The 1,153,433-nt window shown below is 40.7% G+C and overlaps 2 protein-coding genes and 2 long non-coding RNA genes across 4 annotated transcripts; 3 read left to right on the top strand and 1 right to left on the bottom strand.

Moving 5' to 3' along the window:
• Nucleotides 1-92,425: 92,425 nt before the first annotated feature.
• LOC139072153 (uncharacterized) lies at nt 92,426-94,094 on the bottom strand. Its single transcript, XR_011521750.1, has 6 exons — nt 93,861-94,094; nt 93,242-93,334; nt 92,946-93,109; nt 92,800-92,871; nt 92,656-92,725; nt 92,426-92,560 (listed from the first exon to the last, which is right to left on the bottom strand). It is a non-coding gene; the product is annotated as an uncharacterized lncRNA (long non-coding RNA).
• A 486,173-nt stretch (nt 94,095-580,267) lies between these two features.
• LOC139072149 (uncharacterized) lies at nt 580,268-1,077,063 on the top strand. Its single transcript, XM_070555420.1, has 7 exons — nt 580,268-580,624; nt 1,050,344-1,052,541; nt 1,071,861-1,072,050; nt 1,072,129-1,072,236; nt 1,072,322-1,072,402; nt 1,076,374-1,076,456; nt 1,076,974-1,077,063. The coding sequence occupies exons 2-7, from the start codon at nt 1,050,925-1,050,927 to the stop codon at nt 1,077,061-1,077,063; spliced, it is 2,169 nt and encodes a 722-aa protein (XP_070411521.1). The 5' UTR covers nt 580,268-580,624; nt 1,050,344-1,050,924.
• On the top strand, nt 776,211-781,537 carry LOC139061623 (uncharacterized). The gene is made up of 9 exons (XM_070555276.1): nt 776,211-777,111; nt 777,212-777,494; nt 777,583-777,859; nt 777,942-778,116; nt 778,198-778,274; nt 778,386-778,569; nt 778,687-778,935; nt 779,003-779,532; nt 779,793-781,537. The coding sequence occupies exons 1-8, from the start codon at nt 777,051-777,053 to the stop codon at nt 779,176-779,178; spliced, it is 1,482 nt and encodes a 493-aa protein (XP_070411377.1). The 5' UTR covers nt 776,211-777,050; the 3' UTR covers nt 779,179-779,532; nt 779,793-781,537.
• LOC139072334 (uncharacterized) lies at nt 1,040,583-1,041,295 on the top strand. The gene is made up of 3 exons (XR_011521853.1): nt 1,040,583-1,040,718; nt 1,041,099-1,041,156; nt 1,041,231-1,041,295. It is a non-coding gene; the product is annotated as an uncharacterized lncRNA (long non-coding RNA).
• Nucleotides 1,077,064-1,153,433: the final 76,370 nt, after the last annotated feature.

Genomic DNA, 1,153,433 nt, shown 5'->3' with positions numbered 1-1,153,433 from the left:
TGGGACATGGTTTGACCCCCTATAGGAATGTGCGATCATCATGAAATGTTCAGATCACTTACAACTCAATAGATTCTACCTTCTTGCAACGTTTCAGCCTGATTGGACCTTGTTTTCACACAAATGAACCCAGAATGATGTGAAATTGTGCTTCGTGCAACATAATTCTGGGTGCCATTTAAAAACCATAAGTGCTAATGACTCCATTCCTTTTTGTGGTTGTAGGGGCTGTTGATTGGAGTACACTAAAACAAACCTGATCTCTCTAGGACATTCAGAAGCCAAGTTATACGCCCACAAATGTGTAACTGGACTACTTCTTTAAATTGACACCAGGCCTGGTGACCTTTGGGACATGGTTTTACCCCCTATAGGAACGTGCGATCATCATGAAACGTTCAGATCACTTACAACTCAATAGATTCTACCTTCTTGTAACGTTTCAGCCTGATTGGACCTTGTTTTCACACAAATGGACCCAGAATGATGTGAAATTGTGCTTCGTGCAACATAATTCTGGGTGCCATTTACAAACCATAAGTGCTAATGACTCCATTCCTTTTTGTGGTTGTAGGGGCTGTTGATTGGAGTACATTAAAACAAACCTGATCTCTCTAGGACATTCAGAAGCCAAGTTATAATCCCACAAATGTGTAACTGGACAACTTCTTTAAAGTGACACCAGGCCCGGTGACCTTTGGGACATGGTTTGACCCCCTATAGGAATGTGCGATCATCATGAAACGTTCAGATCACTTACAACTCAATAGATTCTACCTTCTTGTAACGTTTCAGCCTGATTGGACCTTGTTTTCACACAAATGAACCCAGAATGATGTGAAAATGTGCTTCGTGCATTATAATTCTGGGTGCCATTTAAAAACCATAAGTGCTAATGACTCCATTCCTTTTTGTGGTAATGGGGGCTGTTAATTGGAGTACTCTAAAACAAACCTGACCTCTCTAGGATATTCAGAAGCAAAGATATAAGCCACAAAGGTGTAACTGGACTACTTCTATAAATTGACACCAGATCCGGTGACCTTTGGGACATGGTTTGACCCCCTTAGGAAAGTGCTATCATCATGAAACGTTCAGATCACTTACAACTCAATAGATTCTACCTTCCTGTAACGTGTCTACCTGATTGGACCTTGTTTTTACACAAATGAACCCAGAATGATGTGAAATTGTGCTTCGTGCAACATAATTCTGGGTGCCATTTAAAAACCATAAGTGCTAATGACTCCATTCCTTTTTGTGGTTGTAGGGGCTGTTGATTGGAGTACACTAAAACAAACCTGATCTCTCTAGGACATTCAGAAGCCAAGTAATATGCCCACAAATGTGTAACTGGACTACTTCTTTAAATTGACACCAGATCCGGTGACCTTTGGGACATGGTTTGACCCCTTATAGGAATGTGCGATCATCATGAAACATTCAGATCACTTACAACTCAATAGATTCTACCTTCTAGTAACGTTTCAGCCTGATTGGACCCAGAATGATGTGAAATTGTGCTTCGTGCAACATAATTCTGGGTGCCATTTACAAACCATAAGTGCTAATGACTCCATTCCTTTTTGTGGTTGTAGGGGCTGTTGATTGGAGTACACTAAAACAAACCTGATATCTCTTGGACATTCAGAATCCAAGTTATAAGCCCACAAATGTGTAACTGGACTACTTCTTTAAAGTGACACCAGGCCTGGTGACCTTTGGGACATGGTTTTATCCCCTATAGGAATGTGTGATCATCATGAAACGTTCAGATCACTTACAACTCAATAGATTCTACCTTCTTGTAACGTTTCAGCCTGATTGGACCTTGTTTTCACACAAATGGACCCAGAATGATGTGAAATTGTGCTTCGTGCAACATAATTCTGGGTGCCATTTAAAAACCAAAAGTGCTAATGACTCCATTCCTTTTTGTAGTAATGGGGGCTGTTAATTGGAGTATTCTAAAACAAACCTGACCTCTCTAGGATATTCAGAAGCCAAGTTATAAGCCCACAAAGGTGTAACTGGACTACTTCTTTAAAGTGACACCAGGCCCGGTGACCTTTGGGACATGGTTTGACCCCCTATAGGAATGTGCGATCATCATGAAACATTCAGATCACTTACAACTCAATAGATTCTACCTTCTTGTAACGTTTCAGCCTGATTGGACCTTGTTTTCACACAAATGAACCCAGAATGATGTGAAATTGTGCTTCGTGCAACATAATTCTGGGTGCCATTTAAAAACCATAAGTGCTAATGACTCCATTCATTTTTGTGGTAATGGGGGCTGTTAATTGGAGTACTCTAAAACAAACCTGACCTCTCTAGGATATTCAGAAGCCAAGGTATAAGCCCACAAAGGTGTAACTGGACTACTTCTTTAAAGTGACACCAGGCCCGGTGACCTTTGGGACATGGTTTTACCCCCTATAGGAATATGCGATCATCATGAAATGTTCAGATCACTTACAACTCAATAGATTCTACCTTCTTGTAACGTTTCAGCCTGATTGGACCTTGTTTTCACACAAATGGACCCAGAATGATGTGAAATTCTGCTTCGTGCAACATAATTCTGGGTGCCATTTACAAACCATAAGTGCTAATGACTCCATTCCTTTTTGTGGTTGTAGGGGCTGTTGATTGGAGTACATTAAAACAAACCTGATCTCTCTAGGACATTCAGAAGCCAAGTCTTAAGCCCACAAGGTGTAACTGGACTACTTCTTTAAAGTCACACCAGGCCCGGTGACCTTTGGGACATGGTTTGACCCCCTATAGGAATGTGCGATCATCATGAAACGTTCAGATCACTTACAACTCAATAGATTCTACCTTCTTGCAACGTTTCAGCCTGATTGGACCTTGTTTTCACACAAATGAACCCAGAATGATGTGAAATTGTGCTTCGTGCAACATAATTCTGGGTGCCATTTAAAAACCATAAGTGCTAATGACTCCATTCCTTTTTGTGGTTGTAGGGGCTGTTGATTGGAGTACACTAAAACAAACCTGATCTCTCTAGGACATTCAGAAGCCAAGTTATACGCCCACAAATGTGAAACTGGACTACTTCTTTAAATTGACACCAGATCTGGTGACCTTTGGGACATGGTTTGACCCCCTTAGGAAAGTGCTATCATCATGAAACGTTCAGATCACTTACAACTCAATAGATTCTACCTTCCTGTAACATTTCTGCCTGATTGGACCTTGTTTTCACACAAATGATCCCAGAATGATGTGAAATTGTGCTTCGTGCAACATAATTCTGGGTGCCATTTAAAAACCATAAGTGCTAATGACTCCATTCCTTTTTGGGGTAATGGGGGCTGTTAATTGGAGTACTCTAAAACAAACCTGACCTCTCTAGGATATTAGGAAGCCAAGTTATAAGCCCACAAATGTGTAACTGGACTACTTCTTTAAAGTGACACCAGGCCCAGTGACCTTTGGGACATGGTTTGACCCCCTATAGGAATGTGCGATCATCATGAAACGTTCACATCACTTACAGCTCAATAGATTCTACGTTCTTGTAACGTTTCAGCCTGATTGGACCTTGTTTTCACACAAATTGACCCAGAATGATGTGAAATTGTGCTTCGTGCAACATAATTCTGGGTGCCATTTACAAACCATAAGTGCAAATGACTCCATTCCTTTTTGTGGTTGAAGGGGCTATTGATTGGAGTATACTAAAACAAACCTGATCTCTCTAGGACATTCAGAAGCCAAGTTATAATCCCACAAATGTGTAACTGAACTACTTCTTTAAAGTGACACCAGGCCCGGTGACCTTTGGGACATGGTTTGACCCCCTATAGGAATGTGCGATCATCATGAAACATTCAGATCACTTACAAGTCAATAGATTCTATCTTCTTGTAACGTTTCAGCCTGATTGGACCTTGTTTTCACACAAATGAACCCAGAATGATGTGAAATTGTGCTTCGTGCATTATAATTCTGGGTGAAATTTAAAAACCATAAGTGCTAATGACTCGATTCCTTTTTGTGGTAATGGGGGCTGTTAATTGGAGTACACTAAAACAAACCTGACCTCTCTAGGATATTCAGAAGCCAAGTTATAAGCCCACAAAGGTGTAACTGGACTACTTCTTTAAATTGACACCAGATCCGGTGGCCTTTGGGACATGGTTTTACCCCCTTAGGAATGTGCTATCATCATGAAACGTTCAGATCACTTACAACTCAATAGATTCTACCTTCCTGTAACGTTTCTTCCTGATTGGACCTTGTTTTCACACAAATGAACCCAGAATGATGTGAAATTGTGCTTCGTGCAACATAATTCTGGGTGCCATTTAAAAACCATAAGTGCTAATGACTCCATTCCTTTTTGTGGTTGTAGGGGCTGTTCATTGGAGTACACTAAAACAAACCTGATCCCTCTAGGACATTCAGAAGCCAAGTTATAAGCCCACAAATGTGTAACTGGACTACTTCTTTAAATTGACACCAGGCCTGGTGACCGTTGGGACATGGTTTGACCCCCTATAGGAATGTGCGATCATCATGAAACGTTCAGATCACTTACAACTCAATAGATTCTACCTTCTTGTAACGTTTCAGCCTGATTGGACCTTGTTTTCACACAAATGGACCCAGAATGATGTGAAATTGTGCTTCGTGCAACATAATTCTGGTTGCCATTTACAAACCATAAGTGCTAATGACTCCATTCTTTTTTGTGGTTGTAGGGGCTGTTGATTGGAGTACATTAAAACAAACCTGATCTCGCTAGGACATTCAGAAGCCAAGTTATAATCCCACAAATGTGTAACTGGACTACTTCTTTAAAGTGACACCAGGCCCAGTGAGCTTTGGGACATGGTTTGACCCCCTATAGGAATGTGCGATCATCATGAAACGTTCAGATCACTTACAACTCAATAGATTCTACCTTCTTGTAACGTTTCAGCCTGATTGGACCTTGTTTTCACACAAATGGACCCAGAATGATGTGAAATTGTGCTTCGTCCAACATAATTCTGGGTGCCATTTAAAAACCATAAGTGCTAATGACTCCATTCCTTTTTGTGGTAATGGGGCCTGTTAATTGGAGTACTCTAAAACAAACCTGATCTCTCTAGGACATTCAGAAGCCAAGTTATAAGCCCACAAATGTGTAACAGGACTACTTCTTTAAATTGACACCAGATCCGGTGACGTTTGGGACATGGTTTGACCCCCTTAGGAAAGTGCTATCATCATGAAACGTTCAGATCACTTACAACTCAATAGATTCTACCTTCCTGTAACATGTCAGCCTGATTGGACCTTGTTTTCACACAAATGGACCCAGAATGATGTGAAATTGTGCTTCGTGCAACATAATTCTGGGTGCCATTTACAAACCATAAGTGCTAATGACTCAATTCCTTTTTGTGGTTGTAGGGGCTGTTGATTGGAGTACATTAAAACAAACCTGATCTCTCTAGGACATTCAGAAGCCAAGTTATAATCCCACAAATGTGTAACTGGACTACTTCTTTAAAGTGACACCAGGCCCGGTGACCTTTGGGACATGGTTTGACCCCCTATAGGAATGTGAGATCATCATGAAACGTTCAGATCACTTACAACTCAATAGATTCTACCTTCTTGTAACGTTTCAGCCTGATTGGACCTTGTTTTCACACAAATGAACCCAGAATGATGTGAAATTGTGCTTCGTGCATTATAATTCTGGGTGCCATTTAAAAACCATAAGTGCTAATGACTCCATTCCTTTTTGTGGTTGTAGGGGCTGTTGATTGGAGTACACTAAAACAAACCTGATCTCTCTAAGACATTCAGAAGCCAAGTTATACGCCCACAAATGTGAAACTGGACTACTTCTTTAAATTGACACCAGATCTGGTGACCTTTGGGACATGGTTTGACCCCCTTACGAAAGTGCTATCATCATGAAACGTTCAGATCACTTACAACTCAATAGATCCTACCTTCCTGTAACGTTTCTGCCTGATTGGACCTTGTTTTCACACAAATGAACCCAGAATGATGTGAAATTGTGCTTCGTGCAACATAATTCTGGGTGCCATTTAAAAACCATAAGTGCTAATGACTCCATTCCTTTTTGGGGTAATGGGGGCTGTTAATTGGAGTACTCTAAAACAAACCTGACCTCTCTAGGATATTAGGAAGCCAAGTTATAAGCCCACAAATGTGTAACTGGACTACTTCTTTAAAGTGACACCAGGCCCAGTGACCTTTGGGACATGGTTTGACCCCCTATAGGAATGTGCGATTATCATGAAACGTTCACATCACTTACAACTCAATAGATTCTACCTTCTTGTAACGTTTCAGCCTGATTGGACCTTGTTTTCACACAAATTGACCCAGAATGATGTGAAATTGTGCTTCGTGCAACATAATTCTGGGTGCCATTTACAAACCATAAGTGCAAATGACTCCATTCCTTTTTGTGGTTGAAGGGGCTATTGATTGGAGTATACTAAAACAAACCTGATCTCTCTAGGACATTCAGAAGCCAAGTTATAATCCCACAAATGTGTAACTGAACTGCTTCTTTAAAGTGACACCAGGCCCGGTGACCTTTGGGACATGGTTTGACCCCCTATAGGAATGTGCGATCATCATGAAACATTCAGATCACTTACAAGTCAATAGATTCTATCTTCTTGTAACGTTTCAGCCTGATTGGACCTTGTTTTCACACAAATGAACCCAGAATGATGTGAAATTGTGCTTCGTGCATTATAATTCTGGGTGCCATTTAAAAACCATAAGTGCTAATGACTCGATTCCTTTTTGTGGTAATGGGGGCTGTTAATTGGAGTACACTAAAACAAACCTGACCTCTCTAGGATATTCAGAAGCCAAGTTATAAGCCCACAAAGGTGTAACTGGACTACTTCTTTAAATTGACACCAGATCAGGTGACCTTTGGGACATGGTTTGACCCCCTTAGGAAAGTGCTATCATCATGAAACGTTCAGATCACTTACAACTCAATAGATTCTACCTTCCTGTAACGTTTCTTCCTGATTGGACCTTGTTTTCACACAAATGAACCCAGAATGATGTGAAATTGTGCTTCGTGCAACATAATTCTGGGTGCCATTTAAAAACCATAAGTGCTAATGACTCCATTCCTTTTTGTGGTTGTAGGGGCTGTTCATTGGAGTACACTAAAACAAACCTGATCCCTCTAGGACATTCAGAAGCCAAGTTATAAGCCCACAAATGTGTAACTGGACTACTTCTTTAAATTGACACCAGGCCTGGTGACCGTTGGGACATGGTTTGACCCCCTATAGGAATGTGCGATCATCATGAAACGTTCAGATCACTTACAACTCAATAGATTCTACCTTCTTGTAACGTTTCAGCCTGATTGGACCTTGTTTTCACACAAATGGACCCAGAATGATGTGAAATTGTGCTTCGTGCAACATAATTCTGGTTGCCATTTACAAACCATAAGTGCTAATGACTCCATTCTTTTTTGTGGTTGTAGGGGCTGTTGATTGGAGTACATTAAAACAAACCTGATCTCGCTAGGACATTCAGAAGCCAAGTTATAATCCCACAAATGTGTAACTGGACTACTTCTTTAAAGTGACACCAGGCCCAGTGAGCTTTGGGACATGGTTTGACCCCCTATAGGAATGTGCGATCATCATGAAACGTTCAGATCACTTACAACTCAATAGATTCTACCTTCTTGTAACGTTTCAGCCTGATTGGACCTTGTTTTCACACAAATGGACCCAGAATGATGTGAAATTGTGCTTCGTCCAACATAATTCTGGGTGCCATTTAAAAACCATAAGTGCTAATGACTCCATTCCTTTTTGTGGTAATGGGGCCTGTTAATTGGAGTACTCTAAAACAAACCTGATCTCTCTAGGACATTCAGAAGCCAAGTTATAAGCCCACAAATGTGTAACAGGACTACTTCTTTAAATTGACACCAGATCCGGTGACGTTTGGGACATGGTTTGACCCCCTTAGGAAAGTGCTATCATCATGAAACGTTCAGATCACTTACAACTCAATAGATTCTACCTTCCTGTAACATGTCAGCCTGATTGGACCTTGTTTTCACACAAATGGACCCAGAATGATGTGAAATTGTGCTTCGTGCAACATAATTCTGGGTGCCATTTACAAACCATAAGTGCTAATGACTCAATTCCTTTTTGTGGTTGTAGGGGCTGTTGATTGGAGTACATTAAAACAAACCTGATCTCTCTAGGACATTCAGAAGCCAAGTTATAATCCCACAAATGTGTAACTGGACTACTTCTTTAAAGTGACACCAGGCCCGGTGACCTTTGGGACATGGTTTGACCCCCTATAGGAATGTGAGATCATCATGAAACGTTCAGATCACTTACAACTCAATAGATTCTACCTTCTTGTAACGTTTCAGCCTGATTGGACCTTGTTTTCACACAAATGAACCCAGAATGATGTGAAATTGTGCTTCGTGCATTATAATTCTGGGTGCCATTTAAAAACCATAAGTGCTAATGACTCCATTCCTTTTTGTGGTTGTAGGGGCTGTTGATTGGAGTACACTAAAACAAACCTGATCTCTCTAAGACATTCAGAAGCCAAGTTATACGCCCACAAATGTGAAACTGGACTACTTCTTTAAATTGACACCAGATCTGGTGACCTTTGGGACATGGTTTGACCCCCTTACGAAAGTGCTATCATCATGAAACGTTCAGATCACTTACAACTCAATAGATCCTACCTTCCTGTAACGTTTCTGCCTGATTGGACCTTGTTTTCACACAAATGAACCCAGAATGATGTGAAATTGTGCTTCGTGCAACATAATTCTGGGTGCCATTTAAAAACCATAAGTGCTAATGACTCCATTCCTTTTTGGGGTAATGGGGGCTGTTAATTGGAGTACTCTAAAACAAACCTGACCTCTCTAGGATATTAGGAAGCCAAGTTATAAGCCCACAAATGTGTAACTGGACTACTTCTTTAAAGTGACACCAGGCCCAGTGACCTTTGGGACATGGTTTGACCCCCTATAGGAATGTGCGATTATCATGAAACGTTCACATCACTTACAACTCAATAGATTCTACCTTCTTGTAACGTTTCAGCCTGATTGGACCTTGTTTTCACACAAATTGACCCAGAATGATGTGAAATTGTGCTTCGTGCAACATAATTCTGGGTGCCATTTACAAACCATAAGTGCAAATGACTCCATTCCTTTTTGTGGTTGAAGGGGCTATTGATTGGAGTATACTAAAACAAACCTGATCTCTCTAGGACATTCAGAAGCCAAGTTATAATCCCACAAATGTGTAACTGAACTGCTTCTTTAAAGTGACACCAGGCCCGGTGACCTTTGGGACATGGTTTGACCCCCTATAGGAATGTGCGATCATCATGAAACATTCAGATCACTTACAAGTCAATAGATTCTATCTTCTTGTAACGTTTCAGCCTGATTGGACCTTGTTTTCACACAAATGAACCCAGAATGATGTGAAATTGTGCTTCGTGCATTATAATTCTGGGTGCCATTTAAAAACCATAAGTGCTAATGACTCGATTCCTTTTTGTGGTAATGGGGGCTGTTAATTGGAGTACACTAAAACAAACCTGACCTCTCTAGGATATTCAGAAGCCAAGTTATAAGCCCACAAAGGTGTAACTGGACTACTTCTTTAAATTGACACCAGATCAGGTGACCTTTGGGACATGGTTTGACCCCCTTAGGAAAGTGCTATCATCATGAAACGTTCAGATCACTTACAACTCAATAGATTCTACCTTCCTGTAACGTTTCTTCCTGATTGGACCTTGTTTTCACACAAATGAACCCGGAATGATGTGAAATTGTGCTTCGTGCAACATAATTCTGGGTGCCATTTAAAAACCATAAGTGCTAATGACTCCATTCCTTTTTGTGGTTGTAGGGGCTGTTGATTGGAGTACACTAAAACAAACCTGATCCCTCTAGGACATTCAGAAGCCAAGTTATAAGCCCACAAATGTGTAACTGGACTACTTCTTTAAATTGACACCAGGCCTGGTGACCGTTGGGACATGGTTTGACCCCCTATAGGAATATGCGATCATCATGAAACGTTCAGATCACTTACAACTCAATAGATTCTACCTTCTTGTAACGTTTCAGCCTGATTGGACCTTGTTTTCACACAAATGGACCCAGAATGATGTGAAATTGTGCTTCGTGCAACATAATTCTGGGTGCCATTTACAAACCATAAGTGCTAATGACTCCATTCTTTTTTGTGGTTGTAGGGGCTGTTGATTGGAGTACATTAAAACAAACCTGATCTCGCTAGGACATTCAGAAGCCAAGTTATAATCCCACAAATGTGTAACTGGACTACTTCTTTAAAGTGACACCAGGCCCAGTGAGCTTTGGGACATGGTTTGACCCCCTATAGGAATGTGCGATCATCATGAAACGTTCAGATCACTTACAACTCAATAGATTCTACCTTCTTGTAACGTTTCAGCCTGATTGGACCTTGTTTTCACACAAATGGACCCAGAATGATGTAAAATTGTGCTTCGTGCAACATAATTCTGGGTGCCATTTACAAACCATAAGTGCTAATGACTCAATTCCTTTTTGTGGTTGTAGGTGCTGTTGATTGGAGTACATTAAAACAAACCTGATCTCTCTAGGACATTCAGAAGCCAAGTTATAATCCCACAAATGTGTAACTGGACTACTTCTTTAAAGTGACACCAGGCCCGGTGACCTTTGGGACATGGTTTGACCCCCTATAGGAATGTGCGATCATCATGAAACGTTCAGATCACTTACAACTCAATAGATTCTACCTTCTTGTAACGTTTCAGCCTGATTGGACCTTGTTTTCACACAAATGAACCCAGAATGATGTGAAATTGTGCTTCGTGCATTATAATTCTGGGTGCCATTTAAAAACCATAAGTGCTAATGACTCCATACCTTTTTGTGGTAATGGGGGCTGTTAATTGGAGTACTCTAAAACAAACCTGACCTCTCTAGGATATTCAGAAGCCAAGTTATAAGCCCACAAAGGTGTAACTGGACTACTTCTTTAAATTGACACCAGATCCGGTGACCTTTGGGACATGGTTTGACCCCCTTAGGAAAGTTCTATCATCATGAAACGTTCAGATCACTTACAACTCAATAGATTCTACCTTCCTGTAACGTTTCTACCTGATTGGACCTTGTTTTTACACAAATGAACCCAGAATGATGTGAAATTGTGCTTCGTGCAACATAATTCTGGGTGCCATTTAAAAACCATAAGTGCTAATGACTCCATTCCTTTTTGTGGTTGTAGGGGCTGTTGATTGGAGTACACTAAAACAAACCTGGTCTCTCTAGGACATTCAGAAGCCAAGTTATAAGCCCACAAATGTGTAACTGGACTACTTCTTTAAATTGACACCAGATCCGGTGACCTTTGGGACATGGTTTGACCCCTTATAGGAATGTGCGATCATCATGAAACATTCAGATCACTTACAACTCAATAGATTCTACCTTCTAGTAACGTTTCAGCCTGATTGGACCTTGTTTTCACACAAATGAACCCAGAATGATGTGAAATTGTGCTTCGTGCAACATAATTCTGGTGCCATTTAGAAACCATAAGTGCTAATGACTCCATTCCTTTTTGTGGTTGTAGGGGCTGTTGATTGGAGTACACTAAAACAAACCTGATCTCTCTTGGACATTCAGAAGCCAAGTTATAAGCCCACAAATGTGTAACTGGACTACTTCTTTAAAGTGACACCAGGCCTGGTGGCCTTTGGGACATGGTTTTATCCCCTATAGGAATGTGCGATCATCATGAAACGTTCAGATCACTTACAACTCAATAGATTCTACCTTCTTGTAACGTTTCAGCCTGATTGGACCTTGTTTTCACACAAATGGACCCAGAATGATGTGAAATTGTGCTTTGTGCAACATAATTCTGGGTGTCATTTAAAAACCATAAGTGCTAATGACTCCATTCCTTTTTGTGGTAATGGGGGCTGTTAATTGGAGTACTCTAAAACAAACCTGACCTCTCTAGGATATTCAGAAGCCAAGTTATAAGCCCACAAAGGTGTAACTGAACTACTTCTTTAAAGTGACACCAGGCCCGGTGACCTTTGGGACATGGTTTGACCCCCTATAGGAATGTGCGATCATCATGAAACATACAGATAACTTACAACTCAATAGAATCTACCTTCTTGTAACGTTTCAGCCTGATTGGACCTTGTTTTCACACAAATGGACCCAGAATGATGTGAAATTGTGCTTCGTGCAACATAATTCTGGGTGCCATTTACAAACCATAAGTGCTAATGACTCCATTCCTTTTTGTGGTAATGGGGGCTGTTAATTGGAGTACTCTAAAACAAACCTGACCTCTCTAGGATATTCAGAAGCCAAGTTATAAGCCCACAAAGGTGTAACTGGACTACTTCTTTAAATTGACACCAGATCCAGTGACCTTTGGGACATGGTTTGACCCCCTTAGGAAAGTGCTATCATCATGAAACATTCAGATCACTTACAACTCAATAGATTCTACCTTCCTGTAACGTTTCTACCTGATTGGACCTTGTTTTCACACAAATGAACCCAGAATGATGTGAAATTGTGCTTCGTGCAACATAATTCTGGGTGCCATTTAAAAACCATAAGTGCTAATGACTCCATTCATTTTTGTGGTAATGGGGGCTGTTAATTGGAGTACTCTAAAACAAACCTGACCTCTCTAGGATATTCAGAAGCCAAGGTATAAGCCCACAAAGGTGTAACTGGACTACTTCTTTAAAGTGACACCAGGCCCGGTGACCTTTGGGACATGGTTTGACCCCCTATAGGAATGTGCGATCATCATAAAACGTTCAGATCACTTACAACTCAATAGATTCTACCTTCTTGTAACGTTTCAGCCTGATTGGACCTTGTTTTCACACAAATGAACCCAGAATGATGTGAAATTGTGCTTCGTGCAACATAATTCTGGGTGCCATTTAAAAACCATAAGTGCTAATGACTCCATTCCTTTTTGTGGTTGAAGGGGCTGTTGATTGGAGTACACTAAAACAAACCTGATCTCTCTAGGACATTGTGAAGCCAAGTTATAATCCCACAAATGTGTAACTGGACTACTTCTTTAAAGTGACACCAGGCCCGGTGACCTTTGGGACATGGTTTGACCCCCTATAGGAATGTGCGATCATCATGAAACGTTCAGATCACTTACAACTCAATAGATTCTATCTTCTTGTAACGTTTCAGCCTGATTGGACCTTGTTTTCACACAAATGAACCCAGAATGATAAGAAATTGTGCTTCGTGCATTATATTTCTGGATGCCATTTAAAAACCATAAGTGCTAATGACTCCCTTCCTTTTTGTGGTAATGGGGGCTGTTAATTGGAGTACTCTAAAACAAACCTGACCTCTCTAGGATATTCAGAAGCCAAGTTATAAGCCCACAAATGTGTAACTGGACTACTTTAAATTGACACCAGATCCGGTGACCTTTGGGACATGGTTTTACCCTCTTAGGAAAGTGCTATCATCATGAAACGTTCAGATCACTTACAACTCAATAGATTCTACCTTCCTGTAACGTTTCTTCCTGATTGGACCTTGTTTTCACACAAATGAACCCAGAATGATGTGAAATTGTGCTTCGTGCAACATAATTCTGGGTGCCATTTAAAAACCATAAGTGCTAATGACTCCATTCCTTTTTGTGGTTGTAGGGGCTGTTGATTGGAGTACACTAAAACAAACCTGATCCCTTTAGGACATTCAGAAGCCAAGTTATAAGCCCACAAATGTGTAACTGGACTACTTCTTTAAAATGACACCAGGCCTGGTGACCGTTGGGACATGGTTTTACCCCCTATAGGAATGTGCGATCATCATGAAACGTTCAGATCACTTACAACTCAATAGATTCTACCTTCAAGTAACGTTTCAGCCTGATTGGACCTTGTTTTCACACAAATGGACCCAGAATGATGTGAAATTGTGCTTCGTGCAACATAATTCTGGATGCCATTTAAAAACCATAAGTGCTAATGACTCCATTCCTTTTTGTGGTAATGGGGCCTGTTAATTGGAGTACTCTAAAACAAACCTGATCTATCTAGGACATTCAGAAGCCAAGTTATAAGCCCACAAATGTGTAACAGGACTACTTCTTTAAATTGACACCAGATCCGGTGACCTTTGGGACATGGTTTGACCCCCTTAGGAAAGTGCTATCATCATGAAACGTTCAGATCACTTACAACTCAATAGATTCTACCTTCCTGTAACGTTTCTACCTGATTGGACCTTGTTTTTACACAAATGAACCCAGAATGATGTGAAATTGTGCTTCGTGCAACATAATTCTGGGTGCCATTTAAAAACCATAAGTGCTAATGACTCCATTCCTTTTTGTGGTTGTAGGGGCTGTTGATTGGAGTACACTAAAACAAACCTGATTTCTCTAGGACATTCAGAAGCTAAGTTATAAGCCCACAAATGTGTAACTGGACTACTTCTTTAAATTGACACCAGATTCGGTGACCTTTGGGACATGGTTTGACCCCTTATAGGAATGTGCGATCATCATGAAACATTCAGATCACTTACAACTCAATAGATTCTACCTTCTAGTAACGTTTCAGCCTGATTGGACCTTGTTTTCACACAAATGAACCCAGAATGATGTGAAATTGTGCTTCATGCAACATAATTCTGGGTGCCATTTACAAACCATAAGTGCTAATGACTCCATTCATTTTTGTGGTAATGGGGGCTGATAATTGGAGTACTCTAAAACAAACCTGACCTCTCTAGGATATTCAGAAGCCAAGGTATAAGCCCACAAAGGTGTAACTGGACTACTTCTTTAAAGTGACACCAGGCCCGGTGACCTTTGGGACTTGGTTTGACCCCCTATAGGAATGTGTGATCATCATGAAATGTTCAGCTCACTTATAACTCAATAGATTCTACCTTCTTGTAACGTTTCAGCCTGATTGGACCTTGTTTTCACACAAATGGACCCAGAATGATGTGAAATTCTGCTTCGTGCAACATAATTCTGGGTGCCATTTACAAACCATAAGTGCTAATGACTCCATTCCTTTTTGTGGTTGTAGGGGCTGTTGATTGGAGTACATTAAAACAAACCTGATCTCTCTTGGACATTCAGAAGCCAAGTTATAAGCCCACAAGGTGTAACTGGACTACTTCTTTAAAGTCACACCAGGCCCGGTGACCTTTGGGATATGGTTTGACCCCCTATAGGAATGTGCGATCATCATGAAACGTTCAGATCACTTACAACTCATTAGATTCTACCTTCTTGTAACGTTTCAGCCTGATTGGACCTTGTTTTCACACAAATGAACCCAGAATGATGTGAAATTGTGCTTCGTGCAACATAATTCTGGGTGCCATTTAAAAACCATAAGCGCTAATGACTCCATTCCTTTTTGTGGTTGTAGGGGCTGTTGATTGGAGTACACTAAAACAAACCTGATCTCTCTAGGACATTCAGAAGCCAAGTTATATGCCCACAAATGTGAAACTGGACTACCTCTTTAAATTGACACCAGATCCGGTCACATTTGGGACACGGTTTGACCCCTTTAGGAAAGTGCTATCATCATGAAACGTTCAGATCACTTACAACTCAATAGATTCTACCTTCCTGTAACGTTTCTGCCTGATTGGACCTTGTTTTCACACAAATGAACCCAGAATGATGTGAAATTGTTCTTCATGCAACATAATTCTGGGTGCCATTTAAAAACCATAAGTGCTAATGACTCGATTCCTTTTTGGGGTAATGGGGGCTGTTAATTGGAGTACTCTAAAACAAACCTGACCTCTCTAGGATATTCAGAAGCCAAGTTATAAGCCCACAAATGTGTAACTGGACTACTTCTTTAAAGTGACACCAGGCCCGGTGACCTTTGGGACATGGTTTGACCCCCTATAGGAATGTGCGATCATCATGAAACGTTCACATCACTTTCAACTCAATAGATTCATCCTTCTTGTAACGTTTCAGCCTGATTGGACCTTGTTTTCACACAAATGGACCCAGAATGATGTGAAATTGTGCTTTGTGCAACATAATTCTGGGTGTCATTTAAAAACCATAAGTGCTAATGACTCCATTCCTTTTTGTGGTAATGGGGGCTGTTAATTGGAGTACTCTAAAACAAACCTGACCTCTCTAGGATATTCAGAAGCCAAGTTATAAGCCCACAAAGGTGTAACTGAACTACTTCTTTAAAGTGACACCAGGCCCGGTGACCTTTGGGACATGGTTTGACCCCCTATAGGAATGTGCGATCATCATGAAACATACAGATAACTTACAACTCAATAGAATCTACCTTCTTGTAACGTTTCAGCCTGATTGGACCTTGTTTTCACACAAATGGACCCAGAATGATGTGAAATTGTGCTTCGTGCAACATAATTCTGGGTGCCATTTACAAACCATAAGTGCTAATGACTCCATTCCTTTTTGTGGTAATGGGGGCTGTTAATTGGAGTACTCTAAAACAAACCTGACCTCTCTAGGATATTCAGAAGCCAAGTTATAAGCCCACAAAGGTGTAACTGGACTACTTCTTTAAATTGACACCAGATCCAGTGACCTTTGGGACATGGTTTGACCCCCTTAGGAAAGTGCTATCATCATGAAACATTCAGATCACTTACAACTCAATAGATTCTACCTTCCTGTAACGTTTCTACCTGATTGGACCTTGTTTTCACACAAATGAACCCAGAATGATGTGAAATTGTGCTTCGTGCAACATAATTCTGGGTGCCATTTAAAAACCATAAGTGCTAATGACTCCATTCATTTTTGTGGTAATGGGGGCTGTTAATTGGAGTACTCTAAAACAAACCTGACCTCTCTAGGATATTCAGAAGCCAAGGTATAAGCCCACAAAGGTGTAACTGGACTACTTCTTTAAAGTGACACCAGGCCCGGTGACCTTTGGGACATGGTTTGACCCCCTATAGGAATGTGCGATCATCATAAAACGTTCAGATCACTTACAACTCAATAGATTCTACCTTCTTGTAACGTTTCAGCCTGATTGGACCTTGTTTTCACACAAATGAACCCAGAATGATGTGAAATTGTGCTTCGTGCAACATAATTCTGGGTGCCATTTAAAAACCATAAGTGCTAATGACTCCATTCCTTTTTGTGGTTGAAGGGGCTGTTGATTGGAGTACACTAAAACAAACCTGATCTCTCTAGGACATTGTGAAGCCAAGTTATAATCCCACAAATGTGTAACTGGACTACTTCTTTAAAGTGACACCAGGCCCGGTGACCTTTGGGACATGGTTTGACCCCCTATAGGAATGTGCGATCATCATGAAACGTTCAGATCACTTACAACTCAATAGATTCTATCTTCTTGTAACGTTTCAGCCTGATTGGACCTTGTTTTCACACAAATGAACCCAGAATGATAAGAAATTGTGCTTCGTGCATTATATTTCTGGATGCCATTTAAAAACCATAAGTGCTAATGACTCCCTTCCTTTTTGTGGTAATGGGGGCTGTTAATTGGAGTACTCTAAAACAAACCTGACCTCTCTAGGATATTCAGAAGCCAAGTTATAAGCCCACAAATGTGTAACTGGACTACTTTAAATTGACACCAGATCCGGTGACCTTTGGGACATGGTTTTACCCTCTTAGGAAAGTGCTATCATCATGAAACGTTCAGATCACTTACAACTCAATAGATTCTACCTTCCTGTAACGTTTCTTCCTGATTGGACCTTGTTTTCACACAAATGAACCCAGAATGATGTGAAATTGTGCTTCGTGCAACATAATTCTGGGTGCCATTTAAAAACCATAAGTGCTAATGACTCCATTCCTTTTTGTGGTTGTAGGGGCTGTTGATTGGAGTACACTAAAACAAACCTGATCCCTTTAGGACATTCAGAAGCCAAGTTATAAGCCCACAAATGTGTAACTGGACTACTTCTTTAAAATGACACCAGGCCTGGTGACCGTTGGGACATGGTTTTACCCCCTATAGGAATGTGCGATCATCATGAAACGTTCAGATCACTTACAACTCAATAGATTCTACCTTCTTGTAACGTTTCAGCCTGATTGGACCTTGTTTTCACACAAATGGACCCAGAATGATGTGAAATTGTGCTTCGTGCAACATAATTCTGGATGCCATTTAAAAACCATAAGTGCTAATGACTCCATTCCTTTTTGTGGTAATGGGGCCTGTTAATTGGAGTACTCTTAAACAAACCTGATCTATCTAGGACATTCAGAAGCCAAGTTATAAGCCCACAAATGTGTAACAGGACTACTTCTTTAAATTGACACCAGATCCGGTGACCTTTGGGACATGGTTTGACCCCCTTAGGAAAGTGCTATCATCATGAAACGTTCAGATCACTTACAACTCAATAGATTCTACCTTCCTGTAACGTTTCTACCTGATTGGACCTTGTTTTTACACAAATGAACCCAGAATGATGTGAAATTGTGCTTCGTGCAACATAATTCTGGGTGCCATTTAAAAACCATAAGTGCTAATGACTCCATTCCTTTTTGTGGTTGTAGGGGCTGTTGATTGGAGTACACTAAAACAAACCTGATCTCTCTAGGACATTCAGAAGCTAAGTTATAAGCCCACAAATGTGTAACTGGACTACTTCTTTAAATTGACACCAGATTCGGTGACCTTTGGGACATGGTTTGACCCCTTATAGGAATGTGCGATCATCATGAAACATTCAGATCACTTACAACTCAACAGATTCTACCTTCTAGTAACGTTTCAGCCTGATTGGACCTTGTTTTCACACAAATGAACCCAGAATGATGTGAAATTGTGCTTCATGCAACATAATTCTGGGTGCCATTTACAAACCATAAGTGCTAATGACTCCATTCATTTTTGTGGTAATGGGGGCTGATAATTGGAGTACTCTAAAACAAACCTGACCTCTCTAGGATATTCAGAAGCCAAGGTATAAGCCCACAAAGGTGTAACTGGACTACTTCTTTAAAGTGACACCAGGCCCGGTGACCTTTGGGACTTGGTTTGACCCCCTATAGGAATGTGTGATCATCATGAAATGTTCAGCTCACTTATAACTCAATAGATTCTACCTTCTTGTAACGTTTCAGCCTGATTGGACCTTGTTTTCACACAAATGGACCCAGAATGATGTGAAATTCTGCTTCGTGCAACATAATTCTGGGTGCCATTTACAAACCATAAGTGCTAATGACTCCATTCTTTTTTGTGGTTGTAGGGGCTGTTGATTGGAGTACATTAAAACAAACCTGATCTCTCTTGGACATTCAGAAGCCAAGTTATAAGCCCACAAGGTGTAACTGGACTACTTCTTTAAAGTCACACCAGGCCCGGTGACCTTTGGGATATGGTTTGACCCCCTATAGGAATGTGCGATCATCATGAAACGTTCAGATCACTTACAACTCATTAGATTCTACCTTCTTGTAACGTTTCAGCCTGATTGGACCTTGTTTTCACACAAATGAACCCAGAATGATGTGAAATTGTGCTTCGTGCAACATAATTCTGGGTGCCATTTAAAAACCATAAGCGCTAATGACTCCATTCCTTTTTGTGGTTGTAGGGGCTGTTGATTGGAGTACACTAAAACAAACCTGATCTCTCAAGGACATTCAGAAGCCAAGTTATATGCCCACAAATGTGAAACTGGACTACCTCTTTAAATTGACACCAGATCCGGTCACATTTGGGACACGGTTTGACCCCTTTAGGAAAGTGCTATCATCATGAAACGTTCAGATCACTTACAACTCAATAGATTCTACCTTCCTGTAACGTTTCTGCCTGATTGGACCTTGTTTTCACACAAATGAACCCAGAATGATGTGAAATTGTTCTTCATGCAACATAATTCTGGGTGCCATTTAAAAACCATAAGTGCTAATGACTCCATTCCTTTTTGGGGTAATGGGGGCTGTTAATTGGAGTACTCTAAAACAAACCTGACCTCTCTAGGATATTCAGAAGCCAAGTTATAAGCCCACAAATGTGTAACTGGACTACTTCTTTAAAGTGACACCAGGCCCGGTGACCTTTGGGACATGGTTTGACCCCCTATAGGAATGTGCGATCATCATGAAACGTTCACATCACTTTCAACTCAATAGATTCATCCTTCTTGTAACGTTTCAGCCTGATTGGACCTTGTTTTCACACAAATTGACCCAGAATGATGTGAAATTGTGCTTAATGCAACATAATTCTGGGTGCCATTTACAAACCATAAGTGCAAATGACTCCATTCCTTTTTGTGGTAATGGGGGCTGTTAATTGGAGTACTCTAAAACAAACCTGACCACTCTAGGATATTCAGAAGCCAAGTTATAAGCCCACAAAGGTGTAACTGGACTACTTCTTTAAAGTGACACCAGGCCCGGTGACCTTTGGGACATGGTTTGACCCCCTATAGGAATGTGCGATCATCATGAAACGTTCAGATCACTTACAACTCAATAGATTCTATCTTCTTGTAACGTTTCAGCCTGATTGGACCTTGTTTTCACACAAATGAACCCAGAATGATGTGAAATTGTGCTTTGTGCATTATAATTCTGGGTGCCATTTAAAAACCATAAGTGCTAATGACTCCATTACTTTTTTTGGTAATGGGGGCTGTTAATTGTAGTACTCTAAAACAAACCTGACCACTCTAGGATATTCAGAAGCCAAGTTAAAGCCCGCAAAGGTGTAACTGGACTACTTCTTTAAATTGACACCAGATCCGGTGACCTTTGGGACATGGTTTGACCCCCTTAGGAAAGTGCTATCATCATGAAACGTTCAGCTCACTTACAACTCAATAGATTCTACCTTCCTGTAACGTTTCTTCCTGATTGGACCTTGTTTTCACACAAATGAACCCAGAATGATGTGAAATTGTGCTTCGTGCAACATAATTCTGGGTGCCATTTAAAAACCATAAGTGCTAATGACTCCATTCCTTTTTGTGATTGTAGGGGCTGTTGATTGGAGTACATTAAAACAAACCTGATCTCTCTAGGACATTGAGAAGCCAAGTTATAAGCCCACAAATGTGTAACTGGACTACTTCTTTAAATTGACACCAGGCCTGGTGACCGTTGGGACATGGTTTTACCCCCTATAGGAATGTGCGATCATCATGAAACGTTCAGATCACTTACAACTCAATAGATTCTACCTTCTTGTAACGTTTCAGCCTGATTGGACCTTGTTTTCACACAAATGGACCCAGAATGATGTGAAATTGTGCTTCGTGCAACATAATTCTGGGTCCCATTTACAAACCATAAGTGCTAATGACTCCATTCTTTTTTGTGGTTGTAGGGGCTGTTGATTGGAGTACATTAAAACAAACCTGATCTCTCTAGGACATTCAGAAGCCAAGTTATAATCCCACAAATGTGTAACTGGACTACTTCTTTAAAGTGACACCAGGCCCGGTGACCTTTGGGACATGGTTTGACCCCCTATAGGAATGTGCGATCATCATGAAACGTTCAGATCACTTACAACTCAATAGATTCTACCTCCTTGTAACGTTTCAGCCTGATTGGACCTTGTTTTCACACAAATGAACCCAGAATGATGTGAAATTGTGCTTCGTGCATTATAATTCTGGGTGCCATTTAAAAACCATAAGTGCTAATGACTCCATTCCTTTTTGTGGTAATGGGGGCTGTTAATAGGAGTACTTTAAAACAAACCTGACCTCTCTTGGATATTCAGAAGCCAAGTTATAAGCCCACAAATGTGTAACTGGACTACTTTAAAGTGACACCAGGCCTGGTGACCTTTGGGACATGGTTTGACCCCCTATAGGAATGTGCGATCATCTTGAAACGTTCAGATCACTTACAACTCAATAGATTCTACCTTCCTGTAATGTTTCTGCCTGATTGGACCTTGTTTTCACACAAATGAACCCAGAATGATGTGAAATTGTGCTTCGTGCAACATAATTCTGGGTGCCATTTAAAAACCATAAGTGCTAATGACTCCATTCCTTTTTGTGGTTGTAGGGGCTGTTGATTGGAGTACACTAAAACAAACCTGATCTCTCTAGGACATTCAGAAGCCAAGTTATAAGCCCACAAATGTGTAACTGGACTACTTCTTTAAATTGACACCAGATCCGGTGACCTTTGGGACATGGTTTGACCCCCTTAGGAAAGTGCTATCATCGTGAAACATTCAGATATCTTACAGCTCAATAGATTCTACCTTCCTGTAACGTTTCAGCCTGATCGGACCTTGTTTTCACACAAATGAACCCAGAATGATGTGAAATTGTGCTTCGTGCAACATAATTCTGGGTGCCATTTAAAAACCATAAGTGCTAATGACTCCATTCCTTTTTGGGGTAATGGGGGCTGTTAATTGGAGTACTCTAAAACAAACCTGACCTCTCTAGGATATTCAGAAGCCAAGTTATAAGCCCACAAATGTGTAACTGGACTACTTCTTTAAAGTGACACCAGGCCCGGTGACCTTTGGGACATGGTTTGACCCCCTATAGGAATGTGCGATCATCATGAAACGTTCACATCACTTACAACTCAATAGATTCTACCTTCCTGTAACGTTTCAGCCTGATTGGACCTTGTTTTCACACAAATTGACCCAGAATGATGTGAAATTGTGCTTAATGCAACATAATTCTGGGTGCCATTTACAAACCATAAGTGCAAATGACTCCATTCCTTTTTGTGGTAATGGGGGCTGTTAATTGGAGTACTCTAAAACAAACCTGACCACTCTAGGATATTCAGAAGCCAAGTTATAAGCCCACAAAGGTGTAACTGGACTACTTCTTTAAAGTGACGCCAGGCCCGGTGACCTTTGGGACATGGTTTGACCCCCTATAGGAATGTGCGATCATCATGAAACGTTCAGATCACTTACAACTCAATAGATTCTATCTTCTTGTAACGTTTCAGCCTGATTGGACCTTGTTTTCACACAAATGAACCCAGAATGATGTGAAATTGTGCTTCGTGCATTATAATTCTGGGTGCCATTTAAAAACCATAAGTGCTAATGACTCCATTACTTTTTGTGGTAATGGGGGCTGTTAATTGTAGTACTCTAAAACAAACCTGACCACTCTAGGATATTCAGAAGCCAAGTTATAAGCCCACAAAGGTGTAACTGGACTACTTCTTTAAATTGACACCAGATCCGGTGACCTTTGGGACATGGTTTGACCCCCTTAGGAAAGTGCTATCATCATGAAACGTTCAGCTCACTTACAACTCAATAGATTCTACATTCCTGTAACGTTTATTCCTTATTGGACCTTGTTTTCACACAAATGAACCCAGAATGATGTGAAATTGTGCTTCGTGCAACATAATTCTGGGTGCCATTTAAAAACCATAAGTGCTAATGACTCCATTCCTTTTTGTGGTTGTAGGGGCTGTTGATTGGAGTACACTAAAACAAACCTGATCTCTCTAGGACATTCAGAAGCCAAGTTATAAGCCCACAAATGTGTAACTTGACTACTTCTTTAAATTGACACCAGGCCTGGTGACCTTTGGGACATGGTTTGACCCCCAATAGGAATGTGCGATCATCTTGAAACGTTCAGATCACTTACAACTCAATAGATTCTACCTTCCTGTAATGTTTCTGCCTGATTGGACCTTGTTTTCACACAAATGAACCCAGAATGATGTGAAATTGTGCTTCGTGCAACATAATTCTGGGTGCCATTTAAAAACCATAAGTGCTAATGACTCCATTCCTTTTTGTGGTTGTAGGGGCTGTTGATTGGAGTACACTAAAACAAACCTGATCTCTCTAGGACATTCAGAAGCCAAGTTATAAGCCCACAAATGTGTAACTGGACTACTTCTTTAAATTGACACCAGATCCGTTGACCTTTGGGACATGGTTTGACCCCCTTAGGAAAGTGCTATCATCATGAAACGTTCAGATCACTTACAACTCAATAGATTCTACCTTCCTGTAACGTTTCTTCCTGATTGGACCTTGTTTTCACACAAATGAACCCAGAATGATGTGAAATTGTGCTTCGTGCAACATAATTCTGGGTGCCATTTAAAAACCATAAGTGCTAATGACTCCATTCCTTTTTGTGATTGTAGGGGCTGTTGATTGGAGTACATTAAAACAAACCTGATCTCTCTAGGACATTGAGAAGCCAAGTTATAAGCCCACAAATGTGTAACTGGACTACTTCTTTAAATTGACACCAGGCCTGGTGACCGTTGGGACATGGTTTTACCCCCTATAGGAATGTGCGATCATCATGAAACGTTCAGATCACTTACAACTCAATAGATTCTACCTTCTTGTAACGTTTCAGCCTGATTGGACCTTGTTTTCACACAAATGGACCCAGAATGATGTGAAATTGTGCTTCGTGCAACATAATTCTGGGTCCCATTTACAAACCATAAGTGCTAATGACTCCATTCTTTTTTGTGGTTGTAGGGGCTGTTGATTGGAGTACATTAAAACAAACCTGATCTCTCTAGGACATTCAGAAGCCAAGTTATAATCCCACAAATGTGTAACTGGACTACTTCTTTAAAGTGACACCAGGCCCGGTGACCTTTGGGACATGGTTTCACCCCCTATAGGAATGTGCGATCATCATGAAACGTTCAGATCACTTACAACTCAATAGATTCTACCTTCTTGTAACGTTTCAGCCTGATTGGACCTTGTTTTCACACAAATGAACCCAGAATGATGTGAAATTGTGCTTCGTGCATTATAATTCTGGGTGCCATTTAAAAACCATAAGTGCTAATGACTCCATTCCTTTTTGTGGTAATGGGGGCTGTTAATAGGAGTACTCTAAAACAAACCTGACCTCTCTAGGATATTCAGAAGCCAAGTTATAAGCCCACAAATGTGTAACTGGACTACTTCTTTAAAGTGACACCAGGCCTGGTGACCTTTGGGACATGGTTTGACCCCCTATAGGAATGTGCGATCATCTTGAAACGTTCAGATCACTTACAACTCAATAGATTCTACCTTCCTGTAATGTTTCTGCCTGATTGGACCTTGTTTTCACACAAATGAACCCAGAATGATGTGAAATTGTGCTTCGTGCAACATAATTCTGGGTGCCATTTAAAAACCATAAGTGCTAATGACTCCATTCCTTTTTGTGGTTGTAGGGGCTGTTGATTGGAGTACACTAAAACAAACCTGATCTCTCTAGGACATTTTGAAGCCAAGTTATAAGCCCACAAATGTGTAACTGGACTACTTCTTTAAATTGACACCAGATCCGGTGACCTTTGGGACATGGTTTGACCCCCTTAGGAAAGTGCTATCATCGTGAAACATTCAGATATCTTACAGCTCAATAGATTCTACCTTCCTGTAACGTTTCAGCCTGATCGGACCTTGTTTTCACACAAATGAACCCAGAATGATGAGAAATTGTGCTTCGTGCAACATAATTCTGGGTGCCATTTAAAAACCATAAGTGCTAATGACTCCATTCCTTTTTGGGGTAATGGGGGCTGTTAATTGGAGTACTCTAAAACAAACCTGACCTCTCTAGGATATTCAGAAGCCAAGTTATAAGCCCACAAATGTGTAACTGGACTACTTCTTTAAAGTGACACCAGGCCCGGTGACCTTTGGGACATGGTTTGACCCCCTATAGGAATGTGCGATCATCATGAAACGTTCACATCACTTACAACTCAATAGATTCTTCCTTCCTGTAACGTTTCAGCCTGATTGGACCTTGTTTTCACACAAATTGACCCAGAATGATGTGAAATTGTGCTTAATGCAACATAATTCTGGGTGCCATTTACAAACCATAAGTGCAAATGACTCCATTCCTTTTTGTGGTAATGGGGGCTGTTAATTGGAGTACTCTAAAACAAACCTGACCACTCTAGGATATTCAGAAGCCAAGTTATAAGCCCACAAAGGTGTAACTGGACTACTTCTTTAAAGTGACACCAGGCCCGGTGACCTTTGGGACATGGTTTGACCCCCTATAGGAATGTGCGATCATCATGAAACGTTCAGATCACTTACAACTCAATAGATTCTATCTTCTTGTAACGTTTCAGCCTGATTGGACCTTGTTTTCACACAAATGAACCCAGAATGATGTGAAATTGTGCTTCGTGCATTATAATTCTGGGTGCCATTTAAAAACCATAAGTGCTAATGACTCCATTACTTTTAGTGGTAATGGGGGCTGTTAATTGTAGTACTCTAAAACAAACCTGACCACTCTAGGATATTCAGAAGCCAAGTTATAAGCCCACAAAGGTGTAACTGGACTACTTCTTTAAATTGACACCAGATCCGGTGTCCTTTGGGACATGGTTTGACCCCCTTAGGAAAGTGCTATCATCATGAAACGTTCAGCTCACTTACAACTCAATAGATTCTACATTCCTGTAACGTTTATTCCTTATTGGACCTTGTTTTCACACAAATGAACCCAGAATGATGTGAAATTGTGCTTCGTGCAACATAATTCTGGGTGCCATTTAAAAACCATAAGTGCTAATGACTCCATTCCTTTTTGTGGTTGTAGGGGCTGTTGATTGGAGTACACTAAAACAAACCTGATCTCTCTAGGACATTCAGAAGCCAAGTTATAAGCCCACAAATGTGTAACTTGACTACTTCTTTAAATTGACACCAGGCCTGGTGACCGTTGGGACATGGTTTTACCCCCTATAGGAATGTGCGATCATCATGAAACGTTCAGATCACTTACAACTCAATAGATTCTACCTTCTTGTAACGTTTCAGCCTGATTGGACCTTGTTTTCACACAAATGGACCCAGAATGATGTGAAATTGTGCTTCGTGCAACATAATTCTGGGTGCCATTTACAAACCATAAGTGCTAATGACTCCATTCTTTTTTGTGGTTGTAGGGGCTGTTGATTGGAGTACATTAAAACAAACCTGATCTCTCTAGGAAATTCAGAAGCCAAGTTATAATCCCACAAATGTGTAACTGGACTACTTCTTTAAAGTGACACCAGGCCCGGTGACCTTTGGGACATGGTTTGACCCCCTATAGGAATGTGCGATCATCATGAAACGTTCAGATCACTTACAACTCAATAGATTCTACCTTCTTGTAACGTTTCAGCCTGATTGGACCTTGTTTTCACACAAATGAACCCAGAATGATGTGAAATTGTGCTTCGTGCATTATAATTCTGGGTGCCATTTAAAAACCATAAGTGCTAATGACTCCATTCCTTTTTGTGGTAATGGGGGCTGTTAATAGGAGTACTCTAAAACAAACCTGACCTCTCTAGGATATTCAGAAGCCAAGTTATAAGCCCACAAATGTGTAACTGGACTACTTCTTTAAAGTGACACCAGGCCTGGTGACCTTTGGGACATGGTTTGACCCCCTATAGGAATGTGCGATCATCTTGAAACGTTCAGATCACTTACAACTCAATAGATTCTACCTTCCTGTAATGTTTCTGCCTGATTGGACCTTGTTTTCACACAAATGAACCCAGAATGATGTGAAATTGTGCTTCGTGCAACATAATTCTGGCTGCCATTTAAAAACCATAAGTGCTAATGACTCCATTCCTTTTTGTGGTTGTAGGGGCTGTTGATTGGAGTACACTAAAACAAACCTGATCTCTCTAGGACATTCAGAAGCCAAGTTATAAGCCCACAAATGTGTAACTGGACTACTTCTTTAAATTGACACCAGATCCGGTGACCTTTGGGACATGGTTTGACCCCCTTAGGAAAGTGCTATCATCGTGAAACATTCAGATATCTTACAGCTCAATAGATTCTACCTTCCTGTAACGTTTCAGCCTGATCGGACCTTGTTTTCACACAAATGAACCCAGAATGATGTGAAATTGTGCTTCGTGCAACATAATTCTGGGTGCCATTCAAAAACCATAAGTGCTAATAACTCCATTCCTTTTTGTGGTTGTAGGGGCTGTTGATTGGAGTACAATAAAACAAACCTGATCTCTCTTGGACATTCAGAAGCCATGTTATAAGCCCACAAATGTGTAACTGGACTACTTCTTTAAATTGACACCAGATCCGGTGACCTTTGGGACATGGTTGACCCCTTATAGGAATGTGCGATCATCATGAAACATTCAGATCACTTACAACTCAATAGATTCTACCTTCTTGTAATGTTTCAGCCTGATTGGACCTTGTTTTCACACAAATGGACCCAGAATGATGTGAAATTGTTCTTCGTGCAACATAATTCTGGGTGCCATTTACAAACCATAAGTGCTAATGACTCCATTCCTTTTTATGGTTGTAGGGGCTGTTGATTGGAGTACACTAAAACAAACCTGATCTCTCTAGGACATTCAGAAGCCACGTTATAAGCCCACAAATGTGTAACTGGACTACTTCTTTAAAGTGACACCAGGCCTGGTGACCTTTGGGACATGGTTTTACCCCCTATAGGAATGTGCGATCATCATGAAACGTTCAGATCACTTACAACTCAATAGATTCTACCTTCTTGTAACGTTTCAGCCTGATTGGAACTTGTTTTCACACAAATGGACCCAGAATGATGTGAAATTGTGCTTCGTGCAACATAATTCTGGGTGCCATTTACAAACCATAAGTGCTAATGACTCCATTCCTTTTTGTGGTTGTAGGGGCTGTTGATTGGAGTACACTAAAACAACCCTGACCTCTCTAAGACATTCAGAAGCCAAGTTATAAGCCCACAAATGTGTAACTGGACTACTTCTTTAAAGTGACACCAGGCCCGGTGACATTTGGGACATGGTTTGACCCCCTATAGGAATGTGCGATCATCATGAAACGTTCAGATCACTTACAACTCAATAGATTCTACCTTCCTGTAACGTGTCAGCCTGATTGGACCTTGTTTTCACACAAATGGACCCAGAATGATGTGAAATTGTGCTTCGTGCAACATAATTCTGGGTGCCATTTACAAACCATAAGTGCTAATGACTCCATTCCTCTTTGTGGTTGTAGGGGCTGTTTTTTGGAGTACTCTGAAACAAACCTGATCTCTCTAGGACATTCAGAGGCCAAGTTATAAGCCCACAAATGTGTAACTGGACTACTTCTTTAAATTGACACCAGATCCGGTGACCTTTGGGACATGGTATGACCCCCTTAGGAAAGTGCTATCATCATGAAACGTTCAGATCACTTACAACTCAATAGATTCTACCTTCCTGTAACGTTTCTGCCTGATTGGACCTTGTTTTCACACAAATGAACCCAGAATGATGTGAAATTGTGCTTCGTGCAACATAATTCTGGGTGCCATTTAAAAACCATAAGTGCTAATGACTCCATTCCTTTTTGTGGTAATGGGGGCTGTTAATAGGAGTACTCTAAAACAAACCTGACCTCTCTAGGATATTCAGAAGCCAAGTTATAAGCCCACAAATGTGTAACTGGACTACTTCTTTAAAGTGACACCAGGCCTGGTGACCTTTGGGACATGGTTTGACCCCCTATAGGAATGTGCGATCATCTTGAAACGTTCAGATCACTTACAACTCAATAGATTCTACCTTCCTGTAATGTTTCTTCCTGATTGGACCTTGTTTTCACACAAATGAACCCAGAATGATGTGAAATTGTGCTTCGTGCAACATAATTCTGGGTGCCATTTAAAAACCATAAGTGCTAATGACTCCATTCCTTTTTGTGATTGTAGCGGCTGTTGATTGGAGTACACTAAAACAAACCTGATCTCTCTAGGACATTCAGAAGCCAAGTTATAAGCCCACAAATGTGTAACTGGACTACTTCTTTAAATTGACACCAGATCCGGTGACCTTTGGGACATGGTTTGACCCCCTTAGGAAAGTGCTATCATCGTGAAACATTCAGATATCTTACAGCTCAATAGATTCTAACTTCCTGTAACGTTTCAGCCTGATCGGACCTTGTTTTCACACAAATGAACCCAGAATGATGTGAAATTGTGCTTCGTGCAACATAATTCTGGGTGCCATTTAAAAACCATAAGTGCTAATGACTCCATTCCTTTTTGGGGTAATGGGGGCTGTTAATTGGAGTACTCTAAAACAAACCTGACCTCTCTAGGATATTCAGAAGCCAAGTTATAAGCCCACAAATGTGTAACTGGACTACTTCTTTAAAGTGACACCATGCCCGGTGACCTTTGGGACATGGTTTGACCCCCTATAGGAATGTGCGATCATCATGAAACGTTCACATCACTTACAACTCAATAGATTCTACCTTCCTGTAACGTTTCAGCCTGATTGGACCTTGTTTTCACACAAATTGACCCAGAATGATGTGAAATTGTGCTTAATGCAACATAATTCTGGGTGCCATTTACAAACCATAAGTGCAAATGACTCCATTCCTTTTTGTGGTAATGTGGGCTGTTAATTGGAGTACTCTAAAACAAACCTGACCACTCTAGGATATTCAGAAGCCAAGTTATAAGCCCACAAAGGTGTAACTGGACTACTTCTTTAAAGTGACACCAGGCCCGGTGACCTTTGGGACATGGTTTGACCCCCTATAGGAATGTGCGATCATCATGAAACGTTCAGATCACTTACAACTCAATAGATTCTATCTTCTTGTAACGTTTCAGCCTGATTGGACCTTGTTTTCACACAAATGAACCCAGAATGATGTGAAATTGTGCTTCGTGCATTATAATTCTGGGTGCCATTTAAAAACCATAAGTGCTAATGACTCCATTACTTTTTGTGGTAATGGGGGCTGTTAATTGTAGTACTCTAAAACAAATCTGACCACTCTAGGATATTCAGAAGCCAAGTTATAAGCCCACAAAGGTGTAACTGGACTACTTCTTTAAATTGACACCAGATCCGGTGACCTTTGGGACATGGTTTGACCCCCTTAGGAAAGTGCTATCATCATGAAACGTTCAGCTCACTTACAACTCAATAGATTCTACATTCCTGTAACGTTTATTCCTTATTGGACCTTGTTTTCACACAAATGAACCCAGAATGATGTGAAATTGTGCTTCGTGCAACATAATTCTGGGTGCCATTTAAAAACCATAAGTGCTAATGACTCCATTCCTTTTTGAGGTTGTAGGGGCTGTTGATTGGAGTACACTAAAACAAACCTGATCTCTCTAGGACATTCAGAAGCCAAGTTATAAGCCCACAAATGTGTAACTTGACTACTTCTTTAAATTGACACCAGGCCTGGTGACCATTGGGACATGGTTTTACCCCCTATAGGAATGTGCGATCATCATGAAACGTTCAGATCACTTACAACTCAATAGATTCTACCTTCTTGTAACGTTTCAGCCTGATTGGACCTTGTTTTCACACAAATGGACCCAGAATGATGTAAAATTGTGCTTCGTGCAACATAATTCTGGGTGCCATTTACAAACCATAAGTGCTAATGACTCCATTCTTTTTTGTGGTTGTAGGGGCTGTTGATTGGAGTACATTAAAACAAACCTGATCTCTCTAGGACATTCAGAAGCCAAGTTATAATCCCACAAATGTGTAACTGGACTACTTCTTTAAAGTGACACCAGGCCCGGTGACCTTTGGGACATGGTTTGACCCCCTATAGGAATGTGCGTTCATCATGAAACGTTCAGATCACTTACAACTCAATAGATTCTACCTTCTTGTAACGTTTCAGCCTGATTGGACCTTGTTTTCACACAAATGAACCCAGAATGATGTGAAATTGTGCTTCGTGCATTATAATTCTGGGTGCCATTTAAAAACCATAAGTGCTAATGACTCCATTCCTTTTTGTGGTAATGGGGGCTGTTAATAGGAGTACTCTAAAACAAACCTGACCTCTCTAGGATATTCAGAAGCCAAGTTATAAGCCCACAAATGTGTAACTGGACTACTTCTTTAAAGTGACACCAGGCCTGGTGACCTTTGGGACATGGTTTGACCCCCTATAGGAATGTGCGATCATCTTGAAACGTTCAGATCACTTACAACTCAATAGATTCTACCTTCCTGTAATGTTTCTGCCTGATTGGACCTTGTTTTCACACAAATGAACCCAGAATGATGTGAAATTGTGCTTCGTGCAACATAATTCTGGGTGCCATTTAAAAACCATAAGTGCTAATGACTCCATTCCTTTTTGTGGTTGTAGGGGCTGTTGATTGGAGTACACTAAAACAAACCTGATCTCTCTAGGACATTCAGAAGCCAAGTTATAAGCCCACAAATGTGTAACTGGACTACTTCTTTAAATTGACACCAGATCCGGTGACCTTTGGGACATGGTTTGACCCCCTTAGGAAAGTGCTATCATCGTGAAACATTCAGATATCTTACAGCTCAATAGATTCTACCTTCCTGTAACGTTTCAGCCTGATCGGACCTTGTTTTCACACAAATGAACCCAGAATGATGTGAAATTGTGCTTCGTGCAACATAATTCTGGGTGCCATTCAAAAACCATAAGTGCTAATAACTCCATTCCTTTTTGTGGTTGTAGGGGCTGTTGATTGGAGTACAATAAAACAAACCTGATCTCTCTTGGACATTCAGAAGCCAAGTTATAAGCCCACAAATGTGTAACTGGACTACTTCTTTAAATTGACACCAGATCCGGTGACCTTTGGGACATGGTTGACCCCTTATAGGAATGTGCGATCATCATGAAACATTCAGATCACTTACAACTCAATAGATTCTACCTTCTTGTAACGTTTCAGCCTGATTGGACCTTGTTTTCACACAAATGGACCCAGAATGATATGAAATTGTGCTTCGTGCAACATAATTCTGGGTGCCATTTACAAACCATAAGTGCTAATGACTCCATTCCTTTTTGTGGTTGTAGGGGCTGTTGATTGGAGTACACTAAAACAAACCTGATCTCTCTAGGACATTCAGAAGCCAAGTTATAAGCCCACAAATGTGTAACTGGACTACTTCTTTAAAGTGACACCAGGCCTGGTGACCTTTGGGACATGGTTTTACCCCCTATAGGAATCTGCGATCATCATGAAACGTTCAGATCACTTACAACTCAATAGATTCTACCTTCTTGTAACGTTTCAGCCTGATTGGAACTTGTTTTCACACAAATGGACCCAGAATGATGTGAAATTGTGCTTCGTGCAACATAATTCTGGGTGCCATTTAAAAACCATAAGTGCTAATGACTCCATTCCTTTTTGTGGTTGTAGGGGCTGTTGATTGGAGTACACTAAAACAACCCTGACCTCTCTAAGACATTCAGAAGCCAAGTTATAAGCCCACAAATGTGTAACTGGACTACTTCTTTAAAGTGACACCAGGCCCGGTGACATTTGGGACATGGTTTGACCCCCTATAGGAATGTGCGATCATCATGAAACGTTCAGATCACTTACAACTCAATAGATTCTACCTTCCTGTAACGTGTCAGCCTGATTGGACCTTGTTTTCACACAAATGGACCCAGAATGATGTGAAATTGTGCTTCGTGCAACATAATTCTGGGTGCCATTTACAAACCATAAGTGCTAATGACTCCATTCCTTTTTGTGGTTGTAGGGGCTGTTGATTGGAGTACATTAAAACAAACCTGATCTCTCTAGGACATTCAGAAGCCAAGTTATAAGCCCACAAAGGTGTAACTGGACTACTTCTTTAAAGTGACACCAGGCCCGGTGACCTTTGGGACATGGTTTGACCCCCTATAGGAATGTGCGATCATCATGAAACGTTCAGATCACTTACAACTCAATAGATTCTACCTTCTTGTAACGTTTCAGCCTGATTGGACCTTGTTTTCACACAAATGGACCCAGAATGATGTGAAATTGTGCTTCGTGCAACATAATTCTGGGTGCCATTTACAAACCATAAGTGCTAACGACTCCATTCCTCTTTGTGGTTGTAGGGGCTGTTTATTGGAGTACTCTGAAACAAACCTGATCTCTCTAGGACATTCAGAAGCCAAGTTATAAGCCCACAAATGTGTAACTGGACTACTTCTTTTAATTGACACCAGATCCGGTGACCTTTAGGGCATGGTATGACCCCCTTAGGAAAGTGCTATCATCATGAAACGTTCAGATCACTTACAACTCAATAGATTCTACCTTCCTGTAACGTTTCTGCCTGATTGGACCTTGTTTTCACACAAATGAACCCAGAATGATGTGAAATTGTGCTTCGTGCAACATAATTCTGGGTGCCATTTAAAAACCATAAGTGCTAATGACTCCATTCCTTTTTGTGGTAATGGGGGCTGTTAATAGGAGTACTCTAAAACAAACCTGACCTCTCTAGGATATTCAGAAGCCAAGTTATAAGCCCACAAATGTGTAACTGGACTACTTCTTTAAAGTGACACCAGGCCTGGTGACCTTTGGGACATGGTTTGACCCCCTATAGGAATGTGCGATCATCTTGAAACGTTCAGATCACTTACAACTCAATAGATTCTACCTTCCTGTAATGTTTCTGCCTGATTGGACCTTGTTTTCACACAAATGAACCCAGAATGATGTGAAATTGTGCTTCGTGCAACATAATTCTGGGTGCCATTTAAAAACCATAAGTGCTAATGACTCCATTCCTTTTTGTGGTTGTAGGGGCTGTTGATTGGAGTACACTAAAACAAACCTGATCTCTCTAGGACATTCAGAAGCCAAGTTATAAGCCCACAAATGTGTAACTGGACTGCTCCTTTAAATTGACACCAGATCCGGTGACCTTTGGGACATGGTTTGACCCCCTTAGGAAAGTGCTATCATCGTGAAACATTCAGATATCTTACAGCTCAATAGATTCTACCTTCCTGTAACGTTTCAGCCTGATCAGACCTTGTTTTCACACAAATGAACCCAGAATGTTGTGAAATTGTGCTTCGTGCAACATAATTCTGGGTGCCATTTAAAAACCATAAGTGCTAATGACTCCATTCCTTTTTGGGGTAATGGGGGCTGTTAATTGGAGTACTCTAAAACAAACCTGACCTCTCTAGGATATTCAGAAGCCAAGTTATAAGCCCACAAATGTGTAACTGGACTACTTCTTTAAAGTGACACCAGGCCCGGTGACCTTTGGGACATGGTTTGACCCCCTATAGGAATGTGCGATCATCATGAAACGTTCACATCACTTACAACTCAATAGATTCTACCTTCCTGTAACGTTTCAGCCTGATTGGACCTTGTTTTCACACAAATTGACCCAGAATGATGTGAAATTGTGCTTAATGCAACATAATTCTGGGTGCCATTTACAAACCATAAGTGCAAATGACTCCATTCCTTTTTGTGGTAATGTGGGCTGTTAATTGGAGTACTCTAAAACAAACCTGACCACTCTAGGATATTCAGAAGCCAAGTTATAAGCCCACAAAGGTGTAACTGGACTACTTCTTTAAAGTGACACCAGGCCCGGTGACCTTTGGGACATGGTTTGACCCCCTATAGGAATGTGCGATCATCATGAAACGTTCAGATCACTTACAACTCAATAGATTCTATCTTCTTGTAACGTTTCAGCCTGATTGGACCTTGTTTTCACACAAATGAACCCAGAATGATGTGAAATTGTGCTTCGTGCATTATAATTCTGGGTGCCATTTAAAAACCATGAGTGCTAATGACTCCATTACTTTTTGTGGTAATGGGGGCTGTTAATTGTAGTACTCTAAAACAAACCTGACCACTCTAGGATATTCAGAAGCCAAGTTATAAGCCCACAAAGGTGTAACTGGACTACTTCTTTAAATTGACACCAGATCCGGTGACCTTTGGGACATGGTTTGACCCCCTTAGGAAAGTGCTATCATCATGAAACGTTCAGCTCACTTACAACTCAATAGATTCTACATTCCTGTAACGTTTATTCCTTATTGGACCTTGTTTTCACACAAATGAACCCAGAATGATGTGAAATTGTGCTTCGTGCAACATAATTCTGGGTGCCATTTAAAAACCATAAGTGCAAATGACTCCATTCCTTTTTGTGGTTGTAGGGGCTGTTAATTGGAGTACACTAAAACAAACCTGATCTCTCTAGGACATTCAGAAGCCAAGTTATAAGCCCACAAATGTGTAACTTGATTACTTCTTTAAATTGACACCAGGCCTGGTGACCGTTGGGACATGGTTTTACCCCCTATAGGAATGTGCGATCATCATGAAACGTTAAGATCACTTACAACTCAATAGATTCTACCTTCTTGTAACGTTTCAGCCTGATTGGACCTTGTTTTCACACAAATGGACCCAGAATGATGTGAAATTGTGCTTCGTGCAACATAATTCTGGGTGCCATTTACAAACCATAAGTGCTAATGACTCCATTCTTTTTTGTGGTTGTAGGGGCTGTTGATTGGAGTACATTAAAACAAACCTGATCTCTCTAGGACATTCAGAAGCCAAGTTATAATCCCACAAATGTGTAACTGGACTACTTCTTTAAAGTGACACCAGGCCCGGTGACCTTTGGGACATGGTTTGACCCCCTATAGGAATGTGCGATCATCATGAAACGTTCAGATCACTTACAACTCAATAGATTCTACCTTCTTGTAACGTTTCAGCCTGATTGGACCTTGTTTTCACACAAATGAACCCAGAATGATGTGAAATTGTGCTTCGTGCATTATAATTCTGGGTGCCATTTAAAAACCATAAGTGCTAATGACTCCATTCCTTTTTGTGGTAATGGGGGCTGTTAATAGGACTACTCTAAAACAAACCTGACCTCTCTAGGATATTCAGAAGCCAAGTTATAAGCCCACAAATGTGTAACTGGACTACTTCTTTAAAGTGACACCAGGCCTGGTGACCTTTGGGACATGGTTTGACCCCCTATAGGAATGTGCGATCATCTTGAAACGTTCAGATCACTTACAACTCAATAGATTCTACCTTCCTGTAATGTTTCTGCCTGATTGGACCTTGTTTTCACACAAATGAACCCAGAATGATGTGAAATTGTGCTTCGTGCAACATAATTCTGGGTGCCATTCAAAAACCATAAGTGCTAATGACTCCATTCCTTTTTGTGGTTGTAGGGGCTGTTGATTGGAGTACACTAAAACAAACCTGATCTCTCTAGGACATTCAGAAGCCAAGTTATAAGCCCACAAATGTGTAACTGGACTACTTCTTTAAATTGACACCAGATCCGGTGACCTTTGGGACATGGTTTGACCCCCTTAGGAAAGTGCTATAATCGTGAAACATTCAGATATCTTACAGCTCAATAGATGCTACCTTCCTGTAACGTTTCAGCCTGATCGGACCTTGTTTTCACACAAATGAACCCAGAATGATGTGAAATTGTGCTTCGTGCAACATAATTCTGGGTGCCATTTACAAACCATAAGTGCTAATGACTCCATTCCTCTTTGTGGTTGTAGGGGCTGTTTATTGGAGTACTCTGAAACAAACCTGATCTCTCTAGGACATTCAGAAGCCAAGTTATAAGCCCACAAATGTGTAACTGGACTACTTCTTTAAATTGACACCAGATCCGGTGACCTTTGGGACATGGTTTGACCCCCTATAGGAATGTGCGATCATCATGAAACGTTCAGATCACTTACAACTCAATAGATTCTACCTTCTTGTAACGTTTCAGCCTGATTGGACCTTGTTTTCACCCAAATGGACCCAGAATGATGTGAAATTGTGCTTCGTGCAACATAATTCTGGGTGCCATTTACAAACCATAACTGCTAATGACTCCATTCCTCTTTGTGGTTGTAGGGGCTGTTTATTGGAGTACTCTGAAACAAACCTGATCTCTCTAGGACATTCAGAAGCCAAGTTATAAGCCCACAAATGTGTAACTGGACTACTTCTTTAAATTGACACCAGATCCGGTGACCTTTGGGACATGGTTTGACCCCCTTAGGAAAGTGCTATCATCATGAAACGTTCAGATCACTTACAACTCAATAGATTCTACCTTCCTGTAACGTTTCTGCCTGATTGGACCTTGTTTTCACACAAATGAACCCAGAATGATGTGAAATTGTGCTTCGTGCAACATAATTCTGGGTGCCATTTAAAAACCATAAGTGCTAATGACTCCATTCCTTTTTGTGGTAATGGGGGCTGTTAATAGGAGTAATCTAAAACAAACCTGACCTCTCTAGGATATTCAGAAGCCAAGTTATAAGCCCACAAATGTGTAACTGGACTACTTCTTTAAAGTGACACCAGGCCTGGTGACCTTTGGGACATGGTTTGACCCCCTATAGGAATGTGCGATCATCTTTAAACGTTCAGATCACTTACAACTCAATAGATTCTACCTTCCTGTAATGTTTCTGCCTGATTGGACCTTGTTTTCACACAAATGAACCCAGAATGATGTGAAATTGTGCTTCGTGCAACATAATTCTGGGTGCCATTTAAAAACCATAAGTGCTAATGACTCCATTCCTTTTTTTGGTTGTAGGGGCTGTTGATTGGAGTACACTAAAACAAACCTGATCTCTCTAGGACATTCAGAAGCCAAGTTATAAGCCCACAAATGTGTAACTGGACTACTTCTTTAAATTGACACCAGATCCGGTGACCTTTGGGACATGGTTTGACCCCCTTAGGAAAGTGCTATCATCGTGAAACATTCAGATATCTTACAGCTCAATAGATTCTACCTTCCTGTAACGTTTCAGCCTGATCGGACCTTGTTTTCACAAAAATGAACCCAGAATGATGTGAAATTGTGCTTCGTGCAACATAATTCTGGGTGCCATTTAAAAACCATAAGTGCTAATGACTCCATTCCTTTTTGGGGTAATGGGGGCTGTTAATTGGAGTACTCTAAAACAAACCTGACCTCTATAGGATATTCAGAAGCCAAGTTATAAGCCCACAAATGTGTAACTGGACTACTTCTTTAAAGTGACACCAGGCCCGGTGACCTTTGGGACATGGTTTGACCCCCTATAGGAATGTGCGATCATCATGAAACGTTCAGATCACTTACAACTCAATAGATTCTACCTTCCTGTAACGTTTCAGCCTGATTGGACCTTGTTTTCACACAAATTGACCCAGAATGATGTGAAATTGTGCTTAATGCAACATAATTCTGGGTGCCATTTACAAACCATAAGTGCAAATGACTCCATTCCTTTTTGTGGTAATGGGGGCTGTTATTTGGAGTACTCTAAAACAAACCTGACCACTCTAGGATATTCAGAAGCCAAGTTATAAGCCCACAAAGGTGTAACTGGACTAGTTATTTAAAGTGACACCAGGCCCGGTGACCTTTGGGACATGGTTTGACCCCCTATAGGAATGTGCGATCATCATGAAACGTTCAGATCACTTACAACTCAATAGATTCTACCTTCTTGTAACGTTTCAGCCTTATTGGACCTTGTTTTCACACAAATGAACCCAGAATGATGTGAAATTGTGCTTCGTGCATTATAATTCTGGGTGCCATTTAAAAACCATAAGTGCTAATGACTCCATTACTTTTTGTGGTAATGGGGGCTGTTAATTGTAGTACTCTAAAACAAACCTGACCACTCTAGGATATTCAGAAGCCAAGTTATAAGCCCACAAAGGTGTAACTGGACTACTTCTTTAAATTGACACCAGATCCGGTGACCTTTGGGACATGGTTTGACCCCTTTAGGAAAGTGCTATCATCATGAAACGTTCAGCTCACTTACAACTCAATAGATTCTACATTCCTGTAACGTTTATTCCTTATTGGACCTTGTTTTCACACAAATGAACCCAGAATGATGTGAAATTGTGCTTCGTGCAACATAATTCTGGGTGCCATTTAAAAACAATAAGTGCTAATGACTCCATTCCTTTTTGTGGTTGTAGGGGCTGTTGATTGGAGTACACTAAAACAAACCTGATCTCTCTAGGACATTCAGAAGCCAAGTTATAAGCCCACAAATGTGTAACTTGACTACTTCTTTAAATTGACACCAGTCCTGGTGACCGTTGGGACATGGTTTTACCCCCTATAGGAATGTGCGATCATCATGAAACGTTCAGATCACTTACAACTCAATAGATTCTACCTTTTTGTAACGTTTCAGCCTGATTGGACCTTGTTTTCACACAAATGGACCCAGAATGATGTGAAATTGTGCTGCGTGCAACATAATTCTGGGTGCCATTTACAAACCATAAGTGCTAATGACTCCATTCTTTTTTGTGGTTGTAGGGGCTGTTGATTGGAGTACATTAAAACAAACCTGATCTCTCTAGGACATTCAGAAGCCAAGTTATAATCCCACAAATGTGTAACTGGACTACTTCTTTAAAGTGACACCAGGCCCGGTGACCTTTGGGACATGGTTTGACCCCCTATAGGAATGTGCGATCATCATGAAACGTTCAGATCACTTACAACTCAATAGATTCTACCTTCTTGTAACGTTTCAGCCTGATTGGACCTTGTTTTCACACAAATGAACCCAGAATGATGTGAAATTGTGCTTCGTGCATTATAATTCTGGGTGCCATTTAAAAACCATAAGTGCTAATGACTCCATTCCTTTTTGTGGTAATGGGGGCTGTTAATAGGAGTACTCTAAAACAAACCTGACCTCTCTAGGATATTCAGAAGCCAAGTTATAAGCCCACAAATGTGTAACTGGACTACTTCTTTAAAGTGACACCAGGCCTGGTGACCTTTGGGACATGGTTTGACCCCCTATAGGAATGTGCGATCATCTTGAAACGTTAAGATCACTTACAACTCAATAGATTCTACCTTCCTGTAATGTTTCTGCCTGATTGGACCTTGTTTTCACACAAATGAACCCAGAATGATGTGAAATTGTGCTTCGTGCAACATAATTCTGGGTGCCATTTAAAAACCATAAGTGCTAATGACTCCATTCCTTTTTGTGGTTGTAGGGGCTGTTGATTGGAGTACACTAAAACAAACCTGATCTCTCTAGGACATTCAGAAGCCAAGTTATAAGCCCACAAATGTGTAACTGGACTACTTCTTTAAATTGACACCAGATCCGGTGACCTTTGGGACATGGTTTGACCCCCTATAGGAAAGTGCTATCATCGTGAAACATTCAGATATCTGACAGCTCAATAGATTCTACCTTCCTGTAACGTTTCAGCCTGATCGGACCTTGTTTTCACACAAATGAACCCAGAATGATGTGAAATTGTGCTTCGTGCAACATAATTCTGGGTGCCATTTAAAAACCATAAGTGCTAATAACTCCATTCCTTTTTGTGGTTGTAGCGGCTGTTGATTGGAGTACAATAAAACAAACCTGATCTCTCTTGGACATTCAGAAGCCAAGTTATAAGCCCACAAATGTGTAACTGGACTACTTCTTTAAATTGACACCAGATCCGGTGACCTTTGGGACATGGTTGACCCCTTATAGGAATGTGCGATCATCATGAAACATTCAGATCACTTACAACTCAATAGATTCTACCTTCTTGTAACGTTTCAGCCTGATTGGACCTTGTTTTCACACAAATGGACCCAGAATTATGTGAAGTTGTGCTTCGTGCAACATAATTCTGGGTGCCATTTACAAACCATAAGTGCTAATGACTCCATTCCTTTTTGTGGTTGTAGGGGCTGTTGATTGGAGTACACTAAAACAACCCTGACCTCTCTAAGACATTCAGAAGCCAAGTTATAAGCCCACAAATGTGTAACTGGACTACTTCTTTAAAGTGACACCAGGCCCGGTGACATTTGGGACATGGTTTGACCCCCTATAGGAATGTGCGATCATCATGAAACGTTCAGATCACTTACAACTCAATAGATTCTACCTTCCTGTAACGTGTCAGCCTGATTGGACCTTGTTTTCACACAAATGGACCCAGAATGATGTGAAATTGTTCTTCGTGCAACATAATTCTGGGTGCCATTTACAAACCATAAGTGCTAATGACTCCATTCCTTTTTGTGGTTGTAGGGGCTGTTGATTGGAGTACATTAAAACAAACCTGATCTCTCTAGGACATTCAGAAGCCAAGTTATAAGCCCACAAAGGTGTAACTGGACTACTTCTTTAAAGTGACACCAGGCCCGGTGACCTTTGGGACATGGTTTGACCCCCTATAGGAATGTGCGATCATCATGAAACGTTCAGATCACTTACAACTCAATAGATTCTACCTTCTTGTAACGTTTCAGCCTGATTGGACCTTGTTTTCACACAAATGGACCCAGAATGATGTGAAATTGTGCTTCGTGCAACATAATTCTGGGTGCCATTTACAAACCATAAGTGCTAATGACTCCATTCCTCTTTGTGGTTGTAGGGGCTGTTTATTGGAGTACTCTGAAACAAACCTGATCTCTCTAGGACATTCAGAAGCCAAGTTATAAGCCCACAAATGTGTAACTGGACTACTTCTTTAAATTGACACCAGATCCGGTGACCTTTGGGACATGGTTTGACCCCCTTAGGAAAGTGCTATAATCATGAAACGTTCAGATCACTTACAACTTAATAGATTCTACCTTCCTGTAACGTTTCTGCCTGATTGGACCTTGTTTTCACACAAATGAACCCAGAATGATGTGAAATTGTGCTTCGTGCAACATAATTCTGGGTGCCATTTAAAAACCATAAGTGCTAATGACTCCATTCCTTTTTGGGGTAATGGGGGCTGTTAATAGGAGTACTCTAAAACAAACCTGACCTCTCTAGGATATTCAGAAGCCAAGTTATAAGCCCACAAATGTGTAACTGGACTAGTTCTTTAAAGTGACACCAGGCCCGGTGACCTTTGGGACATGGTTTGACCCCCTTAGGAATGTGCGATCATCATGAAACGTTCAGATCACTTACAACTCAATAGATTCTACCTTCTTGTAACGTTTCAGCCTTATTGGACCTTGTTTTCACACAAATGGACCCAGAATGATGTGAAATTGTGCTTCGTGCAACATAATTCTGGGTGCCATTTACAAACCAAAAGTGCTAATGACTCCATTCATTTTTGTGGTTGTAGGGGCTGTTGATTGGAGTACACTAAAACAAACCTGATCTCTCTAGCACATTCAGAAGCCAAGTTATAAGCCCACAAAGGTGTAACTGGACTACTTCTTTAAAGTGACACCAGGCCCGGTGACCTTTGGGACATGGTTTGACCCCCTATAGGAATGTGCAATCATCATGAAACGTTCAGATCACTTACAACTCAATAGATTCTACCTTCTTGTAACGTTTCAGCCTGATTGGACCTTGTTTTCACACAAATGAACCCAGAATGATGTGAAATTGTGCTTCGTGCAACATAATTCTGGGTGCCATTTAAAAACAATAAGTGCTAATGACTCCATTCCTTTTTGTGGTTGTAGGGGCTGTTGATTGGAGTACACTAAAACACACCTGATCTCTCTAGGACATTCAGAAGCCAAGTTATAAGCCCACAAATGTGTAACTGGACTACTTCTTTAAATTGACACCAGATCCGGTGACCTTTGGGACATGGTTTGACCCCCTTAGGAAAGTGCTATCATCATGAAACGTTCAGATCACTTACAACTCAATAGATTCTACCTTCTTGTAACGTTTCAGCCTGATTGGACCTTGTTTTCACACAAATGAACCCAGAATGATGTGAAATTGTGCTTCGTGCATTATAATTCTGGGTGCCATTTAAAAACCATAAGTGCTAATGACTCCATTACTTTTTGTGGTAATGGGGGCTGTTAATTGTAGTACTCTAAAACAAACCTGACCACTCTAGGATATTCAGAAGCCAAGATATAAGCCCACAAAGGTGTAACTGGACTACTTCTTTAAATTGACACCAGATCCGGTGACCTTTGGGACATGGTTTGACCCCTTTAGGAAAGTGCTATCATCATGAAACGTTCAGCTCACTTACAACTCAATAGATTCTACATTCCTGTAACGTTTATTCCTTATTGGGCCTTGTTTTCACACAAATGAACCCAGAATGATGTGAAATTGTGCTTCGTGCAACATAATTCTGGGTGCCATTTAAAAACAATAAGTGCTAATGACTCCATTCCTTTTTGTGGTTGTAGGGGCTGTTGATTGGAGTACACTAAAACAAACCTGATCTCTCTAGGACATTCAGAAGCCAAGTTATAAGCCCACAAATGTGTAACTTGACTACTTCTTTAAATTGACACCAGTCCTGGTGACCGTTGGGACATGGTTTTACCCCCTATAGGAATGTGCGATCATCATGAAACGTTCAGATCACTTACAACTCAATAGATTCTACCTTCTTGTAACGTTTCAGCCTGATTGGACCTTGTTTTCACACAAAGGGACCCAGAATGATGTGAAATTGTGCTTCGTGCAACATAATTCTGGGTGCCATTTACAAACCATAAGTGCTAATGACTCCAATCTTTTTTGTGGTTGTAGGGGCTGTTGATTGGAGTACATTAAAACAAACCTGATCTCTCTAGGACATTCAGAAGCCAAGTTATAAGCCCACAAAGGTGTAACTGGACTACTTCTTTAAAGTGACACCAGGCCCGGTGACCTTTGGGACATGGTTTGACCCCCTATAGGAATGTGCGATCATCATGAAACGTTCAGATCACTTACAACTCAATAGATTCTACCTTCTTGTAACGTTTCAGCCTGATTGGACCTTGTTTTCACACAAATGGACCCAGAATGATGTGAAATTGTGCTTCGTGCAACATAATTCTGGGTGCCATTTACAAACCATAAGTGCTAATGACTCCATTCCTCTTTGTGGTTGTAGGGGCTGTTTATTGGAGTACTCTCAAACAAACCTGATCTCTCTAGGACATTCAGAAGCCAAGTTATAAGCCCACAAATGTGTAACTGGACTACTTCTTTAAATTGACACCAGATCCGGTGACCTTTGGGACATGGTTTGACCCCCTTAGGAAAGTGCTATAATCATGAAACGTTCAGATCACTTACAACTCAATAGATTCTACCTTCCTGTAACGTTTCTGCCTGATTGGACCTTGTTTTCACACAAATGAACCCAGAATGATGTGAAATTGTGCTTCGTGCAACATAATTCTGGGTGCCATTTAAAAACCATAAGTGCTAATGACTCCATTCCTTTTTGGGGTAATGGGGGCTGTTATTTGGAGTACTCTAAAACAAACCTGACCTCTCTAGGATATTCAGAAGCCAAGTTATAAGCCCACAAATGTGTAACTGGACTAGTTCTTTAAAGTGACACCAGGCCCGGTGACCTTTGGGACATGGTTTGACCCCCTTAGGAATGTGCGATCATCATGAAACGTTCAGATCACTTACAACTCAATAGATTCTACCTTCTTGTAACGTTTCAGCCTGATTGGACCTTGTTTTCACACAAATGGACCCAGAATGATGTGAAATTGTGCTTCGTGCAACATAATTCTGGGTGCCATTTACAAACCAAAAGTGCTAATGACTCCATTCATTTTTGTGGTTGTAGGGGCTGTTGATTGGAGTACACTAAAACAAACCTGATCTGTCTAGCAAATTCAGAAGCCAAGTTATAAGCCCACAAAGGTGTAACTGGACTACTTCTTTAAAGTGACACCAGGCCCGGTGACCTTTGGGACATGGTTTGACCCCCTATAGGAATGTGCAATCATCATGAAACGTTCAGATCACTTACAACTCAATAGATTCTACCTTCTTGTAACGTTTCAGCCTGATTGGACCTTGTTTTCACACAAATGAACCCAGAATGATGTGAAATTGTGCTTCGTGCAACATAATTCTGGGTGCCATTTAAAAACAATAAGTGCTAATGACTCCATTCCTTTTTGTGGTTGTAGGGGCTCTTGATTGGAGTACACTAAAACACACCTGATCTCTCTAGGACATTCAGAAGCCAAGTTATAAGCCCACAAATGTGTAACTGGACTACTTCTTTAAATTGACACCAGATCCGGTGACCTTTGGGACATGGTTTGACCCCCTTAGGAAAGTGCTATCATCATGAAACGTTCAGATCACTTACAACTCAATAGATTCTACCTTCTTGTAACGTTTCAGCCTGATTGGACCTTGTTTTCACACAAATGAACCCAGAATGATGTGAAATTGTGCTTCGTGCATTATAATTCTGGGTGCCATTTAAAAACCATAAGTGCTAATGACTCCATTACTGTTTGTGGTAATGGGGGCTGTTAATTGTAGTACTCTAAAACAAACCTGACCACTCTAGGATATTCAGAAGCCAAGTTATAAGCCCACAAAGGTGTAACTGGACTACTTCTTTAAATTGACACCAGATCCGGTGACCTTTGGGACATGGTTTGACCCCTTTAGGAAAGTCCTATCATCATGAAACGTTCAGCTCACTTACAACTCAATAGATTCTACATTCCTGTAACGTTTATTCCTTATTGGACCTTGTTTTCACACAAATGAACCCAGAATGATGTGAAATTGTGCTTCGTGCAACATAATTCTGGGTGCCATTTAAAAACAATAAGTGCTAATGACTCCATTCCTTTTTGTGGTTGTAGGGGCTGTTGATTGGAGTACACTAAAACAAACCTGATCTCTCTAGGACATTCAGAAGCCAAGTTATAAGCCCACAAATGTGTAACTTGACTACTTCTTTAAATTGACACCAGTCCTGGTGACCGTTGGGACATGGTTTTACCCCCTATAGGAATGTGCGATCATCATGAAACGTTCAGATCACTTACAACTCAATAGATTCTACCTTCTTGTAACGTTTCAGCCTGATTGGACCTTGTTTTCACACAAAGGGACCCAGAATGATGTGAAATTGTGCTTCGTGCAACATAATTCTGGGTGCCATTTACAAACCATAAGTGCTAATGACTCCATTCTTTTTTGTGGTTGTAGGGGCTGTTGATTGGAGTACATTAAAACAAACCTGATCTCTCTAGGACATTCAGAAGCCAAGTTATAATCCCACAAATGTGTAACTGGACTACTTCTTTAAAGTGACACCAGGCCCGGTGACCTTTGGGACATGGTTTGACCCCCTATAGGAATGTGCGATCATCATGAAACGTTCAGATCACTTACAACTCAATAGATTCTACCTTCTTGTAACGTTTCAGCCTGATTGGACCTTGTTTTCACACAAATGAACCCAGAATGATGTGAAATTGTGCTTCGTGCATTATAATTCTGGGTGCCATTTAAAAACCATAAGTGCTAATGACTCCATTCCTTTTTGTGGTAATGGGGGCTGTTAATAGGAGTACTCTAAAACAAACTTGACCTCTCTAGGATATTCAGAAGCCAAGTTATAAGCCCACAAATGTGTAACTGGACTACTTCTTTAAAGTGACACCAGGCCTGGTGACCTTTGGGACATGGTTTGACCCCCTATAGGAATGTGCGATCATCTTGAAACGTTCAGATCACTTACAACTCAATAGATTCTACCTTCCTGTAATGTTTCTGCCTGATTGGACCTTGTTTTCACACAAATGAACCCAGAATGATGTGAAATTGTGCTTCGTGCAACATAATTCTGGGTGCCATTTAAAAACCATAAGTGCTAATGACTCCATTCCTTTTTGTGGTTGTAGGGGCTGTTGATTGGAGTACACTAAAACAAACCTGATCTCTCTAGGACATTCAGAAGCCAAGTTATAAGCCCACAAATGTGTAACTGGACTACTTCTTTAAATTGACACCAGATCCGGTGACCTTTGGGACATGGTTTGACCCCCTTAGGAAAGTGCTATCATCGTGAAACATTCAGATATCTGACAGCTCAATAGATTCTACCTTCCTGTAACGTTTCAGCCTGATTGGACCTTGTTTTCACACAAATGAACCCAGAATGATGTGAAATTGTGCTTCGTGCAACATAATTCTGGGTGCCATTCAAAAACCATAAGTGCTAATAACTCCATTCCTTTTTGTGGTTGTAGGGGCTGTTGATTGGAGTACAATAAAACAAACCTGATCTCTCTTGGACATTCAGAAGCCAAGTTATAAGCCCACAAATGTGTAACTGGACTACTTCTTTAAATTGACACCAGATCCGGTGACCTTTGGGACATGGTTGACCCCTTATAGGAATGTGCGATCATCATGAAACATTCAGATCACTTACAACTCAATAGATTCTACCTTCTTGTAACGTTTCAGCCTGATTGGACCTTGTTTTCACACAAATGGACCCAGAATGATGTGAAATTGTGCTTCGTGCAACATAATTCTGGGTGCCATTTACAAACCATAAGTGCTAATGACTCCATTCCTTTTTGTGGTTGTAGGGGCTGTTGATTGGAGTACACTAAAACAAACCTGATCTCTCTAGGACATTCAGAAGCCAAGTTATAAGCCCACAAATGTGTAACTGGACTACTTCTTTAAAGTGACACCAGGCCTGGTGACCTTTGGGACATGGTTTTACCCCCTATAGGAATGTGCGATCATCATGAAACGTTCAGATCACTTACAACTCAATAGATTCTACCTTCTTGTAACGTTTCAGCCTGATTGGAACTTGTTTTCACACAAATGGACCCAGAATGATGTGAAATTGTGCTTCGTGCAACATAATTCTGGGTGCCATTTACAAACCATAAGTGCTAATGACTCCATTCCTTTTTGTGGTTGTAGGGGCTGTTGATTGGAGTCCACTAAAACAACCCTGACCTCTCTAAGACATTCAGAAGCCAAGTTATAAGCCCACAAATGTGTAACTGGACTACTTCTTTAAAGTGACACCAGGCCCGGTGACCTTTGGGACATGGTTTGACCCCCTATAGGAATGTGAGATCATCATGAAACGTTCAGATCACTTACAACTCAATAGATTCTACCTTCTTGTAACGTTTCAGCCCTATTGGACCTTGTTTTCACACAAATGGACCCAGAATGATGTGAAATTGTGCTTCGTGCAACATAATTCTGGATGCCATTTACAAACCATAAGTGCTAATGACTGCATTCCTTTTTGTGGTTGTAGGGGCTGTTGATTGGAGTACCCTAAAACAAGCCTGACCTCTCTAGGACATTCAGAAGCCAAGTTATAAGCCCACAAATGTTGGTACTGGACTACTTCTTTAAATTGACACCAGATCCGGTGACCTTTGGGACATGGTTTGACCCCCTTAGGAAAGTGCTATCATCATGAAACGTTCAGATCACTTACAACTCAATAGATTCTACCTTCCTGTAACGTTTCAGCCTGATAGGACCTTGTTTTCACACAAATGAACCCAGAATGATGTGAAATTGTGCTTTCTGCAACATAATTCTGGGTGCCATTTACAAACCATAAGTGCTAATGACTCCATTCCTTTTTGTGGCTGTAGGGGCTGTTGATTGGAGTACACTAAAACAAACCTGATCTCTCTAGGACATTAAGAAGCCAAGTTATAAGCCCACAAATGTGTAACTGGACTACTTCTTTAGATTGACACCAGATCCGGTGACCTTTGGGACATGGTTTGACCCCCTTAGGAAAGTGCTATCATAATGAAACGTTCAGATCACTTACAACTCAATAGATTCTACCTTCCTGTAACGTTTCAGCCTGATTCGACCTTGTTTTCACACAAATGAACCCAGAATGATGTGAAATTGTGCTTCCTGCAACATAATTCTGGGTGCCATTTACAAACCATAAGTGCTAATGACTCCATTCCTTCTTGTGGTTGTAGGGGCTGTTGATTGGAGTACACTAAAACAAACCTGACCTCTATAGGACATTCAGAAGAAAAGTTATAAGCCGACAAAGGTGTAACTGGACTACATCTTTAAAGTGACACCAAGCCCGGTGACCTTTGGGACATGGTTTGACCCCCTATAGGAATGTGCGATCATCTTGAAACGTTCAGATCACTTACAACTCAATAGATTCTACCTTCCTGTAACGTTTCAGCCTGATTGGACCTTGTTTTCACACAAATGAACCCAGAATGATGTGAAATTGTGCTTCGTGCAACATAATTCTGGGTGCCATTTAAAAACCATAAGTGCTAATGACTCCATTCCTTTTTGGGGTAATGGGGGCTGTTAATTGGAGTACTCTAAAACAAACCTGGCCTCTCTAGGATATTCAGAAGCCGAGTTATAAGCCCACAAATGTGTAACTGGACTACTTCTTTAAAGTGACACCAGATCCGGTGACCTTTGGGACATGGTTTGACCCCCTTAGGAAAGTGCTATCATAATGAAACGTTCAGATCACTTACAACTCAATAGATTCTACCTTCCTGTAACGTTTCAGCCTGATTGGACCTTGTTTTCACACAAATTGACCCAGAATGATGTGAAATTGTGCTTAATGCAACATAATTCTGGGTGCCATTTACAAACCATAAGTGCAAATGACTCCATTCCTTTTTGTGGTAATGGGGGCTGTTAATTGGAGTACTCTAAAACAAACCTGACCACTCTAGGATATTCAGAAGCCAAGTTATAAGCCCACAAAGGTGTAACTGGACTACTTCTTTAAAGTGACACCAGGCCCGGTGACCTTTGGGACATGGTTTGACCCCCTATAGGAATGTGCGATCATCATGAAACGTTCAGATCACTTACAACTCAATAGATTCTACCTTCTTGTAACGTTTCAGCCTGATTGGACCTTGTTTTCACACAAATGAACCCAGAATGATGTGAAATTGTGCTTCGTGCATTATAATTCTGGGTGCCATTTAAAAACCATAAGTGCTAATGACTCCATTACTTTTTGTGGTAATGGGGGCTGTTAATTGTAGTACTCTAAAACAAACCTGACCACTCTAGGATATTCAGAAGCCAAGTTATAAGCCCACAAAGGTGTAACTGGACTACTTCTTTAAATTGACACCAGATCCGGTGACCTTTGGGACATGGTTTGACCCCTTTAGGAAAGTGCTATCATCATGAAACGTTCAGCTCACTTACAACTCAATAGATTCTACATTCCTGTAACGTTTATTCCTTATTGGACCTTGTTTTCACACAAATGAACCCAGAATGATGTGAAATTGTGCTTCGTGCAACATAATTCTGGGTGCCATTTAAAAACAATAAGTGCTAATGACTCCATTCCTTTTTGTGGTTGTAGGGGCTGTTGATTGGAGTACACTAAAACAAACCTGATCTCTCTAGGACATTCAGAAGCCAAGTTATAAGCCCACAAATGTGTAACTTGACTACTTCTTTAAATTGACACCAGTCCTGGTGACCGTTGGGACATGGTTTTACCCCCTATAGGAATGTGCGATCATCATGAAACGTTCAGATCACTTACAACTCAATAGATTCTACCTTCTTGTAACGTTTCAGCCTGATTGGACCTTGTTTTCACACAAATGGACCCAGAATGATGTGAAATTGTGCTGCGTGCAACATAATTCTGGGTGCCATTTACAAACCATAAGTGCTAATGACTCCATTCTTTTTTGTGGTTGTAGGGGCTGTTGATTGGAGTACATTAAAACAAACCTGATCTCTCTAGGACATTCAGAAGCCAAGTTATAATCCCACATATGTGTAACTGGACTACTTCTTTAAAGTGACACCAGGCCCGGTGACCTTTGGGACATGGTTTGACCCCCTATAGGAATGTGCGATCATCATGAAACGTTCAGATCACTTACAACTCAATAGATTCTACCTTCTTGTAACGTTTCAGCCTGATTGGACCTTGTTTTCACACAAATGAACCCAGAATGATGTGAAATTGTGCTTCGTGCATTATAATTCTGGGTGCCATTTAAAAACCATAAGTGCTAATGACTCCATTCCTTTTTGTGGTAATGGGGGCTGTTAATAGGAGTACTCTAAAACAAACCTGACCTCTCTAGGATATTCAGAAGCCAAGTTATAAGCCCACAAATGTGTAACTGGACTACTTCTTTAAAGTGACACCAGGCCTGGTGACCTTTGGGACATGGTTTGACCCCCTATAGGAATGTGCGATCATCTTGAAACGTTAAGATCACTTACAACTCAATAGATTCTACCTTCCTGTAATGTTTCTGCCTGATTGGACCTTGTTTTCACACAAATGAACCCAGAATGATGTGAAATTGTGCTTCGTGCAACATAATTCTGGGTGCCATTTACAAACCATAAGTGCTAATGACTCCATTCCTTTTTGAGGTAATGGGGACTGTTGATTGGAGTACACTAAAACAAACCTGATCTCTCTAGGACATTCAGAAGCCAAGTTATAAGCCCACAAATGTGTAACTGGACTACTTCTTTAAATTGACACCAGATCCGGTGACCTTTGGGACATGGTTTGACCCCCTTAGGAAAGTGCTATCATCATGAAACGTTCAGATCACTTACAACTCAATAGATTCTACCTTTCTGTAACGTTTCAGCCTGATTGGACCTTGTTTTCACACAAATGAACCCAGAATGATGTGAAATTGTGCTTCGTGCAACATAATTCTGGGTGCCATTTACAAACCATAAGTGCTAATGACTCCATTCCTTTTTGGGGTAATGGGGCTGTTAATTGGAGTACTCTAAAACAAACCTGACCTCTCTAGGACATTTAGAAGCCAAGTTATAAGCCCACAAATGTGTAACTGGACTACTTCTTTAAAGTAACACCAGATCCGGTGACCTTTGGGACATGGTTTGACCCCCTTAGGAAAGTGCTATCATAATGAAACGTTCAGATCACTTACAACTCAATAGATTCTACCTTCTTGTAACGTTTCAGCCTGATTGGACCTTGTTTTCACACAAATGGACCCAGAATGATGTGAAATTGTGCTTCGTGCAACATAATTCTGGGTGCCATTTACAAACCATAAGTGCTAATGACTCCATTCCTTTTTGTGGTTGTAGGGGCTGTTGATTGGAGTACACTAAAACAAGCCTGACCTCTCTAGGACATTCAGAAGCCAAGTTATAAGCCCACAAATGTGTAACTGGACTACTTCTTTAAATTGACACTAGATCCGGTGACCTTTGGGACATGGTTTTACCCCCTTAGGAAAGTGCTATCATAATGAAACGTTCAGATCACTTACAACTCATTAGATTCTACCTTCCTGTAACGTTTCAGCCTGATTGGACCTTGTTTTCACACAAATGAACCCAGAATGATGTGAAATTGTGCTTCGTGCAACATAATTCTGGGTGCCATTTACAAACAATAAGTGCTAATGACTCCATTCCTTTTTGTGGTTGTAGGGGCTGTTGATTGGAGTACACTAAAACAAACCTGATCTCTCTAGGACATTCAGAAGCCAAGTTATAAGCCCACAAATGTGTAACTGGACTACTTCTTTAAAGTGACACCAGGCCCGGTGACATTTGGGACATGGTTTGACCCCCTATAGGAATGTGCGATCATCATGAAACGTTCAGATCACTTACAACTCAATAGATTCTACCTTCCTGTAACGTGTCAGCCTGATTGGACCTTGTTTTCACACAAATGGACCCAGAATGATGTGAAATTGTTCTTCGTGCAACATAATTCTGGGTGCCATTTACAAACCATAAGTGCTAATGACTCCATTCCTTTTTGTGGTTGTAGGGGCTGTTGATTGGAGTACATTAAAACAAACCTGATCTCTCTAGGACATTCAGAAGCCAAGTTATAAGCCCACAAAGGTGTAACTGGACTACTTCGTTAAAGTGACACCAGGCCCGGTGACCTTTGGGACATGGTTTGACCCCCTATAGGAATGTGCGATCATCATGAAACGTTCAGATCACTTACAACTCAATAGATTCTACCTTCTTGTAACGTTTCAGCCTGATTGGACCTTGTTTTCACACAAATGGACCCAGAATGATGTGAAATTGTGCTTCGTGCAACATAATTCTGGGTGCCATTTACAAACCATAAGTGCTAATGACTCCATTCCTCTTTGTGGTTGTAGGGGCTGTTTATTGGAGTACTCTGAAACAAACCTGATCTCTCTAGCACATTCAGAAGCCAAGTTATAAGCCCACAAATGTGTAACTGGACTACTTCTTTAAATTGACACCAGATCCGGTGACCTTTGGGACATGGTTTGACCCCCTTAGGAAAGTGCTATAATCATGAAACGTTCAGAACACTTACAACTCAATAGATTCTACCTTCCTGTAACGTTTCTGCCTGATTGGACCTTGTTTTCACACAAATGAACCCAGAATGATGTGAAATTGTGCTTCGTGCAACATAATTCTGGGTGCCATTTAAAAACCATAAGTGCTAATGACTCCATTCCTTTTTGGGGTAATGGGGGCTGTTATTTGGAGTACTCTAAAACAAACCTGACCTCTCTAGGATATTCAGAAGCCAAGTTATAAGCCCACAAATGTGTAACTGGACTAGTTCTTTAAAGTGACACCAGGCCCGGTGACCTTTGGGACATGGTTTGACCCCCTTAGGAATGTGCGATCATCATGAAACGTTCAGATCACTTACAACTCAATAGATTCTACCTTCTTGTAACGTTTCAGCCTGATTGGACCTTGTTTTCACACAAATGGACCCAGAATGATGTGAAATTGTGCTTCGTGCAACATAATTCTGGGTGCCATTTACAAACCAAAAGTGCTAATGACTCCATTCATTTTTGTGGTTGTAGGGGCTGTTGATTGGAGTACACTAAAACAAACCTGATCTCTCTAGCACATTCAGAAGCCAAGTTATAAGCCCACAAAGGTGTAACTGGACTACTTCTTTAAAGTGACACCAGGCCCGGTGACCTTTGGGACATGGTTTGACCCCCTATAGGAATGTGCAATCATCATGAAACGTTCAGATCACTTACAACTCAATAGATTCTACCTTCTTGTAACGTTTCAGCCTGATTGGACCTTGTTTTCACACAAATGAACCCAGAATGATGTGAAATTGTGCTTCGTGCATTATAATTCTGGGTGCCATTTAAAAACCATAAGTGCTAATGACTCCATTCCTTTTTGTGGTAATGGGGGCTGTTAATAGGAGTACTCTAAAACAAACCTGACCTCTCTAGGATATTCAGAAGCCAAGTTATAAGCCCACAAATGTGTAACTGGACTACTTCTTTAAAGTGACACCAGGCCTGGTGACCTTTGGGACATGGTTTGACCCCCTATAGGAATGTGCGATCATCTTGAAACGTTAAGATCACTTACAACTCAATAGATTCTACCTTCCTGTAATGTTTCTGCCTGATTGGACCTTGTTTTCACACAAATGAACCCAGAATGATGTGAAATTGTGCTTCGTGCAACATAATTCTGGGTGCCATTTACAAACCATAAGTGCTAATGACTCCATTCCTTTTTGAGGTAATGGGGACTGTTGATTGGAGTACACTAAAACAAACCTGATCTCTCTAGGACATTCAGAAGCCAAGTTATAAGCCCACAAATGTGTAACTGGACTACTTCTTTAAATTGACACCAGATCCGGTGACCTTTGGGACATGGTTTGACCCCCTTAGGAAAGTGCTATCATCATGAAACGTTCAGATCACTTACAACTCAATAGATTCTACCTTTCTGTAACGTTTCAGCCTGATTGGACCTTGTTTTCACACAAATGAACCCAGAATGATGTGAAATTGTGCTTCGTGCAACATAATTCTGGGTGCCATTTACAAACCATAAGTGCTAATGACTCCATTCCTTTTTGGGGTAATGGGGCTGTTAATTGGAGTACTCTAAAACAAACCTGACCTCTCTAGGACATTTAGAAGCCAAGTTATAAGCCCACAAATGTGTAACTGGACTACTTCTTTAAAGTAACACCAGATCCGGTGACCTTTGGGACATGGTTTGACCCCCTTAGGAAAGTGCTATCATAATGAAACGTTCAGATCACTTACAACTCAATAGATTCTACCTTCTTGTAACGTTTCAGCCTGATTGGACCTTGTTTTCACACAAATGGACCCAGAATGATGTGAAATTGTGCTTCGTGCAACATAATTCTGGGTGCCATTTACAAACCATAAGTGCTAATGACTCCATTCCTTTTTGTGGTTGTAGGGGCTGTTGATTGGAGTACACTAAAACAAGCCTGACCTCTCTAGGACATTCAGAAGCCAAGTTATAAGCCCACAAATGTGTAACTGGACTACTTCTTTAAATTGACACTAGATCCGGTGACCTTTGGGACATGGTTTTACCCCCTTAGGAAAGTGCTATCATAATGAAACGTTCAGATCACTTACAACTCATTAGATTCTACCTTCCTGTAACGTTTCAGCCTGATTGGACCTTGTTTTCACACAAATGAACCCAGAATGATGTGAAATTGTGCTTCGTGCAACATAATTCTGGGTGCCATTTACAAACAATAAGTGCTAATGACTCCATTCCTTTTTGTGGTTGTAGGGGCTGTTGATTGGAGTACACTAAAACAAACCTGATCTCTCTAGGACATTCAGAAGCCAAGTTATAAGCCCACAAATGTGTAACTGGACTACTTCTTTAAAGTGACACCAGGCCCGGTGACATTTGGGACATGGTTTGACCCCCTATAGGAATGTGCGATCATCATGAAACGTTCAGATCACTTACAACTCAATAGATTCTACCTTCCTGTAACGTGTCAGCCTGATTGGACCTTGTTTTCACACAAATGGACCCAGAATGATGTGAAATTGTTCTTCGTGCAACATAATTCTGGGTGCCATTTACAAACCATAAGTGCTAATGACTCCATTCCTTTTTGTGGTTGTAGGGGCTGTTGATTGGAGTACATTAAAACAAACCTGATCTCTCTAGGACATTCAGAAGCCAAGTTATAAGCCCACAAAGGTGTAACTGGACTACTTCGTTAAAGTGACACCAGGCCCGGTGACCTTTGGGACATGGTTTGACCCCCTATAGGAATGTGCGATCATCATGAAACGTTCAGATCACTTACAACTCAATAGATTCTACCTTCTTGTAACGTTTCAGCCTGATTGGACCTTGTTTTCACACAAATGGACCCAGAATGATGTGAAATTGTGCTTCGTGCAACATAATTCTGGGTGCCATTTACAAACCATAAGTGCTAATGACTCCATTCCTCTTTGTGGTTGTAGGGGCTGTTTATTGGAGTACTCTGAAACAAACCTGATCTCTCTAGCACATTCAGAAGCCAAGTTATAAGCCCACAAATGTGTAACTGGACTACTTCTTTAAATTGACACCAGATCCGGTGACCTTTGGGACATGGTTTGACCCCCTTAGGAAAGTGCTATAATCATGAAACGTTCAGAACACTTACAACTCAATAGATTCTACCTTCCTGTAACGTTTCTGCCTGATTGGACCTTGTTTTCACACAAATGAACCCAGAATGATGTGAAATTGTGCTTCGTGCAACATAATTCTGGGTGCCATTTAAAAACCATAAGTGCTAATGACTCCATTCCTTTTTGGGGTAATGGGGGCTGTTATTTGGAGTACTCTAAAACAAACCTGACCTCTCTAGGATATTCAGAAGCCAAGTTATAAGCCCACAAATGTGTAACTGGACTAGTTCTTTAAAGTGACACCAGGCCCGGTGACCTTTGGGACATGGTTTGACCCCCTTAGGAATGTGCGATCATCATGAAACGTTCAGATCACTTACAACTCAATAGATTCTACCTTCTTGTAACGTTTCAGCCTGATTGGACCTTGTTTTCACACAAATGGACCCAGAATGATGTGAAATTGTGCTTCGTGCAACATAATTCTGGGTGCCATTTACAAACCAAAAGTGCTAATGACTCCATTCATTTTTGTGGTTGTAGGGGCTGTTGATTGGAGTACACTAAAACAAACCTGATCCCTCTAGCACATTCAGAAGCCAAGTTATAAGCCCACAAAGGTGTAACTGGACTACTTCTTTAAATTGACACCAGGCCCGGTGACCTTTGGGACATGGTTTGACCCCCTATAGGAATGTGCAATCATCATGAAACGTTCAGATCACTTACAACTCAATAGATTCTACCTTCTTGTAACGTTTCAGCCTGATTGGACCTTGTTTTCACACAAATGAACCCAGAATGATGTGAAATTGTGCTTCGTGCAACATAATTCTGGGTGCCATTTAAAAACAATAAGTGCTAATGACTCCATTCCTTTTTGTGGTTGTAGGGGCTGTTGATTGGAGTACACTAAAACACACCTGATCTCTCTAGGACATTCAGAAGCCAAGTTATAAGCCCACAAATGTGTAACTGGACTACTTCTTTAAATTGACACCAGATCCGGTGACCTTTGGGACATGGTTTGACCCCCTTAGGAAAGTGCTATCATCATGAAACGTTCAGATCACTTACAACTCAATAGATTCTACCTTCTTGTAACGTTTCAGCCTGATTGGACCTTGTTTTCACACAAATGAACCCAGAATGATGTGAAATTGTGCTTCGTGCATTATAATTCTGGGTGCCATTTAAAAACCATAAGTGCTAATGACTCCATTACTTTTTGTGGTAATGGGGGCTGTTAATTGTAGTACTCTAAAACAAACCTGACCACTCTAGGATATTCAGAAGCCAAGATATAAGCCCACAAAGGTGTAACTGGACTACTTCTTTAAATTGACACCAGATCCGGTGACCTTTGGGACATGGTTTGACCCCTTTAGGAAAGTGCTATCATCATGAAACGTTCAGCTCACTTACAACTCAATAGATTCTACATTCCTGTAACGTTTATTCCTTATTGGACCTTGTTTTCACACAAATGAACCCAGAATGATGTGAAATTGTGCTTCGTGCAACATAATTCTGGGTGCCATTTAAAAACAATAAGTGCTAATGACTCCATTACTTTTTGTGGTTGTAGGGGCTGTTGATTGGAGTACACTAAAACAAACCTGATCTCTCTAGGACATTCAGAAGCCAAGTTATAAGCCCACAAATGTGTAACTTGACTACTTCTTTAAATTGACACCAGTCCTGGTGACCGTTGGGACATGGTTTTACCCCCTATAGGAATGTGCGATCATCATGAAACGTTCAGATCACTTACAACTCAATAGATTCTACCTTCTTGTAACGTTTCAGCCTGATTGGACCTTGTTTTCACACAAAGGGACCCAGAATGATGTGAAATTGTGCTTCGTGCAACATAATTCTGGGTGCCATTTACAAACCATAAGTGCTAATGACTCCATTCTTTTTTGTGGTTGTAGGGGCTGTTGATTGGAGTACATTAAAACAAACCTGATCTCTCTAGGACATTCAGAAGCCAAGTTATAAGCCCACAAAGGTGTAACTGGACTACTTCTTTAAAGTGACACCAGGCCCGGTGACCTTTGGGACATGGTTTGACCCCCTATAGGAATGTGCGATCATCATGAAACGTTCAGATCACTTACAACTCAATAGATTCTACCTTCTTGTAACGTTTCAGCCTGATTGGACCTTGTTTTCACACAAATGGACCCAGAATGATGTGAAATTGTGCTTCGTGCAACATAATTCTGGGTGCCATTTACAAACCATAAGTGCTAATGACTCCATTCCTCTTTGTGGTTGTAGGGGCTGTTTATTGGAGTACTCTCAAACAAACCTGATCTCTCTAGGACATTCAGAAGCCAAGTTATAAGCCCACAAATGTGTAACTGGACTACTTCTTTAAATTGACACCAGATCCGGTGACCTTTGGGACATGGTTTGACCCCCTTAGGAAAGTGCTATAATCATGAAACGTTCAGATCACTTACAACTCAATAGATTCTACCTTCCTGTAACGTTTCTGCCTGATTGGACCTTGTTTTCACACAAATGAACCCAGAATGATGTGAAATTGTGCTTCGTGCAACATAATTCTGGGTGCCATTTAAAAACCATAAGTGCTAATGACTCCATTCCTTTTTGGGGTAATGGGGGCTGTTATTTGGAGTACTCTAAAACAAACCTGACCTCTCTAGGATATTCAGAAGCCAAGTTATAAGCCCACAAATGTGTAACTGGACTAGTTCTTTAAAGTGACACCAGGCCCGGTGACCTTTGGGACATGGTTTGACCCCCTTAGGAATGTGCGATCATCATGAAACGTTCAGATCACTTACAACTCAATAGATTCTACCTTCTTGTAACGTTTCAGCCTGATTGGACCTTGTTTTCACACAAATGGACCCAGAATGATGTGAAATTGTGCTTCGTGCAACATAATTCTGGGTGCCATTTACAAACCAAAAGTGCTAATGACTCCATTCATTTTTGTGGTTGTAGGGGCTGTTGATTGGAGTACACTAAAACAAACCTGATCTGTCTAGCAAATTCAGAAGCCAAGTTATAAGCCCACAAAGGTGTAACTGGACTACTTCTTTAAAGTGACACCAGGCCCGGTGACCTTTGGGACATGGTTTGACCCCCTATAGGAATGTGCAATCATCATGAAACGTTCAGATCACTTACAACTCAATAGATTCTACCTTCTTGTAACGTTTCAGCCTGATTGGACCTTGTTTTCACACAAATGAACCCAGAATGATGTGAAATTGTGCTTCGTGCAACATAATTCTGGGTGCCATTTAAAAACAATAAGTGCTAATGACTCCATTCCTTTTTGTGGTTGTAGGGGCTGTTGATTGGAGTACACTAAAACACACCTGATCTCTCTAGGACATTCAGAAGCCAAGTTATAAGCCCACAAATGTGTAACTGGACTACTTCTTTAAATTGACACCAGATCCGGTGACCTTTGGGACATTGTTTGACCCCCTTAGGAAAGTGCTATCATCATGAAACGTTCAGATCACTTACAACTCAATAGATTCTACCTTCTTGTAACGTTTCAGCCTGATTGGACCTTGTTTTCACACAAATGAACCCAGAATGATGTGAAATTGTGCTTCGTGCATTATAATTCTGGGTGCCATTTAAAAACCATAAGTGCTAATGACTCCATTACTGTTTGTGGTAATGGGGGCTGTTAATTGTAGTACTCTAAAACAAACCTGACCACTCTAGGATATTCAGAAGCCAAGTTATAAGCCCACAAAGGTGTAACTGGACTACTTCTTTAAATTGACACCAGATCCGGTGACCTTTGGGACATGGTTTGACCCCTTTAGGAAAGTGCTATCATCATGAAACGTTCAGCTCAATTACAACTCAATAGATTCTACATTCCTGTAACGTTTATTCCTTATTGGACCTTGTTTTCACACAAATGAACCCAGAATGATGTGAAATTGTGCTTCGTGCAACATAATTCTGGGTGCCATTTAAAAACAATAAGTGCTAATGACTCCATTCCTTTTTGTGGTTGTAGGGGCTGTTGATTGGAGTACACTAAAACAAACCTGATCTCTCTAGGACATTCAGAAGCCAAGTTATAAGCCCACAAATGTGTAACTTGACTACTTCTTTAAATTGACACCAGTCCTGGTGACCGTTGGGACATGGTTTTACCCCCTATAGGAATGTGCGATCATCATGAAACGTTCAGATCACTTACAACTCAATAGATTCTACCTTCTTGTAACGTTTCAGCCTGATTGGACCTTGTTTTCACACAAAGGGACCCAGAATGATGTGAAATTGTGCTTCGTGCAACATAATTCTGGGTGCCATTTACAAACCATAAGTGCTAATGACTCCATTCTTTTTTGTGGTTGTAGGGGCTGTTGATTGGAGTACATTAAAACAAACCTGATCTCTCTAGGACATTCAGAAGCCAAGTTATAATCCCACAAATGTGTAACTGGACTACTTCTTTAAAGTGACACCAGGCCCGGTGACCTTTGGGACATGGTTTGACCCCCTATAGGAATGTGCGATCATCATGAAACGTTCAGATCACTTACAACTCAATAGATTCTACCTTCTTGTAACGTTTCAGCCTGATTGGACCTTGTTTTCACACAAATGAACCCAGAATGATGTGAAATTGTGCTTCGTGCATTATAATTCTGGGTGCCATTTAAAAACCATAAGTGCTAATGACTCCATTCCTTTTTGTGGTAATGGGGGCTGTTAATAGGAGTACTCTAAAACAAACTTGACCTCTCTAGGATATTCAGAAGCCAAGTTATAAGCCCACAAATGTGTAACTGGACTACTTCTTTAAAGAGACACCAGGCCTGGTGACCTTTGGGACATGGTTTGACCCCCTATAGGAATGTGCGATCATCTTGAAACGTTCAGATCACTTACAACTCAATAGATTCTACCTTCCTGTAATGTTTCTGCCTGATTGGACCTTGTTTTCACACAAATGAACCCAGAATGATGTGAAATTGTGCTTCGTGCAACATAATTCTGGGTGCCATTTAAAAACCATAAGTGCTAATGACTCCATTCCTTTTTGTGGTTGTAGGGGCTGTTGATTGGAGTACACTAAAACAAACCTGATCTCTCTAGGACATTCAGAAGCCAAGTTATAAGCCCACAAATGTGTAACTGGACTACTTCTTTAAATTGACACCAGATCCGGAGACCTTTGGGACATGGCTTGACCCCCTTAAGAAAGTGCTATCATCGTGAAACATTCAGATATCTGACAGCTCAATAGATTCTACCTTCCTGTAACGTTTCAGCCTGATCGGACCTTGTTTTCACACAAATGAACCCAGAATGATGTGAAATTGTGCTTCGTGCAACATAATTCTGGGTGCCATTCAAAAACCATAAGTGCTAATAACTCCATTCCTTTTTGTGGTTGTAGGGGCTGTTGATTGGAGTACAATAAAACAAACCTGATCTCTCTTGGACATTCAGAAGCCAAGTTATAAGCCCACAAATGTGTAACTGGACTACTTCTTTAAATTGACACCAGATCCGGTGACCTTTGGGACATGGTTGACCCCTTATAGGAATGTGCGATCATCATGAAACATTCAGATCACTTACAACTCAATAGATTCTACCTTCTTGTAACGTTTCAGCCTGATTGGACCTTGTTTTCACACAAATGGACCCAGAATGATGTGAAATTGTGCTTCGTGCAACATAATTCTGGGTGCCATTTACAAACCATAAGTGCTAATGACTCCATTCCTTTTTGTGGTTGTAGGGGCTGTTGATTGGAGTACACTAAAACAAACCTGATCTCTCTAGGACATTCAGAAGCCAAGTTATAAGCCCACAAATGTGTAACTGGACTACTTCTTTAAAGTGACACCAGGCCTGGTGACCTTTGGGACATGGTTTTACCCCCTATAGGAATGTGCGATCATCATGAAACGTTCAGATCACTTACAACTCAATAGATTCTACCTTCTTGTAACGTTTCAGCCTGATTGGAACTTGTTTTCACACAAATGGACCCAGAATGATGTGAAATTGTGCTTCGTGCAACATAATTCTGGGTGCCATTTACAAACCATAAGTGCTAATGACTCCATTCCTTTTTGTGGTTGTAGGGGCTGTTGATTGGAGTACACTAAAACAACCCTGACCTCTCTAAGACATTCAGAAGCCAAGTTATAAGCCCACAAATGTGTAACTGGACTACTTCTTTAAAGTGACACCAGGCCCGGTGACATTTGGGACATGGTTTGACCCCCTATAGGAATGTGCGATCATCATGAAACGTTCAGATCACTTACAACTCAATAGATTCTACCTTCCTGTAACGTGTCAGCCTGATTGGACCTTGTTTTCACACAAATGGACCCAGAATGATGTGAAATTGTTCTTCGTGCAACATAATTCTGGGTGCCATTTACAAACCATAAGTGCTAATGACTCCATTCCTTTTTGTGGTTGTAGGGGCTGTTGATTGGAGTACATTAAAACAAACCTGATCTCTCTAGGACATTCAGAAGCCAAGTTATAAGCCCACAAAGGTGTAACTGGACTACTTCTTTAAAGTGACACCAGGCCCGGTGACCTTTGGGACATGGTTTGACCCCCTATAGGAATGTGCGATCATCATGAAACGTTCAGATCACTTACAACTCAATAGATTCTACCTTCTTGTAACGTTTCAGCCTGATTGGACCTTGTTTTCACACAAATGGACCCAGAATGATGTGAAATTGTGCTTCGTGCAACATAATTCTGGGTGCCATTTACAAACCATAAGTGCTAATGACTCCATTCCTCTTTGTGGTTGTAGGGGCTGTTTATTGGAGTACTCTGAAACAAACCTGATCTCTCTAGGACATTCAGAAGCCAAGTTATAAGCCCACAAATGTGTAACTGGACTACTTCTTTAAATTGACACCAGATCCGGTGACCTTTGGGACATGGTTTGACCCCCTTAGGAAAGTGCTATCATCATGAAACGTTCAGATCACTTACAACTCAATAGATTCTACCTTCCTGTAACGTTTCTGCCTGATTGGACCTTGTTTTCACACAAATGAACCCAGAATGATGTGAAATTGTGCTTCGTGCAACATAATTCTGGGTGCCATTTAAAAACCATAAGTGCTAATGACTCCATTCCTTTTTGGGGTAATGGGGGCTGTTATTTGGAGTACTCTAAAACAAACCTGACCTCTCTAGGATATTCAGAAGCCAAGTTATAAGCCCACAAATGTGTAACTGGACTAGTTCTTTAAAGTGACACCAGGCCCGGTGACCTTTGGGACATGGTTTGACCCCCTTAGGAATGTGCGATCATCATGAAACGTTCAGATCACTTACAACTCAATAGATTCTACCTTCTTGTAACGTTTCAGCCTGATTGGACCTTGTTTTCACACAAATGGACCCAGAATGATGTGAAATTGTGCTTCGTGCAACATAATTCTGGGTGCCATTTACAAACCAAAAGTGCTAATGACTCCATTCCTTTTTGTGGTTGTAGGGGCTGTTGATTGGAGTACACTAAAACAAACCTGATCTCTCTAGCACATTCAGAAGCCAAGTTATAAGCCCACAAAGGTGTAACTGGACTACTTCTTTAAAGTGACACCAGGCCCGGTGACCTTTGGGACATGGTTTGACCCCCTATAGGAATGTGCAATCATCATGAAACGTTCAGATCACTTACAACTCAATAGATTCTACCTTCTTGTAACGTTTCAGCCTGATTGGACCTTGTTTTCACACAAATGAACCCAGAATGATGTGAAATTGTGCTTCGTGCAACATAATTCTGGGTGCCATTTAAAAACAATAAGTGCTAATGACTCCATTCCTTTTTGTGGTTGTAGGGGCTGTTGATTGGAGTACACTAAAACACACCTGAACTCTCTAGGACATTCAGAAGCCAAGTTATAAGCCCACAAATGTGCAACTGGACTACTTCTTTAAATTGACACCAGATCCGGTGACCTTTGGGACATGGTTTGACCCCCTTAGGAAAGTGCTATCATCATGAAACGTTCAGATCACTTACAACTCAATAGATTCTACCTTCCTGTAATTTCTGCATGATTGGACCTTGTTTTCACACAAATGAACCCAGAATGATGTGAAATTGTGCTCCGTGCAACATAATTCTGGGTGCCATTTAAAAACCATAAGTGCTAATGACTCCATTCCTTTTTGGGGTAATGGGGGCTGTTATTTGGAGTACTCTAAAACAAACCTGACCTCTCTAGGATATTCAGAAGCCAAGTTATAAGCCCACAAATGTGTAACTGGACTACTTCTTTAAAGTGACACCAGGCCCGGTGACCTTTGGGACATGGTTTGACCCCCTATAGGAATGTGCGATCATCCTGAAACGTTCAGATCACTTACAACTCAATAGATTCTACCTTCTTGTAACGTTTCAGCCTGATTGGACCTTGTTTTCACACAAATGGACCCAGAATGATGTGAAATTGTGCTTCGTGCAACATAATTCTGGGTGCCATTTACAAACCAAAAGTGCTAATGACTCCATTCCTTTTTGTGGTTGTAGGGGCTGTTGATTGGAGTACACTAAAACAAACCTGATCTCTCTAGCACATTCAGAAGCCAAGTTATAAGCCCACAAAGGTGTAACTGGACTACTTCTTTAAAGTGACACCAGGCCCGGTGACCTTTGGGACATGGTTTGACCCCCTATAGGAATGTGCGATCATCATGAAACGTTCAGATCACTTACAACTCAATAGATTCTACCTTCTTGTAACGTTTCAGCCTGATTGGACCTTGTTTTCACACAAATGAACCCAGAATGATGTGAAATTGTGCTTCGTGCAACATAATTCTGGGTGCCATTTAAAAACAATAAGTGCTAATGACTCCATTCCTTTTTGTGGTTGTAGGGGCTGTTGATTGGAGTACACTAAAACACACCTGATCTCTCTAGGACATTCAGAAGCCAAGTTATAAGCCCACAAAGGTGTAACTGGACTACTTCTTTAAATTGACACCAGATCCGGTGACCTTTGGGACATGGTTTGACCCCCTTAGGAAAGTGCTATCATCATGAAACGTTCAGATCACTTACAACTCAATAGATTCTACCTTCCTGTAATTTCTGCATGATTGGACCTTGTTTTCACACAAATGAACCCAGAATGATGTGAAATTGTGCTTCGTGCAACATAATTCTGGGTGCCATTTAAAAACCATAAGTGCTAATGACTCCATTCCTTTTTGGGGTAATGGGGGCTGTTATTTGGAGTACTCTAAAACAAACCTGACCTCTCTAGGATATTCAGAAGCCAAGTTATAAGCCCACAAATGTGTAACTGGACTACTTCTTTAAAGTGACACCAGGCCCGGTGACCTTTGGGACATGGTTTGACCCCCTATAGGAATGTGCGATGATCCTGAAACGTTCAGATCACTTACAACTCAATAGATTCTACCTTCTTGTAACGTTTCAGCCTGATTGGACCTTGTTTTCACACAAATGGACCCAGAATGATGTGAAATTGTGCTTCGTGCAACATAATTCTGGGTGCCATTTACAAACCATAAGTGCTAATGACTCCATTCCTTCTTGTGGTTTTAGGGGCTGTTGATTGGAGTACACTAAAACAAACCTGATCTCTCTAGGACATTCAGAAGCCAAGTTATAAGCCCACAAATGTGTAACTGGACTACTTCTTTAAAGTGACACCAGGACTGGTGACCTTTGGGACATGGTTCTACCCCCTATAGGAATGTGCGATCATCATGAAACGTTCAGATCACTTACAACTCAATAGATTCTACCTTCTTGTAACGTTTCAGCCTGATTGGACCTTGTTTTCACACAAATGGACCCAGAATGATGTGAAATTGTGCTTCGTGCAACATAATTCTGGGTGCCATTTACAAACCATAAGTGCTAATGACTCCATTCCTTTTTGTGGTTGTAGGGGCTGTTGATTGGAGTACATTAAAACAAACCTGATCCCTCTAGGACATTCAGAGGCCAAGTTATAAGCCCACAAAGGAGTAACTGGACTACTTCTCCAAAGTGACACCAGGCCCGGTGACCTTTGGGACATGGTTTGACCCCCTATAGGAATGTGCGATCATCATGAAACGTTCAGATCACTTACAACTCAAAAGATTCTACCTTCTTGTAACGTTTCAGCCTGATTGGACCTTGTTTTCACACAAATGAGCCCAGAATGATGTGAAATTGTGCTTCGTGCAACATAATTCTGGGTGCCATTTAAAAACCATAAGTGCTAATGACTCCATTCCTCTTTGTGGTTGTAGGGGCTGTTGATTGGAGTACTCTGAAACAAACCTGATCTCTCTAGGACATTCAGAAGCCAAGTTATAAGCCCACAAATGTGTAACTGGACTACTTCTTTAAAGTGACACCAGGCCCGGTGACCTTTGGGACATGGTTTGACCCCCTATAGGAATGTGCGATCATCATGAAACGTTCAGATCACTTACAACTCAATAGATTATACCTTCTTGTAACGTTTCAGCCTGATTGGACCTTGTTTTCACACAAATGAACCCAGAATGATGTGAAATTGTGCTTCGTGCAACATAATTCTGGGTGCCATTTAAAAACAATAAGTGCTAATGACTCCATTCCTTTTTGTGGTTGTAGGGGCTGTTGATTGGAGTACACTAAAACACACCCGATCTCTCTAGGACATTCAGAATTCAAGTTATAAGCCCACAAATGTGTAACTGGACTACTTCTTTAAATTGACACCAGATCCGGTGACCTTTGGGACATGGTTTGACCCCCTTAGGAAAGTGCAATCATCATGAAACGTTCAGATCACTTACAACTCAATAGATTCTACCTTCCTGTAATTTCTGCATGATTGGACCTTGTTTTCACACAAATGAACCCAGAATGATGTGAAATTGTGCTTCGTGCAACATAATTCTGGGTGCCATTTAAAAACCATAAGTGCTAATGACTCCATTCCTTTTTGGGGTAATGGGGGCTGTTATTTGGAGTACTCTAAAACAAACCTGACCTCTCTAGGATATTCAGAAGCCAAGTTATAAGCCCACAAATGTGTAACTGGACTACTTCTTTAAAGTGAAACCAGGCCCGGTGACCTTTGGGACATGGTTTGACCCCCTATAGGAATGTGCGATCATCCTGAAACGTTCAGATCACTTACAACTCAATAGATTCTACCTTCTTGTAACGTTTCAGCCTGATTGGACCTTGTTTTCACACAAATGAACCCAGAATGATGTGAAATTGTGCTTCGTGCAACATAATTCTGGGTGCCATTTACAAACCATAAGTGCTAATGACTCCATTCCTTCTTGTGGTTGTAGGGGCTGTTGATTGGAGTACACTAAAACAAACCTGATCTCTCAAGGACATTCAGAAGCCAAGTTATAAGCCCACAAATGTGTAACTGGACTACTTCTTTAAAGTGACACCAGGCCTGGTGACCTTTGGGACATGGTTCTACCCCCTATAGGAATGTGCGATCATCATGAAACGTTCAGATCACTTACAACTCAATAGATTTTACCTTCTTGTAACGTTTCAGCCTGATTGGACCTTGTTTTCACACAAATGGACCCAGAATGATGTGAAATTGTGCTTCGTGCAACATAATTCTGGGTGCCATTTACAAACCATAAGTGCTAATGTCTCCATTCCTTTTTGTGGTTGTAGGGGCTGTTGACTGGAGTACATTAAAACAAACCTGATCCCTCTAGGACATTCAGAGGCCAAGTTATAAGCCCACAAAGGAGTAACTGGACTACTTCTCCAAAGTGACACCAGGCCCGTTGACCTTTGGGACATGGCTTGACCCCCTATAGGAATGTGCGATCATCATGAAACGTTCAGATCACTTACAACTCAATAGATTCTACCTTTCTGTAACGTTTTAGCCTGATTGGACCTTGTTTTCACACAAAGGAACCCAGAATGATGTTAAATTGTGCTTCGTGCAACATAATTCTGGGTGCCATTTAAAAACCATAAGTGCTAATGACTCCATTCCTTTTTGTGGTTGTAGGGGCTGTTGATTGGATTACAATAAAACAAACCTGATCTCTCTAGGACATTCAGAAGCCAAGTTAAAAGCCCACAAATGTGTAACTGGACTACTTTAAAGTGACTCCAGGCCCGCTGACCTCTGGGACATGGTTTGACCGCCTATAGGAATCTTTGATTATCATGAAACGTTCAGATCACTTACAACTCAATAGATTCTACCTTCTTGTAACATTTCAGCCTGATTGGACCTTGTTTACACACAAATGAACCCAGAATGATGTGAAATTGTGCTTCGTGCAACATAATTCTGGTTGCCATTTAAAAACCATAAGTGCTAATGACTCCATTCCTTTTTGTGGTAATGGGGGCTGTTAATTGGAGTACTCTAAAACAAACCTGACCTCTCTAGGATATTCAGAAGCCAAGTTATAAGCCCACAAAGGTGTAACTGGACTACTTCTTTAAATTGACACCAGATCCGGTGACCTTTGGGACATGGTTTGACCCCCTTAGGAAAGTGCTATAATCATGAAACGTGCAGATCACTTACAACTCAATAGATTCTACCTTCCTGTAACGTTTCTGCCTGATTGGACCTTGTTTTCACACAAATGAACCCAGAATGATGTGAAATTGTGCTTCGTGCAACATAATTCTGGGTGCCATTTAAAAACCATAAGTGCTAAAGACTCCATTCCTTTTTGTGGTTGTAGGGGCTGTTAATTGGAGTACACTAAAACAAACCTGATCTCTCTAGGACATTCAGAAGCCAAGTTATAAGCCCACAAATGTGTAACTGGACTAATTCTTTAAATTGACACCAGATCCGGTGACCTTTGGGACATGGTTTGACCCCCTTAGGAAAGTGCTATCATCATGAAACATTCAGATAACTTACAACTCAATAGATTCTACCTTCTTGTAACGTTTCAGCCTGATTGGACCTTGTTTTCACACAAATGGACCCAGAATGATGTGAAATTGTGCTTCGTGCAACATAATTCTGGGTGCCATTTAAAAACCATAAGTGCTAATGACTCCATTCCTTTTTGTGGTTGTAGGGGCTGTTGATTGGAGTACACTAAAACAAACCTGATCTCTCTAGGACATTCAGAAGCCAAGTTATAAGCCCACAAATGTGTAACTGGACTACTTCTTTAAATTGACACCAGATCCGGTGACCTTTGGGACATGGTTTGACCCCTTATAGGAATGTGCGATTATCATGAAACATTCAGATCACTTACAACTCAATAGATTCTACCTTCTTGTAACGTTTCAGCCTGATTGGACCTTGTTTTCACACAAATGAAGCCAGAATGATGTGAAATTGTGCTTCGTGCAACATAATTCTGGGTGCCATTTACAAACCATAAGTGCTAAGGACTCCATTCCTTTTTGTGGTTGTAGGGGCTGTTGATTGGAGTACACTAAAACAAACCTGATCTCTCTAGGACATTCAGAAGCCAAGTTATAAGCCCACAAATGTGTAACTGGACTACTTCTTTAAAGTGACACCAGGCCCGGTGACCTATGGGACATGGTTTGACCCCCTATAGGAATGTGCGATCGTCATGAAACATTCAGATCACTTACAACTCAATAGATTCTACCTTCTTGTAACGTTTCAGCCTGATCTGACCTTGTTTTCACACAAATGAACCCAGAATGATGTGAAATTGTGCTTCGTGCAACATCATTCTGGGTGCCATTTAAAAACCATAAGCGCTAACGACTCCATTCCTTTTTGTGGTTGTAGGGGCTGTTGATTGGAGTACCCTAAAACAAACCTGACCTCTCTAGGATATTCAGAAACCAAGTTATAAGCCCACAAATGTGTAACTGGACTACTTCTTTAAAGTGACACCAGATCCGGTGACCTTTGGGACATGGTTTGACCCCCAATAGGAATGTGCGATCATCCTGAAACGTTCAGATCACTTACAACTCAATAGATTCTACCTTCTTGTAATGTTTCAGCCTGATTGGACCTTGTTTTCACACAAATGGACCCAGAATGATGTGAAATTGTGCTTCGTGCAACATAATTCTGGGTGCCATTTACAAACCATAAGTGCTAATGACTCCATTCCTTCTTGTGGTTTTAGGGGCTGTTGATTGGAGTACTCTAAAACAAACCTGACCTCTCTAGGATATTCAGAAGCCAAGTTATAAGCCCACAAATGTGTAACTGGACTACTTCTTTAAAGTGACACCAGGCCCGGTGACCTTTGGGACATGGTTTGACCCCCTATAGGAATGTGCGATCATCCTGAAACGTTCAGATCACTTACAACTCAATAGATTCTACCTTCTTGTAACGTTTCAGCCTGATTGGACCTTGTTTTCACACATATGGACCCAGAATGATGTGAAATTGTGCTTCGTGCAACATAATTCTGGGTGCCATTTACAAACCATAAGTGCTAATGACTCCATTCCTTCTTGTGGTTGTAGGGGCTGTTGATTGGAGTACATTAAAACAAACCTGATCCCTCTAGGACATTCAGAGGCCAAGTTATAAGCCCACAAAGGAGTAACTGGACTACTTCTCCAAAGTGACACCAGGCCCGGTGACCTTTGGGACATGGTTTGACCCCCTATAGGAATGTGCGATCATTATGAAACGTTCAGATCACTTACAACTCAATAGATTCTACCTTCTTGTAACGATTCAGCCTGATTGGACCTTGTTTTCACACAAATGAACCCAGAATGATGTGAAATTGTGCTTCGTGCAACATAATTCTGGGTGCCATTTAAAAACCATAAGTGCTAATGACTCCATTCCTTTTTGTGGTAATGGGGGCTGTTAATTGGAGTACTCTAAAACAAACCTGAACTCTCTAGGATATTCAGAAGCCAAGTTATAAGCCCACAAAGGTGTAACTGGACTACTTCTTTAAATTGACACCAGATCCGGTGACCTTTGGGACATGGTTTGACCCCCTTAGGAAAGTGCTATAATCATGAAACGTGCAGATCAATTACAACTCAATAGATTCTACCTTCCTGTAACGTTTCTGCCTGATTGGACCTTGTTTTCACACAAATGAACCCAGAATGATGTGAAATTGTGCTTCGTGCAACATAATTCTGGGTGCCATTTAAAAACCATAAGTGCTAAAGACTCCATTCCTTTTTGTGGTTGTAGGGGCTGTTAATTGGAGTACACTAAAACAAACCTGATCTCTCTAGGACATTCAGAAGCCAAGTTATAAGCCCACAAATGTGTAACTGGACTAATTCTTTAAATTGACACCAGATCCGGTGACCTTTGGGACATGGTTTGACCCCCTTAGGAAAGTGCTATCATCATGAAACGTTCAGATAACTTACAACTCAATTGATTCTACCTACCTGTAACGTTTCAGCCTGATTGGACCTTGTTTTCACACAAATGAACCCAGAATGATGTGAAATTGTGCTTCGTGCAACATAATTCTGGGTGCCATTTAAAAACCATAAGTGCTAATGACTCCATTCCTTTTTGTGGTTGTAGGGGCTGTTGATTGGAGTACACTAAAACAAACCTGATCTCTCTAGGACATTCAGAAGCCAAGTTATAAGCCCACAAATGTGTAACTGGACTACTTCTTTAAATTGACACCAGATCGGGTGACCTTTGGGACATGGTTTGACCCCTTATAGGAATGTGCGATCATCATGAAACATTCAGATCACTTACAACTCAATAGATTCTACCTTCTTGTAACGTTTCAGCCTGATTGGACCTTGTTTTCACACAAATGAACCCAGAATGATGTGAAATTGTGCTTCGTGCAACATAATTCTGGGTGCCATTTACAAACCATAAGCGCTAACGACACCATTCCTTTTTGTGGTTGTAGGGGCTGTTGATTGGAGTACCCTAAAACAAACCTGACCTCTTTAGGACATTCAGAAGCCAAGTTATAAGCCCACAAATGTGTAACTGGACTACTTCTTTAAATTGACACCAGATCCGGTGACCTTTGGGACATGGTTTGACCCCTTATAGGAATGTGCGATCATCATGAAACATTCAGATCACTTACAGCTCAATAGATTCTACCTTCTTGTAACGTTTCAGCCTGATTGGACCTTGTTTTCACACAAATGAACCCAGAATGATGTGAAATTGTGCTTCGTGCAACATAATTCTGGGTGCCATTTACAAACCATAAGTGCTAAGGACTCCATTCCTTTTTGTGGTTGTAGGGGCTGTTGATTGGAGTACACTAAAACAAACCTGATCTCTCTAGGACATTCAGAAGCCAAGTTATAAGCCCACAAATGTGTAACTGGACTACTTCTTTAAAGTGACACCAGGCACGGTGACCTTTGGGACATGGTTTGACCCCCTATAGGAATGTGAGATCATCATGAAACGTTCAGATGACTTACAACTCAGTAGATTCTACCTTCTTGTAACGTTTCAGCCTGACTCGACCTTGTTTTCACACAAATGGACCCAGAATGATGTGAAATTGTGCTTCGTGCAACATAATTCTGGGTGCCATTTACAAACCATAAGTGCTAATGACTCAATTCCTTTTTGTGGTTGTAGGGGCTGTTGATTGGAGTACATTAAAACAAACCTGATCTCTCTAGGACATTCAGAAGCCAAGTTATAAGCCCACAAAGGTGTAACTGGACTACTTCTTTAAAGTGACACCAGGCCCGGTGACCTATGGGACATGGTTTGACCCCCTATAGGAATGTGCGATCATCATGAAACATTCAGATCACTTACAACTCAATAGATTCTACCTTCTTGTAACGTTTCAGCCTGATATGACCTTGTTTTCACACAAATGAACCCAGAATGATGTGAAATTGTGCTTTGTGCAACATAATTCTGGGTGCCATTTAAAAACCATAAGCGCTAATGACTCCATTCCTTTTTGTGGTTGTAGGGGCTGTTGATTGGAGTACCCTAAAACAAACCTGACCTCTCTAGGATATTCAGAAGCCAAGTTATAAGCCCACAAATGTGTAACTGGACTACTTCTTTAAAGTGACACCAGATCCGGTGACCTTTGGGACATGGTTTGACCCCAATAGGAATGTGCGATCATCATGAAACGTTCAGATCACTTACAACTCAATAGATTCTACCTTCTTGTAACGTTTCAGCCTGATTGGACTTTGTTTTCACACAAATGAACCCAGAATGATGTGAAATTGTGCTTTGTGCAACATAATTCTGGGTGCCATTTAAAAACCATAAGTGCTAATGACTCCATTCCTTTTTGTGGTAATGGGGGCTGTTAATTAGAGTACTCTAAAACAAACCTGAACTCTCTAGGATATTCAGAAGCCAAGTTATAAGCCCACAAAGGTGTAACTGGACTACTTCTTTAAATTGACACCAGATCCGGTGACCTTTGGGACATGGTTTGACCCCCTTGGGAAAGTGCTATCATCATGAAACGTTCAGATCACTTACAACTCAATAGATTCTACCTTCTTGTAACGTTTCAGCCTGATTGGACCTTGTTTTCACACAAATGGACCCAGAATGATGTGAAATTGTGCTTCGTGCAACATAATTCTGGGTGCCATTTACAAACCATAAGTGCTAATGACTCCATTCCTTTTTGTGGTTGTAGGGGCTGTTGATTGGAGTACATTAAAACAAACCTGATCCCTCTAGGACATTCAGAGGCCAAGTTATAAGCCCACAAAGGAGTAACTGGACTACTTCTCCAAAGTGACACCAGGCCCGGTGACCTTTGGGACATGGTTTGACCCCCTATAGGAATGTGCGATCATCATGAAACGTTCAGATCACTTACAACTCAAAAGATTCTACCTTCTTGTAACGTTTCAGCCTGATTGGACCTTGTTTTCACACAAATGAACCCAGAATGATGTGAAATTGTGCTTCGTACAACATAATTCTGGGTGCCATTTACAAACCATAAGTGCTAATGACTCCATTCCTTTTTGTGGTTGTAGGGGCTGTTGATTGGAGTACATTAAAACAAACCTGATCTCTCTAGGACATTCAGAAGCCAAGTTATGAGCCCACAAAGGTGTAACTGGACTACTTCTTTAAAGTGACACCAGGCCCGGTGACCTTTGGGACATGGTTTGACCCCCTATAGGAATGTGCGATCATCATGAAACGTTCAGATCACTTACAACTCAATAGATTCTACCTTCTTTTAACGTTTCAGCCTGATTGGACCTTGTTTTCACACAAATGGACCCAGAATGATGTGAAATTGTGCTTCGTGCAACATAATTCTGGGTGCCATTTACAAACCATAAGTGCTAATGACTCCATTCCTCTTTGTGGTTGTAGGGGCTGTTGATTGGAGTACTCTGAAACAAACCTGATCTCTCTAGGACATTCAGAAGCCAAGTTATAAGCCCACAAATGTGTAACTGGACTACTTCTTTAAATTGACACCAGATCCGGTGACCTTTGGGACATGGTTTGACCCCCTTAGGAAAGTGCTATCATCATGAAACGTTCAGATCACTTACAACTCAATAGATTCTACCTTCCTGTAACGTTTCTGCCTGATTGGACCTTGTTTTCACACAAATGAACCCAGAATGATGTGAAATTGTTCTTCGTGCAACATAATTCTGGGTGCCATTTAAAAACCATAAGTGCTAGAGACTCCATTCCTTTTTGGGGTATTAGGGGCTGTTGATTGGAGTACCGTAAAACAAACCTGACCTCTCTAGGATATTCAGAAGCCAAGTTATAAGCCCACAAATGTGTAACTGGACTACTTCTTTAAAGTGACACCAGATCCGGTGACCTTTGGGACATTGTTTGACCCCCAATAGGAATGTGCAATCATCATGAAACGTTCAGATCACTTACAACTCAATAGATTCTACCTTCTTGTAACGTTTCAGCCGTATTGGACCTTGTTTTCACACAAATGGACCCAGAATGATGTGAAATTGTGCTTCGTGCAACATAATTCTGGGTGCCATTTACAAACCAAAAGTTCCAATGACTCCATTGCCTTTTGTGGTTGTAGGAGCTATTAATTGAAGTACTCTAAAAAAACCTGACCTCTCTAGGACATTCAGAAGAAAAGTTATAAGCCGACAAAGGTGTAACTGGACTACTTCTTTAAAGTGACACCAGATCCGTTGACCTTTGGGACATGGTTTGACCCCCAATAGGAATGTGCGATCATCATGAAACGTTCAGATCATTTACAACTCAATAGATTCTACTTTTCTGTGACGTTTCAGCCTGATTGGACCTTGTTTACACACAAATGGACACAGAATGATGTGAATTTGTGCTTCGTGCAACATAATTCTGGGTGCCATTTACAAACCAGGAGTGCTAATGACTCCATTCCTTTTTGGGCTTGTAGGGGCTGTTAATTGGAATACTCTAAAACAAACCTGACCTCTATAGGACATTCAGAAGAAACGTTATAAGCCCACAAATGTGTACCTGGACTACTTATTTAAATTGACACCAGATCCGGTGACCTTTGGGACATGGTTTGACCCCCTTAGGAATGTGCTATCATCATGAAACACAGGAATCATTTACAACTCAATAGATTCTACTTTTCTGTGACGTTTCAGCCTCATTGAAGCTTTTTTCTGAGAAATGGACCCGGAATGATGTGAAATTGTGTTTTGTGCGACATAATTCTGGGTGCCATTTAATAACCATAAGTGCTAATGACTCCATTCCTTTTTGGGGTTGTAGGGGCTGTTAATTGGAGTACTCTAAAACAAACCTGACCTCTCTAGGACATTCAGAAGAAATGTTATAAGCCCTCAAAGGTGTAACTGGACTACTTCTTTAAAGTGACACCAGGCCCGGTGACCTGTAGGACATGGTTTGACCCCCTATAGGAATGTGTGATCATCATGAAACACAGGAATCATTTACATCTCAATAGATTCTACTTTTCTGTGACGTTTCAGCCTCATTGAAGCTTTTTTCTGAGAAATGGACCCGGAATGAAATGAAATTGTGCTTTGTGCGACATAATTCTGGGTGCCATTTAAAAACCATAAGTGCTAATGATTCCATTCCTTTTTGGGGTTGTAGGAGCTGTTAATTGAAGTACTCTAAAACAAACCTGACCTCTCTAGGACATTCAGAAGAAATGTTATAAGCCCACAAAGGTGTAACTGGACTACTTCTTTAAAGTGACACCAGGCCCGGTGACCTTTGGGACATGGTTTGGTGCCCTTAGGAATGTGCTATCATTATGAAACACAGGAATCATTTACAACTCAATAGATTCTACTTTTCTGTAACGTTTCAGCCTGATTGGACCTTGTTTTCACACAAATGGACCCAGAATGATGTGAAATTGTGCTTCATGCAACATAATTCTGGGTGCCATTTACAAACCATAAGTGCTAATGACTCCATTCCTTTTTGTGGTTGAAGGGGCTGTTGATTGGAGTACTCTGAAACAAACCTGATCTCTCTAGGACATTCAGAAGAAAAGTTATAAGCCCACAAATGTGTAACTGGACAACTTCTTTAAATTGACACCAGATCCGGTGACTTTTGGGACACGGTTTGATGCCCTTAGGAAAGTGCTATCATCATGAAACGTTCAGATCACTTACAACTCAATAGATTCTACCTTCCTGTAACGTTTCTGCCTGATTGGACCTTGTTTTCACACAAATGAACCCAGAATGATGTGAAATTGTGCTTCGTGCAACATAATTCTGGGTGCCATTTAAAAACCATAAGTGCTAAAGACTCCATTCCTTTTTGTGGTTGTAGGGGCTGTTAATTGGAGTACACTAAAACAAACCTGATCTCTCTAGGACATTCAGAAGCCAAGTTATAAGCCCACAAATGTGTAACTGGACTAATTCTTTAAATTGACACCAGATCCGGTGACCTTTGGGACATGGTTTGACCCCCTTAGGAAAGTGCTATCATCATGAAACGTTCAGATAACTTACAACTCAATTGATTCTACCTACCTGTAACGTTTCAGCCTGATTGGACCTTGTTTTCACACAAATGAACCCAGAATGATGTGAAATTGTGCTTCGTGCAACATAATTCTGGGTGCCATTTAAAAACCATGAGTGCTAATGACTCCATTCCTTTTTGTGGTTGTAGGGGCTGTTGATTGGAGTACACTAAAACAAACCTGATCTCTCTAGGACATTCAGAAGCCAAGTTATAAGCCCACAAATGTGTAACTGGACTACTTCTTTAAAGTGACACCAGGCACGGTGACCTTTGGGACATGGTTTGACCCCCTATAGGAATGTGAGATCATCATGAAACGTTCAGATGACTTACAACTCAGTAGATTCTACCTTCTTGTAACGTTTCAGCCTGACTGGACCTTGTTTTCACACAAATGGACCCAGAATGATGTGAAATTGTGCTTCGTGCAACATAATTCTGGGTGCCATTTACAAACCATAAGTGCTAATGACTCAATTCCTTTTTGTGGTTGTAGGGGCTGTTGATTGGAGTACATTAAAACAAACCTGATCTCTCTAGGACATTCAGAAGCCAAGTTATAAGCCCACAAAGGTGTAACTGGACTACTTCTTTAAAGTGACACCAGGCCCGGTGACCTATGGGACATGGTTTGACCCCCTATAGGAATGTGCGATCATCATGAAACATTCAGATCACTTACAACTCAATAGATTCTACCTTCTTGTAACGTTTCAGCCTGATATGACCTTGTTTTCACACAAATGAACCCAGAATGATGTGAAATTGTGCTTCGTGCAACATAATTCTGGGTGCCATTTAAAAACCATAAGCGCTAATGACTCCATTCCTTTTTGTGGTTGTAGGGGCTGTTGATTGGAGTACCCTAAAACAAACCTGACCTCTCTAGGATATTCAGAAGCCAAGTTATAAGCCCACAAATGTGTAACTGGACTACTTCTTTAAAGTGACACCAGATCCGGTGACCTTTGGGACATGGTTTGACCCCCAATAGGAATGTGCGATCATCATGAAACGTTCAGATCACTTACAACTCAATAGATTCTACCTTCTTGTAACGTTTCAGCCTGATTGGACTTTGTTTTCACACAAATGAACCCAGAATGATGTGAAATTGTGCTTTGTGCAACATAATTCTGGGTGCCATTTAAAAACCATAAGTGCTAATGACTCCATTCCTTTTTGTGGTAATGGGGGCTGTTAATTAGAGTACTCTAAAACAAACCTGAACTCTCTAGGATATTCAGAAGCCAAGTTATAAGCCCACAAAGGTGTAACTGGACTACTTCTTTAAATTGACACCAGATCCGGTGACCTTTGGGACATGGTTTGACCCCCTTGGGAAAGTGCTATCATCATGAAACGTTCAGATCACTTACAACTCAATAGATTCTACCTTCTTGTAACGTTTCAGCCTGATTGGACCTTGTTTTCACACAAATGGACCCAGAATGATGTGAAATTGTGCTTCGTGCAACATAATTCTGGGTGCCATTTACAAACCATAAGTGCTAATGACTCCATTCCTTTTTGTGGTTGTAGGGGCTGTTGATTGGAGTACATTTAAACAAACCTGATCCCTCTAGGACATTCAGAGGCCAAGTTATAAGCCCACAAAGGAGTAACTGGACTACTTCTCCAAAGTGACACCAGGCCCGGTGACCTTTGGGACATGGTTTGACCCCCTATAGGAATGTGCGATCATCATGAAACGTTCAGATCACTTACAACTCAAAAGATTCTACCTTCTTGTAACGTTTCAGCCTGATTGGACCTTGTTTTCACACAAATGAACCCAGAATGATGTGAAATTGTGCTTCGTACAACATAATTCTGGGTGCCATTTACAAACCATAAGTGCTAATGACTCCATTCCTTTTTGTGGTTGTAGGGGCTGTTGATTGGAGTACATTAAAACAAACCTGATCTCTCTAGGACATTCAGAAGCCAAGTTATGAGCCCACAAAGGTGTAACTGGACTACTTCTTTAAAGTGACACCAGGCCCGGTGACCTTTGGGACATGGTTTGACCCCCTATAGGAATGTGCGATCATCATGAAACGTTCAGATCACTTACAACTCAATAGATTCTACCTTCTTTTAACGTTTCAGCCTGATTGGACCTTGTTTTCACACAAATGGACCCAGAATGATGTGAAATTTTGCTTCGTGCAACATAATTCTGGGTGCCATTTACAAACCATAAGTGCTAATGACTCCATTCCTCTTTGTGGTTGTAGGGGCTGTTGATTGGAGTACTCTGAAACAAACCTGATCTCTCTAGGACATTCAGAAGCCAAGTTATAAGCCCACAAATGTGTAACTGGACTACTTCTTTAAATTGACACCAGATCCGGTGACCTTTGGGACATGGTTTGACCCCCTTAGGAAAGTGCTATCATCATGAAACGTTCAGATCACTTACAACTCAATAGATTCTACCTTCCTGTAACGTTTCTGCCTGATTGGACCTTGTTTTCACACAAATGAACCCAGAATGATGTGAAATTGTTCTTCGTGCAACATAATTCTGGGTGCCATTTAAAAACCATAAGTGCTAGAGACTCCATTCCTTTTTGGGGTATTAGGGGCTGTTGATTGGAGTACCGTAAAACAAACCTGACCTCTCTAGGATATTCAGAAGCCAAGTTATAAGCCCACAAATGTGTAACTGGACTACTTCTTTAAAGTGACACCAGATCCGGTGACCTTTGGGACATTGTTTTACCCCCAATAGGAATGTGCAATCATCATGAAACGTTCAGATCACTTACAACTCAATAGATTCTACCTTCTTGTAACGTTTCAGCCTGATTGGACCTTGTTTTCACACAAATGGACCCAGAATGATGTGAAATTGTGCTTCGTGCAACATAATTCTGGGTGCCATTTACAAACCAAAAGTTCCAATGACTCCATTGCCTTTTGTGGTTGTAGGAGCTATTAATTGAAGTACTCTAAAAAAACCTGACCTCTCTAGGACATTCAGAAGAAAAGTTATAAGCCGACAAAGGTGTAACTGGACTACTTCTTTAAAGTGACACCAGATCCGTTGACCTTTGGGACATGGTTTGACCCCCAATAGGAATGTGCGATCATCATGAAACGTTCAGATCATTTACAACTCAATAGATTCTACTTTTCTGTGACGTTTCAGCCTGATTGGACCTTGTTTACACACAAATGGACACAGAATGATGTGAAATTGTGCTTCGTGCAACATAATTCTGGGTGCCATTTACAAACCAGGAGTGCTAATGACTCCATTCCTTTTTGGGCTTGTAGGGGCTGTTAATTGGAATACTCTAAAACAAACCTGACCTCTATAGGACATTCAGAAGAAACGTTATAAGCCCACAAATGTGTACCTGGACTACTTATTTAAATTGACACCAGATCCGGTGACCTTTGGGACATGGTTTGACCCCCTTAGGAATGTGCTATCATCATGAAACACAGGAATCATTTACAACTCAATAGATTCTACTTTTCTGTGACGTTTCAGCCTCATTGAAGCTTTTTTCTGAGAAATGGACCCGGAATGATGTGAAATTGTGTTTTGTGCGACATAATTCTGGGTGCCATTTAATAACCATAAGTGCTAATGACTCCATTCCTTTTTGGGGTTGTAGGGGCTGTTAATTGGAGTACTCTAAAACAAACCTGACCTCTCTAGGACATTCAGAAGAAATGTTATAAGCCCACAAAGGTGTAACTGGACTACTTCTTTAAAGTGACACCAGGCCCGGTGACCTGTAGGACATGGTTTGACCCCCTATAGGAATGTGTGATCATCATGAAACACAGGAATCATTTACATCTCAATAGATTCTACTTTTCTGTGACGTTTCAGCCTCATTGAAGCTTTTTTCTGAGAAATGGACCCGGAATGAAATGAAATTGTGCTTTGTGCGACATAATTCTGGGTGCCATTTAAAAACCATAAGTGCTAATGATTCCATTCCTTTTTGGGGTTGTAGGAGCTGTTAATTGAAGTACTCTAAAACAAACCTGACCTCTCTAGGACATTCAGAAGAAATGTTATAAGCCCACAAAGGTGTAACTGGACTACTTCTTTAAAGTGACACCAGGCCCGGTGACCTTTGGGACATGGTTTGGTGCCCTTAGGAATGTGCTATCATTATGAAACACAGGAATCATTTACAACTCAATAGATTCTACTTTTCTGTAACGTTTCAGCCTGATTGGACCTTGTTTTCACACAAATGGACCCAGAATGATGTGAAATTGTGCTTCATGCAACATAATTCTGGGTGCCATTTACAAACCATAAGTGCTAATGACTCCATTCCTTTTTGTGGTTGAAGGGGCTGTTGATTGGAGTACTCTGAAACAAACCTGATCTCTCTAGGACATTCAGAAGAAAAGTTATAAGCCCACAAATGTGTAACTGGACAACTTCTTTAAATTGACACCAGATCCGGTGACTTTTGGGACACGGTTTGATGCCCTTAGGAAAGTGCTATCATCATGAAACGTTCAGATCACTTACAACTCAATAGATTCTACCTTCCTGTAACGTTTCAGCCTGATTGGACCTTGTTTTCACACAAATGGACACAGAATGATGTGAAATTGTGCTTCGTGCAACATAATTTTGGGTGCCATTTAAAAACCATAAGTGCTAATGACTCCATTCCTTTTTGGGGTAATAGGGGCAGTTGACTGGAGTACAATAAAACAAACCTGACCTCTCAGAGACATTCAGAAGCCAAGTTATAAGCCCCCAGAAGTGTGTTTAGAACCCTGCCTTTAAGGAACAAGTGATCTGGTGACTTTTATGAACTGATTTGACGCCCTTAAGAATGTGCTATCATCATGAAACACAGGAATCTTTTACAACTCAATAGATTTTACTTTTCTGTGACGTTTCAGCCTGATTGGACCTTGTTTTCACACAAATGGACCCAGAATGATGTGAAATTGTGCTTCGTGCAACATAATTCTGGGTGCCATTTACAAACCTTAAGTGCTAATGACTCCAATCATTTTTGGGGTAATAGGGGCTGTTATTTGGAGTACTCTAAAACAAACCTGACCGCTCTAGGACATTCAGAAGCCAAGTTATAAGCCCACAAAGGTGTAACTGGAATACTTCTTTAAAGTGACACCAGGCCCGGTGACCTTTGGGACATGGTTTGACCCCCTATAGGAATGTGCGATCATCATGAAACGTTCAGACACCTTACAACTGAATAGATTCTACCTTCCTGTAACGTTTCAGCCAGATTGGACCTTGTTTTCACACAAATGGACCCAGAATGATGTGAAATTGTGCTTCGTGCAACATAATTCTGGGTGCCATTTACTAACAATAAGTGCTAATGACTCCATTCCTTTTTGTGGTTGTAGGGGCTGTTGATTGGAGTACTCTGAAACAAACCTGATCTCTCTAGGACATTCAGAAGAAAAGTTATAAGCCCACAAATCAATCAATCAATCAAACTTTATTTCAGACAAGGGATATGTCCATAACAAGAATAAAAAAATAAAAAAAAAAATAAAAAAAAAATAAAATACAAACACATTCTAATTACAAACCGTATAGGCAGTTGCTCCAATGTTTAAAAAGGACTGAGCAGTACCTCGTGTCACTGTAAGAAAAAGATGACAGAGCTCTAACAACCGCGTTAGCTGACAAACTCAGTCGGCAGATGAATTTGTACATGAAGAGCCTCAGAAGCGCATGAAAAGTTGGGATGTTACTCGTAACAAACATGTGACTTGCCGAAGTCCATCTAGGGAGCTTCATGAGGATTCTAAAAGCATCCTGATAAGCCACTTGAAGCTTCTTCATTACTACCTCACTATAGTTGCACCACAAGTGGGCTGTATAGAGAGGAGTACAAAAGGAACGAAAGAGGGACACTTTAACAGGATCTGAGCACATGCCAAAGTTACGTGCCAGAGTGTTAGCCTGCATGTACAGCTTACCACACTGCCTCTTAATGTCCTCGTCATCACAGAGGTCACTTCTTAAAATGTGCCCCAAATATTTTACTTTGCTTACCACTTCCAGGACCTGATTTGTTAAGTTAAAAGATGGAAAATTAAGCTTCAGGTCCCCTTTAGTAGCAGCAATCATAACCACACTCTTTTTAGGGTTAAACAGGATGTCAAATTGCTCACCATACCCAGCACATGCCCTGAGCAGCTGCTGCAGGCCTGCGCTATAGGGAGACATGAGGACTAGGTCATCTGCATATATTAAATGATTTACCAGTCGGTCACCCACCAAGCATCCAGTCTTACTAGCATTCAGAGTAACAGACAACTCGTCAAGGTACAGGTTAAAAAGGACAGGTGACAGAATCCCGCCTTGTCTGACTCCATTTGATACGGAGAAAGGTTCAGACACTTCTGTCCCCCACTTTACCTGCATTAGTTGATGAGAGTACCAGAAGTGCAAAATCCTAACTAGGTAAGAAGGGACCCCTCTGTTTTGTAGCTTGATGAATAATTTCTGATGATTGACTCTGTGAAAGGCCTTAGAGGCATCTAAAAAACACATAAAAACAGAAGTATTATGCCTCATGTATTTGCTTACAGTTTCTTTTAAAGCATAGATACACAAGTCAGTACTAAGTTTACCTTTAAAACCAAACTGATTCTCTGTCGTAGTTATAAAATTTTGCAGTCTTTCCAGCAAAATATGCTCAAACACCTTGGACAACACACTAGCCATAGCAATAGGCCTGTAGTTATCAATACAGGAGATTTTTCCAGTTTTCTCTTTGACTATAGGGACTAAGAGAACAGATAACATATGGTCAGGCAAGATTCCATGCTTCAAAAAGCCGGTAAAGCACAATGAAAGTAACACCTGAGCTCTACAGCTAGCATACTTCATGTGCTCTGCTGATAGTTGATCCGGGCCGCAAGCTTTGTTTAAAGACATTTTCTCTATAGCGAGACGGACTTCATCAGCTCTGACAATCATACCATGATTGTAGTTAATGTTGCCAAGATTGAACCTTTCACTATTTACACAGTTAAAAATTCTGCTAAAGTGATTCCTCCAGGCTTCAACAATGTTCTTGTCTCCTGATACCCCATTTATAGATGCAGGTAGCAGCTGCTTACTGATACAGGAGCGTTTTAACTCCTTCCAGAACTCTGAAACATCATTATTCTTTAGTTTGTTCGCTAAGGAGTTTGCCCGCATTGTTTGCTCATTTCTTTTAATATAGCGAACAGCATTCTTGAACTTAACGTTCGCGGCTTTCTTAGACTCCAATATTGAACCGGATTTTGGTTTACCAGCAGCTGCCCAGACTTTATAGGCTGCTCTGGACTCAGCATGTAACGCATAAGCATGCTCACTCCATCCTGGAAGCGGTTTAAATTTTGTTGCTCCTTTTTGGCAGAGGAACTCGCTGGCAATAATCAAGCTGTCCACAATATTTTGATACAAAGTGCATAAGTGCAGCCTGTGCTCCATATGTTCACAGTTAACATCTCTACACTGTAACGTTTCTTTGTGGACACTAACAGATCTCAGACTACAATCTGACAGTAAGTAATATTTCCTAATATCCTCGACTGACACTTTAGCCCAAGTAAGCTTCTCTGTGTGTGAGGGGCTCTGGTGTTGGAGCAGCACAGGCAAAGATTCACAGTTTACCACTAAGGAAACAGGGATGTGATCAGTTGTTGCCAGGGAGTATAAGATTTCCACCCTGGATATGCATTCATGTGCATCCTCAGTGCATATACAGTGATCAAGCCAGGAAGTTGAGTGCCATGCCTCACTGACATACGTGTGGCTGTCTGCTGGCAGTCTCTCTTTGCTAGTTAAAACCAAGTTATTATTTACACAAAACTGAATCAGATGTTGCCCAAAGGTGGAGCGAGTGTCTGAAATATCAGCATTCATATCACCAACAATAAAAACACAATTAAACTCACACTGACTGATAAATGAGCTTAAAAAACCAAGTTTCGCCAGATATTCATCTTCATTCTGCTGACTCTCATATGGCATATAAATATTTAAGATCATGAATACCTTCTCATCCATAACAATCTTTACTGCTATGCACCAGTCCACATTTAGCCTGACAACAGAAATAAAAGGATCATAATCCTTGTGCCATAGGATGGCCACGCCTCCAGGTATCCTTCCTTGAATAATTCCAGATGACAGATCAGTAGTGGACTCCCCAGCACCAAAAAAATTGCAGTGAAAGGAGTTTAACCGATCCAGGTTCTGTTTGGGCAGCATTGTCTCTTGCAGACATAAAATGTCAACATCTTCCAAAAGTTTATCGACAACAATACGACGTGCCCTATCCCCAGCCCCGTTACCAAGGCGCAGGCCACGGGAGTTATATGACACAATTCTCATGCTTTACTGGATGCTCCCTGAGTAAGTGGCTCCCCACTGGGCCCACCCGCAGCTCCATCTGCAGCCACAGCTCTGCGCTTCTCATAGAAACGCCTCACGAAGGTTCCTTCAGGCCACAGTTGAGGATCATACAGTTCAGATACCTCCTCACATTCTGCCGAAACTTTAAAGGAACTACATCGGCTCTGGTTGTTATTAATCTTTTCACACCGCACCTCACGATGAAGTTTTTCTTTAAGATAGTCAGCCAGCACACTCGGCATAAGATCAGGGCAGAACTTTGTTGCGAAGACACTCACCAGTGTAACTGGACTACTTATTTAAAGTGACACCAGATCCGGTGACCTTTGGGACATAGTTTGACCCCCTTAGGAATGTGCTATCATCATGAAACACAGGAATCATTTACAACTCAATAGATTGTACTTTTCTGTGACGTTTCAGCCTGATTGGACCTTGTTTTCACACAAATGGACCCAGAATGAAGTGAAATTGTGCTTCGTGCAACATAATTCTGGGTGCCATTTAAAAACCATAAGTGCTAATGACTCCATTCCTTTTTGGGGTAATAGGGGCTGTTGATTGGAGCACATTAAAACGAACCTGACCTCTCTGAGACATTCAGAAGCCACGTTAGAAGCCCCCAAAGGTGTGTTTGGAACCAAGCCTTTAAGGAACAAGTGATCTGGTGACCTTTATGACCTGATTTGACACTCTTAGGAATGTGCTATCATCATGAAACACAGGAATAATTTACAACTCAAAAGATTCTAATTTTCTGTGACTTTTCAGCCTGATTGAAGCTTTTTTCTGAGAAATGGACCCGGAATGATGTGAAATTGTGCTTCGTGCAACATAATTCTGGGTGCCATTTAAAAACCATAAGTGCTAATGACTCCATTCCTTTTTGGGGTTGTAGGGGCTGTTAATTGGAGTACTCTAAATTAAACTTGACCTCTCTAGGACATTCAGAAGAAACGTTATAACCCCATAAAGGTGTAACTGGACTACTTCTTTGAAGTGACACCAGGCCTGGTGACCTTTGGGAAATGGTTTGACCCCCCATAGGAATGTGCGATCATCATGAAACGTTCACATAACTTACAACTCAATAGATTCTACCTTCTTGTAACGTTTCAGCCTGATTGGACATTGTTTTCACACAAATGGACCCAGAATGATGTGAAATTGTGCTTCGTGCAACATAATTCTGGGTGCCATTTAAAACCCATAAGTGCTAATGACTCCATTCCTTTTTGGGGTAATAGGGACTGTTGATTGGAGTACACTAAGACAAGCCTGACCTCTTTGAGACATTCAGAAGCCAAGTTATAAGCCCACAAATGTGTAACTGGACTACTTCTTTAAATTGACACCAGATCCGGTGACCTTTGGGACATGGTTTGACCCCCTTAGGAAAGTGTGATCATCTTGAAACGTTCAGATCACTTACAACTCAATAGATTCTACCTTCCTGTAACGTTTCAGCCTGATTGGACCTTGTTTTCACACAAATGGACCCAGAATTATGTGAAATTGTGCTTCGTGCAACATAATTCTGGGTGCCATTTACAAACCATAAGAGCTAATGACTCCATTCCTTTTTGTGGTTGTAGGGGCTGTTGATTGGAGTATACTAAAACAAACCTGATCTCTCTAGGACATTCAGAAGCCAAGTTATAAGCCCACAAATGTGTAACTGGACTACTTCTTTAAATTGACACCAGATCCGGTGACCTTTGGGACATGGTTTGACCCCCTTAGGAAAGTGCTATCATCATGAAACGTTCAGATAACTTACAACTCAATAGAGTCTACCTTCCTGTAACGTTTCAGCCTGATTGGACCTTGTTTTCACACAAATGAACCCAGAATGATGTGAAATTGTGCTTAGTGCAGCATAATTCTGGGTGCCATTTAAAAACCATAAGTGCTAATGACTCCATTCCTTTTTGACTTTGTAGGTGTTTTTGATTATAGTACACTAAAACAAACCTGATCTCTCTAGGACATTCAGAAGCCAAGTTGTAAGCCCACAAATGTGTAACTGGACTACTTCTTTAAATTGACACCAGATCCGGTGACCTTTGGGACATGGTTTGACCCCCTTAGGAAAGTGCTATCATCATGAAACGTTCAGATCACTTACAACTCAATAGATTCTACCTTCCTGTAACGTTTCAGCCTGATTGGACCTTGTTTTCACACAAATGAACCCAGAATGATGTGAAATTGTGCTTCGTGCAACATAATTCTCGGTGCCATTTACAAACCATAAGTGCTAATGACTCCATTCCTTTTTGTGGTTGTAGGGGCTGTTGATTGGAGTACACTAAAACAAACCTAACCTCTCTAGGACATTCAGAAGCCAAGTTATAAGCCCACAAAGGTGTAACTGGACTTCTTCTTTAAAGTGACACCAGGCCCGGTGACCTTTGGGACATGGTTTGACCCCCTTAGGAAAGAGCTATCATCATGAAACGTTCAGATCACTTACAACTCAATAGATTCCACCTTCCTGTAACGTTTCAGCCTGATTGGACCTTGTTTTCACACAAATGGACGCAGAATGATGTGAAATTGTGCTTCGTGCAACATAATTCTGGGTGCCATTTACAAACCATAAGTGCTAATGACTCCATTCCTTTTTGTGGTTGTAGGGGCTGTTGATTGGAGTACACTAAAACAAACCTGATCTCTCTAGGACATTCAGAAGCCAAGTTATAGGCCCACAAATGTGTAACTGGACTACTTCTTTAAATTCACACCAGATCCGGTGACCTTTGGGACATGGTTTGACCCCCTTAGGAATGTGCGATCATTATGAAACGTTCAGATCACTTACAACTCAATAGATTCTACCGTCCTGTAACGTTTCAGTCTGATTGGACCTTGTTTTCACACAAATGAACCCAGAATGATGTGAAATTGTGCTTCGTGCAACATAATTCTGGGTGCCATTTAAAAACCATAAGTGCTAATGACTCCATTCCTTTTTGTGGTTGTAGGGGCTGCTGATTGGAGTACACTAAAACAAACCTGATCTCTCTAGGACATTCAGAAGCCAAGTTATAAGCCCACAAATGTGTAACTGGACTACTTCTTTAAATTGACACCAGATCCGGTGACATTTGGGACATGGTTTGACCCCCTTGGGAAAGTGCTATCATCATGAAACGTTCAGACCACTTACAACTCAATAGATTCTACCTTCCTGTAACGTTTCAGCCTGATTGGACCTTGTTTTCACACAAATGAACCCAGAATGATGTGAAATTGTGCTTCGTGCAACATAATTCTGGGTGCCATTTAAAAACCATAAGTGCTAATGACTCCATTCATTTTTGTGGTTGTAGGAGCTATTAATTGAAGTACTCTCAAACAAACCTGACCTCTCTAGGACATTCAGAAGAAAAGTTATAAGCCGACAAAGGTGTAACTGGACTACTTCTTTAAAGTGACACCAGGCCCGGTGACCTTTGGGACATGGTTTGACCCCCTATAGGAATGTGCGATCATCTTGAAATGTTCAGATCACTTACAACTCAATAGATTCTACCTTCTTGTAACGTTTCAGCCTGATTGGACCTTGTTTTCACACAAATGGACCCAGAATGATGTGAAATTTTGCTTCGTGCAACATAATTCTGGGTGCCATTTACAAACCATAAGTGCTAATGACTCCATTCCTTTTTGTGGTTGTAGGGGCTGTTGATTGGAGTACTCTGAAACAAACCTGATCTCTCTAGGTCATTCAGAAGAAAAGTTATAAGCCCACAAATGTGTAACTGGACTACTTATTTAAATTGACACCAGATCCGGTGACCTTTGGGACATAGTTTGACCCCCTTAGGAATGTGCTATCATCATGAAACACAGGAATCATTTACAACTCAATAGATTTTACTTTTCTGTGACGTTTCAGCCTTATTGGACCTTGTTTTCTCACAAATGGACCCAGAATGATGTGAAATTGTGCTTCGTGCAACTTAATTCTGGGTGCCATTTAAAAACCATAAGTGCTAATGACTCCATTCCTTTTTGGGGTAATGGGGCTGTTATTTGGAGTACTCTAAAACAAACCTGACCTCTCTAGGACATTCAGAAGCCAAGTTATAAGCCCACAAAGGTGTAACCGGACTACTTCTTTAAAGTGACACCAGGCCCGGTGACCTTTGGGACATGGTTTGACCCCCTATAGGAATGTGCGATCATCATGAAATGTTCAGATCACTTACAACTGAATAGATTCTACCTTCCTGTAACGTTTCAGCCTGATTGGACCTTGTTTTCACACAAATGGAACCAGAATGATGTGAAATTGTGCTTCGTGCAACATAATTCTGGGTGCCATTTACAAACCATAAGTGCTAATGACTCCATTCCTTTTTGTGGTTGTAGGGGCTGTTGATTGGAGAACTCTGAAACAAACCTGATCTCTCTAGGACATTCAGAAGACAAGTTATAAGCCCACAAAGGTGTAACTGGACTACTTTTTTAAATTGACACCAGATCCGGTGACCTTTGGGACATAGTTTGACCCCCTTAGGAATGTGCTATCATCATGAAACACAGGAATCATTTACAACTCAATAGATTTTACTTTTCTGTGACATTTCAGCCTGACTGGACCTTGTTTTCACACAAATGGACCCAGAATGATGTGAAATTGTGCTTCGTGCAACATAATTCTTTGTGCCATTTAAAAACCATAAGTGCTAATGACTCCATTCCTTTTTGGGGTAATAGGGGCTGTTCATTGGAGCACATTAAAACAAACCTGACCTCTCTGAGACATTCAGAAGCCACGGTATAAGCCCCCAAATGTGTGTTTGGAACCCAGCCTTTAAAGTGCATGTCAAGTGTGCCTCAGAGTCTTACCCCACCCACGTATCAATTTTGAAAACTGCAACATTAGTAGGCGTTGCCTGGAGGACCGAGAGGGCGGAGCCGTGGCAGTGACGAAGAGACGGCTAACTAGACGAAGCTAGCTCCCTTCACTCTGAGCAGTCATTAGAAGTGGAGGACGTTTCTCCCCCTCCTTACCCAGACACTCGAGAAGAAAGGGACCAAGTCTATTTGGAGGAGACAAGCGGACATGAGCCTTATTGTTTTGAGCTTGTGAGTTGCCTGAAATTACTGGAACCGACCCAACAGACCCATCTCTGAACGTAAGTAGCCGTTAGCCATAGCATTGGATTAGCTGCAGGGTTTGTCTCCATGGCCCTAAAAAGCTAGTATTCAGCATGTTTTAGAGATTTATCTGCATCAACACACCTGGTTTTAATCAGCAACAAACAGCTGAGCTGCTTAACAGCTTATCTAACCTGTTAAAGCAGGAAAATCCACTGAAACGTGCTGGATAGCAGCTCTCCAGGAGATCTGGGCTCAAGCTAGTCTGCTGCATAAAGTTATGAAAATATCCCATGAGAAAATTATTCTGTAATGTGTTCAGCCCATTAAAACTGCCCTGATTTCATTATTTATTTACTGATACTAGCTGCTCTTGGTTGCAGGTGATCCTCTGGTGTCTGCAGCTGGTCTCCTGCTAATGTCGTCGGGATCAGGAGCTTCCAGAAGAATGTGCCTTTCAATGACTCTTTCCCTTTTATTTGTTATATTAATTAAATAAATCTCAATTTATATATTTCCTGTTTTTGTTCATGTCCATAAATACTTAAACATGCTTGAAATTAAAACGAGCTTTTAACAGTGAGGTGCTAGTTTAATTCATCACAATAGAGCTAGTTAAACATGCGACAATGTGATAATTCAATTAATGTAATTTATAAATATCCATTAAAATATCAAAACTGGAATCAAAATGAGATATTTGGCAGCACAAAAAACTTGTCAAACACAATATTTATTATAATAATTGTAGGCAGACAGGAGACAGAGCTGATGGAGGTTCTCAGTCATCAAAGGATGGCTGAAGGCTTTCCAGGAACAGGAGATGTGGTGTTGTCTCTTCTCTCTCTATTCTGCCAGATGAGCTGGTAGGTTACAGGTGTGTGAGGACATCCTCATGCTGTCATAACCAGATGACAGGAGTTATCAGGTGATCAGCCAGGCTAATGATGAGATGCAGAAAGAAAACAAATCATGCAGAAAGAAAACAAATCCAGGACAGTGTACAGTAATAAAAATAATATGTGGTGTTTCTTACCTTATGTGCTCTTATTGAGTATTAACGTGTGCCTGCCTCATGGTGTAGAGTCCATATTTTGCTGAGTGTCCTGCAGTAATGCAGGTTATTAGTTAATTTACTTTTGATAGCAAAAACAAAATATTTAATTTAAAAGTTATTTACCAGGTGAATCAGCTCACACGTCACCACCTGGTGGTGACCACCAAGTGTCACAGGGCCAGAATCAGTAGCCTCCTTCATGATGTAATCACATACTTATTTAATTGTTAATATCTTAAAAATTCAGAAATGTTTTAATTTTTTTTTACCTTGAACAGTTCACTGAGCTTGCACTGTCACTGAGGTGGAAGCTGGAATCAACAGCAGACACCTCACACCGTGGTCTTTTCAGGAGGTGTGGATGCTCTGGGACCTTCTGGAAGATGAATTTCTGTCATGGTCCCTGTGTCACAAGACACTGAGGCTGTGAGCTCTATAAAAACAAAGAAGCAGCACATTTATAAATGTTTAAAAGAGCATAAAATCACTTGTAACAATCTGTAAAACAAATTAAAACTAGAAGGTAATAAAATGTTTACATAGAAGATTATTAAAAATAATTCACCTTTGCTACGGGTAACACCACGTCAGCCTGGACAAGTGCATTCTTGCAGATTACTAAATCAGTCTGACAGCCAGTGTCTTGGGTAGATTTAGCCTGAAAAAAAATAGAAGCACATTGATGTTTATAAAGTCAGATAAAATACAAAAGAAACTGTCCCATATAGGCGCTTTATAACATTCCTAGTGTGTGATGTTATTATAAAGTAAAAGTCAGTCACATATGATGTGGAGACCCTGAAATGCGACCTCCTGAACAGAATTCCTCATGGAACCGGGTCACGCTGTGCTAGATTTCACGCTGTAATGCTGTCTGTCAACTAGTGCTGCGTCAGTTTAGAGTCACTGTTGCTGAATTACCGACTGACACAAAAACAACCCGAATTTTCTCTGAGCCTGACAGTCATGTGGACCGTTTTGTCGGCCAGGGCTTCGAGATATGTTCCGATTCGCCGCTGATTCTACCCTTACATCCCGTTCCACATTTTGTGAACTTGACAAAATAGCCCGAAGGCAGTGCAGACTGATATTAGCTAAATGGAGTGAACCACGTCTCTCAAACTTTGCATTTAGGTAGGAAATTGTCTTTAGAAGATGTTAAAACTTTCATTTAGCTTACTCACCTCAGACTGTAGCCCGTCATGGTGGGGGAGCAGAGTCGGTGGGCTGCATCTAAATCGCGGAAGAGCCACGGTGGGCACAGCCTCCCTCTTGGAACGGAGACGTGCAGAATCGCGGGTAAAATGCTGGTTGCAAACTACAGCACCAGGCGGGAGCTGAATCTTTTCCAGACACGCAACCACTGGCGCCTAATTTCTAAGTCCAGCGGAAAGGAGTGCAACCCGACAGAGCTCCGCAACCATACTACACTACACCATCTCACCATGCTAACACGATATGGAGCACTAAACCCGAACTACTTTCCTAATTACACTAACAGCCAAACAGTAACTAAACTACAATATCCAACAGCCAAGCTAACACTAAATAAGTATGTATAACACTAAAAGCTATGCTAAAGACTAGGATATGCTAATGCTATATGCTAATGCTGAACTACGGCTAGCCTCCTACACTCTCATGCAAATCCAACTCCCAACTCGCCACAAGGCGTGGCCGAGACTCCCGATGCTTTTATAACGTTGACACAGAGCTGCTACGGAGTACTCTACTGGATTACGTAGTATCTTACTCTTTAGCCATTGGCTAAAATTTATTCAAAATGAGTCAAATTCTATGTTTTAAGCTGAAGGTGGAGCTATACTGTGGTATTTAGGCAGAATTTTTAATTTTTTAAGAAAATGCACCAAAATGCTAAAATAATGAATACACACATTTAAAACACTATTAGACACTCATTTATACAGTTCATCAGCAAAAAAAAAGTTAATTTAGACGTTACTTGCTCTTTAAGGAACAAGTGATCCGGTGACCTTTATGACCTGATTTGACACCCTTAGGAATGTGCTATCATCATGAAACACAGGAATAATTTAAAACTCAATAGATTCTACTTTTCTGTGACGTTTCAGCCTGATTGAAGCTTTTTTCTGAGAAATGGACCCAGAATGATGTGAAATTGTGCTTCGTGCAACATAATTCTGGGTGCCATTTAAAAACCATAAGTGCTAATGACTCCATTCCTTTTTGGGGTTGTAGGGGCTGTTAATTGGAGTACTCTAAAATAAACTTGACCTCTCTAGGACATTCAGAAGAAACGTTATAAGCCCATAAAGGTGTAACTGGACAACTTCTTTAAAGTGACACCAGGCCTGGTGACCTTTGGGACATGGTTTGACCCCCCATAGGAATGTGCGATCATCATGAAATGCTCAGATCACTTACAACTCAATAGATTCTACCTTCTTGTAACGTTTCAGCCTGATTGGACCTTGTTTTCACACAAATGGACCCAGAATGATGTGAAATTGTGCTTCGTGCAACATAATTCTGGGTGCCATTTAATAACCATAAGTGCTAATGACTCCATTTCTTTTTGGGGTAATAGGGGATGTTGATTGGAGTACACTAAGACAAGTCTGAACTCTTTGAGACATTCAGAAGCCAAGTTATAAGCCCACAAATGTGTAACTTGACTACTTCTTTAAATTGACACCAGATCCGGTGACCTTTGGGACATGGTTTTACCCCCTATAGGAATGTGCGATCATCTTGAAACGTTCAGATCACTTACAACTCAATAGATTCTACCTTCTTGTAGCGTTTCAGCCTGATTGGACCTTGTTTTCACACAAATGGACCCAGAATGATGTGAAATTGTGCTTCGTGCAACATAATTCTGGGTGCCATTTAAAAACCATAAGTGCTAATGACTCCATTCCTTTTTGGGGTTGTAGGGGCTGTTAATTGGAGTACTCTAAAATAAACTTGACCTCTCTAGGACATTCAGACGAAACGTTATAAGCCCATAAAGGTGTAACTGGACAACTTCTTTAAAGTGACACCAGGCCTGGTGACCTTTGGGACATGGTTTGACCCCCCATAGGAATGTGCGATCATCATGAAATGCTCAGATCACTTACAACTCAATAGATTCTACCTTCTTGTAACGTTTCAGCCTGATTGGACCTTGTTTTCACACAAATGGACCCAGAATGATGTGAAATTGTGCTTCGTGCAACTTAATTCTGGGTGCCATTTAAAAACCATAAGTGCTAATGACTCCATTTCTTTTTGGGGTAATAGGGGATGTTGATTGGAGTACACTAAGACAAGTCTGAACTCTTTGAGACATTCAGAAGCCAAGTTATAAGCCCACAAATGTGTAACTTGACTACTTCTTTAAATTGACACCAGATCCGGTGACCTTTGGGACATGGTTTGACCCCCTTAGGAAAGTGCGATCATCTTGAAACATTCAGATCACTTACAACTCAATAGATTCTACCTTCTTGTAACGTTTCAGCCTGATTGGACCTTGTTTTCACACAAATGGACCCAGAATGATGTGAAATTGTGCTTCGTGCAACATAATTCTGGGTGCCATTTAAAAACCATAAGTGCTAATGACTCCATTCCTTTTTGTGGTTGTAGGGGCTGTTGATTGGAGTATACTAAAACAAACCTGATCTCTCTAGGACATTCAGAAGCCAAGTTATAAGCCCACAAAGGTGTAACTGGACTACGTCTTTAAATTGACACCAGATCCGGTGAGCTTTGGGACATGGTTTGACCCCCTTAGGAAAGTGCTATCATCATGAAACGTTCAGATCACTTACAACTCAATAGAGTCTACCTTCCTGTAACGTTTCAGCCTGATTGGACCTTGTTTTCACACAAATGAACCCAGAATGATTTGAAATTGTGCTTAGTGCAGCATAATTCTGGGTGCCATTTAAAAACCATAAGTGCTAATGACTCCATTCCTTTTTGACTTTGTAGGGGTTGTTGATTGGAGTACACTAAAACAAACCTGATCTCTCTAGGACATTCAGAAGCCAAGTTGTAAGCCCACAAATGTGTAACTGGACTACTTCTTTAAATTGACACCAGATCCGGTGACCTTTGGGACATGGTTTGACCCCCTTAGGAAAGTGCTATCATCATGAAACGTTCAGATCACTTACGACTCAATAGATTCTACCTTCCTGTAACGTTTCAGCCTGATTGGACCTTGTTTTCACACAAATGAACCCAGAATGATGTGAAATTGTGCTTCGTGCAACATAATTCTGGGTGCCATTTACAAACAATAAGTGCTAATGACTCCATTCCTTTTTGTGGTTGTAGGGGCTGTTGATTGGAGTACACTAAAACAAACCTAACCTCTCTAGGACATTCATAAGCCAAGTTATAAGCCCACAAAGGTGTAACTGGACTACTTCTTTAAAGTGACACCAGGCCCGGTGACCTTTGGGACATGGTTTTACCCCCTATAGGAATGTGCGATCATCTTGAAACGTTCAGATCACTTACAACTCAATAGATTCTACCTTCTTGTAGCGTTTCAGCCTGATTGGACCTTGTTTTCACACAAATGGACCCAGAATGATGTGAAATTGTGCTTCGTGCAACATAATTCTGGGTGCCATTTACAAACCATAAGTGATAATGACTCCATTCCTTTTTGTGGTTGTAGGGGCTGTTGATTGGAGTACATTAAAACAAACCTGATCTCTCTAGGACATTCAGAAGCCAAGTTATAAGCCCACAAATGTGTAACTGGAATACTTCTTTAAATTGACACCAGATCCGGTGACCTTTGGGACTTGTACGTCGCTTTGGATAAAAGCGTCTGCGAAATGAATAAACATAAACATAAACATAAACATGGTTTGACCCCCTTAGGAAAGTGCTATCATCATGAAACGTTCAGATCACTTACAACTCAATAGATTCTACCTTTCTGTAACGTTTCAGCCTGATTGGACCTTGGAGTACATTAAAACAAACCTGATCTCTCTAGGACATTCAGAAGCCAAGTTATAAGCCCACAAATGTGTAACTGGACTACTTCTTTAAATTGACACCAGATCCGGTGACCTTTGGGACTTGTACGTCGCTTTGGATAAAAGCGTCTGTGAAATGAATGAACATAAACATAAACATGGTTTGACCCCCTTAGGAAAGTGCTATCATCATGAAACGTTCAGATCACTTACAACTCAATAGATTCTACCTTCCTGTAACGTTTCAGCCTGATTGGACCTTGTTTTCACACAAATGGACCCAGAATGATGTGAAATTGTGCTTCTTGCAACATAATTCTGGGTGCCATTTACAAACCATAAGTGCTAATGACTCCATTCCTTTTTGTGGTTGTAGGGGCTGTTTATTGGAGTACACTAAAACAAGCCTGACCTCTCTAGGACATTCAGAAGCCAAGTTATAAGCCCACAAAGGTGTAACTGGACTACTTCTTTAAAGTGATACCAGATCCGATGACCTCTGGGACATGGTTTGACCCCCTATAGAAATGTGCGATCATCATGAAACGTTCAGATCACTTACAACTCAATAGATTCTACCTTCTTGTAACGTTTCAGCCTGATTGGACCTTGTTTTCACACAAATGGACCCAGAATGATGTGAAATTGTGCTTCGTGCAACATAATTCTGGGTGCCATTTACAAACCATAAGTGCTAATGACTCCATTCCTTTTTGTGGTTGTAGGGGCTGTTGATTGGAGTACACTAAAACAAACCTGATCTCTCTAGGACATTCAGAAGCCAAGTTATAAGCCCACAAATGTGTAACTGTACTACTTCTTTAAATTGACACCAGATCCGGTGACCTTTGGGACATGGTTTGACCCCCTTAGGAATGGGTGATCATCATGAAACGTTCAGATCACTTACAACTCATTAGATTCTACCTTCCTGTAACTTTTCATCCTGATTGGACCTTGTTTTCACACAAATGAACCCAGAATGATGTGAAATTGTGCTTCGTGCAACATAATTCTGGGTGCCATTTAAAAACCATAAGTGCTAATGACTCCAGTTCTTTTTGTGGTTGTAGGGGCTGTTGATTGGAGTACACTAAAACAAACCTGATCTCTCTAGGATATTCAGAAGCCAAGTTATAAGCCCACAAATGTGTAACTGGACTACTTCTTTAAATTGACACCAGATCCGGTGACATTTGGGACATGGTTTGACCCCCTTAGGAAAGTGCTATCATCATGAAACGTTCAGATCACTTACAACTCAATAGATTCTACCTTCCTGTAACGTTTCAGCCTGATTGGACCTTGTTTTCACACAAATGAAACCAGAATGAAGTAAAATTGTGCTTCGTGCAACATAATTCTGGGTGCCATTTACAAACCATAAGTGCTAATGACTCCATTCATTTTTGTGGTTGTAGGGGCTGTTGATTGGAGTACAGTAAAACAAACCTGATCGCTCTAGGACATTCAGAAGCCAAGTTATAAGCCCACAAATGGGTAACTGGACAACTTCTTTAAATTGACACCAGATCCGGTGATCATTGGGACATGGTTTGACCCCCTTAGGAAAGTGCTATCATCATGAAACGTTCAGATCACTTACAACTCAATAGATTCTACCTTCCTGTAACGTTTCAGCCTGATTGGACCTTGTTTTCACACAAATGAACCCAGAATGATGTGAAATTGTGCTTCGTGCAACATAATTCTGGGTGCCATTTAAAAACCATAAGTGCTAATGACTCCATTCCTTTTTGTGGTTGTAGGGGCTGTTGATTGGAGTATACTAAAACAAACCTGATCTCTCTAGGACATTCAGGAGCCAAGTTATAAGCCCACAAATGTGTAACTGGACTACTTCTTTAAATTGACACCAGATCCGGTGACCTTTGGGACATGGTTTGACCCCCTATAGGAATGTGCGATCATCATGAAACGTTCAGATCACTTACAACTCAATAGATTCTACCTTCCTGTAACGTTTCAGCCTGATTGGACCTTGTTTTCACACAAATGAACTAAGAATGATGTGAAATTGTGCTTCGTGCAACATAATTCTGGGTGCTATTTAAAAACCATAAGTGCTAATGACTCCATTCCTTTTTGGGGTAATGGGGGCTGTTAATTGGAGTACTCTAAAACAAACCTGACCTCTCTAGGATATTCAGAAGCCAAGTTATAAGCCCACAAATGTGTAACTGGACTACTTCTTTAAAGTGTCACCAGATCCGGTGACCTTTGGGACATGGTTTGACCCCCTATAGGAATGTGCGATCATCATAAAACGTTCAGATCACTTACAACTCAATAGATTCTACCTTCTTGTAACGTTTCAGCCTGATTGGACCTTGTTTTCACACAAATGAACCCAGAATGATGTGAAATTGTGCTTCGTGCAACATAATTCTGGGTGCCATTTAAAAACCATAAGTGCTAATGACTCCATTCCTTTTTGTGGTTGTAGGGGCTGTTGATTGGAGTACACTAAAACAAACCTGATCTCTCTAGGACATTCAGAAGCCAAGTTATAAGCCCACAAATGTGTAACTGGACTACTTCTTTAAATTGACACCAGATCCGGTGACCTTTGGGACATGATTTGACCCCCTTAGGAAAGTGCTATCATCATGAAACGTTCAGATCACTTACAACTCAATAGATTCTACCTTCCTGTAACGTTTCAGCCTGATTGGACCTTGTTTTCACACAAATGAACCCAGAATGATGTGAAATAGTGCTTCGTGCAACATAATTCTGGGTGCCATTTAAAAACCATAAGTGCTAATGACTCCATTCCTTTTTGGGGTAATGGGGGCTGTTAATTGGAGTACTCTAAAACAAACCTGACCTCTTTAGGTTATTCAGAAGCCAAGTTATAAGCCCACAAAGGTGTAACTGGACTACTTCTTTAAAGTGACACCAGGCCCGGTGACCTTTGGGACATGGTTTGACCCCCTATAGGAATGTGCGATCATCATGAAACGTTCAGATCACTTACAACTCAATAGATTCTACCTTCTTGTAACGTTTCAGCCTGATTGGACCTTGTTTTCACACAAATGGACCCAGAATGATGTGAAATTGTGCTTCGTGCAACATAATTCTGGGTGCCATTTACAAACCATAAGTGCTAATGACTCCATTCCTTTTTGTGGTTGTAGGGGCTGTTGATTGGAGTACACTAAAACAAGCCTGACCTCTCTAGGACATTCAGAAGCCAAGTTATAAGCCCACAAATGTGTAACTGGACTACTTCTTTAAAGTGACACCAGATCCGGTGACCTTTGGGACATGGTTTGACACCCTTAGGAAAGTACTATCATCATGAAACGTTCAGATCACTTACAACTCAATAGATTCTACCTTCCTGTAAAGTTTCAGCCTGATTGGACCTTGTTTTCACACAAATGAAACCAGAATGAAGTGAAATTGTGCTTCGTGCAACATAATTCTGGGTGCCATTTACAAACCATAAGTGCTAATGACTCCATTCCTTTTTGTGATTGTAGGAGCTATTAATGGAAGTACTCTAAAACAAATCTGACCTCTCTAGGACATTCAGAAGAAAAGTTATAAGCCGACAAAGGTGTAACTGGACTACTTCTTTAAAGTGACACCAGGCCCGGTGACCTTTGGGACATGGTTTGACCCCCTATAGGAATGTGCGATCATCTTGAAACGTTCAGATCACTTACAACTCAATAGATTCTACCTTCTTGTAACGTTTCAGCCTGATTGGACCTTGTTTTCACACAAATGGACCCAGAATGATGTGAAATTGTGCTTCGTGCAACATAATTCTGGGTGCCATTTAATAACCATAAGTGCTAATGACTCCATTTCTTTTTGGGGTAATAGGGGATGTTGATTGGAGTACACTAAGACAAGTCTGAACTCTTTGAGACATTCAGAAGCCAAGTTATAAGCCCACAAATGTGTAACTTGACTACTTCTTTAAATTGACACCAGATCCGGTGACCTTTGGGACATGGTTTTACCCCCTATAGGAATGTGCGATCATCTTGAAACGTTCAGATCACTTACAACTCAATAGATTCTACCTTCTTGTAGCGTTTCAGCCTGATTGGACCTTGTTTTCACACAAATGGACCCAGAATGATGTGAAATTGTGCTTCGTGCAACATAATTCTGGGTGCCATTTAAAAACCATAAGTGCTAATGACTCCATTCCTTTTTGGGGTTGTAGGGGCTGTTAATTGGAGTACTCTAAAATAAACTTGACCTCTCTAGGACATTCAGAAGAAACGTTATAAGCCCATAAAGGTGTAACTGGACAACTTCTTTAAAGTGACACCAGGCCTGGTGACCTTTGGGACATGGTTTGACCCCCCATAGGAATGTGCGATCATCATGAAATGCTCAGATCACTTACAACTCAATAGATTCTACCTTCTTGTAACGTTTCAGCCTGATTGGACCTTGTTTTCACACAAATGGACCCAGAATGATGTGAAATTGTGCTTCGTGCAACTTAATTCTGGGTGCCATTTAAAAACCATAAGTGCTAATGACTCCATTTCTTTTTGGGGTAATAGGGGATGTTGATTGGAGTACACTAAGACAAGTCTGAACTCTTTGAGACATTCAGAAGCCAAGTTATAAGCCCACAAATGTGTAACTTGACTACTTCTTTAAATTGACACCAGATCCGGTGACCTTTGGGACATGGTTTGACCCCCTTAGGAAAGTGCGATCATCTTGAAACATTCAGATCACTTACAACTCAATAGATTCTACCTTCTTGTAACGTTTCAGCCTGATTGGACCTTGTTTTCACACAAATGGACCCAGAATGATGTGAAATTGTGCTTCGTGCAACATAATTCTGGGTGCCATTTAAAAACCATAAGTGCTAATGACTCCATTCCTTTTTGTGGTTGTAGGGGCTGTTGATTGGAGTATACTAAAACAAACCTGATCTCTCTAGGACATTCAGAAGCCAAGTTATAAGCCCACAAAGGTGTAACTGGACTACGTCTTTAAATTGACACCAGATCCGGTGAGCTTTGGGACATGGTTTGACCCCCTTAGGAAAGTGCTATCATCATGAAACGTTCAGATCACTTACAACTCAATAGAGTCTACCTTCCTGTAACGTTTCAGCCTGATTGGACCTTGTTTTCACACAAATGAACCCAGAATGATTTGAAATTGTGCTTAGTGCAGCATAATTCTGGGTGCCATTTAAAAACCATAAGTGCTAATGACTCCATTCCTTTTTGACTTTGTAGGGGTTGTTGATTGGAGTACACTAAAACAAACCTGATCTCTCTAGGACATTCAGAAGCCAAGTTGTAAGCCCACAAATGTGTAACTGGACTACTTCTTTAAATTGACACCAGATCCGGTGACCTTTGGGACATGGTTTGACCCCCTTAGGAAAGTGCTATCATCATGAAACGTTCAGATCACTTACGACTCAATAGATTCTACCTTCCTGTAACGTTTCAGCTTGATTGGACCTTGTTTTCACACAAATGAACCCAGAATGATGTGAAATTGTGCTTCGTGCAACATAATTCTGGGTGCCATTTACAAACAATAAGTGCTAATGACTCCATTCCTTTTTGTGGTTGTAGGGGCTGTTGATTGGAGTACACTAAAACAAACCTAACCTCTCTAGGACATTCATAAGCCAAGTTATAAGCCCACAAAGGTGTAACTGGACTACTTCTTTAAAGTGACACCAGGCCCGGTGACCTTTGGGACATGGTTTTACCCCCTATAGGAATGTGCGATCATCTTGAAACGTTCAGATCACTTACAACTCAATAGATTCTACCTTCTTGTAGCGTTTCAGCCTGATTGGACCTTGTTTTCACACAAATGGACCCAGAATGATGTGAAATTGTGCTTCGTGCAACATAATTCTGGGTGCCATTTACAAACCATAAGTGATAATGACTCCATTCCTTTTTGTGGTTGTAGGGGCTGTTGATTGGAGTACATTAAAACAAACCTGATCTCTCTAGGACATTCAGAAGCCAAGTTATAAGCCCACAAATGTGTAACTGGAATACTTCTTTAAATTGACACCAGATCCGGTGACCTTTGGGACTTGTACGTCGCTTTGGATAAAAGCGTCTGCGAAATGAATAAACATAAACATAAACATAAACATGGTTTGACCCCCTTAGGAAAGTGCTATCATCATGAAACGTTCAGATCACTTACAACTCAATAGATTCTACCTTTCTGTAACGTTTCAGCCTGATTGGACCTTGGAGTACATTAAAACAAACCTGATCTCTCTAGGACATTCAGAAGCCAAGTTATAAGCCCACAAATGTGTAACTGGACTACTTCTTTAAATTGACACCAGATCCGGTGACCTTTGGGACTTGTACGTCGCTTTGGATAAAAGCGTCTGTGAAATGAATGAACATAAACATAAACATGGTTTGACCCCCTTAGGAAAGTGCTATCATCATGAAACGTTCAGATCACTTACAACTCGATAGATTCTACCTTCCTGTAACGTTTCAGCCTGATTGGACCTTGTTTTCACACAAATGGACCCAGAATGATGTGAAATTGTGCTTCTTGCAACATAATTCTGGGTGCCATTTACAAACCATAAGTGCTAATGACTCCATTCCTTTTTGTGGTTGTAGGGGCTGTTGATTGGAGTACACTAAAACAAGCCTGACCTCTCTAGGACATTCAGAAGCCAAGTTATAAGCCCACAAAGGTGTAACTGGACTACTTCTTTAAAGTGATACCAGATCCGATGACCTCTGGGACATGGTTTGACCCCCTATAGAAATGTGCGATCATCATGAAACGTTCAGATCACTTACAACTCAATAGATTCTACCTTCTTGTAACGTTTCAGCCTGATTGGACCTTGTTTTCACACAAATGGACCCAGAATGATGTGAAATTGTGCTTCGTGCAACATAATTCTGGGTGCCATTTACAAACCATAAGTGCTAATGACTCCATTCCTTTTTGTGGTTGTAGGGGCTGTTGATTGGAGTACACTAAAACAAACCTGATCTCTCTAGGACATTCAGAAGCCAAGTTATAAGCCCACAAATGTGTAACTGGACTACTTCTTTAAATTGACACCAGATCCGGTGACCTTTGGGACATGGTTTGACCCCCTTAGGAATGGGTGATCATCATGAAACGTTCAGATCACTTACAACTCATTAGATTCTACCTTCCTGTAACTTTTCATCCTGATTGGACCTTGTTTTCACACAAATGAACCCAGAATGATGTGAAATTGTGCTTCGTGCAACATAATTCTGGGTGCCATTTAAAAACCATAAGTGCTAATGACTCCAGTTCTTTTTGTGGTTGTAGGGGCTGTTGATTGGAGTACACTAAAACAAACCTGATCTCTCTAGGATATTCAGAAGCCAAGTTATAAGCCCACAAATGTGTAACTGGACTACTTCTTTAAATTGACACCAGATCCGGTGACATTTGGGACATGGTTTGACCCCCTTAGGAAAGTGCTATCATCATGAAACGTTCAGATCACTTACAACTCAATAGATTCTACCTTCCTGTAACGTTTCAGCCTGATTGGACCTTGTTTTCACACAAATGAAACCAGAATGAAGTAAAATTGTGCTTCGTGCAACATAATTCTGGGTGCCATTTACAAACCATAAGTGCTAATGACTCCATTCATTTTTGTGGTTGTAGGGGCTGTTGATTGGAGTACAGTAAAACAAACCTGATCGCTCTAGGACATTCAGAAGCCAAGTTAAAAGCCCACAAATGGGTAACTGGACAACTTCTTTAAATTGACACCAGATCCGGTGATCATTGGGACATGGTTTGACCCCCTTAGGAAAGTGCTATCATCATGAAACGTTCAGATCACTTACAACTCAATAGCTTCTACCTTCCTGTAACGTTTCAGCCTGATTGGACCTTGTTTTCACACAAATGAACCCAGAATGATGTGAAATTGTGCTTCGTGCAACATAATTCTGGGTGCCATTTAAAAACCATAAGTGCTAATGACTCCATTCCTTTTTGTGGTTGTAGGGGCTGTTGATTGGAGTATACTAAAACAAACCTGATCTCTCTAGGACATTCAGGAGCCAAGTTATAAGCCCACAAATGTGTAACTGGACTACTTCTTTAAATTGACACCAGATCCGGTGACCTTTGGGACATGGTTTGACCCCCTATAGGAATGTGCGATCATCATGAAACGTTCAGATCACTTACAACTCAATAGATTCTACCTTCCTGTAACGTTTCAGCCTGATTGGACCTTGTTTTCACACAAATGAACCCAGAATGATGTGAAATTGTGCTTCGTGCAACATAATTCTGGGTGCTATTTAAAAACCATAAGTGCTAATGACTCCATTCCTTTTTGGGGTAATGGGGGCTGTTAATTGGAGTACTCTAAAACAAACCTGACCTCTCTAGGATATTCAGAAGCCAAGTTATAAGCCCACAAATGTGTAACTGGACTACTTCTTTAAAGTGACACCAGATCCGGTGACCTTTGGGACATGGTTTGACCCCCTATAGGAATGTGCGATCATCATAAAACGTTCAGATCACTTACAACTCAATAGATTCTACCTTCTTGTAACGTTTCAGCCTGATTGGACCTTGTTTTCACACAAATGAACCCAGAATGATGTGAAATTGTGCTTCGTGCAACATAATTCTGGGTGCCATTTAAAAACCATAAGTGCTAATGACTCCATTCCTTTTTGTGGTTGTAGGGGCTGTTGATTGGAGTACACTAAAACAAACCTGATCTCTCTAGGACATTCAGAAGCCAAGTTATAAGCCCACAAATGTGTAACTGGACTACTTCTTTAAATTGACACCAGATCCGGTGACCTTTGGGACATGATTTGACCCCCTTAGGAAAGTGCTATCATCATGAAACGTTCAGATCACTTACAACTCAATAGATTCTACCTTCCTGTAACGTTTCAGCCTGATTGGACCTTGTTTTCACACAAATGAACCCAGAATGATGTGAAATTGTGCTTCGTGCAACATAATTCTGGGTGCCATTTAAAAACCATAAGTGCTAATGACTCCATTCCTTTTTGGGGTAATGGGGGCTGTTAATTGGAGTACTCTAAAACAAACCTGACCTCTTTAGGTTATTCAGAAGCCAAGTTATAAGCCCACAAAGGTGTAACTGGACTACTTCTTTAAAGTGACACCAGGCCCGGTGACCTTTGGGACATGGTTTGACCCCCTATAGGAATGTGCGATCATCATGAAACGTTCAGATCACTTACAACTCAATAGATTCTACCTTCTTGTAACGTTTCAGCCTGATTGGACCTTGTTTTCACACAAATGGACCCAGAATGATGTGAAATTGTGCTTCGTGCAACATAATTCTGGGTGCCATTTACAAACCATAAGTGCTAATGACTCCATTCCTTTTTGTGGTTGTAGGGGCTGTTGATTGGAGTACACTAAAACAAGCCTGACCTCTCTAGGACATTCAGAAGCCAAGTTATAAGCCCACAAATGTGTAACTGGACTACTTCTTTAAAGTGACACCAGATCCGGTGACCTTTGGGACATGGTTTGACACCCTTAGGAAAGTACTATCATCATGAAACGTTCAGATCACTTACAACTCAATAGATTCTACCTTCCTGTAAAGTTTCAGCCTGATTGGACCTTGTTTTCACACAAATGAAACCAGAATGAAGTGAAATTGTGCTTCGTGCAACATAATTCTGGGTGCCATTTACAAACCATAAGTGCTAATGACTCCATTCCTTTTTGTGATTGTAGGAGCTATTAATGGAAGTACTCTAAAACAAATCTGACCTCTCTAGGACATTCAGAAGAAAAGTTATAAGCCGACAAAGGTGTAACTGGACTACTTCTTTAAAGTGACACCAGGCCCGGTGACCTTTGGGACATGCTTTGACCCCCTATAGGAATGTGCGATCATCTTGAAACGTTCAGATCACTTACAACTCAATAGATTCTACCTTCTTGTAACGTTTCAGCCTGATTGGACCTTGTTTTCACACAAATGGACCCAGAATGATGTGAAATTGTGCTTCGTGCAACATAATTCTGGGTGCCATTTACAAACCATAAGTGCTAGTGACTCCATTCATTTTTGTGGTTGTAGGGGCTGTTTATTGGAGTATACTAAAACAAACCTGATCTCTCTAGGACATTCAGGAGCCAAGTTATAAGCCCACAAATGTGTAACTGGACTACTTCTTTAAATTGACACCAGATCCGGTGACCTTTGGGACATGGTTTGACCCCCTATAGGAATGTGCGATCATCATGAAACGTTCAGATCACTTACAACTCAATAGATTCTACCTTCCTGTAACGTTTCAGCCTGATTGGACCTTGTTTTCACACAAATGAACCCAGAATGATGTGAAATTGTGCTTCGTGCAACATAATTCTGGGTGCTATTTAAAAACCATAAGTGCTAATGACTCCATTCCTTTTTGGGGTAATGGGGGCTGTTAATTGGAGTACTCTAAAACAAACCTGACCTCTCTAGGATATTCAGAAGCCAAGTTATAAGCCCACAAAGGTGTAACTGGACTACTTCTTTAAAGTGACACCAGATCCGGTGACCTTTGGGACATGGTTTGACCCCCTATAGGAATGTGCGATCATCATGAAACGTTCAGATCACTTACAACTCAATAGATTCTACCTTCCTGTAACGTTTCAGCCAGATTGGACCTTGTTTTCACACAAATGAACCCAGAATGATGTGAAATTGTGCTTCGTGCAACATAATTCTGGGTGCCATTTACAAACAATAAGTGCTAATGACCACATTCCTTTTTGTGGTTGTAGGGGCTGTTGATTGGAGTACAGTAAAACAAACCTGATCGCTCTAGGACATTCAGAAGCCAAGTTATAAGCCCACAAATGGGTAACTGGACAACTTCTTTAAATTGACACCAGATCCGGTGACCATTGGGACATGGTTTGACCCCCTTAGGAAAGTGCTATCATCATGAAACGTTCAGATCACTTACAACTCAATAGATTCTACCTTCCTGTAACGTTTCAGCCTGATTGGACCTTGTTTTCACACAAATGAACCCAGAATGATGTGAAATTGTGCATCGTGCAACATAATTCTGGGTGCCATTTAAAAACCATAAGTATTAATGACTCCATTCCTTTTTGGGGTAATGGGGGCTGTTAATTGGAGTACTCTAAAACAAACCTGACCTCTTTAGGATATTCAGAAGCCAAGTTATAAGCCCACAAAGGTGTAACTGGACTACTTCTTTAAAGTGACACCAGGCCCGGTGACCTTTGGGACATGGTTTGACCCCCTATAGGAATGTGAGATCATCATGAAACGTTCAGATCACTTACAACTCAATAGATTCTACCTTCTTGTAACGTTTCAGCCCTATTGGACCTTGTTTTCACACAAATGGACCCAGAATGATGTGAAATTGTGCTTCGTGCAACATAATTCTGGATGCCATTTACAAACCATAAGTGCTAATGACTGCATTCCTTTTTGTGGTTGTAGGGGCTGTTGATTGGAGTACCCTAAAACAAGCCTGACCTCTCTAGGACATTCAGAAGCCAAGTTATAAGCCCACAAATGTTGGTACTGGACTACTTCTTTAAATTGACACCAGATCCGGTGACCTTTGGGACATGGTTTGACCCCCTTAGGAAAGTGCTATCATCATGAAACGTTCAGATCACTTACAACTCAATAGATTCTACCTTCCTGTAACGTTTCAGCCTGATAGGACCTTGTTTTCACACAAATGAACCCAGAATGATGTGAAATTGTGCTTTGTGCAACATAATTCTGGGTGCCATTTACAAACCATAAGTGCTAATGACTCCATTCCTTTTTGTGGTTGTAGGGGCTGTTGATTGGAGTACACTAAAACAAACCTGATCTCTCTAGGACATTAAGAAGCCAAGTTATAAGCCCACAAATGTGTAACTGGACTACTTCTTTAGATTGACACCAGATCCGGTGACCTTTGGGACATGGTTTGACCCCCTTAGGAAAGTGCTATCATAATGAAACGTTCAGATCACTTACAACTCAATAGATTCTACCTTCCTGTAACGTTTCAGCCTGATTCGACCTTGTTTTCACACAAATGAACCCAGAATGATGTGAAATTGTGCTTCCTGCAACATAATTCTGGGTGCCATTTACAAACCATAAGTGCTAATGACTCCATTCCTTTTTGGGGTAATGGGGGCTGTTAATTGGAGTACTCTAAAACAAACCTGACCTCTCTAGGATATTCAGAAGCCAAGTTATAAGCCCACAAAGGTGTAACTGGACTACTTCTTTAAAGTGACACCAGATCCGGTGACCTTTGGGACATGGTTTGACCCCCTATAGGAATGTGCGATCATCATGAAACGTTCAGATCACTTACAACTCAATAGATTCTACCTTCTTGTAACGTTTCAGCCTGATTGGACCTTGTTTTCACACAAATGGACCCAGAATGATGTGAAATTGTGCTTCGTGCAACATAATTCTGGGTGCCATTTACAAACCATAAGTGCTAATGACTCCATTCCTTTTTGTGGTTGTAGGGGCTGTTGATTGAGTACACTAAAACAAGCCTGACCTCTCTAGGACATTCAGAAGCCAAGTTATAAGCCCACAAATGTGTAACTGGACTACTTCTTTAAATTGACACCAGATCCGGTGACCTTTGGGACATGGTTTGACACCCTTACGAAAGTACTATCATCATGAAACGTTCAGATCACTTACAACTCAATAGATTCTACCTTCCTGTAACGTTTCAGCCAGATTGGACCTTGTTTTCACACAAATGAACCCAGAATGATGTGAAATTGTGCTTCGTGCAACATAATTCTGGGTGCCATTTACAAACAATAAGTGCTAATGACCACATTCCTTTTTGTGGTTGTAGGGGCTGTTGATTGGAGTACAGTAAAACAAACCTGATCGCTCTAGGACATTCAGAAGCCAAGTTATAAGCCCACAAATGGGTAACTGGACAACTTCTTTAAATTGACACCAGATCCGGTGACCATTGGGACATGGTTTGACCCCCTTAGGAAAGTGCTATCATCATGAAACGTTCAGATCACTTACAACTCAATAGATTCTACCTTCCTGTAACGTTTCAGCCTGATTCGACCTTGTTCTCACACAAATGAACCCAGAATGATGTGAAATTGTGCTTCCTGCAACATAATTCTGGGTGCCATTTACAAACCATAAGTGCTAATGACTCCATTCCTTTTTGGGGTAATGGGGGCTGTTAATTGGAGTACTCTAAAACAAACCTGACCTCTCTAGGATATTCAGAAGCCAAGTTATAAGCCCACAAAGGTGTAACTGGACTACTTCTTTAAAGTGACACCAGAACCGGTGACCTTTGGGACATGGTTTGACCCCCTATAGGAATGTGCGATCATCATGAAACGTTCAGATCACTTACAACTCAATAGATTCTACCTTCTTGTAACGTTTCAGCCTGATTTGACCTTGTTTTCACACAAATGGACCCAGAATGATGTGAAATTGTGCTTCGTGCAACATAATTCTGGGTGCCATTTACAAACCATAAGTGCTAATGACTCCATTCCTTTTTGTGGTTGTAGGGGCTGTTGATTGAGTACACTAAAACAAGCCTGACCTCTCTAGGACATTCAGAAGCCAAGTTATAAGCCCACAAATGTGTAACTGGACTACTTCTTTAAATTGACACCAGATCCGGTGACCTTTGGGACATGGTTTGACACCCTTAGGAAAGTACTATCATCATGAAACGTTCAGATCACTTACAACTCAATAGATTCTACCTTCCTGTAACGTTTCAGCCAGATTGGACCTTGTTTTCACACAAATGAACCCAGAATGATGTGAAATTGTGCTTCGTGCAACATAATTCTGGGTGCCATTTACAAACAATAAGTGCTAATGACCACATTCCTTTTTGTGGTTGTAGGGGCTGTTGATTGGAGTACAGTAAAACAAACCTGATCGCTCTAGGACATTCAGAAGCCAAGTTATAAGCCCACAAATGGGTAACTGGACAACTTCTTTAAATTGCCACCAGATCCGGTGACCATTGGGACATGGTTTGACCCCCTTAGGAAAGTGCTATCATCATGAAACGTTCAGATCACTTACAACTCAATAGATTCTACCTTCCTGTAACGTTTCAGCCTGATTGGACCTTGTTTTCACACAAATGAACCCAGAATGATGTGAAATTGTGCATTGTGCAACATAATTCTGGGTGCCATTTAAAAACCATAAGTATTAATGACTCCATTCCTTTTTGGGGTAATGGGGGCTGTTAATTGGAGTACTCTAAAACAAACCTGACCTCTTTAGGATATTCAGAAGCCAAGTTATAAGCCCACAAAGGTGTAACTGGACTACTTCTTTAAAGTGACACCAGGCCCGGTGACCTTTGGGACATGGTTTGACCCCCTATAGGAATGTGAGATCATCATGAAACGTTCAGATCACTTACAACTCAATAGATTCTACCTTCTTGTAACGTTTCAGCCCTATTGGACCTTGTTTTCACACAAATGGACCCAGAATGATGTGAAATTGTGCTTCGTGCAACATAATTCTGGATGCCATTTACAAACCATAAGTGCTAATGACTGCATTCCTTTTTGTGGTTGTAGGGGCTGTTGATTGGAGTACCCTAAAACAAGCCTGACCTCTCTAGGACATTCAGAAGCCAAGTTATAAGCCCACAAATGTTGGTACTGGACTACTTCTTTAAATTGACACCAGATCCGGTGACCTTTGGGACATGGTTTGACCCCCTTAGGAAAGTGCTATCATCATGAAACGTTCAGATCACTTACAACTCAATAGATTCTACCTTCCTGTAACGTTTCAGCCTGATAGGACCTTGTTTTCACACAAATGAACCCAGAATGATGTGAAATTGTGCTTTGTGCAACATAATTCTGGGTGCCATTTACAAACCATAAGTGCTAATGACTCCATTCCTTTTTGTGGCTGTAGGGGCTGTTGATTGGAGTACACTAAAACAAACCTGATCTCTCTAGGACATTAAGAAGCCAAGTTATAAGCCCACAAATGTGTAACTGGACTACTTCTTTAGATTGACACCAGATCCGGTGACCTTTGGGACATGGTTTGACCCCCTTAGGAAAGTGCTATCATAATGAAACGTTCAGATCACTTACAACTCAATAGATTCTACCTTCCTGTAACGTTTCAGCCTGATTCGACCTTGTTTTCACACAAATGAACCCAGAATGATGTGAAATTGTGCTTCCTGCAACATAATTCTGGGTGCCATTTACAAACCATAAGTGCTAATGACTCCATTCCTTCTTGTGGTTGTAGGGGCTGTTGATTGTAGTACACTAAAACAAACCTGACCTCTATAGTACATTCAGAAGAAAAGTTATAAGCCGACAAAGGTGTAACTGGACTACATCTTTAAAGTGACACCAAGCCCGGTGACCTTTGGGACATGGTTTGACCCCCTATAGGAATGTGCGATCATCTTGAAACGTTCAGATCACTTACAACTCAATAGATTCTACCTTCCTGTAACGTTTCAGCCTGATTGGACCTTGTTTTCACACAAATGAACCCAGAATGATGTGAAATTGTGCTTCGTGCAACATAATTCTGGGTGCCATTTAAAAACCATAAGTGCTAATGACTCCATTCCTTTTTGGGGTAATGGGGGCTGTTAATTGGAGTACTCTAAAACAAACCTGGCCTCTCTAGGATATTCAGAAGCCGAGTTATAAGCCCACAAATGTGTAACTGGACTACTTCTTTAAAGTGACACCAGATCCGGTGACCTTTGGGACATGGTTTGACCCCCTTAGGAAAGTGCTATCATAATGAAACGTTCAGATCACTTACAACTCAATAGATTCTACCTTCCTGTAACGTTTCAGCCTGATTGGACCTTGTTTTCACACAAATGAACCCAGAATGATGTGAAGTTGTGCTTCGTGCAACATAATTCTGGGTGCCATTTAAAAACCATAAGTGCTAATGACTCCATTCCTTTTTGTGGTTGTAGGGGCTGTTGATTGGAGTACACTAAAACAAACCTTATCTCTCTTGGACATTCAGAAGCCAAGTTATAAGCCCACAAATGTGTAACTGGACTACTTCTTTAAATTGACACCAGATCCGGTGACCTTTGGGACATGATTTGACCCCCTTAGGAAAGTGCTATCATCATGAAACGTTCAGATCACTTACATCTCAATAGATTCTACCTTCCTGTAACGTTTCAGCCTGATTGGACCTTGTTTTCACACAAATGAACCCAGAATGATGTGAAATTGTGCTTCGTGCAACATAATTCTGGGTGCCATTTAAAAACCATAAGTGCTAATGACTCCATTCCTTTTTGGGGTAATGGGGGCTGTTAATTGGAGTACTCTAAAACAAACCTGACCTCTTTAGGATATTCAGAAGCCAAGTTATAAGCCCACAAAGGTGTAACAGGACTACTTCTTTAAAGTGACACCAGGCCCGGTGACCTTTGGGACATGGTTTGACCCCCTATGGGAATGTGCGATCATCATGAAACGGTCAGATCACTTACAACTCAATAGATTCTACCTTCTTGTAACGTTTCAGCCTGATTGGACCTTGTTTTCACACAAATGGACCCAGAATGATGTGAAATTGTGCTTCGTGCATTATAATTGTGGGTGCCATTTACAAACCATAAGTGCTAATGACTCCATTCCTTTTTGAGGTTGTAGGGGCTGTTAATTGGAGTACACTAAAACAAACCTGATCTCTCTAGGACATTCAGAAGCCAAGTTATAAGCCCACAAATGTGTAACTGGACTACTTCTTTAAATTGACACCAGATCCGGTGACCTTTGGGACATGATTTGACCCCCTTAGGAAAGTGCTATCATCATGAAACGTTCAGATAGCTTACAACTCAATAGATTCTACCTTCCTGTAACGTTTCAGCCTGATTGGACCTTGTTTTCACACAAATGGACCCAGAATGATGTGAAATTGTGCTTCGTGCAACATAATTCTGGGTGCCATTTACCAACCATAAGTGCTAATGACTCCATTCCTTTTTGTGGTTGCAGGGGCTGTTGATTGGAGTACACTAAAACAAACCTGATCTCTCTAGGACATTCAGAAGCCAAGTTATAAGCCCACAAATGTGTAACTGGACTACTTCTTTAAATTGACACCAGATCCGGTGACCTTTGGGACATGGTTTGACCCCCTTAGGAAAGTGCTATCATCATGAAACGTTCAGATCACTTACAACTCAATAGATTCTACCTTCCTGTAACGTTTCAGCCTGATTGGACCTTGTTTTCACACAAATGAACCCAGAATGATGTGAAATTGTGCTTCGTGCAACATAATTCTGGGTGCCATTTACAAACCATAAGTGCTAATGACTCCATTCCTTTTTGGGGTAATGGGGCTGTTAATTGGAGTACTCTAAAACAAACCTGACCTCTCTAGGACATTTAGAAGCCAAGTTATAAGCCCACAAATGTGTAACTGGACTACTTCTTTAAAGTAACACCAGATCCGGTGACCTTTGGGACATGGTTTGACCCCCTTAGGAAAGTGCTATCATAATGAAACGTTCAGATCACTTACAACTCAATAGATTCTACCTTCTTGTAACGTTTCAGCCTGATTGGACCTTGTTTTCACACAAATGGACCCAGAATGATGTGAAATTGTGCTTCGTGCAACATAATTCTGGGTGCCATTTACAAACCATAAGTGCTAATGACTCCATTCCTTTTTGTGGTTGTAGGGGCTGTTGATTGGAGTACACTAAAACAAGCCTGACCTCTCTAGGACATTCAGAAGCCAAGTTATAAGCCCACAAATGTGTAACTGGACTACTTCTTTAAATTGACACTAGATCCGGTGACCTTTGGGACATGGTTTGACCCCCTTAGGAAAGTGCTATCATAATGAAACGTTCAGATCACTTACAACTCATTAGATTCTACCTTCCTGTAACGTTTCAGCCTGATTGGACCTTGTTTTCACACAAATGAACCCAGAATGATGTGAAATTGTGCTTCGTGCAACATAATTCTGGGTGCCATTTACAAACAATAAGTGCTAATGACTCCATTCCTTTTTGTGGTTGTAGGGGCTGTTGATTGGAGTACACTAAAACAAACCTGATCTCTCTAGGACATTCAGAAGCCAAGTTATAAGCCCACAAATGTGTAACTGGACTACTTCTTTAAATTGACACCAGATCCCGTGACCTTTGGGACATGGTTTGACCCCCTTAGGAAAGTGCTATCATAATGAAACGTTCAGATAACTTACAACTCAAAAGATTCTACCTTCCTGTAACGTTTCAGCCCGATTGGACCTTGTTTTCACACAAATGAACCCAGAATGATGTGAAATTGTGCTTCGTGCAACATAATTCTGGGTGCCTTTTACAAACCATAAGTGCTAATGACTCCATTCCTTCTTGTGGTTGTAGGGGGTGTTGATTGAAGTACACTAAAACAAACCTGATCTCTCTAGGGCATTCAGAAGCCAAGTTATGAGCCCACAAATGTGTAACTGGACTACTTCTTTAAATTGACACCAGATCAGGTGACCTTTGGGACATGGTTTGACCCCCTTAGGAAAGTGATATCATAATGAAACGTTCAGATCACTTACAACTCAATAGATTCTACCTTCCTGTAACGTTTCAGCGTGATTGGACCTTGTTTTCACACAAATGAACCCAGAATGATGTGAAATTGTGCTTCGTGCAACATAATTCTGGGTGCCATTTAAAAACCATAAGTGCTAATGACTCCATTCCTTTTTGGGGTAATGGGGGCTGTTAATTGGAGTACTCTAAAACAAACCTGACCTCTTTAGGAAATTCAGAAGCCAAGTTATAAGACCACAAAGGTGTAACTGGACTACTTCTTTAAAGTGACACCAGGCCCGGTGACCTTTGGGACCTGGTTTGACCCCCAATAGGAATGTGCGATCATCATGAAACGTTCAGATCACTTACATCTCTATAGATTATACCTTCCTGTAACGTTTCAGCCTGATTGGACCTTGTTTTCACACAAATGAACCCAGAATGATGTGAAATTGTGCTTCGTGCAACATTATTCTTGGTGCCATTTAAAAACCATAAGTGCTAATGACTCCATTCCTTTTTGGGGTAATGGGGGCTGTTAATTGGAGTACTCTAAAACAAACCTGAACTCTCTAGGATATTCAGAAGCCAAGTTATAAGCCCACAAATGTGTAACTGGACTACTTCTTCAAAGTGACACCAGGCCCGGTGACCTTTGCGACATGGTTTGACCCCCTTAGGAAAGTGCTATCATCATGAAACGTTCAGATCACTCACAACTCAATATATTCTACCTTCCTGTAACGTTTCAGCCTGATTGGACCTTGTTTTCACACAAATGAACCCAGAATTATTTGAAATTGTGCTTCGTGCAACATAATTCTGGGTGCCATGTAAAAACCATAAGTGCTAATGACTCCATTCCTTTTTGTGGTTGTAGGGGCTGTTGATTGGAGTACACTAAAACAAACCTGATCTCTCTAGGACATTCAGAAGCCAAGTTATAAGCCCACAAATGTGTAACTGGACTACTTCTTTAAATTGACACCAGATCCCGTGACCTTTGGGACATGGTTTGACCCCCTTAGGAAAGTGCTATCATAATGAAACGTTCAGATCACTTACAACTCAATAGATTCTACCTTCCTGTAACGTTTCAGCCCGATTGGACCTTGTTTTCACACAAATTAACCCAGAATGATGTGAAATTCTGCTTCCTGCAACATAATTCTGGGTGCCTTTTACAAACCATAAGTGCTAATGACTCCATTCCTTCTTGTGGTTGTAGGGGCTGTTGATTGAAGTACACTAAAACAAACCTGATCTCTCTAGGGCATTCAGAAGCCAAGTTATGAGCCCACAAATGTGTAACTGGACTACTTCTTTAAATTGACACCAGATCAGGTGACCTTTGGGACATGGTTTGACCCCCTTAGGAAAGTGCTATCATAATGAAACGTTCAGATCACTTACAACTCAATAAATTTCTACCTTCCTGTAACGTTTCAGCCCGATTGGACCTTGTTTTCACACAAATTAACCCAGAATGATGTGAAATTCTGCTTCCTGCAACATAATTCTGGGTGCCTTTTACAAACCATAAGTGCTAATGACTCCATTCCTTCTTGTGGTTGTAGGGGCTGTTGATTGAAGTACACTAAAACAAACCTGATCTCTCTAGGGCATTCAGAAGCCAAGTTATGAGCCCACAAATGTGTAACTGGACTACTTCTTTAAATTGACACCAGATCAGGTGACCTTTGGGACATGGTTTGACCCCCTTAGGAAAGTGATATCATAATGAAACATTCAGATCACTTACAACTCAATAGATTCTACCTTCCTGTAACGTTTCAGCGTGATTGGACCTTGTTTTCACACAAATGAACCCAGAATGATGTGAAATTGTGCTTCGTGCAACATAATTCTGGGTGCCATTTAAAAACCATAAGTGCTAATGACTCCATTCCTTTTTGGGGTAATGGGGGCTGTTAATTGGAGTACTCTAAAACAAACCTGACCTCTTTAGGAAATTCAGAAGCCAAGTTATAAGACCACAAAGGTGTAACTGGACTACTTTTTTAAAGTGACACCAGCCCGGTGACCTTTGGGACATGGTTTGACCCCCAATAGGAAAGTGCTATCATAATGAAACGTTCAGATCACTTACAACTCAATAGATTCTACCTTCCTGTAACGTTTCAGCCTGATTGGACCTTGTTTTCACACAAATGAACCCAGAATGATGTGAAATTGTGCTTCGTGCAACATAATTCTGGGTGCCATTTACAAACCATAAGTGCTAATGACTCCATTCCTTTTTGAGGTAATGGGGGCTGTTGATTGGAGTACACTAAAACAAACTTGATCTCTCTAGGACATTCAGAAGCCAAGTTATAAGCCCACAAATGTGTAACTGGACTACTTCTTTAAATTGACACCAGATCCGGTGACCTTTGGGACATGGTTTGACCCCCTTAGGAAAGTGCTATCATCATGAAACGTTCAGATCACTTACAACTCAATAGATTCTACCTTTCTGTAACGTTTCAGCCTGATTGGACCTTGTTCTCACACAAATGAACCCAGAATGATGTGAAATTGTGCTTCGTGCAACATAATTCTGGGTGCCATTTACAAACCATAAGTGCTAATGACTCCATTCCTTTTTGGGGTAATGGGGCTGTTAATTGGAGTACTCTAAAACAAACCTGACCTCTCTAGGACATTTAGAAGCCAAGTTAAAAGCACCCAAATGTGTAACTGGACTACTTCTTTAAAGTAACACCAGATCCGGTGACCTTTGGGACATGGTTTGACCCCCTTAGGAAAGTGCTATAATAATGAAACGTTCAGATCACTTACAACTCAATAGATTCTACCTTCTTGTAACGTTTCAGCCTGATTGGACCTTGTTTTCACACAAATGGACCCAGAATGATGTGAAATTGTGCTTCGTGCAACATAATTCTGGGTGCCATTTACAAACCATAAGTGCTAATGACTCCATTCCTTTTTGTGGTTGTAGGGGCTGTTGATTGGAGTACACTAAAACAAGCCTGACCTCTCTAGGACATTCAGAAGCCAAGTTATAAGCCCACAAATGTGTAACTGGACTACTTCTTTAAATTGACACTAGATCCGGTGACCTTTGGGACATGGTTTGACCCCCTTAGGAAAGTGCTATCATAATGAAACGTTCAGATCACTTACAACTCATTAGATTCTACCTTCCTGTAACGTTTCAGCCTGATTGGACCTTGTTTTCACACAAATGAACCCAGAATGATGTGAAATTGTGCTTCGTGCAACATAATTCTGGGTGCCATTTACAAACAATAAGTGCTAATGACTCCATTCCTTTTTGTGGTTGTAGGGGCTGTTGATTGGAGTACACTAAAACAAACCTGATCTCTCTAGGACATTCAGAAGCCAAGTTATAAGCCCACAAATGTGTAACTGGACTACTTCTTTAAATTGACACCAGATCCCGTGACCTTTGGGACATGGTTTGACCCCCTTAGGAAAGTGCTATCATAATGAAACGTTCAGATAACTTACAACTCAAAAGATTCTACCTTCCTGTAACGTTTCAGCCCGATTGGACCTTGTTTTCACACAAATGAACCCAGAATGATGTGAAATTGTGCTTCGTGCAACATAATTCTGGGTGCCTTTTACAAACCATAAGTGCTAATGACTCCATTCCTTCTTGTGGTTGTAGGGGCTGTTGATTGAAGTACACTAAAACAAACCTGATCTCTCTAGGGCATTCAGAAGCCAAGTTATGAGCCCACAAATGTGTAACTGGACTACTTCTTTAAATTGACACCAGATCAGGTGACCTTTGGGACATGGTTTGACCCCCTTAGGAAAGTGATATCATAATGAAACGTTCAGATCACTTACAACTCAATAGATTCTACCTTCCTGTAACGTTTCAGCGTGATTGGACCTTGTTTTCACACAAATGAACCCAGAATGATGTGAAATTGTGCTTCGTGCAACATAATTCTGGGTGCCATTTAAAAACCATAAGTGCTAATGACTCCATTCCTTTTTGGGGTAATGGGGGCTGTTAATTGGAGTACTCTAAAACAAACCTGACCTCTTTAGGAAATTCAGAAGCCAAGTTATAAGACCACAAAGGTGTAACTGGACTACTTCTTTAAAGTGACACCAGGCCCGGTGACCTTTGGGACATGGTTTGACCCCCAATAGGAATGTGCGATCATCATGAAACGTTCAGATCACTTACATCTCTATAGATTATACCTTCCTGTAACGTTTCAGCCTGATTGGACCTTGTTTTCACACAAATGAACCCAGAATGATGTGAAATTGTGCTTCGTGCAACATTATTCTTGGTGCCATTTAAAAACCATAAGTGCTAATGACTCCATTCCTTTTTGGGGTAATGGGGGCTGTTAATTGGAGTACTCTAAAACAAACCTGAACTCTCTAGGATATTCAGAAGCCAAGTTATAAGCCCACAAATGTGTAACTGGACTACTTCTTCAAAGTGACACCAGGTCCGGTGACCTTTGCGACATGGTTTGACCCCCTTAGGAAAGTGCTATCATCATGAAACGTTCAGATCACTCACAACTCAATATATTCTACCTTCCTGTAACGTTTCAGCCTGATTGGACCTTGTTTTCACACAAATGAACCCAGAATTATTTTAAATTGTGCTTCGTGCAACATAATTCTGGGTGCCATGTAAAAACCATAAGTGCTAATGACTCCATTCCTTTTTGGGGTAATGGGGGCTGTTAATTGGAGTACTCTAAAACAAACCTGAACTCTCTAGGATATTCAGAAGCCAAGTTATAAGCCCACAAATGTGTAACTGGACTACTTCTTTAAAGTGACACCAGGCCCGGTGACCTTTGCGACATGGTTTGACCCCCTTAGGAAAGTGCTATCATCATGAAACGTTCAGATCACTCACAACTCAATAGATTCTACCTTCCTGTAACGTTTCAGCCTGATTGGACCTTGTTTTCACACAAATGAACCCAGAATGATTTGAAATTGTGCTTCGTGCAACATAATTCTGGGTGCCATGTAAAAACCATAAGTGCTAATGACTCCATTCCTTTTTGGGGTAATGGGGCTGTTAATTGGAGTACTCTAAAACAAACCTGACCTCTCTAGGACATTTAGAAGCCAAGTTATAAGCCCACAAATGTGTAACTGGACTACTTCTTTAAAGTAACACCAGATCCGGTGACCTTTGGGACATGGTTTGACCCCCTTAGGAAAGTGCTATCATAATGAAACGTTCAGATCACTTACAACTCAATAGATTCTACCTTCTTGTAACGTTTCAGCCTGATTGGACCTTGTTTTCACACAAATGGACCCAGAATGATGTGAAATTGTGCTTCGTGCAACATAATTCTGGGTGCCATTTACAAACCATAAGTGCTAATGACTCCATTCCTTTTTGTGGTTGTAGGGGCTGTTGATTGGAGTACACTAAAACAAGCCTGACCTCTCTAGGACATTCAGAAGCCAAGTTATAAGCCCACAAATGTGTAACTGGACTACTTCTTTAAATTGACACTAGATCCGGTGACCTTTGGGACATGGTTTGACCCCCTTAGGAAAGTGCTATCATAATGAAACGTTCAGATCACTTACAACTCATTAGATTCTACCTTCCTGTAACGTTTCAGCCTGATTGGACCTTGTTTTCACACAAATGAACCCAGAATGATGTGAAATTGTGCTTCGTGCAACATAATTCTGGGTGCCATTTACAAACAATAAGTGCTAATGACTCCATTCCTTTTTGTGGTTGTAGGGGCTGTTGATTGGAGTACACTAAAACAAACCTGATCTCTCTAGGACATTCAGAAGCCAAGTTATAAGCCCACAAATGTGTAACTGGACTACTTCTTTAAATTGACACCAGATCCCGTGACCTTTGGGACATGGTTTGACCCCCTTAGGAAAGTGCTATCATAATGAAACGTTCAGATAACTTACAACTCAAAAGATTCTACCTTCCTGTAACGTTTCAGCCCGATTGGACCTTGTTTTCACACAAATGAACCCAGAATGATGTGAAATTGTGCTTCGTGCAACATAATTCTGGGTGCCTTTTACAAACCATAAGTGCTAATGACTCCATTCCTTCTTGTGGTTGTAGGGGCTGTTGATTGAAGTACACTAAAACAAACCTGATCTCTCTAGGGCATTCAGAAGCCAAGTTATGAGCCCACAAATGTGTAACTGGACTACTTCTTTAAATTGACACCAGATCAGGTGACCTTTGGGACATGGTTTGACCCCCTTAGGAAAGTGATATCATAATGAAACGTTCAGATCACTTACAACTCAATAGATTCTACCTTCCTGTAACGTTTCAGCGTGATTGGACCTTGTTTTTCTCACAAATGAACCCAGAATGATGTGAAATTGTGCTTCGTGCAACATAATTCTGGGTGCCATTTAAAAACCATAAGTGCTAATGACTCCATTCCTTTTTGGGGTAATGGGGGCTGTTAATTGGAGTACTCTAAAACAAACCTGACCTCTTTAGGAAATTCAGAAGCCAAGTTATAAGACCACAAAGGTGTAACTGGACTACTTCTTTAAAGTGACACCAGGCCCGGTGACCTTTGGGACATGGTTTGACCCCCAATAGGAATGTGCGATCATCATGAAACGTTCAGATCACTTACATCTCTATAGATTATACCTTCCTGTAACGTTTCAGCCTGATTGGACCTTGTTTTCAGACAAATGAACCCAGAATGATGTGAAATTGTGCTTCGTGCAAAGTTATTCTTGGTGCCATTTAAAAACCATAAGTGCTAATGACTCCATTCCTTTTTGGGGTAATGGGGGCTGTTAATTGGAGTACTCTAAAACAAACCTGAACTCTCTAGGATATTCAGAAGCCAAGTTATAAGCCCACAAATGTGTAACTGGACTACTTCTTCAAAGTGACACCAGGCCCGGTGACCTTTGCGACATGGTTTGACCCCCTTAGGAAAGTGCTATCATCATGAAACGTTCAGATCACTCACAACTCAATATATTCTACCTTCCTGTAACGTTTCAGCCTGATTGGACCTTGTTTTCACACAAATGAACCCAGAATTATTTGAAATTGTGCTTCGTGCAACATAATTCTGGGTGCCATGTAAAAACCATAAGTGCTAATGACTCCATTCCTTTTTGGGGTAATGGGGGCTGTTAATTGGAGTACTCTAAAACAAACCTGAACTCTCTAGGATATTCAGAAGCCAAGTTATAAGCCCACAAATGTGTAACTGGACTACTTCTTTAAAGTGACACCAGGCCCGGTGACCTTTGCGACATGGTTTGACCCCCTTAGGAAAGTGCTATCATCATGAAACGTTCAGATCACTCACAACTCAATAGATTCTACCTTCCTGTAACGTTTCAGCCTGATTGGACCTTGTTTTCACACAAATGAACCCAGAATGATTTGAAATTGTGCTTCGTGCAACATAATTCTGGGTGCCATGTAAAAACCATAAGTCCTAATGACTCCATTCCTTTTTGGGGTAATGGGGGCTGTTAATTGGAGTACTCTAAAACAAACCTGAACTCTCTAGGATATTCAGAAGCCAAGTTATAAGCCCACAAATGTGTAACTGGACTACTTCTTTAAAGTGACACCAGGCCCGGTGACCTTTGCGACATGGTTTGACCCCCTATAGGAATGTGTGATCATCATGAAACGTTCAGATCACTTACAACTCAATAGATTCTACCTTCTTGTAACGTTTCAGCCTGATTGGACCTTGTTTTCACACAAATGGACCCAGAATGATTTGAAATTGTGCTTTGTGCAACATAATTCTGGGTGCCATTTACAAACCATAAGTGCTAATGACTCCATTCCTTTTTGTGGTTGTAGGGGCTGTTGATTGGAGTACACTAAAACAAGCCTGACCTCTCTAGGACATTCAGAAGCCAAGTTATAAGCCCACAAATGTGTAACTGGACTACTTCTTTAAATTGACACTAGATCCGGTGACCTTTGGGACATGGTTTGACCCCCTTAGGAAAGTGCTATCATAATGAAACGTTCAGATCACTTACAACTCATTAGATTCTACCTTCCTGTAACGTTTCAGCCTGATTGGACCTTGTTTTCACACAAATGAACCCAGAATGATGTGAAATTGTGCTTCGTGCAACATAATTCTGGGTGCCATTTACAAACAATAAGTGCTAATGACTCCATTCCTTTTTGTGGTTGTAGGGGCTGTTGATTGGAGTACACTAAAACAAACCTGATCTCTCTAGGACATTCAGAAGCCAAGTTATAAGCCCACAAATGTGTAACTGGACTACTTCTTTAAATTGACACCAGATCCCGTGACCTTTGGGACATGGTTTGACCCCCTTAGGAAAGTGCTATCATAATGAAACGTTCAGATCACTTACAACTCAATAGATTCTACCTTCCTGTAACGTTTCAGCCCGATTGGACCTTGTTTTCACACAAATTAACCCAGAATGATGTGAAATTCTGCTTCCTGCAACATAATTCTGGGTGCCTTTTACAAACCATAAGTGCTAATGACTCCATTCCTTCTTGTGGCTGTAGGGGCTGTTGATTGAAGTACACTAAAACAAACCTGATCTCTCTAGGGCATTCAGAAGCCAAGTTATGAGCCCACAAATGTGTAACTGGACTACTTCTTTAAATTGACACCAGATCAGGTGACCTTTGGGACATGGTTTGACCCCCTTAGGAAAGTGATATCATAATGAAACATTCAGATCACTTACAACTCAATAGATTCTACCTTCCTGTAACGTTTCAGCGTGATTGGACCTTGTTTTCACACAAATGAACCCAGAATGATGTGAAATTGTGCTTCGTGCAACATAATTCTGGGTGCCATTTAAAAACCATAAGTGCTAATGACTCCATTCCTTTTTGGGGTAATGGGGGCTGTTAATTGGAGTACTCTAAAACAAACCTGACCTCTTTAGGAAATTCAGAAGCCAAGTTATAAGACCACAAAGGTGTAACTGGACTACTTTTTTAAAGTGACACCAGGCCCGGTGACCTTTGGGACATGGTTTGACCCCCAATAGGAATGTGCGATCATCATGAAACGTTCAGATCACTTACATCTCTATAGATTATACCTTTTTGTAACGTTTCAGCCTGATTGGACCTTGTTTTCACACAAATGAACCCAGAATGATGTGAAATTGTGCTTCGTGCAACATTATTCTGGGTGCCATTTAAAAACCATAAGTGCTAATGACTCCATTCCTTTTTGGGGTAATGGGGGCTGTTAATTGGAGTACTCTAAAACAAACCTGACCTCTCTAGGATATTCAGAAGCCAAGTTATAAGCCCACAAATGTGTAACTGGACTACTTCTTTAAAGTGACACCAGATCTGGTGACCATTGGGACATGGCTTGACCCCCTTAGGAAAGTGCTATCATAATGAAACGTTCAGATCACTTACAACTCAATAGATTCTACCTTCCTGTAACGTTTCAGCCTGATTGGACCTTGTTTTCACACAAATGAACCCAGAATGATGTGAAATTGTGCTTCGTGCAACATAATTCTGGGTGCCATTTACAAACCATAAGTGCTAATGACTCCATTCCTTTTTGGGGTAATGGGGGCTGTTGATTGGAGTACACTAAAACAAACCTGATCTCTCTAGGACATTCAGAAGCCAAGTTATAAGCCCACAAATGTGTAACTGGACTACTTCTTTAAAGTAACACCAGATCCGGTGACCTTTGGGACATTGTTTGACCCCTTAGGAAAGTGCTATCATAATGAAACGTTCAGATCACTTACAACTCAATAGATTCTACCTTCTTGTAACGTTTCAGCCTGATTGGACCTTGTTTTCACACAAATGGACCCAGAATGATGTGAAATTGTGCTTCGTGCAACATAATTCTGGGTGCCATTTACAAACCATAAGTGCTAATGACTCCATTCCTTTTTGTGGTTGTAGGGGCTGTTGATTGGAGTACACTAAAACAAGCCTGACCTCTCTAGGACATTCAGAAGCCAAGTTATAAGCCCACAAATGTGTAACTGGACTACTTCTTTAAATTGACACTAGATCCGGTGACCTTTGGGACATGGTTTGACCCCCTTAGGAAAGTGCTATCATAATGAAACGTTCAGATCACTTACAACTCATTAGATTATACCTTCCTGTAACGTTTCAGCCCGATTGGACCTTGTTTTCACACAAATTAACCCAGAATGATGTGAAATTCTGCTTCCTGCAACATAATTCTGGGTGCCTTTTACAAACCATAAGTGCTAATGACTCCATTCCTTCTTGTGGTTGTAGGGGCTGTTGATTGAAGTACACTAAAACAAACCTGATCTCTCTAGGGCATTCAGAAGCCAAGTTATGAGCCCACAAATGTGTAACTGGACTACTTCTTTAAATTGACACCAGATCAGGTGACCTTTGGGACATGGTTTGACCCCCAATAGGAATGTGCGATCATCATGAAACGTTCAGATCACTTACATCTCTATAGATTATACCTTCCTGTAACGTTTCAGCCTGATTGGACCTTGTTTTCACACAAATGAACCCAGAATGATGTGAAATTGTGCTTCGTGCAACATAATTCTGGGTGCCATTTACCATCCATAAGTGCTAATGACTCCATTCCTTTTTGGGGTAATGGGGGCTGTTAATTGGAGTACTGTAAAACAAACCTGACCTCTTTAGGATATTCAGAAGCCAAGTTATAAGCCCACAAAGGTGTAACTGGACTACTTCTTTAAAGTGATATGCCCAGTGACCTTTGGGACATGGTTTGACCCCCTATGGGAATGTGCGATCATCATGAAACGTTCAGATAGCTTACAACTCAATAGATTCTACCTTCCTGTAACGTTTCAGCCTGATTGGACCTTGTTTTCACACAAATGAACTCAGAATGATGTGAAATTGTGCTTCGTGCAACTTAATTCTGGGTGCCATTTAAAAACCATCAGTGCTAATGACTCCATTCCTTTTTGGGGTAATGGGGGCTGTTAATTGGAGTACTCTAAAACAAACCTGAGCTCTCTAGGATATTCAGAAGCCAAGTTATAAGCCCACAAATGTGTAACTGGACTACTTCTTTAAAGTGACACCAGGCCCGGTGACCTTTGGGACATGGTTTGACCCCCAATAGGAATGTGTGATCATCATGAAACGTTCAGAACACTTACATCTCTATAGATTATACCTTCCTGTAACGTTTCAGCCTGATTGGACCTTGTTTTCACACAAATGAACCCAGAATGATGTGAAATTGTGCTTCGTGCAACATAATTCTGGGTGCCATTTACAAACCATAAGTGCTAATGACTCCATTCCTTTTTGGGGTAATGGGGGCTGTTAATTGGAGTACTCTAAAACGAACCTGACCTCTTTAGGATATTCAGAAGCCAAGTTATAAGCCCACAAAGGTGTAACTGGACTACTTCTAGTGATATGCCCAGTGACCTTTGGGACATGGTTTGACCCCCTATGGGAATATGCGATCATCATGAAACGTTCAGATAGCTTACAACTCAATAGATTCTACCTTCCTGTAACGTTTCAGCCTGATTGGACCTTGTTTTCACACAAATGAACTCAGAATGATGTGAAATTGTGCTTCGTGCAACTTAATTGTGGGTGCCATTTAAAAACCATAAGTGATAATGACTCCATTCCTTTTTGGGGTAATGGGGGCTGTTAATTGGAGTACTCTAAAACAAACCTGAGCTCTCTAGGATATTCAGAAGCCAAGTTATAAGCCCACAAATGTGTAACTGGACTACTTCTTTAAAGTGACACCAGGCCCGGTGACCTTTGGGACATGGTTTGACCCCCTTAGGAAAGTGCTATCATCATGAAACGTTCAGATCACTCACAACTCAATAGATTCTACCTTCCTGTAACGTTTCAGCCTGATTGGACCTTGTTTTCACACAAATGAACCCAGAATTATTTGAAATTGTGCTTCGTGCAACATAATTCTGGGTGCCATGTAAAAACCATAAGTGCTAATGACTCCATTCCTTTTTGGGGTAATGGGGGCTGTTAATTGGAGTACTCTAAAACAAACCTGAACTCTCTAGGATATTCAGAAGCCAAGTTATAAGCCCACAAATGTGTAACTGGACTACTTCTTTAAAGTGACACCAGGCCCGGTGACCTTTGCGACATGGTTTGTCCCCCTATAGGAATGTGTGATCATCATGAAACGTTCAGATCACTTACAACTCAATAGATTCTACCTTCTTGTAACGTTTCAGCCTGATTGGACCTTGTTTTCACACAAATGGACCCAGAATGATGTGAAATTGTGCATCGTGCAACATAATTCTGGGTGCCATTTACAAACCATAAGTGCTAATGACTCCATTCCTTTTTGTGGTTGTAGGGGCTGTTGATTGGAGTACAATAAAACAAACCTGATCTCTCTAGGACATTCAGAAGCCAAGTTATAAGCCCACAAATGTGTAACTGGACTACTTCTTTAAATTGACACCAGATCCGGTGACCTTTGGGACATGGTTTGACCCCCTTAGGAAAGTGCTATCATCATGAAACGTTCAGATCACTTACAAATCAATAGATTCTACCTTCCTGTAACGTTTCAGCCTGATTGGACCTTGTTTTCACACAAATGAACCCAGAATGATGTGAAATTGTGCTTCGTGCAACATAATTCTGGGTGCCATTTACAAACCATAAGTGCTAATGACTCCATTCCTTTTTGTGGTTGTAGGGGCTGTTGATTGGAGTACACTAAAACAAACCTGATCTCTCTAGGACATTCAGAAGCCAAGTTATAAGCCCACAAATGTGTAACTGGACTACTTCTTTAAATTGACTCCAGATCCGGTGACCTTTGGGACATGGTTTGACCCCCTTAGTAAAGCGCTATCATAATGAAACGTTCAGATCACTTACAACTCAATAGATTCTACCTTCCTGTAACGTTTCAGCCTGATTGGACCTTGTTTTCACACAAATGGACCCAGAATGATGTGAAATTGTGCATCGTGCAACATAATTCTGGGTGCCATTTACAAACCATAAGTGCTAATGACTCCATTCCTTTTTGGGGTAATGGGGGCTGTTAATTGGAGTACTCTAAAACAAACCTGAGCTCTCTAGGATATTCAGAAGCCAAGTTATAAGCCCATAAATGTGTAACTGGACTACTTCTTTAAAGTGACACCAGGCCCGGTGACCTTTGGGACATGGTTTGACCCCCTTAGGAATGTGCTATCATCATGAAACGTTCAGATCACTCACAACTCAATAGATTCTACCTTCCTGTAACGTTTCAGCCTGATTGGACCTTGTTTTCACACAAATGAACCCAGAATTATTTGAAATTGTGCTTCGTGCAACATAATTCTGGGTGCCATGTAAAAACCATAAGTGCTAATGACTCCATTCCTTTTTGGGGTAATGGGGGCTGTTAATTGGAGTACTCTAAAACAAACCTGAACTCTCTAGGATATTCAGAAGCCAAGTTATAAGCCCACAAATGTGTAACTGGACTACTTCTTTAAAGTGACACCAGGCCCGCTGACCTTTGCGACATGGTTTGACCCCCTATAGGAATGTGTGATCATCATGAAACGTTCAGATCACTTACAACTCAATAGATTCTACCTTCTTGTAACGTTTCAGCCTGATTGGACCTTGTTTTCACACAAATGGACCCAGAATGATGTGAAATTGTGCATCGTGCAACATAATTCTGGGTGCCATTTACAAACCATAAGTGCTAATGACTCCATTCCTTTTTGTGGTTGTAGGGGCTGTTGATTGGAGTACACTAAAACAAACCTGATCTCTCTAGGACATTCAGAAGCCAAGTTATAAGCCCACAAATGTGTAACTGGACTACTTCTTTAAATTGACACCAGATCCGGTGACCTTTGGGACATGGTTTGACCCCCTTAGGAAAGTGCTATCATCATGAAACGTTCAGATCACTTACAACTCAATAGATTCTACCTTCCTGTAACGTTTCAGCCTGATTGGACCTTGTTTTCACACAAATGAACCCAGAATGATGTGAAATTGTGCTTTGTGCAACATAATTCTGGGTGCCATTTACAAATCATAAGTGCTAATGACTCCATTCCTTTTTGGGGTAATGGGGGCTGTTAATTGGAGTACTCTAAAACAAACCTGACCTCTCTAGGACATTCAGAAGCCAAGTTATAAGCCCACAAATGTGTAACTGGACAACTTCTTTAAAGTGACACCAGATCCGGTGACCTTTGGGACATGGTTTGACCCCCTTAGGAAAGTGCTATCATCATGAAACGTTCAGATCACTTACAACTCAATAGATTCTACCTTCCTGTAACGTTTCAGCCTGATTGGACCTTGTTTTCACACAAATGAACCCAGAATGATGTGAAATTGTGCTTCGTGCAACATAATTCTGGGTGCCATTTACAAACCATGAGTGCTAATGACTCCATTCCTTTTTGTGGTTGTAGGGGCTGTTGATTGGAGTACACTAAATTAAACCTTATCTCTCTAGGACATTCAGAAGCCAAGTTATAAGCCCACAAATGTGTAACTGGACTACTTCTTTAAATTGACACCAGATCCGGTGACCTTTGGGACATAGTTTGACCTCCTTAGGAAAGTGCTATCAGCATGAAATGTTCAGATCACTTACAACTCAATAGATTCTACCTTCCTGTAACGTTTCAGCCTGATTGGACCTGGTTTTCACACAAATGAACCCAGAATGATGTGAAATTGTGCTTCGTGCAACATAATTCTGGGTGCCATTTAAAAACCATACGTATTAATGACTCCATTCCTTTTTGGGGTAATGGGGGCTGTTAATTGGAGTACTCTAAAACAAACCTGACCTCTTTAGGATATTCAGAAGCCAAGTTATAAGCCCACAAAGGTGTAACTGGACTACTTCTTTAAAGTGACACCAGGCCCGGTGACCTTTGGGACATGGTTTGACCCCCAATAGGAATGTGCGATCATCATGAAACGTTCAGAACACTTACATCTCTATAGATTATACCTTCCTGTAACGTTTCAGCCTGATTGGACCTTGTTTTCACACAAATGAACCCAGAATGATGTGAAATTGTGCTTCGTGCAACATAATTCTGGGTGCCATTTACAAACCATAAGTGCTAATGACTCCATTCCTTTTTGGGGTAATGGGGGCTGTTAATTGGAGTACTCTAAAACAAACCTGACCTCTTTAGGATATTCAGAAGCCAAGTTATAAGCCCACAAAGGTGTAACTGGACTACTTCTTTAAAGTGATATGCCCAGTGACCTTTGGGACATGGTTTGACCCCCTATGGGAATATGCGATCATCATGAAACGTTCAGATAGCTTACAACTCAATAGATTCTACCTTCCTGTAACGTTTCAGCCTGATTGGACCTTGTTTTCACACAAATGAACTCAGAATGATGTGAAATTGTGCTTCGTGCAACTTAATTGTGGGTGCCATTTAAAAACCATAAGTGATAATGACTCCATTCCTTTTTGGGGTAATGGGGGCTGTTAATTGGAGTACTCTAAAACAAACCTGAGCTCTCTAGGATATTCAGAAGCCAAGTTATAAGCCCACAAATGTGTAACTGGACTACTTCTTTAAAGTGACACCAGATCCGGTGACCTTTGGGACATAGTTTGACCTCCTTAGGAAAGTGCTATCAGCATGAAACGTTCAGATCACTTACAACTCAATAGATTCTACCTTCCTGTAACGTTTCAGCCTGATTGGACCTGGTTTTCACACAAATGAACCCAGAATGATGTGAAATTGTGCTTCGTGCAACATAATTCTGGGTGCCATTTAAAAACCATAAGTATTAATGACTCCATTCCTTTTTGGGGTAATGGGGGCTGTTAATTGGAGTACTCTAAAACAAACCTGACCTCTTTAGGATATTCAGAAGCCAAGTTATAAGCCCACAAAGGTGTAACTGGACTACTTCTTTAAAGTGACACCAGGCCCGGTTACCTTTGGGACATGGTTTGACCCCCTATAGGAATGTGCGATCATCATGAAACGTTCAGATCACTTACAACTCAATAGATTCTACCTTCCTGTAACGTTTCAGCCTGATTGGACCTTGTTTTCACACAAATGAACCCAGAATTATTTGAAATTGTGCTTCGTGCAACATAATTCTGGGTGCCATGTAAAAACCATAAGTGCTTATGACTCCATTCCTTTTTGGGGTAATGGGGGCTGTTAATTGGAGTACTCTAAAACAAACCTGAACTCTCTAGGATATTCAGAAGCCAAGTTATAAGCCCACAAATGTGTAACTGGACTACTTCTTTAAAGTGACACCAGGCCCGGTGACCTTTGCGACATGGTTTGTCCCCCTATAGGAATGTGTGATCATCATGAAACGTTCAGATCACTTACAACTCAATAGATTCTACCTTCTTGTAACGTTTCAGCCTGATTGGACCTTGTTTTCACACAAATGGACCCAGAATGATGTGAAATTGTGCATCGTGCAACATAATTCTGGGTGCCATTTACAAACCATAAGTGCTAATGACTCCATTCCTTTTTGTGGTTGTAGGGGCTGTTGATTGGAGTACAATAAAACAAACCTGATCTCTCTAGGACATTCAGAAGCCAAGTTATAAGCCCACAAATGTGTAACTGGACTACTTCTTTAAATTGACACCAGATCCGGTGACCTTTGGGACATGGTTTGACCCCCTTAGGAAAGTGCTATCATCATGAAACGTTCAGATCACTTACAAATCAATAGATTCTACCTTCCTGTAACGTTTCAGCCTGATTGGACCTTGTTTTCACACAAATGAACCCAGAATGATGTGAAATTTTGCTTCGTGCAACATAATTCTGGGTGCCATTTACAAACCATAAGTGCTAATGACTCCATTCCTTTTTGGGGTAATGGGGGCTGTTAACTGGAGTACTCTAAAACAAACCTGAGCTCTCTAGGATATTCAGAAGCCAAGTTATAAGCCCACAAATGTGTAACTGGACTACTTTAAATTGACACCAGATCCGGTGACCTTTGGGACATGGTTTGACCCCCTTAGGAAAGTGCTATCATAATGAAACGTTCAGATCACTTACAACTCAATAGATTCTACCTTCCTGTAACGTTTCAGCCTGATTGGACCTTGTTTTCACACAAATGAACCCAGAATGATGTGAAATTGTGCTTCCTGCAACATAATTCTGGGTGCCATTTAAAAACCATAAGTATTAATGACTCCATTCCTTTTTGGGGTAATGGGGGCTGTTAATTGGAGTACTCTAAAACAAACCTGACCTCTTTAGGATATTCAGAAGCCAAGTTATAAGCCCACAAAGGTGTAACTGGACTACTTCTTTAAAGTGACACCAGGCCCGGTGACCTTTGGGACATGGTTTGACCCCCTATAGGAATGTGCGATCATCATGAAACGTTCAGATCACTTACAACTCAATAGATTCTACCTTCTTGTAACGTTTCAGCCCTATTGGACCTTGTTTTCACACAAATGGACCCAGAATGATGTGAAATTGTGCTTCGTGCAACATAATTCTGGATGCCATTTACAAACCATAAGTGCTAATGACTGCATTCTTTTTTGTGGTTGTAGGGGCTGTTGATTGGAGTACCCTAAAACAAGCCTGACCTCTCTAGGACATTCAGAAGGCAAGTTATAAGCCCACAAATGTTGGTACTGGACTACTTATTTAAATTGACACCAGGTCCGGTGACCTTTGGGACATGGTTTGACCCCCTTAGGAAAGTGCTATCATCATGAAACGTTCAAATCCATTACAACTCAATAGATTCTACCTTCCTGTAACGTTTCAGCCTGATTGGACCTTGTTTTCACACAAATGAACCCAGAATGATGTGAAATTGTGCTTCGTGCAACATAATTCTGGTTGCCATTTACAAACCATAAGTGCTAATGACTCCATTCCTTTTTGGGGTAGTGGGGGCTGTTAATTGGAGTACTCTAAAACAAACCTGACCTCTCTAGGATATTCAGAAGCCAAGTTATAAGCCCACAAATGTGTAACTGGAATACTTCTTTAAAGTGACACCAGATCCGGTGACCTTTGGGACATGGTTTGACCCCATTAGGAAAGTGCTATTATAATGAAACGTTCAGATCACTTACAACTCAATAGATTCTACCTTCCTGTAACGTTTCAGCCTGATTGGACCTTGTTTTCACACAAATGAACCCAGAATGATGTGAAATTGTGCTTCGTGCAACATAATTCTGGGTGCCATTTACAAACCATAAGTGCTAATGACTCCATTCCTTTTTGGGGTTGTAGGGGCTGTTGATTGGAGTACAGTAAAACAAACCTGATCTCTCTAGGACATTCAGAAGCCAAGTTATAAGCCCACAAATGTGTAACTGGACTACTTCTTTAAATTGACACCAGATCCCGTGACCTTTGGGACATGGTTTGACCCCCTTAGGAAAGTGCTATCATAATGAAACGTTCAGATCACTTACAACTCAATAGATTCTACCTTCCTGTAACGTTTCAGCCCGATTGGACCTTGTTTTCACACAAATTAACCCAGAATGATGTGAAATTGTGCTTCCTGCAACATAATTCTGGGTGCCTTTTACAAACCATAAGTGCTAATGACTCCATTCCTTCTTGTGGTTGTAGGGCCTGTTGATTGAAGTACACTAAAACAAACCTGATCTCTCTAGGGCATTCAGAAGCCAAGTTATGAGCCCACAAATGTGTAACTGGACTACTTCTTTAAATTGACACCAGATCAGGTGACCTTTGGGACATGGTTTGACCCCCTTAGGAAAGTGATATCATAATGAAATGTTCAGATCACTTACAACTCAATAGATTCTACCTTCCTGTAACGTTTCAGCGTGATTGGACCTTGTTTTCACACAAATGAACCCAGAATGATGTGAAATTGTGCTTCGTGCAACATAATTCTGGGTGCCATTTAAAAACCATAAGTGCTAATGACTCCATTCCTTTTTGGGGTAATGGGGGCTGTTAATTGGAGTACTCTAAAACAAACCTGACCTCTTTAGGAAATTCAGAAGCCAAGTTATAAGACCACAAAGGTGTAACTGGACTACTTCTTTAAAGTGACACCAGGCCCGGTGACCTTTGGGACATGGTTTGACCCCCTATAGGAATGTGCGATCATCATGAAACGTTCAGATCACTTACATCTCTATAGATTATACCTTCCTGTAACGTTTCAGCCTGATTGGACCTTGTTTTCACACAAATGAACCCAGAATGATGTGAAATTGTGCTTCGTGCAACATTATTCTGGGTGCCATTTAAAAACCATAAGTGCTAATGACTCCATTCCTTTTTGGGGTAATGGGGGCTGTTAATTGGAGTACTCTAAAACAAACCTGACCTCTCTAGGATATTCAGAAGCCAAGTTATAAGCCCACAAATGTGTAACTGGACTACTTCTTTAAAGTGACACCAGATCCGGTGACCTTTGGGACATGGCTTGACCCCCTTAGGAAAGTGATATCATAATGAAACGTTCAGATCACTTACAACTCAATAGATTCTACCTTCCTGTAACGTTTCAGCGTGATTGGACCTTGTTTTCACACAAATGAACCCAGAATGATGTGAAATTGTGCTTCGTGCAACATAATTCGGGGTGCCATTTAAAAACCATAAGTGCTAATGACTCCATTCCTTTTTTGGGTAATGGGGGCTGTTAATTGGAGTACTCTAAAACAAACCTGACCTCTTTAGGAAATTCAGAAGCCAAGTTATAAGACCACAAAGGTGTAACTGGACTACTTCTTTAAAGTGACACCAGGCCCGGTGACCTTTGGGACATGGTTTGACCCCCAATAGGAATGTGCGATCATCATGAAACGTTCAGATCACTTACATCTCTATAGATTATACCTTCCTGTAACGTTTCAGCCTGATTGGACCTTGTTTTCACACAAATGAACCCAGAATGATGTGAAATTGTGCTTCGTGCAACATTATTCTGGGTGCCATTTAAAAACCATAAGTGCTAATGACTCCATTCCTTTTTGGGGTAATGGGGGCTGTTAATTGGAGTACTCTAAAACAAACCTGACCTCTCTAGGATATTCAGAAGCCAAGTTATAAGCCCACAAATGTGTAACTGGACTACTTCTTTAAAGTGACACCAGATCCGGTGACCTTTGGGACATGGCTTGACCACCTTAGGAAAGTGCTATCATAATGAAACGTTCAGATCACTTACAACTCAATAGATTCTACCTTCCTGTAACGTTTCAGCCCGATTGGACCTTGTTTTCACACAAATTAACCCAGAATGATGTGAAATTGTGCTTCCTGCAACATAATTCTGGGTGCCTTTTACAAACCATAAGTGCTAATGACTCCATTCCTTCTTGTGGTTGTAGGGCCTGTTGATTGAAGTACACTAAAACAAACCTGATCTCTCTAGGGCATTCAGAAGCCAAGTTATGAGCCCACAAATGTGTAACTGGACTACTTCTTTAAATTGACACCAGATCAGGTGACCTTTGGGACATGGTTTGACCCCCTTAGGAAAGTGATATCATAATGAAATGTTCAGATCACTTACAACTCAATAGATTCTACCTTCCTGTAACGTTTCAGCGTGATTGGACCTTGTTTTCACACAAATGAACCCAGAATGATGTGAAATTGTGCTTCGTGCAACATAATTCTGGGTGCCATTTAAAAACCATAAGTGCTAATGACTCCATTCCTTTTTGGGGTAATGGGGGCTGTTAATTGGAGTACTCTAAAACAAACCTGACCTCTTTAGGAAATTCAGAAGCCAAGTTATAAGACCACAAAGGTGTAACTGGACTACTTCTTTAAAGTGACACCAGGCCCGGTGACCTTTGGGACATGGTTTGACCCCCTATAGGAATGTGCGATCATCATGAAACGTTCAGATCACTTACATCTCTATAGATTATACCTTCCTGTAACGTTTCAGCCTGATTGGACCTTGTTTTCACACAAATGAACCCAGAATGATGTGAAATTGTGCTTCGTGCAACATTATTCTGGGTGCCATTTAAAAACCATAAGTGCTAATGACTCCATTCCTTTTTGGGGTAATGGGGGCTGTTAATTGGAGTACTCTAAAACAAACCTGACCTCTCTAGGATATTCAGAAGCCAAGTTATAAGCCCACAAATGTGTAACTGGACTACTTCTTTAAAGTGACACCAGATCCGGTGACCTTTGGGACATGGCTTGACCCCCTTAGGAAAGTGATATCATAATGAAACGTTCAGATCACTTACAACTCAATAGATTCTACCTTCCTGTAACGTTTCAGCGTGATTGGACCTTGTTTTCACACAAATGAACCCAGAATGATGTGAAATTGTGCTTCGTGCAACATAATTCGGGGTGCCATTTAAAAACCATAAGTGCTAATGACTCCATTCCTTTTTTGGGTAATGGGGGCTGTTAATTGGAGTACTCTAAAACAAACCTGACCTCTTTAGGAAATTCAGAAGCCAAGTTATAAGACCACAAAGGTGTAACTGGACTACTTCTTTAAAGTGACACCAGGCCCGGTGACCTTTGGGACATGGTTTGACCCCCAATAGGAATGTGCGATCATCATGAAACGTTCAGATCACTTACATCTCTATAGATTATACCTTCCTGTAACGTTTCAGCCTGATTGGACCTTGTTTTCACACAAATGAACCCAGAATGATGTGAAATTGTGCTTCGTGCAACATTATTCTGGGTGCCATTTAAAAACCATAAGTGCTAATGACTCCATTCCTTTTTGGGGTAATGGGGGCTGTTAATTGGAGTACTCTAAAACAAACCTGACCTCTCTAGGATATTCAGAAGCCAAGTTATAAGCCCACAAATGTGTAACTGGACTACTTCTTTAAAGTGACACCAGATCCGGTGACCTTTGGGACATGGCTTGACCACCTTAGGAAAGTGCTATCATAATGAAACGTTCAGATCACTTACAACTCAATAGATTCTACCTTCCTGTAACGTTTCAGCCTGATTGGACCTTGTTTTCACACAAATGAACCCAGAATGATGTGAAATTGTGCTTCGTGCAACATAATTCTGGGTGCCATTTACAAACCATAAGTGCTAATGACTCCATTCCTTTTTGGGGTAATGGGGGCTGTTAATTGGAGTACTCTAAAACAAACCTGACCTCTTTATGATATTCAGAAGCCAAGTTATAAGCCCACAAAGGTGTAACTGGACTACTTCTTTAAAGTGATATGCCCAGTGACCTTTGGGACATGGTTTGACCCCCTATGGGAATGTGCGATCATCATGAAATGTTCAGATAGCTTACAACTCAATAGATTCTACCTTCCTGTAACGTTTCAGCCTGATTGGACCTTGTTTTCACACAAATGAACTCAGAATGATGTGAAATTGTGCTTCGTGCAACTTAATTCTGGGTGCCATTTAAAAACCATAAGTGCTAATGACTCCATTCCTTTTTTGGGTAATGGGGGCTGTTTATTGGAGTACTCTAAAACAAACCTGACCTCTTTAGGAAATTCAGAAGCCAAGTTATAAGACCACAAAGGTGTAACTGGACTACTTCTTTAAAGTGACACCAGGCCCGGTGACCTTTGGGACATGGTTTGACCCCCAATAGGAATGTGCGATCATCATGAAACGTTCAGATCACTTACATCTCTATAGATTATACCTTCCTGTAACGTTTCAGCCTGATTGGACCTTGTTTTCACACAAATGAACCCAGAATGATGTGAAATTGTGCTTCGTGCAACATTATTCTGGGTGCCATTTAAAAACCATAAGTGCTAATGACTCCATTCCTTTTTGGGGTAATGGGGGCTGTTAATTGGAGTACTCTAAAACAAACCTGACCTCTCTAGGATATTCAGAAGCCAAGTTATAAGCCCACAAATGTGTAACTGGACTACTTCTTTAAAGTGACACCAGATCCGGTGACCTTTGGGACATGGCTTGACCACCTTAGGAAAGTGCTATCATAATGAAACGTTCAGATCACTTACAACTCAATAGATTCTACCTTCCTGTAACGTTTCAGCCTGATTGGACCTTGTTTTCACACAAATGAACCCAGAATGATGTGAAATTGTGCTTCGTGCAACATAATTCTGGGTGCCATTTACAAACCATAAGTGCTAATGACTCCATTCCTTTTTGGGGTAATGGGGGCTGTTAATTGGAGTACTCTAAAACAAACCTGACCTCTTTATGATATTCAGAAGCCAAGTTATAAGCCCACAAAGGTGTAACTGGACTACTTCTTTAAAGTGATATGCCCAGTGACCTTTGGGACATGGTTTGACCCCCTATGGGAATGTGCGATCATCATGAAATGTTCAGATAGCTTACAACTCAATAGATTCTACCTTCCTGTAACGTTTCAGCCTGATTGGACCTTGTTTTCACACAAATGAACTCAGAATGATGTGAAATTGTGCTTCGTGCAACTTAATTCTGGGTGCCATTTAAAAACCATAAGTGCTAATGACTCCATTCCTTTTTGGGGTAATGGGGGCTGTTAATTGGAGTACTCTAAAACAAACCTGAGCTCTCTAGGATATTCAGAAGCCAAGTTATAAGCCCACAAATGTGTAACTGGACTACTTCTTTAAAGTGACACCAGGCCCGGTGACCTTTGGGACATGGTTTGACCCCCTTAGGAAAGTGCTATCATCATGAAACGTTCAGATCACTCACAACTCAATAGATTCTACCTTCCTGTAACGTTTCAGCCTGATTGGACCTTGTTTTCACACAAATGAACCCAGAATTATTTGAAATTGTGCTTCGTGCAACATAATTCTGGGTGCCATGTAAAAACCATAAGTGCTAATGACTCCATTCCTTTTTGGGGTAATGGGGGCTGTTAATTGGAGTACTCTAAAACAAACCTGAACTCTCTAGGATATTCAGAAGCCAAGTTATAAGCCCACAAATGTGTAACTGGACTACTTCTTTAAAGTGACACCAGGCCCGGTGACCTTTGCGACATGGTTTGACCCCCTATAGGAATGTGTGATCATCATGAAACGTTCAGATCACTTACAACTCAATAGATTCTACCTTCTTGTAACGTTTCAGCCTGATTGGACCTTGTTTTCACACAAATGGACCCAGAATGATGTGAAATTGTGCATCGTGCAACATAATTCTGGGTGCCATTTACAAACCATAAGTGCTAATGACTCCATTCCTTTTTGTGGTTGTAGGGGCTGTTGATTGGAGTACACTAAAACAAACCTGATCTCTCTAGGACATTCAGAAGCCAAGTTATAAGCCCACAAATGTGCAACTGGACTACTTCTTTAAATTGACACCAGATCCGGTGACCTTTGGGACATGGTTTGACCCCCTTAGGAAAGTGCTATCATCATGAAACGTTCAGATCACTTACAACTCAATAGATTCTACCTTCCTGTAACGTTTCAGCCTGATTGGACCTTGTTTTCACACAAATGAACCCAGAATGATGTGAAATTGTTCTTCGTGCAACATAATTCTGGGTGCCATTTACAAACCATAAGTGCTAATGACTCCATTCCTTTTTGGGGTAATGGGGGCTGTTAATTGGAGTACTCTAAAACAAACCTGAGCTCTCTAGGATATTCAGAAGCCAAGTTATAAGCCCACAAATGTGTAACTGGACTACTTCTTTAAATTGACTCCAGATCCGGTGACCTTTGGGACATGGTTTGACCCCCTTAGGAAAGTGCTATCATCATGAAACGTTCAGATCACTTACAACTCAATAGATTCTACCTTCCTGTAACGTTTCAGCCTGATTGGACCTTGTTTTCACACAAATGAACCCAGAATGATGTGAAATTGTGCTTCGTGCAACATAATTCTGGGTGCCATTTACAAACCATAAGTGCTAATGACTCCATTCCTTTTTGGGGTAATGGGGGCTGTTAATTGGAGTACTCTAAAACAAACCTGAGCTCTCTAGGTTATTCAGAAGCCAAGTTATAAGCCCACAAAGGTGTAACTTGACTACTTCTTTAAAGTGATATGCCCAGTGACCTTTGGGACATGGTTTGACCCCCTATGGGAATGTGCGATCATCATGAAACGTTCAGATAGCTTACAACTCAATAGATTCTACCTTCCTGTAACGTTTCAGCCTGATTGGACCTTGTTTTCACACAAATGAACTCAGAATGATGTGAAATTGTGCTTTGTGCAACTTAATTCTGGGTGCCATTTAAAAACCATAAGTGCTAATGACTCCATTTCTTTTTGGGGTAATGGGGGCTGTTAATTGGAGTACTCTAAAACAAACCTGAGCTCTCTAGGATATTCAGAAGCCAAGTTATAAGCCCACAAATGTGTAACTGGACTACTTCTTTAAAGTGACACCAGGCCCGGTGACCTTTGGGACATGGTTTGACCCCCTTAGGAAAGTGCTATCATCATGAAACGTTCAGATCACTCACAACTCAATAGATTCTACCTTCCTGTAACGTTTCAGCCTGATTGGACCTTGTTTTCACACAAATGAACCCAGAATTATTTGAAATTGTGCTTCATGCAACATAATTCTGGGTGCCATGTAAAAACCATAAGTGCTAATGACTCCATTCCTTTTTGGGGTAATGGGGGCTGTTAATTGGAGTACTCTAAAACAAACCTGAACTCTCTAGGATATTCAGAAGCCAAGTTATAAGCCCACAAATGTGTAACTGGACTACTTCTTTAAAGTGACACCAGGCCCGGTGACCTTTGCGACATGGTTTGACCCCCTATAGGAATGTGTGATCATCATGAAACGTTCAGATCACTTACAACTCAATAGATTCTACCTTCTTGTAACGTTTCAGCCTGATTGGACCTTGTTTTCACACAAATGGACCCAGAATGATGTGAAATTGTGCATCGTGCAACATAATTCTGGGTGCCATTTACAAACCATAAGTGCTAATGACTCCATTCCTTTTTGTGGTTGTAGGGGCTGTTGATTGGAGTACACTAAAACAAACCTGATCTCTCTAGGACATTCAGAAGCCAAGTTATAAGCCCACAAATGTGTAACTGGACTACTTCTTTAAATTGACACCAGATCCGGTGACCTTTGGGACATGGTTTGACCCCCTTAGGAAAGTGCTATCATCATGAAACGTTCAGATCACTTACAACTCAATAGATTCTACCTTCCTGTAACGTTTCAGCCTGATTGGACCTTGTTTTCACACAAATGAACCCAGAATGATGTGAAATTTTGCTTCGTGCAACATAATTCTGGGTGCCATTTACAAACCATAAGTGCTAATGACTCCATTCCTTTTTGGGGTAATGGGGGCTGTTAATTGGAGTACTCTAAAACAAACCTGAGCTCTCTAGGATATTCAGAAGCCAAGTTATAAGCCCACAAATGTGTAACTGGACTACTTCTTTAAATTGACTCCAGATCCGGTGACCTTTGGGACATGGTTTGACCCCCTTAGGAAAGTGCTATCATCATGAAACGTTCAGATCACTCACAACTCAATAGATTCTACCTTCCTGTAACGTTTCAGCCTGATTGGACCTTGTTTTCACACAAATGAAACCAGAATTATTTGAAATTGTGCTTCGTGCAACATAATTCTGGGTGCCATGTAAAAACCATAAGTGCTAATGACTCCATTCCTTTTTGGGGTAATGGGGGCTGTTAATTGGAGTACACTAAAACAAACCTGAACTCTCTAGGATATTCAGAAGCCAAGTTATAAGCCCACAAATGTGTAACTGGACTACTTCTTTAAAGTGACACCAGGCCCGGTGACCTTTGCGACATGGTTTGACCCCCTATAGGAATGTGTGATCATCATGAAACGTTCAGATCACTTACAACTCAATAGATTCTACCTTCTTGTAACGTTTCAGCCTGATTGGACCTTGTTTTCAAACAAATGGACCCAGAATGATGTGAAATTGTGCATCGTGCAACATAATTCTGGGTGCCATTTACAAACCATAAGTGCTAATGACTCCATTCCTTTTTGTGGTTGTAGGGGCTGTTGATTGGAGTACACTAAAACAAACCTGATCTCTCTAGGACATTCAGAAGCCAAGTTATAAGCCCACAAATGTGTAACTGGACTACTTCTTTAAATTGACACCAGATCCGGTGACCTTTGGGACATGGTTTGACCCCCTTAGGAAAGTGCTATCATCATGAAACGTTCAGATCACTTACAACTCAATAGAATTTACCTTCCTGTAACGTTTCAGCCTGATTGGACCTTGTTTTCACACAAATGAACCCAGAATGATGTGAAATTGTGCTTCGTGCAACATAATTCTGGGTGCCATTTACAAACCATGAGTGCTAATGACTCCATTCCTTTTTATGGTTGTAGGGGCTGTTGATTGGAGTACACTAAAACAAACCTGATCTCTCTAGGACATTCAGAAGCCAAGTTATAAGCCCACAAATGTGTAACTGGACTACTTCTTTAAATTGACTCCAGATCCGGTGACCTTTGGGACATGGTTTGACCCCCTTAGGAAAGTGCTATCATAATGAAACGTTCAGATCACTTACAACTCAATAGATTCTACCTTCCTGTAACGTTTCAGCCTGATTGGACCTTGTTTTCCCACAAATGAACCCAGAATGATGTGAAATTGTGCTTCGTGCAACATAACTCTGGGTGCCATTTAAAAACCATAAGTATTAATGACTCCATTCCTTTTTGGGGTAATGGGGGCTGTTAATTGGAGTACTCTAAAACAAACCTGACCTCTTTAGGATATTCAGAAGCCAAGTTATAAGCCCACAAAGGTGTAACTGGACTACTTCTTTAAAGTGACACCAGGCCCGGTGACCTTTGGGACATGGTTTGACCCCCTATAGGAATGTGCGATCATCATGAAACATTCAGATCACTTACAACTCAATAGATTCTACCTTCCTGTAACGTTTCAGCCTGATTGGACCTTGTTTTCACACAAATCAACCCAGAATGATGTGAAATTGTGCTTCGTGCAACATAATTCTGGGTGTCATTTACAAACCATAAGTGCTAATGACTCCATTCCTTTTTGTGGTTGTAGGGGCTGTTGATTGGAGTACACTAAAACAAACCCGATCTCTCTAGGACATTCAGAAGCCAAGTTATAAGCCCACAAATGTGTAACTGGACTACTTCTTTAAATTGACACCAGATCCCGTGACCTTTGGGACATGGTTTGACCCCCTTAGGAAAGTGCTATCATCATGAAACGTTCAGATCACTTACAACTTAATAGATTCTACCTTCCTGTAACTTTTCAGCGTGATTGGACCTTGTTTTCACACAAATGAACCCAGAATGATGTGAAATTGTGCTTCGTGCAACATAATTCTGGGTGCCATTTAAAAACCATAAGTGCTAATGACTCCATTCCTTTTTGGGGTAATGGGGGCTGTTAATTGGAGTACTCTAAAACAAACCTGACCTCTTTAGGAAATTCAGAAGCCAAGTTATAAGACCACAAAGGTGTAACTGGACTACTTCTTTAAAGTGACACCAGGCCCGGTGACCTTTGGGACATGGTTTGACCCCCAATAGGAATGTGCGATCATCATGAAACGTTCAGATCACTTACATCTCTATAGATTATACCTTCCTGTAACGTTTCAGCCTGATTGGACCTTGTTTTCACACAAATGAACCCAGAATGATGTGAAATTGTGCTTCGTGCAACATTATTCTGGGTGCCATTTAAAAACCATAAGTGCTAATGACTCCATTCCTTTTTGTGGTAATGGGGGCTCTTAATTGGAGTACTCTAAAACAAACCTGACCTCTCTAGGATATTCAGAAGCCAAGTTATAAGCCCACAAATGTGTAACTGGACTACTTCTTTAAAGTGACACCAGATCCGGTGACCTTTGGGACATGGCTTGACCCCCTTAGGAAAGTGCTATCATAATGAAACGTTCAGATCACTTACAACTCAATAGATTCTACCTTCCTGTAACGTTTCAGCCTGATTGGACCTTGTTTTCACACAAATGAACCCAGAATGATGTGAAATTGTGCTTCGTGCAACATAATTCTGGGTGCCATTTACAAACCATAAGTGCTAATGACTCCATTCCTTTTTGGGGTAATGGGGGCTGTTAATTGGAGTACTCTAAAACAAACCTGAGCTCTCTAGGATATTCAGAAGCCAAGTTATAAGCCCACAAATGTGTAACTGGACTACTTCTTTAAATTGACTCCAGATCCAGTGACCTTTGGGACATGGTTTGACCCCCTTAGGAAAGTGCTATCATCATGAAACGTTCAGATCACTCACAACTCAATAGATTCTACCTTCCTGTAACGTTTCAGCCTGATTGGACCTTGTTTTCACACAAATGAACCCAGAATTATTTGAAATTGTGCTTCGTGCAACATAATTCTGGGTGCCATGTAAAAACCATAAGTGCTAATGAATCCATTCCTTTTTGGGGTAATGGGGGCTGTTAATTGGAGTACTCTAAAACAAACCTGAACTCTCTAGAATATTAAGAAGCCAAGTTATAAGCCCACAAATGTGTAACTGGACTACTTCTTTAAAGTGACACCAGGCCCGGTGACCTTTGCGACATGGTTTGACCCCCTATAGGAATGTGTGATCATCATGAAACGTTCAGATCACTTACAACTCAATAGATTCTACCTTCTTGTAACGTTTCAGCCTGATTGGACCTTGTTTTCACACAAATGGACCCAGAATGATGTGAAATTGTGCATCGTGCAACATAATTCTGGGTGCCATTTACAAACCATAAGTGCTAATGACTCCATTCCTTTTTGTGGTTGTAGGGGCTGTTGATTGGAGTACACTAAAACAAACCTGATCTCTCTAGGACATTCAGAAGCCAAGTTATAAGCCCACAAATGTGTAACTGGACTACTTCTTTAAATTGACACCAGATCCGGTGACCTTTGGGACATGGTTTGACCCCCTTAGGAAAGTGCTATCATCATGAAACGTTCAGATCACTTACAACTCAATAGATTCTACCTTCCTGTAACGTTTCAGCCTGATTGGACCTTGTTTTCACACAAATGAACCCAGAATGATGTGAAATTGTGCTTCGTGCAACATAATTCTGGGTGCCATTTACAAACCATAAGTGCTAATGACTCCATTCCTTTTTGTGGTTGTAGGGGCTGTTGATTGGAGTACACTAAAACAAACCTGATCTCTCTAGGACATTCAGAAGCCAAGTTATAAGCCCACAAATGTGTAACTGGACTACTTCTTTAAATTGACTCCAGATCCGGTGACCTTTGGGACATGGTTTGACCCCCTTAGGAAAGTGCTATCATAATGAAACGTTCAGATCACTTACAACTCAATAGATTCTACCTTCCTGTAACGTTTCAGCCTGATTGGACCTTGTTTTCACACAAATGAACCCAGAATGATGTGAAATTGTGCTTCGTGCAACATAACTCTGGGTGCCATTTAAAAACCATAAGTATTAATGACTCCATTCCTTTTTAGGGTAATGGGGGCTGTTAATTGGAGTACTCTAAAACAAACCTGACCTCTTTAGGATATTCAGAAGCCAAGTTATAAGCCCACAAAGGTGTAACTGGACTACTTCTTTAAAGTGACACCAGGCCCGGTGACCTTTGGGACATGGTTTGACCCCCTATAGGAATGTGCGATCATCATGAAACGTTCAGATCACTTACAACTCAATAGATTCTACTTTCCTGTAACGTTTCAGCCTGATTGGACCTTGTTTTCACACAAATGAACCCAGAATGATGTGAAATTGTGCTTCGTGCAACATAATTCTGGGTGCCATTTACAAACCATAAGTGCTAATGACTCCATTCCTTTTTGGGGTAATGGGGGCTGTTAATTGGAGTACTCTAAAACAAACCTGACCTCTTTAGGATATTCAGAAGCCAAGTTATAAGCCCACAAAGGTGTAACTGGACTACTTTTTTAAAGTGATATGCCCAGTGACCTTTGGGACATGGTATAACCCCCTATAGGAATGTGCGATCATCATGAAACGTTCAGATAGCTTACGACTCAATAGATTCTACCTTCCTGTAACGTTTCAGCCTGATTGGACCTTGTTTTCACACAAATGAACCCAGAATGATGTGAAAGTGTGCTTCGTGCAACTTAATTCTGGGTGCCATTTAAAAACCATAAGTGCTAATGACTCCATTCCTTTTTGGGGTAATGGGGGCTGTTAATTGGAGTACTCTAAAACAAACCTGAGCTCTCTAGGATATTCAGAAGCCAAGTTATAAGCCCACAAATGTGTAACTGTACTACTTCTTTAAAGTGACACCTGGCCCGGTGACCTTTGGGACATGGTTTGACCCCCTTAGGAAAGTGCTATCATCATGAAATGTTCAGATCACTCACAACTCAATAAATTCTACCTTCCTGTAACGTTTCAGCCTGATTGGACCTTGTTTTCACACAAATGAACCCAGAATGATTTGAAATTGTGCTTCCTGCAACATAATTCTGGGTGCCATGTAAAAACCATAAGTGCTAATGACTCCATTCCTTTTTGGGGTAATGGGGGCTGTTAATTGGAGTACTCTAAAACAAACCTGAACTCTCTAGGATATTCAGAAGCCAAGTTATAAGCCCACAAATGTGTAACTGGACTACTTCTTTAAAGTGACACCAGGCCCGGTGACCTTTGGGACATGGTTTGACCCCCTATAGGAATGTGTGATCATCATGAAACGTTCCGATCACTTACAACTCAATAGATTCTACCTTCTTGTAACGTTTCAGCCTGATTGGACCTTGTTTTCACACAAATGGACCCAGAATGATGTGAAATTGTGCATCGTGCAACATAATTCTGGGTGCCATTTACAAACCATAAGTGCTAATGACTCCATTCCTTTTTGGGGTAATGGGGGCTGTTAATTGGAGTACTCTAAAACAAACCTGACCTCTCTAGGATATTCAGAAGCCAAGTTATAAGCCCACAAATGTGTAACTGGACTACTTCTTTAAAGTGACACGAGGCCCGGTGACCTTTGGGACATGGTTTTAACCCCTTAGGAAAGTGCTATCATCATGAAACGTTCAGATCACTCACAACTCAATAGATTCTACCTTCCTGTAACGTTTCAGCCTGATTGGACCTTAATTTCACACAAATGAACCCAGAATGATTTGAAATTGTGCTTCGTGCAACATAATTCTGGGTGCCATGTAAAAACCATAAGTGCTAATGACTCCATTCCTTTTTGGGGTAATGGGGGCTGTTAATTGGAGTACTCTAAAACAAACCTGAACTCTCTAGGATATTCAGAAGCCAAGTTATAAGCCCACAAATGTGTAACTGGACTACTTCTTTAAAGTGACACCAGGCCCGATGACCTTTGCGACATGGTTTGACCCCCTATAGGAATGTGTGATCATCATGAAACGTTCAGATCACTTACAACTCAATAGATTCTAACTTCTTGTAACGTTTCAGCCTGATTGGACCTTGTTTTCACACAAATGGACCCAGAATGATGTGAAATTGTGCATCGTGCAACATAATTCTGGGTGCCATTTACAAACCATAAGTGCTAATGACTCCATTCCTTTTTGTGGTTGTAGGGGCTGTTGATTGGAGTACACTAAAACAAACCTGATCTCTCTAGGACATTCAGAAGCCAAGTTATAAGCCCACAAATGTGTAACTGGACTACTTCTTTAAATTGACACCAGATCCGGTGACCTTTGGGACATGGTTTGACCCCCTTAGGAAAGTGCTATCATCATGAAACGTTCAGATCACTTACAACTCAATAGATTCTACCTTCCTGTAACGTTTCAGCCTGATTGGACCTTGTTTTCACACAAATGAACCCAGAATGATGTGAAATTGTGCTTCGTGCAACATAATTCTGGGCGCCATTTACAAACCATAAGTGCTAATGACTCCATTCCTTTTTGTGGTTGTAGGGGCTGTTGATTGGAGTACACTAAAACAAACCTGATCTCTCTAGGACATTCAGAAGCCAAGTTATAAGCCCACAAATGTGTAACTGGCCTACTTCTTTAAATTGACACCAGATCCGGTGACCTTTGGGACATGGTTTGACCCCCTTAGGAAAGTGCTATCAAAATGAAACGTTCAGATCACTTACAACTCAATAGATTCTACCTTCCTGTAACGTTTCAGCCTGATTGGACCTTGTTTTCACACAAATGAACCCAGAATGATGTGAAATTGTGCTTCGTGCAACATAATTCTGGGTGCCATTTACAAACCATAAGTGCTAATGACTCCATTCCTTTTTGGGGTAATGGGGGCTGTTAATTGGAGTACTCTAAAACAAACCTGACCTCTCTAGGACATTCAGAAGCCAAGTTATAAGCCCACAAATGTGTAACTGGACTACTTCTTTAAAGTGACACCAGATCCGGTGACCTTTGGGACATGGTTTGACCCCCTTAGGAAAGTGCGATCATCATGAAACATTCAGATCACTTACAACTCAATAGATTCTACCTTCTTGTAACGTCTCAGCCTGATTGGACCTTGTTTTCACACAAATGGACCCAGAATGATGTGAAATTGTGCTTCGTGCAACATATTTCTGGGTGCCATTTACAAACCATAAGTGCTAATGACTCCATTCCTTTTTGTGGTTGTAGGGGCTGTTGATTGGAGTACAATAAAACAAGCCTGACCTCTGTAGGACATTCAGAAGCCAAGTTATAAGCCCACAAATGTGTAACTGGACTACTTCTTTAAATTGACACCAGATCCGGTGACCTTTGGGACATGGTTTGACCCCCTTAGGAAAGTGCTATCATCATGAAACGTTCAGATCAATTACAACTCAATAGATTCTACCTTCCTGTAACGTTTCAGTCTGATTGGACCTTGTTTTCACACAAATGAACCCAGAATGATGTGAAATTGTGCTTTGTGCAACATAATTCTGGGTGCCATTTACAAACCATAAGTGCTAATGACTACATTCCTTTTTGTGGTTGTAGGGGCTGTTGATTGGATTACACTAAAACAAACCTGATCGCTCTAGGACATTCAGAAGCCAAGTTATAAGCCCACAAATGGGTAACTGGACAACTTCTTTAAAATGACACCAGATCCGGTGACCTTTGGGACATGGTTTGACCCCCTTAGGAAAGTGCTATCATCATGAAACGTTCAGATCACTTACAACTCAATAGATTCTACCTTCCTGTAACGTTTCAGCCTGATTGGACCTTGTTTTAACACAAATGAACCCAGAATGATGTGAAATTGTGCTTCGTGCAACATAATTCTGGGTGCCATTTACAAACCATAAGTGCTAATGACTCCATTCCTTTTTGTGGTTGTAGGGGCTGTTGATTGGAGTACACTAAATTAAACCTGATCTCTCCAGGACATTCAGAAGCCAAGTTATAAGCCCACAAATGTGTAACTGGACTACTTCTTTAAATTGACACCAGATCCGGTGACCTTTGGGACATAGTTTGACCTCCTTAGGAAAGTGCTATCAGCATGAAACGTTCAGATCACTTACAACTCAATAGATTCTACCTTTCTGTAACGTTTCAGCCTGATTGGACCTTGTTTTCACACAAATGAACCCAGAATGATGTGAAATTGTGCTTCATGCAACATAATTCTGGGTGCCATTTAAAAACCATAAGTATTAATGACTCCATTCCTTTTTGGGGTAATGGGGGCTGTTAATTGGAGTACTCTAAAACAAACCTGACCTCTTTAGGATATTCAGAAGCCAAGTTATAAGCCCACAAAGGTGTAACTGGACTACTTCTTTAAAGTGATACCAGGCCCGGTGACCTTTGGGACATGGTTTGACCCCCTTAGGAAAGTGTGATCATCATGAAACGTTCAGATCACTTACAACTCAATAGATTCTACCTTCTTGTAACGTTTCAGCCCTATTGGACCTTGTTTTCACACAAATGAACCCAGAATGATGTGAAACTGTGCTTCGTGCAACATAATTCTGGATGCCATTTACAAACCATAAGTGCTAATGACTGCATTCCTTTTTGTGGTTGTAGGGGCTGTTGATTGAAGTACCCTAAAACAAGCCTGACCTCTCTAGGACATTCAGAAGCCAAGTTATAAGCCCACAAATGTTGGTACTGGACTACTTCTTTAAATTGACACCAGATCCGGTGACCTTTGGGACATGGTTTGACCCCCTTAGGAAAGTGCTATCATCATGAAACGTTCAGATCACTTACAACTCAATAGATTCTACCTTCCTGTAACGTTTCAGCCTGATTGGACCTTGTTTTCACACAAATGAACCCAGAATGATGTGAAATTGTGCTTCGTGCAACATAATTCTGGGTGCCATTTACAAACCATAAGTGCTAATGACTCCATTCCTTTTTTGTGGTTGTAGGGGCTGTTGATTGGAGTACACTAAAACAAACCTGATCTCTCTAGGACATTCAGAAGCCAAGTTATAAGCCCACAAATGTGTAACTGGACTACTTATTTAAATTGACACCAGATCCGGTGACATTTGGGACATGGTTTGACCCCCTTAGGAAAGTGCTATCATAATGAAACGTTCAGATCACTTACAACTCAATAGATTCTACCTTCCTGTAACGTTTCAGCCTGATTGGACCTTGTTTTCACACAAATGAACCCAGAATGATGTGAAATTGTGCTTCCTGCAACATAATTCTGGGTGCCATTTACAAACCATAAGTGCTAATGACTCCATTCCTTCTTGTGGTTGTAGGGGCTGTTGATTGGAGTCCACTAAAACAAACCTGATCTCTCTAGGGCATTCAGAAGCCAAGTTATAAGCCCACAAATGTGTAACTGGACTACTTCTTTAAATTGACACCAGATCCGGTGACCTTTGGGACATGGTTTGACCCCCTTAGGAAAGTGCTATCATAATGAAACGTTCAGATCACTTACAACTCAATAGATTCTACCTTCCTGTAACGTTTCAGCGTGATTGGACCTTGTTTTCACACAAATGAACCCAGAAAGATGTGAAATTGTGCTTCGTGCAACATAATTCTGGGTGCCATTTACAAACCATAAGTGCTAATGACTCCATTCCTTTTTGTGGTTGTAGGGGCTGTTGATTGGAGTACACTAAAACAAACCTGATCTCTCTAGGACATTCAGAATCCAAGTTATAAGCCCACAAATGTGTAACTGGACTACTTCTTTAAATTGACTCCAGATCCGGTGACCTTTGGGACATGGTTTGACCCCCTTAGGAAAGTGCTATCATAATGAAACGTTCAGATCACTTACAACTCAATAGATTCTACCTTCCTGTAACGTTTCAGCCTGATTGGACCTTGTTTTCACACAAATGAACCCAGAATGATGTGAAATTGTGCTTCGTGCAACATAATTCTGGGTGCCATTTACAAACCATAAGTGCTAATGACTCCATTCCTTTTTGGGGTAATGGGGGCTGTTAATTGGAGTACTCTAAAACAAACCTGACCTCTCTAGGACATTCAGAAGCCAAGTTATAAGCCCACAAATGTGTAACTGGACTACTTCTTTAAAGTGACACCAGATCCGGTGACCTTTGGGACATGGTTTGACCCCCTTAGGAAAGTGCTATCACAATGAAACGTTCAGATCACTTACAACTCAATAGATTCTACCTTCTTGTAACGTTTCAGCCTGATTGGACCTTGTTTTCACACAAATGGACCCATAATGTTGTGAAATTGTGCTTCGTGCAACATAATTCTGGGTGCCATTTAAAAACCATAAGTGCTAATGACTCCATTCCTTTTTGTGGTTGTAGGGGCTGTTGATTGGAGTACACTAAAACAAGCCTGACCTCTCTAGGACATTCAGAAGCCAAGTTATAAGCCCACAAATGTGTAACTGGACTACTTCTTTAAATTGACACCAGATCTGGTGACCTTTGGGACATGGTTTGACCCCCTTAGGAAAGTGCTATCATCATGAAACGTTCAGATCACTTACAACTCAATAGATTCTACCTTCCTGTAACGTTTTAGCCTGATTGGACCTTGTTTTCACACAAATGAACCCAGAATGATGTGAAATTGTGCTTCGTGCAACATAATTCTGGGTGCCATTTACAAACCATAAGTGCTAATGACTACATTCCTTTTTGTGGTTGTAGGGGCTGTTGATTGGATTACACTAAAACAAACCTGATCGCTCTAGGACATTCAGAAGCCAAGTTATAAGCCCACAAATGGGTAACTGGACAACTTCTTTAAAATTACACCAGATCCGGTGACCTTTGGGACATGGTTTGACCCCCTTAGGAAAGTGCTATCATTATGAAACGTTCAGATCACTTACAAATCAATAGATTCTACCTTCCTGTAACGTTTCAGCCTGATTGGACCTTGTTTTAAAACAAATGAACCCAGAATGATGTGAAATTGTGCTTCGTGCAACATAATGCTGGGTGCCATTTACAAACCATAAGTGCTAATAACTCCATTCCTTTTTGTGGTTGTAGGGGCTGTTGATTGGAGTACACAAAATTAAACCTGATCTCTCTAGGACATTCAGAAGCCAAGTTATAAGCCCACAAATGTGTAACTGGACTACTTCTTTAAATTGACACCAGATCCGGTGACCTTTGGGACATAGTTTGACCTCCTTAGGAAAGTGCTATCAGCATGAAACGTTCAGATCACTTACAACTCAATAGATTCTACCTTCCTGTAACGTTTCAGCCTGATTGGACCTTGTTTTCACACAAATGAACCCAGAATGATGTGAAATTGTGCTTCGTGCAACATAATTCTGGGTGCCATTTAAAAACCATAAGTATTAATGACTCCATTCCTTTTTGGGGTAATGGGGGCTGTTAATTGGAGTACTCTAAAACAAACCTGACCTCTTTAGGATATTCAGAAGCCAAGTTATAAGCCCACAAAGGTGTAACTGGACCACTTCTTTAAAGTGATACCAGGCCCGGTGACCTTTGGGACATGGTTTGACCCCCTATAGGAATGTGCGATCATCATGAAACGTTCAGATCACTTACAACTCAATAGATTCTACCTTCTTGTAACGTTTCAGCCCTATTGGACCTTGTTTTCACACAAATGGACCCAGAATGATGTGAAATTGTGCTTCGTGCAACATAATTCTGGATGCCATTTACAAACCATAAGTGCTAATGACTGCATTCCTTTTTGTGGTTGTAGGGGCTGTTGATTGGAGTACCCTAAAACATGCCTGACCTCTCTAGGACATTCAGAAGCCAAGTTATAAGCCCACAAATGTTGGTACTGGACTACTTCTTTAAATTGACACCAGATCCGGTGACCTTTGGGACATGGTTTGACCCCCTTAGGAAAGTGCTATCATCATGAAACGTTCAGATCACTTACAACTCAATAGATTCTACCTTCCTGTAACGTTTCAGCCTGATTGGACCTTGTTTTCACACAAATGAACCCAGAATGATGTGAAATTGTGCTTCGTGCAACATAATTCTGGGTGCCATTTACAAACCATAAGTGCTAATGACTCCATTCCTTTTTGTGGTTGTAGGGCCTGTTGATTGGAGTACACTAAAACAAACCCGATCTCTCTAGGACATTCAGAAGCCAAGTTATAAGCCCACAAATGTGTAACTGGACTACTTCTTTAAAGTGACACCAGATCCGGTGACCTTTGGGACATGGTTTGACCCCCTTAGGAAAGTGCTATCATAATGAAACGTTCAGATCACTTACATCTCAATAGATTCTACCTTCCTGTAACGTTTCAGCCTGATTGGACCTTGTTTTCACACAAATGAACCCAGAATGATGTGAAATTGTGCTTCCTGCAACATAATTCTGGGTGCCATTTACAAACCATAAGTGCTAATGACTCCATTCCTTTTTGGGGTAATGGGGGCTGTTAATTGGAGTACACTAAAACAAGCCTGACCTCTCTAGGACATTCAGAAGCCAAGTTATAAGCCCACAAATGTGTAACTGGACTACTTCTTTAAATTGACACCAGATCCGGTGACCTTTGGGACATGGTTTGACCCCCTTAGGAAAGTGCTATCATCATGAAACGTTCAGATCACTTACAACTCAATAGATTCTACCTTCCTGTAACGTTTCAGCCTGATTGGACCTTGTTTTCACACAAATGAACCCAGAATGATGTGAAATTGTGCTTCGTGCAACATAATTCTGGGTGCCATTTACAAACCATAAGTGCTAATGACTACATTCCTTTTTGTGGTTGTAGGGGCTGTTGATTGGATTACACTAAAACAAACCTGATCGCTATAGGACATTCAGAAGCCAAGTTATAAGCCCACAAATGGGTAACTGGACAACTTCTTTAAAATGACACCAGATCCGGTGACCTTTGGGACATGGTTTGACCCCCTTAGGAAAGTGCTATCATCATGAAACGTTCAGATCACTTACAACTCAATAGATTCTACCTTCCTGTAACGTTTCAGCCTGATTGGACCTTGTTTTCACACAAATGAACCCAGAATGATGTGAAATTGTGCTTCGTGCAACATAATTCTGGGTGCCATTTACAAACCATAAGTGCTAATGACTCCATTCCTTTTTGTGGTTGTAGGGGCTGTTGATTGGAGTACACTAAATTAAACCTGATTTCTCTAGGACATTCAGAAGCCAAGTTATAAGCCCACAAATGTGTAACTGGACTACTTCTTTAAATTGACACCAGATCCGGTGACCTTTGGGACATAGTTTGACCTCCTTAGGAAAGTGCTATCAGCATGAAACGTTCAGATCACTTACAACTCAATAGATTCTACCTTCCTGTAACGTTTCAGCCTGATTGGACCTTGTTTTCACACAAATGAACCCAGAATGATGTGAAATTGTGCTTCGTGCAACATAATTCTGGGTGCCATTTAAAAACCATAAGTATTAATGACTCCATTCCTTTTTGGGGTAATGGGGGCTGTTAATTGGAGTACTCTAAAACAAACCTGACCTCTTTAGGATATTCAGAAGCCAAGTTATAAGCCCACAAATGTGTAACTGGACTACTTCTTTAAAGTGATACCAGGCCCGGTGACCTTTGGGACATGGTTTGACCCCCTATAGGAATGTGCGATCATCATGAAATGTTCAGATCTCTTACAACTCAATAGATTCTACCTTCTTGTAACGTTTTAGCCCTATTGGACCTTGTTTTCACACAAATGGACCCAGAATGATGTGAAATTGTGCTTCGTGCAACATAATTCTGGATGCCATTTACAAACCATAAGTGCTAATGACTGCATTCCTTTTTGTGGTTGTAGGGGCTGTTGATTGGAGTACCCTAAAACATGCCTGACCTCTCTAAGACATTCAGAAGCCAAGTCATAAGCCCACAAATGTTGGTACTGGACTACTTCTTTAAAGTGACACCAGGCCTGGTGACCTTTGGGACATGGTTTGATCCCCTTAGGAAAGTGCTATCATCATGAAACGTTCAGATCACTTACAACTCAATAGATTCTACCTTCCTGTAACGTTTCAGCCTGATTGGACCTTGTTTTCACACAAATGAACCCAGAATGATGTGAAATTGTGCTTCGTGCAACATAATTCTGGGAGCCATTTACAAACCATAAGTGCTAATGACTCCATTCCTTTTTGTGGTTGTAGGGCCTGTTGATTGGAGTACACTAAAACAAACCCGATCTCTCTAGGACATTCAGAAGCCAAGTTATAAGCCCACAAATGTGTAACTGGACTACTTCTTTAAATTGACACCAGATCCGATGACCTTTGGGACATGGTTTGACCCCCTTAGGAAAGTGCTATCATAATGAAACGTTCAGATCACTTACAACTCAATAGATTCTACCTTCCTGTAACGTTTCAGCCTGATTGGACCTTGTTTTCACACAAATGAACCCAGAATGATGTGAAATTGTGCTTCCTGCAACATAATTCTGGGTGCCATTTACAAACCATAAGTGCTAATGACTGCATTCCTTTTTGTGGTTGTAGGGGCTGTTGATTGGAGTACCCTAAAACATGCCTGACCTCTCTAAGACATTCAGAAGCCAAGTTATAAGCCCACAAATGTGTAACTGGACTACTTCTTTAAATTGACACCAGATCCGGTGACCTTTGGGACATGGTTTGACCCCCTTAGGAAAGTGCTATCATCATGAAACGTTCAGATCAATTACAACTCAATAGATTCTACCTTCCTGTAACGTTTCAGCCTGATTGGACCTTGTTTTCACACAAATGAACCCAGAATGATGTGAAATTGTGCTTCCTGCAACATAATTCTGGGTGCCATTTACAAACCATAAGTGCTAATGACTGCATTCCTTTTTGTGGTTGTAGGGGCTGTTGATTGGAGTACCCTAAAACAAGCCTGACCTCTGTAGGACATTCAGAAGCCAAGTTATAAGCCCACAAATGTGTAACTGGACTACTTCTTTAAATTGACACCAGATCCGGTGACCTTTGGGACATGGTTTGACCCCCTTAGGAAAGTGCTATCATCATGAAACGTTCAGATCAATTACAACTCAATAGATTCTACCTTCCTGTAACGTTTCAGTCTGATTGGACCTTGTTTTCACACAAATGAACCCAGAATGATGTGAAATTGTGCTTTGTGCAACATAATTCTGGGTGCCATTTACAAACCATAAGTGCTAATGACTACATTCCTTTTTGTGGTTGTAGGGGCTGTTGATTGGATTACACTAAAACAAACCTGATCGCTCTAGGACATTCAGAAGCCAAGTTATAAGCCCACAAATGGGTAACTGGACAACTTCTTTAAAATGACACCAGATCCGGTGACCTTTGGGACATGGTTTGACCCCCTTAGGAAAGTGCTATCATCATGAAACGTTCAGATCACTTACAACTCAATAGATTCTACCTTCCTGTAACGTTTCAGCCTGATTGGACCTTGTTTTAACACAAATGGACCCAGAATGATGTGAAATTGTGCTTCGTGCAACATAATTCTGGGTGCCATTTACAAACCATAAGTGCTAATGACTCCATTCCTTTTTGTGGTTGTAGGGGCTGTTGATTGGAGTACACTAAATTAAACCTGATCTCTCCAGGACATTCAGAAGCCAAGTTATAAGCCCACAAATGTGTAACTGGACTACTTCTTTAAATTGACACCAGATCCGGTGACCTTTGGGACATAGTTTGACCGCCTTAGGAAAGTGCTATCAGCATGAAACGTTCAGATCACTTACAACTCAATAGATTCAACCTTTCTGTAACGTTTCAGCCTGATTGGACCTTGTTTTCACACAAATGAACCCAGAATGATGTGAAATTGTGCTTCATGCAACATAATTCTGGGTGCCATTTAAAAACCATAAGTATTAATGACTCCATTCCTTTTTGGGGTAATGGGGGCTGTTAATTGGAGTACTCTAAAACAAACCTGACCTCTTTAGGATATTCAGAAGCCAAGTTATAAGCCCACAAAGGTGTAACTGGACTACTTCTTTAAAGTGATACCAGGCCCGGTGACCTTTGGGACATGGTTTGACCCCCTTAGGAAAGTGTGATCATCATGAAACGTTCAGATCACTTACAACTCAATAGATTCTACCTTCTTGTAACGTTTCAGCCCTATTGGACCTTGTTTTCACACAAATGGACCCAGAATGATGTGAAATTGTGCTTCATGCAACATAATTCTGGATGCCATTTACAAACCATAAGTGCTAATGACTGCATTCCTTTTTGTGGTTGTAGGGGCTGTTGATTGAAGTACCCTAAAACAAGCCTGACCTCTCTAGGACATTCAGAAGCCAAGTTATAAGCCCACAAATGTTGGTACTGGACTACTTCTTTAAATTGACACCAGATCCGGTGACCTTTGGGACATGGTTTGACCCCCTTAGGAAAGTGCTATCATCATGAAACGTTCAGATCACTTACAACTCAATAGATTCTACCTTCCTGTAACGTTTCAGCCTGATTGGACCTTGTTTTCACACAAATGAACCCAGAATGATGTGAAATTGTGCTTCGTGCAACATAATTCTGGGTGCCATTTACAAACCATAAGTGCTAATGACTCCATTCCTTTTTTGTGGTTGTAGGGGCTGTTGATTGGAGTACACTAAAACAAACCCGATCTCTCTAGGACATTCAGAAGCCAAGTTATAAGCCCACAAATGTGTAACTGGACTACTTATTTAAATTGACACCAGATCCGGTGACATTTGGGACATGGTTTGACCCCCTTAGGAAAGTGCTATCATAATGAAACGTTCAGATCACTTACAACTCAATAGATTCTACCTTCCTGTAACGTTTCAGCCTGATTGGACCTTGTTTTCACACAAATGAACCCAGAATGATGTGAAATTGTGCTTCCTGCAACATAATTCTGGGTGCCATTTACAAACCATAAGTGCTAATGACTCCATTCCTTCTTGTGGTTGTAGGGGCTGTTGATTGGAGTCCACTAAAACAAACCTGATCTCTCTAGGGCATTCAGAAGCCAAGTTATAAGCCCACAAATGTGTAACTGGACTACTTCTTTAAATTGACACCAGATCCGGTGACCTTTGGGACATGGTTTGACCCCCGTAGGAAAGTGCTATCATAATGAAACGTTCAGATCACTTACAACTCAATAGATTCTACCTTCCTGTAACGTTTCAGCGTGATTGGACCTTGTTTTCACACAAATGAACCCAGAAAGATGTGAAATTGTGCTTCGTGCAACATAATTCTGGGTGCTATTTACAAACCATAAGTGCTAATGACTCCATTCCTTTTTGTGGTTGTAGGGGCTGTTGATTGGAGTACACTAAAACAAACCTGATCTCTCTAGGACATTCAGAATCCAAGTTATAAGCCCACAAATGTGTAACTGGACTACTTCTTTAAATTGACTCCAGATCCGGTGACCTTTGGGACATGGTCTGACCCCCTTAGGAAAGTGCTATCATAATGAAACGTTCAGATCACTTACAACTCAATAGATTCTACCTTCCTGTAACGTTTCAGCCTGATTGGACCTTGTTTTCACACAAATGAACCCAGAATGATGTGAAATTGTGCTTCGTGCAACATAATTCTGGGTGCCATTTACAAACCATAAGTGCTAATGACTCCATTCCTTTTTGGGGTAATGGGGGCTGTTAATTGGAGTACTCTAAAACAAACCTGACCTCTCTAGGACATTCAGAAGCCAAGTTATAAGCCCACAAATGTGTAACTGGACTACTTCTTTAAAGTGACACCAGATCCGGTGACCTTTGGGACATGGTTTGACCCCCTTAGGAAAGTGCTATCACAATGAAACGTTCAGATCACTTACAACTCAATAGATTCTACCTTCTTGTAACGTTTCAGCCTGATTGGACCTTGTTTTCACACAAATGGACCCATAATGTTGTGAAATTGTGCTTCGTGCAACATAATTCTGGGTGCCATTTAAAAACCATAAGTGCTAATGACTCCATTCCTTTTTGTGGTTGTAGGGGCTGTTGATTGGAGTACACTAAAACAAGCCTGACCTCTCTAGGACATTCAGAAGCCAAGTTATAAGCCCACAAATGTGTAACTGGACTACTTCTTTAAATTGACACCAGATCTGGTGACCTTTGGGACATGGTTTGACCCCCTTAGGAAAGTGCTATCATCATGAAACGTTCAGATCACTTACAACTCAATAGATTCTACCTTCCTGTAACGTTTTAGCCTGATTGGACCTTGTTTTCACACAAATGAACCCAGAATGATGTGAAATTGTGCTTCGTGCAACATAATTCTGGGTGCCATTTACAAACCATAAGTGCTAATGACTACATTCCTTTTTGTGGTTGTAGGGGCTGTTGATTGGATTACACTAAAACAAACCTGATCGCTCTAGGACATTCAGAAGCCAAGTTATAAGCCCACAAATGGGTAACTGGACAACTTCTTTAAAATTACACCAGATCCGGTGACCTTTGGGACATGGTTTAACCCCCTTAGGAAAGTGCTATCATTATGAAACGTTCAGATCACTTACAACTCAATAGATTCTACCTTCCTGTAACGTTTCAGCCTGATTGGACCTTGTTTTCACACAAATGAACCCAGAATGATGTGAAATTGTGCTTCGTGCAACATAATGCTGGGTGCCATTTACAAACCATAAGTGCTAATGACTCCATTCCTTTTTGTGGTTGTAGGGGCTGTTGATTGGAGTACACTAAATTAAACCTGATCTCTCTAGGACATTCAGAAGCCAAGTTATAAGCCCACAAATGTGTAACTGGACTACTTCTTTAAATTGACACCAGATCCGGTGACCTTTGGGACATAGTTTGACCTCCTTAGGAAAGTGCTATCAGCATGAAATGTTCAGATCACTTACAACTCAATAGATTCTACCTTCCTGTAACGTTTCAGCCTGATTGGACCTTGTTTTCACACAAATGAACCCAGAATGATGTGAAATTGTGCTTCGTGCAACATAATTCTGGGTGCCATTTAAAAACCATAAGTATTAATGACTCCATTCCTTTTTGGGGTAATGGGGGCTGTTAATTGGAGTACTCTAAAACAAACCTGACCTCTTTAGGATATTCAGAAGCCAAGTTATAAGCCCACAAAGGTGTAACTGGACCACTTCTTTAAAGTGATACCAGGCCCGGTGACCTTTGGGACATGGTTTGACCCCCTATAGGAATGTGCGATCATCATGAAACGTTCAGATCACTTACAACTCAATAGATTCTACCTTCTTGTAACGTTTCAGCCCTATTGGACCTTGTTTTCACACAAATGGACCCAGAATGATGTGAAATTGTGCTTCGTGCAACATAATTCTGGATGCCATTTACAAACCATAAGTGCTAATGACTGCATTCCTTTTTGTGGTTGTAGGGGCTGTTGATTGGAGTACCCTAAAACATGCCTGACCTCTCTAGGACATTCAGAAGCCAAGTTATAAGCCCACAAATGTTGGTACTTTACTACTTCTTTAAATTGACACCAGATCCGGTGACCTTTGGGACATGGTTTGACCCCCTTAGGAAAGTGCTATCATCATGAAACGTTCAGATCACTTACAACTCAATAGATTCTACCTTCCTGTAACGTTTCAGCCTGATTGGACCTTGTTTTCACACAAATGAACCCAGAATGATGTGAAATTGTGCTTCGTGCAACATAATTCTGGGTGCCATTTACAAACCATAAGTGCTAATGACTCCATTCCTTTTTGTGGTTGTAGGGCCTGTTGATTGGAGTACACTAAAACAAACCCGATCTCTCTAGGACATTCAGAAGCCAAGTTATAAGCCCACAAATGTGTAACTGGACTACTTCTTTAAAGTGACACCAGATCCGGTGACCTTTGGGACATGGTTTGACCCCCTTAGGAAAGTGCTATCATAATGAAACGTTCAGATCACTTACATCTCAATAGATTCTACCTTCCTGTAACGTTTCAGCCTGATTGGACCTTGTTTTCACACAAATGAACCCAGAATGATGTGAAATTGTGCTTCCTGCAACATAATTCTGGGTGCCATTTACAAACCATAAGTGCTAATGACTCCATTCCTTCTTGTGGTTGTAGGGGCTGTTGATTGGAGTACACTAAAACAAACCTGATCTCTCTAGGGCATTCAGAAGCCAAGTTATGAGCCCACAAATGTGTAACTGGACTACTTCTTTAAATTGACACCAGATCCGGTGACCTTTGGGACATGGTTTGACCCCCTTAGGAAAGTGCTATCATAATGAAATGTTCAGATCACTTACAACTCAATAGATTCTACCTTCCTGTAACGTTTCAGCGTGATTGGACCTTGTTTTCACACAAATGAACCCAGAAAGATGTGAAATTGTGCTTCGTGCAACATAATTCTGGGTGCCATTTACAAACCATAAGTGCTAATGACTCCATTCCTTTTTGTGGTTGTAGGGGCTGTTGATTGGAGTACACTAAAACAAACCTGATCTCTCTAGGACATTCAGAAGCCAAGTTATAAGCCCACAAATGTGTAACTGGACTACTTCTTTAAATTGACACCAGATCCGGTGACCTTTGGGACATGGTTTGACCCCCTTAGGAAAGTGCTATCATCATGAAACGTTCAGATCACTTACAACTCAATAGATTCTACCTTCCTGTAACGTTTCAGCCTGATTGGACCTTGTTTTCACACAAATGAACCCAGAATGATGTGAAATTGTGCTTCGTGCAACATAATTCTGGGTGCCATTTACAAACCATAAGTGCTAATGACTACATTCCTTTTTGTGGTTGTAGGGGCTGTTGATTGGATTACACTAAAACAAACCTGATCGCTATAGGACATTCAGAAGCCAAGTTATAAGCCCACAAATGGGTAACTGGACAACTTCTTTAAAATGACACCAGATCCGGTGACCTTTGGGACATGGTTTGACCCCCTTAGGAAAGTGCTATCATCATGAAACGTTCAGATCACTTACAACTCAATAGATTCTACCTTCCTGTAACGTTTCAGCCTGATTGGACCTTGTTTTCACACAAATGAACCCAGAATGATGTGAAATTGTGCTTCGTGCAACATAATTCTGGGTGCCATTTACAAACCATAAGTGCTAATGACTCCATTCCTTTTTGTGGTTGTAGGGGCTGTTGATTGGAGTACACTAAATTAAACCTGATCTCTCTAGGACATTCAGAAGCCAAGTTATAAGCCCACAAATGTGTAACTGGACTACTTCTTTAAATTGACACCAGATCCGGTGACCTTTGGGACATAGTTTGACCTCCTTAGGAAAGTGCTATCAGCATGAAACGTTCAGATCACTTACAACTCAATAGATTCTACCTTCCTGTAACGTTTCAGCCTGATTGGACCTTGTTTTCACACAAATGAACCCAGAATGATGTGAAATTGTGCTTCGTGCAACATAATTCTGGGTGCCATTTAAAAACCATAAGTATTAATGACTCCATTCCTTTTTGGGGTAATGGGGGCTGTTAATTGGAGTACTCTAAAACAAACCTGACCTCTTTAGGATATTCAGAAGCCAAGTTATAAGCCCACAAATGTGTAACTGGACTACTTCTTTAAAGTGATACCAGGCCCGGTGACCTTTGGGACATGGTTTGACCCCCTATAGGAATGTGCGACCATCATGAAACGTTCAGATCTCTTACAACTCAATAGATTCTACCTTCTTGTAACGTTTTAGCCCTATTGGACCTTGTTTTCACACAAATGGACCCAGAATGATGTGAAATTGTGCTTCGTGCAACATAATTCTGGATGCCATTTACAAACCATAAGTGCTAATGACTGCATTCCTTTTTGTGGTTGTAGGGGCTGTTGATTGGAGTACCCTAAAACATGCCTGACCTCTCTAAGACATTCAGAAGCCAAGTTATAAGCCCACAAATGTTGGTACTGGACTACTTCTTTAAATTGACACCAGATCCGGTGACCTTTGGGACATGGTTTGACCCCCTTAGGAAAGTGCTATCATCATGAAACGTTCAGATCACTTACAACTCAATAGATTCTACCTTCCTGTAACGTTTCAGCCTGATTGGACCTTGTTTTCACACAAATGAACCCAGAATGATGTGAAATTGTGCTTCGTGCAACATAATTCTGGGAGCCATTTACAAACCATAAGTGCTAATGACTCCATTCCTTTTTGTGGTTGTAGGGCCTGTTGATTGGAGTACACTAAAACAAACCCGATCTCTCTAGGACATTCAGAAGCCAAGTTATAAGCCCACAAATGTGTAACTGGACTACTTCTTTAAATTGACACCAGATCCGGTGACCTTTGGGACATGGTTTGACCCCCTTAGGAAAGTGCTATCATAATGAAACGTTCAGATCACTTACAACTCAATAGATTCTACCTTCCTGTAACGTTTCAGCCTGATTGGACCTTGTTTTCACACAAATGAACCCAGAATGATGTGAAATTGTGCTTCCTGCAACATAATTCTGGGTGCCATTTACAAACCATAAGTGCTAATGACTGCATTCCTTTTTGTGGTTGTAGGGGCTGTTGATTGGAGTACCCTAAAACATGCCTGACCTCTCTAAGACATTCAGAAGCCAAGTTATAAGCCCACAAATGTGTAACTGGACTACTTATTTAAAGTGACACCAGATCCGGTGACCTTTGGGACATGGTTTGACCCCCTTAGGAAAGTGCTATCACAATGAAACGTTCAGATCACTTACAACTCAATAGATTCTACCTTCTTGTAACGTTTCAGCCTGATTGGACCTTGTTTTCACACAAATGGACCCATAATGTTGTGAAATTGTGCTTCGTGCAACATAATTCTGGGTGCCATTTAAAAACCATAAGTGCTAATGACTCCATTCCTTTTTGTGGTTGTAGGGGCTGTTGATTGGAGTACACTAAAACAAGCCTGACCTCTCTAGGACATTCAGAAGCCAAGTTATAAGCCCACAAATGTGTAACTGGACTACTTCTTTAAATTGACACCAGATCTGGTGACCTTTGGGACATGGTTTGACCCCCTTAGGAAAGTGCTATCATCATGAAACGTTCAGATCACTTACAACTCAATAGATTCTACCTTCCTGTAACGTTTTAGCCTGATTGGACCTTGTTTTCACACAAATGAACCCAGAATGATGTGAAATTGTGCTTCGTGCAACATAATTCTGGGTGCCATTTACAAACCATAAGTGCTAATGACTACATTCCTTTTTGTGGTTGTAGGGGCTGTTGATTGGATTACACTAAAACAAACCTGATCACTCTAGGACATTCAGAAGCCAAGTTATAAGCCCACAAATGGGTAACTGGACAACTTCTTTAAAATTACACCAGATCCGGTGACCTTTGGGACATGGTTTGACCCCCTTAGGAAAGTGCTATCATTATGAAACGTTCAGATCACTTACAACTCAATAGATTCTACCTTCCTGTAACGTTTCAGCCTGATTGGACCTTGTTTTCACACAAATGAACCCAGAATGATGTGAAATTGTGCTTCGTGCAACATAATGCTGGGTGCCATTTACAAACCATAAGTGCTAATGACTCCATTCCTTTTTGTGGTTGTAGGGGCTGTTGATTGGAGTACACTAAATTAAACCTGATCTCTCTAGGACATTCAGAAGCCAAGTTATAAGCCCACAAATGTGTAACTGGACTACTTCTTTAAATTGACACCAGATCCGGTGACCTTTGGGACATAGTTTGACCTCCTTAGGAAAGTGCTATCAGCATGAAACGTTCAGATCACTTACAACTCAATAGATTCTACCTTCCTGTAACGTTTCAGCCTGATTGGACCTTGTTTTCACACAAATGAACCCAGAATGATGTGAAATTGTGCTTCGTGCAACATAATTCTGGGTGCCATTTAAAAACCATAAGTATTAATGACTCCATTCCTTTTTGGGGTAATGGGGGCTGTTAATTGGAGTACTCTAAAACAAACCTGACCTCTTTAGGATATTCAGAAGCCAAGTTATAAGCCCACAAAGGTGTAACTGGACCACTTCTTTAAAGTGATACCAGGCCCGGTGACCTTTGGGACATGGTTTGACCCCCTATAGGAATGTGCGATCATCATGAAACGTTCAGATCACTTACAACTCAATAGATTCTACCTTCTTGTAACGTTTCAGCCCTATTGGACCTTGTTTTCACACAAATGGACCCAGAATGATGTGAAATTGTGCTTCGTGCAACATAATTCTGGATGCCATTTACAAACCATAAGTGCTAATGACTGCATTCCTTTTTGTGGTTGTAGGGGCTGTTGATTGGAGTACCCTAAAACATGCCTGACCTCTCTAGGACATTCAGAAGCCAAGTTATAAGCCCACAAATGTTGGTACTTTACTACTTCTTTAAATTGACACCAGATCCGGTGACCTTTGGGACATGGTTTGACCCCCTTAGGAAAGTGCTATCATCATGAAACGTTCAGATCACTTACAACTCAATAGATTCTACCTTCCTGTAACGTTTCAGCCTGATTGGACCTTGTTTTCACACAAATGAACCCAGAATGATGTGAAATTGTGCTTCGTGCAACATAATTCTGGGTGCCATTTACAAACCATAAGTGCTAATGACTCCATTCCTTTTTGTGGTTGTAGGGCCTGTTGATTGGAGTACACTAAAACAAACCCGATCTCTCTAGGACATTCAGAAGCCAAGTTATAAGCCCACAAATGTGTAACTGGACTACTTCTTTAAAGTGACACCAGATCCGGTGACCTTTGGGACATGGTTTGACCCCCTTAGGAAAGTGCTATCATAATGAAACGTTCAGATCACTTACATCTCAATAGATTCTACCTTCCTGTAACGTTTCAGCCTGATTGGACCTTGTTTTCACACAAATGAACCCAGAATGATGTGAAATTGTGCTTCCTGCAACATAATTCTGGGTGCCATTTACAAACCATAAGTGCTAATGACTCCATTCCTTCTTGTGGTTGTAGGGGCTGTTGATTGGAGTACACTAAAACAAACCTGATCTCTCTAGAGCATTCAGAAGCCAAGTTATGAGCCCACAAATGTGTAACTGGACTACTTCTTTAAATTGACACCAGATCCGGTGACCTTTGGGACATGGTTTGACCCCCTTAGGAAAGTGCTATCATAATGAAATGTTCAGATCACTTACAACTCAATAGATTCTACCTTCCTGTAACGTTTCAGCGTGATTGGACCTTGTTTTCACACAAATGAACCCAGAAAGATGTGAAATTGTGCTTCGTGCAACATAATTCTGGGTGCCATTTACAAACCATAAGTGCTAATGACTCCATTCCTTTTTGTGGTTGTAGGGGCTGTTGATTGGAGTACACTAAAACAAACCTGATCTCTCTAGGACATTCAGAAGCCAAGTTATAAGCCCACAAATGTGTAACTGGACTACTTCTTTAAATTGACACCAGATCCGGTGACCTTTGGGACATGGTTTGACCCCCTTAGGAAAGTGCTATCATCATGAAACGTTCAGATCACTTACAACTCAATAGATTCTACCTTCCTGTAACGTTTCAGCCTGATTGGACCTTGTTTTCACACAAATGAACCCAGAATGATGTGAAATTGTGCTTCGTGCAACATAATTCTGGGTGCCATTTACAAACCATAAGTGCTAATGACTACATTCCTTTTTGTGGTTGTAGGGGCTGTTGATTGGATTACACTAAAACAAACCTGATCGCTATAGGACATTCAGAAGCCAAGTTATAAGCCCACAAATGGGTAACTGGACAACTTCTTTAAAATGACACCAGATCCGGTGACCTTTGGGACCCGGTTTGACCCCCTTAGGAAAGTGCTATCATCATGAAACGTTCAGATCACTTACAACTCAATAGATTCTACCTTCCTGTAACGTTTCAGCCTGATTGGACCTTGTTTTCACACAAATGAACCCAGAATGATGTGAAATTGTGCTTCGTGCAACATAATTCTGGGTGCCATTTACAAACCATAAGTGCTAATGACTCCATTCCTTTTTGTGGTTGTAGGGGCTGTTGATTGGAGTACACTAAATTAAACCTGATCTCTCTAGGACATTCAGAAGCCAAGTTATAAGCCCACAAATGTGTAACTGGACTACTTCTTTAAATTGACACCAGATCCGGTGACCTTTGGGACATAGTTTGACCTCCTTAGGAAAGTGCTATCAGCATGAAACGTTCAGATCACTTACAACTCAATAGATTCTACCTTCCTGTAACGTTTCAGCCTGATTGGACCTTGTTTTCACACAAATGAACCCAGAATGATGTGAAATTGTGCTTCGTGCAACATAATTCTGGGTGCCATTTAAAAACCATAAGTATTAATGACTCCATTCCTTTTTGGGGTAATGGGGGCTGTTAATTGGAGTACTCTAAAACAAACCTGACCTCTTTAGGATATTCAGAAGCCAAGTTATAAGCCCACAAATGTGTAACTGGACTACTTCTTTAAAGTGATACCAGGCCCGGTGACCTTTGGGACATGGTTTGACCCCCTATAGGAATGTGCGATCATCATGAAATGTTCAGATCTCTTACAACTCAATAGATTCTACCTTCTTGTAACGTTTTAGCCCTATTGGACCTTGTTTTCACACAAATGGACCCAGAATGATGTGAAATTGTGCTTCGTGCAACATAATTCTGGATGCCATTTACAAACCATAAGTGCTAATGACTGCATTCCTTTTTGTGGTTGTAGGGGCTGTTGATTGGAGTACCCTAAAACATGCCTGACCTCTCTAAGACATTCAGAAGCCAAGTTATAAGCCCACAAATGTTGGTACTGGACTACTTCTTTAAATTGACACCAGATCCGGTGACCTTTGGGACATGGTTTGAACACCTTAGGAAAGTGCTATCATCATGAAACGTTCAGATCACTTACAACTCAATAGATTCTACCTTCCTGTAACGTTTCAGCCTGATTGGACCTTGTTTTCACACAAATGAACCCAGAATGATGTGAAATTGTGCTTCGTGCAACATAATTCTGGGAGCCATTTACAAACCATAAGTGCTAATGACTCCATTCCTTTTTGTGGTTGTAGGGCCTGTTGATTGGAGTACACTAAAACAAACACGATCTCTCTAGGACATTCAGAAGCCAAGTTATAAGCCCACAAATGTGTAACTGGACTACTTCTTTAAATTGACACCAGATCCGGTGACCTTTGGGACATGGTTTGACCCCCTTAGGAAAGTGCTATCATAATGAAACGTTCAGATCACTTACAACTCAATAGATTCTACCTTCCTGTAACTTTTCAGCCTGATTGGACCTTGTTTTCACACAAATGAACCCAGAATGATGTGAAATTGTGCTTCCTGCAACATAATTCTGGGTGCCATTTACAAACCATAAGTGCTAATGACTGCATTCCTTTTTGTGGTTGTAGGGGCTGTTGATTGGAGTACCCTAAAACATGCCTGACCTCTCTAAGACATTCAGAAGCCAAGTTATAAGCCCACAAATGTTGGTACTGGACTACTTCTTTAAATTGACACCAGATCCGGTGACCTTTGGGACATGGTTTGACCCCCTTAGGAAAGTGCTATCATCATGAAACGTTCAGATCACTTACAACTCAATAGATTCTACCTTCCTGTAACGTTTCAGCCTGATTGGACCTTGTTTTCACACAAATGAACCCAGAATGATGTGAAATTGTGCTTCGTGCAACATAATTCTGGGAGCCATTTACAAACCATAAGTGCTAATGACTCCATTCCTTTTTGTGGTTGTAGGGCCTGTTGATTGGAGTACACTAAAACAAACCCGATCTCTCTAGGACATTCAGAAGCCAAGTTATAAGCCCACAAATGTGTAACTGGACTACTTCTTTAAATTGACACCAGATCCGGTTACCTTTGGGACATGGTTTGACCCCCTTAGGAAAGTGCTATCATAATGAAACGTTCAGATCACTTACAACTCAATAGATTCTACCTTCCTGTAACGTTTCAGCCTGATTGGACCTTGTTTTCACACAAATGAACCCAGAATGATGTGAAATTGTGCTTCCTGCAACATAATTCTGGGTGCCATTTACAAACCATAAGTGCTAATGACTTCATTCCTTCTTGTGGTTGTAGGGGCTGTCGATTGGAGTACACTAAAACAAACCTGATCTCTCTAGGGCATTCAGAAGCCAAGTTATGAGCCCACAAATGTTTAACTGGACTACTTCTTTAAATTGACACCAGATCCGGTGACCTTTGGGACATGGTTTGACCCCCTTAGGAAAGTGCTATCATAATGAAATGTTCAGATCACTTACAACTCAATAGATTCTACCTTCCTGTAACGTTTCAGCGTGATTGGACCTTGTTTTCACACAAATGAACCCAGAATGATGTGAAATTGTGCTTCGTGCAACATAATTCTGGGTGCCATTTAAAAACCATAAGTGCTAATGACTCCATTCCTTTTTGGGGTAATGGGGGCTGTTAATTGGAGTACTCTAAAACAAACCTGACCTCTTTAGGATATTCAAAAGCCAAGTTATAAGCCCACAAATGTGTAACTGGACTAGTTATTTAAAGTGACACCAGGCCCGGTGACCTTTGGGACATGGTTTGACCCCCTATAGGAATGTGCGATCATCATGAAACGTTCAGATCACTTACATCTCTATAGATTCTACCTTCCTGTAACGTTTCAGCCTGATTGGACCTTGTTTTCACACAAATGAACCCAGAATGATGTGAAATTGTGCTTCGTGCAACATTATTCTGGGTGCCATTTAAAAACCATAAGTGCTAATGACTCCATTCCTTTTTGGGGTAATGGGGGCTGTTAATTGGAGTACTCTAAAACAAACCTGACCTCTCTAGGATTTTCAGAAGCCAAGTTATAAGCCCACAAATGTGTAACTGGACTACTTCTTTAAAGTGACACCAGATCCGGTGACCTTTGGGACATGGTTTGACCCCCTTAGGAAAGTGCTATCATAATGAAACGTTCCGATCACTTACATCTCAATAGATTCTACCTTCCTGTAACGTTTCAGCCTTATTGGACCTTGTTTTCACACAAATGAACCCAGAATGATGTGAAATTGTGCTTACTGCAACATAATTCTGGGTGCCATTTCCAAACCATAAGTGCTAATGACTCCATTCCTTCTTGTGGTTGTAGGGGCTGTTAATTGGAGTACTCTAATACAAACCTGACCTCTCTAGGATATTCAGAAGCCAAGTTATAAGCCCACAAATGTGTAACTGGACTACTTCTTTAAAGTGACACCAGGCCCGGTGACCTTTGGGACATGGTTTGACCCCCTTAGGAAAGTGCTATCATCATGAAACGTTCAGATCACTTACAACTCAATAGATTCTACCTTCCTGTAACGTTTCAGCCTGATTGGACCTTGTTTTCACACAAATGAACCCTGAATGATGTGAAATTGTGCTTCGTGCAACATAATTCTGGGTGCCATGTAAAAACCATAAGTGCTAATGACTCCATTCCTTTTTGGGGTAATGGGGGCTGTTAATTGGAGTACTCTAAAACAAACCTGAACTCTCTAGGATATTCAGAAGCCAAGTTATAAGCCCACAAATGTGTAACTGGACTACTTCTTTAAAGTGACACCAGGCCCGGTGACCTTTGGGACATGGTTTGACCCCCTATAGGAATGTGCGATCATCATGAAACGTTCAGATCACTTACAACTCAATAGAGTCTACCTTCCTGTAACGTTTAAGCCTGATTGGACCTTGTTTTCACACAAATGAACCCAGAATGATGTGAAATTGTGCTTCGTGCAACATAATTCTGGGTGCCATTTAAAAACCATAAGTGCTAATGACTCCATTCCTTTTTGTGGTTGTAGGGGCTGTTGATTGGAGTACACTAAAACAAACCTGATCTCTCTAGGACATTCAGAAGCCAAGTTATAAGCCCACAAATGTGTAACTGGACTACTTCTTTAAAGTAACACCAGGCCCGGTGACCGTTGGGACATGGTTTGACCCACTTAGGAAAGTGCTATCATCATGAAACGTTCAGATCACTTACAACTCAATAGATTCTAACTTCCTTTAACGTTTCAGCCTGATTGGACCTTGTTTTCACACAAATGAACCCAGAATGATGTGAAATTGTGCTTCATGCAACATAATTCTGGGTGCCATTTAAAAACCATAAGTGCTAATGACTCCATTCCTTTTTGTGGTTGTAGGTGCTGTTGATTGGAGTACACTAAAACAAACCTGATCTCTCTAGGACATTCAGAAGCCAAGTTATAAGCCCAAAAATGTGTAACTGGACTACTTCTTTAAATTGACACCAGATCCGGTTACCTTTGGAACATGGTTTGACCCCCTTAGTTAAGTGTTATCATCATGAAACGTTCAGATCACTTACAACTCAATAGATTCTACCTTCCTGTAACGTTTCCGCCTGATTGGACCTTGTTTTCACACAAATGAACCCAGAATGATGTGAAATTATGCTTTGTGCAACATAATTCTGGGTGCCATTTAAAAACCATAAGTGCTAATGACTCCATTCCTTTTTGGGGTAATTGGGGCTGTTAATTGGAGTACTCTAAAACAAACCTTACCTCTCTAGGATATTCAAAAGCAAAGTTATAAGCCCACAAATGTGTAACTGGACTACTTCTTTAAATTGACACCAGATCCGGTGACCTTTGGGACATGGTTTGACCCCCTTAGGAACGTGCTATCATCATGAAACGTTCAGATTACTTACAACTCAATAGACTCTACCTTCCTGTAACGTTTCAGCCTGATTGGACCTTGTTTTCACACAAATGAACCCAGAATGATGTGAAATTGTGCTTCGTGCAACATAATTCTGGGTGCCATTTACAAACCATAAGTGCTAATGACTCCATTCCTTTTTGTGGTTGTAGGGGCTGTTGATTGGAGTACACTAAAACAAACCTGATCTCTCTAGGACATTCAGAAGCCAAGTTATAAGCCCACAAATGTGTAACTGGACTACTTCTTTAAATTGACTCCAGATCCGGTGACCTTTGGGACATGGTTTGACCCCCTTAGGAAAGTTCTATCATAATGAAACGTTCAGATCACTTACAACTCAATAGATTCTACCTTCCTGTAACGTTTCAGCCTGATTGGACCTTGTTTTCACACAAATGAACCCAGAATGATGTGAAAATGTGCTTCGTGCAACATAATTCTGGGTGCCATTTAAAAACCATAAGTGCTAATGACTCCATTCCTTTTTGGGGTAATGGGGGCTGTTAATTGGAGTACTCTAAAACAAACCTGAACTCTCTAGGATATTCAGAAGCCAAGTTATAAGCCCACAAATGTGTAACTGGACTACTTCTTTAAAGTAACACCAGGCCCGGTGACCGTTGGGACATGGTTTGACCCCCTTAGGAAAGTGCTATCATCATGAAACGTTCAGATCAATTACAACTCAATAGATTCTACCTTCCTGTAACGTTTCAGCCTGATTGGACCTTGTTTTCACACAAATGAACCCAGAATGATGTGAAATTGTGCTTCATGCAACATAATTCTGGGTGCCATTTAAAAACCATAAGTGCTAATGACTCCATTCCTTTTTGTGGTTGTAGGTGCTGTTGATTGGAGTACACTAAAACAAACCTGATCTCTCTAGGACATTCAGAAGCCAAGTTATAAGCCCACAAATGTGTAACTGGACTACTTCTTTAAATTGACACCAGATCCGGTTACCTTTGGGACATGGTTTGACCCCCTTAGGAAAGTGTTATCATCATGAAACATTCAGATCACTTACAACTAAATAGATTCTACCTTCCTGTAACGTTTCCGCCTGATTGGACCTTGTTTTCACACAAATGAACCCAGAATGATGTGAAATTATGCTTTGTGCAACATAATTCTGGGTGCCATTTAAAAACCATAAGTGCTAATGACTCCATTCCTTTTTGGGGTAATTGGGGCTGTTAATTGGAGTACTCTAAATCAAACCTTACCTCTCTAGGATATTCAAAAGCAAAGTTATAAGCCCACAAATGTGTAACTGGACTACTTCTTTAAAGTGACACCAGGCCCGGTGACCTTTGGGACATGGTTTGACCCCCTATAGGAATGTGTGATCATCATGAAACGTTCAGATCACTTAAAACTCAATAGATTCTACCTTCTTGTAACGTTTCAGCCTGATTGGACATTGTTTTCACACAAATGAATCCCAGAATGATGTGAAATTGTGCTTCGTGCAACATAATTCTGGGTGCCATTTACAAACCATAAGTGCTAATGACTCCATTCCTTTTTGTGGTTGTAGGGGCTGTTGATTGGAGTACACTAAAACAAACCTGATCTCTCTAGGACATTCAGAAGCCAAGTTATAAGCCCACAAATGTGTAACTGGACTACTTCTTTAAATTGACACCAGATCCGGTGACCTTTGGGACATGGTTTGACCCCCTTAGGAACGTGCTATCATCATGAAACGTTCAGATCACTTACAACTCAATAGATTCTACCTTCCTGTAACGTTTCAGCCTGATTGGACCTTGTTTTCACACAAATGAACCCAGAATGATGTGAAATTGTGCTTCGTGCAACATAATTCTGGGTGCCATTTACAAACCATAAGTGCTAATGACTCCATTCCTTTTTGTGGTTGTAGGGGCTGTTGATTGGAGTACACTAAAACAAACCTGATCTCTCTAGGACATTCAGAAGCCAAGTTATAAGCCCACAAATGTGTAACTGGACTACTTCTTTAAATTGACTCCAGATCCGGTGACCTTTGGGACATGGTTTGACCCCCTTAGGAAAGTTCTATCATAATGAAACGTTCAGATCACTTACAACTCAATAGATTCTACCTTCCTGTAACGTTTCAGCCTGATTGGACCTTGTTTTCACACAAATGAACCCAGAATGATGTGAAATTGTGCTTCGTGCAACATAATTCTGGGTGCCATTTAAAAACCATTAGTGCTAATGACTCCAATCCTTTTTGGGGTAATGGGGGCTGTTAATTGGAGTACTCTAAAACAAACCTGACCTCTCTAGGACATTCAGAAGCCAAGTTATAAGCCCACAAATGTGTAACTGGACTACTTCTTTAAAGTGACACCAGATCCTGTGACCTTTGGGACATGGTTTGACCCCCTTAGGAAAGTGCTATCATCATGAAACGTTCAGATCACTTACAACTCAATAGATTCTACCTTCCTGCAATGTTTCAGCCTGATTGGACCTTGTTTTCACACAAATGAACCCAGAATGATGTGAAATTGTGCTTCGTGCAACATAATTCTGGGTGCCATTTACAAACCATAAGTGCTAATGACTCCATTCCTTTTTGGGGTAATGGGGGCTGTTAATTGGAGTACTCTAAAACAAACCTGACCTCTTTAGGATATTCAGAAGCCAAGTTATAAGCCCACAAAGGTGTAACTGGACTACTTCTTTAAAGTGACACCAGGCCCAGTGACCTTTGGGACATGGTGTGACCCCCTATAGGAATGTGCGATCATCATGAAACAGCCAGATAGCTTACAACTCAATAGATTCTACCTTCCTGTAACGTTTCAGCCTGATTGGACCTTGTTTTCACACAAATGAACCCAGAATGATGTGAAATTGTGCTTCGTGCAACATAATTCTGGGTGCCATGTAAAAACCATAAGTGCTAATGACTCCATTCCTTTTTGGGGTAATGGGGGCTGTTAATTGGAGTACTCTAAAACAAACCTGACCTCTCTAGGACATTCAGAAGCCAAGTTATAAGCCCACAAATGTGTAACTGGACTACTTCTTTAAAGTGACACCAGATCCGGTGACCTTTGGGACATGGTTTGACCCCCTTAGGAAAGTGATATCATCATGAAACGTTCAGATCACTTACAACTCAATAGATTCTACCTTCCTGCAATGTTTCAGCCTGATTGGACCTTGTTTTCACACAAATGAACCCAGAATGATGTGAAATTGTGCTTCGTGCAACATAATTCTGGGTGCCATTTACAAACCATAAGTGCTAATGACTCCATTCCTTTTTGGGGTAATGGGGGCTGTTAATTGGAGTACTCTAAAACAAACCTGACCTCTTTAGGATATTCAGAAGCCAAGTTATAAGCCCACAAAGGTGTAACTGGACTACTTCTTTAAAGTGACACCAGGCCCAGTGACCTTTGGGACATGGTTTGACCCCCTATAGGAATGTGCGATCATCATGAAACAATCAGATAGCTTACAACTCAATAGATTCTACCTTCCTGTAACGTTTCAGCCTGATTGGACCTTGTTTTCACACAAATGAACCCAGAATGATGTGAAATTGTGCTTCGTGCAACATAATTCTGGGTGCCATGTAAAAACCATAAGTGCTAATGACTCCATTCCTTTTTGGGGTAATGGGGGCTGTTAATTGGAGTACTCTAAAACAAACCTGACCTCTCTAGGACATTCAGAAGCCAAATTATAAGCCCACAAATGTGTAACTGGACTACTTCTTTAAAGTGACACCAGATCCGGTGACCTTTGGGACATGGTTTGACCCCCTTAGGAAAGTGCTATCATCATGAAACGTTCAGATCACTTAAAACTCAATAGATTCTACCTTCCTGCAATGTTTCAGCCTGATTGGACCTTGTTTTCACACAAATGAACCCAGAATGATGTGAAATTGTGCTTCGTGCAACATAATTCTGGGTGCCATTTACAAACCATAAGTGCTAATGACTCCATTCCTTTTTGGGGTAATGGGGGCTGTTAATTGGAGTACTCTAAAACAAACCTGACCTCTTTAGGATATTCAGAAGCCAAGTTATAAGCCCACAAAGGTGTAACTGGACTACTTCTTTAAAGTGACACCAGGCCCAGTGACCTTTGTGACATGGTTTGACCCCCTATAGGAATGTGCGATCATCATGAAACAATCAGATAGCTTACAACTCAATAGATTCTACCTTCCTGTAACGTTTCAGCCTGATTGGACCTTGTTTTCACACAAATGAACCCAGAATGATGTGAAATTGTGCTTCGTGCAACATAATTCTGTGTGCCATGTAAAAACCATAAGTGCTAATGACTCCATTCCTTTTTGGGGTAATGGGGGCTGTTAATTGGAGTACTCTAAAACAAACCTGAACTCTCTAGGTTATTCAGAAGCCAAGTTATAAGCCCACAAATGTGTAACTGGACTACTTCTTTAAAGTGACACCAGGCCCGGTGACCTTTGCGACATGGTTTGACCCCCTCTAGAAATGTGCGATCATCATGAAACATTCAGATCACTTACAACTCAATAGATTCTACCTTCTTGTAACGTTTCAGCCTGATTGGACCTTGTTTTCACACAAATGAACCCAGAATGATGTGAAATTATGCTTCCTGCAACATAATTCTGGGTGCCATTTACAAACCATAAGTGCTAATGACTCCATTCCTTTTTTGTGGTTTTAGGGGCTGTTGATTGGAGTACACTAAAACAAACCTGATCTCTCTAGAACATTCAGAAGCCAAGTTATAAGCCCACAAATGTGTAACTGGACTACTTCTTTAAATTGACTCCAGATCCGGTGACCTTTGGGACATGGTTTGACCCCCTTAGGAAAGTGCTATCATAATGAAAAGTTCAGATCACTTACAACTCAATAGATTCTACCTTCCTGTAACGTTTCAGCCTGATTGGACCTTGTTTTCACACAAATGAACCCAGAATGATGTGAAATTGTGCTTCGTGCAACATAATTCTGGGTGCCATTTACAAACCATAAGTGCTAATGACTCCATTCCTTTTTGGGGTAATGGGGGCTGTTAATTGGAGTACTATAAAACAAACCTGGCCTCTCTAGGACATTCAGAAGCCAAGTTATAAGCCCACAAATGTGTAACTGGACTACTTCTTTAAATTGACACCAGATCCGGTGACCTTTGGGACATGGTTTGACCCCCTTAGGAAAGTGCTATCATCATGAAACGTTCACATCACTTACAACTCAATAGATTCTACCTTCCTGTAACGTTTAGCCTGATTGGACCTTGTTTTCACACAAATGAACCCAGAATGATGTGAAATTGTGCTTCATGCAACATAATTCTGGGTGCCATTTACAAACCATAAGTGCTAATGACTCCATTCCTTTTTGTGGTTGTAGGGGCTGTTGATTGGAGTACACTAAATTAAACCTGATCTCTCTAGGACATTCAGAAGGCAAGTTATAAGCCCACAAATGTGTAACTGGACTACTTCTTTAAATTGACACCAGATCCGGTGACCTTTGGGACATAGTTTGACCTCCTTAGGAAAGTGCTATCAGCATGAAACGTTCAGATCACTTACAACTCATTAGATTCTACCTTCCTGTAACGTTTCAGCCTTATTGGACCTTGTTTTCACACAAATGAACCCAGAATGATGTGAAATTGTGCTTCGTGCAACATAATTCTGGGTGCCATTTAAAAACCATAAGTATTAATGATTCCATTCCTTTTTGGGGTAATGGGGGCACTTAATTGGAGTACTCTAAAACAAACCTGACCTCTTTAGGATATTCAGAAGCCAAGTTATAAGCCCACAAAGGTGTAACTGGACTACTTCTTTAAAGTGACACCAGGCCCGGTGACCTTTGGGACATGGTTTGACCCCCTATAGGAATGTGCGATCATCATGAAACGTTCAGATCACTTACAACTCAATAGATTCTACCTTCTTGTAACGTTTCAGCCCTATTGGACCTTGTTTTCACACAAATGGACCTAGAATGATGTGAAATTGTGCTTCGTGCAACATAATACTGGATGCCATTTACAAACCATAAGTGCTAATGACTGCATTCCTTTTTGTGGTTTTAGGGGCTGTTGATTGGAGTACACTAAAACAAACCTGATCTCTCTAGGACATTCAGAAGCCAAGTTATAAGCCCACAAATGTGTAACTGGACTACTTCTTTAAATTGACACCAGATCCGGTGACCTTTGGGACATGGTTTGACCCCCTTAGGAAAGTGCTGTCATCATGAAACGTTCAGATCACTTACAACTCAATAGATTCTATCTTCCTGTAACGTTTCAGCCTGATTGGACCTTGTTTTCACACAAATGAACCCAGAATGATGTGAAATTGTGCTTTGTGCAACATAATTCTGGGTGCCATTTACAAACCATAAGTGCTAATGACTACATTCCTTTTTGGGGTAATGGGGGCTGTTAATTGGAGTACTCTAAAACAAACCTGACCTCTTTAGGATATTCAGAAGCCAAGTTATAAGCCCACAAAGGTGTAACTGGACTACTTCTTTAAAGTGATAAGCCCAGTGACCTTTGGGACATGGTTTGACCCCCTATAGGAATGTGCGACCATCATGAAACGTTCACATAGCTTACAACTCAATAGATTCTACCTCCCTGTAACGTTTCAGCCTGATTGGACCTTGTTTTCACACAAATGAACTCAGAATGATGTGAAATTGTGCTTCGTGCAACTTAATTCTGGGTGCCATTTAAAAACCATAAGTGCTAATGACTCCATTCCTTTTTGGGGTAATGGGGGCTGTTAATTGGAGTACTCTAATACAAACCTGACCTCTCTAGGATATTCAGAAGCCAAGTTATAAGCCCACAAATGTGTAACTGGACTACTTCTTTAAAGTGACACCAGGCCCGGTGACCTTTGGGACATGTTTTGACCCCCTTAGGAAAGTGCTATCATCATGAAACGTTCAGATCACTTACAACTCAATAGATTCTACCTTCCTGTAACGTTTCAGCCTGATTGGACCTTGTTTTCACACAAATGAACCCAGAATGATGTGAAATTGTGCTTCGTGCAACATAATTCTGGGTGCCATGTAAAAACCATAAGTGCTAATGACTCCATTCCTTTTTGGGGTAATGGGGGCTGTTAATTGGAGTACTCTAAAACAAACCTGACCTCTCTAGGATATTCAGAAGCCAAGTTATAAGCCCACAAATGTGTAACTGGACTACTTCTTTAAAGTGACACCAGGCCCGGTGACCTTTGGGACATGGTTTGACCCCCTATAGGAATGTGCGATCATCATGAAACCTTCACATCACTTACAACTCAATAGATTCTACCTTCTTGTAACGTTTCAGCCTGATTGGACCTTGTTTTCACACAAATTGACCCAGAATGATGTGAAATTGTGCTTAATGCAACATAATTCTGGGTGCCATTTACAAACCATAAGTGCAAATGACTCCATTCCTTTTTGTGGTAATGGGGGCTGTTAATTGGAGTACTCTAAAACAAACCTGAACTCTCTAGGATATTCAGAAGCCAAGTTATAAGCCCACAAATGTGTAACTGGACTACTTCTTTAAAGTGACACCAGGCCTGGTGACCTTTGCGACTTGGTTTGACCCCCTATAGGAATGTGCGATCATCATGAAACGTTCAGATCACTTACAACTCAATAGATTCTACCTTCCTGTAACGTTTCAGCCTGATTGGACCTTGTTTTCACACAAATGAACCCAGAATGATGTGAAATTGTGCTTCGTGCAACATAATTCTGGGTGCCATTTACAAACCATAAGTGCTAATGACTCCATTCCTTTTTTGTGGTTGTAGGGCCTGTTGATTGGAGTACACTAAAGCAAACCTGATCTCTCTAGGACATTCAGAAGCCAAGTTATAAGCCTACAAATGTGTAACTGGACTATTTTAAATTGACTCCAGATCCGGTGACCTTTGGGACATGGTTTGACCCCCTTAGGAAAGTTCTATCATAATGAAACGTTCAGATCACTTACAACTCAATAGATTCTACCTTCCTGTAACGTTTCAGCCTGACTGGACCTTGTTTTCACACAAATGAACCCAGAATGATGTGAAATTGTGCTTCGTGCAACATAATTCTGGGTGCCATTTACAAACCATAAGTGCTAATGACTCCATTCCTTTTTGGGGTAATGGGGGATGTTAATTGGAGTACTCTAAAACAAACCTGACCTCTTTAGGATATTCAGAAGCCAAGTTATAAGCCCACAAAGGTGTAACTCGACTACTTCTTTAAAGTGACACCAGGCCCAGTGACCTTTGGGACATGGTTTGACCCCCTATAGGAATGTGCGATCATCATGAAACGTTCAGATAGCTTACAACTCAATAGATTCTACCTTCCTGTAACGTTTCAGCCTGATTGGACCTTGTTTTCACACAAATGAACCCAGAATGATGTGAAATTGTGCTTCGTGCAACATAATTCTGGGTGCCATGTAAAAACCATAAGTGCTAATGACTCCATTCCTTTTTGGGGTAATGGGGGCTGTTAATTGGAGTACTCTAAAACAAACCTGAACTCTCTAGGATATTCAGAAGCCAAGTTATAAGCCCACAAATGTGTAACTGGACTACTACTTTAAAGTGACACCAGGCCCGGTGACCTTTGCGACATGGTTTGACCCCCTCTAGGAATGTGCGATCATCATGAAACATTCAGATCACTTACAACTCAATAGATTCTACCTTCTTGTAACGTTTCAGCCTGATTGGACCTTGTTTTCACACAAATGAACCCAGAATGATGTTAAATTGTGCTTCCTGCAACATAATTCTGGGTGCCATTTACAAACCATAAGTGCTAATGACTCCATTCCTTCTTGTGGTTGTAGGGGCTGTTGATTGGAGTACACTAAAACAAACCTGATCTCTCTAGGGCATTCAGAAGCCAAGTTATGAGCCCACAAATGTGTAACTGGACTACTTCTTTAAATTGACACCAGATCCGGTGACCTTTGGGACATGGTTTGACCCCCTTAGGAAAGTACTATCATAATGAAATGTTCAGATCACTTACAACTCAATAGATTCTACCTTCCTGTAACGTTTCAGCGTGATTGGACCTTGTTTTCACACAAATGAACCCAGAATGATGTGAAATTGTGCTTCGTGCAACATAATTCTGGGTGCCATTTAAAAACCATAAGTGCTAATGACTCCATTCCTTTTTGGGGTAATGGGGGCTGTTAATTGGAGTACTCTAAAACAAACCTGACCTCTTTAGGATATTCAGAAGCCAAGTTATAAGCCCACAAAGGTGTAACTGGACTAGTTATTTAAAGTGACACCAGGCCCGGTGACCTTTGGGACATGGTTTGACCCCCTATAGGAATGTGCGATCATCATGAAACGTTCAGATAGCTTACAACTCAATAGATTCTACCTTCCTGTAACGTTTCAGCCTGATTGGACCTTGTTTTCACACAAATGAACTCAGAATGATGTGAAATTGTGCTTCGTGCAACTTAATTCTGGGTGCCATTTAAAAACCATAAGTGCTAATGACCCCATTCCTTTTTGGGGTAATGGGGGCTGTTAATTGGAGTACTCTAATACAAACCTGACCTCTCTACGATATTCAGAAGCCAAGTTATAAGCCCACAAAGGTGTAACTGGACTAGTTATTTAAAGTGACACCAGGCCCGGTGACCTTTGGGACATGGTTTGACCCCCTTAGGAAAGTGCTATCATCATGAAACGTTCAGATCACTTACAACTCAATAGATTCTACCTTCCTGTAACGTTTCAGCCTGATTGGACCTTGTTTTCACACAAATGAACCCAGAATGATGTGAAATTGTGCTTCGTTCAACATAATTCTGGGTGCCATGTAAAAACCATAAGTGCTAATGACTCCATTCCTTTTTGTGGTTGTAGGGGCTGTTAATTGGAGTACTCTAAAACAAACCTGAACTCTCTAGGATATTCAGAAGCCAAGTTATAAGCCCACAAATGTGTAACTGGACTACTTCTTTAAAGTGAAACCAGGCCCGGTGACCTTTGCGACATGGTTTGACCCCCTATAGGAATGTGCGATCATCATGAAACGTTCAGATCACTTACAACTCAATAGATTCTACCTTCTTGTAACGTTTCAGCCTGATTGGACCTTGTTTTCACACAAATGGACCCAGAATGATGTGAAACTGTGCATCGTGCAACATAATTCTGGGTGCCATTTACAAACCATAAGTGCTAATGACTCCATTCCTTTTTGTGGTTGTAGGGGCTGTTGATTGGAGTACACTAAAACAAACCTGATCTCTCTAGGACATTCAGAAGCCAAATTATAAGCCCACAAATGTGTAACTGGACTACTTCTTTAAATTGACACCAGATCCGGTGACCTTTGGGACATGGTTTGACCCCCTTAAGAAAGTGCTATCATCATGAAACGTTCAGATCACTTACAACTCAATAGATTCTACCTTCCTGTAACGTTTCAGCCTGATTGGACCTTGTTTTCACACAAATGAACCCAGAATGATGTGAAATTGTGCTTCGTGCAACATAATTCTGGGTGCCATTTACAAACCAAAAGTGCTAATGACTCCATTCCTTTTTGTGGTTGTAGGGGCTGTTGATTGGAGTACACTAAAACAAACCTGATCTCTCTAGGACATTCAGAAGCCAAGTTATAAGCCCACAAGTGTGTAACTGGACTACTTCTTTAAATTGACTCCAGATCCGGTGACCTTTGGGACATGGTTTGACCCCCTTAGGAAAGTTCTATCATCATGAAACGTTCAGATCACTTACAACTCAATAGATTCTACCTTCCTGTAACGTTTCAGCCTGATTGGACCTTGTTTTCACACAAATGAACCCAGAATGATGTGAAATTGTGCTTCGTGCAACATAATTCTGGGTGCCATGTAAAAACCATAAGTGCTAATGACTCCATTCCTTTTTGGGGTAATGGGGGCTGTTAATTGGAGTACTCTAAAACAAACCTGAACTCTCTAGGGTATTCAGAAGCCAAGTTATAAGCCCACAAATGTGTAACTGGACTAATTCTTTAAAGTGACACCAGGCCCGGTGACCTTTGCGACATGGTTTGACCCCCTATAGGAATGTGAGATCATCATGAAACGTTCAGATCACTTACAACTCAATAGATTCTACCTTCCTGTAATGTTTCAGCCTGATTGGACCTTGTTTTCACACAAATGAACCCAGAATGATGTGAAATTGTGCTTCGTGCAACATAATTCTGGGTGCCATTTACAAACCATAAGTGCTAATGACTCCATTCCTTTTTGTGGTTGTAGGGGCTGTTGATTGAAGTACACTAAAACAAACCTGATCTCTCTAGGACATTCAGAAGCCAAGTTATAAGCCCACAAATGTGTAACTGGACTACTTCTTTAAATTGACTCCAGATCCGGTGACCTTTGGGACATGGTTTGACCCCCTTAGGAAAGTTCTATCATTATGAAACGTTCAGATCACTTACAACTCAATAGATTCTACCTTCCTGTAATGTTTCAGCCTGATTGGACCTTGTTTTCACACAAATGAACCCAGAATGATGTGAAATTGTGCTTCGTGCAACATAATTCTGGGTGCCATTTACAAACCATAAGTGCTAATGACTCCATTCCTTTTTGGGGTAATGGGGGCTGTTAATTGGAGTACTCTAAAACATACCTGATCTCTCTAGGACATTCAGAAGCCAAGTTATAAGCCCACAAGTGTGTAACTGGACTACTTCTTTAAATTGACTCCAGATCCGGTGACCTTTGGGACATGGTTTGACCCCCTTAGGAAAGTTCTATCATCATGAAACGTTCAGATCACTTACAACTCAATAGATTCTACCTTCCTGTAACGTTTCAGCCTGATTGGACCTTGTTTTCACACAAATGAACCCAGAATGATGTGAAATTGTGCTTCGTGCAACATAATTCTGGGTGCCATGTAAAAACCATAAGTGCTAATGACTCCATTCCTTTTTGGGGTAATGGGGGCTGTTAATTGGAGTACTCTAAAACAAACCTGAACTCTCTAGGGTATTCAGAAGCCAAGTTATAAGCCCACAAATGTGTAACTGGACTAATTCTTTAAAGTGACACCAGGCCCGGTGACCTTTGCGACATGGTTTGACCCCCTATAGGAATGTGAGATCATCATGAAACGTTCAGATCACTTACAACTCAATAGATTCTACCTTCCTGTAATGTTTCAGCCTGATTGGACCTTGTTTTCACACAAATGAACCCAGAATGATGTGAAATTGTGCTTCGTGCAACATAATTCTGGGTGCCATTTACAAACCATAAGTGCTAATGACTCCATTCCTTTTTGTGGTTGTAGGGGCTGTTGATTGAAGTACACTAAAACAAACCTGATCTCTCTAGGACATTCAGAAGCCAAGTTATAAGCCCACAAATGTGTAACTGGACTACTTCTTTAAATTGACTCCAGATCCGGTGACCTTTGGGACATGGTTTGACCCCCTTAGGAAAGTTCTATCATTATGAAACGTTCAGATCACTTACAACTCAATAGATTCTACCTTCCTGTAATGTTTCAGCCTGATTGGACCTTGTTTTCACACAAATGAACCCAGAATGATGTGAAATTGTGCTTCGTGCAACATAATTCTGGGTGCCATTTACAAACCATAAGTGCTAATGACTCCATTCCTTTTTGGGGTAATGGGGGCTGTTAATTGGAGTACTCTAAAACATACCTGACCTCTCTAGGACATTCAGAAGCCAAGTTATAAGCCCACAAATGTGTAACTGGACTACTTCTTTAAAGTGACACCAGATCCGGTGACCTTTGGGACATGGTTTGACCCCCTTAGGAAAGTGCTATCATAATGAAACGTTCAGATCACTTACAACTCATTAGATTCTACCTTCCTGTAACGTTTCAGCCTGATTGGACCTTGTTTTCACACAAATGAACCCAGAATGATGTGAAATTGTGCTTCGTGCAACATAATTCTGGGTGCCATTTACAAACCATATGTGCTAATGACTCCATTCCTTTTTGTGGTTGTAGGGGCTGTTGATTGGAGTACACTAAAACAAACCTGATCTCTCTAGGACATTCAGAAGCCAAGTTATAAGCCCACAAATGTGTAACTGGACTACTTCTTTAAATTGACTCCAGATCCGGTGACCTTTGGGACATGGTTTGACCCCCTTAGGAAAGTTCTATCATAATGAAACGTTCAGATCACTTACAACTCAATAGATTCTACCTTCCTGTAACGTTTCAGCCTGATTGGACCTTGTTTTCACACAAATGAACCCAGAATGATGTGAAATTGTGCTTCTTGCAACATAATTCTGGGTGCCATTTACAAACCATAAGTGCTAATGACTCCATTCCTTTTTGGGGTAATGGGGGCTGTTAATTGGAGTACTCTAAAACAAACCTGACCTCTCTAGGACATTCAGAAGCCAAGTTATAAGCCCACAAATGTGTAACTGGACTACTTCTTTAAAGTGACATCAGATCCGGTGACCTTTGGGACATGGTTTGCCCCCCTTAGGAAAGTGCTATCATAATGAAACGTTCAGATCACTTACAACTCATTAGATTCTACCTTCCTGTAACGTTTCAGCCTGATTGGACCTTGTTTTCACACAAATGAACCCAGAATGATGTGAAATTGTGCTTCGTGCAACATAATTCTGGGTGCCATTTACAAACCATGAGTGCTAATGACTCCATTCCTTTTGTGGTTGTAGGGGCTGTTGATTGGTGTACACTAAAACAAACCTGACCTCTCTAGGACATTCAGAAGCCAAGTTATAAGCCCACAAATGTGTAACTGGACTACTTCTTTAAATTGACACCAGATCCGGTGACCTTTGGGACATGGTTTGACCCCCTTAGGAAAGTGCTATCATCATGAAACGTTCAGATCACTTACAACTCAATAGATTCTACCTTCCTCTAAGGTTTCAGCCTGATTGGACCTTGTTTTCACACAAATGAACCCAGAATGATGTGAAATTGTGCTTCGTGCAACATAATTCTGGGTGCCATTTACAAACCATAAGTGCTAATGACTCCATTCCTTTTTGGGGTAATGGGGGCTGTTAATTGGAGTACTCTAAAACAAACCTGACCTCTTTAGGATATTCAGAAGCCAAGTTATAAGCCCACAAAGGTGTAACTGGACTACTTCTTTAAAGTGACACCAGGTCCAGTGACCTTTGGGACATGGTTTGACCCCCTATAGGAATGTGCGATCATCATGAAACGTTCAGATAGCTTACAACTCAATAGATTCTACCTTCCTGTAACGTTTCAGCCTGATTGGACCTTGTTTTCACACAAATGAACCCAGAATGATGTGAAATTGTGCTTTGTGCAACATAATTCTGGGTGCCATGTAAAAACCATAAGTGCTAATGACTCCATTCCTTTTTGGGGTAATGGGGGCTGTTATTGGAGTACTCTAAAACAAACCTGAACTCTCTAGTATATTCAGAAGCCAAGTTATAAGCCCACAAATGTGTAACTGGACTACTTCTTAAAAGTGACACCAGGCCCGGTGACCTTTGCGACATGGTTTGACCCCCTCTAGGAATGTGCGATCATCATGAAACATTCAGATCACTTACAACTCAATAGATTCTACCTTCTTGTAACGTTTCAGCCTGATTGGACCTTGTTTTCACACAAATGGACCCAGAATGATGTGAAATTGTGCATCGTGCAACATAATTCTGGGTGCCATTTACAAACCATAAGTGCTAATGACTCCATTCCTTTTTGTGGTTGTAGGGGCTGTTGATTGGAGTACACTAAAACAAACCTGATCTCTCTAGGACATTCAGAAGCCAAGTTATAAGCCCACAAATGTGTAACTGGACTACTTCTTTAAATTGACACCAGATCCGGTGACCTTTGGGACATTGTTTGACCCCCTTAGGAAAGTGCTATCATAATGAAACGTTCAGATCACTTACAACTCAATAGATTCTACCTTCCTGTAACGTTTCAGCCCGATTGGACCTTGTTTTCACACAAATTAACCCAGAATGATGTGAAATTCTGCTTCCTGCAACATAATTCTGGGTGCCTTTTACAAACCATAAGTGCTAATGACTCCATTCCTTCTTGTCGTTGTAGGGGCTGTTGATTGAAGTACACTAAAACAAACCTGATCTCTCTAGGGCATTCAGAAGCCAAGTCATGAGCCCACAAATGTGTAACTTGACTACTTCTTTAAATTGACACCAGATCCGGTGACCTTTGGGACATGGTTTGACCCCCTTAGGAAAGTGCTATCATCATGAAACGTTCAGATCACTTACAACTCAATAGATTCTACCTTCCTCTAAGGTTTCAGCCTGATTGTACCTTGTTTTCACACAAATGAACCCAGAATGATGTGAAATTGTGCTTCGTGCAACATAATTCTGGGTGCCATTTACAAACCATAAGTGCTAATGACTCCATTCCTTTTTGGGGTAATGGGGGCTGTTAATTGGAGTACTCTAAAACAAACCTGACCTCTTTAGGATATTCAGAAGCCAAGTTATAAGCCCACAAAGGTGTAACTGGACTACTTCTTTAAAGTGACACCAGGCCCAGTGACCTTTGGGACATGGTTTGACCCCCTATAGGAATGTGTGATCATCATGAAACGTTCAGATAGCTTACAACTCAATAGATTCTACCTTCCTGTAACGTTTCAGCCTGATTGGACCTTGTTTTCACACAAATGAACCCAGAATGATGTGAAATTGTGCTTTGTGCAACATAATTCTGGGTGCCATGTAAAAACCATAAGTGCTAATGACTCCATTCCTTTTTGGGGTAATGGGGGCTGTTATTGGAGTACTCTAAAACAAACCTGAACTCTCTAGGATATTCAGAAGCCAAGTTATAAGCCCAGAAATGTGTAACTGGACTACTTCTTTAAAGTGACACCAGGCCCGGTGACCTTTGCGACATGGTTTGACCCCCTCTAGGAATGTGCGATCATCATGAAACATTCAGATCACTTACAACTCAATAGATTCTACCTTCTTGTAACGTTTCAGCCTGATTGGACCTTGTTTTCACACAAATGGACCCAGAATGATGTGAAATTGTGCATCGTGCAACATAATTCTGGGTGCCATTTACAAACCATAAGTGCTAATGACTCCATTCCTTTTTGTGGTTGTAGGGGCTGTTGATTGGAGTACACTAAAACAAACCTGATCTCTCTAGGACATTCAGAAGCCAAGTTATAAGCCCACAAATGTGTAACTGGACTACTTCTTTAAATTGACTCCAGATCGGTGACCTTTGGGACATGGTTTGACCCCCTTAGGAAAGTGCTGTCATAATGAAACGTTCAGATCACTTACAACTCAATAGATTCTACCTTCCTGTAATGTTTCAGCCTGATTGGACCTTGTTTTCACACAAATGGACCCAGAATGATGTGAAATTGTGCATCGTGCAACATAATTCTGGGTGCCATTTACAAACCATAAGTGCTAATGACTCCATTCCTTTTTGTGGTTGTAGGGGCTGTTGATTGGAGTACACTAAAACAAACCTGATCTCTCTAGGACATTCAGAAGCCAAGTTATAAGCCCACAAATGTGTAACTGGACTACTTCTTTAAATTGACACCAGATCCGGTGACCTTTGGGACATGGTTTGACCCCCTTAGCAAGTGCTATCATCATGAAACGTTCAGATCACTTACAACTCAATAGATTCTACCTTCCTGTAATGTTTCAGCCTGATTGGACCTTGTTTTCACACAAATGAACCCAGAATGATGTGAAATTGTGCTTCGTGCAACATAATTCTGGGTGCCATTTACAAACCATAAGTGCTAATGACTCCATTCCTTTTTGTGGTTGTAGGGGCTGTTGATTGGAATACACTAAAACAACCCTGATCTCTCTAGGACATTCAGAAGCCAAGTTATAAGCCCACAAGTGTGTAACTGGACTACTTCTTTAAATTGACTCCAGATCCGGTGACCTTTGGGACATGGTTTGACCCCCTTAGGAAAGTTCTATCATCATGAAACGTTCAGATCACTTACAACTCAATAGATGCTACCTTCCTGTAACGTTTCAGCCTGATTGGACCTTATTTTCACACAAATGAACCCAGAATGATGTGAAATTGTGCTTCGTGCAACATAATTCTGGGTGCCATTTACAAACCATAAGTGCTAATGACTCCATTCCTTTTTGTGGTTGTAGGGGCTGTTGATTGGAATACACTAAAACAAACCTGATCTCTCTAGGACATTCAGAAGCCAAGTTATAAGCCCACAAATGTGTAACTGGACTACTTCTTTAAATTGACTCCAGATCCGGTGACCTTTGGGACATGGTTTGACCCCCTTAGGAAAGTGCTATCATAATGAAACGTTCGGATCACTTACAACTCAATAGATTCTACCTTCCTGTAACGTTTCAGCCTGATTGGACCTTGTTTTCACACAAATTAACCCAGAATGATGTGAAATTGTGCTTCGTGCAACATAATTCTGGGTGCCATTTACAAACCATAATTGCTAATGACTCCATTTCTTTTTGTGGTTGTAGGGGCTGTTCATTGGAGTACACTAAAACAAGCCTGACCTCTCTAGGACATTCAGAAGCCAAGTTATAAGCCCACAAATGTCTAACTGGACTACTTTAAATTGACACCAGATCCGGTGACCTTTGGGACATGGTTTGACCCCCTTAGGAAAGTGCTATCATCATGAAACGTTCAGATCACTTACAACTCAATAGATTCTACCTTCCTGTAACGTTTCAGCCTGATTGGACCTTGTTTTCACACAAATGAACCCAGAATGATGTTAAATTGTGCTTCGTGCAACATAATTCTGGGTGCCATGTAAAAACCATAAGTGCTAATGACTCCATTCATTTTTGGGGTAATGGGGGCTGTTAATTGGAGTACTCTAAAACAAACCTGAACTCTCTAGGATATTCAGAAGCCAAGTTATAAGCCCACAAAGGTGTAACTGGACTATTTCTTTAAAGTGACACCAGGCCCGGTGACCTTTGGGACATGGTTTGACCCCCTATAGGAATGTGCGATCATCATGAAACGTTCAGATCACTTACAACTCAATAGATTCTACCTTCTTGTAACGTTTCAGCCTGATTGGACCTTGTTTTCACACAAATGGACCCAGAATGATGTGAAATTGTGCTTCGTGCAACATAATTCTGGGTGCCATTTAAAAACCATAAGTGCTAATGACTCCATTCCTTTTTGTGGTTGTAGGGGCTGTTGATTGGAGTACACTAAAACAAACCTGATCTCTCTAGGACATTCAGAAGCCAAGTTATAAGCCCACAAATGTGTAAATGGACTACTTCTTTAAATTGACACCAGATCCGGTTACCTTTGGGACATGGTTTGACCCCCTTAGGAAAGTGTTATCATCATGAAATGTTCAGATCACTTACAACTCAATAGATTCTACCTTCCTGTAACGTTTCAGCCTGATTGGACCTTGTTTTCACACAAATGAACCCAGAATGATGTGAAATTGTGCTTCGTGCAACATAATTCTGGGTGCCATTTAAAAACCATAAGTGCTAATGACTCCATTCCTTTTTGGGGTAATGGGGGCTGTTAATTGGAGTACTCTAAAACAAACCTGATCTCTCTAGGATATTCAAAAGCCAAGTTATAAGCCCACAAAGGTGTAACTGGACTACTTCTTTAAAGTGACACCAGACCCGGTGACCTTTGGGACATGGTTTGACCCCCTATAGGAATGTGCGATCATAATGAAACGTTCAGATCACTTACAACTCAATAGATTCTACCTTCTTGTAATGTTTCAGCCTGATTGGACCTTGTTTTCACACAAATGGACCCAGAATGATGTGAAATTGTGCTTTGTGCAACATAATTCTGGGTGCCATTTACAAACCATAAGTGCTAATGACTCCATTCCTTTTTGTGGTTGTAGGGGCTGTTGATTGGAGTACACTAAAACAAACCTGACCTCTCTAGGACATTCAGAAGCCAAGTTATAAGCCCACAAAGGTGTAACTGGACTATTTCTTTAAAGTGACACCAGGCCCGGTGACCTTTGGGACATGGTTTGACCCCCTATAGGAATATGCGATCATCATGAAACGTTCAGATCACTTACAACTCAATAGATTCTACCTTCTTGTAACGTTTCAGCCTGATTGGACCTTGTTTTCACACAAATGGACCCAGAATGATGTGAAATTGTGCTTCGTGCAACATAATTCTGGGTGACATTTAAAAACCATAAGTGCTAATGACTCCATTCCTTTTTGTGGTTGTAGGGGCTGTTGATTGGAGTACACTAAAACAAACCTGATCTCTCTAGGACATTCAGAAGCCAAGTTATAAGCCCACAAATGTGTAAATGGACTACTTCTTTAAATTGACACCAGATCCGGTTACCTTTGGGACATGGTTTGACCCCCTTAGGAAAGTGTTATCATCATGAAATGTTCAGATCACTTACAACTCAATAGATTCTACCTTCCTGTAACGTTTCAGCCTGATTGGACCTTGTTTTCACACAAATGAACCCAGAATGATGTGAAATTGTGCTTCGTGCAACATAATTCTGGGTGCCATTTAAAAACCATAAGTGCTAATGACTCCATTCCTTTTGGGGTAATTGGGGCTGTTAATTGGAGTACTCTAAAACAAACCTGACCTCACTAGGATATTCAAAAGCCAAGTTATAAGCCCACAAATGTGTAACTGGACTACTTCTTTAAAGTGACACCAGACCCGGTGACCTTTGGGACATGGTTTGACCCCCTATAGGAATGTGCGATCATAATGAAACGTTCAGATCACTTACAACTCAATAGATTCTACCTTCTTGTAATGTTTCAGCCTGATTGGACCTTGTTTTCACACAAATGGACCCAGAATGATGTGAAATTGTGCTTTGTGCAACATAATTCTGGGTGCCATTTACAAATCATAAGTGCTAATGACTCCATTCCTTTTTGTGGTTGTAGGGGCTGTTGATTGGAGTACACTAAAACAAACCTGACCTCTCTAGGACATTCAGAAGCCAAGTTATAAGCCCACAAAGGTTTAACTGGACTATTTCTTTAAAGTGACACCAGGCCCGGTGACCTTTGGGACATGGTTTGACCCCCTATAGGAATGTGCGATCATCATGAAACGTTCAGATCACTTACAACTCAATAGATTCTACCTTCTTGTAACGTTTCAGCCTGATTGGACCTTGTTTTCACACAAATGGACCCAGAATGATGTGAAATTGTGCTTCGTGCAACATAATTCTGGGTGCCATTTACAAACCATAAGTGCTAATGACTCCATTCCTTTTTGTGGTTGAAGGGGCTGTTGATTGGAGTACTCTGAAACAAATCTGATCTCTCTAGGACATTCAGAAGCCAAGTTATAAGCTCACAAATGTGTAACTGGACTACTTCTTTAAATTGACACCAGATCTGGTGACCTTTGGGACATGGTTTGACCCCCTTAGGAAAGTGCTATCATCATGAAACGTTCAGATCACTTACAACTCAATAGATTCTACCTTCCTGTAACGTTTCAGCCTGATTGGACCTTGTTTTCACACAAATGCACCCAGAATGATGTGAAATTGTGCTTTGTGCAACATAATTCTGGGTGCCATTTAAAAACCATAAGTGCTAATGACTCCATTCCTTTTTGGGGTAATTGGGGCTGTTAATTGGAGTACTCTAAAACAAACCTTACCTCTCTAGGATATTCAAAAGCAAAGTTATAAGCCCACAAATGTGTAACTGGACTACTTCTTTAAAGTGACACCAGGCCCGGTGACCTTTGGGACATGGTTTGACCCCCTATAGGAATGTGCGATCATCATGAAACGTTCAGATCACTTACAACTCAATAGATCCTACCTTCTTGTAACGTTTCAGCCTGATTGGACCTTGTTTTCACACAAATGGACCCAGAATGATGTGAAATTGTGCTTCGTGCAACATAATTCTGGGTGCCATTTAAAAACCATAAGTGCTAATGACTCCATTCCTTTTTGGGGTTGTAGGGGCTGTTGAATGGAGTACACTAAAACAAACCTGCTCTCTCTAGGACATTCAGAAGCCAAGTTATAAGCCCACAAATGTGTACTGGACTACTTCTTTATATTGACACCAGATCCGGTTACCTTTGGGACATGGTTTTACCCCATTAGGAAAGTGTTATCATCATGAAACGTTCAGATCACTTACAACTCAATAGATTCTACCTTCCTGTAACGTTTCTGCCTGATTGGACCTTGTTTTCACACAAATGAACCCAGAATGATGTGAAATTGTGCTTCGTGCAACATAATTCTGGGTGCCATTTAAAAACCATAAGTGCTAATGACTCCATTCCTTTTTGGGGTAATGGGGGCTGTTAATTGGAGTACATTAAAACAAACCTGATCTCTCTAGGACATTCAGAAGCCAAGTTATAAGCCCACAAAGGTGTAACTGGACTACTTTAAATTGACACCAGATCCGGTGACCTTTGGGACATGGTTTGACCCCCTTAGGAAAGTGCTATCATCATGAAACGTTCAGATCACTTACAATTCAATAGATTCTACCTTCCTGTAACAATTCAGCCTGATTGGACCTTGTTTTCACACAAATGGACCCAGAATGATGTGAATTTGTGCTTCGTGCAACATAATTCTGGGTGCCATTTAAAAACCATAAGTGCTAATGACTCCATTCCTTTTTGGGGTAATGGGGGCTGTTAATTGGAGTAATCTAAAACAAACCTGACCTCTCTAGGATATTCAGAAGCCAAGTTATAAGCCCACAAAGGTGTAACTGGACTACTTCTTTAAAGTGACAGCAGGCCCAGTGACCTTTGGGACATGGTTTGACCCCCTATAGGAATGTGCGATCATCATGAAACATTCAGATCACTTACAACTCAATAGATTCTACCTTCATGTAACGTTTCAGCCTGACTGGACCTTGTTTTCACACATATGAACCCAGAATGATGTGAAATTGTGCTTCGTGCAACATAATTCTGGGTGCCATTTAAAAACCATAAGTGCTAATGACTCCATTCCTTTTTGTGGTTGTAGGGGCTGTTGATTGGAGTACACTAAAATAACCCTGATCTCTCTAGGACATTCAGAAGCCAAGTTATAAGCCCACAAATGTGTAACTGGATTACTTCTTTAAAGTAATACCAGGCCCGGTGACCGTTGGGACATGGTTTGACCCCCTATAGGAATGTGCAATCATCATGAAACGTTCAGATCACTTACAGCTCAATAGATTCTACCTTCTTGTAACGTTTCAGCCTGATTGGACCTTGTTTTCACACAAATGGACCCAGAATGATGTGAAATTGTGCTTCGTGCAACATAATTCTGGGTGCCATTTAAAAACCATAAGTGCTAATGACTCCATTCCTTTTTGGGGTAATTGGGGCTGTTAATTGGAGTACTCTAAAACAAACCTGACCTCTCTAGGATATTCAAAAGCCAAGTTATAAGCCCACAAAGGTGTAACTGGACTACTTCTTTAAAGTGACACCAGACCCGGTGACCTTTGGGACATGGTTTGACCCCCTATAGGAATGTGCGATCATAATGAAACGTTCAGATCACTTACAACTCAATAGATTCTACCTTCTTGTAATGTTTCAGCCTGATTGGACCTTGTTTTCACACAAATGGACCCAGAATGATGTGAAATTGTGCTTTGTGCAACATAATTCTGGGTGCCATTTACAAACCATAAGTGCTAATGACGCCATTCCTTTTTGTGGTTGTAGGGGCTGTTGATTGGAGTACACTAAAACAAACCTGACCTCTCTAGGACATTCAGAAGCCAAGTTATAAGCCCACAAAGGTGTAACTGGACTACTTCTTTAAAGTGACACCAGGCCCGGTGACCTTTGGGACATGGTTTGACCCCCTATAGGAATGTGCGATCATCATGAAACGTTCAGATCACTTACAACTCAATAGATTCTACCTTCTTGTAACGTTTCAGCCTGATTGGACCTTGTTTTCACACAAATGGACCCAGAATGATGTGAAATTGTGCTTCGTGCAACATAATTCTGGGTGCCATTTACAAACCATAAGTGCTAATGACTCCATTCCTTTTTGTGGTTGAAGGGGCTGTTGATTGGAGTACTCTGAAACAAATCTGATCTCTCTAGGACATTCAGAAGCCAAGTTATAAGCCCACAAATGTGTAACTGGATTACTTCTTTAAAGTAACACCAGGCCCGGTGACCGTTGGGACATGGTTTGACCCCCTATAGGAATGTGCAATCATCATGAAACATTCAGATCACTTACAACCTAATAGATTCTACCTTCATGTAACGTTTCAGCCTGACTGGACCTTGTTTTCACACAAATGAACCCAGAATGATGTGAAATTGTGCTTCGTGCAACATAATTCTGGGTGCCATTTAAAAACCATAAGTGCTAATGACTCCATTCCTTTTTGTGGTTGTAGGGGCTGTTGATTGGAGTACACTAAAATAACCCTGATCTCTCTAGGACATTCAGAAGCCAAGTTATAAGCCCACAAATGTGTAACTGGATTACTTCTTTAAAGTAACACCAGGCCCGGTGACCGTTGGGACATGGTTTGACCCCCTATAGGAATGTGCAATCATCATGAAACGTTCAGATCACTTACAACTCAATAGATTCTACCTTCTTGTAACGTTTCAGCCTGATTGGACCTTGTTTTCACACAAATGGACCCAGAATGATGTGAAATTGTGCTTCGTGCAACATAATTCTGGGTGCCATTTAAAAACCATAAGTGCTAATGACTCCATTCCTTTTTGGGGTTGTAGGGGCTGTTGAATGGAGTACACTAAAACAAACCTGCTCTCTCTAGGACATTCAGAAGCCAAGTTATAAGCCCACAAATGTGTACTGGACTACTTCTTTAAATTGACACCAGATCCGGTTACCTTTGGGACATGGTTTGACCCCCTTAGGAAAGTGTTATCATCATGAAACGTTCAGATCACTTACAACTCAATAGATTCTACCTTCCTGTAACGTTTCTGCCTGATTGGACCTTGTTTTCACACAAATGAACCCAGAATGATGTGAAATTGTGCTTCGTGCAACATAATTCTGGATGCCATTTAAAAACCATAAGTGCTAATGACTCCATTCCTTTTTGGGGTAATGGGGGCTGTTAATTGGAGTACATTAAAACAAACCTGATCTCTCTAGGACATTCAGAAGCCAAGTTATAAGCCCACAAAGGTGTAACTGGACTACTTCTTTAAATTGACACCAGATCCGGTGACCTTTGGGACATGGTTTGACCCCCTTAGGAAAGTGCTATCATCATGAAACGTTCAGATCACTTACAATTCAATAGATTCTACCTTCCTGTAACAATTCAGCCTGATTGGACCTTGTTTTCACACAAATGGACCCAGAATGATGTGAAATTGTGCTTTGTGCAACATAATTCTGGGTGCCATTTACAAACCATAAGTGCTAATGACTCCATTCCTTTTTGTGGTTGTAGGGGCTGTTGATTGGAGTACACTAAAACAAACCTGACCTCTCTAGGACATTCAGAAGCCAAGTTATAAGCCCACAAAGGTGTAACTGGACTACTTCTTTAAAGTGACACCAGGCCGGGTGACCTTTGGGACATGGTTTGACCCCCTATAGGAATGTGCGATCATCATGAAACGTTCAGATCACTTACAACTCAATAGATTCTACCTTCTTGTAACGTTTCAGCCTGATTGGACCTTGTTTTCACACAAATGGACCCAGAATGATGTGAAATTGTGCTTCGTGCAACATAATTCTGGGTGCCATTTACAAACCATAAGTGCTAATGACTCCATTCCTTTTTGTGGTTGAAGGGGCTGTTGATTGGAGTACTCTGAAACAAATCTGATCTCTCTAGGACATTCAGAAGCCAAGTTATAAGCCCACAAATGTGTAACTGGACTACTTCTTTAAATTGACACCAGATCCGGTGACCTTTGGGACATGGTTTGACCCCCTTAGGAAAGTGCTATTATCATGAAACGTTCAGATCACTTACAACTCAATAGATTCTACCTTCATGTAACGCTTCAGCGTGATTGGACCTTGTTTTCACACAAATGAACCCAGAATGATGTGAAATTGTGCTTCGTGCAACATAATTCTGGGTGCCATTTAAAAACCATAAGTGCTAATGACTCCATTCCTTTTTGGGGTAATGGGGGCTGTTAATTGGAGTACATTAAAACAAACCTGATCTCTCTAGGACATTCAGAAGCCAAGTTATAAGCCCACAAAGGTGTAACTGGACTACTTCTTTAAATTGACACCAGATCCGGTGACCTTTGGGACATGGTTTGACCCCCTTAGGAAAGTGCTATCATCATGAAACGTTCAGATCACTTACAATTCAATAGATTCTACCTTCCTGTAACAATTCAGCCTGATTGGACCTTGTTTTCACACAAATGGACCCAGAATGATGTGAATTTGTGCTTCGTGCAACATAATTCTGGGTGCCATTTAAAAACCATAAGTGCTAATGACTCCATTCCTTTTTGGGGTAATGGGGTCTGTTAATTGGAGTAATCTAAAACAAACCTGACCTCTCTAGGATATTCAGAAGCCAAGTTATAAGCCCACAAAGGTGTAACTGGACTACTTCTTTAAAGTGACACCAGGCCCAGTGACCTTTGGGACATGGTTTGACCCCCTATAGGAATGTGCGATCATCATGAAACATTCAGATCACTTACAACTCAATAGATTCTACCTTCATGTAACGTTTCAGCCTGACTGGACCTTGTTTTCACACAAATGAACCCAGAATGATGTGAAATTGTGCTTCGTGCAACATAATTCTGGGTGCCATTTAAAAACCATAAGTGCTAATGACTCCATTCGTTTTTGTGGTTGTAGGGGCTGTTGATTGGAGTACACTAAAATAACCCTGATCTCTCTAGGACATTCAGAAGCCAAGTTATAAGCCCACAAATGTGTAACTGGACTACTTCTTTAAAGTGACACCAGACCCGGTGACCTTTGGGACATGGTTTGACCCCCTATAGGAATGTGCGATCATAATGAAACGTTCAGATCACTTACAACTCAATAGATTCTACCTTCTTGTAATGTTTCAGCCTGATTGGACCTTGTTTTCACACAAATGGACCCAGAATGATGTGAAATTGTGCTTTGTGCAACATAATTCTGGGTGCCATTTACAAACCATAAGTGCTAATGACTCCATTCCTTTTTGTGGTTGTAGGGGCTGTTGATTGGAGTACACTAAAACAAACCTGACCTCTCTAGGACATTCAGAAGCCAAGTTATAAGCCCACAAAGGTGTAACTGGACTACTTCTTTAAAGTGACACCAGGCCCGGTGACCTTTGGGACATGGTTTGACCCCCTATAGGAATGTGCGATCATCATGAAACGTTCAGATCACTTACAACTCAATAGATTCTACCTTCTTGTAACGTTTCAGCCTGATTGGACCTTGTTTTCACACAAATGGACCCAGAATGATGTGAAATTGTGCTTCGTGCAACATAATTCTGGGTGCCATTTACAAACCATAAGTGCTAATGACTCCATTCCTTTTTGTGGTTGAAGGGGCTGTTGATTGGAGTACTCTGAAACAAATCTGATCTCTCTAGGACATTCAGAAGCCAAGTTATAAGCCCACAAATGTGTAACTGGACTACTTCTTTAAATTGACACCAGATCCGGTGACCTTTGGGACATGGTTTGACCCCCTTAGGAAAGTGCTATTATCATGAAACGTTCAGATCACTTACAACTCAATAGATTCTACCTTCATGTAACGTTTCAGCGTGATTGGACCTTGTTTTCACACAAATGAACCCAGAATGATGTGAAATTGTGCTTCGTGCAACATAATTCTGGGTGCCATTTAAAAACCATAAGTGCTAATGACTCCATTCCTTTTTGGGGTAATGGGGGCTGTTAATTGGAGTACATTAAAACAAACCTGATCTCTCTAGGACATTCAGAAGCCAAGTTATAAGCCCACAAAGGTGTAACTGGACTACTTCTTTAAATTGACACCAGATCCGGTGACCTTTGGGACATGGTTTGACCCCCTTAGGAAAGTGCTATCATCATGAAACGTTCAGATCACTTACAATTCAATAGATTCTACCTTCCTGTAACAATTCAGCCTGATTGGACCTTGTTTTCACACAAATGGACCCAGAATGATGTGAATTTGTGCTTCGTGCAACATAATTCTGGGTGCCATTTAAAAACCATAAGTGCTAATGACTCCATTCCTTTTTGGGGTAATGGGGTCTGTTAATTGGAGTAATCTAAAACAAACCTGACCTCTCTAGGATATTCAGAAGCCAAGTTATAAGCCCACAAAGGTGTAACTGGACTACTTCTTTAAAGTGACACCAGGCCCAGTGACCTTTGGGACATGGTTTGACCCCCTATAGGAATGTGCGATCATCATGAAACATTCAGATCACTTACAACTCAATAGATTCTACCTTCATGTAACGTTTCAGCCTGACTGGACCTTGTTTTCACACAAATGAACCCAGAATGATGTGAAATTGTGCTTCGTGCAACATAATTCTGGGTGCCATTTAAAAACCATAAGTGCTAATGACTCCATTCCTTTTTGTGGTTGTAGGGGCTGTTGATTGGAGTACACTAAAATAACCCTGATCTCTCTAGGACATTCAGAAGCCAAGTTATAAGCCCGCAAATGTGTAACTGGACTACTTCTTTAAAGTAACACCAGGCCCGGTGACCGTTGGGACATGGTTTGACCCCCTATAGGAATGTGCAATCATCATGAAACGTTCAGATCACTTACAACTCAATAGATTCTACCTTCTTGTAACGTTTCAGCCTGATTGGACCTTGTTTTCACACAAATGGACCCAGAATGATGTGAAATTGTGCTTCGTGCAACATAATTCTGGGTGCCATTTAAAAACCATAAGTGCTAATGACTCCATTCCTTTTTGGGGTTGTAGGGGCTGTTGAATGGAGTACACTAAAACAAACCTGATCTCTCTAGGACATTCAGAAGCCAAGTTATAAGCCCACAAATGTGTAACTGGACTACTTCTTTAAATTGACACCAGATCCGGTTACCTTTGGGACATGGTTTGACCCCCTTAGGAAAGTGTTATCATCATGAAACGTTCAGATCACTTACAACTCAATAGATTCTACCTTCCTGTAACGTTTCTGCCTGATTGGACCTTGTTTTCACACAAATGAACCCAGAATGATGTGAAATTGTGCTTCGTGCAACATAATTCTGGGTGCCATTTAAAAACCATAAGTGCTAATGACTCCATTCCTTTTTGGGGTAATTGGGGCTGTTAATTGGAGTACTCTAAAACAAACCTGACCTCTCTAGGATATTCAAAAGCCAAGTTATAAGCCCACAAAGGTGTAACTGGACTACCTCTTTAAAGTGACACCAGACCCGGTGACCTTTGGGACATGGTTTGACCACCTATAGGAATGTGCGATCATAATGAAACGTTCAGATCACTTACAACTCAATAGATTCTACCTTCTTGTAATGTTTCAGCCTGATTGGACCTTGTTTTAACACAAATGGACCCAGAATGATGTGAAATTGTGCTTTGTGCAACATAATTCTGGGTGCCATTTACAAACCATAAGTGCTAATGACTCCATTCCTTTTTGTGGTTGTAGGGGCTGTTGATTGGAGTACACTAAAACAAACCTGACCTCTCTAGGACATTCAGAAGCCAAGTTATAAGCCCACAAAGGTGTAACTGGACTACTTCTTTAAAGTGACACCAGGCCCGGTGACCTTTGGGACATGGTTTGACCCCCTATAGGAATGTGCGATCATCATGAAACGTTCAGATCACTTACAACTCAATAGATTCTACCTTCTTGTAACGTTTCAGCCTGATTGGACCTTGTTTTCACACAAATGGACCCAGAATGATGTGAAATTGTGCTTCGTGCAACATAATTCTGGGTGCCATTTACAAACCATAAGTGCTAATGACTCCATTCCTTTTTGTGGTTGAAGGGGCTGTTGATTGGAGTACTCTGAAACAAATCTGATCTCTCTAGGACATTCAGAAGCCAAGTTATAAGCCCACAAATGTGTAACTGGACTACTTCTTTAAATTGACACCAGATCCGGTGACCTTTGGGACATGGTTTGACCCCCTTAGGAAAGTGCTATTATCATGAAACGTTCAGATCACTTACAACTCAATAGATTCTACCTTCCTGTAACGTTTCAGCCTGATTGGACCTTGTTTTCACACAAATGAACCCAGAATGATGTGAAATTGTGCTTCGTGCAACATAATTCTGGGTGCCATTTAAAAACCATAAGTGCTAATGACTCCATTCATTTTTGGGGTAATTGGGGCTGTTAATTGGAGTACTCTAAAACAAACCTGACCTCTCTAGGATATTCAAAAGCCAAGTTATAAGCCCACAAAGGTGTAACTGGACTACTTCTTTAAAGTGACACCAGACCCGGTGACCTTTGGGACATGGTTTGACCCCCTATAGGAATGTGCGATCATAATGAAACGTTCAGATCACTTACAACTCAATAGATTCTACCTTCTTGTAATGTTTCAGCCTGATTGGACTTTGTTTTCACACAAATGGTCCCAGAATGATGTGAAATTGTGCTTTGTGCAACATAATTCTGGGTGCCATTTACAAACCATATGTGCTAATGACTCCATTCCTTTTTGTGGTTGTAGGGGCTGTTGATTGGAGTACACTAAAACAAACCTGACCTCTCTAGGACATTCAGAAGCCAAGTTATAAGCCCACAAAGGTGTAACTGGACTACTTCTTTAAAGTGACACGAGGCCCGGTGTCCATTGGGACATGGTTTGACCCCCTATAGGAATGTGCGATCATCATGAAACGTTCAGATCACTTACAACTCAATAGATTCTACCTTCTTGTAACGTTTCAGCCTGATTGGACCTTGTTTTCACACAAATGGACCCAGAATGATGTGAAATTGTTTTTCGTGCAACATAATTCTGGGTGCCATTTACAAACCATAAGTGCTAATGACTCCATTCCTTTTTGTGGTTGAAGGGGCTGTTGATTGGAGTACTCTGAAACAAATCTGATCCCTCTAGGACATTCAGAAGCCAAGTTATAAGCCCACAAATGTGTAACTGGACTACTTCTTTAAATTGACACCAGATCCGGTGACCTTTGGGACATGGTTTGACCCCCTTAGGAAAGTGCTATTATCATGAAACGTTCAGATCACTTACAACTCAATAGATTCTACCTTCCTGTAACGTTTCAGCCTGATTGGACTGTGTTTTCACACAAATGAACCCAGAGTGATGTGAAATTGTGCTTCGTGCAACATAATTCTGGGTGCCATTTAAAAACCATAAGTGCTAATGACTCCATTCCTTTTTGGGGTAATTGGGGCTGTTAATTGGAGTACTCTAAAACAAACCTTACCTCTCTAGGATATTCAAAAGCAAAGTTATAAGCCCACAAATGTGTAACTGGACTACTTCTTTAAAGTGACACCAGGCCCGGTGACCTTTGGGACATGGTTTGACCCCCTATAGGAATGTGCGATCATCATGAAACATTCAGATCACTTACAACTCAATAGATCCTACCTTCTTGTAACGTTTCAGCCTGATTGGACATTATTTTAACACAAATGGACCGAGAATGATGTGAAATTGTGCTTCATGCAACATAATTCTGGGTGCCATTTACAAACCATAAGTGCTAATGACTCCATTCCTTTTTGTGGTTGTAAGGGCTGTTGATTGGAGTACACTAAAACAAACCAGATCTCTCTAGGACATTCAGAAGCCAAGTTATAAGCCCACAAAGGTGTAACTGGACTACTTCTTTAAAGTGACACCAGGACCGGTGACCTTTGGGACATGGTTTGACCCCCTAAAGGAAAGTGCTATCATCATGAAACGTTCAGATCACTTACAACTCAATAGATTCTACCTTCATGTAACGTTTCAGCCTGATTGGACCTTGTTTTCACACAAATGAACCCAGAGTGATGTGAAATTGTGCTTCGTGCAACATAATTCTGGGTGCCATTTAAAAAACATAAGTGCTAATGACTCCATTCCTTTTTGTGGTTGTAGGGGCTGTTGATTGGAGTACACTAAAACAAATCTGATCTCTCTAGGACATTCAGAAGCCAAGTTATAAGCCCACAAATATGTAACTGGACTACTTCTTTAAATTGACACCAGATCCGGTGACCTTTGGGACATGGTTTGACCCCCTTAGGAAAGTGCTATCATCATGAAACGTTCAGATCACTTACAACTCAATAGATTCTACCTTCTTGTAACGTTTCAACCTGACTGGACCTTGTTTTCACACAAATGGACCCAGAATGATGTGAAATTGTTCTTCGTGCAACATAATTCTGGGTGCCATTTACAAACCATAAGTGCTAATGACTCCATTCCTTTTTGTGGTTGTAGGGGCTGTTGATTGGAGTACACTAAAACAAACCGGATCTCTCTAGGACATTCAGAAGCCAAGTTATAAGCCCACAAATGTGTAACTGGACTACTTCTTTAAATTGACACCAGATCCGGTGAACTTTGGGACATGGTTTGACCCCCTTAGGAAAGTGCTATCATCATGAAACGTTCAGATGACTTACAATTCAATAGATTCTACCTTCCTGTAACGTTTCAGCCTGATTGGACCTTGTTTTCACACAAATGGACCCAGAATGATGTGAAATTGTGCTTCGTATAACATAATTCTGGGTGCCATTTAAAAACCATAAGTGCTAATGACTCCATTCCTTTTTGGGGTAATTGGGGCTGTTAATTGGAGTACTCTAAAACAAACCTGACCTCTCTAGGATATTCAGAAGCCAAGTTATAAGCCCACAAATGTATAACTGGACTACTTCTTTAAAGTGACACCAGGCCCGGTGACCTTTGGGACATGGTTTGACCCCCTATAGGAATGTGCGATCATCATGAACCATTCAGATCACTTACAACTCAATAGATTCTACCTTCTTGTAACGTTTCAGCCTGATTGGACCTTGTTTTTACACAAATGGACCCAGAATGATGTGAAATTGTGCTTCGTGCAACATAATTCTGGGTGCCATTTAAAAACCATAAGTGCTAATGACTCCATTCCTTTTTGTGGTTGTAGGGGCTGTTGATTGGAGTACACTAAAACAAACCTGATCTCTCTAGGATATTCAGAAGCCAAGTTATAAGCCCACAAATGTGTAACTGGACTACTTCTTTAAATTGACACCAGATCCGGTTACCTTTGGGACATGGTTTGACCCCCTTAGGAAAGTGTTATCATCATGAAACGTTCAGATCACTTACAACTCAATAGATTCTACCTTCCTGTAACGTTTCTGCCTGATTGGACCTTGTTTTCACACAAATGAACCCAGAATGATGTGAAATTGTGCTTCGTGCAACATAATTCTGGGTGCCATTTAAAAACCATAAGTGCTAATGACTCCATTCCTTTTTGGGGTAATTGGGACTGTTAATTGGAGTACTCTAAAACAAACCTGACCTCTCTAGGATATTCAAAAGCCAAGTTATAAGCCCACAAAGGTGTAACTGGACTACTTCTTTAAAGTGACACCAGAGCCGGTGACCTTTGGGACATGGTTTGACCCCCTATAGGAATGTGCGATCATAATGAAACGTTCAGATCACTTACAACTCAATAGATTCTACCTTCTTGTAATGTTTCAGCCTGATTGGACCTTGTTTTCACACAAATGGACCCAGAATGATGTGAAATTGTGCTTTGTGCAACGTAATTCTGGGTGCCATTTACAAACCATAAGTGCTGATGACTCCATTCCTTTTTGTGGTTGTAGGGGCTGTTGATTGGAGTACTCTGAAACAAATCTGATCTGTCTAGGACATTCAGAAGCCAAGTTATAAGCCCACAAATGTGTAACTGGACTACTTCTTTAAATTGACACCAGATCCGGTGACCTTTGGGACATGGTTTGACCCCCTTAGGAAAGTGCTATCATCATGAAACGTTCAGATCACTTACAACTCAATAGATTCTACCTTCCTGTAACCTTTCAGCCTGATTGGACCTTGTTTTCACACAAATGAACCCAGAATGATGTGAAATTGTGCTTCGTGCAACATCATTCTGGGTGCCATTTAAAAACCATAAGTGCTAATTACTCCATTCCTTTTTGGGGTAATTGGGGTTGTTAATTGGAGTACTCTAAAACAAACCTGACCTCTCTAGGATATTCAAAAGCCAAGTTATAAGCCCACAAAGGTGTAACTGGACTACTTCTTTAAAGTGACACCACGCCCGGTGACCTTTGGGACATGGTTTGACCCCCTATAGCAATGTGCGATCATCATGAAACGTTCATATTACTTACAACTCAATAGATTCTACCTTCTTGTAACGTTTCAGCCTGATTGGACCTTGTTTTCACACAAATGGACCCAGAATGATGTGAAATTTTGCTTCGTGCAACATAATTCTGGGTGCCATTTACAAACCATAAGTGCTAATGACTCAATTACTTTTGTGGTTGTAGGGGCTGTTGATTTGAGTACACTAAAACAAACCTGACCTCTCTAGGACATTCAAAAGCCAAGTTATAAGCCCACAAATGTGTAACTGGACTACTTCTTTAAATTGACACCAGATCCGGTGACATTTGGGACATGGTTTGACCCCTTTAGGAAAGTGCTATCATCATGAAACGTTCAGATCACTTACAACTCAATAGATTCTACCTTCTTGTAACGTTTCAGCCTGATTGGACCTTGTTTTCACAAAAATGGACCCAGAATGATGTGAAATTGTGCTTCGTGCAACATAATTCTGGGTGCCATTTACAAACCATAAGTGCTAATGACTCCATTCCTTTTTGTGGTTGTAGGGGCTGTTGATTGGAGTAGACTAAAACAAACCTGACCTCTCTAGGACATTCAGAAGCCAAGGTATAAGCCCACAAAGGTGTAACAGGACTACTTCTTTAAAGTGACACCAGGCCCGGTGACCTTTGGGACATGGTTTGACCCCCTATAGGAATGTGCGATCATCATGAAACGTTCAGATCACTTACAACTCAATAGATTCTACCTTCTTGTAACGTTTCAGCCTGATTGGACCTTGTTTTCACACAAATGGACCCAGAATGATGTGAAATTGTGCTTCGTGCAACATAATTCTGGGTGCCATTTACAAATCATAAGTGCTAAAGACTCCATTCCTTTTTGTGGTTGAAGGGGCTGTTGATTGGAGTACTCTGAAGAAATCTGATCTCTCTAGGACATTCAGAAGCCAAGTTATAAGCCCACAAATGTGTAACTGGACTACTTCTTTAAATTGACAGCAGATCCGGTGACCTTTGGGACATGGTTTGACCCCCTTAGGAAAGTGCTATCATCATGAAACGTTCAGATCACTTACAACTCAATAGATTCTACCTTCCTGTAACGTCTCAGCCTGATTGGACCTTGTTTTCACACAAATGGACCCAGAATGATGTGAAATTGTGCTTCGTGCAACATAATTCTGGGTGCCATTTACAAACCATAAGTGCTACTGACTCCATTCCTTTTGTGGTTGTAGGGGCTGTTGATTGGAGTACACTAAAACAAACCTGACCTCTCTAGGACATTCAGAAGCCAAGTTATAAGCCCACAAAGGTGTAACTGGACTACTTCTTTAAAGTGACACCAGGCCCGGTGAACTTTGGGACATGGTTTGACCCCCTATAGGAAAGTGCTATCATCATGAAACGTTCAGATCACTTACAACTCAATAGATTCTACCTTCTTGTAACGTTTCAGCCTGTTTAGACCTTGTTTTCACACAAATGGACCCAGAATGATGTGAAATTGTGCTTCGTGCATTATAATTCTGGGTGCCATTTACAAACCATAAGTGCTAATGACTCCATTCCTTTTTGTGGTTGTAAGGGCTGTTGATTGGAGTACACTAAAACAAACCGGATCTCTCTAGGACATTCAGAAGCCAAGTTATAAGCCCACAAAGGTGTAACTGGACTACTTCTTTAAAGTGACACCAGGACCGGTGACCTTTGGGACATGGTTTGACCCCCTAAAGGAAAGTGCTATCATCATGAAACGTTCAGATCACTTACAACTCAATAGATTCTACCTTCATGTAACGTTTCAGCCTGATTGGACCTTGTTTTCACACAAATGAACCCAGAGTGATGTGAAATTGTGCTTCGTGCAACATAATTCTGGGTGCCATTTAAAAAACATAAGTGCTAATGACTCCATTCCTTTTTGTGGTTGTAGGGGCTGTTGATTGGAGTACACTAAAACAAATCTGATCTCTCTAGGACATTCAGAAGCCAAGTTATAAGCCCACAAATATGTAACTGGACTACTTCTTTAAATTGACACCAGATCCGGTGACCTTTGGGACATGGTTTGACCCCCTTAGGAAAGTGCTATCATCATGAAACGTTCAGATCACTTACAACTCAATTGATTCTACCTTCTTGTAACGTTTCAACCTGACTGGACCTTGTTTTCACACAAATGGACCCAGAATGATGTGAAATTGTTCTTCGTGCAACATAATTCTGGGTGCCATTTACAAACCATAAGTGCTAATGACTCCATTCCTTTTTGTGGTTGTAGGGGCTGTTGATTGGAGTACACTAAAACAAACCGGATCTCTCTAGGACATTCAGAAGCCAAGTTATAAGCCCACAAATGTGTAACTGGACTACTTCTTTAAATTGACACCAGATCCGGTGAACTTTGGGACATGGTTTGACCCCCTTAGGAAAGTGCTATCATCATGAAACGTTCAGATGACATACAATTCAATAGATTCTACCTTCCTGTAACGTTTCAGCCTGATTGGACCTTGTTTTCACACAAATGGACCCAGAATGATGTGAAATTGTGCTTCGTATAACATAATTCTGGGTGCCATTTAAAAACCATAAGTGCTAATGACTCCATTCCTTTTTGGGGTAATTGGGGCTGTTAATTGGAGTACTCTAAAACAAACCTGACCTCTCTAGGATATTCAGAAGCCAAGTTATAAGCCCACAAATGTATAACTGGACTACTTCTTTAAAGTGACACCAGGCCCGGTGACCTTTGGGACATGGTTTGACCCCCTATAGGAATGTGCGATCATCATGAACCATTCAGATCACTTACAACTCAATAGATTCTACCTTCTTGTAACGTTTCAGCCTGATTGGACCTTGTTTTTACACAAATGGACCCAGAATGATGTGAAATTGTGCTTCGTGCAACATAATTCTGGGTGCCATTTAAAAACCATAAGTGCTAATGACTCCATTCCTTTTTGTGGTTGTAGGGGCTGTTGATTGGAGTACACTAAAACAAACCTGATCTCTCTAGGATATTCAGAAGCCAAGTTATAAGCCCACAAATGTGTAACTGGACTACTTCTTTAAATTGACACCAGATCCGGTTACCTTTGGGACATGGTTTGACCCCCTTAGGAAAGTGTTATCATCATGAAACGTTCAGATCACTTACAACTCAATAGATTCTACCTTCCTGTAACGTTTCTGCCTGATTGGACCTTGTTTTCACACAAATGAACCCAGAATGATGTGAAATTGTGCTTCGTGCAACATAATTCTGGGTGCCATTTAAAAACCATAAGTGCTAATGACTCCATTCCTTTTTGGGGTAATTGGGACTGTTAATTGGAGTACTCTAAAACAAACCTGACCTCTCTAGGATATTCAAAAGCCAAGTTATAAGCCCACAAAGGTGTAACTGGACTACTTCTTTAAAGTGACACCAGAGCCGGTGACCTTTGGGACATGGTTTGACCCCCTATAGGAATGTGCGATCATAATGAAACGTTCAGATCACTTACAACTCAATAGATTCTACCTTCTTGTAATGTTTCAGCCTGATTGGACCTTGTTTTCACACAAATGGACCCAGAATGATGTGAAATTGTGCTTTGTGCAACGTAATTCTGGGTGCCATTTACAAACCATAAGTGCTGATGACTCCATTCCTTTTTGTGGTTGTAGGGGCTGTTGATTGGAGTACTCTGAAACAAATCTGATCTGTCTAGGACATTCAGAAGCCAAGTTATAAGCCCACAAATGTGTAACTGGACTACTTCTTTAAATTGACACCAGATCCGGTGACCTTTGGGACATGGTTTGACCCCCTTAGGAAAGTGCTATCATCATGAAACGTTCAGATCACTTACAACTCAATAGATTCTACCTTCCTGTAACCTTTCAGCCTGATTGGACCTTGTTTTCACACAAATGAACCCAGAATGATGTGAAATTGTGCTTCGTGCAACATCATTCTGGGTGCCATTTAAAAACCATAAGTGCTAATTACTCCATTCCTTTTTGGGGTAATTGGGGTTGTTAATTGGAGTACTCTAAAACAAACCTGACCTCTCTAGGATATTCAAAAGCCAAGTTATAAGCCCACAAAGGTGTAACTGGACTACTTCTTTAAAGTGACACCACGCCCGGTGACCTTTGGGACATGGGTTGACCCCCTATAGCAATGTGCGATCATCATGAAACGTTCATATTACTTACAACTCAATAGATTCTACCTTCTTGTAACGTTTCAGCCTGATTGGACCTTGTTTTCACACAAATGGACCCAGAATGATGTGAAATTTTGCTTCGTGCAACATAATTCTGGGTGCAATTTACAAACCATAAGTGCTAATGACTCAATTCCTTTTGTGGTTGTAGGGGCTGTTGATTTGAGTACACTAAAACAAACCTGACCTCTCTAGGACATTCAAAAGCCAAGTTATAAGCCCACAAATGTGTAACTGGACTACTTCTTTAAATTGACACCAGATCCGGTGACATTTGGGACATGGTTTGACCCCTTTAGGAAAGTGCTATCATCATGAAACGTTCAGATCACTTACAACTCAATAGATTCTACCTTCTTGTAACGTTTCAGCCTGATTGGACCTTGTTTTCACAAAAATGGACCCAGAATGATGTGAAATTGTGCTTCGTGCAACATAATCCTGGGTGCCATTTACAAACCATAAGTGCTAATGACTCCATTCCTTTTTGTGGTTGTAGGGGCTGTTGATTGGAGTAGACTAAAACAAACCTGACCTCTCTAGGACATTCAGAAGCCAAGGTATAAGCCCACAAAGGTGTAACAGGACTACTTCTTTAAAGTGACACCAGGCCCGGTGACCTTTGGGACATGGTTTGACCCCCTATAGGAATGTGCGATCATCATGAAACGTTCAGATCACTTACAACTCAATAGATTCTACCTTCTTGTAACGTTTCAGCCTGATTGGACCTTGTTTTCACACAAATGGACCCAGAATGATGTGAAATTGTGCTTCGTGCAACATAATTCTGGGTGCCATTTACAAATCATAAGTGCTAAAGACTCCATTCCTTTTTGTGGTTGAAGGGGCTGTTGATTGGAGTACTCTGAAGAAATCTGATCTCTCTAGGACATTCAGAAGCCAAGTTATAAGCCCACAAATGTGTAACTGGACTACTTCTTTAAATTGACAGCAGATCCGGTGACCTTTGGGACATGGTTTGACCCCCTTAGGAAAGTGCTATCATCATGAAACGTTCAGATCACTTACAACTCAATAGATTCTACCTTCCTGTAACGTCTCAGCCTGATTGGACCTTGTTTTCACACAAATGGACCCAGAATGATGTGAAATTGTGCTTCGTGCAACATAATTCTGGGTGCCATTTACAAACCATAAGTGCTACTGACTCCATTCCTTTTGTGGTTGTAGGGGCTGTTGATTGGAGTACACTAAAACAAACCTGACCTCTCTAGGACATTCAGAAGCCAAGTTATAAGCCCACAAAGGTGTAACTGGACTACTTCTTTAAAGTGACACCAGGCCCGGTGAACTTTGGGACATGGTTTGACCCCCTATAGGAAAGTGCTATCATCATGAAACGTTCAGATCACTTACAACTCAATAGATTCTACCTTCTTGTAACGTTTCAGCCTGTTTAGACCTTGTTTTCACACAAATGGACCCAGAATGATGTGAAATTGTGCTTCGTGCATTATAATTCTGGGTGCCATTTAAAAACCATAAGTGCTAATGACTCCATTCCTTTTTGTGGTTGTAGGGGCTGTTGATTGGAGTACACTAAAATAACCCTTATCTCTCTAGGACATTCAGAAGCCAAGTTATAAGCCCACAAATGTGTAACTGGACTACTTCTTTAAAGTAACACCAGGCCCGGTGACCGTTGGGACATGGTTTGACCCCCTATAGGAATGTGCAATCATCATGAAACGTTCAGATCACTTACAACTCAATAGATTCTACCTTCTTGTAACGTTTCAGCCTGATTGGACCTTGTTTTCACACAAATGGACCCAGAATGATGTGAAATTGTGCTTCGTGCAACATAATTCAGGGTGCCATTTAAAAACCATAAGTGCTAATGACTCCATTCCTTTTTGTGGTTGTAGGGGCTGTTGATTGGAGTACACTAAAACAAACATGATCTCTCTAGGACATTCAGAAGCCAAGTTATAAGCCCACAAATGTGTAACTGGACTACTTCTTTAAAGTAACACCAGGCCCGGTGACCGTTGGGACATGGTTTGACCCCCTTAGGAAAGTGCTATCATCATGAAACGTTCAGATCACTTACAACTCAATAGATTCTACCTTCCTGTAACGTTTCAGCCTGATTGGACCTTGTTTTCACACAAATGAACCCAGAATGATGTGAAATTGTGCTTTATGCAACATAATTCTGGGTGCCATTTAAAAACCATAAGTGCTAATGACTCCATTCCATTTTGTGGTTGTAGGGGCTGTTGATTGGAGTACACTAAAACAAACCTGATCTCTCTAGGACATTCAGAAGCCAAGTTATAAGCCCACAAATGTGTAACTGGACTACTTCTTTAAATTGACACCAGATCCAGTTACCTTTGGGACATGGTTTGACCCCCTTAGGAAAGTGCTATCATCATGAAACGTTCAGATCACTTACAACTCAATAGATTCTACCTTCTTGTAACCTTTCAGCCTGATTGGACCTTGTTTTCACACAAATGAACCCAGAATGATGTGAAATTGTGCTTCGTGCAACATAATTCTGGGTGCCATTTAAAAACCATAAGTGCTAATTACTCCATTCCTTTTTGGGGTAATTGGGGTTGTTAATGTGAGTACTCTAAAACAAACCTGACCTCTCTAGGTTATTCAAAAGCCAAGTTATAAGCCCACAAATTGTTAACTGGACTACTTCTTTAAAGTGACACCAGGCCAGGTGACCTTTGGGACATGGTTTGATACCCTATAGCAATGTGCGATCATCATGAAACGTTCAGATCACTTATAACTCAATAGATTCTACCTTCTTGTAACGTTTCAGCCTGATTGGACCTTGTTTTCACACAAATGGACCCAGAATGATGTGAAATTGTGCTTCGTGCAACATAATTCTGGGTGCCATTTACAAACCATAAGTGCTAATGACTCCATTCCTTTTGAGGTTGTAGGGGCTGTTGATTGGAGTACACTAAAACAAACCTGACCTCTCTAGGACATTCAGAAGCCAAGTTATAAGCCCACAAAGGTGTAACTGGACTACTTCTTTAAAGTGACACCAGGCCCGGTGAACTTTGGGACATGGTTTGACCCCCTATAGGAAAGTGCTATCATCAAGAAAACGTTCAGATCACTTACAACTCAATAGATTCTACCTTCTTGTAACGTTTCAGCCTGATTAGACCTTGTTTTCACACAAATGAACCCAGAATGATGTGAAATTGTGCTTCATGCAACATAATTCTGGGTGCCATTTACAAACCATAAGTGCTAATGACTCCATTCCTTTTTGTGGTTGTAGGGGCTGTTGATTGGAGTACTCTGAATCAAACCTGACCTCTCTAGGATATTCAGAAGCCAAGTTATAAGCCCACAAAGGTGTAACTGGACTACTTCTTTAAAGTGACACCAGGCCCGGTGACCTTTGGGACATGGTTTGACCCCCTATAGGAATGTGCGATCATCATGAAACATTCAGATCACTTACAACTCAATAGATTCTACCTTCATGTAACGTTTCAGCCTGACTGGACCTTGTTTTCACACAAATGAACCCAGAATGATGTGAAATTGTGCTTCGTGCAACATAATTCTGGGTGCCATTTAAAAACCATAAGTGCTAATGACTCCATTCCTTTTTGTGGTTGTAGGGGCTGTTGATTGGAGTACACTAAAATAACCCTGATCTCTCTAGGACATTCATAAGCCAAGTTATAAGCCCAGAAATGTGTAACTGGACTACTTCTTTAAAGTAACACCAGGCCCGGTGACCGTTGGGACATGGTTTGACCCCCTATAGGAATGTGCAATCATCATGAAACGTTCAGATCACTTACAACTCAATAGATTCTACCTTCTTGTAACGTTTCAGCCTGACTGGACCTTGTTTTCACACAAATGGACCCAGAATGATGTGAAATTGTGCTTCGTGCAACATAATTCTGGGTGCCATTTAAAAACCATAAGTGCTAATGACTCCATTCCTTTTTGTGGTTGTAGGGGTTGTTGATTGGAGTACACTAAAACAAACCTGATCTCTCTAGGACATTCAGAAGCCAAGTTATAAGCCCACAAATGTGTAACTGGACTACTTCTTTAAAGTAACACCAGGCCCGGTGACCGTTGGGACATGGTTTGACCCCCTTAGGAAAGTGCTATCATCATGAAACGTTCAGATCACTTACAACTCAATAGATTCTACCTTCCTGTAACGTTTCAGCCTGATTGGACCTTGTTTTTACACAAATGAACCCAGAATGATGTGAAATTGTGCTTCATGCAACATAATTCTGGGTGCCATTTAAAAACCATAAGTGCTAATGACTCCATTCCTTTTTGTGGTTGTATGGGCTGTTGATTGGAGTACACTAAAACAAACCTGATCTCTCTAGGACATTCAGAAGCCAAGTTATAAGCCCACAAATGTGTAACTGGACTACTTCTTTAAATTGACACCAGATCCGGTTACCTTTGGGACATGGTTTGACCCCCTTAGGAAAGTGTTATCATCATGAAACGTTCAGATCACTTACAACTCAATAGATTCTACCTTCCTGTAACGTTTCCGCCTGATTGGACCTTGTTTTCACACAAATGAACCCAGAATGATGTGAAATTATGCTTTGTGCAACATAATTCTGGGTGTCATTTAAAAACTATAAGTGCTAATGACTCCATTCCTTTTTGGGGTAATTGGGGTTGTTAATTGGAGTACTCTAAAACAAACCTGACCTCTCTAGGATATTCAAAAGCCAAGTTATAAGCCCACAAAGGTGTAACTGGACTACTTCTTTAAAGTGACACCAGGCCCGGTGACCTTTGGGACACGGTTTGATACCCTATAGCAATGTGCGATCATCATGAAACGTTCAGATCACTTACAACTCAATAGATTCTACCTTCTTGTAACGTTTCAGCCTGATTGGACCTTGTTTTCACACAAATGGTCCCAGAATGATGTGAAATTGTGCTTCGTGCAACATAATTCTGGGTGCCATTTACAAACCATAAGTGCTAATGACTCCATTCCTTCTGTGGTTGTAGGGGCTGTTGATTGGAGTACACTAAAACAAACCTGACCTCTCTAGGACATTCAGAAGAGAAATTATAAGCCCACAAAGGTGTAACTGGACTACTTCTTTAAAGTGACACCAGGCCCGGTGAACTTTGGGACATGGTTTGACCCCCTATAGGAAAGTGCTATAATCATGAAACGTTCAGATCACTTACAACTCAATAGATTCTACCTTCTTGTAACGTTTCAGCCTGATTAGACCTTGTTTTCACACAAATGGACCCAGAATGATGTGAAATTGTGCTTCGTGCATTATAATTCTGGGTGCCATTTACAAACCATAAATGCTAATGACTCCATTCCTTTTTGTGGTTGTAGGGGCTGTTGATTGGAGTACTCTGAATCAAACCTGATCTCTCTAGGACATTCAGAAGCCAAGTTATAAGCCCACAAATGTGTAACTGGACTACTTCTTTAAATTGACACCAGATCCGGTGACCTTTGGGACATGGTTTGACCCCCTTAGGAAAGTGCTATCATCATGAAACGTTCAGAACACTTACAATTCAATAGATTCTTCCTTCCTGTAACGTTTCAGCCTGATTGGACCTTGTTTTCACACAAATGGACCCAGAATGATGTGAAATTGTGCTTCGTGCAACATAATTCTGAGTGCCATTTAAAAACCATAAGTGCTAATGACTCCATTCCTTTTTGTGGTTGTAGGGGCTGTTGATTGGAGTACTCTGAATCAAACCTGACCTCTCTAGGATATTCAGAAGCCAAGTTATAAGCCCACAAAGGTGTAACTGGACTACTTCTTTAAAGTGACACCAGGCCCGGTGACCTTTGGGACATGGTTTGACCCCCTATAGGAATGTGCGATCATCATGAAACATTCAGATCACTTACAACTCAATAGATTCTACCTTCATGTAACGTTTCAGCCTGACTGGACCTTGTTTTCACACAAATGAACCCAGAATGATGTGAAATTGTGCTTCGTGCAACATAATTCTGGGTGCCATTTAAAAACCATAAGTGCTAATGACTCCATTCCTTTTTGTGGTTGTAGGGGCTGTTGATTGGAGTACACTAAAATAACCCTGATCTCTCTAGGACATTCAGAAGCCAAGTTATAAGCCCACAAATGTGTAACTGGACTACTTCTTTAAAGTAACACCAGGCCCGGTGACCGTTGGGACATGGTTTGACCCACTATAGGAATGTGCAATCATCATGAAACGTTCAGATCACTTACAACTCAATAGATTCTACCTTCTTGTAACGTTTCAGCCTGATTGGACCTTGTTTTCACACAAATGGACCCAGAATGATGTGAAATTGTGCTTCGTGCAACATAATTCTGGGTGCCATTTAAAAACCATAAGTGCTAATGACTCCATTCCTTTTTGTGGTTGTAGGGGCTGTTGATTGGAGTACACTAAAACAAACCTGATCTCTCTAGGACATTCAGAAGCCAAGTTATAAGCCCACAAATGTGTAACTGGACTACTTCTTTAAAGTAACACCAGGCCCGGTGACCTTTGGGACATGGTTTGACCCCCTATAGGAATGTGCGATCATCATGAAATGTTCAGATCACTTACAACTCAATAGATTCTACCTTCTTGTAATGTTTCAGCCTGATTGGACATTGTTTTCACACAAATGGACCCAGAATGATGTGAAATTGTGCTTCGTGCAACATAATTCTGGGTGCCATTTACAAACCATAAGTGCTAATGACTCCATTCCTTTTTGTGGTTGTAGGGGCTGTTGATTGGAGTACACTAAAACAAACCTGATCTCTCTAGGACATTCAGAAGCCAAGTTATAAGCCCACAAATGTGTAACTGGACTACTTCTTTAAATTGACACCACATCCGGTTACCTTTGGGACATGGTTTGACCCCCTTAGGAAAGTGCTATCATCATGAAACGTTCAGATCACTTACAACTCAATAGATTCTACCTTCCTGTAACCTTTCAGCCTGATTGGACCTTGTTTTCACACAAATGGTCCCAGAATGATGTGAAATTGTGCTTCGTGCAACATAATTCTGGGTGCCATTTACAAACCATAAGTGCTAATGACTCCATTCCTTTTGTGGTTGTAGGGGCTGTTGATTGGAGTACACTAAAACAAACCTGACCTCTCTAGGACATTCAGAAGCCAAGTTATAAGCCCACAAAGGTGTAACTGGACTACTTCTTTAAAGTGACACCAGGCCCGGTGAACTTTGGGACATGGTTTGACCCCCTATAGGAAAGTGCTATCATCATGAAACGTTCAGATCACTTACAACTCAATAGATTCTACCTTCTTGTAACGTTTCAGCCTGATTAGACCTTGTTTTCACACAACTGGACCCAGAATGATGTGAAATTGTGCTTCGTGCATTATAATTCTGGGTGCCATTTACAAACCATAAGTGCTAATGACTCCATTCCTTTTTGTGGTTGTAGGGGCTGTTGATTGGAGTACACTAAAACAAACCTGATCTCTCTAGGACATTCAGAAGCCAAGTTATAAGCCCACAAATGTGTAACTGGACTACTTCTTTAAATTGACACCAGATCCGGTTACCTTTGGGACATGGTTTGACCCCCTTAGGAAAGTGTTATCATCATGAAACGTTCAGATCACTTACAACTCAATAGATTCTACCTTCCTGTAACGTTTCTGCCTGATTGGACCTTGTTTTCACACAAATGAACCCAGAATGATGTGAAATTGTGCTTCGTGCATTATAATTCTGGGTGCCATTTACAAACCATAAGTGCTAATGACTCCATTCCTTTTTGTGGTTGTAGGGGCTGTTGATTGGAGTACTCTGAATCAAACCTGATCTCTCTAGGACATTCAGAAGCCAAGTTATAAGCCCACAAATGTGTAACTGGACTACTTCTTTAAATTGACACCAGATCCGGTGACCTTTGGGACATGGTTTGACCCCCTTAGGAAAGTGCTATCATCATGAAACATTCAGATCACTTACAATTCAATAGATTCTACATTCCTGTAACGTTTCAGCCTGATTGGACCTTGTTTTCACACAAATGGACCCAGAATGATGTGAAATTGTGCTTCGTGCAACATAATTCTGAGTGCCATTTAAAAACCATAAGTGCTAATGACTCCATTCCTTTTTGGGGTAATGGGGGCTGCTAATTGGAGTATCTAAAACAAACCTGACCTCTCTAGGATATTCAGAAGCCAAGTTATAAGCCCACAAAGGTGTAACTGGACTACTTCTTTAAAGTGACACCAGGCCCGGTGACCTTTGGGACATGGTTTGACCCCCTATAGGAATGTGCGATCATCATGAAACATTCAGATCACTTACAACTCAATAGATTCTACCTTCATGTAACGTTTCAGCCTGACTGGACCTTGTTTTCACACAAATGAACCGAGAATGATGTGAAATTGTGCTTCGTGCAACATAATTCTGGGTGCCATTTAAAAACCATAAGTGCTAATGACTCCATTCCTTTTTGTGGTTGTAGGGGCTGTTGATTGGAGTACACTAAAATAACCCTGATCTCTCTAGGACATTCAGAAGCCAAGTTATAAGCCCACAAATGTGTAACTGGACTACTTCTTTAAAGTAACACCAGGCCCGGTGACCGTTGGGACATGGTTTGACCCCCTATAGGAATGTGCAATCATCATGAAACGTTCAGATCACTTACAACTCAATAGATTCTACCTTCTTGTAACGTTTCAGCCTGATTGGACCTTGTTTTCACACAAATGGACCCAGAATGATGTGAAATTGTGCTTCGTGCAACATAATTCTGGGTGCCATTTAAAAACCATAAGTGCTAATGACTCCATTCCTTTTTGTGGTTGTAGGGGCTGTTGATTGGAGTACACTAAAACAAACCTGATCTCTCTAGGACATTCAGAAGCCAAGTTATAAGCCAACAAATGTGTAACTGGACTACTTCTTTAAATTGGCACCAGATCCGGTTACCTTTGGGACATGGTTTGACCCCCTTAGGAAAGTGTTATCATCATGAAACGTTCAGATCACTTACAACTCAATAGATTCTACCTTCCTGTAATGTTTCTGCCTGATTGGACCTTGTTTTCACACAAATGAACCCAGAATGATGTGAAATTGTGCTTCGTGCAACATAATTCTGGGTGCCATTTACAAACCATAAGTGCTAATGACTCCATTCCTTTTTGTGGTTGTAGGGGCTGTTGATTGGAGTACACTAAAACAAACCTGACCTCTCTAGGACATTCAGAAGCCAAGTTATAAGCCCACAAAGGTGTAACTGGACTACTTCTTTAAAGTGACACCAGGCCCGGTGACCTTTGGGTTATGGTTTGACCACCTATAGCAATGTGCGATCATCATGAAACGTTCATATTACTTACAACTCAATAGATTCTACCTTCTTGTAACGTTTCAGCCTGATTGGACCTTGTTTTCACACAAATGGACCCAGAATGATGTGAAATTTTGCTTCGTGCAACATAATTCTGGGTGCCATTTACAAACCATAAGTGCTAATGACTCAATTCCTTTTGTGGTTGTAGGGGCTGTTGATTTGAGTACACTAAAACAAACCTGACCTCTCTAGGACATTCAAAAGCCAAGTTATAAGCCCACAAATGTGTAACTGGACTACTTCTTTAAATTGACACCAGATCCGGTGACATTTGGGACATGGTTTGACCCCTTTAGGAAAGTGCTATCATCATGAAACGTTCAGATCACTTACAACTCAATAGATTCTACCTTCTTGTAACGTTTCAGCCTGATTGGACCTTGTTTTCACAAAAATGGACCCAGAATGATGTGAAATTGTGCTTCGTGCAACATAATCCTGGGTGCCATTTACAAACCATAAGTGCTAATGACTCCATTCCTTTTTGTGGTTGTAGGGGCTGTTGATTGGAGTAGACTAAAACAAACCTGACCTCTCTAGGACATTCAGAAGCCAAGGTATAAGCCCACAAAGGTGTAACAGGACTACTTCTTTAAAGTGACACCAGGCCCGGTGACCTTTGGGACATGGTTTGACCCCCTATAGGAATGTGCGATCATCATGAAACGTTCAGATCACTTACAACTCAATAGATTCTACCTTCTTGTAACGTTTCAGCCTGATTGGACCTTGTTTTCACACAAATGGACCCAGAATGATGTGAAATTGTGCTTCGTGCAACATAATTCTGGGTGCCATTTACAAATCATAAGTGCTAAAGACTCCATTCCTTTTTGTGGTTGAAGGGGCTGTTGATTGGAGTACTCTGAAGAAATCTGATCTCTCTAGGACATTCAGAAGCCAAGTTATAAGCCCACAAATGTGTAACTGGACTACTTCTTTAAATTGACAGCAGATCCGGTGACCTTTGGGACATGGTTTGACCCCCTTAGGAAAGTGCTATCATCATGAAACGTTCAGATCACTTACAACTCAATAGATTCTACCTTCCTGTAACGTCTCAGCCTGATTGGACCTTGTTTTCACACAAATGGACCCAGAATGATGTGAAATTGTGCTTCGTGCAACATAATTCTGGGTGCCATTTACAAACCATAAGTGCTACTGACTCCATTCCTTTTGTGGTTGTAGGGGCTGTTGATTGGAGTACACTAAAACAAACCTGACCTCTCTAGGACATTCAGAAGCCAAGTTATAAGCCCACAAAGGTGTAACTGGACTACTTCTTTAAAGTGACACCAGGCCCGGTGAACTTTGGGACATGGTTTGACCCCCTATAGGAAAGTGCTATCATCATGAAACGTTCAGATCACTTACAACTCAATAGATTCTACCTTCTTGTAACGTTTCAGCCTGTTTAGACCTTGTTTTCACACAAATGGACCCAGAATGATGTGAAATTGTGCTTCGTGCATTATAATTCTGGGTGCCATTTACAAACCATAAGTGCTAATGACTCCATTCCTTTTTGTGGTTGTAGGGGCTGTTGATTGGAGTACACTAAAATAACCCTTATCTCTCTAGGACATTCAGAAGCCAAGTTATAAGCCCACAAATGTGTAACTGGACTACTTCTTTAAAGTAACACCAGGCCCGGTGACCGTTGGGACATGGTTTGACCCCCTATAGGAATGTGCAATCATCATGAAACGTTCAGATCACTTACAACTCAATAGATTCTACCTTCTTGTAACGTTTCAGCCTGATTGGACCTTGTTTTCACACAAATGGACCCAGAATGATGTGAAATTGTGCTTCGTGCAACATAATTCAGGGTGCCATTTAAAAACCATAAGTGCTAATGACTCCATTCCTTTTTGTGGTTGTAGGGGCTGTTGATTGGAGTACACTAAAACAAACATGATCTCTCTAGGACATTCAGAAGCCAAGTTATAAGCCCACAAATGTGTAACTGGACTACTTCTTTAAAGTAACACCAGGCCCGGTGACCGTTGGGACATGGTTTGACCCCCTTAGGAAAGTGCTATCATCATGAAACGTTCAGATCACTTACAACTCAATAGATTCTACCTTCCTGTAACGTTTCAGCCTGATTGGACCTTGTTTTCACACAAATGAACCCAGAATGATGTGAAATTGTGCTTTTTGCAAAATAATTCTGGGTGCCATTTAAAAACCATAAGTGCTAATGACTCCATTCCATTTTGTGGTTGTAGGGGCTGTTGATTGGAGTACACTAAAACAAACCTGATCTCTCTAGGACATTCAGAAGCCAAGTTATAAGCCCACAAATGTGTAACTGGACTACTTCTTTAAATTGACACCAGATCCAGTTACCTTTGGGACATGGTTTGACCCCCTTAGGAAAGTGCTATCATCATGAAACGTTCAGATCACTTACAACTCAATAGATTCTACCTTCTTGTAACCTTTCAGCCTGATTGGACCTTGTTTTCACACAAATGAACCCAGAATGATGTGAAATTGTGCTTCGTGCAACATAATTCTGGGTGCCATTTAAAAACCATAAGTGCTAATTACTCCATTCCTTTTTGGGGTAATTGGGGTTGTTAATGTGAGTACTCTAAAACAAACCTGACCTCTCTAGGTTATTCAAAAGCCAAGTTATAAGCCCACAAATTGTTAACTGGACTACTTCTTTAAAGTGACACCAGGCCAGGTGACCTTTGGGACATGGTTTGATACCCTATAGCAATGTGCGATCATCATGAAACGTTCAGATCACTTATAACTCAATATATTCTAACTTCTTGTAACGTTTCAGCCTGATTGGACCTTGTTTTCACACAAATGGACCCAGAATGATGTGAAATTGTGCTTCGTGCAACATAATTCTGGGTGCCATTTACAAACCATAAGTGCTAATGACTCCATTCCTTTTGAGGTTGTAGGGGCTGTTGATTGGAGTACACTAAAACAAACCTGACCTCTCTAGGACATTCAGAAGCCAAGTTATAAGCCCACAAAGGTGTAACTGGACTACTTCTTTAAAGTGACACCAGGCCCGGTGAACTTTGGGACATGGTTTGACCCCCTATAGGAAAGTGCTATCATCAAGAAAACGTTCAGATCACTTACAACTCAATAGATTCTACCTTCTTGTAACGTTTCAGCCTGATTAGACCTTGTTTTCACACAAATGAACCCAGAATGATGTGAAATTGTGCTTCATGCAACATAATTCTGGGTGCCATTTACAAACCATAAGTGCTAATGACTCCATTCCTTTTTGTGGTTGTAGGGGCTGTTGATTGGAGTACTCTGAATCAAACCTGACCTCTCTAGGATATTCAGAAGCCAAGTTATAAGCCCACAAAGGTGTAACTGGACTACTTCTTTAAAGTGACACCAGGCCCGGTGACCTTTGGGACATGGTTTGACCCCCTATAGGAATGTGCGATCATCATGAAACATTCAGATCACTTACAACTCAATAGATTCTACCTTCATGTAACGTTTCAGCCTGACTGGACCTTGTTTTCACACAAATGAACCCAGAATGATGTGAAATTGTGCTTCGTGCAACATAATTCTGGGTGCCATTTAAAAACCATAAGTGCTAATGACTCCATTCCTTTTTGTGGTTGTAGGGGCTGTTGATTGGAGTACACTAAAATAACCCTGATCTCTCTAGGACATTCATAAGCCAAGTTATAAGCCCACAAATGTGTAACTGGACTACTTCTTTAAAGTAACACCAGGCCCGGTGACCGTTGGGACATGGTTTGACCCCCTATAGGAATGTGCAATCATCATGAATCGTTCAGATCACTTACAACTCAATAGATTCTACCTTCTTGTAACGTTTCAGCCTGACTGGACCTTGTTTTCACACAAATGGACCCAGAATGATGTGAAATTGTGCTTCGTGCAACATAATTCTGGGTGCCATTTAAAAACCATAAGTGCTAATGACTCCATTCCTTTTTGTGGTTGTAGGGGTTGTTGATTGGAGTACACTAAAACAAACCTGATCTCTCTAGGACATTCAGAAGCCAAGTTATAAGCCCACAAATGTGTAACTGGACAACTTCTTTAAAGTAACACCAGGCCCGGTGACCGTTGGGACATGGTTTGACCCCCTTAGGAAAGTGCTATCATCATGAAACGTTCAGATCACTTACAACTCAATAGATTCTACCTTCCTGTAACGTTTCAGCCTGATTGGACCTTGTTTTTACACAAATGAACCCAGAATGATGTGAAATTGTGCTTCATGCAACATAATTCTGGGTGCCATTTAAAAACCATAAGTGCTAATGACTCCATTCCTTTTTGTGGTTGTATGGGCTGTTGATTGGAGTACACTAAAACAAACCTGATCTCTCTAGGACATTCAGAAGCCAAGTTATAAGCCCACAAATGTGTAACTGGACTACTTCTTTAAATTGACACCAGATCCGGTTACCTTTGGGACATGGTTTGACCCCCTTAGGAAAGTGTTATCATCATGAAACGTTCAGATCACTTACAACTCAATAGATTCTACCTTCCTGTAACGTTTCCGCCTGATTGGACCTTGTTTTCACACAAATGAACCCAGAATGATGTGAAATTATGCTTTGTGCAACATAATTCTGGGTGTCATTTAAAAACTATAAGTGCTAATGACTCCATTCCTTTTTGGGGTAATTGGGGTTGTTAATTGGAGTACTCTAAAACAAACCTGACCTCTCTAGGATCTTCAAAAGCCAAGTTATAAGCCCACAAAGGTGTAACTGGACTACTTCTTTAAAGTGACACCAGGCCCGGTGACCTTTGGGACACGGTTTGATACCCTATAGCAATGTGCGATCATCATGAAACGTTCAGATCACTTACAACTCAATAGATTTTACCTTCTTGTAACGTTTCAGCCTGATTGGACCTTGTTTTCACACAAATGGTCCCAGAATGATGTGAAATTGTGCTTCGTGCAACATAATTCTGGGTGCCATTTACAAACCATAAGTGCTAATGACTCCATTCCTTCTGTGGTTGTAGGGGCTGTTGATTGGAGTACACTAAAACAAACCTGACCTCTCTAGGACATTCAGAAGAGAAATTATAAGCCCACAAAGGTGTAACTGGACTACTTCTTTAAAGTGACACCAGGCCCGGTGAACTTTGGGACATGGTTTGACCCCCTATAGGAAAGTGCTATAATCATGAAACGTTCAGATCACTTACAACTCAATAGATTCTACCTTCTTGTAACGTTTCAGCCTGATTAGACCTTGTTTTCACACAAATGGACCCAGAATGATGTGAAATTGTGCTTCGTGCATTATAATTCTGGGTGCCATTTACAAACCATAAATGCTAATGACTCCATTCCTTTTTGTGGTTGTAGGGGCTGTTGATTGGAGTACTCTGAATCAAACCTGATCTCTCTAGGACATTCAGAAGCCAAGTTATAAGCCCACAAATGTGTAACTGGACTACTTCTTTAAATTGACACCAGATCCGGTGACCTTTGGGACATGGTTTGACCCCCTTAGGAAAGTGCTATCATCATGAAACGTTCAGAACACTTACAATTCAATAGATTCTTCCTTCCTGTAACGTTTCAGCCTGATTGGACCTTGTTTTCACACAAATGGACCCAGAATGATGTGAAATTGTGCTTCGTGCAACATAATTCTGAGTGCCATTTAAAAACCATAAGTGCTAATGACTCCATTCCTTTTTGTGGTTGTAGGGGCTGTTGATTGGAGTACTCTGAATCAAACCTGACCTCTCTAGGATATTCAGAAGCCAAGTTATAAGCCCACAAAGGTGTAACTGGACTACTTCTTTAAAGTGACACCAGGCCCGGTGACCTTTGGGACATGGTTTGACCCCCTATAGGAATGTGCGATCATCATGAAACATTCAGATCACTTACAACTCAATAGATTCTACCTTCATGTAACGTTTCAGCCTGACTGGACCTTGTTTTCACACAAATGAACCCAGAATGATGTGAAATTGTGCTTCGTGCAACATAATTCTGGGTGCCATTTAAAAACCATAAGTGCTAATGACTCCATTCCTTTTTGTGGTTGTAGGGGCTGTTGATTGGAGTACACTAAAACAAACCTGATCTCTCTAGGACATTCAGAAGCCAAGTTATAAGCCCACAAATGTGTAACTGGACTACTTCTTTAAAGTAACACCAGGCCCGGTGACCTTTGGGACATGGTTTGACCCCCTATAGGAATGTGCGATCATCATGAAATGTTCAGATCACTTACAACTCAATAGATTCTACCTTCTTGTAATGTTTCAGCCTGATTGGACATTGTTTTCACACAAATGGACCCAGAATGATGTGAAATTGTGCTTCGTGCAACATAATTCTGGGTGCCATTTACAAACCATAAGTGCTAATGACTCCATTCCTTTTTGTGGTTGTAGGGGCTGTTGATTGGAGTACACTAAAACAAACCTGATCTCTCTAGGACATTCAGAAGCCAAGTTATAAGCCCACAAATGTGTAACTGGACTACTTCTTTAAATTGACACCACATCCGGTTACCTTTGGGACATGGTTTGACCCCCTTAGGAAAGTGCTATCATCATGAAACGTTCAGATCACTTACAACTCAATAGATTCTACCTTCCTGTAACCTTTCAGCCTGATTGGACCTTGTTTTCACACAAATGGTCCCAGAATGATGTGAAATTGTGCTTCGTGCAACATAATTCTGGGTGCCATTTACAAACCATAAGTGCTAATGACTCCATTCCTTTTGTGGTTGTAGGGGCTGTTGATTGGAGTACACTAAAACAAACCTGACCTCTCTAGGACATTCAGAAGCCAAGTTATAAGCCCACAAAGGTGTAACTGGACTACTTCTTTAAAGTGACACCAGGCCCGGTGAACTTTGGGACATGGTTTGACCCCCTATAGGAAAGTGCTATCATCATGAAACGTTCAGATCACTTACAACTCAATAGATTCTACCTTCTTGTAACGTTTCAGCCTGATTAGACCTTGTTTTCACACAACTGGACCCAGAATGATGTGAAATTGTGCTTCGTGCATTATAATTCTGGGTGCCATTTACAAACCATAAGTGCTAATGACTCCATTCCTTTTTGTGGTTGTCGGGGCTGTTGATTGGAGTACACTAAAACAAACCTGATCTCTCTAGGACATTCAGAAGCCAAGTTATAAGCCCACAAATGTGTAACTGGACTACTTCTTTAAATTGACACCAGATCCGGTTACCTTTGGGACATGGTTTGACCCCCTTAGGAAAGTGTTATCATCATGAAACGTTCAGATCACTTACAACTCAATAGATTCTACCTTCCTGTAACGTTTCTGCCTGATTGGACCTTGTTTTCACACAAATGAACCCAGAATGATGTGAAATTGTGCTTCGTGCATTATAATTCTGGGTGCCATTTACAAACCATAAGTGCTAATGACTCCATTCCTTTTTGTGGTTGTAGGGGCTGTTGATTGGAGTACTCTGAATCAAACCTGATCTCTCTAGGACATTCAGAAGCCAAGTTATAAGCCCACAAATGTGTAACTGGACTACTTCTTTAAATTGACACCAGATCCGGTGACCTTTGGGACATGGTTTGACCCCCTTAGGAAAGTGCTATCATCATGAAACATTCAGATCACTTACAATTCAATAGATTCTACATTCCTGTAACGTTTCAGCCTGATTGGACCTTGTTTTCACACAAATGGACCCAGAATGATGTGAAATTGTGCTTCGTGCAACATAATTCTGAGTGCCATTTAAAAACCATAAGTGCTAATGACTCCATTCCTTTTTGGGGTAATGGGGGCTGTTAATTGGAGTATCTAAAACAAACCTGACCTCTCTAGGACATTCAGAAGCCAAGTTATAAGCCCACAAAGGTGTAACTGGACTACTTCTTTAAAGTGACACCAGGCCCGGTGACCTTTGGGACATGGTTTGACCCCCTATAGGAATGTGCGATCATCATGAAACGTTCAGATCACTTACAACTCAATAGATTCTACCTTCTTGTAACGTTTCAGCCTGATTGGACCTTGTTTTCACACAAATGGACCCAGAATGATGTGAAATTGTGCTTCGTGCAACATAATTCTGGGTGCCATTTAAAAACCATAAGTGCTAATGACTCCATTCCTTTTTGTGGTTGTAGGGGCTGTTGATTGGAGTACACTAAAACAAACCTGATCTCTCTAGGACATTCAGAAGCCAAGTTATAAGCCCACAAATGTGTAACTGGACTACTTCTTTAAATTGGCACCAGATCCGGTTACCTTTGGGACATGGTTTGACCCCCTTAGGAAAGTGTTATCATCATGAAACGTTCAGATCACTTACAACTCAATAGATTCTACCTTCCTGTAATGTTTCTGCCTGATTGGACCTTGTTTTCACACAAATGAACCCAGAATGATGTGAAATTGTGCTTCGTGCAACATAATTCTGGGTGCCATTTACAAACCATAAGTGCTAATGACTCCATTCCTTTTTGTGGTTGTAGGGGCTGTTGATTGGAGTACACTAAAACAAACCTGACCTCTCTAGGACATTCAGAAGCCAAGTTATAAGCCCACAAAGGTGTAACTGGACTACTTCTTTAAAGTGACACCAGGCCCGGTGACCTTTGGGTTATGGTTTGACCACCTATAGGAATGTGCGATCATCAAGAAACGTTCAGATCACTTACAACTCAATAGATTCTACCTTCTTGTAACGTTTCAGCCTGATTGGACCTTGTTTTCACACAAATGGTCCCAGAATGATGTGAAATTGTGCTTCGTGCAACATAATTCTGGGTGCCATTTACAAACCATAAGTGCTAATGACTCCATTCCTTCTGTGGTTGTAGGGGCTGTTGATTGGAGTACACTAAAACAAACCTGACCTCTCTAGGACATTCAGAAGAGAAATTATAAGCCCACAAAGGTGTAACTGGACTACTTCTTTAAAGTGACACCAGGCCCGGTGAACTTTGGGACATGGTTTGACCCCCTATAGGAAAGTGCTATAATCATGAAACGTTCAGATCACTTACAACTCAATAGATTCTACCTTCTTGTAACGTTTCAGCCTGATTAGACCTTGTTTTCACACAAATGGACCCAGAATGATGTGAAATTGTGCTTCGTGCATTATAATTCTGGGTGCCATTTACAAACCATAAATGCTAATGACTCCATTCCTTTTTGTGGTTGTAGGGGCTGTTGATTGGAGTACTCTGAATCAAACCTGATCTCTCTAGGACATTCAGAAGCCAAGTTATAAGCCCACAAATGTGTAACTGGACTACTTCTTTAAATTGACACCAGATCCGGTGACCTTTGGGACATGGTTTGACCCCCTTAGGAAAGTGCTATCATCATGAAACGTTCAGAACACTTACAATTCAATAGATTCTTCCTTCCTGTAACGTTTCAGCCTGATTGGACCTTGTTTTCACACAAATGGACCCAGAATGATGTGAAATTGTGCTTCGTGCAACATAATTCTGAGTGCCATTTAAAAACCATAAGTGCTAATGACTCCATTCCTTTTTGTGGTTGTAGGGGCTGTTGATTGGAGTACTCTGAATCAAACCTGACCTCTCTAGGATATTCAGAAGCCAAGTTATAAGCCCACAAAGGTGTAACTGGACTACTTCTTTAAAGTGACACCAGGCCCGGTGACCTTTGGGACATGGTTTGACCCCCTATAGGAATGTGCGATCATCATGAAACATTCAGATCACTTACAACTCAATAGATTCTACCTTCATGTAACGTTTCAGCCTGACTGGACCTTGTTTTCACACAAATGAACCCAGAATGATGTGAAATTGTGCTTCGTGCAACATAATTCTGGGTGCCATTTAAAAACCATAAGTGCTAATGACTCCATTCCTTTTTGTGGTTGTAGGGGCTGTTGATTGGAGTACACTAAAACAAACCTGATCTCTCTAGGACATTCAGAAGCCAAGTTATAAGCCCACAAATGTGTAACTGGACTACTTCTTTAAAGTAACACCAGGCCCGGTGACCTTTGGGACATGGTTTGACCCCCTATAGGAATGTGCGATCATCATGAAATGTTCAGATCACTTACAACTCAATAGATTCTACCTTCTTGTAATGTTTCAGCCTGATTGGACATTGTTTTCACACAAATGGACCCAGAATGATGTGAAATTGTGCTTCGTGCAACATAATTCTGGGTGCCATTTACAAACCATAAGTGCTAATGACTCCATTCCTTTTTGTGGTTGTAGGGGCTGTTGATTGGAGTACACTAAAACAAACCTGATCTCTCTAGGACATTCAGAAGCCAAGTTATAAGCCCACAAATGTGTAACTGGACTACTTCTTTAAATTGACACCACATCCGGTTACCTTTGGGACATGGTTTGACCCCCTTAGGAAAGTGCTATCATCATGAAACGTTCAGATCACTTACAACTCAATAGATTCTACCTTCCTGTAACCTTTCAGCCTGATTGGACCTTGTTTTCACACAAATGGTCCCAGAATGATGTGAAATTGTGCTTCGTGCAACATAATTCTGGGTGCCATTTACAAACCATAAGTGCTAATGACTCCATTCCTTTTGTGGTTGTAGGGGCTGTTGATTGGAGTACACTAAAACAAACCTGACCTCTCTAGGACATTCAGAAGCCAAGTTATAAGCCCACAAAGGTGTAACTGGACTACTTCTTTAAAGTGACACCAGGCCCGGTGAACTTTGGGACATGGTTTGACCCCCTATAGGAAAGTGCTATCATCATGAAACGTTCAGATCACTTACAACTCAATAGATTCTACCTTCTTGTAACGTTTCAGCCTGATTAGACCTTGTTTTCACACAACTGGACCCAGAATGATGTGAAATTGTGCTTCGTGCATTATAATTCTGGGTGCCATTTACAAACCATAAGTGCTAATGACTCCATTCCTTTTTGTGGTTGTAGGGGCTGTTGATTGGAGTACACTAAAACAAACCTGATCTCTCTAGGACATTCAGAAGCCAAGTTATAAGCCCACAAATGTGTAACTGGACTACTTCTTTAAATTGACACCAGATCCGGTTACCTTTGGGACATGGTTTGACCCCCTTAGGAAAGTGTTATCATCATGAAACGTTCAGATCACTTACAAGTCAATAGATTCTACCTTCCTGTAACGTTTCTGCCTGATTGGACCTTGTTTTCACACAAATGAACCCAGAATGATGTGAAATTGTGCTTCGTGCATTATAATTCTGGGTGCCATTTACAAACCATAAGTGCTAATGACTCCATTCCTTTTTGTGGTTGTAGGGGCTGTTGATTGGAGTACTCTGAATCAAACCTGATCTCTCTAGGACATTCAGAAGCCAAGTTATAAGCCCACAAATGTGTAACTGGACTACTTCTTTAAATTGACACCAGATCCGGTGACCTTTGGGACATGGTTTGACCCCCTTAGGAAAGTGCTATCATCATGAAACATTCAGATCACTTACAATTCAATAGATTCTACATTCCTGTAACGTTTCAGCCTGATTGGACCTTGTTTTCACACAAATGGACCCAGAATGATGTGAAATTGTGCTTCGTGCAACATAATTCTGAGTGCCATTTAAAAACCATAAGTGCTAATGACTCCATTCCTTTTTGGGGTAATGGGGGCTGTTAATTGGAGTATCTAAAACAAACCTGACCTCTCTAGGATATTCAGAAGCCAAGTTATAAGCCCACAAAGGTGTAACTGGACTACTTCTTTAAAGTGACACCAGGCCCGGTGACCTTTGGGACATGGTTTGACCCCCTATAGGAATGTGCGATCATCATGAAACATTCAGATCACTTACAACTCAATAGATTCTACCTTCATGTAACGTTTCAGCCTGACTGGACCTTGTTTTCACACAAATGAACCGAGAATGATGTGAAATTGTGCTTCGTGCAACATAATTCTGGGTGCCATTTAAAAACCATAAGTGCTAATGACTCCATTCCTTTTTGTGGTTGTAGGGGCTGTTGATTGGAGTACACTAAAATAACCCTGATCTCTCTAGGACATTCAGAAGCCAAGTTATAAGCCCACAAATGTGTAACTGGACTACTTCTTTAAAGTAACACCAGGCCCGGTGACCGTTGGGACATGGTTTGACCCCCTATAGGAATGTGCAATCATCATGAAACGTTCAGATCACTTACAACTCAATAGATTCTACCTTCTTGTAACGTTTCAGCCTGATTGGACCTTGTTTTCACACAAATGGACCCAGAATGATGTGAAATTGTGCTTCGTGCAACATAATTCTGGGTGCCATTTAAAAACCATAAGTGCTAATGACTCCATTCCTTTTTGTGGTTGTAGGGGCTGTTGATTGGAGTACACTAAAACAAACCTGATCTCTCTAGGACATTCAGAAGCCAAGTTATAAGCCCACAAATGTGTAACTGGACTACTTCTTTAAATTGGCACCAGATCCGGTTACCTTTGGGACATGGTTTGACCCCCTTAGGAAAGTGTTATCATCATGAAACGTTCAGATCACTTACAACTCAATAGATTCTACCTTCCTGTAATGTTTCTGCCTGATTGGACCTTGTTTTCACACAAATGAACCCAGAATGATGTGAAATTGTGCTTCGTGCAACATAATTCTGGGTGCCATTTACAAACCATAAGTGCTAATGACTCCATTCCTTTTTGTGGTTGTAGGGGCTGTTGATTGGAGTACACTAAAACAAACCTGACCTCTCTAGGACATTCAGAAGCCAAGTTATAAGCCCACAAAGGTGTAACTGGACTACTTCTTTAAAGTGACACCAGGCCCGGTGACCTTTGGGTTATGGTTTGACCACCTATAGGAATGTGCGATCATCAAGAAACGTTCAGATCACTTACAACTCAATAGATTCTACCTTCTTGTAACGTTTCAGCCTGATTGGACATTATTTTCACACAAATGGACCCAGAATGATGTGAAATTGTGCTTCGTGCAACATAATTCTGGGTGCCATTTAAAAACCATAAGTGCTAATGACTCCATTTCTTTTGGGGGTAATTGGGGCTGTTAATTGGAGTACTCTAAAACAAACCTTACCTCTCTAGGATATTCAAAAGCAAAGTTATAAGCCCACAAATGTGTAACTGGACTACTTCTTTAAAGTGACACCAGGCCCGGTGACCTTTGGGACATGGTTTGACCCCCTATAGGAATTTGCGATCATCATGAAACGTTCAGATCACTTACAACTCAATAGATCCTACCTTCTTGTAACGTTTCAGCCTGATTGGACATTATTTTCACACAAATGGACCCAGAATGATGTGAAATTGTGCTTCGTGCAACATAATTCTGGGTGCCATTTACAAACCATAAGTGCTAATGACTCCATTCCATTTGTGGTTGTAGGGGCTGTTGATTGGAGTACACTAAAACAAACCTGACCTCTCTAGGACATTCAGAAGCCAAGTTATAAGCCCACAAAGGTGTAACTGGACTACTTCTTTAAAGTGACACCAGGCCCGGTGAACTTTGGGACATGGTTTGACCCCCTATAGGAAAGTGCTATCATCATGAAACGTTCAGATCACTTACAACTCAATAGATTCTACCTTCTTGTAACGTTTCAGCCTGATTAGACCTTGTTTTCACACAACTGGACCCAGAATGATGTGAAATTGTGCTTCGTGCATTATAATTCTGGGTGCCATTTACAAACCATAAGTGCTAATGACTCCATTCCTTTTTGTGGTTGTAGGGGCTGTTGATTGGAGTACACTAAAACAAACCTGATCTCTCTAGGACATTCAGAAGCCAAGTTATAAGCCCACAAATGTGTAACTGGACTACTTCTTTAAATTGACACCAGATCCGGTTACCTTTGGGACATGGTTTGACCCCCTTAGGAAAGTGTTATCATCATGAAACGTTCAGATCACTTACAACTCAATAGATTCTACCTTCCTGTAACGTTTCTGCCTGATTGGACCTTGTTTTCACACAAATGAACCCAGAATGATGTGAAATTGTGCTTCGTGCATTATAATTCTGGGTGCCATTTACAAACCATAAGTGCTAATGACTCCATTCCTTTTTGTGGTTGTAGGGGCTGTTGATTGGAGTACTCTGAATCAAACCTGATCTCTCTAGGACATTCAGAAGCCAAGTTATAAGCCCACAAATGTGTAACTGGACTACTTCTTTAAATTGGCACCAGATCCGGTGACCTTTGGGACATGGTTTGACCCCCTTAGGAAAGTCTTATCATCATGAAACGTTCAGATCACTTACAACTCAATAGATTCTACCTTCCTGTAATGTTTCTGCCTGATTGGACCTTGTTTTCACACAAATGAACCCAGAATGATGTGAAATTGTGCTTCGTGCAACATAATTCTGGGTGCCATTTACAAACCATAAGTGCTAATGACTCCATTCCTTTTTGTGGTTGTAGGGGCTGTTGATTGGAGTACACTAAAACAAACCTGACCTCTCTAGGACATTCAGAAGCCAAGTTATAAGCCCACAAAGGTGTAACTGGACTACTTCTTTAAAGTGACACCAGGCCCGGTGACCTTTGGGTTATGGTTTGACCACCTATAGGAATGTGCGATCATCAAGAAACGTTCAGATCACTTACAACTCAATAGATTCTACCTTCTTGTAACGTTTCAGCCTGATTGGACATTATTTTCACACAAATGGACCCAGAATGATGTGAAATTGTGCTTCGTGCAACATAATTCTGGGTGCCATTTAAAAACCATAAGTGCTAATGACTCCATTTCTTTTTGGGGTAATTGGGGCTGTTAATTGGAGTACTCTAAAACAAACCTTACCTCTCTAGGATATTCAAAAGCAAAGTTATAAGCCCACAAATGTGTAACTGGAGTACTTCTTTAAAGTGACACCAGGCCCGGTGACCTTTGGGACATGGTTTGACCCCCTATAGGAATGTGCGGTCATCATGAAACATTCAGATCACTTACAACTCAATAGATTCTACCTTCATGTAACGTTTCAGCCTGACTGGACCTTGTTTTCAAACAAATGAACCCAGAATGATGTGAAATTGTGCTTCGTGCAACATAATTCTGGGTGCCATTTAAAAACCATAAGTGCTAATGACTCCATTCCTTTTTGTGGTTGTAGGGGCTGTTGATTGGAGTACTCTAAAATAACCCCGATCTCTCTAGGACATTCAGAAGCCAAGTTATAAGCCCACAAATGTGTAACTGGACTACTTCTTTAAAGTAACACCAGGCCCGGTGACCGTTGGGACATGGTTTGACCCCCTATAGGAATGTGCAATCATCATGAAACGTTCAGATCACTTACAACTCAATAGATTCTACCTTCTTGTAACGTTTCAGCCTGATTGGACCTTGTTTTCACACAAATGGACCCAGAATGATGTGAAATTGCGCTTCGTGCAACATAATTCTGGGTGCCATTTTAAAACCATAAGTGCTAATGACTCCATTCCTTTTTGTGGTTGTAGGGGCTGTTGATTGGAGTACACTAAAACAAACCTGATCTCTCTAGGACATTCAGAAGCCAAGTTATAAGCCCACAAATGTGTAACTGGACTACTTCTTTAAATTGACACCAGATCCGGTTACCTTTGGGACATGGTTTGACCCCCTTAGGAAAGTGTTATCATCATGAAACGTTCAGATCACTTACAACTCAATAGATTCTACCTTCCTGTAACGTTTCTGCCTGATTGGACCTTGTTTTCACACAAATGAACCCAGAATGATGTGAAATTGTGCTTCGTGCAACATAATTCTGGGTGCCATTTAAAAACCATAAGTGCTAATGACTCCATTCCTTTTTGGGGTAATTGGGGCTGTTAATTGGAGTACTCTAAAACAAACCTGACCTCTCTAGGATATTCAAAAGCCAAGTTATAAGCCCACAAAGGTGTAACTGGACTACTTCTTTAAAGTGACACCAGACCCGGTGACCTTTGGGACATGGTTTGACCCCCTTAGGAAAGTGCTATCATCATGAAACGTTCAGATCACTTACAACTCAATAGATTCTACCTTCCTGTAACGTTTCAGCCTGATTGGACCATGTTTTCACACAAATGAACCCAGAGTGATGTGAAATTGTGCTTCGTGCAACATAATTCTGGGTGCCATTTAAAAACCATAAGTGCTAATGACTCCATTCCTTTTTGGGGTAATTGGGGCTGTTAATTAGAGTACTCTAAAACAAACCTTACCTCTCTAGGATATTCAAAAGCAAAGTTATAAGCCCACAAATGTGTAACTGGACTACTTCTTTAAAGTGACACCAGGCCCGGTGACCTTTGGGACATGGTTTGACCCCCTATAGGAATGTGCGATCATCATGAAACGTTCAGATCACTTACAACTCAATAGATCCTACCTTCTTGTAACGTTTCAGCCTGATTGGACATTATTTTCACACAAATGGACCGAGAATGATGTGAAATTGTGCTTCGTGCAACATAATTCTGGGTGCCATTTACAAACCATAAGTGCTAATGACTCCATTCCTTTTTGTGGTTGTAGGGGCTGTTGATTGGAGTACACTAAAACAAACCTGATCTCTCTAGGACATTCAGAAGCCAAGTTATAAGCCCACAAAGGTGTAACTGGACTACTTCTTTAAAGTGACACCAGGACCGGTGACCTTTGGGACATGGTTTGACCCCCTATAGGAAAGTGCTATCATCATGAAACGTTCAGATCACTTACAACTCAATAGATTCTACCTTCATGTAACGTTTCAGCCTGATTGGACCTTGTTTTCACACAAATGAACCCAGAGTGATGTGAAATTGTGCTTCGTGCAACATATTTCTGGGTGCCATTTAAAAAACATAAGTGCTAATGACTCCATTCCTTTTTGTGGTTGTAGGGGCTGTTGATTGGAGTACACTAAAACAAATCTGATCTCTCTAGGACATTCAGAAGCCAAGTTATAAGCCCACAAATATGTAACTGGACTACTTCTTTAAATTGACACCAGATCCGGTGACATTTGGGACATGGTTTGACCCCCTTAGGAAAGTGCTATCATCATGAAACGTTCAGATCACTTACAACTCAATAGATTCTACCTTCTTGTAACTTTTCAGCCTGACTGGACCTTGTTTTCACACAAATGGACCCAGAATGATGTGAAATTGTTCTTCGTGCAACATAATTCTGGGTGCCATTTACAAACCATAAGTGCTAATGACTCCATTCCTTTTTGTGGTTGTAGGGGCTGTTGATTGGAGTACACTAAAACAAACCGGATCTCTCTAGGACATTCAGAAGCCAAGTTATAAGCCCACAAATGTGTAACTGGACTACTTCTTTAAATTGACACCAGATCCGGTGACCTTTGGGACATGGTTTGACCCCCTTAGGAAAGTGCTATCATCATGAAACGTTCAGATGACTTACAATTCAATAGATTCTACCTTCCTGTAACGTTTCAGCCTGATTGGACCTTGTTTTCACACAAATGGACCCAGAATGATGTGAAATTGTGCTTCGTATAACATAATTCTGGGTGCCATTTAAAAACCATAAGTGCTAATGACTCCATTCCTTTTTGGGGTAATGGGGGCTGTTAATTGGAGTAATCTAAAACAAACCTGACCTCTCTAGGATATTCAGAAGCCAAGTTATAAGCCCACAAAGGTGTAACTGGACTACTTCTTTAAAGTGACACCAGGCCCGGTGACCGTTGGGACATGGTTTGACCCCCTATAGGAATGTGCAATCATCATGAAACGTTCAGATCACTTACAACTCAATAGATTATACCTTCTTGTAACGTTTCAGCCTGATTGGACCTTGTTTTCACACAAATGGACCCAGAATGATGTGAAATTGTGCTTCGTGCAACATAATTCTGGGTGCCATTTAAAAACCATAAGTGCTAATGACTCCATTCCTTTTTGGGGTAATTGGGGCTGTTAATTGGAGTACTCTAAAACAAACCTGACCTCTCTAGGATATTCAAAAGCCAAGTTATAAGCCCACAAAGGTGTAACTGGACTACTTCTTTAAAGTGACACCAGAGCCGGTGACCTTTGGGACATGGTTTGACCCCCTATAGGAATGTGCGATCATAATGAAACGTTCAGATCACTTACAACTCAATAGATTCTACGTTCTTGTAATGTTTCAGCCTGATTGGACCTTGTTTTCACACAAATGGACCCAGAATGATGTGAAATTGCACTTTGTGCAACATAATTCTGGGTGCCATTTACAAACCATAAGTGCTAATGACTCCATTCCTTTTTGTGGTTGTAGGGGCTGTTGATTGGAGTACACTAAAACAAACCTGACCTCTCTAGGACATTGAGAAGCCAGGTTATAAGCCCACAAAGGTGTAACTGGACTACTTCTTTAAAGTGACACCAGGCCCGGTGACCTTTGGGACATGGTTTGACCCCCTATAGGAATGTGCGATCATCATGAAACGTTCAGATCACTTACAACTCAATAGATTCTACCTTCCTGTAACGTTTCAGCCTGATTGGACCATGTTTTCACACAAATGAACCCAGAGTGATGTGAAATTGTGCTTCGTGCAACATAATTCTGGGTGCCATTTAAAAACCATAAGTGCTAATGACTCCATTCCTTTTTGGGGTAATTGGGGCTGTTAATTAGAGTACTCTAAAACAAACCTTACCTCTCTAGGATATTCAAAAGCAAAGTTATAAGCCCACAAATGTGTAACTGGACTACTTCTTTAAAGTGACACCAGGCCCGGTGACCTTTGGGACATGGTTTGACCCCCTATAGGAATGTGCGATCATCATGAAACGTTCAGATCACTTACAACTCAATAGATCCTACCTTCTTGTAACGTTTCAGCCTGATTGGACATTATTTTCACACAAATGGACCGAGAATGATGTGAAATTGTGCTTCGTGCAACATAATTCTGGGTGCCATTTACAAACCATAAGTGCTAATGACTCCATTCCTTTTTGTGGTTGTAGGGGCTGTTGATTGGAGTACACTAAAACAAACCTGATCTCTCTAGGACATTCAGAAGCCAAGTTATAAGCCCACAAAGGTGTAACTGGACTACTTCTTTAAAGTGACACCAGGACCGGTGACCTTTGGGACATGGTTTGACCCCCTATAGGAAAGTGCTATCATCATGAAACGTTCAGATCACTTACAACTCAATAGATTCTACCTTCATGTAACGTTTCAGCCTGATTGGACCTTGTTTTCACACAAATGAACCCAGAGTGATGTGAAATTGTGCTTCGTGCAACATATTTCTGGGTGCCATTTAAAAAACATAAGTGCTAATGACTCCATTCCTTTTTGTGGTTGTAGGGGCTGTTGATTGGAGTACACTAAAACAAATCTGATCTCTCTAGGACATTCAGAAGCCAAGTTATAAGCCCACAAATATGTAACTGGACTACTTCTTTAAATTGACACCAGATCCGGTGACATTTGGGACATGGTTTGACCCCCTTAGGAAAGTGCTATCATCATGAAACGTTCAGATCACTTACAACTCAATAGATTCTACCTTCTTGTAACGTTTCAGCCTGACTGGACCTTGTTTTCACACAAATGGACCCAGAATGATGTGAAATTGTTCTTCGTGCAACATAATTCTGGGTGCCATTTACAAACCATAAGTGCTAATGACTCCATTCCTTTTTGTGGTTGTAGGGGCTGTTGATTGGAGTACACTAAAACAAACCGGATCTCTCTAGGACATTCAGAAGCCAAGTTATAAGCCCACAAATGTGTAACTGGACTACTTCTTTAAATTGACACCAGATCCGGTGACCTTTGGGACATGGTTTGACCCCCTTAGGAAAGTGCTATCATCATGAAACGTTCAGATGACTTACAATTCAATAGATTCTACCTTCCTGTAACGTTTCAGCCTGATTGGACCTTGTTTTCACACAAATGGACCCAGAATGATGTGAAATTGTGCTTCGTATAACATAATTCTGGGTGCCATTTAAAAACCATAAGTGCTAATGACTCCATTCCTTTTTGGGGTAATGGGGGCTGTTAATTGGAGTAATCTAAAACAAACCTGACCTCTCTAGGATATTCAGAAGCCAAGTTATAAGCCCACAAAGGTGTAACTGGACTACTTCTTTAAAGTGACACCAGGCCCGGTGACCGTTGGGACATGGTTTGACCCCCTATAGGAATGTGCAATCATCATGAAACGTTCAGATCACTTACAACTCAATAGATTATACCTTCTTGTAACGTTTCAGCCTGATTGGACCTTGTTTTCACACAAATGGACCCAGAATGATGTGAAATTGTGCTTCGTGCAACATAATTCTGGGTGCCATTTAAAAACCATAAGTGCTAATGACTCCATTCCTTTTTGGGGTAATTGGGGCTGTTAATTGGAGTACTCTAAAACAAACCTGACCTCTCTAGGATATTCAAAAGCCAAGTTATAAGCCCACAAAGGTGTAACTGGACTACTTCTTTAAAGTGACACCAGAGCCGGTGACCTTTGGGACATGGTTTGACCCCCTATAGGAATGTGCGATCATAATGAAACGTTCAGATCACTTACAACTCAATAGATTCTACGTTCTTGTAATGTTTCAGCCTGATTGGACCTTGTTTTCACACAAATGGACCCAGAATGATGTGAAATTGCACTTTGTGCAACATAATTCTGGGTGCCATTTACAAACCATAAGTGCTAATGACTCCATTCCTTTTTGTGGTTGTAGGGGCTGTTGATTGGAGTACACTAAAACAAACCTGACCTCTCTAGGACATTGAGAAGCCAGGTTATAAGCCCACAAAGGTGTAACTGGACTACTTCTTTAAAGTGACACCAGGCCCGGTGACCTTTGGGACATGGTTTGACCCCCTATAGGAATGTGCGATCATCATGAAACGTTCAGATCACTTAGAACTCAATAGATTCTACCTTCTTATAACGTTTCAGCATGATTGGACCTTGTTTTCACACAAATGGACCCAGAATGATGTGAAATTGTGCTTCGTGCAACATAATTCTGGGTGCCATTTACAAACCATAAGTGCTAATGACTCCATTCCTTTTTGTGGTTGAAGGGGCTGTTGATTGGAGTACTCTGAAACAAATCTGATCTGTCTAGGACATTCAGAAGCCAAGTTATAAGCCCACAAATGTGTAACTGGAATACTTCTTTAAATTGACACCAGATCCGGTGACCTTTGGGACATGGTTTGACCCCCTTAGGAAAGTGCTATCATCATGAAACGTTCAGATCACTTACAACTCAAAAGATTTTACCTTCCTGTAACGTTTCAGCCTAAATGGACCTTGTTTTCACACAAATGAACCCAGAATGATGTGAAATTGTGCTTCATGCAACATAATTCTGGGTGCCATTTAAAAACCATAAGTGCTAATGACTCCATTCCTTTTTGTGGTTGTAGGGGCTGTTGATTGGAGTACACTAAAACAAACCTGATCTCTCTAGGACATTCAGAAGCCAAGTTATAAGCCCACAATTGTGTATCTGGACTACTTCTTTAAATTGACACCAGACCCGGTTACCTTTGGGACATGGTTTGACCCCCTTAGGAAAGTGTTATCATCATGAAACGTTCAGATCACTTACAACTCAATTGATTCTACCTTTCTGTAACGTTTCAGCCTGATTGGACCTTGTTTTCACACAAATGAACCCAGAATGATGTGAAATTATGCTTTGTGCAACATAATTCTGGGTGCCATTTAAAAACCATAAGTGCTAATGACTCCATTCCTTTTTGGGGTAATTGGGGCTGTTAATTGGAGTACTCTAAAACAAACCTTACCTCTCTAGGATATTCAAAAGCAAAGTTATAAGCCCACAAATGTGTAACTGGACTACTTCTTTAAAGTGACACCAGGCCCGGTGACCTTTGGGACATGGTTTGACCCCCCATAGGAATGTGCGATCATCATGAAACATTCAGATCACTTACAACTCAAAAGATTCTACCTTCTTGTAACGTTTCAGCCTGATTGGACATTGTTTTCACACAAATGGACCCAGAATGATGTGAAATTGTGCTTTGTGCAACATAATTCTGGGTGCCATTTAAAAACCATAAGTGCTAATGACTCCATTCCATTTTGTGGTTGTAGGGGCTGTTGATTGGAGTACACTAAAACAAACCTGATCTCTCTAGGACATTCAGAAGCCAAGTTATAAGCCCACAAATGTGTAACTGGAATACTTCTTTAAATTGACACCACATCCGGTTACCTTTGGGACATGGTTTGACCCCCTTAGGAAAGTGCTATCATCATGAAACGTTCAGATCACTTACAACTCAATAGATTCTACCTTCCTGTAACCTTTCAGCCTGATTGGACCTTGTTTTCACACAAATGAACCCAGAATGATGTGAAATTGTGCTTCGTGCAACATAATTCTGGGTGCCATTTAAAAACCATAAGTGCTAATTACTCCATTCCTTTTTGGGGTAATTGGGGTTGTTAACTGGAGTACTCTAAAACAAACCTGACCTCTCTAGGATATTCAAAAGCCAAGTTATAAGCCCACAGAGGTGTAACTGGACTACTTCTTTAAAGTGACACCAGGCCCGGTGACCTTTGGGACATGGTTTGATACCCTATAGCAATGTGCGATCATCATGAAACGTTCAGATCACTTACAACTCAATAGATTCTACCTTCTTGTAACGTTTCAGCCTGATTGGACCTTGTTTTCACATAAATGGACCCAGAATGAAGTGAAATTGTGCTTCGTGCAACATAATTCTGGGTGCCATTTACAAACCATAAGTGCTAATGACTCCATTCCTTTTGTGGTTGTAGGGGCTATTGATTTGAGTACACTAAAACAAACCTGACCTCTCTAGGACATTAGGAAGCCAAGTTATAAGCCCACAAAGGTGTAACTGGACTACTTCTTTAAAGTGACACCAGGCCCGGTGAACTTTGGGACATGGTTTGACCCCCTATAGGAAAGTGCTATCATCATGAAACGTTCAGCTCACTTACAACTCAATAGATTCTACCTTCTTGTAACGTTTCAGCCTGATTAGACCTTGTTTTCACACAAATGGACCCAGAATGATGTGAAATTGTGCTTCGTGCATTATAATTCTGGGTGCCATTTACAAACCATAAGTGCTAATGACTCCATTCCTTTTTGTGGTTGTAGGGGCTGTTGATTGGAGTACTCTAAATCAAACCTGATCTCTCTAGGACATTCAGAAGCAAAGTTATAAGCCCACAAATGTGTAACTGGACTACTTCTTTAAATTGACACCAGATCCGGTGACCTTTGGGACATGGTTTGACCCCCTTAGGAAAGTGCTATCATCATGAAACGTTCAGAACACTTACAACTCAATAGATTCTACCTTCTTGTAACGTTTCAGCCTGATTGGACCTTGTTTTCAAACATATGGACCCAGAATGATGTGAAATTGTGCTTCGTGCAACATAATTCTGGGTGCCATTTACAAACCATAAGTGCTAATGACTCCATTCCTTTTTATGGTTGTAGGGGCTGTAGATTGGAGTACACTAAAACAAACCTGATCTCTCTAGGACATTCAGAAGCCATGTTATAAGCCCACAAATGTGTAACTGGACTACTTCTTTAAATTGACACCAGATCCGGTTACCTTTGGGACATGGTTTGACCCCCTTAGGAAAGTGTTATCATCATGAAACCTTCAGTTCACTTACAACTCAATAGATTCTACCTTCCTGTAACGTTTCCGCCTGATTGGACCTTGTTTTCACACAAATGAACCCAGAATGATGTGAAATTATGCTTTGTGCAACATAATTCTGGGTGCCATTTAAAAACCATAAGTGCTAATGACTCCATTCCTTTTTGGGGTAATTGGGGCTGTTAATTGGAGTACTCTAAAACAAACCTTACCTCTCTAGGATATTCAAAAGCAATGTTATAAGCCCACAAATGTGTAACTGGACTACTTCTTTAAAGTGACACCAGGCCCGGTGACCTTTGGGACATGGTTTGATACCCTATAGCAATGTGTGATCATCATGAAACGTTCAGATCACTTACAACTCAATAGATTCTACCTTCTTGTAACGTTTCAGCCTGATTGGACCTTGTTTTCACACAAATGGACCCAGAATGATGTGAAATTGTGCTTCGTGCAACAAAATTCTGGGTGCCATTTACAAACCATAAGTGCTAATGACTCCATTCCTTTTGTGGTTGTAGGGGCTGTTGATTGGAGTACACTAAAACAAACCTGACCTCTCTAGGACATTCAGAAGCCAAGTTATAAGCCCACAAAGGTGTAACTGGACTACTTCTTTAAAGTGACACCAGGCCCGGTGAACTTTGGGACATGGTTTGACCCCCTATAGGAAAGTGCTATCATCATGAAACGTTCAGATCACTTACAACTCAATAGATTCTACATTCTTGTAACGTTTCAGCCTGATTAGACCTTGTTTTCACACAAATGGACCCAGAATGATGTGAAATTGTGCTTCGTGCAGCAAAATTCTGGGTGCCATTTAAAAACCATAACTGCTAATGACTCCATTCCTTTTTGGGGTAATGGGGGCTGTTAATTGGAGTACTCTAAAACAAACCTGACCTCTCTAGGATATTCCAAAGCCAAGTTATAAGCCCTCAAAGGTGTAACTGGACTACTTCTTTAAATTGACACCAGGCCCAGTGACCTTTGGGACATGGTGTGACCCCCTATAGGAATGTGCGATCATCATGAAACGTTCAGATCACTTACAACTCAATTGATTCTACCTTTCTGTAACGTTTCAGCCTGATTGGACCTTGTTTTCACACAAATGAATCCAGAATGATGTGAAATTATGCTTTGTGCAACATAATTCTGGGTGCCATTTAAAAACCATAAGTGCTAATGACTCCATTCCTTTTTGTGGTTGTAGGGACTGTTGATTGGAGTACACTAAAACAAACCTGATCTCTCTAGGACATTCAGAAGCCAAGTTATAAGCCCACAAATGTGTAACTGGACTACTTCTTTAAAGTGACACCAGGCCCGGTGACCTTTGGGACATGGTTTGACCCCCTATAGGAATGTGCGATCATCAATAAACGTTCAGATCACTTACAACTCAATAGATTCTACCTTCTTGTAACGTTTCAGCCTGATTGGACCTTCTTTTCACACAAATGAACCCAGAGTGATGTGAAATTGTGCTTCGTGCAACATAATTCTGGGTGCCATTTAAAAAACATAAGTGCTAATGACTCCATTCCTTTTTGTGGTTGTAGGGGCTGTTGATTGGAGTACACTAAAACAAATCTGATCTCTCTAGGACATTCAGAAGCCAAGTTATAAGCCCACAAATATGTAACTGGACTACTTCTTTAAATTGACACCAGATCCGGTGACCTTTGGGACATGGTTTGACCCCCTTAGGAAAGTGCTATCATCATGAAACGTTCAGATCACTTACAACTCAATAGATTCTACCGTCTTGTAAGGTTTCAGCCTGACTGGACCTTGTTTTCACACAAATGGACCCAGAATGATGTGAAATTGTTCTTCGTGCAACATAATTCTGGGTGCCATTTACAAACCATAATTGCTAATGACTCCATTCCTTTTTGTGGTTGTAGGGGCTGTTGATTGGAGTACACCAAAACAAACCGGATCTCTCTAGGACATTCAGAAGCCAAGTTATAAGCCCACAAATGTGTAACTGGACTACTTCTTTAAATTGACACCAGATCCGGTGACCTTTGGGACATGGTTTGACCCCCTTAGGAAAGTGCTATCATCATGAAACGCTCAGATGACTTACAATTCAATCGATTCTACCTTCCTGTAACGTTTCAGCCTGATTGGACCTTGTTGTCACACAAATTGACCCAGAATGATGTGAAATTGTGCTTCGTATAACATAATTCTGGGTGCCATTTAAAAACCATAAGAACTAATGACTCCATTCCTTTTTGGGGTAATGGGGGCTGTTAATTGGTGTAATCTAAAACAAACCTGACCTCTCTAGGATATTCAGAAGCCAAGTTATAAGCCCACAAAGGTGTAACTGGACTACTTCTTTAAAGTGACACCAGGCCCGGTGACCTTTGGGACATGGTTTGACCCCCTATAGGAATGTGCGATCATCATGAAACATTCAGATCACTTACAACGCAATAGATTCTACCTTCATGTAACGTTTCAGCCTGACTGGACCTTGTTTTCACACAAATGAACCCAGAATGATGTGAAATTGTGCTTCGTGCAACATAATTCTGGGTGCCATTTAAAAACCATAAGTGCTAATGACTCCATTCCTTTTTGTGGTTGTAGGGGCTGTTGATTGGAGTACACTAAAACAAACCTGATCTCTCTAGGACATTCAGAAGCCAAGTTATAAGCCCACAAATGTGTAACTGGACTACTTCTTTAAAGTTACACCAGGCCCGGTGACCGTTGGGACATGGTTTGACCCCCTATAGGACTGTGCAATCATCATGAAACGTTCAGATCACTTACAACTCAATAGATTCTACCTTCTTGTAACGTTTCAGCCTGATTGGACCTTGTTTTCACACAAATGGACCCAGAATGATGTGAAATTGTGCTTCGTGCAACATAATTCTGGGTGCCATTTAAAAACCATAAGTGCTAATGACTCCATTCCTTTTTGTGGTTGTAGGGGCTGTTGATTGGAGTACACTAAAACAAACCTGATCTCTCTAGGACATTCAGAAGCCAAGTTATAAGCCCACAAATGTGTAACTGGACTACTTCTTTAAATTGACACCAGATCCGGTTACATTTGGGACATGGTTTGACCCCCTTAGGAAAGTGTTATCATCATAAAACGTTCAGATCACTTACAACTCAATAGATTCTCCCTTCCTGTAACGTTTCTGCCTGATTGGACCTTGTTTTCACACAAATGAACCCAGAATGATGTGAAATTGTGCTTCGTGCAACATAATTCTGGGTGCCATTTAAAAACCATAAGTGCTAATGACTCCATTCCTTTTTAGGGTAATTGGGGCTGTTGATTGGAGTACTCTAAAACAAACCTGACCTATCTAGGATATTCAAAAGCCAAGTTATAAGCCCACAAAGGTGTAACTGGACTACTTCTTTAAAGTGACACCAGAGCCGGTGACCTTTGGGACATGGTTTGACCCCCTATAGGAATGTGCGATCATAATGAAACGTTCAGATCTTTTACAACTCAATAGATTCTACCTTCTTGTAATGTTTCAGCCTGATTGGACCTTGTTTTCACACAAATGAACCCAGAATGATGTGAAATTGTGCTTCGTGCAACATAATTCTGGGTGCCATTTAAAAACCATAAGTGCTAATGACTCCATTCCTTTTTGTGGTTGTAGGGGCTGTTGATTGGAGTATACTAAAACAAACCTGATCTCTCTAGGACATTCAGAAGCCAAGTTATAAGCCCACAAATGTGTAACTGGACTACTTCTTTAAAGAGACACCAGGCCCGGTGACCCTTGGGACATGGTTTGACCCGCTATAGGAATGTGCGATCATCATGAAACGTTCAGATCACTTACAACTCAATAGATTCTACCTTCCTGTAACGTTTCTGCCTGATTGGACCTTGTTTTCACACAAATGAACACAGAATGATGTGAAATTGTGCTTCGTGCAACATAATTCTGGGTGCCATTTAAAAACCATAAAAGCTAATGACACCATTCCTTTTTGGGGTAATAGGGGCTTTTAATTGGAGTACTCTAAAACAAACCTGACCTCTCTAGGATATTCAGAAGCCAAGTTATAAGCCCACAAATGTGTAACTGGACTACTTCTTTAAAGTGACACCAGGCCCGGTGACCTTTGGGACATGGTTTGACCCCCTATAGGAATGTGCGATCATCATGAAACGTTGAGATCACTTACAACTCAATAGATTCTACCTTCTTGTAACCTTTCAGCCTGATTGGACCTTGTTTTCACACAAATGGACCCAGAATGATGTGAAATTTTGCTTCGTGTAACATAATTCTGGGTGCCACTTACAAACCATAAGTGCTAATGACTCCATTCCTTTTTGTGGTTGTAGGGGCTGTTGATCGGAGTACACTAAAACAAACCTGATCTCTCTAGGACATTCAGAAGCCAAGTTATAAGCCCACAAATGTGTAACTGGAAAGCTTCTTTAAATTGACACCAGATCCGGTGACCTTTGGGACATGGTTTGACCCCCTATAGGAATGTGCAATCATCATGAAACGTTCAGATCACTTACAACTCAATAGATTCTACCTTCTTGTAACGTTTCAGCCTGATTGAACCTTGTTTTCACACAAATGGACCCAGATTGATTTGAAATTGTGCTTCGTGCAACATAATTCTGGGTGCCATTTACAAACCATAAGTGCTAATGACTCCATTCCTTGTTGTGGTTGTAGGGGATGTTGATTGGAGTACACTAAAACAAACCTGACCTCTCTAGGACATTCAGAAGCCAAGTTATAAGCCCACAAATGTGTAACTGGACTACTTCTTTAAAGTGACACCAGGCCCGGTGACCTTTGGGACATGGTTTGACCCCCTATAGGAATGTGCGATCATCATGAAACGTTCAGATCACTTAGAACTCAATAGATTCAACCTTCTTGTAACGTTTCAGCCTGATTGGACCTTGTTTTCACACAAATGGACCCAGAATGATGTGAAATTGTGCTTCGTGCAACATAATTCTGGGTGCCATTTACAAACCATAAGTGCTAATGACTCCATTCCTTTTTGTGGTTGAAGGGGCTGTTGATTGGAGTACTCTGAAACAAATCTGATCTGTCTAGGACATTCAGAAGCCAAGTTATAAGCCCACAAATGTGTAACTGGACTACTTCTTTAAATTGACACCAGATCCGGTGACCTTTGGGACATGGTTTGACCCCCTTAGGAAAGTGCTATCATCATGAAACGTTCAGATCACTTACAACTCAATAGATTCTACCTTTCTGTAACGTTTCAGCCTGATTGGACCTTGTTTTCACACAAATGAACCCAGAATGATGTGAAATTATGCTTTGTGCAACATAATTCTGGGTGCCATTTAAAAACCATAAGTGCTAATGACTCCATTCCGTTTTGGGGTAATTGGGGCTGTTAATTGGAGTACTCTAAAACAAACCTTACCTCTCTTGGATATTCAAAAGCAAAGTTATAAGCCCACAAATGTGTAACTGGACTACTTCTTTAAAGTGACACCAGGCCCGGTGACCTTTGGGACATGGTTTGACCCCCTATAGGAATGTGCGATCATCATGAAACGTTCGGATCACTTACAACTCAATAGATTCTACCTTCTTGTAACGTTTTAGCCTGATTGGACCTTCTTTTCACACAAATGAACCCAGAGTGATGTGAAATTGTGCTTCGTGCAACATAATTCTGGGTGCCATTTAAAAAACATAAGTGCTAATGACTCCATTCCTTTTTGTGGTTGTAGGGGCTGTTGATTGGAGTACACTAAAACAAATCTGATCTCTCTAGGACATTCAGAAGCCAAGTTATAAGCCCACAAATATGTAACTGGACTACTTCTTTAAATTGACACCAGATCCGGTGACCTTTGGGACATGGTTTGACCCCCTTAGGAAAGTGCTATCATCATGAAACGTTCAGATCACTTACAACTCAATAGATTCTACCGTCTTGTAACGTTTCAGCCTGACTGGACCTTGTTTTCACACAAATGGACCCAGAATGATGTGAAATTGTTCTTCGTGCAACATAATTCTGGGTGCCATTTACAAACCATAAGTGCTAATGACTCCATTCCTTTTTGGGGTAAATGGGGCTGTTAATTGGAGTACTCTAAAACAAACCTGACCTCTCTAGGATATTCAAAAGCCAAGTTATAAGCCCACAAATGTGTAACTGGACTACTTCTTTAAAGTGACACCAGAGCCGGTGACCTTTGGGACATGGTTTGACCCCCTATAGGAATGTGCGATCATAATGAAACGTTCAGATCACTTACAACTCAATAGATTCTACCTTCTTGTAATGTTTCAGCCTGATTGGACCTTGTTTTCACACAAATGGACCCAGAATGATGTGAAATTGTGCTTTGTGCAACATAATTCTGGGTGCCATTTACAAACCATAAGTGCTAATGACTCCATTCCTTTTTGTGGTTGTAGGGGCTGTTGATTGGAGTACACTAAAACAAACCTGACCTCTCTAGGACATTGAGAAGCCAAGTTATAAGCCCACAAATGTGTAACTGGACTACTTCTTTAAATTGACACCAGATCCGGTTACCTTTGGGACATGGTTTGACCCCCTATAGGAATGTGCGATCATCATGAAACATTCAGATCACTTACAACTCAATAGATTCTACCTTCATGTAACGTTTCAGCCTGGCTGGACCTTGTTTTCACACAAATGAACCCAGAATGATGTGAAATTGTGCTTCGTGCAACATAATTCTGGGTGCCATTTAAAAACCATAAGTGCTAATGACTCCATTCCTTTTTGTGGTTGTAGGGGCTGTTGATTGGAGTACACTAAAATAACCCTGATCTCTCTAGGACATTCAGAAGCCAAGTTATAAGCCCACAAATGTGTAACTGGACTACTTCTTTAAAGTTACACCAGTCCCGGTGACCGTTGGGACATGGTTTGACCCCCTATAGGAATGTGCAATCATCATGAAACGTTCAGATCACTTACAACTCAGTAGATTCTACCTTCTTGTAACGTTTCAGCCTGATTGGACCTTGTTTTCACACAAATGGACCCAGAATGATGTGAAATTGTGCTTCGTGCAACATAATTCTGGGTGCCATTTAAAAACCATAAGTGCTAATGACTCCATTCCTTTTTTTGGTTGTAGGGGCTGTTGATTGGAGTACACTAAAACAAACCTGATCTCTCTAGGACATTCAGAAGCCAAGTTATAAGCCCACAAATGTGTAACTGGACTACTACTTTAAATTGACACCAGATCCGGTTACCTTTGGGACATGGTTTGACCCCCTTAGGAAAGTGTTATCATCATAAAACGTTCAGATCACTTACAACTCAATAGATTCTACCTTCCTGTAACGTTTCTGCCTGATTGGACCTTGTTTTCACACAAATGAACCCAGAATGATGTGAAATTGTGCTTCGTGCAACATAATTCTGGGTGCCATTTAAAAACCATAAGTGCTAATGACTCCATTCCTTTTTGGGGTAATTGGGGCTGTTAATTGGAGTACTCTAAAACAAACCTGACCTCTCTAGGATATTCAAAAGCCAAGTTATAAGCCCACAAATGTGTAACTGGACTACTTCTTTAAAGTGACACCAGAGCCGGTGACCTTTGGGACATGGTTTAACCCCCTATAGGAATGTGCGATCATAATGAAACGTTCAGATCACTTACAACTCAATAGATTCTACCTTCTTGTAATGTTTCAGCCTGATTGGACCTTGTTTTCACACAAATGGACCCAGAATGATGTGAAATTGTGCTTTGTGCAACATAATTCTGGGTGCCATTTACAAACCATAAGTGCTAATGACTCCATTCCTTTTTGTGGTTGTAGGGGCTGTTGATTGGAGTACACTAAAACAAACTTGACCTCTCTAGGACATTGAGAAGCCAAGTTATAAGCCCACAAATGTGTAACTGGACTACTTCTTTAAATTGACACCAGATCCGGTTACCTTTGGGACATGGTTTGACCCCCTTAGGAAAGTGTTATCATCATAAAACGTTCAGATCACTTACAACTCAATAGATTCTACCTTCCTGTAACGTTTCTGCCTGATTGGACCTTGTTTTCACACAAATGAACCCAGAATGATGTGAAATTGTGCTTCGTGCAACATAATTCTGGGTGCCATTTAAAAACCATAAGTGCTAATGACTCCATTCCTTTTTGGGGTAATTGGGGCTGTTAATTGGAGTACTCTAAAACAAACCTGACCTCTCTAGGATATTCAAAAGCCAAGTTATAAGCCCACAAAGGTGTAACTGGACTACTTCTTTAAAGTGACACCAGAGCCGGTGACCTTTGGGACATGGTTTGACCCCCTATAGGAATGTGCGATCATAATGAAACGTTCAGATCACTTACAACTCAATAGATTCTACCTTCTTGTAATGTTTCAGCCTGATTGGACCTTGTTTTCACACAAATGGACCCAGAATGATGTGAAATTGTGCTTTGTGCAACATAATTCTGGGTGCCATTTACAAACCATAAGTGCTAATGACTCCATTCCTTTTTGTGGTTGTAGGGGCTGTTGATTGGAGTACACTAAAACAAACCTGACCTCTCTAGGACATTGAGAAGCCAAGTTATGAGCCCACAAAGGTGTAACTGGACTACTTCTTTAAAGTGACACCAGGCCCGGTGACCTTTGGGACATGGTTTGACCCCCTATAGGAATGTGCGATCATCATGAAACGTTCAGATCACTTAGAACTCAATAGATTCTACCTTCTTGTAACGTTTCAGCCTGATTGGACCTTGTTTTCACACAATTGGACCCAGAATGATGTGAAATTGTGCTAGTGCAACATAATTCTGGGTGCCATTTAAAAACCATAAGTGCTAATGACTCCATTCCTTTTTGTGGTTGTAGGGGCTGTTGATTGGAGTACACTAAAACAAACCTGATCTCTCTAGGACATTCAGAAGCCAAGTTATAAGCCCACAATTGTGTATCTGGACTACTTCTTTAAATTGACACCAGACCCAGTTACCTTTGGGACATGGTTTGACCCCCTTAGGAAAGTGTTATCATCATGAAAAGTTCAGATCACTTACAACTCAATTGATTCTACCTTTCTGTAACGTTTCAGCCTGATTGGACCTTATTTTCACACAAATGAACCCAGAATGATGTGAAATTATGCTTTGTGCAACATTATTCTGGGTGCCATTTAAAAACCATAAGTGCTAATGACTCCATTCCTTTTTGGGGTAATTGGGGCTGTTAATTGGAGTACTCTAAAACAAATCTTACCTCTCTAGGATATTCAAAAGCAAAGTTATAAGCCCACAAATGTGTAACTGGACTACTTCTTTAAAGTGACACCAGGCCCGGTGACCTTTGGGACATGGTTTGACCCCCTATAGGAATGTGCGATCATCATGAAACGTTCAGATCACTTACAACTCAATAGATTCTACCTTCTTGTAACGTTTCAGCCTGATTGGACATTGTTTTCACACAAATGGACCCAGAATGATGTGAAATTGTGCTTCGTGCAACATAATTCTGGGTGCCATTTACAAACCATAAGTGCTAATGACTCCATTCCTTTTTGTGGTTGTAGGGGCTGTTGATTGGAGTACACTAAAACAAACCTGATCTCTCTAGGACATTCAGAAGCCAAGTTATAAGCCCACAAATGTGTAACTGGACTACTTCTTTAAATTGACACCACATCCGGTTACCTTTGGGACATGGTTTGACCCCCTTAGGAAAGTGCTATCATCATGAAACATTCAGATCACTTACAACTCAATAGATTCTACCTTCCTGTAACCTTTCAGCCTAATTGGACCTTGTTTTCACACAAATGAACCCAGAATGATGTGAAATTGTGCTTCGTGCAACATAATTCTGGGTGCCATTTAAAAACCATAAGTGCTATTTACTCCATTCCTTTTTGGGGTAATTGGGGTTGTTAACTGGAGTACTCTAAAACAAACCTGACCTCTCTAGGATATTCAAAAGCCAAGTTATAAGCCCACAGAGGTGTAACTGGACTACTTCTTTAAAGTGACACCAGGCCCGGTGACCTTTGGGACATGGTTTGATACCCTATAGCAATGTGCGATCATCATGAAACGTTCAGATCACTTACAACTCAATAGATTCTACCTTCTTGTAACGTTTCAGCCTGATTGGACCTTGTTTTCACACAAATGGACCCAGAATGAAGTGAAATTGTGCTTCGTGCAACATAATTCTGGGTGCCATTTACAAACCATAAGTGCTAATGACTCCATTCCTTTTGTGGTTGTAGGGGCTATTGATTTGAGTACACTAAAACAAACCTGACCTCTCTAGGACATTAGCAAGCCAAGTTATAAGCCCACAAAGGTGTAACTGGACTACTTCTTTAAAGTGACACCAGGCCCGGTGAACTTTGGGACATGGTTTGACCCCCTATAGGAAAGTGCTATCATCATGAAACGTTCAGATCACTTACAACTCAATAGATTCTACCTTCTTGTAACGTTTCAGCCTGATTAGACCTTGTTTTCACACAAATGGACCCAGAATGATGTGAAATTGTGCTTTGTGCATTATAATTCTGGGTGCCATTTACAAACCATAAGTGCTAATGACTCCATTCCTTTTTGTGGTTGTAGAGGCTGTTGATTGGAGTACTCTGAATCAAACCTGATCTCTCTAGGACATTCAGAAGCCAAGTTATAAGCCCACAAATGTGTAACTGGACTACTTCTTTAAATTGACACCAGATCCGGTGACCTTTGGGACATGGTTTGACCCCCTTAGGAAAGTGCTATCATCATGAAACGTTCAGATCACTTACAACTCAATAGATTCTACCTTCTTGTAACGTTTCAGCCTGATTGGACCTTGTTTTCACACAAATGGACCCAGAATGATGTTAAATTGTGCTTCGTGCAACATAATTCTGGGTGCCATTTACAAACCATAAGTGCTAATGACTCCATTCCTTTTTGTGGTTTTAGGGGCTGTTGATTGGAGTACACTAAAAAAAACCTGATCTCTCTAGGACATTCAGAAGCCAAGTTATAAGCCCACAAATGTGTAACTGGACTACTTCTTTAAATTGACACCAGATCCGGTTACCTTTGGGACATGGTTTGACCCCCTTAGGAAAGTGTTATCATCATGAAACGTTCAGATCACTTACAACTCAATAGATTTTACCTTCCTGTAACGTTTCCGCCTGATTGGACCTTGTTTTCACACAAATGAACCCAGAATGATGTGAAATTATGCTTTGTGCAACATAATTCTGGGTGCCATTTAAAAACCATAAGTGCTAATGACTCCATTCCTTTTTGGGGTAATTGGGGCTGTTAATTGGAGTACTCTAAAACAAACCTTACCTCTCTAGGATATTCAAAAGCAAAGTTATAAGCCCACAAATGTGTAACTGGACTACTTCTTTAAAGTGACACCAGGCCCGGTGACCTTTGGGACATGGTTTGACCCCCTATAGGAATGTGTGATCATCATGAAACGTTCAGATCACTTACAACTCAATAGATTCTACCTTCTTGTAACGTTTCAGCCTGATTGGACATTGTTTTCACACAAATGGACCCAGAATGATGTGAAATTGTGCATCGTGCAACATAATTCTGGGTGCCATTTACAAACCATAAGTGCTAATGACTCCATTCCTTTTTGTGGTTGTAGGGGCTGTTGATTGGAGTACACTAAAACAAACCTGATCTCTCTAGTACATTCAGAAGCCAAGTTATAAGCCCACAAATGTGTAACTGGACTACTTCTTTAAAGTGACACCAGGCCCGGTGAACTTTGGGACATGGTTTGACCCCCTATAGGAAAGTGCTATCATCATGAAACGTTCAGATCACTTACAACTCAATAGATTCTACATTCTTGTAACGTTTCAGCCTGATTAGACCTTGTTTTCATACAAATGGACCCAGAATGATGTGAAATTGTGCTTCGTGCAGCATAATTCTGGGTGCCATTTAAAAACCATAACTGCTAATGACTCCATTCCTTTTTGGGGTAATGGGGGCTGTTAATTGGAGTACTCTAAAACAAACCTGACCTCTCTAGGATATTTCAAAGCCAAGTTATAAGCCCTCAAAGGTGTAACTGGACTACTTCTTTAAATTGACACCAGGCCCAGTGACCTTTGGGACATGGTGTGACCCCCTATAGGAATGTGCGATCATCATGAAACGTTCAGATCACTTACAACTCAATAGATTCTACCTTCTTGTAACGTTTCAGCCTGATTGGACCTTGTTTTCACACAAATGGACCCAGAATGATGTGAAATTGTGCTTTGTGCAACATAATTCTGGGTGCCATTTACAAACCATAAGTGCTAATGACTCCATTCCTTTTTGTGGTTGTAGGGGCTGTTGATTGGAGTACGCTAAAACAAACCTGACCTCTCTAGGACATTCAGAAGCCAAGTTATAAGCCCACAAATGTGTAACTGGACTACATCTTTAAAGTGACACCAGGCACAGTGACCTTTGGGACATGGTTTGACCCCCTATAGGAATGTGCGATCATCATGAAACATTCAGATCACTCACACCTCAATAGATTCTACCTTCTTGTAACGTTTCAGCCTGATTGAACCTTGTTTTCACACAAATGGACCCAGAATGATTTGAAATTGTGCTTCGAGCAACATAATTCTGGGTGCCATTTACAAACCATAAGTGCTAATGATTCCATTCCTTGTTGTGGTTGTAGGGGCTGTTGATTGGAGTACACTAAAACAAACCTGATCTCTCTAGGACATTCAGAAGCCAAGTTATAAGCCCACAATTGTGTATCTGGACTACTTCTTTAAATTGACACCAGACCCAGTTACCTTTGGGACATGGTTTGACCCCCTTAGGAAAGTGTTATCATCATGAAAAGTTCAGATCACTTACAACTCAATTGATTCTACCTTTCTGTAACGTTTCAGCCTGATTGGACCTTGTTTTCACACAAATGAACCCAGAATGATGTGAAATTATGCTTTGTGCAACATTATTCTGGGTGCCATTTAAAAACCATAAGTGCTAATGACTCCATTCCTTTTTGGGGTAATTGGGGCTGTTAATTGGAGTACTCTAAAACAAATCTTACCTCTCTAGGATATTCAAAAGCAAAGTTATAAGCCCACAAATGTGTAACTGGACTACTTCTTTAAAGTGACACCAGGCCCGGTGACCTTTGGGACATGGTTTGACCCCCTATAGGAATGTGCGATCATCATGAAACGTTCAGATCACTTACAACTCAATAGATTCTACCTTCTTGTAACGTTTCAGCCTGATTGGACATTGTTTTCACACAAATGGACCCAGAATGATGTGAAATTGTGCTTCGTGCAACATAATTCTGGGTGCCATTTACAAACCATAAGTGCTAATGACTCCATTCCTTTTTGTGGTTGTAGGGGCTGTTGATTGGAGTACACTAAAACAAACCTGATCTCTCTAGGACATTCAGAAGCCAAGTTATAAGCCCACAAATGTGTAACTGGACTACTTCTTTAAATTGACACCACATCCGGTTACCTTTGGGACATGGTTTGACCCCCTTAGGAAAGTGCTATCATCATGAAACATTCAGATCACTTACAACTCAATAGATTCTACCTTCCTGTAACCTTTCAGCCTGATTGGACCTTGTTTTCACACAAATGAACCCAGAATGATGTGAAATTGTGCTTCGTGCAACATAATTCTGGGTGCCATTTAAAAACCATAAGTGCTATTTACTCCATTCCTTTTTGGGGTAATTGGGGTTGTTAACTGGAGTACTCTAAAACAAACCTGACCTCTCTAGGATATTCAAAAGCCAAGTTATAAGCCCACAGAGGTGTAACTGGACTACTTCTTTAAAGTGACACCAGGCCCGGTGACCTTTGGGACATGGTTTGATACCCTATAGCAATGTGCGATCATCATGAAACGTTCAGATCACTTACAACTCAATAGATTCTACCTTCTTGTAACGTTTCAGCCTGATTGGACCTTGTTTTCACACAAATGGACCCAGAATGAAGTGAAATTGTGCTTCGTGCAACATAATTCTGGGTGCCATTTACAAACCATAAGTGCTAATGACTCCATTCCTTTTGTGGTTGTAGGGGCTATTGATTTGAGTACACTAAAACAAACCTGACCTCTCTAGGACATTAGCAAGCCAAGTTATAAGCCCACAAAGGTGTAACTGGACTACTTCTTTAAAGTGACACCAGGCCCGGTGAACTTTGGGACATGGTTTGACCCCCTATAGGAAAGTGCTATCATCATGAAACGTTCAGATCACTTACAACTCAATAGATTCTACCTTCTTGTAACGTTTCAGCCTGATTAGACCTTGTTTTCACACAAATGGACCCAGAATGATGTGAAATTGTGCTTTGTGCATTATAATTCTGGGTGCCATTTACAAACCATAAGTGCTAATGACTCCATTCCTTTTTGTGGTTGTAGAGGCTGTTGATTGGAGTACTCTGAATCAAACCTGATCTCTCTAGGACATTCAGAAGCCAAGTTATAAGCCCACAAATGTGTAACTGGACTACTTCTTTAAATTGACACCAGATCCGGTGACCTTTGGGACATGGTTTGACCCCCTTAGGAAAGTGCTATCATCATGAAACGTTCAGATCACTTACAACTCAATAGATTCTACCTTCTTGTAACGTTTCAGCCTGATTGGACCTTGTTTTCACACAAATGGACCCAGAATGATGTTAAATTGTGCTTCGTGCAACATAATTCTGGGTGCCATTTACAAACCATAAGTGCTAATGACTCCATTCCTTTTTGTGGTTGTAGGGGCTGTTGATTGGAGTACACTAAAAAAACCTGATCTCTCTAGGACATTCAGAAGCCAAGTTATAAGCCAACAAATGTGTAACTGGACTACTTCTTTAAATTGACACCAGATCCGGTTACCTTTGGGACATGGTTTGACCCCCTTAGGAAAGTGTTATCATCATGAAACGTTCAGATCACTTACAACTCAATAGATTTTACCTTCCTGTAACGTTTCCGCCTGATTGGACCTTGTTTTCACACAAATGAACCCAGAATGATGTGAAATTATGCTTTGTGCAACATAATTCTGGGTGCCATTTAAAAACCATAAGTGCTAATGACTCCATTCCTTTTTGGGGTAATTGGGGCTGTTAATTGGAGTACTCTAAAACAAACCTTACCTCTCTAGGATATTCAAAAGCAAAGTTATAAGCCCACAAATGTGTAACTGGACTACTTCTTTAAAGTGACACCAGGCCCGGTGACCTTTGGGACATGGTTTGACCCCCTATAGGAATGTGTGATCATCATGAAACGTTCAGATCACTTACAACTCAATAGATTCTACCTTCTTGTAACGTTTCAGCCTGATTGGACATTGTTTTCACACAAATGGACCCAGAATGATGTGAAATTGTGCATCGTGCAACATAATTCTGGGTGCCATTTACAAACCATAAGTGCTAATGACTCCATTCCTTTTTGTGGTTGTAGGGGCTGTTGATTGGAGTACACTAAAACAAACCTGATCTCTCTAGTACATTCAGAAGCCAAGTTATAAGCCCACAAATGTGTAACTGGACTACTTCTTTAAAGTGACACCAGGCCCGGTGAACTTTGGGACATGGTTTGACCCCCTATAGGAAAGTGCTATCATCATGAAACGTTCAGATCACTTACAACTCAATAGATTCTACATTCTTGTAACGTTTCAGCCTGATTAGACCTTGTTTTCATACAAATGGACCCAGAATGATGTGAAATTGTGCTTCGTGCAGCATAATTCTGGGTGCCATTTAAAAACCATAACTGCTAATGACTCCATTCCTTTTTGGGGTAATGGGGGCTGTTAATTGGAGTACTCTAAAACAAACCTGACCTCTCTAGGATATTCCAAAGCCAAGTTATAAGCCCTCAAAGGTGTAACTGGACTACTTCTTTAAATTGACACCAGGCCCAGTGACCTTTGGGACATGGTGTGACCCCCTATAGGAATGTGCGATCATCATGAAACGTTCAGATCACTTACAACTCAATAGATTCTACCTTCTTGTAACGTTTCAGCCTGATTGGACCTTGTTTTCACACAAATGGACCCAGAATGATGTGAAATTGTGCTTTGTGCAACATAATTCTGGGTGCCATTTACAAACCATAAGTGCTAATGACTCCATTCCTTTTTGTGGTTGTAGGGGCTGTTGATTGGAGTACGCTAAAACAAACCTGACCTCTCTAGGACATTCAGAAGCCAAGTTATAAGCCCACAAATGTGTAACTGGACTACATCTTTAAAGTGACACCAGGCACAGTGACCTTTGGGACATGGTTTGACCCCCTATAGGAATGTGCGATCATCATGAAACATTCAGATCACTCACACCTCAATAGATTCTACCTTCTTGTAACGTTTCAGCCTGATTGAACCTTGTTTTCACACAAATGGACCCAGAATGATTTGAAATTGTGCTTCGAGCAACATAATTCTGGGTGCCATTTACAAACCATAAGTGCTAATGATTCCATTCCTTGTTGTGGTTGTAGGGGCTGTTGATTGGAGTACACTAAAAACAACCTGACCTCTCTAGGACATTCAGAAGCCAAGTTATAAGCCCACAAATGTGTAACTGGACTACTTCTTTAAAGTGACACCAGGCCCGGTGACCTTTGGGACATGGTTTGACCCCCTATAGGAATGTGCGATCATCATGAAACGTTGAGATCACTTACAACTCAATAGATTCTACCTTCTTGTAACCTTTCAGCCTGATTGGACCTTGTTTTCACACAAATGGACCCAGAATGATGTGAAATTTTGCTTCGTGTAACATAATTCTGGGTGCCACTTACAAACCATAAGTGCTAATGACTCCATTCATTTTTGTGGTTGTAGGGGCTGTTGATCGGAGTACACTAAAACAAACCTGATCTCTCTAGGACATTCAGAAGCCAAGTTATAAGCCCACAAATGTGTAACTGGAAAGCTTCTTTAAATTGACACCAGATCCGGTGACCTTTGGGACATGGTTTGACCCCCTATAGGAATGTGCAATCATCATGAAACGTTCAGATCACTTACAACTCAATAGATTCTACCTTCTTGTAACGTTTCAGCCTGATTGAACCTTGTTTTCACACAAATGGACCCAGATTGATTTGAAATTGTGCTTCGTGCAACATAATTCTGGGTGCCATTTACAAACCATAAGTGCTAATGACTCCATTCCTTGTTGTGGTTGTAGGGGATGTTGATTGGAGTACACTAAAACAAACCTGACCTCTCTAGGACATTCAGAAGCCAAGTTATAAGCCCACAAATGTGTAACTGGACTACTTCTTCAAAGTGACACCAGGCCCGGTGACCTTTGGGACATGGTTTGACCCCCTATAGGAATGTGCGATCATCATGAAACGTTCAGATCACTTAGAACTCAATAGATTCAACCTTCTTGTAACGTTTCAGCCTGATTGGACCTTGTTTTCACACAAATGGACCCAGAATGATGTGAAATTGTGCTTCGTGCAACATAATTCTGGGTGCCATTTACAAACCATAAGTGCTAATGACTCCATTCCTTTTTGTGGTTGAAGGGGCTGTTGATTGGAGTACTCTGAAACAAATCTGATCTGTCTAGGACATTCAGAAGCCAAGTTATAAGCCCACAAATGTGTAACTGGACTACTTCTTTAAATTGACACCAGATCCGGTGACCTTTGGGACATGGTTTGACCCCCTTAGGAAAGTGCTATCATCATGAAACGTTCAGATCACTTACAACTCAATAGATTCTACCTTTCTGTAACGTTTCAGCCTGATTGGACCTTGTTTTCACACAAATGAACCCAGAATGATGTGAAATTATGCTTTGTGCAACATAATTCTGGGTGCCATTTAAAAACCATAAGTGCTAATGACTCCATTCCGTTTTGGGGTAATTGGGGCTGTTAATTGGAGTACTCTAAAACAAACCTTACCTCTCTTGGATATTCAAAAGCAAAGTTATAAGCCCACAAATGTGTAACTGGACTACTTCTTTAAAGTGACACCAGGCCCGGTGACCTTTGGGACATGGTTTGACCCCCTATAGGAATGTGCGATCATCATGAAACGTTCGGATCACTTACAACTCAATAGATTCTACCTTCTTGTAACGTTTTAGCCTGATTGGACCTTCTTTTCACACAAATGAACCCAGAGTGATGTGAAATTGTGCTTCGTGCAACATAATTCTGGGTGCCATTTAAAAAACATAAGTGCTAATGACTCCATTCCTTTTTGTGGTTGTAGGGGCTGTTGATTGGAGTACACTAAAACAAATCTGATCTCTCTAGGACATTCAGAAGCCAAGTTATAAGCCCACAAATATGTAACTGGACTACTTCTTTAAATTGACACCAGATCCGGTGACCTTTGGGACATGGTTTGACCCCCTTAGGAAAGTGCTATCATCATGAAACGTTCAGATCACTTACAACTCAATAGATTCTACCGTCTTGTAACGTTTCAGCCTGACTGGACCTTGTTTTCACACAAATGGACCCAGAATGATGTGAAATTGTTCTTCGTGCAACATAATTCTGGGTGCCATTTACAAACCATAAGTGCTAATGACTCCATTCCTTTTTGGGGTAAATGGGGCTGTTAATTGGAGTACTCTAAAACAAACCTGACCTCTCTAGGATATTCAAAAGCCAAGTTATAAGCCCACAAATGTGTAACTGGACTACTTCTTTAAAGTGACACCAGAGCCGGTGACCTTTGGGACATGGTTTGACCCCCTATAGGAATGTGCGATCATAATGAAACGTTCAGATCACTTACAACTCAATAGATTCTACCTTCTTGTAATGTTTCAGCCTGATTGGACCTTGTTTTCACACAAATGGACCCAGAATGATGTGAAATTGTGCTTTGTGCAACATAATTCTGGGTGCCATTTACAAACCATAAGTGCTAATGACTCCATTCCTTTTTGTGGTTGTAGGGGCTGTTGATTGGAGTACACTAAAACAAACCTGACCTCTCTAGGACATTGAGAAGCCAAGTTATAAGCCCACAAATGTGTAACTGGACTACTTCTTTAAATTGACACCAGATCCGGTTACCTTTGGGACATGGTTTGACCCCCTATAGGAATGTGCGATCATCATGAAACGTTCAGATCACTTACAACTCAGTAGATTCTACCTTCTTGTAACGTTTCAGCCTGATTGGACCTTGTTTTCACACAAATGGACCCAGAATGATGTGAAATTGTGCTTCGTGCAACATAATTCTGGGTGCCATTTAAAAACCATAAGTGCTAATGACTCCATTCCTTTTTTTGGTTGTAGGGGCTGTTGATTGGAGTACACTAAAACAAACCTGATCTCTCTAGGACATTCAGAAGCCAAGTTATAAGCCCACAAATGTGTAACTGGACTACTACTTTAAATTGACACCAGATCCGGTTACCTTTGGGACATGGTTTGACCCCCTTAGGAAAGTGTTATCATCATAAAACGTTCAGATCACTTACAACTCAATAGATTCTACCTTCCTGTAACGTTTCTGCCTGATTGGACCTTGTTTTCACACAAATGAACCCAGAATGATGTGAAATTGTGCTTCGTGCAACATAATTCTGGGTGCCATTTAAAAACCATAAGTGCTAATGACTCCATTCCTTTTTGGGGTAATTGGGGCTGTTAATTGGAGTACTCTAAAACAAACCTGACCTCTCTAGGATATTCAAAAGCCAAGTTATAAGCCCACAAATGTGTAACTGGACTACTTCTTTAAAGTGACACCAGAGCCGGTGACCTTTGGGACATGGTTTAACCCCCTATAGGAATGTGCGATCATAATGAAACGTTCAGATCACTTACAACTCAATAGATTCTACCTTCTTGTAATGTTTCAGCCTGATTGGACCTTGTTTTCACACAAATGGACCCAGAATGATGTGAAATTGTGCTTTGTGCAACATAATTCTGGGTGCCATTTACAAACCATAAGTGCTAATGACTCCATTCCTTTTTGTGGTTGTAGGGGCTGTTGATTGGAGTACACTAAAACAAACTTGACCTCTCTAGGACATTGAGAAGCCAAGTTATAAGCCCACAAATGTGTAACTGGACTACTTCTTTAAATTGACACCAGATCCGGTTACCTTTGGGACATGGTTTGACCCCCTTAGGAAAGTGTTATCATCATAAAACGTTCAGATCACTTACAACTCAATAGATTCTACCTTCCTGTAACGTTTCTGCCTGATTGGACCTTGTTTTCACACAAATGAACCCAGAATGATGTGAAATTGTGCTTCGTGCAACATAATTCTGGGTGCCATTTAAAAACCATAAGTGCTAATGACTCCATTCCTTTTTGGGGTAATTGGGGCTGTTAATTGGAGTACTCTAAAACAAACCTGACCTCTCTAGGATATTCAAAAGCCAAGTTATAAGCCCACAAAGGTGTAACTGGACTACTTCTTTAAAGTGACACCAGAGCCGGTGACCTTTGGGACATGGTTTGACCCCCTATAGGAATGTGCGATCATAATGAAACGTTCAGATCACTTACAACTCAATAGATTCTACCTTCTTGTAATGTTTCAGCCTGATTGGACCTTGTTTTCACACAAATGGACCCAGAATGATGTGAAATTGTGCTTTGTGCAACATAATTCTGGGTGCCATTTACAAACCATAAGTGCTAATGACTCCATTCCTTTTTGTGGTTGTAGGGGCTGTTGATTGGAGTACACTAAAACAAACCTGACCTCTCTAGGACATTGAGAAGCCAAGTTATGAGCCCACAAAGGTGTAACTGGACTACTTCTTTAAAGTGACACCAGGCCCGGTGACCTTTGGGACATGGTTTGACCCCCTATAGGAATGTGCGATCATCATGAAACGTTCAGATCACTTAGAACTCAATAGATTCTACCTTCTTGTAACGTTTCAGCCTGATTGGACCTTGTTTTCACACAATTGGACCCAGAATGATGTGAAATTGTGCTAGTGCAACATAATTCTGGGTGCCATTTAAAAACCATAAGTGCTAATGACTCCATTCCTTTTTGTGGTTGTAGGGGCTGTTGATTGGAGTACACTAAAACAAACTTGATCTCTCTAGGACATTCAGAAGCCAAGTTATAAGCCCACAATTGTGTATCTGGACTACTTCTTTAAATTGACACCAGACCCAGTTACCTTTGGGACATGGTTTGACCCCCTTAGGAAAGTGTTATCATCATGAAAAGTTCAGATCACTTACAACTCAATTGATTCTACCTTTCTGTAACGTTTCAGCCTGATTGGACCTTGTTTTCACACAAATGAACCCAGAATGATGTGAAATTATGCTTTGTGCAACATTATTCTGGGTGCCATTTAACAACCATAAGTGCTAATGACTCCATTCCTTTTTGGGGTAATTGGGGCTGTTAATTGGAGTACTCTAAAACAAATCTTACCTCTCTAGGATATTCAAAAGCAAAGTTATAAGCCCACAAATGTGTAACTGGACTACTTCTTTAAAGTGACACCAGGCCCGGTGACCTTTGGGACATGGTTTGACCCCCTATAGGAATGTGCGATCATCATGAAACGTTCAGATCACTTACAACTCAATAGATTCTACCTTCTTGTAACGTTTCAGCCTGATTGGACATTGTTTTCACACAAATGGACCCAGAATGATGTGAAATTGTGCTTCGTGCAACATAATTCTGGGTGCCATTTACAAACCATAAGTGCTAATGACTCCATTCCTTTTTGTGGTTGTAGGGGCTGTTGATTGGAGTACACTAAAACAAACCTGATCTCTCTAGGACATTCAGAAGCCAAGTTATAAGCCCACAAATGTGTAACTGGACTACTTCTTTAAATTGACACCACATCCGGTTACCTTTGGGACATGGTTTGACCCCCTTAGGAAAGTGCTATCATCATGAAACATTCAGATCACTTACAACTCAATAGATTCTACCTTCCTGTAACCTTTCAGCCTGATTGGACCTTGTTTTCACACAAATGAACCCAGAATGATGTGAAATTGTGCTTCGTGCAACATAATTCTGGGTGCCATTTAAAAACCATAAGTGCTATTTACTCCATTCCTTTTTGGGGTAATTGGGGTTGTTAACTGGAGTACTCTAAAACAAACCTGACCTCTCTAGGATATTCAAAAGCCAAGTTATAAGCCCACAGAGGTGTAACTGGACTACTTCTTTAAAGTGACACCAGGCCCGGTGACCTTTGGGACATGGTTTGATACCCTATAGCAATGTGCGATCATCATGAAACGTTCAGATCACTTACAACTCAATAGATTCTACCTTCTTGTAACGTTTCAGCCTGATTGGACCTTGTTTTCACACAAATGGACCCAGAATGAAGTGAAATTGTGCTTCGTGCAACATAATTCTGGGTGCCATTTACAAACCATAAGTGCTAATGACTCCATTCCTTTTGTGGTTGTAGGGGCTATTGATTTGAGTACACTAAAACAAACCTGACCTCTCTAGGACATTAGCAAGCCAAGTTATAAGCCCACAAAGGTGTAACTGGACTACTTCTTTAAAGTGACACCAGGCCCGGTGAACTTTGGGACATGGTTTGACCCCCTATAGGAAAGTGCTATCATCATGAAACGTTCAGATCACTTACAACTCAATAGATTCTACCTTCTTGTAACGTTTCAGCCTGATTAGACCTTGTTTTCACACAAATGGACCCAGAATGATGTGAAATTGTGCTTTGTGCATTATAATTCTGGGTGCCATTTACAAACCATAAGTGCTAATGACTCCATTCCTTTTTGTGGTTGTAGAGGCTGTTGATTGGAGTACTCTGAATCAAACCTGATCTCTCTAGGACATTCAGAAGCCAAGTTATAAGCCCACAAATGTGTAACTGGACTACTTCTTTAAATTGACACCAGATCCGGTGACCTTTGGGACATGGTTTGACCCCCTTAGGAAAGTGCTATCATCATGAAACGTTCAGATCACTTACAACTCAATAGATTCTACCTTCTTGTAACGTTTCAGCCTGATTGGACCTTGTTTTCACACAAATGGACCCAGAATGATGTTAAATTGTGCTTCGTGCAACATAATTCTGGGTGCCATTTACAAACCATAAGTGCTAATGACTCCATTCCTTTTTGTGGTTTTAGGGGCTGTTGATTGGAGTACACTAAAAAAAACCTGATCTCTCTAGGACATTCAGAAGCCAAGTTATAAGCCCACAAATGTGTAACTGGACTACTTCTTTAAATTGACACCAGATCCGGTTACCTTTGGGACATGGTTTGACCCCCTTAGGAAAGTGTTATCATCATGAAACGTTCAGATCACTTACAACTCAATAGATTTTACCTTCCTGTAACGTTTCCGCCTGATTGGACCTTGTTTTCACACAAATGAACCCAGAATGATGTGAAATTATGCTTTGTGCAACATAATTCTGGGTGCCATTTAAAAACCATAAGTGCTAATGACTCCATTCCTTTTTGGGGTAATTGGGGCTGTTAATTGGAGTACTCTAAAACAAACCTTACCTCTCTAGGATATTCAAAAGCAAAGTTATAAGCCCACAAATGTGTAACTGGACTACTTCTTTAAAGTGACACCAGGCCCGGTGACCTTTGGGACATGGTTTGACCCCCTATAGGAATGTGTGATCATCATGAAACGTTCAGATCACTTACAACTCAATAGATTCTACCTTCTTGTAACGTTTCAGCCTGATTGGACATTGTTTTCACACAAATGGACCCAGAATGATGTGAAATTGTGCATCGTGCAACATAATTCTGGGTGCCATTTACAAACCATAAGTGCTAATGACTCCATTCCTTTTTGTGGTTGTAGGGGCTGTTGATTGGAGTACACTAAAACAAACCTGATCTCTCTAGTACATTCAGAAGCCAAGTTATAAGCCCACAAATGTGTAACTGGACTACTTCTTTAAAGTGACACCAGGCCCGGTGAACTTTGGGACATGGTTTGACCCCCTATAGGAAAGTGCTATCATCATGAAACGTTCAGATCACTTACAACTCAATAGATTCTACATTCTTGTAACGTTTCAGCCTGATTAGACCTTGTTTTCATACAAATGGACCCAGAATGATGTGAAATTGTGCTTCGTGCAGCATAATTCTGGGTGCCATTTAAAAACCATAACTGCTAATGACTCCATTCCTTTTTGGGGTAATGGGGGCTGTTAATTGGAGTACTCTAAAACAAACCTGACCTCTCTAGGATATTCCAAAGCCAAGTTATAAGCCCTCAAAGGTGTAACTGGACTACTTCTTTAAATTGACACCAGGCCCAGTGACCTTTGGGACATGGTGTGACCCCCTATAGGAATGTGCGATCATCATGAAACGTTCAGATCACTTACAACTCAATAGATTCTACCTTCTTGTAACGTTTCAGCCTGATTGGACCTTGTTTTCACACAAATGGACCCAGAATGATGTGAAATTGTGCTTTGTGCAACATAATTCTGGGTGCCATTTACAAACCATAAGTGCTAATGACTCCATTCCTTTTTGTGGTTGTAGGGGCTGTTGATTGGAGTACGCTAAAACAAACCTGACCTCTCTAGGACATTCAGAAGCCAAGTTATAAGCCCACAAATGTGTAACTGGACTACATCTTTAAAGTGACACCAGGCACAGTGACCTTTGGGACATGGTTTGACCCCCTATAGGAATGTGCGATCATCATGAAACATTCAGATCACTCACACCTCAATAGATTCTACCTTCTTGTAACGTTTCAGCCTGATTGAACCTTGTTTTCACACAAATGGACCCAGAATGATTTGAAATTGTGCTTCGAGCAACATAATTCTGGGTGCCATTTACAAACCATAAGTGCTAATGATTCCATTCCTTGTTGTGGTTGTAGGGGCTGTTGATTGGAGTACACTAAAACAAACCTGATCTCTCTAGGACATTCAGAAGCCAAGTTATAAGCCCACAATTGTGTATCTGGACTACTTCTTTAAATTGACACCAGACCCAGTTACCTTTGGGACATAGTTTGACCCCCTTAGGAAAGTGTTATCATCATGAAAAGTTCAGATCACTTACAACTCAATTGATTCTACCTTTCTGTAACGTTTCAGCCTGATTGGACCTTGTTTTCACACAAATGAACCCAGAATGATGTGAAATTATGCTTTGTGCAACATTATTCTGGGTGCCATTTAAAAACCATAAGTGCTAATGACTCCATTCCTTTTTGGGGTAATTGGGGCTGTTAATTGGAGTACTCTAAAACAAATCTTACCTCTCTAGGATATTCAAAAGCAAAGTTATAAGCCCACAAATGTGTAACTGGACTACTTCTTTAAAGTGACACCAGGCCCGGTGACCTTTGGGACATGGTTTGACCCCCTATAGGAATGTGCGATCATCATGAAACGTTCAGATCACTTACAACTCAATAGATTCTACCTTCTTGTAACGTTTCAGCCTGATTGGACATTGTTTTCACACAAATGGACCCAGAATGATGTGAAATTGTGCTTCGTGCAACATAATTCTGGGTGCCATTTACAAACCATAAGTGCTAATGACTCCATTCCTTTTTGTGGTTGTAGGGGCTGTTGATTGGAGTACACTAAAACAAACCTGATCTCTCTAGGACATTCAGAAGCCAAGTTATAAGCCCACAAATGTGTAACTGGACTACTTCTTTAAATTGACACCACATCCGGTTACCTTTGGGACATGGTTTGACCCCCTTAGGAAAGTGCTATCATCATGAAACATTCAGATCACTTACAACTCAATAGATTCTACCTTCCTGTAACCTTTCAGCCTGATTGGACCTTGTTTTCACACAAATGAACCCAGAATGATGTGAAATTGTGCTTCGTGCAACATAATTCTGGGTGCCATTTAAAAACCATAAGTGCTATTTACTCCATTCCTTTTTGGGGTAATTGGGGTTGTTAACTGGAGTACTCTAAAACAAACCTGACCTCTCTAGGATATTCAAAAGCCAAGTTATAAGCCCACAGAGGTGTAACTGGACTACTTCTTTAAAGTGACACCAGGCCCGGTGACCTTTGGGACATGGTTTGATACCCTATAGCAATGTGCGATCATCATGAAACGTTCAGATCACTTACAACTCAATAGATTCTACCTTCTTGTAACGTTTCAGCCTGATTGGACCTTGTTTTCACACAAATGGACCCAGAATGAAGTGAAATTGTGCTTCGTGCAACATAATTCTGGGTGCCATTTACAAACCATAAGTGCTAATGACTCCATTCCTTTTGTGGTTGTAGGGGCTATTGATTTGAGTACACTAAAACAAACCTGACCTCTCTAGGACATTAGCAAGCCAAGTTATAAGCCCACAAAGGTGTAACTGGACTACTTCTTTAAAGTGACACCAGGCCCGGTGAACTTTGGGACATGGTTTGACCCCCTATAGGAAAGTGCTATCATCATGAAACGTTCAGATCACTTACAACTCAATAGATTCTACCTTCTTGTAACGTTTCAGCCTGATTAGACCTTGTTTTCACACAAATGGACCCAGAATGATGTGAAATTGTGCTTTGTGCATTATAATTCTGGGTGCCATTTACAAACCATAAGTGCTAATGACTCCATTCCTTTTTGTGGTTGTAGAGGCTGTTGATTGGAGTACTCTGAATCAAACCTGATCTCTCTAGGACATTCAGAAGCCAAGTTATAAGCCCACAAATGTGTAACTGGACTACTTCTTTAAATTGACACCAGATCCGGTGACCTTTGGGACATGGTTTGACCCCCTTAGGAAAGTGCTATCATCATGAAACGTTCAGATCACTTACAACTCAATAGATTCTACCTTCTTGTAACGTTTCAGCCTGATTGGACCTTGTTTTCACACAAATGGACCCAGAATGATGTTAAATTGTGCTTCGTGCAACATAATTCTGGGTGCCATTTACAAACCATAAGTGCTAATGACTCCATTCCTTTTTGTGGTTGTAGGGGCTGTTGATTGGAGTACACTAAAAAAAACCTGATCTCTCTAGGACATTCAGAAGCCAAGTTATAAGCCAACAAATGTGTAACTGGACTACTTCTTTAAATTGACACCAGATCCGGTTACCTTTGGGACATGGTTTGACCCCCTTAGGAAAGTGTTATCATCATGAAACGTTCAGATCACTTACAACTCAATAGATTTTACCTTCCTGTAACGTTTCCGCCTGATTGGACCTTGTTTTCACACAAATGAACCCAGAATGATGTGAAATTATGCTTTGTGCAACATAATTCTGGGTGCCATTTAAAAACCATAAGTGCTAATGACTCCATTCCTTTTTGGGGTAATTGGGGCTGTTAATTGGAGTACTCTAAAACAAACCTTACCTCTCTAGGATATTCAAAAGCAAAGTTATAAGCCCACAAATGTGTAACTGGACTACTTCTTTAAAGTGACACCAGGCCCGGTGACCTTTGGGACATGGTTTGACCCCCTATAGGAATGTGTGATCATCATGAAACGTTCAGATCACTTACAACTCAATAGATTCTACCTTCTTGTAACGTTTCAGCCTGATTGGACATTGTTTTCACACAAATGGACCCAGAATGATGTGAAATTGTGCATCGTGCAACATAATTCTGGGTGCCATTTACAAACCATAAGTGCTAATGACTCCATTCCTTTTTGTGGTTGTAGGGGCTGTTGATTGGAGTACACTAAAACAAACCTGATCTCTCTAGTACATTCAGAAGCCAAGTTATAAGCCCACAAATGTGTAACTGGACTACTTCTTTAAAGTGACACCAGGCCCGGTGAACTTTGGGACATGGTTTGACCCCCTATAGGAAAGTGCTATCATCATGAAACGTTCAGATCACTTACAACTCAATAGATTCTACATTCTTGTAACGTTTCAGCCTGATTAGACCTTGTTTTCATACAAATGGACCCAGAATGATGTGAAATTGTGCTTCGTGCAGCATAATTCTGGGTGCCATTTAAAAACCATAACTGCTAATGACTCCATTCCTTTTTGGGGTAATGGGGGCTGTTAATTGGAGTACTCTAAAACAAACCTGACCTCTCTAGGATATTCCAAAGCCAAGTTATAAGCCCTCAAAGGTGTAACTGGACTACTTCTTTAAATTGACACCAGGCCCAGTGACCTTTGGGACATGGTGTGACCCCCTATAGGAATGTGCGATCATCATGAAACGTTCAGATCACTTACAACTCAATAGATTCTACCTTCTTGTAACGTTTCAGCCTGATTGGACCTTGTTTTCACACAAATGGACCCAGAATGATGTGAAATTGTGCTTTGTGCAACATAATTCTGGGTGCCATTTACAAACCATAAGTGCTAATGACTCCATTCCTTTTTGTGGTTGTAGGGGCTGTTGATTGGAGTACGCTAAAACAAACCTGACCTCTCTAGGACATTCAGAAGCCAAGTTATAAGCCCACAAATGTGTAACTGGACTACATCTTTAAAGTGACACCAGGCACAGTGACCTTTGGGACATGGTTTGACCCCCTATAGGAATGTGCGATCATCATGAAACATTCAGATCACTCACACCTCAATAGATTCTACCTTCTTGTAACGTTTCAGCCTGATTGAACCTTGTTTTCACACAAATGGACCCAGAATGATTTGAAATTGTGCTTCGAGCAACATAATTCTGGGTGCCATTTACAAACCATAAGTGCTAATGATTCCATTCCTTGTTGTGGTTGTAGGGGCTGTTGATTGGAGTACACTAAAAACAACCTGACCTCTCTAGGACATTCAGAAGCCAAGTTATAAGCCCACAAATGTGTAACTGGACTACTTCTTTAAAGTGACACCAGGCCGGGTGACCTTTGGGACATGGTTTGACCCCCTATAGGAATGTGCGATCATCATGAAACGTTCAGATCACTTAAAACTCAATAGATTCTACCTTCTTGTAACGTTTCAGCCTGAATGGACCTTGTTTTCACACAAATGAACCCAGAATGATGTGAAATTGTGCTTCGTGCAACATAATTCTGGGTGACATTTAAAAACCATAAGTGCTAATGACTCCATTCCTTTTTGGGGTAATGGGGGCTGTTAATTGGAGTACTCTAAAACAAACCTGATCTCTCTAGGATATTCAAAAGCCAAGTTAAAAGCCAACAAAGGTGTAACTGGACTACTTTAAATTGACACCAGACCCGGTGACATTTGGGGCATGGTTTGACCCCCTTAGGAAAGTGCTATCATCATGAAACGTTCAGATGACTTACAACTCTATAGATTCTACCTTCCTGTAACGTTTCAGCCTGATTGGACCTTGTTTTCACACAAATGAACCCAGAATGATTTGAAATTGTGCTTCGTGCAACATAATTCTGGGTGCCATTTACAAACCATAAGTGCTAATGACTCCATTCCTTTTTGTGGTTGTAGGGGCTGTTGATTGGAGTACACTAAAACAAACCTGATCTCTCTAGGACATTCAGAAGCCAAGTTATAAGCCCACAAATGTGTAACTGGACTACTTCTTTAAATTGACATCAGATCCGGTGACCTTTGGGACATGTTTTGACCCCCTTAGGAAAGTGCTATCATCATGAAACTTTCAGATCACTTACAACTCAATAGATTCTATCTTCCTGTAACGTTTCAGCCTGATTGGACCTTGTTTTCACAAAAATGAACCCAGAATGATGTGAAATTGTGCTTCGTGCAACATAATTCTGGGTGCCATTTAAAAACCATAAGTGCTAATGACTCCATTCCTTTTTGGGGTAATGGGGGCTGTTAATTGGAGTACTCTAAAACAAACCTGACCTCTCTAGGATATTCAAAAGCCAAGTTATAAGCCCACAGAGGTGTAACTGGACTACTTCTTTAAAGTGACACCAGGCCCGGTGACCTTTGGGACATGGTTTGATACCCTATAGCAATGTGCGATCATCATGAAACGTTCAGATCACTTACAACTCAATAGATTCTACCTTCTTGTAACGTTTCAGCCTGATTGGACCTTGTTTTCACACAAATGGACCCAGAATGAAGTGAAATTGTGCTTCGTGCAACATAATTCTGGGTGCCATTTACAAACCATAAGTTTTAATGACTCCATTCCTTTTGTGGTTGTAGGGGCTATTGATTTGAGTACACTAAAACAAACCTGACCTCTCTAGGACATTAGCAAGCCAAGTTATAAGCCCACAAAGGTGTAACTGGACTACTTCTTTAAAGTGACACCAGGCCCGGTGAACTTTGGGACATGGTTTGACCCCCTATAGGAAAGTGCTATCATCATGAAACGTTCAGATCACTTACAACTCATTAGATTCTACCTTCTTGTAACGTTTCAGCCTGATTAGACCTTGTTTTCACACAAATGGACCCAGAATGATGTGAAATTGTGCTTCGTGCATTATAATTCTGGGTGCCATTTACAAACCATAAGTGCTAATGACTCCATTCCTTTTTGTGGTTGTAGAGGCTGTTGATTGGAGTACTCTGAATCAAACCTGATCTCTCTAGGACATTCAGAAGCCAAGTTATAAGCCCACAAATGTGTAACTGGACTACTTCTTTAAAATGACACCAGATCCGGTGACCTTTGGGACATGGTTTGACCCCCTTAGGAAAGTGCTATCATCATGAAACGTTCAGATCACTTACAACTCAATAGATTCTACCTTCTTGTAACGTTTCAGCCTGATTGGACCTTGTATTCACACAAATGAACCCAGAATGATGTGAAATTGTGCTTCGTGCAACATAATTCTGGGTGCCATTTAAAAACCATAAGTGCTAATGACTCCATTCCTTTTTGTGGTTGTAGGGGCTGTTAATTGGAGTAATCTAAAACAAACCTGACCTCTCTAGGATATTCAGAAGCCAAGTTATAAGCCCACAAAGGTGTAACTGGACTACTTCTTTAAAGTGACACCAGGCCCGGTGACCTTTGGGACATGGTTTGACCCCCTATAGGAATGTGTTATCATCATGAAACGTTCAGATCACTTACAACTCAATAGATTCTACCTTCTTGTAACGTGTCAGCCTGATTGGACCTTGTTTTCACACAAATGAACCCAGAATGATGTGAAATTATGCTTCGTGCAACATAATTCTGGGTCCCATTTACAAACCGTAAGTGCTAATGACTCCATTTCTTTTTGTGGTTGTAGGGGCTGTTGATTGGAGTACACTAAAACAAACCTGATCTCTCTAGGACATTCAGAAGCCAAGTTATAACCCCACAAATGTGTAACTGGACTACTTCTTTAAAGTGACACCAGGCCTGGTGACCTTTGGGACATGGTTTAACCCCCTATAGGAATGTGCGATCATCATTAAACGTTCAGATCACTTGAAACTCAATAGATTCTACCTTCCTGTATCGTTTCAGCCTGATTGGACCTTGTTTTCACACAAATGAACCCAGAATGATGTGAAATTGTGCTTCGTGCAACATAATTCTGGGTGCCATTTAAAAACCATAAGTGCTAATGACTCCATTCCTTTTTGTGGTTGTAGGGGCTGTTAATTGGAGTACTCTAAAACAAACTTGACCTCTCTAGGAAATTCAGAAGCCAAGTTATAAGCCCACAAATGTGTAACTGGGCTACTTCTTTAAATTGACACCAGATCCGGTGACGTTTGGGACATGGTTTGACCCCCTTAGGAAAGTGCTATCATCATGAAACGTTCAGATCAATTACAACTCAAGAGATTCTACCTTCCTGTAACGTTTCCGCCTGATTGGACCTTGTTTTCACACAAATGAACCCAGAATGATGTGAAATTGTGCTTCGTGCAACATAATTCATGGTGCCATTTAAAAACCATAAGTGCTAATGACTCCATTCCTTTTTGGGGTAATGGGGGCTGTTAATTGGAGTACTCTAAAACAAATCTGACCTCTCTAGGATATTCAGAAGCCAAGTTATAAGCCCACAAATGTGTAACTGGACTACTTCTTTAAATTGACACCAGGCCCAGTGACCTTTGGGACATGGTTTGACCCCCTATAGGAATGTGCGATCATCATGAAACGTTCAGATCACTTACAACTCAATAGATTCTACCTTCTTGTAACGTTTCAGCCTGATTTGACCTTGTTTTCACACAAATGGACCCAGAATGATGTGAAATTGTGCTTTGTGCAACATAATTCTGGGTGCCATTTACAAACCATAAGTGCTAATGACTCCATTCCTTTTTGTGGTTGTAGGGGCTGTTGATTGGAGTACACTAAAACAAACCTGATCTCTCTAGGACATTCAGAAGCCAAGTTATAAGCCCACAAATGTGTAACTGGACTACTTCTTTAAAGTGACACCAGGCCTGGTGACCTTTGGGACATGGTTTTACCCCCTATAGGAATGTGCGATCATCATGAAACGTTCAGATCACTTACAACTCAGTAGATTCTACCTTCTTGTAACGTTTCAGCCTGATTGGATCTTATTTTCACACAAATGGACCCAGAATGATGTGAAATTGTGCTTCGTGCAACATAATTCTGGGTGCCATTTACAAACCATAAGTGCTAATGACTCCATTCCTTTTTGTGGTTGTAGGGGCTGTTGATTGGAGTACATTAAAACAAACCTGATCTCTCTAGGACATTCAGAAGCCAAGTTATAAGCCCACAAAGGTGTAACTGGACTACTTCTTTAAAGTGACACCAGGCCCGGTGACCTTTGGGACATGGTTTGACCCCCTATAGGAATGTGCGATCATCATGAAACGTTCAGATCACTTACAACTCAATCGATTCTACCTTCCTCTAACGTTTCTGCCTGATTGGACCCTGTTTTCACACAAACTAACCCAGAATGATGTGAAATTGTGCTTCGTGCAACATAATTCTGGGTGCCATTTACAAACCATAAGTGCTAATGACTCCATTCCTTTTTGTGGTTGTAGGGGCTGTTGACTGGAGTACACTAAAACAAACCTGATCTCTCTAGGACATTCAGAAGCCAAGTTATAAGCCCACAAATGTGTAACTGGACTACTTCTTTAAAGTGACACCAGGCCCGGTGACCTTTGGGACATGGTTTTACCCCCTATAGGAATGTGCGATCATCATGAAACGTTCAGATCACTTACAACTCAGTAGATTCTACCTTCTTGTAATGTTTCAGCCTGATTGGACCTTGTTTTCACACAAATGGACCCATAATGATGTGAACTTGTGCTTCGTACAACATAATTCTGGGTACCATTTACAAACCATAAGTGCTAATGACTCCATTCCTTTATGTGGTTGTAGGGGCTGTTGATTGGAGTACATTAAAACAAACCTGATCTCTCTAGGACATTCAGAAGCCAAGTTATAAGCCCACAAAGGTGTAACTGGACTACTTCTTTAAAGTGACACCAGGCCCGGTGACCTTTGGGACATGGTTTGACCCCCTATAGGAATGTGCGATCATCATGAAACGTTCAGATCACTTACAACTCAATAGATTCTACTTTCCTCTAACGTTTCTGCCTGATTGGACCCTGTTTTCACACAAATGAACCCAGAATGATGTGAAATTGTGCTTCGTGCAACATAATTCTGGGTGCCATTTACAAACCATAAGTGCTAATGACTCCATTCCTTTTTGTGGTTGTAGGGGCTGTTGACTGGAGTACACTAAAACAAACCTGATCTCTCTAGGACATTCAGAAGCCAAGTTATAAGCCCACAAATGTGTAACTGGACTATTTCTTTAAATTGACACCAGATCCGGTGACCTTTGGGACATGGTTTGACCCCCTTAGGAAATTGCTATCATCATGAAACGTTCAGATCACTTACAACTCAATAGATTCGACCTTCTTGTAACGTTTCAGCCTGATTGGACCTTGTTTTCACACAAATGGACCCAGAATGATGTGAAATTGTGCTTCGTGCAACATAATTCTGGGTGCCATTTACAAACCATAAGTGCTAATGACTCCATTCCTTTTTGTGGTTGTAGGGGCTGTTGATTGGAGTACACTAAAACAAACCTGATCTCTCTTGGACATTCAGAATCCAGGTTATAAGCCCACAAATGTGTAACTGGACTACTTCTTTAAAGTGACACCAGGCCCGGTGACCTTTGGGACATGGTTTGACCCCCTATAGGAATGTGCAATCATCATGAAACGTTCAGATAACTTACAACTCAATAGATTCTACCTTCTTGTAACGTTTCAGCCTGATTGGACCTTGTTTTCACACAAATGAACCCAGAATGATGTGAAATTGTGCTTCGTGCAACATAATTCTGGGTGCCATTTAAAAACCATAAGTGCTAATGACTCCATTCCTTTTTGTGGTTGTAGGGGCTGTTATTTGGAGTACTCTAAAACAAACCTGACCTCTCTAGGACATTCAGAAGCCAAGTTATAAGCCCACAAATGTGTAACTGGACTACTTTAAATTGACACCAGATCCTGTGACCTTTGGGACATGGTTTGACCCCCTTAGGAAAGTGCTATCATCAAGAAACGTTCAGATCCCTTACAACTCAATAGATTCCACCTTCCTGTAACGTTTCAGCCTGATTGGACCTTGTTTTCACACAAATGAACCCAGAATGATGTGAAATTGTGCTTCGTGCAACACAATTCTGCGTGCCATTTAAAAACCATAAGTGCTAATGACTCCATTCCTTTTTGTGGTTGTAGGGGCTAATGATTGGAGTACACTAAAACAAACCTGATCTCTAGGACATTCAGAAGCCAAGTTATAAGCCCACAAATGTGTCACAGGACTACTTCTTTAAATTGACACCAGATCCGGTGACCTTTGGGACATGGTTTGACCCCTTATAGGAATGTGCGATCATCATGAAACATTCATATCACTTACAACTCAATAGATTCTACCTTCCTGTAACGTTTCAGCCTGATTGGACCTTGTTTTCACACAAATGGACCCAGAATGATGTGAAATTGTGCTTCGTGCAACATAATTCTGGGTGCCATTTACAAACCATAAGTGCTAATGACTCCATTCCTTTTTGTGGATGTAGGGGCTGTTGATTGGAGTACACTAAAACAAACCTGACCTCTCTAGGACATTCAGAAGCCAAGTTATAAGCCCACAAATGTGTAACTGGACTACTTCTTTAAAGTGACACCAGGCCCGGTGACCTTTGGGACATGGTTTGACACCCTATAGGAATGTGCGATCATCATGAAACGTTCAGATCACTTACAACTCAATAGATTCTACCTTCCTGTAACATTTCAGCCTGATTGGACCTTGTTATCACACAAATGAACCCAGAATGATGTGAAATTGTGCTTCGTGCAACATAATTCTGGGTGCCATTTAAAAACCATAAGTGCTAATGGCTCCATTTCTTTTTGTGGTTGTAGGGGCTGTTAATTGGAGTACTCTAAAACAAACCTGACCTCTCTAGGATATTCAGAAGCCAAGTTATAAGCCCACAAAGGTGTAACTGGACTACTTCTTTAAAGTGACACCAGGCCCGGTGACCTTTGGGACATGGTTTGACCCCCTATAGGAATGTGTGATCATCATGAAACGTTCAGATCACTTACAACTCAATAGATTCTACCTTCTTGTAACGTTTCAGCCTGATTGGACCTTGTTTTCACACAAATGGACCCAGAATGATGTGAAATTGTTCTTCGTGCAACATAATTCTGGGTGCCATTTACAAACCATAAGTGCTAATGACTCCATTCCTTTTTGTGGTTGTAGGGGCTGTTGATTGGAGTACACTAAAACAAACCTGATCTCTCTAGGACATTCAGAAGCCAAGTTATAAGCCCACAAATGTGTAACTGGACTACTTCTTTAAATTGACACCAGATCCGGTGACCTTTGGGACATGGTTTGACCCCCTTAGGAAATTGCTATCATCATGAAACGTTCAGATCACTTACAACTCAATAGATTTTACATTCTTGTAACGTTTCAGCCTGATTGGACCTTGTTTTCACACAAATGGACCCAGAATGATGTGAAATTGTGCTTCGTGCAACATAATTCTGGGTGCCATTTACAAACCATAAGTGCTAATGACTCCATTCCTTTTTGTGGTTGTAGGGGCTGTTGATTGGAGTACACTAAAACAAACCTGATCTCTCTTGGACATTCAGAATCCAGGTTATAAGCCCACAAATGTGTAACTGGACTACTTCTTTAAAGTGACACCAGGCCCGGTGACCTTTGGGACATGGTTTGACCCCCTATAGGAATGTGCAATCATCATGAAACGTTCAGATAACTTACAACTCAATAGATTCTACCTTCTTGTAACGTTTCAGCCTGATTGGACCTAGTTTTCACACAAATGAACCCAGAATGATGTGAAATTGTGCTTCGTGCAACATAATTCTGGGTGCCATTTAAAAACCATAAGTGCTAATGACTCCATTCCTTTTTGTGGTTGTAGGGGCTGTTATTTGGAGTACTCTAAAACAAACCTGACCTCTCTAGGACATTCAGAAGCCAAGTTATAAGCCCACAAATGTGTAACAGGACTACTTCTTTAAATTGACACCAGATCCGGTGACCTTTGGGACATGGTTTGACCCCTTATAGGAATGTGCGATCATCATGAAACATTCATATCACTTACAACTCAATAGATTCTACCTTCCTGTAACGTTTCAGCCTGATTGGACCTTGTTTTTACACAAATGGACCCAGAATGATGTGAAATTGTGCTTCGTGCAACATAATTCTGGGTGCCATTTACAAACCATAAGTGCTAATGACTCCATTCCTTTTTGTGGATGTAGGGGCTGTTGATTGGAGTACACTAAAACAAACCTGACCTCTCTAGGACATTCAGAAGCCAAGTTATAAGCCCACAAATGTGTAACTGGACTACTTCTTTAAAGTGACACCAGGCCCGGTGACCTTTGGGACATGGTTTGACACCCTATAGGAATGTGCGATCATCATGAAACGTTCAGATCACTTACAACTCAATAGATTCTACCTTCCTGTAACGTTTCAGCCTGATTGGACCTTGTTTTCACACAAATGAACCCAGAATGATGTGAAATTGTGCTTCGTGCAACATAATTCTGGGTGCCATTTAAAAACCATAAGTGCTAATGGCTCCATTCCTTTTTGTGGTTGTCGGGGCTGTTAATTGGAGTACTCTAAAACAAACCTGACCTCTCTAGGATATTCAGAAGCCAAGTTAAAGGCCCACAAATGTGTAACTGGACTACTTCTTTAAATTAACACCAGATCCGGTGACCTTTGGGACATGGTTTTACCCCCTTAGGAAAGTGCTATCATCATGAAACGTTCAGATCATTTACAACTCAATAGATTCTACCTCCCTGTAACGTTTCAGCCTGATTGGACCTTGTTTTCACACAAATGAACCCAGAATGATGTGAAATTGTGCTTCGTGCAACATAATTCTGGGTGCCATTTACAAAGCATAAGTGCTAATGACTCCATTCCTTTTTCGGTTGTAGGGGCTGTTGATTGGAGTACACTAAAACGAACCTGATCTCTCTAGGACATTCAGAAGCCAAGTTATAAGCCCACAAATGTGTAACTGGACTACTTCTTTAAATTGAGACTAGATCTGGTGACCTTTGGGACATAGTTTGACCCCCTTTGGAATGTACTATCATCATAAAACGTTCAGATCACCTACAACTCAATAGATTCTACCTTCCTCTAGTGTTTCAGCCTGATTGGACCTTGTTTTCACACAAATGGACCCAGAATGATGTGAAATTGTGCTTTGTGCAACATAATTCTGGGTGCCATTTAAAAACCATAAGTGCTAATGACTCCATTCCTTTTTGGGGTTGTAGGGGCAGTTAACTGGAGTACCCTCAAACAAACCTGACCTCTCTGAGACATTCAGAAGCCAAGTTATAAGCCCCCAAATGTGTGTTTGGAATACCGCCTTTAAGGAACAAGTGATCCGGTGACATTTATGACCTGATTTGACCCCCTTAGGAATGTGCTATCATCATGAAACACAGGAATCATTTACAACTCAATAGATTCTACTTTTCTGTGATGTTTCAGCCTGATTAAAGCTTTTTTTATGAGAAATGGACCTGGAATGATGTGAAATTGTGTTTTGTGCGACATAATTCTGGGTGCCATTTAATAACCATAAGTGCTAATGACTCCATTTCTTTTTGGGGTTATAGGGGCTTAATTGGAGTACTCTAAAAAAACCTGACCTCTCTAGGACATTCAGAAGAAAAGTTATAATTCCACAAAGGTGTAACTGGACTACTTCTTTAAAGTGACACCAGGCCCGGTGACCTTTGGGACACGGTTTGACCCCCTTAGGAATGTGCTATCATCATGAAACGTTCAGATAACTTTCAACTCAATAGATTCTACCTTCCTGTAACGTTTCAGCCTGATTGGACCTTGTTATCACACAAATGGACCTAGAATGATGTGAAATTGTGCTTCGTGCAACATAATTCTGGGTGCCATTTAAAAACCATAAGTGCTAATGACTCCATTACTTTTTGGGGTAATAGGGGCTGTTGATTGGAGTACCCTCAAACATACCTGACCTCTCTGAGAATTTCAGAAGCCAAGTTAAAAAGCCCCCAAATGTGTGTTTGGAATACAGCCTTTAAGGAACAAGTGATCCGGTGAACTTTATGACCTGATTTGACCCCTTAGGAATATGCTATCATCATGAAACACAGGAATCATTTACAACTCAATAGATTCTACTTTTCTGTGACGTTTCAGCCGGATTGAAGCTTTTTTCTGAGAAATGGACCCGCAATGATGTGAAATTGTGCTTTGTGCAACATAATTCTGGGTGCCATTTAAAAACCATAAGTGCTAATGACTCCATTCCTTTTTGGGGTTGTAGGGGCTGGTAATTGGAGTACTCTTAAACAAACTTGACCTCTCTAGGACATTTAGAAGAAAAGTTATAAGCCCACAAAGGTGTAACAGGACTACTTCTTTAAAGTGACACCAGGCCCGGTGACCTTTGGGACATGGTTTGACCCCCTTAGGAATGTACTATCATCATAAAACGTTCAGATCACCTACAACTCAATGGATTCTACCTTCCTGTAGCGTTTCAGCCTGACTGGACCTTGTTTTCACACAAATGGACCCAGAATGAAATGAAATTGTGCTTCGTGCAACATAATTCTGGGTGCCATTTAAAAACCATAAGTGCTAATGACTCCATTCCTTATTGGGGTAATAGGGGCTGTTGACTGGAGTACCCTCAAACAAACCTGACCTCTCTGAGACATTCAGAAGCCAAGTTATAAGCCCCCAAAAGTGTGTTTGGAATACCGTCTTTAAGGAACAAGTGATCCGGTGACCTTTATGACCTGATTTGACCCCCTTAGGAATGTGGTATCATCATGAAACACAGGAATCATTTACAACTCAATAGATTTTACTTTTCTGTGACGTTTCAGCCTGATTGAAGCTTTTTTCTGAGAAATGGACCCGGAATGATGTGAAATTGTGCTTTGTGCGACATAATTCTGGGTGCCATTTAAAAACCATAAGTGCTAATGACTCCATTCCTTTTTGGGGTTATAGGGGCTGTTGATTGGAGTACCCTCAAACAATCCTGACCTCTCTGAGACATTCAGAAGCCAAGTTATAGGCCCCAAATGTGTGTTTGGAATACCGCCTTTAAGGAACAAGTGATCCGGTGACCTTTATGACCTGATTTGACCCCCTTAGGAATGTGCTATCATCATGAAACACAGGAATCATTTACAACTCAATAGATTCTACTTTTCTGTGACGTTTCAGCCTGATTGAAGCTTTTTTCTGAGAAATGGGCCCGTAATTATGTGAAATTGTGCTTTGTGCGACATAATTCTGGGTGCCATTAAAAACCATAAGTGCTAATGACTCCATTCCTTTTTGGGGTTGTAGGGGCTGTTGATTGGAGTACCCTAAAACAAACATGACCTCTCTAGGACATTCAGAAGCCAAGTTATAAGCCCCCAAATGTGTGTTTAGAACGCCGCCTTTAAGGAACAAGTGTTCCGGCTACCTTTATGACCTGATTTGACCCCCTTAGGAATGTGCTATCATCATGAAACACAGGAATCATTTCCAACTCAATAGTTTCTACTTTTCTGTGATGTTTCAGCCTGATTAAAGCTTTTTTATGAGAAATGGACCTGGAATGATGTGAAATTGTGTTTTGTGCGACATAATTCTGGGTGCCATTTAATAACCATATGTGCTAATGACTCCATTTCTTTTTGGGGTTATAGGGGCTTAATTGGAGTACTCTAAAAAAACCTGACCTCTCTAGGACATTCAGAAGAAAAGTTATAATTCCACAAAGGTGTAACTGGACTACTTCTTTAAAGTGACACCAGGCCCGGTGACCTTTGGGACACGGTTTGACCCCCTTAGGAATGTGCTATCATCATGAAACGTTCAGATAACTTTCAACTCAATAGATTCTAGCTTCCTGTAACGTTTCAGCCTGATTGGACCTTGTTATCACACAAATGGACCTAGAATGATGTGAAATTGTGCTTCGTGCAACATAATTCTGGGTGCCATTTAAAAACCATAAGTGCTAATGACTCCATTACTTTTTGGGGTAATAGGGGCTGTTGATTGGAGTACCCTCAAACATACCTGACCTCTCTGAGACATTCAGAAGCCAAGTTATAAGCCTCCAAATGTGTGTTTAGAACGCCGCCTTTAAGGAACAAGTGATCCGGTGACCTTCATGACCTGATTTGACGCCCTTAGGAATGTGCTATCATCATGAAACACAGGAATCATTTACAACTCAAGAGATTCTACATTTCTGTGACGTTTCAGCCTGATTGAAGCTTTTTTCTGAGAAATGGACCCGGAATGATGTGAAATTGTGCTTTGTGCGACATAATTCTGGGTGCCATTTAAAAACCATAAGTGCTAATGATTCCATTCCTTTTTGGGGTTGTAGGCGCTGTTAATTGGATTACTCTAAAACAAACCTGACCTCTCTAGGACATTCAGAAGAAAAGTTATAAGCCCACAAAGGTGTAACTGGACTACTTCTTTAAAGTGACACCAGGCTCCGGTGATCTTTGGGACATGGTTTGCCCCCTATAGGAATGTGCTATCATCATGAAACATTCAGATTACTTACAACTCAATAGATTCTACCTTCCTGTAATGTTTCAGCCTGATTGGACCTTGTTTTCACACAAATGGACCCAGAATGATGTGAAATTGTGCTTCGTGCAACATAATTCTGGGTGCCATTTAAAAACCATAAGTGCTAATGACTCCATTCCTTTTGTGGTTGTAGGGGCTGTTGATTGGAGTACAGTAAACCACACCTGATCTCTCTAGGACATTCAGAAGAACAGTTATAAGCCCACAAATGTGTAACTGGACTACTTCTTTAAATTGACACTAGATCCGGTGACCTTTGGGACATGGTTTGACCCCCTTAGGAAAGTGCTATCATCATGAAACGTTCAGATCACTTACAACTCAATAGATTCTACCTTCATGTAACGTTTCAGCCTGATTGGACCTTGTTTTCACACAAATGAACCCAGAAAGATGTGAAATTGTGCTTCGTGCAACATAATTATGGGTGCCATTTAAAAACCAAAAGTGCTAATGACTTCATTCCTTTTTGGGGTAATAGGGGCTGTTGATTGGAGTACACTAAGACAAACCTGACCTCTCTGAGACATTCAGAAGCTAAGTTATATGCCCCCAAAGGTGTGTTTGGAACCATGCCTTTAAGGAACAAGTGATCCGGTGACCTTTATGACCTGATTTGACACCCTTAGGAATGTGCTATCATCATGAAACACAGGAATAATTTACAACTCAATAGATTCTACTTTTCTGTGACATTTCAGCCTGATTGAAGCTTTTTTCTGAGAAATGGACCCGGAATGATGTGAAATTGTGCTTTGTGCAACATAATTCTGGGTGCCATTTAAAAACCATAAGTGCTAATGACTGTATTCCTTTTTGGGGTTGTAGGGGCTCTTAATTGGAGTACCCTCAAACAAACCTGACCTCTCTGAGACATTCAGAAGTCAAGTTATAAGCCCCCAAATGTGTGTTTGGAATACCGCCTTTAAGGAACAAGTGATCCGGTGACCTTTATGACCTGATTTGACCCCCTTAGGAATGTGCTATCATCATGAAACACAGGAATCATTTACAACTCCATAGATTCTACTTTTCTGTGACGTTTCAGCCTGATTGAAGCTTTTTTCTGAGAAATGGACCCGGAAAAATGTGAAATTGTGCTTCGTGCAACATAATTCTGGGTGCCATTTAAAAACCATAAGTGCTAATGACTCCATTCCTTTATGGGGTTATAGGGGCTGTTAATTGGAGTACCCTAAAACAAACCTGACCTCTCTGAGAAATTCAGAAGCCAAGTTATAAGCCCCAAAGGTGAAACAGGACTACTTTAAAGTGACACAAGGCCCGGTGACCTTTGGGACATGGTTTGACCCCCTTAGGAAAGTGCTATCATCATGAAACGTTCAGATCACTTACAACTCAATAGATTCTACCTTCCTGTAACGTTTCAGCCTGATTGGACCTTGTTTTCACACAAATGAACCCAGAATGATGTGAAATTGTGCTTCGTGCAACATAATTCTGGGTGCCATTTAACAACCATAAGTGCTAATGACTCCATTCCTTTTTGGGGTAATGGGGGCTGTTAATTGGAGTACTCTAAAACAAACCTGACCTCTTTAGGATATTCAGAAGCCTAGTTATAAGCCCACAAAGGTGTAACTGGACTACTTCTTTAAAGTGACACCAGGCCCGGTGACCTTTGGGACATGGTTTGACCCCCTATAGGAATGTGCGATCATCATGAAACGTTCAGATCACTTACAATTCAATAGATTCTACCTTCCTGTAACGTTTCAGCCTGATTGGACCTTGTTTTCACACAAATGAACCCAGAATGATGTGAAATTGTGCTTCGTGCAAAATAATTCTGGGTGCCATTTAAAAACCATAAGTGCTAATGACTCCATTCCTTTTTGGGGTAATGGGGGCTGTTAATTGGAGTACTCTAAAACAAACCTGACCTCTTTAGGATATCCAGAAGCCTAGGTATAAGCCCACAAAGGTGTAACTGGACTACTTCTTTAAAGTGACTCCAGGCCCGGTGTCCTTTGGGACATGGTTTGACCCCCTATAGGAATGTGCGATCATCATGAAACGTTCAGATCACTTACAACTCAATAGATTCTACCTTTCTGTAACGTTTCAGCCTGATTGGACCTTGTTTTCACACAAATGAACCCAGAATTATGTGAAATTGTGCTTCGTGCAACATAATTCTGGGTGCCATTTAAAAACCATAAGTGATAATGACTCCATTCCTTTTTGTGGTTGTACGGGCTGTTGATTGGAGTACACTAAAACAAACCTGATCTCTTTAGGACATTCAGAAGCCAAGTTATAAGCCCACAAATGTGTAACTGGACTACTTCTTTAGTGACACCAGGCCCGGTGACCTCTGGGACATGGTTTGACCCCCTATAGGAATGTGCGATCATCATGAAACGTTCAGATCACTTACAACTCAATAGATTCTACCTTCTTGTAACGTTTCAGCCTGATTGGACCTTGTTTTCACACAAATGGACCCAGAATGATGTGAAATTGTGCTTCGTGCAACATAATTCTGGGTGCCATTTACAAACCATAAGTGCTAATGACTCCATTCCTTTTTGTGGTTGTAGGGGCTGTTGATTGGAGTACACTAAAACAAACCTGATCTCTCTAGGACATTCAGAAGCCAAGTTATAAGCCCACAAATGTGTAACTGGACTACTTCTTTAGATTGACACCAGATCCGGTGACCTTTGGGACATGGTTTGACCCCCATAGGAAAGTGCTATCATCATGAAACGTTCAGATCACTTACAACTCAATAGATTCTACATTCCTGTAACGTTTCAGCCTGATTGGACCTTGTTTTCACACAAATGGACCCAGAAAGATGTGAAATTGTGCTTCGTGCAAAATAATTCTGGGTGCCATTTACAAACCATAAGTGCTAATGACTCCATTCCTTTTTGTTGTTGTAGGGGCTGTTAACTGGAGTACACTAAAACAAACCTAATCTCTCTAGGACATTCAGAAGCCAAGTTATAAGCCCACAAAGGTGTCACTGGACTACTTCTTTAAAGTGACACCAGGCCCGGTGACCTTTGGGACATGGTTTGACCCCCTTAGGAAAGTGCTATCATCATGAAACGTTCAGATCACTTACAACTCAATAGATTCTACCTTCCTGTAACGTTTCAGCCTGATTGGACCTTGTTTTCACACAAATGAACCCAGAATGATGTGAAATTGTGCTTCGTGCAACATAATTCTGGGTGCCATTTACAAACCATAAGTGCTAATGACTCCATTCCTTTTTGTGGTTGTAGGGGCTGTTGATTGGAGTACACTAAAACAAACCTGACCTCTCTAGGACATTCAGAAGCCAAGTTATAAGCCCACAAAGGTGTCACTGGACTACTTCTTTAAAGTGACACCAGGCCCGGTGACCTTTGGGACATGGTTTGACCCCCTATAGGAATGTGTGATCATCATGAAACGTTCAGATCACTTACAACTCAATAGATTCTACCTTCTTGTAACGTTTCAGCCTGATTGGACCTTGTTTTCACACAAATGGACCCAGAATGATGTGAAATTGTGCTTCGTGCAACATAATTCTGGGTGCCATTTACAAACCATAAGAGCTAATGACTCCATTCCTTTTGGTGGTTGTAGGGGCTGTTGATTGGAGTACACTAAAACAAACCTGATATCTCTAGGACATTCAGAAGCCAAGTTATAAGCCCAAAAATGTGTAACTAGACTACTTATTTAAAGTGACACCAGGCCCTGTGACCTTTGGGACATGGTTTAACCCCCTATAGGAATGTGCGATCATCATGAAACTTTCAGATCACTTACAACTCAATAGATTCTACATTCCTGTAACGTTTCAGCCTGATTGGACCTTGTTTTCACACAAATGGACCCAGAATGATGTGAAATTGTGCTTCGTGCAAAATAATTCTGGGTGCCATTTACAAACCATAAGTGCTAATGACTCCATTCCTTTTTGTTGTTGTAGGGGCTGTTAACTGGAGTACACTAAAACAAACCTAATCTCTCTAGGACATTCAGAAGCCAAGTTATAAGCCCACAAAGGTGTCACTGGACTACTTCTTTAAAGTGACACCAGGCCCGGTGACCTTTGGGACATGGTTTGACCCCCTTAGGAAAGTGCTATCATCATGAAACGTTCAGATCACTTACAACTCAATAGATTCTACCTTCCTGTAACGTTTCAGCCTGATTGGACCTTGTTTTCACACAAATGAACCCAGAATGATGTGAAATTGTGCTTCGTGCAACATAATTCTGGGTGCCATTTACAAACCATAAGTGCTAATGACTCCATTCCTTTTTGTGGTTGTAGGGGCTGTTGATTGGAGTACACTTAAACAAACCTGACCTCTCTAGGACATTCAGAAGCCAAGTTATAAGCCCACAAAGGTGTCACTGGACTACTTCTTTAAAGTGACACCAGGCCCGGTGACCTTTGGGACATGGTTTGACCCCCTATAGGAATGTGTGATCATCATGAAACGTTCAGATCACTTACAACTTGATAGATTCTACCTTCTTGTAACGTTTCAGCCTGATTGGACCTTGTTTTCACACAAATGGACCCAGAATGATGTGAAATTGTGCTTCGTGCAACATAATTCTGGATGCCATTTACAAACCATAAGAGCTAATGACTCCATTCCTTTTGGTGGTTGTAGGGGCTGTTGATTGGAGTACACTAAAACAAACCTGATATCTCTAGGACATTCAGAAGCCAAGTTATAAGCCCACAAATGTGTAACTAGACTACTTATTTAAAGTGACACCAGGCCCTGTGACCTTTGGGACATGGTTTAACCCCCTATAGGAATGTGCGATCATCATGAAACTTTCAGATCACTTACAACTCAATACATTCTACCTTATTGTAACATTTCAGCCTGATTGGACCTTGTTTTCACACAAATGGACCCAGAATGATGTGAAATTGTGCTTCGTGCAACATAATTCTGGGTGCCATTTACAAACCATAAGTGCTAATGACTCCATTCCTTTTTGTGGTTGTAGGGGCTGTGTATTGGAGTACACTAAAACAAACCTGACCTCTCTAGGACATTCAGAAGCCAAGTTATAAGCCCACAAATGTGTAACTGGACTACTTCTTTAAAGTGACACCAGGCCCGGTGACCTTTGGGACATGGTTTGACCCCCTATAGGAATGTGCGATCATCATGAAACGTTCAGATCACTTACAACTCAATAGATTCTACCTTCTTGTAACGTTTTGTGGTTCTTTTTCCTTATCAAAAACAAGAGAGAGACAGGATTTGTCCAAACTCAGCGCGGGGCATTTATTTACACAACTCTTCCATACATCACCAACACTTCATGGGGACAGCGTCCAGCTTCAATCTAAACACCTCGGCTGGAGATCCTTCTGCAAAGCCCACTTTTATCCTACACCACGCAGCATCATATACTCTTCACCCCCACCTCCCTCTGATTCTGAGAAAAGATGGAGTGCTACTTCCACTTCCTAATATGGTCAAAAGTAGTTGAGACTTTACATAAGCTGGACAGATCAACATGTTTTTGGAGCATGTACATGATAAACGGCTGGTCTTGATAAGCAACATGTCACCATGCACGTACACAAAACACTGCTTTTAGCTCCTACAGATCCCCCCCCCATGGGGGTGTTCACCCCCATTAATAAGCTGGCTACATAACATATAACGTAACACATAAGTGAACGTTAACATAAACCAATAAATGGGTGTCGAATGGCAAAATGACAAATACACTACAAACTTCAACCAAACTATATAGGTATATATGTAACGACGAAGTAACTGCAAACCAACACTTGGATGAGTACACAAAGTAAGTATCAGCTTCAAAACACAATATGGAATGTGACGTCATTAACCAGCTCAGTAACACATCAAAATGCATGCGCAAACTGTAAGGGGGCGAAAACCTGTCCGCTGTTCTTAACAGGAAAAATTCCCCCTTGACCTCCTGGCCCCAAACAGGACGATCACATAAAGCACAGAGTGAGCATGCAAGTCTAGCCTAAGTATATGGCAGACATTAGGTAACAGTGAGTTAACAAAAGAACGCACGTAAGAGAAAACAAACTGATGAAACCTTCCAACAGAGAACAAAAATCATAAGCATGATCGAGCATTAATTACCCTTAGCAATATTGCAACCAGTAACTGTACGTGAATATGCAATCAAAAATACAAACTCATGTGAAATAAATGATTGACATGGATACGAATGAACGACTAGATGATGTCGCTGTGACTAAACCTATAAAAGTTAAACACAACAGGAGGTGTAATGAATATACTTGATGTAACAACACAACTGCTCAACTGAAATAGAGAACGGAGTCAGAGTCCCAGTTGCAGAGCTGAAAAAAGAAATGGAGTGAAGAAAACACAAAAGTCAGGTGCAGTTTTATTGATGACTGCTGCAGGGGTCTTGTTGCTGGAAGAGGACTTTGAGGCCGATTCCTTAGTCGAGTGCATGTAACCACAACAACATCTCTGATGAGACGCAAAGATCACTCCACCGTTGTCCCATCAGCCGTCCCATTCTTCAGGCACAGTGGGTGTCGTGCTGTGCTGAGTCCATTGCGGCAATTTCCTTTTGCACATATTGAGACGACGCAGCAAGGTTCATTTGGGCAGCCAGAGTTTGCTCCCACAGTCTCCTCACAACAGGTAGGATGCAACATGCCAATAGAGAAATCAGAATTAGTACTACTACTGCACTAATTCCTGCTTTTACCAAAATAGCTCCCCACTGACCCAATTTGAGGGCTAAGGAGTCTAAGGACCAGCTTTCCCTGCCTGCATTCTCCCTCAGCTCTATCTTTAAATCTTTCAATTTCCTCATTCCTTCAGTAAATGCACCATCAGGGGCCGTATTACTTGGAATGTAGGTGCAACATTCTTGCCCACTGGAGTTCAGAAACTTACAGAGCCCACCTTTCTCGGCCAGCAACCAGTCCAAAGCCTGGTCGTGCTGCAAAGTCATTTTGACGGTGGCATGAAGTTGTTCACCCAAAAGGCCAAGGTTATTTACTGTGTAATTTAAGATTCTTTGCTGATTAAAATAAACATAGTTGATCAATTTCACATTCTTATTTATTGTTATCCAAGGAAGAATTGACTCTAAACCAGCTATTACCTCATCTCTGGCTTGAAATTCTATGGGAATTCCTGTTGGCAGTCCTATGGCGTTTAAATGCACTTTATGATCAAACACATCATACCTCTTTGTCCTACGTCTATTGGTAGTCTCCAAATGAAGTAATTCACTCACACCTTCATGCAAGATAGTCACTGGAACTTTCATACGTACTAGCGTACACAACCCAACCCAAAAACTTGGCAAAACATTCATTAGAACATCACCACCACACATCCAGTAGCTGTCAGCCACTGGAATGTCTTGCTCACCCATGAGATCCAGAGTGGGAATCGTCATCGATATGTCATCACAATCCTGACTAAGAGTTACAGGGTTTTCATACCAAACAGGGGTGTCAATGAGAAGTGGTGTCACATTTGCATGCGGGAACCAGGATAATACCCAAGTGACGTTACAATTGACAGATGTATTACCTACGTCCACTCCTCCATCGTCAGCGAAACCTCCACTTGCAAAACATTCATAATCAGCACTATAATCAATTTTGTAGTCCATTGGAGGACCATTTTGGTCTGTTTGGATCGCAAATTCAGCACATTCCTCTAAAATGTTATATTCTGCATATTTTTCAACATATTTGTACTTATCTCGTGTACCATGGAGCAATCTGCATTGGAATCCACACAATGGCATCTTAAGAAGAGGTGGAATCTTTTTATTTATCTCTATTTCCTTTCTAGTCTTACATGTGCGTTGTTGTGTAATGGCACATTCACTAGAAGTATACTTTTCTGGAACAACCTCAGGTAACATTCCGGGTGCTTGAGCGCACACTATGCAGTCATTAGGAGTCATTTCTCTTGTCGTATACAAAGCCCATTTATACCAACTATTTTGCATGGCGGCATCCCAAAGCCTATCCTCTATAGCCAATTGTCTGCTCGCTCTAGGGGAGATAGGCCCTGTGTTACCGCCGGACCTAGGTCTAATTGGCCCAAATAGTGGCTTAGGTGCAGCTTTGCGATTGGTCACTTCTTGTTCATTTTTGTCCTTTCTGAGTGAGATTACGAACATGGTTGCTACCAGAGGTTGCCGTGGGAAAGCCAGATTTCACAGCCACACCTCCTGTGCGAGTTGTAGTACTGACAGGTGGCTTAGCGGTTACGCTTCTCAGCTTGCTAATTGGCATTGTTTTAGATCTTGAAATCAGTAGAGTCACTAGCTGTAAAAGAGAGGAAGAGCTCCAGTCGGCCCTCACCTCTCCGACAGGGGCTGTGGTAGTCAAAACATCAGGGATCACAGTAGCAGTAGCGCTAGTAGTTAAAACATTACTTGGAACTGTGGTTATAACAACAGTTTTAACAATTGCTACGTCAAATGCAGGCAGGGATGCCGACCTATGTTGCATCCGGCCTGCTGAATTGTACTTAACTTGATCACGGTGTGCTGCCTCGTCGTTGACCAAGTCGTCTGGCGTATGCTCTTGTGATGGGTCGACGAGTTGCTCCTCGGCCATCGTCTCATCTTCACCTCCTCCAGCACCATCATCAGACCCCCTAGTGTCATCCAAAACAGAACTGTCATCAGGCTTAGCACGCCCTTCTTTCCTCCGGCCATCATGCCGGTTTGTTACGTCAGACACGATACTGCCCTGAGTTTTGTCTTTGACTTTCGTGCAGTGCGTCAGATGATGCCACGTCGATCCTCCTTCGACCTGGACTGCTGTTGGCGTTGCTCGAACCACTTTGTAGGGACCCTCTCGTTGCGGTTCGTGCCACTTCCTCCTGAAAACTTTGATGTACACCTGGTCTCCAGGAACTACCGGCCCGTCTGCGCCTGCGCTAGAGACGAGCTCCTTTCTCTTTTCCTGCAAATAGATGGCTTTATGGATGCTGGTTAGTTGCTTGATATAGCTTTTGAATTCAAGCTCTAGCTGTTCCAGCGAAGGCCCCTTGTGGGGTCCTCTAAGCTGAGGAGCTGGCATTGGCCTGCCTGTTAGGACCTCATGAGGTGAAAGATGCGTGCTTCTGTTAGTTTGCATGCGATAGCTCATTAAGGCAAGCGGCAATGCATCAACCCAGTTAAGGTTAGTACAAGCACAGATTTTGCAGATTTTAGACTTCAACGTCAGATTCGCTCGCTCGACCATCCCTTGGCTCGGAGGGGTGATAAACTGATCCTAATCGTTGCTTTATCCTTAGTTGTTGCAACACACCTTTAAGGACTTTTTCAACAAAAGCAGGACCATTGTCCGAGCTTATTTCCGACGGGATACCAAAGCGAGGAATCACTTCTCTGACTAGAAACTTTACCACTGTTTCTTTACCTAGATCTTTAGAGGGAACGGCTTCGATCCACCGACTGAATCTGTCAATGATCACCAGCATGTACCGTTTCCCATGCACAGACTTAATCATGTCAACATAGTCAATGACCAAATGTTTGAAAGGACCTTCGGGCACTGGAATGTGTCCCGCTGGGACTGTGATGCCCTTTTTTACATTGTTCTCAGCACAAATGTCACACTGATCTATTACTTCCTCAACCATGGCTTTTAGGTATGGTGACCAGTAACCTTGTTTGGTAAGTCTTTTCAGCACCTCTGCACGACCACAATGATCGGGACCGTTGCTTTCTGAGATTAGCATCGTCAGCAAGGAGACAGGTGCAACGATCAAGCCCTCATGAGACCTCCACAAGCCGCTTGAGTCCATTGTTGCACCTCTTCTTCTCCAACACTGCTGCTCGCTTTTCTCTGCCTTTTCCTGAATCAGAATGATGTCTTCTGGTGTTATTACAGGCTCTAATGATATTACAGGTGTCAAAATGGCTTCTTCACACCTGGAGGCAGATTTTGCCGCCTCATCTGCTGCATTGTTGCCTCTGATGACATCACAGTTACCCTTGCGGTGCGCAGGGCACTTTACAATGGCCAGTTTCGATGGAAGCATCATTGCTGAGATCAGCTCGTTGATCTGCTTTCCATGAAGGATGGGTGTACCATCCGTCTTCTTAAAACCTCTTTGTCTCCACACACTTCCAAACAGGTGGCAAACACCATGTGCGTATGCAGAGTCAGTGTAGATAGTTGCTACCTGGCCACTTGCCAACTTGCAAGCTTCGGTCAGGGCTTTGAGTTCCGCTAGCTGTGCAGAACAGGGTTGGTTACACTTTTCAGCTTTTACTGTTTCAAATCTGTCATCTACTTTTTCCACAACAGCAAACGCTGCATGGTTTCCTAAGTAGTCTCTAAAACATGAACCATCAACAAAATAGGTGACATCAGACTGGTCGAAAGGGGTAGATTCCAAATCAGGCCTTAGCTTAGTGTATCTAGATACCTCGGCTATGCAGCAATGTGGTTCTCCTTCAAACTCAAAGGGAACACTGTTCGCAGGGTTTGTTGCGGTACACCTCTTTATGACAACGTCAGGATATGTCAGTAGTGGCATATACTGCAGGCATCTTGCTTGGTTTAACACAAACTTCCCTCGGTTGATTAGTTCAGATATTTTGTGATGTGTGTAGATGGTGACAGGATATCCCATTGTTATCACTGAGGCTTTCTCATAAGCATAATGCAAAGCAGCCAATCCTTGATAACAAGGGGGCCATCCCTGTGCCACATTGTCAAGTTTTGCACTGTAGTACGCAATAGGTTGTTTCCGACGTCCACTGCATGTGTCCTGCATTAACACTGCAGAGGCATACATGTCATGTCTGTTTGCGACGTACAGCAAAAATGGTTTTGTGTAGTCAGGTGTTGCTAAACTTGGCGCAGTTTGCATGTCTTGTTTGATGGTTTCAAAAGCTATCTTAGCTTCATTTGTCCATTTTAGAGTCGATTTTAAAGACTCACTTCCAGCATCTTTAATCAGTGCCCTAAGTGGTGCGGTTTTTTCAGCATAGTTTTCAATCCACTCGGAGTTGAAACCAGTCATTCCCAGAAATGTCATCATTTGTCCAACAGTTTGTGGTTGTGGAGCTTTGCTCACACCTTCCACGTGTTCTGGTGAGATGGCGACAGTCCCATGGGAGATTACTCTCCCTAGGTACTCTACCTGTGGTTGGCAGTACTGAAGCTTTGTCAGAGAGGCTTTGTGTCCTCCCCGAGCTAACTTCTGGAGGACTTTAATGGAGTCACGATGACAATCATCGATTGTTCGTGCGCAAATCAGTAGGTCATCAACATACTGAATCACAGTGCTGTTCACCTCGATGCCTTCGAGGCTCTGTTTCAAAATCTGATTAAAGATGTGTGGACTGTGTTTTAGCCCTTGTGGTAGCCTTCTGTACGTGAGCTGTCTCCCACGAAACGTAAAAGCAAAAAGATATTGTGATTCTTTGGCCAATGGGATGCTAAAAAATGCTGAACACAGATCAATTACCGTGAAGTATTTAGCTTCCCAATCGATGTTACTCAGTAATGTGCTTGGATTTGGCACGTCTGCGTCAAAGTCAGTGATCACTTCATTTACAGCTCTTAAATCATGTACCAGTCTGTACTTGAGCTTGTCTGCTTTTAGCACTGGCAGAATTGGAGTGTTACATGTGCTATAGGTTTCTTTTAGTACTCCTGCTTGAATTAGACCTTCAATAGTTGCATTTATACCCTCTTCTGCTTCTGGCTTTAGTGGGTATTGGGGTCGATAAGGCAGTCTTGCATTTGGCTTCAATTCCACTTGAACTGGAGTTGCCGATGTTACCAGTCCAACATCCGTGTCATGTTTAGACCATAGCTGGTCTGGAACCTGTTTTAGCATGTCGGCTTTCAACTTGTTTTGAACTGTTTCTGATTCTGCTACACCTTGCATGTGTTTTTTGTTTGCGACTGTTACAACCTGTGGTTTTGACATCATGGTGGTGCTGCAGAGAATTTTAATCATTTCTGCATTTTTTGTAGTATAGATTAGCGGGTTATCTGTTTTCTGCCACTCTGTTTTAGTTGCTGTTAACATCATTGGTCCAAGATCTCTTGACTCAAAGCCTTTGTTTACCATTAAGGTAATGTGTGGTGCTGATTCTGGCACAGTGTGCCATTTTTCAATAAATGGGTTTTCTTCCACATTCACAGCTGCACCTTGCTGTCCTATCACGATGTATTGTGACACTAGCCTAACGTGCAAGTCTTTTGTTTCTTTGTCCCATTTTTCTTCAAAGATTCTACTGCATGATGGATCATAAGTCATTGTGCAGTGATAGTCACTGAACGGTACAGTAGCTTCTGGAATTTGAGCTTCAATACATTTTTCCCATTGTTGAAACATCTCTGAGACTGGCTTGTTAATGTCACCAAGCCAGTAGACCTTAGCGTATTCTGTCTGAGCAGTCATTTGAAAGTTTATTCCAGAGCTATCTACATAAATTCCTTCTGGTGTGCACCAGATTTTTGTTTTTAGTTTACACAATGCATCTCTTCCTAGTAGATTAACTGGAGTTTGGTCTGAAATCAGAATTGGGATTACGATTTCACTGTCATCAACTGCTAGTCTTACTGGGGCTGTTAAGGGGTTTATTTGTTTTGTTCCCGAGAACCCTGTTGTCTTTACGCTTTTCTCAGACATGGGGAGATGAGTTGCATAATTTGATTTTATGCATGAGTAGGTTGCCCCAGTATCTACTAACATTGGGACCGATTTGCCTTCTATTTTAACATTGATCACTGGTTCTTTATTGGCGTTAGCTATTAAAATTGGTAGTTGCTCCTCCCCCCCAGGGCCCTCCGGGCATCCCTAGAATCCTTGTTGTGCTGCCCATGGATTAACTGGACCTCCTCTTCCCCGGTTTGGTCGTGTTCCACGACCACGCCCAGACCATTCAGGGTTTGGAATTGGATTTGGACAGTCTCGATACAAGTGACCCATCTGGCCACACCCCCAACATTAACCTGGAAGTGGGGGTCGGTTCTGCTGCACCCAGCCTTGTCGGGTTGGGTAGCGATTGGGGAAACGATTTGGAAATCGTCTCTGTGGTCCAGGCTGCTGTCTACCATACTGGTTTGGGTAGACATTTATAACCGGTTGAGATGGAGTTTGAGGCGGGGCCACAGCTGTCTGCAATGCTTGGGTTTGACTGTCACTCTTGCTGTCACTTTTCTCCACTGCCGCCTGGGTCTTCGCCTTGTGCTGGAGATCATTTATGTGCAACTGCGTGAGTTTTCTCTGAGCGCACTTTTCTTGCTCAATCATTTTGTTATTGTCTTTCCGATAGCGGCCCACTGCGTGGACTACATGGTCTCTGAACTGCACATGTGGCATTGAGTCCAGTCCCACAACATCCTCCAGTTTGTCTCGCACAGGAGTCGGGAGAGCAGAAATCAGGGATGTTCGGAACAGAGAAGTCATTATTGGCGTCCCCTCAGGACCCTCCTCCGTCTCAAGCTTCCACCGTCTGAGCTGCCTGTCAACAAATGACGCAGGACTCTCAGTCTCTGAAAGTGGCTCACCTTTCAGAGCTTTGGGATCGATCCTGTTGGGATATGCTTTTCTTAGTATGTTCCAGAGTGCATTTCTGTATGTGTTAAACTCCGTGCCGTCAGCCATTGGGTCCAGCATCCATTGGACTCCATTGGATGCGAGCAATGTTCCCATAGCTGATGTCCCAACAACTCGAGCCAAAATAGCTTTGAGATCTCCAAGGGCAAGCATTAGCCCAGTTGTCTCCTGTTCGAAGGCCCCAATCCACCTTCCAGCGCCATCTTGAAATTGGGGCAGCCGCGAAACCAAACCAGTGAGGTCGAGGCTCTGCCAGGGAATATAATTAGCTCTTGTGCCCTTAATTAAAATTGGGTACTGACCATTATTAGTGTATCGAATAGGTGGTATTAAGTCATGTCTGGGTCTCAGATCACGGTTGTCACTGCTAGGACCTGGTTTTTCCTTCTCCTGAGTCAGACCTGTATTTGGGTCACCACGCTCTGGTGAGTGAATGCCTGGTTTGTAAAAAGGCTTGAAATTTTTCTCCTTGTTTGTGCTAGTGGTGTTCTCACTAACCTCATCTGAATGTGTGCCTGTGATGTGATTTAAGGATTTCCGCAGGCCTTCAGATATGTCCTGTATAATTTGGTCAATATCGTTTAGCTCATCATGTACATCCTCATCCTTGTTCTCAAGGTCAATCCAGTATGAGTTAGCCTTCGGTTGCCTTTTCAAAAAATCATTATGTTCTGCAAAACAATAAATCTCCCTTCGTCCTTCTTCACTTACCGCTCGACGTTCTGTACTGCAATATTTTGGATGCGTTCCACGAGGTGGAGTTGTTTGTTCGAATTCTCTTTCCTCACTTCCTTTTGCATGCTTTTCTTTGCCAGGTGCTTCATCTGATTGCTGTTAATTTTAAAATTGCATTGTCAACATCTAAACCCTTAGGACCTGTGTCGAATGTGTCACGCAAATCAAAATCTCCCGTAATTGTAACGGTTCCCAAAAGGGGATACAGGCCCTCTTCTGCTGGGGCCTTCACTTCCTTCTGGGGTTTGTCCACTTTGTCTTTCATTTTAAGGATGGCCTGTTTAAAGTTCTGTCTGTAAATCTTTCCTTCATTCCTGAATAAATCCAGGATCTGAATTTCCTTTTCTCTATTCTGCTGTCTTTTCTTGGACCCATCTGCTTTATGATCCTGAATTCTCAATTCCAAATTATCGCACGCTGCTACGTCGAAAGTGCCTTCAGATAGCCACGGATTGCATAGTTTTCTCATCCGTTTTGACCACTTCTCTGACATGTGCTTTATCTCTTTTGCTAAAGCAGGATTCTTTGCTCCCAAAATTCCTGCTGGCGTGACCGACATTTTGAATTTTCAGTGACACTTATTATTCCTCTGATTAGTAAACTAATTATTTATAATCTCCTGAAAATAAAACAAGAATTGAAAGTTGAAATAGATACTGGTGACATATGATGCTGTGGTCTTGAGTAATCTGTTGTTGCTCTGTTTACACAAATGTTGAACAATTCATCTTCTTATTGTAAATGCCTTAAAATCAAATCTCTTCTGATGTAACACTAAAGTAAAGTTAGTTCAAAAAAGCTTTAGTTATTGTTGAAAGAAAAACTTAATGCCTGAAAGTTTTTTATAGGTGAACCTTTTAAATCTGGATTGAATATGTATTTATTTATCCTTTGCAGCTTTGCTGCAGTGGCAGGCTAAAAATAGCGTTATGCTGAATCTCAAGCTTGTGTGTGAGCAAAACTCAGCCCACAGGGTGAGGTTTCTCTACGCCCTCTGGCTCACCAACCAATCCACACACAGAGGTGGAGTCAGAGGCGGGATCGCCTCTGTACTTCTGTGTCTGTGCGTGTGTATGGAGAGGACAGCTTGTAGGTGGAGCTTTGAGCTTCTGGACAGACCCCTCTGTTCAGTCTAAACTTGGGTCTGACAGCTCAGGGTGTCTACGGAGAAACGAACACGCCGACGACACCCAAGAGCATTCAGCCTTCAGATCCTAGCAACTCTCATACAGCTCCACAACACCACAACACAGGAAAAAGTCAACCACAATAGAGACCGAATCAGCAGAAGAAGAATCAGTTTCTCTCTAATTCATCCAAGCAATAGTTTAAACAAGATCAGAGTATTTGAACTTTCACAAATAAAACAACCACACACAGCAAAGCTTTCACACTTGCATAGAGATAAGAAAAACACACTTCAAAGCAATTTGACACCAAAGCAACATTTTATGCCACACACTCAACACGCATAAACATTATTATTTATTTATTAATCATAATCTATATTTCTCATATTTCACATTACCCAGCTGGTAAAAATAGTTATCATGCTTGTGCACTTCAGCATATATTTTTATTTATATATATGTCACTCTAAAACTTATTATTTTAACTTCTGGTTTTCTGTTTAAAGACTAATCAGACCAAGATCACTGACTTTGAAATTTGTATAACATTAAACATCAAAATTTAGCACTGCAGTGAATAATATTGATTTGTATTACTCCTTTGTTTTTTCTTTTTTCCCCCTCTAATTCTCTGGCGCCTGACTCACCTCGTTCATCTCACACACCCACTTCTCAACTAGCACACACGCTTATCTCCTCCACACACACGCTTATCTCACACACCTGTCCCACACACAAAACTTCTCTCACAAACACACACACACAAACAAACAATTTCTCCAGCACTCGAGCTCCAGAGTTGTTTACATCCACTTTGATGCAACTATGACGTCAAACATGCCTTTGCCAAAAACTCAAGAAATTTACCAATCCCCGAGGATTCAACCGAATTACTGGCAAGCTTATCTGTCACAACTTCAGCGCTTTTTCTCAGATCCCAGTCTTAGCCCGGCTTCACCGAGGCACCCTACAGGGATCTCAATTGTCGACCTTTTTCACTTGTCCTCCCTGGACTTTTTATCAGCTGTTAAATTATATTCCAATTCTCCCTGTCCCAGCTTTTAATTTGTCACTTAAACTTTGTCCGTCATCAAAATGACTCAGCTGACTTCACACATGGGTGAATATTTATCACCGCTGTTCTGGACAAATGCCTCTTCTTGTTATTATAACTTCTAATTTATGAGAAGGGCATGTTTTTTTCTCTCAGACCAGTTCTCAATCCACGGAATAACTCCAAAATTGAACAAAAAGTGTGCTTACCTAAAGGGCCCAGAAGTTTAAATTCCGTGGACTGCGAAACGATCCGAAGAGCACGCCTCTTCTCCACCTTCGTGGTCACCAAATGTGGTTCTTTTTCCTTATCAAAAACAAGAGAGAGACATTATTTGTCCAAACTCAGCGCGGGGCATTTATTTACACAACTCTTCCATACATCACCAACACTTCATGGGGACAGCGTCCAGCTTCGATCTAAACACCTCGGCTGGAGATCCTTCTGCAAAGCCCACTTTTCTCCTACACCACGCAGCATCATATACTCTTCACCCCCACCTCCCTCTGATTCTGAGAAATGATGGAGTGCTACTTCCACTTCCTAATATGGTCAAAAGTAGTTGAGACTTTACATAAGCTGGACAGATCAACATGTTTTTGGAGCATGTACTCAGCAGCTGGGCTGCCTGATAAACAGCTGGTCTTGATAAGCAACATGTCACCATGCACATACACAAAACACTGCTTTTAGCTCCTACAGTTTCAGCCTGATTGGACCTTGTTTTCACACAAATGGACCCAGAATGATGTGAAATTGTGCTTCGTGCAACATAATTCTGGGTGCCATTTACAAACCATAAGTGCTAATGACTCCATTCCTTTTTGTGGTTGTAGGGGCTGTTGATTGGAGTACACTAAAACAAACCTGATCTCTCTAGGACATTCAGAAGCCAAGTTATAAGCCCACAAATGTGTAACTGGACTACTTCTTTTAAGTGACACAAGGCCTGGTGACCTTTGGGACATGGTTTTACCCCCTATAGGAATGTGCGATCATCATGAAACGTTCAGAATACTTACAACTCAATAGATTCTACCTTCTTGTATCGTTTCAGCCTGATTGGACCTTGTTTTCACACAAATGAACCCAGAATGATGTGAAATTGTGCTTCGTTCAACATAATTCTGGGTGCCATTTAAAAACCATAAGTGCTAATGACTCCATTCCTTTTTGGGGTAATGGGGGCTGTTAATTGGAGTACTGTAAAACAAACCTGACGTCTCTAGGATATTCAGAAGCCAAGTTATAAGCCCACAAATGTGTAACTGGACTACTTCTTTAAAGTGACACCAGGCCCGGTGACCTTTGGGACATGGTTTGACCCCCTATAGGAATGTGCGATCATCATGAAATGTTCAGATCACTTACAACTCAATAGATTCTACCTTCTTGTATCGTTTCAGCCTGATTTGACATTGTTTTCACACAAATGAACCCAGAATGATGTGAAATTGTGCTTCGTGCAACATAATTCTGGGTGCCATTTAAAAACCAAAAGTGCTAATGACTCCATTCCTTTTTGGGGGTAATGGGGGCTGTTAATTGGAGTACTCTAAAACAAACCTGACCTCTCTAGGATATTCAGAAGCCAAGTTATGAGCCCACAAATGTGTAACTAGACTACTTCTTTAAAGTGACACCAGGCCCGGTGACCTTTGGGACATGGTTTTACCCCCTATAGGAATGTGCGATCATCATGAAACGTTCAGATCACTCACAACTCAATAGATTCTACCTTCTTGTAACGTTTCAGCCTGATTGGACCTTGTTTTCGCACAAATGGACCCAGAATGATGTGAAATTGTGCTTCATTCAACATAATTCTGGGTACCATTTACAAACCATAAGTGCTAATGACTCCATTCCTTTTTGTGGTTGTAGGGGCTGTTGATTGGAGTACACTAAAACAAACCGGATCTCTCTAGGACATTCAGAAGCCAAGTTATAAGCCCACAAATGTGTAACTGGACAACTTCTTTAAAGTGACACCAGGCCCGGTGACCTTTGGGACCTGGTTTGACCCCCTATAGGAATGTGCAATCATCATGAAACGTTCAGATCACTTACAACTCAATAGATTCTACCTTCTTGTAACGTTTCAGCCTGATTGGACCTTGTTTTCACACAAATGGACCCAGAATGATGTGAAATTGTGCTTCGTGCAACATAATTCTGGGTGCCATTTACAAACCATAAGTGCTAATGACTCCATTCCTTTTTGTGGTTGTAGGGGCTGTTGATTGGAGTACACTAAAACAAACCGGATCTCTCTAGGACATTCAGAAGCCAAGTTATAAGCCCACAAATGTGTAACTGGACTACTTCTTTAAAGTGACACCAGGCCCGGTGACCTTTGGGACATGGTTTGACCCCCTATAGGAATGTGCGATCATCATGAAATGTTCAGATCACTTACAACTCAATAGATTCTACCTTCTTGTATCGTTTCAGCCTGATTTGACATTGTTTTCACACAAATGAACCCAGAATGATGTGAAATTGTGCTTCGTGCAACATAATTCTGGGTGCCATTTAAAAACCAAAAGTGCTAATGACTCCATTCCTTTTGGGGGGTAATGGGGGCTGTTAATTGGAGTACTCTAAAACAAACCTGACCTCTCTAGGACATTCAGAAGCCAAGTTATAAGCCCACAAATGTGTAACTGGACAACTTCTTTAAAGTGACACCAGGCCCGGTGACCTTTGGGACATCGTTTGACCCCCTATAGGAACGTGCTATCATCATGAAACGTTCAGATCACTTACAACTCAATAGATTCTACCTTCTTGTAACGTTTCAGCCTGATTGGACCTTGTTTTCACACAAATGGACCCAGAATGATGTGAAATTGTGCTTCGTGCAACATAATTCTGGGTGCCATTTACAAACCATAAGTGCTAATGACTCCATTTCTTTTTGTGGTTGTAGGGGCTGTTGATTGGAGTACACTAAAACAAACCGGATCCCTCTAGGACATTCAGAAGCCAAGTTATAAGCCCACAAATGTGTAACTGGACTACTTCTTTAAAGTGACACCTGGCCTGGTGACCTTTGGGACATGGTTTTACCCCCTATAGGAATGTGCTATCATCATGAAACGTTCAGATCACTTACAACTCAATAGATTCTACCTTCTTGTAAAGTTTCAGCCTGATTGGACCTTGTTTTCACACAAATGGACCCAGAATGATGTGAAATTGTGCTTTGTGCAACATAATTCTGGGTGCCATTTACAAACCATAAGTGCTAATGACTCCATTCCTTCTTGTGGTTGTAGGGGCTGTTGATTGGGGTACACTAAAACAAACCTGATCTCTCTAGGACATTCAGAAGCCAAGTTATAAGCCCACAAATGTGTAACTGGACTACTTCTTTAAAGTGACACCAGTCCTGGTGACCTTTGGGACATGGTTTGACCCCCTATAGGAATGTGCTATCATCATGAAACGTTCAGATCACTTACAACTCAATAGATTCTACCTTCTTGTAACGTTTCAGCCTGATTGGACCTTGTTTTCACACAAATGGACCCAGAATGATGTGAAATTGTGCTTTGTGCAACATAATTCTCGGTGCCATTTACAAACCATAAGTGCTAATGACTCCATTCCTTTTTGTGGTTGTAGGGGCTGTTGATTGGAGTACACTAAAACAAACCGGATCTCTCTAGGACATTCAGAAGCCAAGTTATAAGCCCACAAATGTGTAACTGGACTACTTCTTTAAAGTGACACCAGGCCTGGTGACCTTTGGGACATGGTTTTACCCCCTATAGGAATGTGCTATCATCATGAAACTTTCAGATCACTTACAACTCAATAGATTCTACCTTCTTGTAACGTTTCAGCCTTATTGGACCTTGTTTTCACACAAATGGACCCAGAATGATGTGAAATTGTGCTTTGTGCAACATAATTCTGGGTGCCATTTACAAACCATAAGTGCTAATGACTCCATTCCTTTTTGTGGTTGTAGGGGCTGTTGATTGGAGTACACTCAAACAAACCTGATCTCTCTAGGACATTCAGAAGCCAAGTTATAAGCCCACAAATGTGTAACTGGACTACTTCTTTAAAGTGACACCAGTCCTGGTGACCCTTGGGAGATGGTTTTACCCCCTATACGAATGTGCTATCATCATGAAACGTTCAGATCACTTACAACTCAATAGATTTTACCTTCTTGTAACATTTCAGCCTGATTGGACCTTGTTTTCACACAAATGGACCCAGAATGATGTGAAATTGTGCTTCGAGCAACATAATTCTGGGTGCCATTTAAAAACCATAAGTGCTAATGACTCCTTTCCTTTTTGTGGTTGTAGGGGCTGTTGATTGGAGTACACTAAAACAAACCTGATCTCTCTAGGACATTCAGAAGCCAAGTTATAAGCCCACAAATGTGTAACTGGACTACTTCTTTAAATTGACACCAGATCCGGTGACCTTTGGGACATGGTTTGATGCCCTTAGGAAAGTGCTATCATCATGAAACGTTCAGATCACTTACAACTCAATAGATTCTACCTTCCTGTAACGTTTCAGCCTGATTGGACCTTGTTTTCACACAAATGAACCCAGAATGATGTGAAATTGTGCTTCGTGCAACATAATTCTGGGTGCCATTTTAAAACCATAAGTGCTAATGACTCCATTCCTTTTTGTCGTTGTAGGGGCTGTTGATTGGAGTACACTAAAACAAACCTGATCTCTCTAGGACATTCAGAAGCCAAGTTATAAGTCCACACATGTGTAACTGGACTACTTCTTTAAAGTGACACCAGGCCTGGTGACCTTTGGGACATGGTTTGACCCCCTATAGGAATGTGCGATCATCATGAAACGTTCAGATCACTTACAACTCAATAGATTCTACCTTCTTGTAACGTTTAAGCCTGATTGGACCTTGTTTTCACACAAATGGACCCAGAATGATGTGAAATTGTGCTTCGTGCAACATATTTCTGGGTGCCATTTACAAACCATAAGTGCTAATGACTCCATTCCTTTTTGTGGTTGTAGGGGCTGTTGATTGGAGTACACTAAAACAAACCTGATCTCTCTAGAACATTCAGAAGCCAAAAATTAAGTCCACAAATGTGTAACTGGACTACTTCTTTAAAGTGACACCAGGCCTGGTGACCTTTGGGACATGGTTTTACCCCTTATAAGAATGAGCGATCATCATGAAACGTTCAGATCACTTACAACTCAATAGATTCTACCTTCGTGTAACGTTTCAGCCGGATTGGACCTTGTTTTCACACAAATGGACCCAGAATGATGTGAAATTGTGCTTCGTGCAACATAATTCTGGGTGCCATTTACAAACCATAAGTGCTAATGACTCCATTCCTTTTTGTGGTTGTAGGGGCTGTTGATTGGAGTACACTAAAACAAACCTGATCTCTCTAGGACATTCAGAAGCCAAGTTATAAGCCCACAAATGTGTAACTAGACTACTTCTTCAAAGTGACACCAGGCCCGGTGACCTTTGGGACATGGTTTGACCCCCTATAGGAATGTGCGATCATCATGAAACGTTCAGATCACTTACAACTCAATAGATTCTACCTTCTTGTAACGTTTCAGCCTGATTGGACCTTGTTTTCACACAAATGGACCCAGAATGATGTGAAATTGTGCTTTGTGCAACATAATTCTGGGTGCCATTTACAAACCATAAGTGCTAATGACTCCATTCCTTTTTGTGGTTGTAGGGGCTGTTGATTGGAGTACACTAAAACAAACCTGATCTCTCTAGAACATTCAGAAGCCAAAAATTAAGTCCACAAATGTGTAACTGGACTACTTCTTTAAAGTGACACCAGGCCTGGTGACCTTTGGGACATGGTTTTACCCCTTATAAGAATGTGCGATCATCATGAAACGTTCAGATCACTTACAACTCAATAGATTCTACCTTCGTGTAACGTTTCAGCCGGATTGGACCTTGTTTTCACACAAATGGACCCAGAATGATGTGAAATTGTGCTTCGTGCAACATAATTCTGGGTGCCATTTACAAACCATAAGTGCTAATGACTCCATTCCTTTTTGTGGTTGTAGGGGCTGTTGATTGGAGTACACTAAAACAAACCTGATCTCTCTAGGACATTCAGAAGCCAAGTTATAAGCCCACAAATGTGTAACTAGACTACTTCTTTAAAGTGACACCAGGCCCGGTGACCTTTGGGACATGGTTTGACCCCCTATAGGAATGTGCGATCATCATGAAACGTTCAGATCACTTACAACTCAATAGATTCTACCTTCTTGTAACGTTTCAGCCTGATTGGACCTTGTTTTCACACAAATGGACCCAGAATGATGTGAAATTGTGCTTTGTGCAACATAATTCTGGGTGCCATTTACAAACCATAAGTGCTAATGACTCCATTCCTTTTTGTGGTTGTAGGGGCTGTTGATTGGAGTACACTAAAACAAACCTGATCTCTCTAGGACATTCAGAAGCCAAGTTATAAGCCCACAAATGTGTAACTGGACTACTTCTTTAAAGTGACACCAGTCCTGGTGACCTTTGGGAGATGGTTTTACCCCCTATAGGAATGTGCTATCATCATGAAACGTTCAGATCACTTACAACTCAATAGATTCTACCTTCTTGTAACGTTTCAGCCCGATTGGACCTTGTTTTCACACAAATGGACCCAGAATGATTTGAAATTGTGCTTCGTGCAACATAATTCTGGGTGCCATTTACAAACCATAAGTGCTAATGACTCCATTCCTTTTTGTGGTTGTAGGGGCTGTTGATTGGAGTACACTAAAACAAACCTGATCTCTCTAGGATATTCAGAAGCCAAGTTATAAGCCCACAAATGTGTAACTGGACTACTTCTTTAAAGTGACACCAGGCCTGGTGACCTTTGGGACATGGTTTTACCCCCTATAGGAATGTGCTATCATCATGAAACGTTCAGATCACTTACAACTCAATAGATTCTACCTTCTTGTAACGTTTCAGCCTGATTGGACCTTGTTTTCACACAAATGAACCCAGAATGATGTGAAATTGTGCTTCGAGCAACATAATTCTGGGTGCCATTTACAAACCATAAGTGCTAATGACTCCATTCCTTTTTGTGGTTGTAGGGGCTGTTGATTGGAGTACACTAAAACAAACCTGATCTCTCTAGGACATTCAGAAGCCAAGTTATAAGTCCACAAATGTGTAACTGGACAACTTCTTTAAAGTGACACCAGGCCCGGTGACCTTTGGGACATGGTTTGACCCCCTATAGGAATGTGCTATCATCATGAAACGTTCAGATCACTTACAACTCAATAGATTCTACCTTCTTGTAACGTTTCAGCCTGATTGGACCTTGTTTTCACACAAATGGACCCAGAATGATGTGAAATTGTGCTTCGTGCAACATAATTCTGGGTGCCATTTACAAACCATAAGTGCTAATGACTCCATTCCTTTTTGTGGTTGTAGGGGCTGTTGATTGGAATACAATAAAACAAACCTGATCTCTCTAGGACATTCAGAAGCCAAGTTATAAGTCCACACATGTGTAACTGGACTACTTCTTTAAAGTGACACCAGGCCTGGTGACCTTTGGGACATGGTTTGACCCCCTATAGGAATGTGCGATCATCATGAAACGTTCAGATCACTTACAACTCAATAGATTCTACCTTCTTGTAACGTTTAAGCCTGATTGGAATGGACCCAGAATGATGTGAAATTGTGCTTCGTGCAACATATTTCTGGGTGCCATTTACAAACCATAAGTGCTAATGACTCCATTCCTTTTTGTGGTTGTAGGGGCTGTTGATTGGAGTACACTAAAACAAACCTGATCTCTCTAGAACATTCAGAAGCCAAAAATTAAGTCCACAAATGTGTAACTGGACTACTTCTTTAAAGTGACACCAGGCCTGGTGACCTTTGGGACATGGTTTTACCCCTTATAAGAATGTGCGATCATCATGAAACGTTCAGATCACTTACAACTCAATAGATTCTACCTTCTTGTAACGTTTCAGCCGTATTGGACCTTGTTTTCACACAAATGGACCCAGAATGATGTGAAATTGTGCTTCGTGCAACATAATTCTGGGTGCCATTTACAAACCATAAGTACTAATGACTCCATTCCTTTTTGTGGTTGTAGGGGCTGTTGATTGGAGTACACTAAAACAAACCTGATCTCTCTAGGACATTCAGAAGCCAAGTTATAAGCCCACAAAAGTGTAACTAGACTACTTCTTTAAAGTGACACCAGGCCTGGTGACCTTTGGGACATGGTTTGACCCCCTATAGGAATGTGCGATCATCACGAAACGTTCAGATCACTTACAACTCAATAGATTCTACCTTCTTGTAACGTTTCAGCCTGATTGGACCTTGTTTTCACACAAATGGACCCAGAATGATGTGAAATTGTGCTTTGTGCAACATAATTCTGGGTGCCATTTACAAACCATAAGTGCTAATGACTCCATTCCTTTTTGTGGTTGTAGGGGCTGTTGATTGGAGTACACTAAAACAAACCTGATCTCTCTAGGACATTCAGAAGCCAAGTTATAAGCCCACAAATGTGTAACTGGACTACTTCTTTAAAGTGACACCAGTCCTGGTGACCTTTGGGAGATGGTTTTACCCCCTATAGGAATGTGCTATCATCATGAAACGTTCAGATCACTTACAACTCAATAGATTCTACCTTCTTGTAACGTTTCAGCCTGATTGGACCTTGTTTTCACACAAATGGACCCAGAATGATGTGAAATTGTGCTTCGTGCAACATAATTCTGGGTGCCATTTACAAACCATAAGTGCTAATGACTCCATTCCTTTTTGTGGTTGTAGGGGCTGTTGATTGGAGTACACTAAAACAAACCTGATCTCTCTAGGACATTCAGAAGCCAAGTTATAAGCCCACAAATGTGTAACTGGACTACTTCTTTTAAGTGACACAAGGCCTGGTGACCTTTGGGACATGGTTTTACCCCCTATAGGAATGTGCGATCATCATGAAACGTTCAGAATACTTACAACTCAATAGATTCTACCTTCTTGTATCGTTTCAGCCTGATTGGACCTTGTTTTCACACAAATGAACCCAGAATGATGTGAAATTGTGCTTCGTTCAACATAATTCTGGGTGCCATTTAAAAACCATAAGTGCTAATGACTCCATTCCTTTTTGGGGTAATGGGGGCTGTTAATTGGAGTACTGTAAAACAAACCTGACGTCTCTAGGATATTCAGAAGCCAAGTTATAAGCCCACAAATGTGTAACTGGACTACTTCTTTAAAGTGACACCAGGCCCGGTGACCTTTGGGACATGGTTTGACCCCCTATAGGAATGTGCGATCATCATGAAATGTTCAGATCACTTACAACTCAATAGATTCTACCTTCTTGTATCGTTTCAGCCTGATTTGACATTGTTTTCACACAAATGAACCCAGAATGATGTGAAATTGTGCTTCGTGCAACATAATTCTGGGTGCCATTTAAAAACCAAAAGTGCTAATGACTCCATTCCTTTTTGGGGGTAATGGGGGCTGTTAATTGGAGTACTCTAAAACAAACCTGACCTCTCTAGGATATTCAGAAGCCAAGTTATGAGCCCACAAATGTGTAACTAGACTACTTCTTTAAAGTGACACAAGGCCCGGTGACCTTTGGGACATGGTTTTACCCCCTATAGGAATGTGCGATCATCATGAAACGTTCAGATCACTTACAACTCAATAGATTCTACCTTCTTGTAACGTTTCAGCCTGATTGGACCTTGTTTTCGCACAAATGGACCCAGAATGATGTGAAATTGTGCTTCATTCAACATAATTCTGGGTACCATTTACAAACCATAAGTGCTAATGACTCCATTCCTTTTTGTGGTTGTAGGGGCTGTTGATTGGAGTACACTAAAACAAACCGGATCTCTCTAGGACATTCAGAAGCCAAGTTATAAGCCCACAAATGTGTAACTGGACTACTTCTTTAAAGTGACACCAGGCCTGGTGACCTTTGGGACATGGTTTTACCCCCTATAGGAATGTGCTATCATCATGAAACGTTCAGATCACTTACAACTCAATAGATTCTACCTTCTTGTAACGTTTCAGCCTGATTGGACCTTGTTTTCACACAAATGAACCCAGAATGATGTGAAATTGTGCTTCGAGCAACATAATTCTGGGTGCCATTTACAAACCATAAGTGCTAATGACTCCTTTCCTTTTTGTGGTTGTAGGGGCTGTTGATTGGAGTACACTAAAACAAACCTGATCTCTCTAGGACATTCAGAAGCCAAGTTATAAGTCCACAAATGTGTAACTGGACAACTTCTTTAAAGTGACACCAGGCCCGGTGACCTTTGGGACATGGTTTGACCCCCTATAGGAATGTGCTATCATCATGAAACGTTCAGATCACTTACAACTCAATAGATTCTACCTTCTTGTAACGTTTCAGCCTGATTGGACCTTGTTTTCACACAAATGGACCCAGAATGATGTGAAATTGTGCTTCGTGCAACATAATTCTGGGTGCCATTTACAAACCATAAGTGCTAATGACTCCATTCCTTTTTGTGGTTGTAGGGGCTGTTGATTGGAGTACACTAAAACAAACCTGATCTCTCTAGGACATTCAGAAGCCAAGTTATAAGCCCACAAATGTGTAACTGGACTACTTCTTTAAAGTGACACCAGTCCTGGTGACCTTTGGGAGATGGTTTTACCCCCTATAGGAATGTGCTATCATCATGAAACGTTCAGATCACTTACAACTCAATAGATTCTACCTTCTTGTAACGTTTCAGCCTGATTGGACCTTGTTTTCACACAAATGGACCCAGAATGATGTGAAATTGTGCTTCGTGCAACATAATTCTGGGTGCCATTTACAAACCATAAGTGCTAATGACTCCATTCCTTTTTGTGGTTGTAGGGGCTGTTGATTGGAGTACACTAAAACAAACCTGATCTCTCTAGGATATTCAGAAGCCAAGTTATAAGCCCACAAATGTGTAACTGGACTACTTCTTTAAAGTGACACCAGGCCTGGTGACCTTTGGGACATGGTTTTACCCCCTATAGGAATGTGCTATCATCATGAAACGTTCAGATCACTTACAACTCAATAGATTCTACCTTCTTGTAACGTTTCAGCCTGATTGGACCTTGTTTTCACACAAATGAACCCAGAATGATGTGAAATTGTGCTTCGAGCAACATAATTCTGGGTGCCATTTACAAACCATAAGTGCTAATGACTCCTTTCCTTTTTGTGGTTGTAGGGGCTGTTGATTGGAGTACACTAAAACAAACCTGATCTCTCTAGGACATTCAGAAGCCAAGTTATAAGTCCACAAATGTGTAACTGGACAACTTCTTTAAAGTGACACCAGGCCCGGTGACCTTTGGGACATGGTTTGACCCCCTATAGGAATGTGCTATCATCATGAAACGTTCAGATCACTTACAACTCAATAGATTCTACCTTCTTGTAACGTTTCAGCCTGATTGGACCTTGTTTTCACACAAATGGACCCAGAATGATGTGAAATTGTGCTTCGTGCAACATAATTCTGGGTGCCATTTACAAACCATAAGTGCTAATGACTCCATTCCTTTTTGTGGTTGTAGGGGCTGTTGATTGGAGTACACTAAAACAAACCTGATCTCTCTAGGACATTCAGAAGCCAAGTTATAAGTCCACACATGTGTAACTGGACTACTTCTTTAAAGTGACACCAGGCCTGGTGACCTTTGGGACATGGTTTGACCCCCTATAGGAATGTGCGATCATCATGAAACGTTCAGATCACTTACAACTCAATAGATTCTACCTTCTTGTAACGTTTAAGCCTGATTGGAATGGACCCAGAATGATGTGAAATTGTGCTTCGTGCAACATATTTCTGGGTGCCATTTACAAACCATAAGTGCTAATGACTCCATTCCTTTTTGTGGTTGTAGGGGCTGTTGATTGGAGTACACTAAAACAAACCTGATCTCTCTAGAACATTCAGAAGCCAAAAATTAAGTCCACAAATGTGTAACTGGACTACTTCTTTAAAGTGACACCAGGCCTGGTGACCTTTGGGACATGGTTTTACCCCTTATAAGAATGTGCGATCATCATGAAACGTTCAGATCACTTACAACTCAATAGATTCTACCTTCTTGTAACGTTTCAGCCGTATTGGACCTTGTTTTCACACAAATGGACCCAGAATGATGTGAAATTGTGCTTCGTGCAACATAATTCTGGGTGCCATTTACAAACCATAAGTGCTAATGACTCCATTCCTTTTTGTGGTTGTAGGGGCTGTTGATTGGAGTACACTAAAACAAACCTGATCTCTCTAGGACATTCAGAAGCCAAGTTATAAGCCCACAAAAGTGTAACTAGACTACTTCTTTAAAGTGACACCAGGCCTGGTGACCTTTGGGACATGGTTTGACCCCCTATAGGAATGTGCGATCATCACGAAACGTTCAGATCACTTACAACTCAATAGATTCTACCTTCTTGTAACGTTTCAGCCTGATTGGACCTTGTTTTCACACAAATGGACCCAGAATGATGTGAAATTGTGCTTTGTGCAACATAATTCTGGGTGCCATTTACAAACCATAAGTGCTAATGACTCCATTCCTTTTTGTGGTTGTAGGGGCTGTTGATTGGAGTACACTAAAACAAACCTGATCTCTCTAGGACATTCAGAAGCCAAGTTATAAGCCCACAAATGTGTAACTGGACTACTTCTTTAAAGTGACACCAGTCCTGGTGACCTTTGGGAGATGGTTTTACCCCCTATAGGAATGTGCTATCATCATGAAACGTTCAGATCACTTACAACTCAATAGATTCTACCTTCTTGTAACGTTTCAGCCTGATTGGACCTTGTTTTCACACAAATGGACCCAGAATGATGTGAAATTGTGCTTCGTGCAACATAATTCTGGGTGCCATTTACAAACCATAAGTGCTAATGACTCCATTCCTTTTTGTGGTTGTAGGGGCTGTTGATTGGAGTACACTAAAACAAACCTGATCTCTCTAGGACATTCAGAAGCCAAGTTATAAGCCCACAAATGTGTAACTGGACTACTTCTTTTAAGTGACACAAGGCCTGGTGACCTTTGGGACATGGTTTTACCCCCTATAGGAATGTGCGATCATCATGAAACGTTCAGAATACTTACAACTCAATAGATTCTACCTTCTTGTATCGTTTCAGCCTGATTGGACCTTGTTTTCACACAAATGAACCCAGAATGATGTGAAATTGTGCTTCGTTCAACATAATTCTGGGTGCCATTTAAAAACCATAAGTGCTAATGACTCCATTCCTTTTTGGGGTAATGGGGGCTGTTAATTGGAGTACTGTAAAACAAACCTGACGTCTCTAGGATATTCAGAAGCCAAGTTATAAGCCCACAAATGTGTAACTGGACTACTTCTTTAAAGTGACACCAGGCCCGGTGACCTTTGGGACATGGTTTGACCCCCTATAGGAATGTGCAATCATCATGAAATGTTCAGATCACTTACAACTCAATAGATTCTACCTTCTTGTATCGTTTCAGCCTGATTTGACATTGTTTTCACACAAATGAACCCAGAATGATGTGAAATTGTGCTTCGTGCAACATAATTCTGGGTGCCATTTAAAAACCAAAAGTGCTAATGACTCCATTCCTTTTTGGGGGTAATGGGGGCTGTTAATTGGAGTACTCTAAAACAAACCTGACCTCTCTAGGATATTCAGAAGCCAAGTTATGAGCCCACAAATGTGTAACTAGACTACTTCTTTAAAGTGACACAAGGCCCGGTGACCTTTGGGACATGGTTTTACCCCCTATAGGAATGTGCGATCATCATGAAACGTTCAGATCACTTACAACTCAATAGATTCTACCTTCTTGTAACGTTTCAGCCTGATTGGACCTTGTTTTCGCACAAATGGACCCAGAATGATGTGAAATTGTGCTTCATTCAACATAATTCTGGGTACCATTTACAAACCATAAGTGCTAATGACTCCATTCCTTTTTGTGGTTGTAGGGGCTGTTGATTGGAGTACACTAAAACAAACCGGATCTCTCTAGGACATTCAGAAGCCAAGTTATAAGCCCACAAATGTGTAACTGGACAACTTCTTTAAAGTGACACCAGGCCCGGTGACCTTTGGGACCTGGTTTGACCCCCTATAGGAATGTGCAATCATCATGAAACGTTCAGATCACTTACAACTCAATAGATTCTACCTTCTTGTAACGTTTCAGCCTGATTGGACCTTGTTTTCACACAAATGGACCCAGAATGATGTGAAATTGTGCTTCGTGCAACATAATTCTGGGTGCCATTTACAAACCATAAGTGCTAATGACTCCATTCCTTTTTGTGGTTGTAGGGGCTGTTGATTGGAGTACACTAAAACAAACCGGATCTCTCTAGGACATTCAGAAGCCAAGTTATAAGCCCACAAATGTGTAACTGGACTACTTCTTTAAAGTGACACCAGGCCCGGTGACCTTTGGGACATGGTTTGACCCCCTATAGGAATGTGCGATCATCATGAAATGTTCAGATCACTTACAACTCAATAGATTCTACCTTCTTGTATCGTTTCAGCCTGATTTGACATTGTTTTCACACAAATGAACCCAGAATGATGTGAAATTGTGCTTCGTGCAACATAATTCTGGGTGCCATTTAAAAACCATAAGTGCTAATGACTCCATTCCTTTTGGGGGGTAATGGGGGCTGTTAATTGGAGTACTCTAAAACAAACCTGACCTCTCTAGGACATTCAGAAGCCAAGTTATAAGCCCACAAATGTGTAACTGGACAACTTCTTTAAAGTGACACCAGGCCCGGTGACCTTTGGGACATGGTTTGACCCCCTATAGGAACGTGCTATCATCATGAAACGTTCAGATCACTTACAACTCAATAGATTCTACCTTCTTGTAACGATTCAGCCTGATTGGACCTTGTTTTCACACAAATGGACCCAGAATGATGTGAAATTGTGCTTCGTGCAACATAATTCTGGGTGCCATTTACAAACCATAAGTGCTAATGACTCCATTTCTTTTTGTGGTTGTAGGGGCTGTTGATTGGAGTACACTAAAACAAACCGGATCTCTCTAGGACATTCAGAAGCCAAGTTATAAGCCCACAAATGTGTAACTGGACTACTTCTTTAAAGTGACACCTGGCCTGGTGACCTTTGGGACATGGTTTGACCCCCTATAGGAATGTGCTATCATCATGAAATGTTCAGATCACTTACAACTCAATAGATTATACCTTCTTGTAAAGTTTCAGCCTGATTGGACCTTGTTTTCACACAAATGGACCCAGAATGATGTGAAATTGTGCTTCGTACAACATAATTCTGGGTGCCATTTCCAAACCATAAGTGCTAATGACTCCATTCCTTTTTGTGGTTGTAGGGGCTGTTGATTGGAGTACACTAAAACAAACCGGATCTCTCTAGGACATTCAGAAGCCAAGTTATAAGCCCACAAATGTGTAACTGGACTACTTCTTTAAAGTGACACCAGGCCTGGTGACCTTTGGGACATGGTTTTACCCCCTATAGGAATGTGCTATCATCATGAAACGTTCAGATCACTTACAACTTAATAGATTCTACCTTCTTGTAACGTTTCAGCCTGATTGGACCTTGTTTTCGCACAAATGGACCCAGAATGATGTGAAATTGTGCTTCGTGCAACATAATTCTGGGTGCCATTTACAAACCTTAAGTGCTAATGACTCCATTCCTTTTTGTGGTTGTAGGGGCTGTTGATTGGAGTACACTAAAACAAACCGGATCTCTCTAGGACATTCAGAAGCCAAGTTATAAGCCCACAAATGTGTAACTGGACTACTTCTTTAAAGTGACACTGGGCCTGGTGACCTTTGGGACATGGTTTTACCCCCTATAGGAATGTGCTATCATCATGAAACGTTCAGATCACTTACAACTCAATAGATTCTACCTTCTTGTAACGTTTCAGCCTGATTGGACCTTGTTTTCACACAAATGGACCCAGAATGATGTGAAATTGTGCTTTGTGCAACATAATTCTGGGTGCCATTTACAAACCATAAGTGCTAATGACTCCATTCCTTTTTGTGATTGTAGGGGCTGTTGATTGGAGTACACTAAAACAAACCTGATCTCTCTAGGACATTCAGAAGCCAAGTTATAAGCCCACAAATGTGTAACTGGACTACTTCTTTAAAGTGACACCAGTCCTGGTGACCTTTGGGACATGGTTTTACCCCCTATAGGAATGTGCTATCATCATGAAACGTTCAGATCACTTACAACTCAATAGATTCTACCTTCTTGTAACGTTTCAGCCTGATTGGACCTTGTTTTCACACAAATGGACCCAGAATGATGTGAAATTGTGCTTTGTGCAACATAATTCTGGGTGCCATTTACAAACCATAAGTGCTAATGACTCCATTCCTTCTTGTGGTTGTAGGGGCTGTTGATTGGAGTACACTAAAACAAACCTGATCTCTCTAGGACATTCAGAAGCCAAGTTATAAGCCCACAAATGTGTAACTGGACTACTTCTTTAAAGTGACACCAGTCCTGGTGACCTTTGGGACATGGTTTGACCCCCTATAGGAATGTGCTATCATCATGAAACGTTCAGATCACTTACAACTCAATAGATTCTACCTTCTTGTAACGTTTCAGCCTGATTGGACCTTGTTTTCACACAAATGGACCCAGAATGATGTGAAATTGTGCTTTGTGCAACATAATTCTCGGTGCCATTTACAAACCATAAGTGCTAATGACTCCATTCCTTTTTGTGGTTGTAGGGGCTGTTGATTGGAGTACACTAAAACAAACCGGATCTCTCTAGGACATTCAGAAGCCAAGTTATAAGCCCACAAATGTGTAACTGGACTACTTCTTTAAAGTGACACCAGGCCTGGTGACCTTTGGGACATGGTTTTACCCCCTATAGGAATGTGCTATCATCATGAAACGTTCAGATCACTTACAACTCAATAGATTCTACCTTCTTGTAACGTTTCAGCCTGATTGGACCTTGTTTTCACACAAATGGACCCAGAATGATGTGAAATTGTGCTTTGTGCAACATAATTCTGGGTGCCATTTACAAACCATAAGTGCTAATGACTCCATTCCTTTTTGTGGTTGTAGGGGCTGTTGATTGGAGTACACTCAAACAAACCTGATCTCTCTAGGACATTCAGAAGCCAAGTTATAAGCCCACAAATGTGTAACTGGACTACTTCTTTAAAGTGACACCAGTCCTGGTGACCCTTGGGAGATGGTTTTACCCCCTATACGAATGTGCTATCATCATGAAACGTTCAGATCACTTACAACTCAATAGATTTTACCTTCTTGTAACATTTCAGCCTGATTGGACCTTGTTTTCACACAAATGGACCCAGAATGATGTGAAATTGTGCTTCGAGCAACATAATTCTGGGTGCCATTTAAAAACCATAAGTGCTAATGACTCCTTTCCTTTTTGTGGTTGTAGGGGCTGTTGATTGGAGTACACTAAAACAAACCTGATCTCTCTAGGACATTCAGAAGCCAAGTTATAAGCCCACAAATGTGTAACTGGACTACTTCTTTAAATTGACACCAGATCCGGTGACCTTTGGGACATGGTTTGATGCCCTTAGGAAAGTGCTATCATCATGAAATGTTCAGATCACTTACAACTCAATAGATTCTACCTTCCTGTAACGTTTCAGCCTGATTGGACCTTGTTTTCACACAAATGAACCCAGAATGATGTGAAATTGTGCTTCGTGCAACATAATTCTGGGTGCCATTTTAAAACCATAAGTGCTAATGACTCCATTCCTTTTTGTCGTTGTAGGGGCTGTTGATTGGAGTACACTAAAACAAACCTGATCTCTCTAGGACATTCAGAAGCCAAGTTATAAGTCCACACATGTGTAACTGGACTACTTCTTTAAAGTGACACCAGGCCTGGTGACCTTTGGGACATGGTTTGACCCCCTATAGGAATGTGCGATCATCATGAAACGTTCAGATCACTTACAACTCAATAGATTCTACCTTCTTGTAACGTTTAAGCCTGATTGGACCTTGTTTTCACACAAATGGACCCAGAATGATGTGAAATTGTGCTTCGTGCAACATATTTCTGGGTGCCATTTACAAACCATAAGTGCTAATGACTCCATTCCTTTTTGTGGTTGTAGGGGCTGTTGATTGGAGTACACTAAAACAAACCTGATCTCTCTAGAACATTCAGAAGCCAAAAATTAAGTCCACAAATGTGTAACTGGACTACTTCTTTAAAGTGACACCAGGCCTGGTGACCTTTGGGACATGGTTTTACCCCTTATAAGAATGTGCGATCATCATGAAACGTTCAGATCACTTACAACTCAATAGATTCTACCTTCTTGTAACGTTTCAGCCGGATTGGACCTTGTTTTCACACAAATGGACCCAGAATGATGTGAAATTGTGCTTCGTGCAACATAATTCTGGGTGCCATTTACAAACCATAAGTGCTAATGACTCCATTCCTTTTTGTGGTTGTAGGGGCTGTTGATTGGAGTACACTAAAACAAACCTGATCTCTCTAGGACATTCAGAAGCCAAGTTATAAGCCCACAAAAGTGTAACTAGACTACTTCTTTAAAGTGACACCAGGCCCGGTGACCTTTGGGACATGGTTTGACCCCCTATAGGAATGTGCGATCATCATGAAACGTTCAGATCACTTACAACTCAATAGATTCTACCTTCTTGTAACGTTTCAGCCTGATTGGACCTTGTTTTCACACAAATGGACCCAGAATGATGTGAAATTGTGCTTTGTGCAACATAATTCTGGGTGCCATTTACAAACCATAAGTGCTAATGACTCCATTCCTTTTTGTGGTTGTAGGGGCTGTTGATTGGAGTACACTAAAACAAACCTGATCTCTCTAGGACATTCAGAAGCCAAGTTATAAGCCCACAAATGTGTAACTGGACTACTTCTTTAAAGTGACACCAGTCCTGGTGACCTTTGGGAGATGGTTTTACCCCCTATAGGAATGTGCTATCATCATGAAACGTTCAGATCACTTACAACTCAATAGATTCTACCTTCTTGTAACGTTTCAGCCTGATTGGACCTTGTTTTCACACAAATGAACCCAGAATGATGTGAAATTGTGCTTCGAGCAACATAATTCTGGGTGCCATTTACAAACCATAAGTGCTAATGACTCCTTTTCTTTTTGTGGTTGTAGGGGCTGTTGATTGGAGTACACTAAAACAAACCTGATCTCTCTAGGACATTCAGAAGCCAAGTTATAAGTCCACAAATGTGTAACTGGACAACTTCTTTAAAGTGACACCAGGCCCGGTGACCTTTGGGACATGGTTTGACCCCCTATAGGAATGTGCTATCATCATGAAACGTTCAGATCACTTACAACTCAATAGATTCTACCTTCTTGTAACGTTTCAGCCTGATTGGACCTTGTTTTCACACAAATGGACCCAGAATGATGTGAAATTGTGCTTCGTGCAACATAATTCTGGGTGCCATTTACAAACCATAAGTGCTAATGACTCCATTCCTTTTTGTGGTTGTAGGGGCTGTTGATTGGAGTACACTAAAACAAACCTGATCTCTCTAGGACATTCAGAAGCCAAGTTATAAGTCCACACATGTGTAACTGGACTACTTCTTTAAAGTGACACCAGGCCTGGTGACCTTTGGGACATGGTTTGACCCCCTATAGGAATGTGCGATCATCATGAAACGTTCAGATCACTTACAACTCAATAGATTCTACCTTCTTGTAACGTTTAAGCCTGATTGGAATGGACCCAGAATGATGTGAAATTGTGCTTCGTGCAACATATTTCTGGGTGCCATTTACAAACCATAAGTGCTAATGACTCCATTCCTTTTTGTGGTTGTAGGGGCTGTTGATTGGAGTACACTAAAACAAACCTGATCTCTCTAGAACATTCAGAAGCCAAAAATTAAGTCCACAAATGTGTAACTGGACTACTTCTTTAAAGTGACACCAGGCCTGGTGACCTTTGGGACATGGTTTTACCCCTTATAAGAATGTGCGATCATCACGAAACGTTCAGATCACTTACAACTCAATAGATTCTACCTTCTTGTAACGTTTCAGCCGGATTGGACCTTGTTTTCACACAAATGGACCCAGAATGATGTGAAATTGTGCTTCGTGCAACATAATTCTGGGTGCCATTTACAAACCATAAGTGCTAATGACTCCATTCCTTTTTGTGGTTGTAGGGGCTGTTGATTGGAGTACACTAAAACAAACCTGATCTCTCTAGGACATTCAGAAGCCAAGTTATAAGCCCACAAAAGTGTAACTAGACTACTTCTTTAAAGTGACACCAGGCCCGGTGACCTTTGGGACATGGTTTGACCCCCTATAGGAATGTGCGATCATCACGAAACGTTCAGATCACTTACAACTCAATAGATTCTACCTTCTTGTAACGTTTCAGCCTGATTGGACCTTGTTTTCACACAAATGGACCCAGAATGATGTGAAATTGTGCTTTGTGCAACATAATTCTGGGTGCCATTTACAAACCATAAGTGCTAATGACTCCATTCCTTTTTGTGGTTGTAGGGGCTGTTGATTGGAGTACACTAAAACAAACCTGATCTCTCTAGGACATTCAGAAGCCAAGTTATAAGCCCACAAATGTGTAACTGGACTACTTCTTTAAAGTGACACCAGGCCTGGTGACCTTTGGGACATGGTTTTACCCCCTATAGGAATGTGCTATCATCATGAAACGTTCAGATCACTTACAACTCAATAGATTCTACCTTCTTGTAACGTTTCAGCCTGATTGGACCTTGTTTTCACACAAATGAACCCAGAATGATGTGAAATTGTGCTTCGAGCAACATAATTCTGGGTGCCATTTACAAACCATAAGTGCTAATGACTCCTTTCCTTTTTGTGGTTGTAGGGGCTGTTGATTGGAGTACACTAAAACAAACCTGATCTCTCTAGGACATTCAGAAGCCAAGTTATAAGTCCACAAATGTGTAACTGGACAACTTCTTTAAAGTGACACCAAGCCCGGTGACCTTTGGGACATGGTTTGACCCCCTATAGGAATGTGCTATCATCATGAAACGTTCAGATCACTTACAACTCAATAGATTCTACCTTCTTGTAACGTTTCAGCCTGATTGGACCTTGTTTTCACACAAATGGACCCAGAATGATGTGAAATTGTGCTTCGTGCAACATAATTCTGGGTGCCATTTACAAACCATAAGTGCTAATGACTCCATTCCTTTTTGTGGTTGTAGGGGCTGTTGATTGGAGTACACTAAAACAAACCTGATCTCTCTAGGACATTCAGAAGCCAAGTTATAAGTCCACACATGTGTAACTGGACTACTTCTTTAAAGTGACACCAGGCCTGGTGACCTTTGGGACATGGTTTGACCCCCTATAGGAATGTGCGATCATCATGAAACGTTCAGATCACTTACAACTCAATAGATTCTACCTTCTTGTAACGTTTAAGCCTGATTGGACCTTGTTTTCACACAAATGGACCCAGAATGATGTGAAATTGTGCTTCGTGCAACATATTTCTGGGTGCCATTTACAAACCATAAGTGCTAATGACTCCATTCCTTTTTGTGGTTGTAGGGGCTGTTGATTGGAGTACACTAAAACAAACCTGATCTCTCTAGAACATTCAGAAGCCAAAAATTAAGTCCACAAATGTGTAACTGGACTACTTCTTTAAAGTGACACCAGGCCTGGTGACCTTTGGGACATGGTTTTACCCCTTATAAGAATGTGCGATCATCATGAAACGTTCAGATCACTTACAACTCAATAGATTCTACCTTCTTGTAACGTTTCAGCCGGATTGGACCTTGTTTTCACACAAATGGACCCAGAATGATGTGAAATTGTGCTTCGTGTAACATAATTCTGTGTGCCATTTACAAACCATAAGTGCTAATGACTCCATTCCTTTTTGTGGTTGTAGGGGCTGTTGATTGGAGTACACTAAAACAAACCTGATCTCTCTAGGACATTCAGAAGCCAAGTTATAAGCCCACAAAAGTGTAACTAGACTACTTCTTTAAAGTGACACCAGGCCCGGTGACCTTTGGGACATGGTTTGACCCCCTATAGGAATGTGCGATCATCATGAAACGTTCAGATCACTTACAACTCAATAGATTCTACCTTCTTGTAACGTTTCAGCCTGATTGGACCTTGTTTTCACACAAATGGACCCAGAATGATGTGAAATTGTGCTTTGTGCAACATAATTCTGGGTGCCATTTACAAACCATAAGTGCTAATGACTTCATTCCTTTTTGTGGTTGTAGGGGCTGTTGATTGGAGTACACTAAAACAAACCTGATCTCTCTAGGACATTCAGAAGCCAAGTTATAAGCCCACAAATGTGTAACTGGACTACTTCTTTAAAGTGACACCAGTCCTGGTGACCTTTGGGAGATGGTTTTACCCCCTATAGGAATGTGCTATCATCATGAAACGTTCAGATCACTTACAACTCAATAGATTCTACCTTCTTGTAACGTTTCAGCCTGATTGGACCTTGTTTTCACACAAATGGACCCAGAATGATGTGAAATTGTGCTTCGTGCAACATAATTCTGGGTGCCATTTACAAACCATAAGTGCTAATGACTCCATTTCTTTTTGTGGTTGTAGGGGCTGTTGATTGGAGTACACTAAAACAAACCTGATCTCTCTAGGACATTCAGAAGCCAAGTTATAAGCCCACAAATGTGTAACTGGACTACTTCTTTAAAGTGACACCAGGCCTGGTGACCTTTGGGACATGGTTTTACCCCCTATAGGAATGTGCTATCATCATGAAACGTTCAGATCACTTACAACTCAATAGATTCTACCTTCTTGTAACGTTTCAGCCTGATTGGACCTTGTTTTCACACAAATGAACCCAGAATGATGTGAAATTGTGCTTCGAGCAACATAATTCTGGGTGCCATTTACAAACCATAAGTGCTAATGACTCCTTTCCTTTTTGTGGTTGTAGGGGCTGTTGATTGGAGTACACTAAAACAAACCTGATCTCTCTAGGACATTCAGAAGCCAAGTTATAAGTCCACAAATGTGTACCTGGACAACTTCTTTAAAGTGACACCAGGCCCGGTGACCTTTGGGACATGGTTTGACCCCCTATAGGAATGTGCTATCATCATGAAACGTTCAGATCACTTACAACTCAATAGATTCTACCTTCTTGTAACGTTTCAGCCTGATTGGACCTTGTTTTCACACAAATGGACCCAGAATGATGTGAAATTGTGCTTCGTGCAACATAATTCTGGGTGCCATTTACAAACCATAAGTGCTAATGACTCCATTCCTTTTTGTGGTTGTAGGGGCTGTTGATTGGAGTACACTAAAACAAACTGGATCTCTCTAGGACATTCAGAAGCCAAGTTATAAGCCCACAAATGTGTAACTGGACTACTTCTTTAAAGTGACACCAGGCCTGGTGACCTTTGGGACATTGTTTTACCCCCTATAGGAATGTGCTATCATCATGAAACGTTCAGATCACTTACAACTCAATAGATTCTACCTTCTTGTAACGTTTCAGCCTGATTGGACCTTGTTTTCACACAAATGGACCCAGAATGATGTGAAATTGTGCTTCGTGCAACATAATTCTGGGTGCCATTTACAAACCATAAGTGCTAATGACTCCATTCCTTTTTGTGGTTGTAGGGGCTGTTGATTGGAGTACACTAAAACAAACCTGATCTCTCTAGGACATTCAGAAGCCAAGTTATAAGCCCACAAATGTGTAACTGGACTACTTCTTTAAAGTGACACCGGTCCTGGTGACCTTTGGGACATGGTTTTACCCCCTATCGGAATGTGCTATCATCATGAAACGTTCAGATCACTTACAACTCAATAGATTCTACCTTCTTGTAACGTTTCAGCCTGATTGGACCTTGTTTTCACACAAATGGACCCAGAATGATGTGAAATTGTGCTTTGTGCAACAAAATTCTGGGTGCCATTTACAAACCATAAGTGGTAATGACTCCATTCCTTTTTGTGGTTGTAGGGGCTGTTGATTGGAGTACACTAAAACAAACCTGATCTCTCTAGGACATTCAGAAGCCAAGTTATAAGCCCACAAAAGTGTAACTAGACTACTTCTTTAAAGTGACACCAGGCCCGGTGACCTTTGGGACATGGTTTGACCCCCTATAGGAATGTGCGATCATCATGAAACGTTCAGATCACTTACAACTCAATAGATTCTACCTTCTTGTAACGTTTCAGCCTGATTGGACCTTGTTTTCACACAAATGGACCCAGAATGATGTGAAATTGTGCTTTGTGCAACATAATTCTGGGTGCCATTTACAAACCATAAGTGCTAATGACTTCATTCCTTTTTGTGGTTGTAGGGGCTGTTGATTGGAGTACACTAAAACAAACCTGATCTCTCTAGGACATTCAGAAGCCAAGTTATAAGCCCACAAATGTGTAACTGGACTACTTCTTTAAAGTGACACCAGTCCTGGTGACCTTTGGGAGATGGTTTTACCCCCTATAGGAATGTGCTATCATCATGAAACGTTCAGATCACTTACAACTCAATAGATTCTACCTTCTTGTAACGTTTCAGCCTGATTGGACCTTGTTTTCACACAAATGGACCCAGAATGATGTGAAATTGTGCTTCGTGCAACATAATTCTGGGTGCCATTTACAAACCATAAGTGCTAATGACTCCATTTCTTTTTGTGGTTGTAGGGGCTGTTGATTGGAGTACACTAAAACAAACCTGATCTCTCTAGGACATTCAGAAGCCAAGTTATAAGCCCACAAATGTGTAACTGGACTACTTCTTTAAAGTGACACCAGGCCTGGTGACCTTTGGGACATGGTTTTACCCCCTATAGGAATGTGCTATCATCATGAAACGTTCAGATCACTTACAACTCAATAGATTCTACCTTCTTGTAACATTTCAGCCTGATTGGACCTTGTTTTCACACAAATGGACCCAGAATGATGTGAAATTGTGCTTCGAGCAACATAATTCTGGGTGCCATTTACAAACCATAAGTGCTAATGACTCCTTTCCTTTTTGTGGTTGTAGGGGCTGTTGATTGGAGTACACTAAAACAAACCTGATCTCTCTAGGACATTCAGAAGCCAAGTTATAAGCCCACAAATGTGTAACTGGACTACTTCTTTAAATTGACACCAGATCCGGTGACCTTTGGGACATGGTTTGATGCCCTTAGGAAAGTGCTATCATCATGAAATGTTCAGATCACTTACAACTCAATAGATTCTACCTTCCTGTAACGTTTCAGCCTGATTGGACCTTGTTTTCACACAAATGAACCCAGAATGATGTGAAATTGTGCTTCGTGCAACATAATTCTGGGTGCCATTTACAAACCATAAGTGCTAATGACTCCATTCCTTTTTGTGGTTGTAGGGGCTGTTGATTGGAGTACACTAAAACAAACCTGATCTCCCTAGGACATTCAGAAGCCAAGTTATAAGCCCACAAAGGTGTAACTGGACTACTTCTTTAAAGTGACACCAGGCCCGGTGACCTTTGGGACATGGTTTGACCCCCTATAGGAATGTGCGATCATCATGAAACGTTCAGATCACTTACAACTCAATAGATTCTACCGTCTTGTAACGTTTCAGCCTGATTGGACCTTGTTTTCACACAAATGAACCAAGAATGATATGAAATTGTGCTTCGTGCAACATAATTCTGGGTGCCATTTAAAAACCATAAGTGCTAATGACTCCATTCCTTTTTGGGGTAATGGGGGCTGTTAATTGGAGTACTCTAAAACAAACCTGACCTCTCTAGGATATTCAGAAGCCAAGTTATAAGCCCACAAATTTGTAACTGGACAACTTCTTTAAAGTGACACCAGGCCCGGTGACCTTTGGGACATGGTTTGACCCCCTATAGGAATGTGCGATCATCATGAAACGTTCAGATCACTTACAACTCAATAGATTCTACCTTCTTGTAACGTTTCAGCCTGATTGGACCTTGTTTTCACACAAATGGACCCAGAATGATGTGAAATTGTGCTTTGTGCAACATAATTCTGGGTGCCATTTACAAACCATAAGTGCTAATGACTCCATTCCTTTTTGTGGTTGTAGGGGCTGTTGATTGGAGTACACTAAAACAAACCTGATCTCTCTAGGACATTCAGAAGCCAAGTTATAAGCCAACAAATGTGTAACTGGACTACTTCTTTAAAGTGACACCAGGCCTGGTGACCTTTAGGACATGGTTTTACCCCCTATAGGAATGTGCTATCATCATGAAACGTTCAGATCACTTACAACTCAATAGATTCTACCTTCTTGTAACGTTTCAGCCTGATTGGACCTTGTTTTCACACAAATGGACCCAGAATGATGTGAAATTGTGCTTCGTGCAACATAATTCTGGGTGCCATTTACAAACCATAAGTGCTAATGACTCCATTCCTTTTTGTGGTTGTAGGGGCTGTTGATTGGAGTACACTAAAACAAATCTGATCTCTCTAGAACATTCAGAAGCCAAAAATTAAGTCCACAAATGTGTAACTGGACTACTTCTTTAAAGTGACAACAGGCCTGGTGACCTTTGGGACATGGTTTTACCCCTTATAAGAATGTGCGATCATCATGAAACGTTCAGATCACTTACAACTCAATAGATTCTACCTTCTTGTAACGTTTCAGCCTGATTGGACCTTGTTTTCACACAAATGGACCCAGAATGATGTGAAATTGTGCTTCGTGCAACATAATTCTGGGTTCCATTTACAAACCATAAGTGCTAATGACTCCATTCCTTTTTGTGGTTGTAGGGGCTGTTGATTGGAGTACACTAAAACAAACCTGATCTCTCTAGGACATTCAGAAGCCAAGTTAGAAGCCCACAAAAGTGTAACTAGACTAATTCTTTAAAGTGACACCAGGCCCGGTGACCTTTGGGACATGGTTTGACCCCCTATAGGAATGTGCGATCATCATGAAACGTTCAGATCACTTACAACTCAATAGATTCTACCTTCTTGTAACGTTTCAGCCTGATTGGACCTTGTTTTCACACAAATGGACCCAGAATGATGTGAAATTGTGCTTCGTGCAACATAATTCTGGGTGCCATTTACAAACCATAAGTGCTAATGACTCCATTCCTTTTTGTGGTTGTAGGGGCAGTTGATTGGAGTACATTAAAACAAACCTGATCTCTCTAGGACATTCAGAAGCCAATTTATAAGCCCACAAAGGTGTAACTGCACTACTTCTTTAAAGTGACACCAGGCCCCGTGACCTTTGGGACATGGTTTGACCCCCTATAGGAATGTGCGATCATCATGAAACGTTCAGATCACTTACAACTCAATAGATTCTACCTTCTTGTAACGTTTCAGCCTGATTGGACCTTGTTTTCACACAAATGAACCCAGAATGATGTGAAATTGTGCTTCGTGCAACATAATTCTAGGTGCCATTTAAAAACCATAAGTGCTAATGACTCCATTCCTTTTTGGGGTAATGGGGGCTGTTAATTGTAGTACTCTAAAACAAACGTGACCTCTCTAGGATATTCAGAAGCCAAGTTATAAGCCCACAAATGTGTAACTGGACAACTTCTTTAAAGTGACACCAGGCCCGGTGACCTTTGGGACATGGTTTGACCCCCTATAGGAATGTGCTATCATCATGAAACGTTCAGATCACTTACAACTAAATAGATTCTACCTTCTTGTAACGTTTCAGCCTGATTGGACCTTGTTTTCACACAAATGGACCCAGAATGATGTGAAATTGTGCTTTGTGCAACATAATTCTGGGTGCCATTTACAAACCATAAGTGCTAATGACTCCATTCCTTTTTGTGGTTGTAGGGGCTGTTGATTGGAGTACACTAAAACAAACCTGATCTCTCTAGGACCTTCAGAAGCCAAGTTATAAGCCCACAAATGTGTAACTGGACAACTTCTTTAAAGTGACACCAGGCCCGGTGACCTTTGGGACATGGTTTGACCCCCTATAGGAATGTGCGATCATCATGAAACGTTCAGATCACTTACAACTCAATAGATTCTACCTTCTTGTAACGTTTCAGCCTGATTGGACCTTGTTTTCACACAAATGGACCCAGAATGATGTGAAATTGTGCTTCGTGCAACATAATTCTGGGTGCCATTTACAAACCATAAGTGCTAATGACTCCATTCCTTTTGTGGTTGTAGGGGCTGTTGATTGGAGTACACTAAAACAAACCTGACCTCTCTAGGACATTCAGAAGCCAAGTTATAAGCCCACAAAGGTGTAACTGGACTACTTCTTTAAAGTGACACCAGGCCCGGTGACCTTTGGGACATGGTTTGACCCCCTATAGGAATGTGCGATCATCATGAAACGTTCAGATCACTTACAACTCAATAGATTCTACCGTCTTGTAACGTTTCAGCCTGATTTGACCTTGTTTTCACACAAATGAACCCAGAATGATATGAAATTGTGCTTCGTGCAACATAATTCTGGGTGCCATTTAAAAACCATAAGTGCTAATGACTCCATTCCTTTTTGGGGTAATGGGGGCTGTTAATTGGAGTACTCTAAAACAAACCTGACCTCTCTAGGATATTCAGAAGCCAAGTTATAAGCCCACAAATGTGTAACTGGACAACTTCTTTAAAGTGACACCAGGCCCGGTGACCTTTGGGACATGGTTTGACCCCCTATAGGAATGTGCGATCATCATGAAACGTTCAGATCACTTACAACTCAATAGATTCTACCTTCTTGTAACGTTTCAGCCTGATTGGACCTTGTTTTCACACAAATGGACCCAGAATGATGTGAAATTGTGCTTTGTGCAACATAATTCTGGGTGCCATTTACAAACCATAAGTGCTAATGACTCCATTCCTTTTTGTGGTTGTAGGGGCTGTTGATTGGAGTACACTAAAACAAACCTGATCTCTCTAGGACATTCAGAAGCCAAGTTATAAGCCAACAAATGTGTAACTGGACTACTTCTTTAAAGTGACACCAGGCCTGGTGACCTTTAGGACATGGTTTTACCCCCTATAGGAATGTGCTATCATCATGAAACGTTCAGATCACTTACAACTCAATAGATTCTACCTTCTTGTAACGTTTCAGCCTGATTGGACCTTGTTTTCACATAAATGGACCCAGAATGATGTGAAATTGTGCTTCGTGCAACATAATTCTGGGTGCCATTTACAAACCATAAGTGCTAATGACTCCATTCCTTTTTGTGGTTGTAGGGGCTGTTGATTGGAGTACACTAAAACAAACCGGATCTCTCTAGGACATTCAGAAGTCAAGTTATAAGCCCACAAATGTGTAACTGGACTACTTCTTTAAAGTGACACCAGGCCTGGTGACCTTTGGGACATGGTTTTACCCCCTATAGGAATGTGCTATCATCATGAAACGTTCAGATCACTTTCAACTCAATAGATTCTACCTTCTTGTAACGTTTCAGCCTGATTGGACCTTGTTTTCACACAAATGGACCCAGAATGATGTGAAATTGTGCTTCGTGCAACATAATTCTGGGTGCCATTTACAAACCATAAGTGCTAATGACTCCATTCCTTTTTGTGGTTGTAGGGGCTGTTGATTGGAGTACACTAAAACAAACCTGATCTCTCTAGGACATTCAGAAGCCAAGTTATAAGCCCACAAATGTGTAACTGGACTACTTCTTTAAAGTGACACCAGTCCTGGTGACCTTTGGGACATGGTTTTACCCCCTATAGGAATGTGCTATCATCATGAAACGTTCAGATCACTTACAACTCAATAGATTCTACCTTCTTGTAACGTTTCAGCCTGATTGGACCTTGTTTTCACACAAATGGACCCAGAATGATGTGAAATTGTGCTTTGTGCAACATAATTCTGGGTGCCATTTACAAACCATAAGTGCTAATGACTCCATTCCTTTTTGTGGTTGTAGGGGCTGTTGATTGGAGTACACTAAAACAAACCTGATCTCTCTAGGACATTCAGAAGCCAAGTTATAAGCCCACAAATGTGTAACTGGACTACTTCTTTAAAGTGACACCAGGCCTGGTGGCCTTTGGGACATGGTTTTACCCCCTATAGGAATGTGCTATCATCATGAAACGTTCAGATCACTTACAACTCAATAGATTCTACCTTCTTGTAATGTTTCAGCCTGATTGGACCTTGTTTTCACACAAATGAACCCAGAATGATGTGAAATTGTGCTTCGAGCAACATAATTCTGGGTGCCATTTACAAACCATAAGTGCTAATGACTCCATTCCTTTTTGTGGTTGTAGGGGCTGTTGATTGGAGTACACTAAAACAAACCTGATCTCTCTAGGACATTCAGAATCCAAGTTATAAGCCCACAAATGTGTAACTGGACTACTTCTTTAAATTGACACCAGATCCGGTGACCTGTGGGACATGGTTTGACCCCCTTAGGAAAGTGCTATCATCATGAAACGTTCAGATCACTTACAACTCAATAGATTCTACCTTCCTGTAACGTTTCAGCCTGATTGGACCTTGTTTTCACACAAATGAACCCAGAATGATGTGAAATTGTGCTTCGTGCAACATAATTCTGGGTGCCATTTTAAAACCATAAGTGCTAATGACTCCATTCCTTTTTGGGGTAATGGGGGCTGTTAATTGGAGTACTCTAAAATGAACCTGACCTCTCTAGGGTATTCAGAAGCCAAGTTATAAGCCCACAAAGGTGTAACTGGACTACTTCTTTAAAGTGACAACCAGGCCCGGTGACCTTTGGGACATGGTTTGACCCCTTATAGAAATGTGCTATCATCATGAAACATTCAGATCACTTACAACTCAATAGATTCTACCTTCTTGTAACGTTTCAGCCTGATTGGACCTTGTTTTCACACAAATGGACCCAGAATGATGTGAAATTGTGCTTCGTGCAACATAATTCTGGGTGCTATTTACAAACCATAAGTGCTAATGACTCCATTCCTTTTTGTTGTTGTAGGGGCTGTTTATTGGAGTTCACTAAAACAAACCTGATCTCTCTAGGACATTCAGAAGCCAAGTTATAAGCCCACAAAGGTGTAACTGGACTACTTCTTTAAATTGACACCAGATCCGGTGACCTTTGGGACATGGTTGGACCCCCTTAGGAAAGTGCTATCATCATGAAACGTTCAGATCACTTACAACTCAATAGATTCTACCTTCCTGTAACGTTTCTGCCTGATTGGACCTTGTTTTCACACAAATGAACCCAGAATGATGTGAAATTGTGCTTCGTGCAACATAATTCTGGGTGCCATTTTAAAACCATAAGTGCTAATGACTCCATTCCTTTTTGTGGTAATGGGGGCTGTTAATTGGAGTACTCTAAAATAAACCTGACCTCTCTAGGGTATTCAGAAGCCAAGTTATAAGCCCACAAAGGTGTAACTGGACTACTTCTTTAAAGTGACAACCAGGCCCGGTGACCTTTGGGACATGGTTTGACCCCTTATAGGAATGTGCTATCATCATGAAACATTCAGATCACTTACAACTCAATAGATTCTACCTTCTTGTAACGTTTCAGCCTGATTGGACTTTGTTTTCACACAAATGAACCCAGAATGATGTGAAATTGTGCTTCGTGCAACATAATTCTGGGTGCCATTTAAAAACCATAAGTGCTAATGACTCCATTCCTTTTTGTGGTTGTAGGGCCTGTTGATTGGAGTACACTAAAACAAACCTGATCTCTCTAGGACATTCAGAAGCCAAGTTATAAGCCCACAAAGGTGTAACTGGACTACTTCTTTAAATTGACACCAGATCCGGTGACCTTTGGGACATGGTTTGACCCCCTTAGGAAAGTGCTATCATCATGAAACGTTCAGATCACTTACAACTCAATAGATTCTACCTTCCTGTAACGTTTCTGCCTGATTGGACCTTGTTTTCACACAAATGAACCCAGAATGATGTGAAATTGTGCTTCGTGCAACATAATTCTGGGTGCCATTTTAAAACCATAAGTGCTAATGACTCCATTCCTTTTTGTGGTAATGGGGGCTGTTAATTGGAGTACTCTAAAACAAACCTGACCGCTCTAGGGTACTCAGAAGCCAAGTTATAAGCCCACAAAGGTGTAACTGGACTACTTCTTTAAAGTGACACCAGGCCCGGTGACCTTTGGGACATGGTTTGACCCCTTATAGGAATGTGCTATCATCATGAAACATTCAGATCACTTACAACTCAATAGATTCTACCTTCTTGTAACGTTTCAGCCTGATTGGACCTTTTTTTTCACACAAATGAACCCAGAATGATGTGAAATTGTGCTTCGTGCAACATAATTCTGGGTGCCATTTAAAAACCATAAGTGCTAATGACTCCATTCCTTTTTGTGGTTGTAGGGGCTGTTGATTGGAGTACACTAAAACAAACCTGATCTCTCTAGGACATTCAGAAGCCAAGTTATAAGCCCACAAAGGTGTAACTGGACTACTTCTTTAAATTGACACCAGATCCGGTGACCTTTGGGACATGGTTTGACCCCCTTAGGAAAGTGCTATCATCATGAAACGTTCAGATCACTTACAACTCAATAGATTCTACCTTCCTGTAACGTTTCAGCCTGATTGGACCTTGTTTTCCCACAAATGAACCCAGAATGATGTGAAATTGTGCTTCGTGCAACATAATTCTGGGTGCCATTTTAAAACCATAAGTGCTAATGACTCCATTCCTTTTTGTGGTAGTGGGGGCTGTTAATTGGTGTACTCTAAAACAAACCTGACCTCTCTAGGGTACTCAGAAGCCAAGTTATAAGCCCACAAAGGTGTAACTGGACTACTTCTTTAAAATGACACCAGGCCCGGTGACCTTTGGGACATGGTTTGACCCCTTATAGGAATGTGCTATCATCATGAAACATTCAGATCACTTACAACTCAATAGATTCTACCTTCTTGTAACGTTTCAGCCTGATTGGACCTTGTTTTTACACAAATGAACCCAGAATGATGTGAAATTGTGCTTCGTGCAACATAATTCTGGGTGCCATTTAAAAACCATAAGTGCTAATGACTCCATTCCTTTTTGTGGTTGTAGGGGCTGTTGATTGGAGTACACTAAAACAAACCTGATCTCTCTAGGACATTCAGAAGCCAAGTTATAAGCCCACAAATGTGTAACTGGACTACTTCTTTAAAGTGACACCAGGCCTGGTGACCTTTGGGACATGGTTTGACCCCCTTAGGAAAGTGCTATCATCATGAAACGTTCAGATCACTTACAACTCAATAGATTCTACCTTCCTGTAACGTTTCAGCCTGATTGGACCTTGATTTCACACAAATGAACCCAGAATGATGTGAAATTGTGCTTCGTGCAACATAATTCTGGGTGCCATTTTAAAACCATAAGTGCTAATGACTCCATTCCTTTTTGGGGTAATGGGGGCTGTTAATTGGAGTACATTAAAACAAACCTGATCTCTCTAGGACATTCAGAGGCCAAGTTATAAGCCCACAAAGGTGTAACTGGACTACTTCTTTAAATTGACACCAGATCCGGTGACCTTTGGGACATGGTTTGACCCCCTTAGGAAAGTGCTATCATCATGAAACGTTCAGATCACTTACAACTCAATAGATTCTACCTTCCTGTAACGTTTCAGCCTGATTGGACCTTGTTTTCCCACAAATGAACCCAGAATGATGTGAAATTGTGCTTCGTGCAACATAATTCTGGGTGCCATTTTAAAACCATAAGTGCTAATGACTCCATTCCTTTTTGTGGTAGTGGGGGCTGTTAATTGGTGTACTCTAAAACAAACCTGACCTCTCTAGGGTACTCAGAAGCCAAGTTATAAGCCCACAAAGGTGTAACTGGACTACTTCTTTAAAATGACACCAGGCCCGGTGACCTTTGGGACATGGTTTGACCCCTTATAGGAATGTGCTATCATCATGAAACATTCAGATCACTTACAACTCAATAGATTCTACCTTCTTGTAACGTTTCAGCCTGATTGGACCTTGTTTTTACACAAATGAACCCAGAATGATGTGAAATTGTGCTTCGTGCAACATAATTCTGGGTGCCATTTAAAAACCATAAGTGCTAATGACTCCATTCCTTTTTGTGGTTGTAGGGGCTGTTGATTGGAGTACACTAAAACAAACCTGATCTCTCTAGGACATTCAGAAGCCAAGTTATAAGCCCACAAATGTGTAACTGGACTACTTCTTTAAAGTGACACCAGGCCTGGTGACCTTTGGGACATGGTTTGACCCCCTTAGGAAAGTGCTATCATCATGAAACGTTCAGATCACTTACAACTCAATAGATTCTACCTTCCTGTAACGTTTCAGCCTGATTGGACCTTGATTTCACACAAATGAACCCAGAATGATGTGAAATTGTGCTTCGTGCAACATAATTCTGGGTGCCATTTTAAAACCATAAGTGCTAATGACTCCATTCCTTTTTGGGGTAATGGGGGCTGTTAATTGGAGTACTCTAAAACAAACCTGATCTCTCTAGGACATTCAGAAGCCAAGTTATAAGCCCACAAATGTGTAACTGGACTACTTCTTTAAAGTGACACCAGGCCCGGTGACCTTTGGGACATGGTTTGACCCCCTATAGGAATGTGCGATCATCATGAAACGTTCAGATCACTTACAACTCAATAGATTCTACCTTCTTGTAACGTTTCAGCCTGATTGGACCTTGTTTTCACACAAATGGACCCAGAATGATGTGAAAATGTGCTTCGTGCAACATAATTCTGGGTGCCATTTACAAACCATAAGTGCTAATGACTCCATTCCTTTTTGTGGTTGTAGGGGCTGTTTATTGGAGTTCACTAAAACAAACCTGATCTCTCTAGGACATTCAGAAGCCAAGTTATAAGCCCACAAAGGTGTAACTGGACTACTTCTTTAAATTGACACCAGATCCGGTGACCTTTGGGACATGGTTTGACCCCCTTAGGAAAGTGCTATCATCATGAAACGTTCAGATCACTTACAACTCAATAGATTCTACCTTCCTGTAACGTTTCTGCCTGATTGGACCTTGTTTTCACACAAATGAACCCAGAATGATGTGAAATTGTGCTTCGTGCAACATAATTCTGGGTGCCATTTTAAAACCATAAGTGCTAATGACTCCATTCCTTTTTGTGGTAATGGGGGCTGTTAATTGGAGTACTCTAAAATGAACCTGACCTCTCTAGGGTATTCAGAAGCCAAGTTATAAGCCCACAAAGGTGTAACTGGACTACTTCTTTAAAGTGACAACCAGGCCCGGTGACCTTTGGGACATGGTTTGACCCCTTATAGGAATGTGCTATCATCATGAAACATTCAGATCACTTACAACTCAATAGATTCTACCTTCTTGTAACGTTTCAGCCTGATTGGACCTTGTTTTCACACAAATGAACCCAGAATGATGTGAAATTGTTCTTCGTGCAACATAATTCTGGGTGCCATTTACAAACCATAAGTGCTAATGACTCCATTCCTTTTTGTGGTTGTAGGGGCTGTTGATTGGAGTACACTAAAACAAACCTGATCTCTCTAGGACATTCAGAAGCCAAGTTATAAGCCCACAAATGTGTAACTGGACTACTTCTTTAAAGTGACACCAGGCCTGGTGACCTTTGGGACATGGTTTTACCCCCTACAGGAATGTGTGATCATCATGAAACGTTCAGATCACTTACAACTCAATAGATTCTACCTTCTTGTAACATTTCAGCCTGATTGGACCTTCTTTTCACACAAATGAACCCAGAATGATGTGAAATTGTGCTTCGTGCAACATAATTCTGGGTGCCATTTAAAAACCATAAGTGCTAATGACTCCATTTCTTTTTGTGGTTGTAGGGGCTGTTGATTGGAGTACACTAAAACAACCCTGATCTCTCTAGGACATTCAGAAGCCAAGTTATAAGCCCACAAATGTGTAACTGGACTACTTCTTTAAAGTGACACCAGGCCTGGTGACCTTTGGGACATGGTTTGACCCCCTATAGGAATGTGCGATCATCATGAAACGTTCAGATCACTTACAACTCAATAGATTCTACCTTCTTGTAATGTTTCAGCCTGATTGGACCTTGTTTTCACACAAATGAACCCAGAATGATATGAAATTGTGCTTCATGCAACATAATTCTGGGTGCCATTTACAAACCATAAGTGCTAATGACTCCATTCCTTTTTGTGGTTGTAGGGGCTGTTGATTGGAGTACACTAAAACAAACCTGACCTCTCTAGGACATTCAGAAGCCAAGTTATAAGCCCACAAAGGCGTAACTGGACTACTTCTTTAAATTGACACCAGATCCGGTGACCTTTGGGACATGGTTTGACCCCCTTAGGAAAGTGCTATCATCATGAAACGTTCAGATCACTTACAACTCAATAGATTCTACCTTCCTGTAACGTTTCTGCCTGATTGGACCTTGTTTTCACACAAATGAACCCAGAATGATGTGAAATTGTGCTTCGTGCAACATAATTCTGGGTGCCATTTTAAAACCATAAGTGCTAATGACTCCATTCCTTTTTGTGGTAATGGGGGCTGTTAATTGGAGTACTCTAAAACAAACCTGACCTCTCTAGGGTACTCAGAAGCGAGGTTATAAGCCCACAAAGGTGTAACTGGACTACTTCTTTAAATTGACACCAGATCCGGTGACCTTTGGGACATGGTTTGACCCCCTTAGGAAAGTGCTATCATCATGAAACGTTCAGATCACTTACAACTCAATAGATTCTACCTTCCTGTAACGTTTCTGCCTGATTGGACCTTGTTTTCACACAAATGAACCCAGAATGATGTGAAATTGTGCTTCGTGCAACATAATTCTGGGTGCCATTTTAAAACCATAAGTGCTAATGACTCCATTCCTTTTTGTGGTAGTGGGGGCTGTTAATTGGTGTACTCTAAAACAAACCTGACCTCTCTAGGGTACTCAGAAGCCAAGTTATAAGCCCACAAAGGTGTAACTGGACTACTTCTTTAAAGTGACACCAGGCCCGGTGACCTTTGGGACATGGTTTGACCCCTTATAGGAATGTGCTATCATCATGAAACATTCAGATCACTTACAACTCAATAGATTCTACCTTCTTGTAACGTTTCAGCCTGATTGGACCTTGTTTTCACACAAATGAACCCAGAATGATGTGAAATTGTGCTTCGTGCAACATAATTCTGGGTGCCATTTACAAACCATAAGTGCTAATGACTCCATTCCTTTTTGTGGTTGTAGGGGCTGTTAATTGGAGTACACTAAAACAAACCTGATCTCTCTAGGACATTCAGAAGCCAAGTTATAAGCCCACAAATGTGTAACTGGACTACTTCTTTAAATTGACACCAGATCCGGTGACGTTTGGGACATGGTTTGATCCCCATAGGAAAGTGCGATCATCATGAAACGTTCAGATCACTTACAACTCAATAGATTCTACCTTCCTGTAACGTTTCAGCCTGATTGGACCTTGTTTTCACACAAATGGACCCAGAATGATGTGAAATTGTGCTTCGTGCAACATATTTCTGGGTGCCATTTACAAACCATAAGTGCTAATGACTCCATTCCTTTTTGTGGTTGTAGGGGCTGTTGATTGGAGTACATTAAAACAAACCTGATCTCTCTAGGACATTCAGAAGCCAAGTTATAAGCCCACAAAGGTGTAACTGGACTACTTCTTTAAAGTGACACCAGGCCCGGTGACCTTTGGGACATGGTTTGACCCCCTATAGGAATGTGCGATCATCATGAAATGTTCAGATCACTTACAACTCAATAGATTCTACCTTCCTGTAACGTTTCTGCCTGATTGGACCTTGTTTTCACACAAATGAACCCAGAATGATGTGAAATTGTGCTTCGTGCAACATAATTCTGGGTGCAATTTTAAAACCATAAGTGCTAATGACTCCATTCCTTTTTGTGGTAATGGGAGCTGTTAATTGGAGTACTCTAAAACAAACCTGACCTATCCAGGTATTCAGAAGCCAAGTTATAAGCCCACAAAGGTGAAACTGGACTACTTCTTTAAAGTGACACCAGGCCCGGTGACCTTTGGGACATGGTTTGACCCCTTATAGGAATGTGCTATCATCATGAAACATTCAGATCACTTACAACTCAATATATTCTACCTTCTTGTAACGTTTCAGCCTGATTGGACCTTGTTTTCACACAAATGAACCCAGAATGATGTGAAATTGTGCTTCGTGCAACATAATTCTGGGTGCCATTTAAAAACCATAAGTGCTAATGACTCCATTCCTTTTTTTGGTTGTAGGGGCTGTTGATTGGAGTACACTAAAACAAACCTGATCTCTCTAGGACATTCAGAAGCCAAGTTATAAGCCCACAAATGTGTAACTGGACTACTTCTTTAAAGTGACGCCAGGCCTGGTGACCTTTGGGACATGGTTTTACCCCCTATGGGAATGTGTGATCATCATGAAACGTTCAGATCACTTACAGCTCAATAGATTCTACCTTCTTGTAACATTTCAGCCTGATTGGACCTTGTTTTCACACAAATGAACCCAGAATGATGTGAAATTGTGCTTCGTGCAACATAATTCTGGGTGCCATTTACAAACCATAAGTGCTAATGACTCCATTCCTTTTTGTGGTTGTAGGGGCTGTTAATTGGAGTACACTAAAACAAACCTGATCTCTCTAGGACATTCAGAAGCCAAGTTATAAGCCCACAAATGTGTAACTGGACTACTTCTTTAAATTGACACCAGATCCGGTGACGTTTGGGACATGGTTTGATCCCCATAGGAAAGTGCGATCATCATGAAACGTTCAGATCACTTACAACTCAATAGATTCTACCTTCCTGTAACGTTTCAGCCTGATTGGACCTTGTTTTCACACAAATGGACCCAGAATGATGTGAAATTGTGCTTCGTGCAACATATTTCTGGGTGCCATTTACAAACCATAAGTGCTAATGACTCCATTCCTTTTTGTGGTTGTAGGGGCTGTTGATTGGAGTACATTAAAACAAACCTGATCTCTCTAGGACATTCAGAAGCCAAGTTATAAGCCCACAAAGGTGTAACTGGACTACTTCTTTAAAGTGACACCAGGCCCGGTGACCTTTGGGACATGGTTTGACCCCCTATAGGAATGTGCGATCATCATGAAACGTTCAGATCACTTACAACTCAATAGATTCTACCTTCCTGTAACGTTTCTGCCTGATTGGACCTTGTTTTCACACAAATGAACCCAGAATGATGTGAAATTGTGCTTCGTGCAACATAATTCTGGGTGCAATTTTAAAACCATAAGTGCTAATGACTCCATTCCTTTTTGTGGTAATGGGAGCTGTTAATTGGAGTACTCTAAAACAAACCTGACCTATCCAGGGTATTCAGAAGCCAAGTTATAAGCCCACAAAGGTGAAACTGGACTACTTCTTTAAAGTGACACCAGGCCCGGTGACCTTTGGGACATGGTTTGACCCCTTATAGGAATGTGCTATCATCATGAAACATTCAGATCACTTACAACTCAATATATTCTACCTTCTTGTAACGTTTCAGCCTGATTGGACCTTGTTTTCACACAAATGAACCCAGAATGATGTGAAATTGTGCTTCGTGCAACATAATTCTGGGTGCCATTTAAAAACCATAAGTGCTAATGACTCCATTCCTTTTTTTGGTTGTAGGGGCTGTTGATTGGAGTACACTAAAACAAACCTGATCTCTCTAGGACATTCAGAAGCCAAGTTATAAGCCCACAAATGTGTAACTGGACTACTTCTTTAAAGTGACACCAGGCCTGGTGACCTTTGGGACATGGTTTTACCCCCTATGGGAATGTGTGATCATCATGAAACGTTCAGATCACTTACAGCTCAATAGATTCTACCTTCTTGTAACATTTCAGCCTGATTGGACCTTGTTTTCACACAAATGAACCCAGAATGATGTGAAATTGTGCTTCGTGCAACATAATTCTGGGTGCCATTTAAAAACCATAAGTGCTAATGACTCCATTTCTTTTTGTGGTTGTAGGGGCTGTTGATTGGAGTACACTAAAACAAACCTGATCTCTCTAGGACATTCAGAAGCCAAGTTATAAGCCCACAAATGTGTAACTGGACTACTTCTTTAAAGTGACACCAGGCCTGGTGACCTTTGGGACATGGTTTTACCCCCTATAGGAATGTGCGATCATAATGAAACCTTCAGATCACTTACAACTCAATAGATTCTACCTTCTTGTAACGTTTCAGCCTGATTGGACCTTGTTTTCACACAAATTGACCCAGAATGATGTTAAATTGTGCTTCGTGCAACATAATTCTGGGTGCCATTTACAAACCATAAGTGCTAATGACTCCATTCCTTTTTGTGGTTGTAGGGGCTGTTGATTGGAGTACATTAAAACAAACCTGATCTCTCTAGGACATTCAGAAGCCAAGTTATAAGCCCACAAAGGTGTAACTGGACTACTTCTTTAAAGTGACACCAGGCCCGGTGACCTTTGGGACATGGTTTGACCCCCTATAGGAATGTGCGATCATCATGAAACGTTCAGATCACTTACAACTCAATAGATTCTACCTTCTTGTAACGTTTCAGCCTGATTGGACCTTGTTTTCACACAAATGAACCTAGAATGATGTGAAATTGTGCTTCGTGCAACATAATTCTGGGTGCCATTTAAAAACCATAAGTGCTAATGACTCCATTCCTTTTTGTGGTTGTAGGGGCTGTTGATTGGAGTACACTAAAACAAACCTGATCTCTCTAGGACATTCAGAAGCCAAGTTATAAGCCCACAAATGTGTAACTGGACTACTTCTTTAAATTGACACCAGATCCGGTGACCTTTGGGACATGGTTTGACCCCCTTAGGAAAGCGCTATCATCATGAAACTTTCAGATCACTTACAACTCAATAGATTCTACCTTCTTGTAACGTTTCAGCCTGATTGGACCTTGTTTTCACACAAATAAACCCAGAAAGATGTGAAATTGTGCTTCGTGCAACATAATTCTGGATGCCATTTAAAAACCATAAGTGCTAATGACTCCATTCCTTTTTGTGGTAATGGGGGCTGTTAATTGGTGTACTCTAAAACAAACCTGACCTCTCTAGGACATTTAGAAGCCAAGTTATAAGCCCACAAATGTGTGACTGGACTACTTCTTTAAAGTGACACCAGGCCTGGTGACCTTTGGGACATGGTTTTACCCCCTTTAGGAATGTGCGATCATCATGAAACGTTCAGATCACTTACAACTCAATAGATTCTACCTTCTTGTAACGTTTCAGCCTGACTGGACCTTGTTTTCACACAAATGGACCCGGAATGATGTGAAATTGTGCTTCGTGCAACATAATTCTGGGTGCCATTTACAAACCATAAGTGCTAATGACTCCACTCCTTTTTGTGGTTGTAGGGGCTGTTGATTGGAGTACATTAAAACAAACCTGATCTCTCTAGGACATTCAGAGGCCAAGTTATAAGCCCACAAAGGTGTAACTGGACTACTTCTTTAAAGCTACACCAGGCCCGGTGACCTTTGGGACATGGTTTGAACCCTATAGGAATGTGCGATCATCATGAAACGTTCAGATCACTTACAACTCAATAGATTCTACCTTCTTTTAACGTTTCAGACTGATTGGACCTTGTTTTCACACAAATGAACCCAGAATGATGTGAAATTGTGCTTCGTGCAACATAATTCTGGGTGCCATTTAAAAACCATAAGTGCTAATGACTCCATTCCTTTTTGTGGTAATGGGGGCTGTTAATTGGAGTACTCTAAAACAAACCTGACCTCTCTAGGACATTCAGAAGCCAAGTTATAAGCCCACAAATGTGTAACTGGACTACTTCTTTAAAGTGACACCAGGCCTGGTGACCTTTGGGACATGGTTTTACCCCCTATAGGAATATGCGATCATCATGAAACGTTCAGATCACTTACAACTCAATAGATTCTACCTTCTTGTAACGTTTCAGCCTGATTGGACCTTGTTTTCACACAAATGGACCCAGAATGATGTGAAATTGTGCTTCGTGCAACATAATTCTGGGTGCCATTTACAAACCATAAGTGTTAATGACTTCATTCCTTTTTGTGGTTGTAGGGGCTGTTGATTGGAGTACACTAAAACAAACCTGACCTCTCTAGGACATTTAGAAGCCAAGTTATAAGCCCACAAATGGGTAACTGGACTACTTCTTTAAAGTGACACCAGGCCTGGTGACCTTTGGGACATGGTTTGACCCCTATAGGAATGTGCGATCATCATGAAACGTTCAGATCACTTACAACTCAATACATTTTACCTTCTTGTAACGTTTCAGCCTGATTGGACCTTGTTTTCACACAAATGGACCCAGAATGATGTGAAATTGTGCTTCGTGCAACATAATTCTGGGTGCCATTTACAAACCATAAGTGCTAAAGACTCCATTCCTTTTTGTGGTTGTAGGGGCTGTTGATTGGAGTACATTAAAACAAACCTGATCTCTCTAGTACATTCAGAGGCCAAGTTATAAGCCCACAAAGGTGTAACTGGACTACTTCTTTAAAGTGACACCAGGCCCGGTGACCTTTGGGACATGGTTTGACCCCCTATAGGAATGTGCGATCATCATGTAACGTTCCGATCACTTACAACTCAATAGATTCTACCTTCTTGTAACGTTTCAGCCTGATTGGACCTTGTTTTCACACAAATGAACCCAGAATGATGTGAAATTGTGCTTCGTGCAACATAATTCTGGGTGCCATTTAAAAACCATAAGTGCTAATGACTCCATTCCTTTTTTTGGTTGTAGGGGCTGTTGATTGGAGTACACTAAAACAAACCTGATCTCTCTATTACATTCAGAAGCCAAGTTATAAGCCCACAAATGTGTAACTGGACTACTTCTTTAAAGTGACACCAGGCCTGGTGACCTTTGGGAAATGGTTTTACCACCTATAGGAATGTGCGATCATCATGAAACGTTCAGATCACTTACAACTCAATAGATTCTACCTTCTTGTAACGTTTCAGTCTGATTGGACCTTGTTTTCACACAAATGGACCCAGAATGATGTGAAATTGTGCTTCGTGCAACATAATTCTGGGTGCCATTTACAAACCATAAGTGCTAATGACTCCATTCCTTTTTGTGGGTGTAGGGGCTGTTGATTGGAGTACATTAAAACAAACCTGATCTCTCTAGGACATTCAGAGGCCAAGTTATAAGCCCACAAAGGTGTAACTGGACTACTTCTTTAAAGTGACACCAGGCCCGGTGACCTTTGGGACATGGTTTGACCCCCTATAGGAATGTGCGATCATCATGAAATGTTCAGATGACTTACAACTCAATAGATTCTACCTTCTTGTAACGTTTCAGCCTGATTGGACCTTGTTTTCACACAAATGGAACCGGTATGATGTGAAATTGTGCTTCGTGCAACATAATTCTGGGTGCCATTTACAAACCATAAGTGCTACTGACTCCATTCCTTTTTGTGGTTGTAGGGGTTGTTTATTGGAGTACATTGAAACAAACCTGATCTCTCTAGGACATTCAGAGGCCAAGTTATAAGCCCACAAAGGTGTAACTGGACTACTTCTTTAAAGCTACACCAGGCCCGGTGACCTTTGGGACATGGTTTGAACCCTATAGGAATGTGCGATCATCATGAAACGTTCAGATCACTTACAACTCAATAGATTCTACCTTCTTGTAACGTTTCAGCCTGACTGGACCTTGTTTTCACACAAATGGACCCAGAATGATGTGAAATTGTGCTTCGTGCAACAGAATTCTGGGTGCCATTTACAAACCATAAGTGCTAATGACTCCATTCCTTTTTGTGGTAATGGGGGCTGTTAATTGGAGTACTCTAAAACAAACCTGACCTCTCTAGGATATTCAGAAGCCAAGTTATAAGCCCACAAAGGTGTAACTGGACTACTTCTTTAAAGTGACACCAGGCCTGGTGACCTTTGGGACATGGTTTTACCCCCTATAGGAATGTTCGATCATCATGAAACGTTCAGATCACTTACAACTCAATAGATTCTACCTTCTTGTAACGTTTCAGCCTGATTGGACCTTGTTTTCACACAAATGAACGCAGAATGATGTGAAATTGTGCTTCGTGCAACATAATTCTGGGTGCCATTTAAAAACCATAAGTGCTAATGACTCCATTCCTTTTTGTGGTTGTAGGGGCTGTTGATTGGAGTACATTAAAACAAACCTGATCTCTCTAGGACATTCAGAAGCCAAGTTATAAGCCCACAAATGTGTAACTGGACTACTTCTTTAAAGTGACACCAGGCCTGGTGACCTTTGGGACATGGTTTTACCCCCTATAGGAATGTGCGATCATCATGAAATGTTCAGATCACTTACAACTCAATAGATTCTACCTTCTTGTAACGTTTCAGCCTGATTGGACCTTGTTTTCACACAAATGGACCCAGAATGATGTGAAATTGTGCTTCGTGCAACATAATTCTGGGTGCCATTTACAAACCATAAGTGTTAATGACTTCATTCCTTTTTGTGGTTGTAGGGGCTGTTGATTGGAGTACACTAAAACAAACCTGACCTCTCTAGGACATTTAGAAGCGAAGTTATAAGCCCACAAATGGGTAACTGGACTACTTCTTTAAAGTGACACCAGGCCTGGTGACCTTTGGGACATGGTTTGACCCCTATAGGAATGTGCGATCATCATGAAACGTTCAGATCACTTACAACTCAATACATTTTACCTTCTTGTAACGTTTCAGCCTGATTTGACCTTGTTTTCACACAAATGGACCCAGAATGATGTGAAATTGTGCTTCGTGCAACATAATTCTGGGTGCCATTTACAAACCATAAGTGCTAAAGACTCCATTCCTATTTGTGGTTGTAGGGGCTGTTGATTGGAGTACATTAAAACAAACCTGATCTCTCTAGTACATTCAGAGGCCAAGTTATAAGCCCACAAAGGTGTAACTGGACTACTTCTTTATAGTGACACCAGGCCCGGTGACCTTTGGGACATGGTTTGACCCCCTATAGGAATGTGCGATCATCATGTAACGTTCAGATCACTTACAACTCAATAGATTCTACCTTCTTGTAACGTTTCAGCCTGATTGGACCTTGTTTTCACACAAATGAACCCAGAATGATGTGAAATTGTGCTTCGTGCAACATAATTCTGGGTGCCATTTAAAAACCATAAGTGCTAATGACTCCATTCCTTTTTTTGGTTGTAGGGGCTGTTGATTGGAGTACACTAAAACAAACCTGATCTCTCTATTACATTCAGAAGCCAAGTTATAAGCCCACAAATGTGTAACTGGACTACTTCTTTAAAGTGACACCAGGCCTGGTGACCTTTGGGAAATGGTTTTACCCCCTATAGGAATGTGCGATCATCATGAAACGTTCAGATCACTTACAACTCAATAGATTCTACCTTCTTGTAACGTTTCAGTCTGATTGGACCTTGTTTTCACACAAATGGACCCAGAATGATGTGAAATTGTGCTTCGTGCAACATAATTCTGGGTGCCATTTACAAACCATAAGTGCTAATGACTCCATTCCTTTTTGTGGGTGTAGGGGCTGTTGATTGGAGTACATTAAAACAAACCTGATCTCTCTAGGACATTCAGAGGCCAAGTTATAAGCCCACAAAGGTGTAACTGGACTACTTCTTTAAAGTGACACCAGGCCCGGTGACCTTTGGGACATGGTTTGACCCCCTATAGGAATGTGCGATCATCATGAAACGTTCAGATGACTTACAACTCAATAGATTCTACCTTCTTGTAACGTTTCAGCCTGATTGGACCTTGTTTTCACACAAATGAACCCAGAATGATGTGAAATTGTGCTTCGTGCAACATAATTCTGGGTGCCATTCAAAAACCATAAGTGCTAATGACTCCATTCCTTTTTGTGGTTGTAGGGGCTGTTGATTGGAGTACACTAAAACAAACATGATCTCTCTAGGACATTCAGAGGCCAAGTTATAAGCCCACAAAGGTGTAACTGGACTACTTCTTTAAAGCTACACCAGGCCCGGTGACCTTTGGGACATGGTTTGACCCCTATAGGAATGTGCGATCATCATGAAACGTTCAGATCACTTACAACTCAATAGATTCTACCTTCTTGTAACGTTTCAGCCTGATTGGACCTTGTTTTCACACAAATGGACCCAGAATGATGTGAAATTGTGCTTCGTGCAACATAATTCTGGGTGCCATTTACAAACCATAAGTGCTAAAGACTCCATTCCTTTTTGTGGTTGTAGGGGCTGTTGATTGGAGTACATTAAAACAAACCTGATCTCTCTAGTACATTCAGAGGCCAAGTTATAAGCCCACAAAGGTGTAACTGGACTACTTATTTAAAGTGACACCAGGCCCAGTGACCTTTGGGACATGGTTTGACCCCCTATAGGAATGTGCGATCATCATGTAACGTTCAGATCACTTACAACTCAATAGATTCTACCTTCTTGTAACGTTTCAGCCTGATTGGACCTTGTTTTCACACAAATGAACCCAGAATGATGTGAAATTGTGCTTCGTGCAACATAATTCTGGGTGCCATTTAAAAACCATAAGTGCTAATGACTCCATTCCTTTTTTTGGTTGTAGGGGCTGTTGATTGGAGTACACTAAAACAAACCTGATCTCTCTAGGACATTCAGAGGCCAAGTTATAAGCCCACAAAGGTGTAACTGGACTACTTCTTTAAAGTGACACCAGGCCCGGTGACCTTTGGGACATGGTTTGACCCCCTATAGGAATGTGCGATCATCATGAAATGTTCAGATGACTTACAACTCAATAGATTCTACCTTCTTGTAACGTTTCAGCCTGATTGGACCTTGTTTTCACACAAATGAACCCAGAATGATGTGAAATTGTGCTTCGTGCAACATAATTCTGGGTGCCATTTAAAAACCATAAGTGCTAATGACTCCATTCCTTTTTTTGGTTGTAGGGGCTGTTGATTGGAGTACACTAAAACAAACCTGATCTCTCTATTACATTCAGAAGCCAAGTTATAAGCCCACAAATGTGTAACTGGACTACTTCTTTAAAGTGACACCAGGCCTGGTGACCTTTGGGAAATGGTTTTACCCCCTATAGGAATGTGCGATCATCATGAAACGTTCAGATCACTTACAACTCAATAGATTGTACCTTCTTGTAACGTTTCAGTCTGATTGGACCTTGTTTTCACACAAATGGACCCAGAATGATGTGAAATTGTGCTTCGTGCAACATAATTCTGGGTGCCATTTACAAACCATAAGTGCTAATGACTCCATTCCTTTTTGTGGGTGTAGGGGCTGTTGATTGGAGTACATTAAAACAAACCTGATCTCTCTAGGACATTCAGAGGCCAAGTTATAAGCCCACAAAGGTGTAACTGGACTACTTCTTTAAAGTGACACCAGGCCCGGTGACCTTTGGGACATGGTTTGACCCCCTATAGGAATGTGCGATCATCATGAAATGTTCAGATGACTTACAACTCAATAGATTCTACCTTCTTGTAACGTTTCAGCCTGATTGGACCTTGTTTTCACACAAATGAACCCAGAATGATGTGAAATTGTGCTTCGTGCAACATAATTCTGGGTGCCATTTAAAAACCATAAGTGCTAATGACTCCATTCCTTTTTGTGGTTGTAGGGGCTGTTGATTGGAGTACACTAAAACAAACATGATCTCTCTAGGACATTCAGAGGCCAAGTTATAAGCCCACAAAGGTGTAACTGGACTACTTCTTTAAAGCTACACCAGGCCCGGTTACCTTAGGGACATGGTTTGACCCCCTATAGGAATGTGCAATCATCATGAAACGTTCAGATCACTTAAAACTCAATAGATTCTACCTTCTTGTAACGTTTCAGCCTGATTGGACCTTGTTTTCACACAAATGAACCCAGAATGATGTGAAATTGTGCTTCGTGCAACATAATTCTGGGTGCCATTTAAAAACCATAAGTAATAATGACTCCATTCCTTTTTGTGGTAATGGGGGCTGTTAATTGGAGTACTCTAAAACAAACCTGACCTCTCTAGGATATTCAGAAGCCAAGTTATAAGCCCACAAAGGTTTAACTGGACTACTTCTTTAAAGTGACACCAGGCCCGGTGACCTTTGGGACATGGTTTGACCCCCTATAGGAATGTGCGATCATCATGAAACGTTCAGATCACTTACAACTCAATAGATTCTACCTTCTTGTAATGTTTCAGCCTGATTGGACCTTGTTTTCACACAAATGAACCCAGAATGATGTGAAATTGTGCTTCGTGCAACATAATTCTGGGTGCCATTTAAAAACCATAAGTGCTAATGACTCCATTCCTTTTTGTGGTAATGGGGGCTGTTAATTGGAGTACTCTAAAACAAACCTGACCTCTCTAGGATATTCAGAAGCCAAGTTATAAGCCCACAAAGGTTTACCTGGACTACTTCTTTAAAGTGACACCAGGCCCGGTGACCTTTGGGACATGGTTTGACCCCCTATAGGAATGTGCGATCATCATGAAACGTTCAGATCACTTACAACTCAATAGATTCTACCTTCTTGTAACGTTTCAGCCTGATTGGACCTTGTTTTCACACAAATGAACCCAGAATGATGTGAAATTGTGCTTCGTGCAACATAATTCTGGGTGCCATTTACAAACCATAAGTGCTAATGACTCCATTCCTTTTTGTGGTTGTAGGGGGTGTTGATTGGAGTACACTAAAACAAACATGATCTCTCTAGGACATTCAGAAACCAAGTTATAAGCCCACAAATGTGTAACTGGACTACTTCTTTAAAGTGACACCAGGCCTGGTGACCTTTGGGACATGGTTTTACCCCCTATAGGAATGTGCGATCATCATGAAACGTTCAGATCACTTACAACTCAATAGATTCTACCTTCTTGTAACGTTTCAGCCTGACTGGACCTTGTTTTCACACAAATGGACCCAGAATGATGTGAAATTGTGCTTCGTGCAACAGAATTCTGGGTGCCATTTACAAACCATAAGTGCTAATGACTCCATTCCTTTTTGTGGTTGTAGGGGCTGTTGATTGGAGTACACTAAAACAAACCTGATCTCTCTAGGACATTCAGAAGCCAAGTTATAAGCCCACAAATGTGTAACTGGACTACTTCTTTAAAGTGACACCAGGCCTGGTGACCTTTGGGACATGGTTTAACCCACTATAGGAATGTGCGATCATCATGAAACGTTCAGATCACTTACAACTCAATAGATTCTACCTTCTTGTAACGTTTCAGCCTGATTGGACCTTGTTTTCACACAAATGGAACCGGTATGATGTGAAATTGTGCTTCGTGCAACATAATTCTGGGTGCCATTTACAAACCATAAGTGCTGCTGACTCCATTCCTTTTTGTGGTTGTAGGGGCTGTTGATTGGAGTACACTAAAACAAACCTGATCTCTCTAGGACATTCAGAAGCCAAGTTATAAGCCCACAAATGTGTAACTGGACTACTACTTTAAAGTGACACCAGGCCTGGTGACCTTTGGGACATGGTTTTACCCCCTATAGGAATGTGCGATCATCATGAAACGTTCAGATCACTTACAACTCAATAGATTCTACCTTCTTGTAACGTTTCAGCCTGATTGGACCTTGTTTTCACACAAATGGACCCGGAATGATGTGAAATTGTGCTTCGTGCAACATAATTCTGGGTGCCATTTACAAACCATAAGTGCTACTGACTCCATTCCTTTTTGTGGTTGTAGGGGCTGTTTATTGGAGTACATTGAAACAAACCTGATCTCTCTAGGACATTCAGAGGCCAAGTTATAAGCCCACAAAGGTGTAACTGGACTACTTCTTTAAAGCTACACCAGGCCCGGTGACCTTTGGGACATGGTTTGAACCCTATAGGAATGTGCGATCATCATGAAACGTTCAGATCACTTACAACTCAATAGATTCTACCTTCTTGTAACGTTTCAGCCTGACTGGACCTTGTTTTCACAAAAATGGACCCAGAATGATGTGAAATTGTGCTTCGTGCAACAGAATTCTGGGTGCCATTTACAAACCATAAGTGCTAATGACTCCATTCCTTTTTGTGGTTGTAGGGGCTGTTGATTGGAGTACACTAAAACAGACCTGATCTCTCTAGGACATTCAGAAGCCAAGTTATAAGCCCACAAATGTGTAACTGGACTACTTCTTTAAAGTGACACCAGGCCTGGTGACCTTTGGGACATGGTTTTACCCCCTATAGGAATGTGCGATCATCATGAAACGTTCAGATCACTTACAACTCAATAGATTCTACCTTCTTGTAACGTTTCAGCCTGATTGGACCTTGTTTTCACACAAATGGACCCGGAATGATGTGAAATTGTGCTTCGTGCAACATAATTCTGGGTGCCATTTACAAACCATAAGTGCTACTGACTCCATTCCTTTTTGTGGTTGTAGGGGGTGTTGATTGGAGTACACTAAAACAAACATGATCTCTCTAGGACATTCAGAAACCAAGTTATAAGCCCACAAATGTGTAACTGGACTACTTCTTTAAAGTGACACCAGGCCTGGTGACCTTTGGGACATGGTTTTACCCCCTATAGGAATGTGCGATCATCATGAAACGTTCAGATCACTTACAACTCAATAGATTCTACCTTCTTGTAACGTTTCAGCCTGACTGGACCTTGTTTTCACACAAATGGACCCAGAATGATGTGAAATTGTGCTTCGTGCAACAGAATTCTGGGTGCCATTTACAAACCATAAGTGCTAATGACTCCATTCCTTTTTGTGGTTGTAGGGGCTGTTGATTGGAGTACACTAAAACAAACCTGATCTCTCTAGGACATTCAGAAGCCAAGTTATAAGCCCACAAATGTGTAACTGGACTACTTCTTTAAAGTGACACCAGGCCTGGTGACCTTTGGGACATGGTTTTACCCCCTATAGGAATGTGCGATCATCATGAAACGTTCAGATCACTTACAACTCAATAGATTCTACCTTCTTGTAACGTTTCAGCCTGATTGGACCTTGTTTTCACACAAATGGAACCGGTATGATGTGAAATTGTGCTTCGTGCAACATAATTCTGGGTGCCATTTACAAACCATAAGTGCTGCTGACTCCATTCCTTTTTGTGGTTGTAGGGGCTGTTGATTGGAGTACACTAAAACAAACCTGATCTCTCTAGGACATTCAGAAGCCAAGTTATAAGCCCACAAATGTGTAACTGGACTACTTCTTTAAAGTGACACCAGGCCTGGTGACCTTTGGGACATGGTTTTACCCCCTATAGGAATGTGCGATCATCATGAAACGTTCAGATCACTTACAACTCAATAGATTCTACCTTCTTGTAACGTTTCAGCCTGATTGGACCTTGTTTTCACACAAATGGACCCGGAATGATGTGAAATTGTGCTTCGTGCAACATAATTCTGGGTGCCATTTACAAACCATAAGTGCTACTGACTCCATTCCTTTTTGTGGTTGTAGGGGCTGTTTATTGGAGTACATTGAAACAAACCTGATCTCTCTAGGACATTCAGAGGCCAAGTTATAAGCCCACAAAGGTGTAACTGGACTACTTCTTTAAAGCTACACCAGGCCCGGTGACCTTTGGGACATGGTTTGAACCCTATAGGAATGTGCGATCATCATGAAACGTTCAGATCACTTACAACTCAATAGATTCTACCTTCTTGTAACGTTTCAGCCTGACTGGACCTTGTTTTCACACAAATGGACCCAGAATGATGTGAAATTGTGCTTCGTGCAACAGAATTCTGGGTGCCATTTACAAACCATAAGTGCTAATGACTCCATTCCTTTTTGTGGTTGTAGGGGCTGTTGATTGGAGTACACTAAAACAGACCTGATCTCTCTAGGACATTCAGAAGCCAAGTTATAAGCCCACAAATGTGTAACTGGACTACTTCTTTAAAGTGACACCAGGCCTGGTGACCTTTGGGACATGGTTTTACCCCCTATAGGAATGTGCGATCATCATGAAACGTTCAGATCACTTACAACTCAATAGATTCTACCTTCTTGTAACGTTTCAGCCTGATTGGACCTTGTTTTCACACAAATGGACCCGGAATGATGTGAAATTGTGCTTCGTGCAACATAATTCTGGGTGCCATTTACAAACCATAAGTGCTACTGACTCCATTCCTTTTTGTGGTTGTAGGGGCTGTTTATTGGAGTACATTGAAACAAACCTGATCTCTCTAGGACATTCAGAGGCCAAGTTATAAGCCCACAAAGGTGTAACTGGACTACTTCTTTAAAGCTACACCAGGCCCGGTGACCTTTGGGACATGGTTTGAACCCTATAGGAATGTGCGATCATCATGAAACGTTCAGATCACTTACAACTCAATAGATTCTACCTTCTTTTAACGTTTCAGCCTGATTGGACCTTGTTTTCACACAAATGAACCCAGAATGATGTGAAATTGTGCTTCGTGCAACATAATTCTGGGTGCCATTTAAAAACCATAAGTGCTAATGACTCCATTCCTTTTTGTGGTTGTAGGGGCTGTTGATTGGAGTACACTAAAACAAACCTGATCTCTCTATGACATTCAGAAGCCAAGTTATAAGCCCACAAAGGTTTACCTGGACTACTTCTTTAAAGTGACACCAGGCCCGGTGACCTTTGGGACATGGTTTGACCCCCTATAGGAATGTGCGATCATCATGAAACGTTCAGATCACTTACAACTCAATAGATTCTACCTTCTTGTAACGTTTCAGCCTGATTGGACCTTGTTTTCACACAAATGAACCCAGAATGATGTGAAATTGTGCTTCGTGCAACATAATTCTGGGTGCCATTTACAAACCATAAGTGCTAATGACTCCATTCCTTTTTGTGGGTGTAGGGGCTGTTGATTGGAGTACATTAAAACAAACCTGATCTCTCTAGGACATTCAGAGGCCAAGTTATAAGCCCACAAAGGTGTAACTGGACTACTTCTTTAAAGTGACACCAGGCCCGGTGACCTTTGGGACATGGTTTGACCCCCTATAGGAATGTGCGATCATCATGAAATGTTCAGATGACTTACAACTCAATAGATTCTACCTTCTTGTAACGTTTCAGCCTGATTGGACCTTGTTTTCACACAAATGAACCCAGAATGATGTGAAATTGTGCTTCGTGCAGCATAATTCTGGGTGCCATTTAAAAACCATAAGTGCTAATGACTCCATTCCTTTTTGTGGTTGTAGGGGCTGTTGATTGGAGTACACTAAAACAAACATGATCTCTCTAGGACATTCAGAGGCCAAGTTATAAGCCCACAAAGGTGTAACTGGACTACTTCTTTAAAGCTACACCAGGCCCGGTGACCTTAGGGACATGGTTTGACCCCCTATAGGAATGTGCAATCATCATGAAACGTTCAGATGACTTACAACTCAATAGATTCTACCTTCTTGTAACGTTTCAGCCTGATTGGACCTTGTTTTCACACAAATGAACCCAGAATTATGTGAAATTGTGCTTCGTGCAACATAATTCTGGGTGCAATTTAAAAACCATAAGTGCTAATGACTCCATTCTTTTTTGTGGTAATGGGGGCTGTTAATTGGAGTACTCTAAAACAAACCTGACCTCTCTAGGATATTCAGAAGCCAAGTTATAAGCCCACAAATGTTTAACTGGACTACCTCTTTAAAGTGACACCAGGCCCGGTGACCTTTGGGACATGGTTTGACCCCCTATAGGAATGTGCGATCATCATGAAACGTTCAGATCACTTACAACTCAATAGATTCTACCTTCTTGTAACGTTTCAGACTGATTGGACCTTGTTTTCACACAAATGAACCCAGAATGATGTGAAATTGTGCTTCGTGCAACATAATTCTGGGTGCCATTTAAAAACCATAAGTGCTAATGACTCCATTCCTTTTTGTGGTTGTAGGGGCTGTTGATTGGAGTACATTAAAACAAACCTGATCTCTCTAGGGCATTCAGAAGCCAAGTTATAAGCCCACAAATGTGTAACTGGACTACTTCTTTAAAGTGACACCAGGCCTGGTGACCTTTGGGACATGGTTTTACCCCCTATAAGAAAGTGCAAATCATCATGAAACGTTCAGATCACTTACAACTCAATAGATTCTACCTTCTTGTAACGTTTCAGCCTGATTGGACCTTGTTTTCACACAAATGAACCCAGAATGATGTGAAATTGTGCTTCGTGCAACATAATTCTGGGTGCCATTTACAAACCATAAGTGCTAATGACTCCATTCCTTTTTGTGGGTGTAGGGGCTGTTGATTGGAGTACATTAAAACAAACCTGATCTCTCTAGGACATTCAGAGGCCAAGTTATAAGCCCACAAAGGTGTAACTGGACTACTTCTTTAAAGTGACACCAGGCCCGGTGACCTTTGGGACATGGTTTGACCCCCTATAGGAATGTGCGATCATCATGAAACGTTCAGATCACTTACAACTCAATAGATTCTACCTTCTTGTAACGTTTCAGCCTGATTGGACCTTGTTTTCACACAAATGGACCCGGAATGATGTGAAATTGTGCTTCGTGCAACATAATTCTGGGTGCCATTTACAAACCATAAGTGCTACTGACTCCATTCCTTTTTGTGGTTGTAGGGGCTGTTGATTGGAGTACACTAAAACAAAGATCTCTCTAGGACATTCAGAAGCCAAGTTATAAGCCCACAAATGTGTAACTGGACTACTTCTTTAAAGTGACACCAGGCCTGGTGACCTTTGGGACATGGTTTTACCCCCTATAGGAATGTGCGATCATCATGAAACGTTCAGATCACTTACAACTCAATAGATTCTACCTTCTTGTAACGTTTCAGCCTGATTGGACCTTGTTTTCACACAAATGGACCCGGAATGATGTGAAATTGTGCTTCGTGCAACATAATTCTGGGTGCCATTTACAAACCATAAGTGCTACTGACTCCATTCCTTTTTGTGGTTGTAGGGGCTGTTTATTGGAGTACATTGAAACAACCCTGATCTCTCTAGGACATTCAGAGGCCAAGTTATAAGCCCACAAAGGTGTAACTGGACTACTTCTTTAAAGCTACACCAGGCCCGGTGACCTTTGGGACATGGTTTGAACCCTATAGGAATGTGCGATCATCATGAAACGTTCAGATCACTTACAACTCAATAGATTCTACCTTCTTTTAACGTTTCAGCCTGATTGGACCTTGTTTTCAGACAAATGAACCCAGAATGATGTGAAATTGTGCTTCGTGCAACATAATTCTGGGTGCCATTTAAAAACCATAAGTGCTAATGTCTCCATTCCTTTTTGTGGTTGTAGGGGCTGTTGATTGGAGTACACTAAAACAAACATGATCTCTCCAGGACATTCAGAGGCCAAGTTATAAGCCCACAAATGTGTAACTGGACTACTTCTTTAAAGCTACACCAGGCCCGGTGACCTTAGGGACATGATTTGACCCCCTATAGGAATGTGCAATCATCATGAAACGTTCAGATCACTTACAACTCAATAGATTCTACCTTCTTGTAACGTTTCAGCCTGATTGGACCTTGTTTTCACACAAATGAACCCAGAATGATGTGAAATTGTGCTTCGTGCAACATAATTCTGGGTGCCATTTAAAAACCATAAGTGCTAATGACTCGATTCCTTTTTGTGGTTGTAGGGGCTGTTGATTGGAGTACACTAAAATAAACCTGATCTCTCTAGGACATTCAGAAGCCAAGTTATAAGCCCACAAATGTGTAACTGGACTACTTCTTTAAAGTGACACCAGGCCTGGTGACATTTGGGACATGGTTTTACCCACTATAGGAATGTGCGATCATCATGAAACGTTCAGATCACTTACAACTCAATAGATTCTACCTTCTTGTAACGTTTCAGCCTGATTAGACCTTGATTTCACACAAATGGACCCAGAATGATGTGAAATTGTGCTTCGTGCAACATAATTCTGGGTGCCATTTACAAACCATAAGTGCTAATGACTCCATTCCTTTTTGTGGTTGTAGGGGCTGTTGATTGGAGTACACTAAAACAAACCTGATCTCTCTAGGACATTCAGAAGCCAAGTTATAAGCCCACAAATGTGTAACTGGACTACTTCTTTAAAGTGACACCAGGCCTGGTGACCTTTGGGACATGGTTTTACCCCCTATAGGAATGTGCAATCATCATGAAACGTTCAGATCACTTACAACTCAATAGATTCTACCTTCTTGTAATGTTTCAGCCTGATTGGACCTTGTTTTCACACAAATGAACCCAGAATGATGTGAAATTGTGCTTCGTGCAACATAATTCTGGGTGCCATTTAAAAACCATAAGTGCTAATGACTCCATTCCTTTTTGGGGTAATTGGGGCTGTTAATTGGAGTACTCTAAAACAAACCTTACCTCTCTAGGATATTCAAAAGCAAAGTTATAAGCCCACAAATGTGTAACTGGACTACTTCTTTAAAGTGACACCAGGCCCGGTGACCTTTGGGACATGGTTTGACCCCCTTAGGAAAGTGCTATGATCATGAAAAGTTCAGATCACTTACAACTCAATAGATTCTACCGTCCTGTAACGTTTCTGCCTGATTGGACCTTGTTTTCACACAAATGAACCCAGAATGATGTGAAATTGTGCTTCGTGCAACATAATTCTGGGTGCCATTTAAAAACCATAAGTGCTAATGACTCCATTCTTTTTTTTGGTTGTAGGGGCTGTTGATTGGAGTACACTAAAACAAACCTGATCTCTCTAGGACATTCAGAAACCAAGTTATAAGCCCACAAATGTGTAACTGGACTACTTCTTTAAATTGACACCAGATCCGGTGACCTTTGGGACATGGTTTGACCCCCTTAGGAAAGCGCTATCATCGTGAAACATTCAGATCACTTACAACTCAATAGATTCTACCTTCCTGTAACGTTTCAGCCTGATTGGACCTTGTTTTCACACAAATGAACCCAGAATGATGTGAAATTGTGCTTCGTGCAACATAATTCTGGGTGCCATTTAAAAACCATAAGTGCTAATGACTCCATTCCTTTTTGTGGTTGTAGGGGCTGTTGATTGGAGTACACTAAAACAAACCTGATCTCTCTAGGACATTCAGAAGCCAAGTTATAAGCCCACAAATGTGTAACTGGACTACTTCTTTAAATTGACACCAGATCCGGTGACCTTTGGGACATGGTTTGACCCCCTTAGGAAAGTGCTATCATCATGAAACGTTCAGATCACTTAGAACTCAATAGAGTCTACCTTCCTGTAACGTTTCTGCCTGATTGGACCTTGTTTTCACACAAATGAACCCAGAATGATGTGAAATTGTGCTTCGTGCAACATAATTCTGGGTGCCATTTAAAAACCATAAGTGCTAATGACTCCATTCCTTTTTGTGGTTGTAGGGGCTGTTGATTGGAGTACACTAAAACAAACCTGATCTCTCTAGGACATTCAGAAGCCAAGTTATAAGCCCACAAATGTGTAACTGGACTACTTCTTTAAAGTGACACCAGGCCTGGTAACCTTTGGGACATGGTTTTACCCCTTATAGGAATGTGCGATCATCATGAAACGTTCAGATCACTTACAACTCAATAGATTCTACCTTCTTGTAACGTTTCAGCCTGATTGGACCTTGTTTTCACACAAATGGACCCAGAATGATGTGAAATTGTGCTTCGTGCAACATAATTCTGGGTGCCATTTACAAACCATAAGTTCTAATGACTCCATTCCTTTTTGTGGTTGTAGGGGCTGTTGATTGGAGTACATTAAAACAAACCTGATCTCTCTAGGACATTCAGAGGCCAAGTTATAAGCCCACAAAGGTGTAACTGGACTATTTCTTTAAAGTGACACCAGGCCCGGTGACCTTTGGGACATGGTTTGACCCCCTATAGGAATGTGCGATCATCATGAAACGTTCAGATCACTTACAACTCAATAGATTCTACCTTCTTGTAACGTTTCAGCCTGATTGGACCTTGTTTTCACACAAATAAACCCAGAAAGATGTGAAATTGTGCTTCGTGCAACATAATTCTGGATGCCATTTAAAAACCATAAGTGCTAATGACTCCATTCCTTTTTGTGGTAATGGGGGCTGTTAATTGGAGTACTCTAAAACAAACCTGACCTCTCTGGGACATTCAGAAGCCAAGTTATAAGCCCACAAATGTGTAACTGGACTACTTCTTTAAAGTGACACCAGGCCTGGTGACCTTTGGGACATGGTTTTACCCCCTATAGGAATGTGCGATCATCATGAAACGTTCAGATCACTTACAACTCAATAGATTCTACCTTCTTGTAACGTTTCAGCCTGACTGGACCTTGTTTTCACACAAATGGACCCGGAATGATGTGAAATTGTGCTTCGTGCAACATAATTCTGGGTGCCATTTACAAACCATAAGTGCTAATGACTCCAATCCTTTTTGTGGTTGTAGGGGCTGTTGATTGGAGTACATTAAAACAAACCTGATCTCTCTAGGACATTCAGAGGCCAAGTTATAAGCCCACAAAGGTGTAACTGGACTACTTCTTTAAAGCTACACCAGGCCCGGTGACCTTTGGGACATGGTTTGAACCCTATAGGAATGTGCGATCATCATGAAACGTTCAGATCACTTACAACTCAATAGATTCTACCTTCTTTTAACGTTTCAGCCTGATTGGACCTTGTTTTCACACAAATGAACCCAGAATGATGTGAAATTGTGCTTCGTGCAACATAATTCTGGGTGCCATTTAAAAACCATAAGTGCTAATGACTCCATTCCTTTTTGTGGTAATGGGGGCTGTTAATTGGAGTACTCTAAAACAAACCTGACCTCTCTAGGACATTCAGAAGCCAAGTTATAAGCCCACGAATGTGTAACTGGACACCTTCTTTAAAGTGACACCAGGCCTGGTGACCTTTGGGACATGGTTTTACCCCCTATAGGAATGTGCGATCATCATGAAACGTTCAGATCACTTACAACTCAATAGATTCTACCTTCTTGTAACGTTTCAGCCTGATTGGACCTTGTTTTCACACAAATGGACCCGGAATGATGTGAAATTGTGCTTCGTGCAACATAATTCTGGGTGCCATTTACAAACCATAAGTGCTAATGACTCCATTCCTTTTTGTGTTTGTAGGGGTTGTTGATTGGAGTACATTAAAACAAACCTGATCTCTCTAGGACATTCAGAGGCCAAGTTATAAGCCCACAAAGGTGTAACTGGACTACTTCTTTAAAGCAACACCAGGCCCGGTGACCTTTGGGACATGGTTTGAACCCTATAGGAATGTGCGATCATCATGAAACGTTCAGATCACTTACAACTCAATAGATTCTACCTTCTTTTAACGTTTCAGCCTGATTGGACCTTGTTTTCACACAAATGAACCCAGAATGATGTGAAATTGTGCTTCGTGCAACATAATTCTGGGTGCCATTTAAAAACCATAAGTGCTAATGACTCCATTCCTTTTTGTGGTAATGGGGGCTGTTAATTGGAGTACTCTAAAACAAACCTGACCTCTCTAGGATATTCAGAAGCCAAGTTATAAGCCCACAAAGGTGTAACTGGACTACTTCTTTAAAGTGACACCAGGCCTGGTGACCTTTGGGACATGGTTTTACCCCCTATAGGAATGTGCGATCATCATGAAACGTTCAGATCAATTACAACTCAATAGATTCTACCTTCTTGTAACGTTTCAGCCTGATTGGACCTTGTTTTCACACAAATGGACCCGGAATGATGTGAAATTGTGCTTCGTGCAACATAATTCTGGGTGCAATTTACAAACCATAAGTGCTAATGACTCCATTCCTTTTTGTGGTTGTAGGGGTTGTTGATTGGAGTACATTAAAACAAACCTGATCTCTCTAGGACATTCAGAGGCCAAGTTATAAGCCCACAAAGGTGTAACTGGACTACTTCTTTAAAGCTACACCAGGCCCGGTGACCTTTGGGACATGTTTTGAACCCTATAGGAATGTGCGATCATCATGAAACGTTCAGATCACTTACAACTCAATAGATTCTACCTTCTTTTAACGTTTCAGCCTGATTGGACCTTGTTTTCACACAAATGAACCCAGAATGATGTGAAATTGTGTTTCGTGCAACATAATTATGGGTGCCATTTAAAAACCATAAGTGCTAATGACTCCATTCCTTTTTGTGGTAATGGGGGCTGTTAATTGGAGTACTCTAAAACAAACCTGACCTCTCTAGGATATTCAGAAGCCAAGTTATAAGCCCACAAAGGTGTAACTGGACTACTTCTTTAAAGTGACACCAGGCCCAGTGACCTTTGGGACATGGTTTGACCCCCTATAGGAATGTGCGATCATCATGAAACGTTCAGATCACTTACAACTCAATAGATTCTACCTTCTTGTAACGTTTCAGCCTGATTGGACCTTGTTTTCACACAAATGGACCCAGAATGATGTGACATTGTGCTTCGTGCAACATAATTCTGGGTGCCATTTACAAACCATAAGTGTTAATGACTTCATTCCTTTTTGTGGTTGTAGGGGCTGTTGATTGGAGTACACTAAAACAAACCTGACCTCTCTAGGACATTTAGAAGCCAAGTTATAAGCCCACAAATGGGTAACTGGACTACTTCTTTAAAGTGACACCAGGCCTGGTGACCTTTGGGACATGGTTTGACCCCTATAGGAATGTGCGATCATCATGAAACGTTCAGATCACTTACAACTCAATACATTTTACCTTCTTGTAACGTTTCAGCCTGACTGGACCTTGTTTTCACACAAATGGACCCAGAATGATGTGAAATTGTGCTTCGTGCAACATAATTCTGGGTGCCATTTACAAACCATAAGTGCTAAAGACTCCATTCCTTTTTGTGGTTGTAGGGGCTGTTGATTGGAGTACATTAAAACAAACCTGATCTCTCTAGTACATTCAGAGGCCAAGTTATAAGCCCACAAAGGTGTAACTGGACTACTTCTTTAAAGTGACACCAGGCCCGGTGACCTTTGGGACATTGTTTGACCCCCTATAGGAATGTGCGATCATCATGTAACGTTCAGATCACTTACAACTCAATAGATTCTACCTTCTTGTAACGTTTCAGCCTGATTGGACCTTGTTTTCACACAAATGAACCCAGAATGATGTGAAATTGTGCTTCGTGCAACATAATTCTGGGTGCCATTTAAAAACCATAAGTGCTAATGACTCCATTCCTTTTTGTGGTTGTAGGGGCTGTTGATTGGAGAACACAAAAAAAACCTGATCTCTCTATGACATTCAGAAGCCAAGTTATAAGCCCACAAATGTGTAACTGGACTACTTCTTTAAAGGGACACCAGGCCTGGTGACCTTTGGGAAATGGTTTTACCCCCTATAGGAATGTGCGATCATCATGAAACGTTCAGATCACTTACAACTCAATAGATTCTACCTTCTTGTAACGTTTCAGTCTGATTGGACCTTGTTTTCACACAAATGGACCCAGAATGATGTGAAATTGTGCTTCGTGCAACATAATTCTGGGTGCCATTTACAAACCATAAGTGCTAATGACTCCATTCCTTGTTGTGGGTGTAGGGGCTGTTGATTGGAGTACACTAAAACAAACATGATCTCTCTAGGACATTCAGAGGCCAAGTTATAAGCCCACAAAGGTGTAACTGGACTACTTCTTTAAAGCTACACCAGGCCCGGTGACCTTAGGGACATGGTTTGACCCCCTATAGGAATGTGCAATCATCATGAAACATTCAGATCACTTACAACTCACTAGATTCTACCTTCTTGTAACGTTTCAGCCTGATTGGACCTTGTTTTCACACAAATGAACCCAGAATGATGTGATATTGTGCTTCGTGCAACATAATTCTGGGTGCCATTTAAAAACCATAAGTGCTAATGACTCCATTCCTTTTTGTGGTAATGGGGGCTGTTAATTGGAGTACTCTAAAACAAACCTGACCTCTCTAGGATATTCATAAGCCAAGTTATAAGCCCACAAAGGTTTAACTGGACTACTTCTTTAAAGTGACACCAGGCCCGGTGACCTTTGGGACATGGTTTGACCCCCTATAGGAATGTGCGATCATCATGAAACGTTCAGATCACTTACAACTCAATAGATTCTACCTTCTTGTAACGTTTCAGCCTGATTGGACCTTGTTTTCACACAAATGAACCCAGAATGATGTGAAATTGTGCTTCGTGCAACATAATTCTGGGTGCCATTTACAAACCATAATTGCTAATGACTCCATTCCTTTTTGTGGTTGTAGGGGCTGTTGATTGGAGTACATTAAAACAAACCTGATCTCTCTAGGATATTCAGAAGCCAAGTTATAAGCCCACAAATGTGTAACTGGACTACTTCTTTAAAGTGACACCAGGCCTGGTGACCTTTGGGACATGGTTTTACCCCCTATAGGAATGTGCAAATCATCATGAAACGTTCAGATCACTTACAACTCAATAGATTCTACCTTCTTGTAACGTTTCAGCCTGATTTGACCTTGTTTTCACACAAATGAACCCAGAATGATGTGAAATTGTGCTTCGTGCAACATAATTCTGGGTGCCATTTACAAACCATAAGTGCTAATGACTCCATTCCTTTTTGTGGGTGTAGGGGCTGTTGATTGGAGTACATTAAAACAAACCTGATCTCTCTCGGACATTCAGAGGCCAAGTTATAAGCCCACAAAGGTGTAACTGGACTACTTCTTTAAAGTCACACCAGGCCCGGTGACCTTTGGGACATGTTTTGACCCCCTATAGGAATGGGCGATCATCATGAAACGTTCAGATCACTTACAACTCAATAGATTCTACCTTCTTGTAACGTTTCAGCCTGATTGGACCTTGTTTTCACACAAATGAACCCAGAATGATGTGAAATTGTGCTTCGTGCAACATAATTCTTGGTGCCATTTAAAAACCATAAGTGCTAATGACTCCATTCCTTTTTGTGGTTGTAGGGGCTGTTGATTGGAGTACACTAAAACAAACATGATCTCTCTAGGACATTCAGAGGCCAAGTTATAAGCCCACAAAGGTGTAACTGGACTACTTCTTTAAAGCTACACCAGGCCCGGTGACCTTAGGGACATGGTTTGACCCCCTATAGGAATGTGCAATCATCATGAAACGTTCAGATCACTTACAACTCAATAGATTCTACCTTCTTGTAACGTTTCAGCCTGATTGGACCTTGTTTTCACACAAATGAACCCAGAATGATGTAAAATTGTGCTTCGTGCAACATAATTCTGGGTGCCATTTAAAAACCATAAGTGCTAATGACTCCATTCCTTTTTGTGGTAATGGGGGCTGTTAATTGGAGTACTCTAAAACAAACCTGACCTCTCTAGGATATTCAGAAGCCAAGTTATAAGCCCACACTGTGAGGTTCTGTGTGTGTGTGTGTGTGTGTGTGTGTGTGTGTGTGTGTGTGTGTGTGTGTGTGTGGTTCCTCACCTCTTCTCCTCAGGTGTGACAGGCAGACCGCACCAGGTGCCATTGATCAGAGGCAATTAAGGTGGAGCACTTAAACCTGGCCGGAGGAGGAAAGCAGATGCCAGATGATTAAGCCACACAGCTTGGTAATCAGGTCAGCTCTGTGTTTCCTTGCGCTTCCCAGTGTTTCTCTCACAAGTAATGTTTTGTCTCGCAGTCGTCCCGACCTTCTGAGTTCCCAGGATCTCCCAGCGTCTTCCCTGAACCGTGGTGTCTGCTTCACCCAGTGCTCCTCCTGGCTGCTGTGCTTCAGCCTTTTCATCCACGCCCTGTTGGATCCTCCTCTTCTCCACCTGCCTGTCCACCCTCGAGCCTCCAGCAAAATCTCAACCTCAGCCTGCCACACTCCCACACTGGACCTCACCTCCTCTCCAAACACTCCTCGCCACGCAGACCAGTAAGCTCACCCTCTTCAATTCTTTTATCAGAACAGTCTCCTTGCTCCTCGACTCACCTTCTGTTTTCCCCTTCAGAACCGCCTCTGCAAACCCGTCCAGAGTTCCTCCACCATTTTGAGAACCCGCTGAACTTTTCAATAAAACTGTTAAACTTTCTCCTGTGTCCGGGTGTGTTCGCTCCAGAGTCTCTTAGAATCATGACAGAATCATCTGGCTTTTCAGACTCTGCGGCACACCTGCGCACTGCTCTGTCCGAACAAGGCATCCTGTTGGGCCGACACGAAACGGCTCTCCAGAACATGTCTCAGCAACAGGATACGTTACTCCAAGGAATGAATCATCTCACTAAACTCTTTCATGATCTGAGTTCTAGGCTCCCCTCATCTGATCCACAACCGTCGGCACCAGTCCCGGTCAGCCGTGATCCTTCAGCATCGTCCGGTTTCCGTGATGCGGTTTCTCCGACTCCTAATCCGTTCTCTGGCGAGTTAGGTAAGGCAAAGGGCTTTCTATTGCAATGTTCCTTAGCTTTTGACCGCAGTCCCCACTCTTTTCAGACAGATGAGAGTAAAATTTCATATCTCATCTCCCTCCTTAATGACAAGGCTCTGCTTTGGGCCCAGGCTACTCTTGGCTCCGACAGTCTTTCAGATCACTCATTTGACTATTTTCTCGAACAATTTAAGCAGACTTTCTGCCCAAAAATTAGCGAGGAACAAGCCACCAAGAGATTATGGAATCTAAAACAGGGTAGTAGATCAGTAGCTGAGATGACAGTCGATTTCCGCATTTTGGCTGCGGAATCAGGTTGGAACGGTCCCGCGCTGAAAGGGGCGTTTCAACATGCGCTTAATGAGAATCTGAAAGACGAGTTGGCCAGCAGAGACGAGCCCGACACCTTGGATGAATTAATCAATCTCGCTATAAGGATCGACAACCGTCTTAGAGAGCGAGCAAAACTTAGAGGTCCGGGTCCCCGATTCTCTGCTCCGCGTCGGGCTGAACTAACTGCATCGCCGTCTCCTCTCGGGGTTTCGGCTCCGCCCCTTGTGTCCAGCGCACCGCCAAACTTGCCTCCCTCTGAGCCCATGCAGATCGGCCGTGCTCGGCTTTCTCCGGCGGAGAGACAGCGTCGTATGGAAGCTCGTTGCTGCCTATACTGCGGTTCCCCTGACCATTTCATTGCAGCCTGCCAGCTCCGCCCAAAAGAGTTTGCTCGTCAGTAAAAGTGGGGGTACTGACGGGCAACCTAAATAAAAGTAATCTTCGCCTCACGCTTTCCGCCACCATCCAAATTAATTGTCTTCAAGTCCAAACTAGTGCCCTCATAGATTCTGGTTCAGAGCAAAATTTAATTAGTGCTGGTTTTGTTCAACAACATTGCATTCCCATCCTAGAGCTCGATCATCCAGTGCAGGTTTCTGCATTGGATGGTTGTTCTCTTACTACAATCACCCATCAGACTGAAACGGTTAACCTAGTGGTTTCTGGTAACCACTGTGAAAAAATTACATTTTTGGTTTTCCCAGTCAATAATTCACCTGTAGTTTTAGGTTACCCCTGGTTGTCCCAGCACAATCCCTTCATCATTTGGTCCCAGGCCCGTGTGGAATCTTGGAGCCCTACCTGCATTCGCGAATGCCTCCATTCTGCCGTTCCCATTCAGGTTTCCTCCGTCCCAGAACATTCTGAGCCCACTGATCTCACTAACGTCCCCACAGAATACCATGATCTTCACAGGGTTTTTAGTAAGGAGCGTGCCCTCTCCCTTCCGCCTCATCGGCCCTATGACTGTTCCATAGACCTTCTCCCAGGGGCCCCTCTTCCCTCCGGTCGTCTGTTTAGCCTCTCAAAACAAGAACGTGAGACTATGGAGGAATACATTAACGATTCATTAAAAGCAGGCATCATCCGACACTCCACTTCCCCCATGGGAGCAGGCTTTTTTTTCGTGGGGAAAAAAGATGGAACCCTGAGGCCCTGCATTGACTATCGTGCCCTGAACAACATCACCATAAAGAACAGGTACTCACTCCCTTTAATTGCTTCTGCTTTCGAGCCTGTCCAGGAAGCTCTATTTTTTACCAAGCTTGATCTCAGGAACGCTTACCATTTGGTCCGGATCAAGGAAGGGGATGAGTGGAAAACAGCGTTTAAAACACACATTGGACATTTTGAGTACCTGGTCATGCCCTTCGGCCTTTGCAACGCCCCAGCAATATTCCAAAATCTGATAAAAGATGTACTCCGGGATTTTTTGAATGTCTTTGTTTTTGTCTATCTGGACGACATTCTAATCTTCTCCAAATCATTCTCAGACCACCAGGTCCACGTCCGCCGAGTCCTACAACGCCTCCTGGAAAACAACCTCTTTGTGAAAGCTGAGAAATGTGAGTTTCACACAAGTTCCATCACCTTCCTTGGTTACGTCCTCGGGGGTGGGCAGGTGAAGACAGATCCAGAAAAGATCAAGGCAGTAAAGGATTGGCCCATTCCAGAGTCGAGAAAACAACTGCAGCGATTTTTGGGTTTTGCTAATTTTTATAGGCGGTTCATTCGCAATTTCAGCATTCTGGCAGCCCCATTAACTGCTCTCACCTCCACTAAGCAGATTTTCCGTTGGACCAAAGACGCAGACCAGGCTTTTCTGTCCCTTAAGCAGAAATTTGTTGATGCTCCCATTCTGGTTACACCTGACAGCAAGGCCCAGTTCATTCTGGAAGTGGATGCCTCCAACACTGGCGTGGGGGCAGTCTTGTCTCAACGTTCATCTGCTGATCAGAAGCTCCACCCCTGTGCCTTCTACTCCAAGCGTTTCACCCCCACTGAAGGCCGGTATGACATAGGGGATCGAGAGCTTCTGGCCATCAAGCTTTCCTTTGAGGAGTGGAGGCATTGGCTCGAAGGTACCGAGTTACCAGTAATCGTTTGGACTGACCACAAAAATTTGTCATATCTACAATCGGCCAAGCGTCTAAATCCCCGACAGTTTCGTTGGTCACTGTTCTTCTCCCGTTTTAATTTTGTTATCACTTACAGGCCAGGCACCCGAAATGTCAAGCCAGACGCTCTTTCACGCCAGTTTTCACCCGACGATCCCTCTGAAGCCCCAGAACCCATCTTACCGGCCACATGTTTGGTGGGCAGTCTCACCTGGGACATTGAGAGACAGATCCACAAGGCCCAGGAGACTGAACCAGACCCGGGTGGGGGTCCCCCTAACCAACTCTATGTCCCCGCAAGTGTCCGGTCCCAGGTCATCCGGTGGTCGCACTGCTCCAGGTTCTCCTGCCACCCAGGGGTGAGTCGTACCATAGCCTTTGTTCGCCGTTACTTCTGGTGGCCTGGCCTGAATAAGGATGTCACGAGCTATGTTACTGCCTGCACTACTTGCATTCGTAGTAAGAACTCTCACCGTCCACCTGCTGGGCTCCTGCAGCCTCTTCCAGTTCCAGCCCGACCATGGTCCCACATCGCGCTGGATTTTGTAACAGGTCTCCCCATCTCCAAAGGCAAGTCAGTCGTCCTCACTATAGTAGATCGTTTTTCTAAGGCATGTCACCTGGTCCCGCTGTCCAAACTACCCTCAGCTGCTACTACCGCTCGACTTTTGTTTCTCCACGTGGTCCGACTACATGGCATCCCATCTGAGATCCTTTCAGACCGCGGACCCCAATTCATCGCCAAAGTGTGGAAGGACTTCTGTCGCTCCATTGGGGCTGAACCCTGTTTGTCTTCTGGCTTTCATCCCCAGACGAACGGCCAATGTGAGAGGCTCAACCAGGAAGTCGAGGACACCCTCCGTTGCCTCTGTGCCGATAACCCTACATCATGGAGCCTCAACCTTCCTTGGGTTGAGTACTCTCACAATACTCACGTCTCTGCCGCCTCAGGTCTGTCTCCATTTGAGGCCTCACTCGGGTATCAACCACCTCTCCTTCCTGGCACCTTCCCCGATTCCATCACTCCCTCTGTCCGTTCTCACATGATGGCCTGCAAACGAGTTTGGAACCATACTCGGTCCGCCCTGCAGCGCACCTCAGCCCAAAACAAGAGGTATGCTGACCGGCGTCGCATTTCAGCCCCCGCATACTCCGTTGGGCAGGAGGTCTGGCTGTCATCCCAGCATTTCCCGCTCAAGGGCGCTCCCAGGAAATTGTCTCCCCGGTTTCTGGGCCCTTTCCCTATTGCTGCTATCATCAGTCCTTCAGCTGTCCGTCTGAGACTCCCTAGCCACCTTCGTGTTCACCCAGTTTTTCATGTTTCCCAGATCAGACCGGTATCCTCGAGCCCCCTGTTCCCTCCTGCCGATCCCCCTCCGCCCGCCCGGGTTGTTGATGGCCATCCCGCCTTCTCTGTGTCCCGGATCCTGGACGTCCGACCTCGGGGACGTGGTCGCCAATACTTGGTCGACTGGCTGGGTTATGGTCCTGAGGAACGCTCCTGGGTTCCTCGTTCTGCTATCCTGGATCCGTCCCTCATCCGTGATTTTGAGCGGTCTGTTGCCTCGACCTCTCGGGGTCGGCCGCCGGGTGGCGTCCGTTGAGGGGGGGGTACTGTGAGGTTCTGTGTGTGTGTGTGTGTGTGTGTGTGTGTGTGTGTGTGTGTGTGTGTGTGTGTGTGTGTGTGTGTGTGTGTGTGTGTGTGTGTGTGTGGTTCCTCACCTCTTCTCCTCAGGTGTGACAGGCAGGCCGCACCAGGTGCCATTGATCAGAGGCAATTAAGGTGGAGCACTTAAAGCTGGCCGGAGGAGGAAAGCAGATGCCAGATGATTAAGCCACACAGCTTGGTAATCAGGTCAGCTCTGTGTTTCCTTGCGCTTCCCAGTGTTTCTCTCACAAGTAATGTTTTGTCTCGCAGTCGTCCCGACCTTCTGAGTTCCCAGGATCTCCCAGCGTCTTCCCTGAACCGTGGTGTCTGCTTCACCCAGTGCTCCTCCTGGCTGCTGTGCTTCAGCCTTTTCATCCACGCCCTGTTGGATCCTCCTCTTCTCCACCTGCCTGTCCACCCTCGAGCCTCCAGCAAAATCTCAACCTCAGCCTGCCACACTCCCACACTGGACCTCACCTCCTCTCCAAACACTCCTCGCCACGCAGACCAGTAAGCTCACACCCTTCAATTCTTTTATCAGAACAGTCTCCTTGCTCCTCGACTCACCTTCTGTTTTCCCCTTCAGAACCGCCTCTGCAAACCCGTCCAGAGTTCCTCCACCATTTTGAGAACCCGCTGAACTTTTCAATAAAACTGTTAAACTTTCTCCTGTGTCTGGGTGTGTTCGCTCCAGAGTCTCTTAGAATCATGACACACAAAGGTTTACCTGGACTACTTCTTTAAAGTGACACCAGGCCCGGTGACCTTTGGGACATGGTTTGACCCCCTATAGGAATGTGCGATCATCATGAAACGTTCAGATCACTTACAACTCAATAGATTCTACCTTCTTGTAACGTTTCAGCCTGATTGGACCTTGTTTTCACACAAATGAACCCAGAATGATGTGAAATTGTGCTTCGTGCAACATAATTCTGGGTGCCATTTAAAAACCATAAGTGCTAATGACTCCATTCCTTTTTGTGGTTGTAGGGGCTGTTGATTGGAGTACATTAAAACAAACCTGATCTCTCTAGGACATTCAGAAGCCAAGTTATAAGCCCACAAATGTGTAACTGGACTACTTCTTTAAAGTGACACCAGGCCTGGTGACCTTAGGGACATGGTTTTACCCCCTATAGGAATGTGCGATCATCATGAAACGTTCAGATCACTTACAACTCAATAGATTCTACCTTCTTGTAATGTTTCAGCCTGATTGGACCTTGTTTTCACAAAAATGGACCCAGAATGATGTGAAATTGTGCTTCGTGCAACATAATTCTGGGTGCCATTTACAAACCATAAGTGCTAATGACTCCATTCCTTTTTGTGGGTATAGGGGGTGTTGATTGGAGTACACTAAAACAAACCGGATCTCTCTAGGACATTCAGAAACCAAGTTATAAGCCCACAAATGTGTAACTGGACTACTTCTTTAAAGTGACACCAGGCCTGGTGACCTTTGGGACATGGTTTTACCTCCCATATAGGAATGTGCGATCATCATGAAACGTTCAGATCACTTACAACTCAATAGATTCTACCTTCTTGTAACGTTTCAGCCTGACTGGACCTTGTTTTCACACAAATGGACCCAGAATGATGTGAAATTGTGCTTCGTGCAACAGAATTCTGGGTGCCATTTACAAACCATAAGTGCTAATGACTCCATTCCTTTTTGTGGTTGTAGGGGCTGTTTATTGGAGTACACTAAAACAAACCTGATCTCTCTAGGACATTCAGAAGCCAAGTTATAAGTCCACAAATGTGTAACTGGACTACTTCTTTAAAGTGACACCAGGCCTGGTGACCTTTGGGACATGGTTTGACCCCCTATAGGAATGTGCGATCATCATGAAACGTTCAGATCACTTACAACTCAATAGATTCTACCTTCTTGTAACGTTTCAGCCTGATTGGACCTTGTTTTCACACAAATGGACCCGGAATGATGTGAAATTGTGCTTCGTGCAACATAATTCTGGGTGCCATTTACAAACCATAAGTGCTACTGACTCCATTCCTTTTTGTGGTTGTAGGGGCTGTTTATTGGAGTATATTGAAACAAACCTGATCTCTCTAGGACATTCAGAGGCCAAGTTATAAACCCACAAAGGTGTAACTGGACTACTTCTTTAAAGCTACACCAGGCCCGGTGACATTTGGGACATGGTTTGAACCCTATAGGAATGTGCGATCATCATGAAACGTTCAGATCACTTACAACTCAATAGATTCTACCTTCTTGTAACGTTTCAGCCTGACTGGACCTTGTTTTCACACAAATGGACCCAGAATGATGTGAAATTGTGCTTCGTGCAACATAATTCTGGGTGCCATTTACAAACCATAAGTGCTACTGACTCCATTCCTTTTTGTGGTTGTAGGGGCTGTTTATTGGAGTACACTAAAACAAACCTGATCTCTCTAGGACATTCAGAAGCCAAGTTATAAGCCCACAAATGTGTAACTGGACTACTTCTTTAAAGTGACACCAGGCCTGGTGACCTTTGGGACATGGTTTTACCCCCTATAGGAATGTGCGATCATCATGAAACGTTCAGATCACTTACAACTCAATAGATTCTACCTTCTTGTAACGTTTCAGCCTGATTGGACCTTGTTTTCACACAAATGGACCCGGAATGATGTGAAATTGTGCTTCGTGCAACATAATTCTGGGTGCCATTTACAAACCATAAGTGCTACTGACTCCATTCCTTTTTGTGGTTGTAGGGGCTGTTTATTGGAGTATATTGAAACAAACCTGATCTCTCTAGGACATTCAGAGGCCAAGTTATAAACCCACAAAGGTGTAACTGGACTACTTCTTTAAAGCTACACCAGGCCCGGTGACATTTGGGACATGGTTTGAACCCTATAGGAATGTGCGATCATCATGAAACGTTCAGATCACTTACAACTCAATAGATTCTACCTTCTTGTAACGTTTCAGCCTGACTGGACCTTGTTTTCACACAAATGGACCCAGAATGATGTGAAATTGTGCTTCGTGCAACAGAATTCTGGGTGCCATTTACAAACCATAAGTGCTAATGACTCGATTCCTTTTTGTGGTTGTAGGGGCTGTTGATTGGAGTACACTAAAACAAACCTGATCTCTCTAGGACATTCAGAAGCCAAGTTATAAGCCCACAAATGTGTAACTGGACTACTTCTTTAAAGTGACACCAGGCCTGGTGACCTTTGGGACATGGTTTTACCCCCTATAGGAATGTGCGATCATCATGAAACGTTCAGATCACTTACAACTCAATAGATTCTACCTTCTTGTAACGTTTCAGCCTGATTGGACCTTGTTTTCACACAAATGGACCCGGAATGATGTGAAATTGTGCTTCGTGCAACATAATTCTGGGTGCCATTTACAAACCATAAGTGCTACTGACTCCATTCCTTTTTGTGGTTGTAGGGGCTGTTTATTGGAGTACATTGAAACAAACCTGATCTCTCTAGGACATTCAGAGGCCAAGTTATAAGCCCACAAAGGTGTAACTGGACTACTTCTTTAAAGCTACACCAGGCCCGGTGACCTTTGGGACATGGTTTGAACCCTATAGGAATGTGCGATCATCATGAAACGTTCAGATCACTTACAACTCAATAGATTCTACCTTCTTGTAACGTTTCAGCCTGACTGGACCTTGTTTTCACACAAATGGACCCAGAATGATGTGAAATTGTGCTTCGTGCAACAGAATTCTGGGTGCCATTTACAAACCATAAGTGCTAATGACTCCATTCCTTTTTGTGGTTGTAGGGGCTGTTGATTGGAGTACACTAAAATAAACCTGATCTCTCTAGGACATTCAGAAGCCAAGTTATAAGCCCACAAATGTGTAACTGGACTACTTCTTTAAAGTGACACCAGGCCTGGTGACCTTTGGGACATGGTTTTACCCCCTATAGGAATGTGCGATCATCATGAAACGTTCGGATCATTTACAACTCAATAGATTCTACCTTCTTGTAACGTTTCAGCCTGATTGGACCTTGTTTTCACACAAATGGACCCGGAATGATGTGAAATTGTGCTTCGTGCAACATAATTCTGGGTGCCATTTACAAACCATAAGTGCTACTGACTCCATTCCTTTTTGTGGTTGTAGGGGCTGTTTATTGGAGTACATTGAAACAAACCTGATCTCTCTAGGACATTCAGAGGCCAAGTTATAAGCCCACAAAGGTGTAACTGGACTACTTCTTTAAAGCTACACCAGGCCCGGTGACCTTTGGGACATGGTTTGAACCCTATAGGAATGTGCGATCATCATGAAACGTTCAGATCACTTACAACTCAATAGATTCTACCTTCTTTTAACATTTCAGCCTGATTGGACCTTGTTTTCACACAAATGAACCCAGAATGATGTGAAATTGTGCTTCGTGCAACATAATTCTGGGTGCCATTTAAAAACCATAAGTGCTAATGACTCCATTCCTTTTTGTGGTTGTAGGGGCTGTTGATTGGAGTACACTAAAACAAACATGATCTCTCCAGGACATTCAGAGGCCAAGTTATAAGCCCACAAAGGTGTAACTGGACTACTTCTTTAAAGCTACACCAGGCCCGGTGACCTTAGGGACATGGTTTGACCCCCTATAGGAATGTGCAATCATCATGAAAGTTCAGATCACTTACAACTCAATAGATTCTACCGTCCTGTAACGTTTCTGCCTGATTGGACCTTGTTTTCACACAAATGAACCCAGAATAATGTGAAATTGTGCTTCGTGCAACATAATTCTGGGTGCCATTTAAAAACCATAAGTGCTAATGACTCAATTCTTTTTTGTGGTTGTAGGGGCTGTTGATTGGAGTACACTAAAACAAACCTGATCTCTCTAGGACATTCAGAAACCAAGTTATAAGCCCACAAATGTGTAACTGGACTACTTCTTTAAATTGACACCAGATCCGGTGACCTTTGGGACATGGTTTGACCCCCTTAGGAAAGCGCTATCATCGTGAAACATTCAGATCACTTACAACTCAATAGATTCTACCTTTCTGTAACGTTTCAGCCTGATTGGACCTTGTTTTCACACAAATGAACCCAGAATGATGTGAAATTGTGCTTCGTGCAACATAATTCTGGGTGCCATTTAAAAACCATAAGTGCTAATGACTCCATTCCTTTTTGTGGTTGTAGGGGCTGTTGATTGGAGTACACTAAAACAAACCTGATCTCTCTAGGACATTCAGAAGCCAAGTTATAAGCCCACAAATGTGTAACTGGACTACTTCTTTAAATTGACACCAGATCCGGTGACCTTTGGGACATGGTTTGATCCCTTATAGGAATGTGCGATCATCATGAAACATTCAGATCACTTACAACTCAATAGATTCTACCTTCTTGTAACGTTTCAGCCTGATTGGACCTTGTTTTCACACAAATGGACCCAGAATGATGTGAAATTGTGCTTCGTGCAACATAATTCTGGGTGCCATTTACAAACCATAAGTGCTAATGACTCCATTCCTTTTTGTGGTTGTAGGGGCTGTTGACTGGAGTACACTAAAACAAACCTGATCTCTCTAGGACATTCAGAAGCCAAGTTATAAGCCCACAAATGTGTAACTGGACTACTTCTTTAAATTGACACCAGATCCGGTGACCTTTGGGACATGGTTTTACCCCCTATAGGAATGTGCGATCATCATGAAACGTTCAGATCACTTACAACTCAATAGATTCTACCTTCTTGTAACGTTTCAGCCTGATTGGACCTTGTTTTCACACAAATGGACCCGGAATGATGTGAAATTGTGCTTCGTGCAACATAATTCTGGGTGCCATTTACAAACCATAAGTGCTACTGACTCCATTCCTTTTTGTGGTTGTAGGGGCTGTTTATTGGAGTACATTGAAACAAACCTGATCTCTCTAGGACATTCAGAGGCCAAGTTATAAGCCCACAAAGGTGTAACTGGACTACTTCTTTAAAGCTACACCAGGCCCGGTGACCTTTGGGACATGGTTTGAACCCTATAGGAATGTGCGATCATCATGAAACGTTTAGATCACTTACAACTCAATAGATTCTACCTTCTTTTAACGTTTCAGCCTGATTGGACCTTGTTTTCACACAAATGAACCCAGAATGATGTGAAATTGTGCTTCGTGCAACATAATTCTGGGTGCCATTTAAAAACCATAAGTGCTAATGACTCCATTCCTTTTTGTGGTTGTAGGGGCTGTTGATTGGAGTACACTAAAACAAACATTATCTCTCCAGGACATTCAGAGGCCAAGTTATAAGCCCACAAAGGTGTAACTGGACTACTTCTTTAAAGCTACACCAGGCCCGGTGACCTTAGGGACATGGTTTGACCCCCTATAGGAATGTGCAATCATCATGAAACGTTCAGATCACTTACAACTCAATAGATTCTACCTTCTTGTAACGTTTCAGCCTGATTGGATCTTGTTTTCACACAAATGAACCCAGAATGATGTGAAATTGTGCTTCGTGCAACATAATTCTGGGTGCCATTTAAAAACCATAAGTGCTAATGACTCGATTCCTTTTTGTGGTTGTAGGGGCTGTTGATTGGAGTACACTAAAATAAACCTGATCTCTCTAGGACATTCAGAAGCCAAGTTATAAGCCCACAAATGTGTAACTGGACTACTTCTTTAAAGTGACACCAGGCCTGGTGACATTTGGGACATGGTTTTACCCACTATAGGAATGTGCGATCATCATGAAACGTTCAGATCACTTACAACTCAATAGATTCTACCTTCTTGTAACGTTTCAGCCTGATTAGACCTTGTTTTCACACAAATGGACCCAGAATGATGTGAAATTGTGCTTCGTGCAACATAATTCTGGGTGCCATTTACAAACCATAAGTGCTAATGACTCCATTCCTTTTTGTGGTTGTAGGGGATGTTGATTGGAGTACACTAAAGCAAACCTGATCTCTCTAGGACATTCAGAAGCCAAGTTATAAGCCCACAAATGTGTAACTGGACTACTTCTTTAAAGCGACACCAGGCCTGGTGACCTTTGGGACATGGTTTTACCCCCTATAGGAATGTGCAATCATCATGAAACGTTAAGATCACTTACAACTCAATAGATTCTACCTTCTTGTAACGTTTCAGCCTGATTGGACCTTGTTTTCACACAAATGGACCCAGAATGATGTGAAATTGTGCTTCGTGCAACATAATTCTGGGTGCCATTTACAAACCATAAGTGCTAATGACTCCATTCCTTTTTTTGGTTGTAGGGGCTGTTGATTGGAGTACATTAAAACAAACCTGATCTCTCTAGGACATTCAGAAGCCAAGTTATAAGCCCACAAAGGTGTAACTGGACTACTTCTTTAAAGTGACACCAGGCCCGGTGACCTTTGGGACATGGTTTGACCCCCTTAGAAAAGTGCTATGATCATGAAAAGTTCAGATCTTTTACAACTCAATATATTCTACCGTCCTGTAACGTTTCTGCCTGATTGGACCTTGTTTTCACACAAATGAACCCAGAATGATGTGAAATTGTGCTTCGTGCAACATAATTCTGGGTGCCATTTAAAAACCATAAGTGCTAATGACTCCATTCTTTTTTGTGGTTGTAGGGGCTGTTGATTGGAGTACACTAAAACAAACCTGATCTCTCTAGGACATTCAGAAACCAAGTAATAAGCCCACAAATGTGTAACTGGACTACTTCTTTAAAATGACACCAGATCCGGTGACCTTTGGGACATGGTTTGACCCCCTTAGGAAAGCGCTATCATCGTGAAACATTCAGATCACTTACAACTCAATAGATTCTACCTTCCTGTAACGTTTCAGCCTGATTGGACCTTGTTTTCACACAAATGAACCCAGAATGATGTGAAATTGTGCTTCGTGCAACATAATTCTGGGTGCCATTTAAAACCATAAGTGCTAATGACTCCATTCCTTTTTGTGGTGGTAGGGGCTGTTGATTGGAGTACAGTAAAACAAACCTGATCTCTCTAGGACATTCAGAAGCCAAGTTATAAGCCCACAAATGTGTAACTGGACTACTTCTTTAAATTGACACCAGATCCGGTGACCTTTGGGACATGGTTTGATCCCTTATAGGAATGTGCGATCATCATGAAACATTCAGATCACTTACAACTCAATAGATTCTACCTTCTTGTAACGTTTCAGCCTGATTGGACCTTGTTTTCACACAAATGGACCCAGAATGATGTGAAATTGTGCTTCGTGCAACATAATTCTGGGTGCCATTTACAAACCATAAGTGCTAATGACTCCATTCCTTTTTGTGGTTGTAGGGGCTGTTGATTGGAGTACACTAAAACAAACCTGATCTCTCTAGGACATTCAGAAGCCAAGTTATAAGCCCACAAATGTGTAACTGGACTACTTCTTTAAATTGACACCAGATCCGGTGACCTTTGGGACATGGTTTTACCCCCTATAGGAATGTGCGATCATCAAGAAACGTTCAGATCACTTACAACTTAATAGATTCTACCTTCTTGTAACGTTTCAGCCTGATTGGACCTTGTTTTCACACAAATGGACCCGGAATGATGTGAAATTGTGCTTCGTGCAACATAATTCTGGGTGCCATTTACAAACCATAAGTGCTACTGACTCCATTCATTTTTGTGGTTGTAGGGGCTGTTTATTGGAGTACATTGAAACAAACCTGATCTCTCTAGGACATTCAGAGGCCAAGTTATAAGCCCACAAAGGTGTAACTGGACTACTTCTTTAAAGCTACACCAGGCCCGGTGACCTTTGGGACATGGTTTGAACCCTATAGGAATGTGCGATCATCATGAAACGTTCAGATCACTAACAACTCAATAGATTCTACCTTCTTTTAACGTTTCAGCCTGATTGGACCTTGTTTTCACACAAATGAACCCAGAATGATGTGAAATTGTGCTTCGTGCAACATAATTCTGGGTGCCATTTAAAAACCATAAGTGCTAATGACTCCATTCCTTTTTGTGGTTGTAGGGGCTGTTGATTGGAGTACACTAAAACAAACATGATCTCTCCAGGACATTCAGAGGCCAAGTTATAACCCCACAAAGGTGTAACTGGACTACTTCTTTAAAGCTACACCAGGCCCGGTGACCTTAGGGACATGGTTTGACCCCCTATAGGAATGTGCAATCATCATGAAACGTTCAGATCACTTACAACTCAATAGATTCTACCTTCTTGTAACGTTTCAGCCTGATTGGACCTTGTTTTCACACAAATGAACCCAGAATGATGTGAAATTGTTCTTCGTGCAACATAATTCTGGGTGCCATTTAAAAACCATAAGTGCTAATGACTCCATTCCTTTTTGTAGTAATGGGGGCTGTTAATTGGAGTACTCTAAAACAAACCTGACCTCTCTAGGATATTCAGAAGCCAAGTTATAAGCCCACAAATGTTTAACTGGACTACTTCTTTAAAGTGACACCAGGCCCGGTGACCTTTGGGACATGGTTTGACCCCCTATAGGAATGTGCGATCATCATGAAACGTTCAGATCACTTACAACTAAATAGATTCTACCTTCTTGTAACGTTTCAGCCTGATTGGACCTTGTTTTCACACAAATGAACCCAGAATTATGTGAAATTGTGCTTCGTGCAACATAATTCTGGGTGCCATTTAAAAACCATAAGTGCTAATGACTCCATTCCTTTTTGTGGTTGTAGGGTCTGTTGATTGGAGTACATTAAAACAAACCTGATCTCTCTAGGACATTCAGAAGCCAAGTTATAAGCCCACAAATGTGTAACTGGACTACTTCTTTAAAGTGACACCAGGCCTGGTGACCTTTGGGACATGGTTTTACCCCCTATAGGAATGTGCGATCATCATGAAACGTTCAGATAACTTACAACTCAATAGATTCTACCTTCTTGTAACGTTTCAGCCTGACTGGACCTTGTTTTCACACAAATGGACCCAGAATGATGTGAAATTGTGCTTCGTGCAACATAATTCTGGGTGCCATTTACAAACCATAAGTGCTAATGACTCCATTCCTATTTGTGGTTGTAGGGGCTGTTGATTGGAGTACATTAAAACAAACCTGATCTCTCTAGGACATTCAGAAGCCAAGTTATAAGCCCACAAAGGTGTAACTGGACTACTTCTTTAAAGTGACACCAGGCCCGGTGACCTTTGGGACATGGTTTGACCCCCTTAGGAAAGTGCTATCATCATGAAAAGTTCAGATCACTTACAACTCAATAGATTCTACCGTCCTGTAACGTTTCTGCCTGATTGGACCTTGTTTCACACAAATGAACCCAGAATGATGTGAAATTGTGCTTCGTGCAACATAATTCTGGGTGCCATTTAAAAACCATAAGTGCTAATGACTCCATTCTTTTTTGTGGTTGTAGGGGCTGTTGATTGGAGTACACTAAAACAAACCTGATCTCTCTAGGACATTCAGAAACCAAGTTATAAGCCCACAAATGTGTAACTGGACTACTTCTTTAAATTGACACCAGATCCGGTGACCTTTGGGACATGGTTTGACCCCCTTAGGAAAGCGCTATCATCGTGAAACCTTCAGATCACATACAACTCAATAAAATCTACCTTCCTGTAACGTTTCAGCCTGATTGGTCCTTGTTTTCACACAAATGAACCCAGAATGATGTGAAATTGTGCTTCGTGCAACATAATTCTGGGTGCCATTTAAAAACCATAAGTGCTAATGACTCCATTCTTTTTTGTGGTTGTAGGGGCTGTTTATTGGAGTACACTAAAACAAACCTGATCTCTCTAGGACATTCAGAAGCCAAGTTATAAGCGCACAAATGTGTAACTGGACTACTTCTTTAAATTGACACCAGATCCGGTGACCTTTGGGACATGGTTTGATCCCTTATAGGAATGTGCGATCATCATGAAACATTCAGATCACTTACAACTAAATAGATTCTACCTTCTTGTAACGTTTCAGCCTGATTGGACCTTGTTTTCACACAAATGGACCCAGAATGATGTGAAATTGTGCTTCGTGCAACATAATTCTGGGTGCCATTTACAAACCATAAGTGCTAATGACTCCATTCCTTTTTGTGGTTGTAGGGGCTGTTGATTGGAGTACACTAAAACAAACCTGATCTCTCTAGGACATTCAGAAGCCAAGTTATAAGCCCACAAATGTGTAACTGGACTACTTCTTTAAAGTGACACCAGGCCTGGTGACCTTTGGGACATGGTTTTACCCCCTATAGGAATGTGCGATCATCATGAAACGTTCAGATCACTTACAACTCAATAGATTCTACCTTCTTGTAACGTTTCAGCCTGATTGGACCTTGTTTTCACACAAATGGACCCGGAATGATGTGAAATTGTGCTTCGTGCAACATAATTCTGGGTGCCATTTACAAACCATAAGTGCTAATGACTCCATTCCTTTTTGTGGTTGTAGGGGCTGTTGATTGGAGTACATTAAAACAAACCTGATCTCTCTAGGACATTCAGAGGCCAAGTTATAAGCCCACAAAGGTGTAACTGGACTACTTCTTTAAAGCTACACCAGGCCCGGTGACCTTTGGGACATGGTTTGAACACGATAGGAATGTGCGATCATCATGAAACGTTCAGATCACTTACAACTCAATAGATTCTACCTTCTTTTAACGTTTCAGCCTGATTGGACCTTGTTTTCACACAAATGAACCCAGAATGATGTGAAATTGTGCTTCGTGCAACATAATTCTGGGTGCCATTTAAAAACCATAAGTGCTAATGACTCCATTCCTTTTTGTGGTAATGGGGGCTGTTAATTGGAGTACTCTAAAACAAACCTGACCTCTCTAGGATATTCAGAAGCCAAGTTATAAGCCCACAAAGGTGTAACTGGACTACTTCTTTAAAGTGACACCAGGCCCAGTGATTTTTGGGACATGGTTTGATCCCCTATAGGAATGTGCGATCATCATGAAACGTTCAGATCACTTACAACTCAATAGATTCTACCTTCTTGTAACGTTTCAGCCTGATTGGACCTTGTTTTCACACAAATGGACCCAGAATGATGTGAAATTGTGCTTCGTGCAACATAATTCTGGGTGCCATTTACAAACCATAAGTGCTAATGACTCCATTCCTATTTGTGGTTGTAGGGGCTGTTGATTGGAGTACATTAAAACAAACCTGATCTCTCTAGGACATTCAGAAGCCAAGTTATAAGCCCACAAAGGTGTAACTGGACTACTTCTTTAAAGTGACACCAGGCCCGGTGACCTTTGGGACATGGTTTGACCCCCTTAGGAAAGTGCTATCATCATGAAAAGTTCAGATCACTTACAACTCAATAGATTCTACCGTCCTGTAACGTTTCTGCCTGATTGGACCTTGTTTCACACAAATTAACCCAGAATGATGTGAAATTGTGCTTCGTGCAACATAATTCTGGGTGCCATTTAAAAACCATAAGTGCTAATGACTCCATTCTTTTTTGTGGTTGTAGGGGCTGTTGATTGGAGTACACTAAAACAAACCTGATCTCTCTAGGACATTCAGAAACCAAGTTATAAGCCCACAAATGTGTAACTGGACTACTTCTTTAAATTGACACCATATCCGGTGACCTTTGGGACATGGTTTGACCCCCTTAGGAAAGCGCTATCATCGTGAAACATTCAGATCACATACAACTCAATAAAATCTACCTTCCTGTAACGTTTCAGCCTGATTGGACCTTGTTTTCACACAAATGAACCCAGAATGATGTGAAATTGTGCTTCGTGCAACATAATTCTGGGTGCCATTTAAAAACCATAAGTGCTAATGACTCCATTCTTTTTTGTGGTTGTAGGGGCTGTTGATTGGAGTACATTAAAACAAACCTGATCTCTCTAGGACATTCAGAAGCCAAGTTATAAGCGCACAAATGTGTAACTGGACTACTTCTTTAAATTGACACCAGATCCGGTGACCTTTGGGACATGGTTTGATCCCTTATAGGAATGTGCGATCATCATGAAACATTCAGATCACTTACAACTAAATAGATTCTACCTTCTTGTAACGTTTCAGCCTGATTGGACCTTGTTTTCACACAAATGGACCCAGAATGATGTGAAATTGTGCTTCGTGCAACATAATTCTGGGTGCCATTTACAAACCATAAGTGCTAATGACTCCATTCCTTTTTGTGGTTGTAGGGGCTGTTGATTGGAGTACACTAAAACAAACCTGATCTCTCTAGGACATTCAGAAGCCAAGTTATAAGCCCACAAATGTGTAACTGGACTACTTCTTTAAAGTGACACCAGGCCTGGTGACCTTTGGGACATGGTTTTACCCCCTATAGGAATGTGCGATCATCATGAAACGTTCAGATCACTTACAACTCAATAGATTCTACCTTCTTGTAACGTTTCAGCCTGATTGGACCTTGTTTTCACACAAATGGACCCGGAATGATGTGAAATTGTGCTTCGTGCAACATAATTCTGGGTGCCATTTACAAACCATAAGTGCTAATGACTCCATTCCTTTTTGTGGTTGTAGGGGCTGTTGATTGGAGTACATTAAAACAAACCTGATCTCTCTAGGACATTCAGAGGCCAAGTTATAAGCCCACAAAGGTGTAACTGGACTACTTCTTTAAAGCTACACCAGGCCCGGTGACCTTTGGGACATGGTTTGAACACGATAGGAATGTGCGATCATCATGAAACGTTCAGATCACTTACAACTCAATAGATTCTACCTTCTTTTAACGTTTCAGCCTGATTGGACCTTGTTTTCACACAAATGAACCCAGAATGATGTGAAATTGTGCTTCGTGCAACATAATTCTGGGTGCCATTTAAAAACCATAAGTGCTAATGACTCCATTCCTTTTTGTGGTAATGGGGGTTGTTAATTGGAGTACTCTAAAACAAACCTGACCTCTCTAGGATATTCAGAAGCCAAGTTATAAGCCCACAAAGGTGTAACTGGACTACTTCTTTAAAGTGACACCAGGCCCAGTGATTTTTGGGACATGGTTTGATCCCCTATAGGAATGTGCGATCATCATGAAACGTTCAGATCCCTTACAACTCAATAGATTCTACCTTCTTGTAACGTTTCAGCCTGATTGGACCTTGTTTTCACACAAATGGACCCAGAATGATGTGAAATTGTGCTTCGTGCAACATAATTCTGGGTGCCATTTACAAACCATAAGTGTTAATGACTTCATTCCTTTTTGTGGTTGTAGGGGCTGTTGATTGGAGTACACTGAAACAAACCTGATCTCTTTAGGACATTCAGAAGCCAAGTTATAAGCCGAAAAAATGGGTAACTGGACTACTTCTTTAAAGTGACACCAGGCCTGGTGACCTTTGGGACATGGTTTGACCCCCTATAGGAATGTGCGATCATCATGAAACGTTCAGATCACTTACAACTCAATACATTTTACCTTCTTGTAACTTTTCAGACTGACTGGACCTTGTTTTCACACAAATGGACCCAGAATGATGTGAAATTGTGCTTCGTGCAACATAATTCTGGGTGCCATTTACAAACCATAAGTGCTAATGACTCCATTCCTTTTTGTGGTTGTAGGGGCTGTTGATTGGAGTACACTAAAACAAACCTGATCTCTCTAGGACATTCAGAAGCCAAGTTATAAGCCCACAAATGTGTAACTGGACTACTTCTTTAAAGTGACACCAGGCCTGGTGACCTTTGGGAAATGGTTTTACCCCCTATAGGAATGTGCGATCATCATGAAACGTTCAGATCACTTACAACTCAATAGATTCTACCTTCTTGTAATGTTTCAGCCTTATTGGACCTTGTTTTCACACAAATGGACCCAGAATGATGTCAAATTGTGCTTCGTGCAACATAATTCTGGGTGCCATTTACAAACCACAAGTGCTAATGACTCCATTCCTTTTTGTGGTTGTAGGGGCTGTTGATTGGAGTACATTAAAACAAACCTGATCTCTCTAGGACATTCAGAGGCCAAGTTATAAGCCCACAAAGGTGTAACTGGACTACTTCTTTAAAGCTACACCAGGCCCGGTGACCTTTGGGACATGGTTTGAACCCTATAGGAATGTGCGATCATCATGAAACGTTCAGATCACTTACAACTCAATAGATTCTACCTTCTTGTAACGTTTCAGCCTGATTGGACCTTGTTTTCACACAAATGAACCCAGAATGATGTGAAATTGTGCTTCGTGCAACATAATTCTGGGTGCCATTTAAAAACCATAAGTGCTAATGACTCCATTCCTTTTTGTGGTAATGGGGGCTGTTAATTGGAGTACTCTAAAACAAACCTGACCTATCTAGGATATTCAGAAGCCAAGTTATAAGCCCAAAAAGGTGTAACTGGACTACTTCTTTAAAGTGACACCAGGCCCGGTGACCTTTGGGACATGGTTTGACCCCCTATAGGAATGTGCGATCATCATGAAACGTTCAGATCACTTACAACTCAATAGATTCTACCTTCTTGTAACGTTTCAGCCTGATTGGACCTTGTTTTCACACAAATGAACCCAGAATGATGTGAAATTGAGCTTCTTGCAACATAATTCTGGGTGCCATTTAAAAACCATAAGTGCTAATGACTCCATTCCTTTTTGTGGTTGTAGGGGCTGTTGATTGGAGTACACTAAAACAAACATGATCTCTCTAGGACATTCAGAAGCCAAGTTATAAGCCCACAAATGTGTAACTGGACTACTTCTTTAAAGCTACACCAGGCCCGGTGACCTTAGGGACATGGTTTGACCCCCTATAGGAATGTGCAATCATCATGAAACGTTCAGATCACTTACAACTCAATAGATTCTACCTTCTTGTAACGTTTCAGCCTGATTGGACCTTGTTTTCACACAAATGAACCCAGAATGATGTGAAATTGTGCTTCGTGCAACATAATTCTGGGTGCCATTTAAAAACCATAAGTGCTAATGACTCCATTCCTTTTTGTGGTAATGGGGGCTGTTAATTGGAGTACTCTAAAACAAACCTGACCTCTCTAGGATATTCAGAAGCCAAGTTATAAGCCCACAAAGGTTTAACTGGACTACTTCTTTAAAGTGACACCAGGCCCGGTGACCTTTGGGACATGGTTTGACCCCCTATAGGAATGTGCGATCATCATGAAACGTTCAGATCACTTACAACTCAATAGATTCTACCTTCTTGTAACGTTTCAGCCTGATTGGACCTTGTTTTCACACAAATGGACCCAGAATGATGTGAAATTGTGCTTCGTGCAACATAATTCTGGGTGCCATTTACAAACCATAAGTGCTAATGACTCCATTCCTTTTTGAGGTTGTAGGGGCTGTTGATTGGAGTACACTAAAACAAACCTGATCTCTCTAGGACATTCAGAAGCCAAGTTATAAGCCCACAAATGTGTAACTGGACTACTTCTTTAAAGTGACACCAGGCCTGGTGACCTTTGGGACATGGTTTTACCCCCTATAGGAATGTGCAATCATCATGAAACGTTCAGATCACTTACAACTCAATAGATTCTACCGTCCTGTAACGTTTCTGCCTGATTTGACCTTGTTTTCACACAAATGAACCCAGAATGATGTGAAATTGTGCTTCGTGCAACATAATTCTGGGTGCCATTTAAAAACCATAAGTGCTAATGACTCCATTCTTTTTTGTGGTTGTAGGGGCTGTTGATCGGAGTACACTAAAACAAACCTGATCTCTCTAGGACATTCAGAAACCAAGTTATAAGCCCACAAATGTGTAACTGGACTACTTCTTTAAATTGACACCAGATCCGGTGACCTTTGGGACATGGTTTGACCCCCTTAGGAAAGCGCTATCAACGTGAAACATTCAGATCACTTACAACTCAATAGATTCTATCTTTCTGTAACGTTTCAGCCTGATTGGACCTTGTTTTCACACAAATGAACCCAGAATGATGTGAAATTGTGCTTCGTGCAACATAATTCTGGGTGCCATTTAAAAACCATAAGTGCTAATGACTCCATTCCTTTTTGTGGTTGTAGGGGCTATTGATTGGAGTACACTAAAACAAACCTGATCTCTCTAGGACATTCAGAAGCCAAGTTATAAGCCCACAAATGTGTAACTGGACTACTTCTTTAAATTGACACCAGATCCGGTGACCTTTGGGACATGGTTTGATCCTTTATAGGAATGTGCGATCATCATGAAACATTCAGATCACTTACAACTCAATAGATTCTACCTTCTTGTAACGTTTCAGCCTGATTGGACCTTGTTTTCACACAAATGGACCCAGAATGATGTGAAATTGTGCTTCGTGCAACATAATTCTGGGTGCCATTTACAAACCATAAGTGCTAATGACTCCATTCCTTTTTGTGGTTGTAGGGGCTGTTGATTGGAGTACACTAAAACAAACCTGATCTCTCTAGGACATTCAGAAGCCAAGTTATAAGCCCACAAATGTGTAACTGGACTACTTCTTTAAATTGACACCAGATCCGGTGACCTTTGGGACATGGTTTTACCCCTTATAGGAATGTGCGATCATCATGAAACGTTCAGATCACTTACAACTCAATAGATTCTACCTTCTTGTAACGTTTCAGCCTGATTGGACCTTGTTTTCACACAAATGGACCCGGAATGATGTGAAATTGTGCTTCGTGCAACATAATTCTGGGTGCCATTTACAAACCATAAGTGCTACTGACTCCATTCCTTTTTGTGGTTGTAGGGGCTGTTTATTGGAGTACATTGAAACAAACCTGATCTCTCTAGGACATTCAGAGGCCAAGTTATAAGCCCACAAAGGTGTAACTGGACTACTTCTTTAAAGCTACACCAGGCCCGGTGACCTTTGGGACATGGTTTGAACCCTATAGGAATGTGCGATCATCATGAAACGTTCAGATCACTTACAACTCAATAGATTCTACCTTCTTTTAACGTTTCAGCCTGATTGGACCTTGTTTTCACACAAATGAACCCAGAATGATGTGAAATTGTGCTTCGTGCAACATAATTCTGGGTGCCATTTAAAAACCATAAGTGCTAATGACTCCATTCCTTTTTGTGGTTGTAGGGGCTGTTGATTGGAGTACACTAAAACAAACATGATCTCTCCAGGACATTCAGAGGCCAAGTTATAACCCCACAAAGGTGTAACTGGACTACTTCTTTAAAGCTACACCAGGCCCGGTGACCTTAGGGACATGGTTTGACCCCCTATAGGAATGTGCAATCATCATGAAACGTTCAGATCACTTACAACTCAATAGATTCTACCTTCTTGTAACGTTTCAGCCTGATTGGACCTTGTTTTCACACAAATGAACCCAGAATGATGTGAAATTGTTCTTCGTGCAACATAATTCTGGGTGCCATTTAAAAACCATAAGTGCTAATGACTCCATTCCTTTTTGTAGTAATGGGGGCTGTTAATTGGAGTACTCTAAAACAAACCTGACCTCTCTAGGATATTCAGAAGCCAAGTTATAAGCCCACAAATGTTTAACTGGACTACTTCTTTAAAGTGACACCAGGCCCGGTGACCTTTGGGACATGGTTTGACCCCCTATAGGAATGTGCGATCATCATGAAACGTTCAGATCACTTACAACTAAATAGATTCTACCTTCTTGTAACGTTTCAGCCTGATTGGACCTTGTTTTCACACAAATGAACCCAGAATTATGTGAAATTGTGCTTCGTGCAACATAATTCTGGGTGCCATTTAAAAACCATAAGTGCTAATGACTCCATTCCTTTTTGTGGTTGTAGGGTCTGTTGATTGGAGTACATTAAAACAAACCTGATCTCTCTAGGACATTCAGAAGCCAAGTTATAAGCCCACAAATGTGTAACTGGACTACTTCTTTAAAGTGACACCAGGCCTGGTGACCTTTGGGACATGGTTTTACCCCCTATAGGAATGTGCGATCATCATGAAACGTTCAGATAACTTACAACTCAATAGATTCTACCTTCTTGTAACGTTTCAGCCTGACTGGACCTTGTTTTCACACAAATGGACCCAGAATGATGTGAAATTGTGCTTCGTGCAACATAATTCTGGGTGCCATTTACAAACCATAAGTGCTAATGACTCCATTCCTATTTGTGGTTGTAGGGGCTGTTGATTGGAGTACATTAAAACAAACCTGATCTCTCTAGGACATTCAGAAGCCAAGTTATAAGCCCACAAAGGTGTAACTGGACTACTTCTTTAAAGTGACACCAGGCCCGGTGACCTTTGGGACATGGTTTGACCCCCTTAGGAAAGTGCTATCATCATGAAAAGTTCAGATCACTTACAACTCAATAGATTCTACCGTCCTGTAACGTTTCTGCCTGATTGGACCTTGTTTCACACAAATGAACCCAGAATGATGTGAAATTGTGCTTCGTGCAACATAATTCTGGGTGCCATTTAAAAACCATAAGTGCTAATGACTCCATTCTTTTTTGTGGTTGTAGGGGCTGTTGATTGGAGTACACTAAAACAAACCTGATCTCTCTAGGACATTCAGAAACCAAGTTATAAGCCCACAAATGTGTAACTGGTCTACTTCTTTAAATTGACACCAGATCCGGTGACCTTTGGGACATGGTTTGACCCCCTTAGGAAAGAGCTATCATCGTGAAACATTCAGATCACTTACAACTCAATAAAATCTACCTTCCTGTAACGTTTCAGCCTGATTGGACCTTGTTTTCACACAAATGAACCCAGAATGATGTGAAATTGTGCTTCGTGCAACATAATTCTGGGTGCCATTTAAAAACCATAAGTGCTAATGACTCCATTCTTTTTTGTGGTTGTAGGGGCTGTTGATTGGAGTACACTAAAACAAACCTGATCTCTCTAGGACATTCAGAAGCCAAGTTATAAGCCCACAAATGTGTAACTGGACTACTTCTTTAAATTGACACCAGATCCGGTGACCTTTGGGACATGGTTTGATCCCTTATAGGAATGTGCGATCATCATGAAACATTCAGATCACTTACAACTAAATAGATTCTACCTTCTTGTAACGTTTCAGCCTGATTGGACCTTGTTTTCACGCAAATGGACCCAGAATGATGTGAAATTGTGCTTCGTGCAACATAATTCTGGGTGCCATTTACAAACCATAAGTGCTAATGACTCCATTCCTTTTTGTGGTTGTAGGGGCTGTTGATTGGAGTACACTAAAACAAACCTGATCTCTCTAGGACATTCAGAAGCCAAGTTATAAGCCCACAAATGTGTAACTGGACTACTTCTTTAAAGTGACACTAGGCCTGGTGACCTTTGGGACATGGTTTTACCCCCTATAGGAATGTGCGATCATCATGAAACGTTCAGATCACTTACAACTCAATAGATTCTACCTTCCTGTAACGTTTCAGCCTGATTGGACCTTGTTTTCACACAAATGGACCCGGAATGATGTGAAATTGTGCTTCGTGCAACATAATTCTGGGTGCCATTTACAAACCATAAGTGCTAATGACTCCATTCCTTTTTGTGGTTGTAGGGGCTGTTGATTGGAGTACATTAAAACAAACCTGATCTCTCTAGGACATTCAGAGGCCAAGTTATAAGCCCACAAAGGTGTAACTGGACTACTTCTTTAAAGCTACACCAGGCCCGGTGACCTTTGGGACATGGTTTGAACACGATAGGAATGTGCGATCATCATGAAACGTTCAGATCACTTACAACTCAATAGATTCTACCTTCTTGTAACGTTTCAGCCTGATTGGACCTTGTTTTCACACAAATGAACCCAGAATGATGTGAAATTGTGCTTCGTGCAACATAATTCTGGGTGCCATTTAAAAACCATAAGTGCTAATGACTCCATTCCTTTTTGTGGTAATGGGGGCTGTTAATTGGAGTACTCTAAAACAAACCTGACCTCTCTAGGATATTCAGAAGCCAAGTTATAAGCCCACAAAGGTGTAACTGGACTACTTCTTTAAAGTGACACCAGGCCCAGTGATTTTTGGGACATGGTTTGATCCCCTATAGGAATGTGCGATCATCATGAAACGTTCAGATCACTTACAACTCAATAGATTCTACCTTCTTGTAACGTTTCAGCCTGATTGGACCTTGTTTTCACACAAATGGACCCAGAATGATGTGAAATTGTGCTTCGTGCAACATAATTCTGGGTGCCATTTACAAACCATAAGTGTTAATGACTTCATTCCTTTTTGTGGTTGTAGGGGCTGTTGATTGGAGTACACTGAAACAAACCTGATCTCTCTAGGACATTCAGAAGCCAAGTTATAAGCCGAAAAAATGGGTAACTGGACTACTTCTTTAAAGTGACACCAGGCCTGGTGACCTTTGGGACATGGTTTGACCCCCTATAGGAATGTGCGATCATCATGAAACGTTCAGATCACTTACAACTCAATACATTTTACCTTCTTGTAACTTTTCAGACTGACTGGACCTTGTTTTCACACAAATGGACCCAGAATGATGTGAAATTGTGCTTCGTGCAACATAATTCTGGGTGCCATTTACAAACCATAAGTGCTAATGACTCCATTCCTTTTTGTGGTTGTAGGGGCTGTTGATTGGAGTACACTAAAACAAACCTGATCTCTCTAGGACATTCAGAAGCCAAGTTATAAGCCCACAAATGTGTAACTGGACTACTTCTTTAAAGTGACACCAGGCCTGGTGACCTTTGGGAAATGGTTTTACCCCCTATAGGAATGTGCGATCATCATGAAACGTTCAGATCACTTACAACTCAATAGATTCTACCTTCTTGTAACGTTTCAGCCTGATTGGACCTTGTTTTCACACAAATGGACCCAGAATGATGTGAAATTGTGCTTCGTGCAACATAATTCTGGGTGCCATTTACAAACCACAAGTGCTAATGACTCCATTCCTTTTTGTGGTTGTAGGGGCTGTTGATTGGAGTACATTAAAACAAACCTGATCTCTCTAGGACATTCAGAGGCCAAGTTATAAGCCCACAAAGGTGTAACTGGACTACTTCTTTAAAGCTACACCAGGCCCGGTGACCTTTGGGACATGGTTTGAACCCTATAGGAATGTGCAATCATCATGAAACGTTCAGATCACTTACAACTCAATAGATTCTACCTTCTTGTAACGTTTCAGCCTGATTGGACCTTGTTTTCACACAAATGAACCCAGAATGATGTGAAATTGTGCTTCGTGCAACATAATTCAGGGTGCCATTTAAAAACCATAAGTGCTAATGACTCCATTCCTTTTTGTGGTAATGGGGGCTGTTAATTGGAGTACTCTAAAACAAACCTGACCTATCTAGGATATTCAGAAGCCAAGTTATAAGCCCAAAAAGGTGTAACTGGACTACTTCTTTAAAGTGACACCAGGCCCGGTGACCTTTGGGACATGGTTTGACCCCCTATAGGAATGTGCGATCATCATGAAACGTTCAGATCACTTACAACTCAATAGATTCTACCTTCTTGTAACGTTTCAGCCTGATTGGACCTTGTTTTCACACAAATGAACCCAGAATGATGTGAAATTGTGCTTCTTGCAACATAATTCTGGGTGCCATTTAAAAACCATAAGTGCTAATGACTCCATTCCTTTTTGTGGTTGTAGGGGCTGTTGATTGGAGTACACTAAAACAAACATGATCTCTCTAGGACATTCAGAAGCCAAGTTTTAAGCCCACAAATGTGTAACTGGACTACTTCTTTAAAGCTACACCAGGCCCGGTGACCTTAGGGACATGGTTTGACCCCCTATAGGAATGTGCAATCATCATGAAACGTTCAGATCACTTACAACTCAATAGATTCTACCTTCTTGTAACGTTTCAGCCTGATTGGACCTTGTTTTCACACAAATGAACCCAGAATGATGTGAAATTGTGCTTCGTGCAACATAATTCTGGGTGCCATTTAAAAACCATAAGTGCTAATGACTCCATTCCTTTTTGTGGTAATGGGGGCTGTTAATTGGAGTACTCTAAAACAAACCTGACCTCTCTAGGATATTCAGAAGCCAAGTTATAAGCCCACAAAGGTTTAACTGGACTACTTCTTTAAAGTGACACCAGGCCCGGTGACCTTTGGGACATGGTTTGACCCCCTATAGGAATGTGCGATCATCATGAAACGTTCAGATCACTTACAACTCAATAGATTCTACCTTCTTGTAACGTTTCAGCCTGATTGGACCTTGTTTTCACACAAATGGACCCAGAATGATGTGAAATTGTGCTTCGTGCAACATAATTCTGGGTGCCATTTACAAACCATAAGTGCTAATGACTCCATTCCTTTTTGAGGTTGTAGGGGCTGTTGATTGGAGTACACTAAAACAAACCTGATCTCTCTAGGACATTCAGAAGCCAAGTTATAAGCCCACAAATGTGTAACTGGACTACTTCTTTAAAGTGACACCAGGCCTGGTGACCTTTGGGACATGGTTTTACCCCCTATAGGAATGTGCAATCATCATGAAATGTTCAGATCACTTACAACTCAATAGATTCTACCGTCCTGTAACGTTTCTGCCTGATTTGACCTTGTTTTCACACAAATGAACCCAGAATGATGTGAAATTGTGCTTCGTGCAACATAATTCTGGGTGCCATTTAAAAACCATAAGTGCTAATGACTCCATTCTTTTTTGTGGTTGTAGGGGCTGTTGATCGGAGTACACTAAAACAAACCTGATCTCTCTAGGACATTCAGAAACCAAGTTATAAGCCCACAAATGTGTAACTGGACTACTTCTTTAAATTGACACCAGATCCGGTGACCTTTGGGACATGGTTTGACCCCCTTAGGAAAGCACTATCATCGTGAAACATTCAGATCACTTACAACTCAATAGATTCTATCTTCCTGTAACGTTTCAGCCTGATTGGACCTTGTTTTCACACAAATGAACCCAGAATGATGTGAAATTGTGCTTCGTGCAACATAATTCTGGGTGCCATTTAAAAACCATAAGTGCTAATGACTCCATTCCTTTTTGTGGTTGTAGGGGCTGTTGATTGGAGTACACTAAAACAAACCTGATCTCTCTAGGACATTCAGAAGCCAAGTTATAAGCCCACAAATGTGTAACTGGACTACTTCTTTAAATTGACACCAGATCCGGTGACCTTTGGGACATGGTTTGATCCTTTATAGGAATGTGCGATCATCATGAAACATTCAGATCACTTACAACTCAATAGATTCTACCTTCTTGTAACGTTTCAGCCTGATTGGACCTTGTTTTCACATAAATGGACCCAGAATGATGTGAAATTGTGCTTCGTGCAACATAATTCTGGGTGCCATTTACAAACCATAAGTGCTAATGACTCCATTCCTTTTTGTGGTTGTAGGGGCTGTTGATTGGAGTACACTAAAACAAACCTGATCTCTCTAGGACATTCAGAAGCAAAGTTATAAGCCCACAAATGTGTAACTGGACTACTTCTTTAAAGTGACACCAGGCCTGGTGACCTTTGGGACATGGTTTTACCCCCTATAGGAATGTGCAATCATCATGAAACGTTCAGATCACTTACAACTCAATAGATTCTAACTTCTTGTAACGTTTCAGCCTGATTGGACCTTGTTTTCACACAAATGGACCCAGAATGATGTGAAATTGTGCTTCGTGCAACATAATTCTGGGTGCCATTTACAAACCATAAGTGCTAATGACTCCATTCCTTTTTTTGGTTGTAGGGGATGTTGATTGGAGTACATTAAAACAAACCTGATCTCTCTAGGACATTCAGAAGCCAAGTTATAAGCCCACAAAGGTGTAACTGGACTACTTCTTTAAAGTGACACCAGGCCCGGTGACCTTTGGGACATTGTTTGACCCCCTTAGGAAAGTGCTATCATCATGAAAAGTTCAGATCACTTACAACTCAATAGATTCTACCGTCCTGTAACGTTTCTGCCTGATTGGACCTTGTTTTCACACAAATGAACCCAGAATGATGTGAAATTGTGCTTCGTGCAACATAATTCTGGGTGCCATTTAAAAACCATAAGTGCTAATGACTCCATTCTTTTTTGTGGTTGTAGGGGCTGTTGATTGGAGTACACTAAAACAAACCTGATCTCTCTAGGACATTCAGAAACCAAGTTATAAGCCCACAAATGTGTAACTGGACTACTTCTTTAAATTGACACCAGATCCGGTGACCTTTGGGACATGGTTTGACCCCCTTAGGAAAGCGCTATCATCGTGAAACATTCAGATCACTTACAACTCAATAGATTCTACCTTCCTGTAATGTTTCAGCCTGATTGGACCTTGTTTTCACACAAATGAACCCAGAATGATGTGAAATTGTGATTCGTGCAACATAATTCTGGGTGCCATTTAAAAACCATAAGTGCTAATGACTCCATTCCTTTTTGTGGTTGTAGGGGCTGTTGATTGGAGTACACTAAAACAAACCCGATCTCTCTAGGACATTCAGAAGCCAAGTTATAAGCCCACAAATGTGTAACTGGACTACTTCTTTAAATTGACACCAGATCCGGTGACCTTTGGGACATGGTTTGATCCCTTATAGGAATGTGCGATCATCATGAAACATTCAGATCACTTACAACTCAATAGATTCTACCTTCTTGTAACGTTTCAGCCTGATTGGACCTTGTTTTCACACAAATGGACCCAGAATGATGTGAAATTGTGCTTCGTGCAACATAATTCTGGGTGCCATTTACAAACCATAAGTGCTAATCACTCCATTCCTTTTTGTGGTTGTAGGGGCTGTTGATTTGAGTACACTAAAACAAACCTGATCTCTCTAGGACATTCAGAAGCCAAGTTATAAGCCCACAAATGTGTAACTGGACTACTTCTTTAAAGTGACACCAGGCCTGGTGACCATTGGGACATGGTTTTACCCCCTATAGGAATGTGCGATCATCATGAAACGTTCAGATCACTTACAACTCAATAGATTCTACCTTCTTGTAAAGTTTCAGCATGATTGGACCTTGTTTTCACACAAATGGACCCAGAATGATGTGAAATTGTGCTTCGTGCAACATAATTCTGGGTGCCATTTACAAACCATAAGTGCTAATGACTCCATTCCTTTTTGTGGTTGTAGGGGCTGTTGATTGGAGTACACTAAAACAAACCTGATCTCTCTAGGACATTCAGAAGCCAAGTTATAAGCCCACAAATGTGTAACTGGACTACTTCTTTAAAGTGACACCAGGCCTGGTGACCTTTGGGAAATGGTTTTACCCCCTATAGGAATGTGCGATCATCATGAAACGTTCAGATCACTTACAACTCAATAGATTCTACCTTCTTGTAACGTTTCAGCCTGATTGGACCTTGTTTTCACACAAATGGACCCAGAATGATGTCAAATTGTGCTTCGTGCAACATAATTCTGGGTGCCATTTACAAACCACAAGTGCTAATGACTCCATTCCTTTTTGTGGTTGTAGGGGCTGTTGATTGGAGTACATTAAAACAAACCTGATCTCTCTAGGACATTCAGAGGCCAAGTTATAAGCCCACAAAGGTGTAACTGGACTACTTCTTTAAAGCTACACCAGGCCCGGTGACCTTTGGGACATGGTTTGAACCCTATAGGAATGTGCGATCATCATGAAACATTCAGATCACTTACAACTCAATAGATTCTACCTTCTTGTAACGTTTCAGCCTGATTGGACCTTGTTTTCACACAAATGAACCCAGAATGATGTGAAATTGTGCTTCGTGCAACATAATTCTGGGTGCCATTTAAAAACCATAAGTGCTAATGACTCCATTCCTTTTTGTGGTAATGGGGGCTGTTAATTGGAGTACTCTAAAACAAACCTGACCTATCTAGGATATTCAGAAGCCAAGTTATAAGCCCAAAAAGGTGTAACTGGACTACTTCTTTAAAGTGACACCAGGCCCGGTGACCTTTGGGACATGGTTTGACCCCCTATAGGAATGTGCGATCATCATGAAACGTTCAGATCACTTACAACTCAATAGATTCTACCTTCTTGTAACGTTTCAGCCTGATTGGACCTTGTTTTCACACAAATGGACCCAGAATGATGTGAAATTGTGCTTCGTGCAACATAATTCTGGGTGCCATTTACAAACCATAAGTGCTAATGACTCCATTCCTTTTTGAGGTTGTAGGGGCTGTTGATTGGAGTACACTAAAACAAACCTGATCTCTCTAGGACATTCAGAAGCCAAGTTATAAGCCCACAAATGTGTAACTGGACTACTTCTTTAAAGTGACACCAGGCCTGGTGACCTTTGGGACATGGTTTTACCCCCTATAGGAATGTGCAATCATCATGAAATGTTCAGATCACTTACAACTCAATAGATTCTACCGTCCTGTAACGTTTCTGCCTGATTTGACCTTGTTTTCACACAAATGAACCCAGAATGATGTGAAATTGTGCTTCGTGCAACATAATTCTGGGTGCCATTTAAAAACCATAAGTGCTAATGACTCCATTCTTTTTTGTGGTTGTAGGGGCTGTTGATCGGAGTACACTAAAACAAACCTGATCTCTCTAGGACATTCAGAAACCAAGTTATAAGCCCACAAATGTGTAACTGGACTACTTCTTTAAATTGACACCAGATCCGGTGACCTTTGGGACATGGTTTGACCCCCTTAGGAAAGCACTATCATCGTGAAACATTCAGATCACTTACAACTCAATAGATTCTATCTTCCTGTAACGTTTCAGCCTGATTGGACCTTGTTTTCACACAAATGAACCCAGAATGATGTGAAATTGTGCTTCGTGCAACATAATTCTGGGTGCCATTTAAAAACCATAAGTGCTAATGACTCCATTCCTTTTTGTGGTTGTAGGGGCTGTTGATTGGAGTACACTAAAACAAACCTGATCTCTCTAGGACATTCAGAAGCCAAGTTATAAGCCCACAAATGTGTAACTGGACTACTTCTTTAAATTGACACCAGATCCGGTGACCTTTGGGACATGGTTTGATCCTTTATAGGAATGTGCGATCATCATGAAACATTCAGATCACTTACAACTCAATAGATTCTACCTTCTTGTAACGTTTCAGCCTGATTGGACCTTGTTTTCACATAAATGGACCCAGAATGATGTGAAATTGTGCTTCGTGCAACATAATTCTGGGTGCCATTTACAAACCATAAGTGCTAATGACTCCATTCCTTTTTGTGGTTGTAGGGGCTGTTGATTGGAGTACACTAAAACAAACCTGATCTCTCTAGGACATTCAGAAGCAAAGTTATAAGCCCACAAATGTGTAACTGGACTACTTCTTTAAAGTGACACCAGGCCTGGTGACCTTTGGGACATGGTTTTACCCCCTATAGGAATGTGCAATCATCATGAAACGTTCAGATCACTTACAACTCAATAGATTCTAACTTCTTGTAACGTTTCAGCCTGATTGGACCTTGTTTTCACACAAATGGACCCAGAATGATGTGAAATTGTGCTTCGTGCAACATAATTCTGGGTGCCATTTACAAACCATAAGTGCTAATGACTCCATTCCTTTTTTTGGTTGTAGGGGATGTTGATTGGAGTACATTAAAACAAACCTGATCTCTCTAGGACATTCAGAAGCCAAGTTATAAGCCCACAAAGGTGTAACTGGACTACTTCTTTAAAGTGACACCAGGCCCGGTGACCTTTGGGACATTGTTTGACCCCCTTAGGAAAGTGCTATCATCATGAAAAGTTCAGATCACTTACAACTCAATAGATTCTACCGTCCTGTAACGTTTCTGCCTGATTGGACCTTGTTTTCACACAAATGAACCCAGAATGATGTGAAATTGTGCTTCGTGCAACATAATTCTGGGTGCCATTTAAAAACCATAAGTGCTAATGACTCCATTCTTTTTTGTGGTTGTAGGGGCTGTTGATTGGAGTACACTAAAACAAACCTGATCTCTCTAGGACATTCAGAAACCAAGTTATAAGCCCACAAATGTGTAACTGGACTACTTCTTTAAATTGACACCAGATCCGGTGACCTTTGGGACATGGTTTGACCCCCTTAGGAAAGCGCTATCATCGTGAAACATTCAGATCACTTACAACTCAATAGATTCTACCTTCCTGTAATGTTTCAGCCTGATTGGACCTTGTTTTCACACAAATGAACCCAGAATGATGTGAAATTGTGATTCGTGCAACATAATTCTGGGTGCCATTTAAAAACCATAAGTGCTAATGACTCCATTCCTTTTTGTGGTTGTAGGGGCTGTTGATTGGAGTACACTAAAACAAACCCGATCTCTCTAGGACATTCAGAAGCCAAGTTATAAGCCCACAAATGTGTAACTGGACTACTTCTTTAAATTGACACCAGATCCGGTGACCTTTGGGACATGGTTTGATCCCTTATAGGAATGTGCGATCATCATGAAACATTCAGATCACTTACAATTCAATAGATTCTACCTTCTTGTAACGTTTCAGCCTGATTGGACCTTGTTTTCACACAAATGGACCCAGAATGATGTGAAATTGTGCTTCGTGCAACATAATTCTGGGTGCCATTTACAAACCATAAGTGCTAATCACTCCATTCCTTTTTGTGGTTGTAGGGGCTGTTGATTTGAGTACACTAAAACAAACCTGATCTCTCTAGGACATTCAGAAGCCAAGTTATAAGCCCACAAATGTGTAACTGGACTACTTCTTTAAAGTGACACCAGGCCTGGTGACCATTGGGACATGGTTTTACCCCCTATAGGAATGTGCGATCATCATGAAACGTTCAGATCACTTACAACTCAATAGATTCTACCTTCTTGTAAAGTTTCAGCATGATTGGACCTTGTTTTCACACAAATGGACCCAGAATGATGTGAAATTGTGCTTCGTGCAACATAATTCTGGGTGCCATTTACAAACCATAAGTGCTAATGACTCCATTCCTTTTTGTGGTTGTAGGGGCTGTTGATTGGAGTACACTAAAACAAACCTGATCTCTCTAGGACATTCAGAAGCCAAGTTATAAGCCCACAAATGTGTAACTGGACTACTTCTTTAAAGTGACACCAGGCCTGGTGACCTTTGGGAAATGGTTTTACCCCCTATAGGAATGTGCGATCATCATGAAACGTTCAGATCACTTACAACTCAATAGATTCTACCTTCTTGTAACGTTTCAGCCTGATTGGACCTTGTTTTCACACAAATGGACCCAGAATGATGTCAAATTGTGCTTCGTGCAACATAATTCTGGGTGCCATTTACAAACCACAAGTGCTAATGACTCCATTCCTTTTTGTGGTTGTAGGGGCTGTTGATTGGAGTACATTAAAACAAACCTGATCTCTCTAGGACATTCAGAGGCCAAGTTATAAGCCCACAAAGGTGTAACTGGACTACTTCTTTAAAGCTACACCAGGCCCGGTGACCTTTGGGACATGGTTTGAACCCTATAGGAATGTGCGATCATCATGAAACATTCAGATCACTTACAACTCAATAGATTCTACCTTCTTGTAACGTTTCAGCCTGATTGGACCTTGTTTTTACACAAATGAACCCAGAATGATGTGAAATTGTGCTTCGTGCAACATAATTCTGGGTGCCATTTAAAAACCATAAGTGCTAATGACTCCATTCCTTTTTGTGGTAATGGGGGCTGTTAATTGGAGTACTCTAAAACAAACCTGACCTATCTAGGATATTCAGAAGCCAAGTTATAAGCCCAAAAAGGTGTAACTGGACTACTTCTTTAAAGTGACACCAGGCCCGGTGACCTTTGGGACATGGTTTGACCCCCTATAGGAATGTGCGATCATCATGAAACGTTCAGATCACTTACAACTCAATAGATTCTACCTTCTTGTAACGTTTCAGCCTGATTGGACCTTGTTTTCACACAAATGAACCCAGAATGATGTGAAATTGTGCTTCTTGCAACATAATTCTGGGTGCCATTTAAAAACCATAAGTGCTAATGACTCCATTCCTTTTTGTGGTTGTAGGGGCTGTTGATTGGAGTACACTAAAACAAACATGATCTCTCTAGGACATTCAGAAGCCAAGTTATAAGCCCACAAATGTGTAACTGGACTACTTCTTTAAAGCTACACCAGGCCCGGTGACCTTAGGGACATGGTTTGACCCCCTATAGGAATGTGCAATCATCATGAAACGTTCAGATCACTTACAACTCAATAGATTCTACCTTCTTGTAACGTTTCAGCCTGATTGGACCTTGTTTTCACACAAATGAACCCAGAATGATGTGAAATTATGCTTCGTGCAACATAATTCTGGGTGCCATTTAAAAACCATAAGTGCTAATGACTCCATTCCTTTTTGTGGTAATGGGGGCTGTTAATTGGAGTACTCTAAAACAAACCTGACCTCTCTAGGATATTCAGAAGCCAAGTTATAAGCCCACAAAGGTTTAACTGGACTACTTCTTTAAAGTGACACCAGGCCCGGTGACCTTTGGGACATGGTTTGACCCCCTATAGGAATGTGCGATCATCATGAAACGTTCAGATCACTTACAACTCAATAGATTCTACCTTCTTGTAACGTTTCAGCCTGATTGGACCTTGTTTTCACACAAATGGACCCAGAATGATGTGAAATTGTGCTTCGTGCAACATAATTCTGGGTGCCATTTACAAACCATAAGTGCTAATGACTCCATTCCTTTTTGAGGTTGTAGGGGCTGTTGATTGGAGTACACTAAAACAAACCTGATCTCTCTAGGACATTCAGAAGCCAAGTTATAAGCCCACAAATGTGTAACTGGACTACTTCTTTAAAGTGACACCAGGCCTGGTGACCTTTGGGACATGGTTTTACCCCCTATAGGAATGTGCAATCATCATGAAACGTTCAGATCACTTACAACTCAATAGATTCTACCGTCCTGTAACGTTTCTGCCTGATTTGACCTTGTTTTCACACAAATGAACCCAGAATGATGTGAAATTGTGCTTCGTGCAACATAATTCTGGGTGCCATTTAAAAACCATAAGTGCTAATGACTCCATTCTTTTTTGTGGTTGTAGGGGCTGTTGATCGGAGTACACTAAAACAAACCTGATCTCTCTAGGACATTCAGAAACCAAGTTATAAGCCCACAAATGTGTAACTGGACTACTTCTTTAAATTGACACCAGATCCGGTGACCTTTGGGACATGGTTTGACCCCCTTAGGAAAGCGCTATCAACGTGAAACATTCAGATCACTTACAACTCAATAGATTCTATCTTCCTGTAACGTTTCAGCCTGATTGGACCTTGTTTTCACACAAATGAACCCAGAATGATGTGAAATTGTGCTTCGTGCAACATAATTCTGGGTGCCATTTAAAAACCATAAGTGCTAATGACTCCATTCCTTTTTGTGGTTGTAGGGGCTGTTGATTGGAGTACACTAAAACAAACCTGATCTCTCTAGGACATTCAGAAGCCAAGTTATAAGCCCACAAATGTGTAACTGGACTACTTCTTTAAATTGACACCAGATCCGGTGACCTTTGGGACATGGTTTGATCCCTTATAGGAATGTGCGATCATCATGAAACATTCAGATCACTTACAACTAAATAGATTCTACCTTCTTGTAACGTTTCAGCCTGATTGGACCTTGTTTTCACACAAATGGACCCAGAATGATGTGAAATTGTGCTTCGTGCAACATAATTCTGGGTGCCATTTACAAACCATAAGTGCTAATGACTCCATTCCTTTTTGTGGTTGTAGGGGCTGTTGATTGGAGTACACTAAAACAAACCTGATCTCTCTAGGACATTCAGAAGCCAAGTTATAAGCCCACAAATGTGTAACTGGACTACTTCTTTAAAGTGACACTAGGCCTGGTGACCTTTGGGACATGGTTTTACCCCCTATAGGAATGTGCGATCATCATGAAACGTTCAGATCACTTACAACTCAATAGATTCTACCTTCTTGTAACGTTTCAGCCTGATTGGACCTTGTTTTCACACAAATGGACCCGGAATGATGTGAAATTGTGCTTCGTGCAACATAATTCTGGGTGCCATTTACAAACCATAAGTGCTAATGACTCCATTCCTTTTTGTGGTTGTAGGGGCTGTTGATTGGAGTACATTAAAACAAACCTGATCTCTCTAGGACATTCAGTGGCCAAGTTATAAGCCCACAAAGGTGTAACTGGACTACTTCTTTAAAGCTACACCAGGCCCGGTGACCTTTGGGACATGGTTTGAACACGATAGGAATGTGCGATCATCATGAAACGTTCAGATCACTTACAACTCAATAGATTCTACCTTCTTGTAACGTTTCAGCCTGATTGGACCTTGTTTTCACACAAATGAACCCAGAATGATGTGAAATTGTGCTTCGTGCAACATAATTCTGGGTGCCATTTAAAAACCATAAGTGCTAATGACTCCATTCCTTTTTGTGGTAATGGGGGCTGTTAATTGGAGTACTCTAAAACAAACCTGACCTCTCTAGGATATTCAGAAGCCAAGTTATAAGCCCACAAAGGTGTAACTGGACTACTTCTTTAAAGTGACACCAGGCCCAGTGATTTTTGGGACATGGTTTGATCCCCTATAGGAATGTGCGATCATCATGAAACGTTCAGATCACTTACAACTCAATAGATTCTACCTTCTTGTAACGTTTCAGCCTGATTGGACCTTGTTTTCACACAAATGGACCCAGAATGATGTGAAATTGTGCTTCGTGCAACATAATTCTGGGTGCCATTTACAAACCATAAGTGTTAATGACTTCATTCCTTTTTGTGGTTGTAGGGGCTGTTGATTGGAGTACACTGAAACAAACCTGATCTCTCTAGGACATTCAGAAGCCAAGTTATAAGCCGAAAAAATGGGTAACTGGACTACTTCTTTAAAGTGACACCAGGCCTGGTGACCTTTGGGACATGGTTTGACCCCCTATAGGAATGTGCGATCATCATGAAACGTTCAGATCACTTACAACTCAATACATTTTACCTTCTTGTAACTTTTCAGACTGACTGGACCTTGTTTTCACACAAATGGACCCAGAATGATGTGAAATTGTGCTTCGTGCAACATAATTCTGGGTGCCATTTACAAACCATAAGTGCTAATGACTCCATTCCTTTTTGTGGTTGTAGGGGCTGTTGATTGGAGTACACTAAAACAAACCTGATCTCTCTAGGACATTCAGAAGCCAAGTTATAAGCCCACAAATGTGTAACTGGACTACTTCTTTAAAGTGACACCAGGCCTGGTGACCTTTGGGAAATGGTTTTACCCCCTATAGGAATGTGCGATCATCATGAAACGTTCAGATCACTTACAACTCAATAGATTCTACCTTCTTGTAACGTTTCAGCCTGATTGGACCTTGTTTTCACACAAATGGACCCAGAATGATGTGAAATTGTGCTTCGTGCAACATAATTCTGGGTGCCATTTACAAACCACAAGTGCTAATGACTCCATTCCTTTTTGTGGTTGTAGGGGCTGTTGATTGGAGTACATTAAAACAAACCTGATCTCTCTAGGACATTCAGAGGCCAAGTTATAAGCCCACAAAGGTGTAACTGGACTACTTCTTTAAAGCTACACCAGGCCCGGTGACCTTTGGGACATGGTTTGAACCCTATAGGAATGTGCGATCATCATGAAACGTTCAGATCACTTACAACTCAATAGATTCTACCTTCTTGTAACGTTTCAGCCTGATTGGACCTTGTTTTCACACAAATGAACCCAGAATGATGTGAAATTGTGCTTCGTGCAACATAATTCTGGGTGCCATTTAAAAACCATAAGTGCTAATGACTCCATTCCTTTTTGTGGTAATGGGGGCTGTTAATTGGAGTACTCTAAAACAAACCTGACCTATCTAGGATATTCAGAAGCCAAGTTATAAGCCCAAAAAGGTGTAACTGGACTACTTCTTTAAAGTGACACCAGGCCCGGTGACCTTTGGGACATGGTTTGACCCCCTAAAGGAATGTGCGATCATCATGAAACGTTCAGATCACTTACAACTCAATAGATTCTACCTTCTTGTAAGGTTTCAGCCTGATTGGACCTTGTTTTCACACAAATGAACCCAGAATGATGTGAAATTGTGCTTCTTGCAACATAATTCTGGGTGCCATTTAAAAACCATAAGTGCTAATGACTCCATTCCTTTTTGTGGTTGTAGGGGCTGTTGATTGGAGTACACTAAAACAAACATGATCTCTCTAGGACATTCAGAAGCCAAGTTATAAGCCCACAAATGTGTAACTGGACTACTTCTTTAAAGCTACACCAGGCTCGGTGACCTTAGGGACATGGTTTGACCCCCTATAGGAATGTGCAATCATCATGAAACGTTCAGATCACTTACAACTCAATAGATTCTACCTTCTTGTAACGTTTCAGCCTGATTGGACCTTGTTTTCACACAAATGAACCCAGAATGATGTGAAATTGTGCTTCGTGCAACATAATTCTGGGTGCCATTTAAAAACCATAAGTGCTAATGACTCCATTCCTTTTTGTGGTAATGGGGGCTGTTAATTGGAGTACTCTAAAACAAACCTGACCTCTCTAGGATATTCAGAAGCCAAGTTATAAGCCCACAAAGGTTTAACTGGACTACTTCTTTAAAGTGACACCAGGCCCGGTGACCTTTGGGACATGGTTTGACCCCCTATAGGAATGTGCGATCATCATGAAACGTTCAGATCACTTACAACTCAATAGATTCTACCTTCTTGTAACGTTTCAGCCTGATTGGACCTTGTTTTCACACAAATGGACCCAGAATGATGTGAAATTGTGCTTCGTGCAACATAATTCTGGGTGCCATTTACAAACCATAAGTGCTAATGACTCCATTCCTTTTTGAGGTTGTAGGGGCTGTTGATTGGAGTACACTAAAACAAACCTGATCTCTCTAGGACATTCAGAAGCCAAGTTATAAGCCCACAAATGTGTAACTGGACTACTTCTTTAAAGTGACACCAGGCCTGGTGACCTTTGGGACATGGTTTTACCCCCTATAGGAATGTGCAATCATCATGAAACGTTCAGATCACTTACAACTCAATAGATTCTACCGTCCTGTAACGTTTCTGCCTGATTTGACCTTGTTTTCACACAAATGAACCCAGAATGATGTGAAATTGTGCTTCGTGCAACATAATTCTGGGTGCCATTTAAAAACCATAAGTGCTAATGACTCCATTCTTTTTTGTGGTTGTAGGGGCTGTTGATCGGAGTACACTAAAACAAACCTGATCTCTCTAGGACATTCAGAAACCAAGTTATAAGCCCACAAATGTGTAACTGGACTACTTCTTTAAATTGACACCAGATCCGGTGACCTTTGGGACATGGTTTGACCCCCTTAGGAAAGCACTATCATCGTGAAACATTCAGATCACTTACAACTCAATAGATTCTATCTTCCTGTAACGTTTCAGCCTGATTGGACCTTGTTTTCACACAAATGAACCCAGAATGATGTGAAATTGTGCTTCGTGCAACATAATTCTGGGTGCCATTTAAAAACCATAAGTGCTAATGACTCCATTCCTTTTTGTGGTTGTAGGGGCTGTTGATTGGAGTACACTAAAACAAACCTGATCTCTCTAGGACATTCAGAAGCCAAGTTATAAGCCCACAAATGTGTAACTGGACTACTTCTTTAAATTGACACCAGATCCGGTGACCTTTGGGACATGGTTTGATCCTTTATAGGAATGTGCGATCATCATGAAACATTCAGATCACTTACAACTCAATAGATTCTACCTTCTTGTAACGTTTCAGCCTGATTGGACCTTGTTTTCACATAAATGGACCCAGAATGATGTGAAATTGTGCTTCGTGCAACATAATTCTGGGTGCCATTTACAAACCATAAGTGCTAATGACTCCATTCCTTTTTGTGGTTGTAGGGGCTGTTGATTGGAGTACACTAAAACAAACCTGATCTCTCTAGGACATTCAGAAGCAAAGTTATAAGCCCACAAATGTGTAACTGGACTACTTCTTTAAAGTGACACCAGGCCTGGTGACCTTTGGGACATGGTTTTACCCCCTATAGGAATGTGCAATCATCATGAAACGTTCAGATCACTTACAACTCAATAGATTCTACCTTCTTGTAACGTTTCAGCCTGATTAGACCTTGTTTTCACACAAATGGACCCAGAATGATGTGAAATTGTGCTTCGTGCAACATAATTCTGGGTGCCATTTACAAACCATAAGTGCTAATGACTCCATTCCTTTTTTTGGTTGTAGGGGATGTTGATTGGAGTACATTAAAACAAACCTGATCTCTCTAGGACATTCAGAAGCCAAGTTATAAGCCCACAAAGGTGTAACTGGACTACTTCTTTAAAGTGACACCAGGCCCGGTGACCTTTGGGACATGGTTTGACCCCCTTAGGAAAGTGCTATCATCATGAAAAGTTCAGATCACTTACAACTCAATAGATTCTACCGTCCTGTAACGTTTCTGCCTGATTGGACCTTGTTTTCACACAAATGAACCCAGAATGATGTGAAATTGTGCTTCGTGCAACATAATTCTGGGTGCCATTTAAAAACCATAAGTGCTAATGACTCCATTCTTTTTTGTGGTTGTAGGGGCTGTTGATTGGAGTACACTAAAACAAACCTGATCTCTCTAGGACATTCAGAAACCAAGTTATAAGCCCACAAATGTGTAACTGGACTACTTCTTTAAATTGACACCAGATCCGGTGACCTTTGGGACATGGTTTGACCCCCTTAGGAAAGCGCTATCATCGTGAAACATTCAGATCACTTACAACTCAATAGATTCTACCTTCCTGTAATGTTTCAGCCTGATTGGACCTTGTTTTCACACAAATGAACCCAGAATGATGTGAAATTGTGATTCGTGCAACATAATTCTGGGTGCCATTTAAAAACCATAAGTGCTAATGACTCCATTCCTTTTTGTGGTTGTAGGGGCTGTTGATTGGAGTACACTAAAACAAACCCGATCTCTCTAGGACATTCAGAAGCCAAGTTATAAGCCCACAAATGTGTAACTGGACTACTTCTTTAAATTGACACCAGATCCGGTGACCTTTGGGACATGGTTTGATCCCTTATAGGAATGTGCGATCATCATGAAACATTCAGATCACTTACAACTCAATAGATTCTACCTTCTTGTAACGTTTCAGCCTGATTGGACCTTGTTTTCACACAAATGGACCCAGAATGATGTGAAATTGTGCTTCGTGCAACATAATTCTGGGTGCCATTTACAAACCATAAGTGCTAATCACTCCATTCCTTTTTGTGGTTGTAGGGGCTGTTGATTTGAGTACACTAAAACAAACCTGATCTCTCTAGGACATTCAGAAGCCAAGTTATAAGCCCACAAATGTGTAACTGGACTACTTCTTTAAAGTGACACCAGGCCTGGTGACCTTTGGGACATGGTTTTACCCCCTATAGGAATGTGCGATCATCATGAAACGTTCAGATCACTTACAACTCAATAGATTCTACCTTCTTGTAACGTTTCAGCCTGATTGGACCTTGTTTTCACACAAATGGACCCAGAATGATGTGAAATTGTGCTTCGTGCAACATAATTCTGGGTGTCATTTACAAACCATAAGTGCTAATGACTGCATTCCTTTTTGTGGTTGTAGGGGCTGTTGATTGGAGTACACTAAAACAAACCTGACTTCTCTAGGACATTCAGAAGCCAAGTTATAAGCCCACAAATGTGTAACAGGACTACTTCTTTAAAGTGACACCAGGCCCGGTGACCTTTGGGACATGGTTTGACCCCCTATAGGAAGGTGCGATCATCATGAAACGTTCAGATCACTTACAACTCAATAGATTCTACCTTCCTGTAACGTTTCAGCCTGATTTAACCTTGTTTTCACACAAATGAACCCAGAATGATGTGAAATTGTGCTTCCTACAACATAATTCTGGGTGCCATTTAAAAACCATAAGTACTAATGACTCCATTCCTTTTTGTGGTAATGGGGGATGTTAATTGGAGTACTCTAAAACAAACCTGACCTCTCTAGGATATTCAGAAGCCAAGTTATAAGCCCACAAAGGTGTAACTGGACTACTTCTTTAAATTGACACCAGATCCGGTGACGTTTGGGACATGGTTTGAACCCCTTAGGAAAGTGCTATCATCATGAAACGTTCAGATCACTTACAACTCAATAGATTCTACCTTCTTGTAACGTTTCAGCCTGATTGGACCTTGTTTTCACACAAATGAACCCAGAATGATGTGAAATTGTGCTTCGTGCAACATAATTCTGGGTGCCATTTAAAAACCATAAGTGCTAATGACTCCATTCCTTTTTGTGGTAATGGGGGCTGTTAATTGGAGTACTCTAAAACAAACCTGACCTCTCTAGGATATTCAGAAGCCAAGTTATAAGCCCACAAAGGTTTAACTGGACTACTTCTTTAAAGTGACACCAGGCCCGGTGACCTTTGGGACATGGTTTGACCCCCTATAGGAATGTGCGATCATCATGAAACGTTCAGATCACTTACAACTCAATAGATTCTACCTTCTTGTAACGTTTCAGCCTGATTGGACCTTGTTTTCACACAAATGGACCCAGAATGATGTGAAATTGTGCTTCGTGCAACATAATTCTGGGTGCCATTTACAAACCATAAGTGCTAATGACTCCATTCCTTTTTGAGGTTGTAGGGGCTGTTGATTGGAGTACACTAAAACAAACCTGATCTCTCTAGGACATTCAGAAGCCAAGTTATAAGCCCACAAATGTGTAACTGGACTACTTCTTTAAAGTGACACCAGGCCTGGTGACCTTTGGGACATGGTTTTACCCCCTATAGGAATGTGCAATCATCATGAAACGTTCAGATCACTTACAACTCAATAGATTCTACCGTCCTGTAACGTTTCTGCCTGATTTGACCTTGTTTTCACACAAATGAACCCAGAATGATGTGAAATTGTGCTTCGTGCAACATAATTCTGGGTGCCATTTAAAAACCATAAGTGCTAATGACTCCATTCTTTTTTGTGGTTGTAGGGGCTGTTGATCGGAGTACACTAAAACAAACCTGATCTCTCTAGGACATTCAGAAACCAAGTTATAAGCCCACAAATGTGTAACTGGACTACTTCTTTAAATTGACACCAGATCCGGTGACCTTTGGGACATGGTTTGACCCCCTTAGGAAAGCACTATCATCGTGAAACATTCAGATCACTTACAACTCAATAGATTCTATCTTCCTGTAACGTTTCAGCCTGATTGGACCTTGTTTTCACACAAATGAACCCAGAATGATGTGAAATTGTGCTTCGTGCAACATAATTCTGGGTGCCATTTAAAAACCATAAGTGCTAATGACTCCATTCCTTTTTGTGGTTGTAGGGGCTGTTGATTGGAGTACACTAAAACAAACCTGATCTCTCTAGGACATTCAGAAGCCAAGTTATAAGCCCACAAATGTGTAACTGGACTACTTCTTTAAATTGACACCAGATCCGGTGACCTTTGGGACATGGTTTGATCCTTTATAGGAATGTGCGATCATCATGAAACATTCAGATCACTTACAACTCAATAGATTCTACCTTCTTGTAACGTTTCAGCCTGATTGGACCTTGTTTTCACATAAATGGACCCAGAATGATGTGAAATTGTGCTTCGTGCAACATAATTCTGGGTGCCATTTACAAACCATAAGTGCTAATGACTCCATTCCTTTTTGTGGTTGTAGGGGCTGTTGATTGGAGTACACTAAAACAAACCTGATCTCTCTAGGACATTCAGAAGCAAAGTTATAAGCCCACAAATGTGTAACTGGACTACTTCTTTAAAGTGACACCAGGCCTGGTGACCTTTGGGACATGGTTTTACCCCCTATAGGAATGTGCAATCATCATGAAACGTTCAGATCACTTACAACTCAATAGATTCTACCTTCTTGTAACGTTTCAGCCTGATTGGACCTTGTTTTCACACAAATGGACCCAGAATGATGTGAAATTGTGCTTCGTGCAACATAATTCTGGGTGCCATTTACAAACCATAAGTGCTAATGACTCCATTCCTTTTTCTGGTTGTAGGGGATGTTGATTGGAGTACATTAAAACAAACCTGATCTCTCTAGGACATTCAGAAGCCAAGTTATAAGCCCACAAAGGTGTAACTGGACTACTTCTTTAAAGTGACACCAGGCCCGGTGACCTTTGGGACATGGTTTGACCCCCTTAGGAAAGTGCTATCATCATGAAAAGTTCAGATCACTTACAACTCAATAGATTCTACCGTCCTGTAACGTTTCTGCCTGATTGGACCTTGTTTTCACACAAATGAACCCAGAATGATGTGAAATTGTGCTTCGTGCAACATAATTCTGGGTGCCATTTAAAAACCATAAGTGCTAATGACTCCATTCTTTTTTGTGGTTGTAGGGGCTGTTGATTGGAGTACACTAAAACAAACCTGATCTCTCTAGGACATTCAGAAACCAAGTTATAAGCCCACAAATGTGTAACTGGACTACTTCTTTAAATTGACACCAGATCCGGTGACCTTTGGGACATGGTTTGACCCCCTTAGGAAAGCGCTATCATCGTGAAACATTCAGATCACTTACAACTCAATAGATTCTACCTTCCTGTAATGTTTCAGCCTGATTGGACCTTGTTTTCACACAAATGAACCCAGAATGATGTGAAATTGTGATTCGTGCAACATAATTCTGGGTGCCATTTAAAAACCATAAGTGCTAATGACTCCATTCCTTTTTGTGGTTGTAGGGGCTGTTGATTGGAGTACACTAAAACAAACCCGATCTCTCTAGGACATTCAGAAGCCAAGTTATAAGCCCACAAATGTGTAACTGGACTACTTCTTTAAATTGACACCAGATCCGGTGACCTTTGGGACATGGTTTGATCCCTTATAGGAATGTGCGATCATCATGAAACATTCAGATCACTTACAACTCAATAGATTCTACCTTCTTGTAACGTTTCAGCCTGATTGGACCTTGTTTTCACACAAATGGACCCAGAATGATGTGAAATTGTGCTTCGTGCAACATAATTCTGGGTGCCATTTACAAACCATAAGTGCTAATCACTCCATTCCTTTTTGTGGTTGTAGGGGCTGTTGATTTGAGTACACTAAAACAAACCTGATCTCTCTAGGACATTCAGAAGCCAAGTTATAAGCCCACAAATGTGTAACTGGACTACTTCTTTAAAGTGACACCAGGCCTGGTGACCTTTGGGACATGGTTTTACCCCCTATAGGAATGTGCGATCATCATGAAACGTTCAGATCACTTACAACTCAATAGATTCTACCTTCTTGTAACGTTTCAGCCTGATTGGACCTTGTTTTCACACAAATGGACCCAGAATGATGTGAAATTGTGCTTCGTGCAACATAATTCTGGGTGCCATTTACAAACCATAAGTGCTAATGACTGCATTCCTTTTTGTGGTTGTAGGGGCTGTTGATTGGAGTACACTAAAACAAACCTGACTTCTCTAGGACATTCAGAAGCCAAGTTATAAGCCCACAAATGTGTAACAGGACTACTTCTTTAAAGTGACACCAGGCCCGGTGACCTTTGGGACATGGTTTGACCCCCTATAGGAAGGTGCGATCATCATGAAACGTTCAGATCACTTACAACTCAATAGATTCTACCTTCCTGTAACGTTTCAGCCTGATTGGACCTTGTTTTCACACAAATGGACCCAGAATGATGTGAAATTGTGCTTCGTGCAACATAATTCTGGCTGCCATTTAGAAACCATAAGTGCTAATGACTCCATTCTTTTTTGTGGTTGTAGGGGCTGTTGATTGGAGTACACTAAAACAAACCTGATCTCTCTAGGACATTCAGAAACCAAGTTATAAGCCCACAAATGTGTAACTGGACTACTTCTTTAAATTGACACCAGATCCGGTGACCTTTGGGACATGGTTTGACCCCCTTAGGAAAGCGCTATCATCGTGAAACATTCAGATCACTTACAACTCAATAGATTCTACCTTCCTGTAATGTTTCAGCCTGATTGGACCTTGTTTTCACACAAATGAACCCAGAATGATGTGAAATTGTGATTCGTGCAACATAATTCTGGGTGCCATTTAAAAACCATAAGTGCTAATGACTCCATTCCTTTTTGTGGTTGTAGGGGCTGTTGATTGGAGTACACTAAAACAAACCCGATCTCTCTAGGACATTCAGAAGCCAAGTTATAAGCCCACAAATGTGTAACTGGACTACTTCTTTAAATTGACACCAGATCCGGTGACCTTTGGGACATGGTTTGACCCCCTATAGGAATGTGCGATCATCATGAAACGTTCAGATCACTTACAACTCAATAGATTCTACCTTCTTGTAACGTGTCAGCCTGATTGGACCTTGTTTACACAAATGAACCCAGAATGATGTGAAATTGTGCTTCGTGCAACATAATTCTGGGTGCCATTTAAAAACCATAAGTGCTAATGACGCCATTACTTTTTGTGGTTGTAGGGGCTGTTGATTGGAGTACACTAAAACAAACCTGATCTCTCTAGGACATTCAGAAGCCAAGTTATAAGCCCACAAATGTGTAACTGGACTACTTCTTTAAATTGACACCAGATCCGGTGACCTTTGGGACATGGTTTGACCCCCTTAGGGAAGTGCTATCATCATGAAACGTTCAGATAACTTACAACTCAATAGATTCTACCTTCCTGTAACGTTTCTGCCTGACTGGACCTTGTTTTCACACAAATGAACCCAGAATGATGTGAAATTATGCTTCGTGCAACATAATTCTGGGTGCCATTTAAAAACCATAAGTGCTAATGACTCCATTCCTTTTTGGGGTAATGGGGGCTGTTAATTGGAGTACTCTAAAACAAACCTGACCTCTCTAGGATATTCAGAAGCCAAGTTATAAGCCCACAAATGTGTAACTGGACTACTTATTTAAAGTGACACCAGGCCCGGTGACCTTTGGGACATGGTTTGACCCCCTATAGGAAAGTGTGATCATCATGAAACGTTCAGATCACTTACAACTCAATAGATTCTACCTTCCTGTAACGTTTCAGCCTGATTGGACCTTGTTTTCACACAAATGGACCCAGAATGATGTGAAATTGTGCTTCGTGCAACATAATTCTGGCTGCCATTTAGAAACCATAAGTGCTAATGACTCCATTCTTTTTTGTGGTTGTAGGGGCTGTTGATTGGAGTACACTAAAACAAACCTGATCTCTCTAGGACATTCAGAAACCAAGTTATAAGCCCACAAATGTGTAACTGGACTACTTCTTTAAATTGACACCAGATCCGGTGACCTTTGGGACATGGTTTGACCCCCTTAGGAAAGCGCTATCATCGTGAAACATTCAGATCACTTACAACTCAATAGATTCTACCTTCCTGTAATGTTTCAGCCTGATTGGACCTTGTTTTCACACAAATGAACCCAGAATGATGTGAAATTGTGATTCGTGCAACATAATTCTGGGTGCCATTTAAAAACCATAAGTGCTAATGACTCCATTCCTTTTTGTGGTTGTAGGGGCTGTTGATTGGAGTACACTAAAACAAACCCGATCTCTCTAGGACATTCAGAAGCCAAGTTATAAGCCCACAAATGTGTAACTGGACTACTTCTTTAAATTGACACCAGATCCGGTGACCTTTGGGACATGGTTTGACCCCCTATAGGAATGTGCGATCATCATGAAACGTTCAGATCACTTACAACTCAATAGATTCTACCTTCTTGTAACGTGTCAGCCTGATTGGACCTTGTTTACACAAATGAACCCAGAATGATGTGAAATTGTGCTTCGTGCAACATAATTCTGGGTGCCATTTAAAAACCATAAGTGCTAATGACGCCATTACTTTTTGTGGTTGTAGGGGCTGTTGATTGGAGTACACTAAAACAAACCTGATCTCTCTAGGACATTCAGAAGCCAAGTTATAAGCCCACAAATGTGTAACTGGACTACTTCTTTAAATTGACACCAGATCCGGTGACCTTTGGGACATGGTTTGACCCCCTTAGGGAAGTGCTATCATCATGAAACGTTCAGATAACTTACAACTCAATAGATTCTACCTTCCTGTAACGTTTCTGCCTGACTGGACCTTGTTTTCACACAAATGAACCCAGAATGATGTGAAATTATGCTTCGTGCAACATAATTCTGGGTGCCATTTAAAAACCATAAGTGCTAATGACTCCATTCCTTTTTGGGGTAATGGGGGCTGTTAATTGGAGTACTCTAAAACAAACCTGACCTCTCTAGGATATTCAGAAGCCAAGTTATAAGCCCACAAATGTGTAACTGGACTACTTATTTAAAGTGACACCAGGCCCGGTGACCTTTGGGACATGGTTTGACCCCCTATAGGAAAGTGTGATCATCATGAAACGTTCAGATCACTTACAACTCAATAGATTCTACCTTCTTGTAAAGTTTCAGCCTGATTGGACCTTGTTTTCACACAAATGGACCCAGAATGATGTGACATTGTGCTTCGTGCAACATAATTCTGGGTGCCATTTACAAACCATAAGTGCTAATGACTCCATTCCTTTTTGTGGTTGTAGGGGCTGTTGATTGGAGTACACTAAAACAAACCTGATCTCTCTAGGACATTCAGAAGCCAAGTTATAAGCCCACAAATGTGTAACTGGACTACTTCTTTAAAGTGACACCAGGCCTGGTGACCATTGGGACATGGTTTTACCCCCTATAGGAATGTGCGATATTCATGAAACGTTCAGATCACTTACAACTCAATAGATTCTACCTTCTTGTAAAGTTTCAGCATGATTGGACCTTGTTTTCACACAAATGGACCCAGAATGATGTGAAATTGTGCTTCGTGCAACATAATTCTGGGTGCCATTTAAAAACCATAAGTGCTAATGACTCCATTCCTTTTTGTGGTTGTAGGGGCTGTTGATTGGAGTACTTTAAAACAAACCTGATCTCTCTAGGACATTCAGAAGCCAAGTTATAAGCCTACAAATGTGTAACTGGACTACTTCTTTAAAGTGATACCAGGCCTGGTGACATTTGGGACATGGTTTTACCCACTATAGGAATGTGCGATCATCATGAAACGTTCAAGTCACTTACAACTCAATAGATTCTACCTTCTTGTAACGTTTCAGCCTGATTGGACCTTGTTTTCACACAAATGGACCCAGAATGATGTGAAATTGTGCTTCGTGCAACATAATTCTGGGTGCCATTTACAAACCATAAGTGCTAATGACTCCATTCCTTTTTGTGGTTGTAGGGGCTGTTGATTGGAGTACACTAAAACAAACCTGATCTCTCTAGGACATTCAGAAGCCAAGTTATAAGCCCACAAATGTGTAACTGGACTACTTCTTTAAAGTGACACCAGGCCTGGTGACCTTTGGGACATGGTTTTACCCCCTATAGGAATGTGCAATTATCATGAAACGTTCAGATCACTTACAACTCAATAGATTCTACCGTCCTGTAACGTTTCTGCCTGATTGGACCTTGTTTTCACACAAATGAACCCAGAATGATGTGAAATTGTGCTTCGTGCAACATAATTCTGGGTGCCATTTAAAAACCATAAGTGCTAATGACTCCATTCCTTTTTGTGGTTGTAGGGGCTGTTGATTGGAGTACACTAAAACAAACCTGATCTCTCTAGGACATTCAGAAACCAAGTTATAAGCCCACAAATGTGTAACTGGACTACTTCTTTAAATTGACACCAGATCCGGTGACCTTTGGGACATGGTTTGACCCCCTTAGGAAAGCGCTATCATCGTGAAACATTCAGATCACTTACAAATCAATAGATTCTACCTTCCTGTAACGTTTCAGCCTGATTGGACCTTGTTTTCACACAAATGAACCCAGAATGATGTGAAATTGTGCTTCGTGCAACATAATTCTGGGTGCCATTTAAAAACCATAAGTGCTAATGACTCCATTCCTTTTTGTGGTTGTAGGGGCTGTTGATTGGAGTACACTAAAACAAACCTGATCTCTCTAGGACATTCAGAAGCCAAGTTATAAGCCCACAAAGGTGTAACTGGACTACTTCTTTAAATTGACACCAGATCCGGTGACCTTTGGGACATGGTTTGATCCCTTATAGGAATGTGCGATCATCATGAAACATTCAGATCACTTACAACTCAATAGATTCTACCTTCTTGTAACGTTTCAGCCTGATTGGACCTTGTTTTCACACAAATGGACCCAGAATGATGTGAAATTGTGCTTCGTGCAACATAATTCTGGGTGCCATTTACAAACCATAAGTGCTAATGACTCCATTCCTTTTTTTGGTTGTAGGGGCTGTTGATTGGAGTACATTAAAACAAACCTGATCTCTCTAGGACATTCAGAAGCCAAGTTATAAGCCCACAAAGGTGTAACTGGATTACTTCTTTAAAGTGACACCAGGCCTGGTGACCTTTGGGACATGGTTTGACCCCCTATAGGAAAGTGCTATCATCATGAAAAGTTCAGATCACTTACAACTCAATAGATTCTACCGTCCTGTAATGTTTCTGCCTGATTGGACCTTGTTTTCACACAAATGAACCCAGAATGATGTGAAATTGTGCTTCGTGCAACATAATTCTGGGTGCCATTTAAAAACCATAAGTGCTAATGACTCCATTCTTTTTTGTGGTTGTAGGGGCTGTTAATTGGAGTACACTAAAACAAACCTGATCTCTCTAGGACATTCAGAGGCCAAGTTATAAGCCCACAAAGGTGTAACTGGACTACTTCTTTAAATTGACACCAGATCCGGTGACCTTTGGGACATGGTTTGACCCCCTTAGGAAAGCGCTATCATCGTGAAACATTCAGATCACTTACAACTCAATAGATTCTACCTTCCTGTAATGTTTCAGCCTGATTGGACCTTGTTTTCACACAAATGAACCCAGAATGATGTGAAATTGTGCTTCGTGCAACATAATTCTGGGTGCCATTTAAAAACCATAAGTGCTAATGACTCCATTCCTTTTTGTGGTTGTAGGGGCTGTTGATTGGAGTACACTAAAACAAACCTGATCTCTCTAGGACATCCAGAAGCCAAGTTATAAGCCCACAAATGTGTAACTGGACTACTTCTTTAAAGTGACACCAGGCCTGGTGACCTTTGGGACATGGTTTTACCCCCTATAGGAATGTGCAATCATCATGAAACGTTCAGATCACTTACAACTCAATAGATTCTACCTTCTTGTAACGTTTCAGCCTGATTGGACCTTGTTTTCACACAAATGGACCCAGAATGATGTGAAATTGTGCTTCGTGCAACATAATTCTGGGTGCCATTTACAAACCATAAGTGCTAATGACTCCATTCCTTTTTTTGGTTGTAGGGGATGTTGATTGGAGTACATTAAAACAAACCTGATCTCTCTAGGACATTCAGAAGCCAAGTTATAAGCCCACAAAGGTGTAACTGGACTACTTCTTTAAAGTGACACCAGGCCCGGTGACCTTTGGGACATGGTTTGACCCCCTTAGGAAAGTGCTATCATCATGAAAAGTTCAGATCACTTACAACTCAATAGATTCTACCGTCCTGTAATGTTTCTGCCTGATTGGACCTTGTTTTCACACAAATGAACCCAGAATGATGTGAAATTGTGCTTCGTGCAACATAATTCTGGGTGCCATTTAAAAACCATAAGTGCTAATGACTCCATTCTTTTTTGTGGTTGTAGGGGCTGTTGATTGGAGTACACTAAAACAAACCTGATCTCTCTAGGACATTCAGAAACCAAGTTATAAGCCCACAAATGTGTAACTGGACTACTTCTTTAAATTGACACCAGATCCGGTGACCTTTGGGACATGGTTTGACCCCCTTAGGAAAGCGCTATCATCGTGAAACATTCAGATCACTTACAACTCAATAGATTCTACCTTCCTGTAATGTTTCAGCCTGATTGGACCTTGTTTTCACACAAATGAACCCAGAATGATGTGAAATTGTGATTCGTGCAACATAATTCTGGGTGCCATTTAAAAACCATAAGTGCTAATGACTCCATTCCTTTTTGTGGTTGTAGGGGCTGTTGATTGGAGTACACTAAAACAAACCAGATCTCTCTAGGACATTCAGAAGCCAAGTTATAAGCCCACAAATGTGTAACTGGACTACTTCTTTAAATTGACACCAGATCCGGTGACCTTTGGGACATGGTTTGATCCCTTATAGGAATGTGCGATCATCATGAAACATGCAGATCACTTACAACTCAATAGATTCTACCTTCTTGTAACGTTTCAGCCTGATTGGACCTTGTTTTCACACAAATGGACCCAGAATGATGTGAAATTGTGCTTCGTGCAACATAATTCTGGGTGCCATTTACAAACCATAAGTGCTAATGACTCCATTCCTTTTTGTGGTTGTAGGGGCTGTTGATTGGAGTACACTAAAACAAACCTGATCTCTCTAGGACATTCAGAAGCCAAGTTATAAGCCCACAAATGTGTAACTGGACTACTTCTTTAAAGTGACACCAGGCCTGGTGACCTTTGGGACATGGTTTTACCCCCTATAGGAATGTGCGATCATCATGAAACGTTCAGATCACTTACAACTCAATAGATTCTACCTTCTTGTAACGTTTCAGCCTGATTGGACCTTGTTTTCACACAAATGGACCCAGAATGATGTGAAATTGTGCTTCGTGCAACATTATTCTGGTTGCCATTTAAAAACCATAAGTGCTAATGACTCCATTCTTTTTTGTGGTTGTAGGGGCTGTTGATTGGAGTACACTAAAACAAACCTGATCTCTCTAGGACATTCAGAAACCAAGTTATAAGCCCACAAATGTGTAACTGGACTACTTCTTTAAATTGACACCAGATCCGGTGACCTTTGGGACATGGTTTGACCCCCTTAGGAAAGCGCTATCATCGTGAAACATTCAGATCACTTACAACTCAATAGATTCTACCTTCCTGTAATGTTTCAGCCTGATTTAACCTTGTTTTCACACAAATGAACCCAGAATGATGTGAAATTGTGCTTCCTGCAACATAATTCTGGGTGCCATTTAAAAACCATTAGTACTAATGACTCCATTCCTTTTTGTGGTAATGGGGGATGTTAATTGGAGTACTCTAAAACAAACCTGACCTCTCTAGGATATTCAGAAGCCAAGTTATAAGCCCACAAAGATGTAACTGGACTACTTCTTTAAATTGACACCAGATCCGGTGACGTTTGGGACATGGTTTGACCCCCTTAGGAAAGTGCTATCATCATGAAACGTTCAGATCACTTACAACTCAATAGATTCTACCTTCCTGTAACGTTTCAGCCTGATTGGACCTTGTTTTCACACAAATGGACCCAGAATGATGTGAAATTGTGCTTCGTGCAACATAATTCTGGGTGCCATTTAGAAACCATAAGTGCTAATGACTCCATTCCTTTTTGTGGTTGTAGGGGCTGTTGATTGGAGTACATTAAAACAAACCTGATCTCTCTAGGACATTCAGAAGCCAAGTTATAAGCCCACAAAGGTGTAACTGGACTACTTCTTTAAAGTGACACCAGGCCCGGTGACCTTTGGGACATGGTTTGACCCCCTATAGGAATGTGCGATCATCATGAAACGTTCAGATCACTTACAACTCAATAGATTCTACCTTCTTGTAACGTGTCAGCCTGATATGACCTTGTTTTCACACAAATGAACCCAGAATGATTTGAAATTGTGCTTCGTGCAACATAATTCTGGCTGCCATTTAAAAACCATAAGTGCTAATGACGCCATTCCTTTTTCTGGTTGTAGGGGCTGTTGATTGGAGTACACTAAAACAAACCTGATCTCTCTAGGACATTCAGAAGCCAAGTTATAAGCCCACAAATGTGTAACTGGACTACTTCTTTAAATTGACACCAGATCCGGTGACCTTTGGGACATGGTTTGACCCCCTTAGGGAAGTGCTATCATCATGAAACGTTCAGATAACTTACAACTCAATAGATTCTACCTTCCTGTAACGTTTCTGCCTGATTGGACCTTGTTTTCACACAAATGAACCCAGATTGATGTGAAATTATGCTTCGTGCAACATAAGTCTGGGTGCCATTTAAAAACCATAAGTGCTAATGACTCCATTCCTTTTTGGGGTAATGGGGGCTGTTAATTGGAGTACTCTAAAACAAACCTGACCTCTCTAGGATATTCAGAAGCCAAGTTATAAGCCCACAAATGTGTAACTGGACTACTTCTTTAAAGTGACACCAGGCCTGGTGAACTTTGGGACATGGTTTTACCCCCTATAGGAATGTGCAATCATCATTAAACGTTCAGATCACTTACAACTCAATAGATTCTACCTTCTTGTAACGTTTCAGCCTGATTGGACCTTGTTTTCACACAAATGGACCCAGAATGATGTGAAATTGTGCTTCGTGCAACATAATTCTGGGTGCCATTTAAAAACCATAAGTGCTAATGACTCCATTCTTTTTTGTGGTTGTAGGGGCTGTTGATTGGAGTACACTAAAACAAACCTGATCTCTCTAGGACATTCAGAAACCAAGTTATAAGCCCACAAATGTGTAACTGGACTACTTCTTTAAATTGACACCAGATCCGGTGACCTTTGGGACATGGTTTGACCCCCTTAGGAAAGCGCTATCATCGTGAAACATTCAGATCACTTACAACTCAATAGATTCTACCTTCCTGTAATGTTTCAGCCTGATTGGACCTTGTTTTCACACAAATGAACCCAGAATGATGTGAAATTGTGCTTCGTGCAACATAATTCTGGGTGCCATTTAAAAACCATAAGTGCTAATGACTCCATTCCTTTTTGTGGTTGTAGGGGCTGTTGATTGGAGTACACTAAAACAAACCTGATCTCTCTAGGACATCCAGAAGCCAAGTTATAAGCCCACAAATGTGTAACTGGACTACTTCTTTAAAGTGACACCAGGCCTGGTGACCTTTGGGACATGGTTTTACCCCCTATAGGAATGTGCAATCATCATGAAACGTTCAGATCACTTACAACTCAATAGATTCTACCTTCTTGTAACGTTTCAGCCTGATTGGACCTTGTTTTCACACAAATGGACCCAGAATGATGTGAAATTGTGCTTCGTGCAACAGAATTCTGGGTGCCATTTACAAACCATAAGTGCTAATGACTCCATTCCTTTTTGTGGTTGTAGGGGATGTTGATTGGAGTACATTAAAACAAACCTGATCTCTCTAGGACATTCAGAAGCCAAGTTATAAGCCCACAAAGGTGTAACTGGACTACTTCTTTAAAGTGACACCAGGCCCGGTGACCTTTGGGACATGGTTTGACCCCCTTAGGAAAGCGCTATCATCGTGAAACATTCAGATCACTTACAACTCAATAGATTCTACCTTCCTGTAATGTTTCAGCCTGATTGGACCTTGTTTTCACACAAATGAACCCAGAATGATGTGAAATTGTGATTCGTGCAACATAATTCTGGGTGCCATTTAAAAACCATAAGTGCTAATGACTCCATTCCTTTTTGTGGTTGTAGGGGCTGTTGATTGGAGTACACTAAAACAAACCCGATCTCTCTAGGACATTCAGAAGCCAAGTTATAAGCCCACAAATGTGTAACTGGACTACTTCTTTAAATTGACACCAGATCCGGTGACCTTTGGGACATGGTTTGATCCCTTATAGGAATGTGCGATCATCATGAAACATGCAGATCACTTACAACTCAATAGATTCTACCTTCTTGTAACGTTTCAGCCTGATTGGACCTTGTTTTCACACAAATGGACCCAGAATGATGTGAAATTGTGCTTCGTGCAACATAATTCTGGGTGCCATTTACAAACCATAAGTGCTAATGACTCCATTCCTTTTTGTGGTTGTAGGGGCTGTTGATTGGAGTACACTAAAACAAACCTGATCTCTCTAGGACATTCAGAAGCCAAGTTATAAGCCCACAAATGTGTAACTGGACTACTTCTTTAAAGTGACACCAGGCCTGGTGACCTTTGGGACATGGTTTTACCCCCTATAGGAATGTGCGATCATCATGAAACGTTCAGATCACTTACAACTCAATAGATTCTACCTTCTTGTAACGTTTCAGCCTGATTGGACCTTGTTTTCACACAAATGGACCCAGAATGATGTGAAATTGTGCTTCGTGCAACATAATTCGGGTTGCCATTTAAAAACCATAAGTGCTAATGACTCCATTCTTTTTTGTGGTTGTAGGGGCTGTTGATTGGAGTACACTAAAACAAACCTGATCTCTCTAGGACATTCAGAAACCAAGTTATAAGCCCACAAATGTGTAACTGGACTACTTCTTTAAATTGACACCAGATACGGTGACCTTTGGGACATGGTTTGACCCCCTTAGGAAAGCGCTATCATCGTGAAACATTCAGATCACTTACAACTCAATAGATTCTACCTTCCTGTAACGTTTCAGCCTGATTTAACCTTGTTTTCACACAAATGAACCCAGAATGATGTGAAATTGTGCTTCCTGCAACATAATTCTGGGTGCCATTTAAAAACCATAAGTACTAATGACTCCATTCCTTTTTGTGGTAATGGGGGATGTTAATTGGAGTACTCTAAAACAAACCTGACCTCTCTAGGATATTCAGAAGCCAAGTTATAAGCCCACAAAGGTGTAACTGGACTACTTCTTTAAATTGACACCAGATCCGGTGACGTTTGGGACATGGTTTGACCCCCTTAGGAAAGTGCTATCATCATGAAACGTTCAGATCACTTACAACTCAATAGATTCTACCTTCCTGTAACGTTTCAGCCTGATTGGACCTTGTTTTCACACAAATGGACCCAGAATGATGTGAAATTGTGCTTCGTGCAACATAATTCTGGGTGCCATTTAGAAACCATAAGTGCTAATGACTCCATTCCTTTTTGTGGTTGTAGGGGCTGTTGATTGGAGTACATTAAAACAAACCTGATCTCTCTAGGACATTCAGAAGCCAAGTTATAAGCCCACAAAGGTGTAACTGGACTACTTCTTTAAAGTGACACCAGGCCCGGTGACCTTTGGGACATGGTTTGACCCCCTATAGGAATGTGCGATCATCATGAAACGTTCAGATCACTTACAACTCAATAGATTCTACCTTCTTGTAACGTGTCAGCCTGATATGACCTTGTTTTCACACAAATGAACCCAGAATGATGTGAAATTGTGCTTCGTGCAACATAATTCTGGGTGCCATTTAAAAACCATAAGTGCTAATGACGCCATTCCTTTTTCTGGTTGTAGGGGCTGTTGATTGGAGTACACTAAAACAAACCTGATCTCTCTAGGACATTCAGAAGCCAAGTTATAAGCCCACAAATGTGTAACTGGACTACTTCTTTAAATTGACACCAGATCCGGTGACCTTTGGGACATGGTTTGACCCCCTTAGGGAAGTGCTATCATCATGAAACGTTCAGATAACTTACAACTCAATAGATTCTACCTTCCTGTAACGTTTCAGCCTGATTGGACCTTGTTTTCACACAAATGAACCCAGAATGATGTGAAATTGTGCTTCGTGCAACATAATTCTGGGTGCCATTTAAAAACCATAAGTGCTAATGACTCCATTCCTTTTTGTGGTTGTAGGGGCTGTTGATTGGAGTACACTAAAACAAACCTGATCTCTCTAGGACATTCAGAAGCCAAGTTATAAGCCCACAAAGGTGTAACTGGACTACTTCTTTAAATTGACACCAGATCCGGTGACCTTTGGGACATGGTTTGATCCCTTATAGGAATGTGCGATCATCATGAAACATTCAGATCACTTACAACTCAATAGATTCTACCTTCTTGTAACGTTTCAGCCTGATTGGACCTTGTTTTCACACAAATGGACCCAGAATGATGTGAAATTGTGCTTCGTGCAACATAATTCTGGGTGCCATTTACAAACCATAAGTGCTAATGACTCCATTCCTTTTTTTGGTTGTAGGGGCTGTTGATTGGAGTACATTAAAACAAACCTGATCTCTCTAGGACATTCAGAAGCCAAGTTATAAGCCCACAAAGGTGTAACTGGATTACTTCTTTAAAGTGACACCAGGCCTGGTGACCTTTGGGACATGGTTTGACCCCCTATAGGAAAGTGCTATCATCATGAAAAGTTCAGATCACTTACAACTCAATAGATTCTACCGTCCTGTAATGTTTCTGCCTGATTGGACCTTGTTTTCACACAAATGAACCCAGAATGATGTGAAATTGTGCTTCGTGCAACATAATTCTGGGTGCCATTTAAAAACCATAAGTGCTAAGGACTCCATTCTTTTTTGTGGTTGTAGGGGCTGTTGATTGGAGTACACTAAAACAAACCTGATCTCTCTAGGACATTCAGAGGCCAAGTTATAAGCCCACAAAGGTGTAACTGGACTACTTCTTTAAATTGACACCAGATCCGGTGACCTTTGGGACATGGTTTGACCCCCTTAGGAAAGCGCTATCATCGTGAAACATTCAGATCACTTACAACTCAATAGATTCTACCTTCCTGTAATGTTTCAGCCTGATTGGACCTTGTTTTCACACAAATGAACCCAGAATGATGTGAAATTGTGCTTCGTGCAACATAATTCTGGGTGCCATTTAAAAACCATAAGTGCTAATGACTCCATTCCTTTTTGTGGTTGTAGGGGCTGTTGATTGGAGTACACTAAAACAAACCTGATCTCTCTAGGACATCCAGAAGCCAAGTTATAAGCCCACAAATGTGTAACTGGACTACTTCTTTAAAGTGACACCAGGCCTGGTGACCTTTGGGACATGGTTTTACCCCCTATAGGAATGTGCAATCATCATGAAACGTTCAGATCACTTACAACTCAATAGATTCTACCTTCTTGTAACGTTTCAGCCTGATTGGACCTTGTTTTCACACAAATGGACCCAGAATGATGTGAAATTGTGCTTCGTGCAACATAATTCTGGGTGCCATTTACAAACCATAAGTGCTAATGACTCCATTCCTTTTTTTGGTTGTAGGGGATGTTGATTGGAGTACATTAAAACAAACCTGATCTCTCTAGGACATTCAGAAGCCAAGTTATAAGCCCACAAAGGTGTAACTGGACTACTTCTTTAAAGTGACACCAGGCCCGGTGACCTTTGGGACATGGTTTGACCCCCTTAGGAAAGTGCTATCATCATGAAAAGTTCAGATCACTTACAACTCAATAGATTCTACCGTCCTGTAATGTTTCTGCCTGATTGGACCTTGTTTTCACACAAATGAACCCAGAATGATGTGAAATTGTGCTTCGTGCAACATAATTCTGGGTGCCATTTAAAAACCATAAGTGCTAATGACTCCATTCTTTTTTGTGGCTGTAGGGGCTGTTGATTGGAGTACACTAAAACAAACCTGATCTCTCTAGGACATTCAGAAACCAAGTTATAAGCCCACAAATGTGTAACTGGACTACTTCTTTAAATTGACACCAGATCCGGTGACCTTTGGGACATGGTTTGACCCCCTTAGGAAAGCGCTATCATCGTGAAACATTCAGATCACTTACAACTCAATAGATTCTACCTTCCTGTAATGTTTCAGCCTGATTGGACCTTGTTTTCACACAAATGAACCCAGAATGATGTGAAATTGTGATTCGTGCAACATAATTCTGGGTGCCATTTAAAAACCATAAGTGCTAATGACTCCATTCCTTTTTGTGGTTGTAGGGGCTGTTGATTGGAGTACACTAAAACAAACCAGATCTCTCTAGGACATTCAGAAGCCAAGTTATAAGCCCACAAATGTGTAACTGGACTACTTCTTTAAATTGACACCAGATCCGGTGACCTTTGGGACATGGTTTGATCCCTTATAGGAATGTGCGATCATCATGAAACATGCAGATCACTTACAACTCAATAGATTCTACCTTCTTGTAAAGTTTCAGCCTGATTGGACCTTGTTTTCACACAAATGGACCCAGAATGATGTGAAATTGTGCTTCGTGCAACATAATTCTGGGTGCCATTTACAAACCATAAGTGCTAATGACTCCATTCCTTTTTGTGGTTGTAGGGGCTGTTGATTGGAGTACACTAAAACAAACCTGATCTCTCTAGGACATTCAGAAGCCAAGTTATAAGCCCACAAATGTGTAACTGGACTACTTCTTTAAAGTGACACCAGGCCTGGTGACCTTTGGGACATGGTTTTACCCCCTATAGGAATGTGCGATCATCATGAAACGTTCAGATCACTTACAACTCAATAGATTCTACCTTCTTGTAACGTTTCAGCCTGATTGGACCTTGTTTTCACACAAATGGACCCAGAATGATGTGAAATTGTGCTTCGTGCAACATTATTCTGGTTGCCATTTAAAAACCATAAGTGCTAATGACTCCATTCTTTTTTGTGGTTGTAGGGGCTGTTGATTGGAGTACACTAAAACAAACCTGATCTCTCTAGGACATTCAGAAACCAAGTTATAAGCCCACAAATGTGTAACTGGACTACTTCTTTAAATTGACACCAGATCCAGTGACCTTTGGGACATGGTTTGACCCCCTTAGGAAAGCGCTATCATCGTGAAACATTCAGATCACTTACAACTCAATAGATTCTACCTTCCTGTAATGTTTCAGCCTGATTTAACCTTGTTTTCACACAAATGAACCCAGAATGATGTGAAATTGTGCTTCCTGCAACATAATTCTGGGTGCCATTTAAAAACCATTAGTACTAATGACTCCATTCCTTTTTGTGGTAATGGGGGATGTTAATTGGAGTACTCTAAAACAAACCTGACCTCTCTAGGATATTCAGAAGCCAAGTTATAAGCCCACAAAGATGTAACTGGACTACTTCTTTAAATTGACACCAGATCCGGTGACGTTTGGGACATGGTTTGACCCCCTTAGGAAAGTGCTATCATCATGAAACGTTCAGATCACTTACAACTCAATAGATTCTACCTTCCTGTAACGTTTCAGCCTGATTGGACCTTGTTTTCACACAAATGGACCCAGAATGATGTGAAATTGTGCTTCGTGCAACATAATTCTGGGTGCCATTTAGAAACCATAAGTGCTAATGACTCCATTCCTTTTTGTGGTTGTAGGGGCTGTTGATTGGAGTACATTAAAACAAACCTGATCTCTCTAGGACATTCAGAAGCCAAGTTATAAGCCCACAAAGGTGTAACTGGACTACTTCTTTAAAGTGACACCAGGCCCGGTGACCTTTGGGACATGGTTTGACCCCCTATAGGAATGTGCGATCATCATGAAACGTTCAGATCACTTACAACTCAATAGATTCTACCTTCTTGTAACGTGTCAGCCTGATATGACCTTGTTTTCACACAAATGAACCCAGAATGATTTGAAATTGTGCTTCGTGCAACATAATTCTGGCTGCCATTTAAAAACCATAAGTGCTAATGACGCCATTCCTTTTTCTGGTTGTAGGGGCTGTTGATTGGAGTACACTAAAACAAACCTGATCTCTCTAGGACATTCAGAAGCCAAGTTATAAGCCCACAAATGTGTAACTGGACTACTTCTTTAAATTGACACCAGATCCGGTGACCTTTGGGACATGGTTTGACCCCCTTAGGGAAGTGCTATCATCATGAAACGTTCAGATAACTTACAACTCAATAGATTCTACCTTCCTGTAACGTTTCTGCCTGATTGGACCTTGTTTTCACACAAATGAACCCAGATTGATGTGAAATTATGCTTCGTGCAACATAAGTCTGGGTGCCATTTAAAAACCATAAGTGCTAATGACTCCATTCCTTTTTGGGGTAATGGGGGCTGTTAATTGGAGTACTCTAAAACAAACCTGACCTCTCTAGGATATTCAGAAGCCAAGTTATAAGCCCACAAATGTGTAACTGGACTACTTCTTTAAAGTGACACCAGGCCTGGTGAACTTTGGGACATGGTTTTACCCCCTATAGGAATGTGCAATCATCATGAAACGTTCAGATCACTTACAACTCAATAGATTCTACCTTCTTGTAACGTTTCAGCCTGATTGGACCTTGTTTTCACACAAATGGACCCAGAATGATGTGAAATTGTGCTTCGTGCAACATAATTCTGGGTGCCATTTAAAAACCATAAGTGCTAATGACTCCATTCTTTTTTGTGGTTGTAGGGGCTGTTGATTGGAGTACACTAAAACAAACCTGATCTCTCTAGGACATTCAGAAACCAAGTTATAAGCCCACAAATGTGTAACTGGACTACTTCTTTAAATTGACACCAGATCCGGTGACCTTTGGGACATGGTTTGACCCCCTTAGGAAAGCGCTATCATCGTGAAACATTCAGATCACTTACAACTCAATAGATTCTACCTTCCTGTAATGTTTCAGCCTGATTGGACCTTGTTTTCACACAAATGAACCCAGAATGATGTGAAATTGTGCTTCGTGCAACATAATTCTGGGTGCCATTTAAAAACCATAAGTGCTAATGACTCCATTCCTTTTTGTGGTTGTAGGGGCTGTTGATTGGAGTACACTAAAACAAACCTGATCTCTCTAGGACATCCAGAAGCCAAGTTATAAGCCCACAAATGTGTAACTGGACAACTTCTTTAAAGTGACACCAGGCCTGGTGACCTTTGGGACATGGTTTTACCCCCTATAGGAATGTGCAATCATCATGAAACGTTCAGATCACTTACAACTCAATAGATTCTACCTTCTTGTAACGTTTCAGCCTGATTGGACCTTGTTTTCACACAAATGGACCCAGAATGATGTGAAATTGTGCTTCGTGCAACAGAATTCTGGGTGCCATTTACAAACCATAAGTGCTAATGACTCCATTCCTTTTTGTGGTTGTAGGGGATGTTGATTGGAGTACATTAAAACAAACCTGATCGCTCTAGGACATTCAGAAGCCAAGTTATAAGCCCACAAAGGTGTAACTGGACTACTTCTTTAAAGTGACACCAGGCCCGGTGACCTTTGGGACATGGTTTGACCCCCTTAGGAAAGCGCTATCATCGTGAAACATTCAGATCACTTACAACTCAATAGATTCTACCTTCCTGTAATGTTTCAGCCTGATTGGACCTTGTTTTCACACAAATGAACCCAGAATGATGTGAAATTGTGATTCGTGCAACATAATTCTGGGTGCCATTTAAAAACCATAAGTGCTAATGACTCCATTCCTTTTTGTGGTTGTAGGGGCTGTTGATTGGAGTACACTAAAACAAACCCGATCTCTCTAGGACATTCAGAAGCCAAGTTATAAGCCCACAAATGTGTAACTGGACTACTTCTTTAAATTGACACCAGATCCGGTGACCTTTGGGACATGGTTTGATCCCTTATAGGAATGTGCGATCATCATGAAACATGCAGATCACTTACAACTCAATAGATTCTACCTTCTTGTAACGTTTCAGCCTGATTGGACCTTGTTTTCACACAAATGGACCCAGAATGATGTGAAATTGTGCTTCGTGCAACATAATTCTGGGTGCCATTTACAAACCATAAGTGCTAATGACTCCATTCCTTTTTGTGGTTGTAGGGGCTGTTGATTGGAGTACACTAAAACAAACCTGATCTCTCTAGGACATTCAGAAGCCAAGTTATAAGCCCACAAATGTGTAACTGGACTACTTCTTTAAAGTGACACCAGGCCTGGTGACCTTTGGGACATGGTTTTACCCCCTATAGGAATGTGCGATCATCATGAAACGTTCAGATCACTTACAACTCAATAGATTCTACCTTCTTGTAACGTTTCAGCCTGATTGGACCTTGTTTTCACACAAATGGACCCAGAATGATGTGAAATTGTGCTTCGTGCAACATAATTCTGGTTGCCATTTAAAAACCATAAGTGCTAATGACTCCATTCTTTTTTGTGGTTGTAGGGGCTGTTGATTGGAGTACACTAAAACAAACCTGATCTCTCTAGGACATTCAGAAACCAAGTTATAAGCCCACAAATGTGTAACTGGACTACTTCTTTAAATTGACACCAGATACGGTGACCTTTGGGACATGGTTTGACCCCCTTAGGAAAGCGCTATCATCGTGAAACATTCAGATCACTTACAACTCAATAGATTCTACCTTCCTGTAACGTTTCAGCCTGATTTAACCTTGTTTTCACACAAATGAACCCAGAATGATGTGAAATTGTGCTTCCTGCAACATAATTCTGGGTGCCATTTAAAAACCATAAGTACTAATGACTCCATTCCTTTTTGTGGTAATGGGGGATGTTAATTGGAGTACTCTAAAACAAACCTGACCTCTCTAGGATATTCAGAAGCCAAGTTATAAGCCCACAAAGGTGTAACTGGACTACTTCTTTAAATTGACACCAGATCCGGTGACGTTTGGGACATGGTTTGACCCCCTTAGGAAAGTGCTATCATCATGAAACGTTCAGATCACTTACAACTCAATAGATTCTACCTTCCTGTAACGTTTCAGCCTGATTGGACCTTGTTTTCACACAAATGGACCCAGAATGATGTGAAATTGTGCTTCGTGCAACATAATTCTGGGTGCCATTTAGAAACCATAAGTGCTAATGACTCCATTCCTTTTTGTGGTTGTAGGGGCTGTTGATTGGAGTACATTAAAACAAACCTGATCTCTCTAGGACATTCAGAAGCCAAGTTATAAGCCCACAAAGGTGTAACTGGACTACTTCTTTAAAGTGACACCAGGCCCGGTGACCTTTGGGACATGGTTTGACCCCCTATAGGAATGTGCGATCATCATGAAACGTTCAGATCACTTACAACTCAATAGATTCTACCTTCTTGTAACGTGTCAGCCTGATATGACCTTGTTTTCACACAAATGAACCCAGAATGATGTGAAATTGTGCTTCGTGCAACATAATTCTGGGTGCCATTTAAAAACCATAAGTGCTAATGACGCCATTCCTTTTTCTGGTTGTAGGGGCTGTTGATTGGAGTACACTAAAACAAACCTGATCTCTCTAGGACATTCAGAAGCCAAGTTATAAGCCCACAAATGTGTAACTGGACTACTTCTTTAAATTGACACCAGATCCGGTGACCTTTGGGACATGGTTTGACCCCCTTAGGGAAGTGCTATCATCATGAAACGTTCAGATAACTTACAACTCAATAGATTCTACCTTCCTGTAACGTTTCTGCCTGATTGGACCTTGTTTTCACACAAATGAACCCAGATTGATGTGAAATTATGCTTCGTGCAACATAAGTCTGGGTGCCATTTAAAAACCATAAGTGCTAATGACTCCATTCCTTTTTGGGGTAATGGGGGCTGTTAATTGGAGTACTCTAAAACAAACCTGACCTCTCTAGGATATTCAGAAGCCAAGTTATAAGCCCACAAATGTGTAACTGGACTACTTCTTTAAAGTGACACCAGGCGCGGTGACATTTGGGACATGGTTTGACCCCCTATAGGAATGTGCGATCATCATGAAACGTTCAGATCACTTACAACTCAATAGATTCTACCTTCTTGTAAAGTTTCAGCCTGATTGGACCTTGTTTTCACACAAATGGACCCAGAATGATGTGACATTGTGCTTCGTGCAACATAATTCTGGGTGCCATTTACAAACCATAAGTGCTAATGACTCCATTCCTTTTTGTGGTTGTAGGGGCTGTTGATTGGAGTACACTAAAACAAACCTGATCTCTCTAGGACATTCAGAAGCCAAGTTATAAGCCCACAAATGTGTAACTGGACTACTTCTTTAAAGTGACACCAGGCCTGGTGACCATTGGGACATGGTTTTACCCCCTATAGGAATGTGCGATCATCATGAAACGTTCAGATCACTTACAACTCAATAGATTCTACCTTCTTGTAAAGTTTCAGCATGATTGAACCTTGTTTTCACACAAATGGACCCAGAATGATGTGAAATTGTGCTTCGTGCAACATAATTCTGGGTGCCATTTACAAACCATAAGTGCTAATGACTCCATTCCTTTTTGTGGTTGTAGGGGCTGTTGATTGGAGTACACTAAAACAAACCTGATCTCTCTAGGACATTCAGAAGCCAAGTTATAAGCCTACAAATGTGTAACTGGACTACTTCTTTAAGGTGACACCAGGCCTGGTGACATTTGGGACATGGTTTGACCCACTATAGGAATGTGCGATCATCATGAAACGTTTAGATCACTTACAACTCAATAGATTCTACCTTCTTGTAACATTTCAGCCTGATTGGACCTTGTTTTCACACAAATGGACCCAGAATGATGTGAAATTGTGCTTCGTGCAACATAATTCTGGGTGCCATTTACAAACCATAAGTGCTAATGACTCCATTCCTTTTTGTGGTTGTAGGGGCTGTTGATTGGAGTACACTAAAACAAACCTGATCTCTCTAGGACATTCAGAAGCCAAGTTATAAGCCCACAAATCTGTAACTGGACTACTTCTTTAAAGTGACACCAGGCCTGGTGACCTTTGGGACATGGTTTTACCCCCTATAGGAATGTGCAATCATCATGAAACGTTCAGATCACTTACAACTCAATAGATTCTACCGTCCTGTAACGTTTTTGCCTGATTGGACCTTGTTTTTACACAAATGAACCCAGAATGATGTGAAATTGTGCTTCGTGCAACATAATTCTGGGTGCCATTTAAAAACCATAAGTGCTAATGACTTCATTCTTTTTTGTGGTTGTAGGGGCTGTTGATTGGAGTACACTAAAACAAACCTGATCTCTCTAGGACATTCAGAAACCAAGTTATAAGCCCACAAATGTGTAACTGGACTACTTTAAATTGACACCAGATCCGGTGACCTTTGGGACATGGTTTGACCCCCTTAGGAAAGCGCTATCATCGTGAAACATTCAGATCACTTACAACTCAATAGATTCTACCTTCCTGTAACGTTTCAGCCTGATTGGACCTTGTTTTCACACAAATGAACCCAGAATGATGTGAAATTGTGCTTCGTGCAACATAATTCTGGGTGCCATTTAAAAACCATAAGTGCTAATGACTCCATCCCTTTTTGTGATTGTAGGGGCTGTTGATTGGAGTACACTAAAACAAACCTGATCTCTCTAGGACATTCAGAAGCCAAGTTATAAGCCCACAAATGTGTAACTGGACTACTGCTTTAAATTGACACCAGATCCGGTGACCTTTGGGACATGGTTTGATCCCTTATAGGAATGTGCGATCATCATGAAACATTCAGATCACTTACAACTCAATAGATTCTACCTTCTTGTAACGTTTCAGCCTGATTGGACCTCGTTTTCACATAAATGGACCCAGATTGATGTGAAATTGTGCTTCGTGCAACATAATTCTGGGTGCCATTTACAAACCATAAGTGCTAATGACTCCATTCCTTTTTGTGGTTGTAGGGGCTGTTGATTGGAGTACACTAAAACAAACCTGATCTCTCTAGGACATTCAGAAGCCAAGTTATAAGCCCACAAATGTGTAACTGGACTACTTCTTTAAAGTGACACCAGGCCTGGTGACCTTTGGGACATGGTTTTACCCCCTATAGGAATGTGCAATCATCATGAAACGTTCAGATCACTTACAACTCAATAGATTCTACCTTCTTGTAACGTTTCAGCCTGATTGGACCTTGTTTTCACACAAATGGACCCAGAATGATGTGAAATTGTGCTTCGTGCAACATAATTCTGGGTGCCCTTTACAAACCATAAGTGCTAATGACTCCATTCCTTTTTGTGGTTGTAGGGGCTGTTGATTGGAGTACACTAAAATAAACCTGATCTCTCTAGGACATTCAGAAGCCAAGTTATAAGCCCACAAATGTGTAACTGGACTACTTCTTTAAAGTGACACCAGGCCTGGTGACCTTTGGGACATGGTTTTACCCCCTATAGGAATGTGCAATCATCATGAAACGTTCAGATCACTTACAACTCAATAGATTCTACCGTCCTGTAACGTTTCTGCCTGATTGGACCTTGTTTTCACACAAATGAACCCAGAATGATGTGAAATTGTGCTTCGTGCAACATAATTCTGGGTGCCATTTAAAAACCATAAGTGCTAATGACTCCATTCTTTTTTGTGGTTGTAGGGGCTGTTGATTGGAGTACACTAAAACAAACCTGATCTCTCTAGGACATTCAGAAACCAAGTTATAAGCCCACAAATGTGTAACTGGACTACTTTAAATTGACACCAGATCCGGTGACCTTTGGGACATGGTTTGACCCCCTTAGGAAAGCGCTATCATCGTGAAACATTCAGATCACTTACAACTCAATAGATTCTACCTTCCTGTAACGTTTCAGCCTGATTGGACCTTGTTTTCACACAAATGAACCCAGAATGATGTGAAATTGTGCTTCGTGCAACATAATTCTGGGTGCCATTTAAAAACCATAAGTGCTAATGACTCCATCCCTTTTTGTGGTTGTAGGGGCTGTTGATTGGAGTACACTAAAACAAACCTGATCTCTCTAGGACATTCAGAAGCCAAGTTATAAGCCCACAAATGTGTAACTGGACTACTTCTTTAAATTGACACCAGATCCGGTGACCTTTGGGACATGGTTTGATCACTTATAGGAATGTGCGATCATCATGAAACATTCAGATCACTTACAACTCAATAGATTCTACCTTCTTGTAACGTTTCAGCCTGATTGGACCTTGTTTTCACATAAATGGACCCAGAATGATGTGAAATTGTGCTTCGTGCAACATAATTCTGGGTGCCATTTACAAACCATAAGTGCTAATGACTCCATTCCTTTTTGTGGTTGTAGGGGCTGTTGATTGGAGTACACTAAAACAAACCTGATCTCTCTAGGACATTCACAAGCCAAGTTATAAGCCCACAAATGTGTAACTGGACTACTTCTTTAAAGTGACACCAGGCCTGGTGACCTTTGGGACATGGTTTTACCCCCTATAGGAATGTGCAATCATCATGAAACGTTCAGATCACTTACAACTCAATAGATTCTACCTTCTTGTAACGTTTCAGCCTGATTGGACCTTGTTTTCACACAAATGAACCCAGAATGATGTGAAATTGTGCTTCGTGCAACATAATTCTGGGTGCCATTTAAAAACCATAAGTGCTAATGACTCCATTCTTTTTTGTGGTTGTAGGGGCTGTTGATTGGAGTACACTAAAACAAACCTGATCTCTCTAGGACATTCAGAAACCAAGTTATAAGCCCACAAATGTGTAACTGGACTACTTCTTTAAATTGACACCAGATCCGGTGACCTTTGGGACATGGTTTGACCCCCTTAGGAAAGTGCTATCATCATGAAACATTCAGATCACTTACAACTCAATAGATTCTACCTTCCTGTAATGTTTCAGCCTGATTGGACCTTGTTTTCACACAAATGAACCCAGAATGATGTGAAATTGTGCTTCGTGCAACATAATTCTGGGTGCCATTTAAAAACCATAAGTGCTAATGACTCCATTCCTTTTTGTGGTTGTAGGGGCTGTTGATTGGAGTACACTAAAACAAACCTGATCTCTCTAGGACATTCAGAAGCCAAGTTATAAGCCCACAAATGTGTAACTGGACTACTTCTTTAAAGTGACACCAGGCCTGGTGACCTTTGGGACATGGTTTTACCCCCTATAGGAATGTGCAATCATCATGAAACGTTCAGATCACTTACAACTCAATAGATTCTACCTTCTTGTAACGTTTCAGCCTGATTGGACCCTGTTTTCACACAAATGGACCCAGAATGATGTGAAATTGTGCTTCGTGCAACATAATTCTGGGTGCCATTTACAAACCATAAGTGCTAATGACTCCATCCCTTTTTGTGGTTGTAGGGGCTGTTGATTGGAGTACACTAAAACAAACCTGATCTCTCTAGGACATTCAGAAGCCAAGTTATAAGCCCACAAATGTGTAACTGGAGTACTTCTTTAAATTGACACCAGATCCGGTGACCTTTGGGACATGGTTTGATCCCTTATAGGAATGTGCGATCATCATGAAACATTCAGATCACTTACAACTCAATAGATTCTACCTTCTTGTAACGTTTCAGCCTGATTGGACCTTGTTTTCACATAAATGGACCCAGAATGATGTGAAATTGTGCTTCGTGCAACATAATTCTGGGTGCCATTTACAAACCATAAGTGCTAATGACTCCATTCCTTTTTGTGGTTGTAGGGGCTGTTGATTGGAGTACACTAAAACAAACCTGATCTCTCTAGGACATTCAGAAGCCAAGTTATAAGCCCACAAATGTGTAACTGGACTACTTCTTTAAAGTGACACCAGGCCTGGTGACCTTTGGGACATGGTTTTACCCCCTATAGGAATGTGCAATCATCATGAAACGTTCAGATCACTTACAACTCAATAGATTCTACCTTCTTGTAACGTTTCAGCCTGATTGGACCTTGTTTTCACACAAATGGACCCAGAATGATGTGAAATTGTGCTTCGTGCAACATAATTCTGGGTGCCCTTTACAAACCATAAGTGCTAATGACTCCATTCCTTTTTGTGGTTGTAGGGGCTGTTGATTGGAGTACACTAAAACAAACCTGATCTCTCTAGGACATTCAGAAGCCAAGTTATAAGCCCACAAATGTGTAACTGGACTACTTCTTTAAAGTGACACCAGGCCTGGTGACCTTTGGGACATGGTTTTACCCCCTATAGGAATGTGCAATCATCATGAAACGTTCAGATCACTTACAACTCAATAGATTCTACCGTCCTGTAACGTTTCTGCCTGATTGGACCTTGTTTTCACACAAATGAACCCAGAATGATGTGAAATTGTGCTTCGTGCAACATAATTCTGGGTGCCATTTAAAAACCATAAGTGCTAATGACTCCATTCTTTTTTGTGGTTGTAGGGGCTGTTGATTGGAGTACACTAAAACAAACCTGATCTCTCTAGGACATTCAGAAGCCAAGTTATAAGCCCACAAATGTGTAACTGGACTACTTCTTTAAATTGACACCAGATCCGGTGACCTTTGGGACATGGTTTGATCCCTTATAGGAATGTGCGATCATCATGAAACATTCAGATCACTTACAACTCAATAGATTCTACCTTCTTGTAACGTTTCAGCCTGATTGGACCTTGTTTTCACATAAATGGACCCAGAATGATGTGAAATTGTGCTTCGTGCAACATAATTCTGGGTGCCATTTAAAAACCATAAGTGCTAATGACTCCATCCCTTTTTGTGGTTGTAGGGGCTGTTGATTGGAGTACACTAAAACAAACCTGATCTCTCTAGGACATTCAGAAGCCAAGTTATAAGCCCACAAATGTGTAACTGGACTACTTCTTTAAATTGACACCAGATCCGGTGACCTTTGGGACATGGTTTGATCACTTATAGGAATGTGCGATCATCATGAAACATTCAGATCACTTACAACTCAATAGATTCTACCTTCTTGTAACGTTTCAGCCTGATTGGACCTTGTTTTCACATAAATGGACCCAGAATGATGTGAAATTGTGCTTCGTGCAACATAATTCTGGGTGCCATTTACAAACCATAAGTGCTAATGACTCCATTCCTTTTTGTGGTTGTAGGGGCTGTTGATTGGAGTACACTAAAACAAACCTGATCTCTCTAGGACATTCACAAGCCAAGTTATAAGCCCACAAATGTGTAACTGGACTACTTCTTTAAAGTGACACCAGGCCTGGTGACCTTTGGGACATGGTTTTACCCCCTATAGGAATGTGCAATCATCATGAAACGTTCAGATCACTTACAACTCAATAGATTCTACCTTCTTGTAACGTTTCAGCCTGATTGGACCTTGTTTTCACACAAATGAACCCAGAATGATGTGAAATTGTGCTTCGTGCAACATAATTCTGGGTGCCATTTAAAAACCATAAGTGCTAATGACTCCATTCTTTTTTGTGGTTGTAGGGGCTGTTGATTGGAGTACACTAAAACAAACCTGATCTCTCTAGGACATTCAGAAACCAAGTTATAAGCCCACAAATGTGTAACTGGACTACTTTAAATTGACACCAGATCCAGTGACCTTTGGGACATGGTTTGACCCCCTTAGGAAAGCGCTATCATCGTGAAACATTCAGATCACTTACAACTCAATAGATTCTACCGTCCTGTAACGTTTCTGCCTGATTGGACCTTGTTTTCACACAAATGAACCCAGAATGATGTGAAATTGTGCTTCGTGCAACATAATTCTGGGTGCCATTTAAAAACCATAAGTGCTAATGACTCCATTCTTTATTGTGGTTGTAGGGGCTGTTGATTGGAGTACACAAAAACAAACCTGATCTCTCTAGGACATTCAGAAGCCAAGTTATAAGCCCACAAATGTGTAACTGGACTACTTCTTTAAATTGACACCAGATCCGGTGACCTTTGGGACATGGTTTGATCCCTTATAGGAATGTGCGATCATCATGAAACATTCAGATCACTTACAACTCAATAGATTCTACCTTCTTGTAACGTTTCAGCCTGATTGGACCTTGTTTTCACACAAATGGACCCAGAATGATGTGAAATTGTGCTTCGTGCAACATAATTCTGGGTGCCATTTACAAACCATAAGTGCTAATGACTCCATTACTTTTTGTGGTTGTAGGGGCTGTTGATTGGAGTACACTAAAACAAACCTGATCTCTCTAGGACATTCAGAAGCCAAGTTATAAGCCCACAAATGTGTAACTGGACTACTTCTTTAAAGTGACACCAGGCCTGGTGACCTTTGGGACATGGTTTTACCCCCTATAGGAATGTGCGATCATCATGAAACGTTCAGATCACTTACAACTCAATAGATTCTACCTTCTTGTAACGTTTCAGCCTGATTGGACCTTGTTTTCACACAAATGGACCCAGAATGATGTGAAATTGTGCTTCGTGCAACATAATTCTGGGTGCCATTTACAAACCATAAGTGCTAATGACTCCATTCCTTTTTGTGGTTGTAGGGGTTGTTGATTGGAGTACACTAAAACAAACCTGACTTCTCTAGGACATTCAGAAGCCAAGTTATAAGCCCACAAATGTGTAACAGGACTACTTCTTTAAAGTGACACCAGGCCCGGTGACCTTTGGGACATGGTTTGACCCCCTATAGGAATGTGCGATCATCATGAAACGTTCAGATCACTTACAACTCAATAGATTCTACCTTCCTGTAACGTTTCAGCCTGATTTAACCTTGTTTTCACACAAATGAACCCAGAATGATGTGAAATTGTGCTTCCTGCAACATAATTCTGGGTGCCATTTAAAAACCATAAGTACTAATGACTCCATTCCTTTTTGTGGTAATGGGGGATGTTAATTGGAGTACTCTAAAACAAACCTGACCTCTCTAGGATATTCAGAAGCCAAGTTATAAACCCACAAAGGTGTAACTGGACTACTTCTTTAAATTGACACCAGATCCGGTGACGATTGGGACATGGTTTGACCCCCTTAGGAAAGTGCTATCATCATGAAACGTTCAGATCACTTACAACTCAATAGATTCTACCTTCCTGTAACGTTTCAGCCTGATTGGACCTTGTTTTCACACAAATGGACCCAGAATGATGTGAAATTGTGCTTCGTGCAACATAATTCTGGGTGCCATTTAGAAACCATAAGTGCTAATGACTCCATTCCTTTTTGTGGTTGTAGGGGCTGTTGATTGGAGTACATTAAAACAAACCTGATCTCTCTAGGACATTCAGAAGCCAAGTTATAAGCCCACAAAGGTGTAACTGGACTACTTCTTTAAAGTGACACCAGGCCCGGTGACCTTTGGGACATGGTTTGACCCCCTATAGGAATGTGCGATCATCATGAAACGTTCAGATCACTTACAACTCAATAGATTCTACCTTCTTGTAACGTGTCAGCCTGATTGGACCTTGTTTTCACACAAATGAACCCAGAATGATGTGAAATTGTGCTTCGTGCAACATAATTCTGGGTGCCATTTAAAAACCATAAGTGCTAATGACACCATTCCTTTTTGTGGTTGTAGGGGCTGTTGATTGGAGTACACTAAAACAAACCTGATCTCTCTAGGACATTCAGAAGCCAAGTTATAAGCCCACAAATGTGTAACTGGACTACTTCTTTAAATTGACACCAGATCCGGTGACCTTTGGGACATGGTTTGACCCCCTTAGGGAAGTGCTATCATCATGAAACGTTCAGATAACTTACAACTCAATAGATTCTACCTTCCTGTAACGTTTCTGCCTGATTGGACCTTGTTTTCACACAAATGAACCCAGAATGATGTGAAATTATGCTTCGTGCAACATAATTCTGGGTGCCATTTAAAAACCATAAGTGCTAATGACTCCATTCCTTTTTGGGGTAATGGGGGCTGTTAATTGGAGTACTCAAAAAACAAACCTGACCTCTCTAGGATATTCAGAAGCCAAGTTATAAGCCCACAAATGTGTAACTGAACTACTTCTTTAAAGTGACACCAGGCCCGGTGACCTTTGGGACATGGTTTGACCCCCTATAGGAATGTGCGATCATCATGAAACGTTCAGATCACTTACAACTCAATAGATTCTACCTTCTTGTAAAGTTTCAGCCTGATTGGACCTTGTTTTCACACAAATGGACCCAGAATGATGTGACATTGTGCTTCGTGCAACATAATTCTGGGTGCCATTTACAAACCATAAGTGCTAATGACTCCATTCCTTTTTGTGGTTGTAGGGGCTGTTGATTGGAGTACACTAAAACAAACCTGATCTCTCTAGGACATTCAGAAGCCAAGTTATAAGCCCACAAAAGTGTAACTGGACTACTTCTTTAAAGTGACACCAGGACTGGTGACCATTGGGACATGGTTTTACCCCCTATAGGAATGTGCGATCATCATGAAACGTTCAGATCACTTACAACTCAATAGATTCTACCTTCTTGTAAAGTTTCAGCATGATTGGACCTTGTTTTCACACAAATGGACCCAGAATGATGTGAAATTGTGCTTCGTGCAACATAATTCTGGGTGCCATTTACAAACCATAAGTGCTAATGACTCCATTCCTTTTTGTGGTTGTAGGGGCTGTTGATTGGAGTACACTAAAACAAACCTGATCTCTCTAGGACATTCAGAAGCCAAGTTATAAGCCCACAAATGTGTAACTGGACTACTTCTTTAAAGTGACACCAGGCCTGGTGACCTTTGGGACATGGTTTTACCCCCTATAGGAATGTGCGATCATCATGAAACGTTCAGATCACTTACAACTCAATAGATTCTACCTTCTTGTAACGTTTCAGCCTGATTGGACCTTGTTTTCACACAACTGGACCGAGAATGATGTGAAATTTTGCTTTGTGCAACATAATTCTGGGTGCCATTTACAAACCATAAGTGCTAATGACTCCATTCCTTTTTGTGGTTGTAGGGGCTGTTGATTGGAGTACATTAAAGCAAACCTGATCTCTCTAGGACATTCAGAAGCCAAGTTATAAGCCCACAAAGGTGTAACTGGACTACTTCTTTAAAGTGACACCAGGCCCGGTGACCTTTGGGACATGGTTTGACCCCCTATAGGAATGTGCGATCATCATGAAACGTTCAGATCACTTACAACTCAATAGATTCTACCTTCTTGTAACGTTTCAGCCTGATTGGACCTTGTTTTCACACAAATGAACCCAGAATGATGTGAAATTGTGCTTCGTGCAACATAATTCTGGGTGCCATTTAAAAACCATAAGTGCTAATGATTCCATTCCTTTTTGTGGTTGTAGGGGCTGTTGATTGGAGTACACTAAAACAAACCTGATCTCTCTAGGACATTCAGAAGCCAAGTTATAAGCCCACAAATGTGTAACTGGACTACTTCTTTAAATTGACACCAGATCCGTTGACGTTTGGGACATGGTTTGACCCCCTTAGGAAAGTGCTATCATCATGAAACGTTCAGATCACTTACAACTCAATAGATTCTACCTTCCTGTAACGTTTCAGCCTGACTGGACCTTGTTTTCACACAAATGGACCCAGAATGATTTGAAATTGTGCTTCGTGCAACATAATTCTGGGTGCCATTTACAAACCATAAGTGCTAATGACTCCATTCCTTTTTGTGGTTGTAGGGGCTGTTGATTGGAGTACACTAAAACAAACCTGATCTCTCTAGGACATTCAGAAGCCAAGTTATAAGCCTACAAATGTGTAACTGGACTACTTCTTTAAAGTGACACCAGGCCTGGTGACCTTTGGGACATGGTTTTACCCCCTATAGGAATGTGCGATCATCATGAAACGTTCAGATCACTTACAACTCAATAGATTCTACCTTCTTGTAACGTTTCTGCCTGATTGGACCTTGTTTTCACACAAATGGACCCAGAATGATGTGAAATTGTGCTTCGTGCAACATAATTCTGGGTGCCATTTACAAACCATAAGTGCTAATGACTCCATTACTTTTTGTGGTTGTAGGGGCTGTTGATTGGAGTACATTAAAACAAACCTGATCTCTCTAGAACATTCAGAAGCCAAGTTATAAGCCAACAAAGGTGAAACTGGACTACTTCTTTAAAGTGACACCAGGCCCGGTGACCTTTGGGACATGGTTTGACCCCCTATAGGAATGTGCGATCATCATGAAACGTTCAGATCACTTACAACTCAATAGATTCTACCTTCTTGTAACGTTTCAGCCTGATTGGACCTTGTTTTCACACAAATGAACCCAGAATGATGTGAAATTGTGCTTCGTGCAACATAATTCTGGGTGCCATTTAAAAACCATAAATGCTAATGACTCTATTCCTTTTTGTGGTTGTAGGGGCTGTTGATTGGAGTACACTAAAACAAACCTGATCTCTCTAGGACATTCAGAAGCCAAGTTATAAGCCCACAAATGTGTAACTGGACTACTTCTTTAAATTGACACCAGATCCGGTGACCTTTGGGACATGGTTTGACCCCCTTAGGAAAGTGCTATCATCATGAAACGTTCAGATCTCTTACAACTCAATAGATTCTACCTTCCTGTAACGTTTCTGCCTGATTGGACCTTGTTTTCACACAAATGAACCCAGAATGATGTGAAATTATGCTTTGTGCAACATAATTCTGGGTGCCATTTAAAAACAATAAGTGCTAATGACTCCATTCCTTTTTGGGGTAATGGGGGCTGTTAATTGGAGTACTCTAAAACAAACCTGACCTCTCTAGGATATTCAGATGCCAAGTTATAAGCCCACAAATGTGTAACTGGACTACTTCTTTAAAGTGACACCAGCCCCGGTGACCTTTGGGACATGGTTTGACCCCCTATAGGAATGTGCGATCATCATGAAACGTTCAGATCACTTACAACTCAATAGATTCTCCCGTCTTGTAACGTTTCAGCCTGATTGGACCTTGTTTTCACACAAATGGACCCAGAATGATGTGAAATTGTGCTTCGTGCAACATAATTCTGGGTGCCATTTACAAACCATAAGTGCTAATGACTCCATTCCTTTTTGTGGTTGTAGGGGCTGTTGATTGGAGTACATTAAAACAAACCTGATCTCTCTAGAACATTCAGAAGCCAAGTTATAAGCCAACAAAGGTGTAACTGGACTACTTCTTTAAAGTGACACCAGGCCCGGTGACCTTTGGGACATGGTTTGACCCCCTATAGGAATGTGCGATCATCATGAAACGTTCAGATCACTTACAACTCAATAGATTCTACCTTCTTGTAACGTTTCAGCCTGATTGGACCTTGTTTTCACACAAATGAACCCAGAATGATGTGAAATTGTGCTTCGTGCAACATAATTCTGGGTGCCATTTAAAAACCATAAATGCTAATGACTCTATTCCTTTTTGTGGTTGTAGGGGCTGTTGATTGGAGTAAACTAAAACAAACCTGATCTCTCTAGGACATTCAGAAGCCAAGTTATAAGCCCACAAATGTGTAACTGGACTACTTTAAATTGACACCAGATCCGGTGACCTTTGGGACATGGTTTGACCCCCTTAGGAAAGTGCTATCATCATGAAACATTCAGATCACTTACAACTCAATAGATTCTACCTTCCTGTAACGTTTCTGCCTGATTGGACCTTGTTTTCACACAAATGAACCCAGAATGATGTGAAATTATGCTTTGTGCAACATAATTCTGGGTGCCATTTAAAAACCATAAGTGCTAATGACTCCATTCCTTTTTGGGGTAATGGGGGCTGTTAATTGGAGTACTCTAAAACAAACCTGACCTCTCTAGGATATTCAGATGCCAAGTTATAAGCCAACAAAGGTGTAACTGGACTACTTCTTTAAAGTGACACCAGGCCCGGTGACCTTTGGGACATGGTTTGACCCCCTATAGGAATGTGCGATCATCATGAAACGTTCAGATCACTTACAACTCAATAGATTCTACCTTCTTGTAACGTTTCAGCCTGATTGGACCTTGTTTTCACACAAATGAACCCAGAATGATGTGAAATTGTGCTTCGTGCAACATAATTCTGGGTGCCATTTAAAAACCATAAATGCTAATGACTCTATTCCTTTTTGTGGTTGTAGGGGCTGTTGATCGGAGTACACTAAAACAAACCTGATCTCTCTAGGACATTCAGAAGCCAAGTTATAAGCCCACAAATTTGTAACTGGACTACTTCTTTAAATTGACACCAGATCCGGTGACCTTTGGGACATGGTTTGACCCCCTTAGGAAAGTGCTATCATCATGAAACGTTCAGATCACTTACAACTCAATAGATTCTACCTTCCTGTAACGTTTCTGCCTGATTGGACCTTGTTTTCACACAAATGAACCCAGAATGATGTGAAATTATGCTTTGTGCAACATAATTCTGGGTGCCATTTAAAAACCATAAGTGCTAATGACTCCATTCCTTTTTGGGGTAATGGGGGCTGTTAATTGGAGTACTCTAAAACAAACCTGACCTCTCTAGGATATTCAGATGCCAAGTTATAAGCCCACAAATGTGTAACTGGACTACTTCTTTAAAGTGACACCAGCCCCGGTGACCTTTGGGACATGGTTTGACCCCCTATAGGAATGTGCGATCATCATGAAACGTTCAGATCACTTACAACTCAATAGATTCTACCTTCTTGTAACGTTTCAGCCTGATTGGACCTTGTTTTCACACAAATGGACCCAGAATGATGTGAAATTGTGCTTCGTGCAACATAATTCTGGGTGCCATTTACAAACCATAAGTGCTAATGACTCCATTTCTTTTTGTGGTTGTAGGGGCTGTTGATTGGAGGACACTAAAACAAACCTGACCTCTCTAGGACATTCAGAAGCCAAGTTATAAGCCCACAAATGTGTAACTGGACTATTTCTTTAAAGTGACACCAGGCCCGGTGACCTTTGGGACATGGTTTGACCCCCTATAGGAATGTGCGATCATCATGAAATGTTCAGATCACTTACAACTCAATAGAGTCTACCTTCTTGTAACGTTTCAGCCTGATTGGACCTTGTTTTCACACAAATGAACCCAGAATGATGTGAAATTGTGCTTCGTGCAACATAATTCTGGGTGCCATTTAAAAACCATAAGTTCTAATGACTCCATTCCTTTTTGGGGTAATGGGGGCTGTTAATTGGAGTACTCTAAAACAAACCTGACCTCTCTAGGATATTCAGAAGCCAAGTTATAAGCCCACAAATGTGTAACTGGACTACTTCTTTAAAGTGACACCAGGCCCGGTGACCTTTGGGACATGGTTTGACCCCCTATAGGAATGTGCGATCATCATGAAACGTTCAGATCACTTACAACTCAATAGATTCTACCTTCTTGTAACGTTTCAGCCTGATTGGACCTTGTTTTCACACAAATGGACCCAGAATGATGTGAAATTGTGCTTCGTGCAACATAATTCTGGGTGCCATTTACAAACCATAAGTGCTAATGACTCCATTCATTTTTGTGGTTGTAGGGGCTGTTGATTGGATTAAACTAAAACAAACCTGATCTCTTTAGGACATTCAGAAGCCAAGTTATAAGCCCACAAATGTGTAACTGGACTACTTCTTTAAAGTGACACCAGGCCTGGTGACCTTTGGGACATGGTTTTACCCCCTATAGGAATGTGCGATCATCATGAAACGTTCAGATCACTTACAACTCAATAGATTCTACCTTCTTGTAACGTTTCAGCCTCATTGGACCTTGTTTTCACAAAAATGGACCCAGAATGATGTGAAATTGTGCTTCGTGCAACATAATTCTGGGTGCCATTTACAAACCATAAGTGCTAATGACTCCATTCCTTTTTGTGGTTGTAGGGGCTGTTGATGGGAGTACATTAAAACAAATCTGATCTCTCTAGGACATTCAGAGGACAAGTTATAAGCCCACAAATGTGTAACTGGACTACTTCTTTAAATTGACACCGGATCCGGTGACATTTGGGACATGGTTTGACCCCCTTAGGAAAGTGCTATCATCATGAAACGTTCAGATCACTTACAACTCAATAGATTCTACCTTCCTGTAACGTTTCTGCCTGATTGGACCTTGTTTTCACACAAATGAACCCAGAATGATGTGAAATTGTGCTTCGTGCAAAATAATTCTGGGTGCCATTTAAAAACCATAAGTGCTAATGACTCCATTCCTTTTTGGGGTAATGGGGGCTGTTAATTGGAGTACTCTAAAACAAACCTGACCTCTCTAGGATATTCAGAAGCCAAGTTATAAGCCAACAAATGTGTAACTGGACTACTTCTTTAAAGTGACACCAGGCCTGGTGACCTTTGGGACATGGTTTGACCCCTTATAGGAATGTGCGATCATCATGAAACGTTCAGATCACTTACAACTCAATAGATTCTACCTTCTTGTAACGTTTCAGCCTGATTGGACCTTGTTTTCACACAAATGAACCCAGAATGATGTGAAATTATGCTTTGTGCATCATAATTCTGGGTGCCATTTAAAAACCATAACTGCTATTGACTCCATTCCTTTTTGGGGTAATGGAGGCTGTTAATTGGAGTACTCTAAAACAAACCTGACCTCTCTAGGATATTCAGAAGCCAAGTTATAAGCCCACAAATATGTAACTGGACTACTTCTTTAAAGTGACACCAGGCCCGGTGACCTTTGGGACATGGTTTGACCCCCTATAGGAATGTGCGATTATCATGAAACGTTCAGATCACTTACAACTCAATAGATTCTACCTTCTTGTAACGTTTCAGCCTGATTGGACCTTGTTTTCACACAAATGGACCCAGAATGATGTGAAATTGTGCTTCGTGCAACATAATTCTGGGTGCCATTTACAAACCATAAGTGCTAATGACTCCATTTCTTTTTGTGGTTGTAGGGGCTGTTGATTGGAGGACACTAAAACAAACTTGATCTCTCTAGGACATTCAGAAGCCAAGTTATAAGCCCACAAATGTGTAACTGGACTACTTCTTTAAAGTGCCACCAGGCCTGGTGACCTTTGGGACATGGTTTTACCCCCTATAGGAATGTGCGATCATCATGAAACGTTCAGATCACTTACAACTCAATAGATTCTACCTTCTTGTAACGTTTCAGCCTGATTGGACCTTGTTTTCACACAAATGGACCCAGAATGATGTGAAATTGTGCTTCGTGCAACATAATTCTGGGTGCCATTTACAAACCATAAGTGCTAATGACTCCATTCCTTTTTTGGTTGTAGGGGCTGTTGATTGGAGTACATTAAAACAAACCTGATCTCTCTAGGACATTCAGAAGCCAAGTTATAAGCCCACAAAGGTGTAACTGGACTACTTCTTTAAAGTGACACCAGGCCCGGTGACCTTTGGGACATGGTTTGACCCCCTATAGGAATGTGCGATCATCATGAAACGTTCAGATCACTTACAACTCAATAGATTCTACCTTCTTGTAACGTTTCAGCCTGAATTGGACCTTGTTTTCACACAAATGAACCCAGAATGATGTGAAATTGTGCTTCGTGCAAAATAATTCTGGGTGCCATTTAAAAACCATAAGTTCTAATGACTCCATTCCTTTTTGTGATTGTAGGGGCATTTGATTGGAGTACACTAAAACAAACCTGATCTCTCTAGGACATTCAGAAGCCAATTTATAAGTCCACAAATGTGTAACTGGACTACTTCTTTAAATTGACACCAGATCCGGTGACCTTTGGGACATGGTTTGACCCCCTTAGGAAAGTGCTATCATCATGAAACGTTCAGATCACTTACAACTCAATAGATTCTACCTTACTGTAACGTTTCTGCCTGATTGGACCTTGTTTTCACACAAATGAACCCAGAATGATGTGAAATTGTGCTTCGTGCAACATAATTCTGGGTGCCATTTAAAAACCATAAGTGCTAATGACTCCATTCCTTTTTGTGATTGTAGGGGCATTTGATTGGAGTACACTAAAACAAACCTGACCTCTCTAGGATATTCAGATGCCAAGTTATATGCCCACAAATGTGTAACTGGACTACTTCTTTAAAGTGACACCAGCCCCGGTGACCTTTGGGACATGGTTTGACCCCCTATAGGAATGTGCGATCATCATGAAACGTTCAGATCACTTACAACTCAATAGATTCTCCCTTCTTGTAACGTTTCAGCCTGATTGGACCTTGTTTTTACACAAATGGACCCAGAATGATGTGAAATTGTGCTTCGTGCAACATAATTCTGGGTGCCATTTACAAACCATAAGTGCTAATGACTCCATTCCTTTTTGTGGTTGTAGGGGCTGTTGATTGGAGTACATTAAAACAAACCTGATCTCTCTAGGACATTCAGAAGCCAAGTTATAAGCCCACAAATGTGTAACTGGACTATTTCTTTAAAGTGACACCAGGCCCGGTGACCTTTGGGACATGGTTTGACCCCCTATAGGAATGTGCGATCATCATGAAATGTTCAGATCACTTACAACTCAATAGATTCTACCTTCTTGTAACGTTTCAGCCTGATTGGACCTTGTTTTCACACAAATGAACCCAGAATGATGTAAAATTGTGCTTCGTGCAACATAATTCTGGGTGCCATTTAAAAACCATAAGTTCTAATGACTCCATTCCTTTTTGGGGTATTGGGGGCTGTTAATTGGAGTACTCTAAAACAAACCTGACCTCTCTATGATATTCAGAAGCCAAGTTATAAGCCCACAAATGTGTAACTGGACTACTTCTTTAAAGTGACACCAGGCCCGGTGACCTTTGGGACATGGTTTGACCCCCTATAGGAATGTGCGATCATCATGAAACGTTCAGATCACTTACAACTCAATAGATTCTACCTTCTTGTAACGTTTCAGCCTGAATTGGACCTTGTTTTCACACAAATGAACCCAGAATGATGTGAAATTGTGCTTCGTGCAACATAATTCTGGGTGCCATTTAAAAACCATAAGTGCTAATGACTCCATTCCTTTTTGGGGTAATGGGGGCTGTTAATTGGAGTACTCTAAAACAAACCTGACCTCTCTAGGATATTCAGAAGCCAAGTTATAAGCCCACAAATGTGTAACTGGACTACTTCTTTAAAGTGACACCAGGCCCGGTGACCTTTGGGACATGGTTTGACCCCCTATAGGAATGTGCGATCATCATGAAATGTTCAGATCACTTACAACTCAATAGATTCTACCTTCTTGTAACGTTTCAGCCTGATTGGACCTTGTTTTCACACAAATGAACCCAGAATGATGTAAAATTGTGCTTCGTGCAACATAATTCTGGGTGCCATTTAAAAACCATAAGTTCTAATGACTCCATTCCTTTTTGGGGTATTGGGGGCTGTAATTGGAGTACTCTAAAACAAACCTGACCTCTCTAGGATATTCAGAAGCCAAGTTATAAGCCCACAAATGTGTAACTGGACTACTTCTTTAAAGTGACACCAGGCCCGGTGACCTTTGGGACATGGTTTGACCCCCTATAGGAATGTGTGATCATCATGAAACGTTCAGATCACTTACAACTCAATAGATTCTACCTTCTTGTAACGTTTCAGCCTGATTGGACCTTGTTTTCACACAAATGGACCCAGAATGATGTGAAATTGTGCTTCGTGCAACATAATTCTGGGTGCCATTTACAAACCATAAGTGCTAATGCCTCCATTCATTTTTGTGGTTGTAGGGGCTGTTGATTGGATTACACTAAAACAAACCTGATCTCTCTAGGACATTCAGAAGCCAAGTTATAAGCCCACAAATGTGTAACTGGACTACTTCTTTAAAGTGACACCAGGCCTGGTGACCTTTGGGACATGGTTTTACCCCCTATAGGAATGTGCGATCATCATGAAACGTTCAGATCACTTACAACTCAATAGATTCTACCTTCTTGTAACGTTTCAGCATGATTGGACCTTGTTTTCACACAAATGAACCCAGAATGATGTGAAATTATGCTTTGTGCATCATAATTCTGGGTGCCATTTAAAAACCATAAGTGCTATTGACTCCATTCCTTTTTGGGGTAATGGGGGCTGTTAAATGGAGTACTCTAAAACAAACCTGACCTCTCTAGGATATTCAGAAGCCAAGTTATAAGCCCACAAATATGTAACTGGACTACTTCTTTAAAGTGACACCAGGCCCGGTGACCTTTGGGACATGGTTTGACCCCCTATAGGAATGTGCGATCATCATGAAACGTTCAGATCACTTACAACTCAATAGATTCTACCTTCTTGTAACGTTTCAGCCTGATTGGACCTTGTTTTCACACAAATGGACCCAGAATGATGTGAAATTGTGCTTCGTGCAACATAATTCTGGGTGCCATTTACAAACCATAAGTGCTAATGACTCCATTTCTTTTTGTGGTTGTAGGGGCTGTTGATTGGAGGACACTAAAACAAACTTGATCTCTCTAGGACATTCAGAAGCCAAGTTATAAGCCCACAAATGTGTAACTGGACTACTTCTTTAAATTGACACCAGATCCGGTGACCTTTGGGACATGGTTTGACCCCCTTAGGAAAGTGCTATCATCATGAAACGTTCAGATCACTTACAACTCAATAGATTCTACCTTCCTGTAACGTTTCTGCCTGATTGGACCTTGTTTTCACACAAATGAACCCAGAATGATGTGAAATTATGCTTTGTGCAACATAATTCTGTGTGCCATTTAAAAACAATAAGTGCTAATGACTCCATTCCTTTTTGGGGTAATGGGGGCTGTTAATTGGAGTACTCTAAAACAAACCTGACCTCTCTAGGATATTCAGATGCCAAGTTATAAGCCCACAAATGTGTAACTGGACTACTTCTTTAAAGTGACACCAGCCCCGGTGACCTTTGGGACATGGTTTGACCCCGTATAGGAATGTGCGATCATCATGAAACGTTCAGATCACTTACAACTCAATAGATTCTCCCGTCTTGTAACGTTTCAGCCTGATTGGACCTTGTTTTCACACAAATGGACCCAGAATGATGTGAAATTGTGCTTCGTGCAACATAATTCTGGGTGCCATTTAGAAACCATAAGTGCTAATGACTCCATTCCTTTTTGTGGTTGTAGGGGCTGTTGATTGGAGTACATTAAAACAAACCTGATCTCTCTAGAACATTCAGAAGCCAAGTTATAAGCCAACAAAGGTGTAACTGGACTACTTCTTTAAAGTGACACCAGGCCCGGTGACCTTTGGGACATGGTTTGACCCCCTATAGGAATGTGCGATCATCATGAAACGTTCAGATCACTTACAACTCAATAGATTCTACCTTCTTGTAACGTTTCAGCCTGATTGGACCTTGTTTTCACACAAATGAACCCAGAATGATGTGAAATTGTGCTTCGTGCAACATAATTCTGGGTGCCATTTAAAAACCATAAATGCTAATGACTCTATTCCTTTTTGTGGTTGTAGGGGCTGTTGATTGGAGTAAACTAAAACAAACCTGATCTCTCTAGGACATTCAGAAGCCAAGTTATAAGCCCACAAATGTGTAACTGGACTACTTTAAATTGACACCAGATCCGGTGACCTTTGGGACATGGTTTGACCCCCTTAGGAAAGTGCTATCATCATGAAACATTCAGATCACTTACAACTCAATAGATTCTACCTTCCTGTAACGTTTCTGCCTGATTGGACCTTGTTTTCACACAAATGAACCCAGAATGATGTGAAATTATGCTTTGTGCAACATAATTCTGGGTGCCATTTAAAAACCATAAGTGCTAATGACTCCATTCCTTTTTGGGGTAATGGGGGCTGTTAATTGGAGTACTCTAAAACAAACCTGACCTCTCTAGGATATTCAGATGCCAAGTTATAAGCCAACAAAGGTGTAACTGGACTACTTCTTTAAAGTGACACCAGGCCCGGTGACCTTTGGGACATGGTTTGACCCCCTATAGGAATGTGTGATCATCATGAAACGTTCAGATCACTTACAACTCAATAGATTCTACCTTCTTGTAACGTTTCAGCCTGATTGGACCTTGTTTTCACACAAATGAACCCAGAATGATGTGAAATTGTGCTTCGTGCAACATAATTCTGGGTGCCATTTAAAAACCATAAATGCTAATGACTCTATTCCTTTTTGTGGTTGTAGGGGCTGTTGATCGGAGTACACTAAAACAAACCTGATCTCTCTAGGACATTCAGAAGCCAAGTTATAAGCCCACAAATTTGTAACTGGACTACTTCTTTAAATTGACACCAGATCCGGTGACCTTTGGGACATGGTTTGACCCCCTTAGGAAAGTGCTATCATCATGAAACGTTCAGATCACTTACAACTCAATAGATTCTACCTTCCTGTAACGTTTCTGCCTGATTGGACCTTGTTTTCACACAAATGAACCCAGAATGATGTGAAATTATGCTTTGTGCAACATAATTCTGGGTGCCATTTAAAAACCATAAGTGCTAATGACTCCATTCCTTTTTGGGGTAATGGGGGCTGTTAATTGGAGTACTCTAAAACAAACCTGACCTCTCTAGGATATTCAGATGCCAAGTTATAAGCCAACAAAGGTGTAACTGGACTACTTCTTTAAAGTGACACCAGGCCCGGTGACCTTTGGGACATGGTTTGACCCCCTATAGGAATGTGTGATCATCATGAAACGTTCAGATCACTTACAACTCAATAGATTCTACCTTCTTGTAACGTTTCAGCCTGATTGGACCTTGTTTTCACACAAATGAACCCAGAATGATGTGAAATTGTGCTTCGTGCAACATAATTCTGGGTGCCATTTAAAAACCATAAATGCTAATGACTCTATTCCTTTTTGTGGTTGTAGGGGCTGTTGATCGGAGTACACTAAAACAAACCTGATCTCTCTAGGACATTCAGAAGCCAAGTTATAAGCCCACAAATTTGTAACTGGACTACTTCTTTAAATTGACACCAGATCCGGTGACCTTTGGGACATGGTTTGACCCCCTTAGGAAAGTGCTATCATCATGAAACGTTCAGATCACTTACAACTCAATAGATTCTACCTTCCTGTAACGTTTCTGCCTGATTGGACCTTGTTTTCACACAAATGAACCCAGAATGATGTGAAATTATGCTTTGTGCAACATAATTCTGGGTGCCATTTAAAAACCATAAGTGCTAATGACTCCATTCCTTTTTGGGGTAATGGGGGCTGTTAATTGGAGTACTCTAAAACAAACCTGACCTCTCTAGGATATTCAGATGCCAAGTTATAAGCCCACAAATGTGTAACTGGACTACTTCTTTAAAGTGACACCAGCCCCGGTGACCTTTGGGACATGGTTTGACCCCCTATAGGAATGTGCGATCATCATGAAACGTTCAGATCACTTACAACTCAATAGATTCTACCTTCTTGTAACGTTTCAGCCTGATTGGACCTTGTTTTCACACAAATGGACCCAGAATGATGTGAAATTGTGCTTCGTGCAACATAATTCTGGGTGCCATTTACAAACCATAAGTGCTAATGACTCCATTTCTTTTTGTGGTTGTAGGGGCTGTTGATTGGAGGACACTAAAACAAACCTGACCTCTCTAGGACATTCAGAAGCCAAGTTATAAGCCCACAAATGTGTAACTGGACTATTTCTTTAAAGTGACACCAGGCCCGGTGACCTTTGGGACATGGTTTGACCCCCTATAGGAATGTGCGATCATCATGAAATGTTCAGATCACTTACAACTCAATAGAGTCTACCTTCTTGTAACGTTTCAGCCTGATTGGACCTTGTTTTCACACAAATGAACCCAGAATGATGTGAAATTGTGCTTCGTGCAACATAATTCTGGGTGCCATTTAAAAACCATAAGTTCTAATGACTCCATTCCTTTTTGGGGTAATGGGGGCTGTTAATTGGAGTACTCTAAAACAAACCTGACCTCTCTAGGATATTCAGAAGCCAAGTTATAAGCCCACAAATGTGTAACTGGACTACTTCTTTAAAGTGACACCAGGCCCGGTGACCTTTGGGACATGGTTTGACCCCCTATAGGAATGTGCGATCATCATGAAACGTTCAGATCACTTACAACTCAATAGATTCTACCTTCTTGTAACGTTTCAGCCTGATTGGACCTTGTTTTCACACAAATGGACCCAGAATGATGTGAAATTGTGCTTCGTGCAACATAATTCTGGGTGCCATTTACAAACCATAAGTGCTAATGACTCCATTCATTTTTGTGGTTGTAGGGGCTGTTGATTGGATTAAACTAAAACAAACCTGATCTCTCTAGGACATTCAGAAGCCAAGTTATAAGCCCACAAATGTGTAACTGGACTACTTCTTTAAAGTGACACCAGGCCTGGTGACCTTTGGGACATGGTTTTACCCCCTATAGGAATGTGCGATCATCATGAAACGTTCAGATCACTTACAACTCAATAGATTCTACCTTCTTGTAACGTTTCAGCCTCATTGGACCTTGTTTTCACAAAAATGGACCCAGAATGATGTGAAATTGTGCTTCGTGCAACATAATTCTGGGTGCCATTTACAAACCATAAGTGCTAATGACTCCATTCCTTTTTGTGGTTGTAGGGGCTGTTGATTGGAGTACATTAAAACAAATCTGATCTCTCTAGGACATTCAGAGGACAAGTTATAAGCCCACAAATGTGTAACTGGACTACTTCTTTAAATTGACACCGGATCCGGTGACATTTGGGACATGGTTTGACCCCCTTAGGAAAGTGCTATCATCATGAAACGTTCAGATCACTTACAACTCAATAGATTCTACCTTCCTGTAACGTTTCTGCCTGATTGGACCTTGTTTTCACACAAATGAACCCAGAATGATGTGAAATTGTGCTTCGTGCAAAATAATTCTGGGTGCCATTTAAAAACCATAAGTGCTAATGACTCCATTCCTTTTTGGGGTAATGGGGGCTGTTAATTGGAGTACTCTAAAACAAACCTGACCTCTCTAGGATATTCAGAAGCCAAGTTATAAGCCCACAAATGTGTAACTGGACTACTTCTTTAAAGTGACACCAGGCCTGGTGACCTTTGGGACATGGTTTGACCCCTTATAGGAATGTGCGATCATCATGAAACGTTCAGATCACTTACAACTCAATAGATTCTACCTTCTTGTAACGTTTCAGCCTGATTGGACCTTGTTTTCACACAAATGAACCCAGAATGATGTGAAATTATGCTTTGTGCATCATAATTCTGGGTGCCATTTAAAAACCATAAGTGCTATTGACTCCATTCCTTTTTGGGGTAATGGGGGCTGTTAATTTGAGTACTCTAAAACAAACCTGACCTCTCTAGGATATTCAGAAGCCAAGTTATAAGCCCACAAATATGTAACTGGACTACTTCTTTAAAGTGACACCAGGCCCGGTGACCTTTGGGACATGGTTTGACCCCCTATAGGAATGTGCGATTATCATGAAACGTTCAGATCACTTACAACTCAATAGATTCTACCTTCTTGTAACGTTTCAGCCTGATTGGACCTTGTTTTCACACAAAAGGACCCAGAATGATGTGAAATTGTGCTTCGTGCAACATAATTCTGGGTGCCATTTACAAACCATAAGTGCTAATGACTCCATTTCTTTTTGTGGTTGTAGGGGCTGTTGATTGGAGGACACTAAAAAAAACTTGATCTCTCTAGGACATTCAGAAGCCAAGTTATAAGCCCACAAATGTGTAACTGGACTACTTCTTTAAAGTGCCACCAGGCCTGGTGACCTTTGGGACATGGTTTTACTCCCTATAGGAATGTGCGATCATCATGAAACATTCAGATCACTTACAACTCAATAGATTCTACCTTCTTGTAACGTTTCAGCCTGATTGGACCTTGTTTTCACACAAATGGACCCAGAATGATGTGAAATTGTGCTTCGTGCAACATAATTCTGGGTGCCATTTACAAACCATAAGTGCTAATGACTCCATTCCTTTTTTGGTTGTAGGGGCTGTTGATTGGAGTACATTAAAACAAACCTGATCTCTCTAGGACATTCAGAAGCCAAGTTATAAGCCCACAAAGGTGTAACTGGACTACTTCTTTAAAGTGACACCAGGCCCGGTGACCTTTGGGACATGGTTTGACCCCCTATAGGAAAATGCGATCATCATGAAACGTTCAGATCACTTACAACTCAATAGATTCTACCTTCTTGTAACGTTTCAGCCTGAATTGGACCTTGTTTTCACACAAATGAACCCAGAATGATGTGAAATTGTGCTTCGTGCAAAATAATTCTGGGTGCCATTTAAAAACCATAAGTTCTAATGACTCCATTCCTTTTTGTGATTGTAGGGGCATTTGATTGGAGTACACTAAAACAAACCTGATCTCTCTAGGACATTCAGAAGCCAATTTATAAGTCCACAAATGTGTAACTGGACTACTTCTTTAAATTGACACCAGATCCGGTGACCTTTGGGACATGGTTTGACCCCCTTAGGAAAGTGCTATCATCATGAAACGTTCAGATCACTTACAACTCAATAGATTCTACCTTACTGTAACGTTTCTGCCTGATTGGACCTTGTTTTCACACAAATGAACCCAGAATGATGTGAAATTGTGCTTCGTGCAACATAATTCTGGGTGCCATTTAAAAACCATAAGTGCTAATGACTCCATTCCTTTTTGTGATTGTAGGGGCATTTGATTGGAGTACACTAAAACAAACCTGACCTCTCTAGGATATTCAGATGCCAAGTTATAAGCCCACAAATGTGTAACTGGACTACTTCTTTAAAGTGACACCAGCCCCGGTGACCTTTGGGACATGGTTTGACCCCCTATAGGAATGTGCGATCATCATGAAACGTTCAGATCACTTACAACTCAATAGATTCTCCCTTCTTGTAACGTTTCAGCCTGATTGGACCTTGTTTTCACACAAATGGACCCAGAATGATGTGAAATTGTGCTTCGTGCAACATAATTCTGGGTGCCATTTACAAACCATAAGTGCTAATGACTCCATTCCTTTTTGTGGTTGTAGGGGCTGTTGATTGGAGTACATTAAAACAAACCTGATCTCTCTAGGACATTCAGAAGCCAAGTTATAAGCCCACAAATGTGTAACTGGACTATTTCTTTAAAGTGACACCAGGCCCGGTGACCTTTGGGACATGGTTTGACCCCCTATAGGAATGTGCGATCATCATGAAATGTTCAGATCACTTACAACTCAATAGATTCTACCTTCTTGTAACGTTTCAGCCTGATTGGACCTTGTTTTCACACAAATGAACCCAGAATGATGTAAAATTGTGCTTCGTGCAACATAATTCTGGGTGCCATTTAAAAACCATTAGTTCTAATGACTCCATTCCTTTTTGGGGTATTGGGGGCTGTTAATTGGAGTACTCTAAAACAAACCTGACCTCTCTATGATATTCAGAAGCCAAGTTATAAGCCCACAAATGTGTAACTGGACTACTTCTTTAAAGTGACACCAGGCCCGGTGACCTTTGGGACATGGTTTGACCCCCTATAGGAATGTGCGATCATCATGAAACGTTCAGATCACTTACAACTCAATAGATTCTACCTTCTTGTAACGTTTCAGCCTGAATTGGACCTTGTTTTCACACAAATGAACCCAGAATGATGTGAAATTGTGCTTCGTGCAACATAATTCTGGGTGCCATTTAAAAACCATAAGTGCTAATGACTCCATTCCTTTTTGGGGTAATGGGGGCTGTTAATTGGAGTACTCTAAAACAAACCTGACCTCTCTAGGATATTCAGAAGCCAAGTTATAAGCCCACAAATGTGTAACTGGACTACTTCTTTAAAGTGACACCAGGCCCGGTGACCTTTGGGACATGGTTTGACCCCCTATAGGAATGTGCGATCATCATGAAATGTTCAGATCACTTACAACTCAATAGATTCTACCTTCTTGTAACGTTTCAGCCTGATTGGACCTTGTTTTCACACAAATGAACCCAGAATGATGTAAAATTGTGCTTCGTGCAACATAATTCTGGGTGCCATTTAAAAACCATAAGTTCTAATGACTCCATTCCTTTTTGGGGTATTGGGGGCTGTAATTGGAGTACTCTAAAACAAACCTGACCTCTCTAGGATATTCAGAAGCCAAGTTATAAGCCCACAAATGTGTAACTGGACTACTTCTTTAAAGTGACACCAGGCCCGGTGACCTTTGGGACAAGGTTTACCCCCTATAGGAATGTGTGATCATCATGAAACGTTCAGATCACTTACAACTCAATAGATTCTACCTTCTTGTAACGTTTCAGCCTGATTGGACCTTGTTTTCACACAAATGGACCCAGAATGATGTGAAATTGTGCTTCGTGCAACATAATTCTGGGTGCCATTTACAAACCATAAGTGCTAATGACTCCATTCATTTTTGTGGTTGTAGGGGCTGTTGATTGGATTACACTAAAACAAACCTGATCTCTCTAGGACATTCAGAAGCCAAGTTATAAGCCCACAAATGTGTAACTGGACTACTTCTTTAAAGTGACACCAGGCCTGGTGACCTTTGGGACATGGTTTTACCCCCTATAGGAATGTGCGATCATCATGAAACGTTCAGATCACTTACAACTCAATAGATTCTACCTTCTTGTAACGTTTCAGCCTGATTGGACCTTGTTTTCACACAAATGAACCCAGAATGATGTGAAATTATGCTTTGTGCATCATAATTCTGGGTGCCATTTAAAAACCATAAGTGCTATTGACTCCATTCCTTTTTGGGGTAATGGGGGCTGTTAATTGGAGTACTCTAAAACAAACCTGACCTCTCTAGGATATTCAGAAGCCAAGTTATAAGCCCACAAATGTGTAACTGGACTACTTCTTTAAAGTGTCACCAGGCCCGGTGACCTTTGGGACATGGTTTGACCCCCTATAGGAATGTGCGATCATCATGAAACGTTCAGATCACTTACAACTCAATAGATTCTACCTTCTTGTAACGTTTCAGCCTGATTGGACCTTGTTTTCACACAAATGGACCCAGAATGATGTGAAATTGTGCTTCGTGCAACATAATTCTGGGTGCCATTTACAAACCATAAGTGCTAATGACTCCATTTCTTTTTGTGGTTGTAGGGGCTGTTGATTGGAGGACACTAAAACAAACTTGATCTCTCTAGGACATTCAGAAGCCAAGTTATAAGCCCACAAATGTGTAACTGGACTACTTCTTTAAAGTGCCACCAGGCCTGGTGACCTTTGGGACATGGTTTTACACCCTATAGGAATGTGCGATCATCATGAAACGTTCAGATCACTTACAACTCAATAGATTCTACCTTCTTGTAACGTTTCAGCCTGATTGGACCTTGTTTTCACACAAATGGACCCAGAATGATGTGAAATTGTGCTTCGTGCAACATAATTCTGGGTGCCATTTACAAACCATAAGTGCTAATGACTCCATTCCTTTTTGTGGTTGTAGGGGCTGTTGATTGGAGTACAGTAAAACAAACCTGATCTCTCTAGGACATTCAGAAGCCAAGTTATAAGCCCACAAAGGTGTAACTGGACTACTTCTTTAAAGTGACACCAGGCCCGGTGACCTTTGGGACATGGTTTGACCCCCTATAGGAATGTGCGATCATCATGAAACGTTCAGATCACTTACAACTCAATAGATTCTACCTTCTTGTAACGTTTCAGCCTGAATTGGACCTTGTTTTCACACAAATGAACCCAGAATGATGTGAAATTGTGCTTCGTGCAACATAATTCTGGGTGCCATTTAAAAACCATAAGTGCTAATGACTCCATTCCTTTTTGTGGTAATGGGGGCTGTTATTGGAGTACTGTAAAACAAACCTGACCTCTCTAGGATATTCAGAAGCCAAGTTATAAGCCCACAAATGTGTAACTGGACTACTTCTTTAAATTGACACCAGATCCGGTGACCTTTGGGACATGGTTTGACCCCCTTAGGAAAGTGCTATCATCATGAAACGTTCAGATCACTTACAACTCAATAGATTCTACCTTCCTGTAACGTTTCTGCCTGATTGGACCTTGTTTTCACACAAATGAACCCAGAATGATTTGAAATTGTGCTTCGTGCAACATAATTCTGGGTGCCATTTAAAAACCATAAGTTCTAATGACTCCATTCCTTTTTGGGGTAATGGGGGCTGTTAATTGGAGTACTCTAAAACAAACCTGACCTCTCTAGGATATTCAGAAGCCAAGTTATAAGCCCACAAATGTGTAACTGGACTACTTCTTTAAAGTGACACCAGGCCTGGTGACCTTTGGGACATGGTTTTACCCCCTATAGGAATGTGCGATCATCATGAAACATTCAGATCACTTACAACTCAATAGATTCTACCTTCTTGTAACGTTTCAGCCTGATTGGACCTTGTTTTCACAAAAATGGACCCAGAATGATGTGAAATTGTGCTTCGTGCAACATAATTCTGGGTGCCATTTACAAACCATAAGTGCTAATGACTCCATTCCATTTTGTGGTTGTAGGGGCTGTTGATTGTCGTACATTAAAACAAATCTGATCTCTCTAGGACATTCAGAGGCCAAGTTATAAGCCCACAAATGTGTAACTGGACTACTTCTTTAAATTGACACCAGATCCGGTGACCTTCGGGACATGGTTTGACCCCCTTAGGAAAGTGCTATCATCATGAAACGTTCAGATCACTTACAACTCAATAGATTCTACCTTCCTGTAACGTTTCAGCCTGAATTGGACCTTGTTTTCACACAAATGAACCCAGAATGATGTGAAATTGTGCTTCGTGCAACATAATTCTGGGTGCCATTTAAAAACCATAAGTGCTAATGACTCCATTCCTTTTTGTGGTAATGGGGGCTGTTAATTGGAGTACTCTAAAACAAAACTGACCTCTCTAGGATATTCAGAAGCCAAGTTATAAGCCCACAAAGGTGTAACTGGACTACTTCTTTAAATTGACACCAGGCCCGGTGACCTTTGGGACATGGTTTGACCCCCTATAGGAATGTGCGATCATCATGAAACGTTCAGATCACTTACAACTCAATAGATTCTACCTTCTTGTAACGTTTCAGCCTGATTGGACCTTGTTATCACACAAATGAACCCAGAATGATGTGAAATTGTGCTTCGTACAACATAATTCTGGGCGCCATTTAAAAACCATAAGTGCTAATGACTCCATTCCTTTTTGTGGTAATGGGGGCTGTTAATTGGAGTACTCTAAAACAAACCTGAACTCTCTAGGATATTCAGAAGCCAAGTTATAAGCCCACAAAGGTGTAACTGGACTACTTTAAATTGACACCAGATCCGGTGACCTTTGGGACATGGTTTGACCCCCTTAGGAAAGTGCTATCATCATGAAACGCTCAGATCACTTACAACTCAATAGATTCTACCTTCCTGTAACGTTTCTGCCTGATTGGACCTTGTTTTCACACAAATGAACCCAGAATGATGTGAAATTGTGCTTCGTGCAACATAATTCTGGGTGCCATTTAAAAACCATAAGTGCTAATGACTCCATTCCTTTTTGTGGTTGTAGGGGCTGTTGATTGGTGTACACTAAAACAAACCTGATCTCTCTAGGACATTCAGAAGCCAAGTTATAAGCCCACAAATGTGTAACTGGACTACTGCTTTAAATTGACACCAGGTCCGGTGACCTTTGGGACATGGTTTGACCCCCTTAGGAAAGTGCTATCATCATTAAACGTTCAGATCACTTACAACTCAATAGATTCTACCTTCCTGTATTGTTTCAAAAAACTAGTTTTCTTGTCCGGGGATTGGACTGCCAAGGCTCCCGCCTTGGTCTGCCACCCGATTCGCATTGCACCGGACCCGTCATGTTCCTCCTGCGGGTGGTGGGTCCACAGTTGGACGAGCCCATGTATCCGGTTCGGGCTGGGCCCGGCCGGGTCCCATGGGCGAAAGCCCGGCCACCAGGCGCTCGCTCACGGGCCCCAACCCCAGGCCTGGCTCCAGGGTGGGACCCCGGTAACCCTCCAGGCCGGGTACTCTGACTCTTCGTTTTAACCGCCATGAAAGATCCTTCGAACCGTTCTTTGTCTCACCCTTCACCTAAGACCAATTTGTCATGGGAGACCCTACCAGGGGCACAAAGTGCCCCAGACAACATAGCTCCTAGGATCATTAGGGCACTCAAACTCCTCCACCACGATAAGGTGACGGTTCAAGGAGGAGTGACGGTTCAAGGAGGAGTGACGGTTCAAGGAGGAGTTTCGGACATGTCCTGCCAGCAGAAGGCCCCCGGGTCGACCCAGGACACGTTGGAGAGGTTACATCGCCAATCTGGTCCGGGAACGCCTTGGGGTCCTGCCGGAGGAGCTGGTGGACAAGGCCGGGGAGAGGACGGCCTGGAGCTCCCTAGTTGGGATGTTGCCCCCGCGACCCGGACCCGGATAAGCGGAGGAAGACGACGACTGTATTGTTTCAGCCTGATTGGACCTTGTTTTCACACAAATGAACCCAAAATGATGTGAAATTGTGCTTCGTGCAACATAATTCTAGGTGCCATTTAAAAACCATAAGTGCTAATGACTCCATTCCTTTTTGTGGTTGTAGGGGCTGTTGATTGGAGTACACTAAAACAAACCTGATCTCTCTAGGACATTCAGAAGCCAAGTTATAAGCCCACAAATGTGTAACTGGACTACTTCTTTTAAGTGACACCAGATCCGGTGACCTTTGGGACATGGTTTGACCCCTTAAAGGAATGTGCGATCATCATGAAACATTCAGATCACTTACAACTCAATAGATTCTACCTTCCTGTAACGTTTCTGCCTGATTGGACCTTGTTTTCACACAAATGGACCCAGAATGATGTGAAATTGTGCTTCGTGCAACATAATTCTGGGTGCCATTTACAAACCATAAGTGCTAATGACTCCATTTCTTTTTGTGGTTGTAGGGGCTGTTGATTGGAGGACACTAAAACAAACCTGACCTCTCTAGGACATTCAGAAGCCAAGTTATAAGCCAACAAATGTGTAACTGGACTATTTCTTTAAAGTGACTCCAGGCCCGGTGACCTTTGGGACATGGTTTGACCCCCTATAGGAATGTGCGATCATCATGAAATGTTCAGATCACTTACAACTCAATAGAGTCTACCTTCTTGTAACGTTTCAGCCTGATTGGACCTTGTTTTCACACAAATGAACCCAGAATGATGTGAAATTGTGCTTCGTGCAACATAATTCTGGGTGCCATTTAAAAACCATAAGTTCTAATGACTCCATTCCTTTTTGGGGTAATGGGGGCTGTTAATTGGAGTACTCTAAAACAAACCTGACCTCTCTAGGATATTCAGAAGCCAAGTTATAAGCCCACAAATGTGTAACTGGACTACTTCTTTAAAGTGACACCAGGCCCGGTGACCTTTGGGACATGGTTTGACCCCCTATAGGAATGTGCGATCATCATGAAACGTTCAGATCACTTACAACTCAATAGATTCTACCTTCTTGTAACGTTTCAGCCTGATTGGACCTTGTTTTCACACAAATGGACCCAGAATGATGTGAAATTGTGCTTCGTGCAACATAATTCTGGGTGCCATTTACAAACCATAAGTGCTAATGACTCCATTCATTTTTGTGGTTGTAGGGGCTGTTGATTGGATTAAACTAAAACAAACCTGATCTCTCTAGGACATTCAGAAGCCAAGTTATAAGCCCACAAATGTGTAACTGGACTACTTCTTTAAAGTGACACCAGGCCTGGTGACCTTTGGGACATGGTTTTACCCCCTATAGGAATGTGCGATCATCATGAAACGTTCAGATCACTTACAACTCAATAGATTCTACCTTCTTGTAACGTTTCAGCCTCATTGGACCTTGTTTTCACAAAAATGGACCCAGAATGATGTGAAATTGTGCTTCGTGCAACATAATTCTGGGTGCCATTTACAAACCATAAGTGCTAATGACTCCATTCCTTTTTGTGGTTGTAGGGGCTGTTGATTGGAGTACATTAAAACAAATCTGATCTCTCTAGGACATTCAGAGGACAAGTTATAAGCCCACAAATGTGTAACTGGACTACTTCTTTAAATTGACACCGGATCCGGTGACATTTGGGACATGGTTTGACCCCCTTAGGAAAGTGCTATCATCATGAAACGTTCAGATCACTTACAACTCAATAGATTCTACCTTCCTGTAACGTTTCTGCCTGATTGGACCTTGTTTTCACACAAATGAACCCAGAATGATGTGAAATTGTGCTTCGTGCAAAATAATTCTGGGTGCCATTTAAAAACCATAAGTGCTAATGACTCCATTCCTTTTTGGGGTAATGGGGGCTGTTAATTGGAGTACTCTAAAACAAACCTGACCTCTCTAGGATATTCAGAAGCCAAGTTATAAGCCCACAAATGTGTAACTGGACTACTTCTTTAAAGTGACACCAGGCCTGGTGACCTTTGGGACATGGTTTGACCCCTTATAGGAATGTGCGATCATCATGAAACGTTCAGATCACTTACAACTCAATAGATTCTACCTTCTTGTAACGTTTCAGCCTGATTGGACCTTGTTTTCACACAAATGAACCCAGAATGATGTGAAATTATGCTTTGTGCATCATAATTCTGGGTGCCATTTAAAAACCATAAGTGCTATTGACTCCATTCCTTTTTGGGGTAATGGAGGCTGTTAATGGGAGTACTCTAAAACAAACCTGACCTCTCTAGGATATTCAGAAGCCAAGTTATAAGCCCACAAATATGTAACTGGACTACTTCTTTAAAGTGACACCAGGCCCGGTGACCTTTGGGACATGGTTTGACCCCCTATAGGAATGTGCGATTATCATGAAACGTTCAGATCACTTACAACTCAATAGATTCTACCTTCTTGTAACGTTTCAGCCTGATTGGACCTTGTTTTCACACAAATGGACCCAGAATGATGTGAAATTGTGCTTCGTGCAACATAATTCTGGGTGCCATTTACAAACCATAAGTGCTAATGACTCCATTTCTTTTTGTGGTTGTAGGGGCTGTTGATTGGAGGACACTAAAACAAACTTGATCTCTCTAGGACATTCAGAAGCCAAGTTATAAGCCCACAAATGTGTAACTGGACTACTTCTTTAAAGTGCCACCAGGCCCGGTGACCTTTGGGACATGGTTTTACCCCCTATAGGAATGTGCGATCATCATGAAACGTTCAGATCACTTACAACTCAATAGATTCTACCTTCTTGTAACGTTTCAGCCTGATTGGACCTTGTTTTCACACAAATGGACCCAGAATGATGTGAAATTGTGCTTCGTGCAACATAATTCTGGGTGCCATTTACAAACCATAAGTGCTAATGACTCCATTCCTTTTTTGGTTGTAGGGGCTGTTGATTGGAGTACATTAAAACAAACCTGATCTCTCTAGGACATTCAGAAGCCAAGTTATAAGCCCACAAAGGTGTAACTGGACTACTTCTTTAAAGTGACACCAGGCCCGGTGACCTTTGGGACATGGTTTGACCCCCTATAGGAATGTGCGATCATCATGAAACGTTCAGATCACTTACAACTCAATAGATTCTACCTTCTTGTAACGTTTCAGCCTGAATTGGACCTTGTTTTCACACAAATGAACCCAGAATGATGTGAAATTGTGCTTCGTGCAAAATAATTCTGGGTGCCATTTAAAAACCATAAGTTCTAATGACTCCATTCCTTTTTGTGATTGTAGGGGCATTTGATTGGAGTACACTAAAACAAACCTGATCTCTCTAGGACATTCAGAAGCCAATTTATAAGTCCACAAATGTGTAACTGGACTACTTCTTTAAATTGACACCAGATCTGGTGACCTTTGGGACATGGTTTGACCCCCTTAGGAAAGTGCTATAATCATGAAACGTTCAGATCACTTACAACTCAATAGATTCTACCTTACTGTAACGTTTCTGCCTGATTGGACCTTGTTTTTACACAAATGGACCCAGAATGATGTGAAATTGTGCTTCGTGCAACATAATTCTGGGTGCCATTTACAAACCATAAGTGCTAATGACTCCATTCCTTTTTGTGGTTGTAGGGGCTGTTGATTGGAGTACATTAAAACAAACCTGATCTCTCTAGGACATTCAGAAGCCAAGTTATAAGCCCACAAATGTGTAACTGGACTACTTCTTTAAAGTGACACCAGCCCCGGTGACCTTTGGGACATGGTTTGACCCCCTATAGGAATGTGCGATCATCATGAAACGTTCAGATCACTTACAACTCAATAGATTCTCCCGTCTTGTAACGTTTCAGCCTGATTGGACCTTGTTTTCACACAAATGGACCCTAGAATGATGTGAAATTGTGCTTCGTGCAACATAATTCTGGGTGCCATTTAGAAACCATAAGTGCTAATGACTCCATTCCTTTTTGTGGTTGTAGGGGCTGTTGATTGGAGTACATTAAAACAAACCTGATCTCTCTAGAACATTCAGAAGCCAAGTTATAAGCCAACAAAGGTGTAACTGGACTACTTCTTTAAAGTGACACCAGGCCCGGTGACCTTTGGGACATGGTTTGACCCCCTATAGGAATGTGCGATCATCATGAAACGTTCAGATCACTTACAACTCAATAGATTCTACCTTCTTGTAACGTTTCAGCCTGATTGGACCTTGTTTTCACACAAATGAACCCAGAATGATGTGAAATTGTGCTTCGTGCAACATAATTCTGGGTGCCATTTAAAAACCATAAATGCTAATGACTCTATTCCTTTTTGTGGTTGTAGGGGCTGTTGATTGGAGTAAACTAAAACAAACCTGATCTCTCTAGGACATTCAGAAGCCAAGTTATAAGCCCACAAATGTGTAACTGGACTACTTTAAATTGACACCAGATCCGGTGACCTTTGGGACATGGTTTGACCCCCTTAGGAAAGTGCTATCATCATGAAACATTCAGATCACTTACAACTCAATAGATTCTACCTTCCTGTAACGTTTCTGCCTGATTGGACCTTGTTTTCACACAAATGAACCCAGAATGATGTGAAATTATGCTTTGTGCAACATAATTCTGGGTGCCATTTAAAAACCATAAGTGCTAATGACTCCATTCCTTTTTGGGGTAATGGGGGCTGTTAATTGGAGTACTCTAAAACAAACCTGACCTCTCTAGGATATTCAGATGCCAAGTTATAAGCCAACAAAGGTGTAACTGGACTACTTCTTTAAAGTGACACCAGGCCCGGTGACCTTTGGGACATGGTTTGACCCCCTATAGGAATGTGTGATCATCATGAAACGTTCAGATCACTTACAACTCAATAGATTCTACCTTCTTGTAACGTTTCAGCCTGATTGGACCTTGTTTTCACACAAATGAACCCAGAATGATGTGAAATTGTGCTTCGTGCAACATAATTCTGGGTGCCATTTAAAAACCATAAATGCTAATGACTCTATTCCTTTTTGTGGTTGTAGGGGCTGTTGATCGGAGTACACTAAAACAAACCTGACCTCTCTAGGATATTCAGATGCCAAGTTATAAGCCCACAAATGTGTAACTGGACTACTTCTTTAAAGTGACACCAGCCCCGGTGACCTTTGGGACATGGTTTGACCACCTATAGGAATGTGCGATCATCATGAAACGTTCAGATCACTTACAACTCAATAGATTCTCCCTTCTTGTAACGTTTCAGCCTGATTGGACCTTGTTTTTACACAAATGGACCCAGAATGATGTGAAATTGTGCTTCGTGCAACATAATTCTGGGTGCCATTTACAAACCATAAGTGCTAATGACTCCATTCCTTTTTGTGGTTGTAGGGGCTGTTGATTGGAGTACATTAAAACAAACCTGATCTCTCTAGGACATTCAGAAGCCAAGTTATAAGCCCACAAATGTGTAACTGGACTATTTCTTTAAAGTGACACCAGGCCCGGTGACCTTTGGGACATGGTTTGACCCCCTATAGGAATGTGCGATCATCATGAAATGTTCAGATCACTTACAACTCAATAGATTCTACCTTCTTGTAACGTTTCAGCCTGATTGGACCTTGTTTTCACACAAATGAACCCAGAATGATGTAAAATTGTGCTTCGTGCAACATAATTCTGGGTGCCATTTAAAAACCATAAGTTCTAATGACTCCATTCCTTTTTGGGGTATTGGGGGCTGTTAATTGGAGTACTCTAAAACAAACCTGACCTCTCTAGGATATTCAGAAGCCAAGTTATAAGCCCACAAATGTGTAACTGGACTACTTCTTTAAAGTGACACCAGGCCCGGTGACCTTTGGGACATGGTTTGACCCCCTATAGGAATGTGCGATCATCATGAAATGTTCAGATCACTTACAACTCAATAGATTCTACCTTCTTGTAACGTTTCAGCCTGATTGGACCTTGTTTTCACACAAATGAACCCAGAATGATGTAAAATTGTGCTTCGTGCAACATAATTCTGGGTGCCATTTAAAAACCATAAGTTCTAATGACTCCATTCCTTTTTGGGGTATTGGGGGCTGTAATTGGAGTACTCTAAAACAAACCTGACCTCTCTAGGATATTCAGAAGCCAAGTTATAAGCCCACAAATGTGTAACTGGACTACTTCTTTAAAGTGACCCCAGGCCCGGTGACATTTGGGACATGGTTTGACCCCCTATAGGAATGTGTGATCATCATGAAACGTTCAGATCACTTACAACTCAATAGATTCTACCTTCTTGTAACGTTTCAGCCTGATTGGACCTTGTTTTCACACAAATGGACCCAGAATGATGTGAAATTGTGCTTCGTGCAACATAATTCTGGGTGCCATTTACAAACCATAAGTGCTAATGACTCCATTCATTTTTGTGGTTGTAGGGGCTGTTGATTGGATTACACTAAAACAAACCTGATCTCTCTAGGACATTCAGAAGCCAAGTTATAAGCCCACAAATGTGTAACTGGACTACTTCTTTAAAGTGACACCAGGCCTGGTGACCTTTGGGACATGGTTTTACCCCCTATAGGAATGTGCGATCATCATGAAACGTTCAGATCACTTACAACTCAATAGATTCTACCTTCTTGTAACGTTTCAGCCTGATTGGACCTTGTTTTCACACAAATGAACCCAGAATGATGTGAAATTATGCTTTGTGCATCATAATTCTGGGTGCCATTTAAAAACCATAAGTGCTATTGACTCCATTCCTTTTTGGGGTAATGGGGGCTGTTAATTGGAGTCCTCTAAAACAAACCTGACCTCTCTAGGATATTCAGAAGCCAAGTTATAAGCCCACAAATATGTAACTGGACTACTTCTTTAAAGTGACACCAGGCCCGGTGACCTTTGGGACATGGTTTGACCCCCTATAGGAATGTGCGATCATCATGAAACGTTCAGATCACTTACAACTCAATAGATTCTACCTTCTTGTAACGTTTCAGCCTGATTGGACCTTGTTTTCACACAAATGGACCCAGAATGATGTGAAATTGTGCTTCGTGCAACATAATTCTGGGTGCCATTTACAAACCATAAGTGCTAATGACTCCATTTCTTTTTGTGGTTGTAGGGGCTGTTGATTGGAGGACACTAAAACAAACTTGATCTCTCTAGGACATTCAGAAGCCAAGTTATAAGCCCACAAATGTGTAACTGGACTACTTCTTTAAATTGACACCAGATCCGGTGACCTTTGGGACATGGTTTGACCCCCTTAGGAAAGTGCTATCATCATGAAACGTTCAGATCACTTACAACTCAATAGATTCTACCTTCCTGTAACGTTTCTGCCTGATTGGACCTTGTTTTCACACAAATGAACCCAGAATGATGTGAAATTATGCTTTGTGCAACATAATTCTGGGTGCCATTTAAAAACAATAAGTGCTAATGACTCCATTCCTTTTTGGGGTAATGGGGGCTGTTAATTGGAGTACTCTAAAACAAACCTGACCTCTCTAGGATATTCAGATGCCAAGTTATAAGCCCACAAATGTGTAACTGGACTACTTCTTTAAAGTGACACCAGCCCCGGTGACCTTTGGGACATGGTTTGACCCCCTATAGGAATGTGCGATCATCATGAAACGTTCAGATCACTTACAACTCAATAGATTCTCCCGTCTTGTAACGTTTCAGCCTGATTGGACCTTGTTTTCACACAAATGGACCCTAGAATGATGTGAAATTGTGCTTCGTGCAACATAATTCTGGGTGCCATTTAGAAACCATAAGTGCTAATGACTCCATTCCTTTTTGTGGTTGTAGGGGCTGTTGATTGGAGTACATTAAAACAAACCTGAGCTCTCTAGAACATTCAGAAGCCAAGTTATAAGCCAACAAAGGTGTAACTGGACTACTTCTTTAAAGTGACACCAGGCCCGGTGACCTTTGGGACATGGTTTGACCCCCTATAGGAATGTGCGATCATCATGAAACGTTCAGATCACTTACAACTCAATAGATTCTACCTTCTTGTAACGTTTCAGCCTGATTGGACCTTGTTTTCACACAAATGAACCCAGAATGATGTGAAATTGTGCTTCGTGCAACATAATTCTGGGTGCCATTTAAAAACCATAAATGCTAATGACTCTATTCCTTTTTGTGGTTGTAGGGGCTGTTGATTGGAGTAAACTAAAACAAACCTGATCTCTCTAGGACATTCAGAAGCCAAGTTATAAGCCTACAAATGTGTAACTGGACTACTTTAAATTGACACCAGATCCGGTGACCTTTGGGACATGGTTTGACCCCCTTAGGAAAGTGCTATCATCATGAAACATTCAGATCACTTACAACTCAATAGATTCTACCTTCCTGTAACGTTTCTGCCTGATTGGACCTTGTTTTCACACAAATGAACCCAGAATGATGTGAAATTATGCTTTGTGCAACATAATTCTGGGTGCCATTTAAAAACCATAAGTGCTAATGACTCCATTCCTTTTTGGGGTAATGGGGGCTGTTAATTGGAGTACTCTAAAACAAACCTGACCTCTCTAGGATATTCAGATGCCAAGTTATAAGCCAACAAAGGTGTAACTGGACTACTTCTTTAAAGTGACACCAGGCCCGGTGACCTTTGGGACATGGTTTGACCCCCTATAGGAATGTGTGATCATCATGAAACGTTCAGATCACTTACAACTCAATAGATTCTACCTTCTTGTAACGTTTCAGCCTGATTGGACCTTGTTTTCACACAAATGAACCCAGAATGATGTGAAATTGTGCTTCGTGCAACATAATTCTGGGTGCCATTTAAAAACCATAAATGCTAATGACTCTATTCCTTTTTGTGGTTGTAGGGGCTGTTGATCGGAGTACACTAAAACAAACCTGATCTCTCTAGGACATTCAGAAGCCAAGTTATAAGCCCACAAATTTGTAACTGGACTACTTCTTTAAATTGACACCAGATCCGGTGACCTTTGGGACATGGTTTGACCCCCTTAGGAAAGTGCTATCATCATGAAACGTTCAGATCACTTACAACTCAATAGATTCTACCTTCCTGTAACGTTTCTGCCTGACTGGACCTTGTTTTCACACAAATGAACCCAGAATGATGTGAAATTATGCTTTGTGCAACATAATTCTGGGTGCCATTTAAAAACCATAAGTGCTAATGACTCCATTCCTTTTTGGGGTAATGGGGGCTGTTAATTGGAGTACTCTAAAACAAACCTGACCTCTCTAGGATATTCAGATGCCAAGTTATAAGCCCACAAATGTGTAACTGGACTACTTCTTTAAAGTGACACCAGCCCCGGTGACCTTTGGGACATGGTTTGACCCCCTATAGGAATGTGCGATCATCATGAAACATTCAGATCACTTACAACTCAATAGATTCTACCTTCTTGTAACGTTTCAGCCTGATTGGACCTTGTTTTCACACAAATGGACCCAGAATGATGTGAAATTGTGCTTCGTGCAACATAATTCTGGGTGCCATTTACAAACCATAAGTGCTAATGACTCCATTTCTTTTTGTGGTTGTAGGGGCTGTTGATTGGAGGACACTAAAACAAACCTGACCTCTCTAGGACATTCAGAAGCCAAGTTATAAGCCCACAAATGTGTAACTGGACTATTCCTTTAAAGTGACACCAGGCCCGGTGACCTTTGGGACATGGTTTGACCCCCTATAGGAATGTGCGATCATCATGAAATGTTCAGATCACTTACAACTCAATAGAGTTTACCTTCTTGTAACGTTTCAGCCTGATTGGACCTTGTTTTCACACAAATGAACCCAGAATGATGTGAAATTGTGCTTCGTGCAACATAATTCTGGGTGCCATTTAAAAACCATAAGTTCTAATGACTCCATTCCTTTTTGGGGTAATGGGGGCTTTTAATTGGAGTACTCTAAAACAAACCTGACCTCTCTAGGATATTCAGAAGCCAAGTTATAAGCCCACAAATGTGTAACTGGACTACTTCTTTAAAGTGACACCAGGCCCGGTGACCTTTGGGACATGGTTTGACCCCCTATAGGAATGTGCGATCATCATGAAACGTTCAGATCACTTACAACTCAATAGATTCTACCTTCTTGTAACGTTTCAGCCTGATTGGACATTGTTTTCACACAAATGGACCCAGAATGATGTGAAATTGTGCTTCGTGCAACATAATTCTGGGTGCCATTTACAAACCATAAGTGCTAATGACTCCATTCATTTTTGTGGTTGTAGGGGCTGTTGATTGGATTAAACTAAAACAAACCTGATCTCTCTAGGACATTCAGAAGCCAAGTTATAAGCCCACAAATGTGTAACTGGACTACTTCTTTAAAGTGACACCAGGCCTGGTGACCTTTGGGACATGGTTTTACCCCCTATAGGAATGTGCGATCATCATGAAACGTTCAGATCACTTACAACTCAATAGATTCTACCTTCTTGTAACGTTTCAGCCTCATTGGACCTTGTTTTCACAAAAATGGACCCAGAATGATGTGAAATTGTGCTTCGTGCAACATAATTCTGGGTGCCATTTACAAACCATAAGTGCTAATGACTCCATTCCTTTTTGTGGTTGTAGGGGCTGTTGATTGGAGTACATTAAAACAAATCTGATCTCTCTAGGACATTCAGAGGACAAGTTATAAGCCCACAAATGTGTAACTGGACTACTTCTTTAAATTGACACCGGATCCGGTGACATTTGGGACATGGTTTGACCCCCTTAGGAAAGTGCTATCATCATGAAACGTTCAGATCACTTACAACTCAATAGATTCTACCTTCCTGTAACGTTTCTGCCTGATTGGACCTTGTTTTCACACAAATGAACCCAGAATGATGTGAAATTGTGCTTCGTGCAAAATAATTCTGGGTGCCATTTAAAAACCATAAGTGCTAATGACTCCATTCCTTTTTGGGGTAATGGGGGCTGTTAATTGGAGTACTCTAAAACAAACCTGACCTCTCTAGGATATTCAGAAGCCAAGTTATAAGCCCACAAATGTGTAACTGGACTACTTCTTTAAAGTGACACCAGGCCTGGTGACCTTTGGGACATGGTTTGACCCCTTATAGGAATGTGCGATCATCATGAAACGTTCAGATCACTTACAACTCAATAGATTCTACCTTCTTGTAACGTTTCAGCCTGATTGGACCTTGTTTTCACACAATTGAACCCAGAATGATGTGAAATTATGCTTTGTGCATCATAATTCTGGGTGCCATTTAAAAACCATAAGTGCTATTGACTCCATTCCTTTTTGGGGTAATGGGGGCTGTTAATTGGAGTACTCTAAAACAAACCTGACCTCTCTAGGATATTCAGAAGCCAAGTTATAAGCCCACAAATATGTAACTGGACTACTTCTTTAAAGTGACACCAGGCCCGGTGACCTTTGGGACATGGTTTGACCCCCTATAGGAATGTGCGATTATCATGAAACGTTCAGATCACTTACAACTCAATAGATTCTACCTTCTTGTAACGTTTCAGCCTGATTGGACCTTGTTTTCACACAAATGGACCCAGAATGATGTGAAATTGTGCTTCGTGCAACATAATTCTGGGTGCCATTTACAAACCATAAGTGCTAATGACTCCATTTCTTTTTGTGGTTGTAGGGGCTGTTGATTGGAGGACACTAAAACAAACTTGATCTCTCTAGGACATTCAGAAGCCAAGTTATAAGCCCACAAATGTGTAACTGGACTACTTCTTTAAAGTGCCACCAGGCCTGGTGACCTTTGGGACATGGTTTTACCCCCTATAGGAATGTGCGATCATCATGAAACGTTCAGATCACTTACAACTCAATAGATTCTACCTTCTTGTAACGTTTCAGCCTGATTGGACCTTGTTTTCACACAAATGGACCCAGAATGATGTGAAATTGTGCTTCGTGCAACATAATTCTGGGTGCCATTTACAAACCATAAGTGCTAATGACTCCATTCCTTTTTTGGTTGTAGGGGCTGTTGATTGGAGTACATTAAAACAAACCTGATCTCTCTAGGACATTCAGAAGCCAAGTTATAAGCCCACAAAGGTGTAACTGGACTACTTCTTTAAAGTGACACCAGGCCCGGTGACCTTTGGGACATGGTTTGACCCCCTATAGGAATGTGCGATCATCATGAAACGTTCAGATCACTTACAACTCAATAGATTCTACCTTCTTGTAACGTTTCAGCCTGAATTGGACCTTGTTTTCACACAAATGAACCCAGAATGATGTGAAATTGTGCTTCGTGCAAAATAATTCTGGGTGCCATTTAAAAACCATAAGTTCTAATGACTCCATTCCTTTTTGTGATTGTAGGGGCATTTGATTGGAGTACACTAAAACAAACCTGATCTCTCTAGGACATTCAGAAGCCAATTTATAAGTCCACAAATGTGTAACTGGACTACTTCTTTAAATTGACACCAGATCCGGTGACCTTTGCGACATGGTTTGACCCCCTTAGGAAAGTGCTATCATCATGAAACGTTCAGATCACTTACAACTCAATAGATTCTACCTTACTGTAACGTTTCTGCCTGATTGGACCTTGTTTTCACACAAATGAACCCAGAATGATGTGAAATTGTGCTTCGTGCAACATAATTCTGGGTGCCATTTAAAAACCATAAGTGCTAATGACTCCATTCCTTTTTGTGATTGTAGGGGCATTTGATTGGAGTACACTAAAACAAACCTGACCTCTCTAGGATATTCAGATGCCAAGTTATAAGCCCACAAATGTGTAACTGGACTACTTCTTTAAAGTGACACCAGCCCCGGTGACCTTTGGGACATGGTTTGACCCCCTATAGGAATGTGCGATCATCATGAAACGTTCAGATCACTTACAACTCAATAGATTCTCCCTTCTTGTAACGTTTCAGCCTGATTGGACCTTGTTTTCACACAAATGGACCCAGAATGATGTGAAATTGTGCTTCGTGCAACATAATTCTGGGTGCCATTTACAAACCATAAGTGCTAATGACTCCATTCCTTTTTGTGGTTGTAGGGGCTGTTGATTGGAGTACATTAAAACAAACCTGATCTCTCTAGGACATTCAGAAGCCAAGTTATAAGCCCACAAATGTGTAACTGGACTATTTCTTTAAAGTGACACCAGGCCCGGTGACCTTTGGGACATGGTTTGACCCCCTATAGGAATGTGCGATCATCATGAAATGTTCAGATCACTTACAACTCAATAGATTCTACCTTCTTGTAACGTTTCAGCCTGATTGGACCTTGTTTTCACACAAATGAACCCAGAATGATGTAAAATTGTGCTTCGTGCAACATAATTCTGGGTGCCATTTAAAAACCATAAGTTCTAATGACTCCATTCCTTTTTGAGGTATTGGGGGCTGTTAATTGGAGTACTCTAAAACAAACCTGACCTCTCTATGATATTCAGAAGCCAAGTTATAAGCCCACAAATGTGTAACTGGACTACTTCTTTAAAGTGACACCAGGCCCGGTGACCTTTGGGACATGGTTTGACCCCCTATAGGAATGTGCGATCATCATGAAACGTTCAGATCACTTACAACTCAATAGATTCTACCTTCTTGTAACGTTTCAGCCTGAATTGGACCTTGTTTTCACACAAATGAACCCAGAATGATGTGAAATTGTGCTTCGTGCAACATAATTCTGGGTGCCATTTAAAAACCATAAGTGCTAATGACTCCATTCCTTTTTGGGGTAATGGGGGCTGTTAATTGGAGTACTCTAAAACAAACCTGACCTCTCTAGGATATTCAGAAGCCAAGTTATAAGCCCACAAATGTGTAACTGGACTACTTCTTTAAAGTGACACCAGGCCCGGTGACCTTTGGGACATGGTTTGACCCCCTATAGGAATGTGCGATCATCATGAAATGTTCAGATCACTTACAACTCAATAGATTCTACCTTCTTGTAACGTTTCAGCCTGATTGGACCTTGTTTTCACACAAATGAACCCAGAATGATGTAAAATTGTGCTTCGTGCAACATAATTCTGGGTGCCATTTAAAAACCATAAGTTCTAATGACTCCATTCCTTTTTGGGGGATTGGGGGCTGTAATTGGAGTACTCTAAAACAAACCTGACCTCTCTAGGATATTCAGAAGCCAAGTTATAAGCCCACAAATGTGTAACTGGACTACTTCTTTAAAGTGACACCAGGCCCGGTGACCTTTGGGACAAGGTTTGACCCCCTATAGGAATGTGTGATCATCATGAAACGTTCAGATCACTTACAACTCAATAGATTCTACCTTCTTGTAACGTTTCAGCCTGATTGGACCTTGTTTTCACACAAATGGACCCAGAATGATGTGAAATTGTGCTTCGTGCAACATAATTCTGGGTGCCATTTACAAACCATAAGTGCTAATGACTCCATTCATTTTTGTGGTTGTAGGGGCTGTTGATTGGATTACACTAAAACAAACCTGATCTCTCTAGGACATTCAGAAGCCAAGTTATAAGCCCACAAATGTGTAACTGGACTACTTCTTTAAAGTGACACCAGGCCTGGTGACCTTTGGGACATGGTTTTACCCCCTATAGGAATGTGCGATCATCATGAAACGTTCAGATCACTTACAACTCAATAGATTCTACCTTCTTGTAACGTTTCAGCCTGATTGGACCTTGTTTTCACACAAATGAACCCAGAATGATGTGAAATTATGCTTTGTGCATCATAATTCTGGGTGCCATTTAAAAACCATAAGTGCTATTGACTCCATTCCTTTTTGGGGTAATGGGGGCTGTTAATTGGAGTACTCTAAAACAAACCTGACCTCTCTAGGATATTCAGAAGCCAAGTTATAAGCCCACAAATATGTAACTGGACTACTTCTTTAAAGTGACACCAGGCCCGGTGACCTTTGGGACATGGTTTGACCCCATATAGGAATGTGCGATCATCATGAAACGTTCAGATCACTTACAACTCAATAGATTCTACCTTCTTGTAACGTTTCAGCCTGATTGGACCTTGTTTTCACACAAATGGACCCAGAATGATGTGAAATTGTGCTTCGTGCAACATAATTCTGGGTGCCATTTACAAACCATAAGTGCTAATGACTCCATTTCTTTTTGTGGTTGTAGGGGCTGTTGATTGGAGGACACTAAAACAAACTTGATCTCTCTAGGACATTCAGAAGCCAAGTTATAAGCCCACAAATGTGTAACTGGACTACTTCTTTAAAGTGCCACCAGGCCTGGTGACCTTTGGGACATGGTTTTACACCCTATAGGAATGTGCGATCATCATGAAACGTTCAGATCACTTACAACTCAATAGATTCTACCTTCTTGTAACGTTTCAGCCTGATTGGACCTTGTTTTCACACAAATGGACCCAGAATGATGTGAAATTGTGCTTCGTGCAACATAATTCTGGGTGCCATTTACAAACCATAAGTGCTAATGACTCCATTCCTTTTTGTGGTTGTAGGGGCTGTTGATTGGAGTACAGTAAAACAAACCTGATCTCTCTAGGACATTCAGAAGCCAAGTTATAAGCCCACAAAGGTGTAACTGGACTACTTCTTTAAAGTGACACCAGGCCCGGTGACCTTTGGGACATGGTTTGACCCCCTATAGGAATGTGCGATCATCATGAAACGTTCAGATCACTTACAACTCAATAGATTCTACCTTCTTGTAACGTTTCAGCCTGAATTGGACCTTGTTTTCACACAAATGAACCCAGAATGATGTGAAATTGTGCTTCGTGCAACATAATTCTGGGTGCCATTTAAAAACCATAAGTGCTAATAACTCCATTCCTCTTTGTGATTGTAGGGGCATTTGATTGGAGTACACTAAAACAAACCTGATCTCTCTAGGACATTCAGAAGCCAATTTATAAGCCCACAAATGTGTAACTGGACTACTTCTTTAAATTGACACCAGATCCGGTGACCTTTGGGACATGGTTTGACCCCCTTAGGAAAGTGCTATCATCATGAAACGTTCAGATCACTTACAACTCAATAGATTCTACCTTCCTGTAACGTTTCTGCCTGATTGGACCTTGTTTTCACACAAATGAACCCAGAATGATTTGAAATTGTGCTTCGTGCAACATAATTCTGGGTGCCATTTAAAAACCATAAGTTCTAATGACTCCATTCCTTTTTGGGGTAATGGGGGCTGTTAATTGGAGTACTCTAAAACAAACCTGACCTCTCTAGGATATTCAGAAGCCAAGTTATAAGCCCACAAATGTGTAACTGGACTACTTCTTTAAAGTGACACCAGGCCCGGTGACCTTTGGGACATGGTTTGACCCCCTATAGGAATGTGCGATCATCATGAAACCTTCAGATCACTTACAACTCAATAGATTCTACCTTCTTGTAACGTTTCAGCCTGACTGGACCTTGTTTTCACACAAATGGACCCAGAATGATGTGAAATTGTGCTTTGTGCAACATAATTCTGGGTGCCATTTACAAACCATAAGTGCTAATGACTCCATTCCTTTTTGTGGTTGTATGGGCTGTTGATTGGAGTACACTAGAACAAACCTGATCTCTCTAGGACATTCAGAAGCCAAGTTATAAGCCCACAAATGTGTAACTGGACTACTTCTTTAAAGTGACACCAGAACTGGTGACAATTTGGGACATGGTTTTACCCCCTATAGGAATGTGCGATCATCATGAAACGTTCAGATCACTTACAACTCAATAGACTCTACCTTCTTGTAACGTTTCAGCCTGATTGGACCTTGTTTTCACACAAATGAACCCAGAATGATGTGAAATTGTGCTTCGTGCAACATAATTCTGGGTGCCATTTACAAACCATAAGTGCTAATGACTCCATTCCTTTTTGTGGTTGTAGGGGCTGTTGACTGGAGTACACTAAAACAAACCTGATCTCTCTAGGACATTCAGAAGCCAAGTTATAAGCCCACAAATGTGTAACTGGACTACTTCTTTAAAGTGACACCAGGCCTGGTGACCTTTGGGACATGGTTTTACCCCCTATAGGAATGTGCGATCATCATGAAACATTCAGATCACTTACAACTCAATAGATTCTACCTTCTTGTAACGTTTCAGCCTGATTGGACCTTGTTTTCACAAAAATGGACCCAGAATGATGTGAAATTGTGCTTCGTGCAACATAATTCTGGGTGCCATTTACAAACCATAAGTGCTAATGACTCCATTCCATTTTGTGGTTGTAGGGGCTGTTGATTGTCGTACATTAAAACAAATCTGATCTCTCTAGGACATTCAGAGGCCAAGTTATAAGCCCACAAATGTGTAACTGGACTACTTCTTTAAATTGACACCAGATCCGGTGACCTTCGGGACATGGTTTGACCCCCTTAGGAAAGTGCTATCATCATGAAACGTTCAGATCACTTACAACTCAATAGATTCTACCTTCCTGTAACGTTTCAGCCTGATTGGACCTTGTTTTCACACAAATGAACCCAGAATGATGTGAAATTGTGCTTCGTGCAACATAATTCTGGGTGCCATTTAAAAACCATAAGTGCTAATGACTCCATTCCTTTTTGTGGTAATGGGGGCTGTTAATTGGAGTACTCTAAAACAAAACTGACCTCTCTAGGATATTCAGAAGCCAAGTTATAAGCCCACAAAGGTGTAACTGGACTACTTCTTTAAATTGACACCAGGCCCGGTGACCTTTGGGACATGGTTTGACCCCCTATAGGAATGTGCGATCATCATGAAACGTTCAGATCACTTACAACTCAATAGATTCTACCTTCTTGTAACGTTTCAGCCTGATTGGACCTTGTTATCACACAAATGAACCCAGAATGATGTGAAATTGTGCTTCGTGCAACATAATTCTGGGCGCCATTTAAAAACCATAAGTGCTAATGACTCCATTCCTTTTTGTGGTAATGGGGGCTGTTAATTGGAGTACTCTAAAACAAACCTGAACTCTCTAGGATATTCAGAAGCCAAGTTATAAGCCCACAAAGGTGTAACTGGACTACTTTAAATTGACACCAGATCCGGTGACCTTTGGGACATGGTTTGACCCCCTTAGGAAAGTGCTATCATCATGAAACGCTCAGATCACTTACAACTCAATAGATTCTACCTTCCTGTAACGTTTCTGCCTGATTGGACCTTGTTTTCACACAAATGAACCCAGAATGATGTGAAATTGTGCTTCGTGCAACATAATTCTGGGTGCCATTTAAAAACCATAAGTGCTAATGACTCCATTCCTTTTTGTGGTTGTAGGGGCTGTTGATTGGTGTACACTAAAACAAACCTGATCTCTCTAGGACATTCAGAAGCCAAGTTATAAGCCCACAAATGTGTAACTGGACTACTGCTTTAAATTGACACCAGGTCCGGTGACCTTTGGGACATGGTTTGACCCCCTTAGGAAAGTGCTATCATCATTAAACGTTCAGATCACTTACAACTCAATAGATTCTACCTTCCTGTATTGTTTCAAAAAACTAGTTTTCTTGTCCGGGGATTGGACTGCCAAGGCTCCCGCCTTGGTCTGCCACCCGATTCGCATTGCACCGGACCCGTCATGTTCCTCCTGCGGGTGGTGGGTCCACAGTTGGACGAGCCCATGTATCCGGTTCGGGCTGGGCCCGGCCGGGTCCCATGGGCGAAAGCCCGGCCACCAGGCGCTCGCTCACGGGCCCCAACCCCAGGCCTGGCTCCAGGGTGGGACCCCGGTAACCCTCCGGGCCGGGTACTCTGACTCTTCGTTTTAACCGCCATGAAAGATCCTTCGAACCGTTCTTTGTCTCACCCTTCACCTAAGACCAATTTGTCATGGGAGACCCTACCAGGGGCACAAAGTGCCCCAGACAACATAGCTCCTAGGATCATTAGGGCACTCAAACTCCTCCACCACGATAAGGTGACGGTTCAAGGAGGAGTGACGGTTCAAGGAGGAGTGACGGTTCAAAGAGGAGTTTCGGACATGTCCTGCCAGCAGAAGGCCCCCGGGTCGACCCAGGACACGTTGGAGAGGTTACATCGCCAATCTGGTCCGGGAACGCCTTGGGGTCCTGCCGGAGGAGCTGGTGGACAAGGCCGGGGAGAGGACGGCCTGGAGCTCCCTAGTTGGGATGTTGCCCCCGCGACCCGGACCCGGATAAGCGGAGGAAGACGACGACTGTATTGTTTCAGCCTGATTGGACCTTGTTTTCACACAAATGAACCCAGAATGATGTGAAATTGTGCTTCGTGCAACATAATTCTAGGTGCCATTTAAAAACCATAAGTGCTAATGACTCCATTCCTTTTTGTGGTTGTAGGGGCTGTTGATTGGAGTACACTAAAACAAACCTGATCTCTCTAGGACATTCAGAAGCCAAGTTATAAGCCCACAAATGTGTAACTGGACTACTTCTTTTAAGTGACACCAGATCCGGTGACCTTTGGGACATGGTTTGACCCCTTAAAGGAATGTGCGATCATCATGAAACATTCAGATCACTTACAACTCAATAGATTCTACCTTCCTGTAACGTTTCTGCCTGATTGGACCTTGTTTTCACACAAATGAACCCAGAATGATGTGAAATTGTGCTTCGTGCAACATAATTCTGGGTGCCATTTAAAAACCATAAGTGCTAATGACTCCATTCCTTTTTGTGGTTGTAGGGGCTGTTGATTGGTGTACACTAAAACAAACCTGATCTCTCTAGGACATTCAGAAGCCAAGTTATAAGCCCACAAATGTGTAACTGGACTACTGCTTTAAATTGACACCAGGTCCGGTGACCTTTGGGACATGGTTTGACCCCCTTAGGAAAGTGCTATCATCATTAAACGTTCAGATCACTTACAACTCAATAGATTCTACCTTCCTGTATTGTTTCAAAAAACTAGTTTTCTTGTCCGGGGATTGGACTGCCAAGGCTCCCGCCTTGGTCTGCCACCCGATTCGCATTGCACCGGACCCGTCATGTTCCTCCTGCGGGTGGTGGGTCCACAGTTGGACGAGCCCATGTATCCGGTTCGGGCTGGGCCCGGCCGGGTCCCATGGGCGAAAGCCCGGCCACCAGGCGCTCGCTCACGGGCCCCAACCCCAGGCCTGGCTCCAGGGTGGGACCCCGGTAACCCTCCGGGCCGGGTACTCTGACTCTTCGTTTTAACCGCCATGAAAGATCCTTCGAACCGTTCTTTGTCTCACCCTTCACCTAAGACCAATTTGTCATGGGAGACCCTACCAGGGGCACAAAGTGCCCCAGACAACATAGCTCCTAGGATCATTAGGGCACTCAAACTCCTCCACCACGATAAGGTGACGGTTCAAGGAGGAGTGACGGTTCAAGGAGGAGTGACGGTTCAAGGAGGAGTTTCGGACATGTCCTGCCAGCAGAAGGCCCCCGGGTCGACCCAGGACACGTTGGAGAGGTTACATCGCCAATCTGGTCCGGGAACGCCTTGGGGTCCTGCCGGAGGAGCTGGTGGACAAGGCCGGGGAGAGGACGGCCTGGAGCTCCCTAGTTGGGATGTTGCCCCCGCGACCCAGACCCGGATAAGCGGAGGAAGACGACGACTGTATTGTTTCAGCCTGATTGGACCTTGTTTTCACACAAATGAACCCAGAATGATGTGAAATTGTGCTTCGTGCAACATAATTCTAGGTGCCATTTAAAAACCATAAGTGCTAATGACTCCATTCCTTTTTGTCGTTGTAGGGGCTGTTGATTGGAGTACACTAAAACAAACCTGATCTCTCTAGGACATTCAGAAGCCAAGTTATAAGCCCACAAATGTGTAACTGGACTACTTCTTTTAAGTGACACCAGATCCGGTGACCTTTGGGACATGGTTTGACCCCTTAAAGGAATGTGCGATCATCATGAAACATTCAGATCACTTACAACTCAATAGATTCTACCTTCCTGTAACGTTTCTGCCTGATTGGACCTTGTTTTCACACAAATGAACCCAGAATGATGTGAAATTGTGCTTCGTGCAACATAATTCTGGGTGCCATTTAAAAACCATAAGTGCTAATGACTCCATTCCTTTTTGTGGTAATGGGGGCTGTTAATTGGAGTACTCTAAAACAAACCTGACCTCTCTAGGATATTCAGAAGCCAAGTTATAAGCCCACAAAGGTGTAACTGGACTACTTCTTTAAAGTGACACCAGGTCTGGTGACCTTTGGGACATGGTTTTACCCCCTACAGGAATGTGCGATCATCATGAAACGTTCAGATCACTTACAACTCAATAGATTCTACCTTCTTGTAACGTTTCAGCCTGACTGGACCTTGTTTTCACACAAATGGACCCAGAATGATGTGAAATTGTGCTTCGTGCAACATAATTCTGGGTGCCATTTACAAACCATAAGTGCTAATGACTCCATTCCTTTTTGTGGTTGTAGGGGCTGTTGATTGGAGTACATTAAAACAAACCTGATCTCTTTAGGACATTCAGAGGCCAAGTTATAAGCCCACAAATGTGTAACTGGACTACTTCTTTAAATTGACACTGGATCCGGTGACCTTTGGGACATGGTTTGACCCCCTTAGGAAAGTGCTATCATCATGAAACGTTCAGATCACTTACAACTCAATAGATTCTACCTTCCTGTAACGTTTCAGCCTGATTGGACCTTGTTTTCACACAAATGAACCCAGAATGATGTGAAATTGTGCTTCGTGCAACATAATTCTGGGTGCCATTTAAAAACCATAAGTGCTAATGACTCCATTCCTTTTTGTGGTAATGGGGGCTGTTATTGGAGTACTGTAAAACAAACCTGACCTCTCTAGGATATTCAGAAGCCAAGTTATAAGCCCACAAAGGTGTAACTGGACTACTTCTTTAAAGTGACACCAGGCCCGGTGACCTTTGGGACATGGTTTGACCCCCTATAGGAATGTGCGATCATCATGAAACATTCAGATCACTTACAACTCAATAGATTCTACCTTCTTGTAACGTTTCAGCCTGATTGGACCTTGTTTTCACACAAATGGACCCAGAATGATGTGAAATTGTGCTTCGTGCAACATAATTCTGGGTGCCATTTACAAACCATAATTGCTAATGACTCCATTCCTTTTTGTGGTTGTAGGGGCTGTTAATTGGAGTACACTAAAACAAATCTGATCTCTCTAGGACATTCTGAAGCCAAGTTATAAGCCCACAAATGTGTAACTGGACTACTTCTTTAAAGTGACACCAGGCCTGGTGACCTTTGGGACATGGTTTTACCCCCTATAGGAATGTGCGATCATCATGAAACGTTCAGATCACTTACAACTCAATAGATTCTACCTTCTTGTAACGTTTCAGCCTGATTGGACCTTGTTTTCACACAAATGGACCCAGAATGATGTGAAATTGTGCTTCGTGCAACATAATTCTGGGTGCCATTTACAAACCATAAGTGCTAATGACTCCATTCCTTTTTCTGGTTGTAGGGGCTGTTGATTGGAGTACATTAAAACAAACCTGATCTCTCTAGGACATTCAGAGGCCAAGTTATAAGCCCACAAAGGTGTAACTGGACTACTTCTTTAAAGTGAAACCAGGCCCGGTGACCTTTGGGACATGGTTTGACCCCCTATAGGAATGTGAGATCATCATGAAACGTTCAGATCATTTACAACTCAATAGATTCTACCTTCTTGTAACGTTTCAGCCTGATTGGACCTTGTTTTCACACAAATGAACCCAGAATGATGTGAAATTGTGCTTCGTGCAACATAATTCTGGGTGCCATTTACAAACCATAAGTGCTAATGACTCCATTCCTTTTTGTGGTTGTAGGGGCTGTTGATTGGAGTACATTAAAACAAACCTGATCTCTTTAGGACATTCAGAGGCCAAGTTATAAGCCCACAAATGTGTAACTGGACTACTTCTTTAAATTGACACTGGATCCGGTGACCTTTGGGACATGGTTTGACCCCCTTAGGAAAGTGCTATCATCATGAAACGTTCAGATCACTTACAACTCAATAGATTCTACCTTCCTGTAACGTTTCAGCCTGATTGGACCTTGTTTTCACACAAATGAACCCAGAATGATGTGAAATTGTGCTTCGTGCAACATAATTCTGGGTGCCATTTAAAAACCATAAGTGCTAATGACTCCATTCCTTTTTGTGGTAATGGGGGCTGTTATTGGAGTACTGTAAAACAAACCTGACCTCTCTAGGATATTCAGAAGCCAAGTTATAAGCCCACAAAGGTGTAACTGGACTACTTCTTTAAAGTGACACCAGGCCCGGTGACCTTTGGGACATGGTTTGACCCCCTATAGGAATGTGCGATCATCATGAAACATTCAGATCACTTACAACTCAATAGATTCTACCTTCTTGTAACGTTTCAGCCTGATTGGACCTTGTTTTCACACAAATGGACCCAGAATGATGTGAAATTGTGCTTCGTGCAACATAATTCTGGGTGCCATTTACAAACCATAAGTGCTAATGACTCCATTTCTTTTTGTGGTTGTAGGGGCTGTTGATTGGAGGACACTAAAACAAACCTGACCTCTCTAGGACATTCAGAAGCCAAGTTATAAGCCCACAAATGTGTAACTGGACTATTCCTTTAAAGTGACACCAGGCCCGGTGACCTTTGGGACATGGTTTGACCCCCTATAGGAATGTGCGATCATCATGAAATGTTCAGATCACTTACAACTCAATAGAGTCTACCTTCTTGTAACGTTTCAGCCTGATTGGACCTTGTTTTCACACAAATGAACCCAGAATGATGTGAAATTGTGCTTCGTGCAACATAATTCTGGGTGCCATTTAAAAACCATAAGTTCTAATGACTCCATTCCTTTTTGGGGTAATGGGGGCTGTTAACTGGAGTACTCTAAAACAAACCTGACCTCTCTAGGATATTCAGAAGCCAAGTTATAAGCCCACAAATGTGTAACTGGACTACTTCTTTAAAGTGACACCAGGCCCGGTGACCTTTGGGACATGGTTTGACCCCCTATAGGAATGTGCGATCATCATGAAACGTTCAGATCACTTACAACTCAATAGATTCTACCTTCTTGTAACGTTTCAGCCTGATTGGACCTTGTTTTCACACAAATGGACCCAGAATGATGTGAAATTGTGCTTCGTGCAACATAATTCTGGGTGCCATTTACAAACCATAAGTGCTAATGACTCCATTCATTTTTGTGGTTGTAGGGGCTGTTGCTTGGATTAAACTAAAACAAACCTGATCTCTCTAGGACATTCAGAAGCCAAGTTATAAGCCCACAAATGTGTAACTGGACTACTTCTTTAAAGTGACACCAGGCCTGGTGACCTTTGGGACATGGTTTTACCCCCTATAGGAATGTGCGATCATCATGAAACGTTCAGATCACTTACAACTCAATAGATTCTACCTTCTTGTAACGTTTCAGCCTCATTGGACCTTGTTTTCACAAAAATGGACCCAGAATGATGTGAAATTGTGCTTCGTGCAACATAATTCTGGGTGCCATTTACAAACCATAAGTGCTAATGACTCCATTCCTTTTTGTGGTTGTAGGGGCTGTTGATTGGAGTACATTAAAACAAATCTGATCTCTCTAGGACATTCAGAGGACAAGTTATAAGCCCACAAATGTGTAACTGGACTACTTCTTTAAATTGACACCGGATCCGGTGACATTTGGGACATGGTTTGACCCCCTTAGGAAAGTGCTATCATCATGAAACGTTCAGATCACTTACAACTCAATAGATTCTACCTTCCTGTAACGTTTCTGCCTGATTGGACCTTGTTTTCACACAAATGAACCCAGAATGATGTGAAATTGTGCTTCGTGCAAAATAATTCTGGGTGCCATTTAAAAACCATAAGTGCTAATGACTCCATTCCTTTTTGGGGTAATGGGGGCTGTTAATTGGAGTACTCTAAAACAAACCTGACCTCTCTAGGATATTCAGAAGCCAAGTTATAAGCCCACAAATGTGTAACTGGACTACTTCTTTAAAGTGACACCAGGCCTGGTGACCTTTGGGACATGGTTTGACCCCTTATAGGAATGTGCGATCATCATGAAACGTTCAGATCACTTACAACTCAATAGATTCTACCTTCTTGTAACGTTTCAGCCTGATTGGACCTTGTTTTCACACAAATGAACCCAGAATGATGTGAAATTATGCTTTGTGCATCATAATTCTGGGTGCCATTTAAAAACCATAAGTGCTATTGACTCCATTCCTTTTTGGGGTAATGGGGGCTGTTAATTGGAGTACTCTAAAACAAACCTGACCTCTCTAGGATATTCAGAAGCCAAGTTATAAGCCCACAAATATGTAACTGGACTACTTCTTTAAAGTGACACCAGGCCCGGTGACCTTTGGGACATGGTTTGACCCCCTATAGGAATGTGCGATTATCATGAAACGTTCAGATCACTTACAACTCAATAGATTCTACCTTCTTGTAACGTTTCAGCCTGATTGGACCTTGTTTTCACACAAATGGACCCAGAATGATGTGAAATTGTGCTTCGTGCAACATAATTCTGGGTGCCATTTACAAACCATAAGTGCTAATGACTCCATTTCTTTTTGTGGTTGTAGGGGCTGTTGATTGGAGGACACTAAAACAAACTTGATCTCTCTAGGACATTCAGAAGCCAAGTTATAAGCCCACAAATGTGTAACTGGACTACTTCTTTAAAGTGCCACCAGGCCTGGTGACCTTTGGGACATGGTTTTACCCCCTATAGGAATGTGCGATCATCATGAAACGTTCAGATCACTTACAACTCAATAGATTCTACCTTCTTGTAACGTTTCAGCCTGATTGGACCTTGTTTTCACACAAATGGACCCAGAATGATGTGAAATTGTGCTTCGTGCAACATAATTCTGGGTGCCATTTACAAACCATAAGTGCTAATGACTCCATTCCTTTTTTGGTTGTAGGGGCTGTTGATTGGAGTACATTAAAACAAACCTGATCTCTCTAGGACATTCAGAAGCCAAGTTATAAGCCCACAAAGGTGTAACTGGACTACTTCTTTAAAGTGACACCAGGCCCGGTGACCTTTGGGACATGGTTTGACCCCCTATAGGAATGTGCGATCATCATGAAACGTTCAGATCACTTACAACTCAATAGATTCTACCTTCTTGTAACGTTTCAGCCTGAATTGGACCTTGTTTTCACACAAATGAACCCAGAATGATGTGAAATTGTGCTTCGTGCAAAATAATTCTGGGTGCCATTTAAAAACCATAAGTTCTAATGACTCCATTCCTTTTTGTGATTGTAGGGGCATTTGATTGGAGTACACTAAAACAAACCTGATCTCTCTAGGACATTCAGAAGCCAATTTATAAGTCCACAAATGTGTAACTGGACTACTTCTTTAAATTGACACCAGATCCGGTGACCTTTGGGACATGGTTTGACCCCCTTAGGAAAGTGCTATCATCATGAAACGTTCAGATCACTTACAACTCAATAGATTCTACCTTACTGTAACGTTTCTGCCTGATTGGACCTTGTTTTCACACAAATGAACCCAGAATGATGTGAAATTGTGCTTCGTGCAACATAATTCTGGGTGCCATTTAAAAACCATAAGTGCTAATGACTCCATTCCTTTTTGTGATTGTAGGGGCATTTGATTGGAGTACACTAAAACAAACCTGACCTCTCTAGGATATTCAGATGCCAAGTTATAAGCCCACAAATGTGTAACTGGACTACTTCTTTAAAGTGACACCAGCCCCGGTGACCTTTGGGACATGGTTTGACCCCCTATAGGAATGTGCGATCATCATGAAACGTTCAGATCACTTACAACTCAATAGATTCTCCCTTCTTGTAACGTTTCAGCCTGATTGGACCTTGTTTTCACACAAATGGACCCAGAATGATGTGAAATTGTGCTTCGTGCAACATAATTCTGGGTGCCATTTACAAACCATAAGTGCTAATGACTCCATTCCTTTTTGTGGTTGTAGGGGCTGTTGATTGGAGTACATTAAAACAAACCTGATCTCTCTAGGACATTCAGAAGCCAAGTTATAAGCCCACAAATGTGTAACTGGACTATTTCTTTAAAGTGACACCAGGCCCGGTGACCTTTGGGACATGGTTTGACCCCCTATAGGAATGTGCGATCATCATGAAATGTTCAGATCACTTACAACTCAATAGATTCTACCTTCTTGTAACGTTTCAGCCTGATTGGACCTTGTTTTCACACAAATGAACCCAGAATGATGTAAAATTGTGCTTCGTGCAACATAATTCTGGGTGCCATTTAAAAACCATAAGTTCTAATGACTCCATTCCTTTTTGAGGTATTGGGGGCTGTTAATTGGAGTACTCTAAAACAAACCTGACCTCTCTATGATATTCAGAAGCCAAGTTATAAGCCCACAAATGTGTAACTGGACTACTTCTTTAAAGTGACACCAGGCCCGGTGACCTTTGGGACATGGTTTGACCCCCTATAGGAATGTGCGATCATCATGAAACGTTCAGATCACTTACAACTCAATAGATTCTACCTTCTTGTAACGTTTCAGCCTGAATTGGACCTTGTTTTCACACAAATGAACTCAGAATGATGTGAAATTGTGCTTCGTGCAACATAATTCTGGGTGCCATTTAAAAACCATAAGTGCTAATGACTCCATTCCTTTTTGGGGTAATGGGGGCTGTTAATTGGAGTACTCTAAAACAAACCTGACCTCTCTAGGATATTCAGAAGCCAAGTTATAAGCCCACAAATGTGTAACTGGACTACTTCTTTAAAGTGACACCAGGCCCGGTGACCTTTGGGACATGGTTTGACCCCCTATAGGAATGTGCGATCATCATGAAATGTTCAGATCACTTACAACTCAATAGATTCTACCTTCTTGTAACATTTCAGCCTGATTGGACCTTGTTTTCACACAAATGAACCCAGAATGATGTAAAATTGTGCTTCGTGCAACATAATTCTGGGTGCCATTTAAAAACCATAAGTTCTAATGACTCCATTCCTTTTTGGGGTATTGGGGGCTGTAATTGGAGTACTCTAAAACAAACCTGACCTCTCTAGGATATTCAGAAGCCAAGTTATAAGCCCACAAATGTGTAACTGGACTACTTCTTTAAAGTGACACCAGGCCCGGTGACCTTTGGGACAAGGTTTGACCCCCTATAGGAATGTGTGATCATCATGAAACGTTCAGATCACTTACAACTCAATAGATTCTACCTTCTTGTAACGTTTCAGCCTGATTGGACCTTGTTTTCACACAAATGGACCCAGAATGATGTGAAATTGTGCTTCGTGCAACATAATTCTGGGTGCCATTTACAAACCATAAGTGCTAATGACTCCATTCATTTTTGTGGTTGTAGGGGCTGTTGATTGGATTACACTAAAACAAACCTGATCTCTCTAGGACATTCAGAAGCCAAGTTATAAGCCCACAAATGTGTAACTGGACTACTTCTTTAAAGTGACACCAGGCCTGGTGACCTTTGGGACATGGTTTTACCCCCTATAGGAATGTGCGATCATCATGAAACGTTCAGATCACTTACAACTCAATAGATTCTACCTTCTTGTAACGTTTCAGCCTGATTGGACCTTGTTTTCACACAAATGAACCCAGAATGATGTGAAATTATGCTTTGTGCATCATAATTCTGGGTGCCATTTAAAAACCATAAGTGCTATTGACTCCATTCCTTTTTGGGGTAATGGGGGCTGTTAATTGGAGTACTCTAAAACAAACCTGACCTCTCTAGGATATTCAGAAGCCAAGTTATAAGCCCACAAATATGTAACTGGACTACTTCTTTAAAGTGACACCAGGCCCGGTGACCTTTGGGACATGGTTTGACCCCCTATAGGAATGTGCGATCATCATGAAACGTTCAGATCACTTACAACTCAATAGATTCTACCTTCTTGTAACGTTTCAGCCTGATTGGACCTTGTTTTCACACAAATGGACCCAGAATGATGTGAAATTGTGCTTCGTGCAACATAATTCTGGGTGCCATTTACAAACCATAAGTGCTAATGACTCCATTTCTTTTTGTGGTTGTAGGGGCTGTTGATTGGAGGACACTAAAACAAACTTGATCTCTCTAGGACATTCAGAAGCCAAGTTATAAGCCCACAAATGTGTAACTGGACTACTTCTTTAAAGTGCCACCAGGCCTGGTGACCTTTGGGACATGGTTTTACACCCTATAGGAATGTGCGATCATCATGAAACGTTCAGATCACTTACAACTCAATAGATTCTACCTTCTTGTAACGTTTCAGCCTGATTGGACCTTGTTTTCACACAAATGGACCCAGAATGATGTGAAATTGTGCTTCGTGCAACATAATTCTGGGTGCCATTTACAAACCATAAGTGCTAATGACTCCATTCCTTTTTGTGGTTGTAGGGGCTGTTGATTGGAGTACAGTAAAACAAACCTGATCTCTCTAGGACATTCAGAAGCCAAGTTATAAGCCCACAAAGGTGTAACTGGACTACTTCTTTAAAGTGACACCAGGCCCGGTGACCTTTGGGACATGGTTTGACCCCCTATAGGAATGTGCGATCATCATGAAACGTTCAGATCACTTACAACTCAATAGATTCTACCTTCTTGTAACGTTTCAGCCTGAATTGGACCTTGTTTTCACACAAATGAACCCAGAATGATGTGAAATTGTGCTTCGTGCAACATAATTCTGGGTGCCATTTAAAAACCATAAGTGCTAATAACTCCATTCCTCTTTGTGATTGTAGGGGCATTTGATTGGAGTACACTAAAACAAACCTGATCTCTCTAGGACATTCAGAAGCCAATTTATAAGCCCACAAATGTGTAACTGGACTACTTCTTTAAATTGACACCAGATCCGGTGACCTTTGGGACATGGTTTGACCCCCTTAGGAAAGTGCTATCATCATGAAACGTTCAGATCACTTACAACTCAATAGATTCTACCTTCCTGTAACGTTTCTGCCTGATTGGACCTTGTTTTCACACAAATGAACCCAGAATGATTTGAAATTGTGCTTCGTGCAACATAATTCTGGGTGCCATTTAAAAACCATAAGTTCTAATGACTCCATTCCTTTTTGGGGTAATGGGGGCTGTTAATTGGAGTACTCTAAAACAAACCTGACCTCTCTAGGATATTCAGAAGCCAAGTTATAAGCCCACAAATGTGTAACTGGACTACTTCTTTAAAGTGACACCAGGCCCGGTGACCTTTGGGACATGGTTTGACCCCCTATAGGAATGTGCGATCATCATGAAACCTTCAGATCACTTACAACTCAATAGATTCTACCTTCTTGTAACGTTTCAGCCTGACTGGACCTTGTTTTCACACAAATGGACCCAGAATGATGTGAAATTGTGCTTTGTGCAACATAATTCTGGGTGCCATTTACAAACCATAAGTGCTAATGACTCCATTCCTTTTTGTGGTTGTATGGGCTGTTGATTGGAGTACACTAGAACAAACCTGATCTCTCTAGGACATTCAGAAGCCAAGTTATAAGCCCACAAATGTGTAACTGGACTACTTCTTTAAAGTGACACCAGAACTGGTGACAATTTGGGACATGGTTTTACCCCCTATAGGAATGTGCGATCATCATGAAACGTTCAGATCACTTACAACTCAATAGACTCTACCTTCTTGTAACGTTTCAGCCTGATTGGACCTTGTTTTCACACAAATGAACCCAGAATGATGTGAAATTGTGCTTCGTGCAACATAATTCTGGGTGCCATTTACAAACCATAAGTGCTAATGACTCCATTCCTTTTTGTGGTTGTAGGGGCTGTTGACTGGAGTACACTAAAACAAACCTGATCTCTCTAGGACATTCAGAAGCCAAGTTATAAGCCCACAAATGTGTAACTGGACTACTTCTTTAAAGTGACACCAGGCCTGGTGACCTTTGGGACATGGTTTTACCCCCTATAGGAATGTGCGATCATCATGAAACATTCAGATCACTTACAACTCAATAGATTCTACCTTCTTGTAACGTTTCAGCCTGATTGGACCTTGTTTTCACAAAAATGGACCCAGAATGATGTGAAATTGTGCTTCGTGCAACATAATTCTGGGTGCCATTTACAAACCATAAGTGCTAATGACTCCATTCCATTTTGTGGTTGTAGGGGCTGTTGATTGTCGTACATTAAAACAAATCTGATCTCTCTAGGACATTCAGAGGCCAAGTTATAAGCCCACAAATGTGTAACTGGACTACTTCTTTAAATTGACACCAGATCCGGTGACCTTCGGGACATGGTTTGACCCCCTTAGGAAAGTGCTATCATCATGAAACGTTCAGATCACTTACAACTCAATAGATTCTACCTTCCTGTAACTTTTCAGCCTGATTGGACCTTGTTTTCACACAAATGAACCCAGAATGATGTGAAATTGTGCTTCGTGCAACATAATTCTGGGTGCCATTTAAAAACCATAAGTGCTAATGACTCCATTCCTTTTTGTGGTAATGGGGGCTGTTAATTGGAGTACTCTAAAACAAAACTGACCTCTCTAGGATATTCAGAAGCCAAGTTATAAGCCCACAAAGGTGTAACTGGACTACTTCTTTAAATTGACACCAGGCCCGGTGACCTTTGGGACATGGTTTGACCCCCTATAGGAATGTGCGATCATCATGAAACGTTCAGATCACTTACAACTCAATAGATTCTACCTTCTTGTAACGTTTCAGCCTGATTGGACCTTGTTATCACACAAATGAACCCAGAATGATGTGAAATTGTGCTTCGTGCAACATAATTCTGGGCGCCATTTAAAAACCATAAGTGCTAATGACTCCATTCCTTTTTGTGGTAATGGGGGCTGTTAATTGGAGTACTCTAAAACAAACCTGAACTCTCTAGGATATTCAGAAGCCAAGTTATAAGCCCACAAAGGTGTAACTGGACTACTTTAAATTGACACCAGATCCGGTGACCTTTGGGACATGGTTTGACCCCCTTAGGAAAGTGCTATCATCATGAAACGCTCAGATCACTTACAACTCAATAGATTCTACCTTCCTGTAACGTTTCTGCCTGATTGGACCTTGTTTTCACACAAATGAACCCAGAATGATGTGAAATTGTGCTTCGTGCAACATAATTCTGGGTGCCATTTAAAAACCATAAGTGCTAATGACTCCATTCCTTTTTGTGGTTGTAGGGGCTGTTGATTGGTGTACACTAAAACAAACCTGATCTCTCTAGGACATTCAGAAGCCAAGTTATAAGCCCACAAATGTGTAACTGGACTACTGCTTTAAATTGACACCAGGTCCGGTGACCTTTGGGACATGGTTTGACCCCCTTAGGAAAGTGCTATCATCATTAAACGTTCAGATCACTTACAACTCAATAGATTCTACCTTCCTGTATTGTTTCAAAAAACTAGTTTTCTTGTCCGGGGATTGGACTGCCAAGGCTCCCGCCTTGGTCTGCCACCCGATTCGCATTGCACCGGACCCGTCATGTTCCTCCTGCGGGTGGTGGGTCCACAGTTGGACGAGCCCATGTATCCGGTTCGGGCTGGGCCCGGCCGGGTCCCATGGGCGAAAGCCCGGCCACCAGGCGCTCGCTCACGGGCCCCAACCCCAGGCCTGGCTCCAGGGTGGGACCCCGGTAACCCTCCGGGCCGGTTACTCTGACTCTTCGTTTTAACCGCCATGAAAGATCCTTCGAACCGTTCTTTGTCTCACCCTTCACCTAAGACCAATTTGTCATGGGAGACCCTACCAGGGGCACAAAGTGCCCCAGACAACATAGCTCCTAGGATCATTAGGGCACTCAAACTCCTCCACCACGATAAGGTGACGGTTCAAGGAGGAGTGACGGTTCAAGGAGGAGTGACGGTTCAAAGAGGAGTTTCGGACATGTCCTGCCAGTAGAAGGCCCCCGGGTCGACCCAGGACACGTTGGAGAGGTTACATCGCCAATCTGGTCCGGGAACGCCTTGGGGTCCTGCCGGAGGAGCTGGTGGACAAGGCCGGGGAGAGGACGGCCTGGAGCTCCCTAGTTGGGATGTTGCCCCCGCGACCCGGACCCGGATAAGCGGAGGAAGACGACGACTGTATTGTTTCAGCCTGATTGGACCTTGTTTTCACACAAATGAACCCAGAATGATGTGAAATTGTGCTTCGTGCAACATAATTCTAGGTGCCATTTAAAAACCATAAGTGCTAATGACTCCATTCCTTTTTGTGGTTGTAGGGGCTGTTGATTGGAGTACACTAAAACAAACCTGATCTCTCTAGGACATTCAGAAGCCAAGTTATAAGCCCACAAATGTGTAACTGGACTACTTCTTTTAAGTGACACCAGATCCGGTGACCTTTGGGACATGGTTTGACCCCTTAAAGGAATGTGCGATCATCATGAAACATTCAGATCACTTACAACTCAATAGATTCTACCTTCCTGTAACGTTTCTGCCTGATTGGACCTTGTTTTCACACAAATGAACCCAGAATGATGTGAAATTGTGCTTCGTGCAACATAATTCTGGGTGCCATTTAAAAACCATAAGTGCTAATGACTCCATTCCTTTTTGTGGTTGTAGGGGCTGTTGATTGGTGTACACTAAAACAAACCTGATCTCTCTAGGACATTCAGAAGCCAAGTTATAAGCCCACAAATGTGTAACTGGACTACTGCTTTAAATTGACACCAGGTCCGGTGACCTTTGGGACATGGTTTGACCCCCTTAGGAAAGTGCTATCATCATTAAACGTTCAGATCACTTACAACTCAATAGATTCTACCTTCCTGTATTGTTTCAAAAAACTAGTTTTCTTGTCCGGGGATTGGACTGCCAAGGCTCCCGCCTTGGTCTGCCACCCGATTCGCATTGCACCGGACCCGTCATGTTCCTCCTGCGGGTGGTGGGTCCACAGTTGGACGAGCCCATGTATCCGGTTCGGGCTGGGCCCGGCCGGGTCCCATGGGCGAAAGCCCGGCCACCAGGCGCTCGCTCACGGGCCCCAACCCCAGGCCTGGCTCCAGGGTGGGACCCCGGTAACCCTCCGGGCCGGGTACTCTGACTCTTCGTTTTAACCGCCATGAAAGATCCTTCGAACCGTTCTTTGTCTCACCCTTCACCTAAGACCAATTTGTCATGGGAGACCCTACCAGGGGCACAAAGTGCCCCAGACAACATAGCTCCTAGGATCATTAGGGCACTCAAACTCCTCCACCACGATAAGGTGACGGTTCAAGGAGGAGTGACGGTTCAAGGAGGAGTGACGGTTCAAGGAGGAGTTTCGGACATGTCCTGCCAGCAGAAGGCCCCCGGGTCGACCCAGGACACGTTGGAGAGGTTACATCGCCAATCTGGTCCGGGAACGCCTTGGGGTCCTGCCGGAGGAGCTGGTGGACAAGGCCGGGGAGAGGACGGCCTGGAGCTCCCTAGTTGGGATGTTGCCCCCGCGACCCAGACCCGGATAAGCGGAGGAAGACGACGACTGTATTGTTTCAGCCTGATTGGACCTTGTTTTCACACAAATGAACCCAGAATGATGTGAAATTGTGCTTCGTGCAACATAATTCTAGGTGCCATTTAAAAACCATAAGTGCTAATGACTCCATTCCTTTTTGTCGTTGTAGGGGCTGTTGATTGGAGTACACTAAAACAAACCTGATCTCTCTAGGACATTCAGAAGCCAAGTTATGAGCCCACAAATGTGTAACTGGACTACTTCTTTTAAGTGACACCAGATCCGGTGACCTTTGGGACATGGTTTGACCCCTTAAAGGAATGTGCGATCATCATGAAACATTCAGATCACTTACAACTCAATAGATTCTACCTTCCTGTAACGTTTCTGCCTGATTGGACCTTGTTTTCACACAAATGAACCCAGAATGATGTGAAATTGTGCTTCGTGCAACATAATTCTGGGTGCCATTTAAAAACCATAAGTGCTAATGACTCCATTCCTTTTTGTGGTAATGGGGGCTGTTAATTGGAGTACTCTAAAACAAACCTGACCTCTCTAGGATATTCAGAAGCCAAGTTATAAGCCCACAAAGGTGTAACTGGACTACTTCTTTAAAGTGACACCAGGCCCGGTGACCTTTGGGACATGGTTTGACCCCCTATAGGAATGTGCGATCATCATGAAACGTTCAGATCACTTACAACTCAATAGATTCTACCTTCTCGTAACGTTTCAGCCTGATTGGACCTTGTTTTCACACAAATGGACCCAGAATGATGTGAAATTGTGCTTCGTGCAACATAATTCTGAGTGCCATTTGCAAACCATAAGTGCTAATGACTCCATTCCTTTTTGTGGTTGTAGGGGCTTTTGATTGGAGTACACTAAAACAAACCTGATCTCTCTAGGAAATTCAGAAGCCAAGTTATAAGCCCACAAATGTGTAACTGGACTACTTCTTTAAATTGACACCAGATCCGGTGACCTTTGGGACATGGTTTGACCCCCTTAAGAAAGTGCTATCATCATGAAACGTTCAGATCAATTACAACTCAATATATTCTACCTCCCTGTAACGTTTCTGCCTGATTGGACCTTGTTTTCACACAAATGAACCCAGAATGATGTGAAATTGTGCTTCGTGCAACATAATTCTGGGTGCCATTTAAAAACGATAAGTGCTAATGACTCAATTCCTTTTTGGGGTAATGGGGGCTGTTAATTGGAGTACTCTAAAACAAACCTGACCTCTCTAGGATATTCAGAAGCCAAGTTATAAGCCCACAAATGTGTAACTGGACTACTTCTTTAAAGTGACACCAGGCCCGGTGACCTTTGGGACATGGCTTGACCCCCTATAGGAATGTGCGATCATCATGAAACGTTCAGATCATTTACAACTCAATAGATTCTACCTTCTTGTAACGTTTCAGCCTGATTGGACCTTGTTTTCACACAAATGGACCCAGAATGATGTGAAATTGTGCTTCGTGCAACATAATTCTGGGTGCCATTTACAAACCATAAGTGCTAATTACTCCATTCCTTTTTGTGGTTGTAGGGGCTGTTGATTGGAGTACACTAAAACAAAATTGATCTCTCTAGGACATTCAGAAGCCAAGTTATAAGCCCACAAATGTGTAACTGGACTACTTCTTTAAAGTGACACCAGGTCTGGTGACCTTTGGGACATGGTTTTACCCCCTACAGGAATGTGCGATCATCATGAAACGTTCAGATCACTTACAACTCAATAGATTCTACCTTCTTGTAACGTTTCAGCCTGACTGGACCTTGTTTTCACACAAATGGACCCAGAATGATGTGAAATTGTGCTTCGTGCAACATAATTCTGGGTGCCATTTACAAACCATAAGTGCTAATGACTCCATTCCTTTTTGTGGTTGTAGGGGCTGTTGATTGGAGTACATTAAAACAAACCTGATCTCTTTAGGACATTCAGAGGCCAAGTTATAAGCCCACAAATGTGTAACTGGACTACTTCTTTAAATTGACACTGGATCCGGTGACCTTTGGGACATGGTTTGACCCCCTTAGGAAAGTGCTATCATCATGAAACGTTCAGATCACTTACAACTCAATAGATTCTACCTTCCTGTAACGTTTCAGCCTGATTGGACCTTGTTTTCACACAAATGAACCCAGAATGATGTGAAATTGTGCTTCGTGCAACATAATTCTGGGTGCCATTTAAAAACCATAAGTGCTAATGACTCCATTCCTTTTTGTGGTAATGGGGGCTGTTATTGGAGTACTGTAAAACAAACCTGACCTCTCTAGGATATTCAGAAGCCAAGTTATAAGCCCACAAAGGTGTAACTGGACTACTTCTTTAAAGTGACACCAGGCCCGGTGACCTTTGGGACATGGTTTGACCCCCTATAGGAATGTGCGATCATCATGAAACATTCAGATCACTTACAACTCAATAGATTCTACCTTCTTGTAACGTTTCAGCCTGATTGGACCTTGTTTTCACACAAATGGACCCAGAATGATGTGAAATTGTGCTTCGTGCAACATAATTCTGGGTGCCATTTACAAACCATAATTGCTAATGACTCCATTCCTTTTTGTGGTTGTAGGGGCTGTTAATTGGAGTACACTAAAACAAATCTGATCTCTCTAGGACATTCTGAAGCCAAGTTATAAGCCCACAAATGTGTAACTGGACTACTTCTTTAAAGTGACACCAGGCCTGGTGACCTTTGGGACATGGTTTTACCCCCTATAGGAATGTGCGATCATCATGAAACGTTCAGATCACTTACAACTCAATAGATTCTACCTTCTTGTAACGTTTCAGCCTGATTGGACCTTGTTTTCACACAAATGGACCCAGAATGATGTGAAATTGTGCTTCGTGCAACATAATTCTGGGTGCCATTTACAAACCATAAGTGCTAATGACTCCATTCCTTTTTCTGGTTGTAGGGGCTGTTGATTGGAGTACATTAAAACAAACCTGATCTCTCTAGGACATTCAGAGGCCAAGTTATAAGCCCACAAAGGTGTAACTGGACTACTTCTTTAAAGTGAAACCAGGCCCGGTGACCTTTGGGACATGGTTTGACCCCCTATAGGAATGTGAGATCATCATGAAACGTTCAGATCATTTACAACTCAATAGATTCTACCTTCTTGTAACGTTTCAGCCTGATTGGACCTTGTTTTCACACAAATGAACCCAGAATGATGTGAAATTGTGCTTCGTGCAACATAATTCTGGGTGCCATTTAAAAACCATAAGTGCTAATGACTCCATTCCTTTTTGTGGTAATGGGGGCTGTTAATTGGAGTACTCTAAAACAAACCTGACCCCTCTAGGATATTCAGAAGCCAAGTTGTAAGCCCACAAAGGTGTAACTGGACTACTTCTTTAAATTGACACCAGATCCGGTGACCTTTGGGACATGGTTTGACCCTCTTAGGAAAGTGCTATCATCATGAAACGTTCAGATCACTTACAACTCAATAGACTCTACCTTTCTGTAACGTTTCAGCCTGATTGGACCTTGTTTTCACACAAATGAACCCAGAATGATGTGAAATTGTGCTTCGTGCAACATAATTCTGGGTGCCATTTAAAAACCATAAGTGCTAATGACTCCATTCCTTTTTGTGGTTGTAGGGGCTGTTGATTGGAGTACACTAAAACAAACCTGATCTCTCTAGGACATTCAGAAGCCAAGTTATAAGCCCACAAATGTGTAACTGGACTACTTCTTTAAAGTGACACCAGGCCCGGTGACCTTTGGGACATGGTTTGGCCCCCTATAGGAATGTGCGATCATAATGAAACGTTCAGATCACTTACAACTCAATAGATTCTACCTTCCTGTAACGTTTCAGCCTGATTGGACCTTGTTTTCACACAAATGAACCCAGAATGATGTGAAATTGTGCTTCGTGCAACATAATTCTGGGTGCCATTTAAAAACCATAAGTGCTAATGACTCCATTCCTTTTTGTGGTCATGGGGGCTGTTAATTGGAGTACTCTAAAACAAACCTGACCTCTCTAGGATATTCAGAAGCCAATTTATAAGCCCACAAAGGTGTAACTGGACTACTTCTTTAAATTGACACCAGATCCGGTGACCTTTGGGACATGGTTTGACCCCCTTAGGAAAGTGCTATCATCATGAAACGTTCAGATCACTTACAACTCAATAGATTCTACCTTTCTGTAACGTTTCAGCCTGAATGGACCTTGTTTTCACACAAATGAACCCAGAATGATCTGCAATTGTGCTTCGTGCAACATAATTCTGGGTGCCATTTAAAAACCATAAGTGCTAATGACTCCATTCCTTTTTGTGGTTGTAGGGGCTGTTGATTGGAGTACACTAAAACAAACCTGATCTCTCTAGGACATACAGAAGCCAAGTTATAAGCCCACAAATGTGTAACTGGACTACTTCTTTAAAGTGACACCAGGCCCGGTGACCTTTGGGACATGGTTTGACCCCCTATAGGAACGTGCGATCATCATGAAACGTTCAGATCACTTACCACTCAATAGATTCTACCTTCTTGTAACGTTTCAGCCTGATTGGACCTTGTTTTCACACAAATGAACCCAGAATGATGTGAAATTGTGCTTCGTGCAACATAATTCTGCGTGCCATTTAAAAACCATAAGTGCTAATGACTACATTCCTTTTTGTGGTAATGGGGGCTGTTATTTGGAGTACTCTAAAAGAAACCTGAACTCTCTATGATATTCAGAAGCCAAGTTATAAGCCCACAAAGGTGTAACTGGACTACTTCTTTAAATTGACACCAGATCCGGTGACCTTTGGGACATGGTTTGACCCCCTTAGGAAAGGCTATCATCATGAAACGTTCAGATCACTTACCACTCAATAGATTCTACCTTCTTGTAACGTTTCTGCCTGATTGGACCTTGTTTTCACACAAATGAACCCAGAATGATGTGAAATTGTGCTTCGTGCAACATAATTCTGGGTGCCATTTAAAAACCATAAGTGCTAATGACTCCATTCCTTTTTTTGGTTGTAGGGGCTGTTGATTAGAGTACACTAAAACAAACCTGATCTCTCTAGGACATTCAGAAGCCAAGTTATAAGCCCACAAATGTGTAACTGGACTACTTTAAAATGACACCAGATCCGGTGACCTTTGGGACATGGTTTGACCCCCTTAAGAAAGTGCTATCATCATTAAACGTTCAGATCACTTACAACTCAATAGATTCTACCTTCCTGTATTTTTTCAGCCTGATTGGACCTTGTTTTCACACAAATGAACCCTAGAATGATGTGAAATTGTGCTTCGTGCAACATAATTCTGGGTGCCATTTAAAAACCATAAGTGCTAATGACTCCATTCCTTTTTGTGGTTGTAGGGGCTGTTGATTGGAGTACACTAAAACAAACCTGATCTCTCTAGGACATTCAGAAGCCAAGTTATAAGCCCACAAATGTGTAACTGGACTACTTCTTTAAATTGACACCAGATCCGGTGACCTTTGGGACATGGTTTGACACCTTGTAGGAATGTGCGATCATCATGAAACATTCAGATCACTTACAACTCAATAGATTCTACCTTCTTGTAACAATTCAGCCTGATTGGACCTTGTTTTCACACAAATGAACCCAGAATGATGTGAAATTGTGCTTCGTGCAACATAATTCTGGGTGCCATTTAAAAACCATAAGTGCTAATGACTCCATTCCTTTTTGTGGTAATGGGGGCTGTTAATTGGAGTACTGTAAAACAAACCTGAACTCTCTAGGATATTCAGAAGCCAAGTTATAAGCCCACAGAGGTGTAACTGGACTACTTCTTTAAATTGACACCAGATCCGGTGACCTTTGGGACATGGTTTGACCCCCTTAGGAAAGTGATATCATCATGAAACGTTCAGATCACTTACAACTCAATAGATTCTACCTTTCTGTAACGTTTCTGCCTGATTGGACCTTGTTTTCACACAAATGAACCCAGAATGATGTGAAATTGTGCTTCGTGCAACATAATTCTGGGTGCCATTTAAAAACCATAAGTGCTAATGACTCCATTCCTTTTTGTGGTTTTAGGGGCTGTTGATTGGAGTACACTAAAACAAACCTGATCTCTCTAGGACATTCAGAAGCCAAGTTATAAGCCCACAAATGTGTAACTGGACTACTTCTTTAAAGTGACACCAGGCCCGGTGACCTTTGGGACATGGTTTGACCCCCTATAGGAATGTACGATCATCATGAAACGTTCAGATCACTTACAACTCAATATATTCTACCTTCCTGTAACGTTTCAGCCTGATTGGACCTTGTTTTCACACAAATGAACCCAGAATGATGTGAAATTGTGCTTCGTGCAACATAATTCTGGGTGCCATTTAAAAACCATAAGTGCTAATGACTCCATTCCTTTTTGTGGTAATGGGGGCTGTTAATTGGAGTACTCTAAAACAAACCTGACCTCTCTAGGATATTCAGAAGCCAAGTTATAAGCCCACAAAGGTGTAACTGGACTACTTCTTTAAAGTGACACCAGGCCCGGTGACCTTTGGGACATGTTTTGACCCCCTATAGGAATTTGCGATCATCATGAAACATTCAAATCACTTACAACTCAATAGATTCTACCTGCTTGTAACGTTTCAGCCTGATTGGACCTTGTTTTCACACAAATGGACCCAGAATGATGTGAAATTGTGCTTCGTGCAACAAAATTCTGGGTGCCATTTACAAACCATGAGTGCTAATGACTCCATTCCTTTTTGTGGTTGTAGGGGCTGTTGATTGGAGTACACTAAAACAAACCTGATCTCTCTAGGACATTCAGAAGCCAAGTTATAAGCCCACAAATGTGTAACTGGACTACTTCTTTAAAGTGACACCAGGCCCGGTGACCTTTGGGACATGGTTTGACCCCCTATAGGAATGTGCGATCATCATGAAACGTTCAGATCACTTACAATTCAGTAGATTCTACCTTCTTGTAACGTTTCAGCCTGATTGGACCTTGTTTTCACACAAATGAACCCAGAATGATGTGAAATTGTGCTTCGTGCAACATAATTCTGGGTGCCATTTAAAAACCATAAGCGCTAATGACTCCATTCCTTTTTGTGGTTGTAGGGGCTGTTGATTGGAGTACACTAAAACAAACCTGATCTCTCTAGGAAATTCAGAAGCCAAGTTATAAGCCATCAAATGTGTAACTGGACTACTTCTTTAAATTGACACCAGATCCGGTGACCTTTGGGACATGGTTTGACCCCCTTAGGAAAGTGCTATCATCATGAAACGTTCAGATCAATTACAACTCAATAGATTCTACCGTCCTGTAACGTTTCTGCCTGATTGGACCTTGTTTTCACACAAATGAACCCAGAATGATGTGAAATTGTGCTTCGTGCAACATAATTCTGGGTGCCATTTAAAAACCATAAGTGCTAATGACTCCATTCCTTTTTGGGGTAATGGGGGCTGTTAATTGGAGTACTCTAAAACAAACCTGACATCTCTAGGATATTCAGAAGCCAAGTTATAAGCCCACAAATGTGTAACTGGACTACTTCTTTAAAGTTACACCAGGCCCGGTGTCCTTTGGGACATGGTTTGACCCCCTATAGGAATGTGCGATCATCATGAAACGTTCAGATCACTTACAACTCAATAGAGTCTACCTTCTTGTAACGTTTCAGCCTGATTGGACCTTGTTTTCACACAAATGGATCCAGAATGATGTGAAATTGTGCTTCGTGCAACATAATTCTGGGTGCCATTTACAAACCATAAGTGCTAATGACTCCATTCCTTTTTGTGGTTGTAGGGGCTGTTGATTGGAGTACATTAAAACAAACCTGATCTCTCTAGGACATTCAGAAGCCAAGTTATAAGCCCACAAAGGTGTAACTGGACTACTTTAAATTGACACCAGATCCGGTGACCTTTGGGACATGGTTTGACCCCCTATAGGAATGTGCGATCATCATGAAACGTTCAGATCACTTACAACTCAATAGATTCTACCTTCTTGTAACGTTTCAGCCTGATTGGACCTTGTTTTCACACAAATGAACCCAGAATGATGTGAAATTGTGCTTCGTGCAACATAATTCTGGGTGCCATTTAAAAACCATAAGCGCTAATGACTCCATTCCTTTTTGTGGTAATGGGGGCTGTTAATTGGAGTACTCTAAAACAAACCTGACCTCTCTAGGATATTCAGAAGCCAAGTTATAAGCCCACAAAGGTGTAACTTGACTACTTCTTTAAAGTGACACCAGGCCCGTTGGCCTTTGGGACATGGTTTGACCCCCTATAGGAATGTGTGATCATCATGAAACGTTCAGATCACTTACAACTCAATAGATTCTACCTTCCTGTAACGTTTCTGCCTGATTGGACCTTGTTTTCACACAAATGAACCCAGAATGATGTGAAATTGTGCTTCGTGCAACATAATTCTGGGTGCCATTTACAATCCATAAGTGCTAATGACTCCATTCCTTTTTGTGGTTGTAGAGGCTTTGATTGGAGTACACTAAAACAAACCTGATCTCTCTAGGACATTCAGAAGCCAAGTTATAAGCCCACAAATGTGTAACTGGACTACTTCTTTAAATTGACACCAGATCCGGTGACCTTTGGGACATGGTTTGACCCCCTTAGCAAATTGCTATCATCATGAAACGTTCAGATCACTTACAACTCAATAGATTCTACCTTCTTGTAACGTTTCAGCCTGATTGGACCTTGTTTTCACACAAATGGACCCAGAATGATGTGAAATTGTGCTTCGTGCAACATAATTCTGGGTGCCATTTACAAACCATAAGTGCTAATGACTCCATTCATTTTTTTGGTTGTAGGGGCTGTTGATTGGAGTACACTAAAACAAACCTGATCTCTCTAGGACATTCAGAAGCGAGTTATAAGCCCACAAATGTGTAACTGGACTACTTCTTTAAAGTGACACCAGGCCTGGTGACCTTTGGGACATGGTTTGACCCCCTATAGGAATGTGCGATCATCATGAAATGTTCAGACCACTTACAACTCAATAGATTCTACCTTCTTGTAATGTTTCAGCCTGATTGGACCTTGTTTTCACACAAATGGACCCAGAATGATGTGAAATTGTGCTTCGTGCAACATAATCCTGGGTGCCATTTACAAACCATAAGTGCTAATGACTCCATTCCTTTTTGTGGTTGTAGGGGCTGTTGATTGGAGTACACTAAAACAAACCATATCTCTCTAGGACATTCAGAAGCCAAGTTATAAGCCCACAAATGTGTAACTGGACTACTTCTTTAAATTGACACCAGATCCGGTGACCTTTGGGACATGGTTTGACCCCCTTAGGAAAGTGCTATCATCATGAAATATTCAGATCACTTACAACTCAATAGATTCTACCTTCCTGTAACGTTTCAGCCTGATTGGACCTTGTTTTCACACAAATGAACCCAGAATGATGTGAAATTGTGCTTCGTGCAACATAATTCTGCGTGCCATTTAAAAACCATAAGTGCTAATGACTCCATTCTTTTTTGTGGTTGTAGGGGCTGTTGATTGGAGTACACTAAAACAAACCTGATCTCTCTAGGACATTCAGAAGCCAAGTTATAAGCCCAAAAATGTGTAACGGGACTACTTCTTTAAATTGACACCAGATCCGGTGACCTTAGGGACATGGTTTGACCCCTGTTAACAGTAATACAGATGTCCATAATGGCCTGTCATGGCCCTGCCGTGACCTGATGTTTTCTTGCTGTTTGACATGACCCGATGAAACCTGAAGTTCCCCTTGCTGATACTCACCCCTCCCTTTGGGCAATGTATTTCTGTCCTAAGTTCCTGTTTTGCGTTCCTGTTCTGCGCTGAGAAAATAGCCGCTTCTCGTTCAGCACTATTAGACAAGCATATATTCAAATAAGATTGCTCAAATCAAGAATGTACCGACTTGTGACCCATCCCTGCTTCAACTTGTGACCCATCCTTGCTTGAACGAATAAATACAGCCGTGACAAAGCCAAGAGCAGAACACTTTGAGCAGTGACTGAAGCAAGTCGGCTGACCTTGCATGAGTACTGTCGTGTTCTCCCTCTGCAGCGGCGAATCGTATCTGGTCTGGTTTTTTGTCTCCAACATCAACTCAGAAGCGAACATCTTTTTCTCCAATCGTCCCGAACCTGTCTGGTCGCTTTTCAGGACCAACAATTTGGCGTCACGAACAGGATTTTTCCTTCGAGAAAAGGGGCCTTTGGAAACCATTCGGCTTCGACCTGGTGAACAGGATCCAGACACACCTGCCGCGGCACAACAAGGTAAGCAGACCTTTAATTCTGCTCATTGGACTTATTCAAAAGCAATTGTGTCTTGAATTCCTAGTAGCTAAGGTCCTAAATTTTGCTTGAGTTTATGTTGGAAAAATTCATAGGTATATAGGAAAGGGTCTGGGACCCAACAGAAACGAGAAGATTGTCTCAGGTTTTGCTTGCCAAATATCCATCGACGGATGGGTAAAATATAACCGGGTTATATTTGAAGCAAGGCTGGAGGCCTTGGGGAACTGGGGACCCCTAAAATCCACTTAAGGTCTGGGACCTAACAGAATCATTTAAGGTCTGGGACCTAACAGAATCATTTAAGGTCCGGGACCTAACAGAAACATTGAAGGTCTGGGACCTGACAGAGTTACATTTTCATTAAAGAGGACGAGTATATGAGGTATATGATTTAGTTAAACACAGTCTGTATGAATGCCGAGCTTCAGCCAATTCTGTCGGTAAAACAGATAGGGCTGGCTGAATAACTTGGATTACACAATAAGGGGGCATAATAAACTCTGGGAGTAATAAATGCCTCTTTGAACTAGGAACATTGTTTTTGGGCCTCTAAAGGTACCAAGAAGCTGATAAAGTACAAAAGCACACAAAAATACACAATACACAAAGAACAACAGAGTAGGAAATAGTTGCATAAGCGGTACATCATTATAAGCCGCAGATAGGAGGGTAATGAATGAATGTGTAACTAACTTTACGAACAAAGTATAACCTTTAGTACTAACTTCAAGTAAGTGAGAAAAATACAGCACGCCCTTGTGGATGCACAGGTAAGAACTTCCCACCTGAAAAGGTAGAAGAGGAAGTTACCACAACGGTATTTCAGTGCTGTCTCACTCAAACACCAGTGATTAGAGATCCCTAGGAGCTGAGACCTCGCTGGTCCAAATTGCCACCAACAAGACCCAACATGGAGGGTGAATTCGATCGAGAGATAACCGATAATGGGTGGGGTCCCAACGAGATTTTGAGCTTACTGGGAGAACAGTTAGCCTGTGTAGAAACAGTGCTCAACGCCACCAATGACCCAACTACAGCAACAGAACAAAGAAAGTTGTTAAGAAAGACAGCAGAGAAGTTATTGCTGGACAAAGGTAAAGATATGAACAGTGCAGTGAACTGGGGAATAATCTGGAGGCAAAAAGCAGAAGAGGCAAGAAAAAAGGAGGAGGAAGAGCGTGTATTATTAGCAGCGGCAGGGGTGTTAACAAAGAGGAAGCACAAGAGTGAGATGGATAAACGAGCAAAGAGAAGGGGGAAGTACACACAGTGGGTCATGCTGTGGAACACGGCCAGAACCAATATGAAAAAACAGAAAAAGGTAGCAAAACCTACACCGCCGCCCTACTCACCGGCCCAGCCCACACCTACTGCCCCAGTAACTGGTATTTATCCAGTGATCAATATTACCGGAGGAGTCATGTCTATAGAACAGGAAGATGATTACAAACAGGAAAACAAAACAGGGCGTGCACACCCTTTCAAGGGACCGGTTTCTGCTCCATCCCAGACAGGGGATGAATCAACCGCGTCAGATACAACTCAACTCCAGCCTTTTTCACAGAGAGCGGCCCGGGAGGAACAGGCCCAGTGGATGTCTGAAATAAGTCGAATTATACAGGCAGGGTCTACCCCTGGACCTAGCGTTTCCCCTTGGGTTATATCTAGACATCAAGGAACATCCACCCCCTGCGCACAAGAGGTGACATCCACCCCTTGCTCACAGGCTCCCTCTGAGTTCCAAGAAGAGCCTAAAACTTCACCCAACAATCCATTGATTAACAAATCCAGATCCGTAACTATAGTAACAGGAGTAAGGGGCAGGGTTAAGTCCGATACAGCTGAAAGTGACGGTGTTGTAGTAACCATGTCCCTGACGGGCCAATCTAGACCAGACTCCCAACCCAGTCGCAATCCCGACCCGACACAAACTCCGTCAGACATGGAGCTTTGTGAACAATCAGTTTATGAGCAATCAGAACAATCAGAGGACGAAGAGTTAATCCGGTTCTCTCCCCCTGCTCCCGTCAGGCAACGCGGCCCAAAAACACGTTCACAGGGGCCAGCGACCCCTCCCGCCTCACAGTACCCGCTTATACAAGCCAAAGCCCACGGCCAAAGGGTGTACCAACCCTATTCATTTGGAGATATCCAAGCATTAGTGGACAAACTTCCTGACATAAACGAGGGAGGAAATGCATGGTTAGCGGATCTAGACAGGTACACTACAGGTCAGGACCTTGCCTTGGGAGATTTCAGAGCAATCATCACCAGATGTACCTCAAAGTCACAGGCGGAAGACTTAGAACAAAATGCAGGCATCCAACACCTTCAGAACTCGGTCCCACTAACAGTCTCTCTTAAAACATTAGGCCCGGCCCTTAGGAAACAGTTCCCGCCTAAAGACCAGGGAGGCATACACAAATTTAAATGGGACGGGAAGATGAACCCCACCTCTTTCCTGAACAAAGCAGTGGATGACTGGGTTAATCACACAGGCCAGCATCCAAGTAAAAAATCCACACACGGCATATGGTTTAAGAAAGCTGTCCTCCGAGGGGTTCCAGACTCTGTGGCTCAGAAAATGGATGACAACCCTGATTTGGCTGACTGTGACTTTAATAAGTGGAAAAACCACTTAATATTTAACCTTACGAAGGTTCAAACAGCGGAGGACAAGGAATCTGATAATTTAGAGGACCTTCAGAAACAACTACTGAGGGTTCAATTACAGGCTGCCAAAAAGACTCTGGGAGAAAAGGGGGATAAGACTAGGAAGCAGATGCTCGGCACTACCGCCCCGCCTCCACCACCGCAGATCAATCCAACACCTGGTTCTTACTCAATGCCACCATGGCAGCAGCCGCCACCCGCTCTTGCCCCATACCCGGCGCCCCAACAAAATATGCCCCAGCAGTATGCCCCGCAATTTACTGATCAACATAGAGGTGGTTTCAGGGGTCGCGGACAATGGAGGTCTGCTAGAGGCCGTGGGGGACTCTCTGGACAGGATGTATGCTTCAACTGTGGCCAGCCTGGACATTGGGCCCGCAACTGCCCTCTGCCACCTACTCCCTCACGAAGGGGGCGAGGTTTTGGCGCAAGACCTGCTCACCCTGCTCCTGGATTTCCTGTTGGAGCACCCGCCCAGATGCCCGTGATGGGCTGGGAACAATGGGAGAATGGTCCTAGAGCATAGGACACCCCACAGAGAGACTCTGACGGTCAGGGAAACACGGCAGATCCCCTACTGTCTATATCTGTTGATGGACTATCTCGACCGTTTTTAGTCGACACTGGAGCAACTTGCTCTATGATCCGCAGTGTGCATCCATCTAAAACCTCCTCTCGTCACATCACAGTCATGGGCTTCTCTGGGGAACCACAAACTCTGCCGTATACCCTCCCTCTGCCTACAACCATTGGACATCAAACTGTGTTGCACAGCTTCGTTTGCTCTCCCACCGTTCCAGTGAACCTCCTGGGAAGGGATCTGCTTGTAAAACTGGGGGCCACCATTATGTGTGGACCCACAGGACTAACTGTCACCTTGCCGAAAGGAACGGTTCTGCCATGCCGTGCTGACACTGCTGACACAGCCAATGGAGTATATTTGCTTCAAATGCTCACCAACACGTTGGACTATGCCGACATCTATTGGGCTCTCTTACAGCCAGAAACAAGAGACACCCCCGGCATTATGTCCTTGTACCAGCAGTGGAAACCCTGGCTGACACAGATCCATCCATATGTTCCCCCTCCTGACCCACCTCATTTAACACTGTTTTATGACAGGCATGAAAATTCCTGGTACCAAAATTTGTTCCAGGATCAACTAGAAGGGGCCACCTGGAGCATTCAGACCCAGGATATCTATGTGGCTGATGAAGGTGTGGCAGCTGCTGCCCTCCTTACACCTAAGGTAGCGCGACTCATGTTGCGAATGACCGCAGTCACCAATTCTTGTTATGTGTCTTACCCACGTATGTCTGATCTTTGAATTGTGTGTGCTGAAACTGAATTTAATTTCTCTGTATGTCCTGCACATGTGGAGAATATGACAATAAATGACTCTTGACTCTCTTGACTCTTGACTCTTGACCAGAATGCTTGGTATATGATGGCAGACGAGGCAGTACCTCATGTCTCCTTGGCCATACACCCCGCCCACCAGGCCAAGGAGCTGGGGGGAATGGTTAAACGTTCCTTGGCAACCCAAGATTGGCAAACTACCGGTTTACCCCAAGTACAGTTCTCTCCCTCCACTAAAACATACAAAATCACTTCGAGCGCAACGAATGTCGGAAACCTTGAACATGGTATAATTAGTCGGTCCCATGGCAGGGAACGCACTGATCACCCAGACACTCCAGAGATGCTGTCCAAGCTCCCCGACTCCTTGTGGTCAACAGGTCCAACTGACGTAAGTCTGGTCACAGTCGCTCCCGTGACCTTCCATCTAACTACATCAAGCCCTCTTTGGATCCCTCAGTACCCACACAAACCTGTGGCTGAGGCGGGGATTGCAGATACCATTTCTGGACTGCTGGCCGCTGGGGTTTTAGAGCCATCCATTTCACCGTGGAACACTCCTATTCTACCTGTAGAGAAAAAAGATACTGGAAAATTTCGTATGGTTCACGATCTTAGACAGATAAATGCCCTTCTGGCCACCGACTCTTTACCTGTGCCAAATCCGTATGTGGCATTGACCAATTTGCCCCCGTCACATGCTTGGTTTACTTGCATTGATCTGGCTAATGCGTTCTTTTGCCTTCCATTGCATGAAACCTTGCGAGACATCTTTTCATTCACGTTCAGAGGATAGCAATGGCGTTACACCCGTTTGCCACAGGGTTTCGCCTTGTCCCCCGGGTTGTTTAACCAATGCCTTAAAATGTTGCTGGAAACATGCCCACTACCCGCGGATTGTATTCTCATCCAGTATGTAGATAATTTGCTTCTGTCAGCTCCCTCCGCAACCTCCTGCCTACAGGCCACTCAGGTTATGCTACACCACCTGGCTATGCTAGGATTTAAAGTCAGCAAATCTAAACTTCAAATAGCAAGAAAACAGGTCTCCTTCTTAGGTCGCCTGATCTCACAGAACGGCATCTCCCTTTCGCCTGAACACCGAAACTCCATTTTGCACCATCCAAAACCTGTAACGGTGAAAGAAATGCTCTCTTTCCTTGGCCTCACTGGGTACAGTAGAAACTATGTGCCGGACTATGTAGGTTTGACCTCCTCTCTTCGCGCACTCGTTAAAGAGCATGGCATGCGTCAACTATCTGCCAAGCTCAATTGGACTGAACAAGCCGAGAAGGCTTTCATTGCAATAAAACAACGTCTTTCCACAGCGAGCGACCTTGCTATCCCAGATTACTCTTCCCCTTTCTTTTTGGATGTTTCTGGAACAGGAGGATGGATGAACGGTGTCCTGTTCCAGAAGGAAGGAGGACAGAGACAAGTGTTAATGTATGTTAGCGTACTATTGGATAGCACTGAAAAGCGTCACCCCCCATGCACCCAACACGCGGCGGGACTCGCAAAAATCCTTCAAAAAACTGCACATATCGTGATGGGATACCCCCTGAAAGTGCTGACATCCCATAGCGTGGTGGCCTATGTGAACTCCCAAACATTTACCATGACCTCATTAAGGCAAAGGAAACTGAGCACTATCCTAGAGGCACCTCATATTTCCTACACACACGAAGGCATCAACATGGCTGACCAAATGAATGGCGGAGAACCGCACTCTTGTGAACAAAGAACCAGTGAGGAAGAGAAAGTCCGAACCGATTTACAAGCACAACCCTTACAGAATCCAGACAAGCAATGGTTCACTGATGGGTGTTGCCACCGGGACAGTGAACAAGGGCTGAAAGCCGCATGGGCTAATGTAGAACACACACCCTCAGGTTGGCAAACAGTAAAAGCTGAGGAACTCGTGGGAATGCAGTCCGCACAGAGAGCAGAAGTAAGAGCAATCGTTGAAGCCCTCAGATTAGGAACAGGAATTAGGATTAACATCTACAGTGATTCAGCGTATGCCGTAGGGGCGGTTCATGTAGAATTAAAACAATGGCTGCGAGCTGGATTTCTGACCACCAGTAACAAACCTATCAGACATGAACAAGACATGAAAGATCTGGCAGAAGCTCTCTTACTTCCCTTAGAGGTACCAGTAGTTAAATGCAAGGGACACAGTCAGGGCTTTGACTTTGTGTCTCAGGGAAATCAGGAGGCTGATAAAGCAGCCAAACGGGCAGCAGGATACTTACCCATATACAACATGGTGGTTGAGGTTCCACCTCCTGAGAAAGATCAGGATCTTAGAATTCGTGTAACAACAGAAACCCTAGGCAACCTACAAGATCAGGCCTCACCACAGGAAAAGAGCCTATGGACGGCAAGAGGGGCAATGAAGGCCCAAGGTATCTGGAGAGGTCCGGATGGGAGACCTATCCTACCCCCAGGTATTAGGCAAACAGCTATGGAAGAAGCCCACAGGGTGGGACATGTGGGACTGGCCCAAATGGTTAAAAATCTAGCTCATTGGTGGCATCCTCACATTGCAGATATGGCAAAATATTTGGTCAAAACATGTACAGAGTGTTGCCAGTACGGCGTAAAGCCCACCTTGAAACCTTTGCTAGGACAGTTTTCAATCCCAACTTGTCCTGGAAGTGAAGTAATCATAGATTACACAGACATGGTAAACAGGGAGAGGGGCTACAGGTATTTGCTGGTCTGCGTGGATGCCTACACTGGCTGGCCGGAGTCTTGGCCTGCCAGACAGGAAGACAGTAAAACCGTGGTAAAATGTCTAATAAACCATTATATTCCGCAACATGGGTTTCCTAGGAAAATAAGGTCTGATAATGGTTCCCACTTCAAAAACAAAGATCTGCAGGCAGTAGAAACAATGCTGGGTCTGAAACATAAGTTCGGGACAGTTTACCACCCACAGTCCCAAGGGAAGGTGGAAAGAATGAACCAGACGATAAAAAAAAAATTGGCTAAAATCTGTGCACAGACCAAAATGACTTGGGTAGATGCCTTACCACTGGCCCTCATGTCCATTAGAAGCTCTGTTAACAAGACTACGGGATTTACCCCTTTTGAGTTACAAACAGGGCGACCTTTTCCTGAGCCCAGTACCAAATTACCTTTGACTGACAATGACTGTGACGCCAGAAGCCTGGACTCCAGAACTTATTATAACCTGTTGCACAGCCTTGTCTCACAGTTCTCTCAGCAGGTGGGGACTCAACCTCAGTCCACAGATACGTCGCCTTCGGTGCCAGGTGTCGAGTGGGTCTTGCTGAAGGTCACCAAACGAAAGTGGACGGAGCCCAGGTGGACTGGTCCCTACAAGGTGATCGAGAGGACCTCGCATGCGGTCAGATTGGAGGGCAAAGGAGACGTTTGGTACCATTGGACCCAGTGTGCGGCCACGGACGAGCCAGGAAGGACGGTGTCGGAAATCCAAAAGGACCTCAGGACCCGGGAAGAGAAGTAGCTGACCGCGGTAGCGTGCCAAGCTACCACCCTGCAGGACGCGGTAGCGCGCCAAGCTACCACCACATGCAGCGGGACGAGAATCGTGACCTCATCTCCCCCTGCAGCTGCCTGGAGCCAGTGGAGGGACATCGACAGGGGGAAGAAGAACGCACCCTTCAGTCATTTTACAAAGGGTTATATTTAACACCCTTCAGTCATTTTACAAAGGGTTATATTTAACACCCTTCAGTCATTTTACGAAGGGTTATATTTAACACCCTTCAGTCATTTTACAAAGGGTTATATTTAACACCCTTCAGTTATTTTGCAAAGGGTTCTATTTAACACCCTTTAGTTATTAGACAAGGGTTATATCTTACACCCTCCACACGGTTTTAGAGAAGGGTTCACAACCCCCAAACAGTTAATACTATCATTCATTTGCCTGTTCAGTTGAGATATGTCTCACACTCATTGCGTTTCTAAAACCTAATGATTATATTGATTACTCGCCTGTCCTGGCCAGAAGAAGATACTGAGGGTAACATAATCCTACAAGAATCCTTTCCAATAGCTTTGTATCCGAGTAAACTGAATTGGCTGGAGTACAGGGACAGCAGGCGGGGGCTGGGGAACGACAGGCGCTATCGCCCTTTCTCCAATCCAGTGGATTTAATATCAGCAGCAGTTATAGCATATCGTGAGCTCACTGGCATAGATTACTCCGAATACTTTGTAAATGGGCAAAACTTCTTAAATTAACACCTGAGTGAGCCCAAATATGTTTTGGCCTTTTCCCCCCATCCTCGCTTGCAAACAGCGTATGCTGATTCTACTGCTAACCGTTCTCCTGGCATGCATTCCCTTGGTTATTCTGTTCCTCTGCAACGATCTCCGCATACCACCCTCGTCCCCCACACCCCCTGATACTACCCCACTAATGCTAACAGTCCATTCTCCACCACCTATTGCTCGACTCAAGCGATTTCTGCCTCTCCTCCTCCTCTCTCCCTCCCCTGCATGTACCTCGAAACTGGTCTATCTGACTGACGCCATTACCCTGTGTATTCCACTGTCCACGGCCATTACGGTTACACTTCCCAACAACGCTTTGCCCTCAACCCCCGCATCTGGCCGACCCTACGGTGCTCAGCCCACACCCCTCGCATCTGGCCGACGTGCACCACTGACTGACAGTAGGTTGCATACTTGGTACTTAACACTGGGAGATTATACCCAATGGAAGTGGCGCAACCTAGTTGCTGAAACAGGCGACGACTGGTCATCTTACTCCAAAGGAACGGCCGTTACTTGGCGTTCCAGGATCAAGTTACTAAAGCAGGGAGGTTCCGACACAGGCCCCTTGACCTTCATAATCAGCCCACTAACCGCCCTTGGGTGCACCCAGTTCATATTAGCACCATGGAACAGTGGGGGCTCCTACTGGAGACTGCAACTTTGTGTCCGCAATATCACCTCCCCCATGTCAGTCGTCCTGAGGACCCATGACGCTCAATCATCCAGCACCATAGACTCATCATCTCCCTCTAAAATTGTTCTACATGCACAGGAACCTACAGTAGATGATCTCTACCAGGGCATTACAGGAGTATCCGCCAGTGTTAACAATTGGCTATTGTTGGCGGAACAAGCAGCTTTACAATCCCGTTCCTCTTGTGTCGTTTGCCTCGGAGCTCGTCCCCTTCTACGCATTGTCCCGGCCCCTCTCAACCTTACCTGTACAATCCAATTGCTTATTGCTACTAAGCCCAATGCCGCATGCTCCGCACTCACCCAGTTCTTCCCCATTAAAGCCCGGGTTAAGGGCGACACCCCTTCCTTCTCCTCTAACGTTGCTCCTGGTAACTTTACGTGTGTTCACCTTACCGGTTCTCCTCCTAACTATGTGGGAAATATCTCTGCTCAGTGGTGTTCCTCTATCACCACAATGCCCAACTTTAAGCCCAAACAGCGGGCCAATCTTTGGTGGTGGTGTGGAGGTGCCGCCCTATATGACTCTTTCCCCGCCGACTCTGCCGGCCTGTGTGCACTGGTTACCCTCATCCTGCCTGTATCAGTCACACCAGTCAATTTGTTTGGTCCAAAGACTCGTTACTCCACCCCTCTACGCAGATACAAGCGGTCGTTGCGGTTTGCTAATGACCCCACTTACATAGATGCCATAGGGATACCTCGCGGTGTCCCTAACGAATACAAACTCGCCAACCAAATTGCTGCCGGATGGCCTTCGCTCATACCGTGGGTCACTATGAACGCCAACGTAGACAGGATTAACTATATCCATTTCAATGTCCAATTACTCGGTAACTACACGAGGGATGGATTCCAGGCCATACACGAGCAGCTTTCTGCCACCTCTCTTATGGCCTTTCAGAATCGTATTGCAGTAGACATGATCCTCGCAGAAAAAGGGGGCGTGTGTGCAATTTTTGGCGACCAATGCTGTACCATGATCCCCAACAACACCGCCCCGGATGGCACCCTGACCAAGACTATTGATGCGCTCCGAGCCCTCACTATTAAGTTAAAGTCCCACTCAGGAGTCGATACCACCATGTGGGATTCCTGCCTCGACATGTTTGGCAAGTATAAGACATTAGTGTCCTCTATCCTCGTCTCAGTAGCAGTATTTGCTGCTATCCTGGTCACATGTGGGTGCTGTTGCATCCCATGTCTGCGTCAATTATCCCAACGTCTCATTACCACCGCCATCTCCCCTACCACTGAACCCGCCTTGACAATGCCTCTCCTCGTTACAGACACTGTTGAAGCTGAACCTGCTGACAGTGCCTCTCTCCCTTACCCGATTCCCATTTATGACGACCCCGCCTCCACCTTTGTGGATAGTGACAGCGACTCTGATTACGAAGCTCCGATTCCCCTGAAAGCCACTCGTCTCTGAATATGATTATCGCTATTGTAAGATCCTGCCCTGGCTACATCATCTATTACGAACCATGGCCTGAGGCCTGTCTCGTTTACGTTGAACCTCGCAATCATACCTTTCATCACCGCTTCTTCCCCTCCAACTTAGACTTATTTGATTGCGCTTTTGAAATTCTCGAGCCACTTACACCCTTTCCTTTCTTCGCCAATTCTTTTGTCAGTTAAAAGCACCCTTACAGCTGGGAGGACTATTTAGGCCTTATGATGGTGGGCTATGTTGATTGTTCGTGGATTGGAAACGGGCTGGGATGTGATAACTTTAGTTGTTTTTTGTGTCTTTTGGTTTTTGTTATTTGTTGATTGTGTTATTTGGGTAGTTTTTGTCTTCTGCTTTCATTGTTGAACTCTTATTAGAGTTCAAAAGGGGGAATGTTAACAGTAATACAGATGTCCATAATGGCCTGTCATGGCCCTGCCGTGACCTGATGTTTTCTTGCTGTTTGACATGACCCGATGAAACCTGAAGTTCCCCTTGCTGATACTCACCCCTCCCTTTGGGCAATGTATTTCTGTCCTAAGTTCCTTTTTTGCGTTCCTGTTCTGCGCTAAGAAAGTAGCCGCTTCTTGTTCAGCACTATTAGACAAGCATATATTCAAATAAGATTGCTCAAATCAAGAATGTACCGACTTGTGACCCATCCCTGCTTCAACTTGTGACCCATCCTTGCTTGAACGAATAAATACAGCCGTGACAAAGCCAAGAGAAGAGCAGAACACTTTGAGCAGTGACTGAAGCAAGTCGGCTGACCTTGCATGAGTACTGTCGTGTTCTCCCTCTGCAGCGGCGAATTGTATCTGGTCTGGTTTTTTGTCTCCAACATCAACTCAGAAGCGAACATCTTTTTCTCCAATCGTCCCGAACCTGTCTGGTCGCTTTTCAGGACCAACACCCCTTATAGGAACGTGTGATCATCATGAAACGTTCAGATCACTTACAACTCAATAGATTCTACCTTCCTGTAACGTTTCTGCCTGATTGGACCTTGTTTTCACACAAATGAACCCAGAATGATGTGAAATTGTGCTTCGTGCAACATAATTCTGCATGCCATTTAAAAACCATAAGTGCTAATGACTCCATTCCTTTTTGTGGTTGTAGGGGCTGTTGATTGGAGTACACTAAAACAAACCTGATCTCTCTAGGACATTCAGAAGCCAAGTTATAAGCCCACAAATGTGTAACTGGACTACTTCTTTAAAGTGACACCAGGCCTGGTGACCTTTGGGACATGGTTTGACCCCCTATAGGAATGTGCGATCATCATGAAACGTTCAGATCCCTTACAAATAAATAGATTCAACCTTCTTGTAATGTTTCAGCCTGATTGGAACTTGTTTTCACACAAATGGACCCAGAATGATGTGAAATTGTGCTTCGTGCAACATAATCCTGGGTGCCATTTACAAACCATAAGTGCTAATGACTCCATTCCTTTTTGTGGTTGTAGGGGCTGTTGACTGGAGTACATTAAAACAAACCTGATCTCTCTAGGACATTCAGAAGCCAAGTTAGAATCCCACAAAGGTGTACCTGGACTACTTCTTTAAAGTGACACCAGGCCCGGTGACCTTTGGGACATGGTTTGACCCCCTATAGGAATGTGCGATCATCATGAAACGTTCAGATCACTTACAACTCAATAGATTCTACCTTCTTGTAACGTTTCAGCCTGATTGGACCTTGTTTTCACACAAATGAACCCAGAATGATGTGAAATTGTGCTTCGTGCAACATAATTCTGGGTGCCATTTAAAAACCATAAGTGCTAATGACTCCATTCCTTTTTGTGGTAATGGGGGCTGTTAATTGGAGTACTTTAAAACAAACCTGACCTCTCTCGGATATTCAGAAGCCAAGTTATAAGCCCACAAAGGTGTAACTGGACTACTTCTTTAAATTGACACCAGGCCCGGTGACCTTTGGGACATGGTTTGACCCCCTTAGGAAAGTGCTATCATCATGAAACGTTCAGATCACTTAAAACTCAATAGATTCTACCTTCCTGTAACGTTTCTGCCTGATTGGACCTTGTTTTCACACAAATGAACCCAGAATGATGTGAAATTGTGCTTCATGCAACATAATTCTGGGTGCCATTTAAAAACCATAAGTGCTAATGACTCCATTCCTTTTTGTGGTTGTAGGGGCTGTTGATTGGAGTAAACTAAAACAAACCTTATCTCTCTAGGACATTCAGAAGCCAAGTTATAAGCCCACAAATGTGTAACTGGACTACTTCTTTAAAGTGACACCAGATCCGGTGACCTTTGGGACATGGTTTGACCCCCTTAGGAAAGTGCTATCATCAAGAAACGTTCAGATCACTTACAACTCAATAGATTCTACCTTCCTGTAATGTTTCAGCCTGATTGGACCTTATTTTCACACAAATGGACCCAGAATGATGTGAAATTGTGCTTCGTGCAACATAATTCTGGGTGCCATTTACAAACCATAAGTGCTAATGACTCCATTCCTTTTTGTGGTTGTAGGGGCTGTTGATTGGAGTACATTAAAACAAACCTGATCTCTCTAGGACATTCAGAAGCCAAGTTATAAGCCCACAAAGGTGTAACTGGACTACTTCTTTAAAGTGACACCAGTCCCGGTGACCTTTGGGACATGGTTTGACCCCCTATAGGAATGTGTGATCATCATGAAACGTTCAGATCAATTACAACTCAATAGATTCTACCTTCCTGTAACGTTTCTGCCTGATTGGACCTTGTTTTCACACAAATGAACCCAGAATGATGTGAAATTGTGCTTCGTGCAACATAATTCTGGGTGCCATTTACAAACCATAAGTGCTAATGACTCCATTCCTTTTTGTGGTTGTAGGGGCTGTTGATTGGAGTACACTAAAACAAACCTGATCTCTATAGGACATTCAGAAGCCAAGTTATAAGCCCACAAATGTGTAACTGGGCTACTTCTTTAAATTGACACCAGATCTGGTGACCTTTGGGACATGGTTTGACCCCCTTAGGAAATTGCTATCATCATGAAACGTTCAGATCACTTACAACTCAATAGATTTTACCTTCTTGTAACGGTTCAGCCTGATTGGACCTTGTTTTCACACAAATGGACCCAGAATGATGTGAAATTGTGCTTCGTGCAACATAACTCTGGGTGCCATTTACAAACCATAAGTGCTAATGACTCCATTCCTTTTTGTGGTTGTAGGGGCTGTTTATTGGAGTACACTAAAACAAACCTGATCTCTCTAGGACATTCAGAAGCCAAGTTATAAGGCCACAAATGTGTAACTGGACTACTTCTTTAAAGTGACACCAGGCCTGGTGACCTTTGGGACATGGTTTGACCCCCTATAGGAATGTGCGATCATCATGAAACATTCAGATAACTTACAACTCAATAGATTCTACCTTCTTGTAACGTTTCAGCCTGATTGGACCTTGTTTTCACACAAATGGACCCAGAATGATGTGAAATTATGCTTTGTGCAACATAATTCTGGGTGCCATTTACAAACCATAAGTGCTAATGACTCCATTCCTTTTTGTGGTTGTAGGGGCTGTTGATTGGAGTACACTAAAACAAACCTGATCTCTCTGGGACATTCAGAAGCCAAGTTATAAGCCCACAAATGTGTAACTGGACTACTTCTTTAAAGTGACACCAGGCCTGGTGACCTTTGGGACATGGTTTTACCCCCTATAGGAATGTGCGATCATCATGAAACGTTCAGATCACTTACAACTCAATAGATTCTACCTTCTTGTAACGTTTCAGCCTGATTTGACCTTGTTTTCACACAAATGGACCCAGAATGATGTGAAATTGTGCTTTGTGCAACATAATTCTGGGTGCCATTTACAAACCATAAGTGCTAATGACTCCATTCCTTTTTGTGGTTGTAGGGGCTGTTGATTGGAGTACAATAAAACAAACCTGATCTCTCTAGGACATTCAGAAGCCAAGTTATAAGCCCACAAAGGTGTAACTGGACTACTTCTTTAAAGTGACACCAGGCCCGGTGACCTTTGGGACATGATTTGACCCGCTATAGGAATTTGCGATCATCATGAAAAGTTCAGATCACTTACAACTCAATAGATTCTACCTTCTTGTAACGTTTCAGCCTGATTGGACCTTGCTTTCACACAAATGAACCCAGAATGATGTGAAATTGTGCTTCGTGCAACATAATTCTGGGTGCCATTTAAAAACCATAAGCGATAATGACTCCATTCCTTTTTGTGGTAATGGGGGCTGTTAATTGGAATACTCTAAAACAAACCTGACCTCTCTTGGATATTCAGAAGCCAAGTTATAAGCCCACAAAGGTGTAACTGGACTACTTCTTTAAAGTGACACCAGGCCCGGTGACCTTTGGGACATGGTTTGACCCCCTATAGGAATGTGTTATCATCATGAAACGTTCAGATCACTTACAACTCAATAGATTCTACCTCCTGTAACGTTTCTGCCTGATTGGACCTTGGTTTCACACAAATGAACCCAGAATGATGTGAAATTGTGCTTCGTGCAACATAATTCTGCGTGCCATTTAAAAACCATAAGTGCTAATGACTCCATTCCTTTTTGTGGTTGTAGGGGCTGTTGATTGGAGTACTCTAAAACAAACCTGACCTCTCTAGGATATTCAGAAGCCAAGTTATAAGCCCACAAAGGTGTAACTGGACTACTTCTTTAAAGTGACACCAGGCCCGGTGACCTTTGGGACATGGTTTGACCCCCTATAGGAATGTGTGATCATCATGAAACGTTCAGATCACTTACAACTCAATAGATTCTACCTTCCTGTAACGTTTCTGCCTGATTGAACCTTGTTTTCAGACAAATGACCCCAGAATGATGTGAAATTGTGCTTCGTGCAACATAATTCTGCGTGCCATTTAAAAACCATAAGTGCTAATGACTCCATTCCTTTTTGTGGTTGTAGGGGCTGTTGATTGGAGTACACTAAAACAAACCTGATCTCTCTAGGACATTCAGAAGCCAAGATATAAGCCCACAAATGTGTAACTGGACTACTTCTTTAAAGTGACACCAGGCCTGGTGACCTTTGGGACATGGTTTGACCCCCTATAGGAATGTGCGATCATCATGAAACGTTCAGATCACTTACAACTCAATAAATTCTACATTCCTGTAACGTTTCTGCCTGATTGGACCTTGTTTTCACACAAATGAACCCAGAATGATGTGAAATTGTGCTTCGTGCAACATAATTCTGCATGCCATTTACAAACCATAAGTGCTAATGACTCCATTCCTTTTTGTGGTTGTAGGGGCTGTTGATTGGAGTACACTAAAACAAACCTGATCTCTCTAGGACATTCACAAGCCAAGTTATAAGCCCACAAATGTGTAACTGGACTACTTCTTTAAAGTGACACCAGGCCTGGTGACCTTTGGGACATGGTTTGACCCCCTATAGGAATTTGCGATCATCATAAAACATTCAGATCACTTACAACTCAATAGATTCTACCTTCTTGTAATGTTTCAGCCTGATTGGACCTTGTTTTCACACAAATGGACCCAGAATGATGTGAAATTGTGCTTCGTGCAACATAATCCTGGGTGCCATTTACAAACCATAAGTGCTAATGACTCCATTCCTTTTTGTGGTTGTAGGGGCTGTTGATTGGAGTACATTAAAACAAACCTGATCTCTCTAGGACATTCAGAAGCCAAGTTAGAATCCCACAAAGGTGTAACTTGACTACTTCTTTAAAGTGACACCAGGCCCGGTGACCTTTGGGACATGGTTTGACCCCCTATTGGAATGTGCGATCATCATGAAACGTTCAAATAACTTGCAACTCAATAGATTCTACCTTCTTGTAACATTTCAGCCTGATTGGACCTTGTTTTCACACAAATGAACCCAGAATGATGTGAAATTGTGCTTCGTGCAAGATAATTCTGGGTGCCATTTAAAAACCATAAGTGCTAATGACTCCATTCCTTTTTGGGGTAATGGGGGCTGTTAATTGGAGTACTCTAAAACAAACCTGACCTCTCTAGGATATTCAGAAGCCAAGTTATAAGCCCACAAATGTGTAACTGGACTACTTCTTTAAATTGACACCAGATCCGATGACCTTTGGGACATGGTTTGACCGCCTTAGGAAAGTGCTATCATCAAGAAACGTTCAGATAACTTACAACTCAATAGATTCTACCTTCCTGTAACGTTTCAGCCTGATTGGACCTTGTTTTCACACAAATGGACCCAGAATGATGTGAAATTGTGCTTCGTGCAACATAATTCTGGGTGCCATTTACAAACCATAAGTGCTAATGACTCCATTCCTTTTTGTGGTTGTAGGGGCTGTTTATTAGAGTACACTAAAACAAACCTGATCTCTCTAGGACATTCAGAAGCCAAGTTATAAGCACACAAATGAGTAACTGGACTACTTCTTTAAAGTGACACCAGGCCTGGTGACCTTTGGGACATGGTTTGACCCCCTATAGGAATGTGCGATCATCATGAAACATTCAGATCACTTACAACTCAATAGATTCTACCTTCTTGTAACGATTCAGCCTGATTGGACCTTGTTTTCACACAAATGGACCCAGAATGATGTGAAATTATGCTTCGTGCAACATAATTCTGGGTGCCATTTACAAACCATAAGTGCTAATGACTCCATTCCTTTTTGTGGTTGTAGGGGCTGTTGATTGGAGTACACTAAAACAAACCTGATCTCTCTAGGACATTCAGAAGCCAAGTTATAAGCCCACAAATGTGTAACTGGACTACTTCTTTAAAGTGACACCAGGCCTGGTGACCTTTGGGACATGGTTTTACCCCCTATAGGAATGTGCGATCATCATGAAACGTTCAGATCACTTACAACTCAATAGATTCTACCTTCTTGTAACGTTTCAGCCTGATTTGACCTTGTTTTCACACAAATGGACCCAGAATGATGTGAAATTGTGCTTTGTGCAACATAATTCTGGGTGCCATTTTCAAACCATAAGTGCTAATGACTCCATTCCTTTTTTTGGTTGTAGGGGCTGTTGATTGGAGTACATTAAAACAAACCTGATCTCTCTAGGACATTCAGAAGCCAAGTTATAAGCCCACAAATGTGTAACTGGACTACTTCTTTAAAGTGACACCAGGCCCGGTGACCTTTGGGACATGATTTGACCCCCTATAGGAATTTGCGATCATCATGAAAAGTTCAGATCACTTACAACTCAATAGATTCTACCTTCTTGTAACGTTTCAGCCTGATTGGACCTTGTTTTCACACAAATGAACCCAGAATGATGTGAAATTGTGCTTCGTGCAACATAATTCTGGGTGCCATTTAAAAACCATAAGCCCTAATGACTCCATTCCTTTTTGTGGTAATGGGGGCTGTTAATTGGAGTACTCTAAAACAAACCTGACCTCTCTAGGATATTCAGAAGCCAAGTTATAAGTCCACAAAGGTGTAACTGGACTACTTCTTTAAAGTGACACCAGGCCCGGTGACCTTTGGAACATGGTTTGACCCCCTATAGGAATGTGTTATCATCATGAAACGTTCAGATCACTTACAACTCAATAGATTCTACCTCCTGTAACGTTTCTGCCTGATTGGACCTTGTTTTCACACAAATGAACCCAGAATGATGTGAAATTGTGCTTCGTGCAACATAATTCTGCGTGCCATTTAAAAACCATAAGTGCTAATGACTCCATTCCTTTTTGTGGTTGTAGGGGCTGTTGATTGGAGTACACTAAAACAAACCTGATCTCTCTAGGACATTCAGAAGCCAAGATATAAGCCCACAAATGTGTAACTGGACTACTTCTTTAAAGTGACACCAGGCCTGGTGACCTTTGGGACATGGTTTGACCCCCTATAGGAATGTGCGATCATCATGAAACGTTCAGATCACTTACAACTCAATAAATTCTACATTCCTATAACGTTTCTGCCTGATTGGACCTTGTTTTCACACAAATGAACCCAGAATGATGTGAAATTGTGCTTCGTGCAACATAATTCTGCATGCCATTTACAAACCATAAGTGCTAATGACTCCATTCCTTTTTGTGGTTGTAGGGGCTGTTGATTGGAGTACACTAAAACAAACCTGATCTCTCTAGGACATTCAGAAGCCAAGTTATAAGCCCACAAATGTGTAACTGGACTACTTCTTTAAAGTGACACCAGGCCTGGTGACCTTTGGGACATGGTTTGACCCCCTATAGGAATTTGCGATCATCATGAAACATTCAGATCACTTACAACTCAATAGATTCTACCTTCTTGTAATGTTTCAGCCTGATTGGACCTTGTTTTCACACAAATGGACCCAGAATGATGTGAAATTGTGCTTCGTGCAACATAATCCTGGGTGCCATTTACAAACCATAAGTGCTAATGACTCCATTCCTTTTTGTGGTTGTAGGGGCTGTTGATTGGAGTACATTAAAACAAACCTGATCTCTCTAGGACATTCAGAAGCCAAGTTAGAATCCCACAAAGGTGTAACTTGACTACTTCTTTAAAGTGACACCAGGCCCGGTGACCTTTGGGACATGGTTTGACCCCCTATTGGAATGTGCGATCATCATGAAACGTTCAAATAACTTGCAACTCAATAGATTCTACCTTCTTGTAACATTTCAGCCTGATTGGACCTTGTTTTCACACAAATGAACCCAGAATGATGTGAAATTGTGCTTCGTGCAAGATAATTCTGGGTGCCATTTAAAAACCATAAGTGCTAATGACTCCATTCCTTTTTGTGGTAATGGGGGCTGTTAATTGGAGTACTCTAAAACAAACCTGACCTCTCTAGGATATTCAGAAGCCAAGTTATAAGCCCACAAATGTGTAACTGGACTACTTCTTTAAATTGACACCAGATCCGATGACCTTTGGGACATGGTTTGACTCCCTTAGGAAAGTGCTATCATCAAGAAACGTTCAGATAACTTACAACTCAATAGATTCTACCTTCCTGTAACGTTTCAGCCTGATTGGACCTTGTTTTCACACAAATGGACCCAGAATGATGTGAAATTGTGCTTCGTGCAACATAATTCTGGGTGCCATTTACAAACCATAAGTGCTAATGACTCCATTCCTTTTTGTGGTTGTAGGGGCTGTTTATTGGAGTACACTAAAACAAACCTGATCTCTCTAGGACATTCAGAAGCCAAGTTATAAGCACACAAATGAGTAACTGGACTACTTCTTTAAAGTGACACCAGGCCTGGTGACCTTTGGGACATGGTTTGACCCCCTATAGGAATGTGCGATCATCATGAAACATTCAGATCACTTACAACTCAATAGATTCTACCTTCTTGTAACGTTTCAGCCTGATTGGACCTTGTTTTCACACAAATGGACCCAGAATGATGTGAAATTATGCTTCGTGCAACAAAATTCTGGGTGCCATTTACAAACCATAAGTGCTAATGACTCCATTCCTTTTTGTGGTTGTAGGGGCTGTTGATTGGAGTACACTAAAACAAACCTGATCTCTCTAGGACATTCAGAAGCCAAGTTATAAGCCCACAAATGTGTAACTGGACTACTTCTTTAAAGTGACACCAGGCCTGGTGACCTTTGGGACATGGTTTTACCCCCTATAGGAATGTGCGATCATCATGAAACGTTCAGATCACTTACAACTCAATAGATTCTACCTTCTTGTAACGTTTCAGCCTGATTTGACCTTGTTTTCACACAAATGGACCCAGAATGATGTGAAATTGTGCTTTGTGCAACATAATTCTGGGTGCCATTTTCAAACCATAAGTGCTAATGACTCCATTCCTTTTTTTGGTTGTAGGGGCTGTTGATTGGAGTACATTAAAACAAACCTGATCTCTCTAGGACATTCAGAAGCCAAGTTATAAGCCCACAAAGGTGTAACTGGACTACTTCTTTAAAGTGACACCAGGCCCGGTGACCTTTGGGACATGATTTGACCCCCTATAGGAATTTGCGATCATCATGAAAAGTTCAGATCACTTACAACTCAATAGATTCTACCTTCTTGTAACGTTTCAGCCTGATTGGACCTTGTTTTCACACAAATGAACCCAGAATGATGTGAAATTGTGCTTCGTGCAACATAATTCTGGGTGCCATTTAAAAACCATAAGCCCTAATGACTCCATTCCTTTTTGTGGTAATGGGGGCTGTTAATTGGAGTACTCTAAAACAAACCTGACCTCTCTAGGATATTCAGAAGCCAAGTTATAAGCCCACAAAGGTGTAACTGGACTACTTCTTTAAAGTGACACCAGGCCCGGTGACCTTTGGGACATGGTTTGACCCCCTATAGGAATGTGTTATCATCATGAAACGTTCAGATCACTTACAACTCAATAGATTCTACCTCCTGTAACGTTTCTGCCTGATTGGACCTTGTTTTCACACAAATGAACCCAGAATGATGTGAAATTGTGCTTCGTGCAACATAATTCTGCGTGCCATTTAAAAACCATAAGTGCTAATGACTCCATTCCTTTTTGTGGTTGTAGGGGCTGTTGATTGGAGTACTCTAAAACAAACCTGACCTCTCTAGGATATTCAGAAGCCAAGTTATAAGCCCACAAAGGTGTAACTGGACTACTTCTTTAAAGTGACACCAGGCCCGGTGACCTTTGGGACATGGTTTGACCCCCTATAGGAATGTGTAATCATCATGAAACGTTCAGATCACTTACAACTCAATAGATTCTACCTTCCTGTAACGTTTCTGCCTGATTGGACCTTGTTTTCACACAAATGAACCCAGAATGATGTGAAATTGTGTTTCGTGCAACATAATTATGGGTGCCATTTAAAAACCATAAGTGCTAATGACTCCATTCCTTTTTGTGGTAATGGGGGCTGTTAATTGGAGTACTCTAAAAAAACCTGACCTCTCTAGGATATTCAGAAGCCAAGTTATAAGCCCACAAAGGTGTAACTGGACTACTTCTTTAAATTGACACCAGATCCGGTGACCTTTGGGACATGGTTTGACCCCCTTAGGAAAGTGCTATCATCAAGAAACGTTCAGATCACTTACAACTCAATAGATTCTACCTTCCTGTAACGTTTCAGCCTGATTGGACGTTGTTTTCACACAAATGGACCTAGAATGATGTGAAATTGTGCTTCGTGCAACATAATTCTGGGTGCCATTTACAAACCATAAGTGCTAATGACTCCATTCCTTTTTGTGATTGTAGGGGCTGTTGATTGGAGTACACTAAAAAAAACTGATCTCTCTAGGACATTCAGAAGCCAAGTTATAAGCCCACAAATGTGTAACTGGACTACTTCTTTAAAGTGACACCAGGCCTGGTGACCTTTGGGACATGGTTTGACCCCCTATAGGAATGTGTGATCATAATGAAACGTTCAGATCACTTACAACTCAATAAATTCTACATTCCTGTAACGTTTCTGCCTGATTGGACCTTGTTTTCACACAAATGAACCCAGAATGATGTGAAATTGTGCTTCGTGCAACATAATTCTGCGTGCCATTTACAAACCTTAAGTGCTAACGACTCCATTCCTTTTTGTGGTTGTAGGGGCTGTTGATTGGAGTACACTAAAACAAACCTGATCTCTCTAGGACATTCAGAAGCCAAGTTATAAGCCCACAAATGTGTAACTGGACTACTTCTTTAAAGTGACACCAGGCCTGGTGACCTTTGGGACATGGTTTGACCCCCTATAGGAATTTGCGATCATCATGAAACATTCAGATCACTTACAACTCAATAGATTCTACCTTCTTGTAATGTTTCAGCCTGATTGGACCTTGTTTTCACACAAATGGACCCAGAATGATGTGAAATTGTGCTTCGTGCAACATAATCCTGGGTGCCATTTACAAACCATAAGTGCTAATGACTCCATTCCTTTTTGTGGTTGTAGGGGCTGTTGATTGGAGTACATTAAAACAAACCTGATCTCTCTAGGACATTCAGAAGCCAAGTTAGAATCCCACAAAGGTGTAACTTGACTACTTCTTTAAAGTGACACCAGGCCCGGTGACCTTTGGGACATGGTTTGACCCCCTATAGGAATGTGCGATCATCATGAAACGTTCAGATAACTTGCAACTCAATAGATTCTACCTTCTTGTAACGTTTCAGCCTGATTGGACCTTGTTTTCACGCAAATGAACCCAGAATGATGTGAAATTGTGCTTCGTGCAACATAATTCTGGGTGCCAATTAAAAACCATAAGTGCTAATGACTCCATTCCTTTTTGTGGTAATGGGGGCTGTTAATTGGAGTACTCTAAAACAAACCTGACCTCTCTAGGATATTCAGAAGCCAAGTTATAAGCCCACAAATGTGTAACTGGACTACTTCTTTAAAGTGACACCAGGCCTGGTGACCTTTGGGACATGGTTTGACCCCCTATAGGAATGTGCGATCATCATGAAACGTTCAGATCACTTACAACTCAATAGATTCTACATTCCTGTAACGTTTCTGCCTGATTGGACCTTGTTTTCACACAAATGAACCCAGAATGATGTGAAATTGTGCTTCGTGCAACATAATTCTGCGTGCCATTTACAAACCATAAGTGCTAATGACTCCATTCCTTTTTATGGTTGTAGGGGCTGTTGATTGGAGTACACTAAAACAAACCGGATCTCTCTAGGACATTCAGAAGCCAAGTTATAAGCCCACAAATGTGTAACTTGACTACTTCTTTAAAGTGACACCAGGCCCGGTGACCTTTGGGACATGGTTTGACCCCCTATAGGCATGTGCGATTATCATGAAACATTCAGATAACTTACAACTCAATAGATTCTACCTTCTTGTAACGTTTCAGCCTGATTGGACCTTGTTTTCACACAAATGAACCCAGAATGATGTGAAATTGTGCTTCGTGCAACATAATTCTGGGTGCCATTTGAAAACCATAAGTGCTAATGACTCCATTCCTTTTTGTGGTAATGGGGGCTGTTAATTGGAGTACTCTAAAACAAACCTGACCTCTCTAGGATATTCAGAAGCCAAGTTATAAGCCCACAAAGGTGTAACTGGACTACTTCTTTAAATTGACACCAGGCCCGGTGACCTTTGGGACATGGTTTGACCCTCTTAGGAAAGTGCTATCATCATGAAACGTTCAGATCACTTACAACTCAATAGATTCTACCTTCCTGTAACGTTTCAGCCTGATTGGACCTTGTTTTCACACAAATGAACCCAGAATGATGTGAAATTGTGCTTCGTGCAACATAATTCTGGGTGCCATTTAAAAACCATAAGTGCTAATGACTCCATTCCTATTTGGGGTAATCATCATCATTTCTCTTTTTGCCAGGAGGCACATAAGGCAAGGACATCATTTTTCCACAGGGATCGATTTCCAGCTGCACTTCTTGTTGAGTTCCATGAACACCATCCTGCTCTGTTTCTCTCTGCTTCAGCCACTTGCCGCCAAGTTGTTTTAGGTCGGCCTCTTTTCCTTCGACCTTCAGGCGCCCAACCTAGAGCCACAGCGCAGTCGCTCGTCTCCTCCTTTCACAGCACATGGCCGATCCAGTTCCATCTCCTCCTCCTCACCTCATCGCTGATCCTCTCTGTCTGTGCCATCTCTAGCACTGTCTTATTGGAAACATGCTGTTGCCACCGGATCTTAAAGATCCTCCTTAGGCACTTCGTTTGGAAGGCGTCGAGTTTCTTTTCTTCTCCCTTTGTCAGTTTCCATGTCTCACATCCATATAGTAGCACTGACAGTACGAGGCTTTTGAACAGAGAAGTCTTTGTCTTTTTGCTGATGTCACTGGCCATCCAGATGTTTGAAAGCTGTTTGTGCCTTGCACTTGCCAATCCGACACTCCTCTTGATATCCGCTGTGCCCCCACCATCTTTAGTGACACTTGCCCCCAAGTATGTGAAGCTCTCCACCTCCTCCACTTCTCTTTCTCCCACTTTCAGCTTATCTTCCCTCTTACTGTTCACCTTCATGATCCTACACTTTCCAGCATTCAGCCTCAGTCCAACTTTAGCTGCATTCTTCTCCAGCCTAGTTGTTTTGTGTTGAAGATGTGCCATTATTGAGGATAGTAGGGCAATGTCATCTGCATAGTCTAGGTCCTCCAGCATGGTCATGAAGTTCCATCTGATTCCGGTTCTTTTACCCTCCACAGTTCTCCTCATGACCCAATCTATCACCAGTAGGAACAAAAATCCTGACATACAGCACCCTTGTTTCACTCCAGTTGTCACCGGAAACCAGTCTGTTATTTCATTTTCATCAATGACGGCGCACTGAAAGACAGCGTACAGGATCTTGACCATCTGAATCAGCTTAGGGGGAATTCCATATTGGCGCATGATAGTCCAAAGGCTTTCGCGATGAACTGAGTCGAATACCTTTTCAAAGTCAACAAAGTGGATGTACAATGTTGCATTCCATTCATTGACCTGTTCCAAGATATTCCTAAGAATGAATATCTGGTCTCCAGCTCCTCTTCCTTTCCTTTCCTATTTGGGGTAATGGGGGGTTTTAATTGGAGTACTCTAAAACAAACCTGACCTCTCTAGGATATTCAGAAGCCAAGTTATAATCCCACAAATGTGTAACTGGACTACTTCTATAAAGTGACACCAGGCCCGGTGACCTTTGGGACATGATTTGACCCCCTATAGGAATGTGTGATCATCATGAAACGTTCAGATCACTTACAGCTCAATAGATTCTACCTTCTTGTAACGTTTCAGCCTGATTGGACCTTGTTTTCACACAAATGGACCCAGAATGATGTGAAATTGTGCTTCGTGCAACATAATTCTGGGTGCCATTTAAAAACCATAAGGGCTAATGACTCCATTCCTTTTTGAGGGATTAGGGGCTGTTAATTGGAGTACTCTAAAACAAACTTGACCTCTCTAGGATATTCAGAAGCCAAGTTATAAGCCCACAAATGTGTAACTGGACTACTTCTTTAAAGTGACACCAGGCCCGGTGACCTTTGGGAAATGGTTTGACCCCCTTAGGAAAGTGCCATCATCATGAAACGTTCAGATCACTTACAACTCAATAGATTCTACCTTCATGTAACGTTTCAGCCTGATTGGACCTTGTTTTCACACAAATGAACCCAGAATGATGTGAAATTGTGCTTCTTCGTCTTCGTCTTCGTCTTCGTCTTCCTCCGCTTATCCGGGTCCGGGTCGCGGGGGCAGCATCCCAATTAGGGAGCTCCAGGCCGTCCTCTCCCCGGCCTTGTCCACCAGCTCCTCCGGCAGGACCCCAAGGCATTCCCGGACCAGATTGGAGATGTAACCTCTCCAACGTGTCCTGGGTCGACCCGGGGGCCTTCTGCCGGCAGGACATGCCCGAAACACCTCCCCGGGGAGGCGTCCAGGAGGCATCCTGACCAGATGCCCAAACCACCTCAACTGGCTCCTTTCGATCCGGAGGAGCAGCGGTTCTACTCCGAGTCCCTCCCGAATGTCCGAGCTCCTCACCCTATCTCTAAGGCTGAGCCCGGCCACCCTACGGAGGAAACTCATTTCGGCCGCTTGTATCCGCGATCTCGTTCTTTCGGTCATTACCCAAAGCTCATGACCATAGGTGAGGATTGGGACGTAGATCGACCGGTAAATCGAGAGCCTGGCTTTCTGGCTCAGCTCCCTCTTCCCCACGACAGATCGGCTCAGCGTCCGCATCACTGCAGACGCCGAACCAATCCGCCTGTCGATCTCCCGATCCCTCCTACCCTCACTCGTGAACAAGACCCCGAGATACGTAAACTCCTCCACTTGAGGTAGGACCTCTCCCCCAACCCGGAGGTGGCAAGCCACCCTTTTCCGGTCGAGAACCATGGTCTCAGATTTGGAGGTGCTGATCCTCATCCCAGCCACTTCACATTCGGCCGCGAACCTACCCAGCAAGAGCTGAAGGTCAGAGCTGGATGAAGCTAGGAGGACCACATCATCCGCAAAAAGCAGAGACGAGATTCTCCTGCCACCAAACTCGACACACTCCACACCACAGCTGCATCTAGAAATTCTGTCCATAAAAGTGATGAACAGAACCGGTGACAAAGGGCAGCCCTGGCGGAGTCCAACCCTCACTGTGAACAGGTCCGACTTACTACCGGCTATGCGGACCAAACTCACGCTCCTCTGGTAAAGGGACTGAATGGCCCTTAACAGAAAGCCACCCACCCCATACTCCTGGAGCGTCCCCCACAGGGTGCCCCTGGGGACACGGTCATAAGCCTTCTCCAAATCCACAAAGCACATGTGGATTGGTTGGGCAAACTCCCATGCCCCCTCCATCACCCTTGCAAGGGTATAGAGCTGGTCCACAGTTCCACGGCCAGGACGAAAACCACATTGCTCCTCCTCTATCTGAGATTCAACTATCGATCGGACCCTCCTCTCCAGTACCTTGGCGTAGACCTTTCCAGGGAGGCTGAGGAGTGTGATCCCCCTATAGTTGGAACACACCCTCAGGTCACCCTTCTTAAAGATGGGGACCACCACCCCGGTCTGCCACTCCCTAGGAACTGCCCCCGATGACCACGCAATGTTGTAGAGACGTGTCAACCATGACAGCCCTACAACATCCATAGCCTTGAGATACCCAGGACGAACCTCATCCGCCCCCGGGGCTCCGCCGCTGTGTAGTTGTGTGACTACCTCAGCAACTTCTGCCCCCGAGATCGGACAGTCCATCCCCAGGCCTCCCAGCTCTGGTTCCTCCTCGGAATGCGCATTGGTGGGATTGAGGAGCTCCTCAAAGTATTCCTTCCACCGCCCGACTATAGCCTCAGTTGACGTCAGCAGCTCCCCTTCCCCACTGTAAACAGTGTGAGCGAGTTGCTGCCTTCCTCTCCTGAGGCGCCGGACAGTTTGCCAGAACCTCTTTGGAGATGATCGATAGTCTTTCTCCATGGCCTCACCAAACTCCTCCCACGCCCGAGATTTTGCCTCGGCAACTGCCACTGCTGCACGCCGCTTGGCTATCCGGTACCTGTCTGCTGCCTCCGGAGACCCACAGACCAGCCACGCCCTGTAGGCCTCCTTCTTCAGCCTGACGGCTCCCCGAACCTCTGGTGTCCACCAGCAGGTACGGGGGTTGCCACCACGACTGGCACCGGCCACCTTACGACCACAGCTAGCAACAGCCGCCTCGACAATCGCAGAGTGGAACAAGGCCCACTCGGACTCAATGTCCCCCACTGCTCTCGGGATGTGGTCAAAGCTCTGCCGGAGGTGGGAGTTGAAGACCGTCTTGACAGGTTCTTCTGCCATGCGTTCCCAGCAGACCCTCACTATGCGTTTGGGTCTGCCAGGTCTACGCGGCATGTTCCCTTGCCATCTGATCCAACTCACCACCAGGTGGTGATCAGTTGACAGCTCCGCCCCTCTCTTCACTCGGGTGTCCAAAACATACGGCCGCAGGTCAGATGATACGACTACAAAATCTATCATCGACCTGTGACCTAGGCTGCCCTGGTACCAAGTGTACCGGTGGGCATCCTTATGTTCGAACATGGTGTTCGTTATGGCCAAACTGCGGCTTGCACAGAAGTCCAATAACAAAACACCGCTCGAGTTCAGATTAGGTGAGCCGTTCCTCCCAATCACACCCCTCCAGGTCAAGCTGTCATTGCCCACGTGAGCATTGAAGTCCCCCAGCAGGACAATGGAGTCCCCTGATGGAGCACTATCTAGCACTCGTCCCAGGGACTCCAAAAAGGGTGGGTACTCTGAACTGATATTTGGCCTATAAGCACAAACAACAGTCAGGACCCGTTCCCCGACCCGAAGGCGCAAGGAAGCTACCCTCTTGTCCCCCGGGGTAAACCCCAACACACAGGCAGAGAGTCTCGGGGCTAACAAAAAGCCAACCCCAGCCCTCCGCCTCTCACCCGGAGCAACTCCAGCAAAGTAGAGTGTCCAACCCCTCTCCAGGTCTCGGGTTCCAGAGCCAATGCAATGTGTCGAGGTGAGTCCGACTATATCTAGCCGGTACCGCTCAACCTCTGCCACAAGCTCCGGCTCCTTCCCCGCCAGCGAGGTGACGTTCCATGTCCCAAAAACTAGTTTTCTTGTCCGGGGATTGGACCGCCAAGGCTCCCGCCTTGGTCTGCCACCCGATTCGCATTGCACCGGACCCTTCATGTTCCTTCTGCGGGTGGTGGGTCCACAGTTGGACGAGCCCATGTATCCGGTTCGGGCTGGGCCCGGCCGGGCCCCATGGGCGAAAGCCCGGCCACCAGGCGCTCGCTCACGGGCCCCAACCCCAGGCCTGGCTCCAGGGTGGGACCCCGGTAACCCTCCGGGCCGGGTACTCCGACTCTTCGTTTTATCCGCCATGAAAGATCCTTCGAACCGTTCTTTGTCTCACCCTTCACCTAAGACCAATTTGTCATGGGAGACCCTACCAGGGGCACTAAGTGCCCCAGACAACATAGCTCCTAGGATCATTAGGGCACTCAAACTCCTCCACCACGATAAGGTGACGGTTCAAGGAGGAGGAAATTGTGCTTCGTGCAACATAATTCTGGGTGCCATTTAAAAACCATAAGTGCTAATGACTCCATTCCTATTTGGGGTAATCATCATCATTTCTCTTTTTGCCAGGAGGCACATAAGGCAAGGACATCATTTTTCCACAGGGATCGATTTCCAGCTGCACTTCTTGTTGAGTTCCATGAACACCATCCTGGTCTGTTTCTCTCTGCTTCAGCCACTTGCTGCCAAGTTGTTTTAGGTCGGCCTCTTTTCCTTCGACCTTCAGGCGCCCAACCTAGAGCCACAGCGCAGTCGCTCGTCTCCTCCTTTCACAGCACATGGCCGATCCAGTTCCATCTCCTCCTCCTCACCTCATCGCTGATCCTCTCTGTCTGTGCCATCTCTAGCACTGTCTTATTGGAAACATGCTGTTGCCACCGGATCTTAAAGATCCTCCTTAGGCACTTCGTTTGGAAGGCGTCGAGTTTCTTTTCTTCTCCCTTTGTCAGTTTCCATGTCTCACATCCATATAGTAGCACTGACAGTACGAGGCTTTTGAACAGAGAAGTCTTTGTCTTTTTGCTGATGTCACTGGCCATCCAGATGTTTGAAAGCTGTTTGTGCCTTGCACTTGCCAATCCGACCCTCCTCTTGATATCCGCTGTGCCTCCACCATCTTTAGTGACACTTGCCCCCAAGTATGTGAAGCTCTCCACCTCCTCCACTTCTCTTTCTCCCACTTTCAGCTTATCTTCCCTCTTACTGTTCACCTTCATGATCCTACACTTTCCAGCATTCAGCCTCAGTCCAACTTTAGCTGCATTCTTCTCCAGCCTAGTTGTTTTGTGTTGAAGATGTGCCATTATTGAGGATAGTAGGGCAATGTCATCTGCATAGTCTAGGTCCTCCAGCATGGTCATGAAGTTCCATCTGATTCCGGTTCTTTTACCCTCCACAGTTCTCCTCATGACCCAATCTATCACCAGTAGGAACAAAAATCCTGACATACAGCACCCTTGTTTCACTCCAGTTGTCACTGGAAACCAGTCTGTTATTTCATTTTCATCAATGACGGCGCACTGAAAGTCGGCGTACAGGATCTTGACCATCTGAATCAGCTTAGGGGGAATTCCATATTGGCGCATGATAGTCCAATGGCTTTCGCGATGAACTGAGTCGAATACCTTTTCAAAGTCAACAAAGTGGATGTACAATGTTGCGTTCCATTCATTGACCTGTACCAAGATATTCCTAAGAATGAATATCTGGTCTCCAGCTCCTCTTCCTTTCCTTTCCTATTTGGGGTAATGGGGGGTGTTAATTGGAGTACTCTAAAACAAACCTGACCTCTCTAGGATATTCAGAAGCCAAGTTATAATCCCACAAATGTGTAACTGGACTACTTCTTTAAAGTGACACCAGGCCCGGTGACCTTTGGGACATGATTTGACCCCCTATAGGAATGTGCGATCATCATGAAACGTTCAGATCACTTACAGCTCAATAGATTCTACCTTCTTGTAACGTTTCAGCCTGATTGGACCTTGTTTTCACACAAATGGACCCAGAATGATGTGAAATTGTGCTTCGTGCAACATAATTCTGGGTGCCATTTACAAACCATAAGTGCTAATGACTCAATTCCTTTTTGTGGTTGTAGGGGCTGTTGATTGGAGTACACTAAAACAAACCTGATCTCTCTAGGACATTCAGAAGCCAAGTTATAAGCCCACAAATGTGTAACTGGACTACTTTAAATTGACACCAGATCCGGTGACCTTTGGGACATGGTTTGACCCCCTTAGGAAAGTGCTATCGTCATGAAACGTTCAGATCACTTACAACTCAATAGATTCTACCTTCCTGTAACGTTTCAGCCTGATTGGACCTTTTTTTCACACAAATGAACCCAGAATGATGTGAAATTATGCTTCGTGCAACATAATTCTGGGTGCCATTTAAAAACCATAAGTGCTACTGACTCCATTCCTTTTTGGGGTAATGGGGGCTGTTAATTGGAGTACTCTAAATTAAACCTGACCTCTCTAGGATATTCAGAAGCCAAGTTATAAGCCCACAAAAGTGTAACTGCACTACTTCTTTAAAGTGACACCAGGCCCGGTGACCTTTGGGACATGGTTTGACCCCCTATAGGAATGTGCGATCATCATGAAACGTTCAGATCACTTACAACTCAATAGATTCTAACTTCTTGTAACGTTTCAGCCTGATTGGACCTTGTTTTCACACAAATGGACCCAGAATGATGTGAAATTGTGCTTCGTGCAACATAATTCTAGGTGCCATTTACAAACCATAAGTGCTAATGACTCCATTCCTTTTTGTGGTTGTAGGGGCTGTTGAATGGAGTACAATAAAACAAACCTGACCTCTATAGGACATTCAGAAGCCAAGTTATAAGTCGACAACGGTGTAACTGGACTACTTCTTTAAAGTGACACCAGGCCCGGTGACCTTTGGGACATGGTTTGACCCCCTTAGGAAAGTGCCATCATCATGAAACGTTCAGATCACTTACAACTCAATAGATTCTACCTTCTTGTAACGTTTCAGCCTGATTGGACCGTGTTTTCACACAAATGAACCCAGAATGATGTGAAACTGTGCATCGTGCAACATAATTCTGGGTGCCATTTACAAACCATACCATACCATACCATACCATACCATTTTATTTATAAAGCGCATTCAACATGGCATTACAACCAGACAAGGCGCTGTACATTAAAAGATTACAGTTAAATTAACACGTTCAGAATGACATTTAAAGCATAGTTTATAAGAAAAAATGAAAACAAGAAAATACTCGAACTAACAGTCGTAAAACACTAAAAACGCAAAGGAATGTGAAACAACAGATAAAAACATATGAAAGAACCACAGTAATACAGATGTTAATTATTGTGCATTCTATTGTAGAAAGAATGCAGATGTCGAAAGTGGTCCATGATTATGTATTATATGCAAGGTTGAAGTAGTGAGTTTTCATGCGAGATTTAAAAATGCTAATTGTTGGTGCTTGCCTCACTAGTAGTGGTAATGCATTCCAGAGCTTGGGAGCACAGACAGAGAAAGCCCTTTCTCCACGGCTTTTCAGACGTGCGTTTGGAAGAGCTAGGAGGAGCTTATCCTCAGACCTGAGAGCACGAGGCGGATTGTAGTAATGGACGAGTTGACACAGATATGGAGGAGCTTGACTGTTCAGGGATTTATAAGTGAGCAGCATGATTTTGAAATTGATCCTGAGATGAACGGGCAAACAGTGGAGAGATTTTAGAATTGGTGTAATGTGCTGTCTTCTGTCAACTCCAGTCAGGAACCTAGCTGCTGAATTCTGGACTAGCTGAAGTCTAGATTGAGCTGCTTTACTGATGCCGTATAAGCAGGAGTTGGAGTAATCCAGCCGTGAAGTGATGAAAGTGTGGACTACTGATTTGAGAAGACGGACACTCAGGATGTGCTTAAGTTTAGAGATACGCCTGAGGTGGTAAAAACATGATTTAACTGTGTTATTGACCTGAGCATCCATCTTCAGAGCCTGGTCTATTTTAACTCCAAGGCTGGAAATTACAGTGGAGACATTAGGTGAGAGATAGTTGAGGTCAGGTTGAAGAGTAGCCGGGATGCTGTGAGGATTAAAAACGATTACTTCTGTTTTGGAGTCATTCAGATGGAGGAAGTTATCAGCAAGCCAAAGCTTAACATTATCGATACAATCAGACAGAACTTGCATTGATTGAGTTGGCTTGAATGAAAAGTAGATCTGACAGTCATCAGCGTAAAGATGGTATGAGACAGCGTGCCTTCTGAAAATGGCTCCTAAGGGCAGTATATAGAGGTTAATTAGTAACGGGCCGAGTATTGAACCTTGTGGGACACTCCAACGGAGTGGTTGTGACTCGGATGAACAGCCATCCAACATGACTCTAGCGGACCTGTTATAAAAGTATGACCTGAACCAATCTAGGGCTGAACCAGAAATGCCAGCCCAAGTCTGAAGTCTGGTGATCAAGATGTTATGATCGATCGTGTCAAATGCTGCTGATAGATCCAAAAGTAGCAGAACCACATGGAAACCTGAATCTAAAGCGAGAAAAATGTCATTAAACACCCGAACATGAGCAGTTTCAGTGCTGTGCTGTTTTCTGAAACCAGACTGAAAAATGTCCATTACCTGATTGTCATTTAGATGTGTCAGCATCTGTTCATACACTATTTTCTCAAGGACCTTAGATAAAAACGGTAATTTGGAAATTGGTCGGAGATTAGAGTAATCAGTGGGGTCGAGACCAGGTTTTTTCAAGATTGGCTGAAGAACGGCGTGTTTAAAGGCAGAAGGAACTTCAGCCAATGTCAAGCTACTATTTAAGATGTCTAGCACATTATGGCTAATGAAAGGAAAAACCTCTTTCAGGAGATGAGGTGGGATAACATCTTCTGGGGAGCCAGACGGTTTCATGGCAGCAACAGTTTTTTCTAGATAGGGCAGAGAGATGGGCTGAAAGCTTTGAAGTTGCACATGAGGGGGAATGACTGAATCAGGAACATGGTTGGTTTGGTGAATCTGAGCTCTGATTACACTAATCTTATTTAAGAAAAACTGCAGGATTTGGTTACACAAGTCAGCAGACGCAGAGGAAAATAGTTTTGTAACTGGTGAAAGCACTGCATTCATAGTTTTATATAACACACCTTGATTATTAGAATTAGCCGTTACGATGCTTGCAAAAAATCGATTTCTTGCGCCTCTGACTGCTCTTTGGTACTGAGACCACGCCTCTCTCATGGATTCAAAGGATACAGTAAGCCTGTCTTTTATCCATTTACGTTCCAGTCTTCTGGCATGTTGTCTCATGGAACGAGTTTGCTCGTTCAGCCATGGGTCAGGTCGGGATGTATTTCGCCTTGATTTTAATGGAGCGACAATATCCAAAGCAGCCAGACAGGATGAATCAAGCGCATGAAGTAATCCCTCAACAACAGTAAATTCATCAGTAGATTGAAATGGAGCTGAATTCAAAGCAAGAATAGCAGCAAAATGTGCAGCAGTATTGGGTCCGATTGTTCGAGAGAAGCTGGGACGGAAACACTCAACACGAGAGGCAGAGTCTAAGTTCATATTAAACACAACTGGTGAGTGATCAGAAAAAGTTGCAGGTAGAATGCCAAGATCACTAATTTGCAGCCCATGACAAAAAATCAGGTCTAGTGTGTGTGTATGACCATGAGTGGGTCCATTAACACGTTGGGACATGCTAAATGAGTCAATAAGATCTAAGAAATCCTTTTCCAAAGGTTTGTCAGGACAGCAGACATGAATATTAAAATCACCCAGCAAGAGTATTTTTCCATATCTGCAGGAGACGTCTGCCAGGAAGTTTGCAAATTCATTAAGAAAATCCTTGTTATAGGGTGGTGGACGGTAAATGAGTGCACATAACAATGGAGGGGAACGTCCCAATTCAAACAAACTTAATTCAAAAGACAATGGAGTTGATTGATGGGTAATCGGTGTGCAGACAAGATCTGATTTGAATATAGTCAATAGACCTCCGCCCCGGCGCTGTGCTCTTGGAATATTAATGAAGGAGCATCCAGGAGGAACCATAAGTGCTAATGACTCCATTCCTTTTTGTGGTTGTAGGGGCTGTTGATCGGAGTACACTAAACCAAACCTGACCTCTCTCGGACATTCAGAAGCCAAGTTATAAGCCCACAAATGTGTAACTGGACTACTTCTTTAAATTGACGCCAGATCCAGTGACCTTTGGGACATGGTTTGACCCCCTTAGGAAAGTGCTATCACCATGAAACGTTCAGATCACTTACAACTCAATAGATTCTACCTTCCTGTAACGTTTCAGCCTGATTGGACCTTGTTTTCACACAAATGAACCCAGAATGATGTGCAATTGTGCTTTGTGCAACATCATTCTGTGTGCCATTTAAAAACCATAAGTGCTAATGACTCCATTCCTTTTTGAGGTAATAGGGGCTCTTAATTGGAGTACTCTAAAACAAACCTGACCTCTCTAGGATATTCAGAAGCCAAGTTATAAGCCCACAAATGTGTAACTGGACTACTTATTTAAATTGACACCAGATCCAGTGACCTTTGGGACATGGTTTTACCCCCTATAGGAATGTGCGATCATCATGAAACGTTCAGATCACTTACAACTCAATAGATTCTACCTTCTTGTAACGTTTCAGCCTGATTGGACCTTGTTTTCACACAAATGGACCCAGAATGATGTGAAATTGTGCTTCGTGCAACATATTTCTGGGTGCCATTTACAAACCATAAGTGCTAATGACTCAATTCCTTTTTGTGGTTGTAGGGGCTGTTGATTGGAGTACACTAAAACAAACCGGATCTCTCTAGGACATTCAGAAGCCAAGTTATAAGCCCACAAATGTGTAACTGGACTACTTCTTTAAAGTGACACCAGATCTGGTGACCTTTGGGACATGGTTTGACCCCCTAAGGAATGTGCGATCATCATGAAACGTTCAGATCACTTACAACTCAATAGATTCTACCTTCTTGTAATGTTTCAGCCTGATTGGACCTTGTTTTCACACAAATGGACCCAGAATGATGTGAAATTGTGCTTCGTGCAACATAATTCTGGGTGCCATTTAAAAACCATAAGTGCTAATGACTCCATTCCTTTTTGAGGGATTAGGGGCTGTTAATTGGAGTACTCTAAAACAAACTTGACCTCTCTATGATATTCAGAAGCCAAGTTATAAGCCCACAAATGTGTAACTGGACTACTTATTTAAATTGACACCAGATCCAGTGACCTTTGGGACATGGTTTTACCCCCTATAGGAATGTGCGATCATCATGAAACGTTCAGATCACTTACAACTCAATAGATTCTACCTTCTTGTAACGTTTCAGCCTGATTGGACCTTGTTTTCACACAAATGGACCCAGAATGATGTGAAATTGTGCTTCGTGCAACATATTTCTGGGTGCCATTTACAAACCATAAGTGCTAATGACTCAATTCCTTTTTGTGGTTGTAGGGGCTGTTGATTGGAGTACACTAAAACAAACCTGATCTCTCTAGGACATTCAGAAGCCAAGTTATAAGCCCACAAATGTGTAACTGGACTACTTCTTTAAAGTGACACCAGATCTGGTGACCTTTGGGACATGGTTTGACCCCCTAAGGAATGTGCGATCATCATGAAACGTTCAGATCACTTACAACTCAATAGATTCTACCTTCTTGTAATGTTTCAGCCTGATTGGACCTTGTTTTCACACAAATGGACCCAGAATGATGTGAAATTGTGCTTCAAGCAACATAATTCTGGGTGCCATTTAAAAACCATAAGTGCTAATGACTCCATTCCTTTTTGAGGGGTTAGGGGCTGTTAATTGGAGTACTCTAAAACAAACTTGACCTCTCTATGATATTCAGAAGCCAAGTTATAAGCCCACAAATGTGTAACTGGACTACTTTAAAGTGACACCAGATCCGGTGACCTTTGGGACATGGTTTGACCCCCTTAGGAATGTGCGATCATCATGAAACGTTCAGATCACTTACAACTCAATAGATTCTACCTTCTTGTAACGTTTCAGCCTGATTGGATCTTGTTTTCACACAAATGGACACAGAATGATGTGAAATTGTGCTTCGTGCAACATAATTCTGGGTGCCATTTAAAAACCATAAGTGCTAATGACTCCATTCCTTTTTGAGGGATTAGGGGCTGTTAATTGGAGTACTCTAAAACAAACTTGACCTCTCTATGATATTCAGAAGCCAAGTTATAAGCCCACAAATGTGTAACTGGACTACTTCTTTAAAGTGACACCAGGCCCGGTGACCTTTGGGACATGGTTTGACCCCCTATAGGAATATGCGATCATCATGAAACGTTCAGATCACTTACAACTCAATAGATTCTACCTTCTTGTAACGTTTCAGCCTGATTGGACCTTGTTTTCACACAAATGGGCCCAGAATGATGTGAAATTGTGCTTTGTGCAACATAATTCTTGGTGCCATCTACAAACCATAAGTGCTAATGACTCCATTCCTTTTTGTGGTTGTAGGGGCTGTTGATTGGAGTACACTAAAACAAGCCTGACCTCTCTAGGACATTCAGGAGCCAAGTTATAAGCCCACAAAGGTGTAACTGGACTACTTCTTTAAAGTGATACCAGGCCCGGTGACCTTTGGGACATGGTTTGACCCCCTTAGGAAAGTGCTATCATCATGAAACGTTCAGATCAATTACAACTCAATAGATTCTACCTTCCTGTAACGTTTCAGCCTGATTGGACCTTGTTTTCACACAAATGAACCCAGAATGATGTGAAATTGTGCTTCGTGCAACATAATTCTGGGTGCCATTTGAAAACCATAAGTGCTAATGACTCCATTCCTATTTGGGGTAATCATCATCATTTCTCTTTCTGCCAGGAGGCACATAAGGCAAGGACATCATTTTTCCACAGGGATCGATTTCCAGCTGCACTTCTTGTTGAGTTCCATGAACACCATCCTGCTCTGTTTCTCTCTGCTTCAGCCACTTGCCGCCAAGTTGTTTTAGGTCGGCCTCTTTTCCTTCGACCTTCAGGCGCCCAACCTAGAGCCACAGCGCAGTCGCTCGTCTCCTCTTTTCGCAGCACATGGCCGATCCAGTTCCATCTCCTCCTCCTCACCTCATCGCTGATCCTCTCTGTCTGTGCCATCTCTAGCACTGTCTTATTGGAAACATGCTGTTGCCACCGGATCTTAAAGATCCTCCTTAGGCACTTCGTTTGGAAGGCGTCGCGTTTCTTTTCTTCTCCCTTTGTCAGTTTCCATGTCTCACATCCATATAGTAGCACTGACAGTACGAGGCTTTTGAACAGAGAAGTCTTTGTCTTTTTGCTGATGTCACTGGCCATCCAGATGTTTGAAAGCTGTTTGTGCCTTGTACTTGCCAATCCGACCCTCCTCTTGATATCCGCTGTGCCTCCACCATCTTTAGTGACACTTGCCCCCAAGTATGTGAAGCTCTCCACCTCCTCCACTTCTCTTTCTCCCACTTTCAGCTTATCTTCACTCTTACTGTTCACCTTCATGATACTACACTTTCTAGCATTCAGCCTCAGTCCAACTTTAGCTGCATTCTTCTCCAGCCTAGTTGTTTTGTGTTGAAGATGTGCCATTATTGAGGATAGTAGGGCAATGTCATCTGCATAGTCTAGGTCCTCCAGCATGGTCATGAAGTTCCATCTGATTCCGGTTCTTTTACCCTCCACAGTTCTCCTCATGACCCAATCTATCACCAGTAGGAACACAAATCCTGACATACAGCACCCTTGTTTCACTCCAGTTGTCACTGGAAACCAGTCTGTTATTTCATTTTCATCAATGACGGCGCACTGAAAGTCGGCGTACAGGATCTTGACCATCTGAATCAGCTTAGGGGGAATTCCATATTGGCGCATGATAGTCCAAAGGCTTTCGCGATGAACTGAGTCGAATACCTTTTCAAAGTCAACAAAGTGGATGTACAATGTTGCGTTCCATTCATTGACCTGTTCCAAGATATTCCTAAGAATGAATATCTGGTCTACAGCTCCTCTTCCTTTCCTTTCATATTTGGGGTAATGGGGGCTTTTAACTGGAGTACTCTAAAACAAACCTGACCTCTCTAGGATATTCAGAAGCCAAGTTATAATCCCACAAATGTGTAACTGGACTACTTCTTTAAAGTGACACCAGGCCCGGTGACCTTTGGGACATGATTTGACCCCCTATAGGAATGTGCGATCATCATGAAACGTTCAGATCACTTACAGCTCAATAGATTCTACCTTCTTGTAACGTTTCAGCCTGATTGGACCTTGTTTTCACACAAATGGACCCAGAATGATGTGAAATTGTGCTTCGTGCAACATAATTCTGGGTGCCATTTACAAACCATAAGTGCTAATGACTCAATTCCTTTTTGTGGTTGTAGGGGCTGTTGATTGGAGTGCACTAAAACAAACCTGATCTCTCTAGAACATTCAGAAGCCAAGTTATAAGCCGACAACGGTGTAACTGGACTACTTCTTTAAAGTGACACCAGGCCCGGTGACCTTTGGGACATGGTTTGACCCCCTTAGGAAAGTGCCATCATCATGAAACGTTCAGATCACTTACAACTCAATAGATTCTACCTTCTTGTAACGTTTCAGCCTGATTGGACCTTGTTTTCACACAAATGGACCCAGAATGATGTGAAATTGTGCTTCGTGCAACATAATTCTGGGTGCCATTTACAAACCATAAGTGCTAATGACTCCATTTCTTTTTGTGGTTGTAGGGGCTGTTGATCGGAGTACACTAAAACAAACCTGACCTCTCTCGGACATTAAGAAGCCAAGTTATAAGCCCACAAATATGTAACTGGACTACTTATTTAAATTGACACCAGATCCAGTGACCTTTGGGACATGGTTTTACCCCCTATAGGAATGTGTGATCATCATGAAACGTTCAGATCACTTACAACTCAATAGATTCTACCTTCTTGTAACATTTCAGCCTGATTGGACCTTGTTTTCACACAAATGGACCCAGAATGATGTGAAATTGTGCTTCGTGCAACATAATTCTGGGTGCCATTTACAAACCATAAGTGCTAATGACTCAATTCCTTTTTGTGGTTGTAGGGGCTGTTGATTGGAGTACACTAAAACAAACCTGATCTCTCTAGGACATTCAGAAGCCAAGTTATAAGCCCACAAATGTGTAACTGGACTACTTCTTTAAATTGACACCAGATCCGGTGACCTTTGGGACATGGTTTGACCCCCTTAGGAAAGTGCTATCATCATGAAACGTTCAGATCACTTACAACTCAATAGATTCTACCTTTCTGTAACGTTTCAGCCTGATTGGACCTTGTTTTCACACAAATGAACCCAGAATGATGTGAAATTGTGCTTCGTGCAACATAATTCTGGGTGTCATTTAAAAACCATAAGTGCTAATGACTCCATTCATTTTTGTGGTTGTAGGGGCTGTTGATTGGAGTACACTAAAACAAACCTGATCTCTCTAGGACATTCAGAAGCCAAGTTATAAGCCCACAAATGTGTAACTGGACTAATTCTTTAAAGTGACACCAGATCCGGTGACCTTTGGGACATGGTTTGACCCCCTTAGGAATGTGCGATCATCATGAAACGTTCAGATCACTTAAAACTCAATAGATTCTACATTCTTGTAACGTTTCAGCCTGATTGGATCTTGTTTTCACACAAATGGACCCAGAATGATGTGAAATTGTGCTTCGTGCAATATAATTCTGGGTGCCATTTAAAAACCATAAGTGCTAATGACTCCATTCCTTTTTGAGGGATTAGGGGCTGTTGATTGGAGTACTCTAAAACAAACTTGACCTCTCTAGGATATTCAGAAGCCAAGTTATAAGCCCACAAATGTGTAACTGGACTACTTCTTTAAAGTGACACCAGGCCCGGTGACCTTTGGGACATGGTTTGACCCCCTATAGGAATATGCGATCATCATGAAACGTTCAGATCACTTACAACTCAATAGATTCTACCTTCTTGTAACGTTTCAGCCTGATTGGACCTTGTTTTCACACAAATGGGCCCAGAATGATGTGAAATTGTGCTTTGTGCAACATAATTATTGGTGCCATCTACAAACCATAAGTGCTAATGACTCCATTCCTTTTTGTGGTTGTAGGGGCTGTTGATTGGAGTAAACTAAAACAAGCCTGACCTCTCTAGGACATTCAGGAGCCAAGTTATAAGCCCACAAAGGTGTAACTGGACTACTTCTTTAAAGTGATACCAGGCCCGGTGACCTTTGGGACATGGTTTGACCCCCTTAGGAAAGTGCTATCATCATGAAACGTTCAGATCACTTACAACTCAATAGATTCTACCTTCCTGTAACGTTTCAGCCTGATTGGACCTTGTTTTCACACAAATGAACCCAGAATGATGTGAAATTGTGCTTCGTGCAACATAATTCTGGGTGCCATTTAAAAACCATAAGTGCTAATGACTCCATTCCTATTTGGGGTAATCATCATCATTTCTCTTTCTGCCAGGAGGCACATAAGGCAAGGACATCATTTTTCCACAGGGATCGATTTCCAGCTGCACTTCTTGTTGAGTTCCATGAACACCATCCTGCTCTGTTTCTCTCTGCTTCAACCACTTGCCGCCAAGTTGTTTTAGGTCGGCCTCTTTTCCTTCGACCTTCAGGCGCCCAACCTAGAGCCACAGTGCAGTCGCTCGTCTCCTCCTTTCGCAGCACATGGCCGATCCAGTTCCATCTCCTCCTCCTCACCTCATCGCTGATCCTCTCTGTCTGTGCCATCTCTAGCACTGTCTTATTGGAAACATGCTGTTGCCACCGGATCTTAAAGATCCTCCTTAGGCACTTCGTTTGGAAGGCGTCGCGTTTCTTTTCTTCTCCCTTTGTCAGTTTCCATGTCTCACATCCATATAGTAGCACTGACAGTACGAGGCTTTTGAACAGAGAAGTCTTTGTCTTTTTGCTGATGTCACTGGCCATCCAGATGTTTGAAAGCTGTTTGTGCCTTGCACTTGCCAATCCGACCCTCCTCTTGATATCCGCTGTGCCTCCACCATCTTTAGTGACACTTGCCCCCAAGTATGTGAAGCTCTCCACCTCCTCCACTTCTCTTTCTCCCACTTTCAGCTTATCTTCACTCTTACTGTTCACCTTCATGATACTACACTTTCTAGCATTCAGCCTCAGTCCAACTTTAGCTGCATTCTTCTCCAGCCTAGTTGTTTTGTGTTGAAGATGTGCCATTATTGAGGATAGTAGGGCAATGTCATCTGCATAGTCTAGGTCCTCCAGCATGGTCATGAAGTTCCATCTGATTCCGGTTCTTTTACCCTCCACAGTTCTCCTCATGACCCAATCTATCACCAGTAGGAACAAAAATCCTGACATACAGCACCCTTGTTTCACTCCAGTTGTCACTGGAAACGTCTGTTATTTCATTTTCATCAATGACGGCGCACTGAAAGTCGGCGTACAGGATCTTGACCATCTGAATCAGCTTAGGGGGAATTCCATATTGGCGCATGATAGTCCAAAGGCTTTCGCGATGAACTGAGTCGAATACCTTTTCAAAGTCAACAAAGTGGATGTACAATGTTGCGTTCCATTCATTGACCTGTTCCAAGATATTCCTAAGAATGAATATCTGGTCCACAGCTCCTCTTCCTTTCCTTTCATATTTGGGGTAATGGGGGCTGTTAACTGGAGTACTCTAAAACAAACCTGACCTCTCTAGGATATTCAGAAGCCAAGTTATAATCCCACAAATGTGTAACTGGACTACTTCTTTAAAGTGACACCAGGCCCGGTGACCTTTGGGACATGATTTGACCCCCTATAGGAATGTGCGATCATCATGAAACGTTCAGATCACTTACAGCTCAATAGATTCTACCTTCTTGTAACGTTTCAGCCTGATTGGACCTTGTTTTCACACAAATGGACCCAGAATGATGTGAAATTGTGCTTCGTGCAACATAATTCTGGGTGCCATTTACAAACCATAAGTGCTAATGACTCAATTCCTTTTTGTGGTTGTAGGGGCTGTTGATTTGAGTACACTAAAACAAACCTGATCTCTCTAGAACATTCAGAAGCCAAGTTATAAGCCGACAACGGTGTAACTGGACTACTTCTTTAAAGTGACACCAGGCCCGGTGACCTTTGGGACATGGTTTGACCCCCTTAGGAAAGTGCCATCATCATGAAACGTTCAGATCACTTACAACTCAATAGATTCTACCTTCTTGTAACGTTTCAGCCTGATTGGACCTTGTTTTCACACAAATGAACCCAGAATGATGTGAAATTGTGCTTCGTGCAACATCATTCTGGGTGCCATTTAAAAACCATAAGTGCTAATGACTCCATTCCTTTTTGGGGTAATGGGGGCTGTTAATTGGAGTACTCTAAATGAAACCTGACCTCTCTAGGATATTCAGAAGCCAAGTTATAAGCCCACAAAAGTGTAACTGCACTACTTCTTTAAAGTGACACCAGGCCCGGTGACATTTGGGACATGGTTTGACCCCCTATACGAATGTGCGATCATCATGAAACGTTCAGATCAATTACAACTCAATAGATTCTTCCTTCTTGTAACGTTTCAGCCTGATTGGACCTTGTTTTCACACAAATGGACCCAGAATGATGTGAAATTGTGCTTCGTGCAACATAATTCTGGGTGCCATTTACAAACCATAAGTGCTAATGACTCCATTCCTTTTTGTGGTTGTAGGGGCTGTTGATCGGAGTACACTAAAACAAACCTGACCTCTCTCGGATATTAAGAAGCCAAGTTATAAGCCCACAAATATGTAACTGGACTACTTATTTAAATTGACACCAGATCCAGTGACCTTTGGGACATGGTTTTACCCCCTATAGGAATGTGCGATCATCATGAAACGTTCAGATCACTTACAACTCAATAGATTCTACCTTCTTGTAACGTTTCAGCCTGATTGGACCTTGTTTTCACACAAATGGACCCAGAATGATGTGAAATTGTGCTTCGTGCAACATAATTCTGGGTGCCATTTACAAACCATAAGTGCTAATGACTCAATTCCTTTTTGTGGTTGTAGGGGCTGTTGATTGGAGTACACTAAAACAAACCTGATCTCTCTAGGACATTCAGAAGCCAAGTTATAAGCCCACAAATGTGTAACTGGACTACTTCTTAAATTGACACCAGATCCGGTGACCTTTGGGACATGGTTTGACCCCCTTAGGAAAGTGCTATCATCATGAAACGTTCAGATCACTTACAACTCAATAGATTCTACCTTTCTGTAACGTTTCAGCCTGATTGGACCTTGTTTTCACACAAATGAACCCAGAATGATGTGAAATTGTGCTTCGTGCAACATAATTCTGGGTGTCATTTAAAAACCATAAGTGCTAATGACTCCATTCATTTTTGTGGTTGTAGGGGCTGTTGATTGGAGTACACTAAAATAAACCTGATCTCTCTAGGACATTCAGAAGCCAAGTTATAAGCCCACAAATGTGTAACTGGACTACTTCTTTAAATTGACACCAGATCCAGTGACCTTTGGGACATGGTTTTACCCCCTATAGGAATGTGCGATCATCATGAAACGTTCAGATCACTTACAACTCAATAGATTCTACCTTCTTGTAACGTTTCAGCCTGATTGGACCTTGTTTTCACACAAATGGACCCAGAATGATGTGAAATTGTGCTTCGTGCAACATAATTCTGGGTGCCATTTACAAACCATAAGTGCTAATGACTCAATTCCTTTTTGTGGTTGTAGGGGCTGTTGATTGGAGTACACTAAAACAAACCTGATCTCTCTAGGACATTCAGAAGCCAAGTTATAAGCCCACAAATGTGTAACTGGACTACTTCTTAAATTGACACCAGATCCGGTGACCTTTGGGACATGGTTTGACCCCCTTAGGAAAGTGCTATCATCATGAAACGTTCAGATCACTTACAACTCAATAGATTCTACCTTCTTGTAACGTTTCAGCCTGATTGGATCTTGTTTTCACACAAATGGACCCAGAATGATGTGAAATTGTGCTTCGTGCAACATAATTCTGGGTGCCATTTAAAAACCATAAGGGCTAATGACTCCATTCCTTTTTGAGGGATTAGGGGCTGTTAATTGGAGTACTCTAAAACAAACTTGACCTCTCTAGGATATTCAGAAGCCAAGTTATAAGCCCACAAATGTGTAACTGGACTACTTCTTTTAAGTGACACCAGGCCCGGTGACCTTTGGGACATGGTTTGACCCCCTATAGGAATATGCGATCATCATGAAACGTTCAGATCACTTACAACTCAATAGATTCTACCTTCTTGTAACGTTTCAGCCTGATTGGACCTTGTTTTCACACAAATGGACCCAGAATGATGTGAAATTGTGCTTTGTGCAACATAATTCTTGGTGCCATTTACAAACCATAAGTGCTAATGACTCCATTCCGTTTTGTGGTTGTAGGGGCTGTTGATTGGAGTACACTAAAACAAGCCTGACCTCTCTAGGACATTCAGGAGCCAAGTTATAAGCCCACAAAGGTTTAACTGGACTACTTCTTTAAAGTGACACCAGGCCCGGTGACCTTTGGGACATGGTTTGACCCCCTTAGGAAAGTGCTATCATCATGAAACGTTCAGATCACTTACAACTCAATAGATTCTACCTTCCTGTAACGTTTCAGCCTGAATGGACCTTGTTTTCACACAAATGAACCCAGAATGATGTGAAATTGTGCTTCGTGCAACATAATTCTGGGTGCCATCTAAAAACCATAAGTGCTAATGACTCCATTCCTATTTGGGGTAATCATCATCATTTCTCTTTTTGCCAGGAGGCACATAAGGCAAGGACATCATTTTTCCACAGGGATCGATTTCCAGCTGCACTTCTTGTTGAGTTCCATGAACACCATCCTGCTCTGTTTCTCTCTGCTTCAGCCACTTGCCGCCAAGTTGTTTTAGGTCGGCCTCTTTTCCTTCGACCTTCAGGCGCCCAACCTAGAGCCACAGCGCAGTCGCTCGTCTCCTCCTTTCACAGCACATGGCTGATCCAGTTCCATCTCCTCCTCCTCACCTCATCGCTAATCCTCTATGTCTGTGCCATCTCTAGCACTGTCTTATTGGAAACATGCTGTTGCCACCGGATCTTAAAGATCCTCCTTAGGCACTTCGTTTGGAAGGCGTCGAGTTTCTTTTCTTCTCCCTTTGTAAGTTTCCATGTCTCACATCCATATAGTAGCACTGACAGTACGAGGCTTTTGAACAGAGAAGTCTTTGTCTTTTTGCTGATGTCACTGGCCATCCAGATGTTTGAAAGCTGTTTGTGCCTTGCACTTGCCAATCCGACCCTCCTCTTGATATCCGCTGTGCCTCCACCATCTTTAGTGACACTTGCCCCCAAGTATGTGAAGCTCTCCACCTCCTCCACTTCTCTTTCTCCCACTTTCAGCTTATCTTCCCTCTTACTGTTCACCTTCATGATCCTACACTTTCCAGCATTCAGCCTCAGTCCAACTTTAGCTGCATTCTTCTCCAGCCTAGTTGTTTTGTGTTGAAGATGTGCCATTATTGAGGATAGTAGGGCAATGTCATCTGCATAGTCTAGGTCCTCCAGCATGGTCATGAAGTTCCATCTGATTCCGGTTCTTTTACCCTCCACAGTTCTCCTCATGACCCAATCTATCACCAGTAGGAACAAAAATCCTGACATACAGCACCCTTGTTTCACTCCAGTTGTCACTGGAAACCAGTCTGTTATTTCATTTTCATCAATGACGGCGCACTGAAAGTCGGCGTACAGGATCTTGACCATCTGAATCAGCTTAGGGGGAATTCCATATTGGCGCATGATAGTCCAAAGGCTTTCGCGATGAACTGAGTCGAATACCTTTTCAAAGTCAACAAAGTGGATGTACAATGTTGCGTTCAATTCATTGACCTGTTCCAAGATATTCCTAAGAACGAATATCTGGTCTACAGCTCCTCTTCCTTTCCTTTCCTATTTGGGGTAATGGGGGGTGTTAATTGGAGTACTCTAAAACAAACCTGACCTCTCTAGGATATTCAGAAGCCAAGTTATAATCCCACAAATGTGTAACTGGACTACTTCTTTAAAGTGACACCAGGCCCGGTGACCTTTGGGACATGATTTGACCCCCTATAGGAATGTGCGATCATCATGAAACGTTCAGATCACTTACAGCTCAATAGATTCTACCTTCTTGTAACGTTTCAGCCTGATTGGACCTTGTTTTCACACAAATGAACCCAGAATGATGTGAAAATGTGCTTCGTGCAACATAATTATGGGTGCCATTTACAAACCATAAGTGCTAATGACTCAATTCCTTTTTGTGGTTGTAGGGGCTGTTGATTGGAGTACACTAAAACAAACCTGATCTCTCTAGGACATTCAGAAGCCAAGTTATAAGCCCACAAATGTGTAACTGGACTACTTTAAATTGACACCAGATCCGGTGACCTTTGGGACATGGTTTGACCCCCTTAGGAAAGTGCTATCGTCATGAAACGTTCAGATCACTTACAACTCAGTAGATTCTACCTTCCTGTAACGTTTCAGCCTGATTGGACCTTGTTTTCACACAAATGAACCCAGAATGATGTGAAATTATGCTTCGTGCAACATAATTCTGGGTGCCATTTAAAAACCATAAGTGCTAATGACTCCATTCCTTTTTGGGGTAATGGGGGCTGTTAATTGGAGTACTCTAAATTAAACCTGACCTCTCTAGGATATTCAGAAGCCAAGTTATAAGCCCACAAAGGTGTAACTGGACTACTTCTTTAAAGTGACACCAGGCCCGGTGACCTTTGGGACATGGTTTGACCCCCTATAGGAATGTGCGATCATCATGAAACGTTCAGATCACTTACAACTCAATAGATTCTACCTTCTTGTAACGTTTCAGCCTGATTGGACCTTGTTTTCACACAAATGGACCCAGAATGATGTGAAATTGAGCTTCGTGCAACATAATTCTAGGTGCCATTTACAAACCATAAGTGCTAATGACTCCATTCATTTTTGTGGTTGTAGGGGCTGTTGATTGGAGTACAATAAAACAAACCTGACCTCTCTAGGACATTCAGAAGCCAAGTTATAAGCCGACAACGGTGTAACTGGACTACTTCTTTAAAGTGACACCAGGCCCGGTGACCTTTGGGACATGGTTTGACCCCCTTAGGAATATGCCATCATCATGAAACGTTCAGATCACTTACAACTCAATAGATTCTACCTTCTTGTAACGTTTCAGCCTGATTGGACCTTGTTTTCACACAAATGAACCCAGAATGATGTGAAATTGTGCTTCGTGCAACATCATTCTGGGTGCCATTTAAAAACCATAAGTGCTAATGACTCCATTCCTTTTTGGGGTAATGGGGGCTGTTAATTGGAGTACTCTAAATTAAACCTGACCTCTCTAGGATATTCAGAAGCCAAGTTATAAGCCAACAAAAGTGTAACTGCACTACTTCTTTAAAGTGACACCAGGCCCGGTGACCTTTGGGACATGGTTTGACCCCCTATAGGAATGTGCGATCATCATGAATCGTTCAGATCACTTACAGCTCAATAGATTCTACCTTCTTGTAACGTTTCAGCCTGATTGGACCTTGTTTTCACACAAATGGACCCAGAATGATGTGAAATTGTGCTTCATGCAACATAATTCTGGGTGCCATGTACAAACCATAAGTGCTAATGACTCAATTCCTTTTTGTGGTTGTAGGGGCTGTTGATTGGAGTACACTAAAACAAACCTGATCTCTCTAGGATATTCAGAAGCCAAGTTATAAGCCGACAACGGTGTAACTGGACTACTATTTTAAAGTGACACCAGGCCCGGTGACCTTTGGGACATGGTTTGACCCCTTATACGAATGTGCGATCATCATGAAATGTTCAGATCAATTACAACTCAATAGATTCTTCCTTCTTGTAACGTTTCAGCCTGATTGGACCTTGTTTTCACACAAATGGACCCAGAATGATGTGAAATTGTGCTTCGTGCAACATAATTCTGGGTGCCATTTAAAAACCATAAGTGCTAATGACTCCATTCCTTTTTGTGGTTGTAGGGGCTGTTGATCGGAGTACACTAAAACAAATCTGACCTCTCTCGGACATTAAGAAGCCAAGTTATAAGCCCACAAATGTGTAACTGGACTACTTATTTAAACTGACACCAGATCCAGTGACCTTTGGGACATGGTTTGACCCCCTTAGGAAAGTGCTATCACCATGAAACGTTCAGATCACTTACAACTCAATAGATTCTACCTTCCTGTAACGTTTCAGCCTGATTGGACCTTGTTTTCACACAAATGAACCCAGAATGATGTGAAATTGTGCTTTGTGCAACATAATTCTGGGTGCCATTTAAAAACCATAAGGTCTAATGACTCCATTCCTTTTTGAGGTAATAGGGGCTCTTAATTGGAGTACTCTAAAACAAACTTGACCTCTCTAGGATTTTCAGAAGCCAAGTTATAAGCCCACAAATGTGTAACTGGACTACTTCTTTAAAGTGACACCAGGCCCGGTGACCTTGGGGACATGGTTTGACCCCCTATAGGAATATGCGATCATCATGAAACGTTCAGATCACTTACAACTCAATAGATTCTACCTTCTTGTAACGTTTCAGCCTGACTGGACCTTGTTTTCACACAAATGAACCCAGAATGATGTGAAATTGTGCTTCGTGCAACATAATTCTGGGTGCCATTTAAAAACCATAAGTGCTAATGACTCCATTCCTTTTTGTGGTTGTAGGGGCTGTTGATTGGAGTACATTAAAACAAACCTGATCTCTCTAGGACATTCAGAAGCCAAGTTATAAGCCCACAAATGTGTAACTGGACTACTTCTTTAAAGTGACACCAGGCCTGGTATACTTTGGGACATGGTTTTACCCCCTATAGGAATGTGCGATCATCATGAAACGTACAGATCACTTACAACTCAATAGATTCTACCTTCTTGTAACGTTTCAGCCTGATTGGACCTTGTTTTCACACAAATTGACCCAGAATGATGTGAAATTGTGCTTCGTGCAACATAATTCTGGGTGCCATTTACAAACCATCAGTGCTAATGACTCCATTCTTTTTTGTGGTTGTAGGGGCTGTTGATTGGAGTACACTAAAACAAACCTGATCCCTCTAGGACATTCAGAAGCCAAGTTATAAGCCCACAAATGTGTAACTGGACCACTTCTTTAAATTGACACCAGATCCGGTGACCTTTGGGACATGGTTTGACCCCCTTAGGAAAGTGCTATCATCATGAAACGTTCAGATCACTTACAACTCAATAGATTCTACCTTCCTGTAACGTTTCAGCCTGATTGGACCTTGTTTTCACACAAATGGACCCAGAATGATGTGAAATTGTGCTTCGTGCAACATAATTCTGGGTGCCATTTAAAAACCATAAGTGCTAATGACTCCATTCCTTTTTGGGTCAATGGGGGCTTTTAATTGGAGTACTCTAAATTAAACCTGACCTCTCTAGGATATTCAGAAGCCAAGTTATAAGCCCACAAAGGTGTAACTGCACTACTTCTTTAAAGTGACACCAGATCCGGTGACCTTTGGGACATGGTTTGACCCCCTTAGGAATGTGCGATCATCATGAAACGTTCAGATCACTTACAACTCAAATAGATTCTACCTTCTTGTAACGTTTCAGCCTGATTGGACCTTGTTTTCACACAAATGGACCCAGAATGATGTGAAATTGTGCTTCGTGCAAGATAATTCTGGGTGCCATTTAAAAACCATAAGTGCTAATGACTCCATTAATTTTTGAGGTAATAGGGGCTGTTAATTGGAGTACTCTAAAACAAACTTGACCTCTCTAGGATATTCAGAAGCCAAGTTATAAGCCCACAAATGTGTAACTGGACTACTTCTTTAAAGTGACACCAGGCCCGGTGACCTTTGGGACATGGTTTGAACCCCTATAGGAATATGCGATCATCATGAAACGTTCAGATCACTTACAACTCAATAGATTCTACCTTCTTGTAACATTTCAGCCTGATTAGACCTTGTTTTCACACAAATGGACCCAGAATGATGTGAAATTTTGCTTTGTGCAACATAATTCTTGGTGCCATTTACAAACCATAAGTGCTAAAGACTCCATTCCTTTTTGTGGTTGTAGGGGCTGTTGATTGGAGTACACTAAAACAAACCTGACCTCTCTAGGACATTCAGAAGCCAAGTTATAAGCCCACAAATGTGTAACTGGACCACTTCTTTAAATTGACACCCGATCCGGTGACCTTTGGGACATGGTTTGACCCCCTTAGGAAAGTGCTATCATCATGAAACGTTCAGATCACTTACAACTCAATAGATTCTACCTTCCTGTAACGTTTCAGCCTGATTGGACCTTGTTTTCACACAAATGGACCCAGAATGATGTGAAATTGTGCTTCGTGCAACATAATTCTGGGTGCCATTTAAAAACCATAAGTGCTAATGACTCCATTCCTTTTTGGGGTAATGGGGGCTTTTAATTGGAGTACTCTAAATTAAACCTGACCTCTCTAGGATATTCAGAAGCCAAGTTATAAGCCCACAAAGGTGTAACTGCACTACTTCTTTAAAGTGACACCAGATCCGGTGACCTTTGGGACATGGTTTGACCCCCTTAGGAATGTGCGATCATCATGAAACGTTCAGATCACTTACAACTCAATAGATTCTACCTTCTTGTAACGTTTCAGCCTGACTGGACCTTGTTTTCACACAAATGGACCCAGAATGATGTGAAATTGTGCTTCGTGCAAGATAATTCTGGGTGCCATTTAAAAACCATAAGTGCTAATGACTCCATTCCTTTTTGAGGTAATAGGGGCTCTTAATTGGAGTACTCTAAAACAAACCTGACCTCTCTAGGATATTCAGAAGCCAAGTTATAAGCCCACAGATGTGTAACTGGACTACTTCTTCAAAGTGACACCAGGCCCGGTGACCTTGGGGACATGGTTTTACCCCCTATAGGAATGTGCGATCATCATGAAACGTTCAGATCACTTACAACTCAATAGATTCTACCTTCTTGTAACGTTTCAGCCTGATTGGACCTTGTTTTCACACAAATGGACCCAGAATGATGTGAAATTGTGCTTCGTGCAACATAATTATGGATGCCATTTACAAACCATAAGTGCTAATGACTCAATTCCTTTTTGTGGTTGTAGGGGCTGTTGATTGGAGTACACTAAAATAAACCTGATCTCTCTAGGACATTCAGAAGCCAAGTTATAAGCCCACAAATGTGTAACTGGACTACTTCTTTAAATTGACACCAGATCCGGTGACCTTTGGGACATGGTTTGACCCCCTTAGGAAAGTGCTATCATCATGAAACGTTCAGATCACTTACAACTCAATAGATTCTACCTTTCTGTAACGTTTCAGCCTGATTGGACCTTGTTTTCACACAAATGAACCAGAATGATGTGAAATTGTGCTTCGTGCAACATAATTCTGGGTGTCATTTAAAAACCATAAGTGCTAATGACTCCATTCATTTTTGTGGTTGTAGGGGCTGTTGATTGGAGTACACTAAAATAAACCTGATCTCTCTAGGACATTCAGAAGCCAAGTTATAAGCCCAAAAATGTGTAACTGGACTACTTCTTTAAAGTGACACCAGATCTGGTGACCTTTGGGACATGGTTTGACCCCCTTAGGAATGTGCGATCATTATGAAACGTTCAGATCACTTACAACTCAATAGATTCTACCTTCTTGTAACGTTTTAGCCTGATTGGACCTTGTTTTCACACAAATGGACCCAGAATGATGTGAAATTGTGCTTCGTGCAACATAATTCTGGGTGCCATTTAAAAACCATAAGTGCTAATGACTCCATTCCTTTTTGAGGGTTTAGGGGCTGTTAATTGGAGTACTCTAAAACAAACTTGACCTCTCTAGGATTTTCAGAAGCCAAGTTATAAGCCCACAAATGTGTAACTGGACTACTTCTTTAAAGTGACACCAGGCCCGGTGACCTTTGGGACATGGTTTGACCCCCTGTAGGAATGTGCGATCATCATGAAACGTTCAGATCACTTACAGCTCAATAGATTCTACCTTCTTGTAACGTTTCAGCCTGATTGGACCTTGTTTTCACACAAATGGACCCAGAATGATGTGAAATTGTGCTTCGTGCAACATAATTCTGGGTGCCATTTACAAACCATAAGTGCTAATGACTCAATTCCTTTTTGTGGTTGTAGGGGCTGTTGATTGGAGTACACTAAAACAAACCTGATCTCTCTAGGACATTCAGAAGCCAAGTTATAAGCCCACAAATGTGTAACTGGACTACTTTAAATTGACACCAGATCCAGTGACCTTTGGGACATGGTTTGACCCCCTTAGGAAAGTGCTATCGTCATGAAACGTTCAGATCACTTACAACTCAGTAGATTCTTCCTTCCTGTAACGTTTCAGCCTGATTGGACCTTGTTTTCACACAAATGAACCCAGAATGATGTGAAATTATGCTTCGTGCAACATAATTCTGGGTGCCATTTAAAAACCATAAGTGCTAATGACTCCATTCCTTTTTGGGGTAATGGGGGCTGTTAATTGGAGTACTCTAAATTAAACCTGACCTCTCTAGGATATTCAGAAGCCAAGTTATAAGCCCACAAAGGTGTAACTGCACTACTTCTTTAAAGTGACACCAGGCCCGGTGACCTTTGGGACATGGTTTGACCCCCTATAGGAATGTGCGATCATCATGAAACGTTCAGATCACTTACAACTCAATAGATTCTACCTTCTTGTAACGTTTCAGCCTGATTGGACCTTGTTTTCACACAAATGGACCCAGAATGATGTGAAATTGTGCTTCGTGCAACATAATTCTAGGTGCCATTTACAAACCATAAGTGCTAATGACTCCATTCCTTTTTGTGGTTGTAGGGGCTGTTGATTGGAGTACAATAAAACAAACCTGACCTCTCTAGGACATTCAGAAGCCAAGTTATAAGCCGACAACGGTGTAACTGGACTACTTCTTTAAAGTGACACCAGGCCCGGTGACCTTTGGGACATGGTTTGACCCCCTTAGGAATATGCCATCATCATGAAACGTTCAGATCACTTACAACTCAATAGATTCTACCTTCTTGTAACGTTTCAGCCTGATTGGACCTTGTTTTCACACAAATGAACCCAGAATTATGTGAAATTGTGCTTCGTGCAACATCATTCTGGGTGCCATTTAAAAACCATAAGTGCTAATGACTCCATTCCTTTTTGGGGTAATGGGGGCTGTTAATTGGAGTACTCTAAATTAAACCCGACCTCTCTAGGATATTCAGAAGCCAAGTTATAAGCCAACAAAAGTGTAACTGCACTACTTCTTTAAAGTGACACCAGGCCCGGTGACCTTTGGGACATGGTTTGACCCCCTATACGAATGTGCGATCATCATGAAACGTTCAGATCAATTACAACTCAATAGATTCTTCCTTCTTGTAACGTTTCAGCCTGATTGGACCTTGTTTTCACACAAATGGACCCAGAATGATGTGAAATTGTGCTTCGTGCAACATAATTCTGGGTGCCATTTACAAACCATAAGTGCTAATGACTCCATTCCTTTTTGTGGTTGTAGGGGCTGTTGATCGGAGTACATTAAAACAAACCTGACCTCTCTCGGACATTAAGAAGCCAAGTTATAAGCCCACAAATGTGTAACTGGACTACTTATTTAAACTGACACCAGATCCAGTGACCTTTGGGACATGGTTTGACCCCCTTAGGAAAGTGCTATCACCATGAAACGTTCAGATCACTTACAACTCAATATATTCTACCTTCCTGTAACGTTTCAGCCTGATTGGACCTTGTTTTCACACAAATGAACCCAGAATGATGTGAAATTGTGCTTCGTGCAACATAATTCTGGGTGCCATTTAAAAACCATAAGTGCTAATGACTCCATTCCTTTTTGAGGTAATAGGGGCTCTTAATCGGAGTACTCTAAAACAAACCTGACCTCTCTAGGATATTCAGAAGCCAAGTTATAAGCCCACAGATGTGTAACTGGACTACTTCTTTAAAGTGACACCAGGCCTGGTGACCTTGGGGACATGGTTTTACCCCCTATAGGAATGTGCGATCATCATGAAACGTTCAGATCACTTACAACTCAATAGATTCTACCTTCTTGTAACGTTTCAGCCTGATTGGACCTTGTTTTCACACAAATGGACCCAGAATGATGTGAAATTGTGCTTCGTGCAACATAATTCTGGATGCCATTTACAAACCATAAGTGCTAATGACTCAATTCCTTTTTGTGGTTGTAGGGGCTGTTGATTGGAGTACACTAAAACAAACCTGATCTCTCTAGGACATTCAGAAGCCAAGTTATAAGCCCACAAATGTGTAACTGGACTACTTCTTTAAATTGACACCAGATCCGGTGACCTTTGGGACATGGTTTGACCCCCTTAGGAAAGTGCTATCATCATGAAACGTTCAGATCACTTACAACTCAATAGATTCTACCTTTCTGTAACGTTTCAGCCTGATTGGACCTTGTTTTCACACAAATGAACCCAGAATGATGTGAAATTGTGCTTCGTGCAACATAATTCTGGGTGTCATTTAAAAACCATAAGTGCTAATGACTCCATTCATTTTTGTGGTTGTAGGGGCTGTTGATTGGAGTACACTAAAATAAACCTGATCTCTCTAGGATTTTCAGAAGCCAAGTTATAAGCCCACAAATGTGTAACTGGACTACTTCTTTAAAGTGACACCAGGCCCGGTGACCTTTGGGACATGGTTTGACCCCCTATAGGAATATGCGATCATCATGAAACGTTCAGATCACTTACAACTCAATAGATTCTACCTTCTTGTAACGTTTCAGCCTGACTGGACCTTGTTTTCACACAAATGAACCCAGAATGATGTGAAATTGTGCTTCTTGCAACATAATTCTGGGTGCCATTTAAAAACCATAAGTGCTAATGACTCCATTCCTTTTTGTGGTTGTAGGGGCTGTTGATTGGAGTACATGAAAACAAACCTGATCTCTCTAGGACATTCAGAAGCCAAGTTATAAGCCCACAAATGTGTAACTGGACTACTTCTTTAAAGTGACACCAGGCCTGGTATACTTTGGGACATGGTTTTACCCCCTATAGGAATGTGCGATCATCATGAAACGTACAGATCACTTACAACTCAATAGATTCTACCTTCTTGTAACGTTTCAGCCTGATTGGACCTTGTTTTCACACAAATTGACCCAGAATGATGTGAAATTGTGCTTCGTGCAACATAATTCTGGGTGCCATTTACAAACCATAAGTGCTAATGACTCCATTCTTTTTTGTGGTTGTAGGGGCTGTTGATTGGAGTACACTAAAACAAACCTGATCTCTCTAGGACATTCAGAAGCCAAGTTATAAGCCCACAAATGTGTAACTGGACTACTTATTTAAATTGACACCAGATCCAGTGACCTTTGGGACATGGTTTGACCCCCTTAGGAAAGTGCTATCACCATGAAACGTTCAGATCACTTACAACTCAATAGATTCTACCTTCCTGTAACGTTTCAGCCTGATTGGACCTTGTTTTCACACAAATGAACCCAGAATGATGTGAAATTGTGCTTTGTGCAACATAATTCTGGGTGCCATTTAAAAACCATAAGTTCTAATGACTCCATTCCTTTTTGAGGTAATAGGGGCTCTTAATTGGAGTACTCTAAAACAAACCTGACCTCTCTAGGATATTCAGAAGCCAAGTTATAAGCCCACAGATGTGTAACTGGACTACTTCTTTAAAGTGACACCAGGCCTGGTGACCTTGGGGACATGGTTTTACCCCCTATAGGAATGTGCGATCATCATGAAACGTTCAGATCACTTACAACTCAATAGATTCTACCTTCTTGTAACGTTTCAGCCTGATTGGACCTTGTTTTCACACAAATGGACCCAGAATGATGTGAAATTGTGCTTCGTGCAACATAATTCTGGATGCCATTTACAAACCATAAGTGCTAATGACTCCATTCCTTTTTGGGTCAATGGGGGCTTTTAATTGGAGTACTCTAAATTAAACCTGACCTCTCTAGGATATTCAGAAGCCAAGTTATAAGCCCACAAAGGTGTAACTGCACTACTTCTTTAAAGTGACACCAGATCCGGTGACCTTTGGGACATGGTTTGACCCCCTTAGGAATGTGCGATCATCATGAAATGTTCAGATCACTTACAACTCAAATAGATTCTACCTTCTTGTAACGTTTCAGCCTGATTGGACCTTGTTTTCACACAAATGGACCCAGAATGATGTGAAATTGTGCTTCGTGCAAGATAATTCTGGGTGCCATTTAAAAACCATAAGTGCTAATGACTCCATTAATTTTTGAGGTAATAGGGGCTGTTAATTGGAGTACTCTAAAACAAACTTGACCTCTCTAGGATATTCAGAAGCCAAGTTATAAGCCCACAAATGTGTAACTGGACTACTTCTTTAAAGTGACACCAGGCCCGGTGACCTTTGGGACATGGTTTGAACCCCTATAGGAATATGCGATCATCATGAAACGTTCAGATCACTTACAACTCAATAGATTCTACCTTCTTGTAACATTTCAGCCTGATTAGACCTTGTTTTCACACAAATGGACCCAGAATGATGTGAAATTTTGCTTTGTGCAACATAATTCTTGGTGCCATTTACAAACCATAAGTGCTAAAGACTCCATTCCTTTTTGTGGTTGTAGGGGCTGTTGATTGGAGTACACTAAAACAAACCTGACCTCTCTAGGACATTCAGAAGCCAAGTTATAAGCCCACAAATGTGTAACTGGACCACTTCTTTAAATTGACACCCGATCCGGTGACCTTTGGGACATGGTTTGACCCCCTTAGGAAAGTGCTATCATCATGAAACGTTCAGATCACTTACAACTCAATAGATTCTACCTTCCTGTAACGTTTCAGCCTGATTGGACCTTGTTTTTACACAAATGGACCCAGAATGATGTGAAATTGTGCTTCGTGCAACATAATTCTGGGTGCCATTTAAAAACCATAAGTGCTAATGACTCCATTCCTTTTTGGGGTAATGGGGGCTTTTAATTGGAGTACTCTAAATTAAACCTGACCTCTCTAGGATATTCAGAAGCCAAGTTATAAGCCCACAAAGGTGTAACTGCACTACTTCTTTAAAGTGACACCAGATCCGGTGACCTTTGGGACATGGTTTGACCCCCTTAGGAATGTGCGATCATCATGAAACGTTCAGATCACTTACAACTCAATAGATTCTACCTTCTTGTAACGTTTCAGCCTGACTGGACCTTGTTTTCACACAAATGGACCCAGAATGATGTGAAATTGTGCTTCGTGCAAGATAATTCTGGGTGCCATTTAAAAACCATAAGTGCTAATGACTCCATTCCTTTTTGAGGTAATAGGGGCTCTTAATTGGAGTACTCTAAAACAAACCTGACCTCTCTAGGATATTCAGAAGCCAAGTTATAAGCCCACAGATGTGTAACTGGACTACTTCTTTAAAGTGACACCAGGCCTGGTGACCTTGGGGACATGGTTTTACCCCCTATAGGAATGTGCGATCATCATGAAACGTTCAGATCACTTACAGCTCAATAGATTCTACCTTCTTGTAACGTTTCAGCCTGATTGGACCTTGTTTTCACACAAATGGACCCAGAATGATGTGAAATTGTGCTTCTTGCAACATAATTCTGGATGCCATTTACAAACCATAAGTGCTAATGACTCAATTCCTTTTTGTGGTTGTAGGGGCTGTTGATTGGAGTACACTAAAACAAACCTGATCTCTCTAGGACATTCAGAAGCCAAGTTATAAGCCCACAAATGTGTAACTGGACTACTTCTTTAAATTGACACCAGATCCGGTGACCTTTGGGACATGGTTTGACCCCCTTAGGAAAGTGCTATCATCATGAAACGTTCAGATCACTTACAACTCAATAGATTCTACCTTTCTGTAACGTTTCAGCCTGATTGGACCTTGTTTTCACACGAATGAACCAGAATGATGTGAAATTGTGCTTCGTGCAACATAATTCTGGGTGTCATTTAAAAACCATGAGTGCTAATGACTCCATTCATTTTTGTGGTTGTAGGGGCTGTTGATTGGAGTACACTAAAATAAACCTGATCTCTCTAGGACATTCAGAAGCCAAGTTATAAGCCCAAAAATGTGTAACTGGACTACTTCTTTAAAGTGACACCAGATCTGGTGACCTTTGGGACATGGTTTGACCCCCTAAGGAATGTGCGATCATCATGAAACGTTCAGATCACTTACAACTCAATAGATTCTACCTTCTTGTAATGTTTCAGCCTGATTGGACCTTGTTTTCACACAAATGGACCAAGAATGATGTGAAATTGTGCTTCGTGCAACATAATTCTGGGTGCCATTTAAAAACCATAAGTGCTAATGACTCCATTCCTTTTTGAGGGTTTAGGGGCTGTTAATTGGAGTACTCTAAAACAAACTTGACCTCTCTAGGATTTTCAGAAGCCAAGTTATAAGCCCACAAATGTGTAACTGGACTACTTCTTTAAAGTGACACCAGGCCCGGTGACCTTTGGGACATGGTTTGACCCCCTATAGGAATATGCGATCATCATGAAACGTTCAGATCACTTACAACTCAATAGATTCTACCTTCTTGTAACGTTTCAGCCTGACTGGACCTTGTTTTCACACAAATGAACCCAGAATGATGTGAAATTGTGCTTCGTGCAACATAATTCTGGGTGCCATTTAAAAACCATAAGTGCTAATGACTCCATTCCTTTTTGTGGTTGTAGGGGCTGTTGATTGGAGTACATTAAAATAAACCTGATCTCTCTAGGACATTCAGAAGCCAAGTTATAAGCCCACAAATGTGTAACTGCACTACTTCTTTAAAGTGACACCAGATCCGGTGACCTTTGGGACATGGTTTGACCCCCTATAGGAATATGCGATCATCATGAAACGTTCAGATCACTTACAACTCAATAGATTCTACCTTCTTGTAACATTTCAGCCTGATTGGACCTTGTTTTCACATAAATGGACCCAGAATGATGTGAAATTGTGCTTTGTGCGACATAATTCTTGGTGCCATTTACAAACCATAAGTGCTAAAGACTCCATTCCTTTTTATGGTTGTAGGGGCTGTTGATTGGAGTACACTAAAACAAACCTGACCTCTCTAGGACATTCAGAAGCCAAGTTATAAAACCACAAAGGTGTAACTGGACTACTTCTTTAAAGTGACACCAGGCCTGTTGACCTTTGGGACATTGTTTGACCCCCTATAGGAATGTGCGATCATCATGAAACGTTCAGATCACTTACAACTCAATAGATTCTACCTTCTTGTAACGTTTCAGCCTGATTGGACCTTGTTTTCACACAAATGGACCCAGAATGATGTGAAATTGTGCTTCATGCAACATAATTCTGGGTGCCATTTACAAACCATAAGTGCTAATGACTCCAGTGTTTTTTGTGGTTTTAGGGGCTGTTGATTGGAGTACACTAAAACAAACCTGATCCCTCTAGGACATTCAGAAGCCAAGTTATAAGCCCACAAATGTGTAACTGGACCACTTCTTTAAATTGACACCAGATCCGGTGACCTTTGGGACATGGTTTGACCCCCTTAGGAAAGTGCTATCATCATGAAACGTTCAGATCACTTACAACTCAATAGATTCTACCTTCCTGTAACGTTTCAGCCTGATTGGACCTTGTTTTCACACAAATGGACCCAGAATGATGTGAAATTGTGCTTCGTGCAACATAATTCTGGGTGCCATTTAAAAACCATAAGTGCTAATGACTCCATTCCTTTTTGGGGTAATGGGGGCTTTTAATTGGAGTACTCTAAATTAAACCTGACCTCTCTAGGATATTCAGAAGCCAAGTTATAAGCCCACAAAGTTGTAACTGCACTACTTCTTTAAAGTGACACCAGATCCGGTGACCTTTGGGACATGGTTTGACCCCCTTAGGAATGTGCGATCATCATGAAACGTTCAGATCACTTACATCTCAATAGATTCTACCTTCTTGTAACGTTTCAGCCTGATTGGACCTTGTTTTCACACAAATGGACCCAGAATGATGTGAAATTGTGCTTCGTGCAAGATAATTCTGGGTGCCATTTAAAAACCATAAGTGCTAATGACTCCATTCCTTTTTGAGGTAATAGGGGCTGTTAATTGGAGTACACTAAAACAAACCTGACCTCTCTAGGACATTCAGAAGCCAAGTTATAAAACCACAAATGTGTAACTGGACTACTTCTTTAAAGTGACACCAGGCCCGGTGACCTTTGGGACATGGTTTGACCCCCTATAGGAATGTGCGATCATCATGAAACGTTCAGATCACTTACAACTCAATAGATTCTACCTTCTTGTAACGTTTCAGCCTGATTGGACTTTGTTTTCACACAAATGAACCCAGAATGAAGTGAAAATGTGCTTCGTGCAACATAATTCTGGGTGCCATTTACAAACCATAAGTGCTAATGACTCCATTCCTTTTTGTGGTTGTAGGGTCTGTTGATTGGAGTATTAAAACAAACCTGATCTCTCTAGGACATTCAGAAGCCAAGTTATAAGCCCACAAATGTGTAACTGGACTACTTCTTTAAATTGACACCAGATCCGGTGACCTTTGGGACATGGTTTGACCACCTTAGGAAAGGGCAATCATCATGAAACGTTCAGATCACTTACAACTCAATAGCTTCTACCTTCCTGTAACGTTTCAGCCTGATTGGACCTTGTTTTCACACAAATGAACCCAGAATGATGTGAAATTGTGCTTCGTTCAACATAATTCTGGGTGCCATTTAAAAACCATAAGTGCTAATGACTCCAGTCCTTTTTGGGGTAATGGGGGCTGTTAATTGGAGTACTCTAAAAAAACCTGACCTCTCTAGGACATTCAGAAGCCAAGTTATAAGCCCACAAATGTGTAACTGGACCACTTCTTTAAATTGACACCAGATCCGGTGACCTTTGGGACATGGTTTGACCCCCTTAGGAAAGTGCTATCATCATGAAACGTTCAGATCACTTACAACTCAATAGATTCTACCTTCCTGTAACGTTTCAGCCTGATTGGACCTTGTTTTCACACAAATGGACCCAGAATGATGTGAAATTGTGCTTCGTGCAAGATAATTCTGGGTGCCATTTAAAAACCATAAGTGCTAATGACTCCATTAATTTTTGAGGTAATAGGGGCTGTTAATTGGAGTACTCTAAAACAAACTTGACCTCTCTAGGATATTCAGAAGCCAAGTTATAAGCCCACAAATGTGTAACTGGACTACTTCTTTAAAGTGACACCAGGCCCGGTGACCTTTGGGACATGGTTTGAACCCCTATAGGAATATGCGATCATCATGAAACGTTCAGATCACTTACAACTCAATAGATTCTACCTTCTTGTAACATTTCAGCCTGATTAGACCTTGTTTTCACACAAATGGACCCAGAATGATGTGAAATTTTGCTTTGTGCAACATAATTCTTGGTGCCATTTACAAACCATAAGTGCTAAAGACTCCATTCCTTTTTGTGGTTGTAGGGGCTGTTGATTGGAGTACACTAAAACAAACCTGACCTCTCTAGGACATTCAGAAGCCAAGTTATAAGCCCACAAATGTGTAACTGGACCACTTCTTTAAATTGACACCCGATCCGGTGACCTTTGGGACATGGTTTGACCCCCTTAGGAAAGTGCTATCATCATGAAACGTTCAGATCACTTACAACTCAATAGATTCTACCTTCCTGTAACGTTTCAGCCTGATTGGACCTTGTTTTTACACAAATGGACCCAGAATGATGTGAAATTGTGCTTCGTGCAACATAATTCTGGGTGCCATTTAAAAACCATAAGTGCTAATGACTCCATTCCTTTTTGGGGTAATGGGGGCTTTTAATTGGAGTACTCTAAATTAAACCTGACCTCTCTAGGATATTCAGAAGCCAAGTTATAAGCCCACAAAGGTGTAACTGCACTACTTCTTTAAAGTGACACCAGATCCGGTGACCTTTGGGACATGGTTTGACCCCCTTAGGAATGTGCGATCATCATGAAACGTTCAGATCACTTACAACTCAATAGATTCTACCTTCTTGTAACGTTTCAGCCTGACTGGACCTTGTTTTCACACAAATGGACCCAGAATGATGTGAAATTGTGCTTCGTGCAAGATAATTCTGGGTGCCATTTAAAAACCATAAGTGCTAATGACTCCATTCCTTTTTGAGGTAATAGGGGCTCTTAATTGGAGTACTCTAAAACAAACCTGACCTCTCTAGGATATTCAGAAGCCAAGTTATAAGCCCACAGATGTGTAACTGGACTACTTCTTTAAAGTGACACCAGGCCTGGTGACCTTGGGGACATGGTTTTACCCCCTATAGGAATGTGCGATCATCATGAAACGTTCAGATCACTTACAGCTCAATAGATTCTACCTTCTTGTAACGTTTCAGCCTGATTGGACCTTGTTTTCACACAAATGGACCCAGAATGATGTGAAATTGTGCTTCTTGCAACATAATTCTGGATGCCATTTACAAACCATAAGTGCTAATGACTCAATTCCTTTTTGTGGTTGTAGGGGCTGTTGATTGGAGTACACTAAAACAAACCTGATCTCTCTAGGACATTCAGAAGCCAAGTTATAAGCCCACAAATGTGTAACTGGACTACTTCTTTAAATTGACACCAGATCCGGTGACCTTTGGGACATGGTTTGACCCCCTTAGGAAAGTGCTATCATCATGAAACGTTCAGATCACTTACAACTCAATAGATTCTACCTTTCTGTAACGTTTCAGCCTGATTGGACCTTGTTTTCACACGAATGAACCAGAATGATGTGAAATTGTGCTTCGTGCAACATAATTCTGGGTGTCATTTAAAAACCATGAGTGCTAATGACTCCATTCATTTTTGTGGTTGTAGGGGCTGTTGATTGGAGTACACTAAAATAAACCTGATCTCTCTAGGACATTCAGAAGCCAAGTTATAAGCCCAAAAATGTGTAACTGGACTACTTCTTTAAAGTGACACCAGATCTGGTGACCTTTGGGACATGGTTTGACCCCCTAAGGAATGTGCGATCATCATGAAACGTTCAGATCACTTACAACTCAATAGATTCTACCTTCTTGTAATGTTTCAGCCTGATTGGACCTTGTTTTCACACAAATGGACCAAGAATGATGTGAAATTGTGCTTCGTGCAACATAATTCTGGGTGCCATTTAAAAACCATAAGTGCTAATGACTCCATTCCTTTTTGAGGGTTTAGGGGCTGTTAATTGGAGTACTCTAAAACAAACTTGACCTCTCTAGGATTTTCAGAAGCCAAGTTATAAGCCCACAAATGTGTAACTGGACTACTTCTTTAAAGTGACACCAGGCCCGGTGACCTTTGGGACATGGTTTGACCCCCTATAGGAATATGCGATCATCATGAAACGTTCAGATCACTTACAACTCAATAGATTCTACCTTCTTGTAACGTTTCAGCCTGACTGGACCTTGTTTTCACACAAATGAACCCAGAATGATGTGAAATTGTGCTTCGTGCAACATAATTCTGGGTGCCATTTAAAAACCATAAGTGCTAATGACTCCATTCCTTTTTGTGGTTGTAGGGGCTGTTGATTGGAGTACATTAAAATAAACCTGATCTCTCTAGGACATTCAGAAGCCAAGTTATAAGCCCACAAATGTGTAACTGCACTACTTCTTTAAAGTGACACCAGATCCGGTGACCTTTGGGACATGGTTTGACCCCCTATAGGAATATGCGATCATCATGAAACGTTCAGATCACTTACAACTCAATAGATTCTACCTTCTTGTAACATTTCAGCCTGATTGGACCTTGTTTTCACATAAATGGACCCAGAATGATGTGAAATTGTGCTTTGTGCGACATAATTCTTGGTGCCATTTACAAACCATAAGTGCTAAAGACTCCATTCCTTTTTATGGTTGTAGGGGCTGTTGATTGGAGTACACTAAAACAAACCTGACCTCTCTAGGACATTCAGAAGCCAAGTTATAAAACCACAAAGGTGTAACTGGACTACTTCTTTAAAGTGACACCAGGCCTGTTGACCTTTGGGACATTGTTTGACCCCCTATAGGAATGTGCGATCATCATGAAACGTTCAGATCACTTACAACTCAATAGATTCTACCTTCTTGTAACGTTTCAGCCTGATTGGACCTTGTTTTCACACAAATGGACCCAGAATGATGTGAAATTGTGCTTCATGCAACATAATTCTGGGTGCCATTTACAAACCATAAGTGCTAATGACTCCAGTGTTTTTTGTGGTTTTAGGGGCTGTTGATTGGAGTACACTAAAACAAACCTGATCCCTCTAGGACATTCAGAAGCCAAGTTATAAGCCCACAAATGTGTAACTGGACCACTTCTTTAAATTGACACCAGATCCGGTGACCTTTGGGACATGGTTTGACCCCCTTAGGAAAGTGCTATCATCATGAAACGTTCAGATCACTTACAACTCAATAGATTCTACCTTCCTGTAACGTTTCAGCCTGATTGGACCTTGTTTTCACACAAATGGACCCAGAATGATGTGAAATTGTGCTTCGTGCAACATAATTCTGGGTGCCATTTAAAAACCATAAGTGCTAATGACTCCATTCCTTTTTGGGGTAATGGGGGCTTTTAATTGGAGTACTCTAAATTAAACCTGACCTCTCTAGGATATTCAGAAGCCAAGTTATAAGCCCACAAAGTTGTAACTGCACTACTTCTTTAAAGTGACACCAGATCCGGTGACCTTTGGGACATGGTTTGACCCCCTTAGGAATGTGCGATCATCATGAAACGTTCAGATCACTTACATCTCAATAGATTCTACCTTCTTGTAACGTTTCAGCCTGATTGGACCTTGTTTTCACACAAATGGACCCAGAATGATGTGAAATTGTGCTTCGTGCAAGATAATTCTGGGTGCCATTTAAAAACCATAAGTGCTAATGACTCCATTCCTTTTTGAGGTAATAGGGGCTGTTAATTGGAGTACACTAAAACAAACCTGACCTCTCTAGGACATTCAGAAGCCAAGTTATAAAACCACAAATGTGTAACTGGACTACTTCTTTAAAGTGACACCAGGCCCGGTGACCTTTGGGACATGGTTTGACCCCCTATAGGAATGTGCGATCATCATGAAACGTTCAGATCACTTACAACTCAATAGATTCTACCTTCTTGTAACGTTTCAGCCTGATTGGACTTTGTTTTCACACAAATGAACCCAGAATGAAGTGAAAATGTGCTTCGTGCAACATAATTCTGGGTGCCATTTACAAACCATAAGTGCTAATGACTCCATTCCTTTTTGTGGTTGTAGGGTCTGTTGATTGGAGTATTAAAACAAACCTGATCTCTCTAGGACATTCAGAAGCCAAGTTATAAGCCCACAAATGTGTAACTGGACTACTTCTTTAAATTGACACCAGATCCGGTGACCTTTGGGACATGGTTTGACCACCTTAGGAAAGGGCAATCATCATGAAACGTTCAGATCACTTACAACTCAATAGCTTCTACCTTCCTGTAACGTTTCAGCCTGATTGGACCTTGTTTTCACACAAATGAACCCAGAATGATGTGAAATTGTGCTTCGTTCAACATAATTCTGGGTGCCATTTAAAAACCATAAGTGCTAATGACTCCAGTCCTTTTTGGGGTAATGGGGGCTGTTAATTGGAGTACTCTAAAAAAACCTGACCTCTCTAGGACATTCAGAAGCCAAGTTATAAGCCCACAAATGTGTAACTGGACCACTTCTTTAAATTGACACCAGATCCGGTGACCTTTGGGACATGGTTTGACCCCCTTAGGAAAGTGCTATCATCATGAAACGTTCAGATCACTTACAACTCAATAGATTCTACCTTCCTGTAACGTTTCAGCCTGATTGGACCTTGTTCTCACACAAATGAACCCAGAATGAAGTGAAAATGTGCTTCGTGCAACATAATTCTGGGTGCCATTTACAAACCATAAGTGCTAATGACTCCATTCCTTTTTGTGGTTGTAGGGGCTGTTGATTGGAGTACATTAAAACAAACCTGATCTCTCTAGGACATTCAGAAGCCAAGTTATAAGCCCACAAATGTGTAACTGGACCACTTCTTTAAATTGACACCAGGCCCGGTGACCTTTGGGACATGGTTTGACCCCCTATAGGAATGTGCGATCATCATGAAACGTTCAGATCACTTACAACTGAATAGATTCTACCTTCTTGTAATGTTTCAGCCTGATTGGACCTTGTTTTCACACAAATGAACCCAGAATGATGTGAAATTGTGCTTCGTGCAACATAATTCTTGGTGCCAATTACAAACCATAAGTGCTAATGACTCCATTCTTTTTTGTGGTTGTAGGGGCTGTTGATTGGAGTACACTAAAACAAACCTGATCTCTCTAGGACATTCAGAAGCCAAGTTATAAGCCCACAAATGTGTAACTGGACCACTTCTTTAAATTGACACCAGATCCGGTGACCTTTGGGACATGGTTTGACCCCCTTAGGAAAGTGCTATCATCATGAAACGTTCAGATCACTTACAACTCAATAGATTCTACCTTCCTGTAACGTTTCAGCCTGATTGGACCTTGTTCTCACACAAATGAACCCAGAATGATGTGAAATTGTGCTTCGTGCAACATAATTCTGGGTGCCATTTACAAACCATAAGTGCTATTGACTGCATTCTTTTTTGTGGTTGAAGGGGCTGTTGACTGGAGTACATAATACAAACCTGATCTCTCTAGGACATTCAGAAGCCAAGTTATAAGCCCACAAATGTGTAACTGGACCACTTCTTTAAAGTGACACCAGGCCCGGTGACCTTTGGGACATTGTTTGACCCCCTATAGGAATGTGCGATCATCATGAAACGTTCAGATCACTTACAACTCAATAGATTCTACCTTCTTGTAACGTTTCAGCCTGATTGGACCTTGTTTTCACACAAATGGACCCAGAATGATGTGAATTTGTGCTTCGTGCAACATAATTCTGGGTGCCATTTACAAACCATAAGTGCTATTGACTCCATTCTTTTTTGTGGTTGAAGGGGCTGTTGACTGGAGTACATAATACAAACCTGATCTCTCTAGGACATTCAGAAGCCAAGCTATAAGCCCACAAATGTGTAACTGGACCACTTCTTTAAATTGACACCCGATCCGGTGACCTTTGGGACATGGTTTGACCCCCTTAGGAAAGTGCTATCATCATGAAACGTTCAGATCACTTACAACTCAATAGATTCTACCTTCCTGTAATGTTTCAGCCTGATTGGACCTTGTTTTCACACAAATGAACCCAGAATGATGTGAAATTGTGCTTCATGCAACATAATTCTGGGTGCCATTTAAAAACCATAAGTGTTAATGACTCCATTCCTTTTTGTGGTTGTAGGGGCTGTTGATTGGAGTACACTAAAACAAACCTGATCTCTCTAGGACCTTCAGAAGCCAAGTTATAAGCACACAAATGTGTAACTGGACTACTTCTTTAAAGTGACACCAGATCCGGTGACCTTTGGGTCATGGTTTGACCCCTTTAGGAATGTGCGATCATCATGAAACGTTCAGATCACTTACAATTCAATAGATTCTACCTTCTTGTAACGTTTCAGCCTGATTGGACCTTGTTTTCACACAAATGGACCCAGAATGATGTGAAATTGTGCTTCGTGCAACATAATTCTGGGTGCCATTTAAAAACCATAAGTGCTAATGACTCCATTCTTTTTTGGGGTAATGGGGGCTGTTAATTGGAGTACTCTAAAACAAACCTGACCTCTCTAGGTAATTCAGAAGCCAAGTTATAAGCCCACAAATGTGTAACTGGACTACTTCTTTAAAGTGACACCAGGCCCGGTGACCTTTGGGACATGGTTTGACCCCCTTAGGAAAGTGCTATCATCATGAAACGTTCAGATCACTTACAACTCAATAGATTCTACCTTCCTGTAACGTTTCAGCCTGATTGGACCTTGTTTTCACACAAATGATCCCAGAATGATGTGAAATTGTGCTTCGTGCAACATAATTCTGGGTGCCATTTAAAAACCATAAGTGCTAATGACTCCATTCCTTTTTGGGGTAATGGGGGCTGTTAATTGGAGTACTCTAAATTAAACCTGACCTCTCTAGGATATTCAGAAGCCAAGTTATAAGCCCACAAAGGTGTAACTGCACTACTTCTTTAAAGTGACACCAGGCCCGGTGACCTTTGGGACATGGTTTGACCCCCTATAGGAATGTGCGATCATCATGAAACGTTCAGATCACTTACAACTCAATAGATTCTACCTTCTTGTAACGTTTCAGCCTGATTGGACCTTGTTTTCACACAAATGGACCCAGAATGATGTGAAATTGTGCTTCGTGCAACATAATTCTGGGTGCCATTTCCAAACCATAAGTGCTAATGACTCCATTCCTTTTTGTGGTTGTAGGGGCTGTTGATTGGAGTACATTAAAGCAAACCTGATCTCTCTAGGACATTCAGAAGCCAAGTTATAAGCCCACAAATGTGTAACTGGACCACTTCTTTAAATTGACACCAGGCCCGGTGACCTTTGGGACATGGTTTGACCCCCTATAGGAATGTGCGATCATCATGAAACGTTCAGATCACTTACAACTGAATAGATTCTACCTTCTTGTAATGTTTCAGCCTGATTGGACCTTGTTTTCACACAAATGAACCCAGAATGATGTGAAATTGTGCATCGTGCCACATAATTCTGGGTGCCATTTACAAGCCACAAGTGCTAATGACTCCATTCCTTTTCGTGGTTGTAGGGGCCTTTGATTGGAGTACACTAAAACAAACCTGATCTCTCTAGGACATTCAAAAGCCAAGTGTTGAGGGTCTGACCTCATGAGGAAATTACTATGCAGTGATTTTCTCCAAAATGACTGTGCTTAAATTGCTCTGAAAAGTAAATAATCACATCAGCGCCAAGAAACTTCATTTCCCATGATGCTTTGCACACGGAAGCATTGGGTGATGTCACCGCCTAGTACCAGAAACACGTTCTGCGCATGTGCGGGAAGCCGTGGAGCTTTTCCCGTGAACTAAGACCATAAATCTTCAGCAGAGACAAAGAAACCTCGTTCTTTTGCCCAGGATACCTGGCGGTAAGGACACGCTTGTCGAACGCTCCGACAACTTGAGCACGCGGAAGCTCTAAGTGCCAAGTTGAGCCCACGCAACCGCTGGAAACTACACTCAACTCCATCGGGACCTGACTGGGAACGAGCGGAGCTCCATTCAGCTCTCAGAGACGCTGTAAGTTGTCAAACTCAGCACAAAAGAAACTTCGTTCTCTTTGTGTCCAGCCGTGGAGAAACACACGTGGAGCCAAACAACGGAGAAAGCATCAAACCGACGGATGACGCTGAAAACTGCGGAGAAAAACGGAGAACCGTCAAATCATAACAGCGGGGACGCCTTGCTGCTCATCTGGTGATCAGAAAACTCATTTTTTTTCTCTCCTTTTCTTCTCCCGTTTCCTCTATAGTCCAGAATAAGCAATAAAACCGCGCTATTGCTTAAAAAGTAGCTTCGTGTTTTCCTCTTTCGTTCCCAAAACACGTCCGCCGGGTCATTTTGAAAGAATAAACTGCTTATTGATCATCGCTAATATCTTTAGTCGTCAGCTCTGGCCAGGCTGCCGACTCCTTTTAGATTAAATAATTTACAAGTGACCCTTTTGTTGTTTGTTAACTTTTGAAGTGTTTGAGTTAAGTTTTACTGTGATTCTAAGCCACTAAGTGTTCGGGAAAGTAGAAAACTTTACACATCCAGGTCTCCTGTTGAATGCGAGGGGAGGGGAAGAGCCCCACACACACTCACAGCTCACTCCCCCCACCTACTCTGGGGAAACAAAGACCCATTCATCTCACACACACACACACACTCACTCACACACACCACACAAACACCTTGAACATTATTTTGAATATACATCCTTTTATTATATCACATGGTTATTATTCATTTATGCCACTGTTTATTCATTTGACAACTTGTTAATTAAACTTTATAAAATTCAGATTTTCGTCTCCAGTAGCTTTGTTGTGTCGAAGAGAAGTCTCTGCTCCAAGGATTCTATGAACTTCAAGAAAGACTGATAAGAGTTTTGGATTCAATTTTTCCCCGGTTAAAGGGGAATGGTGCCCCGTATATCTAAGAATATCTTAATTAATTAATAAATCAGTAAATATTTACATATTTACAGAATTTATTGAAGAATCCAAAAGTAAGTTGAAGCGTACTAATTGTTCGCTCCTAATAACCCCAACATTTAATTGGTGCCCCGTGTGAGGCTTGGATACACAGAGATTTCTATCCGGCACAAACAAACAAATAAATCCAAAGAGCTTGAATTAAAAATAATCCGTTGTTCAGCCTTGAACCAGCAACAGAGTGGTGCTGATTTCGCTGAGCAGGAAGCTGCATCGAACTCTCACCAGTAACTCAGTGCTTCTTTAAAGGTGCAACGTGTAAATTAATTCTGGTTGACCTTTTAGGTTAAAAATTCAGTTTTTCCTTAAAGGTGCAACGTTTAATTAATTCTGGCTAACCTTTTAGGTTAAAATTCAGCTTTTCCTTAAAGGTGCAACGTGTAATTAATTCTGGCTAACCTTTTAGGTTAAAATTCAGTTTTTCCTTAAAGGTGCAACGTGTAATTAATTCTGGCTAACCTTTTAGGTTAAAATTCAGTTCCTCATTAAAGGTGCAGCGTGTAAGTAATTCTGACTAACCCTTTTAGGCTAAAATTAACTGCTAATTTAGCGACTTTAACTCACAGTGGCTATTATAACTAACTGAAACCTTCACTCAAAGACTGATAACACCCTGTTTGCTAATATTCTGAAGGAATAACTAGCATATTTAACACTGCAAGTGTTGTAAGACGTTGCTACGGCAACGCACCAGCTTTTGCTAAAATACTGAAAGGAATAGTATTTTAAGCGTCAGTCACGGCATTCCGTGCAATCTTAAAACACTAAAACCTGTGCGCACAAAGGTTAATTTAGTGTTTTTCTGCTACAAAGCTAGCAGTTGCTGCCCAAAAGGTGCAGCTTGAGCTATCTGCAGAAGCTCTACTAGGCTATTTTGGTTCGGTTGTTAAAATGGAGCATCAGAGTAGTGACCTGACCAACTCCCATCAACCAGGTGGCGCTGCGGCCCACGACTATGAACCTGGCCTACTTTCTGGACAAATATTGTCCAAACTGGTCGGGTTGCTCGAGAACCCGACTACCCTTCTAGGGATTTCACTGAAGAACAGCGTAGCGACGAGCTAGAAGCTGTAATTGATCAAATAGAAAACCCGGATGGTACAAAACCAATCCAGGTTCACTTAGCTAAGTTAGCCCTGATCCTCTATCAGAGAGAACTCCAACATGATCAAGAGATCATGAAGCTCCAGAGCATGCTAGCTGAAAGGCAGCAAAATGGAAGGCAGAAGGATGACGAGGAGGAAGACAGCACCGATTCTGGGGAAGATGGGGAGAAGACCCCGCCCCCCTCTGCTGATGACAACAAACAGTGGGAAGGGGGGAAACACCATGACTCTCTGGACGGACGCACGCCGCAGGGGAGAGATGAAGCTCATCTGTCCCAACCTGCGGCCCCGTTCCCTACACACACTCTAGGGCATTCAGGACCATCTAGGGGCCGAGGGCAATTCGCCCTCGAACCCCAGGTTGGACCACCACCCTCATCTTCACGGCCTTCTCAATCTGTGAGAAGTCGACCAGCTGAGCGGCACCTCTATTTAGACCGCTCCCCCAGGCCACGAAGGGTGCAAGGTGCCGATTGGGGTTATGCACCCCAAGCTGCACCTCAACCATCCACCCATCCTAGCTACTCCGGTATTCGGCATGCCGGTAACCAGCTGCAGGACAAAGCATCATACGCCAGTCCGTATCCGGACAAAGTGTATTACGCAGAAGCCCCAGTTGAAAGACGCAGGCTGCACTACGCAGACGTGCCCCGGGAGGAGGACCTTCCAAGACACCCACGTGACGTGCCAGCAGCCCGTCACAACATGCCGGACCCCGATTTGGGCCCCAGGAGTCAACATTGGGAGCCCAGAGCACACCAGCGATATCCAGCACCCTCTGAGACAGACCGTGGGTCAGAGTCAGAGGATGACGCGCCGTACCGTGAGTCAGGGCTCCGTGTACGTCAAATTGAATCGCTAGCTAAAGACATAGAACGCTTTGATCCTAACACCAATGAATCCAATGTCGACGATTATCTCAGGGAGATAGAACGTTGTCTGCTTGATCTTCCAGCACCTTCTTCAAGGGAAAAGCTCAAGCTAATTTGGAAAACCACATCTAGAACGGTGCACGGTTTCATGGAAACTCTACCACCTGACATTCGTGATCGGTACTCCTCGCTCTGCCGAGCGTTGAGAGATGAATACGCCACGTATGCAGACTCTGCGTCAGCTACAATGGGGGCCTTCTCCATCAAACACGGGAGGAACGAACCCCCCAGAGAGTATTATCGCAGACTCAAAAGTGCTTATTTCCAAGGTCGAAACGGCCCTGGGCTCGAGGAAGACCCTGCCTTCAGATCCCTGTTCATTCACAACCTGCACGAGTGTGTTCGCTCCGAAGTCTCAATGTATTGTCGGATGAAAAAACTGACAACTCAGGAGATTAGGAGATACGCTCAACAGGCTTGGGAAGCCGGCGGAAAGCCCCAAAAGCCTGACGCACATCACCGCGTCATGCACCTAGCTCCCCACGCCGAGCCGCGTTTGGAGCTCGAAGGAACAGAAGCTCCACCCACTAAGCCAAAATCTGCTAAACCTAGACCTGTTAAACCGCGAGAGCAGTCCCAATCTCCTCAACAGGGGAAGGGGGGTGCTGATTGGCTGCCTAGGTCTGGACAATCAGACAGGAAGTGGCCCAACCAAAACCAACGGCAAGCAGGTCGGAACAGTGGAAGGTTTAAGGAGCGCCGCCCACAGGTAGGTCCCGAACACAAGTCCGCAGGTGAGTACTTGACCAAAGCCGACCTCCAGGAGATGTTTCAGCAGTTCCTAGCTAAACAGAAGGAACAGCGGAGATCTGCAGATGAGACCCTTGCACCAAAGTCTGCTTCTAAGAAGCCAGACCCAGAGCCAACGTCCGCATGACTAGGCGTGGCTCAACCTCCCAGCGTGGCAAGGACCTACCTGATCAGCTGGGGGAACACTACTGGTAGATCACAGGAGTCTCCTGAAATCTACCCCCCAGAGAAACCTGATACTAAATTTCTGAAGTTCCTTGGTGACTTAACAAACCATGATCATGCTCGCCGTTTGTACTGTAGCACCAACGTAGGTGGATGCATACAGGTTGATGCTCTGCTGGATACTGGCTCAGAAATCACCCTGATATGCTCCACACTGTTCCATCGCTTGTCTGACACCATGCGGTCGCTCGGGAAACCAGTCCAGGTAGAACCCTGTGACCTGAAAATCACCAGCTACACCCAGACCCGGGAGTGTATCACTCACTGGGCGTGGCTGGATATCACCTTCCAAGACATGACTCTGGTTCACCCGTTTTATGTCTGCCAGCTAGACACTGAACCACTTCTCATTGGTCAGGACCTGCTTGAACGTCTAGCTCCCCTCATCGACTGCCAGAAGGGTCAACTGTGGGCCCAGGTGGACACACCTAAGCCCTGGAACCCAGATAGCAGCCGACCATCCTCCATTCTTGAAGTCAGCATAAGTGAGCCGCAAAACCCTTGTTCCAAGGTCATGCCCCTCCCTACGGCTCCCACAGACGATGACCGCCTGCAAAGGCACGAAACCGCTCCTGGAACTCCGCTCCGCTCACATTCATCTTTTCTCTGCTCGCTGAAGAACGTCAGCCTGCAGCCATATGCACCACACATAGTTGGTGGTCTTACCATCAACTGCACCCACATCTCAGATGCTCGCCTTGCTCTTTGGTCTGAAAAGTCAGCCATCAGCCAGCAGACGTTTGAACACCTGCATCAGAAGGACCCCCTTCTGGTCAGGGTGACACGTAGCCATCGGCTCTTGTCACCTACTTGGCCGCAGAGGCTCCTGAAAGCGCCAGAGGTCTGCTCTCTGACTATCCAACTTGGAGCAAGACAGCTCACACATACATTCAGCATCATACCACAGCTTGATCCACCTGCACTCATTGGAGCAGATCTGCTGGTTCGACTCGGTGCCCAGCTGGACACTTGCAATCAAGTCCTTTGGGCCCGAGCCACACCATCCTCTGAGCCTCGCTCAGAAGGCCCTGAACACTTGCTGTCCGGTCAGATCATTCCACAGGCCTGCCGTGCAGTGGTTGAGGCCAGCACGGTTCTGCCCCCACTGGTCAAAGGAGTGCCTGTTCGTCTGACCCTGATGAAGCATCAGAAGCTGCCAGGCACACAGGCCTTCTTCCAGCCATCACCACACTTCTTGGAGCTCAACTTAGCCGTCTGTGGCACGCCACTCTTGGAGCTGAACAATCGTTCTGCATACTTGTTGGTCGAAAATCCGACCCAGAGTCCTATCCACATGCCGGCAGGAAAGCCCTTGGGCATGCTGATAGATAGCTCATTCCATGACTTCGAACTTTCAGTCCCCGTGATCGGACAACTTCCGTTGTTCTTGAACGACAGACAGGTTGGTGTAGACACATTCAGTACTTTCCCCTCACTAATGATTACCATCAAGCGGCATGAAGCCCTTCCTGAGGAACCCATTTGCAGTGCAACCTTAGATACTGACGGCGGTCAGTGTCTAACGGTTTTTGCAATAAATACTCAACCCTCTGAGTCACCGGTTGAAAGCCCGGAACACCAGAGACCCTCCTCCTCTGAACCTTATGACGGCTTCGAGGCCGAAGTCAGCCAGCAGCTTGACAAAGCGGATGCGCTGGAATCAGAGGAGCAGAGAGCACAGCTTAGAAGCCTGTTCTATGAGTTTCAGTCCGTTTTATCCAGGGACTCCCTGGACTGTGGACTCACAAACCTGCATACGGTTCGCATTCCATCGAACCCGAATGCCCCTCCTACTTATGTACATCAGTACAAGATTCCCCTCACTGCTTATGAGTCGATCCAGGAGATCCTCGATCAGCTGAAGGAGAAAAACATCATCAGAGAGTGTAACTCCACTTACAACTCTCCCATCTGGACGGTTCTGAAACTGACTGGGAAATGGCGTCTCACCATAGACTATCGTGCACTGAACAAACAAGTACCTCTCTCCAGGTGGCCTATGATCCATTTAGATCAGGAGCTAGCCAGAGTCAGAGATGCTCGTTTCTTCTCTACGGTTGACATAGCCAACGGCTTCTGGACCATGAAGGTTGAGCCGGCGGACCAGTATAAACTGGCTTTCTCCTTTGGAAATCGCCAATATACTTGGAACCACTGCCCCTTTGGCTACTCTAACTCACCTGCCGAGTTCAACATCTTCCTCCACAAAGCCATGTCAGATGCTGCTTCCAGAGGGAACCTCATATATGTCGATGACATCTTGATGAGGAGTCGAACCTTCGAGGAGCACCTGGCCGAACTCCGTCACGTGCTGCAACAGCTCGCTGACGCCGGAGCTAAATTGGCGATTCTCAAGGGACAGTGGTGTCGAACCAAAGTGGAGTATGTTGGACTGCTGGTTGGCCCTAATGGAGTCGAGCCCCAAGCGGGACGCATTAGAGCCATTCAGGACATCAAAGCCCCAGCTAATCTGACTGAACTCAGGAGCTTCCTCGGAGTCTGCAACTACTCCAGGCAGTTCATTGAGGAGTACGCTGAAACAGCGAGGCCCCTCACTGAGCTGCTTCGGAACGACACACCTTTCGTGTGGGACAGACCCCAAGAACTCTCCTTCCAGTTCCTAAAACAGAAGTTGGCGTCCGCACCCTGTCTGGCTTACCCAGACAAGGATAAAGAGTTCTACATAGAGGCTACTTTCTCCTCTCACTGCCTGAGCGCTGCTTTGAAGCAGAAACACGATCAGGACATGAGAGTTGTGGCATACGCCAGCAAGCCTCTGAGCAAGGTGGAACTCCAGTTCTCAGACTGCGAGAGAGCTCTCCTCTCTACAGTCTGGGCCGTTGAACACTTTCGTAGTTACATCGGTGGACAGAAAGTGATCATTGAAACGTGTCATCAGCCTGTTACCTTCCTAAACAGCCAGCGACTGCGCGAAGGAAGAGTGTCAAACAGCCGCATTGCGACGTGGATGATGGTGCTCCAAGGATACAACATTGAGGTCAAGTATGGTCAGAACACCAAGCTAGCGCTAGGACAAGGGCTAGCAGGCTGCCAGCACTGTGACTCTGACTCCGTCATGGGCCCCCTGGACACACCTGCCGCAGTCTACCCAACCGCATCCAATCATCGCTACTTTGATGAGAATGTTTGCCAAGGGCTTCCGAAAGTTTACACTGACGGATGCGCCTACCTTCACGAAGGCCAGCTCCGTGCCGGGGTTGGAGTCGTTTGGGTGGACTGTGACACTAAGCAACCAAATCACTACCGGTTGGGCCAAAAGTCTAGTCAGTACGCCGAAATTGCTGCAGTGTTGATAACCCTCCAGCAGGCGGCAGCCTTGGACATCACTCAAATCGTCCTTTGCTCTGATTCAAACTACGCTAGACACAGCTTCATCTCTCACTTCCCCATGTGGAAGGAGAATCACATGAAAAACGCCAGGAACAGAGACGTGAAACACTCGGAGTTATTCCTAGCGTGTGATCTGCTCACCACTGAGAAAGGCATAATGGTCTACTGGAAAAAGGTCAAAGGTCACTCCAGGACCATAGGTCCGGAGAAAGATGGTAATGACGAAGCTGACCGCCTTGCTAAGCTCGGTGCTGACCAGGGAACCTGCTGGGAATTCAAAGACGAGTGGCTTCCTCCCAAGGCCGTTCACGAGGTCTGTGCGATTACTCGTCGCCATGCTAAACAGGCAGACGAACCTCGGACCGTTGAGGTACCAGTGTACCTACTAAAACCACAGGACGCGGACCTAGTCACCATGCAGGAACAAGATCCTGACCTGAAGCTCATCCGCGAGCTTCTCCAAAAGGGCCCGATGTCTGAACAACCGTCACCACCTACTGGCGCAAGCCGAGATTTGGTAACCCTGCATCGTCAACTCGCGCACCTGAAACTACAAAACGATTTGTTAGTTTACATGCGTGACGATCACAGTCCGCCGCGCTGGGTTGTTCCACTCGACCACAGAGGAGTGATGATTGCCTACGCCCACGACACTCCGGTTGGAGGTCACCGTGGAGCAAAAGCTACCCTCGCGTCACTGACAGAAGTAGCATATTGGCCATCGATGTCCAAGGACGTACACAGCTATGTCCAAGGCTGCCTCATCTGTGCCCAGTTTCAACCCTCCCAGCCACTTGCTAGAGCACCACTGCAACGCAGGGGAATAACCTTCCCTTGGTCCCACCTGCAGATCGACTGGGTTGGACCGGTTCCCAAATCGGCAAGAGGAAACAAATATATGCTAACTGTAACTTGCAGTTTCACAAAGTGGGTTGAGTGCCTTCCAGCGCCAAACGATACAGCCGTCACAACCGCTGTACTGCTGATTAACCACGTTTTCAGTCGATGGGGACTTCCACTCTGCATTGACTCTGACCGAGGAACTCATTTCACATCCAGTGTAATGACGTCCCTGTTTGAACTTTTGGGAGTGGAAGTGAGATTCCATCTCCCCTATCACCCACAGTCATCCGGACAGGTCGAACGGATGAACCGCACGGTCGTCTCTATGCTCAAAAAGTACGTCTGCTCCACTGGGAAGGACTGGGACGTTAAGCTCCCTCTGGTCCTGATGGCCATACGGTCTACTCCCCAGTGATCCACGGGGGTTACGCCCTTTGAGATGATGACCGGCAGACTGATGACTCTACCACTGCACCTCCTGTATCACCCAGAGGATGTCAGTGTTGCCACTGCCTATACCGCTCGTCAGTATGTGGCAGACTTGAAAACACACCTCAGAGCTACGTTCGCGCACGCTCAGAAGAAACTGGAGACCAACGTAGAAGGCGCTAAAGCCTACTACGACCAAAAGACAACCAGCCGCGAATACGAGGTGGGTGACAAAGTATTCTACTTTCGGTTCGCCCAACCGGCACGCAAAGCTAAGAAGTTCCTGCCCTGCTGGTCAGGACCATTTGAGATCGTGGCAAAACTCTCTCCAGTTGCATACAGGTTACGCATCACCAAAGCGAGACAGGAGCCTGTCTACAAATGGGTGCATGCAAACCAAATCAAACCCTACGTCAAACCATCCCCGCGGGTACAGAGACCAGACTCCCCGCAGGAGGTAGACGTAGTCTCGACATAGTTCTATGCATGGAAATGGAAAAGGGGGGAAAGTGCACGTTTAACCCACTAACATGTACTAACCGACAAAGAACCAGCCCCCCCCCCCCCCCCCCCCCCCGCCGTCACTTTCACTAACCAAGAGAAATTCCTTCCTAGACCGTTAACAGGATGTACCTACTAAAACCTTACAGGGTACTCTGGTACCTACACTAGGCTCTGATTAATGGATCTCTACGTGCAATCAAGACTTTGTCTGAAACCATACCTCAGGATATTGTGTACACACGAGTGGTGAGAGATTTGATGTAGGACCTGCTCAGGGAAGTAAGTTCCACGCTGGACAGCTTGGTTGAAAGTCGTATTTCCCCGTACTTGGTACCACTGGACCTGCTCAAAGATGGCTTGACAGCTGCTACCCCTCTACTGTGCACCTTTCACAAATCCACCTAGCGTACAGCCTAAGTAGTGCAATGCCCATTCACGTTGAAAAAAAATTAGAACTCGGTTTCCTGTTAAACGTTCCCATAATTGTGACACCTCACATCTATAGGTTTAGGTCGATGCTGAACATTGGTATTTGAAAGGACGGTAGGCATTTCCACCTTGAACTAGAAACCTGGCACTCCATCATCTCAACCTCGAACAGCATGACTCAGAGATTGAGATCATGGACGCTTTCCAGGGTTATAACTTTGCCTTCGATTTAGAAATTGACCAACAATTACTGATTGAAGGAACCAAATTTGTTAAGTTCACACAAAACCCGCGTGAACTTACTTTGACGCCCAAGACGCTACATTGACACAGATTATACGACTTTAATCTGCACATTGGTCGCCCTGGGGATGGGATGGCTCATCACGGCCGTGATTGCTTATTCCGCCTACAGGCGTGTTAAGAAACTCCAAGATAAGATGCACTTGCTCACCTACGGTGTGCCTCGTAACCGCGTTCGGGGAGACTCCAAGCGTGAATGTACCACACCTGTCTAAAGGGGGTGAGCAACATTTTCTTTGTTATTCTGTAAACCTAAGAGTAGTTCTCATTTTAGTCTACCTCACATATTTATCTGAGTGTTGCAGTATGTCACATTCTTTATAAGCTACACACTGACTGTATGACCTAAGAATGTATTTTATGAGACCTCAAGGTTGCTATGAATTTTCTTGGATGTTATATGTTTTTTTTTTTTGGGTTTTCTGTATTTTTGTTTCTTACTTGGTCACATATTAACTAGTGGTTATGTGCCGGCCCAGCTCAGTCTGTCAATGACTCTGTCTGACGCACCAGCACATTGTAGTACCTCTTAGTTTTATGGTCCTTGTTTTAGCCCAAAGACTGTCCTGATCCACCCTTTGGACCAAAAAGGGGGGAATCTTGGGACCACATAGGTTAATGCGCGTTTGCGAACTATGGACCTCGTACATCACCGCGTGCTCCATAAACTGAACTGTATGGCCGGCGGTGAGATGCCTTTGTGTCCCCTCGTGGAGTTAACCGCCCACCGACCTTCCTCCTTCTACACTACTACCTCTCGCATGGACGACATCATCATTGCGTACCACCTGCGTGGGTGGCTTCTTCTCGTTATGCGCGTTGGGGACTATCCCATTTCCTATCCTCTTTTGTTTTGTGCCTGACCATGATCCAAGACAAAGACAAAGACCAAAGGCGCCAGGATCCAAGACAAAGAACAAAGACAAAGGCGTCCAAGGAGACCAACGTCCTAAGGGACAAACCCACCTGTGCTTCCGACAATCAAGTCGACCTACGTTCATGAGGAACAAACCCATCTGTGCTTCCGACGATCGAGCTTTGGGCGCGATCCCCGAAACCAAAAGTGGGAATGTTGAGGGTCTGACCTCATGAGGAAATTACTATGCAGTGATTTTCTCCAAAATGACTGTGCTTAAATTGCTCTGAAAAGTAAATAATCACATCAGCGCCAAGAAACTTCATTTCCCATGATGCTTTGCACACGGAAGCATTGGGTGATGTCACCGCTTAGTACCAGAAACACGTTCTGCGCATGTGCGGGAAGCCGTGGAGCTTTTCCCGCGAACTAAGACCATAAATCTTCAGCAGAGACAAAGAAACCTCGTTCTTTTGCCCAGGATACCTGGCGGTAAGGACACGCTTGTCGAACGCTCCGACAACTTGAGCACGCGGAAGCTCTAAGTGCCAAGTTGAGCCCACGCAACCGCTGGAAACTACACTCAACTCCATCGGGACCTGACTGGGAACGAGCGGAGCTCCCTTCAGCTCTCAGAGACGCTGTAAGTTGTCAAACTCAGCACAAAAGAAACTTCGTTCTCTTTGTGTCCAGCCGTGGAGAAACACACGTGGAGCCAAACAACGGAGAAAGCATCAAACCGACGGATGACGCTGAAAACTGCGGAGAAAAACGGAGAACCGTCAAATCATAACAGCGGGGACGCCTTGCTGCTCATCTGGTGATCAAAAAACTCATTTTTTTTCTCTCCTTTTCTTCTCCCGTTTCCTCTATAGTCCAGAATAAGCAATAAAACCGCGCTATTGCTTAAAAAGTAGCTTCGTGTTTTCCTCTTTCGTTCCCAAAACACGTCCGCCGGGTCATTTTGAAAGAATAAACTGCTTATTGATCATCGCTAATATCTTTAGTCGTCAGCTCTGGCCAGGCTGCCGACTCCTTTTAGATTAAATAATTTACAAGTGACCCTTTTGTTGTTTGTTAACTTTTGAAGTGTTTGAGTTAAGTTTTACTGTGATTCTAAGCCACTAAGTGTTCGGGAAAGTAGAAAACTTTACACATCCAGGTCTCCTGTTGAATGCGAGGGGAGGGGAAGAGCCCCACACACACTCACAGCTCACTCCCCCCACCTACTCTGGGGAAACAAAGACCCATTCATCTCACACACACACACACACACACTCACTCACACACACCACACAAACACCTTGAACATTATTTTGAATATACATCCTTTTATTATATCACATGGTTATTATTCATTTATGCCACTGTTTATTCATTTGACAAATTGTTAATTAAACGTTATAAAATTCAGATTTTCGTCTCCAGTAGCTTTGTTGTGTCGAAGAGAAGTCTCTGCTCCAAGGATTCTACGAACTTCAAGAAAGACTGATAAGAGTTTTGGATTCAATTTTTCCCCGGTTAAAGGGGAATGGTGCCCCGTATATCTAAGAATATCTTAATTAATTAATAAATCAGTAAATATTTACATATTTACAGAATTTATTGAAGAATCCAAAAGTAAGTTGAAGCTTACTAATTGTTCGCTCCTAATAACCCCAACACCAAGTTATAAGTCCACAAATGTGTAACTGGATTACTTCTTTAAATTGACACCAGATCCCGTGACCTTTGGGACATGGTTTGACCCCCTTAGGAAAGGGCTATCATCATGAAACGTTCAGATCACTTACAACTCAATAGATTCTACCTTCCTGTAACGTTTCAGCCTGATTGGACATTGTTTTCACACAAATGGACCCAGAATGATGTGAAATTGTGCTTCGTGCAACATAATTCTGGGTGCCATTTAAAAACCATAAGTGCTAATGACTCTATTCCTTTTTGTGGTTGTAGGGGCTGTTGATTGGAGTACACTAAAACAAACCTGATCTCTCTAGGACATTTAGAAGCCAAGTTATAAGCCCACAAATGTGTAACTGGACTACTTCTTTAAATTGACACCCGATCCGGTGACCTTTGGGACATGGTTTGACCCCCTTAGGAAAATGCTATCATCATGAAACGTTCAGATCACTTACAACTCAATAGATTCTATCTTCCTGTAACGTTTCAGCCTGATTGGACCTTGTTTTCACACAAATGAACCCAGAATGATGTGAAATTGTGCTTCATGCAACATAATTCTGGGTGCCAATTAAAAACCATAAGTGCTAATGACTCCATTCCTTTTTGGGGTAATGGGGGCTGTTAATTTGAGTACTCTAAATTAAACCTGACCTCTCTAGGATATTCAGAAGCCAAGTTATAAGCCCACAAAGGTGTAACTGGACTACTTCTTTAAAGTGACACCAGGCCCGGTGACCTTTGGGACATGGTTTGACCCCCTATAGGAATGTGCGATCATCATGAAACGTTCAGATCACTTACAACTCAATAGATTCTACCTTCTTGTAACGTTTCAGCCTGATTGGACCTTGTTTCCACACAAATGGACCCAGAATGATGTGAAATTGTGCTTCGTGCCACATAATTCTGGGTGCCATTTACAAACCATAAGTGCTAATGACTCCATTCCTTTTCGTGGTTTTAGGGGCTGTTGATTGGAGTGCACTATAACAAACCTGATCTCTCTAGGACATTCAAAAGCCAAGTTATAAGCCCACAAATGTGTAACTGGACTTCTTCTTTAAATTGACACCAGATCCGGTGACCTTTGGGACATGGTTTGACCCCCTTAGGAAAGGGCTATCATCATGAAATGTTCAGATCACTTAAACTCAATAGATTCTACCTTCCTGTAACGTTTCAGCCTGATTGGACATTGTGATCACACAAATGGACCCAGAATGATGTGAAATTGTGCTTCGTGCAACATAATTCTGGAAGCCATTTACAAACCATAAGTGCTAATGACTCCATTCCTTTTTGTGGTTGTAGGGGCTGTTGATTGGAGTACACTAAAACAAACCTGATCTCTCTAGGACATTCAGAAGCCAAGTTATAAGCCCACAAAGGTGTAACTGGACTACTTCTTAAAAGTGACACAAGGCCCGGTGACCTTTGGGACATGGTTTGACCCCCTATAGGAATATGCGATCATCATGAAACGTTCAGATTACTTACAACTCAATAGATTCTACCTTCTTGTAACGTTTCAGCCTGATTGGACCTTGTTTTCACACAAATGGACCCAGAATGATGTGAAATTGTGCTTCCTGCAACATAATTCTGGGTGCCATTTACAAACCATAAGTGCTAATGACTCCATTCCTTTTTGTGGTTGTAGGGGCTGTTGATTGGAGTACACTAAAACAAACCTGACCTCTCTAGGACATTCAGAAGCCAAGTTATAAGCCCACAAAGGTGTAACTGGACTACTTCTTTAAAGTGACACCAGGCCCGGTGACCTTTGGGACATGGTTTGACCCCCTATAGGAATGTGCGATCATCATGAAACATTCAGATCACTTACAACTCAATAGATTCTACCTTCTTGTAATGTTTCAGCCTGATTGGACCTTGTTTTCACACAAATGGACCCAGAATGTTGTGAAATTGTGCTTTGTGCAACATAATTCTGGGTGCCATTTACAAACCATAAGTTTAATGACTCCATTCCTTTTTGTGGTTGTAAGGGCTGTTGATTGGAGTACACTAAAACAAACCTGATCTCTCTAGGACATTCAGAAGCCAAGTTATAAGCCCACAAATGTGTAACTGGACTACTTCTTTAACTTGACAACAGATCCGGTGACCTTTGGGACATGGTTTGACCCCCTATAGGAATGTGCGATCATCATGAAACATTCAGATCACTTACAAATCAATAGATTCTAACTTCCTGTAACGTTTCAGCCTGATTGGACCTTGTTTTCACACAAATGAAACCAGAATGATGTGAAATTGTGCTTCGTGCAACATAATTCTGGGTTCCATTTAAAAACCATAAGTGCTAATGACTCCATTCCTTATTGTGGTTGTAGCGGCTGTTGATTGGAGTACACTAAAACAAACCTGATCGCTCTAGGACATTTAGAAGCCAAGTTATAAGCCCACAAATGTGTAACTGGACTACTTCTTTAAAGTGACACCAGGCCCGGTGACCTTTGGGACATGGTTTGACCCCCTATAGGAATGTGCGATCATCATGAAACGTTCAGTTCACTTACAACTCAATAGATTCTACCTTCTTGTAACGTTTAAGCCTGATTGGACCTTGATTTCACACAAATGGACCCAGAATGATGTGAAATTGTGCTTCGTGCAACGTAATTCTGGGTGCCATTTACAAATCATAAGTGCTAATGACTCCATTCCTTTTTGTGGTTGTAGGGGCTGTTGATTGGAGTACATTAAAACAAACCTGATCTCTCTAGGACATTCAGAAGCCAAGTTATAAGCCCAAAAAGGTGTAACTGGACTACTTCTTTAAAGTGACACCAGGCCTGGTGACCTTTGGGACATGGTTTTACCCCCTATATGAATGTGTGATCATCATGAAACATTCAGATCACTTACAACTCAATAGATTCTACCTTCTTGTAATGTTTCAGCCTGATTGGACCTTGTTTTCACACAAATGGACCCAGAATGATGTGAAATTGTGCTTCCTGCAACATAATTCTGGGTGCCATTTACAAACCATAAGTGCTAATGACTCCATTCCTTTTTGTGGTTGTAGGGGCTGTTGATTGGAGTACACTAAAACAAACCTGACCTCTCTAGGACATTCAGAAGCCAAGTTATAAGCCCACAAAGGTGTAACTGGACTACTTCTTTAAAGTGACACCAGGCCCGGTGACCTTTGGGACATGGTTTGACCCCCTATAGGAATGTGCGATCATCATGAAACATTCAGATCACTTACAACTCAATAGATTCTACCTTCTTGTAATGTTTCAGCCTGATTGGACCTTGTTTTCACACAAATGGACCCAGAATGTTGTGAAATTGTGCTTTGTGCAACATAATTCTGGGTGCCATTTACAAACCATAAGTTTAATGACTCCATTCCTTTTTGTGGTTGTAAGGGCTGTTGATTGGAGTACACTAAAACAAACCTGATCTCTCTAGGACATTCAGAAGCCAAGTTATAAGCCCACAAATGTGTAACTGGACTACTTCTTTAACTTGACAACAGATCCGGTGACCTTTGGGACATGGTTTGACCCCCTATAGGAATGTGCGATCATCATGAAACATTCAGATCACTTACAAATCAATAGATTCTAACTTCCTGTAACGTTTCAGCCTGATTGGACCTTGTTTTCACACAAATGAAACCAGAATGATGTGAAATTGTGCTTCGTGCAACATAATTCTGGGTTCCATTTAAAAACCATAAGTGCTAATGACTCCATTCCTTTTTGTGGTTGTAGCGGCTGTTGATTGGAGTACACTAAAAGAAACCTGATCGCTCTAGGACATTTAGAAGCCAAGTTATAAGCCCACAAATGTGTAACTGGACTACTTCTTTAAAGTGACACCAGGCCCGGTGACCTTTGGGACATGGTTTGACCCCCTATAGGAATGTGCGATCATCATGAAACGTTCAGTTCACTTACAACTCAATAGATTCTACCTTCTTGTAACGTTTAAGCCTGATTGGACCTTGTTTTCACACAAATGGACCCAGAATGATGTGAAATTGTGCTTCGTGCAACGTAATTCTGGGTGCCATTTACAAATCATAAGTGCTAATGACTCCATTCCTTTTTGTGGTTGTAGGGGCTGTTGATTGGAGTACATTAAAACAAACCTGATCTCTCTAGGACATTCAGAAGCCAAGTTATAAGCCCAAAAAGGTGTAACTGGACTACTTCTTTAAAGTGACACCAGGCCTGGTGACCTTTGGGACATGGTTTTACCCCCTATATGAATGTGTGATCATCATGAAACATTCAGATCACTTACAACTCAATAGATTCTACCTTATTGTAACGTTTCAGCCTGATTGGACCTTGTTTTCACACAAATGGACCCAGAATGATGTGAAATTGTGCTTTGTGCAACATAATTCTGGGTGCCATTTACAAAGCATAAGTGCTAATGACTCCATTCCTTTTTGTGGTTGTAGGGGCTGTTGATTGGAGTACACTAAAACAAACCTGATCTCTCTAGGACATTCAGAAGCCAAGTTATAAGCCCACAAATGTGTAACTGGACTACTTCTTTAAATTGACACCAGATCCGGTGACCTTTGGGACATGGTTTGACCCCCTTAGGAAAGTGCTATCATCATGAAACGTTCAGATCACTTACAACTCAATAGATTCTACCTTCCTGTAACGTTTCAGCCTGATTGGACCTTGTTTTCACACAAATGAACCCAGAATGATGTGAAATTGTGCTTCGTGCAACATAATTCTGGGTGCCATTTAAAAACCATAAGTGCTAATGACTCCATTCCTTTTTGGGGTAATGGGGGCTGTTAAAAGGAGTACTCTAAAACAAACCTGACCTCTTTAGGATATTCAGGAGCCAAGTTATAAGCCCACAAATGTGTAACTGGACTACTTCTTTAAATTGACACCAGGCCCGGTGACCTTTGGGACATGGTTTTACCCCCTATAGGAATGTGCGATCATCATGAAACGTTCAGATCACTTACAACTCAATAGATTCTAGCTTCTTGTAACGTTTCAGCCTGATTGGACCTTGTTTTCACACAAATGGACCCAGAATGATGTGAAATTGTGTTTCGTGCAACATAATTCTGGGTGCCATTTACAAACCATAAGTGCTAATGACTCCAACCCTTTTTATGGTTGTAGGGGCTGTTGATTGGAGTACACTAAAACAAACCTGACCTCTCTAGGACATTCAGAAGCCAAGTTATAAGCCCACAAAGGTGTAACTGCACTACTTCTTTAAAGTGACACCAGGCCCGGTGACCTTTGGGACATGGTTTTACCCCCTATAGGAATGTGCGATCATCATGAAACATTCAGATCACTTACAACTCAATAGATTCTACCTTCTTGTAACGTTTCAGCCTGATTGGACCTTGTTTTCACACAAATGGACCCAGAATGATGTGAAATTGTGCTTCGTGCAACATAATTCTGGGTGCCATTTACAAACCATAAGTGCTAATGACTCCAATCCTTTTTGTGGTTGTAGGGGCTGTTGATTGGAGTACACTAAAACAAACCTGACCTGTCTAGGACATTCAGAAGCCAAGTTATAAGCCCACAAAGGTGTAACTGGACTACTTCCTTAAAGTGACACCAGGCCCGGTGACCTTTGGGACATGGTTTTACCCCCTATATGAATGTTTGATCATCATGAAACGTTCAGATCACTTACAACTCAATAGATTCTACCTTCTTGTAACGTTTCAGCCTGATTGGACCTTGTTTTCACACAAATGGACCCAGAATGATGTAAAATTGTGCTTCGTGCAACATAATTCTGGGTGCCATTTACAAACCATAAGTGCTAATGACTCCATTCCTTTTTGTGGTTGTAGGGGCTGTTGATTGGAGTACACTAAAACAAACCTGATCTCTCTAAGACATTCAGAAGCCAAGTTATAAGCCCACAAAGGTGTAACTGGACTACTTCTTTAAATTGACACCAGATCCGGTGACCTTTGGGACATGGTTTGACCCCCTTAGGAAAGGGCTATCATCATGAAACGTTCAGATCACTTACAACTCAATAGATTCTACCTTCCTGTAACGTTTCAGCCTGATTGGACCTTGTTTTCACACAAATGAACCCAGAATTATGTGAAATTGTGCTTCGTGCAACATAATTCTGGGTTCCATTTAAAAACCATAAGTGCTAATGACTCCATTCCTTTTTGTGGTTGTAGCGGCTGTTGATTGGAGTACACTAAAACAAACCTGATCGCTCTAGGACATTTAGAAGCCAAGTTATAAGCCCACAAATGTGTAACTGCACTACTTCTTTAAAGTGACACCAGGCCCGGTGACCTTTGGGACATGGTTTGACCCCCTATAGGAATGTGCGATCATCATGAAACGTTCAGATCACTTACAACTCAATAGATTCTACCTTCTTGTAATGTTTCAGCCTGATTGGACCTTGTTTTCACACAAATGGACCCAGAATGATGTGAAATTGTGCTTCGTGCAACATAATTCTGGGTGCCATTTACAAACCATAAGTGCTGATGACTCCATTCCTTTTTGTGGTTGTAGGGGCTGTTGATTGGAGTACATTAAAACAAACCTGACCTCTCTAGGACATTCAGAAGCCAAGTTATAAGCCCACAAAGGTGTAACTGGACTACTTCTTTAAAGTGACACCAGGCCCGGTGACCTTTGGGACATGGTTTGACCCCCTATAGGAATGTGCGATCATCATGAAACATTCAGATCACTTACAACTCAATAGATTCTACCTTCTTGTAATGTTTCAGCCTGATTGGACCTTGTTTTCACACAAATGGACCCAGAATGATGTGAAATTGTGCTTTGTGCAACATAATTCTGGGTGCCATTTACAAACCATAAGTTTAATGACTCCATTCCTTTTTGTGGTTGTAGGGGCTGTTGATTGGAGTACACTAAAAAAAACCTGATCTCTCTAGGACATTCAGAAGCCAAGTTATAAGCCCACAAATGTGTAACTGGACTACTTCTTTAACTTGACAACAGATCCGGTGACCTTTGGGACATGGTTTGACCCCCTTAGGAAAGTGCTTTCATCATGAAACGTTCAGATCACTTACAAATCAATAGATTCTAACTTCCTGTAACGTTTCAGCCTGATTGGACCTTGTTATCACACAAATGAAACCAGAATGATGTGAAATTGTGCTTCGTGCAACATAATTCTGGGTTCCATTTAAAAACCATAAGTGCTAATGACTCCATTCCTTTTTGTGGTTGTAGCGGCTGTTGATTGGAGTACACTAAAACAAACCTGATCGCTCTAGGACATTTAGAAGCCAAGTTATAAGCCCACAAATGTGTAACTGGACTACTTCTTTAAAGTGACACCAGGCCCGGTGACCTTTGGGACATGGTTTGACCCCCTATAGGAATGTGCGATCATCATGAAACGTTCAGTTCACTTACAACTCAATAGATTCTACCTTCTTGTAACGTTTCAGCCTGATTGGACCTTGTTTTCACACAAATGGACCCAGAATGATGTGAAATTGTGCTTTGTGCAACATAATTCTGGGTGCCATTTACAAACCATAAGTGCTAATGACTCCATTCCTTTTTGTGGTTGTAGGGGCTGTTGATTGGAGTACACTAAAACAAACCTGATCTCTCTAGGACATTCAGAAGCCAAGTTATAAGCCCACAAATGTGTAACTGGACTACTTCTTTAAATTGACACCAGATCCGGTGACCTTTGGGACATGGTTTGACCCCCTTAGGAAAGTGCTATCATCATGAAATGTACAGATCACTTACAACTCAATAGATTCTACCTTCCTGTAACGTTTCAGCCTGATTGGACCTTGTTTTCACACAAATGAACCCAGAATGATGTGAAATTGTGCTTCGTGCAACATAATTCTGGGTGCCATTTACAAACCATAAGTGCTAATGACTCCATTCCTTTTTGGGGTAATGGGGGCTGTTAAAAGGAGTACTCTAAAACAAACCTAACCTCTTTAGGATATTCAGAAGCCAAGTTATAAGCTCACAAATGTGTAACTGGACTACTTCTTTAAATTGACACCAGGCCCGGTGACCTTTGGGACATGGTTTTACCCCCTATAGGAATGTGCGATCATCATGAAACGTTCAGATCACTTACAACTCAATAGATTCTAGCTTCTTGTAACGTTTCAGCCTGATTGGACCTTGTTTTCACACAAATGGACCCAGAATGATGTGAAATTGTGTTTCGTGCAACATAATTCTGGGTGCCATTTACAAACCATAAGTGCTAATGACTCCAACCCTTTTTATGGTTGTAGGGGCTGTTGATTGGAGTACACTAAAACAAACCTGACCTCTCTAGGACATTCAGAAGCCAAGTTATAAGCCCACAAAGGTGTAACTGGACTACTTCTTTAAAGTGACACCAGGCCCGGTGACCTTTGGGACATGGTTTTACCCCCTATAGGAATGTGCGATCATCATGAAACATTCAGATCACTTACAACTCAATAGATTCTACCTTCTTGTAACGTTTCAGCCTGATTGGACCTTGTTTTCACACAAATGGACCCAGAATGATGTGAAATTGTGCTTCGTGCAACATAATTCTGGGTGCCATTTACAAACCATAAGTGCTAATGACTCCAATCCTTTTTGTGGTTGTAGGGGCTGTTGATTGGAGTACACTAAAACAAACCTGACCTCTCTAGGACATTCAGAAGCCAAGTTATAAGCCCACAAAGGTGTAACTGGACTACTTCTTTAAAGTGACACCAGGCCCGGTGACCTTTGGGACATGGTTTTACCCCCTATATGAATGTTTGATCATCATGAAACGTTCAGATCACTTACAACTCAATAGATTCTACCTTCTTGTAACGTTTCAGCCTGATTGGACCTTGTTTTCACACAAATGGACCCAGAATGATGTAAAATTGTGCTTCGTGCAAAATAATTCTGGGTGCCATTTACAAACCATAAGTGCTAATGACTCCATTCCTTTTTGTGGTTGTAGGGGCTGTTGATTGGAGTACACTAAAACAAACCTGATCTCTCTAGGACATTCAGAAGCCAAGTTATAAGCCCACAACGGTGTAACTGGACTACTTCTTTAAATTGACACCAGATCCGGTGACCTTTGGGACATGGTTTGACCCCCTTAGGAAAGGGCTATCATCATGAAACGTTCAGATCACTTACAACTCAATAGATTCTACCTTCCTGTAACGTTTCAGCCTGATTGGACCTTGTTTTCACACAAATGAACCCAGAATTATGTGAAATTGTGCTTCGTGCAACATAATTCTGGGTTCCATTTAAAAACCATAAGTGCTAATGACTCCAATCCTTTTTGTGGTTGTAGGGGCTGTTGATTGGAGTACACTAAAACAAACCTGACCTCTCTAGGACATTCAGAAGCCAAGTTATAAGCCCACAAAGGTGTAACTGCACTACTTCTTTAAAGTGACACCAGGCCCGGTGACCTTTGGGACATGGTTTTACCCCCTATAGGAATGTGCGATCATCATGAAACATTCAGATCACTTACAACTCAATAGATTCTACCTTCTTGTAACGTTTCAGCCTGATTGGACCTTGTTTTCACACAAATGGACCCAGAATGATGTGAAATTGTGCTTCGTGCAACATAATTCTGGGTGCCATTTACAAACCATAAGTGCTAATGACTCCAATCCTTTTTGTGGTTGTAGGGGCTGTTGATTGGAGTACACTAAAACAAACCTGACCTCTCTAGGACATTCAGAAGCCAAGTTATAAGCCCACAAAGGTGTAACTGGACTACTTCTTTAAAGTGACACCAGGCCCGGTGACCTTTGGGACATGGTTTTACCCCCTATATGAATGTTTGATCATCATGAAACGTTCAGATCACTTACAACTCAATAGATTCTACCTTCTTGTAACGTTTCAGCCTGATTGGACCTTGTTTTCACACAAATGGACCCAGAATGATGTAAAATTGTGATTCGTGCAACATAATTCTGGGTGCCATTTACAAACCATAAGTGCTAATGACTCCATTCCTTTTTGTGGTTGTAGGGGCTGTTGATTGGAGTACACTAAAACAAACCTGATCTCTCTAGGACATTCAGAAGCCAAGTTATAAGCCCACAAAGGTGTAACTGGACTACTTCTTTAAATTGACACCAGATCCGGTGACCTTTGGGACATGGTTTGACCCCCTTAGGAAAGGGCTATCATCATGAAACGTTCAGATAACTTACAACTCAATAGATTCTACCTTCCTGTAACGTTTCAGCCTGATTGGACCTTGTTTTCACACAAATGAACCCAGAATTATGTGAAATTGTGCTTCGTGCAACATAATTCTGGGTTCCATTTAAAAACCATAAGTGCTAATGACTCCATTCCTTTTTGTGGTTGTAGCGGCTGTTGATTGGAGTACACTAAAACAAACCTGATCGCTCTAGGACATTTAGAAGCCAAGTTATAAGCCCACAAATGTGTAACTGCACTACTTCTTTAAAGTGACACCAGGCCCGGTGACCTTTGGGACATGGTTTGACCCCCTATAGGAATGTGCGATCATCATGAAACGTTCAGATCACTTACAACTCAATAGATTCTACCTTCTTGTAATGTTTCAGCCTGATTGGACCTTGTTTTCACACAAATGGACCCAGAATGATGTGAAATTGTGCTTCGTGCAACATAATTCTGGGTGCCATTTACAAACCATAAGTGCTGATGACTCCATTCCTTTTTGTGGTTGTAGGGGCTGTTGATTGGAGTACATTAAAACAAACCTGACCTCTCTAGGACATTCAGAAGCCAAGTTATAAGCCCACAAAGGTGTAACTGGACTACTTCTTTAAAGTGACACCAGGCCCGGTGACCTTTGGGACATGGTTTGACCCCCTATAGGAATGTGCGATCATCATGAAACATTCAGATCACTTACAACTCAATAGATTCTACCTTCTTGTAATGTTTCAGCCTGATTGGACCTTGTTTTCACACAAATGGACCCAGAATGATGTGAAATTGTGCTTTGTGCAACATAATTCTGGGTGCCATTTACAAACCGTAAGTTTAATGACTCCATTCCTTTTTGTGGTTGTAGGGGCTGTTGATTGGAGTACACTAAAACAAACCTGATCTCTCTAGGACATTCAGAAGCCAAGTTATAAGCCCACAAATGTGTAACTGGACTACTTCTTTAACTTGACAACAGATCCGGTGACCTTTGGGACATGGTTTGACCCCCTTAGGAAAGTGCTTTCATCATGAAACGTTCAGATCACTTACAAATCAATAGATTCTAAGTTCCTGTAACGTTTCAGCCTGATTGGACCTTGTTATCACACAAATGAAACCAGAATGATGTGAAATTGTGCTTCGTGCAACATAATTCTGGGTTCCATTTAAAAACCATAAGTGCTAATGACTCCATTCCTTTTTGTGGTTGTAGCGGCTGTTGATTGGAGTACACTAAAACAAACCTGATCGCTCTAGGACATTTAGAAGCCAAGTTATAAGCCCACAAATGTGTAACTGGACTACTTCTTTAAAGTGACACCAGGCCCGGTGACCTTTGGGACATGGTTTGACCCCCTATAGGAATGTGCGATCATCATGAAACGTTCAGTTCACTTACAACTCAATAGATTCTACCTTCTTGTAACGTTTAAGCCTGATTGGACCTTGTTTTCACACAAATGGACCCAGAATGATGTGAAATTGTGCTTCGTGCAACATAATTCTGGGTGCCATTTACAAACCATAAGTGCTAATGACTCCAATCCTTTTTGTGGTTGTAGGGGCTGTTGATTGGAGTACACTAAAACAAACCTGACCTCTCTAGGACATTCAGAAGCCAAGTTATAAGCCCACAAAGGTGTAACTGGACTACTTCTTTAAAGTGACACCAGGCCCGGTGACCTTTGGGACATGGTTTTACCCCCTATATGAATGTTTGATCATCATGAAACGTTCAGATCACTTACAACTCAATAGATTCTACCTTCTTGTAACGTTTCAGCCTGATTGGACCTTGTTTTCACACAAATGGACCCAGAATGATGTAAAATTGTGATTCGTGCAACATAATTCTGGGTGCCATTTACAAACCATAAGTGCTAATGACTCCATTCCTTTTTGTGGTTGTAGGGGCTGTTGATTGGAGTACACTAAAACAAACCTGATCTCTCTAGGACATTCAGAAGCCAAGTTATAAGCCCACAAAGGTGTAACTGGACTACTTCTTTAAATTGACACCAGATCCGGTGACCTTTGGGACATGGTTTGACCCCCTTAGGAAAGGGCTATCATCATGAAACGTTCAGATAACTTACAACTCAATAGATTCTACCTTCCTGTAACGTTTCAGCCTGATTGGACCTTGTTTTCACACAAATGAACCCAGAATTATGTGAAATTGTGCTTCGTGCAACATAATTCTGGGTTCCATTTAAAAACCATAAGTGCTAATGACTCCATTCCTTTTTGTGGTTGTAGCGGCTGTTGATTGGAGTACACTAAAACAAACCTGATCGCTCTAGGACATTTAGAAGCCAAGTTATAAGCCCACAAATGTGTAACTGCACTACTTCTTTAAAGTGACACCAGGCCCGGTGACCTTTGGGACATGGTTTGACCCCCTATAGGAATGTGCGATCATCATGAAACGTTCAGATCACTTACAACTCAATAGATTCTACCTTCTTGTAATGTTTCAGCCTGATTGGACCTTGTTTTCACACAAATGGACCCAGAATGATGTGAAATTGTGCTTCGTGCAACATAATTCTGGGTGCCATTTACAAACCATAAGTGCTGATGACTCCATTCCTTTTTGTGGTTGTAGGGGCTGTTGATTGGAGTACATTAAAACAAACCTGACCTCTCTAGGACATTCAGAAGCCAAGTTATAAGCCCACAAAGGTGTAACTGGACTACTTCTTTAAAGTGACACCAGGCCCGGTGACCTTTGGGACATGGTTTGACCCCCTATAGGAATGTGCGATCATCATGAAACATTCAGATCACTTACAACTCAATAGATTCTACCTTCTTGTAATGTTTCAGCCTGATTGGACCTTGTTTTCACACAAATGGACCCAGAATGATGTGAAATTGTGCTTTGTGCAACATAATTCTGGGTGCCATTTACAAACCGTAAGTTTAATGACTCCATTCCTTTTTGTGGTTGTAGGGGCTGTTGATTGGAGTACACTAAAACAAACCTGATCTCTCTAGGACATTCAGAAGCCAAGTTATAAGCCCACAAATGTGTAACTGGACTACTTCTTTAACTTGACAACAGATCCGGTGACCTTTGGGACATGGTTTGACCCCCTTAGGAAAGTGCTTTCATCATGAAACGTTCAGATCACTTACAAATCAATAGATTCTAAGTTCCTGTAACGTTTCAGCCTGATTGGACCTTGTTATCACACAAATGAAACCAGAATGATGTGAAATTGTGCTTCGTGCAACATAATTCTGGGTTCCATTTAAAAACCATAAGTGCTAATGACTCCATTCCTTTTTGTGGTTGTAGCGGCTGTTGATTGGAGTACACTAAAACAAACCTGATCGCTCTAGGACATTTAGAAGCCAAGTTATAAGCCCACAAATGTGTAACTGGACTACTTCTTTAAAGTGACACCAGGCCCGGTGACCTTTGGGACATGGTTTGACCCCCTATAGGAATGTGCGATCATCATGAAACGTTCAGTTCACTTACAACTCAATAGATTCTACCTTCTTGTAACGTTTAAGCCTGATTGGACCTTGTTTTCACACAAATGGACCCAGAATGATGTGAAATTGTGCTTCGTGCAACGTAATTCTGGGTGCCATTTACAAATCATAAGTGCTAATGACTCCATTCCTTTTTGTGGTTGTAGTGGCTGTTGATTGGAGTACATTAAAACAAACCTGATCTCTCTAGGACATTCAGAAGCCAAGTTATAAGCCCAAAAAGGTGTAACTGGACTACTTCTTTAAAGTGACACCAGGCCTGGTGACCTTTGGGACATGGTTTTACCCCCTATATGAATGTGTGATCATCATGAAACATTCAGATCACTTACAACTCAATAGATTCTACCTTCTTGTAATGTTTCAGCCTGATTGGACCTTGTTTTCACACAAATGGACCCAGAATGATGTGAAATTGTGCTTCCTGCAACATAATTCTGGGTGCCATTTACAAACCATAAGTGCTAATGACTCCATTCCTTTTTGTGGTTGTAGGGGCTGTTGATTGGAGTACACTAAAACAAACCTGACCTCTCTAGGACATTCAGAAGCCAAGTTATAAGCCCACAAAGGTGTAACTGGACTACTTCTTTAAAGTGACACCAGGCCCGGTGACCTTTGGGACATGGTTTGACCCCCTATAGGAATGTGCGATCATCATGAAACATTCAGATCACTTACAACTCAATAGATTCTACCTTCTTGTAATGTTTCAGCCTGATTGGACCTTGTTTTCACACAAATGGACCCAGAATGTTGTGAAATTGTGCTTTGTGCAACATAATTCTGGGTGCCATTTACAAACCATAAGTTTAATGACTCCATTCCTTTTTGTGGTTGTAAGGGCTGTTGATTGGAGTACACTAAAACAAACCTGATCTCTCTAGGACATTCAGAAGCCAAGTTATAAGCCCACAAATGTGTAACTGGACTACTTCTTTAACTTGACAACAGATCCGGTGACCTTTGGGACATGGTTTGACCCCCTATAGGAATGTGCGATCATCATGAAACATTCAGATCACTTACAAATCAATAGATTCTAACTTCCTGTAACGTTTCAGCCTGATTGGACCTTGTTTTCACACAAATGAAACCAGAATGATGTGAAATTGTGCTTCGTGCAACATAATTCTGGGTTCCATTTAAAAACCATAAGTGCTAATGACTCCATTCCTTTTTGTGGTTGTAGCGGCTGTTGATTGGAGTACACTAAAACAAACCTGATCGCTCTAGGACATTTAGAAGCCAAGTTATAAGCCCACAAATGTGTAACTGGACTACTTCTTTAAAGTGACACCAGGCCCGGTGACCTTTGGGACATGGTTTGACCCCCTATAGGAATGTGCGATCATCATGAAACGTTCAGTTCACTTACAACTAAATAGATTCTACCTTCTTGTAACGTTTAAGCCTGATTGGACCTTGTTTTCACACAAATGGACCCAGAATGATGTGAAATTGTGCTTCGTGCAACGTAATTCTGGGTGCCATTTACAAATCATAAGTGCTAATGACTCCATTCCTTTTTGTGGTTGTAGGGGCTGTTGATTGGAGTACATTAAAACAAACCTGATCTCTCTAGGACATTCAGAAGCCAAGTTATAAGCCCAAAAAGGTGTAACTGGACTACTTCTTTAAAGTGACACCAGGCCTGGTGACCTTTGGGACATGGTTTTACCCCCTATATGAATGTGTGATCATCATGAAACATTCAGATCACTTACAACTCAATAGATTCTACCTTCTTGTAACGTTTCAGCCTGATTGGACCTTGTTTTCACACAAATGGACCCAGAATGATGTGAAATTGTGCTTTGTGCAACATAATTCTGGGTGCCATTTACAAACCATAAGTGCTAATGACTCCATTCCTTTTTGTGGTTGTAGGGGCTGTTGATTGGAGTACACTAAAACAAACCTGATCTCTCTAGGACATTCAGAAGCCAAGTTATAAGCCCACAAATGTGTAACTGGACTACTTCTTTAAATTGACACCAGATCCGGTGACCTTTGGGACATGGTTTGACCCCCTTAGGAAAGTGCTATCATCATGAAACGTTCAGATCACTTACAACTCAATAGATTCTACCTTCCTGTAACGTTTCAGCCTGATTGGACCTTGTTTTCACACAAATGAACCCAGAATGATGTGAAATTGTGCTTCGTGCAACATAATTCTGGGTGCCATTTAAAAACCATAAGTGCTAATGACTCCATTCCTTTTTGGGGTAATGGGGGCTGTTAAAAGGAGTACTCTAAAACAAACCTGACCTCTTTAGGATATTCAGGAGCCAAGTTATAAGCCCACAAATGTGTAACTGGACTACTTCTTTAAATTGACACCAGGCCCGGTGACCTTTGGGACATGGTTTTACCCCCTATAGGAATGTGCGATCATCATGAAACGTTCAGATCACTTACAACTCAATAGATTCTAGCTTCTTGTAACGTTTCAGCCTGATTGGACCTTGTTTTCACACAAATGGACCCAGAATGATGTGAAATTGTGTTTCGTGCAACATAATTCTGGGTGCCATTTACAAACCATAAGTGCTAATGACTCCAACCCTTTTTATGGTTGTAGGGGCTGTTGATTGGAGTACACTAAAACAAACCTGACCTCTCTAGGACATTCAGAAGCCAAGTTATAAGCCCACAAAGGTGTAACTGCACTACTTCTTTAAAGTGACACCAGGCCCGGTGACCTTTGGGACATGGTTTTACCCCCTATAGGAATGTGCGATCATCATGAAACATTCAGATCACTTACAACTCAATAGATTCTACCTTCTTGTAACGTTTCAGCCTGATTGGACCTTGTTTTCACACAAATGGACCCAGAATGATGTGAAATTGTGCTTCGTGCAACATAATTCTGGGTGCCATTTACAAACCATAAGTGCTAATGACTCCAATCCTTTTTGTGGTTGTAGGGGCTGTTGATTGGAGTACTCTAAAACAAACCTGACCTGTCTAGGACATTCAGAAGCCAAGTTATAAGCCCACAAAGGTGTAACTGGACTACTTCCTTAAAGTGACACCAGGCCCGGTGACCTTTGGGACATGGTTTTACCCCCTATATGAATGTTTGATCATCATGAAACGTTCAGATCACTTACAACTCAATAGATTCTACCGTCTTGTAACGTTTCAGCCTGATTGGACCTTGTTTTCACACAAATGGACCCAGAATGATGTAAAATTGTGCTTCGTGCAACATAATTCTGGGTGCCATTTACAAACCATAAGTGCTAATGACTCCATTCCTTTTTGTGGTTGTAGGGGCTGTTGATTGGAGTACACTAAAACAAACCTGATCTCTCTAAGACATTCAGAAGCCAAGTTATAAGCCCACAAAGGTGTAACTGGACTACTTCTTTAACTTGACAACAGATCCGGTGACCTTTGGGACATGGTTTGACCCCCTATAGGAATGTGCGATCATCATGAAACATTCAGATCACTTACAAATCAATAGATTCTAACTTCCTGTAACGTTTCAGCCTGATTGGACCTTGTTTTCACACAAATGAAACCAGAATGATGTGAAATTGTGCTTCGTGCAACATAATTCTGGGTTCCATTTAAAAACCATAAGTGCTAATGACTCCATTCCTTTTTGTGGTTGTAGCGGCTGTTGATTGGAGTACACTAAAACAAACCTGATCGCTCTAGGACATTTAGAAGCCAAGTTATAAGCCCACAAATGTGTAACTGGACTACTTCTTTAAAGTGACACCAGGCCCGGTGACCTTTGGGACATGGTTTGACCCCCTATAGGAATGTGCGATCATCATGAAACGTTCAGTTCACTTACAACTAAATAGATTCTACCTTCTTGTAACGTTTAAGCCTGATTGGACCTTGTTTTCACACAAATGGACCCAGAATGATGTGAAATTGTGCTTCGTGCAACGTAATTCTGGGTGCCATTTACAAATCATAAGTGCTAATGACTCCATTCCTTTTTGTGGTTGTAGGGGCTGTTGATTGGAGTACATTAAAACAAACCTGATCTCTCTAGGACATTCAGAAGCCAAGTTATAAGCCCAAAAAGGTGTAACTGGACTACTTCTTTAAAGTGACACCAGGCCTGGTGACCTTTGGGACATGGTTTTACCCCCTATATGAATGTGTGATCATCATGAAACATTCAGATCACTTACAACTCAATAGATTCTACCTTCTTGTAACGTTTCAGCCTGATTGGACCTTGTTTTCACACAAATGGACCCAGAATGATGTGAAATTGTGCTTTGTGCAACATAATTCTGGGTGCCATTTACAAACCATAAGTGCTAATGACTCCATTCCTTTTTGTGGTTGTAGGGGCTGTTGATTGGAGTACACTAAAACAAACCTGATCTCTCTAGGACATTCAGAAGCCAAGTTATAAGCCCACAAATGTGTAACTGGACTACTTCTTTAAATTGACACCAGATCCGGTGACCTTTGGGACATGGTTTGACCCCCTTAGGAAAGTGCTATCATCATGAAACGTTCAGATCACTTACAACTCAATAGATTCTACCTTCCTGTAACGTTTCAGCCTGATTGGACCTTGTTTTCACACAAATGAACCCAGAATGATGTGAAATTGTGCTTCGTGCAACATAATTCTGGGTGCCATTTAAAAACCATAAGTGCTAATGACTCCATTCCTTTTTGGGGTAATGGGGGCTGTTAAAAGGAGTACTCTAAAACAAACCTGACCTCTTTAGGATATTCAGGAGCCAAGTTATAAGCCCACAAATGTGTAACTGGACTACTTCTTTAAATTGACACCAGGCCCGGTGACCTTTGGGACATGGTTTTACCCCCTATAGGAATGTGCGATCATCATGAAACGTTCAGATCACTTACAACTCAATAGATTCTAGCTTCTTGTAACGTTTCAGCCTGATTGGACCTTGTTTTCACACAAATGGACCCAGAATGATGTGAAATTGTGTTTCGTGCAACATAATTCTGGGTGCCATTTACAAACCATAAGTGCTAATGACTCCAACCCTTTTTATGGTTGTAGGGGCTGTTGATTGGAGTACACTAAAACAAACCTGACCTCTCTAGGACATTCAGAAGCCAAGTTATAAGCCCACAAAGGTGTAACTGCACTACTTCTTTAAAGTGACACCAGGCCCGGTGACCTTTGGGACATGGTTTTACCCCCTATAGGAATGTGCGATCATCATGAAACATTCAGATCACTTACAACTCAATAGATTCTACCTTCTTGTAACGTTTCAGCCTGATTGGACCTTGTTTTCACACAAATGGACCCAGAATGATGTGAAATTGTGCTTCGTGCAACATAATTCTGGGTGCCATTTACAAACCATAAGTGCTAATGACTCCAATCCTTTTTGTGGTTGTAGGGGCTGTTGATTGGAGTACTCTAAAACAAACCTGACCTGTCTAGGACATTCAGAAGCCAAGTTATAAGCCCACAAAGGTGTAACTGGACTACTTCCTTAAAGTGACACCAGGCCCGGTGACCTTTGGGACATGGTTTTACCCCCTATATGAATGTTTGATCATCATGAAACGTTCAGATCACTTACAACTCAATAGATTCTACCGTCTTGTAACGTTTCAGCCTGATTGGACCTTGTTTTCACACAAATGGACCCAGAATGATGTAAAATTGTGCTTCGTGCAACATAATTCTGGGTGCCATTTACAAACCATAAGTGCTAATGACTCCATTCCTTTTTGTGGTTGTAGGGGCTGTTGATTGGAGTACACTAAAACAAACCTGATCTCTCTAAGACATTCAGAAGCCAAGTTATAAGCCCACAAAGGTGTAACTGGACTACTTCTTTAAATTGACACCAGATCCGGTGACCTTTGGGACATGGTTTGACCCCCTTAGGAAAGGGCTATCATCATGAAACGTTCAGATCACTTACAACTCAATAGATTCTACCTTCCTGTAACGTTTCAGCCTGATTGGACCTTGTTTTCACACAAATGAACCCAGAATTATGTGAAATTGTGCTTCGTGCAACATAATTCTGGGTTCCATTTAAAAACCATAAGTGCTAATGACTCCATTCCTTTTTGTGGTTGTAGCGGCTGTTGATTGGAGTACACTAAAACAAACCTGATCGCTCTAGGACATTTAGAAGCCAAGTTATAAGCCCACAAATGTGTAACTGCACTACTTCTTTAAAGTGACACCAGGCCCGGTGACCTTTGGGACATGGTTTGACCCCCTATAGGAATGTGCGATCATCATGAAACGTTCAGATCACTTACAACTCAATAGATTCTACCTTCTTGTAATGTTTCAGCCTGAATTGACCTTGTTTTCACACAAATGGACCCAGAATGATGTGAAATTGTGCTTCGTGCAACATAATTCTGGGTGCCATTTACAAACCATAAGTGCTGATGACTCCATTCCTTTTTGTGGTTGTAGGGGCTGTTGATTGGAGTACATTAAAACAAACCTGACCTCTCTAGGACATTCAGAAGCCAAGTTATAAGCCCACAAAGGTGTAACTGGACTACTTCTTTAAAGTGACACCAGGCCCGGTGACCTTTGGGACATGGTTTGACCCCCTATAGGAATGTGCGATCATCATGAAACATTCAGATCACTTACAACTCAATAGATTCTACCTTCTTGTAACGTTTCAGCCTGATTGGACCTTGTTTTCACACAAATGGACCCAGAATGATGTGAAATTGTGCTTCGTGCAACATAATTCTGGGTGCCATTTACAAACCATAAGTGCTAATGACTCCAATCCTTTTTGTGGTTGTAGGGGCTGTTGATTGGAGTACACTAAAACAAACCTGACCTCTCTAGGACATTCAGAAGCCAAGTTATAAGCCCAAAAAGGTGTAACTGGACTACTTCTTTAAAGTGACACCAGGCCTGGTGACCTTTGGGACATGGTTTTACCCCCTATATGAATGTGTGATCATCATGAAACATTCAGATCACTTACAACTCAATAGATTCTACCTTCTTGTAACGTTTCAGCCTGATTGGACCTTGTTTTCACACAAATGGACCCAGAATGATGTGAAATTGTGCTTTGTGCAACATAATTCTGGGTGCCATTTACAAACCATAAGTTTAATGACTCCATTCCTTTTTGTGGTTGTAGGGGCTGTTGATTGGAGTACACTAAAAAAAACCTGATCTCTCTAGGACATTCAGAAGCCAAGTTATAAGCCCACAAATGTGTAACTGGACTACTTCTTTAACTTGACAACAGATCCGGTGACCTTTGGGACATGGTTTGACCCCCTTAGGAAAGTGCTTTCATCATGAAACGTTCAGATCACTTACAAATCAATAGATTCTAACTTCCTGTAACGTTTCAGCCTGATTGGACCTTGTTATCACACAAATGAAACCAGAATGATGTGAAATTGTGCTTCGTGCAACATAATTCTGGGTTCCATTTAAAAACCATAAGTGCTAATGACTCCATTCCTTTTTGTGGTTGTAGCGGCTGTTTATTGGAGTACACTAAAACAAACCTGATCGCTCTAGGACATTTAGAAGCCAAGTTATAAGCCCACAAATGTGTAACTGGACTACTTCTTTAAAGTGACACCAGGCCCGGTGACCTTTGGGACATGGTTTGACCCCCTATAGGAATGTGCGATCATCATGAAACGTTCAGTTCACTTACAACTCAATAGATTCTACCTTCTTGTAACGTTTCAGCCTGATTGGACCTTGTTTTCACACAAATGGACCCAGAATGATGTGAAATTGTGCTTTGTGCAACATAATTCTGGGTGCCATTTACAAACCATAAGTGCTAATGACTCCATTCCTTTTTGTGGTTGTAGGGGCTGTTGATTGGAGTACACTAAAACAAACCTGATCTCTCTAGGACATTCAGAAGCCAAGTTATAAGCCCACAAATGTGTAACTGGACTACTTCTTTAAATTGACACCAGATCCGGTGACCTTTGGGACATGGTTTGACCCCCTTAGGAAAGTGCTATCATCATGAAATGTTCAGATCACTTACAACTCAATAGATTCTACCTTCCTGTAACGTTTCAGCCTGATTGGACCTTGTTTTCACACAAATGAACCCAGAATGATGTGAAATTGTGCTTCGTGCAACATAATTCTGGGTGCCATTTAAAAACCATAAGTGCTAATGACTCCATTCCTTTTTGGGGTAATGGGGGCTGTTAAAAGGAGTACTCTAAAACAAACCTAACCTCTTTAGGATATTCAGAAGCCAAGTTATAAGCTCACAAATGTGTAACTGGACTACTTCTTTAAATTGACACCAGGCCCGGTGACCTTTGGGACATGGTTTTACCCCCTATAGGAATGTGCGATCATCATGAAACGTTCAGATCACTTACAACTCAATAGATTCTAGCTTCTTGTAACGTTTCAGCCTGATTGGACCTTGTTTTCACACAAATGGACCCAGAATGATGTGAAATTGTGTTTCGTGCAACATAATTCTGGGTGCCATTTACAAACCATAAGTGCTAATGACTCCAACCCTTTTTATGGTTGTAGGGGCTGTTGATTGGAGTACACTAAAACAAACCTGACCTCTCTAGGACATTCAGAAGCCAAGTTATAAGCCCACAAAGGTGTAACTGGACTACTTCTTTAAAGTGACACCAGGCCCGGTGACCTTTGGGACATGGTTTTACCCCCTATAGGAATGTGTGATCATCATGAAACATTCAGATCACTTACAACTCAATAGATTCTACCTTCTTGTAACGTTTCAGCCTGATTGGACCTTGTTTTCACACAAATGGACCCAGAATGATGTGAAATTGTGCTTCGTGCAACATAATTCTGGGTGCCATTTACAAACCATAAGTGCTAATGACTCCAATCCTTTTTGTGGTTGTAGGGGCTGTTGATTGGAGTACACTAAAACAAACCTGACCTCTCTAGGACATTCAGAAGCCAAGTTATAAGCCCACAAAGGTGTAACTGGACTACTTCTTTAAAGTGACACCAGGCCCGGTGACCTTTGGGACATGGTTTTACCCCCTATATGAATGTTTGATCATCATGAAACGTTCAGATCACTTACAACTCAATAGATTCTACCTTCTTGTAACGTTTCAGCCTGATTGGACCTTGTTTTCACACAAATGGACCCAGAATGATGTAAAATTGTGCTTCGTGCAAAATAATTCTGGGTGCCATTTACAAACCATAAGTGCTAATGACTCCATTCCTTTTTGTGGTTGTAGGGGCTGTTGATTGGAGTACACTAAAACAAACCTGATCTCTCTAGGACATTCAGAAGCCAAGTTATAAGCCCACAACGGTGTAACTGGACTACTTCTTTAAATTGACACCAGATCCGGTGACCTTTGGGACATGGTTTGACCCCCTTAGGAAAGGGCTATCATCATGAAACGTTCAGATCACTTACAACTCAATAGATTCTACCTTCCTGTAACGTTTCAGCCTGATTGGACCTTGTTTTCACACAAATGAACCCAGAATTATGTGAAATTGTGCTTCGTGCAACATAATTCTGGGTTCCATTTAAAAACCATAAGTGCTAATGACTCCAATCCTTTTTGTGGTTGTAGGGGCTGTTGATTGGAGTACACTAAAACAAACCTGACCTCTCTAGGACATTCAGAAGCCAAGTTATAAGCCCACAAAGGTGTAACTGCACTACTTCTTTAAAGTGACACCAGGCCCGGTGACCTTTGGGACATGGTTTTACCCCCTATAGGAATGTGCGATCATCATGAAACATTCAGATCACTTACAACTCAATAGATTCTACCTTCTTGTAACGTTTCAGCCTGATTGGACCTTGTTTTCACACAAATGGACCCAGAATGATGTGAAATTGTGCTTCGTGCAACATAATTCTGGGTGCCATTTACAAACCATAAGTGCTAATGACTCCAATCCTTTTTGTGGTTGTAGGGGCTGTTGATTGGAGTACACTAAAACAAACCTGACCTCTCTAGGACATTCAGAAGCCAAGTTATAAGCCCACAAAGGTGTAACTGGACTACTTCTTTAAAGTGACACCAGGCCCGGTGACCTTTGGGACATGGTTTTACCCCCTATATGAATGTTTGATCATCATGAAACGTTCAGATCACTTACAACTCAATAGATTCTACCTTCTTGTAACGTTTCAGCCTGATTGGACCTTGTTTTCACACAAATGGACCCAGAATGATGTAAAATTGTGATTCGTGCAACATAATTCTGGGTGCCATTTACAAACCATAAGTGCTAATGACTCCATTCCTTTTTGTGGTTGTAGGGGCTGTTGATTGGAGTACACTAAAACAAACCTGATCTCTCTAAGACATTCAGAAGCCAAGTTATAAGCCCACAAAGGTGTAACTGGACTACTTCTTTAAATTGACACCAGATCCGGTGACCTTTGGGACATGGTTTGACCCCCTTAGGAAAGGGCTATCATCATGAAACGTTCAGATCACTTACAACTCAATAGATTCTACCTTCCTGTAACGTTTCAGCCTGATTGGACCTTGTTTTCACACAAATGAACCCAGAATTATGTGAAATTGTGCTTCGTGCAACATAATTCTGGGTTCCATTTAAAAACCATAAGTGCTAATGACTCCATTCCTTTTTGTGGTTGTAGCGGCTGTTGATTGGAGTACACTAAAACAAACCTGATCGCTCTAGGACATTTAGAAGCCAAGTTATAAGCCCACAAATGTGTAACTGCACTACTTCTTTAAAGTGACACCAGGCCCGGTGACCTTTGGGACATGGTTTGACCCCCTATAGGAATGTGCGATCATCATGAAACGTTCAGATCACTTACAACTCAATAGATTCTACCTTCTTGTAATGTTTCAGCCTGATTGGACCTTGTTTTCACACAAATGGACCCAGAATGATGTGAAATTGTGCTTCGTGCAACATAATTCTGGGTGCCATTTACAAACCATAAGAGCTGATGACTCCATTCCTTTTTGTGGTTGTAGGGGCTGTTGATTGGAGTACATTAAAACAAACCTGACCTCTCTAGGACATTCAGAAGCCAAGTTATAAGCCCACAAAGGTGTAACTGGACTACTTCTTTAAAGTGACACCAGGCCCGGTGACCTTTGGGACATGGTTTGACCCCCTATAGGAATGTGAGATCATCATGAAACATTCAGATCACTTACAACTCAATAGATTCTACCTTCTTGTAATGTTTCAGCCTGATTGGACCTTGTTTTCACACAAATGGACCCAGAATGATGTGAAATTGTGCTTTGTGCAACATAATTCTGGGTGCCATTTACAAACCGTAAGTTTAATGACTCCATTCCTTTTTGTGGTTGTAGGGGCTGTTGATTGGAGTACACTAAAACAAACCTGATCTCTCTAGGACATTCAGAAGCCAAGTTATAAGCCCACAAATGTGTAACTGGACTACTTCTTTAACTTGACAACAGATCCGGTGACCTTTGGGACATGGTTTGACCCCCTTAGGAAAGTGCTTTCATCATGAAACGTTCAGATCACTTACAAATCAATAGATTCTAAGTTCCTGTAACGTTTCAGCCTGATTGGACCTTGTTATCACACAAATGAAACCAGAATGATGTGAAATTGTGCTTCGTGCAACATAATTCTGGGTTCCATTTAAAAACCATAAGTGCTAATGACTCCATTTCTTTTTGTGGTTGTAGCGGCTGTTGATTGGAGTACACTAAAACAAACCTGATCGCTCTAGGACATTTAGAAGCCAAGTTATAAGCCCACAAATGTGTAACTGGACTACTTCTTTAAAGTGACACCAGGCCCGGTGACCTTTGGGACATGGTTTGACCCCCTATAGGAATGTGCGATCATCATGAAACGTTCAGTTCACTTACAACTCAATAGATTCTACTTTCTTGTAACGTTTAAGCCTGATTGGACCTTGTTTTCACACAAATGGACCCAGAATGATGTGAAATTGTGCTTCGTGCAACGTAATTCTGGGTGCCATTTACAAATCATAAGTGCTAATGACTCCATTCCTTTTTGTGGTTGTAGGGGCTGTTGATTGGAGTACATTAAAACAAACCTGATCTCTCTAGGACATTCAGAAGCCAAGTTATAAGCCCAAAAAGGTGTAACTGGACTACTTCTTTAAAGTGACACCAGGCCTGGTGACCTTTGGGACATGGTTTTACCCCCTATATGAATGTGTGATCATCATGAAACATTCAGATCACTTACAACTCAATAGATTCTACCTTCTTGTAACGTTTCAGCCTGATTGGACCTTGTTTTCACACAAATGGACCCAGAATGATGTGAAATTGTGCTTTGTGCAACATAATTCTGGGTGCCATTTACAAACCATAAGTGCTAATGACTCCATTCCTTTTTGTGGTTGTAGGGGCTGTTGATTGGAGTACACTAAAACAAACCTGATCTCTCTAGGACATTCAGAAGCCAAGTTATAAGCCCACAAATGTGTAACTGGACTACTTCTTTAAATTGACACCAGATCCGGTGACCTTTGGGACATGGTTTGACCCCCTTAGGAAAGTGCTATCATCATGAAACGTTCAGATCACTTACAACTCAATAGATTCTACCTTCCTGTAACATTTCAGCCTGATTGGACCTTGTTTTCACACAAATGAACCCAGAATGATGTGAAATTGTGCTTCGTGCAACATAATTCTGGGTGCCATTTAAAAACCATAAGTGCTAATGACTCCATTCCTTTTTGGGGTAATGGGGGCTGTTAAAAGGAGTACTCTAAAACAAACCTGACCTCTTTAGGATATTCAGAAGCCAAGTTATAAGCCCACAAATGTGTAACTGGACTACTTCTTTAAATTGACACCAGGCCCGGTGACCTTTGGGACATGGTTTTACCCCCTATAGGAATGTGCGATCATCATGAAACGTTCAGATCACTTACAACTCAATAGATTCTAGCTTCTTGTAACGTTTCAGCCTGATTGGACCTTGTTTTCACACAAATGGACCCAGAATGATGTGAAATTGTGTTTCGTGCAACATAATTCTGGGTGCCATTTACAAACCATAAGTGCTAATGACTCCAACCCTTTTTATGGTTGTAGGGGCTGTTGATTGGAGTACACTAAAACAAACCTGACCTCTCTGGGACATTCAGAAGCCAAGTTATAAGCCCACAAAGGTGTAACTGGACTACTTCTTTAAAGTGACACCAGGCCCGGTGACCTTTGGGACATGGTTTTACCCCCTATAGGAATGTGCGATCATCATGAAACATTCAGATCACTTACAACTCAATAGATTCTACCTTCTTGTAACGTTTCAGCCTGATTGGACCTTGTTTTCACACAAATGGACCCAGAATGATGTGAAATTGTGCTTCGTGCAACATAATTCTGGGTGCCATTTACAAACCATAAGTGCTAATGACTCCAATCCTTTTTGTGGTTGTAGGGGCTGTTGATTGGAGTACACTAAAACAAACCTGACCTCTCTAGGACATTCAGAAGCCAAGTTATAAGCCCACAAAGGTGTAACTGGACTACTTCTTTAAAGTGACACCAGGCCCGGTGACCTTTGGGACATGGTTTTACCCCCTATATGAATGTTTGATCATCATGAAACGTTCAGATCACTTACAACTCAATAGATTCTACCTTCTTGTAAAGTTTCAGCCTGATTGGACCTTGTTTTCACACAAATGGACCCAGAATGATGTAAAATTGTGCTTCGTGCAAAATAATTCTGGGTGCCATTTACAAACCATAAGTGCTAATGACTCCATTCCTTTTTGTGGTTGTAGGGGCTGTTGATTGGAGTACACTAAAACAAACCTGATCTCTCTAGGACATTCAGAAGCCAAGTTATAAGCCCACAAAGGTGTAACTGGACTACTTCTTTAAATTGACACCAGATCCGGTGACCTTTGGGACATGGTTTGACCCCCTTAGGAAAGGGCTATCATCATGAAACGTTCAGATCACTTACAACTCAATATATTCTACCTTCCTGTAACGTTTCAGCCTGATTGGACCTTGTTTTCACACAAATGAACCCAGAATTATGTGAAATTGTGCTTCGTGCAACATAATTCTGGGTTCCATTTAAAAACCATAAGTGCTAATGACTCCATTCCTTTTTGTGGTTGTAGCGGCTGTTGATTGGAGTACACTAAAACAAACCTGATCACTCTAGGACATTTAGAAGCCAAGTTATAAGCCCACAAATGTGTAACTGCACTACTTCTTTAAAGTGACACCAGGCCCGGTGACCTTTGGGACATGGTTTGACCCCCTATAGGAATGTGCGATCATCATGAAACGTTCAGATCACTTACAACTCAATAGATTCTACCTTCTTGTAACGTTTCAGCCTGATTGGACCTTGTTTTCACACAAATGGACCCAGAATGATGTGAAATTGTGCTTCGTGCAACATAATTCTGGGTGCCATTTACAAACCATAAGTGCTGATGACTCCATTCCTTTTTGTGGTTGTAGGGGCTGTTGATTGGAGTACATTAAAACAAACCTGACCTCTCTAGGACATTCAGAAGCCAAGTTATAAGCCCACAAAGGTGTAACTGGACTACTTCTTTAAAGTGACACCAGGCCCGGTGACCTTTGGGACATGGTTTGACCCCCTATAGGAATGTGCGATCATCATGAAACATTCAGATCACTTACAACTCAATAGATTCTACCTTCTTGTAATGTTTCAGCCTGATTGGACCTTGTTTTCACACAAATGGACCCAGAATGATGTGAAATTGTGCTTTGTGCAACATAATTCTGGGTGCCATTTACAAACCATAAGTTTAATGACTCCATTCCTTTTTGTGGTTGTAGGGGCTGTTGATTGGAGTACACTAAAACAAACCTGATCTCTCTAGGACATTCAGAAGCCAAGTTATAAGCCCACAAATGTGTAACTGGACTACTTCTTTAACTTGACAACAGATCCGGTGACCTTTGGGACATGGTTTGACCCCCTTAGGAAAGTGCTTTCATCATGAAACGTTCAGATCACTTACAAATCAATATATTCTAACTTCCTGTAACGTTTCAGCCTGATTGGACCTTGTTATCACACAAATGAAACCAGAATGATGTGAAATTGTGCTTCGTGCAACATAATTCTGGGTTCCATTTAAAAACCATAAGTGCTAATGACTCCATTCCTTTTTGTGGTTGTAGCGGCTGTTGATTGGAGTACACTAAAACAAACCTGATCGCTCTAGGACATTTAGAAGCCAAGTTATAAGCCCACAAATGTGTAACTGGACTACTTCTTTAAAGTTACACCAGGCCCGGTGACCTTTGGGACATGGTTTGACCCCCTATAGGAATGTGCGATCATCATGAAACGTTCAGTTCACTTACAACTCAATAGATTCTACCTTCTTGTAACGTTTAAGCCTGATTGGACCTTGTTTTCACACAAATGGACCCAGAATGATGTGAAATTGTGCTTCGTGCAACATAATTCTGGGTGCCATTTACAAACCATAAGTGCTAATGACTCCATTCCTTTTTGTGGTTGTAGGGGCTGTTGATTGGAGTACACTAAAACAAACCTGATCTCTCTAGGACATTCAGAAGCCAAGTTATAAGCCCACAAATGTGTAACTGGACTACTTCTTTAAATTGACACCAGATCCGGTGACCTTTGGGACATGGTTTGACCCCCTTAGGAAAGTCCTATCATCATGAAACGTTCAGATCACTTACAACTCAATAGATTCTACCTTCCTGTAACGTTTCAGCCTGATTGGACCTTGTTTTCACACAAATGAACCCAGAATGATGTGAAATTGTGCTTTGTGCAACATAATTCTGGGTGCCATTTAAAAACCATAAGTGCTAATGACTCCATTCCTTTTTGGGGTAATGGGGGCTGTTAAAAGGAGTACTCTAAAACAAACCTGACCTCTTTAGGATATTCAGAAGCCAAGTTATAAGCCCACAAATGTGTAACTGGACTACTTCTTTAAATTGACACCAGGCCCGGTGACCTTTGGGACATGGTTTTACCCCCTATAGGAATGTGCAATCATCATGAAACGTTCAGATCACTTACAACTCAATAGATTCTAGCTTCTTGTAACGTTTCAGCCTGATTGGACCTTGTTTTCACACAAATGGACCCAGAATGATGTGAAATTGTGTTTCGTGCAACATAATTCTGGGTGCCATTTACAAACCATAAGTGCTAATGACTCCAATCCTTTTTATGGTTGTAGGGGCTGTTGATTGGAGTACACTAAAACAAACCTGACCTCTCTAGGACATTCAGAAGCCAAGTTATAAGCCCACAAAGGTGTAACTGGACTACTTCTTTAAAGTGACACCAGGCCCGGTGACCTTTGGGACATGGTTTTACCCCCTATAGGAATGTGCGATCATCATGAAACATTCAGATCACTTACAACTCAATAGATTCTACCTTCTTGTAACGTTTCAGCCTGATTGGACCTTGTTTTCACACAAATGGACCCAGAATGATGTGAAATTGTGCTTCGTGCAACATAATTCTGGGTGCCATTTACAAACCATAAGTGCTAATGACTCCAATCCTTTTTGTGGTTGTAGGGGCTGTTGATTGGAGTACACTAAAACAAACCTGACCTCTCTAGGACATTCAGAAGCCAAGTTATAAGCCCACAAAGGTGTAACTGGACTACTTCTTTAAAGTGACACCAGGCCCGGTGACCTTTGGGACATGGTTTTACCCCCTATATGAATGTTTGATCATCATGAAACGTTCAGATCACTTACAACTCAATAGATTCTACCTTCTTGTAACGTTTCAGCCTGATTGGACCTTGTTTTCACACAAATGGACCCAGAATGATGTAAAATTGTGCTTCGTGCAACATAATTCTGTGTGCCATTTACAAACCATAAGTGCTAATGACTCCATTCCTTTTTGTGGTTGTAGGGGCTGTTGATTGGAGTACACTAAAACAAACCTGATCTCTCTAGGACATTCAGAAGCCAAGTTATAAGCCCACAAAGGTTTAACTGGACTACTTCTTTAAATTGACACCAGATCCGGTGACCTTTGGGACATGGTTTGACCCCCTTAGGAAAGGGCTATCATCATGAAACGTTCAGATCACTTACAACTCAATAGATTCTACCTTCCTGTAACGTTTCAGCCTGATTGGACCTTGTTTTCACACAAATGGACCCAGAATGATGTGAAATTGTGCTTCGTGCAACATAATTCTGGGTGCCATTTACAAACCATAAGTGCTGATGACTCCATTCCTTTTTGTGGTTGTAGGGGCTGTTGACTGGAGTACATTAAAACAAACCTGACCTTTCTAGGACATTCAGAAGCCAAGTTATAAGCCCACAAAGGTGTAACTGGACTACTTCTTTACAGTGACACCAGGCCCGGTGACCTTTGGGACATGGTTTGACCCCCTTAGGAAAGTGCTATCATCATGAAACGTTCAGAGCACTTACAACTCAATAGATTCTACCTTCCTGTAACGTTTCAGCCTGATTGGACCTTGTTTTCACACAAATGAACCCAGAATGATGTGAAATTGTGCTTCGTGCAACATAATTCTGGGTGCCATTTAAAAACCATAAGTGCTAATGACTCCATTCCTTTTTGGGGTAATGGGGGCTGTTAATTGGAGTACTCTAAAACAAACCTGACCTCTTTAGGATATTCAGAAGCCAAGTTATAAGCCCACAAATGTGTAACTGGACTTCTTCTTTAAATTGACACCAGATCCGGTGACCTTTGGGACATGGTTTGACCCCCTTAGGAAAGTGCTATCATCATGAAACGTTCAGAGCACTTACAACTCAATTGATTCTACCTTCTTGTAACGTTTCAGCCTGATTAGACCTTGTTTTCACACAAATGGACCCAGAATGATGTGAAATTGTGCTTTGTGCAACATAATTCTGGGTGCCATTTACAAACCATAAGTTTAATGACTCCATTCCTTTTTGTGGTTGTAGGGGCTGTTGATTGGAGTACACTAAAACAAATCTGATCTCTCTAGGACATTCAGAAGCCAAGTTATAAGCCCACAAATGTGTAACTGGACTACTTCTTTAACTTGACAACAGATCCGGTGACCTTTGGGACATGGTTTGACCCCCTTAGGAAAGTTCTTTCATCATGAAACGTTCAGATCACTTACAAATCAATAGATTCTACCTTCCTGTAACGTTTCAGCCTGATTGGACCTTGTTTTCACACAAATGAAACCAGAATGATTTGAAATTGTGCTTCGTGCAACATAATTCTGGGTTCCATTTAAAAACCATAAGTGCTAATGACTCCATTCCTTTTTGTGGTTGTAGCGGCTGTTGATTGGAGTACACTAAAACAAACCTGATCGCTCTAGGACATTTAGAAGCCAAGTTATAAGCCCACAAATGTGTAACTGGACTACTTCTTTAAAGTGACACCAGGCCCGGTGACCTTTGGGACATGGTTTGACCCCCTATAGGAATGTGCGATCATCATGAAACGTTCAGTTCAATTACAACTCAATAGATTCTACCTTCTTGTAACGTTTAAGCCTGATTGGACCTTGTTTTCACACAAATGGACCCAGAATGATGTGAAATTGTGCTTCGTGCAACATAATTCTGGGTGCCATTTACAAATCATAAGTGCTAATGACTCCATCCCTTTTTGTGGTTGTAGGGGCTGTTGATTGGAGTACATTAAAACAAACCTGATCTCTCTAGGACATTCAGAAGCCAAGTTATAAGCCCAAAAAGGTGTAACTGGACTACTTCTTTAAAGTGACACCAGGCCCGGTGACCTTTGGGACATCGTTTTACCCCCTATATTAATGTGTGATCATCATGAAACATTCAGATCACTTACAACTCAATAGATTCTACCTTCTTGTAACGTTTCAGCCTGATTGGACCTTGTTTTCACACAAATGGACCCAGAATGATGTGAAATTGTGCTTTGTGCAACATAATTCTGGGTGCCATTTACAAACCATAAGTGCTAATGACTCCATTCCTTTTTGTGGTTGTAGGGGCTGTTGATTGGAGTACACTAAAACAAACCTGATCTCTCTAGGACATTCAGAAGCCAAGTTATAAGCCCACAAATGTGTAACTGGACTACTTCTTTAAATTGACACCAGATCCGGTGACCTTTGGGACATGGTTTGACCCCCTTAGGAAAGTGCTATCATCATGAAACGTTCAGATCACTTACAACTCAATAGATTCTACCTTCCTGTTACGTTTCAGCCTGATTGGACCTTGTTTTCACACAAATGAACCCAGAATGATGTGAAATTGTGCTTCGTGCAACATAATTCTGGGTGCCATTTAAAAACCATAAGTGCTAATGACTCCATTCCTTTTTGGGGTAATGGGGGCTGTTAAAAGGAGTACTCTAAAACAAACCTGACCTCTTTAGGATATTCAGAAGCCAAATTATAAGCCCACAAATGTGTAACTGGACTACTTCTTTAAATTGACACCAGGCCCGGTGACCTTTGGGACATGGTTTTACCCCCTATAGGAATGTGCGATCATCATGAAACGTTCAGATCACTTACAACTCAATAGATTCTACCTTTTTGTAACGTTTCAGCCTGATTGGACCTTGTTTTCACACAAATGGACCCAGAATGATGTAAAATTGTGCTTCATGCAACATAATTCTGGGTGCCATTTACAAACCATAAGTGCTAATGACTCCATTCCTTTTTGTGGTTGTAGGGGCTGTTGATTGGAGTACACTAAAACAAACCTGATCTCTCTAGGACATTCAGAAGCCAAGTTATAAGCCCACAAAGGTGTAACTGGACTACTTCTTTAAATTGACACCAGATCCGATGACCTTTGGGACATGGTTTGACCCCCTTAGGAAAGTGCTATCATCATGAAATGTTCAGATCACTTACAACTCAATAGATTCTACCTTCCTGTAACGTTTCAGCCTGATTGGACCTTGTTTTCACACAAATGAACCCAGAATTATGTGAAATTGTGCTTCGTGCAACATAATTCTGGGTGCCATTTAAAAACCATAAGTGCTAATGACTCCATTCCTTTTTGTGGTTGTAGGGGCTGTTGATTGGAGTACACTAAAACAAATCTGTTCTCTCTAGGACATTTAGAAGCCAAGTTATAAGCCCACAAATGTGTAACTGGACTACTTCTTTAAATTGACACCAGATCCGGTGACCTTTGGGACATGGTTTGACCCCCTTAGGAAAGTGCTATCATCATGAAACGTTCAGATCACTTACAACTCAATAGATTCTACCTTCTTGTAACATTTCAGCCTGATTGGACCTTGTTTTCACACAAATGGACCCAGAATGATGTGAAATTGTGCTTCGTGCAACATAATTCTGGGTGCCATTTACAAACCATAAGTGCTAATGACTCCATTCCTTTTTGTGGTTGTAGGGGCTGTTGATTGGAGTACACTAAAACAAACCTGACCTCTCTAGGACATTCAGAAGCCAAGTTATAAGCCCACAAAGGTGTAACTGGACTACTTCTTTAAAGTGACACAAGGCCCGGTGACCTTTGGGACATGGTTTGACCCCCTATAGGAATGTGCGATCATCATGAATCGTTCAGATAACTTACAACTCAATAGATTCTTCCTTCTTGTAACGTTTCAGCCTGATTGGACCTTGTTTTCACACAAATGGACCCAGAATGATGTGAAATTGTGCTTCGTGCAACATAATTCTGGGTGCCATTTCCAAACCATAAGTGTTAATGACTCCATTCCTTTTTGTGGTTGTAGGGGCTGTTTATTGGAGTACACTAAAACAACCCTGATCTCTCTAGGACATTCAGAAGCCAAGTTATAAGCCCACAAATGTGTAACTGGACTACTTCTTTAAATTGACACCAGGCCCGGTGACCTTTGGGACATGGTTTTACCCCCTATAGGAATGTGCGATCATCATGAAACGTTCAGAACACTTACAACTCAATAGATTCTACCTTCCTGTAACGTTTCAGCCTGTTTGGACCTTGTTTTCACACAAATGAACCCAGAATGATGTGAAATTGTGCTTCGTGCAACATTATTCTGGGTGCCATTTAAAAACCATAAGTGCTAATGACTCCATTCCTTTTTGGGGTAATGGGGGCTGTTAATTGGAGTACGCTAAAACAAACCTGACCTCTTTAGGATATTCAAAAGCCAAGTTATAAGCCCACAAAGGTGTAACTGGACTACTTCTTTAAAGTGACACCAGGCCCGGTGACCTTTGGGACATGGTTTGACCCCCTATAGGTATGTGCGATCATCATGAATCGTTCAGATCACTTACAACTCAATAGATTCTTCCTTCTTGTAACGTTTCAGCCTGATTGGACCTTGTTTTCACACAAATGGACCCAGAATGATGTGAAATTGTGCTTCGTGCAACATTATTCTGGGTGCCATTTAAAAACCATAAGTGCTAATGACTCCATTCCTTTTTGGGGTAATGGGGGCTGTTAATTGGAGTTCTCTAAAACAAACCTGACCTCTTTAGGACATTCAAAAGCCAAGTTATAAGCCCACAAAGGTGTAACTGGACTACTTCTTTAAAGTGACACCAGGCCCGATGACCTTTGGGACATGGTTTGACCCCCTATAGGAACTTGCGATCATCATGAAACGTTCAGATCACTTACAACTCAATAGATTCTACCTTCCTGTAACGTTTCAGCCTGATTGGACATTGTTTTCACACAAATGGACCCAGAATGATGTGAAATTGTGCTTCGTGCAACATAATTCTGGGTGCCATTTAAAAACCATAAGTGCTAATGACTCCATTCCTTTTTGTGGTTGTAGGGGCTGTTGATTGGAGTACACTAAAACAAACCTGATCAATCTAGGACATTTAGAAGCCAAGTTGTAAGCCCACAAATGTGTAACTGGACTACTTCTTTAAATTGACACCAGATCCGGTGATCTTTGGGACATGGTTTGACCCCCTTAGGAAAGTGCTATCATCATGAACCGTTCAGATCACTTACAACTCAATAGATTCTACCTTCCTGTAACGTTTCAGCCTGATTGGACCTTGTTTTCACACAAATGAACCTGGAACAATGTGAAATTGTGCTTCGTGCAACATAATTCTGGGTGCCATTTAAAAACTATAAGTGCTAATGACTCCATTTCTTTTTGGGGTAATGGGGACTGTTAATTTGAGTACTCTAAATTAAACCTGACCTCTCTAGGACATTCAGAAGCCAAGTTATAAGCCAACAAAGGTGTAACTGCACTACATCTTTAAAGTGACACCAGAACCGGTGACCTTTGGGACATGGTTTGACCCCCTATAGGATTGTGCGATCATTATGAAACGTTCAGATCACTTACAACTCAATAGATTCTACCTTCTTGTAACGTTTCAGCCTGATTGGACCTTGTTTTCACACAAATGGACCCAGAATGATGTGAAATTGTGCTTTGTGCAACATAATTCTGGGTGCCATTTACAAACCATAAGTGCTAATGACTCCATTCCTTTTTGGGGTAATGGGGGCTGTTGATTGGAGTACACTAAAACAAACCTGATCTCTCTAGGACATTTAGAAGCCAAGTTATGAGCCCACAAATGTGTAACTGGACTACTTCTTTAAATTGACACCAGATCCGGTGACCTTTGGGACATGGTTTGACCCCCTATAGGAATGTGCGATCATCATGAAACGTTCAGATCACTTACAACTCAATAGATTCTACCTTTTTGTAACGTTTCAGCCTGATTGGACCTTGTTTTCACACAAATGGACCCAGAATGATGTGAAATTGTGCTTCGTGCAACATAATTCTGGGTGCCATTTCCAAATCATAAGTGCAAATCACTCCATTCCTTTTTGTGGTTGTAGGGGCTGTTGATTGGAGTACACTAAAACAAACCTGATCTCTCTAGGACATTCAGAAGCCAAGTTATAAGCCCACAAAGGTGTAACTGGACTACTTCTTTAAATTGACACCAGATCCGGTGACCTTTGGGACATGGTTTGACCCCCTTAGGAAAGTGCTATCATCATTAAATGTTCAGAACACTTACAACTCAATAGATTCTACCTTCCTGTAACGTTTCAGCCTGATTGGACCTTGTTTTCACACAAATGAACCCAGAATGATGTGAAATTGTGCTTCGTGCAACATAAATCTGGGTGCCATTTAAAAACCGTAAGTGCTAATGACTCCATTCCTTTTTGGGGTAATGGGGGCTGTTAATTGGAGTACTCTAAAACAAACCTGACCTCTCTAGGATATTCAAAAGCCAAGTTATAAGCCCACAAAGGTGTAACTGGACTACTTCTTTAAAGTGACACCAGGCCCGGTGACCTTTGGGACATGGTTTGACCCCCTATAAGAATGTGCAATCATCATGAATCGTTCAGATCACTTACAACTCAATAGATTCTTCCTTCTTGTAACGTTTCAGCCTGATTGGACCTTGTTTTCACACAAATGGACCCAGAATGATGTGAAATTGTGCTTCGTGCAACATAATTCTGGGTTCCATTTCCAAACCATAAGTGCTAATGACTCCATTCCTTTTTGTGGTTGTAGGGGCTGTTGATTGGAGTACACTAAAACAAACTTGATCTCTCTAGGACATTCAGAAGCCAAGTTATAAGCCCACAAAGGTGTAACTGGACTACTTCTTTAAATTGACACCAGATCCGGTGACCTTTGGGACATGGTTTGACCCCCTTAGGAAAGTATTATCATCATGAAACGTTCAGATCACTTACAACTCAATAGATTCTACCTTCCTGTAACATTTCAGCCTGATTGGACCTTGTTTTCACACAAATGAACCCAGAATGATGTGAAATTGTGCTTCGTGCAATATAATTCCTGGAGTCATTTAAAAACCATAAGTGCTAATGACTCCATTCCTTTTTGGGGTAATGGGGGCTGTTAATTGGAGTACTCTAAAACAAACCTGACCTCTTTAGGATATTCAAAAGCCAAGTTATAAGCCCACAAAGGTGTAACTGGACTACTTCTTTAAAGTGACACCAGGCCCGGTGACCTTTGGGACATGGTTTGACCCCCTATAGGAACTTGCGATCATCATGAAACGTTCAGATCACTTACAACTCAATAGGTTCTACCTTCCTGTAACGTTTCAGCCTGATTGGACATTGTTTTCACACAAATGGACCCAGAATGATGTGAAATTGTGCTTCGTGCAACATAATTCTGGGTGCCATTTAAAAACCATAAGTGCTAAAGACTCCATTCCTTTTTGTGGTTGTAGGGGCTGTTGATTGGAGTACACTAAAAGAAACCTGATCGCTCTAGGACATTTAGAAGCCAAGTTATAAGCCCACAAATGTGTAACTGGACTACTTCTTTAAATTGACACCAGATCCGGTGATCTTTGGGACATGGTTTGACCCCCTTAGGAAAGTATTATCATCATGAAACGTTCAGATCACTTACAACTCAATAGATTCTACCTTCCTGTAACGTTTCAGCCTGATTGGACCTTGTTTTCACACAAATGAACCCAGAACAATGTGAAATTGTGCTTCGTGCAACATAATTCTGGGTGCCATTTAAAAACTATAAGTGCTAATGACTCCATTTCTTTTTGGGGTTGTAGGGGCTGTTGATTGGAGTACATTAAAACAAACCGGACCTCTCTAGGACATTCAGAAGCCAAGTTATAAGCCCACAAATGTGTAACTGGACTACTTCTTTAAAGTGACACCAGAACCGGTGACCTTTGGGACATGGTTTGACCCCCTATAGGATTGTGCGATCATTGTGAAACGTTCAGATCACTTACAACTCAATAGATTCTACCTTCTTGTAACGTTTCAGCCTGATTAGACCTTGTTTTCACACAAATGGACCCAGAATGATGTGAAATTGTGCTTCGTGCCACATAATTCTGGGTGCCATTTACAAACCATAAGTGCTAATGACTCCATTCCTTTTTGTGGTTGTAGGGGCTGTTGATTGGAGTACACTAAAACAAACCTGATCTCTCTAGGACATTCAGAAGCCAAGTTATAAGCCCACAAAGGTGTAACTGGACTACTTCTTTAAATTGACACCAGATCCGGTGACCTTTGGGACATGGTTTGACCCCCTTAGGAAAGTGCTATCATCATTAAATGTTCAGAACACTTACAACTCAATAGATTCTACCTTCCTGTAACGTTTCAGCCTGATTGGACCTTGTTTTCACACAAATGAACCCAGAATGATGTGAAATTGTGCTTCGTGCAACATAATTCTGGGTGCCATTTAAAAACCATAAGTGCTAATGACTCCATTCCTTTTTGGGGTAATGGGGGCTGTTAATTGGAGTACTCTAAAACAAACCTGACCTCTCTAGGATATTCAAAAGCCAAGTTATAAGCCCTCAAAGGTGTAACTGGACTACTTCTTTAAAGTGACACCAGGCCCGGTGACCTTTGGGACATGGTTTGACCCCCTTAGGAATGTGCGATCATCATGAAACGTTCAGATCACTTACAACTCAATAGATTCTACTTTCTTGTAACGTTTCAGCCTGATTGGACCTTGTTTTCACACAAATGGACCCAGAATGATGTGAAATTGTGCTTCGTGCAACATAATTCTGGGTGCCATTTAAAAACCATAAGTGCTAATGACTCCATTCCTTTTTGAGGTAATACGGGCTGTTACTTGGAGTACTCTAAAACAAACCTGACCTCTCTAGGATATTCAGAAGCCAAGTTATAAGCCCACAAATGTGTAACTGGACTACTTCTTTAAAGTGACACCAGATCCGGTGACCTTTGGGACATGGTTTGACCCCCTTAGGAATGTGCTATCATCATGAAACGTTCAGATCACTTACAACTCAATAGATTCTACTTTCTTGTAACGTTTCAGCCTGATTGGACCTTGTTTTCACACAAATGGACCCAGAATGATGTGAAATTGTGCTTCGTGCAACATAATTCTGGGTGCCATTTCCAAATCATAAGTGCAAATCACTCCATTCCTTTTTGTGGTTGTAGGGGCTGTTGATTGGAGTACACTAAAACAAACCTGATCTCTCTAGGACATTCAGAAGCCAAGTTATAAGCCCACAAAGGTGTAACTGGACTACTTCTTTAAATTGACACCAGATCCGGTGACCTTTGGGACATGGTTTGACCCCCTTAGGAAAGTGCTATCATCATTAAATGTTCAGAACACTTACAACTCAATGGATTCTACCTTCCTGTAACGTTTCAGCCTGATTGGACCTTGTTTTCACACAAATGAACCCAGAATGATGTGAAATTGTGCTTCGTGCAACATAATTCTGGGTGCCATTTAAAAACCATAAGTGCTAATGACTCCATTCCTTTTTGGGGTAATGGGGGCTGTTAATTGGAGTACTCTAAAACTAACCTGACCTCTCTAGGATATTCAAAAGCCAAGTTATAAGCCCACAAAGGTGTAACTGGACTACTTCTTTAAAGTGACACCAGGCCCGGTGACCTTTGGGACATGGTTTGACCCCCTATAAGAATGTGCGATCATCATGAATCGTTCAGATCACTTACAACTCAATAGATTCTTCCTTCTTGTAACGTTTCAGCCTGATTGGACCTTGTTTTCACACAAATGGACCCAGAATGATGTGAAATTGTGCTTCGTGCAACATAATTCTGGGTGCCATTTCCAAACCATAAGTGCTAATGACTCCATTCCTTTTTGTGAGTGTAGGGGCTGTTGATTGGAGTACACTAAAACAAACTTGATCTCTCTGGGACATTCAGAAGCCAAGTTATAAGCCCACAAAGGTGTAACTGGACTACTTCTTTAAATTGACACCAGATCCGGTGACCTTTGGGACATGGTTTGACCCCCTTAGGAAAGTGCTATCATCATGAAACGTTCAGATCACTTACAACTCAATAGATTCTACCTTCCTGTAACATTTCAGCCTGATTGGACCTTGTTTTCACACAAATGAACCCAGAATGATGTGAAATTGTGCTTCGTGCAATATAATTCCTGGAGTCATTTAAAAACCATAAGTGCTAATGACTCCATTCCTTTTTGGGGTAATGGGGGCTGTTAATTGGAGTACTCTAAAACAAACCTGACCTCTTTAGGATATTCAAAAGCCAAGTTATAAGCCCACAAAGGTGTAACTGGACTACTTCTTTAAAGTGACACCAGGCCCGGTGACCTTTGGGACATGGTTTGACCCCCTATAGGAACTTGCGATCATCATGAAACGTTCAGATCACTTACAACTCAATAGGTTCTACCTTCCTGTAACGTTTCAGCCTGATTGGACATTGTTTTCACACAAATGGACCCAGAATGATGTGAAATTGTGCTTCGTGCAACATAATTCTGGGTGCCATTTAAAAACCATAAGTGCTAAAGACTCCATTCCTTTTTGTGGTTGTAGGGGCTGTTGATTGGAGTACACTAAAAGAAACCTGATCGCTCTAGGACATTTAGAAGCCAAGTTATAAGCCCACAAATGTGTAACTGGAATACTTCTTTAAATTGACACCAGATCCGGTGATCTTTGGGACATGGTTTGACCCCCTTAGGAAAGTATTATCATCATGAAACGTTCAGATCACTTACAACTCAATAGATTCTACCTTCCTGTAACGTTTCAGCCTGATTGGACCTTGTTTTCACACAAATGAACCCAGAACAATGTGAAATTGTGCTTCGTGCAACATAATTCTGGGTGCCATTTAAAAACTATAAGTGCTAATGACTCCATTTCTTTTTGGGGTTGTAGGGGCTGTTGATTGGAGTACATTAAAACAAACCGGACCTCTCTAGGACATTCAGAAGCCAAGTTATAAGCCCACAAATGTGTAACTGGACTACTTCTTTAAAGTGACACCAGAACCGGTGACCTTTGGGACATGGTTTGACCCCCTATAGGATTGTGCGATCATTGTGAAACGTTCAGATCACTTACAACTCAATAGATTCTACCTTCTTGTAACGTTTCAGCCTGATTGGACCTTGTTTTCACACAAATGGACCCAGAATGATGTGAAATTGTGCTTCGTGCCACATAATTCTGGGTGCCATTTACAAACCATAAGTGCTAATGACTCCATTCCTTTTTGTGGTTGTAGGGGCTGTTGATTGGAGTACACTAAAACAAACCTGATCTCTCTAGGACATTCAGAAGCCAAGTTATAAGCCCACAAAGGTGTAACTGGACTACTTCTTTAAATTGACACCAGATCCGGTGACCTTTGGGACATGGTTTGACCCCCTTAGGAAAGTGCTATCATCATTAAATGTTCAGAACACTTACAACTCAATAGATTCTACCTTCCTGTAACGTTTCAGCCTGATTGGACCTTGTTTTCACACAAATGAACCCAGAATGATGTGAAATTGTGCTTCGTGCAACATAATTCTGGGTGCCATTTAAAAACCATAAGTGCTAATGACTCCATTCCTTTTTGGGGTAATGGGGGCTGTTAATTGGAGTACTCTAAAACAAACCTGACCTCTCTAGGATATTCAAAAGCCAAGTTATAAGCCCTCAAAGGTGTAACTGGACTACTTCTTTAAAGTGACACCAGGCCCGGTGACCTTTGGGACATGGTTTGACCCCCTTAGGAATGTGCGATCATCATGAAACGTTCAGATCACTTACAACTCAATAGATTCTACTTTCTTGTAACGTTTCAGCCTGATTGGACCTTGTTTTCACACAAATGGACCCAGAATGATGTGAAATTGTGCTTCGTGCAACATAATTCTGGGTGCCATTTAAAAACCATAAGTGCTAATGACGCCATTCCTTTTTGAGGTAATACGGGCTGTTACTTGGAGTACTCTAAAACAAACCTGACCTCTCTAGGATATTCAGAAGCCAAGTTATAAGCCCACAAATGTGTAACTGGACTACTTCTTTAAAGTGACACCAGATCCGGTGACCTTTGGGACATGGTTTGACCCCCTTAGGAATGTGCGATCATCATGAAACGTTCAGATCACTTACAACTCAATAGATTCTACTTTCTTGTAACGTTTCAGCCTGATTTGACCTTGTTTTCACACAAATGGACCCAGAATGATGTGAAATTGTGCTTCGTGCAACATAATTCTGGGTGCCATTTACAAACCATAAGTGCTAATGACTCCATTCCTTTTTGTGGTTGTAGGGGCTGATGATTGAAGTACACTAAAACAAACCTGACCTCCCTAGGACATTCAGAAGCCAAGTTATAAGCCCACAAATGTGTAACTGGACTACTTCTTTAAAGTGACACCAGATCCGGTGACCTTTGGGACATGGTTTGACCCTCTATAGGAATGTGCGATCATCATGAAACGTTCAGATCACTTACAACTCAATAGATTCTACCTTCTTGTAACGTTTCAGCCTGATTGGACCTTGTTTTCACATAAATGGACCCAGAATGATGTGAAATTGTGCTTCGTGCAACATAATTCTGGGTGCCATTTACAAACCATAAGTGCTAATGACTCCATTCCTTTTTGTGGTTGTAGGGGCTGTTGATTGGAGTACTCTAAAACAAACCTGACCTCTCTAGGGCATTCTGAAGCCAAGTTATAAGCCCACAAAGGTGTAACTGGACTACTTCTTTAAAGTGACACCAGGCCCGGTGACCTTTGGGACATGGTTTGACCCCCTATAGGAATGTGCGATCATCATGAAACGTTCAGATCACTTACAACTCAATAGATTCTACCTTCTTGTAACGTTTCAGCCCTATAGAGCTCCGGACCCCACGTGACTCCCAGTCAGTGGACGCCATTTTAGCATGCAAAAAAGGTAAACAAACACGGATGTAACCATGAACATGAACGGGATCCGCTTGGATTTTACTTCTTCGGAGTTTACTTCACACTTTAAAACAGAAGAAATCGTTTTATATAGTCAGAAATCAAATAGACTGAACATCTCCGACCCTTACCGTGCCCCTGGGATAGTTTTTAAAAACGCCAGAAGCTGTCGGAGCAGACTTCTTACCGGCACAACACCGGACCTGGCCGGGGGAACCCCTTGGGATTCCCCCGGCCGGAGGAGCTGGGGAGAAGGTCTGGGACTCTCGACTCTACTGCCCGCTCCGACGCCAGAAGCTGTCAGAGCGGGCTTCTTACTGGCACAACACCAGACCTGGCCGGGGAACCCCTTGGGATTTACCCGGAGGAGCTGGCTCCGGCGGCTGGGGAGAGGGAAGTCACGCTACTACCCCCTCAACCCGACTCCGGATACGCGGATGTAAATGGATGGATGGACGGACAAATAACAGATTTACACGTAAGTAGTCTCGGTGACACAGATAATAGCAATCCAAAGTGCTTTTTATGTGTGATCTGACAATTGATCAACCATTGCTTAAAAATTAAATACAGCTTAGCCGGTTAATTGCTGTGATCATAAAACACGGAAACGGCAGCACGCAGAATTCACAAGGCAATGTTTTACGTGATGTGTACTTGTTGCTATGAGTAATAAGACAGAAAAACCCACGCCAAAATAAGTTTAGGAAGCTCACTAAGAATCATCATAAAAGCATTTAAAATAAATACCATACACAGTTGAGGAAACGTTGGTTTAAGTAACTGATATGAAGCAGTCGCTGCGTATGCAAAAACCTTTACTCTCGGGATCCCACAGCTTCATTTTCGCCCGGTCACTAGTGCGTTTTATTACAATGATCCAACGTTTGCGGCGCTCCGGATCTTGGGGAATCCTGTAGAAGGCTCATTCCTTATGTCGTCCGCGTCTGTTCTGCATTCTGGGGCACAACAGGAATCTACCATATTTGCCGTTTGATTGAGTTTTCTGACAATAACAAATAGTCCAGCTGCCGGCTTCTGCATGCCAATATGGCGCCGTTTCGATTTGAACTGTTGCATGCCGGGAGAAGTGACGTCAACTCCCGGAGCTCTATTGGACCTTGTTTTCACACAAATGGACCCAGAATGATGTGAAATTGTGCTATGTGCAACAGAATTCTGGGTGCCATTTACACACCATAAGTGCTAATGACTCCATTCCTTTTTGTGGTTGTAGGGGCTGTTGATTGGAGTACACTAAAACAAACCTGATCTCTCTAGGACATTCAGAAGCCAAGTTATAAGCCCACAAATGTGTAACTGGACTACTTCTTTAAATTCACACCGATCCGGTGACTTTTGGGACATGGTTTGACCCCCTTAGGACAGTGCTATCATCATGAAACGTTCAGATCACTTACAACTCAATAGATTCTACCTTCCTGTAACGTTTCAGCCTGATTGGACCTTGTTTTCACACTAATGAACCCAGAATGATGTGAAATTGTGCTTTGTGCAACATAATTCTGGGTGCCATTTAAAAACCATAAGTGCTAATGACTCCATTCCTTTTTGGGGTAATGTGGGCTGTTAATTGGAGTACTCAAAAACAAACCTGACCTCTCTAGGATATTCAGAAGCCAAGTTATAAGCCCACAAATGTGTAACTGGACTACTTCTTTAAAGTGACACCAGGCCCGGTGACCTTTGGGACATGGTTTTACCCCCTATAGGAATGTGCGATCATCATGAAACGTTCAGATCACTTACAACTCAATAGATTCTACCTTCTTGTAACGTTTCAGCCTGATTGGACCTTGTTTTCACACAAATGGACCCAGAATGATGTGAAATTGTGCTTCGTGCAACATAATTCTGGGTGCCATTTACAAACCATAAGTGTTAATGACTCCATTCCTTTTTGTGGTTGTAGGGGCTGTTAATTGAAGTACACTAAAACAAACCTGACCTCCCTAGGCCATTCAGAAGCCAAGTTATAAGCCCACAAATGTGTAACTGGACTACTTCTTTAAAGTGACACCAGATCCGGTGACCTTTGGGACATGGTTTGACCCTCTATAGGAATGTGTGATCATCATGAAACGTTCAGATCACTTACAACTCAATAGATTCTAACTTCTTGTAACGTTTCAGCCTGATTGGATCTTGTTTTCACACAAATGGACCCAGAATGATGTGAAATTGTGCTTCGTGCAACATAATTCTGGGTGCCATTTACAAACCATAAGTGCTAATGACTCCATTCCTTGTGGTTGTAGGGGCTGTTGATTGGAGTACTCTAAAACAAACCTGACCTCTCTAGGACATTCTGAAGCCAAGTTATAAGCCCACAAAGGTGTAACTGGACTACTTCTTTAAAGTGACACCAGGCCCGGTGACCTTTGGGACATGGTTTGACCCCCTATAGGAATGTGCTATCATCATGAAACGTTCAGATCACTTACAACTCAATAGATTCTACCTTCCTGTAACGTTTCAGCCTGATTGGACCTTGTTTTCACACAAATGAACCCAGAATGATGTGAAATTGTGCTTCGTGCAACATAATTCTGGGTGCCATTTAAAAACCATAAGTGCTAATGACTCCATTCCTTTTTGGGGTAATGTGGGCTGTTAATTGGAGTACTCAAAATTAAACCTGACCTCTCTAGGATATTCAGAAGCCAAGTTATAAGCCCAAAAAGGTGTAACTGCACTACTTCTTTAAAGTGACACCAGGCCCGGTGACCTTTGGGACATGGTTTGACCCCCTATAGGAATGTGCGATCATCATGAAACGTTCAGATCACTTACAACTCAATAGATTTTACCTTCCTGTAACGTTTCAGCCTGATTGGACCTTGTTTTCAAACAAATGGACCCAGAATGATGTGAAATTGTGCTTCGTGCAACATAATTCTGGGTGCCATTTACAAACCATAAGTGCTAATGACTCCATTCCTTTTTGTGGTTGTAGGGGCTGTTGATTGGAGTACACTAAAACAAACCTGATCTCTCTAGGACATTCAGAAGCCAAGTTATAAGCCCACAAATGTGTAACTGGACTACTTCTTTAAAGTGACACCAGATCCGGTGACCTTTGGGACATGGTTTGACCCCCTTAGGAATGTGCGATCATCATGAAACGTTCAGATCACTTACAACTCAATAGATTCTACTTTCCTGTAACGTTTCAGCCTGATTGGACCTTGTTTTCACACAAATGGACCCAGAATGATGTGAAATTGTGCTTTGTGCAACATAATTCTGGGTGCCATTTAAAAACCATAAGTGCTAATGACTCCATTCCTTTTTGAGGTAATAGGGGCTGTTAATTGGAGTACTCAAAAACAAACCTGACCTCTCTAGGATATTCAGAAGCCAAGTTATAAGCCCACAAATGTGTAACTGGACTACTTCTTTAAAGTGATACCAGGCCCGGTGACCTTTGGGACATGGTTTGACCCCCTATAGGAATGTGCGATCATCATGAAACGTTCAGATCACTTACAACTCAATAGATTCTACCTTCTTGTAACGTTTCAGCCTGATTGGACCTTGTTTTCACACAAATGGACCCAGAATGATGTGAAATTGTGCTTCGTGCAACATAATTCTGGGTGCCATTTACAAACCATAAGTGTTAATGACTCCATTCCTTTTTGTGGTTGTAGGGGCTGTTGATTGAAGTACACTAAAACAAACCTGACCTCCCTAGGCCATTCAGAAGCCAAGTTATAAGCCCACAAATGTGTAACTGGACTACTTCTTTAAAGTGACACCAGATCCGGTGACCTTTGGGACATGGTTTGACCCTCTATAGGAATGTGTGATCATCATGAAACGTTCAGATCACTTACAACTCAATAGATTCTAACTTCTTGTAACGTTTAAGCCTGATTGGATCTTGTTTTCACACAAATGGACCCAGAATGATGTGAAATTGTGCTTCGTGCAACATAATTCTGGGTGCCATTTACAAACCATAAGTGCTAATGACTCCATTCCTTGTGGTTGTAGGGGCTGTTGATTGGAGTACTCTAAAACAAACCTGACCTCTCTAGGACATTCTGAAGCCAAGTTATAAGCCCACAAAGGTGTAACTGGACTACTTCTTTAAAGTGACACCAGGCCCGGTGACCTTTGGGACATGGTTTGACCCCCTATAGGAATGTGCTATCATCATGAAACGTTCAGATCACTTACAACTCAATAGATTCTACCTTCCTGTAACGTTTCAGCCTGATTGGACCTTGTTTTCACACAAATGAACCCAGAATGATGTGAAATTGTGCTTCGTGCAACATAATTCTGGGTGCCATTTAAAAACCATAAGTGCTAATGACTCCATTCCTTTTTGGGGTAATGGGGGCTGTTAATTGGAGTACTCTAAAACAAACCTGACCTCTCTAGGATATTCAGAAGCCAAGTTATAAGCCCACAAATGTGTAACTGGACTACTTCTTTAAAGTGACACCAGGCCCGGTGACCTTTGGGACATGGTTTGACCCCCTATAGGAATGTGCGATCATCATGAAACGTTCAGATTACTTACAACTCAATAGATTCTACCTTCTTGTAACGTTTCAGCCTGACTGGACCTTGTTTTCACACAAATGGACCCAGAATGATGTGAAATTGTGCTTCGTGCAACATAATTCTGGGTGCCATTTACAAACCATAAGTGCTAATGACTCCATTCCTTTTTGTGGTTGTAGGGGCTGTTGATTGAAGTACACTAAAACAAACCTGACCTCCCTAGGACATTCAGAAGCCAAGTTATAAGCTCACAAATGTGTAACTGGACTACTTCTTTAAAGTGACACCAGATCCGGTGACCTTTGGGACATGGTTTGACCCCCTTAGGAATGTGCGATCATCATGAAACGTTCAGATCACTTACAAATCAATAGATTCTACTTTCTTGTAACGTTTCAGCCTGATTGGACCTTGTTTTCACACAAATGGACCCAGAATGATGTGAAATTGTGCTTCGTGCAACATAATTCTGGGTGCCATTTAAAAACCATAAGTGCTAATGACTCCATTCCTTTTTGTGGTTGTAGGGGCTGATGATTGAAGTACACTAAATTAAACCTGACCTCCCTAGGACATTCAGAAGCCAAGTTATAAGCCCACAAATGTGTAACTGGACTACTTCTTTAAAGTGACACCAGATCCGGTGACCTTTGGGACATGGTTTAACCCCCTTAGGAATGTGCGATCATCATGAAACGTTCAGATCACTTACAACTCAATAGATTCTACCTTCTTGTAACGTTTCAGCCTGATTGGACCTTGTTTTCACATAAATGGACCCAGAATGATGTGAAATTGTGCTTCGTGCAACATAATTCTGGGTGCCATTTACAAACCATAAGTGCTAATGACTCCATTCCTTTTTGTGGTTGTAGGGGCTGTTGATTGGAGTACTCTAAAACAAACCTGACCTCTCTAGGACATTCTGAAGCCAAGTTATAAGCCCACAAAGGTGTAACTGGACTACTTCTTTAAAGTGACACCAGGCCCGGTGACCTTTGGGACATGGTTTGACCCCCTATAGGAATGTGCGATCATCATGAAACGTTCATATCACTTACAACTCAATAGATTCTACCTTCTTGTAACGTTTCACTCCTATAGAGCTACGGACCCCACGTGACTCTCAGTCAGTGGACGCCATTTTGGCATGCAAAAAAAGTAAACAAACACGGATGTAACCATGAACATGAACGGGATCCGCTTGGATTTTACTTCGTCGGAGTTTACTTCACACTTTAAAACAGAAGAAATCGTTTTATATAGTCAGAAATCAAATAGACTGAACATCTCCGACCCTTACCGTGCCCCTGGGATAGTTTTTAAAAACGCCAGAAGCTGTCGGAGCAGACTTCTTACCGGCACAACACCGGACCTGGCCGGGGGAACCCCTTGGGATTCCCCCGGCCGGAGGAGCTGGGGAGAAGGTCTGGGACTCTCGACTCTACTGCCCGCTCCGACGCCAGAAGCTGTCAGAGCGGGCTTCTTACTGGCACAACACCGGACCTGGCCGGGGAACCCCTTGGGATTTACCCGGAGGAGCTGGCTCCGGCGGCTGGGGAGAGGTAAGTCACGCTACTGCCCCCGCAACCCGACTCCAGATACGCGGATGTAAATGGATGGATGGACGGACAATAACAGATTTACACGTAAGTAGTCTCGGTGACACAGATAATAGCAATCCAAAGTGCTTTTTATGTGTGATCTGACAATTGATCAACCATTGCTTAAAAATTAAATACAGCTTAGCCATTTAATTGCTGTGATCATAAAACACGGAAACGGCAGCACGCAGAATTCACAAGGCAATGTTTTACGTGATGCGTACTTGTTGCTATGAGTAATAAGACAGAAAAACCCACGCCAAAATAAGTTTAGGAAGCTCACTAAGAATCATCATAAAAGCATTTAAAATAAATACCATACACAGTTGAGGAAACGTTGGTTTAAGTACCTGATATGAAGCAGTCGCTGCGTATGCAAAAACCTTTACTCTCGGGATCCCACAGCTTCATTTTCGCCCGGTCACTAGTGCGTTTTATTACAATGATCCAACGTTTGCGGCGCTCCGGATCTTGGGGAATCCTGTAGAAGGCTCATTCCTTATGTCGTCCGCGTCTGTTCTGCATCCTGGGGCACAACAGGAATCTACCATATTTCCCGTTTGATTGAGTTTTCTGACAATAACAAATAGTCCAGCTGCCGGCTTCTGCATGCCAATATGGCGCCGTTTCGATTTGAACTGTTGCATGCCGGGAGAAGTGACATTAACTCCCGGAGCTCTATTGGACCTTGTTTTCACACAAATGGACCCAGAATGATGTGAAATTGTGCTTCGTGCAACAGAATTCTGGGTGCCATTTACAAACCATAAGTGCTAATGACTCCATTCCTTTTTGTGGTTGTAGGGGCTGTTGATTGGAGTACACTAATACAAACCTGACCTCTCTAGGACATTCAGAAGCCAAGTTATAAGCCCACAAATGTGTAACTGGACTACTTCTTTAAATTCACACCGATCCGGTGACTTTTGGGACATGGTTTGACCCCCTTGGGAAAGTGCTATCATCATGAAACGTTCAGATCACTTACAACTCAATAGATTCTACCTTCCTGTAACGTTTCAGCCTGATTGGACCTTGTTTTCACACTAATGAACCCAGAATGATGTGAAATTGTGCTTCGTGCAACATAATTCTGGGTGCCATTTAAAAACCATAAGTGCTAATGACTCCATTCCTTTTTGGGGTAATGTGGGCTGTTAATTGGAGTACTCTAAATTAAACCTGACCTCTCTAGGATATTCAGAAGCCAAGTTATAAGCCCAAAAAGGTGTAACTGCACTACTTCTTTAAAGTGACACCAGGCCCGGTGACCTTTGGGACATGGTTTGACCCCCTATAGGAATGTGCGATCATCATGAAACGTTCAGATCACTTACAACTCAATAGATTTTACCTTCCTGTAACGTTTCAGCCTGATTGGACCTTGTTTTCACACAAATGGACCCAGAATGATGTGAAATTGTGCTTCGTGCAACATAATTCTGGGTGCCATTTACAAACCATAAGTGCTAATGACTCCATTCCTTTTTGTGGTTGTAGGGGCTGTTGATTGGAGTACACTAAAACAAACCTGATCTCTCTAGGACATTCAGAAGCCAAGTTATAAGCCCACAAATGTGTAACTGGACTACTTCTTTAAAGTGACAGCAGATCCGGAGACCTTTGGGACATGGTTTGACCCCCTATAGGAATGTGCGATCATCATGAAACGTTCAGATCACTTACAACTCAATAGATTCTACTTTCCTGTAACGTTTCAGCCTGATTGGACCTCGTTTTCACACAAATGGACCCAGAATGATGTGAAATTGTGCTTTGTGCAACATAATTCTGGGTGCCATTTAAAAACCATAAGTGCTAATTTAAAAACCATAAGTGCTAATGACTCCATTCCTTTTTGAGGTAATAGGGGCTGTTAATTGGAGGACTCTAAAACAAACCTGACCTCTCTAGGATATTCAGAAGCCAAGTTATGAGCCCACAAATGTGTAACTGAACTACTTCTTTAAAGTGACACCAGGCCCGGTGACCTTTGGGACATGGTTTGACCCTCTATAGGAATGTGTGATCATCATGAAACGTTCAGATCACTTACAACTCAAAAGATTCTACCGTCTTGTAACGTTTCAGCCTGATTGGACCTTGTTTTCACACAAATGGACCCAGAATGATGTGAAATTGTGCTTCGTGCAACATAATTCTGGGTGCCATTTACAAACCATAAGTGCTAATGACTCCATTCCTTTTTGTGGTTGTAGGGGCTGTTGATTGGAGTACACTAAAACAAGCCTGACCTCTCTAGGACATTCAGAAGCCAAGTTATAAGCCCACAAATGTGTAACTGGACTACTTCTTTAAAGTGACACCAGATCCGGTGACCTTTGAGACATGGTTTGACCCCCTTAGGAATGTGCGATTATCATGAAACGTTCAGATCACTTACAACTCAATAGATTCTACTTTCTTGTAACGTTTCAGCCTGATTGGACCTTGTTTTCACACAAATGGACCCAGAATGATGTGAAATTGTGCTTCGTGCAACATAATTCTGGGTGCCATTTAAAAACCATAAGTGCTAATGACTCCATTCCTTTTTGAGGTAATAGGGGCTGTTAATTGGAGTACTCTAAAACAAACCTGACCTCTCTAGGATATTCAGAAGCCAAGTTATAAGCCCACTAATGTGTAACTGGACTACTTGTTTAAAAAGACACCAGAACCGGTGACCTTTGGGACATGGTTTGACCCCCTATAGGATTGTGCGATCATTGTGAAACGTTCAGATCACTTACAACTCAATAGATTCTACCTTCTTGTAACGTTTCAGCCTGATTGGACCTTGTTTTCACACAAATGGACCCAGAATGATGTGAAATTGTGCTTCGTGCCACATAATTCTGGGTGCCATTTACAAACCATAAGTGCTAATGACTCCATTCCTTTTTGTGGTTGTAGGGGCTGTTGATTGGAGTACACTAAAACAAACCTGATCTCTCTAGGACATTCAGAAGCCAAGTTATAAGCCCACAAAGGTGTAACTGGACTACTTCTTTAAATTGACACCAGATCCGGTGACCTTTGGGACATGGTTTGACCCCCTTAGGAAAGTGCTATCATCATTAAATGTTCAGAACACTTACAACTCAATAGATTCTACCTTCCTGTAACGTTTCAGCCTGATTGGACCTTGTTTTCACACAAATGAACCCAGAATGATGTGAAATTGTGCTTCGTGCAACATAATTCTGGGTGCCATTTAAAAACCATAAGTGCTAATGACTCCATTCCTTTTTGGGGTAATGGGGGCTGTTAATTGGAGTACTCTAAAACAAACCTGACCTCTCTAGGATATTCAAAAGCCAAGTTATAAGCCCTCAAAGGTGTAACTGGACTACTACTTTAAAGTGACACCAGGCCCGGTGACCTTTGGGACATGGTTTGACCCCCTTAGGAATGTGCGATCATCATGAAACATTCAGATCACTTACAACTCAATAGATTCTACTTTCTTGTAACGTTTCAGCCTGATTGGACCTTGTTTTCACACAAATGGACCCAGAATGATGTGAAATTGTGCTTCGTGCAACATAATTCTGGGTGCCATTTAAAAACCATAAGTGCTAATGACTCCATTCCTTTTTGAGGTAATACGGGCTGTTACTTGGAGTACTCTAAAACAAACCTGACCTCTCTAGGATATTCAGAAGCCAAGTTATAAGCCCACAAATGTGTAACTGGACTACTTCTTTAAAGTGACACCAGATCCGGTGACCTTTGGGACATGGTTTGACCCCCTTAGGAATGTGCGATCATCATGAAACGTTCAGATCACTTACAACTCAATAGATTCTACTTTCTTGTAACGTTTCAGCCTGATTGGACCTTGTTTTCACACAAATGGACCCAGAATGATGTGAAATTGCGCTTCGTGCAACATAATTCTGGGTGCCATTTACAAACCATAAGTGCTAATGACTCCATTCCTTTTTGTGGTTGTAGGGGCTGATGATTGAAGTACACTAAAACAAACCTGACCTCTCTAGGACATTCAGAAGCCAAGTTATAAGCCCACAAATGTGTAACTGGACTACTTCTTTAAAGTGACACCAGATCCGGTGACCTTTGGGACATGGTTTGACCCTCTATAGGAATGTGCGATCATCATGAAACGTTCAGATCACTTACAACTCAATAGATTCTACCTTCTTGTAACGTTTCAGCCTGATTGGACCTTGTTTTCACATAAATGGACCCAGAATGATGTGAAATTGTGCTTCGTGCAACATAATTCTGGGTGCCATTTACAAACCATAAGTGCTAATGACTCCATTCCTTTTTGTGGTTGTAGGGGCTGTTGATTGGAGTACTCTAAAACAAACCTGACCTCTCTAGGGCATTCTGAAGCCAAGTTATAAGCCCACAAAGGTGTAACTGGACTACTTCTTTAAAGTGACACCAGGCCCGGTGACCTTTGGGACATGGTTTGACCCCCTATAGGAATGTGCGATCATCATGAAACGTTCAGATCACTTACAACTCAATAGATTCTACCTTCTTGTAACGTTTCAGCCCTATAGAGCTCCGGACCCCACGTGACTCCCAGTCAGTGGACGCCATTTTGGCATGCAAAAAAGGTAAACAAACACGGATGTAACCATGAACATGAACGGGATCCGCTTGGATTTTACTTCGTCGGAGTTTACTTCACACTTTAAAACAGAAGAAATCGTTTTATATAGTCAGAAATCAAATAGACTGAACATCTCCGACCCTTACCGTGCCCCTGGGATAGTTTTTAAAAACGCCAGAAGCTGTCGGAGCAGACTTCTTACCGGCACAACACCGGACCTGGCCGGGGGAACCCCTTGGGATTCCCCCGGCCGGAGGAGCTGGGGAGAAGGTCTGGGACTCTCGACTCTACTGCCCGCTCCGACGCCAGAAGCTGTCAGAGCGGGCTTCTTACTGGCACAACACCAGACCTGGCCGGGGGAACCCCTTGGGATTTACCCGGAGGAGCTGGCTCCGGCGGCTGGGGAGAGGGAAGTCACGCTACTGCCCCCTCAACCCGACTCCGGATACGTGGATGTAAATGGATGGATGGACGGACAAATAACAGATTTACACGTAAGTAGTCTCGGTGACACAGATAATAGCAATCCAAAGTGCTTTTTATGTGTGATCTGACAATTGATCAACCATTGCTTAAAAATTAAATACAGCTTAGCCGGTTAATTGCTGTGATCATAAAACACGGAAACGGCAGCACGCAGAATTCACAAGGCAATGTTTTACGTGATGTGTACTTGTTGCTATGAGTAATAAGACAGAAAAACCCACGCCAAAATAAGTTTAGGAAGCTCACTAAGAATCATCATAAAAGCATTTAAAATAAATACCATACACAGTTGAGGAAACGTTGGTTTAAGTAACTGATATGAAGCAGTCGCTGCGTATGCAAAAACCTTTACTCTCGGGATCCCACAGCTTCATTTTCGCCCGGTCACTAGTGCGTTTTATTACAATGATCCAACGTTTGCGGCGCTCCGGATCTTGGGGAATCCTGTAGAAGGCTCATTCCTTATGTCGTCCGCGTCTGTTCTGCATCCTGGGGCACAACAGGAATCTACCATATTTCCCGTTTGATTGAGTTTTCTGACAATAACAAATAGTCCAGCTGCCGGCTTCTGCATGCCAATATGGCGCCGTTTCGATTTGAACTGTTGCATGCCGGGAGAAGTGACGTCAACTCCCGGAGCTCTATTGGACCTTGTTTTCACACAAATGGACCCAGAATGATGTGAAATTGTGCTTCGTGCAACAGAATTCTGGGTGCCATTTACACACCATAAGTGCTAATGACTCCATTCCTTTTTGTGGTTGTAGGGGCTGTTGATTGGAGTACACTAAAACAAACCTGATCTCTCTAGGACATTCAGAAGCCAAGTTATAAGCCCACAAATGTGTAACTGGACTACTTCTTTAAATTCACACCGATCCGGTGACTTTTGGGACATGGTTTGACCCCCTTAGGACAGTGCTATCATCATGAAACGTTCAGATCACTTACAACTCAATAGATTCTACCTTCCTGTAACGTTTCAGCCTGATTGGACCTTGTTTTCACACTAATGAACCCAGAATGATGTGAAATTGTGCTTTGTGCAACATAATTCTGGGTGCCATTTAAAAACCATAAGTGCTAATGACTCCATTCCTTTTTGGGGTAATGTGGGCTGTTAATTGGAGTACTCAAAATTAAACCTGACCTCTCTAGGATATTCAGAAGCCAAGTTATAAGCCCAAAAAGGTGTAACTGCACTACTTCTTTAAAGTGACACCAGGCCCGGTGACCTTTGGGACATGGTTTGACCCCCTATAGGAATGTGCGATCATCATGAAACGTTCAGATCACTTACAACTCAATAGATTTTACCTTCCTGTAACGTTTCAGCCTGATTGGACCTTGTTTTCACACAAATGGACCCAGAATGATGTGAAATTGTGCTTCGTGCAACATAATTCTGGGTGCCATTTACAAACCATAAGTGCTAATGACTCCATTCCTTTTTGTGGTTGTAGGGGCTGTTGATTGGAGTACACTAAAACAAACCTGATCTCTCTAGGACATTCAGAAGCCAAGTTATAAGCCCACAAATGTGTAACTGGACTACTTCTTTAAAGTGACACCAGATCCGGTGACCTTTGGGACACGGTTTGACCCCCTTAGGAATGTGCGATCATCATGAAACATTCAGATCACTTACAACTCAATAGATTCTACTTTCCTGTAACGTTTCAGCCTGATTGGACCTTGTTTTCACACAAATGGACCCAGAATGATGTGAAATTGTGCTTTGTGCAACATAATTCTGGGTGCCATTTAAAAACCATAAGTGCTAATGACTCCATTCCTTTTTGAGGTAATAGGGGCTGTTAATTGGAGTACTCAAAAACAAACCTGACCTCTCTAGGATATTCAGAAGCCAAGTTATAAGCCCACAAATGTGTAACTGGACTACTTCTTTAAAGTGACACCAGGCCCGGTGACCTTTGGGACATGGTTTGACCCCCTATAGGAATGTGCGATCATCATGAAACGTTCAGATCACTTACAACTCAATAGATTCTACCTTCTTGTAACGTTTCAGCCTGATTGGACCTTGTTTTCACACAAATGGACCCAGAATGATGTGAAATTGTGCTTCGTGCAACATAATTCTGGGTGCCATTTACAAACCATAAGTGTTAATGACTCCATTCCTTTTTGTGGTTGTAGGGGCTGTTGATTGAAGTACACTAAAACAAACCTGACCTCCCTAGGCCATTCAGAAGCCAAGTTATAAGCCCACAAATGTGTAACTGGACTACTTCTTTAAAGTGACACCAGATCCGGTGACCTTTGGGACATGGTTTGACCCTCTATAGGAATGTGTGATCATCATGAAACGTTCAGATCACTTACAACTCAATAGATTCTAACTTCTTGTAACGTTTCAGCCTGATTGGATCTTGTTTTCACACAAATGGACCCAGAATGATGTGAAATTGTGCTTCGTGCAACATAATTCTGGGTGCCATTTACAAACCATAAGTGCTAATGACTCCATTCCTTGTGGTTGTAGGGGCTGTTGATTGGAGTACTCTAAAACAAACCTGACCTCTCTAGGACATTCTGAAGCCAAGTTATAAGCCCACAAAGGTGTAACTGGACTACTTCTTTAAAGTGACACCAGGCCCGGTGACCTTTGGGACATGGTTTGACCCCCTATAGGAATGTGCTATCATCATGAAACGTTCAGATCACTTACAACTCAATAGATTCTACCTTCCTGTAACGTTTCAGCCTGATTGGACCTTGTTTTCACACAAATGAACCCAGAATGATGTGAAATTGTGCTTCGTGCAACATAATTCTGGGTGCCATTTAAAAACCATAAGTGCTAATGACTCCATTCCTTTTTGGGGTAATGGGGACTGTTAATTGGAGTACTCTAAAACAAACCTGACCTCTCTAGGATATTCAGAAGCCAAGTTATAAGCCCACAAATGTGTAACTGGACTACTTCTTTAAAGTGACACCAGGCCCGGTGACCTTTGGGACATGGTTTGACCCCCTATAGGAATGTGCGATCATCATGAAACATTCAGATTACTTACAACTCAATAGATTCTACCTTCTTGTAACGTTTCAGCCTGACTGGACCTTGTTTTCACACAAATGGACCCAGAATGATGTGAAATTGTGCTTCGTGCAACATAATTCTGGGTGCCATTTACAAACCATAAGTGCTAATGACTCCATTCCTTTTTGTGGTTGTAGGGGCTGTTGATTGAAGTACATTAAAACAAACCTGACCTCCCTAGGACATTCAGAAGCCAAGTTATAAGCTCACAAATGTGTAACTGGACTACTTCTTTAAAGTGACACCAGATCCGGTGACCTTTGGGACATGGTTTGACCCCCTTAGGAATGTGCGATCATCATGAAACGTTCAGATCACTTACAACTCAATAGATTCTACTTTCTTGTAACGTTTCAGCCTGATTGGACCTTGTTTTCACACAAATGGACCCAGAATGATGTGAAATTGTGCTTCGTGCAACATAATTCTGGGTGCCATTTAAAAACCATAAGTGCTAATGACTCCATTCCTTTTTGTGGTTGTAGGGGCTGATGATTGAAGTACACTAAATTAAACCTGACCTCCCTAGGACATTCAGAAGCCAAGTTATAAGCCCACAAATGTGTAACTGGACTACTTCTTTAAAGTGACACCAGATCCGGTGACCTTTGGGACATGGTTTAACCCCCTTAGGAATGTGCGATCATCATGAAACGTTCAGATCACTTACAACTCAATAGATTCTACCTTCTTGTAACGTTTCAGCCTGATTGGACCTTGTTTTCACATAAATGGACCCAGAATGATGTGAAATTGTGCTTCGTGCAACATAATTCTGGGTGCCATTTACAAACCATAAGTGCTAATGACTCCATTCCTTTTTGTGGTTGTAGGGGCTGTTGATTGGAGTACTCTAAAACAAACCTGACCTCTCTAGGACATTCTGAAGCCAAGTTATAAGCCCACAAAGGTGTAACTGGACTACTTCTTTAAAGTGACACCAGGCCCGGTGACCTTTGGGACATGGTTTGACCCCCTATAGGAATGTGCGATCATCATGAAACGTTCATATCACTTACAACTCAATAGATTCTACCTTCTTGTAACGTTTCACTCCTATAGAGCTACGGACCCCACGTGACTCTCAGTCAGTGGACGCCATTTTGGCATGCAAAAAAAGTAAACAAACACGGATGTAACCATGAACATGAACGGGATCCGCTTGGATTTTACTTCGTCGGAGTTTACTTCACACTTTAAAACAGAAGAAATCGTTTTATATAGTCAGAAATCAAATAGACTGAACATCTCCGACCCTTACCGTGCCCCTGGGATAGTTTTTAAAAACGCCAGAAGCTGTCGGAGCAGACTTCTTACCGGCACAACACCGTACCTGGCCGGGGGAACCCCTTGGGATTCCCCCGGCCGGAGGAGCTGGGGAGAAGGTCTGGGACTCTCGACTCTACTGCCCGCTCCGACGCCAGAAGCTGTCAGAGCGGGCTTCTTACTGGCACAACACCGGACCTGGCCGGGGAACCCCTTGGGATTTACCCGGAGGAGCTGGCTCCGGCGGCTGGGGAGAGGTAAGTCACGCTACTGCCCCCGCAACCCAACTCCAGATACGCGGATGTAAATGGATGGATGGACGGACAAATAACAGATTTACACGTAAGTAGTCTCGGTGACACAGATAATAGCAATCCAAAGTGCTTTTTATGTGTGATCTGACAATTGATCAACCATTGCTTAAAAATTAAATACAGCTTAGCCATTTAATTGCTGTGATCATAAAACACGGAAACGGCAGCACGCAGAATTCACAAGGCAATGTTTTACGTGATGCGTACTTGTTGCTATGAGTAATAAGACAGAAAAACCCACGCCAAAATAAGTTTAGGAAGCTCACTAAGAATCATCATAAAAGCATTTAAAATAAATACCATACACAGTTGAGGAAACGTTGGTTTAAGTACCTGATATGAAGCAGTCGCTGCGTATGCAAAAACCTTTACTCTCGGGATCCCACAGCTTCATTTTCGCCCGGTCACTAGTGCGTTTTATTACAATGATCCAACGTTTGCGGCGCTCCGGATCTTGGGGAATCCTGTAGAAGGCTCATTCCTTATGTCGTCCGCGTCTGTTCTGCATCCTGGGGCACAACAGGAATCTACCATATTTCCCGTTTGATTGAGTTTTCTGACAATAACAAATAGTCCAGCTGCCGGCTTCTGCATGCCAATATGGCGCCGTTTCGATTTGAACTGTTGCATGCCGGGAGAAGTGACATTAACTCCCGGAGCTCTATTGGACCTTGTTTTCACACAAATGGACCCAGAATGATGTGAAATTGTGCTTCGTGCAACAGAATTCTGGGTGCCATTTACAAACCATAAGTGCTAATGACTCCATTCCTTTTTGTGGTTGTAGGGGCTGTTGATTGGAGTACACTAAAACAAACCTGACCTCTCTAGGACATTCAGAAGCCAAGTTATAAGCCCACAAATGTGTAACTGGACTACTTCTTTAAATTCACACCGATCCGGTGACTTTTGGGACATGGTTTGACCCCCTTGGGAAAGTGCTATCATCATGAAACGTTCAGATCACTTACAACTCAATAGATTCTACCTTCCTGTAACGTTTCAGCCTGATTGGACCTTGTTTTCACACTAATGAACCCAGAATGATGTGAAATTGTGCTTCGTGCAACATAATTCTGGGTGCCATTTAAAAACCATAAGTGCTAATGACTCCATTCCTTTTTGGGGTAATGTGGGCTGTTAATTGGAGTACTCTAAATTAAACCTGACCTCTCTAGGATATTCAGAAGCCAAGTTATAAGCCCAAAAAGGTGTAACTGCACTACTTCTTTAAAGTGACACCAGGCCCGGTGACCTTTGGGACATGGTTTGACCCCCTATAGGAATGTGCGATCATCATGAAACGTTCAGATCACTTACAACTCAATAGATTTTACCTTCCTGTAACGTTTCAGCCTGATTGGACCTTGTTTTCACACAAATGGACCCAGAATGATGTGAAATTGTGCTTCGTGCAACATAATTCTGGGTGCCATTTACAAACCATAAGTGCTAATGACTCCATTCCTTTTTGTGGTTGTAGGGGCTGTTGATTGGAGTACACTAAAACAAACCTGATCTCTCTAGGACATTCAGAAGCCAAGTTATAAGCCCACAAATGTGTAACTGGACTACTTCTTTAAAGTGACACCAGATCCGGAGACCTTTGGGACATGGTTTGACCCCCTATAGGAATGTGCGATCATCATGAAACGTTCAGATCACTTACAACTCAATAGATTCTACTTTCCTGTAACGTTTCAGCCTGATTGGACCTCGTTTTCACACAAATGGACCCAGAATGATGTGAAATTGTGCTTTGTGCAACATAATTCTGGGTGCCATTTAAAAACCATAAGTGCTAATTTAAAAACCATAAGTGCTAATGACTCCATTCCTTTTTGAGGTAATAGGGGCTGTTAATTGGAGTACTCTAAAACAAACCTGACCTCTCTAGGATATTCAGAAGCCAAGTTATGAGCCCACAAATGTGTAACTGGACTACTTCTTTAAAGTGACACCAGGCCCGGTGACCTTTGGGACATGGTTTGACCCTCTATAGGAATGTGTGATCATCATGAAACGTTCAGATCACTTACAACTCAAAAGATTCTACCGTCTTGTAACGTTTCAGCCTGATTGGACCTTGTTTTCACACAAATGGACCCAGAATGATGTGAAATTGTGCTTCGTGCAACATAATTCTGGGTGCCATTTACAAACCATAAGTGCTAATGACTCCATTCCTTTTTGTGGTTGTAGGAACTGTTGATTGGAGTACACTAAAACAAGCCTGACCTCTCTAGGACATTCAGAAGCCAAGTTATAAGCCCACAAATGTGTAACTGGACTACTTCTTTAAAGTGACACCAGATCCGGTGACCTTTGGGACATGGTTTGACCCCCTTAGGAATGTGCGATTATCATGAAACGTTCAGATCACTTACAACTCAATAGATTCTACTTTCTTGTAACGTTTCAGCCTGATTGGACCTTGTTTTCACACAAATGGACCCAGAATGATGTGAAATTGTGCTTCGTGCAACATAATTCTGGGTGCCATTTAAAAACCATAAGTGCTAATGACTCCATTCCTTTTTGAGGTAATAGGGGCTGTTAATTGGAGTACTCTAAAACAAACCTGACCTCTCTAGGATATTCAGAAGCCAAGTTATAAGCCCACTAATGTGTAACTGGACTACTTCTTTAAAGTGACACCAGGCCCGGTGACCTTTGGGACATGGTTTGACCCCCTATAGGAATGTGCGATCATCATGAAACGTTCAGATTACTTACAACTCAATAGATTCTACCTTCTTGTAACGTTTCAGCCTGACTGGACCTTGTTTTCACACAAATGGACCCAGAATGATGTCAAATTGTGCTTCGTGCAACATAATTCTGGGTGCCATTTACAAACCATAAGTGCTAATGACTCCATTCCTTTTTGTGGTTGTAGGGACTGTTGATTGAAGTACACTAAAACAAACCTGACCTCCCTAGGACATTCAGAAGCCAAGTTATAAGCTCACAAATGTGTAACTGGACTACTTCTTTAAAGTGACACCATATCCGGTGACCTTTGGGACATGGTTTGACCCCCTTAGGAATGTGCGATCATCATGAAACGTTCAGATCACTTACAACTCAATAGATTCTACTTTCTTGTAACGTTTCAGCCTGATTGGACCTTGTTTTCACACAAATGGACCCAGAATGATGTGAAATTGTGCTTCGTGCAACATAATTCTGGGTGCCATTTAAAAACAATAAGTGCTAATGACTCCATTCCTTTTTGTGGTTGTAGGGGCTGATGATTGAAGTACACTAAAACAAACCTGACCTCCCTAGGACATTCAGAAGCCAAGTTATAAGCCCACAAATGTGTAACTGGACTACTTCTTTAAAGTGACACCAGATCCGGTGACCTTTGGGACATGGTTTGACCCTCTATAGGAATGTGCGATCATCATGAAACGTTCATATCACTTACAACTCAATAGATTCTACCTTCTTGTAACGTTTCAGCCTGATTGGACCTTGTTTTCACATAAATGGACCCAGAATGATGTGAAATTGTGCTTCGTGCAACATAATTCTGGGTGCCATTTACAAACCATAAGTGCTAATGACTCCATTCCTTTTTGTGGTTGTAGGGGATGTTGATTGGAGTACTCTAAAACAAACCTGACCTCTCTAGGACATTCTGAAGCCAAGTTATAAGCCCACAAAGTGTAACTGGACTACTTCTTTAAATTGACACCAGGCCCGGTGACCTTTGGGACATGGTTTGACCCCCTATAGGAATGTGCGATCATCATGAAACGTTCAGATCACTTACAACTCAATAGATTCTACCTTCTTGTAACGTTTCACTCCTATAGAGCTCCGGACCCCACGTGACTCTCAGTCAGTGGACGCCATTTTGGCATGCAAAAAAGGTAAACAAACACGGATGTAACCATGAACATGAACGGGATCCGCTTGGATTTTACTTCGTCGGAGTTTACTTCACACTTTAAAACAGAAGAAATCGTTTTATATAGTCAGAAATCAAATAGACTGAACATCTCCGACCCTTACCGTGCCCCTGGGATAGTTTTTAAAAACGCCAGAAGCTGTCGGAGCAGACTTCTTACCGGCACAACACCGGACCTGGCCGGGGGAACCCCTTGGGATTCCCCCGGCCGGAGGAGCTGGGGAGAAGGTCTGGGACTCTCGACTCTACTGCCCGCTCCGACGCCAGAAGCTGTCAGAGCGGGCTTCTTACTGGCACAACACCGGACCTGGCCGGGGAACCCCTTGGGATTTACCCGGAGGAGCTGGCTCCGGCGGCTGGGGAGAGGGAAGTCACGCTACTGCCCCCGCAACCCGACTCCGGATACGCGGATGTAAATGGATGGATGGACGGACAAATAACAGATTTACACGTAAGTAGTCTCGGTGACACAGATAATAGCAATCCAAAGTGCTTTTTATGTGTGATCTGACAATTGATCAACCATTGCTTAAAAATTAAATAGAGCTTAGCCATTTAATTGCTGTTATCATAAAACACGGAAACGGCAGCACGCAGAATTCACAAGGCAATGTTTTACGTGATGCGTACTTGTTGCTATGAGTAATAAGACAGAAAAACCCACGCCAAAATAAGTTTAGGAAGCTCACTAAGAATCATCATAAAAGCATTTAAAATAAATACCATACACAGTTGAGGAAACGTTGGTTTAAGTACCTGATATGAAGCAGTCGCTGCATATGCAAAAACCTTTACTCTCGGGATCCCACAGCTTCATTTTCGCCCGGTCACTAGTGCGTTTTATTACAATGATCCAACGTTTGCGGCGCTCCGGATCTTGGGGAATCCTGTAGAAGGCTCATTCCTTATGTCGTCCGCGTCTGTTCTGCATCCTGGGGCACAACAGGAATCTACCATATTTCCCGTTTGATTGAGTTTTCTGACAATAACAAATAGTCCAGCTGCCGGCTTCTGCATGCCAATATGGCGCCGTTTCGATTTGAACTGTTGCATGCCGGGAGAAGTGACGTTAACTCCCGGAGCTCTATTGGACCTTGTTTTCACACAAATGGACCCAGAATGATGTGAAATTGTGCTTCGTGCAACAGAATTCTGGGTGCCATTTACAAACCATAAGTGCTAATGACTCCATTCCTTTTTGTGGTTGTAGGGGCTGTTGATTGGAGTACACTAAAACAAACCTGACCTCTCTAGGACATTCAGAAGCCAAGTTATAAGCCCACAAATGTGTAACTGGACTACTTCTTTAAATTCACACCGATCCGGTGACTTTTGGGACATGGTTTGACCCCCTTAGGAAAGTGCTATCATCATGAAACGTTCAGATCACTTACAACTCAATAGATTCTACCTTCCTGTAACGGTTCAGCCTGATTGGACCTTGTTTTCACACTAATGAACCCAGAATGATGTGAAATTGTGCTTCGTGCAACATAATTCTGGGTGCCATTTAAAAACCATAAGTGCTAATGACTCCATTCCTTTTTGGGGTAATGTGGGCTGTTAATTGGAGTACTCTAAATTAAACCTGACCTCTCTAGGATATTCAGAAGCCAAGTTATAAGCCCAAAAAGGTGTAACTGCACTACTTCTTTAAAGTGACACCAGGCCCGGTGACCATTGGGACATGGTTTGACCCCCTATAGGAATGTGCGATCATCATGAAACGTTCAGATCACTTACAACTCAATAGATTTTACCTTCCTGTAACGTTTCAGCCTGATTGGACCTTGTTTTCACACAAATGGACCCAGAATGATGTGAAATTGTGCTTCGTGCAACATAATTCTGGGTGCCATTTACAAACCATAAGTGCTAATGACTCCATTCCTTTTTGTGGTTGTAGGGGCTGTTGATTGGAGTACACTAAAACAAACCTGATCTCTCTAGGACATTCAGAAGCCAAGTTATAAGCCCACAAATGTGTAACTGGACTACTTCTTTAAAGTGACACCAGATCCGGTGACCTTTGGGACGTGGTTTGACCCCCTATAGGAATGTGCGATCATCATGAAACGTTCAGATCACTTACAACTCAATAGATTCTACTTTCCTGTAACTTTTCAGCCTGATTGGACCTCGTTTTCACACAAATGGATCCAGAATGATGTGAAATTGTGCTTTGTGCAACATAATTCTGGGTGCCATTTAAAAACCATTGGTGCTAATTTAAAAACCATAAGTGCTAATGACTCCATTCCTTTTTGAGGTAATAGGGGCTGTTAATTGGAGTACTCTAAAACAAACCTGACCTCTCTAGGATATTCAGAAGCCAAGTTATAAGCCCACAAATGTGTAACTGGACTACTTCTTTAAAGTGACACCAGGCCCGGTGACCTTTGGGACATGGTTTGACCCCCTATAGGAATGTGCGATCATCATGAAACGTTCAGATCACTTACAACTCAATAGATTCTACCTTCTTGTAACGTTTCAGCCTGATTGGACCTTGTTTTCACAGAAATGGACCCAGAATGATGTGAAATTGTGCTTCGTGCAACATAATTCTGGGTGCCATTTACAAACCATAAGTGTTAATGACTCCATTCCTTTTTGTGGTTGTAGGGGCTGTTGATTGAAGTACACTAAAACAAACCTGACCTCCCTAGGACATTCAGAAGCCAAGTTATAAGCCCACAAATGTGTAACTGGACTACTTCTTTAAAGTGACACCAGATCCGGTGACCTTTGGGACATGGTTTGACCCTCTATAGGAATGTGCGATTATCATGAAACGTTCAGATCACTTACAACTCAATAGATTCTACTTTCTTGTAACGTTTCAGCCTGATTGGACCTTGTTTTCACACAAATGGACCCAGAATGATGTGAAATTGTGCTTCGTGCAACATAATTCTGGGTGCCATTTAAAAACCATAAGTGCTAATGACTCCATTCCTTTTCGAGGTAATAGGGGCTGTTAATTGGAGTACTCTAAAACAAACCTGACCTCTCTAGGATATTCAGAAGCCAAGTTATAAGCCCACAAACGTGTAACTGGACTACTTCTTTAAAGTGACACCAGACCCGGTGACCTTTGGGACATGGTTTGACCCCCTATAGGAATGTGCGATCATCATGAAACGTTCAGATTACTTACAACTCAATAGATTCTACCTTCTTGTAACGTTTCAGCCTGACTGGACCTTGTTTTCACACAAATGGACCCAGAATGATGTGAAATTGTGCTTCGTGCAACATAATTCTGGGTGCCATTTACAAACCATAAGTGCTAATGACTCCATTCCTTTTTGTGGTTGTAGGGGCTGTTGATTGAAGTACACTAAAACAAACCTGATCCATCTAGGACATTCAGAAGCCAAGTTATAAGCTCACAAATGTGTAACTGGACTACTTCTTCAAAGTGACACCAGATCCAGTGACCTTTGGGACATGGTTTTACCCCCTTAGGAATGTGCGATCATCATGAAACGTTCAGATCACTTACAACTCAATAGATTCTACTTTCTTGTAACGTTTCAGCCTGATTGGACCTTGTTTTCACACAAATGGACCCAGAATGATGTGAAATTGTGCTTTGTGCAACATAATTCTGGGTGCCATTTAAAAACCATAAGTGCTAATGACTCCATTCCTTTTTGTGGTTGTAGGGGCTGATGATTGAAGTACACTAAAACAAACCTGACCTCCCTAGGACATTCAGAAGCCAAGTTATAAGCCCACAAATGTGTAACTGGACTACTTCTTTAAAGTGACACCATATCCGCTGACCTTTGGGACATGGTTTGACCCTCTATAGGAATGTGTGATCATCATGAAACGTTCAGATCACTTACAACTCAATAGATTCTACCTTCTTGTAACGTTTCAGCCTGATTGGACCTTGTTTTCACATAAATGGACCCAGAATGATGTGAAATTGTGCTTCGTGCAACATAATTCTGGGTGCCATTTACAAACCATAAGTGCTAATGACTCCATTCCTTTTTGTGGTTGTAGGGGCTGTTGATTGGAGTACTCTAAAACAAACCTGACCTCTCTAGGACATTCTGAAGCCAAGTTATAAGCCCACAAAGGTGTAACTGGACTACTTCTTTAAAGTGACACCAGGCCCGGTGACCTTTGGGACATGGTTTGACCCCCTATAGGAATGTGCGATCATCATGAAACGTTCATATCACTTACAACTCAATAGATTCTACCTTCTTGTAACGTTTCACTCCTATAGAGCTCCGGACCCCACGTGACTCTCAGTCAGTGGACGCCATTTTGGCATGCAAAAAAGGTAAACAAACACGGATGTAACCATGAACATGAACGGGATCCGCTTGGATTTTACTTCGTCGGAGTTTACTTCACACTTTAAAACAGAAGAAATCGTTTTATTTAGTCAGAAATCAAATAGACTGAACATCTCCGACCCTTACCGTGCCCCTGGGATAGTTTTTAAAAACGCCAGAAGCTGTCGGAGCAGACTTCTTACCGGCACAACACCGGACCTGGCCGGGGGAACCCCTTGGGATTCCCCCGGCCGGAGGAGCTGGGGAGAAGGTCTGGGACTCTCGACTCTACTGCCCGCTCCGACGCCAGAAGCTGTCAGAGCGGGCTTCTTACTTGCACAACACCGGACCTGGCCGGGGAACCCCTTGGGATTTACCCGGAGGAGCTGGCTCCGGCGGCTGGGGAGAGGTAAGTCACGCTACTGCCCCCGCAACCCGACTCCGGATACGCGGATGTAAATGGATGGATGGACGGACAAATAACAGATTTACACGTAAGTAGTCTCGGTGACACAGATAATAGCAATCCAAAGTGCTTTTTATGTGTGTTCTGACAATTGATCAACCATTGCTTAAAAATTAAATACAGCTTAGCCATTTAATTGCTGTGATCATAAAACACGGAAACGGCAGCACGCAGAATTCACAAGGCAATGTTTTACGTGATGCGTACTTGTTGCTATGAGTAATAAGACAGAAAAACCCACGCCAAAATAAGTTTAGGAAGCTCACTAAGAATCACTTTGGGAATCCATGCCCTATAGGAATGTGCGATCATCATGAAACGTTCAGATCACTTACAACTCAATAGATTCTACCTCCCTAAAACGTTACAGCCTGATTGGACCTTGTTTTCACACAAATGAACCCAGAATGATGTGAAATTGTGCTTCGTGCAACATAATTCTGGGTGCCATTTACAAACCATAAGTGCTAATGACTCCATTCCTTTTTGGGGTAATGGGGGCTGTTAATTGGAGTACTCTAAAACAAACCTGACCTCTCTGAGACATTCAGAAGCCAAGTTATAAGCCCACAAACGTGTAACTGGACTACTTCTTTAAAGTGACACCAGGCCCGGTGACCTTTGGGACATGGTTTGACCCCCTATAGGAATGTGCGATCATCATGAAACGTTCAGATCACTTACAACTCAAAAGATTCTACCTTCTTGTAACGTTTCAGCCTGATTGGACCTTGTTTTCACACAAATGAACCCAGAATGATGTGAAATTGTGCTTCGTGCAACATAATTCTGGGTGCCATTTACAAACCATAAGTGCTAATGACTCCATTCCTTTTTGGGGTAATGGGGGCTGTTAATTGGAGTACTCTAAAACAAACCTGACCTCTCTAGGATTTTCAGAAGCCAAGTTATAAGCCCACAAAGGTGTAACTGGACTACTTCTTTAAAGTGACACCAGGCCCGGTGACCTTTGGGACATGGTTTGACCCCCTATAGGAATGTGCGATCATCATGAAACGTTCAGATCACTTACAACTCAATAGATTCTACCTTCCTGTAACGTTTCAGCCTGATTGGACCTTGTTTTCACACAAATGGACCCAGAATGATGTGAAATTGTGCTTCGTGCAACAAAATTCTGGGTGCCATTTACAAACCATAAGTGATAATGACTCCATTCCTTTTTGTGGTTGTAGGGGCTGTTGATTGAAGTACACTAAAACAAACCTGACCTCCCTAGGACATTCAGAAGCCAAGTTATAAGCTCACAAATGTGTAACTGGACTACTTCTTCAAAGTGACACCAGATCCAGTGACCTTTGGGACATGGTTTTACCCCCTTAGGAATGTGCGATCATCATGAAACGTTCAGATCACTTACAACTCAATAGATTCTACTTTCTTGTAACGTTTCAGCCTGATTGGACCTTGTTTTCACACAAATGGACCCAGAATGATGTGAAATTGTGCTTTGTGCAACATAATTCTGGGTGCCATTTAAAAACCATAAGTGCTAATGACTCCATTCCTTTTTGTGGTTGTAGGGGCTGATGATTGAAGTACACTAAAACAAACCTGACCTCCCTAGGACATTCAGAAGCCAAGTTATAAGCCCACAAATGTGTAACTGGACTACTTCTTTAAAGTGACACCATATCCGGTGACCTTTGGGACATGGTTTGACCCTCTATAGGAATGTGCGATCATCATGAAACGTTCAGATCACTTACAACTCAATAGATTCTACCTTCTTGTAACGTTTCAGCCTGATTGGACCTTGTTTTCACATAAATGGACCCAGAATGATGTGAAATTGTGCTTCGTGCAACATAATTCTGGGTGCCATTTACAAACCATAAGTGCTAATGACTCCATTCCTTTTTGTGGTTGTAGGGGCTGTTGATTGGAGTACTCTAAAACAAACCTGACCTCTCTAGGACATTCTGAAGCCAAGTTATAAGCCCACAAAGGTGTAACTGGACTACTTCTTTAAAGTGACACCAGGCCCGGTGACCTTTGGGACATGGTTTGACCCCCTATAGGAATGTGCGATCATCATGAAACGTTCATATCACTTACAACTCAATAGATTCTACCTTCTTGTAACGTTTCACTCCTATAGAGCTCCGGACCCCACGTGACTCTCAGTCAGTGGACGCCATTTTGGCATGCAAAAAAGGTAAACAAACACGGATGTAACCATGAACATGAACGGGATCCGCTTGGATTTTACTTCGTCGGAGTTTACTTCACACTTTAAAACAGAAGAAATCGTTTTATATAGTCAGAAATCAAATAGACTGAACATCTCCGACCCTTACCGTGCCCCTGGGATAGTTTTTAAAAACGCCAGAAGCTGTCGGAGCAGACTTCTTACCGGCACAACACCGGACCTGGCCGGGGGAACCCCTTGGGATTCCCCCGGCCGGAGGAGCTGGGGAGAAGGTCTGGGACTCTCGACTCTACTGCCCGCTCCGACGCCAGAAGCTGTCAGAGCGGGCTTCTTACTGGCACAACACCGGACCTGGCCGGGGAACCCCTTGGGATTTACCCGGAGGAGCTGGCTCCGGCGGCTGGGGAGAGGTAAGTCACGCTACTGCCCCCGCAACCCGACTCCGGATACGCGGATGTAAATGGATGGATGGACGGACAAATAACAGATTTACACGTAAGTAGTCTCGGTGACACAGATAATAGCAATCCAAAGTGCTTTTTATGTGTGATCTGACAATTGATCAACCATTGCTTAAAAATTAAATACAGCTTAGCCATTTAATTGCTGTGATCATAAAACACGGAAACGGCAGCACGCAGAATTCACAAGGCAATGTTTTACGTGATGCGTACTTGTTGCTATGAGTAATAAGACAGAAAAACCCACGCCAAAATAAGTTTAGGAAGCTCACTAAGAATCACTTTGGGAATCCATGCCCTATAGGAATGTGCGATCATCATGAAACGTTCAGATCACTTACAACTCAATAGATTCTACCTCCCTAAAACGTTACAGCCTGATTGGACCTTGTTTTCACACAAATGAACCCAGAATGATGTGAAATTGTGCTTCGTGCAACATAATTCTGGGTGCCATTTACAAACCATAAGTGCTAATGACTCCATTCCTTTTTGGGGTAATGGGGGCTGTTAATTGGAGTACTCTAAAACAAACCTGACCTCTCTGAGACATTCAGAAGCCAAGTTATAAGCCCACAAACGTGTAACTGGACTACTTTATTAAAGTGACACCAGGACCGGTGACCTTTGGGACATGGTTTGACCCCCTATAGGAATGTGCGATCATCATGAAACGTTCAGATCACTTACAACTCAAAAGATTCTACCTTCTTGTAACGTTTCAGCCTGATTGGACCTTGTTTTCACACAAATGAACCCAGAATGATGTGAAATTGTGCTTCGTGCAACATAATTCTGGGTGCCATTTACAAACCATAAGTGCTAATGACTCCATTCCTTTTTGGGGTAATGGGGGCTGTTAATTGGAGTACTCTAAAACAAACCTGACCTCTCTAGGATTTTCAGAAGCCAAGTTATAAGCCCACAAAGGTGTAACTGGACTACTTCTTTAAAGTGACAGCAGGCCCGGTGACCTTTGGGACATGGTTTGACCCCCTATAGGAATGTGCGATCATCATGAAACGTTCAGATCACTTACAACTCAATAGATTCTACCTTCCTGTAACGTTTCAGCCTGATTGGACATTGCTTTCACACAAATGGACCCAGAATGATGTGAAATTGTGCTTCGTGCAACATAATTCTGGGTGCCATTTACAAACCATAAGTGCTAATGACTCCATTCCTTTTTGTGGCTGTAGGGGCTGTTGTTTGGAGTACACAACAAACCTGATCCCTCTAGGACATTCAGAAGCCAAGTTATAAGCCCACAAATGTGTAACTGGACTACTTCTTTAAAGTGACACCAGATCCGGTGACATTTGGGACATGGTTTGACCCCCTTAGGAATGTGCGATCATCATGAAACGTTCAGATCACTTACAACTCAATAGATTCTACTTTCTTGTAACGTTTCAGCCTGATTGGACCTTGTTTTCACACAAATGGACCCAGAATGATGTGAAATTGTGCTTCGTGCAACATAATTCTGGGTGCCATTTAAAAACCATAAGTGCTAATGACTCAATTGCTTTTTGAGGTAATAGGGGTTGTTAATTGGAGTACTCTAAAACAAACCTGACCTCTCTAGGATATTCAGAAGCCAAGTTATAAGCCCACAAATGTGTGTTTTGAACCCCGCCTTTAAGGAACAAGTGATCCGGTGACCTTTATGACCTGATTTGACGCCCTTACGAATGTGCTATCATCATGAAACACAGGAATCATTTACAACTCAATAGATTCTACTTTTCTGTGACGTTTCAGCCTCATTGAAGCTTTTTTCTGAGAAATGGACCCGGAATGATGTGAAATTGTGTTTTGTGCGACATAATTCTGGGTGCCATTTAAAAACCATAAGTGCTAATGACTCCATTCCTTTTTGGGGTTGTAGGGGCTGTTAATTGAAGTACTCTAAAGCAAACCTGACCTCTCTAGGACATTCAGAAGAAACGTTATAAGCCCACAAATGTGTAACTGGACTACTTCTTTAAAGTGACACCAGGCCTGGTGACCTTTAGGACATGGTTTGACCCCCTATAGAGCTCCGGACCCCATGTGACTCTCAGTTAGTGGACGCCATTTTGGCATGCAAAAAAGGTAAACAAACACGGATGTAACCATGAACATGAACATGATCCGCTTGGATTTTACTTCGTCGGAGTTTACTTCACACTTTAAAACAGAAGAAATCGTTTTATATAGTCAGAAATTAAATAGACTAAACATCTCCGACCCTTACCGTGCCCCTGGGATACTTTTTAAAAACGCCAGAAGCTGTCGGAGTGGACTTCCGGCACAACACCGGACCTGGCCGGGGGAACCCCTTGGGATTCCCCCGGCCGGAGGAGCTGGGGAGAAGGTCTGGGACCCTCGACTCTACTGCCCACCCTTACCGGCACAACACCGGACCTGACCGGGGAACCCCTTGGGATTTACCCGGAGGAGCTGGCTCCGGTGGCTGGGGAGAGGGAAGTCACGCTACTGCCCCTGCAACCCGACTCCGGATACGCGGATGAAAATGGATGGATGGACGGACAAATAACAGATTTACACGTAAGTAGGCTCGGTGAGACAGATAATAGCAATCCAAAGTGCTTTTTATGTGTGATCTGACAACTGATCAACCATTGCTTAAAAATTAAATACAGTTTAGCCGGTTAATTGCTGTCATCATAAAACACGGAAACGGCAGCACGCTGAACTCACGAGGCAACGCTTTACTTGATAATTACTTGTTGCTATGAGTAATAAAACAGAAAAAGCCACGCCAAAATAAGTTTAGGAAGCCCACTAAGAATCGTAATAAAAGCATTTAAAATAAATACCATACACAGTTGAGGAAACGTTGGTTTAAGTACCTGATATGAAGCGGTCGCTGCATAAGGGAAAACCTTTACTCTCGGGATCCCACAGCTTCATTTTCGCCCGGTCACTAGTGCGTTTTATTACAATGATCCAACGTTTGCGGCGCTCCGGATCTTGGGGAATCCTGTAGATGACTCATTCCTTATGTCGTCCGTGTCTGTTCTGCATCCTGGGGCACAACAGGAATCTACCATATTTCCCGTCTGATTGAGTTTTGTGTTAATAACAAATAGTCCAGCTGCCGGCTTCTGCATGCCAATATGGCGCCGTTTCGATTTGAACTGTTGCATGCCGGGAGAAGTGACGTCAACTCCCGGAGCTCTATATAGGAATGTGTGATCATCATGAAACGTTCAGATCACTTACAACTCAATAGATTCTACCTTTCTGTAACATTTCAGCCTGAATGGACCTTGTTTTCACACAAATGAACCCAGAATGATGTGAAATTGTGCCTCGTGCAACATAATTCTGGGTGCCATTTACAAACCATAAGTGCTAATGACTCCATTCCTTTTTGGGGTAATGGGGGCTGTTAATTGGAGTACTCTAAAACAAACCTGACCTCTCTGAGACATTCAGAAGCCAAGTTATAAGCCCACAAACGTGTAACTGGACTACTTCTTTAAAGTGACACAAGGCCCGGTGACCTTTGGGACATGGTTTGACCCCCTATAGGAATGTGCGATCATCATGAAACGTTCAGATCACTTACAACTCAATAGATTCTACCTTCTTGTAACGTTTCAGCCTGATTGGACCTTGTTTTCACACAAATGGACCCAGAATGATGTGAAATTGTGCCTCGTGCAACATAATTCTGGGTGCCATTTACAAACCATAAGTGCTAATGACTCCATTCCTTTTTAGGGTAATGGGGGCTGTTAATTGGAGTACTCTGAAACAAACCTGACCTCTCTGAGACATTCAGAAGCCAAGTTATAAGCCCCCAAATGTGTGTTTGGAATACCGCCTTTAAGGAACAAGTGATCCGGTGACCTTTATGACCTGATTTGACCCCCTTAGGAATGTGCTATCATCATGAAACACAGGAATCATTTACAACTCAAAAGATTCTACTTTTCTGTGACGTTTCAGCCTGATTGAAGCTTTTTTCTGAGAAATGGACACGGAATGATGTGAAATTGTGCTTTGTGCGACATAATTATGGGCGCCATTTAAAAACCATAAGTGCTAATGACTCCATTCCTTTTTGGGGTAATAGGGGCTGTTTATTGGAGTACCCTCAAACAAACCTGACCTCTCTGAGACATTCAGAAGCCAAGTTATAAGCCCCCAAATGTGTGTTTGGAATACCGCCTTTAGGGAACAAGTGATCCGATGACCTTTATGACCTGATTTGACCCCCGTAGGAATGTGCTATCATCATGAAACACAGGAATCATTTACAACTCAATAGATTCTACTTTTCTGTGATGTTTCAGCCTGGTTGAAGCTTTTTTCTGTGAAATGGACCCGGAATGATGTGAAATTGTGCTTTGTGCAACATAATTCTGGGTGCTATTTAAAAACCATAAGTGCTAATGACTCCATTCCTTTTTGGGGTTGTAGGGGCTGGTAATTGGAGTACTCTAAAACAAACCTGACCTCTTTAGGACATTTAGAAGAAAAGTTATAAGCCCACAAAGGTGTAACAGGACTACTTCTTTAAAGTGACACCAGGCCCGGTGACCTTTGGGACATGGTTTGACCCCCTTAGGAATGTACTATCATCATAAAACATTCAGATCACATAGAACTCAATAGATTCTACCTTCCTGTAGCGTTTCAACCTGATTGGACGTTGTTTTCACACAAATGGACCCAGAATGATGTGAAATTGTGCTTGGTGCAACATAATTCTGGGTGCCATTTAAAAACCATGAGTGCTAATGACTCCATTCCTTTTTGGGGTTAGAGGGGCTGTTGATTGGAGTACCCTCAAAAAACCTGACCTCTCTGAGACATTCAGAGGCCAAGTTATAAGCCCCCAAAGGTGTGTTTGGAATACCGCCTTTAAGGAACAAGTGATCCAGTGACTTTTATGACCTGATTTGACCCCCTTAGGAATGTGCTATCAACATGAAACACAGGAATCATTTACAACTCAAAAGATTCTACTTTTCTGTGACGTTTCAGCCTGATTGAAGCTTTTTTCTGAGAAATGGACCCGGAATGATATGAAATTGTGCTTTGTGCGACATAATTCTGTGCGCCATTTAAAAACCATAAGTGCTAATGACTCCATTCCTATTTGCGGTTGTAGGGGCTGTTAATTGGAGTACTCTAAAACAAACCTGACCTCTCTAGGACATTCAGAAGCCAAGTTATAAGCCCACAAATGTGTAACTGGACTACTTTAAATTGACACCAGATCCGGTGACCTTTGGGACATGGTTTGACCCCCTTAGGAAAGTTCTATCGTCATGAAACGTTCAGATCACTTACAACTCAATAGATTCTACCTTCCTGTAACGTTTCAGCCTGATTGGACCTTGTTTTCACACAAATGAACCCAGAATGATGTGAAATTGTGCTTCGTGCAACATAATTCTGGGTGCCATTTAAAAACCATAAGTGCTAATGACTCCATTCCTTTGTGTGGTTGTAGGGGCTGTTGATTGGAGTACAATAAAACAAACCTGACCTGTCTAGAAGCCAAGTTATAAGCCGACAACGGTGTAACTGGACTACTTCTTTAAAGTGACACCAGGCCCGGTGACCTTTGGGACATGGTTTGACCCCCTTAGGAAAGTGCCATCATCATGAAACGTTCAGATCACTTACAACTCAATGGATTCTACCGTCTTGTAACGTTTCAGCCTGACTGGACCTTGTTTTCACACAAATGAACCCAGAATGATGTGAAATTGTGCTTCGTGCAACATAATTCTGGGTGCCATTTAAAAACCATAAGTGCTAATGACTCCATTCCTTTTTGGGGTAATGGGGGCTGTTAATTGGAGTACTCTAAATTAAACCGGACCTCTCTAGGATATTCAGAAGCCAAGTTATAAGCCCACAAATGTCTAACTGGACTACTTCTTTAAAGTGACACCAGGCCTGGTGACCTTTGGGACATGATTTTACCCCCTATAGGAATGTGCTATCATCATGAAACGTTCAGATCACTTAAAACTCAATAGATTCTACCTTCTTGTAACGTTTCAGCCTGATTGGACCTTGTTTTCACACAAATGGACCCAGAATGATGTGAAACTGTGCTTCGTGCAACATAATTCTGGGTGCCATTTACAAACCATAAGTGCTAATGACTCAATTCCTTTTTGTGGTTGTAGGGGCTGTTGATTGGAGTACACTAAAACAAACCTGATATCTCTAGGACATTCAGAAGCCAAGTTATAAGCCCACAAATGTGTAACTGGACTACTTCTTTAAATTCACAACAGATCCGGTGACCTTTGGGACATGGTTTGACCCCCTTAGGAAAGTGCTATTATCATGAAACGTTCAGATCACTTACAATTCAATAGATTCTACCTTCCTGTAACGTTTCAGCCTGATTGGACGTTGTTTTCACACAAATGAACCCAGAATGATGTAAAATTATGCTTCGTGCAACATAATTCTGGGTGCCATTTAAAAACCATAAGTGCTAATGACTCCATTCCTTTTTGGGGTAATGGGGGCTAATAATTGGAGTACTCTAAATTAAACCTGACCACTCTAGGATATTCAGAAGCCAAGTTATAAGCCCACAAAGGTGTAACTGCACTACTTCTTTAAAGTGACACCAGGCCCGGTGACCTTTGGGACAAGGTTTGACCCCCTATAGGAATGTGCGATCATCATGAAACGTTCATATCACTTACAACTCAATAGATTCTACCTTCTTGTAACGTTTCAGCCTGATTGGACCTTGTTTTCACACAAATGGACCCAGAATGATGTGAAATTGTGCTTCGTGCAACATAATTCTAGGTGCCATTTACAAACCATAAGTGCTAATGACTCCATTCCTTTTTGTGGTTGTAGGGGCTGTTGATTGGAGTACAATAAAACAAACCTGACCTCTCTAGAAGCCAAGTTATAAGCCGACAACGGTGTAACTGGACTACTTCTTTAAAGTGACACCAGGCCCGGTGACCTTTGGGACATGGTTTGACCCCCTTAGGAAAGTGCCATCATCATGAAACGTTCAGATCACTTACAACTCAATAGATTCTACCGTCTTGTAACGTTTCAGCCTGATTGGACCTTGTTTTCACACAAATGAACCCAGAATGATTTGAAATTGTGCTTCGTGCAACATAATTCTGGGTGCCATTTAAAAACCATGAGTGCTAATGACTCCATTCCTTTTTGGGGTAATGGGGGCTGTTAATTGGAGTACTCTAAATTAAACCTGACCTCTCTAGGACATTCAGAAGCCAAGTTATAAAACCACAAAGGTGTAACTGGACTACTTCTTTAAAGTGACACCAGGCCCGGTGACCTTTGGGACATGGTTTGACCCCCTATAGGAATATGCAATCATCATGAAACGTTCAGATCACTTACAACTCAATAGATTCTACCTTCTTGTAACGTTTCAGCCTGATTGGACATTGTTTTCACACAAATGGACCCAGAATGATGTGAAATTGTGCTTTGTGCAACATAATTCTTGGTGCCATTTACAAACCATAAGTGCTAATGACTCCATTCCTTTTTGCAGTTGTAGGGGCTGTTGATAAGAGTACACAAAAAAACAAACCTGACCTCTCTAGGACATTCAGAAGCCAAGTTATAAAACCACAAAGGTGTAACTGGACTACTTCTTTAAAGTGACACCAGGCCCGGTGACCTTTGGGACATGGTTTGACCCCCTATAGGAATGTGCGATCATCATGAAATGTTCAGATCAATTACAACTCAATAGATTCTACCTTCTTGTAACGTTTCAGCCTGATTGGACCTTGTTTTCACACAAATGGACCCAGAATGATGTGAAATTGTGCTTCGTGCAACATAATTCTGGGTGCCATTTACAAACCAGAAGTGCTAATGACTCCATTCTTTTTTGTGGTTGTAGGGGCTGTTGATTGGAGTACACTAAAACAAACCTGATCTCTCTAGGACATTCAGAAGCGAAGTTATAAGCCCACAAATGTGTAACTGGACTACTTCTTTAAAGTGACACCAGATCCGGTGACCTTTGGGACATGGTTTGACCCCCTTAGGAATGTGCGATCATCATGAAACGTTCAGATCACTTACAACTCAATAGATTCTACCTTCTTGTAACGTTTCAGCCTGATTGGACCTTGTTTTCACACAAATGGACCCAGAATGATGTGAAATTGTGCTTCGTGCAACATAATTCTGGGTGCCATTTAAAAACCATAAGTGCTAATGACTCCATTCTTTTTTGGGGTAATGGGGGCTGTTAATTGGAGTACTCTAAAACAAACCTGACCTCTCTAGGTAATTCAGAAGCCAAGTTATAAGCCCACAAAGGTGTAACTGGACTACTTCTTTAAAGTGACACCAGGCCCCATGACCTTTGGGACATGGTTTGACCCCCTTAGGAAAGGGCCATCATCATGAAACGTTCAGATCACTTACAACTCAATAGATTCTACCGTCTTTTAACGTTTTAGCCTGAATGGACCTTGTTTTCACACAAATGAACCCAGAATGATGTGAAATTGTGCTTCGTGCAACATAATTCTGGGTGCCATTTAAAAACCATAAGTGCTAATGACTCCATTCCTTTTTGGGGTAATGGGGGCTGTTAATTGGAGTACTCTAAATTAAACCTGACCTCTCTAGGATATTCAGAAGCCAAGTTATAAGCCCACAAAAGTGTAACTGCACTACTTCTTTAAAGTGACACCAGGCCCGGTGACCTTTGGGACATGGTTTGACCCCCTTTAGGAATATGCGATCATCATGAAACGTTCAGATCACTTACAACTCAATAGATTCTACCTTCTTGTAACGTTTCAGCCTGATTGGACCTTGTTTTCACACAAATGGACCCAGAATGATGTGAAATTGTGCTTTGTGCAACATAATTCTTGGTGCCATTTACAAACCATAAGTGCTAATGACTCCATTCCTTTTTGTGGTTGTAGGGGCTGTTGATTGGAGTACACTAAAACAAACCTGACCTCTCTAGGACATTCAGAAGCCAAGTTATAAAACCACAAAGGTGTAACTGGACTACTTCTTTAAAGTGACACCAGGCCCGGTGACCTTTGGGACATGGTTTGACCCCTATAGGAATATGCAATCATCATGAAACGTTCAGATAACTTACAACTAAATAGATTCTACCTTCTTGTAACGTTTCAGCCTGATTGGACCTTGTTTTCACACAAATGGACCCAGAATGATGTGAAATTGTGCTTTGTGCAACATAATTCTTGGTGACATTTACAAAACATAAGTGCTAATGACTCCATTCCTTTTTGTGGTTGTAGGGGCTGTTGATTGGAGTACACTAAAACAAACCTGACCTCTCTAGGACATTCAGAAGCCAAGTTATAAAACCACAAAGGTGTAACTGGACTACTTCTTTAAAGTGACACCAGGCCCGGTGACCTTTGGGACATGGTTTGACCCCCTATAGGAATATGCAATCATCATGAAACGTTCAGATCACTTACAACTAAATAGATTCTACCTTCTTGTAACGTTTCAGCCTGATTGGACCTTGTTTTCACACAAATGGACCCAGAATGATGTGAAATTGTGCTTCGTGCAACATAATTCTGGGTGCCATTTACAAACCAGAAGTGCTAATGACTCCATTCTTTTTTGTGGTTGTAGGGGCTGTTGATTGGAGTACACTAAAACAAACCTGATCTCTCTAGGACATTCAGTAGTGAAGTTATAAGCCCACAAATGTGTAACTGGACCACTTCTTTAAATTGACACCAGATCCGGTGACCTTTGGGACATGATTTGACCCCCTTAGGAAAGTGCTATCATCATGAAACGTTCAGATCACTTACAATTCAATAGATGTTACCTTCCTGTAACGTTTCAGCCTGATTGGACCTTGTTTTCACACAAATGAACCCAGAATGATATGAAATTGTGCTTCATGCAACATAATTCTGGGTGCCATTTAAAAACCATAAGTGCTAATGACTCCATTCCTTTTTGTGGTTGTAGGGGCTGTTGATTGGAGTACACTAAAACAAACCTGATCTCTCTAGGACATTCAGAAGCCAAGTTATAAGCCCACAAATGTGTAACTGGACTACTTCTTTAAAGTGACACCAGATCCGGTGACCTTTGGGACATGGTTTGACCCCCTTAGGAATGTGCGATCATCATGAAACGTTCAGATCACTTACAACTCAATAGATTCTACCTTCTTGTAACGTTTCAGCCTGATTGGACCTTGTTTTCACACAAATTGACCCAGAATGATGTGAAATTGTGCTTCGTGCAACATAATTCTGGGTGCCATTTAAAAACCATAAGTGCTAATGACTCCATTCTTTTTTGGGGTAATGGGGGCTGTTAATTGGAGTACTCTAAAACAAACCTGACCTCTCTAGGTAATTCAGAAGCCAAGTTATAAGCCCACAAAGGTGTAACTGGACTACTTCTTTAAAGTGACACCAGGCCCGGCGACCTTTGGGACATGGTTTGACCCCCTTAGGAAAGTGCTATCATCATGAAACGTTCAGATCACTTACAACTCAATAGATTCTACCTTCCTGTAACGTTTCAGCCTGATTGGACCTTGTTTTCACACAAATGAACCCAGAATGATGTGAAATTGTGCTTCGTGCAACATAATTCTGGGTGCCATTTAAAAACTATAAGTGCTAATGACTCCATTCCTTTTTGGGGTAATGGGGGCTGTTAATTGGAGTACTCTAAATTAAACCTGACCTCTCTAGGACATTCAGAAGCCAAGTTATAAAACCACAAAGGTGTAACTGGACTACTTCTTTAAAGTGACACCAGGCCCGGTGACCTTTGGGACATGGTTTGACCCCTATAGGAATATGCAATCATCATGAAACGTTCAGATAACTTACAACTAAATAGATTCTACCTTCTTGTAACGTTTCAGCCTGATTGGACCTTGTTTTCACACAAATGGACCCAGAATGATGTGAAATTGTGCTTTGTGCAACATAATTCTTGGTGACATTTACAAAACATAAGTGCTAATGACTCCATTCCTTTTTGTGGTTGTAGGGGCTGTTGATTGGAGTACACTAAAACAAACCTGACCTCTCTAGGACATTCAGAAGCCAAGTTATAAAACCACAAAGGTGTAACTGGACTACTTCTTTAAAGTGACACCAGGCCCGGTGACCTTTGGGACATGGTTTGACCCCCTATAGGAATATGCAATCATCATGAAACGTTCAGATCACTTACAACTAAATAGATTCTACCTTCTTGTAACGTTTCAGCCTGATTGGACCTTGTTTTCACACAAATGGACCCAGAATGATGTGAAATTGTGCTTCGTGCAACATAATTCTGGGTGCCATTTACAAACCAGAAGTGCTAATGACTCCATTCTTTTTTGTGGTTGTAGGGGCTGTTGATTGGAGTACACTAAAACAAACCTGATCTCTCTAGGACATTCAGTAGTGAAGTTATAAGCCCACAAATGTGTAACTGGACCACTTCTTTAAATTGACACCAGATCCGGTGACCTTTGGGACATGATTTGACCCCCTTAGGAAAGTGCTATCATCATGAAACGTTCAGATCACTTACAATTCAATAGATGTTACCTTCCTGTAACGTTTCAGCCTGATTGGACCTTGTTTTCACACAAATGAACCCAGAATGATATGAAATTGTGCTTCATGCAACATAATTCTGGGTGCCATTTAAAAACCATAAGTGCTAATGACTCCATTCCTTTTTGTGGTTGTAGGGGCTGTTGATTGGAGTACACTAAAACAAACCTGATCTCTCTAGGACATTCAGAAGCCAAGTTATAAGCCCACAAATGTGTAACTGGACTACTTCTTTAAAGTGACACCAGATCTGGTGACCTTTGGGACATGGTTTGACCCCCTTAGGAATGTGCGATCATCATGAAACGTTCAGATCACTTACAACTCAATAGATTCTACCTTCTTGTAACGTTTCAGCCTGATTGGACCTTGTTTTCACACAAATTGACCCAGAATGATGTGAAATTGTGCTTCGTGCAACATAATTCTGGGTGCCATTTAAAAACCATAAGTGCTAATGACTCCATTCTTTTTTGGGGTAATGGGGGCTGTTAATTGGAGTACTCTAAAACAAACCTGACCTCTCTAGGTAATTCAGAAGCCAAGTTATAAGCCCACAAAGGTGTAACTGGACTACTTCTTTAAAGTGACACCAGGCCCGGCGACCTTTGGGACATGGTTTGACCCCCTTAGGAAAGTGCTATCATCATGAAACGTTCAGATCACTTACAACTCAATAGATTCTACCTTCCTGTAACGTTTCAGCCTGATTGGACCTTGTTTTCACACAAATGAACCCAGAATGATGTGAAATTGTGCTTCGTGCAACATAATTCTGGGTGCCATTTAAAAACTATAAGTGCTAATGACTCCATTCCTTTTTGGGGTAATGGGGGCTGTTAATTGGAGTACTCTAAATTAAACCTGACCTCTCTAGGATATTCAGAAGCCAAGTTATAAGCCCACAAAGGTGTAACTGCACTACTTCTTTAAAGTGACACCAGGCCCGGTGACCTTTGGGACATGGTTTGACCCCCTATAGGAAAGTGCGATCATCATGAAACGTTCAGATCACTTACAACTCAATAGATTCTACCTTCTTGTAACCTTTCAGCCTGATTGGACCTTGTTTTCACACAAATGGACCCAGAATGATGTGAAATTGTGCTTCGTGCAACATAATTCTAGGTGCCATTTACAAACCATAAGTGCTAATGACTCCATTCCTTTTTGTGGTTGTAGGGGCTGTTGATTGGAGTACAATAAAACAAACCTGACCTCTCTAGAAGCCAAGTTATAAGCCGACAACGGTGTAACTGGACTACTTCTTTAAAGTGACACCAGGCCCGGTGACCTTTGGGACATGGTTTGACCCCCTTAGGAAAGGGCCATCATCATGAAACGTTCAGATCACTTACAACTCAATAGATTCTACCGTCTTGTAACGTTTCAGCCTGATTGGACCTTGTTTTCACACAAATGAACCCAGAATGATGTGAAATTGTGCTTCGTGCAACATAATTCTGGGTGCCATTTAAAAACCATAAGTGCTAATGACTCCATTCCTTTTTGGGGTAATGGGGGCTGTTAATTGGAGTACTCTAAATTAAACCTGACCTCTCTAGGATATTCAGAAGCCAAGTTATAAGCCCACAAAAGTGTAACTGCACTACTTCTTTAAAGTGACACCAGGCCCGGTGACCTTTGGGACATGGTTTGACCTCTATAGGAATATGCAATCATGATGAAACGTTCAGATCACTTACAACTCAATAGATTCTACCTTCTTGTAACGTTTCAGCCTGACTGGACCTTGTTTTCACACAAATGGACCCAGAATGATGTGAAATTGTGCTTTGTGCAACATAATTCTTGGTGCCATTTACAAACCATAAGTGCTAATGACTCCATTCCTTTTTGTGGTTGTAGGGGCTGTTTATTGGAGTACACTAAAACAAACCTGACCTCTCTAGGACATTCAGAAGCCAAGTTATAAAACCACAAAGGTGTAACTGGACTACTTCTTTAAAGTGACACCAGGCCCGGTGACCTTTGGGACATGGTTTGACCCCCTATAGGAATGTGCGATCATCATGAAACGTTCAGATCACTTACAACTTAATAGATTCTACCTTCTTGTAACATTTCAGCCTGATTGGACCTTGTCTTCACACAAATGGACCCAGAATGATGTGAAATTGTGCTTCGTGCAACATAATTCTGGGTGCCATTTACAAACCAGAAGTGCTAATGACTCCATTCTTTTTTGTGGTTGTAGGGGCTGTTGATTGGAGTACACTAAAACAAACCTGATCTCTCTAGGACATTCAGAAGCCAAGTTATAAGCCCACAAATGTGTAACTGGACTACTTCTTTAAAGTGACACCAGATCCGGTGACCTTTGGGACATGGTTTGACCCCCTTAGGAATGTGCGATCATCATGAAACGTTCAGATCACTTACAACTCAATAGATTCTACCTTCTTGTAACGTTTCAGCCTGATTGGACCTTGTTTTCACACAAATGGACCCAGAATGATGTGAAATTGTGCTTCGTGCAACATAATTCTGGGTGCCATTTAAAAACCATAAGTGCTAATGACTCCATTCTTTTTTGGGGTAATGGGGGCTGTTAATTGGAGTACTCTAAAACAAACCTGATCTCTCTAGGACATTCAGAAGCCAAGTTATAAGCCCACAAATGTGTAACTGGACTACTTCTTTAAATTCACAACAGATCCGGTGACCTTTGGGACATGGTTTGACCCCCTTAGGAAAGTGCTATTATCATGAAACGTTCAGATCACTTACAATTCAATAGATTCTACCTTTCTGTAAAGTTTCAGCCTGATTGGACGTTGTTTTCACACAAATGAACCCAGAATGATGTGAAATTAAGCTTCGTGCAACATAATTCTGGGTGCCATTTAAAAACCATAAGTGCTAATGACTCCATTCCTTTTTGGGGTAATGGGGGCTAATAATTGGAGTACTCTAAATTAAACCTGACCTCTCTAGGATATTCAGAAGCCAAGTTATAAGCCCACAAAGGTGTAACTGCACTACTTCTTTAAAGTGACACCAGGCCCGGTGACCTTTGGGACATGGTTTGACCCCCTATAGGAATGTGAGATCATCATGAAACGTTCATATCACTTACAACTCAATAGATTCTACCTTCTTGTAACGTTTCAGCCTGATTGGACCTTGTTTTCACACAAATGGACCCAGAATGATGTGAAATTGTGCTTCGTGCAACATAATTCTAGGTGCCATTTACAAACCATAAGTGCTAATGACTCCATTCCTTTTTGTGGTTGTAGGGGCTGTTGATTGGAGTACAATAAAACAAACCTGACCTCTCTAGAAGCCAAGTTATAAGCCGACAAATGTGTAACTGGACTACTTCTTTAAAGTGACACCAGGCCCGGTGACCTTTGGGACATGGTTTGACCCCCTTAGGAAAGTGCCATCATCATGAAACGTTCAGATCACTTACAATTCAATAGATTCTACCGTCTTGTAACGTTTCAGCCTGATTGGACCTTGTTTTCACACAAATGAACCCAGAATGATTTGAAATTGTGCTTCGTGCAACATAATTCTGGGTGCCATTTAAAAACCATGAGTGCTAATGACTCCATTCCTTTTTGGGGTAATGGGGGCTGTTAATTGGAGTACTCTAAATTAAACCTGACCTCTCTAGGACATTCAGAAGCCAAGTTATAAAACCACAAAGGTGTAACTGGACTACTTCTTTAAAGTGACACCAGGCCCGGTGACCTTTGGGACATGGTTTGACCCCCTATAGGAATGTGCAATCATCATGAAACGTTCAGATCACTTACAACTCAATAGATTCTACCTTCTTGTAACGTTTCAGCCTGATTGGACATTGTTTTCACACAAATGGACCCAGAATGATGTGAAATTGTGCTTTGTGCAACATAATTCTTGGTGCCATTTACAAACCATAAGTGCTAATGACTCCATTCCTTTTTGCAGTTGTAGGGGCTGTTGATAAGAGTACACAAAAAAACAAACCTGACCTCTCTAGGACATTCAGAAGCCAAGTTATAAAACCACAAAGGTGTAACTGGACTACTTCTTTAAAGTGACACCAGGCCCGGTGACCTTTGGGACATGGTTTGACCCCCTATAGGAATGTGCGATCATCATGAAATGTTCAGATCAATTACAACTCAATAGATTCTACCTTCTTGTAACGTTTCAGCCTGATTGGACCTTGTTTTCACACAAATGGACCCAGAATGATGTGAAATTGTGCTTCGTGCAACATAATTCTGGGTGCCATTTACAAACCAGAAGTGCTAATGACTCCATTCTTTTTTGTGGTTGTAGGGGCTGTTGATTGGAGTACACTAAAACAAACCTGATCTCTCTAGGACATTCAGAAGCGAAGTTATAAGCCCACAAATGTGTAACTGGACCACTTCTTTAAATTGACACCAGATCCGGTGACCTTTGGGACATGATTTGACCCCCTTAGGAAAGTGCTATCATCATGAAACGTTCAGATCACTTACAACTCAATAGATTCTACCTTCCTGTAACGTTTCAGCCTGATTGGACCTTGTTTTAACACAAATGAACCCAGAATGATGTGAAATTGTGCTTCATGCAACATAATTCTGGGTGCCATTTAAAAACCATAAGTGCTAATGACTCCATTCCTTTTTGTGGTTGTAGGGGCTGTTGATTGGAGTACACTAAAACAAACCTGATCTCTTTAGGACATTCAGAAGCCAAGTTATAAGCCCACAAATGTGTAACTGGACTACTTCTTTAAAGTGACACCAGATCCGGTGACCTTTGGGACATGGTTTGACCCCCTTAGGAATGTGCGATCATCATGAAACGTTCAGATCACTTACAACTCAATAGATTCTACCTTCTTGTAACGTTTCAGCCTGATTGGACCTTGTTTTCACACAAATGGACCCAGAATGATGTGAAATTGTGCTTCGTGTAACATAATTCTGGGTGCCATTTAAAAACCATAAGTGCTAATGACTCCATTCTTTTTTGGGGTAATGGGGGCTGTTAATTGGAGTACTCTAAAACAAACCTGACCTCTCTAGGTAATTCAGAAGCCAAGTTATAAGCCCACAAAGGTGTAACTGGACTACTTCTTTAAAGTGACACCAGGCCCCATGACCTTTGGGACATGGTTTGACCCCCTTAGGAAAGGGCCATCATCATGAAACGTTCAGATCACTTACAACTCAATAGATTCTACAGTCTTTTAACGTTTCAGCCTGATTGGACCTTGTTTTCACACAAATGAACCCAGAATGATGTGAAATTGTGCTTCGTGCAACATAATTCTGGGTGCCATTTAAAAACCATAAGTGCTAATGACTCCATTCCTTTTTGGGGTAATGGGGGCTGTTAATTGGAGTACTCTAAATTAAACCTGACCTCTCTAGGATATTCAGAAGCCAAGTTATAAGCCCACAAAAGTGTAACTGCACTACTTCTTTAAAGTGACACCAGGCCCGGTGACCTTTGGGACATGGTTTGACCCCTTTTAGGAATATGCGATCATCATGAAACGTTCAGATCACTTACAACTCAATAGATTCTACCTTCTTGTAACGTTTCAGCCTGATTGGACCTTGTTTTCACACAAATGGACCTAGAATGATGTGAAATTGTGCTTTGTGCAACATAATTCTTGGTGCCATTTACAAACCATAAGTGCTAATGACTCCATTCCTTTTTGTGGTTGTAGGGGCTGTTGATTGGAGTACACTAAAACAAACCTGACCTCTCTAGGACATTCAGAAGCCAAGTTATAAAACCACAAAGGTGTAACTGGACTACTTCTTTAAAGTGACACCAGGCCCGGTGACCTTTGGGACATGGTTTGACCCCTATAGGAATATGCAATCATCATGAAACGTTCAGATCACTTACAACTAAATAGATTCTACCTTCTTGTAACGTTTCAGCCTGATTGGACCTTGTTTTCACACAAATGGACCCAGAATGATGTGAAATTGTGCTTTGTGCAACATAATTCTTGGTGACATTTACAAAACATAAGTGCTAATGACTCCATTCCTTTTTGTGGTTGTAGGGGCTGTTGATTGGAGTACACTAAAACAAACCTGACCTCTCTAGGACATTCAGAAGCCAAGTTATAAAACCACAAAGGTGTAACTGGACTACTTCTTTAAAGTGACACCAGGCCCGGTGACCTTTGGGACATGGTTTGACCCCCTATAGGAATATGCAATCATCATGAAACGTTCAGATCACTTACAACTCAATAGATTCTACCTTCTTGTAACGTTTCAGCCTGATTGGACCTTGTTTTCACACAAATGGACCCAGAATGATGTGAAATTGTGCTTCGTGCAACATAATTCTGGGTGCCATTTACAAACCAGAAGTGCTAATGACTCCATTCTTTTTTGTGGTTGTAGGGGCTGTTGATTGGAGTACACTAAAACAAACCTGATCTCTCTAGGACATTCAGTAGTGAAGTTATAAGCCCACAAATGTGTAACTGGACCACTTCTTTAAATTGACACCAGATCCGGTGACCTTTGGGACATGATTTGACCCCCTTAGGAAAGTGCTATCATCATGAAACGTTCAGATCACTTACAATTCAATAGATGTTACCTTCCTGTAACGTTTCAGCCTGATTGGACCTTGTTTTCACACAAATGAACCCAGAATGATATGAAATTGTGCTTCATGCAACATAATTCTGGGTGCCATTTAAAAACCATAAGTGCTAATGACTCCATTCCTTTTTGTGGTTGTAGGGGCTGTTGATTGGAGTACACTAAAACAAACCTGATCTCTCTAGGACATTCAGAAGCCAAGTTATAAGCCCACAAATGTGTAACTGGACTACTTCTTTAAAGTGACACCAGATCCGGTGACCTTTGGGACATGGTTTGACCCCCTTAGGAATGTGCGATCATCATGAAACGTTCAGATCACTTACAACTCAATAGATTCTACCTTCTTGTAACGTTTCAGCCTGATTGGACCTTGTTTTCACACAAATTGACCCAGAATGATGTGAAATTGTGCTTCGTGCAACATAATTCTGGGTGCCATTTAAAAACCATAAGTGCTAATGACTCCATTCTTTTTTGGGGTAATGGGGGCTGTTAATTGGAGTACTCTAAAACAAACCTGACCTCTCTAGGTAATTCAGAAGCCAAGTTATAAGCCCACAAAGGTGTAACTGGACTACTTCTTTAAAGTGACACCAGGCCCGGCGACCTTTGGAACATGGTTTGACCCCCTTAGGAAAGTGCTATCATCATGAAACGTTCAGATCACTTACAACTCAATAGATTCTACCTTCTTGTAACGTTTCAGCCTGATTGGACCTTGTTTTCACACAAATGAACCCAGAATGATGTGAAATTGTGCTTCGTGCAACATAATTCTGGGTGCCATTTAAAAACTATAAGTGCTAATGACTCCATTCTTTTTTGGGGTAATGGGGGCTGTTAATTGGAGTACTCTAAATTAAACCTGACCTCTCTAGGATATTCAGAAGCCAAGTTATAAGCCCACAAAGGTGTAACTGCACTACTTCTTTAAAGTGACACCAGGCCCGGTGACCTTTGGGACATGGTTTGACCCCCTATAGGAAAGTGCGATCATCATGAAACGTTCAGATCACTTACAACTCAATAGATTCTACCTTCTTGTAACCTTTCAGCCTTATTGGACCTTGTTTTCACACAAATGGACCCAGAATGGTGTGAAATTGTGCTTCGTGCAACATAATTCTAGGTGCCATTTACAAACCATAAGTGCTAATGACTCCATTCCTTTTTGTGGTTGTAGGGGCTGTTGATTGGAGTACACTAAAACAAACCTGACCTCTCTAGAAGCCAAGTTATAAGCCGACAACGGTGTAACTGGACTACTTCTTTAAAGTGACACCAGGCCCGGTGACCTTTGGGACATGGTTTGACCCCCTTAGGAAAGGGCCATCATCATGAAACGTTCAGATCAGTTACAACTCAATACATTCTACCTTCTTGTAACCTTTCAGCCTTATTGGACCTTGTCTTCACACAAATGGACCCAGAATGATGTGAAATTGTGCTTCGTGCAACATAATTCTGGGTGCCATTTACAAACCAGAAGTGCTAATGACTCCATTCTTTTTTGTGGTTGTAGGGGCTGTTGATTGGAGTACACTAAAACAAACCTGATCTCTCTAGGACATTCAGAAGCCAAGTTATAAGCCCACAAATGTGTAACTGGACTACTTCTTTAAAGTGACACCAGATCCGGTGACCTTTGGGACATGGTTTGACCCCCTTAGGAATGTGCGATCATCATGAAACGTTCAGATCACTTACAAATCAATAGATTCTACCTTCTTGTAACGTTTCAGCCTGATTGGACCTTGTTTTCACACAAATGGACCCAGAACGATGTGAAATTGTGCTTCGTGCAACATAATTCTGGGTGCCATTTAAAAACCATAAGTGCTAATGACTCCATTCTTTTTTGGGGTAATGGGGGCTGTTAATTGGAGTACTCTAAAACAAACCTGACCTCTCTAGGTAATTCAGAAGCCAAGTTATAAGCCCACAAAGGTGTAACTGGACTACTTCTTTAAAGTGACACCAGGCCCGGCGACCTTTGGGACATGGTTTGACCCCCTTAGGAAAGTGCTATCATCATGAAACGTTCAGATCACTTACAACTCAATAGATTCTACCTTCCTGTAACGTTTCAGCCTGATTGGACCTTGTTTTCACACAAATGAACCCAGAATGATGTGAAATTGTGCTTCGTGCAACATATTTCTGGGTGCCATTTAAAAACTATAAGTGCTAATGACTCCATTCCTTTTTGGGGTAATGGGGGCTGTTAATTGGAGTACTCTAAATTAAACCTGACCTCTCTAGGATATTCAGAAGCCAAGTTATATGCCCACAAAGGTGTAACTGCACTACTTCTTTAAAGTGACACCAGGCCCGGTGACCTTTGGGACATGGTTTGACCCCCTATAGGAATGTGCGATCATCATGAAACGTTCAGATCACTTACAACTCAATAGATTCTACCTTCTTGTAACCTTTCAGCCTGATTGGACCTTGTTTTCAAACAAATGGACCCAGAATGATGTGAAATTGTGCTTCGTGCAACATAATTCTGGGTGCCATTTAAAAACTATAAGTGCTAATGACTCCATTCCTTTTTGTGGTTGTAGGGGCTGTTGATTGGAGTACAATAAAACAAACCTGACCTCTCTAGAAGCCAAGTTATAAGCCGACAACGGTGTAACTGGACTACTTCTTTAAAGTGACACCAGGCCCGGTGACCTTTGGGACATGGTTTGACCCCCTTAGGAAAGTGCCATCATCATGAAACGTTCTGATCACTTACAACTCAATAGATTCTACCGTCTTGTAACGTTTCAGCCTGATTGGACCTTGTTTTCACACAAATGAACCCAGAATGATGTGAAATTGTGCTTCGTGCAACATAATTCTGGGTGCCATTTAAAAACCATAAGTGCTAATGACTCCATTCCTTTTTGGGGTAATAGGGGCTGTTAATTGGAGTACTCTAAAACAAACCTGACCTCTCTAGGATATTCAGAAGCCAAGTTATAAGCCCACAAAAGTGTAACTGCACTACTTCTTTAAAGTGACACCAGGCCCGGTGACCTTTGGGACATGGTTTGACCCCCTTTAGGAATATGCGATCATCATGAAACGTTCAGATCACTTACAACTCAATAGATTCTACCTTCTTGTAACGTTTCAGCCTGATTGGTCCTTGTTTTCACACAAATGGACCCAGAATGATGTGAAATTGTGCTTTGTGCAACATAATTCTTGGTGCCATTTACAAACCATAAGTGCTAATGACTCCATTGCTTTTTGTGGTTGTAGGGGCTGTTGATTGGAGTACACTAGAACAAACCTGACCTCTCTAGGACATTCAGAAGCCAAGTTATAAAACCACAAAGGTGTAACTGGACTACTTCTTTAAAGTGACACCAGGCCCGGTGACCTTTGGGACATGGTTTGACCCCCTATAGGAATATGCGATCATCATGAAACGTTCAGATCACTTACAACTCAATAGATTGTAACGTTTCAGCCTGATTGGACCTTGTTTTCACACAAATGGACCCAGAATGATGTGAAATTGTGCTTTGTGCAACATAATTCTTGGTGCCATTTACAAACCAGAAGTGCTAATGACTCCATTCTTTTTTGTGGTTGTAGGGGCTGTTGATTGGAGTACACTAAAACAAACCTGATCTCTCTAGGACATTCAGAAGCCAAGTTATAAGCCCACAAATGTGTAACTGGACCACTTCTTTAAATTGACACCAGATCCGGTGACCTTTGGGACATGGTTTGACCCCCTTAGGAAAGTGCTATCATCATGAAACGTTCAGATCACTTACAACTCAATAGATTCTACCTTCTTGTAACGTTTCAGCCTGATTGGACCTTGTTTTCACACAAATGGACCCAGAATGATGTGAAATTGTGCTTCGTGCAACATAATTCTGGGTGCCATTTAAAAACCATAAGTGCTAATGACTGCATTCTTTTTTGGGGTAATGGGGGCTGTTAATTGGAGTACTCTAAAACAAACCTGACCTCTCTAGGTAATTCAGAAGCCAAGTTATAAGCCCACAAAGGTGTAACTGGACTACTTCTTTAAAGTGACACCAGGTCCGGCGACCTTTGGGACATGGTTTGACCCCCTTAGGAAAGTGCTATCATCATGAAACGTTCGGATCACTTACAACTCAATAGATTCTACCTTCCTGGAACGTTTCAGCCTGATTGGACCTTGTTTTCACACAAATGAACCCAGAATGATGTGAAATTGTGCTTTGTGCAACATAATTCTGGGTGCCATTTAAAAACCATAAGTGCTAATGACTCCATTCCTTTTTGAGGTAATAGGGGCTGTTAATAGGAGTACTCTAAAACAAACCTGACCTCTCTAGGATATTCAGAAGCCAAGTTATAAGCCCACAAATGTGTGACTGGACTACTTCTTTAAAGTGACCCCAGGCCCGGTGACCTTTGGGACATGGTTTGATCCCCTATAGGAATGTGCGATCATCATGAAACGTTCAGATCACTTACAACTCAATAGATTCTACCTTCTTGTAACGTTTCAGCCTTATTGGACGTTGTTTTCACCCAAATGGACCCAGAATGATGTCAAATTGTGCTTCGTGCAACATAATTCTGGGTGCCATTTACAAACCATAAGTGCTAATGACTCCATTCCTTTTTGTGGTTGTAGGGGCTGTTGATTGGAGTACACTAAAACACACCTGATCTCTCTAGGACATTCAGAAGCCAAGTTATAAGCCCACAATATTGGAAATATGGACTTAATTAATTGGTCATTCAACGTGATTGACAACATTTTCTCTACGATGAGAACGGAGAAGGGGGCTCCCACCTGTCCCAAGGGGACATTCGCATCGGGATATGCACTCGATTCTTGGGAGGTCTGGCGAATCGTGTGCCTCTCTCAGCTGTCCATCGAGGAGGTGGAAGATTTGTGGATATTCGGCCTAATGATCACTGGATTTCTTCTGATTGGAGTGGGAGGATATCTGGTTTTCTGGAAATTTGGGAAGACGGGAGCGATTGGAGTGCGACCCGTACCCACGGAATGTGCCGCTTGTGCGGTGACCTCACAGACTGGGACGTTACTCGAGGTGAGCCGTAAGCTGGACAATGTCCTTGCGGCGTTGCCTGTGTTAGTGCACAAGATGGATTTGATCTCGGAGAGGGTCGCCGGACGATGCGGGGATGTGGAATGTAAAATTGGCTTCACTGGTGGACATGAATGACCACTTAGAGACTACAAGACGGAGGGGAAGATTATCTCTGTCTACCCTAAACAAAGTTATGTTTATCCTTATCTGACGCCATAGCAGCCTCTCAAGGCTGCCTCAACACACCCCCACAAAAGGAGGAATGCCGACAGATGCTGTGTCCCGACCTTCACCCTCTCCCTTCAGGCTGACATGTCTGCAGGGACCTCAAATGTGCTCTCTGTTCCTTATCTCTCCCTCCCACCTGTTGTTCTGCAGCTGGTCGATGCGCCGCAGTGGCAGCTCCCATTGGAGGCTTCAGGATCCCGCCCACCCCCACCTCCCCATTGGACTCTGATGTTGTATACGTGCTGTCTGTGCTTCCATGTCGGGTGTTTTTTTGCATTGGAGTGCTACACCCTGCTGGTGTAACCCTGTTAATGCCTTTTTTCCCCTCCCTGAAATTTCCTCATGTAACACCCTTTTCATCTAACTATTAAGGTAGCGCGACTCATGTTGCGAATGACCGCAGTCACCAATTTTTGTTATGTGTCTTACCCACGTATGTCTGATCTTTGAATTGTGTGTGCTGAAACTGAATTTCATTTCTCTGTATGTCCCGCACATGTGGAGAATATGACAATAAATGACTCTTGACTCTCTTGACTCTTGACAAATGTGTAATTGGACCACTTCTTTAAATTGACACCAGATCCGGTGACCTTTGGGACATGGTTTGACCCCCTTAGGAAAGTGCTATCACCATGAAACACTCAGATCACTTACAACTCAATAGATTCTACCTTCCTGTAACGTTTCAGCCTGATTTGACCTTGTTTTCACACAAATGAACCCAGAATGATGTGAAATTGTGTTTCGTGCAAAATAATTCTGGGTGCCATTTAAAAACCATAAGTGCTAATGACTCCATTCCTTTTTGGGGTAATGGGGGCTGTTAACTGGAGTATTCTAAAACAAACCTGACCTCTCTAGGATATTCAGAAGCCAAGTTATAAGCCCACAAAGGTGTACCTGCACTACTTCTTTAAAGTGACACCAGGCCCGGTGACCTTTGAGACATGGTTTGACCCCCTATAGGAATGTGCGATCATCATGAAACGTTCAGATCACTTACAACTCAATAGATTCTACCTTCTTGTAACGTTTCAGCCTGAATGGACCTTGTTTTCACACAAATGGACCCAGAATGATGTGAAATTGTGCTTCGTGCAACATAATTCTGGGTGCCATTTACAAACCATAAGTGCTAATGACTCCATTCCTTTTTGTGGTTGTAGGGGCTGTTGATTGGAGTACTCTGAAACAAACCTGATCACTCTAGGACATTTAGAAGCCAAGTTATAAGCCCACAAATGTGTAACTGGACTACTTCTTTAAATTGACACCAGATCCGGTGACCTTTTGGACATTGTTTTACCCCCTTAGGAAAGTGCTATCACCATGAAACGTTCAGATAACTTACAACTCAATAGATTCTACCTTCCTGTAACGTTTCAGCCTGATTTGACCTTGTTTTCACACAAATGAAACCAGAATGATGTGAAAGTGTGCTTCGTGCAACATAATTCTGGGTGCCATTTAAAAACCCTAAGTGCTAATGACTCCATTCCTTTTTGGGGTAATGGGGGCTGTTAATTGGAGTACTCTAAAACAAACCTGACCTCTCTAGGATATTCAGAAGCCAAGTTATAATCACACAAATGTGTAACTGGACTACTTCTTTAAAGTGACACCAGGCCCGGTGACCTTTGGGACATGGTTTGATACCCTATAGGAATGTGCGATCATCATGAAACGTTCAGATCACTTACAACTCAATAGATTCTTCCTTCTTGTAACGTTTCAGCCTGATTGGACCTTGTTTTCACACAAATGGACCCAGAATGATGTGAAATTGTGCTTCGTGCAACATAATTCTGGGTGCCATTTAAAAACCATAAGTGCTAATGACTCCATTCCTTTTTGTGGTTGTAGGGGCTGTTGATTGGAGTACACTAAAACATACCTGACTTCTGGACATTCAGAAGCCAAGTTATAAGCCCACAAATGTGTAACTGGTCTACTTCTTTAAATTGACACCAGATCCGTTGACCTTTGGGACATGGTTTGACCCCCTTAGGAAAGTGCTATCATCATGAAACGTTCAGATCACTTACAACTCAATAGATTCTACCTTCCTGTAACGTTTCAGCCTGATTGGACCTTGTTTTCACACAAATGAACCCAGAATGATGTGAAATTGTGCTTTGTGCAACATAATTCTGGGTGCCATTTAAAAACCATAAGTGCTAATGACTCCATTCCTTTTTGAGGTAATAGGGGCTGTTAATTGGAGTACTCTAAAACAAACCTGACCTCTCTAGGATATTCATAAGCCAAGTTATAAGCCCACAAATGTGTAACTGGACTACTTCTTTAAAGTGACCCCAGGCCCGGTGACCTTTGGGACATGGTTTGATCCCCTATAGGAATGTGCGATCATCATGAAACGTTCAGATCACTTACAACTCAATAGATTCTACCTTCTTGTAACGTTTCAGCCTGATTGGACGTTGTTTTCACCCAAATGGACCCAGAATGATGTCAAATTGTGCTTCGTGCAACATAATTCTGGGTGCCATTTACAAACCATAAGTGCTAATGACTCCATTCCTTTTTGTGGTTGTAGGGGCTGTTGATTGGAGTACACTAAAACACACCTGATCTCTCTAGGACATTCAGAAGCCAAGTTATAAGCCCACAAATGTGTAATTGGACCACTTCTTTAAATTGACACCAGATCCGGTGACCTTTGGGACATGGTTTGACCCCCTTAGGAAAGTGCTATCACCATGAAACACTCAGATCACTTACAACTCAATAGTTTCTACCTTCCTGTAACGTTTCAGCCTGATTTGACCTTGTTTTCACACAAATGAACCCAGAATGATGTGAAATTGTGCTTCGTGCAAAATAATTCTGGGTGCCATTTAAAAACCATAAGTGCTAATGACTCCATTCCTTTTTTGGGGTAATGGGGGCTGTTAACTGGAGTATTCTAAAACAAACCTGACCTCTCTAGGATATTCAGAAGCCAAGTTATAAGCCCACAAAGGTGTACCTGCACTACTTCTTTAAAGTGACACCAGGCCCGGTGACCTTTGAGACATGGTTTGACCCCCTATAGGAATGTGCGATCATCATGAAACGTTCAGATCACTTACAACTCAATAGATTCTACCTTCTTGTAACGTTTCAGCCTGAATGGACCTTGTTTTCACACAAATGGACCCAGAATGATGTGAAATTGTGCTTCGTGCAACATAATTCTGGGTGCCATTTACAAACCATAAGTGCTAATGACTCCATTCCTTTTTGTGGTTGTAGGGGCTGTTGACTGGAGTACTCTGAAACAAACCTGATCACTCTAGGACATTTAGAAGCCAAGTTATAAACCCACAAATGTGTAACTGGACTACTTCTTTAAATTGACACCAGATCCGGTGACCTTTTGGACATGGTTTGACCCCCTTAGGAAAGTGCTATCACCATGAAACGTTCAGATCACTTACAACTCAATAGATTCTACCTTCCTGTAACGTTTCAGCCTGATTTGACCTTGTTTTCACACAAATGAAACCAGAATGATGTGAAATTGTGCTTCGTGCAACATAATTCTGTGTGCCATTTACAAACCATAAGTGCTAATGACTCCATTCCTTTTTGGTATAATGGGGGCTCTTAATTGGAGTACTCTAAAACAAACCTGACCTCTCTAGGGTATTCAGAAGCCAAGTTATAATCCCACAAATGTGTAACTGGACTACTTCTTTAAAGTGACACCAGGGCCGGTGACCTTTGGGACATGGTTTGACCCCCTATAGGAATGTGCGATCATCATGAAACGTTCAGATCACTTACAACTCAACAGATTCTACCTTCTTGTAACGTTTCAGCCTGATTGGACCTTGTTTTCACACAAATGGACCCAGAATGATGTGAAATTGTGCTTCGTGCAACATAATTCTGGGTGCCATTTAAAACTATAAGTGCTAATTTCTCCATTCCTTTTTGTGGTTGTAGGGGCTGTTGATTGGAGTACACTAAAACATACCTGACTTCTGGACATTCAGAAGCCAAGTTATAAGCCCACAAATGTGTAACTGGACTACTTCTTTAAATTGACACCAGATCCGGTGACCTTTGGGACATGGTTTGACCCCCTTAGGATAGTGCTATTGTCATGAAACGTTCAGATCACTTACAACTCAATAGATTCTACCTTCCTGTAACGTTTCAGCCTGATTGGACCTTGTTTTCACACAAATGAACCCAGAATGATGTGAAATTGTGCTTCGTGCAACATAATTCTGGGTGCCATTTAAAAACCATAAGTGCTAATGACTCCATTCCTTTTTGGGGAAATGGGGGTTGTTAACTGGAGTACTCTAAATTAAACCTGACCTCTCTAGGATATTCAGAAGCCAAGTTATAAGCCCACAAAGGTGTAACTGGACTACTTCTTTAAATTGACACCAGATCCGGTGACCTTTGGGACATGGTTTGACCCCCTTAGGAAAGTGCTATCATCATGAAACATTAAGATCACTTACAACTCAATAGATTCTACCTTCCTGTAACGTTTCAGCCTGATTGCACCTTGTTTTCACACAAATGAACCCAGAATGATGTGAAATTGTGCTTCGTGCAACATAATTCTGGGTGCCATTTAAAACCCATAAGTGCTAATGACTCCATTCCTTTTTGTGGTTGTAGGGGCTGTTGATTGAAGTACACTAAAACAAGCCTGACCTCTCTAGGACATTCAGAACCCAAGTTATAAGCCCACAAAGGTGTAACTGGACTACTTCTTTAAAGTGACACCAGGCCCGGTGACCTTTGGGACATGGTTTGACCTCCTATAGGAATGTGCAATCATCATGAAACTTTCAGATCAATTACAACTCAATAGATTCTACCTTCTTGTAACGTTTCAGCCTGATTGGACCTTGTTTTCACACAAATGAACCCAGAATGATGTGAAATTGTGCTTCGTGCAACATAATTCTGGGTGCCATTTAAAAACCATACGTGTTAATGACTCCATTCCTTTTTGGGGTAATGGGGGCTGTTAATTGGAGTACTCTAAATTAAACCTGTTCTCTCTAGGATATTCAGAAGCCAAGTTATAAGCCCACAAAGGTGTAACTGCACTACTTCTTTAAAGTGACACCAGGCCCGGTGACCTTTGGGACATGGTTTGACCCCCTATAGGAATGTGCGATCATCATGAAACGTTCAGATCTTTTACAACTCAATAGATTCTACCTTCTTGTAACGTTTCAGCCTGATTGGACCTTGTTTTCACACAAATGGACCCAGAATGATGTGAAATTGTGCTTCGTGCAACATAATTCTAGGTTCCATTTACAAACCATAAGTGCTAATGACTCCATTCCTTATTGTGGTTGTAGGGGCTGTTAATTGGAGTACACTAAAACAAACCTGATCTCTCTAGGACATTCAGAAGCCAAGTTATAAGCCCACAAATGTGTAACTGGACTACTTTAAATTGACACCAGATCCGGTGACCTTTGGGACATGGTTTGACCCCCTTAGGAAAGTGCTATTGTCATGAAACGTTCAGATCACTTACAACTCAATAGATTCTACCTTCCTGTAACGTTTCAGCCTGATTGGACCTTGTTTTCACACAAATGAACCCAGAATGATGTGAAATTGTGCTTCGTGCAACATAATTCTGGGTGCCATTTAAAAACCATAAGTGCTAATGACTCCATTCCTTTTTGGGGAAATGGGGGTTGTTAATTGGAGTACTCTAAATTAAACCTGACCTCTCTAGGATATTCAGAAGCCAAGTTATAAGCCCACAAAGGTGTACCTGCACTACTTCTTTAAATTGACACCAGGCCCGGTGACCTTTGAGACATGGTTTGACCCCCTATAGGAATGTGCGATCATCATGAAACGTTCAGATCTTTTACAACTCAATAGATTCTACCTTCTTGTAACGTTTCAGCCTGATTGGACCTTGTTTTCACACAAATGGACCCAGAATGATGTGAAATTGTGCTTCGTGCAACATAATTCTAGGTTCCATTTACAAACCATAAGTGCTAATGACTCCATTCCTTATTGTGGTTGTAGGGGCTGTTAATTGGAGTACACTAAAACAAACCTGATCTCTCTAGGACATTCAGAAGCCAAGTTATAAGCCCACAAATGTGTAACTGGACTACTTTAAATTGACACCAGATCCGGTGACCTTTGGGACATGGTTTGACCCCCTTAGGAAAGTGCTATTGTCATGAAACGTTCAGATCACTTACAACTCAATAGATTCTACCTTCCTGTAACGTTTCAGCCTGATTGGACCTTGTTTTCACACAAATGAACCCAGAATGATGTGAAATTGTGCTTCGTGCAACATAATTCTGGGTGCCATTTAAAAACCATAAGTGCTAATGACTCCATTCCTTTTTGGGGAAATGGGGGTTGTTAATTGGAGTACTCTAAATTAAACCTGACCTCTCTAGGATATTCAGAAGCCAAGTTATAAGCCCACAAAGGTGTACCTGCACTACTTCTTTAAATTGACACCAGGCCCGGTGACCTTTGAGACATGGTTTGACCCCCTATAGGAATGTGTGATCATCATGAAACGTTCAGATCACTAACAACTCAATAGATTCTACCTTCTTGTAACGTTTCAGCCTGAATGGACCTTGTTTTCACACAAATGGACCCAGAATGATGTGAAATTGTGCTTTGTGCAACATAATTCTTGGTGCCATTTACAAACCAGAAGTGCTAATGACTCCATTCTTTTTTGTGGTTGTAGGGGCTGTTGATTGGAGTACACTAAAACAAACCTGATCTCTCTAGGACATTCAGAAGCCAAGTTATAAGCCCACAAATGTGTAACTGGACCACTTCTTTAAATTGACACCAGATCCGGTGACCTTTGGGACATGGTTTGACCCCCTTAGGAAAGTGCTATCATCATGAAACGTTCAGATCACTTACAACTCAATAGATTCTACCTTCTTGTAACATTTCACCCTGAATGGACCTTGTTTTCACACAAATGGACCCAGAATTATGTGAAATTGTGCTTTGTGCAACATAATTCTTGGTGCCATTTACAAACCAGAAGTGCTAATGACTCCATTCTTTTTTGTGGTTGTAGGGGCTGTTGATTGGAGTACACTAAAACAAACCTGATCTCTCTAGGACATTCAGAAGCCAAGTTATAAGCCCACAAATGTGTAACTGGACCACTTCTTTAAATTGACACCAGATCCGGTGACCTTTGGGACATGGTTTGACCCCCTTAGGAAAGTGCTATCATCATGAAACGTTCAGATCACTTACAACTCAATAGATTCTACCTTCTTGTAACGTGTCAGCCTGATTAGACCTTGTTTTCACACAAATCGACCCAGAATGATGTGAAATTGTGCTTCGTGCAACATAATTCTGGGTGCCATTTAAAAACCATAAGTGCTAATGACTGCATTCTTTTTTGGGGTAATGGGGGCTGTTAATTGGAGTACTCTAAAACAAACCTGACCTCTCTAGGTAATTCAGAAGCCAAGTTATAAGCCCACAAAGGTGTAACTGGACTACTTCTTTAAAGTGACACCAGGTCCGGCGACCTTTGGGACATGGTTTGACCCCCTTAGGAAAGTGCTATCATCATGAAACGTTCAGATCACTTACAACTCAATAGATTCTACCTTCCTGGAACGTTTCAGCCTGATTGGACCTTGTTTTCACACAAATGAACCCAGAATGATGTGAAATTGTGCTTCGTGCAACATAATTCTGGGTGCCATTTAAAAACCATAAGTGCTAATGACTCCATTCCTTTTTGGGGTAATGGGGGCTGTTAATTGGAGTACTCTAAATTAAACCTGACCTCTCTAAGATATTCAGAAGCCAAGTTATAGGCCCACAAAGGTGTAACTGCACTACTTCTTTAAAGTGACACCAGGCCCGGTGACCTTTGGGACATGATTTGACCCCCCATAGGAATGTGCGATCATCATGAAACGTTCAGATCACTTACAACTCAATAGATTCTACCTTCTTGTAACGTTTCAGCCTGATTGGACCTTGTTTTCACACAAATGGACCCAGAATTATGTGAAATTGTGCTTCGTGCAACATAATTCTGGGTGCCATTTACAAACCATAATTGCTAATGACTCCATTCCTTTTTTGTGGTTGTAGGGGCTGTTGATTGGAGTACACTAAAACAAACCTGACCTCTCTAGGACATTCAGAAGCCAAGTTATAAGCCCACAAATGTGTGTAACGTGAGGAAATATGGGTTTTCTATCACAAAGGTGGTGTTGGACTCAGCTGTGTCAAAGCTGGGTCGCTGAGAACTTTCACCCACAGATTAAGACCTGAACGCCAGCGAGTCTGGGAGGAAACCATAACATCTGCCACCTGCAGTCTACCAGAAGATGTGTTTACATGAGTTGTACCCAGACCAAGTCAAAACATAAAGTTTAAACTTCTTTTTCTTGATTTTAATGTTAAAATAACCATTATCATTTTGCTCATTATAAATGTGTTTAATCAAATGAATGGTTCTTATGCTTTGGGGTAATTATAATGGATTAATGAATCCACACTTAAGTAGATAATGTTGAATGTTTGGTACTGACCTTCACACTCAAGCACAAACATTCACACACATCCACACACACCTGCTCAAGGTAAACTCCAGACACATTTGATGACGCACGTTTGCTTTGAGAAGAGAAAGGTTTTTGGTAAGTTTTCAGTCTTTGGAGAGAGTTCGTGTTGGACAACGAGAGAGAACAGACCTGAAAACCAAAGGGGGGGCAGAGCCTGTTGGCTCGTTCTTCCCCCCTTCTCTCACGCTGTTTCTGCCACGCCAGGCAGAATAGCTGAACCGCAACTTCTAACGCAGACTCATTACCGAGTCTTTTGATTTCTGAGTGAATTAACTTAAGAAAGCGCGTCGACAAAACGCTTTACCATCAACGTGTACCAAGGGGCAACTCTGGACCGGGTCGCAGCGCATCTTTGTCTTCTTTGCCAGCCAAGGTGACCTGGATGAAACATCCTAAGGTGACGTCCCGGGTCCAACAGAGGGTCCGATTTTCGGTGAGGCAAAACACGACAGATAGCGTTTTGATGCATCTTTTCCACTAAACCTAAGTTTATTCAAACCATCACTTCACTCAGACACCTGTTTCTTCCTGAAGCAACATCAGATGCACACATGCATTCATCTCATCTCATGTTCAATTCTCACTACACTTGGCACCCACACGCATCCATAATCACATCATATCGCTCTCAATCTTCATTCACCTACAGAAGGTCTATTTGAGCATTAACAGCATATCAACTGTTAAAAAGATTGTCCCACAAAGTTATCAATGTTGATTGTATTTCCTGTTTGTCAATTTCAAAATCATTAGTTTAATTTGAAGAATTAAAACTTTTAAACGTCAAACTGGTTTCCTCATTGAACTGAAACACAGACACTCAGATATTATCGGCAGTTTATGGATGAAAACAACCTTTGAGTCTTCTGAACAATATAAAATTTGGTGATTGATTTATTAAAATTAATATTCCGAATTAATACGTAGCATGGTTTCTCTTTCATAAAAGAGCATAAATCCATAACGCTACATGTGTAACTGGACTACTTCTTTAAATTGACACCAGATCCGTTGACCTTTGGGACATGGTTTGACCCCCTTAGGAAAGTGCTATCATCATGAAACGTTCAGATCACTTACAACTCAATAGATTCTACCTTCCTGTACCGTTTCAGCCTGATTGGACCTTGTTTTCACACAAATGAACCCAGAATGATGTGAAATTGTGCTTTGTGCAACATAATTCTGGGTGCCATTTAAAAACCATAAGTGCTAATGACTCCATTCCTTTTTGTGGTTGTAGGGGCTGTTGATTGGAGTACAATAAAATAAACCTGATCTCTCTAGGACATTCAGAAGCCAAGTTATAAGCCCACAAATGTGTAACTGGACCACTTCTTTAAATTGACAACAGATCCGGTGACCTTTGGGACATGGTTTGACCCCCTTAGGAAAGTGCTATCATCATGAAACGTTCAGATCACTTACAACTCAATAGATTCTACCTTCTTGTAACGTGTCAGCCTGATTGGACCTTGTTTTCACACAAATGGACCCAGAATGATGTGAAATTGTGCTTCGTGCAACATAATTCTGGGTGCCATTTAAAAACCATAAGTGCTAATGACTGCATTCTTTTTTGGGGTAATGGGGGCTGTAAATTGGAGTACTCTAAAACAAACCTGACCTCTCTAGGTAATTCAGAAGCCAAGTTATAAGCCCACAAAGGTGTAACTGGACTACTTCTTTAAAGTGACACCAGGTCCGGCGACCTTTGGGACATGGTTTGACCACCTTAGGAAAGTGCTATCATCATGAAACGTTCAGATCACTTACAACTCAATAGATTGTACCTTCATGGAACGTTTCAGCCTGATTGGACCTTGTTTTCACACAAATGAACCCAGAATGATGTGAAATTGTGCTTCGTGCAACATAATTCTGGGTGCCATTTAAAAACCATAAGTGCTAATGACTCCATTCCTTTTTGGGGTAATGGGGGCTGTTAATTGGAGGACTCTAAATTAAACCTGACCTCTCTAAGATATTCAGATGCCAAGTTATAAGCCCACAAAGGTGTAACTGCACTACTTCTTTAAAGTGACACCAGGCCCGGTGACCTTTGGGACATGGTTTGACCCCCCATAGGAATGTGCGATCATCATGAAATGTTCAGATCACTTACAACTCAATAGATTCTACCTTCTTGTAACGTTTCAGCCTGATTGGACCTTGTTTTCACACAAATGGACCCAGAATTATGTGAAATTGTGCTTCGTGCAACATAATTCTGGGTGCCATTTACAAACCATAATTGCTAATGACTCCATTCCTTTTTTGTGGTTGTAGGGGCTGTTGATTGGAGTACACTAAAACAAACCTGACCTCTCTAGGACATTCAGAAGCCAATTTATAAGCCCACAAATGTGTAACTGGACTACTTCTTTAAATTGACACCAGATCCGGTGACCTTTGGGACATGGTTTGACCCCCTTAGGAAAGTGCTATCATCATGAAACGTTCAGATCACTTACAACTCAATAGATTCTACCTTCCTGTACCGTTTCTGCCTGATTGGACCTTGTTTTCACACAAATGAACCCAGAATGATGTGAAATTGTGCTTTGTGCAACATAATTCTGGGTGCCATTTAAAAACCATAAGTGCTAATGACTCCATTCCTTTTTGTGGTTGTAGGGGCTGTTGATTGGAGTACACTAAAATAAACCTGATCTCTCTAGGACATTCAGAAGCCAAGTTATAAGCCCACAAATGTGTAACTGGACTACTTCTTTTAAGTGTCACCAGATCCGGTGACCTTTGGGACATGGTTTGACCCCCTATAGGAATGTGCGATCATCATGAAACGTTCAGATCACTTACAACTCAATAGATTCTACCTTCTTGTAACGTTTCAGCCTGATTGGACCTTGTTTTCACACAAATGGACCCAGAATGATGTTAAATTGTGCTTCGTGCAACGTAATTCTGGGTGCCATTTAAAAACCATAAGTGCTAATTACTCCATTCCTTTTTGAGGTAATAGGGGCTGTTAATTGGAGTACTCTAAATCAAACTTGACCTCTCTAGGATATGCAGAAGCCAAGTTATAAGCCCACAAATGTATAACTGGACTACTTCTTTAAAGTGACACCAGGCCCGGTGACCTTTGGGACATGGTTTGACCCCCTATAGGAATATGCGATCATCATGAAACGTTCAGATCACTTACAACTCAATAGATTCTACCTTCTTGTAACGTTTCAGCCTGATTGGACCTTGTTTTCACACAAATGGACCCAGAATGATGTGAAATTGTGCTTTGTGCAACATAATTCTTGGTGCCTTTTACAAACCATAAGTGCTAATGACTCCATTCCTTTTTGTGGTTGTAGGGGCTGTTGATTGGAGTACACTAAAACAAACCTGACCTCTCTAGGACATTCAGAAGCCAAGTTATAAAACCACAAAGGTGTAACTGGACTACTTCTTTAAAGTGACACCAGGCCCGGTGACCTTAGGGACATGGTTTGACCCCCTATAGGAATGTGCGATCATCATGAAACGTTCAGATCACTTACAACTCAATAGATTCTACCTTCTTGTAACGTTTCAGCCTGATTGGACCTTGTTTTCACACAAATGGACCCAGAATGATGTGAAATTGTGCTTCGTGCAACATAATTCTGGGTGCCATTTACAAACCATAAGTGCTAATGACTCCATTCTTTTTTGTGGTTGTAGGGGCTGTTGATTGGAGTACACTAAAACAAACCTGATCTCTCTAGGACATTCAGAAGCCAAAGTATAAGCCCACAAATGTGTAACTGGACCACTTCTTTAAATTGACACTAGATCCGGTGACCTTTGGGACATGGTTTGACCCCCTTAGGAAAGTGCTATCATCATGAAACGTTCAGATCACTTACAACTCAATAGATTCTACCTTCCTGTAATGTTTCAGCCTGATTGGACCTTGTTTTCACAGAAATGAACCCAGAATGATGTGAAATTGTGCTTCATGCAACATAATTCTGGGTTCCATTTAAAAACCATAAGTGCTAATGACTCCATTCCTTTTTGTGGTTGTAGGGGCTGTTGAATGGAGTACACCAAAACAAACCTGATCTCTCTAGGACATTCAGAAGCCAAGTTGTAAGCCCACAAATGTGTAACTGGACTACTTCTTTAAAGTGACACCAGATCCGGTGACCTTTGGGACATGGTTTGACCCCTTAGGAATGTGCGATCATCATGAAACGTTCAGATCACTTACAACTCAATAGATTCTACCTTCTTGTAACGTTTCAGCCTGATTGGACCATGTTTTCACACAAATGGACCCAGAATGATGTGAAATTGTGCTTCGTGCAACATAATTCTGGGTGCCATTTAAAAACCATAAGTGCTAATGACTCCATTCTTTTTTGGGGTAATGGGGGCTGTTAATTGGAGTACTCTAAAACAAACCTGACCTCTCTAGGTAATTAAGAAGCCAAGTTATAAGCCCACAAAGGTGTAACTGGACTACTTCTTTAAAGTGACACCAGGCCCAGTGACCTTTGGGACATGGTTTGACCCCTTTAGGAAAGTGCTCTTATCATGAGATGTTCAGATCACTTACAACTCAATAGATTCTACCTTCCTGTAACGTTTCAGCCTGATTGGACCTTGTTTTCACACAAATGGACCCAGAATGATGTGAAATTGTGCTTCGTGCAACATAATTCTAGGTTCCATTTACAAACCATAAGTGCTAATGACTCCATTCCTTATTGTGGTTGTAGGGGCTGTTAATTGGAGTACACTAAAACAAACCTGATCTCTCTAGGACATTCAGAAGCCAAGTTATAAGCCCACAAATGTGTAACTGGACTACTTTAAATTGACACCAGATCCGGTGACCTTTGGGACATGGTTTGACCCCCTTAGGAAAGTGCTATTGTCATGAAACGTTCAGATCACTTACAACTCAATAGATTCTACCTTCCTGTAACGTTTCAGCCTGATTGGACCTTGTTTTCACACAAATGAACCCAGAATGATGTGAAATTGTGCTTCGTGCAACATAATTCTGGGTGCCATTTAAAAACCATAAGTGCTAATGACTCCATTCCTTTTTGGGGAAATGGGGGTTGTTAATTGGAGTACTCTAAATTAAACCTGACCTCTCTAGGATATTCAGAAGCCAAGTTATAAGCCCACAAAGGTGTACCTGCACTACTTCTTTAAATTGACACCAGGCCCGGTGACCTTTGAGACATGGTTTGACCCCCTATAGGAATGTGTGATCATCATGAAACGTTCAGATCACTTACAACTCAATAGATTCTACCTTCTTGTAACGTTTCAGCCTGAATGGACCTTGTTTTCACACAAATGGACCCAGAATGATGTGAAATTGTGCTTTGTGCAACATAATTCTTGGTGCCATTTACAAACCAGAAGTGCTAATGACTCCATTCTTTTTTGTGGTTGTAGGGGCTGTTGATTGGAGTACACTAAAACAAACCTGATCTCTATAGGACATTCAGAAGCCAAGTTATAAGCCCACAAATGTGTAAATGGACCACTTCTTTAAATTGACACCAGATCCGGTGACCTTTGGGACATGGTTTGACCCCCTTAGGAAAGTGCTATCATCATGAAACGTTCAGATCACTTACAACTCAATAGATTCTACCTTCTTGTAACGTTTCAGCCTGAATGGAACTTGTTTTCACACAAATGGACCCAGAATTATGTGAAATTGTGCTTTGTGCAACATAATTCTTGGTGCCATTTACAAACCAGAAGTGCTAATGACTCCATTCTTTTTTGTGGTTGTAGGGGCTGTTGATTGGAGTACACTAAAACAAACCTGATCTCTCTAGGACATTCAGAAGCCAAGTTATAAGCCCACAAATGTGTAACTGGACCACTTCTTTAAATTGACTCCAGATCCGGTGACCTTTGGGACATGGTTTGACCCCCTTAGGAAAGTGCTATCATCATGAAACGTTCAGATCACTTACAACTCAATAGATTCTACCTTCTTGTAACGTGTCAGCCTGATTAGACCTTGTTTTCACACAAATCGACCCAGAATGATGTGAAATTGTGCTTCGTGCAACATAATTCTGGGTGCCATTTAAAAACCATAAGTGCTAATGACTGCATTCTTTTTTGGGGTAATGGGGGCTGTTAATTGGAGTACTCTAAAACAAACCTGACCTCTCTAGGTAATTCAGAAGCCAAGTTATAAGCCCACAAAGGTGTAACTGGACTACTTCTTTAAAGTGACACCAGGTCCGGCGACCTTTGGGACATGGTTTGACCCCCTTAGGAAAGTGCTATCATCATGAAACATTCAGATCACTTACAACTCAATAGATTCTACCTTCCTGGAACGTTTCAGCCTGATTGGACCTTGTTTTCACACAAATGAACCCAGAATGATGTGAAATTGTGCTTCGTGCAACATAATTCTGGGTGCCATTTAAAAACCATAAGTGCTAATGACTCCATTCCTTTTTGGGGTAATGGGGGCTGTTAATTGGAGTACTCTAAATTAAACCTGACCTCTCTAAGATATTCAGAAGCCAAGTTATAAGCCCACAAAGGTGTAACTGCACTACTTCTTTAAAGTGACACCAGGCCCGGTGACCTTTGGGACATGATTTGACCCCCCATAGGAATGTGCGATCATCATGAAACGTTCAGATCACTTACAACTCAATAGATTCTACCTTCTTGTAACGTTTCAGCCTGATTGGACCTTGTTTTCACACAAATGGACCCAGAATTATGTGAAATTGTGCTTCGTGCAACATAATTCTGGGTGCCATTTACAAACCATAATTGCTAATGACTCCATTCCTTTTTTGTGGTTGTAGGGGCTGTTGATTGGAGTACACTAAAACAAACCTGACCTCTCTAGGACATTCAGAAGCCAAGTTATAAGCCCACAAATGTGTAACTGGACTACTTCTTTAAATTGACACCAGATCCGTTGACCTTTGGGACATGGTTTGACCCCCTTAGGAAAGTGCTATCATCATGAAACATTCAGATCACTTACAACTCAATAGATTCTACCTTCCTGTACCGTTTCAGCCTGATTGGACCTTGTTTTCACACAAATGAACCCAGAATGATGTGAAATTGTGCTTTGTGCAACATAATTCTGGGTGCCATTTAAAAACCATAAGTGCTAATGACTCCATTCCTTTTTTTGGTTGTAGGGGCTGTTGATTGGAGTACAATAAAATAAACCTGATCTCTCTAGGACATTCAGAAGCCAAGTTATAAGCCCACAAATGTGTAACTGGACCACTTCTTTAAATTGACAACAGATCCGGTGACCTTTGGGACATGGTTTGACCCCCTTAGGAAAGTGCTATCATCATGAAACGTTCAGATCACTTACAACTCAATAGATTCTACCATCTTGTAACGTGTCAGCCTGATTGGACCTTGTTTTCACACAAATGGACCCAGAATGATGTGAAATTGTGCTTCGTGCAACATAATTCTGGGTGCCATTTAAAAACCATAAGTGCTAATGACTGCATTCTTTTTTGGGGTAATGGGGGCTGTAAATTGGAGTACTCTAAAACAAACCTGACCTCTCTAGGTAATTCAGAAGCCAAGTTATAAGCCCACAAAGGTGTAACTGGACTACTTCTTTAAAGTGACACCAGGTCCGGCGACCTTTGGGACATGGTTTGACCCCCTTAGGAAAGTGCTATCATCATGAAACGTTCAGATCACTTACAACTCAATAGATTGTACCTTCCTGGAACGTTTCAGCCTGATTGGACCTTGTTTTCACACAAATGAACCCAGAATAATGTGAAATTGTGCTTCGTGCAACATAATTCTGGGTGCCATTTAAAAACCATAAGTGCTAATGACTCCATTCCTTTTTGGGGTAATGGGGGCTGTTAATTGGAGGACTCTAAATTAAACCTGACCTCTCTAAGATATTCAGAAGCCAAGTTATAAGCCCACAAAGGTGTAACTGCACTACTTCTTTAAAGTGACACCAGGCCCGGTGACCTTTGGGACATGGTTTGACCCCCCATAGGAATGTGCGATCATCATGAAATGTTCAGATCACTTACAACTCAATAGATTCTACCTTCTTGTAACGTTTCAGCCTGATTGGACCTTGTTTTCACACAAATGGACCCAGAATTATGTGAAATTGTGCTTCGTGCAACATAATTCTGGGTGCCATTTACAAACCATAATTGCTAATGACTCCATTCCTTTTTTGTGGTTGTAGGGGCTGTTGATTGGAGTACACTAAAACAAACCTGACCTCTCTAGGACATTCAGAAGCCAAGTTATAAGCCCACAAATGTGTAACTGGACTACTTCTTTAAATTGACACCAGATCCGGTGACCTTTGGGACATGGTTTGACCCCCTTAGGAAAGTGCAATCATCATGAAACGTTCAGATCACTTACAACTCAATAGATTCTACCTTCCTGTACCGTTTCAGCCTGATTGGACCTTGTTTTCACACAAATGAACCCAGAATGATGTGAAATTGTGCTTTGTGCAACATAATTCTGGGTGCCATTTAAAAACCATAAGTGCTAATGACTCCATTCCTTTTTGTGGTTGTAGGGGCTGTTGATTGGAGTACACTAAAATAAACCTGATCTCTCTAGGACATTCAGAAGCCAAGTTATAAGCCCACAAATGTGTAACTGGACTACTTCTTTTAAGTGTCACCAGATCCGGTGACCTTTGGGACATGGTTTGACCCCCTATAGGAATGTGCGATCATCATGAAACGTTCAGATCACTTACAACTCAATAGATTCTACCTTCTTGTAACGTTTCAGCCTGATTGGACCTTGTTTTCACACAAATGGACCCAGAATGATGTTAAATTGTGCTTCGTGCAACGTAATTCTGGGTGCCATTTAAAAACCATAAGTGCTAATTACTCCATTCCTTTTTGAGGTAATAGGGGCTGTTAATTGGAGTACTCTAAATCAAACTTGACCTCTCTAGGATATGCAGAAGCCAAGTTATAAGCCCACAAATGTATAACTGGACTACTTCTTTAAAGTGACACCAGGCCCGGTGACCTTTGGGACATGGTTTGACCCCCTATAGGAATATGCGATCATCATGAAACGTTCAGATCACTTACAACTCAATAGATTCTACCTTCTTGTAACGTTTCAGCCTGATTGGACCTTGTTTTCACACAAATGGACCCAGAATGATGTGAAATTGTGCTTTGTGCAACATAATTCTTGGTGCCATTTACAAACCATAAGTGCTAATGACTCCATTCCTTTTTGTGGTTGTAGGGGCTGTTGATTGGAGTACACTAAAACAAACCTGACCTCTCTAGGACATTCAGAAGCCAAGTTATAAAACCACAAAGGTGTAACTGGACTACTTCTTTAAAGTGACACCAGGCCCGGTGACCTTTGGGACATGGTTTGACCCCCTATAAGAATGTGCGATCATCATGAAACGTTCAGATCACTTACAACTCAATAGATTCTACCTTCTTGTAACGTTTCAGCCTGATTGGACCTTGTTTTCACACAAATGGACCCAGAATGATGTGAAATTGTGCTTCGTGCAACATAATTCTGGGTGCCATTTAAAAACCATAAGTGCTAATGACTCCATTCTTTTTTGTGGTTGTAGGGGCTGTTGATTGGAGTACACTAAAACAAACCTGATCTCTCTAGGACATTCAGAAGCCAAAGTATAAGCCCACAAATGTGTAACTGGACCACTTCTTTAAATTGACACTAGATCCGGTGACCTTTGGGACATGGTTTGACCCCCTTAGGAAAGTGCTATCATCATGAAACGTTCAGATCACTTACAACTCAATAGATTCTACCTTCCTGTAATGTTTCAGCCTGATTGGACCTTGTTTTCACAGAAATGAACCCAGAATGATGTGAAATTGTGCTTCATGCAACATAATTCTGGGTTCCATTTAAAAACCATAAGTGCTAATGACTCCATTCCTTTTTGTGGTTGTAGGGGCTGTTGAATGGAGTACACCAAAACAAACCTGATCTCTCTAGGACATTCAGAAGCCAAGTTGTAAGCCCACAAATGTGTAACTGGACTACTTCTTTAAAGTGACACCAGATCCGGTGACCTTTGGGACATGGTTTGACCCCCTTAGGAATGTGCGATCATCATGAAATGTTCAGATCACTTACAACTCAATAGATTCTACCTTCTTGTAACGTTTCAGTCTGATTGGACCTTGTTTTCACACAAATGGACCCAGAATGATGTGAAATTGTGCTTCGTGCAACATAACTCTGGGTGCCATTTAAAAACCATAAGTGCTAATGACTCCATTCTTTTTTGGGGTAATGGGGGCTGTTAATTGGAGTACTCTAAAACAAACCTGACCTCTCTAGGTAATTAAGAAGCCAAGTTATAAGCCCACAAAGGTGTAACTGGACTACTTCTTTAAAGTGACACCAGGCCCGGTGACCTTTGGGACATGGTTTGACCCCCTTAGGAAAGTGCTATTATCATGAGATGTTCAGATCACTTACAACTCAATAGATTCTACCTTCCTGTAACGTTTCAGCCTGATTGGACCTTGTTTTCACACAAATGAACCCAGAATGATGTGAAATTGTGCTTCGTGCAACATTATTCTGGGTGCCATTTAAAAACCATAAGTGCTAATGACTCCATTCCTTTTTGGGGTAATGGGGGCTGTTAATTGGAGTACTCTAAATTAAACCTGACCTCTATAGGATATTCAGAAGCCAAGTTATAAGCCCACAAAGGTGTAACTGCACTACTTCTTTAAAGTGACACCAGGCCCGGTGACCTTTGGGACATGGTTTGACCCCCTATAGGAATGTGCGATCATCATGAAACGTTCAGATCACTTACAACTCAATAGATTCTACCTTCTTGTAACGTTTCACTCTGATTGGACCTTGTTTTCACACAAATGGACCCAGAATGATGTGAAATTGTGCTTCGTGCAACATAATTCTGGGTGCCATTTACAAACCATAAGTGCTAATGACTCCATTCCTTTTTGTGGTTGTAGGGGCTGTTAATTGGAGTACACTAAAACAAACCTGATCTCTCTAGGACATTCAGAAGCCAAGTTATAAGCCCACAAATGTGTAACTGGACTACTTTAAATTGACACCAGATCCGGTGACCTTTGGGACATGGTTTGACCCCCTTAGGAAAGTGCTATTGTCATGAAACGTTCAGATCACTTACAACTCAATAGATTCTACCTTCCTGTAACGTTTCAGCCTGATTGGACCTTGTTTTCACACAAATGAACCCAGAATGATGTGAAATTGTGCTTCGTGCAACATAATTCTGGGTGCCATTTAAAAACCATAAGTGCTAATGACTCCATTCCTTTTTGGGGAAATGGGGGTTGTTAATTGGAGTACTCTAAATTAAACCTGACCTCTCTAGGATATTCAGAAGCCAAGTTATAAGCCCACAAAGGTGTACCTGCACTACTTCTTTAAATTGACACCAGGCCCGGTGACCTTTGAGACATGGTTTGACCCCCTATAGGAATGTGTGATCATCATGAAACGTTCAGATCACTTACAACTCAATAGATTCTACCTTCTTGTAACGTTTCAGCCTGAATGGACCTTGTTTTCACACAAATGGACCCAGAATGATGTGAAATTGTGCTTTGTGCAACATAATTCTTGGTGCCATTTACAAACCAGAAGTGCTAATGACTCCATTCTTTTTTGTGGTTGTAGGGGCTGTTGATTGGAGTACACTAAAACAAACCTGATCTCTCTAGGACATTCAGAAGCCAAGTTATAAGCCCACAAATGTGTAACTGGACCACTTCTTTAAATTGACACCAGATCCGGTGACCTTTGGGACATGGTTTGACCCCCTTAGGAAAGTGCTATCATCATGAAACGTTCAGATCACTTACAACTCAATAGATTCTACCTTCTTGTAACGTGTCAGCATGATTGGACCTTGTTTTCACACAAATGGACCCAGAATGATGTGAAATTGTGCTTCGTGCAACATAATTCTGGGTGCCATTTAAAAACCATAAGTGCTAATGACTGCATTCTTTTTTGGGGTAATGGGGGCTGTTAATTGGAGTACTCTAAAACAAACCTGACCTCTCTAGGTAATTCAGAAGCCAAGTTATAAGCCCACAAAGGTGTAACTGGACTACTTCTTTAAAGTGACACCAGGTCCGGCGACCTTTGGGACATGGTTTGACCCCCTTAGGAAAGTGCTATCATCATGAAACGTTCAGATCACTTACAACTCAATAGATTCTACCTTCCTGGAACGTTTCAGCCTGATTGGACCTTGTTTTCACACAAATGAACCCAGAATGATGTGAAATTGTGCTTCGTGCAACATAATTCTGGGTGCCATTTAAAAACCATAAGTGCTAATGACTCCATTCCTTTTTGGGGTAATGGGGGCTGTTAATTGGAGTACTCTAAATTAAACCTGACCTCTCTAAGATATTCAGAAGCCAAGTTATAAGCCCACAAAGGTGTAACTGCACTACTTCTTTAAAGTGACACCAGGCCCGGTGACCTTTGGGACATGGTTTGACCCCCTTAGGAAAGTGCTATCATCATGAAACGTTCAGATCACTTACAACTCAATAGATTCTACCTTCCTGTACCGTTTCAGCCTGATTGGACCTTGTTTTCACACAAATGAACCCAGAATGATGTGAAATTGTGCTTTGTGCAACATAATTCTGGGTGCCATTTAAAAACCATAAGTGCTAATGACTCCATTCCTTTTTGTGGTTGTAGGGGCTGTTGATTGGAGTACACTAAAATAAACCTGATCTCTCTAGGACATTCAGAAGCCAAGTTATAAGCCCACAAATGTGTAACTGGACTACTTCTTTAAAGTGTCACCAGATCCGGTGACCTTTGGGACATGGTTTGACCCCCTATAGGAATGTGCGATCATCATGAAACGTTCAGATCACTTACAACTCAATAGATTCTACCTTCTTGTAACGTTTCAGCCTGATTGGACCTTGTTTTCACACAAATGGACCCAGAATGATGTTAAATTGTGCTTCGTGCAACGTAATTCTGGGTGCCATTTAAAAACCATAAGTGCTAATGACTCCATTCCTTTTTGAGGTAATAGGGGCTGTTAATTGGAGTACTCTAAATCAAACTTGACCTCTCTAGGATATGCAGAAGCCAAGTTATAAGCCCACAAATGTATAACTGGACTACTTCTTTAAAGTGACACCAGGCCCGGTGACCTTTGGGACATGGTTTGACCCCCTATAGGAATATGCGATCATCATGAAACGTTCAGATCACTTATAACTCAATAGATTCTACCTTCTTGTAACGTTTCAGCCTGATTGGACCTTGTTTTCACACAAATGGACCCAGAATGATGTGAAATTGTGCTTTGTGCAACATAATTCTTGGTGCCATTTACAAACCATAAGTGCTAATGACTCCATTCCTTTTTATGGTTGTAGGGGCTGTTGATTGGAGTACACTAAAACAAACCTGACCTCTCTAGGACATTCAGAAGCCAAGTTATAAAACCACAAAGGTGTAACTGGACTACTTCTTTAAAGTGACACCAGGCCCGGTGACCTTTGGGACATGGTTTGACCCCCTATAGGAATGTGCGATCATCATGAAACGTTCAGATCACTTACAACTCAATAGATTCTACCTTCTTGTAACGTTTCAGCCTGATTGGACCTTGTTTTCACACAAATGGACCCAGAATGATGTGAAATTGTGCTTCGTGCAACATAATTCTGGGTGCCATTTACAACCCATAAGTGCTAATGACTCCATTCCTTTTTGGGGTAATGTGGGCTGTTAATTGGAGTACTCTAAATTAAACCTGACCTCTCTAGGATATGCAGAAGCCAAGTTATAAGCCCACAAATGTATAACTGGACTACTTCTTTAAAGTGACACCAGGCCCGGTGACCTTTGGGACATGGTTTGACCCCCTATAGGAATATGCGATCATCATGAAACGTTCAGATCACTTATAACTCAATAGATTCTACCTTCTTGTAACGTTTCAGCCTGATTGGACCTTGTTTTCACACAAATGGACCCAGAATGATGTGAAATTGTGCTTTGTGCAACATAATTCTTGGTGCCATTTACAAACCATAAGTGCTAATGACTCCATTCCTTTTTATGGTTGTAGGGGCTGTTGATTGGAGTACACTAAAACAAACCTGACCTCTCTAGGACATTCAGAAGCCAAGTTATAAAACCACAAAGGTGTAACTGGACTACTTCTTTAAAGTGACACCAGGCCCGGTGACCTTTGGGACATGGTTTGACCCCCTATAGGAATGTGCGATCATCATGAAACGTTCAGATCACTTACAACTCAATAGATTCTACCTTCTTGTAACGTTTCAGCCTGATTGGACCTTGTTTTCACACAAATGGACCCAGAATGATGTGAAATTGTGCTTCGTGCAACATAATTCTGGGTGCCATTTACAACCCATAAGTGCTAATGACTCCATTCTTTTTTGTGGTTGTAGGGGCTGTTGATTGGAGTACACTAAAACAAACCTGATCTCTCTAGGACATTCAGAAGCCAAAGTATAAGCCCACAAATGTGTAACTGGACCACTTCTTTAAATTGACACCAGATCCGCTGACCTTTGGGACATGGTTTGACCCCCTTAGGAAAGTGCTATCATCATGAAACGTTCAGATCACTTACAACTCAATAGATTCTACCTTCCTGTAATGTTTCAGCCTGATTGGACCTTGTTTTCACAGAAATGAACCCAGAATGATGTGAAATTGTGCTTCATGCAACATAATTCTGGGTTCCATTTAAAAACCATAAGTGCTAATGACTCCATTCCTTTTTGTGGTTGTAGGGGCTGTTGAATGGAGTACACCAAAACAAACCTGATCTCTCTAGGACATTCAGAAGCCAAGTTGTAAGCCCACAAATGTGTAACTGGACTACTTCTTTAAAGTGACACCAGATCCGGTGACCTTTGGGACATGGTTTGACCCCCTTAGGAATGTGCAATCATCATGAAACGTTCAGATCACTTACAACTCAATAGATTCTACCTTCTTGTAACGTTTCAGCCTGATTGGACCTTGTTTTCACACAAATGGACCCAGAATGATGTGAAATTGTGCTTCGTGCAACATAATTCTGGGTGCCATTTAAAAACCATAAGTGCTAATGACTCCATTCTTTTTTGGGGTAATGTGGGCTGTTAATTGGAGTACTCTAAAACAAACCTGACCTCTCTAGGTAATTAAGAAGCCAAGTTATAAGCCCACAAAGGTGTAACTGGACTACTTCTTTAAAGTGACACCAGGCCCGGTGACCTTTGGGACATGGTTTGACCCCCTTAGGAAAGTGCTATCATCATGAAATGTTCAGATCACTTACAACTCAATAGATTCTACCTTCCTGTAACGTTTCAGCCTGATTGGACCTTGTTTTCACACAAATGAACCCAGAATGATGTGAAATTGTGCTTCGTGCAACATTATTCTGGGTGCCATTTAAAAACCATAAGTGCTAATGACTCCATTCCTTTTTGGGGTAATGGGGGCTGTTAATTGGAGTACTCTAAATTAAACCTGACCTCTATAGGATATTCAGAAGCCAAGTTATAAGCCCACAAAGGTGTAACTGCACTACTTCTTTAAAGTGACACCAGGCCCGGTGACCTTTGGGACATGGTTTGACCCCCTATAGGAATGTGCGATCATCATGAAACGTTCAGATCACTTACAACTCAATAGATTCTACCTTCTTGTAACGTTTCAGCCTGATTGGACCTTGTTTTCACACAAATGGACCCAGAATGATGTGAAATTGTGCTTCGTGCAACATAATTCTGGGTGCCATTTACAAACCATAAGTGCTAATGACTCCATTCCTTTTTGTGGTTGTAGGGGCGGTTGATTGGAGTACACTAAAACGAATCTGACCTCTCTAGGACATTCAGAAGCCAAGTTATAAGCCCACAAATGTGTAACTGGACTACTTCTTTAAATTGACACCAGATCCGGTGACCTTTGGGACATGGTTTGACCCCCTTAGGAAAGTGCTATCATCATGAAACGTTCAGATCACTTACAACTCAATAGATTCTACCTTCCTGTAACGTTTCAGCCTGATTGGACCTTGTTTTCACACAAATGAACCCAGAATGATGTGAAATTGTGCTTTGTGCAACATAATTCTGGGTGCCATTTAAAAACCATAAGTGCTAATGACTCCATTCCTTTTTGAGGTAATAGGGGCTGTTAATTGGAGTACTCTAAAACAAACCTGACCTCTCTAGGATATTCAGAAGCCAAGTTATAAGCCCACAAATGTGTAACTGGACTACTTCTTTAAAGTGACCCCAGGCCCGGTGACCTTTGGGACATGGTTTGATCCCCTATAGGAATGTGCGATCATCATGAAACGTTCAGATCACTTACAACTCAATAGATTCTACCTTCTTGTAACGTTTCAGCCTGATTGGACGTTGTTTTTACCCAAATGGACCCAGAATGATGTCAAATTGTGCTTCGTGCAACATAATTCTGGGTGCCATTTACAAACCATAAGTGCTAATGACTCCATTCCTTTTTGTGGTTGTAGGGGCTGTTGATTGGAGTACACTAAAACACACCTGATCTCTCTAGGACATTCAGAAGCCAAGTTATAAGCCCACAAATGTGTAATTGGACCACTTCTTTAAATTGACACCAGATCCGGTGACCTTTGGGACATGGTTTGACCCCCTTAGGAAAGTGCTATCACCATGAAACACTCAGATCACTTACAACTCAATAGATTCTACCTTCCTGTAACGTTTCAGCCTGATTTGACCTTGTTTTCACACAAATGAACCCAGAATGATGTGAAATTGTGCTTCGTGCAAAATAATTCTGGGTGCCATTTAAAAACCATAAGTGCTAATGACTCCATTCCTTTTTGGGGTAATGGGGGCTGTTAACTGGAGTATTCTAAAAAGAACCTGACCTCTCTAGGATATTCAGAAGCCAAGTTATAAGCCCACAAAGGTGTACCTTCACTACTTCTTTAAAGTGACACCAGGCCCGGTGACCTTTGAGACATGGTTTTATCCCCTATAGGAATGTGCGATCATCATGAAACGTTCAGATCACTTACAACTCAATAGATTATACCTTCTTGTAACGTTTCAGCCTGAATGGACCTTGTTTTCACACAAATGGACCCAGAATGATGTGAAATTGTGCTTCGTGCAACATAATTCTGGGTGCCATTTACAAACCATAAGTGCTAATGACTCCATTCCTTTTTGTGGTTGTAGGGGCTGTTGATTGGAGTACTCTGAAACAAACCTGATCACTCTAGGACATTTAGAAGCCAAGTTATAAGCCCACAAATGTGTAACTGGACTACTTCTTTAAATTGACACCAGATCCGGTGACCTTTTGGACATTGTTTTACCCCCTTAGGAAAGTGCTATCACCATGAAACGTTCAGATCACTTACAACTCAATAGATTATACCTTCCTGTAACGTTTCAGCCTGATTTGACCTTGTTTTCACAGAAAATGAAACCAGAATGATGTGAAATTGTGCTTCGTGCAACATAATTCTGGGTGCCATTTAAAAACCATAAGTGCTAATGACTCCATTCCTTTTTGGGGTAATGGGGGCTGTTAATTGGAGTACTCTAAAACAAACCTGACCTCTCTAGGATATTCAGAAGCCAAGTTATAATCACACAAATGTGTAACTGGACTACTTCTTTAAAGTGACACCAGGCCCGGTGACCTTTGGGACATGGTTTGATACCCTATAGGAATGTGCGATCATCATGAAACATTCAGATCACTTACAACTCAATAGATTCTACCTTCTTGTAACGTTTCAGCCTGATTGGACCTTGTTTTCACACAAATGGACCCAGAATGATGTGAAATTGTGCTTCGTGCAACATAATTCTGGGTGCCATTTAAAACCATAAGTGCTAATGACTCCATTCCTTTTTGTGGTTGTAGGGGCTGTTGATTGGAGTACACTAAAACATAAATGACTTCTGGACATTCAGAAGCCAAGTTATAAGCCCACAAATGTGTAACTGGACTACTTCTTTAAATTGACAGCAGATCCGGTGACCTTTGGGACATGGTTTGACCCCCTTAGGAAAGTGCTATTGTCATGAAACGTTCAGATCACTTACAACTCAATAGATTCTACCTTCCTGTAACGTTTCAGCCTGATTGGACCTTGTTTTCACACAAATGAACCCAGAATGATGTGAAATTGTGCTTCGTGCAACATAATTCTGGGTGCCATTTACAAACCATAAGTGCTAATGACTCCATTCCTTTTTGTGGTTGTAGGGGCTGTTGATTGGAGTACACTAAAACAAACCTGATCTCTCTAGGACATTCAGAAGCCAAGTTATAAGCCCACAAAGGTGTAACTGGACTACTTCTTTAAAGTGACACCAGATCCGGTGACCTTTGGGACATGGTTTGACCCCCTATAGGAATGTGCGATCATCATGAAACGTTCAGATCAATTACAACTCAATAGATTCTACCTTCTTGTAACGTTTCAGCCTGATTGGACCTTGTTTTCACACAAACGGACCCAGAATGAAGTGAAATTGTGCTTTGTGCAACATAATTCTGTGTGCCATTTACAAACCATAAGTGCTAATGACTCCATTCCTTTTTGTGGTTGTAGGGGCTGTGTATTGGAGTACAATAAAAAAACCTGACCTCTCTAGGTAATTCAGAAGCCAAGTTAGAAGCCGACAAAGGTGTAACTGGACTACTTCTTTAAAGTGACACCAGGCCCGGTGACCTTTGGGACATGGTTTGACCCCCTTAGGAAAGTGCTATCATCATGAAACGTTCAGATCACTTACAACTCAATAGATTCTACCTTCCTGTCACGTTTCAGCCTGATTGGACCTTGTTTTCACACAAATGAACCCAGAATGATGTGAAATTGTGCTTCGTGCAACATAATTCTGGGTGCCATTTAAAAACCATAAGTGCTAATGACTCCATTCCTTTTTGGGGTAATGGGGGCTGTTAATTGGAGTACTCTAAATTAAACCTGAACTCTCTAGGATATTCAGAAGCCAAGTTATAAGCCCACAAATGTGTAACTGCACTACTTCTTTAAAGTGACACCAGGCCCGGTGACCTTTGGGACATGGTTTGACCCCCTACAGGAATGTGCGATCATCATGAAACGTTCAGATCACTTACAACTCAATAGATTCTACCTTCTTGTAACGTTTCAGCCTGATTGGACCTTGTTTTCACACAAATGGACCCAGAATGATGTGAAATTGTGCTTTGTGCAACATAATTCTGGGTGCCATTTACAAACCATAAGTGCTAATGACTCCATTCCTTTTTGTGGTTGTAGGGGCTGTTGATTGGAGTACACTAAAACAAACATGATCTCTCTAGGACATTCAGAAGCCAAGTTATAAGCCCACAAATGTGTAACTGGACCACTTCTTTAAATTGACACCAGATCCGGTGACCTTTGGGACATGGTTTGACCCCCTTAGGAAAGTGCTATCATCATGAAACGTTCAGATCACTTACAACTCAATAGATTCTAACTTCCTGTAACGTTTCAGCCTGATTGGACCTTGTTTTCACACAAATGAACCCAGAATGATGTGAAATTGTGCTTCGTGCAACATAATTCTGGGTGCCATTTAAAAACCATAAATGCTAATGACTCCATTCCTTTTTGGGGTAATGGGGGCTCTTAATTGGAGTACTCTAAAACAAACCTGACCTCTCTAGGGTATTCAGAAGCCAAGTTATAATCCCACAAATGTGTAACTGGACTACTTCTTTAAAGTGACACCAGGCCCGGTGACCTTTGGGACATGGTTTGACCCCCTATAGGAATGTGCGATCATCATGAAACGTTCAGATCACTTACAACTCAATAGATTCTACCTTCTTGTAACGTTTCAGCCTGATTGGACCTTGTTTTCACACAAATGAACCCAGAATGATGTGAAATTGTGCTTCGTGCAACATAATTCTGGGTGCCATTTAATAACCATAAGTGCTAATGACTCCATTCCTTTTTGGGGTAATGGGGGCTGTTAATTGGAGTACTCTAAATTAAACCTGAACTCTCTAGGATATTCAGAAGCCAAGTTATAAGCCCACAAAGTTGTAACTGCACTACTTCTTTAAAGTGACACCAGGCCCGGTGACCTTTGGGACATGGTTTGACCCCCTACAGGAATGTGCGATCATCATGAAACGTTCAGATCACTTACAACTCAATAGATTCTACCTTCTTGTAACGTTTCAGCCTGATTGGACCTTGTTTTCACACAAATGGACCCAGAATGATGTGAAATTGTGCTTTGTGCAACATAATTCTGGGTGCCATTTACAAACCATAAGTGCTAATGACTCCATTCCTTTTTGTGGTTGTAGGGGCTGTTGATTGGAGTACACTAAAACGAATCTGACCTCTCTAGGACATTCAGAAGCCAAGTTATAAGCCCACAAATGTGTAACTGGACTACTTCTTTAAATTGACACCAGATCCGGTGACCTTTGGGACATGGTTTGACCCCCTTAGGAAAGTGCTATCATCATGAAACGTTCAGATCACTTACAACTCAATAGATTATACCTTCCTGTAACGTTTCAGCCTGATTGGACCTTGTTTTCACACAAATGAACCCAGAATGATGTGAAATTGTGCTTTGTGCAACATAATTCTGGGTGCCATTTAAAAACCATAAGTGCTAATGACTCCATTCCTTTTTGAGGTAATAGGGGCTGTTAATTGGAGTACTCTAAAACAAACCTGACCTCTCTAGGATATTCAGAAGCCAAGTTATAAGCCCACAAATGTGTAACTGGACTACTTCTTTAAAGTGACCCCAGGCCCGGTGACCTTTGGGACATGGTTTGATCCCCTATAGGAATGTGCGATCATCATGAAACGTTCAGATCACTTACAACTCAATAGATTCTACCTTCTTGTAACGTTTCAGCCTGATTGGACGTTGTTTTCACCCAAATGGACCCAGAATGATGTCAAATTGTGCTTCGTGCAACATAATTCTGGGTGCCATTTACAAACCATAAGTGCTAATGACTCCATTCCTTTTTGTGGTTGTAGGGGCTGTTGATTGGAGTACACTAAAACACACCTGATCTCTCTAGGACATTCAGAAGCCAAGTTATAAGCCCACAAATGTGTAATTGGACCACTTCTTTAAATTGACACCAGATCCGGTGACCTTTGGGACATGGTTTGACCCCCTTAGGAAAGTGCTATCATCATGAAACGTTCAGATCACTTACAACTCAATAGATTCTACCTTCCTGTAACGTTTCAGCCTGATTGGACCTTGTTTTCACACAAATGAACCCAGAATGATGTGAAATTGTGCTTTGTGCAACATAATTCTGGGTGCCATTTAAAAACCATAAGTGCTAATGACTCCATTCCTTTTTGAGGTAATAGGGGCTGTTAATTGGAGTACTCTAAAACAAACCTGACCTCTCTAGGATATTCAGAAGCCAAGTTATAAGCCCACAAATGTGTAACTGGACTACTTCTTTAAAGTGACCCCAGGCCCGGTGACCTTTGGGACATGGTTTGATCCCCTATAGGAATGTGCGATCATCATGAAACGTTCAGATCACTTACAACTCAATAGATTCTACCTTCTTGTAACGTTTCAGCCTGATTGGACGTTGTTTTCACCCAAATGGACCCAGAATGATGTCAAATTTTGCTTCGTGCAACATAATTCTGGGTGCCATTTACAAACCATAAGTGCTAATGACTCCATTCCTTTTTGTGGTTGTAGGGGCTGTTGATTGGAGTACACTAAAACACACCTGATCTCTCTAGGACATTCAGAAGCCAAGTTATAAGCCCACAAATGTGTAATTGGACCACTTCTTTAAATTGACACCAGATCCGGTGACCTTTGGGACATGGTTTGACCCCCTTAGGAAAGTGCTATCACCATGAAACACTCAGATCACTTACAACTCAATAGATTCTACCTTCCTGTAACGTTTCAGCCTGATTTGACCTTGTTTTCACACAAATGAACCCAGAATGATGTGAAATTGTGCTTCGTGCAAAATAATCCTGGGTGCCATTTAAAAACCATAAGTGCTAATGACTCCATTCCTTTTTGGGGTAATGGGGGCTGTTAACTGGAGTATTCTAAAACAAACCTGACCTCTCTAGGATATTCAGAAGCCAAGTTATAAGCCCACAAAGGTGTACCTTCACTACTTCTTTAAAGTGACACCAGGCCCGGTGACCTTTGAGACATGGTTTGATCCCCTATAGGAATGTGCGATCATCATGAAACGTTCAGATCACTTACAACTCAATAGATTCTACCTTCTTGTAACGTTTCAGCCTGAATGGACCTTGTTTTCACACAAATGGACCCAGAATGATGTGAAATTGTGCTTCGTGCAACATAATTCTGGGTGCCATTTACAAACCATAATTGCTAATGACTCCATTCCTTTTTTGTGGTTGTAGGGGCTGTTGATTGGAGTACACTAAAACAAACCTGACCTCTCTAGGACATTCAGAAGCCAAGTTATAAGCCCACAAATGTGTAACTGGACTACTTCTTTAAATTGACACCAGATCCGTTGACCTTTGGGACATGGTTTGACCCCCTTAGGAAAGTGCTATCATCATGAAACGTTCAGATCACTTACAACTCAATAGATTCTACCTTCCTGTACCGTTTCAGCCTGATTGGACCTTGTTTTCACACAAATGAACCCAGAATGATGTGAAATTGTGCTTTGTGCAACATAATTCTGGGTGCCATTTAAAAACCATAAGTGCTAATGACTCCATTCCTTTTTTTGGTTGTAGGGGCTGTTGATTGGAGTACAATAAAATAAACCTGATCTCTCTAGGACATTCAGAAGCCTAGTTATAAGCCCACAAATGTGTAACTGGACCACTTCTTTAAATTGACAACAGATCCGGTGACCTTTGGGACATGGTTTGACCCCCTTAGGAAAGTGCTATCATCATGAAACGTTCAGATCACTTACAACTCAATAGATTCTACCTTCTTGTAACGTGTCAGCCTGATTGGACCTTGTTTTCACACAAATGGACCCAGAATGATGTGAAATTGTGCTTCGTGCAACATAATTCTGGGTGCCATTTAAAAACCATAAGTGCTAATGACTGCATTCTTTTTTGGGGTAATGGGGGCTGTAAATTGGAGTACTCTAAAACAAACCTGACCTCTCTAGGTAATTCAGAAGCCAAGTTATAAGCCCACAAAGGTGTAACTGGACTACTTCTTTAAAGTGACACCAGGTCCGGCGACCTTTGGGACATGGTTTGACCCCCTTAGGAAAGTGCTATCATCATGAAACGTTCAGATCACTTACAACTCAATAGATTGTACCTTCCTGGAACGTTTCAGCCTGATTGGACCTTGTTTTCACACAAATGAACCCAGAATAATGTGAAATTGTGCTTCGTGCAACATAATTCTGGGTGCCATTTAAAAACCATAAGTGCTAATGACTCCATTCCTTTTTGGGGTAATGGGGGCTGTTAATTGGAGGACTCTAAATTAAACCTGACCTCTCTAAGATATTCAGAAGCCAAGTTATAAGCCCACAAAGGTGTAACTGCACTACTTCTTTAAAGTGACACCAGGCCCGGTGACCTTTGGGACATGGTTTGACCCCCCATAGGAATGTGCGATCATCATGAAATGTTCAGATCACTTACAACTCAATAGATTCTACCTTCTTGTAACGTTTCAGCCTGATTGGACCTTGTTTTCACACAAATGGACCCAGAATTATGTGAAATTGTGCTTCGTGCAACATAATTCTGGGTGCCATTTACAAACCATAATTGCTAATGACTCCATTCCTTTTTTGTGGTTGTAGGGGCTGTTGATTGGAGTACACTAAAACAAACCTGACCTCTCTAGGACATTCAGAAGCCAAGTTATAAGCCCACAAATGTGTAACTGGACTACTTCTTTAAATTGACACCAGATCCGGTGACCTTTGGGACATGGTTTGACCCCCTTAGGAAAGTGCAATCATCATGAAACGTTCAGATCACTTACAACTCAATAGATTCTACCTTCCTGTACCGTTTCAGCCTGATTGGACCTTGTTTTCACACAAATGAACCCAGAATGATGTGAAATTGTGCTTTGTGCAACATAATTCTGGGTGCCATTTAAAAACCATAAGTGCTAATGACTCCATTCCTTTTTGTGGTTGTAGGGGCTGTTGATTGGAGTACACTAAAATAAACCTGATCTCTCTAGGACATTCAGAAGCCAAGTTATAAGCCCACAAATGTGTAACTGGACTACTTCTTTTAAGTGTCACCAGATCCGGTGACCTTTGGGACATGGTTTGACCCCCTATAGGAATGTGCGATCATCATGAAACGTTCAGATCACTTACAACTCAATAGATTCTACCTTCTTGTAACGTTTCAGCCTGATTGGACCTTGTTTTCACACAAATGGACCCAGAATGATGTTAAATTGTGCTTCGTGCAACGTAATTCTGGGTGCCATTTAAAAACCATAAGTGCTAATTACTCCATTCCTTTTTGAGGTAATAGGGGCTGTTAATTGGAGTACTCTAAATCAAACTTGACCTCTCTAGGATATGCAGAAGCCAAGTTATAAGCCCACAAATGTATAACAGGACTACTTCTTTAAAGTGACACCAGGCCCGGTGACCTTTGGGACATGGTTTGACCCCCTATAGGAATATGCGATCATCATGAAACGTTCAGATCACTTACAACTCAATAGATTCTACCTTCTTGTAACGTTTCAGCCTGATTGGACCTTGTTTTCACACAAATGGACCCAGAATGATGTGAAATTGTGCTTTGTGCAACATAATTCTTGGTGCCATTTACAAACCATAAGTGCTAATGACTCCATTCCTTTTTGTGGTTGTAGGGGCTGTTGATTGGAGTACACTAAAACAAACCTGACCTCTCTAGGACATTCAGAAGCCAAGTTATAAAACCACAAAGGTGTAACTGGACTACTTCTTTAAAGTGACACCAGGCCCGGTGACCTTTGGGACATGGTTTGACCCCCTATAGGAATGTGCGATCATCATGAAACGTTCAGATCACTTACAACTCAATAGATTCTACCTTCTTGTAACGTTTCAGCCTGATTGGACCTTGTTTTCACACAAATGGACCCAGAATGATGTGAAATTGTGCTTCGTGCAACATAATTCTGGGTGCCATTTACAAACCATAAGTGCTAATGACTCCATTCTTTTTTGTGGTTGTAGGGGCTGTTGATTGGAGTACACTAAAACAAACCTGATCTCTCTAGGACATTCAGAAGCCAAAGTATAAGCCCACAAATGTGTAACTGGACCACTTCTTTAAATTGACACTAGATCCGGTGACCTTTGGGACATGGTTTGACCCCCTTAGGAAAGTGCTATCATCATGAAACGTTCAGATCACTTACAACTCAATAGATTCTACCTTCCTGTAATGTTTCAGCCTGATTGGACCTTGTTTTCACAGAAATGAACCCAGAATGATGTGAAATTGTGCTTCATGCAACATAATTCTGGGTTCCATTTAAAAACCATAAGTGCTAATGACTCCATTCCTTTTTGTGGTTGTAGGGGCTGTTGAATGGAGTACACCAAAACAAACCTGATCTCTCTAGGACATTCAGAAGCCAAGTTGTAAGCCCACAAATGTGTAACTGGACTACTTCTTTAAAGTGACACCAGATCCGGTGACCTTTGGGACATGGTTTGACCCCCTTAGGAATGTGCGATCATCATGAAATGTTCAGATCACTTACAACTCAATAGATTCTACCTTCTTGTAACGTTTCAGTCTGATTGGACCTTGTTTTCACACAAATGGACCCAGAATGATGTGAAATTGTGCTTCGTGCAACATAACTCTGGGTGCCATTTAAAAACCATAAGTGCTAATGACTCCATTCTTTTTTGGGGTAATGGGGGCTGTTAATTGGAGTACTCTAAAACAAACCTGACCTCTCTAGGTAATTAAGAAGCCAAGTTATAAGCCCACAAAGGTGTAACTGGACTACTTCTTTAAAGTGACACCAGGCCCGGTGACCTTTGGGACATGGTTTGACCCCCTTAGGAAAGTGCTATTATCATGAGATGTTCAGATCACTTACAACTCAATAGATTCTACCTTCCTGTAACGTTTCAGCCTGATTGGACCTTGTTTTCACACAAATGAACCCAGAATGATGTGAAATTGTGCTTCGTGCAACATTATTCTGGGTGCCATTTAAAAACCATAAGTGCTAATGACTCCATTCCTTTTTGGGGTAATGGGGGCTGTTAATTGGAGTACTCTAAATTAAACCTGACCTCTATAGGATATGCAGAAGCCAAGTTATAAGCCCACAAAGGTGTAACTGCACTACTTCTTTAAAGTGACACCAGGCCCGGTGACCTTTGGGACATGGTTTGACCCCCTATAGGAATGTGCGATCATCATGAAACGTTCAGATCACTTACAACTCAATAGATTCTACCTTCTTGTAACGTTTCAGCCTGATTGGACCTTGTTTTCACACAAATGGACCCAGAATGATGTGAAATTGTGCTTCGTGCAACATAATTCTGGGTGCCATTTACAAACCATAAGTGCTAATGACTCCATTCCTTTTTGTGGTTGTAGGGGCTGTTAATTGGAGTACACTAAAACAAACCTGATCTCTCTAGGACATTCAGAAGCCAAGTTATAAGCCCACAAATGTGTAACTGGACTACTTTAAATTGACACCAGATCCGGTGACCTTTGGGACATGGTTTGACCCCCTTAGGAAAGTGCTATTGTCATGAAACGTTCAGATCACTTACAACTCAATAGATTCTACCTTCCTGTAACGTTTCAGCCTGATTGGACCTTGTTTTCACACAAATGAACCCAGAATGATGTGAAATTGTGCTTCGTGCAACATAATTCTGGGTGCCATTTAAAAACCATAAGTGCTAATGACTCCATTTCTTTTTGTGGTTGTTGGGGCTGTTGATTGGAGTACACTAAAACAAACCTGATCCCTCTAGGACATTCAGAAGCCAAGTTATAAGCCCACAAATGTGTAACTGCACTACTTCTTTAAAGTGACACCAGGCCCGGTGACCTTTGAGACATGGTTTGACCCCCTATAGGAATGTGTGATCATCATGAAACGTTCAGATCACTTACAACTCAATAGATTCTACCTTCTTGTAACGTTTCAGCCTGAATGGACCTTGTTTTCACACAAATGGACCCAGAATGATGTGAAATTGTGCTTTGTGCAACATAATTCTTGGTGCCATTTACAAACCAGAAGTGCTAATGACTCCATTCTTTTTTGTGGTTGTAGGGGCTGTTGATTGGAGTACACTAAAACAAACCTGATCTCTCTAGGACATTCAGAAGCCAAGTTATAAGCCCACAAATGTGTAACTGGACCACTTCTTTAAATTGACACCAGATCCGGTGACCTTTGGGACATGGTTTGACCCCCTTAGGAAAGTGCTATCATCATGAAACGTTCAGATCACTTACAACTCAATAGATTCTACCTTCTTGTAACGTGTCAGCATGATTGGACCTTGTTTTCACACAAATGGACCCAGAATGATGTGAAATTGTGCTTCGTGCAACATAATTCTGGGTGCCATTTAAAAACCATAAGTGCTAATGACTGCATTCTTTTTTGGGGTAATGGGGGCTGTTAATTGGAGTACTCTAAAACAAACCTGACCTCTCTAGGTAATTCAGAAGCCAAGTTATAAGCCCACAAAGGTGTAACTGGACTACTTCTTTAAAGTGACACCAGGTCCGGCGACCTTTGGGACATGGTTTGACCCCCTTAGGAAAGTGCTATCATCATGAAACGTTCAGATCACTTACAACTCAATAGATTCTACCTTCCTGGAACGTTTCAGCCTGATTGGACCTTGTTTTCACACAAATGAACCCAGAATGATGTGAAATTGTGCTTCGTGCAACATAATTCTGGGTGCCATTTAAAAACCATAAGTGCTAATGACTCCATTCCTTTTTGGGGTAATGGGGGCTGTTAATTGGAGTACTCTAAATTAAACCTGACCTCTCTAAGATATTCAGAAGCCAAGTTATAAGCCCACAAAGGTGTAACTGCACTACTTCTTTAAAGTGACACCAGGCCCGGTGACCTTTGGGACATGGTTTGACCCCCTTAGGAAAGTGCTATCATCATGAAACGTTCAGATCACTTACAACTCAATAGATTCTACCTTCCTGTACCGTTTCAGCCTGATTGGACCTTGTTTTCACACAAATGAACCCAGAATGATGTGAAATTGTGCTTTGTGCAACATAATTCTGGGTGCCATTTAAAAACCATAAGTGCTAATGACTCCATTCCTTTTTGTGGTTGTAGGGGCTGTTGATTGGAGTACACTAAAATAAACCTGATCTCTCTAGGACATTCAGAAGCCAAGTTATAAGCCCACAAATGTGTAACTGGACTACTTCTTTAAAGTGTCACCAGATCCGGTGACCTTTGGGACATGGTTTGACCCCCTATAGGAATGTGCGATCATCATGAAACGTTCAGATCACTTACAACTCAATAGATTCTACCTTCTTGTAACGTTTCAGCCTGATTGGACCTTGTTTTCACACAAATGGACCCAGAATGATGTTAAATTGTGCTTCGTGCAACGTAATTCTGGGTGCCATTTAAAAACCATAAGTGCTAATGACTCCATTCCTTTTTGAAGTAATAGGGGCTGTTAATTGGAGTACTCTAAATCAAACTTGACCTCTCTAGGATATGCAGAAGCCAAGTTATAAGCCCACAAATGTATAACTGGACTACTTCTTTAAAGTGACACCAGGCCCGGTGACCTTTGGGACATGGTTTGACCCCCTATAGGAATATGCGATCATCATGAAACGTTCAGATCACTTATAACTCAATAGATTCTACCTTCTTGTAACGTTTCAGCCTGATTGGACCTTGTTTTCACACAAATGGACCCAGAATGATGTGAAATTGTGCTTTGTGCAACATAATTCTTGGTGCCATTTACAAACCATAAGTGCTAATGACTCCATTCCTTTTTATGGTTGTAGGGGCTGTTGATTGGAGTACACTAAAACAAACCTGACCTCTCTAGGACATTCAGAAGCCAAGTTATAAAACCACAAAGGTGTAACTGGACTACTTCTTTAAAGTGACACCAGGCCCGGTGACCTTTGGGACATGGTTTGACCCCCTATAGGAATGTGCGATCATCATGAAACGTTCAGATCACTTACAACTCAATAGATTCTACCTTCTTGTAACGTTTCAGCCTGATTGGACCTTGTTTTCACACAAATGGACCCAGAATGATGTGAAATTGTGCTTCGTGCAACATAATTCTGGGTGCCATTTACAAACCATAAGTGCTAATGACTCCATTCTTTTTTGTGGTTGTAGGGGCTGTTGATTGGAGTACACTAAAACAAACCTGATCTCTCTAGGACATTCAGAAGCCAAAGTATAAGCCCACAAATGTGTAACTGGACCACTTCTTTAAATTGACACCAGATCCGCTGACCTTTGGGACATGGTTTGACCCCCTTAGGAAAGTGCTATCATCATGAAACGTTCAGATCACTTACAACTCAATAGATTCTACCTTCCTGTAATGTTTCAGCCTGATTGGACCTTGTTTTCACAGAAATGAACCCAGAATGATGTGAAATTGTGCTTCATGCAACATAATTCTGGGTTCCATTTAAAAACCATAAGTGCTAATGACTCCATTCCTTTTTGTGGTTGTAGGGGCTGTTGAATGGAGTACACCAAAACAAACCTGATCTCTCTAGGACATTCAGAAGCCAAGTTGTAAGCCCACAAATGTGTAACTGGACTACTTCTTTAAAGTGACACCAGATCCGGTGACCTTTGGGACATGGTTTGACCCCCTTAGGAAAGTGCTATCATCATGAAATGTTCAGATCACTTACAACTCAATAGATTCTACCTTCCTGTAACGTTTCAGCCTGATTGGACCTTGTTCTCACACAAATGAACCCAGAATGATGTGAAATTGTGCTTCGTGCAACATTATTCTGGGTGCCATTTAAAAACCATAAGTGCTAATGACTCCATTCCTTTTTGGGGTAATGGGGGCTGTTAATTGGAGTACTCTAAATTAAACCTGACCTCTATAGGATATTCAGAAGCCAAGTTATAAGCCCACAAAGGTGTAACTGCACTACTTCTTTAAAGTGACACCAGGCCCGGTGACCTTTGGGACATGGTTTGACCCCCTATAGGAATGTGCGATCATCATGAAACGTTCAGATCACTTACAACTCAATAGATTCTACCTTCTTGTAACGTTTCAGCCTGATTGGACCTTGTTTTCACACAAATGGACCCAGAATGATGTGAAATTGTGCTTCGTGCAACATAATTCTGGGTGCCATTTACAAACCATAAGTGCTAATGACTCCATTCCTTTTTGTGGTTGTAGGGGCGGTTGATTGGAGTACACTAAAACAAATCTGACCTCTCTAGGACATTCAGAAGCCAAGTTATAAGCCCACAAATGTGTAACTGGACTACTTCTTTAAATTGACACCAGATCCGGTTACCTTTGGGACATGGTTTGACCCCCTTAGGAAAGTGCTATCATCATGAAACGTTCAGATCACTTACAACTCAATAGATTCTACCTTCCTGTACCGTTTCAGCCTGATTGGACCTTGTTTTCACACAAATGAACCCAGAATGATGTGAAATTGTGCTTTGTGCAACATAATTCTGGGTGCCATTTAAAAACCATAAGTGCTAATGACTCCATTCCTTTTTGTGGTTGTAGGGGCTGTTGATTGGAGTACACTAAAATAAACCTGATCTCTCTAGGACATTCAGAAGCCAAGTTATAAGCCCACAAATGTGTAACTGGACTACTTCTTTAAAGTGTCACCAGATCCGGTGACCTTTGGGACATGGTTTGACCCCCTATAGGAATGTGCAATCATCATGAAACGTTCAGATCACTTACAACTCAATAGATTCTACCTTCTTGTAACGTTTCAGCCTGATTGGACCTTGTTTTCACACAAATGGACCCAGAATGATGTTAAATTGTGCTTCGTGCAACGTAATTCTGGGTGCCATTTAAAAACCATAAGTGCTAACGACTCCATTCCTTTTTGAGGTAATAGGGGCTGTTAATTGGAGTACTCTAAATCAAACTTGACCTCTCTAGGATATGCAGAAGCCAAGTTATAAGCCCACAAATGTATAACTGGACTACTTCTTTAAAGTGACACCAGGCCCGGTGACCTTTGGGACATGGTTTGACCCCCTATAGGAATATGCGATCATCATGAAACGTTCAGATCACTTATAACTCAATAGATTCTACCTTCTTGTAACGTTTCAGCCTGATTGGACCTTGTTTTCACACAAATGGACCCAGAATGATGTGAAATTGTGCTTTGTGCAACATAATTCTTGGTGCCATTTACAAACCATAAGTGCTAATGACTCCATTCCTTTTTATGGTTGTAGGGGCTGTTGATTGGAGTACACTAAAAAAAACCTGACCTCTCTAGGACATTCAGAAGCCAAGTTATAAAACCACAAAGGTGTAACTGGACTACTTCTTTAAAGTGACACCAGGCCCGGTGACCTTTGGGACACTGTTTGACCCCCTATAGGAATGTGCGATCATCATGAAACGTTCAGATCACTTACAACTCAATAGATTCTACCTTCTTGTAACGTTTCAGCCTGATTGGACCTTGTTTTCACACAAATGGACCCAGAATGATGTGAAATTGTGCTTCGTGCAACATAATTCTGGGTGCCATTTACAACCCATAAGTGCTAATGACTCCATTCCTTTTTGGGGTAATGTGGGCTGTTAATTGGAGTACTCTAAATTAAACCTGACCTCTCTAGGATATGCAGAAGCCAAGTTATAAGCCCACAAATGTATAACTGGACTACTTCTTTAAAGTGACACCAGGCCCGGTGACCTTTGGGACATGGTTTGACCCCCTATAGGAATATGCGATCATCATGAAACGTTCAGATCACTTATAACTCAATAGATTCTACCTTCTTGTAACGTTTCAGCCTGATTGGACCTTGTTTTCACACAAATGGACCCAGAATGATGTGAAATTGTGCTTTGTGCAACATAATTCTTGGTGCCATTTACAAACCATAAGTGCTAATGACTCCATTCCTTTTTATGGTTGTAGGGGCTGTTGATTGGAGTACACTAAAACAAACCTGACCTCTCTAGGACATTCAGAAGCCAAGTTATAAAACCACAAAGGTGTAACTGGACTACTTCTTTAAAGTGACACCAGGCCCGGTGACCTTTGGGACATGGTTTGACCCCCTATAGGAATGTGCGATCATCATGAAACGTTCAGATCACTTACAACTCAATAGATTCTACCTTCTTGTAACGTTTCAGCCTGATTGGACCTTGTTTTCACACAAATGGACCCAGAATGATGTGAAATTGTGCTTCGTGCAACATAATTCTGGGTGCCATTTACAACCCATAAGTGCTAATGACTCCATTCTTTTTTGTGGTTGTAGGGGCTGTTGATTGGAGTACACTAAAACAAACCTGATCTCTCTAGGACATTCAGAAGCCAAAGTATAAGCCCACAAATGTGTAACTGGACCACTTCTTTAAATTGACACCAGATCCGCTGACCTTTGGGACATGGTTTGACCCCCTTAGGAAAGTGCTATCATCATGAAACGTTCAGATCACTTACAACTCAATAGATTCTACCTTCCTGTAATGTTTCAGCCTGATTGGACCTTGTTTTCACAGAAATGAACCCAGAATGATGTGAAATTGTGCTTCATGCAACATAATTCTGGGTTCCATTTAAAAACCATAAGTGCTAATGACTCCATTCCTTTTTGTGGTTGTAGGGGCTGTTGAATGGAGTACACCAAAACAAACCTGATCTCTCTAGGACATTCAGAAGCCAAGTTGTAAGCCCACAAATGTGTAACTGGACTACTTCTTTAAAGTGACACCAGATCCGGTGACCTTTGGGACATGGTTTGACCCCCTTAGGAATGTGCAATCATCATGAAACGTTCAGATCACTTACAACTCAATAGATTCTACCTTCTTGTAACGTTTCAGCCTGATTGGACCTTGTTTTCACACAAATGGACCCAGAATGATGTGAAATTGTGCTTCGTGCAACATAATTCTGGGTGCCATTTAAAAACCATAAGTGCTAATGACTCCATTCTTTTTTGGGGTAATGCGGGCTGTTAATTGGAGTACTCTAAAACAAACCTGACCTCTCTAGGTAATTAAGAAGCCAAGTTATAAGCCCACAAAGGTGTAACTGGACTACTTCTTTAAAGTGACACCAGGCCCGGTGACCTTTGGGACATGGTTTGACCCCCTTAGGAAAGTGCTATCATCATGAAATGTTCAGATCACTTACAACTCAATAGATTCTACCTTCCTGTAACGTTTCAGCCTGATTGGACCTTGTTTTCACACAAATGAACCCAGAATGATGTGAAATTGTGCTTCGTGCAACATTATTCTGGGTGCCATTTAAAAACCATAAGTGCTAATGACTCCATTCCTTTTTGGGGTAATGGGGGCTGTTAATTGGAGTACTCTAAATTAAACCTGACCTCTATAGGATATTCAGAAGCCAAGTTATAAGCCCACAAAGGTGTAACTGCACTACTTCTTTAAAGTGACACCAGGCCCGGTGACCTTTGGGACATGGTTTGACCCCCTATAGGAATGTGCGATCATCATGAAACGTTCAGATCACTTACAACTCAATAGATTCTACCTTCTTGTAACGTTTCAGCCTGATTGGACCTTGTTTTCACACAAATGGACCCAGAATGATGTGAAATTGTGCTTCGTGCAACATAATTCTGGGTGCCATTTACAAACCATAAGTGCTAATGACTCCATTCCTTTTTGTGGTTGTAGGGGCGGTTGATTGGAGTACACTAAAACGAATCTGACCTCTCTAGGACATTCAGAAGCCAAGTTATAAGCCCACAAATGTGTAACTGGACTACTTCTTTAAATTGACACCAGATCCGGTGACCTTTGGGACATGGTTTGACCCCCTTAGGAAAGTGCTATCATCATGAAACGTTCAGATCACTTACAACTCAATAGATTCTACCTTCCTGTAACGTTTCAGCCTGATTGGACCTTGTTTTCACACAAATGAACCCAGAATGATGTGAAATTGTGCTTTGTGCAACATAATTCTGGGTGCCATTTAAAAACCATAAGTGCTAATGACTCCATTCCTTTTTGAGGTAATAGGGGCTGTTAATTGGAGTACTCTAAAACAAACCTGACCTCTCTAGGATATTCAGAAGCCAAGTTATAAGCCCACAAATGTGTAACTGGACTACTTCTTTAAAGTGACCCCAGGCCCGGTGACCTTTGGGACATGGTTTGATCCCCTATAGGAATGTGCGATCATCATGAAACGTTCAGATCACTTACAACTCAATAGATTCTACCTTCTTGTAACGTTTCAGCCTGATTGGACGTTGTTTTCACCCAAATGGACCCAGAATGATGTCAAATTGTGCTTCGTGCAACATAATTCTGGGTGCCATTTACAAACCATAAGTGCTAATGACTCCATTCCTTTTTGTGGTTGTAGGGGCTGTTGATTGGAGTACACTAAAACACACCTGATCTCTCTAGGACATTCAGAAGCCAAGTTATAAGCCCACAAATGTGTAATTGGACCACTTCTTTAAATTGACACCAGATCCGGTGACCTTTGGGACATGGTTTGACCCCCTTAGGAAAGTGCTATCACCATGAAACACTCAGATCACTTACAACTCAATAGATTCTACCTTCCTGTAACGTTTCAGCCTGATTTGACCTTGTTTTCACACAAATGAACCCAGAATGATGTGAAATTGTGCTTCGTGCAAAATAATTCTGGGTGCCATTTAAAAACCATAAGTGCTAATGACTCCATTCCTTTTTGGGGTAATGGGGGCTGTTAACTGGAGTATTCTAAAAAGAACCTGACCTCTCTAGGATATTCAGAAGCCAAGTTATAAGCCCACAAAGGTGTACCTTCACTACTTCTTTAAAGTGACACCAGGCCCGGTGACCTTTGAGACATGGTTTGATCCCCTATAGGAATGTGCGATCATCATGAAACGTTCAGATCGATTACAACTCAATAGATTATACCTTCTTGTAACGTTTCAGCCTGAATGGACCTTGTTTTCACACAAATGGACCCAGAATGATGTGAAATTGTGCTTCGTGCAACATAATTCTGGGTGCCATTTACAAACCATAAGTGCTAATGACTCCATTCCTTTTTGTGGTTGTAGGGGCTGTTGATTGGAGTACTCTGAAACAAACCTGATCACTCTAGGACATTTAGAAGCCAAGTTATAAGCCCACAAATGTGTAACTGGACTACTTCTTTAAATTGACACCAGATCCGGTGACCTTTTGGACATTGTTTTACCCCCTTAGGAAAGTGCTATCACCATGAAACGTTCAGATCACTTACAACTCAATAGATTCTACCTTCCTGTAACGTTTCAGCCTGATTTGACCTTGTTTTCACACAAATGAAACCAGAATGATGTGAAATTGTGCTTCGTGCAACATAATTCTGGGTGCCATTTAAAAACCATAAGTGCTAATGACTCCATTCCTTTTTGGGGTAATGGGGGCTGTTAATTGGAGTACTCTAAAACAAACCTGACCTCTCTAGGATATTCAGAAGCCAAGTTATAATCACACAAATGTGTAACTGGACTACTTCTTTAAAGTGACACCAGGCCCGGTGACCTTTGGGACATGGTTTGATACCCTATAGGAATGTGCGATCATCATGAAACATTCAGATCACTTACAACTCAATAGATTCTACCTTCTTGTAACGTTTCAGCCTGATTGGACCTTGTTTTCACACAAATGGACCCAGAATGATGTGAAATTGTGCTTCGTGCAACATAATTCTGGGTGCCATTTAAAACCATAAGTGCTAATGACTCCATTCCTTTTTGTGGTTGTAGGGGCTGTTGATTGGAGTACACTAAAACATAAATGACTTCTGGACATTCAGAAGCCAAGTTATAAGCCCACAAATGTGTAACTGGACTACTTCTTTAAATTGACAGCAGATCCGGTGACCTTTGGGACATGGTTTGACCCCCTTAGGAAAGTGCTATTGTCATGAAACGTTCAGATCACTTACAACTCAATAGATTCTACCTTCCTGTAACGTTTCAGCCTGATTGGACCTTGTTTTCACACAAATGAACCCAGAATGATGTGAAATTGTGCTTCGTGCAACATAATTCTGGGTGCCATTTACAAACCATAAGTGCTAATGACTCCATTCCTTTTTGTGGTTGTAGGGGCTGTTGATTGGAGTACACTAAAACAAACCTGATCTCTCTAGGACATTCAGAAGCCAAGTTATAAGCCCACAAAGGTGTAACTGGACTACTTCTTTAAAGTGACACCAGATCCGGTGACCTTTGGGACATGGTTTGACCCCCTATAGGAATGTGCGATCATCATGAAACGTTCAGATCAATTACAACTCAATAGATTCTACCTTCTTGTAACGTTTCAGCCTGATTGGACCTTGTTTTCACACAAACGGACCCAGAATGAAGTGAAATTGTGCTTTGTGCAACATAATTCTGTGTGCCATTTACAAACCATAAGTGCTAATGACTCCATTCCTTTTTGTGGTTGTAGGGGCTGTTGATTGGAGTACAATAAAAAAACCTGACCTCTCTAGGTAATTCAGAAGCCAAGTTAGAAGCCGACAAAGGTGTAACTGGACTACTTCTTTAAAGTGACACCAGGCCCGGTGACCTTTGGGACATGGTTTGACCCCCTTAGGAAAGTGCTATCATCATGAAACGTTCAGATCACTTACAACTCAATAGATTCTACCTTCCTGTCACGTTTCAGCCTGATTGGACCTTGTTTTCACACAAATGAACCCAGAATGATGTGAAATTGTGCTTCGTGCAACATAATTCTGGGTGCCATTTAAAAACCATAAGTGCTAATGACTCCATTCCTTTTTGGGGTAATGGGGGCTGTTAATTGGAGTACTCTAAATTAAACCTGAACTCTCTAGGATATTCAGAAGCCAAGTTATAAGCCCACAAATGTGTAACTGCACCAGGCCCGGTGACCTTTGGGACATGGTTTGACCCCCTACAGGAATGTGCGATCATCATGAAACGTTCAGATCACTTACAACTCAATAGATTCTACCTTCTTGTAACGTTTCAGCCTGATTGGACCTTGTTTTCACACAAATGGACCCAGAATGATGTGAAATTGTGCTTTGTGCAACATAATTCTGGGTGCCATTTACAAACCATAAGTGCTAATGACTCCATTCCTTTTTGTGGTTGTAGGGGCTGTTGATTGGAGTACACTAAAACAAACATGATCTCTCTAGGACATTCAGAAGCCAAGTTATAAGCCCACAAATGTGTAACTGGACCACTTCTTTAAATTGACACCAGATCCGGTGACCTTTGGGACATGGTTTGACCCCCTTAGGAAAGTGCTATCATCATGAAACGTTCAGATCACTTACAACTCAATAGATTCTAACTTCCTGTAACGTTTCAGCCTGATTGGACCTTGTTTTCACACAAATGAACCCAGAATGATGTGAAATTGTGCTTCGTGCAACATAATTCTGGGTGCCATTTAAAAACCATAAATGCTAATGACTCCATTCCTTTTTGGGGTAATGGGGGCTCTTAATTGGAGTACTCTAAAACAAACCTGACCTCTCTAGGGTATTCAGAAGCCAAGTTATAATCCCACAAATGTGTAACTGGACTACTTCTTTAAAGTGACACCAGGCCCGGTGACCTTTGGGACATGGTTTGACCCCCTATAGGAATGTGCGATCATCATGAAACGTTCAGATCACTTACAACTCAATAGATTCTACCTTCTTGTAACGTTTCAGCCTGATTGGACCTTGTTTTCACACAAATGAACCCAGAATGATGTGAAATTGTGCTTCGTGCAACATAATTCTGGGTGCCATTTAATAACCATAAGTGCTAATGACTCCATTCCTTTTTGGGGTAATGGGGGCTGTTAATTGGAGTACTCTAAATTAAACCTGAACTCTCTAGGATATTCAGAAGCCAAGTTATAAGCCCACAAAGTTGTAACTGCACTACTTCTTTAAAGTGACACCAGGCCCGGTGACCTTTGGGACATGGTTTGACCCCCTACAGGAATGTGCGATCATCATGAAACGTTCAGATCACTTACAACTCAATAGATTCTACCTTCTTGTAACGTTTCAGCCTGATTGGACCTTGTTTTCACACAAATGGACCCAGAATGATGTGAAATTGTGCTTTGTGCAACATAATTCTGGGTGCCATTTACAAACCATAAGTGCTAATGACTCCATTCCTTTTTGTGGTTGTAGGGGCTGTTGATTGGAGTACACTAAAACAAACATGATCTCTCTAGGACATTCAGAAGCCAAGTTATAAGCCCACAAATGTGTAACTGGACCACTTCTTTAAATTGACACCAGATCCGGTGACCTTTGGGACATGGTTTGACCCCCTTAGGAAAGTGCTATCATCATGAAACGTTCAGATCACTTACAACTCAATAGATTCTACCTTCCTGTAACGTTTCAGCCTGATTGGACCTTGTTTTCACACAAATGAACCCAGAATGATGTGAAATTGTGCTTCGTGCAACATAATTCTGGGTGCCATTTAAAAACCATAAATGCTAATGACTCCATTCCTTTTTGGGGTAATGGGGGCTCTTAATTGGAGTACTCTAAAACAAACCTGACCTCTCTAGGGTATTCAGAAGCCAAGTTATAATCCCACAAATGTGTAACTGGACTACTTCTTTAAAGTGACACCAGGCCCGGTGACCTTTGGGACATGGTTTGACCCCCTATAGGAATGTGCGATCATCATGAAACGTTCAGATCACTTACAACTCAATAGATTCTACCTTCTTGTAACGTTTCAGCCTGATTGGACCTTGTTTTCACACAAATGAACCCAGAATGATGTGAAATTGTGCTTCGTGCAACATAATTCTGGGTGCCATTTAATAACCATAAGTGCTAATGACTCCATTCCTTTTTGGGGTAATGGGGGCTGTTAATTGGAGTACTCTAAATTAAACCTGAACTCTCTAGGATATTCAGAAGCCAAGTTATAAGCCCACAAAGTTGTAACTGCACTACTTCTTTAAAGTGACACCAGGCCCGGTGACCTTTGGGACATGGTTTGACCCCCTTAGGAAAGTGCTATCATCATGAAACGTTCAGATAACTTACAACTCAATAGATTCTACCTTCTTGTAACGTTTCAGCCTGATTGGACCTTGTTTTCACACAAATGGACCCAGAATGATGTGAAATTGTGCTTCGTGCAACATAATTCTGGGTGCCATTTATAAACCATAAGTGCTAATGACTCCATTCCTTTTTGTGGTTGTAGGGGCTGTTGATTGGAGTACACTAAAACAAACACGATCTCTCTAGGACATTCAGAAGCCAAGTTATAAGCCCACAAATGTGTAACTGGACCACTTCTTTAAATTGACACCAGATCCGGTGACCTTTGGGACATGGTTTGACCCCCTTAGGAAAGTGCTATCATCATGAAACGTTCAGATCACTTACAACTCAATAGATTCTACCTTCCTGTAACGTTACAGCCTGATTGGACCTTGTTTTCACACAAATGAACCCAGAATGATGTGAAATTGTGCTTCGTGCAACATAATTCTGTGTGCCATTTACAAACCATAAGTGCTAATGACTCAATTCCTTTTTGTGGTTGTAGGGGCTGTTGATTGGAGTACACTAAAACAAACCTGATCTCCCTAGGACATTCAGAAGCCAAGTTATAAGCCCACAAATGTGTAACTGGACTACTTCTTTAAATTGACAACAGATCCGGTGACCTTTGGGACATGGTTTGACCCCCTATAGGAATGTGCGATCATCATGAAACGTTCAGATCAATTACAACTCAATAGATTCTACCTTCTTGTAACGTTTCAGCCTGATTGGACCTTGTTTTCACACAAATGGACCCAGAATGATGTGAAATTGTGCTTCGTGCAACATAATTCTGGGTGCCATTTACAAACCATAAGTGCCAATGACTCAATTCCTTTTTGTGGTTGTAGGGGCTGTTGATTGGAGTACACTAAAACAAACCTGATCTCTCTAGGACATTCAGAAGCCAAGTTATAAGCCCACAAATGTGTAACTGGACTACTTTAAATTGACACCAGATCCGGTGACCTTTGGGACATGGTTTGACCCCCTTAGGAAAGTGCTATCGTCATGAAACGTTCAGATCATTTACACCTCAATAGATTCTACCTTCCTGTAACGTTTCAGCCTGATTGGACCTTGTTTTCACACAAATGGACCCAGAATGATGTGAAATTGTGCTTCGTGCAACATAATTCAGGGTGCCATTTACAAACCAGAAGTGCTAATGACTCCATTCCTTTTTGGGGTAATGGGGGCTGTTAATTGGAGTACTCTAAATTAAACCTGACCTCTCTAGGAAATTCAGAAGCCAAGTTATAAGCCCACAAAAGTGTAACTGCACTACTTCTTTAAAGTGACAACAGGCCCGGTGACCTTTGGGACATGGTTTGACCCCCTATAGGAATGTGCGATCATCATGAAACGTTCAGATCACTTACAACTCAATAGATTCTACCTTCTTCTAACGTTTCAGCCTGATTGGACCATGTTTTCACACAAATGGACCCAGAATGATGTCAAATTGTGCTTCGTGCAACATAATTCTGGGTGCCATTTACAAACCATAAGTGCTAATGACTCCATTCCTTTTTGTGGTTGTAGGGGCTGTTGATTGGAGTACACTAAAACAAACACGATCTCTCTAGGACATTCAGAAGCCAAGTTATAAGCCCACAAATGTGTAACTGGACCACTTCTTTAAATTGACACCAGATCCGGTGACCTTTGGGACATGGTTTGACCCCCTTAGGAAAGTGCTATCATCATGAAACGTTCAGATCACTTACAACTCAATAGATTCTACCTTCCTGTAACGTTACAGCCTGATTGGACCTTGTTTTCACACAAATGAACCCAGAATGATGTGAAATTGTGCTTCGTGCAACATAATTCTGTGTGCCATTTACAAACCATAAGTGCTAATGACTCCATTCCTTTTTGGGGTAATGGGGGCTCTTAATTGGAGTACTCTAAAACAAACCTGACCTCTCTAGGGTATTCAGAAGCCAAGTTATAATCCCACAAATGTGTAACTGGACTACTTCTTTAAAGTGACACCAGGGCCGGTGACCTTTGGGACATGGTTTGACCCCCTATAGGAATGTGCGATCATCATGAAACGTTCAGATCACTTACAGTTCATTAGATACTACCTTCTTGTAACGTTTCAGCCTGATTGGACCTTGTTTTCACACAAATGGACCCAGAATGATGTGAAATTGTGCTTCGTGCAACATAATTCTGGGTGCCATTTACAAACCATAAGTGCCAATGACTCAATTCCTTTTTGGTGTTGTAGGGGCTGTTGATTGGAGTACACTAAAACAAACCTGATCTCTCTAGGACATTCAGAAGCCAAGTTATAAGCCCAAAAATGTGTAACTGGACTACTTTAAATTGACACCAGATCCGGTGACCTTTGGGACATGGTTTGACCCCCTTAGGAAAGTGCTATCGTCATGAAACGTTCATTTACACCTCAATAGATTCTACCTTCCTGTAACGTTTCAGCCTGATTGGACCTTGTTTTCACACAAATGGACCCAGAATGATGTGAAATTATACTTCGTGCAACATAATTCTGGGTGCCATTTAAAAACCATAAGTGCTAATGACTCCATTCCTTTTTGGGGTAATGGGGGCTGTTAATTGGAGTACTCTAAATTAAACCTGACCTCTCTAGGAAATTCAGAAGCCAAGTTATAAGCCCACAAAAGTGTAACTGCACTACTTCTTTAAAGTGACAACAGGCCCGGTGACCTTTGGGACATGGTTTGACCCCCTACAGGAATGTGCGATCATCATGAAACGTTCAGATCACTTACAACTCAATAGATTCTACCTTCTTGTAACGTTTCAGCCTGATTGGACCTTGTTTTCACACAAATGGACCCAGAATGATGTGAAATTGTGCTTCGTGCAACATAATTCTGGGTGCCATTTACAACCCATAAGTGCTAATGACTCCATTCCTTTTTGTGGTTGTAGGGGCTGTTGATTGTAGTACATTAAAACAAACCTGATCTCTCTAGGATATTCACAAGCCAAGTTATAAGCCCACAAATGTGTAACTGGACTACTTCTTTAAATTGACAACAGATCCGGTGACCTTTGGGACATGGTTCGACCCCCTTAGGAATGTGCGATCATCATGAAACGTTCAGATCACTTACAACTCAATAGATTCTACCTTCTTGTAATGTTTCAGCCTGATTGGACCTTGTTTTCACACAAATGGACCCAGAATGATGTGAAATTGTGCTTCGTGCAACATAATTCTGGGTGCCTTTTAAAAACCATAAGTGCTAACGACTCCATTCCTTTTTGGGGTAATGGGGGCTGTTAATTGGAGTACTCTAAATTAATCCTGACCTCTCTAGGATATTCAGAAGCCAAGTTATAAGCCCACAAAGGTGTAACTGCACTACTTCTTTAAAGTGACACCAGGCCCGGTGACCTTTGGGACATGGTTTGACCCCCTATAGGAATGTGCGATCATCATGAAACGTTCAGATCACTTACAACTCAATAGATTCTACCTTCTTGTAACGTTTCAGCCTGATTGGACCTTGTTTTCACACAAATGGACCCAGAATGATGTGAAATTGTGCTTCGTGCAACATAATTCTCATAATTAGCACTTATGGTTTTTAAATGACACCCAGAAGTATGTGCAACATAACTCTGGGTGCCATTTACAAACCATAAGTGCTAATGACTCCATTCCTTTTTGTGGTTGTAGGGGCTGTTGATTGGAGTACACTAAAACAAACATGATTTCTCTAGGACATTCAGAAGCCAAGTTATAAGCCCACAAATTTGTAACTGGACCACTTCTTTAAATTGACACCAGATCCCGTGACCTTTGGGACATGGTTTGACCCCCTTAGGAAAGTGCTATCATCATGAAACGTTCAGATCACTTACAACTCAATAGATTCTACCTTCCTGTAACGTTTCAGCCTGATTGGACCTTGTTTTCACACAAATGAACCCAGAATGATGTGAAATTGTGCTTCGTGCATCATGATTCTGGGTGCCATTTAAAAACCATAAGTGCTAATGACTCAATTCCTTTTTGTGGTTGTAGGGGCTGTTGATTGGAGTACACTAAAACAAACCTGATCTCTCTAGGACATTCAGAAGCCAAGTTATAAGCCCACAAATGTGTAACTGGACTACTTCTTTAAATTGACAACAGATCCGGTGACCTTTGGGACATGGTTTGACCCCCTTAGGATTGTGCGATCATCATGAAACGTTCAGATCACTTACAACTCAATAGATTCTACCTTCTTGTAACGTTTCAGCCTGAATGGACCCTGTTTTCACACAAATGGACCCAGAATGATGTGAAATTGTGCTTCGTGCAACATAATTCTGGGTGCCATTTACAAACCATAAGTGCTAATGACTCCATTCCTTTTTGTGGTTGTAGGGGCTGTTGATTGGAGTACACTAAAACAAACCTGATCTCTCTAGGACATTCAGAAGCCAAGTTATAAGCCCACAAATGTGTAACTGGACTACTTCTTTAAAGTGACACCAGGCCCAGTGACCTTTGGGACATGGTTTGACCCCCTATAGGAATGTGCGATCATCATGAAACGTTCAGATCACTTACAACTCAATAGATTCTACCTTCTTGTAACGTTTCAGCCTGATTGGACCTTGTTTTCACACAAATGGACCCAGAATGATGTGAAATTGTGCTTCGTGCAACATAATTCTCATAATTAGCACTTATGGTTTTTAAATGACACCCAGAAGTATGTGCAACATAACTCTGGGTGCCATTTACAAACCATAAGTGCTAATGACTCCATTCCTTTTTGTGGTTGTAGGGGCTGTTGATTGGAGTACACTAAAACAAACATGATTTCTCTAGGACATTCAGAAGCCAAGTTATAAGCCCACAAATTTGTAACTGGACCACTTCTTTAAATTGACACCAGATCCCGTGACATTTGGGACATGGTTTGACCCCCTTAGGAAAGTGCTATCATCATGAAACGTTCAGATCACTTACAACTCAATAGATTCTACCTTCTTGTAACGTTTCAGCCTGAATGGACCCTGTTTTCACACAAATGGACCCAGAATGATGTGAAATTGTGCTTCGTGCAACATAATTCTGGGTGCCATTTACAAACCATAAGTGCTAATGACTCCATTCCTTTTTGTGGTTGTAGGGGCTGTTGATTGGAGTACACTAAAACAAACCTGATCTCTCTAGGACATTCAGAAGCCAAGTTATAAGCCCACAAATGTGTAACTGGACTACTTCTTTAAAGTGACACCAGGCCCAGTGACCTTTGGGACATGGTTTGACCCCCTATAGGAATGTGCGATCATCATGAAACGTTCAGATCACTTACAACTCAATAGATTCTACCTTCTTGTAACGTTTCAGCCTGATTGGACCTTGTTTTCACACAAATGGACCCAGAATGATGTGAAATTGTGCTTCGTGCAACATAATTCTGGGTGCCATTTAAAAACCATAAGTGCTAATGACTCCATTCCTTTTTGGGGTAATGGGGGCTCTTAATTTGAGTACTCTAAAACAAACCTGACCTCTCTAGGGTATTCAGAAGCCAAGTTATAATTCCACAAATGTGTAACTGGACTACTTCTTTAAAGTGACACCAGGGCCGGTGACCTTTGGGACATGGTTTGACCCCCTATAGGAATGTGCGATCATCATGAAGCGTTCAGATCACTTACAGCTCATTAGATTCTACCTTCTTGTAACGTTTCAGCCTGATTGGACCTTGTTTTCACACAAATGGACCCAGAATAATGTGAAATTGTGCTTCGTGCAACATAATTCTGGGTGCCATTTACAAACCATAAGCGCTAATGACTCAATTCCTTTTTGTGGTTGTAGGGGCTGTTGATTTGAGTACACTAAAACAAACCTGATCTCTCTAGGACATTCAGAAGCCAAGTTATAAGCCCACAAATGTGTAACTGGACTACTTCTTTAAAGTGACACCAGGCCCAGTGACCTTTGGGACATGGTTTGACCCCCTATAGGAATGTGCGATCATCATGAAACGTTCAGATCACTTACAACTCAATAGATTCTACCTTCTTGTAACGTTTCAGCCTGATTGGACCTTGTTTTCACACAAATGGACCCAGAATGATGTGAAATTGTGCTTCGTGCAACATAATTCTCATAATTAGCACTTATGGTTTTTAAATGACACCCAGAAGTATGTGCAACATAACTCTGGGTGCCATTTACAAACCATAAGTGCTAATGACTCCATTCCTTTTTGGGGTAATGGGGGCTGTTAATTGGAGTACTCTAAATTAATCCTGACCTCTCTAGGATATTCAGAAGCCAAGTTATAAGCCCACAAAGGTGTAACTGCACTACTTCTTTAAAGTGACACCAGGTCCGGTGACCTTTGGGACATGGTTTGACCCCCTATAGGAATGTGCGATCATCATGAAACGTTCAGATCACTTACAACTCAATAGATTCTACCTTCTTGTAACGTTTCAGCCTGATTGGACCTTGTTTTCACACAAATGGACCCAGAATGATGTGAAATTGTGCTTCGTGCAACATAATTCTCATAATTAGCACTTATGGTTTTTAAATGACACCCAGAAGTATGTGCAACATAACTCTGGGTGCCATTTACAAACCATAAGTGCTAATGACTCCATTCCTTTTTGTGGTTGTAGGGGCTAATGATTGGAGAACAATAAAACAAACCTGATCTCTCTAGGACATTCAGAAGCCAAGTTATAAGCCCACAAATGTGTAACTGCACCACTTCTTTAAATTGACACCAGATCTGGTGACCTTTGGGACATGGTTTGACCCCCTTAGGAAAGTGCTATCATCATGAAACGTTCAGATCACTTACAACTCAATAGATTCTACCTTCCTGTAACGTTTCAGCCTGATTGGACCTTGTTTTCACACAAATGAACCCAGAATTATGTGAAATTGTGCTTCGTGCAACATAATTCTGGGTGCCATTTAAAAACCGTAAGTGCTAATGACTCCATTCCTTTTTGTGGTTGTAGGGGCTGTTGATTGGAGTACACTAAAACAAACATGATTTCTCTAGGACATTCAGAAGCCAAGTTATAAGCCCACAAATTTGTAACTGGACCACTTCTTTAAATTGACACCAGATCCCGTGACCTTTGGGACATGGTTTGACCCCCTTAGGAAAGTGCTATCATCATGAAACGTTCAGATCACTTACAACTCAATAGATTCTACCTTCCTGTAACGTTTCAGCCTGATCGGACCTTGTTTTCACACAAACGAACCCAGAATGATGTGAAATTGTGCTTCGTGCATCATGATTCTGGGTGCCATTTTAAAACCATAAGTGCTAATGACTCAATTCCTTTTTGTGGTTGTAGGGGCTGTTGATTGGAGTACACTAAAACAAACCTGATCTCTCTAGGACATTCAGAAGCCAAGTTATAAGCCCACAAATGTGTAACTGGACTACTTCTTTAAATTGACAACAGATCCGGTGACCTTTCGGACATGGTTTGACCCCCTTAGGATTGTGCGATCATCATGAAACGTTCAGATCACTTACAACTCAATAGATTCTACCTTCTTGTAACGTTTCAGCCTGAATGGACCCTGTTTTCACACAAATGGACCCAGAATGATGTGAAATTGTGCTTCGTGCAACATAATTCTGGGTGCCATTTACAAACCATAAGTGCTAATGACTCAATTCCTTTTTGTGGTTGTAGGGGCTGTTGATTGGAGTACACTAAAACAAACCTGATCTCTCTAGGACATTCAGAAGCCAAGTTATAAGCCCACAAATGTGTAACTGGACTACTTCTTTAAATTGACAACAGATCCGGTGACCTTTCGGACATGGTTTGACCCCCTTAGGAATGTGCGATCATCATGAAACGTTCAGATCACTTACAACTCAATAGATTCTACCCTCTTGTAACGTTTCAGCCTGATTGGACCTTGTTTTCACACAAATGGACCCAGAATGATGTGAAATTGTGCTTCGTGCAACATAATTCTGGGTGCCATTTAAAAACCATAAGTGCTAATGACTCCATTCCTTTTTGGGGTAATGGGGGCTCTTAATTTGAGTACTCTAAAACAAACCTGACCTCTCTAGGGTATTCAGAAGCCAAGTTATAATTCCACAAATGTGTAACTGGACTACTTCTTTAAAGTGACACCAGGGCCGGTGACCTTTGGGACATGGTTTGACCCCCTATAGGAATGTGCGATCATCATGAAGCGTTCAGATCACTTACAGCTCATTAGATTCTACCTTCTTGTAACGTTTCAGCCTGATTGGACCTTGTTTTCACACAAATGGACCCAGAATAATGTGAAATTGTGCTTCGTGCAACATAATTCTGGGTGCCATTTACAAACCATAAGTGCTAATGACTCAATTCCTTTTTGTGGTTGTAGGGGCTGTTGATTTGAGTACACTAAAACAAACCTGATCTCTCTAGGACATTCAGAAGCCAAGTTATAAGCCCACAAATGTGTAACTGGACTACTTCTTTAAAGTGACACCAGGCCCAGTGACCTTTGGGACATGGTTTGACCCCCTATAGGAATGTGCGATCATCATGAAACGTTCAGATCACTTACAACTCAATAGATTCTACCTTCTTGTAACGTTTCAGCCTGATTGGACCTTGTTTTCACACAAATGGACCCAGAATGATGTGAAATTGTGCTTCGTGCAACATAATTCTGGGTGCCATTTAAAAACCATAAGTGCTAATGACTCCATTCCTTTTCGGGGTAATCGGGGCTGTTAATTGGAGTACTCTAAATTAAACCTGACCTCTCTAGGGTATTCAGAAGCCAAGTTATAAGCCCACAAAGGTGTAACTGCACTACTTCTTTAAAGTGACACCAGGCCCGGTGACCTTTGGGACATGGTTTGACCCCCTATAGGAATGTGCGATCATCATGAAACGTTCAGATCACTTACAACTCAATAGATTCTACCTTCTTGTAACGTTTCAGCCTGATTGGACCTTGTTTTCACACAAATGAACCCAGAATGATGTGAAATTGTGCTTCGTGCAACATAATTCTAGGTGCCATTTACAAACCATAAGTGCTAATGACTCCATTCCTTTTTGTGGTTGTAGGGGCTGTTGACTGGAGTACAATAAAAAAACCTGACCTCTCTAGGACATTCAGAAGCCAAGTTAGAAGCCGACAAAGGTGTAACTGGACTACTTCTTTAAAGTGACACCAGGCCCGGTGACCTTTGGGACATGGTTTGACCCCCTTAGGAAAGTGCTATCATCATGAAACGTTCAGATCACTTACAACTCAATAGATTCTACCTTCCTGTCACGTTTCAGCCTGATTGGACCTTGTTTTCACACAAATGAACCCAGAATGATGTGAAATTGTGCTTCGTGCAACATAATTCTGGGTGCCATTTAATAACCATAAGTGCTAATGACTCCATTCCTTTTTGGGGTAATGGGGGCTGTTAATTGGAGTACTCTAAATTAAACCTGAACTCTCTAGGACATTCAGAAGCCAAGTTATAAGCCCACAAAGTTGTAACTGCACTACTTCTTTAAAGTGACACCAGGCCCGGTGACCTTTGGGACATGGTTTGACCCCCTATAGGAATGTGCGATCATCATGAAACGTTCAGATAACTTACAACTCAATAGATTCTACCTTCTTGTAACGTTTCAGCCTGATTGGACCTTGTTTTCACACAAATGGACCCAGAATGATGTGAAATTGTGCTTCGTGCAACATAATTCTGGGTGCCATTTACAAACCATAAGTGCTAATGACTCCATTCCTTTTTGTGGTTGTAGGGGCTGTTGATTGGAGTACACTAAAACAAACACGATCTCTCTAGGACATTCAGAAGCCAAGTTATAAGCCCACAAATGTGTAACTGGACCACTTCTTTAAATTGACACCAGATCCGGTGACCTTTGGGACATGGTTTGACCCCCTTAGGAAAGTGCTATCATCATGAAACGTTCAGATCACTTACAACTCAATAGATTCTACCTTCCTGTAACGTTACAGCCTGATTGGACCTTGTTTTCACACAAATGAACCCAGAATGATGTGAAATTGTGCTTCGTGCAACATAATTCTGTGTGCCATTTACAAACCATAAGTGCTAATGACTCCATTCCTTTTTGGGGTAATGGGGGCTCTTAATTGGAGTACTCTAAAACAAACCTGACCTCTCTAGGGTATTCAGAAGCCAAGTTATAATCCCACAAATGTGTAACTGGACTACTTCTTTAAAGTGACACCAGGGCCGGTGACCTTTGGGACATGGTTTGACCCCCTATAGGAATGTGCGATCATCATGAAACGTTCAGATCACTTACAGTTCATTAGATTCTACCTTCTTGTAACGTTTCAGCCTGATTGGACCTTGTTTTCACACAAATGGACCCAGAATGATGTGAAATTGTGCTTCGTGCAACATAATTCTGGGTGCCATTTACAAACCATAAGTGCCAATGACTCAATTCCTTTTTGTGGTTGTAGGGGCTGTTGATTGGAGTACACTAAAACAAACCTGATCTCTCTAGGACATTCAGAAGCCAAGTTATAAGCCCACAAATGTGTAACTGGACTACTTTAAATTGACACCAGATCCGGTGACCTTTGGGACATGGTTTGACCCCCTTAGGAAAGTGCTATCGTCATGAAACGTTCAGATCATTTACACCTCAATAGATTCTACCTTCCTGTAACGTTTCAGCCTGATTGGACCTTGTTTTCACACAAATGGACCCAGAATGATGTGAAATTATACTTCGTGCAACATAATTCTGGGTGCCATTTAAAAACCAAAAGTGCTAATGACTCCATTCCTTTTTGGGGTAATGGGGGCTGTTAATTGGAGTACTCTAAATTAAACCTGACCTCTCTAGGAAATTCAGAAGCCAAGTTATAAGCCCACAAAAGTGTAACTGCACTACTTCTTTAAAGTGACAACAGGCCCGGTGACCTTTGGGACATGGTTTGACCCCCTATAGGAATGTGCGATCATCATGAAACGTTCAGATCACTTACAACTCAATAGATTCTACCTTCTTGTAACGTTTCAGCCTGATTGGACCTTGTTTTCACACAAATGGACCCAGAATGATGTGAAATTGTGCTTCGTGCAACATAATTCTGGGTGCCATTTACAAACCATAAGTGCTAATGACTCCATTCCTTTTTGTGGTTGTAGGGGCTGTTGATTGTAGTACAATAAAAAAACCTGACCTCTCTAGGACATTCAGAAGCAAAGTTAGAAGCCGACAAAGGTGTAACTGGACTACTTCTTTAAAGTGACACCAGGCCCGGTGACCTTTGGGACATGGTTTGACCCCCTTAGGAAAGTGCTATCATCATGAAACGTTCAGATCACTTACAACTCAAAAGATTCTACCTTCCTGTAACGTTACAGCCTGATTGGACCTTGTTTTCACACAAATGAACCCAGAATGATGTGAAATTGTGCTTCGTGCAACATAATTCTGTGTGCCATTTACAAACCATAAGTGCTAATGACTCCATTCCTTTTTGGGGTAATGGGGGCTCTTAATTGGAGTACTCTAAAACAAACCTGACCTCTCTAGGGTATTCAGAAGCCAAGTTATAATCCCACAAATGTGTAACTGGACTACTTCTTTAAAGTGACACCAGGGCCGGTGACCTTTGGGACATGGTTTGACCCCCTATAGGAATGTGTGATCATCATGAAACGTTCAGATCACTTACAGTTCATTAGATTCTACCTTCTTGTAACGTTTCAGCCTGATTGGACCTTGTTTTCACACAAATGGACCCAGAATGATGTGAAATTGTGCTTCGTGCAACATAATTCTGGGTGCCATTTACAAACCATAAGTGCCAATGACTCAATTCCTTTTTGTGGTTGTAGGGGCTGTTGATTGGAGTACACTAAAACAAACCTGATCTCTCTAGGACATTCAGAAGCCAAGTTATAAGCCCACAAATGTGTAACTGGACTACTTTAAATTGACACCAGATCCGGTGACCTTTGGGACATGGTTTGACCCCCTATAGGAATGTGCGATCATCATGAAACGTTCAGATCACTTACAACTCAATAGATTCTACCTTCTTGTAACGTTTCAGCCTGATTGGACCTTGTTTTCACACAAATGGACCCAGAATGATGTGAAATTGTGCTTCGTGCAACATAATTCTGGGTGCCATTTAAAAACCATAAGTGCTAATGACTCCATTCCTTTTCGGGGTAATCGGGGCTGTTAATTGGAGTACTCTAAATTAAACCTGACCTCTCTAGGATATTCAGAAGCCAAGTTATAAGCCCACAAAGGTGTAACTGCACTACTTCTTTAAAGTGACACCAGGCCCGGTGACCTTTGGGACATGGTTTGACCCCCTATAGGAATGTGCGATCATCATGAAACGTTCAGATCACTTACAACTCAATAGATTCTACCTTCTTGTAACGTTTCAGCCTGATTGGACCTTGTTTTCACACAAATGAACCCAGAATGATGTGAAATTGTGCTTCGTGCAACATAATTCTAGGTGCCATTTACAAACCATAAGTGCTAATGACTCCATTCCTTTTTGTGGTTGTAGGGGCTGTTGACTGGAGTACAATAAAAAAACCTGACCTCTCTAGGACATTCAGAAGCCAAGTTAGAAGCCGACAAAGGTGTAACTGGACTACTTCTTTAAAGTGACACCAGGCCCGGTGACCTTTGGGACATGGTTTGACCCCCTTAGGAAAGTGCTATCATCATGAAACGTTCAGATCACTTACAACTCAATAGATTCTACCTTCCTGTCACGTTTCAGCCTGATTGGACCTTGTTTTCACACAAATGAACCCAGAATGATGTGAAATTGTGCTTCGTGCAACATAATTCTGGGTGCCATTTAATAACCATAAGTGCTAATGACTCCATTCCTTTTTGGGGTAATGGGGGCTGTTAATTGGAGTACTCTAAATTAAACCTGAACTCTCTAGGATATTCAGAAGCCAAGTTATAAGCCCACAAAGTTGTAACTGCACTACTTCTTTAAAGTGACACCAGGCCCGGTGACCTTTGGGACATGGTTTGACCCCCTATAGGAATGTGCGATCATCATGAAACGTTCAGATAACTTACAACTCAATAGATTCTACCTTCTTGTAACGTTTCAGCCTGATTGGACCTTGTTTTCACACAAATGGACCCAGAATGATGTGAAATTGTGCTTCGTGCAACATAATTCTGGGTGCCATTTACAAACCATAAGTGCTAATGACTCCATTCCTTTTTGTGGTTGTAGGGGCTGTTGATTGGAGTACACTAAAACAAACCTGACCTCTCTTGGACATTCAGAAGCCAAGTTATAAGCCCACAAATGTGTAACTGGACCACTTCTTTAAATTGACACCAGATCCGGTGACCTTTGGGACATGGTTTGACCCCCTTAGGAAAGTGCTATCATCATGAAACGTTCAGATCACTTACAACTCAATAGATTCTACCTTCCTGTAACGTTACAGCCTGATTGGACCTTGTTTTCACACAAATGAACCCAGAATGATGTGAAATTGTGCTTCGTGCAACATAATTCTGTGTGCCATTTACAAACCATAAGTGCTAATGACTCCATTCCTTTTTGGGGTAATGGGGGCTCTTAATTGGAGTACTCTAAAACAAACCTGACCTCTCTAGGGTATTCAGAAGCCAAGTTATAATCCCACAAATGTGTAACTGGACTACTTCTTTAAAGTGACACCAGGGCCGGTGACCTTTGGGACATGGTTTGACCCCCTATAGGAATGTGCGATCATCATGAAACGTTCAGATCACTTACAGTTCATTAGATTCTACCTTCTTGTAACGTTTCAGCCTGATTGGACCTTGTTTTCACACAAATGGACCCAGAATGATGTGAAATTGTGCTTCGTGCAACATAATTCTGGGTGCCATTTACAAACCATAAGTGCCAATGACTCAATTCCTTTTTGTGGTTGTAGGGGCTGTTGATTGGAGTACACTAAAACAAACCTGATCTCTCTAGGACATTCAGAAGCCAAGTTATAAGCCCACAAATGTGTAACTGGACTACTTTAAATTGACACCAGATCCGGTGACCTTTGGGACATGGTTTAACCCCCTTAGGAAAGTGCTATCGTCATGAAACGTTCAGATCATTTACACCTCAATAGATTCTACCTTCCTGTAACGTTTCAGCCTGATTGGACCTTGTTTTCACACAAATGGACCCAGAATGATGTGAAATTATACTTCGTGCAACATAATTCTGGGTGCCATTTAAAAACCAAAAGTGCTAATGACTCCATTCCTTTTTGGGGTAATGGGGGCTGTTAATTGGAGTACTCTAAATTAAACCTGACCTCTCTAGGAAATTCAGAAGCCAAGTTATAAGCCCACAAAAGTGTAACTGCACTACTTCTTTAAAGTGACAACAGGCCCGGTGACCTTTGGGACATGGTTTGACCCCCTATAGGAATGTGCGATCATCATGAAACGTTCAGATCACTTACAACTCAATAGATTCTACCTTCTTGTAACGTTTCAGCCTGATTGGACCTTGTTTTCACACAAATGGACCCAGAATGATGTGAAATTGTGCTTCGTGCAACATAATTCTGGGTGCCATTTACAAACCATAAGTGCTAATGACTCCATTCCTTTTTGTGGTTGTAGGGGCTGTTGATTGTAGTACAATAAAAAAACCTGACCTCTCTAGGACATTCAGAAGCAAAGTTAGAAGCCGACAAAGGTGTAACTGGACTACTTCTTTAAAGTGACACCAGGCCCGGTGACCTTTGGGACATGGTTTGACCCCCTTAGGAAAGTGCTATCATCATGAAACGTTCAGATCACTTACAACTCAAAAGATTCTACCTTCCTGTAACGTTACAGCCTGATTGGACCTTGTTTTCACACAAATGAACCCAGAATGATGTGAAATTGTGCTTCGTGCAACATAATTCTGTGTGCCATTTACAAACCATAAGTGCTAATGACTCCATTCCTTTTTGGGGTAATGGGGGCTCTTAATTGGAGTACTCTAAAACAAACCTGACCTCTCTAGGGTATTCAGAAGCCAAGTTATAATCCCACAAATGTGTAACTGGACTACTTCTTTAAAGTGACACCAGGGCCGGTGACCTTTGGGACATGGTTTGACCCCCTATAGGAATGTGCGATCATCATGAAACGTTCAGATCACTTACAGTTCATTAGATTCTACCTTCTTGTAACGTTTCAGCCTGATTGGACCTTGTTTTCACACAAATGGACCCAGAATGATGTGAAATTGTGCTTCGTGCAACATAATTCTGGGTGCCATTTACAAACCATAAGTGCCAATGACTCAATTCCTTTTTGTGGTTGTAGGGGCTGTTGATTGGAGTACACTAAAACAAACCTGATCTCTCTAGGACATTCAGAAGCCAAGTTAGAAGCCCACAAATGTGTAACTGGACTACTTTAAATTGACACCAGATCCGGTGACCTTTGGGACATGGTTTGACCCCCTTAGGAAAGTGCTATCGTCATGAAACGTTCAGATCATTTACACCTCAATAGATTCTACCTTCCTGTAACGTTTCAGCCTGATTGTACCTTGTTTTCACACAAATGGACCCAGAATGATGTGAAATTATACTTCGTGCAACATAATTCTGGGTGCCATTTAAAAACCAAAAGTGCTAATGACTCCATTCCTTTTTGGGGTAATGGGGGCTGTTAATTGGAGTACTCTAAATTAAACCTGACCTCTCTAGGAAATTCAGAAGCCAAGTTATAAGCCCACAAAAGTGTAACTGCACTACTTCTTTAAAGTGACAACAGGCCCGGTGACCTTTGGGACATGGTTTGACCCCCTATAGGAATGTGCGATCATCATGAAACGTTCAGATCACTTACAACTCAATAGATTCTACCTTCTTGTAACGTTTCAGCCTGATTGGACCTTGTTTTCACACAAATGGACCCAGAATGATGTGAAATTGTGCTTCGTGCAACATAATTCTGGGTGCCATTTACAAACCATAAGTGCTTATGACTCCATTCCTTTTTGTGATTGTAGGGGCTGTTGATTGTAGTACATTAAAACAAACCTGATCTCTCTAGGATATTCACAAGCCAAGTTATAAGCCCACAAATGTGTAACTGGACTACTTCTTTAAATTGACAACAGATCCGGTGACCTTTGGGACATGGTTTGACCCCCTTAGGAATGTGCGATCATCATGAAACGTTCAGATCACTTACAACTCAATAGATTCTACCTTCTTGTAATGTTTCAGCCTGATTGGACCTTGTTTTCACACAAATGGACCCAGAATGATGTGAAATTGTGCTTCGTGCAACATAATTCTGGGTGCCTTTTAAAAACCATAAGTGCTAATGACTCCATTCCTTTTTGGGGTAATGGGGGCTGTTAATTGGAGTACTCTAAATTAATCCTGACCTCTCTAGGATATTCAGAAGCCAAGTTATAAGCCCACAAAGGTGTAACTGCACTACTTCTTTAAAGTGACACCAGGCCCGGTGACCTTTGGGACATGGTTTGACCCCCTATAGGAATGTGCGATCATCATGAAACGTTCAGATCACTTACAACTCAATAGATTCTACCTTCTTGTAACGTTTCAGCCTGATTGGACCTTGTTTTCACACAAATGGACCCAGAATGATGTGAAATTGTGCTTCGTGCAACATAATTCTGGGTGCCATTTACAAACCATAAGTGCTAATGACTCCATTCCTTTTTGTGGTTGTAGGGGCTGTTGATTGGAGTACACTAAATCAAACCTGACCTCTCTAGGACATTCAGAGGCCAAGTTATAAAACCACAAAGGTGTAACTGGACTACTTCTTTAAAGTGACACCAGGCCAGGTGACCTTTGGGACATGATTTGATCCCCTATAGGAATGTGCGATCATCATGAAACGTTCAGATCACTTACAACTCAATAGATTCTACCTTCTTGTAACGTTTCAGCCTGATTGGACCTTGTTTTCACACAAATGGACCCAGAATGATGTGAAATTGTGCTTCGTGCAACATAATTCTGGGTGCCATTTACAAACCATAAGTGCTAAAGACTCCATTCCTTTTTGTGGTTGTAGGGGCTGTTGATTGGAGTACACTAAAACAAACCTGATCTCTCTAGGACATTCAGAGGCCAAGTTATAAGCCCACAAATGTGTAACTGGACTAATTCTTTAAAGAGACACCAGGCCCAGTGACCTTTGGGACATGGTTTGACCCCCTATAGGAATGTGAAATCATCATGAAACGTTCAGATCACTTACAACTCAATAGATTCTACCTTCTTGTAATGTTTCAGCCTGATTGGACCTTGTTTTCACACAAATGGACCCAGAATGATGTGAAATTGTGCTTCGTGCAACATAATTCTCATAATTAGCACTTATGGTTTTTAAATGGCACCCAGAAGTATGTGCAACATAACTCTGGGTGCCATTTACAAACCATAAGTGCTAATGACTCCATTCCTTTTTGTGGTTGTAGGGGCTAATGATTGGAGTACAATAAAACAAACCTGATCTCTCTAGGACATTCAGAAGCCAAGTTATAAGCCCACAAATGTGTAACTGCACCACTTCTTTAAATTGACACCAGATCCGGTGACCTTTGGGACATGGTTTGACCCCCTTAGGAAAGTGCTATCATCATGAAACGTTCAGATCACTTACAACTCAATAGATTATACCTTCCTGTAACGTTTCAGCCTGATTGGACCTTGTTTTCACACAAATGAACCCAGAATGATGTGAAATTGTGCTTCGTGCAACATAATTCTGGGTGCCATTTAAAAACCGTAAGTGCTAATGACTCCATTCCTTTTTGTGGTTGTAGGGGCTGTTTATTGGAGTACACTAAAACAAACATGATTTCTCTAGGACATTCAGAAGCCAAGTTATAAACCCACAAATTTGTAACTGGACCACTTCTTTAAATTGACACCAGATCCCGTGACCTTTGGGACATGGTTTGACCCCCTTAGGAAAGTGCTATCATCATGAAACGTTCAGATCACTTACAACTCAATAGATTCTACCTTCCTGTAACGTTTCAGCCTGATTGGACCTTGTTTTCACACAAATGAACCCAGAATGATGTGAAATTGTGCTTCGTGCATCATAATTCTGGGTGCCATTTAAAAACCATAAGTGCTAATGACTCAATTCCTTTTTGTGGTTGTAGGGGCTGTTGATTGGAGTACACTAAAACAAGCCTGATCTCTCTAGGACATTCAGAAGCCAAGTTATAAGCCCACAAATGTGTAACTGGACTACTTCTTTAAATTGACAACAGATCCGGTGACCTTTGGGACATGGTTTGACCCCCTTAGGATTGTGCGATCATCATGAAACGTTCAGATCACTTACAACTCAATAGATTCTACCTTCTTGTAACGTTTCAGCCTGAATGGACCCTGTTTTCACACAAATGGACCCAGAATGATGTGAAATTGTGCTTCGTGCAACATAATTCTGGGTGCCATTTAAAAACCATAAGTGCTAATGACTCCATTCCTTTTTGGGGTAATGGGGGCTCTTAATTTGAGTACTCTAAAACAAACCTGACCTCTCTAGGGTATTCAGAAGCCAAGTTATAATTCCACAAATGTGTAACTGGACTACTTCTTTAAAGTGACACCAGGGCCGGTGACCTTTGGGACATGGTTTGACACCCTATAGGAATGTGCGATCATCATGAAACGTTCAGATCACTTACAGCTCATTAGATTCTACCTTCTTGTAACGTTTCAGCCTGATTGGACCTTGTTTTCACACAAATGGACCCAGTATAATGTGAAATTGTGCTTCCTGCAACATAATTCTGGGTGCCATTTACAAACCATAAGTGCTAATGACTCAATTCCTTTTTGTGGTTGTAGGGGCTGTTGATTGGAGTACACTAAAACAAACCTGATCTCTCTAGGACATTCAGAAGCCAAGTTATAAGCCCACAAAAGTGTAACTGCACTACTTCTTTAAAGTGACCCCAGGCCCGGTGACCTTTGGGACATGGTTTGACCCCCTATAGGAATGTGCGATCATCATGAAACGTTCAGATCACTTACAACTCAATAGATTCTACCTTCTTGTAACGTTTCAGCCTGATTGGACCTTGTTTTCACACAAATGGACCCAGAATGATGTGAAATTGCGCTTCGTGCAACATAATTCTAGGTGCCATTTACAAACCATAAGTGCTAATGACTCCATTCCTTTTTGTGGTTGTAGGGGCTGTTGATTGGAGTACAATAAAAAAAACCTGACCTCTCTAGGACATTCAGAAGCCAAGTCAGAAGCCGACAAAGGTGTAACTGGACTACTTCTTTAAAGTGACACCAGGCCCGGTGACCTTTGGGACATGGTTTGACCCCCTTAGGAAAGTGCTATCATCATGAAACGTTCAGATCACTTACCACTCAATAGATTCTACCTTCCTGTCACGTTTCAGCCTGATTGGACCTTGTTTTTCACACAAATGAACCCAGAATGATGTGAAATTGTGCTTCGTGCAACATAATTCTGGGTGCCATTTAATAACCATAAGTGCTAATGACTCCATTCCTTTTTGGGGTAATGGGGGCTGTTAATTGGAGTACTCTAAATTAAACCTGAACTCTCTAGGATATTCAGAAGCCAAGTTATAAACCCACAAATGTGTAACTGCACTACTTCTTTAAAGTGACACCAGGCCCGGTGACCTTTGGGACATGGTTTGACCCCCTATAGGAATGTGCGATCATCATGAAACGTTCAGATCATTTACAACTCAATAGATTCTACCTTCTTGTAACGTTTCAGCCTGATTGGACCTTGTTTTCACACAAATGGACCCAGAATGATGTGAAATTGTGCTTCGTGCAACATAATTCTGGGTGCCATTTACAAACCATAAGTGCTAATGACTCCATTCCTTTTTGTGGTTGTAGGGGCTGTTGACTGGAGTACACTAAAACAAACATGATCTCTCTAGGACATTCAGAAGCCAAGTTATAAGCCCACAAATGTGTAACTGGACCACTTCTTTAAATTGACACCAGATCCGGTGACCTTTGGGACATGGTTTGACCCCCTTAGGAAAGTGCTATCATCATGAAACGTTCAGATCACTTACAACTCAATAGATTCTACCATCCTGTAACGTTTCAGCCTGATTGGACCTTGTTTTCACACAAATGAACCCAGAATGATGTGAAGTTGTGCTTCGTGCAACATAATTCTGGGTGCCATTTAAAAACCATAAGTGCTAATGACTCCATTCCTTTTTGGGGTAATGGGGGCTCTTAATTTGAGTACTCTAAAACAAACCTGACCTCTCTAGGGTATTCAGAAGCCAAGTTATAATCCCACAAATGTGTAACTGGACTACTTTGAAAGGGACACCAGGGCCGGTGACCTTTGGGACATGGTTTGACCCCCTATAGGAATGTGCGATCATCATGAAACGTTCAGATCACTTACAGCTCATTAGATTCTACCTTCTTGTAACGTTTCAGCCTGATTGGACCTTGTTTTCACACAAATGGACCCAGAATGATGTGAAATTGTGCTTCGTGCAACATAATTCTGGGTGCCATTTACAAACCATAAGTGCTAATGACTCAATTCCTTTTTGTGGTTGAAGGGGCTGTTGATTGGAGTACACTAAAACAAACCTGATCTCTCTAGGACATTCAGAAGCCAAGTTATAAGCCCACAAATGTGTAACTGGACTACTTTAAATTAACACCAGATCCGGTGACCTTTGGGACATGGTTTGACCCCCTTAGGAAAGTGCTATCATCATGAAACGGTCAGATCATTTACAACTCAATAGATTCTACCTTCCTTTAACGTTTCAGCCTGATTGGACCTTGTTTTCACACAAATGAACCCAGAATGATGTGAAATTATGCTTCGTGCAACATAATTCTGGGTGCCATTTAAAAACCATAAGGGCTAATGACTCCATTCCTTTTTGGGGTAATGGGGGCTGTTAATTGGAGTACTCTAAATTAAACCTGACCTCTCTAGGATATTCAGAAGCCAAGTTATAAGCCCACAAAAGTTCAACTGCACTACTTCTTTAAAGTGACACCAGGCCCGGTGACCTTTGGGACATGGTTTGACCCCCTATAGGAATGTGCGATCATCATGAAATGTTCAGATCACTTACAACTCAATAGATTCTACCTTCTTGTAACGTTTCAGCCTGATTGGACCTTGTTTTCACACAAATGGACCCAGAATGATGTGAAATTGTGCTTCGTGCAACATAATTCTGGCTGCCATTTACAAACCATAAGTGCTAATGACTCCATTCCTTTTTGTGGTTGTAGGGGCTGTTGATTGTAGTACATTAAAACAAACCTGATCTCTCTAGGATATTCACAAGCCAAGTTATAAGCCCACAAATGTGTAACTGCACTACTTCTTTAAATTGACAACAGATCCGGTGACCTTTGGGACATGGTTTGACCCCCTTAGGATTGTGCGATCATCATGAAACGTTCAGATCACTTACAACTCAATAGATTCTACCTTCTTGTAACGTTTCAGCCTGAATGGACCCTGTTTTCACACAAATGGACCCAGAATGATGTGAAATTGTGCTTCGTGCAACATAATTCTGGGTGCCATTTACAAACCATAAGTGATAATGACTCCATTCCTTTTTGTGGTTGTAGGGGCTGTTGATTGGAGTACACTAAAACAAACCTGATCTCTCTAGGACATTCAGAAGCCAAGTTATAAGCCCACAAATGTCTAACTGGACTACTTCTTTAAAGTGACACCAGGCCCAGTGACCTTTGGGACATGGTTTGACCCCCTATAGGAATGTGCGATCATCATGAAACGTTCAGATCACTTACAACTCAATAGATTCTACCTTCTTGTAACGTTTCAGCCTGATTGGACCTTGTTTTCACACAAATGGACCCAGAATGATGTGAAATTGTGCTTCGTGCAACATAATTCTGGGTGCCATTTACAAACCATAAGTGCTAATGACTCCATTCCTTTTGGGGGTAATGGGGGCTGTTAATTGGAGTACTCTAAATTAAACCTGACCTCTCTAGGATATTCAGAAGCCAAGTTATAAGCCCACAAAGGTGTAACTGCACTACTTCTTTAAAGTGACACCAGGCCCGGTGACCTTTGGGACATGGTTTGACCCCCTATAGAAATGTGCGATCATCATGAAACGTTCAGATCACTTACAACTCAATAGATTCTACCTTCTTGTAACGTTTCAGCCTGATTGGACCTTGTTTTCACACAAATGGACCCAGAATGATGTGAAATTGTGCTTCGTGCAACATAATTCTGGGTGCCATTTACAAACCATAAGTGCTAATGACTCCATTCCTTTTTGTGGTTGTAGGGGCTGTTGATTGGAGTACACTAAAACAAACCTGATCTCTCTAGGACATTCAGAAGCCAAGCTATAAGCCCACAAATGTGTAACTGGACTACTTCTTTAAAGTGACACCAGGCCCAGTGACCTTTGGGACATGGTTTGACCCCCTATAGGAATGTGCGATCTTCATGAAACGTTCAGATCACTTACAACTCAATAGATTCTACCTTCTTGTAACATTTCAGCCTGATTGGACCTTGTTTTCACACAAATGGACCCAGAATGATGTGAAATTGTGCTTCGTGCAACATAATTCTGGGTGCCATTTACAAACCATAAGTGCTAATGACTCCATTCCTTTTTGTGGTTGTAGGGGCTGTTGATTGGAGTACACTAAAACAAACCTGACCTCTCTAGGACATTCAGAAGCCAAGTTATAAAACCACAAAGGTGTAACTGGACTACTTCTTTAAAGTGACATCAGGCCCGGTGACCTTTGGGACATGGATTCACCCCCTATAGGAATGCGCGATCATCATGAAACGTTCAGATCACTTACAACTCAATAGATTCTACCTTCTTGTAACGTTTCAGCCTGATTGGACCTTGTTTTCACACAAATGGACCCAGAATGATGTGAAATTGTGCTTCGTTCAACATAATTCTGGGTGCCATTTACAAACCATAAGTGCTAATGACTCCATTCCTTTTTGTGGTTGTAGGGGCTGTTGATTGGAGTACACTAAAACAAACCTGATCTCTCTAGGACATTCAGAAGCCAAGTTATAAGCCCACAAATGTGTAACTGGACCACTTCTTTAAATTGACACCAGATCCGGTGACCTTTGGGACATGGTATGACCCCCTTAGGAAAGTGCTATCATCATGAAACGTTCAGATCACTTACAACTCATTAGATTCTACCTTCCTGTAACATTTCAGCCTGATTGGACCTTGTTTTCACACAAATGAACCCAGAATGATGTGAAATTGTGCTTCGTGCAACATAATTCTGGGTGCCATTTAAAAACCATAAGTGCTAATGACTCCATTCCTTTTTGTGGTTGTAGGGGCTGTTGATTGGAGTACACTAAAACAAACCTGACCTCTCTAGGACATTCAGAAGCCAAGTTATAAAACCACAAAGGTGTAACTGGACTACTTCTTTAAAGTGACACCAGGCCCGGTGACCTTTGGGACATGGTTTGACCCCCTACAGGAATGTGCGATCATCATGAAACGTTCAGATCACTTACAACTCAATAGATTCTACCTTCTTGTAACGTTTCAGCCTGATTGGACCTTGTTTTCACACAAATGGACCCAGAATGATGTGAAATTGTGCATCGTGCAACATAATTCTGGGTGCCATTTACAAACCATAAGTGCTAATGACTCCATTCCTTTTTGTGGTTGTAGGGGCTGTTGATTGGAGTACACTAAAACAAACCTGATCTCTCTAGGAAATTCAAAAGCCAAGTTATAAGCCCACAATTGTGTAACTGGACTACTTCTTTAAAGTGACACCAGGCCCATTGACCTTTGGGACATGGTTTGACCCCCTATGGGAATGTGTGATCATCATGAAACGTTCAGATCACTTACAACTCTATAGATTCTACCTTCTTGTAACGTTTCAGCCTGATTGGACCTTGTTTTCACACAAATGAACCCAGAATGATGTGAAATTATGCTTCGTGCAACATAATTCTGGGTGCCATTTAAAAACCATAAGTGCTAATGACTCCATTCCTTTTTGGGGTAATGGGGGCTGTTAATTGGAGTACTCTAAATTAAACCTGACCTCTCTAGGGTATTCAGAAGCCAAGTTATAATCCCACAAATGTGTAACTGGACTACTTCTTTGAAAGGGACACCAGGGCCGGTGACCTTTGGGACATGGTTTGACCCCCTATAGGAATGTGCGATCATCATGAAACGTTCAGATCACTTACAGCTCATTAGATTCTACCTTCCTTTAACGTTTCAGCCTGATTGGACCTTGTTTTCACACAAATGAACCCAGAATGATGTGAAATTATGCTTCGTGCAACATAATTCTGGGTGCCATTTAAAAACCATAAGTGCAAATGACTCCATTCCTTTTTGGGGTAATGGGGGCTGTTAATTGGAGAACTCTAAATTAAACCTGACCTCTCTAGGATATTCAGAAGCCAAGTTATCAGCCCACAAAAGTGTAACTGCACTACTTCTTTAAAGTGACACCAGGCCCGGTGACCTTTGGGACATGGTTTGACCCCCTATAGGAATGTGCGATCATCATGAAACGTTCAGATCACTTACAACTCAATAGATTCTACCTTCTTGTAACGTTTCAGCCTGATTGGACCTTGTTTTCACACAAATGGAACCAGAATGATGTGAAATTGTGCTTCGTGCAACATAATTCTGGGTGCCATTTACAAACCATAAGTGCTAATAACTCCATTCCTTTTTGTGGTTGTAGGGGCTGTTGATTGTAGTACATTAAAACAAACCTGATCTCTCTAGGATATTCACAAGCCAAGTTATAAGCCCACAAATGTGTAACTGCACTACTTCTTTAAATTGACAACAGATCCGGTGACCTTTGGGACATGGTTTGACCCCCTTAGGATTGTGCGATCATCATGAAACGTTCAGATCACTTACAACTCAATAGATTCTACCTTCTTGTAACGTTTCAGCCTGAATGGACCCTGTTTTCACACAAATGGAGCCAGAATGATGTGAAATTGTGCTTCGTGCAACATAATTCTGGGTGCCATTTACAAACCATAAGTGCTAATGACTCCATTCCTTTTTGTGGTTGTAGGGGCTGTTGATTGGAGTACACTAAAACAAACCTGATCTCTCTAGGACATTCAGAAGCCAAGTTATAAGCCCACAAATGTGTAACTGGACTACTTCTTTAAAGTGACACCAGGCCCAGTGACCTTTGGGACATGGTTTGACCCCCTATAGGAATGTGCGATCATCATGAAACGTTCAGATCACTTACAACTCAATAGATTCTACCTTCTTGTAACGTTTCAGCCTGATTGGACCTTGTTTTCACACAAATGGACCCAGAATGATGTGAAATTGTGCTTCGTGCAACATAATTCTGGGTGCCATTTACAAACCATAAGTGCTAATGACTCCATTCCTTTTGGGGGTAATGGGGGCTGTTAATTGGAGTACTCTAAATTAAACCTGACCTCTCTGGGATATTCAGAAGCCAAGTTATAAGCCCACAAAGGTGTAACTGCACTACTTCTTTAAAGTGACACCAGGCCCGGTGACCTTTGGGACATGGTTTGACCCCCTATAGGAATGTGCGATCATCATGAAACGTTCAGATCACTTACAACTCAATAGATTCAACCTTCTTGTAACGTTTCAGCCTGATTGGACCTTGTTTTCACACAAATGGACCCAGAATGATGTGAAATTGTGCTTCGTGCAACATAATTCTGGGTGCCATTTACAAACCATAAGTGCTAATGACAAACCTGATCTCTCTAGGACATTCAGAAGCCAATGTTGGGGTTATTAGGAGCGAACAATTAGTAAGCTTCAACTTACTTTTGGATTCTTCAATAAATTCTGTAAATATGGGAATATTTACTGATTTATTAATTAATTAAGATATTCTTAGATATACGGGGCACCATTCCCCTTTAACCGGGGAAAAATTGAATCCAAAACTCTTATCAGTCTTTCTTGAAGTTCACAGAATCCTGGAGCAGAGACTTCTCTTCGACACAACAAAGCTACTGGAGACGAAAATCTGAATTTTATAACGTTTAATTAACAATTTGTCAAATGAATAAACAGTGGCATAAATGAATAATAACCATGTGATATAATAAAAGGATGTATATTCAAAATAATGTTCAAGGTGTTTTGTGTGTATGTATGTGTGTGTTTCTAAAATGGAGTCTGTATGCAAGATGGCTGACCCCTTTGTCTGGCTAAAGTGTGAGTGGCAACTTGCACTTTAACTTCCAAGGCACTTAGAATCATCAGTAACTTAACCTTAAATTCACTCAAAACATTTCAAAGGATCATGAAACAACACAAAGGATTAATCACGAATAATATCTTTTAGTTTAACCACGTGGCCAAGCAGAAAACATTTAAAGATACCAAACAATGATCAATAAGCAGTTTATTTATTCAAAATGACCCGAAGGACGAATTGGGAGCGAAAGAGGAAAACACGAAGCTACTTTTTAAGCAATAGCGCGGTTTTATTGCTTATTCTGGACTATAGAGGAAACGGGAGGAGAAAAGGAGAGAGAAAAATGAGTTTTCTGATCACCAAAGAGCGAGGCGTCCCCCGCTGTTATGATTTGACAGTTCTCCGTTTTTCTCCGCAGTTTTCAGCGTCATCCGTCGGTTTGATGCTTTCTCCGTTGTTTGGCTCCACGAGTGTTTCTCCACGGGCTGGACACAAAGAGAACGAAGTTTCTTTTGTGCTGAGTTTGACAACTTACAGCGTCTCTGAGAGCTGGATGGAGCTCCGCTCGTTCCCAGTCAGGTCCTCATGGAGTTCGAGTGGCTTTGTAGCGGTTTCTTGGCTCAACTTGGGCACTTAGAGCTTCCGCGTGCTCAAGTTGTCGGAGTGTTCGACAAGCTTGTCCTTACCGCCAGGTATCCTGGGCAAAAGAACGAGGTTTCTTTGTCTCATTCATGATTTATAGTCTTTGAAGTCGCGGGAAAGCTGTCTAAGCTCCCGCCTCCCGCAGATCGTGTTTCTGGTATTAGGCGGTGACATAATCACAATGCTTCCGTGTGCAAAGCATCATGGGAAATGAAGTTTCTTGGCGCTGATGTGATTATTTGCTTTTCAGAGCAATTTAAGCAGTCATTTTGGGAGAAAATCACTGCATAGTAATTTCCTCATGAGGTCAGACCCTCAACATTCCCCCTTTTGGTATCGGGGATTGCGCCCAAAGCTCGATCGTCGGAAGCACAGATGGGTTTGTTCCTCATGAACGTAGGTCGACTTGATTGTCGGAAGCACAGGTGGGTTTGTCCCTTAGGACGTTGGTCTCCTTGGACGCCTTTGTCTTTGGTCTTTGTCTTGGATCCTGGCGCCTTTGGTCTTTGTCTTTGTCTTGGATCCTGGTCAGGCACAAAACAAAAGAGGATAGGAAACGGGATAGTCCCCAACGCGCATAACGAGAAGAAGCCACTCACGCAGGTGGTACGCAATGATGATGTCGTCCATGCGAGAGGTAGTAGTGTAGAAGGAGGATGGTCGGTGGGCGGTTAACTCCACGAGGGGACACAAAGGCATCTCACCGCTGGCCATACAGTTCAGTTTATGGAGCACGCGGTGATGTACGAGGTTCATAGTTCGCAAACGCGCATTGACCTATGTGGTCCCAAGATTCCCCCCTTTTTGGTCCAAAGGGTGGATCAGGACAGTCTTTGGGCTAAAACAAGGACCATAAAACTAAGAGGTACTACAATGTGCTGGTGCGTCAGACAGAGTCATTGACAGACTGAGCTGGGCCGGCACATAACCACTAGTTAATATGTGACCAAGTAAGAAACAATAATACAGAAAACCCCAAAAAAAAACATATAACATCCAAGAAAATTCATAGCAACCTTGAGGTCTCATAAAATACATTCTTAGGTCATACAGTCAGTGTGTAGCTTATAAAGAATGTGACATACTGCAACACTCAGATAAATATGTGAGGTAGACTAAAATGAGAACTACTCTTAGGTTTACAGAAAAACAAAGAAAATGTTGCTCACCCCCTTTAGACAGGTGTGGTACATTCATGCTTGGAGTCTCCCCGAACGCGGTCACGAGGCACACCGTAGGTGAGCAAGTGCATCTTATCTTGGAGTTTCTTAACACGCCTGTAGGCGGAATAAGCCATCACGGCCGTGATGAGCCATCCCATCCCCAGGGCGACTAATGTGCAGATTAAGGTGGTATAGTCTGTGTCAATGTAGCGTCTTGGGTATCTATTCATGGGCGTCAAAGTAAATTCACGCGGGGTTTGTGTGAACTTAACAAATTTGGTTCCTTCAATCAGTAATTGTTGGTCAATTTCTAAATCGAAGGCAAAGTTATAACCCTGGAAAGCGTCCATGATCTCAATCTCCGAATCATGCTGTTCGAGGTTGAGGTGATGGAGTGCCAGGTTTCTAGTTCAAAGTGGAAATGCCTACCGTCCTTTCAAATACCAATGTTCAGCATCGACCTAAACCTATAGATGTGAGGTGTCACAATTATGGGAACGTTTAACAGGAAACCGAGTTCTATTTTTTTTTGCATTAACGTGAATGGGCATTGCACTACCTAGGCTGTACGCTAGGTGGATTTGTGAAAGGTGCACAGTAGAGGGGTAGCAGCTGTCAAGCTAACTTTGAGCAGGTCCAGTGGTACCAAGTACGGGGAAATACGACTTTCAACCAAGCTGTCCAGCGTGGAACTTACTTCCCTGAGCAGGTCCTACATCAAATCTCTCACCACTCGTGTGTACACAATATCCTGAGGTATGGTTTCAGACAAAGTCTTGATTGCACGTAGAGATTCATTAATCAGAGCCTAGTGTAGGTACCAGAGTACCCTGTAAGGTTTTAGTAAGTACTTCCTGTTAGCGTTCTAGCAGGAGAAGGTTCTCTTGGTTACTGAAAGTGACGGCGGGGGGGGGGGGGGGGGGGGCTGGTTCTTTGTCAGTTAGTACATGTTAGTGGGTTAAACGTGCACTTCCCCCCCTTTCCATTTCCATGCATAGAACTATGTGGAGACTACGTCGACCTCCTGCGGGGAGTCTGGTCTCTGTACCCGCGGGGATGGTTTGACGTAGGGTTTGATTTGGTTTGCATGCACCCATTTGTAGACAGGCTCCTGTCTCGCTTTGGTGATGCGTAACCTGTATGCAACTGGAGAGAGTTTTGCCACGATCTCAAATGGTCCTGACCAGCAGGGCAGGAACTTCTTAGCTTTGCGTGCCGGTTGGGCAAACCGAAAGTAGAATACTTTGTCACCCACCTCGTATTCGCGGCTGGTTGTCTTTTGGTCGTAGTAGGCTTTAGCGCCTTCTACGTTGGTCTCCAGTTTCTTCTGAGCGTGCGCGAATGTAGCTCTGAGGTGTGTTTTCAAGTCTGCCACATACTGATGAGCGGTATAAGCAGTGGCAACACTGAAATCCTCTGGGTGATACAGGAGGTGCAGTGGTAGAGTCATCAGTCTGCCGGTCATCATCTCAAAGGGCGTAACCCCCGTGGATCGCTGGGGAGTGGACCGTATGGCCATCAGGACCAGAGGGAGCTTGACGTCCCAGTCCTTCCCAGTGGAGCAGACGTACTTTTTGAGCATAGAGACGACCGTGCGGTTCATCCGTTCGACCTGTCCGGATGACTGTGGGTGATAGGGGAGGTGGAATCTCACTTCCACTCCCAGAAGTTCAAACAGGGACGTCATTACACTGGACGTGAAATGAGTTCCCCGGTCAGAGTCAATGCAGAGTGGAAGTCCCCATCGACTGAAAACGTGGTTAATCAGCAGTACAGCGGTTGTGACGGCTGTATCGTTTGGCGCTGGAAGGCACTCAACCCACTTTGTGAAACTGCAAGTTACAGTTAGCATATATTTGTTTCCTCTTGCCGATTTGGGAACCGGTCCAACCCAGTCGATCTGCAGGTGGGACCAAGGGAAGGTTATTCCCCTGCGTTGCAGTGGTGCTCTAGCAAGCGGCTGGGAGGGTTGAAACTGGGCACAGATGAGGCAGCCTTGGACATAGCTGTGTACGTCCTTGGACATCGACGGCCAATATGCTACTTCTGTCAGTGACGCGAGGGTAGCTTTTGCTCCGCGGTGACCTCCAACCGGAGTGTCGTGGGCGTAGGCAAGCATCACTCCTCTGTGGTCGAGTGGAACAACCCAGCACGGCGGGCTGTGATCGTCACGCATGTAGACTAACAAATCGTTTTGTAGTTTCAGGTGCGCGAGTTGACGATGCAGGGTTACCAAATCTCGGCTTGCGCCAGTAGGTGGTGACGGTTGTTCAGGCATCGGGCCCTTTTGGAGAAGCTCGCGGATGAGCTTCAGGTCAGGATCTTGTTCCTGCATGGTGACTAGGTCCGCGTCATGTGGTTGTCTGCCTAGAAACACGGGTACCTCAACGGTCCGAGGTTCGTCTGCCTGTTTAGCATGGCGACGAGTAATCGCGCAGACCTCGTGAATGGCCTTGGGTGGAAGCCACTCGTCTTTGAATTCCCAACAGGTTCCCTGGTCAGCACCGAGCTTAGCAAGGCGGTCAGCTTCGTCATTACCATCTTTCTCCGGACCTAGGGTCCTGGAGTGACCTTTGACCTTTTTCCAGTAGACCATTATGCCTTTCTCAGTGGTGAGCAGATCACACGCTAGGAATAACTCCGAGTGTTTCACGTCTCTGTTCCTGGCGTTTTTCATGTGGTTCTCCTTCCACATGGGGAAGTGAGAAATGAAGCTGTGTCTAGCGTAGTTTGAATCAGAGCAAAGGACGATTTGAGTGATGTCCAAGGCTGCCGCCTGCTGGAGGGTTATCAACACTGCAGCAATTTCGGCGTACTGACTAGACTTTTGGCCCAACCGGTAGTGATTTGGTTGCTTAGTGTCACAGTCCACCCAAACGACTCCAACCCCGGCACGGAGCTGGCCTTCGTGAAGGTAGGCGCATCCGTCAGTGTAAACTTTCGGAAGCCCTTGGCAAACATTCTCATCAAAGTAGCGATGATTGGATGCGGTTGGGTAGACTGCGGCAAGTGTGTCCAGGGGGCCCCTGACGGAGTCAGAGTCACAGTGCTGGAAGCCTGCTAGCTCTTGTCCTAGTGCTAGCTTGGTGTTCTGACCATACTTGACCTCAATGTTGTATCCTTGGAGCACCATCATCCACGTCGCAATGCGGCTGTTTGACACTCTTCCTTCGCGCAGACGCTGGCTGTTTAGGAAGGTGACAGGCTGATGACACGTTTCAATGATCACTTTCTGTCCACCGATGTAACTACGAAAGTGTTCGACGGCCCAGACTGTAGAGAGGAGAGCTCTCTCGCAGTCTGAGAACTGGAGTTCCACCTTGCTCAGAGGCTTGCTGGCGTATGCCACAACTCTCATGTCCTGATCGTGTTTCTGCTTCAAAGCAGCGCTCAGGCAGTGAGAGGAGAAAGTCGCCTCTATGAAGAACTCTTTATCCTTGTCTGGGTAAGCCAGACAGGGTGCGGACGCCAACCTCTGTTTTAGGAACTGGAAGGAGAGTTCTTGGGGTCTGTCCCACACGAAAGGTGTGTCGTTCTGAAGCAGCTCAGTGAGGGGCCTCGCTGTTTCAGCGTACTCCTCAATGAACTGTCTGGAGTAGTTGCAGACTCCGAGGAAGCTCCTGAGTTCAGTCAGATTAGCTGGGGCTTTGATGTCCTGAATGGCTCTAATGCGTCCCGCTTGGGGCTCGACTCCATTAGGGCCAACCAGCAGTCCAACATACTCCACTTTGGTTCGACACCACTGTCCCTTGAGAATCTCCAATTAGCTCCGGCGTCAGCGAGCTGTTGCAGCACGTGACGGAGTTCGGCCAGGTGCTCCTCGAAGGTTCGACTACTCATCAAGATGTCATCGACATATATGAGGTTCCCTCTGGAAGCAGCATCTGACATGGCTTTGTGGAGGAAGATGTTGAACTCAGCAGGTGAGTTAGAGTAGCCAAAGGGGCAGCGGTTCCAAGTATATTGGCGATTTCCAAAGGAGAAAGCCAGTTTATACTGGTCTGCCGGCTCAACCTTCATGGTCCAGAAGCCGTTGGCTATGTCAACCGTAGAGAAGAAACGAGCATCTCTGACTCTGGCTAGCTCTTGATCTAAATGGATCATAGGCCACCTGGAGAGAGGTACTTGTTTGCTCAGTGCACGATAGTCTATGGTGAGACGCCATTTCCCAGTCGGTTTCAGAACCGGCCAGATGGGAGAGTTGTAAGTGGAGTTACACTCTCTGATGATGTTTTTCTCCTTCAGCTGATCGAGGATCTCCTGGATCGACTCATAAGCAGCGAGGGGAATCTTGTACTGACGTACAAAAGTAGGAGGGGCATTCGGGTTCGTCGGAATGCGAACCGTGTGCAGGTTTGTGAGTCCACAGTCCAGGGAGTCCCTGGATAAGATGGACTGAAACTCATAGAACAGGCTTCTAAGCTCTGCTCTCTGCTCCTCTGACTCCAGCGCATCCGCTTTGTCAAGCTGCTGGCTGACTTCGGCCTCGAAGCCGTCATAAGGTTCAGAGGAGGAGGGTCTCTGGTGTTCCGGGCTTTCAACCGGTGACTCAGAGGGTTGAGTATTTATTGCAAAAACCGTTAGACACTGACCGCCGTCAGTATCTAAGGTTGCACTGCAAATGGGTTCCTCAGGAAGGGCTTCATGCCGCTTGATGGTAATCATTTGTGAAGGGAAAGTACTGAATGTGTCTGCACCAACCTGTCTGTCGTTCAAGAACAACGGAAGTTGTCCGATCACGGGGACTGAAAGTTCGAAGTCATGGAATGAGCTATCTATCAGCATGCCCAAGGGTTTTCCTGCCGGCATGTGGATAGGACTCCTGGTCGGATTTTCGACCAACAAGTAGGCTGAACGATTGTTCAGCTCCAAGAGTGGCGTGCCACAGACGGCTAAGTTGAGCTCAAAGAAGTGTGGTGATGGCTGGAAGAAGGCCTGTGTGCCTGGCAGCTTCTGATGCTTCATCAGAGTCAGACGAACAGGCACTCCTTTGACCAGTGGGGGCAGAACCGTGCTGGCCTCAACCACTGCACGGCAGGCCTGTGGAATGGTCTGACCGGACAGCAAGTGTTCAGGGCCTTCTGAGCGAGGCTCAGAGGATGGTGTGGCCCGGGCCCAAAGGACTTGATTGCAAGTGTCCAGCTGGGCACCGAGTCGAACCAGCAGATCTGCTCCAATGAGTGCAGGTGGATCAAGCTGTGGTATGATGCTGAATGTATGTGTGAGCTGTCTTGCTCCAAGCTGGATAGTCAGGGAGCAGACCTCTGGCGCTTTCAGGAGCCTCTGCGGCCAAGTAGCTGACAAGAGCCGGTGGCTACGTGTCACACTGAAAAGAAGGGGGTCCTTCTGACGCAGGTGTTCAAACGTCTGTTGGCTGATGGCTGACTTTTCTGACCAAAGAGCAAGGCGAGCATCTGAGATGTGGGTGCAGTTGATGGTAAGACCACCAACTATGTGTGGTGCATATGGCTGCAGGCTGACTTTCTTCAGCGAGCAGAGAAAAGATGAATGTGTGCGGAGAGGAGTTCCAGGAGCGGTTTCATGCCTTTGCAGGCGGACATCGTCTGTGGGAGCCGTAGGGAGGGGCATGACCTTGGAACAAGGGTTTTGCGGCTCACTTAGGCTGACTTCAAGAATGGAGGATGGTCGGCTGCTATCTGGGTTCCAGGGCTTAGGTGTGTCCACCTGGGCCCACAGTTGACCCTTCTGGCAGTCGATGAGGGGAGCTAGACGTTCGAGCAGGTCCTGACCAATGAGAAGTGGTTCAGTGTCTAGCTGGCAGACATAAAACGGGTGAACCAGAGTCATGTCTTGGAAGGTGATGTCCAGCCACGCCCGGTGAGTGATACACTCCCGGGTCTGGGTGTAGCTGGTGATTTTCAGGTCACAGGGTTCTACCTGGACTGGTTTCCCGAGCGACCGCATGGTGTCAGACACGCGATGGAACAGTGTGGAGCACATCAGGGTGATTTCTGAGCCGGTATCCAGCAGAGCATCAACCTGTATGCATCCACCTACGTTGGTGCTACAGTACAAACGGCGAGCATGATCATGGTTTGTTAAGTCACCAAGGAACTTCAGAAATTTAGTATCAGGTTTCTCTGGGGGGTATATTTCAGGAGACTCCTGTGATCTACCAGTAGTGTTCCCCCAGCTGATCAGGTAAGTCCTGGCCACGCTGGGGGGTTGAGCCACGCCTAGTCATGCGGACGTTGGCTCTGGGTCTGGCTTCTTAGAAGAAGACTTTGGTGCAGGGGTCTCATCTGCAGATCTCAGCTGTTCCTTCTGTTTAGCTAGGAACTGCTGAAACATCTCCTGGAGGTCGGCTTTGGTCAAGTACTCACCTGCGGACTCGCGTTCAGGACCTACCTGTGGGCGGCGCTCCTTAAAACTTCCACTGTTCCGACCTGCCTGCCGTTAGTTTTGGTTGGGCCACTTTCTGTCTGATTGTCCAGACCTGGGCGGCCAATCAGCACCCCCCTTCCCCTGTTGAGGAGATTGGGACTGCTTTAGCGGTTTAGCAGGTCTAGGTTTAGCAGATTTTGGCTTAGTGGGTGGAGCTTCTGTGCCTTCGAGCTCCAAATGCGGCTCGGCGTCGGGAGCTATGTGCATGACGCGGTGATGTGCGTCAGGCTTTTGGGGCTTCCCGCCTGCTTCCCAAGCCTGTTGGGCGTACCTCCTAATCTCCTGCGTTGTCAGTTTTTTCATCCGACAATACATTGAGACTTCGGAGCGAACACACTCGTGCAGGTTGTGAATGAACAGGGATCTGAAGGCAGGGTCTTCCTCGAGCCCAGGACCGTTTCGACCTTGGAAATAAGCACTTTTGAGTCGGCGATAATACTCTCTGGGGGGTTCGTTCCTCCCGTGTTTGATGGAGAAGGCCCCCATTGTAGCTGACGCGGAGTCTGCATACGTGGCGTATTCATCCCTCAACGCTCGGCAGAGCGAGGAATACCGATCTCGAATGTCAGGTGGTAGAGTTTCCATGAAACCGTGCACCGTTCTAGATGTGGTTTTCCAAATTAGCTTGAGCTTTTCCCTTGAAGAGGGTGCTGGAAGATCAAGCAGACAACGTTCTATCTCCCTGAGATAATCGTCGACGTTGGAGTCATTGGTGTTAGGATCAAAGCGTTCTATGTCTTTAGCTAGCGATTCAATTTGACGTACATGGAGCCCTGACTCACGGTACGGCGCGTCATCCTCTGACTCTGACCCACGGTCTGTCTCAGAGGGCGCTGGATATCGCTGGTGTGCTCTGGGCTCCCAATGTTGACTCCTGGGGCCCAAATCGGGGTTCGGCATGCTGTGGCAGGCTGCTGGCACGTCACGTGGGTGTCTTGGGAGGTCCTCCTCCCGGGGCACGTCTGCGTAGTGCAGCCTGCGTCTTTCAACTGGGGCTTCTGCGTAATACACTTTGTCCGGGTACGGACTGGCGTATGATGCTTTGTCCTGCAGCTGGTTATCGGCATGCCGAATACCGGAGTAGCTAGGATGGGTGGATGGTGGAGGTGCAGGGTGGGGTGCATAACCCCAATCTGCACCTTGCACCCTTCGTGGACTGGGGGAGCGGTCTAAATAGAGGTGCCGCTCAGCTGGTCGACTTCTCACTGATTGAGAAGGCCGTGAAGATGAGGGTGGTGGTCCAACCTGGGGTTCGAGGGCGAACTGCTCTCGGCCCCTAGGTGGTCCTGAATGCCCTAGAGTGTGTGTAGGGAATGGGGCCGAAGGTTGGGACAGATAAGCTTCATCTCTCCCCTGCAGCGTACGTCCGTCCAGAGAGTCATGGTGTTTCCCCCCTTCCCACTGTCTGTTGTCATCAGCAGAAGGGGGCGGGGTCTTCTCCCCATCTTCCCCAGAATCGGTGCTGGTTTTGGCGTCCTCTGTCAGCCTTCCATTTCGTTGTTTTTCAGCTAGCATACTCTGGAGGTTCATGATCTCTCGATCATGTTGGAGTTCTCTCTGATAGAGGATCAAGGCTAACTTAGCTAAGTGAACCTGGATTGGTTTTGTACCATCCGGGTTTTCTATTTGATCAATTACAGCGTCAAGCTGTTCTTCAGTGAAATCCCTAGAAGGGTAGTCGGGTTCTCGAGCAACCGCGACCAGTTTGGACAATATTTGTCCAGAAAGTAGGCCAGGTTCACATTTGTGGGCCGCAGCGCCACCTGGTTGCTGGGAGTTGGTCAGTTCACTACTCTGTCCCTCCATTTTAACAACCGAACCAAAAATAGCCTAGTAGAGCTTCTGCAGATAGCTCAAACTGCACCTTTTGGGCAGCAACTGCTAGCTTTGTAGCAGAAAAACACTAAATTAACCTTTGTGCGCACAGGTTTTAGCGTTTTAAGATTGCACGGAATGCCGTGACTGACGCTTAAAATACTATTCCTTTCAGTATTTTAGCAAAAGCTGGTGCGTTGCCGTAGCAACGTCTTACAACATCTGAGTGTTAAATATGCTAGTTATTCCTTCAGAATATAAGCAAACAGGGTGTTATCAGTCTTTGAGTGAAGGTTTCAGTTAGTTATAATAGCCACTGTGAGTTAAAGTCGCTAAATTAGCAGTTAATTTTAGCCTAAAAGGGTTAGTCAGAATCACTTACACACTGCACCTTTAATGAACAACTGAATTTTAACCTAAAAGGTTAACCAGAATTAATTACACATTGCACCTTTAAGGAAAAACTGAATTTTAACCTAAAAGTCAACCAGAATTAATTTACACGTTGCACCTTTAAAGAAGCACTGAGTTACTGGTGAGAGTTCGATGCAGCTTCCTGCTCAGCGAAATCAGCACCACTCTGTTGCTGGTTCAAGGCTGAACGACTGATTATTTTTAATTCAAGCTCTTTGGATTTATTTGTTTGTTTGTGCCGGATAGAAATCTCTGTGTATCCAAGCCTCACACGGGGCACCAATTAATGTTGGGGTTATTAGGAGCGAACAATTAGTAAGCTTCAACTTACTTTTGGATTCTTCAATAAATTCTGTAAATATGGGAATATTTACTGATTTATTAATTAATTAAGATATTCTTAGATATACGGGGCACCATTCCCCTTTAACCGGGGAAAAATTGAATCCAAAACTCTTATCAGTCTTTCTTGAAGTTCATAGAATCCTTGGAGCAGAGACTTCTCTTCGGCACAACAAAGCTACTGGAGACGAAAATCTGAATTTTATAACGTTTAATTAACAATTTGTCAAATGAATAAACAGTGGCATAAATGAATAATAACCATGTGATATAATAAAAGGATGTATATTCAAAATAATGTTCAAGGTGTTTTGTGTGTATGTATGTGTGTGTTTCTAAAATGGAGTCTGTATGCAAGATGGCTGACCCCTTTGTCTGGCTAAAGTGTGAGTGGCAACTTGCACTTTAACTTCCAAGGCACTTAGAATCATCAGTAACTTAACCTTAAATTCACTCAAAACATTTCAAAGGATCATGAAACAACACAAAGGATTAATCACGAATAATATCTTTTAGTTTAACCACGTGGCCAAGCAGAAAACATTTAAAGATACCAAACAATGATCAATAAGCAGTTTATTTATTCAAAATGACCCGAAGGACGAATTGGGAGCGAAAGAGGAAAACACGAAGCTACTTTTTAAGCAATAGCGCGGTTTTATTGCTTATTCTGGACTATAGAGGAAACGGGAGGAGAAAAGGAGAGAGAAAAATGAGTTTTCTGATCACCAAAGAGCGAGGCGTCCCCCGCTGTTATGATTTGACGGTTCTCCGTTTTTCTCCGCAGTTTTCAGCGTCATCCGTCGGTTTGATGCTTTCTCCGTTGTTTGGCTCCACGAGTGTTTCTCCACGGGCTGGACACAAAGAGAACGAAGTTTCTTTTGTGCTGAGTTTGACAACTTACAGCGTCTCTGAGAGCTGGATGGAGCTCCGCTCGTTCCCAGTCAGGTCCTGATGGAGTTCGAGTGGCTTTGTAGCGGTTTCGTGGCTCAACTTGGGCACTTAGAGCTTCCGCGTGCTCAAGTTGTCGGAGCGTTCGACAAGCGTGTCCTTACCGCCAGGTATCCTGGGCAAAAGAACGAGGTTTCTTTGTCTCATTCATGATTTATAGTCTTTGAAGTCGCGGGAAAGCTGTCCAAGCTCCCGCCTCCCGCAGATCGTGTTTCTGGTATTAGGCGGTGACGTAATCACAATGCTTCCGTGTGCAAAGCATCATGGGAAATGAAGTTTCTTGGCGCTGATGTGATTATTTGCTTTTCAGAGCAATTTAAGCAGTCATTTTGGGAGAAAATCACTGCATAGTAATTTCCTCATGAGGTCAGACCCTCAACACCAAGTTATAAGCCCACAAATGTGTAACTGGACTACTTCTTTAAAGTGACACCAGGCCCAGTGACCTTTGGGACATGGTTTGACCCCCTATAGGAATGTGCGATCATCATGAAACGTTCAGATCACTTACAACTCAATAGATTCTACCTTCTTGTAACATTTCAGCCTGATTGGACCTTGTTTTCACACAAATGGACCCAGAATGATGTGAAATTGTGCTTCGTGCAACATAATTCTGGGTGCCATTTACAAACCATAAGTGCTAATGACTCCATTCCTTTTTGTGGTTGTAGGGGCTGTTGATTGGAGTACACTAAAACAAACCTGACCTCTCTAGGACATTCAGAAGCCAAGTTATAAAACCACAAAGGTGTAACTGGACTACTTCTTTAAAGTGACACCAGGCCCGGTGACCTTTGGGACATGGTTTGACCCCCTATAGGAATGCGCGATCATCATGAAACGTTCAGATCACTTACAACTCAATAGATTCTACCTTCTTGTAACGTTTCAGCCTGATTGGACCTTGTTTTCACACAAATGGACCCAGAATGATGTGAAATTGTGCTTCGTGCAACATAATTCTGGGTGCCATTTACAAACCATAAGTGCTAATGACTCCATTCCTTTTTGTGGTTGTAGGGGCTGTTGATTGGAGTACACTAAAACAAACCTGATCTCTCTAGGATATTCAGAAGCCAAGTTATAAGCCCACAAATGTGTAACTGGACCACTTCTTTAAATTAACACCAGATCCGGTGACCTTTGGGACATGGTTTGACCCCCTTAGGAAAGTGCTATCATCATGAAACGTTCAGATCACTTACAACTCAATAGATTCTACCTTCATGTAACATTTCAGCCTGATTGGACCTTGTTTTCACACAAATGAACCCAGAATGATGTGAAATTGTGCTTCGTGCAACATAATTCTGGGTGCCATTTAAAAACCATAAGTGCTAATGACTCCATTCCTTTTTGTGGTTGTAGGGGCTGTTGATTGGAGTACACTAAAACAAACCTGACCTCTCTAGGACATTCAGAAGCCAAGTTATAAAACCACAAAGGTGTAACTGGACTACTTCTTTAAAGTGACACCAGGCCCGGTGACCTTTGGGACATGGTTTGACCCCCTACAGGAATGTGCGATCATCATGAAACGTTCAGATCACTTACAACTCAATAGATTCTACCTTCTTGTAACGTTTCAGCCTGATTGGACCTTGTTTTCACACAAATGGACCCAGAATGATGTGAAATTGTGCATCGTGCAACATAATTCTGGGTGCCATTAACAAACCATAAGTGCTAATGACTCCATTCCTTTTTGTGGTTGTAGGGGCTGTTGATTGGAGTACACTAAAACAAACCTGATCTCTCTAGGAAATTCAAAAGCCAAGTTATAAGCCCACAATTGTGTAACTGGACTACTTCTTTAAAGTGACACCAGGCCCAGTGACCTTTGGGACATGGTTTGACCCCCTATGGGAATGTGTGATCATCATGAAACGTTCAGATCACTTACAACTCAATAGATTCTACCTTCTTGTAACGTTTCAGCCTGATTGGACCTTGTTTTCACACAAATGGACCCAGAATGATGTGAAATTGTGCTTCGTGCAACATAATTCTGGGTGCCATTTACAAACCATAAGTGCTAATGACTCCATTCCTTTTTGGGGTAATGGGGGCTGTTAATTGGAGTACACTAAAACAAACCTGATCTCTCTAGGATATTCAGAAGCCAAGTTATAAGCCCACAAATGTGTAACTGGACTACTTCTTTAAAGTGACACAAGGCCCGGTGACCTTTGGGACATGGTTTGAACCCCTATAGGAATGTGCAATCATCATGAAACGTTCAGATCACTTACAACTCAATAGATTCTACCTTCCTGTAACGTTTCAGCCTGATTGGACCTTGTTTTCACACAAATGAACCCAGAATGATGTGAAATTGTGCTTCATGCAACATAATTCTGGGTGCCATTTAAAAACCATAAGTGCTAATGACTCCATTCCTTTTTGGGGTAATGGGGGCTGTTAATTGGAGTACTCTAAAACAAACCTGACCTCTCTAGGATATTCAGAAGCCAAGTTATAAGCCCACAAAGGTGTAACTGGACTACTTCTTTAAAGTGACACCAGGCCCGGTGACCTTTGGGACATGGTTTGACCCCCTTAGGAATGTGTGATCATCATGAAACGTTCAGATCACTTACAACTCAATAGATTCTACCTTCTTGTAACGTTTCAGCCCTATTGGACCTTGTTTTCACACAAATGGACCCAGAATGATGTGAAATTGTGCTTCGTGCAACATAATTCTGGGTGCCATTTAAAAACCATAAGTGCTAATGACTCCATTCCTTTTTGAGGTAATAGGGGCTGTTAATTGGAGTACTCTAAAACAAACTTGACCTCTCTAGGATATTCAGAAGCCAAGTTATAAGCCCACAAATGTGTAACTGGACTACTTCTTTAAAGTGACACCAGGCCCGGTGACCTTTGGGACATGGTTTGACCCCCTATAGGAATATGCGATCATCATGAAACGTTCAGATCACTTACAACTCAATAGATTCTACCTTCTTGTAACGTTTCAGCCTGATTGGAGCTTGTTTTCACACAAATGGACCCAGAATGATGTGAAATTGTGCTTTGTGCAACCTAATTCTTGGTGCCCTTTATAAACCATAAGTGCTAATGACTCCATTCCTTTTTGTGGTTGTAGGGGCTGTTGATTGGACTACACTAAAACAAACCTGACCTCTCTAGGACATTCAGAAGCCAAGTTATAAGCCCACAAAGGTGTAACTGGACTACTTCTTTAAAGTGACACCAGGCCCAGTGTGACCTTTGGGACATGGTTTGACCCCCTATAGGAATGTGCGATCATCATGAAACGTTCAGATCACTTACAACTCAATAGATTCTACCTTCTTGTAACGTTTCAGCCTGATCTGACCTTGTTTTCACACAAATGGACCCAGAATGATGTGAAATTGTGCTTCGTGCAACATAATTCTGGGTGCCATTTACAAACCATAAGTGCTAATGACTCCATTCCTTTTTGGGGTAATGGGGGCTGTTAATTGGAGTACTCTAAATTAAACCTGACCTCTCTAGGATATTCAGAAGCCAAGTTATAAGCCCACAAAGGTGTAACTGCACTACTTCTTTAAAGGAGACATAACATGAAAAACCCACTTTTTTATCCATTAACACAGTGTGTTTCACATTTTAAGTGTCTAAGTGAGCAAAAAGGCTTATATTATTCACCGGAGTTGCTATTTAGATATTTAATAATTAAGTTTTGGGCATATTTGTCCACCCGTTCAGTTTTTACATTATCAATGACATCAGTAATTAATTTAGTCCGGATAACTACCAAATATGGTCATGGCTCTCTGGCTACACAGAAAGTAAAGCCGCCATTTTTTTTCCCTCGCTAGGACAGTTGTAGTCCAGAGTGAATAATGCCAAAACCACGGTTAGATAACTTGAAATGCTCTGTCTATGGATGTACTCATCCACACGAGTGTTTACACCATCCTCCTGCATCAGAAGAAGTTAGAATTGCCTGGTTGAATTTTATTTTTCATGGTAATGTCCCATCTTCTGTGCGTAAAGTACTTTTTGTTTGCTCAAAGCACTTTAAATACGAGTGCTTCACCAACCTACTGCAGTACAGAGAATGACTAGCCCAAAGGCTTCGACTCATTGAGGGCTCAGTTCCCGCTGAGTATGGGGATGATGGACACACCAGCAAAGAGGTAAGCTTGATATAATTAATAACTGACTGCAAAGTTAATTTACTACTTTCCTTTTGTGAACTCCAACCATTTTAATAGCCTTAGGGCATGCCGTTTGCTTTTGTTAGCACCATGTGGTCGTTAAGCTAGCTAAATGCTAATTTAGCATTTAGAGCTGATGTTTCTCTTGTGCACCAATATTATGTACTGTAAATTAGAAGTCGATCAAAGTTTTGCATTGTGCATCCTGTATTAAACAGGGGTAAGGGACTGCCATTTACATCTCATGGACAGCTAAACACGTTTTATATTTTGCTTGCCCACCGTGAGATTATCGCATTGTTTAGCAGCGCTGCTATCAGGCTGCGACCCAAAAGCTCCAGAACCACTAACGGAACGCATGCGTTGACCCGGATTCACCGGTATTTTGGTGTAAATGCGCGTGTATTATTTTTATATTCACGTTTTCATCCCAAAACAATGACAAGGATTGTCAAGAAAGCGTATTTTCCGTGTGTATTTACAATCAAACCGATCCTAAAACGAAGTTTAAACCATTTTTTCATATTCCTTCTGAAATGCACACTGTAGGGCCTATGTAAAAACACTAAACCTCCTCTATTCTGTGTTTTTGGACAAAAATGTCTGACAAGTTGTGTCAAAGATGCTACTTTAAGCTTATTTTTCGTGTCCTACGTGTATCTACATCACGTTGTGTGATCAGTAATGTCAAATCCGAGAACTAGGTCATTTAATGAGAAGACATCACAGGTGAGCTTTGCTCTGCAATGAAGTCAAACAGTTTCAGATGTAGCTGAATGTTATGAGTGGAAAAAGTGGCAGTGTACAAGTGACTTCATTTGATGTAAGATGCATAGCAGAAATACCAAATTATTATAATTTATAAAAATTGATTGTGTTATTAAACAATCATCTGTACTGTACTGTTATTGCACATGTTACAATGCAATTAAAAATGCACTATTTCATTTCCAGCTCCCAACACCAAGGACACAGAAGCCATCTTTTACCAGTTCAGGCTGTCAGACGAAACCACAGATGCGTGCAGTTGGAACCCAACTCTCACTGAAAACTCTAGGGCCACATTTCAGAAGTATAGGTAAGTTAAATGTTTACACTGCCATGCTAGCAAATTTCTGTAAGAAATGTAGTTAAGCAAACAAAGTTGGCAGTATTGTTAATTTATTTTTCACTGTAAGGCACACAGACAAGCATGGATTTCTCTGAAGTTGTAGTTGGTACTTCAACAACAGGCTCTCTTCACACCACACATTTTGTGACCTCCACACCAGTGAAGCGCCAACATTTGTCTGCTATACCAGAAGAACATATCACACCTATAAAGAGACCTTGTTTGGATGAGACCACAGACGCTGACGACACTTTAGAAGGCAGTAGTTCAATGAACATCCCAAGCCCACAAGATAAAACATATGACCCTCTGGCATCAATAAGTGCTTTGACGGACATCACTGAACACACGTAAGCTATACAGCACCAGCATTTATTTATATTCTTTCAGATACATTCACAAATTATTCATTAATTATTTGTTTTATATCCACTCTAGAAAGGACACATCAGTTCCAGCATACAGTATGAATACCTATATAGTATATGAGAAATGCCTTTTGGAACTGTTTGAGAAATGCCCTGTGTGTCAACGAGCAACAAGGGTGCAGACCAGAAGAATTGGCACTTTTCTGACTGTCGAGCAGCGATGTCTCCACTGTGATTATCTTAGAAAATGGAATAGTCAGCCATTACATGGAGGTACTCCAGTGGGGAATCTTCAACTTTCTGTTGCTGTTTATTCAAACGGTGGATCATTCTTCAAATTGGAAAAAGTAATGAATAACTAACTTCCATCACAATATAAACTTCCAAAATATGGTATATATTTAGACATAATGTTTTGTGTTTCCTTAGATTTTCCAGGCAATGAAACTTCAAATGTTCCACCACTTCACATTCCGACGGCATGCAAGACTGTATATTGAGCCAGCTATTGTACATGCGGGGAAGTCAGCACAGGATGGCATGATGGAGGAGCTAAATCAACAACCTGCCATACTTGGTGGTGACATGAGGGCTGACTCTCCAGGTAAACAATTATCCTTTATTTGATTTTGCTGTAACTATAAATTTTATCTAATTAGTTAAATTCACATTGTGCTTCTAAAAGGTCACTCTGCGAAGTATGGCAGTTATACCATGATGGATCTGAGGAGCCAGAGGATAGTGGATTTGCAACTCGTTCAGGTTTGTGCAGTGATGAGAAATGTTTCAAGAAGTTATTATCTGCTAGAGATCCACAAAATAATTTTTAATTCATATTGCAATTAATTAATAATGTTTATTTTGCTCAAGCAGAGCAATGAAGTTGGTGGAAGTTACTACATGGAGCTTGAGGGTCTGAAACGCAGTCTAGGTGTCTTAAATGAACACAATATATCTTTGGACTGTGTTGTTACTGACCGCCATCCTCAAGTCCAGAAGTACCTGAGACAAGTGGCCAAGATCACCCACTACTACGATGTGTGGCATATCCAAAAAGGTATTTTTGACTGTATTTAGGTTGACTTGGTTATATAAGGACTTTTTAATGACCCTGGATTTATAATAATGAAATTATTTGGTGTCTTGTGTTCTTTACTACTTTCTTTTTGATAAGGGTTATCCAAAAAGATGACAAAGATTGCACAAAACAAAGACTGCGCTGAACTGAGCAGGTGGCTTCACAGCCTGAAGAATCACATTTACTGGACTGCTGCTTCATCTTCAACTCCACAGGAAAGAGTGGCTAAGTGGACCTCCATCTTAAACCATGTGCAGAACATTCACTCGCATGATGATCCAGTTTTCCCTCGGTGTTTACATCCACAACGCACGTCGAGAGATAAAAGCAAATGGTTAAAACCAGGTGGGGATTGTATTATGAATAATTAATCTAATTAGGCTGTCAGTTTATTATTACTTTTCTTTTATAGCAACACCAGCATTCTGCAGACTGGAGAACCTGTGGACCACAAAGAGGATTCTGAAGGATGTAGAAAAGCTAAGCCCTCACTTGCAGACATCAGCCATAGAAGCCTTCAACAGTGTGATTTTGCAGTTTGCACCAAAACACTCACACTACCCTTTCCTGGGAATGCTGTGCAGGTAATCAAAAGTATGATAAAATGCTGTACAAAGACAAAACACTACCAGGAAAGAGAGTGTCATTATCATTTCAAATCTAAAACACATCCCCACTCACATCACTAGATGGCAGCATGACAAGTTAATTAATTAATTTTCTTTTTATTCAGAATGCTGTATAAAAAGAAAAATGTCTTAATAAATTAGAGAATATCCATTTTGTCTTTCAGGCTTTTTCTGGCAGCGCTGCACTTCAACGAAAATGGCCAGCGTCTGACCGCTACTACCTCGTCTGGCCAGCATATGTTCAGGCTGTGTTTTCCAAAGTTCAAGAAGGGAGAAGCAACAGCAAGGCCAATCAAAACAGCTCCAACATTTAGTAAGTTCAACTGCGTTGCTCTCTAATATGATAACTGGAAAACAATAAATTGATTCATTTTATTTTCCGTTTTTTATTGAAAATTTTACAAAAATCTGAAAAACCAGCAGCAAAATGAAATTATAAATAAAATAAATAATGACTAAAAACACAACCAAAAACACCATTATAAACAGCAGTGCAAAAGAACATACTACTACATACTACATTCAATAACTTGCATGTAAAAACAAATGTCAATACTGTTTGTGTCATTGCAGAATACGTGGATGACATCATGCAGCTGGTCTTTGAACAAGTTTTCCCTGACCCAACTCCATTTGTCGATGAGGTAGCAAAGATTAACATCCCACCAACCCTCTCATCTGAGTACACCAGACCAGAGAAGACAACAGTTGTCTCGGCCTATGTTTCCCGCTTCAACCCAGCACCGGTTTGAAGCCAACATAACGCCCCTCATCATCTGGAAACTCCTGCCGTATCCTGAGCACAACACAAGACGGCAGGACGACACGAACATTGCGGCCCAGATATCCCCAGCACCAGGAAACAAAGCATCTGTATGAACAGTACCTGTAACGACTGTAACAGAAAGAGAAGACATTAACAAATGTCCATTAACACTACTATAGTGTTTTTGTTTTTTTTTGCTTTGGATTTACGTATTTGCTGTGAGATTTTTTTAAATAATATTTGTATATGAAGAACCAATAAAAACTTTTTTCTTACTGTACAATTCCTCTTAGACGTAAGGGTCCAAACTGGGCCTTGTAAACATTTATTGCATTCTGCAGTGAATACACATTGAGGCAGACAGGCTCTAATCCTGGATGATCCACCATGCATGTCATTGTGCTTGATACTTCATCCATTCTGGCTTTAACCTAATAAGTTATATTTTATTTAGAATGAAAGTAAAATAGATTTAGGTTTTATTGTAAAACACACTGACCTTAGGAATTTCTTTACAGCATAGATTTTCTATCTCAGTGGGCATTGTAGAGCAGTTCCCACATGTACACCTAAAACCACATTAAATAAAAGTCTAATGAAGGAATGGTTAGAGAAGTGCTACAGAAAGCGCCCAAGAGGATTTTCTTCACAGTGGTTTCAGTGCGCAGGAGGACGATGAATAAACGAATAAATAGTAATTAAGTGCTAGTGATATACCATTGGTTTACATGCATTTGTAGCCGTGGTTGGTCAGAATCATTCTCTTCATTGTCTTGTTGCTCAGGGTCGGACTCTGGCTCAAACATGTACGGCTGGATAGACAAATCTCCCGACATGTCAAAAAAATGCTGTCACAAAGGTTCAGATATGCTAAATAGCGTTTTCTCTAAAAAAAAACTACTAAAATGTACGACTGGAGTCACCCCCTCCGCTCCTGCTCAGAAGAAGGGGCAGAGTTTCAGTGCTTCTTCCAGATTTAAAGAGACAGTACCTAGAACGGATCATGCTGACCGTGTGCTCAGAATAGGGGTAAAGGAGGGGTCTTTAGATCAACATTAATGAGGAAATCTGACCAAAGAAAGGCTGTTTCACTATTTTTAGACACCAACTGAATGATTTAGCTGCAAAAAAGGAATAATTTAAATGCATGTTATGTCTCCTTTAAAGTGACACCAGGCCCTGTGACCTTTGGGACATGGTTTGACCCCCTATAGGAATGTGCGATCATCATGTAACGTTCAGATCACTTACAACTCAATAGATTCTACCTTCCTGTAACATTTCAGCCTGATTGGACCTTGTTTTCACACAAATGAACCCAGAATGATGTGAAATTGTGCTTTGTGCAACATAATTCTGGGTGCCATTTAAAAACCATAAGTGCTAATGACTCCATTGCTTTTGGGGGTAATGGGGGCTGTTAATTGGAGTACTCTAAAACAAACCTGACCTCTCTAGGATATTCAGAAGCCAAGTTATAAGCCCACAAAGGTGTAACTGGACTACTTCTTTAAAGTGACACAGGCCCGGTGACCTTTGGGACATGGTTTGACCCCCTATAGGAATGTGCGATCATCATGAAACGTTCAGATCACTTACAACTCAATAGATTCTACCTTCTTGTAACGTTTCAGCCTGATTGGACCTTGTTTTCACACAAATGGACCCAGAATGATGTGAAATTGTGCTTCGTGCAACATAATTCTGGGTGCCATTTAAAAACCATAAGTGCTAATGACTCCATTCCTTTTTGAGGTAATAGGGGCTGTTAATTGGAGTACTCTAAAACAAACTTGACCTCTCTAGGATATTCAGAACTCAAGTTATGAGCCCACAAATGTGTAACTGGACTACTTCTTTAAAGTGACACCAGGCCCGGTGACCTTTGGGACATGGTTTGACCCCCTATAGGAATATTCGATCATCATGAAACATTCAGATCACTTACAACTCAATAGATTCTACCTTCTTGTAACCCTTCAGCCTGATTGGACCTTGTTTTCACACAAATGGTCCCAGAATGATGTGAAATTGTGCTTCGTGCAACATAATTCTAGGTGCCATTTACAAACCATAAGTGCTAATGACTCCATTCCTTTTTGTGGTTGTAGGGGCTGTTGACTGGAGTACACTAAAACAAACCTGACCTCTCTAGGACATTCAGAAGCCAAGTTATAAGCCCACAAATGTGTAACTGGACTACTTCTTTAAATTGACACCAGATCCGGTGACCTTTGGGACATGGTTTGACCCCCTTAGGAAAGTGCTATCATCATGAAACGTTCAGATTACTTACACCTCAATAGATTCTACCTTCCTGTAACGTTTCAGCCTGATTGGACCTTGTTTTCACACAAATGAACCCAGAATGATGTGAAATTGTGCTTCGTGCAACATAATTCTGAGTGCCATTTAAAAACCATAAGTGCTAATGACTCCATTCCTATTTGGGGTAATGGGGGCTGTTAATTGGAGTACTCTAAAACAAACCTGACCTCTCTAGGATATTCAGAAGGCAAGTTATAATCCCACAAATTTGTAACGGGACTACTTCTTTAAAGTGACACCAGGCCCGGTGACCTTTGGGACATGGTTTGACCCCCTATAGGAAAGTGCGATCATCATGAAACGTTCAGATCACTTACAACTCAATAGATTCTACCTTCCTGTAACGTTTCAGCCTGATTGGACCTTGTTTTCACACAAATGGACCCAGAATGATGTGAAATTGTGCTTCGTGCAACATAATTCTGGGTGCCATTTACAAAGCATAAGTGCTAATGACTCCATTCCTTTTTGTGGTTGTAGGGGCTGTTGATTGGAGTACATTAAAACAAACCTGATCTCTCTAGGATATTCAGAAGCCAAGTTATAAGCCCACAAATGTGTAACTGGACTACTTCTTTAAAGTGACACCAGGCCCGGTGACCTTTGGGACATGGTTTGACCCCCTATAGGAATGTGCAATCATCATGAAACGTTCAGATCAATTACAACTCAATAGATTCTACCTTCCTGTAACGTTTCAGCCTGATTGGACCTTGTTTTCACACAAATGAACCCAGAATTATGTGAAATTGTGCTTCATGCAACATAATTCTGGGTGCCATTTAAAAACCATAAGTGCTAATGACTCCATTCCTTTTTGAGGTAATAGGGGCTGTTAATTGGAGTACTCTAAAACAAACTTGACCTCTCTAGGATATTCAGAAGCCAAGTTATAAGCCCACAAATGTGTAACTGGACTACTTCTTTAAAGTGACACCAGGCCCGGTGACCTTTGGGACATGGTTTGACCCCCTATAGGAATATGCGATCATCCTGAAATGTTCAGATCACTTACAACTCAATAGATTCTAGCTTCTTGTAACGTTTCAGCATGATTGGACCTTGTTTTCACACAAATGGAACCAGAATGATGTGAAATTGTGCTTCGTGCAACATAATTCTGGGTGCCATTTAAAAACCATAAGTGCTAATGACTCCATTGCTTTTGGGGGTAATGGGGGCTGTTAATTGGAGTACTCTAAAACAAACCTGACCTCTCTAGGATATTCAGAAGCCAAGTTATAAGCCCACAAAGGTGTAACTGGACTACTTCTTTAAAGTGACACCAGGCCCGGTGACCTTTGGGACATGGTTTGACCCCCTTAGGAATGTGCGATCATCATGAAACGTTCAGATCACTTACAACTCAATATATTCTACCTTCTTGTAACGTTTCAGCCTGATTGGACCTTGTTTTCACACAAATGGACCCAGAATGATGTGAAATTGTGCTTCGTGCAACATAATTCTGGGTGCCATTTAAAAACCATAAGTGCTAATGACTCCATTCCTTTTTGAGGTAATAGGGGCTGTTAACTGGAGTACTCTAAAACAAACTTGACCTCTCTAGGATATTCAGAAGCCAAGTTATAAGCCCACAAATGTGTAACTGGACTACTTCTTTAAAGTGACACCAGGCCCGGTGACCTTTGGGACATGGTTTGACCACCTTAGGAATGTGCGATCATCATGAAACGTTCAGATCACTTACAACTCAATAGATTCTACCTTCTTGTAACGTTTCAGCCTGATTGGACCTTGTTTTCACACAAATGGACCCAGAATGATGTGAAATTGTGCTTCGTGCAACATAATTCTGGGTGCCATTTAAAAACCATAAGTGCTAATGACTCCATTCCTTTTTGTGGTTGTAGGGGCTGTTGATTGGAGTACACTAAAACAAACCTGACCTCTCTAGGATATTCAGAAGCCAAGTTATAAGCCCACAAATGTGTAACTGCACTACTTCTTTAAAGTGACACCAGGCCCAGTGACCTTTGGGACATGGTTTGACCCCCTATAGGAATGTGCGATCATCATGAAACGTTCAGATCACTTACAACTCAATAGATTCTACCTTCTTGTAACGTTTCAGCCTGATTGGACCTTGTTTTCACACAAATGGACCCAGAATGATGTGAAATTGTGCTTCGTGCAACATAATTCTGGGTGCCATTTACAAACCATAAGTGCTAATGACTCCATTCCTTTTTGAGGTTGTAGGGGCTGTTGATTGGAGTACACTAAAACAAACCTGATCTCTCTAGGACATTCAGAAGCCAAGTTATAAGCCCACAAATGTGTAACTGGACCAGTTCTTTAAATTGACACCAGATCCGGTGACCTTTGGGACATGGTTTGACCCCCTTAGGAAAGTGCTATCATCATGAAACGTTCAGATCACTTACAACTCAATAGATTCTACCTTCATGTAACGTTTCAGCCTGATTGGACCTTGTTTTCACACAAATGAACCCAGAATGATGTGAAATTGTGCTTCGTGCAACATAATTCTGGGTGCTGTTGGGGTTATTAGGAGCGAACAATTCGTAAGCTTTAACTTACTTTTGGATTCTTCAATAAATTCTGTAAATATGGGAATATTTACTGATTTATTAATTAATTAAGATATTCTTAGATATACGGGGCACCATTCCCCTTTAACCGGGGAAAATTGAATCCAAAACTCTTATCAGTCTTTCTTGAAGTTCGTAGAATCCTTGGAGCAGAGACTTCTCTTCGACACAACAAAGCTACTGGAGACGAAAATCTGAATTTTATAACGTTTAATTAACAATTTGTCAAATGAATAAACAGTGGCATAAATGAATAATAACCATGTGATATAATAAAAGGATGTATATTCAAAATAATGTTCAAGGTGTTTTGTGTGTATGTATGTGTGTGTGTGTGTTTCTAAAATGGAGTCTGTATGCAAGATGGCTGACCCCTTTGTCTGGCTAAAGTGTGGGTGGCAACTTGCACTTTAACTTCCAAAGCACTTAGAATCAGTAGTAACTTAACCTTAAATTCACTCAAAACATTTCAAAGGATCATGAAACAACACAAAAGATTAATCACAAGTTAATATCTTTTAGTTTATCAGCCTGGCCATGGCCGAAACATTTAAAGATATTCAAACAATGATAAATAAGCAGTTTATTCTTTCAAAATGACCTGACGGACGTGTTTGGGAACGAAAGAGGAGACACGAAGCTACTTTTTAAGCAATAGCGCGGTTTTATTGCTTATTCTGGACTATAGAGGAAACGGGAGAAGAAAAGGAGAGAGAGAAATTAGTTTTCTGATCACCAGAGCAGCAAGGCGTCCCCAGCTGTTTGATTTGACGGTTCTCCGTGTTTCTCCGCAGTTTGGCGTCGTCCGTCGGTTTGATGCTTTCTCCGTTGTTTGGCTCCACGAGTGTTTCTCCACGGGCTGGACACAAAGAGAACGAAGTTTCTTTTGTGCTGAGTTTGACAACTTACAGCGTCTCTGAGAGCTGAATGGAGCTCCGCTCGTTCCCAGTCAGGTCCCGATGGAGTTGGAGTGGTTTCCAGCGGTTGCGTGGCTCAACTTGGGCACTTAGAGCTTCCGCGTGCTCAAGTTGTCGGAGCGTTCGACAAGCGTGTCCTTACCGCCAGGTATCCTGGGCAAAAGAACGAGGTTCCTTTGTCTTTCCTGATGATTTATAGTCTTAGTTTGCGGGAAAAGTTCCATGGCCTCCCGCACATGCGCAGAACGTGTTTCTGGTATTAGGCGGTGACATCATCCCAATGCTTCCGTGTGCAAAGCATCATGGGAAATGAAGTTTCTTGGTGCTGATGTGATTATTTGCTTTTCAGAGCAATTTAAGCACAGTCATTTTGGAGAAAATCACTGCATAGTAATTTCCTCATGAGGTCAGACCCTCAACAGTGCCATTTAAAAACCATAAGTGCTAATGACTCCCTTCCTTTTTGTGGTTGTAGGGGCTGTTGATTGGAGTACACTAAAACAAACCTAATCTCTCTAGGATATTCAGAAGCCAAGTTATAAGCCCACAAATGTGTAACTGGACTACTTCTTTAAAGTGACATCAGGCCCGGTGACCTTTGGGACATGGTTTGACCCCCTATAGGAATGTGCTATCATCATGAAACGTTCAGATCACTTACAACTCAATAGATTCTACCTTTCTGTAACGTTTCAGCCCTATTGGACCTTGTTTTCACACAAATGAACCCAGAATGATGTGAAATTGTGCTTCGTGCAACATAATTCTGGGTGCCATTTAAAAACCATAAGTGCTAATGACTCCATTCCTTTTTGTGGATGTTGGGACTGTTGATTGGAGTACACTAAAACAAACCTGATCTCTCTAGGATATTCAGAAGCCAAGTTATAAGCCCACAAATGTGTAACTGGACTACTTCTTTAAATTGACACCAGATCCGGTGACCTTTGGGACATGGTTTGACCCCCTTAGGAAAGTGCTATCATCATGAAACATTCAGATCACTTACAACTCAATAGATTCTACCTTCCTGTAACGTTTCAGCCTGATTGGACCTTGTTTTCACACAAATGAACCCAGAAAGATGTGAAATTGTGCTTCGTGCAACATAATTCTGGGTGCCATTTAAAAACCATAAGTGCTAATGACTCCATTCCTTTTTGTGGTTGTAGGGGCTGTTGATTGGAGTACACTAAAATAAACCTGATCTCTCTAGGACATTCAGAAGCCAAGTTATAAGCCCACAAATGTGTAACTGGACTACTTCTTTAAAGTGACACCAGATCCGGTGACCTTTGGGACATGGTTTGACCCCCTTAGGAATGTGCTATCATCATGAAACGTTCAGATCACTTACAACTCAATAGATTCTACCTTCTTGTAACGTTTAAGCCTGATTGGACCTTGTTTTCACACAAATGAACCCAGAATGATGTGAAATTGTGCTTCGTGCAACATAATTCTGGGTGCCATTTAAAAACCATAAGTGCTAATGACTCCATTCCTTTTTGAGGTAATAAGGGCTGTTAATTGGAGTACTCTAAAACAAACTTGACCTCTCTAGGATATTCAGAACCCAAGTTATAAGCCCACAAATGTGTAACTGGACTACTTCTTTAAAGTGACACCAGATCCGGTGACCTTTGGGACATGGTTTGACCCCCTTAGGAATGTGCGATCATCATGAAACGTTCAGATCACTTACAACTCAATAGATTCTACCTTCTTGTAACGTTTCAGCCTGATTGGACCTTGTTTTTACACAAAAGGACCCAGAATGATGTGAAATTGTTCTTCGTGCAACATAATTCTGGGTGCCATTTAAAAACCATAAGTGCTAATGACTCCATTCCTTTTTGTGGTTGTAGGGGCTGTTGATTGGAGTACACTAAAACAAACCTGACCTCTCTAGGACATTCAGAAGCCAAGTTATAAGCCCACAAATGTGTAACTGGACCACTTCTTTAAATTGACACCAGATCCGGTGACCTTTGGGACATGGTTTGACCCCCTTAGGAAAGTGCTATCATCATGAAACGTTCAGATCACTTACAACTCAATAGATTCTACCTTCCTGTAACGTTTCAGCCTGATTGGACCTTGTTTTCACACAAATGAACCCAGAATGATGTGAAATTGTGCTTCATGCAACATAATTCTGATTGCCATTTAAAAACCATAAGTGCTAATGACTCCATTCCTTTTTGGGGTAATGGGGGCTGTTAATAGGAGTACTCTAAAACAAACCTGACCTCTCTAGGATATTCAGAAGCCAAGTTATAAGCCCACAAAGGTGTAACTTGACTACTTCTTTAAAGTGACACCAGGCCCGGTTACCTTTGGGACATGGTTTGACCCCCTATAGGAATGTGCGATCATCATGAAACATTCAGATCACTTACAACTCAATATATTCTACCTTCTTGTAACGATTCAGCCTGATTGGACCTTGTTTTCACACAAATGGACCCAGAATGATGTGAAATTGTGCTTCGTGCAACATATTTCTGGGTGCCATTTAAAAACCATAAGTGCTAATGACTCCATTCCTTTTTGTGGTTGTAGGGGCTGTTGATTGGAGTACACTAAAACAAACCTGACCTCTCTAGGACATTCAGAAGCCAAGTTATGAGCCCACAAATGTGTAACTGGACTAGTTCTTTAAAGTGACACCAGGCCCGGTGACCTTTGGGGCATGGTTTTACCCCCTATAGGAATGTGCGATCATCATGAAACATCCAGATCACTTACAACTCAATAGATTCTACCGTCTTGTAACGTTTCAGCCTGATTGCACCTTGTTTTCACACAAATGAACCCAGAATGATGTGAAATTGTGCTTCGTGCAACATAATTCTGGGTGCCATTTAAAACCCATAAGTGCTATTGACTCCATTCCTTTTTGGGGTTGTAGGGGCTGTTGATTGGAGTACACTAAAACAAACCTGATCTCTCTAGGACATTCAGAAGCCAAGTTATAAGCCCACAAATGTGTAACTGGACTACTTCTTTAAATTGACACCAGATCCGGTGACCTTTGGGACATGGTTTGACCCCCTTAGGAAAGTGCTATCATCATGAAACATTCAGATCACTTACAACTCAATAGATTCTACCTTCCTGTAACGTTTCAGCCTGATTGGACCTTGTTTTCACACAAATGAACCCAGAAAGATGTGAAATTGTGCTTCGTGCAACATAATTCTGGGTGCCATTTAAAAACCATAAGTGCTAATGACTCCATTCCTTTTTGTGGTTGTAGGGGCTGTTGATTGGAGTACACTAAAATAAACCTGATCTCTCTAGGACATTCAGAAGCCAAGTTATAAGCCCACAAATGTGTAACTGGACTACTTCTTTAAAGTGACACCAGATCCGGTGACCTTTGGGACATGGTTTGACCCCCTTAGGAATGTGCTATCATCATGAAACGTTCAGATCACTTACAACTCAATAGATTCTACCTTCTTGTAACGTTTAAGCCTGATTGGACCTTGTTTTCACACAAATGAACCCAGAATGATGTGAAATTGTGCTTCGTGCAACATAATTCTGGGTGCCATTTAAAAACCATAAGTGCTAATGACTCCATTCCTTTTTGAGGTAATAAGGGCTGTTAATTGGAGTACTCTAAAACAAACTTGACCTCTCTAGGATATTCAGAACCCAAGTTATAAGCCCACAAATGTGTAACTGGACTACTTCTTTAAAGTGACACCAGATCCGGTGACCTTTGGGACATGGTTTGACCCCCTTAGGAATGTGCGATCATCATGAAACGTTCAGATCACTTACAACTCAATAGATTCTACCTTCTTGTAACGTTTCAGCCTGATTGGACCTTGTTTTTACACAAATGGACCCAGAATGATGTGAAATTGTTCTTCGTGCAACATAATTCTGGGTGCCATTTAAAAACCATAAGTGCTAATGACTCCATTCCTTTTTGTGGTTGTAGGGGCTGTTGATTGGAGTACACTAAAACAAACCTGACCTCTCTAGGACATTCAGAAGCCAAGTTATAAGCCCACAAATGTGTAACTGGACCACTTCTTTAAATTGACACCAGATCCGGTGACCTTTGGGACATGGTTTGACCCCCTATAGGAATGTGCGATCATCATGAAACATTCAGATCACTTACAACTCAATAGATTCTACCTTCCTGTAACGTTTCAGCCTGATTGGACCTTGTTTTCACACAAATGAACCCAGAATGATGTGAAATTGTGCTTCATGCAACATAATTCTGATTGCCATTTAAAAACCATAAGTGCTAATGACTCCATTCCTTTTTGGGGTAATGGGGGCTGTTAATAGGAGTACTCTAAAACAAACCTGACCTCTCTAGGATATTCAGAAGCCAAGTTATAAGCCCACAAAGGTGTAACTTGACTACTTCTTTAAAGTGACACCAGGCCCGGTTACCTTTGGGACATGGTTTGACCCCCTATAGGAATGTGCGATCATCATGAAACATTCAGATCACTTACAACTCAATATATTCTACCTTCTTGTAACGATTCAGCCTGATTGGACCTTGTTTTCAAACAAATGGACCCAGAATGATGTGAAATTGTGCTTCGTGCAACATATTTCTGGGTGCCATTTAAAAACCATAAGTGCTAATGACTCCATTCCTTTTTGTGGTTGTAGGGGCTGTTGATTGGAGTACACTAAAACAAACCTGACCTCTCTAGGACATTCAGAAGCCAAGTTATGAGCCCACAAATGTGTAACTGGACTAGTTCTTTAAAGTGACACCAGGCCCGGTGACCTTTGGGACATGGTTTTACCCCCTATAGGAATGTGCGATCATCATGAAACATCCAGATCACTTACAACTCAATAGATTCTACCGTCTTGTAACGTTTCAGCCTGATTGCACCTTGTTTCCACACAAATGAACCCAGAATGATGTGAAATTGTGCTTCGTGCAACATAATTCTGGGTGCCATTTAAAACCCATAAGTGCTAATGACTCCATTCCTTTTTGTGGTTGTAGGGGCTGTTAATTGGAGTACACTGAAATAAACCTGACCTCTCTAGGACATTCAGAAGCCAAGTTATAAGCCCACAAAGGTGTAACTGGACTACTTCTTTAAAGTGACACCAGGCCCGGTGACCTTTGGGACATGGTGTGACCGCCTATAGGAATGTGCGATCATCATGAAACGTTCAGATCACTTACAACTCAATAGATTCTACCTTCCTGTAACGTTTCAGCCTGATTGGACCTTGTTTTCACACAAATGGACCCAGAATTATGTGAAATTGTGCTTCGTGCAACATAATTCTGGGTGCCATTTACAAACCATAAGTGCTAATGACTCCATTCCTATTTGGGGTAATGGGGGCTGTTAATAGGAGTACTCTAAAACAAACCTGACCTCTCTAGGATATTCAGAAGCCAAGTTATAAGCCCACAAAGGTGTAACTTGACTACTTCTTTAAAGTGACACCAGGCCCGGTGACCTTTGGGACATGGTTTGACCCCCTATAGGAATGTGCGATCATCATGAAACGTTCAGATCACTTACAACTCAATATATTCTACCTTCTTGTAACGGTTCAGCCTGATTGGACCTTGTTTTCACACAAATGGACCCAGAATGATGTGAAATTGTGCTTCGTGCAACATAATTCTGGGTGCCATTTAAAAACCATAAGTGCTAATGACTCCATTCCTTTTTGTGGTTGTAGGGGCTGTTAATTGGAGTACACTAAAACAAACCTGACCTCTCTAGGACATTCAGAAGCCAAGTTATGAGCCCACAAATGTGTAACTGGACTAGTTCTTTAAAGTGAAACCAGGCCCGGTGACCTTTGGGACATGGTTTTACCCCCTATAGGAATGTGCGATCATCATGAAACATCCAGATCACTTACAACTCAATAGATTCTACCGTCTTGTAACGTTTCAGCCTGATTGCACCTTGTTTTCACACAAATGAACCCAGAATGATGTGAAATTGTGCTTTGTGCAACATAATACTGGGTGCCATTTAAAAACCATAAGTGCTAATGACTCCATTCCTTTTTGTGGTTGTAGGGGCTGTTAATTGGAGTACACTAAAATAAACCTGATCTCTCTAGGACATTCAGAAGCCAAGTTATAAGCCCACAAATGTGTAACTGGACTACTTTAAATTGACACCAGATCCGGTGACCTTTGGGACATGGTTTGACCCCCTTAGGAAAGTGCGATCGTCATGAAACGTTCAGATCACTTACAACTCAATAGATTCTACCTTCCTGTAACGTTTCAGCCTGATTGGACCTTGTTTTCACACAAATGAACCCAGAATGATGTGAAATTGTGCTTTGTGCAACATAATACTGGGTGCCATTTAAAAACCCATAAGTGCTAATGACTCCATTCCTTTTTGGGGTAATGGGGGCTGTTAACTGGAGTACTCTAAATTAAACCTGACCTCTCTAGGATATTCAGAAGCCAAGTTATAAGCCCACAAAGGTGTACCTGCACTACTTCTTTAAAGTGACACCAGGCCCGGTGACCTTTGAAACATGGTTTGACCCCCTATAGGAATGTGCGATCATCATGAAACGTTCAGATCACTTACAACTCAATAGATTCTACCTTCTTGTAACATTTCAGCCTGATTGGACCATGTTTTCACACAAATGGACCCAGAATGATGTGAAATTGTGCTTCGTGCAACATAATTCTGGGTGCCATTTACAAACCATAAGTGCTAATGACTCCATTCCTTTTTGTGGTTGTGGGGGCTGTTGATTGGAGTACACTAAAACAAACCTGACCTCTCTAGGACATTCAAAAGCCAAGTTATGAGCCCACAAATGTGTAACTGGACTAGTTCTTTAAAGTGACACCAGGCCCGGTGACCTTTGGGACATGGTTTTACCCCCTATAGGAATGTGCGATCATCATGAAACATCCAGATCACTTACAACTCAATAGATTCTACCGTCTTGTAACGTTTCAGCCTGATTGCACCTTGTTTTCACACAAATGAACCCAGAATGATGTGAAATTGTGCTTCGTGCAACATAATTCTGGGTGCCATTTAAAACCCATAAGTGCTAATGACTCCATTCCTTTTTGTGGTTGTAGGGACTGTTAATTGGAGTACACTAAAACAAACCTGATCTCTCTAGGACATTCAGAAGCCAAGTTATAAGCCCACAAATGTGTAACTGGACTACTTTAAATTGACACCAGATCCGGTGACCTTTGGGACATGGTTTGACCCCCTTAGGAAAGTGCTATCGTCATGAAAAGTTCAGATCACTTACAACTCAATAGATTCTACCTTTCTGTAACGTTTCAGCCTGATTGGACCTTGTTTTCAGACAAATGAACCCAGAATGATGTGAAATTGTGGTTTGTGCAACATAATACTGGGTGCCATTTAAAAACCATAAGTGCTAATGACTCCATTCCTTTTTGGGGTAATGGGGGCTGTTAACTGGAGTACTGTAAATTAAACCTGACCTCTCTAGGATATTCAGAAGCCAAGTTATAAGCCCACAAAGGTGTACCTGCACTACTTCTTTAAAGTGACACCAGGCCCGGTGACCTTTGAGACATGGTTTGACCCCCTATAGGAATGTGCGATCATCATGAAACGTTCAGATCACTTACAACTCAATAGATTCTACCTTCTTGTAACATTTCAGCCTGATTGGACCTTGTTTTCACACAAATGGACCCAGAATGATGTGAAATTGTGCTTCGTGCAACATAATTCTGGGTGCCATTTACAAACCATAAGTGCTAATGACTCCATTCCTTTTTGTGGTTGTAGCAGCTGTTGATTGGAGTACACTAAAACAAGCCTGACCTCTCTAGGACATTCAGGGGCCAAGTTATAAGCCCACAAAGGTGTAACTGGACTACTTCTTTAAAGTGACACCAGGCTCGGTGACCTTTGGGACATGGTTTGACCCCCTATAGGAATGTGCGATCATCATGAAACGTTCAGATCACTTACAACTCAATAGATTCTACCTTCTTGTAACATTTCAGCCTGATTGGACCTTGTTTTCACACAAATGGACCCAGAATGATGTGAAATTGTGCTTCGTGCAACATAATTCTGGGTGCCATTTAAAACCCATAAGTGCTAATGACTCCATTCCTTTTTGTGGTTGTAGGGGCTGTTAATTGGAGTACACTGAAATAAACCTGACCTCTCTAGGACATTCAGACGCCAAGTTATAAGCCCACAAAGGTGTAACTGGACTACTTCTTTAAAGTGACACCAGGCCCGGTGACCTTTGGGACATGGTGTGACCGCCTATAGGAATGTGCGATCATCATGAAACGTTCAGATCACTTACAACTCAATAGATTCTACCTTCCTGTAACGTTTCAGCCCTATTGGACCTTGTTTTCACACAAATGGACCCAGAATTATGTGAAATTGTGCTTCGTGCAACATAATTCTGGGTGCCATTTACAAACCATAAGTGCTAATGACTCCATTCCTATTTGGGGTAATGGGGGCTGTTAATAGGAGTACTCTAAAACAAACCTGACCTCTCTAGGATATTCAGAAGCCAAGTTATAAGCCCACAAAGGTGTAACTTGACTACTTCTTTAAAGTGACACCAGGCCCGGTGACCTTTGGGACATGGTTTGACCCCCTATAGGAATGTGCGATCATCATGAAACGTTCAGATCACTTACAACTCAATATATTCTACCTTCTTGTAACGGTTCAGCCTGATTGGACCTTGTTTTCACACAAATGGACCCAGAATGATGTGAAATTGTGCTTCGTGCAACATAATTCTGGGTGCCATTTAAAAACCATAAGTGCTAATGACTCCATTCCTTTTTGTGGTTGTAGGGGCTGTTAATTGGAGTACACTAAAACAAACCTGACCTCTCTAGGACATTCAGAAGCCAAGTTATGAGCCCACAAATGTGTAACTGGACTAGTTCTTTAAAGTGAAACCAGGCCCGGTGACCTTTGGGACATGGTTTTACCCCCTATAGGAATGTGCGATCATCATGAAACATCCAGATCACTTACAACTCAATAGATTCTACCGTCTTGTAACGTTTCAGCCTGATTGCACCTTGTTTTCACACAAATGAACCCAGAATGATGTGAAATTGTGCTTTGTGCAACATAATACTGGGTGCCATTTAAAAACCATAAGTGCTAATGACTCCATTCCTTTTTGTGGTTGTAGGGGCTGTTAATTGGAGTACACTAAAATAAACCTGATCTCTCTAGGACATTCAGAAGCCAAGTTATAAGCCCACAAATGTGTAACTGGACTACTTTAAATTGACACCAGATCCGGTGACCTTTGGGACATGGTTTGACCCCCTTAGGAAAGTGCTATCGTCATGAAACGTTCAGATCACTTACAACTCAATAGATTCTACCTTCCTGTAACGTTTCAGCCTGATTGGACCTTGTTTTCACACAAATGAACCCAGAATGATGTGAAATTGTGCTTTGTGCAACATAATACTGGGTGCCATTTAAAAACCATAAGTGCTAATGACTCCATTCCTTTTTGGGGTAATGGGGGCTGTTAACTGGAGTACTCTAAATTAAACCTGACCTCTCTAGGATATTCAGAAGCCAAGTTATAAGCCCACAAAGGTGTACCTGCACTACTTCTTTAAAGTGACACCAGGCCCGGTGACCTTTGAAACATGGTTTGACCCCCTATAGGAATGTGCGATCATCATGAAACGTTCAGATCACTTACAACTCAATAGATTCTACCTTCTTGTAACATTTCAGCCTGATTGGACCTTGTTTTCACACAAATGGACCCAGAATGATGTGAAATTGTGCTTCGTGCAACATAATTCTGGGTGCCATTTACAAACCATAAGTGCTAATGACTCCATTCCTTTTTGTGGTTGTGGGGGCTGTTGATTGGAGTACACTAAAACAAACCTGACCTCTCTAGGACATTCAAAAGCCAAGTTATGAGCCCACAAATGTGTAACTGGACTAGTTCTTTAAAGTGACACCAGGCCCGGTGACATTTGGGACATGGTTTTACCCCCTATAGGAATGTGCGATCATCATGAAACATCCAGATCACTTACAACTCAATAGATTCTACCGTCTTGTAACGTTTCAGCCTGATTGCACCTTGTTTTCACACAAATGAACCCAGAATGATGTGAAATTGTGCTTCGTGCAACATAATTCTGGGTGCCATTTAAAACCCATAAGTGCTAATGACTATATTCCTTTTTGTGGTTGTAGGGGCTGTTAATTGGAGTACACTAAAACAAACCTGATCTCTCTAGGACATTCAGAAGCCAAGTTATAAGCCCACAAATGTGTAACTGGACTACTTTAAATTGACACCAGATCCGGTGACCTTTGGGACATTGTTTGACCCCCTTAGGAAAGTGCTATCGTCATGAAAAGTTCAGATCACTTACAACTCAATAGATTCTACCTTTCTGTAACGTTTCAGCCTGATTGGACCTTGTTTTCAGACAAATGAACCCAGAATGATGTGAAATTGTGGTTTGTGCAACATAATACTGGGTGCCATTTAAAAACCATAAGTGCTAATGACTCCATTCCTTTTTGGGGTAATGGGGACTGTTAACTGGAGTACTGTAAATTAAACCTGACCTCTCTAGGATATTCAGAAGCCAAGTTATAAGCCCACAAAGGTGTACCTGCACTACTTCTTTAAAGTGACACCAGGCCCGGTGACCTTTGAGACATGGTTTGACCCCCTATAGGAATGTGCGATCATCATGAAACGTTCAGATCACTTACAACTCAATAGATTCTACCTTCTTGTAACATTTCAGCCTGATTGGACCTTGTTATCACACAAATGGACCCAGAATGATGTGAAATTGTGCTTCGTGCAACATAATTCTGGGTGCCATTTACAAACCATAAGTGCTAATGACTCCATTCCTTTTTGTGGTTGTAGCAGCTGTTGATTGGAGTACACTAAAACAAGCCTGACCTCTCTAGGACATTCAGGGGCCAAGTTATAAGCCCACAAAGGTGTAACTGGACTACTTCTTTAAAGTGACACCAGGCTCGGTGACCTTTGGGACATGGTTTGACCCCCTATAGGAATGTGCGATCATCATGAAACGTTCAGATCACTTACAACTCAATAGATTCTACCTTCTTGTAACATTTCAGCCTGATTGGACCTTGTTTTCACACAAATGGACCCAGAATGATGTGAAATTGTGCTTCGTGCAACATAATTCTGGGTGCCATTTACAAACCATAAGTGCTAATGACTCCATTCCTTTTTGTGGTTGTGGGGGCTGTTGATTGGAGTACACTAAAACAAACCTGACCTCTCTAGGACATTCAGAAGCCAAGTTATGAGCCCACAAATGTGTAACTGGACTAGTTCTTTAAAGTGACACCAGGCCCGGTGACCTTTGGGACATGGTTTTACCCCCTATAGGAATGTGCGATCATCATGAAACATCCAGATCACTTACAACTCAATAGATTCTACCGTCTTGTAACGTTTCAGCCTGATTGCACCTTGTTTTCACACAAATGAACCCAGAATGATGTGAAATTGTGCTTCGTGCAACATAATTCTGGGTGCCATTTAAAACCCATAAGTGCTAATGACTCCATTCCTTTTTGTGGTTGTAGGGGCTGTTAATTGGAGTACACTAAAACAAACCTGATCTCTCTAGGACATTCAGAAGCCAAGTTATAAGCCCACAAATGTGTAACTGGACTACTTTAAATTGACACCAGATCCGGTGACCTTTGGGACATGGTTTGACCCCCTTAGGAAAGTGCTATCGTCATGAAAAGTTCAGATCACTTACAACTCAATAGATTCTACCTTCCTGTAACGTTTCAGCCTGATTGGACCTTGTTTTCACACAAATGAACCCAGAATGATGTGAAATTGTGCTTTGTGCAACATAATACTGGGTGCCATTTAAAAACCATAAGTGCTAATGACTCCATTCCTTTTTGGGGTAATGGGGGCTGTTAACTGGAGTACTCTAAATTAAACCTGACCTCTCTAGGATATTCAGAAGCCAAGTTATATGCCCACAAAGGTGTACCTGCACTACTTCTTTAAAGTGACACAAGGCCCGGTGACCGTTGAGACATGGTTTGACCCCCTATAGGAATGTGCGATCATCATGAAACGTTCAGATCACTTACAACTCAATAGATTCTACCTTCTTGTAACATTTCAGCCTGATTGGACCTTGTTTTCAGACAAATGGACCCAGAATGATGTGAAATTGTGCTTTGTGCAACATAATTCTGGGTGCAATTTACAAACCATAAGTGCTAATGACTCCATTCCTTTTTGTGGTTGTAGCGGCTGTTGATTGGAGTACACTAAAACAAGCCTGACCTCTCTAGGACATTCAGGGGCCAAGTTATAAGCCCACAAAGGTGTAACTGGACTACTTCTTTAAAGTGACACCAGGCTCGGTGACCTTTGGGACATGGTTTGACCCCCTTAGGAAAGTGCTATCATCATGAAACGTTCAGATCACTTACAACTCAATAGATTCTACCTTCCTGTAACGTTTCAGCCTGATTGGACCTTGTTTTCACACAAATGAACCCAGAATGATGTGAAATTGTGCTTCGTGCAACATAATTCTGGGTGCCATTTAAAAACCATAAGTGCTAATGACTCCATTCCTATTTGGGGTAACGGGGGCTGTTAATTGGAGTACTCTAAAACAAACCTGACCACTCTAGGATATTCAGAAGCCAAGTTATGAGCCCACAAATGTGTAACTGGACTAGTTCTTTAAAGTGACACCAGGCCCGGTGACCTTTGGGACATGGTTTTACCCCCTATAGGAATGTGCGATCATCATGAAACATCCAGATCACTTACAACTCAATAGATTCTACCGTCTTGTAACGTTTCAGCCTGATTGCACCTTGTTTTCACACAAATGAACCCAGAATGATGTGAAATTGTGCTTCGTGCAACATAATTCTGGGTGCCATTTAAAACCCATAAGTGCTAATGACTCCATTCCTTTTTGTGGTTGTAGGGGCTGTTAATTGGAGTACACTAAAACAAACCTGATCTCTCTAGGACATTCAGAAGCCAAGTTATAAGCCCACAAATGTGTAACTGGACTACTTTAAATTGACACCAGATCCGGTGACCTTTGGGACATGGTTTGACCCCCTTAGGAAAGTGCTATCGTCATGAAAAGTTCAGATCACTTACAACTCAATAGATTCTACCTTCCTGTAACGTTTCAGCCTGATTGGACCTTGTTTTCACACAAATGAACCCAGAATGATGTGAAATTGTGCTTTGTGCAACATAATACTGGGTGCCATTTAAAAACCATAAGTGCTAATGACTCCATTCCTTTTTGGGGTAATGGGGGCTGTTAACTGGAGTACTCTAAATTAAACCTGACCTCTCTAGGATATTCAGAAGCCAAGTTATATGCCCACAAAGGTGTACCTGCACTACTTCTTTAAAGTGACACAAGGCCCGGTGACCGTTGAGACATGGTTTGACCCCCTATAGGAATGTGCGATCATCATGAAACGTTCAGATCACTTACAACTCAATAGATTCTACCTTCTTGTAACATTTCAGCCTGATTGGACCTTGTTTTCAGACAAATGGACCCAGAATGATGTGAAATTGTGCTTTGTGCAACATAATTCTGGGTGCAATTTACAAACCATAAGTGCTAATGACTCCATTCCTTTTTGTGGTTGTAGCGGCTGTTGATTGGAGTACACTAAAACAAGCCTGACCTCTCTAGGACATTCAGGGGCCAAGTTATAAGCCCACAAAGGTGTAACTGGACTACTTCTTTAAAGTGACACCAGGCTCGGTGACCTTTGGGACATGGTTTGACCCCCTTAGGAAAGTGCTATCATCATGAAACGTTCAGATCACTTACAACTCAATAGATTCTACCTTCCTGTAACGTTTCAGCCTGATTGGACCTTGTTTTCACACAAATGAACCCAGAATGATGTGAAATTGTGCTTCGTGCAACATAATTCTGGGTGCCATTTAAAAACCATAAGTGCTAATGACTCCATTCCTATTTGGGGTAACGGGGGCTGTTAATTGGAGTACTCTAAAACAAACCTGACCACTCTAGGATATTCAGAAGCCAAGTTATAAGCCCACAAAGGTGTAACTGCACTACTTCTTTAAAGTGACACCAGGCCCGGTGACCTTTGGGACATGGTTTGACCCCCTATAGGAATGTGCGATCATCATGAAACGTTCAGATCACTTACAACTCAATAGATTCTACCTTCTTGTAACGTTTCAGCCTGATTGGACCTTGTTTTCACACAAATGGACCAAGAATGATGTGAAATTGTGCTTCGTGCAACATAATTCTAGGTGCCATTTACAAACCATAAGTGCTAATGACTCCATTCCTTTTTGTGGTTGTAGGGGCTGTTGATTGGAGTACAATAAAACAAACCTGACCTCTCTAGAAGCCAAGTTATAAGCCGACAACGGTGTAACTGGACTACTTCTTTAAACTGACACCAGGCCCGGTGACCTTTGGGACATGGTTTGACCCCCTATAGGAATGTGCGATCATCATGAAACATTCAGATCACTTACAACTCAATAGATTCTACCTTCTTGTAACGTTTCAGCCTGATTGGACCTTGTTTTCACACAAATGGACCCAGAATGATGTGAAATTGTGTTTCGTGCAACATAATTCTGGGTGCCATTTACAAACCATAAGTGCTAATGACTCCATTCCTATTTGTGGTTGTAGGGGCTGTTGATTGGAGTACACTAAAACAAACCTGATCTCTCTAGGACATTCAGAAGCCAAGTTATAAGCCCACAAATGTGTAACTGGACTACTTCTTTAAATTGACACCAGATCCGGTGACCTTTGGGACATGGTTTGACCCCCTTAGGAATGTGCGATCATCATGAAACGTTCAGATCACTTACAACTCAATAGATTCTACCTTCTTGTAACGTTTCAGCCTGATTGGATCTTGTTTTCACACAAATGGACCCAGAATGATGTGAAATTGTGCTTCGTGCAACATAATTCTGGGTGCCATTTAAAAACCATAAGTGCTAATGACTCCATTCCTTTTTGGGGTAATGGGGGCTGTTAATTGGAGTACTCTAAAACAAACCTGACCTCTCTAGGATATTCAGAAGCCAAGTTATAAGCCCACAAAGGTGTAACTGGACTACTTCTTTAAAGTGACACCAGGCCCGGTGACCTTTGGGACATGGTTTGACCCCCTTAGGAATGTGCGATCATCATGAAACGTTCAGATCACTTACAACTCAATAGATTCTACCTTCTTGTAACGTTTCAGCCTGATTGGACCTTGTTTTCACACAAATGGACCCAGAATGATGTGAAATTGTGCTTCGTGCAACATAATTCTGGGTGCCATTTAAAAACCATAAGTGCTAATGACTCCATTCCTTTTTGAGGTAATAGGGGCTGTTAATTGGAGTACTCTAAAACAAACTTGACCTCTCTAGGATATTCAGAAGCCAAGTTATAAGCCCACAAATGTGTAACTGGACTACTTCTTTAAAGTGACACCAGGCCCGGTGACCTTTGGGACATGGTTTGACCCCGTATAGGAATATGTGATCATCATGAAACGTTCAGATCACTTACAACTCAATAGATTCTACCTTCTTGTAACGTTTCAGCCTGATTGGACCTTGTTTTCACACAAATGAACCCAGAATGATGTGAAATTGTGCTTTGTGCAACATAATTCTGGGTGCCATTTAAAAACCATAAGTGCTAATGACTCCATTCCTTTTTGAGGTAATAGGGGCTGTTAACTGGAGTACTCTAAAACAAACCTGACCTCTCTAGGACATTCAGAAGCCAAGTTATAAAACCACAAAGGTGTAACTGGACTACTTCTTTAAAGTGACACCAGGCCCGGTGACCTTTGGGACATGGTTTGACCCCCTATAGGAATGTGCGATCATCATGAAATGTTCAGATCACTTACAACTCAATAGATTCTACCTTCTTGTAACGCTTCAGCCTGATTGGACCTTGTTTTCACACATATGAACCCAGAATGATGTGAAATTGTGCTTTGTGCAACATAATTCTTGGTGCCATTTACAAACCATAAGTGCTAATGACTCCATTCCTTTTTGTGGTTGTAAGGGCTGTTGATTGGAGTACACTAAAACAAACCTGACCTCTCTAGGACATTCAGAAGCCAAGTTATAAAACCACAAAGGTGTAACAGGACTACTTCTTTTAAGTGACACCAGGCCCGGTGACCTTTGGGACATGGTTTGACCCCCTATAGGAATGTGCGATCATCATGAAATGTTCAGACCACTTACAACTCAATAGATTCTACCTTCTTGTAACGCTTCAGCCTGATTGGACCTTGTTTTCACACAAATGGACCCAGAATGATGTGAAATTGTGCTTCGTGCAACATAATTCTGGGTGCCATTTACAAACCATAAGTGCTAATGAATCCATTCTTTTTTGTGGTTGTAGGGGCTGTTGATTGGAGTACACTAAAACAAACCTGATCTCTCTAGGACATTCAGAAGCCAAGTTATAAGCCCACAAATGTGTAACTGGACCACTTCTTTAAATTGACACCAGATCGGGTGACCTTTGGGACATGGTTTGACCCCCTTAGGAAAGTGCTATCATCATGAAACGTTCAGATCACTTACAACTCAATAGATTCTACCTTCCTGTAACGTTTCAATCTTATTGGACCTTGTTTTCACACAAATGAACCCAGAATGATGTGAAATTGTGCTTCGTGCAGCATAATTCTGGGTGCCATTTACAAACCATAAGTGCTAATGACTCCATTCCTTTTTGATGTTGTAGGGGCTGTTGATTGGAGTACACTAAAACAAACCTGATCTCTCTAGGACATTCAGAAGCCAAGTTATAAGCCCACAAAGGTGTAACTGGACTACTTCTTTAAAGTGACACCAGATCCGGTGACCTTTGGGACATGGTTTGACCCCCTATAGGAATGTGCGATCATCATGAAACGTTCAGATCACTTACAACTCAATAGATTCTACCTTCTTGTAACGTTTCAGCCTGATTGGACCTTGTTTTCACACAAATGGACCCAGAATGATGTGAAATTGTGCTTTGTGCAACATAATTCTGGGTGCCATTTACAAACCATAAGTGCTAATGACTCCATTCCTTTTTGTGGTTGTAGGGGCTGTTGATTGGAGTACACTAAAACAAGCCTGACCTCTCTAGGAAATTCAGAAGCCAAGTTATAAGCCCACAAAGGTGTAACTGGACTACTTCTTTAAAGTGACACCAGGCCCGGTGACCTTTGGGACATGGTTTGACCCCCTATAGGAATGTGCGATCATCATGAAACGTTCAGATCACTTACAACTCAATAGATTATACCTTCGTGTAACGTTTCAGCCTGATTGGACCTTGTTTTCACACAAATGGACCCAGAATGATGTGAAATTGTGCTTCGTGCAACATAATTCTGGGTGCCATTTACAAACCATAAGTGCTAATGACTCCATTCCTTTTTGTGGTTGTAGGGGCTGTTGATAAGAGTACACTAAAACAAGCCTGACCTCTCTAGGACATTCAGGAGCCAAGTTATAAGCCCACAAAGGTGTAATTGGACTACTTCTTTAAAGTGACACCAGGCCCGGTGACCTTTGGGACATAGTTTGACCCCCTTAGGAAAGTGCTATCATCATGAAACATTCAAATCACGTACAACTCAATAGATTCTACCTTCTTGTAACGTTTCAGCCTGATTGGACCTTGTTTTCACACAAATGGACCCAGAATGATGTGAAATTGTGCTTTGTGCAACATAATTCTGGGTGCAATTTACAAACCATAAGTGCTAATGACTCCATTCCTTTTTGTGGTTGTAGGGGCTGTTGATTGGAGTACACTAAAACAAACCTGATCTCTCTAGGACATTCAGAAGCCAAGTTATAAGCCCACAAATGTGTAACTGGACCACTTCTTTAAATTGACACCAGATCCGGTGACCTTTGGGACATGGTTTGACCCCCTTAGGAAAGTGCTATCAACATGAAACGTTCAGATCACTTACAACTCAATAGATTCTACCTTCCTGTAACGTTTCAGCCTGATTTGACCTTGTTTTCACACAAATGAACCCAGAATGATGTGAAATTGTGCTTCCTGCAACATAATTCTGGGTGCCATTTAAAAACCATAAGTGCTAATGACTCCATTTCTTTTTGGGGTAATGAGGGCTGTTAATTGGAGTACTCTAAATTAAACCTGACCTTTCTAGGGTATTCAGAAGCCAAGTTATAAGCCCACAAAGGTGTAACTGCACTACTTCTTTAAAGTGAAACCAGATCCGGTGACCTTTGGGACATGGTTTGACCCCCTTAGGAAAGTGCTATCACCATGAAACGTTCAGATCACTTACAACTCAATAGATTCTACCTTCCTGTAACGTTTCAGCCTGATTTGACCTTGTTTTCACACAAATGAACCCAGAATGATGTGAAATTGTGCTTCCTGCAACATAATTCTGGGTGCCATTTAAAAACCATAAGTGCTAATGACTCCATTCCTTTTTGGGGTAATGGGGGCTGTTATTTGGAGTACTCTAAAACAAACCTGACCTCTCTAGGATATTCAGAAGCCAAGTTATAATCCCACAAATGTGTAACTGGACTACTTCTTTAAAGTGACACCAGGCCCGGTGACCTTTGGGACATGGTTTGATACCCTATAGGAATGAGCGATCATCATGAAACGTTCAGATCACTTACAACTCAATAGATTCTACCTTCTTGTAACGTTTCACCCTGATTGGACCTTGTTTTCACACAAATGGACCCAGAATGATGTGAAATTGTGCTTCGTGCAACATAATTCTGGGTGCCATTTAAAACCATAAGTGCTAATGACTCCATTCCTTTTTGTGGTTGTAGGGGCTGTTGATTGGAGTACACTAAAACATACCTGACTTCTCTAGGACATTCAGAAGCCAAGTTATAAGCACAAAAATGTGTAACTGGACTACTTTAAATTGACACCAGATCCGGTGACCTTTGGGACATGGTTTGACCCCCTTAGAAAAGTGCCATCATCATGAAACGTTCAGATCACATACAACTCAATAGATTCTACCTTCCTGTAACGTTTCAGCCTGATTGCACCTTGTTTTCACACAAATGAACCCAGAATGATGTGAAATTGTGCTTCGTGCAACATAATTCTGGGTGCCATTTAAAACCCATAAGTGCAAATGACTCCATTCCTTTTTGTGGTTGTAGGGGCTGTTAATTGGAGTACACTAAAACAAACCTGATCTCTCTAGGACATTCAGAAGCCAAGTTATAAGCCCACAAATGTCTAACTGGACTACTTTAAATTGACACCAGATCCGGTGACCTTTGGGACAATGTTTGACCCCCTTAGGAAAGTGCTATTGTCATGAAACGTTCAGATCACTTACAACTTAATAGATTCTACCTTCCTGTAATGTTTCAGCCTGATTGGACCTTGTTTTCACACAAATGGACCCAGAATGATGTGAAATTGTGCTTCGTGCAACATAATTCTGGGTGCCATTTAAAAACCATAAGTGCTAATGACTCCATTCCTTTTTGGGGTAATGGGGGCTGTTAATTGGAGTACTCTAAATTAAACCTGACCTCTCTAGGATATTCAGAAGCCAAGTCATAATCCCACAAATGTGTAACTGGACTACTTCTTTAAAGTGACACCAGGCCCGGTGACCTTTGGGACATGGTTTGACCCCCTATAGGAATGTGCGATCATCATGAAACGTTCAGATCACTTACAACTCAATAGATTCTACCATCTTGTAACGTTTCAGCCTGATTGGACCTTGTTTTCACACAAATGGACCCAGAATGATGTGAAATTGTGCTTCGTGCAACATAATTCTAGGTGCCATTTACAAACCATACGTGCTAATGACTCCATTCCTTTTTGTGGTTGTAGGGGCTGTTGAATGGAATACACTAAAACAAACATGATCTCTCTAGGACATTCAGAAGCCAAGTTATGAGCCCACAAATGTGTAACCTGACCACTTCTTTAAATTGACACCAGATCCGGTGACCTTTGGGACATGGTTTGACCCCCTTAGGAAAGTGCTATCATCATGAAACGTTCAGATCATTTACAACTCAATAGATTCCACCTTCCTGTAACGTTTCAGCCTGATTGGACCTTGTTTTCACACAAATGAACCCAGAATGATGTGAAATTGTGCTTCGTGCAACATAATTCTGGGTGCCATTTAAAAACCATAAGTGCTTATGACTCCATTCCTTTTTGGGGTAATGGGGGCTCTTAATTGGAGTACTCTAAAACAAACGTGACCTCTCTAGGTTATTCAGAAGCCAAGTTATAATCCCACAAATGTGTAACTGGACTACTTCTTTAAAGTGACACCGGGGCCGGTGACCTTTGGGACATGGTTTGACCCCCTATAGGAATGTGCGATCATCATGAAACGTTCAGATCACTTACAACTCAATAGATTCTAACTTTCTGTAACGTTTCAGCCCTATTGGACCTTGTTTTCACACAAATGAACCCAGAATGATGTGAAATTGTGCTTCGTGCAACATCATTCTGGGTGCCATTTAAAAACCATAAGTGCTAATGACTCCATTCCTTTTTGTGGATGTAGGAACTGTTGATTGGAGTACACTAAAACAAACCTGATCTCTCTAGGACATTCAGAAGCCAAGTTATAAGCCCACAAATGTGTAACTGGACTACTTCTTTAAATTGTCACCAGATCCGGTGACCTTTGGGACATGGTTTGACCCCCTTAGGAAAGTGCTATCATCATGAAACGTTCAGATCACTTACAACTCAATAGATTCTACCTTCCTGTAACGTTTCAGCCTGATTGGACCTTGTTTTCACACAAATGAACCCAGAATGATGTGAAATTGTGCTTCGTGCAACATAATTCTGGGTGCCATTTAAAAACCATAAGTGCTAATGACTCAATTCCTTTTTGGGGTAATGGGGGCTGTTAATTGGAGTACTCTAAATTAAACCTGACTTCTCTAGGATATTCAGAAGCCAAGTTATAAGCCCATAAAGGTGTAACTGCACTACTTCTTTAAAGTGACACCAGGCCCGGTGACCTTTGGGACATGGTTTGACCCCCTATAGGAATGTGCGATCATCATGAAACGTTCAGATCTCTTACAGCTCAATAGATTCTACCTTCTTGTAACGTTTAAGCTTGATTGGACCTTGTTTTCACACAAATGGACCCAGAATGATGTGAAATTGTGCTTCGTGCAACATAATTCTAGGTGCCATTTACAAACCATAAGTGCTAATGACTTCATTCCTTTTTGTGGTTGTAGGGGCTGTTGATTGGAGTACAATAAAACAAACCTGACCTCTCTAGGACATTCAGAAGCCAAGTTATAAGCCGACAAAGGTGTAACTGGACTACTTCTTTTTAAGTGACACCAGGCCCGGTGACCTTTGGGACATGGTTTGACCCCCTTAGGAAAGTGCTATCATCATGAAACGTTCAGATCACTTACAACTCAATAGATTCTACCTTCCTGTAACGTTTCAGCCTGATTGGACCTTGTTTTCACACAAATGAACCCAGAATGATGTGAAATTGTGCTTCGTGCAACATAATTCTGGGTGCCATTTAAAAACCATAAGTGCTAATGACTCCATTTCTTTTTGGGGTAATGGGGGCTGTTAATTGGAGTACTCTAAATTAAACCTGACCTTTCTAGGATATTCAGAAGCCAAGTTATAAGCCCACAAAGGTGTAACTGCCTTACTTCTTTAAAGTGAAACCAGGCCCGGTGACCTTTGGGACATGGTTTGACCCCCTATAGGAATGTGCGATCATCATGAAACGTTCAGATCACTTACAACTCAATAGATTCTACCTTCTTGCAACGTTTCAGCCTGATTGGACCTTGTTTTCACACAAATGGACCCAGAATGATGTGAAATTGTGCTTCGTGCAACATAATTCTGGGTGCCATTTACAAACCATACGTGCTAATGACTCCATTCCTTTTTGTGGTTGTAGGGGCTGTTGAATGGAATACACTAAAACAAACATGATCTCTCTAGGACATTCAGGAGCCAAGTTATAAGCCCACAAATGTGTAACCTGACCACTTCTTTAAATTGACACCAGATCCGGTGACCTTTGGGACATGGTTTGACCCCCTTAGGAAAGTGCTATCATCATGAAACGTTCAGATCACTTACAACTCAATAGATTCTACCTTCCTGTAACGTTTCAGCCTGATTGGACCTTGTTTTCACACAAATGAACCCAGAATGATGTGAAATTGTGCTTCGTGCAACATAATTCTGGGTGCCATTTACAAACCATAAGTGCTAATGACTCCATTCCTTTTTGGGGTAATGGGGGCTCTTAATTAGAGTACTCTAAAACAAACGTGACCTCTCTAGGGTATTCAGAAGCCAAGTTATAATCCCACAAATGTGTAACTGGACTACTTGTTTAAAGTGACACCAGGGCCGGTGACCTTTGGGACATGGTTTGACCCCCTATAGGAATGTACGATCATCATGAAACGTTCTGATCACTTACAACTCAATAGATTCTAACTTTCTGTAACGTTTCAGCCCTATTGGACCTTGTTTTCACACAAATGAACCCAGAATGATGTGAAATTGTGCTTCGTGCAACATCATTCTGGGTGCCATTTAAAAACCATAAGTGCTAATGACTCCATTCCTTTTTGTGGATGTAGGAACTGTTGAATGGAGTACACTAAAACAAACCTGATCTCTCTAGGACATTCAGAAGCCAAGTTATAAGCCCACAAATGTGTAACTGGACTACTTCTTTAAATTGTCACCAGATCCGGTGACCTTTGGGACATGGTTTGACCCCCTTAGGAAAGTGCTATCATCATGAAACGTTCAGATCACTTACAACTCAATAGATTCTACCTTCCTGTAACGTTTCAGCCTGATTGGACCTTGTTTTCACACAAATGAACCCAGAATGATGTGAAATTGTGCTTCGTGCAACATAATTCTGGGTGCCATTTAAAAACCATAAGTGCTAATGACTCAATTCCTTTTTGGGGTAATGGGGGCTGTTAATTGGAGTACTCTAAATTAAACCTGACTTCTCTAGGATATTCAGAAGCCAAGTTATAAGCCCATAAAGGTGTAACTGCACTACTTCTTTAAAGTGACACCAGGCCCGGTGACCTTTGGGACATGGTTTGACCCCCTATAGGAATGTGCGATCATCATGAAACGTTCAGATCTCTTACAGCTCAATAGATTCTACCTTCTTGTAACGTTTAAGCTTGATTGGACCTTGTTTTCACACAAATGAACCCAGAATGATGTGAAAATGTGCTTCGTGCAACATAATTCTGGGTGCCATTTAAAAACCATAAGTGCTATTGACTCCATTCCTTTTTGGGGTTGTAGGGGCTGTTGATTGGAGTACACTAAAACAAACCTGATCTCTCTAGGACATTCAGAAGCGAAGTTATAAGACCACAAATGTGTAACTGGACTACTTCTTTAAATTGACACCAGATCCGGTGACCTTTGGGATATGGTTTGACCCCCTTAGGAAAGTGCTATCATCATGAAACATTCAGATCACTTACAACTCAATAGATTCTACCTTTCTGTAACGTTTCAGCCCTATTGGACCTTGTTTTCACACAAATGAACCCAGAATGATGTGAAATTGTGCTTAGTGCAACATAATTCTGGGTGCCATTTAAAAACCATAAGTGCTAATGACTCCATTCCTTTCTGTGGATGTAGGAATTGTTGATTGGAGTACACTAAAACAAACCTGATCTCTCTAGGACATTCAGAAGCCAAGTTATAAGCCCACAAATGTGTAACTGGACTACTTCTTTAAATTGACACCAGATCCGGTGACCTTTGGGACATGGTTTGACCCCCTTAGGAATGTGCGACCATCATGAAACGTTCAGATCAATTACAACTCAATAGATTCTACCTTCTTTTAACGTTTCAGCCTGATTGGACCTTGTTTTCACACAAATGGACCCAGAATGATGTGAAATTGTGCTTCGTGCAACATAATTCTGGGTGCCATTTACAAACCATACGTGCTAATGACTCCATTCCTTTTTGTGGTTGTAGGGGCTGTTGAATGGAATACACTAAAACAAACATGATCTCTCTAGGACATTCAGAAGCCAAGTTATAAGCCCACAAATGTGTAACTGGACTACTTCTTTAAAGTGACACCAGGGCCGGTGACCTTTGGGACATGGTTTGACCCCCTATAGGAATGTGCGATCATCATGAAACGTTCAGATCACTTACAACTCAATAGATTCTAACTTTCTGTAACGTTTCAGCCCTATTGGACCTTGTTTTCACACAAATGAACCCAGAATGATGTGAAATTGTGCTTCGTGCAACATCATTCTGGGTGCCATTTAAAAACCATAAGTGCTAATGACTCCATTCCTTTTTGTGGATGTAGGAACTGTTGATTGGAGTACACTAAAACAAACCTGATCTCTCTAGGACATTCAGAAGCCAAGTTATAAGCCCACAAATGTGTAACTGGACTACTTCTTTAAATTGTCACCAGATCCGGTGACCTTTGGGACATGGTTTGACCCCCTTAGGAAAGTGCTATCATCATGAAACGTTCAGATCACTTACAACTCAATAGATTCTACCTTCCTGTAACGTTTCAGCCTGATTGGACCTTGTTTTCACACAAATGAACCCAGAATGATGTGAAATTGTGCTTCGTGCAACATAATTCTGGGTGCCATTTAAAAACCATAAGTGCTAATGACTCAATTCCTTTTTGGGGTAATGGGGGCTGTTAATTGGAGTACTCTAAATTAAACCTGACTTCTCTAGGATATTCAGAAGCCAAGTTATAAGCCCATAAAGGTGTAACTGCACTACTTCTTTAAAGTGACACCAGGCCCGGTGACTTTTGGGACATGGTTTGACCCCCTATAGGAATGTGCGATCATCATGAAACGTTCAGATCTCTTACAGCTCAATAGATTCTACCTTCTTGTAACGTTTAAGCTTGATTGGACCTTGTTTTCACACAAATGGACCCAGAATGATGTGAAAATGTGCTTCGTGCAAAATAATTCTGGGTGCCATTTACAAACCATAAGTGCTAATGACTCCATTCCTTTTTGTGGTTGTAGGGGCTGTTGATGGGAGTACTCTGAAACAAACCTGATCACTCTAGGACATTCAGAAGCCAAGTTATGAGCCCACAAATGTGTAACTGGACTACTTATTTAAATTGACACCAGATCCGGTGACCTTTGGGACATGGTTTGACCCCCTTAGGAAAGTGCTATCATCATGAAACGTTCAGATCACTTACAACTCAATAGATTCTACCGTCCTGTAACGTTTCAGCCTGATTGGACCTTGTTTTCACACAAATGAACCCAGAATGATGTGAAATTGTGCTTTGTGCAACATAATTCTGGGTGCCATTTACAAACCATAAGTGCTAATGACTCCATTCCTTTTTGGGGTAATGGGTGCTGTTAATTGGAGTACTGTAAAATAAACCTGACCTCTTTAGGATATTCAGAAGCCAAGTTGTAAGCCCACAAAGGTGTAACTGGACTACTTCTTTAAAGTGACACCAGGCCCGGTGACCTTTGGGACATGGTTTGACCCCCTATAGGAATGTGCGACCATCATGAAACGTTCAGATCACTTACAACTCAATAGATTCTACCTTCTTGTAACGTTTCAGCCTTATTGGACCTTGTTTTCACACAAATGGACCCAGAATGATGTGAAATTGTGCTTTGTGCAACATAATTCTGGGTGCCATTTACAAACCATAAGTGCTAATGACTCAATTCCTTTTTGGGGTAATGGGGGCTGTTAATTGGAGTACTCTAAATTAAACCTGACTTCTCTAGGATATTCAGAAGCCAAGTTATAAGCCCATAAAGGTGTAACTGCACTACTTCTTTAAAGTGACACCAGGCCCGGTGACCTTTGGGACATGGTTTGACCCCCTATAGGAATGTGCGATCATCATGAAACGTTCAGATCTCTTACAGCTCAATAGATTCTACCTTCTTGTAACGTTTCAGCCTGATTGGACCTTGTTTTCACACAAATGAACCCAGAATGATGTGAAATTGTGCTTCGTGCAACATAATTCTGGGTGCCATTTAAAAACCATAAGTGCTATTGACTCCATTCCTTTTTGGGGTTGTAGGGGCTGTTGATTGGAGTACACTAAAACAAACCTGATCTCTCTAGGACATTCAGAAGCCAAGTTATAAGACCACAAATGTGTAACTGGACTACTTCTTTAAATTGACACCAGATCCGGTGACCTTTGGGATATGGTTTGACCCCCTTAGGAAAGTGCTATCATCATGAAACGTTCAGATCACTTACAACTCAATAGATTCTACCTTTCTGTAACGTTTCAGCCCTATTGGACCTTGTTTTCACACAAATGAACCCAGAATGATGTGAAATTGTGCTTCGTGCAACATAATTCTGGGTGCCATTTAAAAACCATAAGTGCTAATGACTCCATTCCTTTCTGTGGATGTAGGAACTGTTGATTGGAGTACACTAAAACAAACCTGATCTCTCTTGGACATTCAGAAGCCAAGTTATAAGCCCACAAATGTGTAACTGGACTACTTCTTTAAATTGACACCAGATCCGGTGACCTTTGGGACATGGTTTGACCCCCTTAGGAAAGTGCTATCATCATGAAACGTTCAGATCACTTACAACTCAATAGATTCTACCTTCCTGTAACGTTTCAGCCTGATTGGACCTTGTTTTCACACAAATGAACCCAGAATGATGTGAAATTGTGCTTTGTGCAACATAATTCTGGGTGCCATTTACAAACCATAAGTGCTAATGACTCCATTCCTTTTTGGGGTAATGGGGGCTGTTAATTGGAGTACTGTAAAATAAACCTGACCTCTTTAGGATATTCAGAAGCCAAGTTGTAAGCCCACAAAGGTGTAACTGGACTACTTCTTTAAAGTGACACCAGGCCCGGTGACCTTTGGGACATGGTTTGACCCCCTATAGGAATGTGCGACCATCATGAAACGTTCAGATCACTTACAACTCAATAGATTCTACCTTCTTTTAACGTTTCAGCCTGATTGGACCTTGTTTTCACACAAATGGACCCAGAATGATGTGAAATTGTGCTTCGTGCAACATAATTCTGGGTGCCATTTACAAACCATAAGTGCTAATGACTCCATTCCTTTTTGGGGTAATGGGGGCTGTTAATTGGAGTACTGTAAAATAAACCTGACCTCTTTAGGATATTCAGAAGCCAAGTTGTAAGCCCACAAAGGTGTAACTGGACTACTTCTTTAAAGTGACACCAGGCCCGGTGACCTTTGGGACATGGTTTGACCCCCTATAGGAATGTGCGACCATCATGAAACGTTCAGATCACTTACAACTCAATAGATTCTACCTTCTTGTAACGTTTCAGCCTTATTGGACCTTGTTTTCACACAAATGGACCCAGAATGATGTGAAATTGTGCTTTGTGCAACATAATTCTGGGTGCCATTTACAAACCATAAGTGCTAATGACTCAATTCCTTTTTGGGGTAATGGGGGCTGTTAATTGGAGTACTCTAAATTAAACCTGACTTCTCTAGGATATTCAGAAGCCAAGTTATAAGCCCATAAAGGTGTAACTGCACTACTTCTTTAAAGTGACACCAGGCCCGGTGACCTTTGGGACATGGTTTGACCCCCTATAGGAATGTGCGATCATCATGAAACGTTCAGATCTCTTACAGCTCAATAGATTCTACCTTCTTGTAACGTTTCAGCCTGATTGGACCTTGTTTTCACACAAATGAACCCAGAATGATGTGAAATTGTGCTTCGTGCAACATAATTCTGGGTGCCATTTAAAAACCATAAGTGCTATTGACTCCATTCCTTTTTGGGGTTGTAGGGGCTGTTGATTGGAGTACACTAAAACAAACCTGATCTCTCTAGGACATTCAGAAGCCAAGTTATAAGACCACAAATGTGTAACTGGACTACTTCTTTAAATTGACACCAGATCCGGTGACCTTTGGGATATGGTTTGAACCCCTTAGGAAAGTGCTATCATCATGAAACGTTCAGATCACTTACAACTCAATAGATTCTACCTTTCTGTAACGTTTCAGCCCTATTGGACCTTGTTTTCACACAAATGAACCCAGAATGATGTGAAATTGTGCTTCGTGCAACATAATTCTGGGTGCCATTTAAAAACCATAAGTGCTAATGACTCCATTCCTTTCTGTGGATGTAGGAACTGTTGATTGGAGTACACTAAAACAAACCTGATCTCTCTAGGACATTCAGAAGCCAAGTTATAAGCCCACAAATGTGTAACTGGACTACTTTAAATTGACACCAGATCCGGTGACCTTTGGGACATGGTTTGACCCCCTTAGGAAAGTGCTATCATCATGAAACGTTCAGATCACTTACAACTCAATAGATTCTACCTTCCTGTAACGTTTCAGCCTGATTGGACCTTGTTTTCACACAAATGAACCCAGAATGATGTGAAATTGTGCTTTGTGCAACATAATTCTGGGTGCCATTTACAAACCATAAGTGCTAATGACTCCATTCCTTTTTGGGGTAATGGGGGCTGTTAATTGGAGTACTGTAAAATAAACCTGACCTCTTTAGGATATTCAGAAGCCAAGTTGTAAGCCCACAAAGGTGTAACTGGACTACTTCTTTAAAGTGACACCAGGCCCGGTGACCTTTGGGACATGGTTTGACCCCCTATAGGAATGTGCGACCATCATGAAACGTTCAGATCACTTACAACTCAATAGATTCTACCTTCTTTTAACGTTTCAGCCTGATTGGACCTTGTTTTCACACAAATGGACCCAGAATGATGTGAAATTGTGCTTCGTGCAACATAATTCTGGGTGCCATTTACAAACCATAAGTGCTAATGACTCCATTCCTTTTTGGGGTAATGGGGGCTGTTAATTGGAGTACTGTAAAATAAACCTGACCTCTTTAGGATATTCAGAAGCCAAGTTGTAAGCCCACAAAGGTGTAACTGGACTACTTCTTTAAAGTGACACCAGGCCCGGTGACCTTTGGGACATGGTTTGACTCCCTATAGGAATGTGCGACCATCATGAAACGTTCAGATCACTTACAACTCAATAGATTCTACCTTCTTGTAACGTTTCAGCCTTATTGGACCTTGTTTTCACACAAATGGACCCAGAATGATGTGAAATTGTGCTTTGTGCAACATAATTCTGGGTGCCATTTACAAACCATAAGTGCTAATGACTCAATTCCTTTTTGGGGTAATGGGGGCTGTTAATTGGAGTACTCTAAATTAAACCTGACTTCTCTAGGATATTCAGAAGCCAAGTTATAAGCCCATAAAGGTGTAACTGCACTACTTCTTTAAAGTGACACCAGGCCCGGTGACCTTTGGGACATGGTTTGACCCCCTATAGGAATGTGCGATCATCATGAAACGTTCAGATCTCTTACAGCTCAATAGATTCTACCTTCTTGTAACGTTTCAGCCTGATTGGACCTTGTTTTCACACAAATGAACCCAGAATGATGTGAAATTGTGCTTCGTGCAACATAATTCTGGGTGCCATTTAAAAACCATAAGTGCTATTGACTCCATTCCTTTTTGGGGTTTTAGGGGCTGTTGATTGGAGTACACTAAAACAAACCTGATCTCTCTAGGACATTCAGAAGCCAAGTTATAAGACCACAAATGTGTAACTGGACTACTTCTTTAAATTTACACCAGATCCGGTGACCTTTGGGATATGGTTTGACCCCCTTAGGAAAGTGCTATCATCATGAAACGTTCAGATCACTTACAACTCAATAGATTCTACCTTTCTGTAACGTTTCAGCCCTATTGGACCTTGTTTTCACACAAATGAACCCAGAATGATGTGAAATTGTGCTTCGTGCAACATAATTCTGGGTGCCATTTAAAAACCATAAGTGCTAATGACTCCATTCCTGTCTGTGGATGTAGGAACTGTTGATTGGAGTACACTAAAACAAACCTGATCTCTCTAGGACATTCAGAAGCCAAGTTATAAGCCCACAAATGTGTAACTGGACTACTTCTTTAAATTGACACCAGATCCGGTGACCTTTGGGACATGGTTTGACCCCCTTAGGAAAGTGCTATCATCATGAAACCTTCAGATCACTTACAACTCAATAGATTCTACCTTCCTGTAACGTTTCAGCCTGATTGGACCTTGTTTTCACACAAATGAACCCAGAATGATGTGAAATTGTGCTTTGTGCAACATAATTCTGGGTGCCATTTACAAACCATAAGTGCTAATGACTCCATTCCTTTTTGGGGTAATGGGGGCTGTTAATTGGAGTACTGTAAAATAAACCTGACCTCTTTAGGATATTCAGAAGCCAAGTTGTAAGCCCACAAAGGTGTAACTGGACTACTTCTTTAAAGTGACACCAGGCCCGGTGACCTTTGGGACATGGTTTGACCCCCTATAGGAATGTGCGACCATCATGAAACGTTCAGATCACTTACAACTCAATAGATTCTACCTTCTTTTAACGTTTCAGCCTGATTGGACCTTGTTTTCACACAAATGGACCCAGAATGATGTGAAATTGTGCTTCGTGCAACATAATTCTGGGTGCCATTTACAAACCATAAGTGCTAATGACTCCATTCCTTTTTGTGGTTGTAGGGGCTGTTGATTGGAGTACACTAAAACAAACCTGATCTCTCTAGGACATTCAGAAGCCAAGTTATAAGCCCACAAATGTGTAACTGGACTACTTCTTTAAAGTGACACCAGATCCGGTGACCTTTGGGACATGGTTTGACCCCCTATAGGAATGTGCGATCATCATGAAACGTTCAGATCACTTACAACTCAATGGATTCTACCTTTATGTAACGTTTCAGCCTGATTGGACCTTGTTTTCACACAAATGGACCCAGAATGATGTGAAATTGTGCTTCGTGCAACATAATTCTGGGTGCCATTTACAAACCATAAGTGCTAATGACTCCATTCCTTTTTGTGGTTGTAGGGGCTGTTGATTGGAGTACACTAAAACAAACCTGACCTCTATAGGACATTCAGAAGCCAAGTTATAAAACCACAAAGGTGTAACTGTACTACTTCTTTAAAGTGACACCAGGCCCAGTGACCTTTGGGACATGGTTTGACCCCCTATAGGAATGTGCGATCATCATGAAACGTTCAGATCACTTACAACTGAATAGATTCTACCTTCTTGTAACGTTTCAGCCTGATTGGACCATGTTTTCACACAAATGGACCCAGAATGATGTGAAATAATGCTTCGTGCAAAATAATTCTGGGTGCCATTTACAAACCATAAGTGCTAATGACTCCATTCCTTTTGGGTGTAATGGGGGCTGTTAATTGGAGTACTCTAAATTAAACCTGACCTCTCTAGGAAATTCAGAAGCCAAGTTATAAGCCCACAAAGGTGTAACTGGACTACTTCTTTAAAGTGACACCAGATCCGGTGACCTTTGGGACATGGTTTGACCCCCTTAGGAATGTGCGATCATCATGAAACGTTCAGATCACTTACAACTCAATAGATTCTACCTTCTTGTAAAGTTTCAGCCTGATTGGACCTTGTTTTCACACAAATGGACCCAGAATGATGTGAAATTGTGCTTTGTGCAACATAATTCTTGGTGCCATTTACAAACCATAAGTGCTAATGACTCCATTCCTTTTTGTGGTTGTAGGGGCTGTTGATTGGAGTACACTAAAACAAACCTGACCTCTCTAGGACATTCAGAAGCCAAGTTATAAGCCCACAAAGGTGTAACTGCACTACTTCTTTAAAGTGACACCAGGCCCGGTGACCTTTGGGACATGGTTTGACCCCCTATAGGAATGTGCGATCATCATGAAACGTTCAGATCACTTACAACTCAATAGATTCTCCCTTTCTGTAACGTTTCAGCCTGATTGGACCTTGTTTTCACACAAATGAACCCAGAATGATGTGAAATTGTGCTTCGTGCAACATAGTTCTGGGTGCCATTTAAAAACCATAAGTGCTAATGACTCCATTCCTTTTAGTGGTTGTAGGGGCTGTTGATTGGAGTACACTAAAACAAACCTGACCTCTCTAGGACATTCAGAAGCCAAGTTATAAAACCACAAAGGTGTAACTGGACTACTTCTTTAAAGTGACACCAGGCCCGGTGACCTTTGGGACATGGTTTGACCCCCTATAGGAATGTGCGATCATCATGAAACGTTCAGATCACTTACAACTCAATAGATTCTACCTTCTTGTAACGTTTCAGCCTGATTGGACCTTGTTTTCACACAAATGGACCCAGAATGATGTGAAATTGTGCTTCGTGCAACATAATTCTGGGTGCCATTTACAAACCATAAGTGCTAATGACTCCATTCCTTTTTGGGGTAATGGGGGCTGTTAATTGGAGTACTCTAAATTAAACCTGACCTCTCTAGGATATTCAGAAGCCAAGTTATAAGACCATAAAGGTGTAACTGCACTACTTCTTTAAAGTGACACCAGGCCCGGTGACCTTTGGGACATGGTTTGACCCCCTATTGGAATGTGCGATCATCATGAAACGTTCAGATCACTTACAGCTCAATAGATTCTACCTTCTTGTAACGTTTCAGCTTGATTGGACCTTGTTTTCACACAAATGGACCCAGAATGATGTGAAATTGTGCTTCATGCACAATAATTCTGGGTGCCATTTACCAACCATAAGTGCTAATGACTCCATTCCTTTTTGTGGTTGTAGGGGCTGTTGATTGGAGTACTCTGAAACAAACCTGATCACTCTAGGACATTCAGAAGCCAAGTTATGAGCCCACAAATGTGTACCTGGACTACTTATTTAAATTGACACCAGATCCGGTGACCTTTGGGACATGGTTTGACCCCCTTAGGAAAGTGCTATCATCATGAAACGTTCAGATCACTTACAACTCAATAGATTCTACCTTCCTGTAACGTTTCAGCCTGATTGGACCTTGTTTTCACACAAATGAACCCAGAATGATGTGAAATTGTGCTTCGTGCAACATAATTCTGGGTGCCATTTACAAACCATAAGTGCTAATGACTCCATTCCTTTTTTTGTTTGTAGGGGCTGTTGATTGGAGTACACTAAAACAAACCTGATCTCTCTAGGACATTCAGAAGCCAAGTTATAAGCCCACAAATGTGTAACTGGACTACTTCTTTAAAGTGACACCAGATCCGGTGACCTTTGGGACATGGTTTGACCCCCTTAGGAAAGTGCTATCATCATGAAACGTTCAGATCACTTACAACTCAATAGATTCTACCTTTCTGTCACGTTTCAGCCCTATTGGACCTTGTTTTCACACAAATGAACCCAGAATGATGTGAAATTGTGCTTCGTGCAACATAATTCTGGGTACCATTTAAAAACCATAAGTGCTAATGTTTCCATTCCTTTTTGTGGATGTAGGGACTGTTGATTGGAGTACACTAAAACAAACCTGATCTCTCTAGGACATTCAGAAGCCAAGTTATAAAACCACAAAGGTGTAACTGGACTACTTCTTTAAAGTGACACCAGGCCCGGTGACCTTTGGGACATGGTTTGACCCCCTATAGGAATGTGCGATCATCATGAAACATTCAGATCACTTACAACTCAATAGATTCTACCTTCTTGTAACATTTCAGCCTGATTGGACCTTGTTTTCACACAAATGGACCCAGAATGATGTGAAATTGTGCTTCGTGCAACATAATACTGGGTGCCATTTACAAACCATAAGTGCTAATGACTCCATTCTTTTTTGTGGTTGTAGGGGCTGTTGATTGGAGTACACTAAAACAAACCTGATCTCTCTAGGACATTCAGAAGCCAAGTTATAAGCCCACAAATGTGGAACTGGACCACTTCTTTAAATTGACACCAGATCCGGTGACCTTTGGGACATGGTTTGACCCCCTTAGGAAAGTGCTATCATCATGAAACGTTCAGATCACTTACAACTCAATAGATTCTACCTTCCTGTAACGTTTCAGCCTGATTGGACCTTGTTTTCACACAAATGAACCCAGAATGATGTGAAATTGTGCTTCGTGCAACATAATTCTGGGTGCCATTTAAAAACCATAGGAGTACACTAAAATAAACCTGATATCTCAAGGACATTCAGAAGCCAAGTTATAAGCCCACAAATGTGTAACTGGACCACTTCTTTAAATTGTCACCTTATCCGGTGACCTTTGGGATATGGTTTGACCCCCTTAAGAAAGTAATATCATCATGAAACGTTCAGATCACTTACAACTCAATAGATTCTACCTTCCTGTAACGTTTCAGCCTGATTGGACCTTGTTTTCACACAAATGGACCCAGAATGATGTGAAATTGTGCTTCGTGCAACATAATTCTGGGTGCCATTTAAAAACCATAAGTCCTAATGACTCCATTCATTTTTGTGGTTGTAGGGGCTGTTGATTGGAGTACACTAAAACAAACCTGACCTCTCTAGGATATTCAGAAGCCAAGTTATAAGACCATAAAGGTGTAACTGCACTACTTCTTTAAAGTGACACCAGGCCCGGTGACCTTTGGGACATGGTTTGACCCCCTATTGGAATGTGCGATCATCATGAAACGTTCAGATCACTTACAGCTCAATAGATTCTACCTTCTTGTAACGTTTCAGCTTGATTGGACCTTGTTTTCACACAAATGGACCCAGAATGATGTGAAATTGTGCTTCATGCAAAATAATTCTCGGTGCCATTTACAAACCATAAGTGCTAATGACTCCATTCCTTTTTTTGGTTGTAGGGGCTGTTGATTGGAGTACTCTGAAACAAACCTGATCACTCTAGGACATTCAGAAGCCAAGTTATGAGCCCACAAATGTGTAACTGGACTACTTATTTAAATTGACACCAGATCCGGTGACCTTTGGGACATGGTTTGACCCCCTTAGGAAAGTGCTATCATCATGAAACGTTCAGATCACTTACAACTCAATAGATTCTACCTTCCTGTAACGTTTCAGCCTGATTGGACCTTGTTTTCACACAAATGAACCCAGAATGATGTGAAATTGTGCTTTGTGCAACATAATTCTGGGTGCCATTTACAAACCATGAGTGCTAATGACTCCATTCCTTTTTGGGGTAATGGGGGCTGTTAATTGGAGTACTGTAAAATAAACCTGACCTCTTTAGGATATTCAGAAGCCAAGTTGTAAGCCCACAAAGGTGTAACTGGACTACTTCTTTAAAGTGACACCAGGCCCGGTGACCTTTGGGACATGGTTTGACCCCCTATAGGAATGTGCGACCATCATGAAATGTTCAGATCACTTACAACTCAATAGATTCTACCTTCTTGTAACGTTTCAGCCTGATTGGACCTTGTTTTCACACAAATGGACGCAGAATGATGTGAAATTGTGCTTCGTGCAACATAATTCTGGGTGCCATTTACAAACCATAAGTGCTAATGACTCCATTCCTATTTGGGGTAATGGGGGCTGTTAATTTGAGTACTCTAAATTAAACCTGACCTCTCTAGGATATTCAGAAGCCAAGTTATAAGACCATAAAGGTGTAACTGCACTACTTCTTTAAAGTGACACCAGGCCCGGTGACCTTTGGGACATGGTTTGACCCCCTATAGGAATGTGCGATCATCATGAAACGTTCAGATCACTTACAGCTCAATAGATTCTACCTTCTTGTAACGTTTCAGCTTGATTGGACCTTGTTTTCACACAAATGGACCCAAAATGATGTGAAATTGTGCTTCATGCAAAATAATTCTGGGTGCCATTTACAAACCATAAGTGCTAATGACTCCATTCCTTTTTGTGGTTGTAGGGGCTGTTGATTGGAGTACTCTGAAACAAACCTGATCACTCTAGGACATTCAGAAGCCAAGTTATGAGCCCACAAATGTGTAACTGGACTACTTATTTAAATTGACACCAGATCCGGTGACCTTTGGGACATGGTTTGACCCCCTTAGGAAAGTGCTATCATCATGAAACGTTCAGATCACTTACAACTCAATAGATTCTACCTTCCTGTAACGTTTCAGCCTGATTGGACCTTGTTTTCACACAAATGAACCCAGAATGATGTGAAATTGTGCATCGTGCAACATAATTCTGGGTGCCATTTACAAACCATAAGTGCTAATGACTCCATTCCTTTTTGTGGATGTAGGGACTGTTGATTGGAGTACACTAAAACAAACCTGATCTCTCTAGGACATTCAGAAGCCAAGTTATAAAACCACAAAGGTGTAACTGGACTACTTCTTTAAAGTGACACCAGGCCCGGTGACCTTTGGGACATGGTTTGACCCCCTATAGGAATGTGCGATCATCATGAAACGTTCAGATCACTTACAACTCAATAGATTCTACCTTCTTGTAACGTTTCAGCCTGATTGGACCTTGTTTTCACACAAATGGACCCAGAATGATGTGAAATTGTGCTTCGTGCAACATAATACTGGGTGCCATTTACAAACCATAAGTGCTAATGACTCCATTCTTTTTTGTGGTTGTAGGGGCTGTTGATTGGAGTACACTAAAACAAACCTGATCTCTCTAGGACATTCAGAAGCCAAGTTATAAGCCCACAAATGTGTAACTGGACCACTTCTTTAAATTGACACCAGATCCGGTGACCTTTGGGACATGATTTGACCCCCTTAGGAAAGTGCTATCATCATGAAACGTTCAGATCACTTACAACTCAATAGATTCTACCTTCCTGTAACGTTTCAGCCTGATTGGACCTTGTTTTCACACAAATGAACCCAGAATGATGTGAAATTGTGCTTCGTGCAACTTAATTCTGGGTGCCATTTAAAAACCATAGGAGTACACTAAAATAAACCTGATATCTCTAGGACATTCAGAAGCCAAGTTATAAGCCCACAAATGTGTAACTGGACCACTTCTTTAAATTGACACCTTATCCGGTGACCTTTGGGATATGGTTTGACCCCCTTAGGAAAGTAATATCATCATGAAACGTTCAGATCACTTACAACTCAATAGATTCTACCTTCCTGTAACGTTTCAGCCTGATTGGACCTTGTTTTCACACAAATGGACCCAGAATGATGTGAAATTGTGCTTCGTGCAACATAATTCTGGGTGCCATTTAAAAACCATAAGTGCTAATGACTCCATTCATTTTTGTGGGTGTAGGGGCTGTTGATTGGAGTACACTAAAACAAACCTGACCTCTCTAGGACATTCAGAAGCCAAGTTATAAAACCACAAAGGTGTAACTGGACTACTTCTTTAAAGTGACACCATGCCCGGTGACCTTTGGGACATGGTTTGACCCCCTATAGGAATGTGCGATCATCATGAAACGTTCAGATCACTTACAACTCAATGGATTCTACCTTTTTGTAACGTTTCAGCCTGATTGGACCTTGTTTTCACACAAATGGACCCAGAATGATGTGAAATTGTGCTTCGTGCAACATAATTCTGGGTGCCATTTACAAACCATAAGTGCTAATGACTCCATTCCTTTTTGTGGTTGTAGGGGCTGTTGATTGGAGTACACTAAAACAAACCTGACCTCTATAGGACATTCAGAAGCCAAGTTATAAGCCCACAAATGTGTAACTGGACTACTTCTTTAAAGTGACACCAGGCCCAGTGACCTTTGGGACATGGTTTGACCCCCTATAGGAATGTGCGATCATCATGAAACGTTCAGATCACTTACAACTCAATAGATTCTACCTTCTTGTAACGTTTCAGCCTGATTGGACCTTGTTTTCACACAAATGGACCCAAAATGATGTGAAATTATGCTTCGTGCAACATAATTCTGGGTGCCATTTACAAACCATAAGTGCTAATGACTCCATTCCTTTTGGGTGTAATGGGGACTATTAATTGGAGTACTCTAAATTAAACCTGACCTCTCTAGGATATTCAGAAGCCAAGTTATAAGCCCACAAAGGTGTAACTGGACTACTTCTTTAAAGTGACACCAGATCCGGTGACCTTTGGGACATGGTTTGACCCCCTTAGGAATGTGCGATCATCATGAAACTTTCAGATCACTTACAACTCAATAGATTCTACCTTCTTGTAACGTTTCAGCCTGATTGGACCTTGTTTTCACACAAATGGACCCAGAATTATGTGAAATTGTGCTTTGTGCAACCTAATTCTTGGTGCCATTTACAAACCATAATTGCTAATGACTCCATTCCTTTTTGTGGTTGTAGGGGCTAATGATTTGAGTACACTAAAAACAAACCTGACCTCTCTAGGACATTCAGAAGCCAAGTTATAAGCCCACAAAGGTGTAACTGCACTACTTCTTTAAAGTGACACCAGGCCCGGTGACCTTTGGGACATGGTTTGACCCCCTATAGGAATGTGCGATCATCATGAAACGTTCAGATCACTTACAACTCAATAGATTCTCCCTTCCTGTAACGTTTCAGCCTGATTGGACCTTGTTTTCACACAAATGAACCCAGAATGATGTGAAATTGTGCTTCGTGCAACATAATTCTGGGTGCCATTTAAAAACCATAAGTGCTAATGACTCCATTCCTTTTAGTGGTTGTAGGGTCTGTTGATTGGAGTACACTAAAACAAACCTGACCTCTCTAGGACAGTCAGAAGCCAAGTTATAAAACCACAAAGGTGTAACTGGACTACTTCTTTAAAGTGACACCATGCCCGGTGACCTTTGGGACATGGTTTGACCCCCTATAGGAATGTGCGATCATCATGAAACGTTCAGATCACTTACAACTCAATGGATTCTACCTTTTTGTAACGTTTCAGCCTGATTGGACCTTGTTTTCACACAAATGGACCCAGAATGATGTGAAATTGTGCTTCGTGCAACATAATTCTGGGTGCCATTTACAAACCATAAGTGCTAATGACTCCATTCCTTTTTGTGGTTGTAGGGGCTGTTGATTGGAGTACACTAAAACAAACCTGACCTCTATAGGACATTCAGAAGCCAAGTTATAAGCCCACAAATGTGTAACTGGACTACTTCTTTAAAGTGACACCAGGCCCAGTGACCTTTGGGACATGGTTTGACCCCCTATAGGAATGTGCGATCATCATGAAACGTTCAGATCACTTACAACTCAATAGATTCTACCTTCTTGTAACGTTTCAGCCTGATTGGACCTTGTTTTCACACAAATGGACCCAAAATGATGTGAAATTATGCTTCGTGCAACATAATTCTGGGTGCCATTTACAAACCATAAGTGCTAATGACTCCATTCCTTTTGGGTGTAATGGGGACTATTAATTGGAGTACTCTAAATTAAACCTGACCTCTCTAGGATATTCAGAAGCCAAGTTATAAGCCCACAAAGGTGTAACTGGACTACTTCTTTAAAGTGACACCAGATCCGGTGACCTTTGGGACATGGTTTGACCCCCTTAGGAATGTGCGATCATCATGAAACTTTCAGATCACTTACAACTCAATAGATTCTACCTTCTTGTAACGTTTCAGCCTGATTGGACCTTGTTTTCACACAAATGGACCCAGAATTATGTGAAATTGTGCTTTGTGCAACCTAATTCTTGGTGCCATTTACAAACCATAATTGCTAATGACTCCATTCCTTTTTGTGGTTGTAGGGGCTAATGATTTGAGTACACTAAAAACAAACCTGACCTCTCTAGGACATTCAGAAGCCAAGTTATAAGCCCACAAAGGTGTAACTGCACTACTTCTTTAAAGTGACACCAGGCCCGGTGACCTTTGGGACATGGTTTGACCCCCTATAGGAATGTGCTATCATCATGAAACGTTCAGATCACTTACAACTCAATAGATTCTCCCTTCCTGTAACGTTTCAGCCTGATTGGACCTTGTTTTCACACAAATGAACCCAGAATGATGTGAAATTGTGCTTCGTGCAACATAATTCTGGGTGCCATTTAAAAACCATAAGTGCTAATGACTCCATTCCTTTTAGTGGTTGTAGGGGCTGTTGATTGGAGTACACTAAAACAAACCTCACCTCTCTAGGACATTCAGAAGCCAAGTTATAAAACCACAAAGGTGTAACTGGACTACTTCTTTAAAGTGACACCAGGCCCGGTGACCTTTGGGACATGGTTTGACCCCCTATAGGAATGTGCGATCATCATGAAACGTTCAGATCACTTACAACTCAATAGATTCTACCTTCTTGTAACGTTTCAGCCTGATTGGACCTTGTTTTCAAACAAATGGACCCAGAATGATGTGAAATTGTGCTTCGTGCAACATAATTCTGGGTGCCATTTACAAACCATAAGTGCTAATGACTCCATTCCTTTTTGTGGTTGTAGGGACTGTTGATTGGAGTACACTAAAACAAACCTGATCTCTCTAGGACATTCAGAAGCCAAGTTATAAGCCCACAAATGTGTAACTGGACCACTTCTTTAAATTGACACCAGATCCGGTGACCTTTGGGACATGGTTTGACCCCCTTAGGAATGTGCGATCATCATGAAACGTTCAGATCACTCACAACTCAAAAGATTCTACCTTCTTGTAACGTTTCAGCCTGATTGGACCTTGTTTTCACACAAATGGACCCAGAATGATGTGAAATTGTGCTTCGTGCAACATAATTCTGGGTGCCATTTAAAAACCATAAGTGCTAATGACTCCATTCCTTTTTGAGGTAATAGGGGCTGTTAATTGGAGTACTCTAAAACAAACTTGACCTCCCTAGGATATTCAGAAGCCAAGTTATAAGCCCACAAATGTGTAACTTGACTACTTCTTTAAAGTGACACCAGGCCCGGTGACCTTTGGGACATGGTTTGACCCCCTATAGGAATATGCGATCATCATGAAACGTTCAGATCACTTACAACTCAATAGATTCTACCTTCTTGTAACGTTTCAGCCTGATTGGACCTTGTTTTCACACAAATGGACCCAGAATGATGTGAAATTGTGCTTCGTGCAACATAATTCTGGGTGCCATTTACAAACCATAAGTGCTAATGACTCCATTCCTTTTTGTGGTTGTAGGGGCTGTTGATTGGAGTACACTAAAACAAACCTGATCTCTCTAGGACATTCAGAAGCCAAGTTATAAGCCCACAAATGTGTAACTGGACTACTTCTTTAAAGTGACACCAGGCCCAGTGACCTTTGGGACATGGTTTGACCCCCTATAGGAATGTGCGATCATCATGAAACGTTCAGATCACTTACAACTCAATAGATTCTACCTTCTTGTAACGTTTCAGCCTGATTGGACCTTGTTTTCACACAAATGGACCCAGAATGATGTGAAATTGTGCTTCGTGCAACATAATTCTGGGTGCCATTTACAAACCATAAGTGCTAATGACTCCATTCCTTTTGGGTGTAATGGGGGCTGTTAATTGGAATACTCTAAATTAAACCTGACCTCTCTAGGATATTCAGAAGCCAAGTTATAAGCCCACAAAGGTGTAACTGCACTACTTCTTTAAAGTGACACCAGGCTCGGTGACCTTTGGGACATGGTTTGACCCCCTATAGGAATGTGCGATCATCATGAAACGTTCAGATCACTTACAACTCAATAGATTCTACCTTCTTGTAACGTTTCAGCCTGACTGGACCTTGTTTTCACACAAATGGACCCAGAATGATGTGAAATTGTGCTTCGTGCAACATAATTCTGGGTGCCATTTACAAACCATAAGTGCTAATGACTCCATTCCTTTTTGTGGTTGTAGGGGCTGTTGATTGGAGTACAATAAAACAAACCTGATCTCTCTAGGACATTCAGAAGCCAAGTTATAAGCCCACAAATGTGTAACTGGACTACTTCTTTAAAGTGACACCAGGCCCAGTGACCTTTGGGACATGGTTTGACCCCCTATAGGAATGTGCGATCATCATGAAACGTTCAGATCACTTACAACTCAATAGATTCTACCTTCTTGTAACGTTTCAGCCTGATTGGACCTTGTTTTCACACAAATGGACCCAGAATGATGTGAAATTATGCTTCGTGCAACATAATTCTGGGTGCCATTTACAAACCATAAGTGCTAATGACTCCATTCCTTTTGGGTGTAATGGGGGCTGTTAATTGGAGTACTCTAAATTAAACCTGACCTCTCTAGGATATTCAGAAGCCAAGTTATAAGCCCACAAAGGTGTAACTGGACTACTTCTTTAAAGTGACACCAGATCCGGTGACCTTTGGGACATGGTTTGACCCCCTTAGGAATGTGCGATCATCATGAAACGTTCAGATCACTTACAACTCAATAGATTCTACCTTCTTGTAACGTTTCAGCCTGATTGGACCTTGTTTTCACACAAATGGACCCAGAATTATGTGAAATTGTGCTTTGTGCAACCTAATTCTTGGTGCCATTTACAAACCATAAGTGCTAATGACTCCATTCCTTTTTGTGGTTGTAGGGGCTGTTGATTGGAGTACACTAAAAACAAACCTGACCTCTCTAGGACATTCAGAAGCCAAGTTATAAGCCCACAAAGGTGTAACTGCACTACTTCTTTAAAGTGACACCAGGCCCGGTGACCTTTGGGACATGGTTTGACCCCCTATAGGAATGTGCGATCATCATGAAACGTTCAGATCACTTACAACTCAATAGATTCTCCCTTCCTGTAACGTTTCAGCCTGATTGGACCTTGTTTTCACACAAATGAACCCAGAATGATGTGAAATTGTGCTTCGTGCAACATAATTCTGGGTGCCATTTAAAAACCATAAGTGCTAATGACTCCATTCCTTTTAGTGGTTGTAGGGGCTGTTGATTGGAGTACACTAAAACAAACCTGACCTCTCTAGGACATTCAGAAGCCAAGTTATAAAACCACAAAGGTGTAACTGGACTACTTCTTTAAAGTGACACCAGGCCCGGTGACCTTTGGGACATGGTTTGACCCCCTATAGGAATGTGCGATCATCATGAAACGTTCAGATCACTTACAACTCAATAGATTCTACCTTCTTGTAACGTTTCAGCCTGATTGGACCTTGTTTTCACACAAATGGACCCAGAATGATGTGAAATTGTGCTTCGTGCAACATAATTCTGGGTGCCATTTACAAACCATAAGTGCTAATGACTCCATTCCTTTTTGTGGTTGTAGGGAGTGTTGATTGGAGTACACTAAAACAAACCTGATCTCTCTAGGACATTCAGAAGCCAAGTTATAAGCCCACAAATGTGTAACTGGACCACTTCTTTAAATTGACACCAGATCCGGTGACCTTTGGGACATGGTTTGACCCCCTTAGGAATGTGCGATCATCATGAAACGTTCAGATCACTCACAACTCAATAGATTCTACCTTCTTGTAACGTTTCAGCCTGATTGGACCTTGTTTTCACACAAATGGACCCAGAATGATGTGAAATTGTGCTTCGTGCAACATAATTCTGGGTGCCATTTAAAAACCATAAGTGCTAATGACTCCATTCCTTTTTGAGGTAATAGGGGCTGTTAATTGGAGTACTCTAAAACAAACTTGACCTCCCTAGGATATTCAGAAGCCAAGTTATAAGCCCACAAATGTGTAACTTGACTACTTCTTTAAAGTGACACCAGGCCCGGTGACCTTTGGGACATGGTTTGACCCCCTATAGGAATATGCGATCATCATGAAACGTTCAGATCACTTACAACTCAATAGATTCTACCTTCTTGTAACGTTTCAGCCTGATTGGACCTTGTTTTCACACAAATGGACCCAGAATGATGTGAAATTGTGCTTCGTGCAACATAATTCTGGGTGCCATTTACAAACCATAAGTGCTAATGACTCCATTCCTTTTTGTGGTTGTAGGGGCTGTTGATTGGAGTACACTAAAACAAACCTGATCTCTCTAGGACATTCAGAACCTAAGTTATAAGCCCACAAATGTGTAACTGGACTACTTCTTTAAAGTGACACCAGTCCCAGTGACCTTTGGGACATGGTTTGACCCCCTATAGGAATGTGCGATCATCATGAAACGTTCAGATCACTTACAACTCAATATATTCTACCTTCTTGTAACATTTCAGCCTGATTGGACCTTGTTTTCACACAAATGGACCCAGAATGATGTGAAATTGTGCTTCGTGCAACATAATTCTGGGTGCCATTTACAAACTATAAGTGCTAATGACTCCATTCCTTTTGGGTGTAATGGGGGCTGTTACTTGGAATACTCTAAATTAAACCTGACATCTCTAGGATATTCAGAAGCCAAGTTATAAGCCCACAAAGGTGTAACTGCACTACTTCTTTAAAGTGACACCAGGCTCGGTGACCTTTGGGACATGGTTTGACCCCCTATAGGAATGTGCGATCATCATGAAACATTCAGATCACTTACAACTCAATAGATTCTACCTTCTTGTAACGTTTCAGCCTGACTGGACCTTGTTTTCACACAAATGGACCCAGAATGATGTGAAATTGTGCTTCGTGCAACATAATTCTGGGTGCCATTTACAAACCATAAGTGCTAATGACTCCATTCCTTTTTGTGGTTGTAGGGGCTAATGATTGGAGTACACTAAAACAAACCTGATCTCTCTAGGACATTCAGAAGCCAAGTTATAAGCCCACAAATGTGTAACTGGACCACTTCTTTAAATTGACACCAGATCCGGTGACCTTTGGGACATGGTTTGACCCCCTTAGGAAAGTGCTATCATCATGAAACGTTAAGATCACTTACAACTCAATAGATTCTACCTTCCTGTAACGTTTCAGCCCTATTGGACCTTGTTTTCACACAAATGGGCCCAGAATGATGTGAAATTGTGCTTTGTGCAACATAATTCTGGGTGCCATTTAAAAACCATAAGTGCTAATGACTCCATTCCTTTTTGTGGTTGTAGGGGCTGTTGATTGGAGTACACTAAAACAAACCTGATCTCTCTAGGACATTCAGAAGCCAAGTTATAAGCCCACAAATGTGTAACTGGACTACTTCTTTAAAGTGACACCAGATCCGGTGACCTTTGGGACATGGTTTGACCCCCTTAGGAATGTGCTATCATCATGAAACGTTCAGATCACTTACAACTCAATAGATTCTACCTTCTTGTAACGTTTCAGCCTGATTGGACCTTGTTTTCACACAAATGGACCCAGAATGATGTGAAATTGTGCTTTGTGCAACATAATTCTGGGTGCCATTTACAAACCATAAGTGCTAATGACTCCATTCCTTTTTGTGGTTGTAGGGGCTGTTGATTGGAGTACACTAAAACAAACCTGACCTCTCTTGGACATTCAGAAGCCAAGTTATAAGCCCACAAAGGTGTAACTGCACTACTTCTTTAAAGTGACACCAGGCCCGGTGACCTTTGGGAAATGGTTTGACCCCCTATAGGAATGTGCGATTATCATGAAACGTTCAGATCACTTACAACTCAATAGATTCTCCCTTCCTGTAACGTTTCAGCCTGATTGGACCTTGTTTTCACACAAATTAAACCAGAATGATGTGAAATTGTGCTTCGTGCAACATAATTCTGGGTGCCATTTAAAAACCATAAGTGCTAATGACTCCATTCCTTTTTGTGGTTGTAGGGACTAATGATTGGAGTACACTAAAACAAATCTGATCTCTCTAGGACATTCAGAAGCCAAGTTATAAGCCCACAAATTTGTAACTGGACCACTTCTTTAAATTGACACCAGATCCGGTGACCTTTGGGACATGGTTTGACCCCCTTAGGAAAGTGCTATCATCATGAAACGTTCAGATCACTTACAACTCAATAGATTCTACCTTCCTGTAACGTTTCAGCCCTATTGGACCTTGTTTTCACACAAATGGACCCAGAATGATGTGAAATTGTGCTTCGTGCAACATAATTCTGGGTGCCATTTAAAAACCATAAGTGCTAATGACTCCATTCCTTTTTGTGGTTGTAGGGGCTGTTGATTGGAGTACACTAAAACAAATCTGATCTCTCTAGGACATTCAGAAGCCAAGTTATAAGCCCACAAATGTGTAACTGGACTACTTCTTTAAAGTGACACCAGATCCGGTGACCTTTGGGACATGGTTTGACCCCCTTAGGAATGTGATATCATCATGAAACGTTCAGATCACTTACAACTCAATAGATTCTACCTTCTTGTAACGTTTCAGCCTGATTGGACCTTGTTTTCACACAAATGAACCCAGAATGATGTGAAATTGTGCTTTGTGCAACATAATTCTGGGTGCCATTTACAAACCATAAGTGCTAATGACTCCATTCCTTTTTGTGGTTGTAGGGGCTGTTGATTGGAGTACACTAAAACAAACCTGACCTCTCTTGGACATTCAGAAGCCAAGTTATAAGCCCACAAAGGTGTAACTGCACTACTTCTTTAAAGTGACACCAGGCCCGGTGACCTTTGGGACATGGTTTGACCCCCTATAGGAATGTGCGATCATCATGAAACGTTCAGATCACTTACAACTCAATAGATTCTCCCTTCCTGTAACGTTTCAGCCTGATTGGACCTTGTTTTCACACAAATTAACCCAGAATGATGTGAAATTGTGCATTGTGCAACCTAATTCTTGGTGACATTTACAAACCATAAGTGCTAATGACTCCATTCCTTTTTGTGGTTGTAGTGGCTGTTGATTTGAGTACACTAAAACAAACCTGACCTCTCTAGGACATTCAGAAGCCAAGTTATAAAACCACAAACGTGTAACTGGACTACTTCTTCAAAGTGACACCAGGCCCAGTGACCTTTGGGCCATGGTTTGACCCCCTATAGGAATGTGCGATCATCATGAAACGTTCAGATCACTTACAACTCAATAGATTCTATCTTCTTGTAACGTTTCAGCCTGATTGGACCTTGTTTTCACACAAATGGACCCAGAATGATGTGAAATTGTGCTTCGTGCAACATAATTCTGGGTGCAATTTACAAACCATAAGTGCTAATGACTCCATTCCTTTTTGGGGTAATGGGGGCTGTTAATTGGAGTACTCTAAATTAAACCTGACCTCTCTAGGATATTCAGAAGCCAAGTTATAAGCCCACAAAGGTGTAACTGCACTACTTCTTTAAAGTGACACCAGGCCCGGTGACCTTTGGGATATGGTTTGACCCCCTTAGGAAAGTGCTATCATCATGAAACGTTCAGATCACTTACAACTCAATAGATTCTAACTTTCTGTAACGTTTCAGCCTGATTGGACCTTGTTTTCACACAAATTAAACCAGAATGATGTGAAATTGTGCTTCGTGCAACATAATTCTGGGTGCCATTTAAAAACCATAAGTGCTAATGACTCCATTCCTTTTTGTGGTTGTAGGGACTAATGATTGGAGTACACTAAAACAAATCTGATCTCTCTAGGACATTCAGAAGCCAAGTTATAAGCCCACAAATGTGTAACTGGACTACTTCTTTAAAGTGACACCAGATCCGGTGACCTTTGGGACATGGTTTGACCCCCTAAGGAATGTGATATCATCATGAAACGTTCAGATCACTTACAACTCAATAGATTCTACCTTCTTGTAACGTTTCAGCCTGATTGGACCTTGTTTTCACACAAATGAACCCAGAATGATGTGAAATTGTGCTTTGTGCAACATAATTCTGGGTGCCATTTACAAACCATAAGTGCTAATGACTCCATTCCTTTTTGTGGTTGTAGGGGCTGTTGATTGGAGTACACTAAAACAAACCTGACCTCTCTTGGACATTCAGAAGCCAAGTTATAAGCCCACAAAGGTGTAACTGCACTACTTCTTTAAAGTGACACCAGGCCCGGTGACCTTTGGGACATGGTTTGACCCCCTATAGGAATGTGCGATCATCATGAAACGTTCAGATCACTTACAACTCAATAGATTCTCCCTTCCTGTAACGTTTCAGCCTGATTGGACCTTGTTTTCACACAAATTAACCCAGAATGATGTGAAATTGTGCATTGTGCAACCTAATTCTTGGTGACATTTACAAACCATAAGTGCTAATGACTCCATTCCTTTTTGTGGTTGTAGTGGCTGTTGATTTGAGTACACTAAAACAAACCTGACCTCTCTAGGACATTCAGAAGCCAAGTTATAAAACCACAAACGTGTAACTGGACTACTTCTTCAAAGTGACACCAGGCCCAGTGACCTTTGGGCCATGGTTTGACCCCCTATAGGAATGTGCGATCATCATGACTTGTTCAGATCACTTACAACTCAATAGATTCTATCTTCTTGTAACGTTTCAGCCTGATTGGACCTTGTTTTCACACAAATGGACCCAGAATGATGTGAAATTGTGCTTCGTGCAACATAATTCTGGGTGCAATTTACAAACCATAAGTGCTAATGACTCCATTCCTTTTTGGGGTAATGGGGGCTGTTAATTGGAGTACTCTAAATTAAACCTGACCTCTCTAGGATATTCAGAAGCCAAGTTATAAGCCCACAAAGGTGTAACTGCACTACTTCTTTAAAGTGACACCAGGCCCGGTGACCTTTGGGATATGGTTTGACCCCCTTAGGAAAGTGCTATCATCATGAAACGTTCAGATCACTTACAACTCAATAGATTCTAACTTTCTGTAACGTTTCAGCCCTATTGGACCTTGTTTTCACACAAATGAACCCAGAATGATGTGAAATTGTGCTTCGTGCAACATAATTCTGGGTGCCATTTAAAAACCATAAGTGCTAATGACTCCATTCCTTTTTGTGGATGTAGGAACTGTTGATTGGAGTACACTAAAACAAACCTGATCTCTCTAGGACATTCAGAAGCCAAGTTATAAGCCCACAAATGTGTAACTGGACTACTTCTTTAAATTGACACCAGATCCGGTGACCTTTGGGACATGGTTTGACCCCCTTAGGAAAGTGCTATCATCATGAAACGTTCAGATCACTTACAACTCAATAGATTCTACCTTCCTGTAACGTTTCAGCCTGATTGGACCTTGTTTTCACACAAATGAGCCCAGAATGATGTGAAATTGTGCTTCGTGCAACATAATTCTGGGTGCCATTTACAAACCATAAGTGCTATTGACTCCATTCCTTTTTGGGGTAATGGGGGCTGTTAATTGGAGTACTCTAAATTAAACCTGACCTCTCTAGGATATTCAGAAGCCAAGTTATAAGCCCACAAAGGTGTAACTGCACTACTTCTTTAAAGTGACACCAGGCCCGGTGACCTTTGGGACATGGTTTGACCCCCTATAGCAATGTGCGATCATCATGAAACGTTCAGATCACTTACAAGTCAATAGATTCTCCCTTCCTGTAATGTTTCAGCCTGATTGGACCTTGTTTTCACACAAATGAACCCAGAATGATGTGAAATTGTGGTTCGTGCAACATAATTCTGGGTGCCATTTAAAAACCATAAGTGCTAATGACTCCATTCCTTTTTGAGGTAATAGGGGCTGTTAATTGGAGTACTCTAAAACAAACTTGACCTCCCTAGGATATTCAGAAGCCAAGTTATAAGCCCACAAATGTGTAACTTGACTACTTCTTTAAAGTGACACCAGGCCCGGTGACCTTTGGGACATGGTTTGACCCCCTATAGGAATATGCGATCATCATGAAACGTTCAGATCACTTACAACTCAATAGATTCTACCTTCTTGTAACGTTTCAGCCTGATTGGACCTTGTTTTCACACAAATGGACCCAGAATGATGTGAAATTGTGCTTCGTGCAACATAATTCTGGGTGCCATTTACAAACCATAAGTGCTAATGACTCCATTCCTTTTTGTGGTTGTAGGGGCTGTTGATTGGAGTACACTAAAACAAACCTGATCTCTCTAGGACATTCAGAACCTAAGTTATAAGCCCACAAATGTGTAACTGGACTACTTCTTTAAAGTGACACCAGTCCCAGTGACCTTTGGGACATGGTTTGACCCCCTATAGGAATGTGCGATCATCATGAAACGTTCAGATCACTTACAACTCAATAGATTCTACCTTCTTGTAACATTTCAGCCTGATTGGACCTTGTTTTCACACAAATGGACCCAGAATGATGTGAAATTGTGCTTCGTGCAACATAATTCTGGGTGCCATTTACAAACTATAAGTGCTAATGACTCCATTCCTTTTGGGTGTAATGGGGGCTGTTACTTGGAATACTCTAAATTAAACCTGACATCTCTAGGATATTCAGAAGCCAAGTTATAAGCCCACAAAGGTGTAACTGCACTACTTCTTTAAAGTGACACCAGGCTCGGTGACCTTTGGGACATGGTTTGACCCCCTATAGGAATGTGCGATCATCATGAAACATTCAGATCACTTACAACTCAATAGATTCTACCTTCTTGTAACGTTTCAGCCTGACTGGACCTTGTTTTCACACAAATGGACCCAGAATGATGTGAAATTGTGCTTCGTGCAACATAATTCTGGGTGCCATTTACAAACCATAAGTGCTAATGACTCCATTCCTTTTTGTGGTTGTAGGGGCTAATGATTGGAGTACACTAAAACAAACCTGATCTCTCTAGGACATTCAGAAGCCAAGTTATAAGCCCACAAATGTGTAACTGGACCACTTCTTTAAATTGACACCAGATCCGGTGACCTTTGGGACATGGTTTGACCCCCTTAGGAAAGTGCTATCATCATGAAACGTTCAGATCACTTACAACTCAATAGATTCTACCTTCCTGTAACGTTTCAGCCCTATTGGACCTTGTTTTCACACAAATGGGCCCAGAATGATGTGAAATTGTGCTTTGTGCAACATAATTCTGGGTGCCATTTAAAAACCATAAGTGCTAATGACTCCATTCCTTTTTGTGGTTGTAGGGGCTGTTGATTGGAGTACACTAAAACAAACCTGATCTCTCTAGGACATTCAGAAGCCAAGTTATAAGCCCACAAATGTGTAACTGGACTACTTCTTTAAAGTGACACCAGATCCGGTGACCTTTGGGACATGGTTTGACCCCCTTAGGAATGTGCTATCATCATGAAACGTTCAGATCACTTACAACTCAATAGATTCTACCTTCTTGTAACGTTTCAGCCTGATTGGACCTTGTTTTCACACAAATGGACCCAGAATGATGTGAAATTGTGCTTTGTGCAACATAATTCTGGGTGCCATTTACAAACCATAAGTGCTAATGACTCCATTCCTTTTTGTGGTTGTAGGGGCTGTTGATTGGAGTACACTAAAACAAACCTGACCTCTCTTGGACATTCAGAAGCCAAGTTATAAGCCCACAAAGGTGTAACTGCACTACTTCTTTAAAGTGACACCAGGCCCGGTGACCTTTGGGAAATGGTTTGACCCCCTATAGGAATGTGCGATTATCATGAAACGTTCAGATCACTTACAACTCAATAGATTCTCCCTTCCTGTAACGTTTCAGCCTGATTGGACCTTGTTTTCACACAAATTAAACCAGAATGATGTGAAATTGTGCTTCGTGCAACATAATTCTGGGTGCCATTTAAAAACCATAAGTGCTAATGACTCCATTCCTTTTTGTGGTTGTAGGGACTAATGATTGGAGTACACTAAAACAAATCTGAACTCTCTAGGACATTCAGAAGCCAAGTTATAAGCCCACAAATTTGTAACTGGACCACTTCTTTAAATTGACACCAGATCCGGTGACCTTTGGGACATGGTTTGACCCCCTTAGGAAAGTGCTATCATCATGAAACGTTCAGATCACTTACAACTCAATAGATTCTACCTTCCTGTAACGTTTCAGCCCTATTGGACCTTGTTTTCACACAAATGGACCCAGAATGATGTGAAATTGTGCTTCGTGCAACATAATTCTGGGTGCCATTTACAAACCATAAGTGCTATTGACTCCATTCCTTTTTGGGGTAATGGGGGCTGTTAATTGGAGTACTCTAAATTAAACCTGACCTCTCTAGGATATTCAGAAGCCAAGTTATAAGCCCACAAAGGTGTAACTGCACTACTTCTTTAAAGTGACACCAGGCCCGGTGACCTTTGGGACATGGTTTGACCCCCTATAGCAATGTGCGATCATCATGAAACGTTCAGATCACTTACAAGTCAATAGATTCTCCCTTCCTGTAATGTTTCAGCCTGATTGGACCTTGTTTTCACACAAATGAACCCAGAATGATGTGAAATTGTGCTTCGTGCAACATAATTCTGGGTGCCATTTAAAAACCATAAGTGCTAATGACTCCATTCCTTTTTGTGGATGTAGGAACTGTTGATTGGAGTACACTAAAACAAACCTGATCTCTCTAGGACATTCAGAAGCCAAGTTATAAGCCCACAAATGTGTAACTGGACTACTTCTTTAAATTGACACCAGATCCGGTGACCTTTGGGACATGGTTTGACCCCCTTAGGAAAGTGCTATCATCATGAAACGTTCAGATCACTTACAACTCAATAGATTCTACCTTCCTGTAACGTTTCAGCCTGATTGGACCTTGTTTTCACACAAATGAGCCCAGAATGATGTGAAATTGTGCTTCGTGCAACATAATTCTGGGTGCCATTTACAAACCATAAGTGCTATTGACTCCATTCCTTTTTGGGGTAATGGGGGCTGTTAATTGGAGTACTCTAAATTAAACCTGACCTCTCTAGGATATTCAGAAGCCAAGTTATAAGCCCACAAAGGTGTAACTGCACTACTTCTTTAAAGTGACACCAGGCCCGGTGACCTTTGGGACATGGTTTGACCCCCTATAGCAATGTGCGATCATCATGAAACGTTCAGATCACTTACAAGTCAATAGATTCTCCCTTCCTGTAATGTTTCAGCCTGATTGGACCTTGTTTTCACACAAATGAACCCAGAATGATGTGAAATTGTGGTTCGTGCAACATAATTCTGGGTGCCATTTAAAAACCATAAGTGCTAATGACTCCATTCCTTTTTGAGGTAATAGGGGCTGTTAATTGGAGTACTCTAAAACAAACTTGACCTCCCTAGGATATTCAGAAGCCAAGTTATAAGCCCACAAATGTGTAACTTGACTACTTCTTTAAAGTGACACCAGGCCCGGTGACCTTTGGGACATGGTTTGACCCCCTATAGGAATATGCGATCATCATGAAACGTTCAGATCACTTACAACTCAATAGATTCTACCTTCTTGTAACGTTTCAGCCTGATTGGACCTTGTTTTCACACAAATGGACCCAGAATGATGTGAAATTGTGCTTCGTGCAACATAATTCTGGGTGCCATTTACAAACCATAAGTGCTAATGACTCCATTCCTTTTTGTGGTTGTAGGGGCTGTTGATTGGAGTACACTAAAACAAACCTGATCTCTCTAGGACATTCAGAACCTAAGTTATAAGCCCACAAATGTGTAACTGGACTACTTCTTTAAAGTGACACCAGTCCCAGTGACCTTTGGGACATGGTTTGACCCCCTATAGGAATGTGCGATCATCATGAAACGTTCAGATCACTTACAACTCAATAGATTCTACCTTCTTGTAACATTTCAGCCTGATTGGACCTTGTTTTCACACAAATGGACCCAGAATGATGTGAAATTGTGCTTCGTGCAAAATAATTCTGGGTGCCATTTACAAACTATAAGTGCTAATGACTCCATTCCTTTTGGGTGTAATGGGGGCTGTTACTTGGAATACTCTAAATTAAACCTGACATCTCTAGGATATTCAGAAGCCAAGTTATAAGCCCACAAAGGTGTAACTGCACTACTTCTTTAAAGTGACACCAGGCTCGGTGACCTTTGGGACATGGTTTGACCCCCTATAGGAATGTGCGATCATCATGAAACATTCAGATCACTTACAACTCAATAGATTCTACCTTCTTGTAACGTTTCAGCCTGACTGGACCTTGTTTTCACACAAATGGACCCAGAATGATGTGAAATTGTGCTTCGTGCAACATAATTCTGGGTGCCATTTACAAACCATAAGTGCTAATGACTCCATTCCTTTTTGTGGTTGTAGGGGCTAATGATTGGAGTACACTAAAACAAACCTGATCTCTCTAGGACATTCAGAAGCCAAGTTATAAGCCCACAAATGTGTAACTGGACCACTTCTTTAAATTGACACCAGATCCGGTGACCTTTGGGACATGGTTTGACCCCCTTAGGAAAGTGCTATCATCATGAAACGTTCAGATCACTTACAACTCAATAGATTCTACCTTCCTGTAACGTTTCAGCCCTATTGGACCTTGTTTTCACACAAATGGGCCCAGAATGATGTGAAATTGTGCTTTGTGCAACATAATTCTGGGTGCCATTTAAAAACCATAAGTGCTAATGACTCCATTCCTTTTTGTGGTTGTAGGGGCTGTTGATTGGAGTACACTAAAACAAACCTGATCTCTCTAGGACATTCAGAAGCCAAGTTATAAGCCCACAAATGTGTAACTGGACTACTTCTTTAAAGTGACACCAGATCCGGTGACCTTTGGGACATGGTTTGACCCCCTTAGGAATGTGCTATCATCATGAAACGTTCAGATCACTTACAACTCAATAGATTCTACCTTCTTGTAACGTTTCAGCCTGATTGGACCTTGTTTTCACACAAATGGACCCAGAATGATGTGAAATTGTGCTTTGTGCAACATAATTCTGGGTGCCATTTACAAACCATAAGTGCTAATGACTCCATTCCTTTTTGTGGTTGTAGGGGCTGTTGATTGGAGTACACTAAAACAAACCTGACCTCTCTTGGACATTCAGAAGCCAAGTTATAAGCCCACAAAGGTGTAACTGCACTACTTCTTTAAAGTGACACCAGGCCCGGTGACCTTTGGGAAATGGTTTGACCCCCTATAGGAATGTGCGATTATCATGAAACGTTCAGATCACTTACAACTCAATAGATTCTCCCTTCCTGTAACGTTTCAGCCTGATTGGACCTTGTTTTCACACAAATTAAACCAGAATGATGTGAAATTGTGCTTCGTGCAACATAATTCTGGGTGCCATTTAAAAACCATAAGTGCTAATGACTCCATTCCTTTTTGTGGTTGTAGGGACTAATGATTGGAGTACACTAAAACAAATCTGAACTCTCTAGGACATTCAGAAGCCAAGTTATAAGCCCACAAATTTGTAACTGGACCACTTCTTTAAATTGACACCAGATCCGGTGACCTTTGGGACATGGTTTGACCCCCTTAGGAAAGTGCTATCATCATGAAACGTTCAGATCACTTACAACTCAATAGATTCTACCTTCCTGTAACGTTTCAGCCCTATTGGACCTTGTTTTCACACAAATGGACCCAGAATGATGTGAAATTGTGCTTCGTGCAACATAATTCTGGGTGCCTTTTAAAAACCATAAGTGCTAATGACTCCATTCCTTTTTGTGGTTGTAGGGGCTGTTGATTGGAGTACACTAAAACAAATCTGATCTCTCTAGGACATTCAGAAGCCAAGTTATAAGCCCACAAATGTGTAACTGGACTACTTCTTTAAAGTGACACCAGATCCGGTGACCTTTGGGACATGGTTTGACCCCCTTAGGAATGTGCTATCATCATGAAACGTTCAGATCACTTACAACTCAATAGATTCTACCTTCTTGTAACGTTTCAGCCTGATTGGACCTTGTTTTCACACAAATGAACCCAGAATGATGTGAAATTGTGCTTTGTGCAACATAATTCTGGGTGCCATTTACAAACCATAAGTGCTAATGACTCCATTCCTTTTTGTGGTTGTAGGGGCTGTTGATTGGAGTACACTAAAACAAACCTGACCTCTCTTGGACATTCAGAAGCCAAGTTATAAGCCCACAAAGGTGTAACTGCACTACTTCTTTAAAGTGACACCAGGCCCAGTGACCTTTGGGACATGGTTTGACCCCCTATAGGAATGTGCGATCATCATGAAACGTTCAGATCACTTACAACTCAATAGATTCTCCCTTCCTGTAACGTTTCAGCCTGATTGGACCTTGTTTTCACACAAATTAACCCAGAATGATGTGAAATTGTGCATTGTGCAACCTAATTCTTGGTGACATTTACAAACCATAAGTGCTAATGACTCCATTCCTTTTTGTGGTTGTAGTGGCTGTTGATTTGAGTACACTAAAACAAACCTGACCTCTCTAGGACATTCAGAAGCCAAGTTATAAAACCACAAACGTGTAACTGGACTACTTCTTCAAAGTGACACCAGGCCCAGTGACCTTTGGGCCATGGTTTGACCCCCTATAGGAATGTGCGATCATCATGAAACGTTCAGATCACTTACAACTCAATAGATTCTATCTTCTTGTAACGTTTCAGCCTGATTGGACCTTGTTTTCACACAAATGGACCCAGAATGATGTGAAATTGTGCTTCGTGCAACATAATTCTGGGTGCAATTTACAAACCATAAGTGCTAATGACTCCATTCCTTTTTGGGGTAATGGGGGCTGTTAATTGGAGTACTCTAAATTAAACCTGACCTCTCTAGGATATTCAGAAGCCAAGTTATAAGCCCACAAAGGTGTAACTGCACTACTTCTTTAAAGTGACACCAGGCCCGGTGACCTTTGGGATATGGTTTGACCCCCTTAGGAAAGTGCTATCATCATGAAACGTTCAGATCACTTACAACTCAAGAGATTCTAACTTTCTGTAACGTTTCAGCCTGATTGGACCTTGTTTTCACACAAATTAAACCAGAATGATGTGAAATTGTGCTTCGTGCAACATAATTCTGGGTGCCATTTAAAAACCATAAGTGCTAATGACTCCATTCCTTTTTGTGGTTGTAGGGACTAATGATTGGAGTACACTAAAACAAATCTGATCTCTCTAGGACATTCAGAAGCCAAGTTATAAGCCCACAAATTTGTAACTGGACCACTTCTTTAAATTGACACCAGATCCGGTGACCTTTGGGACATGGTTTGACCCCCTTAGGAAAGTGCTATCATCATGAAACGTTCAGATCACTTACAACTCAATAGATTCTACCTTCCTGTAACGTTTCAGCCCTATTGGACCTTGTTTTCACACAAATGGACCCAGAATGATGTGAAATTGTGCTTCGTGCAACATAATTCTGGGTGCCATTTAAAAACCATAAGTGCTAATGACTCCATTCCTTTTTGTGGTTGTAGGGGCTGTTGATTGGAGTACACTAAAACAAATCTGATCTCTCTAGGACATTCAGAAGCCAAGTTATAAGCCCACAAATGTGTAACTGGACTACTTCTTTAAAGTGACACCAGATCCGGTGACCTTTGGGACATGGTTTGACCCCCTAAGGAATGTGATATCATCATGAAACGTTCAGATCACTTACAACTCAATAGATTCTACCTTCTTGTAACGTTTCAGCCTGATTGGACCTTGTTTTCACACAAATGAACCCAGAATGATGTGAAATTGTGCTTTGTGCAACATAATTCTGGGTGCCATTTACAAACCATAAGTGCTAATGACTCCATTCCTTTTTGTGGTTGTAGGGGCTGTTGATTGGAGTACACTAAAACAAACCTGACCTCTCTTGGACATTCAGAAGCCAAGTTATAAGCCCACAAAGGTGTAACTGCACTACTTCTTTAAAGTGACACCAGGCCCGGTGACCTTTGGGACATGGTTTGACCCCCTATAGGAATGTGCGATCATCATGAAACGTTCAGATCACTTACAACTCAATAGATTCTCCCTTCCTGTAACGTTTCAGCCTGATTGGACCTTGTTTTCACACAAATTAACCCAGAATGATGTGAAATTGTGCATTGTGCAACCTAATTCTTGGTGACATTTACAAACCATAAGTGCTAATGACTCCATTCCTTTTTGTGGTTGTAGTGGCTGTTGATTTGAGTACACTAAAACAAACCTGACCTCTCTAGGACATTCAGAAGCCAAGTTATAAAACCACAAACGTGTAACTGGACTACTTCTTCAAAGTGACACCAGGCCCAGTGACCTTTGGGCCATGGTTTGACCCCCTATAGGAATGTGCGATCATCATGAAACGTTCAGATCACTTACAACTCAATAGATTCTATCTTCTTGTAACGTTTCAGCCTGATTGGACCTTGTTTTCACACAAATGGACCCAGAATGATGTGAAATTGTGCTTCGTGCAACATAATTCTGGGTGCAATTTACAAACCATAAGTGCTAATGACTCCATTCCTTTTTGGGGTAATGGGGGCTGTTAATTGGAGTACTCTAAATTAAACCTGACCTCTCTAGGATATTCAGAAGCCAAGTTATAAGCCCACAAAGGTGTAACTGCACTACTTCTTTAAAGTGACACCAGGCCCGGTGACCTTTGGGATATGGTTTGACCCCCTTAGGAAAGTGCTATCATCATGAAACGTTCAGATCACTTACAACTCAATAGATTCTAACTTTCTGTAACGTTTCAGCCCTATTGGACCTTGTTTTCACACAAATGAACCCAGAATGATGTGAAATTGTGCTTCGTGCAACATAATTCTGGGTGCCATTTAAAAACCATAAGTGCTAATGACTCCATTCCTTTTTGTGGATGTAGGAACTGTTGATTGGAGTACACTAAAACAAACCTGATCTCTCTAGGACATTCAGAAGCCAAGTTATAAGCCCACAAATGTGTAACTGGACTACTTCTTTAAATTGACACCAGATCCGGTGACCTTTGGGACATGGTTTGACCCCCTTAGGAAAGTGCTATCATCATGAAACGTTCAGATCACTTACAACTCAATAGATTCTACCTTCCTGTAACGTTTCAGCCTGATTGGACCTTGTTTTCACACAAATGAGCCCAGAATGATGTGAAATTGTGCTTCGTGCAACATAATTCTGGGTGCCATTTACAAACCATAAGTGCTATTGACTCCATTCCTTTTTGGGGTAATGGGGGCTGTTAATTGGAGTACTCTAAATTAAACCTGACCTCTCTAGGATATTCAGAAGCCAAGTTATAAGCCCATAAATGTGTAACTGCACTACTTCTTTAAAGTGACACCAGGCCCGGTGACCTTTGGGACATGGTTTGACCCCCTATAGGAATGTGCGATCATCATGAAACGTTCAGATCACTTACAGCTCAATAGATTCTACCTTCTTGTAACGTTTCAGCTTGATTGGACCTTGTTTTCACACAAATGGATCCAGAATGATGTGAAATTGTGCTTCGTGCAACATAATTCTGGGTGCCATTTACAAACCATAAGTGCTAATGACTCCATTCCTTTTTGTGGTTGTAGGGGCTGTTGATTGGAGTACACTAAAAACAAACCTGACCTCTCTAGGACATTCAGAAGCCAAGTTATAAGCCCACAAATGTGTAACTGGACTACTTTTTTAAAGTGACACCAGATCCGGTGACCTTTGGGACATGGTTTGAACCCCTTAGGAATGTGCTATCATCATGAAACGTTCAGATCACTTACAACTCAATAGATTCTACCTTCTTGTAACGTTTCAGCCTGATTGGACCTTGTTTTCACACAAATGAACCCAGAATGATGTGAAATTGTGCTTTGTGCAACATAATTCTGGGTGCCATTTACAAACCATAAGTGCTAATGACTCCATTCCTTTTTGTGGTTGTAGGGGCTGTTGATTGGAGTACACTAAAACAAACCTGACCTCTCTTGGACATTCAGAAGCCAAGTTATAAGCCCACAAAGGTGTAACTGCACTACTTCTTTAAAGTGACACCAGGCCCGGTGACCTTTGGGACATGGTTTGACCCCCTATAGGAATGTGCGATCATCATGAAACGTTCAGATCACTTACAACTCAATAGATTCTCCCTTCCTGTAACGTTTCAGCCTGATTGGACCTTGTTTTCACACAAATTAACCCAGAATGATGTGAAATTGTGCATTGTGCAACCTAATTCTTGGTGACATTTACAAACCATAAGTGCTCATGACTCCATTCCTTTTTGTGGTTGTAGTGGCTGTTGATTTGAGTACACTAAAACAAACCTGACCTCTCTAGGACATTCAGAAGCCAAGTTATAAAACCACAAACGTGTAACTGGACTACTTCTTCAAAGTGACACCAGGCCCAGTGACCTTTGGGCCATGGTTTGACCCCCTATAGGAATGTGCGATCATCATGAAACGTTCAGATCACTTACAACTCAATAGATTCTATCTTCTTGTAACGTTTCAGCCTGATTGGACCTTGTTTTCACACAAATGGACCCAGAATGATGTGAAATTGTGCTTCGTGCAACATAATTCTGGGTGCAATTTACAAACCATAAGTGCTAATGACTCCATTCCTTTTTGGGGTAATGGGGGCTGTTAATTGGAGTACTCTAAATTAAACCTGACCTCTCTAGGATATTCAGAAGCCAAGTTATAAGCCCACAAAGGTGTAACTGCACTACTTCTTTAAAGTGACACCAGGCCCGGTGACCTTTGGGATATGGTTTGACCCCCTTAGGAAAGTGCTATCATCATGAAACGTTCAGATCACTTACAACTCAATAGATTCTAACTTTCTGTAACGTTTCAGCCCTATTGGACCTTGTTTTCACACAAATGAACCCAGAATGATGTGAAATTGTGCTTCGTGCAACATAATTCTGGGTGCCATTTAAAAACCATAAGTGCTAATGACTCCATTCCTTTTTGTGGATGTAGGAACTGTTGATTGGAGTACACTAAAACAAACCTGATCTCTCTAGGACATTCAGAAGCCAAGTTATAAGCCCACAAATGTGTAACTGGACTACTTCTTTAAATTGACACCAGATCCGGTGACCTTTGGGACATGGTTTGACCCCCTTAGGAAAGTGCTATCATCATGAAACGTTCAGATCACTTACAACTCAATAGATTCTACCTTCCTGTAACGTTTCAGCCTGATTGGACCTTGTTTTCACACAAATGAACCCAGAATGATGTGAAATTGTGCTTCGTGCAACATAATTCTGGGTGCCATTTACAAACCATAAGTGCTATTGACTCCATTCCTTTTTGGGGTAATGGGGGCTGTTAATTGGAGTACTCTAAATTAAACCTGACCTCTCTAGGATATTCAGAAGCCAAGTTATAAGCCCATAAATGTGTAACTGCACTACTTCTTTAAAGTGACACCAGGCCCGGTGACCTTTGGGACATGGTTTGACCCCCTATAGGAATGTGCGATCATCATGAAACGTTCAGATCACTTACAGCTCAATAGATTCTACCTTCTTGTAACGTTTCAGCTTGATTGGACCTTGTTTTCACACAAATGGATCCAGAATGATGTGAAATTGTGCTTCGTGCAAAATAATTCTGGGTGCCATTTACAAACCATAAGTGCTAATGACTCCATTCCTTGTTGTGGATGTAGGTGCTGTTGATTGGAGCACTCTGAAACAAACCTGATCACTCTAGGACATTCAGAAGCCAAGTTATGAGCCCACAAATGTGTAACTGGACTACTTATTTAAATTGTTACCAGATCCGGTGACCTTTGGGACATGGTTTGACCCCTTTAGGAAAGTGCTATCATCATGAAACGTTCAGATCACTTACAACTCAATAGATTCTACCTTCCTGTAACGTTTCAGCCTGATTGGACCTTGTTTTCACACAAATGAACCCAGAATGATGTGAAATTGTGCTTCGTGCAAAAAAATTCTGGGTGCCATTTAAAAACCATAAGTGCTATTGACTCCATTCCTTTTTGGGGTAATGGGGGCTGTTAATTGGAGTACTCTAAATTAAACCTGACCTCTCTAGGTTATTCAGAAGCCAAGTTATAAGCCCACAAAGGTGTAACTGCACTACTTCTTTAAAGTGACACCAGGCCCGGTGACCTTTGGGACATGGTTTGACCCCCTATAGGAATGTGCGATCATCATGAAACGTTGAGATCACTTACAACTCAATAGATTCTACCTTCTTGTAACGTTTCAGCCTGATTGGACCTTGTTTTCACACAAATGGACCCAGAATGATGTGAAATTGTGCTTCGTGCAACATAATTCTGGGTGCCATTTACAAACCATAAGTGCTAATGACTCCATTCCTTTTTGTGGTTGTAGGGGCTGTTGATTGGAGTACACTAAAACAAACCTGATCTCTCTAGGACATTCAGAAGCCAAGTTATAAGACCACAAATGTGTAACTGGACTACTTCTTTAAATTGACACCAGATCCGGTGACCTTTGGGATATGGTTTGACCCCCTTAGGAAAGTGCTATTATCATGAAACGTTCAAATCACTTACAACTCAATAGATTCTACCTTTCTGTAACGTTTCAGCCCTATTGGACCTTGTTTTCACACAAATGAACCCAGAATCATGTGAAACTGTGCTTCGTGCAACATAATTCTGGGTGCCATTTAAAAACCATAAGTGCTAATGACTCCATTCCTTTTTGTGGATGTAGGAACTGTTGATTGGAGTACACTAAAACAAACCTGATCTCTCTAGGACATTCAGAAGCCAAGTTATAAGCCCACAAATGTGTAACTGGACTACTTCTTTAAATTGACACCAGATCCGGTGACCTTTGGGACATGGTTTGACCCCCTTAGGAAAGTGCTATCATCATGAAACGTTCAGATCACTTACAACTCAATAGATTCTACCTTCCTGTAACGTTTCAGCCTGATTGGACCTTGCTTTCACACAAATGGACCCAGAATGATGTGAAATTGTGCATTGTGCAACCTAATTCTTGGTGCCATTTACAAACCATAAGTGCTAATGACTCCATTCCTTTTTGTGGTTGTAGTGGCTGTTGATTTGAGTACACTAAAACAAACCTGACCTCTCTAGGACATTCAGAAGCCAAGTTATAAGCCCACAAATGTGTAACTGGACTACTTCTTTAAATTGACACCAGATCCGGTGACCTTTGGGACATGGTTTGACCCCCTTAGGAAAGTGCTATCATCATGAAACGTTCAGATCACTTACAACTCAATAGATTCTACCTTCCTGTAACGTTTCAGCCTGATTGGACCTTGTTTTCACACAAATGAACCCAGAATGATGTGAAATTGTGCTTCGTGCAACATAATTCTGGGTGCCTTTACAAACCATAAGGTCTAATGACTCCATTCCTTTTTGGGGTATGGGGGCTGTTAATTGGAGTACTCTAAAACAAACCTGACCTCTTTAGGATATTCAGAAGCCAAGTTGTAAGCCCACAAAGGTGTAACTGGACTACTTCTTTAAAGTGACACCAGGCCCGGTGACCTTTGGGACATTATTTGACCCCCTATAGGAATGTGCGATCATCATGAAACGTTCAGATCACTTACAACTCAATAGATTCTACCTTCTTGTAACGTTTCAGCCTGATTGGACAATTTTTTCACACAAATGGACCCAGAATGATGTGAAATTGTGCTTCGTGCAACATAATTCTGGGTGCCATTTAAAAACCATAAGTGCTAATGACTCCATTCCTTTTTGTGGATGTAGGAACTGTTGATTGGAGTACACTAAAACAAGCCTGATCTCTCTAGGACATTCAGAAGCCAAGTTATAAGCCCACAAATGTGTAACTGGACTACTTCTTTAAATTGACACCAGATCCGGTGACCTTTGGGACATGGTTTGACCCCCTTAGGAAAGTGCTATCATCATGAAACGTTCAGATCACTTACAACTCAATAGATTCTACCTTCCTGTAACGTTTCAGCCTGATTGGACCTTGTTTTCACACAAATGAACCCAGAATGATGTGAAATTGTGCTTCGTGCAACATAATTCTGGGTGCCATTTAAAAACCATAAGTGCTAATGACTCCATTCCTTTTTGTGGATGTAGGAACTGTTGATTGGAGTACACTAAAACAAACCTGATCTCTCTAGGACATTCAGAAGCCAAGTTATAAGCCCACAAATGTGTAACTGGACTACTTCTTTAAATTGACACCAGATCCGGTGACCTTTGGGACATGGTTTGACCCCCTTAGGAAAGTGCTATCATCATGAAACGTTCAGATCACTTACAACTCAATAGATTCTACCTTCCTGTAACGTTTCAGCCTGATTGGACCTTGTTTTCACACAAATGAACCCAGAATGACTTGAAATTGTGCTTCGTGCAACATAATTCTGGGTGCCATTTAAAAACCATAGGAGTACACTAAAATAAACCTGATCTCTCTAGGACATTCAGAAGCCAAGTTATAAGCCCACAAATGTGTAACTGGACTACTTCTTTAAAGTGACACCAGATCCAGTGACCTTTGGGACATGGTTTGACCCCCTTAGGAATGTGCGATCATCATGAAACGTTCAGATCACTTACAACTCAATAGATTCTACCTTCTTGTATGGTTTCAGCCTGATTGGACCTTGTTTTCACACAAATGGACCCAGAATGATGTGAAATTGTGCTTCGTGCAACATAATTCTGGGTGCCATTTAAAAACCATAAGTGCTAATGACTCCATTCCTTTTTGAGGTAATAGGGGCTGTTAATTGGAGTACTATAAAACAAACTTGACCTCTCTAGGATATTCAGAAGCCAAGTTATAAGCCCACAAATGTGTAACTGGACTACTTCTTTAAAGTGACACCAGGTCCGGTGACCTTTGGGACATGGTTTGACCCCCTATAGGAATATGCGATCATCATGAAACGTTCAGATCACTTACAACTCAATAGATTCTACCTTCTTGTAACGTTTCAGCCTGATTGGACCTTGTTTTCACACAAATGGACCCAGAATGATGTGAAATTGTGCTTCGTGCAACATAATTCTAGGTGCCATTTACAAACCATAAGTGCTAATGACTCCATTCCTTTTTGTGGTTGTAGGGGCTAATGATTGGAGTACAATAAAACAAACCTGATCTCTCTAGGACATTCAGAAGCCAAGTTATAAGCCCACAAATGTGTAACTGGACCACTTCTTTAAATTGACACCTGATCCGGTGACCTTTGGGACATGGTTTGACCCCCTTAGGAAAGTAGTATCATCATGAAACGTTCAGATCACTTACAAATCAATAGATTCTACCTTCCTGTAACGTTTCAGCCTGATTGGACCTTGTTTTCACACAAATGGACCCAGAATGATGTGAAATTGTGCTTTGTGCAACATAATTCTGGGTGCCATTTAAAAACCATAAGTGCTAATGACTCCATTCCTTTTTGTGGTTGTAGGGGCTGTTGATTGGAGTACACTAAAACAAACCTGACCTCTCTAGGACATTCAGAAGCCAAGTTATAAAACCACAAAGGTGTAACTGGACCACTTCTTTAAAGTGACACCAGGCCCGGTGACCTTTGGGACATGGTTTGACCCCCTATAGGAATATGCGATCATCATGAAACGTTCAGATCACTTACAACTCAATAGATTCTACCTTCTTGTAACGTTTCAGCCTGATTGGACATTGTTTTCACACAAATGGACCCAGAATGATGTGAAATTGTGCTTCGTGCAACATAATTCTGGGTGCCATTTACAAACCATAAGTGCTAATGACGCCATTCCTTTTTGTGGTTGTAGGGGCTGTTGATTGGAGTACACTAAAACAAACCTGATCTCTCTAGGACATTCAGAAGCCAAGTTATAAGCCCACAAATGTGTAACTGGACTACTTCTTTAAAGTGACACCAGGCCCAGTGACCTTTGGGACATGGTTTGACCCCCTATAGGAATGTGCGATCATCATGAAACGTTCAGATCACTTACAACTCAATAGATTCTACCTTCTTGTAACGTTTCAGCCTGATTGGACCTTGTTTTCACACAAATGGACCCAGAATGATGTGAAATTGTGCTTCGTGCAACATAATTCTGGGTGCCATTTACAAACCATAAGTGCTAATGACTCCATTCCTTTTGGGTGTAATGGGGGCTGTTAATTGGAGTACTCTAAATTAAACCTGACCTCTCTAGGATATTCAGAAGCCAAGTTATAAACCCACAAAGGTGTAACTGCACTACTTCTTTAAAGTGACACCAGGCCCGGTGACCTTTGGGACATGGTTTGACCCCCTTAGGAATGTGCGATCATCATGAAACGTTCAGATCACTTACAACTCAATAGATTCTCCCTTCCTTTAACGTTTCAGCCTGATTGGACCTTGTTTTCACACAAATGAACCCAGAATGATGTGAAATTGTGCTTCGTGCAACATAATTCTGGGTGCCATTTAAAAACCATAAGTGCTAATGACTCCATTCCTTTTAGTGGTTGTAGGGGCTGTTGATTGGAGTACAATAAAACAAACCTGACCTCTCTAGGACATTCAGAAGCCATGTTATAAAACCACAAAGGTGTAACTGGACTATTTCCTTAAAGTGACACCAGGCCCGGTGACCTTTGGGACATGGTTTGACCCCCTATAGGAATGTGCGATCATCATGAAACGTTCAGATCACTTACAACTCAATAGATTCTACCTTCTTGTAACGTTTCAGCCTGATTGGACCTTGTTTTCACACAAATGGACCCAGAATGATGTGAAATTGTGCTTCGTGCAACAAAATTCTGGGTGCCATTTACAAACCATAAGTGCTAATGACTCCATTCCTTTTTGTGGTTGTAGGGACTGTTGATTGGAGTACACTAAAACAAACCTGATCTCTCTAGGACATTCAGAAGCCAAGTTATAAGACCACAAATGTGTAACTGGACCACTTCTTTAAATTGACACCAGATCCGGTGACCTTTGGGACATGGTTTGACCCCCTTAGGAATGTGCGATCATCATGAAACGTTCAGATCACTTACAACTCAATAGATTCTACCTTCTTGTAACGTTTCAGCCTGATTGGACCTTGTTTTCACACAAATCGACCCAGAATGATGTGAAATTGTGCTTTGTGCAACATAATTCTGGGTGCCATTTAAAAACCATAAGTGCTAATGACTCCATTCCTTTTTGAGGTAATAGGGGCTGTTAATTGGAGTACCCTAAAACAAACTTGACCTCTCTAGGATATGCAGAAGCCAAGTTGTAAGCCCACAAAAGTGTAACTTGACTACTTCTTTAAAGTGACACCAGGCCCGGTGACCTTTGGGACATGGTTTGACCCCCTATAGGAATATGCGATCATCATGAAACGTTCAGATCACTTACAACTCAATAGATTCTACCTTCTTGTAACGTTTCAGCCTGATTGGACCTTGTTTTCACACAAATGGACCCAGAATGATGTGAAATTGTGCTTCGTGCAACATAATTCTGGGTGCCATTTACAAACCATAAGTGCTAATGACTCCATTCATTTTTGTGGTTGTAGGGGCTGTTGATTGGAGTACACAAAAACAAACCTGATCTCTCTAGGACATTCAGAAGCCAAGTTATAAGCCCACAAATGTGTAACTGGACTACTTCTTTAAAGTGACACCAGGCTCAGTGACCTTTGGGACATGGTTTGACCCCCTATAGGAATGTGCGATCATCATGAAACCTTCAGATCACTTACAACTCAATAGATTCTACCTTCTTGTAACGTTTCAGCCTGATTGGACATTGTTTTCACACAAATGGACCCAGAATGATGTGAAATTGTGCTTCGTGCAACATAATTCTGGGTGCCATTTACAAACCATAAGTGCTAATGACTCCATTCCTTTTGGGTGTAATGGGGGCTGTTAATTGGAGTACTCTAAATTAAATCTGACCTCTCTAGGATATTCAGAAGCCAAGTTATAAGCCCACAAATGTGTAACTGCACTACTTCTTTAAAGTGACACCAGGCCCGGTGACCTTTGGGACATGGTTTCACCCCCTATAGGAATGTGCGATCATCATGAAACGTTCAGATCATTTACAACTCAATAGATTCTACCTTCTTGTAACGTTTCAGCCTGAATGGACCTTGTTTTCACACAAATGGACCGAGAATGATGTGAAATTGTGCTTCGTGCAACATAATTCTGGGTGCCATTTAAAAACCATAAGTGCTAATGACTCCATTCCTTTTTGAGGTAATAGGGGCTGTTAATTGGAGTACTATAAAACAAACTTGACCTCTCTAGGATATTCAGAAGCCAAGTTATAAGCCCACAAATGTGTAACTGGACTACTTCTTTAAAGTGACACCAGGTCCGGTGACCTTTGGGACATGGTTTGACCCCCTTAGGAAAGTAGTATCATCATGAAACGTTCAGATCACTTACAACTCAATAGATTCTACCTTCCTGTAACGTTTCAGCCTGATTGGACCTTGTTTTCACACAAATGGACCCAGAATGATGTGAAATTGTGCTTCGTGCAACATAATTCTGGGTGCCATTTAAAAACCATAAGTGCTAATGACTCCATTCCTTTTTGTGGTTGTAGGGGCTGTTTATTGGAGTACACTAAAACAAACCTGACCTCTCTAGGACATTCAGAAGCCAAGTTATAAAACCACAAAGGTGTAACTGGACCACTTCTTTAAATTGACACCAGGCCCGGTGACCTTTGGGACATGGTTTGACCCCCTATAGGAATGTGCGATCATCATGAAACGTTCAGATCACTTACAACTCAATAGATTCTACCTTCTTGTAACGTTTCAGCCTGATTGGACCTTGTTTTCACACAAATGGACCCAGAATGATGTGAAATTGTGCTTCGTGCAACATAATTCTGGGTGCCATTTACAAACCATAAGTGCTAATGACTCCATTCCTTTTTGTGGTTGTAGGGGCTGTTGATTGGAGTACACTAAAACAAACCTGATCTCTCTAGGACATTCAGAAGCCAAGTTATAAGCCCACAAATGTGTAACTGGACTACTTCTTTAAAGTGACACCAGGCCCAGTGACCTTTGGGACATGGTTTGACCCCCTATAGGAATGTGCGATCATCATGAAACGTTCAGATCACTTACAACTCAATAGATTCTACCTTCTTGTAACGTTTCAGCCTGATTGGACCTTGTTTTCACACAAATGGACCCAGAATGATGTGAAATTGTGCTTCGTGCAACATAATTCTGGGTGCCATTTACAAACCATAAGTGCTAATGACTCCATTCATTTTTGTGGTTGTAGGGGCTGTTGATTGGAGTACACAAAAACAAACCTGATCTCTCTAGGACATTCAGAAGCCAAGTTATAAGCCCACAAATGTGTAACTGGACTACTTCTTTAAAGTGACACCAGGCTCAGTGACCTTTGGGACATGGTTTGACCCCCTATAGGAATGTGCGATCATCATGAAACCTTCAGATCACTTACAACTCAATAGATTCTACCTTCTTGTAACGTTTCAGCCTGATTGGACATTGTTTTCACACAAATGGACCCAGAATGATGTGAAATTGTGCTTCGTGCAACATAATTCTGGGTGCCATTTACAAACCATAAGTGCTAATGACTCCATTCCTTTTGGGTGTAATGGGGGCTGTTAATTGGAGTACTCTAAATTAAATCTGACCTCTCTAGGATATTCAGAAGCCAAGTTATAAGCCCACAAATGTGTAACTGCACTACTTCTTTAAAGTGACACCAGGCCCGGTGACCTTTGGGACATGGTTTCACCCCCTATAGGAATGTGCGATCATCATGAAACGTTCAGATCATTTACAACTCAATAGATTCTACCTTCTTGTAACGTTTCAGCCTGAATGGACCTTGTTTTCACACAAATGGACCGAGAATGATGTGAAATTGTGCTTCGTGCAACATAATTCTGGGTGCCATTTAAAAACCATAAGTGCTAATGACTCCATTCCTTTTTGAGGTAATAGGGGCTGTTAATTGGAGTACTATAAAACAAACTTGACCTCTCTAGGATATTCAGAAGCCAAGTTATAAGCCCACAAATGTGTAACTGGACTACTTCTTTAAAGTGACACCAGGTCCGGTGACCTTTGGGACATGGTTTGACCCCCTTAGGAAAGTAGTATCATCATGAAACGTTCAGATCACTTACAACTCAATAGATTCTACCTTCCTGTAACGTTTCAGCCTGATTGGACCTTGTTTTCACACAAATGGACCCAGAATGATGTGAAATTGTGCTTCGTGCAACATAATTCTGGGTGCCATTTAAAAACCATAAGTGCTAATGACTCCATTCCTTTTTGTGGTTGTAGGGGCTGTTGATTGGAGTACACTAAAACAAACCTGACCTCTCTAGGACATTCAGAAGCCAAGTTATAAAACCACAAAGGTGTAACTGGACCACTTCTTTAAATTGACACCAGGCCCGGTGACCTTTGGGACATGGTTTGACCCCCTATAGGAATGTGCGATCATCATGAAACGTTCAGATCACTTACAACTCAATAGATTCTACCTTCTTGTAACGTTTCAGCCTGATTGGACCTTGTTTTCACACAAATGGACCCAGAATGATGTGAAATTGTGCTTCGTGCAACATAATTCTGGGTGCCATTTACAAACCATAAGTGCTAATGACTCCATTCCTTTTTGTGGTTGTAGGGGCTGTTGATTGGAGTACACTAAAACAAACCTGATCTCTCTAGGACATTCAGAAGCCAAGTTATAAGCCCACAAATGTGTAACTGGACTACTTCTTTAAAGTGACACCAGGCCCAGTGACCTTTGGGACATGGTTTGACCCCCTATAGGAATGTGCGATCATCATGAAACGTTCAGATCACTTACAACTCAATAGATTCTACCTTCTTGTAACGTTTCAGCCTGATTGGACCTTGTTTTCACACAAATGGACCCAGAATGATGTGAAATTGTGCTTCGTGCAACATAATTCTGGGTGCCATTTACAAACCATAAGTGCTAATGACTCCATTCCTTTTGGGTGTAATGGGGGCTGTTAATTGGAGTACTCTAAATTAAACCTGACCTCTCTAGGATATTCAGAAGCCAAGTTATAAGCCCACAAAGGTGTAACTGCACTACTTCTTTAAAGTGACACCAGGCCCGGTGACCTTTGGGACATGGTTTGACCCCCTTAGGAATGTGCGATCATCATGAAACGTTCAGATCACTTGCAACTCAATAGATTCTCCCTTCCTTTAACGTTTCAGCCTGATTGGACCTTGTTTTCACACAAATGAACCCAGAATGATGTGAAATTGTGCTTCGTGCAACATAATTCTGGGTGCCATTTAAAAACCATAAGTGCTAATGACTCCATTCCTTTTAGTGGTTGTAGGGGCTGTTGATTGGAGTACACTAAAACAAACCTGACCTCTCTAGGACATTCAGAAGCCATGTTATAAAACCACAAAGGTGTAACTGGACTATTTCTTTAAAGTGACACCAGGCCCGGTGACCTTTGGGACATGGTTTGACCCCCTATAGGAATGTGCGATCATCATGAAACGTTCAGATCACTTACAACTCAATAGATTCTACCTTCTTGTAACGTTTCAGCCTGATTGGACCTTGTTTTCACACAAATGGACCCAGAATGATGTGAAATTGTGCTTCGTGCAACAAAATTCTGGGTGCCATTTACAAACCATAAGTGCTAATGACTCCATTCCTTTTTGTGGTTGTAGGGACTGTTGATTGGAGTACACTAAAACAAACCTGATCCCTCTAGGACATTCAGAAGCCAAGTTATAAGCCCACAAATGTGTAACTGGACCACTTCTTTAAATTGACACCAGATCCGGTGACCTTTGGGACATGGTTTGACCCCCTTAGGAATGTGCGATCATCATGAAACGTTCAGATCACTTACAACTCAATAGATTCTACCTTCTTGTAACGTTTCAGCCTGATTGGACCTTGTTTTCACACAAATGGACCCAGAATGATGTGAAATTGTGCTTTGTGCAACATAATTCTGGGTGCCATTTAAAAACCATAAGTGCTAATGACTCCATTCCTTTTTGAGGTAATAGGGGCTGTTAATTGGAGTACTCTAAAACAAACTTGACCTCTCTAGGATATGCAGAAGCCAAGTTGTAAGCCCACAAATGTGTAACTTGACTACTTCTTTAAAGTGACACCAGGCCCGGTGACCTTTGGGACATGGTTTGACCCCCTATAGGAATATGCGATCATCATGAAACGTTCAGATCATTTACAACTCAATAGATTCTACCTTCTTGTAACGTTTCAGCCTGAATGGACCCCTTTTTCACACAAATGGACCCAGAATGATGTGAAATTGTGCTTCGTGCAACATAATTCTGGGTGCCATTTACAAACCATAAGTGGTAATGACTCAATTCCTTTTTGTGGTTGTAGGGGCTAATGATTGGAGTACACTAAAACAAAACTGATCTCTCTAGGACATTCAGAAGCCAAGTTATAAGCCCACAAATGTGTAACTGGACCACTTCTTTAAATTGACACCAGATCCGGTGACCTTTGGGACATGGTTTGACCCCCTTAGGAAAGTGCTATCATCATGAAACCTTCAGATCACTTACAACTCAATAGATTCTACCTTCCTGTAACGTTTCAGCCCTATTGGACCTTGTTTTCACACAAATGGGCCCAGAATGATGTGAAATTGTGCTTCGTGCAACATAATTCTGGGTGCCATTTACAAACCATAAGTGCTAATGACTCCATTCCTTTTTTTGGTTGTAGGGGCTGTTAATTGGAGTACACTAAAACAAACTTGATCTCTCTAGGACATTCAGAAGCCAAGTTATAAGCCCACAAATGTGTAACTGGACTACTTCTTTAAAGTGACACCAGATCCGGTGACCTTTGGGACATAGTTTGACCCCCTTAGGAATGTGCGATCATCATGAAACGTTCAGATCACTTACAACTCAATAGATTCTACCTTCTTGTAACGTTTCAGCCTGACTGGACCTTGTTTTCACACAAATGGACCCAGAATGATGTGAAATTGTGCTTCGTGCAACATAATTCTGGGTGCCATTTACAAACCATAAGTGCTAATGACTCCATTCCTTTTTGTGGTTGTAGGGGCTGTTGATTCGAGTACACTAAAACAAACCTGACCTCTCTAGGACATTCAGAAGCCAAGTTATAAAACCACAAAGGTGTAACTGGACTACTTCTTTAAAGTGACACCAGGCCCGGTGACCTTTGGGACATGGTTTGACCCCCTATAGGAATATGCGATCATCATGAAACGTTCAGATCACTTACAACTCAATAGATTCTACCTTCTTGTAACGTTTCAGCCTGATTGGACCTTGTTTTCACACAAATGGACCCAGAATGATGTGAAATTGTGCATTGTGCAACCTAATTCTTGGTGCCATTTACAAACCATAAGTGCTAATGACTCCATTTCTTTTTGTGGTTGTAGGGGCTGTTGATTGGAGTACACTAAAACAAACCTGACCTCTCTAGGATATTCAGAGGCCAAGTTATAAGCCCACAAAGGTGTAACTGGACTACTTCTTCAAAGTGACACCAGGTCCAGTGACCTTTGGGACATGGTTTGACCCCCTATAGGAATGTGCGATCTTCATGAAACGTTCAGATCACTTACAACTCAATAGATTCTACCTTCTTGTAACGTTTCAGCCTGATTGGACCTTGTTTTCACACAAATGGACCCAGAATGATGTGAAATTGTGCTTCGTGCAACATAATTCTGGGTGCCATTTACAAACCATAAGTGCTAATGACTCCATTCCTTTTTGGGGTAATGGGGGCTGTTAATTGGAGTACTCTAAATTAAACCTGACCTCTCTAGGATATTCAGAAGCCAAGTTATAAGCCCACAAAGGTGTAACTGGACTACTTCTTTAAAGTGACACCAGGCCCAGTGACCTTTGGGACATGGTTTGACCCCCTATAGGAATGTGCGATCATCATGAAACGTTCAGATGACTTACAACTCAATAGATTCTACCTTCTTGTAACGTTTCAGCCTGATTGGACCTTGTTTTCACACAAATGGACCCAGAATGATGTGAAATTGTGCTTCGTGCAACATAATTCTGGGTGCCATTTACAAACCATAAGTGGTAATGACTCCATTCCTTTTTGTGGTTGTAGGGGCTAATGATTGGAGTACACTAAAACAAACCTGATCTCTCTAGGACATTCAGAAGCCAAGTTATAAGCCCACAAATGTGTAACTGGACCACTTCTTTAAATTGACACCAGATCCGGTGACCTTTGGGACATGGTTTGACCCCCTTAGGAAAGTGCTATCATCATGAAACCTTCAGATCACTTACAACTCAATAGATTCTACCTTCCTGTAACGTTTCAGCCCTATTGGACCTTGTTTTCACACAAATGGGCCCAGAATGATGTGAAATTGTGCTTCGTGCAACATAATTCTGGGTGCCATTTACAAACCATAAGTGCTAATGACTCCATTCCTTTTTTTGGTTGTAGGGGCTGTTAATTGGAGTACACTAAAACAAACTTGATCTCTCTAGGACATTCAGAAGCCAAGTTATAAGCCCACAAATGTGTAACTGGACTACTTCTTTAAAGTGACACCAGATCCGGTGACCTTTGGGACATAGTTTGACCCCCTTAGGAATGTGCGATCATCATGAAACGTTCAGATCACTTACAACTCAATAGATTCTACCTTCTTGTAACGTTTCAGCCTGACTGGACCTTGTTTTCACACAAATGGACCCAGAATGATGTGAAATTGTGCTTCGTGCAACATAATTCTGGGTGCCATTTACAAACCATAAGTGCTAATGACTCCATTCCTTTTTGTGGTTGTAGGGGCTGTTGATTCGAGTACACTAAAACAAACCTGACCTCTCTAGGACATTCAGAAGCCAAGTTATAAAACCACAAAGGTGTAACTGGACTACTTCTTTAAAGTGACACCAGGCCCGGTGACCTTTGGGACATGGTTTGACCCCCTATAGGAATATGCGATCATCATGAAACGTTCAGATCACTTACAACTCAATAGATTCTACCTTCTTGTAACGTTTCAGCCTGATTGGACCTTGTTTTCACACAAATGGACCCAGAATGATGTGAAATTGTGCATTGTGCAACCTAATTCTTGGTGCCATTTACAAACCATTAGTGCTAATGACTCCATTTCTTTTTGTGGTTGTAGGGGCTGTTGATTGGAGTACACTAAAACAAACCTGACCTCTCTAGGACATTCAGAAGCCAAGTTATAAGCCCACAAAGGTGTAACTGGACTACTTCTTCAAAGTGACACCAGGTCCAGTGACCTTTGGGACATGGTTTGACCCCCTATAGGAATGTGTGATCTTCATGAAACGTTCAGATCACTTACAACTCAATAGATTCTACCTTCTTGTAACGTTTCAGCCTGATTGGACCTTGTTTTCACACAAATGGACCCAGAATGATGTGAAATTGTGCTTCGTGCAACATAATTCTGGGTGCCATTTACAAACCATAAGTGCTAATGACTCCATTCCTTTTTGGGGTAATGGGGGCTGTTAATTGGAGTACTCTAAATTAAACCTGACCTCTCTAGGATATTCAGAAGCCAAGTTATAAGCCCACAAAGGTGTAACTGGACTACTTCTTTAAAGTGACACCAGGCCCAGTGACCTTTGGGACATGGTTTGACCCCCTATAGGAATGTGCGATCATCATGAAACGTTCAGATGACTTACAACTCAATAGATTCTACCTTCTTGTAACGTTTCAGCCTGATTGGACCTTGTTTTCACACAAATGGACCCAGAATGATGTGAAATTGTGCTTCGTGCAACATAATTCTGGGTGCCATTTACAAACCATAAGTGCTAATGACTCCATTCCTTTTTGTGGTTGTAGGGGCTAATGATTGGAGTACACTAAAACAAACCTGATCTCTCTAGGACATTCAGAAGCCAAGTTATAAGCCCACAAATGTGTAACTGGACCACTTCTTTAAATTGACACCAGATCCGGTGACCTTTGGGACATGGTTTGACCCCCTTAGGAAAGTGCTATCATCATGAAACGTTCAGATCACTTACAACTCAATAGATTCTACCTTCTTGTAACGTTTCAGCCTGATTGGACCTTGTTTTCACACAAATGAACCCAGAATGATGTGAAATTGTGCTTCGTGCAACATAATTCTGGGTGCCATTTAAAAACCATAAGTGCTAATGACTCCATTCCTTTTTGTGGTTGTAGGGGCTGTTGATTGGAGTACACTAAAACAAACCTGATCTCTCTAGGACATTCAGAAGCCAAGTTATAAGCCCACAAATGTGTAACTGGACTACTTCTTTAAAGTGACACCAGGCCCGGTGACCTTTGGGACATGGTTTAACCCCCCATAGGAATGTGCGATCATCATGAAACGTTCAGATCATTTACAACTCAATAGATTCTACCTTCTTGTAACGTTTCAGCCTGATTGGACCTTGTTTTCACACAAATGGACCCAGAATGATGTGAAATTGTGCTTCGTTCAACATAATTCTGGGTGCCATTTACAAACCATAAGTGCTAATGACTCCATTCCTTTTTGGGGTAATTGGGGCTGTTAATTGGAGTACTCTAAATTAAACCTGACCTCTCTAGGATATTCAGAAGCCAAGTTATACGCCCACAAAGGAGTAACTGCACTACTTCTTTAAAGTGACACCAGGCCCGGTGACCTTTGGGTCATGGTTTGACCCCCTATAGGAATGTGCGATCATCATGAAACGTTCAGATCACTTACAACTCAATAGATTCTACCTTCTTGTAACGTTTCAGCCTGATTGGACCTTGTTTTCACACAAATGGACCCAGAATGATGTGAAATTGTGCTTCGTGCAGCATAATTCTGGGTGCCATTTACAAACCATAAGTGCTAATGACTCCATTCCTTTTTGTGGTTGTAGGGGCTGTTGATTGGAGTACACTAAAACAAACCTGACCTCTCTAGGACATTCAGAAGCCAAGTTATAAAACCACAAAGGTGTAACTGGACTACTTCTTTAAAGTGACACAAGGCCCGGTGACCTTTGGGACATGGTTTGACCCCCTATAGGAATGTGCGATCATCATGAAACGTTCAGATCACTTACAACTCAATAGATTCTACCTTCTTGTAACATTTCAGCCTGATTGGACCTTGTTTTCACACAAATGGACCCAGAATGATGTGAAATTGTGCTTCGTGCAACATAATTCTGGGTGCCATTTAAAAACCATAAGTGCTAATGACTCCATTCCTTTTTGTGGTTGTAGGGGCTGTTGATTGGAGTACACTAAAACAAACCTGATCTCTCTAGGACATTCAGAAGCCAAGTTATAAGCCCACAAATGTGTAACTGGACTACTTCTTTAAAGTGACACCAGGCCCGGTGACCTTTGGGACATGGTTTAACCCCCCATAGGAATGTGCGATCATCATGAAACGTTCAGATCATTTACAACTCAATAGATTCTACCTTCTTGTAACGTTTCAGCCTGATTGGACCTTGTTTTCACACAAATGGACCCAGAATGATGTGAAATTGTGCTTCGTTCAACATAATTCTGGTTGCCATTTACAAACCATAAGTGCTAATGACTCCATTCCTTTTTGGGGTAATTGGGGCTGTTAATTGGAGTACTCTAAATTAAACCTGACCTCTCTAGGATATTCAGAAGCCAAGTTATACGCCCACAAAGGAGTAACTGCACTACTTCTTTAAAGTGACACCAGGCCCGGTGACCTTTGGGTCATGGTTTGACCCCCTATAGGAATGTGCGATCATCATGAAACGTTCAGATCACTTACAACTCAATAGATTCTACCTTCTTGTAACGTTTCAGCCTGATTGGACCTTGTTTTCACACAAATGGACCCAGAATGATGTGAAATTGTGCTTCGTGCAGCATAATTCTGGGTGCCATTTACAAACCATAAGTGCTAATGACTCCATTCCTTTTTGTGGTTGTAGGGGCTGTTGATTGGAGTACACTAAAACAAACCTGACCTCTCTAGGACATTCAGAAGCCAAGTTATAAAACCACAAAGGTGTAACTGGACTACTTCTTTAAAGTGACACAAGGCCCGGTGACCTTTGGGACATGGTTTGACCCCCTATAGGAATGTGCGATCATCATGAAACGTTCAGATCACTTACAACTCAATAGATTCTACCTTCTTGTAACATTTCAGCCTGATTGGACCTTGTTTTCACACAAATGGACCCAGAATGATGTGAAATTGTGCTTCGTGCAACATAATTCTGGGTGCCATTTACAAACCATAAGTGCTAATGACTCCATTCCTTTTTGTGGTTGTAGGGGCTGTTGATTGGAGTACACTAAAACAAACCTGATCTCTCTAGGACATTCAGAAGCCAAGTTATAAGCCCACAAATGTGTAACTGGACCACTTCTTTAAATTGACACCAGATCCGGTGACCTTTGGGACATGGTTTGACCCCCTTAGGAAAGTGCTATCATCATGAAACGTTCAGATCACTTACAACTTAATAGATTCTACCTTCCTGTAACGTTTCAGCCTGATTGGGCCTTGTTTTCACACAAATTAAACCAGAATGATGTGAAATTGTGCTTCGTGCAACATAATTCTGGGTGCCATTTAAAAACCATAAGTGCTAATGACTCCATTCCTTTTTGTGGTTGTAGGGGCTGTTGATTGGAGTACACTAAAACAAACCTGATCTCTCTAGGACATTCAGAAGCCAAGTTATAAGCCCACAAATGTGTAACTGGACTACTTCTTTAAAGTGACACCAGGCCCGGTGACCTTTGGGACATGGTTTAACCCCCCATAGGAATGTGCGATCATCATGAAACGTTCAGATCATTTACAACTCAATAGATTCTACCTTCTTGTAACGTTTCAGCCTGATTGGACCTTGTTTTCACACAAATGGACCCAGAATGATGTGAAATTGTGCTTCGTTCAACATAATTCTGGGTGCCATTTACAAACCATAAGTGCTAATGACTCCATTCCTTTTTGGGGTAATTGGGGCTGTTAATTGGAGTACTCTAAATTAAACCTGACCTCTCTAGGATATTCAGAAGCCAAGTTATACGCCCACAAAGGAGTAACTGCACTACTTCTTTAAAGTGACACCAGGCCCGGTGACCTTTGGGTCATGGTTTGACCCCCTATAGGAATGTGCGATCATCATGAAACGTTCAGATCACTTACAACTCAATAGATTCTACCTTCTTGTAACGTTTCAGCCTGATTGGACCTTGTTTTCACACAAATGGACCCAGAATGATGTGAAATTGTGCTTCGTGCAGCATAATTCTGGGTGCCATTTACAAACCATAAGTGCTAATGACTCCATTCCTTTTTGTGGTTGTAGGGGCTGTTGATTGGAGTACACTAAAACAAACCTGACCTCTCTAGGACATTCAGAAGCCAAGTTATAAAACCACAAAGGTGTAACTGGACTACTTCTTTAAAGTGACACAAGGCCCGGTGACCTTTGGGACATGGTTTGACCCCCTATAGGAATGTGCGATCATCATGAAACGTTCAGATCACTTACAACTCAATAGATTCTACCTTCTTGTAACATTTCAGCCTGATTGGACCTTGTTTTCACACAAATGGACCCAGAATGATGTGAAATTGTGCTTCGTGCAACATAATTCTGGGTGCCATTTACAAACCATAAGTGCTAATGACTCCATTCCTTTTTGTGGTTGTAGGGGCTGTTGATTGGAGTACACTAAAACAAACCTGATCTCTCTAGGACATTCAGAAGCCAAGTTATAAGCCCACAAATGTGTAACTGGACCACTTCTTTAAATTGACACCAGATCCGGTGACCTTTGGGACATGGTTTGACCCCCTTAGGAAAGTGCTATCATCATGAAACGTTCAGATCACTTACAACTTAATAGATTCTACCTTCCTGTAACGTTTCAGCCTGATTGGGCCTTGTTTTCACACAAATTAAACCAGAATGATGTGAAATTGTGCTTCGTGCAACATAATTCTGGGTGCCATTTAAAAACCATAAGTGCTAATGACTCCATTCCTTTTTGTGATTGTAGGGGCTGTTGATTGGAGTACACTAAAATAAACCTGATCTCTCTAGGACATTCAGAAGCCAAGTTATAAGCCCACAAATGTGTAACTGGACTACTTCTTTAAAGTGACACCAGATCCGGTGACCTTTGGGACATGGTTTGAGCCCCTTAGGAATGTGCGATCACCATGAAACGTTCAGATCACTTACAACTCATTAGATTCTACCTTCTTGTAACGTTTCAGCCTGATTGGACCTTGTTTTCACACAAATGGACCCAGAATGATGTGAAATTGTGCTTCGTGCAACATAATTCTGGGTGCCATATAAAAACCATAAGTGCTAATGACTCCATTCCTTTTTGAGGTAATAGGGCCTGTTAATTGGAGTACTCTAAAACAAACTTGACCTCTCTAGGATATTCAGAAGCCAAGTTATAAGCCCACAAATGTGTAACTGGACTACTTCTTTAAAGTGACACCAGATCCGGTGACCTTTGGGACATGGTTTGACCCCCTTAGGAAAGTGCGATCACCATGAAACGTTCAGATCACTTACAACTCAATAGAGTCTACCTTCTTGTAACGTTTCAGCCTGATTGGACCTTGTTTTCACACAAATGGACCCAGAATGATGTGAAATTGTGCTTCGTGCAACATAATTCTGGGTGCCATTTACAAACCATAAGTGCTAATGACTCCATTCCTTTTTGTGGTTGTAGGGGCTGTTGATTGGAGTACACTAAAACTAACCTGACCTCTCTAGGACATTCAGAAGCCAAGTTATAAGCCCACAAAGGTGTAACTGGACTACTTCTTTAAAGTGACACCAGGCCCAGTGACCTTTGGTACATGGTTTGACCCCCTATAGGCATTTGCGATCATCATGAAACGTTCAGATCACTTACAACTCAATAGATTCTACCTTCTTGTAACGTTTCAGCCTGATTGGACCTTGTTTTCAGACAAATGGACCCAGAATGATGTGAAATTGTGCTTCGTGCAACATAATTCTGGGTGCCATTTACAAACCATAAGTGCTAATGACTCCATTCCTTTTTGTGGTTGTAGGGGCTGTTAATTGGAGTACTCTAAATTAAACCTGACCTCTCTAGGATATTCAGAAGCCAAGTTATAAGCCCACAAAGGTGTAACTGCACTACTTCTTTAAAGTGACACCAGGCCCGGTGACCTTTGGGACATGGTTTGACCCCCTATAGGAATGTGCGATCATCATGAAACGTTCAGATCACTTATAACTCAATAGATTCTACCTTCTTGTAACGTTTCAGCCTGATTGGACCTTGTTTTCACACAAATGGACCCAGAATGATGTGAAATTGTGCTTCGTGCAACATAATTCTGGGTGCCAATTACAAACCATAAGTGCTAATGACTCCATTCCTTTTTGTGGTTGTAGGGGCTAATGATTGGAGTACACTAAAACAAACCTGATCTCTCTAGGACATTCAGAAGCCAAGTTATAAGCCCACAAATGTGTAACTGGACCACTTCTTTAAATTGACACCAGATCCGGTGACCTTTGGGACATGGTTTGACCCCCTTAGGAAAGTGCTATCATCATGAAACGTTCAGATCACTTACAACTCAATAGATTCTACCTTCCTGTAACGTTTCAGCCTGATTAGACCTTGTTTTCACACAAATGAACCCAGAATGATGTGAAATTGTGCTTCATGCAACATAATTCTGGGTGCCATTTAAAAACCATAAGTGCTAATGACTCCATTCCTATTTGGGGTAATGGGGGCTGTTAATTGGAGTACTCTAAAACAAACCTGACCTCTCTAGGATATTCAGAAGCCAAGTTATAATCCCACAAATGTGTAACTGGACTACTTCTTTAAAGTGACACCAGGCCCGGTGACCTTTGGGACATGGTTTGACCCCCTATAGGAATGTGCGATCATCATGAAACGTTCAGATCACTTACAACTCAATAGATTCTACCTTCTTGTAACGTTTCAGCCTGATTGGACCTTGTTTTCACACAAATGGACCCAGAATGATGTGAAATTGTGCTTCGTGCAACATAATTCTGGGTGCCATTTAAAAACCATAAGTGCTAATGACTCCATTCCTTTTTGAGGTAATAGGGCCTGTTAATTGGAGTACTCTAAAACAAACTTGACCTCTCTAGGATATTCAGAAGCCAAGTTATAAGCCCACAAATGTGTAACTGGACTACTTCTTTAAAGTGACACCAGGCCCGGTGACCTTTGGGACATGGTTTGACCCCCTATAGGAATGTGCGATCATCAAGAAACGTTCAGATCACTTACAACTCAATAGATTCTACCTTCTTGTAACGTTTCAGCCTGATTGGACCTTGTTTTCACACAAATGGACCCAGAATGATGTGAAATTGTGCTTCGTGCAACATAATTCTGGGTGCCATTTACAAACCATAAGTGCTAATGACTCCATTCCTTTTTGTGGTTGTAGGGGCTGTTGATTGGAGTACACTAAAACAAACCTGATCTCTCTAGGACATTCAGAAGCCAAGTTATAAGCCCACAAATGTGTAACTGGACTACTTCTTTAAAGTGACACCAGGCCCAGTGACCTTTGTGACATGGTTTGACCCCCTATAGGAATGTGCGATCATCATGAAACGTTCAGATCACTTACAACTCAATAGATTCCACCTTCTTGTAACGTTTCAGCCTGATTGGACCTTGTTTTCACACAAATGGACCCAGAATGATGTGAAATTGTGCTTCGTGCAACATAATTCTGGGTGCCATTTACAAACCATAAGTGCTAATGACTCCATTCCTTTTTGTGGTTGTAGGGGCTGTTGATTGGAGTACACTAAAACAAACCTGACCTCTCTAGGATATTCAGAAGCCAAGTTATAAGCCCACAAAGGTGTAACTGCACTACTTCTTTAAAGTGACACCAGGCCCGGTGACCTTTGGGACATGGTTTGACCCCCTTAGGAATGTGCGATCATCATGAAACGTTCAGATCACTTACAACTCAATAGATTCTCCCTTCCTTTAACGTTTCAGCCTGATTGGACCTTGTTTTCACACAAATGAACCCAGAATGATGTGAAATTGTGCTTCGTGCAACATAATTCTGGGTGCCATTTAAAAACCATAAGTGCTAATGACTCCATTCCTTTTAGTGGTTGTAGGGGCTGTTGATTGGAGTACACTAAAACAAACCTGACCTCTCTAGGACATTCAGAAGCCATGTTATAAAACCACAAAGGTGTAACTGGACTACTTCTTTAAAGTGACACCAGGCCCGGTGACCTTTGGGACATGGTTTGACCCCCTATAGGAATGCGCGATCATCATGAAACGTTCAGATCACTTACAACTCAATAGATTCTACCTTCTTGTAACATTTCAGCCTGATTGGACCTTGTTTTCACACAAATGGACCCAGAATGATGTGAAATTGTGCTTCGTGCAACAAAATTCTGGGTGCCATTTACAAACCATAAGTGCTAATGACTCCATTCCTTTTTGTGGTTGTAGGGACTGTTGATTGGAGTACACTAAAACAAACCTGATCTCTCTAGGACATTCAGAAGCCAAGTTATAAGCCCACAAATGTGTAACTGGACCACTTCTTTAAATTGACACCAGATCCGGTGACCTTTGGGACATGGTTTGACCCCCTTAGGAATGTGCGATCATCATGAAACGTTCAGATCACTTACAACTCATTAGATTCTACCTTCTTGAAACGTTTCAGCCTGATTGGACCTTGTTTTCACACAAATGGACCCAGAATGATGTGAAATTGTGCTTTGTGCAACATAATTCTGGGTGCCATTTAAAAACCATAAGTGCTAATGACTCCATTCCTTTTTGAGGTAATAGGGGCTGTTAATTGGAGTACTCTAAAACAAACTTGACCTCTCTAGGATATTCAGAAGCCAAGTTATAAGCCCTCAAATGTGTAACTTGACTACTTCTTTAAAGTGACACCTGGCCCGGTGACCTTTGGGACATGGTTTGACCCCCTATGGGAATATGCGATCATCATGAAACATTCAGATCACTTACAACTCAATAGATTCTACCTTCTTGTAACGTTTCAGCCTGATTGGACCTTGTTTTCACACAAATGGACCCAGAATGATGTGAAATTGTGCTTCGTGCAACATAATTCTGGGTGCCATTTACAAACCATAAGTGCTAATGACTCCATTCATTTTTGTGGTTGTAGGGGCTGTTGATTGGAGTACACAAAAACAAACCTGATCTCTCTAGGACATTCAGAAGCCAAGTTATAAGCCCACAAATCTGTAACTGGACTAGTTCTTTAAAGTGACACCAGGCTCAGTGACCTTTGGGACATGGTTTGACCCCCTATAGGAATGTGCGATCATCATGAAACGTTCAGATCACTTACAACTCAATAGATTCTACCTTCTTGTAACGTTTCAGCCTGATTGGACATTGTTTTCACACAAATGGACCCAGAATGATGTGAAATTGTGCTTCGTGCAACATAATTCTGGGTGCCATTTACAAACCATAAGTGCTAATGATTCCATCCCTTTTGGGTGTAATGGGGGCTGTTAATTGGAGTACTCTAAATTAAATCTGACCTCTATAGGATATTCAGAAGCCAAGTTATAAGCCCACAAAGGTGTAACTGCACTACTTCTTTAAAGTGACACCAGGCCCGGTGACCTTTGGGACATGGTTTCACCCCCTATAGGAATGTGCGATCATCATGAAACGTTCAGATCATTTACAACTCAATAGATTCTACCTTCTTGTAACGTTTCAGCCTGAATGGACCTTGTTTTCACACAAATGGACCCAGAATGATGTGAAATTGTGCTTCGTGCAACATAATTCTGGGTGCCATTTACAAACCATAAGTGGTAATGACTCCATTCCTTGTTGTGGTTGTAGGGGCTAATGATTGGAGTACACTAAAACAAACCTGATCTCTCTAGGACATTCAGAAGCCAAGTTATAAGCCCACAAATGTGTAACTGGACCACTTCTTTAAATTGACACCAGATCCGGTGACCTTTGGGACATGGTTTGACCCCCTTAGGAAAGTGCTATCATCATGAAACCTTCAGATCACTTACAACTCAATAGATTCTACCTTCCTGTAACGTTTCAGCCCTATTGGACCTTGTTTTCACACAAATGGGCCCAGAATGATGTGAAATTGTGCTTTGTGCAACATAATTCTGGGTGCCATTTAAAAACCATAAGTGCTAATGACTCCATTCCTTTTTGTGGTTGTAGGGGCTGTTGATTGGAGTACACAAAAAAAAACCTGACCTCTCTAGGACATTCAGAAGCCAAGTTATAAAACCACAAAGGTGTAACTGGACTACTTCTTTAAAGTGACACCAGGCCCGGTGACCTTTGGGACATGGTTTGACCCCCTTAGGAAAGTGCTATCATCATGAAACGTTCAGATCACTTACAACTCAATAGATTCTACCTTCTTGTAACGTTTCAGCCTGAATGGACCTTGTTTTCACACAAATGGACCCAGAATGATGTGAAATTGTGCTTCGTGCAACATAATTCTGGGTGCCATTTACAAACCATAAGTGGTAATGACTCCATTCCTTTTTGTGGTTGTAGGGGCTAATGATTGGAGTACACTAAAACAAACCTGATCTCTCTAGGACATTCAGAAGCCAAGTTATAAGCCCACAAATGTGTAACTGGACCACTTCTTTAAATTGACACCAGATCCGGTGACCTTTGGGACATGGTTTGACCCCCTTAGGAAAGTGCTATCATCATGAAACCTTCAGATCACTTACAACTCAATAGATTCTACCTTCCTGTAACGTTTCAGCCCTATTGGACCTTGTTTTCACACAAATGGGCCCAGAATGATGTGAAATTGTGCTTTGTGCAACATAATTCTGGGTGCCATTTAAAAACCATAAGTGCTAATGACTCCATTCCTTTTTGTGGTTGTAGGGGCTGCTGATTGGAGTACACTAAAACAAACCTGATCTCTCTAGGACATTCAGAAGCCAAGTTATAAGCCCACAAATGTGTAACTGGACTACTTCTTTAAAGTGACACCAGATCCGGTGACCTTTGGGACATGGTTTGACCCCCTTAGGAATGTGCGATCATCATGAAACGTTCAGACCACTTACAACTCAATAGATTCTACCTTCTTGTAACGTTTCAGCCTGATTGGACCTTGTTTTCACACAAATGGACCCAGAATGATGTGAAATTGTGCTTCGTGCAACATAATTCTGGGTGCCATTTACAAACCATAAGTGCTAATGACTCCATTCCTTTTTGTGGTTGTAGGGGCTGTTGATTCGAGTACACTAAAACAAACCTGACCTCTCTAGGACATTCAGAAGCCAAGTTATAATCCCACAAATGTGTAACTGGACTACTTCTTTAAAGTGACACCAGGCCCGGTGACCTTTGGGACATGGTTTGACCCCCTATAGGAATGTGCGATCATCATGAAACGTTCAGATCACTTACAACTCAATAGATTCTACCTTCTTGTAACGTTTCAGCCTGATTGGACCTTGTTTTCACACAAATGGACCCAGAATGATGTGAAATTGTGCTTCGTGCAACATAATTCTGGGTGCCATTTACAAAGCATAAGTGCTAATGACTCCATTACTTTTTGTGGTTGTAGGGGTTGTTGATTGGAGTACACTAAAACAAACCTGATCTCTCTAGAATATTCAGAAGCCAAGTTATAAGCCCACAAATGTGTAACTGGACTACTTCTTTAAAGTAACACCAGGCCCGGTGACCTTTGGGACATGGTTTGACCCCCTATAGGAATGTGCGATCATCATGAAACGTTCAGATCACATACAACTCAATAGATTCTACCTTCCTGTAACGTTTCAGCCTGATTGGACCTTGTTTTCACACAAATGGACCCAGAATGATGTGAAATTGTGCTTCGTGCAACATAATTCTGGGTGCCATTTACAAACCATAAGTGCTAATGACTCCATTCATTTTTGGGGTAATGGGGGCTGTTAATTGGAGTACTCTAAATTAAACCTGACCTCTCTAGGATATTCAGAAGCCAAGTTATAAGCCCACAAAGGTGTAACTGCACTACTTCTTTAAAGTGACACCAGGCCCGGTGACCTTTGGGACATGGTTTGACCCCCTATAGGAATGTGCAATCATCATGAAACGTTCAGATCACTTACAACTCAATAGATTCTACCTTCTTGTAACGTTTCAGCCTGATTGGACCTTGTTTTCACACAAATGGAGCCGGAATGATGTGAAATTGTGCTTCGTGCAACATAATTCTGGGTGCCATTTACAAACCATAAGTGCTAATGACTCCATTCCTTTTTGTGGTTGTAGGGGCTGTTGATTAGAGTACACTAAAACAAACCTGATCTCTCTAGGACATTCAGAAGCCAAGTTATAAGCCCACAAATGTGTAACTGGACCACTTCTTTAAATTGACACCAGATCCGGTGACCTTTGGGACATGGTTTGACCCCCTTAGGAAAGTGCTATCATCATGAAACGTTGAGATCACTTACAACTCAATAGATTCTACCTTCCTGTAACGTTTCAGCCTGATTGGACCTTGTTTTCACACAAATGAACCCAGAATGATGTGAAATTGTGCTTCGTTCAACATAATTCTGGGTGCCATTTAAAAACCATAAGTGCTAATGACTCCATTCCTTTTTGTGGTTGTAGGGGCTGTTGATTGGAGTACACTAAAATAAACCTGATCTCTCTAGGACATTCAGAAGCCAAGTTATAAGCCCACAAATGTGTAACTGGACCACTTCTTTAAATTGACACCAGATCCGGTGACCTTTGGGACATGGTTTGACCCCCTTAGGAATGTGCGATCACCATGAAACGTTCAGATCACTTACAACTCAATAGAATCTACCTTCTTGTAACGTTTCAGCCTGATTGGACCTTGTTTTCACACAAATGGACCCAGAATGATGTGAAATTGTGCTTCGTGCAACATAATTCTGGGTGCCATTTAAAAACCATAAGTGCTAATGACTCCATTCCTTTTTGAGGTAATAGGGCCTTTTAATTGGAGTACTCTAAAACAAACTTGACCTCTCTAGGATATTCAGAAGCCAAGTTATAAGCCCACAAATGTGTAACTGGACTACTTCTTTAAAGTGACACCAGGCCCGGTGACCTTTGGGACATGGTTTGACCCCCTATAGGAATGTGCGATCATCAAGAAACGTTCAGATCACTTACAACTCAATAGATTCTACCTTCTTGTAACGTTTCAGCCTGATTGGACCTTGTTTTCACACAAATGGACCCAGAATGATGTGAAATTGTGCTTCGTGCAACATAATTCTGGGTGCCATTTACAAACCATAAGTGCTAATGACTCCATTCCTTTTTGTGGTTGTAGGGGCTGTTGATTGGAGTACACTAAAACAAACCTGATCTCTCTAGGACATTCAGAAGCCAAGTTATAAGCCCACAAATGTGTAACTGGACTACTTCTTTAAAGTGACACCAGGCCCAGTGACCTTTGGGACATGGTTTGACCCCCTATAGGAATGTGCGATCATCATGAAACGTTCAGATCACTTACAACTCAATAGATTCTACCTTCTTGTAACGTTTCAGCCTGATTTGACCTTGTTTTCACACAAATGGACCCAGAATGATGTGAAATTGTGCTTCGTGCAACATAATTCTGGGTGCCATTTACAAACCATAAGTGCTAATGACTCCATTCCTTTTTGTGGTTGTATGGGCTGTTGATTGGAGTACACTAAAACAAACCTGACCTCTCTAGGATATTCAGAAGCCAAGTTATAAGCCCACAAAGGTGTAACTGCACTACTTCTTTAAAGTGACACCAGGCCCGGTGACCTTTGGGACATGGTTTGACCCCCTTAGGAATGTGCGATCATCATGAAACGTTCAGATCACTTACAACTCAATAGATTCTCCCTTCCTTTAACGTTTCAGACTGATTGGACCTTGTTTTCATACAAATGAACCCAGAATGATGTGAAATTGTGCTTCGTGCAACATAATTCTGGGTGTCATTTAAAAACCATAAGTGCTAATGACTCCATTCCTTTTAGTGGTTGTAGGGGCTGTTGATTGGAGTACACTAAAACAAACCTGACCTCTCTAGGACATTCAGAAGCCATGTTATAAAACCACAAAGGTGTAACTGGACTACTTCTTTAAAGTGACACCAGGCCCGGTGACCTTTGGGACATGGTTTGACCCCCTATAGGAATGCGCGATCATCATGAAACGTTCAGATCACTTACAACTCAATAGATTCTACCTTCTTGTAACGTTTCAGCCTGATTGGACCTTGTTTTCACACAAATGGACCCAGAATGATGTGAAATTGTGCTTCGTGCAACAAAATTCTGGGAGCCATTTACAAACCATAAGTGCTAATGACTCCATTCCTTTTTGTGGTTGTAGGGACTGTTGATTGGAGTACACTAAAACAAACCTGATCTCTCTAGGACATTCAGAAACCAAGTTATAAGCCCACAAATGTGTAACTGGACCACTTCTTTAAATTGAGACCAGATCCGGTGACCTTTGGGACATGGTTTGACCCCCTTAGGAATGTGCGATCATCATGAAACGTTCAGATCACTTACATCTCAATAGAATCTACCTTCTTGAAACGTTTCAGCCTGATTGGACCTTGTTTTCACACAAATGGACCCAGAATGATGTGAAATTGTGCTTTGTGCAACATAATTCTGGGTGCCATTTAAAAACCATAAGTGCTAATGACTCCATTCCTTTTTGAGGTAATAGGGGCTGTTAATTGGAGTACTCTAAAACAAACTTGACCTCTCTAGGATATTCAGAAGCCAAGTTATAAGCCCACAAATGTGTAACTTGACTACTTCTTTAAAGTGACACCAGGCCCGGTGACCTTTGGGACATGGTTTGACCCCCTATGGGAATATGCGATCATCATGAAACATTCAGATCACTTACAACTCAATAGATTCTACCTTCTTGTAACGTTTCAGCCTGATTGGACCTTGTTTTCACACAAATGGAGCCAGAATGATGTGAAATTGTGCTTCGTGCAACATAATTCTGGGTGCCATTTACAAACCATAAGTGCTAATGACTCCATTCATTTTTGTGGTTGTAGGGGCTGTTGATTGGAGTACACAAAAACAAACCTGATCTCTCTAGGACATTCAGAAGCCAAGTTATAAGCCCACAAATGTGTAACTGGACTAGTTCTTTAAAGTGACACCAGGCTCAGTGACCTTTGGGACATGGTTTGACCCCCTATAGGAATGTGCGATCATCATGAAACGTTCAGATCACTTACAACTCAATAGATTCTACCTTCTTGTAACGTTTCAGCCTGATTGGACATTGTTTTCACACAAATGGACCCAGAATGATGTGAAATTGTGCTTCGTGCAACATAATTCTGGGTGCCATTTACAAACCATAAGTGCTAATGATTCCATTCCTTTTGGGTGTAATGGGGGCTGTTAATTGGAGTACTCTAAATTAAATCTGACCTCTCTAGGATATTCAGAAGCCAAGTTATAAGCCCACAAAGGTGTAACTGCACTACTTCTTTAAAGTGACACCAGGCCCGGTGACCTTTGGGACATGGTTTCACCCCCTATAGGAATTTGCGATCATCATGAAACGTTCAGATCATTTACAACTCAATAGATTCTACCTTCTTGTAACGTTTCAGCCTGAATGGACCTTGTTTTCACACAAATGGACCCAGAATGATGTGAAATTGTGCTTCGTGCAACATAATTCTGGGTGCCATTTACAAACCATAAGTGGTAATGACTCCATTCCTTTTTGTGGTTGTAGGGGCTAATGATTGGAGTACACTAAAACAAACCTGATCTCTCTAGGACATTCAGAAGCCAAGTTATAAGCCCACAAATGTGTAACTGGACCACTTCTTTAAATTGACACCAGATCCGGTGACCTTTGGGACATGGTTTGACCCCCTTAGGAAAGTGCTATCATCATGAAACCTTCAGATCACTTACAACTCAATAGATTCTACCTTCCTGTAACGTTTCAGCCCTATTGGACCTTGTTTTCACACAAATGGGCCCAGAATGATGTGAAATTGTGCTTTGTGCAACATAATTCTGGGTGCCATTTAAAAACCATAAGTGCTAATGACTCCATTCCTTTTTGTGGTTGTAGGGGCTGTTGATTGGAGTACACTAAAACAAACCTGATCTCTCTAGGACATTCAGAAGCCAAGTTATAAGCCCACAAATGTGTAACTGGACTACTTCTTTAAAGTGACACCAGATCCGGTGACCTTTGGGACATGGTTTGACCCCCTTAGGAATGTGCGATCATCATGAAACGTTCAGATCACTTACAACTCAATAGATTCTACCTTCTTGTAACGTTTCAGCCTGATTGGACCTTGTTTTCACACAAATGGACCCAGAATGATGTGAAATTGTGCTTCGTGCAACATAATTCTGGGTGCCATTTACAAACCATAAGTGCTAATGACTCCATTCCTTTTTGTGGTTGTAGGGGCTGTTGATTCGAGTACACTAAAACAAACCTGACCTCTCTAGGACATTCAGAAGCCAAGTTATAAAACCACAAAGGTGTAACTGGACTACTTCTTTAAAGTGACACCAGGCCCGGTGACCTTTGGGACATGGTTTGACCCCCTTAGGAAAGTGCTATCATCATGAAACGTTCAGATCACTTACAACTCAATAGATTCTACCTTCCTGTAACGTTTCAGCCTGATTGGACCTTGTTTTCACACAAATGAACCCAGAATGATGTGAAATTGTGCTTCGTGCAACATAATTCTGGGTGCCATTTAAAAACCATAAGTGCTAATGACTCCATTCCTTTTTGTGGTTGTAGGGGCTGTTGATTGGAGTACACTAAAACAAACCTGATCTCTCTAGGACATTCAGAAGCCAAGTTATAAGCCCACAAATGTGTAACTGGACTACTTCTTTAAAGTGACACCAGGCCCGGTGACCTTTGGGACATGGTTTAACCCCCCATAGGAATGTGCAATCATCATGAAACGTTCAGATCATTTACAACTCAATATATTCTACCTTCTTGTAATGTTTCAGCCTGATTGGACCTTGTTTTCACACAAATCGACCCAGAATGATGTTAAATTGTGCTTCGTGCAACATAATTCTGGGTGCCATTTACAAACCATAAGTGCTAATGACTCCATTCCTTTTTGGGGTAATGGGGGCTGTTAATTGGAGTACTCTAAATTAAACCTGACCTCTCTAGGATATTCAGAAGCCAAGTTATACGCCCACAAAGGTGTAACTGCACTACTTCTTTAAAGTGACACCAGGCCCGGTGACCTTTGGGTCATGGTTTGACCCCCTATAGGAATGTGCGATCATCATGAAATGTTCAGATCACTTACAACTCAATAGATTCTACCTTCTTGTAACGTTTCAGCCTGATTGGACCTTGTTTTCACACAAATGGACCCAGAATGATGTGAAATTGTGCTTCGTGCAGCATAATTCTGGGTGACATTTACAAACCATAAGTGCTAATGACTCCATTCCTTTTTGTGGTTGTAGGGGCTGTTGATTGGAGTACACTAAAACAAACCTGACCTCTCTAGGACATTCAGAAGCCAAGTTATAAAACCACAAAGGTGTAACTGGACTACTTCTTTAAAGTGACACAAGGCCCGGTGACCTTTGGGACATGGTTTGACCCCCTATAGGAATGTGCAATCATCATGAAACGTTCAGATCACTTACAACTCAATAGATTCTACCTTCCTGTAACGTTTCAGCCTGATTGGACCTTGTTTTCACACAAATGAACCCAGAATGATGTGAAATTGTGCTTCGTGCAACATAATTCTGGGTGCCATTTAAAAACCATAAGTGCTAATGACTCCATTCCTTTTTGTCGTTGTAGGGGCTGTTGATTGGAGTACACTAAAACTAACCTGACCTCTCTAGGACATTCAGAAGCCAAGTTATAAGCCCACAAAGGTGTAACTGGACTACTTCTTTAAAGTGACACCAGGCCCAGTGACCTTTGGTACATGGTTTGACCCCCTATAGGCATGTGCGATCATCATGAAACGTTCAGATCACTTACAACTCAATAGATTCTACCTTCTTGTAACGTTTCAGCCTGATTGGACCTTGTTTTCACACAAATGGACCCAGAATGATGTGAAATTGTGCTTCGTGCAACATAATTCTGGGTGCCATTTACAAACCATAAGTGCTAATGACTCCATTCCTTTTTGGGGTAATGGGGGCTGTTAATTGGAGTACTCTAAATTAAACCTGACCTCTCTAGGATATTCAGAAGCCAAGTTATAAGCCCACAAAGGTGTAACTGCACTACTTCTTTAAAGTGACACCAGGCCCGGTGACCTTTGGGACATGGTTTGACCCCTTAGGAAAGTGCTATCATCATGAAACGTTCAGATCACTTACAACTCAATAGATTCTACCTTCCTGTAACGTTTCAGCCTGATTAGACCTTGTTTTCACACAAATGAACCCAGAATGATGTGAAATTGTGCTTCATGCAACATAATTCTGGGTGCCATTTAAAAACCATAAGTGCTAATGACTCCATTCCTATTTGGGGTAATGGGGGATGTTAATTGGAGTACTCTAAAACAAACCTGACCTCTCTAGGATATTCAGAAGCCAAGTTATAATCCCACAAATGTGTAACTGGACTACTTCTTTAAAGTGACACCAGGCCCGGTGACCTTTGGGACATGGTTTTACCCCCTATAGGAATGTGCGATCATCATGAAACGTTCAGATCACTTACAACTCAATAGATTCTACCTTCTTGTAACGTTTCAGCCTGATTGGACCTTGTTTTCACACAAATGGACCCAGAATGATGTGAAATTGTGCTTCGTGCAACATAATTCTGGGTGCCATTTACAAACCATAAGTGCTAATGACTCCATTCCTTTTTGTGGTTGTAGGGGTTGTTGATTGGAGTACACTAAAACAAAACTGATCCCTCTAGGATATTCAGAAGCCAAGTTATAAGCCCACAAATGTGTAACTGGACTACTTCTTTAAAGTAACACCAGGCCCGGTGACCTTTGGGACATGGTTTGACCCCCTATAGGAATGTGCGATCATCATGAAACGTTCAGATCACATACAGCTCAATAGATTCTACCTTCCTGTAACGTTTCAGCCTGATTGGACCTTGTTTTCACACAAATGGACCCAGAATGATGTGAAATTGTGCTTCGTGCAACATAATTCTGGGTGCCATTTACAAACCATAAGTGCTAATGACTCCATTCCTTTTTGTGGTTGTAGGGGCTGTTGATTGGAGTACTCTGAAACAAACCTGATCACTCTAGGACATTCAGAAGCCAAGTTATGAGCCCACAAATGTGTAACTGGACTACTTATTTAAATTGACACCAGATCCGGTGACCTTTGGGACATGGTTTGACCCCCTTAGGAAAGTGCTATCATCATGAAACGTTCAGATCACTTACAACTCAATAGATTCTACCTTCCTGTAACGTTTCAGCCGGATTGGACCTTGTTTTCACACAAATGAACCCAGAATGATGTGAAATTGTGCTTCGTGCAACATAATTCTGGGTGCCATTTACAAACCATAAGTGCTAATGACTCCATTCCTTTTTGTGGTTGTAGAGGCTGTTGATTGAAGTACACTAAAACAAACCTGATCTCTCTAGGACATTCAGAAGCCAAGTTATAAGCCCACAAATGTGTAACTGGACTTCTTTAAATTGACACCAGATCCGGTGACCTTTGGGACATGGTTTGACCCCCTTAGGAAAGTGCTATCATCATGAAACATTCAGATCACTTACAACTCAATAGATTCTACCTTCCTGTAACATTTCAGCCTGATTGGACCTTGTTTACATGCAAATGAACCCAGAATGATGTGAAATTGTGCTTTGTGCAACATAATTCTGGGTGCCATTTAAAAACCATAAGTGCTAATGACTCCATTCCTTTTTGGGGTAATGGGGGCTCTTAATTGGAGTACTCTAAAACAAACCTGACCTCTTTATGACATTCAGAAGCAAGGTTGTAAGCCCACAAAGGTGTAACTGGACTACTTCTTTAAAGTGACACCAGGCCCGGTGACCTTTGGGACATGGTTTGACCCCCTATAGGAATGTGCGATCATCATGAAACGTTCAGATAACTTACAACTCAATCGATTCTACCTTCTTGTAATGTTTCAGCCTGATTGGACCTTGTTTTCACACAAATGGACCCAGAATGATGTGAAATTGTGCTTCGTGCAACATAATTCTGGGTGCCATTTACAAACCATAAGTGCTAATGACTCCATTCCTATTTGTGGTTGTAGGGGCTGTTGATTGGAGTACACTAAAACAAACCTGATCTCTCTAGGACATTCAAAAGCCAAGTTATAAGCCCACAAATGTGTAACTGGACTACTTCTTTAAAGTGACACCAGATCTGGTGACCTGTGGGACATGGTTTGACCCCCTTAGGAAAGTGATATCATCATGAAACGTTCAGATAACTTACATCTCAATAGATTCTACCTTTCTGTAACGTTTCAGCCATATTGGACCTTGTTTTCACACAAATGAACCCAGATTGATGTGAAATTGTGCTTCGTGCAACATAATTCTGGGTGCCATTTACAAACCATAAGTGATAATGACTCCATTCCTTTTTGTGGATGTAGGGACTGTTGATTGGAGTACACTTAAACAAACCTGATCTCTCTAGGACATTCAGAAGCCAAGTTATAAGCCCACAAATGTGTAACTGGACTACTTCTTTAAATTGACACCAGATCCGGTGACCTTTGGGACATGGTTTGACCCCCTTAGGAAAGTGCTATCATCATGAAACGTTCAGATCACTTACAACTCAATAGATTCTACCTTCTTGTAACGTTTCAGCCTGATTGGACCTTGTTTTCACACAAATGGACCCAGAATGATGTGATATTGTGCTTCGTGCAACATAATTCTGGGTGCCATTTAAAAACCATAAGTGCTAATGACTCCATTCCTTTTTAAGGTACTAGGGGCTGTTGATTGGAGTACACTAAAACAAACCTGACCTCTCTAGGATATTCAGAAGCCAAGTTATAAGCCCACAAAGGTGTAACTGGACTACTTCTTTAAAGTGACACCAGGCCCGGTGACCTTTGGGACATGGTTTGACCCCCTATCGGAATGTGCGATCATCATGAAACGTTCATATCACTTACAACTCAATAGATTCTACGTTCTTGTAACGTTTCAGCCTGATTGGACCTTGTTTTCACACAAATGGACCCAGAATGATGTGAAATTGTGCTTCGTGCAACATAATTCTGGGTGCCATTTAAAACCATAAGTGCTAATGACTACATTCCTTTTTGTGGTTGTAGGGGCTGTTGATTGGAGTACACTAAAACAAACCTGATCTCTCTAGGACATTCAGAAGCCACGTTATAAGCCCACAAAGGTGTAACTGGACTACTTCTTTAAATTGACACCAGATCCGGTGACCTTTGGGACATGGTTTGACCCCCTTAGGAAAGTGCTATCATCATGAAACGTTCAGATCACTTACAACTCAATAGATTCTACCTTCCTGTAACGTTCAGCCTGATTGGACCTTGTTTTCAAACAAATGAACCCAGAATGATGTGAAATTGTGCTTCGTGCAACATAATTCTGGGTGCCATTTAAAAACCATAAGTGATAATGACTCCATTCCATTTTGGGGCAATGGGGGCTATTAATTGGAGTACTCTAAAACAAACCTGACCTCTCTAGGGTATTCAGAAGCCAAGTTATAAGCCCACAAATGTGTAACTGGACTACTTCTTTAAAGTGACAACAGGCCCGGTGACCTTTGGGACATGGTTTGACCCCCTATAGGAATGTGCGATCTTCATGAAACGTTCAGATCACTTACAACTCAAAAGATTCTACCTTCCTGTAACGTTTCAGCCTGATTGGACCTTGTTTTCACACAAATGAACCCAGAATGATGTGAAATTGTGCTTCGTGCAACATAATTCTGGGTGCCATTTAAAAACCATAAGTGCTAATGACTCCATTGCTTTTTGTGGTTGTAGGGGCTGTTGATTGGAGTACACTAAAACAAACCTGACCTCTCTAGGATATTCAAAAGCCAAGTTATAAGCCCACAAAGGTGTAACTGGACTATTTCTTTAAATAACACCAGGCCCGGTGACCTTTGGGACATGGTTTGACCCCCTATAGGAATGTGCGATCATCATGAAACGTTCAGATCACTTACAACTCAATAGATTCTACCTTCTTGTAACGTTTCAGCCTGATTGGACCATGTTTTAACACAAATGAACCCAGAATGATGTGAAATTGTGCTTCGTGCAACATAATTCTGGGTGCCATTTAAAAACCATAAGTGCTAATGACTCCATTCCTTTTTGTGGTTGTAGGGGCTGTTGATTGGAGTACACTAAAACAAACCTGATCTCTCTAGGACATTCAGAAGCCAAGTTATAAGCCCACAAATGTGTAACTGGACTACTATTTAAATTGACACCAGATCCGGTGACCTTTGGGACATGGTTTGACCCCCTTAGGAAAGTGCTATCATCAGGAAATGTTCAGATCACTTACAACTCAATAGATTCTACCTTCCTGTAACGTTTCAGCCTGATTGGACCTTGTTTTCACACAAATGAACCCAGAATGATGTGAAATTGTGCTTCGTGCAACATAATTCTGGGTGCCATTTAAAAACCATAAGGTCTAATGACTCCATTCCTTTTTGTGGTTGTAGGGGCTGTTGATTGGAGTACATTAAAACAAACCTGACCTCTCTAGGATATTCAAAAGCCAAGTTATAAGCCCACAAATGTGTAACTTGACTACTTCTTTAAAGTGACACCAGGCCCGGTGACCTTTGGGACATGGTTTGACCCCCTATAGGAATGTGCGATCATTATGAAACGTTCAGATCACTTACAACTCAATAGATTCTACCTTCTTGTAACGTTTCAGCCTGAGTGGACCTTGTTGTCACACAAATGAACCCAGAATGATGTGAAATTGTGCTTCGTGCAACATAATTCTGGGTGCCAATTAAAAACCATAAGTGCTAATGACTCCATTCCTTTTTGTGATTGTAGGGGCTGTTGATTGGAGTACACTAAAACAAATCTGATCTCTCTAGGACATTCAGAAGCCAAGTTATAAGCCCACAAATGTGTAACTGGACTACTTCTTTAAATTGACACCAGATCCGGTGACCTTTGGGACATGGTTTGACCCCCTTAGGAAAGTGCTATCATCATGAAATGTTCAGATCACTTACAACTCAATAGATTCTACCTTCCTGTAACGTTTCAGCCTGATTGGACCTTGATTTCACACAAATGAACCCAGAATGATGTGAATTTGTGCTTCGTGCAACATAATTCTGGGTGCCATTTAAAAACCATAAGTGCTAATGACTCCATTGCTTTTTGTAGTTGTAGGGGCTGTTGATTGGAGTACACTAAAACATACCTGACCTCTCTAGGATATTCAAAAGCCAAGTTATAAGCCCACAATTGTGTAACTGGACTACTTCTTTAAAGTGACACCAGGCCCGGTGTCCTTTGGGACATGGTTTGACCCCCATAGGAAAGTGCTATCATCATGAAATGTTCAGATCACTTACAACTGAATAGATGCTACCTTCCTGTAACGTTTCAGCCTGATTGGACCTTGTTTTCACACAAATGAACCCAGAATGATGTGAAATTGTGCTTCGTGCAGCATAATTCTGGGTGCCATTTTAAAACCATAAGTGCTAATGACTCCATTCCTTTTTGTGGTAGTAGGGGCTGTTGATTGGAGTACACTAAAACAAACCTGACCTCTCTAGGGTATTCAAAAGCCTAGTTATAAGCCCACAAAGGTGTAACTTGACTACTTCTTTAAAGTGACACCAGGCCCGGTGACCTTTGGGACATGGTTTGACCCCATATAGGAATGTGCGATCATCATGAAACGTTCAGATCACTTACAACTCAATAGATTCTTCCTTCTTGTAACGTTTCAGCCTGATTGGACCTTGTTTTCACACAAATGGACCCAGAATGATGTGAAATTGTGCTTCGTGCAACATAATTCTGGGTGCCATTTAAAAACCATAGGTGCTAATGACTCCATTCCTTTTTGTGGTTGTAGGGGCTGTTGATTGGAGTACACTAAAACAAACCTGATCTCTCTAGGACATTCAGAAGCCAAGTTATAAGCCCACAAATGTGTAACTGGACTACTTCTTTAAAGTGACACCAGGCCCGGTGACCTTTGGGACATGGTTTGACCCCCTTAGGAAAGTGCTATCATCATGAAACGTTCAGATCACTTACAACTCAATAGATTCTACCTTCCTGTAACGTTTCTGCCTGATTGGACCTTGTTTTCACACAAATGAACCCAGAATGATGTGAAATTGTGCTTCGTGCAACATAATTCTGGGTGCCATTTAAAAACCATAAGTGCTAATGACTCCATTCCTTTTTGGGGTAATTGGGGCTGTTAATTGGAGTACTCTAAAACACCCTGACCTCTCTAGGATATTCAGAAGCCAAGTTATAAGCCCACAAATGTGTAACTGGACTACTTCTCTAAAGTGACACCAGGCCCGGTGACCTTTGGGACATGGTTTGACCCCCTATAGGAATGTGCGATCATCATGAAATGTTCAGATCACTTACAACTCAATAGATTCTACCTTCTTGTAACGTTTCTGCCAGATTGGACCTTGTTTTCACACAAATGAACCCAGAATGATGTGAAATTGTGCTTTGTGCAACATAATTCTGGGTGCCATTTACAAACCATAAGTGCTAATGACTCCATTCCTTTTTGGGGTAATAGGGTCTGTTAATTGGAGTACTCTAAAACAAACCTGACCTCTCTAGGATATTCAGAAGCCAAGTTATAAGCCCACAAATGTGTAACTGGACTACTTCTTTAAATTGACACCAGATCCGGTGACCTTTGGGACATGGTTTGACCCCCTATAGGAATTTGCGATCATCATGAAACGTTCAGATCACTTACAACCCAATAGATTCTACCTTCTTGTAACGTTTCAGCCTGATTGGACCTTGTTTTCACACAAATGGACCCAGAATGATGTGAAATTGTGCTTCGTGCAACATAATTCTGGGTGCCATTTACAAACCATAAGTGCTAATGACTCCATTCCTTTTTGGGGTAATAGGGTCTGTTAATTGGAGTACTCTAAAACAAACCTGACCTCTCTAGGATATTCAGAAGCCAAGTTATAAGCCCACAAATGTGTAACTGGACTACTTCTTTAAAGTGACACCAGGCCCGGTGACCTTTGGGACATGGTTCGACCCCCTATAGGAATGTGCGATCATCATGAAACGTTCAGATCACTTACAACTCAATAGATTCTACCTTCCTGTAACGTTTCTGACTGATTGGACCTTGTTTTCACACAAATGAACCCAGAATGATATGAAATTGTGCTTCGTGCAACATAATTCTGGGTGCCATTTAAAAACCATAAAAGCTAATGACTCCATTCCTTTTTGTGGTTGTAGGGGCCGTTGATTGGAGTACACTAAAACAAACCTGATCTCTCTAGGACATTCAGAAGCCAAGTTATAAGCCCACAAATGTGTAACTGGACTACTTCTTTAAATTGACACCAGATCCGGTGACCTTTGGGACATGGTTTGACCCCCATAGGAAAGTGCTATCATCAAGAAATGTTCAGATCACTTACAACTCAATAGATTCTACCTTCCTGTAATGTTTCAGCCTGATTGGACCGTGTTTTCACACAAATGAACCCAGAATGATGTGAAATTGTGCTTCGTGCAACATAATTCTGGGTGCCATTTAAAAACCATAAGTGCTAATGACTCCATTCCTTTTTGGGGTAATAGGGGCTGTTAATTGGAGTACTCTAAAACAAACCTGACCTCTCTAGGATATTCAGAAGCCAAGTTATAAGCCCACAAATGTGTAACTGGACTACTTCTCTAAAGTGACACCAGGCCCGGTGACCTTTGGGACATGGTTTGACCCCCTATAGGAATGTGCGATCATCATGAAACGTTCAGATCACTTACAACTCAATAGATTCTTCCTTCTTGTAACGTTTTTGCCAGATTGGACCTTGTTTTCACACAAATGAACCCAGAATGATGTGAAATTGTGCTTTGTGCAACATAATTCTGGGTGCCATTTAAAAACCATAAAAGCTAATGACTCCATTCCTTTTTGGCGTAATAGGGGCTGTTGATTGGAGTACACTAAAACAAACCTGATCTCTCTAGGACATTCAGAAGCCAAGTTATGAGCCCACAAATGTGTAACTGGACTACTTCTTTAAATTGACACCAGATCCGGTGACCTTTGGGACATGGTTTGACCCCCTATAGGAATGTGCGATCATCATGAAACGTTCAGATCACTTACAACCCAATAGATTCTACGTTCTTGTAACGTTTCAGCCTGATTGGACCTTGTTTTCACACAAATGGACCCAGAATGATGTGAAATTGTGCTTCGTGCAACATAATTCTGGGTGCCATTTACAAACCATAAGTGCTAATGACTCCATTCCTTCTTGTGGTTGTAGGGGCTGTTGATTGGAGTACACTAAAACAAACCTGATCTCTCTAGGACATTCAGAAGCCAAGTTATAAGCCCACAAATGTGTAACAGGACAGCTTCTTTAAATTGACACCAGATCCGGTGACCTTTGGGACATGGTTTGACCCCCTTAGGAAAGTGCTATCATCATGAAACGTTCAGATAACTTACAACTCAATAGATTCTACCTTCCTGTAACGTTTCTGTCTGATTGGACCTTGTTTTCACACAAATGAACCCAGAATGATGTGAAATTGTGCTTTGTGCAACATAATTCTGGGTGCCATTCACAAACCATAAGTGCTAATAACTCCATTCCTTTTTGGGGTAATAGGGTCTGTTAATTGGAGTACTCTAAAACAAACCTGACCTCTCTAGGATATTCAGAAGCCAAGTTATAAGCCCACAAATGTGTAACTGGACTACTTCTTTAAAGTGACACCAGGCCCGGTGACCTTTGGGACATGGTTTGACCCCCTATAGGAATGTGCGATCATCATGAAACGTTCAGATCACTTACAACTCAATAGATTCTACCTTCCTGTAACGTTTCTGCCTGATTGGACCTTGTTTTCACACAAATGAACCCAGAATGATGTGAAATTGTTCTTCGTGCAACATAATTCTGGGTGCCATTTAAAAACCATAAGTGCTAATGACTCCATTCCTTTTTGTGGCTGTAGGGGCTGTTGATTGGAGTACACTAAAACAAACCTGACCTCTCTAGGATATTAAAAAGCCAAGTTATAAGCCCACAAAGGTGTAACTTGACTACTTCTATAAAGTGACACCAGGCCCGGTGACCTTTGGGACATGGTTTGACCCCCTATAGGAATGTGCGATCATTATGAAACGTTCAGATCACTTACAACTCAATAGATTCTACCTTCTTGTAACGTTTCAGCCTGATTGGACCTTGTTTTCACACAAATGAACCCAGAATGATGTGAAATTGTGCTTCGTGCAACATAATTCTGGGTGCCATTTAAAAACCATAAGTGCTAATGACTCCATTCCTTTTTGTGATTGTAGGGGCTGTTGATTGGAGTACACTAAAACAAACCTGATCTCTCTAGGACATTCAGAAGCCAAGTTATAAGCCCACAAATGTGTAACTGGACTACTTCTTTAAATTGACACCAGATCCGGTGACCTTTGGGACATGGTTTGACCCCCTTAGGAAAGTGCTATCATCATGAAATGTTCAGATCACTTACAACTCAATAGATTCTACCTTCCTGTAACGTTTCAGCCTGATTGGACCTTGTTTTCACACAAATGAACCCAGAATGATGTGAAATTGTGCTTCGTGCAACATAATTCTGGGTGCCATTTAAAAAACATAAGTGCTAATGACTCCATTCATTTTTGTGGTTGTAGGGGCTGTTGATTGGAGTACACTAAAACAAACCTGACCTCTCTATGATATTCAAAAGCGAAGTTATAAGCCCACAAAGGTGTAACTTGACTACTTCTTTAAAGTGACACCAGGCCCGGTGACCTTTGGGACATGGTTTGACCCCCTATAGAAATGTGCGATCATTATGAAACGTTCAGATCACTTACAACTCAATAGATTCTACCTTCTTGTAACGTTTCAGCCTGATTGGACCTTGTTTTCACACAAATGAACCCAGAATGATGTGAAATTGTGCTTCGTGCAACATAATTCTGGGTGCCATTTAAAAACCATAGGTGCTAATGACTCCATTCCTTTTCGTGGTTGTAGGGGCTGTTGATTGGAGTACACTAAAACTAACCTGATATCTCTAGGACATTCAGAAGCCAAGTTATAAGCCCACAAATGTGTAACTGGACTACTTCTTTAAATTGACACCAGATCCGGTGACCTTTGGGACATGGTTTGACCCCCTTAGGAAAGTGCTATCATCATGAAATGTTCAGATCACTTACAACTCAATAGATTCTACCTTCCAGTAACGTTTCAGCCTGATTGGACCTTGTTTTCACACAAATGAACCCAGAATGATGTGAAATTGTGCTTCGTGCAACATAATTCTGGGTGCCATTTAAAAACCATAAGTGCTAATGACTCCATTCCTTTTTGTGGTTGTAGGGGCTGTTGATTGGAGTACACTAAAACAAACCTGACCTCTCTAGGATATTCAAAAGCCAAGTTATAAGCCCACAAAGGTGTAACTTGACTACTTCTTTAAAGTGACACCAGGCCCGGTGACCTTTGGGACATGGTTTGACCCCCTATAGGAATGTGCGATCATCATGAAACGTTCAGATCACTTACAACTCAATAGATTCTACCTTCTTGTAACGTTTCAGCCTGATTGGACCTTGTTTTCACACAAATGAACCCAGAATGATGTGAAATTGTGCTTCGTGCAACATAATTCTGGGTGCCATTTAAAAACCATAAGTGCTAATGACTCCATTCCTTTTTGTGGTTGTAGGGGCTGTTGATTGGAGTACACTAAAAAAAAACCTGATCTCTCTAGGACATTCAGAAGCCAAGTTATAAGCCCACAAATGTGTAACTGGACTACTTCTTTAAATTGACATCAGATCCGGTGACCTTTGGGACATGGTTTGACCCCCTATAGGAATGTGCGATCATCATGAAACATTCAGATCACTTACAACTCAATAGATTCTACCTTCTTGTAACGTTTCAGCCTGATTTGACCTTGTTTTCACACAAATGGACCCAGAATGATGTGAAATTGTGCTTCGTGCAACATAATTCTGGGTGCCATTTACAAACCATAAGTGCTAATGACTCCATTCCTTTTTGTGGTTGTAGGGGCTGTTGATTGGAGTACACTAAAACAAACCTGATCTCTCTAAGACATTCAGAAGCCAAGTTATAAGCCCACAAATGTGTAACTGGACAGCTTCTTTAAATTGACACCAGATCCGGTGACCTTTGGGACATGGTTTGACCCCCTTAGGAAAGTGTTATCATCATGAAACGTTCAGATAACTTACAACTCAATAGATTCCACCGTCCTGTAACGTTTCAGCCTGATTGGACCTTGTTTTTACACAAATGAACCCGAGAAATGAGAAATTGTGCTTTGTGCAACATAATTCTGGGTGTCATTTACAAACCATAAGTGCTAATGACTCCATTCCTTTTTGGGGTAATAGGGTCTGTTAATTGGAGTACTCTAAAACAAACCTGACCTCTCTAAGATATTCAGAAGCCAAGTTATAAGCCCACAAATGTGTAACAGGACTACTTCTTTAAAGTGACACCAGGCCCGGTGACCTTTGGGACATGGTTTGACCCCCTATAGGAATGTGCGATCATCATGAAACGTTCAGATCACTTACAACTCAATAGATTCTACCTTCTTGTAACGTTTCAGCCTGATTGGACCTTGTTTTCACACAAATGGACCCAGAATGATGTGAAATTGTGCTTCGTGCAACATAATTCTGGGTGCCATTTACAAACCATAAGTGCTAATGACTCCATTCCTTTTTGTGGTTTTAGGGGCTGTTGATTGGAGTACAATAAAACAAACCTAACCTCTCTAGGACATTCAGAAGCCAAGTTATAAGCCCAAAAAGGCTTAACTTGACTACATCTTTAAATTGACACCAGATCCGGTGACCTTTGGGACATGGTTTGACCCCCTTAGGAAAGTGCTATCATCATGAAATGTTCAGATCACTTACAACTCAATAGATTCTACCTTCCTGTAATGTTTCAGCCTGATTGGACCTTGTTTTCACACAAATGAACCCAGAATGATGTGAAATTGTGCTTCGTGCAACATAATTCTGGGTGCCATTTAAAAACCATAAGTGCTAATGACTCCATTCCTTTTTGTGGTTGTAGGGGCTGTTGATTGGAGTACACTAAAACAAACCTGACCTCTCTAGGATATTCAAAAGCCAAGTTATAAGCCCACAAATGTGTAACTTGACTACTTCTTTAAAGTGACACCAGGCCCGGTGACCTTTGGGACATGGTTTGACCCCCTATAGGAATGTGCGATCATTATGAAACGTTCAGATCACTTACAACTCAATAGATTCTACCTTCCTGTAACGTTTCAGCCTGATTGGACCTTGTTTTCACACAAATGAACCCAGAATGATGTGAAATTGTGCTTCGTGCAACATAATTCTGGGTGCCATTTAAAAACCATAAGTGCTAATGACTCCATTCCTTTTTGTGGTTGTAGGGGCTGTTGATTGGAGTACACTAAAACAAACCTGATCTCTCTAGGACATTCAGAAGCCAAGTTATAAGCCCACAAATGTGTAACTGGACTACTTCTTTAAATTGACATCAGATCCGGTGACCTTTGGGACATGGTTTGACCCCCTATAGGAATGTGCGATCATGATGAAACGTTCAGATCACTTACAACTCAATAGATTCTACCTTCTTGTAACGTTTCAGCCTGATTGGACCTTGTTTTCACACAAATGGACCCAGAATGATGTGAAATTGTGCTTCGTGCAACATAATTCTGGGTGCCATTTACAAACCATAAGTGCTAATGACTCCATTCCTTTTTGTGGTTGTAGGGGCTGTTGATTGGAGTACACTAAAACAAACCTGATCTCTCTAGGACATTCAGAAGCCAAGTTATAAGCCCACAAATGTGTAACTGGACAGCTTCTTTAAATTGACAACAGATCCGGTGACCTTTGGGACATGGTTTGACCCCCTTAGGAAAGTGCAATCATCATGAAACGTTCAGATAACTTACAACTCAATAGATTCTACCTTCCTGTAACGTTTCTGCCTGATTGGACCTTGTTTTCACACAAATGAACCCAGAATGATGTGAAATTGTGCTTTGTGCAACATAATTCTGGGTGCCATTTAAAAACCATAAGTGCTAATGACTCCATTCCTTTTTGTGGTTGTAGGGGCTGTTGATTGGAGTACACTAAAACAAACCTGATCTCTCTAAGACATTCAGAAGCCAAGTTATAAGCCCACAAATGTGTAACTGGACAGCTTCTTTAAATTGACACCAGATCCGGTGACCTTTGGGACATGGTTTGACCCCCTATAGGAATGTGCGATCATCATGAAACGTTCAGATCACTTACAACTCAATAGATTCTACCTTCTTGTAACGTTTCAGCCTGATTGGACCTTGTTTTCACACAAATGGACCCAGAATGATGTGAAATTGTGCTTCGTGCAACATAATTCTGGGTGCCATTTAAAAACCATAAGTGCTAATGACTCCATTCCTTTTTGTGGTTGTAGGGGCTGTTGATTGGAGTACACTAAAACAAACCTGACCTCTCTGGGACATTCAGAAGCCAAGTTATAAGCCCACAAAGGTGTAACTGGACTACTTCTTTAAAGTGACACCAGGCCCGGTGACCTTTGGGACATTGTTTGACCCCCTTAGGAAAGTGCTATCATCATGAAACGTTCAGATCACTTACAACTCAATAGATTCTACCTTCCTGTAACGTTTCAGCCTGATTGGACCTTTTTTTCACACAAATGAACCCAGAATGATGTGAAATTGTGCTTCATGCAACATAATTCTGGGTGCCATTTAAAAACCATAAGTGCTAATGACTCCATTCCTTTTTGTGGTTTTAGGGGCTGTTGATTGGAGTACACTAAAACAAACCTGATCTCTCTAGGACATAAAGAAGCCAAGTTATAAGCCCACAAATGTGTAACTGGACTACTTCTTTAAATTGACACCAGATCCGGTGACCTTTGGGACATGGTTTGACCCCCTTAGGAAAGTGCTAATATGATGAGACGTTCATATAACTTACAACTCAATAGATTCTACCTTCCTGTAATGTTTCTGCCTGATTGGACCTTGTTTTCACACAAATGAACCCAGAATGATGTGAAATTGTGCTTTGTGCAACATAATTCTGGGTGCCATTTAAAAACCATAAGTGCTAATGACTCCATTCCTTTTTGGGGTAATAGGGTCTGTTAATTGGAGTACTCTAAAACAAACTTGACCTCTCTAGGATATTCAGAAGCCAAGTTATAAGCCCACAAATGTGTAACTGGACTACTTCTTTAAAGTGACACCAGGCCCGGTGACCTTTGGGACATGGTTTGACCCCCTATAAGAATGTGCGATCATCATGAAACGTTCAGATCACTTACAACTCAATATATTCTACCTTCTTGTAACGTTTCAGCCTGATTGGACCTTGTTTTCACACAAATGAACCCAGAATGATGTGAAATTGTGCTTCGTGCAACAGAATTCTGGGTGCCATTTAAAAAAACATAAGTGCTAATGACTCCATTCCTTTTTGTGGTTGTAGGGGCTGTTGATTGGAGTACACTAAAACAAACCTGACCTCTCTGGGACATTCAGAAGCCAAGTTATAAGCCCACAAAGGTGTAACTGGACTACTTCTTTAAATTGACACCAGATCCGGTGACCTTTGGGACATGGTTTGACCCCCTATAGGAATGTGCGATCATCATGAAACGTTCAGATCACTTACAACTCAATAGATTCTACCTTCTTGTAACGTTTCAGCCTGATTGGACCTTGTTTTCACACAAATGGACCCAGAATGATGTGAAATTGTGCTTCGTGCAACATAATTCTGGGTGCCATTTACAAACCATAAGTGCTAATGACTCCATTCCTTTTTGTGGTTGTAGGGGCTGTTGATTGGAGTACACTAAAACAAACCTGATCTCTCTAGGACATTCAGAAGCCAAGTTATAAGCCCACAAATGTGTAACTGGACAGCTTCTTTAAATTGACACCAGGCCCGGTGACCTTTGGGACATGGTTTACCCCCTATAGGAATGTGCGATCATCATGAAACGTTCAGATCACTTACAACTCAATAGATTCTACCTTCTTGTAACGTTTCAGCCTGATTGGACCTTGTTTTCACACAAATGAACCCAGAATGATGTGAAATTGTGCTTCGTGCAACATAATTCTGGGTGCCATTTAAAAACCATAAGTGCTAATGACTCCATTCCTTTTTGTGGTTGTAGGGGCTGTTGATTGGAGTACACTAAAACAAACCTGACCTCTCTGGGACATTCAGAAGCCAAGTTATAAGCCCACAAAGATGTAACTGGACTACTTCTTTAAAGTGACACCAGGCCCGGTGACCTTTGGGACATGGTTTGACCCCCTTAGGAAAGTGCTATCATCATGAAACGTTCAGATCACTTACAGCTCAATAGATTCTACCTTCCTGTAACGTTTCAGCCTGATTGGACCTTGTTTTCACACAAATGAACCCAGAATGATGTGAAATTTTGCTTCGTGCAACATAATTCTGGGTACCATTTAAAAACCATAAGTGCTAATGACTCAATTCCTTTTTGGGGTAATGGGGGCTGTTAATTGGAGTACTCTAAAACCAACCTGACCTCTCTACGATATTCAGAAGCCAAATTATAAGCCCACAAATGTGTAACTGGACTACTTCTTTAAAGTGACACCAGGCCCGGTGACCTTTGGGACATGGTTTGACCCCCTATAAGAATGTGCGATCATCATGAAACGTTCAGATCACTTACAACTCAATATATTCTACCTTCTTGTAACGTTTCAGCCTGATTGGACCTTGTTTTCACACAAATGAACCCAGAATGATGTGAAATTGTGCTTCGTGCAACAGAATTCTGGGTGCCATTTAAAAAAACATAAGTGCTAATGACTCCATTCCTTTTTGTGGTTGTAGGGGCTGTTGATTGGAGTACACTAAAACAAACCTGACCTCTCTGGGACATTCAGAAGCCAAGTTATAAGCCCACAAAGGTGTAACTGGACTACTTCTTTAAATTGACACCAGATCCGGTGACCTTTGGGACATCGTTTGACCCCGTATAGGAATGTGCGATCATCATGAAACGTTCAGATCACTTACAACTCAATAGATTCTACCTTCTTGTAACGTTTCAGCCTGATTGGACCTTGTTTTCACACAAATGGACCCAGAATGATGTGAAATTGTTCTTCGTGCAACATAATTCTGGGTGCCATTTACAAACCATAAGTGCTAATGACTCCATTCCTTTTTGTGGTTGTAGGGGCTGTTGATTGGAGTACACTAAAACAAACCTGATCTCTCTAGGACATTCAGAAGCCAAGTTATAAGCCCACAAATGTGTAACTGGACAGCTTCTTTAAATTGACACCAGGCCCGGTGACCTTTGGGACATGGTTTACCCCCTATAGGAATGTGCGATCATCATGAAACGTTCAGATCACTTACAACTCAATAGATTCTACCTTCTTGTAACGTTTTAGCCTGATTGGACCTTGTTTTCACACAAATGAACCCAGAATGATGTGAAATTGTGCTTCGTGCAACATAATTCTGGGTGCCATTTAAAAACCATAAGTGCTAATGACTCCATTCCTTTTTGTGGTTGTAGGGGCTGTTGATTGGAGTACACTAAAACAAACCTGACCTCTCTGGGACATTCAGAAGCCAAGTTATAAGCCCACAAAGATGTAACTGGACTACTTCTTTAAAGTGACACCAGGCCCGGTGACCTTTGGGACATGGTTTGACCCCCTTAGGAAAGTGCTATCATCATGAAACGTTCAGATCACTTACAGCTCAATAGATTCTACCTTCCTGTAACGTTTCAGCCTGATTGGACCTTGTTTTCACACAAATGAACCCAGAATGATGTGAAATTTTGCTTCGTGCAACATAATTCTGGGTACCATTTAAAAACCATAAGTGCTAATGACTCAATTCCTTTTTGGGGTAATGGGGGCTGTTAATTGGAGTACTCTAAAACCAACCTGACCTCTCTAGGATATTCAGAAGCCAAGTTATAAGCCCACAAAGGTGTAACTGGACTACTTCTTTAAAGTGACACCAGGCCCGGTGACCTTTGGGACATGGTTTGGCCCCCTTAGGAAAGTGCTATCATCATGAAACGTTCAGATAACTTACAACTCAATAGATTCTACCTTCCTGTAACGTTTCAGCCTGATTGGACCTTTTTTTCACACAAATGAACCCAGAGTGATGTGAAATTGTGCTTCGTGCAACATTATTCTGGGTGCCATTTACAAACCATAAGTGCTAATGACTCCATTCCTTTTTGTGGTTGTAGGGGCTGTTGATTGGAGTACACTAAAACAAACCTGATATCTCTAGGACATTCAGAAGCCAAGTTATAAGCCCACAAAGATGTAACTGGACTACTTCTTTAAAGTGACACCAGGCCCGGTGACCTTTGGGACATGGTTTGACCCCCTTAGGAAAGTGCTATCATCATGAAACGTTCAGATCACTTACAGCTCAATAGATTCTACCTTCCTGTAACGTTTCAGCCTGATTGGACCTTGTTTTCACACAAATGAACCCAGAATGATGTGAAATTTTGCTTCGTGCAACATAATTCTGGGTACCATTTAAAAACCATAAGTGCTAATGACTCAATTCCTTTTTGGGGTAATGGGGGCTGTTAATTGGAGTACTCTAAAACCAACCTGACCTCTCTAGGATATTCAGAAGCCAAGTTATAAGCCCACAAAGGTGTAACTGGACTACTTCTTTAAAGTGACACCAGGCCCGGTGACCTTTGGGACATGGTTTGGCCCCCTTAGGAAAGTGCTATCATCATGAAACGTTCAGATAACTTACAACTCAATAGATTCTACCTTCCTGTAACGTTTCAGCCTGATTGGACCTTTTTTTCACACAAATGAACCCAGAGTGATGTGAAATTGTGCTTCGTGCAACATTATTCTGGGTGCCATTTACAAACCATAAGTGCTAATGACTCCATTCCTTTTTGTGGTTGTAGGGGCTGTTGATTGGAGTACACTAAAACAAACCTGATATCTCTAGGACATTCAGAAGCCAAGTTATAAGCCCACAAATGTGTAACTGGACAGCTTCTTTAAATTGACACCAGATCCGGTGACCTTTGGGACATGGTTTGACCCCCTTAGGAAAGTGCTAATATGATGAAACGTTCATATAACTTACAACTCAATAGATTCTACCTTCCTGTAACGTTTCTGCCTGATTGGACCTTGTTTTCACACAAATGAACCCAGAATGATGTGAAATTGTGCTTTGTGCAACATAATTCTGGGTGCCATTTAAAAACCATAAGTGCTAATGACTCCATTCCTTTTTGGGGTAATAGGGTCTGTTAATTGGAGTACTCTAAAACAAACTTGACCTCTCTAGGATATTCAGAAGCCAAGTTATAAGCCCACAAATGTGTAACTGGACTACTTCTTTAAAGTGACACCAGGCCCGGTGACCTTTGGGACATGGTTTGACCCCCTATAAGAATGTGCGATCATCATGAAACGTTCAGATCACTTACAACTCAATATATTCTACCTTCTTGTAACGTTTCAGCCTGATTGGACCTTGTTTTCACACAAATGAACCCAGAATGATGTGAAATTGTGCTTCGTGCAACAGAATTCTGGGTGCCATTTAAAAAAACATAAGTGCTAATGACTCCATTCCTTTTTGTGGTTGTAGGGGCTGTTGAATGGAGTACACTAACACAAACCTGACCTCTCTAGGACATTCAGAAGCCAAGTTATAAGCCCACAAAGGTGTAACTGGACTACTTCTTTAAATTGACACCAGATCCGGTGACCTTTGGGACATGGTTTGACCCCCTTAGGAAAGTGCTATCATCATGAAATGTTCAGATCACTTACAACTCAATAGATTCTACCTTCCTGTAACGTTTCAGCCTGATTGGACCTTGTTTTCACACAAATGAACCCAGAATGATGTGAAATTGTGCTTCGTGCAACATAATTCTGGGTGCCATTTAAAAACCATAAGTGCTAATGACTCCATTCCTTTTTGTGGTTGTAGGGGCTGTTGATTGGAGTACACTAAAACAAACCTGACCTCTCTAGGATATTCAAAAGCCAAGTTATAAGCCCACAAAGGTGTAACTTGACTACTTCTTTAAAGTGACACCAGGCCCGGTGACCTTTGGGACATGGTTTGACCCCCTATAGGAATGTGCGATCATTATGAAACGTTCAGATCACTTACAACTCAATAGATTCTACCTTCCTGTAACGTTTCAGCCTGATTGGACCTTGTTTTCACACAAATGAACCCAGAATGATGTGAAATTGTGCTTCGTGCAACATAATTCTGGGTGCCATTTAAAAACCATAAGTGCTAATGACTCCATTCCTTTTTGTGGTTGTAGGGGCTGTTGATTGGAGTACACTAAAACAAACCTGATCTCTCTAGGACATTCAGAAGACAAGTTGTAAGCCCACAAATGTGTAACTGGACAGCTTCTTTAAATTGACACCAGATCCGGTGACCTTTGGGACATGGTTTGACCCCCTTAGGAAAGTGCTATCATCATGAAACGTTCAGATAACTTACAACTCAATAGATTCTACCTTCCTGTAACGTTTCTGCCTGATTGGACCTTGTTTTCACACAAATGAACGAAGAATGATGTGAAATTGTGCTTTGTGCAACATAATTCTGGGTGCCATTTAAAAACCATAAGTGCAAATGACTCCATTCCTTTTTATGGTTGTAGGGGATGTTGATTGGAGTACACGTAAACAAACCTGATCTCTCTAGGACATTCAGAAGCCAAGTTATAAGCCCACAAATGTGTAACTGGACAGCTTCTTTAAAGAGCAAGTAACGTCTAAATTAACTTTTTTTTGCTGATGAACTGTATAAATGAGTGTCTAATAGTGTTTTAAATGTGTGTATTCATTCTTTTAGCATTTTGGTGCATTTTCTTAAAAAATTAAAAATTCTGCCTAAATACCACAGTATAGCTCCACCTTCAGCTTAAAACATAGAATTTGACTCATTTTGAATAAATTTTAGCCAATGGCTAAAGAGTAAGATACTACGTAATCCAGTAGAGTACTACGTAGCAGCTCTGTGTCAACGTTATAAAAGCATCGGGAGTCTCGGCCACGCCTTGTGGCGAGTTGGGAGTTGGATTTGCATGAGAGTGTAGGAGGCTAGCCGTAGTTCAGCATTAGCATATAGCATTAGCATATCCTAGTCTTTAGCATAGCTTTTAGTGTTATACATACTTATTTAGTGTTAGCTTGGCTGTTGGATATTGTAGTTTAGTTACTGTTTGGCTGTTAGTGTAATTAGGAAAGTAGTTCGGGTTTAGTGCTCCATATCGTGTTAGCATGGTGAGATGGTGTAGTGTAGTATGGTTGCGGAGCTCTGTCGGGTTGCACTCCTTTCCGCTGGACTTAGAAATTAGGCGCCAGTGGTTGCGTGTCTGGAAAAGATTCAGCTCCCGCCTGGTGCTGTAGTTTGCAACCAGCATTTTACCCGCGATTCTGCACGTCTCCGTTCCAAGAGGGAGGCTGTGCCCACCGTGGCTTTTCCGCGATTTAGATGCAGCCCACCGACTCTGCTCCCCCACCATGACGGGCTACAGTCTGAGGTGAGTAAGCTAAATGAAAGTTTTAACATCTTCTAAAGACAATTTCCTACCTAAATGCAAAGTTTGAGAGACGTGGCTCACTCCATTTAGCTAATATCAGTCTGCACTGCCTTCGGGCTATTTTGTCAAGTTCACAAAATGTGGAACGGGATGTAAGGGTAGAATCAGCGGCGAATCGGAACATATCTCGAAGCCCTGGCCGACAAAACGGTCCACATGACTGTCAGGCTCAGAGAAAATTCGGGTTGTTTTTGTGTCAGTCGGTAATTCAGCAACAGTGACTCTAAACTGACGCAGCACTAGTTGACAGACAGCATTACAGCGTGAAATCTAGCACAGCGTGACCCGGTTCCGTGAGGAATTCTGTTCAGGAGGTCGCATTTCAGGGTCTCCACATCATATGTGACTGACTTTTACTTTATAATAACATCACACACTAGGAATGTTATAAAGCGCCTATATGGGACAGTTTCTTTTGTATTTTATCTGACTTTATAAACATCAATGTGCTTCTATTTTTTTTTCAGGCTAAATCTACCCAAGACACTGGCTGTCAGACTGATTTAGTAATCTGCAAGAATGCACTTGTCCAGGCTGACGTGGTGTTACCCGTAGCAAAGGTGAATTATTTTTAATAATCTTCTATGTAAACATTTTATTACCTTCTAGTTTTAATTTGTTTTACAGATTGTTACAAGTGATTTTATGCTCTTTTAAACATTTATAAATGTGCTGCTTCTTTGTTTTTATAGAGCTCACAGCCTCAGTGTCTTGTGACACAGGGACCATGACAGAAATTCATCTTCCAGAAGGTCCCAGAGCATCCACACCTCCTGAAAAGACCACGGTGTGAGGTGTCTGCTGTTGATTCCAGCTTCCACCTCAGTGACAGTGCAAGCTCAGTGAACTGTTCAAGGTAAAAAAAAATTAAAACATTTCTGAATTTTTAAGATATTAACAATTAAATAAGTATGTGATTACATCATGAAGGAGGCTACTGATTCTGGCCCTGTGACACTTGGTGGTCACCACCAGGTGGTGACGTGTGAGCTGATTCACCTGGTAAATAACTTTTAAATTAAATATTTTGTTTTTGCTATCAAAAGTAAATTAACTAATAACCTGCATTACTGCAGGACACTCAGCAAAATATGGACTCTACACCATGAGGCAGGCACACGTTAATACTCAATAAGAGCACATAAGGTAAGCAACACCACATATTATTTTTATTACTGTACACTGTCCTGGATTTGTTTTCTTTCTGCATGATTTGTTTTCTTTCTGCATCTCATCATTAGCCTGGCTGATCACCTGATAACTCCTGTCATCTGGTTATGACAGCATGAGGATGTCCTCACACACCTGTAACCTATCAGCTCATCTGGCAGAATAGAGAGAGAAGAGACAACACCACATCTCCTGTTCCTGGAAAGCCTTCAGCCATCCTTCGATGACTGAGAACCTCCATCAGCTCTGTCTCCTGTCTGCCTACAATTATTATAATAAATATTGTGTTTGACAAGTTTTTTGTGCTGCCAAATATCTCATTTTGATTCCAGTTTTGATATTTTAATGGATATTTATAAATTACATTAATTGAATTATCACATTGTCGCATGTTTAACTAGCTCTATTGTGATGAATTAAACTAGCACCTCACTGTTAAAAGCTCGTTTTAATTTCAAGCATGTTTAAGTATTTATGGACATGAACAAAAACAGGAAATATATAAATTGAGATTTATTTAATTAATATAACAAATAAGGGGGAAAGAGTCATTGAAAGGCACATTCTTCTGGAAGCTCCTGATCCCGACGACATCAGCAGGAGACCAGCTGCAGACACCAGAGGATCACCTGCAACCAAGAGCAGCTAGTATCAGTAAATAAATAATGAAATCAGGGCAGTTTTAATGGGCTGAACACATTACAGAATAATTTTCTCATGGGATATTTTCATAACTATGCAGCAGACTAGCTTGAGCCCAGATCTCCTGGAGAGCTGCTATCCAGCACGTTTCAGTGGATTTTCCTGCTTTAACAGGTTAGATAAGCTGTTAAGCAGCTCAGCTGTTTGTTGCTGATTAAAACCAGGTGTGTTGATGCAGATAAATCTCTAAAACATGCTGAATACTAGCTTTTTAGGGCCATGGAGACAAACCCTGCAGCTAATCCAATGCTATGGCTAACGGCTACTTACGTTCAGAGATGGGTCTGTTGGGTCGGTTCCAGTAATTTCAGGCAACTCACAAGCTCAAAACAATAAGGCTCATGTCCGCTTGTCTCCTCCAAATAGACTTGGTCCCTTTCTTCTCGAGTGTCTGGGTAAGGAGGGGGAGAAACGTCCTCCACTTCTAATGACTGCTCAGAGTGAAGGGAGCTAGCTTCGTCTAGTTAGCCGTCTCTTCGTCACTGCCACGGCTCCGCCCTCTCGGTCCTCCAGGCAACGCCTACTAATGTTGCAGTTTTCAAAATTGATACGTGGGTGGGGTAAGACTCTGAGGCACACTTGACATGCACTTTAAATTGACACCAGATCCGGTGACCTTTGGGACATGGTTTGACCCCCTTAGGAAAGTGCTATCATCATGAAATGTTCGGATAACTTACAACTCAATAGATTCCACCGTCCTGTAACGTTTCAGCCTGATTTGAACTTGCTTTCACACAAATGAACCCAGAATGATGTGAAATTGTGCTTTGTGCAACATAATTCTGGGTGCCATTTACAAACCATAAGTGCTAATGACTCCATTCCTTTTTGGGGTAATAGGGTCTGTTAATTGGAGTACTCTAAAACAAACCTGACCTCTCTAGGATTTTCAGAAGCCAAGTTATAAGCCCACAAATGTGTAACAGGACTACTTCTTTAAAGTGACACCAGGCCCGGTGACCTTTGGGACATGGTTTGACCCCCTATAGGAATGTGCGATCATCATGAAACGTTCAGATCACTTACAACTCAATAGATTCTACCTTCTTGTAACGTTTCAGCCTGATTGGACCTTGTTTTCACACAAATGGACCCAGAATGATGTGAAATTGTGCTTCGTGCAACGAAATTCTGGGTGCCATTTACAAACCATAAGTTCCAATGACTCCATTCCTTTTTGTGGTTGTAGGGGCTGTTGATTGGAGTACACTAAAACAAACCTGATCTCTCTAGGACATTCAGAAGCCAAGTTATAAGCCCAAAAATGTGTAACTGGACTACTACTTTAAAGTGACACCAGGCCCGGTGACCTTTGGGACATGGTTTGACCCCCTATAGGAATGTGCGATCATCATGAAATGTTCAGATAGCTTACATCTCAATAGATTCTACCTTCCTGTAACGTTTCAGCCTGATTGGACCTTGTTTTCACACAAATGAACCCAGAATGATGTGAAATTGTGCTTCGTGCAACATAATTCTGGGTGCCATTTACAAACCATAAGTGCTAATGACTCCATTCCTTTTTGTGGTTGTAGGGGCTGTTGATTGGAGTACACTAAAAAAAACCTGATCTCTCTAGGACATTCAGAAGCCAAGTTATAAGCCCACAAATGTGTAACTGGACTACTTCTTTAAATTGACACCAGATCCGGTGACCTTTGGGACATTGTTTGACCCCCTTAGGAAAGTGCTATCAAAATGAAACGTTCAGATCACTTACAACTCAATAGATTCTACCTTCCTGTAACGTTTCAGCCTGATTGGACCTTGTTTTCACACAAATGAACCCAGAATGATGTGAAATTGTGCTTCGTGCAACATAATTCTGGGTGCCATTTAAAAACCATAAGTGCTAATGACTCCATTCCTTTTTGTGGTTGTAGGGGCTGTTGATTGGAGTACACTAAAACTAACCTGATATCTCTAGGACATTCAAAAGCCAAGTTATAAGCCCACAAAGGTGTAACTTGACTACTTCTTTAAAGTGACACAAGGCCCGGTGACCTTTGGGACATGGTTTGACCCCCTATAGGAATGTGCGATCATTATGAAATGTTCAGATCACTTACAACTCAATAGATTCTACCTTCCTGTAACGTTTCAGCCTGATTGGACCTTTTTTTCACACAAATGAACCCAGAATGATGTGAAATTGTGCTTCGTGCAACATAATTCTGGGTGCCATTTAAAAACCATAAGTGCTAATGACTCCATTCCTTTTTGTGGTTGTAGGGGCTGTTGATTGGAGTACACTAAAACAAACCTGATCTCTCTAGGACATTCAGAAGCCAAGTTATAAGCCCACAAATGTGTAACTGGACAGCTTCTTTAAATTGACACCAGATCCGGTGACCTTTGGGACATGGTTTGACCCCCTTAGGAAAGTGCTATCATCATGAAATGTTCAGATCACTTACAACTCAATAGATTCTACCTTCCTGTAACGTTTCAGCCTGATTGGACCTTGTTTTCACACAAATGAACCCATAATGATGTGAAATTGTGCTTCGTGCTACATAATTCTGGGTGCCATTTAAAAACCATAAGTGCTAATGACTCCATTCCTTTTTGTGGTTGTAGGGGCTGTTGATTGGAGTACACTAAAACAAACCTGATCTCTCTAGGACATTCAGAAGCCAAGTTATTAGCCCACAAATGTGTAACTGGACTACTTCTTTAAATTGACATCAGATCCGGTGACCTGAGGGACATGGTTTGACCCCCTATAGGAATGTGCGATCATCATGAAACGTTCAGATCACTTACAACTCAATAGATTCTACCTTCTTGTAACGTTTCAGCCTGATTGGACCTTGTTTTCACACAAATGGACCCAGAATGATGTGAAATTGTGCTTCGTGCAACATGATTCTGGGTGCCATTTAAAAACCATAAGTGCTAATGACTCCATTCCTTTTTGTGGTTGTAGGGGCTGTTGATTGGAGTACACTAAAACAAACCTGACCTCTCTAGGATATTCAAAAGCCAAGTTATAAGCCCACAGAGGTGTAACTTGACTACTTCTTTAAATTGACACCAGATCCGGTGACCTTTGGGACATGGTTTGACCCCCTTAGGAAAGTGCTATCATCATGAAATGTTCAGATCACTTACAACTCAATAGATTCTACCTTCCTGTAACGTTTCAGCCTGATTGGACCTTGTTTTCACACAAATGAACCCATAATGATGTGAAATTGTGCTTCGTGCTACATAATTCTGGGTGCCATTTAAAAACCATAAGTGCTAATGACTCCATTCCTTTTTGTGGTTGTAGGGGCTGTTGATTGGAGTACACTAAAACAAACCTGATCTCTCTAGGACATTCAGAAGCCAAGTTATAAGCCCACAAATGTGTAACTGGACAGCTTCTTTAAATTGACACCAGATCCGGTGACCTTTGGGACATGGTTTGACCCCCTTAGGAAAGTGCTATCATCATGAAATGTTCAGATAACTTACAACTCAATAGATTCCACCGTCCTGTAACGTTTCAGCCTGATTTGAACTTGTTTTCACACAAATGAACCCAGAATGATGTGAAATTGTGCTTTGTGCAACATAATTCTGGGTGCCATTTACAAACCATAAGTGCTAATGACTCCATTCCTTTTTGGGGTAATAGGGTCTGTTAATTGGAGTACTCTAAAACAAACCTGACCTCTCTAGGATTTTCAGAAGCCAAGTTATAAGCCCACAAATGTGTAACAGGACTACTTCTTTAAAGTGACACCAGGCCCGGTGACCTTTGGGACATGGTTTGACCCCCTATAGGAATGTGCGATCATCATGAAACGTTCAGATCACTTACAACTCAATAGATTCTACCTTCTTGTAACGTTTCAGCCTGATTGGACCTTGTTTTCACACAAATGGACCCAGAATGATGTGAAATTGTGCTTCGTGCAACATAATTCTGGGTGCCATTTACAAACCATAAGTTCCAATGACTCCATTCCTTTTTGTGGTTGTAGGGGCTGTTGATTGGAGTACACTAAAACAAACCTGATCTCTCTAGGACATTCAGAAGCCAAGTTATAAGCCCAAAAATGTGTAACTGGACTACTACTTTAAAGTGACACCAGGCCCGGTGACCTTTGGGACATGGTTTGACCCCCTATAGGAATGTGCGATCATCATGAAATGTTCAGATAGCTTACATCTCAATAGATTCTACCTTCCTGTAACGTTTCAGCCTGATTGGACCTTGTTTTCACACAAATGAACCCAGAATGATGTGAAATTGTGCTTCGTGCAACATAATTCTGGGTGCCATTTACAAACCATAAGTGCTATTGACTCCATTCCTTTTTGTGGTTGTAGGGGCTGTTGATTGGAGTACACTAAAACAAACCTGATCTCTCTAGGACATTCAGAAGCCAAGTTATAAGCCCACAAATGTGTAACTGGACTACTTCTTTAAATTGACACCAGATCCGGTGACCTTTGGGACATTGTTTGACCCCCTTAGGCAAGTGCTATCAAAATGAAACGTTCAGATCACTTACAACTCAATAGATTCTACCTTCCTGTAACGTTTCAGCCTGATTGGACCTTGTTTTCACACAAATGAACCCAGAATGATGTGAAATTGTGCTTCGTGCAACATAATTCTGGGTGCCATTTAAAAACCATAAGTGCTAATGACTCCATTCCTTTTTGTGGTTGTAGGGGCTGTTGATTGGAGTACACTAAAACTAACCTGATATCTCTAGGACATTCAAAAGCCAAGTTATAAGCCCACAAAGGTGTAACTTGACTTCTTCTTTAAAGTGACACCAGGCCCGGTGACCTTTGGGACATGGTTTGACCCCCTATAGGAATGTGCGATCATTATGAAATGTTCAGATCACTTACAACTCAATAGATTCTACCTTCCTGTAACGTTTCAGCCCGATTGGACCTTTTTTTCACACAAATGAACCCAGAATGATGTGAAATTGTGCTTCGTGCAACATAATTCTGGGTGCCATTTAAAAACCATAAGTGCTAATGACTCCATTCCTTTTTGTGGTTGTAGGGGCTGTTGATTGGAGTACACTAAAACAAACCTGATCTCTCTAGGACATTCAGAAGCCAAGTTATAAGCCCACAAATGTGTAACTGGACAGCTTCTTTAAATTGACACCAGATCCGGTGACCTTTGGGACATGGTTTGACCCCCTTAGGAAAGTGCTAATATGATGAAACGTTCATATAACTTACAACTCAATAGATTCTACTTTCCTGTAATGTTTCAGCCTGATTGGACCTTGTTTTCACACAAATGAACCCAGAATGATGTGAAATTGTGCTTCGTGCAACATGATTCTGGGTGCCATTTAAAAACCATAAGTGCTAATGACTCCATTCCTTTTTGTGGTTGTAGGGGCTGTTGATTGGAGTACACTAAAACAAACCTGACCTCTCTAGGATATTCAAAAGCCAAGTTATAAGCCCACAGAGGTGTAACTTGACTACTTCTTTAAATTGACACATGAATCCGGTGACCTTTGGGACATGGTTTGACCCCCTTAGGAAAGTGCTATCATCATGAAATGTTCAGATCACTTACAACTCAATAGATTCTACCTTCCTGTAACGTTTCAGCCTGATTGGACCTTGTTTTCACACAAATGAACCCATAATGATGTGAAATTGTGCTTCGTGCTACATAATTCTGGGTGCCATTTAAAAACCATAAGTGCTAATGACTCCATTCCTTTTTGTGGTTGTAGGGGCTGTTGATTGGAGTACACTAAAACATACCTGATCTCTCTAGGACATTCAGAAGCCAAGTTATAAGCCCACAAATGTGTAACTGGACTACTTCTTTAAATTGACATCAGATCCGGTGACCTGAGGGACATGGTTTGACCCCCTATAGGAATGTGCGATCATCATGAAACGTTCAGATCACTTACAACTCAATAGATTCTACCTTCTTGTAACGTTTCAGCCTGATTGGACCTTGTTTTCACACAAATGGACCCAGAATGATGTGAAATTGTGCTTCGTGCAACATAATTCTGGGTGCCATTTACAAACCATAAGTGCTAATGACTATATTCCTTTTTGTGGTTGTAGGGGCTGTTGATTGGAGTACACTAAAACAAACCTGATCTCTCTAGGACATTCAGAAGCCAAGTTATAAGCCCACAAATGTGTAACTGGACAGCTTCTTTAAATTGACACCAGATCCGGTGACCTTTGGGACATGGTTTGACCCCCTTAGGAAAGTGCTATCATCATGAAACGTTCAGATAACTTACAACTCAATAGATTCTACCTTCCTGTAACGTTTCAGCCTGATTGGACCTTGTTTTCACACAAATGAACCCAGAATGATGTGAAATTGTGCTTTGTGCAGCATAATTCTGGGTGCCATTTACAAACCATAAGTGCTAATGACTCCATTCCTTTTTGGGGTAATAGGGTCTGTTAATTGGAGTACTCTAAAACAAACCTGACCTCTCTAGGATATTCAGAAGCCAAGTTATAAGCCCACAAATGTGTAACTGGACTACTTCTTTAAAGTGACACCAGGCCCGGTGACCTTTGGGACATGGTTTGACCCCCTATAGGAATGTGCGATCAACATGAAACGTTCAGATCACTTACAACTCTATAGATTCTACCTTCTTGTAACGTTTCAGCCTGATTGGACCTTGTTTTCACACAAATGGACCCAGAATGATGTGAAATTGTGCTTCGTGCAACATAATTCTGGGTGCCATTTACAAACCATAAGTGCTAATGACTCAATTCCTTTTTGTGGTTGTAGGGGCTGTTTATTGGAGTACACTAAAACAAACCTGATCTCTCTAGGACATTCAGAAGACAAGTTATAAGCCCACAAATGTGTAACTGGACAGCTTCTTTAAATTGACACCAGATCCGGTGACCTTTGGGACATGGTTTGACCCCCTTAGGAAAGTGCTATCATCATGAAACGTTCAGATAACTTACAACTCAATAGATTCTACCTTCCTGTAACGTTTCTGCTTGATTGGACCTTGTTTTCACACAAATGAACCCAGAATGATGTGAAATTGTGCTTTGTGCAACATAATTCTGGGTGCCATTTAAAAACCATAAGTGCTAATGACTCCATTCCTTTTTGTGGTTGTAGGGGATGTTGATTGGAGTACACTTAAACAAACCTGATCTCTCTAGGACATTCAGAAGCCAAGTTATAAGCCCACAAATGTGTAACTGGACAGCTTCTTTAAATTGACACCAGATCCGGTGACCTTTGGGACATGGTTTGACCCCCTTAGGAAAGTGCTATCATCATGAAATGTTCAGATAACTTACAACTCAATAGATTCCACCGTCCTGTAACGTTTCAGCCTGATTTGAACTTGTTTTCACACAAATGAACCCAGAATGATGTGAAATTGTGCTTTGTGCAACATAATTCTGGGTGCCATTTACAAACCATAAGTGCTAATGACTCCATTCCTTTTTGGGGTAATAGGGTCTGTTAATTGGAGTACTCTAAAACAAACCTGACCTCTCTAGGATTTTCAGAAGCCAAGTTATAAGCCCACAAATGTGTAACAGGACTACTTCTTTAAAGTGACACCAGGCCCGGTGACCTTTGGGACATGGTTTGACCCCCTATAGGAATGTGCGATCATCATGAAACGTTCAGATCACTTACAACTCAATAGATTCTACCTTCTTGTAACGTTTCAGCCTGATTGGACCTTGTTTTCACACAAATGGACCCAGAATGATGTGAAATTGTGCTTCGTGCAACATAATTCTGGGTGCCATTTACAAACCATAAGTTCCAATGACTCCATTCCTTTTTGTGGTTGTAGGGGCTGTTGATTGGAGTACACTAAAACAAACCTGATCTCTCTAGGACATTCAGAAGCCAAGTTATAAGCCCAAAAATGTGTAACTGGACTACTACTTTAAAGTGACACCAGGCCCGGTGACCTTTGGGACATGGTTTGACCCCCTATAGGAATGTGCGATCATCATGAAATGTTCAGATAGCTTACATCTCAATAGATTCTACCTTCCTGTAACGTTTCAGCCTGATTGGACCTTGTTTTCACACAAATGAACCCAGAATGATGTGAAATTGTGCTTCGTGCAACATAATTCTGGGTGCCATTTACAAACCATAAGTGCTATTGACTCCATTCCTTTTTGTGGTTGTAGGGGCTGTTGATTGGAGTACACTAAAACAAACCTGATCTCTCTAGGACATTCAGAAGCCAAGTTATAAGCCCACAAATGTGTAACTGGACTACTTCTTTAAATTGACACCAGATCCGGTGACCTTTGGGACATTGTTTGACCCCCTTAGGCAAGTGCTATCAAAATGAAACGTTCAGATCACTTACAACTCAATAGATTCTACCTTCCTGTAACGTTTCAGCCTGATTGGACCTTGTTTTCACACAAATGAACCCAGAATGATGTGAAATTGTGCTTCGTGCAACATAATTCTGGGTGCCATTTAAAAACCATAAGTGCTAATGACTCCATTCCTTTTTGTGGTTGTAGGGGCTGTTGATTGGAGTACACTAAAACTAACCTGATATCTCTAGGACATTCAAAAGCCAAGTTATAAGCCCACAAAGGTGTAACTTGACTTCTTCTTTAAAGTGACACCAGGCCCGGTGACCTTTGGGACATGGTTTGACCCCCTATAGGAATGTGCGATCATTATGAAATGTTCAGATCACTTACAACTCAATAGATTCTACCTTCCTGTAACGTTTCAGCCTGATTGGACCTTTTTTTCACACAAATGAACCCAGAATGATGTGAAATTGTGCTTCGTGCAACATAATTCTGGGTGCCATTTAAAAACCATAAGTGCTAATGACTCCATTCCTTTTTGTGGTTGTAGGGGCTGTTGATTGGAGTACACTAAAACAAACCTGATCTCTCTAGGACATTCAGAAGCCAAGTTATAAGCCCACAAATGTGTAACTGGACAGCTTCTTTAAATTGACACCAGATCCGGTGACCTTTGGGACATGGTTTGACCCCCTTAGGAAAGTGCTAATATGATGAAACGTTCATATAACTTACAACTCAATAGATTCTACTTTCCTGTAATGTTTCAGCCTGATTGGACCTTGTTTTCACACAAATGAACCCAGAATGATGTGAAATTGTGCTTCGTGCAACATGATTCTGGGTGCCATTTAAAAACCATAAGTGCTAATGACTCCATTCCTTTTTGTGGTTGTAGGGGCTGTTGATTGGAGTACACTAAAACAAACCTGACCTCTCTAGGATATTCAAAAGCCAAGTTATAAGCCCACAGAGGTGTAACTTGACTACTTCTTTAAATTGACACCAGATCCGGTGACCTTTGGGACATGGTTTGACCCCCTTAGGAAAGTGCTATCATCATGAAATGTTCAGATCACTTACAACTCAATAGATTCTACCTTCCTGTAACGTTTCAGCCTGATTGGACCTTGTTTTCACACAAATGAACCCATAATGATGTGAAATTGTGCTTCGTGCTACATAATTCTGGGTGCCATTTAAAAACCATAAGTGCTAATGACTCCATTCCTTTTTGTGGTTGTAGGGGCTGTTGATTGGAGTACACTAAAACATACCTGATCTCTCTAGGACATTCAGAAGCCAAGTTATAAGCCCACAAATGTGTAACTGGACTACTTCTTTAAATTGACATCAGATCCGGTGACCTGAGGGACATGGTTTGACCCCCTATAGGAATGTGCGATCATCATGAAACGTTCAGATCACTTACAACTCAATAGATTCTACCTTCTTGTAACGTTTCAGCCTGATTGGACCTTGTTTTCACACAAATGGACCCAGAATGATGTGAAATTGTGCTTCGTGCAACATAATTCTGGGTGCCATTTACAAACCATAAGTGCTAATGACTATATTCCTTTTTGTGGTTGTAGGGGCTGTTGATTGGAGTACACTAAAACAAACCTGATCTCTCTAGGACATTCAGAAGCCAAGTTATAAGCCCACAAATGTGTAACTGGACAGCTTCTTTAAATTGACACCAGATCCGGTGACCTTTGGGACATGGTTTGACCCCCTTAGGAAAGTGCTATCATCATGAAACGTTCAGATAACTTACAACTCAATAGATTCTACCTTCCTGTAACGTTTCAGCCTGATTGGACCTTGTTTTCACACAAATGAACCCAGAATGATGTGAAATTAGGCTTTGTGCAGCATAATTCTGGGTGCCATTTACAAACCATAAGTGCTAATGACTCCATTCCTTTTTGGGGTAATAGGGTCTGTTAATTGGAGTACTCTAAAACAAACCTGACCTCTCTAGGATATTCAGAAGCCAAGTTATAAGCCCACAAATGTGTAACTGGACTACTTCTTTAAAGTGACACCAGGCCCGGTGACCTTTGGGACATGGTTTGACCCCCTATAGGAATGTGCGATCAACATGAAACGTTCAGATCACTTACAACTCTATAGATTCTACCTTCTTGTAACGTTTCAGCCTGATTGGACCTTGTTTTCACACAAATGGACCCAGAATGATGTGAAATTGTGCTTCGTGCAACATAATTCTGGGTGCCATTTACAAACCATAAGTTCCAATGACTCCATTCCTTTTTGTGGTTGAAGGGGCTGTTGACAGGAGTACTCTGAAACAAACCTGATATCTCTAGGATATTCAGAAGCCAAGTTATAAGCCCACAAATGTGTAACTGGACTACTTCTTTAAAGTGACACCAGATCCGGTGACCTTTGGGACATGGCTTGACCCCCTATAGGAATGTGCGATCATCATGAAACGTTCAGATCACTTACAACTCAATAGATTCTACCTTCTTGTAACGTTTCAGCCTGATTGGACCTTGTTTTCACACAAATGGACCCAGAATGATGTGAAATTGTGCTTCGTGCAACATAATTCTGGGTGCCATTTGCAAACCATAAGTGCTAATGACTCCATTCCTTTTTGTGGTTGTAGGGGCTGTTGATTGGAGTACACTAAAACAAACCTGATCTCTCTAGGACATTCAGAAGCCAAGATATAAGCCCACAAATGTGTAACTGGACTACTTCTTTAAATTGACACCAGATCCGGTGACCTTTGGGACATGGTTTGACCCACTTAGGAAAGTGCTATCATCATGAAACGTTCAGATCACTTACAACTCAATAGATTCTACCTTCCTGTAACGTTTCAGCCTGATTGGACCTTGTTTTCACACAAATGAACCCAGAATGATGTGAAATTGTGCTTCGTGCAACATAATTCTGGGTGCCATTTACAAACTATAAGTGCTAATGACTCCATTACTTTTTGGGGTAATGGGGGCTGTTAATTGGAGTACTCTAAAACAAACCTGACCTCTTTAGGATATTCAGAAGCCAAGTTATAAGCCCACAAAGGTGTAACTGGACTACTTCTTTAAAGTGACACCAGGCCCGGTAACCTTTAGGACATGGTTTGACCCCCTATAGGAATGTGCGTTCATCATGAAATGTTCAGATAGCTTACAACTTAATAGATTCTACCTTCCTGTAACGTTTCAGCCTGATTGGACCTTGTTTTCACACAAATGAACCCAGAATGATGTGAAATTGTGCTTCGTGCAACATAATTCTGGGTGCCATTTACAAACCATAAGTGCTAATGACTCCATTCCTTTTTGTGTTTGTAGGGGCTATTGATTGGAGTACACTAAAACAAACCTGATCTCTCTAGGACATTCAGAAGCCAAGTTATAAGCCCACAAATGTGTAACTGGACTACTTCTTTAAAGTGACACCAGGCCCAGTGACCTTTGGGACATGGTTTGACCCCCTATAGAAATGAGCGATCATCATGAAACGTTCAGATAGCTTACAACTCAATAGATTCTACCTTCCTGTAACGTTTCAGCCTGATTGGACCTTGTTTTCACACAAATGAACCCAGAATGATGTGAAATTGTGCTTCGTGCAACTTAATTCTGGGTGCCATTTAAAAACCATAAGTGCTAATGACTCCATTCCTTTTTGGGGTAATGAGGGCTGTTAATTGGAGTACTCTAAAACAAACCTGACCTCTCTAGGATATTCAGAAGCCAAGTTATAAGCCCACAAATGTGTAACTGGACTACTTCTTTAAAGTGACACCAGGCCCGGTGACCTTTGGGACATGGTTTGACCCCCTATAGGAATGTGCGATCATCATGAAACATTCAGATCACTTACATCTCAATAGATTCTACCTTCTTGTAACGTTTCAGCCTGATTGGACCTTGTTTTCACACAAATGGACCCAGAAAGATGTGAAATTGTGCTTCGTGCAACATAATTCTGGGTGCCATTTACAAACCATAAGTGCTAATGACTCCATTCCTTTTTGTGGTTGTAGGGGCTGTTGATTGGAGTACACTAAAACAAACCTGATCTCTCTAGGACATTCAGAAGCCAAGTTATAAGCCCACAAATGTGTAACTGGACTACTTCTTTAAATTGACACCAGATCCAGTGACCTTTGGGACATGGTTTGACCCCCTTAGGAAAGTGCTATCATCATGAAACGTTCAGATCACTTACAACTCAATAGATTCTACCTTCCTGTAACATTTCAGCCCTATTGGTCCTTGTTTTCACACAAATGAACCCAGAATGATGTGAAATTGTGCTTCGTGCAACATAATTCTGGGTGCCATTTACAAACCATAAGTGCTAATGACTCCATTCCTTTTTGTGGTTGTAGAGGCTGTTGATTGGAGTACACTAAAACAAGCCTGACCTCTCTAGGACATTCAGAAGCCAAGTTATAAGCCCACAAATGTGTAACTGGAGTACTTCTTTAAATTGACACCAGATCCGGTGACCTTTGGGACATGGTTTGACCCCCTTAGGAAAGTGCTATCATCATGAAATGTTCAGATCACTTACATCTCAATAGATTCTACCTTCCTGTAACGTTTCAGCCTGATTGGACCTTGTTTTCACACAAATGAACCCAGAATGATGTGAAATTGTGCTTCGTGCAACATAATTCTGTGTGCCATTTACAAACTATAAGTGCTAATGACTCCATTCCTTTTTGTGGTTGTAGGGGCTGTTGATTGGAGTACACTAAAACAAACCTGATCTCTCTAGGACATTCAGAAGCCAAGTTATAAGCCCACAAATGTGTAACTGGACGACTTCTTTAAATTGACACCAGATCCGGTGACCTTTGGGACATGGTTTGACCCCCTTAGGAAAGTGCTATCATAATGAAACGTTCAGATCACTTACAACTCAATAGATTCTACCTTCCTGTAATGTTTCAGCCTGATTGGACCTTGTTTTCACACAAATGAACCCAGAATGATGTGAAATTGTGCTTCGTGCAACATAATTTTGGGTGCCATTTACAAACTATAAGTGCTAATGACTCCATTCCTTGTTGGGGTAATGGGGGCTGTTAATTGGAGTACTCTAAAACAAACCTGACCTCTTTAGGATATTCAGAAGCCAAGTTATAAGCCCACAAAGGTGTAACTGGACTACTTCTTTAAAGTGACACCAGGCCCGGTGACCTTTGGGACATGGTTTGACCCCCTATAGGAATGTGCGATCATCATGAAACGTTCAGATAGCTTACAACTCAATAGATTCTACCTTCCTGTAACGTTTCAGCCTGATTGGACCTTGTTTTCACACAAATGAACCCAGAATGATGTGAAATTGTGCTTCGTGCAACACAATTCTGGGTGCCATTTAAAAACCATAAGTGCTAATGACTCCAGTTCTTTTTGGGGTAATGGGGAATGTTAATTGGAGTACTCTAAAACAAACCTGACCTCTTTAGGATATTCAGAAGCCAAGTTATAAGCCCACAAAGGTGTAACTGGACTACTTCTTTAAAGTGACACCAGGCCCGGTGACCTTTGGGACATGGTTTGACCCCCTATAGGAATGTGCGATCATCATGAAACGTTCAGATCACTTACAACTCAATAGATTCTACCTTCTTGTAACGTTTCAGCCTGATTGGACCTTGTTTTCACACAAATGGACCCAGAAAGATGTGAAATTGTGCTTCGTGCAACATAATTCTGGGTGCCATTTACAAACCATAAGTGCTAATGACTCCATTCCTTTTTGTGGTTGTAGGGGCTGTTGATTGGAGTACACTAAAACAAACCTGATCTCTCTAGGACATTCAGAAGCCAAGTTATAAGCCCACAAATGTGTAACTGGACTACTTCTTTAAATTGACAAAAGATCCGGTGACCTTTGGGACATTGTTTGACCCCCTTAGGAAAGTGCTATCAAAATGAAACGTTCAGATCACTTACAACTCAATAGATTCTACCTTCCTGTAATGTTTCAGCCTTATTGGACCTTGTTTTCACACAAATGAACCCAGAATGATGTGAAATTGTGCTTCGTGCAACATAATTCTGGGTGCCATTTACAAACCATAAGTGCTAATGACTCCATTCCTTTTTGGGGTAATGGGGGCTGTTAATTGGAGTACTCTAAAACAAACCTGACCTCTTTAGGATATTCAGAAGCCAAGTTATAAGCCCACAAAGGTGTAACTGGACTACTTCTTTAAAGTGACACCAGGCCCAGTGACCTTTGGGACATGGTTTGACCCCCTATAGAAATGTGTGATCATCATGAAATGTTCAGATAGCTTACAACTCAATAGATTCTACCTTCCTGTAACGTGTCAGCCTGATTGGACCTTGTTTTCACACAAATGAACTCAGAATGATGTGAAATTGTGCTTCATGCAACTTAATTCTGGGTGCCATTTAAAAACCATAAGTGCTAATGACTCCATTCCTTTTTGGGGTAATGGGGGCTGTTAATTGGAGTACTCTAAAACAAACCTGACCTCTCTAGGATATTCAGAAGCCAAGTTATAAGCCCACAAATGTGTAACTGGACTACTTCTTTAAAGTGACACCAGGCCCGGTGACCTTTGGGACATGGTTTGACCCCCTATAGGAATGTGCGATCATCATGAAACGTTCAGATCACTTACAACTCAATAGATTCTACCTTCTTGTAACGTTTCAGCCTGATTGGACCTTGTTTTCACACAAATGGACCCAGAAAGATGTGAAATTGTGCTTCGTGCAACATAATTCTGGGTGCCATTTACAAACCATAAGTGCTAATGACTCCATTCCTTTTTGTGGTTGTAGGGGTTGTTGATTGGAGTACACTAAAACAAACCTGATCTCTCTAGGACATTCAGAAGCCAAGTTATAAGCCCACAAATGTGTAACTGGACTACTTCTTTAAATTGACACCAGATCCGGTGACCTTTGGGACATGGTTTGACCCCCTTAGGAAAGTGCTATCATCATGAAACGTTCAGATCAATTACAACTCAATAGATTCTACCTTCCTGTAACGTTTCAGCCCTATTGGGCCTTGTTTTCACACAAATGAACCCAGAATGATGTGAAATTGTGCTTCGTGCAACATAATTCTGGGTGCCATTTACAAACCATAAGTGCTAATACTCCATTCCTTTTTGTGGTTGTAGGGGCTGTTGATTGGAGTACACTAAAACAAGCCTGACCTCTCTAGGACATTAAGAAGCCAAGTTATAAGCCCACAAATGTGTAACTGGACTACTTCTTTAAATTGACACCAGATCCGGTGACCTTTGGGACATGGTTTGACCCCCTTAGGAAAGTGCTATCATAATGAAACGTTCAGATCACTTACAACTCAATAGATTCTACCTTCCTGTAATGTTTCAGCCTGATTGGACCTTGTTTTCACACAAATGAACCCAGAATGATGTGAAATTGTGCTTCGTGCAACATAATTCTGGGTGCCATTTACAAATCATAAGTGCTAATGACTCCATTCCTTGTTGGGGTAATGGGGGCTGTTAATTGGAGTACTCTAAAACAAACCTGACCTCTTTAGGATATTCAGAAGCCAAGTTATAAGCCCACAAAGGTGTAACTGGACTACTACTTTAAAGTGACACCAGGCCCGGTGACCTTTGGGACATGGTTTGACCCCCTATAGGAATGTGCGATCATCATTAAACGTTCAGATAGCTTACAACTCAATAGATTCTACCTTCCTGTAACGTTTCAGCCTGATTGGACCTTGTTTTCACACAAATGAACCCAGAATGATGTGAAATTGTGCTTCGTGCAACACAATTCTGGGTGCCATTTAAAAACCATAAGTGCTAATGACTCCAGTTCTTTTTGGGGTAATGGGGAATGTTAATTGGAGTACTCTAAAACAAACCTGACCTCTTTAGGATATTCAGAAGCCAAGTTATAAGCCCACAAAGGTGTAACTGGACTACTTCTTTAAAGTGACACCAGGCCCGGTGACCTTTGGGACATGGTTTGACCCCCTATAGGAATGTGCGATCATCATGAAACGTTCAGATCACTTACAACTCAATAGATTCTACCTTCTTGTAACGTTTCAGCCTGATTGGACCTTGTTTTCACACAAATGAACCCAGAATGATGTGAAATTGTGCTTCGTGCAACACAATTCTGGGTGCCATTTAAAAACCATAAGTGCTAATGACTCCAGTTCTTTTTGGGGTAATGGGGAATGTTAATTGGAGTACTCTAAAACAAACCTGACCTCTTTAGGATATTCAGAAGCCAAGTTATAAGCCCACAAAGGTGTAACTGGACTACTTCTTTAAAGTGACACCAGGCCCGGTGACCTTTGGGACATGGTTTGACCCCCTATAGGAATGTGCGATCATCATGAAACGTTCAGATCACTTACAACTCAATAGATTCTACCTTCTTGTAACGTTTCAGCCTGATTGGACCTTGTTTTCACACAAATGGACCCAGAAAGATGTGAAATTGTGCTTCGTGCAACATAATTCTGGGTGCCATTTACAAACCATAAGTGCTAATGACTCCATTCCTTTTTGTGGTTGTAGGGGCTGTTGATTGGAGTACACTAAAACAAACCTGATCTCTCTAGGACATTCAGAAGCCAAGTTATAAGCCCACAAATGTGTAACTGGACTACTTCTTTAAATTGACAAAAGATCCGGTGACCTTTGGGACATTGTTTGACCCCCTTAGGAAAGTGCTATCAAAATGAAACGTTCAGATCACTTACAACTCAATAGATTCTACCTTCCTGTAACGTTTCAGCCTGATTGGACCTTGTTTTCACACAAATGAACCCAGAATGATGTGAAATTGTGCTTCGTGCAACACAATTCTGGGTGCCATTTAAAAACCATAAGTGCTAATGACTCCAGTTCTTTTTGGGGTAATGGGGAATGTTAATTGGAGTACTCTAAAACAAACCTGACCTCTTTAGGATATTCAGAAGCCAAGTTATAAGCCCACAAAGGTGTAACTGGACTACTTCTTTAAAGTGACACCAGGCCCGGTGACCTTTGGGACATGGTTTGACCCCCTATAGGAATGTGCGATCATCATGAAACGTTCAGATCACTTACAACTCAATAGATTCTACCTTCTTGTAACGTTTCAGCCTGATTGGACCTTGTTTTCACACAAATGGACCCAGAAAGATGTGAAATTGTGCTTCGTGCAACATAATTCTGGGTGCCATTTACAAACCATAAGTGCTAATGACTCCATTCCTTTTTGTGGTTGTAGGGGCTGTTGATTGGAGTACACTAAAACAAACCTGATCTCTCTAGGACATTCAGAAGCCAAGTTATAAGCCCACAAATGTGTAACTGGACTACTTCTTTAAATTGACAAAAGATCCGGTGACCTTTGGGACATTGTTTGACCCCCTTAGGAAAGTGCTATCAAAATGAAACGTTCAGATCACTTACAACTCAATAGATTCTACCTTCCTGTAATGTTTCAGCCTTATTGGACCTTGTTTTCACACAAATGAACCCAGAATGATGTGAAATTGTGCTTCGTGCAACATAATTCTGGGTGCCATTTACAAACCATAAGTGCTAATGACTCCATTCCTTTTTGGGGTAATGGGGGCTGTTAATTGGAGTACTCTAAAACAAACCTGACCTCTTTAGGATATTCAGAAGCCAAGTTATAAGCCCACAAAGGTGTAACTGGACTACTTCTTTAAAGTGACACCAGGCCCAGTGACCTTTGGGACATGGTTTGACCCCCTATAGAAATGTGTGATCATCATGAAATGTTCAGATAGCTTACAACTCAATAGATTCTACCTTCCTGTAACGTGTCAGCCTGATTGGACCTTGTTTTCACACAAATGAACTCAGAATGATGTGAAATTGTGCTTCATGCAACTTAATTCTGGGTGCCATTTAAAAACCATAAGTGCTAATGACTCCATTCCTTTTTGGGGTAATGGGGGCTGTTAATTGGAGTACTCTAAAACAAACCTGACCTCTCTAGGATATTCAGAAGCCAAGTTATAAGCCCACAAATGTGTAACTGGACTACTTCTTTAAAGTGACACCAGGCCCGGTGACCTTTGGGACATGGTTTGACCCCCTATAGGAATGTGCGATCATCATGAAACGTTCAGATCACTTACAACTCAATAGATTCTACCTTCTTGTAACGTTTCAGCCTGATTGGACCTTGTTTTCACACAAATGGACCCAGAAAGATGTGAAATTGTGCTTCGTGCAACATAATTCTGGGTGCCATTTACAAACCATAAGTGCTAATGACTCCATTCCTTTTTGTGGTTGTAGGGGTTGTTGATTGGAGTACACTAAAACAAACCTGATCTCTCTAGGACATTCAGAAGCCAAGTTATAAGCCCACAAATGTGTAACTGGACTACTTCTTTAAATTGACACCAGATCCGGTGACCTTTGGGACATGGTTTGACCCCCTTAGGAAAGTGCTATCATCATGAAACGTTCAGATCAATTACAACTCAATAGATTCTACCTTCCTGTAACGTTTCAGCCCTATTGGGCCTTGTTTTCACACAAATGAACCCAGAATGATGTGAAATTGTGCTTCGTGCAACATAATTCTGGGTGCCATTTACAAACCATAAGTGCTAATACTCCATTCCTTTTTGTGGTTGTAGGGGCTGTTGATTGGAGTACACTAAAACAAGCCTGACCTCTCTAGGACATTAAGAAGCCAAGTTATAAGCCCACAAATGTGTAACTGGACTACTTCTTTAAATTGACACCAGATCCGGTGACCTTTGGGACATGGTTTGACCCCCTTAGGAAAGTGCTATCATAATGAAACGTTCAGATCACTTACAACTCAATAGATTCTACCTTCCTGTAATGTTTCAGCCTGATTGGACCTTGTTTTCACACAAATGAACCCAGAATGATGTGAAATTGTGCTTCGTGCAACATAATTCTGGGTGCCATTTACAAATCATAAGTGCTAATGACTCCATTCCTTGTTGGGGTAATGGGGGCTGTTAATTGGAGTACTCTAAAACAAACCTGACCTCTTTAGGATATTCAGAAGCCAAGTTATAAGCCCACAAAGGTGTAACTGGACTACTACTTTAAAGTGACACCAGGCCCGGTGACCTTTGGGACATGGTTTGACCCCCTATAGGAATGTGCGATCATCATTAAACGTTCAGATAGCTTACAACTCAATAGATTCTACCTTCCTGTAACGTTTCAGCCTGATTGGACCTTGTTTTCACACAAATGAACCCAGAATGATGTGAAATTGTGCTTCGTGCAACACAATTCTGGGTGCCATTTAAAAACCATAAGTGCTAATGACTCCAGTTCTTTTTGGGGTAATGGGGAATGTTAATTGGAGTACTCTAAAACAAACCTGACCTCTTTAGGATATTCAGAAGCCAAGTTATAAGCCCACAAAGGTGTAACTGGACTACTTCTTTAAAGTGACACCAGGCCCGGTGACCTTTGGGACATGGTTTGACCCCCTATAGGAATGTGCGATCATCATGAAACGTTCAGATCACTTACAACTCAATAGATTCTACCTTCTTGTAACGTTTCAGCCTGATTGGACCTTGTTTTCACACAAATGGACCCAGAAAGATGTGAAATTGTGCTTCATGCAACTTAATTCTGGGTGCCATTTAAAAACCATAAGTGCTAATGACTCCATTCCTTTTTGGGGTAATGGGGGCTGTTAATTGGAGTACTCTAAAACAAACCTGACCTCTCTAGGATATTCAGAAGCCAAGTTATAAGCCCACAAATGTGTAACTGGACTACTTCTTTAAAGTGACACCAGGCCCGGTGACCTTTGGGACATGGTTTGACCCCCTATAGGAATGTGCGATCATCATGAAACGTTCAGATCACTTACAACTCAATAGATTCTACCTTCTTGTAACGTTTCAGCCTGATTGGACCTTGTTTTCACACAAATGGACCCAGAAAGATGTGAAATTGTGCTTCGTGCAACATAATTCTGGGTGCCATTTACAAACCATAAGTGCTAATGACTCCATTCCTTTTTGTGGTTGTAGGGGTTGTTGATTGGAGTACACTAAAACAAACCTGATCTCTCTAGGACATTCAGAAGCCAAGTTATAAGCCCACAAATGTGTAACTGGACTACTTCTTTAAATTGACACCAGATCCGGTGACCTTTGGGACATGGTTTGACCCCCTTAGGAAAGTGCTATCATCATGAAACGTTCAGATCAATTACAACTCAATAGATTCTACCTTCCTGTAACGTTTCAGCCCTATTGGGCCTTGTTTTCACACAAATGAACCCAGAATGATGTGAAATTGTGCTTCGTGCAACATAATTCTGGGTGCCATTTACAAACCATAAGTGCTAATACTCCATTCCTTTTTGTGGTTGTAGGGGCTGTTGATTGGAGTACACTAAAACAAGCCTGACCTCTCTAGGACATTAAGAAGCCAAGTTATAAGCCCACAAATGTGTAACTGGACTACTTCTTTAAATTGACACCAGATCCGGTGACCTTTGGGACATGGTTTGACCCCCTTAGGAAAGTGCTATCATAATGAAACGTTCAGATCACTTACAACTCAATAGATTCTACCTTCCTGTAATGTTTCAGCCTGATTGGACCTTGTTTTCACACAAATGAACCCAGAATGATGTGAAATTGTGCTTCGTGCAACATAATTCTGGGTGCCATTTACAAATCATAAGTGCTAATGACTCCATTCCTTGTTGGGGTAATGGGGGCTGTTAATTGGAGTACTCTAAAACAAACCTGACCTCTTTAGGATATTCAGAAGCCAAGTTATAAGCCCACAAAGGTGTAACTGGACTACTACTTTAAAGTGACACCAGGCCCGGTGACCTTTGGGACATGGTTTGACCCCCTATAGGAATGTGCGATCATCATTAAACGTTCAGATAGCTTACAACTCAATAGATTCTACCTTCCTGTAACGTTTCAGCCTGATTGGACCTTGTTTTCACACAAATGAACCCAGAATGATGTGAAATTGTGCTTCGTGCAACACAATTCTGGGTGCCATTTAAAAACCATAAGTGCTAATGACTCCAGTTCTTTTTGGGGTAATGGGGAATGTTAATTGGAGTACTCTAAAACAAACCTGACCTCTTTAGGATATTCAGAAGCCAAGTTATAAGCCCACAAAGGTGTAACTGGACTACTTCTTTAAAGTGACACCAGGCCCGGTGACCTTTGGGACATGGTTTGACCCCCTATAGGAATGTGCGATCATCATGAAACGTTCAGATCACTTACAACTCAATAGATTCTACCTTCTTGTAACGTTTCAGCCTGATTGGACCTTGTTTTCACACAAATGGACCTAGAATTATGTGAAATTGTGCTTCATGCAACATAATTCTGGGTGCCATTTACAAACCATAAGTGCTAATGACTCCATTCCTTTTTGTGGTTGTAGGGGCTGTTGATTGGAGTACACTAAAACAAACCTGATCTCTCTTGGACATTCAGAAGCCAAGTTATAAGCCCACAAATGTGTAACTGGACTACTTTAAAGTGACACCAGGCCCGGTGACCTTTGGGACATGGTTTGACCCCCTATAGGAATGTGCGATAATCATGAAATGTTCAGATAGCTTACAACTCAATAGATTCTACCTTCCTGCAACGTTTCAGCCTGATTGGACCTTGTTTTCACACAGATGAACCCAGAATGATGTGAAATTGTGCTTCGTGCAACATAATTCTGGGTGCCATTTACAAACCATAAGTGGTAATGACTCCATTCCTTTTTGTGGTTGTAGGGGCTGTTGATTGGAGTACACTAAAACAAACCTGATCTCTCTAGGACATTCAGAAGCCAAGTTATAAGCCCACAAATGTGTAACTGGACTACTTCTTTAAATTGACACCAGATCCGGTGACCTTTGGGACATTGTTTGACCCCCTTAGGAAAGTGCTATCAAAATGAAACGTTAAGATCACTTACAACTCAATAGATTCTACCTTCCTGTAACGTTTCAGCCTTATTGGACCTTGTTTTCACACAAATGAACCCAGAATGATGTGAAATTGTGCTTCGTGCAACATAATTCTGGGTGCCATTTACAAACCATAAGTGCTAATGACTCCATTCCTTTTTGGGGTAATGGGGGCTGTTAATTGGAGTACTCTAAAACAAACCTGACCTCTTTAGGATATTCAGAAGCCAAGTTATAAGCCCACAAAGGTGTAACTGGTCTACTTCTTTAAAGTGACACCAGGCCCAGTGACCTTTGGGACATGGTTTGACCCCCTATAGAAATGTGTGATCATCATGAAATGTTCAGATAGCTTACAACTCAATAGATTCTACCTTCCTGTAACGTGTCAGCCTGATTGGACCTTGTTTTCACACAAATGAACTCAGAATGATGTGAAATTGTGCTTCATGCAACTTAATTCTGGGTGCCATTTAAAAACCATAAGTGCTAATGACTCCATTCCTTTTTGGGGTAATGGGGGCTGTTAATTGGAGTACTCTAAAACAAACCTGACCTCTCTAGGATATTCAGAAGCCAAGTTATAAGCCCACAAATGTGTAACTGGACTACTTCTTTAAAGTGACACCAGGCCCGGTGACCTTTGGGACATGGTTTGACCCCCTATAGGAATGTGCGATCATCATGAAACGTTCAGATCACTTACAACTCAATAGATTCTACCTTCTTGTAACGTTTCAGCCTGATTGGACCTTGTTTTCACACAAATGGACCCAGAAAGATGTGAAATTGTGCTTCGTGCAACATAATTCTGGGTGCCATTTACAAACCATAAGTGCTAATGACTCCATTCCTTTTTGTGGTTGTAGGGGCTGTTGATTGGAGTACACTAAAACAAACCTGATCTCTCTAGGACATTCAGAAGCCAAGTTATAAGCCCACAAATGTGTAACTGGACTACTTCTTTAAATTGACACCAGATCCGGTGACCTTTGGGACATGGTTTGACCCCCTTAGGAAAGTGCTATCATCATGAAACGTTCAGATCAATTACAACTCAATAGATTCTACCTTCCTGTAACGTTTCAGCCCTATTGGTCCTTGTTTTCACACAAATGAACCCAGAATGATGTGAAATTGTGCTTCGTGCAACATAATTCTGGGTGCCATTTACAAACCATAAGTGCTAATTCTCCATTCCTTTTTGTGGTTGTAGGGGCTGTTGATTGGAGTACACTAAAACAAGCCTGACCTCTCTAGGACATTCAGAAGCCAAGTTATAAGCCCACAAATGTGTAACTGGAGTACTTCTTTAAATTGACACCAGATCCGGTGACCTTTGGGACATGGTTTGACCCCCTTAGGAAAGTGATATCATCATGAAACGTTCAGATCACTTACATATCAATAGATTCTACCTTCCTGTAACGTTTCAGCCTGATTGGACCTTGTTTTCACACAAATGAACCCAGAATGATGTGAAATTGTGCTTCGTGCAACATAATTCTGGGTGCCATTTACAAACATAAGTGCTAATGACTCCATTCCTTTTTGTGGTTGTAGGGGCTGTTGATTGGAGTACACTAAAACAAACCTGATCTCTCTAGGACATTCAGAAGCCAAGTTATAAGCCCACAAATGTGTAACTGGACTACTTCTTTAAATTGACACCAGATCCGGTGACCTTTGGGACATGGTTTGACCCCCTTAGGAAAGTGCTATCATAATGAAACGTTCAGATCACTTACAACTCAATAGATTCTACCTTCCTGTAATGTTTCAGCCTGATTGGACCTTGTTTTCACACAAATGAACCCAGAATGATGTGAAATTGTGCTTCGTGCAACATAATTCTGGGTGCCATTTACAAATCATAAGTGCTAATGACTCCATTCCTTGTTGGGGTAATGGGGGCTGTTAATTGGAGTACTCTAAAACAAACCTGACCTCTTTAGGATATTCAGAAGCCAAGTTATAAGCCCACAAAGGTGTAACTGGACTACTTCTTTAAAGTGACACCAGGCCCGGTGACCTTTGGGACATGGTTTGACCCCCTATAGGAATGTGCGATCATCATTAAACGTTCAGATAGCTTACAACTCAATAGATTCTACCTTCCTGTAACGTTTCAGCCTGATTGGACCTTGTTTTCACACAAATGAACCCAGAATGATGTGAAATTGTGCTTCGTGCAACACAATTCTGGGTGCCATTTAAAAACCATAAGTGCTAATGACTCCAGTTCTTTTTGGGGTAATGGGGAATGTTAATTGGAGTACTCTAAAACAAACCTGACCTCTTTAGGATATTCAGAAGCCAAGTTATAAGCCCACAAAGGTGTAACTGGACTACTTCTTTAAAGTGACACCAGGCCCGGTGACCTTTGGGACATGGTTTGACCCCCTATAGGAATGTGCGATCATCATGAAACGTTCAGATCACTTATAACTCAATAGATTCTACCTTCTTGTAACGTTTCAGCCTGATTGGACCTTGTTTTCACACAATTGGACCTAGAATTATGTGAAATTGTGCTTCATGCAACATAATTCTGGGTGCCATTTACAAACCATAAGTGCTAATGACTCCATTCCTTTTTGTGGTTGTAGGGGCTGTTGATTGGAGTACACTAAAACAAACCTGATCTCTCTTGGACATTCAGAAGCCAAGTTATAAGCCCACAAATGTGTAACTGGACTACTTTAAAGTGACACCAGGCCCGGTGACCTTTGGGACATGGTTTGACCCCCTATAGGAATGTGCGATCATCATGAAATGTTCAGATAGCTTACAACTCAATAGATTCTACCTTCCTGCAACGTTTCAGCCTGATTGGACCTTGTTTTCACACAGATGAACCCAGAATGATGTGAAATTGTGCTTCGTGCAACATAATTCTGGGTGCCATTTACAAACCATAAGTGCTAATGACTCCATTCATTTTTGTGGTTGTAGGGGCTGTTGATTGGAGTACACTAAAACAAACCAGATCTCTCTAGGACATTCAGAAGCCAAGTTATAAGCCCACAAAGGTGTAACTGGACTACTTCTTTAAAGTGACACCAGGCCCGGTGACCTTTGCGACATGGTTTGACCCCCTTAGGAAAAAGCTATCAAAATGAAACGTTCAGATCACTTACAACTCAATAGATTCTACCTTCCTGTAACGTTTCAGCCTTATTGGACCTTGTTTTCACACAAATGAACCCAGAATGATGTGAAATTGTGCTTCGTGCAACATAATTCTGGGTGCCATTTACAAACCATAAGTGCTAATGACTCCATTCCTTTTTGCGGTAATGGGGGCTGTTAATTGGTGTACTCTAAAACAAACCTGACCTCTTTAGGATATTCAGAAGCCAAGTTATAAGCCCACAAAGGTGTAACTGGACTACTTCTTTAAAGTGACACCAGGCCCAGTGACCTTTGGGACATGGTTTGACCCCCTATAGATATGTGTGATCATCATGAAACGTTCAGATAGCTTACAACTCAATAGATTCTACCTTCCTGTAACGTTTCAGCCTGATTGGACCTTGTTTTCACACAAATGAACTTAGAATGATGTGAAATTGTGCTTCGTGCAACTTAATTCTGGGTGCCATTTAAAAACCATAAGTGCTAATGACTCCATTCCTTTTTGGGGTAATGGGGGCTGTTGATTGGAGTACACTAAAACAAACCTGATCTCTCTAGGACAACCAGAAGCCAAGTTATAAGCCCATAAATGTGTAACTGGACTACTTCTTTAAATTGACACCAGATCCGGTGACCTTTGGGACATGGTTTGACCCCCTTAGGAAAGTGCTATCATCATGAAACTTTCAGATCAATTACAACTCAATAGATTCTACCTTCCTGTAACGTTTCAGCCCTATTGATCCTTGTTTTCACACAAATGAACCCAGAATGATGTGAAATTGTGCTTCGTGCAACATAATTCTGGGTGCCATTTACAAACCATAAGTGCTAATACTCCATTCCTTTTTGTGGTTGTAGGGGCTGTTGATTGGAGTACACTAAAACAAGCCTGACCTCTCTAGGACATTCATAAGCCAAGTTATAAGCCCACAAATGTGTAACTGGAGTACTTCTTTAAATTGACACCAGATCCGGTGACCTTTGGGACATGGTTTGACCCCCTTAGGAAAGTGCTATCATCATGAAACGTTCAGATCACTTACATCTCAATAGATTCTACCTTTCTGTAACGTTTCAGCCTGATTGGACCTTGTTTTCACACAAATGAACCCAGAATGATGTGAAATTGTGCTTCGTGCAACATAATTCTGGGTGCCATTTACAAACATAAGTGCTAATGACTCCATTCCTTTTTGTGGTTGTAGGGGCTGTTGATTGGAGTACACTAAAACAAACCTGATCTCTCTAGGATATTCAGAAGCCAAGTTATAAGCCCACAAAGGTGTAACTGGACTACTTATTTAAAGTGACACCAGGCCCAGTGACCTTTGGGACATGGTTTGACCCCCTATAGATATGTGTGATCATCATGAAACGTTCAGATAGCTTACAACTCAATAGATTCTACCTTCCTGTAACGTTTCAGCCTGATTGGACCTTGTTTTCACACAAATGAACTTAGAATGATGTGAAATTGTGCTTCGTTCAACTTAATTCTGGGTGCCATTTAAAAACCATAAGTGCTAATGACTCCATTCCTTTTTGGGGTAATGGGGGCTGTTAATTGGAGTACTCTAAAACAAACCTGACCTCTCTAGGATATTCAGAAGCCAAGTTATAAGCCCACAAATGTGTAACTGGACTACTTCTTTAAAGTGACACCAGGCCCGGTGACCTTTGGGACATGGTTTGACCCCCTATAGGAATGTGCGATCATCATGAAACGTTCAGATCACTTACAACTCAATAGATTCTACCTTCTTGTAACGTTTCAGCCTGATTGGACCTTGTTTTCACACAAATGGACCCAGAAAGATGTGAAATTGTGCTTCGTGCAACATAATTCTGGGTGCCATTTACAAACCATAAGTGCTAATGACTCCATTCCTTTTTGTGGTTGTAGGGGCTGTTGATTGGAGTACACTAAAACAAACCTGATCTCTCTAGGACATTCAGAAGCCAAGTTATAAGCCCACAAATGTGTAACTGGACTACTTCTTTAAATTGACACCAGATCCGGTGACCTTTGGGACATGGTTTGACCCCCTTAGGAAAGTGCTATCATCATGAAACGTTCAGATAGCTTACAACTCAATAGATTCTACCTTCCTGTAACGTTTCAGCCTGATTGGAACTTGTTTTCACACAGATGAACCCAGAATGATGTGAAATTGTGCTTCGTGCAACATAATTCTGGGTGCCATTTACAAACCATAAGTGCTAATGACTCCATTCCTTTTTGTGGTTGTAGGGGCTGTTGATTGGAGTACACTAAAACAAACCAGATCTCTCTAGGACATTCAGAAGCCAAGTTATAAGCCCACAAAGGTGTAACTGGACTACTTCTTTAAAGTGACACCAGGCCCGGTGACCTTTGCGACATGGTTTGACCCCCTTAGGAAAAAGCTATCAAAATGAAACGTTCAGATCACTTACAACTCAATAGATTCTACCTTCCTGTAACGTTTCAGCCTTATTGGACCTTGTTTTCACACAAATGAACCCAGAATGATGTGAAATTGTGCTTCGTGCAACTTAATTCTGGGTGCCATTTAAAAACCATAAGTGCTAATGACTCCATTCCTTTTTGGGGTAATGCAGGCTGTTAATTGGAGTACTCTAAAACAAACCTGACCTCTCTAGGATATTCAGAAGCCAAGTTATAAGCCCACAAATGTGTAACTGGACTACTTCTTTAAAGTGACACCAGGCCCGGTGACCTTTGGGACATGGTTTGACCCCCTATAGGAATGTGTGATCATCATGAAACGTTCAGATAGCTTACAACTCAATAGATTCTACCTTCTTGTAACGTTTCAGCCTGATTGGACATTTTTTTCACACAAATGAACTTAGAATGATTTGAAATTGTGCTTCGTGCAACTTAATTCTGGGTGCCATTTAAAAACCATAAGTGCTAATGACTCCATTCCTTTTTGTGGTTGTAGGGGCTGTTGATTGGAGTACACTAAAACAAACCTGATCTCTCTTGGACATTCACAAGCCAAGTTATAAGCCCACAAATGTGTAACTGGACTACTTTAAAGTGACACCAGGCCCGGTGACCTTTGGGACATGGTTTGACCCCCTATAGGAATGTGTGATCATCATGAAATGTTCAGATAGCTTACAACTCAATAGATTCTACCGTCCTGTAACGTTTCAGCCTGATTGGACCTTGTTTTCAAACAAATGAACCCAGAATGATGTGAAATTGTGCTTCGTGCAACATAATTCTGGGTGCCATTTACAAACCATAAGAGCTAATGACCCCATTCCTTTTTGTGTTTGTAGGGGCTGTTGATTGGAGTACACTAAAACAAACCTGATCTCTCTAGGACATTCACAAGCCAAGTTATAAGCCCACAAATGTGTAACTGGACTACTTCTTTAAATTGACACCAGATCCGGTGACCTTTGGGACATGGTTTGACCCCCTTAGGAAAGTGCTATCAAAATGAAACGTTCAGATCACTTACAACTCAAAAGATTCTACCTTCCCGTAATGTTTCAGCCTGATTGGACCTTGTTTTCACACAAATGAACCCAGAATGATGTGAAATTGTGCTTCGTGCAACATAATTCTGGGTGCCATTTACAAACCATAAGAGCTAATGACCCCATTCCTTTTTGGGGTAATGGGGGCTGGTAATTGAAGTACTCTAAAACAAACCTGACCTCTTTAGGATATTCAGAAGCCAAGTTATAAGCCCACAAAGGTGTAACTGGACTACTTCTTTAAAGTGACACCAGGCCCAGTGACCTTTGCGACATGGTTTGACCCCCTATAGAAATGTGTGATCATCATGAAACGTTCAGATAGCTTACAACTCAATAGATTCTACCTTCATGTAACGTTTCAGCCTGATTGGACCTTGTTTTCACACAAATGAACTCAGAATGATGTGAAATTGTGCTTCGTGCAACTTAATTCTGGGTGCCATTTAAAAACCATAAGTGCTAATCACTCCATTCCTTTTTGGGGTAATGGGGGCTGTTAATTGGAGTACTCTAAAACAAACCTGACCTCTCTAGGATATTCAGAAGCCAAGTTATAGGCCCACAAATGTGTAACTGGACTACAAGTGACACCAGGCCCGGTGACCTTTGGGACATGGTTTGACCCCCTATAGGAATGTGCGATCATCATGAAACGTTCAGATCACTTACAACTCAATAGATTCTACCTTCTTGTAACGTTTCAGCCTGATTGGACCTTGTTTTCACACAAATTGACCCAGAATGATGTGAAATTGTGCTTCGTGCAACATAATTCTGGATGTCATTTACAAACCATAAGTGCTAATGACTCCATTCCTTTTTGTGGTTGTAGGGGCTGTTGATTGGAGTACACTAAAACAAACCTGATCTCTCTAGGACATTCAGAAGCCAAGTTATAAGCCCACAAATGTGTAACTGGACTACTTCTTTAAAGTGACACCAGGCTCAGTGACCTTTGGGACATGGTTTGACCCCCTTAGGAAAGTGCTATCATAATGAAACGTTCAGATCACTTCAACTCAATAGATTCTACCTTCCTGTAACGTTTCAGCCTGATTGGACCTTGTTTTCACACAAATGGACCCAGAATGATGTGAAATTGTGCTTCGTGCAACATAATTCTGGGTGCCATTTAAAAACCATAAGTGCTAATGACTCCATTCCTTTTTTGGGGTAATAGGGGCTGTTGATTGGAGTACCCTCAAACAAACCTGACCTCTCTGAGACATTCAGAAGCAGAGTTATAAGCCCCCAAATGTGTGTTTAGAATACCGCCTTTAAGGAACAAGTGATCCGGTGACCTTTATGACCTGATTTGACCCCCTTAGGAATGTGCTATCATCATGAAACACAGGAATCATTTCTCAACTCAATATATTCTACTTTTCTGTGACGTTTCAGCCTGATTGAAGCTGTTTTCTGAGAAATGGACCCGGAATGATGTGAAATTGTGCTTTGTGCGACATAATTCTGGGTGCCATTTAAAAACCATAAGAGCTAATGACTCCATTCCTTTTTGGGGTTGTAGGGGCTGTTAATTGAAGTACTCTAAAACAAACCTGACCTCTCTGACACATTCAGAAGCCAAGTTATAAGCCCAGAAAGGTGTAACTGGACTACTTCTTTAAAGTGACACCAGGCCCGGTGACTTTTGGGACATGGTTTGACCCCCTATAGGAATGTGCGATCATCATGAAACGTTCAGATCACTTATGACTCAATAGATTCTACCTTCTTGTAACGTTTCAGCCTGATTGGACCTTGTTTTCACACAAATGGACCCAGAATGATGTGAAATTGTGCTTCGTGCAACATAATTCTGGGTGCCATTTACAAACCATAAGAGGCTAATGACTCCATTCCTTTTTGTGGTTGTAGGGGCTGTTGATTGGAGTACACTAAAACAAACCTGATCTCTCTAGGACATTCAGAAGCCAAGTTATAAGCCCACAAATGTGTAACTGGACTACTTCTTTAAAGTGACACAAGGCCCGGTGACCTTTGGGACATGGTTTGACCCCCTATAGGAATGTGCGATCATCATGAAACGTTCAGATCACTTACAACTCAATAGATTCTACCTTCCTTTAGCGTTTCAGCCTGATTGGACCTTGTTTTCACACAAATGGACCCAGAATGATTTGAAATTGTGGTTCGTGCAACATCATTCTGGGTGCTATTTAAAAACCATAAGTGCTAATGACTCCATTCCTTTTTGGGGTAATAGGGGCTGTTGATTGGAGTACCCTAAAACAAACCTGACCTCTCTGAGACATTCAGAGGCAAAGTTATAAGCCCCCAAAGGTGTGTTTGGAATACCGCCTTTAAGGAACAAGTGATCCGGTGACCTTTATGACCTGATTTGACACCCTTAGGAATGTGCTATCATCATGAAACACAGGAATCATTTACAACTCAATAGATTCTACTTTTCTGTGATGTTTCAGCCTGATTGAAGCTTTTTTCAGAGAAATGGACCCGGAATGATGTGAAATTGTGCTTTGTGCGACATAATTCTGGGTGCCATTTAAAAACCATAAGTGCTAATGACTCCATTCCTTTTTGGGGTTGTAGGGGCTGTTAATTGGAGTACCCTCAAACAAACCTGACCTCTCTGAGACATTCAGAAGCCAAGTTATAAGCCCCCAAAGGTGTGTTTGGAATACCGCCTTTAAGGAACAAGTGATCCGGTGACCTTTATGACCTAACTTGACCCCCTTAGGAATGTGCTATCATCATGAAACACAGGAATCATTTACAACTCAATAGATTCTACTTTTCTGTGACGTTTTAGCCTGATTGAAGCTTTTTTCTGTGAAATGGACCCGGAATGATGTGAAAATGTGCTTTGTGCGACACAATTCTGGGTGCCATTTAAAAACCATAAGTGCTAATGACTCCATTCCTTTTTGTGGTTGTAGGGGCTGTTAATTGGAGAACTCTAAAACAAACCTGACCTCTCTAGGACATTCAGAAGAAAAGTTATAAGCCCACAAAGGTGTAACTGGACTACTTCTTTAAAGTGACATCAGGCCCGGTGACCTTTATGACCTGATTTGACCCCCTTAGGAAAGTGCTATCATCATGAAACACAGGAATCATTTACAACTCAATAGGTTCTACTTTTCTGTGACGTTTCAGCCTGATTGCAGCTTTTTTCTGAGAAATGGACCCGGAATGATGTGAAATTGTGCTTTGTGCGACATAATTCTGGGTGCCATTTAAAAACCATAAGTGCTAATGAATCCATTCCTTTTTGGGGTTGTAGGGGCTGTTAATTGAAGTACTCTAAAACAAACCTGACCTCTCTAGGACATTCAGAAGAAAAGTTATAAGCCCACAAAGGTGTAACTGGACTACTTCTTTAAAGTGACACCAGGCCCGGTGACCTTTGGGACATGGTTGGGCCCCCTTAGGAATGTGCTATCATCATGAAACGTTCAGATCACTTACAACTCAACAGATTCTACCTTCCTGTAGCGTTTCAGCCTGATTGGACCTTGTTTTCACACAAATGGACCCAGAATGATGTGAAATTGTGCTTCGTGCAACATAATTCTGGGTGCCATTTAAAAACCATAAGTGCTAATGACTCCATTCCTTTTTTGGGGTAATAGGGGCTGTTGATTGGAGTACCCTCAAACAAACCTGACCTCTCTGAGACATTCAGAAGCAGAGTTATAAGCCCCCAAATGTGTGTTTAGAATACCGCCTTTAAGGAACAAGTGATCCGGTGACCTTTATGACCTGATTTGACCCCCTTAGGAATGTGCTATCATCATGAAACACAGGAATCATTTCTCAAATCAATATATTCTACTTTTCTGTGACGTTTCAGCCTGATTGAAGCTGTTTTCTGAGAAATGGACCCGGAATGATGTGAAATTGTGCTTTGTGCGACATAATTCTGGGTGCCATTTAAAAACCATAAGAGCTAATGACTCCATTCCTTTTTGGGGTTGTAGGGGCTGTTAACTGAAGTACTCTAAAACAAACCTGACCTCTCTGACACATTCAGAAGCAAAGTTATAAGCCCACAAAGGTGTAACTGGACTACTTCTTTAAAGTGACACCAGGCCCGGTGACTTTTGGGACATGGTTTGACCCCCTATAGGAATGTGCGATCATCATGAAACGTTCAGATCACTTATGACTCAATAGATTCTACCTTCTTGTAACGTTTCAGCCTGATTGGACCTTGTTTTCACACAAATGGACCCAGAATGATGTGAAATTGTGCTTCGTGCAACATAATTCTGGGTGCCATTTACAAACCATAAGAGGCTAATGACTCCATTCCTTTTTGTGGTTGTAGGGGCTGTTGATTGGAGTACACTAAAACAAACCTGATCTCTCTAGGACATTCAGAAGCCAAGTTATAAGCCCACAAATGTGTAACTGGACTACTTCTTTAAAGTGACACAAGGCCCGGTGACCTTTGGGACATGGTTTGACCCCCTATAGGAATGTGCGATCATCATGAAACGTTCAGATCACTTACAACTCAATAGATTCTACCTTCCTTTAGCGTTTCAGCCTGATTGGACCTTGTTTTCACACAAATGAACCCAGAATGATTTGAAATTGTGGTTCGTGCAACATCATTCTGGGTGCTATTTAAAAACCATAAGTGCTAATGACTCCATTCCTTTTTGGGGTAATAGGGGCTGTTGATTGGAGTACCCTAAAACAAACCTGACCTCTCTGAGACATTCAGAGGCAAAGTTATAAGCCCCCAAAGGTGTGTTTGGAATACCGCCTTTAAGGAACAAGTGATGCGGTGATCTTTATGACCTGATTTGACACCCTTAGGATTGTGCTATCATCATGAAACACAGGAATCATTTACAACTCAATAGATTCTACTTTTCTGTGATGTTTCAGCCTGACTGAAGCTTTTTTCTGAGAAATGGACCCGGAATGATGTGAAATTGTGCTTTGTGCGACATAATTCTGGGTGCCATTTAAAAACCATAAGTGCTAATGACTCCATTCCTTTTTGGGGTTGTAGGGGCTGTTAATTGGAGTACCCTCAAACAAACCTGACCTCTCTGAGACATTCAGAAGCCAAGTTATAAGCCCCCAAAGGTGTGTTTGGAATACCGCCTTTAAGGAACAAGTGATCCGGTGACCTTTATGACCTAACTTGACCCCCTTAGGAATGTGCTATCATCATGAAACACAGGAATCATTTACAACTCAATATATTCTACTTTTCTGTGACGTTTTAGCCTGATTGAAGCTTTTTTCTGTGAAATGGACCCGGAATGATGTGAAATTGTGCTTTGTGCAACACAATTCTGGGTGCCATTTAAAAACCATAAGTGCTAATGACTCCATTCCTTTTTGTGGTTGTAGGGGCTGTTAATTGGAGAACTCTAAAACAAACCTGACCTCTCTAGGACATTCAGAAGAAAAGTTATAAGCCCACAAAGGTGTAACTGGACTACTTCTTTAAAGTGACATCAGGCCCGGTGACCTTTATGACCTGATTTGACCCCCTTAGGAAAGTGCTATCATCATGAAACACAAGAATCATTTACAACTCAATAGGTTCTACTTTTCTGTGACGTTTCAGCCTGATTGCAGCTTTTTTCTGAGAAATGGACCCGGAATGATGTGAAATTGTGCTTTGTGCGACATAATTCTGGGTGCCATTTAAAAACCATAAGTGCTAATGAATCCATTCCTTTTTGGGGTTGTAGGGGCTGTTAATTGAAGTACTCTAAAACAAACCTGACCTCTCTAGGACATTCAGAAGAAAAGTTATAAGCCCACAAAGGTGTAACTGGACTACTTCTTTAAAGTGACACCAGGCCCGGTGACCTTTGGGACATGGTTTGACCCCCTTAGGAATGTGCTATCATCATGAAACGTTCAGATCACTTACAACTCAACAGATTCTACCTTCCTGTAGCGTTTCAGCCTGATTGGACCTTGTTTTCACACAAATGGACCCAGAATGATGTGAAATTGTGCTTCGTGCAACATAATTCTGGGTGCCATTTAAAAACCATAAGTGCTAATGACTCCATTCCTTTTTTGGGGTAATAGGGGCTGTTGATTGGAGTACCCTCAAACAAACCTGACCTCTCTGAGACATTCAGAAGCAGAGTTATAAGCCCCCAAATGTGTGTTTAGAATACCGCCTTTAAGGAACAAGTGATCCGGTGACCTTTATGACCTGATTTGACCCCCTTAGGAATGTGCTATCATCATGAAACACAGGAATCATTTCTCAACTCAATATATTCTACTTTTCTGTGACGTTTCAGCCTGATTGAAGCTGTTTTCTGAGAAATGGACCCGGAATGATGTGAAATTGTGCTTTGTGGGACATAATTCTGGGTGCCATTTAAAAACCATAAGAGCTAATGACTCCATTCCTTTTTGGGGTTGTAGGGGCTGTTAATTGAAGTACTCTAAAACAAACCTGACCTCTCTGACACATTCAGAAGCCAAGTTATAAGCCCACAAAGGTGTAACTGGACTACTTCTTTAAAGTGACACCAGGCCCGGTGACTTTTGGGACATGGTTTGACCCCCTATAGGAATGTGCGATCATCATGAAACGTTCAGATCACTTATGACTCAATAGATTCTACCTTCTTGTAACGTTTCAGCCTGATTGGACCTTGTTTTCACACAAATGGACCCAGAATGATGTGAAATTGTGCTTCGTGCATAATAATTCTGGGTGCCATTTACAAACCATAAGAGGCTAATGACTCCATTCCTTTTTGTGGTTGTAGGGGCTGTTGATTGGAGTACACTAAAACAAACCTGATCTCTCTAGGACATTCAGAAGCCAAGTTATAAGCCCACAAATGTGTAACTGGACTACTTCTTTAAAGTGACACAAGGCCCGGTGACCTTTGGGACATGGTTTGACCCCCTATAGGAATGTGCGATCATCATGAAACGTTCAGATCACTTACAACTCAATAGATTCTACCTTCCTTTAGCGTTTCAGCCTGATTGGACCTTGTTTTCACACAAATGGACCCAGAATGATTTGAAATTGTGGTTCGTGCAACATCATTCTGGGTGCTATTTAAAAACCATAAGTGCTAATGACTCCATTCCTTTTTGGGGTAATAGGGGCTGTTGATTGGAGTACCCTAAAACAAACCTGACCTCTCCGAGACATTCAGAGGCAAAGTTATAAGCCCCCAAAGGTGTGTTTGGAATACCGCCTTTAAGGAACAAGTGTTCCGGTGACCTTTATGACCTGATTTGACACCTTTAGGAATGTGCTATCATCATGAAACACAGGAATCATTTACAACTCAATAGATTCTACTTTTCTGTGATGGTTCAGCCTGATTGAAGCTTTTTTCTGAGAAATGGACCCGGAATGATGTGAAATTGTGCTTTGTGCGACATAATTCTGGGTGCCATTTAAAAACCATAAGTGCTAATGACTCCATTCCTTTTTGGGGTTGTAGGGGCTGTTAACTGGAGTACCCTCAAACAAACCTGACCTCTCTGAGACATTCAGAAGCCAAGTTATAAGCCCCCAAAGGTGTGTTTGGAATACCGCCTTTAAGGAACAAGTGATCCGGTGACCTTTATGACCTAACTTGACCCCCTTAGGAATGTGCTATCATCATGAAACACAGGAATCATTTACAACTCAATAGATTCTACTTTTCTGTGACGTTTCAGCCTGATTGACGCTTTTTTCTGAGAAATGGACCCGGAATGATGTGAAATTGTGCTTTGTGCGACACAATTCTGGGTGCCATTTAAAAACCATAAGTGCTAATGACTCCATTCCTTTTTGTGGTTGTAGGGGCTGTTAATTGGAGAACTCTAAAACAAACCTGACCTCTCTAGGACATTCAGAAGAAAAGTTATAAGCCCACAAAGGTGTAACTGGACTACTTCTTTAAAGTGACACCAGGCCCGGTGACCTTTGGGACATGGTTTGACCCCCTATAGATATGTGTGATCATCATGAAACGTTCAGATAGCTTACAACTCAATAGATTCTACCTTCCTGTAACGTTTCAGCCTGATTGGACCTTGTTTTCACACAAATGAACTTAGAATGATGTGAAATTGTGCTTCGTGCAACTTAATTCTGGGTGCCATTTACAAACCATAAGTGCTAATGACTCCATTCCTTTTTGTGGTTGTAGGGGCTGTTGATTGGAGTACCCTCAAACAAACCTGACCTCTCTGAGACATTCAGAAGCAGAGTTATAAGCCCCCAAATGTGTGTTTAGAATACCGCCTTTAAGGAACAAGTGATCCGGTGACCTTTATGACCTGATTTGACCCCCTTAGGAATGTGCTATCATCATGAAACACAGGAATCATTTCTCAACTCAATATATTCTACTTTTCTGTGACGTTTTAGCCTGATTGAAGCTGTTTTCTGAGAAATGGACCCGGAATGATGTGAAATTGTGCTTTGTGCGACATAATTCTGGGTGCCATTTAAAAACCATAAGAGCTAATGACTCCATTCCTTTTTGGTGTTGTAGGGGCTGTTAATTGAAGTACTCTAAAACAAACCTGACCTCTCTGACACATTCAGAAGCCAAGTTATAAGCCCACAAAGGTGTAACTGGACTACTTCTTTAAAGTGACACCAGGCCCGGTGACTTTTGGGACATGGTTTGACCCCCTATAGGAATGTGCGATCATCATGAAACGTTCAGATCACTTATGACTCAATAGATTCTACCTTCTTGTAACGTTTCAGCCTGATTGGACCTTGTTTTCACACAAATGGACCCAGAATGATGTGAAATTGTGCTTCGTGCAACATAATTCTGGGTGCCATTTGCAAACCATAAGTGCTAATGACTCCATTCCTTTTTGTGGTTGTAGGGGCTGTTGATTGGAGTACACTAAAACAAACCTGATCTCTCTAGGACATTCAGAAGCCAAGATATAAGCCCACAAATGTGTAACTGGACTACTTCTTTAAATTGACACCAGATCCGGTGACCTTTGGGACATGTTTTGACCCACTTAGGAAAGTGCTATCATCATGAAACGTTCAGATCACTTACAACTCAATAGATTCTACCTTCCTGTAACGTTTCAGCCTGATTGGACCTTGTTTTCACACAAATGAACCCAGAATGATGTGAAATTGTGCTTCGTGCAACATAATTCTGGGTGCCATTTACAAACTATAAGTGCTAATGACTCCATTACTTTTTGGGGTAATGGGGGCTGTTAATTGGAGTACTCTAAAACAAACCTGACCTCTTTAGGATATTCAGAAGCCAAGTTATAAGCCCACAAATGTGTAACTGGACTACTTCTTTAAAGTGACACCAGGCCCGGTAACCTTTAGGACATGGTTTGACCCCCTATAGGAATGTGCGTTCATCATGAAATGTTCAGATAGCTTACAACTTAATAGATTCTACCTTCCTGTAACGTTTCAGCCTGATTGGACCTTGTTTTCACACAAATGAACCCAGAATGATGTGAAATTGTGCTTCGTGCAACATAATTCTGGGTGCCATTTACAAACCATAAGTGCTAATGACTCCATTCCTTTTTGTGTTTGTAGGGGCTGTTGATTGGAGTACACTAAAACAAACCTGATCTCTCTAGGACATTCAGAAGCCAAGTTATAAGCCCACAAATGTGTAACTGGACTACTTCTTTAAAGTGACACCAGGCCCAGTGACCTTTGGGACATGGTTTGACCCCCTATAGAAATGAGCGATCATCATGAAACGTTCAGATAGCTTACAACTCAATAGATTCTACCTTCCTGTAACGTTTCAGCCTGATTGGACCTTGTTTTCACACAAATGAACCCAGAATGATGTGAAATTGTGCTTCGTGCAACTTAATTCTGGGTGCCATTTAAAAACCATAAGTGCTAATGACTCCATTCCTTTTTGGGGTAATGGGGGCTGTTAATTGGAGTACTCTAAAACAAACCTGACCTCTCTAGGATATTCAGAAGCCAAGTTATAAGCCCACAAATGTGTAACTGGACTACTTCTTTAAAGTGACACCAGGCCCGGTGACCTTTGGGACATGGTTTGACCCCCTATAGGAATGTGCGATCATCATGAAACGTTCAGATCACTTACATCTCAATAGATTCTACCTTCTTGTAACGTTTCAGCCTGATTGGACCTTGTTTTCACACAAATGGACCCAGAAAGATGTGAAATTGTGCTTCGTGCAACATAATTCTGGGTGCCATTTACAAACCATAAGTGCTAATGACTCCATTCCTTTTTGTGGTTGTAGGGGCTGTTGATTGGAGTACACTAAAACAAACCTGATCTCTCTAGGACATTCAGAAGCCAAGTTATAAGCCCACAAATGTGTAACTGGACTACTTCTTTAAATTGACACCAGATCCAGTGACCTTTGGGACATGGTTTGACCCCCTTAGGAAAGTGCTATCATCATGAAACGTTCAGATCACTTACAACTCAATAGATTCTACCTTCCTGTAACGTTTCAGCCCTATTGGTCCTTGTTTTCACACAAATGAACCCAGAATGATGTGAAATTGTGCTTCGTGCAACATAATTCTGGGTGCCATTTACAAACCATAAGTGCTAATGACTCCATTCCTTTTTGTGGTTGTAGAGGCTGTTGATTGGAGTACACTAAAACAAGCCTGACCTCTCTAGGACATTCAGAAGCCAAGTTATAAGCCCACAAATGTGTAACTGGAGTACTTCTTTAAATTGACACCAGATCCGGTGACCTTTGGGACATGGTTTGACCCCCTTAGGAAAGTGCTATCATCATGAAATGTTCAGATCACTTACATCTCAATAGATTCTACCTTCCTGTAACGTTTCAGCCTGATTGGACCTTGTTTTCACACAAATGAACCCAGAATGATGTGAAATTGTGCTTCGTGCAACATAATTCTGTGTGCCATTTACAAACTATAAGTGCTAATGACTCCATTCCTTTTTGTGGTTGTAGGGGCTGTTGATTGGAGTACACTAAAAGAAACCTGATCTCTCTAGGACATTCAGAAGCCAAGTTATAAGCCCACAAATGTGTAACTGGACGACTTCTTTAAATTGACACCAGATCCGGTGACCTTTGGGACATGGTTTGACCCCCTTAGGAAAGTGCTATCATAATGAAACGTTCAGATCACTTACAACTCAATAGATTCTACCTTCCTGTAATGTTTCATCCTGATTGGACCTTGTTTTCACACAAATGAACCCAGAATGATGTGAAATTGTGCTTCGTGCAACATAATTTTGGGTGCCATTTACAAACTATAAGTGCTAATGACTCCATTCCTTGTTGGGGTAATGGGGGCTGTTAATTGGAGTACTCTAAAACAAACCTGACCTCTTTAGGATATTCAGAAGCCAAGTTATAAGCCCACAAAGGTGTAACTGGACTACTTCTTTAAAGTGACACCAGGCCCATTGACCTTTGGGACATGGTTTGACCCCCTATAGGAATGTGCGATCATCATGAAACGTTCAGATAGCTTACAACTCAATAGATTCTACCTTCCTGTAACGTTTCAGCCTGATTGGACCTTGTTTTCACACAAATGAACCCAGAATGATGTGAAATTGTGCTTCGTGCAACACAATTCTGGGTGCCATTTAAAAACCATAAGTGCTAATGACTCCATTCCTTTTTGGGGTAATGGGGGCTGTTAATTGGAGTACTCTAAAACAAACCTGACCTCTCTAGGATATTCAGAAGCCAAGTTATAAGCCCACAAATGTGTAACTGGACTACTTCTTTAAAGTGACACCAGGCCCGGTGACCTTTGGGACATGGTTTGACCCCCTATAGGAATGTGCGATCATCATGAAACGTTCAGATCACTTACAACTCAATAGATTCTACCTTCTTGTAACGTTTCAGCCTGATTGGACCTTGTTTTCACACAAATGGACCCAGAAAGATGTGAAATTGTGCTTCGTGCAACATAATTCTGGGTGCCATTTACAAACCATAAGTGCTAATGACTCCATTCCTTTTTGTGGTTGTAGGGGCTGTTGATTGGAGTAAACTAAAACAAACCTGATCTCTCTAGGACATTCAGAAGCCAAGTTATAAGCCCACAAATGTGTAACTGGACTACTTCTTTAAATTGACACCAGATCCGGTGACCTTTGGGACATGGTTTGACCCCCTTAGGAAAGTGCTATCATCATGAAACGTTCAGATCAATTACAACTCAATAGATTCTACCTTCCTGTAACGTTTCAGCCCTATTGGGCCTTGTTTTCACACAAATGAACCCAGAATGATGTCAAATTGTGCTTCGTGCAACATAATTCTGGGTGCCATTTACAAACCATAAGTGCTAATACTCCATTCCTTTTTGTGGTTGTAGGGGCTGTTGATTGGAGTACACTAAAACAAGCCTGACCTCTCTAGGACATTAAGAAGCCAAGTTATAAGCCCACAAATGTGTAACTGGAGTACTTCTTTAAATTGACACCAGATCCGGTGACCTTTGGGACATGGTTTGACCCCCTTAGGAAAGTGCTATCATCATGAAACGTTCAGATCACTTACATCTCAATAGATTCTACCTTCCTGTAACGTTTCAGCCTGATTGGACCTTGTTTTCACACAAATGAACCCAGAATGATGTGAAATTGTGCTTCGTGCAACATAATTCTGGGTGCCATTTACAAACCATAAGTGCTAATGACTCCATTCCTTTTTGTGGTTGTAGGGGCTGTTGATTGGAGTACACTAAAACAAACCTGATCTCTCTAGGACATTCAGAAGCCAAGTTATAAGCCCACAATTGTGTAACTGGACTACTTCTTTAAATTGACACCAGATCCGGTGACCTTTGGGACATGGTTTGACCCCCTTAGGAAAGTGCTATCATAATGAAACGTTCAGATCACTTACAACTCAATAGATTCTACCTTCCTGTAATGTTTCAGCCTGATTGGACCTTGTTTTCACACAAATGAACCCAGAATGATGTGAAATTGTGCTTCGTGCAACATAATTCTGGGTGCCATTTACAAATCATAAGTGCTAATGACTCCATTCCTTGTTGGGGTAATGGGGGCTGTTAATTGGAGTACTCTAAAACAAACCTGACCTCTTTAGGACATTCAGAAGCCAAGTTATAAGCCCACAAAGGTGTAACTGGACTACTTCTTTAAAGTGACACCAGGCCCGGTGACCTTTGGGACATGGTTTCACCCCCTATAGGAATGTGTGATCATCATTAAACGTTCAGATAGCTTACAACTCAATAGATTCTACCTTCCTGTAACGTTTCAGCCTGATTGGACCTTGTTTTCACACAAATGAACCCAGAATGATGTGAAATTGTGCTTCGTGCAACACAATTCTGGGTGCCATTTAAAAACCATAAGTGCTAATGACTCCAGTTCTTTTTGGGGTAATGGGGAATGTTAATTGGAGTACTCTAAAACAAACCTGACCTCTTTAGGATATTCAGAAGCCAAGTTATAAGCCCACAAAGGTGTAACTGGACTACTTCTTTAAAGTGACACCAGGCCCGGTGACCTTTGGGACATGGTTTGACCCCCTATAGGAATGTGCGATCATCATGAAACGTTCAGATCACTTACAACTCAATAGATTCTACCTTCTTGTAACGTTTCAGCCTGATTGGACCTTGTTTTCACACAAATGGACCTAGAATTATGTGAAATTGTGCTTCATGCAACATAATTCTGGGTGCCATTTAAAAACCATAAGTGCTAATGACTCCAGTTCTTTTTGGGGTAATGGGGAATGTTAATTGGAGTACTCTAAAACAAACCTGACCTCTTTAGGATATTCAGAAGCCAAGTTATAAGCCCACAAAGGTGTAACTGGACTACTTCTTTAAAGTGACACCAGGCCCGGTGACCTTTGGGACATGGTTTGACCCCCTATAGGAATGTGCGATCATCATGAAACGTTCAGATCACTTACAACTCAATAGAATTTACCTTCTTGTAACGTTTCAGCCTGATTGGACCTTGTTTTCACACAAATGGACCCAGAAAGATGTGAAATTGTGCTTCGTGCAACATAATTCTGGGTGCCATTTACAAACCATAAGTGCTAATGACTCCATTCCTTTTTGTGGTTGTAGGGGCTGTTGATTGGAGTACACTAAAACAAACCTGATCTCTCTAGGACATTCAGAAGCCAAGTTATAAGCCCACAAATGTGTAACTGGACTACTTCTTTAAATTGACACCAGATCCGGTGACCTTTGGGACATTGTTTGACCCCCTTAGGAAAGTGCTATCAAAATGAAACGTTCAGATCACTTACAACTCAATAGATTCTACCTTCCTGTAATGTTTCAGCCTTATTGGACCTTGTTTTCACACAAATGAACCCAGAATGATGTGAAATTGTGCTTCGTGCAACATAATTCTGGGTGCCATTTACAAACCATAAGTGCTAATGACTCCATTCCTTTTTGTGGTTGTAGGGGCTGTTGATTGGAGTACACTAAAACAAACCTGATCTCTCTAGGACATTCAGAAGCCAAGTTATAAGCCCACAAATGTGTAACTGGACTACTTCTTTAAATTGACACCAGATCCGGTGACCTTTGGGACATTGTTTGACCCCCTTAGGAAAGTGCTATCAAAATGAAACGTTCAGATCACTTACAACTCAATAGATTCTACCTTCCTGTAATGTTTCAGCCTTATTGGACCTTGTTTTCACACAAATGAACCCAGAATGATGTGAAATTGTGCTTCGTGCAACATAATTCTGGGTGCCATTTACAAACCATAAGTGCTAATGACTCCATTCCTTTTTGGGGTAATGGGGGCTGTTAATTGGAGTACTCTAAAACAAACCTGACCTCTTTAGGATATTCAGAAGCCAAGTTATAAGCCCACAAAGGTGTAACTGGACTACTTCTTTAAAGTGACACCAGGCCCAGTGACCTTTGGGACATGGTTTGACCGCCTATAGAAATGTGTGATCATCATGAAATGTTCAGATAGCTTACAACTCAATAGATTCTACCTTCCTGTAACGTGTCAGCCTGATTGGACCTTGTTTTCACACAAATGAACTCAGAATGATGTGAAATTGTGCTTCATGCAACTTAATTCTGGGTGCCATTTAAAAACCATAAGTGCTAATGACTCCATTCCTTTTTGGGGTAATGGGGGCTGTTAATTGGAGTACTCTAAAACAAACCTGACCTCTCTAGGATATTCAGAAGCCAAGTTATAAGCCCACAAATGTGTAACTGGACTACTTCTTTAAAGTGACACCAGGCCCGGTGACCTTTGGGACATGGTTTGACCCCCTATAGGAATGTGCGATCATCATGAAACGTTCAGATCACTTACAACTCAATAGATTCTACCTTCTTGTAACGTTTCAGCCTGATTGGACCTTGTTTTCACACAAATGGACCCAGAAAGATGTGAAATTGTGCTTCGTGCAACATAATTCTGGGTGCCATTTACAAACCATAAGTGCTAATGACTCCATTCCTTTTTGTGGTTGTAGGGGCTGTTGATTGGAGTACACTAAAACAAACCTGATCTCTCTAGGACATTCAGAAGCCAAGTTATAAGCCCACAAATGTGTAACTGGACTACTTCTTTAAATTGACACCAGATCCGGTGACCTTTGGGACATGGTTTGACCCCCTTAGGAAAGTGCTATCATCATGAAACGTTCAGATCAATTACAACTCAATAGAGTCTACCTTCCTGTAACGTTTCAGCCCTATTGGGCCTTGTTTTCACACAAATGAACCCAGAATGATGTGAAATTGTGCTTCGTGCAACATAATTCTGGGTGCCATTTACAAACCATAAGTGCTAATACTCCATTCCTTTTTGTGGTTGTAGGGGCTGTTGATTGGAGTACACTAAAACAAGCCTGACCTCTCTAGGACATTAAGAAGCCAAGTTATAAGCCCACAAATGTGTAACTGGAGTACTTCTTTAAATTGACACCAGATCCGGTGACCTTTGGGACATGGTTTGACCCCCTTAGGAAAGTGCAATCATCATGAAACGTTCAGATCACTTACATCTCAATAGATTCTACCTTCCTGTAACGTTTCAGCCTGATTGGACCTTGTTTTCACACAAATGAACCCAGAATGATGTGAAATTGTGCTTCGTGCAACATAATTCTGGGTGCCATTTACAAACATAAGTGCTAATGACTCCATTCCTTTTTGTGGTTGTAGGGGCTGTTGATTGGAGTACACTAAAACAAACCTGATCTCTCTAGGACATTCAGAAGCCAAGTTATAAGCCCACAAATGTGTAACTGGACTACTTCTTTAAATTGACACCAGATCCGGTGACCTTTGGGACATGGTTTGACCCCCTTAGGAAAGTGCTATCATAATGAAACGTTCAGATCACTTACAACTCAATAGATTCTACCTTCCTGTAATGTTTCAGCCTGATTGGACCTTGTTTTCACACAAATGAACCCAGAATGATGTGAAATTGTGCTTCGTGCAACATAATTCTGGGTGCCATTTACAAATCATAAGTGCTAATGACTCCATTCCTTGTTGGGGTAATGGGGGCTGTTAATTGGAGTACTCTAAAACAAACCTGACCTCTTTAGGATATTCAGAAGCCAAGTTATAAGCCCACAAAGGTGTAACTGGACTACTTCTTTAAAGTGACACCAGGCCCGGTGACCTTTGGGACATGGTTTGACCCCCTATAGGAATGTGCGATCATCATTAAACGTTCAGATAGCTTACAACTCAATAGATTCTACCTTCCTGTAACGTTTCAGCCTGATTGGACCTTGTTTTCACACAAATGAACCCAGAATGATGTGAAATTGTGCTTCGTGCAACACAATTCTGGGTGCCATTTAAAAACCATAAGTGCTATTGACTCCAGTTCTTTTTGGGGTAATGGGGAATGTTAATTGGAGTACTCTAAAACAAACCTGACCTCTTTAGGATATTCAGAAGCCAAGTTATAAGCCCACAAAGGTGTAACTGGACTACTTCTTTAAAGTGACACCAGGCCCGGTGACCTTTGGGACATGGTTTGACCCCCTATAGGAATGTGCGATCATCATGAAACGTTCAGATCACTTACAACTCAATAAATTCTACCTTCTTGTAACGTTTCAGCCTGATTGGACCTTGTTTTCACACAAATGGACCTAGAATTATGTGAAATTGTGCTTCATGCAACATAATTCTGGGTGCCATTTACAAACCATAAGTGCTAATGACTCCATTCCTTTTTGTGGTTGTAGGGGCTGTTGATTGGAGTACACTAAAACAAACCTGATCTCTCTTGGACATTCAGAAGCCAAGTTATAAGCCCACAAATGTGTAACTGGACTACTTTAAAGTGACACCAGGCCCGGTGACCTTTGGGACATGGTTTGACCCCCTATAGGAATGTGCGATCATCATGAAATGTTCAGATAGCTTACAACTCAATAGATTCTACCTTCCTGCAACGTTTCAGCCTGATTGGACCTTGTTTTCACACAGATGAACCCAGAATGATGTGAAATTGTGCTTCGTGCAACATAATTCTGGGTGCCATTTACAAACCATAAGTGCTAATGACTCCATTCCTTTTTGTGGTTGTAGGGGCTGTTGATTGGAGTACACTAAAACAAACCTGATCTCTCTAGGACATTCAGAAGCCAAGTTATAAGCCCACAAATGTGTAACTGGACTACTTCTTTAAATTGACACCAGATCCGGTGACCTTTGGGACATTGTTTGACCCCCTTAGGAAAGTGCTATCAAAATGAAACGTTCAGATCACTTACAACTCAATAGATTCTACCTTCCTGTAATGTTTCAGCCTTATTGGACCTTGTTTTCACACAAATGAACCCAGAATGATGTGAAATTGTGCTTCGTGCAACATAATTCTGGGTGCCATTTACAAACCATAAGTGCTAATGACTCCATTCCTTTTTGGGGTAATGGGGGCTGTTAATTGGAGTACTCTAAAACAAACCTGACCTCTTTAGGATATTCAGAAGCCAAGTTATAAGCCCACAAAGGTGTAACTGGACTACTTCTTTAAAGTGACACCAGGCCCAGTGACCTTTGGGACATGGTTTGACCCCCTATAGAAATGTGTGATCATCATGAAATGTTCAGATAGCTTACAACTCAATAGATTCTACCTTCCTGTAACGTGTCAGCCTGATTGGACCTTGTTTTCACACAAATGAACTCAGAATGATGTGAAATTGTGCTTCATGCAACTTAATTCTGGGTGCCATTTAAAAACCATAAGTGCTAATGACTCCATTCCTTTTTGGGGTAATGGGGGCTGTTAATTGGAGTACTCTAAAACAAACCTGACCTCTCTAGGATATTCAGAAGCCAAGTTATAAGCCCACAAATGTGTAACTGGACTACTTCTTTAAAGTGACACCAGGCCCGGTGACCTTTGGGACATGGTTTGACCCCCTATAGGAATGTGCGATCATCATGAAACGTTCAGATCACTTACAACTCAATCGATTCTACCTTCTTGTAACGTTTCAGCCTGATTGGACCTTGTTTTCACACAAATGGACCCAGAAAGATGCGAAATTGTGCTTCGTGCAACATAATTCTGGGTGCCATTTACAAACCATAAGTGCTAATGACTCCATTCCTTTTTGTGGTTGTAGGGGCTGTTGATTGGAGTACACTAAAACAAACCTGATCTCTCTAGGACATTCAGAAGCCAAGTTATAAGCCCAAAAATGTGTAACTGGACTACTTCTTTAAATTGACACCAGATCCGGTGACCTTTGGGACATGGTTTGACCCCCTTAGGAAAGTTCTATCATCATGAAACGTTCAGATCAATTACAACTCAATAGATTCTACCTTCCTGTAACGTTTCAGCCCTATTGGTCCTTGTTTTCACACAAATGAACCCAGAATGATGTGAAATTGTGCTTCGTGCAACATAATTCTGGGTGCCATTTACAAACCATAAGTGCTAATACTCCATTCCTTTTTGTGGTTGTAGGGGCTGTTGATTGGAGTACACTAAAACAAGCCTGACCTCTCTAGGACATTGAGAAGCCAAGTTATAAGCCCACAAATGTGTAACTGGAGTACTTCTTTAAATTGACACCAGATCCGGTGACCTTTGGGACATGGTTTGACCCCCTTAGGAAAGTGCTATCATCATGAAACGTTCAGATCACTTACATCTCAATAGATTCTACCTTCCTGTAACGTTTCAGCCTGATTGGACCTTGTTTTCACACAAATTAACCCAGAATGATGTGAAATTGTGCTTCGTGCAACATAATTCTGGGTGCCATTTACAAACATAAGTTCTAATGACTCCATTCCTTTTTGTGGTTGTAGGGGCTGTTGATTGGAGTACACTAAAACAAACCTGATCTCTCTAGGACATTCAGAAGCCAAGTTATAAGCCCACAAATGTGTAACTGGACTACTTTAAATTGACACCAGATCCGGTGACCTTTGGGACATGGTTTGACCCCCTTAGGAAAGTGCTATCATAATGAAACGTTCAGATCACTTACAACTCAATAGATTCTACCTTCCTGTAATGTTTCAGCCTGATTGGACCTTGTTTTCACACAAATGAACCCAGAATGATGTGAAATTGTGCTTCGTGCAACATAATTCTGGGTGCCATTTACAAATCATAAGTGCTAATGACTCCATTCCTTGTTGGGGTAATGGGGGCTGTTAATTGGAGTACTCTAAAACAAACCTGACCTCTTTAGGATATTCAGAAGCCAAGTTATAAGCCCACAAAGGTGTAACTGGACTACTTCTTTAAAGTGACACCAGGCCCGGTGACCTTTGGGACATGGTTTGACCCCCTATAGGAATGTGCGATCATCATTAAACGTTCAGATAGCTTACAACTCAATAGATTCTACCTTCCTGTAACGTTTCAGCCTGATTGGACCTTGTTTTCACACAAATGAACCCAGAATGATGTGAAATTGTGCTTCGTGCAACACAATTCTGGGTGCCATTTAAAAACCATAAGTGCTAATGACTCCAGTTCTTTTTGGGGTAATGGGGAATGTTAATTGGAGTACTCTAAAACAAACCTGACCTCTTTAGGATATTCAGAAGCCAAGTTATAAGCCCACAAAGGTGTAACTGGACTACTTCTTTAAAGTGACACCAGGCCCGGTGACCTTTGGGACATGGTTTGACCCCCTATAGGAATGTGCGATCATCATGAAACGTTCAGATCACTTACAACTCAATAGATTCTACCTTCTTGTAACGTTTCAGCCTGATTGGACCTTGTTTTCACACAAATGGACCTAGAATTATGTGAAATTGTGCTTCATGCAACATAATTCTGGGTGCCATTTACAAACCATAAGTGCTAATGACTCCATTCCTTTTTGTGGTTGTAGGGGCTGTTGATTGGAGTACACTAAAACAAACCTGATCTCTCTTGGTCATTCAGAAGCCAAGTTATAAGCCCACAAATGTGTAACTGGACTACTTTAAAGTGACACCAGGCCCGGTGACCTTTGGGACATGGTTTGACCCCCTATAGGAATGTGCGATCATCATGAAATGTTCAGATAGCTTACAACTCAATAGATTCTACCTTCCTGCAACGTTTCAGCCTGATTGGACCTTGTTTTCACACAGATGAACCCAGAATGATGTGAAATTGTGCTTCGTGCAACATAATTCTGGGTGCCATTTACAAACCATAAGTGCTAATGACTCCATTCCTTTTTGTGGTTGTAGGGGCTGTTGATTGGAGTACACTAAAACAAACCAGATCTCTCTAGGACATTCAGAAGCCAAGTTATAAGCCCACAAAGGTGTAACTGGACTACTTCTTTAAAGTGACACCAGGCCCGGTGACCTTTGCGACATGGTTTCACCCCCTTAGGAAAAAGCTATCAAAATGAAACGTTCAGATCACTTACAACTCAATAGATTCTACCTTCCTGTAACGTTTCAGCCTTATTGGGCCTTGTTTTCACACAAATGACCCCAGAATGATGTGAAATTGTGCTTCGTGCAACATAATTCTGGGTGCCATTTACAAACCATAAGTGCTAATGACTCCATTCCTTTTTGGGGTAATGGGGGCTGTTAATTGGAGTACTCTAAAACAAACCTGACCTCTTTAGGATATTCAGAAGCCAAGTTATAAGCCCACAAAGGTGTAACTGGACTACTTCTTTAAAGTGACACCAGGCCCAGTGACCTTTGGGACATGGTTTGACCCCCTATAGATATGTGTGATCATCATGAAACGTTCAGATAGCTTACAACTCAATAGATTCTACCTTCCTGTAACGTTTCAGCCTGATTGGACCTTGTTTTCACACAAATGAACTTAGAATGATGTGAAATTGTGCTTCGTGCAACATAATTCTGGGTGCCATTTAAAAACCATAAGTGCCAATGACTCCATTCCTTTTTGGGGTAATGGGGGCTGTTAATTGGAGTACTCTAAAACAAACCTGACCTCTCTAGGATATTCAGAAGCCAAGTTATAAGCCCACAAATGTGTAACTGGACTACTTCTTTAAAGTGACACCAGGCCCGGTGACCTTTGGGACATGGTTTGACCCCCTATAGGAATGTGCGATCATCATGAAACGTTCAGATCACTTACAACTCAATAGATTCTACCTTCTTGTAACGTTTCAGCCTGATTGGACCTTGTTTTCACACAAATGGACCCAGAAAGATGTGAAATTGTGCTTCGTGCAACATAATTCTGGGTGCCATTTACAAACCATAAGTGCTAATGACTCCATTCCTTTTTGTGGTTGTAGGGGCTGTATATTGGAGTACACTAAAACAAACCTGATCTCTCTAGGACATTCAGAAGCCAAGTTATAAGCCCACAAATGTGTAACTGGACTACTTCTTTAAATTGACACCAGATCCGGTGACCTTTGGGACATGGTTTGACCCCCTTAGGAAAGTGCTATCATCATGAAACGTTCAGATCAATTACAACTCAATAGATTCTACCTTCCTGTAACGTTTCAGCCCTATTGATCCTTGTTTTCACACAAATGAACCCAGAATGATGTGAAATTGTGCTTCGTGCAACATAATTCTGGGTGCCATTTACAAACCATAAGTGCTAATACTCCATTCCTTTTTGTGGTTGTAGGGGCTGTTGATTGGAGTACACTAAAACAAGCCTGACCTCTCTAGGACATTCAGAAGCCAAGTTATAAGCCCACAAATGTGTAACTGGAGTACTTCTTTAAATTGACACCAGATCCGGTGACCTTTGGGACATGGTTTGACCCCCTTAGGAAAGTGCTATCATCATGAAACGTTCAAATCACTTACATCTCAATAGATTCTACCTTCCTGTAACGTTTCAGCCTGATTGGACCTTGTTTTCACACAAATGAACCCAGAATGATGTGAAATTGTGCTTCGTGCAACATAATTCTGGGTGCCATTTACAAACATAAGTGCTAATGACTCCATTCCTTTTTGTGGTTGTAGGGGCTGTTGATTGGAGTACACTAAAACAAACCTGATCTCTCTAGGATATTCAGAAGCCAAGTTATAAGCCCACAAAGGTGTAACTGGACTACTTCTTTAAAGTGACACCAGGCCCAGTGACCTTTGGGACATGGTTTGACCCCCTATAGATATGTGTGATCATCATGAAACGTTCAGATAGCTTACAACTCAATAGATTCTACCTTCCTGTAACGTTTCAGCCTGATTGGACCTTGTTTTCACACAAATGAACTTAGAATGATGTGAAATTGTGCTTCGTGCAACTTAATTCTGGGTGCCATTTAAAAACCATAAGTGCTAATGACTCCATTCCTTTTTGGGGTAATGGGGGCTGTTAATTGGAGTACTCTAAAACAAACCTGACCTCTCTAGGATATTCAGAAGCCAAGTTATAAGCCCACAAATGTGTAACTGGACTACTTCTTTAAAGTGACACCAGGCCCGGTGACCTTTGGGACATGGTTTGACCCCCTATAGGAATGTGCGATCATCATGAAACGTTCAGATCACTTACAACTCAATAGATTCTACCTTCTTGTAACGTTTCAGCCTGATTGGACCTTGTTTTCACACAAATGGACCCAGAAAGATGTGAAATTGTGCTTCGTGCAACATAATTCTGGGTGCCATTTACAAACCATAAGTGCTGATGACTCCATTCCTTTTTGTGGTTGTAGGGGCTGTTGATTGGAGTACACTAAAACAAACCTGATCTCTCTAGGACATTCAGAAGCCAAGTTATAAGCCCACAAATGTGTAACTGGACTACTTCTTTAAATTGACACCAGATCCGGTGACCTTTGGGACATGGTTTGACCCCCTTAGGAAAGTGCTATCATCATGAAACGTTCAGATAGCTTACAACTCAATAGATTCTACCTTCCTGTAACGTTTCAGCCTGATTGGACCTTGTTTTCACACAGATGAACCCAGAATGATGTGAAATTGTGCTTCGTGCAACATAATTCTGGGTGCCATTTACAAACCATAAGTGCTAATGACTCCATTCCTTTTTGTGGTTGTAGGGGCTGTTGATTGGAGTACACTAAAACAAACCAGATCTCTCTAGGACATTCAGAAGCCAAGTTATAAGCCCACAAAGGTGTAACTGGACTACTTCTTTAAAGTGACACCAGGCCCGGTGACCTTTGCGACATGGTTTGACCCCCTTAGGAAAAAGCTATCAAAATGAAACGTTCAGATCACTTACAACTCAATAGATTCTACCTTCCTGTAACGTTTCAGCCTTATTGGACCTTGTTTTCACACAAATGGACCTAGAATTATGTGAAATTGTGCTTCATGCAACATAATTCTGGGTGCCATTTACAAACCATAAGTGCTAATGACTCCATTCCTTTTTGTGGTTGTAGGGGCTGTTGATTGGAGTACACTAAAACAAACCTGATCTCTCTTGGACATTCAGAAGCCAAGTTATAAGCCCACAAATGTGTAACTGGACTACTTTAAAGTGACACCAGGCCCGGTGACCTTTGGGACATGGTTTGACCCCCTATAGGAATGTGCGATCATCATGAAATGTTCAGATAGCTTACAACTCAATAGATTCTACCTTCCTGCAACGTTTCAGCCTGATTGGACCTTGTTTTCACACAGATGAACCCAGAATGATGTGAAATTGTGCTTCGTGCAACATAATTCTGGGTGCCATTTACAAACCATAAGTGCTAATGACTCCATTCCTTTTTGTGGTTGTAGGGGCTGTTGATTGGAGTACACTAAAACAAACCAGATCTCTCTAGGACATTCAGAAGCCAAGTTATAAGCCCACAAAGGTGTAACTGGACTACTTCTTTAAAGTGACACCAGGCCCGGTGACCTTTGCGACATGGTTTCACCCCCTTAGGAAAAAGCTATCAAAATGAAACGTTCAGATCACTTACAACTCAATAGATTCTACCTTCCTGTAACGTTTCAGCCTTATTGGACCTTGTTTTCACACAAATGACCCCAGAATGATGTGAAATTGTGCTTCGTGCAACATAATTCTGGGTGCCATTTACAAACCATAAGTGCTAATGACTCCATTCCTTTTTGGGGTAATGGGGGCTGTTAATTGGAGTACTCTAAAACAAACCTGACCTCTTTAGGATATTCAGAAGCCAAGTTATAAGCCCACAAAGGTGTAACTGGACTACTTCTTTAAAGTGACACCAGGCCCAGTGACCTTTGGGACATGGTTTGACCCCCTATAGATATGTGTGATCATCATGAAACGTTCAGATAGCTTACAACTCAATAGATTCTACCTTCCTGTAACGTTTCAGCCTGATTGGACCTTGTTTTCACACAAATGAACTTAGAATGATGTGAAATTGTGCTTCGTGCAACTTAATTCTGGGTGCCATTTACAAACCATAAGTGCTAATGACTCCATTCCTTTTTGTGGTTGTAGGGGCTGTTGATTGGAGTACACTAAAACAAACCAGATCTCTCTAGGACATTCAGAAGCCAAGTTATAAGCCCACAAAGGTGTAACTGGACTACTTCTTTAAAGTGACACCAGGCCCGGTGACCTTTGCGACATGGTTTGACCCCCTTAGGAAAAAGCTATCAAAATGAAACGTTCAGATCACTTACAACTCAATAGATTCTACCTTCCTGTAACGTTTCAGCCTTATTGGACCTTGTTTTCACACAAATGAACCCAGAATGATGTGAAATTGTGCTTCGTGCAACATAATTCTGGGTGCCATTTACAAACCATAAGTGCTAATGACTCCATTCCTTTTTGGTGTAATGGGGGCTGTTAATTGGAGTACTCTAAAACAAACCTGACCTCTTTAGGATATTCAGAAGCCAAGTTATAAGCCCACAAAGGTGTAACTGGACTACTTCTTTAAAGTGACACCAGGCCCAGTGACCTTTGGGACATGGTTTGACCCCCTATAGATATGTGTGATCATCATGAAACGTTCAGATAGCTTACAACTCAATAGATTCTACCTTCCTGTAACGTTTCAGCCTGATTGGACCTTGTTTTCACACAAATGAACTTAGAATGATGTGAAATTGTGCTTCGTGCAACTTAATTCTGGGTGCCATTTAAAAACCATAAGTGCTAATGACTCCATTCCTTTTTGGGGTAATGGGGGCTGTTAATTGGAGTACTCTAAAACAAACCTGACCTCTCTAGGATATTCAGAAGCCAAGTTATAAGCCCACAAATGTGTAACTGGACTACTTCTTTAAAGTGACACCAGGCCCGGTGACCTTTGAGACATGGTTTGACCCCCTATAGGAATGTGCGATCATCATGAAACGTTCAGATCACTTACAGCTCAATAGATTCTACCTTCTTGTAACGTTTCAGCCTGATTGGACCTTGTTTTCACACAAATGGACCCAGAAAGATGTGAAATTGTGCTTCGTGCAACATAATTCTGGGTGCCATTTACAAACCATAAGTGCTAATGACTCCATTCCTTTTTGTGGTTGTAGGGGCTGTTGATTGGAGTACACTAAAACAAACCTGATCTCTCTAGGACATTCAGAAGCCAAGTTATAAGCCCACAAATGTGTAACTGGACTACTTCTTTAAATTGACACCAGATCCGGTGACCTTTGGGACATGGTTTGACCCCCTTAGGAAAGTGCTATCATCATGAAACGTTCAGATCACTTACAACTCAATAGATTCTACCTTCCTGTAACGTTTCAGCCCTATTGGTCCTTGTTTTCACACAAATGAACCCAGAATGATGTGAAATTGTGCTTCGTGCAACATAATTCTGGGTGCCATTTACAAACCATAAGTGCTAATGACTCCATTCCTTTTTGTGGTTGTAGGGGCTGTTGATTGGAGTACACTAAAACAAACCTGATCTCTCTAGGACATTCAGAAGCCAAGTTATAAGCCCACAAATGTGTAACTGGACTACTTCTTTAAATTGACACCAGATCCGGTGACCTTTGGGACATGGTTTGACCCCCTTAGGAAAGTGCTATCATAATGAAACGTTCAGATCACTTACAACTCAATAGATTCTACCTTCCTGTAATGTTTCAGCCTGATTGGACCTTGTTTTCACACAAATGAACCCACAATGATGTGAATTTGTGCTTCGTGCAACATAATTCTGGGTGCCATTTACAAACTATAAGTGCTAATGACTCCATTCCTTTTTGTGGTTGTAGGGGCTGTTGATTGGAGTACACTAAAACAAACCTGATCTCTCTAGGACATTCAGAAGCCAAGTTATAAGCCCACAAATGTGTAACTGGACTACTTCTTTAAATTGACACCAGATCCAGTGACCTTTGAGACATGGTTTGACCCCCTTAGGAAAGTGCTATCATAATGAAACGTTCAGATCACTTACAACTCAATAGATTCTACCTTCCTGTAACGTTTCAGCCTGATTGGACCTTGTTTTCACACAAATGAACCCAGAATGATTTGAAATTGTGCTTCGTGCAACATAATTCTGGGTGCCATTTAAGAACTATAAGTGCTAATGACTCCATTCCTTGTTGGGGTAATGGGGGCTGTTAATTGGAGTACTCTAAAACAAACCTGACCTCTTTAGGATATTCAGAAGCCAAGTTATAAGCCCACAAAGGTGTAACTGGACTACTTCTTTAAAGTGACACCAGGCCCGGTGACCTTTGGGACATGGTTTGACCCCCTATAGGAATGTGTGATCATCATGAAATGTTCAGATAGCTTACAACTCAATAGATTCTACCTTCTTGTAACGTTTCAGCCTGATTGGACATTGTTTTCACACAAATGGACCTAGAATGATGTGAAATTGTGCTTCGTGCAACACAATTCTGGGTGCCATTTACAAACCATAAGTGCTAATGACTCCATTCCTTTTTGTGGTTGTAGGGGCTGTTGATAGGAGTACACTAAAACAAACCTGATCTCTCTTGGACATTCACAAGCCAAGTTATAAGCCCACAAATGTGTAACTGGACTACTTTAAAGTGACACCAGGCCCGGTGACCTTTGGGACATGGTTTGACCCCCTATAGGAATGTGTGATCATCATGAAATGTTCAGATAGCTTACAACTCAATAGATTCTACCGTCCTGTAACGTTTCAGCCTGATTGGACCTTGTTTTCAAACAAATGAACCCAGAATGATGTGAAATTGTGCTTCGTGCAACATAATTCTGGGTGCCATTTACAAACCATAAGTGCTAATGACTCCATTCCTTTTTGTGTTTGTAGGGGCTGTTGATTGGAGTACACTAAAACAAACCTGATCTCTCTAGGACATTCACAAGCCAAGTTATAAGCCCACATATGTGTAACTGGACTACTTCTTTAAATTGACACCAGATCCGGTGACCTTTGGGACATGGTTTGACCCCCTTAGGAAAGAGCTATCAAAATGAAACGTTCAGATCACTTACAACTCAAAAGATTCTACCTTCCCGTAATGTTTCAGCCTGATTGGACCTTGTTTTCACACAAATGAACCCAGAATGATGTGAAATTGTGCTTCGTGCAACATCATTCTGGGTGCCATTTACAAACCATAAGAGCTAATGACTCCATTCCTTTTTGGGGTAATGGGGGCTGGTAATTGAAGTACTCTAAAACAAACCTGACCTCTTTAGGATATTCAGAAGCCAAGTTATAAGCCCACAAAGGTGTAACTGGACTACTTCTTTAAAGTGACACCAGGCCCAGTGACCTTTGCGACATGGTTTGACCCCCTATAGAAATGTGTGATCATCATGAAACGTTCAGAGAGCTTACAACTCAATAGATTCTACCTTCATGTAACGTTTCAGCCTGATTGGACCTTGTTTTCACACAAATGAACTCAGAATGATGTGAAATTGTGCTTCGTGCAACTTAATTCTGGGTGCCATTTAAAAACCATAAGTGCTAATCACTCCATTCCTTTTTGGGGTAATGGGGGCTGTTAATTGGAGTACTCTAAAACAAACCTGACCTCTCTAGGATATTCAGAAGCCAAGTTATAGGCCCACAAATGTGTAACTGGACTACAAGTGACACCAGGCCCGGTGACCTTTGGGACATGGTTTGACCCCCTATAGGAATGTGCGATCATCATGAAACGTTCAGATCACTTACAACTCAATAGATTCTACCTTCTTGTAACGTTTCAGCCTGATTGGACCTTGTTTTCACACAAATGGACCCAGAATGATGTGAAATTGTGCTTCGTGCAACATAATTCTGGGTGTCATTTACAAACCATAAGTGCTAATGACTCCATTCCTTTTTGTGGTTGTAGGGGCTGTTGATTGGAGTACACTAAAACAAGCCTGACCTCTCTAGGACATTCAGAAGCCAAGTTATAAGCCCACAAATGTGTAACTGGAGTACTTCTTAAAATTGACACCAGATCCGGTGACCTTTGGGACATGGTTTGACCCCCTTAGGAAAGTGCTATCATCATGAAACATTCAGATCACTTACATCTCAATAGATTCTACCTTCCTGTAACGTTTCAGCCTGATTGGACCTTGTTTTCACACAAATGAACCCAGAATGGTGTGAAATTGTGCTTCGTGCAACATATTTCTGGGTGCCATTTACAAACTATAAGTGCTAATTACTCCATTCCTTTTTGTGGTTGTAGGGGCTGTTGATTGGAGTACACTAAAACAAACCTGATCTCTCTAGGACATTCAGAAGCCAAGTTATAAGCCCACAAATGTGTAACTGGACTACTTCTTTAAATTGACACCAGATCCGGTGACCTTTGGGACATGGTTTGACCCCCTATAGGAATGTGCGATCATCATGAAGCGTTCAGATCACTTACAACTCAATAGATTCTACCTTCTTGTAACGTTTCAGCCTGATTGGACCTTGTTTTCACACAAATGGACCCAGAAAGATGTGAAATTGTGCTTCGTGCAACATAATTCTGGGTGCCATTTACAAACCATAAGTGCTAATGACTCCATTCCTTTTTGTGGTTGTAGTGGCTGTTGATTGGAGTACACTAAAACAAACCTGATCTCTCTAGGACATTCAGAAGCCAAGTTATAAGCCCACAAATGTGTAACTGGACTACTTCTTTAAATTGACACCAGATCCGGTGACCTTTGGGACATGGTTTGACCCCCTTAGGAAAGTGCTATCATCATGAAACGTTCAGATCACTTACAACTCAATAGATTCTACCTTCCTGTAACGTTTCAGCCCTATTGGTCCTTGTTTTCACACAAATGAACCCAGAATGATGTGAAATTGTGCTTCGTGCAACATAATTCTGGGTGCCATTTACAAACCATAATTGCTAATGACTCCATTCCTTTTTGTGGTTGTAGGGGCTGTTGATTGGAGTACACTAAAACAAACCTGATCTCTCTAGGACATTCAGAAGCCAAGTTATAAGCCCACAAATGTGTAACTGGACTACTTCTTTAAATTGACACCAGATCCGGTGACCTTTGGGACATGGTTTGACCCCCTTAGGAAAGTGCTATCATAATGAAACGTTCAGATCACTTACAACTCAATAGATTCTACCTTCCTGTAATGTTTCAGCCTGATTGGACCTTGTTTTCACACAAATGAACCCAGAATGATGTGAATTTGTGCTTCGTGCAACATATTTCTGGGTGCCATTTACAAACTATAAGTGCTAATGACTCCATTCCTTTTTGTGGTTGTAGGGGCTGTTGATTGGAGTACACTAAAACAAACCTGATCTCTCTAGGACATTCAGAAGCCAAGTTATAAGCCCACAAATGTGTAACTGGACTACTTCTTTAAATTGACACCAGATCCGGTGACCTTTGGGACATGGTTTGACCCCCTTAGGAAAGTGCTATCATAATGAAACGTTCAGATCACTTACAACTCAATAGATTCTACCTTCCTGTAACGTTTCAGCCTGATTGGACCTTGTTTTCACACAAATGAACCCAGAATGATGTGAAATTGTGCTTCGTGCAACATAATTCTGGGAGCCATTTAAGAACTATACGTGCTAATGACTCCATTCCTTGTTGGGGTAATGGGGGCTGTTAATTGGAGTACTCTAAAACAAACCTGACCTCTTTAGGATATTCAGAAGCCAAGTTATAAGCCCACAAAGGTGTAACTGGACTACTTCTTTAAAGTGACACCAGGCCCAGTGACCTTTGGGACATGGTTTGACCCCCTATAGAAATGTGTGATCATCATGAAACGTTCAGATAGCTTACAACTCAATAGATTCTACCTTCCTGTAACGTTTCAGCCTGATTGGACCATGTTTTCACACAAATGAACTCAGAATGATGTGAAATTGTGCTTCGTGCAACTTAATTCTGGGTGCCATTTAAAAACCATAAGTGCTAATGACTCCATTCCTTTTTGGGGTAATGGGGGCTGTTAATTGGAGTACTCTAAAACAAACGTGATCTCTCTAGGATATTCAGAAGCCAAGTTATAAGCCCACAAATGTGTAACTGGACTACTTCTTTAAAGTGACACCAGGCCCGGTGACCTTTGGGACATGGTTTGACCCCCTATAGGAATGTGCGATCATCATGAAACGTTCAGATCACTTACAACTCAATAGATTCTACCTTCTTGTAACGTTTCAGCCTGATTGGACCTTGTTTTCACACAAATGGACCCAGAAAGATGTGAAATTGTGCTTCGTGCAACATAATTCTGGGTGCCATTTACAAACCATAAGTGCTAATGACTCCATTCCTTTTTGTGGTTGTAGGGGCTGTTGATTGGAGTACACTAAAACAAACCTGATCTCTCTAGGACATTCAGAAGCCAAGTTATAAGCCCACAAATGTGTAACTGGACTACTTATTTAAATTGACACCAGATCCGGTGACCTTTGGGACATGGTTTGACCCCCTTAGGAAAGTGCTATCATCATGAAATGTTCAGATCACTTACAACTCAAAAGATTCTACCTTCCTGTAACATTTCAGCCTGATTGGACCTTGTTTTCACACAAATGAACCCAGAATGATGTGAAATTGTGCTTCGTGCAACATAATTCTGGGTGCCATTTACAAACCATAAGTGCTAATGACTCCATTCCTTTTTGGGGTAATGGGGGCTGGTAATTGAAGTACTCTAAAACAAACCTGACCTCTTTAGGATATTCAGAAGCCAAGTTATAAGCCCACAAAGGTGTAACTGGAGTACTTCTTTAAAGTGACACCAGGCCCAGTGACCTTTGCGACATGGTTTGACCCCCTATAGAAATGTGTGATCATCATGAAACGTTCAGATAGCTTACAACTCAATAGATTCTACCTTCCTGTAACGTTTCAGCCTGATTGGACCTTGTTCTCACAAAAATGAACTCAGAATGATGTGAAATTGTGCTTCGTGCAACTTAATTCTGGGTGCCATTTAAAACCATAAGTGCTAATGACTCCATTCCTTTTTGGGGTAATGGGGGCTGTTAATTGGAGTACTCTAAAACAAACCTGACCTCTCTAGGATATTCAGAAGCCAAGTTATAAGCCCACAAATGTGTAACTGGACTACAAGTGACACCAGGCCAGGTGACCTTTGGGACATGGTTTGACCCCCTATAGGAATGTGCGATCATCATGAAACGTTCAGATAACTTACAACTCAATAGATTCTACCTTCTTGTAACGTTTCAGCCTGATTGGACCTTGTTTTCACACAAATGGACCCAGAATGATGTGAAATTGTGCTTCGTGCAACATAATTCTGGGTGTCATTTACAAACCATAAGTGCTAATGACTCCATTCCTTTTTGTGGTTGTAGGGGCTGTTGATTGGAGCACACTAAAACAAGCCTGACCTCTCTAGGACATTCAGAAGCCAAGTTATAAGCCCACAAATGTGTAACTGGAGTACTTCTTAAAATTGACACCAGATCCGGTGACCTTTGGGACATGGTTTGACCCCCTTAGGAAAGTGCTATCATCATGAAACATTCAGATCACTTACATCTCAATAGATTCTACCTTCCTGTAACGTTTCAGCCTGATTGGACCTTGTTTTCACACAAATGAACCCAGAATGATGTGAAATTGTGCTTCGTGCAACATAATTCTGGGTGCCATTTACAAACTATAAGTGCTAATGACTCCATTCCTTTTTGGGGTTGTAGGGGCTGTTAATTAGAGTAATCTAAAACAAACCTGACCTCTCTAGGACATTTGGAAGAAAAGTTATAAGCCCACAAAGGTGTAACTGGACTACTTCTTTAAAGTGACACCAGGCCCGGTGATCTTTGGGACATGGTTTGCCCCCTATAGGAATGTGCTATCATCATGAAACACAGGAATCATTTACAACTCAATAGATTCTACTTTTCTGTGACGTTTCAGCCTGATTGAACCTTGTTTTCACATAAATGGGCCCAGAATTATGTGAAATTGTGCTTCGTGCAACATAATTCTGGGTGCCATTTAAAAACCATAAGTGATAATGACTCCATTCCTTTTTGGGGTAATAGGGGCTGTTGATTGGAGTACCATAAAACAAACCTGATCTCTCTGAGACATTCAGAAGCCAAGTTATAAGCCCCCAAAGGTGTGTTTGGATCCCTGCCTTTAAGGAACAAGTGATCGGTGACCTTTATGACCTGAATTTGACGCCCTTAGGAATGTGCTATCATCATGAAACACAGTAATCATTTACAACTCAATAGATTCTACTTTTCTGTGACGTTTCAGCCTGATTGAAGATTTTTTCTGTGAAATGGACCCGGAATGATGTGAAATTGTGCTTTGTTCAACATAATTCTGGGTGCCATTTAAAAACCATAAGTGCTAATGAATCCATTCCTTTTTGGGGTTGTAGGGGCTGTTAATTGGAGTACTCTAAAACAAACCTGACCTCTCTAGGACATTCAGAAGAAACGTTATAAGCCCACAAAGGTGTAACTGGACTACTTCTTGAAAGTGACACCAGGCCCGGTGACCTTTGGGACATGGTTTGACCCCCTATAGGAATGTGCGATCATCATGTAACGTTCAGATCACTTACAACTCTATAGATTCTACCTTCTTGTAACGTTTCAGCCTGAATGGCCCTTGTTTTCACACAAATGGACCCAGAATGATGTGAAATTGTGCTTCGTGCAACATAATTCTGGGTGCCATTTACAAACCACAAGTTCCAATGACTCCATTCCTTTTTGTGGTTTAAGGGGCTGTTGATTGGAGTACTCTGAAACAAACCTGATCTCTCTAGGACATTCAGAAGAAAAGTTATAAGCCCACAAATGTGTAATAGGACTACTTCTTTAAATTGACACCAGATTAGGTGACCTTTGGGACATGGTTTGACCCCCTATAGGAATGTGCGATTATCATGAAACGTTCAGATCACTTACAACTCAATAGATTCTACCTTCCTGTAATGCTTCAGCCTGATTGGACCTTGTTTTCACACAAATGAACCCAGAATGATGTGAAATTGTGCTTCATGCAACATAATTCTGGGTGCCATTTAAAACCCATAAGTGCTAATGACTCCATTCCTTTTTGGGGTAATTGGGGCTGTTAATTGGAGTACTCTAAAACAAACCTGACCTCTCTAGGACATTCAGAAGAAAAGTTATACGCCCCCAAATGTGTGTTTGGAAAACCACCTTTAAGGAACAAGTGATCCGGTGACCTTTATGACCTTATTTGACCCCCTTAGGAATGTGCTATCATCATGAAACACAGGAATCATTTACAACTCAATAGATTCTACTTTTCTGTGACATTTCAGCCTGATTGAAGCTTCTTTTCTAAGAAATGGACCCGGAATGATGTGAAATTGTGCCTCGTGCAACATAATTCTGGGTGCCATTTAAAAACCATAAGTGTTAATGACTCCATTCCTTTTTGGGGTAATGGGGGCTGTTAATTGGAGTACTTTAAAACAAACCTGACCTCTAAGAGACATTCAGAAGCCAAATTATAAGCCCACAAAGGTGTAACTGGACTACTTCTTTAAAGTGACACCAGGCCCGGTGACCTTTGGGACATGGTTTGACCCCCTATAGGAATGTGCGATCATCATGAAACATTCAGATCACTTATGACTCAATAGATTCTACCTTCTTGTAACGTTTCAGCCTAATGGGACCTTGTTTTCACACAAATGGACCCAGAATGATGTGAAATTGTACTTGTAGCGGCTGTTGATTGGAGTACACTAAAACAAACCTGATCTCTCTAGGACATTCAGAAGCCAAGTTACAAGCCCACAAATGTGTAACTGGACTAGTTCTTTAAATTGACACCAGATCCGGTGACCTTTGTGACATGGTTTGACCCCCTTAGGAAAGTGCTATCATCATGAATTGTTCAGATCATTTACAACTCAATAGATTCTACCTTCCTGTAACGTTTCAGCCTGATTGGAACTTGTTTTCACACAAATGAACCCAGAATGATGTGAAATTGTGCTTCGTGCAACATAATTCTGGGTGCCATTTAAAAACCATAAGTGCTAATGACTCCATTCCTTTTTGGAGTAATGGGGGCTGTTAATTGGAGTACTCTGAAACAAATCTGACCTCTCTAGGACATTCAGAAGTCAAGTTATAAGCCCACAAATGTGTAACTGGACTACTTCTTTAAAGTGACACCAGGCCCGGTGACCTTTGGGACATGGTTTGACCCCCTATAGGAATTTGCGATCATCATGAAACGTTCAGATCACTTACAACTCAATAGATTCTACCTTCTTGTAATGTTTCAGCCTGATTGGACCTTGTTTTCACACATAAGGACCCAGAATGATGTGAAATTGTGCTTTGTGCAACATAATTCTGGGTGCCATTTACAAACCATAAGTGCTAATGACTCCATTCCTTTTTGTGGATGTAGGGGCTGTTGATTGGAGTACACTAAAACAACCCTGATCTCTCTAGGACATTCAGAAGCCAAGTTATGAGCCCACAAATGTGTAACTGGACTACTTCTTTAAATTGACACCAGATCCGGTAACCTTTGGGACATGGTTTGACCCCCTATAGGAATGTGCTATCATCATGAAACATTCAGATCACTTGCAACTCAATAGATTCTACCTTCTTGTAACGTTTCAGCCTGATTGGACCTTGTTTTCACACACAAGGACCCAGAATGATGTGAAATTGTGCTTCGTGCAACATAATTCTGGGTGCCATTTACAAACCATAAGTGCTAATGACTCCATTCCTTATTGGGGTAATGGGGGCTGTTAATTGGAGTACTCTAAAACAAACCTGACCTCTCTAGGACATTCAGAAGCCAAGTTATAAGCCCACAAATGTGTAACTGGACTACTTCTATAAAATGACACCAGGCCCGGTGACCTTTGGGACATGGTTTGACCCCCTATAGGAATGTGCGATCATCATGAAACGTTCAGATCACTTACAACTCAATAGATTCTACCTTCTTGTAATGTTTCAGCCTGATTGGACCTTGTTTTCACACATAAGGACCCAGAATGATGTGAAATTGTGCTTCGTGCAACATAATTCTGGGTGCCATTTACAAACCATAAGTGCTAATGACTCCATTCCTTTTTGTGGTTGTAGGGGCTGTTGATTGGAGTACACTAAAACAAACCTGATCTCTCTAGGACATTCAGAAGCCAAGTTATAAGCCCACAAATGTGTAACTGGACTACTTTAAAGTGACACCAGGCCCGGTGACCTTTGGGACATGGTTTGACCCCCTATAGGAATGTGCGATCATCATGAAATGTTCAGATCACTTACAACTCAATAGATTCTACCTTCCTGTAACGTTTCAGCCTGATTGGACCTTGTTTTCACACAAAAGAACCCAGAATGATGTGAAATTGTGCTTCGTGCAACATAATTCTGGGTGCCATTTACAAACCATAAGTGCTAATGACTCCATTCCTTTTTGTGTTTGTAGGGGCTGTATATTGGAGTACACTAAAACAAACCTGATCTCTCTAGGACATTCACAAGCCAAGTTATAAGCCCTCAAATGTGTAACTGGACTACTTCTTTAAATTGACACCAGATCCGGTGACCTTTGGAACATGGTTTGACCCCCTTAGGAAAGTGCTATCAAAATGAAACGTTCAGATCACTTACAACTCAAAAGATTCTACCTTCCTGTAACATTTCAGCCTGATTGGACCTTGTTTTCACACAAATGAACCCAGAATGATGTGAAATTGTGCTTCGTGCAACATAATTCTGGGTGCCATTTACAAACCATAAGTGCTAATGACTCCATTCCTTTTTGGGGTAATGGGGGCTGGTAATTGAAGTACTCTAAAACAAACCTGACCTCTTTAGGATATTCAGAAGCCAAGTTATAAGCCCACAAAGGTGTAACTGGAGTACTTCTTTAAAGTGACACCAGGCCCAGTGACCTTTGCGACATGGTTTGACCCCCTATAGAAATGTGTGATCATCATGAAACGTTCAGATAGCTTACAACTCAATAGATTCTACCTTCCTGTAACGTTTCAGCCTGATTGGACCTTGTTTTCACAAAAATGAACTCAGAATGATGTGAAATTGTGCTTCGTGCAACTTATTTCTGGGTGCCATTTAAAAACCATAAGTGCTAATGACTCCATTCCTTTTTGGGGTAATGGGGGCTGTTAATTGGAGTACTCTAAAACAAATCTGACCTCTCTAGGATATTCAGAAGCCAAGTTATAAGCCCACAAATGTGTAACTGGACTACAAGTGTCACCAGGCCCGGTGACCTTTGGGACATGGTTTGACCCCCTATAGGAATGTGCGATCATCATGAAACGTTCAGATAACTTACAACTCAATAGATTCTACCTTCTTGTAACGTTTCAGCCTGATTGGACCTTGTTTTCACACAAATGGACCCAGAATGATGTGAAATTGTGCTTCCTGCAACATCATTCTGGGTGCCATTTACAAACCATAAGTGCTAATGACTCCATTCCTTTTTGGGGTTGTAGGGGCTGTTAATTAGAGTACTCTAAAACAAACCTGGCCTCTCTAGGACATTCAGAAGAAACGTTATAAGCCCACAAAGGTGTAACTGGACTACTTCTTGAAAGTGACACCAGGCCCGGTGACCTTTGGGACATGGTTTGACCCCCTATAGGAATGTGCGATCATCATGTAACGTTCAGATCACTTACAACTCTATAGATTCTACCTTCTTGTAACGTTTCAGCCTGATTGGCCCTTGTTTTCACACAAATGGACCCAGAATGATGTGAAATTGTGCTTCGTGCAACATAATTCTGGGTGCCATTTACAAACCATAAGTTCCAATGACTCCATTCCTTTTTGTGGTTTAAGGGGCTGTTGATTGGAGTACTCTGAAACAAACCTGATCTCTCTAGGACATTCAGAAGAAAAGTTATAAGCCCACAAATGTGTAATAGGACTACTTCTTTAAATTGACACCAGATTAGGTGACCTTTGGGACATGGTTTGACCCCCTATAGGAATGTGCGATTATCATGAAACGTTCAGATCACTTACAACTCAATAGATTCTACCATCCTGTAATGTTTCAGCCTGATTGGGCCTTGTTTTCACACAAATGGACCAAGAATTATGTGAAATTTTGCTTCGTGCAACATAATTCTGGGTGACATTTAAAAACCATAAGTGCTAATGACTCCATTCCTTTTTGGGGTAATAGGGGCGGTTGATTGGAGTACACTCAAACAAACCTGATATCTCTAGGACATTCAGAAGCCAAGATATAAGCCCCCAAAGGTGTGTTTGGAACCCCTCCTTTAAGGAACATATGATCCGGTGACTTTTATGACCTGATTTGACGCCCTTAGGAATGTGCGATCATCATGAAACGTTCAGATCACTTATAACTCAATAGATTCTACCTTCCTGTAATGCTTCAGCCTGATTGGACCTTGTTTTCACACAAATGAACCCAGAATGATGTGAAATTGTGCTTCATGCAACATAATTCTGGGTGCCATTTAAAACCCATAAGTGCTAATGACTCCATTCCTTTTTGGGGTAATGGGGGCTGTTAATTGGAGTACTCTAAAACAAACCTGACCTCTCTAGGACATTCAGAAGAAAAGTTATACGCCCCCAAATGTGTGTTTGGAAAACCACCTTTAAGGAACAAGTGATCCGGTGACCTTTATGACCTTATTTGACCCCCTTAGGAATGTGCTATCATCATGAAACACAGGAATCATTTACAACTCAATAGATTCTACTTTTCTGTGACATTTCAGCCTGATTGAAGCTTTTTTTCTAAGAAATGGACCCGGAATGATGTGAAATTGTGCCTCGTGCAACATAATTCTGGGTGCCATTTAAAAACCATAAGTGTTAATGACTCCATTCCTTTTTGGGGTAATGGGGGCTGTTAATTGGAGTACTTTAAAACAAACCTGACCTCTAAGAGACATTCAGAAGCCAAGTTATAAGCCCACAAAGGTGTAACTGGACTACTTCTTTAAAGTGACACCAGGCCCGGTGACCTTTGGGACATGGTTTGACCCCCTATAGGAATGTGCGATCATCGTGAAACATTCAGATCACTTATGACTCAATAGATTCTACCTTCTTGTAACGTTTCAGCCTAATGGGACCTTGTTTTCACACAAATGGACCCAGAATGATGTGAAATTGTAGTTGTAGGGGCTGTTGATTGGAGTACACTAAAACAAACCTGATCTCTCTAGGACATTCAGAAGCCAAGTTACAAGCCCACAAATGTGTAACTGGACTAGTTCTTTAAATTGACACCAGATCCGGTGACCTTTGTGACATGGTTTGACCCCCTTAGGAAAGTGCTATCATCATGAATTGTTCAGATCATTTACAACTCAATAGATTCTACCTTCCTGTAACGTTTCAGCCTGATTGGAACTTGTTTTCACACAAATGAACCCAGAATGATGTGAAATTGTGCTTCGTGCAACATAATTCTGGGTGCCATTTAAAAACCATAAGTGCTAATGACTCCATTCCTTTTTGGAGTAATGGGGGCTGTTAATTGGAGTACTCTGAAACAAATCTGACCTCTCTAGGACATTCAGAAGCCAAGTTATAAGCCCACAAATGTGTAACTGGACTACTTCTTTAAAGTGACACCAGGCCCGGTGACCTTTGGGACATGGTTTGACCCCCTATAGGAATTTGCGATCATCATGAAACGTTCAGATCACTTACAACTCAATAGATTCTACCTTCTTGTAATGTTTCAGCCTGATTGGACCTTGTTTTCACACATAAGGACCCAGAATGATGTGAAATTGTGCTTTGTGCAACATAATTCTGGGTGCCATTTACAAACCATAAGTGCTAATGACTCCATTCCTTTTTGTGGTTGTAGGGGCTGTTGATTGGAGTACACTAAAACAACCCTGATCTCTCTAGGACATTCAGAAGCCAAGTTATAAGCCCACAAATGTGTAACTGGACTACTTCTTTAAATTGACACCAGATCCGGTGACCTTTGGGACATGGTTTGACCCCCTATAGGAATGTGCTATCATCATGAAACATTCAGATCACTTGCAACTCAATAGATTCTACCTTCTTGTAACGTTTCAGCCTGATTGGACCTTGTTTTCACACACAAGGACCCAGAATGATGTGAAATTGTGCTTCGTGCAACATAATTCTGGGTGCCATTTACAAACCATAAGTGCTAATGACTCCATTCCTTATTGGGGTAATGGGGGCTGTTAATTGGAGTACTCTAAAACAAACCTGACCTCTCTAGGACATTCAGAAGCCAAGTTATAAGCCCACAAATGTGTAACTGGACTACTTCTATAAAATGACACCAGGCCCGGTGACCTTTGGGACATGGTTTGACCCCCTATAGGAATGTGCGATCATCATGAAACGTTCAGATCACTTACAACTCAATAGATTCTACCTTCTTGTAATGTTTCAGCCTGATTGGACCTTGTTTTCACACATAAGGACCCAGAATGATGTGAAATTGTGCTTCGTGCAACATAATTCTGGGTGCTATTTACAAACCATAAGTGCTAATGACTCCATTCCTTTTTGTGGTTGTAGGGGCTGTTGATTGGAGTACACTAAAACAAACCTGATCTCTCTAGGACATTCAGAAGCCAAGTTATAAGCCCACAAATGTGTAACTGGACTACTTCTTTAAATTGACACCAGATCTGGTGACCTTTGGGACATGGTTTGACCCCCTATAGGAATGTGTGATCATCATGAAACATTCAGATCACTTACAACTCAATAGATTCTACCTTCTTGTAACGTTTCAGCCTGATTGGACCTTGTTTTCACACATAAGGACCCAGAATGATGTGAAATTGTGCTTCCTGCAACATAATTCTGGGTGCCATTTAAAAACCATAAGTGTTAATGACTCCATTCCTTTTTGGGGTAATGGGGGCTGTTAATTGGAGTACTTTAAAACAAACCTGACCTCTAAGAGACATTCAGAAGCCAAATTATAAGCCCACAAAGGTGTAACTGGACTACTTCTTTAAAGTGACACCAGGCCCGGTGACCTTTGGGACATGGTTTGACCCCCTATAGGAATGTGCGATCATCATGAAACATTCAGATCACTTATGACTCAATAGATTCTACCTTCTTGTAACGTTTCAGCCTAATGGGACCTTGTTTTCACACAAATGGACCCAGAATGATGTGAAATTGTAGTTGTAGCGGCTGTTGATTGGAGTACACTAAAACAAACCTGATCTCTCTAGGACATTCAGAAGCCAAGTTACAAGCCCACAAATGTGTAACTGGACTAGTTCTTTAAATTGACACCAGATCCGGTGACCTTTGTGACATGGTTTGACCCCCTTAGGAAAGTGCTATCATCATGAATTGTTCAGATCATTTACAACTCAATAGATTCTACCTTCCTGTAACGTTTCAGCCTGATTGGAACTTGTTTTCACACAAATGAACCCAGAATGATGTGAAATTGTGCTTCGTGCAACATAATTCTGGGTGCCATTTAAAAACCATAAGTGCTAATGACTCCATTCCTTTTTGGAGTAATGGGGGCTGTTAATTGGAGTACTCTGAAACAAATCTGACCTCTCTAGGACATTCAGAAGTCAAGTTATAAGCCCACAAATGTGTAACTGGACTACTTCTTTAAAGTGACACCAGGCCCGGTGACCTTTGGGACATGGTTTGACCCCCTATAGGAATTTGCGATCATCATGAAACGTTCAGATCACTTACAACTCAATAGATTCTACCTTCTTGTAATGTTTCAGCCTGATTGGACCTTGTTTTCACACATAAGGACCCAGAATGATGTGAAATTGTGCTTTGTGCAACATAATTCTGGGTGCCATTTACAAACCATAAGTGCTAATGACTCCATTCCTTTTTGTGGTTGTAGGGGCTGTTGATTGGAGTACACTAAAACAACCCTGATCTCTCTAGGACATTCAGAAGCCAAGTTATGAGCCCACAAATGTGTAACTGGACTACTTCTTTAAATTGACACCAGATCCGGTAACCTTTGGGACATGGTTTGACCCCCTATAGGAATGTGCTATCATCATGAAACATTCAGATCACTTGCAACTCAATAGATTCTACCTTCTTGTAACGTTTCAGCCTGATTGGACCTTGTTTTCACACACAAGGACCCAGAATGATGTGAAATTGTGCTTCGTGCAACATAATTCTGGGTGCCATTTACAAACCATAAGTGCTAATGACTCCATTCCTTATTGGGGTAATGGGGGCTGTTAATTGGAGTACTCTAAAACAAACCTGACCTCTCTAGGACATTCAGAAGCCAAGTTATAAGCCCACAAATGTGTAACTGGACTACTTCTATAAAATGACACCAGGCCCGGTGACCTTTGGGACATGGTTTGACCCCCTATAGGAATGTGCGATCATCATGAAACGTTCAGATCACTTACAACTCAATAGATTCTACCTTCTTGTAATGTTTCAGCCTGATTGGACCTTGTTTTCACACATAAGGACCCAGAATGATGTGAAATTGTGCTTCGTGCAACATAATTCTGGGTGCCATTTACAAACCATAAGTGCTAATGACTCCATTCCTTTTTGTGGTTGTAGGGGCTGTTGATTGGAGTACACTAAAACAAACCTGATCTCTCTAGGACATTCAGAAGCCAAGTTATAAGCCCACAAATGTGTAACTGGACTACTTCTTTAAATTGACACCAGATCTGGTGACCTTTGGGACATGGTTTGACCCCCTATAGGAATGTGTGATCATCATGAAACATTCAGATCACTTACAACTCAATAGATTCTACCTTCTTGTAACGTTTCAGCCTGATTGGACCTTGTTTTCACACATAAGGACCCAGAATGATGTGAAATTGTGCTTCCTGCAACATCATTCTGGGTGCCATTTACAAACCATAAGTGCTAATGACTCCATTCCTTTTTGGGGTTGTAGGGGCTGTTAATTAGAGTACTCTAAAACAAACCTGGCCTCTCTAGGACATTTGGAAGAAAAGTTATAAGCCCACAAAGGTGTAACTGGACTACTTCTTTAAAGTGACACCAGGCCTGGTGATCTTTGGGACATGGTTTGCCCCCTATAAGAATGTGCTATCATCATGAAACACAGGAATCATTTACAACTCAATAGATTCTACTTTTCTGTGACATTTCAGCCTGATTGAACCTTGTTTTCACATAAATGGGCCCAGAATTATGTGAAATTGTGCTTCGTGCAACATAATTCTGGGTGCCATTTAAAAACCATAAGTGCTAATGACTCCATTCCTTTTTGGGGTAATAGGGGCTGTTGATTGGAGTACCCTCAAACAAACCTGACCTCTCTGAGACATTCAGATGCCAAGTTATAAGCCCCAAAAAGGTGTGTTTGGAATACCGCCTTTAAGGAACAAGTGATCCGGTGACCTTTATGACCTAACTTGACCCCCTTAGGAATGTGCTATCATCATGAAACACAGGAATCATTTACAACTCAATAGATTCCACTTTTCTGTGATTTTTCAGCCAGATTGAAATTTTTTTTCTGAGAAATAGACCCGGAATGATGTGAAATTGTGCTTTGTGCGACATAATTCTGGGTGCCATTTAAAAACCATAAGTGCTAATGACTCCATTCCTTTTTGGTGTTGTAGGGGCTGTTAATTGGAGTACCCTCAAACAAACCTGACCTCTTTGAGACATTCAGAAGCCAAGTTATAAGCCACCAAAGGTGTGTTTGGAATACCGCCTTTAAGGAACAAGTGATCCGGTGACCTTTATGACCTAACTTGACCCCCTTAGGAATGTGCTATCATCATGAAACACAGGAATCATTTACAACTCAATAGATTCTACTTTTCTATGATGTTTCAGCCTGATTGAAGCTTTTTTTCTGAGAAATGTACCCGGAATGATGTGAACTTGTGCTTTGTGCGACATAATTCTGGGTGCCATTTAAAAACAATAAGTGCTAATGACTCCATTCCTTTTTGGGGTTGTAGAGGCTGGTAATTGGAGTACTCTAAAACAAACTTGACCTCTCTAGGACATTTAGAAGAAAAGTTATAAGCCCACAAAGGTGTAACAGGACTACTTCTTTAAAGTGACACCATGCCCGGTGACCTTTGGGACATGATTTGACCCCCTTAGGAATGTACTATCATCATAAAACATTCAGATCACCTACAACTCAATAGATTCTACCTTCCTTTAGCGTTTCAGCCTGATTGGACCTTGTTTTCACACAAATGGACCCAGAATGATGTGAAATTGTGCTTTGTGCGACACAATTCTGGGTGCCATTTAAAAACCATAAGTGCTAAAGACTCCATTCCTTTTTGTGGTTGTAGGGGCTGTTAATTGGAGAACTGTAAAACAAACCTGACCTCTCTAGGACATTCAGAAGAGAAGTTATAAGCCCACAAAGGTGTAACTGGACTACTTCTTTAAAGTGACACCAGGCCCGGTGACCTTTATGACCTGATTTGACCCCCTTAGGAAAGTGCTATCATCATGAAACACAGGAATCATTTACAACTCAATAGGTTCTACTTTCTGTGACGTTTCAGCCAGATTGCAGCTTTTTTCTGAGAAATGGACCCGGAATGATGTGAAATTGTGCTTTGTGCGACATAATTTTGGGTGCCATTTAAAAACCATAAGTGCTAATGAATCCATTCCTTTTTGGGGTTGTAGGGGCTGTTAATTGAAGTACTCTAAAACAAACCTGACCTCTCTGACACATTCAGAAGCCAAGTTATAAGCCCACAAAGGTGTAACTGGACTACTTCTTTAAAGTGACACCAGGCCCGGTGACTTTTGGGACATGGTTTGACCCCCTATAGGAATGTGCGATCATCATGAAACGTTCAGATCACTTATGACTCAATAGATTCTACCTTCTTGTAACGTTTCAGCCTGATTGGACCTTGTTTTCACACAAATGGACCCAGAATGATGTGAAATTGTGCTTCGTGCAACATAATTCTGGGTGCCACTTACAAACCATAAGAGGCTAATGACTCCATTCCTTTTTGTGGTTGTAGGGGCTGTTGATTGGAGTACACTAAAACAAACCTGATCTCTCTAGGACATTCAGAAGCCAAGTCATAAGCCCACAAATGTGTAACTGGACTACTTCTTTAAAGTGACACAAGGCCCGGTGACCTTTGGGACATGGTTTGACCCCCTATAGGAATGTGCGATCATCATGAAACGTTCAGATCACTTACAACTCAATAGATTCTACCTTCCTTTAGCGTTTCAGCCTGATTGGACCTTGTTTTCACACAAATGGACCCAGAATGATTTGAAATTGTGGTTCGTGCAACATCATTCTGGGTGCTATTTAAAAACCATAAGTGCTAATGACTCCATTCCTTTTTGGGGTTGTAGGGGCTGTTAATTGGAGTACCCTCAAACAAACCTGACCTCTCTGAGACATTCAGAAGCCAAGTTATTAGCCCCCAAAGGTGTGTTTGGAATACCGCCTTTAAGGAACAAGTGATCCGGTGACCTTTATGACCTAACTTGACCCCCTTAGGAATGTGCTATCATCATGAAACACAGAAATCATTTACAACTCAATAGATTCTACTTTTCTGTGACGTTTTAGCCTGATTGAAGCTTTTTTCTGTGAAATGGACCCGGAATGATGTGAAATTGTGCTTTGTGCGACACAATTCTGGGTGCCATTTAAAAACCATAAGTGCTAATGACTCCATTCCTTTTTGTGGTTGTAGGGGCTGTTAATTGGAGAACTCTAAAACAAACCTGACCTCTCTAGGACATTCAGAAGAAAAGTTATAAGCCCACAAAGGTGTAACTGGACTACTTCTTTAAAGTGACATCAGGCCCGGTGACCTTTATGACCTGATTTGACCCCCTTAGGAAAGTGCTATCATCATGAAACACAGGAATCATTTACAACTCAATAGGTTCTACTTTTCTGTGACGTTTCAGCCTGATTGCAGCTTTTTTCTGAGAAATGGACCCGGAATGATGTGAAATTGTGCTTTGTGCGACATAATTCTGGGTGCCATTTAAAAACCATAAGTGCTAATGAATCCATTCCTTTTCGGGGTTGTAGGGGCTGTTAATTTAAGTACTCTAAAACAAACCTGACCTCTCTAGGACATTCAGAAGAAAAGTTATAAGCCCACAAAGGTGTAACTGGACTCCTTCTTTAAAGTGACACCAGGCCCGGTGACCTTTGGGACATGGTTTGACCCCCTTAGGAATGTGCTATCATCATGAAACGTTCAGATCACTTACAACTCAACAGATTCTACCTTCCTGTAGCGTTTCAGCCTGATTGGACCTTGTTTTCACACAAATGGACCCAGAATGATGTGAAATTGTGCTTCGTGCAACATAATTCGGGGTGCCATTTAAAAACCATAAGTGCTAATGACTCCATTCCTTTTTTGGGGTAATAGGGGCTGTTGATTGGAGTACCCTCAAACAAACCTGACCTCTCTAGGACATTCAGAAGAAAAGTTATACGCCCCCAAATGTGTGTTTGGAAAACCACCTTTAAGGAACAAGTGATCCGGTGACCTTTATGACCTGATTTGACCCCCTTAGGAATGTGCTATCATCATGAAACACAGGAATCATTTCTCAAATCAATATATTCTACTTTTCTGTGACGTTTCAGCCTGATTGAAGCTGTTTTCTGAGAAATGGACCCGGAATGATGTGAAATTGTGCTTTGTGCGACATAATTCTGGGTGCCATTTAAAAACCATAAGAGCTTATGACTCCATTCCTTTTTGGGGTTGTAGGGGCTGTTAACTGAAGTACTCTAAAACAAACCTGACCTCTCTGACACATTCAGAAGCCAAGTTATAAGCCCACAAAGGTGTAACTGGACTACTTCTTTAAAGTGACACCAGGCCCGGTGACTTTTGGGACATGGTTTGACCCCCTATAGGAATGTGCGATCATCATGAAACGTTCAGATCACTTATGACTCAATAGATTCTACCTTCTTGTAACGTTTCAGCCTGATTGGACCTTGTTTTCACACAAATGGACCCAGAATGATGTGAAATTGTGCTTCGTGCAACATAATTCTGGGTGCCATTTACAAACCATAAGAGGCTAATGACTCCATTCCTTTTTGTGGTTGTAGGGGCTGTTGATTGGAGTACACTAAAACAAACCTGATCTCTCTAGGACATTCAGAAGCCAAGTTATAAGCCCACAAATGTGTAACTGGACTACTTCTTTAAAGTGACACAAGGCCCGGTGACCTTTGGGACATGGTTTGACCCCCTATAGGAATGTGCGATCATCATGAAACGTTCAGATCACTTACAACTCAATAGATTCTACCTTCCTTTAGCGTTTCAGCCTGATTGGACCTTGTTTTCACACAAATGGACCCAGAATGATTTGAAATTGTGGTTCGTGCAACATCATTCTGGGTGCTATTTAAAAACCATAAGTGCTAATGACTCCATTCCTTTTTGGGGTAATAGGGGCTGTTGATTGGAGTACCCTAAAACAAACCTGACCTCTCTGAGACATTCAGAAGCCAAGTTATAAGCCCCCAAAGGTGTGTTTGGAATACCGCCTTTAAGGAACAAGTGATCCGGTGACCTTTATGACCTAACTTGACCCCCTTAGGAATGTGCTATCATCATGAAACACAGGAATCATTTAAAACTCAATAGATTCTACTTTTCTGTGACGTTTTAGCCTGATTGAAGCTTTTTTCTGAGAAATGGACCCGGAATGATGTGAAATTGTGCTTTGTGCGACACAATTCTGGGTGCCATTTAAAAACCATAAGTGCTAATGACTCCATTCCTTTTTGTGGTTGTAGGGGCTGTTAATTGGAGAACTCTAAAACAAACCTGACCTCTCTAGGACATTCAGAAGAAAAGTTATAAGCCCACAAAGGTGTAACTGGACTACTTCTTTAAAATGACATTGGGCCCGGTGACCTTTATGACCTGATTTGACCCCCTTAGGAAAGTGCTATCATCATGAAACACAGGAATCATTTACAACTCAATAGGTTCTACTTTTCTGTGACGTTTCAGCCTGATTGCAGCTTTTTTCTGAGAAATGGACCCGGAATGATGTGAAATTGTGCTTTGTGCGACATAATTCTGGGTGCCATTTAAAAACCATAAGTGCTAATGAATCCATTCCTTTTTGGGGTTGTAGGGGCTGTTAATTGAAGTACTCTAAAACAAACCTGACCTCTCTAGGACATTCAGAAAAAAAGTTATAAGCCCACAAAGGTGTAACTGGACTACTTCTTTAAAGTGACACCAGGCCCGGTGACCTTTGGGACATGGTTTGACACCCTTAGGAATGTGCTATCATCATGAAACGTTCAGATCACTTACAACTCAACAGATTCTACCTTCCTGTAGCGTTTCAGCCTGATTGGACCTTGTTTTCACACAAATGGACCCAGAATGATGTGAAATTGTGCTTCGTGCAACATAATTCTGGGTGCCATTTAAAAACCATAAGTGCTAATGACTCCATTCCTTTTTTGGGGTAATAGGGGCTGTTGATTGGAGTACCCTCAAACAAACCTGACCTCTCTGAGACATTCAGAAGCAGAGTTATAAGCCCCCAAATGTGTGTTTAGAATACCGCCTTTAAGGAACAAGTGATCCGGTGACCTTTATGACCTGATTTGACCCCCTTAGGAATGTGCTATCATCATGAAACACAGGAATCATTTCTCAACTCAATATATTCTACTTTTCTGTGACGTTTCAGCCTGATTGAAGCTGTTTTCTGAGAAATGGACCCGGAATGATGTGAAATTGTGCTTTGTGCGACATAATTCTGGGTGCCATTTAAAAACCATAAGAGCTAATGACTCCATTCCTTTTTGGGGTTGTAGGGGCTGTTAATTGAAGTACTCTAAAACAAACCTGACCTCTCTGACACATTCAGAAGCCAAGTTATAAGCCCACAAAGGTGTAACTGGACTACTTCTTTAAAGTGACACCAGGCCCGGTGACTTTTGGGACATGGTTTGACCCCCTATAGGAATGTGCGATCATCATGAAACGTTCAGATCACTTATGACTCAATAGATTCTACCTTCTTGTAACGTTTCAGCCTGATTGGACCTTGTTTTCACACAAATGGACCCAGAATGATGTGAAATTGTGCTTCGTGCAACATAATTCTGGGTGCCATTTACAAACCATAAGAGGCTAATGACTCCATTCCTTTTTGTGGTTGTAGGGGCTGTTGATTGGAGTACACTAAAACAAACCTGATCTCTCTAGGACATTCAGAAGCCAAGTTATAAGCCCACAAATGTGTAACTGGACTACTTCTTTAAAGTGACACAAGGCCCGGTGACCTTTGGGACATGGTTTGACCCCCTATAGGAATGTGCGATCATCATGAAACGTTCAGATCACTTACAACTCAATAGATTCTACCTTCCTTTAGCGTTTCAGCCTGATTGGACCTTGTTTTCACACAAATGGACCCAGAATGATTTGAAATTGTGGTTCGTGCAACATCATTCTGGGTGCTATTTAAAAACCATAAGTGCTAATGACTCCATTCCTTTTTGGGGTAATAGGGGCTGTTGATTGGAGTACCCTAAAACAAACCTGACCTCTCTGAGACATTCAGAGGCAAAGTTATAAGCCCCCAAAGGTGTGTTTGGAATACCGCCTTTAAGGAACAAGTGATCCGGTGACCTTTATGACCTGATTTGACACCCTTAGGAATGTGCTATCATCATGAAACACAGGAATCATTTACAACTCAATAGATTCTACTTTTCTGTGATGTTTCAGCCTGATTGAAGCTTTTTTCTGAGAAATGGACCCGGAATGATGTGAAATTGTGCTTTGTGCGACATAATTCTGGGTGCCATTTAAAAACCATAAGTGCTAATGACTCCATTCCTTTTTGGGGTTGTAGGGGCTGTTAATTGGAGTACCCTCAAACAAACCTGACCTCTCTGAGACATTCAGAAGCCAAGTTATAAGCCCCCAAAGGTGTGTTTGGAATACCGCCTTTAAGGAACAAGTGATCCGGTGACCTTTATGACCTAACTTGACCCCCTTAGGAATGTGCTATCATCATGAAACACAGGAATCATTTACAACTCAATAGATTCTACGTTTCTGTGACGTTTTAGCCTGATTGAAGCTTTTTTCTGTGAAATGGACCCGGAATGATGTGAAATTGTGCTTTGTGCGACACAATTCTGGGTGCCATTTAAAAACCATAAGTGCTAATGACTCGATTCCTTTTTGTGGTTGTAGGGGCTGTTAATTGGAGAACTCTAAAACAAACCTGACCTCTCTAGGACATTCAGAAGAAAAGTTATAAGCCCACAAAGGTGTAACTGGACTACTTCTTTAAAGTGACATCAGGCCCGGTGACCTTTATGACCTGATTTGACCCCCTTAGGAAAGTGCTATCATCATGAAACACAGGAATCATTTACAACTCAATAGGTTCTACTTTTCTGTGACGTTTCAGCCTGATTGCAGCTTTTTTCTGAGAAATGGACCCGGAATGATGTGAAATTGTGCTTTGTGCGACATAATTCTGGGTGCCATTTAAAAACCATAAGTGCTAATGAATCTATTCCTTTTTGGGGTTGTAGGGGCTGTTAATTGAAGTACTCTAAAACAAACCTGACCTCTCTAGGACATTCAGAAGAAAAGTTAGAAGCCCACAAAGGTGTAACTGGACTACTTCTTTAAAGTGACACCAGGCCCGGTGACCTTCGGGACATGGTTTGACCCCCTTAGGAATGTGCTATCATCATGAAACGTTCAGATCACTTACAACTCAACAGATTCTACCTTCCTGTAGCGTTTCAGCCTGATTGGACCTTGTTTTCACACAAATGGACCCAGAATGATGTGAAATTGTGCTTCGTGCAACATAATTCTGGGTGCCATTTAAAAACCATAAGTGCTAATGACTCCATTCCTTTTTTGGGGTAATAGGGGCTGGTGATTGGAGTACCCTCAAACAAACCTGACCTCTCTGAGACATTCAGAAGCAGAGTTATAAGCCCCCAAATGTGTGTTTAGAATACCGCCTTTAAGGAACAAGTGATCCGGTGACCTTTATGACCTGATTTGACCCCCTTAGGAATGTGCTATCATCATGAAACACAGGAATCATTTCTCAAATCAATATATTCTACTTTTCTGTGACGTTTCAGCCTGATTGAAGCTGTTTTCTGAGAAATGGACCCGGAATCATGTGAAATTGTGCTTTGTGCGACATAATTCTGGGTGCCATTTAAAAACCATAAGAGCTAATGACTCCATTCCTTTTTGGGGTTGTAGGGGCTGTTAACTGAAGTACTCTAAAACAAACCTGACCTCTCTGACACATTCAGAAGCCAAGTTATAAGCCCACAAAGGTGTAACTGGACTACTTCTTTAAAGTGACACCAGGCCCGGTGACTTTTGGGACATGGTTTGACCCCCTATAGGAATGTGCGATCATCATGAAACGTTCAGATCACTTATGACTCAATAGATTCTACCTTCTTGTAACGTTTCAGCCTGATTGGACCTTGTTTTCACACAAATGGACCCAGAATGATGTGAAATTGTGCTTCGTGCAACATAATTCTGGGTGCCATTTACAAACCATAAGAGGCTAATGACTCCATTCCTTTTTGTGGTTGTAGGGGCTGTTGATTGGAGTACACTAAAACAAACCTGATCTCTCTAGGACATTCAGAAGCCAAGTTATAAGCCCACAAATGTGTAACTGGACTACTTTTTTAAAGTGACACAAGGCCCGGTGACCTTTGGGACATGGTTTGACCCCCTATAGGAATGTGCGATCATCATGAAACGTTCAGATCACTTACAACTCAATAGATTCTACCTTCCTTTAGCGTTTCAGCCTGATTGGACCTTGTTTTCACACAAATGGACCCAGAATGATTTGAAATTGTGGTTCGTGCAACATCATTCTGGGTGCTATTTAAAAACCATAAGTGCTAATGACTCCATTCCTTTTTGGGGTAATAGGGGCTGTTGATTGGAGTACCATAAAACAAACCTGACCTCTCTGAGACATTCACAGGCAAAGTTATAAGCCCCCAAAGGTGTGTTTGGAATACCGCCTTTAAGGAACAAGTGATGCGGTGATATTTATGACCTGATTTGACACCCTTAGGAATGTGCTATCATCATGAAACACAGGAATCATTTACAACTCAATAGATTCTACTTTTCTGTGATGTTTCAGCCTGATTGAAGCTTTTTTCTGAGAAATGGACCCGGAATGATGTGAAATTGTGCTTTGTGCGACATAATTCTGGGTGCCATTTAAAAACCATAAGTGCTAATGACTCCATTCCTTTTTGGGGTTGTAGGGGCTGTTAATTGGAGTACCCTTTAAACAAACCTGACCTCTCTGAGACATTCAGAAGCCAAGTTATAAGCCCCCAAAGGTGTGTTTGGAATACCGCCTTTAAGGAACAAGTGATCCGGTGACATTTATGACTTAACTTGACCCCCTTAGGAATGTGCTATCATCATGAAACACAGGAATCATTTACAACTCAATAGATTCTACTTTTCTGTGACGTTTCAGCCTGATTGAAGCTTTTTTCTGAGAAATGGACCCGGAATGATGTGAAATTGTGCTTTGTGCGACACAATTCTGGGTGCCATTTAAAAACCATAAGTGCTAATGACTCCATTCCTTTTTGTGGTTGTAGGGGATGTTAATTGGAGAACTCTAAAACAAACCTGACCTCTCTAGGACATTCAGAAGAAAAGTTATAAGCCCACAAAGGTGTAACTGGACTACTTCTTTAAAGTGACACCAGGCCCGGTTACCTTTATGACCTGATTTGACCCCCTTAGGAAAGTGCTATCATCATGAAACACAGGAATCATTTACAACTCAATAGCTTCTACTTTTCTGTGACGTTTCAGCCTGATTGAAGCTTTTTTCTGAGAAATGGACCCGGAATGATGTGAAATTGTGCTTTGTGCGACATAATTCTGGGTGCCATTTAAAAACCATAAGTGCTAATGACTCCATTCCTTTTTGGGGTTGTAGGGGCTGTTGATTGAAGTACTCTAAAACAAACCTTACCTCTCTAGGACATTCAGAAGAAAAGTTATAAGCCCACAAAGGTGTAACTGGACTACTTCTTTAAAGTGACACCAGGCCCGGTGACCTTTGGGACATGGTTTGACCCCCTTAGGAATGTGCTATCATCATGGAACGTTCAGATCACTTACAACTCAACAGATTCTACCTTCCTGTAGCGTTTCAGCCTGATTGGACCTTGTTTTCACACAAATGGACCCAGAATGATGTGAAATTGTGCTTCGTGCAACATAATTCTGGGTGCCATTTAAAAACCATAAGTGCTAATGACTCCATTCCTTTTTTGGGGTAATAGGGGCTGTTGATTGGAGTACCCTCAAACAAACCTGACCTCTCTGAGACATTCAGAAGCAGAGTTATAAGCCCCCAAATGTGTGTTTAGAATACCGCCTTTAAGGAACAAGTGATCCGGTGACCTTTATGACCTGATTTGACCCCCTTAGGAATGTGCTATCATCATGAAACACAGGAATCATTTCTCAACTCAATATATTCTACTTTTCTGTGACGTTTCAGCCTGACTGAAGCTGTTTTCTGAGAAATGGACCCGGAATGATGTGAAATTGTGCTTTGTGCGACATAATTCTGGGTGCCATTTAAAAACTATAAGAGCTAATGACTCCATTCCTTTTTGGGGTTGTAGGGGCTGTTAATTGAAGTACTCTAAAACAAACCTGACCTCTCTGACACATTCAGAAGCCAAGTTATAAGCCCACAAAGGTGTAACTGGACTACTTCTTTAAAGTGACACCAGGCCCGGTGACTTTTGGGACATGGTTTGACCCCCTATAGGAATGTGCGATCATCATGAAACGTTCAGATCACTTATGACTCAATAGATTCTACCTTCTTGTAACGTTTCAGCCTGATTGGACCTTGTTTTCACACAAATGGACCCAGAATGATGTGAAATTGTGCTTCGTGCAACATAATTCTGGGTGCCATTTACAAACAATAAGAGGCTAATGACTCCATTCCTTTTTGTGGTTGTAGGGGCTGTTGATTGGAGTACACTAAAACAAACCTGATCTCTCTAGGACATTCAGAAGCCAAGTTATAAGCCCACAAATGTGTAACTGGACTACTTCTTTAAAGTGACACAAGGCCCGGTGACCTTTGGGACATGGTTTGACCCCCTATAGGAATGTGCGATCATCATGAAACGTTCAGATCACTTACAACTCAATAGATTCTACCTTCCTGTAGCGTTTCAGCCTGATTGGACCTTGTTTTCACACCAATGGACCCAGAATGATGTGAAATTGTGCTTTGTGCAACATAATTCTGGGCACTATTTAAAAACCATAAGTGCTAATGACTCCATTCCTTTTTGAGGTTGTAGGGGCTGTTAATTGGAGTACCCTCAAACAAACCTGACCTCTCTGAGACATTCAGAAGCCAAGTTATAAGCCCCCAAAGGTGTGTTTGGAATACCGCCTTTAAGGAACAAGTGATCCGGTGACCTTTATGACCTAACTTGACCCCCTTAGGAATGTGCTATCATCATGAAACACAGGAATCATTTACAACTCAATAGATTCTACTTTTCTGTGATTTTTCAGCCTGATTGAATTTTTTTTTCTGAGAAATGGACCCGGAATGATGTGAAATTGTGCTTTGTGCGACATAATTCTGGGTGCCATTTAAAAACCATAAGTGCTAATGACTCCATTCCTTTTTGGGGTTGTAGGGGCTGTTAATTGGAGTACCCTCAAACAAACCTGACCTCTCTGAGACATTCAGGAGCCAAGTTATAAGCCCCCAAAGGTGTGTTTGGAATACCGCCTTTAAGGAACAAGTGATCCGGTGACCTTTATGACCTAACTTGACCCACTTAGGAATGTGCTATCATCATGAAACACAGGAATCATTTATAACTCAATAGATTCTACTTTTCTGTGATGTTTCAGCCTGATTGAAGCTTTTTTCTGAGAAATGGACCCGGAATGATGTGAAATTGTGCTTTGTGCGACATAATTCTGGGTGCCATTTAAAAAGCATAAGTGCTAATGACTCCATTCCTTTTTGGGGTTGTAGAGGCTGGTAATTGGAGTACTCTAAAACAAACTTGACCTCTCTAGGACATTTAGAAGAAAAGTTATAAGCCCACCAAGGTGTAACAGGACTACTTCTTTAAAGTGACACCAGGTCCGGTGACCTTTGGGACATGGTTTGACCCCCTTAGGAATGTACTATCATCATTAAACGTTCAGATCACCTACAACTCAATAGATTCTACCTTCCTTTAGCGTTTCAGCCTGATTGGACCTTGTTTTCACACAAATGGACCCAGAATGATTTGAAATTGTGGTTCGTGCAACATCATTCTGGGTGCTATTTAAAAACCATAAGTGCTAATGACTCCATTCCTTTTTGGGGTAATAGGGGCTGTTGATTGGAGTACCCTAAAACAAACCTGACCTCTCTGAGACATTCAGAGGCAAAGTTATAAGCCCCCAAAGGTGTGTTTGGAATACCGCCTTTAAGGAACAAGTGATGCGGTGACCTTTATGACCTGATTTGACACCCTTAGGAATGTGCTATCATCATGAAACACAGGAATCATTTACAACTCAATAGATTCTACTTTTCTGTGATGTTTCAGCCTGATTGAAGCTTTTTTCTGAGAAATGGACCCGGAATGATGTGAAATTGTGCTTTGTGCGACATAATTCTGGGTGCCATTTAAAAACCATAAGTGCTAATGACTCCATTCCTTTTTGGGGTTGTAGGGGCTGTTAATTGGAGTACCCTCAAACAAACCTGACCTCTCTGAGACATTCAGAAGCCAAGTAATAATCCCCCAAAGGTGTGTTTGGAATACCGCCTTTAAGGAACAAGTGATCCGGTGACATTTATGACTTAACTTGACCCCCTTAGGAATGTGCTATCATCATGAAACACAGGATTCATTTACAACTCAATAGATTCTACTTTTCTGTGACGTTTCAGCCTGATTGAAGCTTTTTTCTGAGAAATGGACCCGGAATGATGTGAAATTGTGCTTTGTGCGACACAATTCTGGGTGCCATTTAAAAACCATAAGTGCTAATGACTCCATTCCTTTTTGTGGTTGTAGGGGCTGTTAATTGGAGAACTCTAAAACAAACCTGACCTCTCTAGGACATTCAGAAGAAAAGTTATAAGCCCACAAAGGTGTAACTGGACTACTTCTTTAAAGTGACACCAGGCCCGGTGACCTTTATGACCTGATTTGACCCCCTTAGGAAAGTGCTATCATCATGAAACACAGGAATCATTTACAACTCAATAGCTTCTACTTTTCTGTGACGTTTCAGCCTGATTGAAGCTTTTTTCTGAGAAATGGACCCGGAATGATGTGAAATTGTGCTTTGTGCGACATAATTCTGGGTGCCATTTAAAAACCATAAGTGCTAATGACTCCATTCCTTTTTGGGGTTGTTGGGGCTGTTAATTGAAGTACTCTAAAACAAACCTGACCTCTCTAGGACATTCAGAAGAAAAGTTATAAGCCCACAAAGGTGTAACTGGACTACTTCTTTAAAGTGACACCAGGCCCGGTGACCTTTGGGACATGGTTTGACCCCCTTAGGAATGTGCTATCATCATGAAACGTTCAGATCACTTACAACTCAACAGATTCTACCTTGCTGTAGCGTTTCAGCCTGATTGGACCTTGTTTTCACACAAATGGACCCAGAATGATGTGAAATTGTGCTTCGTGCAACATAATTCTGGGTGCCATTTAAAAACCATAAGTGCTAATGACTCCATTCCTTTTTTGGGGTAATAGGGGCTGTTGATTGGAGTACCCTCAAACAAACCTGACCTCTCTGAGACATTCAGAAGCAGAGTTATAAGCCCCCAAATGTGTGTTTAGAATACCGCCTTTAAGGAACAAGTGATCCGGTGACCTTTATGACCTGATTTGACCCCCTTAGGAATGTGCTATCATCATGAAACACAGGAATCATTTCTCAACTCAATATATTCTACTTTTCTGTGACGTTTCAGCCTGATTGAAGCTGTTTTCTGAGAAATGGACCCGGAATGATGTGAAATTGTGCTTTGTGCGACATAATCCTGGGTGCCATTTAAAAACTATAAGAGCTAATGACTCCATTCCTTTTTGGGGTTGTAGGGGCTGTTAATTGAAGTACTCTAAAACAAACCTGACCTCTCTGACACATTCAGAAGCCAAGTTATAAGCCCACAAAGGTGTAACTGGACTACTTCTTTAAAGTGACACCAGGCCCGGTGACTTTTGGGACATGGTTTGACCCCCTATAGGAATGTGCGATCATCATGAAACGTTCAGATCACTTATGACTCAATAGATTCTACCTTCTTGTAACGTTTCAGCCTGATTGGACCTTGTTTTCACACAAATGGACCCAGAATGATGTGAAATTGTGCTTTGTGCAACATAATTCTGGGTGCCATTTAAAAACCATAAGTGCTAATGACTCAATTCCTTTTTGAGGTTGTAGGGGCTGTTAATTGGAGTACCCTCAAACAAACCTGACCTCTCTGAGACATTCAGAAGCCAAGTTATACGCCCCCAAAGGTGTGTTTGGAATACCGCCTTTAAGGAACAAGTGATCCGGTGACCTTTATGACCTAACTTGACCCCCTTAGGAATGTGCTATCATCATGAAACACAGGAATCATTTACAACTCAATAGATTCTACTTTTCTGTGATTTTTCAGCCTGATTGAATTTTTTTTTCTGAGAAATGGACCCGGAATGATGTGAAATTGTGCTTTGTGCGACATAATTCTGGGTGCCATTTAAAAACCATAAGTGCTAATGACTCCATTCCTTTTTGGGGTTGTAGGGGCTGTTAATTGGAGTACCCTCAAACAAACCTGACCTCTCTGAGACATTCAGGAGCCAAGTTATAAGCCCCCAAAGGTGTGTTTGGAATACCGCCTTTAAGGAACAAGTGATCCGGTGACCTTTATGACCTAACTTGACCCACTTAGGAATGTGCTATCATCATGAAACACAGGAATCATTTACAACTCAATAGATTCTACTTTTCTGTGATGTTTCAGCCTGATTGAAGCTTTTTTCTGAGAAATGGACCCGAAATGATGTGAAATTGTGCTTTGTGCGACATAATTCTGGGTGCCATTTAAAAAGCATAAGTGCTAATGACTCCATTCCTTTTTGGGGTTGTAGAGGCTGGTAATTGGAGTACTCTAAAACAAACTTGACCTCTCTAGGACATTTAGAAGAAAAGTTATAAGCCCACCAAGGTGTAACAGGACTACTTCTTTAAAGTGACACCAGGTCCGGTGACCTTTGGGACATGGTTTGACCCCCTTAGGAATGTACTATCATCATAAAACGTTCAGATCACCTACAACTCAATAGATTCTACCTTCCTTTAGCGTTTCAGCCTGATTGGACCTTATTTTCACACAAATGGACCCAGAATGATGTGAAATTGTGTTATGTGAAACATAATTCTGGGTGCCATTTAAAAACCATAAGTGCTAATGACTCCATTCCTTTTTGGGGTAATAGGGGCTGTTGATTGGAGTACCCTAAAACAAACCTGACCTCTCTGAGACATTCATAAGCCAAGTTATAAGCCCACAAATGTGTGTTTGGAATACCGCCTTTAAGGAACAAGTGATCCGGTGACCTTTAAGACCTGATTTGACACCCTTAGGAATGTGCTATCATCATGAAACACAGGAATCATTTACAACTCAATAGATTCTACTTTTCTGTGATGTTTCAGCCTGATTGAAGCTTTTTTCTGAGAAATGGACCCGGAATGATGTGAAATTGTGCTTTGTGCGACATAATTCTGGGTGCCATTTAAAAACCATAAGTGCTAATGACTCGATTCCTTTTTGGGGTTGTAGGGGCTGTTAATTGGAGAACTCTAAAACAAACCTGACCTCTCTAGGACATTCAGAAGAAAAGTTATAAGCCCACAAAGGTGTAACTGGACTACTTCTTTAAAGTGACACCAGGCCCGGTGACCTTTATGACCTGATTTGACCCCCTTAGGAATGTGCTATCATCATGAAACGTTCAGATCACTTACAACTAGACAGATCCTACCTTCCTGTAGCGTTTCAGCCTGAGTGGACCTTGTTTTCACACAAATGGACCCGGAATGATATGAAATTGTGCCTCGTGCAACATAATTCTGGGTGCCATTTAAAAACCATAAGTGCTAATGACTCCAATCCTTTTTGGGGTAATGGGGGCTGTTGATTGGAGTACTCTAAAACAAACCTGACCTCTCTGAGACATTCAGAAGCCAAGTTATAAGCCCACAAAGGTGTAACTGGACTACTTCTTTAAAGTTACACCAGGCCCGGTGACCTTTGGGACATGGTTTGACCCCCTATAGGAATGTGCGATCATCATGAAACGTTCAGATCACTTATGACTCAATAGATTCTACCTTCTTGTAACGTTTCAGCCTGATTGGACCTTGTTTTCACACAAATGGACCCAGAATGATGTGAAATTGTGCTTCGTGCAACATAATTCAGGGTGCCATTTACAAACCATAAGAGGCTAATGACTCCATTCCTTTTTGTGGTTGTAGGGGCTGTTGATTGGAGTACACTAAAACAAACCTGATCTCTCTAGGGCATTCAGAAGCCAAGTTATAAGCCCACAAATGTGAAACTGGACTACTTCTTTAAAGTGACACCAGGCCCGGTGACCTTTGGGACATGGTTTGACCCCCTATAGGAATGTGCGATCATCATGAAACGTTCAGATCACTTACAACTCAATAGATTCTACCTTCCTGTAGCGTTTCAGCCTGATTGGACCTTGTTTTCACACCAATGGACCCAGAATGATGTGAAATTGTGCTTTGTGCAACCTAATTCTGGGTGCCATTTAAAAACCATAAGTGCTAATGACTCCATTCCTTTTTGGGGTTGTAGGGGCTGTTAATTGGAGTACCCTCAAACAAACCTGACCTCTCTGAGACATTCAGAAGCCAAGTTATAAGCCCCAAAAGGTGTGTTTGGAATACCGCCTTTAAGGAACAAGTGATCCGGTGACCTTTATGACCTAACTTGACCCCCTTAGGAATGTGCTATCATCATGAAACACAGGAATCATTTACAACTCAATAGATTCTACTTTTCTGTGATTTTTCAGCCTGATTGAATTTTTTTTCTGAGAAATGGACCCGGAATGATGTGAAATTGTGCTTTGTGCGACATAATTCTGGATGCCATTTAAAAACCATAAGTGATAATGACTCCATTCCTTTTTGGGGTTGTAGGGGCTGTTAATTGGAGTACCCTCAAACAAACCTGACCTCTCTGAGACATTCAGAAGCCAAGTTATAAGCCCCCAAAGGTGTGTTTGGAATACCACCTTTAAGGAACAAGTGATCCGGTGACCTTTATGACCTAACTTGACCCCCTTAGGAATGTGCTATCATCATGAAACACAGGAATCATTTACAACTCAATAGATTCTACTTTTCTGTGATGTTTCAGCCTGATTGAAGCTTTTTTCTGAGAAATGGACCCTGAATGATGTGAAATTGTGCTTTGTGCGACATAATTCTGGGTGCCATTTAAAAACCATAAGTGCTAATGACTCCATTCCTTTTTGGGGTTGTAGAGGCTGGTAATTGGAGTACTCTAAAACAAACTTGACCTCTCTAGGACATTTAGAAGAAAAGTTATAAGCCCACAAAGGTGTAACAGGACTACTTCTTTAAAGTGACACCAGGTCCGGTGACCTTTGGGACATGGTTTGACCCCCTTAGGAATGTACTATCATCATAAAACGTTCAGATCACCTACAACTCAATAGATTCTACCGTCCTTTAGCGTTTCAGCCTGATTGGACCTTGTTTTCACACAAATGGACCCAGAATGATGTGAAATTGTGGTTCGTGCAACATAATTCTGGGTGCCATTTAAAAACCATAAGTGCTAATGACTCCATTCCTTTATGGGGTAATAGGGGTTGTTGATTGGAGTACCCTAAAACAAACCTGACCTCTCTGAGACATTCAGAAGCCAAGTTATAAGCCCACAAATGTGTGTTTGGAATACCGCCTTTAAGGAACAAGTGATCCGGTGACCTTTATGACCTGATTTGACACCCTTAGGAATGAGCTATCATCATGAAACACAGGAATCATTTACAACTCAATAGATTCTACTTTTCTGTGACGTTTCAGCCTGATTGAAGCTTTTTTCTGAGAAATGGACCCGGAATGATGTGAAATTGTGCTTTGTGCGACATAATTCTGGGTGCCATTTAAAAACCATAAGTGTAATGAACTCAAGCTGGCAGACCCGTAAAAACACCCAACACAGAATGACACGTTTTAGAATGTTTATTAAAGAGGGAAAAGGGGCGATGACTGGAGAGGCAGAGGCTAGGTCAGAAGACAGGCGGTCGTTACCAGAAGATCCGAGAGGTTGATTATCCGACAGGGGAATCCGGAGACGTGGTCGAGGACTGAGCAGGGTCTGGGCCAGGAGGTCAGAGGGGCAGTAACTCCAATAGGGGAAATCCAAAGACGTGGTCGGGAGCAAAGCGGTAATCACAGGAGGGCACGAGGAGCAGGCAGGTCAGAGGACGAGGCAAGGTTCGGATCCGTGGAGTCAAGGTGGGTGAAAGGCTGGAGAATTTACTAACAGAAACGTGTTCAATAATCTGGCACCGGTTGGAAAGCAGGCTGGGAGTTATATAGCAGGAGGAGCAGGTGTATGTGATGAGCTGATGAGGAGCTAATGAGAGACAGGTGGTAGGATGATGTGGATGGTGAGTTGACTGTGGTTGCTGGGGAAACCGCTTGGCTGGAGCTTGATGAGGTGCAGGCTGTGGCTGCTGTGGCAACAGGTCTTAGGCAGGAACAGGATCATGACAGTACCCCCCCCCCCCCCCCCCCTCAAGGACCGGCACTAGCCGGTCCACCAGGCTGGTCAGGATGGGTCCGGTGGAAGTCGCGGACGAGGGACCCATCGAGGATGTCCCTGGCGGGAACCCAGGAACGTTCCTCAGGGCCAAACCCCTCCCGATCCACCAGGTACTGAAGTCCCCGACCCCAGCGCCTGGATCGTAGGAGCCGCCTGACATCCCAAACCGGCCCACCCCCCACCAGCCGGGCGGGCGGAGGGGGCCCGGAGGCGGGCACAAGTACAGAGGAGACAACGGGCTTGATCCTGGAGACGTGGAAGGTGGGATGGATGCGAAGCGGCCTGGGGAGACGGAGGCGTACTGCTGCAGGACTGATGACCTTAGACACAGGGAAGGGCCCGATGAAGCGAGGCGCCAGCTTGCGGCAATCCACCCGCAGGGGTACGTCCTTCGTGGACAACCAGACCCGTTGTCCAAGGCTGTAGGTCGGGGCGGGCAGGCGGCGACGATTGGCAGTGCGGGAGTATACAGCAGAGGACCGGACGAGGTTCCTACGAGCCAACCGCCATGCACGATGGCACCTGAGAGCAGCTGCCTGGGCAGAAGGAACCCTGGACTCATGGTCCTGAAGGGAGAAGATAGGGGGTTGGAAGCCATAAACAGCATAGAATGGTGACACACCTGTGGAGCTCGACGGAAGGGAGTTGAGGGCATGTTCCACCCAAGGCAGGTTACGTGACCAAGAGGTGGAATCATCCTCGCAGAGCAGCCGGAGCCTGGTCTCCACCTCCTGATTGACCCTCTCTGATTGCCCGTCTGTCTGGGGATGAAAGCCGGAAGAGAGGCTTACTTGGATGCCCAGCCGTGCGCAGAACTCCTTCCAAAAGCCCGAGACAAACTGAGGTCCCCGGTCCGAAACAATGTCCACAGGTATCCCATGAAGGCGGAAAACCTCCCTCGCCATGATGTCAGCCATGTCCTTAGCAGAAGGGAGCTTTTTAAGCGGCCCCAGATGAGACATCTTAGAGAAACGGTCAACAATGGTAAGGATTACCTTATGCCCATCTGAGGAGGGAAGACCAGTGATGAAGTCCATGCTCAGGTGGGACCATGGACGATGTGGAATGGGCAGGGGACGTAACAGTCCTGCTGGAGGTCTACGGGAAGACTTGGCTTTGGCGCAGGCTGGACAAGCTGAAACAAATTCCTTAACGTCCTTTTGCAGGGTAGCCCACCAGAAGTGACGGCGTATGAGGGCGAGGGTCTTGGAGAAGCCTGGGTGACAGTAGAGACGTGAACTATGGCAAAATGTGAGTACCTGGGAGCGAAGATCATCAGGAACGAACAGGCGATCAGGTGGACATGAGGGAGGAATAGGGTGTTGCTGATAGGACTGCCGGATTTGGTTCTCCAGGTCCAGTCTGGAAACCCCCAGTAAGACTCTTCTTGGAAGGATGAGAGAGTCATGGTCCTGGACGGGGTCAGGGTTCACGGGTTCCATGGATCTGGATAGTGCGTCGGGCTTGGTGTTCTTGTCACCTGGGCGATAAGACAAGGTGAAATTAAATCTGCTAAAGAATATGGCCCACCTGGCTTGGCGAGAGTTGAGTCGTTTAGCCGTCTTGATGTATTCCAGATTCTTATGATCAGTCCAGACAATGAATGGAATGATAGCCCCCTCTAGCCAGTGACGCCATTCCTCAAGAGCCAGCTTGATAGCCAGCAGCTCCCGGTCCCCGACGTCATAGTTCCTTTCTGTGGATGAGAGTGTTTTGGAAAAGTATGCACAGGGGTGGATCTTATCATCCTGTGACCTCTGACTGAGTACTGCACCAATGCCAAAGGCGGAGGCATCAACCTCCACAATAAACTGCCTTGAGGTATCCGGAGACTGCAGGACGGGAGCCGATGTAAACAAATCTTTGAGAGTTTGAAAAGCAGTTTGAGCTGAGTTATTCCATAGGAAACTGACCTTGTTGGAGGTGAGAGCATGAAGGGGTGCGGCAATCGTACTGTAATCCTTAATGAATCTCCGATAGAAGTTGGCAAAGCCCAGGAATCGCTGAAGTTGTTTCCGGGTTGTGGGTACGGGCCAGTTGACGACAGCTGAGGTCTTGGCAGGGTCCATGGCCATCTGATTGGGAGATATGGAAAAACCAAGGAAGGAGATAGAGGAATGATGGAACTCACATTTTTCAGCCTTGACAAATAGGTTGTTCTGAAGGAGACGGAGTAACACTGCATGCACATGTTCTTGGTGAGTCTCTAGATCAGGAGAAAAAATCAACACGTCATCAAGGTAGACAAACACAAAGTGTCCCACCATGTCTCTGAGAACATCGTTGATAAGTGCCTGAAAAACGGCTGGAGCATTAGTTAATCCAAATGGCATAACCAGATACTCGTAATGCCCTGTGGGTGTGTTGAAGGCTGTTTTCCATTCATCACCTTCTCGTATGCGGATAAGATGATAAGCGTTGCGTAAATCTAGTTTCGTAAAAATCTTGGCTCCTTGCAAAGAATCAAAGGCGGTGTTTATAAGTGGTAGGGGGTAGCGATTTTTAATGGTGATATCGTTGAGGCCTCTATAATCAATACATGGTCGGAGTGACCCGTCCTTTTTCCCAACAAAGAAGAAGCCAGCCCCTGCAGGAGATGAGGATGGTCGTATCAAGCCCGCCTGTAGAGACTCTTTGATATAGGTGGTCATGGCAGCTTGTTCGGGAACACTGAGGGAAAACAAACGGCCTCTGGGGGGGAAAGTGCCAGGTAGCAGATCAATGGAGCAATCGTAAGGTCGATGGGGTGGAAGGGAAGTAGCACGATGTTTGTTAAATACTTCTTTGAGGTTGTGATACTCCTGGGGCACCTTAGAAAGGTCAGGGTACATCTCTTGGGACTCCTGGGCAGGTAGGGTAGAGGGAGAAGCGTGAGTTAAACAGTGGTTATGGCAATGATTGGACCAATGAAGGATTTTACCGTTACACCAGTCAATATGGGGATTGTGTGTCTGTAACCAGGTATTGCCCAGAATGATTGGTATCTCAGAGGATATAACAAGAAATTTTATGGTTTCAGTGTGGTTACCTTCCATCTTCATGGTAATCGGATCAGTCTCCTGGGTAGCATGGTACATAGTATGTCCATCGATGGCTTGGATCTCCTGTGATCTGGATACAGGGTGGAGTCCCAACCCCAAGGATTTGGCAGTATTAAAGTCCATGAACTCAGTGTCGGCTCCTGAATCGATAAACACTGGAAGTTCTTTCTCCTGGTTATTATGGAAAAAAGTCACAGAAATTGGGGGTCTGGACGAGGGCTTAGGATTAATATGACCCAGCAGATACCTCGTGTTTTCTACTGGGCCTGACCTTTTAACGGACAGTTCCGAACCTGATGACCCGACGTGCCACAATAGAAGCAGAGGTTATTATTTCTGCGCCTGACCCTTTCCTCTGGAGATAACTGTGATCTGCCAATCTGCATGGGCTCCTCACTCTGATTCCTGGGGGCTGGAGGGAGACTTACAGCACGTGGCATTTCCGTGGATGAAGGTTGTTGGGTAAAGCGGTAGGTAGTAGGTGGAGCCCTGTTGGGTGGAGCCCTGTTGCGATCTTTCCGGTACTCCATCAGCCTGAGGTCGATTCTGGTGACGAGGTCCTCCATCTCCCCCAGGGTTCTGGGATAATCACGAGTGGCCATCTCGTTCTTGATACTATCAGAGAGTCCTTGGTAAAACATATCCATTAAAGCAGGCTCATTCCAATCACTAACAGCAGCAATGGCATGAAAATCAATAATATAGTCTGTGGCTCTTCTGTTGTTTTGTTTTAAAGTCATTAACTGGCGGGTAGCTTCTCTGCCAGGTAGCAAAGGATCAAAGATTCGAATTAGCTCACGGGCAAAATCCTTATAATTGTAACAGATCTCAGCATCTCTTGCCCATTCTCCAGTTCCCCGAACACGTGCTTGTCCTGATAATAGTGATATGACATAAGCCACACGGGACCGCTCCGTAGGAAAGGAGGATGGCTGCAGTTCAAACTGTATCTCACACTGAGTCAAAAAAGCGCGGCAGGTTTTTGACTCACCCCGGAAGACTTCAGGCGGAACCAACTTCGGCTTGTGCATAGGGGAAACCCGGGGCTGACTGTCGGGAACCAACGTAGAGCAGGAAGCGGAAGTCTGTGCGTTAGCTCGTAGCAGGTTAAGCATCTCCTCCGTTTTATTTTCCAGCTGGTGGATGGCGGTTTCCACACCAACACGCCACTCTGATGTTGGGTTTGGGTCCATGTTGGCCAGATTATTCTGTAATGAACTCAAGCTGGCAGACCCGTAAAAACACCCAACACAGAATGACACGTCTTAGAATGTTTATTAAAGAGGGAAAAGGGGCGATGACTGGAGAGGCAGAGGCTAGGTCAGAAGACAGGCGGTCGTTACCAGAAGATCCGAGAGGTTGAATATCCGACAGGGGAATCCGGAGACGTGGTCGAGGACTGAGCAGGGTCTGGGCCAGGAGGTCAGAGGGGCAGTAACTCCAATAGGGGAAATCCAAAGACGTGGTCGGGAGCAAAGCGGTAATCACAGGAGGGCACGAGGAGCAGGCAGGTCAGAGGACGAGGCAAGGTTCGGATCCGTGGAGTCAAGGTGGGTGAAAGGCTGGAGAATTTACTAACAGAAACGTGTTCAATAATCTGGCACCGGTTGGAGAGCAGGCTGGGAGTTATATAGCAGGAGGAGCAGGTTTATGTGATGAGCTGATGAGGAGCTAATGAGAGACAGGTGGTAGGATGATGTGGATGGTGAGTTGACTGTGGTTGCTGGGGAAACCGCTTGGCTGGAGCTTGATGAGGTGCAGGCTGTGGCTGCTGTGGCAACAGGTCTTAGGCAGGAACAGGATCATGACAATAAGTGCTAATGACTCCATTCCTTTTTGGGGTTGTAGGGGCTGTTAATTGGAGTACCCTCAAACAAACCTGACCTCTCTGAGACATTCAGAAGCCAAGTTATAAGCCCCCAAAGGTGTGTTTGGAATACCGCCTTTAAGGAACAAGTGATCCGGTGACATTTATGAGCTGATTTGACGCCCTTAGGAATGTGCTATCATCATGAAACAAAGGAATAATTTACAACTCAATAGATTCTACTTTTCTGTGACGTTTCAGCCTGATTGAAGCTTTTTTCTGAGAAATGGACCCGGAATGAGGTGAAATTGTGCTTCGTGCAACACAATTCTGGGTGCCATTTAAAAACCATAAGTGCTAATGACTCCATTCCTTTTTGGGGTTGTAGGGGCTGTTAATTGAAGTACTCTAAAACAAACCTGACCTCTCTAGGACATTAAGAAGAAACGTTATAAGGCCACAAAGGTGTAACTGGACTACTTCTTTAAAGTGACACCAGGCCCGGTGACCTTTAGGACATTGTTTGACCCCCTTTAGGAATGTGTGATCATCATGAAACGTTCAGATCACTTAAAACTCAATAGATTCTACCTTCCTGTAACGTTTCAGCCTGATTGGACCTTGTTTTCACACAAATGGACCCAGAATGATGTGAAATTGTGCCTCGTGCAACATAATTCTGGGTGCCATTTAAAAACCATAAGTGCTAATGACTCCATTCCTTTTTGGGGTAATGGGGGCTTTTGATTGGAGTACTCTAAAACAAAACTGACCTCTCTGAGACATTCAGAAGCCAAGTTGAAAGCCCACAAAGGTGTAACTGGACTACTTCTTTAAAGTGACACCAGGCCCGGTGACCTTTGGGACATGGTTTGACCCCCTATAGGAATGTGCGATCATCATGAAACGTTCATCTCACTTACAACTCAATAGATTCTACCTTCTTGTAATGTTTCAGCCTGATTGGACCTTGTTTTCACACAAATGGACCCAGAATGATGTGAAATTGTGCCTCGTGCAACATAATTCTGGGTGCCATTTACAAACCATAAGTGCTAATGACTCCATTCCTTTTTGGGGTAATGGGGGCTTTTGATTGGAGTACTCTAAAACAAACCTGACCTCTCTGAGACATTCAGAAGCCAAGTTGAAAGCCCACAAAGGTGTAACTGGACTACTTCTTTAAAGTGACACCAGGCCCGGTGACCTTTGGGACATGGTTTGACCCCCTATAGGAATGTGCGATCATCATGAAACGTTCAGATCACTTATGACTCAATAGATTCTACCTTCTTGTAACGTTTCAGCCTGATTGGACCTTGTTTTCACACAAATGGACCCAGAATGATGTGAAATTGTGCTTCGTGCAACATAATTCTGGGTGCCATTTACAAACCATAAGAGGCTAATGACTCCATTCCTTTTTGTGGTTGTAGGGGCTGTTGATTGGAGTACACTAAAACAAACCTGATCTCTCTAGGACATTCAGAAGCCAAGTTATAAGCCCACAAATGTGTAACTGGACTACTTCTTTAAAGTGACACCAGGCCCGGTGACCTTTGGGACATGGTTTGACCCCCTATAGGCATGTGCGATCATCATGAAACGTTCAGATCACTTACAACTCAATAGATTCTACCTTCCTGTAACGTTTCAGCCTGATTGGACCTTGTTTTCACACAAATGAACCCAGAATGATGTGAAATTGTGCTTCATGCAACATAATTCTGGGTGCCATTTAAAAACCATAAGTGCTAATGACTCCATTCCTTTTTGGGTTAATAGGGGCTGTTGATTGGAGTACACTAAAGCAAACCTGACCTCTCTGAGACATTCAGAAGCCAAGTTATAAGCCCCCAAAATGTGTTTAGAACGCCGCCTTTAAGGAACAAGTGATCCGGTGACCTTTATGAACTGATTTGACGCCCTTAGGAATGTGCTATCATCATGAAACACAGGAATCATTTACAACTCAATAGAATCTACTTTTCTGTGACGTTTCAGCCTGATTGGACCTTGTTTTCACACAAATGGACCCAGAATGATGTCAAATTGTGCTTCGTGCAACATAATTCTGGGTGCCATTTACAAACCATAAGTGCTAATGACTCAATTCCTTTTTGTGGTTGAAGGGGCTGTTGATTGGAGTACTCTGAAACAAACCTGATCTCTCTAGGACATTCAGAAGAAACGTTATTAGCCCACAAATGTGTAACTGGACTACTTCTTTAAATTGACACCAGATCCCGTGACCTTTGGGACACGGTTTGACCCCCTTAGGAAAGTTCTATCATCATGAAACGTTCAGATCACCTACAACTCAATAGATTCTACCTTCCTGTAACATTTCAGCCTAATTGGACCTTGTTTTCACACAAATGAACCCAGAATGATGTGAAATTGTGCTTTGTGAAACATAATTCTGGGTGCCATTTAAAAACCATAAGTGCTAATGACTCCATTGCTTTTTGGGGTAATGGGGGCTGTTGATTAGAGTACACTAAAATATTCCTGAAATCTCTGAGACATTCAGAAGCCAAGTTATGAGCCCCCAAAGGTGTGTTTGGAACCCGCCTTTACGGAAAAAGTGATCCGGTGACCATTATGACCTGATTTGACGCCCTTAGGAATGTGCTATCATCATGAAACACAGGAATCATTTACAACTCAATAGATTCTACTTTTCTGTGACGTTTCAGCCTGATTGAAGCTTTTTTCTGAGAAATGGACCCGGAATGAGGTGAAATTGTGCTTTGTGTGACATAATTCTGGGTGCCATTTAAAAACCATAAGGGTTAATGACTTCATTCCTTTATGGGGTTGTAGGTGCTGTTAATTGAAGTACTCTAAAGAAAACCTGACCTCTCTAGGACATTCAGAAGCCAAGTAATACGCCCACAATTGTGTAACTGGACTACTTCTTTAAAGTGACACCAGATCCGGTGACCTTTGGGACATGGTTTGACCCCCTTAGGAAAGTGCTATCATCATGAAACGTTCAGATCACTTACAACTCAATAGATTCTACCTTCCTGTAATGTTTCAGCCTGATTGGACCTTGTTTTCACACAAATGAACCCAGAATGATGTGAAATTGTGCTTTGTGCAACATATTTCTGGGTGCCATTTAAAAACCATAAGTGCTAATGACTCCATTCCTTTTTGTGGTTGTAGGGGCTGTTGATTGGAGTACACTAAAACAAACCTGATCTCTCTAGGACATTCAGAAGCCACGTTATAACCCCACAAATGTGTAACTGGACTACTTCTTTAAATTGACACCAGATCCGGTGACCTTTGGGACATGGTTTGACCCCCTTAGGAAAGTGCTATCATCATGAAACGTTCAGATCAATTACAACTCAATAGATTCTACCTTCCTGTAACGTTTCAGCCTGATTGGACCTTGTTTTCACACAAATGAACCCAGAATGATGTGAAATTGTGCTTCGTCCAACATAATTCTGGGTGTTATTTAAAAACCATAAGTGCTAATGACTCCATTCCTTTTTGGGGTAATGGGGGCTGTTAATTGGAGTACTCTGAAACAAACCTGACCTCTCTAGGATATTCAGAAGCCAAGTTATAAGCCCACAAAGGTGTAACTGGACTACTTCTTTAAAGTGACACCAGGCCCGGTGACCTTTGCGACATGGTTTTACCCCCTATAAGAATGTGCTATCATCATGAAACGTTCAGATCACTTACAACTCAATAGATTCTACCTTCTTGTAACGTTTCAGCCTGATTGGACCTTGTTTTCACACAAATGGACCCAGAATGATGTGAAATTGTGCTTTGTGCAACATAATTCTTGGTGCCATTTCCAAACCATAAGTGCTAATGACTCCATTCCTTTTTGTGGTTGTAGGGGCTGTTGATTGGAGTACACTAAAACAAACCTGACCTCTCTAGGACATTCAGAAGCCAAGTTATAAGCCCACAAAGGTGTAACTGGACTACTTCTTTAAAGTGACACCAGGCCCGGTGACCTTTGGGACATGGTTTGACCCCCTATAGGAATGTGCGATCATCATGAAACGTTCAGATCACTTACAACTCAATAGATTCTACCTTCTTGTAACGTTTCAGCCTGATTGGACCTTGTTTTCACACAAATGGACCCAGAATGATGTGAAATTTTGCTTCGTGCAACATAATTCTGGGTGCCATTTACAAACCATAAGTGATATGGACTCCATTCCTTTTTGTGGTTGTAGGGGCTGTTGATTGGAGTACACTAAAACAAATCTGATCTCTCTAGGACATTCAGAAGCCAAGTTATAAGCCCACAAATGTGTAACTGGACTACTTCTTTAAATTGACACCAGATCCGGTGACCTTTGGGACATGGTTTGACCCCCTTAGGAAAGTGCTATCATCATGAAACGTTCAGATCACTTACAACTCAATAGATTCTACCTTCCTGAAACGTTTCAGCCTGATTGGACCTTGTTTTCACACAAATGAACCCAGAATGATGTGAAATTGTGCTTCGTGCAACATAATTCTGGGTGCCACTTAAAAACCATAAGTGCTAATGACTCCATTCCTTTTTGGGGTAATGGGGGCTGTTCATTGGAGTACTCTAAAATAAACCTGACCTCTCTAGGACATTCAGAAGCCAAGTTATAAGCCCACAAAGGTGTAACTGGACTACTTCTTTAAAGTGACACCAGGCCCGGTGACCTTTGCGACATGGTTTGACCCCCTATAGGAATGTGCGATCATCATGAAACGTTCAGATCACTTACAACTCAATAGATTCTACCTTCTTGTAACGTTTCAGCCTGATTGGACCTTGTTTTAACTCAAATGGACCCAGAATGATGTGAAATTGTGCTTCGTGCAACATAATTCTGGGTGCCATTTACAAACCATAAGTGCTAATGACTCCATTCCTTTTTGTGGTTGTAGGGGCTGTTGATTGGAGTACACTAAAACAAACTTGATCTCTCTAGGATATTTCAGAAGCCAAGTTATAAGCCCACAAATGTGTAACTGGACTACTTCTTTAAATTGACACCAGATCCGGTGACCTTTGGGACATGGTTTGACCCCCTTAGGAAAGTGCTGTCATCATGAAACTTTCAGATCACTTACAACTCAATAGAATCTACCTTTCTGTAACGTTTCAGCCTGATCGGACCTTGTTTTCACACAAATGAACCCAGAATGATGTGAAATTGTGCTTCGTGCAATGTACTTCTGGGTGCCATTTACAAACCATAAGTGCTAATGACTCCATTCCTTTTTGTGGTTGTAGGGGCTGTTGATTGGAGTACTCTGAAACAAACCTGACCTCTCTAGGACATTCAGAAGCCAAGTTATAAGCCCACAAATGTGTAACTGGACTACTTCTTTAAATTGATACCAGATCCGGTGACCTCTGGGACATGGTTTGACCCCCTTAGGAAAGTGCTATCATCATGAAACGTTCAGATCACTTACAACTCAATAGATTCTACCTTCCTGTAACGTTTCAGCCTGATTGGACCTTGTTTTCACACAAATGAACCCAGAATGATGTGAAATTGTGCTTCGTGCAACATAATTCTGGGTGCCATTTAAAAACCATAAGTGCTAATGACTCCATTCCTTTTTGTGGTTGTAGGGGCTGTTGATTGGAGTACTCTAAAACAAACCTGACCTCTCTAGGATATTCAGAAGCCAAGTTATGAGCCCACAAAGGTGTAACTGGACTACTTCTTTAAAGTGACACCAGGCCCGGTGACCTTTGGGACATGGTTTGACACCCTATAGGAATGTGCGATCATCATGAAACATTCAGATCACTTACAACTCAATAGATTCTACCTTCCTGTAACATTTCAGCCTGGTTGGACCTTGTTTTCACACAAATGAACCCAGAATGATGTGAAATTGTGCTTCGTGCAACATAATTCTGGGTGCCATTTAAAAAACATAAGCGCTAATGACTCCATTCCTTTTTGTGGTTGTAGGGGCTGTTGATTGGAGTACACTAAAACAAACCTGATCTCTCTAGGACATTCAGAAGCCAAGTTATAAGCCCACAAATGTGTAACTGGACTACTTCTTTAAATTGACACCAGATCCTGTGACCTCTGGGACATGGTTTGACCCCCTTAGGAAAGTGCTATCATCATGAAACGTTTAGATAACTTACAACTCAATAGATTCTACCTTCTTGTAACGTTTCATTCTGATTGGACCTTGTTTTCACACAAATGGACCCAGAATGATGTGAAATTGTGCTTCGTGCAACATAATTCTGGGTGCCATTTAAAAACCATAAGTGCTAATGACTCCATTCCATTTTGTGGTTGTAGGGGCTGTTGAATGGAGTTCTCTGAAACAAATCTGATCTCTCTAGTACATTAAGAAGCCAAGTTATAAGCCCACAAATGTGTAACTGGACTACTTCTTTAAATTGACACCAGATCCGGTGACCTCTGGGACATGGTATGACCCCCTTAGGAAAGTGCTATCATCATGAAACATTCAGATCACTTACAACTCAATAGATTCTTCCTTCCTGTAACGTTTCAGCCTGATTGGACCTTGTTTTCACACAAATGAACCCAGAATGATGTGAAATTGTGCTTCGTGCAACATAATTCTGGGTGCCATTTAAAAACCATAAGTGCTAATGACTCCATTCCTTTTTGTGGTTGTAGGGGCTGTTGATTGGAGTACACTAAAACAAACCTGATCTCTCTAGGACATTCAGAAGCAAAGTTATAAGCCCACAAATGTGTAACTGGACTACTTCTTTTAATTGACACCAGATCCGGTGACCTTTGGGACATGGTATGACCCCCTTAGGAAAGTGCTATCATCATGAAACATTCAGATCACTTACAACTCAATAGATTCTACCTTCCTGTAACGTTTCAGCCTGATTGGACCTTGTTTTCACACAAATGGACCCAGAATGATGTGAAATTGTGCTTCGTGCAACATAATTCTGGGTGCCATTTACAAACCATAAGTGCTAATGACTCCATTCCTTTTTGTGGTTGTAGGGGCTGTTGATTGGAGTACTCTAAAACAAACCTGACCTCTCTAGGACATTCAGAAGCCAAGTTATAAGCCCACAAAGGTGTAACTGGACTACTTCTTTAAAGTGACACCAGGCCGGGTGACCTTTGGGACATGGTTTTACCCCCCATAGGAATGTGCGATCATCTTGAAACGTTCAGATCACTTACAACTCAATAGATTCTACCTTCTTGTAGCGTTTCAGCCTTATTGGACCTTGTTTTCACACAAATGGACCCAGAATGATGTGAAATTGTGCTTCGTGCAACATAATTCTGGGTGCCATTTACAAACCATAAGTGCTAATGACTCCATTCCTTTTTGTGGTTGTAGGGGCTGTTGATTGGAGTACACTAAAACAAACCTGACCTCTCTAGGACATTCAGAAGCCAAGTTATAAGCCCACAAATGTGTAACTGGACTACTTCTTTAAATTGATACCAGATCAGGTGACCTCTGGGACATGGTTTGACCCCCTTAGGAAAGTGCTATCATCATGAAACGTTCAGATCACTTACAACTCAATAGATTCTACCTTCTTGTAACGTTTCAGCCTGATTGGACCTTGTTTTCACTCAAATGGACCCAGAATGATGTGAAATTGTTCTTCGTGCAACATAATTCTGGGTGCCATTTACAAACCATAAGTGCTAATGACTCCATTCCTTTTTGTGGTTGTAGGGGCTGTTGATTGGAGTACACTAAAACAAACTTGAGCTCTCTAGGACATTCAGAAGCCAAGTTATAAGCCCACAAATGTGTAACTGGACTACTTCTTTAAAGTGACACCAGGCCCGGTGACCTTTGGGACATGGTTTTACCCCCTATAGGAATGTGCGATCATCATGAAACGTTCATCTCACTTACAACTCAATAGATTCTACCTTCTTGTAACGTTTCAGCCTGATTGGACCTTGTTTTCACACAAATGGACCCAGAATGATGTGAAATTGTGCTTCGTGCAACATAATTCTGGGTGCCATTTACAAACCATAAGTGCTAATGACTCCATTCCTTTTTGTGGTTGTAGGGGCTGTTGATTGGAGCACACTAAAACAAACCTGACCTCTCTAGGACATTCAGAAGCCAAGTTATAAGCCCACAAAGGTGTAACTGGACTACTTCTTTAAAGTGACACCAGGCCCGGTGACCTTTGCGACATGGTTTGACCCCCTATAGGAATGTGCGATCATCATGAAACGTTCAGATCACTTACAACTCAATAGATTCTACCTTCTTGTAACGTTTCAGCCTGATTGGACCTTGTTTTCACACAAATGGACCCAGAATGATGTGAAATTGTGCTTCGTGCAACATAATTCTGGGTGCCATTTACAAACCATAAGTGCTAATGACTCCATTCCTTTTTGTGGTTGTAGGGGCTGTTGATTGGAGTACACTAAAACAAACTTGATCTCTCTAGGACATTCAGAAGCCAAGTTATAAGCCCACAAATGTGTAACTGGACTACTTATTTAAATTGATACCAGATCCGGTGACCTCTGGGACATGGTTTGACCCCCTTAGGAAAGTCCTATCATCATGAAACGTTCAGATCACTTACAACTCAATAGATTTTACCTTCCTGTAACGTTTCAGCCTGATTGGACCTTGTTTTCACACAAATGGACCCAGAATGATGTGAAATTGTGCTTTGTGCAACATAATTCTGGGTGCCATTTACAAACCATAAGTGCTAATGACTCAATTCCTTTTTGGGGTTTTAGGGGCTGTTGATTGGAGTACTCTGAAACAAATCTGATCTCTCTAGTACATTCAGAAGCCAAGTTATAAGCCCACAAATGTGTAACTGGACTACTTCTTTAAATTGACACCAGATCCGGTGACCTCTGGGACATGGTTTGACCCCCTTAGGAAAGTGCTATCATCATGAAACATTCAGATCACTTACAACTCAATAGATTCTACCTTCCTGTAACGTTTCAGCCTGATTGGACCTTGTTTTCACACAAATGAACCCAGAATGATGTGAAATTGTGCTTCGTGCAACATAATTCTGGGTGCCATTTAAAAACCATAAGTGCTAATGACTCCATTCCTTTTTGTGGTTGTAGGGGCTGTTGATTGGAGTACTCTAAAACAAACTTGACCTCTCTAGGATATTCAGAAGCAACGTTATGAGCCCACAAAGGTGTAACTGGACTACTTCTTTAAAGTGACACCAGGCCTGGTGACCTTTGGGACATGGTTTGACCCCCTTAGGAAAGTGCTGTCATCATGAAACGTTCAGATCACTTACAACTCAATAGATTCTACCTTCCTGTAACGTTTCAGCCTGATTGGACCTTGTTTTCACACAAATGAACCCAGAATGATGTGAAATTGTGCTTCGTGCAACATACTTCTGGGTGCCATTTCCAAACCATAAGTGCTAATGATTCCATTCCTTTTTGTGGTTGTAGGGGCTGTTGATTGGAGTACTCTGAAACAAACCTGATCTCTCTAGGACATTCCGAAGCCAAGTTATAAGCCCACAAATGTGTAACTGGACAACTTCTTTAAATTGACACCAGATCCGGTGACCTTTGAGACATGGTTTGACCCCCTTAGGAAAGTGCTATCATCATGAAACGTTTAGATCACTTACAACTCAATAGATTCTACCTTCTTGTAACGTTTCATTCTGATTGGACCTTGTTTTCACACAAATGGACCCAGAATGATGTGAAATTGTGCTTCGTGCAACATAATTCTGGGTGCCATTTAAAAACCATAAGTGCTAATGACTCCATTCCTTTTGTGGTTGTAGGGGCTGTTGACTGGACTACACTAAAACAAACCTGATCTCTCTAGGACATTCAGAAGCCAAGTTATAAGCCCACAAATGTGTAACTGTACTACTTCTTTAAATTGACACCAGATACGGTGACCTTTGGGACATGGTTTGACCCCCTTAGGAAAGGGCTATCATCATGAAACATTTAGATCACTTTCATACTCAATAGATTCTACCTTCTTGTAATGTTTCAGCCTGATTGGACCTTGTTTTCACACAAATGGACCCAGTATGATGTGAAATTGTGCTTTGTGCAACATACTTCTGGGTGCTATTTACAAACCATAAGTGCTAATGACTCCATTCCTTTTTGTGGTTGTAGGGGTTGTAGATTGGAGTACTCTAAAACAAACCTGACCTCTCTAGGATATTCAGAAGCAAAGTTATGAGCCCATAAAGGTGTAACTGGACTTCTTTTTTAAAGTGACACCAGGCCCGGTGACCTTTGGGACATGGTTTGACCCCCTATAGGAATGTGTGATCATCATGAAACGTTCAGATCACTTACAACTCAATAGATTCTACCTTCTTGTAACGTTTCAGCCTGATTGGACCTTGTTTTCACTCAAATGGACCCAGAATGATGGGAAATTGTGCTTCGTGCAACATAATTCTGGGTGCCATTTACAAACCATAAGTGCTAATGACTCCATTCCTTTTTGTGGTTGTAGGGGCTGTTGATTGGAGTACACTAAAAAAACTTGATCTCTCTAGGACATTCAGAAGCCAAGTTATAAGCCCACAAATGTGTAACTGGACTACTTCTTTAAATTGACACCAGATCCGGTGACCTTTGGGACATGGTTTGACCCCCTTAGGAAAGTTCTGTCATCATGAAACGTTCAGATCACTTACAACTCAATAGATTCTACCTTCCTGTAACGTTTCAGCCTGATTGGACCTTGTTTTCACACAAATGAACCCAGAATGATGTGAAATTGTGCTTCGTGCAACATACTTCTGGGTGCCATTTACAAACCATGAGTGCTAATGACTCCATTCCTTTTTGTGGTTGTAGGGGCTGTTGATTGGAGTACTCTGAAACAAATCTGATCTCTCTAGTACATTAAGAAGCCAAGTTATAAGCCCACAAATGTGTAACTGGACTACTTCTTTAAATTGACACCAGATCCGGTGACCTCTGGGACATGGTTTGACCCCCTTAGGAAAGTGCTATGATCATGAAACATTCAGATCACTTACAACTGAGTAGATTCTACCTTCCTGTAACGTTTCAGCCTGATTGGACCTTGTTTTCACACAAATGAACCCAGAATGATGTGAAATTGTGCTTCGTGCAACATAATTCTGGGTGCCATTTAAAAACCATAAGTGCTAATGACTCCATTCCTTTTTGTGGTTGTAGGGGCTGTTGATTGGACTACACTAAAACAAACCTGATCTCTCTAGGACATTCAGAAGCCAAGTTATAAGCCCACAAATGTGTAACTGGACTACTTCTTTAAATTGACAAAAGATCCGGTGACCTTTGGGACATGGTTTTACCCCCTATAGGAATGTGCAATCATCATGAAACGTTCAGATCACTTACAACTCAATAGATTCTACCTTCTTGTAACGTTTCAGCCTGATTGGACCTTGTTTTCACACAAATGGACCCAGAATGATGTGAAATTGTGCTTCGTGCAACATAATTCTGGGTGCCATTTACAAACCATAAGTGCTAATGACTCCATTCCTTTTTGTGGTTGTAGGGGCTGTTGATTGGAGCACACTAAAACAAACCTGACCTCTCTAGGACATTCAGAAGCCAAGTTATAAGCCCACAAAGGTGTAACTGGACTACTTCTTTAAAGTGACACCAGGCCCGGTGACCTTTGGGACATGGTTTGACCCCCTTAGGAAAGTGCTGTCATCATGAAACGTTCAGATCACTTACAACTCAATGTATTCTACCTTCCTGTAACGTTTCAGCCTGATTGGACCTTGATTTCACACAAATGAACCCAGAATGATGTGAAATTGTGCTTCGTGCAACATACTTCTGGGTGCCATTTACAAACCATAAGTGCTAATGACTCCATTCCTTTTTGTGGTTGTAGGGGCTGTTGATTGGAGCACACTAAAACAAACCTGACCTCTCTAGGACATTCAGAAGCCAAGTTATAAGCCCACAAAGGTGTAACTGGACTACTTCTTTAAAGTGACACCAGGCCCGGTGACCTTTGGGACATGGTTTGACCCCCTTAGGAAAGTGCTGTCATCATGAAACGTTCAGATCACTTACAACTCAATGTATTCTACCTTCCTGTAACGTTTCAGCCTGATTGGACCTTGATTTCACACAAATGAACCCAGAATGATGTGAAATTGTGCTTCGTGCAACATACTTCTGGGTGCCATTTACAAACCATAAGTGCTAATGACTCCATTCCTTTTTGTGGTTGTAGGGGCTGTTGATTGGAGTACTCTGAAACAAACCTGATCTCTCTAGGACATTCAGAAGCCAAGTTATAAGCCCACAAATGTGTAACTGGACTACTTCTTTAAATTGATACCAGATCCGGTGACCTCTGGGACATGGTTTGACCCCCTTAGGAAAGTGCTATCATCATGAAACGTTCAGATCACTTACAACTCAATAGATTCTACCTTCCTGTAACGTTTCAGCCTGATTGGACCTTGTTTTCACACAAATGAACCCAGAATGATGTGAAATTGTGCTTTGTGCAACATAATTCTGGGTGCCATTTAAAAACCATAAGTGCTAATGACTCCATTCCTTTTTGTGGTTGTAGGGGCTGTTGATTGGAGTACATTAAAACAAACTTGATCTCTCTAGGACATTCAGAAGCCAAGTAATACGCCCACAAATGTGTAACTGGACTACTTCTTTAAAGTGACACCAGATCCGGTGACCTTTGGGACATGGTTTGACCCCCTTAGGAAAGTGCTATCATCATGAAACATTCAGATCACTTACAACTCAATAGATTCTACCTTCCTGTAACGTTTCAGCCTGATTGGACCTTGTTTTCACACAAATGAACCCAGAATGATGTGAAATTGTGATTCGTGCAACATAATTCTGGGTGCCATTTACAAACCATAAGTGCTAATGACTCCATTCCTTTTTGTGGTTGTAGGGGCTGTTGATTGGAGTACTCTAAAACAAACCTGACCTCTCTAGGATATTCAGAAGCAAAGTTATGAGCCCACAAAGGTGTAACTGGACTACTTCTTTAAAGTGACACCAGGCCCGGTGACCTTTGGGACATGGTTTGACCCCCTATAGAAATGTGTGATCATCATGAAACGTTCAGATCACTTACAACTCAATAGATTCTACCTTCTTGTAACGTTTCAGCCTGATTGGACCTTGTTTTCACTAAAATGGACCCAGAATGATGTAAAATTGTGCTTCGTGCAACATAATTCTGGGTGCCATTTACAAACCATAAGTGCTAATGACTCCATTCCTTTTTGTGGTTGTAGGGGCTGTTGATTGGAGTACACTAAAACAAACTTGATCTCTCTAGGACATTCAGAAGCCAAGTTATAAGACCACAAATGTGTAACTGGACTACTTCTTTAAATTGACACCAGATCCGGTGACCTTTGGGACATGGTTTGACCCCCTTAGGAAAGTGCTGTCATCATGAAACGTTCAGATCTCTTACAACTCAATAGATTCTACGTTTCTGTAACGTTTCAGCCTGATTGGACCTTGTTTTCACACAAATGAACCCAGAATGATGTGAAATTGTGCTTCGTGCAACATACTTCTGGGTGCCATTTACAAACCATAAGTGCTAATGACTCCATTCCTTTTTGTGGTTGTAGAGGCTGTTGATTGGAGTACACTAAAACAAACCTGATCTCTCTAGGACATTCAGAAGCCAAGTTATAAGCCCACAAAGATGTAACTGGACTACTTCTTTAAAGTGACACCAGGCCCGGTGACCTTTGGGACATGGTTTGACCCCCTATAGGAATGTGCGATCATCATGAAACGTTCAGATCACTTACAACTCAATAGATTCTACCTTCTTGTAACGTTTCAGCCTGATTGGACCTTGTTTTCACACAAATGGACCCAGAATGATGTGAAATTGTGCTTCGTGCAACATAATTCTGGGTGCCATTTACAAACCATAAGTGCTAATGACTCCATTCCTTTTTGTGGTTGTAGGGGCTGTTGATTGGAGTACACTAAAACAAACCTGATCTCTCTAGGACATTCAGAAGCCAAGTTATAAGCCCACAAATGTGTAACTGGACTACTTCTTTAAATTGACAAAAGATCCGGTGAACTTTGGGACATGGTTTGACCCCCTTAGGAAAGGGCTATCATCATGAAACATTTAGATCACTTACAACTCAATAGATTCTACCTTCTTGTAACGTTTCAGCCTGATTGGACCTTGTTTTCACACAAATGGACCCAGAATGATGTGAAATTGTGCTTCATGCAACGTAATTCTGGGTGCCATTTACCAACCATAAGTGCTAATGACTCCATTCCTTTTTGTGGTTGTAGGGGCTGTTGATTGGACTACACTAAAACAAACCTGATCTCTCTAGGACATTCAGAAGCCAAGTTATAAGCCCACAAATGTGTAACTGGACTACTTCTTTAAATTGACAAAAGATCCGGTGACCTTTGGGACATGGTTTGACCCCCTTAGGAAAGGGCTATCATCATGAAACATTTAGATCACTTACAACTCAATAGATTCTACCTTCTTGTAACGTTTCAGCCTGATTGGACCTTGTTTTCACACAAATGGACCCAGAATGATGTGAAATTGTGCTTCATGCAACGTAATTCTGGGTGCCATTTACAAACCATAAGTGCTAATGACTCCATTCCTTTTTGTGGTTGTAGGGGCTGTTGATTGGAGTACTCTAAAACAAACCTGACCTCTCTAGGATATTCAGAAGCCAAGTTATGAGCCCACAAAGGTGTAACTGAACTACTTCTTCAAAGTGACACCAGGCACGGTGACCTTTGGGACATGGTTTGACCCCCTATAGGAATGTGCGATCATCATGAAACGTTCAGATCACTTACAACTCAATAGATTCTACCTTCTTGTAACGTTTCAGCCTGATTGGACCTTGTTTTCACTCAAATGGACCCAGAATGATGTGAAATTGTGCTTCGTGCAACATAATTCTGGGTGCCATTTACAAACCATAAGTGCTAATGACTCCATTCCTTTTTGGGGTTGTAGGGGCTGTTGATTGGAGTACACTAAAACAAACTTGATCTCTCTAGGACATTCAGAAGCCAAGTAATACGCCCACAAATGTGTAACTGGACTACTTCTTTAAAGTGACACCAGATCCGGTGACCTTTGGGACATGGTTTGACCCCCTTAGGAAAGTGCTGTCATCATGAAACGTTCAGATCACTTACAACTCAATAGATTCTACCTTCCTGTAACGTTTCAGCCTGATTGGACCTTGTTTTCACACAAATGAACCCAGAATGATGTGAAATTGTGCTTCGTGCAACATACTTCTGGGTGCCATTTACAAACCATGAGTGCTAATGACTCCATTCCTTTTTGTGGTTGTAGGGGCCGTTGATTGGAGTACACTAAAACAAACCTGACCTCTCTAGGACATTCAGAAGCCAAGTTATAAGCCCACAATGGTGTAACTGGACTACTTCTTTAAAGTGACACCAGGCCCGGTGACCTTTGGGACATGGTTTGACCCCCTTAGGAAAGTGCTGTCATCATGAAACGTTCAGATCACTTACAACTCAATGGATTCTACCTTCCTGTAACGTTTCAGCCTGATTGGACCTTGATTTCACACAAATGAACCCAGAATGATGTGAAATTGTGCTTCGTGCAACATACTTCTGGGTGCCATTTACAAACCATAAGTGCTAATGACTCCATTCCTTTTTGTGGTTGTAGGGGCTGTTGATTGGAGTACTCTGAAACAAACCTGATCTCTCTAGGACATTCAGAAGCCAAGTTATAAGCCCACAAATGTGTAACTGGACTACTTCTTTAAATTGATACCAGATCCGGTGACATCTGGGACATGGTTTGACCCCCTTAGGAAAGTGCTATCATCATGAAACGTTCAGATCACTTACAACTCAATAGATTCTACCTTCCTGTAACGTTTCAGCCTGATTGGACCTTGTTTTCACACAAATGAACCCAGAATGATGTGAAATTGTGCTTTGTGCAACATAATTCTGGGTGCCATTTAAAAACCATAAGTGCTAATGACTCCATTCCTTTTTGTGGTTGTAGGGGCTGTTGATTGGAGTACATTAAAACAAACCTGATCTCTCTAGGACATTCAGAAGCCAAGTTATAAGCCCACAAATGTGTAACTGGACTACTTATTTAAATTGACACCAGATCCGGTGACCTTTGGGACATGGTTTGACCCCCTTAGGAAAGTGCTATCATCATGAAACATTCAGATCACTTACAACTCAATAGATTCTACTTTCCTGTAACGTTTCAGCCTGATTGGACCTTGTTTTCACACAAATGAACCCAGAATGATGTGAAATTGTGCTTCGTGCAACATAATTCTGGGTGCCATTTACAAACCATAAGTGCTAATGACTCCATTCCTTTTTGTCGTTGTAGGGGCTGTTGATTGGAGTACTCTAAAACAAACCTGACCTCTCTAGGATATTCAGAAGCAAAGTTATGAGCCCACAAAGGTGTAACTGGACTACTTCTTTAAAGTGACACCAGGCCCGGTGACCTTTGGGACATGGTTTGACCCCCTATAGGAATGTGTGATCATCATGAAACGTTCAGATCACTTACAACTCAATAGATTCTACCTTCTTGTAACGTTTCAGCCTGATTGGACCTTGTTTTCACTCAAATGGACCCAGAATGATGTAAAATTGTGCTTCGTGCAACATAATTCTGGGTGCCATTTACAAACCATAAGTGCTAATGACTCCATTCCTTTTTGTGGTTGTAGGGGCTGTTGATTGGAGTACACTAAAACAAACTTGATCTCTCTAGGACATTCAGAAGCCAAGTTATAAGCCCACAAATGTGTAACTGGACTATTTCTTTAAATTGACACCAGATCCGGTGACCTTTGGGACATGGTTTGACCCCCTTAGGAAAGTGCTGTCATCATGAAACGTTCAGATCTCTTACAACTCAATAGATTCTACCTTCCTGTAACGTTTCAGCCTGATTGGACCTTGTTTTCACACAAATGATCCCAGAATGATGTGAAATTGTGCTTCGTGCAACATACTTCTGGGTACCATTTACAAACCATAAGTGCTAATGACTCCATTCCTTTTTGTGGTTGTAGAGGCTGTTGATTGGAGTACACTAAAACAAACCTGATCTCTCTAGGACATTCAGAAGCCAAGTTATAAGCCCACAAAGATGTAACTGGACTACTTTAAAGTGACACCAGGCCCGGTGACCTTTGGGACATGGTTTGACCCCCTATAGGAATGTGCGATCATCATGAAACGTTCAGATCACTTACAACTCAATAGATTCTACCTTCTTGTAACGTTTTAGCCTGATTGGACCTTGTTTTCACTCAAATGGACCCAGAATGATGTGAAATTGTGCTTCGTGCAACATAATTCTGGGTGCCATTTACAAACCATAAGTGCTAATGACTCCATTCCTTTTTGTGGTTGTAGGGGCTGTTGATTGGAGTACACTAAAACAAACTTGATCTCTCTAGGACATTCAGAAGCCAAGTTATAAGCCCACAAAGGTGTAACTGGACTACTTCTTTAAAGTGACACCAGATCCGGTGACCTTTGGGACATGGTTTGACCCACTTAGGAATATGCGATCATCATGAAATGTTCAGATCACTTACAACTCAATAGATTCTACCTTCTTGTAACGTTTCAGCCTGATTGGACCTTGTTTTCACACAAATGGACCCAGAATGATGTGAAATTGTGCTCCGTGCAACATAATTCTGGGTGCCATTTAAAAACAATAAGTGCTAATAACTCCATTCCTTTTTGAGGTAATAGGGGCTCTTACTTGGAGTACTCTAAAACAAACCTGACCTCTCTAGGATATTCAGAAGCCAAGTTATGAGCCCACAAAGGTGTAACTGAACTACTTCTTTAAAGTGACACCAGGCCCGGTGACCTTTGGGACATGGTTTGACCCCCTATAGGAATGTGCGATCATAATGAAACGTTCAGATCACTTACAACTCAATAGATTCTACCTTCTTGTAACGTTTCAGCCTGATTGGACCTTGTTTTCACTTAAATGGACCCAGAATGATGTGAAATTGTGCTTCGTGCAACATAATTCTGGGTGCCATTTACAAACCATAAGTGCTAATGACTCCATTCCATTTTGTGGTTGTAGGGGCTGTTGATTCGAGTACACTAAAACAAACTTGATCTCTCTAGGACATTCAGAAGCCAAGTAATACGCCCACAAATGTGTAACTGGACTACTTCTTTAAAGTGACACCAGATCCGGTGACCTTTGGGACATGGTTTGACCCCCTTAGGAAAGTGCTGTCATCATGAAACGTTCAGATCACTTACAACTCAATAGATTCTACCTTCCTGTAACGTTTCAGCCTGATTGGACCTTGTTTTCACACAAATGAACCCAGAATGATGTGAAATTGTGCTTCGTGCAACATACTTCTGGGTGCCATTTACAAACCATGAGTGCTAATGACTCCATTCCTTTTTGTGGTTGTAGGGGCTGTTGATTGGAGTACTCTAAAACAAACCTGACCTCTCTAGGATATTCAGAAGCAAAGTTATGAGCCCACAAAGGTGTAACTGGACTACTTCTTTAAAGTGACACCAGGCCCGGTGACCTTTGGGACATGGTTTGACCCCCTATAGAAATGTGTGATCATCATGAAACGTTCAGATCACTTACAACTCAATAGATTCTACCTTCTTGTAACGTTTCAGCCTGATTGGACCTTGTTTTCACTAAAATGGACCCAGAATGATGTAAAATTGTGCTTCGTGCAACATAATTCTGGGTGCCATTTACAAACCATAAGTGCTAATGACTCCATTCCTTTTTGTGGTTGTAGGGGCTGTTGATTGGAGTACACTAAAACAAACTTGATCTCTCTAGGACATTCAGAAGCCAAGTTATAAGCCCACAAATGTGTAACTGGACTACTTCTTTAAATTGACACCAGATCCGGTGACCTTTGGGACATGGTTTGACCCCCTTAGGAAAGTGCTGTCATCATGAAACGTTCAGATCACTTACAACTCAATAGATTCTACCTTCCTGTAACGTTTCAGCCTGATTGGACATTGTTTTCACACAAATGAACCCAGAATGATGTGAAATTGTGCTTCGTGCAACATACTTCTGGGTGCCATTTACAAACCATGAGTGCTAATGACTCCATTCCTTTTTGTGGTTGTAGGGGCCGTTGATTGGAGTACACTAAAACAAACCTGACCTCTCTAGGACATTCAGAAGCCAAGTTATAAGCCCACAAAGGTGTAACTGGACTACTTCTTTAAAGTGACACCAGGCCCGGTGACCTTTGGGACATGGTTTGACCCCCTTAGGAAAGTGCTGTCATCATGAAACGTTCAGATCACTTACAACTCAATGGATTCTACCTTCCTGTAACGTTTCAGCCTGATTGGACCTTGATTTCACACAAATGAACCCAGAATGATGTGAAATTGTGCTTCGTGCAACATACTTCTGGGTGCCATTTACAAACCATAAGTGCTAATGACTCCATTCCTTTTTGTGGTTGTAGGGGCTGTTGATTGGAGTACTCTGAAACAAACCTGATCTCTCTAGGACATTCAGAAGCCAAGTTATAAGCCCACAAATGTGTAACTGGACTACTTCTTTAAATTGATACCAGATCCGGTGACATCTGGGACATGGTTTGACCCCCTTAGGAAAGTGCTATCATCATGAAACGTTCAGATCACTTACAACTCAATAGATTCTACCTTCCTGTAACGTTTCAGCCTGATTGGACCTTGTTTTCACACAAATGAACCCAGAATGATAAGAAATTGTGCTTTGTGCAACATAATTCTGGGTGCCATTTAAAAACCATAAGTGCTAATGACTCCATTCCTTTTTGTGGTTGTAGGGGCTGTTGATTGGAGTACATTAAAACAAACCTGATCTCTCTAGGACATTCAGAAGCCAAGTTATAAGCCCACAAATGTGTAACTGGACTACTTATTTAAATTGACACCAGATCCGGTGACCTTTGGGACATGGTTTGACCCCCTTAGGAAAGTGCTATCATCATGAAACATTCAGATCACTTACAACTCAATAGATTCTACCTTCCTGTAACGTTTCAGCCTGATTGGACCTTGTTTTCACACAAATGAACCCAGAATGATGTGAAATTGTGCTTCGTGCAACATAATTCTGGGTGCCATTTACAAACCATAAGTGCTAATGACTCCATTCCTTTTTGTCGTTGTAGGGGCTGTTGATTGGAGTACTCTAAAACAAACCTGACCTCTCTAGGATATTCAGAAGCAAAGTTATGAGCCCACAAAGGTGTAACTGGACTACTTCTTTAAAGTGACACCAGGCCCGGTGACCTTTGGGACATGGTTTGACCCCCTATAGGAATGTGTGATCATCATGAAACGTTCAGATCACTTACAACTCAATAGATTCTACCTTCTTGTAACGTTTCAGCCTGATTGGACCTTGTTTTCACTCAAATGGACCCAGAATGATGTAAAATTGTGCTTCGTGCAACATAATTCTGGGTGCCATTTACAAACCATAAGTGCTAATGACTCCATTCCTTTTTGTGGTTGTAGGGGCTGTTGATTGGAGTACACTAAAACAAACTTGATCTCTCTAGGACATTCAGAAGCCAAGTTATAAGCCCACAAATGTGTAACTGGACTATTTCTTTAAATTGACACCAGATCCGGTGACCTTTGGGACATGGTTTGACCCCCTTAGGAAAGTGCTGTCATCATGAAACGTTCAGATCTCTTACAACTCAATAGATTCTACCTTCCTGTAACGTTTCAGCCTGATTGGACCTTGTTTTCACACAAATGATCCCAGAATGATGTGAAATTGTGCTTCGTGCAACATACTTCTGGGTACCATTTACAAACCATAAGTGCTAATGACTCCATTCCTTTTTGTGGTTGTAGAGGCTGTTGATTGGAGTACACTAAAACAAACCTGATCTCTCTAGGACATTCAGAAGCCAAGTTATAAGCCCACAAAGATGTAACTGGACTACTTTAAAGTGACACCAGGCCCGGTGACCTTTGGGACATGGTTTGACCCCCTATAGGAATGTGCGATCATCATGAAACGTTCAGATCACTTACAACTCAATAGATTCTACCTTCTTGTAACGTTTTAGCCTGATTGGACCTTGTTTTCACTCAAATGGACCCATAATGATGTGAAATTGTGCTTCGTGCAACATAATTCTGGGTGCCATTTACAAACCATAAGTGCTAATGACTCCATTCCTTTTTGTGGTTGTAGGGGCTGTTGATTGGAGTACACTAAAACAAACTTGATCTCTCTAGGACATTCAGAAGCCAAGTTATAAGCCCACAAAGGTGTAACTGGACTACTTCTTTAAAGTGACACCAGATCCGGTGACCTTTGGGACATGGTTTGACCCACTTAGGAATATGCGATCATCATGAAATGTTCAGATCACTTACAACTCAATAGATTCTACCTTCTTGTAACGTTTCAGCCTGATTGGACCTTGTTTTCACACAAATGGACCCAGAATGATGTGAAATTGTGCTCCGTGCAACATAATTCTGGGTGCCATTTAAAAACAATAAGTGCTAATAACTCCATTCCTTTTTGAGGTAATAGGGGCTCTTACTTGGAGTACTCTAAAACAAACCTGACCTCTCTAGGATATTCAGAAGCCAAGTTATGAGCCCACAAAGGTGTAACTGAACTACTTCTTTAAAGTGACACCAGGCCCGGTGACCTTTGGGACATGGTTTGACCCCCTATAGGAATGTGCGATCATAATGAAACGTTCAGATCACTTACAACTCAATAGATTCTACCTTCTTGTAACGTTTCAGCCTGATTGGACCTTGTTTTCACTTAAATGGACCCAGAATGATGTGAAATTGTGCTTCGTGCAACATAATTCTGGGTGCCATTTACAAACCATAAGTGCTAATGACTCCATTCCATTTTGTGGTTGTAGGGGCTGTTGATTCGAGTACACTAAAACAAACTTGATCTCTCTAGGACATTCAGAAGCCAAGTAATACGCCCACAAATGTGTAACTGGACTACTTCTTTAAAGTGACACCAGATCCGGTGACCTTTGGGACATGGTTTGACCCCCTTAGGAAAGTGCTGTCATCATGAAACGTTCAGATCACTTACAACTCAATAGATTCTACCTTCCTGTAACGTTTCAGCCTGATTGGACCTTGTTTTCACACAAATGAACCCAGAATGATGTGAAATTGTGCTTCGTGCAACATACTTCTGGGTGCCATTTACAAACCATGAGTGCTAATGACTCCATTCCTTTTTGTGGTTGTAGGGGCTGTTGATTGGAGTACTCTAAAACAAACCTGACCTCTCTAGGATATTCAGAAGCAAAGTTATGAGCCCACAAAGGTGTAACTGGACTACTTCTTTAAAGTGACACCAGGCCCGGTGACCTTTGGGACATGGTTTGACCCCCTATAGAAATGTGTGATCATCATGAAACGTTCAGATCACTTACAACTCAATAGATTCTACCTTCTTGTAACGTTTCAGCCTGATTGGACCTTGTTTTCACTAAAATGGACCCAGAATGATGTAAAATTGTGCTTCGTGCAACATAATTCTGGGTGCCATTTACAAACCATAAGTGCTAATGACTCCATTCCTTTTTGTGGTTGTAGGGGCTGTTGATTGGAGTACACTAAAACAAACTTGATCTCTCTAGGACATTCAGAAGCCAAGTTATAAGCCCACAAATGTGTAACTGGACTACTTCTTTAAATTGACACCAGATCCGGTGACCTTTGGGACATGGTTTGACCCCCTTAGGAAAGTGCTGTCATCATGAAACGTTCAGATCTCTTACAACTCAATAGATTCTACCTTTCTGTAACGTTTCAGCCTGATTGGACCTTGTTTTCACACAAATGAACCCAGAATGATGTGAAATTGTGCTTCGTGCAACATACTTCTGGGTGCCATTTACAAACCATGAGTGCTAATGACTCCATTCCTTTTTGTGGTTGTAGGGGCCGTTGATTGGAGTACACTAAAACAAACCTGACCTCTCTAGGACATTCAGAAGCCAAGTTATAAGCCCACAAAGGTGTAACTGGACTACTTCTTTAAAGTGACACCAGGCCCGGTGACCTTTGGGACATGGTTTGACCCGCTTAGGAAAGTGCTGTCATCATGAAACGTTCAGATCACTTACAACTCAATGGATTCTACCTTCCTGTAACGTTTCAGCCTGATTGGACCTTGATTTCACACAAATGAACCCAGAATGATGTGAAATTGTGCTTCGTGCAACATACTTCTGGGTGCCATTTACAAACCATAAGTGCTAATGACTCCATTCCTTTTTGTGGTTGTAGGGGCTGTTGATTGGAGTACTCTGAAACAAACCTGATCTCTCTAGGACATTCAGAAGCCAAGTTATAAGCCCACAAATGTGTAACTGGACTACTTCTTTAAATTGATACCAGATCCGGTGACATCTGGGACATGGTTTGACCCCCTTAGGAAAGTGCTATCATCATGAAACGTTCAGATCACTTACAACTCAATAGATTCTACCTTCCTGTAACGTTTCAGCCTGATTGGACCTTGTTTTCACACAAATGAACCCAGAATGATGTGAAATTGTGCTTTGTGCAACATAATTCTGGGTGCCATTTAAAAACCATAAGTGCTAATGACTCCATTCCTTTTTGTGGTTGTAGGGGCTGTTGATTGGAGTACATTAAAACAAACCTGATCTCTCTAGGACATTCAGAAGCCAAGTTATAAGCCCACAAATGTGTAACTGGACTACTTATTTAAATTGACACCAGATCCGGTGACCTTTGGGACATGGTTTGACCCCCTTAGGAAAGTGCTATCATCATGAAACATTCAGATCACTTACAACTCAATAGATTCTACCTTCCTGTAACGTTTCAGCCTGATTGGACCTTGTTTTCACACAAATGAACCCAGAATGATGTGAAATTGTGCTTCGTGCAACATAATTCTGGGTGCCATTTACAAACCATAAGTGCTAATGACTCCATTCCTTTTTGTCGTTGTAGGGGCTGTTGATTGGAGTACTCTAAAACAAACCTGACCTCTCTAGGATATTCAGAAGCAAAGTTATGAGCCCACAAAGGTGTAACTGGACTACTTCTTTAAAGTGACACCAGGCCCGGTGACCTTTGGGACATGGTTTGACCCCCTATAGGAATGTGTGATCATCATGAAACGTTCAGATCACTTACAACTCAATAGATTCTACCTTCTTGTAACGTTTCAGCCTGATTGGACCTTGTTTTCACTCAAATGGACCCAGAATGATGTAAAATTGTGCTTCGTGCAACATAATTCTGGGTGCCATTTACAAACCATAAGTGCTAATGACTCCATTCCTTTTTGTGGTTGTAGGGGCTGTTGATTGGAGTACACTAAAACAAACTTGATCTCTCTAGGACATTCAGAAGCCAAGTTATAAGCCCACAAATGTGTAACTGGACTATTTCTTTAAATTGACACCAGATCCGGTGACCTTTGGGACATGGTTTGACCCCCTTAGGAAAGTGCTGTCATCATGAAACGTTCAGATCTCTTACAACTCAATAGATTCTACCTTCCTGTAACGTTTCAGCCTGATTGGACCTTGTTTTCACACAAATGATCCCAGAATGATGTGAAATTGTGCTTCGTGCAACATACTTCTGGGTACCATTTACAAACCATAAGTGCTAATGACTCCATTCCTTTTTGTGGTTGTAGAGGCTGTTGATTGGAGTACACTAAAACAAACCTGATCTCTCTAGGACATTCAGAAGCCAAGTTATAAGCCCACAAAGATGTAACTGGACTACTTTAAAGTGACACCAGGCCCGGTGACCTTTGGGACATGGTTTGACCCCCTATAGGAATGTGCGATCATCATGAAACGTTCAGATCACTTACAACTCAATAGATTCTACCTTCTTGTAACGTTTTAGCCTGATTGGACCTTGTTTTCACTCAAATGGACCCAGAATGATGTGAAATTGTGCTTCGTGCAACATAATTCTGGGTGCCATTTACAAACCATAAGTGCTAATGACTCCATTCCTTTTTGTGGTTGTAGGGGCTGTTGATTGGAGTACACTAAAACAAACTTGATCTCTCTAGGACATTCAGAAGCCAAGTTATAAGCCCACAAAGGTGTAACTGGACTACTTCTTTAAAGTGACACCAGATCCGGTGACCTTTGGGACATGGTTTGACCCACTTAGGAATATGCGATCATCATGAAATGTTCAGATCACTTACAACTCAATAGATTCTACCTTCTTGTAACGTTTCAGCCTGTTTGGACCTTGTTTTCACACAAATGGACCCAGAATGATGTGAAATTGTGCTCCGTGCAACATAATTCTGGGTGCCATTTAAAAACAATAAGTGCTAATAACTCCATTCCTTTTTGAGGTAATAGGGGCTCTTACTTGGAGTACTCTAAAACAAACCTGACCTCTCTAGGATATTCAGAAGCCAAGTTATGAGCCCACAAAGGTGTAACTGAACTACTTCTTTAAAGTGACACCAGGCCCGGTGACCTTTGGGACATGGTTTGACCCCCTATAGGAATGTGCGATCATCATGAAACGTTCAGATCACTTACAACTCAATAGATTCTACCTTCTTGTAACGTTTCAGCCTGATTGGACCTTGTTTTCACTTAAATGGACCCAGAATGATGTGAAATTGTGCTTCGTGCAACATAATTCTGGGTGCCATTTACAAACCATAAGTGCTAATGACTCCATTCCATTTTGTGGTTGTAGGGGCTGTTGATTCGAGTACACTAAAACAAACTTGATCTCTCTAGGACATTCAGAAGCCAAGTAATACGCCCACAAATGTGTAACTGGACTACTTCTTTAAAGTGACACCAGATCCGGTGACCTTTGGGACATGGTTTGACCCCCTTAGGAAAGTGCTGTCATCATGAAACGTTCAGATCACTTACAACTCAATAGATTCTACCTTCCTGTAACGTTTCAGCCTGATTGGACCTTGTTTTCACACAAATGAACCCAGAATGATGTGAAATTGTGCTTCGTGCAACATACTTCTGGGTGCCATTTACAAACCATGAGTGCTAATGACTCCATTCCTTTTTGTGGTTGTAGGGGCTGTTGATTGGAGTACTCTAAAACAAACCTGACCTCTCTAGGATATTCAGAAGCAAAGTTATGAGCCCACAAAGGTGTAACTGGACTACTTCTTTAAAGTGACACCAGGCCCGGTGACCTTTGGGACATGGTTTGACCCCCTATAGAAATGTGTGATCATCATGAAACGTTCAGATCACTTACAACTCAATAGATTCTACCTTCTTGTAACGTTTCAGCCTGATTGGACCTTGTTTTCACTAAAATGGACCCAGAATGATGTAAAATTGTGCTTCGTGCAACATAATTCTGGGTGCCATTTACAAACCATAAGTGCTAATGACTCCATTCCTTTTTGTGGTTGTAGGGGCTGTTGATTGGAGTACACTAAAACAAACTTGATCTCTCTAGGACATTCAGAAGCCAAGTTATAAGCCCACAAATGTGTAACTGGACTACTTCTTTAAATTGACACCAGATCCGGTGACCTTTGGGACATGGTTTGACCCCCTTAGGAAAGTGCTGTCATCATGAAACGTTCAGATCTCTTACAACTCAATAGATTCTACCTTTCTGTAACGTTTCAGCCTGATTGGACCTTGTTTTCACACAAATGAACCCAGAATGATGTGAAATTGTGCTTCGTGCAACATACTTCTGGGTGCCATTTACAAACCATAAGTGCTAATGACTCCATTCCTTTTTGTGGTTGTAGAGGCTGTTGATTGGAGTACACTAAAACAAACCTGATCTCTCTAGGACATTCAGAAGCCAAGTTATAAGCCCACAAAGATGTAACTGGACTACTTCTTTAAAGTGACACCAGGCCCGGTGACCTTTGGGACATGGTTTGACCCCCTATAGGAATGTGCGATCATCATGAAACGTTCAGATCACTTACAACTCAATAGATTCTACCTTCTTGTAACGTTTCAGCCTGATTGGACCTTGTTTTCACACAAATGGACCCAGAATGATGTGAAATTGTGCTTCGTGCAACATAATTCTGGGTGCCATTTACAAACCATAAGTGCTAATGACTCCATTCCTTTTTGTGGTTGTAGGGGCTGTTGATTGGAGTACACTAAAACAAACCTGATCTCTCTAGGACATTCAGAAGCCAAGTTATAAGCCCACAAATGTGTAACTGGACTACTTCTTTAAATTGACAAAAGATCCGGTGAACTTTGGGACATGGTTTGACCCCCTTAGGAAAGGGCTATCATCATGAAACATTTAGATCACTTACAACTCAATAGATTCTACCTTCTTGTAACGTTTCAGCCTGATTGGACCTTGTTTTCACACAAATGGACCCAGAATGATGTGAAATTGTGCTTCATGCAACGTAATTCTGGGTGCCATTTACCAACCATAAGTGCTAATGACTCCATTCCTTTTTGTGGTTGTAGGGGCTGTTGATTGGACTACACTAAAACAAACCTGATCTCTCTAGGACATTCAGAAGCCAAGTTATAAGCCCACAAATGTGTAACTGGACTACTTCTTTAAATTGACAAAAGATCCGGTGACCTTTGGGACATGGTTTGACCCCCTTAGGAAAGGGCTATCATCATGAAACATTTAGATCACTTACAACTCAATAGATTCTACCTTCTTGTAACGTTTCAGCCTGATTGGACCTTGTTTTCACACAAATGGACCCAGAATGATGTGAAATTGTGCTTCATGCAACGTAATTCTGGGTGCCATTTACAAACCATAAGTGCTAATGACTCCATTCCTTTTTGTGGTTGTAGGGGCTGTTGATTGGAGTACTCTAAAACAAACCTGACCTCTCTAGGATATTCAGAAGCCAAGTTATGAGCCCACAAAGGTGTAACTGAACTACTTCTTCAAAGTGACACCAGGCACGGTGACCTTTGGGACATGGTTTGACCCCCTATAGGAATGTGCGATCATCATGAAACGTTCAGATCACTTACAACTCAATAGATTCTACCTTCTTGTAACGTTTCAGCCTGATTGGACCTTGTTTTCACTCAAATGGACCCAGAATGATGTGAAATTGTGCTTCGTGCAACATAATTCTGGGTGCCATTTACAAACCATAAGTGCTAATGACTCCATTCCTTTTTGGGGTTGTAGGGGCTGTTGATTGGAGTACACTAAAACAAACTTGATCTCTCTAGGACATTCAGAAGCCAAGTAATACGCCCACAAATGTGTAACTGGACTACTTCTTTAAAGTGACACCAGATCCGGTGACCTTTGGGACATGGTTTGACCCCCTTAGGAAAGTGCTGTCATCATGAAACGTTCAGATCACTTACAACTCAATAGATTCTACCTTCCTGTAACGTTTCAGCCTGATTGGACCTTGTTTTCACACAAATGAACCCAGAATGATGTGAAATTGTGCTTCGTGCAACATACTTCTGGGTGCCATTTACAAACCATGAGTGCTAATGACTCCATTCCTTTTTGTGGTTGTAGGGGCCGTTGATTGGAGTACACTAAAACAAACCTGACCTCTCTAGGACATTCAGAAGCCAAGTTATAAGCCCACAAAGGTGTAACTGGACTACTTCTTTAAAGTGACACCAGGCCCGGTGACCTTTGGGACATGGTTTGACCCCCTTAGGAAAGTGCTGTCATCATGAAACGTTCAGATCACTTACAACTCAATGGATTCTACCTTCCTGTAACGTTTCAGCCTGATTGGACCTTGATTTCACACAAATGAACCCAGAATGATGTGAAATTGTGCTTCGTGCAACATACTTCTGGGTGCCATTTACAAACCATAAGTGCTAATGACTCCATTCCTTTTTGTGGTTGTAGGGGCTGTTGATTGGAGTACTCTGAAACAAACCTGATCTCTCTAGGACATTCAGAAGCCAAGTTATAAGCCCACAAATGTGTAACTGGAATACTTCTTTAAATTGATACCAGATCCGGTGACATCTGGGACATGGTTTGACCCCCTTAGGAAAGTGCTATCATCATGAAACGTTCAGATCACTTACAACTCAATAGATTCTACCTTCCTGTAACGTTTCAGCCTGATTGGACCTTGTTTTCACACAAATGAACCCAGAATGATGTGAAATTGTGCTTCGTGCAACATAATTCTGGGTGCCATTTAAAAACCATAAGTGCTAATGACTCCATTCCTTTTTGTGGTTGTAGGGGCTGTTGATTGGAGTACATTAAAACAAACCTGATCTCTCTAGGACATTCAGAAGCCAAGTTATAAGCCCACAAATGTGTAACTGGACTACTTATTTAAATTGACACCAGATCCGGTGACCTTTGGGACATGGTTTGACCCCCTTAGGAAAGTGCTATCATCATGAAACATTCAGATCACTTACAACTCAATAGATTCTACCTTCCTGTAACGTTTCAGCCTGATTGGACCTTGTTTTCACACAAATGAACCCAGAATGATGTGAAATTGTGCTTCGTGCAACATAATTCTGGGTGCCATTTACAAACCATAAGTGCTAATGACTCCATTCCTTTTTGTCGTTGTAGGGGCTGTTGATTGGAGTACTCTAAAACAAACCTGACCTCTCTAGGATATTCAGAAGCAAAGTTATGAGCCCACAAAGGTGTAACTGGACTACTTCTTTAAAGTGACACCAGGCCCGGTGACCTTTGGGACATGGTTTGACCCCCTATAGGAATGTGTGATCATCATGAAACGTTCAGATCACTTACAACTCAATAGATTCTACCTTCTTGTAACGTTTCAGCCTGATTGGACCTTGTTTTCACTCAAATGGACCCAGAATGATGTAAAATTGTGCTTCGTGCAACATAATTCTGGGTGCCATTTACAAACCATAAGTGCTAATGACTCCATTCCTTTTTGTGGTTGTAGGGGCTGTTGATTGGAGTACACTAAAACAAACTTGATCTCTCTAGGACATTCAGAAGCCAAGTTATAAGCCCACAAATGTGTAACTGGACTATTTCTTTAAATTGACACCAGATCCGGTGACCTTTGGGACATGGTTTGACCCCCTTAGGAAAGTGCTGTCATCATGAAACGTTCAGATCTCTTACAACTCAATAGATTCTACCTTCCTGTAACGTTTCAGCCTGATTGGACCTTGTTTTCACACAAATGATCCCAGAATGATGTGAAATTGTGCTTCGTGCAACATACTTCTGGGTACCATTTACAAACCATAAGTGCTAATGACTCCATTCCTTTTTGTGGTTGTAGAGGCTGTTGATTGGAGTACACTAAAACAAACCTGATCTCTCTAGGACATTCAGAAGCCAAGTTATAAGCCCACAAAGATGTAACTGGACTACTTTAAAGTGACACCAGGCCCGGTGACCTTTGGGACATGGTTTGACCCCCTATAGGAATGTGCGATCATCATGAAACGTTCAGATCACTTACAACTCAATAGATTCTACCTTCTTGTAACGTTTTAGCCTGATTGGACCTTGTTTTCACTCAAATGGACCCAGAATGATGTGAAATTGTGCTTCGTGCAACATAATTCTGGGTGCCATTTACAAACCATAAGTGCTAATGACTCCATTCCTTTTTGTGGTTGTAGGGGCTGTTGATTGGAGTACACTAAAACAAACTTGATCTCTCTAGGACATTCAGAAGCCAAGTTATAAGCCCACAAAGGTGTAACTGGACTACTTCTTTAAAGTGACACCAGATCCGGTGACCTTTGGGACATGGTTTGACCCACTTAGGAATATGCGATCATCATGAAATGTTCAGATCACTTACAACTCAATAGATTCTACCTTCTTGTAACGTTTCAGCCTGATTGGACCTTGTTTTCACACAAATGGACCCAGAATGATGTGAAATTGTGCTCCGTGCAACATAATTCTGGGTGCCATTTAAAAACAATAAGTGCTAATAACTCCATTCCTTTTTGAGGTAATAGGGGCTCTTACTTGGAGTACTCTAAAACAAACCTGACCTCTCTAGGATATTCAGAAGCCAAGTTATGAGCCCACAAAGGTGTAACTGAACTACTTCTTTAAAGTGACACCAGGCCCGGTGACCTTTGGGACATGGTTTGACCCCCTATAGGAATGTGCGATCATCATGAAACGTTCAGATCACTTACAACTCAATAGATTCTACCTTCTTGTAACGTTTCAGCCTGATTGGACCTTGTTTTCACTTAAATGGACCCAGAATGATGTGAAATTGTGCTTCGTGCAACATAATTCTGGGTGCCATTTACAAACCATAAGTGCTGATGACTCCATTCCATTTTGTGGTTGTAGGGGCTGTTGATTCGAGTACACTAAAACAAACTTGATCTCTCTAGGACATTCAGAAGCCAAGTAATACGCCCACAAATGTGTAACTGGACTACTTCTTTAAAGTGACACCAGATCCGGTGACCTTTGGGACATGGTTTGACCCCCTTAGGAAAGTGCTGTCATCATGAAACGTTCAGATCACTTACAACTCAATAGATTCTACCTTCCTGTAACGTTTCAGCCTGATTGGACCTTGTTTTCACACAAATGAACCCAGAATGATGTGAAATTGTGCTTCGTGCAACATACTTCTGGGTGCCATTTACAAACCATGAGTGCTAATGACTCCATTCCTTTTTGTGGTTGTAGGGGCTGTTGATTGGAGTACACTAAAACAAACCTGATCTCTCTAGGACATTCAGAAGCCAAGTTATAAGCCCACAAAGATGTAACTGGACTACTTCTTTAAAGTGACACCAGGCCCGGTGACCTTTGGGACATGGTTTTACCCCCTATAGGAATGTGCAATCATCATGAAACGTTCAGATCACTTACAACTCAATAGATTCTACCTTCTTGTAACGTTTCAGCCTGATTGGACCTTGTTTTCACACAAATGGACCCAGAATCATGTGAAATTGTGCTTCGTGCAACATAATTCTGGGTGCCATTTACAAACCATAAGTGCTAATGACTCCATTCCTTTTTGTGGTTGTAGGGGCTGTTGATTGGAGTACACTAAAACAAACCTGACCTCTCTAGGACATTCAGAAGCCAAGTTATAAGCCCACAAAGGTGTAACTGGACTATTTCTTTAAAGTGACACCAGGCCCGGTGACCTTTGGGACATGGTTTGACCCCCTTAGGAAAGTGCTGTCATCATGAAACGTTCAGATCACTTACAACTCAATGGATTCTACCTTCCTGTAACGTTTCAGCCTGATTGGACCTTGATTTCACACAAATGAACCCAGAATGATGTGAAATTGTGCTTCGTGCAACATACTTCTGGGTGCCATTTACAAACCATAAGTGCTAATGACTCCATTCCTTTTTGTGGTTGTAGGGGCTGTTGATTGAAGTACTCTGAAACAAACCTGATCTCTCTAGGACATTCAGAAGCCAAGTTATAAGCCCACAAATGTGTAACTGGACTACTTCTTTAAATTGATACCAGATCCGGTGACCTCTGGGACATGGTTTGACCCCCTTAGGAAAGTGCTATCATCATGAAACATTCAGATAACTTACAACTCAATAGATTCTACCTTCCTGTAACGTTTCAGCCTGATTGGACCTTGTTTTCACACAAATGAACCCAGAATGATGTGAAATTGTGCTTCGTGCAACATAATTCTGGGTGCCATTTACAAACCATAAGTGCTAATGACTCCATTCCTTTTTGTGGTTGTAGGGGCTGTTGATTGGAGTACTCTAAAACAAACCTGACCTCTCTAGGATATTCAGAAGCAAAGTTATGAGCCCACAAAGGTGTAACTGGACTACTTCTTTAAAGTGACACCAGGCCCGGTGACCTTTGGGACATGGTTTGACCCCCTATAGGAATGTGTGATCATCATGAAACGTTCAGATCACTTACAACTCAATAGATTCTACCTTCTTGTAACGTTTCAGCCTGATTGGACCTTGTTTTCACTCAAATGGACCCAGAATGATGTAAAATTGTGCTTCGTGCAACATAATTCTGGGTGCCATTTACAAACCATAAGTGCTAATGACTCCATTCCTTTTTGTGGTTGTAGGGGCTGTTGATTGGAGTACACTAAAACAAACTTGATCTCTCTAGGACATTCAGAAGCCAAGTTATAAGCCCACAAATGTGTAACTGGACTACTTCTTTAAATTGACACCAGATCCGGTGACCTTTGGGACATGGTTTGACCCCCTTAGGAAAGTGCTGTCATCATGAAACGTTCAGATCACTTACAACTCAATAGATTCTACCTTCCTGTAACGTTTCAGCCTGATTGGACCTTGTTTTCACACAAATGAACCCAGAATGATGTGAAATTGTGCTTCGTGCAACATACTTCTGGGTGCCATTTACAAACCATAAGTGCTAATGACTCCATTCCTTTTTGTGGTTGTAGGGGCTGTTGATTGGAGTACACTAAAACAAACCTGATCTCTCTAGGACATTCAGAAGCCAAGTTATAAGCCCACAAAGATGTAACTGGACTACTTCTTTAAAGTGACACCAGGCCCGGTGACCTTTGGGACATGGTTTGACCCCCTATAGGAATGTGCGATCATCATGAAACGTTCAGATCACTTACAACTCAAAAGATTCTACCTTCTTGTAACGTTTCAGCCTGATTGGACCTTGTTTTCACACAAATGGACCCAGAATGATGTGAAATTGTGCTTCGTGCAACATAATTCTGGGTGCCATTTACAAACCATAAGTGCTAATGACTCCATTCCTTTTTGTGGTTGTAGGGGCTGTTGATTGGAGCACATTAAAACAAACCTGACCTCTCTAGGACATTCAGAAGCCAAGTTATAAGCCCACAAAGGTATAACTGGACTACTTCTTTAAAGTGACACCAGGCCCGGTGACCTTTGCGACATGGTTTGACCCCCTATAGGAATGTGCGATCATCATGAAACGTTCAGATCACTTACAACTCAATAGATTCTACCTTCTTGTAACGTTTCAGCCTGATTGGACCTTGTTTTCACTCAAATGGACCCAGAATGATGTGAAATTGTGCTTCGTGTAACATATTTCTGGGTGCCATTTACAAACCATAAGTGCTAATGACTCCATTCCTTTTTGTGGTTGTAGGGGCTGTTGATTGGAGTACTCAGAAACAAACCTGATCTCTCTAGGACATTCAGAAGCCAAGTTATAAGCCCACAAATGTGTAACTGGACTACTTCTTTAAATTGACACCCGATCCGGTGACCTTTGGGACATGGTTTGACCCCCTTAGGAAAGTGCTGTCATCATGAAACATTCAGATCACTTACAACTCAATAGATTCTACCTTCCTGTAACGTTTCAGCCTGATTGGACCTTGTTTTCACACAAATGAACCCAGAATGATGTGAAATTGTGCTTCGTGCAACATACTTCTGGGTGCCATTTACAAACCATAAGTGCTAATGACTCCATTCCTTTTTGTGGTTGTAGGGGCTGTTGATTGGAGTACTCAGAAACAAACCTGATCTCTCTAGGACATTCAGAAGCCAAGTTATAAGCCCACAAATGTGTAACTGGACTACTTATTTTAATTGATACCAGATCCGGTGACCTCTGGGACATGGTTTGACCCCCTTAGGAAAGTCCTATCATCATGAAACGTTCAGATCACTTACAACTCAATAGATTTTACCTTCCTGTAACGTTTCAGCCTGACTGGACCTTGTTTTCACACAAATGAACCCAGAATGTTGTGAAATTGTGCTTCGTGCAACATAATTCTGGGTGCAATTTAAAAACCATAAGTGCTAATGACTCCATTCCTTTTTGTGGTTGTAGGGGCTGTTGATTGGAGTACTCTGAAACAAATCTGATCTCTCTAGTACATTCAGAAGCCAAGTTATAAGCCCACAAATGTGTAACTGGACTACTTCTTTAAATTGACACCAGTTCCGGTGACCTCTGGGACATGGTTTGACCCCCTTAGGAAAGTGCTATCATCATGAAACATTCAGATCACTTACAACTCAATAGATTCTACCTTCCTGTAACGTTTCAGCCTGATTGGACCTTGTTTTCACACAAATGAACCCAGAATGATGTGAAATTGTGCTTCGTGCATCATAATTATGGGTGCCATTTAAAAACCATAAGTGCTAATGACTCCATTCCTTTTTGTGGTTGTAGGGGCTGTTGATTGGAGTACACTAAAACAAACCTGATCTCTCTAGGACATTCAGAAGCCAAGTTATAAGCCCACAAATGTGTAACTGGACTACTTATTTAAATTGATACCAGATCCGGTGACCTCTGGGACATGGTTTGACCCCCTTAGGAAAGTCCTATCATCATGAAACGTTCAGATCACTTACAACTCAATAGATTTTACCTTCCTGTAACGTTTCAGCCTGATTGGACCTTGTTTTCACACAAATGAACCCAGAATGATGTGAAATTGTGCTTCGTGCAACATAATTCTGGGTGCAATTTAAAAACCATAAGTGCTAATGACTCCATTCCTTTTTGTGGTTTTAGGGGCTGTTGATTGGAGTACTCTGAAACAAATCTGATCTCTCTAGTACATTCAGAAGCCAAGTTATAAGCCCACAAATGTGTAACTGGACTACTTCTTTAAATTGACACCAGATCCGGTGACCTCTGGGACATGGTTTGACCCCCTTAGGAAAGTGCTATCATCATGAAACATTCAGATCACTTACAACTCAATAGATTCTACCTTCCTGTAACGTTTCAGCCTGATTGGACCTTGTTTTCACACAAATGAACCCAGAATGATGTGAAATTGTGCTTCGTGCAACATAATTCTGGGTGCCATTTAAAAACCATAAGTGCTAATGACTCCATTCCTTTTTGTGGTTGTAGGGGCTGTTGATTGGAGTACACTAAAACAAACCTGATCTCTCTAGGACATTCAGAAGCCAAGTTATAAGCCCACAAATGTGTAACTGGACTACTTCTTTAAATTGACACCAGATCGGGTGACCTTTGGGACATGGTTTGACCCCCTTAGGAAAGGGCTATCATCATGAAACATTTAGATCACTTACAACTCAATAGATTCTACCTTCCTGTAACGTTTCAGCCTGATTGGACCTTGTTTTCACACAAATGAACCCAGAATGATGTGAAATTGTGCTTCGTGCAACATAATTCTGGGTGCCATTTACAAACCATAAGTGCTAATGACTCCATTCCTTTTTGTGGTTGTAGGGGCTGTTGATTGGAGTACTCTAAAACAAACCTGACCTCTCTAGGATATTCAGAAGCAAAGTTATGAGCCCACAAAGGTGTAACTGGACTACTTCTTTAAAGTGACACCAGGCCCGGTGACCTTTGGGACATGGTTTGACCCCCTATAGGAATGTGTGATCATCATGAAACGTTCAGATCACTTACAACTCAATAGATTCTACCTTCTTGTAACGTTTCAGCCTGATTGGACCTTGTTTTCACTCAAATGGACCCAGAATGATGTAAAATTGTGCTTCGTGCAACATAATTCTGGGTGCCATTTACAAACCATAAGTGCTAATGACTCCATTCCTTTTTGTGGTTGTAGGGGCTGTTGATTGGAGCACATTAAAACAAACCTGACCTCTCTAGGACATTCAGAAGCCAAGTTATAAGCCCACAAAGGTGTAACTGGACTACTTCTTTAAAGTGACACCAGGCCCGGTGACCTTTGCGACATGGTTTGACCCCCTATAGGAATGTGCGATCATCATGAAACGTTCAGATCACTTACAACTCAATAGATTCTACCTTCTTGTAACGTTTCAGCCTGATTGGACCTTGTTTTCACTCAAATGGACCCAGAATGATGTGAAATTGTGCTTCGTGTAACATATTTCTGGGTGCCATTTACAAACCATAAGTGCTAATGACTCCATTCCTTTTTGTGGTTGTAGGGGCTGTTGATTGGAGTACACTAAAAAAAACTTGATCTCTCTAGGACATTCAGAAGCCAAGTTATAAGCCCACAAATGTGTAACTGGACTACTTCTTTAAATTGACACCCGATCCGGTGACCTTTGGGACATGGTTTGACCCCCTTAGGAAAGTGCTGTCATCATGAAACGTTCAGATCACTTACAACTCAATAGATTCTACCTTCCTGTAACGTTTCAGCCTGATTGGACCTTGTTTTCACACAAATGAACCCAGAATGATGTGAAATTGTGCTTCGTGCAACATACTTCTGGGTGCCATTTACAAACCATAAGTGCTAATGACTACATTCCTTTTTGTGGTTGTAGGGGCTGTTGATTGGAGTACTCTGAAACAAACCTGATCTCTCTAGGACATTCAGAAGCCAAGTTATAAGCCCACAAATGTGTAACTGGACTACTTATTTTAATTGATACCAGATCCGGTGACCTCTGGGACATGGTTTGACCCCCTTAGGAAAGTCCTATCATCATGAAACGTTCAGATCACTTACAACTCAATAGATTTTACCTTCCTGTAACGTTTCAGCCTGATTGGACCTTGTTTTCACACAAATGAACCCAGAATGATGTGAAATTGTGCTTCGTGCAACATAATTCTGGGTGCATTTTAAAAACCATAAGTGCTAATGACTCCATTCCTTTTTGTGGTTGTAGGGGCTGTTGATTGGAGTACTCTGAAACAAATCTGATCTCTCTAGTACATTCAGAAGCCAAGTTATAAGCCCACAAATGTGTAACTGGACTACTTCTTTAAATTGACACCAGTTCCGGTGACCTCTGGGACATGGTTTGACCCCCTTAGGAAAGTGCTATCATCATGAAACATTCAGATCACTTACAACTCAATAGATTCTACCTTCCTGTAACGTTTCAGCCTGATTGGACCTTGTTTTCACACAAATGAACCCAGAATGATGTGAAATTGTGCTTCGTGCATCATAATTATGGGTGCCATTTAAAAACCATAAGTGCTAATGACTCCATTCCTTTTTGTGGTTGTAGGGGCTGTTGATTGGAGTACACTAAAACAAACCTGATCTCTCTAGGACATTCAGAAGCCAAGTTATAAGCCCACAAATGTGTAACTGGACTACTTATTTAAATTGATACCAGATCCGGTGACCTCTGGGACATGGTTTGACCCCCTTAGGAAAGTCCTATCATCATGAAACGTTCAGATCACTTACAACTCAATAGATTTTACCTTCCTGTAACGTTTCAGCCTGATTGGACCTTGTTTTCACACAAATGAACCCAGAATGATGTGAAATTGTGCTTCGTGCAACATAATTCTGGGTGCAATTTAAAAACCATAAGTGCTAATGACTCCATTCCTTTTTGTGGTTTTAGGGGCTGTTGATTGGAGTACTCTGAAACAAATCTGATCTCTCTAGTACATTCAGAAGCCAAGTTATAAGCCCACAAATGTGTAACTGGACTACTTCTTTAAATTGACACCAGATCCGGTGACCTCTGGGACATGGTTTGACCCCCTTAGGAAAGTGCTATCATCATGAAACATTCAGATCACTTACAACTCAATAGATTCTACCTTCCTGTAACGTTTCAGCCTGATTGGACCTTGTTTTCACACAAATGAACCCAGAATGATGTGAAATTGTGCTTCGTGCAACATAGTTCTGGGTGCCATTTAAAAACCATAAGTGCTAATGACTCCATTCCTTTTTGTGGTTGTAGGGGCTGTTGATTGGAGTACACTAAAACAAACCTGATCTCTCTAGGACATTCAGAAGCCAAGTTATAAGCCCACAAATGTGTAACTGGACTACTTCTTTAAATTGACACCAGATCGGGTGACCTTTGGGACATGGTTTGACCCCCTTAGGAAAGGGCTATCATCATGAAACATTTAGATCACTTACAACTCAATAGATTCTACCTTCCTGTAACGTTTCAGCCTGATTGGACCTTGTTTTCACACAAATGAACCCAGAATGATGTGAAATTGTGCTTCGTGCAACATAATTCTGGGTGCCATTTACAAACCATAAGTGCTAATGACTCCATTCCTTTTTGTGGTTGTAGGGGCTGTTGATTGGAGTACTCTAAAACAAACCTGACCTCTCTAGGATATTCAGAAGCAAAGTTATGAGCCCACAAAGGTGTAACTGGACTACTTCTTTAAAGTGACACCAGGCCCGGTGACCTTTGGGACATGGTTTGACCCCCTATAGGAATGTGTGATCATCATGAAACGTTCAGATCACTTACAACTCAATAGATTCTACCTTCTTGTAACGTTTCAGCCTGATTGGACCTTGTTTTCACTCAAATGGACCCAGAATGATGTAAAATTGTGCTTCGTGCAACATAATTCTGGGTGCCATTTACAAACCATAAGTGCTAATGACTCCATTCCTTTTTGTGGTTGTAGGGGCTGTTGATTGGAGCACATTAAAACAAACCTGACCTCTCTAGGACATTCAGAAGCCAAGTTATAAGCCCACAAAGGTGTAACTGGACTACTTCTTTAAAGTGACACCAGGCCCGGTGACCTTTGCGACATGGTTTGACCCCCTATAGGAATGTGCGATCATCATGAAACGTTCAGATCACTTACAACTCAATAGATTCTACCTTCTTGTAACGTTTCAGCCTGATTGGACCTTGTTTTCACTCAAATGGACCCAGAATGATGTGAAATTGTGCTTCGTGTAACATATTTCTGGGTGCCATTTACAAACCATAAGTGCTAATGACTCCATTCCTTTTTGTGGTTGTAGGGGCTGTTGATTGGAGTACACTAAAAAAAACTTGATCTCTCTAGGACATTCAGAAGCCAAGTTATAAGCCCACAAATGTGTAACTGGACTACTTCTTTAAATTGACACCCGATCCGGTGACCTTTGGGACATGGTTTGACCCCCTTAGGAAAGTGCTGTCATCATGAAACGTTCAGATCACTTACAACTCAATAGATTCTACCTTCCTGTAACGTTTCAGCCTGATTGGACCTTGTTTTCACACAAATGAACCCAGAATGATGTGAAATTGTGCTTCGTGCAACATACTTCTGGGTGCCATTTACAAACCATAAGTGCTAATGACTACATTCCTTTTTGTGGTTGTAGGGGCTGTTGATTGGAGTACTCTGAAACAAACCTGATCTCTCTAGGACATTCAGAAGCCAAGTTATAAGCCCACAAATGTGTAACTGGACTACTTATTTTAATTGATACCAGATCCGGTGACCTCTGGGACATGGTTTGACCCCCTTAGGAAAGTCCTATCATCATGAAACGTTCAGATCACTTACAACTCAATAGATTTTACCTTCCTGTAACGTTTCAGCCTGATTGGACCTTGTTTTCACACAAATGAACCCAGAATGATGTGAAATTGTGCTTCGTGCAACATAATTCTGGGTGCATTTTAAAAACCATAAGTGCTAATGACTCCATTCCTTTTTGTGGTTGTAGGGGCTGTTGATTGGAGTACTCTGAAACAAATCTGATCTCTCTAGTACATTCAGAAGCCAAGTTATAAGCCCACAAATGTGTAACTGGACTACTTCTTTAAATTGACACCAGTTCCGGTGACCTCTGGGACATGGTTTGACCCCCTTAGGAAAGTGCTATCATCATGAAACATTCAGATCACTTACAACTCAATAGATTCTACCTTCCTGTAACGTTTCAGCCTGATTGGACCTTGTTTTCACACAAATGAACCCAGAATGATGTGAAATTGTGCTTCGTGCAACATAATTCTGGGTGCCATTTAAAAACCATAAGTGCTAATGACTCCATTCCTTTTTGTGGTTGTAGGGGCTGTTGATTGGAGTACACTAAAACAAACCTGATCTCTCTAGGACATTCAGAAGCCAAGTTATAAGCCCACAAATGTGTAACTGGACTACTTATTTAAATTGATACCAGATCCGGTGACCTCTGGGACATGGTTTGACCCCCGTAGGAAATTCCTATCATCATGAAACGTTCAGATCACTTACAACTCAATAGATTTTACCTTCCTGTAACGTTTCAGCCTGATTGGACCTTGTTTTCACACAAATGAACCCAGAATGATGTGAAATTGTGCTTCGTGCAACATAATTCTGGGTGCAATTTAAAAACCATAAGTGCTAATGACTCCATTCCTTTTTGTGGTTGTAGGGGCTGTTGTTTGGAGTACTCTGAAACAAATCTGATCTCTCTAGTACATTCAGAAGCCAAGTTATAAGCCCACAAATGTGTAACTGGACTACTTCTTTAAATTGACACCAGATCCGGTGACCTCTGGGACATGGTTTGACCCCCTTAGGAAAGTGCTATCATCATGAAACATTCAGATCACTTACAACTCAATAGATTCTACCTTCCTGTAACGTTTCAGCCTGATTGGACCTTGTTTTCACACAAATGAACCCAGAATGATGTGAAATTGTGCTTCGTGCAACATAATTCTGGGTGCCATTTAAAAACCATAAGTGCTAATGACTCCATTCCTTTTTGTGGTTGTAGGGGCTGTTGATTGGAGTACACTAAAACAAACCTGATCTCTCTAGGACATTCAGAAGCCAAGTTATAAGCCCACAAATGTGTAACTGGACTACTTCTTTAAATTGACACCAGATCGGGTGACCTTTGGGACATGGTTTGACCCCCTTAGGAAAGGGCTATCATCATGAAACATTTAGATCACTTACAACTCAATAGATTCTACCTTCATGTAACGTTTCAGCCTGATTGGACCTTGTTTTCACACAAATGGACCCAGAATGATGTGAAATTGTGCTTCGTGCAACATAATTCTGGGTGCCATTTACAAACCATAAGTGCTAATGACTCCATTCCTTTTTGTGGTTGTAGGGGCTGTTGATTGGAGTACTCTAAAACAAACCTGACCTCTCTAGGATATTCAGAAGCAAAGTTATGAGCCCACAAAGGTGTAACTGGACTACTTCTTTAAAGAGCAAGTAACGTCTAAATTAACTTTTTTTTTGCTGATGAACTGTATAAATGAGTGTCTAATAGTGTTTTAAATGTGTGTATTAATTATTTTAGCATTTTGGTGCATTTTCTTTAAAAATTAAAAATTCTGCCTAAATACCACAGTATAGCTCCACCTTCAGCTTAAAACATAGAATTTGACTCTTTTTGAATACATTTTAGCCAATGGCTAAAGAGTAAGATACTACGTAAACCAGTAGAGTACTACGTAGCAGCTCTGTGTCAACGTTATAAAAGCATCGGGAGTCTCGGCCACGCCTTGTGGCGAGTTGGGAGTTGGATTTGCAAGCGAATGTAGGAGGTTAGCCGTAGTTCAGCATTAGCATATAGCATTAGCATATCCTAGTCTTTAGCATAGCTTTTAGTGTTATACATACTTATTTAGTGTTAGCTTGGCTGTTGGATATTGTACTTTAGTTACTGTTTGGCTGTTAGTGTAATTAGGAAAGTAGTTCAGGTTTAGTGCTCCATATCGTGTTAGCATGGTGAGATGGTGTAGTGTAGTATGGTTGCGGAGCTCTGTCGGGTTGCACTCCTTTCCGCTGGACTTAGAAATTAGGTGCCAGTGGTTGCGTGTCTGGAAAAGATTCAGCTCCCGCCTGGTGCTGTAGTTTGCAATCAGCATTTTACCCGCGATTCTTCACGTCTCCGTTCCAAGAGGGAGGCTGTGCCCACCGTGGCTCTTCCGCGATTTAGATACAGCCCACCGACTCTGCTCCCCCACCATGACGGGCTACAGTCTGAGGTGAGTGAGCTAAATAAAAGTTTTAACATCTTCTAAAGACAATTCCCTTCCTAAATGCAAAGTTTGAGAGACGTGGTTCACTCCATTTAGCTAATATCAGCCTGCACTGCCTTCGGGCTGATTTGTCAAGTTCACAAAATGTGGAACGGGATGTAAGGTTAGAATCAGCGGCGAATCGGAACATATCTCGAAGCCCTGGCCGACAAAACGGTCCACATGACTGTCAGGCTCAGAGAAAATTCGGGTTGTTTTTGTGTCAGTCGGTAATTGTACAACAGTGACTCTAACTAATGCAGCACTAGTTGACAGACAGCATTACAGCGTGAAATCCAGCAGCGTGACCCGGTTCCGTGAGGAATTCTGTTCAGGAGGTCACATTTCAGGCTCTCCACATCATATTTTACTGACTTTTACGTTATAATAACATCACACACTAGGAATGTTATAAAGCGCCTATATGGGTCAGTTTCTTTTGTATTTTATCTGACTTTATAAACATCAATGTGCTTCTATTTTTTTTTTCAGGCTAAATCTACCCAAGACATTGGCTGTCAGACTGATTTAGTAATCTGCAAGAATGCACTTGTCCAGGCTGACGTGGTGTTACCCGTAGCAAAGGTGAATTATTTTTAATAATCTTCTATTTAAACATTTTATTACCTTCTAGTTTTAATTTGTTTTACAGATTGTTAAACGTGATTGTATGCTCTTTTAAACGTTTATAAATGTGCTGCTTCTTTGTTTTTATAGAGCTCACAGCCGCAATGTGTCTTGTGACACAGGGACCATGACGGAAATTCATCTTCCAGAAGGTCCCAGAGCAGCATCCACACCTCCTGAAAAGGCCAAGATGTGAGGTGTCTGCTGTTGATTCCAGCTTCCACCTCAGTGACAGTGCAAGCTCAGTGAACTGTTCAAGGTAAAAAAAAATTAAAACATTTCTGAATTTTTAAGACATTAACAATTAAATAAGTATGTGATTACATCATGACATCATGAAGGTGTCACGATCTGCCCCTACCCGCCTGACTGTGTTCCTCTCCTGCCATGATTACCCTTATTGTTCTCACCTGTCCCTCGTTTACCTGCCCATGTTTCCCTAATTAGCCCTCTGTATTTAAACCACCTGTTTTGCCCCTGTCCTTTGTCAGTTCATTGCTGTTGCTGTCTGCTGGTGTTCCTGTTCATCCCATACTGCCATTAAACCATTTTTACTTTTTCTGAAGCCTGCATTTTTACCTCCTGCTCAGCTCAACCACACATGGTCCATCATCTCCACCTCCTACATCGTGACAGAAGGAGGCTACTGATTCTGGCCCTGTGACACTTGGTGGTGACGTGTGAGCTGATTCACCTGGTAAATAATTTATACTTTAAATATTTTGTTTTTGCTATCAAAAGTAAATTAACTAATAACCTGCATTATTGCAGGACACTCAGCAAAATATGGACTCTACACCATGAGGCAGGCACACATTAATACTCTATAAGAGCACATAAGGTGAGCAACACCACATATTATTTTATTACTATACACTGTCCTGGATTTGTTTTCTTTCTGCATGATTTGTTTTCTTTCTGCATCTCATCATTAGCCTGGCTGATCACCTGATGACTCCTGTCATCTGGTTATGACAGCATGAGGACGTCCTCACACACCTGTAACCTATCAGCTCATCTGGCAGAATAGAGAGAGAAGAGACAAAACCACATCTCCTGTTCCTGGAAAGCCTTCAGCCATCCTTCCATGACTGAGAACCTCCATCAGCTCTGTCTCCTGTCTGCCTACAATTATTATAATAAATATTGTGTTTGACAAGTTTTTTGTGCTGCCATATATCTCATTTAGATTCCAGTTTTGATATTTTAATGGTTAATTATAAATTACATTAATTGATTATCACATTGTCGCATGTTTAATTGTCTATTGTGATGAATTAAACTAGCACCTCACTGTTAAAAGCTCGTTTTAATTTCAAGCATGTTTAAGTATTTATGGACATGAACAAAAACAGGAAATATATAAATTGATATTTAATAACAAATAAGGGGGGAAAGAGTCATTGAAAGGCACATTCTTCTGGAAGCTCCTGATCCTGACGACACCAGCAGGAGAGCAGCTGCAGACACCAGAGGACCACCTGCAACCAAGAGCAAATAGTATCGGTAAATAATGAAATCAGGGCAGTTTTAGTGGGCTGAACACATTACAGAATAATTTTCTCATGGGGTAGTTTCATAACTATGCAGCAGACTGTAACTTGAGCCCAGAGGTGCTATCCAGCACGTTTCAGTGGTTTTCATGCTTTTAACAGGTTGGATTAGCTGTTAAGCAGCTCAGCTATTTGTTGCTGATTAAAGCCAGGTGTGTTGACGCAGATAAACCTCTAACATATGCTGAATATTAGGGCCGTGGAGACAAACCCTGCAGCTAATCTGATGCTATGGCTAACGGCTACTTACATTCAGAGATGGTTCTGTTGGGTCGGTTCCTGTAGTTTCAGGCAACTCACAAGCTCAAAACAATAAGGCTCAGGTCCGCTTGTCTCCTCCAAATAGACTTGGTCCCTTTCTTCTCGAGTGTCTGTGTAAGGAGGGGGAGAAACGGACTCCACTTCTAATGACTGCTCAGAGTGAAGGGAGCTAGCTTCGTCTAGTTAGCCATCGTTTCGTCACTGCCGTGGCTCCGCCCTCTCGGTCCTCCAGGCAACGCCTACTAATGTTGCAGTTTTTAAAATTGATACGTGGGTGGAGTAAGACTCTGAGGGGGGAGTGACAACTTCTTTAAAGTGACACCAGGCCCGGTGACCTTTGGGACATGGTTTGACCCCCTATAGGAATGTGCGATCATCATGAAATGTTCAGATCACTTACAACTCAATAGATTCTACCTTCTTGTAACGTTTCAGCCTGATTGGACCTTGTTTTCACTCAAATGGACCCAGAATGATGTGAAATTGTGCTTCGTGCAACATAATTCTGGGAGCCATTTACAAACCATAAGTGCTAATGACTCCATTCCTTTTTGTGGTTGTAGGGGCTGTTGATTGGAGTACACTAAAACAAACTTGATCTCTGTAGGACATTCAGAAGCCAAGTTATAAGCCCACAAATGTGTAACTGGACTACTTCTTTAAATTGACACCAGATCCGGTGACCTTTGGGACATGGTTTGACCCCCTTAGGAAAGTGCTGTCATCATGAAACGATCAGATCACTTACAACTCAATAGATTCTACCTTCCTGTAACGTTTCAGCCTGATTGGACCTTGTTTTCACACAAATGAACCCAGAATGATGTGAAATTGTGCTTCGTGCAACATACTTCTGGGTGCCATTTACAAACCATAAGTGCTAATGACTCCATTCCTTTTTGTGGTTGTAGGGGCTGTTGATTGGAGTACTCTGAAACAAACCTGCTCTCTCTAGGACATTCAGAAGCCAAGTTATAAGCCCACAAATGTGTAACTGGACTACTTCTTTAAAGTGACACCAGGCCCGGTGACCTTTGGGACATGGTTTGACCCCCTATAGGAATGTGCGATCATCATGAAACGTTCAGATCACTTACAACTCAATAGATTCTACCTTCTAGTAACGTTTCAGCCTGATTGGACCTTGTTTTCACACAAATGGACCCAGAATGATGTGAAATTGTGCTTCGTGCAACATAATTCTGGGTGCCATTTACAAACCATAAGTGCTAATGACTCCATTCCTTTTTGTGGTTGTAGGGGCTGTTCATTGGAGCACACTAAAACAAACCTGACCTCTCTAGGACATTCAGAAGCCAAGTTATAAGCCCACAAAGGTGTAACTGGACTACTTCTTTAAAGTGACACCAGGCCCGGTGACCTTTGCGACATGGTTTCACCCCCTATAGGAATGTGCGATCATCATGAAATGTTCAGATCACTTACAACTCAATAGATTCTACCTTCTTGTAACGTTTCAGCCTGATTGGACCTTGTTTTCACTCAAATGGACCCAGAATGATGTGAAATTGTGCTTCGTGCAACATAATTCTGGGTGCCATTTACAAACCATAAGTGCTAATGACTCCATTCCTTTTTGTGGTTGTAGGGGCTGTTGATTGGAGTACACTAAAACAAACTTGATCTCTCTAGGACATTCAGAAGCCAAGTTATAAGCCCACAAATGTGTAACTGGACTACTTCTTTAAATTGATACCAGATCCGGTGACCTCTGGGACATGGTTTGACCCCCTTAGGAAAGTCCTATCATCATGAAACGTTCAGATCACTTACAACTCAATAGATTCTACCTTCCTGTAACGTTTCAGCCTGATTGGACCTTGTTTTCACACAAATGAACCCAGAATGATGTGAAATTGTGCTTTGTGCAACATACTTCTGGGTGCCATTTACAAACATTCCTTCTTGTGGTTGTAGGGGCTGTTGATTGGAGTACTCTAAAACAAACCTGACCTCTCTAGGACATTCAGAAGCCAAGTTATAAGCCCACAAATGTGTAACTGGACTACTTCTTTAAATTGACACCAGATCGGGTGACCTTTGGGACATGGTTTGACCCCCTTAGGAAAGGGCTATCATCATGAAACATTTAGATCACTTACAACTCAATAGATTCTACCTTCTTGTAACGTTTCAGCCTGATTGGACCTTGTTTTCACACAAATGGACCCAGAATGATGTGAAATTGTGCTTCGTGCAACATAATTCTGGGTGCCATTTACAAACCATAAGTGCTAATGACTCCATTCCTTCTTGTGGTTGTAGGGGCTGTTGATTGGAGTACTCTAAAACAAACCTGACCTCTCTAGGATATTCAGAAGCAAAGTTATGAGCCCACAAAGGTGTAACTGGACTACTTCTTTAAAGAGCAAGTAACGTCTAAATGAACTTTTTTTTTTTGCTGATGAACTGTATAAATGAGTGTCTAATAGTGTTTTAAATGTGTGTATTAATTATTTTAGCATTTTGGTGCATTTTCTTTAAAAATTAAAAATTCTGCCTAAATACCACAGTATAGCTCCACCTTCAGCTTAAAACATAGAATTTGACTCTTTTTGAATACATTTTAGCCAATGGCTAAAGAGTAAGATACTACGTAAACCAGTAGAGTACTACGTAGCAGCTCTGTGTCAACGTTATAAAAGCATCGGGAGTCTCGGCCACGCCTTGTGGCGAGTTGGGAGTTGGATTTTTAAGCGAATGTAGGAGGTTAGCCGTAGTTCAGCATTAGCATATAGCATTAGCATATCCTAGTCTTTAGCATAGCTTTTAGTGTTATACATACTTATTTAGTGTTAGCTTGGCTGTTGGATATTGTACTTTAGTTACTGTTTGGCTGTTAGTGTAATTAGGAAAGTAGTTCAGGTTTAGTGCTCCATATCGTGTTAGCATGGTGAGATGGTGTAGTGTAGTATGGTTGCGGAGCTCTGTCGGGTTGCACTCCTTTCCGCTGGACTTAGAAATTAGGTGCCAGTGGTTGCGTGTCTGGAAAAGATTCAGCTCCCGCCTGGTGCTGTAGTTTGCAACCAGCATTTTACCCGCGATTCTTCACGTCTCCGTTCCAAGAGGGAGGCTGTGCCCACCGTGGCTCTTCCGCGATTTAGATACAGCCCACCGACTCTGCTCCCCCACCATGACGGGCTACAGTCTGAGGTGAGTGAGCTAAATAAAAGTTTTAACATCTTCTAAAGACAATTCCCTTCCTAAATGCAAAGTTTGAGAGACGTGGTTCACTCCATTTAGCTAATATCAGCCTGCACTGCCTTCGGGCTGATTTGTCAAGTTCACAAAATGTGGAACGGGATGTAAGGTTAGAATCAGCGGCGAATCGGAACATATCTCGAAGCCCTGGCCGACAAAACGGTCCACATGACTGTCAGGCTCAGAGAAAATTCGGGTTGTTTATGTGTCAGTCGGTAATTGTACAACAGTGACTCTAACTAATGCAGCACTAGTTGACAGACAGCATTACAGCGTGAAATCCAGCAGCGTGACCCGGTTCCGTGAGGAATTCTGTTCAGGAGGTCACATTTCAGGCTCTCCACATCATATTTTACTGACTTTTACGTTATAATAACATCACACACTAGGAATGTTATAAAGCGCCTATATGGGTCAGTTTCTTTTGTATTTTATCTGACTTTATAAACATCAATGTGCTTCTATTTTTTTTTCAGGCTAAATCTACCCAAGACATTGGCTGTCAGACTGATTTAGTAATCTGCAAGAATGCACTTGTCCAGGCTGACGTGGTGTTACCCGTAGCAAAGGTGAATTATTTTTAATAATCTTCTATGTAAACATTTTATTACCTTCTAGTTTTAATTTGTTTTACAGATTGTTACACGTGATTTTATGCTCTTTTAAACGTTTATAAATGTGCTGCTTCTTTGTTTTTATAGAGCTCACAGCCGCAGTGTGTCTTGTGACACAGGGACCATGACGGAAATTCATCTTCCAGAAGGTCCCAGAGCAGCATCCACACCTCCTGAAAAGGCCAAGATGTGAGGTGTCTGCTGTTGATTCCAGCTTCCACCTCAGTGACAGTGCAAGCTCAGTGAACTGTTCAAGGTAAAAAAAAATTAAAACATTTCTGAATTTTTAAGACATTAACAATTAAATAAGTATGTGATTACATCATGACATCATGAAGGTGTCACGATCTGCCCCTACCCGCCTGACTGTGTTCCTCTCCTGCCATGATTACCCTTATTGTTCTCACCTGTCCCTCGTTTACCTGCCCATGTTTCCCTAATTAGCCCTCTGTATTTAAACCACCTGTTTTGCCCCTGTCCTTTGTCAGTTCATTGCTGTTGCTGTCTGCTGGTGTTCCTGTTCATCCCATACTGCCATTAAACCATTTTTACTTTTTCTGAAGCCTGCATTTTTACCTCCTGCTCAGCTCAACCACACATGGTCCATCATCTCCACCTCCTACATCGTGACAGAAGGAGGCTACTGATTCTGGCCCTGTGACACTTGGTGGTGACGTGTGAGCTGATTCACCTGGTAAATAACTTATACTTTAAATATTTTGTTTTTGCTATCAAAAGTAAATGAACTAATAACCTGCATTATTGCAGGACACTCAGCAAAATATGGACTCTACACCATGAGGCAGGCACACGTTAATACTCTATAAGAGCACATAAGGTGAGCAACACCACATATTATTTTATTACTATACACTGTCCTGGATTTGTTTTCTTTCTGCATGATTTGTTTTCTTTCTGCATCTCATCATTAGCCTGGCTGATCACCTGATGACTCCTGTCATCTGGTTATGACAGCATGAGGACGTCCTCACACACCTGTAACCTATCAGCTCATCTGGCAGAATAGAGAGAGAAGAGACAAAACCACATCTCCTGTTCCTGGAAAGCCTTCAGCCATCCTTCCATGACTGAGAACCTCCATCAGCTCTGTCTCCTGTCTGCCTACAATTATTATAATAAATATTGTGTTTGACAAGTTTTTTGTGCTGCCATATATCTCATTTAGATTCCAGTTTTGATATTTTAATGGTTAATTATAAATTACATTAATTGATTATCACATTGTCGCATGTTTAATTGTCTATTGTGATGAATTAAACTAGCACCTCACTGTTAAAAGCTCGTTTTAATTTCAAGCATGTTTAAGTATTTATGGACATGAACAAAAACAGGAAATATATAAATTGATATTTAATAACAAATAAGGGGGGAAAGAGTCATTGAAAGGCACGTTCTTCTGGAAGCTCCTGATCCTGACGACACCAGCAGGAGACCAGCTGCAGACACCAGAGGACCACCTGCAACCAAGAGCAACTAGTATCGATAAATAATGAAATCAGGGCAGTTTTAGTGGGCTGAACACATTACAGAATAATTTTCTCATGGGGTAGTTTCATAACTATGCAGCAGACTGTAACTTGAGCCCAGAGGTGCTATCCAGCACGTTTCAGTGGTTTTCATGCTTTTAACAGGTTGGATTAGCTGTTAAGCAGCTCAGCTATTTGTTGCTGATTAAAGCCAGGTGTGTTGACGCAGATAAACCTCTAACATATGCTGAATATTAGGGCCGTGGAGACAAACCCTGCAGCTAATCTGATGCTATGGCTAACGGCTACTTACATTCAGAGATGGATCTGTTGGGTCGGTTCCTGTAGTTTCAGGCAACTCACAAGCTCAAAACAATAAGGCTCAGGTCCGCTTGTCTCCTCCAAATAGACTTGGTCCCTTTCTTCTCGAGTGTCTGTGTAAGGAGGGGGAGAAACGGACTCCACTTCTAATGACTGCTCAGAGTGAAGGGAGCTAGCTTCGTCTAGTTAGCCATCGTTTCGTCACTGCCGTGGCTCCGCCCTCTCGGTCCTCCAGGCAACGCCTACTAATGTTGCAGTTTTTAAAATTGATACGTGGGTGGAGTAAGACTCTGAGGGGGGAGTGACAACTTCTTTAAAGTGACACCAGGCCCGGTGACCTTTGGGACATGGTTTGACCCCCTATAGGAATGTGCGATCATCATGAAATGTTCAGATCACTTACAACTCAATAGATTCTACCTTCTTGTAACGTTTCAGCCTGATTGGACCTTGTTTTCACTCAAATGGACCCAGAATGATGTGAAATTGTGCTTCGTGCAACATAATTCTGGGAGCCATTTACAAACCATAAGTGCTAATGACTCCATTCCTTTTTGTGGTTGTAGGGGCTGTTGATTGGAGTACACTAAAACAAACTTGATCTCTCTAGGACATTCAGAAGCCAAGTTATAAGCCCACAAATGTGTAACTGGACTACTTCTTTAAATTGACACCAGATCGGGTGACCTTTGGGACATGGTTTGACCCCCTTAGGAAAGTGCTGTCATCATGAAACGATCAGATCACTTACAACTTAATAGATTCTACTGTTGAGGGTCTGACCTCATGAGGAAATTACTATGCAGTGATTTTCTCCAAAATGACTGTGCTTAAATTGCTCTGAAAAGCAAATAATCACATCAGCGCCAAGAAACTTCATTTCCCATGATGCTTTGCACACGGAAGCATTGTGATGACGTCACCGCCTAATACCAGAAACACGATCTGCGGGAGGCGGGAGCTTGGAGCTTTCCCGCGACTTCAAAGACTATAAATCATGAATGAGACAAAGAAACCTCGTTCTTTTGCCCAGGATACCTGGCGGTGAGGACACGCTTGTCGAACGCTCCGACTTCTTTGAGCACGCGGAAGCTCTAAGAGCCAAGTTGAGCCCACGGGACCGCTGATCTGCTCGTTTCTGCTCCCCTCCAGCTGATGTTTGAGGACACAGAACTGCGGAGGGAAACAACAACTCCATCCAGCTCTCAGAAACGCTGTAAGTTATAACTCAGCACAGAAAGAAACTTTGCTGTCTCTGTCCAGCCCGTGGAGAAACACTCGTGAACGCCAAACAACGGAGAAAGCATCAAACCGACGGATGACGCCGGAAACTGCGGAGAAAAACGGAGAACCGTCAAGTCATAACAGCGGGGGACGCCTTGCTGCTTTGGTGATCAGGAAACTCATTTTTTTCTCTCCTTTTCTTCTCCCGTTTCCTCTATAGTCTCAAATAAGCAATAAACCGCGTCTATTGCTTAAAAAGTAGCTTCGTGTTTTCCTCTTTCGTCCCAAACACGTCCGTCGGGTCATTTTGAAGAATAAACTGCTTATTGATCATTGTTTGGTATCTTAAAATGGTTTCTGTCATGGCCAGGCTGAAACTAAAAGATATTAATTTGTGATTAATCTTTTGTGTTGTTTCATGATCTTTTGAAATGTTTTGAGTGATTTAAGGTTAAGTTACTACTGATTCTAAGTGCTTTGGAAGTTAAAGTGCAAGTTGCCACCCACACTTTAGCCAGACAAAGGGGTCAGCCATCTTGTATTCAAGACTCCATTTTGAATCCATACACACACACGCACACACACACACACACACACACACACATACACACTACTCCTTTGTGAGAACAAAGGACCCCATTCATACATCCTCCATCACATGCAAACACATCCATCTTCAATCATATCACACGGTTATTATTCATCTATTCCACTGTTTATTCATTTGACAAATTGTTAATTAAATGTTATAAAATTCAGATTTTTGTGTCCAGTAGCTTTGTTGTGTCGAAGAGAAGTCTCTGCTCCAAGGATTCTACGAACTTCAAGAAAGACTGATAAGAGTTTTGGATTCAATTTTTCCCCGGAAAAAGGGGAATGGTGCCCCGTATATCTAAGAATATCTTAATTAATTAATAAATCAGTAAATATTCCCATATTTACAGAATTTATTGAAGAATCCAAAAGTAAGTTGAAGCTTACGAATTGTTCGCTCCTAATAACCCCAACATTTTATTGGTGCGGCCGTGTGAAGCTTGGATACACAGAGACTTTCTATCCGGCACAAACAAACAAATAAATCCAAAGAGCTTGAATTAAAAATAATCCGTTGTTCAGCCTTGAACCAGCAACAGAGTGGTGCTGATTTCGCTGAGCAGGAAGCTGCATCGAACTCTCACCAGTAACTCAGTGCTTCTTTAAAGGTGCAACGTGTAAATTAATTCTGGTTAACCTTTTAGGTTAAAATTCAGCTTTTCCTTAAAGGTGCAACGTGTAATTAATTCTGGCTAACCTTTTAGGTTAAAATTCAGTTTTTCCTTAAAGGTGCAACGTGTAATTAATTCTGGCTAACCTTTTAGGTTAAAATTCAGTTCCTCATTAAAGGTGCAGCGTGTAAGTAATTCTGACTAACCCTTTTAGGCTAAAATTAACTGCTAATTTAGCGACTTTAACTCACAGTGGCTATTGTAACTAACTGAAACCTTCACTCAAAGACTGATAACACCTTGTTTGCTAATATTCTGAAGGAATAACTAGCATATTTAACACTGCAAGTGTTGTAAGACGTTGCTACGGCAACGCACCAGCTTTTGCTAAAATACTGAAAGGAATAGTATTTTAAGCATCAGTCACGGCATTCCGTGCAATCTTAAAACGCTAAAACCTGTGCGCACAAAGGTTAATTTAGTGTTTTTCTGCTACAAAGCTAGCCGTTGCTGCCAAAGGTGCAGCCTTGAGCTATCTGCAGAAGCTCTACTAGGCTATTTTTGGTTCGGTTGTTAAAATGGAGGGACAGAGTAGTGAACTGACCAACTCCCAGCAACCAGGTGGCGCTGCGGCCCACGACTATGAACCTGGCCTACTTTCTGGACAAATATTGTCCAAACTGGTCGCGGTTGCTCGAGAACCCGACTACCCTTCTAGGGATTTCACTGAAGAACAGCGTAGCGACGAGCTAGAAGCTGTAATTGATCAAATAGAAAACCCGGATGGTACAAAACCAATCCAGGTTCACTTAGCTAAGTTAGCCTTGATCCTCTATCAGAGAGAACTCCAACATGATCGAGAGATCATGAACCTCCAGAGTATGCTAGCTGAAAAACAGCGAAATGGAAGGCTGATCGAGGAAGACGACACCCGCACCGATTCTGGGGAAGATGGGGAGGAGACCCCGCCCCCCTCTGCTGATGACAACAGACAGTGGGAAGGGGGGAAACACCAGGACTCTCTGGACGGACGCACGCCGCAGGGGAGAGATGAAGCTCATCTGTTCCAACCTTCGGCCCCGTTCCCTACACACACTATAGGGCATTCAGGACCACCTAGGGGCCGAGAGCAGTTCACCCTCGAATCCCAGGTTGGACCCTCATCTTCACGGCCTTCTCAATCAGTGAGAAGTCGACCAGCTGAGCGGCACCTCTATTTAGACCGCTCCCCCAGTCCACGAAGGGTGCAAGGTGCCGGCTGGGGTTATGCACAAGCCCAAGCTGCACCTCAACCATCCACCCATCCTAGCTACTCCGGTATTCGGCATGCTGATAACCAGCTGCATGACCAAGCATCATACGCCAGTCCGTACCCGGACAGAGCGTATTACGCAGAAGCCCCAGTCGAAAGACGCAGGCTGCACTACGCAGACGTGCTCCGGGAGGAGGACCTCCCAAGACACCCACGTGACGTGCCAGCAGCCCGCCACAACATGCCGGACCCTGATTTGGGCCCCAGGAGTCAACATTGGGAGCCCAGAGCACACCAGCGATATCCAGCGCACTCTGAGACAGACCGTGGGTCAGAGTCAGAGGATGACGCGCCGTACCGTGAGTCAGGGCTCCGTGTACGTCAAATTGAATCGCTAGCTAAAGACATAGAACGCTTTGATCCTAACACCAATGAATCCAACGTTGACGATTATCTCAGGGAGATAGAACGTTGTCTGCTTGATCTTCCAGCACCCTCTTCAAGGGAAAAGCTCAAGCTAATTTGGAAAACCACATCTAGAACGGTGCACGGTTTCATGGAAACTCTACCACCTGACATTCGTGATCGGTACTCCTCGCTCTGCCGAGCGTTGAGAGATGAATACGCCACGTATGCAGACTCTGCGTCAGCTACAATGGGGGCCTTCTCCATCAAACACTGGAGAAACGAACCCCCCAGAGAGTATTATCGCAGACTCAAAAGTGCTTATTTCCAAGGTCGAAACGGCCCTGGGCTCGAGGAAGACCCTGCCTTCAGATCCCTGTTCATTCACAACCTGCACGAGTGTGTTCGATCCGAAGTCTCAATGTATTGTCGGATGAAAAAACTGACAACTCAGGAGATTAGGAGATATGCTCAACAGGCTTGGGAAGCCGGCGGAAAGCCCCAGAAGCCTGACGCACATCACCGCGTCATGCACCTAGCTCCCGACACCGAGCCGCGTTTGGAGCTCGAAGGCACAGAAGCTCCACCCACTAAGCCAAAATCTGCTAAACCTAGACCTGTTAAACAGCGAGAGCAGTCCCAATCTCCTCAACAGGGGAAGGGGGGTGCTGATTGGCCGCCTAGGTCTGGACAATCAGACAGGAAGTGGCCCAACCAAAACCAACGGCAGGCAGGTCGGAACAGTGGAAGGTTTAAGGAGCGCCGCCCACAGGTAGGTCCCGAACACAAGTCCGCAGGTGAGTACTTGACCAAAGCCGACCTCCAGGAGATGTTTCAGCAGTTCCTAGCTAAACAGAAGGAACAGCTGAGATCTGCAGATGAGACCCCTGCACCAAAGTCTGCTTCTAAGAAGCCAGACTCAGAGCCAACGTCCGCATGACTAGGCGTGGCTCAACCCCCCAGCGTGGCCAGGACTTACCTGATCAGTTGGGGAAACACTACTGGTAGACCACAGGAGTCTCCTGAAATCTACCCCCCAGAGAAACCAGTTACTAAATTTCTGAAGTTCCTTGGTGACTTAACAAACCATGATCATGCTCGCCGTTTGTACTGTAGCACCAATCTAGGTGGATGCATACAAGTTGATGCTCTGCTGGATACCGGCTCAGAAATCACCCTGATGTGCTCCACATTGTTCCATCGCGTGTCTGACACCATGCGGTCGCTCGGGAAACCAGTCCAGGTTGAACCTTGTGACCTGAAAATCACCAGCTACACCCAGACCCGGGAGTGTATCACTCACCGGGCGTGGCTGGATATCACCTTCCAAGACATGACTCTGGTTCACCCGTTTTATGTCTGCCAGCTAGACACTGAACCACTTCTCATTGGTCAGGACCTGCTTGAACGTCTAGCTCCCCTCATCGACTGCCAGAAGGGTCAACTGTGGGCCCAGGTGGAAACACCTAAGCCCTGGAACCCGGATAGCAGCCGACCATCCTCCATTCTTGAAGTCAGCCTAAGTGAGCCGCAAAACCCTTGTTCCAAGGTCATGCCCCTCCCTACAGCTCCCACAGACGATGTCCGCCTGCAAAGGCATGAAACCGCTCCTGGAACTCCGTTCCGCACACATTCATCTTTTCTCTGCTCGCTGAAGAACGTCAGCCTGCAGCCATATGCACCACACATAGTTGGTGGTCTTACCATCAACTGCACCCACATCTCAGATGCTCGCCTTGCTCTTTGGTCTGAAAAGTCAGCCATCAGCCAGCAGACGTTTGAACACCTGCGTCAGAAGGACCCCCTTCTGGTCAGTGTGACACGTAGCCATCGGCTCTTGTCACCTACTTGGCCGCAGAGGCTCCTGAAAGCGCCAGAGGTCTGCTCTCTGACTATCCAACTTGGAGCAAGACAGCTCACACATACATTCAGCATCATACCCCAGCTTGATCCACCTGCACTCATTGGAGCAGATCTGCTGGTTCGACTAGGTGCCCAGCTGGACACTTGCAATCAAGTCCTTTGGGCCCGGGCCACACCTTCCTCTGAGCCTCGCTCAGAAGGCCGTGAACACTTGCTGTCCGGACAGACCATTCCACAGGCCTGCCGTGCAGTGGTTGAGGCCAGCACGGTTCTGCCCCCACTGGTCAAAGGAGTGCCTGTTCGTCTAACTCTGATGAAGCATCAGAAGCTGCCAGGCACACAGGCCTTCTTCCAGCCATCACCACACTTCTTGGAGCTCAACTTAGCCGTCTGTGGCACGCCACTCTTGGAGCTGAACAATCGTTCTGCGTACTTGTTGGTCGAAAATCCGACCCGGAGTCCTATCCACATGCCGGCAGGAAAGCCCTTGGGCATGCTGATAGATAGCTCATTCCATGACTTCGAACTTTCAGTTCCCGTGATCGGACAACTTCCATTGTTCTTGAACGACAGACAGGTTGGTGCAGACACATTCAGTACTTTCCCTTCACAAATGATTACCATCAAGCGGCATGAAGCCCTTCCTAAGGAACCCATTTGCAGTGCAACCTTAGATACTGACAGCGGTCAGTGTCTAACGGTTTTTGCAATAAATACTCAACCCTCTGAGTCACCGGTTGAAAGCCCGGAACACCAGAGACCCTCCTCCTCTGAACCTTATGACGGCTTCGAGGCCGAAGTCAGCCAGCAGCTTGACAAAGCGGATGCGCTGGAGTCAGAGGAGCAGAGAGCAGCGCTTAGAAGCCTGTTCTATGAGTTTCAGTCCATCTTATCCAGGGACTCCCTGGACTGTGGACTCACAAACCTGCATACGGTTCGCATTCCAACGAACCCGAATGCCCCTCCTACTTTTGTACGTCAGTACAAGATTCCCCTCGCTGCTTATGAGTCGATCCAGGAGATCCTCGATCAGCTGAAGGAGAAAAACATCATCAGAGAGTGTAACTCCACTTACAACTCTCCCATCTGGCCGGTTCTGAAACCGACTGGGAAATGGCGTCTCACCATAGACTATCGCGCACTGAACAAACAAGTACCTCTCTCCAGGTGGCCTATGATCCATTTAGATCAGGAGCTAGCCAGAGTCAGAGATGCTCGTTTCTTCTCTACGGTTGACGTAGCCAACTGCTTCTGGACCATGAAGGTTGAGCCGGCGGACCAGTATAAACTGGCTTTCTCCTTTGGAAATCGCCAATATACTTGGAACCGCTGCCCCTTTGGCTACTCTAACTCACCTGCCGAGTTCAACATCTTCCTCCACAAAGCCATGTCAGATGCTGCTTCCAGAGGGAACCTCATATATGTCGATGACATCTTGATGAGGAGTCGAACCTTCGAGGAGCACCTGGCCGAACTCCGTCACGTGCTGCAACAGCTCGCTGACGCCGGAGCTAAATTGGCGATTCTCAAGGGACAGTGGTGTCGAACCAAAGTGGAGTATGTTGGACTGCTGGTTGGCCCTAATGGAGTCGAGCCCCAAGCGGGACGCATTAGAGCCATTCAGGACATCAAAGCCCCAGCTAATCTGACCGAACTCAGGAGCTTCCTCGGAGTCTGCAACTACTCCAGGCAGTTCATTGAGGAGTACGCTGAAATAGCGAGGCCCCTCACTGAGCTGCTTCAGAACGACACACCTTTCGTGTGGTACAGACCCCAAGAACTCTCCTTCCAGTTCCTAAAACAGAAGTTGGCGTCCGCACCCTGTCTGGCTTACCCAGACAAGGATAAAGAGTTCTACATAGAGGCTACTTTCTCCTCTCACTGCCTGAGCGCTGCTTTGAAGCAGAAACACGATCAGGACATGAGAGTTGTGGCATACGCCAGCAAGCCTCTGAGCAAGGTGGAACTCCAATTCTCAGACTGCGAGAGAGCTCTCCTCTCTACAGTCTGGGCCGTCGAACACTTTCGTAGTTACATCGGTGGACAGAAAGTGATCATTGAAACGTGTCATCAGCCCGTCACCTTCCTAAACAGCCAGCGACTTCGCGAAGGAAGAGTGTCAAACAGCCGCATTGCGACGTGGATGATGGTGCTCCAAGGATACAACATTGAGGTCAAGTATGGTCAGAACACCAAGCTAGCGCTAGGACAAGGGCTAGCAGGCTGCCAGCACTGTGACTCTGACTCCGTCATGGGCCCCCTGGACACACCTGCCGCAGTCTACCCAACCGCATCCAATCATCGCTACTTTGATGAGAATGTTTGCCAAGGGCTTCCGAAAGTTTACACTGATGGATGCTCCTACCTTCACGAAGGCCAGCTCCGTGCTGGGGTTGGAGTCGTTTGGGTGGACTGTGACACTAAGCAACCAAATCACTACCGGTTGGGCCAAAAGTCTAGTCAGTACGCCGAAATTGCTGCAGTGTTGATAACCCTCCAGCAGGCGGCAGCCTTGGACATCACTCAAATCGTCCTTTGCTCAGATTCAAACTACGCTAGACACAGCTTCATTTCTCACTTCCCCATGTGGAAGGAGAACCACATGAAAAACGCCAGGAACAGAGACGTGAAACACTCGGAGTTATTCCTAGCGTGTGATCTGCTCACCACTGAGAAAGGCATAATGGTCTACTGGAAAAAGGTCAAAGGTCACTCCAGGACCCTAGGTCCAGAGAAAGATGGTAATGACGAAGCTGACCGCCTTGCTAAGCTCGGTGCTGACCAGGGAACCTGCTGGGAATTCAAAGACGAGTGGCTTCCTCCCAAGGCCGTTCACGAGGTCTGTGCGATTACTCGTCGCCATGCTAAACAGGCAGACGAACCTCAGAACATTGGGGCACCCGTGTTTCTAGGCAGACAACCACATGACGCGGACCTAGTCACCATGCAGGAACAAGATCCTGACCTGAAGCTCATCCGCGAGCTTCTCCAAAAGGGCCCGATGTCTAAACAACCGTCACCACCTACTGGCGCAAGCCGAGATTTGGTAACCCTGCATCGTCAACTCGCGCATCTGAAACTACAAAACGATTTGTTAGTTTACATACGTGACGATCACAGCCCGCCGCGCTGGGTTGTTCCACTCGACCACAGAGGAGTGATGCTTGCCTACGCCCACGACACTCCGGTTGGAGGTCACCGCGGAACAAAAGCTACCCTCGCGTCACTGACAGAAGTAGCATATTGGCCATCGATGTCCAAGGATGTACAGAGCTATGTCCAAGGCTGCCTCATCTGTGCCCAGTTTCAACCCTCCCAGCCGCTTGCTAGAGCACCACTGCAACGCAGGGGAATAACCTTCCCTTGGTCCCACCTGCAGATCGACTGGGTTGGACCGGTTCCCAAATCGGCAAGAGGAAACAAATATATGCTAACTGTAACTTGCAGTTTCACAAAGTGGGTGGAATGCCTTCCAGCGCCAAACGATACAGCCGTCACAACCGCTGTACTGCTGATTAACCACGTTTTCAGTCGATGGGGACTTCCACTCTGCATTGACTCTGACCGGGGAACTCATTTCACATCCAGTGTAATGACGTCCCTGTTTGAACTTTTGGGAGTGGAAGTGAGATTCCACCTCCCCTATCACCCACAGTCATCCGGACAGGTCGAACGGATGAACCGCACGGTCGTCTCTATGCTCAAAAAGTACGTCTGCTCCACTGGGAAGGACTGGGACGTCAAGCTCCCTCTGGTCCTGATGGCCATACGGTCCACTCCACAGCGATCCACTGGGGTTACGCCCTTTGAGATGATGACCGGCAGACTGATGACTCTACCACTGCACCTCCTGTATCACCCAGAGGATGTCAGTGTTGCCACCGCCTATACCGCTCATCAGTATGTGGCAGACTTGAAAACACACCTCAGAGCTACGTTCGCGCACGCTCAGAAAAAACTGGAGACCAACGTAGAAGGCACTAAGGCCTACTACGACCAAAAGACAACCCCGGATTGTTGATCACACACTGCCGCATTCATACGCAACGTATCGTTGTCCGTTTGGACCCGTGGGACGTCTATCACAAACACGTGATACCGGCCCCTCCTCCTCACAAGTCCATTATTGGTACTGTTCAACATGCCAAGCGCACCACCGCTTACATGTTGGCACAACTTCAAAAATTTATAGTCACTGAAGATGACCTCGGAGAAAATAACCGCCCAAAAAGGTTTCTAGGTGGACTCATCGCTGCGGTGTCCGCGGTGGGTTCCCTCTTTTCAGTTGGACTTTCGGCGGCTAACACAATTAGTCTTAAGACTGTCCAACGACACATTGCCGAACTCCAGGATGAGATGCCAGAGATCCAGGGGAACCTCCTCCTCCTAGACCGCAAACAGGAAGCTCTTACTAAAACCTTACAGGGTACTCTTGTAACGGTCAACCTACATTCTGCTCTGATTAATGAATCTCTACGTGCAATCAAGACTTTGTCTGAAACCATACATCAGGATATTGTGTACACACGAGTGGTGAGAGATTTGATGCAGGACCTGCTCAGGGAAGTAAGTTCCACGCTGGACAGCTTGGTTGAAAGTCGTATTTCCCCGTACTTGGTACCACTGGACCTGCTCAAAGTTAGCTTGACAGCTGCTACCCCTCTACTGTGCACCTTTCACAAATCCACCTAGCGTACAGCCTAGGTAGTGCAATTCCCATTCACGTTGATGCAGAACATTAGAACTCGGTTTCCTGTTAAACGTTCCCATAATTGTGACACCTCACATCTATAGGTTTAAGTCGATGCTGAACATTGGTATTTGAAAGGACGGTAGGCATTTCCACTTTGAACTAGAAACCTGACACTCCATCACCTCAACCTCGAACAGCATGACTCAGAGATTGAGATCATGGACGCTTTCCAGGGTTATAACTTTGCCTTCGATTTAGAAATTGACCAACAATTACTGATTGAAGGAACCAAATTTGCTAAGTTCACACAAAACCCGCGTGAACTTACTTTGACGCCCAAGACGCTACATTGACACAGATTATACGACTTTAATCTGCACATTGGTCGCCCTGGGGATGGAATGGCTCATCACGGCCGTGATAGCTTATTCCGCCTACAGGCGTGTTAATAAACTCCAAGATAAGATGCACTTGCTCACCTACGGTGTGCCTCGTAACCGCGTTCGGGGAGACTCCAAGCGTGAATGTACCACACCTGTCTAAAGGGGGTGAGCAACATTTTCTTTGTTATTCTGTAAACCTAAGAGTAGTTCTCAATTTAGTCTACCTCACATATTTATCTGAGTGTTGCAGTATGTCACATTCTTTATTTTGAATACACACTGACTGTATGACCTAAGAATGTATTTTATGAGACCTCAAGGTTGCTATGAATTTTCTTGGATGTTATATGTTTTTTTTTTTTTTTTTTTTTTTTTTGGGTTTTCTGTATTTTTGTTTCTTACTTGGTCACATATTAACTAGTGGTTATGTGCCGGCCCAGCTCAGTCTGTCAATGACTCTGTCTGACGCACCAGCACATTGTAGTACCTCTTAGTTTTATGGTCCTTGTTTTAGCCCAAAGACTGTCCTGATCCACCCTTTGGACCAAAAAGGGGGGAATCTTGGGACCACATAGGTCAATGCGCGTTTGCGAACTATGGACCTCGTACATCACCGCGTGCTCCATAAACTGAACTGTATGGCCGGCGGTGAGATGCCTTTGTGTCCACTCGTGGAGTTAACCGCCCACCGACCTTCCTCCTTCTACACTACTACCTCTCGCATGGACGACATCATCATTGCGTACCACCTGCGTGAGTGGCTTCTTCTCGTTATGCGCGTTGGGGACTATCCCGTTTCCTATCCTCTTTGTGCCTGACCAGGATCAAAGACCAAAGGCGCCAGGATCCAAGACAAAGACCAAAGACAAAGGCGTCCAAGGAGACCAACGTCCTAAGGGACAAACCCACCTGTGCTTCCGACAATCAAGTCGACCTACGTTCATGAGGAACAAACCCATCTGTGCTTCCGACGATCGAGCTTTGGGCGCGATCCCCGAAACCAAAAGGGGGAATGTTGAGGGTCTGACCTCATGAGGAAATTACTATGCAGTGATTTTCTCCAAAATGACTGTGCTTAAATTGCTCTGAAAAGCAAATAATCACATCAGCGCCAAGAAACTTCATTTCCCATGATGCTTTGCACACGGAAGCATTGTGATGACGTCACCGCCTAATACCAGAAACACGATCTGCGGGAGGCGGGAGCTTGGAGCTTTCCCGCGACTTCAAAGACTATAAATCATGAATGAGACAAAGAAACCTCGTTCTTTTGCCCAGGATACCTGGCGGTGAGGACACGCTTGTCGAACGCTCCGACTTCTTTGAGCACGCGGAAGCTCTAAGAGCCAAGTTGAGCCCACGGGACCGCTGATCTGCTCGTTTCTGCTCCCCTCCAGCTGATGTTTGAGGACACAGAACTGCGGAGGGAAACAACAACTCCATCCAGCTCTCAGAAACGCTGTAAGTTATAACTCAGCACAGAAAGAAACTTTGCTGTCTCTGTCCAGCCCGTGGAGAAACACTCGTGAACGCCAAACAACGGAGAAAGCATCAAACCGACGGATGACGCCGGAAACTGCGGAGAAAAACGGAGAACCGTCAAGTCATAACAGCGGGGGACGCCTTGCTGCTTTGGTGATCAGGAAACTCATTTTTTTCTCTCCTTTTCTTCTCCCGTTTCCTCTATAGTCTCAAATAAGCAATAAACCGCGTCTATTGCTTAAAAAGTAGCTTCGTGTTTTCCTCTTTCGTCCCAAACACGTCCGTCGGGTCATTTTGAAGAATAAACTGCTTATTGATCATTGTTTGGTATCTTAAAATGGTTTCTGTCATGGCCAGGCTGAAACTAAAAGATATTAATTTGTGATTAATCTTTTGTGTTGTTTCATGATCTTTTGAAATGTTTTGAGTGATTTAAGGTTAAGTTACTACTGATTCTAAGTGCTTTGGAAGTTAAAGTGCAAGTTGCCACCCACACTTTAGCCAGACAAAGGGGTCAGCCATCTTGTATTCAAGACTCCATTTTGAATCCATACACACACACGCACACACACACACACACACACACACACATACACACTACTCCTTTGTGAGAACAAAGGACCCCATTCATACATCCTCCATCACATGCAAACACATCCATCTTCAATCATATCACACGGTTATTATTCATCTATTCCACTGTTTATTCATTTGACAAATTGTTAATTAAATGTTATAAAATTCAGATTTTTGTGTCCAGTAGCTTTGTTGTGTCGAAGAGAAGTCTCTGCTCCAAGGATTCTACGAACTTCAAGAAAGACTGATAAGAGTTTTGGATTCAATTTTTCCCCGGAAAAAGGGGAATGGTGCCCCGTATATCTAAGAATATCTTAATTAATTAATAAATCAGTAAATATTCCCATATTTACAGAATTTATTGAAGAATCCAAAAGTAAGTTGAAGCTTACGAATTGTTCGCTCCTAATAACCCCAACACTACCTTCCTGTAACGTTTCAGCCTGATTGGACCTTGTTTTCACACAAATGAACCCAGAATGATGTGAAATTGTGCTTCGTGCAACATACTTCTGGGTGCCATTTACAAACCATAAGTGCTAATGACTCCATTCCTTTTTGTGGTTGTAGGGGCTGTTGATTGGAGTACTCTGAAACAAACCTGCTCTCTCTAGGACATTCAGAAGCCAAGTTATAAGCCCACAAATGTGTAACTGGACTACTTCTTTAAAGTGACACCAGGCCCGGTGACCTTTGGGACATGGTTTGACCCCCTATAGGAATGTGCGATCATCATGAAACGTTCAGATCACTTACAACTCAATAGATTCTACCTTCTAGTAACGTTTCAGCCTGATTGGACCTTGTTTTCACACAAATGGACCCAGAATGATGTGAAATTGTGCTTCGTGCAACATAATTCTGGGTGCCATTTACAAACCATAAGTGCTAATGACTCCATTCCTTTTTGTGGTTGTAGGGGCTGTTCATTGGAGCACACTAAAACAAACCTGACCTCTCTAGGACATTCAGAAGCCAAGTTATAAGCCCACAAAGGTGTAACTGGACTACTTCTTTAAAGTGACACCAGGCCCGGTGACCTTTGCGACATGGTTTCACCCCCTATAGGAATGTGCGATCATCATGAAACGTTCAGATCACTTACAACTCAATAGATTCTACCTTCTTGTAACGTTTCAGCCTGATTGGACCTTGTTTTCACTCAAATGGACCCAGAATGATGTGAAATTGTGCTTCGTGCAACATAATTCTGGGTGCCATTTACACACCATAAGTGCTAATGACTCCATTCCTTTTTGTGGTTGTAGGGGCTGTTGATTGGAGTACACTAAAACAAACTTGATCTCTCTAGGACATTCAGAAGCCAAGTTATAAGCCCACAAATGTGTAACTGGACTACTTCTTTAAATTGATACCAGATCCGGTGACCTCTGGGACATGGTTTGACCCCCTTAGGAAAGTCCTATCATCATGAAACGTTCAGATCACTTACAACTCAATAGATTCTACCTTCCTGTAACGTTTCAGCCTGATTGGACCTTGTTTTCACACAAATGAACCCAGAATCATGTGAAATTGTGCTTCGTGCAACATAATTCTGGGTGCCATTTAAAAACCATAAGTGCTAATGACTCCATTCCTTTTTGTGGTTGTAGGGGCTGTTGATTGGAGTACACTAAAACAACCCTGATCTCTCTAGGACATTCAGAAGCCAAGTTATAAGCCCACAAATGTGTAACTGGACTACTTATTTAAATTGACACCAGATCCGGTGACCTTTGGGACATGGTTTGACCCCCTTAGGAAAGTGCGATCATCATGAAACGTTCAGATCACTTAAAGCTCAATAGATTCTACCTTCTTGTAACGTTTCAGCCTGATTGGACCTTGTTTTCACACAAATGGACCCAGAATGATGTGAAATTGTGCTTCGTGCAACATAATTCTGGGTGCCATTTAAAAACCATAAGTGCTAATGACTCCATTCCTTTTTGTGGTTGTAGGGCTGTTGATTGGAGTACTCTGAAACAAATCTGATCTCTCTAGTACATTCAGAAGCCAAGTTATAAGCCCACAAATGTGTAACTGGACTACTTCTTTAAATTGACACCAGATCCGGTGACCTCTGGGACATGGTTTGACCCCCTATAGGAAAGTGCTATCATCATGAAACATTCAGATCACTTACAACTCAATAGATTCTACCTTCCTGTAACGTTTCAGCCTTATTGGACCTTGTTTTCACACAAATGAACCCAGAATGATGTGAAATTGTGCTTCGTGCAACATAATTCTGGGTGCCATTTACAAACCATAAGTGCTAATGACTCCATTCCTTTTTGTGGTTGTAGGTGCTGTTGATTGGAGTACACTAAAACAAACCTGATCTCTTTTGGACATTCAGAAGCCAAGTTGTAAGCCCACAAATGTGTAACTGGACTACTTATTTAAATTGACACCAGATCCGGTGACCTTTGGGACATGGTTTGACCCCCTTAGGAAAGTGCTATCATCATGAAACATTCAGATCACTTACAACTCAATAGATTTTACCTTCCTGTAACGTTTCAGCCTGATTGGACCTTGTTTTCACACAAATGAACCCAGAATGATGTGAAATTGTGCTTCGTGCAACATAATTCTGGGTGCCATTTAAAAAACATAAGTGCTAATGACTACATTCCTTTTGGTGGGTGTAGGGGCTGTTGATTGGAGTACACTAAAACAAACCTGATCTCTCTAGGACATTCAGAAGCCAAGTTATAAGCCCACAAATGTGTAACTGGACAACTTCTTTAAATTGACACCAGATCCGGTGACCTTTGGGACATGGTTTGACCCCCTTAGGAAAGTGCTATCATCATGAAACGTTTAGATCACTTACAACTCAATAGATTCTACCTTCTTGTAACATTTCATTCTGATTGGACCTTGTTTTCACACAAATGGACCCAGAATGATGTGAAATTGTGCTTCGTGCAACATAATTCTGGGTGCCATTTAAAAACCATAAGTGCTAATGACTCCATTCCTTTTTGTGGTTGTATGGGCTGTTGATTGGAGTACATTAAAACAAAACTGATCTCTCTAGGACATTCAGAAGCCAAGTTATAAGCCCACAAAGGTGTAACTGGACTACTTCTTTAAATTGACACCAGATCCGGTGACCTCTGGGACATGGTTTGACCCCCTATAGGAAAGTGCTATCATCATGAAACGTTCAGATCACTTAAAACTCAATAGATTCTACCTTCTTGTAACGTTTCAGCCTGATTGGACCTTGTTTTCACACAATTGAACCCAGAATGATGTGAAATTGTGCTTCGTGCAACATAATTCTGAATGCCAATTAAAAACCATAAGTGCTAATGACTCCATTCCTTTTTGGGGTAATGGGGGCTGTTAATTGGAGTACTCTAAAACAAACCTGACCTCTCTAGGATATTCAGAAGCCAAGTTATAAGCCCACAAAGGTGTAACTGGACTACTTCTTTAAATTGACACCAGATCCGGTGACCTCTGGGACATGGTTTGACCCCCTATAGGAAAGTGCTATCATCATGAAACGTTCAGATCACTTAAAACTCAATAGATTCTACCTTCTTGTAACGTTTCAGCCTGATTGGACCTTGTTTTCACACAAATGAACCCAGAATGATGTGAAATTGTGCTTCGTGCAACATAACTCTGGGTGCCATTTAAAAAACATAAGTGCTAATGACTGCATTCCTTTTTGTGGTTGTAGGGGCTGTTGATTGGAGTACATTAAAACAAACCTGATCTCTCTAGGACATTCAGAAGCCAAGTTATAAGCCCACAAATGTGTAACTGGACTACTTCTTTAAATTGACACCAGATCCAGTGACCTTTGGGACATGGTTTGACCCCCTTAGGAAAGTGCTATCATCATGAAATGTTCAGATCACTTACAACTCAATAGATTCTACCTTCTTGTAACGTTTCAGCCAGATTGGACCTTGTTTTCACACAATTGAACCCAGAATGATGTGATATTGTGCTTCGTGCAACATAATTCTGGGTGCCAATTAAAAACCATAAGTGCTAATGACTCCATTCCTTTTTGGGGTAATGGGGGCTGTTAATTGGAGTACTCTAAAACAAACCTGACCTCTCTAGGATATTCAGAAGCCAAATTATAAGCCCACAAATGTGTAACTGGACTACTTATTTAAATTGACACCAGATCCGGTGACCTTTGGGACATGGTTTGACCCCCTTAGGAAAGTGCTATCATCATGAAACGTTCAGATCACTTACAACTCAATAGATTCTTCCTTCTTGTAACGTTTCAGCCTGATTGGACCTTGTTTTCACACAAATGCACCCAGAATGATGTGAAATTGTGCTTCGTGCAACATAATTCTGGGTGCCATTTAAAAAACATAATTGCTAATGACTCCATTCCTTTTTGTGGTTGTAGAGGCTGTTGATTGGAGTACATTAAAACAAACCTGATCTCTCTAGGACATTCAGAAGCCAAGTTATAAGCCCACAAATGTGTAACTGGACTACTTCTTTAAATTGACACCAGATCCGGTGACCTCTGGGACATGGTTTGACCCCCTTAGGAAAGTGCTATCATCATGAAACATTCAGATCACTTACAACTCAATAGATTCTACCTTCCTGTAACGTTTCAGCCTGATTGGACCTTGTTTTCACACAAATGGACCCAGAATGATGTGAAATTGTGCTTCGTGCAACATATTTCTGGGTGCCATTTAAAAACCATAAGTGCTAATGACTCCATTCCTTTTTGGGGTAATGGGGGCTGTTAATTGGAGTACTCTAAAATAAACCTGACCTCTCTAGGATATTCAGAAGCCAAGTTATAAGCCCACAAAGGTGTAACTGGACTACTTCTTTAAATTGACACCAGATCCGGTGACCTCTGGGACATGGTTTGACCCCCTATAGGAAAGTGCTATCATCATGAAACGTTCAGATCACTTAAAACTCAATAGATTCTACCTTCTTGTAACGTTTCAGCCTGATTGGACCTTGTTTTCACACAAATGAACCCAGAATGATGTGAAATTGTGCTTCGTGCAACATAATTCTGGGTGCCATTTAAAAAACATAAGTGCTAATGACTCCATTCCTTTTTGTGGTTGTAGGGGCTGTTGATTGGAGTACATTAAAACAAACCTGATCTCTATAGGACATTCAGAAGCCAAGTTATAAGCCCACAAATGTGTAACTGGACTACTTCTTTAAATTGACACCAGATCCAGTGACCTTTGGGACATGGTTTGACCCCCTTAGGAAAGTGCTATCATCATGAAACGTTCAGATCACTTACAACTCAATAGATTCTACCTTCTTGTAACGTTTCAGCCTGATTGGACCTTGTTTTCACTCAAATGGACCCAGAATGATGTGAAATTGTGCTTCGTGCAACATAATTCTGGGAGCCATTTACAAACCATAAGTGCTAATGACTCCATTCCTTTTTGTGGTTGTAGGGGCTGTTGATTGGAGTACACTAAAACAAACTTGATCTCTCTAGGACATTCAGAAGCCAAGTTATAAGCCCACAAATGTGTAACTGGACTACTTCTTTAAATTGACACCAGATCCGGTGACCTTTGGGACATGGTTTGACCCCCTTAGGAAAGTGCTGTCATCATGAAACGATCAGATCACTTACAACTCAATAGATTCTACCTTCCTGTAACGTTTCAGCCTGATTGGACCTTGTTTTCACACAAATGAACCCAGAATGATGTGAAATTGTGCTTCGTGCAACATACTTCTGGGTGCCATTTACAAACCATAAGTGATAATGACTCCATTCCTTTTTGTGGTTGTAGGGGCTGTTGATTGGAGTACTCTGAAACAAACCTGCTCTCTCTAGGACATTCAGAAGCCAAGTTATAAGCCCACAAATGTGTAACTGGACTACTTCTTTAAAGTGACACCAGGCCCGGTGACCTTTGGGACATGGTTTGACCCCCTATAGGAATGTGCGATCATCATGAAACGTTCAGATCACTTACAACTCAATAGATTCTACCTTCTAGTAACGTTTCAGCCTGATTGGACCTTGTTTTCACACAAATGGACCCAGAATGATGTGAAATTGTGCTTCGTGCAACATAATTCTGGGTGCCATTTACAAACCATAAGTGCTAATGACTCCATTCCTTTTTGTGGTTGTAGGGGCTGTTCATTGGAGCACACTAAAACAAACCTGACCTCTCTAGGACATTCAGAAGCCAAGTTATAAGCCCACAAAGGTGTAACTGGACTACTTCTTTAAAGTGACACCAGGCCCGGTGACCTTTGCGACATGGTTTCACCCCCTATAGGAATGTGCGATCATCATGAAACGTTCAGATCACTTACAACTCAATAGATTCTACCTTCTTGTAACGTTTCAGCCTGATTGGACCTTGTTTTCACTCAAATGGACCCAGAATGATGTGAAATTGTGCTTCGTGCAACATAATTCTGGGTGCCATTTACAAACCATAAGTGCTAATGACTCCATTCCTTTTTGTTGTTGTAGGGGCTGTTGATTGGAGTACACTAAAACAAACCTGATCTCTCTAGGACATTCAGAAGCCAAGTTGTAAGCCCACAAATGTGTAACTGGACTACTTATTTAAATTGACACCAGATCCGGTGACCTTTGGGACATGGTTTGACCCCCTTAGGAAAGTGCTATCATCATGAAACATTCAGATCACTTACAACTCAATAGATTCTACCTTCCTGTAACGTTTCAGCCTGATTGGACCTTGTTTTCACACAAATGAACCCAGAATGATGTGAAATTGTGCTTCGTGCAACATAATTCTGGGTGCCATTTAAAAAACATAAGTGCTAATGACTCCATTCCTTTTGGTGGGTGTAGGGGCTGTTGATTGGAGTACACTAAAACAAACCTGATCTCTCTAGGACATTCAGAAGCCAAGTTATAAGCCCACAAATGTGTAACTGGACAACTTCTTTAAATTGACACCAGATCCGGTGACCTTTGGGACATGGTTTGACCCCCTTAGGAAAGTGCTATCATCATGAAACGTTTAGATCACTTACAACTCAATAGATTCTACCTTCTTGTAACGTTTCATTCTGATTGGACCTTGTTTTCACACAAATGGACCCAGAATGATGTGAAATTGTGCTTCGTGCAACATAATTCTGGGTGCCATTTAAAAACCATAAGTGCTAATGACTCCATTCCTTTTTGTGGTTGTATGGGCTGTTGATTGGAGTACATTAAAACAAAACTGATCTCTCTAGGACATTCAGAAGCCAAGTTATAAGCCCACAAATGTGTAACTGGACTACTTCTTTAAATTGACACCAGATCCAGTGACCTTTGGGACATGGTTTGACCCCCTTAGGAAAGTGCTATCATCATGAAACGTTCAGATCACTTACAACTCAATAGATTCTACCTTCTTGTAACGTTTCAGCCTGATTGGACCTTGTTTTCACACAATTGAACCCAGAATGATGTGAAATTGTGCTTCGTGCAACATAATTCTGGGTGCCAATTAAAAACCATAAGTGCTAATGACTCCATTCCTTTTTGGGGTAATGGGGGCTGTTAATTGGAGTACTCTAAAACAAACCTGACCTCTCTAGGATATTCAGAAGCCAAGTTATAAGCCCACAAAGGTGTAACTGGACTACTTCTTTAAATTGACACCAGATCCAGTGACCTCTGGGACATGGTTTGACCCCCTTAGGAAAGTGCTATCATCATGAAACGTTCAGATCACTTACAACTCAATAGATTCTACCTTCTTGTAACGTTTCAGCCTGATTGGACCTTGTTTTCACACAATTGAACCCAGAATGATGTGAAATTGTGCTTCGTGCAACATAATTCTGAATGCCAATTAAAAACCATAAGTGCTAATGACTCCATTCCTTTTTGGGGTAATGGGGGCTGTTAATTGGAGTACTCTAAAACAAACCTGACCTCTCTAGGACATTCAGAAGCCAAGTTATAAGCCCACAAAGGTGTAACTGGACTACTTCTTTAAATTGACACCAGATCCGGTGACCTCTGGGACATGGTTTGACCCCCTATAGGAAAGTGCTATCATCATGAAACGTTCAGATCACTTAAAACTCAATAGATTCTACCTTCTTGTAACGTTTCAGCCTGATTGGACCTTGTTTTCACACAAATGAACCCAGAATGATGTGAAATTGTGCTTCGTGCAACATAATTCTGGGTGCCATTTAAAAAACATAAGTGCTAATGACTGCATTCCTTTTTGTGGTTGTAGGGGCTGTTGATTGGAGTACATTAAAACAAACCTGATCTCTCTAGGACATTCAGAAGCCAAGTTATAAGCCCACAAATGTGTAACTGGACTACTTCTTTAAATTGACACCAGATCCAGTGACCTTTGGGACATGGTTTGACCCCCTTAGGAAAGTGCTATCATCATGAAATGTTCAGATCACTTACAACTCAATAGATTCTACCTTCTTGTAACGTTTCAGCCAGATTGGACCTTGTTTTCACACAATTGAACCCAGAATGATGTGATATTGTGCTTCGTGCAACATAATTCTGGGTGCCAATTAAAAACCATAAGTGCTAATGACTCCATTCCTTTTTGGGGTAATGGGGGATGTTAATTGGAGTACTCTAAAACAAACCTGACCTCTCTAGGATATTCAGAAGCCAAATTATAAGCCCACAAATGTGTAACTGGACTACTTATTTAAATTGACACCAGATCCGGTGACCTTTGGGACATGGTTTGACCCCCTTAGGAAAGTGCTATCATCATGAAACGTTCAGATCACTTACAACTCAATAGATTCTTCCTTCTTGTAACGTTTCAGCCTGATTGGACCTTATTTTCACACAAATGCACCCAGAATGATGTGAAATTGTGCTTCGTGCAACATAATTCTGGGTGCCATTAAAAAAACATAATTGCTAATGACTCCATTCCTTTTTGTGGTTGTAGAGGCTGTTGATTGGAGTACATTAAAACAAACCTGATCTCTCTAGGACATTCAGAAGCCAAGTTATAAGCCCACAAATGTGTAACTGGACTACTTCTTTAAATTGACACCAGATCCGGTGACCTCTGGGACATGGTTTGACCCCCTTAGGAAAGTGCTATCATCATGAAACATTCAGATCACTTACAACTCAATAGATTCTACCTTCCTGTAACGTTTCAGCCTGATTGGACCTTGTTTTCACACAAATGGACCCAGAATGATGTGAAATTGTGCTTCGTGCAACATATTTCTGGGTGCCATTTAAAAACCATAAGTGCTAATGACTCCATTCCTTTTTGGGGTAATGGGGGATGTTAATTGGAGTACTCTAAAATAAACCTGACCTCTCTAGGATATTCAGAAGCCAAGTTATAAGCCCACAAAGGTGTAACTGGACTACTTCTTTAAATTGACACCAGATCCGGTGACCTCTGGGACATGGTTTGACCCCCTATAGGAAAGTGCTATCATCATGAAACGTTCAGATCACTTAAAACTCAATAGATTCTACCTTCTTGTAACGTTTCAGCCTGATTGGACCTTGTTTTCACACAAATGAACCCAGAATGATGTGAAATTGTGCTTCGTGCAACATAATTCTGGGTGCCATTTAAAAAACATAAGTGCTAATGACTCCATTCCTTTTTGTGGTTGTAGGGGCTGTTGATTGGAGTACTCTAAAACAAACCTGACCTCTCTAGGACATTCAGAAGCCAAATTATAAGCCCACAAATGTGTAACTGGACTACTTATTTAAATTGACACCAGATCCGGTGACCTTTGGGACATGGTTTGACCCCCTTAGGAAAGTGCTATCATCATGAAACGTTCAGATCACTTACAACTCAATAGATTCTACCTTCTTGTAATGTTTCAGCCTGACTGGACCTTGTTTTCACACAAATGGACCCAGAATGATGTGAAATTGTGCTTCGTGCAACATAATTCTGGGTGCCATTTACAAACCATAAGTGCTAATGACTCCATTCCTTTTTGTGGTTGTAGGGGCTGTTGATTGGAGTACACTAAAACAAACCGGATATCTCTAGGACATTCAGAAGCCAAGTTATAAGCCCACAAATGTGTAACTGGACTACTTCTTTAAATTGACAACAGATCCGGTGACCTTTGGGAAATGGTTTGACCCCCTTAGAAAAGTGCTATCATCATGAAACGTTCAGATCACTTACAACTCAATAGATTCTACCTTCTTGTAACGTTTCAGCCTGATTGGACCTTGTTTTCACACAAATGAACCCAGAATGATGTGAAATTGTGCTTCGTGCAATATATTTCTGGGTGCCATTTACAAACCATAAGTGCTAATGACTCCACGAAACAGATGGCCTCCTTTGTAGTCACAGCCTTGCTTTTTCTCAGCTACCCGGCGATGTCCTTTGAAAGAGATTTTCTTAAAGGCAGCATGGTGCGTAGTTTTGTGCTGCCGGGCTTTTTGTCGAGCACACTGCTGGTCTTTTACAAGAACAACGCGGCTGTTTCACCAACCAAACCGGCGTATGCAGTAAGACATACACCGCGCGGATACCAAGTTACTATTAGATTCCTAACGTGTCAAGATAAAGGTGACTCCGAAACGTTCACGCTCTACGTCGAGCCAGACAAAAGGAATAATAGCTTATATTATCGGGCGGATTTACCTAAGGAACCCAACACCGATCTGTCTATTGTGCTAAACGAGACCGTTGCAATATCTATGTGGCAAGGTAGAGAAACGAGGGCCCGGGCGGGATTCGATACCCAGACTCCCGGGAGAGAGTCATACGCTCTAACCAGTCAGCCAAAGGGACATCCCCTCGGCCAAGTAGCCAGGGCGCATGATCAATCGGGACATTGTGACAGGACACTCACACTGTCACATCTATATTTCAGCAAGCTACCAGCGAGGACCATTCGACCGTCGCGACGTGTTATCTGCAGCAGATTTGTAATAACATGCTGAACGGTACAAAGGGAACATTGTACACCAGCATGCCACCAATCGGTTTGTTTGCCATGTACGAGAAAACAGGTCTCGACCAGAACCACTGTCCTGATAGCAGCGATGCATACGCAGACGTCTGTACATTGACTTCAGTGTTAAGTTTGGTGAGGGTTGTGTCTGCGCACATGTAAACCGTGATTTCTCCAACACTTTCAGATGACGAGACCAGCTCTCATCCTGTTTTTGTAAGACCCGACTTGATCATGCCCACTCTGTGGCAACTGAACCCAGTGAACACCAGCATACACATGGACAAACTAGACCGTGAGTTATGGGCTCGTTCAAACGTGCATACTGTTTTATACGTGCTGTATTGTTACCACTTTTGTTTCATCTTTCTATTTTGCAGTGGACGAGATGAGAAAGTTGATTCATGACTTACAAACGTCTATTTTGGTGGTGCCCCGGCGCGTGGTGCCGCAAATCCCTGGTTGTCTGTTGTCTGTTGTGTGTTTCTTGTTATGTATCCGGTGTGTCATACACGGTAATATCTAGCATTACGTGATTATACATTGAGTTACATTATTCATCCTTTGGGTTAATTGTATAGTAGCTATATATATATATATATATATATATATATATATATATATATATATATATATATATGTACACATGCTTGTGCTACACTGTGAGTCCTATGTGTGTCTTGTTACACTACCCAATGTACGTGTCCTTAAGAAGACAAAATAAAGGTCTAATAATGGTGATGATACTAATTTGTGTTCGCATCTGTTCTTTCCACAAGACTTTGGTGTTTGTCCCAGTCCCAGAAGGCGAATTGGATATATTTGTTCTGTGGGTGAATAGGAGACAATCCATACATTATATTCACATTTGTGTTTTATTTCAAATAGTTCACGCGCAATAATCACATGGGACAATACAGTGTTTGTTTTATTGTAAAAAGTCCATGTGCAATAATTACATGGGATGATACTAAACTCTCCAACTGAGGCGTTTCTGCCCCCTCGGTTGGAGGGTTTCCAAACTCTCCAACCGAGGCATTTCTGGCCCCCCGGTTGTTGCAATAATCACATGGGACAATACAGTGTTTGTTTTATTGTGAAAAGTCCACATGCAATAATTACATGGGATAATACAGTTACACGTATTGGTAAACTCAAAACAAAAACAGTTATGTTGCTATTCTAAAAAGTAAAAAAAAACAGCTACCAGAGATGTTTATCGATGCTACTGTAAGAACATGAACACTCAATATGAAACACAAGTGCAAGTAAGAACGGGTTAGGGGTCCGGGTTGTCACTCCTGATCTAGGGTATTCAGCTCCACGTGAGTCAAGTGTCTTTTCACGTGCGCTTATGGGCTGCAACCTCTTGAATTCATGCAGCAGCGTCGCAACTATCACGTACAGCGTATTGTCCTCTAGTTGAGGGGCCTGGTCGTTCAGACTCAGGAACCGTTGGAGTCGCGGAACAAGTTATGGTGTCAAAACTCTGCGAATAATGTTGTTAAAGGACACACGGTAATATATCGCTGCTTCACGCATGTTCGAACACCGGTGGTGTTTCAGATGCTTGTCGGGTTTTTTGCAAGCTTGGCAGATCGTGACCGCATAATCTCGGATAGCTTTCTCCACCAAGTGAAGAAGCCCCCACTTTACTCGCTCTAACGTGTCTTCTGACAATACCCACTCGGGTAGCGGCTTAGTCTCCGCGTTTGTTTCTCCTCTTCCACTCGGGAGCGCTGTACGCGTACCACGCTCAGGGTTTCGAAACTTGGGCTGTCGCTTGGGCCGCGGCTCGCGGTGTTCGCGAAACCGGTCGGGTTGCATCTCCACTCGCTTGGACCGTAGTTCTCAGGTTGTTAAGTGTATAATAGCGGTATGTTCCCTGACTAGGGTCCACGTTGATGTCCGATCTAATCACCAGATGTATCGAGAAGGAACAGTCTGTAATATGGCGCGCGGTTCCTATTTTCAACTATAGACCAACGCAAAACACCGCTGACTAACAGAAACCCTCCGACCGAGCAGGAACCTCCAACCGACGTTACGCTCAGTCGGGATACCAATAAATACCTCCCCTCCCGACTGGAAAGCAGCGGTGGTTTTATAAGTGCTACATTTTCTCTTTGAGAAGTATCTGGCATGGCAGACCGGCGAACCTCATCGAGAGCTTTCATGGTAGCTACAGTGGGGCAAAAAAGTATTTAGTTGAAGTGTACCTATGATGTAAATTACTGACCTCTGTCATCATTTTAAGTGGGAGAACTTGCACAATCAGTGGCTGACTAAATACGTTTTTGCCCCACTGTATACAATATACATCGGCGAGGTGTGTGTGTAGACAGACATACTAATCCTTGTGATCTATTGGAGCAAATCTACGAGCGGTTCACTGAAGTGGCGCGTGTGACACTGGTGTGTTGCAGTGAGGTTTCTTATTGTGAGGAGTGTTTGGTGGTGTACACACGGACGCAAACGCATCAAGTTTAGTTGTACGATCGTTGCGTGTGAAGACTTGTAACACAACAGCAAACATGAGTCTTTGTAACACTGAATATTACAGCCTCTACACATTGGAGTCCGAACCTGTGGAAAGTGATGCCAGGACCCGCTTCCACAAAGTAGGGGTTCAGGATTTCACTGTTGTGATCGATGTTAAAGGCAGTACATCTTATAACGTGGGGACAAGCTTACGCGTCGACGGGTCACCACCAATACACAAATTCGTAGGATCGTTATACCGCAACCCATTCAACTACACAGGATTTGGACTGTTGCATCACGCGATAAATCAAGAAGCTTACAGCTTGCTAGCGGGGCTGTATCGTTCAAGCCTAATCGAGTGAAAGCGGAAAAATCACTGTCCTCCGCCGAACGGGTGGAAGACGAAGGGTAACCCTAAAGGGCTCGCTAACTTCGAGCCGAAAGAAACAAAACCTTCCACCAAGCGGCCCGCTACGATCGAGGTGAAAGAAGGAGGCGTACACGGAGTCCAAATGGGCCACGGCAGAAAAACTCTTGAATGAAAAACCAATGTATAATCATTTCGTGTACAACAAATGCTGAGCTGAGATCAAAGCTTAGCATTTTAGTGACACCCCAATGGAGTGATGCGTTAATGTGTGCCTTGGACAGGAATCGTACAAGGCAACTGTAGGTAAGTTGTTTTGTCATATGAAACATCTGTTAGGTTATATAATTCATACATATGTGGCTCAGGAGCTTGACTGCAGCCACACAACGTGTGGCAAAGCATAGCGGCTGGAAGTGAGCCATGATCCTCTATTCAGAAACTTTGTAGTACCTTACATGTTCAATGTACATTGACAGTATGTCAGCATGTCTATCTATTGGGAATATGGCAAGTTATACCATATGCGTAACACGAGATTTTGAATCCTTACGTAAGTCTACAGTATGTCATGAACAACAGGAACTTGTACTATTGTGTGTTATGCTCCAATGGGAAATAAAAAGGTATACACGCAATCTACCGTGGTGTCTGCATTTCTATTCCTGCAACTATACACTACGTTATCCTGTGTGTTTATGTACACTTATAAAGATGAAACATACACCAGCTGCCAAGTGTAAACAAAGTCATTTATTTCACATTGCCCCATGTATACAACAATATAGCTATACTGTAATTATTCCCGTACGTACTCCACAGAGTCACGGTGTTGGTCATCGTATATCGCCAAAGATATGGAACTAGGATTGGGACAATATTCAGTGTAACTTGTACCAAGTTTTGTAACTGCAAACATGTTTCATCACATGTAACTTTGGATTCGTAACTTGTAACTTTGGATTCGTAACTTGTAACTTTGGATCCGTAACTTGTAAATTTGGATTCTTAATTCGTACTTGTATTCTTGTTTTGTAACAGGAACATTGTATTTTGTACATGTATTTTTTATTTTGTAAAAGCAAACATTCATTCAGAAACATGAAACTTTTGTTTTGTAACTAGCAGACTTCCAAATTGAAAAAAATCAAAGTACAAGTTTCAAATCAAAACTCACAAAACACACATTTCATTCTACAGGTACAAACCTCACATCCTACGTTGTTACGGATCATTTTGTCTCGATTCTAGCGCCAGTGGGAGGAACTTGGGTGGAACCAATGAGAGCACGACTCCTAGCTACCAATCACGTTTCTCGAATTCCTGTCCAATCACTGGGAGAGGAGGGCAGGGTTTTGTCAGAGCTGTAAAGAGTTACGACACTCCAAGACTCCTATGGAATGGGGAAGTCACGTGGTTCATGTAGTTTCGAATAGTTCCAAACAGCCCCGCTGCTACATTGACTGCAGTTCATTTCAACTATTCGGTGTTTCGGAAGGATTTTCTCCGGTAAGTTGATGAAATGTCATCATTTTGTTGCATTGTGAAGCGTTAGCTAACCGTTTCGTTGTCTCCTCACAGAACAAGGCTATCCCAGCATGCTTTGCGCGCCGGCTGTGGATTTTCAACAGGCAGAAAAAGGGGAGAGCTATGAAGTTTTAAACGTAAGTTTGTTAAAAACTAGCCGTAGAAACCTAAAAAGCTTAAAGCGGTTCAGTTTATAGACATTTTTCGTTTGTATATTTGTTCTTTAAATTACATTTTAGGCAGAAATCAGCCAGAACGAGTTTGTATCGCGGGTCCCAGTTATTCCTGTGTGTGTGTGTGTGTGTGTGTGTTTGTGTGTATGTGAGTGTGTGTGTGTGTGTGTGTGTGTGTGTGTGTGTGTGTGTGTGTGTGTGTGTGTGTGTGTAGCGAATTAAACTTGTCATTTGTTTTAAGGACAACAGAGCAAAGAAACGTTTTTATTAAGCTTAGAGGTGAAGAGTGAAGCTGTTTACACACAACCATAGAAGTTCTTCTGTAAAAAGTAGTTTTACATTCGGGGATTTACACAGCTGACACGTTTTAATGAAGTAAAAAGTTTGCGTGAAGAATATAATTTTTATCTTCTCGTGTGGAAGACTGTAAAAATGTGTTTATTGCCTTTTTGTCACCTGTGGTCTCTGATTTTCTCTGTAGGACTGCACACCACCGTCGACAAACTCGCCCGCTTCGTCAGACCGCAAAGATTTGGCCGTTGTCGATATTGCTACAACCCGACCCGTTTGACCGACTCACGTCGACACGATCAGTCCGCGGTCTTGTCACAACCCCGAAGACATTACCACGCACGCGTGCCTGTACGACACGATGTCGGCGTTCAATAACAACCCTGGGACATTGACGGATAGAGCCGAGGCATTTCCTTATGAATTCAACATACGCACAGGACAAGGTGTCACGTTCAACGATCTAGTAGAGTACTGTAGCACGCAAACTTACGATAGACACATCGGTTGCTTACCACCGCGTAACACGTGGGGGGCTGTGAATCCCGTGTTGCTGATGCAAGACACACGGGACCCTGTGGATGAAATGAACACGGTTCATATATACACCATAACGTCGAGAGGAAGGCTCTCGGAAATGACTACGCTCTACCATGATGAGAAGTGTTGTTACAATGAAGTGTTTCTACCCGGTCGACCCGTCAGTTGACTGAATCTGGACGTAGATATGAAATGTTGCACGCGGTGTCAAAGTCGATACGTAGCCGACGCAAATGTTGCGACCAAACATAAAGTAGCTCAAGTGATGTCGAGCAGCTTATTGATGGTGATAGCGGAATCTTTATTGAACTTGAGAAAGACAAACACTTGGGATGAGACCGCGTTGGCTGGCGTGTGTCTAAAAAGCCTACTCGGAGCTGTTGGCAAGATAGAGACGATCGTCGGGCAAACCCAAGTTGAGTTTGCAGATTTTGTGGTATTTGCCCGTGGAACTGTGCAGCGTACGCGGAATAGAAGCGTACAAAACTCTACTGCAGCACATGGAACGGTTGTCTCTTTGATATATCCTACTGTCATACCCCGAACGATCACACTCGTGCGGACTGTGTGATCTGCGTAAAACAATATCGCAGTCCACTTCAAACCAACGGTGTTTAAAGTTGCCCAACGGGCCGTGTGCGGACAGTCGGTCCGCTTTCGACAGAGCCCCGCATTCTTACAGAAAATCCGTGAGGTTGCCAAATTGCTATAAAGAACACGCTAGGTTTGAATACGTTGCAACCTTTAACGATCAGTTCAACACTCTTGATTCCGGGTTCGACGACCCTCTGTCTCGTTCTGTGGGCCTTTCGTCGAATCCTATAGCGAATGACGTTACAAGTTTAGATCATGAATTTGCAGGTTTGTTAGACGAGAGCAGCAGCGAACTGGTGCTCGCACACGATATTCAAAGTACACCTGACCACGATCGTGTCGTCACTGAGGCTAAGCGTTTGATGAGCTTATGGGGTGTACCGGTGACCATCAGACAAACTGGAACGGGATTACGTTGCGTGCAGGCCACCGAGAAATCTACACAACAGAATACATTCTAAGTGTAAGCTCAGCCCTCTAATCTTTGCCTCTCACACCAAGCCTAAATGTTTTGTACCGTAGTTATTATATCACCTGTAATAAAACCCACAATTGTATCAGTTTGGTGTTTTGCGCTAGTTATTCGTTTGTGTGCAATTAAAAAAATCTACAAACAAGGATCGTGTCTTATGTACATCTTTTATTGTTTTTTCTTTACTATTACATACAGAAGCTCTACACACACACACACACACACACACACACAGTCACATGTATGGCAAACGGTGAACCTCAAGACATCGTAGGCTCCTTGTGTACGGGCCGAACACCGCGTCTGGTACATGTAGGTGACGAGACGACGTGTTGGCATAAAGCCTCCACCAAAGGAGTGAAGTTGATCCAACGTTTGACACCTTCGTCCGTGAGTACTGGCTGGAAGCGTTGTGTAATTACAAGGGCCTCGCTGTGCCACCTCCGCGTGTCGACCGTTCACGATACTACTACAGTTCCTCCCATCGCAGATTCTAACCGTGAACAGATTATTGGTCATTATCCTTGTTCGTTTTCTGTACTTGGCTTTGTACTGACAGTAGTCCAAACGTACTACGTGTCTATCGCCACGAGGCGCCTTCAACCTTCTGACGTTCACCTTGTGCCGACTGACTTTGCGGCGTTCGGTTCATGCGGAGGCCTCCACGGACTTCGGATGGTTTTTAATTTTAGAGTACAATCTTGGCGAAACCCACCTTTTCCATAACATGCTCGTGTCAGGATTCTCTACAAAGTATTGTTGACGTTGATGTGACGTTGCCCGCGCTCAACGACTCGTCCAAAGTAGTGTTGTTGCGGTACGCTAACACACTGGGCGCGATCGAGAACGGAGATGACTTGTCTGCCGCGGACAAAGAGTGGCTGTTGTCTGCGAACCACACAACGCAAACACGGGATCCGTGGAAGCACGTAGAACTAGCAAACGTACTAGCAGAAATCAACGATTGCACACGGGTCATTGAGTGTGTACAGGGCTTGTCTGCGTGTGTGGCATTGGGCAATCTAGTGGCAACCGAGTGGCCTGATGGCGGAACCGGCCAACCCGTTGCCCTCAGCATCATTGCTCTTCCAGATGAACTATTGCTAAAGATGATCGTCCTCGTCAACCACGGCGCTACCAGAGTTACCACGACATGCGCCTTAAAAGCGTTCTCGTTTGGGTCAGCACCGCCAGAATTGAATCGGCAAGTCAGCGGATATTACACAACTCGTAACGAAGACCCTCTCAGCGACCCGCGGCCAGTGTGCGCAGTGTACAGCAAATGACAAACGATGTTGCGAGCGATATATCGGAAAAACTTTGCACTGAGTCGACAGTCGCCACTGCAGGTTGTGTGAGTCTCGCGCAAAATGCCATATCAAACGTGCGCAAGTTAGTGACAAGCAACCTCACCGGATCCGTAGATTCTGAATACACTCGGATACGTATGAAAGTATCGAGAGATAACACCGACACGAGTTGTGAGACGGCGCTGGCTGTAGTCGCTACAACACTGGCTTTATTAATCAACGTAATTGTGATCGTAATGGCGTATCGAGTGTGCACCAGAAACTACAACCAGTACCGCTACAGAAAACTGGCATGAGGGTCGCGGTCTACGCGTTATGTTGGTGTCTCGCATCGACCATCTACGGCTGTTTGCTAGTGGCTGAAAATGGCACAGTTGACGAAATGGAAACGCCGACCGTCGATAGTGCACTCTCACAAGTTCCAACCGCACCTTCTCAGGAGACAGACCACAGAGTCATATTAGCGGAGGGTAGATGGAAAACACGCAAACCGCCGCAACCGCCCTTATACTTACTATACGAGTTCAACATAGAGTGGAGTAAGAAGTTACTACCGATTGTATTTCCAACGTGCACGCAGCTGGCTTGTGACGGTTTACTTGAGTATCACAGAGGTTGGGATGTCCTGTGTTCCTTGAGCGCATGGAAACAAGTGAACAAACTTCTACGGACCATACTCTTGGAGTATGAGCGAGCTGTAAAATCATTACACGCTAGTCACGTGGACCTTGCCACGTTACTGGACACACATGTCGCCACAACAAAAGCGGGTCAAGTGTTCGGGGCGGCACCGCGCTCGACTATACACGTCTTGACCTACCACGAGTACATGAGCCGACAGATCCTAAGCGAGGTCGAAGCCGTTGGGTCTACCCAACGCAATTCCAGCACAGCCGTGCGCGCTAAGCCAAGTCCCTCTAGACTGCTGGAAACTTTGGAAACGTGGAAGGCTTGGCGTGTACGCGCTTTCTACACATCTCAATGGTATGATCGCAATACTCTCGGCCGCGCAACAACTAATGGTCATGTGTTCGGAAGGTCTGATCAGGTCTGACATGACCGGTTGTCAATCAACTTCGAGCGTGCACTCACACACAGATATCCCGGTGTACAGTAAAGCGACGGCGACCTCTACGCTCTGGTTGATCGCCGTAAAGGAAACGTGGGAACCTGTACTGTTGTCCAGATGGTACATTCCATACATCAACGTTTCAAAGGGCAATCGAGTGTGTTGGCTGACGAAAGCTATGGTGACCGACGGTCGCGTCGACTACAATGCGCCTCATTGCGACTGGAGAGGCGTATGTGATTCTTTGCAAATCGACAACATCACCGCGGTCGAGTGCGAAGTCAGGGTCGGCGGCGTGTTGTCCTTACTGTGCCTCATACAATGTGACGGTCTGTGTCACGGTGCGGTGTGTTACGACCCGATTAACGAAACATACCAGGCGATAACGTCGCATCCGCCCATTACAGCGGAGCGAGCGTTTCACCACACTCCCAAACCAAGGTTATTAGTTGTAGCGCACGCCCTTTCGGACCTCGGTGCACGTGAAACACTGGCGTACGCTCACAACATCACGCTCGAGACAGCTCAAGCGTTACGCAAAACAAAGGACGTGTTCAAATCCATAGAGAATATACGGTCTTTAGAGTATACGTATATAAAGAAGGTCGATGACATTTACAGACCCGGCGGCGTGGGCACCACAGTAGAACAAGAAGGTGCTCTCAAGCGCACACAGATACTGGTCGCATTATCACTCGTGATGTCTATCCTGACATGTCCGTTTCTGATTTCTATGTATATTAAATTATGACAAGAGCTACTTAAGGTGGTTACGATTACATTCTGACCACGTGCCTTAGTTTCTGCTAGTGACCTAAAAATACATTTGCCCACTTGCTCTCACTGCCATTAAAGCGGCTGTACCCACACGTACAACACCCAAGAAAAAAAATGATTTTGCAGTCTGTACTGGGTGTACTCTCAGTAGTCGCAGTTGCTCAGGCCATGGTGGCACGCTCACATAACGCCTCTGAGATACATCCCATCACACCACCTCCTAGACTACTCGCGAAGGAGTATTCAACCACCCCCCCTTGTACAAAGACAACCATTAAAACGAGCACAGCACAACGCTCGCCACACACGAAGACAACATGCAGGAGACAACGTTACCACCTGTCGTGAGAACAACGGATTCGAGTGACAACGATCGCGACTATGACGAGCACAGTACAACACCCTCTGTGCACGAAGACCAGGTGCAGGAGACAACGCAACCTGTCGTGAGAAACAAGAGTTTGGTTAACAACGATCATCGATCTACGTTCCTGTCGTGTTCCATTGCAAACGGGCGCGCCATCGCGATAGTCTCTTGGTACATGTGTGTTAACCCACCTGTATGCGACAGACTTTGTGTATTGCATGACATCGAGATGAGTACGTCTGTATCAATACAGGACTCTATAAGCTGGGAGCTGGATGCTAACAACCCGTGCATGTGCCACACAAAAGGTAGCTCGACCAACCTATCCGACGCAAACGGTACATCGGTCAACGCAACACAGAAAAATGGCTGTGTTGATGAACGAACGTTCATCTGTCGCCACACAGCTTTCGTGGGGTACAGTAACAAACGCTGGCTGTTTCACGTCAAGAAGTGCACCGTCGATATGCGTGAAGGCGACAAGCGCAGCGACTCTACACTGTCGAACAGAATGGCTGCGCTGGCTACACCGAGTTCGTTTGTAACCACAATCGCGCTGTTCGGTGTAGCTGTTCCGTTGCTGTAACAAATATACTAGGTCCTACGTACATCATCTATTAACACACGCACACGTTTATCCATTCGTATTGTAATCACCACATGACCTTCAGCTGACCAACAGTGTCGCCGACTACAATAATGCCTTCACACGGCGGCTCAACAAAGCGACCCGGATCCTCCTCCTCGTCTGAAGCTCAAGTAACGCAAAGCCTCGCAGAGTATACTCTCCGCGAGAAAAATGACGGACCCGAACCCATGATCCCCAAAAGGCTTGCGTACACATACCAGCCAGAAGTAATGTACGGCCATTACTCTACTCTGCTGACCATCGCCAAGAAACACCATATGGGACATAAAACCATCGCTGGCCAACAAGACCTAAGACCTACATATTATCAAACCAGTGATCTCGTGAACCGCATCTGTGCATTGTATGCTAAGCAGCACGGAGAAGAGGAGTGTGATCGCGCGGTTAAAGCGTGTCTGCCTGTAAGAGAACACAATGTAGCCTACATGACCCACAGCATGTTTGTGATGATGGTTGGCGCTATCGTAGCCAGGGCGTTGGAACAAGCTTGCATCGCCGCTTCAGCCGGCAAGCCTGTGTTAGATTTACTGGCCGATCGCTATTACATTAAAAATATCTTAACACACGGCTCGAGTAAAACTAGCGCGCTGGAGACGGCAGTGTTTTCAGGTCTTATGGCGTATGTCATGGACACAACTGGTACGCGGCTTGGTTCTCAAGCCAAGATCGACGACCCCACTACGATTCCCGCAACTATGACCACTCACGGATATGCCCATCATTACAAGCACAACGCCTATCACCCCGAACACTACACAAATGAACTTGTACCGGAGTCGGCGGTGATCGAAGCTGTTGTGGACCAGCTAGCTGCTACGTTGCAAGACTACAAAACGCATTTTGATGTAGAAAGTTGGCTCGACTGTTTGAATCAGCTGCAGCTGCGGTTTACTCACGAAGTGAATCGCACGCTTGTTAGAAGTACATTCGGAGCACTTAAAAAATACATCACGAGCGCAGATTACAATGCTCTCATTGAGTTCCGTCTCAGCGTTCACCGGCTGATGGGCAAGAGCGTGACATGGGATCACCAGGAACTTACTCAAGGACTATCATCTAATTTGGCATTTACTCACGGACCCAAGAAACCAGCTCCGAAAAATGGTCGAGAATTATAACTTGTCTAATAGCAACTGGAAGATATGTTGCATCATAAGCCTCAGATGGTTCACAAGGTGCACGGTCCACTCGAAATCCTTATGCTGTATTTGTAGTACATACACTAAGTCTTCTCTGTTGATGTCAGACCAGAGTTTTATTTGAGTTTTACTTTGCTACAATGAGATTCGAGCAATTGATGTGTATATTTTTAATAGTGCACAATGCTAATATTCCTAGGCTGAATGTATGACATGGCTCTTATGTATCATTATGTATTGTTTCCATTAAGTACTGATTTAAAGTCTCTTCTGTCCTCAGTGCTGCGTTGTGGGTTTAATACACATTATTATGATCAACCTGTTGAATAGTATAATAACAATATTCCTGTAAAAGTCATTTAGTAATGAACAACCTCAGTTCTGTGAAAGAACATATTGTCTCTGATGTGTACACTGAAGGCCTGACCGGGGTTTGCACGCAAGGGCCTGTGTGTGTGTGTGTGTGTGTGTGTGTGTGTGTGTGTGTGTGTGTGTGTGTGTGTGTGTGTGTGTGTGTGTTTGTGTGTGTGTGTGTGTGTGTGTGAAACAAATAAAGGTAAATATAGGTAGTGCGGCCACGAGCGGTCGTGCAGGGTAGAGGCTGCGCGAAAACGCCTCTAAAACAAGCACATGCGTTGGTAGAGCCCTCCGGGAAGCGCATGCGTGCGGTGGTAGGGCCCTCCGGGAAGCGCACGCGTGCGGTGGGCGTTTTTAACCCCCCCCCCCCCCCCCAGTGGTACAAATCTGTTTTGTGACACCGTGACGTAATTGTTTTAGTCGCCACCCCAATAACCCTTGTGTACTCCATTGGGGTTCCGATGCCATCGACATCAGAGTATAAGGGGCGGGGTCTGCGAGTACCATGTCGACGGCAGAGTCAATGGGGTGGGGGTCCGCGAGTACCCCATCGACAGCAGAGTCAAGGAGGCGGGGGTCCGCGAGTACCCCATCGACAGCAGAGTCAAGGAGGCGGGGGTCCGTGAGTACCCCGTCGACAGCAGAGTCAACGGGGCAGGGGTCCGCGAGTACCCCGTCGACAGCAGAGTCATTAGGGCGGGGGTCCGCGAGCACCCCGTCAACGGCACAGTCGAAGGGGAGGGAGTCCGAGAGTACCCTGTCGACGGCAGAGTCAACGGGGTGGGAGTCCGCGAGTACCCCGTCGACAGCAGAGTCGAATGGCCGGGGGTCCGAGAGTACCCCGTCGACGGCAGAGTCAACGGGGTGGGAGTCCGCGAGTACCCCGTCGACAGCAGAGTCGAAGGGCCGGGGGTCCGAGAGTACCCCGTCGACGGCGGAGTCAAGGAGGCGGGGGTCCGTGAGTACCCCGTCGACAGCAGAGTCAACGGGGCGGGGGTCCGCGAGTACCCCGTCGACGGGAGATAAGGTCGAGTCGGGACATTGTCCCGACACCTCCAATGCAATGTCGGCTGCGCTGCCCGTAATTGGGCTCAATGGCAATGAGCTCTGCCAATGGCCCGACAGTCATTGTCAATAGCCCGACATTTTGCCATTACCCGTACACCCCGCAGCGACCGAAAAATTCCACACGATGGTGCCTACGCTCCACCATAGAAATTGCCATGCATTTTCACTGCTGCTCTCACTCCACTGAGCCGACCGGTCCACGGGGGCTCCCCAGTCCCCTGGGTGTCCGATTGACCCGGGAGTTGGGGGTTCTCGACCAGCAGGTCCCCGGGGTGCCCAATGGTCTAGGGGAAAGTAGTTTGGGGGCCAAAATGAACGAAGGGTCGTGAGGTCACACCCTTTCGGGGGGTCATTTTCGAAGAGCACGCCGCCAACTCCCGATTCCGACGTTTTGTCCCAAAAGTCGACCGGGAGTCAAACCGAGGCCGCGGGAGGTCGTCCCCGTCCGCCGGCGGCGTGCTCTTCGAAAACGACGACCCCACGACCTGAAACGGCAAAGTTGCTTTTCCCAAAGTTTTTGGGTACTCGGGGGGCCGACTTGGGGCCTCCCCGGGTGGGTGCCATGCGAAAACCAGGTCCGTGCGACGCTCCCGAGGGCGGTTTCCCACGTTTGACCCAGAGGGGCCAAAATCTGCACGGACGCGCGTCCCTTAAGGGCCCTCGAAAAGGTCAGACGGTAACAATTTCGACGTGCTTGGATGAGACGGTAGCCGGGTTGCACCACCACAAATTTCGTGTGGCTATGCCAAACCGAATTCAAACGGAGGCCCAAAAGTGTGAACATTTAGCTCAGGCTTCAATTGGCGGCCTTCTGCCATTTCACATACATTTTTGCCATTTCCCTTACATGAATGTAAAAGCAATTTTGGTCTCCAATTTGAGGCCCTTTTCATCCGCCGTTCAGCCCACGTTGGTCCGAGGGGCACGAAAATTCATCGGGTACATCCCAGCACGGGCCCAAACCACAGATTTCGAATTCGTGCCGGTCGCATCGTGTTAAGCATCCCTTTGGGGCCGGAGGGCAGTTTTCCCTCCTTTTTTCCCTCCTTTTCTGCCATGTGCTCGGCAAAGTGGCATTTCTCAACCGATTTTCACCAAACAAACATCAATTTGGCACGCCGCCGTCACCCCGATGTAGCCCAGGCAGTTTGGTAGCCGTAGCTCGTTGTTCCGGTGCTGTTCTGGGACAGAGGTCAGAGAAAATGATGGATTTCAGCTGAAGAACAGGGTTCTCTTCAACCTACAGACTTGAAACTGATACTGTGTGCTCCTTGACCTCACAGGTCCAACATGTGTTAATTTCAGACAGATTGGAGCTTGTATCACAGATATGAAACCAGAATAATCTGAAAATTGGGCGTGCAACGACATTATTCTGGGTGCCATTTGAAAACCATAAGTGGTAATGACTCCATTCCTTTTTCCGGTGATAGGGGCTGGTAAGTAGAGTATGTTAAAACAAACCTCTCTAGGATATTCAGAAGCCAAGTTATGAGCCTCCAAAGGTGTAACTGGAAAGTGGCCTCTAAGAGACACCAGGCCTGGTGACCTTTGGGACATGATTTGACCCCCTTAGGAAGGTGCTATCATCATGAAAAATTCAGATCACTTACAACTCAATAGATTCTACCTTCATGTGATGTTTCAGCCTGATTGGACCTTGTTTTCACACAAATGGACCCAGAAATATGTGAAATTGGGCTTTGTGCGACATAATTTTGGATGACATTTAAAACCCATAAGTGCTAATGACTCCACTCCTTTTGCTGGTGATAGGGGCTGGTAAGCTGAGTATTCTAAAACAAACCTGGACTTTCTAGGACATTCAGAAGCCAAGTTATAAGCCCACAAAGGTGTAACTGGAAAGCGGCCATTAAGCATCACAAGGCCCGGTTACCTTTGGGACATGATTTGACCCCCTTAGGAATGTGCTATCATCATGAAAAGTCCAGATCACTTACAACTCAATATATTCTACCTTCCTTTGATGTTTCAGCCTGATTGAAGCTTTTTTTCAGAGAACTGGACCCAGAATAATGTGAAAGTGTGCTTTGTGCGACATAGTTCTGGGTGCCATTTAAAAAACATATGTGCTAATGACTGCATTCCTTTTGCTGGTGATAGGGGCTGGTAAGCAGAGTATTCTAAAACAAACCTGGACTTTCTAGGACATTCAGAAGCCAAGTTATAAGCCCACAAAGGTGTAGCTGTAAAGCGGCCATTAAGCATCACAAGGCCCGGTGACCTTTGGGACATGATTTGACCCCCTTAGGAATGCGCTATCATCATGAAACAAAGAATTAATTTACAACTCAATAGATTCTACCTTCCTGTGATGTGTCAGCCTGATTGGACCTTTTTTCAGAGAACTGGACCCAGAAAAATGTGAAATTGTGCTTTGTGCGACATAGTTCTGGGTGCCATTTAAAAACCATAAGTGCTAATGACTCCATTCCTTCTGTTCTAGATACAGACCATTAATCGGAGTATTGTAAAACAAACCTGACCTCTCTAGGACATTCAGAAGAAAAGTTATGAGCCTCCAAAGGTGTAACTGGAAAGCGGCCTCTAAGAGACACCACGCCCGGTGACCTTTGTGACATGATTTGACCCCCTTAGGAAGGTGCTATCATCATGAAAAGTTCAGATCACTTACAACTCCATAGATTATACTTTCATGTGATGTTTCAGCCTGATTGGACCTTGTTTTCACACAAATGTACCCAGAAATATGTGAAATTGGGCTTTGTGCGACAAAATTTGGGATGGCATTTAAAACCCATAAGTGCTAAGGACTCCATTCCTTTTGCTGGTGATAGGGGCTGGTAAGCAGAGTATTCTAAACCAAACCTGGACTTTCTAGGACATTCAGGAGCCAAGTTATAAGCCCACAAAGGTGTAACTGGAAGGCGGCCATTAAGCGTCACAAGGCCTGGTGACCTTTGGGACATGATTTGACCCCCTTAGGAATGCGCTATCATCATGAAACGTTCAGATCACTTACAACTCATTAGATTCTATCTTCCTGTGATGGAAGCCTGATTGAAGCTTTTGTCAGAGAACTGGTCCAAGAAATATGTGAAATTGTGCTTTGTGCGACATAGTTCTGGGTCCCATTTAAAAGCCATAAGTGCTAATGACTTAATTCCTTTTTGTGGTGATAGGGGCTGTTAAGTGGAGTAATGTAAAACAAACCTGAGCTCTCTAGGACATTCAAAAGCCAAGTTATAAGCCCCCAAAGCTGTTTTCGTAAGCAGGCCTTTAAGGCAGAAGTGATCCGGTGTATTTTTTTTAGAATTCAGTGTTTTTCTATTTAGAATTCAGTGCTTTTTTAATTTAGAATTTGGTGTTTTTTATTTAGACTTCAGTGTTTTTTTTAATTTAGAATTCAGTGCATTTTTATTTAGAATTTGGTGTTTTTATTTAGAATTCAGTGGTTTTTTATTTAGAATTCAGTGGTTTTTATTTAGAATTCAGTGCTTTTTAAATTAGAATTCAGTGTTTTTTTATTTAGAATTTGGTGTTTTTATTTAGAATTCGGTGTTTTTTTTATTTAGAATTCATTGCTTTTTAAAATTTAGAATTCAGTGCATTTTTATTAGAATTCAGGGTTTTTTATTAGAATTCAGTGGTTTTTATTTAGAATTCAGTGCTTTTTAATTAGAATTCAGTGTTTTTTATTTAGAATTTGGTGTTTTTATTTAGAATTCAGTGTTTTTTTATTTAGAATTCAGTTCTTTTTAAAATTTAGAGTCCAGTGTATTTTATTAGAATTCAGTGTTTTTATTAGAATTAAGTGGTTTTTTATTTAGAATTCAGTGTTTTTTTTATTTAAAAATCAGTTCTTTTTTATTTAGAATTCAGTGTTTTTTATTCAGAATTTGGTGTTTTTTATTTAGACTTCAGTGTTTTTTATTTAGAATTCAGTGCTTTTTTATTTAGAATTTGGTGTTTTAATTCAGAATTTGGTGTTTTTATTCAGAATTAAGTGTTTTTCAGTTAGAATTCAGTGTTTTTTTATTTAGAATTCAGTGTATTTATTTATAATTCACAGTTTTTTATTTAGAATTCTGTGTCTTTTGAAATCAGAATACAGTGTTTTTAATTTAGAATTCAGTGGTTTTTATTTAGAATTCAGTGTTTTGTATTGAGAATTTGGATATTTTTTTTAGAAGTCAGTGTTTTTCTATTTAGAATTCAGTGCTTTTTAAATTTAGAATTTTGTGTTTTTCATTTTGACTTCCGTGTTTTTTTATTTAGAATTCAGTGCATTTTTATTTAGAATTTGGTGTTTTTATTTAGAATTAAGTGGTTTTTTATTTAGAATTCACCGCTTTTTTACATTTATAATCCAGTGTATTTCTATTAGCATTCAGTGTATTTTTATGAGAATTCGGGTTTTTATTTAGAATAGTGTTTTTTATTTAGAATTCAGTGTTTTTATTCAGAATTAGGTGTTTTTTTTATTTAGAAATAAGTGCTTTTTATATAGAATTCAGTGTTTTTTATTTAGAATTCAGTGTTTTTTTTTCAGAATTCAGTGTATTTATTTAGAATTAACTGTTTTTTATTTAGAATTCGGTGTATTTTTTAATCAGAATTCAGTGTTTTTTATTTAGAATTCAGTTCTTTTTATTTAGAATTCAGTGCTTTTTGTTTAGAATTCAGTGCTTTTTTAGTTAGAATTTAGTGTTTTTCATTTAGAATTCAGGGTATTTATTTAGAATTCAGTGTGTTTTATTTAGAATACAGTGTTTTAATTTAGAATTCAGTGGTTTTTATTTAGAATTCACTGTTTTGTATTGAGAATTTGGATATTTTTTTAGAAGTCAGTTTTTTTCTATTTAGAATTCAGTGCTTTTTAAATTTAGAATTTGGTGTTTTTTATTTAGACTTCAGTGTTTTTTTAATTTAGAATTCAGTGCTTTTTTATTTAGAATTTGGTGTTTTTATTTAGAATTCAGTGGTTTTTTATTTAGAATTCACCACTTAAAAAAATTTAGATTCCAGTGTATTTTTATTAGAATTCAGTGTATTTTTATTAGAATTCTGTGTTTTTATTTAGAATTGTGTTTTTATTTAGAATTCAGTGTTTTTATTCAGAATTTGGTGTATTTTTTATTTAGAATTAAGTGTTTTTTATTTAGAATTGTGTTTTTTATTTATAATTCAGTGTTTTTATTCAGAATTTGGTGTATTTTTAATTTAGAATTAAGTGTTTTTTATTTAGAATTCAGTGTTTTTTATTTAGAAGTCAGTGCATTTTATTCAGAAAATTGTGCTTTTTTTAGAATTGTGTTTTTATTAGATGTTGGTGCTTTTTTAGAATTCAGTGTTTTTTATTTAGAATTAAGTGCTTTTTATTTAGAATTCAGTGCTTTTTTATTTAGAATTCAGTGTTTTTTTATTTAGAATTCAGTGTAATTATTTAGAATTCAGTGGTTTTTATTTAGAATACAGTGTTTTTAATTTAGAATTCAGTGGTTTTTATTTAGAATTCAGTGCTTTGTATTGAGAACTTGGATATTTTTTTTAGAAATCTGTGTTTTTCTATTTAGAATTCAGTGCTTTTTAAATTTAGAATTTTTTTTTTATTTAGAATTCAGTGTTTTTTTATTAGAATTTGGTGTTTTTTATTTAGAATTTGGTGTTTTAATTGAGAATTTGGTTTTTTTTTTAGAATTAAGTGTTTTTGATTTAGAATTCAGTGTTTTTTATTTAGAATTCAGTGTATTTATTTATAATTCACTGTTTTTTATTTAGAATTCAGTGTCTTTTTAAATCAGAATTCAGTGTTTTCTATTTAGAATTCAGTGCTTTTTATTTAAAATTCAGTGCTTTTTTATTTAGAATAGTGTTTTAAATTTAGAATTAAGTGGTTTTTATTTAGTATTCAGTGTTTTGTATTGAGAATTTGGATATTTTTTTTAGAAGTCAGTGTTTTTCTATTTAGATTTCAGTGCTTTTTAAATTTAGAATTTTGTGTAATTCATTTAGACTTCAGTGTTTTTTATTTTTAGATTTCAGTGCATTTTTATTTAGAATTCAGTGTTTTTTATTTAGAATTCACCGCTTTTTTAAAATTTAGAATCCAGTGTATTTTTATTAGAATTCAGTGTATTTTTATGAGAATTCGGTGTTTTTATTTAGAATTTGTTTTTTTTATTTAGAATTCAGTGTTTTTTAATTAGAATTTGGTGTTTTTTATTTAGAATTTGGTGTTTTAATTGAGAATTTGGGTTTTTATTTAGAATTAAGTGTTTTTGATTTAGAATTCAGTGCTTTTTATTCAGAATTTTGGTGTTTTTTATTTAGAATTAAGAGTTTTTGATTCGGAATTCAGTGGTTTTTATAGAATTCAGTGTGTTTATTTAGAATTCACAGTTTTTTATTTAGAATCCGGTGTATTTTTTAATCAGAATTCAGTGTTTTTTATTTAGAATTCAGTTCTTTTTATTTAGAATTCAGTGCTTTTTGTTTAGAATTCAGTGCTTTTTTATTTAGAATTCAGTGTTTTTCATTTAGAATTCAGTGTTTTTTATTTAGAATTCAGGGTATTTATTTAGAATTCAGTGTGTTTTATTTAGAATACAGTGTTTTAATTTAGAATTCAGTGGTTTTTATTTAGAATTCAGTGTTTTGCATTGAGAATTTGGATATTTTTTTTAGAAGTCAGTGTTTTTCTATTTAGAATTCAGTGCTATTTAAATTTAGAATTTGGTGTTTTTTATTTCGACTTCAGTGTTTTTTTTATTTAGAATTCAGTGCTTTTTATTTAGAATTCAGTGTTTATTTATTTAGAATTCAGTGTTTTTTTATTTAGAATTCAGTGTAATTAATTATAATTCAGTGTTTTTTATTTAGCATACAGTGTTTTTAATTTAGAATTCAGTGTTTTTTATTTAGAATTCAGTGTTTTCTATTGAGAATTTGGTTTTTTGTAGAATTCAGTGTTTTTCTATTTAGAATTCAGTGCTTTTTTAATTTAGAATTTGGTGTTTTTTATTTAGACTTCAGTGCTTTTTATTTAGAATTCAGTGCTTTTTAATTTAGAATTCAGTGTTTTTTTATTTAGAATTTTTTAATTTTTTTTATTTAAAATTCAGTGTTTTTATTTAGAATTCAGTGTTTTTTATTTAGAATTTGTTTTTTTTAGAATTCAGTGTTTTTTTTAGAATTGTGTTTTTTTATTTAGAATTTAGTGTTTTTTATTCAGAATTTGGTGTTTTTTATTTAGAAGTCAGTGCTTTTTATTCAGAAAATTGTGCTTTTTTAGAATTGTGTTTTTATTAGATGTTGGTGCTTTTTTAGAATTCTGTGTTTTTTATTTTGAATTCAGTGCTTTTTATTTAAAATTCAGTGTTTATCTATTTAGAATTCAGTGTTTATTTATTTAGAATACAGTGTTTTTCATTTAGAATTCAGTGTTTTTTTATTTAGAATTCAGTGTAATTATTTAGAATTCAGTGGTTTTTATTTAGAATACAGTGTTTTTAATTTAGAATTCAGTGGTTTTTATTTAGAATTCAGTGTTTCTCTAATTAGAATTCAGTACTTTTTCAATTTAGAATTTGGTGTTTTTTATTTAGACTTCAGTGCTTTTTATATAGAATTGAGTGCTTTTTTATTTGGAATTCAGTGCTTTTTTATTTAGAATGTAGTGTTTTTTTATTTAGAATTCAGTGTTTTTTATTTAGAATTTGTTTTTTTATGTAGAATTCAGTGGTTTTTTATTTAAAAGTCAGTGCTTTTTTAAATTTAGAATCCAGTGTATTTTTCTTAGATTTCAGTGTTTTTTTTATTTAGAATTTTCTGTTTTTTTATTTAGAATTCAGTGTTTTTATTTAGAATTCAGTGTTTTTATTTAGAAGTCAGTGCTTTTTATTCAGAAAATTGTGCTTTTTTTAGAATTGTGTTTTTATTAGATGTTGATGGTTTTTTAGAATTCAGTGTTTTTTATTTAGAATTCAGTGCTTTTTTATTTAGAATTCAGTGTTTATTTATTTAGAATTGAGTGTTTATTTATTTAGAATACAGTGTTTTTCATTTAGAATTCAGTGTTTTTTTATTTAGAATTCAGTGTAATTATTTAGAATTCAGTGTTTTTTTATTTAGAATACAGTGTTTTTAATTTAGAATTCAGTGGTTTTTATTTAGAATTCAGTGTTTTTCTATTTACATTTCAGTGCTTTTTTAATTTAGAACTTGGTGTTTTTTATTTAGAATTCAGTGTTTTTTAATTAGAATTCAGTGTTTTTTATTCAGAATTTGGTGTTTTTTATTTAGAATTAAGTTTTTTTTTTATTTAGAATTCATTGTTTTTTTGTTAGAATTCCTTGCTTTTTATTTAGAATTCAGTGCTTTTTATTTAGAATTCAGTGTTTTGTATTGAGAATTTGGATATTTTTTTTAGAAGTCAGTCTTTTTCTATTTAGAATTCAGTGCTTTTTAATTTAGAATTTGGTGGTTTTTATTTAGACTTCAGTGTTTTTTTTTTATTTCGAATTCAGTGCTTTTTATTTAGAATTTGGTGTTTTTATTTAGAATTCAGTGGTTTTTTTTAGTTAGAATTCACCGCTTTTTAAAATTTAGAATCCAGTGTATTTTTATTAGAATTCAGTGTATTTTATTAGAATTCTGTGTTTTTATTTAGAATTGTGTTTTTTATTTAGAATTAAGTGTTTTTATTCAGAATTTGGTTTTTCTTATTTAGAATTAAGTGTTTTTTTATTTAGAATTCAGTGTTTTTTATCTAGAAGTCAGTGCTTTTGATTCAGAAATTGTGCTTTTTTTAGAATTGTGTTTTTATTAGATGTTGGTGCTTTTTTAGAATTCAGTGTTTTTTATTTAGAATTCAGTGCTTTTTATTTAGAATTCAGTGCTTTTTTATTTAGAATTCAGTGTTTATTTATTTTGAATTCAGTGTTTATTTATTTTAGAATACAGTGTTTTTCATTTAGAATTCAGTGTTTTTTTATTTAGAATTCACTGTAATTATTTAGAATGCAGTGTTTTTTATTTAGAAATCAGTGTTTTTTATTCAGAATTTGGTGTTTTTTTATTTAGAATTAAGTGTTTTTTTATTTAGAATTCAGTGTTTTTTATTTAGAAGTCAGTGCTTTTTATTAAGAAAATAGTGCTTTTTTTAGAATTGTGTTTTTTATTAGATGTTGGTGCTTTTTTAGAATTCAGTCTTTTTAATTTAGAATTCAGTGTTTTTTATTTAGAATTCAGTGCTTTTTATTTTGAATTCAGTGCTTTTTATTTTGAATTCAGTGTTTCTTTATTTAGAATTCAGTGTTTTTTTATTTAGAATTCAGTGCTTTTTATTTAGAATTCATTGTTTATTTATTTAGAATTCAGTGTTTTTTTATTTAGAATTCAGTGTAATTATTTAGAATTCAGTGTTTTTTATTTAGCATACAGTGTTTTTAATTTAGAATTCAGTGTTTTTTATTTAGAATTCAGTGTTTTCTATTGAGAATTTGGATTTTTTTAGAATTCAGTGTTTTTCTATTTAGAATTTAGTGCTTTTTTAATTTAGAATTTGGTGTTTTTTATTTAGACTTCAGTGCTTTTTATTTAGAATTCAGTGCTTTTTAATTTAGAATTCAGTGTTTTTTTATTTAGAATTTAAAAAAAAAATTTATTTAAAACTCAGTGTTTTTATTTAGAATTCAGTGTTTTTTATTTAGAATTTGTTTTTTTTTAGAATTCAGTGGTTTTTTATTTAGAATTCAGTGCTTTTTTAAATTTAGAATCCAGTGTATTTTTCGTAGAATTCAGTGTTTTTTTTTTAGAATTGTGTTTTTTTTATTTAGAATTTACTGTTTTTTATTCAGAATTTGGTGTTTTTTATTTAGAAGTCAGTACTTTTTATTCAGAAAATTGTGCTTTTTTTTAGAAATGTGTTTTTGTTAGATGTTGGTGCTTTTTTAGAATTCTGTGTTTTTTATTTAGAATTCAGTGCTTTTTATTTAGAATTCAGTGTTTATCTATTTAGAATTCAGTGTTTATTTATTTAGAATACAGTGTTTTTCATTTAGAATTCAGTGTTTTTTTATTTAGAATTCAGTGTAATTATTTAGAATTCAGTGGTTTTTATTTAGAATAAAGTGTTTTTAATTTAGAATTCAGTGGTTTTTATTTAGAATTCAGTGTTTTCTATTGAGAATTTAGATTTTTTTTTAGAATTCAGTGTTTATTTATTTAGAATACAGTGTTTTTCATTTAGAATTCAAGGTTTTTTATTTAGAATTCACTGTAATTATTTAGAATTCAGTGGTTTTTATTTAGAATACGGTGTTTTTAATTTAGAATTCAGTGGTTTTTATTTAGAATTCAGTGGTTTTTATTTAGAATACGGTGTTTTTAATTTAGAATTCAGTGGTTTTTATTTAGAATTCAGTGCTTTGTATTGAGAACTTGGATATTTTTTTAGAATTCAGTGTTTTTCTATTTAGAATTCAGTGCTTTTTTAATTTAGAATTTTGTTTTTTATTTAGAATTCACTGTTTTTTATTCAGAATTTGGTGTTTTTTTATTTAGAATTAAGTGTTTTTTTATTTAGAATTCAGTGTTTTTTATTTAGAAGTCAGTGCTTTTTATTAAGAAAATAGTGCTTTTTTAGAATTGTGTTTTTTATTAGATGCTGGTGCTTTTTTAGAATTCAGTCTTTTTAATTTAGAATTCAGTGTTTTTTATTTAGAATTCAGTGCTTTTTATTTTGAATTCAGTGCTTTTTATTTTGAATTCAGTGTAATTATTTAGAATTCAGTGTTTTTTATTTAGAATTCAGTGTAATTATTTAGAATTCAGTGTTTTTTATTTAGAATTCAGTGTTTTTTTTATTTAGAATTCAGTGTAATTATTTAGAATTCAGTGTTTATTATTTAGAATACAGTGTTTTTCATTTAGAATTCAGTGTTTTTTTTATTTAGAATTCAGGGTATTTATTTAGAATTCAGTGTGTTTTATTTAGAATACAGTGTTTTTAATTTAGAATTCAGTGGTTTTTATTTAGAATTCAGTGTTTTGTATTGAGAATTTGGATATTTTTTTAGAAGTCATTCTTTTTCTATTTAGAATTCAGTGCTTTTTAATTTAGAATTTGGTGTTTTTTATTTAGACTTCAGTGTTTTTTTATTTCGAAATCAGTGCTTTTTTATTTAGAATTTGGTGTTTTAATTTAGAATTCAGTGGATTTTTTTAGAAATCAGTGCTTTTTCTAAATTTAGAATCCAGTGTATTTTTATTAGAATTCAGTGTTTTTTAATTAGAATTTGGTGTTTTTATTTAGAATTGTGTGTTTTATTTAGAATTCAGTGTTTTTTATTCAGAATTTGGTGTTTTGTATTTAGAAGCCAATGCTTTTTATTCAGAAAATAGTGCTTTTTTTTAGATTTATGTTTTTTGTCAGATGTTGGTGCTTTTTTGGAATCCAGTGTTTTTAATTTAGAATTCAGTGCTTTTTATTTAGAATTCACTGCTTTTTATTTAGAATTCAGTGTTTTTTTATTTAGAATTAAGTGTTGTTTTTTATTTAGAATTCAGTGTTTTTATTTAGAATTCAGAGTTTTTTATTTAGAATTTGGTTTTTTAATTTAGAATTCAGTGATTTTTTATTTAGAAGACAGTGCTTTTTTAAATTTAGAATCCAGTGTATTTTTCTTAGAATTCAGTGGTTTTCTTAATTAGAATTGTGTTTTTTATTTAGAATTTAGTGTTTTTTATTCAGAATTTGGTGTTTTTTTATTTAGATTTAAGTGTTTTTTATTTAGAATTCAGTGTTTTTTTATTTAGAAGTCAGTGCTTTTTATTCAGAAAATTGTGCTTTTTTTAGAATTGTGTTTTTATTAGATGTTGGTGCTTTTTAGAATTCAGTGTTTTTTATGTAGAATTCAGTGCTTTTTAATTAGAATTCAGTGCTTCTTTATTTTGAATTCAGTGTTTATTTATTTAGAATGCAGTGTTTATTTATTTAGAATACAGTGTTTTTCAATTAGAATTCAGTGTTTTTTTATTTAGAATTCAGTGTAATCATTTAGAATTCAGTGGTTTTTATTTAGAATACAGTGTTTTTAATTTAGAATTCAGTGGTTTTTTTTTAGAATTCAGTGTTTTGTATTGCGATCTTGGATATTTTTTTTAGAATTCAGTCTTTTTCTATTTAGAATTCAGTGCTTTTTTAATTTAGAATTTGGTGTTTTTTTATATAGAATTCAGTGTTTTTTAATTAGAATTTAGTGTTTTTATTCAGAATTTTGTGTTTTTTATTTAGAATTAAGTGTTTTTTTATTTAGATTTCAGTGTTTTTAATTTAGAATTCAGTGTTTTTTATTCAGAATTCAGTGCTTTTCATTTAGAATTCAGTGCTTTTTATTTAGAATTCAGTGTTTTGTATTGAGAATTTGGATTTTTTTTAAAAGTCAGTCTTTTTCTATTTAGAATTCAGATCTTTTTAATTTAGAATTAGGTGTTTTTTATTTATCCTTCAGTGTTTTTTTTTTTTCAAATTCAGTGCTTTTTTATTTAGAATTTGGTGTTTTTATTTAGAATTCAGTGGTTTTTGATTTAGAATTCAGTGGTTTTTTATTTAGAAATCAGTGCTATTTTAAATTTAGAATCCAGTGTATTTTTTCTTAGAATTCAGTGGTTTTTTATTAGAATTGTGTTTTTTTATTTAGAATTTAGTGTTTTTTATTTAGAATTCAGTGTTTTTTATTTAGAAGTCAGTGCTTTTTATTCAGAAAATTGTGCTTTTTTTTAGAATTGTGTTTTTATTAGATGTTGGTGCTTTTTTAGAAGTCTGTGTTTTTTATTTAGAATTCAGTGCTTTTTATTTAGAATTCAGTGCTTTTTTATTTAGAAATCAGTGTTTATTTATTTAGAATTCAGTGTTTATTTAATTTGAATACAGTGTTTTTCATTTACAATTCAGTGTTTTTTTATTGAGAATTCAGTGTAATTATTTAGAAATCAGTGTTTTTTTTATTTATAATACAGTGTTTTTAATTTAGAATTCAATGGTTTTTATTTAGAATTCAGTTTTTTGTTTTGAGAACTTGGATATTTTTTTTTAGAATTCAGTGTTTTTCTATTTACAATTCAGTGCTTTTTTAATTTAGAATTTGGTGTTTTTTATTTAGAATTCAGTGTTTTTTTATTAGAATTCAGTGTTTTTTAATTAGAATTCAGTGTTTTTTATTTAGAAGTCAGTGCTTTTTATTAAGAAAATTGTGCTTTTGTTAGAAATGTGGTTTTTATTAGATGTTGGTGCTTTTTTAGAATTCAGTGTTTTTAATTTAGAATTCAGTGCTTTTTATTTAGAATTCAGTGCTTTTTATTTAGAATTCAGTGCTTTTTATTTTGAATTCAGTGTTTATTTCTTTAGAATTCAGTTTTTTTATTTAGAATTCAGTGGTTTTTTATTTAGAATTCACCGCTTTTTAAAATTTAGAATCCAGTGTATTTTTATTAGAATTCAGTGTATTTTTATTAGAATTCTGTGTTTTTATTTAGAATTGTGTTTTTTATTTACAATTAAGTGTTTTTATTCAGAATTTGGTGTGTTTTTATTTAGAATTGAGTGTTTTTTTATTTAGAATTCAGTGTTTTTTATTTAGAAGTCAGTGCTTTTTATTAAAAAAATTGTGCCTTTTTTAGAATTGTGTTTTTATTAGATGTTGGTGCTTTTTTAGAATTCAGTGTTTTTTATTTAGAATTCAGTGCTTTTTATTTAGAATTCAGTGCTTTTTTATTTAGAATTCAGTGTTTATTTATTTAGAATTCAGTGTTTATTTATTTAGAATACAGTGTTTTTCATTTAGAATTCAGTGTTTTTTATTTAGAATTCAGTGTAATTATTTAGAATTCAGTGGCTTTTATTTAGAATACAGTGTTTTTAATTTAGAATTCAGTGGTTATTATTTAGAATTCAGTGCTTTGCATTGAGAACTTGGATATTTTTTTTAGAATTCAGTGTTTTTCTGATTAGAATTCAGTAGTTTTTATAATTTAGAATTTGGTGTTTTTTATTTAGACTTCAGTGCTTTTTATTTAGAATTCAGTGCTTTTTTATTTAGAAATCAGTGTTTTTTTATTTAGAATTTAGTGTATTTTTTATTTAGAATTCAGTGTTTTTATTTAGAATTCAGTGTATTACATTTAGAAATTGTTTTTTATTTAGAATTCAGTGGTTTTTTAGTTAGAATTCAGTGCTATTTTAAATTTAGAATACAGTGTATTTTTCTTAGAATTCAGTGGTTTTTTATTAGAATTGTGTTTTTTATTTAGAATTTAGTGTTTTTTATTTAGAATTCATTGTTTTTTATTTAGAAGTCAGTGCTTTTTATTCAGAAAATTGTGCTTTTTTTAGAATTGTGTTTTTATTAGATGTTGGTGCTTTTTTAGAATTCTGTGTTTTTTATTTAGAATTCAGTGCTTTTTATTTAGAATTCAGTGCTTTTTTATTTAGAATTCAGTGTTTATTTTTTTAGAATTCAGTGTTTATTTAATTTGAATACAGTGTTTTTCATTTAGAATTCAGGTTTTTTTTATTGAGAATTCAGTGTAATTATTTAGAAATCAGTGTTTTTTTACTTAGAATACAGTGTTTTTAATTTAGAATTCAGTGGTTTTTATTTAGAATTCAGTGTTTTGCATTGAGAACTTGGATATTTTTTTAGAATTCAGTGTGTTTCTATTTACAATTCAGTGCTTTTTTAATTTAGAATTTGGTGTTTTTTATTTAGAATTCAGTGTTTTTTAATTAGAATTCAGTGTTTTTTTATTTAGAAGTCAGTGCTTTTTATTAAGAAAATTGTGCTTTTGTTAGAAATGTGTTTTTTATTAGATGTTGGTGCTTTTTTAAATTTCAGTGTTTTTAATTTAGAATTCAGTGCTTTTTATTTAGAATTCAGTGCTTTTTATTTTGAATTCAGTGTAATCATTTAGAATTCAGTGCTTTTTTATTTAGAATTCAGTGTAATTATTTAGAATTCAGTGTTTATTATTTAGAATACAGTGTTTTTCATTTAGAATTCAGTGTTTGTTTTATTTAGAATTCAGGGTATTTATTTAGAATTCAGTGTGTTTTATTTAGAATACACTGTTTTTGATTTAGAATTCAGTGGTTTTTATTTAGAATTCAGTGTTTTGTATTGAGAATTCAGTGTTTTTTTTATTTAGAATTTAGTGTATTTTTTATTTAGAATTCAGTGTTTTAATTTAGAATTCAGTGTATTTTATTTAGAAATTGTTTTTTTATTTAGAATTCAGTGGTTTTTTATTTAGAATTCAGTGCTATTTTAAATTTAGAATACAGTGTATTTTTCTTAGAATTCAGTGGTTTTTTATTAGAATTGTGTTTTTTTATTTGGAATTTAGTGTTTTTTATTTAGAATTCAGTGTTTTTTATTTAGAAGTCAGTGCTTTTTATTCAGAAAATTGTGCTTTTTTTAGAATTGTGTTTTTATTAGATGTTGGTGCTTTTTTAGAATTCTGTGTTTTTTATTTAGAATTCAGTGCTTTTTATTTAGAATTCAGTGCTTTTTTATTTAGAATTCAGTGTTTATTTTTTTAGAATTCAGTGTTTATTTAATTTGAATACAGTGTTTTTCATTTAGAATTCAGGTTTTTTTTTATTGAGAATTCAGTGTAATTATTTAGAAATCAGTGTTTTATTACTTAGAATACAGTGTTTTTAATTTAGAATTCAGTGGTTTTTATTTAGAATTCAGTGTTTTGCATTGAGAACTTGGATATTTTTTTAGAATTCAGTGTGTTTCTATTTACAATTCAGTGCTTTTTAATTTAGAATTTGGTGTTTTTTATTTAGAATTCAGTGTTTTTTAATTAGAATTCAGTGTTTTTTTATTTAGAAGTCAGTGCTTTTTATTAAGAAAATTGTGCTTTTGTTAGAAATGTGTTTTTTATTAGATGTTGGTGCTTTTTTAAATTTCAGTGTTTTTAATTTAGAATTCAGTGCTTTTTATTTAGAATTCAGTGCTTTTTATTTAGAATTCAGTGCTTTTTATTTTGAATTCAGTGTAATCATTTAGAATTCAGTGCTTTTTTATTTAGAATTCAGTGTAATTATTTAGAATTCAGTGTTTATTATTTAGAATACAGTGTTTTTCATTTAGAATTCAGTGTTTGTTTTATTTAGAATTCAGGGTATTTATTTAGAATTCAGTGTGTTTGATTTAGAATACACTGTTTTTGATTTAGAATTCAGTGGTTTTTATTTAGAATTCAGTGTTTTGTATTGAGAATTCAGTGTTTTTTTTATTTAGAATTTAGTGTATTTTTTATTTAGAATTCAGTGTTTCAATTTAGAATTCAGTGTATTTTATTTAGAAATTGTTTTTTTATTTAGAATTCAGTGGTTTTTTATTTAGAATTCAGTGCTATTTTAAATTTAGAATACAGTGTATTTTTCTTAGAATTCAGTGGTTTTTTATTAGAATTGTGTTTATTTATTTGGAATTTAGTGTTTTTTATTTAGAATTCAGTGTTTTTTATTTAGAAGTCAGTGCTTTTTATTCAGAAAATTGTGCTTTTTTTAGAATTGTGTTTTTTTTTAAATGTTGGTGCTTTTTTAGAATTCTGTGTTTTTATTTAGAATTCAGTGCTTTTTATTTAGAATTCAGTGCTTTTTTATTTAGAATTCAGTGTTTATTTTTTTAGAATTCAGTGTTTATTTAATTTGAATACAGTGTTTTTCATTTAGAATTCAGTGTTTTTTATTGAGAATTCAGTGTAATTATTTAGAAATCAGTGTTTTTTTACTTAGAATACAGTTTTTTAATTTAGAATTCAGTGGTTTTTATTTAAAATTCAGTGTTTTGCATTGAGAACTTGGATATTTTTTTAGAATTCAGTGTGTTTCTATTTACAATTCAGTGCTTTTTTAATTTAGAATTTGGTGTTTTTTATTTAGAATTCAGTGTTTTTTAATTAGAATTCAGTGTTTTTTTTTATTTAGAATCCAGTGTATTTTTATTAGAATTCAGTGCTTTTTATTTAGAATTCAGTGCTTTTTTTTAGAATTCGGTGTTTCTATTTAGAAGTCAGTGGTTTTTTATTTAGAATTCAGTGCTTTTTATAATTTAGAATCCAGTGTATTTTAATTAGAATTCAGTGCTTTTTTATTTATAATTCAGTGTTTATTCATTTAGAATTCAGTGTTTATTTATTTAGAATACAGTGTTTTTCATTTAGAATTCAGTGGTTTTTATTTAGAATTCAGTGTTTTGTATTGAGAATTTGGATATTTTTTAGAAGTCAGTCTTCTTCTATTTAGAATTCAGTGCTTTTTAATTTAGAATTTGGTGTTTTTTATTTAGACTTCAGTGTTTTTTTATTTCGAATTCAGTGCTTTTTTATTTAGAATTTGGTGTTTTTATTTAGAATTCAGTGTTTTTTTATTTAGAATTCAGTGCTTTTTTAAATTTAGAATCCAGTGTATTTTTATTAGAATTCAGTGCTTTTTATTTAGAATTCAGTGCTTTTTTAGAATTTGGTGTTTCTATTTAGAAGTCAGTGGTTTTTTATTTAGAATTCAGTGCTTTTTAAAATTTAGAATCCAGTGTATTTAAATTAGAATTCAGTGGTTTTTAATTAGAATTCAGTGTTTTTATTTAGAATTGTGTTTTTTATTTAGAATTCAATGTTTTTTTATTCAGAATTTTGTGTTTTTATTTAGAATTAAGTGTTTTTGATTTAGAATTCAGTGTTTTTTAATTAGAATTCAGTGTTTTTTTATTTAGAAGTCAGTGCTTTTTATTAAGAAAATTGTGCTTTTGTTAGAAATGTGTTTTTTATTAGATGTTGGTGCTTTTTTAAATTTCAGTGTTTTTAATTTAGAATTCAGTGCTTTTTATTTAGAATTCAGTGCTTTTTATTTAGAATTCAGTGCTTTTTATTTTGAATTCAGTGTAATCATTTAGAATTCAGTGCTTTTTTATTTAGAATTCAGTGTAATTATTTAGAATTCAGTGTTTATTATTTAGAATACAGTGTTTTTCATTTAGAATTCAGTGTTTGTTTTATTTAGAATTCAGGGTATTTATTTAGAATTCAGTGTGTTTTATTTAGAATACACTGTTTTTGATTTAGAATTCAGTGGTTTTTATTTAGAATTCAGTGTTTTGTATTGAGAATTCAGTGTTTTTTTTATTTAGAATTTAGTGTATTTTTTATTTAGAATTCAGTGTTTTAATTTAGAATTCAGTGTATTTTATTTAGAAATTGTTTTTTTATTTAGAATTCAGTGGTTTTTTATTTAGAATTCAGTGCTATTTTAAATTTAGAATACAGTGTATTTTTCTTAGAATTCAGTGGTTTTTTATTAGAATTGTGTTTTTTTATTTGGAATTTAGTGTTTTTTATTTAGAATTCAGTGTTTATTTTTTTAGAATTCAGTGTTTATTTAATTTGAATACAGTGTTTTTCATTTAGAATTCAGTGTTTTTTATTGAGAATTCAGTGTAATTATTTAGAAATCAGTGTTTTTTTACTTAGAATACAGTTTTTTAATTTAGAATTCAGTGGTTTTTATTTAAAATTCAGTGTTTTGCATTGAGAACTTGGATATTTTTTTAGAATTCAGTGTGTTTCTATTTACAATTCAGTGCTTTTTTAATTTAGAATTTGGTGTTTTTTATTTAGAATTCAGTGTTTTTTAATTAGAATTCAGTGTTTTTTTTTATTTAGAATCCAGTGTATTTTTATTAGAATTCAGTGCTTTTTATTTAGAATTCAGTGCTTTTTTTTAGAATTCGGTGTTTCTATTTAGAAGTCAGTGGTTTTTTATTTAGAATTCAGTGCTTTTTATAATTTAGAATCCAGTGTATTTTAATTAGAATTCAGTGCTTTTTTATTTATAATTCAGTGTTTATTCATTTAGAATTCAGTGTTTATTTATTTAGAATACAGTGTTTTTCATTTAGAATTCAGTGGTTTTTATTTAGAATTCAGTGTTTTGTATTGAGAATTTGGATATTTTTTAGAAGTCAGTCTTCTTCTATTTAGAATTCAGTGCTTTTTAATTTAGAATTTGGTGTTTTTTATTTAGACTTCAGTGTTTTTTTATTTCGAATTCAGTGCTTTTTTATTTAGAATTTGGTGTTTTTATTTAGAATTCAGTGTTTTTTTATTTAGAATTCAGTGCTTTTTTAAATTTAGAATCCAGTGTATTTTTATTAGAATTCAGTGCTTTTTATTTAGAATTCAGTGCTTTTTTAGAATTTGGTGTTTCTATTTAGAAGTCAGTGGTTTTTTATTTAGAATTCAGTGCTTTTTAAAATTTAGAATCCAGTGTATTTAAATTAGAATTCAGTGGTTTTTAATTAGAATTCAGTGTTTTTATTTAGAATTGTGTTTTTTATTTAGAATTCAATGTTTTTTTATTCAGAATTTTGTGTTTTTATTTAGAATTAAGTGTTTTTGATTTAGAATTCAGTGGTTTTTATTTAGAGTTCAGTGTAATTATTTAGAATTCACTGTTTTTATTTAGAATTCGGTGTATTTTTAATCAGAATTCAGTGTTTTTTATTTACAATTCAGTGCTTTTTATTTAGAATTCAGTGCTTTTTCATTTAGAATTCATTGTTTTTCATTTAGAATTCAGAGTTTTTTTTTTACTTAGAATTCAGGGTATTTATTTAGAATTCAGTGTGTTTTATTTAGAATACAGTGTTTTTAATTTAGAATTCAGTGGTTTTTATTTACAATTCATTGTTTTGTATTGAGAATTAGGATATTTTTTTAGAAGTCAGTGTTTTTCTATTTAGAATTCAGTGCTTTTACAATTTAGAATTTGGTGTTTTTTATACTACAGTGTTTTTTATTTAGAATTCAGCGCTTGTATTCAGAATTTGGTGTTTTTATTTAGAATCCAGTGTTTTTTTATTTAGGATTCAGTGCTTTTTATAATTTAGAATCCAGTGTATTTTAATTAGAATTCAGTGTTTTTTATTACAATTCGGTGTTTATATTTAGAATTGTGATTTTATTTAGAATTCAGTTTTTTACTCAGAATTTGGTGTTTTTAATTTAGAATTCAGTGGTTTTTATTTAGAATTCAGTGTTTTGTATTGAGAACTTGGATATTTTTTTGGGAATTCAGTGTTTTTCTATTTACAATTCAGTGCTTTTTTAATTTAGAATTTGGTGTTTTTTATTTAGAATTCAGTGTTTTTTAATTAGAATTCAGTGTTTTTTATTTAGAAGTCAGTGCTTTTTATTAAGAAAATTGTGCTTTTGTTAGAAATGTGATTTTTATTAGATGTTGGGGCTTTTTTAGAATTCAGTGATTTTAATTTAGAATTCAGTGCTTTTTATTTAGAATTCAGTGCTTTTTATTTAGAATTCATAGCTTTTTATTTTGAATTCAGTGTTTATTTCTTTAGAATTCAGTGTTTTTTTATTTAGAATTCAGTGTTTTTTTATTTAGAATTCACCGCTTTTTAAAATTTAGAAGCCAGTGTATTTTTATTAGAATTCAGTGTATTTTTATTAGAATTATGTGTTTTTATTTAGAATTGTGTTTTTTATTTAGAATTAAGTGTTTTTATTCAGAATTTGGTGTTTTTTTTATTTAGAATTAAGTGTTTTTTATTTAGAATTCAGTGTTTTTTATTTAGAAGTCAGTGCTTTTTATTCAGAAAATTGTGCCTTTTTTAGAATTGTGTTTTTATTAGATGTTGGTGCTTTTTTAGAATTCAGTGTTTTTTATTTAGAATTCAGTGCTTTTTATTTAGAATTCAGTGCTTTTTTATTTAGAATTCAGTGTTTATTCATTTAGAATTCAGTGTTTATTTATTTAGAATACAGTGTTTTTCATTTAGAATTCAGTGTTTTTTTATTTAGAATTCAATGTAATTATTTAGAATTCAGCGTTTTTTTTTTTTAGAATACAGTGTTTTTAATTTAGAATGCAGTGGTTTTTATTTAGAATTCAGTGTTTTGTATTGAGAATTTGGATATTTTTTTAGATGTCAGTCTTCTTCTATTTAGAATTCAGTGCTTTTTAATTTAGACTTTGGTGTTTTTTATTTAGACTTCAGTGTTTTTTTATTTCGAATTCAGTGCTTTTTTATTTAGAATTTGGTGTTTTTATTTAGAATTCAGTGTTTTATTATTTAGAATTCAGTGCTTTTTTAAATTTAGAATCCAGTGTATTTTTATTAGAATTCAGTGCTTTTTATTTAGAATTCAGTGCTTTTTTTTAGAATTTGGTGTTTCTATTTAGAAGTCAGTGGTTTTTTATTTAGAATTCAGTGCTTTTTAAAATTTAGAATCCAGTGTATTTTAATTAGAATTCAGTGGTTTTTAATAAGAATTCAGTGTTTTTATTTGGAATTGTGTTTTTTATTTAGAATTCAATGTGTTTTTATTCAGAATTTTGTGTTTTTTATTTAGAATTAAGTGTTTTTGATTTAGAATTCAGTGGTTTTTATTTAGAGTTCAGTGTAATTATTTAGAATTCACTGTTTTTTATTTAGAATTCGGTGTATTTTTAATCAGAATTCAGTGTTTTTTATTTACAATTCAGTGCTTTTTATTTAGAATTCAGTGCTTTTTCATTTAGAATTCATTGTTTTTCATTTAGAATGCAGAGTTTTTTTTTACTTAGAATTCAGGGTATTTATTTAGAATTCAGTGTGTTTTATTTAGAATACAGTGTTTTTAATTTAGAATTCAGTGGTTTTTATTTAGAATTCATTGTTTTGTATTGAGAATTAGGATATTTTTTTAGAAGTCAGTGTTTTTCTATTTAGAATTCAGTGCTTTTACAATTTAGAATTTGGTGTTTTTTATACTACAGTGTTTTTTTATTTAGAATTCAGCGCTTTTATTCAAAATTTGGGGTTTTATTTAGAATCCAGTGTTTTTTTATTTAGAATTCAGTGCTTTTTATAATTTAGAATCCAGTGTATTTTAATTAGAATTCAGTGTTTTTTATTACAATTCGGTGTTTATATTTAGAATTGTGATTTTATTTAGAATTCAGTTTTTTACTCAGAATTTGGTGTTTTTTATTTAGAATTCAGTGTTTTTAATTTAGAATTCAGTGGTTTTTATTTAGAATTCAGTGTTTTGTATTGAGAACTTGGATATTTTTTTTAGAATTCAGTGTTTTTCTATTTACAATTCAGTGCTTTTTTAATTTAGAATTTGGTGTTTTTTATTTAGAATTCAGTGTTTTTTAATTATAATTCAGTGTTTTTTATTTAGAAGTCAGTGCTTTTTATTAAGAAAATTGTGCTTTTGTTAGAAATGTGATTTTTATTAGATGTTGGGGCTTTTTTAGAATTCAGTGATTTTAATTTAGAATTCAGTGCTTTTTATTTAGAATTCAGTGCTTTTTATTTAGAATTCATAGCTTTTTATTTTGAATTCAGTGTTTATTTCTTTAGAATTCAGTGTTTTTTTATTTAGAATTCAGTGTTTTTTTATTTAGAATTCACCGCTTTTTAAAATTTAGAAGCCAGTGTATTTTTATTAGAATTCAGTGTATTTTTATTAGAATTCTGTGTTTTTTATTTAGGCGTCAGTGCTTTTTATTAAGAAAATTGTGCTTTTGTTAGAAATGTGATTTTTATTAGATGTTGGGGCTTTTTTAGAATTCAGTGATTTTAATTTAGAATTCAGTGCTTTTTATTTAGAATTCAGTGCTTTTTATTTAGAATTCATAGCTTTTTATTTTGAATTCAGTGTTTATTTCTTTAGAATTCAGTGTTTTTTTATTTAGAATTCAGTGTTTTTTTATTTAGAATTCACCGCTTTTTAAAATTTAGAAGCCAGTGTATTTTTATTAGAATTCAGTGTATTTTTATTAGAATTCTGTGTTTTTATTTAGAATTGTGTTTTTTATTTAGAATTAAGTGTTTTTATTCAGAATTTTGTGTTTTTTTATTTAGAATTAAGTGTTTTTTTATTTAGAATTCAGTGTTTTTTATTTAGAAGTCAGTGCTTTTTATTCAGAAAATTGTGCCTTTTTTTGGAAATGTGTTTTTATTAGATGTTGGTGCTTTTTTAGAATTCAGTGTTTTTTATTTAGAATTCAGTGCTTTTTATTTAGAATTCAGTGCTTTTTTATTTAGAATTCAGTGTTTACTCATTTAGAATTCAGTGTTTATTTATTTAGAATACAGTGTTTTTCATTTAGAATTCAGTGTTTTTTATTTAGAATTCAGTGTAATTATTTAGAATTCAGCGGTTTTTTATTTAGAATACAGTGTTTTTAATTTAGAATTCAGTGGTTTTTATTTAGAATTCAGTGTTTTGTATTGAGAATTTGGATATTTTTTAGTAGTCAGTCTTCTTCTATTTAGAATTCAGTGCTTTTTAATTTAGACTTTGGTGTTTTTTATTTAGACTTCAGTGTTTTTTTATTTCGAATTCAGTGCTTTTTTATTTAGACTTTCGTTTTTTTATTTAGAATTCAGTGTTTTTTTATTTAGAATTCAGTGCTTTTTTAAATTTAGAATCCAGTGTATTTTTATTAGAATTCAGTGCTTTTTATTTAGAATTCAGTGCTTTTTTTTTAGAATTTGGTGTTTCTATTTAGAAGTCAGTGGTTTTTTATTTAGAATTCAGTGCTTTTTAAAATTTAGAATCCAGTGTATTTTAATTAGAATTCAGTGGTTTTTAATTAGAATTCAGTGTTTTTATTTAGAATTGTGTTTTTTATTTAGAATTCAATGTTTTTTTATTCAGAATTTTGTGTTTTTTATTTAGAATTAATTGTTTTTGATTTAGAATTCAGTGGATTTATTTAGAGTTCAGTGTAATTATTTAGAATTCACTGTTTTTTATTTAGAATTCGGTGTATTTTTAATCAGAATTCAGTGTTTTTTATTTACAATTCAGTGCTTTTTATTTAGAATTCAGTGCTTTTTCATTTAGAATTCATTGTTTTTCATTTAGAATGCAGAGTTTTTTTTACTTAGAATTCAGGGTATTTATTTAGAATTCAGTGTGTTTTATTTAGAATACAGTGTTTTTAATTTAGAATTCAGTGGTTTTTATTACAATTCAGTGTTTATATTTAGAATTGTGATTTTATTTAGAATTCAGTTTTTTACTCAGAATTTGGTGTTTTTTATTTAGAATTAAGTGTTTTTTTATTTAGAATTCAGTGTTTTTTATTTAGAAGTCAGTGCTTTTTATTCAGAAAATTGTGCCTTTTTTAGAATTGTGTTTTTATTAGAATTAGAATTTTTAAAATTTAGAAGCCAGTGTATTTTTATTAGAATTCAGTGTAGTTTTATTAGAATCCTGTGTTTTTATTTAGAATTGTGTTTTTTATTTAGAATTAAGTGTTTTTATTCAGAATTTGGTGTTTTTTATTTAGACTTCAGTGCTTTTTATATAGAATTGAGTGCTTTTTTATTTAGAATTCAGTGTTTTTTATTTAGAAGTCAGTGCTTTTTATTCAGAAAATTGTGACTTTTTTAGAATTGTGTTTTTATTAGATGTTGGTGCTTTGTTAGAATTCAGTGTTTTTTTATTTAGAATTCAGTACTTTTTATTTAGAATTGAGTGCTTTTTTATTTAGAATTCAGTGTTTATTTATTTAGAATTCAGTGTTTATTTATTTAGAATACAGTGCTTTTCATTTAGAATTCAGTGTTTTTTTATTTAGAATTCAGTGTAATTATTTATAATTCAGCGGTTTTTTATTGAGAATACAGTGTTTTTAATTTAGAATTCAGTGGTTATTATTTAGAATTCAGTGCTTTGCATTGAGAACTTGGATATTTTTTTTTTAGAATTCAGTGTTTTTCTGATTAGAATTCAGTAGTTTTTTTAATTTAGAATTTGGTGTTTTTTATTTAGACTTCAGTGCTTTTTATTTAGAATTCAGTGCTTTTTTATTTAGAATTCAGTGTTTTTTTATTTAGAATTTAGTGTATTTTTTATTTAGAATTCAGTGTAATTATTTAGAATTCAGTGCTTTTTTGTTTAGAATTCAGTGTAATTATTTAGAATTCAGTGTTTATTATTTAGAATACAGTGTTTTTCGTTTAGAATTCAGTGTATTTATTTAGAATTCAGTGTGTTTTATTTAGAATACAATGTTTTTGATTTAGAATTCAGTCTTTTTTATTTATAATACAGTGTTTTTAATTTAGAATTCAGTGGTTTTTATTTAGAATTCAGTGTTTTCTATTGAGAATTTGGATTTTTTTTAGAATTAAGTGTTTTTCTAATTAGAATTCAGTACTTTTTCAATTTAGAATTTGGTGTTTTTTATTTAGACTTCAGTGCTTTTTATATAGAATTGAGTGCTTTTTTATTTAGAATTCAGTGCTTTTTTATTTAGAATGTAGTGTTTTTTATTTAGAATTCAGTGTTTTTTATTTAGAATTTGTTTTTTTATTTAGAATTCAGTGCTTTTTTATTTAGAATTCAGTGTTTACTCATTTAGAATTCAGTGTTTATTTATTTAGAATACAGTGTTTTTCATTTAGAATTCAGTGTTTTTTTATTTAGAATTCAGTGTAATTATTTAGAATTCAGCGGTTTTTTATTTAGAATACAGTGTTTTTAATTTAGAATTCAGTGGTTTTTATTTAGAATTCAGTGTTTTGTATTGAGAATTTGGATATTTTTTAGTAGTCAGTCTTCTTCTATTTAGAATTCAGTGCTTTTTAATTTAGACTTTGGTGTTTTTTATTTAGACTTCAGTGTTTTTTTATTTCGAATTCAGTGCTTTTTTATTTAGACTTTCGTTTTTTTATTTAGAATTCAGTGTTTTTTTATTTAGAATTCAGTGCTTTTTTAAATTTAGAATCCAGTGTATTTTTATTAGAATTCAGTGCTTTTTATTTAGAATTCAGTGCTTTTTTTTTAGAATTTGGTGTTTCTATTTAGAAGTCAGTGGTTTTTTATTTAGAATTCAGTGATTTTTAAAATTTAGAATCCAGTGTATTTTAATTAGAATTCAGTGGTTTTTAATTAGAATTCAGTGTTTTTATTTAGAATTGTGTTTTTTATTTAGAATTCAATGTTTTTTTATTCAGAATTTTGTGTTTTTTATTTAGAATTAATTGTTTTTGATTTAGAATTCAGTGGATTTATTTAGAGTTCAGTGTAATTATTTAGAATTCACTGTTTTTTATTTAGAATTCGGTGTATTTTTAATCAGAATTCAGTGTTTTTTATTTACAATTCAGTGCTTTTTATTTAGAATTCAGTGCTTTTTCATTTAGAATTCATTGTTTTTCATTTAGAATGCAGAGTTTTTTTTACTTAGAATTCAGGGTATTTATTTAGAATTCAGTGTGTTTTATTTAGAATACAGTGTTTTTAATTTAGAATTCAGTGGTTTTTATTACAATTCAGTGTTTATATTTAGAATTGTGATTTTATTTAGAATTCAGTTTTTTACTCAGAATTTGGTGTTTTTTATTTAGAATTAAGTGTTTTTTTATTTAGAATTCAGTGTTTTTTATTTAGAAGTCAGTGCTTTTTATTCAGAAAATTGTGCCTTTTTTAGAATTGTGTTTTTATTAGAATTAGAATTTTTAAAATTTAGAAGCCAGTGTATTTTTATTAGAATTCAGTGTAGTTTTATTAGAATCCTGTGTTTTTATTTAGAATTGTGTTTTTTATTTAGAATTAAGTGTTTTTATTCAGAATTTGGTGTTTTTTATTTAGACTTCAGTGCTTTTTATATAGAATTGAGTGCTTTTTTATTTAGAATTCAGTGTTTTTTATTTAGAAGTCAGTGCTTTTTATTCAGAAAATTGTGACTTTTTTAGAATTGTGTTTTTATTAGATGTTGGTGCTTTGTTAGAATTCAGTGTTTTTTTATTTAGAATTCAGTACTTTTTATTTAGAATTGAGTGCTTTTTTATTTAGAATTCAGTGTTTATTTATTTAGAATTCAGTGTTTATTTATTTAGAATACAGTGCTTTTCATTTAGAATTCAGTGTTTTTTTATTTAGAATTCAGTGTAATTATTTATAATTCAGCGGTTTTTTATTGAGAATACAGTGTTTTTAATTTAGAATTCAGTGGTTATTATTTAGAATTCAGTGCTTTGCATTGAGAACTTGGATATTTTTTTTTTAGAATTCAGTGTTTTTCTGATTAGAATTCAGTAGTTTTTTTAATTTAGAATTTGGTGTTTTTTATTTAGACTTCAGTGCTTTTTATTTAGAATTCAGTGCTTTTTTATTTAGAATTCAGTGTTTTTTTATTTAGAATTTAGTGTATTTTTTATTTAGAATTCAGTGTAATTATTTAGAATTCAGTGCTTTTTTGTTTAGAATTCAGTGTAATTATTTAGAATTCAGTGTTTATTATTTAGAATACAGTGTTTTTCGTTTAGAATTCAGTGTATTTATTTAGAATTCAGTGTGTTTTATTTAGAATACAATGTTTTTGATTTAGAATTCAGTCTTTTTTATTTATAATACAGTGTTTTTAATTTAGAATTCAGTGGTTTTTATTTAGAATTCAGTGTTTTCTATTGAGAATTTGGATTTTTTTTAGAATTAAGTGTTTTTCTAATTAGAATTCAGTACTTTTTCAATTTAGAATTTGGTGTTTTTTATTTAGACTTCAGTGCTTTTTATATAGAATTGAGTGCTTTTTTATTTAGAATTCAGTGCTTTTTTATTTAGAATGTAGTGTTTTTTATTTAGAATTCAGTGTTTTTTATTTAGAATTTGTTTTTTTATTTAGAATTCAGTGGTTTTTTATTTAAAAGTCAGTGCTTTTTTAAATTTAGAATCCAGTGTATTTTTCTTAGATTTCAGTGTTTTTTTTTTTATTTAGAATTTTGTGTTTTTTAATTTAGAATTCAGTGTTTTTATTTAGAATTCAGTGTATTTATTTAGAAGTCAGTGCTTTTTATTCAGAAAATTGTGCTTTTTTTAGAATTGTGTTTTTATTAGATGTTGGTGGTTTTTTAGAATTCATTGTTTTTTATTTAGAATTCAGTGTTTTTTATTTAGAATTCAGTGTTTATTTATTTAGAATTGAGTGTTTATTTATTTAGAATACAGTGTTTTTCATTTAGAATTCAATGTTTTTTTATTTAGAATTCAGTGTAATTATTTAGAATTCAGTGTTTTTTTATTTAGAATACAGTGTTTTTAATTTAGAATTCAGTGGTTTTTATTTAGAATTCAGTGTTTTTCTATTTACATTTCAGTGCTTTTTTAATTTAGAACTTGTTGTTTTTTATTTAGAATTCATTGTTTTTTAATTAGAATTCAGTGTTTTTTATTCAGAATTTGGTGTTTTTTATTTATAATTAAGTGTTTTTTTATTTAGAATTCAGTGTTTTTTGTTAGAATTCAGTGCTTTTTATTTAGAATTCAGTGCTTTTTTATTTAGAATTCAGTGTAATTATTTAGAATTCAGTGTTTATTATTTATAATACAGTGTTTTTCATTTAGAATTCAGTGTTTGTTTTATTTAGAATTCAGGGTATTTATTTAGAATTCAGTGTGTTTTATTTAGAATACACTGTTTTTTGATTTATAATTCAGTGTTTTTTATTTATAATACAGTGTTTTTAATTTAGAATTCAGTGGTTTTTATTTAGAATTCAGTGTTTTATATTGAGAATTTGGATTTTTTTTAGAATTCAGTGTTTTTCTAATTAGAATTCAGTACTTTTTCAATTTAGAATTTGGTGTTTTTTATTTAGACTTCAGTGCTTTTTATATAGAGCTGAGTGCTTTTTTATTTAGAATTCAGTGCTTTTTTATTTAGAATGTAGTGTTTTTTTATTTATAATTCAGTGTTTTTATTAAGAATTCAGTGTTTTTTATTTAGAATTTGTTTTTTTTATTTAGAATTCAGTGTTTTTTTATTTAAAAGTCAGTGCTTTTTTAAATTTAGAATCCAGTGTATTTTTCTTAGATTTCAGTGTTTTTTTAATTTAGAATTTTGTGTTTTTTAATTTAGAATTCAGTGTTTTTATTTAGAATTCAGTGTATTTATTTAGAAGTCAGTGCTTTTTATTCAGAAAATTGTGCTTTTTTTAGAATTGTGTTTTTATTAGATGTTGGTGGTTTTTTAGAATTCAGTGTTTTTTATTTAGAATTCAGTGTTTTTTTATTTAGAATTCAGTTTATTTATTTAGAATTGAGTGTTTATTTATTTAGAATACAGTGTTTTTCATTTAGAATTCAGTGTTTTTTTATTTAGAATTCAGTGTAATTATTTAGAATTCAGTGTTTTTTTATTTAGAATACAGTGTTTTTAATTTAGAATTCAGTGGTTTTTATTTAGAATTCAGTGTTTTTCTATTTACATTTCAGTGCTTTTTTAATTTAGAACTTGGTGTTTTTTATTTAGAATGCATTGTTTTTTAATTAGAATTCAGTGTTTTTTATTCAGAATTTGGTGTTTTTTATTTATAATTAAGTGTTTTTTTATTTAGAATTCAGTGTTTTTTGTTAGAATTCAGTGCTTTTTATTTAGAATTCAGTGCTTTTTTATTTAGAATTCAGTGTTTGTTTTATTTAGAATTCAGGGTATTTATTTAGATTTCAGTGTGTTTTATTTAGAATACACTGTTTTTTGATTTAGAATTCAGTGTTTTATATTTATAATACAGTGTTTTTATTTTAGAATTCAGTGGTTTTTATTTAGAATTCAGTGTTTTCTATTGAGAATTTGGATTTTTTTTAGAATTCAGTGTTTTTCTAATTAGAATTCAGTACTTTTTCAATTTAGAATTTGGTGTTTTTTATTTAGACTTCAGTGCTTTTTATATAGAATTGAGTGCTTTTTTATTTAGAATTCAGTGCTTTTTTATTTAGAATGTAGTGTTTTTTTATTTAGAATTCATTGTTTTTATTAAGAATTCAGTGTTTTTTATTTAGAATTTGTTTTTTTATTTAGAATTCAGTGGTTTTTTTATTTAAAAGTCAGTGCTTTTTTAAATTTAGAATCCAGTGCATTTTTCTTGGATTTCAGTGTTTTTTTAATTTAGATTTTTGTGTTTTTTAATTTAGAATTCAGTGTTTTTATTTAGAATTCAGTGTTTTTTATTTAGAATTCAGTGTTTATTTATTTAGAATACAGTGTTTTTCATTTAGAATTCAGTGTTTTTTATTTAGAATTCAGTGTAATTATTTAGAATTCAGTGTTTTTTTATTTAGAATACAGTGTTTTTAATTTAGAATTCAGTGGTTTTTATTTAGAATTCAGTGTTTTTCTATTTACATTTCAGTGCTTTTTTAATTTAGAACTTGGTGTTTTTTATTTAGAATTCATTGTTTTTTAATTAGAATTCAGTGTTTTTTATTCAGAATTTGGTGTTTTTTATTTAGAATTAACTGTTTTTTTATTTAGAATTCAGTGTTTTTTGTTAGAATTCATTGCTTTTTATTTAGAATTCAGTGTTTTTTTTATTTAGAATTCACAGCTTTTTAAAATTTAGAATCCAGTGTATTTTTATTAGAATTCAGTGTATTTTATTAGAATTCTGTGTTTTTATTTAGAATTGTGTTTTTTATTTAGAATTAAGTGTTTTTATTCAGAATTTGGTGTTTTTTTATTTAGAATTAAGTGTTTTTTTATTTAGAATTCAGTGTTTTTTATCTAGAAGTCAGTGCTTTTGATTCAGAAATTGTGGTTTTTTTAGAATTGTGTTTTTATTAGATGTTGGTGCTTTTTTAGAATACAGTGTTTTTCATTTAGAATTCAGTGTTTTTTTTTTATTTATAATTCACTGTAATTATTTAGACTTCAGTGGTTTTTATTTAGAATACGGTGTTTTTAAATTAGAATTCAGTGGGTTTTTTTTAGAATTCAGTGCTTTGTATTGAGAACTTGGATATTTTTTTAGAATTCAGTGTTTTTCTATTTAGAATTCAGTGCTTTTTTAATTTAGAATTTTGTGTTTTTTATTTAGAATTCAGTGCTTTTTTATTTAGAATTCAGTGTTTATTTATTTAGAATACAGTGTTTTTCATTTAGAATTCAGTGTTTTTTTATTTAGAATTCAGTGTAATTATTTAGAATTCAGTGTTTTTTTATTTAGAATACAGTGTTTTTAATTTAGAATTCAGTGGTTTTTATTTAGAATTCAGTGTTTTTCTATTTACATTTCAGTGCTTTTTTAATTTAGAACTTGGTGTTTTTTATTTAGAATTCATTGTTTTTTAATTAGAATTCAGTGTTTTTTATTCAGAATTTGGTGTTTTTTATTTAGAATTAACTGTTTTTTTATTTAGAATTCAGTGTTTTTTGTTAGAATTCATTGCTTTTTATTTAGAATTCAGTGCTTTTTATTTAGAATTCAGTGTTTTGTATTGAGAATTTGGATATTTTTTTTAGAAGTAAGTCTTTTTCTATTTAGAATTCAGTGGTTTTTAATTTAGGATTTGGTGGTTTTTATTTAGACTTCAGTGTTTTTTTTATTTCGAATTCAGTGCTTTTTATTTAGAATTTGGTGTTTTTATTTAGAATTCAGTGTTTTTTTTATTTAGAATTCACAGCTTTTTAAAATTTAGAATCCAGTGTATTTTTATTAGAATTCAGTGTATTTTATTAGAATTCTGTGTTTTTATTTAGAATTGTGTTTTTTATTTAGAATTAAGTGTTTTTATTCAGAATTTGGTGTTTTTTTATTTAGAATTAAGTGTTTTTTTATTTAGAATTAAGTGTTTTTTATCTAGAAGTCAGTGCTTTTGATTCAGAAATTGTGCTTTTTTTAGAATTGTGTTTTAATTAGATGTTGGTGCTTTTTTAGAATACAGTGTTTTTCATTTAGAATTCAGTGTTTTTTTTTATTTAGAATTCACTGTAATTATTTAGACTTCAGTGGTTTTTATTTAGAATACGGTGTTTTTAAATTAGAATTCAGTGGGTTTTTTTTAGAATTCAGTGCTTTGTATTGAGAACTTGGATATTTTTTTAGAATTCAGTGTTTTTCTATTTAGAATTCAGTGCTTTTTTAATTTAGAATTTTGTGTTTTTTATTTAGAATTCAGTGTTTTTTATTCAGAATTTGGTGTTTTTTATTTAAAATTAAGTGGTTTTTTTTTTTTAGAATTCAGTGTTTTTTATTTAGAAGTCAGTGCTTTTTATTAAGAAAATAGTGCTTTTTTTTAGAATTGTGTTTTTTATTAGATGTTGGTGCTTTTTTAGAATTCAGTCTTTTTAATTTAGAATTCAGTGCATTTTATTTTGAATTCAGTACTTTTTTTAATTCAGTGTTTCTTTATTTAGAATTCAGTGTTTTTTTATTTAGAATTCAGTGCTTTTTATTTAGAATTCAGTGTTTATTTATTTAGAATTCAGTGTTTTTTATTTAGAATTCAGTGTAATTATTTAGAATTCAGTGCTTTTTTATTTAGAATTTGCTGTTTTTATTTAGAATTCAGTGTTTTTTTATTTAGAATTCAGTGCTTTTTTAAATTTAGAATCCAGTGTATTTTTATTAGAATTCAGTGCTTTTTATTTAGAATTCAGTGCTTTTTTTATAGAATTTGGTGTTTCTATTTAGAAGTCAGTGTTTTTTTATTTAGAATTCAGTGCTTTTTAAAATTTAGAATCCAGTGTATTTTAATTAGAATTCAGTGGTTTTTAATTAGAATTCAGTGGTTTTATTTAGAATTGTGTTTTTTATTTAGAATTCAATGTTTTTTTATTCAGAATTTTGTGTTTTTTATTTAGAATTAAGTGTTTTTGATTTAGAATTCAGTGGTTTTTATTTAGAGTTCAGTGTAATTATTTAGAATTCACAGTTTTTTATTTAGAATTCGGTGTATTTTTAATCAGAATTCAGTGTTTTTTATTTACAATTCAGTGCTTTTTATTTAGAATTCAGTGCTTTTTCATTTAGAATTCATTGTTTTTCATTTAGAATTCAGAGTTTTTTTTACTTAGAATTCAGGGTATTTATTTAGAATTCAGTGTGTTTTATTTAGAATACAGTGTTTTTAATATAGAATTCAGTGGTTTTTATTTAGAATTCATTGTTTTGTATTGAGAATTAGGATATTTTTTTAGAAGTCAGTGTTTTTCTATTTAGAATTCAGTGCTTTTACAATTTAGAATTTGGTGTTTTTTATACTACAGTGTTTTTTTTATTTAGAATTCAGCGCTTTTATTCAGAATTTGGTGTTTTTATGTAGAATCCAGTGTTTTTTTATTTAGAATTCAGTGCTTTTTATAATTTAGAATCCAGTGTATTTTAATTAGAATTCAGTGATTTTTTATTACAATTCGGTGTTTATATTTAGAATTGTGATTTTATTTAGAATTCAGTTTTTTACTCAGAATTTGGTGTTTTTTTATTTAGAATTAAGTGTTTTTTATTTAGAATTCAGTGTTTTTAATTTAGAATTCAGTGGTTTTTATTTAGAATTCAGTGTTTTGTATTGAGAACTTGGATATTTTTTTTAGAATTCAGTGTTATTCTATTTACAATTCAGTGCTTTTTTAATTTAGAATTTGGTGTTTTTTATTTAGAATTCAGTGTTTTTTAATTAGAATTCAGTGTTTTTTATTTAGAAGTCAGTGCTTTTTATTAAGAAAATTGTGCTTTTGTTAGAAATGTGATTTTTATTAGATGTTGGTGCTTTTTTAGAAGTCAGTGATTTTAATTTAGAATTCAGTGCTTTTAATTTAGAATTCAGTGCTTTTTATTTAGAATTCATAGCTTTTTATTTTGAATTCAGTGTTTATTTCTTTAGAATTCAGTGTTTTTTTTATTTAGAATTCAGTGGTTTTTTATTTAGAATTCACCGCTTTTTAAAATTTAGAAGCCAGTGTATTTTTATTAGAATTCAGTGTATTTTTATTAGAATTCTGTGTTTTTATTTAGAATTGTGTTTTTTATGTAGAATTAAGTGTTTTTATTCAGAATTTGGTGTTTTTTTATTTAGAATTAAGTGTTTTTTTTATTTAGAATTCAGTGTTTTTTATTTAGAAGTCAGTGCTTTTTATTCAGAAAATTCTGCCTTTTTTAGAATTGTGTTTTTATTAGATGTTGGTGCTTTGTTAGAATTCAGTGTTTTTTATTTAGAATTCAGTGCTTTTTATTTAGAATTCAGTGCTTTTTTATTTAGAATTCAGTGTTTATTTATTTAGAATTCAGTGTTTATTTATTTAGAATACAGTGTTTTTCATTTAGAATTCAGTGTTTTTTATTTAGAATTCAGTGTAATTATTTAGAATTCAGCGGTTTTTTATTTAGAATACAGTGTTTTTAATTTAGAATTCAGTGGTTATTATTTAGAATTCAGTGCTTTGCATTGAGAACTTGGATATTTTTTTTTTAAATTCAGTGTTTTTCTGATTAGAATTCAGTAGTTTTTTCAATTTAGAATTTGGTGTTTTTTATTTAGACTTCCGTGCTTTTTATTTAGAATTCAGTGCTTTTTTATTTAGAATTCAGTGTTTTTTATTTAGAATTTAGTGTATTTTTTATTTAGAATTCAGAGTTTTTATCTAGAATTCAGTGTATTTTATTTAGAAATTGTTTTTTTATTTAGAATTTGGTGTTTTTTATTTAGACTTCAGTGCTTTTTATTTAGAATTCAGTGCTTTTTATTTTGAATTCAGTGTTTATTTCTTTAGAATTCAGTGTTTTTTTATTTAGAATTCAGTGTAATTATTTAGAATTCAGTGCTTTTTTATTTAGAATTCAGTGTAATTATTTAGAATTCAGTGTTTATTATTTAGAATACAGTGTTTTTCATTTAGAATTCAGTGTTTGTTTTATTTAGAATTCAGGGTATTTATTTAGAATTCAGTGTGTTTTATTTAGAATACACTGTTTTTGATTTAGAATTCAGTGGTTTTTATTTATAATACAGTGTTTTTAATTTAGAATTCAGTGGTTTTTATTTAGACTTCAGTGTTTTCTATTGAGAATTTGGATTTTTTTTTTAGAATTCAGTGTTTTTCTAATTAGAATTCAGTACTTTTTCAATTTAGAATTTGGTGTTTTTTATTTAGATTTCAGTGCTTTTTATATAGAATTGAGTGCTTTTTTATTTAGAATTCAGTGCTTTTTTATTTAGAATGTAGTGTTTTTTATTTAGAATTCAGTGTTTTTTATTTAGAATTCAGTGTTTTGTATTGAGAACTTGGATATTTTTTTTAGAATTCAGTGTTATTCTATTTACAATTCAGTGCTTTTATAATTTAGAATTTGGTGTTTTTTATTTAGAATTCAGTGTTTTTTAATTAGAATTCAGTGTTTTTTATTTAGAAGTCAGTGCTTTTTATTAAGAAAATTGTGCTTTTGTTAGAAATGTGATTTTTATTAGATGTTGGTGCTTTTTTAGAATTCAGTGATTTTAATTTAGAATTCAGTGCTTTTAATTTAGAATTCAGTGCTTTTTATTTAGAATTCATAGCTTTTTATTTTGAATTCAGTGTTTATTTCTTTAGAATTCAGTGTTTTTTTATTTAGAATTCAGTGGTTTTTTATTTAGAATTCACCGCTTTTTAAAATTTAGAAGCCAGTGTATTTTTATTAGAATTCAGTGTATTTTTATTAGAATTCTGTGTTTTTATTTAGAATTGTGTTTTTTATTTAGAATTAAGTGTTTTTATTCAGAATTTGGTGTTTTTTATTTATAATTCAGTGTTTATTTATTTAGAATATAGTGTTTTTCATTTAGAATTCAGTGTTTTTTTATTTAGAATTCAGTGTAATTATTTAGAATTCAGCGGTTTTTTATTTAGAATACAGTGTTTTTAATTTAGAATTCAGTGCTTTTTATTTAGAATTCAGTGCTTTTTTTATTTAGAATTCAGTGTTTTTTATTTAGAATTTAGTGTAGTTTTTATTTAGAATTCAGTGTTTTTATTTAGAATTCAGTGTTTTGTATTGAGAACTTGGATTTTTTTTTTAGAATTCAGTGTTTTTCTATTTAGAATTCAGTGCTTTTTTAATTTAGAATTTTGTGTTTTTTATTTAGAATTCATTGTTTTTTAATTAGAATTCAGTGTTTTTTGTTCAGACTTTGGTGTTTTTATTTAGAATTCAGTGCTTTTTATTTAGAATTCAGTGTTTTGTATTGAGAATTTGGATTTTTTTTTTAGAAGTCAGTCTTTTTCTATTTAGAATTCTGTGTTTTGTATTGAGAAATTGGATATTTTTTTTAGAATTCAGTGTTTTTCTATTTAGAATTCAGTGCTTTTTTAATTTAGAATTTTGTGTTTTTTATTTAGAATTCATTGTTTTTTAATTAGAATTCAGTGTTTTTTGTTCAGACTTTGGTGTTTTTATTTAGAATTCAGTGCTTTTTATTTAGAATTCAGTGTTTTGTATTGAGAATTTGGATTTTTTTTTAGAAGTCAGTCTTTTTCTATTTAGAATTCTGTGTTTTGTATTGAGAAATTGGATATTTTTTTAGAATTCAGTGTTTTTCTAATTACAATTCAGTGCTTTTTTTAATTTAGAATTTGGTGTTTTTTATTTAGAATTCAGTGATTTTTAATTAGAATTCAGTGTTTTTTATTCAGAATTTGGTGTTTTTTATTTAGAATTCAGTGTTTTTAATTTAGAATTCAGTGCTTTTTTATTTAGAATTCGGTGTAATTATTTAGAATTCAGTGGTTTTTATTTAGAATACAGTGTATTTATTTAGAATTCACCGCTTTTTAAAATTTAGAATCCAGTGTATTTTTATTAGAATTCAGTGTATTTTATTAGAATTCTGTGTTTTTATTTAGAATTGTGTTTTTTATTTAGAATTAAGTGTTTTTATTCAGAATTTGGTTTTTCTTATTTAGAATAATGTGTTTTTTTATTTAGAATTCAGTGTTTTTTATCTAGAAGTCAGTGCTTTTGATTCAGAAATTGTGCTTTTTTTAGAATTGTGTTTTTATTAGATGTTGGTGCTTTTTTAGAATTCAGTGTTTTTTATTTAGAATTCAGTGCTTTTTATTTAGAATTCAGTGCTTTTTTATTTAGAATTCAGTGTTTATTTATTTAGAATTCAGTGTTTATTTATTTAGAATACAGTGTTTTTCATTTAGAATTCAGTGTTTTTTTATTTAGAATTCACTGTAATTATTTAGAATTCAGTGGTTTTTATTTAGAATACGGTGTTTTTAATTTAGAATATTTAGAATTCAGTGTTTTTTATTCAGAATTTGGTGTTTTTATTTAGAATTAAGTGTTTTTTATTAGAATTCATTGCTTTTTATTTCGAATTCAGTGCTTTTTAATTTAGAATTGTGTTTTTTATTTAGAATTAAGTGTGTTTATTCAGAATTTGGTGTTTTTTTTTAGAATTAAGTGTTTTTTTTTTATTTAGAATTCAGTGTTTTTTATCTAGAAGTCAGTGCTTTTGATTCAAAAATTGTGCTTTTTTTAGAATTGTGTTTTTATTAGATGTAGGTGCTTTTTTAGAATTCAGTGTTTTTTATTTAGAATTCAGTGCTTTTTATTTAGAATTCAGTGCTTTTTTATTTAGAATTCAGTGTTTATTTATTTAGAATTCAGTGTTTATTTATTTAGAATACAATGTTTTTCATTTAGAATTCAGTGTTTTTTTATTTAGAATTCACTCTAATTATTTAGAATTCAGTGGTTTTTATTTAGAATACGGTGTTTTTAATTTAGAATTCAGTGGGTTTTTTTAGAATTCAGTGCTTTGTATTGAGAACTTGGATATTTTTTTAGAATTCAGTGTTTTTCTATTTAGAATTCAGTGCTTTTTATTTAGAATTCAGTGTTTTGTATTGAGAATTTGGATATTTTTTTTAGAAGTCAGTCTTTTTCTATTTAGAATTCAGTGCTTTTTAATTTAGAATTTGGTGTTTTTTATTTAGACTTCAGTGTTTTTTTTATTTCGAATTCAGTGCTTTTTATTTTGAATTTGGTGTTTTTATTTAGAATTCAGTGTTTTTTTTTAGAATTCAGTGCTTTGTATTGAGAACTTGGATATTTTTTTAGAACTCAGTGTTTTTCTATTTAGAATTCAGTGATTTTTTTAATTTAGAATTTTGTGTTTTTTATTTAGAATTCATTGTTTTTTATTCAGAATTTGGTGTTTTTTTTATTTAGAATTAAGTGTTTTTTTTATTTAAAATTCAGTGTTTTTTATTTAGAAGTCAGTGCTTTTTATTAAGAAAATAGTGCTTTTTATTGTGTTTTTTATTAGATGTTGGTGCTTTTTTAGAATTCAGTCTTTTTAATTTAGAAATCAGTGTTTTTTATTTAGAATTCAGTGCTTTTTATTTTGAATTCAGTACTTTTTATTTTGAATTCAGTGTTTCTTTATTTAGAACTCAGTGTTTTTTTATTTAGAATTCAGTGCTTTTTATTTAGAATTCAGTGTTTATTTATTTAGAATTCAGTGATTTTTAATTATAATTCAGTGTTTTTTATTCAGAATTTGGTGTTTTTTATTTAGAATTAAGTGTTTTTTTATTTAGAATTCAGTGTTTTTTATCTAGAAGTCAGTGCTTTTGATTCAGAAATTGTGCTTTTTTTAGAATTGTGTTTTTATTAGATGTTGGTGCTTTTTTAGAATTCAGTGTTTTTTATTTAGAATTCAGTGTTTTTTTATTTAGAATACAGTGTTTTTAATTTACAATTCAGTGGTTTTTATTTAGAATTCAGTGTTTTGTATTGAGAACTTGGATTTTTTTTTAGAATTCAGTGTTTTTCTATTTAGAATTCAGTGCTTTTTTAATTTAGAATTTTGTGTTTTTTATTTAGAATTCATTGTTTTTTAATTAGAATTCAGTGTGTTTTGTTCAGACTTTGGTGTTTTTTATTTAGAATTCAGTGCTTTTTATTTAGAATTCAGTGTTTTGTATTGAGAATTTGGATTTTTTTTTAGAAGTCAGTCTTTTTCTATTTAGAATTCAGTGTTTTGTATTGAGAAATTGGATATTTTTTAAGAATTCAGTGTTTTTCTTATTACAATTCAGTGCTTTTTTAATTTAGAATTTGGTGTTTTTTATTTAGAATTCAGTGCTTTTTATTTTGAATTCAGTACTTTTTATTTTGAATTCAGTGTTTCTTTATTTAGAATTAAGTGTTTTTTTTTATTTAGAATTCAGTGTTTTTTTTCTAGAAGTCAGTGCTTTTGATTCAGAAATTGTGCTTTTTTTAGAATTGTGTTTTTATTAGATGTTGGTGCTTTTTTAGAATTCAGTGTTTTTTATTTAGAATTCAGTGTTTTTTTATTTAGAATACAGTGTTTTTAATTTACAATTCAGTGGTTTTTATTTAGAATTCAGTGTTTTGTATTGAGAACTTGGATTTTTTTTTAGAATTCAGTGTTTTTCTATTTAGAATTCAGTGCTTTTTTAATTTAGAATTTTGTGTTTTTTATTTAGAATTCATTGTTTTTTAATTAGAATTCAGTGTGTTTTGTTCAGACTTTGGTGTTTTTTATTTAGAATTCAGTGCTTTTTATTTAGAATTCAGTGTTTTGTATTGAGAATTTGGATTTTTTTTTAGAAGTCAGTCTTTTTCTATTTAGAATTCAGTGTTTTGTATTGAGAAATTGGATATTTTTTAAGAATTCAGTGTTTTTCTTATTACAATTCAGTGCTTTTTTAATTTAGAATTTGGTGTTTTTTATTTAGAATTCAGTGATTTTTAATTAGAATTCAGTGTTTTTTATTCAGAATTTGGTGTTTTTTATTTAGAATTAAGTGTTTTTTTTATCAGAATTCAGTGTTTTTAATTTAGAATTCAGTTTTTTTATTTAGATTTCAGTGCTTTTTATTTAGAATTCAGTGTTTTGTATTGAGAATTTGGATATTTTTTTAGAAGTCAGTCTTTTTCTATTTAGAATTCAGTGTTTTGTATTGAGAACTTGGATTTTTTTTAGAATTCAGTGTTTTTCTATTTACAATTCAGTGCTTTTTTAATTTAGAATTTGGTGTTTTTAATTTGGACTTCAGTGTTTTTTTATTTCGAATTCAGTGCTTTTTTATTTAGAATTTGGTGTTTTTATTTAGAATTCAGTGGTTTTTTATTTAGAATTCACCGCTTTTTTAAAAATTTAGAATCCAATGTATTTTTTATTAGAATTCAGTGTATTTTTATTAGAATTCTGTGTTTTTATTTAGAATTGTGTTATTTATTTAGAATTAAGTGTTTTTATTTAGAATTTTGTGTTTTTATTTAGAATTGTGTGTTTTATTTAGAAGTCAGTGCTTTTAATTCAGCATATTGTGCTTTTTTTAGATTTGTGTTTTTTATTAGATGTTGGTGCTTTTTTAGAATCCAGTGTTTTTAATTTAGAATTCAGTGTTTTTATTTAGAATTCAGTGCTTTTTATTTAGAATTCAGTGCTTTTTATGTAGAATTTTGTGTTTTTTTTATTTAGAATTCAGTGTTTTTATTTAGAATTCAGTGTTTTTATTTAGAAGTCAGTGCTTTTTATTCAGAAAAGTGTGCTTTTTTTTAGAATTGTGTTTTTATTAGATGTTGGTGGTTTTTTAGAATTCAGTGTTTTTTACTTAGAATTCAGTGCTTTTTTATTTAGAATTCAGTGTTTTTTATCTAGAAGTCAGTGCTTTTGATTCAGAAATTGTGCTTTTTTTAGAATTGTGTTTTTATTAGATGTTGGTGCTTTTTTAGAATTCAGTGTTTTTTATTTTGAATTCAGTGTTTTTTATTTAGAATACAGTGCTTTTAATTTACAATTCAGTGGTTTTTATTTAGAATTCAGTGTTTTGTATTGAGAACTTGGATTTTTTTTTAGAATTCAGTGTTTTTCTATTTAGAATTCAGTGCTTTTTTAATTTAGAATTTTGTGTTTTTTATTTAGAATTCATTGTTTTTTAATTAGAATTCAGTGTTTTTTGTTCAGACTTTGGTGTTTTTTATTTAGAATTCAGTGCTTTTTATTTAGAATTCAGTGTTTTGTATTGAGAATTTGGATTTTTTTTTAGAAGTCAGTCTTTTTCTATTTAGAATTCAGTGTTTTGTATTGAGAAATTGGATATTTTTTTAAGAATTCAGTGTTTTTCTAATTACAATTCAGTGCTTTTTTAATTTAGAATTTGGTGTTTTTTATTTAGAATTCAGTGATTTTTAATTAGAATTCAGTGTTTTTTATTCAGAATTTGGTGTTTTTTATTTAGAATTAAGTGTTTTTTATCAGAATTCAGTGTTTTTAATTTAGAATTCAGTTTTTTTATTTAGATTTCAGTGCTTTTTATTTAGAATTCAGTGTTTTGTATTGAGAATTTGGATATTTTTTTTAGAAGTCAGTCTTTTTCTATTTAGAATTCAGTGTTTTGTATTGAGAACTTGGATTTTTTTTAGAATTCAGTGTTTTTCTATTTACAATTCAGTGCTTTTTTAATTTAGAATTTGGTGTTTTTAATTTAGACTTCAGTGTTTTTTTATTTCGAATTCAGTGCTTTTTTATTTAGAATTTGGTGTTTTTATTTAGAATTCAGTGTTTTTTTATTTAGAATTCACCGCTTTTTTAAAAATTTAGAATCCAGTGTATTTTTTATTAGAATTCAGTGTATTTTTATTAGAATTCTGTGTTTTTATTTAGAATTGTGTTATTTATTTAGAATTAAGAGTTTTTATTCAGAATTTTGTGTTTTTATTTAGAATTGTGTGTTTTATTTAGAAGTCAGTGCTTTTAATTCAGCATATTGTGCTTTTTTTTAGATTTGTGTTTTTTATTAGATGTTGGTGCTTTTTTAGAATCCAGTGTTTTTAATTTAGAATTCAGTGTTTTTTATTTAGAATTCAGTGCTTTTTATTTAGAATTCAGTGCTTTTTATTTAGAATTTTGTGTTTTTTTTAGAATTGTGTTTTTATTAGATGTTGGTGGTTTTTTAGAATTCAGTGTTTTTTACTTAGAATTCAGTGCTTTTTTATTTAGAATTCAGTGTTTATTTATTTAGAATTGAGTGTTTATTTATTTAGAATACAGTGTTTTTCATTTATAATTCAGTGTTTTTTTTATTAAGAATTCAGTGTAATTATTTAGAATTCAGTGTTTTTTTATTTAGAATACAGTGTTTTTAATTTAGAATTCAGTGGTTTTTATTTAGAATTCAGTGTTTTTCTATTTACATTTCAGTGCTTTTTAAATTTAGAACTTGGTGTTTTTTATTTAGAATTCATTGTTTTTTAATTAGAATTCAGTGTTTTTTATTCAGAATTTGGTGTTTTTTATTTAGAATTAAGTGTTTTTTTATTTAGAATTCAGTGTTTTTTGTTAGAATTCATTGCTTTTTATTTAGAATTCAGTGCTTTTTATTTAGAATTCAGTGTTTTGTATTGAGAATTTGGATATTTTTTTAGAAGTCAGTCTTTTTCTATTTAGAATTCAGTGCTTTTTAATTTAGAATTTGGTGTTTTTTATTTAGACTTCAGTGTTTTTTTATTTCGAATTCAGTGCTTTTTATTTAGAATTTGGTGTTTTTATTTAGAATTCAGTGGTTTTTTTATTTAGAATTCACAGCTTTTTAAAATTTAGAATCCAGTGTATTTTTATTAGAATTCAGTGTATTTTATTAGAATTCTGTGTTTTTATTTAGAATTGTGTTTTTTATTTAGAATTAAGTGTTTTTATTCAGAATTTGGTGTTTTTTATTTAGAATTAAGTTTTTTTATTTAGAATTCAGTGTTTTTTATCTAGAAGTCAGTGCTTTTGATTCAGATATTGTGATTTTTTTAGAATTGTGTTTTTATTAGATGTTGGTGCTTTTTTAGAATTCAGTGTTTTTTATTTAGAATTCAGTGCTTTTTATTTAGAATTCAGTGTTTTTTTATTTAGAATTAACTGTAATTATTTAGAATTCAGTGGTTTTTATTTAGAATACGGTGTTTTTAATTTAGAATCCAGTGGGTTTTTTTTAGAATTCAGTGCTTTGTATTGAGAACTTGGATATTTTTTTAGAATTCAGTGTTTTTCTATTTAGAATTCAGTGCTTTTTTAATTTAGAATTTTGTGTTTTTTTATTTAGAATTCAGTGTTTTTAATTCAGAATTTGGTGTTTTTTTATTTAGAATTAAGTGTTTTTTTATTTAGAATTCAGTGTTTTTTATTTATATGTCAGTGCTTTTTATTAAGAAAATAGTGCTTTTTTGAATTGTGTTTTTATTAGATGTTGGTGCTTTTTTAGAATTCAGTCTTTTTAATTTAGAATTCAGTGTTTTTTATTTAGAATTCAGTGCTTTTTATTTTGAATTCAGTACTTTTTATTTTGAATTCAGTGTTTCTTTATTTATAATTCAGTGTTTTTTTTATTTAGAATTCAGTGATTTTTATTTAGAATTCAGTGTTTTTTTATTTAGAATTCAGTGTAATTATTTAGAATTCAGTGTTTTTTATTTAGCATACAGTGTTTTGAATTTAGAATTCAGTGTTTTTTATTTAGAATTCAGTGTTTTCTTTTGAGAATTTGGATTTTTTTAGAATTCAGTGTTTTTCTATTTAGAATTCAGTGCTTTTTTAATTTAGAATTTGGTGTTTTTTATTTAGACTTCAGTGCTTTTTATTTAGAATTCAGTGCTTTTTAATTTAGAATTCAGTGTTTTTTATTTAGGATTTTTTTAAAAAATTTTATTTAAAATTCAGTGTTTTTATTTAGAATTCAGTGTTTTTTATTTAGAAATTGTTTGTTTTTTAGAATCCAGTGTATTTTTCGTAGAATTCAGTGTTTTTTTTTTAGAATTGTGTTTTTTTTATTTAGAATTTAGTGTTTTTTATTCAGAATTTGGTGTTTTTTATTTAGAAGTCAGTACTTTTTATTCAGAAAATTGTGCTTTTTTTTAGAATTGTGTTTTTATTAGATGTTGGTGCTTTTTTAGAATTCTGTGTTTTTTATTTACAATTCAGTGCTTTTTAATTAGAATTCAGTGTTTATCTATTTAGAATTCAGTGTTTTTTTTATTTAGAATTCAGTGTAATTATTTAGAATTCAGTGGTTTTTATTTAGAATACAGTGTTTTTAATTTAGAATTCAGTGTTTTTCTATTTAGAATTCAGTACTTTTTCAATTTAGAATTTGGTATTTTTTATTTAGACTTCAGTGCTTTTTATTTAGAATTTGGTGTTTTTATTTAGAATTCAGTGGTTTTTTTATTTAGAATTCAACGCTTTTTAAAATTTAGAAACCAGTGTATTTTTATTAGAATTCAGTGTATTTTATTAGAATTTGTGTTTTTATTTAGAATTGTGTTTTTTATTTAGAATTAAGTGTTTTTATTCAGAATTTGGTGTTTTTTATTTAGAATTAAGTGTTTTTTTATTTAGAATTCAGTGTTTTTTATCTAGAAGTCAGTGCTTTTGATTCAGAAATTGTGCTTTTTTAGAATTGTGTTTTTATTAGATGTTGGTGCTTTTTTAGAATTCAGTGTTTTTTATTTAGAATTCAGTGCTTTTTATTTAGAATTCAGTGCTTTTTTATTTAGAATTCAGTGTTTATTTATTTAGAATTCAGTGTTTATTTATTTAGAATACATTGTTTTTCATTTAGAATTCAGTGTTTTTATTTAGAATTCAGTGTTTTTATTTAGAAGTCAGTGCTTTTTATTCAGAAAATTGTGCTTTTTTTTAGAATTGTGTTTTTATTAGATGTTGGTGGTTTTTTAGAATTCAGTGTTTTTTACTTAGAATTCAGTGCTTTTTTATTTAGAATTCAGTGTTTATTTATTTAGAATTGAGTGTTTATTTATTTAGAATACAGTGTTTTTCATTTATAATTCAGTGTTTTTTTTATTAAGAATTCAGTGTAATTATTTAGAATTCAGTGTTTTTTTATTTAGAATACAGTGTTTTTAATTTAGAATTCAGTGGTTTTTATTTAGAATTCAGTGTTTTTCTATTTACATTTCAGTGCTTTTTAAATTTAGAACTTGGTGTTTTTTATTTAGAATTCATTGTTTTTTAATTAGAATTCAGTGTTTTTAATTCAGAATTTGGTGTTTTTTATTTAGAATTAAGTGTTTTTTTATTTAGAATTCAGTGTTTTTTGTTAGAATTCATTGCTTTTTATTTAGAATTCAGTGCTTTTTATTTAGAATTCAGTGTTTTGTATTGAGAATTTGGATATTTTTTTAGAAGTCAGTCTTTTTCTATTTAGAATTCAGTGCTTTTTAATTTAGAATTTGGTGTTTTTTATTTAGACTTCAGTGTTTTTTTATTTCGAATTCAGTGCTTTTTATTTAGAATTTGGTGTTTTTATTTAGAATTCAGTGGTTTTTTTATTTAGAATTCACAGCTTTTTAAAATTTAGAATCCAGTGTATTTTTATTAGAATTCAGTGTATTTTATTAGAATTCTGTGTTTTTATTTAGAATTGTGTTTTTTATTTAGAATTGTTTTTATTCAGAATTTGGTGTTTTTTATTTAGAATTAAGTTTTTTTATTTAGAATTCAGTGTTTTTTATCTAGAAGTCAGTGCTTTTGATTCAGATATTGTGATTTTTTTAGAATTGTGTTTTTATTCGATGTTGGTACTTTTTTAGAATTCAGTGTTTTTTATTTAGAATTCAGTGGTTTTTTATTTAGAATACAGTGCTTTTAATTTAGAATTCAGTGGTTTTTATTTAGAATTCAGTGTTTTGTATTGAGAACTTGGATTTTTTTTAGAATTCAGTGTTTTTCTATTTAGAATTCAGTGCTTTTTTAATTTAGAATTTTGTGTTTTTTATTTAGAATTCATTGTTTTTTAATTAGAATTCAGTGTTTTTTGTTCAGACTTTGGTGTTTTTTATTTAGAATTCAGTGCTTTTTATTTAGAATTCAGTGTTTTGTATTGAGAATTTGGATTTTTTTTTAGAAGTCAGTCTTTTTCTATTTAGAATTCAGTGTTTTGTATTGAGAAATTGGATACTTTTTTAAGAATTCAGTGTTTTTCTAATTACAATTCAGTGCTTTTTTAATTTAGAATTTGGTGTTTTTTATTTAGAATTCAGTGATTTTTAATTAGAATTCAGTGTTTTTTATTCAGAATTTGGTGTTTTTTATTTAGTATTAAGTGTTTTTTTATTTAGAATTCAGTGTTTTTAATTTAGAATTCAGTTTTTTTATTTAGATTTCAGTGCTTTTTATTTAGAATTCAGTGTTTTGTATTGAGAATTTGGATATTTTTTTTAGAAGTCAGTCTTTTTCTATTTAGAATTCAGTGTTTTGTATTGAGAACTTGGATTTTTTTTTAGAATTCAGTGTTTTTCTATGTACAATTCAGTGCTTTTTTAATTTAGAATTTGGTGTTTTTAATTTAGACTTCAGTGTTTTTTTATTTCGAATTCAGTTCTTTTTTATTTAGAATTTGGTGTTTTTATTTAGAATTCAGTGGTTTTTTATTTAGAATTCACCGCTTTTTTAAAAATTTAGAATCCAGTGTATTTTTTATTAGAATTCAGTGTATTTTTATTAGAATTCTGTGTTTTTATTTAGAATTGGGGTAATTTTTTAGAATTAAGTGTTTTTATTCACAATTTTGTGTTTTTATTTAGAATTGTGTGTTTTATTTAGAAGTCAGTGCTTTTAATTCAGCATATTGTGCTTTTTTTTAGATTTGTTTTTTTTATTAGATGTTGGTGCTTTTTTAGAATCCAGTGTTTTTAATTTAGAATTCAGTGTTTTTTATTTAGAATTCAGTGCTTTTTATTTAAAATTCAGTGCTTTTTATTTAGAATTTTGTGTTTTTTTTTATTTAGCATTCAGTGTTTTTATTTAGAATTCAGTGTTTTTTATTTAGAATTCAGTGCTTTTTTATTTAGAATTCAGTGTTTATTTATTTAGAATTGAGTGTTTATTTATTTAGAATACAGTGTTTTTCATTTAGAATTCAGTGTTTTTTTATTTAGAATTCAGTGTAATTATTTAGAATTCAGTGTTTTTTTATTTAGAATACAGTGTTTTTAATTTAGAATTCAGTGGTTTTTATTTAGAATTCAGTGTTTTTCTATTTACATTTCAGTGCTTTTTAAATTTAGAACTTGGTGTTTTTTATTTAGAATTCATTGTTTTTTAATTAGAATTCAGTGTTTTTTATTCAGAATTTGGTGTTTTTTATTTAGAATTAAGTGTTTTTTTTATTTAGAATTCAGTGTTTTTTGTTAGAATTCATTGCTTTTTATTTAGAATTCAGTGCTTTTTATTTAGAATTCAGTGTTTTGTATTGAGAATTTGGATATTTTTTTAGAAGTCAGTCTTTTTCTATTTAGAATTCAGTGCTTTTTAATTTAGAATTTGGTGTTTTTTATTTAGACTTCAGTGTTTTTTTATTTCGAATTCAGTGCTTTTTATTTAGAATTTGGTGTTTTTATTTAGAATCCAGTGTTTTTTTTTATTTAGAATTCACAGCTTTTTAAAATTTAGAATCCAGTGTATTTTTATTAGAATTCAGTGTATTTTATTAGAATTATGTGTTTTTATTTAGAATTGTGTTTTTTATTTAGAATTAAGTGTTTTTTTATTTAGAATTCAGTGTTTTTTATCTAGAAGTCAGTGCTTTTGATTCAGAAATTGTGCTTTTTTTAGAATTGTGTTTTTATTAGATGTTGGTGCTTTTTTAGAATTCAGTGTTTTTTATTTAGAATTCAGTGCTTTTTATTTAGAATTCAGTGCTTTTTTATTTAGAATTCAGTGTTTATTTATTTAGAATTCAGTGTTTATTTATTTAGAATACAGTGTTTTTCATTTAGAATTCAGTGTTTTTTTATTTAGAATTCACTGTAATTATTTAGAATTCAGTGGTTTTTATTTAGAATACGGTGTTTTTAATTTAGAATTCAGTGGGTTTTTTTAGAATTCAGTGCTTTGTATTGAGAACTTGGATATTTTTTTAGAATTCAGTATTTTTCTATTTAGAATTCAGTGCTTTTTTAATTTAGAATTTTGTGTTTTTTATTTAGAATTCAGTGTTTTTTATTCAGAATTTGGTGTTTTTTTATTTAGAATTAAGTGTTTTTTTTTATTTAAAATTGAGTTTTTTTTATTTAGAAGTCAGTGATTTTTATTAAGAAAATAGTGCTTTTTTTAATTGTGTTTTTTATTAGATGTTGGTGCTTTTTTAGAATTCAGTCTTTTTAATTTAGAATTCAGTGTTTTTTATTTAGAATTCAGTGCTTTTTATTAGAATTCATTGCTTTTTATTTAGAATTCAGTGCTTTTTATTTAGAATTCAGTGTTTTGTATTGAGAATTTGGATTTTTTTTTAGAAGTCAGTCTTTTTCTATTTAGAATTCAGTGCTTTTTAATTCAGAATTTGATGTTTTTTATTTAGACTTCAGTGTTTTTTTTTATTTCGAATTCAGTGCTTTTTATTTAGAATTTGGTGTTTTTATTTAGAATTCAGTGGTTTTTTATTTAGAATTCACAGCTTTTTAAAATTTAGAATCCAGTGTATTTTTATTAGAATTCAGTGTATTTTATTAGAATTCTTTGTTTTTATTTAGAATTGTGTTTTTTATTTAGAATTAAGTGTATTTATTCAGAATTTGGTGTTTTTTATTTAGAATTAAGTGTTTTTTTTATTTAGAATTCAGTGTTTTTTATCTAGAAGTCAGTGCTTTTGATTGAGAAATTGTGCTTTTTTTAGAATTGTGTTTTTATTAGATGTTGGTGCTTTTTTAGAATTCAGTGTTTTTTATTTAGAATTCAGTGCTTTTTATTTAGAATTCAGTGTTTTTTTATTTAGAATTAACTGTAATTATTTAGAATTCAGTGGTTTTTATTTAGAATACGGTGTTTTTAATTTAGAATCCAGTGGGTTTTTTTTAGAATTCAGTGCTTTGTATTGAGAACTTGGATATTTTTTTAGAATTCAGTGTTTTTCTATTTAGAATTCAGTGCTTTTTTAATTTAGAATTTTGTGTTTTTTTATTTAGAATTCAGTGTTTTTTATTCAGAATTTGGTGTTTTTTTATTTAGAATTAAGTGTTTTTTTATTTAGAATTCAGTGTTTTTTATTTATATGTCAGTGCTTTTTATTAAGAAAATAGTGCTTTTTTGAATTGTGTTTTTATTAGATGTTGGTGCTTTTTTAGAATTCAGTCTTTTTAATTTAGAATTCAGTGTTTTTTATTTAGAATTCAGTGCTTTTTATTTTGAATTCAGTTCTTTTTATTTTGAATTCAGTGTTTCTTTATTTATAATTCAGTGTTTTTTTTATTTAGAATTCAGTGATTTTTATTTAGAATTCAGTGTTTTTTTATTTAGAAATCAGTGTAATTATTTAGAATTCAGTGTTTTTTATTTAGCATACAGTGTTTTGAATTTAGAATTCAGTGTTTTTTATTTAGAATTCAGTGTTTTCTATTGAGAATTTGGATTTTTTTAGAATTCAGTGTTTTTCTATTTAGAATTCAGTGCTTTTTTAATTTAGAATTTGGTGTTTTTTATTTAGACTTCAGTGCTTTTTATTTAGAATTCAGTGCTTTTTAATTTAGAATTCAGTGTTTTTTATTTAGAATTTTTTTAAAAAAATTTATTTAAAATTCAGTGTTTTTATTTAGAATTCAGTGTTTTTTATTTAGAAATTGTTTGTTTTTTAGAATCCAGTGTATTTTTCGTAGAATTCAGTGTTTTTTTTTAGAATTGTGTTTTTTTTATTTAGAATTTAGTGTTTTTTATTCAGAATTTGGTGTTTTTTATTTAGAAGTCAGTACTTTTTATTCAGAAAATTGTGCTTTTTTTTAGAATTGTGTTTTTATTAGATGTTGGTGCTTTTTTAGAATTCTGTGTTTTTTATTTACAATTCAGTGCTTTTTAATTAGAATTCAGTGTTTATCTATTTAGAATTCAGTGTTTTTTTTTATTTAGAATTCAGTGTAATTATTTAGAATTCAGTGGTTTTTATTTAGAATACAGTGTTTTTAATTTAGAATTCAGTGTTTTTCTATTTAGAATTCAGTACTTTTTCAATTTAGAATTTGGTGTTTTTTATTTAGACTTCAGTGCTTTTTATTTAGAATTTGGTGTTTTTATTTAGAATTCAGTGGTTTTTTTATTTAGAATTCACCGCTTTTTAAAATTTAGAAACCAGTGTATTTTTATTAGAATTCAGTGTATTTTATTAGAATTTGTGTTTTTATTTAGAATTGTGTTTTTTATTTAGAATTAAGTGTTTTTATTCAGAATTTGGTGTTTTTTATTTAGAATTAAGTGTTTTTTTATTTAGAATTCAGTGTTTTTTATCTAGAAGTCAGTGCTTTTGATTCATTAATTGTGCTTTTTTAGAATTGTGTTTTTATTAGATGTTGGTGCTTTTTTAGAATTCAGTGTTTTTTATTTAGAATTCAGTGCTTTTTATTTAGAATTCAGTGCTTTTTTATTTAGAATTCAGTGTTTATTTATTTAGAATTCAGTGTTTATTTATTTAGAATACATTGTTTTTCATTTAGAATTCAGTGTTTTTTTTATTTAGAATTCACTGTAATTATTTAGAATTCAGTGGTTTTTATTTAGAATACGGTGTTTTTAATATAGAATTCAGTGGTTTTTATTTAGAATTCTGTGCTTTGTATTGAGAACTTGGATATTTTTTTAGAATTCAGTGTTTTCTATTTAGAATTCAGTGCTTTTTAAATTTAGAATTTTGTGTTTTTTATTTAGAATTCAGTGTTTTTTATTCAGAATTTGGTGTTTTTTTTTATTTAGAATTAAGTGTTTTTTTATTTAGAATTCAGTGTTTTTTATTTAGAAGTCAGTGCTTTTTATTTTGAATTCAGTGCTTTTTATTTTGAATTCAGTGTTTCTTTATTTAGAATTCAGTGTTTATTTATTTAGAATTCAGAGCTTTTTATTTAGAATTCAGTGTTTATTTATTTAGAATTCAGTGTTTTTTTATTTAGAATTCAGTGTAATTATTTAGAATTCAGTGTTTTTTATTTAGCATACAGTGTTTATAATTTAGAATTCAGTGTTTTTCTATTTAGAATTCAGTGCTTTTTAATTTTAGAATTTGGTGTTTTTTATTTAGACTTCAGTGCTTTTTATTTAGAATTCACTGCTTATTAATTTAGAATTCAGTGTTTTTTTATTTAGAATTTTTAAAAAAAATTTTATTTAAAATTCAGTGTTTTTATTTAGAATTCAGTGTTTTTTATTTAGAATTTGTTTTTTTTCAGAATTCAGTGGTTTTTTATTTAGAATTCAGTGCTTTTTAAAATTTAGAATCCAGTGTATTTTTTGTAGAATTCAGTGTATTTTTTTTAGAATTGTGTTTTTTTTATTTAGAATTTAGTGTTTTTTATTCAGAATTTGGTGTTTTTTATTTAGAAGTCAGTACTTTTTATTCAGAAAATTGTGCTTTTTTTAGAATTGTGTTTTTATTAGATGTTGGTGCTTTTTTTAGAATTCTGTGTTTTTTTATTTAGAATTCAGTGCTTTTTATTTTATAATTCAGTGTTTATCTATTTAGAATTCAGTGTTTATTTATTTAGAATACAGTGTTTTTCATTTAGAATTCAGTGTTTTTTTATTTAGAATTCAGTGTAATTATTTAGAATTCAGTGGTTTTTATTTAGAATACAGTGTTTTTAATTTAGAATTCAGTGGTTTTTATTTAGAATTCAGTGCTTTTTTATTTAGAATTCAGTGTTTATTTATTTAGAATTCAGTGTTTATTTATTTAGAATACAGTGTTTTTCATTTAGAATTCAGTGTTTTTTTATTTAGAATTCACTGTAATTATTTAGAATTCAGTGGTTTTTATTTAGAATACGGTGTTTTTAATATAGAATTCAGTGGTTTTTATTTAGAATTCTGTGCTTTGTATTGAGAACTTGGATATTTTTTTAGAATTCAGTGTTTTCTATTTAGAATTCAGTGCTTTTTAAATTTAGAATTTTGTGTTTTTTATTTAGAATTCAGTGTTTTTTATTCAGAATTTGGTGTTTTTTTATTTAGAATTAAGTGTTTTTTATTTAGAATTCAGTGTTTTTATTTAGAAGTCAGTGCTTTTTATTTTGAATTCAGTGCTTTTTATTTTGAATTCAGTGTTTCTTTATTTAGAATTAAGTGTTTATTTATTTAGAATTCAGTGCTTTTTATTTAGAATTCAGTGTTTATTTATTTAGAATTCATTGTTTTTTTATTTAGAATTCAGTGTAATTATTTAGAATTCAGTGTTTTTTATTTAGCATACAGTGTTTATAATTTAGAATTCAGTGTTTTTCTATTTAGAATTCAGTGCTTTTTAATTTTAGAATTTGGTGTTTTTTATTTAGACTTCAGTGCTTTTTATTTAGAATTCAGTGCTTTTTAATTTAGAATTCAGTGTTTTTTTATTTAGAATTTTTTAAAAAAAATTTATTTAAAATTCAGTGTTTTTATTTAGAATTTAGTGTTTTTTATTTAGAATTTGTTTTTTTTTAGAATTCAGTGGTTTTTTATTTAGAATTCAGTGCTTTTTAAAATTTAGAATCCAGTGTATTTTTCGTAGAATTCAGTGTTTTTTTTTTTAGAATTGTGTTTTTTTATTTAGAATTTAGTGTTTTTTATTCAGAATTTGGTGTTTTTTATTTAGAAGTCAGTACTTTTTATTCAGAAAATTGTGCTTTTTTTTAGAATTGTGTTTTTATTAGATGTTGGTGCTTTTTTAGAATTCTGTGTTTTTTTATTTAGAATTCAGTGCTTTTTATTTAGAATTCAGTGTTTATCTATTTAGAATTCAGTGTTTATTTATTTAGAATACAGTGTTTTTAATTTAGAATTCAGTGGTTTTTATTTAGAATTCAGTGTTTTCTATTGAGAATTTGGATTTTTTTTAGAATTCAGTGTTTTTCTAATTAGAATTCAGTACTTTTTCAATTTAGAATTTGGTGTTTTTTATTTAGACTTCAGTGCTTTTTATATAGAATTGAGTGCTTTTTTATTTAGAATTCAGTGTTTTTTATTTAGAATGTAGTGTTTTTTATTTAGAATTCAGTGTTTTTGTTAAGAATTCAGTGTTTTTTATTTAGAATTTGTTTTTTTAGTTAGAATTCAGTGTTTTTTTTATTTAAAATTCAGTGCTTTTTTTAAATTTAGAATCCAGTGTATTTTTCTTAGATTTCAGTTTTTTTTTATTTAGAATTTTGTGTTTTTTATTTAGAATTCAATGTTTTTTTTTTAGATTTCAGTGTTTTTATTTAGAAGTCAGTGCTTTTTATTCAGAAAATTGTGCTTTTTTAGAATTGTGTTTTTATTAGATGTTGGTGTTTTTTTAGAATTCAGTGTTTTTTATTTAGAATTCAGTGCTTTTTTATTTAGAATTCAGTGTTTATTTATTTAGAATTGAGTGTTTATTTATTTAGAATACAGTGTTTTTCATTTAGAATTCAGTGTTTTTTATTTAGAATTCAGTGTAATTATTTAGAATTCAGTGTTTTTTTATTTAGAATACAGTGTTTTTAATTTAGAATTCAGTGGTTTTTATTTAGAATTCAGTGTTTTTCTATTTACATTTCAGTGCTTTTTTTAATTTAGAACTTGGTGTTTTTTATTTAGAATTCATTGTTTTTTAATTAGAATTCAGTGTTTTTTATTCAGAATTTGGTGTTTTTTATTTAGAATTAAGTGTTTATTTATTTAGAATTCAGTGTTTTTTGTTAGAATTCATTGCTTTTTATTTAGAATTCAGTGCTTTTTATTTAGAATTCAGTGTTTTGTATTGAGAATTTGGATATTTTTTTAGAAGTCAGTCTTTTTCTATATAGAATTCAGTGCTTTTTAATTTAGAATTTGGTGGTTTTTATTTAGACTTCAGTGTTTTTTTTTATTTCAAATTCAGTGCTTTTTATTTAGAATTTGGTGTTTTTATTTAGAATTCAGTGTTTTTTTTATTTAGAATTCACAGCTTTTTAAAATTTAGAATCCAGTGTATTTTTATTAGAATTCAGTGTATTTTATTAGAATTCTGTGTTTTTATTTAGAATTGTGTTTTTTATTTAGAATTAAGTGTTTTTATTCAGAATTTGGTGTTTTTTATTTAGAATTAAGTTTTTTTATTTAGAATTCAGTGTTTTTTATCTAGAAGTCAGTGCTTTTGATTCAGAAATTGTGCTTTTTTTAGAATTGTGTTTTTATTAGATGTTGGTGCTTTTTTAGAATTCAGTGTTTTTTATTTAGAATTCAGTGCTTTTTATTTAGAATTCAGTGCTTTTTTATATAGAATTCAGTGTTTATTTATTTAGAATTCAGTGTTTATTTATTTAGAATACAGTGTTTTTCATTTAGAATTCAGTGTTTTTTTATTTAGAATTCACTGTAATTATTTAGAATTCAGTGGTTTTTATTTAGAATACGGTGTTTTTAATTTAGAATTCAGTGGGTTTTTTTAGAATTCAGTTCTTTGTATTGAGAACTTGGATATTTTTTTAGAATTCAGTGTTTGTCTATTTAGAATTCAGTGCTTTTTTAATTTAGAATTTTGTGTTTTTTATTTAGAATTCAGTGTTTTTTATTAAGAATTTGGTGTTTTTTTATTTAGAATTAAGTGTTTTTTTATTTAGAATTCAGTCTTTTTAATTTAGAATTCAGTGTTTTTTATTTAGAATTCAGTGCTTTTTTATTTAGAATTCAGTGTTTATTTATTTAGAATTCAGTGTTTATTTATTTAGAATACAGTGTTTTTCATTTAGAATTCAGTGTTTTTTTATTTAGAATTCACTGTAATTATTTAGAATTCAGTGGTTTTTATTTAGAATACGGTGTTTTTAATATAGAATTCAGTGGTTTTTATTTAGAATTCTGTGCTTTGTATTGAGAACTTGGATATTTTTTTAGAATTCAGTGTTTTCTATTTAGAATTCAGTGCTTTTTAAATTTAGAATTTTGTGTTTTTTATTTAGAATTCAGTGTTTTTTATTCAGAATTTGGTGTTTTTTTATTTAGAATTAAGTGTTTTTTATTTAGAATTCAGTGTTTTTTATTTAGAAGTCAGTGCTTTTTATTTTGAATTCAGTGCTTTTTATTTTGAATTCAGTGTTTCTTTATTTAGAATTCAGTGTTTATTTATTTAGAATTCAGTGCTTTTTATTTAGAATTCAGTGTTTATTTATTTAGAATTCAGTGTTTTTTTATTTAGAATTCAGTGTAATTATTTAGAATTCAGTGTTTTTTATTTAGCATACAGTGTTTATAATTTAGAATTCAGTGTTTTTCTATTTAGAATTCAGTGCTTTTTAATTTTAGAATTTGGTGTTTTTTATTTAGACTTCAGTGCTTTTTATTTAGAATTCAGTGCTTTTTAATTTAGAATTCAGTGTTTTTTTATTTAGAATTTTTTAAAAAAATTTTATTTAAAATTCAGTGTTTTTATTTAGAATTTAGTGTTTTTTATTTAGAATTTGTTTTTTTTTAGAATTCAGTGGTTTTTTATTTAGAATTCAGTGCTTTTTAAAATTTAGAATCCAGTGTATTTTTCGTAGAATTCAGTGTTTTTTTTTTAGAATTGTGTTTTTTTTATTTAGAATTTAGTGTTTTTTATTCAGAATTTGGTGTTTTTTATTTAGAAGTCAGTACTTTTTATTCAGAAAATTGTGCTTTTTTTTAGAATTGTGTTTTTATTAGATGTTGGTGCTTTTTTAGAATTCTGTGTTTTTTTATTTAGAATTCAGTGCTTTTTATTTAGAATTCAGTGTTTATCTATTTAGAATTCAGTGTTTATTTATTTAGAATACAGTGTTTTTAATTTAGAATTCAGTGGTTTTTATTTAGAATTCAGTGTTTTCTATTGAGAATTTGGATTTTTTTTAGAATTCAGTGTTTTTCTAATTAGAATTCAGTACTTTTTCAATTTAGAATTTGGTGTTTTTTATTTAGACTTCAGTGCTTTTTATATAGAATTGAGTGCTTTTTTATTTAGAATTCAGTGTTTTTTATTTAGAATGTAGTGTTTTTTATTTAGAATTCAGTGTTTTTGTTAAGAATTCAGTGTTTTTTATTTAGAATTTGTTTTTTTAGTTAGAATTCAGTGTTTTTTTAATTTAAAAGTCAGTGCTTTTTTAAATTTAGAATCCAGTGTATTTTTCTTAGATTTCAGTGTTTTTTTATTTAGAATTTTGTGTTTTTTATTTAGAATTCAATGTTTTTTTTTTAGATTTCAGTGTTTTTATTTAGAAGTCAGTGCTTTTTATTCAGAAAATTGTGCTTTTTTAGAATTGTGTTTTTATTAGATGTTGGTGTTTTTTTAGAATTCAGTGTTTTTTATTTAGAATTCAGTGCTTTTTTATTTAGAATTCAGTGTTTATTTATTTAGAATTGAGTGTTTATTTATTTAGAATACAGTGTTTTTCATTTAGAATTCAGTGTTTTTTATTTAGAATTCAGTGTAATTATTTAGAATTCAGTGGTTTTTATTTAGAATTCAGTGTTTTTCTATTTACATTTCAGTGCTTTTTTTAATTTAGAACTTGGTGTTTTTTATTTAGAATTCATTGTTTTTTAATTAGAATTCAGTGTTTTTTATTCAGAATTTGGTGTTTTTTATTTAGAATTAAGTGTTTATTTATTTAGAATTCAGTGTTTTTTGTTAGAATTCATTGCTTTTTATTTAGAATTCAGTGCTTTTTATTTGGAATTCAGTGTTTTGTATTGAGAATTTGGATATTTTTTTAGAAGTCAGTCTTTTTCTATTTAGAATTCAGTGCTTTTTAATTTAGAATTTGGTGGTTTTTATTTAGACTTCAGTGTTTTTTTTTAATTTCAAATTCAGTGCTTTTTATTTAGAATTTGGTGTTTTTATTTAGAATTCAGTGTTTTTTTATTTAGAATTCACAGCTTTTTAAAATTTAGAATCCAGTGTATTTTTATTAGAATTCAGTGTATTTTATTAGAATTCTGTGTTTTTATTTAGAATTGTGTTTTTTATTTAGAATTAAGTGTTTTTATTCAGAATTTGGTGTTTTTTATTTAGAATTAAGTTTTTTTATTTAGAATTCAGTGTTTTTTATCTAGAAGTCAGTGCTTTTGATTCAGAAATTGTGCTTTTTTTAGAATTGTGTTTTTATTAGATGTTGGTGCTTTTTTAGAATTCAGTGTTTTTTATTTAGAATTCAGTGCTTTTTATTTAGAATTCAGTGCTTTTTTATATAGAATTCAGTGTTTATTTATTTAGAATTCAGTGTTTATTTATTTAGAATACAGTGTTTTTCATTTAGAATTCAGTGTTTTTTTATTTAGAATTCACTGTAATTATTTAGAATTCAGTGGTTTTTATTTAGAATACGGTGTTTTTAATTTAGAATTCAGTGGGTTTTTTTAGAATTCAGTTCTTTGTATTGAGAACTTGGATATTTTTTTAGAATTCAGTGTTTGTCTATTTAGAATTCAGTGCTTTTTTAATTTAGAATTTTGTGTTTTTTATTTAGAATTCAGTGTTTTTTATTAAGAATTTGGTGTTTTTTTATTTAAAATTAAGTGTTTTTTTATTTAGAATTCAGTCTTTTTAATTTAGAATTCAGTGTTTTTTATTTAGAATTCAGTGCTTTTTATTTTGAATTCAGTACTTTTTTTGAATTCAGTGTTTCTTTATTTAGAATTCAGTGTTTTTTTTATTTAGAATTCAGTGCTTTTTATTTAGAATTCAGTGTTTATTTATTTAGAATTAAGTGTTTTTTATTTAGAATTCAGTGTAATTATTTAGAATTCAGTGCTTTTTTAAATTTAGAATCCAGTGTATTTTTATTAGAATTCAGTGCTTTTTATTTAGAATTCAGTGTTTTTTTTTTAGAATTTGGTGTTTCTATTTAGAAGTCAGTGGTTTTTTATTTAGAATTCAGTGCTTTTTAAAATTTAGAAACCAGTGTATTTTAATTAGAATTCAGTGGTTTTATTTAGAATTGTATTTTTTATTTAGAATTCAATGTTTTTTTATTCAGAATTTTGTGTTTTTTATTTAGAATTAAGTGTTTTTGATTTAGAATTCAGTGGTTTTTATTTAGAGTTCAGTGTAATTATTTAGAATTCACTGTTTTTTTATTTACAATTCAGTGCTTTTTATTTAGAATTCAGTGCTTTTTCATTTAGAATTCAGAGTTTTTTTTACTTAGAATTCAGGGTATTTATTTAGAATTCAGTGTTTTTTGTTAGAATTCATTGCTTTTTATTTAGAATTCAGTGCTTTTTATTTAGAATTCAGTGTTTTGTATTGAGAATTTGGATATTTTTTTAGAAGTCAGTCTTTTTCTATATAGAATTCAGTGCTTTTTAATTTAGAATTTGGTGGTTTTTATTTAGACTTCAGTGTTTTTTTTTATTTCAAATTCAGTGCTTTTTATTTAGAATTTGGTGTTTTTATTTAGAATTCAGTGTTTTTTTTATTTAGAATTCACAGCTTTTTAAAATTTAGAATCCAGTGTATTTTTATTAGAATTCAGTGTATTTTATTAGAATTCTGTGTTTTTATTTAGAATTGTGTTTTTTATTTAGAATTAAGTGTTTTTATTCAGAATTTGGTGTTTTTTATTTAGAATTAAGTTTTTTTATTTAGAATTCAGTGTTTTTTATCTAGAAGTCAGTGCTTTTGATTCAGAAATTGTGCTTTTTTTAGAATTGTGTTTTTATTAGATGTTGGTGCTTTTTTAGAATTCAGTGTTTTTTATTTAGAATTCAGTGCTTTTTATTTAGAATTCAGTGCTTTTTTATATAGAATTCAGTGTTTATTTATTTAGAATTCAGTGTTTATTTATTTAGAATACAGTGTTTTTCATTTAGAATTCAGTGTTTTTTTATTTAGAATTCACTGTAATTATTTAGAATTCAGTGGTTTTTATTTAGAATACGGTGTTTTTAATTTAGAATTCAGTGGGTTTTTTTAGAATTCAGTTCTTTGTATTGAGAACTTGGATATTTTTTTAGAATTCAGTGTTTGTCTATTTAGAATTCAGTGCTTTTTTAATTTAGAATTTTGTGTTTTTTATTTAGAATTCAGTGTTTTTTATTAAGAATTTGGTGTTTTTTTATTTAGAATTAAGTGTTTTTTTATTTAGAATTCAGTCTTTTTAATTTAGAATTCAGTGTTTTTTATTTAGAATTCAGTGCTTTTTTATTTAGAATTCAGTGTTTATTTATTTAGAATTCAGTGTTTATTTATTTAGAATACAGTGTTTTTCATTTAGAATTCAGTGTTTTTTTATTTAGAATTCACTGTAATTATTTAGAATTCAGTGGTTTTTATTTAGAATACGGTGTTTTTAATATAGAATTCAGTGGTTTTTATTTAGAATTCTGTGCTTTGTATTGAGAACTTGGATATTTTTTTAGAATTCAGTGTTTTCTATTTAGAATTCAGTGCTTTTTAAATTTAGAATTTTGTGTTTTTTATTTAGAATTCAGTGTTTTTTATTCAGAATTTGGTGTTTTTTTATTTAGAATTAAGTGTTTTTTATTTAGAATTCAGTGTTTTTTATTTAGAAGTCAGTGCTTTTTATTTTGAATTCAGTGCTTTTTATTTTGAATTCAGTGTTTCTTTATTTAGAATTCAGTGTTTATTTATTTAGAATTCAGTGCTTTTTATTTAGAATTCAGTGTTTATTTATTTAGAATTCAGTGTTTTTTTATTTAGAATTCAGTGTAATTATTTAGAATTCAGTGTTTTTTATTTAGCATACAGTGTTTATAATTTAGAATTCAGTGTTTTTCTATTTAGAATTCAGTGCTTTTTAATTTTAGAATTTGGTGTTTTTTATTTAGACTTCAGTGCTTTTTATTTAGAATTCAGTGCTTTTTAATTTAGAATTCAGTGTTTTTTTATTTAGAATTTTTAAAAAAAATTTTATTTAAAATTCAGTGTTTTTATTTAGAATTTAGTGTTTTTTATTTAGAATTTGTTTTTTTTTAGAATTCAGTGGTTTTTTATTTAGAATTCAGTGCTTTTTAAAATTTAGAATCCAGTGTATTTTTCGTAGAATTCAGTGTTTTTTTTTTAGAATTGTGTTTTTTTTATTTAGAATTTAGTGTTTTTTATTCAGAATTTGGTGTTTTTTATTTAGAAGTCAGTACTTTTTATTCAGAAAATTGTGCTTTTTTTTAGAATTGTGTTTTTATTAGATGTTGGTGCTTTTTTAGAATTCTGTGTTTTTTTATTAAGAATTCAGTGCTTTTTATTTAGAATTCAGTGTTTATCTATTTAGAATTCAGTGTTTATTTATTTAGAATACAGTGTTTTTAATTTAGAATTCAGTGGTTTTTATTTAGAATTCAGTGTTTTCTATTGAGAATTTGGATTTTTTTTAGAATTCAGTGTTTTTCTAATTAGAATTCAGTACTTTTTCAATTTAGAATTTGGTGTTTTTTATTTAGACTTCAGTGCTTTTTATATAGAATTGAGTGCTTTTTTATTTAGAATTCAGTGTTTTTTATTTAGAATGTAGTGTTTTTTATTTAGAATTCAGTGTTTTTGTTAAGAATTCAGTGTTTTTTATTTAGAATTTGTTTTTTTAGTTAGAATTCAGTGTTTTTTTAATTTAAAAGTCAGTGCTTTTTTAAATTTAGAATCCAGTGTATTTTTCTTAGATTTCAGTGTTTTTTTATTTAGAATTTTGTGTTTTTTATTTAGAATTCAATGTTTTTTTTTTAGATTTCAGTGTTTTTTATTTAGAAGTCAGTGCTTTTTATTCAGAAAATTGTGCTTTTTTAGAATTGTGTTTTTATTAGATGTTGGTGTTTTTTTAGAATTCAGTGTTTTTTATTTAGAATTCAGTGCTTTTTTATTTAGAATTCAGTGTTTATTTATTTAGAATTGAGTGTTTATTTATTTAGAATACAGTGTTTTTCATTTAGAATTCAGTGTTTTTTATTTAGAATTCAGTGTAATTATTTAGAATTCAGTGGTTTTTATTTAGAATTCAGTGTTTTTCTATTTACATTTCAGTGCTTTTTTTAATTTAGAACTTGGTGTTTTTTATTTAGAATTCATTGTTTTTTAATTAGAATTCAGTGTTTTTTATTCAGAATTTGGTGTTTTTTATTTAGAATTAAGTGTTTATTTATTTAGAATTCAGTGTTTTTTGTTAGAATTCATTGCTTTTTATTTAGAATTCAGTGCTTTTTATTTGGAATTCAGTGTTTTGTATTGAGAATTTGGATATTTTTTTAGAAGTCAGTCTTTTTCTATTTAGAATTCAGTGCTTTTTAATTTAGAATTTGGTGGTTTTTATTTAGACTTCAGTGTTTTTTTTTAATTTCAAATTCAGTGCTTTTTATTTAGAATTTGGTGTTTTTATTTAGAATTCAGTGTTTTTTTATTTAGAATTCACAGCTTTTTAAAATTTAGAATCCAGTGTATTTTTATTAGAATTCAGTGTATTTTATTAGAATTCTGTGTTTTTATTTAGAATTGTGTTTTTTATTTAGAATTAAGTGTTTTTATTCAGAATTTGGTGTTTTTTATTTAGAATTAAGTTTTTTTATTTAGAATTCAGTGTTTTTTATCTAGAAGTCAGTGCTTTTGATTCAGAAATTGTGCTTTTTTTAGAATTGTGTTTTTATTAGATGTTGGTGCTTTTTTAGAATTCAGTGTTTTTTATTTAGAATTCAGTGCTTTTTATTTAGAATTCAGTGCTTTTTTATATAGAATTCAGTGTTTATTTATTTAGAATTCAGTGTTTATTTATTTAGAATACAGTGTTTTTCATTTAGAATTCAGTGTTTTTTTATTTAGAATTCACTGTAATTATTTAGAATTCAGTGGTTTTTATTTAGAATACGGTGTTTTTAATTTAGAATTCAGTGGGTTTTTTTAGAATTCAGTTCTTTGTATTGAGAACTTGGATATTTTTTTAGAATTCAGTGTTTGTCTATTTAGAATTCAGTGCTTTTTTAATTTAGAATTTTGTGTTTTTTATTTAGAATTCAGTGTTTTTTATTAAGAATTTGGTGTTTTTTTATTTAAAATTAAGTGTTTTTTTATTTAGAATTCAGTCTTTTTAATTTAGAATTCAGTGTTTTTTATTTAGAATTCAGTGCTTTTTATTTTGAATTCAGTACTTTTTTTGAATTCAGTGTTTCTTTATTTAGAATTCAGTGTTTTTTTTATTTAGAATTCAGTGCTTTTTATTTAGAATTCAGTGTTTATTTATTTAGAATTAAGTGTTTTTTATTTAGAATTCAGTGTAATTATTTAGAATTCAGTGCTTTTTTAAATTTAGAATCCAGTGTATTTTTATTAGAATTCAGTGCTTTTTATTTAGAATTCAGTGTTTTTTTTTTAGAATTTGGTGTTTCTATTTAGAAGTCAGTGGTTTTTTATTTAGAATTCAGTGCTTTTTAAAATTTAGAAACCAGTGTATTTTAATTAGAATTCAGTGGTTTTATTTAGAATTGTATTTTTTATTTAGAATTCAATGTTTTTTTATTCAGAATTTTGTGTTTTTTATTTAGAATTAAGTGTTTTTGATTTAGAATTCAGTGGTTTTTATTTAGAGTTCAGTGTAATTATTTAGAATTCACTGTTTTTTTATTTACAATTCAGTGCTTTTTATTTAGAATTCAGTGCTTTTTCATTTAGAATTCAGAGTTTTTTTTACTTAGAATTCAGGGTATTTATTTAGAATTCAGTGTCTTTTATTTAGAATACAGTGTTTTTAATTTAGAATTCAGTGGTTTTTATTTAGAATTAATTGTTTTGTATTGAGAATTAGGATATTTTTTTAGAAGTCAGTGTTTTTCTATTTAGAATTCAGTGCTTTTACAATTTAGAATTTGGTGTTTTTTATACTACAGTGTTTTTTTATTTAGAATTCAGCGCTTTTATTCAGAATTTGGTGTTTTTATTTAGAATCCAGTGTTTTTTTATTTAGAATTCAGTGCTTTTTATAATTTAGAATCCAGTGTATTTTAATTAGAATTCAGTGTTTTTTATTACAATTCGGTGTTTATATTTAGAATTGTGATTTTATTTAGAATTCAGTTTTTTACTCAGAATTTGGTGTTTTTTATTTAGAATTATGTGTTTTTTATTTAGAATTCAGTGTTTTTAATTTAGAACTCAGTGGTTTTTATTTAGAATTCAGTGTTTTGTATTGAGAACTTGGATATTTTTTTTAGAATTCAGTGTTTTTCTATTTACAATTCAGTGCTTTCTAATTTAGAATTTGCTGTTTTTTATTTAGAATTCAGTGTTTTTTAATTAGAATTCTGTGTTTTTTATTTAGAAGTCAGTGCTTTTTATTAAGAAAATTGTGCTTTTGTTAGAAATGTGATTTTTATTAGATGTTGGTGCTTTTTTAGAATTCAGTGATTTTAATTTAGAATTCAGTGCTTTTTATTTAGAATTCAGTGCTTTTTATTTAGAATTCATAGCTTTTTATTTTGAATTCAGTGTTTATTTCTTTAGAATTCAGTGTTTTTTTATTTAGAATTCACCGCTTTTTAAAATTTAGAAGCCAGTGTATTTTTATTAGAATTCAGTGTATTTTTATTAGAATTCTGTGTTTTTATTTAGAATTGTGTTTTTTTTATTTAGAATTAAGTGTTTTTATTCAGAATTTGGTGTTTTTTTATTTAGAATTAAGTGTTTTTTTATTTAGAATTCAGTGTTTTTTATTTAGAAGTCAGTGCTTTTTATTCAGAAAATTGTGCTTTTTTTAGAATTGTGTTTTTATTAGATGTTGGTGCTTTTTTAGAATTCAGTGTTTTTTATTTAGAATTCAGTGCTTTTTTATTTAGAATTCAGTGTTTATTTATTTAGAATTCAGTGTTTATTTAATTTGAATACAGTGTTTTTCATTTAGAATTCAGTGCTTTTTTATTTAGAATTCAGTGTTTATTTATTTAGAATACAGTGTTTTTCATTTAGAATTCAGTGTTTTTTTATTTAGAATTCAGTGTAATTATTTAGAAATCAGTGGTTTTTTATTTAGAATACATTGTTTTTAATTTAGAATTCAGTGTTTTTTATTTAGAAGTTAGTGCTTTTTATTCAGAAAATTGTGCCTTTTTTAGAATTGTGTTTTTATTAGATGTTGGTGCTTTTTTAGAATTCAGTGTTTTTTATTTAGAATTCAGTGCTTTTTATTTAGAATTCAGTGCATTTTTATTTAGAATTCAGTGTTTATTTATTTAGAATACAGTGTTTTTTATTTAGAATTCAGTGTTTTTTTTTATTTAGAATTCAGTGTAATTATTTAGAATTCAGTGGTTTTTATTTAGAATACAGTGTTTTTAATTTATTATTCAGTGGTTATTATTTAGAATTCAGTGCTTTGCATTGAGAACTTGGATATTTTTTTTAGAAATCAGAGTTTTTCAGATTAGAATTCAGTAGATTTTTTTATTTATAATTTGGTGTTTTTTATTTAGACTTCAGTGCTTTTTATTTAGAATTCAGTGCTTTTTTATTTAGAATTCAGTGTTTTTTCATTTAGAATTTAGTGTTTTTTTATTTAGAATTCAGTGTTTTTAATTTAGAATTCAGTGCTATTTTGTATTTAGAATCCAGTGTATTTTTTCTTAGAATTCAGTGGTTTTTTATTAGAATTGTGTTTTTTATTTAGAATTCAGTGTTTTTAATTTAGAAGTCAGTGCTTTTTATTCAGAAAATTGTGCTTTTTTTAGAATTGTGTTTTTATTAGATGTTGGTGCTTTTTTAGAATTCAGTGTTTTTTATTTAGAATTCAGTGCTTTTTATTTAGAATTCAGTGCTTTTTTATTTAGAATTCAGTGTTTATTTATTTAGAATTCAGTGTTTATTTAATTTGAATACCGTGTTTTTCATTTAGAATTCAGTGGTTATTATTTAGAATTCAGTGCTTTGCATTGAGAACTTGGATTTTTTTTAGAATTCAGTGATTTTCTGATTAGAATTCAGTAGATTTTTTATTTAGAATTTGGTGTTTTTTATTTAGACTTCAGTGCTTTTTATTTAGAATTCAGTGCTTTTTTATTTAGAATTCAGTGTTTTTTTATTTAGAATTTAGTGTTTTTTTATTTAGAATTCAGTGTTTTTATTTAGAATTCAGTGTATTTTATTTAGAAATTGTTTTTTATTTAGAATTCAGTGGTTTTTAATTTAGAATTCAGTGCTATTTTATATTTAGAATCCAGTGTATTTTTTCTTAGAATTCAGTGGTTTTTTATTAGAATTGTGTTTTTTATTTAGAATTCAGTGTTTTTTATTTAGAAGTCAGTGCTTTTTATTCAGAAAATTGTGCTTTTTTTAGAATTGTGTTTTTATTAGATGTTGGTGCTTTTTTAGAATTCAGTGTTTTTTATTTAGAATTCAGTGCTTTTTATTTAGAATTCAGTGCTTTTTTATTTAGAATTCAGTGTTTATTTATTTAGAATTCAGTGTTTATTTAATTTGAATACAGTGTTTTTCATTTAGAATTCAGTGCTTTTTTATTTAGAATTCAGTGTTTATTTATTTAGAATACAGTGTTTTTCATTTGGAATTCAGTGTTTTTTTATTTAGAATTCAGTGTAATTATTTAGAAATCAGTGTTTTTTTATTTAGAATACATTGTTTTTAATTTAGAATTCAGTGTTTTTTATTTAGAAGTTAGTGCTTTTTATTCAGAAAATTGTGCCTTTTTTATAATTGTGTTTTTATTAGATGTTGGTGCTTTTTTAGAATTCAGTGTTTTTTATTTAGAATTCAGTGCTTTTTATTTAGAATTCAGTGCATTTTTATTTAGAATTCCGTGTTTATTTATTTAGAATACAGTGTTTTTCATTTAGAATTCAGTGGTTTTTTTATTTAGAATTCAGTGTAATTATTTAGAATTCAGTGGTTTTTATTTAGAATACAGTGTTTTTAATTTAGAATTCAGTGGTTATTATTTAGAATTCAGTGCTTTGCATTGAGAACTTGGATTTTTTTTAGAATTCAGTGTTTTTCTGATTAGAATTCAGTAGATTTTTTTTATTTAGAATTTGGTGTTTTTTATTTAGACTTCAGTGCTTTTTATTTGGAATTCAGTGCTTTTTTATTTAGAATTCAGTGTTTTTTTATTTAGAATTTAGTGTTTTTTTATTTAGAATTCAGTGTTTTTAATTTAGAATTCAGTGCTATTTTATATTTAGAATCCAGTGTATTTTTTCTTAGAATTCAGTGGTTTTTTATTAGAATTGTGTTTTTTATTTAGAATTCAGTGTTTTTTATTTAGAATTCAGTTTTTTTATTTAGAATTCAGTGATTTTTATTTAGAATTCAGTGTTTTTTTATTTAGATTTCAGTGTTTTTTTATTTAGAATTCAGTGCTTTTTTTAATTAAGAATCCAGTGTATTTTTCTTAGAATTCAGTGGTTTTTTATTAGAATTGTGTTTTTTATTTAGAATTCAGTGTTTTTTATTTAGAAGTCAGTGCTTTTTATTCAGAAAATTGTGCTTTTTTTAGAATTGTGTTTTTATTAGATGTTGGTGCTTTTTTAGAATTTAGTGTTTTTTATTTAGAATTCAGTGCTTTTTATTTAGAATTCAGTGTTTTTTTAATTTAGAATTTAGTGTTTTTTATTTAGAATTCAGTGTTTATTTATTTAGGGTTAGGGTTATTTAGGGTTAGGGTTAGGGTTAGGGTTGTTTTTAATTTAGAATTCGGTGGTTATTATTTAGAATTCAGTGTTTTTTATTTAGACTTCAGTGCTTTTTATTTAGAATTCAGTGCTTTTTTATTTAGAATTCAGTGTTTTTTTATTTAGAATTTAGTGTTTTTTTATTTAGAATTCAGTGTTTTTATTTAGAATTCAGTGTTTTTTTATTTAGAATTCAGTGTTTATTTATTTAGAATTCAGTGTTTATTTAATTTGAATACAGTGTTTTTCATTTAGAATTCAGTGCTTTTTTATTTAGAATTCAGTGTTTATTTATTTAGAATACAGTGTTTTTCATTTGGAATTCAGTGTTTTTTTATTTAGAATTCAGTGTAATTATTTAGAAATCAGTGTTTTTTTATTTAGAATACATTGTTTTTAATTTAGAATTCAGTGTTTTTTATTTAGAAGTTAGTGCTTTTTATTCAGAAAATTGTGCCTTTTTTATAATTGTGTTTTTATTAGATGTTGGTGCTTTTTTAGAATTCAGTGTTTTTTATTTAGAATTCAGTGCTTTTTATTTAGAATTCAGTGCATTTTTATTTAGAATTCCGTGTTTATTTATTTAGAATACAGTGTTTTTCATTTAGAATTCAGTGGTTTTTTTATTTAGAATTCAGTGTAATTATTTAGAATTCAGTGGTTTTTATTTAGAATACAGTGTTTTTAATTTAGAATTCAGTGGTTATTATTTAGAATTCAGTGCTTTGCATTGAGAACTTGGATTTTTTTTTTAGAATTCAGTGTTTTTCTGATTAGAATTCAGTAGATTTTTTTTATTTAGAATTTGGTGTTTTTTATTTAGACTTCAGTGCTTTTTATTTAGAATTCAGTGCTTTTTTATTTAGAATTCAGTGTTTTTTTATTTAGAATTTAGTGTTTTTTTATTTAGAATTCAGTGTTTTTAATTTAGAATTCAGTGCTATTTTATATTTAGAATCCAGTGTATTTTTTCTTAGAATTCAGTGGTTTTTTATTAGAATTGTGTTTTTTATTTAGAATTCAGTGTTTTTTATTTAGAATTCAGTTTTTTTATTTAGAATTCAGTGATTTTTATTTAGAATTCAGTGTTTTTTTATTTAGAATTCAGTGGTTTTTTATTTAGAATTCAGTGCTTTTTTTAATTAAGAATCCAGTGTATTTTTCTTAGAATTCAGTGGTTTTTTATTAGAATTGTGTTTTTTATTTAGAATTCAGTGTTTTTTATTTAGAAGTCAGTGCTTTTTATTCAGAAAATTGTGCTTTTTTTAGAATTGTGTTTTTATTAGATGTTGGTGCTTTTTTAGAATTTAGTGTTTTTTATTTAGAATTCAGTGCTTTTTATTTAGAATTCAGTGTTTTTTTAATTTAGAATTTAGTGTTTTTTATTTAGAATTCAGTGTTTATTTATTTAGGGTTAGGGTTATTTAGGGTTAGGGTTAGGGTTAGGGTTGTTTTTAATTTAGAATTCGGTGGTTATTATTTAGAATTCAGTGTTTTTTATTTAGACTTCAGTGCTTTTTATTTAGAATTCAGTGCTTTTTTATTTAGAATTCAGTGTTTTTTTATTTAGAATTTAGTGTTTTTTTATTTAGAATTCAGTGTTTTTATTTAGAATTCAGTGTATTTTATTTAGAAATTGTTTTTTTACTTAGAATTCAGTGTTTTTTTAATTTAGAATTCAGTGCTATTTTATATTTAGAATCCAGTGTATTTATTCTTAGAATTCAGTGGTTTTTTATTAGAATTGTGTTTTTTTATTTAGAATTTAGTGTTTTTTATTTAGAATTCAGTGTTTTTTATTTAGAAGTCAGTGCTTTTTATTCAGAAAATTGTGCTTTTTTTTAGAATTGTGTTTTTATTAGATGTTGGTGCTTTTTTTAGAATTCAGTGTTTTTTATTTAGAATTCAG

The sequence above is a fragment of the Nothobranchius furzeri genome, chromosome 10, assembly GCF_043380555.1.
Source record: "Nothobranchius furzeri strain GRZ-AD chromosome 10, NfurGRZ-RIMD1, whole genome shotgun sequence".
NCBI lineage: Eukaryota > Metazoa > Chordata > Actinopteri > Cyprinodontiformes > Nothobranchiidae > Nothobranchius > Nothobranchius furzeri.
This window is presented reverse-complemented; position numbering and strand designations above follow the sequence as displayed.

What these genes read in the sequence shown, in the direction of transcription:
- LOC139072149 (XM_070555420.1), top strand. Translation starts at nt 1,050,925, where the DNA reads ATGGAGGGACAGAGTAGTGAACTGACCAACTCCCAGCAACCAGGTGGC. An exon ending in CGATGCATACGCAGACGTCT is followed by an intron (nt 1,072,051 to 1,072,128) that starts GTACATTGACTT and finishes CAACACTTTCAG; the next exon opens with ATGACGAGACCAGCTCTCAT. An exon ending in CGTGGTGCCGCAAATCCCTG is followed by an intron (nt 1,072,403 to 1,076,373) that starts GTTGTCTGTTGT and finishes GTCTCCTCACAG; the next exon opens with AACAAGGCTATCCCAGCATG.
- LOC139061623 (XM_070555276.1), top strand. Translation starts at nt 777,051, where the DNA reads ATGCGTGCAGTTGGAACCCAACTCTCACTGAAAACTCTAGGGCCACAT. An exon ending in TGGATTTGCAACTCGTTCAG is followed by an intron (nt 778,275 to 778,385) that starts GTTTGTGCAGTG and finishes TTGCTCAAGCAG; the next exon opens with AGCAATGAAGTTGGTGGAAG. An exon ending in AAGCAAATGGTTAAAACCAG is followed by an intron (nt 778,936 to 779,002) that starts GTGGGGATTGTA and finishes TTTCTTTTATAG; the next exon opens with CAACACCAGCATTCTGCAGA.